This window comes from Triturus cristatus, chromosome 3_2 (assembly GCF_964204655.1).
Source record: "Triturus cristatus chromosome 3_2, aTriCri1.1, whole genome shotgun sequence".
NCBI classification, from domain to species: Eukaryota; Metazoa; Chordata; class Amphibia; order Caudata; family Salamandridae; genus Triturus; species Triturus cristatus.
In genome coordinates this window covers 905,663,487-906,816,919 of record NC_140584.1, presented here as the reverse complement: position 1 = coordinate 906,816,919, position 1,153,433 = coordinate 905,663,487, and the positions used below count along the sequence as shown (strand labels likewise).

Genomic DNA, 1,153,433 nt, shown 5'->3' with positions numbered 1-1,153,433 from the left:
GTTGTGCTCTCACAATGCCTGCTGCCAGGAGACGATTTGAAAAGCAGTCGGTGAACAGAATTACAACTCTTGTTTAAACAATGAGAGCGCTAACTCGCTCTTCAAGTTTAGCTTCTGCATTATATTCCTTTGATAAGACACAGTAATTAGCTGATAAGGAGACATTTATTGCGGCACGTTACTGCACAGCGGGAGTTCATGGTAAGAAAGCAGGAATATATCTGCTGATTATCACACGTGCTGAACTGCTTTTAAAAGTGACTACAGATATTTACTTAGATATGCATTACTGTTCGAAGGGCTTTGCAGCAGAGTTGAGGACCTTCGCGCCCTTGTTGTCAAGGATTCCATTGCACCCGGAATTTCTTTTTGGCCTGATTCCAATCCAGTGGCGTCACTAGGGGGGCGCGGGGGGTGCGGACCGCACTGGGTGACACCATCACATAGGGTGACACCGTGACACCAAAATGCAAATTAATAGGACCCCGCCCTGCCTGGGGACCAGCCTGCACGGGGGAGCCCTGCACCCGTAGCCCAGTCAGGGACAGAATGGCATCCATAGGGGACTTCGACCCGGTGACCACCAGCGTGCCGGCCACCAAGATCGAGATCACCGTGTCCTGCAGGTAAGACACCCGTGTAGCTGACCCTCACACGCACCCCCTGACTCCCCCGTGCAGCGGACCCCTTGCATGCACGCACCCCCATCAGAAGCCAACAGCAGGAGGGTGCAAACTCTCAAGCCCCCCTTCCCACTCCACAGGTGGCAGGAGTGGGCATGTTCAGAGCAGAGGAGAGGGGGCTCACTGTAGAGGGTCTCGTGGGGGCTCACTGTAGGGGGTCCCGCAGGGTCAATATGTACCCCAGAACAGGTACAACGACTGGGGAGTGCAGAGGTAGGGGGCACAGGAGAAATTTGTAGGTACATGCCACCGAGGAGTGTGAAGGTAGGGACATAGGGGAAGTGCGGGGTATGGGACACAAGGAAAATGTGGAGGTAGGGAGTGTGGTGGCAGGGTACAGCGGGGTGCGGAGGTCAGGCACAAGGGAGTGCAAAGGTAGGGGCACAGGGGAGACGAAGGTACAGGGGACTGCGGCGGTAGGGGCAGAGCGAAGTGCGGAGGTACGGAGCAGAGGGGAGTACGTATTTACAGGCACAGAGAGGTGCGGAGGTATGAGACGCAGAGGGTGCGAAGGTACGGGTGAGTGCAGAGGTATGTGGCACAGGGAAAATGTGGAGGTACGGGGCACGGAGGAGTGCGTAGGCAGTGGCGTCACTAAGAGGGTGCGGGGGGTGCGGACCGCACGTCACCATGCGTTACCGCACTGGGTAACACCAACCCTAGTGACGCCGCTGGTCCAATCAACAGTGGTGGACGTAAAGCAGGCCCCTGGAGGCAAGGGAGTAGGGGAACATTCAGGGCTCCCCTTCTTCCCGGAGGCCAAATATCCGTGAGCTATGGGTGACTCAGGCCCCTTGTCACATTCTGTAGATGAGTAGGGGGTTGCATCATTTTGCGCTACCCCCTTGCAACCGTGGGGCTTATTTACAAGGCCCCTGCGCCGCGGTATGTCACTTTTAATTATATAAAAAGTGATGCACTGGCGATGCAATAGGTTTGTAAATAAGCCCCCAGGTGTGTTTGTGTGTGTGCGTGTTTGCTAGGGTGACCAACCGTCCATAAATTTCATGAACCGTCCGTAATTTGGACCTCATGTCCGTTATCCGTGAGGATCCTTTTTACGGACGCCTTTTGTCCGTAATTTTGGGCATTGCAGGGAGCCTCAACTCCCTGATGGGGCCGCCTTGCACTCCTCCTCGGAGCACAAGAGCAGCCCTAACTGACCATTGTCATTCTGTATGTTGGCTGATTGCCACATACAGAATGACAATGGGCCAGTCTGGGCTGGTAAAGCATGTGGTGGGCCTCCTCCAGCCTCTGTCTATGGCAGGGCTTTCTGTCAGACAGAAGAAATGTGCAAAAACGCCAGTGCTGCTACATGAGAATCCAGTTCAAGAAAAGAAGCTGGTGAAAGAAGTTAAAAAGAAGGGGCTAGAGTTCTTTAACAGTCTCGCCATTTTAGAACTGATGAATTTTCAATATTATATTCAAGGAAGCCATGATTGCTACTTTTTTATTTTTTGCAACTAACAGCCATTGACAATGCCAATAGTTCTGGCTTGTTGCAGGTGTGACGTTACTTGTTGTTATATATCTGGATACAATGACAGAAGAGGCAAAATACCAGTCAGGCAGTACACTATACTAATCACAGATTTTTAGCTTGGGTGTTTTAATCCACGCCCTTAATTATATCTAACACCCCCTTTGGAGAGACCCCCCAAGTTTGTTCATCCCACTTAAAGCCCTGGAAACAACACCATGCCACAGTCACCTCATGGCCTGGAACTGTGCATCATGCAGGACTCATGACTCAGATTGCCTATGTACAGGGGCATAATGAGCCCCACCCCTTGCTTTAGGAACTACAGCAAGGGTGACATTCTTGATGGGCCTTTCTGTCTGCAACTCTGCAGACAAAGGCTCAACTCATAATTAATATGAAAAGGTGGGTGAGTGAGTAAGTGAAGGGATGGGTGGATGGCTGGATAGATTAGTGAAAGGGTGAATGGATTAATGAAAGGGTGAATGGATGGATAATTACAGAAAGGATTGATGGATGAGTGAGTGGAGGGATGGATGAGAGAAAAGGTAAAAAGATGGAGGTATGGGTGGACAGGTAGATGGATGGGTAAAAGGGTAGATGGATGAGTGAAAGGATGGATGAGTGAAAGGGTGGATGATGGGTAAGTGAATGGGTGGATGGATGAGTGAAATGATGGATGGATTGATGAATTGATAAGTTAAAGGGTGAATGGATGGACGGATACTGAAAGGGTGGATGTAAGGATGGGTGAGTGAGTGAAAGGGAAGGTAGATGGGCAAAAGGATGGATAGATGAGTGAAGGAGTGAAAGGGTGGATGGATGAGTGAAAGGGTCAATGGATGGATTCATGAGTGGATGAGTAGATGGATGAGTAGAAGGAAGGATGGCTAAGTGAAAGGGTCGATGGAGAGAGAAAGGGAGGATGGATGGATGACTGAAAGGGTGAATGGGTGGAAGGATGAGTGACTAGGTGGATGAATGAGTAAGTGAAATGATGGCTGGATGGGTGAAAGCCTAAAAGGCTGGATGGATGAGTGAATGGATGGATGGGTGGAAGAGTGGATGGATGAGTGTACCGAAGGATAGGGTGAAAGGGTGGATGGATGGATGGATAATGGATGGATAAGTGAAAGGGTGGAGGGATGAATGAGTGAAATGATGGATGGAAGGATACATGATGGCTAGGTTTGCAAATGATTGAATGTGGTTGGATATGGATGGGCTTAATTATATTCTATTGCGCGACCTCCTCTGATGTGCCTGTAAAACGTACCTTTTGTCCCGAAGTTTTGTCCTGAATTTTGACCTCCTGTCCTGAATTTTTGCCCTGAATTTCGACCCTTTGTCCTGAATCTTTACACTCACGGTCCTGAATTTGTACCCATGCCAGTTAGTCACCCTAGTGTGTGCGTGTGTGTAGTTAATATTCCGCGTAGATGTTTGGTTGCAGAAATGTATGAATGGTAAGTGTTGTTTGTTGTGTATTTCAGGCACATGGTTTCAGTAAGATTTGTGTATGTTTTGCCGTGGTTGAGGTAACTGGGCTTTCTTTCAGTGTCTTTTGGGGGTCCGCAGTACCCCCTCTAACCAGGCTAGGTGTGGACGTGGCTGCTGGCTGGTTGTCGGTTTAGTGTGTTGTGGTTCTTTTGAATCTGTCTCAACCGTCGGAAATTCGCGCCTTTCCTCTTAGTTCGGCGGTAACGTTAACATAACTCTAATAATAGCTTTGTTAGGGGCATATTCTACACAGCCCAGAGTCAGCAAGCAGCTTTAGAAAAGAGCCAGACGCCTTTAGGCCCCGGCGCGTCGGTTCCTCGGTCGGGTTCCAGAAGCTTCGGTCAGGGCTGGCTGTGTGCAGACATGTTGACTTTTTTCAGGCGCGTTCCTAGGTTTCTGCTCTTTCGTTTACACAATGACACGTCCCTCGGATCACCTTTCGCCCGCTCTCCCAGGCGGTGCTTCTGAATAGAAACAGGCCATATATTTTCAGGGTGAGGGAGATGACAGCGCGAGGCATCTGCGGCTTTGTTCCGGCCGGAGGGACAGCTGTGGGCGAGGTTTCTCCCCATTGTAGCTGGCTCGAACAATGATGGCATGCCCGTCTTCGTCTCTCAGTGCAGCCTTCTAGCTCTGCTTTCTGGAAAGTATTTTAAAAATGCGGCCTTTTCCCCGATAGTGTTCTGCATTATTCTTGTTTGCGTGTCTATAAATGCTTACAGTGCGTGCTTACTGGGAGGAATGCTAATTGGGTATTTATTAGAACACACAATCTGGGAAGGCAGCCCTGGCAAATGTTACCAGACCAGCCCCCATGCTGGGTGCGTTGTGAGTGAGCGCGGTCAGAGTGCCTGACCACTACAAAGGGAGTTTGGGAAATTCTCCCCTAGAAGAAAATTCAGAAAAAATAGTGCATTCTTAAACACATTATTCATTATATATTCACATCTACTAACATTTAAAGCTTAGGAATGATGATCGTACAGAGAGCACCAGGCTATCCAGTTATACAGCAGTAATTTCCCTGCTCACTCAAGACAGAGAAACACCACTTGCATTCAATATGCTGTGCCTTTCAAAGACCACTTCTGTTGGAAGGCCACCTGAAACACTTTTAAAGACACATATGTTTTAATGTTACTCATGAGTCTCGCCCTTTTAGACCCTAGCTAAGCTCTAGGGATTCTCCTAGTATGAAATATGTGCCTGTTCCACCCAGAAACTTTCCCCACCATTGTATGCGTTCTTGGATTCCCTTCTTAAGGATTGTGCTACTTAACATTTGCACTCTCAGTCCCAGTGAGCTGTCAACTCTGGCTTTATGTATGGGGGGCCCTTGAGTCTCACAAAAGAGACTTTACACGTGATGTATGTAAATAACGTTTGTATTCAACACTCACATAATAATCAACAGAACATGAACATCATGCTTTGATGGGGATAATCACATTTGGAGTTATTTCTAGCAGTACTAGGCCAGAACGTGTTTGAATGATATCAGCAATATGCACTTTTGGGAAATATCCTTTTCTACACTCCCCCAGCTCCTTTATGCAGTGCAACAAGTTGACCACCCCAGGCCCACCCTAGCAATTATTGTACATCAATACCACACAGTTAGAGGGTGCACCGCTGGTCACAACGATAACAGAAATGTGTACATACACAGGATTATACCGCTTTTTAGCAGCATCGTGGTGGGCCTAGGCCGTTTGGGTAAAAATCAATGTCACACGTAATGCTTTCCTAGCGAGAAATCAACATACAAGACAAACTGCCGGCCATTGTCATGAATCACAGGTGGTTCACATACTGTCACTCCCACACACACACACTCTCAATCTTCGCAGCTACTCGGTGCAACGGATATCAAGCAGGGCCGTACAGAACGCGTTTGCACACATATACACCAAGCACCCTGATGCAGTGCAGCTGTTACCCAGCAGGTCAGTTGGTAAGGAATTTAAGCAAGATCAAGAGAGATTTCAGTGAGAGAGGATACAACATAAATTGCTTAAAAAAAGCTGAGCAGAAAATAAAGTGATTAGACAAGAAACATACTCTTACTCCTAAGGTCCGTGATATGGATAAAGCAAATCAGACCCAAGTGGCTTTTATAACGGAGTATAACACATATAGTAGCCATATTTTACATATATTGAGAAAGAATTGGCACTTACTTAAGCCCAATACCTTACCTGCAGTTATTGTCCCTCAAAAACCTAAAGTAACATCGCAAAGGTATACCTATCAAAGATATGTTATGCCCGAGCCATGTTAGAGAACCTAAGATCGTTTCACGTACATGGTTGCCAGAAAAACCACAGGGTTTTTATGTTTGTGGTAACTGCTGCATTTGCGGTTTAGGAATCAATAAACTCATGAGTTTCCAATCCAAAGGTTCAAGAGAATTAAGATCATATCTTTCATAAACTGCAATGTGACCTTTGTTGTTTATTTGATCAAATGTACATGCGATAAAATATACATTGGCAGTAGTACACGGAGCCTAAAGACACGTATACAAGAACATGTTAGAAGCATCAGGAACAGAGATGAAAGACACCCTGTCACACTGCATATGCATACAACTCATCCTGACAATACTAAGATCACTTTTCATGCCTTGGATTATGTCAAGAGCAATGATAGAGGAGGGGATAGGGTTAATCACCTGAGACAGACATAAGCACGATGGATATGTCGCCTCAGAGCTGTGACCAGTGGCCTGAATGTTAATAATGAAGTTCATCATTTTTTATAAAATGCTTTTCAATTTTGGCCTTTCAGTTCTAGTCAGCTCCATGTGTCTTTGGTTTTTCAAACACAGGACCTTGCCTACCTTGTTTGTCCGACACTGTATATAATTATACTTGTGATTTCATTTTTGCGGTGTGTAATCAGGGATAGTAACTGGTTCATATAATCTCTCTGGTAGTCACTTATGGTTATGCACTATCAAAGCTACTGCAACCTCAACATGTGGACACATTCTTGATTCTATTATCGCGGCATGTAATCATTGATAGCAACTTGGGTCCACATAATTTTTATGGCTATTCACTATTAGAATCACTGTGACTTTGACACATGAGCACACTTTTGAGACACAATCCGTGTGTGCTCAAATATGTGTGATGTGATAGCTCTGGCTTATGTTTAGATGTTTGTTACTATAAAAGGGTGAAACAACACCTTTACATCGATGATCCTTTATGCACATCGTGTGTGGGTTTAGGTTTGGGCCAATTCTTTAATGAGTATATCTGATTACTGTGGCTTTTTGAGTGTACCTTTTGGTTTAAAGTTGGCACACTTTGACAACTTCTATCCTTCCTCATGGCAGTGCTCTGGAGTATGACATATTGCCCGGTTGGGTAAATTTCCTTTGTTTTTAACATTGGATCTGAATGTCGACACTATTTTTATATGATGATCGTTTCTACTAACATAAATTTTTACGTGCAGATCACTCCTTGATTGTAGTATACATACCAATGATAATTCAATATAAATATCTGTTGACGTTGCACTTTTCCAACATTGCGCTTGTTTAAGAAAGATAATTCAATTCTTTCTTATCATGTGACAATCCTTCTTCCTTTATTCAGGAAAGCAGGAACGTATAAGGAGGCTTTCCTTTTTTAGTCCTTGCACAAACATTGTCCTTTTTAACTGCTCTCTACACGTCTTTGTTATGTTGCATTGGTCTATGACCTTCTATTAAGTGTATTTAATGACGCTGCACTTTTGATTAATATGTTGCCTGGATTGAGAACTATAATGTTCTTCTATTAAGAATATCTAGTGATGCAACAACTTCTTTTCAACATGGCGCTCGCCCTTTGAAGAACAATGCGATGATTTTGTTTTCACTATGTGACACTTTTCTGTACCCATTCAGGACAGAAGTAATAAATTGCTTATCAATTCTAAAATATGTTCAGCTAAGATATAAACCTTTGTTTTCAAATGTGGTAATCTCGTATATTCTTTGAACTGTTTCATTTGTTTTCAATTGAACACTATACTCCAAGATGGCGCAACCCATATGTATTAGGGTCACGTGATTCTGGTCTGACGCTGAATGCGCGTCTTTCAATTCCTTACAGGTGTGTGCACTTAGAAAAGGTATATAAGTTTGGTTTCGGTGGCGCTTGGTTCCTTTTACTTTCTGAACCGGACGCCAGTTGAAAACTCCAGGGAGACATCTATCCCGAAAATACCATGACCACAGCACTTCTTAACTAGTCATTGTGCTTTGTGCTCATAACACTCATAAACAGTCCCATACTATGTCCTGACAACTATTGTTGCGTGGTTGTTCTATTGTTTATTTTGATCTCTCTTAACACTTGTCAACTGCTGTGGGAGCATTAGTTTAGTCCCATCTTTCATATAGGGTTCATGATTGGGACACTCCAAGGTGGCGTGATCAATATACACTTTGGTCATGTGTTATATTCATGACTAACTGTGCACGGTTTCCTCACTCTTTGGAAGCAGTCTGTATTGGATATGTTGTGTATGTTTAGTTTTTGTCAGCACTCGGTTCCTATAGATTTAGGAACTGGACTCTGCCGAAAACTTAAAGTGACAGATATATCTATAAATGGCCTTCCATTATTATCAATAGGCTGCCATGTATGTCTCTACTGTTTAACGCCATTACTTGACCGGTCTGTTTGAGGAAAAATTACTATTGAATGGCCCGTTTGTACTCTGGGCTTATGTGGTATAATAAGGTCCTTAATCATCTTGGAACCGCTTAATACGCACTACATAATGGAATTTTAAGGTTGAACAACAACCAAAATTTTTAAATGGTTTGCTGCCTTCATAAATTGTACTTATTACTATAGATTACATAACTATATAAGAGTTAGCGACCGTGCCTTAAGTAAACAGGGTATTCGGCCATTTTGAGAGTATGTAAGACACATTTACTTTTGTAGTACTGGTAAGACTTAGCGACCGTGCCTTAAGTAAACAGGGTCTTTGGCTATTTTGAGAGTGTGTAAGACACATTTACTTTTGTAGTACTGGTTGCTGGTGGATTTCAAGTATGATAAATGTCTTCTGCCATGCCCTAGTATTTAATACCGGGCCTTGAAATTGAATATCAAGTTCGTCTATATATTAATGTGTAATTGGTTATATTTTAATAGTATTCTCATGTAATTTTTCCAAGATATATAATGATTTGTTTTGGATATGGTTAACTCCATATAAAGAATGACAGTGGTGAGGAGATATTCATAATGAAGATGAGTTGATTAATATATGTGTATATTTATGCACTAGACAATATATGTATGTGAAGAATATAGGCAGATCTAGCCCTAGCAACGTTCCTACGTGTGTATCACTTGAGAATGTTCAACAAGATAAGATCTATCACTGAAGTGACAATTATGTCTTATTCCTTCACAGACTTACTTGATTTAGTGACAAATTCGTAACACTGTAAAGAACACGTGACATGTATCACTTACTTATCAAGGTATGTTGTGGCAATTTATCATTGTTAAGTAGATAAACTTCACATCTAGTCTAGGCCTCTCTTTCTCCTCCCTAAATATAAATGAAGTTTACACTTTTAAGTTGCTGCACATAAATTCTTGGTTCTAAATGTTTCTCTAATATGATTTGCTCTTTGCTCCTCTAATATGAATAAAATTCTTTGTGTGGTGAACGAGAACTTTGTCTATTTTCTGGAGAATCAAATGGATGAATTGTTTTATATTCTAGCTATTTGTGCTTACAAATACATTAGAATTGAGATCAGTGTCTTCCTCCCTTTGACAATGTTCAATAGGTACTCATTGCTTACCCTGTCATTATACATGATGTTATGTTGATAATCTTCCCAAGTTCATTACTAAAAAAAACACAGTAGTCAAGATATGTATTAGACATGTAACCTCATTATGGCAATGGGTGCAATATTCTGTCTGGTTTATTGGATATTGTGATGTCTGCTTTTAATTATTATTCATGTTGTAAATAGTCTTTGTTTGTGTATATATTTTAGACCTGAAGAAGTCCCAAGTGGGACGAAACGCGTCGGCAGTCTTGGCCATAGCGTGATGTGTTTTATTAAATTTGTCAAGAAATAAAAGAATAAAAGGAATCGTTGTCTACAATCAAATCACATCGACTACTGTTCTTTCATTTGGAAGGATTTAATTACACGCTTGTGTTTGGACTTTGGACACTAATAGTCGCAACTATTTACCCATTTGTTGCTTTTAGAGTGCAAGACCACTTTTGTTAAAAATTTGTGTTGGGTGGGTTGTACCCACCCTTTTCGGGACATATGAGGGTCACGTCTTGGGTTCTTTGCACCTAAGTAAAACTCCAACATTGTAGCTACAACACGTCATCATAACTGATGCTGGATTTTGTTGCCTTGACCTTCTCTTTTGTGTTCCAGTTGGTAACATGCTGCTGACTCCATGGCCCCAGGTTTCCCACCACCCTCCAACTCACCCGACTATCCTACACCTCCTGATTGGAGACACACCGTCCTTTCCCCAGACACTAGGCCGCAAATAGCCGAAGTCACCCTTAGTCAGGGTCCCAGGGAAGCAGGTGAGGGTAGATAGCAGGAATATTTAGGAGGTAGTCGTCAAAAGGAGTTTGGCAGCCACTCGAGAAGTTCACCTAGAGGATGCAGAGCAGGAACGGGCTCAGGGTAATACTCGGTCACACCAAAGGTGTCCAGGGCCTACCAGCATCGGACCAGTTCTGCATAGTACAGGTGGGGGTGGAGGGGCGCAATCTCTTGACCTGCTTCCAATCATTCTGGGAAGTGTTCCTTCAGCCCAGTCAATCGCTCTCACCACCCAGGCCCTGGCTGGGCAATACTACCTGGCAACACAATGTCGTAGGGGAAGGCCGGGTGAAGAGAGGACCGATGGTCTGCTGCGCTGAGGCCAGAAAGAGAAGAATCGAGGAATGGAGAATTAAACAGGGGATGACGGCCTCTAGGTACATGTTGATCCGAGTTGCACCCCTGCAATTTGGGCACAACATCTGCTGTGTGATGATACGGGTCACACCAGACCGTCTCGGCCACACACAACAGAGTTGCAAAATAAGTTCCTCCTGTGAAATGAGGTACAATGTCCGGTGCACACTGATAATAGAGAAATGCCCACTTTCTAGCAGTGGCATTTCTACATAAATCATAACAAAGCCACCTTTACCACTGGGATGGGGTTGTCACAGCAAATCAAAGGATAGGAAACATGATGTGGCTGCTCCACTGCAATTCACTATGGCAGCCTGAAGTACCAGCCTACAATGGCAGGCTGGACACGTATTTAGAGATACCATCAGTGCCAGTGCGCCCACCAGTCCATATTGGTAAGATGGACACATGTTTAGACACAACATCGGGGCAAAGCCCACACCTGCCTGCAATGGTAGGCTGGACACGGATTTAGAGACACCATGGGTGCAGAGCGCACACCAGCCTGTAGCAGCAGGCAGGACACATATTTAGGAACACCATCTGTGCCACTGCACCCACCAGCCCACAATGGCAAGCTGGACACCTGGTCCGAAACACCATTGGTGCAATGCGCATACCATTCTGCAAACTCAGGCTGGCAACATATGTAGGAACACCATTGGTGCCCATACGCACACCAGCATGCAGTGGCTGGCGGCGCAAGTATCCAGCAACATCATCGATGTAAGTGCGCACCCCAGCCTGCAATGCCAGGTCGGACAACTATTCAGGGAGACCATTAGTGCAAATGCGCCCCCCCCCCAACCTATAAGGGCAAGCTGGACACAGGTTTTTAAACATTGCATGTGCAAGTGTGCACACTGGGCCGCACTGTAGGCTGGGCACCGGGTTACAACCACCCTAGGTGTGAGTGTGCACACACACACTGGCCTGAACTGGCAGACCGGACCTTTGTTTAGAAACTTTGGGTAAGCATCACTTCCTAATGTGTGTAGGAAAGGCGCGCACACTTTCACACTACACTGCCAGTGGGAAAGGACCCCAGGCCCTATGGCCGTAATAAGGGAATCAGCCATACCCAATACATGTCCCACAGGGGGAGGGCCAACCCCCTAGGTAGGGTAAACCCACATGGGGGTTTGGTCCTGCCCAGGCAGTGCACAGGCAGATGTACCTACCCGGCCCCTCACCTACCCCAATGTGGTGGTAGTGAACAGCCCCCTCAGGGTTGGCTATGGAATGAGCCGGGACATCCTGAGCAGTAGACATTTTTGATAGTCCATTCAGGGGGGGTGGCCTAATCAGTGCTGCGTCCACCCATTAGCCAATGAAGCAACCGGCCTGGGTATGTGGTGTACCCTTTTACCGGGCACTCACAGCTACGACATCCAAACCAATTAGGTAAGCACCCTATCCTAGCATGTGTAGCAAGGGTGTGTGAACTTTCCCACTGCAGTACAGTGTGAAAGTGCCTAGAGTGCTAAGGTCAGGAAAAGAGAGTGGGCAAATACCGGGAGGACAAAAAGCAGAACGTTTTAGGGAAATCCCCCCTAAGAAGGGCCATTTACAACAAGGGGCAATGTGCAGTGCAAGCTGCAATGGGCTCCTGAGCAGAGCCCTGGCACATATGTTTTTTACAAATCCGGCACTTGTTTTGCATGTGTCCAGGCTCGTGAAAAAGCACATATAAAATAAAAACCTTAGAGAAAACTGATTTGCTCTTCGACATGGGTCGATATATCATGATAGGCATATGTGTGTTAATGCTTCTCATTTGGAGACATGGGCACACAGGAGCTCATCAGTTTTCCGCCTACTTTATGGGATCTCTGTTTAGTGTCTTCAGAGGGTGAAGACTCTTAATTTGAAGAGCTTCTGGAAGATGATACTTGGCCACATTTCTTACCATGTTGTACTACAATTCCCCTGGTTTCTCAAAGTTCTGTCCCTCCTCTACCTTGCACCTCACTCCTCCACCAAAACATCAGATCGCCGGAAAGATTTATAAATACAAATTAGTGTAAGGATGTGAAGAAGACTATGACTGGAAGCAAAGGTCAGCAGAGATGCTGTAAATCTGCTCTTCCCAGTTCTTTTAATCAGCAGGTACTTTCCAGTACTAGGAATCTGAACTTCTTTAATTTGAAAGGGAGAGTACCTGCTCTTCTCAGCACTGCTGCAATACATTGAAAGGGACACGTCTCAGGAGCAAACTGGTACTGTGGCGAGTGAACACCAGGACCTCTATATTTCCATTTAAAGCACTGACTCTACTGTTTGTGTGAGGTAACTACTAGAAGAAGAGTGCAGTTGCTGTGGAAAGCGCTTGGATGGTGGGGAAATATATAGAATTGAAGGAGATACAATTATGTGCATGGCTGCAAAAAAAATGTGTGGGGTATTGTGAGTGATGTCCAGAGAGGTGCAGATCTCACTAAGGAACAGAGATCTGGTTTAATGACGTCTCCTTTGAAGTTCCTGTACATTTTTCAGAAGTTAGTAAGTAGTACTTAAAGTCTATTTTATATTCGCCTATAGATCAGCAATTTATCTAATCTTATAATAAATCTCAAATGGGTCTATGAACGTGCCATTAAATGAATATTTTCGTTTCAAATGGGTGTGAGTTTGTCTGGATGTTTGTGAGTAGAAGGAAAAAATAAATGAGAGTGCGAAGGTGGGTGTATGATGTATTTCATGCAGGTTTATATAGCGCAAACTTCACCTGAAGGTATTGGAGCGCTTTACATGAGCACCGGTTATGTTACACAAGGAACACATTCAGGGACGAGGAGATTAAATGATTTGCCCAGAATCACAGGATGTGGACGCGAACCCAAAGGCTCGAACCTTGGTTTCCAGCACCAAATTCGGCAGTCTAGCCATCAGACCACGTCCTCTCTCCTAATATGAACGAATGTGAATTTGAAACACATAGCGGGCGGTCCAATTTCCCGATGCGATGGCTATAGACCCGATAGTTAGTCAAACTCTGACTTTGTGTATATGGCGCAGAGGCTACCCTGCACTGGACAGCAGTGCACAGGAGAAGCAGCTTATTTGCAGGAGTGTTGCTTCGGGAAGGGGGATGTGTTTGGGGCATGACATGCCCCAAATAAATGTTTTCTTGACTTGGTAATTGGATCTGTGGACCCAGACCCGGGTATGCTAAGTCTGTGTTGTTTTTTCTTGTTCTGATTTCATTTCAAGGTTTCAACTTGTTCATATTTTGAACTTAAATATATATAGTGACTTTTTCACCAAATAAGAAGTGCTCCTTCAATGGATGCAAATCTACTAGTTTATGGAATTCATAAACATTGGCAGTAGCAAGCATGGAAAACTGTGCAAGTCTCAGCTTTCTAGGCATTAAACTGGTAAGCAAACACTCAAAAGGTCTTGAGACAAATGCTTGCAAAAAGTCTTACCAGGGGCAATTGCTGTGGCTAGCATTCAGAACCATAATTTTCACCCACTGTGCCACACTAGACAGAGGGCCTGATTTAGGGTTTGGCAGACGGAGTAAAGACAGATAGGGCCCGATTTACAGAATTAACTTAAGACAAAATCCTAAACTTAGTACCATTTTGGTATTCACAGAATGAACTTACTACTTTTGCGATTCACAGAATAAACTTACTACTTTTGCTATCCACAGAATGGATTTACGACTACTAACTTTACGTCCGCACTCGGGCCGGAATTTCCGGCCCGGAGGCGGAGCTTCCGGCCCGGAGGCGGGGCTTCCGGGCCGGAGGTGGAGCTTCGGGCCCGGAGGTGGGGATTCCGGCCAGTGGCGGAGATTTAGCCATGGCCAAAATCTCCACCTCTGGGCCGGAAGCTCCGCCTCCGGGCCGGAAGCCCCGCCTCCAGGCCGGAAGCTCCGCCTCCGGGCCAGAAGCTCCGCCTCCGGGCCGGAATTTCCGGCCCGAGTGCGGACGTAAAGTTAGTAGTTGTAAATCCATTCTGTGAATACCAAAAGTAGTACGTTTATTCTGTGAATCGCAAAAGTAGTAAGTTCATTCTGTGAATACCAGAAGTAGTAAGTGCATTCTGTGAATACCAAAATGGTACTAAGTTTAGGATTTTGTCTTAAGTTTGTTCTGTGAATCGGGCCCATAGAGTGTTGGAGGACTTTACATCACCCTGTCTTTACAGGCCGCACTGGATTACACGCATTGTCGTGTTCCCCTCTCCTGCTCATCCAGCTGCGCAACCTTGTGCTTTTACCTTCCCCGTCAGCTCCCCTTCCCCTCACTGGGCGCCCAGCTGGGTCCCATGTGAGTAACCCACCCCCCTTTTCACTTTTCACCCCCTTGTGGTGCACATCCATCACGCTGGCAGATTATTCTCCATCTCAGATGTCCCTCTATAATTAGGTCCTGAAAAGACCCTTCATCTTCTTGGGGGTCGAAACGCTGTCGACAAAAGCAAAGCGAACCATTCACCAGCACCTATTGTTATATAAGACGCTGTCTCTATCACTAGTCACATTTGGTGGTCGACTTTTACAATTTCTGGAAACCAAGTGTAAATGTCACAAATCTGTCACTACTATTTTAGGTCCCATATTTACTGGGGACACATTGCACTGTATTGTTTTGTAAATTTGCATTTATATCTATATAAACACCTGTGTGTACCCAATATTGAATTGTATATGGTTTTTCTCCTTTGGATATCGACCTAGCCCTTACCTACATTGCGATTGCACATACTAGTATTATTATTCTTCACATTGTTCCACTAGAACCATTGTTTCTGTTCATACAATACTTACTCTGGTTCCATGTGAGTAGGGTCTCCCTTGTTTTTGTTCTCGACTTACCAAAATATATGACATAGCAATTATTTTATACAAGTTGAATGACTTGAGTTCACTTTCTAAGGTTTATTCCCGAAAAAGGGATAATAAGTTACTTACCTTTGGTAACGATCTTTCCAGGTGGATACTCTATCGACTCCAGATTCCTCACCTTGTGAAAAATGCCCAGGCATCAGATTAGATCAGGAGCTTTCAGAACAGTTCGCCAGAACGTCACAAAGTGGTGTCGCGCAGCTCCTCACCTCCACCACTCCACTCTGTTCAGGATGTGACTGAAAAACACATAAGTGCCACACAGTTGTTTTCTAGGCTGTCTGCGTCTCAGACGCAGGGCCCATCAGCAAATTGTTATGACCAGTGTGCAGATCTCTAGAGTGGGGCCTTTTTAAATGGAAAAGAGTCCAGTTTACAGAACGGGGAGGTGGGAGGATGATGAGGAATTTGTAGTTAGAAAAGGTAAAACCCAGAAAGATCATTACCCAAACTAAATTTTTTACGATGGATACTTCTAACTGCAGACTCCTAGCATTGTTAATAGATGATAAAGCACAAGTGGGCAGATCTGTGAACTAGCTCAGAGCAAGAAGTCCAACAGGACAGAATGAACAAAATGCCCTTCTTGATGGACCTCTTCTGACTGTCTAATCAGTAGTTCTTCATAAATGTGGCTGCCTGACAGTTGTCCATGTGCTAATGAAGTGGAAGCAGCTTTGGCCCTGGTGGAAGGCGCTAGCATGCCATCTGGGGGCTACTTCTTAACCAGTCTATAGCAGATCTTCATGCAGAAAATAATCCATCAGGAGGTGGTAATCTTTCACCCTGCCTTACCCTTATTTGCTCTGGAAAACCCTGCAAAGAGCTAATCATCCAATCAGTGTTCCTTGGTGCGACTGATATCAAAACTCTAGGTTCTTTTAGGATCCACCTGATGCAGTCTCTCTTCCTCCTTAGAGGGATGAGGTGGAACAAAAATGCCGGAAAGAAGACGACCTGGCCGACATGAAAGGGCATAACACTTTTAGAATAAAGGGAGCTTGCGTCCTCAAAATCAACGTATCAGGGAAGAAGGTGGTGTATGATGGATTTACACAGAGAACCTGTAGTTCGCTCATACATCAAGTCAGTGTTATGAAGGTGATAAAGACTGTTTTTAAGGTTAGAAGTCTCGAAGGACAACTGTGCAATGGCTCAAACACGGTAGACATAAAGAATGTGAGGACTAAATTCATGCCCCACTTAAGCATCACAAAGGGCTTTGGTGGAAGCAAATTTTGAAAACCTTTCAAAAGCCTTATCGTAACTGGTGATTTAAATAACAAAGGCTACTCCAGCAACTGTAGCAAGGCCAAAAGAACCAATAAGTAGTATTTGACAGTGCCCATGTGGATTAACACCTCACTGCCATGAGGACTTCCGCTACCTCAGGATGCAGTTGCCACTTAATCTTCATAGCATGGAGATGCAAAGTGTGAAACCCCACCCTGCTGCTGCGAAAGATGATCCTCCCGAAGCTGCAGCTTGATCAGAGGATAGATGCTTGTGCCATGGTTCTGGTTACTACACTCTCCTGGCTTAATCCGCTGCCACTACGATGACTTGGGCCTGGTTGTTCCTAATCTTCTTCAGAACTTTTGTCAAGAGAGGTAGTGGTTGGAAGGCATGCAGGAGTCCAGAGCTCCTCTCTAGATGGAATCATCTCAGAGGGAGAGCTGCTTTGGAAACTCCAGCATGCAGAAGTGCTGACACTGCACGTTTAAATATACTGCCCACACCTCCAACAAGTTAATGTGGAGTTGATTTTCTGCTGCAGAGCAGAGGTCTCTGATCTCCACCTCTCCCAAATGGACAGCCCAACCCAGCATTCATGCACCTGTGAGCACCGTCAGCTTTGGTCGACATAAGAAGAAGGGCCTGCCACTGACCCAATTGCGGCCCAGCAGCTACCACTGCAGATCCTTTGCAGTCTCCCCTGAAATCTGGATACAGTCCGACCAAAGTTTCTAATTTTGTACCCATTGGGATTTTAGATCCCACTGCAGACCCCACATGTGCTATCTGGCATGAATCATCAGCAGACTGCAATTAGTCAACAATTCAGGTGGCCTCATAGTAATTTGTGCTGAGATCTAGGACAGAGGCTGAAACATCGGAATTATAACACGAATGTCCTAGACGTTCCGTTCTGGCGGTAAGGCACAGAACCGTGCCATATCTAGCATGGCTGTAATGTAGTGTCTGCAAAGGGGTCAGGTGTGACTATGGATCATTGATCCCAACAATGTTAGCAGGTTTGCTGTTTTCTGGAGGTGGTTGATGACTTGCCTGGGGTGAGCCCGCCCTTTAACAGCTAGTTGTCACGGTAGCAGAAGACTAGCGCCCACAACCTCTGTAGATGTTCTGAGACCACCACCATCACTTTTGTAAACACCTGAGGGACACTGGTGAGTCCAAAGGGGGCCATTGCAGACTGAAACTTTTCCTGGCCCACCGTGAATCATAACCTATGGCCATCACTAAAATCAGCCTTCAGTTGTGTGCAGAAGCATTGGATGCTGGATGTTACCTTCAGCAACATCCTCCTCTCACTTCATTTACAGCTACATCTTTCTGCTAAACAACCTTTGATTACATGTAGCGAGCACTGGACACAGGTTGTCACCTGCAGCCATAGGTACGAATTAGTGCAATGTTTAATATTTGCATGTTGTAATTCTCTGGATACTACCAGATTTTACATGTGAGTTGACCTGAGATTAAATATTTCTCATGAGCTATTAGTATTGGATAAATTATTTTCTATACAAAAGTCGACTGTATGCTGACTCAAAATATCGTGTTTTTAATGCAACTTTTATGAGATTCTTTCTTAATAAAGTTGTTTTGAGTTGAGCCTTCGCCAAAGGGACTACTTTTCTTGCAATTCCATTCTTCTGGAACATGCCTTTATCCTTCCCTGGGATTGATTTGTGACCCGTTAGCCCATGTTTGTCACCCAATATTTCTTTTTATGATTCAAGTTTGAAACGGTTGCTCTTTTGTAAAATGGTGCCCACCATCTGTATGCAGAGTTGGAGAAGGACTGTTGTTTTTTCTCCCTGCCTTTCTTCAGCTCCAGTCTGATGGTGTCCTGACTGCGGGTGTGTCAAGACCCACTTATGTCGGGGAACTTGTCAGCCAGGAGGAGGGTGCGGGCCTTGAAGAGAGTGAGAGTGCACCCCATCCTTTGACGGTTATGCTGCCAGGTGAGGTACGGTGCATTGGTAGATCTGTGTGTTCCTGGTGCTGAAATAGCTGAAGAGCTGCAAGCAAGGAGTGAGGCAGTCTAGAACCCATGTAGCTACCCGATGTGGAAATCGCATAGTGTGGTGGGTGTTATAGGACACTCATAAGGTCCTAGCTATTGAACCTGGGTCTCATTATTAGAATGGCAGGAGACACTTATGATCAGTGTTGGGGTGCGTTAGAAGAGTTGTCTGTGGGTCCCAGTAATGGAACTGAAGGGGTTTTGCAGGTAAGGGTCTAGGAGCAATCATAGACCTGTGTATTGCGCCATATTAGGGCAAGGGGTCACATTCATACAGGGAGTGCAGAGCAGCAGGAAACTCAAGCAGGTAGTGGGGAGAGAGTGGTGAAGATACTGGAAGAGCAGGGTTGCTGAAGAGAAGTGGGGTGAAGCTACACCAGAGAGGAATGTGTTACATCCAGACGATGGACGGGGACATACATGATACAATGAAACAAGCATGGGCGCCCCTCGCCTCATGCTACACGAAAAGATTTACGGGCCTCCACCAAATATATATAGATTTGCAATGCACGAATGGCCTTAGGTACAAACACATAGCTGCATTTAACATCTTTATTTCTTGAAATTTATTAGGGCAATTTATTCGGGAGGCCGGTTAACTTCCTATGCCTTACGCTGTGCTGCAGCGAAAAGGATTCAAGACAGAAACAGAGGGCAGAGACGGACAACTGGAAGACGCCCAAGTGGCGGGGGCAGCACATTTGTCTAAAACATGTCCGACATTTAACACAGGCACCATTGTGGTGAGCTGCGCAGAGCCCCGAGAGCTCTGGCACACTCCCTAGCAACATCTAACGCCCAAAGCACACTTGTGCCAGGCTGACGTCACCGTCACGGCGTGTTTCTCTTGCAACATTCCATTGACTTCCCAGAAGCCTGACTTTCAGGAAGTATTCAAAGGGGGCAGTCTATGCATCGAGCCTATTCCCAATCTCTCGATCGTGCAAACATCTAAATTGGACAAGACTTTCAGGTCCCGTTCTGTTTTTCCGGAAGGCAGCCGGAACGGATATAAACTGTCCATATATATTTTACCACTTATGATTTAGGGAACGAAGGTTACATTAATTGAACTCTGCCAGCTTTTAGAATATTGCCAGCTGCTAATTAAGGCCTCGGTTGAGGTATGCTCAGGGCCGGCTTTAGTGCTGGTGGCGCCCTGTGCGACAATGTTTGTTGGCGCCCCCAATGACCACCTCCACCACGGATTCTCTCACTAGCACCCTTTAACAGTGACCAAGTCTCCATAACCACACTCTCTCAGATGCATTGAATTAGTTCTATAGCGCCACTCATACCAGTGTAGGGTGCCCGAGCACTTTGCATCACACACACATAGACAATCAATCATACGTGTGTAAATCACTGTATAGGAAATGTTACATAAGCCAAAGGACTAAAAGTGTAGGAGTCAAATGTCATCCATACTGGTAGGCAGTATAGTTTAAGAGTGCTTGGTGTGGAGAAGCATAAACTGAGAGTCGAAAAAGAAACAGTATAGTTGGGAGTTTTCTTTAATAATAAGAATCGATTTCTAGCCAAATTAATCCTTTTTGCAACATTAATCAATGTTCTAATAATGTATACTTAGCAGTATGTATGCAGTTCTATGATGAAAGTTAATAGCTCACTATTCTATATTAGAACTTTAAGTTATAAATTGCAAGTAACAAAAGGATGTCTCTTTTGAAAGCAGTAACGTGCTGATCTGTTTACATCATACGCACTCTTTAATCTACTTGGTACACGTTCTTTGCAACAGGCATATTAACCCTCTGCACTAACTTCACATAAGTCAAAACCTCAACTATACAAAACACTGATCTCTCTCCAGGATGATAATTAATCACAGGAGTTATTGTGACATTTATCTGAGGCCTGGTAACTGCCAGGGGGAAAGAAACGGTGCAGCAGGTGCTTCAAAAGCATAATAAACTTTCAAGCACGGCGCCCCAGGAAGCCAGCACCCGGTGCGGTGGCACCGGTTGCACCACCCTAAAGACGGCCCTGGGTATGCTGCAAGTAGGAAAGCACTAGAAGTGTGCTGAATGCAGGCCAGCGCATTCAAAGTTCAACCATTTTCCAGATGCAAATCCTGCAATTCACAAAATTATAGAATTTGCTACTGAATCAATCAGAAACCATTTGTAAAATGCCTGGTTACACCAAACGGCGTGTCCCCGCGGTAGAATCAGAACAAACCTGCAAGAGCATAAAGAGCAAAGATCTAAAAGATACAAAGAAGGCCCAGAATTATGACATGAATAGCGAGGTTTTCAGTTGTTTACGGAAATTGTCTTCCATCAGACACGATTTCAACGGCATGGGTAGGGAGTTCTAAATTTTTGCTGCCAAGTAGCTGAAGGAGTGGTCGCCCATTCTCGCATTCCGGAGATTGGGAACCTTAGCCTGAAGGATTCCGCTTGATCTAAGAGTACGAGAAGGAGTATAAGGTGTAAATGGAGGACGCAGGTAGCTGGGTCTCCTATTCTACCAGATTTTATGGCAGTAGCACATCACTTTATAGGTAATTATTTTCTTGACAGGCAGCCAATGTAGAGTGTTCGATGCTTTGGAGGCTGAGGATCTTCTGGGGAGACCCAATACTGGGCGAGCTGCGGCATTCTGAATGCGTTGAAGCCTGGTTCGACTTCCTTTGGTCGCCCCCAGAAATAGGACATTGCCATAGACTAGTTGAGGCATGCACGATAGTCTTGCTGGCTGCTAGGGGGAGGAGATCAATAAGTTTCCTTAGCATTTTAAGAATTCCAAAGCACTTACCCACGACTATCCTGCATTGATAGTCAAAGGATAGTTATGAGTCAAACCAGATCCCAAGGTTTTTACTTACTGCTTTGGATGTTAGGGTTTGTCCCAAAGAGACAGGCCACCAGGCAGAGGACCAGATAGAGGGCATCTTCCCTGCAATCAGTACCTCAGTTTTATTGCCATTTAGTTTGAGGCAATGATTCGCCATCCAGGTGGCCAACTCATCTGAACATAGCGAGAAGCGAGTGGCTGAAGCTTCAGGATCATGTGATAAAGTGACAATAAGCTGTGTGTCATCTGCATATGACACAATTGTCACATTATGTCTTTCCACAATGGGGTTGCGAAATGCACTAAATCTTGTTTGCAAGTCGGAAAAGCCTTCTGCCTAGCAAAAGGGGTTTTGCACTTCACTCAAAATCGCAGTTAGAAGGGAAGGATAACGTGGATGTTTCTGCCTATTTGCGCATTGATATATATCATTAGTTTGTGACGTCAAAGGGGAAGCTGTCCATTTGTATGGCTCCTGAAATAATACAGGTTTGCAGCCGCTGTATTTTCGTCATAATTATGGATTTGACACATAATCCATCATCTGCTGCATAATCTGAAGATTTACATTTCTTTTTGTTTGTAGCTCAAACAGATCAAAAGTTACAACAAATGTGGCAACGTGTTCCTGTACAGTTATGGCCCTTTGCAATTGTTGGCTGAGCCCCTTTCTATTGCTTCTTGCTGCATTTGATTGTTAAACGGACACTAATGAGGCTAAACGTTGGCCCATAAAGTATTAACCTATGTAAAAATTTCAAAATAAAGATGTAATACTAACATAAAATGTGCTGCATTATGCTGCATGATTTACTATTTTTTGCTCTATAATTTAGTCAACCGTGCCACATAATTTGGTCCTCTACGGCCAAGTAACTCCAGTTGCCCTGTAGGGGACAGCTTCCCATTTGGGAATTATTTTGAACAGCCTCGATGGGAACTGGCGGTAATAGGAGGGACCACTGCAGACCCCTTCCAATCTTTTCCCAAATGGAAAACATTTTGTTAAAACTAGCTCTTGTCCCTTTAATGAATATATCCTGTTTTAAAAAAAAATGCTTCCTGTTAGGGAAAGTAGGTGTATGAATAATGGTCTGCTGTACCTTGCAGGTTACCACCCCTGCATTTGAAGCCATTTGTAGGGAGTTTCACATTTCGACCTATTTAATAGTCATTAAACAGGCCATTTTTCGACCTCCTGCTAATGTGCAATTTGTGATGCAACATTATTATACAGGTTGCATCACAATTATCATATTCATTCACGGGCCGAGATTAGTCTGCAAATTGCAAATCCTAGTTTGTGAATGGGTCTTAGTACATCAGGCACTCAACCTGTTTTTCCTCTTTATACATTTTTTTTACAATGCTATAAGCTTACCAATAGGATGTCAGAAAGAACACCCATCACAGAGGTGCTTCACTTAAATACAGGGATCAGATGTTTCAGAGAGTGAAGTGTGATACTCATTTCGGCAGCTTGTATGTGGATGGCTGTCCCATTTGTATAAAGCATGTGACCAGCAGAGGACCAGAGAAGCAATAGTAGGTTCTCAGGATAGCCTAATAAAAATCTACATTCTGTAGGGATGGCCAGCATCATCCCAGTCGCCGTGTCTTTCCACTTGCTTTTATTGTTTCAAAATTCCACAGCCCTGTGGCTTTTTATAAGTGTTTGTGGGGCCCCTAGTCCCTACAGTACCCGCAAATCACCACTTCCGTGCCACAGAATTGCCCTTTTATGTAACCCCCTAACCAGCAGTCTCGAATGATTAGCCCCCCCCCATAACCCTCTCTCCTCAACCCCTTAAATGATTCCGTTTATTCTGTTTTGGGGTGCATAGCGGGACCCACAGGAGCTGCCTACTACTTGGAGAAGTCGGGGGTCCCTACACACAAGCATTACATGAAATGGCACCGCCATACCCTCAGAAACATTTGAACAAGTGTCTATGGCAAAGGCTTCATGAACATTACTGGCGCACCTGCCTTTAAGTTTATCTGTCGGTATTTACGTTGCAAGGTAGGGGACGAATGCTGTCCACAGAGGGCAACACCATAACCCACTTCCTCATCCTCTGAAATATGGTTCCAGGGCTGATACACAAGGTTTCCCATAAGAGGAGGCCCTACTAAGGTAAAGCTGGGTTTACGCATATAGGCAGAGTACCGTGCATTGCATTCTGAGTAGATGACCTTTGAAGACACCTCTCTGAAGAGGGAAACTGTGCCCTATCCTGGTAGGTAGAATTGTAACTTTACACTAAACTTTGTTCGGACATGAGCCTATGGATCCTGCTACAGGGTTCCATGTCACAATATCGTCCCTGGAAAGATCAACCTACAGATATACTGTGACCAATATATTGACTCTCAAAATGAGGTCAAAGGTAAGTGTAGATTTATTATTAATAACTCAGATGTGAAATATTTGTAGGTTGATTTTTCGACAGCTATAATGTGGTACACCATGTAAAACTCTTGGCGATTCCAGAGTGAGGAGCTAAGTGGTACCTGTTTCTTACTACCAAGGACTAAGCCTGACAGCCCTTGCTGAATTTCTGCTTGCCTGTCCTGCTGCTGCCTGCGTGAAAGTCTCAGCCAGCTGGAGAAGCACATGAAGCCCTCACAAGTAAGGTACAAGAGATCAGAGGGCCATCAAAAGAAATCTACAACTTCAAGTGCAGGTGACTCTGTCAGTCAAGCATATTCCTCTCTGGATCATCTTTTATTGTTTTTGATATTTTCACCAGACCATGCTGAGTATGGCGTTCCACTCTCCTGGTGGCTAGCCAGCTAGGCGAATCATGCAAGACCTGAGTTGTCTGTGGCTAGCACCTTGTCCCTCTGGGCTTGCACCCATTGTCATGGACCAGAATGCATCTGCCTCCTGCCGGATGGTCTCCCTGGTGCAAGCAGCTTCCGACCTGGAACATCAATGGTCCTTAGGTGGCAAGACACTTGAACGCATTCTTGAACTCCAAGACATTGTCCTCTTCCTTTGAAGGTCTCCAAGTACAATGTGGCTTGTTTGCCATTGCTTATGCTTGTTTCTATATTGCATTGAAGGAGAACATCAATGTGCATAAACAAATGTGCCATTGCACCTTGTGCGCTCCCTTTTCATCAGTTGTAAATAATATCTGCAGTAACAACCTTTTTATCCATTGTATTGTGTCATCCTTGCAGTGCACATGAGCAGAACCTGCACAGATCTGGAGCAGCGAGCGTGGATCGTCGCAGGAAGTGATCCCAGTGCACTGGAGCGGCGTGAGGCAGTAGGAGTCATGATTTAAGCGTCAGCGGTCTTCCTGGAATACCCATGCATCATTTTATGGTCCTGTATGATAAGTTACTGACTCCCAAGTTGGGGTGGTAAGTGATTTGCGTAGGGAAACAGGACCCCTTTTGACTTCACCTTTGAGAGTTGAGTGACAGCTAGAGGGAGAGTAGGAACATCGCCAACTCTCACTTAAGCATTAAAACCTTTTTTTGTAAAGCAGCCTTGTTTCCTTGAAAGAAATCTGGCTACTTTAAAAAAGTTTTCAATGTTGACAAGCATTCGCAGGGATGGTAATCTGCTGTCCCTTGCAGACCACCGCCCAGTCCACGTGATTGTAGACAATTGTAGTGGGTCGCAAGATGGGACCCTTGTAAATAACAATCATTTGGCAGGCTGGTCTGTACGATTTGGTATTCTGATCTATTAATACATAGGTCAGTTTGTAAAAAATAAACTAGCCACAAAAAGTTGCAATTTGCAATCATTTTTTTGCAATCAGTATCTTAGTACATCTGGATCTTACTTTTATTTATTTATTTTTTTTAATTTTTTTTATTTTATTTTTTTAAACCGTTTATTACAAAATTAAAAAAATATACAAAGATGGGCCTACAACCTTCAGGCCGGCCGCTAGCAGACAGAAGGAGCATATGGTACAAACAATAGCGCGCATGCTGCGGCAAAGGGAAATGCACAGGAGTTAGCAGCGTTGATAGCCACACCATCCGGACCCCATATAACGGTTTCTTTTTGATATAAATAACAACAGGAAACAAATCCACAAGGCAACCCACAATCGGAAACAGCAACATGTGCTCCCCTGGAAGGGGGACCCTACCAATCCATAGGAGTATCAAGGGGGGGAAAAGGTCAGGACAGGGACTAGGTGGACTCAGTGCCCGGTATCGGGGCGATAAACCGGCTAAGGGGACGGGGCCGGAGACGGATCGGGCAATAATGGCGGGGTACAGATTCCCCCGCGGTAGGCGTTCCAGGGGCCCCATACTTTCACCCATGTCCCAGGCTTACCTCTCGCAACATACACCACCTTTTCCCGAAATATGCACCAGTCCATGTTGTCTTTCCAGGCCGAGACGGTCGGCGACCTCTGGGAACCCCACAGCTGGGCAATGTCGCGTTTGGCCACCATATATCCCAGAGTCACCCACCACGTCTGTGGCGCCGAGTAGTCGGTTGGTTCCCACACATTCAGAAGGCATCTCCTCGCTTCAGGCAGCAGCGACACACGCGTAACCACCCGCAGGACCTCATGCACACCACGCCAGAATCGCTCCACCTCCGGGCAGTCCCACAAAATATGAAGAAAGGTCCCCAAAGAACCACACCCACGCTTACACAGCCCGTCCACAGCATAGCCCATACGCAATAGCCTTGGCCCCGTGACGTAGACCCTATGGAGTATCTTGAGCTGGACGAAGCGAAGGCGGGCCGGTATGGCCACCTCTTTCGGGGAGGCCACCGCAGAGACCCAGTCCTCGTCGTCCAGCTCCAATCCATCGGCAACCCATGCCTCACGAAGGCTAGTTAGCAATCCCGCGCGGTCATTAATAAGTTTTTTATAGATTAGTGAAATCGTGCTTTCCGGTACATGTCCATCTAGCACTCTGTCCTCCAGAGGGGAATACTCCGGGATGGAGGCAACATCCGGGAAGACGGAGCCGAGCGCATGACGGATCTGCATATACCGAAAGTACTCCCTGTCCTGCAACTGGAATTCCGTCTGCAGCATCTCGAACGTTTTGAATCCCCCCCTAGTCCAGAGATCACCCACCCTGCTGATGCCTATCATGTCCCACCTCTCGAAGCCCTTCGAAGTCCACAGGGTGCCCAACTGCTCAGATGCGTATAGTGGCGACGCCCGGGTCAAACGATCTTTCCACCCCATCGCTACATTAGCCGCGTGCCACACTCGTACCATGACACGCGTGGGGCCCGTCAGACGTGCGTCGAGCGAGCTGGAGTAAAGCGCTCGGTTATAATCACCACCCGGCAGTAACATCTTATCCATTTCAAAGGCCGGGTTTAGAGCGGGCCCGTACATGCCGTGATTAATCGCAGCCAGCTGGGAGGCCCAATAATACCGTTTGATATCCGGGAGGGCAATCCCCCCGTCATACCACGGGAGCGTCAGCTTCGCCAGGGCGATACGCGGTCTCCCCTCCCAGAACAGGCGGCGCTGCAAACTCTCCACCTCGCGGAAGTAGCGCGCCGGGACGACGTCCATTGTGTTCTGCAGAGCGTACAGGAAACGCGGCAGCGACATCATCTTAAACAATGCCGCCCGGCCGAGCGGCGAGAGCGGCAAGCGCCTCCAACGTGCGACATCCTCCTTCAGGCGCTGGAGGGGGGGAAGCAAGTTCTGACTATATCGGGCCTCCGCATCCAGGGTAATGAAGACACCCAGGTACCGAAATCCCCGCGGGGCGATCTGGATAGGACAGCCCCGCGGAAGGATAGGATCCTCCCCAGAGAGAACATAGACGCACGATTTAGCCCAGTTGATGACAAGGCCGGAGTTAAGACCAAATGAATGCAATACATCAACCAGTACTATCAGTGATTTACGTGGGGAAGCCAGGTACAGGAGAATATCGTCAGCGTATAGAGATACGCGGTCCTCAAACTCGGGGGTCCAGCGGAGACCACGAATAGAAGGTTCCCACCGCAGCCACTCCGCCAGGGGCCCCAAGGCGAGCGCGAAAAGGAGCGGCGATAACGGGCAGCCCTGCCGCGTGCCTCTGCCCAGCTCGAACGGAGCCGAAACTCTACCGTTCACGACCACCTGTGCCAGCGGGCCAGAGTACAACAATTTAACCCAACTGATAAACCCAGGGCCAAACCCAAATTTAGCGAGCGTCGCCCAAATATATGGCCATTCCAGTGTGTCAAACGCCATAGTGGCGTCCAAGGACGCCAAGATGGCCGGCTCCCGTATGTACGGGACACGTGCGAGCACCCCATGCAAACGCCGCAGGTTAAGCGCTGTGTTGCGATGGGGGATGAAGCCGGACTGATCCTGGTGAATCAAGTCACACACTACGCCGACCAGCCGATTGGCCAACACTTTGGCAAGAATTTTGGGCTCCGCATTCAATAACGAAATGGGCCGATAGGATGTAACTTGGTCCCGCGGCCTCCCCTCCTTGTGGATAACCACAATTGTAGCCAGACGCTGGTCTAGCGGGAGGGAACCCGTCGAGTGGGCCGCAAGGAACATAGCACGGAGATGTGGTGCCAGCGTATCCGGTCGCAGTTTATACAACTCGATGGGAAGACCATTAGGACCCATGGCCTTGCCGGAAGCGACCGAGCGTATGGCGAGGGCAATTTCTTCAGAAGTTGGAGCGGCGTCCAACGACACTCTGTCCTCCTCCGAAAGGGAAGGCAGCGCGATATCTCTGAGCAGGGCATGGGAATCCTCTTCAGAGCGGGAGGACACCGGGGAATACACCCCACGGAAATGGTCTGCAAAGCAAGAAACAATTTCTTCCGGTTCAGTGACACACACACCATTCTGTTTCTCAATCAAAGGGACAACTCGACTCGCTCTCTCCTTTTTGTCCAGCCACGCAATCAATTTACCAGCCTTATCACCCACATCGTACAGTCTCCCCTGTTGCTCTCTACTGAGGCCCCTGGCCGCCTCCGTGACGAGGGCCTTATAGGCCGCTTGCTTGAGTCGGAGAACATGTAATTTATCATCCGTCACCCCATATTCTAGATCACCCTCCAACTCGGTAATCTCAGCTTCAACACGGGTCACCTCCTCCTGCTCGCCCCTCCGGGAGTGGGAAATAAGGGACAGGGCCTCTCCCCGGAGTACCGTTTTGAACGCCTCCCACAATGAGACCGCCAACTACACAGACCCCACATTCTCGTCAAAGTAGCGCTTAAGGGATTTAACCAGCTCCGCGCGAATGGTGGGGTCACGCAGGTACCAGGGATTAATCGGGGCCACCCTACCCTCTCCCCTCGGAAGAATATCAAAGCGCAACAAGAGCGGGGAGTGGTCCGAGATACCCCGTGCCAAATGGCTCACCTCTCCCACCCTCCCCACATGAGCCGCCGGAACCAGGACATAATCTAGCCGTGAGAGACTACCATGAGCCCCGGAATGGAAGGTGTACTGTAGCTGCGTGGGATGTTTCAAACGCCAACAATCCACCAGCCCCAAGGTATCCAAGAGGCCAGGCAACCACGCCTGGGCCCGGGGGAGATCCCTAGGGGGGTGACGGTCCACCGTTCCGGAAACCACAGCATTAAAATCCCCCCCCACCACTAGAATTCCCTCCGGAAGGCCAAGGAGGAGGCGCCCCAGGTCTGCAAAGGTGGTCGTCTGCAGCCCCGGCGGGACATATACTGACACAAAAACGACCACTCTGCCCTCCATTCTGCCCACCAAAACCGTGTAACGTCCCCTGTCGTCATGGAGCACCTCATCAATCTCCAACGGGAGCGAGTTCTTGACCATAATGCCCACACCCCTTGAACCAGACGTGAAGCCCGAATGGGCCACAAGGCGGTAGCCCCGTCGATTCACAGCACGAAAGGAGTTGCCAATGAGGTGTGTCTCCTGCAGAAAAACTATATCGGGCGAAATTCGCTTCAAGAACTGCAGGACCACACCTCGTTTTATCCTGTCCCCCAGTCCATTAACATTCCAGGACAACAAACTCAGTCCCCTACCCCCCATCATCAACAGAAGCCATCACTCGTCCCCCAGAGAGCACTTTAGAGATAACACAATGATACATTTGCCTTGTGGTATAAACGAACAACACCCCACCCCAACCCACCCGCCCCAACAAAACTCCCCCCTCCCTGCACCCCTGCATGAGCCCGGACAGCCCCCCCAACTTGCAGTGTGCCTGTCGCCCCTATATAATGAAACTAGCTAGACCCCCTAGAGGAGGAAAGAGTACCCCTTCCAGACCCCACCCAACCTCCATGGGAGAGGAAAGAACAAAGACAGAAGCTTAATCGAAAGTGGCATCATAGTCGTCCAGAGTGAGGACCAATATCAACCCCTCAGTCCCGATCCAGTGGGTCGTCTCCTCCCGCCGCCCCCCCCCCCGCCATCTCGATCACGATCCCCAGACAGAGTATCCAGCCAGTCCCCGGCCGCTTCGGGACGATCAAAAAAGTGCGTGCGACCATCCACCTCCACTCGCAGCTTGGCCGGGAAGAGCATGGCATATTTTAGGTTCATGTCCCGAAGTCGGCGCTTGACGCCCAGGAAGCTCAGTCTCTGCTTTTGGACCGCTTGGGTAAAATCAGGGTAAAAGTTCACCGCCATATTTTCCAGCTTAATCGGCCCTTGCAGTCTGGAGGCTTGCAAGACCGCGTCCCTGTCCCGAAAGTTAAAAATCCGGGCAATGAGAGGTCGCGGAGGGGCTCCGACCTTCGGCCTTCCCCCGGGAACCCTGTGGGCCCTCTCCACGGCAAAAAATTTACTCAGTCCCCGAGGCTGGAGATGGGTAGCGATCAGGTCTTCCACAAATAGATCCGCCGCCGCTTCCTCCCGTCCCTCGGGTACCCCGATGATGCGGATGTTGTTCCTCCGGGCCCGACTCTCGGAATCCTCAAGGCGCCGATCCATAAGTGCACTCGCCTGACGAAGTCGGCGCACCTCCGTTTGTAGGGCCGCCACCTAAGTCGTGAGGCCCGATGCGGTTTGGGCCAAAGAATCAACCCGGTCGTTGGTCTTAGAGAGATCAGCCCTCACCAGGCCAACATCCACGAGGACCGCGTCGATCTTATGTGCCAGGGTATCGAACCGCTGGCCCACCGAGGCCTTCATCTCGGCAATGGCGCCCATGACGTCTTGCAGAGTCAGATCCGTGGGCAAGTCCGGGGCATCAGAAGGGCCCTCAGAGGACTTGTGTGGTCCGCCAGGAGATCCCTTCTGGAGGGTATAGCGGTCCATGATGTTGGCCTGGTGTACGGCGCCACGCCGGGTCGACTTGGTCTTTGATCGATCTCCATCTTGTTTCATGGCCATCGCCACAGTTCTCACACTCGCACCAGCGACGCCGTAGAGGGCAGGCAATCGGGGCCACGAGCTCCGGGGGGGCCACCCCAGATCGGCGGGGTGGGTCACAGCCGGCAGGCAGGCAGGGTCCCCCAGCGAGGTCACACCAACGCAAAGAGCTCCACGATATCACTCGCAGAGAAGGCGAGGGGGTGCGAAAGTGAAAGCGAAAGTGCGGGGTACGCGACCCGCCAGGCCCAGCCCGCCGTTGTTGTTCACTTTGCCACCAGGTCACCCCCCAGCGCAAATCCGGGGTCCGGCGAGGAGAAGGCCACAAACTTCAATCGGTGCTCACTCCGGCACCCGAGGTCCGATTTGAGAACGAGAAACGGGTACCACCTCAGCTCAGGCTCACCAACACAGTCCCCTCAACCGAGGCAGGATGAATACAGGATAAATGTAGGAGGTTGCGGAGGTCCTCGGGAGCCTCGCACCTACGCGGCCATCTTGGTTGCACGCTAGGCTCCTCCCTCTGGATCTTACTTTTAATTCCAGGCACAGGGTTTCCCTCTTGGAAGCATGATCAAAAATTGTTTGACTCTAATTAAATTGCTTTTGTTCCCTGTGTAAAATTGCCCTTTAGCCTAACTGAAACTTTAGCTACACCCAGGCCTTATTTTTGCTCTCTATGCCTGTGACTAAAGATGTCCCCATTTACTACTTAGGTGAAGTAAACCATTCATGGGCATGGCATCCTGGGTTCTATAACTAGCCTAACTACAAAGCACACACAATTCGAGTCCTACCGAAATCACTTTTGTAATGCTAATTTTTCAATATATATATAAACAAATAAATTAGCTTACAGTACAGCAACACTTGAAAGTCTGAGTTTATTTAATACAACTTAAATCTAGATCTATTAATTCACTTCTAAATAAATATGTATCTTTCAATTTATTACTTTACTACTAATTCAGCATCTCCAATGCACTAACATATCTCACCCATACCTCTCTAAATATATCCTTTACCTCAACTCTCAGACTCATCCCAAACCTCAAACTACTACGCTCTCCAATTCACTACCCTATTTCTCACCCTTTTAGTCTCTCAATGTATCCTCTACCTCCACTCTCTGACTACTTTGATCCTCAAAATAACCCTTTCTCAACTCTTCCCTCCTGCACCCGTCCCTCGCATCACCTCAAACCTCTTTCTTTTACTATTCAGATCTCCCAAACAAGTCTTTATAAACCCTTCCATCTGACTCTTCCCCCCTCTACTCACCCCAAACCTGCTCCAGCTTCTAAGATCTCGAAATAAAAACAACTTCCTAGACCCTTACCTCTTCTATCTCTCCACTGTCCTTTTCAATCCAACTAACAGACTCGCATGTCCACTGCTCAAATTAATTTCCTATTTCCCTATACTGATTTACCACTAATCCTGTTTGGGTTCCGGAGTAGCATGCTACTCCTCAAAATGCGTTTTGATGCCTCATCAGGGGTACCAAGCGCTATATAAATGCAAACCCCTCCTTCTTCTATCCCTCCACTATCATTTTCAACCCAAAGAACAGACATACATGTCCACCGCTCAAATTAATTTCATAATTCCATCTACTAATTCACCACTAATCCTTTTTGAGTTCCGGAGTAGCGTGCTACTCACCTAAAATTGCTTTGACGCCTCGTCAGGGATAGTAAGTGCTATATAAATACAATTACAATTACAATATTCATCACCCTGTATTTAAGATGCTGCCGCTGCGCTGAGGTGTCGCTGTATAGCACCCCACTGCTCCTTAGAGCTAGGCCTAAGCTAGATCAAGCAACTATTTTTTATATTTGATGTAAGAAAACTTTAAATATGTTTACCATGCTTTTATCGACTGAAATCTATATTTCACTTTAAAGAAAGTCTTTCCATGAGTTATGGAATAGAATTCATTGATATGCCATTTTAATTGTGAGTTATGACTTTTGTAGCTACTTTTATTTCTGAAACAAGACTAGCGTACGCACACATATTCACAGCCGTTACTTCATTGGAAAAATCTCAACTGGACATCACGCCTTACTACTACAATTATACACTACCATATGTTACAAAGATACAGAAAAAACCTTAAATGTGTGGTAAAATAAACATCAGGTGATGGGATGTCAAGGTTATGATTGAAAACCTATAAACCACTGCAGTTACCCAACCAAAACATTCTTACAATGCACTGCCCCTGACCTCGCACACGATTTTACAAATTTCATCATCAACATCATCACTTGGTGACATCGCATATATGAACAACACCATCATAGAAAACAATCTGGTGATGAAAGGTTCAAGGTGACAAATAACCAATGTCCTGGCAACGATTTAATTACGCCTCTGACAGGTAAAAGATGCATCCATAATTATTATACATAGGGGAAACGCTGAAATTAGAGAAAATGTGCTTTATTATTATCACTATTGATGACAAGAATGCCTAGATATCAGAAGATTTTTTTTTAAATGTGTTTGCACATTCTTAGCCCTTGGTGGGATTTTTGGTTCTATGATTGCACTACTGAGCAGTATTATACCACTTTTGTGGATATGATTGTAGGTCCTGGGCACAGGACAAAAACACTTTGTCATTTTTTTAATGTGTGCTTGCATTTTAGGCTTGAGCAGCCTTTCATGGCCATTTAATAACTCCAAGAACACTTATTAACTATTAATGGACTGCAACCCTTAATTGTGTGTCATTACAATGAGGACGCCAAGTGCTTACCTAGAGGTGCAGTCTTTCCCATGCAAAATTCAGCAAGATGTCTAAGTGAGTTAAACATTCATCACTGACTTCTGCAGTTCTACACAGCTTGACGTTGTTTCTTGGCAAGGCCAACTATTCATCATTGCATAGACATTTTTCACTTAATTTGAAGAGGTTAATTGTTGTCCAATTTCTAGAGGAGTGAAGAGGGTCATGATGAACAAGTTACTTACCTTCAGTAACGCTTTATCTGGTAGAAACTCTTTTGAGACACAGATTCCTTACCTTAGAATATTCCCCAGGCATCAAACTGAATCCTGAAATTGTTTTGCAATCCGCTTGTGCATTGGTAGGTGGAGTTGTTCGACGCCCTGTGGCATCATTGGCATCGTCCTTACAGGAAATTACATGCACAGTGCCTATATAGGCGCCACCTGGACGCGTTGACCTCAGTTCTTGACTGTTTTTCCGCACCACAAGCACATAGTCATGATGAGGAGGAAAGACTAGTGTGCCAGGTGAGGTCCTAAAGGATTTCTGCAAAAGTGAAATACAGACAGTTCGCAGAACGGGCAGGATTGGAGAGTCAGTCAGGAATATGCAGATAGATAGAGTCTCTACATGTTAAGGCCTTACTGAAGGTAAGCAACTTGTTCATCTGATAGAGACTTCTAGCTGCAGATTACTTACCTTAGAATAGATACCAAAGCAATCTCGTCCCGGAGGTGTTTCTGGGAACTGGATTACACTAAGAAGTCCTGGAAGACCGAATGGACAAAATGCCCATTACACAAGACCTGACTCTCTAGGCAGTAGTGTTTGGCAAAGGTGTGCAACAATGCCAATGTGGCTACCTGACAGATATCCAGAACTGGTATCCCTCTTGCTAAAGCAGTGGTCGCAGCTTTAGCTCTGGTAGAATGAGCTCTTAAGCTCTCAGAGTGCTGTCTTTTAGCCATTGAGTAGCAGATGTTAATACAGAGGACAAATGTCAAAAGGTCTTTGACACCCTCAAGGAAGCTATGTGCTCAGCACCTGTCCTAAAAGCACATGACTTTAGTAAAGAGTTTGTTGTCCTAACTGATGCTTTGGAACATGGGATTGGGGCAGTACTGTCACAGCTGAATGGCCTGGGTCAAGATCAACCAGTTGCCTTTATCAGCAGGCGACTCGGCCCCAGAGAGCAGCGTTGGAGTGCCATTGAGAGTGAACCCTTTGTTGTGGTTGGTCTCTGAAGAAGCTAAGACCCTACTTGTTTGTGACTCACTTCACAGTTTATACTGACCACAGGCCTCTGATGGCTGATGCAGATAAAAGGAGAGAACCCCAAACTGTTGAGGTGGTTCCTACATGGACTTTACAGTGGAACATAGACCTGGTCAACTCTGTCAAAGGTGCCACTACAGTACCATATCCTTTTACAACAATCCATCTTGAGATGGTCCTTTTGTGAACTGTCTTGCCTTCCTTCACACCGATAAAACTAACAAAGAGTTGATCATCCACCTGAAAGTCTTTGGTGCGATCAATATAAAAGACATTGCTTTTTCGGGTCCAGACGGTGGAATCTCTCTGCTTCCTTGGTAGGATGAGGGGGTATGAAGAAAGTATTCTGTGTGATACTCTACCCTTATGTGAAAAGGTGTAACCACCTTTGGTAGGAAAGAGGCACAAGTCAGAAAGACCAGTTTATCCAGATAAAAAGTCACGTACGGAGGATGAACTAACAGGGCCTGCAACTTGCTGGCAGTCCTGGCAAATGTTTCCGCCACAAGGAAGACAGTTTTGATGATCAACAGTCTTAGAGGGCAGTTGTGGATCAGCTCAAATAGTGAACACATGAGGAAAGTGAGGAAGAAATTCAGATCCCATTGGGACATATTAAAGGGCCTCGGAGGAAACGTGTTGGAAACTTTTAAGGAAACAAGGCACAACTGGTGACTTCAAAGAGGAAGGTTTGTCCGGCAACCGCAAGAAGGGAGAAATAGAGGAAATGTACCCTTTAACTGTGACCAAACCTAAGCCTTGCCAGGCTAGGGAGAGGACAAACAGAAGAACTTCTGACAATGGTGCACACCAAGCGTCAAATTACATCTATTGGCAGGCATACATTGTTTTTGTGGAGGGACGCCCTGGCTGCCAAGATGGTGTCACACATTTCAGGCGGGAGGTCAAACACTCTCAACTGTCGCCGCTCAATCTCCATACATGTACGTGGAGAATCTACAGATTTGGATGCTGGACGCTGCTTTGCTGCTGCAACAGTAGATCCTCACAAAGGGGGAACCTGATCAGAGGACAGATGCTCATGCTAAGGAGTCCGGGTTACCATACTCTCTTTGCTCATTCCGGATCCACTAAGATGACTTGGGTCCAGTCATTCTTGATCTTCTTCAGAATTTTGGACAGGAGTAGTATTGGCGGAAAGGCGTACAGGAGTCCTAAGATCCAGTTGAGATAAAATCTGTCTCTGAGCAAGAGCTGCCTTGGAAACTCCAATGCGCAGAAGTGCTGACATTGCGCATTCTAGGTGGTGGCAATTAGATCTAACCAAAGTTCTCCCCAGTCTTTGAAGAGACCTTGAACCACCTCCGGATAAAGATGCCAGTTGTGATCCGCGAGGGATGGACACAGGCGCGTAGCTAGGGGGGGGGGCGGTGGGGGCGGACCGCCCCAGGCGGCACTATATTTAGGGCGGCGGTCTTTATAATTTATTTAGGGAAACAGTGTCACTAAATAAATTATAAAGTCCGCCGCGGCCGCAATGCGCGGCCGGGCGGCCCACTTTAGTGCAAGCAGCGCGTTGATGACCGTTAATCTGCCCGCGCGGCGCCGCCCGCGTATACTGTTCCCATCCCGCTCCAGGGCCGTCAATCTTGGAGAGCGCGCCAGCGCTACCAATGACGGCCCTGGGCTACATTTTTGCCCGGCCCTCGCGATGAGAACGTAGCGGTGATGCGTCATGCGCGTCACCACTACGCACTCTCGTGAGGACCTGGCCTGGGGTAGTCTGCTCTGCTGCTGCGTCCGTGGATAATTCCTTGCAGTAGTAGGTAAGAGAATGTGTTTTTTTTCTTTAAAAAAAAAATGCGCAGGTCCAGCAGGACAGGTACTTCGTGTGCGCTTTATTTTAATAGTTTTTATCATTATCATGGCCGATGCAGGACAACAATAAGACAATAAAAAATGCCCCAATAACGCTGGTGATTAATGATTCGCTGGAGAGCAATTATTTGTCTGTTAGTAGTTTTTAAATGCAGATGGACTGTATTTTGTGTGGAAGCTCAGTGGGTTGCTGCCTTTGCCACAGAGATCCTTGTGTTACTTGCAGTTCAGAAGTTACAATCCTAACATAGGGCAGTGACCAATGAACTGTCACCAAAGAGCTGCATACAAACATGAATGGTATAGATTTGTTTTGTGATATAGTTAGAACTTCCTCAGTCTTTCATCATTCTAATGTTGCTAAAATGAGTATGTTTGGGCAGAGATACATTTTTGTTTCCTCAGACCAAACCCTCTCAAAATATACTGCCCACCAGTATGGATGACATGTGATTCCTACACCTTGTAATCCTCATTAGCTTATGTGACATTCCCTGTAGACTGATTTACATACTTGTATGATTCATTGTCTCTGTATAATGTGTTCGTGGTGTAAAGTGCTGACACACTACACTGATATGAGTAGCGCTAAACAACAAATGCATATGAGAGAGGGGCTACGGAGCGATGAGGGGCACTGGTGGAGGGTGGCAGTGAGGGAATCTGAGGAGGAGGTAGTTGGAGGGGCTGTGGAGCGATGAGGGGCACTGGTGGAGGGTAACTGCAGGGCTCGAGTCGGGGTACCAGGCGGGTGGATGGCGTCTCCTCACTTATTTTAACGGGAGCTCGATTACTGGAGCAAATGGAGCCACACATTTACTCTTTGGCCTCTCTGGGGCGAGATCGGAGCTCATTCAGAACGCTGCTCACGCGCTGGCTTCCCTGATGCAATGGCATCGAAGGGGTGAGCGAGGGTAGGCAATGAGTCTGATGGTGCAAGCCACCTTTCGTGACATCACTTGCTGTTGTGACGTCAGCGTCCCCCCACTTCTTTTTTTAGGACTTGTGCCCTGGGTGACAGTGAGGGAATCCGAGGAAGAGGTCATGGTGTGGAGGGGGAGCTAGGGTGAGATGAGGAGCACTGGTGGAGGGTGGTAATGAGGGAGTCTGAGGAGAAGGTCATGAGGGGGAGGTCATGAGGGGGAGGTCATGAGGGGGAGAGGCTACAGAGAGATAAGGGGCACTGGTGGATGGTGGCAGTGAGGGAGTCCAAGGAGGAGGTCATGAGGGGGAGGGGCTATGGGGTGATGAGGGGCACTTGTGGCATGAGGCAATGGAGGGATGAGGGGCACTGTTGGAAGGTGGTAGTAAAGGTAATTACGGAGAAAGAGGTTATTAGTGTGGCGCCAAAAAAGACTTTCGCATCAGCGCTAAAGCCGGCCCTGTCATGGCCTTTCTGTTTTTGTTTATTTAATTAGCAGTCGGGTCATAAGGGCTACTGTGGAACATACTTTAAAGTGCATACTAATTATATTTACTGCTATATTCAATGTTTTAAGTTTGAAGGTGATTTTACTAATGTTTTTACTGGGAAAAAGCAAAGTGGAGCTCGATGGTGCCTGATATGGGGCTGGGGCCCAAGGTCAGATGTGAGATAAGGTGCACTGGAGAGGGGAGTAGTGGATAATCAAGCCTGTAAGGGAGAGCGTTGCCGAGTCCGGGGTCAGGTGGAGGTAGTAATGAAGAGGGATTCTCCCTAACGGTTCGCACAGAGGGAGCCTGTAAGGGAGTGCGTTGCAGAGTCCGGAGTCAGGTAGAGGTAGTAATGAAGAGGGTCTCCCTGAAGGCTCGCACAGAGGGAGCCTGTAAGGGAGTGCGTTGCAGAGTCCGGGGTCAGGTGGAGGTAGTAATGACGAGGGATCCTCCATGAAGGCTCGAACAGATGGAGCCTGAGTAGTATCACTTGCCTTATACTCCCACCTCAGAAACCTCCTCTTCCCATCAAAGGAACATTACATGGAAAGTGATAATATTTAGAAAGAGATTTGGAAAAGATTTGGTCCTTATAAGACTAAGAAGAGATGTATGGTCATTTAATGTCAGCTGTAGATGAAGGTTACATGAACAGTGTCATGTGTGTGCATGTTTGCATTGTGTTGAGGGGATTACCAGGTAATTGTTCACGCAGCCCTCTGATGGATGTCACATGCGGTTTTTCTGAGTCCCCAGAGAGATCATGCAGTCTGTGTGTTCTCTTTTGTACTGCCAGTCACGCTGTATTCAACTGTGTAGCCTTGGACCGTGTCATGTATGTGCATGTAAGTTGCATGATCAAGGTAACTATTAGCGGCGATACTACGTGTCTCTCGGACCTCTTTGAAGTGCATGCCTTCCCCCCCCACCCCTCCCCGGGGGGGGGGGGGGTGGCAATCTGAGGGATAGCCCCGGGCGCTACATGCTCTAGCTACGCCACTGGATGGACAGCTGGGTTTGTCTGCTCTGGCGTTGAGTGAAACAGATGTAAAACCACCAGGAATAATCCCTGTTAGTCCAGCCATGTCAATAGACGAAGGGCCTCTTGACACAGGATCTATGACACCACTCCACCTTGCTTGATGCATTGCTACGCTGCGGTGGTGTTGTCCTTGAATACCTGAACCAGCTTTCCCTTGATGGAAGAAAAAAAGGCTTTCAATGCCAGTCAGATTGCTCTCAACTCCAACAAGTTGATGTGAAGCTGAGTCCTCTGATATCCACCTCTGCCATACTGCTGGCCCAACCCAGGAGTGATGCATCTATCACTGTGAGCTTGGTGTAAGGAAGGGAGAGGGATCTACCCATGACCCAATCGTAGTCTTTTGCAGTTTCCTCCGATATCTGGATCAGGCTTGGGAGATTCCCTTGATGCTGTGCCCACTGGGTCTTTATGCCCCTCTGCAGAGCCCGCATATGCCAATGGGTATGTTTTACCAGCAAGATGCAGGGAATGATGAGGCCCAGCAGCTTCAGAGTCATTCTCACTGAACTCCAGGATAGAGGCTGAAACATCAGAATCAGAGCCCGTATATACTGGACTCGCTGCTCTAGAGGATAAGCCTGAAACTTCACTGCATCCTGAACTGCTCTAATAAAAGGGAGAATCCAAGAGTGAGCCAGGTGTGGCGTTAGCATGTAGATAATGAACCCAAGCTAATGCAGAAGTTCGGCGTTAGTCTGGAGTTGGGAGACGACTGTTTGGGTAGATCCTACTTTCAACAGCCAGTCATCGTGTTAGCGGAAGACTGAAACCCCTGCTCTCTGCAGATGGGCTGCAACCACCATCATCACCTTAGTGAACACCCAAGGGTCATTAGTAATGGCAAAGGAAAACTAAAAATGCATGTGGCCTACCATAAAGCAAAGGTTATGCCTATGGGCAAGCAGGACATGGATTTAAAATAGGTGTACTGCGAGTCCAGCGCTACCATTCAGTCTCTGAGATCAAGGCCAAACAGCACCTAAGCCAAGATGAGCATCTTGATATTTTTCATTTTTCGGGAAGTAGTTGAGGGGGCAGAGATCTATAATAGGATGAAGGCCTCCATTATTTTTCAGCATCAGAAATTCGCAGGAATAGCAACCACAACTTACTTCTGACTCTGGCACCCTCCTGGTTGCTCCGTCGGCCAGAAGAACCAGTACTTCCTGTTGCAATAGCACAAAGTTGTCCCCCGTCAGCCGATCATGGGATGGTGGCAAAGGTGTTGGGAGTGTTGGAATGAGAGGGCATAGCACTGCTGGACAACTTGAAGCATCCAGTTATCTGAAGTTATTTACCTCCATTGGTGCAGGTGGTACAAAATCCTGCCATAAACCAGGTGCCCATTATGGAACAAGAGCAAAGTAAAGAGGCTTCTGAGTTGCGTTGCCAGGGCGCAGACAGATTGGGTTAACTTCTGGATCTGCTCCCCCCAAGATCTGTGGGAGCGGCATCTGCGGCCAAAATTGTATTGTGATGACTGCTGGCCATGTTGACCAGGGGGATAGCTCCTACCGTAGCCATGGGAGGGATGGAAGGCGGGGTGCAGCTGTGGTGGGGCCATGGTGAGCGCCTATGTCCTCGTGGTGGCCATACTGTCCTTAAATCGTTCCAGAGCCAAATCTGCGTCGTCACAGAAAAGAGAGTCCCATCATTGGGCATGTTTATAAGGGAGGCCAGGACATACCCCGAAAACTCAGTAATTCTCAGCCAGGCATGGCGTCGAAGGACCACCATTGAAGCAATGGCTCTGTCCTGCAGGTCGGTGATATCCTATTTGCATCTCACTGTGAACTTTGTTGTATTTCTCCCATCTGCTGTAGCTTGAAAGAATATGGCCTGGGCCTCATCTAGGACCATAGGCAGCACTTGTGCAACCGTATCCCACACTGTGTGGGAATGACACCCCAATAAGCATTTGGTGTTCACAGACCGCAGTGCCAGGCTGCTGGAAGAGAGAATTCTCTTACTGAGGGTATCCAGCCTTTCAGATTCCCTATACAGTTATGTGTTAGGGAACACATAGGGATGTATCCGGGAGGTTGAGGCCTGGACCACTAGGCTATCAGGGGTGGGGTGGTGGGAGAGGAAGGCAATGTTCCTATGCACAGAAGGGCCTGTGCAGGGCTTGGCCTAGGCCCTAAATAGAACTTCTGTGAGGGCTGATAAAGGGCAGTTAAAGTTCTGATGACCATACCTCGATGCTGAAGCATTTCTTTTAAGACGTTGCTCTTGACCTCAACCATGGACAGCTGCAGGTCCAGGACCTCAGCCGCCCTCCGGACCAGAAGAAGCCCCTTCCTCCATAGCAACAGTCGGAAAAGAATGGAGTCCAGTGGCTAGTGAACTGTCCAGACCATTGGCGTCAGCCAAGTCCTCGTACCAGGTGTTGTGGTCCATGAACTCTGCTAGGGGTCTGAGTAGTCATAGGGAGCCTCAAATCCCATCCATTAGGGTTCCTCAGAGGGCTCCTCAGGGTAATAGGAGTTCATCTCCAATTCAGGCCATGTGGGCCTGGTCCGCACCGGAGCCAAAGTCGCACAACACCAATCCAGCTCCGTCTGGAATCACGATAGGTTCGACGTCGCCAGACCCAGGAATAGTGTTACTGTAATTGTCCCCAGAGGAGGTTGTGAAGTTGCGTTCGGGACTGATCCAGATCCACCAATGGATTCTGAGGAGCAGATTGTCGATGAGGACGGACCCACCGGCAAAGCACCAGTTGAAGACCCTCCTGAACCCATTGGACTCAGAAGCGCTATAGAGGGGTTAGACTGTCCAAAGATGAGGTTCATGGCCTTGAAGAATTGACGCAATTGGGAGGGTGTCATTCTGGGGCTGCACAGGAACAACCAGATTTGTGGCTTCATTCTGGCATGTCGTCTGAAAAAGTGGGAGCGACATAGAGAAGTCGAAGAGTTCTTTGCCTTCTTCTTATGCGACTTACGAGAAGAAGCGACTCTGGCAGCGGTCTGAAGATATCCCTCGTGGCCCAGAATCACATGGCGAGCAGCCAGGAGCTTCATGGCCTGCTCGTGGATGGTCTTGGGGTTCATGATCTGGCACTTTGCTCAGGCCATGAAGTTGGGGTTCCTCTCCAGGCACCACAGACATACCAAGTGGGGGTCTGTCACCGAAATGTGTCAATGACATGCTGCACAAAGCTTGAACCCACTCAATTTCTTCAGGGACATCCCCAAAAAAAGACAATGGTAAAAGATTGGCACACTTTATTTTCATGAAAGTTAAAAAAATTCAGTCAAAAAAATACTGAGGGGAGCTCGTTCAGATCTGCGCTGATGGTGTGAACGTCTTTAAGACCAAGGTGAAAACCTACTAACGAAAGTACATGACACGTTATAAGAGTAGCCGTTGTGGTTGCTACCCATACGAGTAAAAAACAGCGGGATCCTTCGCGTTCAAACATTGTTTATTGACGCGTTCATCAGTGGAAGTGAAAGGAATTCGCTCCTGAGAGAATATGTAAACATACATTCGAGTTTAAAATGGTCCTTGACAATCGACTGAGACGCCAACCGGTTCGTAATATCACTTTAAAAGAATTCTTGCCATTTTTTCAAAACGCTGACGTAAGGATCACGCCCACGCATATAAACAGCTGATTCCTTTGCTCTCGTTCGAACATTTTCTGTCCGGCACGTTGAGCATTGGAAGCGGATTCTGTGCGCTCCGAGTGAGCAATTAGGTATGTTTATTTTGGAAGGGGACCGTTACGATACTTGGCACGTTGGTGAATGTATTGTAAATATACGCGTAGTCCTTATTTTTCATGGCTTTAAATAAAGGATGCCTTAATAGAGCGGGACAATGGCCTCTATTATCGGTTAAGGTTGAGACTTTGCAAACGACCCTCTAGTAGTTTTGAATCGGTGCGGAATCGGTGCGCTCTGAGTGAGTAACTAATTATGTTTATTTAGGGATATGACTGCTACGATACTTGATGCGTTGGGGAATGCACTGTTGATATATTCGTAGTTCTCCAATTTAGTGTAGTCTATAGTTTCCATTACTTTTAAACACATGATGCCTCTATAAAACGGGAGAAAGGCTTCTTTCATGAGTAAGGCTGAGAATTTGTAAAAGATTATTTAGTCGTTCGGAATTAGTGCCCTCAAGGAATTTTCTCATTTTTCCACTTAGAGTTGCATTCCACTGGGGTGAAATGTGTGAGTTGTAACTATCAGGTCCTTATAGATTAAATAAAGAGTGTCTTATTTTAGTCCTTTTTCTCCCCACCTATAGATTTCGGTGATCGTTTTGACGGCACCGTCGCTTGACTCATGACTGTTCAATTTTCAAGGTATGTAGTCGATGCTAGATATTCGCATTAATAATAATTGTGAATACTACACATGGCCATTCAGAAAGGGTATTATTCTTTATTTATTATAGAAATAATATCCATCAGACGAAGACCAAAGTCCATCGAACTCATCAGATGCGATAGTGCGATTGATAAATTTATTTTTCGAACTTTCAGGTGAGCCTGAGTTTCACACGTGCTCTAGGCATATCACACATCACACATACACAGACCTTGTGACTATACGTTTTGTCATTACAGGCTGATATTTAGACTATTGTCCTGAGGAAGACCCGCCCTTGATGCGTACAAACTCACACATTAATCTAGGGTCGAAACGTCGACGTTGTTTATCAGATTGGTCCATGCAATTTCATCATTTCAAAACAGAAGATATTTACTGTGGTGTCATATGCAAATACCTTTGGATCAACTTCATTCAAAACACATATTTGTTTAAGTCTATGTTTATTTAGTTTGATGTAATGTATGTCAATTGTTATGTTATTATGCATTGTTGGTCATTATATATGTCGTGATTTATACGTTTTTTGGTCAGTCCTGTATAGTATTCATATATATGTGGAGTTAAATACAGTGTAAAAAGGAAATTGATTTCTCAGTTTTTTCAAATTACTCATCTTTGTATGTGTGTGTATGAAAGTGATCAAGTTTAAAATCTAATATTCATCTAAAAAACATTTGATGTTAGTTTAACTGAGCTTACTCCCAACAGAACCAATATTTGTGCTCTATATACATACCCAGGTTCTGAGGGTCACTGGGTTACCCCATTACTTTTAATGATGGTGTGAAAAAGGAAGACTGAAGGCAGTGCAATGAGTGGGGTCTATCTAGAGACCGTGCACGTCACTTCCGAATCCTGCCACTTCTGGATGATGCCAACGATGCAATGAGGAGCTGAACAATGCCTACCAGCGTGCACAGTGATTGTTCACAAAGTTCCGGATCCAATCTGACAGCTAGGTAATATTCGTAGGTAAGGACTCTGCAGCTAGAAGTCTCTATCAGATTTTCATCATATCCCCAGGTGAGTATTGAGGTTTTGGAGGAGCTAAGTTTAAGAGGATTCTTTTGAATCTATTATCCACAGCCAGTGGCTATTCACTCTACAAATGGCGTGACTGCTGGTGGTCTCTTTAACTTTAAAATAAAGCATAACTTTTAAGTGTAGGAGGTCTGGAAGAGGGGATAGGTAGATGTTGAACAGGAGGAAAGAGGAGACTGTTGAGCCCTGAGGGTTGAAAGTCCCACTGGTGAAACGCAGGCAATTGAACAGAGGTAGTGTTACTGTTTAAACTCTAGCATCAAGGTGGGATTTTATTCAATTCCGGCCTGTGCCTTTGATGTCAGGGTCATAGTGTCTTTTGGAAAGTAGGTGCTGATCTACTGTTTCAAATGCTGATGGTTAATCGAAAAAGATTACAGCAGTGACTCCATAAATTTCAACATAGTGTCTAATAGTAGTTAGTTTTGCATTAGGAAGCTCAAGATATAGGCGAGAGCTGTCTTTTCCATGAGTTAACTTATGAATCAGCCATTTGGTATTTGACTGTAATTTGATGGGTTAGCCTGTTTAAGGCCCTGCATCTCTAGGAACAGTTTAGCGTAAGATGTTTTCAGGTCAACTGAAAACTCTCCAGATGATAGGGTAAAGTTGTTGATCACTCTCACAAAATGGCACTAGACGATTCTTCGAGGTAAGGTTTGAAAATGTTCATGGGGCAAGGATCAGCTGATGCACCTGCTATGTTTATACCTTTGATTATATCTTCAGATTCATCTTTTATTAGTAAGTTGTTAACCCTTTCACTGCTAAGCCTCGCCCCCCGTGCTAAGCCTTTTTTTGGGTAGTTCGCGCTTAGTCCCCTGAACCCTAGCGCTGCCGGCAACTAGGGAAACCTAGCAAACCTATACATTTTTTTTAAACTAGACACCCGGGGGAATACAGGATGGTGTGACTTGTCTGGGTTTCACCAGTTTCTGTTACCCAGAATCCCTTGCAAACCTCAAACTTTATAAACAAGAACACATTTTCCTCACATTTCTGTGGTGGAAAGTTCTGGAATCTACATGGATCTACAAAATTCCACCCGTCCCACATTCCCCAAAGTCTGCAGAGAAAAATGGTACCTCACTTGTGTGGGTAGGCCTTGTGCCCTCAACAGGAAACTGCCCAAAGCGTATTGAGGAGACATCAAAATTAGCTATCACAAAACAACCTGGTTTTGCAAGGGGGGGTCACCTGTGTTTTTGGCCCCGGGCTCGGCAGCCACCTTGGGAAACTACCAAACCCACACATTTCTGAAAACTAGAGACCCGGGGGAGTCCAGTGAGGTATGGCTTGCGTGGACCCTCGCAAAGTTTTCCTACTCAGACTCCCCTGCAAAAGTCAAATTTAGCTGAAAAAAATCACATTTTTCTCAAATGTATGTTTTGGGAAAGTTCGGGAATCTGCGTGGATCCACAAATTTCCCACCACCCGGCGTTCCTCCAGGTCTCCAGATAAAAATGGTGCCTCACTCACGTGGGTGGGTGAAGTACCTACGACAGGCAAGGGCCCAAAACGTAGTGAGGAGACATCAAAATTACCCATCACAAAACAACCTAGTTTTGCAAGGGGGGTCACCTGGGTTTTTGGCACCGGGCTCGGTGGCCATCTTGGGAAACCTACCAAACCCACACATTTCTGAAAACTAGACACCCGGGGAGTCCAGCAAGGTGTGGCTTGCGTGGGTTTCCCAACATTTTCCTACCCAGAATCCCCTGCAAACTTCAAATTTAGCTGAAAAAAAGAACATTTTCCAGATATTTTTGTGTGGAATCACCGTGCCAACACAAATGCCCTACCCCACAGCGTTCCCCTCAGTCTCCTGCATAAAATAATACCTCACTTCTGTGACTGGGAAGAGCCAAAAACATAGAGATAAAGGGTATAGCACCGAGAATTCTAAGCGCTGACCGTAACTTAGAACACCAGAAGTACTGGCTGTTTGGCATGGCACTTTAATCGCCCATCCACACCGCATGCCTTCAACAACCCTTGCCTCATGCTCTCCCAGATTCGTTCCCGTGATCTTTCCGAGGACCGCTGTCCTCGCTGCCCTAAGTTACAGTCCGAACGCACAGGACCAAGGTACATTGTGACCTCGCTCTCCCTTAATCTGCCTACATGGACCATCCTGTCCAGCTTCCTCTGTGCAGATCTTGTCAGGATCCTCCCTAGCACAATGGCCATTGGGCTAAAACCTTTATTTCTCACACCGCTTCTGGATTGTTTCTCCATTACTCTGAATTAAGTAACCTTGTCCTGATGATAACCTGGAATTGAACAGGTCGAAACGCCGTCGACTATTCAGCGTAAACTTTAGCATCACTGTGGTCTACTTAAACAGCCCAAATGAAAAATACTCACTCTGTATATATTTCTTATTGTTTCGTTGACCACTAAAACAATTTCTGTATATTTTTTGCACCGCTCACGCTGTTCTTCACTCCCTTGTGCCACTGCTCCGTTCACCATCACAAGCATGTTCAGTGCACACCTGTGTGTTGTGGTTACCTTTGCATAACCTTTATTGTAGAGCTGATATAACTACTTACAAATAAGAATTTACCTTCCATCAAATCCCTTTGTGGTCTCCTTTCTTCTCATCTCTGAGTGATTGATACTCTCCTTGTATTTGGTCCACTAATGATTACCGGCTGAGACATTGATTTTTGGTTAAAATGTCTCCATGTAGGCTGCATGCAGCCTACATGGTGAAAAGGGAGAGTGCGTATGACTGGTTTGATCTGCCCTGTGGCCGACCAAACGCTCAGCGCCCTCAGAGTGGGCAAGCCACTCCTCCCCTTCCTTACAGCAGGACTGCCCACTCGCCCGCCCCCAACCAAACCCTTCTGCTTTCTCGCAGTGCGAGAAGCAGAAACGTAAAATTGTATTTATAATACCATTTTATGTTTCTGCTTCTCGTACTGCGAGAAAGCAGTAGGGCGACGCTCCTCCGTCCACATGGAGTAGCCGCCCCTGAGGAGTGTGGGGATAATTGTAGGTGCAAAAGCATATTTAGAATCAAAAATCACATTTAGGACACAAAACAGTAAGGTGCAACGTTACCATAGGTGCAAAGTCAGCAGGAGTGTGATATCACAAATCACTAGTGAGATGTCACATTTGGTTTAAAAGGTGTGCCTCAGTAGAAAAATACATTTGGTTGACAGAACATTACCATATAACATCTTTTGTAGACTATCAACAAAAGTGTGAAAATGTTTATTGGCAAACATCTAATAACATTTATGTGCAAAATCACATTTAGGGATGCAAAGTCGCTTTTTGATGTGAAATAAGCAGGACTGTGGAATTACAGTTAGGAACAACATCAAATTCTGCTGCAAAATCACATTAAGGGGCAAATCCATCATTGGTACAACAGAAGGTATGGAGACACCTTTAGGGAAAACACACGTAGGAGCAGAATCATGTTTAGGTGGGTTCCCTGATCAAATATCGATGTAATAAATATAGACATGCATAAATATCTGCTCAAAAATGTAAAATACAAAAATATCGACTCCCTATACTTAAACAGGTAAGTACAAGAATATTGATTGAACAATATCGAAGTAAAAAATATAGATGTAAAAAATATCGACTTAAAAATATATATATAACATAAATAAAATATATTAAATATTATTAATAGTTTTTAACAAAATAAATTACATTTAATATTATTTTAACTAAATATAACAAATAAACTTACATTAAAAAATATAAACACACAAACATAAAAATGTATACATATACATATATTTATCTCAATATAATTTATTAACTATTATCTTTATTTAATTTATAAACCTTTCCAATTATATAAAAATAAATTATATATACATTTATTAAAATTTCGAAATAAAATAAAACATTCTATAATTAATTAATACATTATACTATTAAAACAAAAATAAAACGTACATTTCGCAACACAATAAATACAATAGTAGGGAAAAGGGTTGGATAGTGGAGGGGGGAAAATTACTATTCCCAAACCAGTGAGTGCAACAGCAGGGAAAGTGTTGGATAGCGGAGGAGTAAAAATTACTATTCCCACTCCAGTGAGTGCAACAGCAGGGAAAGTGCTGGATAGTGGAGGGGTAAAAATTACTATTCCCACTCCAGTGAGGGCAACAGCAGGGAAAGTGCTGAATAGCGGAGGGGTAAAAATTACTATTCCCACTCCGGTGAGTGCAACAGCAGGGAAAGTGTTGGATAGCGGAGGGGTAAAAATTAATATTCCACTCCGTTGAATGCAACAGCAGGGAAAGTGCTGTATAGCAGCAGAGGGGTACAAATTACTATTCCCACTCAAGTGAGTGCTACAGTAGGGAAAGTGTTGGATAGCGGAGGGGTAAAAATTACTATTCCCTCTCCAGTGAATGCAACAGTAGGGAAAGTGCTGGATAGCAGAGGGGTGAAAATTACTATTCCCACTCCAGTGGGTGCAACAGTAGGGAAAGTATTGGTTAGCAGAAAAACAACAATTACTAGCAACATTTCAACAATTTAAAAAATATATATAGTCTTAAAAATGAATAAACAATATTTTAAAAATATATCATTACACATATTGTTATGTTATGTTATGTTATGTTATGTTATGTTACTGGGTATTTGTAGAGCGCGCGGCTACTCCCAAGAGTGTCCCGGCGCTAGTCGTATATACCCGTAACAAGGCCCTCAGCAATCACACCACAGACACAGATCATAGAAACAACAATGTTTTTAGTTTGTGACGAAAACACAAAAGATCATTTTCCTGGCGCAGCTCAATAGGAAGGTTGTTCCATAATGCAGACACCAGTACCTGAAAGGAACGGCCTCCCCGTCGGGTGCGATAGAACCTGGGAGTGGGGAGCAAACGGGAGGATGAGGACCGTAGATTGCGTGATGGTGCGTACTGTTGACAGCGAGCCCTTAAATTAATATTAAACATATAAAAATAACACATATTATAATGTTAATTACCTATAATAACAAGCATTTGCAATGCAACAGGTCTCACATTTACTCAAGTGTGAGCTAGTGGCATTGTAAATGACTGGGGTGGCATGGTGAGCAAAAGAATGATGGATTTAACCCAGATCTCTTGACTGGGGGTGAATGTTTTGATTTGTTCTGCGTTCCGTCCAACAATTGTGTCTCTTTTGCTTTCTCGCCCTAAGTGCGCCAGGGATGCCCAGACGTGGGTCCTGGGCTCACTGTGCCACTGGAATCAAGCTATCCTGGCTGAAGAGGGGTGAAACCCCGAAACCGGTCCTAGGATGCTTGTTTCCGGTCCAGGGAGGACTTGGCTTGGCAGTTCGGGCTGGACTGTTCCCATGAGGCACAGGGTCAAGACTGCTTTGCATATGGCCAGGTCTAAACTGGGGTGGCATGGTGAGCAAAAGAATGATGGATTTAACCCAGATCTCTTGACTGGGGGTGAATGTTTTGATTTGTTCTGCATTCCGTCCAACAATTGTGTGTCTTTTGCTTTCTCGCCCCAAGTGCGCCAGGTATGCCCAGACGTGGGTCCTGGGCTCACTGTGCCACTGGAATCAAGCTATCCTGGCTGAAGACGGGTGAAACCCCGAAACCGATCCTTGGATGCTTGTTTCCAGTCCATGGAGGACCTGGCTTGGCAGTTCGGGCTGGACTGTTCCCATGAGGCACAGGGTCAAGACTGATTTGCATATGGCCAGGTCTAAACTGGGATGGCATGGTGAGCAAAAGAATGATGGATTTAACCCATATCTCTTGACTGGGGGTGAATGTTTTGATTTGTTCTGCATTCCGTCCAACAATTGTGTGTCTTTTGCTTTCTCGCCCTAAGTGCGCCAGGTATGCCCAGACGTAGGTCCTGGGCTCACTGAGCCACTGGAATCAAGCTATCCTGGCTGAAGAGGGGTGAAACCCCAAAACCGGTCCTAGGATGCTTGTTTCCGGTCCAGGGAGGACCTGGCTTGGCAGTTCAGGCTGGACTGTTCCCATGAGGCACAGGGTCAAGACTGATTTGCATATGGCCAGGTCTAAACAGGGGTGGCATGGTGAGCAAAAGAATGATGGCTGGGGGTGAATGTTTTGATTTGTTCTGCATTCCGTCCAACAATTGTGTGTCTTTTTCACTGTAAACGACGATGCCTTATAGCTATGTTTTGGTTTTTGAAACATAAATATAACACTGCCATTTACAATGCCAATAGCTTAAACTTGAATAATGCGAGACCTATTGCATTGCAAATGCTTGTTTGGCATTGGTGCGTGTATTTGACCGACCCTGGTATTTGTTTCTTTTTGACCTCGCCTATTATTATTCATGCCAGGAATGAAAAAAAAGGCTTGGCGAAAAAGCCGTTTACCATAATCATTTGCAAATCTTTTGGTTCAGTCTCCTGAGCTGGGGGAGAGGGTCCCGAGCACAGTGGGGGATGTGACAGAAAATCCCTTCTGTTTGCTTCGGCGTGTATAATGCAGGCAACCTCTCTGGGTGGTTTAATCACTTTAGGTACTTTCTTTAATGACAAAACTATTGTGATTATCTTAGCGCTTGTAAGAGGCGTATTGAGAGCTTAAGAAAGAAAAGCTGCCCGTTACCTTCTAATTACTGGGGCTTCCCTGTGCCTGGCAAAGAAGATCAGAGTGCGCCCAGGACAGGAGAGCGCTGCCCCCCTCTCTCTCAGTGTCCACATGCGCATTTGCACGCACATGTTGACAGCCCGATGGCGTAAGCAGCGCACAGCGCTGCCCTCGCCATGCGAGGGCTTTTTACATGTGCACGTGTACGGAGGGACAAAGATGGCGTCGGGCTGTCCACATGCGCGTGCATTTGCTGCTGTATGTGGACAGCCCAATGCCATATTTGTCCCTCCGGACGCATGCACATCATGAATTGATTACAAAAAGCCCTCGTATGGCGAGAGCAGCGCTGTGCGCTGCTAACGCCAGGCGAGACCTAAAAAATCATTGTTGCAGCCTACCACCCGGTCATCATCTCTAGAGCTTCAAACATCTGAAAATGTGTGTGTCTCTATTGATGCCTAACTTACAAGGAAAAAGAAGGATAATGTTGTGGCTTCCTTCTGTTTTTGTCAATTTAAAACAGTCCAGCAAACGCATCTCCTTTACTTCTAAAGCTCAAGTTATAAATTAAGTCCCCCTTCCAGATTAGATGACTGTATCACCTTATATTGGGAGGGGTTGGAAGAAAAAAAGGGCCTTAAGAATACATCTTTTGGAGGCAGATAGCCAATGAAGAGAACATAGATGATTAGAGATTCTAGACTGGTTATTAAGGCCAAGAGTCAAATATGCTGCTACGATTTGAATGTGTGGCAAAGGCTTAAGAGAGTAAGCAAGAAGATTGACAAACTGCATTACAGCAGTCTAAGCGCGAGAGGAGGAGTGCCTGGCCTATGGACTTTTAGAAGACCATACAGGGAGTATAGGCAAGAGCTTTTTATTAATGCTCACAGAAAAACAAGAGGGGAGTTTATTCATGTGATGATAGTAACTTGTTTATGTAGTGCTTCATACTGCAGGTATGCTTCAATTTCTGTAAACAGGTGTCCCTATTACAACAAGTATTGGCAAAGCAAATAGGTCTTGCCTATGTGAGAGTTATTGACTTCACCAATGTTTTTAAGCCACGTTGTGGAGCAGCACAGCTGCAGTGCAGCATCGCTAAAAGTTAGAAAAAAATGTATGACGTGGCCAACACTGGCAGAGTCATGACCCCTCTTCCCCCCCCCCATGGAGGGTGGGATAGACAACAGCAGGGATGTTGGGACGAACAGGCGAGACAGACAATGGGACGGAGTGTGGGAGGGAATGAGCAAGAACAGGAAAAGAAAGAAAAAAGCGACAGGCCCAGTGCTGGCCATGTCATAACGCTTTTCCTTATGGCAGGTGGGAGCAACACAGACAACAGAAAGGTCGGGCGGAAGGCAAGAAGCAAAATGGACAAGTGTGGAGATAGAATGAAGTAGTAACATAAGGGAGGATCAGAAGGTAAAGAAGCAGCATGGACGAGTGGGATAGGAGGGAGAAGTAGTAAGACAAGGACAGGGGAAGACGAAAAGAAAAAAAAAATAATACCTCAATCACAGCATACACGGCAGAATGACACTAATCAAGATGAAGCAATCAGTCCTTGATTCATGCACCACACCAAAGAAGGGGGAAGTGAAGCCAGCACACGCTGGTCAATTAGGAGGGAGCAAAGTGACAATGGAGCAAACTAATGATAAGCAACGTGTGGGCTCCAAGCCTCTAGTGGTATACAATATCTCTTACAAGCGACAGTGATTGCATGCATGTCTTAGGCGAGACCTAAAACTTAATTAAACCCAATTTACAGACATTGGAAGGATGAAGTTTGAGCGTGCCTTGTGGAGATTCTAACCTGCCCTTCTGAGAGGAGATCCTTCAATGGAATGAGCCATCCTGCCAGCTATGATCAATTCAGTCTAATCTCCCCACTCAAAACCTCAGGTGCCAATTCCACAACCCACCTTTTGGGTTGAAGAAAAAAAATTCCTCCTCCACTACTAACACATAGGTGCCGATTCTGATCCTGTAAAACCCGGGTACGAACCGTTGTACGGAGCGTTTTCTACGTCCGACTCGTACCCGGGAAAACCACCTTACAAACCCGCAAGTACGAATCGTACAGAAATACCATTTCCGTACGATTCGTACAAAACACCGACCGGCAAAAAAATACATACAAATCTGAATCTGGACAACGCGTATGCGACGTCCGGACAGAGTCAGGCAGCGTTTTACGAACCAGCAGGTACGATTCGTGCCTACGTCACTTCGCACGTAGCATTTTTTACGGGAGCCAAAAACTGCCGGGAAATTGAGGACGACGCGAACAAGGAGCACCGGTACGTGACGGACAGCGATCGACCCCAACCTACGCGTCATCCCGGCCCTCATAGCCTACGACCTCGTTTTCAGAAACCGACGCAGACGCCGCAGAAGGTCAGAACAACACCCAGGGGCAAAGGGGGGTGGGGGGCTGGGGCAGGAAATATTACCCCCACCCAATTACAAATATACATATGTCCTGCACAGAAATGACCTCCAGGCTCTGGTCACTGGGGGGGGCGTGTCCACCAATCCCTACCTACCTCCACAACGGAAGTGGACGTCGACTTGTACCCGTCACCACTACAATGGTGGTACAGCCCGTACCCACGCCCCCAGAGCGTGGGTACGGGCCGTACCACGCGTACCCCTACATCACTGCCACAATGGTGGTACGGCCCGTACCCACGCCCCCAGAGCGTGGGTACGGGCCGTACCACGCGTACCCCTACGTCACCGCCACAATGGTGGTACGGCCCGTACCCACGCCCCCAGAGCGTCGGTACGGGCCGTACCACGCGTACCCCTACGTCACCGGCACTATGGTGGTACGGCCCGTACCCACGCCCCCAGAGCGTGGGTATGGGCCGTACCACGCGTACCCCTACGTCACCGCCACAATGGTGGTACGACCCATACACACGCTCCCAGAGCATGGGTACGGGCTGTACCACGCGTACGCCTACGTCACCGCCACTATGGTGGTACGGCCCGTACCCACACCCCCAGAGCATGGGTATGGGCCGTACCACCCGTACCCCTACAGCCCCATTACATGATGGATACAAGGCGTACACATGCCACGGATGTAGGTGTACGGCTTGGTGCAGCACATCAGCTGTAAATTGGGTGTGGTGCATGCCAAGGACAGCAGTGTACCACAGCAAGGGCGCAAGTGGGTGGGTGGGTGGGTGCAGAGGAATACCAGCAGTGGACAGGGACATGGGGGTGGGTGCAGAGGAATAACAGCAGTGGACACAGACATGGGGGTGGGTGCAGAGGAATACCAGCAGTGGACACAGACATGGGGGTGGGTGCAGAGGAATACCAGCAGTGGACAGGGACATGTGAGGGGTGGGTGCCCATCACTCCCAGCAGTGGACAGAGACATGGGGGTGGGTGCAGAGGAATACTAGCAGTGGACACAGACATGGGGGTGGGTGCAGAGGAATACCAGCAGTGGACAGGGACATGTGAGTGGTGGGTGCCCATCACTCCCAGCAGTGGACAGAGACATGGGGGTGGGTGCATATCAACACTAGCAGTGGCCAGAGACATGTGTGTGGGTGCAGAGGACTCCCAGCAGTGGACAGAGACATGGGGGTGGGTGCAGAGGAATACCAGCAGTGGACACAGACATGGGGGTGGGTGCAAAGGAATACCAGCAGTGGACCGGGACATGTGAGGGGTGGGGGCCCATCACTCCCAGCAGTGGACAGAGACATGGGGGTGGGTGCAGAGGAATACCAGCAGTGGACACAGACATGGGGGTGGGTGCAGAGGAATACCAGCAGTGGACAGGGACATGTGAGGGGTGGGTGCCCATCACCCCCATCAGTGGACACAGACATGGGGGTGGGTGCAGAGGAATACCAGCAGTGGACAGGGACATGTGAGGGGTGGGTGCCCATCACTCCCAGCAGTGGACACAGACATGGGGGTGGGTGCAGAGGAATACCAGCAGTGGACAGGGACATGTGAGGGGTGGGTGCCCATCACTCCCAGCAGTGGACAGAGACATGGGGGTGGGTGCAGAGGAATACCAGCAGTGGACACAGACATGGGGATGGGTGCAGAGGACTCCCAACAGTGGACAGAGACATGGGGGTGGGTGCATATCAACACCAGCAGTGGACAGAGACATGGGGGTGGGTGCGGAGGACTCCCAGCAGTGGACAGAGACATGGGGGTGGGTGCAGAGGACTCCCAGCAGTGGACAGACATATATGAGTGGGTGCAGAGGACTCCCAGCAGTGGACAGAGACATGGGGGGGGTGTACATCATCATCAGATGACCACAACTCCATGGGTGTATGTACGCATCCCTAAATTTGGACAATAATGATAGTGCCATAACAACACATTACTGACAGCAGTGTCCCACTCCCAGGAGGATGGATGTCTTTCCCCCACTACATGACACACCACATGTGGGTGTGAGGACAAATAACACATGCATACCCACCCCTGGCAGATGCAGCACAATACACACACTGAGATCATGCCACAAGACTGTATAGTTATGTCACTGCCTACTAAACTAAGAGAGCCAAAGAGAACACACACTGTCACGCACATCCCAGGACTGATAGGAATGTTCAGGTGCTGGGCCAGCCACCAAGATGTTGTCTGTCATGGAAGGAATAGAGTGGAGTTCACACAGATACAATGCCCACAATTGTGAGTCAGGTGTTCAAATACCCAGCAGAACAAGTAGCATATGTGTGCTAGGCTGGGATTACACACATGCATTGTGCGGAAAAGGGAACATTTCCCCATGAAGGCATGGCAAAATACTCTATACACAAGTACAATGAGCACCAAGGATGGCACAGATGATGCAGCTGGAGACATTGCCGAGCAGGCATGGCCAGAGTTGAAGGGATCCATCACCAACAAAGGAAATGTAGACACAGGTCAACACAACAATTGTGCAACTCTCTGCAGGGAAGATGTCAGGTGCCACAGAGGAAGGAACACTCCTTGGGACAATGTCTCCAAACACAAAGAGCATACACGACAAAGAATCTTTGCAGAGACCTTGTGATGGCACGCAGATACCAGGTTCCACCCCATGAGCAGCAGACTACAACATTTCCCTGAAACATAACACATGGCCACAACCCCAACTCCTGTAGCATCAGCATCAACATCAATACCTGAAATGCAAGACTTTTCTAACGAAAATAGAAAATGCTCCATTCAGCATGAAAATAATAATGTGTAAACGAGACTATTCACAAAGGCCAATGGCCAGTCCATTATATCAGTCCTTGGGGGGGGGGGGGACACATGGCCATGCGTCTCCCCTAGCTTGCCTGCACATCAGAAGACTCTGTGTCGTCGACTGGGGGGGGGGGGGCATCATGTGGGGAAGGACCAGGCACCGCAGGGACAGGAGGGGAAGGGTAGGTGTGGTGGGTGCAGAGACGGACGACTCCACCACAGGGGGTGGGGCAGCGCCAAAGGTGGAGGTGAGCTCGGCGCTGCACACTTCTGCCAGTTCTTCCAGCGTCTCCCCTGCACCCGGAGAAACAACAGGCCCCAAGGAGGGGGAGGGTCGGAGGGATGAATTGCAGCGCTACTGGGGGAGGTGGTGGATAGGCTGGGGGACTCATCTCCCCTACCCATGGAGTGCCTTGACCGTTTCCGGCCAGGTGAACTAGTGGGGCTGAGGCCCAGCCCAGCAAAGTAGGCCTCCTTCTCCGAATCTGGGGCAGGGGTGCCAAGGGGAGTGACATCGGAGGGACTGGGGAGTGAGTCATGTGGATGAGGACTGTGGCTGCGTGCCTGCCTGTGTGCCCCAGACCCAGTGGGTGTGCCTGCTTCCCCCTGAGTGTGCGTGTCAGGAGGTGTGCGCTTGCCCTTACGTGGTGGTGTGCTGCTTGTGTCTGGTGGGGTGCGTGTGTGTGGATGTCTTGCTGTGCTTGGGACAGGCATGGGTGTGGGACTTGTGGATGGGGCAGGGGTAGGGGGGGAGGCAGCGCTGCAGGTGACTCACTACTGCCGTCAGTGATGAGTCCAGGGACCTCAGCAACATCCGTTGGTCAGACATCGCTGATGACATGCCCTCCATGTACGACACCATCTGGGTCAGCAGTCTGGTGTGGCCATGGAGGACAGTCAGGATCGATGTCTGCCCAACTTGCAACTGCCGCTTAATGTCCACAGACTCGGCAGTGAGGGCAGCAGGTGGGACAGGGGCAGGGGGTGTGGTGCCTGGCACGAAGGAGACACGGTGTGGCCTAGCACGGACAGAAGGGACCTGAGCAAGTGGGAGGGCGGTGATGGGAATGGAGGTTACGGGTACGGATGGAGTGCTGCTGCCAGCTGTTGGAGCAGCCTCCGCCCCCTCAGGGAGTTCAGCCTCGGACCCGTCAGCCTCGTAGTCAGTGTTGGTACTGGGCAGGTCCTCCGCCTCACTCCCCTCGCCCTCGGTGCCACTTGAGTCCGCCGACTCCTCAGCAGTGGTGGCACCACTGCACGATCCCTCCTCCACGTCCGTGCCGGTGTCTCCCTCAGTGTACTCCGATGATGCTGTGGGCAAGGTGAAGAGACAGGAAAAAATCAGTCACCTGTATACATCTGACACATGAGTCCAAACAAAATAGGCAACAGTGCATATCAGGAAAGGCATCATGAGTAACATCTAGAATACTCCCCACATATGTAAGCCCTGCACTCCCCAGTTGGTTGACCCACCATGCCACTTGGAAACAATCAAAATTAGGACACAACAGCAAATAACTTGAAATCACAAGATCATGAGAAGCTAGTGTCTGGGATCAGTTGAGCACAGCAAGACTATGATGGCATGCCACCTCTTGTTCACTGTGAACCAAACAGTATTCTCGCACCCAAGGCCAAATACCACATGCCAATGCAGAAGGTGTCCCTACACTCAGAGACCTGTGAGTACTTTTGAAACCCCAAAGAAATACATTGTGACTCCTGGAGAATCACAACCTTTTACACAATGGACATGTCTAGAATGTGTGAATGTGGCACACTGTGAACACAACACACATGTGTCTGTATAGCAGAAGTCACACAAGGAGGTGCACACCAAACTACATGTACACAGTCATTGTCTGAGCTGCCAGACTCATTCAAATCAGCCACTGTTAGGCAGAAATGGCGTATCAGTAAGTACATATACATGGCACCACGGTGGTCTGGATGACTTGACACTCGTAAGTTGGTATCAGCAACAACCAAGGACTAACCCAAATGCTACCACACTGTGGGAACATGTATATGTATGAACTCCAAACAAGTTTTGTTCAAACTGTGCCTTACTTTAAAATGTGCCAGCGTGTCCCTGGAAAGGGTAAAGGTGGTGTCTTGTGCACTTCCTTGGGAGACATCTGTCATGCAGGCACATCATTGTCCTTCACAACAAAACAACAAGGTCAAGCATATGAAACATTGATACATGTTGACAGGTGTAGTGAGTGCCAATGGACATTTTCTCTGAGTAACAACTTGAATAATGTCATTTGTCACATGGCTATCCGTCACCTGATCACACAGATGGCTACACATATGACCTACTGACTGTCATCTGGAGTGGCACACATGTCCACACCCAGGACAATGCATAAGCTAATGGGCCTGCAATTGTTTCGCAAAAAAGCCTAGCTGTACTGTGGGTTCCCCCTCATGGCAAGCCAGAATGTACCCACAGATGTCAGCACACAAAGTCACAACTGTGTAGCATCTGAACCACAAACAGGTGCCAAAAATGTACAAGCAGGATACATGATTGTCAAAAACTGACACAGGCTACGAAGCACGAACATTAAGCACTGGCGAACATCACGGGGGCACTGCATGATGACTTTCTGTACTGCGAATCATCACACACAAGTCAGAACTGGCAATGAAACATCAGGATTGAACATGTACACCCCTCCCATACCTGAGTCAATGTGACTGATACCGATCAAGAAGTGACACCTCTTATTCAGGGTTACAATAACTGTGCTTGAAAACTAGCTTCATTAACACGACATCACCTTGTAGGGCTGCCAAAACATAGTGGTCACAAACAAACATCAACAGATTGTTGTGAATAGCCACACAGGCACTGCCCAGTGTGAGTATGCACAAGCAAACTGGTGTATCCCTGTCCAGTGGACAAATGTATCACACATGTGAAAAATACTACCTAGGCCAGGGAACAATGCCACAGAGGTAGAGCCATGCTGAACCCACAGTGAATGTGCACAGTGTTGGATGACACACATGAGTAGGAGGGCAGGCTGTGTCAGGGGACTGTAGTGGGCACACTGCTCCATGGTCCTAGAATGAGCTGACTGTAACAGGAGCAACCGTCCCGGCACTAAGCATATATCCCACTCATGCACATCATGTCTGAGGCCACAACATTGGTAATGCATGCTGCAAGTCTGTTCATTTGAAACCTCACACTCCTATGTTGAGACTCAGCATCAGTGCCAACAATTATGCACCCCCAAATGACTGAACAGGACAGGGCACAGGCAGACCACCCCCACACATGATGCTGAAAGCAGTGTGCACCTTGATTAACTGACAGCCTAGATGACCATGTGCAATAGTGATAACACACAGACCAGGTAACACATGTCAAGGAGGGGAAGGGAGGAAGAACAGCACAGGTTGACTTGGGGGAACAGGATGTGCACTGCACATATATAGCCTGGCAGTGTATCCAGGCGACTGAGCAGCTACAAAAGCTGGCGACACACAACAAACACACATGTACCTACCCCCTTCCTGCTGCTGTAACTCCTGTATTCGCCTATCCAGGTCAGGAAGACCACCGCCAGGACACACTTCAGCTGGTGGGTCAGGCGCCGGCGCCCGCCATGCTTGCGAGGAGCCTCCTCCTTCAGCATGACCCGGGCGATCCTCCGGGTCCAGCACCGGATGTCCTGCCATCTCTTCCTCACTTGTGGCAGGCGCCAACTGCGACCCTCCACCGATTGCACGGCCTTGACGGCATCCTTCCAGATCTTCCCCTTGTGGTAGGCGGTTACCTGCTTGGATGACAAAGTGGGACAACATCACTACACCTGCACCATGACACAGAGACACACATTTGAACATCTTTGATTTGTTGAACAGGGCATAGAATGCTGGCAAGTAATAGCACCTTAGTCATAGGGCCTTTTTCCACTGGGGACGCACCAATGCACTACATGGCATAGTAAGTACACAGGTGGCATGAGGGGTGCGAAACAATCCCTGATCATGGCATACACTGTGCATCCCAAGCAACACAAGGCTGATGGACAGCACCGCAAAGCAGTCACATGCCCCAGGCCACTGACTAAACCTCAGCAGAGTACACAGACACACACAGGCACACATCAATCACCTGCCATTGGCAACAGCGGATGCAAACCTCACTCTGCACATGTGCCACTTGCCAGGGGGGGTCACAGGTGTGGGGCTAGCTCAGCAAGTCAGACACACAGCACGGCTTACTTCTCACATCAGATGGATTGAGCAGTTGCCTCCTCCATGCATCTGTGGTGCAACACTCCACATAGACACTCACCCACATGACAAGACACATTCACACACATCAATGTCCAGGGGGCGTACACATCATTTGGACACTCTCACCACTCTCACCACAGCTCCACTCAACTCTCACACACATCTGTGGGTGCAGTCACCTGTCACACCGGGATGACCACTGAATCACCGCAGGACAATAGAACAAGAATGCCCAAGAGGATTAGGCTGGCTGAATGTGCCCTGCACTATTCAGTGAAAGTCACAGTAAGCATAATGCAAGTGAGGAGTGCACACATGAACTACATCAAGCCCTGCGTGAGAGACATAAGCCATCCACCCCCCCCTGGGACCCACTGCAACCAACATTGCATGTCTGTCACACCTGGACACAATGCCAGAAGTGACAGACACAAAAAAGGTGCACAGGCAAAGGTAGTGGAGTCAGCACTCACCTGCTCCCCTGGTCGACCATACAGCATGGGGTACCGTGGGAGGATCACATCCAGCAGGGCCTCGTTCTCCTCCTGGGTGAAAGGCTGGGCCCTCTCCACAGTCCTTGACATGGTGCCAGAGGGAGACAATACAGCAGCAGTGGTATCGACTGACATGTTGTGCAGGCAAGTGCCCTCCCATGGGTTCTGCCCGCCTTATATCTGCCTTGCTGGCCTATTTCATTTACAGGAGTACAGAGTGATTGGTCAGACTCATTTGCATCCTACGTTTCCTCCAATCCCTTTAAACATACACCAGTGACAGCCTTAGCATCTTTCGAATTTGCAGCATCATGTCAAGTCAACAACCACTTTGCAACAATGTATAATGTGGCCAACTGCTTTTTCCAGACCACATGATGTTAAATTTTGAACTTGAAACTCGGTATCCATGACAACCAGCATGCATTTAGGCCCTAATACTTGTCCCTCATGTGTCCCCATTGTAATTCTTAAATCCCCACACAGGTACGGCGCGTTTCACACGTACCCCTAGGGCACCATCACTACAGTGATACGGGCCGTACTCACGCGTATACGTGCCGTACACGCATGAGTACGTGCCGTGTCACTAGGGCCTACGGTAACACAACTATAGTGATAGTCACGTACTCACGCGTGTACGGCCCGTACACGCGTGAGTACGTGCCGTATCACTCGGACCTACAGTAACACAACTAAAGTGATAGGCACGTACTCACGCGTGTACGGCACGCACTCACACGTGAGTACAGCCCGTACACACGCCCTCAGAGCGTGTGTACTGTGTTTCACAGCTTACACTGGTGATAGGAGGCGCACACGAAAGGAATGGAGGTGTGAGACTCGCACAAGGCTGGACATCAAGTCATTGTCAGTGCAGTCCTTCATGTGCAGGGCATAGGTGTGTCAGGCAGTGATGTGGCACATGTCTCATCATGTTGTGGCACAATAGATGTGTGATGAGCTGTTTACACATGTCATGTGTGGTGGGGCACTACGTGGCACACTTCCCCTTCACACTTTGCACATGTGTGCATGTAGGACACACGTGTCAAGCACTGCATCACTGGTATGGCACAGTCACCAACACCCGCAACTGTCCCCTGATGCCAGGCACATGGATAATTACACCTGACATGTGACTACCAGCGTGCCACGATGTGACTATGTCATGTGTGTGTCATGTGTTCCCATGAGCTTGCCGTTGGTGTTCCGTCAACTCCATTTGCTGTTGCAGCATCCAACATGTGTCTGTGTGCATATGTGCATGACACACATATACGAACACCATGCCACATGTGGACTCACACGTTACATGTGTCATGATGGTTCGAAGATGACTTCCTGACATGAGGCAATATCTGCGTTGTCTCAATGTCTGTGTCATCAGTTTTTGACATGTACCCCTTCATGGAAATGTGTGTTATCTGTCCTTTTTCAGATGACATGTGACCTGTGCGTCTAGACTCCCGCCAGCTGTCTGTATGAGATAACATCCATCAAATGCTGATATGTGGATGTCTGTCACTCATGTAATGTGTCTGGCTTGTCACTTACACTGGCCCACAGCTATTTTAATGGCATGTCACGTCAACATTGCCATGCAACTATTGTGGCTGGCTCTTCGTAGGAGTATCACCTGGCTGGCCTACGTGTCCTGGATGTATTGCACAGACCAGACTCTGTATTAAGCAGATGTGTATTAGCTGTTGAACATGTGCTCACCTCAGTGACATTGGTGTGGTAATGTACTCACTCTTCGTTATTCTTTCCAAATCTCTGCAGGGCACCGCCTCTCCCCAGACGAATGCCAGACCTGGATGCCATGCGTGAACATGACTGCATACGCAGATACCGCTTCTCGCAAGAGTTGATAGAGGACTTGACCCGCTGGCTTGCACCATACCTCCAACCACAACACAGGTATCCTACAGCTCTGACCCCCAAGATGAAGGTGATGGCAGCCCTACATTTTTTTGCCACCGGCACGTTTCAATTGACCATAGCTGATGTCGGTGGCATGTCCCAGACAATGTTCAGCCGTGTCCTGCATGATGTTTTAGAAGCCATGTTGGTGCACCTGGATGAATTCATCAATTTTCCCACTCGTGAGCAGTTGACACGTGTCAAGGGTGAGTTCTATGCCCTGGGAGGGATGCCTCACGTAATTGGGGCCATTGATGGGACACATGTGGCTTTGGTACCACCACAGGCACAGGAGGTAGCCTTTCCGAACCGCAAACATTATCACTCTATCAATGCCCTTGTGGTGTGTCTTGCTAACATGCTGATTTCCCATGTCTGTTCCCGTTTTCCAGGGTCCGCACAGGATGCCTACATCATGAGGTGTAGCAGGGTGCCAGAAATGATGCTGCAGCTGCATGTGAAACGAGCATGTCTTGTTGGTGGGTATACTCTGTTAGTCCTGTGTTTCGCGCTATCTTTGTATCTTACGGCATCTCCTGACCCACTTTTTCACATGATGTTTCCATGTAGGGGACTCTGGTTATCCCAACATGCCATGGCTGATGACGCCTCTCCGCAACCCCAGAACAGCCGCAGAACACCGGTACAACGACACCCATGGGCAGATGAGGCGTGTGATTGAGAGGACGTTTGGACTCCTGAAGAGCAGATTCCGGTGCCTCCACAAGACTGGCGGCGCCCTCCCATATGCCCCGGTGAAGGTCTGCAAAATCTTCATTGTGTGCTGCATGCTGCACAATATGGCAGTGGAGAAGGCCGTGCCACTCATCCTTGATCCGGATGAGCAGGATCATCCACCCGTGGAGGATGAAGGGCTTGGGCACGGGGCATGTGAGGATGAGGATGAGGACATCCGGAGTCAGCTTATCCGCAACTTCTTCTCATAATGGTGAGTCCCTGTGTCTGAGTGTGCACGCCTTGAGCCTTGTGTGGCATGTGTTGCAATGTGTGTGTCCAGCTGACTGTGTGCTAAGTGACTTGGAGGTGTGTTCTGATGTGTCATTCAAGTGATGATGTCATTCCACACATTTTAGCTGGGACATTAATTTTTTAAGAGCATGGTGACAACATCATTCCTGTAGAGTACATGTACATGTCTGCGGATTACTAGCTCTTTGCTGACTTGTTGTGTGTCTGTCCTCTCCAGGTTCTTGCGGCTGTCGTCTGCTCATGTCATCATTGCCCTCCTGGTATTCCTCATGAGTATTGCAACGTGTGCTGGATCAGAGTTACATGCACAGACATGGTGAAAAGTCATTTTGGGTAAGGAGTGCAGCAAGGCATTTTGTGGGTGGTACGTGTTTGTGATATGTGGGGACTGCTCCTGTGCATGTTGTGTTACCATGCATACATGTTGACTCACCATGGGGCACATGGCGTGTTGCATGGCTCCCATGAATTGATAGTCACCCTTCCTGACAGTCATCTGTAATGGTTTGTGGATTCTGATGAAGGCATCAATGTGTGTATAACATCCCTCAGGAACATACGGGATGCTAATGGTGGACATAGTGTGGGACATCCCCATATGAGGCTCAATGGGGAATTGCAGACTCTCCGTGTGCAGCAAGGGGTGTTAGGCTCAACCCCTTCACTTGTGTGCCAGCACAGTAGGATTTACCACATCTGTGTGTTGAAGGGGTTGTCCAGTGTAGGTCACACATGGTCAGCCAAATGACCTGTGAGTCTGTTCCAATTGATACATTTCCCTTAGTGTGAGGATGAGTAATAAAGGTGTTCGTCACACTCCAAGGTGCCTCATCTCTGTCAATGCAGGTCTCTTGCAACTTTGCATGCGGCATATCTGGCATAGTTGTGGAAGATTATGCATAGGAGTCCATGTGTAGTTTAGCAACATGCATGCAGTTGCTCATGGATTATGCTCCCTATTGGGCATGAAGTACATGGTCGGGTATGTTTTTTGGCATGTTGGTCCACACGATGGGCCATCAACACCTGCTGAGGGTGTGTCTCCTGTGCGCAGGTCGGCCTTCAGTTTCCTGATCCGGTGTCATGCTTCTTTGGTGATTGTGCATGCATTGTCTCTGGGTGTGCCATGTGACACTGGACACTCTTTACTTTACACACGCGCCTGTTGCAGTTTTCCTTCTGACATCCTAGTCTTTGTGTGCAAATTCTGGCATTTTGCAAGGAGATGCCGCCTGCTGCTGCGGCCCCTGCAGCAAGGGCCCACAGAGTATCCAGATTTGGCAACACACACGCCTCCAAGATGCTCCTCACTTCCTCCCTCCACCCATTCATTTGGCTGTCCTCAGCTTGTCTGTGCCACTGTTGCCGCCACGCGGTGCCAAAGGCTGGACCATCAGCACATGCAAGGTGCACATTGCACCACCATCCTGTCCTTGCATAACCCACATCACACTACAGTCTGATGTAGCAGCCACACTCCGAGCTATGTCCATCCGCACATCTAACGCCTGCTGTCAGACATACCCTGGGCACACACATGACACCTTTGCATGCTGAGTGTGCAACTCCAACTGCCTACACTGCGCTGCCCCGCCTTCCAGGCCCAGACAGACCAACCAGGTCACGTCCCTAATACTCCCCACCAGCTCTGTAGCCCAGCAAGGGCATGGGAGTGGGACTCAAGGCTTCAGCATGTAGTATGGTTTCATCGTCTGCGACATGGCACAGGTATCATCTCTCAGCATGTCAATCTACAGAGTGTCCAGGACCCCCCTCTCCACCATCACATGCGCAAAGCACCTCATCATCAGCTCGTATGCCATTGACAGCCAGGTGCTCCTCACCCTCAACAAAGACACAGACATTGGCAGTTCCATCATTCAAGTATGCATGAGATCCATTGATGAATGGCTGAACACGAGCCACCTGAGGCTGGACTTGTACAGGACTGAGGTGATCATCTGAGGATTGTTCCCTTCCAGCTGGGTCAAGTGCTTGTGTCCCACCCGCAAGAGCCCTGCACAAGCACCCAGTGGCCACACACACGAAATGGTGTGCATCATGTTTGGCTCGCTCACATTTGCCATGCTAGTCCACAGCATCTGTCCCTCATGCTGCAACGCCCTCTGCATTATGCACATGATCCACAGATAGATCCACTCCAAGAAAAGACAGACCATCCCCCAGGTCCATGACAACATCAGTGTCAAATACTGCCCTGCCCTCTATGGAGCAAGTACATCCAAACTCCCAGGAAACTTGTCCACATCCAGGGTGCATCTGCACACCTCAGCTTCAACACCCTGCGCCCCAGCCACCTCACCGTCCACCATAGATAGCTGCAATGGATCACTGTCTGCTGCAGGATGACCTCCACACTCCCCACCCACACTCAGGAGGCAGTCCACAACCCCGACCCCAAAACAACCTTGTACGTCTGTCATCCTAGATCCCGTTGGGCCATCTCCGTGCATCCAACCTTTCCCTGGCCACCGTGCTTCACATCCACCGTACTCCAGCATACAGGACATTGTTTTCCTACCTGGCCACACATACCTGGGACTCCCTCCCCGGGATCCTCCACATGAGCCATGACCTCTAAGGCTTGATGATAATCTCCCAAATAGGTCTGTCCGCACAGTTTAGCAAGCCCCCCCATAGCAGCCAGAGGCCATCACAGGTGAGTGTTGTGCTCCATGCCTACATTGAATGATACCTTGTGACCCATGTGTGTCCTGTACCAGACTCTGATCCCAGGGTATGGATGGCTGGAGTTAGTTCAACACTCAGGCATAGTTTGACATTTCCACACACATATGTTGTTGAATAATGCAAAATGACAGGAACGTCTCATGACAAAATTAATATATTTATTTGCGGTGGGGTACGTGTTTTTGTAGATGAAATTAGGTGCTCTACCAGGGGAATAGAATTCAAAGTTCACAGGGGGAGATGGTATCCTTGGCATTGGAAGTCATCAGAGTCCAGACCACAGTGTTGGTCATCATTGGTCAGACTGTGACCAGCAAGTCCATGTGGCAGAGAATGTCATTGGATGAGGTGCTGCTGTTGCGCCAGAGGGCCAGGTGCCAGGCCAGGTGACCTGGGAGATGTGGATGGTCCGCTGACTCTCACGGTCTTTTCTGTGGATGACCCACCTTCCTCCGGGGACCCTCAGATGCAGGCCTTGACGATGTTTGGGACGCTCCGTCAGAGGAATCCTCCTCCTCCCTCCCTGTGTCTGGTGCTGGTCTATGCCTGGTGGCACAGGGAGGGTTGCCCATGCTTTGGGCGATCTGACGGAGTGATTGGCTCATGTCCCTGTGCACCGCCAGGAGCTCAGCCAGTCTTGCCTCCATCCGTCCTTGGTGTTGTTGATGACTGGCATGATGCTCGACCTGCAGGTTCTTTATCTCATCGAGGGTCCCCTGCATCTCTGAGAATCTCTACACGACCTGGTTGATGCCTCTGGTGTCACGCCGGTATGTGTCCAGGATGTTGCGTATGTGTGACATACCGGTGTCCTGAGCTGGCTGGTCAGGTTCGCGCCTCCGCCTGCCTCCGCTCCCACCACCCCTGCCCACTTGAGCCTGGCCTGCCCTTGTGGGCACATCGGGTCTACGGGACCCCTGAGGGATGGCATTTGCAGGCTTGCCTGCCTCCTCCTGGATGCCCGGAGAACCTTGTCCCTCCTGGTCAGACTGGCTCTGTTGTTCAGTGCGAGCAGGGCTCCTGGGTGTGTCCTGGGATGTGGCAGGAATGGGGGGGGGGGGTGGTTGGCACAGATGTACCTGACGCAGGTGCTGCAGGGGCTTGGGCACCAGAGGGTCCAGGTTGGTCGGGGTCATCCACGGAGTGGTGAGAGTCGTCGCTGCCAGTGGGATCATCTTCACGCGGAGCCTGGGACTGTGTTTCTTCCCCCCCAGTGTTGGGGGGAGATCGACGACGTTGCCCTGTGTGTGAGAGAGAGACAATGTTAATGGAGTTTCATGCGACATCTATGTTTCATACATATTCAAGTTGACACAGTTCCTCCAGGTAGTTGGATGTGCCTAGCATTCCTCTCAATGTCCACTTGGGGATGGGTATGTTGCGGGGGACCGATTGGGATGTTCTCCTGAGTGTTTGACCTGTAGATTGTTGGCTATGATGCTTATTTGGCTATGGATTGGTCTTGTTGTGTCACATGTCCATTGTGGGAGTGTGTAAATCCGTTGCCTGCCCCGGGGGTGTGTGCTTGTGGTAGGGGGGGGTGTGACCGTGCCTGCTGTTGTGTGTAGTGTGAGTTGTCATTGGGTCTCCCAGGTTATGTGTCTGTCCCCTCATGGTGCATGCTGGCATGACAGTGAGTGTGAGTTCCTGTGCTAGATACCTGTGCTTGTGGAGTTGGTGTTTGAGTGTACAGTGGTCCCAGGAGGGCCTTGTGCTGCATACAGTAGGGCCAAGTGTCAGCTACCTTGTCAGTACTTTGCCAGTCCCTGTGCATTGTGCATGGGTATGTACCTATGCCATATGGGCTGAGGGCATTGGTGTCTGCGTCTCATTTTCACAATGTGTTGTGTGGGGCCCACCCTCCCAGCCTCCCGGACATCCAGTCTTGTGTTTGTGGTTGTTGTAGCCTTGGACATGGCCTTGCCTTGATTTGTGAAGGGTGCATGGAGACGTTAGTGGCATGAGCGTGGTTTTTGAGTGTGGTTGTGTGCGGTGAGTGCTTGGGGGAATTTGCGTGCATTTGGTGTATATGTGGTGTGGACCTCATTGCCCCCATGTTTCGTAAGTTGTTTGTGTACTCACCAGGCTCTGTGACTCCTTCGACTCCGTGTACTCCCACCGGCGGTAGCAGGGCCATCACCTTCTCCTCCCAGGGATGGTAGTGTACGGGTCTGCGGGGCGGCCCACCTCCAGTGATGTTACTCTGGGCATATTCTTCGTTCATTTTCCTCTTGACCGCCCTGCGCAGATCGTACCACTTGGCTTGGCATTCATGCCTGGTCCTTCGGATGGGCGCAACAGCATTCACCTTATCGACAATCCTCTGCCACATGGCAGATTTTTCAGCTATGCTGGTCTGTCTGACCAATGTTCCAAACAGCTGTGGCTCGACTCTGATGACTTTGTTGACAAGGAGGTCCAGCTCCGCTGTTGTGAACTTTGGATTCTTGTCTGTGGGCATGGTGTGGGGTGTGGGTGTGGGTGTGGGTGTGAATGGTTGTGGGTGTGTGGGTGTGAATGTGACGGTGTGTGTGTGAATGTGAAGAGGGTGATGTTTGTGAAGGAGGTTGTGTGAAGGTGTGTGAGTGAAGGTGTAGTGAAGGTATCAGTAATGTAGAGTTGTTTCTCTGTGGGGTCTGGCAGCAGTGGGTCTGTTGCAAAGGCTCATGGGTTGTGTGTGTGGGCCCTTTTTATTGGTCCATTTTTGGGTGTGGCTGTGTTTGAATTTTGGTGGGTGTGTTATAAGAGGTGGTTGTGATTTAGGGCCTCTGTTTGCCTGTTTGGATGTGCCAGGTCAGTCATTGAGATGTATTTTGTCATGTAGACGTGTTTTGTGGTGTTGTGCAAGTCGAATTGACCCTCCTTGTGCTGTTTTACAGTGTCCTGGTTCTGTAAGAGTCTTTTTCGCGTAGGTACGGTCCATACATACGCAATGCTGGGTGAGGGTGCTGGGGTATGGTGTTGGAGTGCGGCGCGTACATGCGGTGGGGGTACGGTGCGTACACGTGCGGGCCTGGGGTATGGCGCATACATGCGGAGGTACGGCGCGTACATGCGGGGGTAAGGAGCGTACATAAGGGGGTACGGCGCGTACAGGTGCGGGCCTGGGGCACGGCGCGTACATGCGGAGGTACGGCGCGTACATCGGTTGTACAGCGCATACAGTTGCGGGGCTGGGGTACAGTGCGGACAGGGGGGGTAAGGCGCGTACATGGGGGTACAGCGCGTACATGCGGAGGTACGGCGCGTACATGCGGAGGTATGGCGCGTACATGGGGGTACGGCGCGTACAGGTGCGATGCTGGGGTTCAGTGTGGACAGGGGGGTAAGGCGCGTACATGGGTTGGGGTACGGCGCATACATGCGGGGGTACGGCACGTACATGTGGAGGTACGGCGCGTACTTGGGGGGGTCCGGCACGTACATGGGGGTATGGCGCGTACTGTTGCGGGGCTGGGGTACAGTGCGGACAGGGGGGTAAGGCGCGTACATGGGGGTACAGCGCATACATGCGGGGTATGGCGCATACATGCAGAGGTACGGCGTGTACATGGGGGGGTACGGCGCGCACATGGGGGGTACGGAGCGTACAGTTGCGGGGCTGGGGTACAGTGCGGACAGGGTGGTGTACGGTGCTGACATATTGGGGGGTGGGGGAGCTGTACGGCTCATACACGGGCATAAGTTTACCCGTGTACATGTGTGCTACTGCGTTGGCTCCGTACGGGCCATTTTACGTGCGATTGTGTATTCGGACGGACGGTCGGGATCGTACTTGCGCGCTCGGACTTGTGTTTTACGATTTGCACGTAAAAATATCCGGCTCACTCTCGTACACTTTTCCCGACGATATTCGGACGTAAAAACTTTCCGACGCACTCTCGTACACTTTTCCCGACGCTATTCGTAGTTATTTTTCACGTACGATTCGTACTTGGCCGTTTGTACGGTACTTGTACGACTCATACGTAAAAAATTACGGATACGGGTCGTACGCAAATTATTTTTAACGGATCGGAATCGGCACCAAAGTGTTTAGGAAGAAGTACTCAATCACATAACAAAAGCAAGAGAGCAAGATCTTAGGGGAGAACCCCCCTAGTCTAAAGCAAATAGGAATTTTAAACGGATTACTGGGACACATGCAACCAGGAGGCCAGGGCTGGTCTCCACTATATTATCAGCTCCTCTACATTTTCACTTTGATTGGACGAGGCCTACTGTTTAAACGTAGCCACAGCTGGCATTCAAATAGTTATTGCGTGTAAAACCGGGCACATAAGAGGCTCCTGTGTAAACGTGTAACAAAGCCAATGGCACAGTCAAAAGTAAACAAAGATAAGATTATCGTAGCAAACCTTCAAAACTAATGTTAGGCAGCAGCAAACACGTGTCGAAAAATGACAGCAGGCCTCTACACCAAAATTAGTAAATTAAGAGAAGTGCAATAGTCAAATACAATTAAGAATATAGAACCCTCAAAACAAGCATATGATTTTGTTCCATTCATGTGCACAGTTGTTAAGTGCCCCAACTCAAGTGCGACTTCCTGCAGTATAGACTCTTGTAGCTATATAAGCTTTCCTTCTAGGTCGTGTGGTTCTACCGTTATCATAAGAGGCTTAAAAAGATGGCAAATGCTGGTGACCTAAAACCCAGGCCTGCCTGCCTGCACGTGTATATATTTAAACAAAAAGATAAGTTGTGTAGTTAACCAAGACAAAGGAAAATATAATTATTCTGAAAGGGTCAACACGCCGTTGACACGAGTAAAGAGATTGACAAAGTTTCTTGCTTTTTGCAGATACAATTATTGCACTATTGTATCCATGACTGTTTGTACTTGAATTTGCTGTCTCACATGTGTATCAGCCAATCACTTTTAGTTGATTCCCATTTTTTCACCTTTCATTTTTTCCTTCATCTTGGTTGACTACACACCTGGGGTCTGCTACTACTTTCTCTCTCACTATACACAACGTAATTAATTGTCAGAATTTATATTTGTTTTGAATAAACTTGGTTTGGCTGAACCGTGTTACATACTGGTTGAGTTATTATTGCCCTTTCTAAAGGTTCGAAATATTGTTTTTTGTGATTCAGTCCGCACAGAAATCTCATACCCATATATCGAGGTTTAAAATGAGTTCTATGTGAACGTTTTCCCTCAAGGATTGCCTGCATGTGCATCACAAAACACAGGCCTCTGTGGCTTCGCATGCAAGTAAGCTGCAAAAGTCTCTATATAAGCCCAGGTGAAGTCTTTGCATCAAAGAACATATGGTGCCTACCCACACACTTCCTTCCCCTCGAAATAAATCACTCAAACATGTTAGACTGAAAAAGCTTTGCTCCTCTGCCAGGTGTAAGTAGCTAATCAGGTCCTGCTATATATTGGCATTCAAGTCATTTAAGTCCTGCCTTTATAAAGGGGAATCGATTACAAGTTGTGGAATGCAAAGAACGAAAAACAAATCAAGGAAAGGATCAGATGAAACAACTTGAAGCCTCTGAGACGTCACTCAGTGTCCATCAAAGTGAGCTAACATAATGCGCACTACTGGGCCAATAAACTACATATCAGCCAGGTCACTCCTGATGCCCATTAGGCCGTCTGCTTGCTGCCAGCACAAGCCCATATACGATTGCCGCTTTGTGCGCATCAATGCCTGCATGCTTCTAGCTCTCTGAACAGATGCCTATGTATTCGTGGAAATAGGCAACTGTTGGTGGTCTGTTTGCATGTATCATGTGTGCCCTATGTTGTGTGCCTCTGCACAAACACTACCAGGCTTTCTTGACGTCCAGTCCACGCTCTGTTATGGAGTTCTCAAATCCCCTCTATTGGTCAAGGAAGGAGTCAGGAGTCCGTCCAGTGTGATGAACGCACACTGAGTGTGATGGATGATGGGCCAGGGAGCGGGGCGCTAAGGGAACCACATGAAGGGCCTCATGTAGGAAGCCAAATACCGGTCGGTAACGGCCGATTTTCGGTAATTATACCGTTACCTACCGGTATTTTGGCTTTTGAGATGTAGGGGGAGAATTTCATGATTCGGTATTTACCGAATCGGTAAAATTACCGAATCGGTAATATTACCGATTCGGTAAATTTACCGATTCGGTAAATACCGAATCATGAAATGAGATGTAGGGGGAGTGTGTGGTGGGTGTGGGGATTCGTTATTTACCACCAACTAAAGGTTGGTGGTAAATGACGAATAGGTGAAAAAAAGCATTTTTGTGCACGTTTAAGTGTGCAATGTGGCAGACATACATGCCCTTAGGGCATGTATGTGCGCCACATGTGCACACATGGCCGAATCAGGGGGGCAACAGGGTATCAATGTGACACCCTGCCACCCTTGCATGTGCTCCCCCATTACCGAATCGGTATTTACCGATTCGGTAATGAGGCATACCTTCCCATCAATGGGAAGGTATGCCTCATTACCGAATCGGTAAATACCGATTCGGTAATTACCGAATTTTTCCGATTCGGTAATATTTACCGACTCATTACCTACATTGCATTTACCACTTCATAAATACCGAATCGGTATGATTCGGTATTTATGAAGTGGTAAATGCCAGCCCACCTACATAAGGCCCGAAGTGTCTGCTTCCAGAAAACGGCAGGAATCTCAAGTTGTATATAAACCAGCACCCAGCCTCCTTCCCAATGCAAGAAAAGACAAGGTATACATTTTAACATGATCCACTCACCACCAGCCCCCTTGCACTGCGCAGACACTGATGGTTATTGTGATCCAAGCGAGGGTTGCTCTGCTGCAGTCAGGGGCCTGTAGTTAAATTACAGACGTAGGATCCAGGGGACCTAGGTTAGAATTCCTGTTGCACCACTAGATCATACCGTGTGATCTCCCGCTCTCTCCCCATGCCTCAGGTGGTGGTGATCCCTGAGTGCCAGACCATTGTCAGCACTTTGAAACACCATATTTACTACACAACAATTCAATAACGGGGGGGGGAGCAGTAGCAATATAAAGAATGTGCATCGCTTCTGCCCTCGACGAGCATCTTTATAGCGCTGTAAATACCAAGTGTGGCGATTACTCAAACTTATTTAATCAAACTCAAGGGGGTGCGGGGGGGGGGGGGAATCAGAAGGACAGAATTCACACATGTAACTTTATAGGAGCGTCTTCTCTTAGCAGAAGCTGCATTCTCAATAGCTACATCCACTATAAAGGATTTTGAAAGGAGTTATCTGGCGCCCTTTTCCATTTCACTGTGACCGTTTCTATCCTCTCCTCGATGAGCTCTCGCTTATGTACAAGCAGGGCTTAAATAGATTTCTCTAAAAGTCATTTGATAAAACATGGCTGTGGCACTCAAGTCGGAACAACACTATAGCAATGTTGAAATCAAAATGCATGCTTTCACCTAATAAAAAGGAAATGCATTTCCATGCTAGGTTGGGCACCAGCCAACCAGGTTACACCTTCGGGCACATAAAACATCCACATGTAGGAAATGAGTGTAAATGACGTCCAAAGAACTGGCTGGAGAACGCAACGGTGCACTGATACAAAGGTCTACAACATTCTTAAACCCACATGTTTAACACCTTTTCTGAAAAGGGACACTAAATTTACAAAAATCGAAGAGGGCCACCTGTTCAGCAGACTAAAGTGCACAGCCAGATCTAAAAATGTCTCTAGGGCCCACCCTCCTCGATGGGTGACCCTGAGAACTGTTTTCAACCTCCAATGTTTCACTTATACACGATTTTGTTGAAATCCAAGCCCCTTTCCATGGATGGTAGTTCGCAACATATTATTATATACACTCACACGCACACGCACACACACGCACACGCACACGCATGCACACACACACACACACACACACACACACCTCCAACAGTCAAAAACAAACTATTGCATTCCAATGAGACAGACTTCAGACGTTTTTAGAAAATGTGATTTGTGAAACCGGTCCAGGATGTGGCCTCAGATTCATACACATCTGCTATGATCATATACCAAGAGGAATCAAGGATCCCTTAGTAGCATTCAGGCAGGGAAGAATAGAAGTGTGTGTGTGTGTGGGGGGGTTATGGTAACTTACCTGCACTATATCCAGTACCGTCCCGGCAGCTACAGTCCCGAACCCGGCAAGCAGGAAAGGAAAGAGCACTTGCAGGCCAATGGAGAAAGAAGTCTCTTTCAGAGGTTCACTGGGACTAGGGTCCTGGTCCCTGCTGAGGTCATCGCTCTCCGTGCTCTGGCTGCCGTTCTCCAGCAAGGCGTCTTCTTCGCACGTGCCCTTGGCATTGACGCGCGAGTCAATCACCGCCAGCCCTACACTGTCCCGCGGCCCCAGGAAGGCAGCCTCCACTCGCTCCAGTTCCAGGTTGCCATTGTAGTCCTCATGGTGGGCTGCGCCATTGGCCAGAGAATTCTCCTTTTGCTCCGTAGAGGACATGGCAGACACCACCACTTTGTCACTTTCCGGCTAATTTGGCATGCGGTGATCACCTATGTGGCACGCTGCCTGAAGGTGGCACGAGGGGTGCCATTTGCCCAGAGAGGCCTGCTCTAAGAGAACACGGCCATCACCCACAACACCCAAGACTGTGCAAGCGGCGAGAATCCCCATCATGTACACAATCTAACAGCCAGGAGACCAACATAAAATAATGAAACCAAGCGGCAGGGAAAGCGTTCACTTTCACTTCTGCTTGAAAAAAACCAAAGAAGGCCGCGAGTGGTGCGCGCGCTCGCGCCACGGCCTATTGGTGTCTATTACATGCACCAAGCGCATAATAGACACCAATAGGCCATGGGTGGAGCAATGCGTCCGCCTTTGGCCAATTGGGTGCAGTCTTTTATAAAAAGACGCACGCAAAGGCCAATCGTGTAGCACAAAAGGAATCGTACACGCACGAGCGTGTGCAATTCCGAGGTCAGCTTCGATTCCCTGTTTTTCACCTACTAAATGTCTCGCGCTGCGCGAGCACGGTCGCGCAGTGCACCGCTAGGCACGAGACCTAAACACCTACAAATATGATATTTAAAAAAACAAAACATTTATTAACAATATTTATTTAAAAGAAACAAATATTCAAAAACAAACAAATTATTTAAAGCATGAATGTATTTCCCACCCTATAACACCACACCAATAAAAAAAAATCAAAATTTTCATTACATTTTATTTCCATAATTAACATAATTAATATTACATTTAAAAGATATTATTATTAAAAAAGATAATAAACATTCATTAATTATGCATTCTTTAACACTGTAATATCCACAACACACACCTAAAATTAATTACACACTTGCGATTAATAATGACTAATTAATTAATTTAATTAACAAATAATTAATAATTCATCGATAAATAATAAATTACTTCCCATCATTTACATCTATAAACACCACAACACACACCTAAAATTAATTACACAATTACCATAATTAATTACTAATTCATCAATTTAAATTAATTAACAATTAATTATCAAACAAGTATTAATAAATTAGTTTAGTCATTTAACACTATAACATCACAATTATACAAATATGAATAAATATAAATTATTCAATGCATTTCATATAATTAAATTACTTCCCACCCAATTCCCCTATAAACCCACAACCCGCTACGGAACTAATAGTGCAAAAATGAATTTAAAAAAATGAATAACTACTATAAATAATAAATACAATTTAGATAATTAAATTACTTCCCACCCGATTCCCCTATAAACCCACAACCCGCTACGGAACCAAAAAATGCAAAATTGAATAATTGTTTTTATTAACTACTAAATTTTTAACACATATAATAAAAAAAACAATTCTTATACGAAAAACAAACATCACACACATATAAAATATATACTAAAATACATAACAGTAATAAAAATCGATATTTTTAACAACTATATTTTTACAAACTATATTTAACACTTATATTTTTTACATCGATATTACTTAACTAAAATCGATATTCTTGACCATCATATTTTTTCTGTCAATATTTCTGACCCACGATATTTTTACCTCGATATTTGTGTAAAACAATATTTTTACATTGATATTTGTGCTCTGCACCGTTTAGGTGCACAAATCCATTTAGGTACAAAATCACCATTTGTCAGCAGGATTGTGTTATTTTTGGATGCAACATCACAGTGCTATTCTGCATATATATCGCAAGGATGTTTTTTTATTATAAATACATAAGCATTTCTGGGGATTAGCAAAGGAGACAAAGGAGACACTTCAGGTGACGTCGAGGGGTCCCTGCATGCTGAGGCTTCGCCAAGTAGCAGTCTAACATCTCCGTGAGGGGTGTCCAATTTGTGACCAAGACGTGGTACTACATTGTTTCCTGCCAGAAAATGAGGTTGGATCATCCCATGGTGGGATCTTGGCTCTAGATACACAAACTTACACTTATTCTAGATGCACAAAGAGTAGGGATTGCATAGTTGGAGTTTGCCTGATTACTACCTTGTTCTATATACCTGCACATGTACACTGATTTAGCAACATGGTGGAACTATACCTACTATTCACTATTTTAGTGCTTGTAATCACTTTCATATGCTTACGGGGTGGTGCGAACTACACAACAAAATCAGATAACCCTTTTGTAGTATGGCATGCCTTCAAAGCAACCCTTGGAAGGAAAATAATTTCATATTCTATAACTCAATCATCAATAAGGAGGCCCAAGATTAAAGCACTTGAATAAAAAATTAAGGGCTTCATTTTGAGTATGGCAGGCAGCCCATTGTCTATCAGAGTGGAAGAGTTAATTACCTTTGACCACCATATTTAGCAATCTCTGCTGGCCCTGTGGAGAGCTTTGTGCCTTCGGAGGAGTCGTTGCCACCGTGGTGCCTCTGAAGGCACTGAAAATTTGCTGAGTCGCCAGCATGTTTCAGGCGGTCGTACAGCTTATTGTTCCGTTTTTTCAGAAACAAACTCTAAATGCATGAGTTTGGTTTGGAAAAACAAAAAAACTATGACCCTGACACCCTGTGGGTTTCTTCCAGGCTATGGGGGTCCTTTTTTATTGTTTTTCAGTTTGGGAGCTATAGGGTTTCCCTGGTGGTGCTGAACTGAAAAACAAGTACATCAGACTGTCTGCTCTAAAAAGGGCATTCAGTCTGAAGTACCTAAACCAACATCGTACTTCGATGCCCCCAACATTTGTGGTAGAGTACCCTAGCCACCAAACTCTAAATCAGGCATTATGCGCATCCCAAATGTATACCTCTCCCGCAACTCCGAAGTAAATAAGAAACGTTGTGAGCAGGCTAAAAAGAAGCTCTAAAAGATCACTATTACTCTGAAGAAATGGTTAACAGAGCTACTTATTATCAAATATGTATGAAGAAGGTAAATATAAAGGGAAACTCTTTGCAAGGTCAACTACAGTAGTAAGAAATGGATAGAGCAAATTTACAAATCAATGTCTAATTTGAATAAATTGGCTCAGTATGAGATTAGGGAGATTTTTCAGACCTCAACAAAGAAATATATTAAAAAGAAAAGGATCCAGAAAAATGCAGTTTAAGTACATTGTTCCCAGATATAATTCCCAATGCCAAGAGAAGCAATTTCTGAGTTAGATCATTGGGGACTTCCAAATGCAAACACATGTAGGAAGGATGGAATTCTATTAAAATGTATAGATGGACTGGAAAATTATTTAGTCAAGTTATTGAACCATATGATGGCATGTAATTACATTCCGACTTCATTCTATAAGGTCACACATTTCAGATTCTTAAAACCCAGTAAACAACTGAAGAATGCAAACTCATTTCAACCGTCTATCTTTGCTTATGTCTGATCATAAGCTATTCGAACAATACCTTAGCAACCAGGATCACTAGTGTAGCAATGACATTAATAAAATCTGACCAGAATGGTTTTATGCCAGGCAGCAACTCTATGCCAATAAACATTATTTACTTGAATCCATGGATGTCTACCCTCAAAACCAAACTTCGGCAGTAATCATGATGCTTGACCCAGAGAAGGCCTTTCATCTCATGAGTGGGTGATGCTTGTTTTCGTTTTTTTAAGTCTTATGGCTTTCCTTACTCCCAATTTATGAGATTATTGGCCAATCAGTATGCACAATATCAAACACAGATCGTAATCAGTTAATATTGCTCAAACAGGATAACTGTAACAAAGAGAACACAACAGGACAGGCCTATGTCTATTTTATATGCTATTTTATTTCATCTCTAGCCAGTCAATCAATTAATCAATCAATCAAGAATTTATATAGCGCACTACTCACCCAGAGGGTCTCAAGGCGCTGGGGGAGGGGGGTCCGCTACTGCTCGAACAGCCAGGTCTTGAGCTGCTTCCTGAAGGCGAGGTGGTCCTGGGTCAGGCGGAGGTGGGTCGGGAGGGAGTTCCATGTCTTGGCGGCGAGGTAGGAGAAGGACCATCCCCCTGTGGTGGCTCTTCGGATGCGGGGGACGGCGGCGAGGGCGTGGCCGGTCAATCGAAGCTGGCGTTTGGGTGCATAGAAGTTGAGGCGGCTGTTGAGGTATCCTGGGCCTTGGTTGTGTAGGGCTTTGTGTGCGTGGGTGAGGAGTCGGAAGGTGATCCTCTTGACCTTGTTGACCGGGAGCCAGTGCAGGTCTCTCAGGTGTCCGGAGATGTGGCCGCGACGGGGGATGTCCAGTATGAGTCGTGCTGAGGCGTTCTGGATCCGCTGGAGTCTCTTCTGGAGTTTGGCGGTGGTTCCGGCGTAGAGGGAGTTGCCGTAGTCCAGGCGGCTGGTGACGAGGGCCTGGGTGACCGTCTTCCTGGTCTCGGTGGGGATCCACCGGAAGATCTTACGTAGCATGCGCAGGATGTTGAAGCACGACGAGGAGACGGCGTTGACTTGTCTGGTCATGGAGAGGGAGGAGTCCAGGATGAAGCCCAGGTTGTTTGCGTGGTCTGTTGGTTTGGGTGCGCTGCCTAGGGCGGGGGGCCACCACGAGTCGTCCCAGGCGGAGGGTGAGGATCCCAGGATGAGGACTTCCATCTTCAGGCGGCTGTTCCTCATCCATTCGGCTACCTCCTTCATCCCTTCGTGAAGGTTGGCTCTGGCGGTGGCGGGGTCGTTGGTGAGGGAGAGAATCAGCTGGGTGTCGTCGGCGTAGGAGATGATGTTGAGGTTGTGCTGGCGTGCGATGTCTGCGAGAGGGCTCATGTAGACGTTGAAGAGGGTTGGGCTGAGCGAGGAGCCTTGAGGAACGCCGCAGATGACTTCGGTGGCTTCAGATCTGAAAGGGGGGAGGCGGACTCTCTGTGTCCTTCCTGCGAGGAAGGAGGTGATCCACTCCAATGCCTTTTCCTGGATTCCGACGTTGCTGAGACGCTGCACTAGTGTACGGTGGCAGATGGTGTCAAAGGCCGCGGAGAGGTCTAGGAGGATGAGGGCCGCTGTTTCTCCATTGTCAAGCAGGGCTCGGATGTCATCGGTGGCTGCAATCAGGGCGGTCTCGGTGCTGTGGTTGGCCCGGAAGCCAGACTGCGAGAGGTCAAGGGAATCGTTCGTCTCGAGGAAGGCGGCCAGCTGTTTGTTGACGGTCTTCTCGATGACTTTAGCCGGGAACGGGAGCAGTGAGATGGGGCGGTAGTTCTTGAGGTCGGTGGGGTCGGCTGATGGCTTCTTTAGTAGAGCTGTGAGTTCGGCGTGCTTCCAGCTCCCCGGGTAGGTGGCGGTGTCGAAGGAGGAGTTGATGATGTCCCGCAGGTGGGGTGCGATGACAGCGTCGGCCTTGTTGAAGATGTGGTGAGGGCAGGGGTCGGTAGGAGATCCGGAGTGGATGGAGTTCATCGTGCGGGCGGTGTCTTCGGTGCTGATCGGGGTCCAGGCATGGAGGGTGGTGGTGGGGGGCGGTGGTTCGGTCGTGGCGTGCATCGGTTGAGTGCTGAAGCTGTTGTGTATGTCAGCGATCTTGTTGTGGAGGTAGGAGGCGAGGGAGTTGCAGAGGTCTTGCGAAGGGGTGATGTTGTAGTTTCCGGCTTTGGGGTTGGAGAGCTCTTTGACGATGGTGAAGAGTTCCTTGCTGTTGTGTGCGTTGTTGTCAAGTCGTTCCTTGAATGCGGTTTTCTTGGTGGCGTGGATGAGTTGGTGGTGTTTTCGGGTGGCGAGCTTGAGGGTGGTCATGTTGTCTGGTGTCGGGTCTCTGCGCCATGTTCTCTCGAGGGCTCGGCAATTCTTCTTGGAGCTCTTGAGTTCGTCGGTGAACCATGGGGCTTTCTTGCTAGCGGGCCTGCTAGGCGGGGTCTTCAGTGGGGCGAGGTCGTCTGCGCAGTTGCTGATCCACTTCGCGAGGTTGATGGCCGCCTGGCTTGGGTTCGTTGCGCTGGTGGGAGGGTTCATGCTCAGGGAGGACGCGAGTTGGTCGGCTGTGATCTTGTTCCAGCTTCTGCGTGCAACCTGTTGCTGGTGGTGGTGGACCGTGGTCCTTCTGAAGCTGAAGTGGACGCAGCTGTGGTCCGTCCAGTGGAGTCCGGTGGCGTGGCTGAAGGTGATGTCCTTGCTGGATGAGAAGACGGGGTCGAGTGTGTGTCCGGCGTAGTGGGTGGGGGTGTTGACCAGCTGCTTGAGTCCCAGGTTGGCGAGGTTGTCCAGCAGGGTGGTGGTGTTGCGGTCGTTGATGTTCTCCAGGTGGAAGTTGAGGTCCCCGAGGAGGATGTAGTCAGCGGAGGGGAGGGCGTGCGGGCTGCTGAAGTCGGCGATGTCTTCGCTGAATTGTGTGCGTGGTCCCGGGGGTCTGTAGATGAGGGTGCCTCTGAGGGTGGTCTTGGGGTTGACGTGGACCTGGAAGTGCAGGTGCTCGGCGGGTGCGAGGGTGTCGTCGGGTGTTGGTCGTGATGCGGATGGTGTTCCTGTGGACGATGGCGATGCCTCCTCCGGTCTGGTTGATGCGGTCCCTTCGGATGATCTTGTAGCCGTCTGGGATGGCGATGGCGATGTCGGGCGCTGAAGAGGCATTCATCCAGGTTTCCGTGAGGAAGGCGACGTCTGGTGAGGTTGTGTCGATCAGGTTCCAGAGCTCGATGGCGTGTCTGTGGATGGAGCGGGTGTTGAGCAGGATGCAATTCAGGTGGCTGCTGCTGTTGCTCTTCTTGGACGGTGCTGGTGTAGTGCAGGTCTGGAAGCAGGTGAATTTGCAGGAGTGGCAGCAGAAGGGTCCGTGGGTGTGTCTCGGGGTGGCTTGGTAGCATCCCGGGATTCGGCCGGCGTTGAGTGCGTTGAGGGCGGCAGTGTTGTACGTCCGGCGGGTGGGCTGGGGTCTGCGGGGGCCAGGGGTCCTGGCGCTAGGCGCGGTCCGGCCACGGACGGGCGCAGACGGGCTTACCTTTGGCGCACCTTCGGCGCTCAATCGGCGCGCCCGCTGCGCGTCAACGCTGCGCGTGCGCACGGTCGCCATTTATGGCGAAGTGCAGGGAGGGAGGAGCAGCTGGGAGGCGGGAGCGGGGAGGAAGGGGGCGTGTCCACACTCCCGGCGGCGGGAAGCGGGGAGCGGGGTGGGTGGGCGCAGAGGACAGCGCAGAGGACAGCAGCACAGGGGGGGCAACAGGAAACAAATAATACAATTATACAGTTATACAATTAAAACAGCACAAAAGCCTGAACGAGGCAGCAGAAGGCAGGGATGCGGGAGCTGCGAGTGGCGGCGGGGGGCGTGGCCCGAGGGCGGGAGGGCTCACGAAGGCTGAGGGTAGCGGCGGGAGGGGCACACGCGACAGCTGGTGGCCGTGCGGCGCGGGGGTGTCCTAAAAATAGGTCACACTCACCTGCGCTGCACGGTCGCCATTTATGGCCAAGTGCAGGGAGGGAGGAGCAGCTGGGAGGCGGGAGCGGGGAGGAAGGGGGCGTGTCCACACTCCCGGCGGCGGAAAGCGGGAAGCGGGGAGCGGGGTGGGTGGGCGCAGAGGACAGCGCAGAGGACAGCAGCACAGGGGGGGCAACAGGAAACAAATAATACAATTATACAGTTATACAATTAAAACAGCACAAAAGCCTGAACAAGGCAGCAGAAGGCAGGGATGCGGGAGCTGCGAGTGGCGGCGGGGGGCGTGGCCCGAGGGCGGGAGGGCTCACGAAGGCTGAGGGTAGCGGCGGGAGGGGCACACGCGACAGCTGGTGGCCGTGCGGCGCGGGGGTGTCCTGGTTTAATATAGCCAGTGTATATTAAACTGATCCTGCAACTCGTCCATAATTGAATATGTCATCTAAAATTAAATTATATGCTGATGATGTTTGTCCTGTGTGGCTATGAACAAATCACCGAAAGACTGAAAGCTAACTTTTCAGCACATCCAGGCAGATATAACTGGAGTGTATTAGGAGTTCCTGTTCACACAGACTGATAGACCTGGCACCTTGGCGTGAGTCTCCCTTCCACATTTTGTCGTTGTGCCTCCTATGTTTTTGCTGGTGTTAGCTGCTCAGGGCACTGTGCCACTGCCAACCAGTGCCACAGTGCAAGTGCTCCCTATTTAAAATGTTTATGTTGGTTGGATTCCATGATTGGCTTATTTGGTTTACTGTCAGACCCCAGTAAAGTGCACCAGGAGTGCCCAGGGCTTGTAAATACAAATGCTGCTGGTGGGCTTGCAGCACTGGTTGTGCCACCCACAGAAGCGGCCTAGTAAAATGTGTCTAGTGTCTTCCACTGCAGAACCTGCATGCAGTCTGGTACTGTCATGCTGACTGGGTAAGTGCACCCACTTCCCAGTCCCTAAACCTTCCCTTAACTTCATATTAGTCACCCCTATGGTAGGCCCAAGGGCAGGGTGCATTGTAAGCATAAGGTAGGACAAGCCCTGATGTGTGTGGCATGTCCTAATAGTGAATTACTGCCATTTTGTTTTTCACTATTGTAAGGCTACCTGTTCTCCATAGGCCAGAATGGGCTGTCAGAATTGTTACATTCTATGATCCTAACAGACCCAGGGAACATGGTAGAAATTCGAGTTTAGTATGCCTGAACTCAGAATAATAAAATACATCTTTTAGTAAAGTTTATTTTAATATTCTGTGTTTGCAAATACCACTTTTAGAAAGTTGGTATTTGCTTGCCTGACCATTTCAGCCCGCCTCTGCTATGATGTGTATCTGCCTGTCTGGTTGTGTGAGTGACAGGGCTGGGGAAACCCAGAGGGGCAGGGCTAGGTAGCCTGGTGGTGAATAGGAAGATTGGCAGTCAGATGGGTGGGAGGAGTACACCTGGGCTCTGAATAGGGTTGTGCTCTGCTACCACAACTGGCACCGCCTCCTGCGGAGCGGCTGATGTCTCTGCCCTGCACCCTGAATCGAAAGGCCGAGTCATGTCAACAGAGTGCTCAAGAACTGGTTTGGACTGGGCAAAGGCCCCTCTACCCCAGAGGAACAAAGGAATTAGGGGTATAAGTATTGGGACCCTGCTCCCAAGAAATTAGATCAGATCCTGCTGAAACAAGAAGAACCTATGCCAGAAGAGAAGGAACTGGAAAAGCTGTAGGAGGAGTAACTGTCCCTGACCTGGGGGATTGGCCTGCAGTGGTTGCCTTGCTGCTGAAGGAGAGGAGAAAAGACTACAAAGACTTTTATTTCAACTTGTGCTTAAAGATCTCCAAGGGCTTGAACTGAGCTTGCCCCCTGAACGAAGTCCCAGGACCAGTGGACTTCATCCCCAGCTCCCCAAAGTCTTCTGGAAGTGCCTGCTGCTGTTGTTGGGCCTTCTGAGAGACTGCGTGTCGCAAGGAGCTGGAAGCGCGACGCAAGGGAGAGAAGCGTATCGCCGTCGGAGCTGTTGCCGTCGCATCTCGCAGAGAGTGTCGCCGCTGCAGCATCGCATCGAGCGGAAGCGTCTCGCATCGTCCGGAAGTGTCTCGCATCCACGGAGAAGCGTGCCGCCGTCGGAGCCGCGGTTGCCGCACCTCGCAGAAGGGGTGTCGCCGCTGCAGCATCGCATCGAGCGGAAGCGTCTCGCAACCTCGGAGAAGCGTCACGCATCTGGAAGATCCCGTCTTTATTTCTTTTGCACCAAGAACTTCAACGCATCTGCATCGCTGCAACACTTTCGTTGCCCTGCGTGTCGCATCTGAGGTACATTGACTCAAAGTGTCGCATTGAAGAACTTAAGAGAAACTAAGCAACCTTTTACCAACTAAGCAACCGTATTGTGTATTTTTAATCGTTTAATGGTCTTGTGATAATCCTATATAAAGAATCCTTATTTTTAATATACCTACCTGTGTGGTGTCCATTTGTAGTGTTGTCACTGGGTTACTGTATGTGTTCACAAATGCTTAACCTATAACGCTCTGAGATAAGCCTTGTCTGCTCGCGCCAAGCTACCTAGAGGGTGAGCAGGGGTTATTTTAGGAGTGTAACCCCTTACCCTGACTAGAGGAAAGGTTCCCTGCTTGTCACAAGTACCTACCTGTGCCAACCAGAGAACCCGGATTCTAACATTGGTGGTCAGCGGTGAGGATTCTGTATTTGCATTTGTGACTCATGTACAGTGATTGGTGAACACTACTTAGTGAGTGCAGACCTTAAACTCAACCAATACTTGTTGGTAGATTTCTTTTTTGGACTGTCTATTTTTGAGCACTGCCAAGCTTAACCATGGTAGAGAAAGAATCATCCATAGTCTCTGTGGATACTGAATTTAAATGGGAAGAAGAGAAACTAGACAGCTACACATTATCACAGCTGAAATTCTTTTGCAAAAAGTTTAATGTTGCTACAACTGGATGTAAAAACAAAACAGGGTTCTACACGGCGCTGAGGGCCTGGGTAGAAGCAAGGAATGCCAGTGATGATGAGAATGCAGAGGAGCCAGTGGGTTCAAGAGGAAGGAGAAGCCCTTCCCCTGCAGGTAGCAGTGTCTCTGACAAAAGTTTATCTCCAGAGGAGTTGGCAGACAGGAAAGACACCAGAGCTCATGAAATAGAGATGGCCAAACTAAATGGGCAGTTAGCCATGGATCAAAAAAGAATGGAAATGGAAGAGAGAAAAATGCTAATGGAAGAGAAAAAAATCCAAATGGAGCATGACAGAATAATGAGGGAGCTGGATTTGAAAGCCCAGGGCTTGGGAAGCACTCCCTCTGGTGGCAGCACACCCCCAGTGCAGGTAGAGTCTAGAGTGTACATACCCAAAGATGTAGTGAAGGAATTTTTTTAAAATGATGACATAGGGCAGTGGTTTAAGGCCTATGAGGTAGCCATGTCTTCCCACCGGATCCCTGAGAAAGATTGGGGAGCGGGGTTGTGGGGACGGTTCCTTAGTGAGGGGCGGGATACACTGCTGGATTTGCCTTCAGATGATTATAATTCGTATCCCCATATGAAGGCTGCTTTGATGTCTAGGTATGGGTTGACCCCTGAGTTGTATAGACAAAGGTTCAGGGGTTGCACTAAGATTCCAAACAGTACGTATGTTGAGTATGTGACTTTTTTTTGCAGAGCACTGGATGGTTGGGTGAAGGGTAGCAAAGTTAATGATTTTCAAGGGCTCCTTCATTTAATGGCATGGGAGCACTTGTCTAGTAATTGTTTTCCTGAGCTACGCCAGCACCTGATTGATAGTAGGCTGACTAACCCTAGGAAGCTTGCTGAGGAGGCGGACCGCTGGGTCAGTACCAGGGTCCACAAGGGTCAAGTGGGAGATTCCGCCAAAGGTGGGCAGGGTCCCCAGCAGAAGAGTGGGGGGGACAAGGGTAAACAGAGGGAGTTCCAGAAGGGGCCTCAAAGTAATCCCCAAGGGAACCAATGGAAAGGTTCTCAGCCTCCCCCACCCCAGAAGCAGACCGGGGCCCCGACAGGTACACCTGTTCAGAAGGGGCCCATCAGATGTTACAAGTGTGGTAACCTGGGGCATTTTGCCTCTGATGTGAAGTGTCCATTATTTGGTAAACCCGCACCCACTGGTGCTCCATCCCGGCAGGTGACTAGTGTAGCCCTGGGGGAGGAGGTGAATGTCCAAGGTGGGTGGGGTCCCTCAGAGATGTCCCTTGTCTCATTAGGAGACTGTGAAGTGGTCCCCCAAACCCAGCTGCCTGAGAACACTAAAAAATACAGGCAGTGGGTGACCATAAATGGCCATAGGGTTGAAGCTCTCAGAGATACAGGAGCCAGTGTGACGGCTGTCAAGCGCCACCTGGTGTCTCAAGAGCAGGTTGTCCCAGGAGCATTCTATCCGGTTGTTGCCGCCGACAACACCGAGAGTCACTGCCCAGTGGCTCAGGTTCCCTTTCAGTGGGGGGGGGTCTCTGGTACTCTTCAGGTAGCTGTGAGGCCCGCCATGCCTGTTGACTGTCTGTTAGGGAACGACTTGGAGAGCTCACCTTGGGCTAAGGTGGAGCGGAGTGCTCACCTGGAGATGTTGGGTATGCCGGATTGGGCGTGTGTCACCACACGGTCCATGGCAGCCAGTAGGGGTACTCAAGAGGTCCTGGAGCCTGAGAGGGAGGCCCAGGGACCGGCCTTAAAGAGAAGGAGCAGGGGGCGCGGGAAACCGGCTCCTGAAGTTCCCACGGTCCAGGAGGGAGCAGACCTTGAGGGGGATGCCCTAGAACCTACAGGGGAACAGATAGTTGAACTGGGGGACCTGCCTGAGCTGACCCATTGGCAGCAGGAAGGAGGACCCTCCAGGGAAGAATTCTGCAGGGAGCAGAAAGAATGCCCTTCTCTTGTGGGTATGCGGCAGCAGGCTGCAGACCAGGCCAACGGTGACCAGTCTGGAACACACTTCATTTACTGGGAGAACGACCTCCTGTATTCTGAGCCTAAGGTTGCTGAGCCTGGGTCAGCCCGTGTGCTGGTGGTACCCCAGCGCTTCAGAGCCTTCCTACTGGGGCTGGCTCACGATGTGCCATTAGCAGGACATTTGGGGCAGGACAAGACCTTTGAAAGGCTTGTCACCCACTTCTTTTGGCCCCAAATGCGCAGGAGTTCAGATACTCACTGCAGAACATGCCAAACTTGCCAGGCAAGTGGGAAGAGTGGAAGGAAGCAGAAGGCTCCACTCCAACCATTCCCTGTGGTCGGTACCCCATTCCAGCGAGTGGGGATTGACATCGTAGGGCCACTGGACCCTAGGACAGCGATGGGCAATAGGTTCATCCTGGTCCTGGTGGACCATGCCACCCGGTACCCGGAAGCCATACCTCTAAGGACAGTGACGGCCCCCGTGGTGGGACGTGCGCTGATGGGAATTTTCTCCCGAGTGGGATTCCCTCTAGAGGTGGTGTCTGACCGAGGTACCAACTTCATATCTAAATATATGAAGTCCCTTTGGCAAGAGTGTGGTGTAACCTACAAGTTCACCACACCTTACCACCCCCAAGGAAACGGGTTGGTTGAGAGATTCAACCGAACCCTAAAGGGCATGATAATGGGTCTTGAGGAACCCATGAGGCGTAAGTGGGACGTCCTCTTACCGTGCCTTCTCTTTGCTTACAGGGAGGTGCTACAGAAGTCTCTGGGGTTCAGTCCCTTTGAGCTGCTGTACGGACACCCAGTGAGAGGACCTCTAAGTCTGGTAAAGGAAGGCTGGGAGCAATCTCCCAGGAAACCTCCCCAGAATGTGTATAGTTACATGCTGGCCTTCAGAAACCAGACTAGGCGTTTCAGGGAACTTGCTGAGGCAAACCTGGAAGCCAGCCAGGAGGAGATGAAGCGGTGGTACGACCGGAATGCCACTCTGGTAGAGCTTCAGCCTGGGCAGAAAGTATGGGTCTTGGCCCCCGTGGAGCCCTGTGCGCTCCAGGATAAGTGGACCGGTCCCTTTGAGGTTGTGGAGCGCAAGAGTCCTGTTACCTACTTGGTGGACCTGAAGTCTCCTAGGAACCCCTTAAGGGTCCTACATGTCAACCGCCTCAAGCCCCACTTGGAGAGGTCCCAAGTGGGCATGCTCTTAGCAACAGATGCTGGGATGGAGGAGGAGACCGAACCTCTTCCTGACCTCCTGTCAGTCCAAGAGCAAGATGGGTCAGTGGATGGTGTCATCCTCTCTTCCACCCTGACCCCTGAGCAACAGAATGATTGTCGCCAGCTGCTGGGACAATTCTCTGACCTGTTTTCCCTGGTTCCCGGTGTCACTGAGTGGTGCGTCCATGATGTGGACACTGGGGATAGTACACCTGTGAGGCACAAGGCCTACAGGGTGACTGACAGGGTAAGGGCCTGCATCAAGGAGGAGGTCTCCAAGATGTTTGCCCTTGGGGTAATTGAGTCTTCAAGCAGTCCTTGGGCCAGCCCAGTGGTCTTGGTCCCAAAGGCTGCCGCGCCGGGAGCCACACCCGAACTCCGGTTCTGTGTGGACTACAGAGGACTCAATTCGGTCACTAGGACTGACGCACACCCCATCCCCAGAGCTGATGAGCTCATAGATCGGCTAGGGGCTGCCAACTACCTCAGTACGTTTGATTTAACGTCTGGGTATTGGCAGATCGCCTTAACCGAGGGGGCCAAAGAGAGGTCAGCATTTTCCACCCCTGATGGGCATTACCAGTTCCGGGTTATGCCCTTTGGGATGAAAAATTCCCCTGCCACCTTCCAGAGGTTGGTCAACCGGGTGTTGGTTGGGCTGGATTCGTTCAGTGCAGCCTACCTGGATGACATCGCAGTGTTTAGCTCCACGTGGGAGGAACATCTGCACCACCTCTGGGAAGTGTTGATGGCGCTGCGGAGGGCAGGCCTCACGATCAAGGCGAGTAAGTGCCAGATCGGGCAGGGTTCGGTGGTGTACTTGGGACACCAAGTTGGGAGTGGCCAGGTGGCACCCCTTCAACCCAAGATAGAAACCATCCTGAATTGGGAGTCGCCCAAAACCCAGACAGAGGTGAGAGCCTTCCTAGGTCTCACCGGGTACTACAGGAGGTTTGTCAAGGGGTATGGCAACATCGTTGCCCCCTTGACAGCGCTGACTTCAAGGAAGCAGCCCAGGAAGGTGATCTGGACTGACACCTGTCAGAAATCTTTTGAGGCCCTGAAAGCTGCTATGTGCACGGCGCCCGTGCTCTTGGCTCCCAACTTCTCCAAAGAGTTTATCGTCCAGACAGACGCTTCAGAGCATGGTGTGGGGGCTGTTCTTTCACAGATTAATGAGGAGGGCCTAGATCAACCTGTAGCCTTTATTAGCAGGAGGTTACTACCACGGGAACAGAGATGGAGTGCTATTGAGCGTGAGGCATTTGCTGTGGTCTGGGCGCTGAAGAAGCTAAGACCCTACCTGTTTGGGTCTCACTTCCGGGTTCAGACAGACCACAGGCCCCTCAGATGGTTGATGCATATGAGGGGTGAGAATCCAAAGCTGTTGAGGTGGTCCATTTCCCTACAGGGTATGGATTTCACGGTGGAACATCGCCCTGGTACAGATCACGCCAATGCGGACAGTCTGTCCAGATTTTTCCGCCTCAGTGATGAGGAACTCCCTGGGGTAGGGTAGTTCTCCCCACTTTTCAGCTGGAGGGGACACGTGTTAGACCTGGCACCTTGGCGTGAGTCTCCCTTCCACATTTTGTCGTTGTGCCTCCTATGTTTTTGCTGGTGTTAGCTGCTCAGGGCACTGTGCCACTGCCAACCAGTGCCACAGTGCAAGTGCTCCCTATTTAAAATGTTTATGTTGGTTGGATTCCATGATTGGCTTATTTGGTTTACTGTCAGACCCCAGTAAAGTGCACCAGGAGTGCCCAGGGCTTGTAAATACAAATGCTGCTGGTGGGCTTGCAGCACTGGTTGTGCCACCCACAGAAGCGGCCTAGTAAAATGTGTCGAGGGTCTGCCACTGCAGAACCTGCGTGCAGTCTGGTACTGTCATGCTGACTGGGTAAGTGCACCCACTTCCCAGTCCCTAAACCTTCCCTTAACTTCATATTAGTCACCCCTATGGTAGGCCCAAGGGCAGGGTGCATTGTAAGCATAAGGTAGGACAAGCCCTGATGTGTGTGGCATGTCCTAATAGTGAATTACTGCCATTTTCGTTTTTCACTATTGTAAGGCTACCTGTTCTCCATAGGCCAGAATGGGCTGTCAGAATTGTTACATTCTATGATCCTAACAGACCCAGGGAACATGGTAGAAATTCGAGTTTAGTATGCCTGAACTCAGAATAATAAAATACATCTTTTAGTAAAGTTTATTTTAATATTCTGTGTTTGCAAATACCACTTTTAGAAAGTTGGTATTTGCTTGCCTGACCATTTCAGCCCGCCTCTGCTATGATGTGTATCTGCCTGTCTGGTTGTGTGAGTGACAGGGCTGGGGAAACCCAGAGGGGCAGGGCTAGGTAGCCTGGTGGTGAATAGGAAGATTGGCAGTCAGATGGGTGGGAGGAGTACACCTGGGCTCTGAATAGGGTTGTGCTCTGCTACCACAATGCTGGCGCCGCCTCCTGCGGAGCGGCTGATGTCTCTGCCCTGCACCCTGAATAGAAAGGCCGAGTCATGTCAACAGAGTGCTCAAGAACTGGTTTGGACTGGGCAAAGGCCCCTCTACCCCAGAGGAACAAAGGAATTAGGGGTATAAGTATTGGGACCCTGCTCCCAAGAAATCAGATCCTGCTGAAACAAGAAGAACCTCTGCCAGAAGAGAAGGAACTGGAAAAGCTGTAGGAGGAGTAACTGTCCCTGACCTGGGGGATTGGCCTGCAGTGGTTGCCTTGCTGCTGAAGGAGAGGAGAAAAGACTACAAAGACTTTTATTTCAACTTGTGCTTAAAGATCTCCAAGGGCTTGAACTGAGCTTGCCCCCTGAACGAAGTCCCAGGACCAGTGGACTTCATCCCCAGCTCCCCAAAGTCTTCTGGAAGTGCCTGCTGCTGTTGTTGGGCCTTCTGAGAGACTGCGTGTCGCAAGGAGCTGGAAGCGCGACGCAAGGGAGAGAAGCGTATCGCCGTCGGAGCTGTTGCCGTCGCATCTCGCAGAGAGTGTCGCCGCTGCAGCATCGCATCGAGCGGAAGCGTCTCGCATCGTCCGGAAGTGTCTCGCATCCACGGAGAAGCGTGCCGCCGTCGGAGCCGCGGTTGCCGCACCTCGCAGAAGGGGTGTTGCCGCTGCAGCATCGCATCGAGCGGAAGCGTCTCGCAACCTCGGAGAAGCGTCACGCATCTGGAAGATCCCGTCTTTATTTCTTTTGCACCAAGAACTTCAACGCATCTGCATCGCTGCAACACTTTCGTTGCCCTGCGTGTCGCATCTGAGGTACATTGACTTAAAGTGTCGCATTTAAGAACTTAAGAGAAACTAAGCAACCTTTTACCAACTAAGCAACCGTATTGTGTATTTTTAATCGTTTAATGGTCTTGTGATAATCCTATATAAAGAATCCTTATTTTTAATATACCTACCTGTGTGGTGTCCATTTGTAGTGTTGTCACTGGGTTACTGTATGTGTTCACAAATGCTTAACCTATAACGCTCTGAGATAAGCCTTGTCTGCTCGCGCCAAGCTACCTAGAGGGTGAGCAGGGGTTATTTTAGGAGTGTAACCCCTTACCCTGACTAGAGGAAAGGTTCCCTGCTTGTCACAAGTACCTACCTGTGCCAACCAGAGAACCCGGATTCTAACACAGACCTAAAAGGTATTTGGGTACATACGTTTGTGAGAACACTGAAGAATCGATTGACTAAATTGTCGTTACATTGACAAGTAAAGTAAATACTCTGCTGCCACTATTTTCCTTTTACTATTACGGGACGCCCATTATTAAAGAAGCCCATACTCCATTTATTGTTTAAGTCTTTATTGCACGCTGCTCTTTGCATGCCAATTTTTTCAGCTTATTGAACAATTATTTTCATATTTTATTTGAGCAACTACGAAACCAGAGTTGCTTCTCCAAAATTATATGTTTGAAGAAGATGGAGGTTTCAGTTCCTAATATGAAAGGGTACTATTATGCAACGTTTGCTTTATACTGCGCCAGGTTTACCTCGTTGACCAGCTTTCATTGATATGATAATGATTTAATTCTGCATATAAAAGTTGATATTTACTTCTCAATTAGAAAAACCTCTTGTGTTGTAAGACTTTTTGGGATCCTGAACTAAAACCAGAAATAAGATAAAGTGGCATTTTTAAAAGGAAGTGACGGAGCCCAGCAAAAACCAGGGACGGCTCCTCTGTTGGAGCAGAGGAGCATCGCCACTCTTAAATGTCCCCAAAACCCCAGAGATGAAAAATAAAAGTATAATTTATTACCATTTTATTTTTCATCCACCCGTACTGAACAGAGCATCAGACAGGGCGGGCCTGCTGAGTGACATCAGCAGCAGAGAGGAGGGTGGGCTGTCTGTGGACTGTTTCAAGTGCGCATGTCCTTTTAGACGGCCGTCTTCACAAGCCAGCCACACATGTGCACTTTCAACCTCTCAACCCAGCTAACTTAAGACAGCTGGGTTGAGAGTAAGTGCAGCCCTCCAGTATGCTGTGTAGTGCCGAGACAGGCCTCTCCCTCCAATCAGGGCTCTGCTCTCATGCTTGTTAGCATGGGAGCAGCTCTAGAATTGGTCAAGGGAGTTGCAGCATCTAGTTCCAGTTCCTGAGGTGAAAGGAGAGGTCCGGAGCGGAGGACATTGTGTTGGTAATTGTTTTATATTTTTTTTTTTTTTTTTTTGAAACCGTTTATTGCAATCTCAAATAGTTACAGGTATGGGCCTACAACCGTCTGGCCGGCCGCTAGAGTGGCAGAAGCATATGACATATATACAGAAAAATCTCTTGGCGGTGCAAAAAGGTAAATCAGGGGATATCAGTAGTGCAGGCCACATAACTCCAAACCCACAATACGGTTTCCTTTTGTCGAAACACAACAACACAAAAAACCACACCCGCAAGGCAACCCGCAATCCCAAGTAACAGCACGCGCTCCTTAAGTGGGGGACCCCAACCAATCGCCAAACTCTGAAGAGGGGGAATGAGAACAGATCAGGGACTGGGGAACCACATGCCCGTGGCTAGGGGAGGGGGTCGGCTAGGGGGACGGGGCTGGTGAGGCAGCCGGCAGCAGTGGCGGCTCGCAAATACCCCCGCGATAGGCGTTCCAGGGGCCCCAGATTTTCACCCACGCCCCAGGCTTACCCCTCGCAACATACACCACCTTTTCACGAAACATACACCAATCCATGTGTTCTTTCCAGGCCGACACCGCCGGGGGCCTCTGGGATCCCCACAATTGAGCAATGTCACGCTTAGCTATCATGTATCCCAGAGTCACCCACCGCGTCTGCGGAACCGAGTAGTCAGTTGGCTCCCACACATTCAGCAAGCATCTCCTCGCTTCAGGCAACAGCGCGACACGCGTAACCACTCGCAGGACCTCGTGTACACCACGCCAGAATCGCTCCACCTTTGGGCATTCCCACAGAATATGCAAGAAAGTTGCCAAAGCACCACAGCCACGCTTACACAGTCCATCCTCAGCAAAGCCCATACGTAGAAGCCTCGGCCCCGTCACGTACACCCGGTGGAGGATCTTAAGCTGGACGAAGCGAAGGCGAGCCGGGATGGCCACCTCCTTCGGAGAGGCCACCGCGGAAATCCAGTCCTCGTCGTCCAATTCCAGCCCATCGGCAACCCAGGCCTCGCGGAGGCCAGTCAGCAGGCCCGATCGGTCGTTGATCAGTTTTTTATATATAAGGGAGATCGTGCTGTCTGGGACATGGCCATCCAGCACTCTGTCCTCCAGGGGGGAAGACTCCGGAATGGACGCGACATCCGGGAAGACGGAGCCCAGCGCGTGGCGGACTTGTAAGTACCGAAAGTACTCACTGCCTTGCAACTGAAACTCCGTCTGCAGCGTCTCGAAAGTTTTGAATCCCCCCCTCGTCCAGAGATCTCCCACTGTGCTGATGCCGATCGTATCCCACTTCTCGAAGCCCTTCGAGGTCCACAGGGAGCCCAACCTCGCAGACGCATATAGCGGTGACGCCCGGGTCAAACGGTCCTTCCACCCCATAGCTGCGTTAGCCGCGTGCCATACACGCACCATGACACGCGTCGGTCCCGTCAGGCGAGGGTCCGGCGCGCCAGAGTAGAGCGCTCGATTGTAGTCGCCACCGGGCAGGAGCATCTTGTCCATTTCAAATGCCGGGTTCAGGGCGGGCCCGTAAAGGCCATGATTAAGCGCAGCTAGCTGGGAGGCCCAGTAATACCGTTTGATATCCGGGAGGGCAACCCCCCCATCGTACCACGGGAGCGTCAATTTAGCCAAGGCAATACGTGGCCTCCCGTCCCAGAACAGGCGACGCTGCAAACTCTCCACCTCACGGAAGTAGCGCGCCGGGACCAAGTCCATAGTGTTCTGGAGAGCGTACAGAAAGCGCGGCAACGACATCATCTTAAACAAGGCCGCTCGGCCGAGCGGCGAAAGCGGCAGACGCCGCCAACGCACCACATCCTCCTTCAAGCGCTGGAGGGGGGGCAGCAAATTCCGCTCGTAGCGGGCCTCCGGGTCCAGAGTAATATATATTCCCAGGTACCGAAACCCCTGGGAGGCAATCTGGATCGGACAGTCCCGTGGTAGGACCGGAGCCTCCCCGGCAAGCACATATACACAGGATTTCGCCCAGTTGATGACGAGGCCTGAGTTGCGACCGAATGAGCGCAAAACATCAACTAGGACGATCAGTGATTTACGCGGGGAGGCGAGATATAGAAGGATATCATCAGCGTAGAGGGACACACGGTCCTCATGCTCGGGGGTCCAGCGGAGACCACGGATGGAAGGGTGCCACCGCAGCCACTCCGCCAGGGGCTCCAGGGCCAGTGCAAACAGGAGAGGCGACAGGGGGCAACCCTGTCGCGTGCCCCGTCCCAGTGCGAATGGGGCCGAAACTCGTCCATTCACCACCACCTGCGCCAATGGGCCGGAATACAACAACTTGACCCAGCCGATGAAGCCCGGTCCGAAGCCAAACTTCGCCAGCATCGCCCAAATGTATGGCCATTCGAGCGTATCAAACGCCATGGTGGCGTCCAAGGACGCCAAGATGGCCGGTTCCCGCACGAACGGGACACGCGCGAGCACCCCGTGCAAGCGTCGCAGATTAAGGGCCGTGTTGCGATGGGGTATGAAGCCGGACTGGTCTTGGTGGACCAAATCGCCCACCACGCCGACCAGCCGGTTGGCCAGCACCTTGGCGAGGATTTTGGGCTCCGCGTTCAAGAGCGAGATAGGCCTATAGGACGTGACCCGCTCACGGGGTCTCCCCTCCTTGTGGATCACCACGATCGTGGCCAGACGCTGGTCCGGCGGAAGGGAACCCCGCGAGCGGGCCGCCAGGAACATCGCGCGCAGGTGGGGCGCCAGTACATCTGGTCGCAGCTTATACAGCTCGATAGGGATGCCATTAGGGCCCATGGCCTTGCCAGATGCGACCGAGCGGATAGCAAGGGCAATTTCGTCCGAGGTGGGAGGAGCGTCCAGCAGATCCCTGTCCTCCACCGAAAGGGAGGGCAGCGCGATGTCCCGAAGCACGACTCGCTCTCTCCTTTTTGTCCAACCACGCAATCAATTTACCAGCCTTATCACCCACATCATACAGTCGCCCCTGTTGCTCTCTACTGAGGCCCCTGGCCGCCTCCGTGACGAGGGCCCTATAAGCCGCCTGCTTGAGGTGTAGAACATGCAATGTGGCATCCGTCACCCCGCTCCCCAGGTCACCCTCTAGTTCAGTAATTTCGGCCTCCACCCGGGTTACCTCCTCCCGCTCGCGCCTCCGGGCATGGGAGATAAAGGAGAGGGCCTCCCCTCTGAGAACTACCTTAAAAGCCTCCCACAGGGAGATAGCCGAAGGGACAGACCCCACATTCTCCTCAAAGTACCGCTGCAAGGATTTGATCAATTCGGCTCGAATAGTGGGGTCGCGCAGGTACCAGGCATTGATTGGGGCTACCCTGCCCTCCCCCCTCGGGAAGACATCAAAGTGCAACAGTAGTGGGGAGTGATCTGAAATACCCCGCGCCAAATGGCGCACCTCTCCCACTCTCCCAGCATAGGCCGCAGGGACAAGGACATAATCTAGCCGCGAGAGGCTACCATGGGCACCCGAGTGGAAGGTGTATTGCAGCTGCGCGGGATGCTTTAGTCGCCAGCAATCCACCAATCCTAGTGTATCTAAAAGGCCGGACAGCCACGCCTGTGCCCGGGGGAGGTCCCTGGGGGGATAACGATCCATAGACCCAGAAGCCACCGCATTGAAGTCCCCCCCAACTACCAGAAGCCCACCCGGGAGGTCAAGGAGGAGGCGCCCCAGGTCCGCAAACGTGGTAGATTGCAACCCCGGCGGAACGTACACTGATACAAAAACGACCACTCTGCCCTCCATTCTACCCACCAAGACAGTGTAACGTCCCCTCTCATCATGGCGCACCTCATCAATCTCCAATGGGAGCGAGTTCTTAATCATGATACCCACCCCCCGCGAGCCCGAAGTGAAGCCCGAATGGGCCACCAAGCGATAGCCTCGCCGAGTCATGGCGTGAAAGGAATTACCTATAAGGTGTGTCTCCTGCAGGAAGACCACGTCTGGTGAAATTCGTTTCAGATACTGCAGGACCACACCACGCTTAATCCTATCCCCCAGTCCGTTAACGTTCCATGATAACACTGTCAAATCCCTACCCCCCATCATACCTGGAAGCCATCCGTCGTCCCCCAAAGAGCATCTCGAAAACAACAATACAGTAAAGGGTTCGCCTTGCGGTGCAAACAAACAACACTCCACCCCCGCCCACCCATCCCAACAGAACTCCCCCCTCCCTGCACCCCTGCATGAGCCCAGACAGCCCCCTCAAAGTGCAGTGTGCCTGTCGCCCCATAGACAAAAAACTAACTAGTCCCCCAGAGGAGGAGGGAAAGCCCCCAATGGACCCCGTACGACCTCCATAGGAGGGTAACATACACGATCAGTGAATGGTAACCGGAATGTTGTCCAGAGCAAGGCCTACTATTCACCCCTCAGTTCTGATCCGGCGAGCCCTCCCCGCCAACCGCACCCCCCCCCCACCCCCCCGGCCCCGATCCCCAGGCAGAGTATCCAACCAGTCCCCAGCCGCCTCGGGACGGTCAAAAAAGTGCGTGCGACCATCCACCTCCACCCTCAGCTTAGCTGGAAAAAGCATTGAGTACTTAAGGTTCAGGTCCCGTAGGCGACGTTTAACTCCGAGAAAACTCAGTCTCTGCTTTTGGACCGTCGGAGTAAAGTCAGGGTAGAAATTCACGTCCATATTATCGAGCTTGACCGGTCCCTGTAGCCTGGAAGTCTGCAGGATAGCGTCTCTGTCCCGAAAGTTAAAAATCCGGGCAATGAGAGGCCGCGGCGGGGCTCCGGCCTTAGGTCTTCCTCCGGGGACCCTGTGAGCACGTTCCACCGCAAAAAGTTTACTCAGCCCCCGGGGCTGGAGACGGGTGAGGATCAGGTCTTCCACAAACAAATCTGCCGCCTCCTCCTCCCGTCCCTCCGGCACCCCGACAATGCGAACGTTGTTCCTCCGGGCCCGACCCTCGGAGTCCTCCAATCGACGGTCCATCTGGGCGCTCGCCTGGCCAAGCCGGTGCACCTCCTTTTGAAGGGCCGCCACGTCTGTAGTGAGACCCGAGGTAGTGTGGGCCAGGGAATCGACCCGGTCATTTGTTTTAGACAAGTCGGCTCTCACCAGGCCCACATCCACCAGGGCCGAGTCTATCTTCTGCGCCAGAGTATCAAAGCGCTGGTCCACCGAGGCCTTCATCTCGGCAATGGCGCCCATGACGTCCCGGAGGGTCAGATCCGCGGGCTGAGCAGACGCCTCAGTCGGGCCCGCGGGGGATGTACGCGGTGCCTCTGGAGATCCCTTCTGGAGGGTGTAGCGGTCCATGCTGTTAGACTGATGTGCCGGGCCACGGCGGGTCGATTTCACCTTTGCCCGGTCGCCATCTTGCTTTGTGGACATGTCGCACTCCCAAAGTCGTGCCAATCTCCTCGAAAGGGCCGACAAACCAGTTCACGGGTTCCGGGGGGGGGTGACCACTGGACCGCAGGACAACTCACAGCCGGCGGGTCAGCCGGGCACCGGGACAAGACCACACCACCGCACCCCGCTCCGCAACCCTACCTCGCTTGAGGGCAAGGAGGGCGCAAAAGCGAAAGTGAAAGCGCGGGGTACGCGAGTCGCCCAGCCCTGCCCGCCGCTGTTGTTCGCTTTGTCCCCGGATCGCCCCACAACTCCAATCCGGGGGGCCGGCGCGGAGAAGGCCGCAATCTTCGATCGGTGCTCCCACCGGTGTCCGGGGTCAGATTCGAAAACGGAAAACGGGTGCCGCCTCAGCTCGGGTACACAGACACAGTCCCCTCATCAAAGACAGGATATAATCAGGATTAATTCAGGAGGTCGCGGAGGTCCTCGGGAGCTTCGCACCTACGCGGCCATCTTGGTTGCGCGCTAGGCTCCTCAATTGTTTTATATTTTAATATTATTTTTTGTGTGTGTGCGCTCTCCTCTCTCTTTTGCCAGCCACCGCTGGCAAAAACATTAGCAGCGTTGACAGCAACCACCGTGACGTGATCGCTAGTTTGATGGTCATTTCTAAATTTGACAGGCGGAGCAGTCTTGGTCTGGCGAACATTAGGTCCTCTATCAGGACAACGAAGATTGTTCCGTCTGCCAGCAATTTAATCGGACCCTGAGTGTCCCGTGGATCCTTAGGCAACAATGCAGACAGGGTTCAAGGAAAGTGGCATTATTATAAAAGTGAAAGGATTGGAAAAATTCATTGAATTGATTTTTTCAAAACTTCCTCTTACCAACTTCAGACTAATGCATTTTTTTTGCAGAACGGATAGTCTATTTAACGCCCACTTTCTTTCATAAAACAGGCATCAAGGCTGATCGATCTTGCACACGCTGCACATGCATGGTTAAATACATTCTGGCTAGAAATGCTTACATTTCTAAGCACTCCAGTTGATTACACTCGATCCCTTACACTGAATTTGCAGTTTTAGGGTACCTTGGCAGATGGAAGATCAAGGAAAAAAACAAGTTATTTTTTTATTATCTAACAAGCTGCGACAAACTTTGGAAAATTATGTGGCAATTTTAATCTACATGGGCAAGCTCAGCTATGATAATGATTGTGGTGGTACACTTGGAGGCATTTTTTTTCTCTTCTAATCAAATGTCCTTATCCTACTATTGATAAAAAAACTCCCAAAAATAATTTTGTATTATTTTTGATTTATGATCATTTGTATGTTTGCAATGCATTTTCAGAAAAAATAGAATTAAAGAAAAATTCACAAAGGTTTCAATACCCCCTAGGAATCTCTAGGGATTATCTGTGGGATCCTTTTGTAAAACCCATGTAAGCCACATGCATCACTAGTTACCCATGTGTAATGTAACTAGGGGCTTATTTGTGAGAGCCCTGCTTCATTTTTGCATCACGTAAAGTGGTACATACACATTTATAAAGATGTATGACGACACGCAAAGCCACCCTGCGTGGCTTTAAGTCGCCTCATAAATCATGAGTAAGGTGACGCAGCCAGTGGTGGCTCCTCCATAGGGGCGTGGGGAAGTCGCCTCACCGCTTTCTCGCAGTGCGAGTAGCAGAAAAAAAATGGTAACACTACCATTTTATGTTTCTACTTCTCGCACTGGGAGAAAGCAGGAGTGCCTGGTTGTGGGCAGGCGGGTGGGCGGTCCTGCTCAAGGGCAGGGGGGGAGTGGCTTGCCCACTGTTGTTGTCCCTAACTGCTTTGTTCAGCCTGGGGCTGACCAAAGCAGTCATGCGCACTCTCCCTTTTCTCTATGTAGGCTGCATGCAGCCTACATAGAGAAAAGGGTCTCCCATTAGCACCCGGCTGGGGTGCTGTGTGCCTGCATAGCACCAATCACAACGCTGAGATTACAGCGTAGTGATTGGCGGAGGTGAGGGAGGCTTCCTGGGACGGCTTTCCTGAGGATAGCAGCAGGAAAACGCGGGACTCGGGACCGGCCAAGATCTGAGGCGGCGCAGTGAGTTTTATTTTCTTTTGGTCCCTCCAGGGCTGCTTTGGGTTCCCGGTTGGGCAGGTCTGACTCTGTGCCGTGGTGTGACTGTTCTTCACAGTTTTGCATAATAAACATGTTTAGACTACATATAGGCTTTGAGCTAGTAGGTTCTTTCACTGCAGACAGCTGGCACTGGGAGGGGCCATTACAGACCTTGTTGGACTGTAACATGAGTGGCCTTGGAGGCCACCAGACTGTGACTTCCACAAGTCGACCCCCCAGCCTGTGCCTTCGAGCCAGGACCCAAGCCTCGGCGGCTGGGCGTCCACCGCTGACACTACTTCCGGCTTCTGGCCTCAGCTTACACTGACCGGCAGGGCTGGGTCTGTCCAGGCTCACTGGCCCCGCCTTCACTGCTTGTAAAAGGATATCTGGAGGAATGGGGAATCCCCGTGCAGGTCCGTTCATCTGTTAGGATGGTAGGGCTGGGGAGAAATCAGTTGCACGTCGGGCACCACTTGACAAGCAGCTCACTCTGCCTCAGACCTCCTCAGCTTTCAGGTGCAGCTATCAGCCTGATGGATATGGAAGTGACGGCACCCACCTACTACTTGCCACCCCTTACCGGTTATGGCAATAGCAGGCCACTTTTCCTTTCCACAGCAGTATCGCCTCCTGATTTCAGCCTTCGAGGCACCACCGCATTACATTAGGCCAGGGAAGGCCTCAATAACTCGTGCCCCCTGCTGTGAAAAATGAAAAGTTGGCCACGCACTCATCTGCTAGGATCCGGGGTCCGTTTTTCCTTATAAGCGCCGCCCCTCTCTGTACACATTGTAAATAAAGAGAACAGCTCAGGGCAGAGGGAGTGGGGACATATAGTGACCGGACCAGGGGCTCTCTGCAGGTCTTTTCTGCATGGTTTTGAGAAGTGTCGGTAAGTGCGCCTGCCATATGTTGTCTGACCTACGGCCTGGTCAAAGCTCTTCACCCCCTGTTAACAAGGATCTCATACCCATGTGGCCACTCACCAGGCAGGCAACTAGAGCCAAATTTCGGGGGGGGCTGAAAAATATTTCGGGGGGGGGCTAAGACTTCCAGCCATAGGCAGAATGGCTGTAAGAAGGGGTGAAGTCACAACAAAAGCCTCATTAACGAGTAAATGGTCTTTTAAAGACCCGTGAAGTACTCTGGTGCGGCTGCAATTAGACGGACGCCAGCCCGCGAGGCTGTCTCGGCCGGGCTGTCACACACAACGGGGGGGGGGGCTGAAGCCCGGTGAGCCCAATGGGTGTTGCGCGCCTGCCACTCACTGCATCTTATCGGGAAAAGACGGCCACACACTGCCCACCAAGCGATGCTCACTGACCCAAGTGGGCTGTGGAGAGACGTCCTTACCAGGCAAGCCTGCTGTGGCAAGAATGTTCTCCGTGTGGAGAAAACATGTAGGTTTAGACATAATGTAAGGCTTTGCTACATAGCGCCATGGACACCACCGAATGCCCCTGTAGGTGGTTCAGGCTCGCTCGCTGCGCTCGCCACAGTGCTTTACGCCTCACCACTTTCAAATGTCACCAGCCATCACTGGACGCAGCGCAAACCACTGTGTCTCCCTACTGTGTGCCCGGGAAGCATTACATGGGTGTTGCAGTGGATTTTCCGTCACAAGACCAATGAAATTTGATGCTGCCCCAGATTTACAAAGTGATGTAAACCTGCGGAAAGGCCAAATCCGTACGCCTCCCAAGGTGAGGCGTAACGAGGAGGAATATGTGTTTGTCTCCTTGTTTGTTCCTCTTTCCATGAGGTGCAACCTACAGCACACATAGAAAGAGGAAAATACCTCGCAGGATTGTTTTTGTGCAGGAAGGTTCTCCTTCCTACACAAAAACAATCCTACATGCAATGTAGGCACCCTTGCAGCATTGTGCAAAGGTGCATACATTGGCGCCAGGGCAGGCAGAAAGGACAGGAACGCACCATATTGCTTAAATACAGTGCATTCCTGTCCGTTCACTTTGGCGTTGGGCAATGCAACACATTCCTTGCTGCACTGGCCTCTGTCAAAATGCCATAAATGAGACCCCTGGTGTGCATTTACACAGGAAGAATTATAATACAAAAAGGGCAATTGCTCCTTAGACCGTTTTTTATTTTTATTTTCTGAAGGTGGAAAATATTGTTCCCGACTAAGAAAGCCCTAAAAATATGAAGAACAGCGACTATTGGATGCATTCAATGGCAACCAAGTATTTCACTGACACAGGGCCTGGCAGCCTGGTGGTCACAAATCTCAGAGACAGAAAGGAAAGTTCCCTGGTCCCCGCCCACTCTGACAGCCTCTTAGTGATAAGCCATATGCGGCAGAATTCCAGGCGTGTTGACCCGGAAGTGAGATTAATGAATACGCAGCTCCAGTAACTTCAGCCTGGGATAGCTGCAAACGGGAAGCAGTAAATAGTTTGTGAATGTCCAGTGCCCCTGGGAGAAGTGAGTTAGAGAGGCCGCCTGGAGCAGGAAGGCAACTTCAATAATGTAAACAGGCATTGCATACCTGCAAACATAGCATACCTAATGAGTGTTTTTCAAGGAGGAGGAGATGCGATAGAGGGATGTGGGCATTCCACATCTAGGTCCAAATACACAACAGATTTGAAGTTAAGCCGTGAATTTAATAAGAGATGGGCTGACCTGTGAGAAATTGATGACTTCTGAGTTTAGTACTTCTATATAGCTTGGATGGCTGGGCATAGTCATTTACATCCTGGATGAAAAATTCGAGTTGCCTAGTTACACATGGGAAATAATTAATTGGGAGCAAATATCCAGCCCTTACAGTTACGCCTTTTGCGTATTCTGGTGTTAGCTGGTCTCAGCCCGTATTTTCATTCACAAAACAGAATTTCTTTACTTTTATTCCAGATAGATAAACAGAGTCCAATATTTAAAATATCTTTATTCTGCTGCTAGAACCAGAAGATAGATGTCAAGACTCGAGGTAGTCTTACTTCTTCTAGAGGTCTTGGGCATCTGTTGAGGCAACTGACCGTGATGTTCTTATTATAACGCTAAACAAATGAGGGACGGAGTTTCTGAGACTCTTCTGGCATTAATTAAGTTATTTCTGAGCAATCTCCAGGAAGGATCAGGCTGGAGTCCTTCATTTGTGTTTCAGAGAGCACCCCAGAGGTCATTTACCCCATCCTCCTTAACACTTCCATGCAGCTGCTGGCCCAATTAAATGGTTTCCAAATGTACCCACACCATACAGAAACCCATCATCGTATGGAAAGAGCTGGTAGCCAAGCCAACAATTACAAGAGTCAAAAGTCAACCATTTCAAGCATTTGCTGAAGAACACCTTCCTCTGCCTGAAAGACACTAACCCCGAGATCTTCGTACAGGGTATATCAGACCACAATACAACATCCCTTTCTGAAATGCACAGCTGCCAAGCACCAGCCACGGTCAGAGCGTAAAAAGTCAGAAATCTGTATATAATGTTTGCCTTAAAACTGAACATTTTCTCTTAAATTTAGATAGTGGTCAGATGGATTATAAACCAACTATCAAGGAAATGTAAAATTCACTTGCTTTGGCAAACAGTTAATTCGGTGAGTCTCACCAGATCATTGTAAGGTCTCATTTGTATTACTGCAATGTGGTATATCCAGACCTCCCAAAAAGCTAAGAGGCCTACTACAATGGATGCCAGCTTAGCCATGGATCTCATAATATGGGCTCCCATCAAATCTGCACTGAAATTTCGACATTGGCTCTCTGTGGCAATGAGATTAGGATCAGTGTCCTGTGCCCCATGCAGAGGTCCTTCCCGAATAGTGACTTAGGGGCTCATTACGATGGGGGGCAGACATCAGTCCGCCCGCCATCGTTGCAGTTCTGAGACCGGCCTCCGGTAAGGCGGCAGTCCCGCAGAGTGTATTAGGATGTGCCCGCCACTATGGCAGGGGCATCCAGAGCCCTGATATTGCAGACAGTGCTGCTGGCTGCAGCACCGTTCACAATGCCAAAATGCCACGATGTGCATTTCCATGCACAACGTGCCAGGCACCACGTGTGCCTGCCACCTTGTGTATGGAAATGTAGGGGGTACCATGGGTACCCCCAAGTGCACATACATCCTCCCCCACATAGAGGGGGCCCGCAATGGACCCTCAAACCCAAAGCCCGCCAGCCTTTCTATGGCGGCATCGCCGCCATGGAAAGGCCTCTTCCAGGACACATCCTAATATGGCGGACGGTGCCTGCTAATTGCCGCCACCATATTAGTGGCCCTTTTCCGTCCGCCAGGCAATCGCTGCGATTGCCTCCGACGGAAAAGCGGCGGACGGACTTTGCGTCTGCTGCGATACGAACCGCCATCCTAATTTCACGGTGGATAAAATGCTCAGTGATGGTGGAAGGACCCTATTAGACTACCTGCAAAAGCTAGTTTTCCTCTGATTATAGACACCACTCAACAACTAACATTTCTTAAGCCTAAAACCTGAAGGCAAGACATGCATGGTACAACTCTCTGAAACACCTTCATAGCACCCAACAAAACAAAACCAAACAACCTCACCTTAAGGAAGATGCTAAAAAACATACTCGGTAGGTGCTTCAATAACAATTTAGATGTGTGCTGATGGTGATAGAGTTGAATTTTCACATTATTCTCTGCCTGTTGTGTTTTTTAACTGTGCGCATAGATTTGATCATGTCAAACAGTTTTATGAGTATGTAGTGTGCATGCAGTTATCTAAATGTTGTTGTGGGGCTATGTATTTTGTGTTCTATAATGTAATTTTCACCAGGTTCTTGAGAATTTTGGGGGTTTGGGTCCAATGCGCTCTAGCTTTCCCGCCCCTCACCTCCCCTGACCCCGCTTCCCCACCGCTGCCCCCTGCAGCCCCGCCCACTTTCTCTTCTGTTCCCGCCTCCCTGTGATGCCTGCGCTGTGATTGCCGGTTTATTAGTATTTTCTCTCTTGTTCCTTTTGCTTATCTTGTGATTGTTCTGTCCCTGGTGCGCCCCTCGTGCTCTAGCTTTCCCGTCCCTCGCCTCCCCTGACCCCCGCCTCCCCGCCGCTGCCCCCTGTGGCCCCGCCCACTTCTCTTCTGTTCCCGCTTCCCGGCCGCTGCCCCCTGCGGCCCTGCCCACCTTGACCTCGGTCCCCACCCATTGGCCTCCCCGCTCCCGCCTCCCAGCTGCTCCTCCCTCCCACTTGTCCTTTATGGAGGACGCCGCGCGGAAGCGCAACGGACGAGCGCAGCGGGCGCGCGTGTCTGCGCCCGTCCGCGCTTGGACCGCGCCCAGAGCCAGGACCCCGGGACCCCGCGTCCCCCGCAACGCCAGACTGCAATACGACGCAACACCCTCCTCGCCCTCAACACTGGCCGAGACCACTGCTGCTTCCAGGCCGCCCCAAAACAGAGCCATGGACCCTTCTCCTGCCACACCTGCAACTTCTCCTGCGACAGAACCACCAAACATCCAAAGACCGGACCCAACCACCTCCGATGCATACTCCTGAACACCCGCTCCGCATGCAAACACGCCGTCGAGCTATGGGACCTCCTCGACACCACGGCTCCAGACGTAGCCTTCCTGACCGAGACCTGGTGGAACGACTCCTCGGCACCGGACATCGCCATTGCCATCCCAGACGGATACAAGATATCCCGCCGAGACCGCGCCCACGGATTCGGAGGGGGAATAGCCATCGTCCACAAATTCACACAACAGGTCCGAACCTTCGCAGACGCCCCTATCAACTCCGCCGAACACCTACACTTCCGGATCCACACCAACCCCAACACCACCCTCAGAGGAACACTCATTTACAGACCTCCAGGACCCAGGGCCCCGTTCAACGACACCATCGCCGACCTCGCCAGCACCCACGCACTCCCCTCCACGGACTACATCCTCCTCGGGGACCTAAACTACCATCTCGAGAACAACAATGACACCAACACCGCCACCTTGACCGACAACCTCACCAACCTCGGATTTCGACAACTCATCACCGTACCCACCCACGCCGCCGGTCACACGCTCGACCCCATATTCTCCACAAGCACTCACATCGCCTTCACCCACACCACCGAACTCCACTGGACCAACCACCGCTGCATCCACTTCACATTCAAGAAGGCAACCACGCACCACCGCACCCAACAGCTGCCCCGTCGCTGCTGGGGCAAAGTCACCAAGGACCAGCTAACCTCAGCCCTCACCCTGAACCCACCCAGCAACCCCACCGACCCAGACGCCACCGCCCGGAACCTCAGACAATGGATCGAAGACTGCGCCAACACTCTTGCCCCGCTTAAGAAACCTCCCATCAACCACCCCGTCAAGAAAGCCGCCTGGTACACCGAGGAACTCCGGGACTCAAAACGCGCATGCCGGAAGCTGGAAAAAGCATGGCTCCATGACCGCACATCTGACAACCACACAGCCCTCAAAGACGCCACTCGCAGACATCACCAACTCATCAGAACTGCCACAAGGTCCTCCTTCAGAACCCGCCTCGACGACAATGCACACGACTGCAAGGAACTCGTTACCATCGTGAAAGAGCTCGCCAGCGCCAACACCAACGACATCCTGCCCTCACAAGAACTGTGCGACTCCCTGGCCACCTTCTTTCACCGCAAAGTCATCGACATCCACGACAGCTTCAACGTGCCGCCCGGCCAGGCCATGGCAGACCCCGTCCCGAACAACACCAACCTACTAACCTTCTGAGCCCACGTCAGCGACACTGACACACTGACACACGCAAGATCAGCTGCCTTCGACACGGTCTGCCACCGCACACTAAGAACACGCCTCCAAGAAGCCGGAATTCGGGACAAAGCACTGGACTGGACCTTCTCCTTCCTCACCGGCAGAACCCAGAGAGTCCGCCTCCCACCCTACAGAGCTGAAGCAATCGACCTCATCTGCGGCGTTCCCCAGGGCTCATCCCTCAGCCCGACTCTATTCAACATCTACATGGCCCCCCTCGCACAAGTGGCCCGCCAACACAACCTGAACATCATCTCCTACGCTGACGATACCCAGCTCATCCTCTCCCTCACCAAGGACCCGCACACTGCCAAAACCAACCTTCACGAGGGTATGAAGGCCGTCGCCGAATGGATGAGGAATTGCCGCCTGAAGATGAACTCAGATAAGACGGAAGTCCTCATCTTCGGCCCTACCCCTTCCGCCTGGAACGACTCCTGGTGGCCAACTACGCTAGGAGCAGCACCGACACCCACAGACCACGCACGCAACTTGGGATTCATCCTCGACTCCTCCCTCTCCATGTCCAAACAGGTCAACGCCGTCTCCTCCTCCTGTTTCAACAACCTCCGCATGCTCCGCAGGATCTACAAGTGGATCCCGATCGAAACTAGAAGAACGGTGACCCAAGCTCTCGTCAGCAGCCGGCTAGACTACGGCAACGCACTCTACGCTGGAATCCCAACCAAACACCTACAGCGACTACAACGCATCCAGAACGCCTCAGCCCGCCTGATCCTCAACCTCCCACGTCACAGCCACATCGCCACCCACCTATGAGACCTGCACTGGCTCCCCGTCAACAAGAGGATCACCTTCAAACTCCTCACCCACGCACACAAAGCACTCCATAACTCCAGACCAGCATATTTGAACAGCAGACTCAACTTCTACACCCCCACCCGCCAGCTCCGCTCCTCAAGCCTCGCCCTCGCCGCTGTCCCCCAAATCCAACGCACCACCGCCAGAGGCAGATCCTTCACCTACATCGCGGCCAAGACCTGGAACTCCCTCCCCACCAACCTGCGTCAGACCCAGGACCTGCTCACCTTCAGGAGGCTCCTCAAGACCTGGCTCTTCGAGCAGTAGCAGCGGACCCCTCCCCACTCTTCAGCGCCTTGAGACCCTCACGGGTGTGTAGCGCGCTTTGTAAGTAGTGTGATTGATTCTCTCTGTAATACTGCTCGGGCCGACTATGTAAGTGCTACTATTTCTAATGCCCAAAACTGCCCTAAAGTTCTGTTTAAACTGGTTAATGAACTTTCCGGGACAGCCAGTCAAGCTTCACAACCAATTCTTTCGGAATCGCAATGTGAGGAACTTGCGATGTTTTTTCTTGATAAAGTAGAGCAGATCTATTCTAGATTAAATAATTCTAAGATTTCCACCTTGCAGCAATGCATGGCTAGCCCTGCCTTACCTAATCCTAGAATGCAGTCAGAGGCCCTGGAGGAGGCCAGTATAAACAAACTTGAACAATGGACTCTGCTTGATACTATTTCTTTCAGTCGTATCTTAAAAAGTATTAAATCAGGTTATCCTCGAGACCCGCTTCCTATTACCATCTTGCAAAAAATGGACTTACCTGCTTTGCAGTTGATCAAGGAGCTACTTAATGCCTCCCTACGTGAAGCCCTGATTCCTCCTGAGTGGAAGCATGCGATGGTCCTCCCGCTGTTAAAGAAACCTAACGCTGACCCAGTCCAATTATCCAACTTTCTACCCATTTCCCTGCTCCCAGTTTTCTCCAAGCAATTGGAGAAACATGTGAATTCACAACTAACTCACTATGTGGAAACTCACAAGTTCTTACACCCATCACAATTAGGGATAGGGAAGGGTATTCTACAGAAACCACACTTCTAGGAGTTAGTGAAATGATGCGTAGTTGCTTGGATGATGGCGATACTGTGGCGCTCATATTGTTAGACCTGAGCGCCGCCTTTGACACGGTATCTCACACCGTGCTTTTGCAAACTCTCCAATCCATCGGCATGACTGGACCTGCCTTGAAATGGCTGACAAATTTTTTGTTGGACCGTACGTTTCAGGTTTCTTTCTCAAAAGCAGCTTTCAAAATACATGCCATTCCCTTATGGGGTGCCACAGGGCTCGACTCTTAGCCCCTTATTGTTTAACATTTATGTTAAACCTTTGGCTGACATTGCTGAGGAGGTAGGACTGTCAATGTTTTCCTACGCTGATGACACCCAAATAGTCTTTTCCCTCTCTGCTAAAGGAGCTTCTAAGCTCTCTTCTCTTCAAGATGGGCTTAGTAAAATCATGCAGTGGATGCAAGTTAATTCTCTCAAGCTCAATGGGGAGAAGACAGAGGTGCTCATCCTGGGGAATAACAGAGAGCTTTGGGGTCCCCAATATTGGCCCCCTGAATTGGGTGCCTTCCCTCAGCCTACTAAACAAGCCTGTAATCTGGGATTCATCATTGATGACCACCTCTCGATGAGGCCTCAAGCAATAAAGGTGGCTGCAACATGCTTTTCCATACTTAGATGGCTCAAATTTTTTTTATGGATGCTCCCGGACTCCACAAAAAGAACGGTAGTCCAGGCTTTGGTCACCTCTCGCCTGGACTACGGCAGCATCCTTTTTCTTGGAGCCAATGAGGTCATCCGTAAATTGCAAGTCGTTCAAAATGCTGCTGCTCGCCTGCTCTGCCGGATTCCAAAAACTATACCTGTCTCCAGTTCCTTGCGCGATCTCCACTGGTTGAAAGTGGAAAATCACATTAAATTTAAGACCTTAACTTATATGCACAGGATTAAAACAGGCAAGGCCCCCCAATATCTGAGTTCCATTGCTCAACTGTATGTCCCCTCTTGCCCTCTCCGCTCAGCCAACCAGATAAAATGCTCGGTTCCGAGATATAGATTATCCCGGGTAGGCGGCCGATCTTTTTCCTATTTGGGTCCTACTTTGTGGAATTCTCTTCCTCTGTCTTTGAGGAACGAGTCCAGTTTTGTGCACTTTTGTAAGATGTTGAAACCTGGCTTTTTAATCAATAGGTCTTCCATCTTTCTTTTGATTATTTTGACTTCCTTCAGGCCGCACCGGGAAACCCTTGGGTAGCTGAGCGTCTTATAAAAGTAAATAACATAACATAACATAACATAGGCTAACACCGGAGCGATCTTTGTGGTCCCAACGGATGATTGAGAAACCTGGTGGGGTGAGGAGATCCAAGATGGCTGATGTGTGGTCATTTAGTCAAGTTTCCATCAGAAAACATAAGTCAATATTGTGAAGTAGGATGGTTTCTGCTATTTCAATGGCGTGCTTTGATGCTGACCGACGGTTTAGGAGCATGCAATTTAATATGTTTGTTGCGTTCGATTTGTATTGTGTGAGTTGGACGAAGGTGATTTGGGGTGGTGGTTTGGGAAGGCTGTTGGTGATAGGTATCCTGATTGTGCTGATGATAACCGGGATTTTGGGGTCGGAGGGTTTATTGGATGCAGTAGCATAAGAGTTGAGCAGGGCTTCTACTTTGTAATGAGACATTTCATGTGTAGCACACCTAGGTTTGAGATGGTATTGTTTAAGAGGGATAATCGAGCAGGGGGTAGAATGAGAGATGACAGAGGGTGGGTTTATGGTAAACAAATCGGTAAGCTAGTGTTTGACTTCAGGCCCTTACCTAATGCAATGATTTAGCTTAGTATGGTGTTCATTTTAAGTTCCAGGCAGGTGATTGACATGATCATTTGGGCTGTGGTTGGTTCAGAGTAAGTAATTGGGGTGGACTGGTCGACGGTGTAGTCTGGGGTGGGAGTAGAGGTTGAGACTAGGCTAATGTTATGGGATAAAGGAGCCTGAGTAGTTGGTGATTGGGTTGTTGATGTAGGGGTTGTGTGGCTTAAAGGGCTGGGGGCTGGGTTGTGAGTGGAGATGCAGTATATAGTGGGATTGTTGGGGGTGAAAGTTTTGGATGTAAGGGGGGAGTGTAGGGTGTAGTAGGGATTGGTGGGAGGGGGATGTGTGGTCGCTGGTTCGGCTGCATGGGAAGAGGGGGGAGAGCAGGTTCATCACTGGTGAGAGGGGTGGTGGGTTTGGGGTTAGGGGATGGGGGTGGGGAGTTGAGGAGGGTGGGGGGGAGACAGTCAAAGATGAAAAGGTTGTGTTCTGTGGATTGAATGAGTATATTTCCGTTTTTGTAGATGCCAACAAACATTTGTGAAACGGATATGGGCCCATATGGGATGTTGGTGGCTTTGGCTACATGTAGGTTCTGTAGGAAAATGGCTTTCACTTTGGAAGGTTTTTTGGAGTAGAAAGTGAGGTCTGTTATGCGGTCTCCATATCTTGGGCTGTGATAGGTGTCTGCTATTAGTGTTTCTGGGTGATCTTTGAGGACCTTTTTAGCGTGATGTTTGGAGAGGTTTGGCAGGAAATTAATAAGGAAGCAGTTAGGACCATAACTTTCCATGGGATGGGTGATGGAGGCCATGGCAGGGTGTAGGGAAAGTGATGGTTCTACGGTAGGGTGTAGGGCTGGGGGTGTTGGGGATAAGTTGTGGTTGGATCTAGGGTTAGGTATTATGAGAGCATGGGTAAATCAATTATAAAATGATGATTTATGTTGGGCTGGGGGGAGTGGTCTGGAGGGGTGATGGCCACTTCTGGGGAAGAGTAGAGTGCTAGAGTCGAAGGCGTGAAGTGGGGAAGTCGACATGATCTATTAGGAATTGTGTGAGTTAAAGGGGGTCTTAAATGCTGAAAAGAGCCGTAGGATATTCTGTTCTTTCAGGGCCCGTAGGGAGCACGGTAACTAGGAGCTAGGGGTAGTGGTCAAATTTTAGGGCCAGTCACATTGAAAATAATGCTTGGTGGCATCACTGCCCATTCTAGGGGCACTACCAGTATCAACAAATAGAAGTAAAAATCCCTCTCAGAAAATTATGGGCATTCCTTGCTTGAAACAGTGAATAATACACGAGTGGTTTCTGCCGCTCACTTAAAATTCATTGTTTATTTAATTTTTGGGGGTGCTCCTGTCCAGCTCGGGGCACCCACACTTTAGATTAACTTTGGGGCCACAGGATCAGCCCCAAAGCCCCCGGAGCCCCTGTGGTTCCTCAGCCAGCACCCATTCTGGGAGCCAGACATTATTATACCCTGGGAGCCCCGGTGCCCACCCAGGACACACACCTTTTGGAAATATTGAGGGCTGCACACGGGAGCCCCCAAGGACCCCAAGGCCCCTGCCAGCTCCCCAGCACTCATCTGGGATGCCGGCGGGAACCAGCTCCACTTCTTTATGCCTGCCTGGGAGATAGCAGTTTTTGTGTTCCCCTGCCTGGAAGAGTGCAGGCAAGGAATTAAATTTATATTCCCTGTCCACACTCTCCCGAGTAGGGAACAGCAGTGTTTCGAAACACTGCTCTCTTCGGACCCCGGGTATGGGGTTCCCGGGACCTTCCAGAGGCTTGGGAAGGGGGCACCAATCCCCAATAATATGTTATTCTGCCCCAGGGAATGGGGTCCCAGGTGTCTCAAAAAGGCTTGGGAAGGTGGGCTACACTACCCCTCTCCTCATAATTATTTTTGCACCGACCCCCCCCAAGCCTACCCTAGAGGGCTTAAAATTCAAAAAGGTGAAAGCCTACATTTAAACAGCAATGTGGATTTATGGATCTTTTGCGAATCAACGGTATTGCTAAAAAAGAATCATGTTTTTGCCCCCCCCCCCACTAGCCTTGGGCAGTGGCGTAACAAAACTTGAGGGGGCCCCCCTGCAAAGTATATGGAGGGGGCCCACATCCCCGGCGGCGCAGCCCTCCATCTACCACTTTGCCCTACCACCCAGAAATCTACCATATTTTGATTTGAAACCTCCAACATTTAAATGAAATGCCTCTATATTGTCTTTCTCTAAGCTCTAATGAGAAAGTGGGAATCACTCTTAACATACAAGCTATGCCATTTGTAACAATACTGTCAAAAGCAGATTATTTAACCGAGGCAGCAATCAGAACAATGCCAAGGAGCGGTCCTATTGTCTCAAGAACTGCCTATGGCTGAAGAACAAAGAACAACTATGAAGGGTCTGAAATAGAATTGCCAATACCTTGAAACTTTGAAAGACCAACCCAAACCTGCAATTCCATAAAAACTCGACTGACAATATACATGAGAAGTACACAAGCTATAACTCAGTATCCTGCGAAAGTCAAGAGAAATAGACTGGTGAATTATCTGCATGCCACACACTAGCGACTGTCAAGGGTTGTGCATGATAATAATAACGTGGACTGAGGAAGCAATTTCAATCATAATGTCTTTATTAGTACGCACTGCAAAACAGGCAGGCAAACAAGGCTGAGGAAGAAAACTGTTTGGATGCTTCAGAACATTGATGCAGATGTTTGTCTGTTTTAATGTATCATTTCTGTAGTGTAAACAATGCTAAAGACAAGATTTAAGGAACACGTATTACAGACAACTGCATGCAATACACCATAAATAACAATGCATGTAGAATAAAAACAAACCATATCAGCAAGTACCTAATGACAATCTATACAAACTGTAGTTAGTAAAGCAAAAGAAAAAGTGCAAATACTTTCAAAGTGCAAAATAAAGCAATCACCAGTCCAGCAATATACAAAAATCAAGCATGTTTTGTAAAACAATCCAACTTTCTTCTTGCATCAAGGTGAAAATACTTTCAAAGTGCATGGTATTCTCTGAATCAGCATAATTACTTTGTTATGTGTGTCTTCTTCTTTTCCTTGGAACATACTCATATTGCATTTTGATTCATATTTGTACATTTTCTCTTATCGCTTTCTTTCGTGATCCCTTCTTTCTTTCCCTTTTTCTTCCTCTCTTCCCTTAATTCCATATTTTATGGCCTCAATATAAATCCAAATATTTGTTTTTGCATCTATATGTTTATGTATTTATTAAATGATATAGTATGATTAATTATTCAGAAAGTTTTACTATATGCTTATATATAACAATTGTCTTCTATATTTATTGTATAACAATGCATACAGTTATTATAATATATGTATTTAGATTTTTTTTATGTATAAATTTCAATAAAAAATTGAAACACAAATAAACAAAAAAAACAAAGTGCATGGTAAAAGCAAGTCCAGCAGCTTCCCTCACAAGGACTGACCTGAACCACCAGACTGGGCCTTAGTTCATAACAAACAGAGGCCTCAGACCTCAGTCTGTTAACACTGGTGGTATTTACAATTTACTAAGAGTTTAGGCACGCCTGCTAAATTACAGATTCACCATTGCCTCCAAATGGCTCTATCGTCACGTGTGACACCGCCAGCCAGGCCTGGATTTTAAGCCAACAGTGCCTTGCATTCTGGTAGTTGTGCTGTGACCATCTAAGTAAGGGGTTAAACATTCCAGCATGCAAAGTGTTGTTGGATAAAAGCTACCAATGGACACGACATGGTGCCAATGCCACTTGGCAGCTATGTTTTATACAAGCACAAGGGGATGTTTAATTTCCTCAACACATGCTGCAGAAGTCTGGCGCCAATTAGCAAACACGTTGTGTGGAGAACCCAGAAACGTGCTGTGTTTAGCCCCCGTGTATGGACCTGAGGTGTCATTCTCTAAGAGACCCAGTGGTCAAAGCCCACAGTTGTCTCTAATGCATGTTAGTGCCAGGCAGTGGTCGAAGTGGGGGAAAAAAAGTAGATGAACTGTGGGAGGAGAATCAAAGGGCGGGAATAACCAATGGATTGGGTCAGTGGGCGGAGTGAGAGGTGTGGCAGAAAGAGCAAAATATCCCAATTTTTAGTATTAGTTTCCCATTTCACTAACCGGTTACAGCTTATTACATTATTTAATTTAACCAATAGATACACATGTTTATTTAAGGTTAAATATGTGTTATTGACACTAAAATACATTTACAAAGTGGGATACATTTCCAATCACAGAATGTCCCAAATATCCTTAAAAGTGGAATCGCAAGCCATTTGTCTTCCAGCCATGGAGTTTCTGTCATCAGCACTTCTCCTCCCTTTTTCCACAAGTGCAGTTGAAATGAAATTAAATGAAATAGCATTTATATAGCGCATGGTTACCCGAAGGCATCCCAGCGCTAGGGCAGAAACCGCACTAAGCTGTGGCAATCAATTAGGGAAAAGCCAGGTTTTGAGCCTCCTGCGGAAGACGGTGTGGTCTGGCTCTTTACGTAGCTGAAGCGGCAAGGAGTTCCAGAGTTTAGCGGCGTTGTAAGAGAAGAGCCGGCCGCAACTTCTGGACCTCTTGATTCTGGGAACAGACGCCAGGTGGAGGTCATTTGAACGTAACCGCCTGTTGGCTTGGTAGGGCTGGACAAACGAAGAAATGATAGCCGGTCCCACACCCCCTAGCATCTTATGGGTGATGCAGAGGGCTTTAAAGTGGACTCTTTCCTGAATAGAAAGCCAATGTAAAGACCTAAGTGCAGCTTTGGCTGACTGGCAGCTTGGAGTACCCTCAAGAATCCTTGCGGCACAATTTTGCATGATTTGAAGTTTCTTAAAGACCGCACAGGGAGTACCGAGATAAAGAGCGTTGCCATAGTCCAGGCGGGATAAGACAAGTGCCTGGCCAACAAGCTTTCTTGCTTGAGGGGGTAGCAAAGGCAACACTTTACGCAGCAGTCTTAGAATACTGAAGTAGGAGGCAACAACTTTCCTTGTTTGGGTTTAAAAGCTAACCCAAACGCTTTATTTCGGATTTGGGGATAGGCACAGGGCCCATACATGCTGGCCAGATAGAGGAAACCTCGAGGGGGGAGGGATTACCGAGCAACATAAGCTCGGTCTTATCACCGTTCAGTTTTAGATGGGAATGGCACATCCACCTCATCACCTCCTCGAGGCATGGGCCAAAACAAGTAGGGGAACTGCTTTTGTAGTTAAATGCCACCACTAATTGAGTGTCGTCGGCATACGTAATTATATGCACCCCAAAGGGTAGAACAATGTCTGCGAGAGAAGCCATGTAAACCATAAAGAGAGTGGGACTCAGGGACCACCCCTGTGGCACTCCACAATAAAGGGGCCTAGGGCTAGAAATGGCCTTGCCCTCGAAGACCTGGAAGGATCTACCCTCGAAGAAAGAGCACAGCCAATTCAGGGCTGTTCCTGTCACACCCAGATCTTTGAGTCGATGCATTAGGATACAGTGATTAACCATATCAAATGCCACACTGAGATCTAACAAAATCACGGCTAGAGAACCACCTGCATCAAGAATCCTTCTAGAGTCTTCCGCGACTGCCAGTAAGGCTGTTTCAGTCCCTTGAGAGGGGCGAAACCCAGTTTGGGATGGATGCAGGAGTTTTCCAGCATCAAGATGCCTAGAGAGAGAGTTCAAAAATGAATGGCAAAATATCCTAGATTGCAAATGTTTTGCACATAACTATGGCTTTGTCATATTTGCCACATAATACATCATCTGCTGCATAATCTGACGATTTTAACTAATAAATTGTTTATAGCTCAAACACATCAAAAGTTACTAAAAAATGTGACTTGTGCTGCTGTGAAGTGGAAGGCCCTTTGTAAAGGTTGACTGGTCACCTTTCTCCTTGCTGCAGTTGTATGTTCCACTAGTACTAATAAGGAAAAATCTTTGCAGAGACTGTTAGCATGTGTAAAACTTTCAAAATAATAAAGTATCAGAAAATTTACAGCACCACTTATACCAGTGTAGGGTATCAGAACACTTTACATCACACATATTACACAGAGACAATCATTCATATGTGTGTAAATCACTGTGTAGGAAATGTTACAAAAGACAAAGGATTACAAGGTGTAGGAGTCACATGACAACCGTACTAGTAGGCAGTATAGTTTAATAGTGATTGGTCTGCAGAAACACAAACTCAGAATTAAAAACATATTACCATGGTTAGGGGTTCTCTTTAATAATCAGAATTGATTTCTACCCAAATGAACCCTTTTTTGCAACATTAGGATAATCGAAGACTGGGGAAAAAAACATAACGCTCTAACTTATACCTTGGAGTTTGCATGCAGCTCTTACATGACAGTTAATAGCTCACTAATTTTAACATCCTAGTCTAATTTTAACATCCTAGTTGAGGATCCTCTTCCCCTTGTGTGGTCAGACCACTTTATCACTTTTTTTTCCTGGAAGGCTGGCCAGCCTCATGCGGCTGTTTCTACCTCTCGGAAACCAGCTTTTAAGAAGGTGGACCCCGTTTCTTTGGCTGGGGCCCTGGCGGCCTCCAGGCCCTACCTCATTAATAATCTCGAGGGTAGCCTTGCTGGCTTTTCCAACTGGCTGGACAAGTCCGTGACCTTGCTGGCTACTCCTACTTCCTCTCGGCCCTCGAGAGTAGCGCCTTCAAAACCATGGTTTTCGGATGAGCTGCGCTCGCTCAAACACAGCTGCAAAAAATTGGAACGGGCCTGGCGCCGTCAGGACTACTGTCCTTTGGCTAAGGCCGCTCTGAGGACTAAGCAAAAGATCTATTATGCCGCCATTTCTCAGGCTAAAAAGCATTATTTCACCGAGCGTATTGAACAGGCCTGCAACAACTCGAAGGAGATCTTTCATATAGTGCAGAGCTTTACATCCCCTGTCGCTCTCAATTGCTCGGGCCCGGCCACGACTGACTGGTGCAATACCCTGTCCTGCTTTTTCAAGGATAAAATCCGTATGATACAGCAGTCCTTGCCTGTGTGTTCAGCTCTCCAGGCGGATGATGGGTTGACTGTTCCCTCTGGGGGCGCTCCTATTCACGCTCTGTCGGTCTTCCCACCTGTCGACATGGCTTGTACTCTGAAATTACTTAAGGGCCTCAAGTCCGGTTCTCCTTCGGATGTATGCCCTGCCAGACTGCTGGCCGCGGTCGCGGAGATCATCAACCCTGAGGTGAATGCCATTATTAACCTTTCCCTTAGGGAGGCCTGTGTTCCGCCGGAGTGGAAACAGGCTAAAATTCTTCCCTTACTAAAGAAACCGTCCCTTGACCCCACGCTGCCCGGCAATTATCGCCCTATCTCCCTTCTCCCTTGCCTTGCTAAGGTATGTGAGAAGGTAGTGACCCGACATCTCTCCGAATTCGTGGAAAGATCTGAGGCTTTGCACCCTGCCCAGTCTGGGTTTCGGGCAGCCTATAGCACAGAGTCCGCGCTAGTGGAGATCTCAGAGGCGATTAGGGACTGCTTAGATGCTGGTGGCAGAGCAGCTCTGGTAATGCTTGATCTGTCAGCAGCATTTGACACGGTGCCCCATGCCAGACTGCTCTCCCGCCTCTCTGAGATTGGGGTTTCTGGCTTGGCCCTCGCTTGGCTGAGGTCCTTTCTGGAGGGCCGTACCCAACAGGTTTGGGTGCCACCAGCCGCCTCTTCTCGGCAGGAGGTTCCTACAGGTGTCCCCCAAGGTTCGTCCCTTAGCCCCCTCCTTTTTAACATCTATGTTACTCCTCTGGTCTTTTTGGCCGAGAAGTTGGGGGCTAAGGTGATAGCCTATGCGGATGACACACAGCTTCTTTTTACCTGGGCCAAGGGGGAAGATTCCGTCTTGCCTGTACAGAAGTGTCTGTCTTCGGTATTTGGTTGGCTTGCTAGAGCCCAACTCAAGTGCAACGAAGAAAAATCAGAGATCCTTCTGTATGGTAACTTCCCCTTGGACTTCAGACGCGAGATCTGGCCCCCGGATCTCCCTCCTCCTCCCTCTAGTGGTAACTCCGTTAAAAATCTCGGAGTGTGGTTTGAGGACAACCTGTCATTCTCAGCCCAGGTGAAGAAGGTCTCGGGTGGCTGTTTTGGCCTTCTTAAGGTTCTTAGGGGTTTTCTTCCTCTTCTCCCTAGAACTGCCAAGGAAACGGTTGTTAGGGCACTGCTACTTTCCCGCCTGGACTACGCCAATGCCCTGTATGTGGGCTTACCTGGCTACTCCATGTACAGGCTGCAGGTGATCCAAAATGCAGCCGCAAGGCTCCTCCTTGGAATCGCCAGGAGCAGCAGCGTCCGCGCTCATTTCCGTGCCTTGCATTGGCTGCCCATGGCTGAAAGGGTTAAATTTAAAGCATTGGTCATTGCCCACAAAGCCCTTCACAACCTGGGTCCCATCTACTTGCAGAGGCGGTTTTCATTTTATGTCCCGACCAGAGCTCTCCGCTCTTCAGCCCTTCTGCTGGCCAAGGTTCCTCGTTTCTCCCGGTCCAGGATCGGGGGCAGCTCGCTTGCGGTTAAAGCTGCCGCTGCCTGGAATGCTCTCCCTTTCTTCTTGCGCAACACTAAGGACCCACTCTGTTTCAAACGTCTCCTCAAAACCCATCTGTTTCCATAGCCTTCTACTTTAGTTCTCCTCATTTGGCTTCGCGCTGGGACACTCCTTGGAGTAACTATCGCGCGTTATAAATTTATCTAACATAACATAACATAACATAACTGTTCTATGTTAGGATTTTAACTTATTAACTGCAAGTAACAATAGGGTCTCTCTGACAAAAGCAGTAACCCACTGACCTATTCATATTATGTGCACTTTGTGATATGCATGGCACATGTTCTTAGCAGCATGCACATTTCACCTCTGCCATTCCTTTTCATGAGTCAAACCTTCCACTAGACAAAACACCATCTCTCTCTACTAAGAACATTAATCACTGGAGTTATCAAGACATTTTTATTGTTGCCCAAAAATGTTGGAGGCCAGGAAGGAGGCAGCAAGTGCTTTTAAAACCATAATATACTTACAAACACGACGCCCCCACCTGAAGTTAGCGCCCGGTGCAGTCGTACTGCCCTAGAACCACCCTGCTCAAAGGTCCTGGGACCTCAGTGACAGAGTCACTGCCACTCTATGGTCTGCTGCTTCATAGGTCTGTCCCCAAGACTGGAGTTGAACTTCATGGATAGTGGTGGATTGGCCTTCAAGGTTAATCCACACTTGCCACCGCTTGGGTCCACCTGCTGGTGCTAAGCCAGGGCTTTTAAGATCTTGCGGCGCCTTCTAAGGCGTAGCACAGGAATGTGCTCCCTCAGGAGAGTGGTCTGGGAGCCTGGCCATTAAGGAGGAACCTGGTTCACCAGTTCCACTTCAGCAGCTCTGACCATAGCACCACGTCCTCTCCCCCACTGAACACTATACTGCCCCACTTAGAGAAACTTGCACTGCACTGACCCGCTATAAATACCTGGATGTGACTCAATTCTAATTACGCACTAGACAAGAGCAATATGCTGCCTAAAAAAAATTAACAACATCCTAGAAAAAGCAAACACTCATAGAGAATGCAAGATTAAGTAAAGCATGTGAAATGTAAGCAGGAACAACATGGGTACCTTTTTCCTTTTACACTCATTATTCTGAAATTAGTGAGTGCTTTTGCGTGAAAAGGTAAGGCCATGACTACAGGGCCCGGAAGGGACCTGTTTCAGTGCCCATTGCTTATATTCTTTCAAAACATAGGCAGTATGGTTTAGAAAGACCACATTCGTAAACACACAGTCGCTTTACACATTTTGTTTTCCAATTCACCCATCAAGCAGGTATTTCAGTACCTCCAGGCAAGGTGCACTTTCCCACACAGGGAAAACAATATTGTTCAAAGAGAGAGGAGTAAACCAAAGAATCACTTCACTGGCAAACACTGTAAAGTGGCGCTAATGTGTTTAGGTGTAAATAAATCAATCTGGACACCTTGCAACCACTCTGTCTTGCTTTAATTAGTTATTTATTTTTCACATTTGGAATGTTTTATTTCCTTCTACCCGGAGGCTGCACTTGTGTCAGAAAAAGAAAACGTTTCCAGCAAAAATTTTATTCTTTTTTGGATCCATTTCTCAGGGGAGCAAATAAACGAAAGGAGGAAAGAGAGGGTAATACCCGTTTCTTGAAGTCTCGGTTTTCACTAACTGAGGAGCGAGACAGAATGAGAGGGAAGACTCGGAGGCCTAGATACCGTCACCGTGGTGTGCGCGCACAGTTTAATTTATGGGGACTTGGGGAGGCTGAAGAAGCTTGCTTGCAGGCGCAGCCGTCTCCCTCCGCTTAGAGTGAGGGGGCCCCTGGAACGTGGGGACCCCCCTGCACCGCGGGGGCTGTGGGGGCCTGTGTTACGCCCCTGCCTTGGGGGTGAGTGTATCACTACCCACATCCTCAAATGGCTGCTGCTAGATCTTTGTTGGTGACAGCCAATCAGATCTTATCTTTAGATCTGCTGGAACCACGGATCCTTCACAAGGTGATATACATGAACTTTGAACCTTAATTTTAAATCTACACCAAATCACAACAGCATACTTTCTGGAGCAAGATCTTGTTTTGAGCCACATCTGGTGTAATTCCATTCAGCTGTATTTTCATTATCGCTGTTCAATTTTTCCTATTGGAAATTGAATGAGGAAAGCGCATTTGGGACCCCCAGCCCCCTTTTTTTAGTCCTTGAATGATGGATTTCCCTGAAACTTTCCAGGGAGGTGCTGAGGTGTATGAGACTTTTTTGTAAAGTTTCATGAAGATTCATCAAACAGCGCTAACATTATAAGCAAACCAAAAAATCTTATTATGTGGTCCGAACTATAATTACCTACCTAGTGGAAACCGCCACTAGTAGATAGATAGATAGATTTTATTTACATATTTCAAAAGTCTCATTAATTTAATCTTCATAACATTATTTCCTATGGTGAGTTATTTTAAGCCTCTGTCCATTATTTTCCAAGGAATGTGTTGCAGTACCTCTGAGTGCTTGATTTACTCCAAGGCTGGCTTGGAGTTAATTTACTACTGTTTTTGTCACCTTTTATGCTGTTTGAGGTTGGGTGTTTATAGTAGCCTGTTTTCTCTTAACTCCCTCCCTCCCCCACTAAATTTGGGCAGCTCTGTCCTGCAGGAGTGTATCAGGGGAAAACTGCAAGGGTGGGATAATTATCACACAACTCATAATTCAGATCCAGTTGCAAACAAGGGTTTGCACATGGATCAGAATTTAACCCTTCATTTGTAATTAGGCCTAAGTTGTAAAGTAATAGGTTAGTAGATCTCCCGATAAAAGTAATAGGAGAGTTGTAGGTGGATATTCCCACTCATATGTTTGTGAATCGCAGGTGCGGTTGGCACAGGTAACAGCGGTGGGTTGGGGAATGGGGGTAGTAGACAGACGACGGGATAGGGAAAGTTATATAAATAAATAAAACCACTTACGAGCACCTCTCCCCACCTCTATTACTTGTGACGACTGCACGTGGTAGTAAATAGTACTGCTGTACAGTTCATGCCAAAACTAGTTAAAATTCTAACTATACGGGAAGTATTATTAGCCATATTTGGAGTCCATAATTTTGCAAATAAAGGAAGAGAAGGGGCAGAAGGACGGGCCAGGCACAGAGCAGACATCGATAGGTTTTCTTGCAAAGCCAGCAGAGGCGTAGCTAGAGCTTGTGGCGCCTGGGGCTATCCCTCAGATTGCCACCCCTGGTGGGGCGGGGGGGGGTTTGCTGGGGAAAAAGGACGGCAAGCACTTGAAAGAGGACCGAAAGACACGTAGTATCGCCGCTAATAGTTACCTCGATCATGCAAGTTACATGCACATACATGGCACGGTCCAAGGCTACACAGTTGAATACACCGGTGACTGGCAGTGACTGGCAGTACAAAAGAGAACACACAGACTGCATGATCTATCTGGGGACTCAGAAAAACCGCATGTGACATCCATCAGAGAGCTGCGTCAACAATTACCTGATAATCCCCTCAGCACAATGTAAACATGCACATACATGACACTGTTCACGGATCCATCATCTACAGCTGACATTAAAAGACCATTCATCATGGTCCCCCCCATTAAAGCAGTGCATTTGTGATCTACATGGTACATGTTCTTTGCAGCAGGCATATTAACCCTCTGTGCTACCTTTCCAGGAGTCAACCCTTCCACTAGACAAAAGGATCTCTCTTTAGGAAGAACATTAATTACCGAAGTTATCATGACATTTTTATTGTTTCTGAAAATTGTTGGAGGCCAGGAAGGTGGCCGCAAGTTTTTTTTAAACCATAATATACTTGCAAACACTACGCACCCACCCGAAATAGTTACCCAGTGCGGTCACACCGTTTGCACCGCCCTAACCTGCTCAAGGTTCATGTGACCTCAGTGACAGAGTCACAGTGACTGGATCACTGTTGCTCTAGGGTGTGCTGCTTCGTAGGCCTGCCCGCAAGACTGGAGATGAACTTCAGTATGGATTGTGGTGGACAGGCCTTCAAGGTTAACTCACAATTGACACCACTAGGGTACACCTGCTTGTGCTAAGACATCAAGCCTTCTAAGGTCTAGTGGGGCCTTGTAAGGTCTAGTATGGGAATATGCTCCCTTAGTAGAGTGGTCTGGTGGACTGGTCATGAAGGCTGAACCCAGTTCCAAATTCGACAGCTCTGGCCATAGTGCCACATCCTCTCCCCCACTGAACACCATACTGCCCCACTGAGAGAAACTCGCACTGCCTTCAGCTACAACCTAATTGTGCCCGCTATAAACACTTGGATGTGGCTCAATTCAAATTATGCACTTGATAAGAGTAAAATGCTGCCTAAAAAAAAAAGTAAAAGAAAACACTCATAGGGAATGCAAGATAAGTTGAATATGTGAAATGTAAGCAGAAACAACATGGTTACCTTAACGATCTCTCACTCACTATTCAGAAATCAGCAAGTGGTTTTACCTGAAAAGTTAAGGACATGACTACAGGGCCCTGAAGGGAACCGTTTCAAAGTCCATTGCTTATATCCTTAATAAACTTAAGCAGTATGGTTTAAAAAGACCACATCCATAAACAGAGCCATGGTACGCATTTTGTTTTCCAATCCACCCATCAACCAGGTATTGCAGTACCTCCAGGAATGGTACACGTTCCCCACCTGGGGACAACAATGCTGTTCAAAGAAAGACGAGAAAACAAAAGTAGCGCTTCACTGCAAAGTCTGTAAAGTGAGGCTGATGTGTTTGGATGTGAATACAACCAATCTGGCCACTTTGCAACCACTCTGTCTTGCTTTATTTAGTTATGTATTTATTTTTCATATTTAAAACCTTCTATTTCTCTCCATCCCACTGCACTTTGGAATAGAAAAATGTCAGAAGAAGGGCATTTCCTGCAAGAGTGTTTTTCTTTTTTGGATCCATTCCACAGGGAAGCAACTAAATGAAAGAAGGAAAGAGGTTGTGAACCGTTTCTTCAAGTTAAGGTTTTCAGTAAGTGAGGAGCAAGACAGAAAGAGAGGGAATAATAGGAAGAGAGGGGGGGACAGCTGCCTGCACAAAAAAGAGAAAACTGCCGCTAAAGCGGCGATAATGGGCTTGATAATATGCCTGTGAGAATTCCAATAGAAGTCCATGTTCACACCGGAACATGAGCTTCTATGGGAATTCTCAAGGGCATATTATCAAGCCCATTATCGCCGTTTTAGCGGCAGTTTTCTGCTGCTAAACCGGCGATAATTTTTAACGCTGTTCTTGATAATATGCCCCTATATGAGGCAGCAGCGGGGCCCTTTTGACTTCACAGGTCAGTTCCTGGCTGAGCAATGACTGGCCCTTGAACACAAAAGACTCCGGACCTCCCCCAGATCACCTAAATCACAGATAGCTTAGCGGCCTCACGCTGATGATGTTTTTTTTGGTGTGTGTCGGAAGGGTGAGACGGTAAAGATAAGGCAAGAAAGGGGGGAATTGGGTGTTAAAAACCACTTACTGGCAGATTAGACAGAAACGAGCACCTCAAGAACATGGACAAAGCTGGATCAAGAATAGAGGGGTGCTGCTGTTGGCACTAACTTAATGCTCTGGTGCTCCGGAGGGAGGTTCACAGGGTGAGCTCCCGCCAGAGTCCCCCATCCGATGCCATCCTGCGGGCAATAAGGGCCCAGGGAGCAGCGGTGAGCTCCGATGGAACTCCTCTGGACCCCCCTGTGCTGAGTGCCGTGTCCAGAGAAACTAACAACGATGGTTTTGGCAGTCAGCGGTTGATGGCCACAGAGACGCGTGCAGCCCTCGTGATGGCGGAGGAGGGCTGTGACTAGCAGCTGAGCGAGACCCATCAGCACCAGAGATCTGTTGCTGAGAGAGGCCCGGAGTCTGAGACTGGCGGCAAGAGCAATGAAATAGCGAGAGAGGGGTGCCTCGAGGACAAACCCTGCAGCATGGAGGTCAGGACCCAGTGGCACTGTGGGTGCTTGAGCACAGTGGGAGGCCTGACCAGGACCGGACTGGCCGTAGCAGGCACCGGGCAATCCCCCAGTGCGCCACACGGGTGGGGGACGGTTTTGGGCCCCTGGGGGCCGTTTTTGTTACAGGGCCGTTTTTGCAGCATAGCTGCAAAATCGGCCGTGTAACAAAATCGGCAGAAAACCGGCCCCGGCAAAGTGCTCGGCTGGCCCCTGTGGGGGCCGGCCGAGCACTTTTTTCAGGGCCGGTTTTGGTTCCCAGTCCGGCCCTGGGCCTGACTTTGTGGCACGGATCTGCCTGCTCTGAGCATCGGCAACACGAGGTGGAGGGACAGCGGAGGCGCCGATGCTGTACGCGAAGGTTGGTGCCCACCGCCCTTGAATGCAACAGCGCCCTGAAGGCCTGGCTGAACGAGCCCCCCAGGAACCCCAGCAAGGGCGAGAACATCATGCTCTGTTAATATGCAATATATAATTGTCCAACCCTAATCACTTCAACTCTTCTTAAAATGTAATCTTGAATTAATTTGCAACTTGTATATATGTAACTCTAATCACTAGTATCTGTAGTAGACATATGTACTTACCACCCTTCTTAGGTGAGTTTAGAGTTTAACTGTTTGTATCTGTTTTGTAATGCACGTACTCTGAAGTCCATATGTAATATAACTGGTTCTATTGCAGAGCGCTCTGACACCTTCGGGTAAAGTTCGCCCTATATAAAAACGCATAAATAAGTAAATGTATGCAGTTCATGCGCCCCTCAGAATATAGGCGCCGAGGCCTGGGCCCAGCTCACCCATGCTAAAGGCCGGCCCTGATGGACCCCAACTTTAGGGATGTTTGTGCATCCCAGAGCTGCAGATACCACAAAGCCCCGTGTTGTGTGACTCTTAGAGACTTTGGCCAGTAGCGTGAATGCAGCCGCTCGCTGCATGTTTCTTGGTGTAAGCAGCAGAGGCTAGGGAAAAGAATTGTTAAGACTCATTTTGCACTGTTTTTACTCCGTATTTTACAAAAAAAAAGTAATTGTAAGAGAAAAACCGTGAGGCGATTCTGACTTTTCAAGCCTCAGCTGTGGGAATTGGACCAAGAGGAGAGAAATGACACTAGTATTGCTAAGTAGTGCACATGAGTCTGTGGCATTTTAAGAGCAGCTGCAGGACATCGGCTGTTTACATTTCCATGAAAGTCCAACAATACCTCTATTTTCTGAGGATATTTGTATGGAGATTTAGTTATCGCATGACAGGTGAAGTCGCACGAATACTTTTATTTTCTAAATGTGCTGAAAAGAGATCTTATTTGCTCTTTTTAGAGGACACATCGACAGGGTGTGTACCTATCACCAGGCACTTTGTAGCACATATGTACATTGTGTTTAGTTGATAAACCACTTCGGCTTCATTACACAGTCCGACTAGTAATGCCTGCCTTTAGTTATCCTCAGTCGTCTGAGTTACAGGAAATGAGAAGTGAAACTCTGGGGGTCCCCCCTAGAAGTGAGCAGTTACTGAGGTAATCAGTAATTCAGGTCGCAGTTTACCCATGGAGTCGTCATTTGTCTCAGTATTTCACCCCAAAGTTTCACACCACAGATCCATGAAGTTGCCAGATCTTTGCATCCGGATTTGTCCTTTAACCAGGGACACTGGAATTATGCAATTGTGTGGCCGCAGCGATTTTCGCATAGTTATACATTTGCAGCATTTGCCACATAATCCTTCACCTGCTGCATAATTCAGGCTAATCAATCAAAGGCTTTATTTCGATATAGATATATCTTAAAAGCATACATGTAAAATACACACATTAAAATTTTAAAAAACATCAGTACATTGCGAAAAGACCAAACAATTCAGATCCGCTACTGGTGTTAATAAATTAGATAAAAGCCAGAGAACTAGAGTAAAAACAAATTAAACGAGATAAGCAAGCCTAATTGATCTGATACGCCAAGCCCAACCAAGGAACTTGGCTAACCCACAAACAAAAAGCGGACGGGGGTCACTTTTTAGTATTCGGATGGCCTCTATATGGAACCTGGTGCCCAATATTCTGCAAAGAGGCTTGAGCCATCTCCTTCGGGGGGCTGAATAAGCCAAACATTCAAACAGTAAGTGGGGCACAGACTCAAGCCTGTTTTCGCAAAAGGGACAGGAGGAGATTGTCTGGCTTGGGGCCTTCCACCTAGATGTCAGTTCACCAACAGGGAGTAAACCTATTCTAAATTGAAAGTACAAAGCCCTATCCTTGCGGTTTGTAATAATGTCCAGATAAGGTTCACAGAGACCCACATCCTTAATTAGGAGAAAATCCATGGATGTCCTACATAGATTGGCATCACTATTTCTAGTACCCGCTACCCAGGCCCAATAAATCTTTTTCAGCTCCAACTTAGGAGGAGCAGATCTGTTGGTCCAATATTCGCCGAGGCCAAGGTTGTAGAGAAGACGCTTGACTTCCCTCAACCAAGGAATCTTGGCCCAGGCTGATGAACCCAGCACGTCAGTTAGGCCGTCTGCGTAGCTGGATAATTCTGGCGTTCTCCAAATTCTTGCCCATAAGAGAAGAGGGCGAAGCCTTGCATGGTCTCTCAATGGGCGGATTCCTGTGTCCAGGAACAAGGGGAGGTTTGGGGTACTATACGGAAGCCCCATTAGATCTTTTAGAAATTTGTTTTCTGAACGAGAAAGAAGATCTGCCTTTTGGACCCCCCAAAGTTCAGCTCCATATAGAGCGGCGCTTACAGCCTTTGCCTTGTAAATGTCCAGGACAGCAGCGATAGGTTTTAAGGATGAGGCGCGATGTTCCTTAAGCAAGGCCCCCACTACCCTCTTATGTGTCAACAACATCTTTTGGAGGTGGCAGTTCCAGCTCATAGAGTCACAGAGTCGGACGCCCAGATAATCGAACTCTGAGACTCTCTCCAGCGCGACAGAATCTAATGTCGGTGGTTTGGCCAGTTTTTTAGGGGGATTAAGGACCAGATACTTTGTCTTTGCAGTGTTAATGACCAACCCTCTTGCATCACAGAAGGACTTAAAATTGGTTAGCAAGCTCTGCAGACCTGCCGGGGATTTTGAGATCAGGAGGGTGTCATCTGCGAATAGAAGGGTAGGTATTCTTTTGCCAGCCAGGGATGGTGCATCTGCTGGATGTTGGAGCAGGTGCTCCACCACTCCATTAACGTATAAGGAAAACAAAGTAGGAGCAAGAACACATCCCTGGCGTACCCCTCTATTTACAGGGATGCATGCTGTTTTTTGCCCCTGGCTACCCCACCTGATCTGAGCAAAGTTGTCCGCATGTAGATTTATTAGCAGGTTTAGCAAATAGGGTGGAATACCCAGTTCGTTTAATACTCTCCAGAGTTGGCTACGGGGAACTAGGTCAAAGGCAGTCCGCAAGTCTATAAAGGCGAGATATAGACTGCCCCTAGCCAGGAGAACGACCTTCCAGTAAAGCATCATTAATCTGAAGGATTGCTCAATTGTCCCCGTGCCTACTCTGAACCCTGCCTGGAAATCAGAGAGGATGCCCTTGTCCTCCACCCACTGCAGTATCCTGGTTAAAACCACCTTGCCAGCCACCTTTTGAGAAGTGTCTAGAAGACTTATTGGACGGTAGTTGGCCGGGTCGTTCCGACAGCCTTTCTTAAAAATAGGAACGACCTCAGCACCCTTCCATGAGGTCGGAAGAGATGCCCCTTCGAAGTTGGAATTTAGTAGGGCAGAGATGAGTTTTCCCCAATGATCTGGGTTAGCGCGTAGCAGGTCTCCGGGAATTCCGTCCAGGCCTGCTGCTTTATTGGGGACCAAATTATTTATTGCCCCCTCCACTTCCTTAGGTGTAAACTGAAGCTCATCCTTAAGTTGGGCAAAGTCGTAAGGATGACAGGGACTCAGGGACGCCCCCGCTTCCTGAGGCGTTGAGTAAAGTTTAGTGAAGTGATCAACCCATGCAGTCTCTGGGACATTACAAGTAATCATTGAGTCCACCGGTTTCTCCCTGGATCTCAAGAGGTCCCAAAAGCCCTTTGCATCTTTTCTTACGGTTGCGGCTTTGAGATCACACCAAAACTGGTCTTCCCAATCTGCCTTTGCTTTTGCTAGAGCTCTCTTATAGTTGCCCCTGGCTATGCATACTAAATTTCTGTTCTTGGCTTTTACAGCTTTTAATAGTTCCCTTTTAGCTAATCGACAAGGGTCTGTAAACCAACCGAATGGGCCCTTCCTTGAGTCTCCCTTAGCCCCCTTACCCGCATTCTTAGCTATAAATAGGTCACCTATAGCCTTTGTGGTTTGGGCAAAAGCTACAGATACCTCTAGTGCACTTATGGAGGGGGAATCTAGGCGCAATGAGATATTAGCCATTACTAGTTGTGCCTCCCGCATCTTGGTCTCGTTACCACTGAACGTCTTCCACTTCAGGCGCCTGCCACAGTTAGTAGGGCATACTTCGTGTGAGGATTTCCACACATGAGGAAATAGGATGGAGGGGCTGCTCTTCCAAAAATGAAAGAAGGATAAAAACAGGGGGTTGTGGTCACTTTCTATAGACGGACGAACCTCCATATCCTCCAGGAAGGGCCACAGGCAGAAGTTCAACATGGCATAGTCGATCCTGGACGAATGGCCTATTCTATTAAATGTATGTGCCCCCTTTTGATCAGATTTAGATCTGCCATTAGTAGCTCTCAAACCGTATTCTAGACAGAGCGCGTTAAGGTCTATGGCGTTTTGAGACCATCTTTTAATTGGAGCGATGGACAAAGATGGAATGCCTCTTCTAGCATCGTCATCTCTACAACCCAACACATCCTCAACTGCGAGTGGTTCGAAGGTACAATTAAAATCCCCCGCTAGTAGGACAAGGGAATTTGAACCACAATTTTTGAGTTCCTCATCAATGCCAGTTAGGGGGAGAGTGGATCCTCCGCCCCTAGAGCCTCTAACATAGATATTCAGTATTTCGAGTTCCGGCCCTCCGCTCGGGCCTCGAAGTGATAGTCTCTGTAAATCTGGGGAGATAGTGGCAATGCTTTTAGCTTAACACCGCAGGGAAATGCTTATCCAAATTAAGAGCCCGCCAGAAGGGCGGCCCTTACCCTCCTTTGATCGAACAGCTGGGACAAAATAGGTAGTAAAGCCCAGTTTATGCTGTGGTTCTAAACACCACGTTTCTTGGAACAGGCAAATCCCACAGGTTTCAATAAATGCGTTCCACTCAGGGATGGCTAAGTTTCTCGCCAGACCAGCAATATTCCAACTGGCAACCTTCAGAGGCGCAATTTGGTCCTTTCCCTGGCTTGGAGTTGTCGCTCCTATATTGGGAGTTGGATTGGTAGTGTTGGTTACCTCACCAGCGCATATGGCCACATCGTGAGAAGACGAGAGGCTCAGGCTCTTCATTGTATCCAATGAGTGATAAGAATAAATTTTGGGTGAGCTAGGGCAACCAACGAAAGATGTGGGGGCAGCCGTTATTAAAGTTGCACATGGACTTGTGTGTGAAACCTGCGAGGGAGCATAAATGGCCGGCTTCTGGATCGAGGGAGTGGGAATAGTGTCTGTAAGAATGTTTGGGTAATCATCAGTGGATAATGGAAAGCTGGTAGGGATGTGGTCCGAAGCCACCATACTCTGGCTTGTAGATGTTGATGGTCAATCCACCGAGTCCAGGCAACTAAATCTGTTAGACAATGGCAAGTCACTCCAACCTAAGGTGAAAGGTACCGTCCTACCCCTTTGGACCTGCCAGCCATCCCACGCCCTACTGCCAGCCCACTTGGAGTCCTTAAGACCATCCCTTAGTAAATCAGGATAACAATAAGGGGGAGGATAGAAGAAGGAAAGCCTTCGTGTCTCAATTTCATCCTGCTTAGCACTTCTGGCACGGCGGCAGATATATTCCGCTGTGTATGGATTGTCAAAATTTACAACAACACAATCCCCGCGGACCCGCTTTTTTCCACCACCTACCCAGGACACCCTGCGTACCATTAGGATTTTACTTGCGCAAGAAGGTGGGAGCTGTCTGTTTTGGGTGAGCCAGTGTTGAACCTTGTTTTTTAGGGAGTCCAGGGGTTCCTCCATAGTGGGCCTTAGGACTTGGACACCTGTCATTATGATGACATAGGGGTCAGCTTCAGGTGGTAAATTTAAGTGCTGGCCATTCGAATCCCTGTCGTTGTCAGAATTATTGTTCGTTCTCCCAGGGGATTTGGATGGAACAGAATTCAAATTAGCAACTGGGGGTTGGGGTTTGGCTGGTTCAGCAGCCTTCCTACAATCACCCATGAGGGGCTCAAATCCTTTATTCGAGTCATTAGATGATAATAATAACGAGCCCAACCCGGTGGGTGGGTTGAAGGGTTCCCTAGAAACAGTCAGCTCGCCGCCTAACCCTGCCTTAGGAGGTATAGTCGAGAGAGATTTATTCCCAGATGTCAACAATTTTTCAATGTTCAGGAGTGACCGTTCCAAAGGTCGTAAAAGAGATTTAATAAGATCATCCATTCTGAACAAAAGATGATCATTGGCCTCACAAATCCTGCACCCCTCTCCCAATCTTGTAGAAACCCCAGGCATAATTGAATTCAAAGGGGAGGCTGGAGCATCCAATGTTCCTCCCTGACTGAGGATACTGGTTCTGTGTTGGTGAGAAGTAGGGGCTATTTTGGTAGATTTGCATTTGCGCTTGGTTGCCTCCCTAGCCTTCTTAACTTTTGGGATAGCACCTTCCCCATTGCTCCTTGACACATTAGTAATCGGGGGCGCCTGGCCAGGGCTCCTCAGGAGGGCTGGCGTCCTAGCAAGGGTCGTGCTAGATTGTGAGTCTAAAGATGTTAATGATGCCGAGAGATCAACAGTATTAGGAACTCCATGTGTCTCGGCCTGCACTAACATTAAGGGCCTAGACTCCCTTTGGTTTACAGGAGACTTGGATAGAGCTAGTGCCCCCAAGGAAGAGCGTCTTGCCATAGCCAGGTCTTGGGACACCCTACGCTCAAGAAGTGATATGCCTTGGTTAATGGCCTCATTCGCTCTGGTGATATATTGATCGATTGGGCCTGTTACATGTGTAGGACAATTTTTGCTACCCCTTGTAATCATTATGCTGCTTTACTAGGATAAGCTAAAACAGCTCAGGCTCAAAGTGGGGATAACAAGACACCAAATATGCGGGGGAAATCAGTGGAGCAACAGTTAGAGGAATAGAGCGTCCAAGATAAAGGATACAAAATGGAGTAGCAAAAGTAAGTGTCCGCGAAACAGTCTTACCCGAACTTCTGGCGGGTTTGGGCAAGTCCACTGAACGGAAGTACTTGATAGTTGATACGTCCGCAGGGCGCTTTCTCACATCAAGTGTTATAGGCGTTTTTTGTAGGACAAGCTCCCTTAAGAAACCTGACTCAACCTCTGTAACCACAGGGGAGGCGTTGCTCAGAGTCCCTTGAGCGCATTGGACCAGTGCTAGAGGGATGGCCCAGCCCGGTCTGGTCCGGTCAGTGACGGGCAAGGACGGGCCCGCCCTTGGCCCGGGCTTCGCCCGGGCGCTGCCCGCGCGCGTCCCGCGCTGCGGTGGCACCCGGCGGCTTTTGAGGTGTTCCGGCCGACCGAGGTGACGTCACCTGCTGCGCCGGGAGCGTGGCACACTGGGAAAGGTGGTTCCTGTTATGCCGTTCCCCACACGGCGTCGGTGATGTCGAGTGGAGCAACCAGGATTCCCCCAAGGCAGAAGTTTCCCCTTCGTGACAAGTCCAGGTAGGAAAGGCAAGTAGGCGCGCGCCCCCATAATTTGCAGATTTTCACAAAACATTTTTTGTTTCTAGCTCAAAAGGATCAAAAGTTACTAAAAATGCAGCTGCATGTTTTCCAGCGCAGTGAAAGCCATTTTCAAAACTTGACTGGTGAGCTTTATGTTGCTTATTGCTACATTTGGGTTTCAAACTGGTACTAATGAGGCACAACCATGCCCAGGCAGTGTTACCAAGTCTAAAAATTACAAATAATTAAGTATAACTATTACAAAATGTGCCTCAATATGCCGCATAATTTAACTTTTCCTGAAGCATAATTTACTCTACCCTGATGTGTAATTTGTCCCTTCCCTGCCTTTAACTCTCATTCCCAGACAAATCAGGAACAACAGTAACCTTATAATGAGGCTGTCAAAGTTTTGCAAACTCTATACTATTAGCAATGAACAATTCAATCTGTTCTCTTATGGTCTGTCTGTTATTTTGCATTGAGAGGGCGAGGGGAAGATGGGTGGGTCTATCCAGTGCTTTAAATGGAGAAAAATAAGTGCAGGTGCTCGCCCTACTGAGCTGTGGACTAGCAGCGAAGTCAGCAGTAGGTATAAAGGCAGGGCGAGGAGATAAGCATGCAATAAATCTCCTTTCTCCTCTATTCGTATTATAATGAGGTACATTGTTTCTGTCCACACTCCTTATGCCACTCCTTTATCGCCCAGGTATATATCTTTCCTTTTCTTTTTCTTATTTTACCCCCTTGATATTCCTCTACACTCTTTTCTCCACCTCTCCATTTTCTCTCAACTCTCTTACCAATTTTTCTTTCCCCTTCTCCCCTCTTTGCTTCTTTTTTCTTCCCATTTCTCCGTTGTTTTGCCCTTGATTCTTCTCTTTTACCTTGTCTCTATTCCCCATCTTCCTTAACCTTGTTAATATTTGCCTACTAACCTTTATCTAGTCCTCTTCTACCCATGTCCCCTCTGTTTTTCTTCTTTACAACTCAGATTTTTTCGCCAGCTTCTGGTTTCCCATTATTTTCTTTCTTTTGATGGCTTTCTCCTTCTCTATTTCTCCCTATCCTTCTTTGCAATAACCTTAAAACTGCTATTCCCTTCTGTCGTTCCTCTTCTTCCTTCTTTCCATTCACACCTCATGGCACTGACCTTTTGACCTATCTCAACTCGCTTTAATCTCTTATAGGATGGCCTCCACATCCATCACAGGATAAGGGCCGTCAGAGCTACTGGTCTGAAAGACAATGAGGGTGGGAAAGGGTCACTCTTATCATGCCCTCCACAAGACTTGACAGGTTCTGTCCCTGGTCCAGCAGGCGTTTCTTGGGCTTGGCTCTTTGAAGGGTTCCATCACTGTTTCTGTCCTGAGCTTTGGTTAATTTGGAAATTGAGGGGACTGAGTGTTGCGAATAACATGTTTTAGTTCCAGTTCAGTACATGAGGCACTTCCAACTTGCCTCTCTTCTCAATGAACATACAAAGCCAGGCACTGATTGGCTGTGCACCTCGCCTGTGCCACTCATGGATAGCAGATTGTACTCCTCCTGCACAGAAAATAGGCCCAGGCAACACAATAAAAGTGGCCCCTTAAGCGAATCAGCTGGAAAAGTAGCCCACATTTTCAAATCAGGTCAGTTTTGAACATGGAAAACTGCATGCATTTGTGCTTGCTACCGGCAAGGTTTCTGGAAATAACAGATGATTCAACAGTAAAAAGGGCCCACCTGAACATACATTAGTCCAACAAGCAGCCAACAAACACCAGCCTGGCTGATGAGCGGTAATACCCGAAACCAGTCCCATAATGCTTGTTTCTGGTGAAGGGAGGACCTGGCTTGGCAGTTCAGGCTGGACTGTTCCCATGAGGAGAAGGTACAAGACTGATTTACATATGGCCATGTCTAAGCGAGAGTGGCATAGTGAGCAAAACAACTATTGATTGAATCCAGATCTCTTGACTGGGGTGAATGTTTGATTTGTTCTGCCTTCCGTTCATCATTTGTGTGTCTTTTGCTATTAATACATTAAAAGCAATTTTATTTACTCCATCCATAGCTATACTACTCATCCTCGTAACGCCGCCAAAAGCCTCTAAGGTTACTTCGCAGGGATGGATGTATCTGTCTTGACTAATTTTACCCTCTGAAGACGGGCATTTCTGAAGTGCTTTGGGGCCTTCAATCTAAATACACCATGTGATGAAGTAATACAAGTTATAAAAGTATTTTTTTCTTACGTTACTAACACAAAAGGCTCAGTAAACTGAAAGAAACAGGTAAGAGGCAGAGTGCAACGCAGAGCATTGTAAATATTTGATTGAAGAGGTTTTTTCTTAATTCTTAACCGCTGAAGTTTAAGGATGATGGTTTAAAACGGTAGCTATATTATTCATGGGGCTGACGCGACACCAAGTGGAAATTTGAGAAAGTACACTAAGTAGTTCTTTGAGTTGGATATCAAGAGAAAGTGAACAAATGTGTGTGTCATACACGGAGAACAACCAGACAACAGAATTAGCAACAAATGTAATAAACTAAGGGCCATATTATCAAGAAGGGCGCAAACATTATCGCCGCTTTAGTGGCAGGAAACTGCCGCTAAAACGGCGATAAGGGGCTTGATAATATGCCCTGGAGAATTTCAATAGAAGCCGAGGTTCTGGTCTCAAGGACATCAAACCTGGGCTTGTATTTGAATTCTCTAGGGCATATTATCAAGCCCCTTCTCGCCGCTTTAGCAGCAGTTTCCTGACGCTAAAGCGACGATAATGTTTGCGCCGTTCTTGATAATAAGGCCCTTAAATGTGGTGATATCTGAAAGTACAATCCAAGGGAAGGACGTGGATTTCTCCTATCGAAGATTTTATTCCTGAATTTAAAGGGGTGCTGGTGAGATAAAATAATGTTTACCACATCCTAGCCGGGGCACATTTAGAATAATGAGCAGGTGCCCATGAAAAGTGCAATTAGTGAAAAGGAAACGATTCTGAGATGTGCTCTAATACTACATTGGTCTCCAACCTTTTTTGTACTGAGAGCTACTTATGTTCAATAAAGCGCATTGACAGCTGCTAATATTATCAGTGCTGAAGAACTTTTTTTTATATGTATATTAATTCAACCAAGCAACAGCATTCTAATTTAATAAGCTGGGCGGCACACAGGTGAGCTACTCAGAGGTAGCTGGAGAGTTACAGTAGCTCACAAGCTACTGGTTGGCGACCCCTGTTAACTAGATACTTCCGCTGGCTCATGCGCTACATAAGAAGCTGACAGTCAGTGATGGCCCACAGCGGAGGCTCGACACCCATTGGGCTAAAAGTGCTTTAGCACCGCCTCCCTTCAGCTGACATAAGAGGGGCTGTCTGCGCTGCGGCAGACGGACCAGCAGTCACCCTCAGCCTGGTGGAAGTCGGATATTCATCTATAGTTTTACTGGCCTCCGTCCTATAGCTTATTTATTTTGTTCATTGTTTCTGGTGGTTTCGCTTTCATAATAATAAACACTCACCTGGGCTACACAAGGTGTCCTGGGGGGGGGGGAGGGGTAGGGCTGGTGGGGGTAGGTATACATTTACAGTCACCCTAAATGTCAAATATACATTAGATGTAGCCACCCAGGGACTGGCCTGTGTATCCGGCCTTGCTTGCTCACACTACAATAAAAGCGGGAAAAGGAAGCTGTTATCTGTATCAAATCATGGCAAAGCCAACAATGATAATATTCTGAAAAGAGGTTTGCTTTCCAAAGACAACAAAAAGCGCATGTCACATTACTTTGCAGTCTGCATGTTTTTTAGCAATTCAAGGACAATGATAATAAGTGTCACTATTTTGACTTGAACTGTACAAAATATATTTTACATTCTGGCTTAGGGTTGAATTTAGTACACATAGTATGATGTTACAAGTGGGTTAAGAGTGGCCGGAATTGAAAATTTTTCAAAATGCTTGTAATGTTTGCCTAGTAGTCGGCCCTGTATCTTGAGGATACATTGGACGTTAGGGCATGCCTTGTGTACAAGAACCACACGAGAATCCAGTAGGAGACTGGTTTGAGGAACAATGTATGTCTACTGTCGTTTTGTTATCCCTATCATACATTTTATTCTCAGTCTAGTGTCTTGTGGGCACAAACTATGAAAAAATGTGCACTCATGTGAAAGGACCTGGGCCCATCTGTTTGGAAACCCTTCAATGTCAATTCTCCGATGGTTCTTTTAAGCAGCATGAAAGTGTAAAGGGGAGAAGAATTTTTGTTAATCAATTCAGTAAATAGTGCAACTCATTGCAGTCACACAATAACTCAGGGTGACAACCAAATGAAGGTCAGTCGAGTATATTACAATTTCAAGAATAGTTGGACATGTACGCATCTTAGCATGAGAGCATAGAAATACAGAGGAAAGAGCAGAAAGCCAAAGCACCTGAACAAGTTGATTCGATGCAGCAGGAAAAGAACAATACGTTCGATAATCAATATGCCGGTAATCAGAAAGCAGACATCCAAGTTTCCCTGCATCGGTGCTTCATAATAGAGAAGAATTAGTTCATTTCTATCCCTACACTAACTCTAGAAGTGACATCCCTAATAATTGTAAAACGTTGGGAGAAAGAAGGTGTCAGCGATGGAGCCTTCCTAAGAAGTCCCTCCACCGGGCGATAGGTCAAGCAGCATAAAGCTGATCTCAAGGAAAGGGGACACTAGCTCTCAGGTGCCCTCCGGTCAAAAGGCACAGTGGAAAGTCCTGCACTGTCCCTGTCACAATGCATTGTATTCTCAAAATGTTATTCAGCAAAGGTCCCATAATGCCTTTCTTGCACGTGCTCTTTGAGAAGTGAAACCACAAGATTTCCATGACGCTGACACTTTCCCATGGTCTTCTCTACGGACACCCCTGCAACAATTCCTCCTCGATTCTTTCTCCTGCTCCTGTGTGAAAGCACCTCCTTCCACCTTATTGTCTCCAGGCCATGCTAACTGTAGCTTTCTTCGTTCCACTGCTAGCTGGAGAAACAAAGGCCACACTCTCCGCTAACAAACACGTGTCCACCTGCAATGCAAACAAAAGAAAGACACAGCATCCTTCAATTTACATGAGAATCGAAGTATCCATTTCAAAAATGAGAATTCCAAGTGTGCTGTGGCCTTAGGCCTACAACTTAGGCTAACATAATGAGGGAACTACGTTAAGCATAGCAATGGGTTTGCAAAATAATTAACATTTCAGAAGGCACATCCAATAACTATATTAATACATTATTTCACTTACATGATTAACCCACTAAATAAACATTCAAAATCACTAATGCAATGTAAACGCGATACATCAGCTTATGCATGTTCCCTACACTTCCACATGCCACTTGTCAAGCTTCACATTGAATCAAATTAGTTTTCACCTGTACACATTATTGGTTCACATTTTCTATAACCTCAAGCATCTCTAAACAATGCATAATATTTGGGTGCGGACTACACATGATTATATTGCACCCCTAACAGGTACCCCAGATAGGATAAGAATATCCACACTATCACATGAAATGGCAAGAAATTTTGGAAAATTTGCTTAAACAAAAAATGTGTACATTTCAAAAGAGTTCGTCTATTTAACTAAAATGTTGCCAAGGCCTACTGTGGGTATATGGTTCACTGTTGTGATTTTTGCATAAACCTGAGTCTACCCTATAGGGCACAATTATTAATTTCAACAGGGGCTTCACAGCCTTTCATCCTTCTTAAATTTATAAAATGTGAATCAATGAATGAACTACAGAAATCTACTGGAGCAAATGCTACATAATCACACGTCACCATAAATGTGCAAGCAAGAAACCTGTTTCTGTGGAAGTTGAGGTCGCACAGGAACAAAGTACAACACATTATAATCATTGGCAAAGCCAATAGGTCTGGCGTTGGCCACAAGCCATTTGACTTTGTCAATGCTTGTTTTTTCATTTTTTGGGGGAAACTTTTTTGGGGTCGAACTGCTGGACAATCGTCAATATATAAAAATATTTGGTTAACAGCTACTATTTTCGGGTCTCAAAAGCACACTTTGCTTTAGCAATCCCTGGCACTGAGTGGAACTACAGTTCAAAGAGCACAATGCCGATGCTCACTTGAACATGAACGTCATTTAGGGGTGGCCAGGTGTCGCAGCTGCAATCCCTGGCTTGCCCCTTGCAACCCCTGGAACTGCCTATGCAACCCTTGGCCTCAGAGGTGGCAAAATCAGTGCCAGGAATACAGCGGCAGCTCGTACTTTTAGCTGCACTCTCTTCGTATTCTGTCAATTCGTTTTTTTACAATAATAGTGGATTATATATATATATATATATTTTTTTTTTTTCACTATTGGTGTAATGAAAATGGAGTTCAATTAGCTGACATATGACTCTCCCTGGCAGCTGAAGTAAGTAAAAAATGCTTTAAAATGTATGTTGTGTGCGTGCTTGCGGGCGGGAATGTGTTTATGTGATAGTGTGTGTGTGTAAGTGTGAATGTGTGTATGTGTAAGCATATGTGTGTTAGTGAAAGTGAAGGTCAAAGAGCGTGTGATGTCACTTTTGCTACCCGAGGCATTTTGATGAATTAACATGCATGACAGTGAAGTTAGCCAATGGCTAAAGTGGACTGAGCAATTGCCCCATGCTCTATGCTGTAGTGAGCGGACGAAATGAGAATGAAAGAACAGACCTATAGATGAAAAGAGATGTATGAAAGCCCCTATAAGTAAGTGTATTATATATACATTTTAGTAAAATCAAAAGGTGTCGGCTAATGGCGTACCTAAAAAAAGAAGAAAATGCTTTATACAAATTCAAATATATCAGATAAAGTGCAGTAAAAAAAATGTGCATGGTCAAGTCACGTTTTTCTGCTCTACTAGTGAACATTGAAAGTTAGGGCTTCGGTGAGCACTATTAAGAACTATTTTTAAAATGATTGGCCTAGAAAATGGTGGCGATTGAAAGAAAAGAGGTTAAGAGACAGGAAACAGAGGAGAAAGGAAAAACAGGAAGAGAGACATAAGAGGGTTACAGAACGTAGAGTTAAAGATTCATAGAAAATATAGACAGAGGGAGATAAAGATGGAAAAAGAATGAGGAAAGTGATGAGAAGTGAACAAAATGGAGAGCGAGAAAGAAATAAGAGAAGGAGGCATATAGAAAAGAGCAGACAATGAGAGATAACAGAATATTTTGAAGAGAAGGGTAATGAGGGTAAAGTGAAAGAAAGCAGCGATACAGGAACAAAAGGATAGAAATATGGAGGTCGTACAGAAAGTGAAATAAAGGTAGAAAAGAAGAGAGAAAAAGTCAGAGAAGGACGGGGCAGAGAAAAGAAAGAAATATAGAGCTACAGGCAAGAATATTGGGTAGAAAAATAAGAATGATGAGAATGGCAGCTGAGAGGAAGAGGGACAGGAGGAGTAAAGAGAAAATGAAAGATGAAGAGAAGGGGGGATGTAAGGGAGAAGCAGTAGTAAAAACAGAAGGTAAAGAAAGGGGAGGGAGAAAATAAAGGAAAACAGTGATAAGGAGACAGTTTTAGGAAGGCAGACTGGATAGAGAAGACAAGCATTAGTGAGAGAAAGGAGGCACACTGAAGAAGAGAAGAGACTCAGAACAGAGTGAGGATCAGGTGAAGAGAGTAAGATAATGAAAAGGAGGGAGAGCTAGAGAAGGGAGAAAGAGAAGAAAGGGAGAATCAATGAGATATAGTCTATCCAGCTGATGAGAAAGGGACAGCCTTTTTCCCAAGAGGCACTGAAAACTACACATCGGGATCTATAATGGGTCAATATTTATTACATGAAAAAAGCAAGGATCTTGTACCGCTGTTGCGTATTTCTTTTTTATTCATCGGCAGCGTAATCTCTGCTCCATATTGTCCCATATTTACAAGACGACATATCAGGCCCAATGAATCAGTTTTTGTAGGCCTTGGTCAACAAATACCTGCACTGGAATCGGCTGCGCCACACAGTTTGTAATGGATGCAGGGTAGATGGAACCCACTTAGAACTGACGCAGTGATATTTGCACGTTTTTCAATGTGTGTTGCATCTTTGAGATGCCTCGCACTAAGCCTGGAATGCCTCAAAATTCCTACACCTCTACAACCCAGGCATAGGAAATGACGCAGTGTCTTTTCAATAGGAACCTGTCCAGCTGAAGTCATTTTACACACTGGAACAAGGTATTACATCACATCCCCTCTACCAGTAGTAAGTCTACACATGTGACAATCATGTTGTAGGACCCTTTGACCAACCTGGGACCATGGCACCTATGATATCATTATCCACTGCAGCGAGGCATTGTGACTTTTGTGTACTCTATGTGAGGGACAGGCCAGGATTGTTACATCTCCAAGGAGGAATCGGTCCCCAACGCCAGCCAAGCCTACTCCAAAGGACAACAGGTAAGTACACACATAATGTAGGTAACACATGAATTGCCAATTTACATTATAAAATATACTTGTATCCACTCAAATGGAAGTGTCACTCACTATGCATAACCATACTTCATACTTGTCTGCATTACATCCAGGACCAAGGTGATGGTGTAGAAGGTGACTATTCCACTATTTTACAGTTCATTACATTTGTCCCCACACATTAAGCTATTTGCCTCAGTCAGAACCGACGCATCGCCTCTGTTTTGTGATGTATTGCTGAAGCTGAGCTTGTTGTAAACCCAAATTCAGCCGTGCGTCACTTTGAGGGCAGATGCGCTGCACTATCCTTCCCACAGGTAAGTGTGAATTTCTGGCGCACCTTTGGACCTTACGCCATGGTGCCCCGTATTGTAAACCCGACCCATCCATGGAACCGTAAACTGTCTTACAGCAGCGCAAGTTATTTTGACTCCATCACTGCCTTAGTGCAGCGATGCGTCATTCTTTGTAAATGTGGTGATAAGTATCTTAAAGCCCTGTCAGTTTTATACTAGCGAGGTATGCCAAAAGTACTTCAAACTCATTTTGTACCAACTATGAAACAGTTTGCTTGGGGGGAGATCTTCTAATCACTTCTGTGTGTTCTTTAAGATCTTACACTATGACTATTAGATCAGTATTGCTGGCCAAATTTGTTTAGATAATTGTCATGGACGGTAAACATGACCTCACTTGTAAATTCTAAGGTCTGGATTCTTTTGGAAAGCACACCATTGCCACCTCAGCAAAACATCCACATAGTTAGCTTTATACCGTGCCCCACAACAAATGGACACATTAGACACACTCCCTGACGTCAGCGCACATAGCAAGGTACCTCAACAGCATGTTCTCTCATCAACACTAACTATTAGTTATTCTCAATAAGACTAGCAATGGATAACTTTGTACCTCTGCAGAAGAAAACAAATGACAGGATCTACATCAATCTTCATAGGAGTCAGGCTAAATGAAGATGGATGAGGGGAGAGGAAGGGCTATGCGGGTGTAGGGTGAGCAGGGAGGGGGCCTCTGTCCCTCCCACAATCACCTACACCTACGCATCCCTCAGTTCTTCCTCTCCCTTCTACTGGTGTAACGCAAAATTATGTGGCCCCCTGCAGAATGTGATGAGGAACCCCGGTGTCTCCCAGATCGCACAGACATTGATTGGTCTTGGGCTCAATGGGGCCCCCCTGTAAGGTTGGGCTCCCCCTATGCTGCAGGGGCCTGCTCGGCGAGGCAGAGTGGCTTTCCCGAGCGTTTAACTATTTCTTACTCCGTGTCATTGCATGCATTCTGCAAGGCATGCAGTGGCATGGCTTAGAGGGTGCGAGGGCCCCCTCCAAAACAAGAAACCATGGAACCCCCCTGCACCACTTGGCTGTGGAGGCATTTATTATGCCCCTGCTCCCTCATTGATCCCTCCTCATCTCTTCCACCTCTTCACCCTCCTACTGTCAACCTTCCCTTCTATCCTCTGCCAAATAGCCCTTCCTCACACTCTCACCTTATAACTTCATTTCCTCGAATCTATTGGTTTTCATCTCTTTCCCTACCTATCCATGTCCGTTCCATACTACCCAAAAGAAACCTAGTGAGGCCCAGAGAGATTGAAAAAGATAGAAAAACCAAGACAAAAAGGGAGGGAGCGACCCTGAGAGAGAAGAGAAAGAGAGATGGAGAGGAGATAGGAAGATGGAAGTGTAAAAGGGGAAGTAGTGCTGATTGAGAGGGGAGAAAACAGGAGAGCCAGAAAACAGGTATCAAGAAAGGATGAGACCAGATAGAGGGGAATTGTGAAGGAACAATGTGAATTGAGTGGTCATCCCTCAACGCTCTGGATTCTCACTAGACAGAAAAAATATTCTTTATTATGTGTCTGACCAACACAAAAGAAAGGAAAATTAGATAATGGGAAGCAGGAGAGGGCAGGTCAAGAAGGAAGGAGCTAAACAAGTTTGGTGACAGGGAGAATTATCAGCGCTTGACAGAGAGACGCATTGAGCGTTTCAAGATATCTTGGGGCAGGCTCTAGCAAGCCACTCACAGCCAATACACTGTCCACATGCCACACACCAGTCTTTCTAATACACATATTCAGCGGATGGAGAGTTAACTTGGTTTCTTGAAGGACAGATACCATGAGGATTAGGAAAGTCAAACCTTTTACAAGGGTTTGCAGTGGTTGGAGGGAAAGGATTAGATTAGCAGGCAGTGCTTGAAATGGATCATGACAAATGCATGTAATTACTGTTTTGGAGTACTTACTTCCTACTCAAAACTCTATCTCTGAAAATTCAAATGTCTTAACGATTCACTCTTTTCCTCACACTGATTGCTCCAATTTGTCTAAAACCTTTTTTGGTTTTGTTTCTGATTTTTTTCTACAATTCCTTTTGTTAAGCTTTTTATGCTACTTTTGTAGCTGGCAGCCAAATCATACTTTATAAACTGTTGCCACTTATTTTCATAAAGTGTACTATTATTTATTATTCTGTGTAGGTGGCTTAGTATATGATGCACACTCATTCAGGTAATGCACTTTGCACTAATCCAGGCAACCCTATGGTGATTTTAGTGGTCTTAGATAACCATAGAAAGCTCTGAAAGGGGCAGCTGTGGAGATCAGCCTTTAGGCTTATCTTGAAAGAGTATAAAGCAGCTTGTTTTACCACATTTAATCGACAGTGCAGATAAGATGAAAAAAACACATAAGTCTATTTATTACACAACACGATCACTAACACATGGGTATATCTCCTACCCGGAGATATCAACAATACACACAAGAATACTTAAAAATAATCAGGCAAATAGCACAAATATACACCGGTCTCCAGGGGGAGCCCAAACCATATACTAAGAAAGTGGAATGCAAATTGCAAAGGAGAACAGGACTTGGACAACAGGACTCAGAAGAGCTGGGTACACAAGGAGTCACCCAAAGTAAGTACCCAGGAACACCACGTTGGCTATGTGCATAGTGTAAACACAGCCGTGTGCCCAATGGAAGTCAATAGAGAAGTCATGGTTGCAGTTTTAAAGAAGAAGGACCCTTCCTGGAGGACCCCGAAGAAACCCTTTGGAAGACAGAAGGATGCATAGTCACTTCACCTGTGTATGACCCAGTAACCAGGTTACCTGCACCAGGGAAGCCAGGTGCATAGGGGTGAAGTGACATCGGAACCTGTATTAGATGACAATGGGAGACTTCGAAGAAGATGCCTCTGGAGAAGACTGTGAAGGAGTCTGGTGGAATCCAAGGGTAGATTCTTGAAGAGGAGAACCTGCAAGCAGAGATGACAGAGTCTATGCCACTCGGAGGTGACCAGGAGGCATGGAAGCACAATGCCCACCGATGTCAGGAGGTTCAGAAGTTAAGACTGTGACCTTGTCAATGCAGCTGTGAGGACTAGGCAATGCTGAGAAGACCAGGAGCCATGCACAAACTGGCCCATGTTGGATGTCAGGGTCTAGATGGTCAGTGTCTGGAGGGGAGCACCAAAAAGTCTTGGCAGCCGCAAATGATGAGTAGAGCAAAAAGATGCAAGTGTTGGGACCAGCAAGGTCCCAGGGACTCACCAAGTGCAGAAGAGTGAGAGCATGCCCCAAGCAAGCAGAGGAGCTCACTTAAGAAAAGGAAGTCCTCGAGAGGACCCACAGGCCGAAGGCACAGGAGTCGCAAGAGGAACTCGAGCCGCTCACCAAAGATGGAGGCCCACGGTGCACAGGATGCAGTGAGGATACTGATCTTTGAGGGATAAGGTGCTGAAGGCTGGAGCTTCTTGTAGCCTGAAGATCTCTGGAGTGCATAGCCAACAAGTCTTGGCAACGTCATGTCAATGTAGTGCACATGGGCTGGGTCCTAGCTGCTCCGATGAGGGATACGGTGCTCAAAATTGCAGAGAAGACAGTTCAGGCCTCTAGGGAGCTGCAGAAACACCACCTGTGTTGCTGGACCTTAGGAAATTCATAGGACAACAGGGGTAGCAGATCGGTCAGCTTTGTTGTGGTACCTACAGGTGTAGGGGAGTGATTCCTTCACTCTAAGGGAGATTTCTTTGGATGGCCTTGATGCCCACAAGTCTTCTGGAGAACCTGGATAAAGCACAGACACAGACGGTGCAGAAAACTTGAAGAGAAGCGAAACCAGGAGCAGCAGGAGTCTTCCTTGAAGCAGTCTTGGTTCCAGTCAAAATGTCCAGGTGGTCGAAGAGTGTCTTGGTTTCAGAGGTGAGTCTTGTTCCATGATGAATCTAAGGACCCACCCACACAGGAGTCCTTAAGTACCCTAGGGAAAGGAGTAGAACAACTCGGGGGTCCCTCCAAGCTGAGGGGGCAACAGAGGGGAGGATACTCCCCTGTCCTTTGTCCTGTTTAGTGCCAGAGCGGGAACTAAGGGTTCCTGAACTGGTTGGTGCTGCAAAGTGCCCCACCCAGCCCAATACACCTCCTTGTTACAGGAAACCTATTGTTCTACCTTCCCCTGCTCGAGCTCAGCTCAGCAGCAGGAGCGCAGAATCGTGTTTGTGGTAAGCAGCAGCACTAACTGGCAGACCCTGATAGGCTGTCACTGGGAGTACAGGGGGGTCCCCTAGGGAGCCCCCAGTACATGGGATTATACTTCCAGCACCAGAATTTGTGTTGAGGTATGATTCCAACATGACTAGGTTTAGTAGTGGTGTTAGACCTGACATCCTTGGCGTGGGTTTTTCCCCTATCTTTTGCCTCTGCTACCTGGATTTTGATGCTATGCTGGATTTCGTTTTTGCTGGTTTAGATGCTTTGGACACTCTGCCACTGCTAATCAGTGCCAGAGTGTAAGTGCTCCCTGTGTAAAATATCATATTGATTGGATATACCTGATTGGCATATCTGTATCACCATGAAGTCCCTAGTAAAGTGCACTGTGTGTGCCAGGGCTGGTGATGACAGATGCTACTAGTGGGTCTGCAGCGCTGATTGCGCCACCCACCTGTGTAGCCCTAAAATGGTGTCTCAGGCCTGCCCCCGCAGGCCTGCCTGCAGTCCTCGGACTGCCATGTCCTCCTGGCCAGTGTCCACACTGACCGGGCCTAACCCTTCCCTTTTTATACACGTCAGTCATCCCTATGGAAGGCCCAAGGTACCCCCCTGGGCAGGGTGCAGTGTATGTAAAAGGTAGAGCATGTACTAGTGCAGGTAACATGTTCTGGTAGTGAACAACGGCCAGTTTGTGTGTTCACTGCTGCAAGGTTATCTTGCTCCATAGGCTAACATGGGGATGGCCGGTGCCAATGGCTATCGGCCTATCTTCCCATAGGAACAAGATAAGACATGAGTATTTGATATCCCTGAGCTCAGCATTTAATAACACATCTTGTAGGAGAGGTTGTTTCTAAATCCTGAGTTGGAGGACAGTACTTTTTAGAGAGTGGCTGTTCTCTTGTCTGACCCTTCTGTGTGCATGGGCGCGCTTGTGGATTGACTGTCTGGCTTGCGAGTGACAGGGGCTGGGGATTCCCCGGGAGGTTGGCTGAGTCAGCCCTCTGCTGAATGGCGACATTTGCAAGGAGAGCGGAGGGAGGAGATAGCACCTGGGAGTGAATAGGGCTGTGCCTGCCTGCCACACTGCTGGCTCCACCTCCTGCTGGGCGGCTGACGACTCTGCCCCTCACTCTGAAAAGAAAGCAGAAGCCAGGAAAACAAAGTGCTCCAGCAACACCCAGAACTGGATCAGACCGGGCTCAGGACCCACTTGCACAAAGACTTCAAAGACTTTTAGGGGTATAAGTACAAGACCCCTGACAACAGATTTTTAGATTCTACCATCAAGAGGAACCTCTGCTGAAAGACGGACCGCTGAAGAACTAAAGGAAGATTGCCGTGCTGTGTGCTCTAAGGGCTGACCTGTTCTGCTGGACAACTGAAGCTGAGGAGGAGAAGGGGTCTTGCTGTGTGCTGACCCTACCCACTTGACTACACAAGACTTTGCTGTGTGCTGTGTCTTAAACCGAATCTCCAAGGGCCTGAGAAGAGCTGGCCTCCTGTTTCGCAACCCAGGGATAGAAAGGTTGCCAAAAACTCAAGACTCTGCTGTGTCCCCCCTGCGCTGCTGTGTGCCGCAGGGACCGTGGACTGTTCTTCCAAGCTTCTCAACATCTGCCTGTGAAGTGGGCTGGCTGCTCTCTGTCTTGCTGGAGAGTGCCGCGCTGATCCAGGCCTGACACCGGTTGCCGCATCAAGAAGACCGACGTGCTCATCGGCACGCGCCTTGCCGCGACCCGGAGGCGTGAAGCAGATCGAGAGTCGTACTTCCCTGCTCTACGAAGCCGCGCTGTGAGTGGCTGATTCCGGTGACGTCGACATCGTCACTGGGGGCTCGTCGAGGGAGTTGTGGAAACCTTGCACCGAACAGCCCGAGGAGCGCTTTTACAACGAGTGCAGCGACACCGCCTGAGCAACGTAGCTGCCTAAACAACAAGAGCCTACAAACTGATTCATTCTCAGTGAGTATCGAATCACACAAGAGACTAGAGACTATAGTCTTACGATCCCGACCGACCAAGAAAGCGAATATTGTGTAAACCGGTGATGCTTGATTTCAACTGCGGAAACTAGATAAAGATATATTAATTTTGATATAACTCACCTGTGTGGTCTAAGTTTGTGGTGTACGGAAGGGGGATCATTGTGGTGTCTACGTGCAAATACTTTACACGTTGCCTTGGGGATAAGCCTGTCTGCTCGAGCCAAGCTACCTAGAGGGTGAGCAGGGGTTATCTACCGTGTGTGTCCCTGTACCCTGACTAGAAGCAAGGGTCCCTATTTGGTCTAAGGTGTATACCTCTGCCAACTAGAGACCCCCAGATCTAACAAGTGGTTATATGGTGTCATGCTCCTGTACTCACTAAGCGGAAGACGAAGATGCGAAGGTCGATTCCTCCCGTTCCGTCGCCACAAGGACGAAAAGACTACATTTCCCAGAGGCAGAGCCGTCTCCGAGGGGGCAGGACCCTGCGGCGTCGGAAACACATAAAAACACTTCCGGGACCTAGGAACGGCGCTTGACAATCCGTTCCGGACCCTGGCTTCAAGCGGACGCTTTCTTTCCCGCATAGGACAGAGTAAGGAAGCGAACATCAGTTACCTGTTCCCGAAATCCCGTGAGGACTTCAAAAGAGCGGAGGGAGTCCAACTGGGACCTCCGATTTTCCAGTCTTGTTCTGTTCCCGACATCCCGTGAGGACTTCAAAAGAGCGGAGGGATTCCAACTGGGACCTCCGATTTTCCCGTCTTGTTTTGTTCCCGACATCCCGAGAGGACTTCAAAAGAGCGGAGGGCTCCCGTCTTCCCCCGGAGCCTCCGATTTCCTTCATTCCCGGAAATCCCTACTGTTCCTGTGGAGACGTGAGTACAGTGGGAATCCCGAGTCTCCCGCAGACCTCCCCAGACCCGGATGTCCTCCCCGAGTTCAGAGCACTTCCCCGCAGAGGTACACTGCTCTGCCCTATTGTTTATCTCCCCGAGTTAAGCACCTTCAGCCGGCTTCCTAAACATTGGGGAAGTTGGGGCGAACCATTGTCGGTCCCTGTGACTGAAACAGAGACGACTCATACAGGAGCCTCTCGAGACAGTGTCTGGGAAACAGGTGCGCGGAAGGGTACTCCTTTTCAGGTACGTGACTTTCAAGAGGGAAATAGAGAAGAAAGGGTTCCTTCCCCTTGCACTAATGGTGAGTCTCCTCTTGATCTTTCAGGCAGTTGCAGTGCCTCCCCGACCAGACCCCCTGCCCTGAGACCCTAAAGACCAAGGTGCTGTTCCTTGTCCCCCGGGCGCGTTCCCTCAGAGCTGTAACATCAGTACACTTTGGGGTGAAGGTCTTCGGGGGCGAAGGAATCCTATTCTTCACGACATCGTCCCTGCTGGCTGCTACGCAGAGGTTAGTGGGCTGTATATTTTCTTTTTTGGTCTGCTGACATCCTGACAGATTGTCAAGCCCAAGAAAGACGCCCAGCCCGGACGATGGACGCCAATGTCGTGATGTCCTCGTTGTTGGATACTTTAACCGCTCTCCAACAAGAGGTACAAACTTCACGGTTGGAAAATCAAGAAGTACGTAAGGAAGTGAATTCCTTACGTAGGGAAGTTGCTGGATTATCCCGTAGGGGTCCAAGTACCTACATCAGGGAGGCAACCTTACCACCCCCTTCTCAGTCGAACCGATCCCCTTCCGTAGGTGATTCCCGAGGAGGTGGCTTCGCAGCCTCCCCTAGTCCCCCATCAACCTCCGAAAATGCTCCAGCAATCCATGTGATCCAAACGCTCAGTATACCCTTAGCGCCACCAGAACGCTTCTATGGAGAACCAAAAAAGTTCGAAACATTCCTCAATCAGTGCCGACTGCACTTCTTATGCAAACCGACAGTCTTTCAAGAGGACTCGGCCAAAACCGCCTTCATGATGTCCTACATGGGAGGAAATGCGGCAAGTTGGACGATACCCCTAATGGAAAGAAACGACCCAGTCTTACATCATTTTGGGAATTTTTGTGTGGAGCTCAGGAAACTATTCGACAGAAAAAACCATATGATGTCCCTGGACCGCGAACTCCTTACCCTGAGACAGGGAACACAGGACCTTTTGACATACATTACCTCGTTTAACAGGTTAGTGGTTGAGACGGATTGGCCACCAGAGAAACGAATCTCCCTTTTTTACCAGGGGTTAAGAGGAGAATTAAAAGACGTTTTGGCACAGGTGGTTCAATTGCCGTCTACGTGCGAAGAACTAATAGATCTAACAGTCCAATTAGATCACCGATTACTGGAGAGAAAAGGGGATCGGAGTCGCGGGGAGATGCGTCCCTTCGTTCCACGCCCTAGAAACACCTTGGAAGAACGCCCCAAAGGAACCGACGGACCGGAACCGATGCAAATAGGGGGAATCAGAGGCCCCTTAACGACCGAAGAGAGAGACAAACGGAGAAAGTTGAAACACTGTTTGTATTGCGGCAAAGGAGGACACTTTATCCGTGAATGCCGCGCCCGAGCTCAACTACCCGAACGAAGCAGCTCCCCTAGGTCCGTTGCTTCCCTGGACATCCCAGCGCCATCGGAAAACTAGCAAACCCGAACCAGCCAGAGATCTCTGGGTCGGGTTCTTTACAGTTACCGATCTCATCCCTCATAGCAAACACCCTCCAACCTGCAGTAGCACATCTGTATGTAGGAATTTCCCTGTGGATTATAGGGTCAAAGCCTGTACAAGTAGAGGCCTTGATTGACTCCGGGGCAACAGGAAACTACATGGATCAAACCTATGCAAAAAACCTTGGAGTAACAAGCGAACGTAAGAAGATCCCTGATAACGTGAGAGCGGTGGATGGCTCCGAATTGACCTCCGGACCTGTCGTAAGCCATACACCTCGCCTACTGATGAAACTCGGGAGGGAACATTATGAACGCATTTCTTTTGATCTCATTGATGCCCCCCAGTTTCGGCTCATACTGGGTATACCGTGGCTTACGCTGCACGACCCCAAGATTAGCTGGGCCGATCGCACGGTCTCTCTAAATTCCCAATATTGCAGGGTACATTGCACCGAAGAGAATACGGAACCAGAGTCCAACACCACGTCCCTCGCAGTATTGGTGGCCCTCGCTTGTAGCCCATTACCCCCAGAAAAAACCAGTAAGCTACCCGAGGCCTATCAGCAATATCAGTCTCTCTTCAACAAACAGAAGGCCACACAACTGCCTCCGCACCGGACCCACGATTGCAGGATTGACTTGATCCCCGGAGCCGACATTCCGTGCAGTCGTGTCTACGCCTTGACTGAGCCGGAAACGCTCTACCTAAAGAAGTATTTAGAAGAAAACCTGGCTTCTGGATTCATCTCACACTCTTCCTCACCAGCCTCGTCCCCTCTTTTCTTCATTCCTAAGAAGGATTGTGCCGAATTGCGGACTTGCATTGACTACCGCGCGTTAAATCGAGTCACAATAAAAAACCGATACCCTCTCCCTCTGATTCCTGTTCTCTTGGACCAACTGAAAGGGGCCCGCGTGTTCACTAAACTAGACTTGAGGGGGGCATACCATCTCGTCAGGGTCAAGAGTGGAGACGAGTGGAAGACCGCCTTCAGAACGAAATTCGGGCTGTTTGAGTACCGAGTGATGCCGTTTGGACTCTGTAACGCCCCAGCCGCATTTCAATATTTCATGGACGAGGTGTTGAGAGGTCTTCTGGAGGTCTGTTGCGTGGTGTACATAGATGACATCCTCATCTACTCTCCCTGTTTAGCTGAACACATAAAACATGTAACAGCCGTCTTGGAAAGACTTAAACAAAATTCCCTATACGCCAAGCTGGAAAAATGTTTGTTCCATGTCCCTGAAGTCGCCTTCCTCGGCTATATGATTAATGCGGAGGGTTTTCAGATGGATGACACTAAGGTAGAGGCAATCACCCGCTGGAAAACTCCTCAGCATGTCAAAGCGGTCCAAAGTTTCCTGGGGTTCGCGAATTATTACAGGCGTTTTATAAAAGATTTCTCCAAGGTGATCCAACCCATAACACAACTGCTCAGAAAACATGCCCCGTTTGTATGGGGAGTGGAGGCCGAAAATTCATTTCGGGACTTGAAGGCCAGATTTACTCAGGCCCCCATCCTGCGACATCCTGATTCTTCTCTCCCATTTGTGGTAGAAACAGACGCGTCCCAGTACGCCCTAGGAGGGGTGTTATCCCAGCGACACCCTCAAACAGGACAGTTACACCCAGTGGCATATTTCTCCAAAAGACTGACAGCCAGTGAACTAAATTATTCTATATCCGATAAAGAATTACTCGCCATCAAACGGGCTTGTGAAGAATGGCGCCATTATCTCTTGGGGGCCCAGCATACCATCGAGATATACACTGATCATCGAAATCTGTTGTTTCTGAAGACAGCGAGAGCTCTTACACCCCGCCAGCTTCGCTGGACCTTATTTTTTGCTGATTATGATTTTGTTATCAAGTATAGACCTGGCTCCCAAAACGGGAAAGCAGATGCGCTCTCTCGTTTTGAAGACCTTGAGAGACAGGGGGACCTGGAAAAACAGGAACCACCCTTGATCCTAGCAGAAGGTACCATAGCGGACTCCTCCCTAGCAGTACTAACCTCCCAGAACTTTCTCGAGGAAGTTAAAACGGCCCTGGCAGCCATGGATGCACGGGGTTGGATTCAGGAGGAACCCGAACACAGAGTCATCACTGACGATTTATGGTACCACTCGCACGTACTATACATACCCACGACCGATCTACAGAAACAGGTCATGGCCTGGGCCCACGAAACAGCGTTGGGAGGACACATGGGAACCTCAAAAACCGTTGCCAATATAGAACGCTCCTTCTGGTGGCCGACGGTAAAGAAAGATACCAAAGAATACGTTAGTGGGTGTTCCATATGTGCCCAGGGAAAAGCGACACACCTGAAACCAGTGGGACTTCTACACCCTTTACCGATCCCTCCCAGGCCATGGCACACAGTCTCAATGGATTTTATCGTGGAAATGCCCCCCTGCAATGGATACACGGTAGTACTGGTGGTGGTGGACCATTTAACAAAAATGGGGCACTTCATACCCTTGAAAGGGCTCCCTACGTCCTCTGAATTGGCCCTTGTTTTCCTTCAGCATGTCGTGCGACTTCATGGGATACCCAATGTTCTAATTACAGACAGAGGATCCCAATTCACCTCCAGGTTCTGGAGAGAGTTATGCAAAGTCCTGGATATCGATGCCAGGCTCTCTACCAGTTTCCATCCTCAATCTGATGGAAAAACCGAACGCCTCAACCAGACAGTGGAACAATACCTTCGTTGTTTTTCCCTTCAGAGTGCGACCAGCTGGACGACCCTTCTCTGGACGGCCGAGTTTGCGTACAATAACTCAGAGCATTCTACATTGGGATGTTCTCCGTTCTTCTGTTTGTACGGATACCACCCCAACATGCTCTCCTTCGATTGGCCGATCCAAACACCAGTCCCTAGCATCCAAGAACATCACACACATCTGCGCACCGTGTTACAAGAAGCGAAACAACACCTGAAGACGGCACAGGAAGCTCAAAAAAGATTTGCCGATCGCAAAAGAACAAAAGAACCCGGATATCAGGTGGGGGACAGGGTTTGGCTGGCTACAAAGAACTTACATTTAAAAGGGGCCAACAAATTCAAACCAAAGTACATAGGTCCCTATACCATAGTGGAAGTAATCAACCCTGTAGCCATGAAACTATCCTTACCCCCGTCATGGAGAATACACCCAGTATTTCACGTATCCTTGCTCCAACCATGCTCTACTCACATTCGATTGCCAGAACGACCCCCCCCCGATTGCAATCGAAGGTCAAGAGGAATACGAGGTGAAAGAAATCCTGGACTCAAGACTAATAAGGGGTAGGATTCAGTACTTGGTAGACTGGAAGGGTTATGGGGTGGAGGATAGAACCTGGGAACCGGTACAGAACCTCAATTGCCCTGATCTCGTTGAGAAATTCCATGAAGCCCATCCAGGTAAACCAGGACGACCGCCGAGACGACGTTCCTTAAGAGGGGGTTCTGTCATGCTCCTGTACTCACTAAGCGGAAGACGAAGATGCGAAGGTCGATTCCTCCCGTTCCGTCGCCACAAGGACGAAAAGACTACATTTCCCAGAGGCAGAGCCGTCTCCGAGGGGGCAGGACCCTGCGGCGTCGGAAACACATAAAAACACTTCCGGGACCTAGGAACGGCGCTTGACAATCCGTTCCGGACCCTGGCTTCAAGCGGACGCTTTCTTTCCCGCATAGGACAGAGTAAGGAAGCGAACATCAGTTACCTGTTCCCGAAATCCCGTGAGGACTTCAAAAGAGCGGAGGGAGTCCAACTGGGACCTCCGATTTTCCAGTCTTGTTCTGTTCCCGACATCCCGTGAGGACTTCAAAAGAGCGGAGGGCTCCCGTCTTCCCCCGGAGCCTCCGATTTCCTTCATTCCCGGAAATCCCTACTGTTCCTGTGGAGACGTGAGTACAGTGGGAATCCCGAGTCTCCCGCAGACCTCCCCAGACCCGGATGTCCTCCCCGAGTTCAGAGCACTTCCCCGCAGAGGTACACTGCTCTGCCCTATTGTTTATCTCCCCGAGTTAAGCACCTTCAGCCGGCTTCCTAAACATTGGGGAAGTTGGGGCGAACCATTGTCGGTCCCTGTGACTGAAACAGAGACGACTCATACAGGAGCCTCTCGAGACAGTGTCTGGGAAACAGGTGCGCGGAAGGGTACTCCTTTTCAGGTACGTGACTTTCAAGAGGGAAATAGAGAAGAAAGGGTTCCTTCCCCTTGCACTAATGGTGAGTCTCCTCTTGTTCTTTCAGGCAGTTGCAGTGCCTCCCCGACCAGACCCCCTGCCCTGAGACCCTAAAGACCAAGGTGCTGTTCCTTGTCCCCCGGGCGCGTTCCCTCAGAGCTGTAACATCAGTACACTTTGGGGTGAAGGTCTTCGGGGGCGAAGGAATCCTATTCTTCACGACATCGTCCCTGCTGGCTGCTACGCAGAGGTTAGTGGGCTGTATATTTTCTTTTTTGGTCTGCTGACATCCTGACATATGGTTATACATTTCATAATGACTGATGTCCACAATATACTTTAAAATGGCTTACCACACTTACAAAGCATGGACAATCGACTCAGTGGCTTGTAGGGGTGTCCTGCTCATGCACGGACACCCTCATACTCGTAACTAAGCACCCTGCCCTCAGGATTGGAAAGCATGCCATAGGGGGTCACTTATTGGTTTATTGGTTTTAAGTGCAGTGACCTCAGATATAAGGAAACTTATATGTGTTGTGAGGGGCGCAAGCACCAACTGACACCGGCTGCAATGAGAGGCTTTCAGTCACAGTTTAAGTGGACTCCCATGGGTGGCATAATACATGCTGCAGCCCATAGGAGACCCCTGGTGTATCTGTGCCCTGGGTACCTCAGTACCATATATTAGGGGCTTAAAAGGAACACCAGTAGCCAATTGTGGAGGTACTAAAGTACTTAGAACTAATTTAGGGGAGAGATCACAACTGCTGGGGTCCTGATTAGCATGAACCCAGCAGACTAAGTCAAAAACATATTGACACCAGGCAAAAAGTGGGGGTAACCATGTTAGAAAGATCCTATCTTCCTACATTCGTCTTTAACCATTGTTCATGGGCATGTTGTACATTTGGGTATAGGTTCTGTGCTGGAATAGCACCATGGAAGCTCACACTTTGTGGTTGTATTCTGTGCTTTATGCATGTTTCTCTATCCAATATCTTTTCAAAGGTGGATAAGATTTCAAGTAGGAGTGACAAATCATAACATAAGCAAGAAAACTGGGTGGAAGGTGTAACTCTGAGTTACCATGTAGTACCATGGAGTACGTATTCCACTTTCTATCTCTTCTATAGCATGCACTTGGGGCATCCTTCTTACAGAACAGCAAGACAGTTTTCTTCTTTAATAACACCCCATCCTTAAAATAGTGTAAAGGTATTATATGCATGTAAGTGCAGTATGAAATGAACATAATTAAACTATTTTTGCATAAGCTATGCTACCATCACCATTTTTCCAAAAGTCTTTTGGGGGGGAAGGATGCTGAGATATTTTGCAATCATTTGCAATCATTTCCATATCCATCTGACCTAGTGTTTTAGAATTTTAAAAATACTAATAATGCCAGACATTAGGAAAAGAAATTCTACATCCTGCCAGGTCTACTGGCCCAATGTGTTTTAAAATGCAGCGTTTGCCATGCCATACAGTTTGCTAAATTTCCTCATTGGAATGCCCAGCACCTCCTGCAAATGTTATCAAGTACTGTTTTGCTGAGATCATTCCTACTGGCCCGGTGTGGTTTAAAATATGCAGTTAACCACATATTGTCAAGGTAAATGACCCCCTACTATTACACATTGGCCCAGAACAGGGAAAGAAGGCCCTAGAAGTATTTTTCAGTTAAGTTTTGAAGATGGCCCGCCCCTACTGTTTGATGTCTTAGCACCCCCAAAGTTCGAGTCTAGTTGCGCCTAGGGGCGTCCGCAGAATGTTTTTCAGAGGGGGGCATAATTTTAAGGTCATCCATTCTCCGAACCTTTTTGAAAATGCCAAAGGGCAGGCGCATAGCCATTATCATATAAAGCGCAGGCATTCAAAGGGTTGAGAAACCTGATGCAAAAGCTTAATAGAAGGATCAAGCTGCCATTGCCTGATTAGCAATTTCTAATCTGATTTTATGTTACTACTATTGAATGCACAGTATTATTCATACACACATGATCAAGGCACTATAACTGAATTATACAGATAAACATGTAGAATCTGCATTTGGTGTTAACGTGCACGAACAAATGACAATTAAAATATATGACAAATGTATTTATTTTGAAAATGCACCAACTTAAATATATTAAACTAAATAAAATTAAATATATTAACTTAAATAAAATAACAACTGTTCTCATCCAAATTGGAAATATAACATATACACCTAAAAAGAACTGTTGCAGGTTATAAACTGCAAGCATCTACATTATTATAACTTTTTCAGTCATCTGTTGTTTGTTTTCATCAATTTTTGCTCGATGTATGCTCATGCACAAACCCGATAAGCGATCATCTCCCATTGTCGACCTCAACCAGGTTTTCACCTTTCTTATTGTGCTGAAAGACCTTTCCACTGTACAAATGGTCACTGGTAATGTGAGATCAATGAGAATTGATGGAAATAAATCTGTGTGGTTTAACAAATCCAGAAATCCATTGTCAAACTGCTCATCCTTCATTGACCAGATCTCAAACCATGTGACTGCTTCGGCTTCCAGGTTTTCAATGTCGTAAATTCCTCAGATGTTTGCAATCTGGCATTTGTATTGCCCAAGTGCCATTTTTCCCATGTGTTTTGGGTAAAGTGAGAACAGACTGGAATTGTTCTTGTTTTCATTGCCAAACCAGTTTTCCATTGATGCGATGAGGGAGGCTGTGTGGCACATAGAAAAACTCACTATAGTATTCTTTCACAGAAGAGGAACCAAAATTAGACTTAAATACTTGCCGGCCACACTCTACGGGAAAATAAACCTCGATGTTCCATTTTTTTGCCATTCTTGAAACATTTGAAAACGTTTCCTTAAATTGCTCTTCTGATTTTTTTGAGTGATCACGTAACACAGTCAGAAGGTCTTGCACGTGATTACACACCTTGTGGATATTAGGCTGACCAGCTTGGAGAGCCTGGATTACAGAATCCAGTCTTGATGAGTAATTTGAAATTATGGACAAACAAAAGATAAAGTTCACTGTGTTTGAGTTACATTGCAATTGATATACACCCAACATGTTTTCCCTGATGCTGCAGTAACCAGTAAGCTTAATTGCGTAAAAGTCTCTTCAAAGTTTGAGCTAAAATTTCTAATGCTCTTGTATTTTGCTGTCCATCATGTTTCATTCAGTAATGGCACATTGGGAATAAGAGATCTTCTTTTTGGGCTTTCACAGAAAAACTTAATGATGGCTTTCACTGTGCCAACAGAATTCCGTATATGAGGAACAGCATTCAGGTCATTAACAACCAAATTAAGTTTATGTGCAGGACACGGAGCAAAAACAGATTTAGGATATTTTCTCTTTATTATGGCTACACCTCCTTCCTTTCCTGCCATGGTAGAGCGTCCATCATATCCTTGGCCATGGAGTTGTTCTAAGTTTAATCCAAATTTAGAACATGTATCCATAATCATATTGGTAATTGAGATAGCAACCATTTCTTTTAAGGTTTCAAATCGAAAGAATTCTTCTATGATGACAGCTACAAAGCTACTTGTATCTACAAAACGACTCCAAGTGATATATGTTCTTTTGAGGGTATGTCAGCACTTTTATCAGCAATGATCGAAACTCCATTTGACATATTGATTAAGGATACTAGACCTTCTCTTGATGTTTCTTCACATAGGGGCCGATTCCGATCTCGGTCGGAAGGGCACCGAATCAGGTTCGGCCGGAAAAACTACGAGCCGTACGCGTGTTTTCCGGCCGACTCGTACAGCTGTACGGGCGAGCAAGTACGATGCGAGCTACATAAAATTCACCGACCGAGTCGTTTCCGAGTCCGAACCACTCCGTACGTCCCGGTCGGAAGCTAACCGTGGCGTGCAATGGATGCGATTTACAACCGAGCCAGTACGATGCACGCGTCGGACAGCCTGTGCGAGCCGGAGTGTCTGGCTGGCAAAAGCTCCCGGAGTCGGACTTTGGGGGTCCGCGTCGGACCCCCTGACACCCGCAGCCCTACGACTCGGACACAGGGGGAGACCTATGGGTCTTCCCAACACAGGCATGTACGCTGCGGGTGGCACGACGCGTACCCACTGTAGGGGGCGCACTTGTTCGAGACGTACCCATTCAGTCAATGGGAGCCCATGTACGCGTCGTACGACTGGCTCCCATTGACTTCTATGAGAGTCCGACTGAACCGAGTCCGACAGCATACGTGCGCATCGTACTCGCTCGGTCGGACTGTAGGGCTCCGGCTCGGTCGGAAAACACTCCGGATCCGACTCGGACGGAGTGCTTTCCAACCCGGATCGGAATCGGCCCCGAAATGTAATCAATTCATTTTCAACTCGAACTGATGTATAATGTGCATTAACTGGTGCATTTTCCAGATGGTTCTTTAGAATCACATCTCCTGCTTCAATGCAAAATTGGTACAGACTTTGCACGTTTCCGGTTGTCCTTTTTTCCCACTTCAACTTGCCTTTTTTCATGACGCTATCTATTTGGCAAACAATACTTGTAGCTGGATTCTTTCTGATTGCCAAAAAGTGAGTGGCATCCACTTGTGTGCTTTTTTGGCAAGACGATGAAATGTGTGCACTTTCATGGAAGTCTTTATATTTAGTGAAAGGCGTAGTTATGAATACTCCTTGTGTCCTTTGATGAACTGGCTTTGGAAAAACTGCAATTCTTGCAAATCGCACCTTTGAGTTGTGAAGAGTAGCTAAGCGAAGGTGAATAGTGATTAATCCACACATGACAGAAACAGCATGCTCCACCTGAATCCTTCTTGAAGTCATAATTTTCTGGTGGGGTATACATATGTATTCATAGATTGTATTTAAAATCACTTTCTAAAAAGAAATGGGGATCACTACATACTCTGCTCATCACTGGGCTGTATTGAATAAACTATGAGTTCTAGATGAGCTGCAGGAAGCTGAAAAATCCTTTAATTTTCTCCTTGCAAGGAGAACCAAGCTTTCCTTGCATAATGCATAGCTATGTTGGTAAGATGAGATTTGTGAATTTCAAACAACTCACCTACAATGCACTATTTATTGAATACAGCCCTGTGTGAATGCAGTAATAAAAACATGAAAAGGCAAAAGTGTATGTGTGTGGGTGTATATATACACCCACACACCGCACACACAATATATATATATATATATTATCTACTGGCGGTCGCCAGTAGATAGTTATAGTTCCTATTTTCCATAGGAAATCCGCAACATTCTATTCCCAATAAGTCTGGCGCCGATTGACGAATCTTCGCGAAATTTTCCAAACATTTGGCCGGCTCCGCTCCGCTCCTACCCTCAAAGTTTTGTGGTGATTCATCAAGGGTGGGCCGAGAAAAAAGGGGGGTCCCAAAACGCGTTTTCCCCATGCAATTTCCCATAGGATCTGTTGTCGCAGCTACAGCCCGAACCGCTGAACGGAATGACACCAAATTTGGCAAAGAGGTAGTCCTCAGTTCAGACTCATGCCTTTTGCATAAATGGTGTGAATCTGTTCAATAGTTCCTGAGAAAATTAGGGTAAAAAAGTTAGTGATATCTATGATCCGTGGACCGTACACGCACCGTACGCGCACCCTCCCCGAACCGAGCGCGCACCCTCCTGATCGCGCGCTGAATGCTAATTGGCTGTCGAGTGTCTCTCTACATTCGAAACCAGGAACTGTTGGCGGACATTTTCTGCCTCGGTAGAAGCGAGGCTGAAGAAGCAAGGGGAATAAGTGTGTAAAACATATAAAGGGGGCAGAGTGGAAATACTCTGACCCTCTAGAGGTGCTTAGGGGGTCCCAGAAGGACCCCCTGGGGCCCCCTTTTTAAAAAACAAAAAACGGCGAAATACGCGCACGGTGCGTGCATCCTAACGCGTTAGGTGCACGGATTCTCACGCGTTGGGTGCGCGGATCCACGGCAATGTTTTTTAAAAAAAGACAGGAAATCATTGGTTGTATGACTACTTTCTACACTGAAAGGTAGGGTGTATATTTCTGTTTTTTAAAGGTATGATTCTTATTGGTTAACAAAAACAGATTGTAAAGAACATTATATATGATAAGCTGATATGTTGAAAAGTCAAGCACACTTCCTGCCTTGATTAGCAACATTGTGTGCTGAACTTGTGACCTGTGAGCTCAGTGCAGTGTTCCATGACCTGTTTCTATGGTAACAGGCAGAAGGCAGATTGGGGTAAGGGTTGAAATGTATTTCAGTTGGAAAGGGTTGAAATGTTTAACCAATAGAAATGTGTGTTTGCTTTTGAGTTTATGTGTGAAGGCTTGTGATTTGATGTTTACATGTATATGGGTGGAAAATGAAAGGGAAACTTGTCCATTCTTTGTTTTTGCTGAGAGGTGCACAGTGCAGAGATTCTGTAAAAGAAAATATGGTCAGTGATTGATATACTTCTTAATCTACAAAACTTGAAAGACGAGTTATTTAATTGTGAGGGGATGTATGTAGACTATTTTGATTTTAATCAGACTAATGTATTTCTCCTGCTAAAGTGTAGGGAGTACTTTTTTTCTCTACAATGTGTGTGCATGTAGAAACCATTCTGTGATAAGCATTTATGTTTTTCATGTGTTTGTAGACAGATAACTGTGCTGTTTTTATATTTTGGTAGAATTAGAAACCAGTCATTGTTTATGAATTTGTGAAATGAGTTATGTTATGTTTCTATACTAAAATGTAGTGCTACTTCTAGATGAAGAAATGTGTTTTGTTATAGTGCAAGGGATAGTGTTGTTTGTCTAGAATCACACAGTGAGTCTGTGTGCATTTGGGAACCACTGTGAGAGAAGCATACTTGCTGTGCCGCACGAGTATTTTTTGTTAGGATCCCCTCGTAACAGAACTCTTTGGCAAATCTTGCGAGTGACGAAAGTGGCATTGGTCTTTGTTTGCCCCTTGGGAAAAGTAAAAAATGTCATCACCACTGAAGAAAAACGTTGTGGGAGCGGTGCCTTCTGCTTTTCCAGGTCTGTTGTCGACATCCATGGTCCACACAGGAGTGTTCCGCCTTGTTGTTTTGTATTATTGTTGTTACATTTTGTTTATTAGTTTATTGTTCATATATATGTTAATAAAAAAAGAAAGTTTGAAAATAGTTTATCGTTTATATATTTATTATTATAAAAAATAAAGTTTGGAAAAAAAATTAATAATGTTTTTGGTTGTTCTCTTAACTGCTGTGTGGCTCTTTCTTGTTCTTATTACTGTTATTTGATGGAGTCCACCATGGTTTTAAATTTTGGGGCACTTATCGCTGGAATACTGGTGATATCTGCAGTTTGCACCAACTTCTAAATAGTGTGTTAGATTTATCTCAACTTTTCTTCCGTTAAAGTGCTGATAATGAAATGGAGAGTAGCCGTTCCCGTGCAAAAAGACACGAGGTGCACCTTTCCGATTTATTCTAAATACTAAAATCCTGTATTGAATTGCACTGAGATATTGGCTGCACTTACAGTGTACACACAAAATCTATTAAGAAATCTCATTGTATTTATATTGATTGGGAATAGTGCGTCAGGTGCTGGATCTTGACGAGATACACTGCTCAGTTTGTATATTGTTCTGCACACGAAAAAAATCACATCACAACTTTCACACCAATTGCAATGCGAAACAAATTCCGGCGATAAGACACGTTAGCACCAGGGATTTTACACCTGCTTTCTGCTGGTGTTAAGCAGGACAACTACCCGCACCATGAAAGGGAACACAGCCAAGAGCCACACCAGAACACCCACAGGTGCCATAGAGTCAATGAGCATGATACAGGGATACCCATGAGGGCCAGAAGACTCATCTCAACAACTCCAGGACCGCCAATGCCCCCCAAACCCACATCTTAGTAAGTGTGTCCCTGTGGTCATTGTCTTAGCATGATAGGCACGAGCCCTGCAACATCACAGTGTGCTGTCACCTCAGCGTTGGCAGTGAGCCTGGATGTGTAGCTCCGCACGCATCCTCCTGCATGCACAACTGGCGTGTGCTGGTCTGGGGTTCACAGGTCAGTGCCGGGGTGTGCCTATCCGGCAAGGGGAACAGGGTGTCTCGGACATGTCCGTGTACAGGAAGTGCGGTAAGTGTGTCTCTGTGTTCTGGTGTGGCCTGCTACAAGAGCCGCAGCAGTCGATGTTGTAAAGTGGCATGCACCACCTCCAAACGGCACTGTGATGTTGTAGTTGGAATGTAGCAGGACATGCGCAAATAGGCATTACAATGGTGTGCCGTACGAGTGCACAAGATACATCAGCGCACCGTACAAAAGTGTGGGGGCTCGTGGGAGGGAGGAGCAGCCGTTTGGCAACATAACACACAGTGAACTCGACCATGTGCCACATGCTGGGCATCTCATCCATGATGACCACGGTCGCAGACATCCCACAACACCAACGACTGGCCTTTGTACACATCCTGTATGAATGCAGCGTGGTTTTCACTTCTATGCTCGTTCAGTGGTGTGATGTTGGCGGGTTGTGTGACTTGTGCTCCTTGTTGGTGTGTTTCATTTTGGCCATTGTTAGTCTATATGTGTGTTGTACTTAATTGTGCATGTGTGCTATTCTGCCCATCTCTCCCCCTCCCCCCACTCCCTGCTTCTTCCTCTTCCCAGTGCTGTTGTGTCTATAATTTTGTTGCTGCACACATACATACATGTAAAGAAAAAATTAGAATAGTTCCTTGATTCTTTTAGGTTTCAAAACTTCTCTATTGGTTTCTTTTTAATTTTCCATATGAACCGTTTTTTAAATATTCAACAACACATAGAAGTCAGAAGTGCAATGTATTCTACCAACACACTTTCTAGAACATTCTACAACATGTGCAGGTTAAAAGTTCATCAATTTTTTTAAACTTAACGATATTTTTTTGTAACATTTTCTTGAATATTTAACGACACGTGCAGGTTAAAAGTTGACGATTGTTTTAAGTTCGAACAGTGCCTTCCAAATGCAAGTAGCAGGTGTGGTTGAGCTGAGCAAATTTTATCCTATGATATGTACTCCACGTTGAAACTGCTTTTTCTTAACCAATCACAAAGATGCTTTTCCACAAAACTAATGTGCACCCTACTTTTAAAAAAGAATGCTTTTCATGATATCTTTAGAGATAAGTTATAGATAGGAATTAGCATTTAAAAAACCTTTGAAATTCACTGAAAAAACCATAGGTTTCATGCACGTTATAGTTAGGAATTGGCATTTAAAAAACCTTTGAAATTCACTGAAAAAACCATAGGTTTCAGGCACGTTATAGTAAGGAATTGGCACTTAAAAAAACGTAGAAATTCACTGAAAAAAACCATAGGGGCGTTATAGTTAGCTGGACATTTCCCTCGTACAAAACCCTAGAAATTCCCCTGTTATAGTTAGTTCAGCTAACTATAACTCGCGCCCCCGCAATGCACTGCTGATGACGTCACATATTACATCACTCATGACATGGTCAGTGACCTCACTATTGACATCACTGATGACATCTCAAATGACATCACTAATGACATCACTGATGACGTCATCCATGTGATAAATTAGTACATCTTCTCACACCCTAATATAACCTTTGATACACCGACTCAAAATTTCAAACGCCCATTTTGACAACCATAGATACTCCAATACCAATAACTACACACCCACTCATTGACTTTTAGGTCTACATACATGTCCACTCACTCACCTGTACAGTCACTCATACTTACAGTCACTCTGTGCATTTATATACCTATATAGACACTCACACACCGCCAATCGTCCATTGAGGTACTGACACATCTAGTCAGTCATGCAAATAATTAATCACAGTCCAATTTACTCACCTATACAGTTAAACACACTCAAGTTCACTTACTCATAAAAATACTAACTAATTCTGTGTCTTCCTGCAGAAAAATAAACAGCACATGACACAGATATCATTGCACTATGGCACATACAGCCACTCCCAAAATCACACACTCTCACATATAGATAGTTATATACTCTTACACACATATACACTGCGTTTCACATATGTAGTTACTGACACATGTACAACTGAGATATACATTCAATCACTAACACACCCATACGTACATTCACCCAACCATACAGTCCATCACAGATGCACTCTTAAAACCATGCACCCACTGAATCACCCACTCACACATCTAGTCACAGAGTCACACACACCCTACCCACACAAACACTCAGGCACCCATACAGATACTCAGACAACCAATAAATAACCCATATAGACACTCATATAGCTATTCACAAAACCATGCAGCCACTTATACACCAACACACAGACACATACAGACATTCACACAGTTTAGTCACTAGTCTGCAGTAAGATACATTTAATGACTCACTTATAGAGTCAGTTACGCACCTAGAAAATCATCCATTCACACACTTGTACACCCACTTATTCTTCAACAGGCCTTTCCCTATATATATTAAACATAATAAAACTGCTCAGAAACACATACTCAATGGATGATGTCATCAGTGATGTCATCAGTGATGTCATTTGAGATGTCATCAGTGATGTCATCAGTGATGTCACTGACCATGTCATGAGTGAAGTAATATGTGACGTCATCAGCAGTGCATTGCGGGGGCGCAAGTTATAGTTAGCTGAACTAACTATAACAGGGGAATTTCCAGGGTTTTGTACGAGGGAAATGTCCAGCTAACTATAACGCCCCTGAAACCTATGGTTTTTTCAGTGAATTTCTAAGGTTTTTTAAATGCTAATTCCTAACTATAACGTGCCTGAAACCTATGGTTTTTTCAGTGTATATATATATATATATATATATATATATATGCATACTGATATACTGTAGTACCAGATTTCACTAGCCACAGCACCAGATTCCATGCAGAGCAGTTGCCACAGCGCAATATTTAACCCACAGCACCAGATTGCACCCAAAAAACTTGCCATAGCACCAGCTATATACTGACAGCACTTACCTTGGCACTGGATGGCATCCACATCACAAGATATAATCCCACATCACCAGGTATAGCCCCACAGCACCAGATATTACCACGTGGCACAAAATATAAACTCACTCCTTTCTCCTGTTTTTGCCTCATTGTTTACTGCTTTTTCCTTCCTCCCCTTGTTTTTCTGGGTGCTTTCCAAAGCTTTTGTCTAGTATTTTACTGCTTTCTCCTTCCTTTACCCCCATTTTTCTGAGTGCTTTCTCCAACTTTTGCTGCATTTTTTACTGCTTTCTTTTTCCTTTCCCCTGTGTTTCTGAGTGCTACCCTGGAAACTCACATTCAGGTGAAGAAGTTGTTGATGAGCTGTGAGCGGACGTCACCCTCATCCTCATCCTCATCATCACTGGCATCATGGCCCAGGCCGGGATCCTCCACAGGTGGCGGAGGTTGGTTATCGTCATCCTGGATGAGAGGCACCTTCTTCCGCACTGCCATGTTGTGTAGCATGCAGCATACAAGGATTATTTTGCACACCTTTGCAGGCTCATATGGGAGGGCCCCTCCGGTCTTGTCCAGGCAGTGAAAGCGGCTTTTCAGGAGGCCGAATGTCCGCTCAATCACCCTCCTGCTCCGACCATGTGCCTCATTGTAGCGCATCTCAGCTGGTGTCACAGGGTTCCTGAGGGGTGTCAGCAACCACGGCATGTATCTGGAGTCACCTACACACAAAAAAAAAAAATGAAGAAGTAGCTGAGTTTTGTAGGAGTGCGGAATACAACATTGCCAAACACACACAATGATAAACAGTCAGTACACACCGACAAGCCAGGCACGCTGATCTGGCATCTGTGACATCAGCGTTGCAATGCGACTACTCCTCATTATGTAGGCATCGTGCGCAGAACCAGGGAACCGTGCACACACATGTGTGATGCACATGTCTGCAAGTCATACCACCAGAGCATTGATCGAGTGGAAATGTTTCCTGTTCCGGTATGCCTGCACACGTACCTGTGGTGGTATCAGGGCCACATGTGTCCCATCAATAGATCCGATGACGTTCGGCATCCTCCCCAGTATATAAAAGGCATCCTTTATTTCAGGGAGTTCAGCTGGGCTAGGGAACTTGATGTACAGGTCAAGAAAATACAACATCCCCTCCAAGACATCGCGTAGCACACGACTAAACATAGTTTGCGACATCCCACCTGCTGTAGCCACAGTGTACTGGAAGGTACCAGTAGCAAAGAAGTGCAGGGCTGCCATCACCTTCACCTCTGGGGTCAGTGCTGTAGGGTATGTCTGGCCAGGTAGCAGATATGGCGCCAACTGCTCCGCCAACTCCTCAATCAGTGGCCTGGTGAAGCGGTACGGTCGGATGCAGTCGCGTTCCTGCATGGTTTGAAGGTCTGGGAACGGTCGATGGACAGCTGGTGCCCTGCAGAACAGAGATGAACAAAGGAAGATTGTTGGTTCATCCACTCATGTGGCCATGACCAGGCTCCATATCACATAATACATCATGACTTTACAAAATGTACTGAGGTGTGTGCTGTTGGGCATGGACACATATGTCACCTACATGACCATCACCTCACATCTCAATTCCACATGTCCACATAAGTCATTTGGCTGTGTCACCCGACCTATGTACTGCTGTGACGTTACAAACACACACCACAGTGACAAGTGAGGCCTGATGTCTCCCAGGCATCACAGATCTTTGCCATGCAGATACCCAGGGTCCCTGTATTGCCACATTGACACTGGCATGGACATGGCGCATCATGTACACACCACAAGGCAAGCGTGAGTCCCACAGGTAGTGGCCACTGTTGTCCCTGCAGGTCCTACATGTACGTCTCTTAGGCACACACACACCATCAAGGATGCTGCATGTACCACATGGATGTGGAGACTGTCTCCCATTGGGCACATTTGATCAGACACATCTGAGACACATGTACACAGACTGTGGGTGCACATCTGAATTGTGGCTACAGGTCTCACTGTGACGTACATGTCATCACCCCCAGGACTCAGGGTGTATGTGACATGTCCTAAACATATCCAACCTGCAACTGTGTCTGTGACTCATGCCCATTACTGTACATTTGCACATCACAGTGGTAATGTGCACAACACACAAAGGATTCTGCCCCCATGTACACGTGCACAGCCTGGGAGTGGCTGCACAAAAGTGCCACCCAACAAACCAAATTTTGCCCCCCCCCCAACACACAGGGAATGCAGCCTTACATGCCATGGGACACTGTGTGGCCAATGCTGTAGTGTGGTAGGTGTGCACAGGTGTCCCTGGCAAGTAATTGTGTGTTTAATCCGTAAAATATTCACACCAATGAGGTCCGACACGGGTGACAATGCGTACGCATTGCACGGTTCATGACCGTGCCGGGCGTACGCTTTGCCATTGACTGCAATGAGGTCCGATGTGGGTGACAATGCGTTCGCATTGCACGGTTCATGACCGAGCCGGGCGTACGCTTTGCCATTGACTGCAATGAGGTCCGACGCGGGTGACAATGCGTACGCATTGCACGGTTCATGACCGAGCCGTGCGTACGGTTTGCCATTGACTGCAATGAGGTCTTACGCGGGTGACAATGCGTACGCATTGCACGGTTCATGACAGAGCCGGTGGTATGCTTTGCCATTGACTGCAATGAGGCCCGATGCGGGTGACTATCATGCATGCGCGTCTGGTAGGCATGGTCCGAGACAGGTGTACGCCTTGGCCATTGAATCGTATGGAGACGGGTGCATGTGTATTTTCAAAAATAAGCGTTGTACAGTCAGTTGACCGAGCCGGGCGCACCCATTGGCTCTGGACTGTCATGAAGACGGATGCGGATTCAAAACTTGTACGAGTTGTGCGCTGGAAATTCAGTTGGATGCCTACAACAATGTTGCAATTCCTAGTGTTTCATGAAGGTGAAGATTTGAACGATGCGGAAAGCGTGTACGAGTCTTACATTTCCATGGATTGGCCAGATTCATAGAATGCAACCGTGTTGGACTTGGGACACATGGCACAGATTCTGCCTCTGCAACACAGATATAAGGCTGGCTGGCCCCCAGGGAGCTCACTTGCCTGCACTACATGCTCCTGGACCACATCCCTGCTACCACTGCTGCTGTCTCTGCATCCTCTGTCTCCTGGTATGGCACGTACTCTGGAGAGGGCCCCAGCCTTCACTGAGGAGGAGAACCAGGCCCTGCTGGACGGGCTCCTTCCACAGTACAGCAAGCTGTATGGGAAACCAGGGGAGCAGGTGAGTGTGCAGTCCACTGCCTTCCTAATTGTGCATGTTGTCTGACTAGCAGTACTAGCAGTGTGTACACCAGTGGCAAGCATTCTCACTGACTACTTTCATCCCCCAAAGTGTGTTGGTACATGTAATGAACAGATGTTCTGCTGCTAAAGTGCATTAGTGCAAGCTTAAACTTCATTGTTAACATGTCAGACATGCAGGTTATTTGTCCTTTCCCATGGTTGCACTACCTGTGTAACTCATTTTCCTTTGTGATGATGACATGTATATCCAAATGTGTGCAGCACAAATATGGGGCATGTGCGTTAATGGAATTTAAACTTAGTCATCCTCACAGGTTGATGCCCACCAGAAGCAGGAGATATGGCTGACCATCGCCCGTGCAGTTCGTTCGGTGGGGGTCTACAAGCGCCGGATCCGCAACTGCCAGAAGAGGTGGCAGGAGCTTCGGGGCTGGTCCCGGAGGATCGCTAGAGTCCAGCTGAAGCTGTCACCTCCACGCAGGAGGGGCGGACATCGGACCCTGACCCCCCACATGCTCCGGATCCTGACGGTGGTCTTCCCAGACCTGGATAGGCAGCTGAAGGCCAGACAGCAGCAAGGAGGGGGTACGTCCATGCCTAATCTGTGTACTATGTCTGACATGCTAATTGCAGTCTTTTGGCCTGGTCACACTTCCACATTACGTAGGTCTTGTAGTCCAATACTCAGGTCCCTCAATTTTGTGATGCACTCTCCTCATCTGTTCCACAGGTGTGGCCCCTATAGTCTGTTGCTTGTGTCACAAGGGCACTGTGTCCCTGCAGTCAGCTATGCTTCAGCTTCCGGACAGCATCTGTTCCCGTGACTCTGTTGTGTGTTTCATGGGTGGTTCAATTGTTTACCCAATACCTGGGATCTGACATGTGATCTGTGTGTGCCCTTGATATGTATTCTGACTCCCCACAAGTGGCTGGGGTATTTCAAACAAACCAATGCAGCAGGCGACTCCAATTTGTGGGCCTCAGGAGTATGTATATAAAGTATGTCATACTTGCTTAGCCACCTGACTACTGTCCAGGGCCAAACACTGTTTCAAGTAGACATGGGCAGTCATGCCTCCTCAAGGGCATTTAGAAACACTCTGTAATCCCACTCCTGTGTATCAACTTACAGGTTGTGCTTAGTGACATGTGCCTTCAGGTGTCTGCCTCTGTGTCATTATGGTGTGGCTTCCTGTTACGTACAACTGGGGTGTCCATGATTTTGAGGGTCAGCAGGACTTCTGAGATGTGACTGTGAGAGACAAGATCTGTGTGACATATAGGTGTGTGATCATCTGACAGCGCACAATGGTGTATGCTACTGTGTACTTCATGCAGCTGGGGTACATGCACGGCAGACTGTGATGTACTAATGTACAGGCAGTTGTGTTTGCAGAGACCCATATGTCTGATTTGCATGATGTGGGATCTTCTGGGTCCTGGATATGTTGTTTGCAGGGTATGGGCAAGGGCACTTGTCATCTGCAGAGTTAGCGCTACCCCTGAGCTATGATTGTGACACAGTGCATACTGTTGTTGTCTGGATGCCCTGCCCCTGTGACAGGAGACAGTATTGACTGACTTTCCAGGCATGCCAGTGTCATGGCATTTAACTTGCTATGAGTGATCCTGCATTGTGTTCAAGTGTGCACCATGCACCCCATTGTGGCATTGACTATCAGGACATGAGAACATCATAGTGTGTGTTGCTGGCATGCATCACAAGCATGTGAAATGAGTCTCTGCCCATCCCTTCATCCGGACACCTGTACTGAGTAAGTGGCAAGAGATGTTCTGTGTGTATAGTGACATACTCCTACATGTTCACTTGCATGTCTAACTAATGTGTGGGTGGTGCATGTCGGGACATTGGGGTATTAGCATCCAACATGCAACAGACATATGGGTGCAAGTCAAAGAGGGATATGAGTGCCATGGTTGATGTTGAGAATGACAATTGGCTTACCCTAAAACAGTGTTGGCACTTTGAGCAGTGTTCAGCTGATGATGCCAGGGCTTACCCTGTGATGTGATGTACTCACTGTGGTGTGTGCAGTCAGTGCAGGTGACTGATGTTGTTCTCTTTCTTCCTATTCCTATCCAGATATATCCACGGCCACAGGAGGGGACAGCTCCACGGACCAGGAAGAGCCTGACAGGGACAGAAGGAGAGGAGTCGGGGAAACCCAGTGGCACGGAGGGCGAGTGGAGCCACACCTAGGAGTCGTCAGCACCATCCACCCCAGCTGAGGGCCACAGCAGCTCTGAGGATGACTCCCTTGTTGAGGCGGGTGTCAGCAGCCACCAAACCTCAGCTAGTGAGGCTGTCCCTACCACCGCCCCCAACACCACCACCATCACCACCCTCCCATCGGCTCCCATCCCAGAGGTCCGTGGAGGCTCCCGTGTTCGGGAGCATGTCTCCTTTGTGCCAGGCACCGCACCCCCTGCACCTGTGTCCCCTGCTGCCCTGAGTGAGGAGTCTGTGGACTTACTTAGACAGATCCATGTATGGCAGACATCGATGCTGAGTGTCATCCACGCACACACCACTGTGATGTCGTTCATGGAGGGCATTTCATCGGGCATGTCTGCCCTACAGAGGACCAATCAGTCCGTGGCCTCCTCCCTGATGGCAGCAGTGTCCCTCCTCCAACAGTCCCGCACCCCTCCTACCCCTGCACCACCCATGATTCCTAGCAGCCTACCTGTCCCAAGCACACACACACCGGCACATTCTCACAAAGCCACAGACACGGGCAGCACACAAACACCCAAACCAAGGGCTAGACGTGCACACAAGCAAGCGCAGGGGACTGATGCCACACTCACAGGGGCTGGTTTGCAGACACACACACAGTCATCCACAACCACTCCGCAGTCCTCTGAAACCTCTCCCTCCCAGCCCCTTCCCTTGCCTCACCTGCAACCCCATCTCCACAGAAGCTCTTCCTCTGTGACCTTGGCCTCTTCCCCACCGACCCAGCAGATCCAGATTACAAGGGGAAGAGGAAGTCTCCACACACAGAGGGGAGTGCCCCTCACACCCAGACACCCTCCCCCAGGCACAGTCAGTCTGAGGCCCCCACCCGCAAGTCCCCCCGGAGCCAGAAGAACAAGACCCCACTGCCGCCACGCAGATCCAAGGCAAAGTCTCCGTCCTCCATCCCCCAGGCAACCACTCCAGAGGTTCCCCTGCCACATCCTGGCTGCGGTTCCCCCACACACAGATACACCATCCCCAAAATGCTGAGGCCCTTCCCCCCTACCACTCGATCCTCCACACCCGGTTAGACGGTTAGTGCCACTGATGTGGGGACCGTGTCCCCCCTCTGACCTGCCGACCTCACCTGCACCCTATTCTACTCCATTCTGCAACATAAGCCCTATGGGTGGGGGTGGCAGGGGTGATGGGCAACAGGTCCCCTATGAGTGGGGGTGGCAGGGGTGCTGGGCAACTTAAGCCCTATGAGTGGGGGTGGCAGGGGTGATGGGCAACAGGTCCCCTATGAGTGGGGGTGGCAGGGGTGATGGGCAACATAAGCCCTATGAGTGGGGGTGGCAGGGGTGATGGGCAACAGGTTCCCTATGAGTGGGGGTGGCAGGGGTGATGGGCAACATAAGCCCTATGAGTGAGGGTGGCAGGGGTGATGGGCAACAGGTCCCCTATGAGTGGGGGTGGCAGGGGTGATGGGCAACATAAGACTTATGAGGGGGGGTGGCAGGGGTGCTGGGCAACGTAAGCCCGATGAGTGGGGGTGGCAGGGGTGATGGGCAACAGGTCCCCTATGAGTGGGGGTGGCAGGGGCGATGGGCAACATAAGCCCTATGAGTGGGGGTGGCAGGGGTGATGTGCAACAGGTCCCCTATGAGTGGGGGTGGCAGGGGTGATGGGCAACAGGTCCCCTATGAGTGGGGGTGGCAGGGGTGATGGGCAACATAAGCCCTATGAGTGGGGGTGGCAGGGGTGATGGGCAACAGGTCCCTTATGAGTGGGGGTGGCAGGGGTGATGGGCACCATATGCCCTATGAGTGGAGGTGGCAGGGGTGATGGGCAACAGGTCCCCTATGAGTGGGGGTGGCAGGGGTGATGGGCAACATAAGACTTATGAGTTGGGGTGGCAGGGGTGCTGGGCAACATAAGCCCTATGAGTGGGGGTGGCAGGGGTGATGGGCAACAGGTACCTTATGAGTGGGGGTGGCAGGGGCGATGGGAACCATATGCCTTTGAGTGGAGGTGGCAGGGGTGATGGGCAACAGGTCCCCTATGAGTGGGGGTGGCAGGGGTGATGGGCAACATAAGACTTATGAGTTGGGGTGGCAGGGGTGCTGGGCAACATAAGCCCTATGAGTGGGGGTGGCAGGGGTGATGGGCAACATAAGCCCTATGAGTGGGGGTGGCAGGAGTGATGGGCATCATAAGCCCTATGAGTGGGGGTGGCAGGGGTGATGTGCAACAGGTCCCCTATGAGTGGGGGTGGCAGGGGTGATGGGCAACAGGTCCCCTATGAGTGGGGGTTGCAGGGGTGATGGGCAACATAAGCCCTATGAGTGGGGGTGGTAGGGGTGATGGGCAACAGGTCCCCTATGAGTGGGGGTGGCAGGGGTGATGGGCAACATAAGCCCTATGAGTGGGGGTGGCAGGGGTGATGGGCAACAGGTCCCCTATGAGTGGGGGTGGCAGGGGTGATGGGCAACATAAGCCCTATGAGTGGGGGTGGCAGGGGTGATGGGCAACAGGTCCCCTATGAGTGAGGGTGGCAGGGGTGATGGGCAACATAAGCCCTATGAGTGGGGGTGGCAGGGGTGATGGGCAACAGGTCCCCTATGAGTGGGGGTGACAGGGGTGCTGGGCAACATAAGCCCTATGGGTGGGGGTGGCAAGGGTGATGGGCAACAGGTCCCATATGAGTGGGGGTGGCAGGGTGATGGGCAACATAAGCCCTATGAGTGGGGGTGGCAGGGGTGCTGGGCAACATAAGCCCTATGAGTGGGGGTGGCAGGGGTGATGGGCAACAGGTCCCCTATGAGTGGGGGTGGCAGGGGTGATGGGCAACATAAGCCCTATGAGTGGGGGTGGCAGGGGTGATGGGCAACAGGTCCCCTATGAGTGTGGGTGGCATTAGTGATGGTAAACATGAGCCCTAGGGCTGGGGGTGGTAGTGGTGCTGGCCATACAACCCCTATGGTGGCCTGTGGCCAGGATGTGGATCCCGTGTGTGTGTGCCAATTTGCGGGTACGTGTCGTTTGTTTGTGTGGCAGGTGTCTGACTTCCCGTCTGCGCCGTCCGCGTCTGTTCCTGATCCGATCATAGATGTAGAGTACTGGTATGACCTGCGCGATGGGATTCATGATGTGTTCGTCTCGTACACGCTGCTTGTTGCTCCGTCTCGTACCAGTTGCAAGATGGTCCGTCTCGTAGCCGTGGATTGAGTTGTAGCGCGAATCGTAGCTGATGTGCTTCTTTTCCAGATGCTGTGACGTGCCGTACGTGGCGACCCGTCCGGCGCGTAGGAAGTACGCATCGTACTTGTCAGGGCGGAAACTGCTATGGATACTGCTTCCGGGCGACTCGGTTCGGCGTTCTGAGGTACGGCTCGGACGGAGAATGAAGCTTAAATCACAGCCTACGTGTCGGTCGGGTTTTTGGCAGTTATGCGCATCGTACTTCATCTACAGGACGGACCGGCTACGGGTATGTGTCGGTCGCAAGGTAAGGCTACGAACAGCTCTCCGAGAGCTGTCCGACCTGGATCGGAGTCGACCCCTATATGTATTACTTATACTGACGAAGGGCTAGAAACAAGCCCGAAAGGCATTGGGTGCCCAATAAAGAAATGCTGATTTGAACGATTCTGTGCATTTTGATCGTATTTTCGAAGAGGTCCGGATGGGCACACTTAAATATGGGAAGCATTCATAATACACAACGCCATACATGTGGACAATTTAAAGGACAACAAGGAAATCTTTTGGCAAAGATTGTGGACTAAATGGGATTAATCAAGAGTAAGGATAAATGTTGAATCTGTAACAAGATCTAGTATCCAATAAACGCTGTGTATCTGGGAGTGGAGCGTCTAAACGCGCTCCCACAGTATCGTATTAATTATGGTGCTTGAGGGCAAGGCACGGCCCAGTTTGGCACACAACTGTATAAAGTTTGAAGTAATGGACTATATTGAGAGAAACTACGGTGTGCATACCACCCCTTATGATGTTTCTAGTATAATTGCTTCAATGTTGGTTTTGCACCCGGATTGAAAAATATCTAAGCGTTAAGAAGGTATCACCAAAAACTTCACGTTTGGCTACACAGCAAATTCTTATTAACATCAGCTGAAATCCTGAAGAAGGTTTCATGTTTTAGAGAGTAAACACATGAACTGGTTATGTCTAAGTCAACAGTTAGAATACGTGACATTTTGCGAAAATGTAACAAGTTTGATTTATGTTTAGTATTTCACTCGGGAGAATTGTGCATTTTGGGTATTGTAGTTTGGAGGTTGTCTTTGGGGGGTCAGGTGATTTAATTATTTGACACGTGGGTGGGCGGAGTGTATTGGTTTGAATGCGGGTTAAAATGGCGGGTTTGTTATATGGGAGATAATAGCTGTTTGACGCGCACGTCGTACGCTAAGAGATGTTTTTGAATGAGCAGGTATGTCTGAAGTTAGTTGTTGTGGCATTAGGGCATGTTTAAGTGTATAGGTTGGGATTCGTTCGTTAGTTAGTGTGGTTAGTAGATGAGCGAGAGAGGTGAATGCGGTGACTGTATGAATGCAGGAAGATGTGAGAAAGTTAGAACTCGTGTGTGACTGGAGTTGAAGATGATTGTTTCCTCAAATATGGTGAGGATGAGTGATCTAGTTGTATGTGTGTAAGTTTGAATGGGTAAAATTGGGGAGAACGTGATTTGGTAGATGGGGAAGGATAATGGATTAATGTTAAGGGGAGCGAGTGAGTTTGAATTTAAATGCAACTGATTTTGATTATTTTTTTGAATAATAAGCATTCGCAAAATGTATCATGGATTTATGTTATTATCGTTGGTAATGTCACACAGAGGACAAGTCAGTAATTGTGTACTTTCTTTAATTGTTAACTTACAGTTACCCCTGACGAAGGGCTAGAAACAAACCCAAAATGCATTGGGTGCTCAATAAAGAAATGCTGATTTGAACAATTCTGTGCATTTTGTTCGTATTTTCGAAGAGGTCCGGATGGGCACACTTAAATATGGGAAGCATTCAAAATACACAACGCCATACATGTGGACAATTTAAAGGACAACAAGGAAATCTTTTGGCAAAGATTGTGGACTAAATGGGATTAATCAAGAGTAAGGATTAATGTTGAATCTGCAACAGGATCTAGTATCCAATAAACGCTGTGCATCTGGGAGTGGAGCGTCTAAACGCACTCCCCACAGTATCGTAATAATTATGGTGCTTGAGGGCAAGGCACGGCCCAGTTTTGCACGCAACTGCATGAAGTTTGAAGTAATGGACTATATTGAGAGAAACTACGGTGTGCATACCACCCCTTATGATGCTACTTATAATTTTAAACATATTTTTAACTATGTTTATTTGAAATGTATGTTTTATTTACTTTATTTTACATTATTTTTTAACATAAAAAAATATTTTTAATAACGATATTTGTGACAACAATATTTTCCCCCCAATATTTTTGTACTTACCATAATGTAGATAGGACTTTTGATATTCTTGACATCGATATTTCAGCTCCGATATTGTTGATGTCGATTACTTTGACTTCGAAATTCTGTCAGTGATTCTTAGGAGCCATAGCCATATGGCACCTACCCACTACAGCGAAACGTGTCGCTGGTTATATGCTCGAGCGCATCCTAATTTTAAAATTACCAGTGCCAGGCAGCAAACTATAAGGGAAGTTTATTACGATGCTGAAGGTCGGCGGCCAAAAAGCGCCACGAGCCACAGTGAACAGGGCCTATGCAGAGTGCAGCTGTAGCGCACAACAACACACTGCTTCTTCTTCTCTGTCCTGTCTGTCTCTGAGACGCAAGCCTGAGCACTATGCTGGGTGTCTAGGGGCTGTGCTGTGGTGGGCACTGGGTGGGAAAGCTTGTGGAGGTGACGGAGGTCAGACGTAGACTGGTCCAACATGGCACACATGAGGCGGCCTCTGCACGGTAGGAGGGGACCAGCTAAGAACTCGCACTGTCATTGGTAGCGCTCAGTTACCAACTGGTCCAACATGGCACACATGAGGCGGCCTCTGCACGGTAGGAGAAGACCAGCTAAGAACTCGCACTGTCATTGGTAGCGCTCAGTTACCAATCACGGTGGTAGTTGCCTGCTGCCAGGACCCACCCACCACCTGTGACCCGGGCTATTTTTGGTACCCTACTAGTAGTGTAGCGTAACACTACTGTGACTGTAGTGTTACGCTGCTCTTTCTAAATCCACAAGGCAGCCAGTGAGTGACCACGCAGTGAGTGGTGCTTTTTAATCCCAACAAATGAGAAAAAAACTCTATACTGACCCATCTAATTTCAATATTGGCCAAAAGCTCTAGTCCAGGACATCTCCCCATAAACACAGTCTTGTCACATATATTTTCTTTATGAATTATTGTTTTAGTATGTATCAAAAAAATATGTTTTCATTTTTATATATATATTTTTCTCTTTTTGTGCTCATAAAGTCATAAAATCGTACGTGTTTACAAATTCATATAGGTTGAATCAATATGCACATTTGAGAAACAAATCACAAAATTTTGAGTAACCCCACACACAGCCATCATACCCACATTCTCACCTATCAACCTATTCACTCATTCTATCATACATACTAACAACACAAAAAGTAACAATAAAATACAAGTCACATATGGGATCCTATGTAACTTTGAATTTAGGATATAGACATTTGAGAGTTGGATTATTCTTCTCGACAGATTCTCTTCTTATTTGTGTCCTTGATAGGATTCCCAAGTGTCTAGAAATGGTCTACGCACGTTTCGGTGAAGAATCACTCATATCACCTTCATCAGGACCAGTTACAGATTCAATTAGTTATACCAATGATACTGGGCGGGGGGTTCTATGGTTCTGTTAGCAGCGAAGATGGATCTGGCTAAAGTATAACTACTTTGCCATCAAATGATAGCCAACATATGGGTGTTTTTTGAAAAGCCGACTGGTTCCTAGTTAAGTTTAGTTCTGTCAAGAGGTGGTAATAATTCACTCAGGTCAGGTATCGGTACATATGTTAGTGCATCCATATTTAAAGAGTTTTTCATATGCTTGTAAGTTCCGAATATTGTAGTGTGTTTCTTGGCACCAACTAAGTAGTCACGACCCTTGTGATTAACTTCTCTTCATGGTTGCCCAATGGACAATAAAGAGACCAGTCTCTTTATGATCCTGATTACTCCAGAGAAATATTTCGGTTATCATGCTCTCATCACGACTTGGTCCATTCGCTTTGTTCCGTAATACTCCCCGCACAAATGAGAAAAATGTAGCTCATTCTTGCGGGGAAATCTCACAATCTGATTAAATCCAAGGGGTGGGGGGGCAGCTAGCACCCACTTACTCTCCCTGCGGATGCCCATTTTTTTTTTTTTTAGTTTTATATAGTGCGAACTAGACCTGAAGATATTGGTTATCAGAGCGCTTTACATAGCACCAGTTTCGTTACACAAGGATACATTAATTATTTTTAGGAACGGGGAGATTAAGTGATTCGCCCAGAAACACAGGATGAGCGTCGTTGCCGAGACTCTAACCCGGTTACCCAGCTTCAAAGCCGACATATCTAGTGGTAAGGCTACATCCTCTCGCCCATGCAGCCAGCCTCTCCTGCATCTCCTACGTCCTCCAGTACAAGCATGACATGTCACACTTCATCGCCTCCAATCTTAGATTGCGTCTTTGAAACTGCTGTTCTGGAATTCTCACCTTTTGATATGCCATCCAATTCAGAACTAAATTAACTCAATTAAAAATGAGAAAGGAATCAGTTGCTGCTTCTTGCTCTTCTGTAGCCCTTTGTTACCAGCTTCTTGCTTTTAATGATTATCCAATTTTGGTTTTACACCATGAGGCACTTTTGAATTAGGCTTGTGGGTTATGCATTTTTCAATGCACATGTCATCTTTAATTGCATATAATAAGCCCCTTGATTCCATGTAGACATATGCCTTAGACTTGCCCTATAAATTGAGGCGTATTGTGTTCTTTGTGTTTTTCTTCCATTTGGGCCCCTCATAACATTTATATATAGTTATGCACTTATGCACACGTTATCATTTATAAACACTTGGATCTGCATATTATTTCATTGAATGCTTTCATTATATAATGTGGTGCATTGGTATAGGTTGTTAGAGCATCAATATCTCATATGTTATGCGTTCAATAGCATGATTTATACATCATAGTGCATTTATTCAAATGTGCACAAGACTTCCACGTTTCTTTTTCACACCTTACATCATCAGATCACGTGGGTCTGTTTTTCTCATAATGATGTTGGGATATTGTATACACGTCGGCGACGCAGACATTAGTGAAGCACTGAAGCTGCAAGCCATCTGCTTGACGGTCACGCACCGGCACTAGGTGATGTCATAAGTTGTTTTCTCAGGCACAGTATGACCAAACAGAGACAGAAAATATTTTCACTTCTGGCAACAGGGCTGCAGACTGAACAAGCATTTGCAATGCACAGTCTCACATTTGCGAGACTTTCAGCTATTGTCTTTGTAAATATAAAAGCAGGCACCGTGCTGCAGCAAAAAGCGCGGCACCCGTGTCATAAATACCCCCTGGGCATTTTATGTGCAATAAAAAAAGCCCTAAATATAAGCATAGATGTATAGATAGGCACATACAAATGTGCAGGCACAGATACAAAGAAACACACAGACACACACACAGACACGCACACATTTGGAAACACAGGCACATGCAGACATATATACAGATAGATGCAACCACACAAGCATACATACACACACACACACACACACATACACACACATATGCATGCAGGCACGAGCACATACAAACATAGACACACACGGACACGTAGACATGCACATAAGCAAGCATGCACATACATATACAGCAAAAGAGGTTTAGGATTTAATTACAGCACTTATCCCTATCTCGGGAATGTTATTAATTATATGGTGCAAAGATCAGAGAAGCAAGACCCCTTCGCTTCCCAAATAAATGAAAGAAAACTTCCACTAAATACAGTTGCTTAAAGAATTTTGATCCGCACTCAAAAACACAAGTCCATCCAATTTGTATGTTTTTATATTGTCCTTTATTCTCATATTCGTTCTTCCAAGTAGCCAACGCGTTTCGTCCTTCTTGAGGACTTCTTCAGGGCTCAGCAGTTGATTCTCATGTGAGTATTTGGTCGCTTCTTATTCTCATAGTCTACCTCGTTTTTTAGGTCTCGGCTGCGAAGGCTGCGCTTGCGCAGTCTCGCTCCGAGATTTAATGACTTGGAGAAGAGGGGCTTGAACCCGCCCCTCTTCTCCCCTGTTCTCCATTGGCTGGCCTCTTGAATGCTGGCCAGCCATTGGAGAAGAGGTCAGTCATTCCAAACAGGCCCCGTCCTTTTCGGATCGGGGGGCGTGTTTTTTGCAAGAAGTCTCAAGGAGGAGACAACAGCAAAACACGCCCCGAATCCGAAAACGACGCTGCCTTTCTCCGAGGCATTTCTGCTCTGCCTCGGAGAAAGGCGGTGGTGTGTTTGTTAGCAGGATGTCTCCTACCGCTACACCTCTCGCACTGCCCCCTCGTATGTAGATTCCCCCTTGTTTCTATTTTCAGCACTGAACTAAAACATGTTTTCATGACATTTGTGAAATCTTCACAATCAAACGCTCCCGTAAGAGCGACATGAGCCATGGTGAAGTGCTTATCACTTTTTTGTCTGACTGGCACCACAGCTGTCTGCAAAATGTATTGTCAGCAATTCATTAAAATATACATTAAAAAGTATACCTCGTCTCGGGCTTGAGCTGGTCTGGGTTCCGAGGCAAGATGGCGGCTGCGTGACCACTGCGAGAGTCACTCCCTGACCGCTATGCTCTGAATGTTTGGTGAACCCTTAGCGAAATTCATCTCTGTGTGAAACGTGGCGGTGAAAAAGCCTAACCGGTGCCTGGATGAGCGCTCAGCAATATTTTCAAGCGCTACTGCGACGAGCAGCGGAGGTCTTTGCTATCGGCGTGTAGCGACTCAGAAACCGGACATACATGCCGCCATTGAAGGCACTGCTTGCCGGGAACTTTCAGCTGAGACCTAGACCGAGCGGGATGGCTCCACGAAAACCCGTTGTGAAGGAGGGAGCGACCGGCACTAAGGTTCTTCTTGCTCTCAAGAAGCCGGCTGCACCAAAAGGATCAGACGCTAGGAGAGGGCGGAAAACATTGTCTGAACTACCAGTGGCGAGCAGCATCTCGCCGATGTTGCAGTAAGACCGAAGATGCAGACGGTGCCCGGGATGTTCTCCGGAAAGGGGGTAAGCGGTAGACAGGTTAAACCCTCGCTTAAGGACAAGATGGCAAATAAATCTCCAGTGTGAGAAGGAGATGTAGACAATATGAGAAAGGATATACCTAAAACTTCAGTGGAGATTGCAATACTTGAAACCCCCAATGCTCTCAATGCTCCCAATGTTCAACCGGGTGATGCTCATAATACCGGGTTAAACGAAAGGGGGCAGGAAGGAAGGACGCTCAGAGACAAAACACAGAGTGATAACAAGGAAATGGCAATATCTGCAGAGTTTAAAGATTACAGCATTGATTTACCCGAGGCAGGAGACAAAATCTTAGGTACACCGGATGGGAAAAACTTCTTTGCTTTAACTGATTAATCGGATCATACTAATGTCAGTGATCCTGATAATACAGAGCTTGATGCTTCTGGGGATGATTGCGACAGCCCCCCCACAACAACAGACACCCTGAAGAGAGCAGCTGAAGGTACAAAGAGAAAGAGCGCTAAAGGTCTAGAGAATGGACGTTTTCACTCTGATACTAGCGAACACTTTCAATGGGATTATTCCGCCACCTTGTTGGATACAGGAGCTGATGAAGGAAACGCTAATGGATTTATGTGTAAAGATCTAAAGGTTTCTGGTAATGAGATGGAGCCCGCTCCTTCCATGGGATTAATATATGCCACACTTAAATCAATGCAAGTAGAGGCTCGTCAAGAACATAAAAGAGCACAGCTTGCGAATAAAACAAGCATTTACAATGCAATGGTCTCGGCATTGGTAAAGTTAGAGCTATTGGCATTGCTCATGACATTATTTTTGTTTATGTTTTTGTTTTTAAAACATTTAAAGAAAAGGCATTGTCATGAGCAATGCCAATAGCTCTAACTTTACCAATGCCGAGACCATTGCATTGTAAATGCTTGTCTTTCTTTACCAGTGTTCAGTAGTTTCTGGTCATATAAGTTCAGGTAGGTGCATGTCTTATGTATAAAAACGTATATTTTGATAGCCTTAGGTCATGGCTATTTCAATCGTCTTCTCTATCTCATGAACCATCTCCGAAATAAAAAAAAAACAGAAAGGGCCCGGTTTGCCACACTTAGCTTCAAGGTAAAGTCGCTCGGTGCTTTAGGACAAGACGCATCCGGTGAAGTGTCGGTACTTCAAGAAGAGCAGGTGATATTGTTGACTGAAAGGGGTTTCGCTCCACCACGGTCGAAACAGGAACTGCCCAGCTACGTCAGGCGATCAAAATTCTTTAAGCACATACATATACAGAATTACCAAAGTAAGATTTTACACACTCACACATGCATGCACATATACAAACACACACAAGCACTCCTACATACCTATGTAGAATAACATGCTTGTCTGTGAATTCGAACACCACAGAAGCCCAGGGGAGTGCGGGCCTCCCCGCACAAAGAATTCAAGTTTTTACTTGCGACATGGAGGCACCTATTTCAAACTACTCACATTGACCGTTATTTAAAAAAAAAAAATGCTTCTTAGAAACACACACCATAATAAAGGCAGACGCAGCACAATGATGTTCGAGGTCAGGTGCAAAACCCCCAAGATGTAGCGATAGTAACAAGCAATAGACTACGCAAAAAAGATTAATGTATTATGTAGCTGATAGTGATATAATAAATGGAAAACACTTATAACGTGAAAATAAGATGAATGACTAATTGATACGGGCGTAAATTACTAACAACCACACCCATCTGTAAAATGCAAACAGGCATTGAAAATGCAATAGGTCTCGCCTTTGATTGAGTTAAAAGCCATTTGCTTTGCTAATGGTATTGTATTGCAAAGCAAATGGCTTTACCTTAATTAAGTTCAATCCCCTATTCCCGTCTTCTCGCACCCAATGCATCCTTAAATGTCCCATGTACAGCCATGGTTGACACTCCTATTACCCCTGCCCTCCAGTGACACTTTACCTGTTACAGGTGGTGGCTGTGTGGTGGTGGTGGACGTGGTGGTGGACGCGGTGGTGGTGGTGGTGGACGTGGTGGATGACTATTGGGTAGAAGGGTGCTGGCAGAATGTGGAAGGAGAGGAGGATCTCGAAGGGGGCGCAAGGGGGAGCAGAAAGAGGCCGATTATTAGAAACAAAAAACGGCGAGTAGATAGAACACGAAACAGATTTAACGGGGTGGTTCCTTCTTATAGCTTATGTGAATGTTCCTTACCACCCCGTTTTTAGTAAACAGGGGGACCATGGGGAGATTAATTGATTAATCACGCATGATGATCGCGTGCGATTAATTGATTAATCACGCATGATGATCGCGTGCGGAAGCGGGTGTTGTTCGAGTCACGGCGTTGGCTTACCAATGTGTGCTTCTGGGCAAATTAGTTAATCTCCCGTGCCTTCTAAAAGGCAATGTGTTCCTGTGTAAATGTGCTCTTGTGTAGTGTAACTGGGTGTCTTGTAAACGTCTCTACAACTCCAGAGTTCAGTTTGCGCTGTATGAATTTGCTAAACAAATAGCCAGCAGACCTTGTAGAGCTAGAGCCTATTATATCCGTTCATGTAGTGCATGCACAGCAATGAGGGCTCTGTACAGCCTAGTACTGCAAAATTTAAAGCGCATTAAAGCGCAATGCTCCGTTAATAAAAAAAAAATATGTCATGACTGCAGTGAGAGTGGGCCATGTAATTTAACTGGATGTCTTGTAAAGGTCTCCATGCTCCGGCTGCAGTGCGGTCCCGAATGTGAAAGAGGACCGCGCTGCAGCCAGAGCATGGGGATCTCTTGTCTTTTTGGGGCCATGTGTTTCTAATTAGAAACACATGGCCCCATAAAGATAAGAAAGTGCTTTGCGACAGCAGCAATGCAGGCCACCGAGTCCAGATCGGAGGCGAAAGGGCGTGAACCCAAAACTCTCATTTCCAATGGCAGGCCACCGTTTAGCATAAACGGTGAGGCCAGCCAATGGAAATGAGGGGCGGGGCTTCAAGCCCTCTTCTGAAAGTCCTCCTTAACAATAAATCTCGCCGAACGAGCAGCGCATGCGCTACCACGCTAGGCGAGACCTAAAAAGACAGTTCACACAATTTGGCAAATACAGGATATCACAGAACTTCAAGGATGTGAGGCGTGAGGAGAGTTAACAGCTGCTGTTAGTGTGCAATAAAGAAGCAGACAATGAGCAGCTTGGTGTGATGCTGTCTAAGCAGACATCACACCACTGCGCTCTCTTTGAAAGTCTAGAGCTGATTGTGCAAATACGCTTATTTCGGTTAAGGCTTTGAGAAACGTATACTGCTCCCCGCTCCAGAGGCAGTTTACCTGCGATGGCCGAGCCTAGGGGTAGGCTTCCACGCTTTCTTGCCTTTGTTGCACTCTGCCATTGCTAAAGTGAAGGCATGCATACCGATTGGTGGTTGGTGGGGGGGCTCCTAATGCGAAGCGGGAGGGGTAAGAACAATTACTTCAAGGAACATGCCGTGCTAAAGTGAAAGCATGTATGTGGAGGGAAACGTGTACTGCTCCCCGCTCCTGAGGCAGTCTACCTGCGATACCTGTACCCTGGGACACATTCCCTTTCCTTCCTGCCTTTGTTGCACTCTGACATTTGTAAAATGATAGCACGCATACCGAGTAGGGGGGGCTCCTAATTCAAAGTGGGAGGGGGAAGAAAAATAGAGCTTCAAGGAGGACGCTGTGGCGTGCAAAAGAAATACTGAGGGGCGGGTCTTAAGGCAAAGCGGGAGGAGGGAACAAAAAGAGCTTGAAGGAGAACGTTGTGGCGTGCAAAACAAAAGAAAGGAGGTGCCCGCTTCATGCATGTGAAAGTCAGAAGGAAGTTGAAAAGCAACCCTGTTGTAGGAAAGCATGTCATTCCTGTTATAGGAGAAAGCTGTTTAAGAAAATAGTGCTCACAAACTGGTAATAAAACATACCGAGTAACAACACACGTAAAAGAGCGAGTCCTCATGGGTGATTACTAATATAGACAAGGCGGTACTAAGGAGGGACTACTAAGCCTATGTATGAATCAAAAGCATCCATTTAGAAAGGGCAGTAATATGAACCAAGGGAAAAGATGGGCGGAAATAGGTGGAGCTTCAAGTCCATATCAAAATACAGCATGCCTCGCAGAACAGCGCATTTGTTGCCCAGGCTTGACCTAAAAACATGGTCTGAGCAGTGAGTGGAAGGTAAGTGCATAAGAGGCCAATGAAAAAGGTGTTTCCAGCACTTTTGGTAACAGATATGGGCGGGCAAGGGAGAAAGAGAGATTGTGATACACATTGATACTATGAAGGATTTGACTTAATGATCACCATCTGACATGTTGCCATTTTTTATTGTATTTCCATTTTTTTTTTCGCTATTGTTTTAATTTCTGCAAGCACACTCATTCATATAATCATCTACACTAAAACCAGGCTTTAATATTTCCCCAAACCCTTAAAAACATATAGGGTGGATTTCTTGTGTGTCCATTTTGTGGGGAAATGGGTTCCAGAATACACTAATAAACATAATCTTGTAGTCTCCGACAGAACTGATAGTTACCAAAGTTGCATTGTCTTCAGGTAAGAAGCGTGATGTTCGTGGACTAAGGCCTGCCTATATTTCCTGCTCGTGTTGGTATAGTGGTTCGTACCTGTGCTTGGCAGTGTTTGTGAAAGTCTATCTCAGCCATTTGTACAAGCTGACTTGTAAAATATGACCTTCAGTGCTGATATGCATATCTACTAACATGTGTAATGTCATGTTAGACAACTTCGAGTCCTGACTTTGTTGTCAAGAGTATATTTGCATTCTGGGACTTGGAGTGCTGCTTTTAAGTCTGAAATCAGACATTTCAACGTACAAAGGGCTTTTGACAGATATCAGGACTGAAGCTGTCACAAATGAATTGGAAGGAGACAGCTATCAAACCGAGCATAGCTCACTGAGCAGATCACATGACAAACATATGCCCAACCTGTGGGATAAAGGTCACATCTTGATAGCTCAGCAGCTGAGTGTTTGACACATAATTTGCATCACACACAGTGGTCTATTCATTCTCTAATCCTTCATAGAGCTATCATTAGCTTGTCCATTAAGCTCTTCATATTTCTTTGGAATGATATTTTTTACTTGCTCAGTTCATCTAATGAACATTTTCACAATAAGGTTGATGACCTCAGTTCTTTGGGGGTTTATGTCTAAAAGTCGCCATCTTTGTGTTTCTAGCAGATGTCTCCCATTTAGCCAAGTGATTTAACTTAGGAACTTTACAACATCGCAGTCCTGTCTCTACATCCGCCCCCTTTGCTGAGGCTATTAAGGTGAGATTCAGACATTCAGTTCTAACGATCCCTTTCACAGCTTCTAAAAATGGGATGGGACTAGGGCAAATAGTTCCAACCTCACCTTACACAAGCTAGGAGGTGTAGGAGAGTAGGGTCTGCAATCCTATGATCACCCAGATTTTTTGCTTTTGCTTCATTGGTTTACGACTTTCCCTGGCTGTGGGCCTGCCAATCAGACCCACAGCCTAGCTGTTCTCTCTCGAAATTAACGCACATGTACATTAGGTGCATCCACTAATTGGAACTGGGCCGCCTTGTCAGTCCCTGTCTCAGCATACCACAGGTATCCCAGGCATCGGTGTACCCAGGGCCTACCAGGGGCTGCAGCATGTATTATGCCACCCCTGGATGGCCGCCCAAATCTGACACAACTGGCTGCACGACAGCTGGGGCAAAGTGGTGTAATCACCCGTTGCTGTAGGTGTAGTATTCCTACACCTAACCCTAAAATGGACACATGGATTCCTATCAGTCACTCCTATGGCAGGCCTTATCAATCCTGAAGGCAGAGTGCAGGGAATCATGTGGGACGGTGCTCTGGCGCGAGCTGAGCCCGTCGACGGCTTGCGGAACCAAGTCCTAATAGCCGTTCCATGGTGACGCGGGCCAACTACTTGAATATGCATTATAATCCTTGCGGTTATTTGCTAACTTTGGCATCGCATCACCTACACATGTCGAGTAAGGTGTCATACGAATTGGCATACGAACCCCTCGCCAGTTCTGGCGACGGGGTTAGCATTCCCCCCTTTTAGAGGGGCACGACATGGAAGTAACCTTGAACCCCGGTTAAAGTTGACTCAAGCCTCAGCATCACAAAATGGATGCTGCCACCAGACACAAGTCTGACCTCCTGCTGCTGGGAGACCTTCCAGCGAGGGGAGCTTGGACAAAGGGTTTCCTGTCGAGGGCGGTGTTAGCACCATCCCAGACAGGGTTTGTGTATCCCAGGTAGGCAGGGCTGAAAGGAAGGTGATTGCAAGTGGCACCCCGGTGCTCACTGTGCATAGCCCGGCTCAAACCAGTTTCGGGGGCACACCAGCCCCTGAGCTGGGGCGAAGCCGGACAAAGGATAGGGGTGTAACCACCCCCCTCCTGGCTCCACCCATAGGTAGGACCTAGTCACGGGCCAGCCCCTTTTCTTAGAATAAAGGTAGGAGCGAGTCCCCTTCCCAAATTGGATAATTCTGAATCTTGAACTACTTTCCACGAAAGGAACTCTTGACTATTTCTGAAGACTCTCCCTTGTGGCTAAGGAGTAGCCACCCTGCACCAGCAGGCACCACCTAAGCGCTTGCGGTTTGCTGTAAGTCTCTCCTACGGATCAAGACTGCCCAGCTCGACGAGACCCGCGTTCCCTGCCATCTCTGACCTTTTACCTACATCATCAGCCGAGCTGAGAGTCGTAGGTGTGACGAGACCTGCGGGACCGGCCATCTTCAGAACCTGCACAACGCTTATCTAGCACGCCCACCGAGGGACCCTCGAGGGAGTGCACCTAGGGTTTGAGAAGCCCTAACCCTGAGCAGCTCCAGCACCGAAGTCTGCCTCCCCAGCATCCACGAGATCTGCGTGGGGGCCCTTCCGCTCCTTGCTGTTCACCGCGTTGTCCGACCACTTGCCGACCGGCTTGTGGCCCTCTTCACGACGCACCACGATTGTTTCATCACTAGTCTGGTTGCTCCAGACTGGCTCTTGCTCCCCTTCAACAGAGGAGTACCTCGGACCCTCCTGGTCCACTCCCGACGCCATCTTGACTCCCCCGCGTGGGTTGCCACTGCCAAGATCCGCTGCCCCATTCCTGGGCCCAGCATCATCGACAGCAGACACCTTCGTGGGACAGCTCGCCCTCCATCCTGGTCGCCGCCGCGCCTCCTGGTCCGAGGAACAGCCGAGTCCGACGTCATCCACTCACCTGGTCGAGGTGACTTCAGCCGGTACCCTCCTGGTGCCCCCACGATCGCTGGCTAGCGGTTGAGAACTGAGTCCCCTCTGCTTTCAGGTTTCCTTCATCCCCGATCCAGGCTTGGATCTCGCTGAACACCGTCACTGGTCGCCTGCCAGCAACTCTTCTTTCAGGCTCCTGAGACTACAACGAGGACTTCCGACATCTTGCCGAACCTCCCGCAGCCGCAGCCTCTGGGCTAGGTAACTCGAGCATTTCGGTGCTCCATCGCAGGTTCGCTTTACAAGTGTCCAGTTCCTTTTTCGTTTAGTCCCACTGATCGGATCACTCCGGAATCAGTAACTTTAGCCTTTCTAACCTCTCCCCTTCCACTTGCAGTGTAATGGTTTCGCGCCCTCGGGCATTTGTGTAAATTGTGCAACCAGAAGTATTTTCCTAAGAGTTTTGTATTGTGCTTAGCTCCCTGACTCATAAAGAGCCAGGGTAGTCTTGTTATAAATAAATATCCTTTATTTTCATAACAACTTGTGTGGTGTCCTTTCACGTGGTGTTCAAGGGGTAAATGTGGTGGTAAAACAGCTGGCTTAACACGCCCTCTAGAGTTTAGCCTAAGACTGCTCGTATCCACGCTACTAGGATAGCTGGTCTATAAGGTTGACTTACAACCAATCATCAATAAGGGTCATTTGGAATGATACACAGTGATCACTAGAATAGTGAGCACTACATATCAGGCCAACTTCTCACATTGGTGAGCAGCGGTTGGGATTTGAGCTTGCTGTTGTTTTACCACACACGTATCCTAAGAATATCGAAGTGAAAGATCACATAAGTACCCAGGTACATATAACTTAACTTAGAATACTCCGAGTTCTACTGAACCGGCTGTTGTAGTGTAACAGGGCTTAGCACACCCTGACTACAACTCTTAGCAAGGGATCAGTAGGTAAACCCATAGTGTAGGTAGGTGCATCACTTACACCTCACTAGAAAAGCATGTCGGTCCACGGAGAGTCTGCAGAGACTCCCTTAGTGGTCAGTGACCCTCCACAGGTCGTGTCACGATATGCAGCTCTTAGCTTCAAGGAGATGAGACAACTGTGTGCCTCCAGGAAGCTAAACCAGGGTTCTAACCCTACCATCGCAATTCTGATAGGTCTCTTAGAGGCGTACGATGCTAGGAGGTCCTCTAACACAGGTCCCCCCAGTGCTGATGGGAACATGCCTCCCTTAGAGGGAACCCTCGGTGACCCAGACCTCGACCTCCACACAGAGGAGGAGGACGAGGAGGAGTTAACAGAAGACGAGGCAGACAAAGGTCCAGTGGTAGTCAGCAGGCTTACAAGGACCAACTTAAGCAGGCATGAGAATGGAACTGGGGGAGCCCCGGGCCCACGCTCAAGCAGGCCTAACCTTGGGAACGGACGAGCTAGGTCTCTCTCCAGAGGCTCTGGCAGATCGGTTCATACACATGCCTCTCAGGCTTCTTCTCAGAGAGGAATGACGTCCCCTCAGAGAAGGGAGCATGAAGCGAAGATGAGGGAAGTCAATCTGAGGATCGAGCGGGAAGAACTTGCCCTCGCCAAAGAAAGACTTGCCCTGGCCCGAGAGCAGAAGTTAAGTGGGTTAGATCCCACTGGTGGCAGCATTCTCAATAGAGAGAAAGACAGGGGTATAGACACTAGACACCTGAGTAAAATAGTGCCCCCCTTTAAACAAGGGGACGACATCCACAAGTGGATAGCTGCTTTGGAGAGGGCCTGCACTGTCCAGTGCGTCCCCCCAAGTCAGTGGGCAGCTATACTGTGGCTTTCCTTTGAAGGTAAAGGAAGGGACAAGCTCCTCACTACGAGAGCTGAGGATGCTAACAACTACCAAGTCCTGAAGAACACACTGATTGATGGGTTCGGCTTAACCACGGAACAGTACCGGGTGCTGTTCCGGGACACCCAGAAAATTCAGTCTCAGGATTGGACTGACTTTGTCGATTGTGCCACTAAGGCTTTGGAAGGCTGGTTGCTGGGTAGCAAGGTTACTGATTACACAGGATTGTACAATCTTATCATGCGAGAACAGATTTTAAACAACTGTCAGAACCAATTGTTGCATCAGCACCTTGTCGACTCGGATCTGACCTCTCCCCAAGAATTGGGAAAGAAGGCAGACAGATGGGTCAGAACAAGGGTCAAGCAGAACCAGAACCAGGGTGGTCAGAAGAAAGCAGACCAAAAGGGTAGTAACAAGAACGAACAAAATGACCAGAAGTCTTCGACAGGTCCCCAACAAACCAAAGAGGGTGGGGGTCAGGCTTCACAGAAGAAGAAGACTCAAGAAGGCCAGGCAAAAAGGTGGTGCCAATACTGTAAAAGTAAGACTCACTGGTTTAGTGAGTGCACCAAGAAAGGAGGGCAAACTCCTGCCACTGCAGCCCCTAAGGCACCTGCACCCCCTAGTACAGTCAGCAGTGGTAGTGCGCCTCCCAAGGCATTAGTTGGGTTAACCTTGGGAACCGAGGGGAGTGACGACTTAGTCAGCACGCTCACTCAGGCCGTCCTTGTCTGTACAGGGGATATGGATATGTCCCCTGATGCCAGTCCCAATACTTTGGGCAAATACAGACAGACACCTTTGATCAATGGAAAAATGGCTCAGGCCTACAGGGACACTTGTGCCAGTGTCACTATGGTGACGACTAACTTTGTGGACCCTGGACAGATCATGCTAGGTACCGATTACCTAGTGACCAATGCCAGCAACGTCACTACCAATCACAGTATGGCAGTTGTTGATTTCTCCTGGGGAGGGGTAAGTGGCCCGAAAAAGGTTGTGGTTAGTTCAGACCTCCCCGTAGAATGTCTGTTGGGCAATGATTTGGAAACGTCACAATGGTCAGAAGTGGAGCAGAGGACTCACATGGAAATGTTAGGCTTGTCAGCACATGTCCTTGCTGTGACCAGGTCACAGGCCAAAAGATGCCCCACTGAACAGGTACTGGATCCTGGAAGAACGGACCAGACACCTTCCAAGAAGAGGAGCAGTAAGGGTAAGGCTTCGCCTTCCCCCTTGCCCCAGGTCGTGGATCAAGTCTCTGAGGAGGCTGACCTTAAAGAACTGAGGGAAACTGAGCCGAAAGAGCTTGAACCTGGTCAGGTTGAGTTTCTGGGCTCAGGGGGACCCTCCAGGGAAGACCTGGGGAAGGCACAGTTAGACTGCCCCTCACTTGAACCCCTCAGACGGCAGGCTGCTGCTGAGGCTGCAGGGAACGCCACAGGTACCCACAAAGTGTACTGGGACGATGGACTCCTGTACTCCGAGGCAAGAGACCCCAAACCTGGCGCGACCAGGAGGCTGGTCATCCCCTTGTCTCTGAGAGGTTTCCTTCTTACCTTGGCCCACGAGATTCCCCTTGCAGGTCACTTAGGCCAGAATAAGACTTGGGACAGAATTGTTCCACACTTTCACTGGCCCCACATGTCCGAAGATACGAAGGAGTTTTGCCGCTCCTGTGTCACTTGCCAAGCCAGTGGTAAGTCAGGTGGCACGACAAAGGCCCCCCTCATACCACTACCGGTGGTGGGGGTACTCTTTGAACGAGTGGGGATCGACATTGTCGGACCAATGGAACCCCAGACAGCATCAGGGCACAAGTTTATACTGGTGGTGGTGGACCACGCCACCAGGTATCCTGAAGCTATTCCCCTTAGGACCACTACCGCACCTGTGGTGGCACGGGCCCTACTTGGAGTGTTCTCCAGAGTGGGCTTCCCTAAGAAGGTCGTCTCAGACAGAGGTGCAAACTTTATGTCGGGATATCTGACTGCAATGTGGAAGGAGTGTGGTGTCAACTACAAGTTCACCACACCCTATCACCCACAATGCAATGGGCTTGTTGAGAGATTCAACAGGACCCTAAAAGGGATGATTCACGGACTACCTGAAAAGCTCCGGCGGAGATGGGATGTCCTGATACCCTGCCTCTTGTTCGCCTACAGAGAGGTCCCGCAGAAGGGGGTTGGCTACAGCCCTTTTGACCTTCTGTTCGGACATCCTGTAAGGGGACCCCTGTGTTTGGTAAAGGAAGGATGGGAGAGACCTCTCAGAAAGCCGGCATCAAACATTGTGGACTATGTGCTCGGTCTCCGCTCGCGGATGGCGGAGTACATGGAAAAGGCGTCTAAAAACCTTGAGGCGAGCCAAGAATTACAGAAAGCTTGGCACGACCAAAAGGCTGTCCTGACTGTGTACCAGCCTGGACAGAAGGTGTGGGTGCTGGAGCCAGTGGCCCCAGTAGCACTCAAAGACAAATGGTCTGGGCCCCACACGATCATTGAGCAAAAGGGAGAGGTCACCTACTTGGTAGACCTGGGAACTCCCCGGAGCCCCCACAGGGTGCTCCATGTAAACAGGCTCAAGGCATATGTCGACAGGGAGGGCATGGGCTTGCTCATGGCCACAGATGAGGGACAGGAGGAGGAGAGTGACCCTCTCCCGGACCTGCTCTCTCAGAACCCTGACGATGGGTCAGTAGATGGTGTTGTCTTTTGTGGCAGCCTCTCTGGACATCAACAAAAGGATTGTAAACAGGTTCTTCAATCCTTTCGACATATGTTCTCTCTGACGCCCAGTCAGACCAATTGGTGTACCCATGAGGTCGACACTGGGGACAGTCTGCCCGTAAAGAGTAAAATCTATCGGCAACCTGATCATGTCAGAGACTGCATCAAGACGGAGGTGCAGAAAATGTTGGAGCTGGGAGTCATTGAACCCTCGGACAGCCCCTGGGCTAGTCCCGTAGTTCTCGTGCCGAAACCTCACACCCAGGGCGGTAAGAAAGAGATGAGGTTTTGCGTGGACTACAGAGGTCTCAATGCAGTCACTAAGACTGACGCCCACCCGATACCAAGAGCAGACGAACTTATCGACCGGTTGGCTTCGGCCAGCTACTTAAGTATGTTTGACCTGACAGCTGGGTATTGGCAAATCAGGTTAGCTGAGGAGGCCAAGCCCAAAACCGCATTTTCTACCCCGGGTGGGCATTATCAGTTCGTGGTAATGCCCTTTGGTTTGAAAAATGCACCTGCCACCTTCCAAAGGCTGGTGAATCGAGTTCTCACTGGGTTGGACGACTTCTGTGCGGCGTATCTGGACGATTTCGCTGTCTTTAGCTCCACCTGGGAGGATCACCTGGTCCACCTGAGGAAAGTGTTAGAGGCCCTGCAAAAGGCAGGCCTCACTATCAAGGCCACTAAGTGCCAGATAGGGCAGACACAGGTTGTGTACCTGGGCCACCTTGTAGGTGGAGGCCAGGTTCAGCCATTGGAGAGCAAAATACAGGCCATCCAGGACTGGGCTCCTCCAACCACCCAGACTCAGGTTCGAGCTTTCTTGGGCCTGACTGGTTATTACCGGAAATTTGTCAGAAATTATGGATCCATTGTGACCCCGCTAAACGACCTGACAAGTAAAAAGATGCCAAAAAAAAGTTCAGTGGACAGCAAGCTGTCAGAAGGCATTCGATGACCTAAAGCAGGCCATGTGCACAGCACCTATCCTAAAGAGTCCAGACTACTCCAAACCATTCATTGTCCAAACAGACGCTTCGGAGCTGGGGGTGGGAGCTGTTCTATCTCAACTGAATTTTGATGGTCATGACCAGCCCATAGCTTTTATTAGCAGGAGGCTGACCCCCAGAGAGAAGAATTGGTCAGCTATTGAGAGGGAGGCCTTTGCTGTGGTTTGGGCCCTGAAGAAGTTGAGGCCATACTTGTTTGGCACTCACTTCAAGATTCAGACCGACCATAAGCCCCTCTTGTGGCTAAATCAAATGAAGGGTGAAAACCCCAAACTACTTAGGTGGTCCATTTCCCTACAGGGGATGGACTTCACAGTGGAGCATAGACCTGGCACTGATCATGGCAATGCAGATGGGCTCTCCAGGTATTTCCACTTAGAGCAAGAAGACTCACCTGGTCAAGGTTAGCTTATTGTCCCAAAGTTTGGGGGGGTCATGTAGGAGAGTAGGGTCTGCAATCCTATGATCACCCAGATTTTTTGCTTTTGCTTCATTGGTTTACGACTTTCCCTGGCTGTGGGCCTGCCAATCAGACCCACAGCCTAGCTGTTCTCTCTCGAAATTAACACACATGTACATTAGGTGCATCCACTAATTGGAACTGGGCCGCCTTGTCAGTCCCTGTCTCAGCATACCACAGGTATCCCGGGCATCGGTGTACCCAGGGCCTACCAGGGGCTGCAGCATGTATTATGCCACCCCTGGATGGCCGCCCAAATCTGACACAACTGGCTGCACGACAGCTGGGGCAAAGTGGTGTAATCACCCGTTGCTGTAGGTGTAGTATTCCTACACCTAACCCTAAAATGGACACATGGATTCCTATCAGTCACTCCTATGGCAGGCCTTATCAATCCTGAAGGCAGAGTGCAGGGAATCATGTGGGACGGTGCTCTGGCGCGAGCTGAGCCCGTCGACGGCTTGCGGAACCAAGTCCTAATAGCCGTTCCATGGTGACGCGGGCCAACTACTTGAATATGCATTATAATCCTTGCGGTTATTTGCTAACTTTGGCATCGCATCACCTACACATGTCGAGTAAGGTGTCATACGAATTGGCATACGAACCCCTCGCCAGTTCTGGCGACGGGGTTAGCATTCCCCCCTTTTAGAGGGGCACGACATGGAAGTAACCTTGAACCCCGGTTAAAGTTGACTCAAGCCTCAGCATCACAAAATGGATGCTGCCACCAGACACAAGTCTGACCTCCTGCTGCTGGGAGACCTTCCAGCGAGGGGAGCTTGGACAAAGGGTTTCCTGTCGAGGGCGGTGTTAGCACCATCCCAGACAGGGTTTGTGTATCCCAGGTAGGCAGGGCTGAAAGGAAGGTGATTGCAAGTGGCACCCCGGTGCTCACTGTGCATAGCCCGGCTCAAACCAGTTTCGGGGGCACACCAGCCCCTGAGCTGGGGCGAAGCCGGACAAAGGATAGGGGTGTAACCACCCCCCTCCTGGCTCCACCCATAGGTAGGACCTAGTCACGGGCCAGCCCCTTTTCTTAGAATAAAGGTAGGAGCGAGTCCCCTTCCCAAATTGGATAATTCTGAATCTTGAACTACTTTCCACGAAAGGAACTCTTGACTATTTCTGAAGACTCTCCCTTGTGGCTAAGGAGTAGCCACCCTGCACCAGCAGGCACCACCTAAGCGCTTGCGGTTTGCTGTAAGTCTCTCCTACGGATCAAGACTGCCCAGCTCGACGAGACCCGCGTTCCCTGCCATCTCTGACCTTTTACCTACATCATCAGCCCAGCTGAGAGTCGTAGGTGTGACGAGACCTGCGGGACCGGCCATCTTCAGAACCTGCACGACGCTTATCTAGCACGCCCACCGAGGGACCCTCGAGTGAGTGCACCTAGGGTTTGAGAAGCCCTAACCCTGAGCAGCTCCAGCACCGAAGTCTGCCTCCCCAGCATCCACGAGGTCTGCGTGGGGGCCCTTCCGCTCCTTGCTCTTCACCGCGTTGTCCGACCACTTGCCGACCGGCTTGTGGCCCTCTTCACGACGCACCACGATTGTTTCATCACTAGTCTGGTTGCTCCAGACTGGCTCTTGCTCCCCTTCAACAGAGGAGTACCTCGGACCCTCCTGGTCCACTCCCGACGCCATCTTGACTCCCCCGCGTGGGTTGCCACTGCCAAGATCCGCTGCCCCATTCCTGGGCCCAGCATCATCGACAGCAGACACCTTCGTGGGACAGCTCGCCCTCCATCCTGGTCGCCGCCGCGCCTCCTGGTCCGAGGAACAGCCGAGTCCGACGTCATCCACTCACCTGGTCGAGGTGACTTCAGCCGGTACCCTCCTGGTGCCCCCACGATCGCTGGCTAGCGGTTGAGAACTGAGTCCCCTCTGCTTTCAGGTTTCCTTCATCCCCGATCCAGGCTTGGATCTCGCTGAACACCGTCACTGGTCGCCTGCCAGCAACTCTTCTTTCAGGCTCCTGAGACTACAATGAGGACTTCCGACATCTTGCCGAACCTCCCGCAGCCTCTGGGCTAGGTAACTCGAGCATTTCAGTGCTCCATCGCAGGTTCGCTTTACAAGTGTCCAGTTCCTTTTTCGTTTAGTCCCACTGATCGGATCACTCCGGAATCAGTAACTTTAGCCTTTCTAACCTCTCCCCTTCCACTTGCAGTGTAATGGTTTCGCGCCCTCGGGCATTTGTGTAAATTGTGCAACCAGAAGTATTTTCCTAAGAGTTTTGTATTGTGCTTAGCTCCCTGACTCATAAAGAGCCAGGGTAGTCTTGTTATAAATAAATATCCTTTATTTTCATAACAACTTGTGTGGTGTCCTTTCACGTGGTGTTCAAGGGGTAAATGTGGTGGTAAAACAGCTGGCTTAACACGCCCTCTAGAGTTTAGCCTAAGACTGCTCGTATCCACGCTACTAGGATAGCTGGTCTATAAGGTTGACTTACAACCAATCATCAATAAGGGTCGTTTGGAATGATACACAGTGATCACTAGAATAGTGAGCACTACATATCAGGCCAACTTCTCACAGGAGGGACACCTGTATGCATTAAAAAAGACATGCACAAAAGAAACCCAATGCAGCAAGTGCATTACCCTTCAAAGCTGTCTTCCACAGGATGTAAACTCTGACCTGTAGGTTACACCAAAAACATTGTACTTCGTGAGAGATCTGAGATCTAGCACTGGATAACATGATATATTCTAAATCGGGTTGATAAAGAGTTTTGAAAAAGTATGGGCCTTATTTAAAAAGGTTGTGCGTTGCTCTTGTCCCACGCAAGGTGACACAAACCCTAAGTGAGATTTATCAAGCCACGCAAGGCCACCTTGCATGGCCCTGCATGGCTTGATAAATCTAGAGTAATGCAAGGCAGCACAAATCGCTGTCTCACGTTACTCTGGGGCAGAGAGGCATTCCATGGGTGGGGCGTGGGTGTTCCCAGATTTAAATATCTTTATTTTCCCTAGTTTTCTCCTCTTTCTGTGTGCTGCATAGTGTGTGTCCCTTGTGCACATTACAATCCTTCCTACAACACAGGTACCCTTGCACCATGATGCAAGGGTGCCTGCATTGGTGCTATTGTCAGGTACGAGTGTCTACAAAGGATTTGTTAAACTACAAATTCATATTATTTTCTGCAATCAATGTTAACAAGCTCTGTCCAGTAGCTTACAATTCAGTTTTTACAGATGTAGTTTCAATGATTTCCATGTGAGCAAATCTTCAAAAGAAATCTTAAACACAGGTATATGTATTCAAAAAATTGGATTTATATTAGCAAAACTATTTGCAAAGGGTACAGAGACAAGTATAAAAAATATTCCATAAAAAACACAATGTAACCAGAAGTTTACAATGATTCAATATTACAAACACCTCTTTGTCACAATTGTGAACACCTTTTCATAGAGAGTCATGGGAAAATGTGACCGACTAAACAGACAGCATGTCCTTCAATACAATAATGCAAGAAATAGGAGTGAAGGTCGACGTTTCGGTCTAATATTGTATACATCCGCTAGACCATCTTAAGGACATTTAGGGCATCATCCGCCCGCCATCCTATCGTAGAATGGGACCGCCCGCCATTGGTGCGGGGGTCCCGTTGGTGACATTAGGATGCGCCCGCCACACTGGCAGGCGCATCCTGCATTCTTGACATTGCGGCGGGCGGTGCTCTCAGCACCGCCCACCGCAATGCGAGTACCGCCTGCCTTTCCGTGGCGGCAACGGCATGTCCCCGCACATATGCTAATATGGATGGCGGTGTCGCCCAGACACGCCACCATTTTAACAGCTTTGCCTACCGGCGGAAAACCGGCGTTCGATCCGTCCGCCAGGGTCCCCCCCGCTATAGTAGTATGGCGGGGGAAGACTGGCATGCGGGGGGATGGAGTGTCGGGCAGACATTCTAATGGGCCTCTTAGTATAGAGATGAATGACCCTTAAAGTGTGATGTGGATAATATTGAGCTTTATTTTAATAGTCCATGGTGGCTTAAATACCAGCAATAAATGCAGATAGTTAGAGAGCAGTAACATTAAATGTGGTCTTTATTTCTTAGCCCTCTTGTCCAAAATACGCATCAGTCTGTATTTCCACGAGGTTCGGTTCAGCCGATGTCATGCTGCCTACAAAATCGGCGTCAAATTGGCGCTAGGCAGCCAAAAGTGCCCCTTGCGCTAGGTAAGGACAGGAATGTGCCTTGTAACGGTAAATACAGCTCTGTTTTGACCTTTCACGCAGTGCAGCAGGGTGGCTTGCTGAGTTGCGCTGCATGAAAGATTGATAAATCTGGCCCTATGTTTCATTACTGAAATAGCAAGATGGACAATATTAGCACTTTGATGGTTCAGTACTGGAACATTGTGTATGATGCCACCCTGGGCAGAGGTGCATTGTGAGATCATTTGGATGTCTCATTGCTGCAATTACAGACAGCACTACAAATCAGGTTAGAGATGGAAAGTCAGGGGGTTCTGTAGAGATTCTATTACTGGAGACATATGCATGCTGTGCGCAATAGAACTCTAGAGACTAGTGCATGATGCAAACCAGGGTACGCACATTGTGTGATCTTTGCAGATGTCTACATGATGCAAGGTAAAAAAGAAGTGCATTGTGTTTGAAGGGCTTTATAGTTTATCTTTTAAGCTTTATGATTTGTCTGCAAATGTATATACACTTGGATGTCATGGTGCAAACAAAAAATGCAGTGATTGTGAAGTGGGTTATGATGAGTGCGCCTTTGTGGCTGAAGATTTTTATTGGAACCCGAGGGTGCGCCCGTGCACGTGAGGTTGTACCTTAAGATATGACGATAAATAGGACTCTTGGGGCAGCCCATGTGCTTTACTAACTTACATCCCTACATTTGAAATTTTATTTGCATCTTATGCTCCCGCTTGATGACTTTGATTACATAAGAAACCCTTATAGCTTAGTGTGCTGGAAGAAAGAGGAAAGAGGCACCGTGAAACAAAGAGCTCTGTAAGGATTTGAAAGGGTTTGTCTTACTTCTAAGTCACTGAAACCCAAGGGTGAGACATTTAAATGGGAGTCAATTAATTTGTTCGACTGAGGCAACACCAAGTGGAAGCTTTGAGAACATTCACTAATTAATTCCTTGAGTAGAGGTCAAGGGAAAACAAGTATTGGCTAAGTCAATTGGTCTGGCCTTTCACATAGCTACAGTACCTCAAGTAATTACTAGATGTCCTTCTCGAGTCAGGTCAGAATGAACAGAGTGAAGTCCTTAACAACAATGCAGCCCAACAAATCTTTACTAGATGTCCTACTAGATGTCAGAAGGATCCACTTAAGAAGTCTGTCACAAAAATGCAACAACTCAAGTTTTACCTAACTGAACCAAATGTCTTTCACAAAGTTAAGGGTGTGTGGCTTCAACATAAAAATTTGCACATATACTGTTGCTGCTCTAATAAATTGTGCTTAATTTCAAAAGGATAACTTAATATGCCAATGCTTGTACATGCTAATGAATCAATATTGCACCTTTTAATAAATGTCTTGACTATTATTGAAAATTTGTGAAGGCAACCTAGGATATATAGGGACTAGAAGTCACTGGTTAAGAAAGCCCTTCAACTGTATTGTTGGGAAGCTGTTTTTGAGTAGCACTACTCTTATATCCCAGTAAAATGCCCACTACCATATGCTTGGGGCTGTGGAAGGAAGAAGAAAAATGCAAGCCAATAGATAAAGATATTTGTTTGAGGGTCCTTTATTTATATATATATATATATATATATATATGGGGCAGGTGTTTAAGATTTAATCAGCCGGTGCTCCATGAAATGTTCACTAAAGCCTCTGAAGAAATGCTCGAGAAGCATGAAACGCGTCAGGCTCACTAATACATTTGGACTTTGTTTCCCTCCACTGCGCTGACAATTTGCACAATAAACGAAGATTTTACCTACCTGCAAGTTGGCTCTTCTAAATGGGGTAACTCTGTTTTTGGATTTTTTACGGCCAATCCCGGTCGGGGAAGAGCCCTGCCACATAGAAGTGGACCGAGCTGCAGTTACCTGGCAAGCAGCGCTGAGGGCAGGAAGGTCGTGTGTGCAGGTTTTGCAAGATGCAGCCCAGAGGCAGTGGAACGATTTCCAGACCCACTGTGGTAACATTTTCTTTGAACATTGACATTTTATTTGAGCAGCTCACTGCAGCAAAACGAATTTAACTACAAACACCAGCAGGCTCTGGGAGAGCCAACGCCCACTGGGGTAGGTGTTTAAGATTTAATCAGCCGGTGCTCCATGAAATGTTCACTAAAGCCTCTGAAGAAATGCTCGAGAAGCATGAAACGCGTCAGGCTCACTAATACATTTGGACTTTGTTTCCCTCCACTGCGCTGACAATTTGCACAATAAACGAAGATTTTACCTACCTGCAAGTTGGCTCTTCTAAATGGGGTAACTCTGTTTTTGGATTTTTTACGGCCAATCCCGGTCGGGGAAGAGCCCTGCCACATAGAAGTGGACCGAGCTGCAGTCACCTGGCAAGCAGCGCTGAGGGCAGGAAGGTCGTGTGTGCAGGTTTTCCAAGATGCAGCCCAGAGGCAGTGGAACGATTTCCAGACCCACTGTGGTAACATTTTCTTTGAACATTGACATTTTATTTGAGCAGCTCACTGCAGCAAAACGAATTTAACTACAAACACCAGCAGGCTCTGGGAGAGCCAACGCCCACTGGGGCAGGTGTTTAAGATTTAATCAGCCGGTGCTCTATGAAATGTTCACTAAAGCCTCTGAAGAAATGCTCGAGAAGCATGAAACGCATCAGGCTCACTAATACATTTGGACTTTGTTTCCCTCCACTGCGCTGACAATTTGCACAATAAACGAAGATTTTACCTACCTGCAAGTTGGCTCTTCTAAATGGGGTAACTCTGTTTTTGGATTTTTTACGGACAATCCCGGTCGGGGAAGAGCCCTGCCACATAGAAGTGGACCGAGCTGCAGTCACCTGGCAAGCAGCGCTGAGGGCAGGAAGGTCGTGTGTGCAGGTTTTCCAAGATGCAGCCCAGAGGCAGTGGAACGATTTCCAGACCCACTGTGGTAACATTTTCTTTGAACATTGACATTTTATTTGAGCAGCTCACTGCAGCAAAACGAATTTAACTACAAACACCAGCAGGCTCTGGGAGAGCCAACGCCCACTGGGGCAGGTGTTTAAGATTTAATCAGCCGGTGCTCTATGAAATGTTCACTAAAGCCTCTGAAGAAATGCTCGAGAAGCATGAAACGCATCAGGCTCACTAATACATTTGGACTTTGTTTCCCTCCACTGCGCTGACAATTTGCACAATAAACGAAGATTTTACCTACCTGCAAGTTGGCTCTTCTAAATGGGGTAACTCTGTTTTTGGATTTTTTACGGCCAATCCCGGTCGGGGAAGAGCCCTGCCACATAGAAGTGGACCGAGCTGCAGTTACCTGGCAAGCAGCGCTGAGGGCAGGAAGGTCGTGTGTGCAGGTTTTGCAAGATGCAGCCCAGAGGCAGTGGAACGATTTCCAGACCCACTGTGGTAACATTTTCTTTGAACATTGACATTTTATTTGAGCAGCTCACTGCAGCAAAACGAATTTAACTACAAACACCAGCAGGCTCTGGGAGAGCCAACGCCCACTGGGGTAGGTGTTTAAGATTTAATCAGCCGGTGCTCCATGAAATGTTCACTAAAGCCTCTGAAGAAATGCTCGAGAAGCATGAAACGCGTCAGGCTCACTAATACATTTGGACTTTGTTTCCCTCCACTGCGCTGACAATTTGCACAATAAACGAAGATTTTACCTACCTGCAAGTTGGCTCTTCTAAATGGGGTAACTCTGTTTTTGGATTTTTTACGGCCAATCCCGGTCGGGGAAGAGCCCTGCCACATAGAAGTGGACCGAGCTGCAGTCACCTGGCAAGCAGCGCTGAGGGCAGGAAGGTCGTGTGTGCAGGTTTTCCAAGATGCAGCCCAGAGGCAGTGGAACGATTTCCAGACCCACTGTGGTAACATTTTCTTTGAACATTGACATTTTATTTGAGCAGCTCACTGCAGCAAAACGAATTTAACTACAAACACCAGCAGGCTCTGGGAGAGCCAACGCCCACTGGGGCAGGTGTTTAAGATTTAATCAGCCGGTGCTCTATGAAATGTTCACTAAAGCCTCTGAAGAAATGCTCGAGAAGCATGAAACGCATCAGGCTCACTAATACATTTGGACTTTGTTTCCCTCCACTGCGCTGACAATTTGCACAATAAACGAAGATTTTACCTACCTGCAAGTTGGCTCTTCTAAATGGGGTAACTCTGTTTTTGGATTTTTTACGGACAATCCCGGTCGGGGAAGAGCCCTGCCACATAGAAGTGGACCGAGCTGCAGTCACCTGGCAAGCAGCGCTGAGGGCAGGAAGGTCGTGTGTGCAGGTTTTCCAAGATGCAGCCCAGAGGCAGTGGAACGATTTCCAGACCCACTGTGGTAACATTTTCTTTGAACATTGACATTTTATTTGAGCAGCTCACTGCAGCGAAACGAATTTAACTACAAACACCAGCAGGCTCTGGGAGAGCCAACGCCCACTGGGGCAGGTGTTTAAGATTTAATCAGCCGGTGCTCCATGAAATGTTCACTAAAGCCTCTGAAGAAATGCTCGAGAAGCATGAAACGCGTCAGGCTCACTAATACATTTGGACTTTGTTTCCCTCCACTGCGCTGACAATTTGCACAATAAACGAAGATTTTACCTACCTGCAAGTTGGCTCTTCTAAATGGGGTAACTCTGTTTTTGGATTTTTTACGGCCAATCCCGGTCGGGGAAGAGCCCTGCTACATAGAAGTGGACCGAGCTGCAGTCACCTGGCAAGCAGCGCTGAGGGCAGGAAGGTCGTGTGTGCAGGTTTTCCAAGATGCAGCCCAGAGGCAGTGGAACGATTTCCAGACCCACTGTGGTAACATTTTCTTTGAACATTGACATTTTATTTGAGCAGCTCACTGCAGCAAAACGAATTTAACTACAAACACCAGCAGGCTCTGGGAGAGCCATCGCCCACTGGGGCAGGTGTTTAAGATTTAATCAGCCGGTGCTCCATGAAATGTTCACTAAAGCCTCTGAAGAAATGCTCGAGAAGCATGAAACGCGTCAGGCTCACTAATACATTTGGACTTTGTTTCCCTCCACTGCGCTGACAATTTGCACAATAAACGAAGATTTTACCTACCTGCAAGTTGGCTCTTCTAAATGGGGTAACTCTGTTTTTGGATTTTTTACGGCCAATCCCGGTCGGGGAAGAGCCCTGCCACATAGAAGTGGACCGAGCTGCAGTCACCTGGCAAGCAGCGCTGAGGGCAGGAAGGTCGTGTGTGCAGGTTTTGCAAGATGCAGCCCAGAGGCAGTGGAACGATTTCCAGACCCACTGTGGTAACATTTTCTTTGAACATTGACATTTTATTTGAGCAGCTCACTGCAGCAAAACGAATTTAACTACAAACACCAGCAGGCTCTGGGAGAGCCAACGCCCACTGGGGCAGGTGTTTAAGATTTAATCAGCCGGTGCTCCATGAAATGTTCACTAAAGCCTCTGAAGAAATGCTCGAGAAGCATGAAACGCGTCAGGCTCACTAATACATTTGGACTTTGTTTCCCTCCACTGCGCTGACAATTTGCACAATAAACGAAGATTTTACCTACCTGCAAGTTGGCTCTTCTAAATGGGGTAACTCTGTTTTTGGATTTTTTACGGCCAATCCCGGTCGGGGAAGAGCCCTGCCACATAGAAGTGGACCGAGCTGCAGTCACCTGGCAAGCAGCGCTGAGGGCAGGAAGGTCGTGTGTGCAGGTTTTCCAAGATGCAGCCCAGAGGCAGTGGAACGATTTCCAGACCCACTGTGGTAACATTTTCTTTGAACATTGACATTTTATTTGAGCAGCTCACTGCAGCAAAACGAATTTAACTACAAACACCAGCAGGCTCTGGGAGAGCCAACGCCCACTGGGGCAGGTGTTTAAGATTTAATCAGCCGGTGCTCCATGAAATGTTCACTAAAGCCTCTGAAGAAATGCTCGAGAAGCATGAAACGCGTCAGGCTCACTAATACATTTGGACTTTGTTTCCCTCCACTGCGCTGACAATTTGCACAATAAACGAAGATTTTACCTACCTGCAAGTTGGCTCTTCTAAATGGGGTAACTCTGTTTTTGGATATATATATATATATATATATATATATATATATATATATATTTACTGAAAAAAACATAGGTTTCAGGGTTGTTATAGTTAGTTGGACATTTATCTCGTACAAAACCATAGAAATTTCCCCGTTATAGTTAGTTCACCTAACTATAAGAAGCGCAACCGCAATGTACTGCTGATGACGTCACATGTTACATCATTGATGACATGGTCAGTGACATCACTGAACTAACTATAACAGGGAATTTCTATGGTTTTGTACAAGAGAAATGTCCAACTAACTATACCCTCCCTGAAACCAATGGTTATATCAGTGAATTTCTAAGGTTTTTTAAATGCTAATTTCTAACTATAACCTCCCTGAAACCTATGTTTTTTTCAGTGAATTTCAAAGGTTTTTTACATGCTAATTTCTAACTATAACCTCCCTGAAACCTATGGTTTTTTCAGTGAATTTCAAAGGTTTTTTAAATGCTAATTTCTAACTATAACATAGCAGACACATTTGCAGAGTGGTGGAGAACGGTGAGCGTGGCCTTCAAACACCTTTTAGCAATCCCACTTTGTGGGATTTAGCGGAAGTAACAGGAGAGATAGTTAGCCTCCAATGACAACCTTGGGGGCTAACTACCCCTTTTATTACTTCCAGTAAGCCCCACACAGCAGGATTGCTAACTTGTTATATCAGGCCCCACCCCTCCCTGCAGCACTCTGCAAACGTGCCCCCTGGCACGTTCTAAGTTGGGGGATTAAGTCCCCCTGAATACAGAGGGTCCCTGGGGCCTACTTGGCCACCAGGTACCTCCAGTAAGCGCCACTGAGCTGCATTGCAGAGAGGTGTATAAAGGGGAGTGGCCTCAGACCACCTCTCTGCAATGCAGCTTTGTGGTGCTTACTGGAGGTACCTGTTGGGCTAGTTGGCTCCCAGGGACCCTCAGGATTCAAGGGGACTTAATTCCCCAATTTACAACGTGCCAGGGGATGTGTTTGCACACTTTGATATATCAGGCCCCCCCCCTCCCTGCACCACTGTGCAAAAGCACCCCCTGGCGCGTTCTAAGTTGGGAGATTACGTCCTCTTGAATTCTCTGGGTCCCTGGGGGCCAACTAGCCCACCAGGTACCGCCGGTAAGTGCCACAGAGCTGGTTGCAGAGTGGTGTAAAAAGGGGGCGTAGTCTTGGACCACCTGTCTACAACGCAGCTCCCTGGCGCATACTGGAGGTACTAGGTGGGCTAGTTGGCCCCCAGGGACCGTCAGTATTCTAGGGGAATTAATTCCCAAACTCACAACGCGCCAGGGGGCGCGTTTGCAGAGTGCTGCAGGCAGGGGGCGGAGCCTCTGGCGCAATGCCTGCTTTTTTATTTTTTTAGAAGGGGGGCTGTGTGCCCCCCTTCTTTTACTATTTTTTGGGTCTTGAGGACCCCATCCCGCAGGGCCTGACCGCTATTTAAAAAAAATTTAAATTAAACAACTGGAAAGGGGGCCTCGTGGCCCCCCTCCCAAGGCCAATTTAGCCCCCGGGGACCCCATCACGTTGATTTGAGTTGTGGGAGTTGTAGTTCCATTTAATAACCCTCCTTATTGACATTACTTAAGGGAGGGGTTGCCTGCCCGAGCGTGAACCTTTCCGAACTGCCTCTGATGAAGAGATTTTACTTGAAACGCGTCAGGCAAACAAGTGAAATGCTGCTTAATGTACCGGCCAACAAACTTGTCCACACCTTAGATCTAGGCTGGTAACCTTCCACTGTCTCGTGTGCGGCCATCTGGGCTACGATGTTTTGGAATCTTGAGGCGGACGCCCCTCCGCCGAGCTACGCTCCACCCCATGATGACAAGGGGGTCACGGACATGGATTTACTGTGCTCAATGTGAAGCAGTGTTGCAGGATTTAGGATTGGGACGACGGCTGGGGCCCATGTTGGGCATTATCTACAGCAGGTATCAGCGCACCTGTAAATTAAAGGAGGGTTATTAAATGGCACTACAACTCCCCCAGCTCAAATCAATGTTAATAAGGGGTGTGACATTACTTATGGAGGGGTTGCCTGCCCGAGCGCGAACCTTTCCGAACTGCCTCTGATGAAGAGATTTTACTTAAAACGCGTCAGGCAAACAAGTGAAAGGCTGCTTAATGTACCGGCCAACAAACTTGTCCAAACCTTAGATCAAGGCAGGTAACCTTCCACTGTCTCGTGTGCGGCCATCTGGCCTACCAAGGTTTTGGAATCTTGAGGCGGACGCCCATCCGCCAAGCTATGCACCACCCCATGATGACAAGGGGGTCACGGGCATGGTTTACTGTGCTCAATGTGAAGCAGTGTTGCAGGATTTAGGATTGGGACGACGGCTGGGACCCATGTTGGGCCTTATCTACAGCAGGTATCAGCACACCTGTAAATTAAAGGAGGGTTATTAAATGGCACTACAACTCCCACAACTCAAATCAATGTTAATAAGGGGCGTCACATTACTTAAGGGAGGGCTTGCCTGCCCGAGCGCGAACCTTCCCGAACTGCCTCTGATGAAGAGATTTTACTTGAAACGCATCAGGCAAACGAGTGAAAGGCTGCTTAATGTACCGGCCAACAAATTTGTCCACACCTTAGATCAAGGCAGGTAACCTTCCACTATCTTGTGTGCGGCCATCTGGGCTACCGATGTTTTGGAATATATATATATCTATATATAAATCTATCATCTATCTATCTATCTATCTATCTATCTATCTATATATATATATATATAGTTTGCGTGTTTTGCCTTTGGCACGGAGGAGGGACCCTTCCATTAAGCGTTCTCAGCATCAGGGGCAACAGTGGCAACACTATTGAAAATATCCGAGGGATCGGCAGCAGTGAACCGCCACCCGAACCACGAGGGAAGTGAAACTGCTGTTAAAGACAGTCCTGCATTGTAAGGAGAGGCATGGACACTGTGCTGGTGCCTCCGGTTTTGCCCATAGTGGGAAAGTGCGGCGGGAAGTAGGGGCAAGTAAGGCAGTTTTCCTGACATCTGGGTTGCCTACCACACCCGACCCACGCTCCCAATTGGCCTATCAGTCACTGTGAACAAGCAAATCCAGGCCACTAGCATCTCCCGCCCCAGCCCAACTTCGTGCTGCATTGTGGGAAATGCAGTTTCTCAACTCAAGCTGCAGAGGAGGTGCTAGAGCACACGAAGGCTAGGTGTGTGCACTTCATATGAAGGAGGGGCTGGACTACTTAAAGCCATCCAAGCAGTCCGGACAGCAATTTTAACACTTGGCATTTGAAAAAGGAAGATGTTAATTCCGAAACGCGTCATGCCACAGAAGTGAATATAGCTGTCTACCTTGCTCCGCTGTGTCCCTTTCATCTTTTCGAGAAGGAGAAGATTTTGTGTTCACAGTTTGCGTGTTTTGCCTTTGGCACGCAGGAGGGACCCTTCCATTAAGCGTTCTCAGCATCAGGGGCAACAGTGGCAACACTATTGAAAATATCCGAGGGCTCGGCAGCTGTGAACCGCCCCCCCGACCCACGCTCCCAATTGGCCTATCAGTCACTGTGAACAAGCAAATCCAGGCCACTAGCATCTCCCGCCCCAGCCTAACTTCGTGCTGCATTGTGGGTGTAGGAGAGTAGGATCTGCTCCACATGGGTATCCCCACGTTTTGCTGGTGTTTCACTGTTTTTCAACCTTAGTCTGGCTGTGGCTCTGCTAATTAGGACCCCAGCCTAGCTGCTTCCTCTCTAAAATGGTTTCCATGTACATTAGGTACATATCTAATTGGATTCTGGAATGCCTTATACGCCCCTAGAATATGGTATACTATGTACCTAGGGCATAGGTACCTCAGAGGCCTACCAGGGGCTGCAGCATGTATTATGCCACCCCTGGGAAGCACTCCAAAATGGCACCACAGTTCTGCTACTGCAGCCTGGGTAAGGGTGTACTTGCACCCCTTACAGTGGTATAGGCTACCTATATCCACATATATACAGACACATATAACCCTATACGCCACTGCGATGGCAGGCCTTAACAATCCTGAAGGCAGAGTGCTTAGTTTTGTGTGAGAGGGTGCCCAAGCATGAGCTGAGCCCCACTGCAGCATTCGTAAATACTTCCTTATGGCTGTTCTGTGATACATGAATGAAGTAGTGAGATGCACACCAGCGTACTCAGAAACTTGAAATCGTGTACTCTTGTAAATAGGTTTGGCGTGCAAACTTGATTCGCGCTCCGTCCGGTTGCGCGACGCAACATAACAGAACACTTTTAACACCTCGTCCGCTGCTACTTCAAGATGCACAGCCGTATACTGGAAACTTCAAGATGCACAGCCGTATACTGGAATGAATCCAATCAATCAAATGCTCTTAATCTTTTAAACTGATAATCTTAATTTTCTCCGTATCCTTTTATTTCTTCGCTTTTCCATTCAATCCATTTTATTCATTGCCAAAGGAACATAGGAGGCGTTCTGATATCCAAATGCCACTTTATTAAAAACACCCAATGCATTTCGGGAATAAGATCCCTTCGTCAGGGGTATCTAAAATGCAAAATTACATGTATAAGTGATTGTTTACATTATCTACACTCCGTAATACAACGAAACACAATTGTATATCAAAACATTATTATCAGTACATTATAGAGATACCTGTTTACGCGCCCCTTTCACATATGTTATATCCAACATCATCATGACTCTGGGTAATGCCTCTGTGACACAAAAAGAATATCCGCCATATTTTGATCCTCAACCTCCCGCGATTATCCCTTAACTACAGCTAGCCTTACGCTGTTGCGCGTGCACTAACGCTTACCGTGGCACTTAGATGGATTAATGTTTAAAATGCAGTGACCCCATTCAGGCTGATAAAACTCTCCGCATACTGCAACGATGCGCCACTGCGTCGCTGTTCTTCATTTTGCTGCCAAGTCAAAAAATGCTGGCCTCTCGTGCAGTTTAAATCTCACCTCCTGATTGCGCGCAGGTGCCTAATTACTCCTGAACCACAAAACGAGTCCACCAGAAACCGCAAACGGACTAGCTGTACCAAATGCCTCAGCCTCCACTCTTAGTACGGTAATTGCACTACATTTCCCATCACTACCCGGAATCCCTCTCCTGCTGTAACAGGCTATGTATACATCAACGGTGTCTTTTATGTTCGTTGCATATATTTGACTGGATTAGAAAACAATTCATGATACAATTCAATCACTTGCCACTGTTAATGCATTGTTCATAACATGATTCTTGTGAGGATTACGTTATCTTGTGACAAATCATAGTGGCCAAAAAACACCCTCCTGCGTTCAATGTCTGATTTTACCATATCTGAAATACTCTTTTCATTGTCCTTGTACTCGTGCTACTGAACTCAGGGTGCAAACTCACAAACGGACGGTATGAGTAAACATGAATGAAGTAGTGAGCTGCACACCAGCGTACTCAGAAACTTGAAATCGTGTACTCTTGTAAATAGGTTTGGCGTGCAAACTTGATTCGCGCTCCGTCCGGTTGCGCGACGCAACATAACAGAACACTTTTAACACCTCGTCCGGTGCTACTTCAAGATGCACAGCCGTATACTGGAATGAATCCAATCAATCAAATGCTCTTAATCTTTTAAACTGATAATCTTAATTTTCTCCGTATCCTTTTATTTCTTCGCTTTTCCATTCAATCCATTTTATTCATTGCCAAAGGAACATAGGAGGCGTTCTGATATCCAAATGCCACTTTATTAAAAACACCCAATGCATTTCGGGAATAAGATCCCTTCGTCAGGGGTATCTAAAATGCAAAATTACATGTATAAGTGATTGTTTACATTATCTACACTCCGTAATACAACGAAACACAATTGTATATCAAAACATTATTATCAGTACATTATAGAGATACCTGTTTACGCGCCCCTTTCACATATGTTATATCCAACATCATCATGACTCTGGGTAATGCCTCTGTGACACAAAAAGAATATCCGCCATATTTTGATCCTCAACCTCCCGCGATTATCCCTTAACTACAGCTAGCCTTACGCTGTTGCGCGTGCACTAACGCTTACCGTGGCACTTAGATGGATTAATGTTTAAAATGCAGTGACCCCATTCAGGCTGATAAAACTCCTCCGCATACTGCAACGATGCGCCACTGCGTCGCTGTTCTTCATTTTGCTGCCAAGTCAAAAAATGCTGGCCTCTCGTGCAGTTTAAATCTCACCTCCTGATTGCGCGCAGGTGCCTAATTACTCCTGAACCACAAAACGAGTCCACCAGAAACCGCAAACGGACTAGCTGTACCAAATGCCTCAGCCTCCACTCTTAGTACGGTAATTGCACTACATTTCCCATCACTACCCGGAATCCCTCTCCTGCTGTAACAGGCTATGTATACATCAACGGTGTCTTTTATGTTCGTTGCATATATTTGACTGGATTAGAAAACAATTCATGATACAATTCAATCACTTGCCACTGTTAATGCATTGTTCATAACATGATTCTTGTGAGGATTACGTTATCTTGTGACAAATCATAGTGGCCAAAAAACACCCTCCTGCGTTCAATGTCTGATTTTACCATATCTGAAATACTCTTTTCATTGTCCTTGTACTCGTGCTACTGAACTCAGGGTGCAAACTCACAAACGGACGGTATGAGTAAACATGAATGAAGTAGTGAGCTGCACACCAGAGTACTCAGAAACTTGAAATCGTGTACTCTTGTAAATAGGTTTGGCGTGCAAACTTGATTCGCGCTCCGTCCGGTTGCGCGACGCAACATAACAGAACACTTTTAACACCTCGTCCGGTGCTACTTCAAGATGCACAGCCGTATACTGGAATGAATCCAATCAATCAAATGCTCTTAATCTTTTAAACTGATAATTTTAATTTTCTCCGTATCCTTTTATTTCTTCGCTTTTCCATTCAATCCATTTTATTCATTGCCAAAGGAACATAGGAGGCGTTCTGATATCCAAATGCCACTTTATTAAAAACACCCAATGCATTTCGGGAATAAGATCCCTTCGTCAGGGGTATCTAAAATGCAAAATTACATGTATAAGTGATTGTTTACATTATCTACACTCCGTAATACAACGAAACACAATTGTATATCAAAACATTATTATCAGTACATTATAGAGATACCTGTTTACGCGCCCCTTTCACATATGTTATATCCAACATCATCATGACTCTGGGTAATGCCTCTGTGACACAAAAAGAATATCCGCCATATTTTGATCCTCAACCTCCCGCGATTATCCCTTAACTACAGCTAGCCTTACGCTGTTGCGCGTGCACCAACGCTTACCATGGCACTTAGATGGATTAATGTTTAAAATGCAGTGACCCCATTCAGGCGGAGGAGTTTTATCAGCCTGAATGGGGTCACTGCATTTTAAACATTAATCCATCTAAGTGCCACGGTAAGCGTTGGTGCACGCGCAACAGCGTAAGGCTAGCTGTAGTTAAGGGATAATCGCGGGAGGTTGAGGATCAAAATATGGCGGATATTCTTTTTGTGTCACAGAGGCATTACCCAGAGTCATGATGATGTTGGATATAACATATGTGAAAGGGGCGCGTAAACAGGTATCTCTATAATGTACTGATAATAATGTTTTGATATACAATTGTGTTTCGTTGTATTACGGAGTGTAGATAATGTAAACAATCACTTATACATGTAATTTTGCATTTTAGATACCCCTGACGAAGGGATCTTATTCCCGAAATGCATTGGGTGTTTTTAATAAAGTGGCATTTGGATAACAGAACGCCTCCTATGTTCCTTTGGCAATGAATAAAATGGATTGAATGGAAAAGCGAAGAAATAAAAGGATACGGAGAAAATTAAGATTATCAGTTTAAAAGATTAAGAGCATTTGATTGATTGGATTCATTCCAGTATACGGCTGTGCATCTTGAAGTAGCACCGGACGAGGTGTTAAAAGTGTTCTGTTATGTTGCGTCGCGCAACCGGACGGAGCGCGAATCAAGTTTGCACGCCAAACCTATTTACAAGAGTACACTATTTCAAGTTTCTGAGTACGCTGGTGTGCAGCTCACTACTTCATTCATGTTTACTCATACCGTCCGTTTGTGAGTTTGCACCCTGAGTTCAGTAGCACGAGTACAAGGACAATGAAAAGAGTATTTCAGATATGGTAAAATCAGACATTGAACGCAGGAGGGTGTTTTTTGGCCACTATGATTTGTCACAAGATAACGTAATCCTCACAAGAATCATGTTATGAACAATGCATTAACAGTGGCAAGTGATTGAATTGTATCATGAATTGTTTTCTAATCCAGTCAAATATATGCAACGAACATAAAAGACACCGTTGATGTATACATAGCCTGTTACAGCAGGAGAGGGATTCCGGGTAGTGATGGGAAATGTAGTGCAATTACCGTACTAAGAGTGGAGGCTGAGACATTTGGTACAGCTAGTCCGTTTGCGGTTTCTGGTGGACTCGTTTTGTGGTTCAGGAGTAATTAGGCACCTGCGCGCAATCAGGAGGTGAGATTTAAACTGCACGAGAGGCCAGCATTTTTTGACTTGGCAGCAAAATGAAGAACAGCGACGCAGTGGCGCATCGTTGCAGTATGCGGAGGAGTTTTATCAGCCTGAATGGGGTCACTGCATTTTAAACATTAATCCATCTAAGTGCCACGGTAAGCGTTGGTGCACGCGCAACAGCGTAAGGCTAGCTGTAGTTAAGGGATAATCGCGGGAGGTTGAGGATCAAAATATGGCGGATATTCTTTTTGTGTCACAGAGGCATTACCCAGAGTCATGATGATGTTGGATATAACATATGTGAAAGGGGCGCGTAAACAGGTATCTCTATAATGTACTGATAATAATGTTTTGATATACAATTGTGTTTCGTTGTATTACGGAGTGTAGATAATGTAAACAATCACTTATACATGTAATTTTGCATTTTAGATACCCCTGACGAAGGGATCTTATTCCCGAAATGCATTGGGTGTTTTTAATAAAGTGGCATTTGGATAACAGAACGCCTCCTATGTTCCTTTGGCAATGAATAAAATGGATTGAATGGAAAAGCGAAGAAATAAAAGGATACGGAGAAAATTAAGATTATCAGTTTAAAAGATTAAGAGCATTTGATTGATTGGATTCATTCCAGTATACGGCTGTGCATCTTGAAGTAGCACCGGACGAGGTGTTAAAAGTGTTCTGTTATGTTGCGTCGCGCAACCGGACGGAGCGCGAATCAAGTTTGCACGCCAAACCTATTTACAAGAGTACACTATTTCAAGTTTCTGAGTACGCTGGTGTGCAGCTCACTACTTCATTCATGTTTACTCATACCGTCCGTTTGTGAGTTTGCACCCTGAGTTCAGTAGCACGAGTACAAGGACAATGAAAAGAGTATTTCAGATATGGTAAAATCAGACATTGAACGCAGGAGGGTGTTTTTTGGCCACTATGATTTGTCACAAGATAACGTAATCCTCACAAGAATCATGTTATGAACAATGCATTAACAGTGGCAAGTGATTGAATTGTATCATGAATTGTTTTCTAATCCAGTCAAATATATGCAACGAACATAAAAGACACCGTTGATGTATACATAGCCTGTTACAGCAGGAGAGGGATTCCGGGTAGTGATGGGAAATGTAGTGCAATTACCGTACTAAGAGTGGAGGCTGAGGCATTTGGTACAGCTAGTCCGTTTGCGGTTTCTGGTGGACTCGTTTTGTGGTTCAGGAGTAATTAGGCACCTGCGCGCAATCAGGAGGTGAGATTTAAACTGCACGAGAGGCCAGCATTTTTTGACTTGGCAGCAAAATGAAGAACAGCGACGCAGTGGCGCATCGTTGCAGTATGCGGAGGAGTTTTATCAGCCTGAATGGGGTCACTGCATTTTAAACATTAATCCATCTAAGTGCCACGGTAAGCGTTGGTGCACGCGCAACAGCGTAAGGCTAGCTGTAGTTAAGGGATAATCGCGGGAGGTTGAGGATCAAAATATGGCGGATATTCTTTTTGTGTCACAGAGGCATTACCCAGAGTCATGATGATGTTGGATATAACATATGTGAAAGGGGCGCGTAAACAGGTATCTCTATAATGTACTGATAATAATGTTTTGATATACAATTGTGTTTCGTTGTAATACGGAGTGTAGATAATGTAAACGATCACTTATACATGTAATTTTGCATTTTAGATACCCCTGACGAAGGGATCTTATTCCCGAAATGCATTGGGTGTTTTTAATAAAGTGGCATTTGGATATCAGAACGCCTCCTATGTTCCTTTGGCAATGAATAAAATGGATTGAATGGAAAAGCGAAGAAATAAAAGGATACGGAGAAAATTAAAATTATCAGTTTAAAAGATTAAGAGCATTTGATTGATTGGATTCATTCCAGTATACGGCTGTGCATCTTGAAGTAGCACCGGACGAGGTGTTAAAAGTGTTCTGTTATGTTCTGTGATACAGCCATACTTTATACTCTTAAGTGCATTATAACCTCGCGGTAAATGCTAACTTTGGGATGCCTGCATCAAAACATGTCGTGTTTGGTGTCAAACGCTTTGGAATACTACCCCCGCCAATTCTGGCGGCAGGGGTAGCATTCCACCCTTCTAGAGGGAGAGACATGTTCACACTGGCTAAACCCGGTAGGACTTTCCTGAGCCCTGGCATCACAAAATGGATGCCTCTGCCACAGACACGGGTCTGGCCTCCTGCTGCTGACCGAAACTCCGGCAGGGGAGGCCTGGACAATAGGTTTCCTGTCGAAGGGAGGTGTAACCACCACCCTAGACAGGCAGATGTGTATTGGGGCTGGGCGGGAGCACTCTCTGGTGCTTTGAAGTCCTGCACTGGGGGCACGTTTGGTGTCTCTGTGCATAGCCAAGTTCAAACCGGTTGCAGGGGCTACCTGCCCCTGCTCTGGCTCGAAACTGGACAGAGGAAATGGGTGTAACCACCCCTCTTTCCAGGCCCACCCACAGGTGGGGCCTTAGAGTTAGTCCATCCCCTAAACTTACTATAAGTATAGGAACCCAGTCCCTAGGAGATTAGATTACCCTGGACGAAACTCTGCAACGTACATCCTGGACCTTCGACGTTCTATCCTGACTAGAAGACTGAATAAATCTCCCTTGGGGTCAAGGAGTGACTCCCCAGCTTGGCAGGCACCAAAGAAGCAACTGACTGGTCTGCATCACTGAAGCTCCCGCCGGACGCCAAAGTCTTTGCATCACCAGAGGTGAATTTCCAGACTTCACCGAGGCTATCCTGAGTCCATAGCAAAGCTGAGGCCCGTGGCTATTGTGGGTGATCTGGAACCATGACCCCTGGACATCGTAATCTTTTGCAGCAACACTATCTTCCTGGACCTCCTCAAAGTTGTGCTTTGGGCTCTGAGTAGCCCCAGCCTTGAGCACCTCTTGCACCAAAGATTGTTGGCTCCCACTCCACGAGTGACCCGTGGGCCAGCTTCAAGTGCAACTGCTTGAGGCTCCTTCTCGATCACTAGCCCGTTGGCTAGCAGGTCCCCACGAAGGGAACTCCTTTTCTGCTTGGGTTTTCCTGGTTGTTCCAGACGTGCCCTGACTTACCCTCACTGAGTGAGTCCCTCAGACCTTGCTGGTCTGCACCGCAGTTCTTTCTCTAAATTCCAGTGACTTGCCCTTGCCAAGGCTTGTTGGGTCCAATCTGGTCGCCGACACCGCAACACTCAACAGACTTTGTGGGACAGCTCGAATCTGGCTCGTGGACTTCGTCAACACATCCTGGACCTCGTGGCTGAAGAGTCAAGACACCCATCAACTCACCTGAAGCACCCAACATCTGTGGGCATTGGTCCATCCTGCCCTCGGTCACTGGCAAGTGACCCAGACTGTGTCCCCTCTGCTTTCAGGTTCCTTACATCCTAGATCCAGGCTTGGATCTCTTCGGACTCTTCTCCTCTTCACGGCAGCAGCAGTTCTTTGCAGGCTTCCTTTGAAATCGACGACGCGACCTGACACCAAAAGACACCTATGCACCCGGCTTCCCTGGGTGAGGTAACTCGAGTACTCTGGTGCTCACGTGGGTGCTAGCCCTAGACCTTCTTAAGTCCAAAAGGGTTTGGTCCAGACTCGATTAGAAGTGTCCCTAATCTTTAAATTTCCAACCGTGACATTGCCCATAGAAGATAATAGGAACCCGCGGTTGTGTTTACACACTGCATACAGTCCCTGTGGATCCCCTGTGTCACTAGCTTGGGTGGTTCCTTGGGGTCCCAGCGATTCTACAGGCTATAGGCCTAGTGTCTATTCCAGTCGTGGTTCTTATACCACTTTTTTGGTATATGGTTTGGTACACCCCTAAGGCCCAAACGTGTATTTGTGCTATTACTGATGCTTGCTTACTTGTAAACAAATTACTTCGAACTCCAGTCTCATAAAGAGACTAGAGGGGTGTGTTTTATCTTAAATACATATATTTTGAATATATACCTGGTGTGGTTGTCCTTTCATTTGATCATTCAAGAGATTATAGACTGGTAAAACAAGCTGCTTTATATTCCTTCAAGACTTAGCCTGAAGGCTGCTTTCCATAGCTACCACTAGGATAGCTTTCAATAAAGGTTGTCTTTAACCTATCACCATAAGGGGTTGTTTGGACTGATACAGGGTGCCCACTAGAACTAGTGGACAGCCTATATCAGGCCACCTTCTCACAGTGGGAAATGCAGTTTCTCAACTCAACCTGCAGAGGAGGTGCTAGAGCACACGAGGGCCAGGTGTGTGCACTTCATATGAAGGAGGGGCTGGACTACTTAAAGCCATGCAAGCAGTCCGGACAGCAATTTTAACACTTGGCATTTGAAAAAGGAAGATGTTATTTCCGAAACGCGTCATGCCACAGAAGTGAATAAAGCTGCCTACCTTGCTCTGCTGTGTCCCTTTCATCTTTTAGAGAAGGACAAGATTTTGTGTTCATAGTTTGCGTGTTTTGCCTTTGGCACGCAGGAGAGACCCTTCCGTTAAGCGTTCTCAGCATCAGGGGCAACCGTGGCAACACTATTTAAAACATCCGAGGGATCGGCAGCTGTAAACCGCCACCTGCCCCACGAGGGAAGTGAAACTGCTGTTAAAGACAGTCCTGCATTGTAAGGAGAGGCATGGACACTGTGCCGGTGCCTCCGCTTTTGCCCGTAGTGGGAAAGTGCGGCTGGAATTAGGGGCAAGTAAGGCAGTTTTCCTGACATCTGGATTGCCTACCACACCCGACCCACGCTCCCAATTGGCCTATCAGTCACTGTGAACAAGCAAATCCAGGCCACTAGCCTAGCATCTCCCGCACCAGCCCAACTTCGTGCTGCATTGTGGGAAATGCAGTTTCTCAACTCAAGCTGCAGAGTAGGTGCTAGAGCACACGAGGGCCAGGTGTGTGCACTTCATATGAAGGAGGGGCTGGACTACTTAAAGCCATCCAAGCAGTCTGAACAGCAATTTTAACACTTGGCATTTGAAAAAGGAAGATGTTATTTCCGAAACGCGTAATGCCACAGAAGTGAATAAAGCTGCCTACCTTGCTCCGCTGTGTCCCTTTCATCTTTTCGATAAGGAGAAGATTTTGTGTTCATATATATAGATATATATATATCCTCCATCCATCCACCTTCATGCCAAGACAAGAAGAAGGGCACGCACTCGAAGTAAGTAAAATCTGCAGCAAGTCTTTATTACCATGGGCCTCCACAAATCTGCACCACCGAGAGAAGCGTTTCGGCAGGGAACCTGCCTTTGTCAATCTCTCTCTATATATATATATATATAAACCTGCAATTCCTCAAGTCATTGCTAGAGGTCCCTCTCGAGTCATTACTAAGTGTCCCTCACAAGTCAAATGCAAAAGCATTGAAATTCTTACATAAAGCCATAGTTCCACTAGCTATTACTATGTGCCTTCTCAACTCAATTGCAAAACCACTGAAAATTCTTACATGAAGCTGCAGTTCCACAAGTCGATACTAGATGTCCCTCTCATTTAAAATGCAAAAGCATTGATATTCTTACATGAAGCCGCAACTCCAGGAGTTGTTACTAGGTATTCCTCACAAGTCAAACACAGACGCACTGAAATTCTTTCATGAAGCTGCAGTTCCACCAGTAGTTACTAGGTGTCCCTCACAAATCAAATCCTAAAGAATTGATGTTCTCACATGGAACCACAGTTAGAGGTCCTGTTCAACTCTGTTGCAACTCCTTAATAATAAATGCCTTCAACAAGCTGAGGGTGTGTGGTTTTAATATATAAATTTGCATGTGCACTTTCGCTATTATAATCATTTGCGCTTATTTTTCATAGGCGTAATTATTTGCCAAACCTGATTCATAACATTGAAATTTCAGATTTCATTACATTTTTTGATTTCTATCACAGTAAGTGAGCACACCCTATTAAATATGGGACATTGTATTCACTGGTAAGTAAAAGTGTGTTAATTCTGGGTGCTCATTTTGTTAGGTGGGTATTATCAGATTTATAAACTAGGGTCTGCTCTTGTTTTCTGTATGCAGTGCAAATGTTGCAGAGGGTTTTCCCTGAATACTGTTTGCACCTTTTGACACCGGGGAGAAAAAATGTTTGGAAAATTTGCAGTTCCACATGGAGTTGCTAGAGGTCTGTCTCAAGTCAGATACAAGTGGTTAAATGTCAATCACAAACTTGAGGGGGTATGGCTTTACCCTAGAAACCTGCATAAATACTCTAGCTACTCTAATGACTTATGCTCATTTTTTGTGGGATAAGTAAATATACTGAAGCTGGTTTATACTGAGGAACCAACATTGTAATTTACAATAAGTTTCTTGAGAGTTATGAAAATAGCCGATGAAACCCTATTATACATATTTTCAGTCATTGGGAAGTGCAGGGGTCTATCAAGTACTCCTCTTGGGTAAGTATTTTTTTCTAGTTGTATGTGTACACAAGCAAGGTCAAAATGTAGTCACTCAAAGTGAAAGGATCCAATGGCTGAAGTGAGCCAGTCGATTGATTGGGAGAAAGTATATTTTGAGTGTCATGTCAACAGACCAAAAGTGAAAGAGTGTTACATGGAAGCCCATATATATATATATATATATATATATATTCATCAACGGTTTGCCTTTGCAAAATAGAGTGCACTCGAGCCGAAGCCGGCTTGTGGGAAGCCTTTAATTCAGGAAAGACAGCATACAAACTGCGTGTTAATAAAGCCCAGTTGCTAGTGTCATCACGACGCGTTTCGGGCGGAACGCCCTTCTTCTTGGTGTACCACCGCAACATAATCAGCCACACACCACCTCCTTATTTGACCAGTCACACGCCCTAAGATGGGCCAATCAGGTGAAAGATCGATCCCAGATGGATTCTGGGAGATGCAGTGTGCAAATCAAGTCCCCACAATATCACCGCTGTAAATAAATGGCATCTCGTCCTGTATGGACCCCCAGGATGTTGCTGTCCTTAATCAATCCAAGCGTTTGCTCCATAAGACCCAGCAAATACCGGGCCCCCTGGCCCCCTTACAATCAATATATATATATATATATATTATCTACTGGCGGTCGCCAGTAGATAGTTATAGTTAGGACCGTGTTTCCATAGGAAATCCGCAACATTCTATTTGGAATAACTTTGGCGCCGGTTGACGAATCCTCGCAAAATTTTCAAAATAGGTGGGGCGCTCCACTCCGCTCCTACCCTGAAAGTCTCGGGGTGATTCGTCAAGCGGGGGCCGAGAAAAAAGGGGGGTCCCAAAACACGTTTTCCCCATGCATTTTTCCATAGGGACCTTTAGTCCAAAGTACAGCCCGAACGGCTGAACAGAATTACTTGAAATTTGGCAGAGAGGTAGTCCTCAGGTCAGGGAAGTGCCTTTTGCAGGTCTGGTGTCAATCTGTTCAGTAGTTCCTGAGAAAATCAAAAGTAAAATCATATATATATGTGGGCGGAGCCTAACCACACATCTCATCCTAAGATCTGATTGGCTGTCAGCACTTCATCCAAGAAGTGTTGGCAGCCATCTTGGGACCAATATACATGATAGCACCTCATTAAAAAGCATTGCAGTTAATAGAAGGTTTTAAGACTTTAGTTACATTATACATCATTTGTTGATGGTACCATACTCATTTTAGGAATTGTGGTATGTTCTAAGGTGATTTCACCTTGTGAAAAAGCCTTCTGCTGGGATATCATGATTGAGAGATATTTTCTCATGCTTTTCCCACAGAGGTTTGGAAGGTGATCTATAAGCTAAACTTAGAGCATATTTTCTGTAAATTCACATTATCTTTCTCAGTCATGTGAGAATGAAGTCTGACATTCTCAGTAAAACATGTACATCCAACAAGGGCAGAGACTGTCAGTTGATTCCTTTGTGTTCTACTGCAGCTTCCCAGAGTGTTCCAAAGAACAACTAGAGCGCTAACAGTCCTACTTATGATAAACATATGGCACACCTGAAGCCATCTTGCTTGGATTAAAGGGGTAACTCTTAAAACATTTAATTTAAAAAGGAACAAAATGAGGGGGTTCATTTTTCCATAAAAAGTATGATTCGTGCTGCAGAAAGAAAAATTAGGGCACATTTTGAGTGACTTCTCAAATCCTCTTCTATTTCATTAAACAATTCTGACATGCAGACTGAAACATGCACTTTCAATACCAGCAGCAGTTTTCCCTGGTGAGCAGTAGCTTTACTACAGTGATCTAATGAGCAAAAAGAGTGCTAACATTCTGAATTTATGGCAAATGTGTGACACATCTGAATACCTTCTTGATGGAATCAAAGTAAAAAACTGAAAGTATTTCCTAATGAGGAGACTGCAGTAAATGAGGAAATTAGGAAACTTCATAACAAATAAGTCTCCCAAGATGGCCACCAGAGACAAAAGAGCCCAAATGTAGCCCAAATATCACCCAGATGTAGCCCAAGTATAGCCCAATGACAGAATGTCCCAGAGTGTTCTTAAAAACAACTAGAGCGCTTACTGTCTTCATTATGACAAAAGTATGGCACACCTGAAGCCATCTTGATTGGAATAAACTGGTAACACTTAAAACATTTAATTTAAAAAGGAACACAATGAGGGGGTTCATTTTGCCATAGAAATTATGATTAATGCTGAAGAAAGAAAATGAGGGCACATTTTGAGTGACTTCTCGAATCCTCTTCTATTTCATTAAAAAATTCTGACATGCAGACTGAAACATGCACTTTTAATACCAGGAGCAGACTTCCATGGTGAACAGTAGTTTTACTACAGTGATCTAATGAGCAACTAGAGTGCTAACATTCAGAATTTATGGCAAATGTGTGACATATCTGAATACCTTCATGATGGAATCAAAGTAAAAAACTGAAAGCATTTCCTACTGAGGAGACTGCAGTACATGAGGAAATTAGGAAACTTCATAACAAATAAATCTCCCAAAATGGCCACCGGAGACAAAAGAGCCCAAATGTAGCCCAAAATCACCCAGATGTAGCCCAAATATAGCCCAATGACAGAAGTGTGCAAAACACTTATTATTTTGTGTTTTTGCAGTGTTATATAGTGCAGACTTGTCAGGTATTGGAGTGCTGAACATGAGCATTGGTTACATCACACAAGAACAAATTCATTTTGGTTGTAGACATGGGGAGACTAAGTGATTTGACCAGAATCACAGAATGTCGAGCTGAAGCAGAGACTCCAACCTGGTCCCCAGTTGCAAAGTCTGCAGTTCTGGAAGTAACACCACATCTTCTCCCCTAAGTGCAACATTTAATCAAGTGGTCAACTGGATAAAAAAACATAAAGATAACAAATAATTTAAAAGTGCTTTGTCGCTATTTGAAAACTCAGAAAATATGTCCTTATTTTAGTCTTTTAGAGCACTAACCATAATTTTGATGCCAATAAGACCCTCTCATATATGTAATTTCTAAAGGAAATGCTCTAGGTATTACAGTTTTGATTACATCAAGATGACGTCAGGCGTTCCACACTTTTGTAATAAATATAGAATGTTAGCAATCCGGTGGTTCATTAGGATACTGTTGAGAGGCAGAGGCCAGGGGCACGGACTCTGAAAATTGAAGGCAGGTAGGAGGGTGCAAAGGCAACAATTTAACCACACTGAGCAGGCAGGAAGGGCCGTGGCAGCACAACAGACTATGGAGGGCAGTGGAAAGGGGGGCAGGGGCAACAAACCAACAATACAGGACTTGCAAGAGAGGCTGTGGCAATGTAATAGACCATTGTGGGAAGAAGGAAGAGGCAATGGTAGTACAACCATACATGCCAACAGACCCGATTCAGCCAGGAAACGTCCAATGTTTTTAAGCTAAAATGGGCTTTATTTGATCTGTCTCCTGTCTACAATCTCCTCTTTTTCAATGTAACTCAAAGGGGAAAATCAATACCACAGCTTTTTTTCAAAATCTCCCTCTTACCAAGTTCAAAATGTTCGCAAGTATGGTACATTGGATCATGGAAGAAAATGGGGTAGGGACATGGACTTGGATAAAAGAGGACAGGAGGGACATGGAGAGGTGCACCAAACTGACCCTGCAGGGCAGGCATCAGGGTTTGCAGCAGCACAATACACCACACAGGGCATGCGGGACGGGAGTGCAGCACAACATTCCATAGAAAGCAAGAGGGAGGGGACAGGACCATGCACATGGACAACAGAGAACAGAGGGGCAAGAGGCAATGGTAGCTAGCTGACCATAATGGACAGACAGGAGAGAAAGTTGCAGCATAACAGACCATAAAGGGCAGGAGGGACGGATCAGGGGCATTACAATGGAACAGACAAGCCAGGAGGGAGGGAGTAGGGGTCTGCATATGTAAACAGAGGGCTGGGGGCAAGGGGGCAGGGCAGGAGCAGCAAGATAGCCATGGAGGTCAGGCAGGATGGGCACTAGAAGCAAGACACACCATGAATAGCAACAGTGAGACTGTGATGGCATACACACAGACCATGGAGCAAAGGTAGGAGGGGGTCAGGGGCAGCTAACTGACCACACAGGGAAGGTGGGAGGGGCCATGGCAGCACAGAAGACCATGCATGGCAAGTGGGAGGGTTAGTGGCAGCACAATGGCTATGATGGGCAAGAAGGAGGGTGCAGGGGCATGCACAAAGGACGATGGAGGATAGAAGGGAGGGTCAGGACCTGTGCACAGACAAGAAAGTTCAGGGGAAGGGGCCTCACAACAGACCGCACGGGGCAGGCAGGAGGAGCAGTTGCAGCACAACAGACCAGGGAGGGCAGAAGGGTGTGGCAGTACAATGGACCATGTGGACAGGAGGAAGAGGATAGGGGCATGGCATGTGGACAGGCAGGGTGGAGGTGGCAGGGACAGGTTACAGTCATCTGACAATGCTAGGCAGGTGGGAGGGGAGTGGCAGCTCAACAGAACACTTAGAGTAGATAGGAGTGGCAGGTCCATGGAACATGGTGGGCAAAAAGGATGGAGCAGGGGCATGCACAAAGACATCGGAGGGCAGGGGGAAGGAGAATAGGGGCAGCAAGCTAAGCACAGAGTTTAAGCAGGAGGTCAATGATGGGACATAGAATTGGGCAATGGAGGGCAGGAGGAGTGGACTGGTACATCATACTAAATTGAGGGCAGTGGCAGCACATCAGACCATGCATGGCAGGAGGGAGGAGGCTAGTCCATGGATTCACACAACAGAGGATAGGGAGGAGAGGGATGGGGCAGCAAGCTAACTGTTCAGAGAAGGCGGGTATTAAGAACTTTATTGTTTTTAAAACGTGTGTCTGTGCGAACTAATTAAAATATGAACAAGTATGCAGCATAATCTCACTTTTATTCAGGAAGAAGAGGACGTTTGTGACTGTGACTTTGGGCTCACTTGGCAGAAACACCCCCTGACCCTCCACCCCCTATCGCAAAATGTAATGCCCGTGAAAAGGGTAGGTGAACACAGTGTTATATAGAACATAGTCCTGAGAGCACGACTGAAAATGAAAACTAGATATAGTGTATGGTATAAACTATGCACCAAAAAGTGTGATATAAGATGAACCGGGCGTGAAATATAATATGCAATACATTGTGCGCAATGACAGATTCATTGGAGAGTGCGAGATAGCACAGGCACTAGCGCGTGCTATGCGATATGCGTCTTGGAGTGTAATATGCACAGGGCAGTGTTGTGTAACCTAACTAGTCTCTAAAGTTGTAATATAAAATATGTGCTGGGGAGTGTAACGTTGCATATGCACTGTGACAAAGATATGGATCCCAGATTGTAATATGTATGGCATAGCACTGTGCGTTATAACATAGGCATCGAGTAAGGCACGTTAGATGGGGCAATATAACCCGTGCGAAGACAAGTGTGGCATGACATATTCACGGGGCGGTGTTACAGTGCATATGGGCTAGAGAGTATCATAGCATATGCACTAGCTAGTGGAATACAACACAGAGGTGTGTGGCACTCAGCAGGCAATGGTGGGTGTAACACAGCATTGGGCTCTGCCAGGAGCGCGCTGTGACTCTCAAGTGATGTTCGTCCCCTTTCCAGAGAGTAAAATAAAAAGTATTACACATCCGGCAGTGGATGTGTGTTTTATTAATCGTCAGGGGGGTTTCTTGCATATTTTTTTTCGAATTTTTGTCGAATCCCCTTTGAATGGCTTGGTGTGCATGTGTATTAAATGTGCCCGTCAATAGCTACCCATGTTTGTATAAATAAACGACAAGGGTGTCTACCGGGATTAGGCACGGTAGGGCATCAGAAATGTCAGAGCTTCACTAGTGGTGTAAATACATTCCACGTGGATTCATTGTATGCATAGTCGCCTTTTAATGAATATCACGCAAATCGTCATGGTGATAGGTACGTACGGTTTGTCCAGCATGTCCTAGGTGTGTCTATAAATATATATTTTTTTAAAATAATAAAAAACAGTGGCCGGCCCTGGGGATTGGGGTCAAAAAAATATAATTAGGAGACAGGCCCTGGGGGATGGGGTCATCAGGGCCAATAAATTAGAATAAGAAGGGGAACCACACAGCCCCCCTTCTTAAAAAATTAAAATAAATAAAAGACTGGCATCGTGCCGGAGGCGACGCCCCCTCCTTGCAGCACTCTGCAAATGCGCCCCCTGGCGAGTTGTAAGTTGGGGAATTAATTCCTCTTCAATACTGAGGGTACCTGAGGGCCAACTAGCCCAACAGGCATCTCCAGTATGCGCCAGGGAGCTGCGCTGCAGACAGGTGTTCTGAGGCCAAGCCCCTTTTTACACCTCTCTGCAACGCAGCTCTGTGGCGCTTACTGGAGGTACCTAGTGGTCTAGTTTGACCCTAGGGACCCTTAGGATTCAAGGGGACTTAATCGCTCAACTTAGAACAGCCACAGGGCGCGTTTACACAGTGGTGAAGGGAGGGGACGGGGCCTGAGGTGACGTGTGCAAACACGCACTATGGCACGTTTTAAATTGGGGATATAATTTCCCTTCAATACTGAGGGCCCCTGGGGGCTAACTAGCCCACCAAGTGCTTCCAGTAAGAGCCATTGAGCTGCATTGCAGAGAGGTGGTCCAGGCCGTGCCACTTTTTACACCTCTCTGCTACGCAGCTCTGTGGCACTTACTGGAGGTACCTAGTGGGCTAGTTGGACCCTAGGGACCCTCAGGATTCAAATGAACTTAATCTCCCAACTAAAAACGGACACAGGGCGTGTTTACACAGTGGTGAAGGGAGGGGACGGGGCCTCAGTTAACGTGTGCAAAAACGCCCTGTGGCCTGTTTTAAGAGGTAGTTTTAATCCCCCTGCCCTATTATATACATGGGCTTACAGAGGAGGTCATGCTAATCACAGGGGGACCCCAACGCATAATGTTCCCTAGTGTATGTAGGTGTTTTCACTGTATTCTAAGTGTCTTTTAACATAGCACTGGCTCTAGGACTGGTTAGTCAGACTCAGTTACCACCAGTATCCATCTGAAAAAGTTTAGGGTACAGGATGATTTTGCAACAAGGCTTCTTTCTGCTCTTCTTTTTGTTCTTTCTGCACGTTATCCTTCTTCCTGCACTTTTCTTCGTCTTTGAGGACTTCTGTTGCTTCTTTCTGTACTTCTTTTTTTTCTTTGTGCATTTTTTCTTTTTTCTTGGTTTTTTCAGTGAATTTCTGAGGTTTTTTAAATGCTAATTCCTAACTATAACGTGCCTGAAACCTATGGTTTTTTCTGTGAATATATATATATATATATATATATATATATATATATATATATATATATATATATATATATATATATATATTCACAGAAAAAAACATAGGTTTCAGGGGCGTTATAGTTAGCTGGACTTTTCACTCGTACAAAACCATAGAAATTTCCCCGTTATAGTTAGTTCAGCTAACTATAACTCGCGCGCCCGCAATGCACTGCTGATGACGTCACATATTACATCACTCATGACATGGTCAGTGACATCACTCATGACATCACTGATGACATCTCTAATGACATCACTGATGACATCATCCAGTTAATGTGTGTTTTTCTGAAAATTACATATGTTTTATATATGTATATCTCAAGGTCGATGGAAGAATAAATGGGTATATACGTGTCTAAATGGATGATTTGTTTTTGAAAAATTGATTGTATAACTGACTGATTAAGTGTATCTTAGTTTTGCAGCGGCTCACTTGAGCAACACTGAACTTCAAGTACCATAAGGCTGTGCATACGGCAACGCCCACTGAGGCGGGGTACGAGTTTAAAAAACAGATGCACTCAACGCTGAAAGCCCATTAGAAACTTAGCTTGTGACAAAGGGCAGGAGCCCGAAACGCGTCGGCTGAATTGACAATGTTTTGCTGAGTTTTCCCCCCCCCACGCTGCAGCCTTGAACGTGAATAAATTGCTTTGCTGTACTTACCCCGTGTGTGGAATCCTTCGAATGGGTGAGACTTTGCGGATTGATGTTTAATGGCTGTTGCCTAGCCGTGAAGGATCCTCGCTGCGTAGCAGACCTGGGTGCGCCATCAGGCGGACACCGTTCAGGACGGGAGCTGCTGTTTGAGGCACTGAGATGCAGACGTGAGGGCAGGAGCCGGCAAGGCGACCCACTGTGGTTTTTAGTTTTTGTCGAATTGTGATGGACTTTGCAGCGGCTCACTTGAGCAACACTGAACTTCAAGTACCATAAGGCTGTGCATACGGCAACGCCCACTGAGGCGGGGTACGAGTTTAAAAAACAGATGCACTCAACGCTGAAAGCCCATTAGAAACTTAGCTTGTGACAAAGGGCAGGAGCCCGAAACGCGTCGGCTGAATTGACAATGTTTTGCTGAGTTTTTCCCCCCCCACGCTGCAGCCTTGAACGTGAATAAATTGCTTTGCTGTACTTACCCCGTGTGTGGAATCCTTCGAATGGGTGAGACTTTGCGGATTGATGTTTAACGGCTGTTGCCTAGCCGTGAAGGATCCTCGCTGCATAGCAGACCTGGGTGCGCCATCAGGCGGACACCGTTCAGGACGGGAGCTGCTGTTTTCGAGGCACTGAGATGCAGACGTGAGGGCAGGAGCCGGCAAGGCGACCCACTGTGGTTTTTAGTTTTTGTCGAATTGTGATGGACTTTGCAGCGGCTCACTTGAGCAACACTGAACTTCAAGTACCATAAGGCTGTGCATACGGCAACGCCCACTGAGGCGGGGTACGAGTTTAAAAAACAGATGCACTCAACGCTGAAAGCCCATTAGAAACTTAGCTTGTGACAAAGGGCAGGAGCCCGAAACGCGTCGGCTGAATTGACAATGTTTTGCTGAGTTTTTCCCCCCCCACGCTGCAGCCTTGAACGTGAATAAATTGCTTTGCTGTACTTACCCCGTGTGTGGAATCCTTCGAATGGGTGAGACTTTGCGGATTGATGTTTAACGGCTGTTGCCTAGCCGTGAAGGATCCTCGCTGCGTAGCAGACCTGGGTGCGCCATCAGGCGGACACCGTTCAGGACGGGAGCTGCTGTTTTCGAGGCACTGAGATGCAGACGTGAGGGCAGGAGCCGGCAAGGCGACCCACTGTGGTTTTTAGTTTTTGTCGAATTGTGATGGACTTTGCAGCGGCTCACTTGAGCAACACTGAACTTCAAGTACCATAAGGCTGTGCATACGGCAACGCCCACTGAGGCGGGGTACGAGTTTAAAAAACAGATGCACTCAACGCTGAAAGCCCATTAGAAACTTAGCTTGTGACAAAGGGCAGGAGCCCGAAACGCGTCGGCTGAATTGACAATGTTTTGCTGAGTTTTTCCCCCACCACGCTGCAGCTTTGAACGTGAATAAATTGCTTTGCTGTACTTACCCCGTGTGTGGAATCCTTCGAATGGGTGAGACTTTGCGGATTGATATATATATATATATATATATATTCACTGAAAAAAACATAGGTTTCAGGGGCGTTATAGTTAGCTGGACTTTTCACTCGTACAAAACCATAGAAATTCCCCCGTTATAGTTAGTTCAGCCAACTATAACTCGCGCGCCCGCAATGCACTGCTGATGACGTCACATATTACATCACTCATGACATGGTCAGTGACATCACTCATGACATCACTGATGACATCTCAAATGACATCACTGATGACATCATCCAGTTAATGTGTGTTTTTCTGAAAATTACATATGTTTTATATATGTATATCTCAAGGTCGATGGAAGAATAAATGGGTATATACGTGTCTAAATGGATGATTTGTTTTTGAAAAATTGATTGTATAACTGACTGATTAAGTGTATCTTAGTGAATACATGGCTTAGTGAGTAATGTTTAAATATGTAAATATCTGTATCAGTCTCTCACTTTGTGTATAAGTGGCTGCATGGGTTGGTGAGTAGCTACATGAGTGTCTATATAGGTTATTAGTTGTTTTTTTGAGTATCAGTATAAGTGTCTGATGTCTGTATGGTTCGGTGGGGGGTATTACGTAGTGCATAGGTGCACGAATGAGTGACTCACTGTTTGTATGTATTGAAGACAGCATGTGTGCAGGACTGTATGGGTGGATGAGTGTGTGCATGGGTGTGTTAGTGAGTGAATGAGTGTCTCAATAGTGTCTCTACGAGTAACTACATATGTTTTAAACTAGTATATGTGACTATTGGTGTATATAAGTGAGTATATGTGAGAGTGAGAGATTGAAAGAGTTCCTGTATGAATAAGTATGTGTTTCTATAAGTGATTGTTAAAAAGACTAAGTATGTGTAAGTTTCTGTAGAAGTAAGTGTGGTGGTGTGTGTATAACTGTATATGCAGGTAAACGGATGTTTGATTCTTTATTAGCATGAGTGACTATGTGTGTGAGTAACTTTATGGATGAGTGGCGTTGTGTAACAGGATGTATAGGTGTATGAGTACATATGATGAGTGAGTACATGTATGAGTGACTGTATAGGACTGTTGGTGAATGAGTGGATGTGGATGTGGATCTTACAATTACTGAATAGGTTGTTGTAACTGGTATTGGTATGTCCATTGTTTTGAAAATTTTAATTTCTATTTTTGAATGTGTGTATCAAAGGTTATATTAGGGGGAAGAGGAGGTCTGCCACTCTATCACAAGGATGATGTCATCAGTGATGTCATGAGTGATGTCACTGACCATGTCATGAGTGATGTAATATGTGACGTCATCAGCAGTGCATTGCGGGCGCGCGAGTTATAGTTAGCTGAACTAACTATAACGGGGGAATTTCTATGGTTTTGTACGAGTGAAAAGTCCAGCTAACTATAACGCCCTTGAAACCTATGTTTTTTTCAGTGAATTTCAAAGGTTTTTTAAATGCTAATTTCTAGCTATGCCTACAGAGATAGGACATGTGAATAAAGAAGGAAAAACGCACAGAAAGAAAAAAAAGAAATGCAGAAAGAAGCAACAGAAGTCCTCAAAGACGAAGAAAAGTGCAGGAAGAAGTATAACGTGCAGAAAGAACAAACAGTAGAGCAGAAACAAGCCTTATTGCAAAATCATCCTGTACCCTCAACTTTTTCAGACGGATACTGGTGGTAACTGAGTCTGACTAACCAGTCCTAGAGCCAGTGCTATGTTAAAAGACACTCAGAATACAGTGAAAACACCTACATACACCAGGGCACACTATGTGTTGGGGTCCCCCTGTGATTAGCATGACCTCCTCTGTAAGCCCCTAGTATATAATAGGGCAGGGGATTAAAACTACCTCTTAAAACGCACCAGAGGGCGTGTTTGAACACGTCACCTCATGCCCCATCCCCTCCCTTCCCCACTGTGTAAACACGCCCTGTAGCCGTTTTAAGTTGGGAGATTAAATCCCCTTGAATCCTGAGGGTCCCTAGGGTCCAACTAGACCACTAGGTACCTCCAGTAAGCGCCACAGAGCTGCGTTGCAGAGAGGTGTAAAAAGTGGCACGGCCAGCACCACCTCTCTGCAACGCAGAGCAGTGGTGCTTACTGGAAGCACCTGGTGGGCTAGTTGGACCCCAGGGTCCCTCAGGATTGAAAGGGAATTATTTCCCCAACTTAAAAACGCACCACAGGGCCTGTGGGCGTTCTGAGTTGAGAGATTAAGTCTCCTTGAATCCTAAGGGTCCCTAGGGTCAAACTAGCCCACTAGGTACCTCCAGTAAGCGCCACAGAGCTGCGTTGCATGGAGGTGTAAAAAGGGCCGTGGCCTCAGAACACCTGTCTGCAACGCAGCTCCCTGGCGCATACTGGAGATACCTGTTGGGCTAGTTGGTCCTCAGGGACCCTCAGTATTGAAGGGGAATGAATTCCTCAACTTACAACTGGCCAGGGGGCGCGTTTGCAGAGTGCTGCAAGGAGGGGGCATGGCCTCCGGCGCGATGCCGGTCTTTTATTTATTTATTTTTAAGAAGGAGGGCTGTGTGGCCCCTTTTCTTTTTCTAATTTATTAGCCCGGGGCCCGCACCCTAATTTTTTTTGTTGAAAAAAATTAATTTGGCCCTCCCAAGGCCTTAATCGGCCCCAGGGACCCCAACCCCCAGGTCATGGCCTTTTTTTAATTTTTTTATTCTTTAGGAGGGGGGCTGTGTTGCCCCCCTCATCAGGCCACTTATGGCCCCGGGGACCCCATCCCCCGGCGCCGGCCTTTGTTTTTTATTTTTTTTTTCAAATATATATTTATAGAAACACCTAGGACATGCTGGACAAACCGTATGTACCTATCACCATGACGATTTGCGTGATATTCATTAAAAGGCCACTATGCATACAATGAATCCACGTAGAATGTATTCACACCGCTAGTGAAGCTCTGACATGTCTGACACCCTACCGTGCCTAATCCCGGAGCCCTCGCTGGTGGGTACTCTCCAAGTAGACACCCTTGTCGTTTATTTATACAAACATGGGTAGCTATTGACGGGCACATTTAATACACATGCACACCAAGCCACTCAAAGGGGATTCGACAAAAATTCGACCAAACTATGCAAGAAACCCCCTCACGGTTAATAAAACACACATCCACCGCCGGATGTGTAATACTTTTTATTTTACTCTCTGGAAAGGAGACAAACCTCACTTGAGAGTCACAACGTGCTCCTGGCTGAGCCCAATGCTGTGTTACACCCACCAGTGCCCGCCGAGTGCCACACACCTCTGTGTTGTATTCCACCAGCTAGTGCGTATGCTATGACACTCTCTTGCCCATGTGCACTGTAACACCACCCCGTGAATATGTCATGCCACACTTGCCTTCGCACGGGTTATATTGCCCCATCTAACGTGCCTTCCTCGATGCCTATGTTATAAAGCACAGCGCTATGCCATACATATTACAATCTGGGATCCATATCTTTGTCACAGTGCATATGCAATGTTACACTACCCAGCACATATTTTATATTACAACTTCAGAGACTACTTAGGTTACACAACACTGCCCTGTGCATATTACACTCCAAGGCGCATATCACATAGCAAGCGCTAGTGCCTGTGCTATCTCGCGCTCTCCAATGAATCTGTCATTGCGCACAATGTATTGCATATTATATTTCACGCCCCGGTTCATCTTATATCACACTTTTTGGTGCATAGTTTATACCATATACTATTTCTAGTTTTCATTTTCAATCGTGCTCTCAGGACTATATTCTATATAACACTGCGTCCACCTACCCTTTTCACGGGCATTACATTTTGCGATGGGGGGTGGAGGGTCAGGGGATGTTTCTGCCAAGTGAGCCCGGAGTCACAGTCCCAAACGTCCTCTTCTTCCTGAATAAAAGTGAGATTATGCTGCATACTTGTTCATATTTTAAGTAGTTCGCACAGACACACATTTTAAAAACAATAAAGTTCCTAATACCCACCTTCTATGAACAGTTAGCTTGCTGCCCCATCCACCTCCTCCCTATCCTCTGTTGTCTGAATCCATGGACTAGCCTCCTCCCTCCTGCCATGCATGGTCTGATGTGCTGCCACTGCCCTGCATTTAGCATGATGTACCAGTCCACTCATCCTGCCCTCCATTGCCCAATTCTATGGCCCATCATTGACCTCCTGCTTAGCCTCTGTGCTTTGCTTGCTGCCCCTATTCTCCTTCCCCCTGCCCTCCGATGTCTTTGTGCATGCCCCTGCTCCAACCTTTTTGACCACCTTGTTCCATGGACCTGCCACTCCTATCTACTCTGAGTGTTCTGTTGAGCTGCCACTCCCCTACCACCTGCCTAGCATTGTCAGATGACTGTAACCTGTCCCTGCCACCTCCACCCTGCCTGTCCACATGCCATGCCCCTATCCCCTTCCTCCTGTCCTCCATGGTCCATTTTACTGCCACACCCTTTTGCCCTCCCTGGTCTGTTGTGCTGCAACTGCTCCTCCTGCCTGCCCCGCGCGGTCTGTTGTGAGGCCCCTTGCCCTGAACTCTCTTGTCTGTGCCCAGGTCCTGACCCTCCCTTCTATCCTCCATGGTCCTTTGTGCATGCCCCTGCACCCTCCTTCTTGCCCATCATAGCCATTGTGCTGCCACTAACCCTCCCGCTTGCCATGCATGGTCTTCTGTGCTGCCATGGCCCCTCCCACCTTCCCTGTGTGGTCAGCTAGCTGCTCCTGACCCCCTCCCACCTTCCCTCCATGGTCTGTGTGTATGCCATCATAGTCTCACTGTTGCTCTCCATGGTGTGTCTTGTTTCTAGTGCCCATCCTGCCTGACCTCCATGGTCATCTTGCTGCTCCTGCCCTGCCCCCTTGCCCCCAGCCCTCTGTTTCCATGTGCAGACCCCTATTCCCTCCCTCCTGGCTTGCCGGTTCCATTGTAATGCCCCTGATCCGTCCCTCCTGCCCTTTATGGTCTGTTATGCTGCAGCTTTCTCTCCTGTCTGTCCATTATGGTCAGCTAGCTACCATTGCCTCTTTCCCCTCTGTTGTCTGTTGTCCATGTGCATGGTCCTGTCCCCTCCCTATTGCTTTCTATGGATTGTTGTGCTGCACTCCCGTCCCGCATGCCCTGTGTGGTGTATTGTGCTGCTGCAAACCCTGATGCCTGCCCTGTAGGGTCAGTTTGGTGCACCTCTCAATGTCCCTCCTGTCCTCTCTTATCCGAGTCCATGTCCCTACCCCAATTCCTCCTGCCTACCATGATCCAATGTACCATACTTGCGAACATTTTGAACTTGGTTAGAGGGAGATTTTGAAATAAAACTGGGGTATTGATTTTCCCCTTTGAGTTACATTGAAAAAGAGAAGATTGTAGACAGGAAACAGGTCAAGTAAAGCCCATTTGAGCTTAAAAACATTGGACGTTTCCTGGCTGAAACGGGTCTGTTGGCATGTATGGTTGTATGACCACTGCCTCTTCCTTCTGCCCACAATGGTCTATTATATTGCCGCAGCCTCTCTTGCCAGTCCTGTATTGTTGGTTTGTTGCCCCTGCCCCCCTATCCACTGCCCTCCATAGTCTGTTGTGCTGCCACTGCCCTTCCTGCCTGCCTAGTGTGGTCAAATTGTTGCCTCTGCACTCTCCTACCTGCCTTCAATTTTCAGAGTCCGTGCCCCTGGCCTCTGCCTCTCAACAGTATCCCAATGAACAACTAGATTGCTAACATTCTATATTTATTACAAAAGTGTGGAATACCTGACGTCATCTTGATGTAATCAAATCTGTAATGCCTAGAGCATTTCCTATAGAAATTACATATATGAGAGGGTCTTATTTGCATCAAAATTATGGTTAGTGCTCTAAAAAACTAAAATGAGGACATATTTTCTGAGTTTTCAAATAGCGACAAAGAACTTTTAAATTATTTGTAATCTTAGTTTTTTTATCCAGTTGACCACTTGATTAAATGTTGCATCCAAGGGGAGAGGGTGTGGTGTTACTTCCAGAGCTGCAGACTTTGCAACTGGGGAACCAGGTTGGAGTTTCTGCTTCAGCTCAACATTCTGTGATTCTGGTCAAATCACTTAATCTCCCCATGTCTACAACCAAAATGAATTTGATCTTGTGTGATGTAACCAATGTTCATGTAAAACACTCCAATACCTGACAAGTCTGCACTATATATAACTGCAAATACACAAAAAATTAGTGTTTTGCACACGTCTGTCATTGGGCTACATTTGGGCTACATCTGGGTGATATTTGGGCTACATTTGGGCTCTTTTGTCTCTGGTGGCCATTTTAGGAGATTTATTTGTTATGAAGTTTCCTAATTTCCTCATTTACTGTAGTCTCCTCAGTAGGAAATGCTTTCAGTTTTTTACTTTGATTCCATCAAGAAGGTATTCAGATATGTCACACATTTGCCATAAATTCAGAATGTTAGCACTCTAGTTGCTCATTAGATCACTGTAGTAAAGCTACTGCTCACCACAGAAGTCTGCTGCTAGTATTAGAAGTGCATGTTTCAGTCTGCATATCAGAATTTTTTAATGAAATAGAAGAGGATTTGAGAAGTCACTCAAAATGTGCCCTAATTTTTCTTTCTTCAGCACTAATCATAATTTCTATGGCAAAATGAAACCCCTCATTGTGTTCCTTTTTAAATTAAATGTTTTAAGTGTTACCAGTTTATTCCAATCAAGATGGCTTCAGGTGTGCCATACTTTTGTCATAAGTAAGACAGTAAGCGCTCTAGTTGTTCTTAAGAACACTCTGGGACATTCTGTCATTGGGCTATACTTGGGCCACATCTGGGTGATATTTGGGCTACATTTGGGCTCTTTTGTCTGTGGTGGCCATCTTGGGAGATTTATTTGGTATGAAGTTTCCTAATTTCCTCATTTACTACAGTCTCCTCAGTAGGAAATACTTTCAGTTTTTTACTTTGATTCCATCAAGAAGGCATTCAGATGAGTCACACATTTTCCATAAATTCTGAATGTTAGCACTCTAGTTGCTCATTAGATCACTGTAGTAAAGCTACTGCTCACCAGGCAAGTCTGCTGCTGGTATTCAAAGTGCATGTTTCAGTCTGCATGTCAGAATGTTTTTATGAAATAAAAGAGGATTTCAGAAGTCAAAATGTGCCCTAGTATTTCTTTCTGCAGCACTAATCATAATTTATATGGCAAAATGAACCCCCTCATTTTGTTCCTTTGTAAATTAAATGTTTTAAGTGTTACCACTTTATTTCAATCAAGATGGCTTCAGGTGTGCCATACTTTTGTCATAAGTAAGACTGTTAGCGCTCTAGTTGTTCTTTAGAGCACTCTGGGAAGCTGCAGTAGAACACAAAGGAATCAACTGACAGTCTCTGCCCTTGTTGGATGTACATGTTTTACTGAGAATGTCAGACTTCATTCTTACATGACTGAGAAAGATAATGTGAATTTACAGAAAATATGCTCTCAGTTTAGCTTATAGATCACCTTCCAAACCTCTGCGGGAAAAGTATGAGAAAATAGTTTTCTCTCAAACATGGTTCGTGATATCACAGCAGAAGGCTTTTTCACATGGTAAAATCACCTTAGAACACACCACAATTCCTAAAATGAGTATGGTACCATCAACAAATGATTTATAATGTAACTAAAGTCTTAAAACCTTCTATTAACTGCAATGCTTTTTAATGAGGTGCTATCATGTATATTGGTCCCAAGATGGCTGCCAACACTTCTTGGATGAAGTACTGACAGCCAATCAGATCTCACGATGAGATGTGTGGTTAGGCTCCGCCCAGATATGTATGTGATTTTACTTTTGATTTTCTCAGGAACTACTGAACAGATTGACACCATATATGCAAAAGGCACATGCCTGACCTGAGGACTACCTCTCTGCCAAATTTCAAGTAATTATGTTCAGCCGCTCGGGCTGTACCTTGGACTAAAGGTCCCTATGGAAAATTGCATGGGGAAAACGTGTTTTGGGACCCCCCTTTTTTCTCAGCCCCCGTTTGACGAATCACCCCGAGACTTTCAGGGTAGGAGCGGAGCGGAGCGCCCCACCTATTTTGAAAATTTCGCGAGGATTCGTCAACCGGCGCCAAAGTTATTCCAAATAGAATGTTGCGGATTTCCTATGGAAACACGGTCCTAACTAGAACTATCTACTGGCGACCGCCAGTAGATTTTATATATATAGATATATATATATGTGTGTGTGTGTGTGTATATATATACACAAATATATATGTGTGTGTATGTATATACATTTATGTGTATTTTGGATGATGTTTTGGAAACATGAGGCTGGCAAGATAGCTAAAGCTGTCTTTGGGCCAAATCGAAAAAAGAACACATCTGTTTTTCAAAGACAATAAGAATAGACAGCAGAATATATCAACAAACTATAGAGTCAATAGGCTGATACCTCAAAAGTAGAAGCCAAGGGAAGGTCTTCGATTGTCCTATACAATATGGTATCCTGCTTGTGAAGGGGTGCTGGTGAGATCATTTTTCCACATCCTAGTAAGGGTACATTCAAATATTGTGTATGAAGTTGAGCACCATGTATGAAAAGTGATTAGGTTCAGGGTCGAACTGGGACAGAAAATCTGCCAATGCACCAAAATAAAAATAGCCCTAATTAGCAGATCAGATAGGTAAACAAAAAATGACCCACGTTCTCTAAATCACTTCTGTTTTTAACTTGTAAATTCACGCTGTGTAGGTGTGCTGCAAGGTATGGGAGACCGCATACCTTTTGTATATTCTGCATGCAATGCTTGTGGTAATATTAGAGAAATCAACAGTAAAAACCAGCCCAACAGACCATTAAACAGGCCCACAAACAGACCTAAAAACCTGCCCACTCACTTATCTGGCAGACCAGCCCTTCTGGAACTGCGAAATGGCTGTATAGGCCAGTCCGATCCTAATTAGTGAACTTGAAACAGTTCAAAGATGTGTCCTCAAACTAGTTACAAGGATATGAGTTTCAGTCATCAGGTGAATGATGTTCATGAATTTGTTAGACAAATGATCCACCTGCTGTTGTCGCTTCAAAACCATAATGTCTATAGATGGTGCTTCCCAAACTTTTTCAAACCACGATCCAATTTTCAAAAGACAAACTTTCGCCCTCCATCTACCTTCAATGCTCATTAGGCAGGTGTTTTTTTAATGGAACTAAAGCATCATGTGGAAGTGCACTGCCATTTACAGACTGCACATTTTCCATTGAAATGTCCACTAAATTAGCACAGGCATACAGTGTTACTGCTCAAACTATAGTGCATACAAATAATAATGCGTGGAAATCGGTTTTCAGAGAATATTTATCATTTGTGGATCACCAAGTGTCGTGATTTGTTTTAATCCCATCAAAACCTTCATCTCCATCACTCTTCAGAATTACGTAAAAAATGTGCTTCATTTTTGCTTTGAACCACAGAAAGGACCGTCCCTAGTTGTGTCTAAGAAATGCCCAATTTAGTGGGGGCAAATCACAAAAATTGACGGACTGGCATCACACACCACCAGGTGTCATGCTTCATCATCTGCCAGTCCTCGCCCTCTAAAAACCGCGTTTGATAGAGGGCGGGCATACACCTGAAGACAGGGATGCACTTCTAAACTAAGTGGGGGCCCAAACAAAAAAAGGAGTGAGTGAATTTAAAAACCATCATAGTATACCTGAACTATTTTTATTCTATGGGGTTACTATGTGGGATTAAAATATATAAGTGCGGTGAGTGGGGACCTTATCATCCCGTCGCCGCTGTGAATCAGTGATTGTTAATAGGGGGTCAACATGTTTCTGCCTGTATTGTCCACTTGGGTACGTGGCATTCGTCAGGACCTTAAATATTGGGCTCCAATCTTACCACTGGGGGCGTAGGCCTATAGCCAGCTGCCACCTGTTTAGAGAAACCTGTAAGAGAGAGGGGGTGAGACAAACATATAATACTCAAAATGTTGTCATTCGGTATACCTTGATGTGTCACAGTCATGCTCCATACTTACTGCTCTCTCTTAAAGTGAAAAAGGTGAAAAATGTATATGAGTGTCAGGCATCTGTGTTCACTCTGACATTCATGTGAAACAAATATAGAAGTCTTACCCTATTGGAAAAACCTATTTGCCCCATGGGAGGGGTAGGGGGGAAATCCTTGTGGCCACATTCTGGTGGGAGACGATAAAGGATGAAGACAAAAGGGTTAAAAACCAGACTGGTTGGGAAGGTATATCAAAGATACTGAATTAGTTAGCAGAAAAAACCGTCAGGGCGTGCTTGGTCTACTATAGTTTCAACCTGTTGGAAGAAGAAATCAGAACAACGACTTACAGTTCAAGGCGTACTCCCCGCTAGAAAACCTAGTGCTGCATGCGTCCAGCCTCCTCCCCGGTGACATTAAGTGTAATGCGCAGCAAGCTTTTATACTGTTGGGTGGGATCGTGGCATGCGATATGGGTTTCAGGTGAGCGTGGCACACAGTGATGATGCTGCATTTCCTGTGTCCTGAGCGAAGCATGCAGAAAGGACTGCACGTTGCCTGTTTGTTGCCTGACCCTCGTGGGGGTGTGTCAGCACATGGCGCTGCTCTATGACACGCCGCTTCCTGTGTCCCGTCATTACCTCAGATGATTGCCTGGGGTGGGGCTGTGGTAAATAATTTAATTACCGGGACTTAATTTGATACAGAAACATAATGAAATAGCTCAGTAAATAAGAGGCAGAATCCGTGGTATTAGAGGTTCGGAATGGGCTTTATTCCAGAGGTCGATTATAATCGGTTGCTCCAGGTTCCATCACCAAGAAGGTTCAGGAAGTGAAGTACATACGTTATTGACAATTAGTTACTTTTATACAATAAGCATTACAGTGAAGCTAATACAAGAGGCGTAACAATTGATAGTGGAGATAATATATTCATATATGGCAAAGATAGGCGTAACTGGGTGTGTTTACAGAACGTCATCAGATGTGATGTCATAAGAGGGTGGTTACATGAAAGAATTTCGCAATGTCAGCAGAAATACTTGGCAGAAATGCGCGCGCAGCAGTATGACGTGTGATTGACGTGCAACTAGGGGGTGAAGGGGACTTGACATTTAGCTTTACATGTGGCGACAGAAGTCTGGAGGGTCAAGTCAACCTAATCCCAAATCATATCTAACATCCTATGTTTAAAGAACTATGTTATCCAAAAGAGAGGTCTCTTCGAGTGGAATCTCATTCTATACTGACTATACTGACCATTAGTGCGTGTACAAGCGTCTAAGTGTCTATGCTAAATGCGAGGGCGGAATCTTCCATAGTAACAGGGCTATGAATTACTTGTATGAAGACAGAGAAGTTGGGCCTTTGCTTGGTAGCTGGAAGAATGTTTACTTAAGCTACTAGACAGGAATGCGTTGGGCAGGGAGCGGAGCAGATAATTTTCGAAGGTGAAATACAGTTACTTGGCAGGCAGCAAGCTGATGTCAGGCTTTGTGAGCCGCGCAGAGAATGAGACAAAGTTCATGGTCACAGATGCAGGCTCAGACTGAAGCTTTCAGAGACAGAAGGCAAGAAAAGCTTGATGACAGAATCAGGGCCTACTTGCCTGGACTGTAAAATGGCATAAGTGAACCATATAAAGGCGGTGGCCTTTCGTACTTAGGAATGGAATATCCGGCCCATTCATGGCGAATCAACAGAGGACATGTTAACGGTGGACGCACATGTATTTGCGTCTTCATAACTGGGACTGGAGGGAACATACATGTACTTGTAACATGCACATAGAACCGTTGGGGTCCAAGATAGGGGACATAACTGACCAGAAAAATCCATATTTCCACATTCCCTCCTTGTCCCCTACTTGCCCGTCAAGAGATATCAATCTTCATTAATCCATTGATCTGTTCATATAGCATCATTTGTTCTTCTTTCTTCTTCCGGGATCTTGAATGAAAATCTTGATGTGGAATGCACGATGTGGCACACAGACCACAAATCGCTGGTCCACATTGCAGGCATAAGCAGCAACTGAATAATATGAGAAGGCCAATACCTAGGAAGGATAGAACTCTCCATCCCCAGGCTGATATCACGCTCCAAAACCAACCGGACCAAGTCCAGGTGCCTGGATTCTGGTGTATCTGGCTTACAATCTTATGAAGGCGGGTTATGGCCTTATATACAGATGGCGAATTTTCTGGTATGAATATGCAACAGCTTGATCCGATGACCCTACAAGCTCCGCCCCTATCAGCCAGGATGACGTCAAGGACAAGACGATTTTGAAGCACAACAATCCGCATAGCAGACTGCTCTTCTGTTAAATTGCCTAAGGCGGAAATAGTTTCGTTCACTACTGCTTCAAGGGTTCTAGTCAATCTACGTATCAGCTTACTATTAGTAACGGTACCTATATAAGGAAAGAGACCTTTATTGAAATCTGTGTATTTTTCCCATGCTGTTTCAGTGTAGTCGACTATTGGGAGATCTCTCCTTACTCTATTATATACTAAATGAATAGTTCTGTGATAATCAGGAGGAGCTAGAAAAACAGGTGGCAAAAGGAATCCAATGTAGCAGGTACCATCCCAATCTAGAGGCAAACGTACATATGCCGTCTGACCACATATGAAATAGGAATGGCGGGAAGCTCTAAATGTAGACTTGCCTTGATCACTAAATTCTACTACAATGGTGCATTTACTATGGCCCATGTGTATGGAACCATTCTTTCTTATACATAATTCACCTTTTACTGGAAGTATTGACATAGCGGGCAAAATTGAAGTAGCTTCGGATTCGACATTCAAGATCAGGAGATTAAGCGTAAAATTACCTAATCCATATACTTCATTTTCTAGATCAGTTCCTGTTCCTTTGGGAAGTCCCTCCTTGTTGGGGTGGCAGACCTTAAATAAAACTGAGTTCAGATTTCCCCATACCCTATTGTCTTGATAAACTGCAGAGTTCGAATCTAGGGAATTAATTAAACTAAACCATGCTCCACAGGAGCCGTTGTGTGTGAACGGGTATGGAAAAAGAGGTAGAATTCCTTTATAATTCTGATAGGGAGGGAGTCGGCCACATATCCAACAATTTGTAGCATTGCTAACCTGATGAGAATGATGTAACATACTAATAAAAGTGTTATTGCGCAGCGCAAATCTGTATGACAATTCAAGCGGAGGTAATTCACTAAAAGAATGTTCAGCAGTAACATTGTAAATATGTCTAGAAATAGGATAATATATGTGCAACAATATACTTGCAATAATTATTAAAAGACTTGAGAAAAACAAAATTAATAACGTCACTATGCAATGACTACGCAGTGATTTACAGTACGCCTGTCGTTTCAACATTTTTCGGGTGTATTCTCTATTCAGGTCCAAGGGATACATGTCAGAGACAATTCAACCGCTTCACCTTGGAGAGGACTTAAACACTCAAATTGCTCGACTGATTTGGCCTGAGTTTTAATTTATAAAGTTCAGAGTCACTTTTTTCCACAAAAGGAAGTTTTGAGTCAATGGGTGAAGACACACAAGGTGAGGCATTCACATCTGATTTTAGTCCATGAAATTTCTTGATATGACTTGAATGAATCCATCCTTTTCTGCCTTCGATCTTCACGGCTGTTCTTGTGGTGAGCAACACCAGCTGAGGTGACCTCCACCTAGGTTCCAGCTGAGTTTTTCGATCAAAATTCCTCACGAGGACTAAGTCTCCCGGAACCACGTCATGGGGTTTCACCTCAGTGTTGTCAGGAAAAGCTGCAGCTACCTGTGAACGACAAGATTGTAGTGCAGACATCAAGGAAGCCAAGTAATCTGTCAGCATATTACAGTCAATATCAGTTATTTTGCGTGGTATAGGCGTCCCCCACATATTTGGTGGTCTGCCGAAGATCACTTCATACGGGGATAGCCCTGTTCGAGAGTGTGCTACCATTCTTGTGTAAAAGAGTGCAACTGGTAATGCTACTACCCAGTCGACACCTTTCTCTCTGCATATTTTGGATAATCTTATTTTCAGAGTCTGATTATGTCTTTCTACGAGACCTGCTGCTTCGGGGTGTCGGACACAGTGGAATTTCCACTGATAGCCTAACAAAAGTGAAACGTGTTTCATTAATTCGGATGAGAACGGCTGGCCGTTATCTGAGTGAACAACACGTGGTAAACCGTATCGTGGGAAGAATTCTCGAACCAACTGTTTGGCAGTAGTCGGGGCAGTGTAATCTGAAACCGGGTATGCCTCCGTCCAACGGGAAAGAGCACATACAACTACGAGAACATATTTGAATCCTCTGCATCGTTCCATCTGGATATAATCCATCTGGAGGACTTCAAAAGGGTGATCAGGAGGCTGAAATCCACCCTGTTCTACGGGAACGCTTTTTCCTGGGTTGAACTGGCAACAGATCAGACAGGTACGAACTTTTTGTTTGGCTGCAGCTCGTAAATGCTTGTTGCACCAAATATGTTGAATGCTGTCTAGCATAGCTTTCTCTCCTAGATGCGCTGGACTATGGATAGTGTTAATAATGACTTGGACCATTGAATCAGGAAGGAACCACACAGACTTTTCCTTCATCAACCATCCTTGATCCGTTTGGATCCCTCCTAATTCCGTCCATTTCTTTATTTCTTCTGGTGTAGCATGTGTCTGTATATCAATTACATCAAGAGTAGGATCTTTAACCGTCATACAATGTGTTGGCGTCTGGACTATTGTCTTTGTCATATCGGATGTTTGAGTTTGAGCAGTCTGTTTAGCTGTTCTATCAGCTAGATCATTGCCTTGAGAAATGATATCAGTAATTTTCGTGTGAGCTTTACATTTCATAATCGATATTGCAATGGGCAAATGTATTGCATCTAATAAGGCATGAATGAGGGGTCCGTGCTGAATGTGGGCACCGTGAGAAGTTAAATAACCTCTCTCTCGCCACAGCACGCCGAAGTCATGTACGACTCCGAATGCATAACGTGAATCAGTATATATGTTGACTTTTTTATTTGTGGCTCGAATACAGGCTTGTGTCAGAGCGACGAGCTCTGCTGCTTGAGCGGACAAGGTATTTATACACTTGGTTTCAATAATTTCAGTGTCTGTGGTGACTGCGTAAGCGGCCACTAACTCTCCTGTACTTGTTCTCATACATGAACCATCTACATACAACGTCAGGTCTGGGTCTGACAATGGAACATCTGTCAAGTCTTGTCTGGGTTTCGTCGTGATTGTAATAACATCAATACAGTCATGAGCTAGTGGGTCTGTTCCGATTACAGGTAAAAGTGTGGCAGGATTCAATGTGTTACAACGTCTGATTTCTATATGTGGCTGAAACAATGTTAGTTCGTACCCTGTAAGTCTTGCTATAGTCAAATGTTGTGTTTGCGTTCGGTTCACAAGAACCTCTACTGCGTGTGGTACTTGTACTGTCAATGGATGTCCTAACACTATGGCATTGCTTTGTCTGATTGCTAAAGCTGTCGCTGCCACTGATTTTAGGCACGCAGGCAGAGCCTGAGCTACGGGATCTAATGTACTAGAAAAATAAGCACATGGTTTGTGTGCTCCTGCTTGTTCCTGTGTGAGTACTGACAAGGCAGTACCTTCGCGTTCTGTAATAAAGAGTGTAAACTGTTTACTGTAACATGGTGTTGCTAAAACAGGTGCTTGACATAAAGCTTTCGTTAAGCTTTCAAAAGCGTGTGTGTGTTCCTGAGTCCAAGGGAGAACAGTCGATGTGGCTGCCTCCTGTGTTGTCAACTGAATGAGTGGTTTTGCTAGACATGCATACTGAGGGATCCACTGCCTACAATATGAAGTGAGGCCTATGAAAGCCCGCACCTCCTTTTGCGTCTTGGGTATTGGCATGTTAGCTATTAACTGAATGCGGTCGGGTGTAAGCTGCCTTCCCTCCTTGGACAGCGAGTGACCAAGGTAAATAACTCGCTGGGCACAGAATTGCAGCTTAGAAGGGGACACCTTGTGCCCCTTTTCGGCTAGAAATTGTAAAACTGTCAGTGATGCTTTTTCACATTCAGGTTCGCTTCGGGCGGTGATCAGCAGATCATCGACATATTGAAGCAAAGCAGTGTTGACTGGCATGTGGATACTGTCAAGTTCTCGTTTCAGTGCTTGGCTATAGATGCTGGGGCTTTCTGTAAATCCTTGAGGTGCGCGTGAGAATTTAAAGCTACGTCCATTTAAACTAAATCCGAACAAATATTGGCTTTCCGGATCTATTGGGACGCTGAAAAAGGCATTTTTGAGATCAATTACAGTAAAAAATGTTGCTTCGGAATCAATAGCTGTCAATAATGATGAGATATCGGGGACCACAGGGAATTGTGGCACAATACACTTGTTTAATTCGCGCAGATCAATAATCAATCGATATACTGGCGGGGCCTTCGGATCTGTTCGCTTGAGAATCGGAATTATCGGTGAATTACATACATTGGAGTCTGTTTCTACAACCACTCCTTGGGCAATGAGCTCGTCAATGATTTGTAGTAAAGCCACTACAGCATCTGGTGGTAACTTGTATTGTCGCATTCGTGGTAGTACCACTCCTGCCTTTAGTGTAACTCGATAGGGTGTAATATTCATGCAACCAACATCAGTAGGGCCTTGTGCCCATAGATGTGTAGGTAAAGTCTGCAATCGGGGATCCATATCTCTAGACACATAATGACCTTTAAAATCACGTAAAAACAATCTTACTCCTTCCGGAGAACAACATATTATGGCTCCTAGAGCCTTCAGTGTTTTTATTCCTAACAGGTTTTCTGGACATGATTTAGTAAGCAATAAATCTGTAGTTCGGGTCAGAGGTCCTATCGTAAGTGGAAGAGGTTGTGACACTTCATTAACAATAGGTCTTCCTGAAAAACCAAGGGAAATATTCTGTGAGCCTGAAAGGGGTGCCCCTGGAACTTCACTACGTTTTATAGTTGTTCGACTTGCCCCTGTATCGAGTAAAAAATTTCTGTCTTGGCCTAATAATTCACTATGCACATAAGGTCCTTCTTGATCTACAGGGATCTCGATAAGGGGTAAGTCAACTTCCCTCTCTAGGCTGGTTCATGCATATCGTTGATAATCAGGATAGTCATACTGTGCGGTCTGGTACAGTTGTCGTGTCGTGGTTTGCGTGGCAGCAACAGGCAGCGCTGGTGCAGCTGGCACAAACTGTATAGTCTGTGGTGGAGCTGGCATGGACTGTGCATGCTGCAAAGCTCCTTGTTCATTCTGATCCTGTCTAAGTGGCCGTGGTCTTTCTTTTGTAATACCCGTGGCGATATTACGCTTCAGGACTGGACAATCGTGTACATGATGACCTAGTTGTTTACAATAGTTGCATGTCCCTTTTACAGGTCCTGCTAAATCGCCAGAATGTGTCGTACCCTTTTTATGTCCTTCAGCTGGAACTGTCTGGGAGACTAGCATTTTCATTTTCGTGTCTTTCATGCGTCTTTGTTCATGATCTTGTTCCTCTCTAATTCTATTGTGATGATACTGTAACATTTGTAACATTTGTGATGGAGTGTTACCTTGCCAGGTACTCTCGAATTTTAATACTCTATTCTTCACTTGGGGCAAGGAATTTTCAACTAATTTTGTCACAAACAGATGTGGGTATGATTCGCTACTTGCTTTTATACCACTATTTATACCAAAACATTTTTCAAATCGTGCATAGAAATCACTAGTGTCTTCATCTTGCTTTTGTTTACAGGCTGAGATTGCACCCCAGTCTTCCTTTTTCGTGGTTAATAAACGTGGCAGTACCTGTACTAGTAAACCTGGTAGTGCTTTAGTTTTGTCCCCAAGCCCTGAACCTGGACCTCGGGCCTTTTCTTCATTTTCTAATGCTGTCCAATCTATCTTTTGGTCTCCTACCTCCCACTCTTTTTCCTTGAGTTTTTCATAAATGCCAGCAGGCATCAATACCTTTAATATTGTCATAATGTCGGGATAGGTATACTCTCCCATGAGTAACATGTCTTTAATTTCTCGGTGGAAACCCGCTGGGTCTTTGTCATGACTGGGTACCACTTTCTTCATTTCCAACAATTCTATTTTCGATATGGGCGTATACACATATACACGTTTAAACTCATTGTCCTCGCCCTTTATTGGGTGCACTTCTCGTAAGGGATTCTGTCTGTCCATGTAATACATGGTTCTTTCCTTGATGGGCAGTGAGACATGTTCTGGGCATATGAAAAGAATGTACTGCTTTCTTGATTCTAGTATTTCTTTAATTAGCTTAGTACCTGAACCTCTCCATCTATTCGTGAGTAATTCGGTCAATATATCAGGTAAGGGACCAGGATCTGAATGTTGGCTTTTATATAGTATAAGAAGTTGTTGAATCATATAAATCCCAGCTAAACGCTGTTCATCTGGGGTGAGATTCAAAAATGTGTGTGCTACTGTGTCATCACTATACTTCCCGGGACTGTCAACCCAATGGACAGCTGACCTGGCTAATTCTTGTTCATCCATAGAATCGAGAAAATGATAACCCCTTCGTTCTCGGAGTAATTTATCTGCTGCTTGGAATGAATGCTCGTTAGACTTTATATTTATTATTGGTGTTTGAAATTTCCTGTTATTTTCTAGACACATCGGACGTATCGGATCAGTAAGACGTCTAGTACTATTACAAGATCTTCTTCTACCTACATAGGCTATAGTTTCTGACTGTCCTGTGGGCAGTCCTGATGCTTCTTCCTCGCTTTGTTCGAACTGGTCTACCGCTAATCTTTCTTCGTGTAGGCGTTCTATTTCTTTACGGATCTTTCGGCACATGGCTAATATACAGTTTTGCTTATCATGTCTCCCTTCTGATATATTCTGGCTCCATCTGGTAAGAATCTGCATTGCTTCCGGGTCTACCCCCGGTCGGTCTTGATTTCTGATCACACAATTTATGAGGAAACGCAACAGTTCCCCCTGTATTTCCACTTTCTGGTATTCCATAGCTCTGTTAATACATTCAGAATCTCGCCCGGTTTGGACAAAATGATATATATTATCTAGATGTGCAGTCATTCCTGGTAATTTCCCTAAATACACTGCGGCTCGTCTGATACGTAATGATGCTAGGGTCATTTCGTCCTCTTTTCCGGGCACAGGGTCATATCTACAATCTATAAGAAGTTCCTTAAGCGTACGGGCATTTATGAGTTTGGGGGTACGTGAATGTGCTGACTCTTGAAAAGTAAGTTTATTTATTCTAGGTGGCGTAGAAAAGATATTGGTAGCACCTCCGGTAGCCCCATCTGGGGTATCGGGTGTGAAAGGATTCGTTGAACGTGATACAGCAACTATAGGCGTGGATACAGCTATAGAAGTAGCTGTAGGAACAGATGCAGAAACAGATGTGCTTGCCGGAACTTGTGTCAGAACTTGTTGCTGTGGCGATACGGGTACTGGGTCTTGGCGTTGAACCTCCCTGGCAGGCGGTCTATGTGGGGCGGGATTAGCATACTCGGGAGCTGCGTCATCTAAATATGAGGAAAGAAAAACATCTTCTGCGGTTCTAGGATGCCCCTTAGGATGTACCTTTATTGGAAATAATGGGGTTGGCAAGTCTTTTGGTATCCCTGGAGTAGCCTTAGGTAATCCTTCAGCCAAAAGGGGATACATACCATTCATAAGGGCATTTCTTTGTCTGTCTACTTGTTCTGATTTCACTCGTGCACCTTCTTTAATTAATAGATTTTCTCGGACTTCATTGGAATTCTCTTTACTCTTCTCTTCCTGTCTACGTGCTTTTTCTGTACGTCTATATGATTCTTTACGCCATAATTCAATGGCATCTTTCTGTGATTGTCTAGCTTTCTTTTTCCATAATTCTTCCTCTACTTTCACGATGCACTCTGCATCCCAGGTCCCCGCTGCGGGCCACCTCTGACTTTCTGGTAATTCCTTAGTGTAGTCTACCCATAGATCGAGAAATAATATGGCGTCTAGGCCATGTTTATGATACATGAAGTACCCTGGAGTGTCCCTAGGAGGAATGGGAACAGCTTCTTCGAGTACCCCTTTTCTAGTTGTGATCTGTCTTAGTTTCGAAAAGAGCGGCATATTGAGAACTGATCTGATACTTGATCTTGAACAAACTTAATACAGTAATCACAATAATGAACAGTCATTCATACCACAATATGCAGAACGTACTATAAACATTTAACATTTAACATTTAACTGAGCAACAGTAAAGATGACGATGATCTAAGAAAAACTTAATCATTAAACATGATACTCGACTTGAACTGAATTATTCTGAATTTTTTATACTTGATATACTAGATATACTGCTAAACAGTACAGATACACTGCTGAAACAGTGCAGACCGGATTTGTGTACCCAAACCCGTCTGGACCGGCACAACTTATGTGCACGCCAGAACGCCTCCCCAGTAATGGTACTCACCGGGTAGCTCGGAAACGGAAGGCCTCAGAAACTGGACTGAACTTGAACCGGACTGGACTCGACTCGAACGCTTCGGACACTGGACTCGACTTGGGACTTCGGAAACTGGTGGGCCTCTGTATACCTCGGATCTTGCTCTCTCAGCTAGGCTCTGGTCGGGATACTTCGCACTTCTCACCGCCTCGTCTGGGTGTTGATCGCAGCCTCAGTCGCCCCCGCTTGACCGGAGGGAGATACAGGAAATCCTGCTGGTACGCGTTGTTGTCCGTCCAGCTGTGGCAGGAGACCGGGCCTGCAACGCACCGCCGGCGCGTGAGATGAGAAAGTGTCCCTGTTCGGGCGCCATTCATGTGGTAAATAATTTAATTACCGGGACTTAATTTGATACAGAAACATAATGAAATAGCTCAGTAAATAAGAGGCAGAATCCGTGGTATTAGAGGTTCGGAATGGGCTTTATTCCAGAGGTCGATTATAATCGGTTGCTCCAGGTTCCATCACCACGAAGGTTCAGGAAGTGAAGTACATACGTTATTGACAATTAGTTACTTTTATACAATAAGCATTACAGTGAAGCTAATACAAGAGGCGTAACAATTGATAGTGGAGATAATATATTCATATATGGCAAAGATAGGCGTAACTGGGTGTGTTTACAGAACGTCATCAGATGTGATGTCATAAGAGGGTGGTTACATGAAAGAATTTCGCAATGTCAGCAGAAATACTTGGCAGAAATGCGCGCGCAGCAGTATGACGTGTGATTGACGTGCAACTAGGGGGTGAAGGGGACTTGACATTTAGCTTTACATGTGGCGACAGAAGTCTGGAGGGTCAAGTCAACCTAATCCCAAATCATATCTAACATCCTATGTTTAAAGAACTATGTTATCCAAAAGAGAGGTCTCTTCGAGTGGAATCTCATTCTATACTGACTATACTGACCATTAGTGCGTGTACAAGCGTCTAAGTGTCTATGCTAAATGCGAGGGCGGAATCTTCCATAGTAACAGGGCTATGAATTACTTGTATGAAGACAGAGAAGTCGGGCCTTTGCTTGGTAGCTGGAAGAATGTTTACTTAAGCTACTAGACAGGAATGCGTTGGGCAGGGAGCGGAGCAGATAATTTTCGAAGGTGAAATACAGTTACTTGGCAGGCAGCAAGCTGATGTCAGGCTTTGTGAGCCGCGCAGAGAATGAGACAAAGTTCATGGTCACAGATGCAGGCTCAGACTGGAGCTTTCAGAGACAGAAGGCAAGAAAAGCTTGATGACAGAATCAGGGCCTACTTGCCTGGACTGTAAAATGGCATAAGTGAACCATATAAAGGCGGTGGCCTTTCGTACTTAGGAATGGAATATCCGGCCCATTCATGGCGGATCAACAGAGGACATGTTAACGGTGGATGCACATGTATTTGCGTCTTCATAACTGGGACTGGAGGGAACATACATGTACTTGTAACATGCACATAGAACCGTTGGGGTCCAAGATAGGGGACATAACTGACCAGAAAAATCCATATTTCCACAGGGCGGGACCAGCTGTGGTCCAATGAAAGCGCCTGCCATAGTTTCTGGAGATACAAGGGAGTGATTTAACGTGTGTAGACACATTATATAGAAATATGGGGAACATATGCCCTGCTCATGAGTATTATTTCATGACGGGAGCTGTTTCGAGTATTTACACAGAAGAAAGGAAGAGAAAACAAACCCAGATTGTTTACAGTCAGGGTGACGGTGTGGTTAAACCCACAATTAGTGCACAAGTTGATTTTACAGCTACCGCATGATTGCTGATCAAGATGATTCTAGTTTTAGGGAGTAAGGGAAACTACGTATAGTTCTATTCACATGTATTACTGTGTCTATTGTTTGTGTTTTTGTCTTTATAATGGGTACTGTTAAAGTGTATGTTTTAGTGAGCGCTAAGGGGAGTTACTTCATTTGTAGCCATGGGATATCATCGTTCAATCCGTTTTTCCATGTCCCAAGGCGAAACACCCAGCGCTGTTCTCTAACATGTAAGACATGTGAGAGGCAGCCATTGCGCTTCTGTACTACTTCCAGTACCGTCCATCTTAGATCTTTATCAGAGTGTTCTTTCTCAAGGAAGTGTTTTGTTAATTTGGTGTTATCTTTATTCCTTCTGATAGTGCTCCGGTGCTCACTAATTCTGATCTTTACACGCCTAGTAGTCATGCCAACATACATGAGTTGGCAAGGGCATTTGAGAAGGTACACTACATTTTCTGTGTTGCAGTTAGAGAAGTTCTTCTGAGTCCATGGCCGCTCAGTACCTATGTCCACTTCTTTTGTGGTGGCCGTGAATTGGCATGATGCGCAATCGCCACAGGGGTAATGTCCAGTTGGTCGTTGGTGGTGTCAGTTGGTTGTCATCTGTAGCGGCTGGTGGTTTTGTATGGACTAGTTCATCCTTGATGTTCCTACTGCGTTTGTACGCAAATAGGGGTTGGGTCCAGACTTTGTCGCTGGTGTTTAATATGCGCCATTTCTTTTGAATAATGTTCTGAATTTTGTTGGACGCTGGGGTAAAGGTGGTGACACACACCATCCGGTTGGCCGGCTCCTTTGGCGTATTTTCTAAAAGAGCTGCCCGGTTGTTGTTTCAAGCTCTTTTTTTGGCATTCTTGACCAATTTTTTGGGATAATTTCTTGCTCTGAGTTTCATTTCCAGGGTGTCTGCTTGTTCATGAAAGTCTAAAATGTCTGAACAATTTCTGCGGATGCGCAGAAATTGCCCTACCGGGAGGTTTTGTCTTAGGGCTTTGGGATGGAAGCTTTCAAAAAGCAGAAGGCTGTTTTTGTCGGTTGCTTTGTTGTGAACTCTTGTGCGTAGGCCTTCTGAAGATAGTTTGATTTCAAGGTCCAGGAATATTGCTCTTTCTTTGTCGATGGTATGTGTGAATCTCAAATATGGATCAATGCTGTTTACCCATTCCACGAATGATTGTGCTTCTTCATTGGTACCCCTCCAGACGATCAGAACGTCGTCGATGTACCTCTTCCACATTTTGATTTGATCAAGGTAGGGGTTGGTTTCTTTAAAGATATGGTCCTCCTCAAATTGGTGTACGTAGAGGCATGCCAGACTGGGAGCGAAGTGCATCCCTGTCTTCAGGTGGATGCCCGCCCTCTATCAAACGCGGTTTTTAGAGGGCGAGGACTGGCAAATGATGAAGCATGACACCTGGTGAAGTGTGTGATGCCAGTCCGTCAATTTTTGTGATTTGCCCCCACTAAATTGGGCATCTCTTAGACACAACTAGGGACGGTCCTTTCTGTGGTTCATAGCTTTGGTTGGAGGCTGACCGTTCTCTAGTGCCCTAACGCCTCTAGTTCCCTCCCCGGGCCAGTCCCTGGGTGTAACTGTGGTTCTTTCCTCTTCATTTTTGCTTTCCCAACTGCTGAATGTGTAGTTCACATTTACAGGTATTTACATTTTGCTGTGTGTTACAAAAAAATTACATCTTTGAACTGCCCCTTTCAGTCTTTCTGTACCCCACCAAGATTGTCACAAAATTCCATTCACTTTTTTTTATCTGACTGCAAAGTGAGAGGAGTTTGTAAAAACATAAGCAGCAATTTGTCAGGAGACTTTGGGCCTGATTATGACTTTGGCAGTGCCGCCCGGCATTGGGCCAGCACAGCACTGCCAAAGGCATGCATGGTTGGCACCTCGTGTCTGGCGGGCTTTCCTTCTGCCGTTCCCACGGCGATGCCCTGAAATCGGGCACAGCAATGGGAACGCAAAAGCAGTTCCAGCACCACATGGACTGTGAAGTTGCTGTATTCAACATTATACGGCGCATTCCTGTCCTTTCCTAACGCTGGCTCACTTTTGGCTGCCTAGCACCAACGCAGGCACCCTTGTGTCATGGTGCAACAGTGCCTGCATTGTAGTCAGGTTTTCTTTTGGGCAGGAAGGACACCTTCCTGCACAAAAACAATCCTTAGAGGTATTTTCCCCTTCCTAAGTGTGCTGAAGAATACAGAAGATTTAGAAAGAGGAATAAGGGAGGAGAAATAAAGATATTTCTCTTCCGTATGCCCCACCTGGGAAGGCATAGCATTTTGAGACATACCCAGGTCTACCACTAATGGTAAATCTGGGAATGTGCCGAAGTCCATGGGTGGATGCTGGGTACACCCATGCTCCACACATGGAATGCCTCCATGGGGCAGAGTAATGCAAGGCTGCAATTTGGGCTTCCTAGCAAGATGGCCTTCTGTGGTTTGATAAATCTCCCTTAGGATTTGTGTCACCTGTGCACACCCTTGCGTGGCACAGGGCGACGCAAAACCTTGATAAATCTGGCCAAGAATTTAAAGGTAAAGACTTCTTTATTTATTGCTTGAATTTTTGTGACCCACCGAAAAACCGTCTGTCGACCCACCAGTGGGTCGCGACCCACAGTTTGGGGAACACTGTCTTAAGCAGATCAAAGAAAGTATATTTAGTAATTATTTTGCAAGAAACGAGCATTCAGAGAAGAAATGCTATACTACAACCGGCCAAATGTGCTACATCAGATGTAAACAGTCAGTGTGTGGATAGAGCGGGTGGTCGTGAGCCAATGGGGTTCAGGTGTGCACCAGTTGTCTGCTAGTGCCAGGAGTCTATAAAATGGCTAGTGAATCCTTACTGTGGGTCTTCCAAAGTCATGAGGTGAACTTCAAGGGCCTTCTTGCTTGCCAGGAGGGCACGTCGTGCTCTAAGGCCTAGAGGATAGCCTTTCAATGCAATAGGGCTAGGAGAGCACAGGCTCAGATCTGGGACACTGAAAATAACGGTTTAGGGTGGCCAGTGGGTGAAGGGTTGTGAACCGTGGGCATGGGCTGGAGTCTGGATACGGATGGCTTCTTATGAAGTTAGGAAGTTGCAGGTTATGCATTGATTTGAAGACCTGGGGGAAACTTGAATAAAATCCTACTTTGGTCTTACAACCAACTGCCTAGTGGGAACATAGGAAGGTGGGGTGAATTGGGGAAGGATAAAAAGGATGGAAAGATAGTTACTTAGTCAAATGTGACAAGGGGTACTGGAGCAGACTGATGGGGAGGCTATTGCAGTAGTTGAGTTCGTTCAGAGATGAAGACTGTTAGACCTGGCACCATTGGCGTAGGTCTCCCTTCCATTTTTGTCGTTTATGTCTCTTTCATGGTTGCTGGCGTTAGATGTTCTGGGCGCTGTGCCACTGCCATTCAGTGGCACAGCGTGAATGCTCCTTATTATAAAATAACTGATGAACCGGTGTAGTCCTAGTAGTACCAAGGAACCTGCTAGGGAGATCGAATTTGGTATGCTTCCGCTCCAAATATTAACTTGCATCTGGTAGTAGTGATTGTCTTTATGTTCTGTGTGTGCAACTGCCGTTTTTGGAAAGTAGGTGTCTTTTTGTCTAAGTCTTTCTGTGTGTTTCACTGGTATGTGTGTTGGTTGTCTGGTTTAGAGGGCCAGGGCAGGCCGGGGCCGACCTGGGTCGAATGGAGCAATCTGCCATTGAAGTATGGGGAGGGGTGACCCCTTTGATCTGAGCAGGGCTGTGCCTGGCAAGGTGAATGATGGCTCCACCTCCCGCTGGGTGTCTGATGGTGGGCCCCTCTCCCTGAAAGGGAGGATGCAGCCTCATAAATAAAGTGACCAAAGTCGACACCCAACTGGTTCTGGCCGGGTCGAGTGATTTGTGACTTTCTCAAGAACAAAGACTTTTGGGATATAAAGATCTGAGCTGAAACCCCTTCGTGGTGTGTAACTTCGGGATGCGAAGACGAACCTCTGGCCGTGGAAACAAGAGGGAAAGGACTTTGAAACTTTCATCCATCCACTGAAGCAACTACCCAAGGGCCTGAATTGAGCTTGCCTCCTGCCGAATTCTACTCACAGGTGAGGCCTCTGTCGGGAAATCCCAGGACTCTAGATCTACTATGGGTAACGCCGCTTTTGCTTGCCTACGGAAACTATTGCTATCGCCATTGTGGGCCGCTGCAGCTGAGAAGCTGTGCCGCTGAGTGCCCGCGTTTGCCTTATCTACGGAAACTATTGCTATTGCCATTGTGGGCCGCTGTAGCTGAGAAGCTGTGCCGCTGAGTGCCCGCCTTTGCCTTGTCTACGGAAACTATTGCTATCGCCATTGTGGGCCACTGCAGCTGAGGAGCTGTGCCGCTGAATGCCCGCTTAGGCCTTGCTACGAGATCCATTGTTGACGCCATTGTGGGCCACTGCAGCCAAGGAGCTGAGCCGCTGAGTGCCTACCTTGGCCTTGCTTCAAAAAACCTTGTTGTCGCTATTGTGGGCCGCTGCTGCTAAGGAGCTGTGCCGCTGAGTGCCCGCATTTGCCCTACTACGAGAATCAGTACCACTGCCACTGTGGGCCACTGCAGCCGAGGAGCTGTGTCGCTGCAGGCGCGCATTGGCTTTGCTACAAGAGTCCTCACTGTTTTGGGCCGCCGCCATTGAGAAGTTGTGCCTCTGAGTGCCCATCCCTACTTTGCCACAAGAATCATCACTATCGCTATCGTCGGCGCTGCAGCTGAAAAGCTGCGCCACTGAGTGCCCACACTAGCCCCACATCGAGAGCCTTGTCATCTTCCGCGTGCGCCGCTGGGTGCCACTTTTATCCGTCCCAGTATTATCGTGAGTGCACGCTGCGGATCACCACCACCCAGGAACTGTGGCCGCTGGGGGTCCGCCGGCCATCCCGCAGCTTCCCTGAGGAGCTGTGCCCCGTGCCACTTTATATCCTAAGTACCTTGTACATTGTGCATCACCGGGTCGCATAGAGCCCGGCCCGAACCAAGTTCGTTCCACCCGCACGCACAAGTGCTTTCATCGCTCTTGAGACTAATCTGTAATTACGAGCATTGTGGTTCTTTGAGCATTTCTCAGTTTCGTGTTTACTCTATATAAAGATAACTATTTTTTATAACTGCTTGTGATGTCTATTTTGTAGCGTCTTTCCTGCGTTATTGTGTATGGTCCTAAATGCTTCACACACTGCTTCTGAGATAGGCCTGTCTGCTCGTGCTACGTTTCCACAGGGTTGAGCAGGGGTTATCAAAGGGTGTAGCCCCCTTACTCTGACTTAGGAAGAAGGGTCACTATTCGACATCGGCGCCAGCCACTGTCGACTAGAGACCCCCATTTCTAACAAAGACCAAATTCAATTTCATGTATAGGTGTCTGACACCCATAAATGAAATAAATCACACGCTTCCTAGCTGAGGCCTTGAAATTTGTTGATGCACACGAGCAGGCTTGCCATTATCTCAGGCTGACTGGAAGCATTCGCTGGCTGAGGATCTCACAACACTGAGGCTTGTGAGCTCATCAGCCCACAAAGCCAATGTCTCCCAAACCGATTCCCACCCCGTGACGGTGCGGAGATAAAGTTAGCCCAGGGCGCTTCAGGTTCAAGCCCCGCAGCGCTTGGGGCTTCGCACCATTCTTGGACTGGAGAGGTGTGCTACTCCACCCTTTCACCTCTCGTCACAGGGTGTCACAGGGTGGGCAAGGGTCAGCCTCTGACCCTGGGATGACTGGTGTAAAGGTGGAGAGTTGGAGGCTGCAGGTGGGAAGCAAGGAACTCGGGTCTGTGCGGTGTATGATCTGAAGTTTCAATAACACACTCTGCAGAATTGAGTACTTTGCTTCATGCGCTGCACTTAAAAAGCAGCTAGTAACTTGCCACTCAGGAGTAGGCGCATTCCCCTCTGCTGGGACGGGACCCCCAGCACCTTGAGAGAGAGAGTTTCTCCAGACGACTGGGTTTTCCTGAGAACCCCTCAAGGCATCCTGGTGCTCACCGAAGCAGTGAGTACACCATGTAATGCAAATGTAGTATCTTGTTTAAAGCTTTACAAGAAGAACATATATTTATTCAGTGTTTGTTAGAGGACCTTTTAGTTTCGTGCTGCTATAAATACCGAGCGCTGTTTGCCGGCAGCGCGGCGCGCTTTCCATCCACCTCGGGGAAATGAAAGGCGGAGTCAACTGGCGGGTCCTAAAACTTTTGACCCATTGAATAAATACTGGTCTCGGCAGCAGCTGCATCTAACTATTAGACCTTTAAAACTGTGGTTTTGGGGTGAGTGGGCAGAATGCCCTACCCTTCTGGAATTTTTAGATGGGCGGTGTTGTGTCCTGCTGGACACAGTCTAGTGTTCCTGCCAGCCACTCCCCCGAGGGCTGGCTCACACACACCCCCCACCCATCCAACACGGGTGTCACCGGTCAGGTGACCCCGCTAATAAAAGAGCCCGAGTGCACGTGCTCGCGGCTAGTCATCCGTACCACCTATCCATGTGTCTGTGTGGTCTATCATGCATTATGTGGGCCTAGGGCCCAGAACATAACACTGGCGACGAGCGGGTCTTTCCCGCGTGTGCGGCCGCCGTTTGTGAAGGTGGCGTGCTGCCTGTGTATCGGGCGGCCCCTGCAGCTGGCACAGCTCAGCTGAAGATCCACTGGGGTGTGCACAGAGCCCTGGTGTGCGAGTGCGGCGATCGGGAGCCCGCCGCGTGCCTGCTGTGGCCGTCAATGCATGGCGGCACCTGCACCGCACGATTGCTGAGCCTCCGGTGCGGCGAGAGAGGAGCCGGTGGCGAGCCCTGCCGCCAAGTTGCTGAGCCCCCAACAGAGGCACGAGCTGAGCGGAGCCCACCCGCATCGGCCGGGATGACCCAGCGGCCGCAAGGTGAGCCTCCTGTGTCACGAGGGAGAAGGGAGTAGCCGCCCGCCTCAGCGAGGACAAGACATTGTGCCCGCAAGGGGTCAGCCGTCTGCGGTGCCTACTCAAGCCCCAGCGTAGCGCATGCACGAGTGAGGCTGCTGGGCGGGGAGAGACAGGAGGAGACAGCGGCCGGCAGATAATGAGAAGAGGCCCCGTCGGAGTACACCGACATCGGAGGTAGGGCTGCGTGAGCGGCCGTAATGCCGGAAGGGCGCGGCCGGTCCGTGGTGGGGTACGGACCCCGCTCATCAGGAATACATGAAGGATCCAATTAAAACAAAAAAAAAAAAAAAACATTAATGACAGAAAGAGATTGCTAAACCTTACCGCGCTGTGCACAATGCCTGTGGAGCCATAGAAACTGCCGGTGCGGTACACTGGGACCCGAGGACGTCCGGGGGTGTCTGCACCTCGAGGGACATCGGCCGGTGTAGAGGGGAACACTCCGTGCGAATTGCCTGTTAGTTCGTGCCTGCAGAGACGCGACGTGCTGCAGAACCAAGTAACTGATCAAGCTTCCGGGGTGAAAGTCGACTGCCGGGGACAGCGTTAATAAGCCAGCAGCACCGCCTAGTGGCCTGAAGTGGTACCACACCGAAAGGACCGACCTGGAAGTTGACAGCAGACAGGGTTAAAAGCAGTCACTGCGGTGAGAAAGAGAAGGCTGCTGTCTGCCCCATAGCATTTTGACTGTTTTGGCCTCTACACTGGCATCCCCAGCCCGCGCAGCTCAGTCATAGGGAAATAGCTGCAGCGAAAACTAAAGGAGCGCCACCTAGCACCTACTGGTGGCACCGCACCCACACACACACCGGTGCAGAAAAGAAACTAAACTTCTGAAAACTCAGGCCCGTCCAAACAAGTCCCCAACACAAACTCCAGCGAGGCCCGTATGTATGCCCCCCTTTTTCAGAGCGGATGTCACTGACAGAACTACGCCAGTCCCGCACCCTCAATCGCCTGTTATGCAGCTTGTATGAAGGAGATGTGGTAAGCGCTGCTGTCCAAAGCCTCTGAATATCCGTAGCAGCACCCCCCTGGCAGGGGAGAAGGCCACAGCTATACCTGCTCCCAGTGCCACCCCTCCTGCACATCTCTTCTCTGTGAGGCCCACAATCTTCAAGGAAACTTGCCATGGCTGGAAGGAGTGGTGGCTGCGGCGCCGCCTGGCGGTCAGTGGATGCACTGCAATCGGCCCGAGTACTGAGGACGTGGCCCGGCCGTAAGTGTCACAACGATGCAACAAAATCAAACGGACACCCACTTCTGCCCTAGTGTGGTACGCATCCACCGTGCCACCTATCAGCTACCTAGCACACGGCATCCTGGCCTGCCCTGCGTGACGGCCCGTAGTGCACCGTCACTCAAGCAGAATCCCAGGGGAATTGGGAGAAATGCTGCAAGCCATAAGCCCATCCTGTAAGGAGGAGGGGAAAAGTCCTTCGTCTCAGTTCTCATAGCATGGACAAGAATGTCTGCATTGCTACCTACAGTTTGCCTGAGCTATTTGCACCAGAGTACAGCATACTGCAAACAAACAGCCCCAATTACACATTGATGCTGTGCTCAAAGATTCCCTGTTGCCCTGATCACCAAACAGCCTGCCGTGTCCTGGGACTTCGCCAAGGGCAGCCAAAATAACAGCTACTGCTGCATGCAGAGACCAACTCAAAGAGATGTTTGCACTGTTCTCCCTATCAGACCCAGGTACCTGCAGGCCAACAGCAGTGCAGAGTGCGTTGTACGCCCCCATCCCCTGGGGATGCCCGTCTGCCACCGCATGCAGCCCAGGCAAAGACGGAAAGTACTGCATGGCCCCTAGTGGCAAACCACAGCAAGGGTGATGATACAGGCAGACAAGGTGTCCCGGAAGGAGTTCAGTGCTCCACAGAGGCGATACAGCACTTTTTCTGATTATCAGTGGCAGGAAATACAAGAGAGGAGCGGCAACCGTGCACAAGGTACAAGACAGACTGAGTGTCCACCCGCATGGGCGCGCAGACAATGATGGGCTGTACAAGGTAGTCTGTGCCAGCCAGCTGCCAGGCACCGAAAGGCCACCACTGGCTCATCAAGGAGAGTTTCACAAGGAGTTACCAACCCTGCCAAGCATGAAGAAACCAAGGCAGGATGCAATGGCATTACGGCGCATTCTCAAGGTGCAAGAGCAAGGCCCTCAAGCGAAGAGTCGGCGGAAGGAACATTACCCGCCATCTGAAAATACAGAGGAGAGAGGTGCCCCGGGTGACCTGAACGCAGGAAGGAGAGAGATCGTAGTCAACCTGCCTGCACCAACATCATCCAGCAGTGGGCCAGAAACTATTCAGAGAGTACCTCTTATACTGCCTTAAGACTGTGGTGTGCAGCAGTTCTCTACAGGCATGAGGAGACTCCTGCACTCCAAGTGGCGCGCCGCCACAACTGACGCAAGAGAAGGGAGATACATACCTCCCAAGCGATCCGAAATTACAGCTGGGACTGCCGTCCCTGAAATGGCTGACGCACCTGAGAAGCACAGGTGTAGCAACACGAAGCCTTTGCAGCATGATGCTACTGCAACACGATGCCATTGCAGCATGACGCTACTGCAACACGATGCCACTGCAACACGATGTCCTTGCAGCACAATGCCACTGCAACACGATGCCATTGCAGCACGATGCCACTGCAACACGACGTCATTGCAGCAAGATGCCACTGCAACACGATGCCATTGCAGCATGACGCTACTGCAACACGATGCCACTGCAACACGATGTCCTTGCAGCAAGATGCCACTGCAACACGATGCCATTGCAGCACGATGCCACTGCAACACAACGTCATTGCAGCTAGATGCCACTGCAGCACGAAGCGACCTGCATTACGTGGTCTGTTGACACATTCTAGAGAAGATAAGGAGTGGCGAGATATAGGACAGTGAAAGTCCTATTCCAGGAAAACGGACGACAACAAGTGCACAGTGGGAATCAACAAAAGGGGACTAGAACAAGTACTCGCACGATCACCTGAGTGCACCTTCTAAGATACGACAGCCACTGGGGTGGGGTGGCATCATTCCTCATAGTGACCGTCATCCACCTGTCGCCGGCTGCTTTAAGGAAAGGGCATCCCTGTTCTACTTACACAAATGCCAAATCAGAAGAACTGCACCAAGTGTCCGACGAGTACCATGACTGCCTAGATTCGCCAGTCATCCCTACTCACTGCTAGTTATCACCAGATGTGGTGCGAGTCGTCTCATGGCATCCACTCCATAGCTGTCATGTGCATCACTACCATCCTTGGAGCTTCAAGTACAACAACTGGAGTCCCACACCACTTGCCAGAACAATTGACGATCCGAAAATGCAGTGACCATCTGTTTAACCGGCGCATGTTCTGATCCTGGTAGTGAGAGCATGTTTCTGACCAAGACACCTCCACCCCTGAAGTTTGCACGAGTGACGAGGCAGTGGCTCCAGAGTCAGAGCCCATATGCAGTCCCAGGGCAACTCATCCAAGGGGCCTCCCAGAGCGTGAGAGATGGACCTTACTGTGCCCCACCAATGGATTCCAGGAAGTGGCCAGGTCATCTAACCGAGAATTTCAACAGAGCATGTTTCTGACCAAGACACCTCCACCCCTGAAGTTTGCACGAGTGACGAGGCAGTGGCTCCAGAGTCAGAGCCCATATGCAGTCCCAGGGCAACTCATCCAAGGGGCCTCCCAGAGCGTGAGAGATGGACCTTACTGTGCCCCACCAATGGATTCCAGGAAGTGGCCAGGTCATCTAACCGAGAATTTCAACAGGTCACGGAATGCCAAGTCTGTCGTCAAGGGATCAAGCGACGCAATCGTCCGGTGTGGCGGTGGACTCACCTATACGCTCCTGATGCACCCATTTGAACAATAAACACTAATTGCCTCGCAGCAAGAGTATGCTGGACCGATGAACATCACGTAGGTGGACCGTTCCTCAACTGAAGTGAAGCTGAAAGGTCCGGATATCATCAGCACTGTGTTCGTCCCCAGATATGCCTGGTTAAAGTATGGACATGTGCCTAGATGTCTTGATGCTCACAGCTGCACCTGTCCACCGCTGTCCCGCGAACTATATCTCTGAACCGTGAGGTTTTTTTTCCATTTTCTTTTAGTTGGTTTTTCCTCATTCTCTTTCCATAGGTTGGACGCTTTTGTTTGTTGTTTTTCGTTTTATTAAAATTTGGGAGGAATGTTGTGTCCTGCTGGACACAGTCTAGTGTTCCTGCCAGCCACTCCCCCGAGGGCTGGCTCACACACACCCCCCACCCATCCAACACGGGTGTCACCGGTCAGGTGACCCCGCTAATAAAAGAGCCCGAGTGCACGTGCTCGCGGCTAGTCATCCGTACCACCTATCCATGTGTCTGTGTGGTCTATCATGCATTATGTGGGCCTAGGGCCCAGAACATAACAGGCGGTAGGGTCCAGGGGCTCTTAGATTGGCTGGTGCGAGGGTGGGTTTCCCATGACATTTTAGTAATAGATCCGTTCGGGTATGGTGCCATTTTAGATTTTGGGTACACACCGGACTGTCATTAGTTTTCCTCACACACCCACCCTGACATCAGTTCGATGAGGCGGATGCGTTGTTTTGGAGGTCGGTTTTAAGTGGTCATGCTGTCGCTATGAGCAGGTGCTTGGCGGTTTGGCACACAACTTTAAAAGTTACTGCAGGAAAACGTTGGTCATGTTCAGACCCAGTTGAAAGTTGGGTGGGGAGGGGGTGAGTTTATGAATGGAATGAGATGGCACAAGTCATGGATGCAAAAGATTTGCATTCAGGGAGTTTGAATATGAAGAGTGGTGATTGGATTTTGGCAGGTTTCGTGGGGAAGGGCTGCTTAGGGGAGGGGGAAGGGGTGTGTGGATAGTTATGATGATGTATAGTAAGGTTAGCTTGATTTTAGTTTGTATGGCTTAGAGCCAAGGTTTGTTTATAAGTTGAGCACCTTTTTCCCTTAAAGCAGCCTTTTCCACACTACTAAGTAGTCAGTTGTTCTTGGACAACCATCCCGCTCGATTACAGGAGAGTGACATAAAAGTACCAGCAGTTGTCTTAACAAAATTGTTGTCTGCACCTTGCCTGTCAAAACCGTGTTAATGGTCTGTGCAGCGAGTGTGCATGGATTGCACAGTGTATTAATGGAACACTGATATGTACAAGGAGAGCCCTGTAGATCTTGCTCTGTGAAAGAGAATGAAGTGGAATGCTGTGCAGAGGTGGAACTGGCATTAACTTAATATGATCACAAATGGTAACAAGCATTGGTATAGCCAATAGGTCTCGCCTTTGGGACCTTATAAGTGTTTAGCAATGCAACAGTTGCATAACTAAATACTTATAAGGTCCCAAAAGCGAGACCTATTGGCTATGCCAAGCGGCCGCGAAAGTGAAAGTGATTGCGATCACGATCAAACATCAAAGCGGCCGTGCAGCCGCAAAAGTGAAAATAATTGCGGTAAAGCGCGGAGCGCGCGCCCGCGCACATGCACTGTAGCTCTAGGCTGGCCTGGTAGCACTTTTTGGAGCCCTCTCAATAAGTCTCACCAGACCAGCGCATGCGCTGGGTCAGGCGAGACCTAAAAAGGGGAGCAAGTGAGAGGAATAGGTAAATGACTACGGGCCCGATTCACAGAACTAATTTAAGACAAAATCCTAAACCGAAAGTCTTAAAATTAGGATTTTTCTCAGTTTAGGAGTCCTAAAGTTAGGACTCCTAACTTTACTACTACTAAACTGAGAAAAATCCTAATTTTAAGCCTTTCGGTATTCACAGAAGGCATTCAGGAGTCCTAAAGTTAGGAGTCCTAACTATACTACTACTAAACTGAGAAAAATCCTAATTTTAAGGCTTTCGGTATTCACAGAAGGCATTTAGGAGTCCTAAAGTTAGGAGTCCTAACTTTACTACTACTAAATTGAGAAAAATCCTAATTTTAAGACTTTCGGTATTCACAGAAGGCATTTAGGAGTCCTAAAGTTAGGAGTCCTAACTATGCTACTACTAAACTGAGAAAAATTCTAATTTTAAGACTTTCGGTATTCACAGAAGGCATTTAGGAGTCCTAAAGTTAGAACTCCTAACTTCTGTGAATACCGAAATGAGTAAGTGCCTTCTGTGAATACCAAAATGAGTAAGTGCCTTCTGTGAATACCAAAATGGTAGTAAGTTTAGGATTTTGTCTTAAGTTAGTTCTGTGAATCGGGCCCTGTGTGAGTCAGTGGGATATGTAGGTGAGTGAGTAAATGCATATATCACTTTACAGGGCTCCAAAAATGTACTCGCTCGCTCGCAATGGCGAGTCAATTTCTTACAGGGCAAGCCAGTTTTCAGGCCTACTTGACTGACCTGGGGAATTAGCTCTGCTGCTATGCTAAAGTGCAGTGCCAGTAGAAGGCTCTAGGGGGCAGCTTGGTGAAATGTTCAGGAACTGCCTTGACTAAAAAGGCGGGAAAAGCAAAGGTGTTGATTGGTTGATTGCAACGTGGGTTCTGCCTGCTGAGGCGTAGTTGCAATCAGCCAATCAGATGTTAGCTACTTTGTGCTCGCCACACAGATAAGTGTATACTAGCATGTTTACACGCTTCTCATTGGCTGATTACAATGAGCTGCGCCAGGATATACTGCCTGAGAAGCGTCGAAGCTGCCTTAGCCAACCCATGTTCCCAATTTGTAAGAGGCCACTCTACCAGCAGCAGCTCATGTACAGAACTGGTGCCCGAGCGGTGCCGAAGTTCTCCTCCTGCACCCCGGGTGTTCAGCCATCCGGGGAGCCCTGGGAGTGGAGCTCTGCCATCTGATGTAAGCTTGTGCCTGCCGAGGATGGCTCAATCTCTCTGCGGAGGGGTCCTGGATGGTAGATGCACTTGGAAGGGGACACACCTACAATTTTCCTCAGCCGCGGGTTCAGGGGCTCTCGCTTCGATTCTAGTGCTGGGATGGGTGGCTTTGAAGGGGATTGACGTTGACAGAAAATGTGAGCGCAGCCAAGATTAACACTCATCGCCTGAGTGTCCACTTACTAATTGTACCAATTAAAATCAAACTGCAGAAGAAATTGATGGAACACACACGCAGTTCGTAGTGAGAACTCTGAACTACTTGTGCAGTTCACAGACCGGAGAACGACATGTGCGGTCCAGAGTTCAGCATTCACACAGCTAAATAGTCTGGACACTGGAATAGACTTTCAAAGTTGCCTGGCCACTGTTGTAATCATAAAGGAGGTCCAGTCTTCAAGCGTAGATTGGTTAGGTTCTTTTATTTAAGTTAATAAGAAAACAAGGAAAACCCCACCAGGAGCAGCTGTCCTGCTGCTCAGCCCATACCCAACTGACATTCACAAACATCCAACGTTCCATCCATCCAACATTCCACGCCACACTCATTCTGGCTGAGCAGCAGGCAAACGTAAGTTACAACAGCCACCCTATGTAAAAATTGCCTGTATCCACTTCGCTTATTATTATATTTTTTTGTAACATATTGAACACGTTTGTTCATGAGATGTGCTCAAAAACAGACAGCGCCACCATGAAGTAGACTGTCATAAATAAATGAATGCCAGTGTTTACAAATAAGTAAGTGTCTTTCAAAGCATCTTCAAACATCGGCACAAATTAAGTACCGGTTAGTGTTGTAGCTGCCTCCTGCTTTCTTTGAGACTGTTCCAGTAGCAGGTTTGCTGTCAAGTGTCTTTTATCCCAGTTCTTCCATCCTGAACTTGTCTGTATGTCTGTTGTTAGAAGGTAAAATCAGCCGGGGAAATACCATTATCGCATGGTCACTGTTTAACCTCTGTTAATTTTACTTCTTGTTTCAAAATTTCACAAGCCATATTCGAGTATAATGTACAGAGTCTGTTTGGTCAAATAGTATAAGTGTGCCAAGGATGGCTCCTTCACTCGGGCGGAGGAGCGTCACCCCACTGCTTTCTCGCAGTGCGAGAAACCAAAAACATAAAATGGTAATAACTTTTAGTTATTACCATTTTATGTTTGCTTTGCGCATTGCCTGCAGGCAGGCAGGCGGATGGGCGGGGCTGCTATGCTTTTGACCAGAGCAAAACCAAAGGGGATGATAGACGGAGTGTTGAACATTGCAAGCACTCACCCCCAGTCAACTGATCTCAGTGGTCGAAGTGGGGGAAAAAAAGTAGGGGAACTGTGGGAGGAGAATCAGAGGGCGGGAATAACCCAATAATGGGGTCAGTGGGCGGAGTTAGAGGTGTGGCCAGGATTGGCAAAACATCCCAATCTTTAGTATTTGTTTGGCATTTCACTGACCAGTTACAGCTTATTATGTTATGTAATTCAACCAATGGATACACATGATTATTTAACGATTAATATGAGTTATTTACATTAAAATAAATTCACAAAGAGGGATATGTTTCTAATCACAGAATGTCCCAAATATGCTTAAAAATGGAAGTACAAGTCATTTGTTTCCAAGCCATGGAGTTTCTGTCGTCAGAGATATACACAGCGACAATCAATTTTACGTGTGTAAATCACTGTATAGGAAATGTTACATAAGACAAAGGACTACAAGATGTAGGAGTCACATGACAACCATATTAGTAGGCAGTATAGTTTAATAGTGATTGATCTGGAGAAACACAAACTCAGAATTTAAAACGTGATACCATGATTGGGGGTTCTCTTTAATAATCATTATTGATTTCTATCCAAATGAACACTTTTTGCAACATTAGGATAATCAAAGGCTTATGGAAAAAAACCATAAAGCTCTAGTTTATACCTTGCAGTTTGTATGTAGCTCTTAGATGAAAGTTAATAGCTCACTGTTCTTTGTTAGGATTTTAACTTATAAACTGCAAGTAACAAAAGGATCTTACTGACAAAAGCAGTAACCCACTGACCTATTTACAATATGTGCACTTTGTGATGGGCATGGTACATTTTCTTTGCAGCGGGCACATTAACCCTCTGCACTATCTTTCCCTGTGTCAAAACTTCCACTAGACAAAACTTCGATCTCTCTCTAGGAAGAAGTTTATTCACCGGAGTTATTATGACATTTTTATTATTGCAGAACATTGCTGTAGGCCAGGAAGGAGGCAGTAAGTGCTTTTAAAACCATAATTTACAACGCCCCCACTCAAAGTCAGCATCTGTTGCAGTCACACCGGTCGCACCACCCTTGAGCCAGCTCTTCTCAGGGGTCCTGTGACCTCAGTGACAGTCACTGTTGCTCTAGGGTCTGCTACTTCGTAGGCCTGCCCGCAAGACTGGAGGTGAACCTCGGTATGGATTGTGGTGGGCAAGCCTTCAAGGTGTACCCACACTTGCCACTGCAAGGGACCACCTACTGGTGCTAAGACACCAGGGCTTTTCCGGTTTTGCAGGGCCTTCTAAGGTCTAGCATGGTAATGTGCTCCCTCAGGAGAGTGGTCTGGGGGACTGTTCATGAAGGCTGAACCTGGTTCCCTAGTTCTTAATTCGGCAGCTCTGCCCCCAGTGCTACATCCACTCCCTCACTGAACACCATACTGCCCCACTGAGAGAAATTCACACTGCCTTCAACTACAATCCAATTTGACATGCTATAAACAACTGGATGCGACTCAATTCAAATTGCGCACTCGGCAAGAGCAATATGCTGCCTAAAGGAAAAAGTAACAACATCTTGGAAAAAGCAAACACTCATAGGGAATGAAAGATTAAATAAAGCATGTGAAATGTAAGCAGAAACAACATGGTGAACTTAACGCTTTTACATTTATGCAGAAATCAACGAGTATTTTTGCCTGAACACTACGGGGCCCAGAAAGGACCCATTTCAATATCCACTGTTTATATGCTTACAAGACGTAAGCAGTATGGTTTAAAAAGACCACGGGGCATATTATCAAGGATGGCGTTAAAAATTATCGCCGGTTTAGCGGCAGAAAACTGCGGCTAAAGCTGCAATAATGGGCTTGATAATATGCCCTTGAGAATTCCAATAGAAGCCCATGTTCTGGTGTGAACCTGGGCTTCTATTGGAATTCTCAAGGGCATAATATCAAGCCCATTATCACCGCTTTAGCGGCAGTTTTCTGCCGCTAAACCGGCGATAATTTTAACGCCGTCCTTGATAATATGCCCCCCAATTAGTGAACACAAAGCCACCGTACACATTTCGTTTTCTAATCCACCCATCAACCAGGTATTGCAGTACCTCCAGGTTTGGCGCACTTCCCCACCGCGGGAAAACAGCGCTTCACTGGCAAACTCAGTAAAGTGATGCTAATGTTTTTGGGGTTTGAATAAAACCAATCTGGCCACTTTAAGAACACTCCGTCTTGTTTTTTTTATAGATTTTTCATATTATGAACCTTTTATTTCCGAGGCTGCACTTTGGAATAGAAAAATGTAAAAATGGCATTTCCAGCAAAAGTTTTCTTTTTTGCATCCATTTCACAGGCAAACAAATGAACGACCGTAAGAAAGAGGGTGAGAACCATTTCTTGAGTCATGGTTTTCGGTAAGTGAGGAGGAGTTAGACAGACAGAGAGGGAATAGGAGTAAGAAAGAGGGTGGGTGGGGTGGGGGGGCAGCTGCCAGCGGCAGAGCCGAAGCGGACACTGTCCTTGTCTCGTCTGGGTAGGAAGCAAGAGACGGAGACCTTTTCCTTCCCTGCTCCCTGCCCGTCCCCGAACAGCCACTAATGCCGAGCCTTCTCTAAGGCCGTGGATATTTCTGACGTCCCGGGACGCATGTTCAAAATAAAAAAGTAGGGGAACGGAAGCTATAGAATAAAAGAAGTAGGGGCACGCCGTGCCCTGCCGTTCCCGCCCAATTCGACCACTGACTGATATGGGTTTAATCCATCATCATTCTTTAGCTCACTCCGCCACCCCAGTTCAGACACAGCCATATGCAAATCAGTCTGACCCTGTGCCTCATGGGAACAGTCCAGCCCGAGCTGCCAAGCCATGTCTTCCCTGGACCGTAAACAAGCATCCTGGGACCAGTTTCTGGCTAATCAGCTGTCATCAGCCAGACTAGCTTGAATCCAGTGGCAAAGGGAGCAAGCGACCCACGTCTGGGCGAACAAAGCAAAACCAAAAGGGATGATGGACGGAGTGAACATTGCAAGCACTCACCCCCAGTCAACTGATCTGGGTTTAATCCATCATCATTCTTTTGCTCACTCCGCCACCCCAGTTCAGACATGGCCATATGCAAATCAGTCTGACCCTGTGCTTCATGGGATCAATCCAGCCGAACTGCCAAGCCCTGTCTTCCCTGGACCGGAAACAAGCATCCTGGGATCGGTTTCTGGCTAATCAGCCGTCATCAGCCAGGCTAGCTTGAATCCAGTGGTGAAGTGAGCAAGGGACCCAAGTCTGGGCATACCCTGCCAACTTAGGGCAAACAAAGCAAAACCAAAAGGGATGATAGATGGAGTGTGGAACATTGCAAGCACTCACCCCCAGTCAACTGATCTGGGTTTAATCCATAATCATTCTTTAGCTCACTCCGCCAACCCAGTTCAGACATGGCCATATGCGAATCAGTCTGACCCTGTGCCTCATGGGAACTGTCCAGCCCGAACTGCCAAGCCATGTCTTCCCTGGACCGGAAACAAGCATCCTGGCACCGGTTTCTGCTAATCAGCCGTCATCAGCCAGGCAAGCTTGAATCCAGTGGCAAAGTAAGCAAGGGATTCAACCCAGATCTGTGACTGGGGGTGAGTGTTTGCAATGTTCAGCACTCCGTCCGTCATCTCCTTGTAATTGCTTTCTTTGCCCTAAATTGGCAGGGTATGCCCAGACGTGGGTCCCTTGCTCCCTTTGCCACTGGATTCAAGCTAGTCTAGCTGATGACGGCTGTTAGCCAGAAACCGGTCCCAGGATGCTTGTTTCTGGTCCAGTGAAGACATGGCTTGGCAGTTCGGGCTGGACTGTTCCCATGAGGCACAGGGTCAAGACTGATTTGCATATGGCTGAGTCTGAACTGGGGTGGCAAAGTGAGCTAAAGAATGATGATAGATGCAACCCAGATCTGTGACTGGGGGTGAGTGTTTGCAATGTTCAGCACTCCGTCCATCATCTCCTTGTGTTTGCTTTGTTCGCCCTAAGTTGGCAGTATATGCCCAGACGTGGGTCCCTTGCTCACTTTGTCTCTGGATTCAAGCTAGCCTGGCTGATGACGGCTGTTAGCCAGAAACCGGTCCCAGGATGCTTGTTTCCGGTCCAGTGAAGACACGGCTTGGCAGTTCGAGCTGGACTGTTCCCATGAGGCACAGGGTCAAGACTGATTAGCATATAGCTGTGTCTGAACTGGGGTGGCAAAGTGAGTTAAAGAACGATGATGAATTCAACCCAGACCTGTGACTGGGGGTGAGGGTTTGCAATGTTCAGCACTCCTTCCATCATCCACTTGTGTTTGCTTTGTTTGCCCAAAGTTGGCAGGGTATGTCCAGATGTGGGTCCCTTGCTCACTTTGCCCCTGGATTCAAGCTAGCCTGGCTGATGATGGCTGTTAGCTAGAAACCGGTCCCAGGATGCTTGTTTCCGATCCAGTGAAGACATGGCTTGGCAGTTTGGGCTGGACTTTTCCAATGAGGCACAGAGTCAAGACTGATTTGCATATGGCTGTGTCTGAACTGGGGTGGCAAAGTGAGCTAAAGAACGATGATGGATTCAACCCAGATCTGTGACTGGGGGTGAGTGTTTGCAATGTTCACCACTCCGTCCATCATCAACTTGTGTTTGCTTTGTGCGCCCTAAGTTGGCAGGGTATGCCCAGACGTGGGTCCCTTGCTCAATTTGCCACTGGATACAAGCTAGCCTGGCTGATGACGGCTGTTAACCAGAAACTGGTCCCAGGATGCTTGTTTCCAGTCCAGTGAAGACATGGCTTGGCAGTTCGGGCTGGACTGTTCCCATGAGGCACAGGGTCAAGACTGATTTGCATATGGCTGAGTTTGAACTGGGGTGGCAAAGTGAGCTAAAGAAAGATGATAGATGCAACCCAGATCTGTGCCTGGGGGTGAGTGTTTGCAATGTTCAGCACTCCGTCCATCATCTCCTTGTGTTTGCTTTGTTCGCCCAAAGGTGGCAGGGTATGCCCAGATGTGGGTCCCTTGCTCACTTTGCCCCTGGATTCAAGCTAGCCTGGCTGATGAGGGCTGTTAGCCAGAAACCGGTCCCGGGATGCTTGTTTCCGGTCCAGTGAAGAAACGGATTGGCAGTTTGTGCTGGACTGTTGCCATGAGGCATAGGGTCAAGACTGATTTGCATATGGATGTGTCCGAACTGGGGTGTCAAAGTGAGCTAAAGAACGATGATGGATTCAACCCAGATCTGTGTCTGGGGGTGAGTGTTTGTAATGTTCAGCACTCCGTCCATCATCTCCTTGTGTTTGCTTTGTTCGCCCTAAGTTGGCAGTATATGCCCAGACGTGGGTCCCTTGCTCACTTTGTCTCTGGATTCAAGCTAGCCTGGCTGATGACGGCTGTTAGCCAGAAACCGGTCCCAGGATGCTTGTTTCCGGTCCAGTGAAGACACGGCTTGGCAGTTCGAGCTGGACTGTTCCCATGAGGCACAGGGTCAAGACTGATTAGCATATAGCTGTGTCTGAACTGGGGTGGCAAAGTGAGTTAAAGAACGATGATGAATTCAACCCAGACCTGTGACTGGGGGTGAGGGTTTGCAATGTTCAGCACTCCTTCCATCATCCACTTGTGTTTGCTTTGTTTGCCCAAAGTTGGCAGGGTATGTCCAGATGTGGGTCCCTTGCTCACTTTGCCCCTGGATTCAAGCTAGCCTGGCTGATGATGGCTGTTAGCCAGAAACCGGTCCCAGGATGCTTGTTTCCGATCCAGTGAAGACATGGCTTGGCAGTTTGGGTTGGGCTTTTCCAATGAGGCACAGAGTCAAGACTGATTTGCATATGGCTGTGTCTGAACTGGGGTGGCAAAGTGAGCTAAAGAACGATGATGGATTCAACCCAGATCTGTGACTGGGGGTGAGTGTTTGCAATGTTCACCACTCCGTCCATCATCAACTTGTGTTTGCTTTGTGCGCCCTAAGTTGGCAGGGTATGCCCAGACGTGGGTCCCTTGCTCAATTTGCCACTGGATACAAGCTAGCCTGGCTGATGACGGCTGTTAACCAGAAACTGGTCCCAGGATGCTTGTTTCCAGTCCAGTGAAGACATGGCTTGGCAGTTCGGGCTGGACTGTTCCCATGAGGCACAGGGTCAAGACTGATTTGCATATGGCTGAGTTTGAACTGGGGTGGCAAAGTGAGCCAAAGAATGATGATGGATTCAACCCAGATCTGTGTCTGGGGGTGAGGGTTTGCAATGTTCAGCACTCCGTCCATCATCTCCTTGTGTTTGCTTTGTTTGCCCTAAGTTGGCAGGGAATGCCCAGACGTGGGTCCTTTGCTCACTTTGCCACTGGATTCAAGCTAGCCTAGCTGATGAGGGCTGTTAGCCAGAAACCGGTCCCGGGATGCTTGTTTCCGGTCCAGTGAAGAAACGGATTGGCAGTTCGTGCTGGACTGTTGCCATGAGGCATAGGGTCAAGACTGATTTGCATATGGATGTGTCCGAACTGGGGTGTCTAAGTGAGCTAAAGAACGATGATGGATTCAACCCAGATCTGTGTCTGGGGGTGAGTGTTTGCAATGTTCAGCACTCCGTCCATCATCTCCTTGTGTTTGCTTTGTTCGCCCTAAGTTGGCAGGGTATGTCCAGATGTGGGTCCCTTGCTCACTTTGCCCCTGGATTCAAGCTAGCCTGGCTGATGATGGCTGTTAGCCAGAAACCGGTCCCAGGATGCTTGTTTCTGATCCAGTGAAGACATGGCTTGGCAGTTTGGGCTGGACTTTTCCAATGAGGCACAGAGTCAAGACTGATTTGCATATGGCTGTGTCTGAACTGGGGTGGCAAAGTGAGCTAAAGAACGATGATGGATTCAACCCAGATCTGTGACTGGGGGTGAGTGTTTGCAATGTTCACCACTCCGTCCATCATCAACTTGTGTTTGCTTTGTGCGCCCTAATTTGGCAGGGTATGCCCAGACGTGGGTCCCTTGCTCAATTTGCCACTGGATACAAGCTAACCTGGCTGATGACAGCTGTTAACCAGAAACTGGTCCCAGGATGCTTGTTTCCAGTCCAGTGAAGACATGGCTTGGCAGTTCGGGCTGGACTGTTCCCATGAGGCACAGGGTCAAGACTGATTTGCATATGGCTGAGTTTGAACTGGGGTGGCAAAGTGAGCTAAAGAATGATGATAGATGCAACCCAGATCTGTGCCTGGGGGTGAGTGTTTGCAATGTTCAGCACTCCGTCCATCATCTCCTTGTGTTTGCTTTGTTCGCCCAAAGGTGGCAGGGTATGCCCAGATGTGGGTCCCTTGCTCACTTTGCCCCTGGATTCAAGCTAGCCTGGCTGATGATGGCTGTTAGCCAGAAACCGGTCCCAGGATGCTTGTTTCTGATCCAGTGAAGACATGGCTTAGGAGTTTGGGCTGGACTGTTCCAATGAGGCACAGGGTCAAGACTGATTTGCATATAGCTGTGTCTGAACTGGGGTGGCAAAGTGAGCCAAAGAATGATGATGGATTCAACCCAGATCTGTGACTGGGGGTGAGGGTTTGCAATGTTCAGCACTCCGTCCATCATCTCCTTGTGTTTGCTTTGTTTGCCCTAAGTTGGCAGGGAATGCCCAGACGTGGGTCCTTTGCTCACTTTGCCACTGGATTCAAGCTAGCCTAGCTGATGAGGGCTGTTAGCCAGAAACCGGTCCCGGGATGCTTGTTTCCGGTCCAGTGAAGAAACGGATTGGCAGTTCGTGCTGGACTGTTGCCATGAGGCATAGGGTCAAGACTGATTTGCATATGGATGTGTCCGAACTGGGGTGTCAAAGTGAGCTAAAGAACGATGATGGATTCAACCCAGATCTGTGTCTGGGGGTGAGTGTTTGCAATGTTCAGCACTCCGTCCATCATCTCCTTGTGTTTGCTTTGTTCGCCCTAAGTTGGCAGTATATGCCCAGACGTGGGTCCCTTGCTCACTTTGTCTCTGGATTCAAGCTAGCCTGGCTGATGACGGCTGTTAGCCAGAAACCGGTCCCAGGATGCTTGTTTCCGGTCCAGTGAAGACACGGCTTGGCAGTTCGAGCTGGACTGTTCCCATGAGGCACAGGGTCAAGACTGATTAGCATATAGCTGTGTCTGAACTGGGGTGGCAAAGTGAGTTAAAGAACGATGATGAATTCAACCCAGACCTGTGACTGGGGGTGAGGGTTTGCAATGTTCAGCACTCCTTCCATCATCCACTTGTGTTTGCTTTGTTTGCCCAAAGTTGGCAGGGTATGTCCAGATGTAGGTCCCTTGCTCACTTTGCCCCTGGATTCAAGCTAGCCTGGCTGATGATGGGTGTTAGCCAGAAACCGGTCCCAGGATGCTTGTTTCCGATCCAGTGAAGACATGGCTTGGCAGTTTGGGCTGGGCTTTTCCAATGAGGCACAGAGTCAAGACTGATTTGCATATGGCTGTGTCTGAACTGGGGTGGCAAAGTGAGCTAAAGAACGATGATGGATTCAACCCAGATCTGTGACTGGGGGTGAGTGTTTGCAATGTTCACCACTCCGTCCATCATCAACTTGTGTTTGCTTTGTGCGCCCTAAGTTGGCAGGGTATGCCCAGACGTGGGTCCCTTGCTCAATTTGCCACTGGATACAAGCTAGCCTGGCTGATGACGGCTGTTAACCAGAAACTGGTCCCAGGATGCTTGTTTCCAGTCCAGTGAAGACATGGCTTGGCAGTTCGGGCTGGACTGTTCCCATGAGGCACAGGGTCAAGACTGATTTGCATATGGCTGAGTTTGAACTGGGGTGGCAAAGTGAGCTAAAGAATGATGATAGATGCAACCCAGATCTGTGCCTGGGGGTGAGTGTTTGCGATGTTCAGCACTCCGTCCATCATCTCCTTGTGTTTGCTTTGTTCGCCAAAAGGTGGCAGGGTATGCCCAGATGTGGGTCCCTTGCTCACTTTGCCCCTGGATTCAAGCTAGCCTGGCTGATGATGGCTGTTAGCCAGAAACCGGTCCCAGGATGCTTGTTTCTGATCCAGTGAAGACATGGCTTAGGAGTTTGGGCTGGACTGTTCCAATGAGGCACAGGGTCAAGACTGATTTGCATATAGCTGTGTCTGAACTGGGGTGGCAAAGTGAGCCAAAGAATGATGATGGATTCAACCCAGATCTGTGACTGGGGGTGAGGGTTTGCAATGTTCAGCACTCCGTCCATCATCTCCTTGTGTTTGCTTTGTTTGCCCTAAGTTGGCAGGGAATGCCCAGACGTGGGTCCTTTGCTCACTTTGCCACTGGATTCAAGCTAGCCTAGCTGATGAGGGCTGTTAGCCAGAAACCGGTCCCGGGATGCTTGTTTCCGGTCCAGTGAAGAAACGGATTGGCAGTTCGTGCTGGACTGTTGCCATGAGGCATAGGGTCAAGACTGATTTGCATATGGATGTGTCCGAACTGGGGTGTCAAAGTGAGCTAAAGAACGATGATGGATTCAACCCAGATCTGTGTCTGGGGGTGAGTGTTTGCAATGTTCAGCACTCCGTCCATCATCTCCTTGTGTTTGCTTTGTTCGCCCTAATTTGGCAGGGTATGTCCAGATGTGGGTCCCTTGCTCACTTTGCCCCTGGATTCAAGCTAGCCTGGCTGATGATGGCTGTTAGCCAGAAACCGGTCCCAGGATGCTTGTTTCCGATCCAGTGAAGACATGGCTTGGCAGTTTGGGCTGGACTTTTCCAATGAGGCACAGAGTCAAGACTGATTTGCATATGGCTGTGTCTGAACTGGGGTGGCAAAGTGAGCTAAAGAACGATGATGGATTCAACCCAGATCTGTGACTGGGGGTGAGTGTTTGCAATGTTCACCACTCCGTCCATCATCAACTTGTGTTTGCTTTGTGCGCCCTAATTTGGCAGGGTATGCCCAGACGTGGGTCCCTTGCTCAATTTGCCACTGGATACAGGCTAGCCTGGCTGATGACGGCTGTTAACCAGAAACTGGTCCCAGGATGCTTGTTTCCAGTCCAGTGAAGACATGGCTTGGCAGTTCGGGCTGGACTGTTCCCATGAGGCACAGGGTCAAGACTGATTTGCATATGGCTGAGTTTGAACTGGGGTGGCAAAGTGAGCTAAAGAATGATGATAGATGCAACCCAGATCTGTGCCTGGGGGTGAGTGTTTGCGATGTTCAGCACTCCGTCCATCATCTCCTTGTGTTTGCTTTGTTCGCCCAAAGGTGGCAGGGTATGCCCAGATGTGGGTCCCTTGCTCACTTTGCCCCTGGATTCAAGCTAGCCTGGCTGATGATGGCTGTTAGCCAGAAACCGGTCCCAGGATGCTTGTTTCTGATCCAGTGAAGACATGGCTTAGGAGTTTGGGCTGGACTGTTCCAATGAGGCACAGGGTCAAGACTGATTTGCATATAGCTGTGTCTGAACTGGGGTGGCAAAGTGAGCCAAAGAATGATGATGGATTCAACCCAGATCTGTGACTGGGGGTGAGGGTTTGCAATGTTCAGCACTCCGTCCATCATCTCCTTGTGTTTGCTTTGTTTGCCCTAAGTTGGCAGGGAATGCCCAGACGTGGGTCCTTTGCTCACTTTGCCACTGGATTCAAGCTAGCCTGGCTGATGAGGGCTGTTAGCCAGAAACCGGTCCCGGGATGCTTGTTTCCGGTCCAGTGAAGAAACGGATTGGCAGTTTGTGCTGGACTGTTGCCATGAGGCATAGGGTTAAGACTGATTTGCATATGGATGTGTCCGAACTGGGGTGTCAAAGTGAGCTAAAGAACGATGATGGATTCAACCCAGATCTGTGTCTGGGGGTGAGTGTTTGCAATGTTCAGCACTCCGTCCATCATCTCCTTGTGTTTGCTTTGTTCGCCCTAAGTTGGCAGTATATGCCCAGACGTGGGTCCCTTGCTCACTTTGTCTCTGGATTCAAGCTAGCCTGGCTGATGACGGCTGTTAGCCAGAAACCGGTCCCAGGATGCTTGTTTCCGGTCCAGTGAAGACACGGCTTGGCAGTTCGAGCTGGACTGTTCCCATGAGGCACAGGGTCAAGACTGATTAGCATATAGCTGTGTCTGAACTGGGGTGGCAAAGTGAGTTAAAGAACGATGATGAATTCAACCCAGACCTGTGACTGGGGGTGAGGGTTTGCAATGTTCAGCACTCCTTCCATCATCCACTTGTGTTTGCTTTGTTTGCCCAAAGTTGGCAGGGTATGTCCAGATGTGGGTCCCTTGCTCACTTTGCCCCTGGATTCAAGCTAGCCTGGCTGATGATGGCTGTTAGTCAGAAACCGGTCCCAGGATGCTTGTTTCCGATCCAGTGAAGACATGGCTTGGCAGTTTGGGCTGGACTTTTCCAATGAGGCACAGAGTCAAGACTGATTTGCATATGGCTGTGTCTGAACTGGGGTGGCAAAGTGAGCTAAAGAACGATGATGGATTCAACCCAGATCTGTGACTGGGGGTGAGTGTTTGCAATGTTCACCACTCCGTCCATCATCAACTTGTGTTTGCTTTGTGCGCCCTAAGTTGGCAGGGTATGCCCAGACGTGGGTCCCTTGCTCAATTTGCCACTGGATACAAGCTAGCTTGGCTGATGACGGCTGTTAACCAGAAACTGGTCCCAGGATGCTTGTTTCCAGTCCAGTGAAGACATGGCTTGGCAGTTCGGGCTGGACTGTTCCTATGAGGCACAGGGTCAAGACTGATTTGCATGTGGCTGTGTCTGAACTGGGATGGCAAAGTGAGCTAAAGAACGATGATGGATTCAACCCAGATCTGTGACTGGGGGTGAGTGTTTTCAATGTTCAGCACTCTGTCCATCATCTCCTTGTGTTTGCTCTGCTTTGAGCAGGGCAGGGGACGAGTAGTTTGCCCACTCCTGAGTGTGTGCAGAGACTGTTTGGTTGGCCCTCTCTGGCCGCCCAAACCAGTCATGCACACTCTTCCCTTCTCCATGCAGGCTGCACTTCAGCCTGGATAGAGAACATTCCCACCCCACGAGCCGTTTGCACCGCGGTTCACTGCCGCCTTCTCCTGTTAACTTGGATCTGCTGCCACGTTTTCCCAGACACCGGACGAGCCCTTTGCACTGCGGCTCACAGCCACCTCCTCCTGCTTGCTAGACTCCACTGCCACGTTTACCCTGCTCGTCGCGTCCTGTCCCAGGTATGTGTTCCTGGATTATTTCATTTCTGCCTGTGTGCAGAGTGTACTTCTTTCCTGTTGGCCACACATCTTTATTCCATGCGGTTTATTGTGCGCTACCACCTGGAGGGCTCAGAGCTCCCGGCCGAGCGAACTAGCCGGCCGCCATCTTCCCCTTCCACCTACACTAGCTTATCCATCATATCTTGTAGAGGGTGGTGTTTGGAAAATTGTCAATGTGTTTGTGTGTATTACAGTACCGAGCTTTCTGTGTTAGCCTGCAAAAAACTGTTCTGTAACCATCTGCTAATCTGTGGCTGTAACAACCAAGTGTGAGTTCTATTGAAGTTCAGTACAAATCTCACATTTTGCACTCTAAACTACTTGTGTACATATTCTTGGGAAGGGGTTCGATCAAACCTTTCCAAGTTATATCTAGGGTGAAGTTTGAGACTGGCATCAAAGATGTGCTATGTTTATCCCTCAAATCTGACACAATATACACTGCTCTACCTCAGTATCGTGTATAGTGATTAAGAACTACATGAAATTAAGTTCTGCCTTGAAATCATGCAAGCCAGGATGTCAAAGGCCTAGTCCAAACTAAAACTACTCAGATGAGGTTTGGGGTCATTGTAAAGAGTAACATATGGAGTGGCACAGCAATGGATCCATAAATTAATCTGGAGGGCTTCAATCCACATCTTGTCAACAGTGCCAAATCCCTTCTCTTCTCCGTTGACACCATTGTCAGCTCAGGATTCACATTATGCACAAGATTAAGAATGCACCGAATCGAAGGCGTGGCCAAGCAGGCCATCATGGTGGATGCAAACTAGTGCGGCTCCGCCAGTCTACTCCCAAAATCTGCCTGTATACATGTCAGAGGGTTACCTCAAACGTCTCCGGTGGTCGCCTAGCTGAAGGAATTGTGGAGGTCCTGACTATGAGCCTTCCGGGGCCGAGAGGCTGCTGTCAGAGATCCAAGAGGGCTTGGGAGCAGTGCCCGACGGCTGAGAGGTGCTGTGTGGTTCATGGTGGTGGACCAATCCATGGTCAGACCACAAGGCCATAAAGCTATCTGTGAGTACCAATCAACATCACACAAGACCAGACAGTTCCAGTGTCTTAGTTAACAGGCGGGACTGGAGCAATATTGATGCCCCATCCTTACAAGGGTCCCTCTCCACAACACAGCCCAACTTCAACACAGACGCTAATACAGCTGCCCTTAGGTTCTCCAACTGGATCAAAAACGCAGTAGACCCCGTGGCACCTACAAAGACCTTTTCCAATAGGTGGAAAAAGCCCTCGGAACCCTGGTTCTCAGACAGCCTAAGAAACCAGAAACAAATCTGTAGAAGAAAGGAGAGGCGGTGGAGATTGAATTATGACCCAATTGATAAACTGCACTACATGCAGTCCCTGATAGACTATAAGAAACAGATTCTAGAGGAAAAAAGCAAATACTTCACAATAAAAAATTTCACAGGCAAAGAATTTGTGCAGGGAGCTGTTTGCCAAAGTAAAAAGCCTTGTAGAATTACCAGAGCCTTCCAGGACGGAGAATATCGCTGAGCACTGCAACAGACTGGCACAATTATTTAGGGACAAAGTAGAGTCAGTGTACAATGCACTTAGCTAAAGTAGCAACACCACAACGGGATAGCAGATAAAGTACCCTCTCTACCTCACCTGCTGAACTCCTTTTCCCTACCACCCATAGAGCAGATTATTCAGGTGGTTAAGTCCTTCAAATCCAGGGCACCACATTATCCCTGCCCTCTGAAAATACTGCACCTGGTCCCTGAAATAATTAGCGAGCAATTGAGGGGTATCTTTAAAGAGATCTTTTGTTCAGCAATTTTCCCTGATGCCTGGAAAATAGCGTCAATTCTGCCCCTACTGAAGAAACCTGATCTCGACCCAGCTGACCCCAGCAGCTATAGACCGATCTCGAGAATACCCTTTCCCGAGAAAGTGCTGGAAAAAATACTAAAGAAACAACTCACACCATTTATCTCATCCACGGAACTTCTGGATTCATCACAATATGGTTTCCGGGAGGGACATTGTACAGAGACAGTATTGGTTATGGCTACTGAAGAGCTGAGATCAATCTTGGATGAGGGGGGGAAGGCTACCTTGATTTTATTGGATCTCTTGGCGGCCTTTGATACAGTGAGCCATGCCATCTTAATCAATAGGCTGTCAGAGTTAGGAATCAGAGGTAAGGTCCTCAAATTGTTACCCTCGTATCTTTCGGATAGGGTTCAATTGGTTGAGGCCGGAACCTTTTCCTCAGAGCAATTCACGCTCACCTGTGGGATACCTCAGGGCTCTGCCTTAAACCCGACATTGTTCAATCTATATGTTTCCCCTCTGGCCAAAATCATCAGAAAGTTCGGTTTTTCAGTGGTTTCATATGCTGATGATACACAGCTAGTTGTATCAATCTCCAACAACATTGAAGAGATAGCAGACCAGTTCAACCAGTGTATGACTCAGGTCCATCAATGGATAAGTCAGAACTGTCTGAAATTGAATGGGGGAAAAACAGACGTTCTCCTGTTTGGTTCGGACACCTCATTTTGGACACCTAGATGGTGGCCGACCTGTTTGGGAGACCTTCCGGTCCCAGTGCAAAATGCAAAGATTCTAGGTTTTGTATTTGACGATAAATAGCCTTTTAAAAACCAGATTATCTCCCTCACCTCCTCAATCTTCTTCATCTTGAAGATAATTAGGAAAAGTCGCCCCTTCATTCCTCCGGAATCTTTAAAAATCCTGGTGACGGCATTATCCTTTTCCAGATTGAACTACAGGAATGCGCTGTACGTAGTGATCTAATTGAGCACCTTCAAAAACTGCAGCGTCTACAGAATGCAGCTGCTAGACTGCTGCTGGATATCCCGACGTCTCAGCCAGTCTTGCACAAGTTGAAAACTGCATTGGCTCCCAGTGGCTAAGAGGATTACTTTCAAATCCCAATGTTTAATGTTTAAGGCACTCCATGGGGTTTGTCCTCAATATCTGAGGAGCCAACTGAATTGGTACATACCTCCTAGAAACCTAAGGTCTGGTCACCTTAAACTGGTACAAACACAGAGGATCAAGAGAGCTCGCTGGGGTGGAAGAAGCTTCCTGGTTGGGACTACTAAAACCTGGAACTTGCTCCCAGTCAGTATAAAACATAACTCTACACTTCTGGCTTTTAGAAAAGCACTAAAAACATGGCTCTTTGTCAATTAGGTGTCACACACCAAGTTGCAGTGATGGCCTTGCTGTATCACGGGGGACTAGCGCCTAGACGCCTCTGGGCAGTTGCGAGCTCTATACATGCTCAAATCAAATCAGGAGTCTAGCCCGTGGCTCCGAGGGCTCGCCTGGGCCACCGGGGCCGTGCTGTGTCCAGCCCATCTGCTGCATTGGTGACCCTCAGGTGTTGTTGGAGCTGGTGACCGGGTGGGCCTATGATGGCAGCGCGATGGATGCCGAGCCTTCTGGGGTGAGCGCCCGTGTTGCAGGACCGGGGCAATACCCGGGACCGTCGGTGTGCGTGCTTTTTCTTAGGGAGGCAGATTTTACAATATCCCAACATGTAGTCATAGATACTTGCCATCTGTGCTGCACATCCAGCATCGGCAGCTCTTCCCCCAGATCGTAATAGGTATTGTGAACTCATCTTCTCCAGCCTCTATAAGGGCCCAGGACCAACATGAACCTTCTTTTTTAGGTATCTCACTTCCCTGGAATTTGTTTAGTTCCTGTTTCCTCCTCTCCGAGGCTCTTGAACCAATTTGATAATTGAAGTACTTAAACTTTGATAGAGTGCCTTTAGTTTTGGTTGTGAGATCTTCCCAATCAGTAATGGTGTTTTCCTCTATGAGTTGACCCCATTTGGTTATGCCTCCTTCCCTCAATGGAATGGCTAGCCTGCCCCTGAGACATTCCAGGGGATTCCCATATAGGGGCGAGATCGCTATAATAAGGATTTTTCAAAGTTCTTCTTATCTGATACCATAGACTTGCGGCTGACCAGAGAATCTTCAACTTTATCTTTTTGAAGTACATTGGATGTCCGAATTTATACAGAAAGTGACTCCCTTCGGCATTAACCATTGCTTGTAGGTAAGTAGGATAGGTCTCGTATTTATCCAGCAATATCCTCCTATACTTGAATTGGAATGCTCGGCAGTATTCCAATATATCAGGGCTTGCTATCCCCCTTGATAATTTTTCCTTCTAAGTTTCTGCCAAGCTATTCTTGTCCCCTTTGAGGCCCAAATAAAGCGACTCAATTCGCCTTGCAGCTTTTTTAGCCACTTCTTTTTTAATTCCAGTGGTATAGAACTAAAAATATATGTAAACTTAGGTAGAATTGTCATTTTTATTATGTTTGATCTCCCCATAAAGGTCAGAGGAAGGCCCCCAATACCTTGAGGAGTTTCATGACCTCTCCAAATACTATCTTAAAGTTTGTGTGCGCTATTTTCTGGATGTCATTTTCTAGGTCCACGCCCAGATACCTTATTTTTTCCTTTACTAGAGGGTTATTGCTGTCATTGTTCCATTATATGATTTCAGATTTCGCTTGATTGACCAGATAACCAGAAACCTTCCTGTACTGATCCAGGGTATCTTCTATCACCAGGAGTGACCCTGCCAGATTGCTGGTAAATAACATCAAATCACAGGCATATAAGGTCACTTTTTTCTCCCAACCTTGATAGATAACGGGGGGTATCTCCAGATTACTCCTGAGCTTACATGCCAATGGTTCAATGTATATGTTAAAAAATAAGGGAGAAAGGGGACAACCCGGCATAGTTCCTCTCTTGATCATTATCTTTTCCATGAGGCAGTCATTTACCAGGGCCCTAGCTGATGGTTTTTTATAGAGTAATTTTATGGCTGCCTGGAAGGATTCCCCTAGATTGTATTTTCCTAATGTTGTATTCAGAAATGGCCAGCTAACTCTGTCAAAAGCTTTAGCTGCGTCAAAGGTGATAATAGATAAAGAGGTGTTCTGATGTGTTGCTACATCTATTGCGCCAATCAGCTCATGAGTTAACTCTTGAATATGTGTCCCTCTAAGCATTTTTGGTTTGTGTGTATTAGGAGCCCGGCTACTCTTCCTAACCTTTTGGCCATGATTTATGCATAGATCTTATAGTCACTCTTTAGGAGTGAGAAGGGCCTGTAGGATTCACATTTGGCTGGATTAGTATACTGATGACTGCCTCATTCCATGAGTCTGGAAGATCCTTTTTTGTGAGGAAAATATCATTTAGGAGCTCCATCGGGGGGGAACCAAGACCTCTCTTGGTGTAATATATAATTCATTAGGGAGTGCATCGGGGCCAGCAGCTTTCCCCCTTTTTAGACCCTTGATTGTTTTGGCCACCTCTTCCACTGTGATTCCTCGATTGAGATCCTCTCTTTGTTCCTGGGACAGAGTTGGAAGGGTTGTCTTTTCCAGATAGTTGTTAATTTGATCTGTTGATGCAGTTGTGTCCTCAGAGTAAAGGTTTTCAAAGAAGTTCACAAAAACCTTTTTGATCATGAAGTCCTCAGAGCTATGTGTAGATTGATTCTCGCTCTGAATACTTGCTACCTTATTCCGGGTTTGATCTGTTTTTGTTTTCCAGGCAAGCAACTTACCACAGCCCTCCCCATATTCACAATGCAATAGTTTCATTGCTTCCCATTTGCTTCTTACTATTGCTTCTAGTGTATCTGATAGGGCTTCCTTCTTTACTTTCTTCTCTTCTTCCATCTTAACTACCTCCTGAGGTGTCACCCCCTTCGCTACTTCTGTTTCTAGAGTTTTTATTTTTTCTTCCAGTCGGCTAATAGTGATCTTTGTACTCTTGTGTTTATATGCAGCAAGACTTAATATTTTCTCTCTGAAAACTGCTTTATAAGTAACCCAAACAAATTGTCTTGAGGTTCCTTCCTTGTTTAATAGGAAGAATTGCTCCTTCTCTTTAGAGAGTGCCTCTATATTTAGGGGATCAATAAATATACCGTGGTCAACTGTCCATCTTGAGGGAGAGGGGGCTGGTCTTAACTGGACTTGTAGCAGGACTGCTGAATGATCTGACAGGTGAGCTGGTAAGTGCTTACCTTTTGTGTATTGTAGGTGTTGGCGATTTTCTCGGTGATTCTGGAGGTGAAAGGGAGGTGTGAGGCGCGGTGCAAACAGTCCGTCAGGCATATGGGCAGAAGTAGCTGCTGTGTGCCGCAGCAACAGGAGGACCACCACTAGAGTTTCCTTCCAGGGGAACACGTCAGTGAGAGGCGCAGGGAGCAGGGAATCACACCCCCTCACGGAAGACAGGAGAAACAGCACAGAGTTTGCCTCATCAACTGGAGGACACCAAGACTTTTGCATGCAGAGGGTAAGTGAGGGGGAAATTGAGGGGGGCACTATGTGGACAAAACCACCACTGGGCACAGGTACATTAGGGGGCAGAGAAGATAGTGAGGGGGTAGGAAAAGTAAAGGCAATTTTAACCTTCCCCTCCAACACAAACTAGCTGGGCTGTGCTTTGAATAAAGGTATCAGCTACTGCCTAAGAAACAGGCAGTTGATTGCCATTACCTCACACGATCCCCGTAAGGATCAAAGCTGTATAGCCTCTGTAAGCACCAACAAGAAGGGAAAAACCCAAGCCTCACAGACAACCCTTACCCCCCTGTCTAGGACGTGACAAGTTAAGTCAGGAGGTCCGGTCCTAAAATAAAAATTACTCCATCCTCGAGGTCCTACTTTAAAGTTCAGGAAAAGCAAGATGTCCCCAAACTGGAGCAGAAGGGCGATCCAAGAAGAAAAAGCAAAGGGGTAGGCCTTGTTTTGATCTAAAAGAAACTTTTTTTCTGTATACTGCATGAAGCATAAATACAACATTCGCAGCAAAATGGCTGTACTAGACTCTCACACATCAGGCACATAAAACATAAATTAAAGGAAAACAGTATTTAAAACAATCCTTTTAAGAAATAATCAACGTCATTAGGGCAAAACTCTGGAGAATGGAGCTGACTCCAGGCTCTCACGTCGATAGGGACCACAGAAGCAAGCGTGGAAAGCCCAACTCTGGCCGCAAGTAGCCCACAGCCAGAAGTGCAAAATATTCAGGCCCCGCAGAGCACTACGGAAAAGTTAATGGAAGCCATGCTACTGGAAATGAGGACGAATTTTGCAACCTCTGAAAAAAATCAAATAAAAATACAAGGGACCTGCGAAGCACTGAACAATAAAATAAATGCCTTAATGGAGAGAGTAACATCAGTTGAGACCACAGTAAAAGTTCTGAATAAAGAAGTAGAGGCAAACCAAAAAGAAATAAAGCTCCTAAAGACAAAGGATTTAGATTTCAGGGATAAAATAGAATCCCTTGAAAACCAAGCTAGGAGGAATAACTTAAGAGACTTAAATATCCCAAAAGGGTTGGAAGGGAATGATATTAAAAAATTAATGATTGCACTATTAGAAGAAAGTTTTCCCTGGGTGTTGACGATTTTCTCGGTGACTTTGGCGGTGAAAGGGAGGAGAGAGATGGGCCTGTAGTTCTTGAGGTCCGTCAGGTCTGCAGAGGGCTTCTTGAGGAGGTCTTTGATTTCAGCATGTTTCCAGTCATCAGGGAATGTGCCGGTTACGAGGGTGCAGTAGATCATCCATCGCAGTTCTGGCGCAGTGATGGCAAAGGCGGCGCTGTGGAAGATGTGCAGCGGGCAGGGGTCCTTGGGTGTTCCAGGGTGGATGCTCATCATAGTCTTTGCGGTGTCTTCTGTGGTGAAAGGGGTCCAGGTGAGGAGAGTTGGCTGGTTCGTTGGGTGGCATTGCTGGTGGATGGTGTAGGGTCTGTGTCTTGGTCTTCAAAGTTGTTGTAGAGTGTCCTGATCTTGTGGTGGAAGGAGCTGAGTTTGTTGCAGGGGTCCTGGGAGGGAAGGATGTCGGAGTTTTCACTGTGGGGTCTGGTGAATTCTTGTATAATAGTGAAGAGTTCCTTGGAGTTGTGGAAGTTGGAGAGGATTCTGTTGTGAATTCAGTTTCTCTTTGTAGAACTGATGAGTTGGTGGTGTGCCATCGTGGTGGCCCTGTAGGCAGTTTATGCTTCTGTGGCTTTGCTGTTCCTCCATGCTTTCTCCAGTCATTGGCACAAGCGCTTGGATTCTTGGAGGTCTGTAGTGAACAAGGTGGCTTTCGTGTTGTGTCGTGTATTGGAGTTGCAGAGGGGGGGGGCGAGCATTTTGGCGCAGTCGGCGATCCAATGGTGGAGGTCGTTGGCTGCAGAGTTGGTGTCGGTCATGGTGGGGGGAGTGCGGCTGAGGAAGGAGGTGAGGTGTGTTAGCTTGTGTGCGGTGGGGTTCGAGAAGGAGAAGTGGAGGCAGTGGTGGTCCATCCAGAAAAGTTGGTGGTGTGACTGAAGCAAATGTTGTTTCCTTCGGCAAAGATTGGGTCGAGAGTGTGTCCCGCTGTGTGGGTGGGGGTGGTGACGAGTTGCTTCAGTCCGATGTTGGTGAGGTTCTCTAGGAGGGTGATGGCTTTGAGGTCGCTGACGTTGTCAAGGTTGAAATTCAGGTCTCCGAGCAGTATGTAGTCCATGGAGGCGAGGGGCGTGATGTAGTCTGCGATGGTGTTTGTGAAGAGGAAGCAGGGTCCGGAAGGTCTGTAGGCGAGAGTCCCTGGATATGGAAGTGGATGTGTTCCATGGGGGGGCGAGGCGTCGTTCCAGATGGAGGTAGTCAGTCGGAGGGAGCTTTTGTGGACGATAGCGAGGCCTCCTCCCAGGTGGTTGAGACGATCTTTCCTCAAGATCTTGTACCCGTCAGGATGGTGGTTGTGATGTCAGGAGCAGAGCAGGCATTGGTCCAGGTCCAGGTCTCAGTGAGTAAGGCGACTTCGAGAGAGAGGGTGTTGAGGAGGTGCCCGATTTCTACTGCCTGTCTGTGCAGGGAGCGTATGTTGAGGAGGATGTAGCTCAGGAATTTGGGTATGTTGGTGGGTTGGCGGTATCTGTCTGGGTCCGGAGATGGGTGAAGCCTTGGGAGTTGCTTGGGGTCGAAAGCTGGCAGTGGTTGCGTCCACGGTTGAGAGCGTGGTGAGTGCTGGAGTCGTAGCGGCGGGGGTCGGAGGACCAGGGTCCCTGGGGCTTGTCGCAGTCGGGATACGGACGGGCGCAGACGGGCTTGCATTTGGCGCGCTGCATGCAGCCACCCAGCAGCCGCCATTCAGTTGGGGTCGAGGGAGGGAGAGCAGCTGGAAGGCGGGAGTAGGAACACTGGAGGAGGGGCCACGGGGGCAGCAGTGGTGGGAAAAAAGGCAGAAACGGAGGCAAGCAGTGAAAGGAAAGGGTTCACTGATAGAATATCGATGCCCAATATATCCCCATACACAAATTTTGAGCCATAAATATCAATGTCAAAAATATCGACATCCTATATTTATAGTGGTAAGTATAAAAAAATCGAGAAAAAAATATCGATGTATAAAATATAGATATACAAAATATCAATTTTTGTATATATGTCAAATTAAATAATAAATGTAACTTTAAAAAAATTATTTGGATGTAATATACATTTTAACACATATAAGAAATAAATGTAATTTCAAAAATGTAAACATGTATATAAAGGTGCCGATTCCGATCCGGGAATTTTTTTTTGCGTACGACTCGTATCCGTATTTTTTTACGTACGAATCGTACAAGTACCGTACAAACGGCCAAGTACGATTCGGACGTGAAAAATACCTACTAATAGCGTCGGGAAAATGGTCCAAGAGGGAGCCGTAAAATTTTACATCCGAATAGCGTCGGGAAAAGTGTCTGATAGGTAGCCGGACATTTTTACGTGCAAATCGTAAAACAGAAGTCCGAGCGCGCTAGTACGATCCGTTCCGCCCGTCCGAATACACAACCGCATTTAAAAGGCCCCGTACGGAGCGAACGCTGTAGCCTACATCTACACGGGTAAACTCGTGCCCGAATACGACTCGTACAGCCCCCCTCACCCCGCACATGTCAGCACCGTACCCCCGCACGTCAGCACCGTACCCCCCCTCCGCACCGTACCCCAACACCGTAGCCCAGCCCGCACCTGTACGCACCGTACACCAACACCGTAGCACAGCCCGCACCTGTACGCGCCGCACCCCAACACCGTACCCCAGCACCCTCACCCAGCATCGCGTATGTACGGACCGTACCTACGCGAAAAAGACTCGTACAGAACCAGGACACAGTAAAACAGCACAAGGAGGGTCCATTCGACTCGCACAACACCACAAAACACATCAACATGACAAAATACATCTCTATGACTGACCTGCCACATCCAAACTGCCAAACAGAGGACCAAATCACAACCACCTCTTATAACACACCCACCACAAATTCAAACACAGCCACACCCACAAATTGGACCAATAAAAAGGGCCCACACACACAACCCATGAGCCATTGCAACAGACCCACTGCTCACAGACACCACAGACAAACAACTGCACCTTACTCGCACCTTACTCACACCTAAACTACACCTTCAGTTCCACACCTTCACACAACCTCCTTCACAAACACCCCCTCTTCACCTTCACACACACACCCTCACATTCACACACACACACCCACAACCATCCACACCCACACCCCACACCATGCCCACTGACAAGAATCCAAAGTTCACTACGGCGGAGCTGGAGCTCCTTGTCAACGAAGTCATCAGAGTCGAGCCACAGCTCTTTGGAACATTGGTCAGACAGACCAGCATAGCCCAAAAAACCAGCCTGTGGCAGAGGATCGTCGATAAGGTGAAAGCTGTTGCGCCCATCCGAAGGACCAGGCATGAATGCCAAGCAAGGTGGTACGATCTGCGCATGGCAGTCAAGAGGAAGATGAATGAGGAATACGCCCAGAGTAACATCACTGGAGGCGGGCTGCCCCGCAGACCCGTACATTACCATCCCTGGGAGGAGAAGGTGATGGCCACGCTTCCGCCGGTGGGAGTACACGGAGTCGAAGGAGTCGCAGAGCCTGGTGAGTACACAAACAACTCGCGTAACATGGGGGAATGGCATCCACACCCCGACTACAACAAATGCACGCACCTACCCCCAAGCCCTCACCGCACACAACCACACCCTAAAACCACGCTCATGCCACTAACGTCTCCATGCCCCATTCACAAATAAAGGCAATGCCATGTCCCAGGCCACACCAACCACAAACCCAAGACTGGATGTCTGGGATGCTGGGAGGGTGGGGCCCACACAACACATTGTGCAACTCAGAACCAGACACCAATGCCCACAGCTCATATGGCCTAGGTACATACCCATGCACCATGCCCAATGCACAGGGACTGGCAAAGTAATGACAAGGTAGCTGACACTTGGCCCTGCTGTAGGCAGCACAAGGCCCTCCTGTGACCACTGTACACTCAAACAACAACTCCACTAGCTCACATACCCAGCACAGGAACTCACACACACTGTCATGCCAGCATGCACCATGAGGGGACAGACACATCACCTGGGAGACCCAATGACAAGTCACACTACACACAACAACAGGCCTGGTCACACCCCCCCCCTCACACAAGCACACACCCCCAAGGCAGGCAACGGATTTACCCACTCTCACAATTGACATGTGACACAACAAGACCAATCCATAGCCAAATAAGCATCCCAGCAAAGAAACTACTGGCAAACACTCAGGAGCACATACCAATCTGTCCCCCGCAACAAACCCATCCCCTAGTGGACAATGAGAGGAATGCTAGGCACATCCAACCACCTGGAGGAACTGTGACTACTTGAATATGTATGAAACATGGATGTGGCATGAAACAGCATTAACATTGTCTCTCTCTCACACACAGGGCAACGTCATCGACCTCCCCCCAACAATGGGGGGGGAACAATCACAGTCCCAGGCTCAGCGTGAAGATGACCCCACCGGCAGCGACGACTCTCACCACTCCGTGGATGACCCCGACCAACCTGGCCCCTCTGGTGCCCAAGCCCCTGCAGCACCTGCGTCAGGTACATCTGTGCCAACCACCACCCCCATTCCTGCCACATTCCAGGAGACACCCAGGAGCCCTGCTCGCACCGAACACAGCCAGTCTGACTAGGAGGGACAAGGTTCTCCGGGCACCCAGGAGGAGGCAGACGACCACGCTAATGCCATCCCTCAGGGGTCCCGTAGACCCGATGTGGCCACAACGGCAGGCCCGGCTCGTGTGGGCAGGGGTGGTGGGAGTGGAGGCAGGCGGAGGCGAGAACCTGACCGGCCAGCTGAGGGAACCGGTATAGCACACATGCGCCACATCCTGGACACATACCGGCGTGACACCAGGGGCATCAGCCAGGTAGTGGCGACCCTCAACAAGATTAAGAACCTGCAGGCCGAGCAACATGCCAGTCAACAACAACACCAAGGACGGATGGAGGCAAGACTGGCTGAGCTCCTGGCGGTGCAAACGGACATGAGCCGTTCACTCCGTCGGATTGCCGACAACATGGGCAACCCTCCCTGTGACACCAGGCGAAGACCAGCACCAGCCACAGGGAGGGAGGAGGAGGACTCCTCCGACGGAGCATCACAGACATCGTCAAGGCCTGCATCTGAGGGTCTCCAAAGGAAGGTGGGTCATCCACGGAAAAGACCGTGAGAGTCAGCGGACCATCCACATCTCCCAGGTCACCTGGCCTGGCACCTGGCCCTCTGGCGCAGCAGCACCACCTCACCCAATGACATTCTCTGCCACATGGACTTGCTGGTCACAGTCTGACCAATGATGCCCAACACTGTGGTCTGGACTCTGATGACTCCAACTGACAAGGATGCCATCTCCCCCTGTGAACTTTGGATTCTATGCACCCGGTAGATCACCTTACTTTATCCACCAAAAGACTTACCCCACCAAAAATAAATACTTAAGTTTGTCATGAGATGTTGCTGTCATTTGGCATTATTCACCAACATATGTGTGTGTAAATGTCAAACTATGCCTGAGTGTTGAACTAACTCCACACATCCATACCCTGGGAACGGAGTCTGGTACAGGACACACATGGGTCACAATGTATCATTCAATGCAGACATGGAGCACAATACTCACCTGTGATGGCCTCAAGCTGCTGAGGGGGTGCTAGAGAAACTGTGAGGACACACCTATTTGGAAGAGTAACATTAAGGCGTAGAGGTCATGCCTCATTTGGAGATTCCCGGGGAGGGAGTCCCAGGTATGTGTACCCAGGTGGGAGAACTATGTCCTGCATGCAGGAGTACGGTGGATCAGAAGAATGGTGGGCAGGTCAAGGTTGGATGCATGGAGATGGCACTACGGGGTCTCGAATGACAGTGGTACAAGGTTGGTTTTGGGTCAGGGTTGTGGCCTGCCTCCTGAGTGTGGGTGAGGAGTCTGAAGGTCATCCTGCAGCACACAGTGATCCATTGCAGCTATCTCTGCTGGACGGTGATGTGGCTGGGGCGCGGGATGTTGACGCTGAGGTGTGCAGATGCAGCCTGGATGTTGACAAGTGTCCCTGGATTTTGGATGTGGCTGCTCCGTAGAGGGCAGCGCAGTATTTGACACGGATGTTGTCGTGGACCTGGGGGATGGTCCTTCTTACCTTGGAGTGGATCTATCTGGGGATCATGTGCATAATGCTGAGGGTGTTGCAGTGTGAGGTATAGATGCTGGTGATTACCATGGGAAATTGGAGCAAGCAATCCATGAAGCACAACATCTTGTGTGAGTGGACACTGGGTGCCTGTGCGGGGCCTCTGTGGGTGGGACACAAGCAGTTGAGCCAGCTGTAAGGGGACAATCCTCAGATGTCCTGTACAAGTCCAGCCTCAGGTGGCTGCCATTCATCTATGGATCCCATGCAATCTTGAATATTGGAACTGGAAATGTCTGCGTCCTTGGTGAGGGTGAGGAGCGCCTGGCTGTCAATGGCATACGAGTTGATGATGAGGGCGTGTGCGCATGTGATGGTGGATAGGGGGTCCTGAACACATTGTAGATTGACACGCTGAAAGGTGATACCTGTGCTATGTGCCTCACGACGAAAGCATACTACATGCAGAAGCCTTGAGTCCCACTCCCATGGCCTTGCAGGGGTACAGATCCGGTGGGGAGTAGGAGGGACATGACCTGGTGGGTGTGACAGGTCCTGGAAGGCGTGGCAGCGCTGTGTAGGCAGTCGGAGTTGCACACTTATCATGCAAAGGTGTTGTGTGTGCGCTCAGTGCATGTCTGAGAGCAGGCGGGAGATGTGTGGATGGACCTTGCTTGGAGGGTGGCTGCAACATCACACTGTAGTGTGATGTGGGTCATGCAAGGACATGAGGGTCGTGCAATGTGCACGTTGCATGTGCAGACGGGCCAGCCTTTGGTACCGCGTGGCCGCAACTGTGGCACAGACAAGCCGAAGACAGCCAAATTAATGTGTTGAGGGAGGAAGGGAGGAGCACCTTTGATGTGTGTGTGTTGCCAAATCTGGAAACTACGTGTGCCCTTGCTGCAGTGGCTGCAACAGCAGGTGGCATGTCCTGGGAATTATGCCACAATATCCACACAAAGACTAGGATGTGAGAAAGGACTACTGCAACAGGTGTATGTCAAGGAAGGAGTAACCGGTTTGCAATGGCACACCCAAAGACAAAGGATGCACAATCAAACACCTACGGGACGTACATACGCGGGTACCAGCCGTATCTCTATGGCGTACGCCTACGGCAACACTACCCTAGTGCTACGGGCCGTACCCGCGTGTGTAGGGCCCGTAGCACTAGGGTAGTGTTGCCGTAGGCGTACGCCATAGAGATACGGCTGGTACCCGCGTATGTACGTCCCGTTGCACTATGGTGTACGCCTACGGCAACACTACCCTAGTGCTACGGGCCGTACCTGCGTGTGTAGGGTCCATAGCACTAGGGTAGTGTTGCCGTAGGCGTACGCCATAGTGCTACGGGCCGTACATACGCGGGTACGAGCCGTAGCACTATGGCATACGCCTACGGCAACACTACCGAAGTGATACGGGCCCTACACACGCGGGTACGGACCGTATCACTGGAGTAGGGGTATGTGTGGAACGCACCGTACCTGTGTGTGGATAGTGAAATTACATAGGGGACACATGAGGGACAAGTATAAGGGTCTAAATGCATGCTAGTTGTCATGGAGACCGAGTTTCCAGTTCAAATTTTTGCATCAGGTGGCCAGCAAAAGTCGATTGGAGACAATATACTATGTTGCAAAGTGGTTGTTGACTTGACATCATGCTCAAATTTTGAACCATGCAAAGGCCCTCACTGGGGTAGGTTTGAAGGGATTGGAGGAAACGTAGGATGCAAATGAGATTGACCAATCACTCTGTACTCCTGTAAATGAAACAGCCCAGCAAGGGAGATATAAGGCAGCCAGGACCCATGAGAGAGCACTTGCCTGCACAACCTTTCATTCCACACCACTGCTGCTGCTCATGATTCCTCTGGCACCATGTCCAGGTCTGTGGAGAGGGCCCAGCCATTCACCCAAGAGGAGAATGAGGCGTTGCTGGACGTCATCCTCCCACAGTACCCCTGCCTAGATGGGAGACCAGGGGAGCAGGTGAGTGCTGACTCCACTAGCTGTGACTGTGCCCCTTTTTTGTGTCTGTCACTTCTGGCATTGTGTCCAGGTGTGACAGACATGCAATGTTGTTCATGGTGGGTCCCAGGGGGGGGGGGAATGCCTTATGTCTCCCATGCAGAGCCTGATGTGGTTCATATCTGCACTCCACACTTGCATTGTGCTTACTGTGCCAATCACTGCATGGTGCATGCCACATTCAGCCTGGCTAATCCCCTTGGGAATGTTGTTTCCATAGTCCTGATGTGATTCTGTGTTCCCCCCAGTGTGACAGGTGACTGTACCCACAGATGTGTGTGAGTTGAGTGTACCTGTGGTGATCGTGTCCAAATGATGTGTACGGCCCCTGGACATTGGTGTGTGTGTGTAAGTCCCCTGTCATGTGGGTGAGTGTCTATGTGGAGTGTTGCACCCCAGCTGCATGGAGGATGCATATGCCCTACCCATCTGATGTGAGCAGGGAGCTGTGCTGTGTGTCTGACGTGCTGAGCTAGGCCCACACCTGTGACTCCCCCCAGTCAAGTGGCACATGTGCAGAGTGATGTTTGTACCCGCAGTTGCCAATGGCAGGTAATTGTCCTGTGCCTGTGTGTGTCTGTGTACTCCGCTGAGGTTGCGTCAGTGGCCTGGGGCATGTGACTGCTTTGAGGTGCTGTCCATTCTCCTGGTGTTGCTTGTGATGCACAGTGTGAGCCATGATCATTGATTCTCTCGCACCCCTCATGCCACCTGTATACTTTAAATGCCACGTAGTGCATTTGGCCTTCCCCAGAGGATAATGTCCCTATGACAAAGGTGCAATGAGTTTGCTGCATACTATGCCCTGTTCAAACAAGCCCAATTGTTCTAATGTGTGTCTCTGCGACATGGAGCAGGTGTATTGATGTTGTCTCACTTTGTCATCCTCACAGGTAGCCACCTTCGCCAAGGGGGATATTTGGAAGCGAGCCGTCAGGGCCGTGAGGTCGGTGGAGGGTCGCAGTCGGCGCCTGGCCCAGGTGAGGAAACGCTGGCAGGATATCCGGTGCTGGACCAGGAGGATCGCCCGGGTCCTGCTGGGGTCCTGCTGGGGGACTCACCTCCACGCAAACACGGCGGGCGCCGGCGCCTGAGCCACCAAATGAAGCGTGTCCTGGCGGTGGTCTTCCCTGACATGGATAGGCGGCTACAGGAGAAGCAGCAGCAGGAAAGGGGTAGGTACATGTGTGTTTGTTGTGTGTCACCAGCTTTTGGAAGTGCTCAGTCACCTGGATACACTGCCAGGGTTTATATGTGCAGTGCATATCCTGTTCCCCAAAGTCAACCGGTCCTGTTCTTCCTCCCTTCCCCTCCTTGACATGTGTTCCCTGGTCTGTGTGTAGTCACTCTTGCACAAGGTAATCTAGGCTGGCAGTTAATCCAAGTGCCCAATGCTTGCAGCATCATGTGTGGGGGTGGTCTGTGACATGTGTTGGAACCTTGCCTGTGGCCTGTCCAGTTCAGTCATTTGGGGGTCCATGATTGTTGGCACTGATGCAGAGTCTCAACATAGGAGTGTGAGGCTTAAAATGAACTGCGTTGCAGCATGCATGACCGATGTTGTGGCCTCAGACATGATGTGCATGAGGGGGAGATATGCATAGTGCGGGGACGGTTGCTCCTGTTGCAGTCAGATCTATCCAGGACCATGGAGCAGTGTGGCCACTACAGTCCCCTGAGACACCTTTTCCTAGGAATCATGTGTGCCATCCAACACTGTGGACACTCTCAGTGTGTTCAGCATAGGTTGGCCTCTGTGGCATTGTACCCTGGCCTCATTTGTATTTACGTAAAGTGTGCTACATGTGTACACTGTACAGGGTGACCCAATGTGGCTTGTGCATCCTCATACTGGCCAGTGCCTGTGTGTCTGTGTACAACTATCTGATGATGGTTGTTTGTCAATAATATGTGTGGTCAGCCCCACGAGGGGTAGTTAGAGTGCAATTAGGCTTTAATGGAGCCCATTAATGAGGTGTAAGTCCTTCCTCTGTCTCAATCACATTGTCTCAGGTAGGGGGGGGGTTGTGCGGGCAAGGCCTACATGTCCAAAGCATATGTCTCCTTGCCAGGTCTGGCCTGTGTGTGATGATAGTCGGAACAGACACTCAACAAGTATTGAGCCAGTCATGTTGTGCAGGGTTTAATGTTTGTGCTTTGCAGCATGTGTCAAAAGTTAAAAGACATGGTTCCTGCTCATCCATTTTTGCCAACGGTGTGTGGTCCAGATGCTGTGCTCGACTGTCCACAGACACTAGCTTCTCTGTATAATTCGATATCAAGTTCTTTGCTGTTGTGTCATGCTCTCCATGTTTCAAAGTGGCATGGTGGCTCAACCAACTATGTAGTGCATGGCCTACATATGTGCGTAGTATTGTAGATGTTACTCATGATGCTTTTCATGCTATGCACTGTGACCTATGTAGTTTGGACTCATGTGTCATATGTATACAGGTGTCTGATTATTTCCTGTCTCTTCACCTTGCCCACAGCATCGTTGGGGGACACCGAGGGAGACACCGGCATGGACATGGAGGAGGGATCCAGCACCGGTGCCACCAGTGCTAGGGAGTCTGGCACAGCAAGTGGCACGGAGGGCGAGGGGAGTCAGGCGGAGGACCTGTCCAGTCCCAACACCGACTATGACGCTGACGGGTCCGAGGCTGAGCTCCCAGAGGGGGCGGAGGCTGCTCCCACAGCTGAAAGCAGCAGTACATCTCTCGCCGCCCCCTCCATTCCCATCACCGCCCTCCCACTTGCTCGGGTCCCTTCTGTCCGTGCTAGGCGACTACATGTCTCCTTCGTGCCAGGCACCGCACCCCCTGCCCCTGTCTCCCCTACTGCCGTCAATGCCAAGTCTGTGGACATCCTGCGGCAGTTGCAGGTTGGTCAGACATCGCTGCTTAATGTCCTCCATGGCCACACCAGACTGCTGACACAGATATGTCGTACATGGAGGGCAAGTCATCAGCGATGTCTGACCAACGGATGTTGCTGAGGTCCATGGACTCGTCACTGACGGCAGCAGTGGGTCTCCTGCAGCGCTCCGTCCCCCCCCTACCCCTGCCCCATCCACACTTCCCACTCCCATGCCTGTCCCAAGCACACCCAGACATCCCCATGCACGCACCCCACCAGACACAGGCAGCACACCAACAGGGAAGGCCAAGCGCACTCCTCCAGTCACGCACACACAGGGGGAAGTAGGCACACCCACTGGGTCGGGGGGCAAACGGCAGCCACGCAGCCACAGTGGGAGTCCGCAGTCCTCACGACCCACTTCCTTCAAAACCACTCCCCTTGGCTCCCCTGCCCAACAGTCGGACAAAGAGTCCTTCATGGCCAGTCTGTCCCTCAGCCCCAGTGTGACACCACCCCGCAAGCGGTCGAGGAAGTCCCCAGGCAGGGGAGTTGAGTCCCCCCCCTGTCCACACCCTCCCCCAGTAGCGCTGCAACCCATCCCTCCGACACCCCCCCTCCTTGGGGCCTGTGGTTCCTTCGGGTGCAGGGGAGACGCTGGCAGACCTTGCGACCGTGTGCAGAGCCATCCTAACCACCACCTTTGGCGCTGCCCCACCCCCTGTGATGGAGTCGTCAGTCCCTGCACCCACAAAACCTACCCTTGCCCCTCCTGTCCCTGCGGTGCCTGGTCCGTCCCCCCCACATGATGCCCCCCCCTCCTGTGGATGGAAAGGAACTGTGAACTGTGCAGGCAATCTAGGGGAGACGCGTCCCAATGTGTCCCCCCCCCCCGGAATTCGCATAAGGACTGGCCTATGGGCCTTGTATATAGTGTACATTTCTAATCCAATTTTTGTTTTTATGCTGAATAAAGCATTTTGTTTTTTATTTGCACACAAATGCTTTTCTGGTATTGCTGTTGGTGCTGCTGCTCCCTGAGATGGGGTGGTGATAATGTGTTAGGTGTCTGGGAAATGTTGTAGTGTGCTGCTTATGGGGAGGGCCCTGGTATCTGCGTGCCATCACAAGGTCTCTGCAAATAATCTTTGGTCATGTAAGCTCTTACTGTATGGTGACATTGTCCCAAGGAGTGTTCCTTCCTCTGTGGCACCTGACTTCTTCCCTGCAGGGTGTTTCCCAATTGTTGTGCTGACCTGTGTCTACAGTTCCTTGCTGTGTGAGGGATCCCTTCACCTTTGCCCATGCCTGCTCAGCAATGTCTCCGCCTGCATCGTCTGTGCCATCCTTGGTAGTCACTGTACTTGTGTATGGAGTATGTTGCCATGGCTTAATGTGGACATGGTCCCTTTTCCGCACTATGCATGTGTGTACTCCCAGCCTAGCACACATGTGTTACTTGTTCTGCAGGGTATTTGGGCACCTGACTGACAATTGTGGGCATTGTATCTGTGGGCACTCCACCCTTTTGCTTCCATGGGAGGCAACAACTTGTTGGCTGCCCCAGAACCTGTACATTCCTATCAGTCCTGGAATGTGGGGGACAGTGTGTGTTCCCTTAGGCTCTCTTAGTTTAGTGGGGTTTCACATGAGGATACACTCTTGTTGCATGATCTCAGTGTGTGTCTTGTGCTGCCACCGCCAGGGGTGGGTATGCATGTGTAATTTGTCATCACACCCACATGTGGTGTGTCAAGCAGTGGGGGAAGGACATCCATCCTCAGTGGAGTGGGACACTGCTGTCATTGATGTGTTGTCATGGCACTATCAACATAGTCGCACATTGTGGATGCCTTCATGCACCCATGGAGTTTTGCTAATGGGAGGATGATGTACACACCCCCGTGTCTCTGTCCACTGCTGGGAGGCCTCTGCACCCACCCCTCATATGTCTGGGCACTGCTGGGAGTGATAGGCACCCACCCCTCATATGTCTGGCCACTGCTGGGAGTGATAGGCACCCACACCTCATATGTCTGGGCACTGCTGGGGGTCCTCTGCATCCACCCCTCATATGTCTGGGCACTGCTGGGAGTCCTCTGCACCCACCCCTCATATGTCTGGGCACTGCTGGGAGTGATAGGCACCCACCCCTCATATGTCTGGGCACTGCTGGGAGTGATAGGCACACACCCCTATGTCTATGTCCACTGATGTGGATCGTAGCACGACTGACACCCACCCGCCCACACGCTCTGAAGCCCTGGGTACGGGCCGTACCACCATTGTTGGGGTGCCGTAGGGGTACGGCCCGTACCCAGGCCTACAGAGCGTGGGTACTGGTCGTACCACGCGTACCCCTATGTCACACCAACAATGGTGGTACGGCCCGTACCCAGGCCTGAAGAGCGTGGGTACGGGTCGCACCACGCGTACCCCTACGTCACACCAACAATGGTGGTATGGCCCGTACCCACGCTCTTCAGGCCTGGGTACGGGCCGTACCACCATTGTTGGAGTGACGTAGGGGTAGGCGTGGTGCGACCTGTACCCATGCTCTTCAGGCCTGGGTACGGGCCGTACCACCATTGTTGGGGTGCCGTAGGGGTATGGCCCGTACCCAGGCCTACAGCGCGTGGGTACGGGTCGTACCACACGTACCCCTACGTCACACCAACAATGGTGGTACGGCCCGTACCCAGGTCTGAAGAGCGCGGGTACGGGTCGCACCACGCGTACCCCTACGTCACCCCAACAATGGTGGTACGGCCCGTACCCAGGCCTGAAGAGCGTGGGTACGGGTCACACCACGCGTACCCCTACGTCACCCCAACAATGGTGGTACGGCCCGTACCCAGGCCTGAAGAGCGTGGGTACGGGCCGTACCACCATTGTTGGTGTGACGTAGGGGTACGCGTGGTGCGACCCGTACCCACGCTCTTCAGGCCTGGGTACGGGCCGTACCCCCAATGTTGGGGTGACGTAGGGGTAGGCGTGGTACGACCCGTACCCACGCTTTTAAGGCGTGGGTACGGTGCGTACCACAATTGTTGTGGTGACGGGACGCGTCCACGTCCACTTCCGTTGTGGCGGGTCGCAGGCCTTGTTGGACACGCCCCCCCCCGAGTGACCAGTCCCTGGAGGTACGGTATGTACAGGGCATGTATACATTTTGCCTTGGGTGGGGGTTATGTTTCCTGCCCCTGCCCCCCACCTTTGCCCCTGGGTGTTGTTCTGACCTTCTGCGGCGTCTGCGTCCGTTCCTGTGCACCAGGTCGTAGGCTATGAGGGCCGGGATGACACGTAGGATGGGGTCCATGGCTGTCCGTCGCGTACAGGTGCTCCTTCCTCGCGTCGTCCTAATTTTCCCGGCAGTTTTTGGCTCCCGTAAAAAATGGTACGTGAGGAGTGACGTAGGCACGAATCGTACTTGCTAGTTCGTAAAACGCTGCCTGACTCCGTCTGTACGTCACGTACGCGGTGTCCCGGATCGGAATTGTGGGTATATTTTTGCCGGTTGGTGTTTAGTACGAATCGTACGGAAATGGTATTTCTGTACGAATCGTACTTGCGGGTTTGTAAGGTGGTTTTCCCGGGTACGAGTCGGACAGAGTAAACGCCCCGTACGACGGTTCATACCCGGGTTTTACAGGATCGGAATCGGCACCAAAATGTAATATATATGTATATATTATATATAAACAATAAACTATTAATTTTAATTTATTTTTAAATTGTATAAATATATAAACATATACAAATAAATAAATAAATAAATATATATATATATATTATATATATATATATATATGTATATATGCATACACCTATAACATAAAATTTAATAAAAAATATTATATTATATTGAGTGCAACAGTAGGGAAAGTGTTGGATAGCGGAGGGGTAAAACTTACTATTCTCTCTCCAGTAGGTGCAACAGTAGGGAAAGTGTTGGATAGAAGAGTGGTAAAAATTAATATTGCAAACACAAAGAGATGACGGGCAGAGTGCTGAAAATTTCAGACACTCACCCACACTCACATATCTGTGTTGAATTCATCATCGTTCTTTATCTCACCTCGCCACACACCCAGCTATATGCAAATCAGCCTTGACCAGGTGCCTCATGGGAACAGTCCAGCCTTAACTGCCAAGCCAGGTCTTCCCTGAACCGAAAACAGGCATCCTGGGACCGGTTTTGAGGTAACACTTCTCTTCAGCCAGGCTAGCTTGAATCTAGTGGCTGACTTTGCCAATGGATCCACGCAAGCCTGGCTGATGAGGGCTGTTAGCCCGAAACTGGTCCCAGGATGCTTGTTTCCGGGCCAGGGAAGACATGGCTTGACAGTTTGGGCTGGACTGTTCTCATGAGGCACAGGGTCAAGGCTGATTTGCATATAGCTGTGTCTGAACTGGGGTGGCGAAGTGAGCTAAAGAACGATGATGGATTCAACCCAAATCTGTGACTGGGGGTGAGTGTCTGAAAAGTTTCAGCGCTCCGTCCATCATCTCCTTCTGTTTGCGTAAAAATAAGTATTGCTATTGGAGTCAGTTCAAAACTAAAAACCAACAAAATATCAACTACAACATAAAAGATTTACAAAAACAAAAAACAGAAAACATATATAGAAATATTAAAAATTTACAAAAGATAAAAACATATTATAATGTTAAAAAGATCTAACAAATACCTAGAATTTTTTTATCCCAAAAATTTCAAAATATTTTACAAAGAAATAACTATTTTCAATAGAAATTATTTATAATCAAAAACATTCATTATTACATAAATGTCAGCTTTTTTCATTTCCTACACTATAACACCACACAATTCACAACACACATCTAAATAAAAAAAAATACCTCCATAATTAACATAATTAATTATCAATTAAAGAAATATAAAGAAATATAATTAATTAAAAAACAAACTAAAACAGATAAAAATTAATTTACTCCCCAAACATCACCCCTATAAAACCGAAACCCACACATAAAATAAAAATAAACAATCACCCTAAATATTTATAAATTGATGAATTAATATTATTGAGCAACTAATTATTAATTAATTAAACATAAATTACTGTCCACCCTCTACTCCAATAAACACCAAAAGCCACACCTAAAAATCATTACACAATTTCCACAACTAAGTTTACATTAATATATTAATATCAATTAACAACAACTTATTAATTAATTTAAAAGAGTTTACTTCCCACCCTTTACCACTATGAACCCTACAACTGACATCTCAAATTAATTACACAACTGCTATATTTAAATTGTAATTAATTAATTAGCATTATTAACAAATAATTATTAATTAATTATAAATAAATTACTTCCCACCCTATTCCCCTAGAAACCCCACCACCCGCTCTTAAAATAATAACACAATTAACATAATAAATTACCAATTAATTAAGTGCCGTTCGCTGTGGGAGCCCTGTGTTCCAGATCCTTGTTGTGTGCTTTTACTTCATTTTGTGCCCTGGAACTGTCACCGGTTTTCACTGACTGCTGCTGGCGGGTGGACGTTGCGGACGGGACTGCGAGGACCAGCAGCCCCGTAACCCGCATCAGCTGACTCCTCTTCCCGCCCCGTCGCCTGTGGCCTTATGAACTCTCACGGCCCCCGCTTCGCGGGTGCCGTTCGCTGTGGGAGCCCTGTGTTCCAGATCCTTGTTGTGTGCTTTTACTTCATTTTGTGCCCTGGAACTGTCACTGGTCGCGCGCTGGGAGAAGCCCGGGACAAGGGCGGGATCGTTTGTGGCCGTTCGAGGCCAGTAGAGGCCGGGACGGGCCACCCCGAACCTGGTAGTATATTATTGAAGTGAGACATTATTATATTCTCTTGTGCCCTCACCACGAAATTGTTGTCAAGTCTGTGGCGCCCCGTTTTGATATTTTGATATCATTAAGTGTGTGATAGTTCTAGCCATATATTGCGTGTCTAAGGGCTTATTTGTTGTCGACATTGTTGCTGTTGTTGATATATTATACACGTCACGCTAGAAAATGGCAACCTTATTAAGGTCTGGGAGAAAGATCGCCCAGGACAGTACAGGGGGTACAGTATCAGGGACTCTTGATAACTTTATCTCCAGAGCAGTTCGTGTCCTCGAGCACGAAATTATCCTTACTGAAAAAAAGATTGTCCTTGGATTTAACGGCAAAGAGATCTTCCCTGGCTAAAATAATGTCTGCTGTTTCCCCTGAGTGCCGGTCGCTTCAATCCGATTCTGTCCCGGTGCCTAGTACTGAGATTGTGGGGTTGGACATGACAAATTATAGCACCCTGGATACCACCCCTGATAGCATATCCATCCTAGAGTCCAGACCTCCCATTGTGAAACCTAGCATTAATTTCCTACTGCCCCTTACAGAAAAATCACCTGATGTCATTCTGGATAAGGGAAGTACGACTCAGCCTACTACTGGAAAAAGAAAACGTGCGGGAGGGGTAAATAAGGGTAGACGTGCCAAAGTGTCCAAAGTGTCCAAACCCACTATTCCACTCAAAATAACCCAACCTTCTATCCATCGCAGTATCTCTCCAGCCCATGTCAGTCCTTTGCACAACAAGACCATATCTAGTCAGTCTTGTGCTAACTCACCACCTAATGGCTTTTTGGAAACCCTTGAACAACTGCTAAAATCATTCCTGCTACCAATACATGAGAGAGTTAAGCAACTCATTACAAACATAGGGAAATTGGAAAGTATCGTGCTTGCCAATACGGCCATTTTGGAAAAAACCCTAGAGCCCCCGTTAGGCCCCAGGACTATACCACCCCCTGGTATAGCTGCATAAGCAAAGATCGTCCCAAATGGTACTATTCCCCCTACCTCGGCCAGCAAATCCCCTAACCGCTCTGCATACAAAGAACCTGTTAATATTCCTGTCCTGGACCCTGCTGGGGAAGATGCCCATATAATAATTAGAGTCGGTAGGAAGAAGAAGTTGGTTATAAATGATCCCAATAATGAAACTAATATAGTAGGGTCAATTGACCCTCAGAGTGATGGCTCGTTTTCCAAACTTCCCTGTATTAATCTTCCTCCCGAGTCACTACCTTATACGGTAATTCTGGCAGGTATCCCGAGGATTTCCCAAGACAAGATAGAGCCTCATAGTGAGCTCAAGAACAAGGTTATTCACTGGCTTAATGGTAACAGGCCTCTGCCCCCTAACCTTCGTGCAGAAATTCTGTTCATACGAAGGGTGAGTTGGCTAGGCACTAAACCAAAGGATGTAGAGGGTGATTGTATAATCATTAATTTTAGGGACCCCAGAGTAGTGAGGCACATATGCTGCCACCCCAACACTATGAGCCCCAGAGGAATATCCACTTTTGATTTGAGGCATTTTTACCCTATTGCCCCCTGTGATACACACTACGCTCAGCCAGTTGGATGGAAAAGGGTCTATAGATGCCATCGAGGTCCACCCAGATTGGACTTCTATCTCCCTTTGTCTAATTATTTTGGTCCTTTGAGCAGTATGGAAGGGGTAGATTGACTGGCTAATAATAATATCAATTTAGGCCCTGCTAGTGTAATTGAAAATGGTCTTGGAAGTTCTGCTTGTTTGGGGAACATAACTTGTAGTTGTTTTATGGAGGGACCTATGGGTATTGGCGGTAAGCGTCCTAACATTGTATGTATTCCATCCCACGTGTCCCGTAGTAATCTAGATCCCCCTTTGTCAGTTCTGGATTTTCCTGAGGGCTCACAGGGTATAAATTATTTAAGCCCTTCACCCACTGATTTAGCGACAGCCTCACACGCTAGCATGATTCGATATGATAGATCAAATCTTATGCACTTAGAACCTTGCCTTGGTGAGCAAGAGTGCTTAGCTCCCGGCAAGATCGTAAATTACACTGCCCCCCAGGTCTCGTATCAGGTCCAATTGCTAGCTGACAATGACCACCCCCTCTTCCTTACCTTGGTCTCGTGGAATATTGCTGGCCTAAGGAGTAAAATCACAATAGATGAGTGGTCTACCTGGGTGGACAAATTTGACATCCTGGTTTTTCAGGAAACGTGGGCAGTGGACCCGGTATACTCACCTGGCTTTATCAATTTTCATAAAGGGGCTATTAGTGGGACAAGGGGCCGACCCTCGGGGGGTCTTAGTATCTGGGTTAGGCAAACCCTTAAGTGTAGACCTATCGAATTGGCCGTAGATAGTCCAGCTCTTCTAATAATCTTGTTGCACCTCAACGACGATCCAGATCTTATGATTATCAATGTTTACAACAGAGGTCAACCTGGAGGTCGCGGCTCTAATACTTTTTTACAATTAGATGGGTTTTTGGAAACAGTTAACCCCGGTATCAATGTTATAATAGTAGGGGATTTGAATTGCTGTTTCGAGCCTTTGAACACTGCCTGGGATTCACTCACTATGGAAGTGGATGCTTTATGGAATATTCCCCCCCTTGACCTCCCACCCATCAAGAAGTGGACTGAATCTGCTATTCAGTGGATGAGTTTGTGTATGGGGCGCGGCTTTAGGGCGGCTAACGGACGGACTAACTCAGACAAAAATGGTAGTGACACCTTTGCTGATGGCCTTCGCCGCAGCAGAATTGATTATGCCCTTATCAAAGTGGAGTTCTGGTCTACTCTAAAAGACATGGTGATTTTAGATCGCCCTGAGAGCGACCACAACCCCCTAGTACTGAGTATTCTGTCTTGTATAGACCGCCGCAGAAATGAACAAACTGTGATAGTTACTGCAGATGCCTTCCTTACTAATAATCAACGGAGAGTGCGCTGGGAAAGGGTAGTTATTGACAGTGTTGTACTAGCTGAAATGAGTTCACAAGTCACAGGTGCTCTGGAAGCCTTCCACTCTCTCCAAAACCAAGAAGCTGTTATTGGGGAGACTACGCACATTCATGAAACTTTGTTTATGGGTCTAAAGGCACTATGGAAGTGGATGCTTTATGGAATATTCCCCCCCTTGACCTCCCACCCATCAAGAAGTGGACTGAATCTGCTATTCAGAGGCTGGGTTTAGATCTTGCATTAGTACCATTGACCAGGTCTTTAGGTTCCAATTGATCGTCTGGAAAACGGTCTATTTAGGTGGCGGCACATTATATGCCGCCTTCGTCGACCTTAGGTCAGCATTCGACCTAGTTCCTAGGACAAAACTATGGGGGGTTTTAGCTGGACTAGGGATGCCCGCCGACCTCTTGAATATTGTTATCAGGTTGCATGATGAAAACTTTGCCCAAGTTCGCTGGGGGAACCAAGGGCAGGTCACTGATAAATTTAAAGTAAATCGGGGTGTCAGGCAAGGGTGCGTCCTAGCGCCAACTCTTTTCTTGTTGTTCATAAACAGAGTTGTGCAGTATATTTCATCTATCTCAACTGACGCCCCCTCCTTGGGTGGTACTAAGATCCCACTGCTCATGTTTGCTGATGACACCCTGTTATTGTCTCAGACTCAGATGGGGTTACAGGCGGCTTTGAATAAATTTGACACCTTTTGTCTCGATCATGATCTGCAAGTAAATGTTTCTAAAACCAAGTATATGGTTTTCAATAAAGGAAGAAGCGTGGTAGGTCATGTTACGATGAATAATGAAATGCTTGAAAGTACGAACGTTATGACTTATTTGGGGATTGTTCTGGAAAACAAACTGAGCTGGAAGCCCCAAATTGATATCTTATCCCTTAAGTTTGCTCAGCTTTCAGGGTGTTTGGTAAAAGAACAGAGACTGTCTCAGACCAAAAGGATAGGCCCAGCAATTAAGATTTACAACTCCAGGATCAGTTCTGCGATTCTTTATGGTGCAGAACTCTGGGGTTTTGCCGACCTATCCCCTTTGATCAAGGTGCAAAATAAATTTCTGAAGAACCTTACGGGCCTTCCCAGTTCAAGTCCAGTGAAACCATTATTACTGGATCTTGGTTGTCGTTCAATTGAAGGTATTGCCCGGTTCAAACCTTTGGCCCTATGGAGAAGACTGTGGACTACCCCGGAATTAGCCCCCTATGCCAAGGTATTTCTGGATGTTCGTTCCATTTTGGGTTCTGGAAACATAGTTTGGTTTAAGCAAGTTAGATTGCTTTTGGAATCTATGGGCTTGGGAAATCTATGGTCGGACCCTCCTAATAACCTTTTTCCCCCAAAAAAACTATTTAAAGGTCTCTACTGGTCCCAGTTAAACCAGAAACAGTCAACCCAAATTCTGGCAGAGTCATTGACCGGCAGGTTTCTTGAGCGAAAAAATGTCCCACTTTTAGAAGATTATTGGGATATTATTAGTAGGTCCAGTGACAGGAAACTCTATCACCAACTAAGGGTTGGCTCCCTACCTACCAGATTGTTTACCAAAAGCTGGAAGGGTGAGCTGAGTGAATCCTGTCGCTGGTGTACTGATTGTGTTGAATCTGTTGGTCACATATTTTTCGCATGCCCGGCCTACGCAGCACCTCGGGCAAAATGGCTCAAACCCATTTGTCGCAATATGGGCACTAGGGTGGGGTTCGTGGCACTAAGAATTCTAAGATTCGACACCTGCGAATCTATTGTAATCACTGTGGCCAAATTTTTAGGTTCGGTTTGGATCATTAGAAATAGGACATAAAGGCACCCAGTGACGTGCTTTATTCAGTTCTTATCTTGTTTTTATCTCAGAAATGTTTTTATCTTTTATTTGCACGGAATTCTTTTTTACATTGTATTGTCTTTTATGATGAATTTAATCGAAAATAAAGACTGATGATGATGATGATGATGATGAATTAATTAATAATAATTAACAAGCAATTAATAAATAATTAATAATACATTAATTTCCACAATTAACACTATAAAATATAAATTAAATAAATATTACTAAATAAAAAATATTAATAAATGTATTATAATTAATTTACTTCCCACCCTATTCCCCTATAAACCTACAACCCGCTCCTAATAAAATATTACAATTAACATAATTACCAATTAGTTATTTAATTAATAATAATTAACAACCAATTAATAATTATTATTAATAAATTAATTTCCACAATTAAACCTATAAACTCTAAATTAAATAAATACTAATCAATAAAAAAAGAAATTACATTATTATAATTAACTTCCCACCCTATTCCCCTATAAACCCACAACCCGCTACAGAACTAAAAAAATGCAAAATGTAATTAAAATAAAATTAATAACTGTTAAAAATGTAACACATATTAAAAAACAAAAGCAATACTTATACAAAAAAATAGTTCATATACTTTTAAAATACATACTAAAATACATAACACTAATTAAAACATCGATATTTTAAACAACTATATCTTTGCAAACAATAATTATGACTTTGATATTTTCAAAAACAATATTTCTTACCTCCACATTGATATTCTTGACCACAATATTCTTGCTGTCGACATTCTAACACCACGATATTTCCAACTCGCTATTTGTGTATGTCGACATTTAAAACTCGATAGTCTGTCTGTGCACCAAAGGAAAGCAGTAAAAAGCGTTCAAAAGGCAAAAAGCAATGTAAAAAGCGTAAAAGAAAGGCAAAAAGATAGAAAAGGCAAATAAGGCAGAAGACACAGACAAAAAGTAGAAAAGAGAGCAGACAGAGAAAAGGCTGGCAGAGAGGACCAGCAGAAGAGCAAGGCTCTCCCACTGGACCACCAGGGATAAGGTGCAGGCAGGAGCCTGCGGGTGAATGAGGACCTACCTGGAACCAGAAAGGCTCTGGAGGCAGAGGCTCAATGACAGAGCTGCGCGAGGGGAAAGCAGCTTCCCTGACCAGGAGGCTAGAGGTCTTTCTCGTCCTGTCACGCAGCGGCCGCCATTAGGTAGGGATCGGGGGGAGAGCAGCTGGGAGGTAGAAGCAGGAACACAGGGGAGGGGCTGCGGGGGCAGCAGCGGTGGGAAATAAGACAGAAACTGAGGCAAACAGTGAAAGGAAAACAGAGGAAAGCAGTAAAAAGCATAAAAGGCAGAAAGGCAAAAAGTAGTGAAAAGCGCAAAAGAAAGGCAAAAAGATAGAAAAAGCAAATTATCCAGAAGACACAGACAGAAAAGTAGAAGAGAAACCAGACAGAGAAAAAGGCCGGCAGAGCGGACCAGCAAAAGAGCAAGGCTCTCCCACTAGACCACCAGGGATGAGGCACAGGTAGGAGCCTGCGAGTGGAGGAGAGCCTCAAACATCTACCTGGTACCAGAAAGGCACCTGGGGGCAGAGGCTCAATGACAGAGCAGCAAGAGGGGAAATCAACTTCTATGACCAGGAGGTCAGAGGTCATGGGTGAATCATGGTGCTTACAGTCACATCCCTCACATTTGATTGGCATATTTAATTGTACTTGTAAATCCCTTGTAAAGGGGTATACCATATACCAGGGCCTGTAAGTTAAATGCTATTAGTAGGCTGCAGCACTGATTGTGCCACCCACAAAAGTAGCCTTTCAAACCTGTCTCATGCCTGCCACTGCAGTGCCTATGTGTGCAGTTTACTGCCACTTCGACTTACCATTTAAAACTGCTTGCCAAGCTTGAAACTTCCTTTTTATTATTTGTAACTCACCTGTGAGGTACAAGTAGCCCTAAGGGCAGGGTGCTATGCAAGTAAACGATACGACATGTACTGTGATCCTTCGGATGTCCTGGTAGTGACAAACAGCTAAATTTGTTTTTGACTACTGTGAGTCCTACCCCTCTCATAGCACTGGGAATTCCTTAATACCTGTTTAAGCTGTAATTCCTGATCAGAGAGGAACAGCTTTTTCACGTTTAATAGCTTAGGGATAGTAATGATAAAGGCTCCTTACTGGTGAGGGTGGATTTAACATTACTCTGCATTTTACTACCAAACTGAGGTAAAGAGGAGTAATTGTCCTTACCTGCATTAAAAAAACTTTCACATTGTTGTACCACTGACTGAAGTCATGAGTTAGAATCCCAGCAAGGCAGACTCAGCCTTCCATGCTAAGGTCAGGAAGATGAGTACCATTAGATTTAGTGATAAATATTTGGTAGGAGCATACAGTAATAGCATTACGAGTCAAGATTCTTATCAACCTTTGAATGGAACACCAAATCTGTCATTGCCTGTGACGGCTAAGACATACACACGTCACACACATCTTTGCAGTAAGTAATTGGAGCCATCTTACACTAATTATGGAAAGTAAAATTGTTAAGCCTTTAAAGTTAGTAGTTTGTACACAGTTCCTGTTATTTTAAATTAGTTGTAGTTATTTTTTTTCTTTTGTAAGATTCTAGCTCAGAGGACAGAGGCAGTGTGGCTATTTAGTGAGGAGAAGGCAGACAACAGGCAGAGAGTGCAGCAACAATGGCAGACATCTGGTTGTGGTTGCGAAGAACCACTAGAGCTAAAACTACACTGAATCATGCAGGAGACAGTTCAGCAGTTCGGAAAAGGAAATCATTAAAAGAAATCCACCAAGAGCGAAGGGAGTATGATCAAACAAAAAGACAGAGAGTTCTACATCAGAAATGGCTTGAAGTGACCCATGCTTAAAAAAAAGGAAACTAACGGAGCTGTCCCAGAAGAGAACAGTTTAAAAAAAGTCTCAAGTTTTGTATTGTTGTGTTTGCAGGAAGTTTCCTCATCTTGCAGATACTTAGGGGCTGATTAGGATGGCGGCATCCCAGTGAAAACGGGACCAGCCGCTAGACCTGCGGTGGTCCCGCAGCCCTGATTAGGATGCGACTGCCACCCTGGCAGTCACATCCAGTATATTGGACATTGTGGCGGGTGCTGCGTACAGCAGCACCCGCTGCAATGCCAAAATGGCATGTTGTGCATTTGCATGCACAACATGGCAGGCACTGCGCGGTGACTGCCACCTTGTTCATGCAAATGGAGGAGGGTACCATGGGAGCCCCCCAAGTGCACCCCCCACCCCTCCGGGGCCCCCATAGGGCCCCCAAAGAACATCCCCGCCAGCCTTTCCATGGCGGGGAAGCGGCCATGGAAAGGCCTTCACAACACACCATCCTAATATGGATGGCGGTGCCTCCTAGGCATCTCCACCATATTAGGGGCCAATTCCACCCGGCCGGCAATTGGAACGATTGCCGACCGGCGGAAAAGCGGCAGATGGACTTTCCATCCGCGGTGGTACCCCCCGCCATGGTAATATGGCGGGGGGTAAATGTGGTCGTGATGGCGGGCGGATCGCCACCGCCGGCAGTGTGGTGGCGATCCGCCCTCCATCATAATCACCCCCTAAGTCTACCCTATATGTTGGTGTGACAGAAAAATTTAAAAGGGAGACATTGGAATGGCACAACAAGAGCAAATCACATGAAAAATACATATTCCATGGAGTTGCAATTCAAAACCCACAAGAGACCGGCAAAGTCAGATCAATCACAAAAATGCATGAAAAAACTATCAGGCACCCTAGAGGAATCATGCACACACAATAGAGTGCGCATCTTGGAAAACTCGGGGTGGGCGAATGTGATGAAAATTAAATTAGGAACATGAAGTCAATATGCACACAAGAGCAGTTAGTGCACGTAGGACCTGAAATCACGTACAAGCAAACCACAGATGATAACACACATTCAAGAGAATGCACTTTTTGAGAGTGGGTTAAACAGTGAGACAACAATTGAACTATGAGCAAGTAGTTAATACGCACAAGAGAGCAGAGAGAGTGCGTATTGATCAGAATTCACATATGGAGCACCCCCAAAGAAAATGTGTGTTTTTGAGAGCCGGGTGAACAGAGTAACTGTCTGCAAAGTGTTTGTTTAGTCAGGTGGGGAGCGCCTTTTCACAGTGCATGCAAGGGTTTGGTGAGCAGCTGGCACACAAGAAAAGCGGTCTACAAAGGGTGGGGTGTGCTAGCCAGGTGTGCGTACAGCAATGTAAACAGCTGATTAAAGGCTCCTCTTGACCACAAACAACGGTAATGGTAAACAATGGGAATGCGCTTCGGACAACAACGATACGGACAATCTCGATGTGTTCCTGCAACGCACGCTTCTCTCATTTAGACAACACTCCTACCTCGTTTATTCGGCATATATGAACATATTTACTGTAACTCAAGGGCACCATTGTCTTACAGCTCCTCCTGCGCTCTTCTAGAGTTAGGACTAGTCTCCTAGGTGTACTGTCCCTCATCTAAATTGAAATCGTTTTGCTCTGTTTTTCTTTTTCTCCTCTCAACACTACCTTCAGATACAGGGGGTGTTAAGAAACCCTCTTGCACTTAGCTCGTGGTTAACTTAAATAATATGAGGCTGAGGCTCCCATACCTCCAGGACACTCTGATCAGGAGTGCTGGGTAAACAGTTTTTATGCTTAAAGTGTGGGTCAATCTATTTTTACGCTTAAAGAGTACCTCAGGCCCCTATGATCAGGAGTGCTAGGTAACTGACTAGTCCACAATAAATAATAATACAAACAAGTGTCTCCAGGCCCCTTATATCTATGACAGCTGGGCGAATCTCGATTTACCCTCACAGCTTCTGTTTGCCACTCTATGCTGTTTGCGTTATTTAGAAAGGAAGACCTAATCGTAGCGTCTTACCCTTTCCAACAGAAGCCAGTTAGTCAGTTAACGGATGCAGCCCACCACGGACCGGCAGGCCTGCAATAAAGAGAAATGCCTGCTGCACCTTCTTCTTCAGAAATGTATACAGAGTGGGCTCGGGCAGCTGGATCCTTCTGTCCCCAGGCTGCAGTATGGGTATCCGTCGTCATCTCCTCTTATCTGGCTCGCCAAACGTTGTAAGCAAGTTCTGACAATCAAAAAGGAGAACAGTGAGGCTTGGCAATCAGGAACCGTTTAAGTTTAATTAAACAATAACAGCTAAGAAGAGCAACCGCATTTCTTACAGTTGCATGCTGAAATTCAACTTGCATTAGATACATGGAATGCTTTATGCTGTACAGCAGGTGCAATAAAGAGAAGCTCACACCCCTTTGGGCAGGAAATACTAGTACAGTGGGTCATAAATTACGTATTTGGTGCTTGATCCCAACCTGATAGATGAGGCCATAAATATCAACTGGAGGTCGCATTCTGAGGTTGACCAGGTGCCGGGTGTGTTATATATGTGTGTAATCTAGGGATATGCTTACTAGTAGGCATTATTTGGGCTTTATCTGATGAATGCAACTGGATGGTTGCCCTGATATTGTGTCCTTGGGCGGAAGGCAGGCTTTCGGCATTACATCATTGGGCCATATGTGATTTACTGCTGCATTCTTCCAGGTGTGTTTGAGGCTGTTCCATGTCTGGTGTTTCCATCACAGGAACCGCTAGGGGTGAACGGAGGGCATCTGTTTTATGTTGATCTGATAAAGGTGTCTCTGAAACTGGAACAAGTATTTTATTGTGAATTTGGGTAGCACAGGCAAAAATTGCTCTGTGGTGTGCTGTACTCCTAAAAGTGGCACATTTGTTATAAATTGATCTGATGCTAACAAAAACATTTTTCCAGCTGAACAGTTTACATTTTTAAAGAAGTACGGCCACTCCAAGAAAATAATACATTTATAGGGAGTAGGTAGCTTTTAGCACAACTATGGAAAATATTGAGTCATCAGTATTATTGTTCAGGTGGAAATATTGTGCGAACTGCACCACGCGGTCGCGCACTGGTTCGGCCATCTTGTTTCTTACTCTGTTTATGGTGCTTGGGCCTACTTTTGATCCTTATTCAATCTTTGCAATCCATGCTTTCTAAAACTTTTTTCCAAATGTTTTTTATTTATTATCTTACCCTTTGTAATTCTAAGTGTATATTTGTGTTTTTTTAAATACTTTTTAGTGAGTTTTGTACTGTTTTTCTCCATTACTTGCTTTCTAAATTTTTTACTTCCTTCCTTCTTCTCCCTTAATTGGCCATGGCTAAATCTCCACCACTGGCCGGAATCCCCACCTCTGGCCCGGAAGCTCCGCCTCCGGGCCGGAAGCCCCGCCTCCGGGCCGGAATTTCCGGCCCGAGTGCGGACGTAAAGTTAGTAGTCGTAAATCCATTCTGTGAATAGCAAAAGTAGTAAGTTTATTCTGTGAATCGCAAAAGTAGTAAGTTCATTCTGTGAATACCAGAAGTAGAAAGTGCATTCTGTGAATACCAAAATGGTACTAAGTTTAGGATTTTGTCTTAAGTTTGTTCTGTGAATCGGGCCCAACAACTTTACCTGAATTTCTAGTGTTGTGTGTGGTGTATGTATTTTCAATTTTGCTATGGAAAAGAATAAATAGGGAGAGGTGCATATTGCATCTAAAAAATGTTTAATGTTTTTTCTAGCTACACCGAACACCCAGTGCCTGGGCCAGCAGGGATGGCGGCACCAGGAGATGCAGCAGCTCCAGGGGGTGAACAAGCAGTAGTGGCTGGCGGTGGTAAGTCATATTGCTTTCTTACTGACAATTTATATACTCGCTGCAAGGGTGTACATTGTACTGTTGAGAGTCAGACTAAGTTGTGAACAGTTGGACACACCCCATCTTTACTTAGCATTAGCATATACAGTGGGAGTTGAGTCGCTAATGGCCTCTTCTATCTTAAACTCAGCAGAGAACATTTCACGAAGAAGAGTCAGACCTTGATGGGTTGATGGGAAAGAAGGATGGAAGGAGGATGGATGGGTGAAATGTAGTATGACTGGATATAGGTGACTGATAGGGATGTATGCATGTGCGGGTGAGTGAAGGATGGGAGAAAGGTGAAAGAAATTATGCCTGTCTGCGTATGTGAAAGTATATGTGTGAAAGGAATCGTCCGGGCGATTTCATGGGTCAGAGCAAGGACGCATGGGTGGTTAAAATAACAAATGTATGTTGGTGAAAGGATTGATGGTACTAGTATTCATAGTGAAGACTGGATAAAGGGAATGTAAAACCTAAAGGGTAACTGAGTAGCAAAGCCAAGGGTGAAGAATAAAATAATTTTAGAAGAAAAATGCAGTGAAAAATGGAAAAGTCCCTGGGAAGAGGAGTAAACAAGGAATGTTTTTATATCAAGGTTTTTGATTCAAAGGTTTGAGTGGGGTCATATTTCAAACTACTCCTTTAACTCACAGTAGTTTTCAAGCACATCATTATTATGTACCCCTACCCTACCCACCCATCATCATTAATTGCCTCCCTCCGAGGCCCAATCCCTACCCATGGTATTTCGCCAGTGTCAGCCATGGGTGGCCCATCGGCTGCATGATTATAATAGTAGTACCTCACGTTGCGCCGTATATCATTCATATATTAGTAACTATTCATCTGCCTTATTGTAGTGAGGGTGAAAGTAAAAGTGAACATTTGATTTAACAGAGCATGGCCATGATAGGAAAAGAGAAAGTTGTGTGATACAGCTGCCCCACCTGCAGACAGTAGCAAAGATATAACGCGAGTTCCGTAAGTCCGCAACACAATTATGTCTGTCTAGGGCACAAGCTGAGCTGGCATGCCTACATTAATTTATCTAAACAAGAGAGAAGAATACTTGTATACTACATAGTGCCTAATGACTGGAACTGAAATCACATCAAAATCGAATGGGCTGAGGAATCAAGGGTACCATCAAATGTTATGTACTGCTAGTGTTACTGTGCCTACTATATCATTTTATGTGTTACTGTTTTGCTAAGAGTATTGGTTACAATTTGTCTTTTACCTTTCTTGATATAGCTACTCCTGCCAATCCACCATCATTCAACAGGCAGGAGAGAGCAGCCAGGACCCGGCAAAGGAAGCTGGAGGCCATCAGGGATGAATAACAGCGGCTGGTGGTCCTGGAGGAGGAGGAGGCAGCAGCTACAGCCTCCAATGCCCTGGGCCCCAGCCAGGCCCCAGTGCCTCCAGTTGTACGTCGCCGTGGTCAGGCAGCCACCCGCTGCCATTTATCAACCACTGCTGCTCCCCCTATAGACTCAGAGCCTTTCAGTGTTGCATTTTCCTGAGGTTGGAGCAAATGGAAGCCAGGATGGAGGAGCGGTTTGACTGCTTGGAGTGGCAGCTCCGAGTCCTAACCCACCACTAGGTCTCTAGTATCTTGTCCCTTTCTTAATCTTTTGTTTGGTGGGTGGGACTTGTTGGGGAGAGGGTGGGAATGTGGGAGTTGGGAATATCTGATTCTTGGTTTTTTTTAGATTTCTTTTTCACGGACATCTGTTTGGACAATTTGGACTTTCTTTGGCCATTGGTTGGGGTTAGAGAGAGGGGTGGGCAAAGTGTTGTGAGCTGTACATGTGATTTAATTATTTTTTGGTGGTTACTCTTTTACTTCGCACTGTTTCCTTTGCCGCGCAGGCCCACAGTCAGTTTTCAAAATCTGCTGATAGTATAACACACCAACAGATAGTTATGTGGTATCCTCATTTGTCCTACTACTCTCTCCTCCTAGTCTCTGCAGTCTGCAACTATATTAACCCCAAAGAACTTGGAGGGGCTGTGGGTGTGTGAATTTCCCTATTACATAGATTATTGTATCTCAGCAATCCTCCACAGTTCTTCTCTAACCTGTGATTAGGCGAAGCGATGGCTGCATGGTTTCCCAAGGTGCCATGCTGGTTGTAGTAGACAGTAGCAGCATGCCTGTGGACTAATCGCTAAATACTAGTGAAAGCACCAGATCCAGAAGCGAGGTTCCACTATCTCCTAGCCAAACTCAAACTGTAGGATATTCTTTGCAGGGAATTTCCGTTTTATTTACAAGCTTTACACAAAAAATTGAGACAGTCACCAGATGGAGACTATTAGAGTACGACCAGTAGTACACAAGAAGAAGACTGTCAAATGAGAAAACAAGATAGGCAAAGCTAAAGTAAAATAAATAATCAGAATGATGAGCTAGTAAAAGTTACAAATTGAAGTCGACTCGAGCTATGAAGTGGACAAGCATAACCTTTAGTGCAGGAAGGATGATGATGCTGGCAATTATGAATTATGTTCCTCTGAAAAAAAAAAAAATAGGATTTTGAATACTGTGCATGTGTGGGCAATCTAATATAATATAATATTGCCAGTGTGGGCTATACTTAGAACAGAAGAAGATCCTTGCCCTGCCTTAAGTTGATGTTGCTTTCACCACATCTGCTCCACCAAGTGTGTCATCAATGAATGGTGTAAATTTAATTTAGTCACACCTCAATAAATCACACAGCCTGGGGGAAGAGGGTTAGGGGTTTGATGAATAGATGGGAAGATAGATTAGTGGGAAAGGTTTGACAAAGACAAACACTATACAAGGACAACACATTCATCTTGGCAGCCGACCATCATAAATCTGTCATGGGAGGAAAAGGAAATTCATGCATGATGATGAGTATTAGTACAGGTAAACCAAATCAAATTGTCCGTCTACCCCCAGAGAGACCCAAGTTACATTAAGTGCTGTAACTGTTCTACCGAGCTTTGAAAGATATCCAATAAAATGAAAATATCTGTAGGAGTCAAGTAACAAACAATCATAAACAGCACACAAATTGAAATGATGATTAAAGAGAAAAAAAGATACTGTATTGCCAAATTGAGAGTTGCATCTGCATTCCTCTTGGACTGTCCGTCAATCTTAGATGCCTGGCGGATGCGGTTTGGTTAGGTAGGTGCGAACATGCTACATTGTTTTTCCAGTATGGTGCAGGGTAAAGGCCAGGGCCTGCATATTGAAAAGCAAAAATTATATTGAAGAGTCAAGGAGAAAAGATAAACTGCATTAGGAGGAGTGTGCAACAAGAAGAGAAGACTCAGAGGCAGCATGGCTAAATGTCTGTTTACGGCAGTTACTTCAACAACAGGCCTCCCACCCAACCACCACTTACCTGTGGATTATATGACAAATTGGAGCCAGACAGCATTGAGTAGTGAGCACACACACACAGCAACATAACATTTTCCCAATCAATTATAAAATCAACGCACCGCTGCCAGTCACACCACTCACCACCACCACTATACACACTTGTTTAGGTCTGATGCTGTTGTTTACTTTTAGGCCACTTCTAAGTCATCAGCATCCAAATCAGTTGGTTCCAGTGAATTTGAAAACATCCATCTTCATCTGGTGGCAGTTCTGGCAGTAGTCACGCTCTTGCCCACCCCCTGAGTCATTCCATCATTTCTGATCCTACTGAGTTTGACCACGAGTATGGTGCCCAACTCTGTACCAACAGTGTGATTGTCCCCAATCAAAGTCAAAATGCAACAGATCGTCCTGTAGCAGTACAATTTTGGGAAAGATTGATTCACTTTTTGTTGCGACTCTCTAGGGTAGGAAAGCATAAATAGTCATGGCCCAGGGTTGGAGGGAAATGGCTTTGGAGGGCGAATCGGTAGTCGGACTTCTTCACTGACTGCACACAGTTGCAACTCCAAATCTGGCAATAAAAATGTGTCTTCTTTGTAAATTGGTGGGAATGAATTGGTCAACCAGACAGTCAGACACACACAAATAAGAAAGTAAATGTTCCCTAGTTATTATTATTATTTTTTTAATTTTACAGAGTTTTATATAGCGCAAACTTAACCCGAATCGGAAATCAGAGCGCTTTACATAGCTCCAGTTGCATTACATGAGGACACATTCATTTTTGTTAGGCACGGGGAGATTAAGTGATTTGCCCAGAATCACAGGATGTTCAGCGTCTTTGCCGAGACACGAACCCAGTTCCCCAGATTCGAGGTCGACCTCCCTAGCGTGGGTACGGTCCGTATCACTATTGTAGTAGGGCCGTAGGGGTACGCGTGGTACGGACCGTACACACGCTCTCAGAGCGTGTGTACGGCCCGTATCACTATAGTAGTGGTGCCGTTGGGGTACGCGTGGTACGGCCCGTACACACGCTCTCAGAGCGTGTGTACGGTCCATACCACGCGTACTCCTATGGCACCACTACTATAGTGATACGGGCCGTACACACGCTCTCAGAGCGTGTTTACGGTCCGTATCACTATAGTAGTGGTGCCGTAGGGGTATGCGTGGTACGGACCGTACACACGCTCTCAGAGCGTGTGTACGGCCCGTATCACTATAGTAGTGGTGCCGTAGAGGTACGCGTGGTACGGACCATGCACACGCTCTCAGAGCGTGTGTACGGGCCGTACCACGCGTACCCCTACGGCACATCTACTATAGTGATACGGGCCGTACACATGCTCTCAGAGCGTGTTTACGGTCCGTATCACTATTGTCGTGGTGCCGTAAGGGTACGCGTGGTACGGACCGTACACACGCTCTCAAAGCGTGTGTACGGGCCGTACCACGCGTACTCCTACGGCACCACCACTATAGTGATACGGACCGTACCCACACATTCATAGCGTGGGTACGGGCAGTATCACTATTGGATTGGGGCCCTAGGGGTACGCGTGTTACGGACCGTACACACCCTCTGAATGCGGGGGTACAGTCCATATCACACGTACCCCTACGGCACCAGTACATTTGGGATACAAGGCGTACACACGCCACGAATGTTGGCTTACGGCCTGGTGCAGCATATAACCATTATATTGGTGTGTGTGTAGGCCCAGGACAGCAGTGTACTGCACCAAGGGGGTGGGTGTGTGGGTGTGTGGCTGCATAGGATTCCCAGCAGTGGACAGACATATATGGGTGGGTGCATATCACTACCAGCAGTGGACAGACATGTGAGGGGTGGGTGTATATGACTCCCAGCAGTGGCCTGCAATAAGAGGGGTGGGTGCAGAGGACTCCCAGCAGTGGACAGACATATATGGGTGGGTGCATATCACTACTAGCAGTGGACAGACATGTGAGGGGTGGGTGTAAATGACTACCAGCAGTGGCCTGCAATATGAGGGGTGGGTGCAGAGGACTCCCAGCAGTGGACAGACATGTGAGGGGTGGGTGTATATGACTCCCAGCAGTGGGCTGCAATATGAGGGGTGGGTGCAGAGGACTCCCAGCAGTGGACAGACATATGGGGGTGGGTGCATATCACTCCCAGCAGTGGACAGAGACATGGGGGTGGGTGCATATCGCTACCACCAGTGGACAGACATATATGTGTGGGTGTATATGACTCCCAGCAGTGGCCTGCAATATGAGGGGTGGGTGCAGAGGACTCCCAGCAGTGGACAGAGACATGGGGGTGGGTGCATATCACTCCCAGCAGTGGACAGAGACATGGGGGTGGGTGCATATCACTCCCAGCAGTGGACAGACATATATGGGTGGGTGCATATCACTACCAGCAGTGGACAGACATGTGAGGGATGGATGTATATGACTACCAGCAGTGGCCTGCAATAAGAGGGGTGGGTGCAGAGGACTCCCAGCAGTGGACAGACATATATGGGTGGGTGCATATCACTACTAGCAGTGGACAGACATGTGAGGGGTGGGTGTAAATGACTACCAGCAGTGGCCTGCAATATGAGGGGTGGGTGCAGAGGACTCCCAGCAGTGGACAGACATGTGAGGGGTGGGTGTATATGACTCCCAGCAGTGGGCTGCAATATGAGGGGTGGGTGCAGAGGACTCCCAGCAGTGGACAGACATATGGGGGTGGGTGCATATCACTCCCAGCAGTGGACAGAGACATGGGGGTGGGTGCATATCGCTACCACCAGTGGACAGACATATATGTGTGGGTGTATATGACTCCCAGCAGTGGCCTGCAATATGAGGGGTGGGTGCAGAGGACTCCCAGCAGTGGACAGAGACATGGGGGTGGGTGCATATCACTCCCAGCAGTGGACAGAGACATGGGGGTGGGTGCATATCACTCCCAGCAGTGGACAGACATATATGGGTGGGTGCATATCACTACCAGCAGTGGACAGACATGTGAGGGATGGATGTATATGACTACCAGCAGTGGCCTGCAATATGAGGGGTGGGTGCAGAGGACTCCCAGCAGTGGACAGACATGTGAGGGGTGGGTGTATATGACTCCCAGCAGTGGCCTGCAATATGAGGGGTGGGTGCAGAGGACTCCCAGCAGTGGACAGACATATGTGGGTGGGTGCATAACACTACCAGCAGTGGACAGAGACATGGGGGTGGGTGCATCTCACTACCAGCAGTGGACAGAGATATATGGGTGGGTGTAAATGACTACCATCAGTGGCCTGCAATATGAGGGGTGGGTGCAGAGGACTCCCAGCAGTGGGCAGAGACATGGGGGTGGGTACATATCACTCCCAGCAGTTGACAGAGACATTGGGGTGGGTGCATATCACTCCCAACAGTGGACAGACATATATGGGTGGGTGCATATCACTACCAGCAGTGGACAGAGACATGGGGTGGGTGCATATCACTACCAGCAGTGGACAAACATGTGAGGGGTGGGTGTATATGACTCCCAGCAGTGGCCTGCAATATGAGGGGTGGGTGCAGAGGACTCCCAGCAGTGGACAGAGACATGGTGGTGGGTGCATATCACTACCAGCAGTGGACAGACATGTGAGGAGTGGGTGTATATGACTCCCAGCAGTGGCCTGCAATATGAGGGGTGGGTGCAGAGGACTCCCAGCAGTGGACAGAGACATAGGGGGGGTGTACATCATTATCAGATGACCACAACTCCATGGGGGTATGTACGCATCCCTAACTTTGGACTATGATGATAGTGCCATAACAACACATCACTAACAGCAGTGTTCCACTCCCAGGAGGATGGATATCTTCCCCCCACTGCATGACACACCACATGTGGGTGTGAGGACAATTAACACATGCATACCCACCCCTGGCGGATGCAGCACAATACACACACTGAGATCATGCCACAAGACTGTATAGTCATGTCACTGCCTACTAAACTAAGAGAGCCAAAGGGAACACACACTGTCACGCACTTCCCAGGACTGATAGGAATGTACAGGTGCTGGGCCAACCACCAAGATGTTGTCTCTCATGGAAGTAATAGGGTGGAGTTCCCAAAGATACAATTCCCACAATTGTGAGTCATGTGCCCAAATACCCTGCAGAACAAGTACCATATGTGTGCTAGTCCGAGATTACACACATGCATAGTGCTGAAAAGGGAGAATTTCTCCATGAAGGCATTTCAACATACTCAATACACAAGTACAGTGGCTAGCAAGGATTGCACAGACGATGCAGCCGGAGACATTGCTGAGCAGGCATGGTCATAGTTGAAGGGATCCGTCACCAACAAAGGAAATGTAGACACAGGTCAGCACAACAATTGTGCAACTCTTTGCAGGGAAGATGTCAGGTGCCACAGTGGAAGGAACACTCCTTGGGACAATGTCTCAAAACCAAAATAACACACACTACCAATGATTTTTTGCAGAGACCTTGTGATGGCACGCAGATACCATGGTCCACCTCATGACCAGCAGACTAGAACATTTCTCAGAACCATAACACATTACCACAACACCAACTCCTGGAGCCTCAGCACCAACATCAATACCTGAAATGCAATAGTGTTGAAAGTAAAAATAAAATGCTTTATTCAGCATAAAAAAGGAATTAAGAAATCACACTATATACAAAGGCCAATGGCCAGTCCATAATAGAAGTCCTTGGGGGGACACATGGGCACGTGTCTCCCCTAGCTTGCCTGCACAGTGGAACCTTCAGGTTTGTCGACCGAGGGGGGGCATCATGTGGGGAAGGATCAGGCACAGCAGGGACAGGAGGGGGAAGGGTAGGTGTGGTGGGTGCAGGGGTGGACGTCTCCACCACAGGGGGTGGGGCAGCGCCAAAGGTGGAGGTGTGCATGGCGCTGCACACTTCTGCCAGGGCGTCCAGAGTAACCCCTGCACCGGAAGAAACCCCAGGGCTAACGGAGGGGGGGGGCCGAGGGATGGGGTGCAGCGCTCTTGGGGGAGGGGGTGGACATGGGGGTGGACTCAACTCCCCTGCCCGGGGACTTCCTCGCCCGCTTAAGGGGTGGTGTCACAGTTGGGGTGAGGGCCCGCTCAGCCATGTAGACCTCTTTGGGTGACAGTTTGGCAGGGGAGCCAAGAGGAGTGCTTTTGGAGGGACTGGGTTGTGAGGCCTGCGGACTCAGACTGTGGCTGCGTGTATGTCTTTTTACCCCAGACCCAGTGGGTGTGCCTACATCCCCCTGAGTGTGCGTGCCAGGAGGTGTGCGCTTGCCCTTACTTTGTGGTGTGCTGCCTGTGTCTGGTGGGGTGCGTGCTTGGGAATGTCTGGGTGTGCATGGGACAGGTATGGGAGAGGGAAGTGTGGATGGGGCTGGGGTAGAGGGGAACGAAGCGCTGCAGGAGAGTCACTGCTGCTGTCAGGGAAGAGTCCATGGACTGCAGAAACCTGCGTTGGTCAGACATCGTTGCTGACATGCCCTCCATGAACGACACCATCTGTGTCAGCAGTGTGGTGTGGCCAAGGAGGACATACAGCACCGATGACTGCCCAACCTGCAACTGCCACTGTATGTCCACAGACTCTGCACTGAGGGCAGCAGGGGTGACAGGGGCAGGGGGTGCGGTGCGTGGCACGAAGGAGACATGGTGGTGCTCTGCACAGACAGAAGGGACCGGAGCAACTGGGAGGGCGGTGATGGGAATGGAGGAGGTGGGGACAGATGTTGGGCTGCTGCCAGGTGTTGTAGCAGCCTCCGCCCCCTCGATGAGGTCAGCCTCGGACCCGTCTGCATCGTAGTTGGGCTCGCCACCAGACAGGTCCTCCGACTGACTCCCCTCACCCTCCTTGCCACTGGCTCCCGCAGACTCGCCAGCACTCGTAGCACTGGTGCTGGGTCCCTCCTCCAGGTCCATGCAGGTGTCTCCCTCGGTTTCCAATGATGATGCTGTGGGCAAGGTGAAGATACAGAAAAACATCAGTCACCTGTACACATCTGACACATGAGTACAAAATCAATAGGTCACAGTGCATTTCAGGCAATGCATCATGAGTAACAGCTAGATTACTCCGCACATATGTAAGCCCTGTACTCCCCAGTTGGTAGACCCACCATGCCACTTGGAAACAAGGAAAAATAGGACACACCAGCCCAAAACTTGAATGAGAAATATACTGAGAAGCTAGTGTCTGGGAACAGGTGAGCACAGCAATACAATGAAGTCATGCCACCTCTTGTTTACCCTGAAAGAAACAGGAGTGGTGCACCCAAGGCAAACTAACAGACCTCAATACTAAAGGTGTCCCCACACTCAGAGACCTGTAAGTACTTTTGAACCCAAAACGAAAAAAAATTGGTCCCCTGGGAATAACAATACTTTACACAATCGACATGTTTAGAATGTGGGAATGAGCCATTTTGTGAACAGAACACACATGTGCCTGTATAAAAGATGTCTCCCAAGGAGGTGCACACAAAACTACATTTACCCAGTCATTGAAGAAGCTGGCAGCCTTATTTAAAGAAGCCACTGTCCAAAAGAAATGGTGTTGCAGAAAGTACATATACATGGGCCCACGGAGGTCTTGATGACTTGACACTCGTAAGTTGGTATCACCAGCAACCAAGGACTTACCCAACTTCCACAACACTGTGGGAACATGTATATGTATAATCTGAAAAACAGTCTTATTAGAACAATGCCTTCTTTTAAAATGTGCCAGCGTGTTCCCTAAAAGTGTAAAGGTGGTTTGTTGTGCACTTCCTTGGGAGACATCTGTCATGCAGGCACATTATTGTTCTTAACAACAAAACATCAAACTAAAGCATTGAAAACATGAAGACCTGTTGACAAGTGTTGTGAGTGCCAAGGTACAATACTTTTTGACTAACAACTTGAATTATGTCAGTTGTCACATGGCCACCCGTTACCTGATGACACAGTTGGCAACACATCTGACCCACTGCCGGTCATGTGGAGTGGCACACATGTCCAAACCCAGGACAATGCATAAGCTAATGGGCCTGCAATTGTGTTGTAAAAAGGCATACCTGCACTGAGGAGACACCCTCATGGCAAGCCAGAATGTCCACCCAGATGTCAGCACACAAAGACCAAACTACGTAGCATCTGGACCACACACTGGTGCAAAAAATGTATGAGCAGGAATCATGTATTTAAACAATTGACACATGCTGTGTTAGACGGACCGGGAGGGTCGGCCGAGGACAAGGGGAGAGGTCTCCGGGGAGAGCCGTCTCCAGCGATCGTACAGATAAATAACTTCCCCCCCACAGACAGACACCACACAAGGAGAAGATTTAGCGTTCTTTATAGGCAATTCCTTAAGGTACGATGCAAGGGTACAAGGAGGTCTGGACTCAGGGGTCCCCTCGATTCAAGTCTCTCAAGATGGGGAAAAGGGGGTAGCGGGACAGTCTGGTTACCAGTCTGGTAGTTGAGATGGTCTGGTGGATAGCTCACAATCCTCGATCTTGGTGTTCTAGTTGGGACGGGCCGCGGCAGCGCCAGCAGGTCCCGGTGAAGATGGTCGATACACGGTCCGCGGCAGCGCCAGCAGGTCCCGGGAAGATGGTCGATACACGGTCCGCGGCAGCGCCAGCAGGTCCCGGTGAAGATGGTCGTTACAACGGGCCGCGGCAGCGCCAGCAGGTCCCGACGAGGATGGATGTTGCAGAAGGCCGCGGCAGCGCCAGCAGGCAGGACGATAGTTCACAAGATAGGGCTACGGCAGCGCCAGTAGTCCGTCAAGGCTGAGTTCTCTCGGTGTCTCTCGACTCCAGGATACAACTGCCGTCCTGCTCTGGAGCTGCCCTAGTTATAGGTCTGGCGCCCTTTGATGTCCGGACCCTCGCACTTGGAGGTCGGAGGGTCCGGGACGAAGGTGTCCAGACACCCAGCAGGGGGTGGAGCCAGCGCCTGGGGGAGCTGGGGGCGATCGGCACCTGGCGGGGGAGAGCCCTTGACGCTTCGTTCTCCCATCGACCTGCCAAGTGGTCCGCTCACCTCCTGGGTGGATGGTGGTGCCGGGATGTCGGGGCCGGCCAGGCCCAGGGTTAGGGTCGGGTGGAGGCCACGCGGCCTCGTGGTGCAGGGCCCAAGATGGCGGCTTGATCCGGCCGGGGGAGCCGGTGGTGGCTCGGTCCCGTGATACATGGAGGTCCGGGGGCAGGAGTTCCGTCGGGAGACGGGGTGCGGGTGATTCTTGTGGGTCACGCCTGGCGGGCCGGGGCTTGGGCCCTGTCATGCGGGGAGGGAGCAAGCCCTTCGTGTGGCCTGTCCAACATGCGTCCCCCCCAGCTGAAGGCGGGGAGAGTCACCCATCTTCCTGGGGACTCTCCTCGTCGAGGCGGAAAAAGCGTGACAGGCCATCTGCGTTGGCGTGGTCTTGGCCCGGTCGATGTTCCACGGTGAAGTCCATTCCCTGCAGGGAGATGGACCAGCGCAATAGTTTGGGGTTTTCCCCCCGCATCTGCATTAGCCACTGCAGGGGTCGATGATCTGTTTGTACCCGGAAGTGGGTACCGAAGAGATAGGGCCGGAGCTTTTTGAGGGCCCACACCACTGCGAAGGCCTCCCTCTCGATTGTGCTCCAGCGCTGTTCTCGGGCCAGGAGACGTCTGCTGATGAAGGCCACCGGCTGGTCATGACCCTCGGGGTTCAGTTGGGAAAGAACCGCTCCGATGCCGTGGTCGGAGGCGTCTGTCTGTACAATGAATTCCCGACTGTAATCGGGGGCCTGGAGCACAGGGGCGGTGCACAGGGCGGCCTTCAGCTTTTCGAAGGCCGCTTGACAGTCGGGGGTCCAGTTAATCCGCTTCGGCTGGTTTTTGGACGTGAGACCCGTGAGGGGCCCCACAATGCTGCCGTAGTCCCTCACGAACCGCCGGTAGTAGCCGGTGAGCCCCAAGAAGGCTCGGACCTCGGTCTGGGTGACGGGGGGCTGCCAGGACTGGATGGCAGCAATATTAAGTTGCAGCGGGGCCACCAGCCCGCTTCCCACCTGGTGCCCGAGGTAGGTCACGGACCCTTGGCCAATTTGGCATTTGCCGGCCTTAATCGTGAGGCCGGCCCGCTGGAGGGCCTGCAGGACCTCTTGGAGGTGGAGGAGGTGGTCGGACCAGTGGCGGCTGTACACAGCGATATCGTCCAGGTAGGCGGCGCTGAACTCTTCGAGCCCCGCCAAGACCTGGTTCACTAGACGTTGAAAAGTAGCGGGGGCATTCTTCATGCCGAAGGGCATGACCTTGAAGTGGTAGTGGCCATCGGGGGTAGAGAAGGCGGACCGTTCCTGAGCCCGGGGTGTGAGATCGATCTGCCAGTAGCCCGCTGTTAGGTCGAAGATGCTGAGGTAGCGGGCGGCCCCCAGCCGGTCGATCAATTCATCATCTCGGGGGATAGGATGAGCGTCGGTCCGGGTGACAGCGTTCAAGCCCCGGTAGTCGACGCAGAATCTCAGTTCAGGTGTGGTGCCGGGGGCAGTGGCTTTGGGGACCAGTACAACCGGGCTGGCCCAGGGGCTGTCCGAGGGCTCGATGACCCCGATCGTGAGCATTTTGGCCACTTCCTCTTGGATGCAGGCCCGTACCCGATCTGGCACGCGGTAGGCCCGGTGTCGGATAGGGGGACTGTCCCCGGTGTCCACGTCGTGCAAGCACCAAGGGGTGATCCCGGGGGTGAGGGAGAACAGTGTAGCGAACCGCAGCAGGAGGTCCCGGCAGCCCTGGCGTTGCTCTGGGGTGAGGGCATCGGAGAGCCGGACCCCGTCCACGGAACCGTCGTTCTCCTGAGTCTTCAGGAGATCCGGGAGGGGTTCGGAGTCCTCCTCCGCCCCACCGTCCGTAGCCATCAGGAGGCTGAGTTCTGAGCGCACAAAGTGTGGTTTGAGTCTGTTGGTGTGGAGGACCCGAAGGGGGTTCCGGGGGGTCCCCATGTCGATGAGGTAAGTGACGGGGCTTTTGCGCTCGACCACTTTGAAGGGCCCCGTCCACTTATCTTGCAAGGCACATGGTTCGGTGGGGGACATCACCCACACTTGTTGACCAGGTTCGAACTCGACGGAGGAGGCATTGTGATCGTACCATTTTTTCATGTCCTCCTGACTGGCCTCGAGGTTCGCCTTGGCCATCTCCCTGAAGCGCCGGGTCTGATTGCGTAGGGCCAGGAGGTACTTGAAGACGTCTGGAGGGGTCTTTAGGGGGGCCATCTCCCAACCTTCTTTGACTAGGCTAAGGGGCCCTCGCACAGGGTGCCCGTACAGGAGTTCGAAAGGGCTAAAGCCGAGGGACTTCTGGGGAACTTCTCGATAGGCGAAGAGGAGGCACGGGAGTAGTACATCCCACTGGCGACGGAGGGGTTCTTCCAATCCCCCAATCATCCCCTTGAGGGTGCGGTTGAATCGCTCCACCAGTCCGTTCCCTTGGGGGTGATAGGGGGTCGTGAATCGGTAGGTGACCCCGCACTGTTGCCAGAGGGACTTCATATATTTTGAGATAAAGTTCGTGCCTCGGTCGCTGACGACTTCTCGGGGGAAGCCCACCCGGGAGAAGATCCCCATTAGGGCCCGGCCAACCACCGGAGCTGTTACAGTTCGTAGGGGTACCGCCTCGGAGTAGCGGGTGGCGTGGTCCACCAGTACCAGGATGAACCTATGTCCTTGTGCCGTGCGGGGGTCCAGGGGCCCCACAATGTCTATTCCTACCCTCTCGAACGGGGTGGTGACCACTGGGAAGGGTTGCAGAGGGGCTTTCAGCTTACGGCCGCTCTTCCCACTGGCCTGGCACGTGGGGCAGGACCGGCAGTGGTTAAGGACGTCGTTCCGCATCTTTGGCCAAAAAAAGTGAGTCACTAGGCGACTGTAGGTTTTGTCCTGGCCCAGGTGTCCGGCCAGGGGGACATCGTGGGCCAGAGTTAGTAGGAAGTCTCTGAAGCGGAGAGGTACCACCAGCACTCGACTGGCCCCTAGCTCTGCGATTCTTTGTTCGCTGTATAGCAGGTCGTTATCCCAATAGACCCAATGAGTTCCGGTGGAGTCCCCTGCGCTCTGGGCGCTGGCTTGCTGGCGGAGTCCCTCGAGGGAGGGGCAGGTCTTTTGCTCCTGGCGGAACTGTTCTTGGGTGGGCCCCCCTTCTTGACGCCACTGAGCCAGGCCGGGAAGGTCCTGGGGTTGCGTGACCCCTTCGGCCGTGGGTTCTGGGGGGTTGGCCTCGTCGTTGTCCTCTACTGGGGCGACCGGGGGTGGAGGTGCTGGCCATTCTGGTTCTTCTGATCGGGGGACGGCACGGGCGGCCATGGACCGGGTGGTTACGCAGGCCCAGTCCGGGAGGCCCAGCATCCCCAGGTGCTCTCTTCTTTCGACGGTGGCCCACGGGGAACTCTCAAGGTCATTCCCCAGGAGGCAGTCCACGGGGGCATCATCCCGGACCGTCACTTTCAACAGGCCGGAGACCCCTCCCCATTCGAAGGGGACGCAGGCCATTTGACACAGACTTTCGGAATTGTCGGCTGAGCGGACGGGGCAGAGAATGTTCGGCAGGATCTGCTCGGGCTTCACCAGGTGACAGCGGACGGCCGTCACACTGGCGCCCGTGTCACGTAAGGCCTCGGCCCGACGCCCATTAATGGTCACCCACTGGCCGTATTTCCGGGTGTTGGCGGGTAGGGGAGCCCGCGGGACCATGTCTTTTCCCCCTAGGCACGCTAGAACCATGGCGGCCGGTTCCCACTCTTGCTGGGCCGGCTCATATTCTTCCTGTTCCTCTGATAGTCGTTCTTCCCCCAGGGCGGCGGCAGCTACCTGGCGGGGCCTTGGCGTTTGGTTCTGCGGGCAGCTCGGGTCATTGGCGTAGTGGCCGACTCGCTGGCATCGGTGGCACGTGACGTTGGCTCGGAACCCCGGGCGCATCGGGGGGTTGCCCCGGCCGGCCGGGGGCGGGGTGCTGGCCACGGGCGTTGCCAGAATGGTGTCTTTCCCTCGCCCCTGGCCTCCTCCTCCTCCCCGGGGACGGTGCTGGCCTTGGTTGTTTCGGTTTTGCTCGTGTGGTCCTCTCCGGCCCACTCGGGTGCTTTCCCATCGGTCAGCTTCGGCGACGAGTTGCCGGGGGTCGGTCAATTTACTGTCGAGGAGGTGCTGCCTGAGCTCGACGAAACAGTTGTTCGACAGGTGCTCCCATACCATAAGGTTAAAGAGTTGCTCGTAGGTCGTTACATGGCTCCCCTTGATCCAACCCTCGAAGGCTCGGCTGAAATAGTTGACGTACTCCACCCAAGTTGTACCCGGGATCCGGGTGCAGTCTCTGAACCTCTGGCGGTACATCTCGGGTGTGAGGCCGTAGCGGGTGAGGAGGGCAGCCTTCATGTGGTCGTAGGACGACATCTGGTGATCTGGGAGCTGCAATAGGGCATCGCGGCCTTCGTTGACGAACCTCCCCCATAGTCCGGCTCCCCAATCACTCCGGTCGATCCGGTGGGAGGTCATGGCGATCTCGTAGGCTTTGAACCACTGTTGTATGTCGTCTTCTCGGACATACTCTCGGACAACATCCTTGGGGATGTGGACTTTTTTCTCGGTTGCTCCCGGGGTGTGCGGTCGCTCAGGCACCCCCGGTTCTTTATTCTGTTTCCGAAGTTCTATTTCCGCCAGTTGGCGCTCGTGTTCGAGTGTTATTCTTTTTTCCTCGAGCTCTCTCTGTCTCTGTTTTTCTTCTCGTTCTTCTCGGAGCCGCAGATGTTCTAGATTTAGTTTCTGCTCGGCTAACTTTAGTTCACCGTCCATCTTGAGTCGTGCCATTTCCAACTCATGTAATCTGGTTCTTTCTCTTTCTTGGATCTCCTCCTGCGAGAGGCCTGTTCTCCGCTCCTCGTGAGCCGTGGCGTTCCCCTCTGGTGCGACACTGTTTTGGTCGGGGGATCCGGCGACCCCAGTTTCTGCCCACGACTCAAGGGCGCGCTTCAAATCGTCTTTGGTACTTAGGCCGGTGGAAGCAATGCCTAGTTCCATGCAGAATTGTTTAAGTTCGCGGTGGCTATATTCTTCCAACTTATCCATTTGGAGCTTTTCAGTGGAACCGCTATCTTTGGCTGACATCGTGGTTTTGTCGTGGGGTGAGCTACTCTCTGTACGATTACGCGTTGATTCGGATCGCGCCGCTGGCCACCAATGTTAGACGGACCGGGAGGGTCGGCCGAGGACAAGGGGAGAGGTCTCCGGGGAGAGCCGTCTCCAGCGATCGTACAGATAAATAACATCCCCCCCACAGACAGACACCACACAAGGAGAAGATTTAGCGTTCTTTATAGGCAATTCCTTAAGGTACGATGCAAGGGTACAAGGAGGTCTGGACTCAGGGGTCCCCTCGATTCAAGTCTCTCAAGATGGGGAAAAGGGGGTAGCGGGACAGTCTGGTTACCAGTCTGGTAGTTGAGATGGTCTGGTGGATAGCTCACAATCCTCGAGCTTGGTGTTCTAGTTGGGACGGGCCGCGGCAGCGCCAGCAGGTCCCGGTGAAGATGGTCGATACACGGTCCGCGGCAGCGCCAGCAGGTCCCGGGAAGATGGTCGATACACGGTCCGCGGCAGCGCCAGCAGGTCCGGTGAAGATGGTCGTTACAACGGGCCGCGGCAGCGCCAGCAGGTCCCGACGAGGATGGATGTTGCAGAAGGCCGCGGCAGCGCCAGCAGGCAGGACGATAGTTCACAAGATAGGGCTACGGCAGCGCCAGTAGTCCGTCAAGGCTGAGTTCTCTCGGTGTCTCTCGACTCCAGGATACAACTGCCGTCCTGCTCTGGAGCTGCCCTAGTTATAGGTCTGGCGCCCTTTGATGTCCGGACCCTCGCACTTGGAGGTCGGAGGGTCCGGGACGAAGGTGTCCAGACACCCAGCAGGGGGTGGAGCCAGCGCCTGGGGGAGCTGGGGGCGATCGGCACCTGGCGGGGGAGAGCCCTTGACGCTTCGTTCTCCCATCGACCTGCCAAGTGGTCCGCTCACCTCCTGGGTGGATGGTGGTGCCGGGATGTCGGGGCCGGCCAGGCCCAGGGTTAGGGTTGGGTGGAGGCCACGCGGCCTCGTGGTGCAGGGCCCAAGATGGCGGCTTGATCCGGCCGGGGGAGCCGGTGGTGGCTCGGTCCCGTGATACATGGAGGTCCGGGGGCAGGAGTTCCGTCGGGAGACGGGGTGCGGGTGATTCTTGTGGGTCACGCCTGGCAGGCCGGGGCTTGGGCCCTGTCATGCGGGGAGGGAGCAAGCCCTTCGTGTGGCCTGTCCAACATGCTGCAAAGCACAAACATTAAACCCTGCACAACATGACTGGGTCACTGCACGTTGAGTCTCTGTCTAGCCAATTATCACACACAGGTCACACCTGGCAAGGAGACATAAGGTTTGGCCATGTAGGCCTCGCCCGCACAAACCCCCCATACCTGAGACAATGTGATTGAGACAGATCAAGAAGTGACACCTCTAAATCAGGGTTTACAAAAATGTGCAGCAAGAATTCCCAAATGTACTCCACATCACCTTGTGAGGCTGGCAACACATATTTGTGACAAACAACCATCAACAGATAGTTGTGAATAGACACACAGGCACTGCCCAGTGTGAGTATGCACAAGCCAAATGGGGTCTCACTGTCAAGTGGACACATGTAGCACACTTTGGATAAATACAAATGAGGCCAGGGAACAATGCCACAGAGGCAAACATATGCTGAACACACAGAGAATGGGCACAGTGTCTCAGGGGACTGTAGTGGGCACACTGCTCCTTGTTCCTGGAATGATCTGACTGTAACATGAGCAACCGTCCTGGCACTATGCATATCTCCCACTCATGCACATCATGTCTGAGGCCACAACATTGGTCATGCATGCTGCAAGTGTGTCCGTTTGAAACCTCACACTCCCATGTTGAGACCCGTCATCAGTGCCAACAAATATGGCCCCCCAACAGAGTGAACAGGACAGGGCACAGGCAAGGTACCAACACATGTCACAGACCACCCTCACACATGATGCAGAAAGCAATGTGCACTTGGCAGCCTAGATGACCATGTGCAATTGTGATTACACACAGACCAGGGGACACATGTCAAGGAGGGGAAGGGATGAATAAGAGCACCGGTTGACTTTGGAGAACAGAATATGCACTGCACATATAAACCCTGGCAGTGTATCCAGGCTACAGAGCACTTCCAAAAGCTGGTGACACACAACACACCAAACAGACATGTACGTATCCCCTCCTTGCTGCTGTCTCTCCTGTAACTGCCTATCCAGGTCAGGGAAGACCACCGCCAGGACACGCGTCATATGGGGGGTCAGGCATCGGCGCCCACCGTGGGGGCGTGGAGGTGAGAGCCCCAGCTGGACCCGGGCTATCCGCTGGGTCCAGCACCGGATGTCCTGCCACCGTTTTCTGACTTGGGCTAGGCACCGACTGCGATCCCCCGCCGATCTCACGGCCCAGACGATCTCCTTCCAGATCCCCCCTTCTCGTAGGCAGTTACCTCTGAGGATGACAAAGTTAGACAACATCACTACACCTGCTCCATGTCACAGAGACACACATTTGAACATGTTTGATATGTTGAACAGGGCATAGGATGCTGCCAAGGAATTGCATCTTTCTCATATAGACATTGGCCTCTGTGGAAGCCCCAATGCACTACATGGCATTGGAAGTACACAGGTGGCAGGAGGGGTGCGACACACTCCCTGATCATGGCACACACTGTGCATCACATGCAACACCAGGCTGATGGACAGCACCTCAAAGCAGTTACATGCCCCAGGCCACTGACGCAACCTAAGCAGAGTACACAGACACACACAGGCACAGATCAATCACCTGCCGTTGGCAACTGCAGATACAAGCCTCACTCTGCACATGTGCCACTTGCCTGTGGGGTGTCACAGGTGTCGGGCTAGCTCAGCAAGTGAGACACACAGCACGGCTTACTTCTCACATCAGATGGGTAGAGCTGTTGCCTCCTCCATGCAGCTGTGGTGCAACACTTCACATAGACACTCACCCACATGACAAGGAACATTCACACACATCAATGTCCAGGAGGGCGTACACATCACTTTGACACTCTCACCACAGGTCCACTCAACTCATACACATCTGTGGGTACAGTCACCTGTCACACCGGGGGGACCACTGAATCACCTCAGGACAATAGCCAAAAAATGCCACCAAGGATTTGCCAGGCTGAATGTGTCATGCACCATGCAGTGAATGCCACAGTAAGCACAATGCAAGTGAGGAGTGCACACAGGAAATACATCATGCTCTGCATGAGAGACATAAGCCTTCCCCCCCCCCCCCCGGGACCCACTCTAAACAACATTGCATGTCTGTCACACCTGGACACAATGCCAGAAGTGACAGTCACAAAAAAGGTGCACAGTCAAAGGTAGTGGAGTCAGCACTCACTTGCTCCCCTGGTCCCCATACTGGGTGGGGTACTGTGGGAGGAGGACATTCAGCAATGCCTCATTCTCCTCAAGTGTGAATGGCTGGGCCGTCTCCACAGTCCGCGACATGGTGCCAGAGGAAGCACAGACAGCAGCAGTGTGGTCGACAGGAAAGTTGTGCAGGCAAGTGCCCTCTCATGGGTTCTGGCTGACTGATATCTGTCTTGCTGGGGGCTTTTATTTACAGGAGTACAGAGTGATTGGTCAGACTCATTTGCATCCTACGTTTCCTCCAATTCCTTTAAACATACACCAATTACACAAATTTGCATGGTTCAAATTTTGAGCATCATAGCAAGGCAAACACCACTTTGCAACATTGTAATTTTTGGCCCAACTGACTTTTCAAGCCCACATGATGGCCACATTGCAACTGAAATCTCTGTATCCATGACAACCAGCATGCATTTTGGGCCTAATACTTGTCCCCTATGTAATTTTTGAATCCAAAAAACATGTACGGTGCGTTTCACACGTACCCGTATGGCACCACTACAATAGTGATACACACCGTACTCACACATCCATAGCGTGGGTACGGTCCGTATCACTATTGTAGTGGGGCCATAGGGGTATGCGTGGTACGGACCGTACACATGCTCTGAGAGCATGTGTACGGCCCGTACCATGCGTACTCCTACGGCACCACTACTATAGTGATACGGGCCGTACACAGGCTCTCAGAGCGTGTGTACGGTCCGTACCACACGTACTCCTACGGCACCACTACTATAGTGATACGGGCCACGTGTGTACGGTCCGTACCACACGTACTCCTACGGCACCACTACTACAGTGATACGGACTGTACCCACGCAATGGATGTGTGAGTACGATGCGTATCACTATTGTAGTGGTGCCGTAAGGGTACGCGTGGTACGGACCGTTCACACGCTCTCTGAGCGTGTGTACGGTCCGTACCACGCGTACTCCTACGGCGCCACTACTATAGTGATACGGGCCATACACACGCTCTCAGAGCGTGTGTACGGGGCGTTTCACACGCTTACACTGGTGATAGGAGGCGCACATGAAAGGAATGGAGGACTCCGACTCGCACAAGGCTGTACATCAAGTCATTGTCATTGCAGACTTTCATGTGCAGGGCCTAGGTGTGTCAGGCAGTGATATTGCACATGTCTTCTCATGTAGTTGCACAATTGATGTGTGATGACCTGTGTACACATGTCATGTGTGATGGGGCACTATGTGGCACACTTCCCCTTCACACTGTGCACATGTGGGCCTGTAGTACAAACGTGTCAAGCACACCATCACTGGTATGGCACAGTCACCACCACCCGCAACTGTCCCCTGATGCCAAGGACAGTGACACTAACAACTGACATTTCACAATCAGCGTGCCCTGATGTGACTATGTCATGTGTGTGTCATGTGTTCCCATGAGCTTGCTGCTAGTGTTCCATCAACTACATCTGCTGTTGCTGCATCCAACATGTGTCTGTGTGGAGATGGGCATGGCACACATCTACGCACACCATGCCACATGTGGATTCCCATGTAAGCAGGGTCTGTATGCATCGGACATGATATTTTCACACGGGGACATATCTGCGTCGTCTCAATGTCTGTGTTTTCTGTTTTCACGTGTACCCCTTCATCGCAATGTGTTTGATCTGTACATTTGACATTCCATGTGACCTGTGCGTCTAGCTTGCCCTCAGCTGTCTGTATGAGATGACATCCTTTAAATGCAGCTATGTGGATGTATGTCACTCCTGTGATGTCTCTGGCTGTTCACTCAGACTGGCCCCCAGCTCGTTTCAGGGCATGTCATGTAGACTTGCCAATCAACTGGTGTATCTGGCTTTTCGTAGGAGTATCACCAAGCTGGCATACGTGTCCTGGATGTATTGCACAGACCAGACTCTGCGTTTAACTGATGTGTAGTAGCAGTTTAGCATGTGCTCTGTTCATTGACATTGATGTTGTTATGCTCTCAATCTTCGTTATTCAATACAATTTTATGCAGGGCACCGTCTGTCCCCCGACCAATGCCAGACTTGGGTGCCATGAGGGAACGTGCCTGCATCTGACGTTACAGATTCACTCAACAGTTGATTGAGGACTTGACCGACAAGCTGGCACCACACCTCCAACCGCGACACAGGTATCCTACTGCGCTGACCCCCAAGATGAAGGTGATGGCAGCCCTACATTTTTTTGCCACAGGTACGTTTCAATTCACCATAGCTGATGTTGGTGGCATGTCACAGACAATGTTCAGCCGTGTCCTGCGTGATGTTTTGGCAGCCATGTTGGAGCACCTTGATGAATTCATCCATTTTCCTACTCCTGAGGAGTTGACAGGTGTCAAGGGTGATTTCTATGCCCTGGGAGGGATGCCCCATATCATTGGGTCCATTGATGGGACACATGTGGCTTTGGTACCACCACAGGCACAGAAGGTAGCCTATCGCAACCGTAAACATTACCACTCTATAAATGCCCTTGTGGTGTGTCTTGCTAACATGCTGATTTCCCATGTCTGTGCACGTTTTCCAGGGTCAGCACACGATGCCTACATCATGAGGCATAGCAGGGTGCCACAAATTATGCTGCGGCTGCACAACGTACGAGCATGTCTTGTTGGTGTGTATACTCTGTTTGTCCTGTCTGTTGCGGTATATTTGGCTCTTACGGCATCTCCTGATCCACTTATTTACATGATGTTTCCATGTAGGGGACTCTGGCTATCTCAACATGCCATGGCTGATGACACCTCTCCACAACCCAAGAACAGCTGCAGATCACCGGTACAACAACGCACATGGGCAGACCAGGCGAGTGATTGAGAGGACGTTTGGCCTCCTGAAGAGCCGATTCCGGTGCCTTCACAAGACAGGTGGGTCCCTCCCATATGCACCGGCAAAGGTCTGCAAAATCTTCCTCGTGTGCTGCATGCTGCACAACATGGCAGTGGAGAAGGCAGTGCCACTCATCCTGGAGCAGGATGAGCAGGAACATCCACCCGTGGAGGATGAAGGGCTTGGTCACAAGGCAAGTGAGGAGGAGGATATCCCGAGTCAGCTCATACGCAACTTCTTCTCATAATGGTGAGTCACTGGGTCTGAGTGTGCACGCTTGTAGCCTTGGGTGGCATGTGTTGCAATGTGTGTGTCCAGCTGACTATATGCTAAGTGACTTAGATGTGTGTTCTGATGTGTCACTCGAGTGATGATGTAATTCCACACATTTTAGCAGAGAAACTTTCTTTTAAATTAGCATGGGTACAACATTGTTCATGTTTAGTAAATGACCATGTATGCGGAGAAAAATCTTTTAGCTGACTTCTTGTGTGTCTGTCATTCCCAGGTTCTTGCGCATGTTGTCTGCTCGTGTCATCGTTGTCCTCCTGCTATTCCTCATGAGTATTGCAACGTGTGCTGAATCAGCGTTCCATGCACGGACATGGGGAAATGTCATTTTGGGTAAGGTTTGCAGCAAGGCATTTTGGGGGTGGTACGTGTTTGGAATGTGTGGGGACTGCTTCTGTGCATGTTGTGTTACCATGCATACATGTCGACTCACCATGGGGCACATAACATGTAGCATGAATCCCATGAATTGATAGTCACCCTTCGTGACAGTCATCTGTAATGGATTTTGGATTCTGGTGAAGGCATCAATGTGTGTAAAACTTCCCTCTGAAACATACGGGATGCTACGGGTGGACATAGTGTGGGACATCCCATAACAGGCTCAATGGGGAATTGCAGCCTCTCCGTGTGCAGCAGGAGGTGTTTGGCTCATCCCCTTAACTTGTGTGCCAGTTCATTTGGATTTACAACATACGTGTTGTGAAGGGGGTGTCCAGCGTAGGTCCCACATGTTCAGTCAAATGACCTGTGAGTCTGTTCATATTGATGCATTTCCCTCAGTGTGAGTTTGAGTAATAAAGGTGTTCCTCACCCTCCAAAGTGCCTCATCTCTGTCAATGCAGGTCTCTTGCCACTTTGCATGCGTCATCTCTGGCATAGTTGTCAAAGATTGTGCATATGAGTGTATGTGTAGTTCGGCAACATGCATGCAGTTCTTCATGGCTAATGATCTCTATTGTGCATGAAGTCCATGGTTGTGTATGTATTTGGGCAGGTTGCTCCCCCCAACGGGCCGTCAACGCCTGCTGAGGGTGTGTCTCCTGTGCGCAGCTCGGCCTTCTGTTTCCTGATCCTGTGTCAGTCATCCTTGGTGATTGTTCATCCATTTTCTCTGGGTGAGCCATGAGTAACCTGACACTCCTTCCTTTACGTACGCCTGTTGCAGTGGTCCTTTCTGACATCCTTGTCTTTGTGTGCTACTTTCGGCCCAGTTTCCAGTACATGCCGCCTGCTGCTCCGGCCCCTATGGCAAGGGCCCACCAAGTTCCCGGATTCTGCAACCCACACACCTCCAAGATGCTCCTCCCTTCCTCCCTCCACCCATTCACTAGGATGTCATCAGCTTGTCTGTGCCACTGTTGCGGCCACGCGGTGCCAAAGGCTGGACCGTCAGCGCATGCAACGTGCACATTGCACAACCCTCATGTCCTTGCATGACCCACACCACACAACAGTCTCATGTTGCAGCCACCCTCCAAGCAATGTCCAACCGAACATCAACCGCCTGCTCTCAGGCATACCCTAAGCGCACACACGACACCTTCGCATGCTGAGTGTGCAACTCCAACTGCCTACACAGCACTGCCCCGCCTTCCAGGCCCTGTCACACCAACCAGGTCATGTCCCTCCTACACCACACCGGCTCCGTCCAACAGCACGCCATTGGACTCTGTTACCTCCTCAACACAACAGGCCCACACATCACCTTCATGACAGTGACCTGGATAAAAGCATCCTCGGCACACAACTTCTTCATTGCCATATCAGACGGATACAAGACCACCCGCAAGGACGGCACTAACAATCCCGGAAGATGAATTGATATCTATTCACAAGTACGCACTCAGGGTCACAAATACGGTTTAGCACAAACCCCCTGCAAACCCTCAGAGTAACACTCATCTACAGATCTCCAGGCCTACATTCACAATTCCGCAAAGCCATCAACACGTCCATCTTCACGCACGCCCTCACATCCACAGGATACATGTGGCTGTGGGCCAGGAACTTCTGGCTGGATGAGAACCACACCAGCATCCATCATTGGTCCATCCACATTAGCATCCACGTCTCTGACAAGCAACACACTGCCACACACCCCGCTACCAATCCCCCAAAGATGCTTGATGTAAGTCAACACAGACATGCTGTGTGGGACACTGGAATCAACACCACCGCCACACCCTGCAACCTCACACAGTGACCGCTGTGCCTCTCACAAGGCCGGGTCACCCCCTTGCTCCCACCGCCTCCTGCTCCTGCCTACGCCAGCCAGCCTCCTTGCCAGCCTCCTTGCCGCCGCCACCGTCGCCCCCCCATCCCCCCGAGCGGCCCAGCCACAGCTGAGCCGCCCGCTCGCCACTTTTTCCCGCCGCGGGCCCCCTGCGGCCCCGCCCACCACCGGCCCATTGGCCGACCTGCTCGCCCAGCCCAGCTGACCCGCCCTCCCGTCCCCCTTCTTATGACGCCCCCAGAGCGACCGCGCAGCCCCAGCCAAGCGGCCACCAACCTCACGAAGTGGATCAGCGACTGCGCAGACGACCTCGCCCCTCTGAAGACCCCGACTAGCAGACCCGGTAGCAAGAAAGCCCCATGGTTCACCGACGAACTCAAGAGCTCCAAGAAGAACTGCCGAGCCCTCGAGAGAACCTGGCGCAGAGACCCAACACCGGACAACATGACTGCCCTCAAGCTCGCCACCCGAAAACACCACCAACTCATCCACGCCACCAAGAAAACCGCATTCAAGGAACGACTGGACAACAACGCACACAACAGCAAGGAACTCTTCAACATCGTCAAAGAGCTCTCCAACCCCAACGCCGGTAACAACGACATCACCCCTTCACAAGACCTCTGCAACTCCCTCGCCTCCTACTTCCACAACAAGATCGCGGACATACACAACAGCTTCAGCACTCAACCGACGCACGCCACGACCGAACCACCGCCCCCCACCACCACCCTCCGCGCCTGGACCCCGATCAGCACCGAAGACACCGTCCGCACGATGAACTCCATCCACTCCGGATCTCCTACCGACCCTTGCCCTCACCACGTCTTCAACAAGGCCGACGCTGTCATCGCACCCCACCTGCGGGACATCATCAACACCTCCTTCGACACCGCTACCTTCCCGGAGAGCTGGAAACACGCCGAACTCAGCGCTCTACTAAAGAAGCCATCAGCCGACCCCACCGACCTCAAGAACTACCGCCCCATCTCGCTGCTCCCGTTTCCTGCAAAAGTCATCGAGAAGACCGTCAACAAGCAGCTGGCCGCCTTCCTCGAGACGAAAGGATCCCTCGACCTCTCGCAGTCTGGCTTCCGGGCCAACCACAGCACCGAGACCGCCCTGATCGCAGCCACCGATGACATCCGAGCTCTGCTGGACAACGGAGAAACAGCGGCCCTCATCCTCCTAGACCTCTCCGCGGCCTTCGACACTGTCTGCCACCGTACACTAGTGCAGCGACTCAGCAACGTCGGAATCCAGGAGAAGGCACTGGAGTGGATCATCTCCTTCCTCGCCGGAAGGACACAGAGAGTCCGCCTCCCCCCGTTCAGATCTGAAGCCACCGAAGTCATCTGCGGCGTTCCTCAAGGCTCCTCGCTCAGTCCAACCCTCTTCAACGTGTACATGAGCCACCTCGCAGACATCGCACGCCAGCACAACCTCAACATCATCTCCTACGCCGACGACACCCAGCTGATTCTCTCCCTCACCAACGACCCCGCCACCGCCAGAGCCAAACTCCACAAAGGGATGAAAGAGGTAGCCGAATGGATGAAGAACAGCCGCCTGAAACTGAACTCGGACAAGACGGAAGTCCTCATCCTGGGATCCTTACCCTCCGCCTGGGACGACTCCTGGTGGCCCCCCGCCCTAGGCAGCGCACCCAAACCAACAGACCACGCACGCAACCTGGGCTTCATCCTGGACTCCACCCTCTCCATGACCAGACAAGTCAACGCCGTCTCCTTGTCGTGCTTCAACATCCTGCGCATGCTACGAAAGATCTTCCGGTGGATCCCCACCGAGACCAGGAAGACGGTCACCCAGGCCCTCGTCACCAGCCGTCTGGACTACGGCAACTCCCTCTACGCCGGAACCACCGCCAAACTCCAGAAAAGACTTCAGCGGATCCAGAACGCCTCAGCACGACTCATCCTGGACATCCCCCGTCGCAGCCACATCTCCGGACACCTGAGAGACCTGCACTGGCTCCCGGTCACCAAGAGAATCACCTTCCGTCTCCTCACCCACGCACACAAAGCCCTACACAACCAAGGCCCAGGATACCTCAACAGCCGCCTCAACTTCTACGCTCCCAAACGCCAGCTTCGATCGACCGGCCACGCCCTCGCCACCGTCCCCCGCATCCGAAGAGCCACCACAGGGGGACGGTCCTTCTCCTTCCTCGCCGCCAGGACGTGGAACTCCCTCCCGACCCACCTCCGCCTGACCCAGGACCACCTCGCCTTCAGGAAGCAACTCAAGACCTGGCTGTTCGAGCAGTAGCGGACCCCCTCCCCTAGCGCCTTGAGACCCTCTGGGTGAGTAGTGCGCTATATAAATGCTTTGATTGATTGATTGATTGACACTGGACCAGCAACTGATCCAACAATCTAGCCACGTTGACGGACTTTCCTGTGATGCACATCAACAATTAAACCACCTGGGACAAGGCAGACCTACTGTACTCATACACGTCTAGCAGGACTCTTGTGCACAGCTTGCAACACAAATAACCATCAGTGGCCTTACAACCCTGGAAAACGGCACACAAAGCCATCACCATATCATCAGCAAGGCCAATTGGAGATCCTTCAGATGGGACCGAGGCCAAAAAACCTCACGACATCAAGGAGCTCATCAGCATTGTGAGTGCACTGACATCAGCTCTCCATCCAAAAGACACCCCACCCTTGCAAGGCTGAGCCAATCCCTTGCAACTTTCTACCACTGCAAGCTCATGGACATACACGCAAGCCTTGGCACACAGAGGCAGAACGCACTTTTATACGCGGGACCAACCCCCCTCAGGTTTTGGACTTCCATCATCAGGAGATACAACACCCAGCTCATGTGCAACATCCCCTGGGGATCTCCATCAGGCCCCTTCCCACACAACATCTCAACCACATCATTCCCCATCCTTGTAGCCCCCGTCCAGCACGTCATGTATGTATCATTGGAGTTAGCCACATTCCATGGTAGATAGAGGCATGCAGTGACCCAGGCCCTTCTTAGGCAACGGACGGCAGGAACGTAGGCTCTCAAGGAACATCACCGTGCTTCCCTAGCCAGCAAATGTCATCAGGAAGACAGGCAACGAGCAACTGACAAACTTCCTCCACGCAAAGAGCTCCAGGCAACCTGCACAAGACCATCTTCCACAGTAATCACCCCACTGTAACCGTCATCATTGCCACCAACACCGACAACTTTGCCCTGCTCAACAATGGTGAGGCCACCCCCCATGACCTCTCCACAGCATTATACACGATGTGCTCACAAACTGTCAGCTCACACATCTCCAGCACTGGTATCCAGGGGATGGACCAGGATCAAATCACCAAGTAGCTCACCAGCAAGGCCATGGGAGTGGGACTCAAGCTTTAAGCATGTAGTACAGTGGCGTCATCTGGCACATGGCCCAGAGCTCATCTCTCAGCGTGTCAATCTTCAATGTGTCCATGACCCCCCTCTCCACCATCACATGCGCACACAACCTCATCATCATCTCGTATGCCATTGACAGCCAGCTGCTCCTCACCCTCACCCAAGACACAGCGATTGCCAGTTCCAACCTTCAAGAAGGCATGAGGTCCGTTGATGAATGGCTGAACATCAGCCACCTGAGGCTGGACTTGGCCAGGACTGAGGTAATCATCTGAGGATTGTCCCCTTACAGCTGGGTCAACTCCTTGTGTCCCACCCGTCAGGGCACTGCACCAGCACCCAGTGGCCACGCACACAAAATGGTGTGCATCATGGACTCGTCGCTCACAATTGCCATGCAACTCACCAGCATCTGTACCTCATGCTGCAACACCCTCCGCATGATGCACATGATCCACAGATAGATCCACTCCAAGGCAAGACAGACCGTCCCCCAGGTCCACGACACCAGCCGTGTCAACTACAGCCCCGCCCTCTACGGAGCAAGTACAGCCAAACTCCCGGAAAACTTGTCCACATCCAGGGTGCATCTGCACACCTCAGCTTCAACATCCCGTGCCCCAGCCACATCACCGTCCACCTGAGATAGCTGCAATGGATCACTGTCTGCTGCAGGATGACCTTCACACTCCTCACCCACACTCAGGAGGCAGTCCACAACCCCAGACCCCAAACCAACCTTGGACGTCTGTCATCCAAGACCCCGTTGGGCCAACTCCGTACATCCAACCTTGCCCTGGCCACCATTCTTCACATCCACCGAACTCCAGCATGCAGGAGATAGTTCTCCCACCTGGCCAAACATACCTGGGACTCCCTCCCCGGGAACCTCCACATGAGCCATGACCTCTACGCCTTAATGATACTCTTCCAAATTGGTCTGTCCGCACAGTATTGCAAGCCCCCCCTTAGCAGCTTGAGTATTGTGCTCCATGTCTGTATTGGATGATACATTGTGACCCATGTGTGTCCTGTACCGGACTCAGATCCCAGGGTATGGATGGCTGGAGTTAGTTCAACACTCAGGCATAGTTTGACATTTCCCCACACGTATGTTGTGGACTCATAAAATTTAGTTTTATTCTCGGTGGGGGGCGAATTTTGTGGGAAAAAATAGGTGCTATACAGTGTGCCTAGAAACCAAAGTTCACAGGGGGAGATGGGATCCTTGGCATTTGAAGTCATCAGAGTCCAGAACACAGTGTTTGTCATCATTGGTCAGACTGTGACCAGCAAGTCCATGTGGCACAGAATGTCAGTGAATGAGGTGATGCTGTTGCGCATGAAGGCCAGGTGCCAGGCCAGGGGACCTGGGAGATGTGGATGGTCCGCTGCCTCTCACGGTCTTTTCCGTGCACGACCCACCTTCCTCGCGGGACCCTCTAATGCAGGCCTTGACGATGTTTGGGACGCTCCGTTGGACGAATCCTCCTCCTACTCCCTCCCTGTGGCTGGTGGTGGTCTTCACCTGGTGGCACAGGGAGGGTTGCCCATGTTGTCGGCGATCCGACGGAGTGAACGGCTTATGTCCATTTGCACCGCCAAGAGCTCAGCCAGTCTTGCCTCCATCCGTCCTTGGAGTTCTTGTTGACTGGCGTGTTTCTCGGCCTGCTGGTTCTTAATCTCTGTGAGGGTCTCCACTACCTGGCTGATGGCCCTGGTGTCACGCCGGTATGCGTCCATGATGTTGCGTATGTGTGACATACCAGTCCCTTCAGCTGGCTGGTCAGGTTCTCGCCTCCGCCTGCCTCCACTCCCACCACCCCTGCCCACACGAGCCTGGCCTGCCGTTGTTGGCATATCGGGTCTACGGGACCCCTGAGGGATGGCAGTTGCGGGGTTGTCTGCCTCCTCCTGGCTGCTCGCCGAACCTTGTCCCTCCAGGTCAGACTGGCTCAGTTGTTCAGTGCGGGCAGGGCTCCTGGGTGTCTCCTGGGTGTCTCCTGGGATGTGGCAGGAATGGGGGTGGTGGTTGGCACAGATGTTCCTGAAGCAGGTGCTGCAGGGGCTTGGACACCAGAGGGTCCAGGTGGGTTGGGGTCATCTGCGGAGTGTTGAGAGGCGTCGCTGATGGTGGGCTCAGGTTCCTCCCGAGCCTGGGACTGTGATTCTTCCCCCCCATTGTTGGGGGGAGATCCATGAGGTTGCCCTGTGTGTGAGAGAAAGACAATGTTAATGCTGTTTCATGCGACATCCATGTTTCATACATATTCAAGTTGGCACAGTTCCTCCAGGTAGTTGTATGTGCCTTGCATTGTCCTCAATGTTCACTTGTTGATGGGTATGTTGCGGGGACAGATTGATATGTTCTCCTGAGTGTTTGACATGTAGATTTTTGGCTTGGATGCTTCTTTGGCTATGGATTGATCTTGTTGTGTCACATGTCCATTGTGAGAGTGGGTAAATCCATTGCCTGCCCCGGGGGTGTGTGCTTGTGTGTGACAGGGCCTGCTGGTGGATGTAGTGTGATTTGGCAGTGGGTCTCCCAGGTGATGTATCTGTCCCCCCATGGAGCATGCTGCCATGACAGTGAGTGTGAGTTCCTGTCCTAGATATCTGAGCTTGTTGTGTTGGTGTTTGAGTTTGCAGTGGTCACAGGAGGGCCTTGTGCTGCCTACAGCAGGGCCAAGTGTCAGCTACCTTGTCAGTACTTAGCCAGTCCCTGTGCATTGAGCATGGTGCATGGGTATGTACCTGGGCCATATGGGCTGAGGGCAATGGTGTCTGATTCAGAGTTGAACAATGTGTTTTGTGAGCCCCACCCTCCCAGCATCCCGGACATCCAGTCTTGGGTTAGTGCTTCGTGTAGCCTGGGACATGGCATGGCCTTGCTTTGTGAATGGGGCATACACATGTTAGTGGCATGAGCGTTGTTTTTGAGTGTGGTTGTGTCGGGTGAGGGCTTGGGGGTAGTTGCGTGCATTTTGTGTAGTTGGGGTGTGGATGCCATTCCCCCATGTTCGATGAGTTGTTTGTGTACTCACCAGGCTCTGGAAGTCCTTGAAGTCCATGTACTCCCAACAGCGGAAGCAAGTCCATCACCTTCTCCTCCCAGGGATGGTAATGTACCGGTCTGCGGGGCAGCCCACCTCCAGTGATGATGCTCTGGGCGTGGTCCTCGTTCATTTTCCGCTTGATTGCCCTCCGCAGATCGTACCACCTGGCTTGGCATTCATTCCTGGTCCTTCTGATGGGTGCAACAGCATTCACCCTATCGACGATCCTCTGCCACAGGTGTGAATTTTCGGCTATGCTGGTCTGTCTGACCAATGTTCCAAAGAGCTGTGGCTCGACTCTGATGACTTTGTTGACAAGGATGTCCAGCTTCTCCCTTGTGAACTTAGGATTCTTGTCTGTGGCCATGGTGTGGGGTGAGGGTGTGGATGGTTGTGGGTGTGTGGGTGTGAATGTGAAGGTGTGTGTGGGAATGGGAAGAGGGGGTATGTGTGAAGGAGTTTGTGTGAAGGTGTATATGTTAAGGTGTATGGGGGCAGTTGTTGGGGTGTGCTCTGTAGCTGCAGTGAGTCTGTTGCAAAGGCTCATGGTTTGTGTGTGTGGGCCCTTTTTATTGGTCCATTTGTGGGTGTGCCTGAGTTTGAAATTTTGGTGGGTGTGTTATAAGAGGTGGTTGTGAGTTTGGGCCTCTGTTTGCCTGTTTGGATGTGCCAGGTCAGTCATTTTGATGTTTTTTCTACTGTAGACGTGTTTTGTGGTGTTGTGCGAGTCGAATTGACCCTCCTTGTGATGTTTTACCGTGTTCTGGTTCAGTACGAGTCGTTTTCGCGTATGTAAGGTGCGTACATACGCGATGTTGTTGTACCGTACTCGCATACGCAATGTTGTTGTAAGGTCTGTACATATGCGATGCTGGGGGACGGGGCTGGGGTACGGGGCATACAAGTACAGGGCTGGGGTACTGTGCGTACAAGTACGGGGCTGGGGTACGGTGCATACAAGTATGGGGCTGGGGTACGGTGCGTACAAGTACGGGGCTGGGGTACGGTGCTAGAGTACGGTGCATCCAAGTACGGGGCTGGGGTACGGTGCGTCCAAGTACGGGGCTGGGGTACGGTGCTGGGGTACTGTGCGTACAAGTACGGGGCTGGGGTACGGTGCGTACAAGTACGGGGCTGGGGTACGGTGCTGGGGTACGGTGCGTCCAAGTACGGGGCTGGGGTACGGTGCTGGGCTATGGTGCGTCCAAGTACGGGGCTGGGGTACGGTGCTGGGGTACGGTGCATCCAAGTACGGGGCTTCGGTACGGTGTGTCCAAGTATGGCGCTGGGGTACGGTTCTGGGGTACGGTGCGTCCAAGTACGAGGCTGGGGTACGGTGCGTCTAAGTATGGGGCTGGGATACGGTGCGTCCAAGTACGGGGCTAGGGTACGGTGCGGACATGGGGGGGGTACGGTGCTGACATACAGGGGTTACGGTGCTGACATACGGGGGTACTTGCGGACATACGCGGGGCGGAGGGGGGGCTGTACGACTCGTATCCCGGGCACAAGTTTACCCGGGATACGAGTGGTACGGAGTTCGCTACGTACGGGACGTTTTACATACGCTTGTGTATTCGGAAGGGCGGTACGGATCGTACTTGTGCGCCCGGACTTCAGTTTTACGATTTGTACGTAAAACTGTCCGGGTACGTCTCGTAGACCTTTTCCCGATATGATTCGTATGTATTTTTCACGTACGAATCGTACTTCACCGGTGGGACGGGACTTGTCCGATTCGTACGTAAATATATACGGATACGAGTCGTATGGGAATTTTTTTTACCCGATCGGAATCAGCACCCTAATGTTAAGTAAAAATGCGATGTTAACAAGATATTAACAAAAACAATGTCTCTGTTTTCACTAATATATGGTGAGGCAGAGGAATACTATACCCAAGGAAGACACTAAAAGTAGGTAATGAACTTGCAGTTATTCTTAAAGTAGACTCATATTTAGTATCCATTCACATGTGACAAAACCAAACGTTTTCCTAAAGGCAATATTATTTTTTAAGATTTTAAGTGTCAACATGCCAGGCTTTATGGCTGTAAGATGTGTGTCACTATATATATTTTTTTGGGTGTCAAAGAAAGAAAGCCTGGTAGTCAGGGAAGTAGAGCTCGTCCTCAAATTCTGGTGGTTCACCCAGAAGTAGGTAATCTAACACACTATTTCCATGACTTGAGTCTCCGTCATCTTCCTCGTGTGGTACTTCACGTATGGTGTAATCCAGTGGTATAAAGTGCTGATTCATTCTTATCATGGTTAATCTCGCCACATTTTGGGGCAAGATACTGGTCCTTCCCACTGTGACAACAGCACCAGCAGCACTAAAAACAAGCTCAGTGGAGACACTAGCTACAGGGCAAGCCAGATAGTTTATTGCCACACTGCTGAGCACTAGCTATATGCGCCTCTTCCCATACCAATACACCAATGGACTTAAGCCATCTCAGTAGAAACCACTCAGTTGCAGATTTGGGGGCTGGTGCTCCTCGTCTTGGTGTTGTTGATGGTGTTCTTGTCATTAGTTTTGGCTGCTGTGAGTCAACAGCACTGCCCTCAAACTCTGAACTTGACGGCTGCACCACAGGACTTGTGCCCTGGACCGGTGGGCCTCTAATTCCCTGCTTGGCAACTGGTCCACATGTCTGTTGTCAGGTGGATAGTGTGGACAGCACTCTGCTGCAAAGCTTGTCCAAAAGATTCAAGTACATGGTGATGTAGCGCTGGAACAGCAACTCTGGCACAATAGGACCAACTGGGAACCTTCCATTCTGGGCAGATGGCTGTCACCAATTCAAGAAACCCCCCACCCCTTTAACAAAAGAAAAAGGAAGGAGGTCCAGCGCTAACGTTTTAGCCAGCTTTGTGTTGTACAAACGTGTCATTGGGTGGTTGCGTTCATATTGCCCCTCTGGCCTAAACATGGCAGAAATAGTAGCCTAAATTTTTTCTTTCCTGATCCCACTATTGCAGGTGACTTCTTGAGACCAGGTGGTGGTAAGCTCAATGTGCTTTTCAGGGGGCAGTCACTGTCCTCTGTTGCCTTGGTATCTCGAACCGAGTCTTGAGCCATTGTGATGTTGCTGACGTGGGCGAGACTACAGAACTGCTGGGGAGAGGGCTGCTTTGCAAAATGAAGATGTCTTCCTCTTCTTCTCTTTCCACATGAATGGATCGGATTGGGATTCCCTGCTCAGCAGGCTTTCACCCTCTTTTCCAACAACACTTGCAGTTTTTTAAGCGCTAAGGTGTGCCTCCCAACGAATCGTATGGTGCTTTCTCAAATGGGTCGTTTGGCCCCCAATACCATAGTTTTACCAAGCCTACCCCGACTAACACTTGCTCTGCAAATGGAGCACATGTCAATGTTCTTCTCCTTCTGGCTAACCGAAAAGAAATCCTAAACAGGGGAGCTCAACTTTCTGACGCTGCTGGTGCCACTGCCAATGTCAGATGAACTGGCAGTAGGTGGGCGTTTTGACATTTGACTCTCTGGCTCTGCAGTACCTACTTCTATTGAGGTGGTTGTGGATGTAGGTCACTGCCGAGACTTTGCAAATATGGCAGCTGGTGGTGGTTGGATCTGTGGTACCACTGCCACATCAGCCCTGGGAAGTTGGGATGGGGCAACGTTGGTCTCCACTGGGCTGGGCTAACATCCATGATGACTGGCTCGTCATCATCCTCCTCTTCTACATCTGTCTCCATAACTCTAAGGCTTTCTAGAACCTTCCTTTTCCTTAGCCTTGTCTCAGTCATCTCGTGGCGTGTCTCATTCTCAGACTGAGGCAGGATCAAAGTTATGGCTAGATCATCAGAAGGGGGGCTTGAAGAAGAAGATGATGCACCACTAATCCTCCTTTATCTAGCTGGAGATCTAGAAGACAATGGATCTTCTGGAGCAGATTGCTCTACTTCCTCAGCATGAAGCTCAATCTCTTGAACTGCTCCTACTACTATTGGCGGTTGTGGCTGTTCTTGTTGTCCACGTCTCAGAGAGTCCTGCAATGATTGGGTACTACTTTGCGATAGAGTAAGTCAATGTCAACATCACTGCTCATCGGCATTGCCGTGATTAGACTGGCGCCTCTGTGACAGACATTGGCTTGGGCCTAGATTGGGAGTGGGTCCTATCATTTGGGGGTGCTGCTCCAAGCTTGCTCCCCAAAGGTCAGTGCGTCCGGCAAGTCGAGCACGCAGATCCATAAAACCTCCATCACGTTGCAGAATGCGGAGTTTAACGGTAACTCCATGTTCTCTGCGGAACCCGGAGTTGCCGAATTCTTCAAACTCTGGGAACGGAGCAGAGTTTTACGCCCCGGCTTAACAATTAAGCTCAAGTTCATAACAAGATAAATTTGAGAGAAAGTGGAAGAAGAAAACATTGTCCAATACAGGTTCTTCAATGTTCTGTCTTGTACTTGCTGAATTTATGACATTTTCCAGTACACAAGCCAGCATTAATGGTCTGTATGGTTCCCTTCATGGTATTGCTTCTATGGGGGTTGGGAAGACATAGGAAATGCTTCAAAGCCTATTTGTATTTACGTATCTTTAATAAATGGCCTTGCCAAGAGGATGTTTTCACTGCCTTTGGCACCTAGCATAATTCAGCAATAGTTGAGAAATTAGCAATTCATGCATAATGTGGGTGATGTGAAAACATAATTGCAATGTTTCCAAACCTGTTGATTTTGTAATACAGCCCGAGCATTGCGGGGGCATAAGCTATAGTTAGCTCAGATAACTATAACTGCGGAATTTCACTGGTTTTGTGAAATCTGAGCCTTTCTATAATGCCCATGTAACCTTTGTTTTTTTCTTCAAATTTCTAAGTTAAAAAAAAATAAATATTTCCAAACTATAATGCACCTGTAACTTGGTTTTTTTCAGGGAATTTCTAAGGTTTTTCATATTCTATTCCCTAACTATAACATACCTGTAACCTTTGGTTTTTTAAGTAAATGTCTATGGATATTTAACTGGCAGTCATGTTTGCAGAGTGGTGGAGAAAGGGTGTGTGAACTCTAACCAGGTCTCAGGAATCCTGCTGTGTCGTATTTACTGGAGGTAACAGGAGGGCTTCTACACCCCAAGGACTCTCAGCATCCAAGAGGACTTCATCCCCCACCCAGAAGTGACCCTGGAGGTGCATCTAGAGTGTGGTGGCTAAAGGGGGCTTGGCCTCCCAAGTCCTCTAACCAATCACGCTGTGTGGGACTTACTGGCGGTAACAAGAGGGCTAGTTTACCCCCAAGGACTCTCAGTATCCAATGGAACTTCATCCCCCAACCAGCAGTGTGCCAGGAGGCGTGTTTGCAGAGTGATGGAGAAAGAAGACGAGGCCTCCAAAGACCTCACAGCAATCCCACTGTGTGGGGCTTACTGGAGGTAACAGGAGGGCTTGTTGGCCCCCAAACCATCTGGAGCCAAGGGGACATCATCCCCCAACCATCAGTATGCCAGGAGGTACGTTTGCAGAATGGTGAAAAAAGGGGGGTGGCATCCAAAGAACTCTCAGCAATTCCGCTGTTCCGGACTTAATGGAGGTAACAGGAGGGCTAGTTGGCCCACAAGGACCTTCTGCAGTCAAGGGGACATTATCCCCCAAGCAGTTGTGCGCCCGGCGGCATGTTTGCAGAGTGGTAATGAAAGGGAGCGGGGCCTCCGATGACTTGTGGTGCCGTTTTTAGGTCTCGCCTAGGCAGCGTGCAAGCGCTGCTTAGGAGTGACCTCATGGAATCACTCCGGACTTTTTCGGAAACTCGTGCATGTACTGCACCGTTTCCAATGAGCACTCATGCATGTACGGTGTTTACCTTGCGGGACCGAGCAGCGGCGCCATCTGTTTGCAATTATCGCGCCCGCGCTTTGGAAACAAATGGCACCGCTGCTCGCTCCCACAAGGCAAACGCTGTACATGGACTGAGCCTCTAAGCCGCGCCCCCGTTCCCCACCCTACTATCATTAGCTGGGAAGGTGCAGTTTCAGCAGGGCACAGTTTTGCCAGGAGCTCACTGCACTTAGTTTTACATCTCAACCAAGGCTTGCCGGGGAGGATTGTAGGGGGTCCCCTCTTCATTGCTTACTTTAGAGGCCATGGTGCCTTTGATGCGCCACTGCTGGGAGCTTTAGTCTAACAAAGGCTGCTCTCTCCGACTGTATCGTGATCCAGTACATTTTGTCGGTGTGCGCCACTGTAACTCTACTCTGGGGGGGTCGGCTCTCACTACTACTGCCGCTCTGCACAAGGCTTATCTAAGGTCTACTTTCCACACCCTGACGAGAGTGCATAGCAAAGGCTCTATGCTGGTGCCAGCGCCTACCGAGAGCGCTAGGAACCCAGGGATCCTGGAGGAGGACAAAGAACACAGGAGGTCAAGGGTTCAGTAATATATCTGCTGAGTCAGCACAAGCCGCGGGTTCAGTTACCCTGGAAACCGGAGCACTCACGGTCACCCGAGGACTACAGGACCTCACTTACCCCATCATGGCCATGAAAAACAACACCAGGTGGAAAAGAACGGAATGCGCATTCATTACTACAGGATATCAGCAGATTAAATGCCCGCTTTTCAAGCTCACATATTTGTGCGCCAGATAAACAACAATGAATGCACGCTATTGTTGAGTTGGATACTATACTCAGTACCACTTTACACACAGTTTGTACTTCACTAAGTTTCAAATGTCTTTTTCTTTACAAAGTGTAAATCCTGCAAAGGCTCTTTTCTTCCATAGAATCTCCATTTTCAACCGAACTCCCCCTCTATCCGGGGGTACTTGACTTATTTCTCAGCTCATCCCCATGCCCACAAAAAATCCTACAATACTTTTTGAAACTCTCCTCTCATTGGTGGCCCTCTGGGACAGCATGTGCTGCACCTGTGGAAGGCAGGGCATCACCGGGGCACTGCTGGCGCTTCACCTAAGTCACAACAAACTTTCTCCGGAAGAGTGGTGGGCAGTGGACTGTTTTTTCCCCTTTCTAAGTTTCCCTTAATACACACCCAGCGATGCTACTCATATTGTTCTGGCAAAGAACATGATTTTTTAGCCTGCTGGTTTTCTGAGGTGTGTTAATGTTTGCCAATTAACAGTGATTTGCATTTGAACACCTATCTCTGCCCTCTCACCCACTGGGGTGTTTAACTGTGATTACCCCCAAGAAAAAAAAGAAACTACATTTCATTTACCATTTCACAAGTCTGCCAACTGGCACTATGACATATGACCAGGGCCACAGTAATTATGCGGCAAGGGCGGGCCAAATAATTTGAGTAAAATGTGTGACAAGAAAAGGCAGATTATGCGGCATAATGCAGCACATATTGAGATTGGATTATTTCATTTTTTTGTTATTTTGCACATGGTATCAAAGTCTAGGAAACTATATAACCGTATTAATACCCATTTAACACCCAAATGCACCAATACGCATCGCTGATTTATTCATCAGTTGGCTCATTTATTAAGCCTCAAGGATTCCTCCACTCACGCCAGACTGCCTTGACATTACCCCGTCTCACTCCCCATCACAAAGCAAAGGATGTTGAACAAGCTCATAAACTGTTCATTCTTTGCGTGCCACATAAACCGAATGAGAAATGAAACAAGCATTGGCATAGCCAATAGGTCTCACCTTTGGGACCTTATAAGTGTTTAGTTATCCAGCACAATATCCTTGGTGCAACAACATCAACTGTTACATGGCTAAACACGTATAAGGTCCCAAAGGCGAGACCTATTGGCTATGCCAATGCTTGTTTTTTTAACTACTTTTTTTTATTAAGGAAGGGGAGCCACGTGGCCCCTCTCTGTAGGCCGAATACAGCCCTAGGGACCCCATACTCCAGGGTCCAGTTTAAAAAAAAAAATGTTTATTACATTAAAGGGAGGGGGCCCCCCTCCCTTGGCCCTGTGGACCCCATCCCCCAGGGCATGGCCTTTGCAATTTACTGATTTCAGCCTCAGGGACCCCATCCATCGGGGCGCGGCCTCTATTGTGAGTGTCTTGGTCCCATCCAGGGCACCCACTGTGCAATGATGGAGACTGCGGGTGCAGCCTCAAGGCCCCCGTAGTCCCTGCCAGCTCCCCACCTCCTGAGGGACCCGGTGTTGCTTTCACACATTGGGAGTTGTTCACATGCAGCTCCCTGTGCGTAAAAGCAATTGTGCTCCACTCTGAGCAAGTGAGAGCAAAATGCTCTTGTTTGCTGAAAGCGAAGCACAGTTTGCTACGGCTTGGTGGAAGTGGTAAAGCTCCCGCCAAGCCATAGCAAACATCTATGTCCCGGGGTGGACACCCATGGACATAGCAGGAGCCGGTCCTGGGTGACTGTCCCCACGGCCATGTATGGCTTCAGGAGGGGGGCTGGCAGCCCCCTTCCTTTCTTGTAATTTTCCCCAGGGAGGTGGTGGTGCCTGGGGCTATGGAGGGCTGTGCGGTCCCCCTGCATTTAATGTTACTTAAGGCCCAGGAGATGGAAGTCCCCGGGGCTGCGGGGGGCCACATGGCCCCCTGCTTTTAATTTTATTTAAGCCCCGGGGAGGTGGCTGTCCCCAGAGCTGCAAGGGGGACTGCAAGCACTCCCCGCATTTCAATTATTCATTGCCTTGGGGCAATTTATAGTGTGAATTTGTCGCAACCTCGCAGTAAATGTTTTTTTTAAAAAAATATTTCTTTGCGGAGGACCATGACTTGGAGGTCATGGAATTTCCACCCTGCCCCCTTTTCCTTATTTTTACTTTTTTGCAGGGGACTCGGTGAAGGGAGTCCCAAGATGGCTGCCAGCACTTCCTGGTTGAAGTGTTGGCAGTCAATCAGAGCTGTGCATTTCCCTGCCAAGCTCAACTTTTTTGACGAACGCTTCGCGACCACATACATCACTATAATTTTCAACTTAAATTTCTCAAGAACTACTTTAACACATTTACAACAAATAACAAAAAGCACAATCTACGGAACAAAACCTAGCTTTCTGCCACATTTGGTGTAATCCGTTCAGTTGATCGGGTTGTAGTCGTGTTGACAGGTCCTATGGGAATTAACATTGCAAACACACCCTTCTTTCAACCACATTTTTCTCAGCCCCCACTTCACAAATCGCCTGTAACTTTCAGTGTGCAACGAGGATCAACTAAGCACTTTAAAAAAAAAACTTTAGTGAAGATTCGTCAAATGAGGGCAAGTCAAAAACATGCTTTTCCTATGGAAACATGGTCCTAACTAGAACTACCTAGTGCGCAAACATTGACTAAGTCTTAAAGTAAGCAAACATACCGTCTCTTATTATCTCCTGCTGCGCTTTTAACCTCATGGTATCCATAAGTCTGAATAAAACATATTGCAGCTCACATCTCTTACTTGCCTCCAACTTGTGGTTATTTATAAGATGCATCCCATCTTTTCCTTTGGTAGAGGCAAGTGAGTCAGTCTCCCATCACACATAACAAACTTGCATTTGCTCAGTTTAGGGGGCCCCAGACCCTAGCAGGGCGGCTTCAATGAAGCCTGATTCCAGGGGTTCTAAGCGTTAGTTTAAAAAAGACCAGAGACTTTCATTTACCCATGATCAAGGCTCGTAAACACAGCTAGCACACATTGGGGACTAGTATTACATCAGGCTGCCAAACCATTCATATATTGAATAAAGTGCGCAAAATCCCAGGAATTGGGCTTTTATGTACTTCTTTGGTAGAGTGTTTGTACATGTCAGTGGAAGACTCCAATCCTGCTACATCAAAGCTGCCCTGCTAGGGTCAGGGGCCCCCTAAACTGACCAAATGCAAGTTTGTGTGTGTGTATATATATGGCGGCAGGAGAACGAAAATAAACAATTTGCACGCAGAAAGTGGTGTCCGTTCCTTACTGATTCCGGTGGCAGGGAATTGAGAAGTAAAGGTGTGGTGGATATATATATATATATTCAATGAAAACACCATAGGTTTCAGGGATGTTATAGTTAGGAATTAGCATTTAAAATACCTTAGAAAATCACTGAAAAAACCATAGGTTTCAGGGACGTTATAGTTAGTTGGACATTTGACTCATATAAAACCAGAGAAATTCGCCTGTCATAGTTAGTTGAGCTAACTATAACTCGCGCCCCCGCAATGCACTGCTGATGACGTCACATATTACATCACTCATGACATGGTCAGTGACATCACTGATGACATCACTGATGACATCTCAAATGGCATCACTGATGACATCACTGATGACATCATCCAGTGAATGTGTGTTTCTGTAAAGTTTAAATATGTTTTATACATATATCTATGCCAATGTGTATTGAAGAATGAATGAGTGTTTAAGACTCAGGATGGATGATTAAGTAGGTGTGTGACTAACTGTATAAGTGACTAATTAATTGTGTCTTGCTTAATGCATGTGTTAACGAATGATATAGACATTCACACAGTTTAGGTTGTTAGTTGGTGTGTAAGCAGTTCCAGGGTTTGATTAGCAACTAAATGAGGATCTATATTAGCTATTCATTGCTTGTCTGAGTACCTATATGAGTACCTGAGTGTCTGCATGGGTGGGTGAGAGGGTGTGATTCTCTGCATAGATGTGTGAGTGGCTAATTCACTAGGTAAATGTGTTCAAGTCTGTATCTGTGAAGGTCTGTATGGCTGAGTGAGTGTGTGTATGAGTGTCTCGGTGAGTGAATGGATGCCTCAGTGGTACATGTGAGTAACTCCATATGTGAAAGGCAGTGTTGGACTTTATTAATGATTATATGTGAGAATGAGTAATTGTGTGAGTGCCTGTGTGGATTAGTGTGTCCTTGTATTAGAGTGTAAGTTTGTGTTAGTATATGAAAGTGTTATTGATTATTTCCATTACTGACTAGGTGTGTGAATAACTCTAAGAATGAGAGGCAGTGTGTGAGTGTCTGTATAGATATGTGACTGGATATGATAATGCTGTATTGATGGCTGACTTTATGTATGAGTGAGTGTATAGGTGAATGAATGGGTGTGTAGACCTACAAATTAGAGAGTGGATATGCACTAACTGGTATCGGTGTGTTCACGGTTTCGAAAATTATAGTCTGTATTTTAGACTGGGTGTATCAAGTGTTATATTAGGGTCTGATAAGGTGCATCTGATTTTCACGTGGATGATGTCATCAGCGATGTCATTTGAGATGTCATCAGTGATGTTATCAGTGATGTCACTGACCATGACATGAGTGATGTAATATGTGACATCATCAGCAGTGCATTGCGGGGGCGTGAGTTATAGTTAGCTCAACTAACTATAACAGGCCAATTTCTCTGGTTTTATATGAGTCAAATGTCCAACTAACTAAAACGTCCCTGAAACCTATGGTTTCTTCAGTGAATTTCTAAGGTTTTTTTAAATGCTAATTCCTAACTATAACGTCCCTGAAACCTATGGTTTTTTCAGTAAATTTCTAAGGTTTTTTAAATGCTAATTTCTAACTATAATGTGCCTGAAACCTATGGTTTTTTCAGTGAATTTCAAAGGTTTTTTAAATGCTAATTTCTAACTATAACGTGCCTGAAACCTATGTTTTGTTCTGTGAATTTCAAAGGTTTTTTAAATGCTAATTTCTATTTATAACGTTCATTAAACCTATCTTTTTTTCTGTGTTTTTTAATTATCATCCTATTCTCAACTTGGTGAAAACTGCAAATCTCACCACTCTTCCATCAATACCTTACACCAACAAAATCGCCACAAACAAGAGCCACATCTAACGCTAATGAAATACACAGTAGGCGTTCCCGTGCAAAAAAAACACGAAAACACCAATTCCCAATATTTTCAATGACCTGCCAAATCTGCAATGCGATCCAAAAAGCAGGCGATAAGCCGAATTAGCAGTAACAAATTAACATCAACCTTTAATTGGTGTAAGGAGGTCGACTATCTACTCCTTTATTTCGACCCAACTCACAGCCACATCTAAAGACCAACACGTGATACAGCTACTGATCATGCAGCTCTGACGTCCAACAACGTCACAACACCCAGCCCCACCACCACCAGAACCTCCCTCCCGGACCACCCCCATACTACCACCGAGGCAGCACAAAACAGAACAACGAACCTTCCCAAAACACCATGCCCCTCAGCCACACAATAGCTGAATGTTGGGATATGAGCAACCAACTATATATGAAGGAGGCAAGTCACCCATCACTGATAACGCACACAATGCCAAGTGTAACGCTCATGTGCTGCACAGACCTCACTATGCAAAGCACAAACCTCTCCATGTGGAGATATACTATTGATACTTGTAGTGTAGTGCACAGTGGACACAACCATGTTACCTCAGGCAGTGGGGAAGATCTCAGTCATGTAGCTGTGTTGTCCCCCCTGGAAGCGGAAGCAGAGTGCGCTGCTCCAACATACGCCACTCCAGCGTAGGAGTATGAATAAATAGACCAGGCCCTAGGCGTGGTTCACATGTGGGAAGCCCAACGAGTCTGTCAGAACGGCAGCCCTCACCCTGGCACGTGGCAGCCGCCATATCCGCGGGCCTCCTCGACACAGGGCCCCTGCGAACCCAGCGGCACAGCACCGCAGACTTATGTCTGTACCAACTACTGCCTTCGATCTACACTACGGACAGCACGGCTCACAATTCAGATGTAGGGGCGATTGCAGATATCGCAATCCAGTTCGCAAGACACATTGCTCCCAGTGCGGCCCACCCAGACCACGTATCATCACAGGGTGCACACACGCTGTGTGCTTCAGGTACTACTAGCTCACTGCACCATAAGTCATCGCCACGTGGCCTTATCAACGCAGAATTCATTAGACAAAACACATTTCTCCCAGTGCAATCCGCCGGGACCACGTCTCATCGCAGGGTGCGCACACGCTGAGTACTCCAGGTGCCACTAACTGTGCAGCTCAACTCAATGCCACGTGGCTGTGCGCCCATCCTGATCGCTGCCTCCGCCCTACACTGGAGTTACATGGTTCACAATTCAGCATTAGTAGCGACGCAAATTGTGTAAGAGACTATAATGGGTTAAGAAGACCAAATGCTCCCAATCTGTGCAGCTCAAGTCAACGTCACCTGCCTGTGGGCCTTTGCTGACCGCTGCCTCCGGCCTACACTGTGGAAGACCGGCGACACGTGGTACCAGCTAACCCTGTTCAAGACAAGCCGATCCCACATGTGTAACTGTGTCCTGAGTCCTCAATGGCACCAACCACAGCACCAGACTCCCTTTGATCACCGAGGGGTATTTCCACATGGAAGACCGGCGACACATGGTGCCACTGAACCTGTACTACGCAAGGTTTGTTTTGGTCATCAACGTATGCACGTGGCTGTGGGCCCTTGCTCACCACTATTTCTGGCCTACACTATGATCAGCAGGCCTCACAATTCAGATAGAGTCGTGATTCCACATGACGCAGTCCTATAGCCAAGACACATTGCTCCCAGTGCGGCCCGTCCACACCAAGCATCATCACAGGCTCATACACTTTCAATACTTCTGGTGCCACTAACCCTCTTTAACAGAAGCCGAGCCCACATGTGTAACTGTGTCCTGAGTCCTGAATGGCAGTGACCCCAAGTCCGAGGCAGCAACCACACAACATACTCCCTTCGATTTGAGAGGCATAATTCGATATGCAAGGCTGGCGACACGTAGTCCCACTAACCTCTTTAACACAAACCGATCCCACATGTGTAACTGTGTCCTGAATGGCAGTCACCCCAACTTCGTGGCAGCACCAGACTCCCTTCAGTCTTATTTGTTGTTCTTTTCTTTAAATAATTTTTTTTATATGTAAATCTATACATGTCTAAGACTCCTCTTTGTCCAACCACACAGGGACACTTACGGACCCAAGAAGGTTGTTGGGGGTATGATGGTAATATGGGAAGAGGGTGCGTAACCTGCTGATGTGGGGAGAGGCAGCGTCAAAGGGGTATGTATCACAGAAAGAACTCCGATATGTTTTCACAAATACCTCGGACAAATGCCAGCTGACGGACTGAATCACAAAATGATTTTTCAATACTTATGTAGTGTGAGTTATGAACAGTTCGTACTCAGGCTCGCAGAGGGACAGCTGCAGCCCGTCCACTCCACTCACAGACGCAGTACTACGAGCCGTCTGCACCATTGTAGCTATCCCTGCCCTGTTCCGTCGTACGCCACGCCACTCAGATTACGTTCCGACGATGGCCCCACATACCTACCTGTCGCAGGCATACTCGCTGTTCCTGTGCAGGTCAGTGGTCTAGTTCTCCACTAGTTGCCCACTCCCTAAGGGCAGCTTTACCCACACACCACACCCATTCGGCACATGCGTCACAGGCCATGTGACCGCGCAAATACAAGCACCTGATGTGGTCTCCGCCATTCATTACTCAGGACTCAAAGACATATCTGGGATGAGTGTTGACGGGCACGTGGAGTGCCCACTGCTGCACACTCCGGTGGCACCAGGTAATTATTTGCTCATGGATGCGCAGGGGCGGCAGTGTCTCTCTCTCTCTCTCTCTCTCTCTCCCCCTCTCTCTCGCTCTCTCCCGCTCTCTCTCCCCCCTCTCTCTCTCTCTCTCCCTCTCTCTCTCTCTTCCTTCTTTTCCTTCTATCTCTCTAACTCTCTCTCTCCCTCCCTCTCTCTCCTTTGATATGCGCATTACACACGTCCTTATTTTGTGCTTTATTTTTCAGGCTCTGTCGTCCACATCCATGGTCCCCACAGCAGTGTTCCACCTTGTTATTTTGTATTTTTTTTAATACATTTTGTTTATTACTTTTTGGTTGGTATATGTTAATAAAAAAATAAAGTTTGAAAAAAAATGTATTAACGTTTCTGGTTGTCTTCTTAACTGCTGTGTAACTCTTTCTTGTTCTTATTTGATGAAGTCCACCATGGTCTTAAATTTTGGAGGACTTATTGCGGGAATACTGGTGATGTCAGCAGTTTCCACCAACTTCTGAATAGTGTGTCAGATTTATCTCAACTTTACTTCCATTAAAGTGCTGATAATGAAATGCAGACTAGCAGTTCCCGCAGGGACATCTTAAGGATTTTGGGGGCCCTGGGCCAAACATATTTTGGGGGCCCCTGTTCAGAACAGCTTTGAATTTATGATCCAATTTGAGCTCCTGTTTCCCACGCAGTTTCTGCTTCCTCAGCTGCATTAGTGGTCCAGTTTGCATCATAGGCAAACAGACGTGTGCAGCTGACAGCGGTAAGATTTAGTGTTTCCAGCCCTGCTACTAGGTTTTTAATACTTTTTAAATTGTATATTGTGTCTTAATTACTCTGTGCTTTTTAACAATTTCTTCTACCTGCGCGCACTTGCACTTTACTTGATTCTGATTGCCTGCACCTCCTTAGCTGCTCCGATTCGCATCTCGCTTTTTCTCCAGTCCTGGTCCGCCGTGGCTGATACGCCGATTGTGCGGAGGGCTGGGGCTGCTATCGGGCTCCTCACTTCCGCCCACGTATTTTCCGCTTCCTCAGCTGCATTAGCGGTCCAGTTTCATCAAAGGCATTAGCCTATATATTCCCGATGCAAACGGACATGTGCCTTCGGCGCGCCGCTGGTGTGCCAAAGGCAAGGCCCTCTGCGCCCGTCAGCATCCCGGAGGCGTCTGGCTCTGGCCATGCTGCCGAGTTCCCCTCCGGTGAGTTTCTTCCGCTATATTACAATAGGGAAAAACTGCTTAGCCTTTGGCGGCTACATTATGTCAGTGTGCAGCCGCTGATCCGAGCTTGGAGGTAGACTTTCGATTTAATAAGTGCAACTGGTCTCTCCTCCAGCCTAGGAAACTCGCATCCAAGATCCTCCCACGTAACAATAAGTGTAAAAACAATAAGAAAACAGAGGACTTAAAGGCCACCCTTTTAAATTGTCGTTCTACGCAAGAGCATGAACCACACATTTATGACCTACTTTTAAACGAACAGCCTGATCTTTTATTTCTCAGTGAGACCTGGCTGTCTGTAGCCTCCAACCCTACTATCACCTTGGCCATCCCTACGGGTTATAAAATCTTTAGAAGAGACCAACAAAGTGGGAAGGGGGGCGGTGTCACCATAATTTACAATTAAAAACTAGACTGCTCTCCCATACCAATGGAAAACATCGAGGGTGCAGAGTCCTTATGCTTCTGCTGTACCTTATTCCCCCATCATAGCATAGCTGTTTTCCTGATTTACAGACCTCTCGGTGCAATTGGAAGTGTTATTACTATGCTTAATACAGCCACCACCTCCCTGGCCTTAAAATACAACAACTGCCTTATTCTGGGAGAATTCAATATGTTTATGGACAATGGAAAAGACCCTCAAACAATTTCCTTGTTGGGGACGCTGCAGGCCTGCAACATGTTTTCATCTATTTCTTCGGCCACCCATGAGAAGGGCCATACCCTAGACCAAATCTTTCACAACGTTGACATATAAGCAAGCCTTCCTCTTCCCATTACCTGGTCTGACCACCTCCTATTAAAATGTGTCACTCCCAACTCTGCCACAGCCCCTCGGACTAACACAGGGCAGAGGGTCCCTAATTACAGGACGTTCCATAAAATATCCATCCCGATGTTAGCAGATGCCCTCGGTTGTTCCTCACTGGAGCTGTCTGGCTGCCCCGACTCGGACACCCTCTCAATAGATTCATAGCTCCGTACCAACATTGGTACAGTGGTACCAGTTGTTTCCCGCTCCTCAAAGAGGTCGGCCTCACCAGCTCCATGGTTTAACAGTTCCCTCAGATCTAGCAAAAGAAATTGTAGAAAAATGGAACGGAAATGGCGTAAATCCTATCTACCTGAGGACAGGAAGGTGTATAAAGACACCTTAAAAGCTCATTACATTCTTGTGAAGGCAGCCAAGAAAAACTTCTTTCAAACCAAAATAGAAAATGCCCAAAATAAGAGTAAGGAAATCTTTAGCATAGTTAAATCCTTTACTGTCCCGAAAGCAGGCACAAAGGAAGGGCCATGTACGGAAGAATGGTTTAAGCAAATAGCTCAATTCTTCCACAAAAAGATCTCTGTGATCTAACAAGCCTTCAGTAACATCTCAGAGGAAGAACTGACCTTCTACCTTAGTTCCAATAGCAACTTTCACCTCTTGGATGCTCCATCTTTACTAGTTTCCCTGAGTTTTAGCTTGAAGAGTCACTGACCCTTCTCCAAAGCATTAAGTCTGGCTCTCCTACCGACCCATGTCCAGCGAATATCCTGAACCTATTAGCTCCCACCATAAACCCCACGGTAAACCAGCTCTTTAATGCTTCCCTCCCCTCAGGCAACATGCCGAGATTATGGAAGAATGCTAAGATTCTTCCACTGATGAAAAAGGCTAACGCCAAACTGACGGACCCTGCCAACTACAGGCCAATCTCCCTTCTTCGTGCCCTCTCCAAAGTATTAGAAAAGCATGTAAACAAGGTCCTCCAAAAACACATTGATGATGGGAAGCTCCTTCATGAGTCCCAATCCGGTTTTAGGGCTAACTACAGTACGGAGTCCGCTCTCCTGGATGTGACTGAATTTCTCAAGGGTAAGCTGGACCAGGGAGGCAAGGCTGTTCTGATAGTGCTCGATCTGTCGGCGGCCTTCGATACGGTCCCACATGAGAGGCTCCTGGAGAGACTTGCTGACATCGACCTGGGAGGGCGCCTTAACATGGATGTCATCCTTCTTGGCAAATAGATCTCAGGACATCTGGCTCCGACCTTTCTCATCCCCAGTTCCGGCCATGAATGTAGGTGTCCATTCTCAGTCCTACCCTTTTTAATAAATATCTACCCCCCTTGCATTTCTGGTAGAGGAAGAGAGAGCCAAAATTGGTTCCTATGCTGATGACACTCAGCTGATTTTTACATGTGAAAAAGGAACTGACTTTGATGGTGCAATGATCAGGTCTTGCCTCACAAAGGTTTTTAACTGGCTTAAGATCAATCAGCTGAAGTGCAATCCTGACAAAACTGAAGTTATTTTCTTTGGTAATCCAGAAACGCCTGACTGGAGCTCTTGGTGGCCAAAAGATCTGCTGCCCCCGCCCACGGAAAAGGAGAAAGTCAAAAACGTAGGAATTGTCATAGATAAGACACTCTCCATGCGCTTTCCAATCCAAAATCTAACTGGCGCTTGCTTTGGCATACTCCGGATGCTAAAAAAATTCCTGCCACTGTTACCGCATGAGAGTAGAAAGATCGTGGTGCAGGCTCTGGTGACATCAAAGCTTGACTATGTCAACAGCTTGTACCTCGGTCTTCCCAAATCCCTTTTCCAGCGCCTACAAGTAGTACAAAACGCGGCCAGAGCCATCCTGAGACCTAAACCCAGACCTAGTATGAACCCTATTCTTAAGTCTCTACACTGGCTCCGCATAAAAGAACGGATCAACTTCAAAGCGATGACCATCTTCTTTTAAGCTTTCCACGGCTTAGGAGCCGGCTACCTAAATAAGCGCGTTAATCACTGCACAACATCTAGACCCCTAAGATCTTCCAATGCCTACCTGGCCATCGTGCCTAAAATATGCCGAAAATATGCCGTGCCCGCACTGGAGGCAGATCCCTCTGCTTTCTAGGCGCAAAATTGTGGAATAGACTCCCTGAGTCTCTGAGACTAACCACAGACCTACTCTCTTTCAGGAAGAACTTAAAAACCTGGCTTTTTAATAACTGATGGGTCTTCTACGCACGTTTTCCTCCCACTGTCATGTGCCAGGACACTCTAGTCTGAGTGGCTGCGCACTTTATTAAATACATTATTTAATTTAATTTCATTAGGTCCCTGACAGTGCAAAGGAACACTCGTCCAAGTTCTAAGGGCCTTATTTATGAGGCCTTGTTTCACTTTTATGAAGCCGGTGTGTCACTTTTTGTGACTCATCGGCAGCGACAAAAATGTGCCATGTTGCGCCCTATTGGCAAAGTGACGCATCTAGGCAGATGCGTCACTTTGTAAACCCCTGCACCACATTATACCTGCGCCAGGTATAATGTATGCAGGGTGGGTGTTCCCCCGCAAAAAGCCTCGTAGAAGTGGCACATTGAAATCTATGAAAACTCAGTGCGCCACTTCTAGGAGGCCATTGCGTCAATATCTTACACCTGCCTCACACCAGGTGTAAGACTGATGCAGGCTTTTTCACATGGGGCTTCCCCCATGTGAAAGGACACATTGCTGGACTTGTGTCTATTTTCAGACACACCCCAGCAATGCATCAATTTTGCGCCTACAGATACGCCAGAAATACTGACGTATCTTTAACTCCATGCGACATGATGCGACATACAGTAAATATGACGCATCCGTCATGTCGCAAGGAGGGTGCACTAAGAAGTGACGCATCCCTGTTTTCACACAGCGATGCATCACTTCTCATAAATAAGGCCCTAAATGTGTTTACATCTAATATTCAAGGATAGGTATGTGTGTTTTCAATATTGTAACACAGCAGCAGCTCACCAATATTACTGAAAATAATCTCTGTGACGCCCTCCCATTTCTTATATGTTAGGCCTTGTTTTGATCTAAAAGAAACTTTTTTTCTGTATACTGCATGAAGCATAAATACAACATTCGCAGCAAAATGGCTGTACTAGACTCTCACACATCAGGCACATAAAACATAAATTAAAGGAAAACAGTATTTAAAACAATCCTTTTAAGAAATAATCAAGGTCATTAGGGCAAAACTCTGGAGAATGGAGCTGACTCTGTCAGGGGGCCCCCTGAAAGGCTGGGGCCCTGGGCCAGAGCCCACTTTGCCCCTGCATTAAAACGTCTCTGAGTTCCCGTGCAAAAAGACACGAAGTACACCTTTGCGATTTATTCTAAATACTAAAATCCTGTACTGAATTGCACTGACGTAGTGGCTGCACTCACAATGTACACACAAAATCATTTACGAAACCTCATTGTATTTATATTGATTTGGAATCGGGCATCAGGTGCTGGATCTTGACGAGATACACTGCCCAGTTCGTATATTGTCTGCACACGCAACAAATCACATCACAACTTTCACACCAACTGCAATGCGAAACAAATTCCATAAGCTACATCAGCACCAGGGATCTTACACCTGCTTTCTGATGGTGTTAAGCAGGACGACTACATGCACCATGAAAGAGAACACAGCCAAGAGCCACACCAGAACACCCACAGGTGCCATAGAATAAATGAGCATGATACAGGGATACCCATGAGGGCCACAAGACTCTTCAGAACAACTCCGGGACCGCCAACGCCCCCCAAACCCGCATCTGAGCAAGTGTGTCCCTCTGGTCATTGTGTTAGCATGATAGGCACCAGCCCTGCAACATCACAGTGTGCTATCACCTCAGCGTTGGCAGTGAGCCTGGACATGTAGCTACGCACGCATCCTCCTGCATGCACAACCGGCGTGTGCTGGTCCGGAGTACACAGGTCAGCGCAGGGGTGTGCCAATCCGACAACGGGAACGGGGTGTCTCGGACATCTCAGTGTACAGGAAGTGCAGTAAGTGTGTCTCTGCGTTCTGGTGTGGCCTGCCACAAGGGCCGCAGCAGTCGATGTTGTAAAGTGGCACCACCTCCAAACGGCACTGTGATGGTGTAGTTGAAATGCACAAGATATAACAGAGCACCGAACAAAAGTGTGGGAGCTCGTGGGAGGGAGGAGCAGCTGTTTGCAACGTAACAGACAGTGAACTCGCCCATGTGCCACTTGCTGGGCATCTCATCTATGATGACCACGGTTGCAGACATTCCACAACACCTATGACCTGCCTTTGTACACATCCTCTATGAATGCAGCGTGTTTTTCACTTCTATGCTCGTTCACTGGTGTGATGTTGGCGAGTTGTGTGACTTGTCCTCCTTGTTGGTGTGTTTAATTTTGGCCATTGTTTGTCTATACTTGTGCTATACTTAATCGTGCATGTCTGCCATTCTGCCCATCTCCCCCCGTCCTCCCACTCCCTGCTTCTTCCTCTTCCTGGTGCTGTTCTGTTTATAATTGTGTTACTCCACACATAATTACATGTAAAGAACAATTTACAATAGTTCCTTGATTCTTTTAGGTTTCAAAACTTCTCTCTCTTGGTTTCTTTTTAATTTTCCATATAAACAGGTTTTTTAAATATTCAACAACACATAGAAGTCAGAAGTGCAACTTATTCTATCAACACACTTTCTAGAACATTCTACAACACGTGCAGGTTAAAAGTTCATCAATTTTTTTAAACGTAACCATATTTTTTTGCAACATTTTCTCGATTTAACGGCACGTGCAGGTTAAAAGTTCACGATTGTTTTAAGTTCGAAAAGTTCCTCCAAATGCAAGTAGCAGGTGTGGTTGAGTTGACAACTTTTATCCTATGATATGTACTCCACGTTGAAACTGCTTTTCTTAACCAATCACAAAGATGCTTTTCCACAAAACGGATGTGCAACCTACTTTCAAAAAAGAATGCTTTTCGTCTCCCAATCACGTATCGTTTTGTATGGCAATAAAAAGTAGTTCCCCATCTTTAAACATATCTCTTATTCTACCAAGGAACTGCATGAGCTACAGACATCTTTCCATACCTTCCAGCCATACCTTCAAAATGCTAGTGTGGATCGTAGGACATAGCTATATTTTCTGGTGCAAGAGGCATGCAGAACAGAGATGTATTGACTTAGACCTAGGTTTACAAAATGTGACATTAAATGGTTTGCACAGAGAGGATTGAAGTGGCACCAATTGTTGCCTTTGGTTAAAACCTGTTTGCATCTCCAACACCCTGACCGCATGATTGTGCACTGTGGTGGGAACGACCTAGGCACATTGACTGGGGTAGGTTTGGAAATGCTTGTGAAGGACACCTTTGGACAATTGATGTTACTTTTCCCTCAAACTGTCTTTGTATATTCCAATATATGCCAAAGGCAGAAGTGGAAATGGTCAAAACAATTTTGTCCTCAGATTGAAAAATCTAGGAAGAAACTCAGCAAAGCTGTGTCTGCATACCTCAGAGACCACAAAATGGGGTCCATCTACAACAGCAACATACGTTTTGATATGGCTGATATCTACAGAAGTGATGGAGTACACTTCACAGATCACGGAAATCGAGTTTTCCTGAATAACTTGAAGCTGTGCATCCGCACTTATATGTAGCTCCAACTAATCAACACAAGGGCTCTTTTTGGAGCCACCCTATAACTGACAACTTAGGCCCGCTATTTTAGAGCTAGGTAACGGCAACTCCCGGACCCTCGCCAAAATTTATTCTCCACACAGCTGTGACGCAGCGGCCACACCATCTGACTTTGCAGCACAGAGCTCTCGCTTTGATCACCACCTCTACTCCCCCATAGAGGTGAGTAGTTTGCGCTTTACAAATATCGTATTGATTTACCATCGCACTCCATGAACAACACCACCTAAGCACCATATACAAGTTGGACAAGTGTGGCACAGCGCCCAGAGCACATGACTTCACAGCATAGCAAACACAGGCTCACGGTTTCATACCCGAGTCCAGCAGCAGCTCAATTTTGCAGCATGACACTCTAGGCAATACCTCACTTAATTTCTGTAACCAGCACTTTCAGACCAGTAGGGGTCAGTAGTTCACCGGCTTTACCCCGAGTCCGTCAGCAGCTCAGCTTACGCCCCTAGCACCATCAGACCCGTAGGAGTGAGTAGTTTGCACTTTACAAATACCGAACTGATTTGATACGCGCGAATTTACCTTCGCACTCCCTGTATAACACCCCCTAAGCACCATACACAAGTTACAATATTCGAAACAAAAGTTCCTCCGAGTAGGTATAACTACATACTGACACTACTTGGACAGATGTGGCACAGCGGCCAGAGCACATGACTTCACAGCATGTGACACACTGTTTGGACTCACGGTTTCATCCCGAGTCCGGCAGCAGCTCAGCCTAGCACCATGAGACTGTACACAATACCTCACCTATTTTTCATACCCCAGGACTTTCAGACCAGTACGGGTCAGTAGTTCGTCCTAGTAGGTATAAACACATGCTGACACTACTTCCACTGGTGTAGTGCAGCGGCCACAGCACATGACTTCACAGCATAAGACACACAATTTGGGCTCACGCTTTAATCCCCGACTCCCGCACCTGCTCACCTTAGCAGCATCAGACTCTAGGCAATACCTCACTTAATTTCCGTAGCCCAGCACTTTCACACCGCTAGGGGTGAATACTTCGCTTCAAACCCCGTCTATAGCACACCCTAAACACCCCACAGAGGTTACAGTGCTCCTAACCTCCTCTTTCCAATTCTTTAGCCTTTTTTTCCCCTTACTCGCTTCGACGGAATCACAAAATGGCGGCCAACACTTCCTAGTTGCAACCGCTCGCAGCGCTGACAACCAATAAGCAGCAAGCTCGTGCTCGAAACGCCTCAGCCAATCAGATGGCAGAATTCCCAAATATCGACATCTGTAAATTTAGATATTTCTCAAAAACTACTGAACGGATTTACACCCAATAAACAAAAGCTTGCTTTCTAGACCAAGACCCTTCTCCCTGCCAAATTTGGGGTAATTCCGTTCACCTGTTCGACCTGTAGCCTTGTCTAAAGTTTCCTATGGAAATTAACATGGAGAAAACACGTTTTGGGACCCCTTCTTTTTCTCGGCCCCCCTTGACGAATCACCCCCAAACTTCCCACTTAGGAGCTGATATGAACATAGAATTAGTTTGGAAACTTTTATGAAGATTCATCAAACGACGCCAAAGTTATAAGCAAAACAAAAAATGCTCTTCCTATGGAAACTTGGTCCTAACTATAACTACCTACTGACGACCGCCAGACTGAAAAAACAAAAATTACAGGGACCTTATAGTTAGGCTCAGATTTCACTTATACAAAACCAGTAAAATTCAGTAGTTATAGTTACCTGAGCTAACTATAAATTATGCTCCCCACAATACAGTGATTGCTGAGAGGTCTTTGTGGCCTGTCCCCTTTCCCTACCACTCTGCAAACATGCCTCCTGGTGCCCTGCTAGTTGGGGGATGAAGTCCCCTTAGCGCTGAGGGTCCTTGGTACCAAACAACCCCTCCTGTTACCTCCAGTAAATCCCACACAGTGGGATTCCTAAGAGGTCTTTGGAGGCCATGCCCCATTTCTCCACCACTCTGCAAACACATCTCCTGATGCACTACAGATGAACGGATCATTTTTTAGATCAATGCAGACATGCAGGAACCCTAAAAGGAATCCTACAGAGTTGTGTGCAGTATGCTGTGATTAAAAGACAGCTCCTGGAAAATGTTAAATATATGCCTTTATTTATCTGGAAGAGGGCTTTGCATTTTGAACGAAAGCGTTACCCCGCCGATATATACCACGTAAGGACAGCCATTTCTATAGTATGTGTATAGTTATCATCCCAAAAACGTATTTTCTGTAATAAACAGGCCTGTAAATCTTGTTCTTATCTCATCACATTTGCTGGGCGTTCAAAGACAGAGGTCAAATGCCAGGCGCTGTCTCCGAAGGTGATTCTTTTTCTTGTTACTGAAACCTACTCTCTTCCTCTTGTTGCTAAGGTCTGTCCACGTCTGTCTTTTTTTGCCATTGTTTAATTTAAATTCATATTGGACTGTATGCCAAGATTGTGGTATTTTTTTAATTAGGTTTTCCCCCTTTGGTTGTTGGCGAGAGCAGAAAATACAGATATAATTATATGCGGTACATTCACAGAGATGGTGGGATAATGGCAAACTAGTCAGTTTGTCAACCGAGCTGATGCCTCTGAAAGGCCAATAGGTGTCCATTGTCAGACTCATTACATATGACTGACTCACTCCGACCCATTTGTCCTGTCCACAAATCACAGATCAGTTTATGTGCCAGTGTAACCGTGAGCACATCTATGCAGAATGCTGCTGAGGTGCTGGGTTTACAGCATGATGACAGAGCATACCACAGAAAGCTCTCTTAAAGTAGAACATCAGTGTCTCCATGAAAGGTGTTCCTCACCATAAAGAAGTTCGTCGAGAGACAGTGATTTGTTTGAGGGCTGTCCACAAAGAAGACGTAATTCACCCATTCAGATACGTTTTAAGGCATGGGCAAAGTGAGCTCAGGCCCAGGGCCCCAGCGTTTCGGGGGGGGGCCTGACTGAGCCAGCTCTGTTCTGCAATGTCTTGTCCCTTTTTGCCTTGAATTATTCTTAAACAGATTGTTTTAAATATAGTTTTCCTTTAATTTATTTTTTAATGTGGGTGATGTGTGACAATCTATTACAGACATTTTGCAGAGAAATGTTGTTTATGTTTCATGCAACATCCATAAAAAAAAGTTTCTTTTAGATTAAAACAGGACCTCATATATTAGTAATTGGAGAGTGTCACAGAGATTATTTTCAGTAATATTAGTGGGTCTGTTGCTGTGCTACAATATTGAAAACACAAGTCACTAACCATGAATATTAGATGCAAACACATTTAGAGTTTGGCCAGAGGGCACGAAAGAGCAGAAACTGGATCATACATCAAAAGCTGTTCCGAACACGGGTTTCAAAATATGTTTGGCCCAGGGCCTCCAAAATCCTTACAATGTCCCTGTACACATTTCATTCTAGCCTCCTGGCAGTGAAGAAGTTACATCGCCCTTGGCAGCTGGCATCGCATATGCCATAGAGCTCTCACATTTCAGCAAAAGGGTGGAGGGTGGGGGACTTTTACGGATGAACGGATCGTTTTTTAGATCAATGCAGAAGTGCAGGAACCTAATAAGGTTTCCTACAGGGATGTGCACAGTATGCTGTGATTAAAAGACATTTCCTGGAAAATGCTTTTATTTATCTGGAACGAAGCTTAGTATTCTGAATGCAAGCATCACCCTGTTATGTTATGTTAAGTTAATTTCTATAGCGCACGACTCACCCGGGAGCATCTCGGCGCTCGCCTAGAAATTAGACCTGAGAGCAGGAAGTCGGAACAGAGTTAGAACAGGAATGCTTTAAGTTGTTTCCTAAAGGTGCTGTATATGGAGATTTTACGTAGGGGCAACGGTAGTTTATTCCAGTATCTTGGAGCCAGATACGAAAAAGCTTTTCCCCCCGTGCGACTCAAACGTATACGAGGCGCCTGTAGCAGGCCTAGAGTACTGGATCTGAGATTTCTACTCAGTGTATTTTTTATGAGTTTCTTTTGTAGATAGTAAGGGCCTCTGCCATTCAGTGCATTGTAAGTGAGACAGCAGATTTTAAAGTATGATCTCTTCCTTACAGGTAGCAAATGCAGCTCTCTCAGCAAGGGAGCAGAGGGAGAGCCTGCAGGGCGGTTCAGTATCATTCTGGCTGCCGTGTTCTGAATAACTTATGGTTGAGTCAGCAGGGACTCTCCCACTTCCGCCAATAGAGCATTACCATAGTCTAATCGACTGATGACCATGTCTTGAACTAAGGTTCTGCGGTAATTAGTGGGCATGTAGGGAAGAATTTTGCGGAGTAGATGCAAACTATAGTAGCAGGAGCTAGAAGGGGCTGCAATGTGGTCTTTCATGGTTAAAGTCTGGTCTAATTTTAGGCCTAGATTTTTAACACATTGTTTAGGAACAGGAGCTTCTCCCAGTTGTGGGGGCCACCATTCATCAGACCAGCTAGCTGAGGCTTTTCCCATTAGCATGACCTCGGTTTTACCAGGATTCAACTGGAGGCAGTTCTGCGTCATCCAGCTGGAGATTACAAGCATTCCCCTGGAGAACCACAATTTCTCTGCTTCTAGATTAGGGCCAATAGTAAACATAAGCTAAGTATCATCAGCATATGAAATTATCTCAAAGCCTAGCTGTTCTACGATTTTTGCCAGCGGGGCCATATATATGTTAAATAATGTCGGGCTTAGGCAGAAGCCCTGAGATGCACCCCTGTCTAGACAAATCTTTTCTGACAGATATGGCCCTAGCATGATGGTTTGCGTTCTGTCTGACATAAAATTGTGCAACCACTTCAAGGCTGTCCCTTGATGATACATGCCACTTAAGCACGGCCCTTTCTATAGTATGTATGTAGCCAACTAATACCACTTAACAATTCAGATATCAACCTCTAATGCTATTTTGAGCAAAGCACCCAGCAAAAACCTCACAAATGCCTGCATATCTATGATCCTATTAGTTTACATGTTGGTAGCCTGGTCAATGGCGTAGATGTGCTCTCTCACTGACAGTAGCGTTGCTGGGGGGCGGGGTCGAGGAGCGGTCCACCCCTGGCAGCTGAGGTGACCAAGTCATGTCTGGCGGCTACCACACCCCCCCAACCCTGAGAGCAAGTCATCCGTCGGCCGCCTCCCTGCGCTACCTGCACCGGGCAGCAAACTTAGGGGCCACCCCAGGTGGCAGTAGGTCTACACCACTGCTCAATGAAAACAAGCATTAGCAAAGCCAATAGGCCTCGCCTATGCGAGATCTATGAGTTCTATTGGCTTTGTCAATGTTTTTAGCCATATTGTACAGCAGCGTTGGCTTCAGTGCAGCATTACTGAAAGTATGTTTAAAAAAATAGCACTATAACTCTTACTGTGTCACGCAGCTTTTTTTCTTTACTTTCAGTCATGATGCAACACGGCTAAGAAACATTGGCAAAACTAATAGATCTCATATAGGCGACGACTATTGTCTTTGCCAATGCTTGTTATTCCCTTGGAAATGTTAGGTCTGCCACAGAAGCAAGAACTCCCTGTACACAGAGGCCGGCCCCCTGGCGGTGGGAATCAGATAGTAATCAATCTGGTGGTTATCTGATCCGCTCCCACCATCAGTCTGACCGACTTGACAAAGTTTTAAAACGGAGCCGGGCGAGTACGTAGCCCCAAAAGATCCTCCAAGAACCCCTTCCTAGACTCCCACTGTGCCGCCTCCCTTCTCAGGTGGATCTGTCGCCTCCCGTCTCCGCCTCCAGGGTGGACCTGGTTCCAAAGCCCGCCCTCTCACTCTTCCGAGTCCGGGCCGTCCCCTCCGTTAAGTCCCCTGATTTCTCCCGGCCTTGAGAAGAGTGCTAGCGGAGACTGAAGATGGCGATGACAGGACCTCCTCAGGCACCGAGGATGGTCGAAGCCGGCGGAGATCTCCTCTTCCCATGTGGCCCCCGCCGCCCGCGGGTGCTCGAGGGCTTTGGCATTGAAGTGCGGCAGCTGATGGCACTGGCGGGCCCGGCGGTAAGAGCGCGCCCCGGCTCCCGGCTCAGCACATGCTTACATCGACATGCCAGCACGGACTTTAAAATTGTAGTTCCCGTAGTGCAGCAGCATAATCCTTTAAACCACTGTTTATGTATAAATATGTAAACGGATATATGCATTTTAATTCGCTATTAATTTTAATTCGCTATTAAATAACATGCATTTTTAGAAGTGCATGTCTGATGGAGACTGACTCTATATTTGCAAACATAGTAATGTAGGTAAGCTTAAACAATAATACCTTTACATTCAATATTCCAATTAAAAAAAGGTAGAGTTTAAAACTTGAGGAAATTGAAACGTTAGGGTGCCTGTTCATATTTAACTCCCTTTCGGTTAGTGATTTGTTTTATTTTCGGTGGTGTTTTATATTAAATACTCAATTGAGGCATTGAAAGTTAGTATATCATTTGGGTCTTGCACCACTTTGTGTTGTTTGTAGTTGAATTTTGTACATGTGGTTGTTCATTTGTGATTATTATTTATCATTGTGGTTCTTCAGTTCCTTCCATCTTTGCCTGTCTTATTATTTTGCGATCTACGTCAGTGCTTTGAAAGGAAAAATAGAAGTCCTGGTACTTGCTCTCCAGGATATGTGTTTGCTCCCTGTAAATGTATAATAGTAGTACTGAGAAATGAAGGTATTCTCTGTTTAATATTAAAGAAGTGCAGGTACTCAACAGCGGACAGTGCTTGCCCATTTATAATATTTATATACTTGTGTTAGTTTGCAGTTCAATCTAGTATTTAAGGATTCTGCATTTATCTGATAGTAATTTTTCTAATTAATGCAAATAATAAAGGTTCATTGGAACTAAAACTTCAGAATTTCCCTACATTTTAGACTTTACTTTTTTATAAGCCCGCAGGATGGCTCAGCAAGTCTAATGCTTGCTGCTGAAGCATTTATTATCTACAGGTAACTAATTCGAATTAAAGCAAGGCCAACTCACCCTTACTTCAGAGGTCAGTAGTGAGTATCATTAAACTGGATAATAGTGACACCCAATATTTTCTGTACTGAGACATTTCAGAAGTCCAGTATAAAGTGATATACAAGTAGAAGATATTTTTATATTTAAAGTGGTTTTATTTTTTCAGTTCCTTCGTTTTTTTTTTGTTAAGCAGAAATAAGCCGAGTGTTTTATTCTATTTGATTTTGTAATGCATGTGCATTTGTATTACAGATATGGGTCCAAATGGGAAATTTACTGAATTTCACTTACGTGTTCCTTTGGTCTGTCAGGATAGCTTGCACATGTCATATTTGTGAGCAGAGGACATGCAAACCTCACCAGAGCATCATGTGGTAAATTCTATGTCTGGTACAAAGGTCTAATAAGAGGAAAAACATTTATAAAGTGTAATGAACATAAAAGAGCCTAGCTGCTGATCTAGCCCATTCTAATGGCATAGCGAGATGGAATAGTTTGCGAATAACAACATTTTAATGGCTGCTCTAAATTTGCAGGTGAGTAGCTGAGTCTGTACCTCCTTAGGAAGTATATTGCATATCCTAGCCTCTAGAATCACGAAGCTTGTGCCCGCTCTAATATCAGAGGGCAGGACACCAGTCAAAATAACCTGGAGACTTTCTACCTCAGTGTACTGCTTACTAGAACCATTGCATGCTTCTTCTGGTAGCTGGTACATGGTCTATGTTGAGGAGTGTGCCAGAACCTCTCTTGCTTATTATGAATGATGTCAATTCCTCAGGGCTGGGAAACTTGATACGGAAAAAGTCATATGGCTGGTAACATTGATGACAGGTGCAATCAGCCCTTCAAATTAGAGGAATGCCGAGGAACAGGAAGCAATGTAACCTATGAGTCGGAAGAATAAATATCCAAGTATTTGCTGAAAAACAGATGGTGTCAGCAGATTTTCACTCATTGTGGCCCATGAAGGAGAAGCTGAGTTGTAATGCTCCAATCAAAAAACAATACCCCCAGAAGTGAGACTCGCAAATGAAGCTCATATAGGGCTCCAACACTCACTGTTCCCAGGAATAGGTATGGACCTTGACCCACAAACATCTGGAATGTTACATTTGTAACTCCCCACTGACCTATGAAATACACCACAGTGACCTGGCAACGGCAAATGATTGATTTGGGACAATGCCACACATTGCGAACAGGTGATATATTTGAAGTGGTGCTAAAATTTGGTGGAAAAGTGAAATGCCAAATCTTTGGGCAGAATAGGGTCCAACTATGCAGCAGTTTTAAATAGCGCTGCAAACCGCACAAGCAGGCACTCAGATGTTGATGGCAGTAGTGTGCACAGAACGTTACAATACCATTCACAAATATATTTTCCCTCTTTCCCCAAGATGCACGCATTCAACCGTACAAAATATTTACCAAAACCAACATGCATGTGCTGTGCATTACAAATGACACGATTATATGTATGAAAATAATATGTATAAAATTGTTCATATAAATTCATACAGTAATACACTTTTTAAAGATCCACTCTCATAATCATATTCAATAAAATAGGTTACTCACAGTTGATAAACATGTATCTAAGGCTCATCCCTCAGCCCAACGTTGTTCAACGTCTACATGGCACCACTGGCCCACGTCGCACGATGGCACGACCTCAACATCATCTTCTACGCCGACGACACCCAGCTGATCTTCTCCCTCACCAAGGACCCCCACACCGCCAAAACCAACCTCCACGAAGGAATGAAGGCCATCGCCGACTGGATGAGGAACAGCCGACTGAAGCTGAACTCGGACAAAACGGAGGTCCTCATCCTCGGATCCACCCCCTCGGCCTGGGACGACTCCTGGTGGCCGACTGCACTAGGAACCCCCCAACACCCACCGACCACGCACGCAACCTGGGGGTCATCTTTGACTCTACCCTATCCATGACGAAGCAGGTCAACGCTGTCTCCTCCTCCTGCTTCAACACCCTCCGCATGTTTCGCAGGATCTTCAAGTGGCTCCCCACCGAAACAAGAAGGACGGTCACCCAGGCCCTCATCAGCAGTAGACTGGACTACGGAAACACACTCTACGCAGGAGCCCCGGCCAAACTCCTGAAACGGCTTCAACGCATCCAGAACGCCTCCGCACGCCTGATCCTCGACAACCCTCGCCACAGCCACATCACACCCCACCTGAGAGACCTACACTAGCTCCCTATCAACAAGAGGATAACCTTCAAACTCCTCACCCACGCACACAAGGCACTCCACAACACCGGACCAACGTACCTCAACAGCCGACTCAGCCTCTACACCCCCACCCGCCAGCTCCGTGCCGCAGACCGCGCCCTCGCCACCGTCCCCCGCATCCGAAGATTGACCGCCAGCGGCAGATCATTCTCCTACCTTGCCGCCAAGACATGGAACACCCTCCCCATCCGCCTGCGGCAGACCGAAGACCTTCTGACCTTCAGAAGACTTCTCAAGGCCTGGCTCTTCGAACAGTAGCAGCTTCCCCCCTCCCCCACAGCGCCTTGAGACCCTCGCGGGTATGTAGTGCGCTTTACATATACCATGATTGATTGATTGATTGATCAATATATACAACCATGTTGTTCTCACATATACACGAGCATCACCATCTCCATGCAGGGAGTATTTGAACTAGGAAGCTTGGTTGCTGATCCATGGTAGATTGATAAACTGCTCAGTGTAAGCTTCCAGAGTATCTTCCCTAGTCAGTAGGGCCTTTCTCTATAAATCTCTCTTTGGTGTTTCACTCTTTCTGATAGACAAGGACTTTTCTACCACAAATGCTGTGTCCCTGGTAGTACCATAGCCTTTGATTTGTTTGACTTGGTGGCGAAGGGGGTGGTGTTAAGGTGCCGCCCATCAACTATAAAAATAGTTGTCATGGCTACAGTGTTTACCCTTAATCCTGCTGTTCTTTAGTAGGGAATTCTATCACTCCCTGCAATCTTGACTTTTTAGGTCTTGCCTGAGCCAGCGCGCATGCGCTGCCCTGCGATGCAAGTCTTCTAGTAAGAACTTTAAACTCGGACCACACGCTTGTGCGAGTGCTTTTTTTTTCATCACACGCTATTGGCCTTTGCGTGCGTCTTTCTAAGAAAGACAGCACGAAATTGGCCGAAGGCGGGTGCATATCCCGCCTTCTCTCTCCCCTGGCCTAGGGAGCTCGGGAGTGAGCAGCAGCGTGGCCGGGTGCCACCTATTTTTAATTAGCAGAGGCGCACAGGGGCCATCTGTTTCAACCAAAGCTGACCTCTCCTTGTTTTTTTAAGGGTTGTCTTGCACCACACTTACATTCAATTTACTAACTCCACTGTAAGTTTTGCCTTGTAATTTATTTAATAATTGCATGTCATTTTAAAGATTTTGTTGTCCTGTGACCTGCTTGCCAGTAAGAAGGGTCCTTCACTCCAAGGATTATTACTGCTACACGCGCTCCACTGCAGTCTGTGGTGAAGCCGTAAGATGCTTCACAGGCTTCAAACTTCTATCGGAGGGCTGGGACAACAAAGTCTCATTTATGGCAAGTTCTATCTGATGGCTCCGATTTCATGATCTCGAACTAGTTTGGATCGAGCTAATGATTTGACAGTTGACGGGGCGATCGAGGCGCGTGAATGTCTGCTTTCAAATGGAACGTGTTCTCTGCTGTGAAGCTACCTCACGCAGTATTCTTTGTAGCAGCATGGCGTACGTACAAAGGCATTCCTTGGATTGTTTGTTTGCAGACGGGAGAGGAGGCTGCACAAAACAATGGTCAGATTCTTATCCAGTTACATTTCATGTTGCCCCAGCCAGGAAGGAAGCTGGTTTTGTTCGAAAAGTTACAAAGAGAAAACCTAGCTGGATTATGGAGCTCGGCTGGTCTTCGGTTGATTTCTGTAGAAAGGCCCTTTGCGAGCCTCTCACTGAGGGTAAAACCTACTGCTCTCAGAACAGTGTCTATACTTTTTAACACGTAGTTTGATCATATTGCTCGTTCTGCGCGTTTATAGTAATGTGTTCTCAAAAAGTATCTTGCAAAATTACGCTTCAGGCAATTTTGTTTTTCTCAAATTTTAAGCAACACGTCTGTTTACAACAGCTGATTCTCTTTTCCCTCTTTAAAGTTGACTTGATTGAGTCCTATTTTGTTCTGTCCATATCTCCCAGGCTCCCATATCTCCCGTGTGGCATATTTTAAGAAGGATTTACAGAAAGTGATTTGTGCGTTTTGTCTGTGTGAACATCTATTGATTCTAAAAGGGTGGCCGCCTTTCCATCATCTCTTTGCAGGTCATGTCGTGCATGCAGCAGAATTTGACTCGCTACGAGTCTCTCGGGTCTTTTCAGACCTTCCGTCTGTAACATGCTCCTTCTAAATCAAACGCGTAGTTATGTCCTCTGCAAGAAAATGTCCATGATCATATAGGAATTTCAATTCCTATAGCGTCATTTTACAGGAATATTCCTTTTTTAGAGTACGGATCTCTGCTCTTTTGAAAGTCCTATTTCAAGCGTGATGCGAAGCTTTCACAAAATCGAAAACAGATCCCTACCGTTGTTGAACCCTACTGTATCTTTGTCCATGATCTGCTTTTGTAAAATATTGTACTATTCTTTGCTTTTCGCTTCGGTTTTACTTATAATATTCACGTTGCATGATAATTTCAGTGATAGGATTATTTTATTTGTTATTTTCAGGTTTTTCAATGAACCAATTCTTAAATCAAATTGCTTTCATCGTGGATTCCATGCAATTTTAGGGATTTCATTTGTTTCATGCTGAGGTGTACCAGGGATGTTGGAGTGGCATGAGGAGTAGAGTCTGTTTAACTGCTGGTGACCTCGGGCCCACCTTTATATTTGTGTGTTTTTAGGTCTCGCCTAGCGATGCCTTGGCGAGACTATTGTTGTCGGTTTGGTGGGCGAAGGGGGACAGGACGTGTGCGCGCCTGGACAGGCGATGTGCACGCTCATGGCGTCTCCTCTCTAGAGATGTTAGCTTTCACACGCTCCCACCACGTGCTTGATTTAGCTTTCAGTTTCACTGCGCACTGCAACTATACAAGGCAGACACATACATTTCAGAGCTCAAGTTTACTCAGTGGGCTATTTCTTACCTAATAAGTGACTTGTTATATCGCCTCCACTTCTCATTTCCTAGGTGTTCAAGCCAGTAAATTACCAGCTGTACCGCGATGCCACTGCACAAGGATTCCCTGCGTACAAAATGTTCTCTATTCTGGGCTCGCCTCGTCCAACACCCACTCTTTCACCCCCACCTTTTTCGCTGTGTCCCTTGTTCCTCGTAACCCCTCCCCATCTGTTCTTTCTCTGCTTTTCCACTTCCCCCCTCTTTTTTCATTCATTTTCCTTCCCTCGCTTGCTTCCCCCCTTCTCTACAGTCTATAGCTGATCAGGCAGCTCGTAGGGTAACGTGCCTGCCGCAAAGATCTGTGCAAAGCCTTCACTCGACAGATTAAACCAGCATTATTTCCCTCAGCTGCCAATATAAGTTACACCTTTCGGTTAGATGCCAGTGCCAGTGATTCATATTGTACGTGCTAAAAGAGACTTTGTTAATTTCCAACTTTGACAATATTTGAAAGATAAAACATATTCGCCTTTCGTGTTTTTCTTTCTGAGTCCTCTATCTTCCCCGTTCTTTCTATTTCTCCATTAATCTATGTGCACCACTCTCTCTGCCCCGGCCCATCAATGCACCTCCATTTTAATCCCGTAAAATTGAACCTAAAACGTCTACCTTCAAGCCCCACTAAAAACACCTTCAAAACCACCATTGATGAGGCAGACTCGATGGGACAAGCACTCATTAAGGACTGTTACCTATACTTTTACTTTTACTGTTATTGTGAATTTGTAATACGTCACAAACTTAATAAAGGAATACATCTCACCCTCTGTGTTCTTCACTCGTTCCTTAATGTACCTTATACAACGAGTTCTCGCGCACCTCTTTTTTCCAATACAACTCACTCGCCCTGGAACTTGTGCACCCTTTTGTCTACATAGCGCCTTCTTCCGCTTCCGCCTCGATCATATTCATTTCTCTGTCATTCTCTCTCTTCAGTCTCACTTATATCACTAACACTTCCTTTTCCTTAGTTCTCCTATTTGTCAAACATCCCCGTTCTTCCATTACCACTTCCTCTGTTCACATAACTCTTTGTTTCTATTCTTCGTCGATAAGTCATTCGCCTTGCTCTCTCTCTCTCTCCCTTATGTGCAGCCACAGAAAGCAGCTAATTGATCCTTTAATTAAGTTGTCAAGCCATAAATTTGTAGGCTTCGAATGTCGAAATTCAGGCTCCTCCTAATCATTTTCTCTAAATAAGCAACAAGAGACCACTAATACATACCTTGTTATCTGCACCCCTCAGCTGCCCTGCGAAGGGCTGTTGCACTCATGACGGTATGATTTAAGGTTACATCGCCCAGTCATTATTCACCCATCCACCTACGGGAAACCTGTACACGATGCATAAGGCAATGCAGAGCAAATACCGTCCCAGCTGGATGCAAACAACAATCCTGCATCTCAGCATCAGCTTTGACTCCATGTACATTCAGGGGCAGAATTCATTACAAGTCAATCCTAGACAATCCATTTTTCTCAAAATATGAATTTGAAAGTAACTTAGTTCCTCGAAATCTTCCCGAATCACCATTTTATTCATCCTACCTTTCCTGTTTCCATATTCACTTTTGCCTCGTCTCCTGCATCACAGTCCCTTTTAAGTACGTGGGGTATGTAGACAAGTGTTTGAGTGATTGGCATCATAAATGACAATGCCTTTTATTTATGTGTTCGCTATCAAAACCGATAAATAATAGGCATTGTCATTTACAATGCCAATACCTTAAACTCTCGCAAATGCGAGACCTATTGCATTGCAAATGCTTGTCTTTGTTGTTGGTGAGATTTCTGATGTACATGTCCATGCCTATTTTTTTGATGTTAATAAGAATCTGCAAACATTCTCAGTCCTAGTTCCCTCGAGAGGCATGACCTTGGCATTAAAATATATTGCCATTCTCTGTATATTTTTGTAAACTGGACAGTTTTTTCCCCCCTTTTTAGGTCTCGCGAGCCAAAGGCTCGAAGAGACATTTTATATCTGGCTTTTTCAAAGTGCTGCCGTGGCCTAAAGCTACAGTGCACGTGAACGTGCACGCGCGCAGCGCCATGTGTCTTTCCTCTCACGATCACTTTCACTTTCGCGGGCTCCTCTGTTGCTGGCATTCCCCCTCCCTTCTCGCCCAGCCCTTCTGTTGCTGGCATTCCCCCCTCCCTTCTCGTTCAGCCCTTCTTGTTTTTTCATGGTTTCCTGCTCCTTTTACCGTTTGCCTGCGTTCAGCTCAGCATTCGTACCTGTTTGCATTTTAATGCAGGAATCTTTCCCTCCCATATCTTCACATGTCGCTGCATGCCTCTCCTGTTCCCCCTTGTGCCTGGTGCTCTCATCCTGCCCATCATCCGTCCCGCCACGTTACTTGTTTTTTGCTGAAAGCCAGCATCTGTGTTTTTATGAAACATTATGAAACATTTTTATGGGGTTGTGCTGGAAATGCAGGGTTGAAGATGGCTCCTAAAAGGCATGAATTAGTCCGTCCTCTCTTTCTGTCTTCAGAAGGTGCGGCGTACACCGAGTCCCACCCAGCTCTCCTGGCATTTCGTTGGACTGAGTAAGATAGCTTCCAGAGGGCGCTGCCAGGTAGGACCAGACTCGCTACTTGTGAAATCTTGCACAAATGTCTGGCTTTGGTGGTTGCAGCTAGGATTCCATGCTTATCCTCCTTCAGACGGTGAATGTTCTCCTTGCCAGTAATGAAATAATACAAGCAGCTACACCAGCAGCACTATTCCGTGTGCTTAATTGGCTGTTGGGATGGGAGGGATGAGAGTCGCGGGTGGCGGCGGGTAGACTCGGGCAGGATCATCGTGCCCCAGCTTCCACATAGCAGCATCCGATGACCGGGCAGCCTTGTGGGTAACTTTCTCGCTGTCAGTGTTGGGGACGAGGTCGTTATGGTGGGGGCTGCTGAAGTCCAGCGTGCTGCCAAACGCAGGGTTTTCTTACCCCTCCCTCTCCTTTGTCTGACTTTCCACCCTCTGGGGCAGAAGGGGCGAGGATGCTGTGAATGGGCATGTATGAGCAGTGATGTGCTTCTAGGGGGAGGCTCACAGTTCACCGAGGTGGCACCCCGCCGCTGTGGAACAGACCTGTCAAATGGGAAGCTCTCGGTTTCTTGTACACAGCTGTCTACAAACATTCCTCTTCTGGTAGCTCTCTATGCTCCGACAGTGGCCTTTGGCTGCTCTCTTTTTGAATAATGGGTTTTGAATGTATGTCCATGTTGCTCTGCTGGAGTGCACGATTTAAAGAGCTTCGATATAGACCACCTTTAGATTATTAGAATATTGGATGAGTTTGACCATTCCATCCTGCCTGCGTTTTTACTTTTTGTATGTTCTTGTATCTGGCCTTTCTTACTAGTAAACGGGACGTGTCATTGTAGTGCTCTGGATTTACGTCACCAACATTGAAAGTTTGCATTCAAGTTTTACATTATATCACTATATTACTACTGACACCATCCCACTGAGGTGACGCGAGGACCCTGTAAAAGGAAAAAGTACGATGTTTTGCAAATTGACCAAAAATCTATTCATCTGCTTACTACTCATCTGCATGGTTTTAAAGTTAGGAACTTGAAGAAGCCGTAGCATAAGCAGTTGTGTAATTGACAGTCCATACATAGCTAGCCATGAGCCAGAGGAGAGGAGTAGCTAGGGGCAGAAAAGAATGCCTACTTCAATGTTGGATGTCTTTTGAGGGACATGTCTGTAAGTATATACTGAGTCGTTTCCGTTGTTTCTAATTCAGGACCACAGTTCCTGTTGTACCGTTCGCACTGATGTGTGGAAATGACGTCCTAAGTCTGCTGGGGCGCCGACCAGCAGAAAGAAACAAATCCCAGGTCTTAGAGGAGCTAGGAATGTTGTGGCCAAAAAAGTGCAGATGTGATGGGGTTTGGGCCAAAGCCACAGCAGCTCTGGTGTGCATTCTTTAATGCAGGGCCATTGTCTGAATTTAATCTCGGACAGGTTACTGGCCCTGACCTGTGGGCACTCATAGATACTCACCGATTGCAGGGTCTTTGAGGGCAAGCAGAAAAAGTTTGCATAGAACACCAGTTCTGGTTCAGTTGATTTCTAGAAACAGATTTTACACTTAATTCTTTCTAAAAATGTCACTTGAGATTTCCCTAACTACTACTGCATAGTGACATTAAAGGCTGTTGTTTTCATTCATCCTCACTAGAGAAACACTCTTTTTGAAACAGTGTCAGGGTGCAGTACCAGAAACAAACCACCACAGAAGGAACAAGCATTGGCATAGCCAATAGGTCTCGTTTTTGGGACCTTATAAGTGTTTAGTTATCCAGCGCAATATCCTTGGTGCACCAACATCAAGTGTTGCATGGCTAAACACTTATAAGGTTCCAATGGCGAGACCTATTGGCTATGCCAATGCTTGTTGTAAATGGTACAGATAGAACACTTTTGCTTCAACTTGAACTAGACAGTTTAGTATTTTTCTTTCAACTAACACCGAAGTTGAAAAGAAAGTGCCCACGTTTATAGTGTCGAGCTTTACCTAACTCATTAGGCTCTATGCCATTTTTTTTTCCTAATTTTATTGTGAGGATGATTTGTGAACTGGGTGGGAATGCCATTTTGGCCTGGGTTTTGGACTGATTTGTATATGTTTAGTCAATATCAGTAATCATAAACGTGAGCTAAACAAGTATTAGCAAAGCGTTTTTTTTTCTTTCAGCCATGCTACACAGCAGCTGTGCTACTGTATAACATGGTTAAAAGAGAATTGACAAACCCAACAGACAGATCTCACGGGTGAGGCCTCTTAGGTTTGCCAGTGCCTGCTTTATTACGCACCCAATGTTTCCGGCTCAGACTTTCCAGTCCAATCCTTAGGTTATACATGTGTGCACACAGGTCTCATTCTCAAACGTGATGGCAAAGTATCACCCTTCCCCTCTTAATTGCAGTTATGTTGAACTATAGTTATAAGTTTGTTCCCTTTTCTTCAAATTATGCCTTATCTTTATTTGTAGATTTGTTATAGTGTTATGAGATTTGATGCGACTCGTTTTTCTCAATTTTTGCCTCCGCTGATTACTTTAGAGTATTGCAATTTAAAAGGTTTGCAGTTTTTTTGTGGTCACTAAACTTACATATTTGTTTAAACAGAAATATGTCAAAAACTTTTACAAAGCCAAATATTAGAGCTATTTGGCTGTTGGGTGTTTTTTGCCTTGTTAGCAGCACAGTTGAAAATAAAAACAAATAATAAAACAAGCATTGGCATAGCCAATAGGTCTCGCTTTTAGGACCTTATAAGTGTTTAGACTTATAAGTGTTTAGCCATGCAACAGTTGATGTTGTTGCACCAAGGATATTGTACTGCATAACTAAATACTTATAAGGTTCCAAAGGCGAGACCTATTATCTATGCCAATGCTTGTTTTAAATGGCGCTATTAGGCCACCCTAAAACATGCTATTGTTTCACCTTAAATCTTAGAATTTCCTCCATCCTACTGTTCTTAAATGATATCTCCCCGGGCTTCAGTCCTTGTGTTACTTCACAGTGAGTCACAGAGCCCCCTCAATCACCAATCAAAGTTTGAATTTTTAATAGAGACCTGGTGACACCTACCTTAATAGTGACATTGGATTTACTGGACCTCCCCAGTCCTACTATTCAGTAGTAGCAAATCCTCAGATGCTGTAACTTCCTAGGCAGTGGCTGGGTTGCAGCTGTATTGATTTTCTTGGAAATAGAGTTCTCAGATCCCCTCAGTCCTGCTGTCCTTTTGCATGCAGTCCTGGACGACCCTTTAACAAGGGGTCTCTCAATATCGCTAAACTTTCATGTGGAGTTGTGGACAGCCCTATCCTGGTGTTGTTCCTTTACATAGTTCCTGGACTGCCTTCTTCCTTCTCTGCTGTGGGTGGATGTTCTGTATTTGCATGCAGCTCTTTTACATTTTAAAATGGAGTCTGTGGATGTAATTCCTGAAACTGTGGCACAAGCTATGGTTTTTTGGGTACATGCTCATTCACATGAAGTACCTAATCCCTGTAATTTTGATGGTCTTTATTGGAATGTTCCCTCAACCTGCAGCCAGTAGACATAGACACCACTTTATCCGATTCATGTTTCACATATAACACCTGGATTCACTCACACATGTATTGTCATATGGAGTGTTTAGACCACCCTCAACCCTGCTTATTTCATGTGGATTTCCTTCACCCTCTCATCTGAAGCTGTTTTTTCACCTGATGGTTTCAGTTGTCATCAGCCTTGCTGCACGGTAGGAGGGATTCACTGGACCTCCTTCACATCTGCACTTCATTCATGAGAAGTTTGTGGACCCTTCTCAGACCTGCTGTTCTTTCAGATGGAGTTTCTGGTCTCCACTTAGTCCTGTCCTGTAGCAGAGCAACCCTGCTTCCTCTCATATCTGCAGCTACTTTTTTACAGAGATCTCGCATCCCTATAAGCACGCCTTTCCTTTGTAGAGCATCTCTAGATTTTCCTCAGTCATTTTGCCCTTTCACATGTAGATCCTTCACCGCCCTCAATCCTGATGTTATTTTACAAGGGGAGAGGAGTTAGCCTAATGGCTAGGGTGGTCGATCTTGTATCTGGGGAACTGGGTTTGAGTCTCGGCAATGAAGCTGAACATCCTGTGATTCTGGGCAGATCACTTAATCTCCCCGTGCCTAACAAAAATGAACGTGTCCTCATGTAACGCAACTGGTGCTATGTAAAGCGCTCTGATACCCGATACCGAGTCAAGTTCGCGCTATATAAAACTCTGTGAAAAAAAAAGCTTTTGCTAGGTTATGTCTTCTTACCATCGAGTAGTACGTGCACCTGGTACACCACCATCTTTAATTAAGCAGTCCTTCAATCGAGAGTTCCTGGATTCCCTCAGTCATGCTGTTCAATGAGAAGTGATTGGATGCTTTCACATATGGGTGTAAACGTTTAATTCTGTAGCTCTTATTTAACTCCAACACTCTGAAAGAGAGAGGGAAACTGTCTCAGTCCTGCCACTCTGGGCTGACTGCACCACTGTTCCTAGTAGTGTGCCAAGCAAGAGGCAGGGTGTGCTCCATCAGTTTTTTTTCTCATTCAGTCCTCATTGTTATTTTTCAAAGAAAGTAGAAAAGTAAGTGCACCATATGTATTTGCATGCAAAGCAATGTAGGAGAAAGTGTATCTGCCTCTATTTCTTTTAGTCACACCGAGGGCAGATTCTGGCATTCCCAAGTTTCTGGTTTGGTACTTGTCAACCAGTTTCAGTTTCCATTTGTTAGAAGGTGATTCTGACACTCTGGGCCGCCCGGAGTTTTCGCTTTTTGAGCACCTATTTGTTGAGCTGTTACTGTAGGAGAGCCTCATAAGTTGGGACTCACCCCCAGTGAACTCATGATGAAAGAGACTGCATGTGGATTTTACTGGTGTCCCCCTAGCTTGACTAGAACGTTGCGCAGCAGCTGGAGTAAGGGGCACCGGGCTGGTTACATGCAGACACATGTGTACGTGCGTGTGCACACGTGTGTGGGCTGTGCGGGGGAGATTCCTGGCGTGCGCAGTCCAGGAGCAGCTACCAAGTGAATGGTGTGGCAGGACTTAAGCAGAATTGGGTGGTGACATGGAATAGGCTTTATACAGTGGGAAAAAACATGCCTAGGGAAGTCAGTGTGCTTTACAGTGTTTATTCCATTATTCTCTTATGGGGATAGGGAGCACATGGGCGAGTTTTACTTTCCTAGGGCCTAGAAATTCCAGACACGCACCAAAGTCCACTGTAACCTATGTGAGAAGAAGTATTCTGCAGAGTCCAAAGTCATATTTGCACTGCTTTTGGGTCACCCAGAAATGTTATATTTCTCTGAGCAGCTCATAACCAGGGCCTGGCTGGGGGCTGACCCCAGCAGCCTGGATTGATGACCTTCCCTCCACGGAGAGAAGATGGGTGGAGCTTCAGGCTAATCAATCAGCAGCTGTCACTGGGTGCCAGGCACCAAGCTGCATCAGGGTGAAGGCAGCACAAGGGGGAAGGGGCTCTCAGAGATCATGTGGCAGGAGATGCCATTTTGAACAAACCCAGAGGCCTGGGCAGGAAGGAGGGAGCAGGGGCAGAGAAGTGATGTGTCGCTGTGTGATAGGGCAAACAGAGACTTCCTGCCAGCCCCCTCCCCAACTTCTTAAAAGAACTTGCACAGGAAGAGGAGGGGTGTGGTCTGCTGAGGCAGAGGGTGCTGGATCCTGGTGCAATGGACAGTTGGAAGGAGGAACCCCCTGACTGTCCCAGGATCCTGGACAGCGCCAACAGAAGAGACCAGGACCAGTGCGCAGAAGCAGGGCCCTTTGCGCAGGGAAAAGAGAGGCCCAGGAGGAGAAGCGAAAGGCTGGCGCAGGGAGCCAGTGAAGGCAGCTCCCTGCTGAATCCACCCTCTTGGAGACAAGGAGGGCGAAGAAAAGTGCTCCCAGTAGCTGGGGTGCGCCACCAGGAGCAAGAAGAGGTCAAGATCACAAAGATCGGACCCCTGGGGGCCGAGATACGCCTCCCAGAAGGTACGCTACCTTTGACCTCTGGAGGAACCGACGACGAAGCGCGTGGGGCTCTGCCGCCGGTCCATGATGTGCCCCAGGGTGGGTCAAGTCGCGAAAGCTGCTCCCAACAGGAAGAAAAGCCGGGGAGCGCCGTCACGCTCCCCATGAAGGAGGCCAAGCGGGGAGCCAGGAACCCACTCTGGCCCCCGGCGATATGGGGGGGACAGGGAGCGCCGTCTTGGGCCCGGTTCTGGGCCCGATGTGGAGAAGCTCCCCGTGAAGATAGCGAGGGGCCCGGGACCCCATCCCCGGGCCCCGATGTGCAGGCGGAGATAGGGGGAGTGCCGTCGCACTCCCCTGAGGGCCCGCTGGGCCGAAGTAAAGTCGAAAAATTTGCCTAGGGGCCCGGCACCCCATCCCTGGGAGCTGAAGAGAAGGGAGCGGAAGTCGGGGGGGGCGCCATCGCGCCCTCCCGTAAAGATTCGCTGCGGGCCCAGGATCCCAACTCCGGGCCCCGATGCTGCTGGGAGAAGGAATGGGGAGTGCCGTGACACTCCCCCGGATTCCCTGGGTCTGCCCGCCGGAGCAGGCAGACCAGAATACAGGAGCCGGCTCCTGCGGAAGCACGCGAATGTGCTGGCCGGGTAGGCAGCCGGCGGGGGCAGCGGGGGTTGGGCTCCCTGGGCTTCCCTCCAACGTCAAGGCATGCAGGGGTCCCGGGTGGGACCGGGACCCCAAGAGGACCCTGAGAAGAGCAAGAGATGTGCCAGGGGCCCGGGTGGGACCGGGCCCCCGAAAATCAGCAGATCGGCCAGGGGTGGGCTCCCAAGCCGTATGACTCACCTGGGGTTCCGGGTGAGAAAGGACCCTCCAGTACCGCACTGATGTGGCCGGATGCCCACTTCGCAGCTCTCCCTGAAGCAGCGGGAGAGCCGCTGCTTTAATATATGGGAGTTCCCATAATGCCTTGCAGGCCAGGACCGGCCTGCAAGGGCAAACCACCACATGTGCGCAAAGGTGCAGGGGGAGCTACAGTACAACGCAGTCTCCCCCAGCACGAAACTGGATGTCCCTTGCAGCATCACCATACCGGGAGTATTTGTACTTGTTTTAGGATTCTGAGAGGTTTACAGAACATGGCCAAACACTGTGTTACTTTATTGTGAATCCACATAGTGAATGGTCATGTTACTGGCCCTTGTGGGTGACACGAAGAGAGCATTTGCTTTGTCATCCCATCCTCCAGCCAGACAGAGCACATGCTTGCAGGCCCCGAGTTTGAGACTTGAGTCCACTCAACGTTTCGTAAGTTAAAGTAGTTGCATCAGTGGCACAATTCCGCTGGTTATTAAATGATCAAATCAACTATAAAAAGCAATGTAATCTCCTTTAAAGCACTTCTGTACAAGGAAAACCTCGGGGTTGCAACAGCTAACCCCCCTACCCTAAATTTTAAATTCTGCGATCATAGGAGAAGGCATAGCAGTGGCTGGGGTTTGTTTATTATAATTATGAATCTGTCAGGAAGCAGAATGAAACGGGTGGGACCGGGAGTCCTGGGGAGACAAAATGATCAAAATTATCCTTGGCCTGCTTTTGAGACTTAAGAACTCGAAGCAGGCCAAGGATAATTTTGATCATTTTGTCTCCCCAGGACTCCCGGTCCCACCCGGTGCAGAGAACCCAGCATCAATGGTTGAGATTCAGATCAGACCGCTATCTGAACACCACATGCTATTTACCTCTTTATGGACCTTTTTTATTCAGAAAAACGTAATAAAGCACAGGAAGTTCAAAAAAGGTATTTTGCATCATTACGTTTTTCTGAATAAAAAAGCTCCATAAAGAGGTAAATAGCATGTGGTGTTCAGATAGCGGTCGGATCTGAATCTCAACCATTGATGCTGGGTTCTCTGCACCGTTTTATCCACAGGATCCATCTGTCAATGCTTGGCGAATAGTATGAGTTAAAATAGGGGTTTTAATAGGTACTTTTGGGGAACCAAGACTCTGCACAGAGGTAAGTATATACATACCCAAAGCGTGCCACTTCTTGGGTGGATTGATTTTGTTAATTATTAATTTTTTTTGCAGAATTTTATATAATGCGAACTTGACCCGAATCCAATCAGGTATCAGAGCGCTTTACATAGCACCAGTTACGTTACACAAGGACACACATTCAATTATTTGTTAGGCACGGGGAGATTAAGTGATTTGCCCAGAATCACAGGATGTTCAGCGTCATTACAGAGACTCGAACCCAGATTCCCAGGTCAGAGGTCGAGTGCCCTAGCCGTTGGGGCAACTCCTCTCCCCCAAAAAATAGCACCCCGGTCCGTTGTGGGTTAGAACACTAGAGTGATGGTCGGGCAGGTTAACAACTGCATTTTCTGATATGGCATCTGTGACTGGAGTTTCGATAAGGCAATAGTACAGCACGAGGAGAGATCATAAACAAACTATCGCATAAGCAATAATTGCCTGGGGCATTTAGAAGCACCAAGAGTGCGACTTGCAGCGCTATTTAAAAAGCAAGGCTGTGCTTTAAATGGGAAAAACATAAGTGCAGGTACTCATTAAAATGAGCTAGAGGTGTGACTGGGCTAAGGGCAAGACATAACGATACTTAATACCTTTTATACCAGTTTCAGCACATACCAAAACACATGAGAAATACGTTTAAATAAATAAAACCGGTTAACTCGTTACATACAATGAAAGCCAAATGCGTTGAAATGTTTTGTGTTTACAGGTGAAGTTTATTGAACAGAAAAAGAGAAATTGTATTTAGTCCATAATATGGTGAACCAACAATATAATATAGTTGAGTAATGCATAAATAGTATAATATAATATCTATATTTATGCATGAACACAGGAAAGAAGAGAATAGAGAGAAGAGAGAAAAAACAAGAGCATCTTATTAATTTAAAGTAGACTTGATCTAAAAAATGCAAAATTTTGACCACTGTAGAGTATATATTTAACAAGAAAATAGCTAAATAACACATTACCATTGGTATAAAATACAAGTATTGGCATAGCCAATACGTCTCGCTTTTGGGACCTTATAAGTATTTAGTTATGCAGCACAATAACCTTGGTGCAACAACATCAACTGTTGCATGGCTAAACACTTATAAGGTCCCAAAGGCGAGACCTATTGGCTATGCCAATGCTTGTTTTGCAAAGTCCATATTTCTGTTTTTAACCCTATCCACTGGGGCCCCAGAATAAAGCACCTTTTTGACCACCAGGGAGATAGATATAATAGTCCTTTGCACTCTGGCCCTCACTCAGACCCCTATTTATGCTCATCTTTGATAAAATCACTCTTCTCCGCCTGGAGAGTTGTGTCCCACAGCAGGATCCTTGCGGTCCTGCTGTGAGGAGGGAACCCACAGATGAAGTATTTCACCTTTGGGCAAATGAGGGTTCGCGTCCTAAAGACTTCACACATCTAACTCCCACTATCTGTGGTCTTCATTTTGATTACCAGACGTACCTTTTTGTGTGTGAATTTAAATGATTAGGGAAGAGTATGTCGTTGGTTTGGTACCCGCTCCCCATGTGACCCCCTGTGTGATTTAGCATATTTTTAAGTCACTGGGAAATTTCTGAACAGAAAATACCACTTTCTGTGATGTCCCATGCAGTAAGCCAAAGTCCAGGAGCAAGCAATGCAGCATCAATACACGTTGCAACTAAGAACATAGCCTATCAGATGATTTAAAAAGCTTAAAAAATTAAAAGGGCCACCGAATTCCTTCATATAAGAATTCTCGCTAATAACCAATTGTCTACCATTCACTTTTAAGAACAAAATATAAGCTTACCTTCAGTTGGAGCTTAAAATGTTATTCACTAAACAGAAAAATAAGCATTTAAGTAGATATCATTCTCTAGAATACTTACTCTAGCCTAGTAATTAATTTAGCTGTCCGACTTGCGAAGCACTGTTTCATCATGACGACAAAAGTAGTAGAATTTGCAGAGGTTAGTCTGTGTGAGAACAAATCCCTCCGTGGAGTTATTCGTACCAAACAAAGGTGGTCATTTGGGAGGTGGTGAAACAACACAAGGAAACAATGCATTACATGCTTATTTGTCGTGCGATTAATACATGTTCCTAATTATGCACAATATGAATAAATCCTAAAATTATTAACTGAGGCATAGGGTGATATAAGAACACAGCAAACAACAACTCGCACAGCATGAGAAGGACTGCACTTCCATGTGCAGCACTGAAAACACTGCAGACTAATGTTGTGAATGTAATGCTGAGTGGGCTTACTGTATGCCATGACCCCTTTCAAACAAGTGCGTGGAGAGAATGTGAGAGGGAACAAAACAAGAGCCAATTTGAATAGAGCCAAAAGTAGTTACCCAATTACCATAAAAAGTGACTAGTAGTTGATACAGTAAAGTACAGGGCCTTGCATGGATGCCACAAAGTGCTTGGACCCCAATTAGCTACACCCAGTGTGTTCCAGGAACTGAGGGGGGCATCCAGAGAATGCAGCCCACTTGGAAGCGAGCATGGGGACGTCCTTGATATAGAGGGTCTCTTAAAACGGATTCCTGGCAGGAACCACTTCATTCTTCGTGTCTGCGTCGGTGTGGTAGCTCCTGTGGTGATTGTGCTGGCGCAATCGAGGCTGCAAGTGCCTGCATCAGCCTGCTGCCTGTAGCAGTGTTGGAGTGATCAAAGCTACATCTGCACTGAATGAAAGTCAAAGGGCTATCCTATTATTCACTAAGTTTGAAAAAATAGGGCTCCTGCGTACAAGGTAACTTGCCAAACACAGGGAAAGTAATAATAGTTAAGAAACAAACTGAGGCAAGTAACATTTAACACATATATGCAGGCACATAATATATAGACTAGCAAACAGCAGGCAACGTAATTATAATGCATGAAATAACTTGCATGACTGCTTCTGCTGTTACAAAATTAGTTTGGCTGCTTTAAGGTAGACTGTGGGTTCCTTATGTGAGAATGTAAATGCATGCATTTAACGCATTTTGTTCCGGTTTATGCTTTTAGCCCGGTAGACTGAGTCGAAGAACGAGATGGCTGCATTAACGATAAGTTTAGAGAAACAAGTCAACTCGCCGTAATAAGCGCTACAAAAAGATTTTTTTTTTAAATTAAACCTCTCCCTGTGCCCCCCACGCCCCACCCGCGAATCATGCCGGTTGCGACTGTTTAGTTGGCTCCTGGAGGCCAGGTAATACAGGTTTTCGTTCTAAGAACTTTACACAACAAGCGGTCTTAAAAGGAGACGGACAGGGCGGAGCGAGTGGGCGTGCAGCGGCAAAAGTGAAAGCAGCTGCAGCGTCCACACGCTTTCTGTGTGCCCGCGAGCGATGCGCTGAGCGCATGACGAGAGAGGTAAGCCAGATGGCGCCTCTGCTTCTAACTGCGCTTAACTGCACGCTCGAGGCGAGATCTAAAAATCAGGTGAAGGAGTAGTGAGTTCAAGGATGGTTGATGTAATTAAAGCAGAGGAATTTAAGAAAATGGTTCTTGGTGACCAAAGACAGTTTCTTTTGATGGTAAGAGACATTGGGATAGTTTAAGCTCTGTCTAGTCTATGTTTGTAACAAACACCATACAACCAAGCTTGAAAAGATACACTAAGAGTATTTTTCCATTTTGTGTGTGATTTGTTGAGATGCAGCAGCAATTAGTAAAACAATTTGTACATTGAAAGTACAACCATGCCAGTCCTCAAAAAGGCTACCTAAAAATAAGTTGGTAATAGAGAAAGGTTTAAGTGCATGAATAATAGAATTGATTTGTTTCCACACTTGTAACCAGAATTGGTAAGTGGTGGAACATTTAAATAAAATATGTTTAATATCTGAAACAGGACCAACTGGATGATGGAACAGTAGGGTTAAGCTTGTGTAAGGAAGCTAGAGTTATCAGAAGGCTTTTATGAATGGAAAATAAAGTTAGAGTTGTGTTAGCAGCTTGGGATGTGCGAGAGATATACAAGGATTTTTTTGTTCCATAAAAAAACAATGACAATAGTATATATATTTTTAGAAATGGAAGATGGAATGTTGATTGGAAATTCTAGGCGACATAAAAGAATTATGAGAACTGACATCATCTTAAAAGAATCTAATCTACCCTACCATGAGAGATATAGTGGGTTTCATCAGGAAGTAAGGGTAAATAAAGTAGAGACAAGAGTAGTAGAATTAATTGATACAATGTCTTTTAGAGAGTTGGTAAACTAGAGACCCAAGTTTTTAATTTTTGCTGGATTCCAAAGAAAGCCTGAAGAGAGCAAATCATGTTTAAAGCACCATTTCTTAAGTGAAGAATCTCTCAGTTGTTAGAAAATTAAATTGATAACCTGAAAGGGAAAGCAAAAGTGGAATCGGTATCCAGAGATAGTTGTAGGGAAGAAGGAGGAAAGGCCAGATATAAAAGAATATCATCAGCTTATACTGAAAATGTAATCTGATTATCCCCATATTTGAAGCTTTGTATGTTACTGTTCTGTTGGATTTTAGATGATAAGGGTTCAAGTGCAGGAATAAAAAGAAGAGGTGATAGGGGTCATCCTTGCCACACTCCTCTATGTAAAGGGAAAGAAGAGGAAATGAAGCTGTTAACAAATATGGAAGGTCTTGGAGAAGAGTACAAAATAGACGCAACATTAATGAGCTTTTGTCCAAACCATGAAAGAGTGGAAAATATAAAACTTTAATGCATTCGATTAAAAGCTTTCTCAGCGTCTAAGGACAAAGCTGCTAAAGAATGTTTATGTTTTAGATTTGCTCAAAATGTCAAAGAAGAGTCTAGTATTACCGTAAAGATGTCCACCATTAACAAATCCAGATGGTTCTTGACCAATTAAGTTTGGGAGAAGAGGTTCTAGACATAAGACAAATATTCTAGCAAATATTGTACAATCAGAATGAAAAGATAAATAGGTGTATAATTTTTACATTACTTAGGGTCTTTATTTTCTTTTGGAGTAAGGCATATTAAAGCATTCTGAAAGGTATCTCTAGTGGACTTGGAGGCAGCAAAGAAAGTAAACATCTGGTGTAATTTAGGAATTAAGGGGCACATGCATCAAAGGTAGGAATTGCGGGTCCTTAATAGCGATTATTAAGGAATCGCTATTTAGGATTCGCAATTACCTATTCATGTAGGTTTAGCAAAAAAAATTGCATTTACTCAAAGGAATTGCAAATTACCATCAACTTTAAGTTGATGGTAATTTGCAATTCCAAATTGCGAAAAAGCAATTTGTGAATGCATAATGCATCGAATTTATGGAATCACAATTTGGGATTCCCTAACTGCATTTTCAAAATAGGTAATCTCAAAATTCGCACACAGAAAGAAACAAGCAGACATACACACACAAACCATTCCACACATTTTAAAAAAATAATCTTCTGAGATTGTCCCTATTCTTTCCCTCGCTTTTCCAACTGATAAAAAAGGCGCACAAGCAAGAAGGCAAACACACATGCATTAGCAGACACTCGCACTAAAGGCTTCGGTGGGATTAAAGCCATTTTAAACGTCGTACTTCCCATGGCTTTCTTAATTGCCGCTGTCAGCGGGCTGCCTCGATTCCTGTATTAGCACAAATGCACGCTATAGTGTGAATGTGATCGACAGCACAGGACCTGAATGTACCCTGCTTTGTCGAACACTTCGTAATGGTGAACATCTGGACATTACGCAAATGAGACCTCGCTGATAGTTCAGCTAGGACTCCGCTCAGGCCTAGTAAAGCACCTTGGCTGTCAAAGACATATTCCACTCTGACAGCCAGTGAGTCTACCTCTCATGAGTACCGGTACTCAGAGTGATAAAAATAAGAAGTGCCTGTGAGGTATGCTCCCTCAAGGATGTGCGCCCACATGCGCCGGCTTCCTGCTGTCTTAAATTACCCAGAGTCTTTTGTAGAGTGTCCAGGGTGATCCGTAAACATTAGAGAACAATTGGTATCTGAACCTTTAGATGCACGTCTTTTAAAAAGAGGTGCGTGTGAAAGGCAGTATGCCAGTTGTTGGATGGTAAACCAAGGAAGATAAAGGAATCCAGCTGGGACGGGGGCAGATATGTCCTGCACTGTGATGGGCGCAAGCTGTGTGATTGACTGAAAGGCCCCCCTGACCTTTGTTTCTCAATTAGAGATGCAAGCTAATAAATTAAGGAAAACAGCCATGCCAAGTTTATGGTCTCAATTGGTTGCCAATAAAATGTTAGAGGTGACTTTAAAACCTGCAATAAATATCATGTAGAAATATGATAAAGGTGTTTCAAAATTTAAGAAAGTCTATTTTTTAACATTTCATCTTACTGTATCCGGTTTGATCACCATGAGACATTTATTAAAAGTGATTGTTTTTTTCAAATGAACGAGGACATATTCAGGTCTCTCACTATGACAACAAATCAAGAGACAAGTCAGCTGCTTTGTTTCCAGTATGTAGCCTATATGAATAAGTTATTTATCTTTGGTAACAGAGGTTAGTTATAGATTCCTTACCTTAGAATTACCCCCAGTAGTTGCTACCGTAGCCCTAGTGGAATGAGCACGTAGCCCCACTGGAGTTTCCTTTTTCGCTAAAGCATAATAGACATCAATACAAAGGACAACCCATCGAGAGAGTGTTCGCTTTTGGACTGCTCGACCTTTCTTGGCACCCACAGAGCCAACGAAGAGTTGATCATCCACCTGTAAATCTTTTGTGCGGTCAAGGTAGGACAGTGCACGTTTTGGGTCCAGATGGTGGAGTCTCACCTCCTCCTTGGAAGGGTGCGAAGGTGGGAAAAAGGTGGGCAAAATTATAATTTTTCCTATGTGAAAAGATGTAACCACTTTAAGGAGGAACAAGGGTCTTGTCCTAAGTACCACTTTATCCGTATGCACAGAGAAGAAATGGGGCTTTGAAGACAGAGCCTGAAGCTCACTCAACCTGCGAGCAGAGGTGATGTCAACAAGGAAAGCAGTTTTCAGAGTGAGGAGCCTGAGAGGACAGTTTTGAAGAGGCTCGAAAGAGCGCACATGAGGTAAGTTGAAACAACATTCAAGTTCCACTGGGGCATTATGAAAGGAGATGGAGGAAAGAGATGAAGAATGCCCTTAAATAATCTATTTGCAATAGGGGACTTGAATAAAGAGGGCTGATCTGTTAGCCGAAGGAAAGCAGAAATAGCTGCACAATAACTTTTAAAGGTGCCCAGAGGAGAGCCCTGCTGGGCCAAAGAAAGTAGGAACAAGTGAACTTAGAAAGAAGAGCATAGTGGGGATCCACAGCCTTTGCTGTGCACCATGCCACAAACCTATCCCCTCAACAGGCGTATACCATTTTAGAGGAGAGACGCCTGGCTGCCAAGATGCTGTTACAGACTTCGGGCGGAAGGTCAAAAGCTGTCAACTGTCGCCACTCAATCTCCACGCAAGTAGGTGGAGGCTGGTCAGGTTCGGGTGAAGGACTGTCCCCTGTCGCTGCGACAGAAGATCCTCCCGAAGGGGCAGTCTGATTAGAGGATTGATGGCCATGCTCAGGAGCTCTGGGTACCAGACTCTTCGTGCCCAGTCCAGAGCTACAAGAATGACTTGGGCCCAGTAGTGTTTGATCTGATTCAGCACTCAGGGAGGAAGTGGTACAGGCGGAAAGGTGTACAGGAGACCGCAGTTCCACTAGTGACGAAAAGCGTTGCCGAGTTAGTGCCGCCATGGAAACTCCAACACGCAAAACTGCTGGCATTGCACGTTCTCAGTGGCAAACAGATGTAACCAAGGCTCTCCCCACTGCTGAAAAAGACCTTGCACCACCTCCGACGGAATACGCCATTCGTGATCTACCAGGCACCGATGGCTGAGTTTGTCCGCCCTGGCGTTCAGAGAACCTGCTAAGTGTTGAACCACCGCCGACATGCCCTAATGTTCCATGTAGAGAGGCGAAGAACCTCCTGATTTAGTTCCTCGACCCCACCCCGCCATGTTTGCTGCAGTACCGCTTGGCGGTGGTGTTGTCTGTGAACACCTGCACTACTTTCCCCTTGAGGGAGGGAAGGAATGCTTTCGGTGACAGGATCATCGTCCGGAGCTCCAACAGATTGATATGGAGTCCAGACTCTGCCGGAGACCAGACACCTCTGATTTCCTAGGTGGAAGCCCTATCCCAGGAGTGACGCATCGGTCACCACTGTTATGTCTGATTGGGGAAGAGAGAGGGATCTGCCTCTGACCCAAGCTGGGTTTGTTAACCACCACTGCAGTTATTGTGCACTTCCCTCCGACATCTGGATGTAGTTGGAAAGATTCCCCTGATGCTGCGCCCACTGGAACTTCAGGTCCCACTGCAGAGCCCGCATATGCCACCTGGCACGATCCACCAGCTGGATGCAGGAGGCCATGAGGCCCAGCAGCCTCAGGGTCATTCTCAACGAAATCCTGGATAGAAGCTGAAACATCGGTATCATAGCCCAAATATCCCAGACTCTCTGCTCAGGAGGATAGGCCTGAAACTGCACTGTGTCCAGAACAGCTCAGATGAAAGAGAGTGTCTGAGAGGGAGTCAGGTGTGACTTCAGCACGTTGATAGTGATCCCCAGCGAGTGCAGGCGGTCCGCCGTAGTCTGGAGGTGGGAGACGACAGCCTGGGGCGAGCCTGCCTTCAACAGCCAGTCATCAAGCTAGGGGAAGACTGTACCCCTGATTTGCGCAGATGAGCTGCGACCGCCACCATCACTTTTGTGAACACGCGAGGGGCACTGGTAAGGTCAAAGGGGAGCATGGTGAACAGAAAATGCTCATGGCCTACTGTGAACCGCAGATAGCATCTGTGGGCTGGCAGCACGGGAATATGAAAATAGACGTCCTGCAAGTCCAATGCCACCATCCAGTCTCCAGTGTCGAGGGCAGACAGAACCTGAGCCAACTTGAGCATGTTGAACTTCTCCTTCCGGAGGCAAAGGTTGAAGGTCTAGAATAGGACGCAGGCCTTTGTCCTTCTTGGGCACCAGAAAGTAGCGGGAATAGCAACCACGACCTACTTCTGCCGCAGGGACCCTCTCGATAGCTTCCTTGGCCAAGAGAGCTGAGACTTCCTGGTGGAGAAGCGCCAAATAAACCTCCGACATGCGATTGAGGGACTGTGGCATGGAGGAAGGGGTAGTCTCGAAGGGGAGGGAGTAGCCCCTTCGGACTATTTGCAAAACCCACCTGTCCGACATGATGGATTGCCAGTGGGGGAGGTGATGGCGAATCCTGACGCCCACTGGACGTTGATGGGCCTGAAACAGACTAGGAGGGTATGGAGGCTGCGGCGGGGGACAAAGGGGAGACTGGCCTGCCGCTGGCCCCCAGACCTGCGAGGTCGCTAGGTCTCACTTCCGCGGCCATGCAGAGAATGGACAGCATGGGTAAACCGGTGGCTAGACTGACTGGGCCAGATGTGGCTGGGCGCCTGTTCCGTAGCCACAAAAGGGGCAAAAAGCAGACTGAAGTGGGTGGGGAGACCCAGCGAGGCCCAAAGATCTTAAGCACCGAGTCTGCTTTGTCGCCAAAAAGACGACAGCCATCAAAGGGCATGTCCAGCAAAGTTGATAGGACATCCCTAGAAAAGCCAGATGTCCTCAACCAGGCGTAGCGCCTAAGGGCTACCGACGTGGCAGTCCTTCTGCCTAGTGAGTCGGTGGTATCCAGTACACATCGAATTGTGAATTTGGCTGCATCTCTTCCATCTGCCACTGCCTGAGAGAGACTGGCCCGGGCCTCCTCCGGGCACTGAGGCAGCACCTGCGTGACCATATCCCAGATGGTATGGGAGTATCGGCCAAGAGGCACGTGATAATCAAGCTGAAGGAAGAAAACATGCGCTTCCCAAGATGATCGAGCTTCTTGGATTGCCTATCTGGGGAGCAGAAGGGAATGTGCCCTTTGAAGAAGAGGCTTGGACCACTGATGCCGGGCGATGGTGGCTGGCAATCGTCCTTTCCACAGGAGCCCCTGTGCTGGGCTTGGACCAAGTGCCCAGGAGCACGTCAGTGAGTGCTTCACTTCAGGACAGAAGGGGTCCAGAGGAGATTGCCGCAGGCTGAAGCACCTCTGTCAGGCGGTTAGTCCTGACTATCACTGAACAGAGCTCCAGGCCCAAGCCCTTGGCCGCCCTCCGCACCACCACAGCATAGGACGCTCCCTCCTCCGTTGCCACGGCAGGGGGAGAAAGCATGCCAAGGTCTGGAGAAGTGTCCAGACCACTCGCGTCACCCAGTTCCTCTCTCCAGTCTGGCTCATCAAGCTGGTCTGCTAAAGGGTCCAGCGACCTCCCCCAGTCCTTACACCACCTTCTGGGCAATAGGGAACACCAGGGATGAACAGGGGAACAAAAGTACACTCCGGCATCGGGTCCGATGTCGACCATCATTGGCCCGGCTCCAGATCCATCTCGGGGGTGAGGATGGGGACGCCGGGATGTTGCCATTGGGATCGGCGCCGGGGACGGTCAAGTAAGATCGGCCTGTGTCGATCTGGGTCCGGATCTATGAGGACCCTCCAGCGCTGGGGCCGAAGCCGCCGACATCGAAGGCTCAGAACCCCTGACCAGCGCTGGGGCTGAAGCTGCCGGCATCGAAGGCTTAGAACCCCTTGCCCAAAAACGAGGTTGAGGGCCTCTTAAAACTTTTCATAGTTGGACAGGGGACGCTCCGGCTCCCGGAAACGGGGGGAGGCGCGGAGTTGTCTGTGCAGTAGGTGCCAGAGATGGAGCTTTAGAGAGACGACGCTCCAGGTCCCGCGTCGCGTCAGCCGAATGATGGGGAGAAGGCGAAGAGCATTCCTCGCCTTCTTCTTCTTGGACTTACCCGAGGATCTCGAGGACTTAGAGTGCGACGCGGTGTGGTGGCTCTGCGAGCGGTCTCGAGACCTTCTTCTCGAACGACACCGGGAATAGAAATGATGTGAAGCTGACCGCCGGGCCTCCAATTGCTTTCGGGACCGCTCCCGCAAAGACTTTGGATTAATTGCCTGGCAGTTGGAGCACAACTTCGGGTCGTGGTCGCGCTCCAGACACCAAAGGCACACGAGGTGCTAACCCGTCACAGACATCAGCTTGTGACAGGAGTTACAAGGCTTGAACACGGTCTGGCGTTGGGACATCGCGCACCGGGAGTCGAAGACTCGAAAAAGAAGTCTACAAAACATTGAACAAAGGTTAGTCAAAAAGTGGCTAAGGAGTAGCTCTCTCCGCATCTGCGGTAGGCTGGTGCAGAAAAAGAAAGAACTGACGTCAGCGCGCAGGGGCGGCGTCTAAGTCGGCACCGCAACGTCATCCTGGTGACCACGATGCTGACGACGGACGTGGAGTCAACGACGCCACCCACCGACGCGTAGGGGTACTGCTAAGAAAAAAAATCCTACGGATCTAGTCTGACACCTGGGGGTAATTCTAAGGAAAAGAATCTATGACTAACTGTCTCTTTCAGATTCTTATTATACCTGGAGCAACATTATACCCTTAAATAAACACACAAGAGGATTTTGTGAACTCGTATTTGAAGGGGCTTTCATATGTGATAGTGCAGAAAAAGGATGCTTGGTGCAAGGAAATATTTGCATAGAGTGCTGGAATTGGAAAAAATAGTCACTATAGTAACCTAGAAATTAGGGGTCAAGATGTGGCAGAGGGAAGGGGGTAGAGTCATGAGGGACTGAGTGTGAAAAACAGAGTCTGACAGTCAACGTATACATTTATTTAAAACGAAAATTCCGTCAAATAAATTGGCAACAAGAACACATTTGACAGTAAAACTGTTCAAGCTTACTTCATTGGCCACCAAGAAGCTTAATTTTAAAATATTTTAAAGGGTTAAGACACCTGGTGGAGAGATCATTATCTATCCAGCAATTGAAAAGGGATTGTACTAGCAGTAAGATATATCTGGTGGTTAACAGTTTTGAGAGAGTTCTGTGTTTTGTCCAGTCACAGTTTTGACTAAAAGTAGCAGTGTGCCTGTGCATCATGTAACATACAGATAACAGATTGGTATTTTACTTAGAGTAGTAAGTGGGCTACAGCTATTGATGCTAAGGTCATTGTGTTACATCCAGTTCATAAGTTTCAAGCCTTCTAATATAAAACAGTGATCTATTTACAAGCATCAAGGAGCTGCATGCAAACTGTACTTTTTGGGTTTAGATCCTTGTTTTTTTCTTAATTTGTTATACTGAGATTGCAAAGAAAGCTTCCATAAAGTATTATTAGTCGCGACAACCGCAATCTCTGTGTCACATTTTATATCATAACTTTTTGTTCCTTCCGACCATTCACACTTAACATGTAATGGTTACAAGTATGGATGATATGTGATTCATACACCTTATGACACTTATTTATCCTCTCATGTAACATTTGCTTTACTTTATTTATACACTTGCATGATTTGTTGTGCCTCTGTGTGTGATGGAAAGCACTCTGAGCCCCTGTTCTGTCATAAAATAATTAAATGAAAGTTATAGTAAGTGCCATTTAAATAAATATTTGTGTAATTACTCATGCAGACAAATAAAACCTGCATTCTTGCAAAGCAAGCATGTCCCTTACAAAGGGAGTTGAACAATCTTTAAAACCTGTCCCCTTTAGTTTCTCTTAAGTACTTATGAAGTGGTAACTAGATGTAAACCATTTGTTTCATATTAGTGGCGACTAGATGATAGGCTCCAGATGACTCCAAGCCAGGATGATATATGAACAAAATGATGGCTGATGGCCCTTTAATTAGGACTTAGTTTTGGGGCCAGCTGGCATTTAAATTAGAGCCACCTCTCCACCTGACAACGTGCAGGATCTGCTGAATGTCCTAAGGTGTCAGAGATTTGACATCAAGACAAATTCAGCATGTTTCCCTTTGTTGGCCAGATCTGACCCAGAAATAGCTTCTGGAACTGGGATTCCGCACAATCCCTCCTAATTTCTAGCGCTGATAGAATCACACTATTTGGTAAAATAGAATTGAGCCTGGATCCACATTGTACAGTTCAGCTGTAAGATGGGTATCTCTTTCTCTCGCCTATTTCACATCTACCTGCCACAATTCGCCGAGTGGAGTCAGGTTGTGTTAACATGTGCTTTAGCCCAGTGCCAGAGAACTCAGAAGCCCACAGGGAAGGGTTTCTTCAGTGAAGGAAAGAAAGCTCTGAGAGAGGCCTATGCCCACGTTCTCTGCTGCAGGGTGCTCCATTGTACCTTGTAAAAGGGCAGTGCCTTTCAAAAGAGTAGGTGTCATAGTTGGGACACATTAGTCACAGATCAGACACATTATAAGGCATAGCCTTGTATGCAACTGGCTGCTGGCCTTTCAGATGTCCTATCCTTCCAATAAATATCCTTATTGGACTTTGGTCAGTCTATTGGAAAGGTTTCGCAACAGCATAGCGGATGCTACAAACATGATTGCCTCCTTCTTGATCAATGAATGTTACTGTTATTGAGCAGGGTGTTGGTTTCATTAGTGCTGGGCAGCAGGGATGCTGAATTTGCATGTATTCTTAAATGCATTTGTATAGCAGCACACGGTGATGTGCTGCTGCTTTTTGATACAGGGTAGACTGTAAGGGACGAATACAGATTGTCAAGCATTAAGAACATGCTTAACATAAAGGAACACCTGTGTACAAGCGGTTGTTGTGGATTATGTTTATTTATTACAGTTTTTCTGTTTAGGGGTTCACTAAATTGGGAGGACTCGATGCCCACACCAATGTCTCCAGTATAACAAAGGGTTTTTCTTTAACAGAGTAGGGCATAAGTACTGTATTATCTAGTACTGTATTGTAGTATTTGTAAAATGCTTCATACCCTTCATGAGGCCCCTAAAGCGCATTCTTTCTGGTAGTTGAATAACTTAGTAGTAATGTATAATTGGCAGTGCTCGTTTATAGTGTAGCCTATGTGTAGTGTGTTAAGTGGTGCACATGAGACTTGAAGCTGTGCTCCAATCATGTTGTCGTTACCTTTTAGTAGTGCTTATGCATGAACGTGAATGTGAAAAAATATAGGATCTTAGTTTGCATATATGTCCCTTTTACATCTTATTACCTGCACCTGGCGGATCACTTGTCGAGTAGCAGCCAGGCTTTGCTACGCTTGGGGTTCTAGATGGTGGTTGATTATCTTTTTTTATGATGGAGACTAGGTGGGATTGTCAGCAGCCCAAAAATGACACTTTCAACACCACAGCCCTCCTGATCTTAATGCTGTAGGTGAAAACAGCAACAATAAGCTAGATTGGCTCCATGACTCGACAAACTCAATAACTACCGAGAAGCCGCTTATTTGTGTCAGGAGGGTGTACCCAAGCTTAGATACCTGGGCAGAAAAAGTTTACGACAATGTAGGATTCACTGAAATTAGGGAACTAATGTGGTTAGAACCTCTACCATGGTATTTATACTGCTGAACCCTACATATTCCACTGTTGGGAGTGCAGAGAACACCAGATATGACAGAGCCGCTGCCAAGTGAATATAACGTTTTTTTTTATGGACACTGAGATGGCAATGGGAACCAAAAATCTAATTTTATCATTTGGTAGGTTATGCGTGTCACTGCTTGCAAAGTGATTTGACACGTCTTTGGTGCACAAAGCTCTGATTGTGGTGCCTAGAGATCATTCATTGCCGCACACGGAGGAACAAAATTAGAGAGAACATTGCCTGTGAGTCCGACCGATTAAAAGCAGTTAAGCAAGGTATATATTACCTGTTCAATGAAGCTGTAGATTAGAGGATTGACTTCACATGTCGGGGATCCCGGTTTCATCCTTGCACACGGGTCTCGTCTATGTCCCCACAGGTATTAATAATAAAGTACTCCAGGGGTTTTATCTACTATGGCCCTGCAGTGAGCATATGAAAACAACTAATGTCCTGTGTCAGATGTGCATTCCTCATTGTTTCCTAGCCTTCGACATATAAAAGGAAATACTGCTGCATGCAAGAGATCATCTAGAACTGGATAAACCACTCACACTGCCCATGTGGATCTCCGCCGGATGCCTCTTCTCCGTTGCAGGGTAAATTCAGGGCCATTTTGTTACAGGCGTGTGTGTAGTTGGACATAAGGTGGTTCGTAGCAGGCAACATAGCAGATGCACTTAAGCTGCTGTGTGTGGAACTGGCTCTTAATCTTGCCTTTATGACTTGATCAACTTGTGTGATCCTTGGCATAGCTCTGTATTACTCTGTGCTTCAGTTCCCTGCACTGCCAGCTTTGAAGGAAATGTATAAAGAAAATATTTGGCATCCCATAATATTTATTTAAAAAACTTGACATTTAGTGCCCGATTGTAATTTGACCATGCTGTGTCACAACTGGAAACAGGTATTTGTGCAGGTTGTTGATCACCTGTGCCGAGACGCATACTGATGCATATTCTGCCCTGCTTCGATGAAGCAAGCACGCTCCCGCAGACATGGAGCTGTCTCGATATAAACCCCTTCTGTCAGAGAAAGAGATGTGTGTGCTCAGTAGTCTTCGCTACGGATGGGCGGAATTTGCGTAGTTGCGCTACGCAAAGCTCAGCAAAACGGTAAAAAATCTCCGCGAGCACGCGGAATTGGTTGTTCTGCCCGTTCACAATGCTTTTTTCCTGTTCGCGAACGCTGTTTGCGTGCCCGGGGAGAAATATCTTGCGAACTAGCATTTTGAAAGCGCGAACAAGCAAAAAATTCCGCGAAGGCACGGATTGTGGAATTTTTTTGCAATTCCGCGTTCTCCGCGGAACGCGAAATTACCCAAATTCTGCAAATTCCACGAACGGAATAGAATTTACCACCCAGGCCTAGTCTTTGCTCAGCTCCTAGAATAATAGCTCTAATTGGTGGTGTGTGATTGCACAACCCCTCCACAAATTTATTTTCTTATTTTATGACTGCTCACTGCATCTTCACAGTCTGCACTGTGCTACCCTGCAATCCACAACAAATGTAGAACATCACTTAAAAAGAAATATGTCTGAAGCAGCGCTTGGCGTCGTGCACATTTTGGTTGAGAAGCACCCTTAAATGAATCTTCAGTCCCTACTGAGGCTAGCGTCCACATTCAATACATTTCAATAAAGTGAAGCACATTAGGTTCCATAAGGAAGACAGTGAGTGGCTAAAGCTTCAAAACCATGAAGGTTTATTAAAGGATTGGCAAAGTTATCTTTTCAATTAATCAAATTAGTTGTAAATTGTTAACTAATACATGCATGCAATAATAAATGTATAGTTCAGTGCAGTTCAAAGTCATAAAGCCAAGACAAACTATAAAAAGTTGTCTTAAAAAGAGAGGCAACCAAGATCAGTTGTCCCATAAATAGAGCACCCCACCCCAGACAATTAAAAGGCATCTGCTCTAAATACATCTGCCTAAGGGTCAGGCAAATAAGCTCAGAAGAATCTTCTATATCTTCTATATTGCAGATGAAGGACCAATCAGGTTAAGGCACATCTGATAACTAAATTCAATTATTTTGTCAAGCTACTGCAGAATGAATTATCACTAAAGGTCCTTGGACTAACAGTTATGTGCAACATAATGAGATATATTTGGCCCAAGCAGTACTCTGCAAGTGCTCTATACGCGTTCTATAAGGATTGTGTAAAGAAAACATTTCACATGGGAACAGAAAACAAGAGATGCACCATTTGAGACAACTGGTTTGGTTTCTTCTGAAATAAAGAAAGATGCATGCCATTTAACGAAATGGTAACCAGACGTTCACCATTTTAAAATGTGGCGCACATTAGCTATGGTCGAACTTAACATGAAAAAATACACACAGTTCATTTGCATGTTACATGTTATTGTTGATATGAATCCGAAGCATTTACGAAAAAATCTCTATCATGTCCATAAGTTCTATTTTATTAATTAATGTTCGATTAGTTAAAATCATTACATAAGATACACCCCCCCAGTGCCATCTCCTTCTGAATTAATCCTTAAATCCTTCTTACACAGTCTTTGGATATTAGTAGGATTTATCCCACATAAAATCTGTTAGCGAATTTCCCTTGTAGCACCTAATTCTCCTTGGGACCGTGGTGAGATAATCAACCAAAACATAGGATTGTTATTGTGCATTTCCCTTAAAACGTAGAGCCCTATTCAAAAACTGTTTGGACCTTTCCCTTAAAAAATCATCCCACATGACATTCATTGATATTGCACTGTTCCGATTATTGCTCATGGCCCAACCTAGCAAATTTCATGACCGGCCCAAGACGTAGGCCACATTTGTCCCCGAAAACGATTGCTAAATGCTCATAGGTAGGGTCCAATGTCAATACTTCTTTTAATCCTTTTCTCTTATTCCCTTTGGACACGGGGAGGCACCTTGTGTTACGTCGCTGTATTTGCCTCTTACTGTTGTTCTGCAGCCGCTTTCATAAATCTTAGAAACTACATGAGAGCTGGCAAGATTCCCTTTTTAGAAAGCAGAGAATTGCACCCCTGCAGGATCTAATATTCAAAGCATGGAATGGGTTTTTAGCCTTTCGCAGATGCATATCACACACATAAACGATTCCTCCGATTTAGCACATAATGCACATTGCTTACTAGTGTCTCTATTTCAGCGTCCACACCAGTAGCTTCTTAGTGGTATGAAACCACACCACAGTCTCATAGACTTGGATTTTGTCTGATTCAGAAGGGGGGACTCAAAGAATCTGGCTGAGTGCCTGGAATGTAGAGATCTGTTGCCCAACTGCTGTAAGTCTTATTTTTTAGGTCCCATAGATCTTGATCCGCTGATAGTATTTTTACGTTCTTCATTAACAATTTAGATCTACCTTTATTTGGTAGATTTGCACTGCTGAGGTCTTCCCCCTTCCAAAGATGGATTTTGATTAAAACGAACCTTAGTAAGAGTTTGGCTCCTGTATTTACTTCCTGAAGTACTGTTCCATTGTACTAGCTTTTACTGATTTCAATATTAAGCAATGCAATATGTATTTGGCGTGAAGCACCAGACCCTGTTTGAGGGGGTTAAATTGAAGCCTAATTTGTGTTTGGCTGGTGCAGTCCGGGAAAACAAACAGGCAACAATAGTGCACAAATTGTTGTTTGTCCAGCAATTCGAATGATTATTCTTTGAACATGATAGCCCCATTTGAGACTAAAGGCATCACTTTGCACTTCACGATCATTAATAATGCTCTAAGGTTTGGACAATCCACATTCTTTTCATTGTGCACATAATATGCTTTTGCAGATGCCTTTAAGGATTCATCTTGTGCCCCTTTGCTGCCCCTTACACCCAGGTGCACTCCAGGTATTTAAAGCTTTCCACTTCCTGTAGGTCAGATCCTTTCATATGACAGACCCCTTTTTAAATACATTTTCTTCCAAATATCATTGTTTTAGTTTTCGTTAAGTTGCTCATGATATAATTCTCTGTGCAATAGCAAACAAGGCATTAAGTGATCTCCGAAAACCTGATCAGATGCGATCTAAAATAACCATGTCATCTGCATTCTGGAGTATTTTTATTTTTGACTAGCAAAGCTTGGGTGGCATGGCATGGGGCTAACCATGTCCATAATAACAAATTGCATAATGTATGCATGTACACGTTCAATATTTTTCTACATTCCTTTCTTCACAATTTGATTTGTGAAATCAAAGAATCGGAAATCCGAGCAGATTCGCCATCATCTTCTGCTTCCTCTTGATAGGAATTAATACCAGACCAATATCTGTTTAAATCCTTTCTCCTATGTATCTGAGAGGTGGACAACTGGTATTTTTAACCAATTTACCAAACATCCATTGATGTAGAAAAACCTCTAGAACCCTGTTTCTTTCTTTGATAAGTTGTAGCCTTTGATTTGGCATGGATAAGCCAACAGTCCACTTAATGATGTAAGAGCACCCCTGCTCTGTGAAGCATTCCTACCAAAGCTTCAGACACTTTTGTAAACACCCTTGAAGTCGACTTGTTTCCGCATGGCAGGTCTGCAGAATTAAAATGTTGGTTTCCGACTGCAAATGTTATGTATTTTTGATGATGAAGAAAAATTGTTACGCAAGGATATGTGTCCTTTAGATCTATGGCTACCATGAAATTCTTTGGTAAAACCATAGGAATAGTTCTCTGTAAACTGTCCATTTTGAAGTGAACTGTCTTTATCTGTTTGTTGACTCTCTTTAGATCTACGAGTGGTCTGACGCCTCCTGATGGTTTCCTCACTAGGAAGAGGATGAAGTAATACCCTTGATCGCTCTCCTCCCTGGGTACTGGCATTATCACTCTTTTCTCCAGCAGTGCCGTAATATCTTCCATTACCTTCCATTAATGCCAATGCTTTCTATCTGTCCTTTGGCAAAGGAGTAGGGATGTTTCCTGAGCTTGGAGGATTGGATTTACATTCTATCACATAGCCTCTGTGAATAATATTCAACTATTCAGAACCCATTGATCACAAATATCCACTTTCCATTATTGAAGAAAAAATTGCAGATGGCTCCCAACCGAAACATCTCACTTACATGATAGTCAGGTCTCTGTTGTATCTGCCTTGGCTTTAATTCTGAGGATTCTGAACCGTTGTACTTTTTTTGGTTGGAAACGCTTTTGGTTTGAGGAACTGTTGTAGTATGATCCTTTCTTTTTGTACTAATAATTTCTTGAGGAACCACTTTTTTTCTTAATAGGCTAAAGCATGCTTTCTGTCTTTGAAAACATTTGGCGCCATTTGTTCAAGCAGATCCCCAAACAGCTTTCTCCATTGAAAGGGAACTTTTAATAAAGAGGCCTTCTCTGCTGTATTAACCACATTTGTCTCTTGGCCAAGACCAAAGCACCAGACGCTAGCACTGCTGACTTTATTGAATCACGGGAGATGACCTATAGAAATCTTTCATGTTGTTCCAAGCTGAAAAGAAAATCAGAACAATCCTCCACATGTATAGCAGCTGCCAGATTTTCAAAATCCGTCACCAAAGATTGTGCTGTATAGACTGTACATGTTCCAGCTCTAAGAGATTTATTATTATCCTCATGTGCTCTTTTGATTGCCTTTTCAATCCTTTTTATCAATCTGATCCTTTAGCATAAGGTTTTGTGGGTTTACTGGCCTGTTTACGGTGGCTAGGATCGCGTACATTTTAATAGAATTAGGAAGACTTTCTTCTGACTCTTCCAACATGTGCATCTTTTCAAGGAATCTGGGTACACTCAGGTGCCCTAAATCCATCTATTTGTGTAATATTACAGACATAGGGCCTCCAAGACAGCCAAGCCCGTAGTCTGGCCGGCCGGCGTAGTCCGATTGGAATTCACTACAATGGGAGCGCCACAGAACATTCCTACACGGCATGAACTGTTAATTCCATGCAATGCAGGAACTGGGGATGTATGCATACAGGGATACAGGGAGGCACAACATGTGCCCCTCCTGCATGCATTCCCTGCGGCAAACACTTTTCATGACTGGCTCACCGCCTTGAAAACTGTGGCAGTGAGGAAATTCGTAATATGGTTGGTGGTGCCGCTGCGGCACCACCAGCATATTGCGGGCCTCAGACCGCTTCAAGACCGGCAGGGATTGCGGATCCCTGGCGGTAGCAGCGGCCCTATCCTGGTCCAACTGCTCAACTCGGAATACGGCGGTCGGCTACCACGAGTATGCTTGTCCATTGGACTGCAAAACTCGGAATCAGCCCCCTAGTGTTACTAATTCTTTAAAATGTAGCTAGAGGGGTCTTTGGCCCCGACCAGAGAACTAAACCACTCTCACCACATGCAGCGTGCTGTTTGGTGTATCATTTTACCTCCTGTGGAGTGTTTGCACTGCAGCTGATGAGCATGGGTGTAAAGAAGGCTCCTGCAGCCCAGGGAGCCCCCCATCCTTCAGTGGGCCCCTTTCAGCCCAAGTCCTGTGAAAGTCTGAGAGATATTGGAGTGTTTGGGGGCCCTCTCCACATTCTGCAGAGAAACTCTATCAGTTTGATTTAGGCCACTGGCACGAGTCACTGTCTTACATGTTATAAATACATTTACACTGAATTATAAAACATTAAAATCTTTGGGGCCGATTACGATCTCGGTCGAAAAGCCTCCGACTGTAGGCCAGAGGCTTTACGACTGGCATTGTCAGTTTCAATTCTGACCAGCTGATTACGATACAGCCAGTCGGAATTGAAACCGGCAGGTCATTCCGGGCGGCTTCCGACAGACTCAAGGAGCCCATCAGCCGTTCCGAACCAGCCCATAATCCAAATGAACTGTGGTTTACACCGTCCGGATTACGATGCACGGTTTCCAGCAGGGTTTCCATGTCGGCCTTTCCGACATGGAAACCCTGTCGGAAAGCATGTTTGGGGGCCCATAGCAGGGCCCCCTTTCCCTTGTGGCCTCCGGCTGCGGCCCTGTTAATCCCTGCACCTTATGGCTGGCACCTTGAGGTCCCTGCCACGGAGTGCAGGGATTAACACAATCTCCCATAGAGAAATGGGAGAATGCGACCGCATCATGTGAGGTCGCATCATAATTAGGCGGTCGGGTCTGCCGCCCGGAGTTCGGTCGGTCCTGTTTCCGCTATGGTGTTGGTCGGAGGAAACTCCGGCCCCTTTATCTCATAAATGTATACAAAAATCAATCTCTTTTGAATTTTCACTGCAGGTATTTTGTTTTAAATATTTTAGTCAGGCCTCAAAATGCAAGCCAGACCTATTGGTATGTATGTGGTATTTCTATAGCTCGCACCTACCTACAAGGCAGCGGGACACTGTACAGGGTAATGGACAAGCCTAAAGTCAATGAGTAATGGGAGAGGTAGCTGCTTTGTGGACTGTCAATGCATTGTCCTGTAGAGTTCTTGAAAGAGGTGCATCTCCAACTATTTATTAAATTGGAGCAATGTTGAGGCAGTCCCGATGTATACAGGAGTGTTGTTCCAGATACTGGGTACATAGATGGAAAAGGCCTGCTGCCTTGTTTTTTTTCTTTTTTGCAGTCTGACAGTGTCCTGGTTGAGGGTGTGCAGAGATCCACCAAAGATGGTGAACTTGTCTGCAAGATAAGTGGAGGTGCTGGTTGTGATGGCTTTGTAAATTAACAATTTAATTGCATTTTAAATATGTAAATTTTGGAATACTTATTTTACTTGTATATTATTTGTAGGATGCTGTGTTTGTAGGGGTTTAAGGCGGAAAGTTAATTAAGTAGTGATTAATTAACAATTCATGATAAATTGTTTATTAATTATGTAATTTATTTTTAATATGAGTTATGGAATCATTCTTTTTTAGTTATATTTTAGGTGCAGGTTGCTAGGTTTGTAGGGGTCAGGGTGGGAAGTTAATTAACTAATAATTGAATAACCATTATTTATTAATTTAGAATGTTTTATTGAATAGTAATATGATATTGACTGTTTTTAGTTTTTCAATACACACACACATGTATATATATATTTATATATTCACTGAAAAAAACACAGGTTTCTGGGACGTAATAGTTAGTTGGACATTTCACTCGTACAAAACCAGAGAAATTCGGCTGTTATAGTTAGTTGAGGTAAATATGACTCGCGCCCCCGCAATGCACTGCTGATGACGTCACATATTACATCACTCATGACATGGTCAGTGACATCACTGATGACATCTGAAATGACATCACGGATGACATCACTGATGACATCATCCAGTCACTGTGTGTTTCTGTAAAATGTAAATATGTTTTTTATATATAAATATATATATATATATATATATATATATATATATATATATATATATATATATATACCAAGGTGTATTGAAGAAAGAGTGGGTGTATGACTGTCAGAATGCATCATTTAGTAGGTACGTGACTAACTATAAGTGACTGATTAAACGTGTCTTATTGAATGCATGGGTTGGTGACTAAACTGTGTGAATGTGTGTATCAGTCTGTCTGTTGGTGTGTAAGCGGCTGCATGGGTTGGTGAGTAGCTACATGAGTGTCTATATGGGTAATTGGTTGGTTGTCTGAGTATCTGTATGGGTGCCTGAGTATCTGTGTGGCTGGGTGGGGGGTTTGTGACTTTGTGCATTAATGTGTGAGTGGGTGATTCACTGGGTATATGGGTTCAAGGATGCCTCTGTAAAGGGCTGTATGGGTGGGTGAGTGTGTACGGGTGTGTTGGTGAGTGTTTGGATGTCTCAGTGGTACATGTGTGAGTAACTACATATGTGAAAGGCAGTGTATGTGAGTGTTGGAGTATATTACTGACTATATGTGAGAGTGATTGATTGTGAGAGTGCCTGTATGGATGAGTGTGTGCTTGTGACAGTGATTGTATAAAAGAGTAAGTATGTGTTAGTATCTGTATGAATAAGTGAGGTGGTGTGTGTGTATAATTGTGTAGGTGAGTAAATGGGAGCGTGATTGATTCTTTGCATGACTGACTGTGTGTGAGTAACTCTATGGGTGACTGGTGGTGTGTGGGTGTCTGTATAGTTGTAAGAGTGTTTATGATAGTGCTGTATTGATGAGTGACTGCATGTATGAGTGACTGTATGGGTGAATGAGTAGATATGTTTGTAGACCTAGGAATCAGTGAGTGGGTATGTAGTAACTGGTATTGGTGTGTCTTTGGTTTCGAAAATGGTAGTCAGTATTGTAGTGTGGGTGTATCAAAGGTTATATTAGGTTGGGAGGAGGTGCATCAGATTATCACGTGGATGATGTAATCAGTGATCTCATTAGTGATGTCATTTGAGATGTCATCAGTGATGTCATCAGTGATGCCACTGACCATGTCCTGAGTGATGTAATATGTGACGTCATCAGCAGTGCATTGCGAGGGCGCGAGTTATAGTTAACTCAATTTGGTTTTGTAGGAGTGAAATGTCCAACTAACTATAACGTCCCTAATACCTGTAGTTTTTTAGTGCATTTCTAAGGTTTTTTAAGTGCTAATTTCTAACTATAACGTCCCTGAAACCTATGGTTCTTTCAGTGAATTTCAAAGGTTTTTTAAATGCTTATTTCTAACTATAACGTCCCTGAAACCTATAGTTTTTTCAGTGAATTTCAAAAGTTTTGTAAATGCTAATTTCTAACTATGCCTACAGAGGTTGAACATTGTGCAGAAAGACGAAGAAAGGTGCAGAACGAACCAACAGAGGTGCAGAAAGAGGCCTTGTTGCAAAGTCATCCTGTGCCCCCAAATTTTTGCTGACTTGTACTGGTGGTAACTGACTCTGACTAACCAGGCCCAGAGCCAGTGCTATGCTGAAAGACACTTAGAATACAGTGAAAATACCTACATACACTAGGGTACACTATGGGTTGGGGTACCCCTGTGATTGGCATGACCTCCCCTGTAAGGCCCTAGTACATAATAGGGCAGCGGGATTAAAACAGCCTCTAAGTCAGAGGGGCAGATAGAAGCAAGAGCAGTGCAGAAAGAACCAACAGAGATGCAGAAAGAGGCAAGAGGGATACTGAAAGAGGCAAGATAAGTGCACAAAGAAGCGAAAGAGGTACAGAAAGAGGGAGGAGAACTGTAAAAAATGCCAACAGAGGTGCAGGAAGAGGCAGGAGAGGTGCATAAAGAGGCAAACGCGGTACAGAAAGAGGCAAGAGGGGTGCAGAAAGAAGCAGGAGAAGTGCAGAAAGAAACAACAGAGGTGCAGAAAGATACAAGAGAGGTGCAGAAACAGGCAAGAAAGGTACAGAGAGAGGGAACAGGGGTGCAGGAAGAGGTAGGTGGGATACAGAAATTTACAAGAGAGGTGCAGAAAGAAGCAAGAGAAGTGCAGAAAGAAGTAAGAGAGGTGCAGAAATAGGGAAGAGGGGTGCAGAAAGAGGCAAGTGAGGTGCAGAAAGAGGCAACAGAGGTGCAGAAAGATGCATGAGAATTACAGAAACAAGCAAGAGAATTGCAAAAAGAATCAAGAGAAGTACAGAAAGAGGCAAGTGAGGTGCAGAAAGAAGCAAGAGCAGTGCGGAAAGAAACAACAGAGGTGCAAAAAGAGGCAAGAGGGGTGCAGAAAGAGATAGGAGAGGTGCACAAAGAGGCAAGAAAGGTACAGAAAGAGGCAGGAGCGGTACAGAAACCGGAAGAGAAGTGCAGAAAGAGGCAAGAGAATTGCTGAAAGAAGCAACAGAGGTGTGGAAAGAAGCAAGAGAAGTGCAGAAAGAGGCAAGTGAGGTGCAGAAAGAGGCAAGAGAGGTGCAGAAAATGGCAAGAGGAATGCAAAAAAGGGAAGAAGGGTGCAGAAGGAAGCAAGAGGTGCAGGAAGAGGAAAGACGAGTACAGAAATAGGCAAGAGAGGTGCAGAAAGAGGCAAGTGAGGTGCAGAAAGACACAAGAGAATTGCAGAAAAAAACAAGAGAATTGCTGAAAGAAGCAACCGATGTGTAGAAAGAAGCTAGAGAAGTACAGAAAGAGGGGTGCAGAAAGAGGCAATAGAAGTGCAGAAAGAGGCAAGTGAGGTGCAGAAGGAGGCAAGAGAACTGCAAAAAGAGGCGAGAGAATTGCAGAAACAGGCAAAAGGGGTGCAGAAAGAGGGAACATGTGTGCAGACAGAGGCAAGAGAGGTGCAGAAAGAGGGAAGAGGGGTACAGAAAGAGGCAAGAGAGATGCAGACATTTGCAAAAGAGGTACAGAAAGAAGCAAGAGCAGTGCAGAAAGAACCAACAGAGGTGTAGAAAGAGGCAAGAGAGGTGCAGAAAGAGGTAGGAGAGGTACACAAAGAGGCAAGAAGGGTACAGAAATAGGCAGGAGGGGTACAGAAAGAAGGAAGAGAAATGCACAAAGAAGCAAGAGAGGTGCTGAAAGAGGTTTAAAGGGTGCAGAAAGAGCATGAGAAGTGCAGAAAGAAGCAACAGAGATGCAGAAAGAAGCAAGTGAGGTACAGAAGAGGCAAGAGAGGTGCAGAAAGAAGAGAGTGAGATTGTGAAAGAGGCAAGAGAAGAGCAGACAGTGGCAAGTAAGGTGCAGAAAGAGGCAAGAGAGGTATAGAAAGAGGCAAGCAAATGTTTAAAGAGGCAAGAGAAGTGCAGAAAGAGGTCCTTGAGGTGCAGAAAGAGGCAAGCGAGGTACAGAAAGAGGCTCGAGAGATGCAGAAAGAGGCAAGAGAAGTGCAGAAAGATGCACATGAGGTATAGAAGGAAGAGAGTGTGGTGCAGAAAGAGGCAAGTGAGAAGCAGAAAGAGCCAAGAGAGGAACAGAAAGAGGCAAGAGAGGTGTAGAAAGAAGCAAGAGAAGTGCAGAAAGAGGCAAGTGAGGTGCAGAAAGAGGCAAGAGAGGTGCAGAAAGAAGCAAGAGATCTGCAGAAAAAAGTAACAGGTGCTGAAAGAGGCAAGTGAGGTGCAGAAATGGGCAAGAGAAGTGCAGAAAGAGGCAAGTGAAGTGCAGAAAGAAGACAGTGAGGTGCAGAAAGAGGAAGAAAGGTGCAGAAAGATGCAAGAAAAATGCAGAAAGAGGCAAGAGAGGCACAGAAAGAAGAGAGGTTTGTGCACCATTAGTGACAATTTGACACCCACATTTAGCAATAAGTAACACGTGACCATTACAGCTTTGCAAAGGGCCTTCCACCATGCTGTAACACGTGAAGCTGCATTTTTGGGAACATTTGAGCCGTTTGAGCTAGAAACAAGGTTTTTTTTGTTCAAGTCTGCAGATTAGGCAGCAGATGGAATATTTGGCAAATGCGGAAAATGTTTAATTATGTGAAAATTGGTGCAGCCGAACAGTCACATAATTCCAGTCGCCCTACTCATACCTCTGACTAGGTCCAGAAGTGCTCCTCAGTGGTTCCTTCTTTTTTTGTGTCTCATTAAGTTTATAATTTAGCTTCTATGGAAATGAGGAAGACTAAACCTGAGGTTACCACTGCCCAACACAGACTATAATACCATGTAATTACTCTCCAAAACACATAATCCCACTCCACATAATTCCTATACACTAAATACCACATATTTTCTGTTCACATAATTTCACTGCACAACATATCACATAATTCCACTACACACAACGTATATCCACTCTACACCCAAAAACATTAGTAAAAAACGTTTAGATTTACAACGCCAATAGCTCTAACTCTCGCAAATGGGAAACCTATTACATTGCAAATGCTTCTTTAACTAGTAGTCACATTTGCAGAGTGGTGGAGAAAGGGTGCTGTGCCTCCGACCACTGCTCAGGAATTCCGCTGCGTAGGTCTTACAGGAGGTACGAGGAGGGCTTCTTGGCCCCCAAAGTCCATCAGGAGTAAAGTGGACTTCATCCCCCTCACATAGTCTGCCAGGAGGCGCGTTTGCAGAGTGGTGGAGAAAGGGGGCGTGACCTCCGAAGACGTTTTAGCAATCCCACTGTGTGGGACTTACTGGAGGTAACAAGAGGGGTAGTTGGCCCCCAAGGATATCCTTGGGGGCCAACTACCCCTCCTATTACCCCCAGTAAGTCCCACACAGCAGGATTGCTAAGTTCTCATAGCAGGCCACGCCCCTTTGCCCAGCACTCTGCAAACGCACTCCCTGGCGCACTGTTGGATGGGGATTGGGGTCCCCTTCACTGCTGGGGGTCCTTAGGGGCAAACTAGCCTACATCTTACCTGCAGTAAGCCCCACACCGTGGGATTGCTGAGAGGTGGACACAGGCCATGCCTCCTTTCTCTAACACTCTGCAAACGCGCCTCCTGGCGCGCTCTTGGTTGGGAGATGAAGTCCTCTTTCGTCCTGAGGGTCCATGGGGGCCAACTAGCCCTCCTGTTACCTCCAGTAAGCCCCATACAGCTGGTTTGCTGAGAGTGCTCAATGGCTACACACACCCTTTTTACACCACTCTGTAAACTTGTCACACTGCTGCTCGGGGGATGAAGTCCACTTGTGTCCTGAGGTCCTCAGGACACGAGAGGACCTCATCGCCCCACCAGCAGTGCGCCAAGAGGCACATTTGCAGAGTGATGTAAAAGGGGCGTGGCCTCGGACCACCTCTCATTAATTCCACTGTGCGGGGCTTACTGAAGGTACCTGGTGGGCTAATTGGCCCCCAGGGACCCTCAGGAATGAAGGGGACTTAATCCCCCAACTTAGAAGGCGCCAGGGGGCGTGTTTGCAGTGTGGTGCAGGGAGGGGGTGGGGCCTCCGGCGAGATGCCGGCTTTCCTTTAAAAAAAATATTTTTAGAAGGGGGGCTGTGTGGCCACCCTTCTTTTAATATTTTTCGGGCCCTGGGGACGCCATCCCCCAGGGTCTGAGCATTTTTTATTAACAATAAATAAAAGCTGGAAGGGGGCGCGCGGCCTCCCTTCCCTGGCCCTATGTTTTTTTCAGTGAATTTCTAAGGTTTTTTTAAATGCTAATGTCTAACTATACCGTGCCTGAAACCTATGGTTTTTTCAGTGGATATATATATATATATATATATATATATATATATATATATATATATATATATATATATATATATATATATATATATTCACTGGAAAAAAACATAGCTTTCAGGGACGTTATAGTTAGTTGGACATTTGACTCATATAAAACCAGAGAAATTTGCCAGTTATAGTTAGTTGAGCTAACTATAACTCGCGCGCCCGCAATGCACTGCTGATGACGTCACATATTACATCACTCATGACATGGTCAGTGACATCACTGATGACATCACTGATGACATCACTGCTGACATCATCCGGTGAATGTGTGTTTCTCTAAACTTTAAATATTTTTCATATATATCTATGCCAAGGTGTATTGAAGAATGAGTGGATTTACAAGTGCCTGAAGGGATTATTTAGTAGGCACATGACTGACTGTATAAGTGAGTGATTGAACGTGTCTTACTGAATGCATGGGTTAGTGACTAAACTGTGTGAAAGTCTGTATTAGTCTCTCAGTTGGTGTGTAAGCGGCTTCATAGGTTGGTAAGTATCTACATAGGTGTCTATATGGGTTTATTGATTTCTTGTCTGAGTGTCTGTATGAGTGCCTGAGTGTCTGTGTGGGTCGGTGGAGAGGGTGTGACTCTGTGCACAGATGTCTGAGTGGGTAATTCACTGGTTGTATGGATTCAAAAGTGCATCTGGGAAGGGCTGTATGGGTGACTTAGTGTGTGTATGGGTGTGTGGTGAGTGAATGAATGTCTCAGTGGTATATTTGTGAGCAACTACATATGTTTTAAGGCAGTATATGTGAGTGTTGGAGTATATAAAGGACTATATGTCAGAGTAAGTTATTTGAAGAGTGGGTGTATAAATGAGTGTCTGCTTGTATCACTGATTGTATAATACAATAAGTATGTCTTAGTATCTGCATAAATAAGTGATGTGGTGTGTGTATAAATAACTCGTTTATTGTATATAACTGTATACATGAGTAAATGAGTATTCTTTGCATGACTAACGAGGTGTGTGACTAACTCTATGGATGAGTGGTGGAGTGTGACTATGTATAGGTGCATCAGTACATATCATAGTGCTGTATTGGTGAGTAACTGTATGTGTAAGACACTGGATGTGTGTATAGACCTAGGAAATAGTCGGTGCTATGTAGTATCTGGCATTCCTGTGTGTATGGTTTCAAAAATAGTAGTCTGTATTTTAGAGTGGTGATCTTAGTTTATATTAGGGCATCAGTATGTGCATTAGATTATCACGTGGATGATGTCATCAGTGATATCATTTGAGATGTCATCAGTGTTGTCATTGACCATGTCATGAGTGATGTAATATGTGACGTCATCAGCAGTGCATTGCGGGTGCGCGAGTTAAAGCTAGCTCAACTAACTATAACTGGCGAATTTCTCTGGTTTTATATGAGTCAAATGTCCAACTAATTATAACGTCCCTGAAACCTATGGTTTATACAGTGAATTTCTAAGTTTTTTTAAATGCTAATTCCTAACTAGAACGTCTGTAAAACCTATGGTTTTTTCAGTGAATTTCAAAGGTTTTTTAAATGTTAATTTCATATTTTAATATTAATAAAACCTATATTTTTTCTAATTGTTTTTTATTATTTTGCAACTCTATTATCCTTTTTATTAACTTTAAAAATTATGTAATATTCTATATTTTCCCCCAAAAATATGCATATTAAACTTTTTTGTTGTTGAGAAAACTACAGTCCCGTACCGGTACTCTACCAACCTCGATCAGCATGCGAATCCTATCCACCACATTTAAATGATGCGCATTTCGTATCCGACAGGTTTGTGACACCACGTCCCATGTAACAACATGTACGTACGAGGTCGCGCCAGCTGCTACTTTAGTATGCGACGGGTATGCACTACCAAGCCGTGCGTTACGTCATGTACGTATGGGGTCATGCCCGCTGCGCGTTGCGAATGCTACGAGTGCATGCTGCCACACCCTGTGTTACATCATAAACGTACGGTGTTGCGCCGCGTACGCCATTCCCTCATTTTCTTTTGTATCAAAACTATATCTAAATAATTTTAAAGTGTATATGAGAGCAAGCGATAATCTAACATATTTTAAACATTTATATATTTCTAACTGTAATAAACTTATATTTTAGCAATTATATTTTCTCAAAATCACGTCGGGTACGGTCTCCTTGCGCACTAGGTGCGCGATTGCCATGTGACCCTTAAAAAAAGCACTTCATTAGTTCATAACATTTCATAACATTTCTCATTGTAACAGTTGGAAAACGCCACACATTTTAGTCAATCTCTGTACTGCATTTGATGAGACACACCTCTCCTGCTTAGAGAGCTTTTTTCTAATCTTTTTGCAATGTACACATATCTTACACTACACACAACCTGCAACCATCATCTTCATCAATATTCATGGTCTGTAAAGTAGCCTTCTACCTGTGAAAGCCATACACCTACAAGTTACATAACCAAAGTTTTCCCCACTACCAGAGGTAACATAGTTACATACACTGCCCACAGCACAATGTAATATCATACGGCCCAGGGGCACTATCATGCATAGATAATGAACACACGGACACAGATAGATAGTGGAAGGGTGTATGAGCACATGCGCTCGACACCTTTTTATTACCAGGGTCACATATCCAGTAACGTCTGTTGTGGATGCGTGTGGAGTCAGTGTAAACCATTCGTCAAAGAATAGTTGCTGCTATCATCTACTACAACAGTAATCATTGGATCACACACAGACATTCAATAATAAAATAATCAATAGTTTGTACTGCAGTAAGGTAGGGACAGTAGATGTGAGGTAATACAGAAAAATATTCTATCGTAAAAGAAACCCAACTTATGGTATACTGAGACACAATTAATAGATCAGAAAAAATACACAAAAAGATTTTATCATAAAGGGTCCATCAGTTTTAGTGCACTCAGAAAGCCACATCAAAATCATTCAGCATGTTAACAACCAGCAATGATGTGTGCTGTAGACGGGCAGGCCGTACTTGGAGTAATATCTCTTGCCATCAACAGAACATCATCAGCAATAGCAACTCAATCTAAATTATGAACACTGCTGTCTACAGTGTAGGCCAGACAGAGCGGTCAGCAAGGGCCCACAGCTACGTAAGGTGGAAATCAGCTACACAGTTTGTCGTACGCGAAGCAACAAAAGCATGTCTGGAGCCTGTAATAATACGTATTCATGGTGTAGACAGAGTGCACTGGAGCAATGTCTTTTCCTACAGAACTGTGTCATCTACAAGACCAACTCAAACCGAATTGTGAAGACTGCTATCTGCAGTGTTAATTGTAAACAGTACTCACACAGACATTCATGAATACTTTCTCTCAATTCCTCTTAAAATAAGACAACAACATAAATTGCAGAAAAATCTGCAATAAATAAAACAAAAAATTCAAATACCATTTCTGCTGTCTACAGTGTAGACTATACAGTGTTCCTTTGCACTTGCAAATTAAATTTGATCATTGTACTAAACCTATAAGTCATGTCAAAAAATGTCTTCAAAGAAGTATACTAAAAACATAATATGTATATTCCAATAGACGTTGTAGTTACTTGACTACTGGATTCTATAATTAAACAATCAGCACTTGATCTGAATTGTGAACACTTCTGTCTGCATTGTAGGCCAGACTCAGTATTCATTAACACCTGACAGCCATGTACCGTTCATTTCGAAAGCATGGACTTGCTTGCAGCAGATCAGAAGGGGTACACAGAAATAATATCAAACTTCAACTTCTGACATCCTCAATCATACAATCAAGACCCCATTTCACTGTTCGGACCTGCTGTATGTACCACAGTGTACTCCCCTGACTCGTGTCAACCAAGCCCAATAATAATGTGCAACTATTAGCTACAGAAACACCGAGTCTGATGCACCTCAACTGAGGGAGTTCTATGAAAACCAAGCAACAAGTAATATCGGACATCTTCCACTGTGGGATCAAGACACCGTTCCACTGTTGGGACCTACAGTTGCTTGCACCTGGTCGAAGGGAGTACCTTCATCTCCACTCTCAGATGAAGTTCTAACATCCTCCATTGTCAGATCAAGACGCCGTTCCACTGTTGGGACCTAGAGTTTGATGCACCTCATCGGAGGGGGTACCACAAATCATCACAAACTGTAACTTCTGACATCCTCAATCATAGAATCAAGACCCCGTTCCACTGTTCAGACCTGCTGTACCGTGGTGTACTCCACCAACTACAGTCAACCAAGGCCATTAATCATGTGCAGCAGTTAACTACGGAAGCACAAAGTCTGATGCACCTCAACAGAAGGACCTCTGAAAATTCACCTGCACGTTATATCGGACATCGTCCATTGTGGGATCAAGACACCGTTCCACTGTTGGGACCTAGAGTTGGTTGCACCTGGTCAAAAGGAGTACCTTCATCTCCACTCTCAGATGCAGTTCTAACAACATCCATTGTGGGATCAAAAGACCGTTCCACTGTTGGAACCTATAGTTCGTTGCACCTGATCAGAGGGGGTACACAAAAATCATCACACACTTTAACTTCTCACATCCTTAATCACAGAATCAAGACCCCGTTTCACTGTTCGAACCTGCTGTACCACGGTGTACTCCACTGACTGGTGTCAATGAAGCACAATAATCATGTGCAACAGTTAACTACGGAAGCACAGTGTCTGATGCACATCAACGGAGTAAGTTCTATGAAAACCAAGCAACAAGTAATATTGGACATCTTCTATTCTGGGATCAAGACACCGTTCCACTATTAGGACCTAGAGCTGGTTGCACCTGGTCGAAAGTGTTACACAGAAATAAACACAGACTTTAACTTCTGACATCCTCAAAAATAGAATCAAGACCCTGTTTCAGTATTCGGACCTGCTGTACCGCGGTGTACTCCAGTGACTACACTCAACCAACCCCAATAATCCTGTACAGCAGTTAGCTATGAAAGCACAGACTCTGATGCACCTCAACAGAGTGAGTTCTGCGAAAAACAAGCAGCAGGTAATATCGGACATCATCCATGGTGGAATCAAGACACCGTTCCACTGTTGGGGCCTAGAGTTAGTTGCACCTGGTCGAAGGGAGTACCTTCATCTCCACTCTCAGATGCAGTTGTAACATCGTCCATTGTGGGATCAAGACGCCATTCCACTGTTGGAACCTAGAGTTGATTGCACCTGGTCAGAGGGGGTACACAGAAATTATCACAGACTTTAACTTCTGACATCCTCAATCATAGAATCAAGACCCCGTTTCACTGTTCGGACCTGCTGTACCGCATTGCAATTTCAACTTCATGCATAGCAATGGCTGCTTCATTTTCCAGTATTGCTTGTCCAAGAAGATCGTGACTACATGAACTACTAGTTTCACTATCTTGAGAACTTTCATTACTAATTTCAGCTGTAATAGTTTTTTTCTGTTCAACTTCATCATTCAACATTTTTAAATATATAGCAAAAATTGTACATGCAACGCTACTTTTACATGTATTACAAGAATCTTCGTAACAGTCAAAGTCTCCAAATAAATCACTTTCACTACACAATGAATTAAACAGTTGCAGAAGTGCTAAATAGTAAAATTCTCCCTTATCTAAACTTTCACAACTAACTTTCTTGTGGTTTGAGATTACTCTTTGCATGTTTTACTAAACAACCATGACATCCAACTACTGCATATTTTCCTTCTTTTACATTCTCTTTAACATTTCAAGCTGTAATGTTGAAGTACTTCATACAGACATAGCTGTTCCAGATGTTGACTCCTTTTCGGTTAGTACGTGTCCAACATATTAGTTTTAAGATTGTCTGTACTGTCTGCTTCATTTACTGCTAATTCTTCAATTTCTTCAAATCATTTCAAGACTCCATTTCATTTGCGGGCAAGACCTAAACTTACCCAAATGATTCCTCGTGACTTTGAATTTAAACTTGAAGAGCACAATCAGTCTGAATATCCATACAATCCAATTTCTCGGTGGGAAAGCATTTTCAAAGTAAAGCTGTACAATTCTTTACTAAGGCTTATCTCTTGTGTAATTTCTGCCCACAGTTCTTTCATCTCTATTTTTTCTGATTTTGTTATGTACAATGTAACGTAACAATCAATCAATCAATCATGACATTTGTAAAGCGCGCTACTCACCCGGAAGGGTCTGAAGGCGCTGGGGGGGGGGGGAGGGGTACGTTACTGCTCGAACAGCCAGGTCTTGAGCTGCTTCCTGAAGGAGAGATGGTCTTGGGTTAGCCGAAGGTGGATGGGGAGGGAGTTCCAAGTCTTGGCTGCCAGGTAGGAGAAGGATCTTCCTCCGGCGGTGGCTCTGCGGATGCGTGGTACGGTGCCGAGGGCGTGGCTGGTCGATCGTAGCTGGCGGGTGGGCGTGTAGAAGGTCATGCGGTCGTTGAGGTACTTGGGGCCCAGGTCGTGGAGAGCCTTGTGTGCGTGGGTGAGGAGTCTGAACGTGATTCTCTTGCTGACGGGGAGCCAGTGCAGGTCTCTCAGGTGTCCGGTGATGTGGCTTTGTCGGGGGATGTCCAGGATGAGTCGTGCGGAGGCGTTCTGGATGCGTTGGAGTCTTTTTTTAAGTTTGGCTGTGGTTCCGGCGTAGAGGGTGTTCCCGTAGTCCAGTCGGCTGGTGACGAGTGCCTGGGTAACGGTCTTCCTGGTTTCTGTGGGGATACATCTGAAGATCTTGCGGAGCATGCGCAGGGTGTTGAAGCATGATGAGGAGACGGCGTTGACTTGTCATGTCATCGAGAGGGAGGAGTCCAGGATGAAGCCCAGGTTGCGCGCGTTGTCCGTTGGTTTGGGAGTGGTGCCCAGGGCAGGGGGCCACCAGGAATCGTCCCAGGCGGAGGGGGATGATCCCAGGATGAGGACTTCCGTCTTGTCTGAGTTCAGTTTCAGGCGGCTGTTCTTCATCCACTCGGCGACGTCTTTCATCCCTTCGAGTAGGCTGGCTCTGGCGGTGGTGGGGTCGTTGGTGAGGGAGAGGATCAGTTGGGTGTCGTCGGCGTAGGAGATGATGTTGAGGTTGTGTTGGCAATGGCTGCGAGGGGGCTCATGTAGACGTTGAAGAGGGTTGGGCTGAGTGATGATCCTTGAGGTACGCCGCAAATGACTTCGGTGGCCTCGGATCTGAACGGGGGAGGCGGACTCTCTGGGTTCTTCCGGCGAGGAACGAGATGATCCACTCCAGTGCCTTCTCTTGGATTCCGATGTTGCTGAGGCGCTGCACTAGGGTGCGGTGGCAGACAGTGTCGAACGCAGCAGAGAGGTCCAGGAGGATGAGGGCCGCTGTTTCCCCGTTGTCGATCAGGGATCTGATGTCGTTGGTGGCTGCGATCAGGGCGGTCTCGGTGCTGTGGTTGGCCCGAAACCCGGACTGCGAGGGGTCGAGGGATCCGTTCGTCTCGAGGAAGGCGGCGAGCTGTCTGTTGACGGTCTTCTCGATGACTTTGGCAGGGAAAGGAAGGAGCGAGATGGGACGGTAGTTCTTGAGGTCGGTGGGGTCCGCCGTTGGTTTCTTCTGGAGGGCGCTAAGCTCGGCGTGCTTCCAGCTCTCCGGGAAGGTGGCGGTGTGGAAGGAGGCGTTGATGGTGTCCCGGAGATGGGGTGCGATGATGGCGTCGGCCCTGTTGAAGACGTGGTGGGGGCAGGGGTCGGTGGGGGATCCGGAGTGGATGGTGTTCATCGTGCGGGTGGTGTCTTTGGTGCTGATCCGGGTCCAGTTGCAGAGGGGGGTGGTGGCGGGCGTTGGTTCGGTGGTAGGGTGCGTGGTCTGTGCGTTGAAGCTGTTGTGTATGTCGCCGATCTTGCGGTGGAAGAACGAGGCGAGTGAGTTGCAGAGGTCTTGTGAGGGAGTGATGTCGTTGTTTCCGGCGCTGGGGTTGGAGAACTCTTTGACGATGCTGAAGAGTTCCTTGCTGTCGTGGGCGTTGTTGTCTAGTCGTTCTTTGAGTGCTGTCTTCTTGGTGGCGCGGATCAGCTGATGGTGTTTGCGGGTGGAGTGCTTTAGGGCGGTCCTGTTGTCTGTGGTCTGGTCGAGGCGCCAGGCTTTCTCGAGGGTGCGGCAGTTCTTGGAGTCCTTGAGTTCGTCGGTGAACCAGGGGTTTTTCTTGCTGCCGGGTCTGCTGGGAGGGTTCTTTAGTGGTGCGAGGTCGTCGGCGCAGGCGGTCAGCCACTTGGTGAGGTTGCTGGCTGCTTCGTTGGGGTCCGTTGTGCTGGTGGGAGGGTTCTGGCTGAGGGAGGCGGTGAGCTGCTCGGCGGTGATCTTGCTCCAGCTCCGGCGAGGAACCTGTTGCGGGTGGTGGTGGGTCGTGGTTCTTCTGAAGATGAAGTGGACGCAGCTGTGGTCAGTCCAGTGGAGTCCGGTGGAGTGGCTGAAGGAGATGTGCTTGCTGGAAGAGAAGACGGGGTCAAGTGTGTGGCCGGTGTAGTGGATGGGGGTGTTCACCAGTTGCTTGAGTCCGAGGTTGGCGAGGTTGTCCAGCAGGGTGGTGGTGTTTCTGTCATTGTTATTCTCCAGGTGGAAGTTGAGGTCCCCTAGGAGGATGTAGTCAACGGAGGGAAGGGCGTGCGGGCTGATGAAGTCTGCAATGTCTTCGCTGAATTGTGTGCGTGGTCCCGGGGGTCTGTAGATGAGGGTGCCTCTGAGGGTGGTCTTGGGGTCGGTGTGTATCTGGAAGTGGAGGTGTTCGGCGGCGGTGAAGGTTTCGTCAGAGTTGGTCGAGATGCAGATGGTGTTCTTGTGTACGATGGCGATGCCTCCTCCCGTCTGGTTGACGCGGTCCCTCCGGGTGATCTTGTATCCGTCCGGAATGGCTATGGCGATGTCGGGCGCTGAGGAGGTGTTCATCCAGGTTTCAGTGAGGAAGGTGACGTCTGGTGCTGTTGCGTCGAGCAGGTTCCAGAGTTCGACGGCGTGCCTGTGGACGGAGCGGGTGTTGAGCAGGATGCACTTGAGGTGGTTGTTGTTGGTGTCTGGCTTGGCGGGAGCGGTGCCGGTCCGGAGGCAGGTGAATTTGCAGTCTTGGCAGGTGAAGGGTCCGTGTGTGCGTCTCGGGGTGGCTCGGTAGCAGGCGGGGTTTCGGCCGGTGTTGAGTGCGTTGAGGGTGGTGGGGTCGTAAGTCCGTCGTGTTGCCTGGCGTTCTCGGGGGCCAGGGGTCCTGGCGCTGGGCGCGGGCCAGGCGCAGACAGGCGCAGACGGGCTTGCCTTAGGCGCGCCTTCGGCGGTCGCCATAAGAGGGAGGGAGGGGAGGAGGGGTCAGCAATTGAGTTATCTGCAACATACTGAATGTCCATGTTCGCATTCCACATTTTTAAAATGACTGGATTGTAATCATTGATATTCTTTGACACTTCTCTTCTTTTTAACTTGTAGTTATTCTTTTGAGATTTCCGAGTTATTGTGTGCCTTACAGAAGAAAAAAAATAATTTACTCTTCCTTTACAAATGACTGGACAGGAGAAACCAAACTGACATCTGGTGTAAAACTTTCCTTTAAAGTTGTAGTTTCTTTTGCAATACTTTCAACAACTGTGACTTTGGAAACGTAAAACTTGCTATCTCAAGCTTCTATCTCCTTCTTCTCTTGGTATCTCACACGTCACATACTATTCAATGAAAGACAATACTGTTTCATCAGAATCATTTCCAAATTTAGGCTCATCCTTGATCCATAGTAGCCTATGTATATGAGGTGCACCTCTTGCTTGATACTCCTTTCTCCAAAAGAAATCGGTAACCTCGCCAAGAGCTGTATTTTTTTTATTGCAGAAGACATTATAGGTTGAAACCTATAATTACAATATCTGCACACATATACAGGATCCAGTGAAAACATTTCACCACGAGTCTTTATTTCAACATTTTTTATATTGGAATTCGCTTCTCTTAGAAAGTCAAGCAAATCTTCCCATGCATACTCTGCACAGCTAAGTGAGACAAACCATGTTCTTGTACCTACGTTCCGTAACATACACTTGAGTTCTTCATGACGACAATACCAGTACTCATTTGTTCCACGTTGACATGCCATCAAATTGATTAAGTGTCCTTCTAAATTTTCCTCTCTTTCTTGAAGTTTCCCCACAAATTCTTTCGCAGAAAGAACTTATTGATGAACTTTAGTTTTAAGTATGTGGTTCACTGCATACGACAAAGAAGACAGATCACTTTCAAACAAAAAGTTGAAATATGTATAAAATGCACTGTCGAAATCTAGGATCTTCAGAATATAATCTGAAATTTCAAGTGGTCAAATAGAGAAAGTGGACAAGTCAAGGACTGAAGATATTTATGAACATTACACAATATGTCCTTTGCATTCAAAAGAAGTAATGGGAAGCAGCATTGAGTTATTTGAAATGAAAAAAGCACCGGGAACTCCAATAAGTGTATGGGAGAAAACCTTGGAAGGTCATTATTTTCCACAGCTGTTTCCTACAGGAGAAGGTGAACGTTATAATGATCCACCTGTACCGATTGCAGCTTCAGAATATCGATCAACAAGATTCATCTTCTAAACTTATTACCTGTTCACCCACATTTACAGTTTTGCAATAAATATTGTTCTCTATATGATATAAGGTAGCCTTTTCAACTTTATTAACACCTACAAAATCTTCCCATATTTTCCGACTTTTTGTTACTACAACATTAACTAGAATGACTACTCCCTAATTTTCCTCTTTCACTCCAGCAATAGTTTCAATATTTTTCTTAAAATCCAAAGGTAAGTACACCACTTTTCCTTCAAACCTCTTTGCAAGTCTGTTGGTGACAGTTTACATGTTTTAGGCTCCATCCGAATTATAGTTTGAAAAGAATTAACACATTAAATTAGAACAGACTCATATGTATTCAATTCTGCCAGTTCCTCCGGAATAGCTACTAATTCTAAGTTATTATGTACTGCTCTAAAAGGCATTTTGTTCTCTTCTAATTTGTTATAACAATATTTACATATACGTTGATCACTACCTAACTCAAATTGACCTTCCACCAACAAGTAAATTGTAAATTCTACCCACATACCATTGTTCTCCTTTTCACTTTTCAAATACAAATCAGCATTCCTACTTTGACTTTTATAATCAGTACATCGACAACAAACACAAACATAGTCTCGTATTTCACACCACACTAAATTAAACTTTCCAATTTCTTCTTCAAACTGATCAGTGCTAATCACTTTCCCATCTCCTCCAACATCTGTAATTGCCAAACTTTCACGTTCTATGAACTGCTCCTCTGAACCAAAATATCGCATTTCAATATCATCACACTTTTTTTGAACAACTATTAAAGAAGCATATAAAAGACTTGTAGTCAGTTCACTTAAAAATAATGCAGAGACGGGCGTGGTCTCGCCGCGGACGATGTGAGTCGCACATCGCTGAGGCTCCGGGCCGCCGCCGAGGAAAACAGCCTTTAAAGCAGGGCAGTGGCTGCGGAGACGGTTCAGCTGGGGGGGATCGGCTGGACATTGAGAGCGGGCAGCTGCCGGGCACCCTGGAGACTCCTGGCTCAGGCTGTGGCGAGTAGGGGCGACATACGAGGCGAGGCGCCGGCGGGAGAGACCGCGACCGCCATCTTGGCTGCCCGGACCCGCCGCGCGGTGGTGTGACTGTGCCTGGCTGACCTGAGAGGAGTACCGCTGGAGGAGCAGCGCGACCGTGTGGCAGAGCAGCGGCGGCATCGAGGCGGCTGGGGCCGACGACGAGGAGATTCGAGGAGGATCGGGCTCGGGGACGGTCGCGGCCGCCATCTTGTGGTCTGCGGCTGGCCCTGGCCCGTAGCTGCGGCTGCCCGCCTCGTGGCGCCGCGGAGGAGGCGGACCGTGCTGAGGCCTCGGGCTTGAAGTTGGAACTTGGAGAGGATTGCTGGGGCTGCTCTGGGGACACCTGGCCATAACCTACACCCCACTGCACATGTGGAGCTGCTGTCGCGTGACGGCGCTGCGGGCCCTGCTGCTGGTGCCTGGGGCCCCTGGACTGGCCCGGCCGGGCCTCGACCGAAGCGTCGTCCTGCTGGCTTGTGAAGACATTGAGCCTGGAGGCGCCGGCCATCTGTGGAGCGAGGAAGCGAAGAGCCACCGAGCAGCCACGAGCGGAACGGCGGACGACACCTGCAACGACCAGAGCTGGTAGGCCGGGACCTCCCGGATGACCTGGGTGACCGCTGGGGATCGGATCGGAGGCGGGGACCCGTAGGTGAAGGCGAGCGACGCGGGGTGTACGTGTGGCTGGGGCCTGGCGGGCGCCGGGGGCTGTGAGAAGCCGGCCGCCACCTTGACTAACCTCGCGGGAGAGGCCTGGCCCACACGGCGACTGGACCGGGGCCTGGACCTGGACCGGGGAGGCGCTCTAGAAGGAAACGCGCCCGGGGGACGACCGGCGCCCTGATGACTGTGTCCTACCGCTTGCGCCCGCAAACCTGGAGACGGTGGTCTAACGTTGGGCTGGGTGAGGTCCGCTACCACGCCTTGGCCTGGGAGCCTGCTGGTGGCGCTTGCTACAGGCGCGGCGGCCATTCCTAGCGCTGGAGGGCCTCTCTTGGACAGCGTGGGAGCTCGAACCTGCGGCAGTCTAGCGGCCGCATCGCTTCGTGGAGCTAGGCCTCGAGAACCTTCTGCGTTGCGGCGCCCTGCGCCACGGCACTGTCGTCTGCGCTCACCCCTGCGCCCCTGTGGTTCTGAGCCTGGAAGGTTGGGGCTGAACATTCGCCACACGACTGCGGGCCCTTGAGCTACTGGGGGCTGCTACCCCCATTCACTGTGAGGCCGATCCTGAGCGCGGCCACACCATGACCCGTACGAAGCAGGGGAAGGAGCCGCCGGAACCCCCAAAGACGCCTCTGTCAAGGACTTGTGGAATAAGCCTGCCACAGCATCACAGAGCGCGGAGCCATCAGGGGCAGGGGTCTCGACAGCCCCCGTCACGCAATCCTTCATGACGGCATTCATGCAAGAACTTAAGTCGGAAATTGGGTCCCTCCGCACAGAAGTCCAGGCATGCGTGAAGGACCTTCGGAAGGATGTGGGAGAGCTGGGCGGCCGAGTGGATGACTTAGAAAAGACCCTGGATGCACGCACGGAAGACCAAGAACACCTATGGCAAAGATTGGCGACCTTGGAAGAACAGCATGTTGAGCTCCAGATCAAACAGGAGGATTTGGAAAATAGGGGGCGCCGGAACAACATACGCATCCGGGGGGTGCCGCCTGGGGCAGAAGGGGCAGATATTATGTCCTTCGTGGCGGACTTACTCCATGACATCCGAGGGGATGACGACACTTCACCGCCCACCCTGGACCGCGCCCATAGGGTTTCAGGGCCGATGGGGAGGCCGGGTCTTGTCCCTGACATCTTGACACGGGTTCATTTCTTTGTTGAAAAGGAAGCCATTCTAAAGGCGGCCAGAGGCAAATCCGAAATCCTCTGCGCAGGGAAGCCGATCCAACTGTTTCAGGACTTGGCCTCCACCACTCTCCGGCGACGTCGGGACTTCAAACCCATCACTGACAAATTGAGGGAACTCAACATCCGCTACCAATGGGCCCATCCCTTCGCCCTCATGTTTCAGTGGGAGTCCAGGCGGCGGGTGCTGCGCTCATACCGGGAGGCGGCCCAACTCCTGCAGATTCCCGATTCACCGCCGGCCAGCCCCGCGCGGCGCCCCCCCAAACTCAGAGCCCCGGTGAAGCCGCAGTGGTCCACAGTGCGACGCCCTAGACACCCATCGTCGCCGGAGGGCAGCAGGGCCTCCCGGGACAAGCAGGACATTATCGAACATATCAAATCCCTGGAGGGCTCCTCCTCGCCGCTGGGCTCACAGGCCTCTGCCCTTAAATGACCGACGCCACTGCGGATCTTCTCACCTGATTGCAATCACACAACTGAGATAGCTGAGACGACTGGAGGCGCGGCCGGCTGTGGGCTGCATCTCTCCCCCATTGCTCGACGCCTTGGACGCCTCACTCGGAGGCGCACCGCCGTCTCCTCTACGGGGCGCTGTCTCCCAGGCTTGGGCGGCGGCCCGGGCTGGACCCTCGACACCATAACTTTGCGGTTCAACGATGGCGCACCCCCCCTCCTATTTCTGGGAGAGTGACATCTCCGAGACAGCCTGTGCCGTGGTGCCTGGCTACTCTCTTGACTGGAAGAGGCTCTTCCGGCCCTGTTGGCCGACTACAGGTTTACATGGTTGTATTTGTTCTTATTTGCTTCCCTCAGTACCCTCTTTCCTTCATTCCCCTTGGCGGGGGGGACATGTGTATGGGTGGGATGCTCAAGCGGGAAGTGCCCTACTGGGGATTCTATGACAATGACTACCACCTCTCCCTGGAAGATTCTCTCTCTCAATGTGAAAGGGCTCAACTCTCCTAACAAACGACGCCTAATCTGGCGCTACCTGCTCCTGCAGAACCCCGACATCATTCTTCTCCAAGAGACACACCTCCTCAAGTCCGACGTGGGCCGGATGGCGCACCCGCGCTTCCCCCTTCAGTTCTGGTCCTCGGCTCCTTCGAAGACGGCGGGGGTGGCGATCCTGTGCAGGGCGGGGATATCCCGGGGTGATGCCAAGGTACATAGGGATGCGGAGGGGCGGTTTCTGCGGGTGGAGATCAGGCGGGGCTCCCGCGCTCTGACACTGTGTAATTTGTATGTCCCCAACCAGGGTCAAGATCTCTTCTTGCGTAGGATAATCAGGGAACACCTTGAGCCGGTGACCACAGACCTCATAGTCGGGGGGGACTTCAACTGGGTGTGGGACGCGGAGCTTGATCGATGTGGGGGCGCTTTTCACGGGGTGGGGGCCATGTCTGCGGCGGTGAAACGCTCCCTAACCGCCTTAACCTTAGTGGATGTCTGGAGGTACCACTCCCCGGGGTTGCGCGACTACACCTTTTACTCCCATGTCCACCGCACTTACTCCCGCATTGACCTCCTCCTCGTATCGCACTCACTACTCAAGGACTCCGTCTCGGTGTCCCACTCCACCATCTCGGTCTCGGACCACGCCCATGTTGAGCTGCTTCTATGGGAGGGTCCTCCCCACCCGCTGCGACCGCGTCGCTGGCGTTTCCCGGACCACGTCCTCCGGGACCCAGTGGATAGAGAGGAGATCCAGACAGCCATCCTGGCATATTTCGAAGATAACGGCCTGCCGGGGACCCCTCTTCCCCTTCTCTGGGACGCCTTCAAGGCCACTATACGGGGCACTCTCACAGCCTTGGCGGCCGCTCGAGCGCGTGAGGCCCAGCTCTATGAGACAAAACTTACGAGGGAGTTACAGGTGCTCGAGCAGATGGACAAAGAGCGCCCGCTGGCGACGCACAAGCGCCGTTTGGCCGTCCTTCGGGGGCAGCTCCGCGCACACAGGGTCAACAAGGCTGAGCGTGCTCTGCTTGCACTCAAGCAACGCTACTATGCGGGGGGCGACAAGGTGGGCGCTGTTCTGGCGCGACGTTTGCGGACGCGGGCAGCTACGGCGCATGTCGCGAAACTACAGAAGGCGGACGGGTCCTGGGCCGTTGCGGAATCGGCGAAGCTCCAAACGTTTCACGACTACTATGCAGCCCTCTATACTGGCGACTCCCCTGCGGCGGAGCTGGTTGCGGAGGCCTTAGACGCTTGCCACTGGGACCCGTTGAGTGGGCATCAATCCGGGCTTCTAGAGGACTCTATCACCCCGGCAGAGCTGGTTGGCGCCCTACGCGACCTCCCGCTTGGCAAAGCGCCCGGCCCGGACGGGCTCCCGGTGTCGTTCTTCCGCGCCTTTTTACCGCAATTGCAGCCGTACCTTTTGCGCCTCTTTAATTCCTTTGAGGAGTCGGTAGGGCCCTCAGCAGATATGGCAATGGCCGACATAACTCTCATCCCGAAACCCGGGAAGGACCATACGCTGTGCTCCTCCTACCGGCCCATTGCCTTGCTGAACACCGATTTAAAACTCTACACCAAAATCCTAGCTAAGCGACTTAGCCCTCACCTACCTAATCTCATCGAGCCCGACCAGGTGGGGTTTATTCATCAACGCCAGGGCGCGGATAATGTACGGCGTATTGCGCATATTGTTGGGAAGGCCAAACACTGGAGGATCCCGGCCTGCCTGTTGTCGCTCGACGCGGAAAAAGCGTTCGACCGGGTTGACTGGACTTTTCTCCGAGCAGTGCTGCGGAAAATAGGCCTGGGTCCTAAGATGGTGGCGCGCATTATGGCCCCGTATATTTCGCCGGTTGCCAGGGTGCGGGTTAACGGACAGCTCACGCAACCCTTTCCCATCAGCAGAGGCACTCGACAGGGCTGTCCCCTATCGCCCCTGTTGTTCGCCCTGGTGGTGGAGCCCCTGGCCATTATGATTCGGCGGTCCCCTGATGTCTGTGGTATACCCCTTCGCGGAGTGCAGCACAAGATTGCTCTCTTCGCGGACGATCTCCTTCTCACCCTCTCTGAGCCCCTACGCTCACTGCCGGCGGTACACTCGCTACTCCGCACCTACGAACGCGCCTCTGGGCTCAAAATTAACCATGCCAAGTCCTGGGCCCTTAATATCTCGATCCCGGCCGAGGAGCTCCCAGCGATCCAAGTTTCGGCCCCGTACCAGTGGGCGGACGCGTCAGTGCGATACCTGGGTCTTAACTTGACTCCAGACCTGGCCACTTGGACGCAGGCCAACTGGCAGGAGTACAAAACCTCTGTCCTAGCTGACCTGCGGGCGTGGAGGGCCTTGCCGCTCTCCTGGTTGGGCCGCCTTAACACAGTGAAGATGTCGATATTGCCAAAGGTCCTCTATCTATTTCAAACACTGCCAACTCCGATTCCGGAACATCAAATACAGGGGCTCCAACGCGAGCTCAACGCGTTTGTGTGGGGGGGGGAAAAGCCACGGTTCTCGAATAAAATCTTGAGTCTCCCCCGGGACAGGGGTGGCCTGGCCTGCCCTAACCTCCTCGAATATTATTGGGCGTCGCATCTTCGCTGTATCCTGGAGTGGGGGGCGTGGGAGAGTGAGAAGGTGTGGTTCCACATGGACAGGGCAGTCACCTGTCGCCCGCTATGGGACCATGCCTGGCTTCCCCGGGCGGCCCGACATCGCAGCGCTTACATGGCCGTCCCTACCAAAACGGTCCTGGAGATCTGGGATAAAGTGGCGGTGAGTAGGGGCTTGACCACCTTTCCATCCCCGCACACCCCGATTGCGCGAAATCCGCAATTCCCGCCGGCATGTCGGACACCTCACTTCGCGAACTGGACGGAGTCGGGCTGCAGGACGATACGGGACCTGTTTCTCGGTGACACTCTCAAAACTTTTGCACAGTGCAAGCAGGAGTTTGGGCTCCTGGACGGTGACAAATACCAATATCTACAACTGCGGCACTGGATACAGGGCTCGTCCCTGACGCCGGCGGCCACGCGACCCTACACGCAGTTCGAACAGCTAGCGCGGGACTTCGGCAATTACAAGGGGCTAATATCTCGCATCTACAAGGTGCTGCAGCGCTCGCACCGGCTTGACCCCCACCCGTATCAGACGAGATGACATTCCTCTACTAGCTCGGGCGTCACCCCTGCCCAATGGGCCCGGCTTTGGGGCGACATCCCTAAAATACTGCGTAGCATTCCCCAACAAGAATCGGCTTACAAAGTAATGACCCAATGGTACTACACCCCCGCCAGACTCCACAAAATGTTCCCCAATTCCTCTCCCCTGTGCTGGCGCTGTACTCAGGCGCAGGGAGACTTCATACATATCTGGTGGACATGCCCACTTCTGACAATCTTTTGGAAAGAGGTCCTCAGCCATGTAAAAAAGGTACTCGGGTTCCCCCTTCCGGAGGATCCGCTGGTGGTCCTTCTGGGAATTAGACCAACAACCCTGAGAGCCATGACTGGTCGTGATCGGCATCTTAGCCTCCACATGCTGGGCGCTGCAAAACAAACAGTAGCCCTTTACTGGAAGAAGCCAGAGTCGCCCTCCGTAAACGTGTGGTTTACTCGTCTGTGGCATGTGGTGGCGATGGAGTCTCTCACGGCGCGTCTGCAGCTTCGAGACGCCAAATATAAGAAGCTCTGGAAGCCTTTGGTAGATTACCTGGGGCGGCTAGAACGTGCTCGCTTGCAGCCGCCACGACTTCGCGCCCTGAAGCTCTTCGATGACGTGCTAGATCCCACAGACCCGGGGGGGTTCTGGAACCCCGCAGGGGGTGTATAACATAATCCACTAGCGAAAGCCGGCCCGGAAGGAAGGGAGGAGACCTTGCTGTTAGCTGACTACACCCTGGAAGGCCCCCATCTGCTGGTGATACTCGAGCGCACATCTCTTCCCCCTCGCCACGACTGTTGCCTTTTGCGATGGTCCACACCCCCTCCTTCTTCCCTTGTTCTATCCCCCTGGTTGTTTGGTCGCCGCATTGGCAATCTTTGATGCAGGGATTGGGGCGATATCCTCGCCCCGGCATGGCGGCTGGATAGTGGGGTGGAGGGTTTACCCCTAGTTACGCTTGCAGTGGGAGGCATGCCGGAAGCCGACTTGCATACTGCCCTGTACATCATTGATGAAAGATACTTGACTTGTACAGCGTCTCTTCTAGGCGATATTCGCTATCACATGCTGTGACTCTTGTATTGCACGACTGGGGCGCCCTTGCAGTCTTACCCTAACGCTACCTGCCCGGCTGGCCCGGGACGATTGTGACATTTTGTTAGCCATGGTTTCTGGCCTTTATGAGCTGTCTCTGCAGGGTTGCTGGGCGGGAGGTCTACTGAGGGCTTAACGCCACTAAGGCAAAAAGCCTCTGAGAGTAAATGTCTCTGTGGGGGCCGGTTTCTGGGCTATAGATAATGTTACTTGTGCTAATGCATATGCCTTTGTTCCTGCCAATGATTAGTCACCTGCTGCCGGCCATTGTGGTTGTAGGCGAACAAGCTGTGTATGGACTTTTGCACGACCGTTAAAATCAATAAAAGTTGGTTAAAAAAAAAAAAAAAAAAAGAAGTCACTTTGAAAAATGTCCTATAAACATGCTAGCATGGGTACCCACAATTTTGGGGATGTGCAAATAGCTACTGTTTCTAAACTCTATATTTTGTTCCCATTTTGGAAATACATAGGTGTCTTTGATATCTATGTTTCTCTCTTTATATTTTACCAAATGAATTGCTATATATTTGGAACACAATAAAAAACCATTGCAAGAAAAAAAAATAAAAAAAAAAATAATGCAAAACTTTTTACATAGTACACTTTCCTCACAAACTTCCGCATTTCTGAATAACATACTGCTAACATCCTCAACTGATAAAAAACACTTTTACAAACTTTTCTTCACAGACAAGCCAGAGAATGCCCATACTTCTCAGTATATTTTCTTACGTGACATAGATCTAGTCCTTGTAACAACTTAACGTTCTGTTTAATACTTTCTCTTCAAAATCACAATGAATAACTTCTGTTTTAAATTGAAAGCACTATCCACCATACTTTCAATACGCTGTTTCTCTTTCAATTCAAAAACATTCCTTGAATATTTAAAGCATTCTTTCATTGAATTCTGAATCACTCTAGATCGAAAAAGTCTGACGATTTTCATGAAACTCCTTTTGTCTCCAAGTAACAGATACTATTTCTTTATCATCTTTCCTTTTCCTGGTATTTGAAATTGAACTCTGCTTCACCTTACTTGAAAAATTCCTAATTTTCCTCTTGTGTGATCCTTTTTTCATCTTGTACTTATAGTAGAACAAAGTTTTTCTGTACTACTCCCATTTTTTCCAAATACAAACTTTTGCCTTTTGCAAAATATATATTTTTTCTTATTTTTTTTTTACTTCTTCTTGGTATTTCCAAATTTTAATCCAAACGAAATAATTTTCAGGAAAAAAAAATAGATTCAATTATTTTTCACATTTGTTCACTATGTTAAAATTATACCATACAATTACAAAACTTCCACTAACGACTTCCACACTCAGTGCTGCAACGTGATAGAACACGACAGAGCAGCACTAGCATGACAAGTAGTTCCATAGAACATACAGCAAGTATTTATTTAATTATTTACAAACACCTTTACAATTTATATGTAACTGCACTACCTCGTACTTTTCACCTTTCCACCGCACCCCACCACCCCACACCACTCTCTCTGCAACCCACCACAGACAACTTTATAGATAGTGTTTAAAAATGTTTTTAATCTATGTACTTAATATGATATTATCAACCAAAAAGCACACACAAAAATGACCATTATTAGCCTACAATTTTATCTACAACTTTCCAAACATAACACTGCCCTCCCGGTTTTAAGTGCGTGGGGGAGGGGTGTCTGTGGGTGTCTGAGCAACAGCACTTTATTTTAGGTGGCCTCGAAACAGGGCTTTATGGGTTCTACTTTCGGGCCTTGCTAACCTCATCCTTTTTTTTTTTCTTTATTGCACTGCAGTGAGACTGTGAGAGCATGCACATTACTCACTACTTAGAAGTGCAGACATCATGCCAGGTGACTCGCATTGTAGGAGAAGGGAAATCCTTTAAAAAGACACTTTTTCTCTCAGAATTTCCCTTCTCTTTTTGCAATGCAGGAGCAACATCATCATGGGGTAATTAGCAAACACTCCACCAGGCGCGCATCGCCCATTGCCCTGGACTCTCTCAAACAGCTTCCCGAGCGCACACACACAGCCGCACCAGAGTACTTCACAGGTTTTCAAAAGATCATTTTTTGGTAAAGAAGACTCTGTTCTTTTTCACCCCTTTTTACAGCCCCTACATCCCCACTCTGCCTATTGCTGGAAAAATTAAGCTCCCCCGAAATTTCGCTCTGATTGCGCCTCTTGAAACGACCACAAGCAAGCAACTCCAGCACGAACCTGCTCTGACCTTACGCATTCTCTTGTTTTAGGGCTAAGAAAACACACGCTTTGTATGCCTCACTTAGTTCTCACACCCCCTCTTTAATATGAACATAAAAGCTTTCCACTTACTTTTATATTCATATACTGTACTTCACATGGAAATATAGAAATCAAGGTTCTCACCACCCCAAATTACCTCTGTGGTATACTTTCTCAAATGTAAGAAATACAGGTATTCAGTATCTGTCAGTCACGGCCACTTTTAAACAGTGTACCTATATACAACTCGACAAAACGTTATGTTTCTAAATTAACGTCTTACACTTAAAAGCTCCTTTACATTTCTTTCGCTACATGTACCTTTCTTTAAAACACCACCAGAGAAGGATGGTGAAGTATGCTCCACAAAGAGCAACTCAAAGCTTTGTTATTCTTTACAAAATAATCTGTCTGTCAATGCTTTTCGCAAACCTTTTCGACCCCTTAACAGGCTGGATGGATGAGTATAATACGTCCTATTTAGGATCGGGGGCGGACGATGCCCGAAAATAAGAAGGTATAGTTGAATAAAAGGCGAGTGGATGCATGGCCTGATGCATCAATGCATATATACATAGGTGGATGTATCAATGTATGAATGGAAGGATAAATGAATACAGGGACTAGTACTTACGATAGACTGGTGGACTGATAGATGCTTAGGATTGGTTATGGGACAGATGTATCTATGGATATATAGGCGTATGGCTGTATGAATGACACAGTGCTCACAATAGGCGAGTGCGCTCATAGATGCTTAAGATAAGTGCAGGAACAGATGTATGTATGTATATAAGTAGGAATGTATGCATCAATTAGCAGATGGTTGGATGGCGCAGTGCTTAGGATAGATGAATGCTGGGCTTTAATTGGGCTGGGTCTGAGGACCAGCACTTATTTTTAAGGAGCCTCCAAAAGGGTCACTGTCAGGCTCTATTTTCAGCCCTCGCAAACATAGTCAATTTTATTTTCGGCCCTCGCAAACATAGTCAATTTTTAATTTTTTTTAATTGCACTGCAGTGAGAGCATGCACATCGATGTACGCATGCTTATTTTGCTCACTACTGAGAACTGGAGACATCACGCTACGTTACCCACATTGTAGAAGAAGGGAAATCCTTTATAGAATGTTTTTTTCCAAACGTAGGATAATTGGGAGAGGATTTTCTAAAGCACACAATGATACTTATCTTGATTTAGACTACGGCCCAACTTGCATAGCCCACACCCCTTTAAGAGCTTTGCCCTCCCCCTTTTAGAGCACCCCCACTTTCTGAAACGCTCATAAGCAAAGCGTATTAAAACATGCAAATTTGCGAGTAAAACATATACCATGCCATAGGGCACTTTATAAGTGCTCCCAGTGGTACTACATCACCTTTATTAGCTCGACATCTGCACGTTACTATATTCTGTGTTTTAATCAGAATCATACCCACCTCCCCCACACCCACAACCACCCACGCCCTTCCTTAACCTTGCAAAATAAAAAAGAAACCCCCACCATTCCTAGTAGCGCCACTATACCCATACACAGGCTTAATTTTAACAGGTGTGTGCCGGAACACTTATCAACAAAAAGTATTCAAACATGCAAATTTGCGGGAAAAACATAAACAATACCATAGCACGGTTAATAAATAGGCCCAGTGAAACTACATTACCTTTACTAACAACACTGCCCACTTTACAAATGTCCATCTTATAATCAGCAACATACGCACATCCCCCACCCATACCATGCTTAACCTTACGAAATCAAACAACGGGCCCCTGCACTCCCGTTACCGCCACTATAGCCATAGATAGACTTAATGTCAACAGGTGTCTCCCAGAACGCTCATCAGCAAAAACTATTAAAACTTACAATTTTGCAACTCAAACATACACCATACCATAAGACGGTTTATAAATAGTCACAGCACCACTACACCACCTCAACACCCGCCGTTGCTTAACTTTACGCAATAAAAGAAAGAGCCCAAGCAAACCTAGAAGTGCCACTACAGCCATACACAGCCTTAACTTTAACAGATGTCTCCTGGAAAGCTCATCAGCAAACCGTATTAAAACATGCAAATTTGTGGGTAAAACATATACAATGCCACAGGGTGCTTTATAAGTGCTACCAGTGGTACTACATCACCGTTAGTAGCTCCACATCTCCACGTTACTATATTCTGTATTTCAAACAGCAACATAACTACCTCCCCCACACCCACCTCCGCCCTTGGTTACCAGTACGAAATCAAACAGAAACCCCCATTCCTAGTAGCGCCACTATACCCATACACTGGCTTAATTTTAACATGTGTCTACCGGAACACTTATCAGCAAAAACTATTCAAACATGCAAATTCACGGGTAAAACATAAACCATCCCATAGCACTGTTTATAAAGGGCCCAGTGAAACTACATTACCTTTAGTAACTACACATGCCCACGTTACAAAAATCAGTTTTATAATCCGTAACATAAGCACCACCCCCCACCCCCACACCCACCCATCCCTTGCTTAACCTTACAAAATCAAACAACGAGCCCCAGCACTCCCGTTACCGCCACTATAGCCATACATAGACTTAATGTCAACAGGTGTCTGCCGGAACGCTCATCCGCAAAAGCTATTAAAACCTGCAATTTTGCAACTCACACATACACCATACCATAAGACGGTTTATAAATAGTCACAGTACCACTACACCACCTCAACAGCCGCCCTTGCTTAACTTCATGCAATAAAAGAAAGAGCCCCACAAACGTAGAAGCGCCACTATAGCCATACAGAGGCTTAATTTCAACAGATGTCTCCCGAAAAGCTCATCAGCAAAACATATTAAAACATGCAAATTTGCGGGTAAAACATATACCATGCCATATGGCACTTCATAAGTGCTCCCAGTGGTACTACATCACCTTTAGTACCTCCACATCTCCATGTTACTATAATATTCTGTGTTTCAAACAGCAACATAACTACCTCCCCCACACCCACCCCCTCCCTTACTTAACAGTACGAAATCAAACAGAAACCCCCCCATTCCTAGTAGCGCCACTATACCCATATACAATGTTAATTTTAACAAGTGTCTAGCGGAACACTTATCAGCAAAAAGTATTCAAACATGCAATTTGCGGGTAAAACATAAACCATCCCATAGCACGGTTTATAAATGGGCCCATTGGAACTAAATGTAGAATATTGCAAGTAAATCAGGACTTGCTCTCGGAGCAACCTTCCCTATTGGCAAATGCTCGCAATACTAAAAAATAATGGCAATAGTTTTTATGTTCATCATATTATAATTCACAATTACAACAATGTTTTATATATTGCTCAAATATACAATGACATTTTATTGTTATTCACATCACAATTTATGTCATGTTCATTTACAGTAGTACATAGACTTGTTGTTGATCAAATTCATGCTTGCCCAATGCATTTCGGGCCTTTCTGCGGCCCTTCTTCAGGGGCAATGGTCTGAAAACAATATAAATGGTGCAAACATTTTAGTATGTTCGTGCGGGAAACTACTGTTCTCAACAACATGATTTTCATTAGAATGACATTACTCTCATGGATCTTCAGTGTCTTATCTTTGTCAATCAAGTGATTGATGGTGAATATTACAAAGTGAAAATCCAAAATATAACGTTTTAGAGTGAAAAACCTTGCGAAGACCAATCACCCTGTGTGCTGATAATGTGAATTTAGCGTGTACTTAAAAATGGTGAAAATACGAACAAAATACCTTGTTACTCTGTGCTATGAACCTCCTGAAAAAAATATAAAACATATCTGTAAATGTTGAACGGTGGTAAAACCAAAAAGTTCGGAGATCCCAAGTCTAGTTAAGCCAAAAACTGACCATCTAACTTGAACCGGAAAACGAATACAAGTGCCGCCTGGTAGGTTCTCAACGTGAAACTGTATAACTAAAACAAGAACAAAGGATCATTAAAAAACGAGTTACCGTCCCCGTTTATGTAAATGCTAGTCAAGCAGATCTATCGCTAAGGGATCTTTAGCTCACCTTCAACGGGACCCTCCGGTGTATCAAAAACTGGAAACGACAATTCGGTCGACTGATTCACCCACAACGATGTTCCCCAAGGCTACAGCGTCTACCACATACGGCAATCGAACTGACATAAAAAACGGACTAGGTCACACAATACTCATAACTTAATTCCCGCCATCTTGGAAAGGAAGACTTACAAAGATCTTAATGGAATGCCAGTCGAACTAAACCACCTTTACTAGCTAGACATCTATATGTTACGAAAGTCGTTTAAACACTCTGTAGAGTGTATAGCAGGGCATGGGGAGAATAAACAAAGTTCTAATGCCTAAACTTTTGATATACAGTCCCTTTACTGTATCTATATTTAAGATATTAAATGGAATGAATAAATTGACGAGTGTCTCAAAAGGGATAGTGAAGCTCACCATCAGTAAAATACGAACCGCTTCAACACCTACATATATCCGCCACAGCGACACAGCCTGACAAATAGTATCACTTATAATCACATGTAGTTCTCTAATGTCAACAAAGTCATACAGAAAATATATACCGCACATTTACATTTTTTTTATCTCTCACACATTTAAAACATCTCTTCTAAAGAAGCACTCCCCAACTACTTTTATTCCATAAGAACAGACAATAATTAATACGTTTACTACCATATATTTTAGTATATCTACCTTTTTATTATTCACTAGTCAGAAACTACAAAAACTATTAACTATACCCAAATGCAAACCAGAAACCATATTCTTATTATATCTCAACTTAGTATCACATGATTCAAACTATGCGTACATATAAAAGGAACGTATCGCTTTTCCTATCTCCATCTCCTCTCCATGTAATCTCCAAACACTGTACACGGCCCCAATGTATAACAACCTACCCTGACTTACATTCAAACCTACCTCTCAGTGTCAAAAATAAGACCACAACCAGCCCACATAACATTTCTGCATTTTGTTTTGTCGCTTTTAACTTAATAACCATACGTCTCCTACCACCACCCCCCACCCCACTATTTCCACAAAAAGTATCAGTTCAAAACGTGCGACATTTTCGTTATCTCCCCAAATACATTACAAACTCAAATTAATGCTGTACCTCATTTTCAAAACAATACAGACCTATAAAGATGACAAACTACACTTCTTCTCTGTGAAAAATTCCTAAACATATGTAAAATACTTATATAACAACAGCTCAAATTTTATGCATATTTCATAACCAATATCAAACACCACACTTTGCTAACATAAAATACTTTCAAAATTAAAAACATCGCCTCAAATACTTAATCAATACTATAAAACACATAACACACCTTGTTCATTTCTAACTCACCTTTGTAGTTGTTATCCAGATTTCAAATGACACACACACACAATTCTCTCTTTCTCACACAGTACATGTAAAGCTCCGACTTCATCAAGAATGAAACCAGGAATGGCACAATTTCTCTGTGGATCCACACATAAATACATGTAAAGAACAAATCAGAATACTTCATTCCTTCAACGACATTCCAAAACTTACCTCCATTGGTTAATTTTACATTTTCCTTCCGAAAAGCTACTTATTAGTGCGCACCACATACAGGTCACAAGTTTAACTTATTTTATCACCACACTTGCTGGAACCTTCTACGACACCTACAGGTTAAAAGTTCATCATTTTTTTTTTAACCTAACGATATACTTTTGCAACATTTAATCGAACATTTAACGGCACGTGCACGTTAAAAGTTCACAATAGGGGTCAGTAGTTCATCAGCTTTATTCCCAACTCCAGCAGCACCTCACCTTACGCCCCCAGCGCCATCAGACCCGTAGGAGTCAGTGCTTTCCACTTTCCAAATACCAAATTCATTTCATACACACAAATTTACCTTTGCACTCCCTATATAACACCCCCTAAGCACCATACACAAGTTACATTGTTTGAAACAAAAGTTCCTCCAAGTAGCTATAACTACATGCTGACACTACTTGCACAGCTGTGGCACAGCAGCCAGAGCAGATGACTTCACAGCATATGACACACAGTTTGGGCTCGCCGCAGCTCAGCTTAGCAGCATGAGACTCTACACACTACCTCACATATTTTCCGTACCCCAGAACTTTCAGACCAGTACGGGTCAGTAGTTCGTCCTAGTAGGTATAAACACATGCTGACACTACTTCCACAGCTGTACTGCAGAGGCCACGGCACATGACTTCAGAGCATAAGACACACAATGTAGACTCACGCTCTAATCCCCGAATCCCGCACCACCTCACCTTAGCAGCATCACACTCTAGGCAATACCTCACTTAATTTTCGTAGCCTAGCACTTTCACACTGGTAGGTATGATTAGTTCACTTCGCACCCCCTCTATAGCACACCCTAAACACCCCACAGAGGTTACAGTGCTCCTACCCTCCTATTTCCCACTTTTTTCGCTCTTTTTTCCCCTTACTCGCTTCAACGGAATCACAAAATGGCGGCCAATACTTCCTCCTCCCATGAGACTCTAGACAATACCTCACATATATTCCGTACCCCAGGACTTTCACACCACTACGGGTCAGTAGTTCATCCTAGTAGGTATAAACACATGCTGACACTACTTCCACAACTGTACTGCAGCGGCCAGGGCACATGACTTCACAGCATAAGACACACAGGTGCCGATCACGATCCGGTAAAAACCGGGTACGAACCGTCGGACGGAGCATATTCTCCGTCCGACGCGTACCCGGTCGTCAATTTCTACAAACAAGGAATTACGAATCGCACGGGTACACCATGACCGTACGATTCGTAAAAAAGTCCGACCGAACAAAAAAACACCTACCAATGCGATCCGGGAAAGTGCCGACCTGACGTCGGGACGCTCGCAGCCAGCCATTCACGACCCAGGAATCACGATTCGCACCGACGTCACCCCGCACGGTGAATATTTTGCGGCAGCCAAAAACTGCCGGGAAATCAGGACGACGCGAACAAGGACCACCAGTACGCGACGGACAGACGACGACGCGAACAAGGAGGACCAGTACGTGACGGACACACAGGACGACGCCACCAAGGAGGACCCGTACGCGACAGGACGACGCGATTGGAGTACCAGTACGCGACGGACAGACATGGACCCGAACCTACGAGTCATCCCTGCCCTCATAGCAGTCCACCTGCTCTACAGGCACCGACGCAGACGCCGCAGAAGGTCAGAATAACTAAGGGAGGGGGGAAAGTGGGGTGGGGTGGGGGTGGCACGACCAGGGCAGACCACAAAACAACCACATAAGTCACACATGGCCTGGACATACCTGACTCCCATGCCCTGGTCACCACGAGGGGGTGGGGGTGTGTCACCACGCGAACCGGCAACACAACCAGACAGGTACGTCCCGTACCCACGCCTCAAGAGCGTGGGTACGAGTCGTACCACGCCCACACACACGTCACCCCAACAATGGCGGGACGGATCGTACCCACGTGGCAAAGGCCTGGGTACGGCCCGCACAAGCATCACATAGCGTGGGGACGGATATGTACGGACCCTACCCCCACCCGCGTATGCATGGAGCGTACCCCCACCCCAACAGTGTAAGTACGACTCGAACCCTCACCCGTGGACGTACGGACCGTACCCCCACCCCCACCAGTGTAAGTACGACCCGTACCCCCACCCGCGTATGCATGGAGCGTACCCCCCATGCCAACAGTGTAAGTACGACCCGTACCCTCACCCGCGTATGCATGGAGCGTAACCCCCATGCCAACAGTGTAAGTACGACCCGTACCCCCACCCGCGTATGCATGGAGCGTACCCCCCATGCCAACAGTGCAAGTACGACCCGTACCCCCACCCGCGTATGCATGGAGCGTACCCCCCACCCCAACAGTGTAAGTACGACTCGAACCCTCACCCGCGGACGTACGGACCGTACCCCCACCCCCACCAGTGTAAGTACGACCCGTACCCCCACCCGCGTATGCATGGAGCGTAACCCCCATGCCAACAGTGTAAGTACGACCCGTACCCCCACCCGCGTATGCAAGGAGCGTACCCCCCACCCCAACAGTGTAAGTACGACTCGAACCCTCACCCGCGGACGTACGGACCGTACCCCCACCCCCACCAGTGTAAGTACGACCCGTACCCCCACCCGCGTATGCAAGGAGCGTACCCCCCACCCCAACAGTGTAAGTACGTCTCGAACCCTCACCCGCGGACGTACGGACCGTACCCCCACCCCCACCAGTGTAAGTACGACCCGTACCCTCACCTCGAATGCATGGAGCGCACCCACACCGTGTATGTCCCAAGCGTACATATCCAGAAATTGGAGGTGTGTGTGCAGAGTCCTCCCAGCAGTGCCCAGAGACAGGAGGGTGTGTGCAGAGTCCTCCCAGCAGTGCCCTGAGACAGGAGGGGTGGGTGCAGAGTCCTCCCAGCAGTGTCCAGACCCAGGAGGGGTGTGTGCAGAGTCCCCCCAGCAGTGTCCAGACCCAGGAGGGGTGTGTGCAGAGTCCTCCCAGCAGTGCCCAGAGACAGGAGGGGTGGGTGTGGAGTCCTCCCAGCAGTGCCCTGAGACAGGAGGGGTGGGTGCAGAGTCCTCCCAGCAGTGCCCTGAGACAGGAGGGGTGGGTGTGGAGTCCTCCCAGCAGTGTCCAGACCCAGGAGGGGTGGGTGTGGAGTCCTCCCAGCAGTGCCCTGAGACAGGAGGGGTGGGTGCAGAGTCCTCCCAGCAGTGCCCTGAGACAGGAGGGGTGTGTGCAGAGTCCTCCCAGCAGTGCCCAGAGACAGGAGGGGTGGGTGTGGAGTCCTCCCAGCAGTGCCCTGAGACAGGAGGGGTGGGTGCAGAGTCCTCCCAGCAGTGTCCAGACCCAGGAGGGGTGTGTGCAGAGTCCCCCCAGCAGTGTCCAGACCCAGGAGGGGTGTGTGCAGAGTCCTCCCAGCAGTGCCCAGAGACAGGAGGTGTGTGTGCAGAGCCCTCCCAGCAGTGCCCTGAGACAGGAGGGGTGGGTGCCCATCACTCCCAGCAGTGCCCTGATACAGGAGGGGTGTAACACATGTGTGTGAGGCCAGAATTATCCACATGCATACTGGCTACAAGGGAACATGTCCCCATGAACTCATGTCAACAGACTCCACACACAAGTACAGTGATCACCAAGGATGCCACGATTGTCGCAGGTGGAGACATGGCCCTGCATGCATGGCCAAAGTAGAAGGGCTCCGTCACACACACAGCTCATGTAGACACAGCTCTGCGCTAAACATTGGGAACACCCTGCAGGGAAGAAAGCTGGGTACACAGAGGAAGGAATACACCCTGGGACAAGTGCACCATGCAGTAACTGCTTACATGAACAAAGAAAGTTAGCCAACACCTTGTGATGGCACACAGATCACAGGGTCCCACCAATGAGCAGTACACTACTACACATCCCACTCACCCAAACCCTTACACACCACCCAAAACCATGTAGCAGCCCCACCAACACCAATACCAGCATAGCAGTAGTGTGATAATGAAAACAAAATTAAGCTTTATTCAGCATGAGCACAATGTCCGTGGATCGCAGGCAGTTCAATCTTCACAAAGCCCATAGGGCAGTCAATGATTCTCAGCTGGATGGGGGACACAGTGGGATGCGTGTCCCCTACATTGCCTGCACAGTCAAATGGCATCGTCTTCCACACTGGTGAGGGCATCAGGGGGGGGGGAAGCAACAGGCACCGCAGGGACATCAGGGCAAAGGGGCGGCGTCGTGGGTGCAGGGATGGAGGACTCCACCACAGGGGGTGGGTCAGTGCCAAAGGCGGAGGCCAGGATGGCACTACACACCTTTGCAAGGTCCTCCAGGGAGTCCCCTGCACCCGAAGGGACCTCAGGCCCCAAGGAGGGGGGGGGGTCAGAGGGATGGGTCGCAGCGCCACCGGGGGAGGGTGGAGACAGGGGGGGAGACTCAACCACCCTGACCGGGGACCTCCTTGACCGCTTGCGTGGTGGTGTAACTGTGGGGCTCAGGGACAGAGCGGCCATGAAGGTGTCCTTGGGGGAGATGTGGCCAGGAGAGCTGAGGGGAGGGGATTTGGAGGGAGTGGACTGGGTGGAATGCGGACTCCCACTATGGCTGCGTGTCACACGTTTGCCCCCCGACCCAGTGGGTGTGCCTACCTCACCCTGTGTGTGCGTGTCAGGAGGAGTGCGGTGGACCTTCCCTGCTGGTGTGGTGCCCGTGTCCGTTGATGTGGGTGCATGCCGACGTCTGGGTGTACGTGTGACAGGCATGGGAGTGGGAAGTGTGGATGGGGCAGGGGTAGGTGGGGGGAGGTCGCGCTGCAGGAGACCCACTGCTGCAGTCAGTGTGGAGTCGATGGACCTCAGCAAGTTGCGTTGGTCAGCCTGCGATGAATGAATGCCCTCCAAGAAAGCCTCGATGTTGGTGAGGGTTTTGCCGTGGGCATGGAGGACATTAAGGATCGCAGCCTGACCAACCTGCAGTTGCCGCTGGATGTCCACAGACTCTGCATTGGCGGCAGCAGTGGAGACAGGGGCAGGGGGTGCGGTGCCTGGCAGGAAGGAGACATGCTGTGACCGGGCACGCTGGGAAGGGACACGAGCAAGTGGGAGGCGGCTGGTGGAAACTGAGGGGGCGGTGCGAGGTGTTGTTCCGCTGTCAGCTGCTGGTGCAGCCTCCGCCCACTCGGAGACATCGTCCCCGGACCTGTCAGCTTCGTAGTCTGATGTGCCAGTCGACAGGTCCTCGGCCACACTCTCCTCCGCCTCTGTACCACTCGATGTGCCAGACCCGATGTCACGGCTGGCACTGGTGCTCGGTCCCTCCGCCTGGTCTGTGCCCATGTCTCCCTCTGTGTCCCCCGACGATGCTGTGGGCAGGGTGGAGAGACAGAAATAATCAGACATCTGTACACATCTGTCACATGAGTCCAATCCACATAGGTAACATTGCATGGCCTGAAAAGGAAGATCCCTAACATCTACTGAACAGGGTACCGATGTAGGGCATGAAACACACAGTTGGTTGAGCCACCATGCCACTGAAATACCATGGAGAGCATGAGACAATAGCTAAACACAGGAAAAGGAGTCTGACATAGCACCCAGGCCCTGGGGACAATCCAGCACTGCATCTGCACCACACAGCGTTGGCGAAAATACCGATGACCAGGGACCATATCCATGAACTTGAGACACATGCTGCATAGGTAATGCTGAAAACATGCACAACATGACTCTGTCACTGCACATTGCGTGTGTGTCCAGACACATCACACACTGCCCAGACCCAGCAAGTGGTATTCAGGATTTAACACATAGGCATTGCCCGCCCCAACAAGACCCTACACGAGGCAAATTGTTGAGACACAGGTGGCACCAACATCTCATAGTCTGGGTGATACACACAGGGGCAGGCAAAAAGCGAGATTGAACGCCAAACAGCCAAGGTGCGCCTGTACAAATAATGTGGTACCAGTGCCCATCCTCAGATGAGTATAGCAAGACACACAGGCACTGGCAACTGTGAGTATGAAGAAGGACAATCAGGTCAGGCTGCACAGTGGACACCTGTACAAAATAGCACGTCTATATACATGGTGACAGGGGACAATGGCAGAGAGCACAACTTACGCTGTAGACACTGACAGTGGCCACGTTTATGATGACACATACACCACTGAGGAAAAGGTGCCCCAGGGGACAGTAGTGGGCACGCAACTACATGCTACTGAATGGTAATGACTGCAACACACGTCACCATCCCTGCACTATGTGTATCGCACACTCATGCACATCATGTCACAGGCCACTACATGGGACATGCGCGCTGTAAGGCATGACACATGAGAGACCAACTCCCATGTCTGGAGTCAGCATCAGTGCCAACTGATATGGAACCCACATGCAGTGAACTTGACAGTGCACAGGCAATGTCCCACAACCTGTTACACACCACCCCCACACATGATGCTACAGACATTGTTCCCGTGGACAAAGCGCCAGCCTACATTACCCTGTGGAGGAGTGACTACACACAGACCAGGGAACACATTGCAAGGAGGGGAAGGGTGGCAGGGGCACAGCGCTATACTGGGGCAAACAGGATCTGCACAGCACCTTTAAACCCTGCCAGTGAATTCATGCTACTGTGCCCTTACAAATGCCGGTGACACACAACAAACACACATGTACCTACCCCCTTCCGGCTGCTGCATCGCCTGTAAGCGCCTCTCCAGGTCTGGAAAGACCACCGGCAGCACACGCCTGTGGAGGTGGCTCAGACGGCGGCGGCCGCGGTTCTTGTGGCTCTCAGGTGAGTCCCCCAGCAGGAGCCGTGCAATCCTCCGCGTCCAGCACCTGATATCCTGCCAGCGTTTCCTCACCTGGGGCAGGCTCCGCCTCCGACCATTCACACGCCTCACGGCACTGACGGCGGTCAGCCAGATCTGCTCCTTGGCAGTGGCGCCTACCTGTGAGGTAGAACAAGTGACACCACATCAATACACCAGCCACATGTCACAGAGAGACATATGGGTACAAATTAGCTGGTTACAACAAGGCATGTCATGCAGCCAACGCATTGCACCTTTGTCATAGGGACATCATCCCCTGGTGAGGGGAAAAAGCACTACGTGCCACAGTGGGTACACAGGTGGAATGATGGCAATGTCACAATCAATGATCAAGGCTCACACTGTGCATCACACCCACCCCTCCTGTCTCAGGGCACTGCTGTTAGTGATAGGCACACACCCCTCCTGTCTCAGGGCACTGCTGGGAGCATTCTGTACCCACCCCTCCTGTCTCAGGGCACTGCTGGGAGCACACTGTACCCACCCCTCCTGTCTCAGGGCACTGCTGGGAGCACTCTGTACCCACCCCTCCTGTCTCAGGGCACTGCTGTTAGTGATAGGCCCCCACCCCTCCTGTGTCAGGGCACTGCTGTTAGTGATAGGCCCCCACCCCTCCTGTCTCAGGGCACTGCTGGGAGCACACTGTACCCACCCCTCCTGTCTCAGGGCACTGCTGGGAGCACACTGTACCCACCCCTCCTGTCTCAGGGCACTGCTGGGAGACATCAGGCACCCCCCCCCTGGGACCCCCCCGACAGTACATGGCATGTGTGTTACACCTGGACGCAATGGCAGAAGTCACAGTCACAACATAGGGACAGTCTGTGGCAGTGGCCTATGCACTCACCTGATACCCTGGTCGCCCATACAGCATGGGGTACTGTGGGAGGATCACATCCAGCAGAGCCATGTTCTCCTCCAGGGTGAATGGCTGTGTCCTCTCCACAGCCCTTGACATGGTTCCAGGGAATCAGTAGCAGCAGCTGGGTCGACGAATGCAAAGATGTGCAGGCAAGTGCTCCCTCATGGGACCTGGCTGCCTTATATGTGCCCTTCTGCCCAGTCTCATGCACAGGAGTACAGAGAGATTGGTCACTCACATTTGCATCCTATGTTTCCACCAATCCCTACAAACCTAGCAGTCTGTGTGTTCTCTATCGGTTTCATTCTCCTGCATGATGTCAGCCCCACAAACACATTGCAACAAAGTAGACAAATTCCAACTGACTTCTGCTGTGCACCTTCCAGAACAATTTCGAATTTTGAACTTGGTCTCCATGACAACCAGCATGCATGTAGGCCTTAATACTTGTCCCCTATGTAATTTGGAGCATCACACACAGGTACGGTGCGTGTGGGGGCCCTAGGGCACCCCAAATGCATGGCAACGGCCCGTACATGCATGCCTACCCTCTCCATCACTATGGGTCTGCACGCGTATGCGTACCCGTAGTGGTACGGACCCTACACTCGCATCTACGCTCTCCATCACTATGGGTCTGCACGCGTATGCGTACTCGTAGTGATAGTGAGCGTAGATGCGAGTGTACGGTCCGTACCACTACGGGTACGCATACGCGTGCAGACCCATAGTGATAGTGAGCGTAGATGCGAGTGTACGGTCCGTACCACTACGGGTACGCATATGCGTGCAGACCCATAGTGATAGTGAGCGTAGATGCGAGTGTACGGTCCGTACCACTACGGGTACGCATACGCGTGCAGACCCATAGTGATAGGGCCGTACACTCGCATCTACGCTCTCTATCACTATGGGTCTGCACGCGTATGCGTACTCGTAGTGGTACGGACCGTACACTCACATTTACGCTCTCCATCACTATGGGTCTGCACGCGTATGCGTACCCGTAGTGACACGGACCGTACACTCGCATCTACGCTCGCCATCACGATGGGTACACATACGGCAGCACTCCCACAGTGATTTGGGAACATGCACAGGCCCTCTCAGCAGCAGTACGGCGGATTTTACACATCACTGTGGTGATAGGCGACACACATGTAGGAATAGGGCGGACATACTTGTCCATGGATGGACATACTTGTCCAGGAATGGACATCAAGGCATCGTCTGTGCATTACCACATGTGTGGGGCACAGGTGTCACAGGCTGTGATGTGGAACATGCCTCCTGAGTGGAGAAGGCACCAGATGTATGATGAGATGTGTACATGTGTACTGTGTGAGGGTGCAATGTGTGCCAGGCATGCCCTTGACTCCTTTGACATGTGTGCATGTGGGACTGCGCACTTGGGGTGAGCGTCACTGGCATGGCACCGACACCAACACACGGAAGTGTCCCATGATGCCAGGTACAGGGGTCATGACACATGACTTATCACTACCCACAGTGCACAATGTGACTATGCCATATATGTGTCCGGGATTTACATCAGGTTGATGTTGTAGCACCCTCAAAAGCTGCAGCCGTTGCAGCAACCAACATGTGGCTGTGTGTAGATTGTCATTGCACACTGTTCCCAACACCATGCCACATGTGTTCTCGGATGTGAGGTGCACATGTATGCAAGGGACACGGAGTAGCGTGACAAGGCCATGTCAGCAAACTCACAAGGAATGTGTGGTGAGTCATGACATGTGCACCTTCATGGCAAGGTGTGTGGGCTGGACTAGTGTAATGTCATGTGACCTGTGGCTCAAGTGTTCCGCTGCCAGTCTCTGCAATCGGCATCACACTTCTGCTGATGTGTGGGTGTATGTCACTCCTGTCTTGCGTCGGGCAGTGCACTTGCACTGGGACACAGCTATTTCCATGGCGTGGCATGGGGAGGTTCTCAATCACCGTGTGTAGCTGGGTCTTGGAAGGAGTGTCACCTTGCATCCATACGTGTCCTGGGCATGTAGCACATGCCTGACTCCCTATGTGGCATGTGTGTATTGCCAGATTGACATGTGCTCAGTAGACATGAGTTGTTCTCGTAGTGCACTCACTCTTCCTTGTCACTTCCAAATTACTGCAGAGCGCCTCCTGTTGCCCGAAGAATTCCAGACTTGGCCACCATGCAGGAGAATGACAGGATCCGGCTCTACCGCTTCACCCAACCGTTGATTCTGGAGCTGACGGCGAGACTGGCACCACACCTGCAACCGCAGCACAGGTATCCTACGGCACTGACACCCCAGCTGAAGGTAATGGCTGCCCTACATTTCCTTGCCACGGGTACCTTCCAAAATACCATAGCTCATGTTGGTGGCATGTCCCAGAGCATGTTCAGCGGTGTGCTGCATGATTTCTTGGAGGCCATGTTGATTCACCTGGATGACTTCATCAAGTTCCCAACCCCTGAACAGATGACTGAGGTCAAGCGTGGTTTCTATGCCCTGGGAGGGATGCCCCATGTCATTGGGTCCATAGATGGGACACATGTAGGTTTGGTACCACCACACGCACGGGAGGTGGCGTACCGCAATCGGAAGCACTACCACTCCATCAATGCCCTTGTGGTGTGTCTGTCCAACATGGGGATTTCACATGTCTGTGCTCGTTTCCCAGGATCAGCACACGATGCCTACATCATGAGGCGTAGTGGGATGCCTGATATGATGATGCAGCTGCGCAACGAACGAGCATGTGTTGTTGGTGGGTACAGTCTGTCTGTCCTGTATTCTGTTTGGCCGAGCAGCACTACCGCTTCGCCAGTTCTAACGATATCCATGTGCTTTCCATTTAGGGGACGCTGGCTATCCCAACATGCCTTGGCTGCTGACACCTCTCCGCAACCCCATCACGCCGGCCCAGCTCCGCTACAACACCGCCCATGGCCGGACAAGGCGAGTGATAGAGAGGACGTTTGGCATGCTGAAGAGCCGATTCCGGTGCCTCCACAAGACCGGCGGCGCACTCCCATATGCCCCGGCAAAGGTTTGCAAGATCTTCATGGTCTGCTGCATGCTGCACAACATGGCAGTTGAAAGAGCTGTGCCACTCATCCTGAATCAACATGACGAGGACCATCCACCCGTGGAGGACGAAGGGCTTGGCAATGGGGCTAGTGATGTGGAGGATGTGGAGCCGCAAGAGGACATCCGGACTCGGCTCATAAGCGACTTCTTTGCTTAGTGGTGAGTACCAGTGTCTGAGTGTGCACGCCTTGGTCCCCGTGTGGCATGTGTTGTGATGTGTGTGTCCACCTGCATGTATGGCACGTGAGTCAGAGGTGTGTGTGGGTGTGTCACTGGAGTGATGGTGGCAGTGATGGTAGTATTTCCCCAGTCATAATTGTGACCTAGCATGTTGTCATCCATACATGTGTCGAGTCAATGCACATGCAAGTGGCTGTGCTTTTTGTGGCTGACTTCTTGTGTGTCTCTCTTCCCCAGGTACCTGCGCATGCCATCTGCTGGTTGCATTGTTGTGGCACTGCTATTCCTCATGGACATGGCATCGTGGGCTGACTCAGCGTTACAGGCACGGACACGTTTGGAAGTCTCCATGGGGTAAGGGATGCATCTGGGGTGTATTGGGTGTGGCAGTTGTTCACGATGTGTGCACACTGCCCAGGTCGGGGTTTGGTTCCTCTGCAGTCATGTGGCATCCCCATGGGACACGACATGCAGCTGGGTACACCAGAATAGATGGGCTGCCTGGTTGTCAGTCATCAGTGATGGGATGGTGGATTGTGATGATGGCATCAATGTGTGTGACACTGCCCTCGGACACATACGGTTGACATTGGCTTGACATGGCGTGGGACTTCCACATCAGCGGATCTATGGTGTATGGCAGGCTCACCGTGTGCAGCTGTGGGTATTTAGCTGTTAGCCGACGCTTGTGTGCCAGTACCATGGCTATCACGCATTTGTGCTGCAGAAGGGGGGTGCCAGTGTTTGAGCCACATGTTACTCCACATGATGTGTTCATGTGTACTTCAAGTTGCCTCTGCAATCCCAAAAACATGACTATTAAAGGTGTCCCTATGCCTCCAAGGTGCCTCTGCTCAGTCAATGCTGGTGTGTTGGCACGGTGCATCCTGCATGTCTGGCATGGTATTCCCAGATTGTGGCTATGTGTCAATGTGTCGAGTGGCAAGATGCAAGCTGTGTGTGTGTGCTGAGACTGTGTATTGGGCATGATGTCCATGACTGTGTGGGTAGTGTGACATGTGCCATCCCCATGCATCCAACGTTGTCCAGGCCCCCATTCTCTGCATCCACCGGACTCAAGCTTGCAGGACATGGTTCTGCCACCTGTCTACACGTACCTGGGTGCCCCCCAGGACACGGGCCAGGTTCCCTGACCTCTGCGCATGACTGTTGCTGTACTCAATGTGTCTGTCAGCACGGTTGTTCGGCCACCCCCTCAGCTGGTTCTGCACATCACGGGTGTGTATGGTGCTCCATGTCTGTCTTGCCTAATAAACTGTGACCCATGTGTCCTGTGCCAGACTCAGGCCCCAGGGTGTGGATGGTTGAAGTGAACAGATGACTCAGGCATGTTTAGACTGTACAAGACACATGTTAGGTAATAATGCTACCAGCAGGCATCTACTCTTAATAGTGTGATTTATTAGGGGGGGGGGGGGGGGGACAAAGTGGGGGGCTTTCCGGGATTAGGGAATCCAAAGTCCAGTAGGGGAGTTGGTGTCCTTGCCATTGGAAATCCTCAGAGTCCATGCCACAGTCTTTGTCAACATTGGTCAGCCAGTGACCAGCAGGGCCATGTGGCAGAGAATGTCTCTTGATGCTGTGATGCTGTTGCTCCAGTGGGCCAGGTGCCAGGCCAGGTGTCCTGGGAGATGGTGATGTAGCAGCCACCCTCACGGTCCTTTCCGTGGACGACCCGGCTTCCTGCGGGGAACCTCAGCAGCAGGCCGTGACGACGTCTGGGATGCTCCGTCGGATGTTTCCTCCTCCTCCTCATGATCCCTCCCTGTGGGTGGTGATGTTCTCCGCCTTCTGGCACAGGGAGGGTCGGCCATGGTGTCGGCCATCCGACGGAGTTCAGCGTGAATCCCCTGGGACGCCGTCACTTGCTCAGCCTGTCTGTCCTCCATCCTCCGTTGGTGTAGCTGTAGACAGGCTATTAGCTCCGCATGTTGCTGGGCCTGCTGGACCTTGATCCCCTCGAGGACGGACACAACCTGGGCCATGCCCGTGGTGTCCTGCCGGTATGAGTCCAGGATGTTACGGACATGTGAAAATACCGGATCCCCAGCCAACTGGTCAGGCTCGCGCCTCCGCCGTCCTCCACTCCCACCACCCCTGCCCACTTGCGTATGGCCTGCACTTGTGGGCACATCGGGTCTCCGGGACCCCTGAGGGGTGGCATTGGCGTTGTCGCCTGCCTCCTCCTGGGTGCCCGGGACACCGTGTCCCTCCTGGCGAGCCTGGCTGCATTGTGGTGTTGGGGCAGGGATCCTGGGTGTCTCCTGGGATGTGGCAGGAGTGGGGGTGGTGGTTGGCACGGTTGTACCTGACGCAGGTGCTGCAGGTGGTTGGACACCAGAGGGGCCAGGTCGGTCGGGGTCGTCCGCAGAGTGGTGAGAGTGGTCGCTGCCGGTGGGATCGGTCTCCTGCAGATTCGGGTCCTGTGAGTGTTCCCCCCCAGTGTTGGGGGGTGCAGCACGACGTTGACCTGTGTGTGAGAGAGAAAATGTTAATTTTGATCCATGCAACATCCATGTTTCATCCGTTACAAAGTTGGCACATTTCCTCTTGGAATTAGGATCTGTCTTGCATTCCACTCACAGTGCACTTGTGCATGTGTGTGTCCCTTGGGCACCAATTTGGCCCCTTTAACTATGTGTGGCACAGTCTTACTTGCTGCGTCAAGTGTGACTGCAGTCAGCAGTGGAGTGTGCATGTGTGCCGAGCTATGCATTTGCGCCTTCCTTGTAGCACTGTACATGTGCACATGGAGTGGATCCACACACTCATATGATGCAGGTGGCTGTCCTTGTGCTCGTGTACAGGTTGTGACATGGCCCTGCGTTTTGCCATGATGAAGAGGGGGGGTTCTGGCACTGGCCACCCTTGTCTACATGCACGCAGTCCACCTGCTGACGAGCAGACATTCCCACACACCACAGGACTGATTTGCTCTCCCTGTGTCTCCCTCCTTCTCTGTCCCCCTCTCCCTCCCTCTCTGTCCCCCTCTCCCTCCCTCTGTGTCCCCCTCTCCCTCCCTCTGTGTCCCCCTCTCCCTCCCTCTCTGTCCCCCTCTCCCTCCCTCTGTGTGTCAGCCTCCTCCCTCTGTCCATCTTCCTGTGTCTCCCTCCCTCTGTGTCCCCCTCTCCCTCCCTCTGTGTGTCAGCCTCCTCCCTCTGTCCATCTTCCTGTGTCTCCCTCCCTCTGTGTGTCAGCCTCCTCCCTCTGTCCATCTTCCTGTGTCTCCCTCCCTCTCTGTCCCCCTCTCCCTCCCTCTCTGTCCCCCTCTCCCTCCCTCTGTGTGTCAGCCTCCTCCCTCTGTCCGTCTCCCTCCCTCTCAGTCCCCCTCTCCCTCCCTCTGTGTCCCCCTCTCCCTCCCTCTCTGTCCCCCTCTCCCTCCCTCTGTGTGTCAGCCTCCTCCCTCTGTCCGTCTCCCTCCCTCTCAGTCCCCCTCTCCCTCCCTCTGTGTCCCCCTCTCCCTCCCTCTCTGTCCCCCTCTCCCTCCCTCTGTGTGTCAGCCTCCTCCCTCTGTCCGTCTCCCTCCCTCTCAGTCCCCCTCTCCCTCCCTCTGTGTCCCCCTCTCCCTCCCTCCGTGTGTCACCCTCTGTCACCTTGGCCCAGCTTCCTGGGCACACACTGTTAGCAGATCTTTGAGTGGCCCTTGGCCTGTTGATGTGAGTTTGTTTCTGATCTCCAGGCACCCATTTTGTCTGCTGTGTGTCTGTGCGCTGCTGCTGTGGTGGTGTGTGCTGCCACTCTTTCACACTGTTGGCTGTTCATTAGCTGCTGGCATGTGCAAAACAGTGCCTTCACCCCCATGTGTTGATGCAAGGCATCCGCCATTTGCTGGCAAGTCATTCCTGTGTTGGGACACAGTGTTTGTCTGGCTGTGACCTAGGCCATATGGGCAGAGGGCATTGTTGTCTGCTTTGGAGTCGCACTATGTGATTCTTGGTGCCCAGCCTCCCGCCATCCGGGTTACCGTGTCATGTGTTGTTGTCTTCTGTGGCCTGTGACTTGACATTGTCCAGCTGGGTGCATGGGGCATGGTGGCAGCAGTGGCATGTGCCTGCTCATGGAGTGTGGTTGAGTAATGCGATGGCTTGTGGTGGTTGCGTGCCTGTTATTAATTTTGGTTGTGGTTGCAGTTCCCCCCATGTGAGGTGCGTTGTTTGTGTACTCACCCGGGTCTCGGAGTCCTTCTACTCCTTCAACTGCCTCCACCGGCAGTATGGCCATCACCCTCTCCTCCCAGGGATGGTACTGTACGGCTCTGCGGGAGGGCCCTCCTCCGGTGGCGTTGGCCTGGTCGTGTTCCTCCTGTCTCTTGGCTCTGACCCTCCTCCGCAGATCGTACCACCTGTTCTGGCAATCCTGCTTGGTCCTCCTGGTGTCCGCAACAGCATTCACAGCATCGACGATGGTCTGCCACATGGCTGTTTTGGCTGCCTGGCTGGTGCTTCTGACCAATGTTCCAAAGATCTGTGGCTCGACTCTGAGGATTTGATCAACAAGGACCTCCAACTCTCGGTGACTGAACTTTGGATTCTTGGTAGTGGGCACGGTGAGGGGTGTGGGTGGGGATGGTGTGGGTGTGGGGGGTGTGTGGATGTTGGGGGGGGGTGTGGATGGTTGTGTGTGTGTGTGAATGTGATGAGAGGGTGTTTGTGAGGGTGGTCGTGTGAAGGTGTGCAAGTGTAAGATGTGGTGTCGCTTGTAGTCTGGTTCTGTGGTGTCTGGCAGCAGTGGGTCTGTTGCAAAGGCTCATGGTTTGTGTGTGTGGGCCCTTTTTATTGGTCCATGGGTGGGTGTGGCAGTGTTTGAATTTTGGGTGGGTGTGTTATAAGGAGTGGTGGTGTATTGGGCCTCTGTTTGTTTTTGACAGTTGCAGGTCAGTGATTGTGTTATTTTAGTGGTTGTTGGCCATGTTTAGTGGCTGTGTGCCTTTCGAATGGTGTATTGTTGAGTTGTTTTGTTTTGTCCTTGTTGTGTACGTGCGTTTTGGGCGTGTGTACGGTGTGTACATGGGCCATTTGGTTGTACGATTTGGTCCTTGTGTGTGGCTTTGTACGACTCGTACATGCGGTTGTGATGTTGGGGCATGGGGTGCGCTCCGTACTTAGGAGGTTGTGTTGGGGGTGCGCCAGGAACGTACTGGGGTGGGGGTACGACTGGAACGTACTGGGGTGTACATAGACGGTGGTACGACACGTACAGGGGTGGGGGGGTGTACATAGACGGTGTTACGACACGTACAGGGGTGGGGGGGTGTACATTGACGGTGGTACGACACGTACTGGGGTGGGGGTACGACTGGAACGTACTGGGGTGTACATAGACGGTGGTACGACACGTACAGGGGTGGGGGGGTGTACATAGACGGTGTTACGACACGTACAGGGGTGGGGGGGTGTACATTGACGGTGGTACGACACGTACAGGGGTGGGGGGGTGTACATTGACGGTGGTACGACACGTACTGGGGTGGGGGTACGACTGGAACGTACTGGGGTGTAGGTAGACGGGGCCATGACACGTACTGAGGTGGGGGTGTGGCTCGAACGTACTGGGGTGTAGGTACACGGGGGGTACGACACGTACTGGGGTGGGGGTACGACTGGAACGTACTGGGGTGTACATAGACGGTGGTACGACACGTACAGGGGTGGGGGGGTGTACATTGACGGTGGTACGACACGTACAGGGGTGGGGGGGTGTACATTGACGGTGGTACGACACGTACAGGGGTGGGGGGGTGTACATTGACGGTGGTACGACACGTACAGGGGTGGGGGGGTGTACATTGACGGTGGTACGACACGTACAGGGGTGGGGGGGTGTACATTGACGGTGGTACGACACGTACAGGGGTGGGGGGGTGTACATTGACGGTGGTACGACACGTACAGGGGTGGGGGGGTGTACATTGACGGTGGTACGACACGTACAGGGGTGGGGGGGTGTACATTGACGGTGGTACGACACGTACAGGGGTGGGGGGGTGTACATTGACGGTGGTACGACACGTACAGGGGTGGGGGGGTGTACATTGACGGTGGTACGACACGTAATGGGGTGGGGGTACGACTGGAACGTACTGGGGTGTAGGTAGACGGGGCCATGACACGTACTGAGGTGGGGGTGTGGCTCGAACGTACTGGGGTGTAGGTACACGGGGGGTACGACACGTACTGGGGTGGGGGTACGACTGGAACGTACTGGGGTGTACATAGACGGTGGTACGACACGTACAGGGGTGGGGGGGTGTACATTGACGGTGGTACGACACGTACAGGGGTGGGGGGGTGTACATTGACGGTGGTACGACACGTACAGGGGTGGGGGGGTGTACATTGACGGTGGTACGACACGTACAGGGGTGGGGGGGTGTACATTGACGGTGGTACGACACGTACAGGGGTGGGGGGGTGTACATTGACGGTGGTACGACACGTACAGGGGTGGGGGGGTGTACATTGACGGTGGTACGACACGTACTGGGGTGGGGGTACGACTGGAACGTACTGGGGTGTAGGTAGACGGGGCCATGACACGTACTGAGGTGGGGGTGTGGCTCGAACGTACTGGGGTGTAGGTACACGGGGGGTACGACACGTACTGGGGTGGGGGTACGACTGGAACGTACTGGGGTGTACATAGACGGTGGTACGACACGTACAGGGGTGGGGGGGTGTACATTGACGGTGGTACGACACGTACAGGGGTGGGGGGGTGTACATTGACGGTGGTACGACACGTACAGGGGTGGGGGGGTGTACATTGACGGTGGTACGACACGTACAGGGGTGGGGGGGTGTACATTGACGGTGGTACGACACGTACAGGGGTGGGGGGGTGTACATTGACGGTGGTACGACACGTACTGGGGTGGGGGTACGACTGGAACGTACTGGGGTGTAGGTAGACGGGGCCATGACACGTACTGAGGTGGGGGTGTGGCTCGAACGTACTGGGGTGTAGGTACACGGGGGGTACGACACGTACTGGGGTGGGGGTACGACTGGAACGTACTGGGGTGTAGGTAGACGGGGCTGTGACACGTACTGGGGTGGGGGTGTGGCTCGAACGTACTGGGGTGTAGGTACACGGGGGGTACGACACGTACTGGGGTGGGGGTACGACTGGAACGTACTGGGGTGTAGGTAGACGGGGCTATGACACGTACTGGGGTGGGGGTGTGGCTCGAACGTACTGGGGTGTAGGTACACGGGGGGTACGACACGTACTGGGGTGGGGGTGCGACTGGAACGTACTGGGGTGTACATAGACGGTGGTACGACACGTACAGGGGTGGGGGGGTGTACATTGACGGTGGTACGACACGTACTGGGGTGGGGGTACGACTGGAACGTACTGGGGTGTACATAGACGGGTGGGGGTATACATATACGGGGGGTACGTGTCGGACGTACGGGGGCTGGGGGGAGTGTTGGGCGCGTATGCGGGCACATGTCTCCATGGTTGCTATTGGTGTTCGGTGCGGACGGTGTTTTTTCCATACGGTTGTAGGCTCGGACGCACGGGATGGATCGTGATTCCTCGGTCGGACTTGGATTTTTACGTTTGTAAGGTAAATCGTCCGAGGACGTGTCGGACACATTTTCCGACCCGAGGACGTGTGGGGAATGATTCCCGGTGCGGTTCGTATGGACTTTTTACCATGCGAATCGTGATTGCCAGTTCGTACGGCACTTGTACGATTCGTACGGTGAAAAGACCCGATACGAGTCGCACGGGGGAATTTTTTACCGGATCGTGATCGGCACCACAGTGTGGGCTCACGCTTTAATCCTCGAGTCGCGCACAAGCTCACCTTAGAAACATCACACACTAGCCAATACGTCACTTAATTTTCGTAGCCTAGAACTTTCACACCGGTAGGTATGATTAGTTAACTTTGCCCTCCCTCTATAGCACACCCTAAACACCCCACAAAGGTTACAGTGCTCCTACCCTTCTCTTTCCCACATTTTTCCCCCTTTTTCCCCCTTACTCGCTTCAACGGAATCACAAAATGGCGGCCAACACTTCCTAGTTGCAAACGCTCGCAGCGCTCGCAGCCAATCAGCAGCAAGCTCGTGCTCGTAACGCCTCAGCCCATCAGATGGCAGAATTCCCAAATATCGATATCTGTAAATTTCGATATTTCTCAAAAACTACTGAACGAATTTACACCAAATAAACAAAAGCGTGCTTTCTAAACCAAGACCCTTTTCCCTGCCAAATTTGGGGTAATTCTGTTCACCCGTTCGACCTGTAGCCTTGTCTAAAGTTTCCTATGGAAATTAACATTGAAAAAACACATTTTGGGACCCCCCTTTTTGTGTTGCCATTTTCCTATAGTAACTAGGTCCTAACTATAACTACCTACTGGCGACCGCCAGTAGGTAATATATATATATATATATATATTTTTATTTTTATTTTTTTTTGCACAAAGTTTAGTCGCACACATCAATCCTTGGTTTCTCTGATGTTTATTTATGAAAACAGAGCCAGTCTGTCAACCGACGCGTTTCGGCTTTGCAGCCTTTGTCACGGTAGGGAAACATTACTTTCATCATCTGTTTTATAATCCCACTAATTAGGAAACAACCCCATTGACTTCTGGGAGTTGTAGTTTTTCAATGTCCCAATGACAGTTACAACAATATCATTATTGGGCTGTTTACATTTTGAATTAATGGCATTTGCTTATGTGTTCACAGTGATTAGTGTCTTTTGATCAGTTTGAGAGTTCAAGTCTTTGTATAGTACATATACATGTTTCTTGCGGTTAAGTAACTGCCTCTCACTTGTGATCCGTAAGTGTTAGATTAGTATCTCGTCGCTTATTGCCATTCATGGGGACAATTACTTGTACTGATTCATATTTTTATTTCAGTTCATAGTTGTCTCAGTTTCTGCTTCACAAATGAATGTACATCTCTTCATCGTTGTTCAATCCTTTAGGGATCTTTGTACGTAACCGTATTATATATTTTGACTCCAACTGGCGCAATTTCTTTTTTCTATCTCCTGCTCTTAAATTTGATGGTATTGTATCCAGACCAAAATATTCCATCTTCCTCCAATCACTATTTTGACACTTGCTGAGATGTTTTGCTGTTGCATAATTAGTATCTTTATTCTTTACCGCTCTGATGTGTTCTAGTATTCTTTTTTTGAGCATGCATGTGGTGCTCCCAATGTATTTTTTGCCGCATGCACATTGTATTACATATACAACATATTGTGTTGTACAGGTGATTCTTTGTTTTATTATTATTTTTCTGCCTTCAGGATCATAGATCTCTTTTTTGTTTGTGGCAATTGTGCATGCTTTGCAATTTGAACATCTTTTGAACCCCATCTGTTGTTGTGTTAGCCATGTTTCTTTTGCCGATGTTGTGAAGTGGCTCCGCACAATTTGATCTTTAATCGAACTTGCTTTTCTGTAAGTGACTTTGGGTTTCATCCCGATTAATTTTCCAATGTCGTTGTCTTGTATTAGCAGATTCCAATATTTTTGAACAATTCTAGTAACTTTTGTACTTTCCTTACTGTATGTCAGGATGAGTCTTGGTGCTTTTTCATTTTGTTCACTTTTTGATTCATTGTTTTCTCCTGTGTGTGTCTTCTCTCCTGTCCTCATTTGTTGGTTTCTGTCTGTCTTGGACATTAAGATTTCATCATGTGTTTTTAGTTCCACCTTCTCTTTAGCTTTGTTTAAAATTCTAGGTCTATATCCTCGTTTTTTTAGTCTCTCAGCACTAGCTTGTATTTCGGTGGTTGCATCAGATTCTTTTGAGCAATTTCTTTTGATCCTCACAAATTCCCCATAGGGGATGCTGTTGATAAGAGGTTGGGGATGGAAGCTTTTGGCATGTAATATACTGTTTGTAGCTGTTATCTTTCTGTGTAGGGTGGTTTGTATTTTTCCTTCATCTATATACACAGTGGTATCTAGGAAATTGATCCTAGTCTTGCTCATTGTACATGTGAAGGATAATCCAATTTGATTTTCATTCAGTGTATTGAAGTATTGTTTAAATTCTTCCTTCTTTCCATCCCAAATGATAAATAAATCATCTATAAATCGTACCCATAGTACTATTTTTTCCAGTGATAGATGATTATCTGGGCCCCAGGCTATTTCCTTCTCCCACCATCCCATCGTAAGGTTGGCAAAATTTGGGGAAAAGGAAATGCCCATGGCAGTGCCACAGAGTTGTTGATGTAATTCATTGTCAAATAGAAAAATATTGTTGCTGAGACATGTTTTGATCATTGTTAATAGCATGGCTGAATGTTGAAGTTCTGTAATTTTCCTTTGTTTTAAAAAATAGGCACATGCTTGTAATCCTATGTCGTGCTGGATAGAAGTATACAATGATACAACATCAATAGTGGCCATGATGAAATTTGGGTTCCAGGTGATGTTACCAAGTGTTTTTAGAAAGTCTCCCGTGTCCTTTATGTATGAACTAAGATTTTTCACAATGGGTGCTAGGAAATGGTCAACGTAGGTTGACATGTTTTCATATAAAGAGTCACAGGATGATACGATTGGCCTGCCCGGAGGGTTGGATAAAGTTTTATGAATTTTAGGCAAGAAGTAGATGGTTGGTATGGTTGGGAATTCTTTGAACAGATATTGTTGTTCTTCATCATTAATAGGATTACAAGCATGTGCCTATTTTTTAAAACAAAGGAAAATTACAGAACTTCAACATTCAGCCATGCTATTAACAATGATCAAAACATGTCTCAGCAACAATATTTTTCTATTTGACAATGAATTACATCAACAACTCTGTGGCACTGCCATGGGCATTTCCTTTTCCCCAAATTTTGCCAACCTTACGATGGGATGGTGGGAGAAGGAAATAGCCTGGGGCCCAGATAATCATCTATCACTGGAAAAAATAGTACTATGGGTACGATTTATAGATGATTTATTTATCATTTGGGATGGAAAGAAGGAAGAATTTAAACAATACTTCAATACACTGAATGAAAATCAAATTGGATTATCCTTCACATGTACAATGAGCAAGACTAGGATCAATTTCCTAGATACCACTGTGTATATAGATGAAGGAAAAATACAAACCACCCTACACAGAAAGATAACAGCCACAAACAGTATATTACATGCCAAAAGCTTCCATCCCCAACCTCTTATCAACAGCATCCCCTATGGGGAATTTGTGAGGATCAAAAGAAATTGCTCAAAAGAATCTGATGCAACCACCGAAATACAAGCTAGTGCTGAGAGACTAAAAAAACGAGGATATAGACCTAGAATTTTAAACAAAGCTAAAGAGAAGGTGGAACTAAAAACACATGATGAAATCTTAATGTCCAAGACAGACAGAAACCAACAAATGAGGACAGGAGAGAAGACACACACAGGAGAAAACAATGAATCAAAAAGTGAACAAAATGAAAAAGCACCAAGACTCATCCTGACATACAGTAAGGAAAGTACAAAAGTTACTAGAATTGTTAAAAAATATTGGAATCTGCTAATACAAGACAACGACATTGGAAAATTAATCGGGATGAAACCCAAAGTCACTTACAGAAAAGCAAGTTCGATTAAAGATCAAATTGTGCGGAGCCACTTCACAACATCGGCAAAAGAAACATGGCTAACACAACAACAGATGGGGTTCAAAAGATGTTCAAATTGCAAAGCATGCAAAATTGCCACAAACAAAAAAGAGATCTATGATCCTGAAGGCAGAAAAATAATAATAAAACAAAGAATCACCTGTACAACACAATATGTTGTATATGTAATACAATGTGCATGCGGCAAAAAATACATTGGGAGCACCACATGCATGCTCAAAAAAAGAATACTAGAACACATCAGAGCGGTAAAGAATAAAGATACTAATTATGCAACAGCAAAACATCTCAGCAAGTGTCAAAATAGTGATTGGAGGAAGATGGAATATTTTGGACTGGATACAATACCATCAAATTTAAGAGCAGGAGATAGAAAAAAGAAATTGCGCCAGTTGGAGTCAAAATATATAATACGGTTACGTACAAAGATCCCTAAAGGATTGAACAACGATGAAGAGATGTACATTCATTTGTGAAGCAGAAACTGAGACAACTATGAACTGAAATAAAAATATGAATCAGTACAAGTAATTGTCCCCATGAATGGCAATAAGCGACGAGATACTAATCTAACACTTACGGATCACAAGTGAGAGGCAGTTACTTAACCGCAAGAAACATGTATATGTACTATACAAAGACTTGAACTCTCAAACTGATCAAAAGACACTAATCACTGTGAACACATAAGCAAATGCCATTAATTCAAAATGTAAACAGCCCAATAATGATATTGTTGTAACTGTCATTGGGACATTGAAAAACTACAACTCCCAGAAGTCAATGGGGTTGTTTCCTAATTAGTGGGATTATAAAACAGATGATGAAAGTAATGTTTCCCTACCGTGACAAAGGCTGCAAAGCCGAAACGCGTCGGTTGACAGACTGGCTCTCTTTTCATAAATAAACATCAGAGAAACCAAGGATTGATGTGTGCGACTAAACTTTGTGCAAAATAGAATTTTGGCCCTGGGTCCGGCCCGTAGCCTGCACCCGCTGCTGTGTGATCTGGCGTCCTGACCCCATTGATGTGGATATATATATATATATATATATATATATATATATATATATATATATATATATATATATATATATATATACATATACATATATAAATGCATACATATATATATACATACATATATAAATACAAATATAAATGCATGCATTCATATATGCATACATATGCATTTTATGTACATGAAAGTTTGAAAAACACTAATAAAAGCAAAGCTAAAAAGCCACCTAATTACAAACAGAATTGCTTTAACTTAAACGAAGCCGAGACCTATTGCATATTCAATGCTTGTTTATATCATTTTCGGCCGGATTTGTGCACCCAGCATGAATTCCGCAGATTCTTTTTTTTTAATGCTTTTTTGGGCCCTGGGGGTCCTTGTGGGACCCCTGAGCAGGCCAAGGGGGTCAGGGTATTCTACCCTGGCCCCTTTTCTTGTTTTATTATCATTTTTGTTTACTGTTTTCTTGAGACTCGGTTACCGAGTCACAAGATGGCTGCAAACACACTCTGGTGTGGAGTGTTGTACACCTCAAGGCCACAGACCCCAACTCTTTGTCTCAATGCAAGTTGTTGGCCATCAGCATACGTATGTGAATGAGTACTATGTGCGCTGAAGATGAATATTAAAAAGGCACAAAATCTTGCTATGGGGTACTTAGGGCAGGGGCACATGCTTCACTGAGACATGAATATGACATACTCCTCCCAGCACAAGTGCATTTGCATGTGCTTAGGGATTTTTGCAGGATCACCCTCCGAAACTTGTATGTATGTTGGTGACATAATAGAACTCGCAAAAGAGTTCCAGTAGTAATCATTGAAAAATAGCAACAGTTATAACTTCCCAGGAGTACATCTGGAAACCTTGTTAAATCCCAAAGATTTGGACTTTTACTCCAAACTTAGAAATAAGCCTTCAGGGGTACATTTCATACTTTTTCTATGTTCCCTATCAGTGCATTTATCTGAATAATTTGTGAGTCGAGCTCTAACTCTGTCCCGCAACTTTTCCATCTCTGCCTTTGGCCTTTTCTTGGACTGCCTGGGTACCACTCTTGCTTACTCCTCCAATGCAAACTCTATCCATCCCAGATTTTGTTTAATTGTTTTCTGGAGTCCTTTCCCGGGCTAGCTTCTGTGGCGCACACACATAGCCCTCTTTCTCTCTAACTTCTCAGTCCTGAATAGGCCATGCTGTGTTGAACCACCTGGAATCCGTCATCGTTCTTACCTCATGAGAAGTGCCAAACTCTCTGTTGACTTTCAACGGGGAGTCCAGGCAGGATTAAACTTGTCCTGCCAAGACACACTTCATTCTAAAAATATTGTAATTAAATTGCCCATGTGCCGGGAAATGTTTCTTAATGATGTGTTTTGAAATAATAGTTAAAAAAAAGAAATAATAGTTTCAATTTGCAATAACAATCCTCAACACAGAAGAGACACTCCGATCATGTCATTGTTCTACGAAGAGGAATGCTCCTATAAACAGGAGTTGACACCACAGGAGGGGACGCGGTGAGACTTTATGAACATACACTGCTCGGTGGAATGTTTGGATAGAAAGTTATTGGAGCTGAACCCCTGCTGCCTGGCGGATTAGCGATGGCTGCAAAATGGCTCTGCATTGTTCATTTCCAAGCGCCGGGCATACCAGGCTACCTGTGATCCTAACCCAAATACATCTCTGTTTTATGATCTGCAGGATTAATTGCATTTTCTTAGTATGTCTCTGTTATACCTTCAGGGCACGCTGAAAAATGTTAAACTGTAATTAATGTGAATGTTAGCTTTTAGAGTACATGGGCGGCTTTTGTACCCACATATTGATATATGAATTTTTAGGCCTCTAAGTTTCTAGAGCTAAGTCAAGTAACAGAATTTAAAAAACTGCGGTACAGATTGGAGTAATCACAGTATAAGAACAAATTAAAATCTGGAGTTCAAGAGGGTCACTTAGGGTATGGAGGTCCAGCAGCGTACGGCTAGGGCTTCTGATGCCCTGGCTCCACCAGCCTGGCCTCGGTTGGCCTGCTGAATCAGACGCTTGCTGCCCGCATTTTCCCCAATGAAGCAGGTATGTCATGCAGTGTTGGCATGGTGGCCTAATCCCCACCTTTTGTATTTTCTGAAGACAGGCACCCCAAGTAGAGATCCTTCTTTGGAAACTAAAAACAGAATGTGCCAGACGTGCCTCGATATCTCCCCAGTGGGTGAGGGCATGGAGGTCATTTTAAGCCCTTTCAATTCAGGACCTCCAGGTTGTGCAAACCGATCCTGGGCAGGCGAAATAAGGTCCAATATGGCATTTCATGGCCTGCTCTAAACAGAGTGGCAGTTCTGAATCTGTACACCTACCTGTGCCCCACAGTGAGCTTATTTCCAATAGCATAGCCAATGGTGACTCTGCTGTCTGGAAACCCAACATCCCTTGACCTCTAAATGAGGTGGTGCATGCACGAGGAGGGCGAACAATATATCATTTTATGGTGGCTAAGCCAAACCCCCCCTGAGTTATTAAATCCCTGATTATGAACTGGGCCTTTAAAGACAGTTGAAGTGATTTTCCAGGCAAGGTTATTACTGAGATAACTCCCGGTATTACCACTCCTCCTCCTTGAAATACCAGATATGTTTTCATAATGGTGCGAGGTGGAAAGAATGTCATGTACTTAATTGATATTGTTTCTGGTCTGTTATCTTTTTGCCATCTTCATTATCAGGACCTAAGTAGTGTTTCTAGTGAGACAACAGACAGCAAAGCCACCAGATGTGATATCTAATTATAGATTCTAAGATATTGACTACAGATAAAGACCAGTCTGCCCATGCCAGGCACCCATAACACCCAACTGTGTTTTCCTGGTTAAAAAAGTATATAATATGGCTACAGGATTAGTGTTTAACTTATTTTAAATGTATACAAAATCCTGCCTGAAATCATTAATATGGTCAACTCTCCTGCACCTGACCTCACCTCCTTTCCTCAAAACTGCAATAAAGTTAATGAATAAACCTCTGTAATAAGTATATTAAATGAGTGTAAATGTTTACTAGACTATGCAACTATAAGCTCGACTGACGTCATGTCCTTTGTGTAAACAAACTGGACTGTTAATTGTGGTGGGTGACTGTCCACATCAAGGAATATTCACAATCCTTGTCAGGGTGAACCCTTAAAGTTGCTAAATTAATCTGAGCTCAACACCCTGGTAGCTATGTCACAGAGTAGATGGGTGCTGCCAAAACAATAATAAAATCAAACTGCAAAAGAATAAAAATCCCAAATCGAATTAGAAAAACAGAGAAAAATCTAATTAACAAAATGACATCAAAAATCCTTTAAGAGCAACTGAAGATTTTTGAAAGTTTTAAGTAAGAATAGTGCCAAGAAGGATCAAGTGCAAATGATAGTAAATGGTCATGGTAGATCGGGATGTAGGTGCAATTTTAAGCTAACCATAATGGAGCACAGGTCGTCCTGGTCAAAGATTTTACATTCAAATTTTAGTCCTTTAAATTCCGATCCACCACAGGAGTACACTCCGAAAGCTCCCCAGGAGGGCATTTAGGGACACACAGAGTATCAGACAGAAGCCAAGAGCAATAGCCAGTCCAGGTTAATTTGCCACTAATCAGTTTGGGCAGATGCAGGAAAGAAGCTTGTTTCATCACTGAAGCTTGTGACCCTTGGAGTCCAGTTCCTGGTCCTGAGTAAAAGTGGAGCAGGTCCAGTCCATCAGGGCTCTTCTCAGGTCACAGACAGCACATTCAGTTTTCTGATGATCTTCCTCCGGCCCAGGAGTGTCTAGAGGTGACCCATTTTTCCCTAGTCTGAGCTAGTGGGTGGGAATGACTCCGGGGCATTCTACAATCAATGGAGTATACGTTCCTGGGGCCAACCGTACCGAGTTTGGGCATTTTAAAGATGGCAAAATTCTTCAGCAGATATGTAGAGTGCACTATCACCAGAAAGGGTATCCTGGCGCTGAGCAGGTGTGAGTCTAGACACACCAAGAGCCTAGTAGGACTACTCTAAAAGCCAAGTCTTCAACTTTTTGGGGAATTCAAGAAGTGAGGGGGACGTTCTTATGTGTAGTGATAGGTTGTTCCACACTTTAGGAGCGATGTAGCAGAAGGCTCGACCACTGGAACTGGTTTTACGTATGCGTGGGATGTGTGCAAATAGGAGTCCGGATGAGCTGAGGTGTCTAGAAGGTTTGTGAAAGCAGATGCGATTGCTGGGGTATGCCGGACCAGTGTTATATAACGGCTTGAAAGTGTGGGTGAGGTGTTTGAATTGTGCTAGTTTATGAATGGGGAGCCAGTGGAGCTCCTTGAGGTTTGGTTTGTGTGCGGCATGGGAGACTGAGAGTGATTTTGGCAGCCGGGTTCTGAATGGTCTGCAGCCTTAGGGTGCGTTTTCTGTTTATCCGAGCATAGAGGGTGCTCCTGTAGTGCAGGCTGCTTGTGACCAGGGCATACATGGCCGTTATATGGGTGCTGATTGGGAGCCCTTTGAAAATCTTAATTAGCATCTTCAATGTATGGAAGCCTGAGGCAGTGACAGCATTGGCTTGGGCACCCATGTCGAGTTTGCTGTCTGATGATGATTCTGAGATCTTGGCATGGTTGGTAGGGGTGCGTGTTGGTCCTAGATCTGTTGGCCACCAGGTGTAGTCCCATGGTGATGTGCTCTTCACGAAGATCACAATTATTTTCTTGTTGATGTTCAGATTTAGACAGTTGATCTGGGCACTGGGTGTCTTGTCCGTCAGGGAGAGGATGAGTTGTGTGTCACCAGTGTAGGAGAGGAAGTTGAGGCTGTGAGAGCGGATGTTGCTGGCTAGAGGAATCATGTATGCATTGAACAGGTTTGAGCTCAGGGAGGGTTCTTGCAAAACTCCACAGATGAAGTTACAGGCGTCTGAGGTGTATGGTGCCAGAAAGACTTACTGGGTCCTTCCTATCAGGAAATAGCAGATCCATTGGAGTGTGTGTCGTTGGAGTCTGAAAGGCGTTGGATAAGGATGGGGTAGGAGACTTTGGCAAATGCTGCAGAAAGGTCCAGGAGGATGAGAGCAGATGTGTCTCCTCTGTCCAGAATCATGCGTCTGTCATCCATGACAGCGATAAGGTCAGTTTCCATGCTGTTGTTGGGTCTGACACTAGACTGAGCGGTGTCGAGGAGTTGGTGGTCGGTGACGTATTCGGTGAGGTGTCTATGGATGATTTTCTCTAAGACCTTGGCTTGGTATTGTAGCAGAGAAATTGGTCTGGATTTGGCAAGCGCTAAAGGGTCCGCAGAGGGTTTCTTCAGCAATAGGAGGCCAGCTGTGTGCAGTTGTATGACTCCACAACATATGCCATTACATTGTATGACTTTACAATGCATTTGTAACAAGGCAAGTGTTGTTACAACGCGTTACCATTACAATGCAAACTTTAATCACGCATATACCTTTACAACACATTTTTTCGTAAAAGCATGTTTTGTAAAAGCATATGCGTGGTTGAAGTTGTGATTGAAAATATAAGTATTTTACAGGTAAATCTAAACACTATATATGTATACAATATAGCTTTATATTTGTTTGTAAATTTCTTAGTAATGGCATGCATGGTAATGCATAACAATATATGTAAAACAAAACGAATGTACTTAATTTTATATATGTTGATATATATTTCACACACAATGATGTCTGCTGAAATATATAAAATCATATATATGAATCCAACCAACCCTCAACCCATACCCACCCTAAAAATACCCTTGCCACCCCAAAACCCCTACCCACCCTAAACCCTATGACTACCCTTGCCACTCCAAAACCCCTACCCACCCTAAACTCTAATATTACCCTTGCCACCTAAAAACCCTACACACCCTAAACCCTAAAATGACCCTTGCCACCCCAAAACCCATACCCACCCTAAACCCTAAAATTACCCTTGCCACCCAAAACCCATACACACCATAAATCCTAAAATTACCATGCCAGCCCAAAAGCCATACCCACCCTAAACTCTAAAATTACCCCTGCCACCCCAAAACCCCTACACATCCTAAACCCTCAAATTACCCTTGCCACCTCAAAACCCATACCCACCCTAAACCCTAAAAATACCCTTGCCAGCCAAAATCCATACCCACCCTAAACCCTAAAATTACCCATGCCAGCCTAAAACCTATACCCACCCTAAAATGACCCTTGCCACCCCAAAACGCCCACCCACTCGAAACACTAATATTACCCTTGCCATCCAAAAATTCCTACAAATCCTAAACCCTAAAATTACCCTTGCCACCCCAAAACTCATACCCACCCTAAACCCTAAAATTACCCTTGCCACCCCAAAACCCCTAGCCACCCAAAACCCTAATATTACCCTTGTCGCCCCAAAACCCATACCCACCCTAAAACCTAAAATTACCGTTGCCCAACCCAAAACCCATATCCACCTAAACCCTAAAATTTCCCTTGCAGCCCCAAAACCCATACCCACCCTAAACCCTAAAATTACCCATGCCATCCCAAAACCCATACCACCCTAAATTCTAAAATTACCCATGGCACCCCAAAACCCATACCCACCCTGAACCCTAAAACTACCCATGCCAACCCCTTAAACCCTAAAATTACCCATGCCACCCCAAAACCCAAACCCACCCTAAACCCTAAAATTACCCATACCACCCCAGAACCCAAACTTACCTATTAGTTACATTTGAAATGCATATCCCTTTACCATACATGCCTTTACAACAACATTTGTTGTAGAGGCATGTAAAGGCCTACACGTTGTAAAAAATTGCATCGTGATGCTCCTGTGTTGTTGCAGTGCATGCATTGTAACACTTGTGTTGTAATGGCATGCGGGGTAACAGCCGCAATGTAATGGCTGTTCCCCGCCGCGTGCTTCCAAGCATTTGGGAAAGTCGAGGGAGAGGTGGAGGCATTCAAAATGGGTGTAAGCATGGCGCTGATGGGTTACCATCCCTTGGAGTAGGTGTGGTGGGTGCAGGGATCAGATAGGGCCCCTGAGTAGATGGACTTCATGGTGGCTGTGGTCTCTTCTGAGGTGATGACCATGCCATGTGGTTTGCATTGGTTCTTTGGATAAGATTGGGAGGAGTTTGGCGAGGTCTGGTGGGTCTGGTTGCGAATTGAAGTTGCTGTAAATGGCAGTGATTTTGCTGAAGAATTGAGATAGATTGTGTCAGAGTTCCTGCGAGAGGGTGGTCGGGTTGGAGGTGATTGATGGTAAGGTGAAATATTTCACAATGGCAATATTTATTTTCCTGTGTTACTGCTGGCATTGATGCAGTCCGTAAGAACGGCGCGTATGATGGTCCGGATCATTTAGTGGTAGGGTCTTAGGGAGGATTTGAATGTGCTCCTGTCTGCATTGTCCTGGCTCATTCTCCATTTGTAGTCATTTTGTTTGTAGTGGGGTTTCAATAGTGGGAGTTCCTTTGTGTACCACCTGGTCTGGGGTCTGGATCATGTTTTATTGCTGTGTATGAGGAGGGTTAAAGATTTGGCGCAGGAGGTGATCCAATTGTTGATCTTCTTGATGGCTTTGGGGAGGCTGTTGCCTGTGTTTGGGTCATTGGGTGTTGAGAGCAGCGTTCCAGTCCTTGTCAGTAATGCTGTTCCAGTTTCGTCGGGCTAGTTTGGCAGTGCATGTGTGTTGGATCGGGACGGGATGTTGAACATTACGAGGGTGTGATTTGTCCAGAGTACTGCTAGGGGCTCATCGACTTGGAGAAACTTGGGTCCAGGAGGTGTCCGGCGACGTGGGTAGGTTCCTTTACTCATGAGGTCTTCCAGGGGGAAGTTCAGGCCTCCGAGTAGGATGTAATTGCTAGCTCCGAGTGCGAGTGATGCGATGATGGTCTTGCTCAATTTGGGCTCTGAGGGTAGGGGTGTGTGTGGGGATTGGACTAATCCTAGTGTCCTCCATATATAACTCACAAATCCAGTTTGAGGCAGCCACTGTACCCCTAGTAAACCCAGAGTCTGAAGTCTGGTGGAACAAAATGAGGGTTTTCCAGAAAACAGACAGTGGCTAAACAAGAATTGTTATGCATTCTGTTTGCCTTCCTTTTTAGTGTGCCCCTAATGTTACCTGTAAAACCCAGAGACAGATGTCTGGTGGGACAAAGCGGGCCCTTCAGCAACCAGACAGTGGATATACAAGAATTATCTTGGCATCCTGTTCTCGGCCTTTCAGGTGTGCTCCAAAGTGTTAATGTAAACCTGCATATTCGGTGAGGTTCAGAGACGTTCCCTCTGCCCATTCAGGTCAGTCTGTTGTTTGGTCCGTGGAAGCATTTCACACCTTTTCATACCTATTCAAATGCTAATTACTGGCTGCCATAAGTGGGAGAGCAAATGCAAAATTAGGCTTCAGGAACTTCAGGAAGGGAAGAGGTAACTTTCTAAAAGTTATTTTCTCTTAATATTCTTTTTTAATCCAGCATCACTATTGAATTGGAGTTTTAATAACTACTTAAAATAGTTGTTTAATTATTTTCTAGCTTGTTCCATTCCCAAGATACAGTATTTAGATTTTACTATGTATGTATGTTTTTCTGCATAGGACAACTAAGCCTACAGCAGTGATAAATAGCTTTTGGGTGCTAGTCGGTGTAAGGACACTTTAATTTTAAGGGGCTTATTTACAAGCCCCTTGTGCCCCTGGTGCATCCCTTTTAATATGGGAAAAAGTGACGTAACTGCAGCACAAGGGGCTTGTAAATAAGCCCCTAAAGTTCTACTTGTCCTGCTTTTAAATACCAGCTACACTGCCTTGTAGGTGACAAGTCTAAATAGAGATTACTTATTATTATTCAAAAGAGAGGTTTTAACCTGTCAAAAAGGTTTATTTCAGCAAGCCTAACTGCAGATTTAGACCATCAAGCTACAATGTTTACACTGTCATTGTATTGTTTTGCACATGAAAGAGCTCTGGGCCTTACAATGTAATCCCTTAGTCAATTCATTAAAGAATTTTCCCCCACTGCTCGAAAGGACCTTTGTTGGTTAATGTGAAGCATTGAAAGGGAGAAGACATCAAAAATACATGTCTAACTTGTAAATCCAATATGACTTCACAATAAGGACCAGGAATCACCACATATGATTAAAGGGTTTTATATTGAGGCGCAATAAGATGAGATACAGAATTGAGATAGCCACAATAATTATGAAAGAGATTGAAGCAAACAGGTGTTCCATAAAGAAACTTCCCCTCTGTCCTCTAAAAATAAGTCAAATATGGGATCTCTATCAAGGGTCCCTAATTAGGAAGCATAAGCAGGTGTCAGCATGATCAAACTTCAGTAGAAGTCGTGTCAAAATGAAATAAGTGCTAGTATAAAGCTTGACACTTGTCAGAATAAGGCAAGCAGAAGTTCTGTACCTCCTGAACACCAATTTAAAAGTAACTGGAAATTCAGAAACATCCTTATCTCCTTTCACACTACCAGGGACCAATCAAATCATTACTCAAGTGTATCTGCAACATCCCTTTAGTTATCTATTGCATCAAACTGGGAGTGCAATTCTCAGCCTTGAACAACTCTTTGTCCTGGCACATGACTAGCAGAAGGCCTCTTTCAAACAATTATTCTCCACATTCATTGCCAACTTCTTTCCTCCAGGCCTCTCTATCAGCTGTCAAATACAAACAATAAACCTTTCTCTAACTAACCAAAATTGTGATAATACACCTGCAAAGAGAACATGCTGGCGAAGCAAAATGCATTTCAATTGAGGCCTGTAGTCAGGCTAATTTAACTGAGCATTTAATATACATGTTTATACACATGTGTGTGAAACTTGAAAATAAAAGCCAAACGTGAGTAAAAGTGCAACTGATTACATGTGCAAATATAATTTCAAGTATAAAACGTGAATGAAGAATACATGCTTACATGATTAAACTGAACATTAGTGTATACGTGTATAATTCTCTAATCCCTCCAATGATTAAATTTCATTAATAGATTTAAATGCTTCACGCATGTTAATAAAGTTTAAGGCACACAGAGAATATAATGTCAAATACAAGCATATAGTTGCATTTATGTGACGTATAAAGGTGGAGCCTAAATTGTGCTGCTCCACACAATAGATGCTGCAGTCCACTAGTGACATTTAACTTACAGTCCCTGGATACATTTTATACCATATACTCGAGACCTACAGGTAAATTAAATATACCAATTAGGAATATGCCAATGTGGTCATGTTTAAATGGGGAGCACATGCATTTTCAAATGGTTAGCAGGGATAAGGTGCAAAGAGGTTTAATGGCCACAAAAATATATGGTCCATGAAAATATGAAAAACAATGGGTGACCACTCAGTAAACCTGTATTTTCTACACTTTGAAATTCTATATTTAAGATTGTTTCACTTAAATTTAGTAGGTAACTGGGACTGCATTGAACAGCATTTTCACTACTCACCAAATATTAATTAGTTGGTTAATAGCCTGCTGAAGTCAAATAGTTATTGTTTATATAACTCAGTTTCCAACGCTTCTTTTACACTTTTTTAATTTTATGTGTACAGCCAGTGTCATTGTGGTTCTAAAGCCAGAAAACAGGAAGTAATAAACCAGCATTAGTTTGAAGTAAATTTATTATCTGAAACCTCTGTTGAGTCACACATATGCACTAACTAGGTTGATACACCCACAGTGTGTTCGGATGTGGATCTGCTCATGACATAAACTAATTAATAAATAATAAGTTCCACCCACAATTCGAGCACTTGTAGCACTTAGACCAAATAGATAACATATCCCATTGGATAATAATTTATGCACAGTGGCACATGTTCGCCAACTGGACACAAGACCCTCTGCACCTCTACAGAACACCAAGGAACTGACACTCCCCTGACAGGTTGCAGGCACGCCGGGGGCGGACACCAAGGGTGTACCATCACTGGCTCTATTGGTCTCAGTGCAGCGATGTGTTTCAGAGAGGCTGGCAGAGGTGCTGAGGGGTTCCATGGAGATCCACAGCTGTCCTCATTGCTCCATTTTCAGTGCACCCAAGGGCCCTCCATGTTCATCCAGCTGCATGCGGACTGCGGCACTCCCCGCCACACCCAGGAGTGCTGGGTGAGGAAAAGGGGCTTAGCCATATTGGGCCCTGGATGCTGTAGCCCTCAACGGAGAAACAAGTCTATGTTGGCAACGTTAAACATTTTGCAATATATGTACCAGTCCCAAGCAAGTTATACATACATATATTACAGCACAATTTATCGACGCTTGCAGATTTACAGAAACTGAAAGCGCATAACATGTCGATCTGAAGACTGATTCTGTACTACTGTTTAACGCTTTTACTAAAATTGGAAATCACGCAAGGAACATCCAGTATCAGGGCAATATACAGAAATGAATGAATGCCTCTTTTGTGGTTAAACTTGAATGGTCTTCATTTACTTATTAGCAAGTATTCCTCTTACGTTAAAGCAAGAGCAGTTCAATTTTTTCCTTGATTAGAACACCCAGTGGTGGCTGGTGACATTTTAAAGTGGTGTGGCTTAAAAGTTTGTGATGAATGGGGAAGCGTGCAAGCCCGATAAATAAGGAGGGCTTGGTGTGGGGGGGGGGGGGGGGGGGGGGGGGTGGCGATCCTCCAGGATACTATCAGGCTGAAAACTAAGAAGTGTAAAAACAAGACAGCACAGCAGGCATTTTCCATCTCTGCACCCAGCATCTGGAACAATATCCTCATATCCATTAACACCACCCCAACAATGCTGCAATGTAGAAAAGATTTGAACACACACTTCTTTACAGAATAGTGTATCACAATGAGGTAAATAAATTACTAACCAGCTACAACTTCTATCACTCATTGACCGTAATAGTGAAACATATACTTGTCTTGCTTGGATGTTTGCTAGCCCTTAGTAAGTGGTTGCACTTATTTTGGAAATCTGGCAAGGTTGACATAACCCTTTCCTTCCCTTTATCAACACACTACATGCAGCATGCCCTGCACAACTTGACGTTTTTTCACTAACTTTTAGCCCTTGGTTTCCAGCAGTCACAGACAATCCATGACAGATGACATTTTAATCCTAAACAGATTCAGAGGCTGGCCATTAAAATTATCCTAACTAAAATTAAGGTCATTAAGAGACTTTGCATTTCACAAGAAAGCAGAACAAAATATACTTTTCTCAAGCTGAAATCTGCCGCGCCGCCAGTAACAACTAATTTCACAGCACTGCCACTGACGAAAAAGCACACAGATTGAAAAACGTTTGAAAGTGTTTAAAATGAAACTGCAAACAAATTCTCATTTTTAGGTCTCGCCTGAGCCAGCGCTTTAGCGCTGCTCTTGCGAGAGCTTTTGTAAAAGGGGGATCTGGAAGTGCAAACTAGTGCTTTTCAGGCCTCCAAATACAGTGCATGTGCGCCGGGATCGCGCACCATTTGGCAGCCTGAAAGCACTAGTTTTCAAATCCCCCGTTTACAAAAGCTCATTTTGCGGCCGCTTTGATGTTCTCAGTGAGCCGCGTGGCCACTGAGAACATCAAAGCCGCCGCGAAAGTGCTCACCATTTGCCACCCCCTCCCTTATCCCACTTCCTGCTTGTTTCACAATGGCGACAGCTTGTTACAAGTGGAGGTTGGGGACAGAAAACACCTTGCCACCCCCTCTCTTTTACAAGTTTTACAGAAAACACCTCCCCCCCATATGACCGCTTGTCTTGCTGCCTTTAAAAAGCTCAAATCCCTCCAATTACCTGATCCGCAACTTGTAGTCACCTGTGACGCCCCTTGTCCCCTAGGCGAACCGAATAGCAGCATCACAGCACGCCGCAGGCAGTAACAAGCAGCCAGCCTTTCGTTGCCACCACCACCCAAGTAGATGCACAGGGATGTAAGACCTTACAAGTGAGCAACATTCAGAGAGGTCCTTTACCAGACGCATGAAACCAGGGAGGAACCCTACACATGTTCCCGCTGACTATAACGAACTCACACCAGCGAGGCAATACTTTACCTGTTAGAACCCTAATCTGCGATTTTAAACACACAGAATTCACACGCATACGAACCACAGAACTTCGAGCACTTCGTTTCCCAGTCTGAATTTGTATATTGCACGTTTTTAGGAAATTATTTGCACTGCAGCCCTGCATTCTGTGGCCCCCACCCACCCGAATGTACAAAAATAATCCACACACATATATCATGTAAAAGTGCACATTCCTGCAGCCTCAGTGCAGGTCTGCAATCTTTCACATAGTTTCACAGCCCAGCGAAGCGCCGCCCATGCCCCGCCCCCAAATACTGTAGGGTTTTGAAAACTTCGACGGAGAGCAGGGGGAGAAGGGGGTTGTGCAGTTGGGATCTTGTAAGGAATTACTGCCGCCTTGTTCCTCAATTTGCTGCCCGTATGACCCCCAGACTTTCTGGCGTCAGGAACTATCTTGTGACCAAGGAAAATGGGGGGTGGCGGAAATTAATTGCACTTTTCAAGCTCCGGTTTCAATGGACACAAGCATTTGCAATGCAATAGGTCTCGCATTTATACGAGTTTGAGCTATTGGCATTGTAAATGATAATGCTTTTTATTTAAGTTTTTTTTTATAAAAACTTAAATAAAAGGCACTGTCATTTACAATGCCAATAGCTCAAACTTGTATAAATGCGAGACCTATTGCATTGCAAATGCTTGTTTTTGTAGATTTGTAGGGAGGTCACGGAGTGTATTACGAGATGGTAGATTAAAGCGTGTGTACAGAGGCCGAACTAAAAAATACCCGTGCATCACGAAAGCACAAATCATCCACATTCAAGAGCCCCGGCCCTACACATGTTAGTGAAAACACAGCCGAGGCCTGTAAGAAGGGTGGGGTTGCTGAAAGGATGGTCTGCCTTTCACGCTCTCACACCGCAGCCCGCCTTTTCTCCCACCCTACCACTACCCAGTGTCCATTCTCCCACCTCTTACCTGTGGCCAACAACAGCTTGTGAAGAAGGTATGCGGCGGCTGCCAGCAGTGCACCCAGTTCCGAGAGCACCCCTGGTCAGGTAGAGGGTTTTCTTTCACTTTCGCCATGAGTTGGAGCCCAGCCCTGACATGGTGCCGCAGCCTGCAGGGATCCTGTGCTGGAAAGGAGAGAAGGCGACAATTACGATGTCCCCGTGAAAGAAGGAGGCGGCATATTGCTCCTCTGCCGCACATCCGCACCAGCTCAGCAAGTGGGCTCTAGTTCTGGGCTCCTGCACAGATCCAGCAGGCACGAGGGGGATGAGGAGAAGAAACCCATCCCCCAGTGCATGCTGCTGCTGCCACCGCCCAGCGTCAGCCATACCAGGCTGCAGCCAATCCCGATGCCGATTCTGCTGTCACAGCAGCACCTGGATTGGCTGGGGCAGGGGACTGCAACGCTCATTACTGAGTCCGGGGACTGCGGCTATGAGTCACCCTGGGCTCCAGTATACTGCAAGGGGAAGACTCTAGTGCTCCTGTCGGGCTGGCCGGAGAGAGACCGCCGACCAACAAAACATGTGCACTTGGGCCCCTCTGATTCTGACAGTGTGTCCTGTCTGTCAGTAATATGCTTCACCCTTTCAGGCCCACACTGGAGGATTCTTAAGGTTCCTGCCTCCTCATGCCTGAAACCAAAACCTGTCCGGGGCAGAAATGCCTAACACATCCTAAAATGTGTAGGACTTTTACTTGAATTTAACTGGAGGCCACGGGGGCTAAAATATCAGGAGGGAAACGCCCCAACGCCCTAAGGGACGCACCGCCCCTGACTGAACACCATCTGTTTGTTTTGCTAAAAAATAATAGACCTAACTGTTGACAAAATGCACTTTTACTTTTCAATTCTGTCACAGTAATTGTGTCTTGTTAACCTTTATTTCTAGGTGCAGTTAGAGTAATTGGTTTAAATGGGATGAAAAACGTCAGGACACCAAGACATTCCATTAATTATTTTGGCACATGGCCTAGAGCTATTGTGAATAGCTTAAAATGTAAGTATTTAAGACCTACATAAGATGTGTTCTCTTCAGAACTAAGGTAGTGCAGTAACTGAAGTGCAGTGGTAGTTTTAAGATGAAGTCACCCGTAGATAAGAACAACAGAGGGCAGATGTGGACGGTGTATTGGTTAGGGGCAGCGTTATGAGGGATGAGGGTTTGATATTCTTGGAAGCATCCTTGGTACATTTTATGAGTGAATGTTTCGATTTATGTTTTAGGTTCAACTTTTTTTAGGCATAGGTTGCTTGTGGCTTAGAGTTTCCATGGCAGTGCTTTCATCCTCGATTGGAATCAGTGAAATCCAAGTTACACGCAGATTGCTGCACTTCGTGCATTATCACACTATGTCTGGAAACAGTGACTAACACGTCTCACGCACACATTCCTGCTGCAGTCATGTTAACCTACTAAGCTATTCCACCCACTTGACTGCAAAATATGCAACGATCTCTGCTGAAAGTCTGTTTATATACACCATTCCCTCACTGGGATTAGAACCTGTGGCCTGCATGTTACACATAGGTTCCAGCACTATTCTATTCTTTTCTATTGTTCTTGTAAACTGTATGGCTACCCGTAGGCCTCCCAGCACTAGAACACTCATCATAATAGCCAGTGCGCCACTGAGGGGAAGATAAGTTGCTGAAGAGCCAGGTTTTCAAGGCCTTATGAAAAGAGAGTTCGGTGGACAACTGACGTAGTTCAAGTGGAAGTGTGTTCCAAAGTTCGGGGTCCAGACAAGAGAGTGAACGGCCTCCCCAACGAGATTCCTTGATCTTAGGAACATGGAGCAGATGGACTGAAGATGCTCTTAGCAACCTCCCAGGAATGTATGGGGTGGCTAGTGACCTTTGCAAGAGAGAGCCTCTCTTGTGAAGTGATTTGTGCAAAATACATAGGGCCTTAAATTGCACTCGCTGTTGCACTGGGAGCCAGTGTAGGTCTTTCCGAGCCTATTTTGCGATTGGTGCCGATTCATGACGAGCCCGGCAGTGGCATTCTGGTTGACCTGCAGCCTCTTGATCACGTATTGGGTAGAACCAAGGTACAGGACAATGCCATAGTCAATGCATGAAATGATAAGAGCCTGGATAATTAATCTTTCGGCTGAAAAAGGAAGGAGAATAACAACCTTTTTAGGTCTGACCTACGCAGCGCGCATGTGCTCCATAGGAAGACCTTTAGCCGTCGCTCTGCTCTTTTTGGAAGCCCATACTCGTGCTTGTGGCGGCATCCACCTTGCGGGAGCGAGCAGGGGCGCACCCACAAGCACGAGTATGTGCTTCCAAAAAGAGCCGACTACGTGCACGCACCACTCCCGGGCCACCCTGGGTCAGAAAACACACGATTGCAGTGCCAGCAGTGTGTTTTGCTTTTGCTGTGACAAGCACGCATTTGCTTTTGAATAGCAGCATTAGTTATTCACTCATGCACGGCTATCATTTACTCTGTGTTTTGCTTTTACTGTGACAAGCACGCGTGTGCTTCAAAATGGCAGCATTAGTTATTCACTCGTGCACGGCTATCATTTACTTTGTGTTTTGCTTTTACTGTGACAGTTTTCTCATCACTTCTTCCCTCGTGCTCTATCTTGCTTTCTTTTTTTTTATCATTCACTGTGTTTTGCTTTTACCTTTTCTCACTATTTATCACCACGTCCACCACCACTACCACGTCCACCACCACCATCACGTCCACCACCACCACCACTTTCACCACGCCCACCACCACCACCACTTCCACCACGTCCACCACCACCACGTCCACCACCACCATGTCCACTACCACGTCCAGTATGTCCACCACCACGTCCACCACCATGTCCACCACCACACTGTCCACCACCACGCCTACCACCACGTCCACCACCATGTCCACCACCACCAGGTCCATCACCACCACCATGTCCACCACCACCACCACGTCCACCACCACCACAATGTGCACCACCACCACGTCCTCCAATCCACCACGTCCACCACCACCGCGTCCACCACCACGTCAACCATCACGTCCACCACCACGTCCACCACCACCACGTCCACCACCACCACCAACAAGGCCACCACCATATCCACCACCACCATATCCACCACCACACCCACCACCACACCCACCACCACGTCCATGTCCACCACCACCTCCACGTTCACCACCATGTCCACCACCACCACCACCACGTCCACTACCACCACGTCCACCATCACCACGTCCACCACCACCACCATATCCACCACCACCACCATGTACACCACCACGTCCACCACGCCACCACCACATCCACCACCACGTCCACCACCACCACCACCACGTCCACCACCAAATCCACCACCATCACGTCCACCACCACCACCACGTCCACCACCACCACCACGTCCACCACCACCACCCATGACAGGTAAAGTGTCACTGGAGGGCAGGGGTAATAGGAGTGTCAACCCCGGCTGTACTTGGGACATTTAAGGATGCATTGGGTGCGAGAAGACGGGAATAGGGGCTAGAAGTATTACACCAGACCCAAGATACATTTTGAAGAGGCGCAATGTCACAGGGGCTCCTGTAAAAGCACTTGCAGCACCTCTACCTCACAGTGGCATACCTGCACGAGCCACTCACTCAAAACAAGCATTGGCATAGCCAATAGGTCTCGCCTTTGGGACCATATAAGTGTTTAGCCGTGCAACACTTGATGTTGTTGCACCAAGGATATTGTGTTGGATAACTAAACACTTATAAGGTCCCAAAGGCAAGACTATTGGCTATGCCAATGCTTGTTTAACAGTGTCAGGACACCAAAGCGATCAGCAGTAAGCTGCTTGGCCTTGAGGTCCATTGTGAGGCTGGAGTCCAACCACATACCAAGGCTCTTTATCACACATTTGGGATTGGGCAGCATCTCCCGACAGTCCGGGACATGGGTTGGGATTTTCTTGCTGAGATTATATTCCCAAAGCATGACCTTAATCTTGTCTGCGTAGATCTTCAGTATACAGTTAGCCATCCGGCTGGTTACTTCCTGAAGACATGGGGCCAGGCTGAGGTTACTAGAACTGGAGTCGGGGGAAATTGACATCACCAACTGAGTGTCATCAGCTTAGGAAACCAATGTCAACCCATGTGAACACACAATATCAGCTAGTAGGTGTATGTAAAGATTAACAAGCATTGAAAATGCAATAGGTCTCGCCTTTGATTAAGTTAAAGCCATTTGCTATGCTAATGGTATTGCATAGCAAATCAAATGGCTTTAACTTAATAAAAGGCGAGACCTATTGCATTTTAAATGCTCGTTCTGCTTCCTCTACTGTGCCTTTGGCTTCCTTCCCCACCACACTGGCCTACTCAAAACTCGTACATAATCTAGGTTTCATATTTAAGTCCTCTTTAGATTTTCACCTCAAATTGCTTCTGTGATTAAGGCCTGTCATTTTCTGCTTTTCAGTATTTGTGAATGTAAACATTTCATACCCTTCTGCTTGAGACACCGTTTGCAAAGATATTTTGATTCTGTGCCACCTTAATAGTTGTGCATTTTTTCTGCTTGCCTACCTAAAATGTTGAAGAACCTCGTTTAAGATAACCCAAAATTCCTGTTGCACCCTCAAAGGTAGAGTATGTTTTGCATACATTTAGTTATTGGCCACGCCATTTGAACTCCCTTTTCCTTTCCAGAACAATTTAGTGATATTGTCTTGCTATATGACTCCTGGTTCAGGTGAACTTCTGTGTCATCAGTCATCATAGCAGTCGTGGCCCGACTGAGGAGTGACTTCAGAAACACTTTTCTCGAATGACTGTCAGTGAAAGGTGCTAGTTTTATTTTATATTCTTGCAAGGAGTCATGTCCTTCTTCGGTTTTGACAGTTCTTTCATGCAGACCAAACCCCATTGAACCGAATTTAAGTGAGCTTATGAAATCGTATAATGTATATTTGTTTGCTCATTAGTTTTGCTATAGTGCGGACATGAACCAGAGAGATGCTGGAGCACTCGACAGGGATAGCCATGAATTACGAAGTTACGTTCAGCGTGTAAGAACAGAGAAAGAGAAACATAGGTATAGAAGAGAAAAAAAAAAAGTCCAATAGCATTAGGCGTGGCATTTTTAGGCATCCAACCATCTTGTAGACTACTAATTCGCCAACTAATAGGCAAGAACATTATGGAAAGAATGGAGACGCCTACATCCGTCTCCCACTAAAAAAACATATAAAATTGAAAGATATGAGATACACCATAACCATCACCACAAATAACCTATACTCTGGCTATCCAGCAATATGCAGCTCAAACCTGATACTTCAAAAAGAGTCTCGATCAGATGTCAATCTCAGGCCCCACAGACACCCACCCAGGTGCCAGAGAGGTGAAAGCCGTAAATTAGTTTACATTTTTTTCTCCAAATAACCGCTCTACCTAATTATATGCACGCACCTACCTTACATTTACGTTCTTCACAAAAGTCGAACTTCTCGCATAAATTAAGAACCTCACACCACCGCCAAGCTCCTTAATTATAGGTTGGTCACGCTGTACAACAAAAGAAAAAGCATCACAACGCGTGCACATTTGAAAGGGCCCATTGATCAGCAGAAGCGTTGTTCTGAAGCGTGATTCATTTCGTCGTCTAGATCCCTGCGCTTCAAGATGTGCGCTGACTTCCCAACATCTGTCTAGCCCCAGCATCAAGTGATTTGGCTTAAAAGATGTGTCCCTCTGTTCCCTGCATCTCACAATCTGTGATTTCTTTAAATTGCGCATGTTTTTAAACCAAAGGCAGATTTCCAAACAACGCTGGTCACATAAAAGGCCCCGCAAACAGCTCTGCTTACTGGAACTAGGCTGCTCCGGAAAACACGCGCGGCCCGTCATGGGACGTGAACGGCTCTTTACAGGGCGGACAAAAGATGTGCACTCGGGGACTGCCTTTACTGGCGGCGAAAAAAAAAGTCCCCAGAGTATCACACCACCAGTAAAGCATCCAGTCCAAGCGTGCCCATCTTCTGTCTCTTCTGTCTCCCCGCATGGACGCTTTGGAATCCATATCTATTCCAAAAGGCCCTCTTCATGGCGAGAGCAGCGCATGCGCTGCTCACGCTAGGCCGAAACCTAAAAAGGATGGGGCTCGGGGAGGACCCCTGAGGCATCACGCAGTTCAAAGACTTTTGATACCCGATGGATGAGTGTGGCATGATCTACTGTATCGAAGGCCTCACTGAGGTCTGAAAGGATGATAGCTGGGAATTCACCTTGGTCCAGCAGGCGTCTTAATTGCTCACCCACTGCCAGCAAAACTGTTTCTGTGATGTGGTCTAAATGCCATTTGAGTAGAGTGGAGGATTTCGTTGGACTCCAGGAAGGCACAAAGGTGATTGTTAGCATGTTTCTCCAGGAACTTCGATGCTCCTGGTAGTAGGTAGACTGGCCTGTAATTACACAGACAAAGGGGATCAAGGCCATGGTTTTTTAGGAGTGGTTTAACCACTGCATGCTTCCATTGCGGGAAGACATGCCCACTGAAGAGGGAGAGATTGAGCTGATCCACCAGGGTGCGAGCAATACTATAAGTCCCTTGCCTGAGAATATGAAGGGGGCAGTGTCAAGAGGACAGTCTGACTTTATTGTCCTTCGGAGATCTGTGAGATGGCTCACAGTAAAGTCAGGAAAGAACGTTAGAGTCTCTTTTGATTGTACTAGGTGCTACCTGAAGGACTCTCAAAGTTTAAGTTGTCGTGGAACGAAGTGTAGATGTCCAGAATGTTCTTCAAAAAGGAGCGAGCCAGATTATTGCTGTGCTGTATCGAGGCATCTGGGGCAGGGCCAGAGAGCTGTGGCTCTGTGATGTCTTTCAGGATTCGAAGAATCTATTTAGGGGAGTTGGCAGAGAGCTCAATTTTGGAGGTAAAACAGGCTGATTGAGAGGCCTTTATTTCTGCATGAAAGGACCTAATGGCATTCCTATATATATATTTTCTGGCTTTGTCATAGGACTTTCTCCAACTTCTCTCCAGACACTTATAGTCTAGTCCTTTTTTAAGGCGAGTAGATGAACGTTAAACCAAAGGGATTTTTTGCTTCGCTGGAGATTCTCATGCCACCTTGCAGGAAGGACAATATCTAATGAGTTAGTGATCCACTCATTGAAACTGCAATTGGACGACATAACTTGGTCAGATTGGTCGGACAGTGGTGTAGTAAGGAGGGGGCAGGGGGCGGTCTGCCCCGGGGGACACGAGGTTTGGCTGCTTGCCCCCCCACCCCCACCCTAACCTGTGGCTGTCACGGGGCGGCGGCTGCAGGAATTGCCAACATACACCCAAATGCTCATAAGTTCGGCCACCGGAAGCGGCAGACGCAACGGCTGCCATGGGCGGCCTAAGGCCTAGCTACGCCACTGTGGTCGGGTCTAGTTGCCTCCAGGACAATTTCCCTGTCCTCAAAGTTTAATTTGGGGCAGCCTCTTTCCAGCCGAATGGCCAGCAGCATGCGGGCAGGAGGGGAAGGGACAGGTAGAGTAATAGGAAGCAGAAAGTGATCTGACCAAATTAATAATAGGAAGCAGAAAGTGATCTGACCAAATTAAGGGAAAAGATCTCTGCACCTGAAAGTTTGTCATATTGCTGAGCACCAGGTAACTGGTGTATCCTTTCTCATGAGTAGGACGCTCCACTAATTGCAGCAGCTCTAGGGACGCAAATCTTGTAAAATGTATGGGGACACCATTGTTGGTGTCATCAATGTGTACTTGGTATGTTAACACACTTTCACGCCCTTATGTATCAGCACATTTCTCCATAGACACCGAATGGGTGAAACCCTTTTCATAATCGACCCTCATTTTTTTTTTTTTAACTTGCAACATCCAGATCTGACTATTTTTTTCTGCTGCCTTTTATTATATTTCTTCTCTGAATCTCTTTTCTAATTCTGGCTCCTTTTTGTCTATATTTTCAACTTTAATCTCGTTTCTCCGTCTTTAATTTGTTCCTGTTAATTTGGCTCTCTTTTCATGCGTTTACTATACTATGTTTTGGCCCAATGGTCTTGCTGTAGCCTATTTGTTTTGCGCTTCCTGCTTTCTTTCATCCCTCAGTCATCCATTCTCTTCCCCGTATTTTTTTCCCTTTTATTTTCCATTCTGCGCTCCTTTCGTAGACCGACTCTTTTCCTGCAGCATCTGTTTCAGTTTTCCTGCTGTGGCTTACTCTTTCGCTTCCCCCTTTCTCTGCCTCCTTTACCAACGTTTTCCATTCTTACCCCTTTTTTTCGTTCTCCCTCCTGCCCTGCACAGGTACTGGTGAAGCGACGAGAGTGGTGATCTTGGGGGAGCAGTTGTATTTGAGCTGCTAAAGATTCCTTTACAGTGCTCACTGGCCTGCAGCCAAGCATGAGAGGCAGAGTTGGTGAAAAGAACTTAGGGCAGGTATGGGCCCTCACCCCTTTCACATCGGCGTACCTTGTCTAATCGTAAACCCTCAGGTTCCTAGCTGGGAAAGGCCCAGATGTCTTTCGAGCATTCCTAGTTTTTGTAGAAAACGTTTTTTATGGAATTCGAATAACTGCAATTTCTTTAATAGGAATATTGCATGCTAAACCAGAGCCTTTGGCACTAATGTTTTTATTCAATGAACATGAAAAATAAACAAGTGAGTAAACAAGTATCAGCAGACATAAAGGCGGCTGATGCAATGCCATTTTGGCAGTCGCGCCACTGTCACCACTCTAAGACCCGCGTGCAAGCCACCGCCACTCCCTAGCCGCAGCCAGGGCGTCTGAGGTGGTTTGCCTCTACGGTCCATATTATTGTGGCTCTGCGACTTGAGCCAAGTACAACTCATTGAGCACTTGATTCTGAGGGCTGGTGATGTCGAGCAGTCACAGGATTCTCATGGAGGTTAGTGGTGGGGGTACATAAGGTCAGCACTCAACACCACAACTAGCAGCACAGTAAAATACCCGTCCAGCCTACTGCTTTTCTTTTGAAAAAGACAAGCCCTTTATTTTAAATTAAAGCACACAACTAAACCCTGCTAGAAGCTTCATTCACCTCCTTCCTTCTCCCTCCATTCTATGAACTTGTGGTTGGTTCTTGGTGGCATCGTCTGTAGATTAGGCGCAGCACTCCCCATCTTTTAGCACACATTCACTTCTTTGTAATGTGTTACCTGTTCCTCTTCTGCCGGTGAAGAGCCAGGGGATCACCGATGGGTGGGTGGTTTCACCGGTGGAATGCAGGGCAAGGCATACAGCACATGGCGGTGGGACAGCTGCAGGTTCTGCGTCAAGTCTTAGGAGCGCAGCGGCAGGATCGGCATTCTGGTGGTGGGCATCAGCTGTTTTCCTGCACAGATGGCCCTTGCGTTCTTAGTGGGCCTCAATTCTCTGCTGATTATGCTGTCAGATGCTGTGGGGCCACACTGAGTGGAGGCTGTTCAGCAGTCTTCCTCTCCAGACGCATAGCTCTGGCACCCATAGAGTACTTCTAGGTGCTGTTTTGAGTGCAGTGGCAGCATTCTGATCAGGCGCAGGGATCTCCAGTGTCTCAATTGCCAGTCACTAATTCACTACACTTAGTGCCTCAAGGCAACGTAAATTTAGCACCCTTTGGGGGGGGAGGGGTTGTTGTCTTGGGCTAGCTACTCCCTGGCAATGTCCTTGGCAGCCCCTACGGGTTTGCAGTTTTAATTTTTGGGGTCACGTTTTCTGAGGTCGCAGGCATGCAGTGGGTGCCACGGCACAGATGCCAATCCAGGTTTTGGTTGGACCAGTTGGTCGGGCACACTTTCACAAATGCCACCATGGTAACAATGGAGATGATACTTGAGGCATCTCGGGGAACACTTTTGAAGTGTTGCGGTCTAATGATCTCTGGGGTTGGTCCACATCTTCAATCATAACAGTCATGCAGTCTGTGAGCCTCTGGTAGCCAGAAACCCTGCACCAGGGTCAATTGGTTCTAGCCCCTTCCAACGGTTAAGTCCTCCTGCATGGATGTCTCGCTTCTTTTATTTCGCTCAGGAAGGACTTCTTGGGTTTCAAGCACAAGTCAAGCAGTTCTTCCTCCATATTGGACTCCAGGTAATGTTATTATCTTCACCCCTGGAAAGCGGATTGTCAGGCAGATACCAGTCCTGGTTGCACAGTAGCCCACTGGGTACTCTGCGGAGCACCCCTTCCTTGGTCAGGGAGAATTTGGTGGTGGAACAGCAAGTAGGGCTGCTTCTCCCACTTTTATGTCAAGTTAGCAGGCAGGGGATGTGTATTTTCAGTCTTCCTTTGTAGAACTGGCTTATGTTGGTTTCCTTTTTCAGGTGTCCTTCTCAGGCTGTCTTCCAGACTCCGCCTTTGTCTTAAGTGATGCTCTTCACACCAGGGTCATCTCTGGGTTGGAGTACTCTCATCAGAGGCACAAAGAGGTGTGAGCGGTCTGCACCTGACTTTCAACATTCATATTTGATAGTGATCAGAAAGAGAGACAGATGGCTGCTCTCCTTCTAAAAGATCCTTTACACACTGAGAAATAATAATAATAATTCCTATTTGTAAAGTGCGAACATATCACCCCATAAGGATTCAAGGCGCTGGAGGCCGTCTGGGAAATTAAGTGAGCTATTGCCCTGTATCACATGATGCTGAGCTGAGCTGCCGCTGGGGATCGAACAGTGAGCCCTGCACTCAGGTGTCAGACACTCTGGCACCACACCTCTCAAAGCGCTGCGCCACACCTCACAAAGAAACTACACACACACACTTCACCCTTACTATCCTCAAAATGTCAGTCTCAGGAAGACTAATCAGCAATCCTCTGTATCAGTAATGACCTAATCAAATTTCTAAGGCAAAACCTGTCTCCTCTTTTTCTACTTCATTGTTTGGGTGCCTTCCCTCCTGTCTAGGAAATGTTAGCATTACACTTCTACTGTTTGGGAAAGGAAAGCAATCTCACTTCCACCATGTGTGCTTGCACAGGCCAGAGGCCTCCAAAATGGAGAATACTGGCTTGTGTCACTCTGGTTCACTCACCTAAGCTAATGTTTGTGTGGACTCACTTGAGTGTGCAAGTGTTTTCCATTACAAATTCCTTGAGATCCTGCATCAAGTGTTAGAAACAATAAAGTGATGACATCTTCAATATTTGTACAGGTACAACCAAGGCATTGCATGACTTTGTACTATTCTTAAATACAACTCGAGTCTAAAATTCACGAGTAACCGCAACAAAGGCCAAATATCCTTCTTACACCTCATTATCAAACATGACTCTGGCAGGTTGGTTACAACACTATGTAGGAAGCCCAATTACAAAAAACCCTTGTTGCAAATACAGTTTCCACCCAAAAGCTCTGAAAAACGACCTCCGTTTCTGTCTATTTTACAACTAAGATGCAACCACAATCACAAAGTGGACTATTGTAAAGAAGCAAATACCCAATTAATAAGACTAGTAGAAAGAGGGTACCTTGCAGATTGGTTAAAATTGCTATGAAGTGATTATGGTTCTCATCTAGGGAATCCTTACGAGAACAAAACCCTAACAGGCATTTGCAGTGCAATAGGTCTCGCATTTACGCAAGTTTGAGCTATTGACATTGCAAATAACAATGCCTTTTATTTTTGTTTTCATTTTTAAAACGTAAATAAAAGGCATTGTCATTTACAATGCCAATAGCTTATACTCGCGTAAATGCGAGATCTATTGCATTGCAAATGCTTGTTCTATTGTATCTTCATACCTGATTTCTACATTTACCTTTCAAGCCTCAATGTTTCCATATGTTTTTAATTATCTATCATATATTTAATGTGTCAATATCATCACCATGATGCTACATCGATTGAGAATACTCTTTATGATAGATTAGGAGGACTATTATTGTTCTTCGTGTATTACTCTATGGGACTACCCTCTTTGTGGGCTGCTATGCCCTAGGAATTTTTGCAGCCAAATTCACAAATCTCATGTCAGAAGAGAAATGTAATATTATTTAATGTTACTTGATGCGTTCAATTTTTGTTGGATATATGTTATGTCTGTCTTGTGAATGTTTGTTTGCCAGATAAAACTTTCTTGCTTGTATTTTAGAATGAAGAAATACATTTTGGTGGGTATAATGTCATGCCAGGAGAGAGATGAATTAATATTTTCTCTCACTAATATTTCCACTGTATTTTTTCCTACACTTACATGTGTTTTGATTGTGTTTTCTGCCCAGCATGTGGTGGGATAACATGGGCGAACCCCTAGATCGTGATACTGCGGTATTTATAATGGCACAGTACCATAACTTCACAGCAGTGCTGCTGTAATTATGTCACAGTACTGGCATCCCCAGCTGAGCTCCCGTACCCTGTGACTTCGAACCAAAGATTCCAATGGCTAATGTCACCCATTAGACACGTCTTTATATAGCTGCTATATTATAATATATTTTTATGGAACAAGGGAACCCAAAAAGGTAGTTGAGGACCTTGGGTAATCATTAAATACAAACAACAGTGATCCTCAAATAGAAAGGGTAATGTATGGATAAATATAGTTCAGAATCGATACTATATTCTGGAAGTCCAGCCGGACAACCGATTTAATTATTCAAATTGAGATTGCATACATAAAATACAGTACACGTGGGACACAGTCCTGTGTCCAGAGTAAACATTGACATTAACAACACAAACAAGGCATTTCAGGCAAGACAGAAATTAGAGCTTTTTAAGTTATCCAGTGTAAAAAGCTTTTTCAAAACAGCTAGTGCACTTTTTTAACACAAGGGAATAACGTGCATGCTATTTTAAGGGGTCGACGACGTTTCGATCCTTTTTAGAAGAGTACCAGGATCATCATCAGGACTTGAATGTGTACATGCCTGATTGTGAACGAAATTGCCTGTGGGGAAACAAAAAAGGGGGGAATAGATGTAGAGAAGAAAAAATAGGCAAAGATATTCGAGAAGAGATTTTGGCTGCCCGCTAGTGGTGTGTAGAACAAGGTGAATTCAATTACGCAATGCGAGTGCGGTTCCACGAATACATGCGGCTGTGTAGGCATGCGTCAGTTGAAGGAATAAATCTGGGGCGCAGGTCAATCGTAATAGCGGTGAAAATGAACAAGACAAGAAGGGGGATGAGGCGGAAAGGAGCCGCTAGATGTAAGGACATGCATCTAGAATGTATGCGAGTGAGTGGGCATACATAGGTATGTAGAATTCGCTGATTGGCGGGTGTGAATAGGCCGTGTGAACACTCGTTGCTCTGAAGAATCTATATAGGTGGTGGAAATTACGTGGTGAGAGCGGGAGATAACCGCGTAATACGAGAACATGCGACTCAGGAAACCGTTGGTGAAACGGACGACTTGTTGATGGTGAAAAGCTAAGGCGGAAAGCCTGGGCAGGAGTGGCATGGTGAGGAAGAGTTGCGATAGTGATACGCGGACACCGGGTGGGAGGTGGGACCGCTTGGGAGGTGGATCTCACCTGTACTCGTACGAGAGCGAGAACCGTACAGGGACGGGGGCAACTGCGGGGGCTCACAAGTCTGAGCCAGAGAACAACAACACGGACTGGTCGAGGCCACGGGAAACAATTTCTACCAGTGAGCGAACGCTGGAAACGAATAAAGTGCATTAATTGGGAAAGTGGATGTAGTGAACAAAAGACAAGGGTGGCATAGTGGTTACCTAGATGAAGGGTATTTCCATAAATAATGACCGTCCATGCGAAGTAGTCGATGAAGGAGGCGGCGTGACAATGCACTATGGATAAAAACAGGGTGTGAGCATGAAGCTGGTGTCAAGGACACAAGACAAGGGGAGTGAAGTGAAATGGAACGCTTACCGGGATCCAGCCTGGTCCAGGGGGTTACAATGAACCGAGTGACGGCGTTGGGAGCGATGCGTGGCGATAAATACCAAGGGTGTGTTGAGACAGAGCGAGTAAGGTGGCGCCATCTTAGTGTGGAATAATAGAAAGTAAGGAAAGATTGCAGAAGTTCTGTGAGACGGTAAAAACAGACAAAACATTTCATATTTTGCCTATATCAAAAAAACAGTTGCGTTAAATCATGGTTGTAAGGAGAAAATTCAGACAAACCAAATGTTGGAACCAGAACACAAGGAAAAACTAGTGTCAATGGAGCAATTGTGTGAAATTTAACGAAGAATTTCTAGCTTCATTCATTGAGGTTCAGAATGAGCCGTAGTCACGATATAGTAGGACAAGGGAGAAAGCGACAACAAGGTGCGAGGGTTTTACAGGGAGAACCAGATACCAGTGTGATATACAGAAATGAAAACCAACCAATATTTGACAGTTGCTGTAAAAATAAGTAGGATTAAACATGGGATTATTCATGATGTCAGAGGAGGTTAGTCCAATCCTCGCTCCGATTCAGGCCTTGCCTGATGCTGTCAGTGCGGATGATCATTCTGAGTTCTTCTCTGTTCATGATTTTAGCAATGTCTCCACCTCTTGGCGGTTGTTTGATGCAACAGAATAGAGCAAAACAAAAAAACAGTAAAAGTAAGAAAAGATATTAGATCATACAATATTGAGCGTACTTACCCATATTTACAAAAAGATTTCTATACGAATAGGTCTTACTCCAACCCACAGAACAGCAGACCCTGGGGCCGCTTCAATAGACGCAATAATCTGGTCGGTTTCTCAGATACCTCGGCTGAATCTTCTGATAACTCCGACGCAGGTGAAGGTACGAGTACATCAAACCGTACCCCTGGCCCTAACTTCCCAGCTCCAAGCAGTAATTTTTTAGGACGGGGCCAGAACGAACCACCCAGACGCGGCCGCGTCAAACAGGCTCAGAGATGGTACAACCCACCAGGGGAGCGCCAAACTCGCCAAAAATTTTACCAATGGTAACTGATGACAATCTGCAACGCATACCCATTTTCAATCTTTCTCGACATATACTTTCAGACCCCGAGTTATCACTACTCAGTAAAGGATTATCTTTTGTCCCCACTACCCATCCCAATTTTTTGGAACTTCATACGGAACTTCTCAGATTCTTTAGACGTCTACGTCTACACACATTTTTCCTCTTAAATCCCTCCCCCTCTTCCATCTCCAACACTCCTTTCAAACCTCCCTCTACTTTCTCACCTTCCACCAACATGATTCCCAGTGAAATAACCACTTTTGAAAAACTGGTTCTGAATGATTTATCCATCTTGGAATCAAAAAATCGCTTCATTCCCTACAATATCTCTCTTCCTGAAAAGGAAGCCATCACTTCCCTGAAAATGAATGACTCCCTAGTCATTAAATCAGCCGACAAAGGCGGAGGCATTGTCCTTCAAGAAAGAGTAACGTACAAGGAAGAAATTCAACGCCAATTATCAAATACAGATCATTATTGCAGACTTCCTACAAACCCTACCAAAGAGCTACAAACGGTTATCTTAAAAATCACTACAGAAGCCAAACAGCAGGGTTTTCTCAGTCAGAAAGAATTTCTATTCCTCAATGTAAAATCACCCCGCACACCAGTCATTTATACCTTACCAAAGGTCCACAAAAATCAGACCAACCCTCCGGGACGGCCCATAGTTTCCGGTTGCGGTTCCCTTCTAGAACCCCTAGGTCAATATATTGACCACTTTATTAAGGATTTCGTACCTCTCACCCAGTGCTATATCAGAGATAGTATGGCAATGATAAATCTCATCGAGCATCACCCTTTTGATCCTTCTTCTGATATCCTTTGCACCATGGATGTAGAATCACTCTACACTAACATTCCCCAAATCCCAGCACTTCTCGTGATCCAAGGGATATTAGACTCCAGACCACGTCCCCACCCTGTCCCCACACTCTTCATTATTCAGTAACTCTGCCTGACCCGCAATTTCTTTACCTTTGATAATGAATATTACCAGCAAGTCAAAGGTACGTCAATGGGCGCAGTTTTTGCACCGAACCTAGCGATCCTCTACATGGATCATCTAGAAATGACTACCATCCTTGATGCTACCAACCCATTCCTTCCGGGCATAATTGTATGGCGTCGTTACATAGATGACATTTTCCTGATATGGCATCAAGATGTGGATACACTTTCCCAATTCAATCACTGGCTCAACAATAATTGCTCTGGCCTCAATTTCACCAACACGTATGATAGATCACAAATCCCATTTCTTGATCTAACCATATATCATTCTGAAGGTGAACTATTACCAAACTATACAGAAAAAGCACAGAGAGAAATACATTACGCAGGTACGAAAGTCACCATCCCCGAGCTCTCAGAGATTCTCTGCCATACTCTCAGTTCCTCCGCATTAGACGTAACTGCTTTTCCAAGGATGACTATTTCTCTGAAGCTCTCATCCTCACCAACAAACTAAGAGCCCGTGGTTACCCCAAAAGACTGGTAAAAAATGCACAAAAACGAGCTTGGTACTGTCCAAGGGAAATCCTACTGTCACCCAAAGTGAAAACCAATGCAAACCGCTTAGTTTGTGTGACTACCTTTTCCCCAGCGTCCAACCAAATTCGAAAATCCATTCTACAACACTGGCCAGTGGTCAATGCAGGGAATCTCACAATAGAACGACCAATTTTTGCATTCCGTAAGAACCGAAACCTAAAGGATCATCTGGTAAGAGCCGGTTTACCTTCCCCCAGCCCAATGGTCTCTCTTAATGCACACTGGGGTCTGAGCCCCCTCATTGGACATGCCAAATGCGGCAATTGTAATGTTTGTAGTACTACCATGGAAGGGAAAGAATTTGTATTTAACAATGTGTCTATTACTCTAAATTCCTTCTCGAACTGTAATACGTGCAATGTTATTTATCTCATTTCGTGTCCATGCAACAAGATTTACATCGGACAGACAACACAAAAGGTGAAATTACGAATTGGCCAACACAAAAGCAGAGTGCGCTGCAAAACCCCAAATGCCCCCCTTGTGGAACATTTTATTGAAATGGGGCACAAAGATGTTGACATTAAGTGGACAGTGCTCAAATGCATCAAACAACCGCCAAGAGGTGGAGACATTGCTAAAATCATGAACAGAGAAGAACTCAGAATGATCATCCGCACTGACAGCATCAGGCAAGGCCTGAATCGGAGCGAGGATTGGATTAACCTCCTCTGACATCATGAATAATCCCATGTTTAATCCTACTTATTTTTACTGCAACTGTCAAATATTGGTTGGTTTTCATTTCTGTATATCACACTGGTACCTGGTTCTCCCTGTAAAACCCTTGCACCTTGTTGTCGCTTTCTCCCTTGTCCTACTATATCGTGACTACGGCTCATTCTCAACCTCAATGAATGAAGCTAGAAATTCTTTGTTAAATTTCACACAATTGCTCCATTGACACTAGTTTTTCCTTGTGTTCTGGTTCCAACATTTGGTTTGTCTGAATTGTCTCCTTACAACCATGATTTAACGCAACTGTTTTTTTGATATAGGCAAAATATGAAATGTTTGGTCTGTTTTTACCGTCTCACAGAACTTCTGCAATCTTTCCTTACTTTCTATTATTCCACACTAAGATGGCGCCGCCCTCACTCGCTCTAGTCTCAACACACCCTTGGTATTTATCGCCACGCATCGCTCCCAACGCCGTCACTCGGTTCATTGTAACCCCCTGGACCAGGCTGGATCCCGGTAAGCGTTCCATTTCACTTCGCTCCCCTTAATCTTGTGCCCTTGACACCAGCTTCATGCTCACACCCTGTTTTTATCCATAGTGCATTGTCACGCCGCCTCCTTCATCGACTACTTCGCATGGACGGTCATTATTTATGGAAATACCCTTCATCTAGGTAATCACTATGCCACCCTTGTCTTTTGTTCACTACATCCACTTTCCCAATTAATGCACTTTATTCGTTTCCAGCGTTCGCTCACTGGTAGAAATTGTTTCCCGTGGCCTCGACCAGTCCGTGTTGTTGTTCTCTGGCTCAGACTTGTGAGCCCCCGCAGTTGCCCCCGTCCCTGTACGGTTCTCGCTCTCGTACGAGTACAGGTGAGATCCACCTCCCAAGCGGTCCCACCTCCCACCCTGTGTCCGCGTATCACTATCGCAACTCTTCCTCACCATGCCACTCCTGCCCAGGCTTTCCGCCTTAGCTTTTCACCATCAACAAGTCGTCCGTTTCACCAACGGTTTCCTGAGTCGCATGTTCTCGTATTACGCGGTTATCTCCCGCTCTCACCACGTAATTTCCACCACCTATATAGATTCTTCAGAGCAACGAGTGTTCACACGGCCTATTCACGCCCGCCAATCAGCGAATTCTACATACCTATGTATGCCCACTCACTCGCATACATTCTAGATGCATGTCCTTACATCTAGCGGCTCCTTTCCGCCTCATCCCCCTTCTTGTCTTGTTCATTTTCACCGCTATTACGATTGACCTGCGCCCCAGATTTATTCCTTCAACTGACGCATGCCTACACAGCCGCATGTATTCGTGGAACCGCACTCGCATCGCGTAATTGAATTCACCTTGTTCTACACACCACTAGCGGGCAGCCAAAATCTCTTCTCGAATATCTTTGTCTATTTTTTCTTCTCTACATCTATTCCCCCCTTTTTTGTTTCCCCACAGGCAATTTCGTTCACAATCAGGCATGTACACATTCAAGTCCTGATGATGATCCTGGTACTCTTCTAAAAGGGATCGAAACGTCGTCGACCCCTTAAAATAGCATGCACGTTATTCCCTTGTGTTAAAAAAGTGCACTAGCTGTTTTGAAAAAGCTTTTTACACTGGATAACTTAAAAAGCTCTAATTTCTGTCTTGCCTAAAATGCCTTGTTTGTGTTGTTAATGTCAATGTTTACTCTGGACACAGGACTGTGTCCCACGTGTACTGTATTTTATGTATGCAATCTCAATTTGAATAATTAAATCGGTTGTCCGGCTGGACTTCCAGAATATAGTATCGATTCTGAACTATATTTATCCATACATTACCCTTTCTATTTGAGGATCACTGTTGTTTGTATTTGCTATATTATAATGGCACAGTACCTGCACTTCTCAGCATTGCTGCTCTACCTATATTGCAGACAGTACATGGACTTCTCAATAGGGCGGTTATACATATAATTGCAACATTCGTGCACCTCTTCTGCGCAGTTCTTCCTTACTAAGAATAGCACAGTACTGCCACTTGTCAGCAGTGATGTATGTGCAAGTGTACAGAAGCATTCCTCGGTGGTGCCTCTATATATGCAATGGCACACTATGTGGTACTTCTCAGCCTCAGTGCCAGTGCTTCCCAATCACAGATGAGCTGCTATACTTACTGACGCAAACACTGTACATACACTTCTCTTTAGGAAGTGGGCTCCCTGAGACACACATGTTTTTACCGTTTCAAACACTGGTTGTAAATCACTCAAACCTCGCTGCCTCATATCTCCACACCCAAACTGCTAGGGCCAGATCACAACACCCCCAACAGATCCCTAATGGAAACACAATAGCTGTTGTCATGGCAAGGACGGAATGCGTTGCCCACCAACCTGCAGCAAAACAACAAGCAAGTGGAATGACTGAAGCACACGAGTCCCTGAATGCTTCAGAGACTGAACTCCTTCAGTGAAGAGTGCTGGATGCAGGGGTGTGATAACTGACCTCTGTCACGCGCTTAATCACGTCCGTGGAGATCGCGTAAGCCGATATGCTGAGAAGCAATGCGTGCCTCCTTCGCACAGTGCAGACCCGGGATTCACGCGCTGGCTGCGGGTCTGGAGAAGTAATGATGCCGTAGGGCCTCGTTGGAAACCTAGCCTAGGGCGGAGGATGCACAGCTGTCAAGGGACAGTCCTAGAGCTAGGGTTATTGTCAGGTTGGGAAGGGTAATCGCGTGAAGCACCCAAAAATGTACACAAAAAAGCTCGAGAAGCACTTCAAAGCAGTAACGCTGCTCTTCTGTGTAAGGCGTGTCTTACTTGTTTGCACCCTGAGGCTCGAGACAACGCAAACCTCGTTCGCATGCTTTTGATATTAAGCAAGCGCACAAACGAGGGGGGACCACATACAGACGGGGAGCTGCAAACGACGGGGGCGTGATTAAGAGGCAGCAAAGCTCATGGCCATCTTTTAATGGAATGTGAGTTAAAACAGGCAACGCCGCAGATGCTTGTACAATTTAACCCCTTCAGTGCCCATGACGAGCTGGACTCGTCATGGGCCGCGGTTGCGCTGTGCCCATGACGAGTCCAGCTCGTCATAGACCCCGCCCGCTAATGCAACGGCCGGCACAGGGCGGGGAAAGGGGCGGGCACTGAAGGGGTTAAAAGTGAAGGTCCGAGTCGCGCTTAATATTTAAAAGTGAATGCGGCTGTGACGCTTAGATATAAAAGTGAATGTGGGCTAAGTGAAGTGGGCCATCGCGCTTAGCTGTAGAAGTGAAGGCGGGCGTCAGACTTAGTATTTTAAAGTGAAGGCTACCCTCGCGCTGAATATTTAAAAGTGAAAGCGGGTGCCGTGAGGAGTAATTAAAAGTTACAGATCACCAGGTGCCCAGTGTGCGCGCCTTTAAAGCATGCAGCCTGTATACAGCGCGCGCTGCAGAAGCAGCAGCTTTCACAATAGGAAAAAGACATCTGCCTTAAAAGAAAGCCCAAAACAAACTAGCATCCTACTAAAAAAAGCCCAAACCAACGGAGGCATGGCGAAAGACTACTCCCAATACAACTGTGGAATTAGGAGTAGGTGGGAGGGAGGAAAACTATATTTAAATGTAATCAGCTTTGGTGCTGAAACTACACACAGGCGAACAGAAACAGAGCAGGAAACCAAGGAAAAAGGTAGTCCCCCAGAGAATAGACAAAGAACTGTAATGTGATGAGACAGTACTTAGTCCCTGCTGCATGGGAAGAACGGAAGAGAGAAAGGAGGGACAAAGAGGCAGGACTGACCACTGTCAAGCAAGGATTTTTGAAGGACACTGAAACAAACAAATCAAGAGCTGGGGGATGTTTTTAACCCAACATAAAAAATTACAATAGGTCTCGAATGTTCGACCTAAAAACAAATGAGAAGCTTGAGTGTGCCACCACTATTTGCATCTACATCAACCAACTAGTAAAGATTATAGAAAGACACTGGCATATTTTACAGGGAGGAACCCTTTCTCTTGACCATCCCTTATTGGCATATAGAAGAAGCAGGAACACAAGATTATTTTGTCCACTCAGCAAGCAGACAAGACTTGAATATAGATTCTTTGTTGACCTCTGTGGGCTTTTCACCCATCTTGGGCTAGAATAAGTGCTCTAGCTGTGTTGCTTTCCAGTTTCCATGTATTACGAAAACACTTGTGCACAAGGAAATCTTCTCAAATCGTTTGCAAACTGTAGCTCCACAAACGTAGTGATTACATATGATAACTGTGTAATATAATCTATATAGCGCAGACAACACAGCAAGTAAAACTAAGGATAGGACAACATAGAAGCCTAATAAAGTGAAGAGTAAATAATAAATGTCCCTCTTGGCATATACTTTGTGAAAATGGATCATACAGCATTCAATTTAAGATGGCAGATCATTGACATAGTGTGCAAACTGGAAAGAGGAGGAAGCCTTAGCGCAATGCTATAAAGATTGGAATGCAAGTGGATTCAGCACTGTAACTCCATTGAAAATGGACTTAACATGACGGAGGAATTGATGTTTTATTGCAATTTGTGACCTGCTTAAAGTGGAAGTGGAAGGATTTGTTTTTTAAACAAAATACTTCATTTGAAAAAGGCTTCAAATTAGAACCTGCTTACAATGGGAGTAAAATGATGTGTGTGTTTTTTAAAGACTTTGGATAAGAACTAGTTATAGGCCTCTGTAATCTTTTTTTGAAAAAACTAACCATGGCGGCAAACAACCTGCTGATACATAATTAATTATATATAACCCTATGTGACATGTAATTTATTTTGACCATACGTACCCATTCTTATCGTTCACTTTTTACTAAATATTGTGTATTCACCTTACGTGTATTTCACAGAGGGTTTCTATAACTTTCTCCTTTTGTATATAACCCCTTTTCACGCTATTCCCAGGAATTAAATTCTCTAATTAGTGAATTATTCATGTATTCTTACTATGCAATTGTTACTAGTAGGCTTCTGTGATATATTCCAGACCTCGGTCCTGCCTCACGCACCTCAGGATTCATTGTTTCTAGGCAGTGACCGTTTGCACTGTCTTCTTCCACTTTACACGACTTAGAATCGTTGGATTTCCCACTTCTGCAAGCACCTCTACTAGAGTGGGTTGTCTTACTAAAGTCCATAAACCTGCCTATAAACAATTTGCATACTTTCCCAGCACCCTACATCATAAACTTATCCCTGCTGCAAGAGCCCTGCTTTGTTCCCCACTAAGCGTCTCACTTATTGGGCATATCATTGACTGGTGCAAGCATTTTCCATACATTATAGTCACTTTGGAATATTAACGACTGATCTTTATATGACAGGTCCGCTTCCTATGATCCACTGATAGTCATTTGAGCCTTAGGGGGGTTTCCCTCCCACACCTTTTCCCTTTACCCTCCTATTTTTGCTGAAATTAAGTTTTGTTGGCTCTTGGACTCTGTGCACTTTATCACTGCTAACTAGTGCTAAAGTGCTTGTACTCTCTCCTTTACACACGGTAAAATTATTTTGCATCTGATTGGCATATTTAATTTACTTATACATCCCATGTAGAGTGGTATGCCCAGGCTTTGTAAATGTAATGCTACTAGTGGGCCTGCAGCACTTATTGTGGCACCTACTTAAATATCCTCTTAAAACATGATCCAATGTTGCAATTGCAGTCTGAATGCAGTTTTAAACTGCCATTTCGACTTATTGAAATAAATCCCTTGCCAAGCCTTAGTCTCCCCTTTTATTACATATGTCACCCCTATGGTAGGCCATAGGTAGCCCATAGGGCAGGGTGCATTGTAATTAAAAAGTTTGGGCATGTACTTTTAAGTTTTACATGTCCTGGTAGTGAAAAACTCCTAAATCTGCTTTTCACTGTTGTGAGGCCTACCTCTCCCATAGGATAACATTGGGCTGCCTTATTACATTTAATAAGTGCTAAATGGGAGCAGGTAAACATTTTGTGTTTGGTTTCTGAGCACATTTTTATTAAAATCCTCTTTAATGGTAAGGACCAATTTTTAGTTACAATTTTTAAAATGCCACCGTTAGCAAGTTGGCATTTTCCTGCCCAAGCTATTTGGTGCCTGGGTCACATGACTGGGTGAGATTGGCAGTTGGACTTTATTGTGTTGCTGTCTGGGAGGAATAAACAGAGAGATTATTTGTGAATGGATGGGCCATCACTGGCCGGATGGGGGCGGAGCTGGCACAGCCCCACTTGCAGCTAAGTAGGCTGTCCTCTGCCTTCACACAAAGGATGTGTTATTCCTGCATTGTTCATGCAGCCAGCTTAGAGCTAGGGCAGGGGAAGCAGAAATCCTCAGGCACTTCAAAGGGAATTCTATAGAAATATCTGCTACTTCAAAGAAGGTACCAGGTATAAAATTAGGCCCCTTAGACCCACTCTTTAGTTCATTTTCTGGACCTGCAGAAGGACTCTCAATGAACTGACTGCTGCTGTGTACATCAGAAGACTGCTTTGCTATTCCTGGAAGGACTTCTCTGCTGCCTGAAGCCTGCCTTGAACCCTCAGAGGCCTACCCTGCTGCTGGAGCCCTGTTCCATTGCTTGAACCCAGCACTAGCAGTGTGACTTCAAGGGCTAGTTGGCTGGCCTCCATACTGGAACCCCAGGGACCGAAAAGGCTCCAACCATGTTGAAACCACATCTGGACTCAGCCTGAGTATGTCCTAACCCCCCTAAGTGGTGCCCCTCCAGTTCTGGGCCCTTGGTGATGGTGCTAAAGGTGCCCTGGTAACCAAAATCCAAAACTTGGAACTTTTTGGCTAAAACACCACTGAGAACAGAGAGGAGACCGGGACCAACCTGCTCATCTGTTTTGGGTACTAGTTTTTATCTTAAACTTTAAAAATGTATAATTCCGGTTCTACTGATTAAATTTTTGTTGTTTCAATGTCAAATAATTTATTAAATCTATTTTCGAAATTACTTTGGGATTTTTCTTGTGTTGTGTTTTCACTTGGTTACGTGCTGCATAAATACTTTACACATTGCCTCTAAGTTAAGCCTGACTGCTTTTGTGCCAAGCTACCAGAAGGTTAAGCACAGGTTAATTTAGTAACCTTTGTAGTTCGCTCCGACAGGGATTGTGGCTGCTGCTTGAGCAGGGTTAACAATACACTCAGCCAACATCCCAATGTATAACACCCACTGAGTGAGTATCATATTATATTGTTGTCCTCACCTTGGTGTTGACCTTCGATAACCCAGAACATACGGTTATGGTGAGCATAACAGCCACTTTGTTATCATAGCCTCTGCACTATTTCTTGCCATAGATTAACTCATTACCTTTGTTTTTTTTGTTTTTTTGTGGCACCCATTGAGACTACATCTTATTGTTTGTGGTCACTTGACCTCTACATTTCATATGGAATCGAAACGTGGTTGGCGAATACCACATACAGACTTAGTACATTTGTTGTCTTTTATTAGACTCCAGGCTAATACTATGTAAAAACCGAGCAAATTAACAGATCTAAACTTTCTGTTTCTCCTCTTTGGCTGATCACTGGGGAAGCACTTAATCTCCTTTATCTCACTATTTTGAGCAAAGCTCTAAAAGTTTTTTTAGGAATAATTTGTTTTAATTGTTTATGGATAATACATTTTGGTTTAACTGAGACCTCGAGCTGGATGAAAAATGTTCATGGTCTTACATTCATTGTTATCAGTGATTGAACTAATTGATCAAATCATATTTTTTCCTTACTTGAGTCCATGGTGAACCACTGTTACAGTACATAAACCCTGGTTCAGTCAGACGTGCTCATGCATTGCCTACTAAACTATATATATATATATATATATATATATCAACAAAGAGTCCCGTAGTGACTTCAACCTTTCGCAAGGAACACACGGGCACAGACCACAGCAGCGGGTGAAATCCAGAGTTTATTTACAAGTCAAGAACGGTCCACATGATGCGTTTCGGTCGCTGACCTGCGACCTTGATCATATATATATATAAATATATATATACACACACACACACACACACCACACACCACACACACCACGCCTCTATTTTGTGCAGTTTAGAAGCACTGTAAATAATTGGTGTTATTGTTTTCCTACTCAGTGGTGTTCATTCTTAGAAGGATAAGACGCAGAGTTGGCCACAATGACATTTGAACCCGTGACCTTCAAGTTAGCCACAGATTTCCACACCATGGACATGACTCACCTGTGCTATAATATCGGCTGTTCTGGCTGAGTGTATTAGCTGGAAAGATAGCGGAGTGAATACAGGCAGCTGTGCCGTGGTAGAAACCTCTATCTATCAAGCAGGTTATGCTTGTAGCACTGGAGTGATAGATAGCTCCAATGACCATGGTTAGGTATGGCGCTAGTTTGAATCAAGTGGGCTCATTTCCTTGTGGGTTTGTTGCAGAGATCTGGGCATAGAACCTACAGCACACTAGTTCCAATCTTGGTAACATAATCTAGGAGGTTTTCTACCCATTGCTGCAATGATCTGCATGTAATTTGCATAGCATAAACTTGAATCCCTGTAGGGGTTAACTAACCATGTTTTCTTCAGTTGGCGTGAAGTCATTGAGTTGGCTAATAATTAAAATGGCTAACCACCCAGAAACAAATGAGGTTGTGTTGTGTGCTTTTTGCCTGGTCATTATTAGTACAATTATGTACTTAAACATAAATTTAATTGCTTAGAAAGTGCACTCCGTAATTTTCCCTGCACATCCGACGCAGCACACCTTTCAGCTGTTACTACTGTGTCTCCTAGTTTTTCTGTGTACATTCTTTTTACTTTAAAATAGTGTATTGTGCAAGGGCTGCCAGACAGCAGCCGACAGTGCACTGCTACCTTAGACCTGTCATTACTAAAGCAACTTAACTACCTCAAAACAACCTACCCGGTCCCAGGCTAGTAATAGCCTGCCGATGTATACAGCCAGCACAGGGAGGATTGGGCCCACTATGTTTGTATTTAATATTTACTGCCTCGAGCAGTGAGAACTACTTCAAAACAACCTATCCGGTCCCAGGCTACTAATAGCCTGTCAATGTATACAGTCAGCACAGGGAGGATTGGGCCTACTATGTTTGTATTTAATATTTACTGCCTCGAGCAGTGAGAACTACATCAAAACAACCTACCCTGTCCCAGGCTAGTAATTGCCTATCAATTTATACAGGCAGCACAGGGAGGATTGGGCCCACTATGACTGGGCCCGATTCACAGAACTAACTTAAGACAAAATCCTAAACTTACTACCGTTTTGGTATTCACAGAAGGCACTTACTCATTTTGGTATTCACAGAACGCACTTACTCATTTCGGTATTCACAGAAGTTAGGAGTCCTAACTTTAGGACTCCTAAATGCCTTCTGTGAATACCGAAAGTCTTAAAATTAGGATTTTTCTCAATTTAGTAGTAGTAAAGTTAGGACTCCTAAGTTTAGGACTCCTAAATGCCTTCTGTAAGTACCAAAAGCCTTAAAATTAGGATTTGTCTCAGTTTAGTAGTAGTAAAGTTAGGAGTCCCAACTTTAGGACTCCTAAACTGAGAAAAATCCTAATTTTAAGACTTTCGGTATTCACAGAAGGCATTTAGGAGTCCTAAAGTTAGGACTCCTAACTTCTTTGAATACCGAAGTGAGTAAGTGTCTTCTGTGAATACCAAAATGAGTAAGTGCCTTCTGTGAATACGAAAATGGTAGTAAGTTTAGGATTTTGTCTTAAGTTAGTTCTGTGAATCGGGCCCTTTGTATTTAATATTTACTCCCGCGAGCAGTGAGAGAAAACCCGCGAGTGTTCAACGGGCCGGCAGGCCCCCTCCACCCCCACCACTGTCAAGCAGGCAGGACCCAAGCGAGTCCCAGTTAGAGCCCTCGCTAGAACGAGCCTCATCTCTTTCAGACATTCGAGTGGGGAGCTAATAAGACTTGAAGGAGATTGTGTCACAGGAAAGTAAATCCTAAAACCACATTATTTCCACACAATAGTCCTCAGATGTAGATGTCAGTTTGCTGTTGCCTAGGCATGATGGAAGCCCACGCAGACCTGACCTCGTATACGGACGAGCAATGTTAACTGTTGAGGGAAAAGCTAGGAAAGGGAGTGAGGAAGAAGCGCAGGGCTGGACTCCTTCATAAGCTCGAGGTGGTGGTGGGGCCTCATTGGCGGAAGTGTGGTCAGCCACTGGACCAGCTGTAAGTAAGGCAGTGGCGCTGGAACTAAACCTCCCACAAAACCAGGAGGAAATCTAGAAGAAATAACATTAATGGGGCCTTTTGTAGTTCTTGGGAATTGTTATCTGTGTTTTTATAGACGGACAAATATCAAACGTAATTAAGCAGAGCATAGAAGACAATTTATGACCAACCACTTCTTATTTTGTTATCGTATAGGTCACAATTTAAATATATCTTCATGTAAAATGAAGTCACCTTGAACTTAAGGGTCCCCTATTGCCTGGATTCTTAAGACATGTAAACAACTTCTATTGCTAAATAGCTAAATAAAATATATATAGCTAAAAATTAAACATTTTCTAGGTGTCTTCAAATATTGGCATATTTTCAAATATAAGGTACACTGGACTGGCTTCTTAATATGTGATGGAAATACAGATTTTAAGTAGGGCTTAGTAAAGTTCTGTGATGTGCACATGGCTTAAACTGCTCTAGTATAATATTTTACTTTTCCCAGTTAAAAGTTATGCAGTTTCTGACTCAACCATCAGTGCAGTTTGTGACATTGAAAGTCATATGGCAAAGTTCGGGCATGAAGCACTGTATAAAAGTAAGTTATTTATCATTATTGGTATACAGTTTCAATGATATACACTCTGAGATTGTGCTGGGTCAAATTCTGTGAACCTCATACCACTGCATTCATCTAATTCTTATGTTAGTTTGAGGAGTTGACACCACTGGCCAGCCCCCCATCCTCAACTGAGGTAAGTTGATTACCATAGGTGAGTACACAGTTTGTAATGGATGGAAGTACCTATCACCACTGACTTAGCCAGTTCTAGTAGCGCATATTGCCTTGCCAAGCTCCCGGCAGACCAGAATGTGGGGCAGAGACCCCAGGACGGCACCGCAAACCAGAATAGAAAGAAGCTGAGGCGCGAGAGTGAGAATCACAGGAATTAAAATGAGCAACAATAGATATAGCAATGGGATAAGGGCAAGCAATTCATCCATGTGAGGAAGCTGGAAGGGAACAAGAAGCAACTGCGAGGAATGCATAAATGGGTGCGAAGAGCCTCAACAACAAACCGCACGCTGCCAACGGTCGACTCCATGCTTCATTGACCCTTAAATAGTGGCTGTACCCCTATTGCCCTATAAGCATCTTCAGAACCAGGAAGTGAGGGCGATCTGAGTAGCCAGGTCCACTCAGAGCCCTTTACTGAACTGCTTACTCAGGGGCTGGCTTACTTTGATCGGTCCAGCCTTAGTCACGCCACTCCCACATCAAGAGCCAGACATGTCACTATTTTTGTTTTAAATAATTCTAATGCCTGTATTGATCCATTTGCTCCATGCATCTGATCAGGCCGTTTTTTTCATATACATTTGATATACTTTGTCACGTCCTACCAAGATTTCAGCTTCTGGTTCGCCAAGTCTTGAGCCAGGGAGCCCTTCATGGAACCTAGCTTTTGAGTTCTTTGCTACTTCAACGATTGCCTTAATGGACCAGAAGTCCACTTACTGCCTCCGTAATCTACTGTCACATAAAGCGAGATGGTTCACCCGTGGGTTGAAAGCTACTGAAATGGAAGACTGGGATCAAAAGGGAAAACAGAAGTCATCGTCTGAAAGTATAATGTGTTGGCCAAGGAAATACATTTTAAAAAGTGGTAAAGAAGGTCAATAGACTTATTGTACGCACAAACTAAGTAAATCTTTTAATTCCACCACCTTATTTAGACTGAAGTCATCGCCGGACCTAACACTGATGATGCTACACAGCATTCATTGTCCCTTGCTAAACAGCCATTGATAGTCTCCCATAATAATGGGGAGCCCGCTTCCTCCTTGTTATTCTCTAACTTCCCCCTTCTTCAGGTTGGCATAGATTAGAAGCAACCATGTGTCTTCTGCAGAACATAAAACCTACATATTCATGCCAAGACCCAGCCTCTGCGTGGCTGCTCAGACAATATGCCCTCATCTTCGCACCTCTAGTTTAACATTTGATTAATCTGTTCTTCAGGGATATCCTAGTGCCTTGTGCAAGGAATGAGGGGTAACACCATTCCTTCAGAAACCTCTCAAAGATCCTGCAAATGTTTACAGAATTTGATGATTTTTTAGGCCTCTGGCAAGTCATCACTAGCAACACTGAATCCCCTGACATCTTTGGGATTAAATTTAAACTTTGTAATAAGAGAAAGAAAGTAGGATTCATTAGGTCTGGCCTTAGCCAAGGTGTTTTGATCTTACTGAAGTTCTATATGCTTACTTATTGGGCCGTTCTGCCATCCTTCATCTATTGTTCTGCTGTTGTGTCATTCACATTAGTCTTCCACCCGCTACAGCCTACAGCATGGGGCAGAGACGCATCCCTCTCCATCTAAAGCGGTGCCGTAACCTTCAGGCTCTCAGATACCTGACCGAAAAAAGGTGTCTTGCTGACTACTGCGCGGAACCAAGAAATGCAAGTCCACTGTCCATGGATGGACCACTCCCACAGGCTTCAGGAAAAAGCCTGAGGCAAATCACTTTGAGCAGGCCAGTGTCAAGACAGCGTCTGGGGTGGTCAACGTTATATAAATGCTGTCATTCATTCATTCACTCTTTATGACTTGCCCTGGTATGCACATGATACAATAAGCATTGACAAATACAACGATTTGGGGATTTATATAGTGAATATATATGTTTTATGCTTCAGTGAGACTAGGAATGAGTCCCACACAGGTTGCAGCGACCTAACACTACTTCATACTGAGAACAGATAGAAGAACACAGACAAACAGCATTACAGAATTGCCTCATTAGCAGAGCAATTACATAGCATGGACAGCAGAAGTGTGAGCTTCTCTCGCACACAAGTTAGATACAGCACACACACACACACACACGTCTTTTTCTATGTATATGTGAGTTACCTCTTTGAAAATCATTTTACAGTTTCATTTTCAGTGCACATGTTCATTCACTTTTCATGATGCATAATTTTGCCATGCAACAGAGGTGCTTTGAAATCATTCCCTTTGTTCTTCAAGTTTACTTACACATTCACTTGTTTACTCTTGGCTCATTGTTGAAAACTGTAGCATGCAACTGAGTCGTTGTGAAGCAATGTTTTTATGTCCCAGTTGTAATCTGCGGACGTACGGCCTTGTGAGGCGACATGCTTATCTTTTCTGGGTACAGCTTGTTGAGCCGCTCATTGGCTGTTGTTGATGAAAACAATTCCGTTCGTTTTGGTTCAGGCCACTATTCGGAGTTACAGCCAATGGGGTTTCATTCATTCATTATCAGCTTTATTTCGGTCACTAGGACCATAAAAGAATAAAACAAATTTACATAAGGTAGAGTATAGAAAATTCAAAAGACGAAGTACAATAAATCAATAAAAAATGTACCATAGATAACAAAAACAACATTCAGGCAATTCAATTTTGTGCAGTAACTGCAGTTGAACCACATGGCTATTAAAATTTCGCAACTGCGGTGAAATATATGAAATTCAAAAGACAAGGTGCAATAATCAATGACAAATATACCATTATCAAGAACAACATTCAGGCACGCTATTCAATTTTATATAGTAACTGCGGGTGAACCACATGGCTGTTAAAAATTTCGCAACTGCGAATATTATGGAAGCTGTTAACTCTGTTTTTAGAACTCTATATGCTGGGAGATGTTGAGTAAAACCTAGGTTTTTTAGTAATGGGACCAGCCAGTACTTCCTTGATCTCTGGTAGGCTTGACAGAAAAATAAAATATGCAAATCAGTCTCAGCTGGATAGCCACATGCTGGACATTGAGGCGCAAATTGCGAGTGAGACCAGCTAGCCATATGTGCCCTAAGAGGGAGGGTGCCATAGCGCCATTGGAGATAAAGTTTCCTTGTTAGTGCGGGGCTTATGTCGTCAAAGACGGATTCCTGATGGTATGTGTCTTTAAAGGTCAGGAATTTATCAGACAAGGATCCAACCCGCACATTCATGATAGCCACATGTAAATTATGCTCGTAATAGGCCATTGTAAGAGTTTTACGTGAGATCTTACAACATGCATTGGCTGGGTCAGACCACAAATCAGGTCTTCCTAATATCTCACAAGTTTGTTTGACAAACTTTAGCCATGGGACTTGGGCAATTTTTACAAGGCGCAGGATCTCTTGGAGTTCCACTCTATAATTCAGGAGTTCTGATGAACTCCATAATTTGCGCCAAAATGGTGTTTCAGTTCTCCTCCACGCTTCTGGGTGCTTCATTCATGTCCGAGATTCAATCAATGAAACTTCTGTGTAAGAAAAAAAAGATTCTATTGGAAGAATCCATGATTTACTGAACAGCAGCTATAATTTAGAACTAGCAGTGTATTCTTGTGTGGCTTAAAGCTATTCCAGTCCCACAAACTAAACCATATGATGAGGCCCACTGTTGAATGAAAAACCTGTTCTGTGTCACACATTACCATTTATAAAGTAGGTCCCCATCTCGGGCAAGTGTATTTGGTGAGTGTGAGGGGGCATGTCTGGATGAAAAAATCCCTTCTCCACCAGTGTCTCCCTCTCACAGCGAATTTGTAGAGTGTGGCCAGCAGCAGTGACACCATCCTACAATCAGCACACACATACAGACCGTAACAATGTGGACTGCAGATGTGCAAAGAGGTACAGCTTCGAAAGTCAGTGCAGCATAGCAACGGCAGCGCACGAACCAGGCTGAATAGAGCCATGTCACCACAGACCTAGCTAGAGAGCAATGGGGGAGTTTATTACATGATGGGAGGGGGACTGGGGGACATTTGGTGATCAAGTCCAGTAAATAAAGGACAGGAGATGGGAGACTTAACCCAACGCTGTGGCAATTCCCAATAATTAGGCCAAAAATGTGATTGCCATCGGAATTTTTCTATAGTGCACCATTACAAAGGTAACTGTTACTATTCAGTCCATGTGATTGCGGTTTGGTTCACAACAGCATAAAAAGCAGCAAAGAAAGAACATATGCAAATTCTTTACCCCTTCTGTCTGTTGGTAAAGTTCATATGGAGCTAAATATTTCACTAACTGTTGCCCTGTTCGTTTTTAAATTGTTTGAACCTTTCACATTAATCTTTGTTTTAGGCCCATAACCTTTGCTGCATCTGTTTTATCATATATGTATAGTTGTCATCAGACTCTGTTGCGGGGATTCTGCTCATGCACAGAACTATGCACAGGAAACCAGGACCTCAGTGAATTGTGGTGTAGCAAAAAACTCACCTCAGTACCCAGAACCGCTATCCGACTAGCATCAGTGTCTCATTCGTTTTCCGTAACATATCGAAGCTACCAATGATTAGACAACCCAGAACAAGCGACTTAGAGTACTCTCAGGAATGGTAGGAATTGGAAACACCTTTTCGTTGTTATTCTCATATCAGTGCACAACATGAGTAATCAGAGACACGGAAAAGTTTGAAATGTTTATTTTTAACTACGCGCTCTAAGGTGCAGTAATTTGGTTTACATAAGCAAACAAATGATTAGAAATAAAACTATCAGCATTGTTACAATTCCATAGAAAATGAAGGGAGAAATCATATTATAATGATAGTGGAAACAGGTCCTATAATACCTTGTGTACCACTCTCCCCTGGCTAATAATCTAGTTTTATATAATAATACAAGGTCTCTAGGTTTGAATGGGGAACCCCATACCTTAAAGATCAGCTTAGGTGAATCACATCACAGGATCAGCACTGCTTTCTGTGTCTGGAAAGGTTTTCTCCAAGTGTGTCTGAATCATGCATGCAAATGCAATATCAAAGGCACCCGAGTTTCAGATATTTGCAGCTGTGTGCTTGTTGTATCTAGAGCGTGGGCCGATGAACCTGAATTCAACAGCATACATTGTTATTTGACCTTGACGGTTTCTGCACACAGACTAAGGTCGCGGTGCACGTCTAGGGATGTGAAAAACAGACCGTTCTCATGTGAAGAAAAAGCAAGCAAGCAGTTTTACTGGTAATAACAACTACCTGTAGTGTCGTGTGCAAAAGCAGCAAAGTGGCAAGATGGCGCTAACATCTAAAACGCTTATGCTAACATAGCAATGCATGCAGACAAAACCCTGTCTTCACTACAACTCCATCCAGATGTGATTGCGGATTTCACCAATTCAAATAACGTTTCTCAGCTATTGTGCTGCAAAGTTCATATGGGAAACTGTTGATTTCGAGATATTGCAGGTCTGTAGCCATCTGAAATGCCCGTACACAACCCCCCTTTTTGATTATATTTAATACAAATTCACAATATCAAATTTCATTAATAGGAGTGTGCTTCCAGACTCTGACTAGAGGAAGAGTGCATGTAACCTACTCCCACCAACCCACATGAGGTTTCCAAGGCTATGCTTTTCAGAAGATGAGTGTAGTAACCACTCTCTCAGCAAGACGTTATACCCTGCCGACAGACACTCGAAGGACACTCATAGATGCCTTGTCCCTTATATGCCCCACCTCCATTGGGTTTGATGCATCCTTCAACTACAGAGCCAATGATTCATGCAAGCTCTCTGTTTAGACCCATAGACACCTACTGCCAGTAGGAGGTAGAATTGTTGAAAAGACGTGTATTCCCTCACCGCGGTGGCAGATGCATAATAATAATAATAAGACACCCCCACCTCTATGTGCCTCTATTTCCTTCCCACCTTCCTAATTTTCCCTTTCTTCTCCCACACCTGCAACCTCCACATTCCTTGTTCTTTCATTCACTTCTTTCCCATGTTCTCCCATTCTTCATTCCTCTTCAACCCCTCTCTCAACCTTCCCTATCCCATTACTCTCTTCTCGTATCCTATTCTTTCTCCACATTTCCTCTCTACCTTCTATCCTGCCTCAGCTTTTACTCTCCTCCATTCATTTTTATTCCATCACATCTTAGACATATCATGCGTCTGCTCTCTCCATAACTGTTTGGTTCCTCTTTCCCTCTCTTATTACTAGCATCCACCATTTACCTACACAGCCAGTCAACCCACCTCATCTGGCCACCTACCCCATCCCCTCACCTCAACCTCACCATACTCCTCTACCTAACACTGGCCCCTCCAACCATCCAAGCACGTCCTTGTATCTCCCTGGCTCTCCTCCATTCCTTGACCCACCTAAAAATGGGAAAGAGGGCCAGAACTAACATCAGATTATGAAACCATTACAGCAACTAGGCAAAAGAGCACTACTACCACGTGTGCTGAACAGTGCACCAAAAGGTATACACACTACAGCACACACTCACACTGTCTTTTTAATGTCACCTTGAAAAAGGTGGGCTTGGGACACCCTTAGTATCATGGGAGGAGCTTACTCCCAACTGATGGTAAAAAGTTGTGCCTTTTTGCCCTTGTGAGAAGTCCCAGGCAAGGCTGACTACAGTGTCCTCTTCTTTGGGCCTTCGCCTTGGAGACCCTTGCCTCCATGGTAAGACAGGATGCAAGATAAGAGGCTTGTGATGGCATCTCAGGTGATAAGATAGGATATCTCTTTATGATGATTATCTTCTGGTGAACTTTGTAGACTGATTATTCAGCGTGAAATGAATATTTGGCAGACATTCTGAGTTCCAAATAAAGTGGGATAAGTCATTGCTATACCCACTCAATGACTGGGCCGCTCTGGGAAATATTTACTGCTAGATAATACGGAATGAGTTTCAATACCTAGACATATTTGGTTTGAGCAATGCAGATAGCTATAAAATGACCTCCCCCACCCCCAGAATATTGTACATAATTCAGAACACTCCATACTGGATACCAAAAGACTGTTTTTTGTAAAAGAGATAAGGTGGTGCTGAACCTCTTTTGTGACAGTGGAACCGGATGTATATCGCTTCAGATTCTCTGTAAAGATACCTGTGATGTTGGCATGCATTCCTAGACAAACCAGAGTAATGCGGGGACATGCCATTTGGTGGTATGAAAAGGATGGTCCCTTGCCTCAAAACAGGATCCCTACTTTTTAAATAGTCTTCTGTGATTCGTCTAATCACCCCGCACGGCACGCGCCAGGACACTCCTTGGAGTAGCTGTTTGACATAACATAACATTAATGGCTGACATGCAGGCTTTGGGCAACAATGCTATGGCCCTCATAACAGCCCATTAAATTGGAATCCATTCACAAACACCCAGTAATTATCAGGTGTGATCTAAATCGTACCATTCCTTAAGTGTCGGCAGGCCAAACCTGCTGGAATTTAACCAGGGGTAAAGGCCTGGTTAGGTCGAGCCTGTAGCAGCAGCGAGACTTTATGTAAGGGCTTCTGAAAGCTCACCACACGCTTGTGCGTGTGTTTTTTTGTGTCATAGGCTATTGGACTTTGCGTGCGTCTTTCCAAGAAAGACAGCACGCAATTGGGCTAAGGCGGGCGCATGTCCCGCCTTTGCTCAGCCCACGGCTTATTGCTTGCGGTTGCCCGCACGGGCCACATCTGTTTTCAATTATCGTGCACAGATGCATGTGCGATAATGCAAAACAGATGTCTCGCTGTGGCGCACGTGCGTGCACCACTCGCGGGCTTGTTCTAGTTTACCTCGCACGTGTGGATCATCCTCAGAGAGCTCTTGTGTTTCCATTGGCAACCGTTTGTCGGCGTCAAGATTGTTTTCCAGACAACCATCTGCATCCTTGGAATTCTCATGCTGTCTCTCTCTTAATCTGCAGCTACTTAGCTGTATCCTACATGGGGGAGGGGTAGAAAGCCTTTGATAGGGGAGGGGGCTCATTTTGAATGCAAGTATTTTATGCTCCCTTTGTGATGAAAGAAACAAGTGATTGTTGGGTGGCATGGAGCCAGCGAGGCCTGTGAGGGATAGGTCTGCTGGGTGAGCTGTTGGGATCTGTGTAACCTGAGGGGTAGCTTTCGTGTCCGAGGGTGAGCTCTGTGTCACCCGATGTGACCTGTGATTTACGATTCTACTGCTCTGCGACTTGATATTCTGAGACCTGGATAGCTTGGAGCCCGATTCTACTGTCAAACCTTTTCAGACCCGGGGTAACTCGCAGACAGCTCTGCTTCTGGGACCCTTAAGTCCGGTGTAACCCTAAGGCCAGCTCTGCCGCACGAGTTTGTAAGATTTGTAGAACCTACAGATTGGCACTGCTCGTTGATCCTATGCGATCTGCGTATCCCAGAAGATTGTAGACGGGGACAGCATTGCTGCCTGTGTAACCGAAGGGGGAGTTGTGCTGCTTCAACCTGACGGAGCAGTGTAAGTTTAGACCTAGGACATCCAAATGAGACCTCAACCTGGAACATCTGTGGGCCCCGAGGGAAAATTGCGGAGAAATTTGAAGCTCTGCTTAACCGGGCAATAGCTCCGTCGTGTGAGCCTGTCAGCTTTTTATAACCCCCATAAAAACTCTTTCGCCTTCCTGCCCTACCAGGATTGAGGCGCATTGTCGGTGAATCCCACGAAGGGAGCTCTGGAGAGGTGTTTTTTTTTCTTTTAATCAAAGAAATGTGCCTTTAACACTCTGGCGTAACTTATTTTCTCCTTTAAAAATTATATTAAAAATAAAGTTCGTTCAAATAGCAGTTTTTCGCCTCTTTTCTCCACGGCGGTTGCTATGTGCCTCCGTCTCCGCAGCCCACTTTGCGGCACGGCAATTGCAGTTTCCATGGCAACGCAGTGAATAGGCTGAGTGGTGTGACGTGAGCAGGTAGAGTGCAGGTAAAAAGAGCCTAACAAGTATTGACATAGCCAATAGGTCTCACCTTTGGGACCTTATAAGTGTTTAGTTATCCAGCACAATATCCTTGGTGCAACAACATCAACTGTTGCATGCTAAACACTTATAAGGTCCCAAAGGCGAGACCTATTGGCTATGCCAATGTTTGTTATTACAAGGACATGCAGATTTTGGTGCAGTAAGCAAAAACGCACGTCAATTCAATAAAAGATTGTACCTCGGCACTCTGACAATTTGAGTTCTATATTATTTCAAGTCTTGGGCTTAGGGCCCCTTCGGAAGAATAGAGTATGAATGTCAAGAGAGCTCAGATAAGAGGCAAGTTCTTGCCCTTGGAAAGGAGGTCTATTGTCTGTCCTCAGCTCCTGTATGAGACCGTGAGTGGCCATGATCTTTTCGAGTTTTGGGATCACCTCCGTGGCACTAGGCACAGGTATGATTTCGACCTCCGGGTATTTGGAGTGGTCATCGACAGCCACAAACGCGTGGCGGCCGTCAGGAAGGCTACCAAAGTCTAAGCTTTCGGCCTTGGTTCCACAATGATCGGAGCGGGTTGGGGTGTCTCCCCTGTCACTTGGCAGGCAGCACATGACCGGACAGTGGCCTCCACGAGTTAGTCCATCAGCGGGAACCACACCTTGGTTCGGAGTCTTGACTTGGTCTTGATAATGCCTTGATGCCCGATGTGTGCGAGATGAACAACCTGCTCGGTTAACGATGTCGGAATCACCAGCCGGTGTCCTGTTAGTAGGCATCCTGTGGCATCTTCAATGAGCTCGTCTCTAACATGGTATAGACTGTCCATGATTCGCTGCGCGTTGGTCGTTAGGATCCTCCATTCTTCCTTAGCCTTGTGCCAGTTACCACTTTGTAGGGCTGCCTTGGCTCGTTGTAGACAATCGTCTTTGCTCATAGCTTCGCGGAGGCTCTCCATGGAGAGGGGAAGAGGGCAGGAGCGAGCAGTAATGCACCTGACGTACTCTTCAGTGTCGGGCACGTCCTCCATCTCTTGGACCGTGGCTGCCCGGGGATGTCGAGAGAGGTAGTCGGCCGGATTCTGAGATCTGGGCTGATATTCCACTTATATATAATTATAATTCTGGAGTTGCAACATCCACTTCTCGATCCGAGGAGGCGGCTTGGTTGATGTCCCCGAGAATAGAGCTACGAGTGGCTTGTGGTCGGTCGCTACCACGAAGGGCTTTCCATAGACATACAGGTGAAAATGGCGGCACCCCCCATGGATGGCAATGGCTTCTTTCTTGATTTGGGAGTACCGCTGCTCCGTTTCAGTGAGGGACCGGCTGGCAAAAGCCACAGGGGCCCAGTCCTCATCCTGATTTCGTCTTTGCAACAGCACGGCCCCTAGTCCCATGGGACCAGCATCCACCGCGACCAGTGTCAGTTTTCTGGGGTCGAAGAAGGGAAGCGTGGTTGCCTCTGAAAGGGCTTCTTTGATTTCCTCGAAGGCTTTGGCTTGGTTGTGGCCCCACTTCCAGGGGATGGAATCTTTGGTGAACTCCCTCAATGGTAGAGTCAAATTAGCAAGATCTCGAATGAACCTCCCGCAATAGTTCACCATACCGAGGAAGCTGCGGACTTCGGTTACATTGGTGGGGGCGACGGCATCTTTTATATCTCGGACTTTTTCAGGGTCTGGATTAACTCCTTCTGTTGAGAACGTGTAGCCGAAGAATTGTAGCTTCCTTTTCAAGAATTCACATTTCTCCCGATGAAGGGTGAGGCCTGCGTCTCGCAGTCGGCGAAGCACTTGAGTGAGGCAATTGTTGTGTTCCGGGATGGTCTTTGCATGTATCATAATGTCGTCACTAACGTTGATAACGCCAGGGATGTCTGTGATGAGTTCCTGTATGATATTCTGAAACACTTCGGCCGCACTGGATACCCCGAAGCTCAATTGGGTGTATCTCCGGAGCCCCACGTGCGTTGAGAATGTTGTGATATTGCGGGACGCCTCATCTAGCACCAACTGGTGGTATCCGGACCTCAGATCTAGTTTGGAAAACCAACAGGCTCCGGCCTTTCTCCCCTATGAGGTTGTCTATTGTGGGAGTAATGTGGCGCTCCCTCTTAATGGCGACATTGGGCAGCCTCATGTCCACCCAGATCTTCACCGCGCCAGGCTGTTTGGGCTTTCGGGTGACTACGATCGGGGAAACCCACGGGGTGGGACTGGTCACTTTCTCGATTATGCCAGCGGCCTCCAACTTCTTGAGCTCTTCCTCTACCAGTGGGCGCAGGTGGAAAGCTATCCGCCGATGCCGCAAAGCCACTGGTTGGACAGTGGGGTCAATGTGGAGGTCTACCTCTTTACCCTTGAATCTTCCAATTCCTTTGAAGGCTTCAGAGATCTCGGTTAGAAGATGCTGAATGGACTCCTGGTGTACCCCGAAGGCAAACGTCACCACCCCTAGGTCTTCGGCGGCTCGGCACCCCAATAGCATGCCTTGGCCGTCTTCGGTGACATAGACATTGGTGGTGATGGATTGGGCACCATGTAATATGGACGTTCGGAATCGGCCTCGTATCTTCAGGGGTGTATCTTGACCATATGCGTACACTGTGATTGCCAAGGGGTAGAGAACTGGCATTGGATTCATGGTACGGTGGAGGGCCGATGCCATGATGTTGATGGTAGGGCCGGTGTCAACTACTGCCATGACGTCTTGGGATCCCACTTGAATGCTGCACTGGGGCAGACGTCACGCTTTCCGGGTTGTGGTGCCGATCATGTGTACTTTATGTACTACCCGCTCTTCCTCCTCATCGTCATCCATGTCGCTTGGTCCTCTCTCTCCTTCGGGCAGGGCAATAACCACTTGGCGGGGCTTGCGGTATCTCTTGGACCTGCAGACTTTCTCAAAGTGGTTGAACCGTCTGCAACCAGAGCATCTCTTGCCTTTGGCGGGGCACTCAGCCGCCTGATGGGGTGATCCTCCGCAATATCCGCAGGACTTGGTTTGTCCTGACGTTGATGTTCCGGGTCCCTTCTTGACTCACCTCGTCGTGGGTTTGGTCATTACGGCGTTCACTGGTTCAGCCTTAACGGGCACTTGGAGGGCCGCTTCCATGTGTGCGGCTCATGCTTTTGACAATTCCTTGGTCCGCCCCAGGGTCAATATGTCAGCGAGGGACTTTCCAGACTCTTCCAGTATCCGTTCACAGAGCTTTGCGGACGCGCAGCCTTGGATTACTTGTCCCCTAATCTCCTCCGTTTCATTGGGGAACCCGCACGTGGACGCCAGATTTTTGAGTCTGACGTGGTATGTGTCTAGCGATTCTTCAGGGAGTTGACGCGCTTGCCTAAATATAAACCTTTCATAATCTTGATTGGCCATTGGTTCAAAGTGTCCATTGAGGGCAATTATCAATGTGTGGTGACTCTTGGGCGTGGCCTCTACCAGTGTCTTGGCGATGTTATGGATGTCATTGCCCCCCAGATGCAGCAGCATCGCTCTTTTCTGGTCCTTGTGGACCTTAGTGGCCTCGAAGAATATGAGTAAACGATCCACCCAGTCCTTCCACTTGGGTGCTAGTGATGAGGGCGACCCCTCCACTATGAAGGGCTCTATGGGGGGTGTTGTGGAAATGGTCAGCGCCTTGACCGGTGCTTGTGCTGTCGTCTAGGGCTCCCACACAGGTTCGCTGTCCCTCCTGGATGCAACTGCACTTGGGTGTGTGTGCTTCCACCAGTGCTTGTTGGCCTCTCCAATTGCCAGGACCCAAAGCACCCAGGTTAGCGAGCAGCAGAAATCCTTCCCTTCTCTGAGGGGCAGGGGCTTGTTTTCTCCGAGGGGAGCTTCACCCCTCCTACCAATGGCTCCTCTTCAGCAGGCCTGTGGTGTGGGCTTCCCTCTTCTCCCCCTTTTCGCGCGCTGCCAGGGATCGTCTGAGCAGGCAGGGTGCCCTTCAGTCCTTAATTCAGCCTGGGCTGGGGGGGGCAGGCGGTAAAGGCCTGTGAGAGTCCCGCAGCTATCGGAGGCTCCAGCACAAAGTCGCGCACCCACACAGGGCGTGGACCACATGGCCGGCAGTCCAAGGCCACACGTGCAGCCAGCAATGGACGGGAGGGCAGCGTCACGCCTCCTCACCTCGTAGGGCCCTCGATGGTGGTCCTGGGCCGCCTCTGCTGTCGCGCCGAGTTCCAGGCGCTCTGATTGACCAGCCGCCTCCAGGGCCGCAGCGCACCACACACCGGGGCACGAGCGCTGCGAGCCGATGGCAGAGCTCACGGCCGCCACTCCGATGCTCCGATAACGGCGAGGGCACGCCCACCCTCGTCACCAGTTGTTGTGTCACGTGCCGGCACGACGTTAATGCCAGCGCGGACACACGAGGATTGATGGGGCAGAGGTGCGTGGGAAATAATCACTCGGGAGCCGGTTCTTGTGGTGCACTGGTCTCGCCGTCGTAGCCCTACTTGCATACGTGCGTGTGCGACCACTTTATTACACTAAGGTCACATGACCTCTATTTTGGATGCCTGTTGCGTCACAGGCGCAACATAACAGCGCGGTGCAAATTACTAGCGGACCCCAGTAGGGGAGCACGGTAGCAGGCACATATATATATGAGGCAGGGTGTTTACATACCCTATCAGTAACACTTACCGCCAATCCACCCAGCTACAAAGTCGTCCAACTGGAAACCGTTCATTTTTCGGAGCTGCAAAAAATCTTGTCATCTGTTTTGTTTTTAAGCGTCCCCGTCTAGGCTGGCCTTTCTCAAAGGCTGTCTTGGTTTGCTTTCCTTCGGTTTATAAATAAAATAAAGGAAGAAACACCTCCGTGTTTCGTAGGCTGCCACTTAAATAGGGTCTAGCAGCGGTCAGCCTCTACCCTCTTCTAAAATAGTGCCTCTTAAAGCGTGTCATACGGGCTCGCTCCCTCTGACAGCATTCCTTGCATCTCTTAAAGGGGCAGAGACAGCTAGCGTCTTGCAACCTGATTCGTTCCGCGGACGGGACTCTAGCAGGGCTAAATAACTCCCTAGTGCCAGTTCAGTTCACAGTTGCGTCACATCATTCACAGAAATACTGGTCTTGGAAAACAAATGCGTCCTACCATTCACAGAAAGACATGTCTTGGAAAATAATGAACCATTTAAAAAATGTACCAACTGCTTTGCTTGTGGCATGCCCAGTTAAGTTTCAACAGAAAAGCGAGTGAGTGCGTTTGAACTGAGCTCCTGAGCGCTCGCTAGTGATAGTATTCTCGAGTGCGGCTTTATGTAGCATGAGCATTGCCAAAAGGTGTTAACATGCTTTACAAAGGAAGAGCAATAAATGATAATAAGTGATAATAGGTGAGCGATAAGGTGGTGTCGAAAATGAATGTAAGGCAATATTCAAGTATTTAAATATATGAGTGTCATTGAAGCTTAAACGAACCGATGGTTGTAATTGCAATTCACATATCAACAAAACAATAAATGGTAGATGGTGACAACAAGATGATAAATTACAATTTTAGGGAAGTTGCGCATTTTTATGTTATCTCTTCAAACAAGCCACTTCTTCGAATTCATAACAATGGCGTCCATTATTTGCTGAAACATCAATCTCTTGTCTTTATGGGGCCATGTGTTTCTAATTAGAAACACATGGCCCCATAAAGATAAGAAAGTGCTTTGCGACAGCAGCAAAGCAGTCCGGATCGGTGGCGAAAGGGCGTGAACCAAAAACCCTCATTTCCAATGGCAGGCCACCGTTTAGCATAAACGGTGACGCCAGCCAATGGAAATGAGGGGTGGGGCTTCAAGCCCTCTTCTAAAAGTCCTCCTTAACAATAAATCTCGCCGAGCGAGCAGCGCATGCGCTGTCACACTAGGCGAGACCTAAAAATTGTAAAAACCATTCTCCTATTTGGTTTAACTGTGACTAATCAAAGACCTTGGAGGGAGCTCCATATGATCTTCTTGTCGCAAACCAGGATCCCATGATGTAACTTGCCACAGGCTTGTAAGTGGTTCGACACTCTGATCTAGTGTGCAGTGCTTTACGTATAAATATTTGTGGGTTAGAGTGAATGTGCGCACTAAGGCAATTAAAAATGCATCTTTGACCATAGCAACATTGGCACTGGTGATGCGAGCTGGCTCAAACCAGAGATGCACTGGACCGGGGTTTTGGCTATGAACCCAAAAATGGGGACCATGGCAAATTCCAGGTATAAAGGAGGAAGTGGTGTGGCAGGGGTCAGGTGTAGTAGTGTTATCAAAAATCAGGTTTTCTATCTTTTGGAGTTGTTTGCTGTTATTATACCCGCATAATTTTGCACCATAGATTGCCGCTGCCATTGCTTTTTGCTTTCATACTTGAAGAACAACACTCAATGAGTGGGAGCTGATCTTATGCTTGAGCCTCACAATGGCATTGGTAGACCGCTGAAGGGTGCTAGTTGCTTTATCAACGTGGCCACGCCAGGACAGGTTGTTATTGAAGAAGATTCCCAGGTAACCATATTTCTAGGCAATTTTGAGTACTTGGCCAGCGATTCTTGGTAATGTCATCAGAAGTGGAGAGGATCCCATTGGCATTATTTCTATCCTTTGCATATTGATAAGGAAGTCTTTAAGGAAGCAGTGGCTCTCAAAACTGCCTAGCCTCCTGTGCATCTCAGTTCGTGTGCAGGATAGTATTACTGCATCATTCGCAAACAGGAGGATAACAATTTTTTTGTTACTCAGCTTCAGTACATCTAAGTGTCCCTTGAGTAAGAATTCTTCAAAATGGTTCAGAAAGAGAGATAACAGTAATGGGCAAGACACATCCCTGATGCACCCCCAAGCGGATGTCGAAGTAGGGGATGCATTCTCCTCTACTAATATTTTAATTGCTTGTAAAAGATGTTGTTCAAATCTTGGTTCGTTAAGTGTTTTCCATAATTTTGTGAAGGTCGCAGGCACAGTGTGGTGGTCCTTGCCTGTTCAGAATATGGACCTCCTCCGCCGGGGAGCATATGGTGGACCTCCCAATCAGGCTGAGTCTTTGTCATAGTCTCACAATACTGGTGTATTATAACTGCTAACGCTTGGACTGATGCTGGGAGGCTTCAGTGCTGTCCATCTGCTATGATAAAACAACATCGAGTCTTCTTGGAACAGAGCAGAAGTTGCTGTATGGCACCAGTAATCCCAGGCAATACAAAGAGGTATTGGTTGGTACAAATGAGGTGAGGCAGCAGCATTTATTTTTAATAAACAAGATTTGATTTATTTGATAAGATATACATTGCAATATATAATCAGAACAGTATACACACTGTCACAATCTGACTCAATATCGAATTGGCATGCTTTGAAAATTCAAAAGGCAATCACAATCATTGGAGCCATAATAGGCCCACCATTTCCCTCAAATTGTGTTATGTTTCTGCGGGGAACCTCTGGTTGTGTATATTGGTTCCTCCAATTTGGAACACCAGTCCATCGCTGCTTGCCATGTGTTCAGTCTTGGGGGACTCGCTGCAGCCCACTGTCTGACAGTGTCTCTCTTGGCAAGCAGGGTACCAATCCCCATCAGACTGCGATCTCACCGACTCCCTCTTAGATCCTCCAAAATACCAAGGATCGCCACTCTGGGTGATGGCTGCCAGAACTCCCCCAGAACCCTTGATAATAGAGTAAAGATCTTTCTCTAACATTCAGTGATTACCATGCAGCTCCCGACCATGTGAAAGAAACCACCCCATCCATCTTGACACCGGGAGCATGCAGGAGTGGAGCTTTTATCTGCATGCCATAAGCAGATGAGTGTGAAGTAGGACGTGTAGGTAGTTCAGCTGGATGAGGCGAAGCCTCAAGGAGATGACTAGCACTCTTGGAAACATCCGAACGTCTCACCAATTGCTGTCATCCAGAGGTCCACAAGTGCATCAGCAGTGATTTGTATATTCGTGACACCTCTCCTTTCCCCATGGGCCTGTCAGGACCTTATCCTCCAATGGGTTGCATTTGCGTAGAGTTTTAAGGTCAGCAGTGAGTCAGAGGTGCTTGTCGTACCTGAAGATAATGAAAGAATTGCTTTTTGTGTAGGTCAAATTCTTGTTGTAAATTTGTGATGGATTTCATTTGTGTCCCCATGCAAGAGGTCACTTTATATGAATATACCAATTAGATTCTCTACAAAAGGAAAACCAGGAGCTTTAGGTCCAGCACACATTCCCTTGTATCCATGAACTTTACGAAAAGGGATGTGCAGTTTCTCAAAGTAGTGAAGAAATTGTAGTCTAGAGTTCCAGGGGAACGAATGCGTTCCAATAGGAGCACAGGCCCTCACACACCCAAATGGATGTCATGCTTCATAAATGGGATAGCTCCTCGTTGGACAGGCCCTGCAATGCCCAAAGGGCACCCACTAGGTGCTGTCTGGTGAAGTGAGGGTGTGTTGGCTCAAGTCGTGTGTGTAGAGTGGTGTTGAAGAGTGGGTTAAAATAGGTTTTGTGATACTCGGGATCAAACTATTTAATGATTAAGCTCACTGGCCTAGTTAAAAAACAATTCTGGGCTAATTAAGGATATAACGGTCCTAGTTAGCATAGTGAGAAAGTTGGTGTAAAAAACGTCCAGAAGTTTCTCGCCTAAATATGTTGAAAGCAATCGCGTAGCGATTCTTCAGGACCTAAAACAAACAAACTACATTACACTAGGACTGGATTCAGTAGGTAGAGATACTGTGTCACACCACAAGTCGAGTGGTAGTATTTGTACCTTAGTATGGGTAAAAATCAACCTGGAACACAAGGAAGGACAAACATGACAAATATATTTAGACTTACAAATGAACAATTTATATAAAGTGACATGTGTAATGATTCACAACTGCATGCCCAAGTGATACGAAAAACAGTGACACCGCCATCCATACCACAGTGCTAATGACTGCCTAGCAGAACAGCGTAGGTTTGGAAAAAGTAGAATGTACCCAGTTAAAATATTGATCAAAGCCCCATGGCAAAGCAATTGTCTATTAGCGCTCTAAGTGGGGAAAAGATAAAGCGTTCTATGCCGGTATCGTCTTACTGTGGGCCCCGTAGGATTTAGTGATCGAGTCTCCATACTAACTCGGACGCGATGTAGCGTCCGTTGTGGGACCTACCTCGGCTCTGCTACCTCAAAGGGAAGTGAGGCCAGAGGGCAGGGTCCTTTTAAATGCTGCCACAGCCTGCACGCCTAAGGATGTGCCTTCGGTAAAGGCAATGAATAGTGCACCCTGGTCGCCATCTAGGAACTGGGAATAATAATGGTGTATAGAACATTTGTTCACGAACATGTTAGACAGTGAATATAATTATTAACAGGGACACTCAAGTTCGTATTGTACCTCAAGTGGTTTGAGGTTAAAAAGCTAATGATATTTGAACTGATTGGGAGATGTAATTTGTCACAAAGGTGTATATCCCTCTATCAGCCCTAGAGGATGGATTGTTGCTTTATCTGTGGGGCAGGAAATCCACCTCTCTCACATCAGGTGGGGTTAGATGGGAGATAAGGTAATTTGTAATTTCCTCTTTTAATGGTGTGGGGTGAATCCTAAGAGAGTGTGTTGTTCATGCACGTTTGCCCACATCGAAAGCTGAATGTTTTCTAGTAAAGTGAGAAATGTTAACAGTTCAGTTCCACCCACGGTATGCTATCGTTTAGGCCCACGATGTGTGTGGATAACTGGAAAATCCAGTTCTGTTTTTTCTTAAACAGGATTTCCTGTCTCATAAGTTGGTGGGCTTCTAGTACAGTCCATCTCGGATCATCTGGAGAGTGGCCTGCAGTAAGAAAACAGGTACTAATTTTTGTACTAGATTTTTTCACCGCATATACCAATCAGGTCCCAAGACATCCCAGGAACATCATGTGTTTCAACCGGGTGCCGTGCCATAGAGGAGTTTCCGCCGTGAGATTTCTGTCCCATGCAAAATAGAGACCAACGCACTCCTGCCAACACTCTATAAACAATTCTGTTTCAAATTTTTAATGCAGTAGTTAAACATGAACCCAGGGAAAAATATTTCGCAATGCAATATCACTGTTTTTGGCAAACAAGCAGCAGCTATTCCCGAAATTAACGCCGACACGTGTTTCGTCACGTCAGAGACTTTTTCAAGGCTAGGACAGTGATGTAACGGTCGCTGGTAATAAAGAGTGATCCTGAAATACATCATAAAAGACAATGGCCAAAGCAAAAATTTAGTTTTCAACACAAACGTGTGTTTCTCAGAGATATGCAAGTACAGTTGTAGTCATCGTGAGATCCACTAATAAGAAATGCAGGACACCTCAATTCTCCTAATTCTGGTTGAGCAAAGCGGAATGCTCTGAACATAAATAGTGTCCTTCTGGAGTCCTAATATGGACACACCTAGTTAAAGAGCCTTGATACACCCCCTCTAAATGTTCGTGTAGCGTGTTCTCTCTCCGGTGCAGTCGAGTTGATCAACCTTTAAATAAATGCTTGCCTGATTATTATTTTTAATGTTGATGCTGAGTCGAGTAAACAGCAGCACAGTGCATGTGAATGTCAGGAAGGCTGCATTTGGCCCCCGGGCCGTACTTTGAGTATCACTATTCTAGAGCAATGTGAATACCTAGGTACTGGAAGCTGAGACAATTGATCGATTGCCAATCAGTCACGTCTGTGCCCTTTGCTTCTCAAGAGGATCAAAAGGAATTTGTACCAGTTGACCATACATCCTGTGAAGGAGGGCTGTGATAAAAACATGGGAATGTCATCTATGTACAGGGCAATCCGGTTCTCATTCACCACCCCCTAGCCAAAGCCCCAGATCTGTGCCTCATCACGCACATGTACTGCCAATGGTTCTATGGCTAGGGAAAATAGAAGAGGGGGAAGGGACAACCCTGTCTCTTGCCTCCACCAGTTGAGAAATGTGGGGAGAGCATGCCATTAACCCGTACCTGTGCTGTTGGGTGGCTGCATGGGAGACCAACATATTTCTGAAATTTCAGACCGAAACCCATTCTTTGTAATATTTCATTGAGAAAAGACCAGTTAATTGAGTCAAAAGCCTTCTCAAAGTCAATAGGCATAAGAGTACTGATAACATCTAGAGGAGAGCTACTGTCATATGTACTCTGCATGTACAGTGCCTGGTGCTACGATGAGGAATGAGGCCACATTAGTCCGCATTTACCAGCTGTGGTATCAAGGGAAGCAGCCTATTCACCAGGACTTTCGTATAGATCTTTAGTTCTACGTTCATAAGGGATATCGGGTAATATATGAGGCACACTGTTCCGCAGGCTGGCCCAATTTATGGAGCATCACAATGGTACCAATTCCGCTCGGTGTTAAAGGTATTCCTGATCCAGAGAGAAAACCTGGGTCTCTGGGTCAATTATGTGACAATACTTCTCTCACTCTCTACCTTTCAAGCAGGATCTGGCAATACTTCGCACCATAGCCTTCCACCACTGACCACAGAGTGCCAGGGGAGGCCACTGTGCCCTTATTAAAATCAAAGGAGGTCTTCACCTCCTCAACCAAGTACTGTGCAAAATTGATTGGAAATATTGGGTGCCAGGCATTGAGGTGCCAGATGGGACGAAGGTGCTTCCCAAAAGAATCAAAGCTGAGCGTCACAAGGGATTGGTCAGATATGTCACAGGCTATTATATGGGAGCTGGTCGTAAGAGAAAGCTCCATGGCCGGGAAGAGGTCAATGCGTGATAACGTTTTGTGGGCTGCCGACAAGTGGGTATAGGTGAGAGTAGCAGGATGACAGTTTTGCACTGCATCAGATAAGCACATTGATTCAGCTCATTATGCCAACCCACCCGCAGGTCCAGCAGAGTCCAAAGTGGATGTCATTAGAGTCACCCTCTGTTATTTAACCCCTATCTGTAAATGCATTATTTCCTGTCACAGCACCTCCAGGGTAGATCTGGAAAGCATGAGGGGAGCTTATACCCTAAGTCGGTTATACTGATGCTCTTCAAGTGAATCTACCACCACTATGTTTCTCGCAAGTCAGTCTGCACAGATAGACCACAGGAGAAAAAAGACCTGTGAAGTAGGACTTCTACCCCTCTGGAGCATCGAGTATATCCGGCATGGTAGACCCTGTAATAGCCATAGCAAGCAAGGAATGGGCATTTGGTACGGAATAAATTGGTCTCTTGCAAAAGTAAAACAGCAGGTGAGTGGCATTTAGCAAGTTTCAGCACTGCCCCTCGTTTTATCTGAACATTAAAGGCCATTGGCATTCCATCGCAAAAGGCTAGGGGAAATACATCATCAAGATAGGTCAGTGTCTCGCAGCAGAGGGAAGGTCACATGGGCTTCCCCAGGTAGGACTGTGAAAAGAGTCATATGTGTAGCAAGCACAACTGAGTATAGAGCAAGTGCATCCAAGAACCTAACGTGTGACTAGCAAGGACAACAATAAACTGAACATACAGAAAACCTAGTAACACCCCATTTACTCAACCACAAAATCCCCCCGCCCCCACACTATCACCTCAGAAGCATCTGTCACTTTCCCCTAACCAAAACTAGGTGTAAGTTCACTAAGTGTGTCTGGAACCGATCCAGTCTGGGTAATTAATAGGGAGGATATAGTGGTGCTGAGAAATACGGTATAAGCAGTTGGTTGATGCAGTCAATCAGTATTATGGTGACCCAGGTCCGTTGTGGTTCTGCTTGGAGAAGAAGGCGTTGTATGTCACTGTGGGTCCTGGGAGGATGATTGGGCACTGTCAAGGCGATCATCCTAAATCCGATGGCATCCACATAGAAGAGCCATGGTGTTTCTGCCCTCTTGACCTCTATTGCAGCCTCTTTTTTATTGTTCCTTGGTCTTGTCTTGCTGTGGAGTGTTTGTCCCCCATGAGGTTGGTTGGTTGCAAACAAGTGGCCTTTGTTACGTTGCCCAGGTTCACGCTGCTTCTGGGGTCTCAAAGAAGTGGGATTTTGAGTTGTGCAGCACTTTACATTCTACCAGAAACAGAGGCATGTATTGTTTTCCCAGGGCTCTGAGTTGTTATTTAACTTGTTTGTAGGACCTCGGCTGCTGTTGAACCAAGCATCTATAGTCCGGGAAGGTTATAATGTGGCTTAACTAGAAGCGGAGTTCCCCAGCCATGCGTGCCTCTCTAATAATTGCATCCCTGTCACTGTAGCTAGGTAGTTTTGCAATTATTGGGTGTCGAGAGGCCCAGGAAAGAGGTTTCTGTGCCTGGGAGTAATGTGCCCGGTCCCCAACAAAGTAAGTGGAGTGTTAGGATTTGGGTTTCCAGGTGGCAATCCAGGTTTCCAACACTTTTTCGGGTGTAGAACCCATCACTCCCTTGGGGAACCTAATGAATCAGAGTTTACAACTGCATGCTCTGCCCTCAGTGTCTTCCATGTGGCCTCCAGGATTTTAGATGAACTAAAAAGGCAGGAAACCATTGATTTAAGTTCGCTCAATGTGTCCTTAAATTTGGACACTCAGCCATCTGCCTCTGAGACTCTATCCGTTACACCATGCAGGTCCTGCCTTACAAAGGCTACCTTTACGACCACTTTGCCGATTTTGGTTTCTGGCACTGTCCGAGTCCTGAATAGCTATAGGATTGTATCCTTGTTGCCAGGGTTCATGGTTGTAAGCATCAACCTCTGGACATTGGGGCTGTTAACTTGTTGATTTTGCCTTGGGTCTGGGAGTAAAAGGGTTGGGTTCAGCCCATGATGGTGAAACAGTCCAGGCTAAATCACTGGCATTCTCAGGTCGATGGCCATGGCAGCTCCTAAGCCAGTCAAAATCAAACTGTGCAAATACCAAACCTGGCAGGGTGGGCAAGAGAGCGAAGTGTCTCCCCACAGCCGTTGGGCTGCAAAAGGTCTGGTCTCAGACCTGCTTACTTCACAGCTGGTGCAGCACAAAAATCCAGAACCACTGCAGGAGGCTGCCCAGTGTGCAAGGGTGCCAAGTGAGAAGTTCTTTGTGCCTTTTTAAAGGGGAGGGAATCTCTCAAGTGTGGCAGCGGGGGGAAGAAAGTATTCAAGGTAGGAGGGTTGCCCACCTCGAGTACTGGCAAGGAAAGAGTCTCCACTCCTTCGCCCAGCAGGTAGCTGGGGTTACCGGAGGGAAGGTCTCTCTCCCACGTTCTATCAGCTAATCTCTCTGGGTGGGGTCAAGAGGGGAAACTCTGTCCTGACGTGTGTGGCCCTCTCCACTCCTGGGTAAAGTTACCTGTCCATGCACAGAGTCAGCCCTTGGTCTGGCCTCTGAGTCCCGGGTGAACTCCTCTTTGTTCCTCTTTTGTTTCCAGCAACATGGGGGTGCCGGTAGGGAGGAGTCCCCTAAGCACCCAGAAGTGGGTGTGGGGCACCGCAAAGATAGCCGGTGGCCTTGTGTCTGTCTCCGAGGGTAGCGCTATAGAATCACTAGGCCATGGACGCAGGGGCTCTTGCTACTCCCGAAATTGCCTTTGGTGCTCCGCCCTGACATCTAGAGTGCCTTGGGGGTCTCGTGCAGGTGGATGGCTTTCATCAGTACCTAGACTACATAGAATAGGAGCTTCCGCTCATTACCGCATGGACGCTAAACAATATATTATTTGCCATTGGTTCACTTTTCATGACTTTAACTGAATGCCAAGTGAACATTCAGTTCTCTTTTCCTTTGGAACCGTCAAGTGAGCAACGGGGTTCCTCCTGAGTGCGGTAACCACCCACTCTTCTGACCTTTTACCAAGGACTACCCACGTGCTGGGAGGGTTGGACTGACCTGGACTGCCTTTCCAGGCACCCACCATGGTTGTCCCTTCCAGTGTCCTGATAAAGACCCGCATACGGAGGTTTAAACCTACCGTTTTTCCTTAAGTGGGTCGAAACGTCGACACCCCTCACTCTACGGCCGGATATAATGTATTTGTCCTTCCTGCAACTTAATGATGCATTCTAATAACAAAAGCATAATTCTGAAAAACAGACATGGGAGAGTATAACAAAATTGTGTTGTAAACAGGCCCAAGAACACTGGTTTACCTTTCTCAGCATCATTGCAACCAGTGTTATCTCTGAAAAATTAAGATACTATGATCTCTAAATTGTTTATTTTCTGAATTCCCCTTTCTCCATTCACCTCACACATTAGCAGTTGTCTTGCACTTCCTTTTTTTGACAACTGTCTAATGTTCTATTTATTATGCAATTTCTATAACAAATATATAAAGAAGATTTTGCCTCTTGAATTCAATAGTTTTGTCTTTCTCTCTGGTGTATGGTTGAACAGTATTTTACTCTCTTGTTAAAGTAATTATAAATAAAACTTTTTGGGTGACTCAATCAATTTGAAGAGTCCTTTTGCCTCTTTAGTCTCCAAAAGAGGTACATCAGGACCAATTGTTGTTCGGCATCCTAGGGATGTGGATAGCCTTCTGGGGGTGTACACCTCCTTGGTTAACTAATTTCCCACCTGCCCGGTGCAAATGTGCCTGGGTCAGGAGGAGTGCTGTTTCCTCCACTGGGAGTCAGCCCTGATGCATATCGGAGGCAGTGTAGCCTTTGAAGCTTATTGCCTTGATGTGCCACTTCACTAGCCTGCTTGGTAGGAGGGAGGTGCAACCTCCTTCCTGCCCAAGCCTTTGTTCCTGACTCCTGGAATTGATCACACTGCCTGGCAGGAGGTCAGAATCCTGTCTTGGTAGCAGCAGGCATGAGAAATGTGGGTTTGCCAGCCAGAACACAGAGATGCTGGGGGAACCAGGTGAGCAACCTCTAAGGTAGCCACGTGGGTGCATGCCACATCACCCAGGGCATAAGATTTGTGTTGGGGATGAGAAGACATGTTGTTTGATACCAAATATGACATATTGGAGCTGCTAACCTCCAGAACGTCCGGGTGGCAGTCCATGTTATTCTATGGACCCCTGACACTTATAGTAACTTCCAATGGAGAACGCCACTATAAGGACATATAGGCTTGCACTTATATGTTCTCAACCTTAATATACTGCACCCTGCCTCCTGGGCTTAGGAGGCCTGCTTTAGGGGTGACTGACATATATTAAAAATAGTGTAGTGATGTGCCACACACGGTGAAAGCATAGTTGAGTTCAAGCAGCTTGCACTGCACCTGCAGCCTGCAATGGCTGGCCTGCTGTCAGTAGTTTACTTGGGTCACTCAGGGCGGCACAAAACCGTGCTGCAGTCCTGGGAACCCCTTTACTACCCATACTCTGTGTCCCCATGGTACCATATACTCAGGACTTATTAGGGGGTAAAGGCTTTGACAATTTGTGATTACCAAGCTGAACATAACAGTTTCGGGAGAGAGTAGAGACACTGGTGTCTGGGTAGAAGACTCCAGTTCACTATCAGAGTCATAACCATCAGCATTTGGAGCAGAAATGGGGGGGGGGACACCTGCAATAACCCCTGTAGTCCTCCAGTATTGGTATCTTTCATAGAAACCCATGCCTGCATCATCCTTGTCATCAATCTGGGAGTCCTGTGATGTACATAGCGAGCAGTGCAGTGTTAACCCCTTCGATGCTCATGACGGAATGGTTCCGTCATGAGCATAGTGCCCCTGTGCTCATGACGGAACTATTCCGTCATGAGGCCAGGGGCACGAAATCCCTCTGCTGCAGACAGCAGAGGGATTTCTATTTCCCCAGCTCCCGAGGCCCCCTCCCTGGTTTCTGTGCCATGAAGATCAGCGTGCACGTCGCGCTGTCGTCATGGCACAGAAAGCAAAACTGAAATGACAGCCTTTCTGCCCCCCCCCCGAGGGCAGATGAGGGCAGTGGCCCCCAATCTTCCACCCCCCGGGGGGGGGCAGAAAGCCCACTAAACACCAGTTTTTTTTTTTTTGCACCAGTTTTTTTAGGGTGGGGGCTGATGGAGGCAGTATCCCCTAATCTGCCTCCCCGGGTGGGGCAAAAAGCCCACTAGATGCCAGGGATATTTTTGGGCAAATCTGAATTAGTGTGGGGGCTGCCGAAAATGGGCATGCTAATGCCCCCACCCCTCCCCCACAAGAATTACAGCCTTTCTGCCCCCCTGGTAGGCAGATGGGGGGGGGGGCAAAAAGCCTAGTAGACGCCAGGGATTTTTGGGGCAAATTTTAATTAGGGTGGGGGCATTGGCATGCCCGTTTTGGGCAGCCCCCACCCAAAAACTCCCTGGCGTCTAGTGGACTTTCAGCCCCCCTGGGGGGCACATGGGGCATTAGCGCCCAATCTGCCCTGCCGGGGGGGCAAAAAGCCCACTAGACGCAAGGTTTTTTTTAGGGTCAAATTTTAATTAGAGTGGGGCTGCCCAAAACGGGCATGCCCATGCCCCACCCCCTCCCCAGCAAAAATCTCAGCCTTCCTGCCCCCCTGGGGGGTTGATGGGGCAGTAGCCCCCAATCTGCCCCTCAGGGGGGGCAAAAAGCCCACTAGACGCCAGGGATTTTTTGGGGCAAATTTTTATTAGGGTGGGGGCATTGGCATGCCCGTTTTGGCAACCCCCATCCTAATTAAAATTTGCTCAAAAAATCCCTGGCGTCTAGTAGGCTTTCTGCCCCCCCTGGGGGGCAGATGGGGGCATTAGCCCCCAATCTGCACCCGGGGGGACAAAAAGCCCACTAGTCCCCAGGGATTTTTTGGGGGGCAAATTTGAATTAGAGTGGGGCTGCCCAAAACGGGCATGCCCATGCCCCCACCCCCTCCCCCGCTAAAATTACTGCCTTCCTGTTCCCCCTGGGAGGCAGATGGGGCAGTAGCCCCCAATCTGCCCCCCCAGGGGGGGCAAAAAGCCCACTAGACGCCAGGGTTTTTGTGGGCAAATTTTAATTAGGGTGGGGGCTTCCCAAAACAGGCATGCCCATGCCCCCACCCCCTTCCCCGTAAAAAGTACAGCCTTCCTGACCCCCCGGGGGGTAGATGGGGACATTAGCCCCCAATCTGCCCCCTGGGGGCAAAAAGCCCAGTTGACACCAAGGATTTTTTGGGCAAACTTTAATTAGGGTGGGGGCATTGGCATGCCTGTTTTGGGCATCCCCCACCCTAGTTAAAATTTGCTCAAAAAAATCCCTGGCGTCCAGTAGGCTTTCTGCCCCCCGCGGGGGGCAGATGGAGACATTAGCCCCCAATCTGCACCCCCGGGGGGCAAAAAGCCCACTTGTCGCCAGGGATTTTTTGGGGGCAAATTTGAATTAGGGTGGGGCTTCCCAAAACAGGCATGCCCATGCCCCCACCCCCTTTTCCGCAAAAAGTACATTCTTCCTGACCCCCCGGGAGGTAGATGGGGACATTAACCCCTAATCTGCCCCCGGGGGGGGCAAAAAGCCCAGTAGACACCAAGGATTTTTTGGGCAAACTTTAATTAGGGTGGGGGCATTGGCATGCCCGTTTTGGGCAGCCCCCACCCTAATTAAAATTTTCCCAAAAACCTCCCTGGCGTCTAGTGGACTTTCAGCCCCCCCTGGGGGGCATATGGTGGCATTAGCCCCCAATCTGCCCCACTTGGGGGGCAAAAAGCCCACTAGACGCCAGGGTTTTTTGGGGAGCAAATTTGAATTAGGGTGGGGGCTTCCCAAAACAGGCATGCCCATACCCCCACCCCTGCAAAATTTACAGCCTTCCTGCCCCCCCAGGGGCCAGATGGGGCAGTACCCCCAATCTGCCCCCCCGAGGGTGCAAAAAGCACACTAGACGGCAGAGATTTTTTTGGGCAAATTTGTATTCGAGTGGGGGCATTGGCATGCCTGTTTTTGGCAACCCCCACCCTAATTAAAATTTGCTAAAAACATCCCTGGCGTCTAGTAGGCTTTCTGCCCCCCCTGCTGTGTGATAGGCAATTTTGATGTTGCCTCAATACATTTTGGGCCCCTGCTTGTCGCGGGTACTTTGGCCTCTCACACAAGTGAGGCACCGTTTTAATCGGGAGCGCTGGGTGGTAGGAAAGTTGTGTCAGCCCGGTGATGCCACAACTTTCCCACACAAAAATCTGTGAAAAAAGTGATTATGTTCAGCTAAAATTGAGGTTTGTAGGGGATTCTGGGTAAGGAAACGTTGGGGGTCCATGCAAGCCATACCTCCCTGGAATCCCCCAGGTGTCTAGTTTTCAGAAATGTGTGGGTTTGGTAGGTTTCCCTAGATGGCTACCGAGCACGGGGCCAAAAACCCAGGTGACCCCCCTTGCAAAACCAGGTTGTTTGGTGATAGGCAATTTTGATGTTGCCTCAATACGTTTTGGGCCCCTTCCTGTCACGGGTACTTGGGCCTCCCACATGAGAGAGGCACCATTTTTATCAGGAGACCAGGGGGAACGCTGGGTGGTAGGAAATTTGTGTCAGCCCGGTGATGCCACAACTTTCCCACACAAAAATGTGTGAAAAAACTGATTTTTTCAGCTGAAATTGAGGTTTGCAGGGGATTCTGGGTAAGGAAACGTTGGGGGATCCACGCAAGCCATACCTCCCTGGAATTCCCCGGGTGTCAAGTTTTCAGAAATGTGTGGGATTGGTAGGTTTCCCTAGGTGCCGACAGAGCTAGGGTTAAAAAACTCCACCTAGGCACTTTGCCCAAAAAGGGTAATTTTCCACTGTGAAATTGCGGTGTGTCCACGTTGCGTTTTGCGCCGTTTCCTGTCGTGGGCACTAGGCCTATCCACACAAGTGAGGTACCATTTTTCGCTGAAGACTTTGGGGAATGCCAGGTGGGTGGAAATTTGTGGATCCACGCAAATTCCAGAACTTTCCACCACAGAAATGTGAGGAAAATGTGTTTTTTGGGGCAATTTTTTAAGTTTGCAAGGGATTCTGGGTAACAAAACCTGGTGAGAGGCAGTCAACTCACCCCATCCTGTATTCCCCTGGGTGTCTAGTTTTAAAAAATGTATATATTTGCCAGGTTTCCCTACGTGCTGGCAGAGCTAGGGTTCGAAAACTACAGCTAGGCACTTTGCCAAAAAAGGTTCATTTTTCACTGTGAAATTGTGTTGTGTCCATGTTGCGTTTTGCGCCGTTTCATGTCGCGGGCAGTAGGCCTACCCACACAAGTGAGGTACCATTTTTCTTGGAAGACTTTGGGGAACACTGGGTGGGTGGAAATTTGTAGATCCACACAGATTACAGAACTTTCCACCACAGAAATGTGAGGAAAATGTGGTTTTGTTTTGGCAATTTTTAGGTTTGCAAGGGATTCTGGGTAACAGAACCTGGAAGAGGCAGTCGAGTCACCCCATCCTGGATTCCCCTGGGTGTCTAGTTTTCAAAAATATATAGGTTTGCTAGGTTTCCCTAGGTGCCGGTAGAGCTAGAGTTAAAAAACTACAGCTAGGCACTTTGCCAAAAAAAGTGTCATTTTTCACTATGAAATTGTGGTGTGTCCACGTTGCGTTTTGCGCCGGTTCATGTCGTGGGAACTAGACCTACGCACGCAAGTGAGCTACCATTTTTCTCGGAAGACTTTGGGGGATGCGGGTGGGTGGAAATTTGTGGATCCACGAAGATTCCAGAACTTTCCACCATTGAAATGTGAGGAAAATCTTTTTTTTTGTCCATTTTTTAGGTTTGCAAGGGATTCTGGGTAACAGAACCTGGTGGGAGGCAGTCAAGTCACCCCATCCTGGGTTTCCCTAGGTGTCTAGTTTTCAAAAATGTGTAGGTTTGCTAGGTGTCCCTAGGTGGCGGCAGAGCTAGGGTTAAAAAACTACAGCTAGGCAATTTGCCAAAAAAGGGTCATTTTTCACTGTGAAATTGTGGTGTGTCCATGTTGCGTTTTGTGCCTGGTCCTGTCACGGGCATTAGGCCTACCCACGCAAGTGAGGTACTATTTTTCTTGGAAGACTTTGGGGAACGCGGGTGGGTGGAAATTTGAGGATCCACGCAGATTCCAGAACTTTCCACAACAGAAATATGAGGAAAATGTGGTTTTCTGGACATTTCTTTAGGTTTGCGAGGGATTCTGGGTAACAGAACCTGGTGAGAGCCAGTCAAGTCACCCCATCCTGTGTTCCCCTAGGTGTCTAGTTTTCAAAAATGTATAGGTTTTCTAGGTTTCCCTAGGTGCCTGCAGAGGTAGGGTTCAAAACTACAGCTTGGCACTTTGCAAAAAAAGGGTAAATTTTCATTGTGAAAATGTGGTGTGTTCACTTTGCGTTTTGAGCCGTTTCCTGTCATGGGCACTATGCCTTCCCACACAAGTGAGGTACCATTTTTATTGGGAGACTTAGGATAATTCAGATTTGTAAAGCAACTGTTATTAACTATTGACTTTCAATACATTTCTGCCTTCCAAATGAAAGACAATGTGTAAAAAAGAAGTCATTTTGAAAAATGACCGATGATTCTCATGCCAGTATTAGTGTTCCCAATTTCGGAAATGTGCAAATATCTACTGTTTCTAAACTCTATATTTTGTTCCCATTTCAGAAATACATAGGTGTCTTTCATACCAATTTTTCCATGTATACATTTTCTCAGAGTAATTGCTATATACCCGCTACATAATAAAAAACCATTGCAAGTCGCTGCTCAGTTTTTGGCTCTGGGTTCGTCGGGTTCTTGGTGAACCTACAAGTCCTATATATCCCCACAACCAGTAAGGTCCTGTGGATGTAACTGTATATTCCTTTTATAGAGCTGTCATAATTAGAAGAAGTTACAGGTGAAAACGTTGACACAAAAAGCAGATTTTTCAACTAATTTTCAATTTTTCCTATATTTAACTGTTCTATAAAGAAACCTTGAAGGATCTACACAAATGACCCCTTGCTGAATGCAGAATTTTGTCTACGTTTCATACATGTATAGCTTTCCAGGATCCATTATTGCTTTCGTACCCATTTCTACCATTAACTGAAAAGAGGTTGAAAGCACAAAAAATAGCAAAAATAGGCTATGTCCCAGAAAAATGCCAAAACGGTGTAAAAGGTTTTGGTTTTCTGACAAAAGTCTGTTAATCCCTAAAAGCTGGAAAAATTGTGATTTCAGCCCCACAAACCCTTTTTTGACACCATTTGCAGGGAAAAACCCAGATGCTTTCATTTGCAGCACTTTTTTCCCATTTTTCCCCAAAAAAAACAAATTTAGCAGTATTTTGGCTAATTTCTGGGATCACTCCAGGGGAATTCACAAACCCTGGGTACCTTTAGAATCCCCATGATGTTGGAAGAAATGGACGCAAATTTGGTGTGGATACCATATGTGGTCTAAAAGTTACAGGGGGTTAAACGCGAACTACCCCAAATAGCCAAAAAAAGGCTTAGCAAAGGGGGGGAAAAGGCCTCCCAGCGAAGGGGTTAAGCTGAGACAGAAAACGTTGACAGGGTCAGAGAAGTAGCCTATTCACATCATTCTAATAAGATATGAAGCTTAGTCAGGCCGCACATAGCACACTCTTCACCCTTCCCCACCTAAGTCACCATACTCAGATTTCGTAGGACAAGTGTTTCTAAATTCTATGTAATTTAAGGTGAGCCTCAGGCGGGGAGATGGGTGGGTTACATGTGAATCTATGAAAGATACCAATATTGGATAGCTACAGTCACAGATAAGTAACTTCTTCTTTCTCCAAAACTGGATCTTTCATATATTCTCATGCTTGAATCAGATTAACAAGCAGTTATTTATAACTTATGCATAGAGGTGGGCGAGTCACTGAAAGTTCGAGCCATGCTCGAGCCTAAAGCCTGGCTCCGCTTGAGCTCCTGTGGAACCTCAAACCCATAACGATTCGAGTTGTCATGTGTCTTCTGCCTGCTGCCCTTGCTCTTCTCAGGATGTGTCATTTTGGAGAGAACTGCCAACTTTGGAATTGGAAAACCAGGTTTGAGTTTCGACATTGGCTCAACATCTTGTGATTCTAGGCAAATTATTTAATCTCCCCGAGCCTGAAATGAGAAAAAATGAAAGCTAGCTTGTGTAATATACTAGTGGTTCATGTAAAGCTCTCCAGTACTTTCAGGTCTCGTTCACGGTATATAGAAACTTCAGAAAAATGCACAGAGGTAAAAACCAAGCATTAACATAAAAAGGAGAGACAAGTGGATACCCATTTAGTGGCTGATTTGTGAAAAATGAAGCCACAAAATCTGGATAAATATCAGCTTAAATTGTGAGAGTTTAGGCTATATTTAATTTCCCCAAAACTTCATAATCGTGTATGAAAGCACTTTCAAATACGTGAGTTCAGAATACCAGCTGTGGGATGACCTGCTGTGTTGATTTATTAGACTATGATGCTGCTCTATAATAATCTGGGCCACATACAGGCTTATATGACAATGGTCTTGCCTTTTGGTTCAGTAATGACAATGCACACAGTAAACATTTTCAGGGTGTTCAGCTTGTTTGTGGGCTCTAAGAGACAAGCCAGACCATTGGCTCGGCTCTAGCTTGGCTCTCCCTGTTATTTTCTTGACTTGCCCACCTGTACTATAGTAATAATAGTGGATGGTGGGAAAAAACAAAGGAGAAAAAAAGGCCCACCTTTATGAAAAAGAGGATGTAGCACTGCTTGTCTTACCACATTCTCTCTGTTAACTGTTTAGTCTACTTGAGTAAACCTGTGCCTGTTTTTCCATGTGGCTGCACTGTTAATATCCACTATTGGAACGCCATCAAATAGGGCTTTAGAGGGAGACCCACTTAGTGTAGTGTGTGCTTTTCAATTTCACTGGAGCAATAGAGTATGGCTGCAGATACACAGCGAGCTATCCCTCATTTCAACAGCAGTTGTTCTCTTCTCGAATAGCCATAAGACACTAATAATTGATCAGATTGTCAGAGAGGTATAGTTCTGTCTATATAGAATGTTAAACATCTTTTTTTCATTTCAGAAAATCTTTATTAGTTTTCAAAAGAAAGAAAGATAAACAGTCATAACAAACTCAGGGTAGCAAAGTAAGTACAGACGGGACAGGTAGATGTGAGCAACACATTGCTTTATAAGTACCTTTGAAGGAAGCTGCCATAGTATATTGTTACATACATACTCAACCTTAGGAAGATTGCATTAACATAGATCTGGGTAAGGGTACAAAGCAGAATCTTAGGGGTTGTGAGAGAGCAGTGTTCTAAGGGTTGTATATGGTCGCAAGTGTAGATTAAATTGCATACATTTCATCGTGGTTTGTTGGTAACAAAATAGTTATCTAGGGATTCCCACATGATTCTTTGTTGTGGCATCCATGGAGAGTGTTGTATGGTGTTATTATCTGTCCTCTTATGTGTGAAATCCAATTTTGGAAAGAAGCTTTGTGAGTGTCCTTCTAGTTAGAGGTAATGATTTTAGTTGCGGCTGTTAATCAGAGATCGATTAGATTGCGATCTGCTGATCTTTTAATATTCGAGAGGAAAAGGAAAACCTTCTCTCAGAAGACGGTAACCACTTTATAGTAAAATAGGATTTGTGCAAAGTCACCGAATTCTTCTTTACAAGTCCAGCAAGTGGGGTTCACCAAGATTTTCAGTTTGTGGAGACGGGATCATGTCCAAAAGGCCTTATGAATTTACAGAAATTTGGTCTGCGAAAGCACTGGTGATATCTTATGTATGGTAACGAATTTACAGATGGAAATCCACTGTGGCTCAGCTATAGGAACAGCGAAATGCGTTTCCCAGTATTGTATTATGTTTTATTAGACTTTGTGGATTTAGGTTGAATAAAGCGGTACAGTTTGGAGACCTGGTGGCCAGTTTTGTTGAGTTTTCCTATGAGTGTGCGGAGAGACGGTTCTCTGTAGCGGTGTTTGGATTTGGTGATGGCCGTTTTTAACTTAAGTTGCAGAACTCCAAGTGGTCTAGTTGGTAACCTGATTGTAGGTTAGAGAAGGAGAGAGGGAGGTATTGGTTCCTAGTTGTCTTGGGAAGAAGATCCCTTTGGAGATCCAGGAATCCCCATGGAGTTTTTGACCCTTATAGCAGTGGCGGCTGGTGAGATTTTAAAGTGGTGAGGCTGAAAATTTTTGGTGTCGAATGGTGCGCGAGCGTGCGCAGCGAGCTTGCCCGAACCACCTACGGAGGGTTCGGGGGGGTTCCCCCCCCGAGAAAATTTTGAAAAATTAGCAGCCAAATGGTGGATTTTCAAGACTTTCGGAAGCCATTGTGCTTAACAGAAACAGGCCACTGCCTCCCCTAAAACTATCATCAGTTCCAAGGCCTCATGAATAAACCATTCTAAATTGCAATAAACCACAATTAATTTTAACAATGTTGCATAAATAGGTTGGATCTGCCTACTGACCAAGTGGCTACTTGAGATAAAATTGCATTCAAGGAGTAATACTCCTCTGGGCGGATATATATTTAGGATTTTTTAACAATAGGTATAAGACGCATGTGCTGTCAAGCCAGGCATAAAAATATTGTTCATCATCAGTTACATGGCATTTCAGTTGGCGTGTGTTCAGAAAAATGCTTAGCCTGTATGTAATGTTCATTACTAATTCATTCTCCAAGTCTGTAATTGTGACTTAGCTGGCCCGAGTTTCGCTTTTATTAAACATATCGTTTGGCACCTTTAATCAATGTTATCGAGAGCGGTTTTTCCACCCAATACAATATTGTCAAAACATTGGCACGTTCAATTGGCGCTTAAAAACCTGCATATTAACTCACGGCGTAGTACTAGCCACTGTGGGCGATTCTTCACGCCAGCCCACGTTTTTTATTTGAAAGAAAATAAAAGCCGACCAGCTGTGTTGACCCGCTGGCTCGCTTTGTTTTGCTTGACATGTTTCTGTGTAAGCTACGGTACATTACGCTCAACCGCGCACATAAAACTATAATTATGGACCAGGGAGCAGTGAGGGGAGGGATGGGTCCGGGCAGCCGATAGGGAGTAATGCTGCGAAAACATTCGAGTATTTGTAAGGCTAAATACCTGTGGGATTGAGTGAGCTACGGTTCAGATGACTGCCCAGGCGAGGTACTCCCAGCCTTCGCTCCAGGGCTCGGGCCCTGCGAATCCTCTTGTTTATTCACCCCCGCCCCCCACACGCTATCCCCCCCTGCACATTTATCCTTGGCTTGTCACACTAACCATCTCAGGCCTATGGCGTTGAACATAAGCTTTCCCATAAGGCAACCATTGGCATTCAGTCACAAAAGTATAAACTTGTACAAGATTAGAGTTAACAAGCTAAAACACACCCCACCTAAATGGATCTAGGCTATTCACAGTACAAATCTTCTACCCACGAGTTTTGGTGGAGAGTGTAGCCAACACTAAAATCATTGTCTATTGCGCTAATCTGTGAAATTCTGTGTAAAACTACCCATTTACAGACTTTACCACTGTACAATAACTATTCACCGTTAAAGGGATATTGCTTTTAAAATTTGTTATCCCTATAAATAAGGCAGTCCTACTACAGCCTCTGTTGTAACTTTTCATAATAAACAGACCATGGCATCTGACTTACATTTTCCCCAATGAACCATTCAAGCTTATAGCCTTTAATGTTAGCTTGTCCACATAACCAACTCAGGTGCACTTATTTTGAATTTATGCTTTCCCACAAGCCTACAGTCATAGCATTACACATTCGATCAAATTTACAGGTGGCAAATTAACATACAACCCCTCCGAAATGGGAGTTCCATGGTACAGTCTTTTATCTCAAGGGAAAGTCAGAGAGTGTGACCGACACCAAAATCCTTGTGCACTTATGATATCTGTGAGATTATCTGTAACAAAATACCTGTGTATGGATTAAATAACAATACACCCATACAGCCCTGTTGAATTTAGAATGTGCTTTTCAAGATAAATAAGTCAGTCCTTCTGCTTTTCTCATAACTTTTCATAGTAACAGATCAGACCTATGGCATCATTGGTTTGGAAATTCCAAGATTACAAAACTTTCCATGATTGCCCTACTGAATGCCATGCAGAGATTCTCTCTTTTACAGCCACTGTGGCCCTATCTAGGAGAGATAAAACAAAGTATATGGTGCATTCAGGGCTGGACGGTCCATTCTGCCTCTAGCATTTACCCGATGGGCTACATACAGGGTAGATGGCTGCTTGCAAAGACTGATACTAGGAAAGAACAATGGTTCTGTTGGGTCAGTCCGAGTGAATACCTTAAATGTTTTGGCAGACACAAACTATGAATTCACCTGCAGTGATAATTAACTAAACACCACAGGTTCCCTTTATGTCCAGTGTAACCTATGTTTTGGTTTTTCATCGAACACACACAAGTACAACTGGTGTACCATCTAAAACTGAACAGCGCATTGCTCGGGAGCAGTGAAACAAGTGGAAATACACAAATTCACAGTATGTGCAATATAACGTCAAAACGCCAATGCCCTTTATTTCAATTCTTGTTATGCAAAACCTGCATGATACGCTGTATTCTAATCTGGACTAATGTTTAAAGTAATTAATGTCCATTGCAGTGAAGCGTTTCTAAAGGAACATCTTCGATTTTATACTGGGACCTGGTACATTTTCAACCCTGCATGCTTGTTTCTATATTGAAGAGCAGTCGATGGCTCCTCCTTTGATGCAGTGGCAAGAACGGTTTCCTCATGAGAATCTGCTAAGTATATGGCAAGTACCTATTTGTTTGCTGCATTGTACTTTTCAGTCTGCCAAGGTAAAGAAAAAAGCACACCAATACCTTCCACAGGCTATATTGAATGAACTTCAACAAAAAGTAATAAGATGAACCTGGACATTGTCTGCTGCGCATGTTTACAACTTAAAGCTTTCTATAGCAGATGGTCGACCTATGTTCCTTGAGTGCCCTCACTGCAGTGACGCGTTTCTAAAGGATGCAATGTATACTTCTACTTGGACGACTGACACACGTTATAAAAATATGAACATCCGTAGATGAAATCAATACACAGCCTGCACAACCTTGTTTAAGCCTCATTACTAAAATGACTCTTTTTGTAACTAGTCCTTTACCTGCCTATCTCGCGAGCATGTGGCCTTTGCAGCATACGGAGATGGAATTAATAATGCATTATGAAGCGTCGCACATGGGCACCCTATGTCAATACGTTTATCGTACAGTCACTAAACGATCCGAATCACTCAGGCAGCAGGCTCAGCTGTAACGCGGTGGGCCTATAAGTTAAAAACTGCCAGCCGGGGCCTCACCTGGTGTGAACTGTTTGAGTTCACAAGTCCTTCCTCCTACTACTGCCCTACTCCGGACAGCAACAGGACACACTGCCTCGCCTCCTCGACCTTGGTTCTCCAATCTCCGCTCTGCAGTCCATCCATCTGGAGTGGAGAGTAAAATGGCTGATACTCCAACTGCCGACTCACGCACGCGGGAAGCAGTCAGATCGACGTCATCGAGCCTGCGCAGACGGTCAGGGGTGGGGTGACACCTTGACAAGCTCTCCTCCACTCTCTGATTGACGTGGAGAGTTAGCGATCCCGGGCTTGTATTTAAAACGCCCGGGGCTAACTTAACTTCCACGTCATCAGGGGGTGGAGACTGGGCCTTCCAGCTAGGTCTTTGCCGAGCTGATGACATCACAGCCTTCAGGGCTGTGATGTTGTCGGCCCGGCAAACACATAGCAGGCTTCTTTGGGTCCGGGAGCAAATCAGTCACGTGACGTGACAGCAGAGCTGCGCCAGTATTGGTGAGACTGCAGACTCTGCACTGCAGTGAGACAGTGCCCCGTGTTCTACTTTGGGATTTTTTTTTTATAAAATAAAATGTGATCTAAGCAGTCCCTGTGTTCTACTTTGGGGATTTAAAAAAAAAAAAATGTGATCTAATCTCTCCTCTTGAGAAATGTACCTGGGGCGGAGCCCCGACGCCCTCAAAGAGAAACCGCCACTGCCTTATAGGTGATGTCTGGGTTCCGCCAGAGGGAGGCTAAGGAGGAGCGTTTCAGTCTGGAGGGGAGTCTCCTGTCTATGTTTAATAGGGCACTTTTTTTTTGTGTGTGGATATGGAGTTGGTGTCGAATTTTAAGTTGGTAGTGAGCAGCGATAATGGGTTTAAGTCATCTGAGGTAGCACTTTCCACTTCTAACCATACTATACAGGAGTATAGTCGTCCGGAGGTTGAAACCAGTAGGAGCCTTGTTTGGCTAGGAAGGCATTCTTTTTGTAGGTGGCCAGGTTAACGCCACCTAGGGAGGTGGGTAATCGGAGTTTCTTCATAGGTATTCTCGCTTTTTTGTTTTACCCGTTGAATCGTGAAAGCACTGTATCTAGTTTTTGGTGGAAATTGTCGGAGAGAAGTATGGGGAACGTACTGATTAAGTAGTTTATTATTGGTATAATCATCATTTTTATGGTTTCTATGCGTCCCCACCAAGTGATGAACTAGGGAGTCCAACTATCTAATAAGGTTTTCGTTTTTTTGAGGGTCAGTTTTTTGGTATGTTGAATGGTATCTATTAAGTTAGATCAAAATGCTACTCCTAGGTATTTGATGTATTGGCGCTGCCCAAAGAGGCCAGAATTCCCTAGTATGTCTCTTGTACCGTGTGGTTTGAGGGATTTAACTTCCCATGTATCCCTGTTCAATTTATATCTCAGACCTTCTGAATAGTGTTCTATGGTTTCCATTAGAGCCTGGATAGAGTGGCCTGGGTTTTCTGTGATTATTAAGATATTGTCTGCGTAAGCTGAGAGTTTAACAGTTTTCCCATTGAAGTTGATTCTCGCGATATTGGGGTTGCCTATAATGTTTAGGATGAGAGGTTCCAAAGCTAGTAGGGAAAGGGATGGGCAAAGTTGGCATCCTTGTCTGGTATCTTTTTGTAGTTTAAGCGGTTGCAATAGGGAGCCATTGATGCAAATGCGGGCACTTGGATTTGAGTATAGGGCCATGGTCATTTTTAATAAATTTGTTACCTAGGTTAAAAGCGTTAAGGAAATTTTCAAGAAAGGTCCATTATCTTCTGGCAAATGCTTTTTCGGCGTCTTGTGTGATAGCCACAGAGGCTGAGGAAGCTGTTAAAGCTATATCTATGACATGACACAGGAGACGAGCGTTGTTGTTTGACATGCGTTTTTTTAAAAAGCCCACTTGGTAGTTGTTTATTAATCATGATAAAAATAGGTTAAGGCAGGCTAGGATCTTCTGCATATATTTTGCAGTCCAAATTAATTAAGGAAATCGGCCAATTATTTTGCAGTGATGTTCGGTCTTTCCCTTCCTTGGGGATTACTAATATAGTGGCATCTGCTGTGGTGCCTGTAATAGCATCTGTCATTGAAAAGTGGTTATATAGTTTTTGCTTGGTCGATTGGAGTGATTGGGAAAATGTTTTTAAGAATTTTGCTGTAAAGCCGTCGGGGCCAGGGTGCTTTGTCCTCTTTTAATATGTCTATTGAGTTGACAATTTTGGTCAAGGTAGTTGGTTTGCATAGGTGGGTTTTATTTTTTCTCTGATAACTGGGGCAAGTGTAATTTGCTTAGATTCTTTTGGCATTGCTCAGGGTTGATAGGGTGGTCATTCATATTTAGTGATTCCTAGAATTGTCTAAAGGTGTTTAGAATTTTTTCCAGGTTAGTGAGAGATTTATTCTTATTATCTCTGATCATTGTTATCTTTTTTGGTTTTGTTTGTGTTTGAGGTATGAGGCTAGCAGTCTACTGGCTTTATTGCCTTCGCATAGTTTGAGGCCCTTGAATTTATTAATCCATTCCTCTGATTTTTTGTGGTTGAGGTGGGAGAGAGTGGCTTTGGATATGTGAGAGTTCAAGTTGTTTTATTACTTCCTCCAGGTTCAGAAGTGCCCTATTTTTGTCTTTATTATTCGTACTTTTAATGTCAATAAGGATCCCTCTCAGCGTCGCTTTGAGAGCATCCCTTATGTTTGTGTTTGGAATATCGTAGTGTGATATGGCTTCCTCAATTTTCATTATGTAATCAGGTTTGGCCACTACATCATTGTTAAATCTCCATATCCTACTTTGGCGCTTGGGGTTAGTTCCTGCTAGAAGTGTATTGATAAAAGAGTGATCTTAAAGGAGTGTATGAACCTGAAATGAGAATATAGTCAATTCTTGTGTGGGTATTGTGCCGAGTAAAGGGTATATTCTCTGAAATAAGGGTGTTGCAGTCACCATGTATCTTTGAGATTGTATTTGGAACATATTTGTTGTAGTATTTTAAGGGTTTTAGGTAGATTATATTTACAGGCAGACTGGCGGTTTAGAATTGTGTCTATTGGTAAATTGAAATAACCCCCCCCCCTAAATGATAAGGTCATCGCTGGGTAAGTTGCCTATTTTGTCTGAAATTTTGTTCCAGAAGGCAGTATCATCATTATTGGGGCCATAGATATTGGCAACATGAATAAGGGAATCCGCTCTACGTAGAGTGGTAATTATCAGTCTGCCTTCCTTATCTGTAGAGTAAGATTTGAGTGAGGGGTTTAAACTAATCCTAATTTTTAGGTCTCGCCTACGCAGCGCGCATGTGCTGCATAAGAAAAAGACCTATAGCCATCAACACAGCTTTGCGGGCAAAAACGTGCACGCGTTACATTGCTTCCAATGGTAACGCGTGCACGTCTGGCGATTCCCTTGCGGGAGCGAGCTTTCAAACCATATGTTTGTAATTAACTCGCTCACTCCTGCTAGGGAAACTGGCGCAGGCCCCCTCCACTCTCCCCTCCCCCTGCTGCCTCCTTTCAGCACAAGGCGCGCGCATTTGTTTACCAGTTCACGGTGTAACTGCCTTTTCTACATTCCAGGAAACTTTCAACTAGCTATTATTTTGTCCACTAGGTAGTATGGGTCTCAAAAGGCCACTAGAGGACAACAATGGTTCATTAGATCCACTCCATGTGATTGCCTGTAATTTTTAAGTTACGTTTCCCTGGTATACTTAATTTTTATGTTGGACATGACTGTGATTTTGTCAAACTCTAATTTTACATTCCAAGTAAGAAGCCCTGTACACTGTATCTGTGTAATAGTTACAAATTAACAAAACTCGGTGTTCAGATGTAAATGTATTGAACACTGTTGGGGACCTTTAGAGGGCGTGAGTAAGTGAAACTCTGTACCATGAAGGGGACCTACTCATGGGTGTCCTGGGAGGAGAGAGGAGGGGGGGGGGATTAGCTTACTGGTCATTGAACTAGGAGTGTGGTTGTCCAAGAGCAAGAATGCCCTCTCATTACTCTAGGATTTCGCATGATGCTACTCAGTGTACTTTACTTGCGAACTCTGTACATAGTTTAAAAGGACGGGCACAGCCATAGACGGTTAAGATATTGGCCACAGAGCTCATTCATCTGTAGGGTGAACTGGTGGCTCAAATGGGTGTTTAAGAAGCCCTCTCGGTTAATCATGCGTGAAGACTTTCAGCACTTCCACTGAGGTGCTAGTCTGACCTGTCAAGTTAGTTTCTTATGTTGCAGTAGTTTAACAAAACTCACTCGCCTTTTTGTAAAATTCATAAATCATGAAGGCTTTGGGTACATAGACCAGTATTATGCAGAACGGCGCCCCTGTGAGATGAATAGGAGTCACGGGGGAGACTTTCTAGGTAAGTAATAACTTATGTAGAACTATGCTTATGTCCCAATCCTTTGGGACTGAAATACCTTTTAGATACCTGTGCTGTCATTAAGTGCAACTTAAGATGTTTGCAGCAAGGTAAATGAGCATGTTATAGATTTTTAGTTTTTTGTTTTCGCGAAACATCAACTATATATATTCATCCTGGATCTAAAAAGCTAGATGCACTACTGCACCAAACGATGAGAAAAATCAAGAAAGTAAAATACCTACATAAGACCAGTTCAACTACCACCAACTCATCACGGTGAACCATAGCACAGTAAAGTTTCCAAAATCAACATATTGGAAATTAAGTTGAAACACAGTAGAAGACTGGGAGGAAACAAAAAACAAGCATTGGCATAGCCAATAGGTCTCGCCTTTGGGACCTTATAAGTGTTTAGCCATGCAACAGTTGATGTTGTTGCACCAAGGATATTGTGCTGCATAACTAAATACTTATAAGGTCGCAAAAGCGAGACCTATTGGCTATGCCAATTCTTGTTTTGTGTGTTGTGGGTGAGCTGATGGCCTCCGATAACCAGTTGTTTTTGAGTGAGGGGGCTTCTTTGTCTGTGATTTTATTCTCCTGTAGGAGAATGATGTCTCCTTTGGTTTTGTAAAGATAGTCCAATATTTTAAACACATTTTAATATCCGAGGTATAAAGTGCTCTTTCTGCAGCATTGGTTGGAGGTCTCCAAACTTTTCTGTACTGAGAGTTATGTTCAATGAAACGCACTGAGAGCTACTAATATTGTTAGTGTTGTATATTCTCACATTTTTATATGTATATTAATTCAACCAAGCAAATGTTTTCTAATTTAATAAGCTGGGCTGCACACAGGTGACCTACTCATATGTAGCTGGAGAGCTACTGGTTAGAGACCCCTGGTGTTGGATTCTAGAAATACGTTTTAAACATTATTTATTTGTTCAAATATAAATCAGTGGGCATATTAGTTATAGAACGAGAATGTATTCTTAGAATCACTTTATCATCTTTAAACTGGAGAAACTCTCTTTGATTATAAAGGCCTGGATTTCCCTAACTCTCCTGGCAGGAGTAAGTGCTCATCAAAATGCCACCTTCCAAGAAAGGAATTCAAATGCTACTGGGCCAGTGGAGTTCTTATTGGTGGAAAAAGTCTATAAAGGTCTACAAGAAATTCTTTAATTATTCTATTAGACCATAGTGATGGTCGATTCAGCGTTTTTCTGTAGCGTGAAATGGCCTCTGGACAGATTTGGACCGATGCGTGACCCACACTTGATTGAGACAGAAGCAATAGATATGGCAAATATGTGGAATTGGATGTAAACTATGATCACCGCACCGTGAACCGAAACGTTTTAATTTGGCTTCATAAGTTTTGGTGCCTTGATGGAACTCTAGCATTACATAATACCCTCTTGCAATCTTACGGTATATCGAAAAGGTTGAATTAATTGAATTCAGGGGCCAAGCAGTCAACCTCCAAGAGTTCAGGTCTGGATGAACTATTTGGCTGTTGGATCGTGTCAGTAGGTTCTGCAATGGATTCAACATAATTCTGGGGTTTTTTTCTGAGAGAGGTAGCACTATAAACCAATACTGTCTGGGCCACCAAGGAGCTATTAGAATGTTACAACAATATTCTCTCTTCATCTTTGCCGGGAACCTCAGAATCAATTTAATGGGTCTAAAGGTGTATGCATATACGTTCCTGACCAATGACTGAAAAGCCAATTCCCCATGATCTGTGAAGGTTGTGCCTGCTGGCTTAATATCCGCAATTGCGGTTCAGGTTGGTTGCTAACAGGTCCAGACTTGATGTGCCTGAGCGTGAAAAAATAATGTTGAGTTGTTAACTGTCGCAGCTCCCACTTGCGATACTGTTGAAGAGTTCTGCTGAGGCAGACGGCCAAGGAGCTGGTTGTTTTTGGTAGATGTTCTGTTTTTAGATACATATGGATTTGAATGGCCCTGTTCCACAACTTCTGTGCTTCTTGTGAGAGCTGTAGGGAGGGTGTCCCCCTTGCTTGTTGATATAAAACATTCTTGTAGTATTGTCAGTTCGGATCAATACTGAGGAATTGATTATCCTTGAAAGAAAGACTTGTATACCCCGTGCTCTGGCATTCAACACTAGTATGCTGATATGCAGATGCATCTCTTTGGGAGACCTCTTTTCCTCAGATTGTATATATATTTGTTTTTAATTATTTTTATTAACAAACATAAACATATTGGTCACTTCACAGTTTTAGGCCCTTGGAGTTACAGTGGTTCAGCCTTGGACCCTTAGACAGTCCGTCAACTCAATATGGTACAGCAGAGTAGTATCAGAAAATCTCGTCATTTTATTGGGTTAACATTTCCTCAGGAGGGGAAGGGACTGGGGGCTCACAGATGTTACTGCGGTACGTATTCCAGGGAGACCAGACCGCTATCCATTTCCCGGGGCACCCTCTCGAAACATACACTATCTTTTCCTGCAGCATGCACCAGTCCATATCTTTCTTCCATGCACCAAGCAATGGGGGCGCTTCTGCCCCCAACAGACGCGCTATGTTACACTTTGCAATCACTAGCCCCAGTGTTGCCCACAATTTGCCTTTTACCGGCAGGTCCGTGGGCTCCCAAATGTTTAGGAGGCATCGTTTAGCCTCAGGCCGCAACCCTACCCCCCAAACCTTGCTCATACAGTCATGTAATTCCTCAGATTGTTAGTTAGTGTAAGTGTACCACCCAATCTTCTAAGGAGACATCTGTGGTCATAATGAACTGAGAGGTTTTTTTTTCTCCAGAAATAACAAACGGACATTGACATTTTCATGTTCATGTTCAGTCCACCATTGTAAAATTAGTTTCATTCTCCATGTCACTTTTATGATATTGTTGTATCATCCCCACACTTAAAGCTATTGTTTGTCGAGTTCCTCTCAAAAGGGTCTTCATGTGAAGGCAGCAATGTGGGATCAAATGGATTCAGGAGGACATCATCCCTAAAAAGGACTTGACGGTTCTGGTAGTTACTCTTTTCTGTTGTAAAGCCTTACCCATCATAGTAAGACATTCTACTTGCTCTTTATACAATAGGGCCTTGTTTTGCAGTTTATCTAAAATTACTTCTAGAAACTGTATTTCTTTTGAAGGGGTTGAATTTTAAAGTAAGCCCTAATTCTTGTGGAGTTCTCCTTGGCTATATATACATTTCCTATTACTATGCAGTCTAGGTAAGGGAAATTGTGATGGCCTTGTTTTCTTAGATGAGCTGCTACCAGAGCCATGCACTTTGTGAATATTCTCAGGCTGATCTGAGTCCAAACGGCAACAACATGAACTGATAATGTTGACCAGTCACTTCGAATTGAAGGTCCTTGCAGTGATTTGGATAAAATGGTATGTGGAAATACTCACCCTGCAAGTCTAGGGATGTCATGCAATCTTGGTGACGAAATTGGAGATCTTCTTGCGAAGAGGCCAGGTGAATTTGTTGTTTTTTGGGAAATATATTCACATTTCGTAAATCCAAAAATCGATCTCCATTATCCCTTCTTTTGTATGAGGAAATATCAAGAATCAAAGCATAAATGTCAGTGGTAATAGTTGACTTGCTTTATTGCATCTTTCTGCAACATGAGAATCCCTGATTCTAAGAGACTGAGATGTTGGTAGGGGGCTCTACGCGGTGGTGTGAGTGTTTTTTAATGAATTCTATCGTTTGGCCAAAGTATATAAGCTTCATCCCAGTGTTTGGATGTTCTATTTGCCAGTCGTCTGTAAAATGTTGAGATACTTCCTCCTACAAGTATCCCAGGATTCGTCATCCCTGTTGCTTCTACAATGTCACTGTCTTCTTAAATGTTCAATTCCTCAACATTGATTTGTAGGTCTTCTTTGAGGGGCCTGATTATCGTAGGGCACTGGTGGTGGCAGTCTGTAGGGTTATGTGTAGCCTTGACGGTACGATTGTTGGATTGGTTGCTGCAGTTGTTTTCTGTATAGTTGGTTACCTCCTCTAAATGAAAATTGGCCTCTTCCTCAGGCTTCATAAAAGAACTATTGTCTTCTTTGTTGGAGGTTTTTCAAGGAACATGCGGTGTCCATATTTGCTTTAATTGGCTGGAGTGCTATGGCAACATGCAGACCAAAAAGTGATTCCCTATCCTTGGGCACGTCTAATGTTCTACTCTGCACCTCAGATCGAAAATAGAAAGGACAGAGCCAGACTTGCCTATGTAATACTGCAGCACCAGCCAATTGTCAGAATCCTGTTGGAACAATACCCATTGCTGTATCAATTAAAGCTGAGCACATAATTTCTCTTACTGGCAAGATTGCTCTTGCTTCAGCTTTTTTTTATCAGGTAGGAATTGAAGGTATGCTCCAATGTCTTGCAAGAACTGCCAGTGCATTAGTTACCCTGATTTATTTGACTCCCGTAGCTAAAAAACGTTTGCTGATGTTGTCAAACTTTCTTGCTTCTTTGTGGCAGAGAGCATAGATATTTCGGTTTCCTTGGTTGTCATTGTGCTGCTTGCATCACCACGGAATATGCACGAGGTGACCACTAAGTCAAGCTGGGGTGTTATTGGGTGCTTTATATTTTTAGCCCAGCCCAGGAATTACTACAGCCATTGTGTCTGGGTTCTTTTTAAACCCTCAGGCCCTCAGACCAAATGTGACCAATGATAGGAATTGTTTTAATTGATTTTCTTGAAAACTGTTTAAGGTCATATAAAAAGCAGTTGTTCTCTTATGTTGGCATTGGTAAGTCGAATTTTTGATACTCTCTCAATGAGAGTGGCAAAATATCCGATATCATCAGGAGGTGAATGTGACGGGAGTGGTATCTCCTGGAGTAGGAATTATTTACTTGGCCCATTCTGGGCTAATGGAATAAGGGGAAACTGGCTGCATCAGATTGCCATCTTGGTCTAAAAAGATTGTTTATAAAATATCCAGACATTGGAGATTAAGGAAAATTAATTTCCTCTCAGAAGTTCAAAAAAAGGGGAGGACAATTTCTACTTATGTGATTAACTGAGCAGAGCTCAAAGGGACTCCATTCACACACAATGTGCGACAGAAATCTGAGCCTAGTGAGCTGGGTGGGAAGGGCTGAAGTAGGTGCTGTGTGTTGATTGGCTGAGCTTTGGATCATTTTAACCCCTTCGCTGTGGCGCGAATTCGGCCGCGGCGCTGGGGGGGTGCGGGGTGAGCGCGGCGCCGCCATGCTCATGACAGAACCACGCCGTCATGAGTCACGGGCGAGCTGTGCTCATGACGGCGTGGTTCCGTCACGACTCCGCCCACTCTCTATTTCGCCCGCACAGGCGGGGAATCAGTGCCGCGTGGGAGGAGCGGCCGCCAACGGCCGCAGCATGACGGAACCACGCCGTCATGAGCACACGCCGCCCGTGGCTCATGACGGCGTGGTTCCGTCATGAGCACGCAAGGGGTTAACATGAAGCAAATAGGCTACTTCTGTGACCGTACCAAAGTTTTTTGTTTATGTTTAACATTTTACTGCTCTCTATGTTTACTGTGGGACTCTCAGCTTGACGACGGGGATGATTCAAGCATGTAGATCTATGAAAGATCCATTATTGGAAAATACAACATAGGAACAGCAGCTACAAGACCTGGTCAAGACTATTAGTATGGCAGTCTACTCCCTCTACACCTGACCATGAATAAACCTTCAAAACATTATCTCTCTATCCTCTGGTTCTCAGATGTTATGAACACTCTTTAAAATGTCACTGTAGAAAAATCCATTGCCTGTACAGCTGAAAACCGCAATGGTCAAACCACTACTCAAGAAATTTTCCTTGATCCGTTCACCAACATGGATCTTGAGATCCATTTTGGGCATACACTGCCAACTTCATAGAAGACCATATCTTCCAGCAACACCTAGAATTCCATTCACTTCTAAACACATCTGTGTTTAGAATGGTCCATGCGATTGAGAGACACATTGAATCAACATCACTATCAATATGGGATGACCTTAAGCCCATCAGGTACAATAAGACTCTGATCTTTCTAGACTTCTCAGCATTTTTGCAAAAAGATTATCAAAGTAACCCTACTAGCTAGACTATAGCACCTGGAAATCTTGAATGATCCTCTTGCTTTGTTATAGGGTTCCTACCTCACTCCATGTCAATCAGGACACTGCTTCCAGTCCTGAATGTTGTATGACAACTAAATGCATTATGGGTATTGTAGTCTTGCTTTACTCACATTAACCAAATTGGACTAACATATCTGATAGCAATCATTTGCAGGTGAAAAGTCCAAACTAGAAAATGTGTCTGTAATAACATGGAGTGAGGTGCCCACCGTACCTTACTAGCTTTCTTCCTTCTTGACACCTTTTGGCACCTTTTGGCACCCTGTTATTGGAACATGTACACCATATCACCTTTTGGGTCCCAGAGGTCTAAAGTCTATTACTCTTTCTTCAAAGCCTTTTTTATCCCAATAATTTAACTAACTTGATCATTTTACCTAATCTGCTACATCTCTGCTGATGGTGCTCAAAAAATATTCTAAGAACTGCATCCTCAACCTCACTGAATCTAATTACATGAAAATGTTACATGAGGTCAACCAATGGACAGCAAGTAACATCTCAAACCATCCCAAGCTAAATCCTGATCTGATGGCCAGCCAACGCAGGCACCTGTTCTAGATCGACCAAAGACAATAAAAATCCTAAGGGTAGCTACATACTCCAGACTTTCACTAGAACCACACATCATGTCAAAACTCAGATTTTTTGGTACCTAGGGAACATTTTATGAAATGTCTTGCAATGGAAGGCAGCAACTTCCGGGCGGCAATTGAAGATGTTGCCCTGCTTTGCATCACAGGGGGAGTGAGAAACAGCACTACGTCTACTAAGATTTGGCACTGTTTTGTATCCCCCCAAGACTGGTGCCCTTGGCTACCATGCGCCAATGCACCTCACACCCGTGCACCACAGTGCAAGGGTATGTGCGTTCTATCAAATATAGGTTTTCTACTGGAAGAGGAGTCTTCCAGTAGAAAATCTATGATTTAATGCTATTGCCACTTTGAATGTGTGCTGTACAATGCAGCACACAAGCAAAGTATGAAAAGTGTGGACAAATTAAAACATTTCTCCTCTGTTACACCTGCCTCGAGGAAGAGTAAGGTTTTGGCGCAAATCCCTGCTTATAGTTAGTACTTAAAGATTTGTATCAAAATCCGTGGATGGTTGCATAGGACACCAATGTCCACCCATGGAACACCCCTTTGATTCAAAATAGATCTAAGTGTTACTTTGTATTACTTTGGCCAGTTTTCCATTGCAAATCCTAATTTGCCTTGGAATGTAAAATGTCACCACAATGCTTTCAGCAGGGTTTGCATTACACAAGTATCACAAACCCGGTGCATGGTGTAATCCGGACACAAGGACAGGAAACCAGGAGAGAGAAGGAGACATCTTTGAGATAAAGATTCAGGGACATGGAGACAGCCACGCTGACGTGATTACTGCCACAGACAGTCAGACATGAAAAGGAATGCAAAGAAGGGTGAAATAAACTAGAAGGACAGGGACGAAAACAAAGATAGACATTGAGGACATGGAGCCATCGAGGCAGATAGGGTGACAGTAACAGACAGTTAAAGAGACTATGCGTTTCTTAGAAGGCACAGAAATGTAGACGTGACATTCAAGGGAACAGGGACACGCACAGACAGTCGGGGGGACGCCTTGTGAATTCACAAGGCGTCCCCCCGACTGTCTGTGCGTGTCCCAGCTCCAGGGATCGTGGACAGGACCATCGGTAAATGAAGGGTCCATTCATGTCCTTGCTGCCCGCGCAGAGGGGATCACTGCAGTGAGCGCCTCTGTTGAGGTCAGGGACCTCGGATGAGACTCTTACGTCACACTGAGCTGCAGCCTGCTCACTGGCAGCGGAGGGTACGCCAATAAAAGTGGATGGATGGTAGATATCCTGGATCCTGGTGCGTCATAGGAGTGTAAAAAGTTATTGCAGCAGACCTAGAAATGCTGCTTTGTTTTACGCTAGAGTCCTGAAAGCTTTCAGAGACCTGGCGGGGAACTGAAAGGACCCTAGAAAACTCTGGCCAGCTCTTCTGATAGTAACACTCACAATAATGGGTGGAGGTATGGATTTCAATATTAAGGAAATACTGTTTAAGTGCCTCGAAAGGAGAAGGTCACATGATGCAGGGAGTCGAACTCCGTGCAGCAAAATGTGATGCTGATCTAAGCTCATGGATTCTTTGACAGGGAATAGACCAACGCAGGTGAAGGGGTGTGGTCTGCTGAAATGTGGCTCAGGGGACGCTTAGCCTAGCAGTTCAGGCGGGACAGTTCCTATTGGGATAGAAGTAAGGATGATTTGCACATAGCTGTTCCATCTCTGCAGAGGTGAGGAAGCAAAAAACACAATGGACTGGGATGCTCCTGATATTATTTCATGCATTCTACCCTTCTATGTGAGTTTGTTTAAGTTGGAGCTGTATGCCACAGGACTTAAGAGGTGCCTCAATAGGGTGACCAACCGTCCGTAAATTTCACGGACAGTCCGTAATTTCGGCCGTCTGTCCGTTGTCCGTGAAGGATTCTTTAACGGACGCCATTTGTCCATAATTTTAACCGGGCACCGGTCGCACCACCCTAAAAGCGGCACAGCTTCCACCCACCTCCCTTCTTGACTCCGATGCTGTACCAAGGCTCAGATACCCAGCAGCATTGGAGAGGCACAGCGGGATGGCAACCCTCACACCTTCAGCCCTTGATGAGCTGTTAAGAGGTTCGCAGCCTCAATACATCAATGATGTACCCAAGAAGGCGGAAACTCGCCTGGGTGTCTTGGGTTCCCATTTAAGGGAGACATGGCCTAGCAGTTCAGACAGGACTGTTGCTATGAATCTATCTCTACGTAGGCACAGACAGACAAAAAAATGATGGACAGGAATGTGGCCCAGATTAGTGGCTAAAATTATAACTACATTTCTTGCCTCACTTTGGAGATGGGAAGTTGGGGTCTGCTCCCTGTCGCTCAGACAATTTCTAATTCAAAGTGAGCTGGTAAATGAAACTCACAAATGGAGGAGGCGGGTAGAAAAAGCAGTGCTGAATGGCCAAGCCGTCTGCCTTCTGTTATGTCACGCATTCAAAAGTAAGATTGAAGAGTGGTGTGTGGAACACTGTAGTCCGTTGCGAATTACTCTGTACAAACTCGGATTAATCTGTCTTGTATTTTGGGTGCTGGTGGGTGTCTCCCTCTGACCCTTGGGAGTTGGTCTAAATGAACTGAAACTTGCACTGTTAAATTAATAACAGTGTCCCCAACCGGCACTCCTTGGAGACGATGTCTCCAAAAGTAATCATAATAATATGTTGGTTAGTAAATGAATACAGTAGACTGTGTGGTTCTTCCAAATTCAACTGTCTTGTAATTTAATTTGTCATCATTGTTACGTCACAATGGTTTCATCCAATGTTGGATTGTATCACTATTCATCTTCAAATTACATTTCACACCAGTACATTAAGATCCATGCGTACTAGTGAATCCCTATGCATTTCGGGACTAAGCCCTTCTTTTTTTTTTTTTAAATTCTTTTTATTTGCATTTTCAACAACAAAACAACTACAATTAACTGCAGGTTGCATAGGATATAGTATTGACGACACAGTTCCCCACCATCTCAATGTTATCCATAGGACCGACAGGTGCCCACCCGTCAGTGCTCGGTAATAGTCACACGCTTCCTCCGTCCTAGCCCCCCTCACACCCCGAACATCTCCCGTACCCCAAGCATCAATTGCAGTGCCCCATGTTCCACCTGGTGCCCGTCCCCTCCCAGCCATCTGCAGTGAAGAACATTATTTTACAGTGTTTGAAGCGTTGTGTGAGCCAATCAATGTGTGAATGGCTCCCATATGTCCTTTGGTCGCGAACGTGCCGGCAGGAGCTCCCAGTATAAGGTGAGTTGCGTCTGGCAGTATACGACACTTTTAATCCATTCCCTAATGGTGGGTGATGTAGTAGCCCCCCAGTGCATCGCTACTTGTCTTTTGGCAAGCAAAATGACCATGGCCGGCAGCCTACGGTGTTTAGGCTTCACCATGTGCAAGATCCCCAGTAGTGCAGTCTGCGGAGTGCATGGAATCTGTAGTCCAGTGATTGTTCACACCAGCTCCATTACCTCGACCCAAAAGGAGGCCAGCATGGGACATTCCCATGCCATATGCAAGAAAGCAGCTCCGCGTGCATCACATCTCCAGCAGTTGTCCGTGCCTCTCAAGCCAATACGATGGAGCCGGCTAGGGGTGCGATATGTCATATGTATGTATTTGAAATGTATCAGCCGGAGTCGATAGTTAGGGGACAGGGTCTCAAGCATTTTACAGCAGATATCCCAGTGAGCGTCAGTGATGTCAGTACCCAGTTCAGCAATCCACATACAGCGCGCCGCTGGGACCACTATTGGATGATCACTTTGCATGCGCCCATATAAGCGGGATATTAGTTTGCGCCCCGATTCCACCTTCAGTACATTCTCCAGGGCCAGCAAGCTCGGCGGCGGCGCCGGAAATTTAGGAAATAGTTTTTGACATGTATGCCGAAGCTGATAATAAAGCAGGGTATCAAGCATCGTCGGGGCCTCCGCATCGCACATTTGCTCCAGCGTGATGAAAATATCGTCAGGAAAGATGTCCCCCGCCATGTGAAGGCCGCGCGACGTCGCGCCTTCTCCAGTTTTCATGTGTTGCAGCGGGGGCCACATGGGGTTCCCGCGCAGAGGTACCGATTTAGTGTAGAGGAGGTCCAATTTGGCCCGGCGGCGCAACCCGTCCCAGGCCCATTTAAGTGCGTGCACCGTGTCAATTTCATTGCACCTCCTCTTGTGCGGCGCATATAGGGCAGTGTTGAGCGGTAACGGGGCCACCTTATCCGCCTCTATCGCCACATGCGGCTGAAACGGCGTGGGATGCGCCCAATAGTGCAAGAATTGCGCAGTAAGCATACAGCGTAAAATCTGGTGCCGCCATACCTCCCTGTCTCTGTGGAAGAGTAAGGGTCTCCCAGGCCACCCTCGGCTGCTTTGCCCCCCACGCCAGTTCGATCATCAGCGAGCGTACCTGGTTAAGAAAACGCGTAGCAGGGGGAGTGGGACATTAACAAATAAGTATAGTAGTTTGGGCAGGATGACCATTTTGGCCACAGCTATCCTACCCGCCAACGACAGGGGAAAGTGTTTCCAGCGGCTGACCCTTTCCTCTATCCACCGCAGCGCCCGCCCATAGTTCTCTATCCACAATGTTTGCATTTCTGTGCTGATCCATACCCCCAGGTAGCGTACCGGACCGGTCGCCCACTCCAGCGGGCAGTCTGGAGTGAAGCGGGGTGTCCCAGTCGTCAGAGGCAGAATGACCGACTTCTCCCAATTTATGGTCACTCCCGACAGCAGGCCATAATTTATCAATTCTCTCGTCATGGGGGAGAGATTATCCTGTGGGTCAATTACATAGAGTGTAATATCATCTGCGTACATCGAAATGGTCAATGCCCGGGATGAAAACCCGATGCCCCTGTCCGCATGGTGCTGTCTAATCCGGGCCGCCAAAGGCTCGGTGGCAATTGCGAATAGTAGGGGTGACAGGGGGCAACCTTGCCGCGTGCCTCTGCTAATAGCAAAGGGTTCCGAGACAAGCCCGTTCACCCGCACTCGGGCAGTGATGGTGGTGTAGAGCAGTCTAATATATCGGATAAAAGCTTCACTTATCCCCATTCGCTGTAGCAAAGGAAATAGGAACCCCCATTCCAGGGAATCGAACGCTTTCGTGGCGTCCAATAGCACCACCGCGGCCTTGACGTGAGGGGCTAAATAGTGCAGTACCCCAAAAAGGGTTCGTAAGTTGTGGGCCGTGGAGCGGCCTGGCACAAATCCCGACTGATCTGGGCGGATCATGAGTGGCAACACCGGCTGTAGCCGCAATGCGAGCATTTTAGCGAATATTTTCACATCCGTGTTAATTAAGGACAGTGGCCGATATGAGTCGCACTTCTGGGCATCCTTATCTGGTTTTAAGAGGGCAATAATGAGAACCTCTCTCATTGTCGCTGGGAGTATACCTGCCTCAACTGCCTCAGCGTACACAGCCAGCAGCCGGGGGGCCAGGAGGTCAGCGTATTCCTTGTAAAACTGCGCTGGCAGGCCATCCGGCCCTGGCGCTTTGCCGGCTGCCAAGGACCCTATTGCTTCCTTGACATCCTCTAATGTGAAGGGGCGATCTAAGTACCCTTTTTGATGCGCATTGAACCAGATCAGCGGAACCGTGTCTAGGTAACCGGAGAGGTCACCCGATGTAAGCACTCCCCGGGAACGGTATAAGTCTTTATAAAAAGACCGAAATGTATCCAGGATCTCCGGAGGTGTGCACGCGTGGTCTCCCCGCGATGTTTCGACTGAGGGGATGTAGGAGGAAGTTCTCTGCGATCGCAACAAATGGGCAAGCGTTTTGCCCGAGCGATCCCCCTCTCCATAACAGCGCGCCGTCGCATGTTTATGTAAAAATTTAAGCTCTCTATCCGCCTCAGTTTGGTACTCCGTTAGTGTGGTGCGCGTTGCCGTTAGTGTTGTCGCCGAGGGGTCAGAGCAGTACTGTATTTCTAGGGCATGTAGGCGGCCTTCCAGCCTCTTGAGTGTATTTCTGATGTCCTTCAATACTCTGGCCTGCCCCGCAATGCAGTGGCCCCTGATAACCACCTTGAACGCATCCCATAGGGTGCCCACAGACGCCACCGAGTTCGTTTTTAGTTCGAAATAGTCGAGTATGTGTTGGTGCACCTCCTCGCGAAATACCTGATCCAGCAAGGCCTGCGCCGGCAGCTTCCACGTGAATGGTGTGATGTACGGTTTGGGGACCTGTAGCACCAGTTCAACCGGGGAGTGGTCGGATAGTGTGCGCGCTCTGTGGTGAACCTCGGATGTCCAAGCATGTATATACGGGGTTAGGAGCCAAAAATCTAACCTGGACCATGCTTTCCTGTGTGGGGTGAAGCAGGTGCCCTCCCTCCCGTCGGGGTGTAGTATCCGCCACGAGTCTAGCAGATTGTATTCCTCCATTAGGCCTTGGAGAAGTTCCGCCGTGCGCGGGTGATGTGTGCGCGCGGCCCCCTCCCTGTCGTGTTCCAGCGAAAGCACCGCATTAAAATCTCCTCCCCATATGTACTCTCCCTCGCCCAGTGATTGTGCCTTGAGCCAAACGGTCCTGAAAAAACTTGGGTCATCCGTGTTAGGGCCATAAGTGTTAATGAGTATTATCTGCTTGTGAAACAGTTTCCCCAGCAATATTAGATACCGTCCCTCCGAATCGGCGTGCACTTTAAATGTTTGCCAGGGCAGGCCCCTACGAATTAATATTATGGCCACCCCCCGGGAATAGCTGGAGCATCCGGAAGTATGCACCTCACCCCATCTGGCATGTCGTAGTCTTTCCCCAGCTTTCTGCAGCAGGTGGGTCTCCTGCAAGAGACATATGTCGATGTGGTGTCTGGTCAAGTGCGCGTGAGTCAATCGGATCTTGCGGTGGTCATTAAGACCGCGAATATTCCATGTCAGGCAGCGCAATGCGGTCAGTGATGCATGTGGTGATGTGTCTTACGCAGCAGTGTGTCTATCTGCGGTGTAAGGGGCGGGGCATATGGCAAGAGGCCTAGCGTATCATGTCTCCCACTTAACAGCAATGTGTGCGTGGCCAGGGATAATACCGTGTCATCATTTAGTTGTGCATTAAAATGCTGCAGTTCAATAATACAAACCAATACAAACCACACCCCCCCATCTCCCACTCCAACCCCCCAATCAGGTTGAGATGCATTACCCCTCCCAAAACTAACCCAAAAACAGTTCTCCTGTAACATTTGCATGGGAATCATCCCTTCGAGGGCGTGGGGTTACCGGCACACTACCCCATCTGAAATCGATAGGGTGGCTGAACATTTCCCGCCTTCCATAGCCGTAAGCAGACCAAATATAGCAGGCTATTTCTTACGCATCACCCAGTACAGCAGTGGTGCTTATCCTCGGGTCAAAAATATCCTTGTCCCGTGTTGCACTGTCCCTGTCGGCCGCCCCACCCACCTCAGTGATCAGGACATGGTCAGTAAGGAGAGTAGCGTATACTTATCAGCAGAGTCTCAGGGCGTCTCACAGTGTTGCAGGAGTTCATGGTCCCCAGAAATGTTTGTTGTTTCATTCAACATCACTCAGCCGGTCCGTCGGGGGGGCCACACGATCATCGCGCAGCTCCCCGTGCGACCGTTCTGCTTTTCTTGCAAATTTCAACGCCTCCTTCGCCTCCGTGAAGATCAGTGGCTTCCCTTTGTGCTGAATTTTCAGCTTGGCAGGGTACAGCATGGCGTACCTGGTCCCCACTTTTTGGAAGATCTTTTTTGCCGGCATGAATTCGCGCCGTGCAGCCTGCGTAAAGTCAGGGTATAGGGAAATAGCCATGTTTTGAAAAGTGAGCTCGCCTTTTTCTCGGGATAGCCGCAGTATGGTGTCTCGGTCTCGGTAATTTAGAACTCGGGCAAGGATCGTCGCGGCGGCGCTCCCGGCACCGGGCGTGGGCCCAGCGTTCGGTCGCGCGCTCGACCAGGAACATTGTCGACAGCTCTGCCCCAAACAAGTCGCGGAACATACCCTCAACGAACTGTTCCATATTACCAATGTTTGTGGATTCCGCAACCCCAATAATACGTATGTTGTTTCTACGGGAGCGGGCTTCCAAATCTTCGTTGCGCCCACGTATCACCTCCAGGTCCTTGTCCATGCGGAGCAGTTTTTCCCGGGTGTCACTGTGGCTCTCCTCGCATTCCGCAATCCGCGTCTCCGCCGCCGTAAGTCTCTCCTCGTGCTGATCGACTGTGCGCGATATGCCTTCCATTCGCTGTGCCATGGAGTCTAATTTGTTGTCAATCTCCCTCAGGCAGCCCTTGAGATCGCGAAACATACTTTTTATATCGTCCTCTTGTGGGGGTTCCATCTGTGTCTCAGGGACCACCGTTTGCGATGCCGGTTCCACTTCAACATTCCGGGTAGACTTCCTTTCGAAATGCAGCTTCGGCTGCTTAGCATCCGGCTTCCCCATTTTCCTGCAGGGGAGACTCTTCAGGAGGGGTCCGGGGGGGGGGGGGGGGGGGGGGAGCCCCAGCAAGTCACCAGAGGTACTGGTTCACGTCCACACAGGTAGGCCCCGCAGGTGCCTGAGTTTCGCCTCCACCGGCCGCCCCCGCAGCCCCCGCCGTGGTCGCAGTGTCAGCCAAATGGCTGGGCTCAGCAGGCCACCAGCGTATCAGATCTGCTGGTTTATGTTGGTTCCTCTGCCCAGAATATGTGCACTTTGTCCGTAATGTATACAATCAGCTACCCCAGGTACGTCTTTTCGCCCCCTCCGGGCATCCGTTCTCCGCAACCGGCAGCGCACTCTTTACAGGATAGGTATGTCAAAGGGCCGGCAGCTAGGCTTCACAGATCAGCATCAGCCAGGTAGCCCCCACCACCGCGGGCGCCGTCGTCAGTTCTCCAGCAGAAGCAACTGTCACGGGCGCCTCCTCATCGTTCAGGCCCCTCCAGTGCGCCCCGCAGTTCACCCCCCGTGCAGCGCCGCTTGCAGGGGACAGTCAGCTCACCGCCTTTCTGGTGTCTCGCAGTCGCGATCAGGCCACCCAGGATATTTCAGCTGCACCGCCGCAGGTTCCTACGGCGGTTCCGCCCCACGTGCCAGGCCGGAGGCCCGCGACCGGGGACTTGCGTAGCGGCCAAGGCCGTTTGGTGCGATGTGGGCGGGCCGCCGGTGTAGCGCAGGGCCAAATCTCCGGAAGCACGCCGCCGATCTCAGCCGCGAAAGTTGCCACCGGGTCCCCGGATTGCCAACACCTCCCGCCTCAACTTTATCTGCCCAGACCAGGAGGCATGCTCGGATGGGCCTTCGGATGCTGTGTTCGGCCGGCAGAGCCCCGTTACACGGCGGCCATCTTGCAGCTCGGCTCGGCCACGCCCCCCACTAAGCCCTTCTTAAGGGGAGGTATATTTAGTCGCATTCAAGATGCCAAAATCCTTTAGCTCTTAGGTCCCGTAAGCAGTGGCAGGTCGTGTGGGTGTTCACGCCGGTTTGAACATCCTGCTACATCGGGATATGGAAGAGCATTATCCGAAAACTTATCAAAACACTCGAACTGTAAACTAACCCACAACCCCCTTGGGTCACCTGGGTATACCCCACCCGTTGGCTATACACCTCAGAGTTATTGTCAGTACGAGGTGCTATATCCTACCAGTGGGCCCACTGGCCCACGCGAATCTATACGCTGTCTCTGTCCTCCGAGCCCTGTTGAGCAATCTGTGTCCCTCCCGTGGCATGTGAAGAGGAACCCTGCTTCTCCACCTCTAGTGAGACCTCAGATATCATAACCTGCCATGCTCTCGCATCGTCTTCTAATTTTTCGTCCTTCCGGACTTTGCGTATGCAAATTAATTCTGCCATAGCCCATTCCTGTAGGTCTTTAGTCCAGTTTTTCATTGTGGGTGGCTGCACGCTCATCCAGCTAATTGCTATCCGTCTCTTTGCCAACACTAGCCCCAGCTGCAGAAACCGTCTCGTAATTTTTTTGCCCTTGGGCCATGGTATAAGTCCCAGGAGCACCTGCTGGCTGGAGTGCTGAATCGACCACCCCTTTACTTGCTTCAAGCAGTCTAAAACCTTCCAGAATGGGGTCACCTTAGGGCAGTCCCAGGTCATGTGTAGTAACTTAGCGTCGTTAGAGCCGCACTTGGGGCATTGAGAGGACCTGTCTGGGTAGATTTTATGCAGTGTATGTGGAGTTAGGTATAGTTGATGTACTATATTGAATTGAGTAAGCCTGAAACTTACATTCAAGCTAATTTGTTTAACCTCTGTGTGTACTCTTCCCCACTCTGCTTCTGTCAGGGGCTCTTTGAGTAAACCGTTCCATCTGCCCTGTACTGGTAGTGGCTCTACAGCGAGGTCCTCCCTCAACGCCTTGTATATATGTGAAACCAGTCTATGGCTCCCCGCCTTCGTGACGAGGATCTTGAGAGTGGCTGTTATGGGTGGTTCTTCGGGGAATGATGGCCATATCTCCCGCGCAGTCGCCGAGATCTTAGCATACTGAAGGTATTGGCCTCGACCTAGATCAAACGTTGATTCAGCTTCCTCTTTTGTGAGGAAATGTTGACCCAGATATAAGTCACCCATAGTGGCACATCCTCCCGTTGTCCACCGAGCAATGGACATATGTTGGCTTATTTTCTTGAACTGTGTCACCGTCCATAACGGGGCCTCCGGGGCGTACAGTGCTGTCTTCACTACTGTTTTTACTGCGTATTCCTATATAGTGGCCACCTGCCTAATGATGTAGGGGAGGAGCGCTGGGGCTCTCGATCCCATCATGAGGAGCTCCGGGAGCGGGATCTCCCCATAGGTACCCTCCAACAGACATTTCTCCCAATTGTCATGTTTATCTAGCCAGTGTGTCGCATGTAGTTGTGTCGCTATGTAGTGGTGTGTAAATATAGGTATCTCTAGCCCCCCCAGCTCCCATATTCTCTGCAAAGTATTTAACTTCACTCTTTTCCGTTTGGATCCCTACAAGAGGTCCACCAACAGTCGATCCAGTCATTTAAAGTGCACCCATGGGATACGATAAAGAGAATTCTGCAGGACATAGAGGCATCTTGGAAGAACCACCATTTTAATCAGGGCAATCCGCCCCATCAGTGACAGTGGAAGGTTCCGCCAGAACCTAAAGGAGTTTTGAACCCCATATATGCTTTTCCCTCATTGTGTTGATGAAATGCGTCTTACGTGTGTGCCAGCTGGACCTCGAGGTATCGGACCGTGTCATTGACCCAGCTCATTCCCACTGCCGGTAGAGCGTCTATTCCCGCACCCCGTAGGGTTCTCATGGGGAAACATTTAGACTTCCCCGGGTTAAGACAGAGTCCTGACATCGTACTGAAACATGTAAGTTCCTGAAGAAGCTCCGGGACTGCTGTTTCAGGGTGTTTGAAATATACCATGGTATCGTCGGCATACATAGACACAACATGCACTAACGTACCCAGTCAAACTCCCCGGCCCTCCATTCGTCGTCTAAGGACAATCACCAGCGGCTCCATCACTAGAGCGAAACGGAGTAGCGGCAGGGGGCAACCCTGTCGCGTACCTCGCTGGAGCACCAGCTTATCCGACACCTGGTTCTGGAGACGGATTCGAGCCGTATGAATACAATAAAGCAGCCTCAACCATCTCATGTAGGCGTCTCCAGTCCCATCCGGGCGAGAAACCGCCACATATACTCCCATTCAACAGTATCAAAAGCCTGACGAATATCCAGAAGACACAACGCCCAGTCAGACTGCTCAAGATCTGGGGCATGCCACAGGTGTGCAAGTCTACTCAGATTGTGAGTGGTATTTCGAGTGGGGATAAACCCAGATCGGTCGGGCTGTACCAACTGGGTCATATATGGCAAGAGTTTGGCTGCCAGCACACCGCTTAAAACTTTCACGTCTATATTTAAAAGGGATATGGGCCGGTAGGAGCCCGGGGAGTGGGAATCCCTATCTGGTTTAAGAATCATGGAGACCAACGCCTCCATCATGGATTTGGGAAGGGTCCCCTTCTCCAGGGCCTCCGTGTACACCGCAAGAAGGCGGTCCACCAGCTCAGCGGCAAAGGTCTTGTAAAACTCAGCTGGAAGACCGCCACTCCCAGGACATTTTCCATTCGTTAATCGTCGTATTTGCGGCAGTAGTTCTTCCCTAGTAGGAGGTGCCCCCAGGGCCTCTGCCACGTCTTCACTGAGTGTAGGAAACTCTATAGCTTTAAAAAAGTCTTGAAATGCGAGAGGCTCGTCACGGAGTACCGTCGAGCGTGTGTGTTTCAGGTGTATTGCAAATGCTCTGTTAATCTCCTCCTGTGTTCAGCAACACATACGGGAGCGCGTTCCGTCTCCGTCTTAATTAGTCGAGCTAGTAGTGCTCCGGATCTATCCCCTTCCACGTGTAGTCTCTGCCTATAGGTGGCATATTTGTACTTCTCTAGACGGGACCAGGCTTCAAGTAGCTCCCCCGAACCCTCCCCCACTCCGCTCTATTCTCCGGGGTCCGATGCAGAGTGTCCTCCAGGGTCTTCAGACGCTTCTCTAGAGAATCTATATCCGCTATGAGCTGTTGATGCACTCCATAGGCCGTCTTCATACAGACCCCCCTAATGACAATCTTCATGGCCTCCCATTCCGTAGACCTCATGTCAGTGGACCCCCAATTCTCCTCAAAATAATATTGGAGAGCCTCACTTACTGCCTGTACAAAGGGGGGATCTAACAGGGCTTCAGCTCGAAGGCGCCACATAGGAATGGGTAATATGCCTGGCCCGGAGCTCAAGGTTAACAATAAGGGTCTGTGATCCGACAGATATCGTGGCAGATAGGCGACGGCCTGTGTCCCTGCCACCAGTTCGGCTGTGAGACAACAGTTATCAATCCTAAAGAAGGTGTTGGCTGCCGGAGTGAAACCGAACTCCCTTTTATCAGGGTTGCGTAGCCTCCATATATCTCAGAGCTGCAGGCCCTGCAGTGCTGTGCCCCGAAGGGATTCCACCATTCAGGGTTTAGTATTGTCTCTGGGAGGCTCCCTATTTAAGGACCCATCTAATACACAGATAAAGGTGCATACACATTTACGATACAGAGTTCTTTATCTTCCCACCTCCCGAACAGAATAACATAGCACCCTTCAGGGTCCAGTACATGATGGAGATGCTGGAACGGCACTCCCGCTGCCACCCACACCAGCGCCCCCCGTGCAAAGCCAGAGTAGGATGTGGCATATATTTGCCCCCTCCTCCGCTTGCGTAAGCTTTTAATGGTATCTCCCCATATGTGCGTCTCCTGGAGGCCAGCAACCGCAACCCCGTTTCGTCTGAGAAAAGCATGTACTCTGCGACGTTTGACTATGTTTGCCAGCCCTCGGACATTCCAAGTAAGGAACGTCAGAACTTGCACCATCATGGCAAAGTGGTGGTATGGTCGGGGCGCACAGCCCTCTCTGCACCGGGTTCCCTCCCTTTCTCAACCAGCACCGGTGTGGTATGGTGTAATTCTGTGTGACCCTGTGGATTCCCAAATAACAAATCAAACGTATAAAAACAAGAACTTGAAAAACCCTTCCCCCCACCCCCGGGCAGCCATGTGAATAAGCAAATCCATATAAGCCATTATATGTACCGCCCCAAACCTCCCCCCTCTACCCAGAACAGGTAATGCTGTGCAAGAGAGTTGATTACCCGGGGTGCAAGATTGCTCTCAAGCTTACCCGGCGAACCAAGGCTCTGTTGGGGGCACTGCTGCTCCGCTGGCAGCCCGCATCCACTATATTTTCATCAATTATCCAGACCTTCAACCATTATAATGTTCAGACCAAAAAAAAATATCCCCAGACCGGGGGAGAGGAAGGCGTACTCCAATAATACAATAGTCTTGGGCCATATCCCCGTACTCTTACTATGTCTCCTCCCGACCTCCCCCTCCCGAAAAACAGGTCCCGCTCCCATGCCTCAGCTCAGTTCAGGCTCCCACTGATGTGGCTCAACAAAATAACAGATACTTTACAGTTCACAGAGATCATTCTCTCCCTCCACCGGAGCCACTTGTGTAAGTTCTGGTATAAGTTCTGGTGTCGCCTCCATGAAATCCGGGACAATCTCCGTGTCCGAGGCCTGCAACGTGCCATCCCGCTGTACAGTGATCCGGCCTAGGCTCATTGTTCTCCCTTTGGACTTTTGTTTCTGAATCTTGTCACCAACTCCTCCCAGGCGATCCTGGGTTGTTCAAGCCTGCAGTGCCCGTTGAGGAGACCAGTCTTCTTCCTTCCGGAGCTTTAGTATCCAGCCAGTCCCTTGCCTCCTCTGCCGGGGTAAAAAAACAAGACCCGGCCGTCACTCTCCACCCGCAGCTTCGCTGGAAACATGAGACTATACTTCAAATTCAGGTCTCAAAGTCATCGCTTGACAGAAATGAAGGTCTTTCTCTGCTCTTGAACCCTGTGTGTGTAATCAGGATAGATCGCGATGGAGTGACCCTCAAAAAAGAAGAGCCATCCGCCACGCGAAAGTTGAAGCAGGAGATCCCTGTCTCTAAAGTTAAATAGTTTAGTGATAATGGCCCGAGGAGGGGTTCTGGGTCACGGGGTGGGGGGAGCCACCAGTGCTCTGTGTGCCCTTGCCACACAAATTTTTTTCGACAGGTGCTTGGGTGCCATTTCGTGGGTAATCCAGTTCTCCAAAAAGAGATCTGTGGCATCCCCCTCCGCCCTCTCAGGAAATCCCACAAATCTCAGGTTCCCTCTTCTTGAGCGGCCTTATCGACGGAGGACGTCTGAGGGGACATCGGAGACAGTGTCTCTTTGGAGTAAGTGTGACGACAAGAGCACCATCCCCCGAAGTCCCGGGTTTAGAATAATATTCGTAAACTCTTAATTGTGAATCCTCTTGGAAATCTCCAGGAAGAGTGACGTTGGGGCAGAGCCCAAACATACAAAGTAATAAGGTAATGAATACCCGAATAGGGGTACAGACCAGAAAATAGGGACCAATACCCTGACGAATGCCAGAGCGACCCGGTCAGGCGCAAAAAAAGCTGGCAGAAACATGTTGGTATTTGCAGTGGGGATAGAAGGGTCGTTACCTTCCCTGAATACCCCATATCGTTGGTTTTAATCCTGCCAGAGGTTGACAAAAAATTTGTGGGTTAACCCCTAGGCAGTTTTACAATTATATCTGCACCTCTCTTGGTCCCTGCTTCCAGGAGAAGATTTGTTTTCCTTTTTGATTTGAGTTACACTTTTGTGTTTCGATTTGTCTTTCTTTATTGCACTCTACCCTCACCACTACCCTTCATCTTTTTTCTAAAAAATTGCGCTCCTTTCAGAGTGTTGGTCTGCACCTGGATGTATGATGCGGCCCAATGATGAAGCATGACACTATCAAGTATGTGAGGGCAGTATTAAGACATCTTTTGATTTTCCCATGTCTAGCGTTCAGTAGGGTTACAAGTGTTATAAAGTTTTTCTCTGTTGTGTGAGATTTGAATATTGGTAAGGGAGTCAGAGAAGGCTCAATCCCTTGTCTCTTCTATGTTGTGATATCCTCTGTGTGCCCTTGCCACACAAAATTTTTTCGACAGGTGCTTGGGTGCCATTTCGTGGGTAATCCAGTTCTCCAAAAAGAGATCTGCGGCATCCCCCTCCGCCCTCTCTGGAAATCCCACAAATCTCAGGTTCCCTCTTCTTGAGCGACCTTCAGAATCCTCCGCTCGATCGTCGAGCCTAATCTCCTGCCTTTTCAGTTCCACCACCGTGGCACAGATACTCTTGACCAGGGTCTCCGAGTCCTTTTCTGTGACCGTCACTCGGTCCGAGACCTTCCGTAGGTCGTAGCGCAGCAAATTGCCGTCAATGGCCACGGCGTCGATTTTCCGGATCATGTCATCCCTTGTCGCCTGCACGGCACAAATCATGTCCATGAGGGTCGGAGACGCTTCTCCCGCCCCCTCGGGTGCCTCTTTCTCCGGTACCCTGCCATCGCCTTCTTCTTCCGGGCCGTGTGAGATAGGTTGTGCATAGTTCAGTATTTTGTAAGCTTGGGATTTTGGTGGTTTATCCTTGCCCATTTTGACTGACCGCCTGGTAGATACGGCTATCGTTCGTCCCAAAGCACTGACTGACTTCCAGCTCGGCCGCGCAAGTACAGGATCGGTGCCCTAGATCGTTGGGGGGGACACACTAAGGGAATCTGCTCCTTTGGCAGAGTAAGTACAAGCCTCCCAATCTGGTCCCCTCGTGTACGCCCACCGGAGGCCCCCCTACTGGTGTGAAGCCGAGGGCGTGATCACCCAATGGTGCCTCGATTCAGGAGTCCTGTGGCGGTGACAGTCCGGCACCGCCGCCGGAGCTGTCTCAAAATGGCAGTTGCGATTTCTCGCGACCTGGTCTCTCGGTCTGGGGGCTGCGTCCCAGGGCTCAAACCTCTTCCCGGTTGCTGTTGAAGGTCCTCTAGAAGTTAGCACCGCAATTCAACAGCTCGTAGGAGCCAGGATTCCGCAGGATTTCCTTGCAAATAGGAGACGCCGGCCAGAGCTCACTGAAAGCACGTCTACGCGGCCATGATTGGAAGCCACGCCCCGTCTCTGCACACTTACGTATATCTTTTAGTAGTAAATGTGAGAAGGACAGAGGTGAGTGGTTGTAAACGGGGGAATACCTACTACAAGGTTGAAGGGGTTTAGAGAGTAACGGGCACCCACTCACAAAAGAATAAGCCCATTCCTAGTCACAAATTGAACCTCTTAAGTTTCCGCAGCCAAAAAGAATGCAAAACTGTTGTAAATGTGCTCCAGCTCAGAGGTAGAGCAAATCCAGCAACTCACATTACCAACCGCTGGTGCTGCAGCATCCTCTATTTGAAAATAATGGAGATTGGAGCTTAAGATAAAACCCCTTAGGAATCTATATTAAATTAAATTGATTTATTTAGTTAAAAATATATATACATTTACTTTAATGTTAAACAAAATTATCTAAAAAGAAAACATTTTATTAAAATTTTACATAGTATAATAACCTTTTTAAATTAAAAAATAATGTAAATGTATTCAAATTTAATTAAATTACTTTTAAGTATTTCTATACATCTTTTATATTTATTTTAATACATAAAAAAATATTTATTGTTACTTTAGGTAGGATTTTTTTTGTAATTTAAACTTCAGAAAAATAATTGTTCTTTACCTATAACAGTTTAAATCGGGGTATTCTTGCTGTGACATATTTATATTGGTCTAAAATTAAAATAAATATACAATATTATTTAACTTTAATATTCTAAATATACATGGATATATTACAATTTACTTACAGTTCTTTGAGACAAATGGAGTTGCACATTAGCAAAGTTTTACCTACTCACCAACAGCACATTAAAAGCACACGTTATGCTATTTTTAAGTTGAATCCGAAAGTTAGATAGGCGTAAAATATCTGAGCATCCTCGTACCGAACTCTCCTGGTATTTCTACCTAACGAAAACATGTTGAATATTATGATATTAAATATTTTGAAATTCTGTTCTGGTTGCTTAACTGTTCAATTATCTGCTTGAGAAAAACGTATTCTTTTATTTCGATAACAATAATGTTACATAGTAAGTAGGGCGGAGGTCATGAAGCGCTGGGAGGAATGCACTTCGAAGCCAAATTCTAGTTGGAAGACAGGCAGCACTGTGCTTTATAGAAAATGGAATGGTTCTTTCAAATCTGACGGGGTTGGATATGTAGCGCACTGTCGAGGCAGGGTTGTTAACCTGTGTCTGTTTTTGCTGCAAATGGGGACTTGAATTCTGCTGGTACGTGCCTCCTGAAGGGGTTATACAAACACACCCAGGGTGGTGACACCAAGGGATCGGTAACATCAGAGCACTACCTGAGGTTGGAATGTGCCCATTGGCGACAGCGCCTCACTTTGTTTTCAGAGGAGTGAGTATTTAGCGATTTGAAAAATATACATACAGAACTGAAAGGGCGTCAACGTTTGTCCGTTTTCCAGTGCATGTGTTTGTTTGTGATTGCCACAGTTACATTAGTTCAGGGTTCTACTTTGTGGGCATCCAACATGGCGGATGGTTGTTTCATCCACAATGCCGTGGCGTGCGGCAGTTCAGGCTTTAGGACAGAAAGTGTGGTTGAAAACATAAATCGTACAGCGATAAGTACGGCTGAAGTGACGACGGGATGTCTGCTGCTACTGTTATTTGTTAAGGGGGCTTTATGCCCAACTTTCAAAGCCAAGAACATCTATCCACCTTCACTTACATAGACTGCATGATACTGACTGCCACGCACCCTCAAGGTCACCGGGGCACAGATGTACTTTTCTGACATCACCTCTACTTCCTTTGGCGATATGTTGGTACGTGCTGTAGTCCTCCTGATTGAAGTGCAGACTGATATTTCAACTTCGATCGTCTGAGAGAACCCTGTTATGGGCAAGCAGCAAAAGCAACCCCTTTTCTCAAAACCTGAAGGTTTTTAAACATTACTCTTTGGAGAGTTTTGATTTTGTAGGAGTCTCGAAGGAACCGGAGAACAATTCCCAGTGCACAGTTGTCTCCATTGTAACAGGGGCATCTTGAAGAGTATGTAGCAAACACGTTAGCGTGTGTGTTGGGTGTGGTTCCGATCAGCTTACTGCAAACCGTACATGATGGGAAGCACGCTGTTCTGTTGGCTATTACATACATAAGTCATGTGCCAGCCATGTAAGGCACTGCTCTGGATCGCTTTGGAGGTTGCAAGGTGGCATCATTCTGTTGAGTGACAAGGTAATGCTACTTTCTACCAGTGGTTGGTAGTGTGCAGTGAGGCTTGAGTGGTGTCCCTTCTATCATAAATGTATCTATTGTCTCTGCTTTATCATGGATTGTTTTTGTGGTCCAGGAACTGCATCCCTCCATCCCAAATGACCAGCGAGACTCAGATTGTCTTCTGAACGCCTTTGCACTCCAGAAGGCGTGATAAAAGACGATCCTTCCGGCGGTTGAGGTCCACCCAGATCTTCCTTAACCAGTCATGGGTTACACACATAAGGACTCACAATGGGAACGGCACTGATACAGGTGGTGGGGCAGTGCAAAATCTCGGAGTCCCACAGTTTTTATTGCCACATTTTAACCCATCCATGGCCTTCGAAGGAAAGAATTTACCTAGACTAAGGAGGAAACTGATCAGTATTAAAGAGTCATATGGAGCACCTGTTTATGGGTCAGAATGGACCACATTTCCACCATGCTTCTAGTAACTACAGTGGTCCTGTCTCAGCCCTCGAAGGATCCCTTGCAGACAGAGCTCTCCCTGGCAACTTAAATCAAGAGCCTTCCGGGGGGCACCCTGTCTCTCCACATGTTTTCACCAACTCTGAATTGTCTCACAGAACAATTTTGTGCAGGCCGCCCTGAGGCAAGTCCTTAATGGTTACACTAAAGGTTTAACACATTAAGCACAATTACAGCTGATGCAAATTGAGCTAGATTGATTAGTCCAGAATCACTTGTTTTCTTGGCCTTATGCAGCAGCTCTCCTCAAAATTCAGGTCCCCGAAATAGACCATCATCAATAATTTTCTTGTTTTATACGTTTGAAAGAATACCATATGCAGCCTCTAAGGGTGGTACACTGCGAAATAAAGAATATTACTGGTCTGCAAGGAGAGAATGTGCTTGATTCTTGGATGATCAACACAAGGCTCAGCTGACTGATGATATTCATGGGGACCACCCATGCAAATAATATCATACAGAAATGACAAGATCACCGCAGTCCTGCTAATCTGGTAGAACAAAACTGCAGACAAAAATGCAAGGAATCTACTGCATGTGAAAGAGGAGAATGTTCATCATCGTGGAAGTGAAGGACTCTGTAGCATCCAAATGGGAGACATCATGCAAGCAAACTAGATACAAACTGTGAAACCAGACCTCAGAGTCTGAGATACAGTGCTGCCTACCCAACTATGGCTCTTCTAACTGGAGATCCAACCAATCAATCATTTATAAAGTGCAGCTCATCACCTCCATGGGTATGAGGGCGCTATGGTTTCACTTGTCTCAGTCTAAGAGCCAGGTCTTTAGTCCCCTTCTGAAATCCACAAGGAAGGGTGATGTATGTAGGTGAATGTGTAGGTCATTCCAGATCTTGGTGCCAAGGCAGGAGAAGGAAGGACCTCCGTGGTTGCTTCAGCTGATGTGGGGTGTATGTGTGAGGGCCAGGGTGGCAGAGCGTAGGCATCTTGGGGGTTGATGGAATCTCAGACAGTGGTTGATATATGCTGATCTCTGGTTGTGTAGGGACATGGAGGCATGTTTCATAATCTTGATGGGGAGCCAATAGAGTTTTTGGAGGTGGGGGTTGATGTGGGTCCATATGCGGAGGTTGAGGCTAGACTGGCTGCTGCATTCTGTATGGTCTGGAGTCTTTTGAGGATTTGGGTATTGATGACTGTTTAGAGCGTGTTTCTGTAGTCTAGTAGGGTGGTGGTAAGGGCTTGGATGGATGGTCTTTCCAGTTTTGATGGGTATCCATCTGAAGATTTTCCGGAGCATGCAAAGGTTGTGGAAGCAGAAAGAGGCGACTACACCTGGGGCCACCAGAAGATGTCCTACGGGGAGCTGTTGTTCCTGAAGATCAGCACCTCCGTCTTGTCGGTGTTGAGTTTCAGGCAGTTGGTCCTGTTGCTTTTGGGTTCAGTGGTGAAGGGTGGTAGACGTATTCTCTGAGTTCATCCTATTAGGAAGAATGTGATCCATTTGAGGCTGTCCTTTTAGACCCTGATGCGGTCGAGTCTGTTGATGAGGGTGGAGTGTGATACTGTGCTGAAAGCAGCTAAAAAGTCGAGGAGGATCAGGGCTGCTTTTTCTTTTCACCTCTGTCAAGTTTGGATATGATGTCTTTTGTGGCTGCTATCAGGGTTGTCTTGGTGCTATGATTGGATCGGAAGCCGGATTGGGATCCTCAAGCAGGTTGTGTTTTTTCTAGTTGTTCAGCGAGCTGGTGGTTGATGGTCTTCTTGAGAAGTTTGGTGGGGATCAGGAGCAGCTTGATGGGGCAGTAATGTTTGAGTACACTGGGGACTGCCGTAATTAGAGGTTGAAGAAACAGGGGAAGGGGTCCAAGGGTGCACCAGAGTGTTTGGAGGACATGATAGCTGCGGTGGTCTGTGTGGTGAGGAGAGTCCAAGTGGGGATCAGGTGTCTGATGGAGGGTGGAGGCTGTTGAGGTCAGTGGGTTGAGGGCTGAAGTTGTTGTAGATGGTTGCTTTTTTGCTGTGAACGTACTCTGACAAGACGTCGCAGAGTTCTTGGGAAGGGTGGACAGCGTTCTCGGTGGCAGGTAGGCAGGAGAATTCTCTGACAATTTGGAAGGGTTCCTAAGTGTGGTTGGTGCTTGTTTCGATGTGGTCTGTGAGGGAGTCTCGTTTTGTGTCTTTGATGCGTTGGTGGTACTTATTGAGGGCTGATTTGAAGGCTGTTCGGTTGGCGGAGTCTTTGGTGGAGCTCCATTGCTTTTCTGGTCATTTGCAGTTATGCTTGATGGTTCTGAGCCTGGAGTGTACCAGCTGGCTTGTTTGGAGTTTCTGATGGTTTTAGTTGGCTTCAAGGGTGCAACTCTGTCGGCGCAAATGGTGATCCAGTCGGAGAAGTTCTGGACGGCTTGAACATCAATGGCACAGTATACTGAGAACAGAATATCGACAGGTATACATTTTTTATAAAAAAATTTATAGCTTGATCCACATATATGTACCTGTAAGAAAGTGCCCTTTTTGACATGGTCCCCTCCACTTTTTGCCGGGTACATGATGTACTTTCAACTGGAAGTGCACTGTGTTACTGCTAACCAGGTCCCCAGTGCCAGATCTCTTGCCCCCAAAACAGTACAATTGTGTTCCAATTGGGCACACAGTTTGCTCTCTCTGCAAGTTCCTAGTAAATGGTACCCCTGGTACCTAGGGCCAAAGGTACTAAAGAGGGTCCTCAAGGGCTGTAGCACAAATTGTGCCACCCTAAAGGACCCTTCATCAAGCTCATGCTGGGCTGCTATTGCAGGCTGCTTGTGTGTGTCACACATCCCTGTGTGCCATTTCCCCTAACACTGAGTGTAATATTTGTAAGTAACCCCTACAGCAGGCCTTACAGCCCTAATGCATTGTGCTTTATATTACATGCGAGGGCATACCTGCATGAGCAGATACACCCCTGTGCTGGTCAGTTCCATTACTGCCAGTACAAGTGAACAGGGAAGTCATTTTAGAACATCTGCTGGACACTGGTGATAACGAGTTCCCTAGCTACATGATGGCTTCACTGAAAATGTAGATGCTTGGTATCAAACATCTCATATTTACAAATCCACCCTGATTCCAGTGGTGGATTTGTGATTACATGAACACAGAGTGCATCTTAAAGGTGTCCCCTGAAAACCAACCAGTCTATGGCGTTGTGGTTGACTGGTCTCTGCCAGCCTGCCACCGAGACAGATTTTTGACCATCCAAGGTGAGTGCCTTTGCTCGCAGGAGGTCAGAAACAAAGCCTGCATGGTAAGAGGGTGTTCACAGCCCCTCCCTCAGGATGACCCACTGATTAGCACTCCTAGGTCGGCAAGCTTCAAAGAAGCTCCCGCCTTTGAAGCTTGCCGGGGGCCGGCCTCCTCTCACAGGAGAGGAGGCCGGCCCCCTTTGTCTAGAGCCCTTTGGCACCTGGACTGGCAGGAAAATTAGATAGTCAGGTAGGCGTGCCCACCCCTATGGTAGTCTAATCTGATGTGAGTACGAGTTTTCAGGAGGGGCCATTTTTGTATAGGTACACTTAGGACTCTGGGACAGGGTTATACCCACTTTCCATAGGAAGTGGTCATATAGGGGGCGTAGTGACCCCAAGGATCAGTAGCCTATTGGCTACCACCCTACACTCTCCTAACACGCCTAAATTCAGTATTTAGGGGAGTCCCTGGCACCAGGAAATTAGATCCTGCCAACCTGAAAGATGAAGAAGGACTTGAATAGCCACATTCTGTAAGAACTGAAGACCCAGCAACTGACCTGGTGCCAACCTTGCCCGCCTGCCTGCTGATTTTGACAGTTGTGCCATAAGACTTCTTTTCCTGCAGCTGCTGAATCCTTACAGCCTGGGAGACCTGCCATCACTTCACTCAGGAACCAAGACCTCCCGAGAAGAAGCAAACCTGTTTCCACAAAACCTGAAGGCATCCAAAGACTCCTGTGAGGATTCGTGACCGTAGAAACCTGATGCCAGAAGACTCCACTGCACCCGTAGCTCCAAACCAGAGTTGAAATGGGCCAACGGTGTCATTGTGGTCCACCATGGTTTTGCTCCCAGTAAACTCTCCGACTTCTCCTGCAGCTTCTGCAGGCAGGCCCCCTCTACCACGACTGGTTCCGGTTAGGCAAACCCGACCCCTAAAAACACCTCTGCTCCCATCGCCCCTGGGCCGTGGAGAATAGGAACAAAGGTGTCCCTATGTCCCTGAGCATCGTACGGTCTGAGCCCCCCTGTTTGTTCAGCCTGACTGGTCTCCCAGTCCAAGCCTGCAGCCTCTTTATGCTAAAACCGATCCCTATAGGATATCATTCGGCACCCGACTCTGTTGTGCAGCCCTGCACCCATTTACCCGCCCCGCCTTAGTGCCGCTGGTGGTGTTCTGCTGGTGCTGCCATGGACCTTGTCCACCACTCGCCTCAACTCCTGGAGAATGGCCCAGGAAGTCACTGTACTGTACCTGAGTGCCGGATTGACTTTTCCTCCTTTAGTATAACATTGCAGCTTCTAAAAAGTGCACTGTCGACTTTCTCAACTGGAAAGAATTTCTATTTGAAAATGTACTTACCTGAACTAATCGCTTCTGGTGCCTAAACATATACAAAGCTACATGTTATAAATTGGTGGGATCTCCTTATTGAGTCGTTTCTCAATTATTGACCAGTGTGTGTATTTTCAGATGTCTTGCACTCCTCTAGGAGAAGGCTAAGGCTGCTCAACCACACTACTCCCTAGGAGAGCACCTTGGGATTGCTAGAGCAAGCCCCTGTCCACTTATTAGGGAACCCCTGTACTCTTTGCGTGATATATCTCATTTTGATATATCCTATAAAAAGCCAGATTCCTGCAGTACCTACCTCATATATATTTCTTCAAGGTATGTAGATGAGGAGTTAGGAGTAGTAAATCTATACTTCACTAAATAAACGTACTTTTTGATATTCTGTCCTCAATATTCTTGTACCACAATATTCTGGGGGCTGATAGAAAGTTAGACAACCAATCACACCAATAATAAAAACACAACAGAAAGCATTGTGTGATTTACAACCCTGGGGTAGAATGCACCAATAGTGCACAGCTTCAATGCTTGGTCATAACTCAGGGCCATCCTCTCCTAAAATACATTTTTTGAACAGCCTGGATCCAGTGGATGCCTTTGCCAACAGAAAAGTATGAATGCAACTGGTAATTTTTCAGACAGGGTGAAAGATAAGTACTCCTGAGGAATTCATTGAAAGTGCTCACTCACTCACTATTGCAATGTTTTTATGCTAAGTTTAAGAACCATGTAGTTTGTGTCTTTCCCACGCACCATTGACCATAGTTTTTTGGGTGGTTCGCAAGGGAGCAGCTAGGAAATTAAAATTCCCTTCACTTGAACCATACCTCAAATCACACGAGCATGTGAAGCAAGCACACCTAACCTTCCATAGATTAGTTCTCTTTACCCTTTCATCTGTCTATACAACCATCGTTTTACCCTTTCATCTGTTCACAATCCCATATGAGCATACCTTTCATCCATCCATTAATTTATCTAGCCATCCTTTCACTCTTCCTTCCTCCATCCTTTCACCCATGAGTCCATTCTTCTGCCTTCCAATCTATTGATGCTGTCACCAATAGATCATTTCACTCTTCCATTCATCCTTCAACTCTTCCATTCTTCCTTTCACTCTTCCATCCTACCAGCCACACTTTCTTTCACACTTACTTCCTTTCACTCTTCCATTCTGGATTTCACCTTTTATTCATTCTTTCCTATCACCCTTTGTTCGCCCTCCCATTCTTTCTTTTCCTCTTCCTAGCGAACCATTTTTCTTCAACATACTTTTTCTTTCTCACATTTCTCTCCACCTTTTATCATTTCACTATCATCAAGCGCAAATCTGGTAACCACCACAAGATTTAAGAAGACTAGGCCGGGTGGCAGAGCTTTTAGTGTAGCAGCCTCACGGCTCTGGAACGATCTTCCCTTGAATATTAGACAAATCAAATCTCTGCTTCCATTTAGGAAAAGCATAAAGACATGGCTCTTCCCAAGGGAATGGTAATACGAGCTACTCAATATCTGCGAACAGGTTATTTTTATGCACACAGGGTAAGTCTTAGCGCCAGGATATCCGTAGGGTGACAGTTTTTGCACTATATAAGTTCAAGTTACATTACATTACATTACATTACTTTCTCTATTTCCTTAGATTTGCATGTAGGCCACTGACACACACCCCTCTGTCTTAGTATTCCCTAAGAGTGTTATTTATGAACATTTTCTCTGCAGACATAAGAGGCCCATAAATAACTAATTAATGTTTGGGTGGGACCCACTTCGCCAACTCATTATGTCACTAATGGTAGATTTTTGGGGAAAGCTTTATTCATTTTTTTTTTGTTAGTGATAACTTAGCAACTGTGATGTCTGCCCAATAATTTTTCCAGCCTGACATCAAGAGCCAGAGCCATGTAAACAAGTTCATACATATCATAGCAAGGTTGCTACTTTGTACCATTAGCTCTAGCCTGAGAGCACCAATGCGATTTCGCGTGTGAGACATTTTATTAGCTCAAAGCTTGCCCATTGCTTATCATTGGTTGGCTTCATTGTTTCTCTTATTCACTGTCTTCCGTTTTCGCATTTGCATGCTGGCTTGACTTCCTTTTTGTATGTCTCCTTTCCCTGGAGTATGACCCAAATACGGCCTCTTTTTTTTTTTTGTTATTTCCTTTCACTGTTCGCATTTTGTTCCAGGTTACTTTTTAGGTCTCGCCTGAGCCAGCACATGCGCTGACTCAGGCGAGACATTTAGTAGGTGGGTTTTCAAAGTGCTACCCCACGCTTTGGCTGGCCTAGCGCTTGCGTTCACGCGAGCGTCACACGCGCAGCCGCCATCTGTCTTTCACAGTTCATAAAGTGCATCACGATCGCGATCACTTTCACTTTCGCAGGGCAGAGGCGCCATCTGACTCTCCTCGCGCGCACCTCTTGCGTGATTTTTTTTATTTTATTTTTGCCGCGCACACAACTTTGTCTTTACTTGGAAAGGTCGAACACTCGGACACATTTATGGAATCCAGATCTACTAGTTAAAGAGATTATAGTGCCTCGGTATTTTCTTGTGGCGGTTGCTGATTTTCGTGGGTGGGTGGTTTCTTACTCGTTAACATTGAGGGAGCTGAAGTGTGAAAGGAAGAACCTAGTGTTCCGACCTGTCATCTCTCATTGGTTGCTCCCAGGCATGTGATCGAAAGCCTTCAGTTACTCAGCGTGGGATTTGTTCTGCTTTGCAAAGGGATGTGATATGTATCTCAGTCAGACCTATGAGAATGGCAGGAGGAAGAATCAAGAGTCCAGTTCCTCTGTGTCCAGCAGGCCCCATATTTAAGGTCACTGATATTTAACTGCCGTTTCCACATCAATATGAGTTGGCTGCTCTTTTCACATGATTCAGTATCGGTGCACTGCTTGCAAATATCAACCCAAAATTATTTCTAGCTCAGACTGTTAACCAGTTTTTGATAGGACTGTACATTAGATGCAAAGCTGCACCTGGCACTCTGCAGATGTTGAATGTTGCTGTATTAAAGCATTCAAAGAGGTGGTTCTTTTGCTCATACGGGGTAACATCTCCAGTTGACGGACTGAAAAAAATCATTTTTCCTAAAACAGGGTAGGAAAGCCTTTTGCTCAAGTGCAGTTCAAACAAAGTGAATTATTAATTTTTGTCTTAAAATATTTTAGTTCGCGATTCGCACAAATGTGTGTTTTACATCACAGAAACTGGAATGAAAGCATCAATTATTTCATGAGGACACGTGGACTTCAGAAGAATATCAACCGCCTGTTTATCTGCAAGGTCCAGTAATCTGTTATGCACGGCTCCTACTTGGTGAAAAGTGAAGCACTTTGTTTTTTACAAAAACTTTGTGAAATGTAGATTTGTTTTCTGCTATGTGCAAAATGGCATATGTTTTACTCTAGTAGGTAGAAAAGTCCGGCATTCAAATGGTGTTTCTGTGCTTCCATGCAACATAGCGCTATTCATTGTCAGTGAATACCACTTTGAATTGGGTCTTCTTAACGTTTGGTTTTTGCAAGAAGCCTATGGACCTTTACAGAGCACAGATATCCCTTTTGTTTGTGCTGTGAAAATGCTAATATGGCTGCATAAGAATACCACATATTATGTTGCAGAACTGGCCTTTACACCATTCTGCAAAATGTGGGTTTTCTTGCTATATAATGTCCATTTCTTTTGCATCATTGCGCGTTAATCCTCGAAGGGATGCCAGAATTCTCTGCAGACTACCATTTCCTCGTAGGGATACGCTGCTAAGCTACAGCAAGCTGCTGAAAGGAGAATGTAGCTAGTTTACCCCAGTGCAGGCATTGCACCACTGCGACTCTCAATATACCACATCCTCTACATCCTGTTATCAGTCAATATTTTCGTAATGCCCATTTTAACTGGGGGGTCTCTCAAAGAGGCGTGGCCAATGTAATTAAGGGCATGGCTTAAAACACAGCTAAAAATCTGTGCTTAGTTTAGTGTGCCGCCCGACTTGTATTTTGCTCTTTCTGTAACGGCATCCAGATATAAAATAGAAGTAACATCATACCTATCAATCAGGACTATTGGCTTAGCAATGGTTGTTAGTTGCATAAATTAAGTAAGCAGGAACTATGGCTTGTTAAACAAGGAGCAGAAGGAAGATGCAACGAACCTGGAACGGTCGAGCTTGCTGCATATACAATTGCAAAAAAGAAAAGGGGGGAGGGGGCTCCAGTCTTTCACACCGTGAGCAAACGTCCGGTACCTTTGCATGTACACATAATGAATGGCCTGTGCCGCTTGGAACGTGGTGTTATATTGTATTTATTTACTATCCTTATAATGCATTCAGTCACTTTAAAAATGTGTTGCTTGAGTGCATTGCTTGAGAGCTGCAAAGGGTGTTTATGTAATGGAACTGGTGCTCATGTAATGTGCTCCAATAACCTTCCGGTCGAGTTTGCGCTATATTTGAAAAGTGCTCAAAGATAAAAACAAACCTTAGGGTAAGGAAAGACACATTGATGCCCATTTATTAGATGATGTGTACAAACTGATACCAGAAAGCCTGGATGAATTGTGGCTCCATCTCTTAAATCGTGTTATCAGGCAAATTATTTCTTTCACCAGAAATCTTTTTTTCTTCATTATCGCGTATGAGAGCACTTTCAGATATGTGAGTTCAAACTACTAGTTGTACAACAATAACACTTTTAATTAGTACTTATCTATGCAGTGCTATAATGTGCCTTTTATTGCCAAAGCTTCCACATTAAAGACCTGTGGATGTTGTAGCACCCAAGATAATGTGCTGCATGGCCAAATACTTATAAGGTCCCATAGGTGAGAGCTATTGGCTATGCCAATGCTTGTTGTAACTCCGAAATTTAATGGAAACAAAGATTATAATAGGATCACAGCAAATCAAGACACAGTGATGTACAAATGATAAATATTTGCTGAAACTCGATTTCCACACATTACCCTTTGTGTGCTAAATAGTTTTTAACAGTAAAACTACGTCAGTTTGATTTTTGTTGCCACTTGAGTGGCAACAGTACTTTCTGTAAATGGGGGTGTGCTACTACACCATGCTTCAATAACACATCTTTGTGACACTGTGCATCAAAATGCATCACTGTTACATACCACACCCTTACCACTCCCGCGCTGAACTGGTGTGGCTCGTTTGCTTCACTTATCGTTTGTGTGACGCTTGGATTTTTTAAAATCCGTATTCCTTCAATGATGTAATATAGTTGCAGCACCCCCCCCACTCCAAAAATTGTTCCAGCACCAGTGACCACAGGTACCATATAGTAGCATCATTCTCTGCTGTTCTGTTTCAGATCACTGTTGCGATGCGCCTGGCCCTTGCACCGCCTCATTTCCCCACCACGTCACAAAGATGGCTGACATACAATTGGAGAACCTGACTTTCCACCATCCTACCTCTTTAGCTCTTGTTGTCAAATTGCCACAGCTACTGCTCATATCGCATCAGTGGAACAAATGTTACGATTCAGTGGATGATTTTGTAATGAACTGCTTTACACTGTTTACAGTCCGATTTGGATTTGCATTATATGCTAACTTCTGTACTTATAATTTGTTCTATGATCATTTACCTAGTAAGCAGTGGAAATACTGAGTGGGTGACTTTCAGCGTGCTTTGATTGGAGCAGCGTGGAGGCTGCTCCAATCATCAAAGCAAGCGTATTGTATTTCCTGCGGTCCTGCTCACACCTGACCCAATCAGGTTTCACAACACTGCTAAAGTAGTAAAGGCCAGTGGTGCGCCATCTTGAACAAGCATTGGCATAGCCAATAGGTCTCGCCTTTGGGACCTTATAAGTGTTTAGTTATCCAGCACAGTATCCTTGGTGCAACAACCTCAACTGTTGCATGGCTAAACACTTATAAGGTCCCAAAGGCGAGAACTATTGGCTATGCCAATGCTTGTTTCCATTGTTTATGGGCACAGGTGGGAGTGTTATACCCTTCAAGTTGTCAGGGAACAGTAGCTTTACCCCGTCGCTTTGTGCCGCTGAGATGCTTTCCGCCTGTGAGCATGTCTGTGTTTTTGTTATACTTGGCTATTTTCTTATATAAAGGAAGTAAAGGTGGGGTTCAGTCAGTGGCCCCCAAATGTCAGCGGCGTGGAACATCTACTAACCTCAGCTCAATGCTGGATGCTGGGACAAAAGGACAGGGTTGTGGTGCAGGACTGCTTTCTCACTTTTACATGGGAGATCTTTAACGCATTGGAGGCCTTGGAATATTTCAGTGACGCGTATATAGGGATCTCGCGCTGGGTCAGTGGATTCAATATGCCGAATTTCACTTTGAGTTTAAAGCTTCGGTGAGTTTCAGGCGGTTACAGAATGATTTACAAAGTCTAAACGAGTTCCTGCATACCTCTGGGGCTTTTCTTTGAACTTTGTTTACTGTATGGAATGTTGCGTGTTTTAACCCCTTCAGTGCCCATGACGAGCTGGACTCGTCATGGGCCGCGGTGGCGCTGTGCCCATGACGAGTCCAGCTCGTCATAGACCCCGCCCGCTAATGCAACGGCCGGCACTGGGCGGGGAAAGGGGCGGGCACTGAAGGGGTTAAACCTTCAGTTGCTGTGCGACCCACAATGAAAACAGATTAGGAAGAAGGGAGGAAAGCAGTCCGTGAGTTTGCAAAATGTAAAATAGGCGATGCTGCCGTGCCACTGTAGATGCTGAACATCGCACTTATTCAGTGCACCTCACCTCACCTCACCTCACCTCACCTCACGCTCTCTGACTCGAGCCGGTGCCAAGGCTCAGTTTTCAGGAATTACTACGGACTTGTCACAAGCAACAATTAAACACACTCTCACACTCATACACATACAATGTAGAAAGGGGCTATGAGTGGGCTGTCTTTAGCCATTGGCTTATTTGGGAAGGCCCCTTCACACGTTCACTCCATAGGCTTTCCCTCATGTTTTTGGTCTGCACATGGCATGTGGAGAATGTTTACTTTTGTATGGACTGGCTTGACAGTGCAGCTGTCGCCAGAGAGGGGCTTTGGCTCCGCCCACATGTTGAGATCCAGGAGTACATGTTTAGATTAGGCAGAGGTTGTGTGCATCCACAAAAAAAGTGCTTGCCCTCCACACAGCTGGTATCATTTGCTTTATTTATCCAGCTGCCTGAGGTTGAACTTTCAAGGGCACACCAGTGACACTGTATTTCTATGTAAGTGTCTTAGATAACTAGATCATTTATAGTGTTTTCTCTGGCACAGATGGGAGGAGGGCAATCATTAACCTACATGGGTGTTTAGTTCCGGCTTGACAGTGCAACTGTCACCTGACCTTTCAATTGTATTCTTCAGTTCTTGGCTTTCACACAATACATATCAATTCCAATGCTATTTACTTTTAATGCATCACATTACTATATAGCATACCTTTAAGCAAAGAACTAGTACCATTTCCAATGTTTGTTTTACATTGGATTTGTCATTGGTGACTGACACAATCAAAGAAGTCCTCTTATAGCGAAGCACAGGAGTCTCACTGTGTGAGCACAACTTTGTGTGCTTAACACCAAATGACACTAGGAGCAGCCATATTGTAAGGTTGTATGCTATGACGGGTTACTACTTTTACATTCCCTACTGACCCAAACACCAACTGCTGAACAGTTCAGTTGCACCAAGTTCAGTGCCACATGCCCCTGATTATAACAAATCACATACATTTAAGACAGGGTTGCAAGGCTTAATACTTTAAGCACCGCCCGGGCAGGAACCGCAATTCCTAATAGTAATGTATGAGCCATCTACAGCTCTGACATAGTGACCTGGAATTCTTTCCTTGAAAATGTGATGTCCCGTGATGTAATAACACAAGTATAACCACCCGTAAATGCACAGGCAATCGCTTAAATAAAGAGCGGCCAATTCACAAAGGCAATTTAAGAAAAAGGAACCTACCTTCAGCAACAATATGTTCGAGGCATATGAGCTGCAGATTACACACTTTTGCATAGATCGCCATCTGGTGTTGGGCCCGGATGTTTGCAGTTTGTTTTTCCTCTTGGAAAGTCTTTGGAAGTCACGAGGTCGGTGACTCCTCCCTTGGTTCGTATTGCGCATGGGCTTCGGCTCCATCCTCAGATTGTTTTTTTCCGACCATTGGGCTCGGATGTAATACTTCGCGCTCTGGTTCCGAACATTTCCAGTTCGACGATCGAAGCGGAATCCTCGCTCATCGCGGTATTGTTCAGATCCAGATCTCCTCAATCACCTTCTCTTCGACACACCTTCGATTCCAGTCGTCGACGGCGGCCTTCGGGCCTATCCAGGCACGGTCCCGGCTGATGTCAAGAACTCCATTCAAGAAGTGCCCTCGATGTGGGTCCAAATTCCCCCACACCGATCTTCCTGAGGTGTGCAACCTCTGCCTCTCCCCTGAACACGAGGCTCGAGACTGTCCCGCCTGCAAGTCTTTTAGATCCAAAAAGACTATTCGAGATCGAAGGGCCAGACGGAAAATGGAGCACTCCTCGACTTCCGTTCCAGTCGACATCTTCGGGGACGACGTCGAAGCTCCGGGACAACAGCACACTGAAGAGGACCTAGTCAGTGCTTCCGAAGCCGACGACTCGGATGTGGAGGACATCACCCCGGCGTAGAGGGTCGTGAGTAAAATACCCCCTCCCACACCCGCGCCGACACCCAAAAAGGCTTTGGTCACGCCTTCGCCTCCGGGCCTAGGCAAGACCAAAGACACTGCTTCGAACACCCCACCTTCGGGCCCGGTGAAGAAGCCAAGTAAGCCAGCCTGCCAGCCAGCGGTGCCGAAAAATACCCTTCGGCACCGAAGAAAAGATCGGCCTCTACCTCGACACCGAGCCCCCTACCAAAGCCCTCGGTGTCCAAACCCAGCCTCTCGGTGCCGACCAAACATCATAAGGCCCTCGGCACCGACACTCCCGCGCCGAAGCCTGTCTCGGCACCGAACAAAAAATCGGAGGTTCCAAAAAAGCACGGCACAGACAAGCCAAAAAAGCCATCGGCCCCGAAAACGTCAGCGCCGACCGAACAACCAGTGTCGCAAGAACTTTTTACAGCGGATCCTTTGCAAAAGACACTTACCAAGGATCCAAAAACTGGACATTTGGCACTGTCTTCTAAAAAGAGACATTTGGACAAACCAGCTCCACCTCCACCTCCAAAGAGGAAGGACTGTGCTACCTCCCCTTTCAGAGTGCCTTCCCCACCTCCTCCACCTCCCCCACCCTCTCCACCTCCGCCCCTCCACCTTCTCCACCCCTGCCTCATCGCTCTCCGACCCCGTCTCCAGACCATGATGATCAGGGGGACCCATACTACGACCCAGCAGATGTGCCACAAGACCCCACCCCTACAGGATCCCCAGACCCCTGGGATGATTATAATAATCCAGACATTCCAGAGGTCCCACAAAATGACCTTTATCCATCCAGGCCATCTCCACCAGAAGACTCACTAGGTTTTCACCACCTACTTCAGAGGGCGGCACATTATCACGGGGTAGAGCTACACACTGACCCAGTAGAGGAAGATTTCCTCCTAGACACCTTTGATAATGCACATAGGTCTACTGCTATACTACCTATGCTCAAAGGGGTAATAAAACATGCGCCCGAGGTTTTTAAAGACCCAGTCAGGGCTAGGGTCCTAAACCCACGCATAGAGAAAAAGTATAAAGCCACCCCCACAGATCCTGCATACATCAAAAGGCCAGCGCCACTGGATTCCCTAGTGGTATCCACTGCAAGGAAAAGATCTAATTCCCAGGCATCAGGCGAAGCACCTCCACCTGACAAAGAGTCAAAGCTCCTGGACGCATCAGGAAAACGCACTGCGTCCCAGGCAGCCAATATATGGCGTATCGCCAACACTCAAGCGCTATTGGCCAGATACGACAGAGCGCATTATGATGAACTAGAAACCATCATGCACCATCTCCCAGAAAAATATAAAAATAGGGCCAATGAATTAATTCAAGAGGGTAAGACCATAACTAATACCTCTATACGCTGTGCCTTGGACGTAGCAGGCACAGCCTCCAGGGCCATTAACACTAGGGTCCTCCTCCGTCGACACGCTTGGCTGAGAGTTTCAGGCTTTAAACCTGAGGTACAAGCCTCCATATTAAACCATCCATTTGATCAGGAACATTTATTCGGTCCAAAGATAGATGAGGCCCTCGAGAAGATGAAGAAAGACACAGATACAGCGAAATCTATGGGAGCCCTACAGTCACATCCTCCTAGGCGCTCCTTTCGCCGCTCTTCCTTTCGGGGCACGGGCAGAGGCTACTCCTCAGATAGCGCGTCCACGTCCTACAAATCCCCTCCTCAGTCCACCTTCACAAAAGGTTATCAAAGAGGCGGATATAGAGGCAATAACAATAAATGCAGAGGCAAAACAAATACCACCCGCTCTGCCACACCGCCTACCCAATGAATTTCCCCTGCTCCCTCCAGACCATCCCACTCCGGTCGGGGGCAGACTACAAAATTTCCTTCACGTCTGGGAGTCCATCACATCAGACAAATGGGTGACCCAAATTATTCGTTCAGGGTACTGCCTAGAACTCACATCTACCCCCCCCAACATTCCACCCAGGCAACGCCCAATGTCACAAGAACATTCCACGTTACTAAAACAGGAGGTAATCTCCCTCCTACAAAAACACGCAATAGAACAGGTCCCCCACGATCAGCAAAATGTAGGGGTATACTCCCTATATTTTCTGATACCAAAAAGAGACGAGACTCTACAACCTATCTTAGATCTGCGGCCTCTAAACACATACATACATTCGGACCATTTTCACATGGTAACACTTCAACAGGTACTTCCGCTCCTCTCCCAAAACGACTTTCCCACCACACTGGACTTGAAAGACGCATACTTTCACATTCCGGTACACCATGCCCACAGAAAGTACCTCAGATTCGTAGTGGACGGGCAACACTACCAGTTCAAGGTGCTCCCATTCGGGGTCACAACAGCACCATGGGTATTCACCAAGTGCCTAGCGGTAGTGGCGGCACATCTCAGAAGACAGCACATTCACGTCTTCCCATATCTGGACGACTGGCTGATAAAAGCCGCGTCCTACAACCAATGTTTACACCACACCGCCACTACAATCCAACTACTCCACCAACTAGGCTTCACGGTGAACCACCAAAAGTCCCAGCTAACACCATCCCACATAAAGCAATACCTCGGTGCCACCATAGACACCTCCAAAGCCATAGCCTACCCCAATCCGGCCAGGATTGCAAGCATTCAGGCTTTGCGTCACAAATTCATACTTCAACACTCCCTCCCAGCAAGAGTGTTTATGCAACTGATAGGGATGATGGCCTCTTGCATTTTCATAGTGCCTCATGCAAGACTCCAGATGCGTCCACTCCAAGAGTGCTTAGCGCGCCAATGGAACCAGGCCCAGGGGCAACTGACAGATCTGGTGTTGGTAGACGGTCGCACCCATCGCTCTCTGCAGTGGTGGAACACCACAAATCTTTCCAGAGGTCGACCGTTCCTGGACCCGGTTCCACAAATAGTCCTGACAACAGACGCATCGCTCTCCGGCTGGGGAGCTCATCTACTACATCTCACAGTGCAGGGCACATGGACGCCGCAACAAAAGTTACTCCACATCAATCATCTGGACTTACTGGCAATCTTTCTAGCCCTAAAATCCTTTCACAAACAGATTTTAGGCAAAGCAGTCCTTATCCGCACAGACAACATGACCGCCATGTACTACATCCAAAAACAAGGTGGCACACACTCTCCACAGTTCTCTCAACTAGCACAGAGCATATGGAGATGGGCAATTTCACACAAAATCTTTCTCCTAGCCCAACATGTCCCAGGAGTCCAAAACACCATGGCAGATCTGCTCAGCAGACAGACGCAGCAGATCCACGAGTTGGAACTTCACCCGCAGGTTCTTCACCCGTTCTTTCAGATGTGGGGGCATCCACAGATAGACCTATTCGCCACCCACGAAAACAAAAAATGCCCAAGCTTCGCCGCCAGATACCCACACCCTTTGTCCAAAGGCAATGCGATATGGATGAACTGGTCAGGCAAATTTGCGTACGCCTTTCCACATCTCACATTAATTCCATTAGTGGCATTAGTGGTGCGAAAGCAACAACAGCACTCCCTCACACTGATTCTAGTAGCTCCAACATGGGCCAGACAACCATGGTACACCACGCTGCTGGAACTCTCGGTAGTGCCACACCAAAAGTTACACCTCTCACCATGCCTCCTAACCCAGAACCATGGAGAGATCAAACACCCGGACCCAGCTCAGCTCAACCTTGCGATCTGGCTCCTGAGATCCTAGAACTCGGATACCTTAACCTTCCCCCCGACTGTATGAACGTTATCAGAGAAGCTAGATGCCCTACCACTAGAGCCTGCTACGCTGCCAAGTGGAAAAGATTCGTTGTTTATTGCCATAACAACACAATCAACCCCCTAGACGCATCCATACAGCACATCATATGCTACTTACTACATCTACAAAGATGTAACCTAGCATATACATCTATTCGGCTACACCTCGCAGCAATTGCCGCTTACCTACAAAACAGACAGCACCTATCACTTTTCAGAGTGCCTGCCATTAAAGCCTTCATGGAAGGCCTACAACGAATAATTCCCCCCAGAGTGCCACCATCACCTGTGTGGAACTTAAATATAGTGCTCACAAGGCTAATGGGACCGCCTTTTGAACCCTTGCATAAATGCGAACTGCAATTCCTCACATGGAAAACAGCTTTCCTTGTAGCCATCACCTCCCTTAGAAGGGTCAGTGAAATACAAGCACTTACTATACAAGAACCTTTTCTCCAGATTTACCAAGTGGCCGCTCCGCAGGTTTCACCTACAGGGGCTTGCAGTCTGTCCTCCTCTTTTGTAGGGCGAGGTGAGGGAAAGAAGGATAAAAGACTGATCAATTGACCCAGATTGAACTGGATCATCCTCTTCGAAAGGAAAGCAACCCTGGTTCTGAGGACCAATTTGTTGGGATAAAAAGTGGTAAAGGATGGCTTGACGCTCAGTGCTTGCAACTCAGTGACATGCCTGGCTAAAGAAATGGCAAATAGAAAAATGTTTTAATGGTGAAAAGCCTTAGGAAACAACTGGTAATAAGCTTGAATGGAGCTCTCTTCAAAAGTTAAGAAGCAGGTTTCAATCCCACTCTGGCATCACAAAATGAGTGGGACTAAAAATATCAGTCCAACCTTTCAAGAAACATAAAACAATGGAGGACTTGAAAGAGGTGGTTATTCTGGGAGAGCTGCTAAGATCTGGACTGACGGGCAGCGAAGGGAAGGGAGGAATGCCTTGAGTGGTAGGAGAATAACCCTCAGTTCGAGCAGACTGCTCTTCTGGAGACCCGAGGCCTTTGTTCTCCAGCTCCTCTAGGTGAACCCCCCACCCTAGGTTAGAGGCATCTGTCACAACCATAGCCACAACTGGAGGGGCTTGGTAGGGCAAGCCCACTAGATACCCCTTCACCATACCCACTGTACAGTCTTTCTTGGCTAAAAAAAGTGTGAACTTGAGGATGTCAGACAGCTGTGCTTTCAAGGAGGCAATTTGGTGGGCTGTGGCCCAAGTAAAAAACCGATGGCACCGCCCGGAATAAAACATTTTGGTGCATAAATGACGGGCATCCAGCTGCTGGAAAGGAATCAAGTATCCCTATTGAATTTACAAGCATGAAGATGGAGGCTCTGGAGATTCAGATGGAAGACCTGCCTGCCCCTTCAATTTGGAGAGAAGATCCACTGTGAGATGAAGGAGTAGGGAAAGTTTCAGTAAGTCTGCGTACCACACCATTCAGGCCAACACAGGTCCACTAAGATCACCATGGCCTCGTCGTGGCAGATCTGCCTCAGAACCCAATGAGTCATGGGTATGAGAGGAAATGTGTAAGGAAGAGAAAAGTTCCACTTCAACTGAAACATGTTTTCTATTGCTAAATGCACCAAATGATGAAGGGCACAGAATCTCTGGCAATATTAATTGGAATGAGTGGTAAAGAGATCCACATGGGGCAAGCTCCATTGATCGAAGATGCTTTTCACAACCTCCTGGTGGAGACACCACTGGTGGTCGTCAAGATGACACCAACTCAGGTCATCGTGTCTTGTGTTCAGTAAGTCAGCCAGATGATTCACCACCAACTACATTCTGTGCTTATGCACCCAGGACTTGAGCCTCACGTATTCTCGACAGAGAGACTGGGACCCTACCCCCCACCTACTGCTTATTGACATACCACATTGTGGTCATGTTATCTGTCAGATCTGGACTGACGGGCCGCAAAGAGAAGGGAGGAATGCCTTGAGTGGTAGGGCAATCACCCTCTGTTAGAGTAGACTGATGTGGAAAAACTGCTCTTCTAGAGACCAGAGACATTTGTTCTCCGGCTCCTCTAGGTGAGCTCTCCACCCTAGTGTAGAAGCATCCGTCCCTACCATGGCCACAGCTTCAGGGTGTTGGAAGGACATCGGTCTTGAAAGGTTCTCCTGCCAAAAGAATCTGAGGAAGGGGCAGCATCTTGAACTTCTTGCACAGGAAGATGTTCAAGGCCCTGAAATCCAGGATATGAAGACTGCCATTCTTCTTTTGAACAAGAAGTTACCTTGAGTAAAATTCTTGCCCAATTTCTGCTCTGATGCCAACTCTGCACCTTCCTTCTGAAGCAAGGTTGCCACCTATTGCTGCAGCAGGAGAAGGTATTCCTGCAAAAGGTCTAAATGGTTGGGGTGGGAACCGTGGAGTTAGCTGCTGGAACGGTAGGGCATACTCCTTTTTCACAATCTATATGACCCATTGGCCTGAAGGTATGGCCTTCAAAGCTTGTGTAAAAAAGAGGTACCTGGCCTTACTCCACTGGCTTCAAATGGTCCAACAAGGAAGAACTAGAGCTGCTTCTTTGTGGTGGCTTGGGAGGATGAGGAAGTAGTGAATGCCTAAGAAGTAGTACAAACTCTACCCTTTGAAGGGCTTCTTTATTGTGGCAGAATGGGTTCTGAAATTTCTGCTGAGCAAGGACCTCCTTGCGCTGGTGGAAGTTGAGGTCTCTTCAAAACCCCTGGTATTCCTTTCTTTTGTGTTGCATACCGAGAGAGCAAGACTGTAGCGGAACTTACTTAGACGCATTACAAGGCTGAGTCAGCCTTTCCCTGAATAGTTTGGTAGCTTCAAAGAGAAGTTCAATCAAAGTGATTGCACATCCAGGGAGAAACCAGAGGTTATCAGCCAGGTATGTCTCTAGAGAGCAACACTGTCCTGGCGACCGAATCCGCTGTATCTAGGCTGGATTCTATCACCTACCCTGTTGCTGTCTAACTATCTCTGAACAGGTCTAGGAAATGGGTCTGAAATTCCTGGGGGAGTTCAGAACTAGCATTCCTGCTATCTCCTGAAGAGCATGGACATAGTGCGACTCATGGCATTGAGGGACTTAAAGGCCAGGAATCTGACAGGAAAGATCTTTCTGGATGGTTCTGTCAGCTGGCACGGAAGAGAAATATCCAGGTGTGAGCTTCGAAGAAGAGGAGGCTTGAATCACCAGACTTTCTGATGAGGGTGTTCCGACAGGAATGATGGATCACCTGGGGCTAATCTATACTCTCTTGCAATTAGGGGCAGAAAATGGTCTGGTCCAAGAGGGCAAAATTTGGTCTAGGAGAGTCTTATTAAATGGTAGCATTGGCTCCAAAGTGTAAGCGTAAAGCTGAAGGACTTTGGTCAGAATATTACCTTTAGTTTCAAGAGTAGGCAAAAGCAACTCCAGGATATCTGTAACCTTTCCAACGATGGAGTGGTATGAAGATACTCCAGTAGTAAGAGTTTCCGAAGGGTCCAAGAACTGCAACTCAGGGGTGCTAACTATGCCTCTAGCCTCAGCAAGCCCACAAAATTCCTGTAAGGGCTCTTGCAGGTCCTCCTGCTTAGAGTCAGAGTCAAACAGTTCCTTGAGAGTGTGGTGCTTTTGAAACAGCCTCCCTTCTGGACTTCTGTTGGGTCGGCTCCGATGCCATGACCAACGGCTTAAGGAGCATAGGGGAAGCCAGCAACAGAGATGCCACTGGTGGAGATGGCCTCAGCTGGGCTATGGTTCGTTGGCGATAGGGTCAAAGATGTACCTGTTGGCACTTCTGAGAAGCACAAAAAAGCAGGTAAAGGCACAGAAGGAGGGCCTGACAGTGAAAACTCAAATGGCATTTCCCCAGGTCCCTTGGGGCCTGTAGGTGCTCCAGAGGGGACCATATCACGCATGTATGCTTCGAACATTGTGTTGAGTTAAGGCACTGGATCGGCGCCGTGTACTGGCTTGTCTGGGTACTGGGGGTCAAACAGGTGCCTGGGATGAAGTCGCTGGCGGATGGGCCTTCTTTGGTGCCAGAGGTGCCGGCTCCTTAGGCAGGAAAGCCTTGATTCAACTTTGGCTTCAAGGAGGTGTTTGAGAGTGGCTTGGGTAACTTACGTCGCTCACGTTCGCTCCTGTGCTTTCTCTTCTTATGCTTTCTGCAACTTGACTTGGAAAATGTTGCAGACCTATAGCTCGGCCAGGAGCTGAACCTCTACCTTTCTTGATCCTAGCCATAAGGAGCTTAGCTTCCAACTCTTTTGCGGCTTTTGGAGGCATTCACGGGTACAACTCATGAGATTTGGAGTCATCGTCAGAGCTCAGGCTCCACAGAAAGTTTCAGTGGGGAGTGGGTAATCGAAATGTGCCTATCACAGTGACCACATGGATTAAACCCTGGCCTGTTGGGAGGGGACATGTTGTTACACTTCTGATGGAGAATCGAGTAACAGAACAGCATTTAAGGCGTGGCGAAAAAGTAACTGTTGATAAAACTACAGTGGGGGTACTTTATGGAATCAGCGACTTCACAGGGATGTCACTGTTGTCGAATGGAGCTGGCACCCTTTACGTCAGGGTAGAACTATGCAGAATGTTTTTTAAAACTAGTTTGGCACCTGGAGGAGTATTCAAGAGGTGAGAAATATACAGGTAGAAGAATCCATCAGAAAGCAATTTCCTTTTGTACTGCTTCCTGTATTTAGCAATTATTTTGTGAATTGGTGCCATTGATTGGAAAGTGCTCCACTGTAATAGGACTGAAACGAAGATCTGAGGCTTCCTTCAGAGACAGACAAGAGATTTGCAATTGCATCACAGTAGACGCCCCATAAAATATGGAGGTCCCGAACAGTTGTGTAGAAGAGTGTCTGTAGTTTCCTTTTGTGTGGTTATTTTCTTGCCAGAAAGCAACTTGATTAGCTACACATGGGAAACAACCTTTACAACACAGTCATTACATCGCACTACCTTTACATAGCAGTCATTACATCGCAACATCCTTTACATCACGTCATTACAACGCAGCCATTACATTGCATGTCAGTACAACGCATGTCATTACATCGCAAGTCATTGCAAAGCATACCATTACAACGCATAGTACCCTTACACTATCCAACACTTACCCTACCGTTGCACTCACTGGAGTTAGAATAGTATTTTTACCCCTACACTATGCAACACTTACCCTACTGTTGCACTCACTGCAGTTAGAATAGTAATTATTACCCCTTTACTATCCAACACTTACCTTAAATGCGATGTAATGGTATGCATTATAATGGTATACGTTGTAAAGGTATAATGCGATATAATGGAATGCGTTGTAAAGGTAGTTTCTGAAAATGCGATGTAATGGCATGCGATGTAAAAGAATGCGTTGTAAAGGATGTTGCGATGTAAAAACTGCGTTGTAAAGGCATGCGCTATAAATGTATGTGTTGTAACGTCATACATTCGCTACACACACTAGAGTGAACTAGCATTAAGTTCTAGTCAGTGACCTATGCAAAAGGATGGGGCTTCACTGACGTATGCCATGAAAGTCTTGAGCTGAATAGGGGTCTCCTAAAGGTAGGGGTCCCCACTGTCTGAAAGGTGCTGCGGATGCCTGTATTACAGCCCTGACTCGGGTAAAGATGTTTTTTGTCCTCTGTAGTGCAGACAACCTCAATAACTATGTTACGTTTTATATCCTGAATCTGTGTGGCTCCTGTGTGTCTCCTGATCACAGTGGCGTAGCTAGGTGGGGCGTAGTCCGCCCCGGTCGTCACTTTTTTGGGGGTGGCCGTGAGCCGCGAGCGCAAGGTAAATTCTCGCTAGTCGCCGCCCCGCTCATTGTGTTCGTTCGCTAGCATCTCTGGGTTAACAATGGTGAGTTTCTTTCTTACCTGCATAAAGAAGCCTTCTGGTTACTTTTGGCCCATCTATAGTTTTCTGTTGGCCCCCAGTCCCTTGAACAGGTCTTGTAGCTCTGTGGAGTGGAGAAAGCAGACAGGAGTCTTACTGACCTAACCCTGGACTGCTACATAGGAAGACTTTCAGGATCTGCCAGAGACACTAGCAAGGGTATTTTGGGTGGCAGCCTCCATAAGATGGTTCTAAGAAGTCGAGAAGCATGACAACATAGCATCTACAACGTCTCTTTCTCTTCTCTTTATTTCCTTCCTGCCCTTTCTCTTTTCTCGTTTTCAGTTTTGTTCTTGCTTCCATCACTTCTCATCCCTATAATTCCCACTCCAGTGCTTCTTATCGTTCTCTTTCAAATTCTCTTTCCTCCTTACTCGCTCTGTTCTCTTCTTCGTTGTTTTTTCTCTCTTTTTCACTCCAATTTTCTGCCTTGGTTCTTTTCAGTGCACGGCTCTTCCTTTCATGCTTTTCCCTCCTGCTTTCAGTTTGTCCTACCTCCACCTCCGAACTAATAGCCATTTTCTCTTCTCTCCCAATGGATCTCTCTTCCTCTCCTTCTCTCTCTTTAACTCACCATTCTTATCCTTGCCCTTTCTTATTCCCTCTTCTTGTCTCCTTGGGTTACTTCCCTTCTTCTCCCCATGTCTCTGCCTCTCTAGCTTTCCCTCTACCCCTTTATTCCTCCTCCCAGGCGTCCCACCTCTTCCTCTCTCTTTAATCCTTCTATACACCGTTCACTCTTTCTCGAGTCCTCTTAGTTCTCTTCCCCTCTCCTCTTTACCTTCTGGCTCCCATTCCCTCCGCATCCTTCGCTCCCTCCCTCCCCATCTTTTCCTTATTCCATGCCGCCTCTCACGCGCATTCACTTCCCGCGCTTCTCCTTTGTCTTCTCGTCTATCTTTGTCTCTCATTTATATTCCATCTCCCCACCTCTCCTCCTCTTCCCTTCCCTCCTCTTTGCCCCCTCTCCCCCATTTCAGCTCTGAAGCTCTTACTGCCCCCCCTCTTTTTCCGCTTGGGGAACCTTTTACTCGCTCTCCTCGCATCTCTATTCTCCTGTACCACCGCTCTCTACATCTTGTACTCTTTCTCCCTTCTCCTCCCATCTCTTCCGCTCCTCTTTTCCCCATCTCAACCTCTTTCTTCCCCCTCAAGGTCTCTCCCTTCCGTACCCTCTTTAGCCTTGGCCTCCTTTCGCACACCTAATTCTTCTATCCCATCTCTCCTCTACCATCTCTATCTTCCTTCCCACCCTCTCCAACTCACACCTTCCATTTCTTCCCAACCTTCCCCTTTCTAGCTCCTCTTTCTTCACATCTCACCCTTCTCTCCCCTTCTTGTCTCTTCACCTTTCCCCCTCCTCCAATCTCTCTTCCCCTTGCCTCTACATCCTCCAGCCCTCCCTGTTGGCGTCCCTTCACTCTTTCTCCCTCTCCCTCACCCTCTCTTCCTCATCTGGTCCTCGTCCTCACGTCTCATTCGCAGCTCCTTCAACTCTTCCTTTTCAGCCCCACACCCTCCCCCTCTCCACGCTGCACATCTTTCCGTCCCTCGCAGTTTGTTCTTCATTTAAATGCCCGCAGTTGCCACTGGTCCCTCTTCGGTGTGGGTTTTGTCAGCTGTCTGTCACATCAGCTCCCCCTCACTCCCCCCCACCTCCTTTGCCTGCTCCCCACAGGATGTTCAGGCTGTCCGAAATCTCGCTTTTCCGGCATCTCCCAGAGATTCATCAGGGGTGGGGGGCGAGGGTTACTTCTAGGAGTGAAGCTGCCCCCTGTTCCCCCACGAGGGCGACGTGAAGTAATAGACATGTGGGGGGCGCCATTCCAGCAGGTCGGCGAGATCTGCTAAAAAGAGACCTCCCCCCCAGCTCCTGAAACATTAGAAAGACATATCTGTGATACCGAAGCATGTACTTCCCAGCCACTAGAGCATGTACCATCTCACCTGCTGCAGCATTCACATTGTTGTAACGTTTATCTGCTGATGGCTGCAAAGGCCTAACCAGTAAGCCACACATACTGACATTGCAGACACAGACCTAAAAGGGGCCTCCTTCCTAGAGCTGACCAACCGTCCAAATTTCGCTTGCTGTTTTGTAAAAATCGTGGCATTTTTACAAAACTGCTGATTTCGCGATTTATTTGCAAATCGCGAAATCCTATAGGGTCTGTATAGAGGAATGAGGGCAAAGGCAGGGGGTGTTTTATTGCATATGGTACACCGTCATACCCTCAACTTTCCCACAAACCACTTAAAACCTTGGTGTGTAGTTATTTCATATGAAAGAGAGAGCATGTTTGCAAACATGAAAAATAAAAGTAGAACCTAGAGTGCAAAAAACAAAAAACTGCTGCAGTAGCTTGGAATGTGTAGAAACATGCAGAAATATTCTAACTTTTCTAGAATTATCTAGACATGTTCTTTCTGCTTGTCACTGTAAGCTAGAAAAATATAGCAGAAGAAAGAAAATCAGCTATAGTTTTTGTTGCTTTAAACAGATGCTCCATGACCTGATCTGCCTTTCACCTCGGCTGCTGGCCCTGGCAACAGGCATGGTGACGTCAGAACTTACTCAACTATATTAAACTTATTGCAGTTGAGTTCTGCTGTCTTCACACCAAAAGAGGGCCTCGGGAACCAAAATAGTAGGGCAGGGATCAGGGGTACTCATGCACAATCCAAACAAAACAACCTGTCCACTGGATAGATAGTTAAAGAATATCTCATCAAATGTCTAAGGCACTAATGAGTCACCATGGAGCCATGAGAGTATGAATGCCATTGGGGTGTGAGCAGGTGTTTTTCAGAGTGAACCTTTATGTTTATTAATACTTAAAAGTATTTTTTTTTCTTCCTTATTGTTTTCTGTGTATGTATTTGTGATCCCAAAAGACTCTACTAAAATGCGTTCTATTTGTTGCTTTCTTGCTTATTTATATAAGTGAAGAGTATTTTAAATACATTGAAATTGCTTTTTGATATAAAAGATTTTAAAGTGTATTATCTTTTTTCTTTGAATCACAAGGTTCCATTGCGACTCATTATTGCCTTAGTCCTTTGATGGAATATATTCCTTGGCTGCCTACTCCAGTAGGCAGGTTGTTCTGTTTGGAATGAGTTCTGCCCTCTTTCCTCTATAATCGGCGCCACAAGTTGCTGATTGCAGAGAAATAAGAGAGAGGCGTTTGTTTCTGCAGGGATTGCAGGATCCAATGCAGTGCAAAGTAATAAAACATATTTGAGAACAATAGCAAGTTGTTTGAGGGATTACTTTTATTCGGACCCCCAGACAGATATCTGTCTTTCTTTTCGATGGACCCACAAGCTTTGCAGCTCGGTTGAAATACATCCAAGAAGGAGCCCTTGAGAGACCTTTGAGTCACCGGCGGCGCCTCTGCTCTGCCGGCTGCGAGACACCTGATGCTAATTTGCAATTCGGAGTGTATTAGATATAATCTTGTTTGTCTTTAATGCCTTCTGTTCAATGTGTGTCACGAGTGTTTTCTCGCTAGAAGTCTGATGATCAGCACGTGGAATCTCACGGTGACATTCCTGGGGCTGTGCTGCAGGTTGTTTTGGACTAGCAGGGTTCGGTCATGTGCTTCCTTGTGCTTGAGGTGTCTCGAGGCCTACTACGGGGGCTGGGGCTGGGGAACGGACCGCACCTGGAGGAGGCATGTACCGGGAGGTGGGGTGAATGGCACCTGGTAATGCATTGCATTCATGAGGTACAGGTGCGGGCAGGAAGCTTAAGGAATATTGCACACAAGCTACTGTCCTATTTTTGTGCTGCCACGATTCAGGGTGATTTGTCCTGCTCCCCCTCGTTGCTTCATTGAGCTGCCCCGCATATTCTTCGTCCAGTCCGACTTTGTAGGGCTTCGACTTTCTGGAGCGAATATTTATGTTCTGAGGTAAGTGATGAGTCCTCAGGGAGAGGCTACTGTTATGAAGTACCACCCAGGGGTTTCTAGAACTGCCCATCAATAGCCACTGATCCAGGCTCCTTCACATGCTCCATATCAGGGTTTGCATTACAGGAAGTTGTTTGGTGTGTTTCATGGCCACGTTTGTTGTGGCAAGGTGTACTGGAAGGCAGAAATATTTTATGGATTTTGCTGCTTCTCTATTCACAGCCAAACAATTCCACATTAGTAAGGCCATGTTTTCAAGAAACATTAGTATATGGTTTGTGTAATTGGGTGTGTGTGCGCGTGCGCTTGAGTGCATGCATGATGCTCTGTATATAAGAACCAGGCATAATGACTTTGATAGTGCGGGACATGGTCTCAGTTCCCGCGCTGCTCTCTACTTCGTTATGATGGCTCTTATAAGCTTTGACACTTGCAAATAAATAACAGACACTGGCCAGTTGTAAGCCATACCTACAGTCTGTAGGTCTGGCTTACAACTCAAAATGGAAATGGGAAATGGGACCTATTGGCTTTGCCAATGTTTGTTTGAATAGCGTTTGCTCCTAAATTTACTCCTAGGAGTTTTTACTTGCATCTGACGTTTTACGGCACCGCTTGTACACTTTTCTTCTTTTAAATCAACGCAAATGGCCTTCCAAAGTCTGTGTCTTCAAAAAGAGAAACCACAGGGGCAATAACAAGCTTTCTGGCCCAGGTCTACTTCAGATACTGCACCTCTATGATGAGGCATCTGGACTTTGGGTCAACTGGCCCAAATCTCTCCTAGGGGTGATGCCTCTTCAGTTAGCTGGCAGTACCGGCTCCCGATATTCAATTTTAGCTTCCAGTACCTTGGAGTCCACATAGCCCTGGAGCCAGACATGACTTGGAGCCTTAACTTACACCCGCTGCAGACAACGCGTAGTGAGAGACCTGGCTAAATGAGCAGAACTGCCTCTCACTGTCACTGGACAAGTCTCTCTTTAAAATTATTTAAGCAACTCGCGGCCAGGATACGAGGGTTCCCTGGGGAAAGAAAATCCCAAGGTTGCCTTCCAGAAATGTACACAATCCACATATGATGTGGGTGGGGGAGGCATAGCTGACTCACGGCTCTATTATCGGGCATCTCAGATTCAAGTGGTTAATAACTGGATATTTGGGGGTCAGGAGTACTGTGTCTTTCATCTTGAAGTGTCCCTGCTTGGCCGTCAAACTATTGAAGGGCTATTACATGGGGATCTCCGTCCAGCCTCGCTCCTGGATCTAAGGCAAATACCACTCTTATGTTGGAGGGCCGCCCTCCAGAGACCCACGCCGGAAACCTCCTATGACAGAGAACATGGCTTCAGCTTGAAGGCTTCAGCTACTGGAACATCATAGGCATTTCTGAATTAGGAGACATGAAATGTGGTTTGGCTCACAAATGAAAACCTTCAAGTAGCTACATGCCGGTGTTATGCTCCACAGATCTCAGTTTTATAAGTACCTCCAATTACAACATGCTCTGAGAAGCTATCGCCATATACTGACCAATCTACTGAAATATAACCTCCAGAACCTAAAATCACTTTTGGCCTGCTGGGCTGGGGAGGCATCATGTTAATTTATAGATCCCTTATAGTTAATGCCCCGGATCTCCTGGGGCCCCTCCAGGAGCGATGGGTAGACTGGGTGGGCCCCCTAGACGAGAGCCATTGGTGGGTGCGAAGATAGCCCCTTAAGAGTTGATCTTCTCCTCCCGCCTTTGCCTAATAACACTAAATTACCTATATATGGCCCACGCTACTCCCCGGGGCTTCGAGAAGATCGGAATATTCACAATGGCCACTTGTCCCAGATGCGCAAATGAGGACTGCAGATTCTTCCACATAGTCTGTGACCACCCCATTATCTCACATAACTGGGCAAAAACGTTCTCCACATTGTCCAGTATATTAGAACACCTGGGGCCTTATTTCATAAGTTGCCCCGTGGGGCTCAACGGGCGTTTGCCTGCTTTGTGTGCCTCCGGGGCACTTTGATATTATAGAATGGGATGCAGACACTTGTGCGTCCCCTTCTGTAATATAATGTGCCAGCGCTACTTTCAGAGAGTGTTCCCTTATTTGCATAGTGGCGTGCCCTATGCAAATGAGGGAATTCCTTTGACTCTGCTCCCGCGCTATATATTACAGACGCGGGCGCAGAGTAAAAAAAGCCCTCAGAAGGCGCACTGACAGTGCACCATTTAAAAGGTGGCGCACTGTCAGTGCGCCTCCTAACAGCATCCCTCTGCAGGGGGTAAAGGGGTCCCATGGACCCCCAGACATCCCCTTGCAGGCGGGTGCAGTCACTGACTACACCCGCCTGCAAGGGGATCTCCGGCTGCTCTGTGTTTTCACATGAGTGCACTGCCCCGGGGCAGCGCGAGTTCAAGGCTGGCCTGGGGGCAGCGCTTACAACGTAATAGGGCACATTGTGATTGTTTGTGCCCTGCGCACCTTTTAAAAGGTGCGTCGGGTGCAAACAATCACAATGCATAACACGGCCCCTGATTGACTGCGGCCCACACATAGCTCTAGATCCTGGATGATGTGGGTATTCTGGGGGGGGGGGGAAGGAAGGGGTGTACGTATTGGTGTCATATGGCAAAGCGAGACATTGCTAGCACTGGAAATCTACCCAAGCCCCATCCCAAACTGCATGGAGAGCGGCAATGGACTGGTGCACCAAGATGGAAGAGCCACTATACCTAGCACAGGGATGCCCGCATAAACATGGGAAGATCTGTGATGAGTGGTGGGCTTACTACAATATACTGGTGACTTAGTGGTGGAGGCATGATCCTTACCTTCCATTTGATGTCTACTAACTTATCACCACCTGGGCGAGCTTGCTATATGTAAGTGACATATTTTTTATTCTGTACTGTTTCTCTATTGTAATAAAATCAATAGAATTTGGTTATAAAACAAAAACACATGCTTTCTGCGCTAAACAATCCTGGATCCCAGTGAGCGGTCACTTGAAGAATGACATTGACCTATGAAATCAATCCCCACAGCCCAGTCCTCTTTTTGGGGTACATGTTGATTTATATATGTGGCATCCATGAAGTGGGTAGATAATGGAATACGATGTCAATAAACTTTGTCATATTACAGCTATTCTCATGTGAACGTTTACTGGATATCATACTGGAATGGGATCTGTATGCCGGATTATCACTGTTGGCATCCTTACTTTCTAATGTTTTGCTAAAGGATAGATTTACTCTCCTCTTCAATACTTCCAATAGTTTTTCCATACTGATAATTACTACATTTTGTAAGCGCTGTGATTACAATTGCCACATTTCTTAAGAATAAAATGTTATTACATAAAAAGGCTCTGGTTATAGAATGGGTAATCCTGTTACAATTAGATCCAGCCTTTTCAGCTATTTCTCATATGTACTGTGGGGTAAAGGGAGTAGCCATATAAAAAACAAGTTATAGCAATTTGCCATACCTTATTTGACTTCATATTACAATTGTTCACCATCCATTCTTGCTCTGATTTGTAGTATGTCTAAGCCAATACCACCAGAAACCAGAGATTGCCAAATGTATAAAGCTCTGGGAGTATATACGTTTGCACCCTATTCAGTGTCTCTGATGTAAATATTGGAAATAAGTAACATGGTGTCATCTTGCCTCTTGGCTGGTGTGCTTTGCCTCTCTGTATATTAATGTTACCCATTACATCAATCAATCAATCAGAGGAATTGTAAGCGCGCTATTCACCCTTGAGGGTGCCAAGGCGCTGAGGGCGGGGGGGGCTTGGGGGGGTAGATGGGCTGTAAGCAGCTCCGTTCAGTCGAATAGCCAGGTCTTAAACATCTTTCTGAAGATGTTCAGGGAGGGGGGGCATCTGATGTTGATCGGGAGCTCGTTCCAGGTTTTGGCCGCGATGTAGGAGAAGGCTCTTCCACATGTTCTGGCTCTGTGGCTGCGTGGGGTTTCGGCGTTGATGAGGTTGGCGAATCGGAGGTTTCTCTCGGGTGAGTGGAAGGAGATTCTCTCGTTGAGGTATTGGGGGCCGGTTTTGTGGAGGCATTTGTAGGCGTGGGTGATTATCTTGGAGGTCATTCTCTTCTCGACAGGGAGCCAGTGGAGATTGTGAAGGTGTTAGGTGATGTGTTCGTGTCGAGGGATGCCGAGGACAAGTCTGGCTGTGGTGTTCTGAATGGTCTGGCGTTTGTGGAGCAGAGACTTGTTGATTTCTGAATAGAGGGCATTTCTGTAGTCTAATCTGCTGGTTATGAGTGCGTGTGCGACGGTCTTACTTGATTCGGGGGGGATCCACTTGAAGGTCTTTCGGATGATGCAGAGGGTGTTGCAGCAGCTGGAGGTGACGGCATTGACTTGTCGGGTTATGGAGAGGGAGGAGTCGAGTACGATGCTGAGGTTCCGGGTGTAGTCGGTGGGGGTGAGAGGGTTGCCGAGGGCGGTGGGCCACAAGGTGTTGTCCCATCGGGTGGGGGAGGGTCTGAGGATGAGGACCTCTGCCTTCTCTGAGTTGAGCTTCAGGCAGCTGCTGCTCATCCAGGATGCGACGTCCTTCATTCCTTCCTGGAAGTTGAGTCTGGTGGTGACAGGGTCCTTGGTGAGGGAGAGGATGAGCTGGGTGTCGTCGGTGTAGGATACCATGCTGAGTCCGTGCTGTCTGACGATGGCGGCGAGGGGGGCCATGTAGCTGTTGAAGAGCGTGGGGCTGAGTGATGATCCGCAGTTCATTTGCATGGGTTCGAGAGGAAGGGCGGCAGTCTGATCCTTTGGGTTCTGCCGGTGAGGAAAGAGCGGATCCAGTCAAGGTTGGTTCCCTGTATGCTGGCATAGTGGAGTCTGGTGGTGAGTGTGCAGTGGGTCGAACGCTGCAGAGAGGTCGAGCAGGATCAGGGCTGTGGTGTGCCCTTGGTCGAGCAGGGTGCGGATGTCATCTGTGGCAGCGAGTAGCGCGGTCTCGCGCTGTGGTTGCTGCAGAATCAGGATTGGGAGGAGTCGAGGATAGAGTTTTCTTCAATTAATTTTGTTCACTGGGAATTGACGATCTTTTCAGTGACTTTGGCCGTGAAGGGGAGGAGGGAGATGGGTCGGTAGTTCTTGAGGTCCGTGGGGTCTGCTGAGGGCTTCTTCAGCAGGGGTCTGACTTCTGCGCATTTCCAGTTATCGGGGAACGTGCTGGTCGTGAGGGTGGTGTTGTTGGTGTGTCGTAGTTCTAGAGCGATGGCTGTGGCGACTCTATGGTAGATGTGCGGCGGGCAAGGGTCCATTCAGAGTCAGGTGTCTGGTCGTTGTAGTGGTCATAGAGGCCCTTGATTTTCAGATGGAAGTAGGATCCGAGCTTTTCGCAGAGGTCGTGGGAGGGGGTGATGTCCGTGGTTTCGCTGGGGGGTTTGATGGATTCCTGGATTACGCTGATGAGTTTCTTGGAGTTGCTGGAGTGGGCGAGGATCTTGTTACGGATGAAAGTCCTCTTGGTGGATCTTATTCATTGGTAGTATTCTGTCATGGTGTTTTTGTAGGTGGTGCGGTCTTCTGGCGTTTTGTTGTTTCTCCAGTTCTTCTCGAGACGTCTGCAGGTGCGTCTGGATTCTTGAAGGTCGTGGTGAACCAGGTGGCCTTTCTGGGGCGCTGTCTGTCGGACTTGCGCAGGGGTGCGAGCTCGTTTGCGCAGTATGAGGGAGGAGTTGATCTGTTCCTCTGTAATTTTGCTCCAGCTCCTTCTTTTTCGACATTGCAGTGTACGCAGTGGTGGTCTGTCCAGGGGGTTGCGTGGTGGGGTTGAAGTGGATGCTGTTACCTTCTGCGAAGATGGGGTCGAGGGTGTGTCCTGCCTTATGGGTGGGTGTGGTGACGAGCTGTTTCAGGCCGATGTTGTCGAGGTTGTCAAGGAGGGTGGTGGAGTTGGGGGTCGCTGGGGTTGTCGAGGTGGAAGTTCAGGTCTCCGATGAGTATGTAGTCGATGGAGGCGATGGCATGGGGTGTGATGAGGTTGGCAATGGTTTGGGCAAACGGGGTGCAAGGTCTGGGGGGGTCTGTAGGGGAGGGTGCCACGAAGTGTGGTTTTTGGGCTGGTCTGGAACTGGAAGTGTAGGTGTTCGGTGGTGGAGATGGAGTCCTTTTTGGTGGAGGTGGAGAGTCGGAAGGGGCTCTTGTGTGCGATGGCGAGTCCTCCCCCTGGGCGTTTGGGTTGTTCGTCCTCATCAGGATATTAACTGACTGAGCCAAAAGACCATGAGATACTGGGACTGACTTTTGCAAGGATATCATTCCATTCTGCATTTTTTCAAGAAAAGGCATTGTAGCACAAATTGTAGCACAAAAAAGAGGTAGGGTGTCACTGAAACCAAAAACATTTGCATAATTCTTTTAGTGGAGGAGTAATAACGCTCAAGCTTCACAATACTGTCCCTCTACAATCAACAACAACCTCAAGAATCATTTAAAATTTCACAGCTTGCCCTCTGTGCATTAGTCCTCTGCACCTCCTAAACCATTTTAATGATGAGCCTATAGGCAGCGCACATGCGCTGCAAGGCATGCTGTATTTAGTCTATGGATTTTGAACACACCCACTACACACCCACTGCTTTTCTTTGGTTGCTTGGTCTGTCTTTACTAATGCTATAGTTTTCGATGATGAATAGTGTCCATTTTTCCTGCCTCGTGGCTGTTTTGTTCCCGCTCTGCGGACTGCCCCTGCTACATGGATCCTTTCAGTATCGGACATATGTTTTCTTTAACTGCGCTACTTTTTCTTTCTGCCCTCTCCTCGCCGCTGGCTGACAACCGGCGCTCCATGCAGTTTACTTGATCTCCTCCTAATTAGGTATTTTTTTAAAGTTTGCATGTATGTGTATTTATTTTTAGTGATAGCATATCCTATATTCTACAAAGTCAGATTGGGTTTCATAATGCTAAGTAATGCTGGTCATGTGTTGAAAACAATTCTCATTGTTGACAATTTTTTATACCATGGGAGGTCTGACTCATGCACCTGTCAGCACGCAGGCAGTGCCTGGCCACGTCTGGCCAGAAAGAAGCACTTCCGCCTTCTGCTCTGACAAGGACAGTGTCCACTTCTCCTGCTCTGCCGCTGTCAGCTTCCCTCCTCTTTCTACCTCTTCATCTCTCTCTTTCTGTTTCTGTCTTGCTCCTCCTCACTTGCTGAATGAAAACAGCTCTTACCCTCTCTTTCCTCTCCTTTCCTTTATGCGTTTGCCTGTGAAATTGATCCAAAAGAGAAACAAACACTTTTGCTGGAAATTTCGTCTTTTTCTCACATGTTCTATTCCAAAGTGCAGCCTCAGAACAGCGAGGAAAAAATGGTTCAAAATACAAAAAATAACTAAATAAAGCAGGACAGAGTGCTCGCAAAGTAGCCAGATTAATAGCGGTGCGTCCATTAGGGCGTTGGGGCGTAGCCCCCCAGCCCGCAGCATCGCCCGCAGCGTCGGCGTCTTTGAACTTAAGTGAACTGAATCAGTTTACTTAAGTTCAAAGAAGCAGAGGGAGAACTGACAATCATGTCAGTCAGCATGACGTCAGACCGCCCACCCCCTTCAGTGTCTGAAGGGGGTGGGCTGTCCGGCGTCATGTTGACTGACATGATTGTCAGACGGACCAGGCAGGGGCAACATGCAGCAGCACAAGTGCGCATGATTGGGCAAGGTAAGCGAATTTTCGCTCCGTGCCCAGTCATGCGCACTAGTGTCTGCTCTGGCTGGCGCATGCCCATTAGGAGACCGAGGGTTGAGCAAAGGCTCAAACCTCTGTCTCCTAATGGGCAGGCAGGTGAGCAGTAACCATGCCCTAACCCAATCCTCTCGCTGCTGGCAGCGCCAGGATTGGCTGAGAGCCTGAGAGGGGCTGTACCGCTGTAGGCGCCAACGGACGGACCCGAGGCGGCGCGGACGAGCTCAGGACGTCAGGTAGGATAAGGATTTTAAAAAATGTATTTCAAAACTCCCCCCCGGCCCCCACCCCCCGCGACATTACCCCCCCCCCCCCCTCCCCGATTCCCGGCGAGCAGCGACTGAGTGTGGCAACGTTTCATATTCATCTTCGGATGCTATTCGTATAGTCCTGTTTACTTCTCTTTGGACAAAAATATCGTGTTGCATGCCAACTCGTGGCATATATGCTCTTGCGCTGTTGCTGTGTTAAAGTTTACAAGTTGCCCTATGGCAGTGTGCTGCTGTGTGTGCGAGCTCTGCCGGTGATTGTGTTTTCTCTGTGCCAGTGTTTGTATCTTTATGAAAGTAAGTGTGTGTGTTTGAATATATCCCTGCCTCTGTCTGGGGTTATATTTGCCTGTTTGGGGTTCTGCAGGTCTGTGTTAATCAGTGGGGGTGTAAATTAAAAAAAATAGTCTGAACTCAGAATGACAAAACTTGTAACTTGCATTTGTGTACTTTAATTCAAGTATAAGAGTGAATGAGGGCGGAAGAGAGGGTTGGGATTCACTGTTCGTCTAGGAATGGCACTAATCCAGCACATGCACTTTACATACTGCCGTATTATCTGCTGGTCTTCAAGCTTCCATAAAAGTCAACACTCTGATTCACATCTGGAAAGTGGCGTTCATCGTGAAATTTTGTAATCTTTTTCTCAGCGCTGCTGAGTGTTCCCAGCAAGAACATAAACACTCTGCTCGTGTACTTAAAATACTTTACCATCACACACTCGTGCGGCTGCACCAGCAGTTCAAAAAATACTATGGTCTGCTTTCCGTACATAGGTGTCTCTAGCGTGTTTTCTTATCTCCTTTATGGAGGACAGTATTGAAGATATGTATCACTGCCATACACCAAAGCGGTTGCTCTCGGAATCACAAAGTGACCAAAATTCTTTTTTTGAAAAGTTCCGGTGAACACACGTTAACATGCGTCTTTGGCTCGGGTTCTAAGGTTCTCAGAGTCCCTTGGCCATTACGGTGCTTATGCGTGTAACTTTGTGCTCCAATCAGCTGTCGAAACTGCACCTGTAGACGAAAAATATATGTGTAAAATAAAATGGCTCCTGCAAGTGGAAGCTCTGTTCTTTTATTGATAGCTGAGCAGAGGTAATTGTTTGGGTGATGCAGATTTTGGTAAAATGGTGTCTCTATTTTTCATGGCATAATATACTCATATAATAACACAGAACTCAGAGCGTCGGAAAACTATCTGGAGAACGTATCTAAGGTGATTAAATTAGATGCATTTTATATTGACTCTAGGTTGAGATAATACAGGAAAGACTGTGATGTGAATGGCTGAAGGAACCAGAATACCGCCGAGTCTCACTAGAAAACAATTCCAAAATACTAAAATTGATGTGGTGTGAAAGACTGCAAGTACCAGAATGCCTCTGGGTCTCACTGAAGAAAGTATTTCAGAATGCGCAGAGAGTTGAAGGGGGTAACATGGTGATTGTTGAAAGGGTTAATATATGGGACCTTAGCAGGGTTTCAGTTTTCAGAGGAAGTGTGTCTGAATTGCACAGTAGTTCCAGTGAAAGCTGCTGATGTCAGAGCTTTCAAACCAGTACTTGTGGCAGCCGAATAAACATTATCCTAGACTCAGCGTGGCATAGGAAGGTTGTCTTGGGCCCCAGTTCAAGCAGGGGATTTTCTGGTCAAGGCTGTGCCATGAGGGGCAAATAACATTGTCATAGGAGGCCATCAGGGTAGCTCAGTGGACTGTGTGCCTGCTTGCAAGTCGGAGCTAAGTGGCTGCGACTGACACAGTCGGGTCCAGCCTGCTGTTTCGCAGCACTGTACAGCACTGCACAGTCAATGAATGTATTTATTGTATAGTTAAAACCATTACAAGTGTATCAGTGTGTTCAAAGGTTAATATGGGCAAGTGATAACATCAGCATACGCAAAGATTGTCCTCTATAGCTCATAAAAATTGGCGATTTCTTAAATGATAAATAATTCAATCTTATTGCTTTATTAACCTTCCTGCTTCCTAAAATTTGCTTGAAAATGCACCATTTTTACACACTTTTTTTCAAAATTATGTTGTTCGTGCACGCTTGCTCGCCGCAGTGCAATACGACAATTTTACGCCTCACCACTTTCAAATGTCACCAGCCGCCCCTGGGCCAGATTTGTTTTATTCATACCCAAACAAATTAGTGACACTTGACAGAGTTTGCCTGTGAAGAGCTACTTTCATTTTCTCGTCTTTCTGTTGATACGTGGTGTGGAAAATGCTTAATGTGATCCTTCTCAGATGTTTTCCTAAAAATTACAAAATAAAGCAAGACAGAGTGGTCGCAAAGTGACCAGATTGGTTTTATTCACACCCAAACAGATTAGCTCCACTTTACAGAGTTTGCAAGTAAAGCACTACTTTCATTTTCTCGTCTTTCTGTTGATGCGTGGAGTGGAAAACATTTATTCTGATCATTATCAGCTGTTCTCCTTATTTTAGTTTATAAAATCTCTACCATGGCTCTGTGCTCAGGGATGTCATCTTTTTTAACCATAGTGCTTACATTTTGTAAGGAAATGAGCTGTGGACATTGAAACTGGTCCATTCCGGGCCCTGTAGTCATGTCCTTGACTTTTCAGGCAAAAATACTAATTGATTTCTGAATAATGAGTGTAAAAACGTTAAGGTAAACATGTTGTCTCTGCTTACATTTCACATGCTTTAATTAACCTTGCGTTCCCTATAAGTGTTTGCTTTTTCCAGGATGTTATTACTTTTTTTTCCGGCAACATATTACTCGTCTGGTGCATAATTTGAAATGGGTCATATCCAAGTGTTTATAGCGGGGCACAATGGGGTTGTACCTGAAGGCAGTGCACGTTTCTCCCAGTGGGGCAGTATGGTGTTCAGTGGGGGGAGAATGTGGCACTATGACCAGAGCTGCCGAATTTGGAACTAGAGAACCAGGTTCAGCATTCATGACCAGTCAACCAGACCAATCTCCTGAGGGAAAACATTCCCATGCTTGACCTTAGAAGGCCTCGCTAGACCTTAGAAGCCCTGGTGTCTTGGCACCAGCAGGTGGACGCTAGCGGTGGCAAGTGTGGGTTAACCTTGAAGGTCTGTCCACCACAATCCATACTGAAGTTCACCTCCAATCTTGTGAGCAGGCCTACGAATCAGCAATCAATCAATCAATCACGGTATTTGTAAAGCGCGCTACTCACCCGTGAGCGTCTCAAGGTGCTGAGAGGGGGGGCGGAGTTTCGCTACTGCTCGAAGAGCCAGGTCTTGAGGAGTCTTCTGAAGGTGAGTAGGTCTTCGGTCTGCCGCAGGTGGGTAGGTAGGGTGTTCCAGGTCTTGGCGGCGAGGTAGGAGAAGGATCTGCCGCCGGAGGTTAATCGTTGGATGCGGGGGACGGCGGCGAGTGCGAGGCTGGCGGAGCACACCTTATAGCGACAGTAGCTCTGTCACTGAGGTCACAGGACCCTTGAGGCCAGTCCGCATCACCCATTGGTACCTCCATTGGCCTTTTTTCAGCAGTAGTGGTGCAACTTGCCAGGAATCGGAAATGCAGAATGGATTTGCACACACACCATACTAAGGGCCTCATTAGAATGGCAGTCGGACTTATGTTCGACCGCCATACATTTGAAAATGGGTCCGCCCGACTACAAGTCAAAGGTCCTGCAAGCCGATTAAGATGTGTACACCACCATGGTGGTCGCAGTATCTATATTTTGTATTGCGGCGGGTGCTGCAGGCTACAGCACATGCTGCAGTACAAAAAATAGACATTACACATATCCCTGCACTACGTGGCAGGCACATGCGGTGCCTGCCACATGGTGCAGGGATATGGAGGGGGGCACCATAAGTACCCCCCAGGGCCCATGTCGGAGGTCCAGGTGGAAAGGCGGGCCTGCTACAGGCCCCCAATGTCCCTTTCCGTCTGCCTTTTCATGGCGGGTTCTGCGCCATGAAAGAGCCGTCAGAAAGGAATATTGTAATTCCTACAGCGGTGCCTGGCAGGCACCGCCACCATTGTAGCCATCCTTATGTGGTGGGCGGAAAACAGCATTATGATGGCAGTGAGGCTGCCACTGACGGGCTGTTGGTGGCGATCCCACCATCATCGTAATCGAGCCCCAAGTTTGCAAGCATCACTGTCTCTCCACTTCATGCACAAGCACTTGTAACATGTGCTTGTGCATTAGGGCCGGTGTATCGTTTTTGTCCACACTAACAAATTCTTCAATTGTTGGGTGCATCAAACGCTCTCTTTTCTACTTAGACATATCTGTCAGTTTGGGTAACATAGCTTAAAAACATTGACAAAGCCAATAGCTCTTGTTAAACACTTATAAGGTACTGAAAGGCAAGACCTATTGGGTTGAAGGGTTCACTGGCTACCAGCTGACCCAGAGCCCATATAGTACAGCTATTCACCATGGCAATTAAGGGAAAATTGATATTTACCCCTTCTCTGCCGGCTCATATGTCAAAACTAGACCCACATTGGTTCAAATTTCCTCTTGCTTGCTATGGGGATGGGAACGTTCTAGGCCCTCTGGAGGCAGAAAGACTGCAGGGGCTTTAGAGGTGGGGATGTAGCCTGATGTACTGATGGCCAGGCCTCTGCCCCATTCTATTTTTGGGATGGGTGGACCTCTACTCCATTATCAAAAAAAAAATCAATGGCATCTAATTGGATTTCTGTGGTCTAACTGGGGGGAAATCCCCCAAACTGGCCTCTGCTTCATTGAAATAATGGTGAACATCAAATGTAAAGGTCAAAAGTATTTACATTGTTTTTGTGCTTTGTCTTCTATCTTTGGAGGTTTCATATAAAATGATGCATGGTACGTAATAACAGGCATAGTGCATGGTTTGCACAATTATCCCGGGACATTTAGTGCAAGCATTATTCTAGTGGTCATAGAGCATTGTCTTTGCATGCTGTGATGTTTACCTAGTTTCTAATGTGGTATAATTGCATCGTACAAGTGGCTTACAACTAACCATATTATTACATTCAAATGGAAATATGTGCACTAATCGGTTTACTGCATTTACCTGCTTTTGCTTGACACTCGTAGGGGCCTATTAGCAAGAAGTTGCGATATTTATCGCAAAACGCGCTTAGCGCGTTCATTTTAATCGCTGCCTATCGCTGGATATTTTAGCGGTGAATACATGCTATTATCAACGTTTTACTCCATTGTGCTAAAATATCCAGCGATAGCGGAGAAATGCGTGAATATCGCTGGAAATCCAGCGATATTCACGCATTAACGCCAATGGGGACTTAACCTGAAGATCCGCCTCCCATTGGATAAACAGGTACGTCATGTTTTTAGCAGGCATTAGATTATAGCGATAATTGCGCTTAGCGCGATTTTTTTATTGCTATGCCTGCCTTGCTAATAGGCGATAGCTGTGTTAGCGACTGCTTTCAGTCGCTAACAGTTTGGGTACGCCCACTTTGCATGTCATTAGTGATAAATATCACTGACATGCAAAGCGAGCCCCAAACCAGTCGCTATCGCCTAAAAGCTGTCGCTAACTGCTGTTAGGGACAGCTTGCTAACAGGGCGATAGAAATATCGCCGCTTTAGTGGCAAAAAGTGCAGCTAAAGCGACGATATTGCCCTTGCTAATATGCCCCTAAATGAGTAAAAATATATATGAAGGATGATAAGGAGGATTCCATATCAAATATACTTTGGACTTATCAACAAACATGGGTCAACCCCCTTCATCAATTGGTTGTCATGCACTGTGAGTGACAGTATTTTTGCCTGATCACATGTGCACAGTTGTATGAAAAAGGAATGCGCTGCAGTGCCATGTTTTGAATACCTGGGCTACTTCATTTTTAGGTCTCGCTGAGCCCAGCGCATGTGCTGACTCGGAGAGACATTTTGTAAGTGGGTTTTTAAAGTGCTGCTGGCTGTCCTAGCGCTTGCGTGCACTTGAGCGTGCACGTGAGCGTGCACGCGCGCCGTCGCCATGCGCTAGGCCAGCCAGCAGCACTTAGGACCACCTTTAGCGTGTCATCGCGATCACTTTCGCTTTCACAGCGATCGCGATGACTGGCCGTGCGCGCACACAACTCCCGCTTCTCCTGCCGCGCGCGCGGCCAATGCTTCTGTGTTTAATTTGTTTTAGCACGAGGCTGCAGTTTTATCCTCACTAAGAGTAAAGCGGTGAATCAATTTATTTGGAAGAAAATAAGTACTCTTGGCTTATTACCATCTACGTCAAAGTTTGTTTATACAAGATTAGAAAAGTATTTTGTAAACCCTGATGTGCAGATTCAAAACGTTCAAAGTACAAAAGAAAACGAAACTGCGTGGGCCCTTTATCAAACTGCCTCCGCTGCTCGCTTTCTCCCGACTAATTCAACTTCGCCATTAATCACTGCTCGGCCCTTTGACCTTGTCAAATTGTCTGGCCTGTGTGTATTACCTATTTGCGCAGGGAAGAGGCCGATTTGATCCTTTATACTTTCATCGTTTTTCCACGACCTTCGATTGGCCGCAGTTTGCTGCGTCATCGAGTTTTGAACGCCCGAGGTGCCATCTGGAGCGTGATTACTTTCACTGCCTCAGGCGCCATCAGTATGAGCTGAACAGCTTCTAAGCGGTTGGGCTTCAGTGCTGGATGGAAATTACAGTTCACTGTAGAAATGCGAACTATCTCCCAGGGCCTGTCAATGCCCCATATATGCTCAGATGGCTACAAAGGTGTAATGATGAGACTTTGACATTGATTGTTTCCAGAAAACTCTCATTTTCCTTACCGCAGTCATTACTGAAGATTTATGTTCTACAAATAGGCATGTCATTTTATTCATAATAGTGATGTAAATATGCAAAATTGGTGACGGACCCGCTGTGACTTGATGTCCCACTTTCATATTAACTATTGCAATGCTTCGTGAGTGAAACAGAGGACGCGAATATGTGCTGCGCTTTATGGGTTACACGTTCGAGACCTGTTAAAGGCGACTTCATAGTCTTTTCTTCAAAGGTAATTTAAAAGAGTACCATTAAATTTGGTTATATTAGGGTATACTGTGGTGCACCGGAAGCTTGTGGAATAAAAAAAAAAAAAGCCGCCTCGCAGCCTTAGGGAACGAATATCAGGGCCCAGTCATATGAGTAACAGTTTGAGGCATGGTTACATAGAGACATGGTATACAAAGTCTCTGTGCATTTGTACATGTCTGTCGCTTCAAAACCAACCAGGCCTATTGGCTTTGCCGGTGTTTGCTTTCGATGCCGTCTCAACTTGAAGGTGAAGCTTTGACTGAATTATGCCCAAGTGGTGTAAGGTTTTAATGGGCAAATTTTACAAAGTGAGGAGCTGTGAGGCCCTTTTCCAACATCGACATAAAAACACAGATTGCTGAAATCCTGACCGGGGGCTAATTTGTGGGAACTGTTCCCACAACCTCGTGGCCGCCATTGTCATCAAAAAAATCTTCACAAGCAGAGCACCCGGGATTACTGGTTAGAAAAGCGACATCTAGTTGGAGAGCTTCTAAACTCCCAATCAACTTAACCTAGGTCTGTGGAGATGAAGACTCTTCAATTATTTAGGGGATTGCCATTAAGACTTTCCTAGTTCAATAACTAGAGATGGTTTGCAAAACCAAAATGAAGGACAGTGCAAATGATGGCCAGAGGATATCTTTAACTGTAGGCAACTAATGACTATGCTGCCTCCGATAAAGGACTGATGGACACAAATTATATTCACATCTAAAGTCCACTCAGGAGACAAGTAAAATGATCCGTAAAAGCGAATTTCACATTCCAATTTTAACTCTCCGAAAGCAGAGTGTGGTGGAAATGTAGCATTGGAAAGTTGACATTCCAGGGGGAGGATGTTTGGAGGTGCCTCTTCAAACAGTCATCTTTTCTCTCCTTTAAGAGGAACCATTTACTACAGATATAACACAAAAGTACTTGGCCGTGGCTGTTTAGCAGAACCCCATAATAAAAAGAAAAGCGAAATGCAAAAAGTCGCAGACCATTTTCAGGGGATGGATATGGCTCAGTAATCTGGCATGCCTTCTCATGACTGGAGAGGTTAAGGCTTGGTTCCAGTGTTGGATAAGCATTATTGATTAGGCAAAGCTCCAACTTGATATGTTCACGTTTGCTAGATCTTTTGGCACTTTCGTCGGATCAAATGGTGCTCCCAACGCTTTAAAATGGTATCTTCACTAAGCAAGGAGACTTTGATGTGTAAATAGCAACTGCAATCGGTCATATGGAATAGGATGGCGTGAAATTAAGATAATTTTGGAAGTCTCGCTTCTGGTTTCAATAATCTGCCTTATATTGGAGTCCGGGCTGTTTTTATAATTATACTTTGACTAAGTGCTAACTTTTATCATTAAGAAAGGCTCTTTATGTTACATTAGTTTAGGCTAAGCTTGCAATAGGAATTAAAAGTCATGTCAAGATTTTTGAAGAATGATACATAGACTTTACAGATTTACAGAGAAATAAATAAAAATACAAGGTCCCAAACAATTGTAACATATTTGCTCATAGACAAATCTGTTAGGTGTTATATAAAAGTGACATATATAAATGGCAAATTCTTTACACCAACTTTCCTAACTAAAAGAGCTACACATCTAACACAATTATGATACTGAAACCACAATACTTTAGCCTTATTCTTATATTTTCAATTTCAAACTATCATAGTTGGTTTTATATAATAGGAAATATACGGACAATGCATGGGATTTGCATTGTGCCTGGAACGAATGTCACACATAGCTTTAAATTAATCTTCTTAAATTAAACACTATAAGACCACCTCGAATCCCTGAGTTTCATACCAATGGTGGCCTTGGCTAACCTCTTTTGCGTGGTTATTCTAGCAATAGTTTATTTACTTTTTCATCTGTTTCCTGGCAGCCCTTGTCTCTTTTCAGAAAGACAGACCATAATAACTTGACTCTTAATCCCCACCACCTTTACCATCTTCTCAGACTAGAACAGATTTCAATAGATTCTTAGTCATCCTAATGGCATGTGTCCTCATTGTATCATAGGCACTAACATATTTGTTCCAGGTACGGTTTCAATTATGAGACCAGTTGAACTGCACATTACATTATTTATGCAATGCTGGGGCGGGGGGGGGGGGGTTCTATTATGTGATATATATTAGTTGACCTAAGTAATTTTCCTTTAGATTGTAAACTTAAGGTAAGAAAACGTGTTGGTAGATCCTGAAATGTTAATTTAATGACGCCGGATGGTTAACTTGCTTTCAATAGTAATTTTGTTACTGAAAAATTTAATATTTGCTTATGGTCGCCTGTCATTTGTCTACAATCACATATTGCTCTATATGAAGAGTGTCTCCCTTCCTTCCTTCCCTGTGGTCTTCTTTCCTAAAACTAGTGCTCCTTAGCCACGGCTGGTCAAATCTCAACATTATTTTCAAATCCTCTTTCTCTACACACAACTCCGCCATTTTCTTTATCTTTCATTAACAGTTCTACAATATATGGACAATCACTCTTCTACCGCCAAGCAATGTACGCTCCTTTTTGGTCTTTTCTAGGCATAAAGGCCAGAACTGCAGCTGACGGGGATTGAGAGTAGGGCACTCTAATTAGTTTTATTGATTGCAACTAGCTCAATATGTTCAACCTCTGACATCAGGCCCTTCTCTTCATTTAAAGAGTTTCAACTGCCTGTAACACTAGTTACACTCTACAGACCAGCAATACCTGGCAGTCCCACGCTCAAGTGTTGCATGGCTAAACACTTATAAGGTCCCAAAGGCGAGACCTATTGGCTATGCCAATGCTTGTTATATTTTGCCAATGTTTCTTCGTACATTGCAGGTTTGTAAAAATAAATTTATAAATAAATAAAATAACAACTGTGCCTAGGTCATACCTATTGGCTTTGCCAGTGCTTATTTAAATCTGTAAGTAAATCCTATGTGCATAGCAAACAGCAGAAGCCAACTGAGCAGTGTTTCGAATTGTAGTGATACGTTCCGTGCAGGTACCGCTGCTCACCCTTCCTTCGTTGGTAGTTTTTAATTGTAAGCTTTTGCTACGGGATAGACTCTGGTTGAGGTTAGGGCTACAGTAGTTGCTTAGCACACAAATCTTTGTATCTGTTGTCAGTAAACATATAACTCGTTCCAAGTGAACACTGCCACTTCTTGTCTTTGTTCAGCCACATCTGTCTGATTTTTGACACTTCCCTCATTTTCATAAATCCACTCCGCGAGGCAGAATACTGGCTGTAACGGGTAAACTTTATTTGAACTCTCCACACTTTGCCTAATAGCGAGGTACAACCATAATCGTATCATAATATTATAAGAACTTGGTTAAGGTTGTGGTTTATTACCTTGACGAGTCACAAAAGCATTTACTAGTACTACAGGAGTACCGTTTTACGTATTCTTACATACCTTTGTGAATCGGACCAGAAAACGTTCACCCCCCTAGGAGTAACAGTTTAAAGAGTCTATTTGTACTAATTATAGATGAATATTCCCATTTTAAGGCAATTTTAGATCTTTAGCAACAGATTCACAAAGGTAAGAAATAGTACCTAAACCACGCATTACAGGAATACTACTTTACATACTCCAAAATACCTTTGTGAATAGAACCCTGTAGTTCTTATATTTCTAATGATGTGACTGTGGCCACCTTATTGCTGTGAAATTGCTGTCAAAATGGCACTAGTTCATTGAGGCCTTTACTCAATGTATTTTGAAGGCCAGCTGCTTTACCTCAGTTATGTCTGATCCATGGGTTAGTGACTTTGGTCCATACAGTAAAATAACAAAAATTCTCACCCTCACCATGCACTGCTAATTACTTTCCATATTACATCACGCATAACATGTTCTATGACATCAATGAGAACATCGGTGCAACATCTGAAATGACATCAGTGATAACAACAATGTGCATGGCGGGGGCGTGAGTTATAGTTACTTTATAGTATGGATTATAGTTACATTAAATAACTGTAACTGGTGAATATCAGTGGGCTTTTGTTGTTGTTTAAACGGTATGTTTAAACTGACATTTCAGCACACTATAATGTCCCTTTAACCTTTGTTTTTAACATTATAGTTAGGTGAATTTCTCAGTGGCGACATTAACATTTTAAACTGAAAAAAACACAAAAATGCACCAGTTGTAGTTACTTTTTAAAGCTTTTAAAATTTTATACCACACAATATTGGCTTAGCTGTATCTGCAGACAAAGAATACTTAAAAGGCTATGCACAATCATGGGCTAATATGCTGGTGATTGTTCTTTTTGGCAGTTGGTTTAGCATCAGGGGATGCCGCAGTGAGCTTCATAAATTTGCCAGCCGGCCCTACCGCCCTATCACTCTTTCCCGAATGGGCCGCTGCTGAGTAGTAGGATGTGTCGTGAGACTGGCCTTTCCTTTCAGACCTCTTTCTCAGATAACAAGTGTGCATAGAATTAGTGGTGAGGGATTGGCCTCTCCTTTCAGACCTCTCTCTCAGATTACGACGGGTGTGTGCAGTATGGTGTGTAGATGGAGTAAACTCTCCTTTGAGACCTCTCTCTCAGATGATGGGTGAGCGTAGTAGTGAGTGGGGAGGGACTAGCCTCTCCTTGAGACCTCTCTCGCAGATGACAGGAGTGCATAGTAGGGTGTGGGGACAGACTGGCCTTTCCTTTTAGGCCTCTATCTCAGATGACGGATGTGCATACTAGTTGGTGGGAAGGGACTAGCCTCTCGTTTCCGACCTCTATCTCAGATGGCGGGTGTGCGTGGTAGGGTGTGTGGAGAGCAACTGGCCTTTCCGCTGAGACCTCTTTCTCAAATGACGAGTGTGTGTAGTAGGATGTGTGCACAGACTGGCCTCTCTACTGAGATGTCTGTCTCAGATGACAGGTGCACACAGTAGGGTGAGGGAAGAGAGACTGGCCTGTCTGCTGAAGAAATCTCTCTCCGATGACTGTTGTGTGCAGCAGTAAATGGAGAGGGATTGGACTTTTCGCTCAGACCTCTATCTGAGATGACGAGTGTGCGTAGTAGTGAGTGGAGAGGGACTGCACTTTCCTCACAGATCTCTCTCTGAGATGATGGGTGTGCATAATAGTGGATGAAGAGGGACAGTCCTCTCCTTCCAGACCTCTCTCTCAGATGATGGGTGTTCATAATAGGGTGTGTGGAGAGAGACTGGCCTCTCTACTGAGACCCCTCTTTTGAATATAGTATGCCTCTGGGTCTCACTGAAGAAAGTGTTTCAGAATGCGCAGAGAGTTGAAGGGGGTAACATGGTGATTGTTGAAAGGGTTAATATGTGGGACCTTAGCTGGGTTTCAGTTTTCAGAGGAAGTGTGTCTGAATTGCACAGTTGTTCCAGTGAAAGCTGCTGATGTCAGAGCTTTCAAACCAGTACTTGTGGCAGCCGAACAAACATTCTCCTAGACTCAGCTTGGCATAGGTAGGTTGTCTTGGGCCCCAGTTCAAGCAGGGGATTTTCTGGTCAAGGCTGTGCAACGAGGGGCAAATAACATTGTCATAGGAGGCCATCAGGGTAGCTCAGTGGACTGTGTGCCTGCTTGCAAGTCGGAGCTAAGTGGCTGCGACTGACACAGTCGGGTCCAGCCTGCTGTTTCCCAGCACTGTACAGCACTGCACAGTCAATGAATGTATTTATTGTATAGTTACAACCATTACAAGTGTATCAGTGTGTTCAAAGGTTAATATGGGCAAGTGATAACATCAGCATACGCAAAGATTGTCCTCTATAGCTCATAAAAATCGGCGATTTCTGAAATGATAAATAATTCAATCTTATTGCTTTATTAACCTTCCTGCTTCCTAAAATTTGCTTGAAAATGCACCATTTTCACACACATTTTTTCAAAATTAGGTTGTTCATGCACGCTTGCTCGCCGCAGTGCAATATGACAATTTTACGCGCACCACTTTCAAATGTCACCAGCCCGCCCCTGGGCCAGATTGGTTTTATTCATACCCAAACAAATTAGCGACATTTTACAGAGTTTGCCAGTGAAGAGCTACTTTCATTTTCTCGTCTTTCTGTTGATACGTGGTGTGGAAAATGTTTAATGTGATCCTTCTCAGATGTTTTCCTAAAAATTACAAAATAAAGCAAGACAGAGTGGTCGCAAAGTGACCAGATTGGTTTTATTCACACCCAAACAGATTAGCTCCACTTTACAGAGTTTGCAAGTAAAGCACTACTTTCATTTTCTCGTCTTTCTGTTGATGCGTGGAGTGGAAAACATTTATTGTGATCATTATCAGCTGTTCTCCTCATTTTAGTTTATAAAATCTCTACCATGGCTCTGTGCTCAGGGATGTCGTCTTTTTTAACCATAGTGCTTACATTTTGTAAGGAAATGAGCTGTGGACATTGAAACTGGTCCATTCCGGGCCCTGTAGTCATGTCCTTGACTTTTCAGGCAAAAATACTAATTGATTTTTGAATAGTGAGTGTAAAAACGTTAAGGTAAACATGTTGTCTCTGCTTACATTTCACATGCTTTAATTAACCTTGCGTTCCTATAAGTGTTTGCTTTTCCCAGGATGTTATTACTTTTTTTTCCGGCAACATATTACTCGTCTAGTGCATAATTTGAAATGGGTCATATCCAAGTGTTTATAGCGGGGCACAATGGGGTTGTACCAGAAAGCAGTGCACGTTTCTCCCAGTGGGGCAGTATGGTGTTCAGTGGGGGGAGAATGTGGCACTATGACCAGAGCTGCCGAATTTGGAACTAGAGAACCAGGTTCATCATTCATGACCAGTCAACCAGACCAATCTCCTGAGGGAGCACCTTCCCATGCTTGACCTTAGAAGGCCTCGCTAGTCCTTAGAAGCCCTGGTGTCTTAGCACCAGCAGGTGGACGCTAGCGGTGGCAAGTGTGGGTTAACCTTGAAGGTCTGTCCACCACAATCCATACTGAAGTTCACCTCCAATCTTGTGAGCAGGCCTACGAAACAGCAATTAATCAATCAATCATTTGTAAAGCGCGCTACTCACCCGTGAGGGTCTCAAGGTGCTGAGAGGGGGAGGGGAATTTTGCTACTGCTCGAAGAGCCAGGCCTTGAGGAGTCTTCTGAAGGTGAGTAGGTCTTCGGTCTGCCGCAGGTGGGTAGGTAGGGTGTTCCAGGTCTTGGCGGCAAGGTAGGAGAAGGATCTGCCGCCGGAGGTTGTTCGTTGGATGCGGGGGACGGCGGCGAGTGCGAGGCTGGCGGAGCACACCTTATAGCGACAGTAACTCTGTCACTGAGGTCACAGGACCCTTGAGGCCAGTCCGCATCACCCATTGGTACCTCCATTGGCCTTTTTTCAGCAGTAGTAGTGCAACTTGCCAGGAATCGGAAATGCAGAATGGATTTGCATACACACCATACTAAGGGCCTCATTAGAATGGCGGTCGGACTTATGTTCGACCACCATTCATTTGAAAATGGGGCCGCCCTACTACAAGTCAAAGGTCCTGCAAGCCGAATTAAGATGCGTACACCACCATGGTGGTCGCAATATCTATATTTTGTATTGTGGTGGGTGCTGCAGGCTACAGAACATGCTGCAGTACAAAAAATAGACATTACACATATCTCTGCACTACGTGGCAGGCGCATGCGGTGCCTGCCACATGGTGCAGGGATATGGAGGGGGCACCATAAGTACCTCCCAGGGCCCATGTCGGAGGTCCAGGTGGAAAGGCGGGCCTGCTACAGGCCCCCAATGTCCCTTTCCGTCTGTCTTTTCATGGCGGGTTCTGCGCCATGAAAGAGCCGTCGGAAAGGAATATTGTAATTCCTACAACGGCCACCATTGTAGCCATCCTTATGTGGTGGGCGGAAAACAGCATTATGATGGCAGTGAGGCTGCCACTGACGGGCTGTTGGTGGCGGTCCCACCATCATCGTAATCGAGCCCTAAGTTTGCAAACATCACTGTCTCCACTTCATGCACAAGCACTTGTAACATGTGCTTGTACATTAGGGCCGGTGTATCGTTTTAGTCCACACTAACAAATTCTTCAATTGTTGGGTGCATCAAACGCTCTCTTTGCTACTTAGACATATCTGTCCGTTTGGGTAACATAGCTTAAAAACATTGACAAAGCCAATAGCTCTTGTTAAATACTTATAAGGTTCTGAAAGGCAAGACCTATTGGCTATGCCAAATCTTGTTTTAAATTGTGACCTGTACGTACCCTATGTGTCCAATCTTAGTTTCAGAAATTAATCAATGCCGAAACATTGAGCAACAGTAGAATTAATGGTCACCGTTAATACTGTGCAAATTGCAGATATAGTGTGCCAATAGAAATCATACTGCTGCTCTGCAATAGAATAATTCCTCTCAATCCTCATCATGAATTCTAAGCCACGCAATTGGGATACCATTTCTATCGTGAAAAGTGTGGTAACGCTGAGTGGTATGACTTTTGTGGATCCCCACTAATTCCAGTACTTTCCCTCAGAAATGTTAGGGAAAAAGCGTTGTTTTGAGCAAACGTTTGAGTAATGCAGGTCGTTTTGGGGAAGAAAACGTAGCAAGAGCCATGCAAGTCATACCATCCTGGATTTGCCTGAGTCTCTAGGTTTCATAAATGTCCATGGGTTGAAGGGTTCACTGGCTACCAGCTGACCCTGAGCCCGTATAGTACAGCTATTCACCATGGCAATTAAGGGAAAATTGCCATGGTGCTCTGCCGGCTCATATGTCAAAACTAGACCCACATTGGTTCAAATTTCCTCTTGCTTGCTATGGGGATGGGAACGTTCTAGGCCCTCTGGAGGCAGACAGACTGCAGGGGCTTTAGAGGTGGGGATGTGGCCTGATGTACTGATGGCCAGGCCTCTGCCCCATTCTATTTTTGGGATGGGTGGACCTCTACTCCATTATCAAAAAAAAAATCAATGGCATCTAATTGGATTTCTGTGGTCTAACTGAGGGCAAATCCCCCGAACTGGCCTCTGCTTCATTGAAATAATGGTGAACATCAAATGTAAAGGTCAAAAGTATTTACATTGTTTTTGTGCTTTGTCTTCTATCTTTGGAGGTTTCATATAAAATGATGCATGGTACGTAATAACAGGCATAGTGCATGGTTTGCACAATTATCCCGGGACATTTAGTGCAAGCATTATTCTAGTGGTCATAGAGCATTGTCTTTGCATGCTGTGATGTTTATCTAGTTTCTAATGTGGTATAATTGCATCGTACAAGTGGCTTACAACTAACCATATTATTACATTCAAATGGAAATATGTGCACTAATCGGTTTACTGCATTTACCTGCTTTTGCTTGACACTCGTAGGGGCCTATTAGCAAGAAGTTGCGATATTTATCGCAAAACGCGCTTAGCGCGTTCATTTTAATCGCTGCCTATCGCTGGATATTTTAGCGGTGAATACATGCTATTATCAACGTTTTACTCCATTGTGCTAAAATATCCAGCGATAGCGGAGAAATGCGTGAATATCGCTGGAAATCCAGCGATATTCACGCATTAACGTCAATGGGGAGTTAACCTGAAGATCCACCTCCCATTGGATAAACAGGTAAGTCATGTTTTTAGCAGGCATTAGATGATAGCGATAATTGCGCTTAGCGCAATTGTTTTTTATTGCTACGCCTGCCTTGCTAATAGGCGATAGCTGTGTTAGCGACTGCTTTCAGTCGCTAACAGTTTCGGTACGCCCAATTTGCATGTCATTAGCGATAAATATCGCTGACATGCAAAGCGGGCCCCAAACCAGTCGCTATCGCCTAAAAGCTTTCGCTAACTGCTGTTACAGACAGCTTGCTAATAGGGCAATAGAAATATCGCCGCTTTAGCAGCAAAAAGTGCAGCTAAAGCGGCGATATTGCCCTTGCTAATATGCCCCTAAATGAGTAAAAATATATATGAAGGATGATAAGGAGGATTCCATACCAAATATACTTTGGACTTATCAACAAACATGGGTCAACCCCCTTCATCAATTGGTTGTCATGCACTGTGAGTGACAGTATTTTTGCCTGTTCACATGTGCACAGTTGTATGAAAAAGGAATGCACTGCAGTGCCAGGTTTTGAATACCTGGGCTACTCCATTTTTAGGTCTCGCTGAGCCCAGCGCATGTGCTGGCTCGGAGAGACATTTTGTAAGTGAGTTTTTAAAGTGCTGCTGGCTGGCCTAGCGCTTGCATGCACGTGAGCGTGCACGCGCGCAGCCGCCATGCGCTAGGCCAGCCAGCAGCACTTAGGAACACCTTTAGTGCATCAACGCGATCACTTTCGCATTCACAGCGATCGTGATCGCGATGACTGGTCGTGCGCGCACACAACTCCCGCTTCTCCCGCCGCGCGCGCGGCCAATGCTTCTGTGTTTAATTCTTTTTTAGCACGAGGCTGCAGTTTTATCCTCACTAAGAGTAAAGCAGTGAATCAAGTTATTTGGAAGAAAAAAAGTACTCTTGGCTTATTACCATCTACGTCAAAGTTTGTTTATACAAGATTAGAAAAGTATTTTGGAAACCCTGATGTGCAGATTCAAAACGTTCAAAGTACAAAAGAAAACGAAACTGCGTGGGCCATTTATCAGACTGCCTCCGCGGCTCGCTTTCTCCCGACTAATTCAACTTCGCCATTAATCACTGCTCGGCCCTTTGACCTTGTCAAATTGTCTGGCCTGTGTGTATTACCTATTTGCGCAGGGAAGAGGCCGATTTGATCCTTTATCCTTTCATCGTTTTTCCACGACCTTCGATTGGCCGCAATTTGCCGCGTCATCAAGCTTTGAACGCCAGAGGTGCCATCTGGAGCGTGATTACTTTCACTGCCTAAGGCGCCATCAGTATGAGCTGAACAGCTTCTAAGCGTTTGGGCTTCAGTGCTGGATGGAAATTACAGTTCACTGTAGAAGTTCGAACTATCTCCCAGGGCCTGTCAATGCCCCACATATGCTCATATGGCTACAAAGGTGTAATGATGGGACTTTGACAGTGATTGTTTCCTAAAAACTCTCATTTTCCTTACCGCACTCGTTACTTAAGATTTATGTTCTACAAATAGGCATGTCATTTTATTCATAATAGTGATGTAAATATGCAAAATTGTTGGCGGACCCGCTGTGACTTGATGTCCCACTTTCATATTAACTAATGCAATGCTTCGTGAGTGAAACAGGACGCGAATATGTGCTGCGCTTTATGGGTTACACGTTCGAGACCTGTCAAAGGCGACTTCATAGTCTTTTCTTCAAAGGCAATTTGAAAGAGTACCATTAAATTTGGTTATATTAGGGTATACTGTAGTGCACCGGAAGCTTGTGGAATAAAAAAAAAAAGCTGCCTCGCAGCCTCAGGGAACGAATATCAGGGCCCAGTCATATGAGTAATAGTTTGGAGCATGGTTACATAGAGACATGGTATACAAAGTCTCTGTGCATTTGTACATGTCTGTCGCTTCAAAACCAACCAGGCCTATTGGCTTTGCCGGTGTTTGCTTTCGATGCCGTCTCAACTTGAAGGTGAAGCTTTGACTGAATTATGCCCAAGTGGTGTAAGGTTTTAATGGGCGAATTTTACAAAGTGAGGAACTGTGAGGCCCTTTCCCAACATCGACATAAAAACACAGATTGCTGAAATCCTGACCAGGGGCTAATTTGTGGGAACTGTTCCCACAACCTCAAGGCCGCCAGTGTCATCAAACAAATCTTCACAAGCAGAGCACCCGGGATTACTGGTTAGAAAAGCAACATCTATTTGGAGAGCTTCTAAACTCCCAATCAACTTAACCTAGGTCTGTGGAGGTGAAGGCTCTTCAATTATTTAGGGGATTGCCATTAAGACTTTCCTAGTTCAATAACTAGAGATGGTTTGCAAAACCAAAATGAAGGACAGTGCAAATGATGGCCAGAGGATATCTTTAACTGTAGGCAACTAATGACTATGCTGCCTCCGATAAAGGACTGATGGACACAAATTATCTTCACATCTAAAGTCCACTCGGGAGACAAGTAAAATCATCCGTAAAAGCGAATTTCACATTCCAATTTTAACTCTCCGAAATCAGAGTGTGGTGGAAATGTAGCATTGGAAAGTTGACATTCCAGGGGGAGGATGTTTGGAGGTGCCTCTTCAAACAGTCATCTTTTCTCTCCTTTAAGAGGAACCATTTACTACAGATATAACACAAAAGTACTTGGCCGTGGATGTTTAGCAGAACCCCATAATAAAAATAAAAGCAAAATGCAAAAAGTCGCAGACCATTTTCATGGGATGGATATGGCTCAGTAGTCTGGCATGCCTTCTCATGACTGGAGAGGTTAAGGCTTGGTTCCAGTGTTGGATAAGCATTATTGATTAGGCAAAACTCCAACTTGGTATGTTCACGTTTGCTAGATCTTTTGGCACTTTCGTCGGATCAAATGGTGCTCACAACGCTTTAAAATAGGTATCTTCACTAAGCAAGGAGGCTTTGATGTGTAAATAGCAACTGCAATCGGTCATATGGAATAGGATGGCCTGAAATTAAGATAATTTTGGAAGTCTCGCTTCTGGTTTCAATAATCTGCTTTATATTGGAGTCCGGGCTGCTTTTATAATTATACTTTGACTAAGTGCTAACTTTTATCATTAAGAAAGGCTCTTTATGTTACATTAGTTTAGGCTAAGCTTCCTATAGGAATTACAAGCCATGTCAAGATTTTTGAAGAATGATACATAGACTTTACAGATTTACAGAGAAATAAATAAAATTACAAGGTCCCAAACAATTGTAACATATTTGCTCATAGACAAATCTGTGAGGTGTTATATAAAAGTGACATATATAAATGGCAAATTCTTTACACCAACATTCCTAACCAAAAGAGCTACACATCTAACACAATTATGATACTGAAACCGCAATAATTCTTATATTTTCAATTTCAAACTATCATAGTTGGTTTTATATAATAGGAAATATACGGACAATGCATGGGATTTGCATTGTGCCTGGAACGAATGTCACACATAGCTTTAAATTAATCTTCTTAAATTAAACACTATAAGACCACCTCGAATCCCTGAGTTTCATACCAATGGTGGCCTTGGCTAACCTTTTTTGCGTGGTTATTCTAGCAATAGTTTATTTACTTTTTCATCTGTTTCCTGGCAGCCCTTGTCTCTTTTCAGAAAGACAGACCATAATAAGTTGACTCTTAATCCCCACCACCTTTACCATCTTCTCAGACTAGAACAGATTTCAATAGATTCTTAGTCTTCCTAATGGCATGTGTCCTCATTGTATTATAGGCACTAACATATTTGTTCCAGGTACGGTTTCAATCATGAGACCAGTTGAACTGCACATTACATTATTTATGCAATGCTGGGGCGGGGGGGGGGTCTATTATGTGATATATATTAGTTGACCTAAGTAGTTTTCCTTTAGATTGTAAACTTAAGGTAAGAAAACGTGTTGGTAGATCCTGAAATGTTAATTTAATGACGCCGGATGGTTAACTTGCTTTCAATAATAATTTTGTTACTGAAAAATTGAATATTTGCTTATGGTCTACTGTCATTAGTCTACAATCACATATTGCTCTATATGAAGAGTGTCTCCCTTCCTTCCTTCCCTGTGGTGGTCTTTCCTAAAACTAGTGCTCCTTAGCCACGTCTGGTCAAACCTCAACATTTTTTTCAAATCCTCTATCTCTACACACAACTCCACCATTTTCTTTATCTTTCATTAACAGTTCTACAATATATGGACAATCACTCTTCTACCGCCAAGCAATGTACGCTCCTTTCTGGTCTTTTCTAGGCATAAAGGCCAGAACTGCAGCTGACGGGGATTGAGAGTAGGGCACTCTAATTAGTGTTATTGATTGCAACTAGCTCAATATGTTCAACCTCTGACATCAGGCCCTTCTCTTCATTTAAACAGTTTCAACTGCCTGTAACACTAGTTACACTCTACAGACCAGCAATACACCTGGCAGTCCCACGCTCAACTGTTGCATGGCTAAACACTTATAAGGTCCCAAAGGCGAGACCTATTGACTATGCCAATGCTTGTTATATTTTGCCAATGTTTCTTCGTACATTGCATGTTTGTAAAAATAAATGTATAAATAAATAAAATAACAACTGTGCCTAGTCATACCTATTGGCTTTGCCAGTGCTTGTTTAAATCTGTAAGTAAATCCTATGTGCATAGCAAACAGCAGAAGCCAACTGAGCAGTGTTTCGAACTGTAGTGATACGTTCCGTGCAGGTACCGCTGCTCACCCTTCCTTCGTTGGTAGTTTTTAATTGTAAGCTTTTGCTACGGGATAGACTCTGGTTGAGGTTAGGGCTACAGAAGTTGCTTAGCACACAAATCTTTGTATCTGTTGTCAGTAAACATATAACTCGTTCAAAGTGAACACTGCCACTTCTTGTCTTTGTTCAGCCACATCTGTCTGATTTTTGACACTTCCCTCATTTTCATAAATCCACTCCGCGAGGCAGAATACTGGCTGTTTATGGGTAAACTTTATTTGAACTCTCCACTGTTTGCCTAATAGCGAGGTACAACCATAATCGTATCATAATATTATAAGAACTTGGTTAAGGTTGTGGTTTATTACCTTGACGAGTCACAAAAGCATTTACTAGTACTACAGGAGTACCGTTTTACGTATTCTTACATACCTTTGTGAATCGGACCAGAAAACGTTCACCACCCCCCCCAGGAGTAACAGTTTAAATAGTCTATTTGTACTAATTATATCTGAATATTCCCATTTTAAGGCCATTTTAGATCTTTAGCAACAGATTCACAAAGGTAAGAAATAGTACCTAAACCAAGCATTACAGGAATATTACTTTACATACTCCAAAATACCTTTGTGAATAGGACCCTGTAGTTCTTATTTTTCTAATGATGTGACTGTGGCCACCTTATTGCTGTGAAATTGCTGTCAAAATGGCACTAGTTCATTGAGGCCTTTACTCAATGTATTTTGAAGGCCAGCTGCTTTACCTCAGTTATGTCTGATCCATGGGTTAGTGACTTTGGTCCATACAGTAAAATAACAAAAATTCTCACCCTCACCATGCACTGCTAATTACTTTCCATATTCCATCACGCATAACATGTTCTATGACATCAATGAGAACATCGGTGCAACATCTGAAATGACATCAGTGATAACAACAATGTGCATGGCGGGGGCGTGAGTTATAGTTACTTTCTAGTATGGATTATAGTTACATTAAATAACTGTAACTGGTGAATATCAGTGGGTTTTTGTTGTTGTTTAAACGGTATGTTTAAACTGATATTTCAGCACACTATAATGTCCCTTTAACCTTTGTTTTTAACATTATAGTTAGGTGAATTTCTCAGTGGCTACATTAACATTTTAAACTGAAAAAAACATAAAAATGCACCAGTTGTAGTTTTTTTTTAAAGCTTTAAAAATTTTATACCACACAATATTGGCTTAGCTGTATCTGCAGACAAAGAATACTTAAAAGGCTATGCACAATCATGGGCTAATATGCTGGTGATTGTTCTTTTTGGCAGTTGGTTTAGCGTCAGGGGATGCCGCAGTGGGCTTCATAAATTTGCCAGCCGGCCCTACCGCCCTATCACTCTTACCTGCACGGGCCGCTGCTGAGTAGTAGGATGTGTCGTGGGACTGGCCTTTCCTTTCAGACCTCAGATAACAAGTGTGCATAGAATTAGTGGTGAGGGATTGGCCTCTCCTTTCAGACCTCTCTCTCAGATGACGACGGGTGTGTGCAGTAGGGTGTGTAGATGGAGTAAACTCTCCTTTGAGACCTCTCTCTCAGATGATGGGTGAGCGTAGTAGTGAGTGGGGAGGGACTAGCCTCTCCTTGAGACCTCTCTCGCAGATGACAGGAGTGCATAGTAGGGTGTGGGGACAGACTGGCCTTTCCTTTTAGGCCTCTATCTCAGATGACGGATGTGCATACTAGTTGGTGGGAAGGGACTAGCCTCTCGTTTTCAACCTCTCTCTCAGATGGCGGTTGTCCGTGGTAGGGTGTGTGGAGAGCAACTGGCCTTTCCGCTGAGACCTCTTTCTCAAATGACGAGTGTGTGTAGTAGTATGTGTGCACAGACTGGCCTCTCTACTGAGATGTCTGTCTCAGATGACAGGTGCATATAGTATGGTGTGGGAAGAGAGACTGGCCTGTCTGCTGAGAAATTTCTCTCCGATGACTGGTGTGTGCAGCAGTAAATGGAGAGGGATTGGACTTTTCTCTCAGACCTCTATCTGAGATGACGAGTGTGCGTAGTAGTGAGTGGAGAGGGACTGCGCTTTCCTCACAGATCTCTCTCTGAGATGATGGGTGTGCATAATAGTGGATGAAGAGGGACAGTCCTCTCCTTCCAGACCTCTCTCTCAGATGATGGGTGTTCATAGTAGGGTGTGTGGAGAGAGACTGGCCTCTCTACTGAGACCCCTCTTTTGAATATAGTTTTTTAACTTTATTTCCACAACACCTCCAATATTTCACATTAAACAGTAATGGCGATCATTTCATTTCTAACATTCCATTACCTCTACGTCCCTCGTCCTCGACCCAGTCATCACTAATGAGGTATTCCACAAGACAGGAAACAAAACAGGAAACGCTTTTTAGGCTCCACCCACCCTCCCGTCAAAGGCTATAAGAACCTAGCCAACCAAAAGCACATCCTGTTTTGTTTCCTGTCAGTGGACCTGACGGGGACGCTGGGGTAGGTGCCGGGCACTTACCTGCTTCTAGTTGCTGTTGTCCTGTGGTGTCCTCCTCTGCTGGGCTTTGGGGGCGCTCCTGGACCTCCGTGGGACTTCATTGAGTCGGGCTGCTGGGCTTCCTGGACTCTTCAGGTGCTTGGTTGCTGGTCCTGCTGGGCTGTGCTGGCTTCCTGTGGTGCCTGCTGCTGCTGCTCCTGTCGGGATTCTTTCCCGCATTCCTTCGGTATTTGGGTTTGTGCTGTCTGGAGGGAGAGTCCTTGTATATGGCCTGGGTGCTCCGATGCGCTCGTTCTTTGCTGCCCGCGTCCTGGTTGGTGTCCGGGCGCTCCCTTTCTGTCTTGCGGGTGCACTGGGGTTCTCCGAGTACTCCGCTGTCCTCCTCAGTGTTTTGGCGCCATTTCTGTTGCCGGAGCGCCCGGTTTGGGGTCCGGCCGCTCCGTGTGCTTGGTGTTCGAGGCTCTCGCCTCTCCTGATCCAGGTGGGGCCTTTTGCTGTTGAGCGCCCGGTGTGCGGTCCGGGCGCTCAGTCTTTTACTGTCCCGCCTTCTCGTGGAGCGCCCGAGATGGGGTCCGGACGCTCCGTGCTCTGCCTGCCTTGGAGCACTCGGGTTGGGGACCGAGTGCTCCTTCTCTCTTCCAACGGTGGTCGCAGCGACCGGGTGGGCTCCGGATGCGCTGCTGGTCCAATTCTGCCTTCGGCGGCCGCGCGCTGCCTGGTTTTCAGTGGCCTGTCCTGGCCACGCCCCCTTTTGCCTCGCCTTCAGTTCTGCTGAGGGGTGGGGGGGGTGCGGGGTTTGTCTTGGTTCTGTTTCGTTTATAAAGGAGGTGGGTTGTCATTACTCTGCTCCTCTGCTGCCGTGGTGGATCTTGCTGGTTTATTTGCTGTTTCTTGCTCCCTGCTGATTCTTGATGGGGAAACATCTTAAGAAGCGGAGACATGTGTCTCCTGTGTCCTATTCCTCTTCTCCTTCGGACAGTGGGGATTCTGCGCCTGCCGTGAAGCGTCCCAGGTTGGATGAGGACAGGTTGAAACGTCTGATTTTGGAGACTTTATCTGACATTAAGTCCTCCAAGAAGTCTGCTGGCGGGCGTTCTGGTGGGGGCGCGACCCTTTATTCTGACATTTCCTCTTCTGGGTCCTCTGATGACGCTTCCTTGGGTGCGGTGGATCTAAAGGGAAAATATGTCTCCAGGGAACTGTTGCCGGATTTGCTGTCTCATGTACGTGAGAACATGGGGTTTCCGGATGACGCTGTGGCTGGTACTTCCTCGGATGCTGTTCTGCCGCAGTTTCGGAAGCCTGTTACGTCTTCGCTTCCTATTCATCCATTTGTGATGGATGTGCTGTTAAATGAGTGGAAGGACCCGGATCATATTATGTTGCCACGCTTCATGTCGAAACTCTACCCTTTGCAGGACATGGAGGAGTCCTTTCCTGAGTCTGTGCGGGTGGACTCCATTGTCGCTAGTTTGGTTGGTCGTCCTTCCATGGCAGATGATAACATTCTTCGCGATGGGGTAGATAGGAAGATTGACACTGCTTTGCGCAAATCCTATGCTGGTTCTCACCTTGCCATCCGTTCAGGTGTTTACGGTGCTTATGTGGCTCAATCGCTCTTGACTGACTTTAAGACATTGTTCTCAACTATGCAGGAGGGTGGTTGCTGTCCGGATTTGCTGGAATCGATGGAGCGCCAGGCTGAGTTCCTCTCGGATATTGCCTTTGATTCCGTACGTGCTTCTGCTCTGTCTTGTGGGTCCTCTATCGCTGCTCGTAGGAATCTGTTGTTGAAAGGTTGGAATACTGATGCCGCACAGAGGTCCATGGCCTTACGTTTGCCTTTTACTGGCCCTCGTCTCTTTGGGGATACCTTGGAAGACAGACTGCATAAAGTGTTTAAAGAGCGTAAACATTCCTTTTCCTTCCGGAGGCAACCTTCGCGTAAGGAATTTTCCTCTTCACAGACCAAGTCTTTTCGTCAGCCTTCACGATTTCAGCAGTCCTCCTTTAAGGGTTCTCGTGGAACTGGTCGTGGTTTCCCTCGGAAGTTACAGAAGAAACCTCCTCGTGATGCTGGACCTGGGCCGCAGCGTTCCTGACTATGCCCCTACGTTTGTGAATACCGCTGGAGTGGCGCCCATGGTTGGTGGGAGATTGAGGTTGTTCCTTCCAGCCTGGCGTCTGTCAACCTCGGATCAGTGGGTGCTGGATGTCCTGGACCGGGGGTATCGGATCGAGTTCCTGTCCCCTCCGCCTCCCTCGGGTGTAGTACGGACTCCGACTCCCTTATGCCGCTCCCGTCGCCAGTCACTGAGGGACGGTGTTCAGGCCCTGTTTCTCAAGAACGCTATTGTTCCGGTCCCCAGGTTGGAGTGGGGTCTGGGGAACTATTCGATTGTTTTCCTGGTGCCGAAGGTCACGGGGGGATTCCGGATTGTCATCAATCTCCGGAGTCTGAACTTGTTTGTGAAGAAGATCCCGTTCAAAATGGAGACCTTGCAGCGAGTGGTCCCACTGATTCAGGCCGGATGGGTGTTTACTACTCTGGATCTCCAGGACGCATACCTTCATGTGCCGGTGGCCCGGGAGGATCAGATGTTCCTGCGTTTCTGCCTGGAGGGTCATCATTGGCAGTTCTGTGTTCTTCCATTTGGTCTCCGGTCCTCTCCCCGGGTGTTCACCAAGGTGGTTGCTCCTTTGGTGGCCCTTCTTCACCTCCAGGGGGTGTCTGTGTTCCCCTACCTGGACGATTGGCTGCTCCAGGCTCCCTCCCAAGAGGTCATGTCTCAGCACCTTTCATTGACCATCCTTACGCTAGAATCTCATGGGTTTCTGGTGAACTTTCCAAAGTGCCAACTCCTTCCTGCGACTCGACGGACTTTCATTGGGGCCGTCTTCGACTCCGTCCTGGGCAAGGTGTTCCTGCCGGATTCTCGGATTCGGCGTCTTCAGTCCCTGTTGCGGATCTTGTTGTCCCAGGCTGTGGCCCCCCTTCTTCAGTGGCTCGAGGTTCAGGGTCATATGGCCGCTACTGTCTTCACGGTGCCCTGGGCCAGGGTTCATCTGCGGCCTCTGCTGTGGCATGTTCAGCGTTGGGTGCCGTTTCCAGTTCAGGACTATGCTCTGTCTGTGCCTGTGTCCTTGGGGGTGGTGTCGGATCTCCAGTGGTGGCTGGATTCCGCGAATCTCTCGAAGGGGATGTGGATTCACCTGCCGCCCCCTTTGGTGTTGACGACGGATGCCAGTGCGGCCGGTTGGGGGGCCACGTTGGGACAGTGGTCTGTTCAGGCTCGCTGGCTCCGGATGGAGTCCCGTCGCTCGTCCAATTGGAGGGAACTGTCTGCTGTGGCCAGGGCTCTTCGTTTCTTCCATTCCCGTCTGCTGGGATGCAATGTCCTGGTGAGGTCGGACAACACCGTGACTGTGGCTTACATCAACCACCAGGGCAGTACTCGCAGGCCTTCCTTGAATTTGGTGGCTTGTGCGATTGCAGGTTGGGCAGAGCGTCATCTTCTGGCTCTCTCGGCTCAGCATATCCGGGGGGTAGACAATGTGGTGGCGGACGCCTTGAGTCGCAGGTTTCCATCTTCCCTCTCCCTGTGTCTCTCCCCCAGGGTGTTCCGGTTGATCTGTCGTAGGTTCGGGACTCCCCTGCTGGACTTGTTTGCCTCCCGGGCGGATGTTCAACTCCCCCTGTTTTGTTCTCGGACCCCGGAGTTGTTTGCTTGGGGGGTGGAGGCGTTGTCTCTTCGGTGGCCCCCTTGGTTGTTGTACACCTTCCCCCCCTTCCCCCTGATTCCTGCCTTCTTGCTGAAGGTCCAGAGGTTGGGTGCCCAGGTGGTAGCGGTCTTACCTCACTGGCCGCGGAGGTCCTGGTTCCCTTTGTTGTTGAACCTGGCGGTGGGCCCTCCTTGGATTCTGCCACGTTATCCGTCTCCCCTGAGGTCCCCCTCCCCTTCCCTCCTGGTCCCTCTCACCTTGGCGGTTTGGAGGTTGAACGGTTGTCGCTTGGGGTCCGCGGTTTGCCTGATCACCTCATCACTGTGATGCAAGGGTCTCGTAGGGGTTCCACTTTGTCCTCCTACTCTAAACATTGGGCTTCTTTCTCCTCTTGGTGTGCGGGGCTTGGTCTCTCTCCTGTCTCTTGTCCTATCGCTTCCATTCTGCAGTTTTTCTTGGATGGGTTTCAGAAGAAATATGCCTTGTCTACTCTGAGGGGCCAGTGGGCTGCTCTTCGGGCTTTCCGGGATCCGGCTTCTCTTCCTCCTGCGGATGGTTTGTTGGTTTCCCGTTTGTTCCGGAGTTTCTCTCTGTCATCTCCTTCTTCACGCTCTCCGGTTCCTCCTTGGGATCTCTCTTTGGTCTTGGGTGCTCTGCAGTCTGCTCCTTTTGAGCCATTGGAGTCGGTGGACCTTAAGTTTCTATCTTTTAAGGTGGCGTTTTTGGTTGCTGTGACTTCTGCCAGGCGGTTGGGTGAACTCACTGCTTTGCGTTGTTCTCCTCCCTTTTTGCGTTTCTTGGATGACGCGGTGGTCCTTTCTTTGGATCCTGGTTTTGTTCCCAAGATTCGTTCTAGGTTTCATTGCTCTCAGGAGTTGATTCTTTCTTCTTTCTGTCCTTCTCCTTCTTCCCCTGCTGAGTTGTTGCTTCACTCTTTGGATGTGCGGCGTGCTTTATCCCTTTATGTTGCACGGTCTGCGGGGTTCCGTTCCTCGGACTCCCTTTTTGTGACTTTTGGTTTGGCTGGTCAGGGTAAAGCTGCGTCTCGGCTTACTCTTGGTCGCTGGATCAAGTCTGTTATTTCTTTGGCTTATCAGGGATCTGGTTTGCCTTGCCCTTCTGGTGTTCAGGCCCGTTCCACTAGGGGTGTTTCTGCTTCCTGGGCTGCTTTTCATGGGGTTTCCCTTGATGAAATCTGTCGGGCTGGGACGTGGGCCTCTGAGTCTACTTTTGTGAGGCACTATCGCTTGAATTGTGCTCTGTCTGACCGACCCAATTTCGGTAGTGGTGTGTTGCGTGCTGTGGAGGTTGTTCCGCCTCCCTGATTCTGTGTTTTTTCATTAAACTATTTTTTGCTGCACGCCTCTTTGTGTTCGGTCTCTGTTTTCTGTGTGGTTTGCCAAAGGCCTGTTGTTGGGGGTGCTTTGGTATGCCTCATTAGTGATGACTGGGTCGAGGACGAGGGACGTAGAGGTAATGCTATGATTACTTACCGGTAATCCCCATTACTCTTAGTCCTACTCGTCCTCGACCCAGTCATACTTCCCGCCCGCCCTCCCTGATCAGGCCTTTGTTGCTTGGTATGTCAGGATGTGCTTTTGGTTGGCTAGGTTCTTATAGCCCCTGACGGGAGGGTGGGTGGAGCCTAAAAAGCGTTTCCGGTTTTGTTTCCTGTCTTGTGGAATACCTCATTAGTGATGACTGGGTCGAGGACGAGTAGGACTAAGAGTAATGGGGATTACCGGTAAGTAATCATAGCAACAGCCAGCTAATCAGAGCGCTCACAAGGCTTGCAGAGCCTCTTGCAAGAGGGAGTAGGCTTACAAGAAAAACGGCCTCTCGATCGAACATTTCCATTGTTGATTTCGCACTCTCGTGGACTCTTGCTGGCACAACTGCCAAAATATACTATTATTTTTGACCCTTATTATCTCAAAAACTACTGAAATGATTTACACTAAATCACAAAAAGTACAATTGTGGACCAAGATCTAGTTTCCTAACTAATTTAGTGCAATTCCGTTCAGCAGTTTTTGTAGTAGCCTTGTCTAAAGAAGCCTATGAAAAAAAGCATGGGGATTTTCTGTTTTGGGACCCCTCTTTTGTCTCACCCACCCCCATGCCCTACACTGGACAGATAACCCTAAAATTTTCCAGGAAGGAGCTAAGGTGAAAGAATTCAAAAAAACGTTTAATCAAGAGTCGTCAAATGGGGCCAAAGTTATTAGCAAACTAAAAATGTTCCGTCTATGGATAAACAGATTTAATTATAACTACCTAGTGGTGACAGCACTAGGTTATATATATATGTGTGTGTATATGTGTATATATCACTTCAATCCTTTGTTTTCAAGTTCCCGTGCAGCTCGGAACAAACAGGAACGGACACCACTTTTGCTCATGCTTGAGTTTATTTTCAACTCTCCGCCACAATATAACTGTTTAGGAAAACAATAGTCTGATGTACCACCTGAAGCTGTCTTAAAGGCCAGAATTAACAAAACAGAGACATGTGTTTACCAATTCTTTTATTGTCGGCTTTACTTATTTTGATCTCCCGCTTGTGCTGATTCAGTGCTTTGGTCCATCAAAAACAAATTTTCTTTCTTTGTCCCCAGATTCTTTCCCAATTGATGGTCTTTATGATCAGTATTGTGAGTGCAATATTCTGCGGTCACCTCGGGAAGGTGGAGCTGGATGCTGTTTCTCTTGCTATAGCCGTATGTACAATTTATTACCTTTTACTTAATTTATGTTTTTTGAATCAATGATCACCTAGCCGGGTATTTTCCTTCTGATAAAATCTGTGCCTACAGTCTTGTCCGCTTGTTTATCTCTTTTGTCAAACAATCCTGTACTGTTAATTGAGCATTTTCACTTGCAGACCCTAGTGTTCCAGACTCTTTCTCCCTCTCAGAGGTTGGATACACTACTACTTGTCTTCAGGAAGAGCTCAACGAAAAGGTTACTTACTTGCAGTCCTGATTCTGTATTGTAGAAATCTCAATTGAAGTCCTAAACACTTGAATAATTCTATGCTGTATGCGTGGACCCCTGAGCACTTCTCCTTATCTATATATTGTCCATGTATGAATATAGCGTGCCAGGATCCATATGTCTATATGATGAAAAGCAACCTTTAAGGGCCTATCAGGTGAGATTTTTCCTGATACCTTTAGAATTGAAAACATAACCACTTCAAGTCTTTATTGTAGCATCTTTATTGCAAAAAGGGCTGAAACGGAATACCAGGAAGGAGAAAATATAGGTTGAAAGGCCTACATTGAAAGCAGGGTAAAAGCGATTCTGCCGCTATAACATTGCAGGAGCTTCCCATTATGCACTGTAGTGCCAGTTGCCTCTCAGAGCCAGTTCTCTTTATGCAGAACAAATTTCCAACAGTAATTTCCCAGTGTCCAAAATAATTCAGCTGTTGAGGCAGGCAGGTTTTTATGACTTCAATGAAGAGCCCCACGATGCAGAGCCATGACTACACTGAAGTAAGCTTTTTTCTGCATGGTAGGATCTTCATTGATTGTCATACACTTGAACACAGTAGCAAGCTGTTGGAAAGTAGGTTATTGGTAGGGACAAATGTAGGTCTGCCACTGGCAATAAGGCCACTAACACATGATAGGACCCAGCATAGGTCTTAGACAATTATTCCCATGCTCAACCCTTGGTAACGTGGCTACGAGCAGACAGGCTTAACTTCAAAAACAGGTATGTAAAGCATTTAAAAACACAATTTCAGTAAATAATCAAGACACAACACAAAATAAAAATCCAACACCAATTTATAAAAATATGTAATATTTTTATCTTTTAAATGACACCAAAATGAAAAAAATCCACTGTAGGGAACCAGAGATATGAATTTTTAAAGATTAGTCACTTTCTAGTGCTTAGAAACCAACAGTGCCCCTTTTAGTCATTTCGTTTTCTCTGACAGAGACACCTTTAAGAAATTGTTCTGGAGAATCTCACCAAATGTGTTGTGCCTTCTCCAGCAGGCGGGGTCCAGTTAGAACTCCTTCCTGAAGTTCTGCTTGCGGGTCCCAAAGTATCCAACACACAATCCAGGGTTCTGGAATCTCCAAGAGGGTCCTTGAAAGTGTGAAACTTCAATTCCACAATCCACTTGAACAAAACCCTTCCAAATCCACTGGTACTGCAGGCTGTAAACTCTTTGTGGGGCCGTCCAGGTGAGCTCTGCTAACCTGTAGCTTCCAGGGAGTCCACTCTTTAGTCCCTTTGCAGCAAGGTAATCCACGGGGCTGCAGTTTGAGTTGGTCCAGTCTTCAGAGGTCAGGCCTTAGAAGTCTTTGCACAGCAAAACGTCTCAGCAGGGCACTTCTTGCTTCAGTAAGTTTCAAGCAGCAGATCTGGAGGGCTCAGCCCCTCTCAGATACTTATTCAAAATTCTCTGGGTCAAGCAACAGGTAACTTTTGACCAATGAGAGCTGGGTAACTCCTCATAGTTATGACCACATCCTGTAGAGTGTGGCATTATTTTGTCCCAGAGTGCATCACATCTTCCAAATCCATAATGGCTGATATTCCAGCAAGGAGGTAAGAGCTGGCTAAACACACCCCCTGGGATGGCTTATTTCCATGGACTCTCCCCCTACCATCTGCACATACCTTCCTTAAGCCTAGCCATGACTCTGGATCAAGAGTGTAAAAATGTAACTGACACCCAGGCCTCCCCTCTGTCTTGGAAGAGCATGGTTTATGACTCCACGCCCTGGCCTGGAATTCCTATGGACCAGCACACTGTCCTCCCAGCAGTGTTGGTAACCTCAGGGGCTCTTTATCTCCTCTTCAAAGCAACCTGGCTAATCCACTTAACTCTGACCAATCAGGGCAGACCACTGGAAGGCTGAATTCACAAACAAGAAAGTCTTATAACTTCTTGTATGTACACTTTAGGAGAAATTCAACAATATAATATTGTTGGATTTATGACTACCATTCTGGGAAGTCTTTGAATGTTCAGGCTAGACCTCGCCTATCAATAGTTATTAATCAATAACTTCCTACCATGTTAACCTATGGGCCATGGGATTTGCAATGGGGAAAATGACTTGGGACAGCTTTCTAGGACCAGGGCTTATAAAAACATATTTCATAAGTATTTCTCTAATTTCTACAGGACCCCCCACCCCTTGTGCAACTAGAGGAGACTTTAGGGGTTCTGAATCTGCAGAAATATGGCAGATCCTTCTTACCCAGTGCTCCTAGCATCAAAGTCGAATTTGAGCAGCACTTTAACACAATGTGGGGAGTGAAATGTGAAATTTCACTTTACCCAGGCATATAAAAACTCATTTTATAAGGTGCACCTTATAGATAACTGACCCCCACCCCTGGGATACCTAGGGGAGACCCTGGGAGTCCCTAATATGCCAAAACATTGTAGGTTATCCATTTTTAAGTGCCCCTACCACCAAAGTCGAGTTTGGGCACAATGTACTTTTTAAAAGCAGTCCTCTCACCCAGTGCTACTTTTAAACTGACCTCAGACTTCAGCAGTGCACACATGCAAGTGCAGAAAAAGCTGCTGGCCTCTAAACTGCCATGCCCCAGGGTACTGGGGACTTCAAGATAGTTTCAATCCCCTGCCTTATTATATACTTGGGGCTTATGGGGTAGGTCATGCGACTTACAGGGTTACCCCACCATACCATAGTGTACCCTAGTGTATGTTAGGTGTTTTAACTGTATTCTAATGTGTTCCTTTCTGCTCAGCACTGGCCCTGGGCCTGGTTAGGCAGAGCCCAGGGTCAGTCAAAATAAGTTACCACCAGCATCAGTCAGCAAAAAGTTGGGGGGTGCCCAGGGCACTGGATGACTTTGCAACACAAGCTAAATTAAATCATAGAAAGCAGCTGTTGAGCAGTGGGAAGGAATACGAAAATGAGAATAATGAAAAACGTCCGTTGACGTGTTATAAATCACTTGAATAATTTTAAGTTTCTTAACCCACCCTAGCATCTGTCTGAGTCTACGCATAATGTCTTTTAAATGTAAGTGCAGATTTCCAGTTACTGTTTTACAAATGTGAGAAATTGGTACATTTCATAACCATGCCATCGTAGCTGCCATCACACTTGTGGAGTGAGCTTTAGGTCAATCTGGGAGAGGCTGATTTTGTGAATGATAGCGAGTAGTGATGCAAGCCACTACCCAGCTAGCTACAGACTGTTCATACACTGTTAAACTCTTTCGAAGATGGCCATAATTCATAAAGAACTGATGTGATTTTCTAAATATTTTAGTCTTGTCAAGGTAGAAACTAAGTACCCTCCATATGTCTAATGAGTGAAGGAACTGTTCTGCAAGAGTGGAGGGATTTATGGATATAATTTAAATGAAACTCAGAAACGATCTTTGGGAGGAAAGAAAGAAGCGTCCTCATCCCCACTGTTAGAATGGAATAGAGTGCCAGGTTTGATGGAAGAGAGCACCTGTATCTTGCCCAGTCTTCAAGCATTAACGATGGCTACAAAAAAGGCTGCTTTTCACAAATGGTGCTACAATTAGCCTTGCGAAAAGGCTTGAATAGAGCACCCATTATTTCAATAGAAATACATTCAGTTCCCAGGGAGGAGATGGTCTACAGACTGGTGGGTATACTTTCTTGAATCCCTCCAAGAAGTCTCTAATAACTCGAACCATGAAAAAGGAAACATTGAGATTTCCTCTATTCTCTGATAACTTCTTTTTTTTAAAACTTGTTTTTATTAAAAACCGTTTCCACTGTATTTCGTACAAAAGACATGCATATACGCTTCAGGTTCATATAATCAATATCCAATCTGTGGTGCCCACATATCATGTCCTGTTCATATACAGTCTCACCAGCACGTGAGAGTACCACTCGCCTATTATAAGAGTGCAAATACAGTTTTTGTTTTTATATACGTAGGGCCTATACCCTTCATAGCAAATAAACAACAATAATCATCTCAACTAGGGAATTAAGTTCCCTCCCCAATCCAACTCCTCCCCCCCTCCCCCACCCTCTCGACAGCGGAAGACAGGTGGCCCAACCTGATTAACCTTAGCGGAGAGCTGGTGATGCACTCATAACTAGCATGCGAATCATGTGTTCATGGTGTGAGAGGGTGTATGGAACGACGGCTCTTCAGGATGTATTGAGACGGGCATAGTGCTCTGCATGCTATGCGCACTGTCCATCTCACTCTCATGTGTTGTTGAGGACATTGCGATTAACATTTGTCCCCATTCCAGGAGATCGCTCTCCACATTGTCATCTGTCCGCACTATCCTAGGGCGACACTCTTCGACTACCCCCCATTCCCATAATCTTCCCTCCAATTTTTCCATGCAGGTCGACCTGGCTGTACCCAGTGAATAGCTATTCGTCGTTTTGCCAGGACCAATCCCAAGAGTGTGAACCTATAACGCATCTTCATCCCTTTCTTAGGTATCGGAAGTACCCCCAATAGGAAATGCTTTATGGAGACATCTATTCGCACCGTTGTCGCTGTGCCAAGAGACTGCGCCACTTGGTGCCAGTACCTCTGCAGACAGGGGCAGCTCCAGACCATATGTAGGAATGTAGAGCTGGGACTGTGCCATATCATGGGCATGTGGAAGATACCCCTGGCGTAAATCAAGCTCGGCGCTGGGGGTCAGATATGTGCAATGAAGATAATAAAACTGAATTAGCTTAAAAAGTGCATTACTGGTAGCTTCGGCTACCTGTGCTAACGCTCTCCTCCACTCGTCATCTGTCAAAGGGATTGGGAGGTCCTCTTCCCAGAATGCCCTAACCCTGTCTAAATTCGAGCCCCGATCCGCCTTAGCACCTTATTTATGCAGGAGATAAGCCTTCAAGTAAAACTTGGGTCTAGCAGGGTCACCAGTGTACTGGTCTCCTCTGGCTCGTCAGGAAATGTTGTCCACATCTCCCGGGCAGTACGCGATATCTTAGCGTACTGTAAAAAAAGTCCTGGTGGCACCTGAAACCAGGTCATGAACATGCCACTCTGACCAATCAGGGCAGACCACTGGAAGGCTGAATTTGGACTTACAAACAAGAAAGTCTTATAACTTCTTGTATGTACACTTTAGGAGAAATTCAACAATATAATATTGTTGGATTTATGACTACCATTCTGGGAAGTCTTTGAATGTTCAGACTAGACCTCGCCTATCAATAGTTATTAATCAATAACTTCCTACCATGTTAACCTATGGGCCATGGGATTTGCAATGGGGAAAATGACTTGGGACAGCTTTCTAGGACCAGGGCTTATAAAAACATATTTCATAAGTATTTCTCTAATTTCTACAGGACCCCCCACCCCTTGTGCAACTAGAGGAGACTTTAGGGGTTCTGAATCTGCAGAAATATGGCAGATCCTTCTTACCCAGTGCTCCTAGCATCAAAGTCGAATTTGAGCAGCACTTTAACACAATGTGGGGAGTGAAATGTGAAATTTCACTTTACCCAGGCATATAAAAACTCATTTTATAAGGTGCACCTTATAGATAACTGACCCCCACCCCTGGGATACCTAGGGGAGACCCTGGGAGTCCCTAATATGCCAAAACATTGTAGGTTATCCATTTTTAAGTGCCCCTACCACCAAAGTCGAGTTTGGGCACAATGTACTTTTTAAAAGCAGTCCTCTCACCCAGTGCTACTTTTAAACTGACCTCAGACTTCAGCAGTGCACACATGCAAGTGCAGAAAAAGCTGCTGGCCTCTAAACTGCCATGCCCCAGGGTACTGGGGACTTCAAGATAGTTTCAATCCCCTGCCTTATTATATACTTGGGGCTTATGGGGTAGGTCATGCGACTTACAGGGTTACCCCACCATACCATAGTGTACCCTAGTGTATGTTAGGTGTTTTAACTGTATTCTAATGTGTTCCTTTCTGCTCAGCACTGGCCCTGGGCCTGGTTAGGCAGAGCCCAGGGTCAGTCAAAATAAGTTACCACCAGCATCAGTCAGCAAAAAGTTGGGGGGTGCCCAGGGCACTGGATGACTTTGCAACACAAGCTAAATTAAATCATAGAAAGCAGCTGTTGAGCAGTGGGAAGGAATACGAAAATGAGAATAATGAAAAACGTCCGTTGACGTGTTATAAATCACTTGAATAATTTTAAGTTTCTTAACCCACCCTAGCATCTGTCTGAGTCTACGCATAATGTCTTTTAAATGTAAGTGCAGATTTCCAGTTACTGTTTTACAAATGTGAGAAATTGGTACATTTCATAACCATGCCATCGTAGCTGCCATCACACTTGTGGAGTGAGCTTTAGGTCAATCTGGGAGAGGCTGATTTTGTGAATGATAGCGAGTAGTGATGCAAGCCACTACCCAGCTAGCTACAGACTGTTCATACACTGTTAAACTCTTTCGAAGATGGCCATAATTCATAAAGAACTGATGTGATTTTCTAAATATTTTAGTCTTGTCAAGGTAGAAACTAAGTACCCTCCATATGTCTAATGAGTGAAGGAACTGTTCTGCAAGAGTGGAGGGATTTATGGATATAATTTAAATGAAACTCAGAAACGATCTTTGGGAGGAAAGAAAGAAGCGTCCTCATCCCCACTGTTAGAATGGAATAGAGTGCCAGGTTTGATGGAAGAGAGCACCTGTATCTTGCCCAGTCTTCAAGCAGAAACGATGGCTACAAAAAAGGCTGCTTTTCACAAATGGTGCTACAATTAGCCTTGCGAAAAGGCTTGAATAGAGCACCCATTATTTCAATAGAAATACATTCGGTTCCCAGGGAGGAGATGGTCTACAGACTGGTGGGTATACTTTCTTGAATCCCTCCAAGAAGTCTCTAATAACTCGAACGATGAAAAAGGAAACATTGAGATTTCCTCTATTCTCTGATAACTTCTTTTTTTTTAAACTTGTTTTTATTAAAAACAGTTTCCACTGTATTTCGTACAAAAGACATGCATATACGCTTCAGGTTCATATAATCAATATCCAATCTGTGGTGCCCACATATCATGTCCTGTTCATATACAGTCTCACCAGCACGTGAGCGTACCACTCGCCTATTATAAGAGTGCAAATACAGTTTTTGTTTTTATATACGTAGGGCCTATACCCTTCATAGCAAATAAACAACAATAATCATCTCAACTAGGGAATTAAGTTCCCTCCCCAATCCAACTCCTCCCCCCCTCCCCCACCCTCTCGACAGCGGAAGACAGGTGGCCCAACCTGATTAACCTTAGCGGAGAGCTGGTGATGCACTCATAACTAGCATGCGAATCATGTGTTCATGGTGTGAGAGGGTGTATGGAACGACGGCTCTTCAGGATGTATTGAGACGGGCATAGTGCTCTGCATGCTATGCGCACTGTCCATCTCACTCTCATGTGTTGTTGAGGACATTGCGATTAACATTTGTCCCCATTCCAGGAGATCGCTCTCCACATTGTCATCTGTCCGCACTATCCTAGGGCGACACTCTTCGACTACCCCCCATTCCCATAATCTTCCCTCCAATTTTTCCATGCAGGTCGACCTGGCTGTACCCAGTGAATAGCTATTCGTCGTTTTGCCAGGACCAATCCCAAGAGTGTGAACCTATAACGCATCTTCATCCCTTTCTTAGGTATCGGAAGTACCCCCAATAGGAAATGCTTTATGGAGACATCTATTCGCACCGTTGTCGCTGTGCCAAGAGACTGCGCCACTTGGTGCCAGTACCTCTGCAGACAGGGGCAGCTCCAGACCATATGTAGGAATGTAGAGCTGGGACTGTGCCATATCATGGGCATGTGGAAGATACCCCTGGCGTAAATCAAGCTCGGCGCTGGGGGTCAGATATGTGCAATGAAGATAATAAAACTGAATTAGCTTAAAAAGTGCATTACTGGTAGCTTCGGCTACCTGTGCTAACGCTCTCCTCCACTCGTCATCTGTCAAAGGGATTGGGAGGTCCTCTTCCCAGAATGCCCTAACCCTGTCTAAATTCGAGCCCCGATCCGCCTTAGCACCTTATTTATGCAGGAGATAAGCCCTCAAGTAAAACTTGGGTCTAGCAGGGTCACCAGTGTACTGGTCTCCTCTGGCTCGTCAGGAAATGTTGTCCACATCTCCCGGGCAGTACGCGATATCTTAGCGTACTGTAAAAAAAGTCCTGGTGGCACCTGAAACCAGGTCATGAACATGCCACTCTGGTATAAATCTCCGGCCGTCGCACAACTCCCCTCGGATCATTTCGAGAGATGCATGACAGCTTGTAAACTCTGAAACCCCTGTAATCATTGCAGTGGCAGTGCACTACCATATGGTACTTTTCTAACCACCTAAGTCACTGCCTGGTCCCTGACCTCAGTGACCTGGCGAACTATATGCGGGCACGTTTTCGGGACCCTTGAGCCCATCATTAGGTATTTCTGCAGTTGCATCCCCTCATTCCAACTCCCCAGTAAATCCATCTCCACTGTGCGCTCTCCCATGCACCACTGAGCAGCATATTGCAGCAAGCCACCCATATAATATAGTCGTAGGTTCGGCAACCCTAGGCCACACCCATCCATGTCAAGGTTTAGTATATCCAATCTGGCTTTGCTCCATTTTCCAGCCCAAACCAAGTATATCAGGAGGCTGTTCAGCGAATCAAATGCCAACTTCGGGATTTTGCAAAAGGAGTTCGGGAGCACATAGAGACAATGGGGTAGCAACACCATTTTTGCTAACGCTTCTCTCCCCATACGCTACTCTCCCCATAACCGACAGAGGTAACCTATTCCAGAACGCTATTGATACCTTTAGGCCATCCAAGACACGTCCCACATTCAGGTCATATTGAGCCTCCGGACTTAAGATACCGGAGTCGATCGCACTTTCAATCCATGCCAATTGCTGGCAGATTCCTTCTGTGCCAGACCCGGGAGCGGGAACAGGATGGTTTTCTGACTATTGATACGAGGCCCGAAGAAGTTCCAAATAGATTTAATATTTCCCAAACCGCAAGAATCGCTCTTTCCGGCTCACATATATAGAGGAGAGCATTGTCCGCATATAGGGAAACCACATGCGTGCGGCCATCCACGTTCACACCGCATGGCTCCATGTCTCTATGCAAAGGTATCGCCAGAGGCTCCATGGCCAGGGCAAACAGCAACGGAGACAAGGGGCATCCCTGCCTTTTGCCCCTCCCGATCTTAATGGCCTCCGACACATGTCTCCCAGACCGAACTCTGGGCATCGGTGCCTGGTACAAGAGCTTAACCCAGGCTATATACTCATCTCCAAACCCCATTCTCCACAGTACTTCCCAGAGGTAGCCCCATCTAAGAGTATCAAAGGCTTTTTCGATATCCAGGGTGACTACCGCCGCACTGAGGTCCATGTCAGTAACCGAGTGGCAGACATGCAACAGTCTGCGTAAATTCACGTGGGTTCCCCTCCCGGGCATAAACCCACATTGGTCCTCATGGGCCAGGCAGTTCACGACCTTGCGTAGCCTAAGGGCCAAGACTTTGGCTAATAACTTTGCGTCCACACCCAACATGGACAAGGGTCTGTTCACAGCAGGGTCCTCAGGGTCTCTGTTAGGCTTGGGCAGCATGATGATTGGGGGAGAATTCCCGCTTGGTTGGCCTCCTGCAGGGTATCCAGAAGTCATGGGAGAATAATATCAGCATATGCCTGATAAAATTCAACAGGGAGCCCATCTGGGCCGGGCGCTTTGCACCTGGCCATCGCTGTCAGGGCCTCCTAAAGGTCTTCCAACTGTAACTCTGCTTCTAAACCCTTCCACTGGTCATCCAAGAGCCTTGGAGGTGGGACACCCCGGAGAAAAACACATCCATCTGGGTCATCGTCTCCCGTATTTTCGCTGTACGTGGTCACTAGGTGACCGAAGAGAACCATGTTAATCCCGGCATGTGTGTTCGCAGAACCTCCCTCAGGACGCCGTAACGTAAGAATCAGTGGGGGGGAGGGGCGTTCACGTTTTAACAACCACGCAAGCAGTCTACCTGACCGATCCCCTTCCTTAAACAATAACTGCGGAAATTTCCTGTGGGTCATACAGTCCAGCCTGTCCCAAGTCTCCCCCACCGTGCGCTGTGCCTATAAGAGGGCCTCCGAGGAATGGTTAGTCGTATGCGCTCCGTGTTGTAACCGGGCCAGTGTGTCTTCCGCCTTGCCTAGTTCCGCCTCTAACCTTTTCCTTGTGCCTCCCACTTTAGCCAGGGAATCCCCCCCTGTGACCACTTTAAAGGTGCCCCATTCAATGCTCCTGGAATTGATAGTAGACCAGTTCTCACTAAAATCAGTCACGGTTCTCCCGAGTTCCTCTCTAAAAATGCGATCTTTCAGTGTCTGTGCTTGCAGCCTCCATATTGGGACTCTCGGTCTAACACTCTTGGGTCCCCACTCCAGCAGCACCGCGGCATGATCCAATAGGAAACGGTTCAATCATTTAACGTCACCTACCCCATCACACAGCTCACGTGATATCAGAAACCTATCTAGTCTGCTATAAACCGTGCAGGCCGGGATGTAACAGGTGTACTGATGGACTCCAGGCTGTGTATCACGCCATATATCTACACATTGCAGCCTATCCATCACCTCGCTCAGGGCTTCCGTCATATGTGGTTTCGTGTGGTGCCTGGGGGGGATGCCTATCCAGTGCCCCATCTAAGACACAGTTGAAGTCACCTGCCCATATCACGGGAATTCCAATGAATGGCATCAACCTGCCCTCCAATTCCCCCCCAAATTCTGCATCATCCAAGTTTGGAGCGTAAACGTTCACCAAACACACCTCCATACCATCCATGTCTCCAGGTACTATTACATATCTACCCACCACGTCTGCCTCATAACTACGCAACTTAAACGGGACCGTTGGAGCTATCCAGATGGCCACCCCCCTCGCATAGGAGGAGAAAGTAGATGCAAACAATTGCCCTCTCCATTTTTTATGCAGCTTCTGTATTTCCACATCCAGTAGGTGAGTCTCTTGAAGCATAGCCACATGCACACCCAGCCTTCTCAGATATATCTGCACCCGATAGCGTTTGGTAAATGAGTTTAGCCCTCTCACGTTCCATGTTATAGTCTTATAGTGTCCCATGACAACAGCTATCCCCATAGTCTCTTCTTTTTACGCATCTAGCCTTCCTGCCCCCGCTGTCAATATAAAACACCCTCCCCCTTAAACCAGCTGAAACCCCCAACCCCCAGGGTAGACACTGCATTAAACTGGCGTGTATTCCCACATAACCCCCAACCAAACACCCGCCACACCTACTGTACATCGTTGTAGCCCAGACATGATCAGTATAATACTCAATATGAATAATAACAAAACCTCTCGCCCTTTTCGCTCAAACACCTCACCATACACAAAATCATACTCACTGCCCATGAACATAACAATTTTTTCAAGATCAGGACCAAGGTTGTGCCCCGCGGAGGCCACCAGTGCGACTGTCAGCTAAAAGCCGACCCCAGCCCAATCTACAATCACTAACACATATACCACCACCATACATTACCTCACATCTCTAAAAATCACTCCCACGGACAAACGAAAAACTGCCCCGCCCCCCGGGGGGAAGAGGGGCAGGGGATATAAGATGTCCAGAGGACGATAGAGAAGACGAATAAGTGAAAAGAAGATAAGAGGAAAGCAAAAGAAAGAGTATAGAGGTGGGGGAAGGTCCACAGATGGTGCCCACCCGCATAGTGTGCCAAAGTCCTCCAGTTACCCCACTTGATCAGAATACACTCGTGAAGTGGAGAGGGGACAAAAGAAAAGCAGCCATCCCCACAGAAATTCAAACTCAGACACCCTCACAAGGATAAAGGCACATATTTATGTCCCAGCAGTCCTCTCAACTGGTTTAGTCTATGAATCACTGCATCCTCAAGTGGGCTGTTCACGCTCGGTCCGACTGTTGCGGGGTGACCTACACCACATCACCCATACTTGTGTCCGACCCCGTAGCTCTCACCACCTCGACCAGGGCTCTGGTCACATCTTGCTCAGCGCGTTAATTCTCCAGGTCAATTCTAGGGGATCTCTTGTCCCCGCCTCCATCATCGGCACCCTCCACCTCTAAGGACCCATCCTGCTGCACCACCACTCTCTGGGTTGACCTGGAGGTCTTTCTGCGTCGTCGTGAGCGGCCACCACCAGTTGCACCAGAGACGTGTGGCCCGGACCTTGGCACCACTCGCCCCCCCTCAACACTCTACTCTCCCCATGTATCTCCAACCAGTCCCACGCCTCCTCCGTTGTCGTGAAGAAATGCGCACGGTCAGCATGTAGAACTTTCAGCTTGGCCGGATAGAGCAGCATGTATTGCAACCCCATGGCTCGCAATTTATGTTTGACTCCAAGGTAGGATGCCCTCTGTTGTTGGACCAGGCGAGTGTAATCTGGGAAGATACGAATTCTCTGATTTTTGAACGTCGGATCCCCCTCGCACCTTGCTGCCCTAAGGATACTGTCCCAGTCCCTATAATTGAGAATCTGAGGGATGAGTGTCCTGCGTGGGGCCCCTGTAGCAGAGGCGCGGCAAGCGCCCGATGCGCCTGCTCTATGATAAAGACAGATGAAAGTTCAGCAGTTGGCAGCGCTTCCCTTATCCATTTTTCGAGGAAGTGTTCTGGATCTTTCCCTTCCACTTTATCCGGGAAACCCCCAAAACGCAGGTTACATCTGCGGGACCTCCCCTCCGCATCCTCGGCACGACGTTCCAGGATCACCGTTCTATGTGATAGTTCTGTAAGAGTCACCTTCAGGGCCGACACCTCCTCCTGTAACTCACTGACAGTTTGCTCCGTGGCCAGGGACCGCTCCGCCATGGTGCGCAGATCTTCCCTGAGCAGCCCAACACCCTTGGGAGACCGCATCAATTTTTGCTTGTACCTTCACACTTGAAGCTTCGATTGCAGCCAAAATCTGTGACCCCGTAGGTTTGGATCGCCCCACTGCTCCTCCTGCTGTAGTGCCGGACGTCTCAGTTGTCCTTGGGGCCACATTCGGGGATATATACTGATCCATCTTTGTTTGTTGGACAGCCCTGGGCAATCAATCTTTACCCATTGCCAACTGCTTCAAGCTGCGCGTCCTCTGATCCTCAGCTCCAGTGCTTCACCCCTTGCGAGTCAGGTATTACACTCTTGCGGGGGCTCAGACGACTGTCCAGAATGTCCGTTCACCCAGAGAATTGACCCTCTCCAAGTGCGACAGATATTACATGCAACCCCTCCAAGTGTTACCAATCAGGCACCTCTTGCCAATCTGCGAGGGGGGCATTCCCGCATCTCCTACAGTGCACCCTCAACTGTTCATCACCCCCAGTGACCAGTCCAGCATGAGGGTCTCCATCTGTGCACCAGCACAGAAAAAAGGGGGGGAGGGGGAGCTCCGCGCCAGACAACCCCTCGCTCTTCGCACTGGTGTCCTCGAGGGATCACTGCCAATCCGCACGGCCTCCAGAGCGCAACTCCAACAATGGCGGGCACCCCTCTCCCACAGCTCCGCACACAGTGTCAATTGCGGCAGAGGGCACCCGTCCATCCGTCGCAGTCCTCACTGAGCCTTCCTCCAACAGCCCGGCTAGTCTCCTCAGCCCCCCGCACCCAGAACAGCCTGCTTCATCACATGTATAGGCCCCCACGGGTTAGGAGAGGGCGGCCGCCCAAGCAGTACCCAGCGGACAGGTCTGCAACCTCAGTGCCAGCCCGGCCTCCCAGTGCATGGGGAGATTCCGGCAGGCCTCAAGTAGCTCACTGCTGCACCCCCACCTCCACCTCATCTCCAGAATCCAGACTCGCAATGGGCCAAAAATTATTCGAGTGCGCGGGGGGGTGGAACGGGGGCTCCGCCGCCACCTCCATGGCCTATCTCGCCTCTCCGGTCACTGCAGTAGGCGAACGCCATCCAGGTCAGCCCTCCTGGTCACGGCAATCCACAGCGCAGCCCGCGGCCTCTCCTGTGCTGCGTCACACCGGTCACCAGCCGATTACTTCCTGGGCTAGCGCCGACCCTGAAAATCCCCCACGGCAGACTCCCTCCACTTCCCGTGCAACAAGGGGGTGCTAATTCCAGTTGTGGGGGTCTGGATGCCCAGGATTTTTAAGGATTTAGCTGCGGGCGGGCGTGGAGCTTCACTAAACCGCGTCTGCTCCCATCGCCATCTTGGCCACGCCCCCTCTCTGATAACTTCTAAATGTAGTTTAATGAATAAAAACTGAAACTTAGACTCTGCCAATTGTAGGAGATAATGTAGTATGACTTTCTCTTGACAAGAAATAGGATTGTGATCATTTCTGTGGCACCATGAACAGAAACGTTTATACGTCATGTAATAACAGGTTCTTATTGAAGGCTGTGCAGAAGCCATGCCGCGAAATTCAGCAAAGTTGCGTTCGGATGTTGGACTTGTCCCTAAAGTCTGGTTAATATACTGGGTTTGGCCAGCAGACTCCTGTGTAATTTGAGGGACACGGCTACAGGTCCGGTACTACCTCGGTCTCAGACAGTGAGGTGCTATTAGACTCAACTTTCCTAAAGACTTTCTCAGTTTCAAGATCAAATCGGAAACAACGGTGTTGAGTGAATGCATAAAGAAAATAATCTGACCAAGTCATCAAAAAGGCATTGCCCTTAGATCTCTGATCTGATCACCTGGATGCGTAGTCTCGTCATTTTCTGTTTTGTGCCTTTGAGAAGAGTTCTAAACATGGTGCTCCACACTCTTCGAAGATATTGTCTCAAATGTTGGTGTCATGTACCCATTTATGTTTTCATTGAAATTGGGACTGAGAACGCCTGCTTGTTTATTCATCACACCTGGAATGTGAATCTCTGGTAGGAATAAACCCCTATCTAAGGCCCAGTGCCAGATCAATTGAGCTTTAATGGAGAGAGGTTGAGATCCTGTTCTCCCTTGGCATGGTCGTGTTGTCTCTCTGAATCCTGATTGTTGTCTTTTTTTACAGAGATGGAAGGAAAGCTTTGAGGACAAGATGAACTGCCCCTAGTTAGAGTAGATTTATGTGATATGTTTTTACCTTCTCCTACCATGAACCGACAGATGATTCAGGTAAGACCCCCATCATTGTAGAGACACATCATCCCTATCATTTGTAGTGGATATTCTCTCTCGAAGGAGATCGCTTGAAGAAGTTCCTGAGTGTTGCACTACCATATTAGAGACTGAATCAATGCATTATACAACATATGGTGGTCTTCCCAATTGTGCAGCTTTTAAAGCCATTGGTCCTCAAGACATCTCGGTAGGTGTGTATTTGGGACAATGTAATTAGAAGATCCGGTATAAGTGCCATTTTCCCCATATAAATGGCACTCCCTCTGCCAAAGGAAGCACTTTCCCTCTGTATTTGAGAGAGAGTCCTTTTCTGGAGATTAATTTGAAGACCTACTTTTCGTGACAGGTTGCAAGTTAACTTGTGATCTTGTTTTACCTTTTGTTAAAAATTTACCTCCATCAGCCTGTTATCTATGGATAAATGTAGATACCTTTCTTCTGAGGTCAGCCGCTATTGCTGCCGGAGATTTCGAGAAGGTGCGAGAAGCTGACTTCAGGCAAAAAAGCAAAACTCCTACCAAAAATCTCAGATATTTTCTGTGCTGCGGTTACTGGGATGTGATAAGATGCATACTGAAGGTCTACTGTACCTGACCAATCGTTCTGTCTCAGATGTGGAATGATTTGATGACAGGAGAAAATTCAAAACATTTCCTTTTTGATGTCTGTGTTGTGGTCTAAGATCTGTCTGAATTCTCACAGAGGCCTTTTATTTAGAATTGTATGGAACCAACTCTGCTTACTTTTTCTCTTTCAAAGAGATTTTATTGGATTTTCAATGAAACAACAACACAGTCAACATCTACAGCACAGAGCATATCACTTGCTACATCCCAATGCTAGTCTGGCCGCTAGAACCCCTCTTACCCACCCCAAACCCCTCCCCAGTACCCAGGAGTCCACAAGTAGAGCCTGTAATACCACACAGTCCAGAAGGGAGGTGCTCTGCAGGAGCTCAGTGAGGTGCTTCTCGACTGCAGCATCCCTCCGGCCCCCCTGAATGTGTGTGTGTGTGTGTGTGTGTATATATATATATATATGTTATGTATGTATGTATATTACCTACTGGCGGTCGCCAGTAGGTAGTTATAGTTAGGACCCCTTTTCCATAGGAAATCCGCAACATTCTATTTTGAATAACTTTGGCGCCGGTCGACGAATCCTCGCGAATTTCTCAAAATAGGTGGGGCGCTACGCTCCGCTCCTACCCTGAAAGTCTCGGGGGGATTCGTCAAGCGGGGGCTGAGATAAAAGGGGGGTCCCAAAACGCGTTTTTCCCATGCATTTTTCCATAGGACCTTTAGACAGGGCTACAGCCCGAACGGCTGAACAGAATTACTAGAAATTTGGCAGAGAGGTAGTCCTCAGGTCAAGGAAGTGCCTTTTGTAGGTTTGGTGTAAATCTGTTCAGTAGATTCTGAGAAAATAGCCTTTAAATCAATATATATATCTGAGCCAGCTTACGGTACGCTTACCGTAAGCTTACCGTACGCGTACGGTGGCGTGCGCGAGCGCGATTCTGATTGGCTGTTACATCTAAGTAAACATTCGAATCGGTCGAAACCAGGAAGCGGCGGCCGCCATTTTCTCTCTCGCACTCTGAGGAGGGGGCTGTAAATAAAGGCAAAAAACATATAAAGGGGCTGTTTAGACAGCGCCCATGCACATAGCCATGTTAGTTGAGTCCTCAAAGGCCAAAAACGGTAAATTTTTATTTTTTGAAAATTTCGCCGATTACGCTTACCGTACGCGTACGGTGCGCTTACGGTAAAAATTTTAATAAAAAAAAAAACACTCTCTGTGCATGGCATATTATTGTCATCACTTACAAATTAAATTTAACAGATTACCTATCACAAGGAAGCGCATAATATGTCCTCCATGTGCGCACGGTGCGTAACGGTGCGTAACGTGGGCACGCGGTGCGCGTAGCGCACTGCGTGCCCACCTTGCGTGTACGGCACTAACTGCGTAAAGTGGGCGCGCTCACCGTGCGCGCACGGAACGAACTGCGTTAAGTGGGCGTGCACGCCACGAATGGCGTAAAGTAACTTAGCATTTAAAAAACCATACAAATTCACTGAAAAAACCATAGGTTTCACACACGTTATAGTTAGGAATTAGCAGTTAAAAAACCTTGCAAATTCACTGAAAAAAACATAGGTTTCAGACATGTTATAGTTAGCGGAAATTTTACTGATAAAAAACCAATGAAATTCCCCCGTTATAGTTAGTGCAGGCAACTATAACTCACGCGACCGCAATCTTCTGCTGATGACATATGTGTCTTTATGAAAAAGAAATATTTCTAATATATGTATAGCTAAAAATTTATGGAAGAAGACATGGGCAAATAAGTGTCTAAATACAGTATTAGCATCAGCAGAATATTGCGGTCGCGTGAGTTATAGTTGCCTGCACTAACTATAACGGGGGAATTTCATTGGTTTTTTATCAGTAAAATTTCCGCTAACTATAACATGTCTGAAACCTATGGTTTTTTCAGTGAATATATGTATGTATGTATGTATGTATATATGTATATATACTTATAAAGCACACAGTTACCCAAACCTTTGCGGAAAGCAAGCAGAGGCATGCAGTTTTTTAGGGATTCGGGACATCGACTAACAAAATCCGTTGCAGTCAAGTAATTCAGTAAGGGCCCACATAACTCCTCAAACTTGTGCTCCATTTCTAGTAGCCTCCAAGACAGTTTTTCCATTGCCATTAAATTCCATAGCCTCCCTGCTCACTCCGACATGGAGGGGGATCTGGTTGGTTTTCCATTTCATGGCAAGCAGTTGTTTGACCACAAGAGACATATTAATTATAAGATGGCAATCTCGTAAGGGACAACTTTTAACCTCAGGGGTCTTGCATTGAGGATCAGTGTTGCTGGGTCTGGGCGCAATGGATGGGCAACCTTCCCCTGGATATGACTAAGAATTACCTTCCAAACAAACTGAAGCCTCGGACACTACCTTCAAACGTGTAGCATATTACCCCCCTGGGTACACCCTCTCCAGCATAGGTCATCTGCATTGTCATACATGCGTTGCCGTTTCACGGGTGTCACATACTAGCCCATCACTATTTTGTATATACTTTTGTGGTTTTGGACATTCTTACATGGAGTTGATATTACCCCTGTTAACGTTTCCTACAGGTGCATCTAAATATGCCTCCCCAGAGCCAAATCCAACCGCTTCATATATGGCCACTTTAAACCCATCCGCGACAATATAGCATAAATGTTAGAAATAAGACCCTTCAGTCTGATAGATGTAGCGAACAGTTTCTCCCTCTTCATCAAAGGCCTAAGTGCTGCTTTGGTGTTGGGGTGGAAAGCCCGGTACCACAACTGAACATAGTGGAGCAGGTCAGTTTCCCCGAAGGCTGTACTCCTGTTTGCATTGTAAGAAAGACTTGACCCCCCCCAAGAACAGGTCCCCTGGCAATTTCAATCCCCCCCTTATGAAGCGCCTATTGGCTTGTAATACCTTCACCCATTTCCTACCCCATATGAAGGCATCTATATATTTTTTAAGGGCCCTCAGATTCACCCGAAGATCACCAAAGTTAGAGCCTGAAATACATACAGTAAGCATGGCAGGATATTTTGCTTGAAAACAGCTAGTTGTTCCAAACCAGGACAAAAAGAGCCCTGTTTTAACCTGGCACATTGGCGTGGGTCTCCCTTCTATTTTTCGCTGTTGCCTCATATGTTTTTGCTGGTGTTAGTTGCTCAGGGCACTGTGCCACTGCTGTCCAGTGCCATAGTGTAAGTGCTCCCTATTGTAAATTGATGTATGAATTTGTGATTCCATGATTGGTTGGTTTGGTTTACCTGTCAGACCCTAGTACAGTGCACCAGGAGTGCCCAGGGCTTGTAAATCCAAATGCTGCTGGTGGGCTTGCAGCACTGTTTGTGCCACCACAGAAGCAGCCTGTAAAAGTATGTCTAAGGTCTGCCATTGCAGAGCCTGCATGCAGTCTGGTACTGTCATGCTGACTGGGCAAGTGCACCCACTTGCCAGTCCCTAAACCTTCCCTTTTCTTCATATCAGACACCCCTATGGTAGGTCCAAGGGCAGGGTGCATTGTAAGGATAAGGTAGGACATGCCCTGGTGTGTGTGGTATGTTCTAATAGTGAATTACAGCCATTTTCGTGTTTCACTATTGCAAGTCTACCTGTTCTCCATAGGCCAGAATGGGCAGTTTGATTATTACATCTTATAATCCTAACTGACTCAGGGAACATGGTAGAAATTCGAATTTAGTATGCCTTAACTCAGAATGATAAAATACATCTTTCAGTGAAGTTGGTTTTAACATTCTGTGTTTGAAAATGGCACTTTTAGAAAGTAGGCATTTTCTTGTCTAACCATTCAAGCCTGCCTCTGCTAGGCTATGTATTCCTTGTCTGGAGTCTGAGTGACAGGGCTGGGGAATTCCAAGAGACAGGGTGAGGTGTCCCAGTGGTGAATAGAGAGATCTGCATCTAGATGGGAGGGAGGAGCTGCACCTGGGACCTGAATAGGGCTGTGCCTTCCCTCCACAATGCTGGCTCCACCTCCTGTGGTGCGTCTGATGTCTCTGCCCAGCACTCTAAAAGGAAAGGAGGAGTTAGGTAAACAAAGTGCTCCAGTACTGACCAGAACCGGTTTGAACAAGGCAAAGGCCCCTCTGCCCTCAGAGGACAAAGGATTTTGGAGTATAAGTATTGGGACCCTGATCCCAAGAATTTAGATCACTTTGGGAAACAAGAAGAAACTCTGCTGAGGAGAGGAACCAAGAAGAAACTGAGGAGAGACTATCTCTGAAACTGGGGTATTGGCCTGCAGGGGTTGCCTACTGCCAAAGAGAGGAGAAAGGAACTTTGTGTGTACTTTTGCTCAACTTGTGAAGGATCTCCAAGGGCTTGGAAAATAGCTTGCCTCCTGCTGAAGTCTCAGGAACAACAGACTTCAACCCCCAGCTCCCCAGAGTTCTTTGGAAGTGCCTGCTGCTGTCTTTGGGCCTTCTGAGGGACTGCGTGCCGCCATCGGAGCTGTTGTCATCGCATCGCGTAAAGTGTATCGCCGCTGCAGCTGTCGCATCGAGCGGAAGCGTCTCACATCATCAAAGAAGTGTCTCGCAACGCCGAAGAAGCGTGTCGCCATCGCAGCCATCGTAGCTGACACATTGCACCGCATCAAGAGAAGAGTCTCGCATCGAGGAAGAAGCGTGTCGCCATCGCAGCCTTCGTAGCTGTCGCATTGCACCGCATCAAGGAAAGCGCCTCGCATCCACAGAGAAGCGTGCCGCCGTCGGAGCTGTTGTCATCGCATCACGTAAAGTGTGTCGCCGCTGCAAGCTGTCGCATCGAGCGGAAGCGTCTCGCAACGTCGGAGAAGAGTGTCGCCGTCAAAAGGCTGCTGTCGTCGCATCGCGTAAAGTGTGTCGCCGCTGCAGCTGACGCATCGAATCGAGTCTTCTCGCAACATCGGAGAAGCGTGCCGCATCTGGAAGATCTTCATGTCTTTATTTCTTTGCACCAAAATCTTCAACGCATCAACATCGTTGCAACTTTTTCGTTGCCCTACGTGTCGCATCTAAAAGGTACATTGACTTAAAGTGTCGCATTTAAGAACTAAAGAGAACTAAGCTAAATTCTACCATCTTAAAGTAACAGTATTGTGGATTTTTGTCGTTTATGATCTTGTGGTAAATCTTTGTAAGGAATACTTATTTTTGATATAAAACCTGTGTGGTGTCCATCTGTAGTGTTGTCACTTGATTACTGTAGGTGTTCACAAATGCTTTACACACTGCCTCTGAGATAAGCCTGTCTGCTTGTGCCAAGCTACCAAGGGGGTGAGCAGGGGTTATTTTAGGAGTGTACCCCTTTACCCTGACTAGAGGGGAGGGTCCCTATTTGTCACAAGTGCATACCTGTGCCAACTAGAGACCCCCAAGTCTAACAAGCCCCTTCCATTTGCGCAGACAACTGGTAATCGCATGGATGAGTCTAGGGTAGTGTGCTACATATAGTATGCGATGTGAGGGTGCGATGTAGATCCCTATGCACTTAACCTTCTTCTCTGCCCATCGCAGAGGGGTGGTCTCCAGAATCGCCATTTTGGAGGCAGCAGGGATCCCGATAGTGAACCTTTCTGACTTACCAAGATTCACCTTAGAGTTCAACACCTTGCCATAGGCATCCAGGGGCACCATCGCATGGGGAATAAAATGCTCAGTGTCCGTCAGAGTGACCAGAACATCATCTACAAACAAATGAACTGTATGATGAGTGTCCCCAAAGGGTATGCCCCTAATTTCCAGGTGACAGCATATCATGGCTGCCAGAGGCTTCATGGAGAGGACAAAGAGTATAGGGGGCAGGGGACAGCCCAATCTTGTCCCCCTCTTCAATGAGGGCATGGCAGAGCACAGACCATTCACCCAAACAAATGCAGTAGGGCCCTTGTAACAGGCTGCTATCCAAGTTTGCAAATTCGTCCCCAGGCCTACCGCTGACACCACCTGAAACTATATACCCCGTTGTCAATGGCCTTTTCAGCATCCAATGACACATTCACCATGGGGATTTTCCAGTTATCGGCCTTTTCAATAAGGTGCAACACCTGTCGTATATTATCTGCAGCCTGATGCCAGGGGATAAATCCCAACTGATCAAGATCGACTAGGAAAGTGAAATGCAGCAAGAGCCTATTTGCTAAAAGATGCATGAAAATTTTCAGATCAGAGTTCAGAATTGCTATGATCCTGTAGATTTGATGTGGTGCTGGGGCTTTCCTCGTCTTGCCTGCTGCATAGAAGGCGTAACAACCTCTGTTTGCAGGAAGGAATTAAACAGTACAGTCAGTCCAGGGACCACCACTGATAACATTTCTTCTACAGAAATGGTTTGTGAGTTCATATGGTCCAAAGCCTTATCAGGGTGCAGATTTTTATTGCTCTCAAGACCTTTTCCGGCAAGATCAATTTTTCCAAATTGGCAGCATTGGCCTACAACAATCGAGGGGGAGACGCCTCCTGCAGGAAAACCTGCACCTCCTCCAATTTAATGAGCTCTTCATCAAAGAGGGTCCCATAATAATCATTAAAAGTTCGACAGTTTCACACCCTGTCGTTCTCAAGATGACCGCCTCACATCTCTTCAGCTGGGTTAATACCGGCCAAACAGGGGTGCCGTAAGCGCCATGTTAACAGGGCTCCCGTCTGATTGGCCTGTCAGGACTGCCACAGGTAGTGTTATGCCTTTTCTGTCCTCCCATTGGCCTCCAAAAATAATTTGTCCTTGGAGCATTGTGGTAAATAATTTAATTACCGGTACTTAATTTGATGCGGAAAATTAATAAGAATAGCTCAGTAAAATAAGAGGCAGAATCCGTGGTATTAGAGATTCGGAACGGGCTTTATTCCTATACAAAGGAACACAATTCGAATTATGGGCCTTCTATTCCATCACCACGAAAGTTCAGGAAGGAAGGGACAATACATTATTGACAGGTAATCATTTTTATAGAAGAGGCATTACAGTGAAACAGATGCAGGAGGCGTAACAGTTGATAACAGAGATAAAGATATACATGCGTAACTAAAATGGGTGTAACTAGGCGTAACTAAAGAACGTCATTAGGTATGATGTCACAAATGGGTGGTTCCATGAAAGAATTTCGCAATGTCAGCAAAAATACTTGGCAGAGATGCGCGCGCGGCAGCATGACGTGTGATTTGACGTGCAACTAGGGGGAGAATGGGACTTGACATTTAGCTCTACATGTGGAGACAAAAGTCTGGGGTTATGTCAACCTAATCCCAAATCATATCTAATATCCTATGTTTAAAGAACTGTGTTATCCAAAAAGAGAGGTCTCTTAGGATAGAATCTTATTCTATACTGACTATACTGACTGTTAGTGCATGTACAAGCGTCTAAGTGTCTACACTAGATGCGAGGGGGTAGGAATATTCCATGGTAACGGGGCTATGAATTACTTGCATGAGGGCAGCGAGGCCTGGCCCTTTGCACAGTAGTTGGAGGAATGTTTACCTAAACTACTAGACAGGAATGCATCGGATGAGGAGCGAAGGAGATAATCTCGAAGGTGAAATACAGTTTTTGGCAGGCGACGGGCTGGATCAGGCACCGTTAGCCGCGCAGGGAGTAAGACAAAGTTCATGGTCACAGATGCAGGCTCAGACTGGAGCTTTCAGAGGCAGAAGGCAGGAAAAGGCTTGCTGGCAGAATCAGGGCCTACTCGCCTGGACTGTAAAATGGGATAAATGAACCATATAAAGCCGGTGGCCTTTCATACTTAAGAATAGAATATCCGGCCCATTCATGGTGGATCTGAAAGAGGACATGTTGACGGTGGACGCACATGTGTTTGCGTCTTCATAACTGGAACTGGAGGGAACATACATGTACTTGTGACTTATACATGAAACCGTTGGGGTCCAAGATAGGGGACATAACCGACCATAAAAATCCATATTTCCACATTCCCTCCTTGTCCCCTACTGGCCCTTAGGAGATATCAATCTTCATCAATCCATCGATCTGTTCATATAACATCATTTGTTCTTCTTTCTTCTTCCGGGATCTCGAACGAAAACTTGGATGTGGGATACACGAGGTGGCACACAGACCACAAATCGCTGGCCCACATTGTAGACATAAGCAGCAACTGAATAGTATGAGAAAGCCAATACCTAGGAAGGAGAGCATTCTCCATCCCCAGGCTGACAACACGCCCCAGAACCAACCGGACCAAGTCCAGGTGCCTGGACTCTGGTGTATCTGGCTTACAATCTTATGAAGGCGGGTTATGGCTTTATATACTGACGGTGAATTTTCTGGTATGAAAATGCAACAACTTGATCCGATGACCCTACAAGCTCCGCCCCTATCGGCCAGGATGACGTCAAGGACAAGACGATTCTGAAGCACAACAATCCGCATAGCAGACTGTTCTTCTGTTAAATTGCCTAAGGCGGAAATAGTTTCGTTCACTACTGCTTCAAGGGTTCTGGTTAATCTACGTATCAATTTACTATTAGTGACTGTACCTATATAGGGAAAGAAACCTTTATTGAAATCTGTGTATTTTTCCCATGCTGTTTCAGTGTAATCGACGATTGGGAGATCTCTCTGCTGTCTATTGTGTACTAAATGAGTATTTCTATGATAATCAGGAGGAGCTAGGAAAACAGGTGGTAGGAGGAATGCTATGTAACAGGTACCATCCCAATCTAGAGGTAGGCGTATATATGCGGTCTGGCCACATATAAAGTAGGAATGACGAGAAGCTCTAAATGTAGACTTGCCTTGATCACTGAATTTTATCACAGTGGTGCATTTACTATGGCCCATGTGTATGGAGCCATTCTTTCTTATACATAGTTCCCCTTTTACTGGGAATACGGACATGGCGGGCAAGATTGGTGTAGCTTCAGATTCAACGTTCAGGATCATGAGGTTAAGTGTAAAATTACCTAATCCGTATACTTCATTTTCTAGATCAGTTCCTGTTCTTTTGGGAAGTCCCTCCTTGTTAGGGTAGCAGACTTTAAGCAAAACTAAGTTCAGGTTTCCCCATACCCAGTTGTCTTGATAAGCTACTGAGTTTGAATCTAAGGAATTAATTAAACTAAACCATGCTCCACAGGAGCCATTGTGTGTGAACGGATATGGAAAGAGAGGCAGAATTCCCTTATAGTTCTGATAGGGAGGGAGTCTGCCACATATCCAACAATTTGTAGCATTGCTAGTCTGATGGGAATGATGTAACATACTAATAAAAGTGTTATTGCGCAGCGCAAATCTATAGGACAACTCATGCGGGGGTAATTCACTAAAAGAATGTTCAGCAGTAACATTGTAAACATGTTTAGAAATAGGATAATATATGTGCAACAATATACTTGCAGCGATTATTAAAAGACATAAGAAAAACAAAATTAATAACGTCACTGTGCAATGACTACGCAGTGACTTACAGTACGCATGCTTTTTCAACTGCATCTTTCGGTTTCTTTCTCTATTCAGGTCTAGGGGATACATGTCAGAGATAAATTCGACCGATTCACCTTGGAGAGGACTTAAACAATCAAATTGTCTGACTTATTAGACCGTAATTTTAGTTTGTATAGTTCCTTATCGCTTTGTTCAACCAAAGGAAGCTTTGAGTCAATCGGTGAAGACACGCGAGGTGTAACGTTTACATCAGACGGTAGTCCATGAAATTTCTTGATATGACTTGAATGTAACCATCCTTTGCGACCCTCGATCTTCACGGCTGTCCTCGTGGTGAGTAGTACAAGTTGAGGCGATTTCCACCTAGGATCCAGCTGAGTCTTCCGGTCAAAATTACGCACTAACACCAGGTCCCCGGGAACTACGTCATGGGGTTTCACCTCGGTGTTGTCGGGAAAGGCTGCAGCTACCTGTGAACGACAAGATTGTAGTGCAGACATCAAGGAAGCCAGGTAATCTGTCAGCATATTACAGTCAACATCAGTTATTTTGCGTGGTATAGGCGTCCCCCACATATTTGGTGGTCTGCCAAAGATCACCTCATAAGGGGATAGCCCTGTTCGAGAGTGCGCTACCATTCTCATGTAAAAGAGTGCAACTGGTAAGGCTACTACCCAATCGACACCTTTCTCTCTACATATTTTGGACAATCTAATTTTCAGAGTTTGATTATGTCGTTCCACGAGACCTGCTGCCTCGGGGTGTCGGACACAGTGAAATCTCCATTGATAGCCTAACAAAAGTGAAACGTGTTTCATTAGTTCGGATGAGAACGGCTGGCCGTTATCTGAGTAGACAACACGTGGTAAACCGTACCGTGGGAAGAATTCTCGAACTAACTGTTTGGCAGTAGTCGGGGCAGTGTAATCTGAAACCGGGTATGCTTCTGTCCAACGGGAAAGAGCACAGACAACTACGAGAACATATTTGAATCCTCGACATCGTTCCATCTGGATATAATCCATCTGGAGGACTTCAAAAGGGTGATCAGGAGGCTGAAATCCACCCTGTTCTACGGGAATGCTTTTACCTGGGTTAAACTGACAACAGATCATACAGGTACGAACTTTTTGTTTAGCTGCTGCTCGTAAATGTTTGTTGAACCAAATGTGTTGAATGCTGTCTAGCATAGCTTTTTCTCCTAGGTGCGCTGGACTATGTATTGTATTAATGATAACTTGAACCATAGAGTCAGGAAGGAACCATACAGATTTTTCCTTCGTCATCCATCCTTGATTCGTTTGGATCCCTCCTAATTCAGTCCATTTCTTTATTTCATCTGGTGTAGCATGTGTCTGTATGTCAATTACGTCAAGAGCGGGATCCTTAACCGTCATGCAATGTGTTGGTGTCAGAACTATTGTCTTTGTCATGTCAGATGCGTGAGTTTGAGCAGTCTGTTTAGCTGTTCTGTCAGCTAGATCATTGCCTTGGGAAATGATATCAGTAACTTTCGTATGAGCTTTACATTTCATAATTGAGATTGCAGTGGGTAGATGTATTGCATCTAATAAGGCATGAATGAGGGGTCCGTGCTGAATGTGGGCACCGTGAGAAGTTAAATAACCTCTCTCTCGCCACAGTACGCCGAAGTCATGGACGACTCCGAATGCATAACGTGAATCAGTGTATATGTTGACTTTCTTATTTGTGGCTTGAATACAGGCTTGTGTCAGAGCGATGAGCTCTGCTGCTTGAGCTGACAAAGTGTTAATACAGTTTGTTTCAATGACTTCAGTGTCTGTTGTGACTGCATACGCGGCCACTAACTCTCCTGTACTTGTTCTCATACATGAACCATCTACATACAACGTCAGGTCTGGATCTGACAATGGGACGTCTGTCAAGTCTTGTCTGGGTTTCGTCGTGATAGTAATAACTTCAATACAATCATGTGCTAGTGGGTCTGTTCCGTTTACTGGCAAAAGTGTGGCAGGATTCAATGTACTACAACGTCTGATTTCTATGTGTGGCTGAAACAATGTCAATTCGTAACCGGTAAGTCTTGCTATAGTCAAGTGTTGTGTTTGCGTTCGGTTCACAAGAACCTCTACTGCGTGTGGTACTTGTACTGTCAATGGATGTCCTAACACTATGGCATCGCTTTGTCTGATTGCTAAAGCTGTCGCTGCCACTGATTTCAGGCACGCAGGCAGAGCCTGAGCTACGGGATCTAATGTACTAGAAAAATAAGCACATGGTTTGTGTGATCCTGCTTGTTCCTGTGTGAGTACTGACAAGGCAGTACCTTCGCGTTCTGTAACAAAGAGCGTAAAATGTTTATTGTAACATGGTGTTGCTAAAACAGGTGCTTGACATAAAGCTTTCTTTAGGCTTTCAAAAGCTTGTGTATGTTCCTGAGTCCAAGGGAGGACAGTCGATGTGGCCGCCTCCTGTGTTGTCAACTGAATGAGTGGTTTTGCTAGAAATGCATACTGAGGGATCCACTGCCTACAATATGAAGTAAGGCCTATAAAAGCCCGTACCTCCTTTTGTGTCTTGGGTATTGGCATGTTAGCAATGAACTGGATGCGATCTGACGTAAGCTGCCTTCCCTCCTTGGACAGCGAGTGCCCAAGGTAAACAACTCGCTGGACACAGAATTGCAGCTTAGAAGGGGACACCTTGTGCCCCTTTTCGGCCAAAAATTGTAAAACCGTCAGTGAGGCTTTTTCACATTCAGGTTCGCTTCTAGCGGTGATCAGCAGATCATCGACATATTGAAGCAGGGCAGTGTTTACTGGCATGTGGATACTGTCAAGTTCTCGTTTCAGTGCTTGGCTATAGATGCTGGGGCTTTCTGTGAATCCTTGAGGTGCGCGTGTGAATTTAAAGCTTCGTCCATTTAAACTAAATCCGAACAAGTATTGGCTTTCCGGATCTATTGGGACGCTGAAAAAGGCATTCTTGAGATCAATTACAGTAAAGAATGTTGCTTCGGAATCAATGGCTGTCAGTAATGAAGAAATGTCTGGAACTACGGGGTATTGTGGTACAATACATTTATTTAATTCGCGCAGATCAATAACCAATCGATATACTGGCGGGGCTTTTGGATCAGTTCGTTTAAGAATCGGAATTATCGGGGAATTACATACATTGGAGTCGGTTTCCACAACCACTCCTTGGGTAATAAGCTCGTCAATGATTTGCAGTAAAGCCACTACAGCATCTGGGGGTAACTTGTATTGTCGCATTCGTGGTAGTACCACTCCTGTCTTTAATGTGACTCGATATGGTGTAATGTTCATGCAACCAACATCTGTAGGGCCTTGTGCCCATAAATGTGTGGGTAAAGTCTGCAGTCGGTGATCCATGTCTCGGGACACATAGTGCCCTTTGAAATCACGTAAAAACAATCTTACTCCTTCCGGAGAACAACATATTATAGCTCCTAGAGCTTTCAATGTTTTTATACCTAACAGGTTTTCTGGACATGATTTAGTAAGCAATAAATCTGTAGTTCGTGTCAAGGGACCAATCGTAAGTGGAAGAGGCTGTGATACTTCGTTAATGATAGGTTTTCCTGAAAAACCAAGGGAAATATTCTGTGAGCCTGAGAGGGGTGCCCCTGGAACTTCACTACGTTTTATTGTTGTTCGGCTTGCCCCTGTATCAAGTAAAAATTTTCTATCTTGGCCTAATAGTTCACTGTGTACATAAGGTCCTTCTTGATCTACAGGGACCTCGATAAGGGGTAAGCCAACTTCCCTCTCTAGGCTGTTTCATGAGTATCGTTGATAATCAGGGTAGTCATACTGTGCGGTCTGGTACATCTGTCGTGTCGTTGTTGGTGTGGCAGCAATATGCTGCGGTGGTGGACCTGGCATAGACTGTTGCGAAGCTGGCATGGACTGTGCATGCTGCGGGGCTCCTTGTTGGTTCTGATCCTGTCTAAGTGGCCGTGGTCTTTCTTTTGTATTACCTATGGCGATATTATGTTTTAAAACTGGACAATCGTGTACATAATGACCTGGCTGTTTACAATAGTTGCATGTCCCTTTTACAGAACCTGCTGAAACACTGGACTGTGTCATACCCTTTTTATGACCGTCAGCTGGAACTGTCTGGGAAACTAGCATTTTCATTTTCGTGTCTTTCATGCGTCTTTGTTCATGTTCTTGTTCCTCTCTAATTCTATTGTGATGGTACTGTAGCATTTGTAACATTTGTGACGGAGTGTTACCTTGCCAGGTACTCTCGAATTTCAATACTCTATTCTTAACTTGGGGCAAGGCATTTTCAACTAATTTTGTCACAAACAGATGTGGATACGATTCGCTACTTGCTTTTATTCCACTATTTATACCAAAACATTTTTCGAATCGGGCATAAAAATCACTAGTGTCTTCATCTTGCTTTTGTTTACAGGCTGAGATTGCACCCCAGTCTTCCTTTTTCGTAGTTAATAAACGTGGCAGTACCTGTACTAATAAACCTGGTAGTATTTTGGTCTTTTCCCCAAGCCCTAAACCTGGACCTCGAGCTGTTTCTTCGTTTTCTAATGCTGTCCAATCTATCTTTTGGTCTCCCACCTCCCAATCCTTTTCTTTGAGTTTTTCATAAATGCCCGCAGGCATTAATACCTTTAATATTTTCATAATGTCGGGATAGGTATACTCTCCCATGAGCAACATGTCTTTAATTTCACGGTGGAAACCCGCTGGGTCTTTGTCATGACTGGGTACCACTTTCTTCATTTCTAATAGTTCCATTTTAGATATGGGTGTGTATACAAACACACGTTTAAACTGATTGTCATCACCTTTTATCGGGTGCACTTCGCGTAAGGGATTCTGTCTATCCATATAATACGTCGTTCTTTCCTTGATGGGCAGTGAGACATGTTCGGGGCATACAAAAAGAATGTACTGCTTTCTGGATTCTAGTATTTCTCTAATTAACTCAGTACCTGAACCTCTCCATTTATTCGTGAGTAATTCAGTCAATATATCAGGTAAGGGACTAGGATCGGAGTGTTGGCTTTTATATAATATAAGGAGTTGTTGAATCATGTAGATACCAGCTAAACGCTGTTCATCTGGGGTGAGGTTCAAAAACGTGTGCGCTAGTGTATCATCACTATATTTTCCGGGACTGTCAACCCAGTGAATGGCTGACCTGGCTAATTCTTGTTCGTCCATAGAATCGAGTATATGATAACCCCTTCGTTCTCGGAGTAATTTGTCAGCGGCTTGGAACGAATGTTCGGGGGACCTTATATTTATTATAGGGGTTTGGAAATTTCTGTTATTTTCTGGACGTATCGGACGTATCGGATCAGTAAAGCCTCTAGTATTATTACAAGATCTTCCTCTACCTACATAGGCCATGGTTTCTAACTGTCCTGTGGGCAGTTCTAATTCTTCCTCCTCCTCGTTTTGTTCAGGCTGGTCTACCGCCAATCTTTCTTCGTGTATTCGTTCTACTTCTTTGCGGATCTTTCGGCACATAGCTACTATACTTAATAATCTATCATGTCTCCCCTCTGATATATTCCGACTCCATGTGGTAAGAATTCGCATTTCCTCCGGATTTACCCCTGGTCGGTCTTGATTTCTGATCACACAATTTATGAGGAAACGTAACAGTTCCCCCTGTATCTCCACTTTCTGGTACTCCATGGCTCTATTAATACTTTCAGAATCTCGCCCTGACTGGACAAAGTGATATATATTTTCTAAATGTGTAGTCATTCCTGGTAGCCTCCCTAAATATATTGCAGCTCGTCGGATACGTAATGATGCCAGCAGCATTTCGTCCTCTTTGCCGGGCACAGGGTCATATCTACAATCTACTAGAAGTTCCTTAAGCATGTCGGGAGTTACTAGTTTGGGCGTACGTTGGTGGGCTAATTCTTGAAAGGAAAGTTTATTTACTCTGGGTGGCGTGGAAAAAATGTTTGTCGTACCTCCTGTAGCACCGCCTGGGGTGCTGGATGTGAAAGGATTCGTTGAACGTGATATAGCAACCATAGGTGTGGGTACAGCTGTAGAAACAGATGTGCTTGCCGGAACTTGTGTCGGAGTTTGTTGTTGCGGAGGTACAGACGGAGGGTCTTGGCGTTGAACCCCCTCGGCAGGCGGTCTATGTGGTGCAGTATTAGCATACTCGGGAGCTGCGTCGTCTAAATAAGAGGAAAGGAAAACATCTTCTGCGGTTCTGGGATGCCCTTTGGGATGTGCTTTTATCGGAAACAATGGAGGTGGCAAGTCTTTTGGTATCTCCGGAGTAGCCTTAGGTAACCCTTCGGCCAGAAGAGGATACATACCATTCATAAGGGCATTTCTTTGTCTGTCTACTTGTTCTGCTTTTGCTCGGGTACCTTCTTCAATTAATAGATTTTCTCGAACTGAAGTACTGGGTATTTTAGACCCAGCGGTGCAGGGGCACACACCCTATGACTTCGGGGTTTCACCCTGTTCCGGACCTACAGAAACACAGAGTCTTCTGGGTGAAGTCAAAGAATCGTTTATTGGCTGCAGACCAATGACAGGTATCCTAGAAGTACAACAGCGTGTATGTTCTCAGGAGACTGCTGCAAATCATAGGAACGAACTTCTCCTTAAGTACAAAATATCATGCTCCAGGCATACATTCCTTGGTTTACGATATGGTCATATAAAGGCATACATTACAAATGAAAAAGCAGAGTCATGATGACCATCCCACATTCCAGTTCGGCCAGCCCACAATGATTTACACAGGAAGGTTCAGATCCCATGTTTGAAGTAAATAGACCCCCCAATAAATATGAGCATCTCCTGTTTTGGGAAACAAGTCATAAAGCAAGAACAAGCAGGTGTGGAAGAGATTAGCCGGGGGATTGTGTAGAATGAAAGGGTTTTATGACGGGTCAAGCCCTGATACGAATCACAGGTGGAAGGAGGAAGGGGAGCTCGTGAGACCGGTTTGACCCGGGGCAGCAGAGCCAGCTGCCCAGGTCACAGAGAAGTCAGAGGGAAAGCCCGTGTACTGTGAGGCCCGTATTAACTCCATCATAGCCTATGTGAGGGCAATGACAAGATGGCCACTGCTTCCAAAATGGAACCCGCGTAGTTGAGCAGAATACGTGTACACAGTGCATTCGTAGCTAGAACGGCACATAAAGCACTCGTACGTGCCGCATTTACCATTTGCGGTTCGCTAATACCAAAATAGACAGAGGTAGGGCCCTGTCCCTTACGTGGTTCCGAATACCAAAGTACGACAGACCCTCCTTTTGCCCTTACATAGGCAATCACTATACTCATCTTAATCCGAGTCTAGGTCAATGTTCACGAAGTCATGGAGATGTTGCTGTAGCATCATCCTATTACTTAGCTCGTCCCTCGATACAGGTTTCCTTACACATAAGGTAGCACAGAGGCCACATATCGCAGGAGCACACTGTATGCATAGACAGAACAGGAAAAGAATGGCTAAGATCATTCCAATGACCATCAGAACTTTCCAACCCCAGGCAGATATCAATTCCCAGAACCATCCCATCAGTGACCAATCTCCCTTATCCACGTGTATGGCTTCAGATATTTTATGGAGTTTGGAGATGGCTTGATACACTGTTGGAGCATTATCTGGTATGAAAATGCAGCAACTGGATTGGATGACCTTGCATACCCCACCGCGGTCTGCAAGAATAACGTCTAGGACCATGCGGTTCTGCAAAGTCATAAGGCGATCCGCTTGGAGCTCAGCTGTCAAATTACTAAGGGCACCAGCCGTTACATTGACGGTGGATTCAACCACACGAGTCAGCTGTCTCAGGTTCCTACTATTGACCATAGGTCCCCAAAACGGCAGGAAACCCAGGAAAAAGTCTCCTGCTTCCTGACCGGCAGTGTCCTCCTTACTAATCACACCTCTCACAACTCTGGTCTTGTGATAGTCAGAGGCGGCAGTAAATGTCGGTGGTAGCAAGTTCGCAATATAACATGTGCCCGAGAAATCAGGGGGCAACCACGTATATGCTCGGTCATGACAGATGAAATATGTGCCCTTAGCAGCCAAAAATGCAGGGGAAAACTGTGACGGGAAAGTGTACGTTTCAGTACAGTCACTTCTTCCCAGTTGAGCCCTAGGGTTCTGACCATTACCCTGTAAGCAGAACCGACCCAGGTGGGGTACGACCCAGATTGGAGATGAGATTTTTCGTTGTCTTTCACCCAGACTAATACTATACCCCGTCGCGTTCCATCCTACATAAGGTCTCAGCTCTTCTTTGGGAATGGACGAGTATGCATTAATATCCCTACTCATATCGGCAACTCCTTTCATCAAAGCCTTATTATTGGTGATGGGTCTGATGGAACGCGGTGGGCGAGGGGAGTATGTATCTAGGGCGTAGAGAAACATGGTTTGGAATGCCCATGACGATCCATTGTAACTGTACGGTAGCACCAGGTAGGGAATACCCTTGTTAGTGGTATGGGGCATTAACCCACAGACCCAGCAATTGGTCGTATTCATTACCAGTTGGTGCTGGTGCAAGAGTTGGATAAACGAGTTATTTACGAACTCTGATCGTCGGGTCTGTTCGTGCTCAGGCAAAGGGTGAAAAGAGTGAGAGGAGGCAGTAGAAAGAAATATAGGCTGTTGAGTGGGTGCAATGGGTTTTGGAGCAGAGAAAAACACACATCCTACAATAAACATCATGATACTACACAGTGTAACAAAGCACAAAAAGACAAAACATTTACTTTTTACAATTCTACACATCCTTGTTTGAGAGTTCATTTCCTCAATCGGTCTCTCCATCCTACAAAACTCCATCCTCTACTCGGGCCGCTCGCGGTGGATGAGTTTCTTCTGCTAAGGAGTACGCCTGTCAGTCCAGGGAAACGCCCTAGACCAACCAGAACCGTTGACCTAGCGTCTTCGGCCTGTACCCCAAAGTCTTGGCACCGCGACCCTGCGGCAGAACCCGGATGGTGGTTCGAAAAACAAAAATCAAGAAAGTCCTTCAGATGGGAGAGCAAAAAATGTCAAAAGGGAAATAATGAGGAAATCTTTATTTGTCCATGGGCCTAGGTCTCAAGTTATAGCGGAGATGGCCAGGTGCTGTTTGGTCTTGAAACAAAAGTTCAGGCTCAGTGGTGTCCAGTCGATTTGATGGCGGCACAGCTTCCTGCAGAATATTGTCACTCTCTTGGACTGAAGCTGTGTCTCTTAAGCGGGCGTCACTGAATGGTACAAAGCGAGGTACAATGTCTGTCTCTGAGTCGGCGATACCCTCGTTGACCCACTGGTCATATGGCAGAGGCAAGGGGACTACCTTGCAGTGAGTACCATGAATCCAGTGCTTCTTCCCTTTCACTCGCACTGCTGATCTTGTCGAAAGAAGAACAAGATGGGGGCCGATCCAGCGAGGTTCGTCGTTGCCCTTACGCTGGAAGTTCCGGACCAGGACCCACGAGCCAGGGTTGATGGGGTGTCCAGGAGGTTCAGAGGCTTGGGGAAGAGTATCATGTACCTGTTGGTGCAAAACACGCAGTTTAACAGTCAAATCATACAGGTAATCGAGCAGTACTGGATGCTCTATTTCACTGAACTTCGTAGGCCTTGGCACACCCCATACGTTGGCCGGGCGGCCAAAGACTACTTCATAAGGACTAAGTCCCACTCGTGAGTGTATCGTCATTCTGGTGGACAAGAGTGCTAGAGGCAGAGCATCAGGCCATTTAAGACCAGTGCTCGCCTGGATTTTGGCCAACTTGAGCTTTAAGGCTCCATTGTAGCGTTCAACTAGTCCAGCTGATTGGGGGTGATTTGCAGCGTGGAATTTCTGCCTTATGCCTAAACCTTCACATACATTCTTCATCACTTTACCCACAAACTCACTTCCATTATCACACCATACCATTCTCGGCATCCCAAACCTGGGGAAAAACTCCTTCACAAGGGCTTTGGCTGTGGATAGGGCAGTGTTATCTTTCAGAGGATAAGCCTCTACCCATTTTGAGAAAGCACAAACAACCACTAGTACATATTTCAGGTTGTTGCATCTTTCCATGTGAATAAAGTCCAGCTGCAAAACTTCGAATGGACATGATGGGGGTGCAAAGTGACCGGCTGGAGTTGGGGTTCCCCTACCAGGGTTGTACTTCAAGCATACTATGCAATTCTTGACCACATTCTCTGCACACTTGGGAATCCCAACATTCTGCCATACTGGAGCCAACAACTTACAGATACCTTTCGTACTGATATGCGCCATTCCATGTGCCATAGTAACCACTGGAAGCACATATGCATCAGGCAACAACCATCGCCTATGTTCTGTCAGGTCAATCCAACAACCATTCTCATCCAACTTACCCATACTCTCTCTCCACTTGCTTAACTCTTCTTCTGTAGCTTCAGCCTGAAGCGACTTCACACTCTCTATTGTGTTCTCACACATTCCCACATCATTAACCCATCTTGCGGGGCCTGCAACATACATTCTAGTCTTCACATTCTGTGCTGTCTCTCTCGCGGTCTCATCAGCAAACGCATTCCCACGTCCAACATCATCTGTGACTTTCCTATGCGCACTGCATTTCATGATCGCAACTTGCAAAGGTAGGGTCAGTGACTCAAGGAGATCATTCACCAACTTGCCATTCTGAATTTTAGCTCCATGCGACGTCAGGAACCCACGCTCTTTCCACAAACGCCCAAAATTATGAGCCACGCCAAAGGCGTACTGGCTATCTGTGTATATGTTCACTCTCATTCCTTCAGACAACACACATGCTCTCGTGAGGGCGATCAATTCTGCTGCTTGGGCCGAATTATGTGGCACTCGTGCAGTTTCCACGACCGTATGTAAAGTCGTGATAGCATATGCAGCAGTCGTGTCACCATTAGGGAGCTTGAAACATGACCCATCTACCCATAAAGTGCCATCACATTCAGTCAGGGGAGTATCTTTGAGATCTACTCTCCCTTTCGTCTCTTCTTCTGTCCTGAACAGACAGTCATGTTGCTCAATCTCATCTGAGTCTGCTGGAATCGGCAATAATGTGGCTGGATTCAGCGTATTGCATCTTTTTATGTGTATGTGATTCGCTAACAGTGTGAGTTCATACCCTGATAATCGCGCACTAGTCAAGTGTTGTGTCTTGGTTCTATTTAATAATGTGTCTACAGCGTGTGGAACCATGACAATCAATGTGTTGTCCATTACCAGACCAGCAGATTGTCGGATAGACATCGCTGCAGCAGCTGTCGCTCTCAGACAGCTTGGCAATGCCCTCGCTACAGGGTCCAAGGTGGATGAAAAATACGCGCATGGGCGCGGTCTGTCGCCAAAAGGCTGTGTTAACACTGACAACGCACATCCATCTTTCTCGTGAACATACAATGTAAAAGGCTTGTTATAGTCAGGGGTACCCAACACAGGAGCTGAACATAACGCATTGCGTAATTCCACAAAACTTTTCTGACACTCTTCAGACCATGGGATAGGATTCGGTGTGTCTTTGCATGTTAATGCTAATAAAGGTTTTGCCAACAAAGAAAAACTAGGGATCCAATGCCTACAGTATGAGGTAATGCCCAAGAAAGCACGCACTTCTCTCTGTGTCTTTGGCACACTCAACTGTGCAATGGCTTGAATTCTTTCTGGGGTCAGTCTCCTTCCCTCCTTCGATAAGAGATGACCTAAGTAGGTCACTTCTTGTCGACAATATTGCAGCTTAGAGAGAGACACTTTGTGATGGTAAGCGGATAAATGGCGCAACAGTGACAATGTGGCTTCTTTACAGATCTTCTCAGTATCCGCAGCGATCAGTAAATCGTCCACGTACTGGATCAGGATAGCGCCACTAGGTAAAACAAGTGCATCAAGCTGCGCTTTCAAAGCTTGACTGTATATGGATGGACTCTCGCAGTAGCCTTGGGGAGCGCGTTTGAAGCGGAAGCTTCGGCCTCCCAGACTAAAACCAAAAATGTCTCTGCTCTCTTCTGCAATTGGGATACTAAAGAAAGCATTCTTTAAATCGATCACTGAAAACCATGCAGCAGAGGCTGGAATCATCGTTAACAAGGCAGTTATATCAGGGACAACCGGAAACTGAGGCACAACAATCTTATTAACCTCTCTAAGATCAATCACAAATCTGTAAACAGGTGGCTGTGAAGGGTCCGTTCGTTTTAAGACAGGTAAAATCGGACTATTGCAAACGTTGCCTCTTGTCTCTTCAATCACACCCTTATTAATCAAGTCGCTGACAATGTCTAACAATGCTTTCTGGCCTTCATTAGAGATCTTGTACTGGGGAATACGTGGCAGTCTGACATTAGCCTTTAGAGTCACCACATCTGGTGGTATTTCCAAGAGGCCCACATCATTGGGACCAGTAGCCCAAAGGGCATCCGGAAGGGATGACAATTCAGGCGGCATCGTGTTTTTAGACAAATACATTGGAGAAACCACTTGCTTGCCTAATGTAAGTTGTACTCCTGAAGGAGAACAATACAGTGTAGCGTGCAATCTTTTCAACAAATCTAATCCCAGCAAATTCTCACCACAACCTGTTGTCAGGATCAGGGGCGCTCTCAGCTCGCAAGGTCCAACGGAAAGTGACATGGGACTGGAAATCGGGTTCCTAACTGGGGCGCCAGAAAAACCTACTGAAACATTTATATCGCCAGACAAAGGTGCGCCAGGGAGTTTGGAATGCATAATTGAACTCTTTGCAGCACCAGTGTCTAGCAGAAAGGGCTCCGTTACATTTGCTGTAGTCACCTCAACATACGGTCCACTCTGATCCACTGGCACTGAAACAACTCCCTCTCTCTGTCTATGGCTGTCCTAGTAATCATTATTCTCTGCATCACCATCTTCTGCATAATAATCATTATTGTAATACTGAGCCGTATTACTAGTCGCATTAGCTTGCTGATCAAAGCTATTAATGGCGCTTTGGGGCGGAAGAGGACGCGCGTTTTGTGGAACACTTCCACGCCCTCTGCCTCTAGGAGCTTGCTGACCACCTCTACCTTTTGCGCCATACGTATTACCGTTCCGTTGCATTAATTTAGGGCAACTATATTTATAATGACCTTCCTCTTTGCAGTATGAACATTGGTTGGGACCTACAGGGACACGTGGTTGATAATACCCATTCATTTGCTGATTAGTCTGAAATTGTTGGGGTTGGTGATAGACACCTTGGGGTTGTCTATAATTATTACCGCCGCCACGTGGTGGATAGGCCTGCTGTAAAAGGACCTTTGTCTTTAGTTCCTTCGTTTTCTTCTCCGTTCTATCTTTCTCGTCTTTATCTCTGTTCTCATAATACTGTGCAGTAGCCAGTATTTGCGCTGAAGAAGAAACGGCCCAAGAACTCTCTGAATCTTTCAACTTTTTACACAGGTCAGGGAGTAAATTCTGCACAAACTTATCCACAAACAACCGTTGGCCACCCTCAGTACTCATATCTTGCCCACTGTGGTCAATAAACGTTTCCTCAAACCTAGTAAAGAAGTCTGACACTGTCTCATCTTTCTTTTGCTTACATGCAGATAACTTGTCCCAATTTACGCGCATCGCAGGCATTATTGTCTTCATATACGTGATGATTCTACCAGGCAATTCAGCTACTAAAGGTTCTGGTTTCGCACCACCCGTTTGTCTAGCATCAGCAGCAACAATGTTAGCCCAGGTATCCCCTAGTTCTGCATTGTGATCTACATTACGAATTGACCCCCATAGAGGCTGTGGAACAACATTGCCAAACAACATGTCTATGTCGGCCAGATTCATAATGCATGACCCTGCCGTCTGTGACAACTCTTTATAATAACCTGCTGGGTTTTTACGGGGATCAGGCAATGTCTGCTTAAGTGCTAACACCTCAGAGCGCTTCCATGGAACATGCACCCAAACACGCTGGAAATGCGCTGCCACAGCGGGGTTACCACCGACAGCTGCAACCGCTTCCTTCCATACCGGGGGAACTTCTCTCATAGGGTATTGTCGCGCTTTTGCTTTTTTCCCCACAAGGACCTCGTGTTCAAACAATGACTGTTGGCAATCGTCATTCCTTAAGGACAATACAACCGCAACTGCTTTATCTACTTCGCGGTCCACAATTATACCAGTTCCAAAATCGAACCTCACTCTACACAATTCCTGCGGACTCGGATTTTTACCACTATCCTCCAATTCTTCACAGAGAATTTCGCACATTTTCTCGAATACATATCTCTGTTTCGGGGCATCCCATTGATGGAAAGTGTTAACAACCGATTCCACATCATACAGTGAAGGAAAAACGATCCATCTACGCGCCATGTGATCTATTACCTTTTTCTCATCGGGGTTAGGCAATTGGCTGCGCAACTGCTTACGCTGTACACCAGGAGTTGCACCAGATGACCCAAAGAGAGGCGACATTAATGTAGTAACCACATTAGCTAAACGCTGTCGCGCTGAAGGAGAAGCTGAGGCGAGAACAGGGGGAAAAACAGAGGGAAGAAAAGAGGATGTAGAGACAGGTACTGGAGTGGTAGAAGGAAGAGCGTTAGGGGAGGCAGTTACTGGATTAAGCAAAGTCGCAGGAAGTGCGGGGGTAGTTGGAAGCACTACCGGAGGCGCTTGAGAAGACTGCGCTACAGGAATAGGAACTGGTTGCAAAGCAACTGGCGGTTGCGGCAAGGCTTGCAGTATATGCACTGGAGGTGGCATATTTACAAGCTGGGGAGGCGCCGTGGCAGTTTGAGCATACGGGGGTGGCGAACTCAACAAATGCGACATTAAGGGATCTTTCTCCTTTTCTTCTGACTCATCCTGCTTAGAATGTGGCAAAGCTGGGTAACATTTGTCAATCCCTAACTTACGCTGCCTGTGCAATTGCTCATTCATTTGCTCCTCTTCATTATCTTTAAATTGTACAGCTGCTTGCATTACTGACATACCTCTCTCTCTTTTATTCTTTTTCGCTAGCTTAATTTCCTTCTGTTTGGCTTCCTTTCGCCATAAGCGGAAAGAGTCAAACATCGCCGGCCGGGCTTTCTTCTTAAACAATTTAATTTCCAGGTTATCTAAAATATCGGTATCAAAACTACCATTTCGGGGCCATTTTAAAACACCGTCTTTCCTGGTGTAGTGGATCCACACTTCGTTATATGCAATGGGGCCTACGCCATGTTTCACATAGAGCTCATAAGTTGGAGTTCCAACCGGAGGAACCGGACATGATTCTTCCAGCTGGAAATCTTTTCCACAACCCAAACAGAATAATCTACCAAATAGTCCAGAACCAGGCATCTTCGCTCACTAGTCTAGATCCAAACGTCAAAGGATTATCGATTACGATATTCTCGTGAATGCACGAGTCCTCTGGCTTTGGGGTTTGCAAACACCAAATCACCAATCAAATCAAACGATCCCGAGGGATACCAAAACAAATGGGAGACGCTCCACTTATACTTAACTGAATATTGCTGATCGATGACGTCACCAGAAGACTCTCTCGATTGTTTCGCTCTCTCAAACTCGTCAAGGGTCCAAAACAGGTCGATTAATCAGGGCAGCAGTCCTTCGTAGCCGTCGGGACGCGGAGAACCTCGCAGAAAAGACTTTCGGACCACGTCGACATGCAGGGGTCGATGAAGTGGCGGCCTTCCTCCGGAATTTCCACACGAAGCTCCTCACGAACCTCTGGCTTGGACTGGTACCGCTGAAATCGGCCCGAGTTGGGCGCCAAACTGAAGTACTGGGTATTTTAGACCCAGCGGTGCAGGGGCACACACCCTATGACTTCGGGGTTTCACCCTGTTCCGGACCTACAGAAACACAGAGTCTTCTGGGTGAAGTCAAAGAATCGTTTATTGGCTGCAGACCAATGACAGGTATCCTAGAAGTACAACAGCGTGTATGTTCTCAGGAGACTGCTGCAAATCATAGGAACGAACTTCTCCTTAAGTACAAAATATCATGCTCCAGGCATACATTCCTTGGTTTACGATATGGTCATATAAAGGCATACATTACAAATGAAAAAGCAGAGTCATGATGACCATCCCACATTCCAGTTCGGCCAGCCCACAATGATTTACACAGGAAGGTTCAGATCCCATGTTTGAAGTAAATAGACCCCCCAATAAATATGAGCATCTCCTGTTTTGGGAAACAAGTCATAAAGCAAGAACAAGCAGGTGTGGAAGAGATTAGCCGGGGGATTGTGTAGAATGAAAGGGTTTTATGACGGGTCAAGCCCTGATACGAATCACAGGTGGAAGGAGGAAGGGGAGCTCGTGAGACCGGTTTGACCCGGGGCAGCAGAGCCAGCTGCCCAGGTCACAGAGAAGTCAGAGGGAAAGCCCGTGTACTGTGAGGCCCGTATTAACTCCATCATAGCCTATGTGAGGGCAATGACAAGATGGCCACTGCTTCCAAAATGGAACCCGCGTAGTTGAGCAGAATACGTGTACACAGTGCATTCGTAGCTAGAACGGCACATAAAGCACTCGTACGTGCAGCATTTACCATTTGCGGTTCGCTAATACCAAAATAGACAGAGGTAGGGCCCTGTCCCTTACGCGGTTCCGAATACCAAAGTACGACAGGACTTTATTTGAATTCTCCTTACTTTTCTCTTCCTGTCTGAGTGCTTTTTCTGTACGTCTATACGATTCTTTACGCCATAATTCAATGGCATCTTTCTGTGATTGTCTAGCTTTCTTTTTCCATAATTCTTCCTCTACTTTCATGATGCAATCTGCATCCCAGGTCCCAGCTGCGGGCCACCTCTGACTTTCTGGTAATTCCTTGGTGTAGTCTACCCATAAATCAAGAAATAATATGGCGTCTATGCCATGTTTATGATACATGAAGTACCCTGGAGTGTCCCTAGGAGGAATGGGAACAGCTTCTTCGAGTACCCCTTTTCTAGTTTTGATCTGTCTTAATTTCGAAAAGAGCGGCATATTGAGAACTGATCTGAGACCTAATTTTGAACACGTTTAATACAACAAAACACAATAATGAACAGTCATTCTCACCACAATATGCAGAACGTATTTAAAACATTTAACATTTAATATTTAATGAACAACAATGATGGCCATTTAGGGAACTAGTCACTAAGCATAATACTCGGCACTAACTAGGTATTCTGAATTATATACTAGACATACTAGATATACTGCTAAACAGTACAGATACACTGCTGAAACAGTGCAGACCGGATTTGTGTACCCAAACCCGTCTTGACCGGCACAACCTATGTGCACGTCAGAACGCCTCCCCGGCAATGGTACTCACCGGGTAGCTCGGAACGGAAGGCCTCGGAACTGAACTGAACTGGACTTGGACCGGACTGGACTCGACTCGAAACTTCGGAACCTGGTGGGCCTCTGTATACCTCGGATCTTGCTCTCTCAGCTAGGCTCTGGTCGGGATACTTCGCACTTCTCACCGCCTCGTCTGGGTGTTGATCGCAGCCTCAGTTACCCCCGCTCGGCAGGAGGGAGATACAGGAAATCCTGTGGGTACGCGTTGTTGTCCGTCCAGCTGTGGCAGGAGACCGGGCCTGCAACGCACCTCCGGCGCGTGAGATGAGAAAGTGTCCCTGTTCGGGCGCCATATTTGTGGTAAATAATTTAATTACCGGTACTTAATTTGATGCGGAAAATTAATAAGAATAGCTCAGTAAAATAAGAGGCAGAATCCGTGGTATTAGAGATTCGGAACGGGCTTTATTCCTATACAAAGGAACACAATTCGAATTATGGGCCTTCTATTCCATCACCACGAAAGTTCAGGAAGGAAGGGACAATACATTATTGACAGGTAATCATTTTTATAGAAGAGGCATTACAGTGAAACAGATGCAGGAGGCGTAACAGTTGATAACAGAGATAAAGATATACATGCGTAACTAAAATGGGTGTAACTAGGCGTAACTAAAGAACGTCATTAGGTATGATGTCACAAATGGGTGGTTCCATGAAAGAATTTCGCAATGTCAGCAAAAATACTTGGCAGAGATGCGCGCGCGGCAGCATGACGTGTGATTTGACGTGCAACTAGGGGGAGAATGGGACTTGACATTTAGCTCTACATGTGGAGACAAAAGTCTGGGGTTATGTCAACCTAATCCCAAATCATATCTAATATCCTATGTTTAAAGAACTGTGTTATCCAAAAAGAGAGGTCTCTTAGGATAGAATCTTATTCTATACTGACTATACTGACTGTTAGTGCGTGTACAAGCGTCTAAGTGTCTACACTAGATGCGAGGGGGTAGGAATATTCCATGGTAACGGGGCTATGAATTACTTGCATGAGGGCAGCGAGGCCTGGCCCTTTGCACAGTAGTTGGAGGAATGTTTACCTAAACTACTAGACAGGAATGCATCGGATGAGGAGCGAAGGAGATAATCTCGAAGGTGAAATACAGTTTTTGGCAGGAGACGGGCTGGATCAGGCACCGTTAGCCGCGCAGGGAGTAAGACAAAGTTCATGGTCACAGATGCAGGCTCAGACTGGAGCTTTCAGAGGCAGAAGGCAGGAAAAGGCTTGGTGGCAGAATCAGGGCCTACTCGCCTGGACTGTAAAATGGGATAAATGAACCATATAAAGCCGGTGGCCTTTCATACTTAGGAATAGAATATCCGGCCCATTCATGGTGGATCTGAAAGAGGACATGTTGACGGTGGACGCACATGTGTTTGCGTCTTCATAACTGGAACTGGAGGGAACATACATGTACTTGTGACTTATACATGAAACCGTTGGGGTCCAAGATAGGGGACATAACCGACCATAAAAATCCATATTTCCACATTCCCTCCTTGTCCCCTACTGGCCCTTAGGAGATATCAATCTTCATCAATCCATCGATCTGTTCATATAACATCATTTGTTCTTCTTTCTTCTTCCGGGATCTCGAACGAAAACTTGGATGTGGGATACACGAGGTGGCACACAGACCACAAATCGCTGGCCCACATTGTAGACATAAGCAGCAACTGAATAGTATGAGAAAGCCAATACCTAGGAAGGAGAGCATTCTCCATCCCCAGGCTGACAACACGCCCCAGAACCAACCGGACCAAGTCCAGGTGCCTGGACTCTGGTGTATCTGGCTTACAATCTTATGAAGGCGGGTTATGGCTTTATATACTGACGGTGAATTTTCTGGTATGAAAATGCAACAACTTGATCCGATGACCCTACAAGCTCCGCCCCTATCGGCCAGGATGACGTCAAGGACAAGACGATTCTGAAGCACAACAATCCGCATAGCAGACTGTTCTTCTGTTAAATTGCCTAAGGCGGAAATAGTTTCGTTCACTACTGCTTCAAGGGTTCTGGTTAATCTACGTATCAATTTACTATTAGTGACTGCACCTATATAGGGAAAGAAACCTTTATTGAAATCTGTGTATTTTTCCCATGCTGTTTCAGTGTAATCGACGATTGGGAGATCTCTCTGCTGTCTATTGTGTACTAAATGAGTATTTCTATGATAATCAGGAGGAGCTAGGAAAACAGGTGGTAGGAGGAATGCTATGTAACAGGTACCATCCCAATCTAGAGGTAGGCGTATATATGCGGTCTGGCCACATATAAAGTAGGAATGACGAGAAGCTCTAAATGTAGACTTGCCTTGATCACTGAATTTTATCACAGTGGTGCATTTACTATGGCCCATGTGTATGGAGCCATTCTTTCTTATACATAGTTCCCCTTTTACTGGGAATACGGACATGGCGGGCAAGATTGGTGTAGCTTCAGATTCAACGTTCAGGATCATGAGGTTAAGTGTAAAATTACCTAATCCGTATACTTCATTTTCTAGATCAGTTCCTGTTCTTTTGGGAAGTCCCTCCTTGTTAGGGTAGCAGACTTTAAGCAAAACTAAGTTCAGGTTTCCCCATACCCAGTTGTCTTGATAAGCTACTGAGTTTGAATCTAAGGAATTAATTAAACTAAACCATGCTCCACAGGAGCCATTGTGTGTGAACGGATATGGAAAGAGAGGCAGAATTCCCTTATAGTTCTGATAGGGAGGGAGTCGGCCACATATCCAACAATTTGTAGCATTGCTAGTCTGATGGGAATGATGTAACATACTAATAAAAGTGTTATTGCGCAGCGCAAATCTATAGGACAACTCATGCGGGGGTAATTCACTAAAAGAATGTTCAGCAGTAACATTGTAAACATGTTTAGAAATAGGATAATATATGTGCAACAATATACTTGCAGCGATTATTAAAAGACATAAGAAAAACAAAATTAATAACGTCACTGTGCAATGACTACGCAGTGACTTACAGTACGCATGCTTTTTCAACTGCATCTTTCGGTTTCTTTCTCTATTCAGGTCTAGGGGATACATGTCAGAGATAAATTCGACCGATTCACCTTGGAGAGGACTTAAACAATCAAATTGTCTGACTTATTAGACCGTAATTTTAGTTTGTATAGTTCCTTATCGCTTTGTTCAACCAAAGGAAGCTTTGAGTCAATCGGTGAAGACACGCGAGGTGTAACGTTTACATCAGACGGTAGTCCATGAAATTTCTTGATATGACTTGAATGTAAGCATCCTTTGCGACCCTCGATCTTCACGGCTGTCCTCGTGGTGAGTAGTACAAGTTGAGGCGATTTCCACCTAGGATCCAGCTGAGTCTTCCGGTCAAAATTACGCACTAACACCAGGTCCCCGGGAACTACGTCATGGGGTTTCACCTCGGTGTTGTCGGGAAAGGCTGCAGCTACCTGTGAACGACAAGATTGTAGTGCAGACATCAAGGAAGCCAGGTAATCTGTCAGCATATTACAGTCAACATCAGTTATTTTGCGTGGTATAGGCGTCCCCCACATATTTGGTGGTCTGCCAAAGATCACCTCATAAGGGGATAGCCCTGTTCGAGAGTGCGCTACCATTCTCATGTAAAAGAGTGCAACTGGTAAGGCTACTACCCAATCGACACCTTTCTCTCTACATATTTTGGACAATCTAATTTTCAGAGTTTGATTATGTCGTTCCACGAGACCTGCTGCCTCGGGGTGTCGGACACAGTGAAATCTCCATTGATAGCCTAACAAAAGTGAAACGTGTTTCATTAGTTCGGATGAGAACGGCTGGCCGTTATCTGAGTAGACAACACGTGGTAAACCGTACCGTGGGAAGAATTCTCGAACTAACTGTTTGGCAGTAGTCGGGGCAGTGTAATCTGAAACCGGGTATGCTTCTGTCCAACGGGAAAGAGCACAGACAACTACGAGAACATATTTGAATCCTCGACATCGTTCCATCTGGATATAATCCATCTGGAGGACTTCAAAAGGGTGATCAGGAGGCTGAAATCCACCCTGTTCTACGGGAATGCTTTTACCTGGGTTAAACTGACAACAGATCATACAGGTACGAACTTTTTGTTTAGCTGCTGCTCGTAAATGTTTGTTGAACCAAATGTGTTGAATGCTGTCTAGCATAGCTTTTTCTCCTAGGTGCGCTGGACTATGTATTGTATTAATGATAACTTGAACCATAGAGTCAGGAAGGAACCATACAGATTTTTCCTTCGTCATCCATCCTTGATTCGTTTGGATCCCTCCTAATTCAGTCCATTTCTTTATTTCATCTGGTGTAGCATGTGTCTGTATGTCAATTACGTCAAGAGCGGGATCCTTAACCGTCATGCAATGTGTTGGTGTCAGAACTATTGTCTTTGTCATGTCAGATGCGTGAGTTTGAGCAGTCTGTTTAGCTGTTCTGTCAGCTAGATCATTGCCTTGGGAAATGATATCAGTAACTTTCGTATGAGCTTTACATTTCATAATTGAGATTGCAGTGGGTAGATGTATTGCATCTAATAAGGCATGAATGAGGGGTCCGTGCTGAATGTGGGCACCGTGAGAAGTTAAATAACCTCTCTCTCGCCACAGTACGCCGAAGTCATGGACGACTCCGAATGCATAACGTGAATCAGTGTATATGTTGACTTTCTTATTTGTGGCTTGAATACAGGCTTGTGTCAGAGCGATGAGCTCTGCTGCTTGAGCTGACAAAGTGTTAATACAGTTTGTTTCAATGACTTCAGTGTCTGTTGTGACTGCATACGCGGCCACTAACTCTCCTGTACTTGTTCTCATACATGAACCATCTACATACAACGTCAGGTCTGGATCTGACAATGGGACGTCTGTCAAGTCTTGTCTGGGTTTCGTCGTGATAGTAATAACTTCAATACAATCATGTGCTAGTGGGTCTGTTCCGTTTACTGGCAAAAGTGTGGCAGGATTCAATGTACTACAACGTCTGATTTCTATGTGTGGCTGAAACAATGTCAATTCGTAACCGGTAAGTCTTGCTATAGTCAAGTGTTGTGTTTGCGTTCGGTTCACAAGAACCTCTACTGCGTGTGGTACTTGTACTGTCAATGGATGTCCTAACACTATGGCATCGCTTTGTCTGATTGCTAAAGCTGTCGCTGCCACTGATTTCAGGCACGCAGGCAGAGCCTGAGCTACGGGATCTAATGTACTAGAAAAATAAGCACATGGTTTGTGTGATCCTGCTTGTTCCTGTGTGAGTACTGACAAGGCAGTACCTTCGCGTTCTGTAACAAAGAGCGTAAAATGTTTATTGTAACATGGTGTTGCTAAAACAGGTGCTTGACATAAAGCTTTCTTTAGGCTTTCAAAAGCTTGTGTATGTTCCTGAGTCCAAGGGAGGACAGTCGATGTGGCCGCCTCCTGTGTTGTCAACTGAATGAGTGGTTTTGCTAGAAATGCATACTGAGGGATCCACTGCCTACAATATGAAGTAAGGCCTATAAAAGCCCGTACCTCCTTTTGTGTCTTGGGTATTGGCATGTTAGCAATGAACTGGATGCGATCTGACGTAAGCTGCCTTCCCTCCTTGGACAGCGAGTGCCCAAGGTAAACAACTCGCTGGACACAGAATTGCAGCTTAGAAGGGGACACCTTGTGCCCCTTTTCGGCCAAAAATTGTAAAACCGTCAGTGAGGCTTTTTCACATTCAGGTTCGCTTCTAGCGGTGATCAGCAGATCATCGACATATTGAAGCAGGGCAGTGTTTACTGGCATGTGGATACTGTCAAGTTCTCGTTTCAGTGCTTGGCTATAGATGCTGGGGCTTTCTGTGAATCCTTGAGGTGCGCGTGTGAATTTAAAGCTTCGTCCATTTAAACTAAATCCGAACAAGTATTGGCTTTCCGGATCTATTGGGACGCTGAAAAAGGCATTCTTGAGATCAATTACAGTAAAGAATGTTGCTTCGGAATCAATGGCTGTCAGTAATGAAGAAATGTCTGGAACTACGGGGTATTGTGGTACAATACATTTATTTAATTCGCGCAGATCAATAACCAATCGATATACTGGCGGGGCTTTTGGATCAGTTCGTTTAAGAATCGGAATTATCGGGGAATTACATACATTGGAGTCGGTTTCCACAACCACTCCTTGGGTAATAAGCTCGTCAATGATTTGCAGTAAAGCCACTACAGCATCTGGGGGTAACTTGTATTGTCGCATTCGTGGTAGTACCACTCCTGTCTTTAATGTGACTCGATATGGTGTAATGTTCATGCAACCAACATCTGTAGGGCCTTGTGCCCATAAATGTGTGGGTAAAGTCTGCAGTCGGTGATCCATGTCTCGGGACACATAGTGCCCTTTGAAATCACGTAAAAACAATCTTACTCCTTCCGGAGAACAACATATTATAGCTCCTAGAGCTTTCAATGTTTTTATACCTAACAGGTTTTCTGGACATGATTTAGTAAGCAATAAATCTGTAGTTCGTGTCAAGGGACCAATCGTAAGTGGAAGAGGCTGTGATACTTCGTTAATGATAGGTTTTCCTGAAAAACCAAGGGAAATATTCTGTGAGCCTGAGAGGGGTGCCCCTGGAACTTCACTACGTTTTATTGTTGTTCGGCTTGCCCCTGTATCAAGTAAAAATTTTCTATCTTGGCCTAATAGTTCACTGTGTACATAAGGTCCTTCTTGATCTACAGGGACCTCGATAAGGGGTAAGCCAACTTCCCTCTCTAGGCTGTTTCATGAGTATCGTTGATAATCAGGGTAGTCATACTGTGCGGTCTGATACATCTGTCGTGTCGTTGTTGGTGTGGCAGCAATATGCTGCGGTGGTGGACCTGGCATAGACTGTTGCGAAGCTGGCATGGACTGTGCATGCTGCGGGGCTCCTTGTTGGTTCTGATCCTGTCTAAGTGGCCGTGGTCTTTCTTTTGTATTACCTATGGCGATATTATGTTTTAAAACTGGACAATCGTGTACATAATGACCTGGCTGTTTACAATAGTTGCATGTCCCTTTTACAGAACCTGCTGAAACACTGGACTGTGTCATACCCTTTTTATGACCGTCAGCTGGAACTGTCTGGGAAACTAGCATTTTCATTTTCGTGTCTTTCATGCGTCTTTGTTCATGTTCTTGTTCCTCTCTAATTCTATTGTGATGGTACTGTAGCATTTGTAACATTTGTGACGGAGTGTTACCTTGCCAGGTACTCTCGAATTTCAATACTCTATTCTTAACTTGGGGCAAGGCATTTTCAACTAATTTTGTCACAAACAGATGTGGATACGATTCGCTACTTGCTTTTATTCCACTATTTATACCAAAACATTTTTCGAATCGGGCATAAAAATCACTAGTGTCTTCATCTTGCTTTTGTTTACAGGCTGAGATTGCACCCCAGTCTTCCTTTTTCGTAGTTAATAAACGTGGCAGTACCTGTACTAATAAACCTGGTAGTATTTTGGTCTTTTCCCCAAGCCCTAAACCTGGACCTCGAGCTGTTTCTTCGTTTTCTAATGCTGTCCAATCTATCTTTTGGTCTCCCACCTCCCAATCCTTTTCTTTGAGTTTTTCATAAATGCCCGCAGGTATTAATACCTTTAATATTTTCATAATGTCGGGATAGGTATACTCTCCCATGAGCAACATGTCTTTAATTTCACGGTGGAAACCCGCTGGGTCTTTGTCATGACTGGGTACCACTTTCTTCATTTCTAATAGTTCCATTTTAGATATGGGTGTGTATACAAACACACGTTTAAACTGATTGTCATCACCTTTTATCGGGTGCACTTCGCGTAAGGGATTCTGTCTATCCATATAATACGTCGTTCTTTCCTTGATGGGCAGTGAGACATGTTCGGGGCATACAAAAAGAATGTACTGCTTTCTGGATTCTAGTATTTCTCTAATTAACTCAGTACCTGAACCTCTCCATTTATTCGTGAGTAATTCAGTCAATATATCAGGTAAGGGACTAGGATCGGAGTGTTGGCTTTTATATAATATGAGGAGTTGTTGAATCATGTAGATACCAGCTAAACGCTGTTCATCTGGGGTGAGGTTCAAAAACGTGTGCGCTAGTGTATCATCACTATATTTTCCGGGACTGTCAACCCAGTGAATGGCTGACCTGGCTAATTCTTGTTCGTCCATAGAATCGAGTATATGATAACCCCTTCGTTCTCGGAGTAATTTGTCAGCGGCTTGGAACGAATGTTCGGGGGACCTTATATTTATTATAGGGGTTTGGAAATTTCTGTTATTTTCTGGACGTATCGGACGTATCGGATCAGTAAAGCCTCTAGTATTATTACAAGATCTTCCTCTACCTACATAGGCCATGGTTTCTAACTGTCCTGTGGGCAGTTCTAATTCTTCCTCCTCCTCGTTTTGTTCAGGCTGGTCTACCGCCAATCTTTCTTCGTGTATTCGTTCTACTTCTTTGCGGATCTTTCGGCACATAGCTACTATACTTAATAATCTATCATGTCTCCCCTCTGATATATTCCGACTCCATGTGGTAAGAATTCGCATTTCCTCCGGATTTACCCCTGGTCGGTCTTGATTTCTGATCACACAATTTATGAGGAAACGTAACAGTTCCCCCTGTATCTCCACTTTCTGGTACTCCATGGCTCTATTAATACTTTCAGAATCTCGCCCTGACTGGACAAAGTGATATATATTTTCTAAATGTGTAGTCATTCCTGGTAGCCTCCCTAAATATATTGCAGCTCGTCGGATACGTAATGATGCCAGCAGCATTTCGTCCTCTTTGCCGGGCACAGGGTCATATCTACAATCTACTAGAAGTTCCTTAAGCATGTCGGGAGTTACTAGTTTGGGCGTACGTTGGTGGGCTAATTCTTGAAAGGAAAGTTTATTTACTCTGGGTGGCGTGGAAAAAATGTTTGTCGTACCTCCTGTAGCACCGCCTGGGGTGCTGGATGTGAAAGGATTCGTTGAACGTGATATAGCAACCATAGGTGTGGGTACAGCTGTAGAAACAGATGTGCTTGCCGGAACTTGTGTCGGAGTTTGTTGTTGCGGAGGTACAGACGGAGGGTCTTGGCGTTGAACCCCCTCGGCAGGCGGTCTATGTGGTGCAGTATTAGCATACTCGGGAGCTGCGTCGTCTAAATAAGAGGAAAGGAAAACATCTTTTGCTGTTCTGGGATGCCCTTTGGGATGTGCTTTTATCGGAAACAATGGAGGTGGCAAGTCTTTTGGTATCTCCGGAGTAGCCTTAGGTAACCCTTCGGCCAGAAGAGGATACATACCATTCATAAGGGCATTTCTTTGTCTGTCTACTTGTTCTGCTTTTGCTCGGGTAGCTTCTTCAATTAATAGATTTTCTCGGACTTTATTTGAATTCTCCTTACTTTTCTCTTCCTGTCTGAGTGCTTTTTCTGTACGTCTATACGATTCTTTACGCCATAATTCAATGGCATCTTTCTGTGATTGTCTAGCTTTCTTTTTCCATAATTCTTCCTCTACTTTCATGATGCAATCTGCATCCCAGGTCCCAGCTGCGGGCCACCTCTGACTTTCTGGTAATTCCTTGGTGTAGTCTACCCATAAATCAAGAAATAATATGGCGTCTATGCCATGTTTATGATACATGAAGTACCCTGGAGTGTCCCTAGGAGGAATGGGAACAGCTTCTTCGAGTACCCCTTTTCTAGTTTTGATCTGTCTTAATTTCGAAAAGAGCGGCATATTGAGAACTGATCTGAGACCTAATTTTGAACACGTTTAATACAACAAAACACAATAATGAACAGTCATTCTCACCACAATATGCAGAACGTATTTAAAACATTTAACATTTAATATTTAATGAACAACAATGATGGCCATTTAGGGAACTAGTCACTAAGCATAATACTCGGCACTAACTAGGTATTCTGAATTATATACTAGACATACTAGATATACTGCTAAACAGTACAGATACACTGCTGAAACAGTGCAGACCGGATTTGTGTACCCAAACCCGTCTTGACCGGCACAACCTATGTGCACGTCAGAACGCCTCCCCGGCAATGGTACTCACCGGGTAGCTCGGAACGGAAGGCCTCGGAACTGAACTGAACTGGACTTGGACCGGACTGGACTCGACTCGAAACTTCGGAACTTCGGAACCTGGTGGGCCTCTGTATACCTCGGATCTTGCTCTCTCAGCTAGGCTCTGGTCGGGATACTTCGCACTTCTCACCGCCTCGTCTGGGTGTTGATCGCAGCCTCAGTTACCCCCGCTCGGCAGGAGGGAGATACAGGAAATCCTGTGGGTACGCATTGTTGTCCGTCCAGCTGTGGCAGGAGACCGGGCCTGCAACGCACCTCCGGCGCGTGAGATGAGAAAGTGTCCCTGTTCGGGCGCCATATTTGTGGTAAATAATTTAATTACCGGTACTTAATTTGATGCGGAAAATTAATAAGAATAGCTCAGTAAAATAAGAGGCAGAATCCGTGGTATTAGAGATTCGGAACGGGCTTTATTCCTATACAAAGGAACACAATTCGAATTATGGGCCTTCTATTCCATCACCACGAAAGTTCAGGAAGGAAGGGACAATACATTATTGACAGGTAATCATTTTTATAGAAGAGGCATTACAGTGAAACAGATGCAGGAGGCGTAACAGTTGATAACAGAGATAAAGATATACATGCGTAACTAAAATGGGTGTAACTAGGCGTAACTAAAGAACGTCATTAGGTATGATGTCACAAATGGGTGGTTCCATGAAAGAATTTCGCAATGTCAGCAAAAATACTTGGCAGAGATGCGCGCGCGGCAGCATGACGTGTGATTTGACGTGCAACTAGGGGGAGAATGGGACTTGACATTTAGCTCTACATGTGGAGACAAAAGTCTGGGGTTATGTCAACCTAATCCCAAATCATATCTAATATCCTATGTTTAAAGAACTGTGTTATCCAAAAAGAGAGGTCTCTTAGGATAGAATCTTATTCTATACTGACTATACTGACTGTTAGTGCGTGTACAAGCGTCTAAGTGTCTACACTAGATGCGAGGGGGTAGGAATATTCCATGGTAACGGGGCTATGAATTACTTGCATGAGGGCAGCGAGGCCTGGCCCTTTGCACAGTAGTTGGAGGAATGTTTACCTAAACTACTAGACAGGAATGCATCGGATGAGGAGCGAAGGAGATAATCTCGAAGGTGAAATACAGTTTTTGGCAGGAGACGGGCTGGATCAGGCACCGTTAGCCGCGCAGGGAGTAAGACAAAGTTCATGGTCACAGATGCAGGCTCAGACTGGAGCTTTCAGAGGCAGAAGGCAGGAAAAGGCTTGGTGGCAGAATCAGGGCCTACTCGCCTGGACTGTAAAATGGGATAAATGAACCATATAAAGCCGGTGGCCTTTCATACTTAGGAATAGAATATCCGGCCCATTCATGGTGGATCTGAAAGAGGACATGTTGACGGTGGACGCACATGTGTTTGCGTCTTCATAACTGGAACTGGAGGGAACATACATGTACTTGTGACTTATACATGAAACCGTTGGGGTCCAAGATAGGGGACATAACCGACCATAAAAATCCATATTTCCACATTCCCTCCTTGTCCCCTACTGGCCCTTAGGAGATATCAATCTTCATCAATCCATCGATCTGTTCATATAACATCATTTGTTCTTCTTTCTTCTTCCGGGATCTCGAACGAAAACTTGGATGTGGGATACACGAGGTGGCACACAGACCACAAATCGCTGGCCCACATTGTAGACATAAGCAGCAACTGAATAGTATGAGAAAGCCAATACCTAGGAAGGAGAGCATTCTCCATCCCCAGGCTGACAACACGCCCCAGAACCAACCGGACCAAGTCCAGGTGCCTGGACTCTGGTGTATCTGGCTTACAATCTTATGAAGGCGGGTTATGGCTTTATATACTGACGGTGAATTTTCTGGTATGAAAATGCAACAACTTGATCCGATGACCCTACAAGCTCCGCCCCTATCGGCCAGGATGACGTCAAGGACAAGACGATTCTGAAGCACAACAATCCGCATAGCAGACTGTTCTTCTGTTAAATTGCCTAAGGCGGAAATAGTTTCGTTCACTACTGCTTCAAGGGTTCTGGTTAATCTACGTATCAATTTACTATTAGTGACTGCACCTATATAGGGAAAGAAACCTTTATTGAAATCTGTGTATTTTTCCCATGCTGTTTCAGTGTAATCGACGATTGGGAGATCTCTCTGCTGTCTATTGTGTACTAAATGAGTATTTCTATGATAATCAGGAGGAGCTAGGAAAACAGGTGGTAGGAGGAATGCTATGTAACAGGTACCATCCCAATCTAGAGGTAGGCGTATATATGCGGTCTGGCCACATATAAAGTAGGAATGACGAGAAGCTCTAAATGTAGACTTGCCTTGATCACTGAATTTTATCACAGTGGTGCATTTACTATGGCCCATGTGTATGGAGCCATTCTTTCTTATACATAGTTCCCCTTTTACTGGGAATACGGACATGGCGGGCAAGATTGGTGTAGCTTCAGATTCAACGTTCAGGATCATGAGGTTAAGTGTAAAATTACCTAATCCGTATACTTCATTTTCTAGATCAGTTCCTGTTCTTTTGGGAAGTCCCTCCTTGTTAGGGTAGCAGACTTTAAGCAAAACTAAGTTCAGGTTTCCCCATACCCAGTTGTCTTGATAAGCTACTGAGTTTGAATCTAAGGAATTAATTAAACTAAACCATGCTCCACAGGAGCCATTGTGTGTGAACGGATATGGAAAGAGAGGCAGAATTCCCTTATAGTTCTGATAGGGAGGGAGTCGGCCACATATCCAACAATTTGTAGCATTGCTAGTCTGATGGGAATGATGTAACATACTAATAAAAGTGTTATTGCGCAGCGCAAATCTATAGGACAACTCATGCGGGGGTAATTCACTAAAAGAATGTTCAGCAGTAACATTGTAAACATGTTTAGAAATAGGATAATATATGTGCAACAATATACTTGCAGCGATTATTAAAAGACATAAGAAAAACAAAATTAATAACGTCACTGTGCAATGACTACGCAGTGACTTACAGTACGCATGCTTTTTCAACTGCATCTTTCGGTTTCTTTCTCTATTCAGGTCTAGGGGATACATGTCAGAGATAAATTCGACCGATTCACCTTGGAGAGGACTTAAACAATCAAATTGTCTGACTTATTAGACCGTAATTTTAGTTTGTATAGTTCCTTATCGCTTTGTTCAACCAAAGGAAGCTTTGAGTCAATCGGTGAAGACACGCGAGGTGTAACGTTTACATCAGACGGTAGTCCATGAAATTTCTTGATATGACTTGAATGTAAGCATCCTTTGCGACCCTCGATCTTCACGGCTGTCCTCGTGGTGAGTAGTACAAGTTGAGGCGATTTCCACCTAGGATCCAGCTGAGTCTTCCGGTCAAAATTACGCACTAACACCAGGTCCCCGGGAACTACGTCATGGGGTTTCACCTCGGTGTTGTCGGGAAAGGCTGCAGCTACCTGTGAACGACAAGATTGTAGTGCAGACATCAAGGAAGCCAGGTAATCTGTCAGCATATTACAGTCAACATCAGTTATTTTGCGTGGTATAGGCGTCCCCCACATATTTGGTGGTCTGCCAAAGATCACCTCATAAGGGGATAGCCCTGTTCGAGAGTGCGCTACCATTCTCATGTAAAAGAGTGCAACTGGTAAGGCTACTACCCAATCGACACCTTTCTCTCTACATATTTTGGACAATCTAATTTTCAGAGTTTGATTATGTCGTTCCACGAGACCTGCTGCCTCGGGGTGTCGGACACAGTGAAATCTCCATTGATAGCCTAACAAAAGTGAAACGTGTTTCATTAGTTCGGATGAGAACGGCTGGCCGTTATCTGAGTAGACAACACGTGGTAAACCGTACCGTGGGAAGAATTCTCGAACTAACTGTTTGGCAGTAGTCGGGGCAGTGTAATCTGAAACCGGGTATGCTTCTGTCCAACGGGAAAGAGCACAGACAACTACGAGAACATATTTGAATCCTCGACATCGTTCCATCTGGATATAATCCATCTGGAGGACTTCAAAAGGGTGATCAGGAGGCTGAAATCCACCCTGTTCTACGGGAATGCTTTTACCTGGGTTAAACTGACAACAGATCATACAGGTACGAACTTTTTGTTTAGCTGCTGCTCGTAAATGTTTGTTGAACCAAATGTGTTGAATGCTGTCTAGCATAGCTTTTTCTCCTAGGTGCGCTGGACTATGTATTGTATTAATGATAACTTGAACCATAGAGTCAGGAAGGAACCATACAGATTTTTCCTTCGTCATCCATCCTTGATTCGTTTGGATCCCTCCTAATTCAGTCCATTTCTTTATTTCATCTGGTGTAGCATGTGTCTGTATGTCAATTACGTCAAGAGCGGGATCCTTAACCGTCATGCAATGTGTTGGTGTCAGAACTATTGTCTTTGTCATGTCAGATGCGTGAGTTTGAGCAGTCTGTTTAGCTGTTCTGTCAGCTAGATCATTGCCTTGGGAAATGATATCAGTAACTTTCGTATGAGCTTTACATTTCATAATTGAGATTGCAGTGGGTAGATGTATTGCATCTAATAAGGCATGAATGAGGGGTCCGTGCTGAATGTGGGCACCGTGAGAAGTTAAATAACCTCTCTCTCGCCACAGTACGCCGAAGTCATGGACGACTCCGAATGCATAACGTGAATCAGTGTATATGTTGACTTTCTTATTTGTGGCTTGAATACAGGCTTGTGTCAGAGCGATGAGCTCTGCTGCTTGAGCTGACAAAGTGTTAATACAGTTTGTTTCAATGACTTCAGTGTCTGTTGTGACTGCATACGCGGCCACTAACTCTCCTGTACTTGTTCTCATACATGAACCATCTACATACAACGTCAGGTCTGGATCTGACAATGGGACGTCTGTCAAGTCTTGTCTGGGTTTCGTCGTGATAGTAATAACTTCAATACAATCATGTGCTAGTGGGTCTGTTCCGTTTACTGGCAAAAGTGTGGCAGGATTCAATGTACTACAACGTCTGATTTCTATGTGTGGCTGAAACAATGTCAATTCGTAACCGGTAAGTCTTGCTATAGTCAAGTGTTGTGTTTGCGTTCGGTTCACAAGAACCTCTACTGCGTGTGGTACTTGTACTGTCAATGGATGTCCTAACACTATGGCATCGCTTTGTCTGATTGCTAAAGCTGTCGCTGCCACTGATTTCAGGCACGCAGGCAGAGCCTGAGCTACGGGATCTAATGTACTAGAAAAATAAGCACATGGTTTGTGTGATCCTGCTTGTTCCTGTGTGAGTACTGACAAGGCAGTACCTTCGCGTTCTGTAACAAAGAGCGTAAAATGTTTATTGTAACATGGTGTTGCTAAAACAGGTGCTTGACATAAAGCTTTCTTTAGGCTTTCAAAAGCTTGTGTATGTTCCTGAGTCCAAGGGAGGACAGTCGATGTGGCCGCCTCCTGTGTTGTCAACTGAATGAGTGGTTTTGCTAGAAATGCATACTGAGGGATCCACTGCCTACAATATGAAGTAAGGCCTATAAAAGCCCGTACCTCCTTTTGTGTCTTGGGTATTGGCATGTTAGCAATGAACTGGATGCGATCTGACGTAAGCTGCCTTCCCTCCTTGGACAGCGAGTGCCCAAGGTAAACAACTCGCTGGACACAGAATTGCAGCTTAGAAGGGGACACCTTGTGCCCCTTTTCGGCCAAAAATTGTAAAACCGTCAGTGAGGCTTTTTCACATTCAGGTTCGCTTCTAGCGGTGATCAGCAGATCATCGACATATTGAAGCAGGGCAGTGTTTACTGGCATGTGGATACTGTCAAGTTCTCGTTTCAGTGCTTGGCTATAGATGCTGGGGCTTTCTGTGAATCCTTGAGGTGCGCGTGTGAATTTAAAGCTTCGTCCATTTAAACTAAATCCGAACAAGTATTGGCTTTCCGGATCTATTGGGACGCTGAAAAAGGCATTCTTGAGATCAATTACAGTAAAGAATGTTGCTTCGGAATCAATGGCTGTCAGTAATGAAGAAATGTCTGGAACTACGGGGTATTGTGGTACAATACATTTATTTAATTCGCGCAGATCAATAACCAATCGATATACTGGCGGGGCTTTTGGATCAGTTCGTTTAAGAATCGGAATTATCGGGGAATTACATACATTGGAGTCGGTTTCCACAACCACTCCTTGGGTAATAAGCTCGTCAATGATTTGCAGTAAAGCCACTACAGCATCTGGGGGTAACTTGTATTGTCGCATTCGTGGTAGTACCACTCCTGTCTTTAATGTGACTCGATATGGTGTAATGTTCATGCAACCAACATCTGTAGGGCCTTGTGCCCATAAATGTGTGGGTAAAGTCTGCAGTCGGTGATCCATGTCTCGGGACACATAGTGCCCTTTGAAATCACGTAAAAACAATCTTACTCCTTCCGGAGAACAACATATTATAGCTCCTAGAGCTTTCAATGTTTTTATACCTAACAGGTTTTCTGGACATGATTTAGTAAGCAATAAATCTGTAGTTCGTGTCAAGGGACCAATCGTAAGTGGAAGAGGCTGTGATACTTCGTTAATGATAGGTTTTCCTGAAAAACCAAGGGAAATATTCTGTGAGCCTGAGAGGGGTGCCCCTGGAACTTCACTACGTTTTATTGTTGTTCGGCTTGCCCCTGTATCAAGTAAAAATTTTCTATCTTGGCCTAATAGTTCACTGTGTACATAAGGTCCTTCTTGATCTACAGGGACCTCGATAAGGGGTAAGCCAACTTCCCTCTCTAGGCTGTTTCATGAGTATCGTTGATAATCAGGGTAGTCATACTGTGCGGTCTGATACATCTGTCGTGTCGTTGTTGGTGTGGCAGCAATATGCTGCGGTGGTGGACCTGGCATAGACTGTTGCGAAGCTGGCATGGACTGTGCATGCTGCGGGGCTCCTTGTTGGTTCTGATCCTGTCTAAGTGGCCGTGGTCTTTCTTTTGTATTACCTATGGCGATATTATGTTTTAAAACTGGACAATCGTGTACATAATGACCTGGCTGTTTACAATAGTTGCATGTCCCTTTTACAGAACCTGCTGAAACACTGGACTGTGTCATACCCTTTTTATGACCGTCAGCTGGAACTGTCTGGGAAACTAGCATTTTCATTTTCGTGTCTTTCATGCGTCTTTGTTCATGTTCTTGTTCCTCTCTAATTCTATTGTGATGGTACTGTAGCATTTGTAACATTTGTGACGGAGTGTTACCTTGCCAGGTACTCTCGAATTTCAATACTCTATTCTTAACTTGGGGCAAGGCATTTTCAACTAATTTTGTCACAAACAGATGTGGATACGATTCGCTACTTGCTTTTATTCCACTATTTATACCAAAACATTTTTCGAATCGGGCATAAAAATCACTAGTGTCTTCATCTTGCTTTTGTTTACAGGCTGAGATTGCACCCCAGTCTTCCTTTTTCGTAGTTAATAAACGTGGCAGTACCTGTACTAATAAACCTGGTAGTATTTTGGTCTTTTCCCCAAGCCCTAAACCTGGACCTCGAGCTGTTTCTTCGTTTTCTAATGCTGTCCAATCTATCTTTTGGTCTCCCACCTCCCAATCCTTTTCTTTGAGTTTTTCATAAATGCCCGCAGGTATTAATACCTTTAATATTTTCATAATGTCGGGATAGGTATACTCTCCCATGAGCAACATGTCTTTAATTTCACGGTGGAAACCCGCTGGGTCTTTGTCATGACTGGGTACCACTTTCTTCATTTCTAATAGTTCCATTTTAGATATGGGTGTGTATACAAACACACGTTTAAACTGATTGTCATCACCTTTTATCGGGTGCACTTCGCGTAAGGGATTCTGTCTATCCATATAATACGTCGTTCTTTCCTTGATGGGCAGTGAGACATGTTCGGGGCATACAAAAAGAATGTACTGCTTTCTGGATTCTAGTATTTCTCTAATTAACTCAGTACCTGAACCTCTCCATTTATTCGTGAGTAATTCAGTCAATATATCAGGTAAGGGACTAGGATCGGAGTGTTGGCTTTTATATAATATGAGGAGTTGTTGAATCATGTAGATACCAGCTAAACGCTGTTCATCTGGGGTGAGGTTCAAAAACGTGTGCGCTAGTGTATCATCACTATATTTTCCGGGACTGTCAACCCAGTGAATGGCTGACCTGGCTAATTCTTGTTCGTCCATAGAATCGAGTATATGATAACCCCTTCGTTCTCGGAGTAATTTGTCAGCGGCTTGGAACGAATGTTCGGGGGACCTTATATTTATTATAGGGGTTTGGAAATTTCTGTTATTTTCTGGACGTATCGGACGTATCGGATCAGTAAAGCCTCTAGTATTATTACAAGATCTTCCTCTACCTACATAGGCCATGGTTTCTAACTGTCCTGTGGGCAGTTCTAATTCTTCCTCCTCCTCGTTTTGTTCAGGCTGGTCTACCGCCAATCTTTCTTCGTGTATTCGTTCTACTTCTTTGCGGATCTTTCGGCACATAGCTACTATACTTAATAATCTATCATGTCTCCCCTCTGATATATTCCGACTCCATGTGGTAAGAATTCGCATTTCCTCCGGATTTACCCCTGGTCGGTCTTGATTTCTGATCACACAATTTATGAGGAAACGTAACAGTTCCCCCTGTATCTCCACTTTCTGGTACTCCATGGCTCTATTAATACTTTCAGAATCTCGCCCTGACTGGACAAAGTGATATATATTTTCTAAATGTGTAGTCATTCCTGGTAGCCTCCCTAAATATATTGCAGCTCGTCGGATACGTAATGATGCCAGCAGCATTTCGTCCTCTTTGCCGGGCACAGGGTCATATCTACAATCTACTAGAAGTTCCTTAAGCATGTCGGGAGTTACTAGTTTGGGCGTACGTTGGTGGGCTAATTCTTGAAAGGAAAGTTTATTTACTCTGGGTGGCGTGGAAAAAATGTTTGTCGTACCTCCTGTAGCACCGCCTGGGGTGCTGGATGTGAAAGGATTCGTTGAACGTGATATAGCAACCATAGGTGTGGGTACAGCTGTAGAAACAGATGTGCTTGCCGGAACTTGTGTCGGAGTTTGTTGTTGCGGAGGTACAGACGGAGGGTCTTGGCGTTGAACCCCCTCGGCAGGCGGTCTATGTGGTGCAGTATTAGCATACTCGGGAGCTGCGTCGTCTAAATAAGAGGAAAGGAAAACATCTTTTGCTGTTCTGGGATGCCCTTTGGGATGTGCTTTTATCGGAAACAATGGAGGTGGCAAGTCTTTTGGTATCTCCGGAGTAGCCTTAGGTAACCCTTCGGCCAGAAGAGGATACATACCATTCATAAGGGCATTTCTTTGTCTGTCTACTTGTTCTGCTTTTGCTCGGGTAGCTTCTTCAATTAATAGATTTTCTCGGACTTTATTTGAATTCTCCTTACTTTTCTCTTCCTGTCTGAGTGCTTTTTCTGTACGTCTATACGATTCTTTACGCCATAATTCAATGGCATCTTTCTGTGATTGTCTAGCTTTCTTTTTCCATAATTCTTCCTCTACTTTCATGATGCAATCTGCATCCCAGGTCCCAGCTGCGGGCCACCTCTGACTTTCTGGTAATTCCTTGGTGTAGTCTACCCATAAATCAAGAAATAATATGGCGTCTATGCCATGTTTATGATACATGAAGTACCCTGGAGTGTCCCTAGGAGGAATGGGAACAGCTTCTTCGAGTACCCCTTTTCTAGTTTTGATCTGTCTTAATTTCGAAAAGAGCGGCATATTGAGAACTGATCTGAGACCTAATTTTGAACACGTTTAATACAACAAAACACAATAATGAACAGTCATTCTCACCACAATATGCAGAACGTATTTAAAACATTTAACATTTAATATTTAATGAACAACAATGATGGCCATTTAGGGAACTAGTCACTAAGCATAATACTCGGCACTAACTAGGTATTCTGAATTATATACTAGACATACTAGATATACTGCTAAACAGTACAGATACACTGCTGAAACAGTGCAGACCGGATTTGTGTACCCAAACCCGTCTTGACCGGCACAACCTATGTGCACGTCAGAACGCCTCCCCGGCAATGGTACTCACCGGGTAGCTCGGAACGGAAGGCCTCGGAACTGAACTGAACTGGACTTGGACCGGACTGGACTCGACTCGAAACTTCGGAACTTCGGAACCTGGTGGGCCTCTGTATACCTCGGATCTTGCTCTCTCAGCTAGGCTCTGGTCGGGATACTTCGCACTTCTCACCGCCTCGTCTGGGTGTTGATCGCAGCCTCAGTTACCCCCGCTCGGCAGGAGGGAGATACAGGAAATCCTGTGGGTACGCATTGTTGTCCGTCCAGCTGTGGCAGGAGACCGGGCCTGCAACGCACCTCCGGCGCGTGAGATGAGAAAGTGTCCCTGTTCGGGCGCCATATATGTGGTAAATAATTTAATTACCGGTACTTAATTTGATGCGGAAAATTAATAAGAATAGCTCAGTAAAATAAGAGGCAGAATCCGTGGTATTAGAGATTCGGAACGGGCTTTATTCCTATACAAAGGAACACAATTCGAATTATGGGCCTTCTATTCCATCACCACGAAAGTTCAGGAAGGAAGGGACAATACATTATTGACAGGTAATCATTTTTATAGAAGAGGCATTACAGTGAAACAGATGCAGGAGGCGTAACAGTTGATAACAGAGATAAAGATATACATGCGTAACTAAAATGGGTGTAACTAGGCGTAACTAAAGAACGTCATTAGGTATGATGTCACAAATGGGTGGTTCCATGAAAGAATTTCGCAATGTCAGCAAAAATACTTGGCAGAGATGCGCGCGCGGCAGCATGACGTGTGATTTGACGTGCAACTAGGGGGAGAATGGGACTTGACATTTAGCTCTACATGTGGAGACAAAAGTCTGGGGTTATGTCAACCTAATCCCAAATCATATCTAATATCCTATGTTTAAAGAACTGTGTTATCCAAAAAGAGAGGTCTCTTAGGATAGAATCTTATTCTATACTGACTATACTGACTGTTAGTGCGTGTACAAGCGTCTAAGTGTCTACGCTAGATGCGAGGGGGTAGGAATATTCCATGGTAACGGGGCTATGAATTACTTGCATGAGGGCAGCGAGGCCTGGCCCTTTGCACAGTAGTTGGAGGAATGTTTACCTAAACTACTAGACAGGAATGCATCGGATGAGGAGCGAAGGAGATAATCTCGAAGGTGAAATACAGTTTTTGGCAGGCGACGGGCTGGATCAGGCACCGTTAGCCGCGCAGGGAGTAAGACAAAGTTCATGGTCACAGATGCAGGCTCAGACTGGAGCTTTCAGAGGCAGAAGGCAGGAAAAGGCTTGGTGGCAGAATCAGGGCCTACTCGCCTGGACTGTAAAATGGGATAAATGAACCATATAAAGCCGGTGGGCTTTCATACTTAGGAATAGAATATCCGGCCCATTCATGGTGGATCTGAAAGAGGACATGTTGACGGTGGACGCACATGTGTTTGCGTCTTCATAACTGGAACTGGAGGGAACATACATGTACTTGTGACTTATACATGAAACCGTTGGGGTCCAAGATAGGGGACATAACCGACCATAAAAATCCATATTTCCACATTCCCTCCTTGTCCCCTACTGGCCCTTAGGAGATATCAATCTTCATCAATCCATCGATCTGTTCATATAACATCATTTGTTCTTCTTTCTTCTTCCGGGATCTCGAACGAAAACTTGGATGTGGGATACACGAGGTGGCACACAGACCACAAATCGCTGGCCCACATTGTAGACATAAGCAGCAACTGAATAGTATGAGAAAGCCAATACCTAGGAAGGAGAGCATTCTCCATCCCCAGGCTGACAACACGCCCCAGAACCAACCGGACCAAGTCCAGGTGCCTGGACTCTGGTGTATCTGGCTTACAATCTTATGAAGGCGGGTTATGGCTTTATATACTGACGGTGAATTTTCTGGTATGAAAATGCAACAACTTGATCCGATGACCCTACAAGCTCCGCCCCTATCGGCCAGGATGACGTCAAGGACAAGACGATTCTGAAGCACAACAATCCGCATAGCAGACTGTTCTTCTGTTAAATTGCCTAAGGCGGAAATAGTTTCGTTCACTACTGCTTCAAGGGTTCTGGTTAATCTACGTATCAATTTACTATTAGTGACTGTACCTATATAGGGAAAGAAACCTTTATTGAAATCTGTGTATTTTTCCCATGCTGTTTCAGTGTAATCGACGATTGGGAGATCTCTCTGCTGTCTATTGTGTACTAAATGAGTATTTCTATGATAATCAGGAGGAGCTAGGAAAACAGGTGGTAGGAGGAATGCTATGTAACAGGTACCATCCCAATCTAGAGGTAGGCGTATATATGCGGTCTGGCCACATATAAAGTAGGAATGACGAGAAGCTCTAAATGTAGACTTGCCTTGATCACTGAATTTTATCACAGTGGTGCATTTACTATGGCCCATGTGTATGGAGCCATTCTTTCTTATACATAGTTCCCCTTTTACTGGGAATACGGACATGGCGGGCAAGATTGGTGTAGCTTCAGATTCAACGTTCAGGATCATGAGGTTAAGTGTAAAATTACCTAATCCGTATACTTCATTTTCTAGATCAGTTCCTGTTCTTTTGGGAAGTCCCTCCTTGTTAGGGTAGCAGACTTTAAGCAAAACTAAGTTCAGGTTTCCCCATACCCAGTTGTCTTGATAAGCTACTGAGTTTGAATCTAAGGAATTAATTAAACTAAACCATGCTCCACAGGAGCCATTGTGTGTGAACGGATATGGAAAGAGAGGCAGAATTCCCTTATAGTTCTGATAGGGAGGGAGTCGGCCACATATCCAACAATTTGTAGCATTGCTAGTCTGATGGGAATGATGTAACATACTAATAAAAGTGTTATTGCGCAGCGCAAATCTATAGGACAACTCATGCGGGGGTAATTCACTAAAAGAATGTTCAGCAGTAACATTGTAAACATGTTTAGAAATAGGATAATATATGTGCAACAATATACTTGCAGCGATTATTAAAAGACATAAGAAAAACAAAATTAATAACGTCACTGTGCAATGACTACGCAGTGACTTACAGTACGCATGCTTTTTCAACTGCATCTTTCGGTTTCTTTCTCTATTCAGGTCTAGGGGATACATGTCAGAGATAAATTCGACCGATTCACCTTGGAGAGGACTTAAACAATCAAATTGTCTGACTTATTAGACCGTAATTTTAGTTTGTATAGTTCCTTATCGCTTTGTTCAACCAAAGGAAGCTTTGAGTCAATCGGTGAAGACACGCGAGGTGTAACGTTTACATCAGACGGTAGTCCATGAAATTTCTTGATATGACTTGAATGTAACCATCCTTTGCGACTCTCGATCTTCACGGCTGTCCTCGTGGTGAGTAGTACAAGTTGAGGCGATTTCCACCTAGGATCCAGCTGAGTCTTCCGGTCAAAATTACGCACTAACACCAGGTCCCCGGGAACTACGTCATGGGGTTTCACCTCGGTGTTGTCGGGAAAGGCTGCAGCTACCTGTGAACGACAAGATTGTAGTGCAGACATCAAGGAAGCCAGGTAATCTGTCAGCATATTACAGTCAACATCAGTTATTTTGCGTGGTATAGGCGTCCCCCACATATTTGGTGGTCTGCCAAAGATCACCTCATAAGGGGATAGCCCTGTTCGAGAGTGCGCTACCATTCTCATGTAAAAGAGTGCAACTGGTAAGGCTACTACCCAATCGACACCTTTCTCTCTACATATTTTGGACAATCTAATTTTCAGAGTTTGATTATGTCGTTCCACGAGACCTGCTGCCTCGGGGTGTCGGACACAGTGAAATCTCCATTGATAGCCTAACAAAAGTGAAACGTGTTTCATTAGTTCGGATGAGAACGGCTGGCCGTTATCTGAGTAGACAACACGTGGTAAACCGTACCGTGGGAAGAATTCTCGAACTAACTGTTTGGCAGTAGTCGGGGCAGTGTAATCTGAAACCGGGTATGCTTCTGTCCAACGGGAAAGAGCACAGACAACTACGAGAACATATTTGAATCCTCGACATCGTTCCATCTGGATATAATCCATCTGGAGGACTTCAAAAGGGTGATCAGGAGGCTGAAATCCACCCTGTTCTACGGGAATGCTTTTACCTGGGTTAAACTGACAACAGACAATACAGGTACGAACTTTTTGTTTAGCTGCTGCTCGTAAATGTTTGTTGAACCAAATGTGTTGAATGCTGTCTAGCATAGCTTTTTCTCCTAGGTGCGCTGGACTATGTATTGTATTAATGATAACTTGAACCATAGAGTCAGGAAGGAACCATACAGATTTTTCCTTCGTCATCCATCCTTGATTCGTTTGGATCCCTCCTAATTCAGTCCATTTCTTTATTTCATCTGGTGTAGCATGTGTCTGTATGTCAATTACGTCAAGAGCGGGATCCTTAACCGTCATGCAATGTGTTGGTGTCAGAACTATTGTCTTTGTCATGTCAGATGCGTGAGTTTGAGCAGTCTGTTTAGCTGTTCTGTCAGCTAGATCATTGCCTTGGGAAATGATATCAGTAACTTTCGTATGAGCTTTACATTTCATAATTGAGATTGCAGTGGGTAGATGTATTGCATCTAATAAGGCATGAATGAGGGGTCCGTGCTGAATGTGGGCACCGTGAGAAGTTAAATAACCTCTCTCTCGCCACAGTACGCCGAAGTCATGGACGACTCCGAATGCATAACGTGAATCAGTGTATATGTTGACTTTCTTATTTGTGGCTTGAATACAGGCTTGTGTCAGAGCGATGAGCTCTGCTGCTTGAGCTGACAAAGTGTTAATACAGTTTGTTTCAATGACTTCAGTGTCTGTTGTGACTGCATACGCGGCCACTAACTCTCCTGTACTTGTTCTCATACATGAACCATCTACATACAACGTCAGGTCTGGATCTGACAATGGGACGTCTGTCAAGTCTTGTCTGGGTTTCGTCGTGATAGTAATAACTTCAATACAATCATGTGCTAGTGGGTCTGTTCCGTTTACTGGCAAAAGTGTGGCAGGATTCAATGTACTACAACGTCTGATTTCTATGTGTGGCTGAAACAATGTCAATTCGTAACCGGTAAGTCTTGCTATAGTCAAGTGTTGTGTTTGCGTTCGGTTCACAAGAACCTCTACTGCGTGTGGTACTTGTACTGTCAATGGATGTCCTAACACTATGGCATCGCTTTGTCTGATTGCTAAAGCTGTCGCTGCCACTGATTTCAGGCACGCAGGCAGAGCCTGAGCTACGGGATCTAATGTACTAGAAAAATAAGCACATGGTTTGTGTGATCCTGCTTGTTCCTGTGTGAGTACTGACAAGGCAGTACCTTCGCGTTCTGTAACAAAGAGCGTAAAATGTTTATTGTAACATGGTGTTGCTAAAACAGGTGCTTGACATAAAGCTTTCTTTAGGCTTTCAAAAGCTTGTGTATGTTCCTGAGTCCAAGGGAGGACAGTCGATGTGGCCGCCTCCTGTGTTGTCAACTGAATGAGTGGTTTTGCTAGAAATGCATACTGAGGGATCCACTGCCTACAATATGAAGTAAGGCCTATAAAAGCCCGTACCTCCTTTTGTGTCTTGGGTATTGGCATGTTAGCAATGAACTGGATGCGATCTGACGTAAGCTGCCTTCCCTCCTTGGACAGCGAGTGCCCAAGGTAAACAACTCGCTGGACACAGAATTGCAGCTTAGAAGGGGACACCTTGTGCCCCTTTTCGGCCAAAAATTGTAAAACCGTCAGTGAGGCTTTTTCACATTCAGGTTCGCTTCTAGCGGTGATCAGCAGATCATCGACATATTGAAGCAGGGCAGTGTTTACTGGCATGTGGATACTGTCAAGTTCTCGTTTCAGTGCTTGGCTATAGATGCTGGGGCTTTCTGTGAATCCTTGAGGTGCGCGTGTGAATTTAAAGCTTCGTCCATTTAAACTAAATCCGAACAAGTATTGGCTTTCCGGATCTATTGGGACGCTGAAAAAGGCATTCTTGAGATCAATTACAGTAAAGAATGTTGCTTCGGAATCAATGGCTGTCAGTAATGAAGAAATGTCTGGAACTACGGGGTATTGTGGTACAATACATTTATTTAATTCGCGCAGATCAATAACCAATCGATATACTGGCGGGGCTTTTGGATCAGTTCGTTTAAGAATCGGAATTATCGGGGAATTACATACATTGGAGTCGGTTTCCACAACCACTCCTTGGGTAATAAGCTCGTCAATGATTTGCAGTAAAGCCACTACAGCATCTGGGGGTAACTTGTATTGTCGCATTCGTGGTAGTACCACTCCTGTCTTTAATGTGACTCGATATGGTGTAATGTTCATGCAACCAACATCTGTAGGGCCTTGTGCCCATAAATGTGTGGGTAAAGTCTGCAGTCGGTGATCCATGTCTCGGGACACATAGTGCCCTTTGAAATCACGTAAAAACAATCTTACTCCTTCCGGAGAACAACATATTATAGCTCCTAGAGCTTTCAATGTTTTTATACCTAACAGGTTTTCTGGACATGATTTAGTAAGCAATAAATCTGTAGTTCGTGTCAAGGGACCAATCGTAAGTGGAAGAGGCTGTGATACTTCGTTAATGATAGGTTTTCCTGAAAAACCAAGGGAAATATTCTGTGAGCCTGAGAGGGGTGCCCCTGGAACTTCACTACGTTTTATTGTTGTTCGGCTTGCCCCTGTATCAAGTAAAAATTTTCTATCTTGGCCTAATAGTTCACTGTGTACATAAGGTCCTTCTTGATCTACAGGGACCTCGATAAGGGGTAAGCCAACTTCCCTCTCTAGGCTGTTTCATGAGTATCGTTGATAATCAGGGTAGTCATACTGTGCGGTCTGGTACATCTGTCGTGTCGTTGTTGGTGTGGCAGCAATATGCTGCGGTGGTGGACCTGGCATAGACTGTTGCGAAGCTGGCATGGACTGTGCATGCTGCGGGGCTCCTTGTTGGTTCTGATCCTGTCTAAGTGGCCGTGGTCTTTCTTTTGTATTACCTATGGCGATATTATGTTTTAAAACTGGACAATCGTGTACATAATGACCTGGCTGTTTACAATAGTTGCATGTCCCTTTTACAGAACCTGCTGAAACACTGGACTGTGTCATACCCTTTTTATGACCGTCAGCTGGAACTGTCTGGGAAACTAGCATTTTCATTTTCGTGTCTTTCATGCGTCTTTGTTCATGTTCTTGTTCCTCTCTAATTCTATTGTGATGGTACTGTAGCATTTGTAACATTTGTGACGGAGTGTTACCTTGCCAGGTACTCTCGAATTTCAATACTCTATTCTTAACTTGGGGCAAGGCATTTTCAACTAATTTTGTCACAAACAGATGTGGATACGATTCGCTACTTGCTTTTATTCCACTATTTATACCAAAACATTTTTCGAATCGGGCATAAAAATCACTAGTGTCTTCATCTTGCTTTTGTTTACAGGCTGAGATTGCACCCCAGTCTTCCTTTTTCGTAGTTAATAAACGTGGCAGTACCTGTACTAATAAACCTGGTAGTATTTTGGTCTTTTCCCCAAGCCCTAAACCTGGACCTCGAGCTGTTTCTTCGTTTTCTAATGCTGTCCAATCTATCTTTTGGTCTCCCACCTCCCAATCCTTTTCTTTGAGTTTTTCATAAATGCCCGCAGGCATTAATACCTTTAATATTTTCATAATGTCGGGATAGGTATACTCTCCCATGAGCAACATGTCTTTAATTTCACGGTGGAAACCCGCTGGGTCTTTGTCATGACTGGGTACCACTTTCTTCATTTCTAATAGTTCCATTTTAGATATGGGTGTGTATACAAACACACGTTTAAACTGATTGTCATCACCTTTTATCGGGTGCACTTCGCGTAAGGGATTCTGTCTATCCATATAATACGTCGTTCTTTCCTTGATGGGCAGTGAGACATGTTCGGGGCATACAAAAAGAATGTACTGCTTTCTGGATTCTAGTATTTCTCTAATTAACTCAGTACCTGAACCTCTCCATTTATTCGTGAGTAATTCAGTCAATATATCAGGTAAGGGACTAGGATCGGAGTGTTGGCTTTTATATAATATAAGGAGTTGTTGAATCATGTAGATACCAGCTAAACGCTGTTCATCTGGGGTGAGGTTCAAAAACGTGTGCGCTAGTGTATCATCACTATATTTTCCGGGACTGTCAACCCAGTGAATGGCTGACCTGGCTAATTCTTGTTCGTCCATAGAATCGAGTATATGATAACCCCTTCGTTCTCGGAGTAATTTGTCAGCGGCTTGGAACGAATGTTCGGGGGACCTTATATTTATTATAGGGGTTTGGAAATTTCTGTTATTTTCTGGACGTATCGGACGTATCGGATCAGTAAAGCCTCTAGTATTATTACAAGATCTTCCTCTACCTACATAGGCCATGGTTTCTAACTGTCCTGTGGGCAGTTCTAATTCTTCCTCCTCCTCGTTTTGTTCAGGCTGGTCTACCGCCAATCTTTCTTCGTGTATTCGTTCTACTTCTTTGCGGATCTTTCGGCACATAGCTACTATACTTAATAATCTATCATGTCTCCCCTCTGATATATTCCGACTCCATGTGGTAAGAATTCGCATTTCCTCCGGATTTACCCCTGGTCGGTCTTGATTTCTGATCACACAATTTATGAGGAAACGTAACAGTTCCCCCTGTATCTCCACTTTCTGGTACTCCATGGCTCTATTAATACTTTCAGAATCTCGCCCTGACTGGACAAAGTGATATATATTTTCTAAATGTGTAGTCATTCCTGGTAGCCTCCCTAAATATATTGCAGCTCGTCGGATACGTAATGATGCCAGCAGCATTTCGTCCTCTTTGCCGGGCACAGGGTCATATCTACAATCTACTAGAAGTTCCTTAAGCATGTCGGGAGTTACTAGTTTGGGCGTACGTTGGTGGGCTAATTCTTGAAAGGAAAGTTTATTTACTCTGGGTGGCGTGGAAAAAATGTTTGTCGTACCTCCTGTAGCACCGCCTGGGGTGCTGGATGTGAAAGGATTCGTTGAACGTGATATAGCAACCATAGGTGTGGGTACAGCTGTAGAAACAGATGTGCTTGCCGGAACTTGTGTCGGAGTTTGTTGTTGCGGAGGTACAGACGGAGGGTCTTGGCGTTGAACCCCCTCGGCAGGCGGTCTATGTGGTGCAGTATTAGCATACTCGGGAGCTGCGTCGTCTAAATAAGAGGAAAGGAAAACATCTTCTGCGGTTCTGGGATGCCCTTTGGGATGTGCTTTTATCGGAAACAATGGAGGTGGCAAGTCTTTTGGTATCTCCGGAGTAGCCTTAGGTAACCCTTCGGCCAGAAGAGGATACATACCATTCATAAGGGCATTTCTTTGTCTGTCTACTTGTTCTGCTTTTGCTCGGGTACCTTCTTCAATTAATAGATTTTCTCGGACTTTATTTGAATTCTCCTTACTTTTCTCTTCCTGTCTGAGTGCTTTTTCTGTACGTCTATACGATTCTTTACGCCATAATTCAATGGCATCTTTCTGTGATTGTCTAGCTTTCTTTTTCCATAATTCTTCCTCTACTTTCATGATGCAATCTGCATCCCAGGTCCCAGCTGCGGGCCACCTCTGACTTTCTGGTAATTCCTTGGTGTAGTCTACCCATAAATCAAGAAATAATATGGCGTCTATGCCATGTTTATGATACATGAAGTACCCTGGAGTGTCCCTAGGAGGAATGGGAACAGCTTCTTCGAGTACCCCTTTTCTAGTTTTGATCTGTCTTAATTTCGAAAAGAGCGGCATATTGAGAACTGATCTGAGACCTAATTTTGAACACGTTTAATACAACAAAACACAATAATGAACAGTCATTCTCACCACAATATGCAGAACGTATTTAAAACATTTAACATTTAATATTTAATGAACAACAATGATGGCCATTTAGGGAACTAGTCACTAAGCATAATACTCGGCACTAACTAGGTATTCTGAATTATATACTAGACATACTAGATATACTGCTAAACAGTACAGATACACTGCTGAAACAGTGCAGACCGGATTTGTGTACCCAAACCCGTCTTGACCGGCACAACCTATGTGCACGTCAGAACGCCTCCCCGGCAATGGTACTCACCGGGTAGCTCGGAACGGAAGGCCTCGGAACTGAACTGAACTGGACTTGGACCAGACTGGACTCGACTCGAAACTTCGGAACTTCGGAACCTGGTGGGCCTCTGTATACCTCGGATCTTGCTCTCTCAGCTAGGCTCTGGTCGGGATACTTCGCACTTCTCACCGCCTCGTCTGGGTGTTGATCGCAGCCTCAGTTACCCCCGCTCGGCAGGAGGGAGATACAGGAAATCCTGTGGGTACGCGTTGTTGTCCGTCCAGCTGTGGCAGGAGACCGGGCCTGCAACGCACCTCCGGCGCGTGAGATGAGAAAGTGTCCCTGTTCGGGCGCCATATATGTGGTAAATAATTTAATTACCGGTACTTAATTTGATGCGGAAAATTAATAAGAATAGCTCAGTAAAATAAGAGGCAGAATCCGTGGTATTAGAGATTCGGAACGGGCTTTATTCCTATACAAAGGAACACAATTCGAATTATGGGCCTTCTATTCCATCACCACGAAAGTTCAGGAAGGAAGGGACAATACATTATTGACAGGTAATCATTTTTATAGAAGAGGCATTACAGTGAAACAGATGCAGGAGGCGTAACAGTTGATAACAGAGATAAAGATATACATGCGTAACTAAAATGGGTGTAACTAGGCGTAACTAAAGAACGTCATTAGGTATGATGTCACAAATGGGTGGTTCCATGAAAGAATTTCGCAATGTCAGCAAAAATACTTGGCAGAGATGCGCGCGCGGCAGCATGACGTGTGATTTGACGTGCAACTAGGGGGAGAATGGGACTTGACATTTAGCTCTACATGTGGAGACAAAAGTCTGGGGTTATGTCAACCTAATCCCAAATCATATCTAATATCCTATGTTTAAAGAACTGTGTTATCCAAAAAGAGAGGTCTCTTAGGATAGAATCTTATTCTATACTGACTATACTGACTGTTAGTGCGTGTACAAGCGTCTAAGTGTCTACACTAGATGCGAGGGGGTAGGAATATTCCATGGTAACGGGGCTATGAATTACTTGCATGAGGGCAGCGAGGCCTGGCCCTTTGCACAGTAGTTGGAGGAATGTTTACCTAAACTACTAGACAGGAATGCATCGGATGAGGAGCGAAGGAGATAATCTCGAAGGTGAAATACAGTTTTTGGCAGGCGACGGGCTGGATCAGGCACCGTTAGCCGCGCAGGGAGTAAGACAAAGTTCATGGTCACAGATGCAGGCTCAGACTGGAGCTTTCAGAGGCAGAAGGCAGGAAAAGGCTTGGTGGCAGAATCAGGGCCTACTCGCCTGGACTGTAAAATGGGATAAATGAACCATATAAAGCCGGTGGCCTTTCATACTTAGGAATAGAATATCCGGCCCATTCATGGTGGATCTGAAAGAGGACATGTTGACGGTGGACGCACATGTGTTTGCGTCTTCATAACTGGAACTGGAGGGAACATACATGTACTTGTGACTTATACATGAAACCGTTGGGGTCCAAGATAGGGGACATAACCGACCATAAAAATCCATATTTCCACAGCATAACCATTCGACACTGATCCCGTGAGAAGGCTTTTTTGCCAGTGTCTAGCAGTAGCCTTTTTAAGCTCTGTCTCCAGAGCAGTCTAGCTAGCGCACCCAGTCGCGTGAAGACATGCATTTTCTGCTATACAGTGGCCCCGGAAGACTGCCTTGAATGCATCCCAGAGTATAGCAAGAACCGTCTCCTCCTTCTCATTTTCCCAGAAGTAATTACCAATAGATTCATGCCTGTCAACAGGAACGTAATGTTTGATTGAACCACCACAATGGAAAATCTTGGCCTCTTCGCTATTGCTTAGCGCCCTCCCATGGAACAAAAGCATGATCCAACAGTGCTATGGGCCCTGCTCAATGGACACAGTTGTCTCAAGGAAAAACTGTGACCCCCACATTAGCTCAATCCAAGAATAGGACTGAAGGATGTGGGAGAAAAAGGTAAAATCTTACTTCCCCAGATGCTGCATCCTTAAAAGAACCACCACCCCTAAATCAGCCATACATTGCCGCAACTCTTGGGGGAAGGCACTTTGGGTATATCTATCCTGAGGGTATCTGTCCATCCTCCCGTCTGGGCATTACTTAAATTATCAACCCAGATAAGATGCTCCAGAGCATCTATCTTCTCCCTGTAGATTTTATGTACCTTGACAATGGTATTCAGCCCCTTCACATTCCATGTAAATATCTTGACAATAGGGCTGGGGTGAGGAAAGATCGTATAATCTCCTAGCGCCCTAGGCATACATGGACCCAGGAGCAACAAGTCGAAACCTTCTGATCAAATCTTAGTGGGTGTGACAGAAAACTTGTGCCTGTGGACCCCTGCAACAAAACCCCCCAATAACCTCCCCCACCCACTCACATGTCCCCTCCCCCTCCTAACTCCCCCCTCTCTGCAAACACCCTAATACCAGAGGTAAAGGAACCAAGACATTCCCACCACGGTGGTAATCCATGAAGTGGCTTTCCTCCACTCACCACTGGAGCCACCCTGCCAGGACAAGCCCTCCCCCCTCCTACCCCCCCTCCTACCCCCAAGGTGAGTTTGCAGCAACCAGAGCAAGGCAGTAGTTCAGTTCTGAGCAATACAACAAAGTAAACTCCTCTTTTTAGGCAGTCAGGAAAGGTCCATGTGCCTCACACTTGCAGCGGAGCAACCCACCCAACACCCCAAACGTAAACATATAGAAGAAATATGCATTCGGGACAGAACAGCTCAACCATATGCTCCTCATATCTGGCACCACAATTTCCACCTCAATTCTGGCTCCTCCCAGCTCCCATCCTCCTCTGCATCCACTGCTGAGGGCTGACTTTCTCCGACCTGTGCGTGCTGCACCACGGTGTGCCACCATCATCTCTTGGACTCAACGGCGGACTTGCTCCCTAAGCCGACACCTAGCTCCCAACAGCGTGATCCGAAGCATCCGGGCATTCCTTGGAGGGCCCCAGAACCTCTTGTGCATCCTCCACCATGCATATTATGTGAGTCCTGATCTACACCCAGAACCACAATGCAGAGGGAAATATATTCAGCGGTAATGTCTCTGCGGTCACAGCAGTTCTGCAATAACTGGGGCCAACAAGCACCATCTGTTTAAGATGGCCAGCAAGACATCTTGGTAAAAATCCACTGCATGGTCTCAAAAAGCAGCACAGACCATCCCCCTGGCCTCTCTCCTGGCATTCTTGAGGTGGGATGAGCCCAATTTAGTTATAATGTCTCTAGAGCAAGCCCCAGGGGAGTCACGAGATGCCCCCACCCTGTGCGTTCAAAAAGTTGGTATATCCGGCAAGGGATGATTTTGGAAGAGACCAAACAGTCTTTGCGCACTCTGGGTGGGCACACCACCCATCCCCTGCCCTGCTCGGAGAGCAGAGCAGCCCGGCCCACCCCCCTGCCCGCAACGCAAACATAAAATGGTATTACCTAAAAGTTATTACTATTTTAAGTTTCTGCTTCTCTCACTGCAAGTAAGCAGTGGGGCGACGCTGCTCCGCTATAGCAGAGGAGCCGCCCCTGCTCCACACAGCACCTGTCTTCGCTGCCTTGACAGCTGACCGTTCTGGGAGGCCAAGCCCTCTGTTCTGGCTGCTCCTCAAGGGGGCCCACTGGTGGTGGCCCCAGATGTCCCCCAGCTGCTTCCGGGTGCCTGATCTGCGGGGCATAAAGCGGTAATGGCTAGCACTCCGAAGCCTCCGCAACCTCCGAACATCTCACTGGCGCAGATTGTGTGGATCCAAGACACAAGAGCTCAATGTCGGACCTAATCTGCAGCTGGCAACCCCTTATACTTAGTCAGCTGCCATCAGCCTTCAAAGGCGACAGCCTTTCAGTCCCAACAGGTCTTTCCATGAAAAGAGCCTCTCCTGGGCTCAAAAACAGCCAACCAGTCCGGAGCAAGAAACAATCTCCCGAAGGGGTCTGCACATTGCCAGAGTCAATGCCTCCCTCAGGACCTCCCAGGCCCACTCCGCTCAGGCCGGCAGAACAACTTTCACCACTGCAGGAGGGCTATTCAAGTGTTGTTAGGAGGGGCCCATGCAAATACCCGCAGTCTCTAAAGCATGACAGCGTGCCCCCGGCAAGGTGCCTGCCGTCCTGTGCTCCGCATGGGGTCTCTAGGTAGCACTCCACTCAGGGATGTAGGAGACACTACATTTCTGGGGGGAGGACAGGGACAACCTTGTGGACTTTCCAGTGACCCTATACGAATCCCCCGTTATGTGAGAACCATACGCTTCGTTGAACAAATACAATCGCGTAGTTTTGCAGTGAAATATTGAGAAAGGCAGGCATGTAGTTACAGTTTGCAAGTATGCTTTATTGTTATTTACATTCACAAAGTAATTAGAACAAATGTGAAAGAACATGTTTATGAACCTTACATCTTCTTGCACCAAGCAAACAAAGTTAGGTTAAAAAAGTAAGAATAAACTAAACGCTTTCAATGACATTCCTAAACCTCAAAATGCAATTGGACTAATTCGAAATCGTTTTTTCTTGCTGCAGGCAGCTTTAAACAAATGCACCGTAAGTGAATACTGCCAATTTAATAAACGGTGTTGTTGTTTTGGTATGTGGCTTGGACAAGACTGGCCAGAGTAAAGTGGCTTACTGGAGAGGGATGTTTTTAAAAATCGGGAAAGCAAACAACAGACTAAAGGAGAAGCAGGCCCAAGACAACAAGAACGAACAAGTATTGGCATAGCCAATAGATCTCGCTTTTGGGACCTTATAAGTATTTAGTTATGCAGCACAATATCCTTGGTGCAACAACATAAACTGTTGCATGGCTAAACACTTATAAGGTCCCAAAGTAGACCTATTGGCTATGCCAATGATTGTTTTTTTTTTAGCGGAGCCCATGGTGGAGGGGAAGCGCAACGTGCTGTTTGGGCAGAAGCTAACTGTGAATGACAGTTGAACAGATCAGTGGATGATGAGTGCTGACTCAGAACTCCTCAATTTATGGTTATGTGTGTATTTTTAATTTATGATTTTTTTTTAACTACCTACGGCCGGTGAGACAGCTAATTCTGTGTCTAGTCCGAAGCTAACACGTTATGTAACTCTATACATGTCACAGTAAGAGTAGAGGCCTTCAGCGACTGAGTAAAGAGCTGTGCAGATGCAGCCGGCAGAGCAGTCTGCGCATAGTTGGTGGCGCAAGGCCAAACAACAGCCAGGCATTCTGTGCATTAAACCTTTAGTAGGCCAGTCAGCAAGGAACTGATAATGGAGCAGCAAACCAACATTGGCTTGTGATATTTAAAAATATTGTAATGCACCTAAACGCTATGATAAGCGCAGTCAATTAGATGTTTTGACTACTTGGCAAACTTGTGCTTAGTAAACCTTCTGGTTTACGTATGATTATCGGTACATATGTTACAGAACTGACATACGAACATCAAACTGCTGTGTTCACCAGCAGAACATTGAATTTCAGTGTTTTTTGTCACAGTGGAGCTGAAATGCGTTGTACTGACAGTGCCTTACCCTGAAAAAAACTTGGGGAATAACAGACTGTTTGGTAGGAAAAAAACTTTTTAAAAATAAAAATGAAGCACGTATAAAATGTTAATTGGGGGAACACAGGTGATTGTTTGTAGCCTTACAGCCTCTTCGTCGTGTCTGAGAGGAGAGTTCCAGTGCACGTGACAGGCAGCTCCCTTTCAATGCCGCGCCAGGGGTAGTAAGCGCTATATAAAGAATTTTAAAAAGGAAGGGGCAACATACGCAGCATCGTAGATACTGAACAATATAAATGGAAGAATTTCCTTTGCATGTCGTTCGCCAGTGGACACATATAGCAGCAGTTAAAATGCGTCGCTATACAGAAGGCAGCAGCATGGCCAGCCAGGGACCATACTGTCCTTCCAGGCGTTGCAGCCGCCCCTTCATCTCTAAAAACAAAGGCTTCAAATTAAGCTGTCAGTATTGGCGCGGTTCGCATGAAAATCTCCTCGCTTTCTACTACCTGGCCAGTCTCATTTTAAAATATCGTTTGGATGCAGGGCGAGTGTGTCGTCACCTGTCAGACAGCACATGGGTGACATCTAGTGGTGTAGTAGGAAAATTAACCGTCACTGCACGAACTCCTAGGCCTCCTAAAAAGCACACGTCAACCAAACAATTTACACAACATATAGTTTCACGCGTATTTTTTCCTGAACTAAGATGAGGGCAATTACTTTATAGTTTTATCGTTTCTGACGATCGTTCCATGTTTAGTTTGATAACAGCGAATTCGCGGAGATGTTAAACCCGCTCAGTTGTTGGGTTGATTGGGAAAGAAAAAGGAGGACAGGCATGGGAAAAGAACAAGTTTGAAGGGGAGAGGAGGATGCAGCAGGGGGAGGGGAGAGAGGAGGGGGCATGCTCATGTTTCCCTTGCGGGAGCGAGCAGGGGCACCATCTGTTTGAAAGTTAATTGCAAACAGAGGGTTTCAAAGCTCGCTCCCACAAGGGAATCGCCAAACGTGCACGCGTTGCTATTGAAAGCAATGCAAAGCGTTCACGTTTTTGGCCGAAAAAGCGAATCGATTCCTAAAGGTCTCCTCCTATGCAGCGCATGAGCGCTGCGTAGGCGAAACCGAAAAAATGAGATTGAGTGGCTTGGAGTGTGTAAAAAGAACATAGAAAGAAACAATAGACACCCTTAAAAAAAGTGCAACAATCCGAGCACAGGCAGTGTGGAAGAACACTCAATCAGTACTTGATGCTTGCTTCATGGCAGAAAACAAAAATATGGAGCCGAAGTGGAGCCGGCATGCGTAGACATGCACTCACCAATGAAAAGGAAGAAAATAAGAGTGACATTGAAGCCAATGAATGGTAAGTAATGGGGGACGAAAAGCTACTTTTCATAGGGTTTTTTTTGGTAGAAAAGAGCGATATAGAGCAATTACCGCCATGCCAAACATTTCCCTGACTCATAATTATCTAAGGTTGCAACCTCTGAATTTCTCATCCAGTAGAACATTAGTGGGAGCGGTTGATTCCATCACAAACCCACTGTATTATTCTGCAGTTTTATATAGTGCGAACTTATGAGCATCTGTTTCATTTGACAAGGTCACATGTCTTTTTTAGACATAGAGAATGAGGCAGTTGTCCTTTGCTCCTCCACAATGTCATGTGCACTTCACTTCTGCCATCTTCCTGCTCTGTACACTTTGCAACAGCACGTGGCATGCACAATCTGCCCTAGGCATCCCTACCCTGCCCCCAGAGCATCTATTCTGCCCTGTGAACATCCATTATTCCCTGTGCATCTTCACCTTATCCGAGGCCGCCCATTCATCCATGTGCCTTTCACTGCTACCTGAAGCACCTCCATCCCGCCCAAGTCTAGCTGGCAGCACCCCCAGCGGGTTCACTACTTGTCTCCATCCTGCCCAAGTCTTGCCGGCAGCACCCTCAGTGGGTTCACTACTTGTCTTCATCCCGCTCAAGTCTTGCCAGCAGCACCCTCAGCGGGTTCACTACTTGTGTCCACTCAGTTCAGCTGATGCACCTCAAGAGGACATCACCCAGAAGAACTCTGTTGTGGAACTTCTCAAGGTTGGGAATACTCTGCAGAAACTAATAACACCATGTTAAATTAAACTATGCGCGTACATTTTAAACAGCAAAAAGCTTCATGAATAGAACATCACGTGAATAAAACCCATTATCTAGTCGGGTGATATTTCCCTACAATGACCCCTAATATTTCATGGTAGTGATTCCAAAATTTCAATGAAAGGTCTGGTTGTGGTATTTCCCGATTTAGAGGGAACTGCCCTGGAAATGCTTGGCAGCAGACATGCCCCAGACAGTACAACAAGAGACAGCAAAACTGAGGAGCGTTAAGACTGTGCGCATCATTAACTGAATTATTTCAGGTTGGTACAAAATCGCTTGCAACATTCCCCTATACCACTTAATGATGTGTCCATCTCAGTTTGTGATACAAAGTATTATCTGTGTACAGAAACACTGCTTAAGTACAGAAAATTGATACAGGTGTTCACAACCCTGATACATGAACAAATAACTAGGATTATGTAGTACATAGGGGCACCCCTCACAGTCCTACAAGTCTCTCCACTGTTTGTGGATGCATACTAAATACTAGGCCTGGGCAAAAATTTCGTTCCGTTCGCGGAAATTGCGATAATTTGACATTTTTGCGTTCCGCGGAGAGCGCGAAAATGTCAAAAATTCCGGTTTCCGCAGCTTGGCGATAATTTGTTTCTTGCTCGCGCTGTAAAATGATACATTCTCGCGCGCGCGCGATCGCCTTACCTGAATCCCTGCGTTCGCCGACAAGTTTTCTTGATCCGGTCGCGTTCTCCATGAGATGTTGTATTGTTTTTAGCCATTTGCGCTGTCTCGCGACAGTTCGCGCCCGCAGTGACGTCATGCGTCGCGCGATCACGTCTTTCTTCTCGCGATCATGCACCGCGAGAACAACTCAAAACAAGATGGCCGCGCCCGCAAGCAGCCACATGGGTAAGTTGGCGACCCGCAACCATGCAGAAAATCGCGCGAACATGCCGGAAAAAAACTTCCGCATCTTCGCGATATTTCTGCTTGTTTGCGATAATTTTAAACATTCTCGCGATAATTTGCGAAGGTTAATTCCGCAAATTCCGCCCACCCCTACTAAATACCCTGCACGTGCCAGTTTTCGGGGTATCACATTGTGCAAGGAGATGGAGAGGGACAGAGGCCCCAGAAGGCAGGCGTGTGGGGGGATAGCTCTGAGGTCGCAACTTACCAGGCTGGACTGGCGTGGTTGTGAAATCTGAAACAGGCAGTTCCAGCCTGTGTAAGTCACCCTCATTATTAGAGCATAGAAAGAGTGTGCCACCTGCGTGCCAGGCTGCGTTGTGCTCATAACAGGTGCAGCATCAATACAAGTTTAAATCCAGGTGAAGTGCATCACGCGTAGCATTAGTGCAAGCTCCTATTAGAAAACAAGAAAGGACATGTGGTTCTTCCTAGATTGCATCTGGAAAGTGTGACTGTTTAGTAAATGTTCTCATGTGCAGTGCTCTGATACCTCCCGGCCCTGTCCATGCTTTATAAAAATCACAAAAATGAAAAGAATACAAGTCTGATCTGTAGATATATTAGTGGCGCCAGGGAGAGACGCATACCCCCTCCCTCTCGCCCCAGCAGTGAGACCGGTGATCCCATGAACAGTGAAGTCAAACTATACTGACACACCTGGGCCTGGTCTTCAAACAGTAGGACGCGTGTGAGACGGGTCGCCTTAACCTATGGCCTGCATAAGTGATATTTTCTTATTAAAAGGTTACATTGTGGGGGGGAGGAGGGGTACAATGTAAATGGTTACAAAACGTTAAATGTGCCTCTTGGAAGCCATTTTCTAAGAGTTCAACAATGTTTGAAGCTCAGTTAGATTGAAGGACATGTCCAGGATCACACTACGCGGAGAGGAGGTGCAGGAGGAGAAAGAATCGGAATAAAAGGTTCCGCCCTACACTGGCTGTAGTGAAGACCTTCTCTGCACCTCTCATTAAACGCGGCAATATTCAGAGACAAAGAGCAACGAGTAAGGGAAACTCGCAGAAGTGTCAAGGGAAACAACTTCCGTTGCCTTGGAAGCGAACAACTAAAACACGAGTTAGTCTGAGGAGAAGCTGTTGCACAACACAATGTGTTGCTTTTAAACAAACATATCACATCTTCTAAATCATGCAGATAACTGAATGCTGGGTAAAAACGTTTAGTTTCGGCTACACCAAGAAAAAGCAATGAAGAACAACAAAAAAGGTGGACCCCCTATGGCGCAGCAGAGCAGACCCTATAAAATGACAAGACATCATAATGAAGATGTGTGCTTAAATGATTTTTGGTTGCATAGCCTGTATCTGTTACTATGAGATCTTATGCTCTGGGGAGATGTTCACGCTAGTTTAAACTTCTCAATATATAGCTGTCTACAAAACATTAACCTTGATCAAAGAAAGAGATTGTCTTTGAGTAACTGAATTGTGCAGTGTGAAACAGTAAATCCAGGGATCAATTTGCCCTTCACTGTTTCACCAGTCCTATGATCCTAGGCAAATACTGTATTTTACCAAAGGTCCTTACATTGCTTCTTCAAATCTTCCTGCTGCGTTCAGGGTTCAGTAGCCAGCAAAATAAATTACCCCCCACTTTGAACGACTTTTGGCATGGTCTTGAGTGGGTTAGCAGGCAAGGTTGTGGGCTTTGTAACAAATACAATAATTAAAACATTTCACTAAAAAAACGTAACGTTTTCCAGGCATTCATTGAAGAGTGCTCAAAAAACCAAGGTCTGTCTGCTGAGGTAAACCTTCCACAGGATTTTGGGGGTTCCCTCCAAGAATGATATGGTGCCTTTAACCTAATAACATACTAAAGAGCCAAATAGTGCATCTAACCAACTTGCTAAGACCACTCCGCGTGTACATCAGATTTCCCATCAGCCTCTGTTTTGTGCGTTCCCAATGCAGCAGCCAGGGCATATGAAATGATTACTCACTGCATATCTGCAACTAAATGCACTGGGTGATAAACGCTCTATGAAGACACATAGCTCCCGTTTGTTCATCGTCAAAGGGGGCAAGCTGCCCAAGGGGATTTCTGGCTTGCAAAATCTATCTTGGTGCCAGGTAATGGGTTGGCTTGGCAAGGTAAAAGTTGGGCATATTTGAGTGGTCTTCTTCTAAATTTAATGTTGAATGCAAAATCGTGGAAGAAGAAAACACATTTTTTTTAAACTCTTTTTCTTTATTTAAATGTTAACACATGTCATGACAAGCACAATATACAGGAAAAGCAAGAAGAAGAAAAATAAACAAGGAGCGATAATACAAAAACTTGTCCGGAATGAACAAAATATATACTTATAAATCAATAGTAGAGCCTAATGAGCAAGACAAAAACACCAAAAAACAATCATGATAGGGCAAGTGTCTATGAAGCCATACAAACTACAATTAATCCAGCTCATCTGTATCCATTATCCCTTGGACCACTCCTTAATAGGGGCCCATATTCTGGTGCCCATCTCCCGCCTCTTTTTCCCCCATAAAAGATAAACAGAGGACTCCAAATTATACAATGCGAGCATCCTAGCTCTCCAATTAAAAAATGTAGGAGCTTCCAGACTTATCCATTGAGACGTGATGCACAGCCGAATCATTGCCATCGCTATAAACAGGAAGGCGGCAGTATGCCTGGTTCCTCCAACCAACCCAGTGCCTTCACATCCCATTATCACCAGCTCTGGGGAGATTACAACCGGGATTTTTAACACTGCGTTTATAAAGTACTCAACTTCATGAAGAAATTCCCCCAAACTTGGACACAGATAGAACATGTGTATTGCATCAGCCGCTCGAAGCCCACACCTGCCACAACTATCGTCCTTCCGCACCCCCCCCCCACTTTGCAATCTTACAGGTGTATAGTACAGATCAAACATCGCCATATAACATTGAGTCTGTAAGCTGCCGGAAACTAAGATCTGACTTGCCAATTCTAAAGCAGACCTGATATCGACCCCGTCTTGCCGAATTTTCCCTCCTACTTAATATTCTGTGCATCAACATCGTCCGCAAAGCCAGATAAGAGGTGTTGATACACTGTACCTATTCTTGCTTTCTTTCGAGCTAATTCGACTATAGTAACATTTCCAAACAACGTGGCAGTCTCATTATGGTATTTATCAAAAAAGCTTCTAATCTGAAGATAATTTTAAAAAATCCTGAGTATTTAATTGGAACTTCTCCCTTAAAAAACGAAAAGGAAGCCATTTGGCCCTCCAAGCACAGATCACCAATAACCTTCAAACCCAGCAGCTGCCATCTAAAGATAACCTGGTCCTGAAAAATCGGTGGCAAAATTCCGGCAGCCGTAAAGGGCGTGTAGGTGTTAATATTTGAAATTTCCCATTTGCTGCGAATTTTCCACCATATCGAGAACACAGCCCAGATTACTTTGAACCTTGTTTTTTTAAAATAACTCGGTTCAAGTATCCGCATTAGAATACTCCTAGCCGCCTCCCCCAAACCTATTTCATAAATGGTCGGTCTATTAGCTAGCGGGACCTCAGCCCTGTCTCCTACTAAGAGTACTCCGAAATGTTGCAACATAGCTGATCAATAATACAATAAAATATTAGGAACCGCCCAAACCCCCGGTCTCTAGGAAGACACCCATTTAGCTGCCCTACGTGATCGGCGATACCCCCAGAGAAAGCTAGAGAAAATCCTCTCAGCCCTACCCAGATACACCTTTGAGAACTCTAGCGGGATAGTTCTAAACAAATAGATACATTTTGGAAGGACCAACATTTTAAGTATGTTACAACGGCCATACAGCGAAAGATGCAGATGATCTAATCTTTCTAATTTAGTGTTAATAGATTCGACCACTGGCAGGATATTCAAATCAGGGATGCTGGCAACTGAGGCAGTGATTTTAACCCCCAAATATGTTGCTTCCGTGACGACAGGGACATCGGAAGGACACATAGAGGCTGAATGTAAAATCTGTGTCTTAACGACATTCAATTTATAGCCTGATAATAAGCTGAATTGGTCTGCAAGAGTCTTTAATGTCGCGAAGGCCGGAACAACATCCCTAGTTAGAACAACAATGTCGTCCGCATAGGCCAACGTCTTATAATCTGTACCATTGACCCTAATCGGCAAAATATTTTGATCCCTTCGATTTTACTAAGGAAAGGGTCAATGTAAAGAGCAAAGGCGAACACGGACAACCTTGCCTGGTGCCCCTGCCAATGTTAAATAACCTTGTTTCCTGCCCTGAGATGCGGATTGTTGCAACTGGAGAGATATACAATGCTTGTAATGCCTGTATGAATTCGGTACTAAATCCCTTCTAGTGAAGCACTGCCCACAAAATGCCCCAGGAGACCATGTTGTACGCCTTCTCGGCGTCCAACATGATCAACCCAAGGGGCGACCCCGTGGCCCGCGCCCAATCCAGCAAAGCAATCACCCGCCTGACATGGTCGGCCGTATCCCGTCCGGGAATAAACCCATGCTGCCGTATGGACACTAATGGAATAATGACTTCAGCAAGTCTAGAGGCTAACATTTTGGAATATATTTTGCTATCTGTGTTGATTAATGAGATAGGCCGATAGGATGAGGGGTCTAACTCAGGATTGTCTTTTTTCTTAAAAAGAACAATAGTTGTTTGCCTCCATGATTCGGGTATAACACCCCTCTGTGCCTCCCTAAAAACTGATAGAACATCCTGTCGGATTTCTTGAGAGAAAGCCCTATAAAATTCTAACGGGACAGCGTCGGGGCCAGCGGCCTTTCCATTGGCCAAAAATGTTATGGCGGATTCGACCTCCTCCCATGTGATTGGAGCTGAGAGAGCCTCATTCTGGCCTATTGTGATTTTGGGACAATCAATATCCTGCAAAAACCCCTCCGCCAAAGACTCCCTCAGTTGCTTGGTCCCCTCTTCCTTATACAGCAGAGTATAAAACTTTGCAAAGACATCCATAACCCCCTCCTGCGTATTCTGAATCTGGCCTTGCTGATCTTGAACTCTAATAATTCTGTTTCCCATACTTCTCTGCTGTAGCTGTTTAGCGAGGACTCTGCCAGAATTTCCCCCAAATTCGTACATCATCGCACGATATTGAATATATTTTATAGCCAAGTCTTCCCCCAAAAATTCTAATAATTTAGATTTGATAATGGCCACCGCCTATTGACTTTGATCAGTGTTTTGGCCGTCCTTGATATTCTGCGTTAGCTCCATCTCTGCTACACGTAGCTGCTCAACTCGCCCCTTGATCTGCTCCTGAACAGTCCTCCAATGATTGGCTGCAAAGCTCTTAGTCTCACCCCGAACTGCAGCTTTGAATGTGTCCCAAACTATACAATCGGAAGCGGTCTTTCTATTAATGCTTAAAAATTCTGTTATCCATTTGGTCATGTGATCTCAATAAGATTGGTCCAACAATAGTTTTCTTTCAAATGTCTATAGTCTGGGAGCTCTATCCAGGTACCCCCAGGGACATTCCACTATCAATGAATTATGGTCAAATATGATTCTCTGTGAAACTTCAACTGAAGCCTCCCCTACCAGCTGGTCAGATATAAAGAGATAGTCCAAACGGACCATTTTATTATGGGGTGCGGAGTAGTACGTAACGCCATTGTTGTCTTTCTTATGCCTGTACCAAACATCGACCAATCTGTGCTCAGAGACTAAAGTCTGGAGAGCCTTAAAGACTCTTGGTTTCCTCCCCAAATACTTTTGATCACTTAAAAGATTGAAGTTGCCTGCCAAATTAATATTTAAGTCCCCACAGACAATCATTGGAAGCGGCCACATTGCTAAATCCACATTTAAACACCTCATAACTTCTGGATCATCTAGGTTTGAGCCATAGATCGTGCAAATAGAAATAGGTCTATTATTAATCATAATTTCGGCTACTGCCAATCTACCTGCTCTCTCCTCTTTCACTCCTTTGCAGATCTCAACTCCCCGCCTTAGCAATATGGCCACACCTCTGATCATAGATGACTGCCTTGTACAGGCTACTAAATCAAAGCCTAAGACTTTCAAACACTCCCGCTTCCCCCATGGTATATGTGTTTTTTGTAAACACAAGATATCCACTTGCATAGTCTGTAGGACTTTGGATAGAAGCGCTCGCTTTTTACCATCATTTAGGCCCCAAATGTTCCATGTACTTATACGCAGCCTACCCCGCCTCATTTAGACAAAACATAGGGCCTAATCTCAACTCAACAAAAAATACTACTATGAAAGTGCCACCATTTTAACTCATAGACTGTCATACCACCACCACTAATATTGCAATTGCCATGACTACATTTGAAAACCAAAACATCACAAACCACCCAGACCTCTTTATTTCAAAACCCTTCAAAAGATGGTTCACCAGGTTTACAATAGTAGCCAATTACTTTCTTGGTTCTACCATGCTCGATTTGCTACCTATTGACGTGTTAGGGCTTGATTTATATGTTGGCGGCAAGCATACTCTGTCACAACGGAAGTGTCCTTACCGACAAGATAATGGTCCGCTCGCCGAATTTAGATGTGAGCAGACCATAGTTTTGCAAGGGCAGAGACTACTCCATCTCTGCCATGGCCAGACTTTTCTGACAGCCCCATGGAGTAAGAGCCTTTGGAGGAATGGCTATATGTCCCCCCGCCCAATTTAGATGGGTGGAGATATAGCTGTTTTTTAAAGGCCTGTCACTGCCAGGGGTACCTTGACGGTAAGGGACAGTAAAAACTAAAAATGCTCTCCTCACCATGGGTAATGACTCCCATGATGAGGAGGCAATGTTTTATTTTCAAAAAGAAAATCCCGCTTTGAGATTCTCTTTCTGAAAATAAAAAAAAATAAGTTTGATGGACTGCTCGGTTATGTTGACGGAGCCGTGCGTCAAATTGAAAAAAGCATTGACAGCTACTACTTTCACAGCAGTTCTTGCCAATGTTTTAAAAATAACTGCTGGCTTTGTTGTAATATTTAAATTTGGCCGGCGGGGTCTCAGTCGGGGCAATAGAGTAATATACTCCATGGTCTTTACCAACTTAACCTCTGCCCACGTAAATATAAATCGATCCCTCAGTGTTAAAAGTGCTAGCCCTTTGAAAAGTTGAAAATGATAAATGGGTCATGATCCAGTGGAAAGGGCAAATTTACATGTTCTCCCCTATGTCACATACTCGTAATTACAACCACTCATCCATTCACTCATTCATTGGTGGGGCCCATAACACCAACACGCACTCGTCTTACATGAATCTGTACACAGGAGAAAAAACGCTGGACATGTGGGTACCTTTTTACCTATCAGGATTAAAATTTATTTACATTGTACACATTATATACATCTGTACCTATAGAATCCTGACCTTAACATCACGGCACTCCACCACTTGGTCAACGGACCAATTAGTTGGACTGGTTGATGGTGATTTAGAACCAGCTAAAACACAATTAAAGCCTCGGAAACATTTAATTAATCATCAGTACCTAATTAAAGAATAACAAACTCATTTCTTATTAATCCAAATTTTGTTTATCTAATATTAATTTGCTCTGCATTAGCATTTAGGCGCTACAGAATATAACATAATTCGGTTTATTTCAAGAAGACATCAAATCTTTAGAACATAAGCATAGATTTCGCATTGCATTATATTTACCAAAATCTCAAAGTTGGTGACCCTCCGATCACATAGATGTAATATTCAAAGTCACTGCCACAATCTCCGGGATAAACTGTCCAACCCACAGCAATAGATAAACCATTAGATGAAATAACTTTCCCAAATTAAAGAAACCCAAGGTAAACCATGGAAATCTTCATCAGCTCAACATAGACCCAACGCCATAGACGATCAGCCCAGAAACCCCCCCTTTGTGCAAATGAATGATTTTTATACATTTTTTTCCCTCTTACTTCAGATCAATATGCAACAATTTAGAGGTAGAAAGTGTTCTGATTGGCTAGTCCGATTCAATTTGTAAGTTCTTAAAAAATTCTCATGACCAACTGGTTTTCCATGAGACTTGGCATAGCTAAACGTAAAAATATGTCCTGTATCCTTTGGTTCACAGGCGAAAGTTCCGAAGTAAGAACAAGCCATTGTCCCCTTGGTAGTTCACACCGTTCATCACTTGGCACCCTCCATGCTCCTATCCTTGACAAGGGATACACTGCTACAGGAGCTGAGGTCACTTGGAGATCTCCAGAGCCATCCGATTCTGCGCAGTAGTCATCGCGCTCACACGACGGCGGCACCACAGAAGCTCCATCTTAAGTACTGCGGCCTAGCAGGCCCGAATGCCAACTTAAGCAAAAACAGACATAACAGTAATTAGAATATAGAAATGAAGAGTCTAATGTTTAATCCCACGCTAATCCCAATGTATATTAGTATTTTCCTAGTTTATAGCAACATTTAAAGCAATAATACTCGCCATTCGGCAATGCTGAAAGCATAAACCATCACAAAAGCAACATGAATCATGCAGTTCTCTATTTCACCACAATCTAAAGTTAGTTTGTGTACCACAGTTAATTAATTTAGTTGTTCTGCCATGCAATTAGCATTTTATTCCCACGTGTATCTCGTGTTTATCAAGGTGTAAAGGTTGGTTAGTCGTCTCACTTCAAACTAATTAGTACGAGTTAATGCTTAGAATGATTACGTGATTAATATCATGCAAAATAGAGGAGGTATACAAATTTGTGTTTTACCTGCTCCATCAATCCCCCCTTTAATGATTTTTAACATCACCACTAATCACTAAAATTAATTCAATTTTTTTTTCTACGGAAATGGTTACTCAGTTCCCTTGCATTTGTTATGTTACATCATAGTGTTTCCCATATCATTCTCTCTTGTTTTCTTTAAATGTTTTCTTTCAGCTCTTCTAATTCTATATCTGCTATCTCTCTTTCTCTTATTTCCTTCTCTCTTCTTTTCTTAATTTCTCCTTTTATTTTATTTTATAATTTTCTTCTTTTTATGCACACACATCCTAGTCTCAGTATTAACACTAATATTATTACACGGGTCACAGGTATCAGTATTTTACCCACAAAAGAACTAACTAATTTTGTTAATAAAATCGTAATAGTAGAACATTTTTCACCAAGTTTCTCCCAAACACTTTCAAACTCCAGTGGAACAATTTCTTCATGCAAATCAGTTATATTCTTAATGTATTGCTTTAGGTTTTGACTTTCGTCAGGAATGTAAGTACAGCAATGTTGTACCTTCAGCATTCTGCATACTCCTCCCTCTTTAGCAAATATAATATCAAGGGCAAGTCGATTCTGCATAATCATAGCTCTCATGGCAACCATTTCGGTGTTCACCATTAACCCCTTCAGCGCGGCGCGGATTACTGCGCCGTGCTGAAGGTTCGTTGCACGGGCGGGGCCGTGACAGAGTGGTTCCGTCATACGCACAGCGCGACCGATGCGCATGACGGAACCGCTCCGTCATGTGCATCGAAAGGGTTAAGAACCCTCCAGCTGTGCTAGCTGATAAACGATCCACAACTGTGGACAATTTTCTAATCTTGTGTGCATTTAGAGATATTCCAACCGCTGGTATCAGTGCTCCAAAAATATCCCCTATAATTTCTGACGAACTCTCCCTCCTTCTGCATGTTAGTTGTCTACATATTTTGTGCAAACCGTCCTCTCCCCTTCCCACATGAAATATTTTTGGGAAGACCAGGCTAAGGTAGCCTGTGCCATACCAGTGGTCCGGTAACCTATAATAAGCTCTGTTCCCACAGATGTAATATATTCCAGGGAATACCAGATCATTTCCTCCTTTAAATCCCCATCCTCCCATGATTTTCTAGAAGTCATGGCATTCACTTGCACCTACAAAGTAATTATCATAAACCGTATTATCTCTACTGATGCACAATTTCCCTCTCTGAGGCCAATCTAAAGCCACTGCGGGATTTGTTTCTCCCTTTAAATGATTTTCCTTTCCAGCATGCCAAAATGTTGTTTCCATCTTTTCCCCAGACACTTTCCTTTGCATCTTAACTCTCCTCTCCTCTACCATGTTCAGGAATGTTTTCTCCTCTTTTCTCAAACTACAAGTAAGATTATTCTTAAACACTTCTTCTAAAGTTAATTCTCTTGTTTCCAAGAGAAATTCACCTAAGATCTACCAGGAGTCACCTTGTTTAGTTCGGGAACTACAGGTATCTGTGAGAAAACATTATCTACATCAGTATAATAGTATTCTAATTTCCCTGTTTTATGAAACAAACTAGCTAAAACACTGCAAGTTATCCCATATGTCAAAGGAAGATGATAAGTGACACCTTCTGAGTTGGATGCAGGTAACTGCATGCAAACGTATCAGTCCCTAACCTCCATAGTCTTTACATACTCGTACAGTACCTTTGAAAAAACATTATTAGAAAAATCATTTATGGACTTATCCTTGTGAAATTCTGTTCTATCTACCAGTTTAGTAACATGCCTGTGATCAATCTTTCCATTATTAGTCCCGTTCTCAGTGTGTTTTTCTATATGTCCAAATGTTACACTAAATTAAATTGTTATTGCTAATATAATCCAGAGAAGCATTAGTTATCCTGTACAACAAAAACACATTTTACACCATCTTCGGAGAAACCCACATGTGGGTTTTCTACCTTCTTTCTCTGTTTGCCATTTTGGAAATGATCAGTGTCTTTTGACTTAGCCTCTTTTCATCAACAATTTACCTTTGTCTAAACCTAAGGCTTTGATTGCCTATTCGGTTCTTTTTCTGGTCATGTGTCTTGTCCGGAGTTTTAATTCCTTGTGGTTTTCTTTGTCATTTCAATCCATGCATGGATCGTCTTTGTCTGTAGGTTCACAATCTTGGTTCAGAACTTCCTGATCATCCGTTTCTTCTCTGATGTCAGACAAGATAACTCTCAGGATTTCCGAATCTTCTTCTTCCTCAACCACTTCCTGCACAGTCACTCCTAGACTTTCTTGGCTATCTGCTTCCGCTTGTATATCAGGAAGTGCCACATATGTCCATTCCGGTGACTTGTACTTCTGGTTTGGTTTCTTTATCCTCGTTGTTCCTTGCAAGCGTTTCTGATCATTGTCTTCTTGTTTTTCTTCACAAGACACTTCATTGACCTGTTCAGCATTGGAAGACTTTATTCTCGTTAATTGGTATCTCAATCTTTTGAGTTTGTTGGGCCAAATTTCTTCCTTTGACAGCCTCTTCAGTTTTGTTCCTTTCCCTTCTTACTCCATTTTCCAAGCTCTTTTCCTTAAAGTTCTTCCCCCTTTGCTTTCTTCTTCACTCTCTTCAGATTCTGTATCGGTCTGACTTTTACTTTCTTTTTATTCTCAGGACCTCAGGTTCACTATCTACATTTATCCCTCCTCGTGTTTCTTCCACGCAAGCTTCCTGCTGACTAACTGTCCCTTTTTCTACCTGGGTGTGTGTTGTCCCTACACCTCCTTGGGGGTCTTCCACAATGATCTTACCCTCACTCTCTGTATCTAATTCCTCACCTTCTATTTCTATGATTTCAGGTGGAATTTCTCTCTTTTGCTTGTACTCAGGGCTTCTTTACCAAAGATGTCTTGTTCAGTTTCTCCAGTATTCTCATTTAACCTTTCTTGTATTCCTACTTGTTCTGTCTCTGATTCAGAGCTGGTATCAGAAATGTCAAGTAGTCTCCTTAGTGGTATATTCTCCTGCCCCACAACTTGGCTCAAATCCGCTTCTCCTGCTCTTGGGGTTTGTCTTGTTCTTGTTTCTTCTGATTCCGATTCAGAGCTGGTATCTGACTCTTCCAGATGCTCTTCTTCAGATCGATTTGCAGGACCAGGGACTCGAAGAGTGTGACTGGCATGAATCCAATTCTTTACCTTGGTACACTTCACAGCAGTCATTGTGGTCAGAATCACTTGACATGATTTCCCCCAGTGTGGAACCAGATAATTTCTCCTTCTGTGTACTTTGATGCGTACCCAATCTCCAGGACTCAAGTCATGAGCTGGCTTCTTTTCGTGAGTGGTCGCATCTGGTCCAGCCTGATGAAACACAGAATGTACCATATCAGCCAACCCCTTGCAATAATCCAAGACGAAGTCATCAGATATAGGCAGTAGTTTGTTGACAGGAATGAAAACATATCTCATTGCTCTACCCATGATAATTCCATGGGACTCAGACCCGTGCTCCTATCGGGAATTGACCTAATGGTCATAAGCACAAGAGGCAAGACATCTGGCCATTTTAGACCTGTGGCCAAACACATTTTTCCCAATCTGTTCTTTATGGTGCCGTTCATTTGTTCCACCACTCCAGAAGCCTCTGGTCGGTAGGCACAATGCAGTTTTTGTTGTACATTCAATTATTCACAAATCAATTTTATAATCTCATTTTGGAAGTGCGTTCCTCTATCCGATTCAATTGTTACTGGGAAACTAAACCTAGGAATGAACTCTCTCAATAGGAGTTTCGCTACAGTAACTCCATCATTCCTTCTGGTCGGGTAAGCCTCCACCCAACGTGAAAACAGGCAGACAATCACCAGTACATATCTTAGCGTCCTATGGTTCCCAAGCTCACCACTGTTTTTCTTCCTGGATTATATTGCTGGCATCTCTGACAAAGGCTCTCAGCTATAAGCCGAAACTTTGCATTATACCAGGTCTGTTTGAAAAGTCTAATCATGGCATCCCTACCTATGTGAGCCTGCCCATGGTACATCCGTGCCATAGTAGAGATCATGCTATCAGGCATTACTGGTCTTCCATCACGATAAACCCAAACTCTGTCTACCTCTTGTGATGCACATCCTGATTTTATCCACTGTTTCTTTTCTTCTTCTCCTGCCTCTTCCTGCAACTGCCTCACCTCATCCCATGTGTTCACAGTGTTTGCAAAAAGCAAGGGAGATGACTCAATTTCTCTCTCCCGATTATGATTCAAAGAATTTTGATTTTGTGCACAATATTGTGCTATTTCATTGGCAAACTCATTGCCAGCTGACACGTAGTCAGTTCCCTTCGTATGCGCTGCGCATTTTATAACTGCAATTTGTTTAGGCAGCTGTATCGCCTCAAGTAATTTTCCAACCATCTCTGCATTTCTGATTGGAGTTTCACTCGACGTCAAGAAACCTCTTTGGGACCAAATCTGCCCAAAATCATGCACCACTCCAAACCCATACTGACTGATTCTTTCCCAACTTGCATGCTCTAATCAGTGCAAACAACTCAGCAACTTGAGCAGATCTTACTCCCTTCAAACAGGATGCTTCCAACTCAGCCGCTACTGTACACACAGCATACACAGCACTCAAAATCCCTTCTCCAGTTCGCAGACATGACCCATCCACAAACATAACATAGTCACTCTCTTTCAGGGGCACATCTTTTATGTCCAGACATGGTTTGGTGCAAAAATCAAGCACTTCCAAACAGTCATGATCCACATCTTCCTTCACTTCCGCATTCACCGCATCAGATAGTAATGTCGATGGGTTCACATTAGTGCACCTTACAAGACTCACATTTGTAGCACCTAAAATGACTTTTTCATATTTGGTTAGACGACTATGCGTCATGAACAGCGTCCTGCTCCTTGTCAAAAGGATCGCAACATCATGGGGTACAAACACTCTCAAAGGATATCCCATCACAATTCCTTCACTCTGTTCCAAACTTTTACACGTGGCTGTCACAGCTTTCAAACAACCAGGCAAAGCTACAGCTACGGGATCTAATACAGCCGAAAAAAATAAGCAATCGGTTGTCTCAGTCTTCCACGACTTTGTACCAACACAGAAAGCGCACATACATCTCTCTCACTGTAAAAGAGCTCGAATTCTTGTTCATAATCAGGCATTCCAAGAGCTGGTGCTTCACACAAGCTGTCTCTCAATTGTCTAAAATCCTTCATCTCTTCTTTATTCAGCTCAAGGGGATCTTACACATCACTTTTTTTAAGCGTACCAATGGTTTCGCAATCAGCGAAATGTTGCTGATCTAATGGCAACAATATCCTACCATCCCAAGAAACATTCTGACTTCTCTTTGTGTCATTGGTGCTCTCATTCCTTTTATTACCTACTGGAAGCGCTGCTGACACGCGCTAATCCAGCTCATCAGCCTCGGGGAATCGCCATTACCGAGAGCACGCCAAAGGCGAAGCCACGCCCCCTGCGAGGCCACGCCCACCGACTCAGCCTATAAACGCTCTTCTAGCGCACCGACCCCCATTCACCTGATAGCCTCTGAGGCGGAAGCCGGAGGTGTTTGTAACCCGCTTTTAAAATTGTCACTTAAATAACTTGTATTCACTGTTCTTTTTAAGCATACAAACGCTCTGCCTTACCTACTGGAAGCGCTGCTGACACGCGCTAATCCAGCTCATCAGCCTCGGGGAATCGCCATTACCGAGAGCACGCCAAAGGCGAAGCCACGCCCCCTGCGAGGCCACGCCCACCGACTCAGCCTATAAACGCTCTTCTAGCGCACCGACCCCCATTCACCTGATAGCCTCTGAGGCGGAAGCCGGAGGTGTTTGTAACCCGCTTTTAAAATTGTCACTTAAATAACTTGTATTCACTGTTCTTTTTAAGCATACAAACGCTCTGCCTTACCTACTGGAAGCGCTGCTGACACGCGCTAATCCAGCTCATCAGCCTCGGGGAATCGCCATTACCGAGAGCACGCCAAAGGCGAAGCCACGCCCCCTGCGAGGCCACGCCCACTAACTTCCAGCACAAATGTGTCGACCCCCCCAGCGCAGCGGACGAGCGCAGCGGGAGCGCCGTTTGCGCGCCGAAGGCGCGCCTAAGGCAAGCCCGTCTGCGCCCGTCCGCGCACGACCGGGCCTAGGGCCAGACCCCCTGGCTGCCAGAGCCTCCGCCAAACCCACATATTCCCGCCGTGACCTTTTAAGCCTCAGACCTTCTACCGCCCCCTCATGCAGATATATCCATGATATGGATGGACCCTTTGTCAGCTGCACGAACTGCCAGCCAGCTCAGCTTCAAATCTCGACACGAGTACTGAAGCATGCAACCCTCAAACTTGCCTCACTGAACTGTCGCTCTCTCCCTAAACATGCGACACAAATCCACCACCTTATAGAAGACTGCGAGATTGACATCCTCTTCCTAACGGAAACGTGGCTCACCCCACACTCTGACTCGGACACAGTGTCAGCCACACCTCAGGGATTCCTCATCCAATCCCTCCCTCGACCACTTGGCAGAGGGGGAGGCATCGCCATTATTTACCGTGACTCCTTCACCTGCAACGCCAGCGATGCACAAATCCCAGACTCGGAAAGTCTTCAATTCACAATTAAACTTGACCCTATGAACTCCCTTTCAGGGATTCTAATCTACCGTCCCCCCGGCCACCCCGGCCCTTTTTCCAATGCCCTCCTAGACATGGTAGCAACACAGGCTCACTCTGCCACGAACTTCATCTTAGTGGGAGACCTGAACATCCACTTTGAAGACACGGCAGATTCTGGAGTAGTCGACCTGATCTCCGAACTAGCGGTCTCGGACCTCCGTCTCATTAACTCAGGAGCCACCCACATCAAAGGCCACCTGCTGGACCCAGTGTTCACCAGCACCCCCGCGATGCAAGAAATAGACTCCATTCCCCTTCCCTGGACGGACCACTTCTTGGTCCTATTCCAACTCCCAGGACCCCTCAAGAAACCTCAGAAACCTCCCTCCTTCACTAAAGGCAGGACTTGGTCCAAACTACCTATTGAAGAATGGGCCAACACCCTGACATCTACCACCCCTACTCTCGACAATATCCCGGACAACGCCGACAGCAACTTCAGAAATTGGATCACGACCTCCCTTGACTCTGTGCTCCCACTCAGAATGCGCGAAGATAAGACCAACAACATCGGCTCTGCTCCGTGGTACACCCCAGAACTCCGCCAGCTCCGTAAAAACTGTAAAAGAGCTGAACGGCTTTGGAGAAAAGACTGGCACAACGCCAGCAAAGAGGCATACCACTCCTCAGTCAAAACCTATAAAACCGCAATCAAGCTCTCCAAAGCCTCTCACTATGACACCCGGATAAAGGAATCATCCAATTCCTCTAGGGAATCTTATCTCATTGTGAAGGAGCTTCTGAAAGTTCCCATCGCTTCCTCGCCCACCACCCCTCAGGTAGATAGAAGTAATGACCTAGCCTCATACTTCAACAACAAAATTGCCCGCATCCTCACATCCCTCCCTCCCCCAGCTCCCCTTCCCGCAGAAACACTATTCAGCCCCCCGATGAGACGGGATTACGTCCCCAACTCGAGACATTCAAGCCGACAACGCCCAACGAGGTGGAAACGACATTGAATAAAATAAAAAGTGGATCTCCTTTAGACCCTGCTCCTCTGAGATTCCTCAAAAACGTGGCCCCCGCCATCACCCCTACAATCACGGAGCTTATCAACTGCTCACTTGCTCAAGGATCAGTCCCCCACAGCTGGAAAAAGGCAGTGGTGAAGGCACTCCTTAAAAAACCTCAGCTCGACCCTACTGATATGGCAAACTACCGGCCCATATCACTCCTTCCAGGGATTAGCAAGATCACCGAGAAACTGGTGAATAGTCAACTCTCCAGATTTCTCGAGACTAATAACATCCTGCGGCAATCCCAAACCGGGTTCCGTCCGAGACACGGCACAGACACCGCCCTGCTTGCCGTCATCGAGGAAGCAAGGCGCATTCTAGACTCAGGGGGATCAGTGGCAGTGATCCTCCTGGATCTGAGTGCCGCCTTTGACACGGTCAATCACCGTGTCCTTCTTCACCGACTGGCTGCAGCAGGGCTCACCGGGATGGCACTCAAATGGATAGAGTCCTTTCTCACTGAACGCACGTTCCAGGTTTGGGATGGTGAATTCCACTCGGCCACACTCCCACTCACCAGCGGGGTTCCTCAGGGCTCCTCCCTGAGCCCCACACTTTTTAATGTGTACATGGCCCCCTTGGAAGATGTGGTAACACCATACGGGATAAAAATCGTGAGCTACGCTGACGACACACAATTGGTCGTCTCCCTCTCCCAACTTGACGACCACCCAGACAAATTACCAAACTGTCTCACCGAAATTCACGGGTGGATGTGTGAATCGTCATTAAAACTCAACGGTTCCAAAACCGAGGTGATGCTCATGGGCAAACAATGGGCGACCATCCCCCCGGCAATTTGGCCAGACGTGTTCGGGGAAATCCCCACCCCGAAACACGAAATCAAGACCCTCGGAGTCTGGCTAGAACCCGCTCTCTCAATGAAGACCCAAGCGGCTAAAACCGCCGGAATCTGTCTTGGGCTTCTGCGAACTGTTCGCAAAATTCTCCCCCTCCTACCACCCGTGTCCAGGAAACTAATAGTGCAGGGCCTCATATTGTCACGGCTAGACTACAGCAACTTGGTCTATCTAGGTGCGCCGGAAGCCACCTTAGCGAGACTGCAAAGAACCCAGAACGCTGCAGCCCGCCTAATCATGAGCGTACCTCCTAGAGCATCCGCTAAACCCGCCATCAAGGCGCTGCACTGGCTGCCAGTCCGCCAAAGGGTGGAGTTTAAGGCCATGTGCACGGCCCATAAACTAATCAACGGATCGGGACCTGCGATCCTTAGGGGTCTGGTCACCCCCTACATTGCACCAAGGGCCCTACGGTCGGAGAACGAGCACCTGGCCAACATCCCTAAATTCAAAAGAACACGCACTGGAGGCCGACGCTTCTCTGTTAAAGCGTCCACTGGTTGGAATTCTCTCCCACGCTCCCTCAGACTGGAACCTAACCACCTGACATTCAGGAAAAAACTCAAAACCCTTCTGTTCCCTAAATAAACCCTCCACCTCTCTCCCCCTCAGCAGGACTCAATATTAACAGCGCGGGGATGCCCTCGGGTCACCAGGCGCTATACAAATTGCTAAATAAATAAATAAAATTATTCTAATCCTGTCCACAGTCACCTTTCTCAGACCCTTTTCGATCTTATGACTTAAGTATTGTACTTTTTTCTGACAAAACTGTAATTTTGATGAGGATACTTTGAGTCCTCCATCAGCCAAATGATTTAACAGTGCAACTGTGTCCACCACACATGCCTCTCGTGTCTTCGATGCCACCAATAGGTCATCGATGTGCTGCACAAGCACTGAACTTTCTGGCATTTTTAAATCTTCCAGGGTCTTCTTTAGAACCGGATTAAATATTGATGGACTTTCTGTATAACCCTGAGGGATACAGCACCATGCCAAAATACGCTCGCCGAACCGGAACACAAAAATTTGTTGGCTATCGGGATGCAATGGGATAGAAAAGAAAGCATGAAACAGGTCGATGACTGTGTACCATTCTGCATCATGGGGAATCTGATATAGGATTACCAAAGGGTTCGGTACAATGGGACAACATGGAATAACGATTTTATTCACTTTTCTCAAATCCTATACTATCCTAAAAGTCCCATTCGGTTTCTTCAAACCCATGATCGGAGAATTACATGGACTACTCATTATCTCTCTCAGAATTCCTTGTTCAATCATTCTGTCAATTACAGGCGTTACTCCTGCAATTATTCTGGTGTCAGTTTATACTGAGGAATATTCGGGTAGTTTACTCCTTCTTTTACAACTATTTTCACAGGATCTACTCTTTTCATCAATCCAATATCCTCTCCTGTGAAATCCCATACTTCGGCGTTTACTGTTTTCTGCAACTTTCGAGGCAATCCTTCCGGATCAAATACAACGTATGCCTTGGTGATTTCAGGTTCCAAATTTGCCATTGTCATTCTATACAGTACGTCTTCGTCAGGAGTTTCAAAAGCTATGCCATCAGGGGTACAGAAAATAGTGCAACAGATTTACGGGGCTGCTGTCACACACGACAAATCGATGCATGTCGGTGAATTTCCCTATTTTAACCTTAACGGGATCCGTAAGATATGTTTTTATCTGTCTGTTTGAGACTCCAAGTACTTGGATTGTTTCACCAGAGAGAGGAAGATTTTTAACGTCAGCTCATCTAACAGTTGAACGAGTAGCACCAGTATCCACTAGGAAAGTGATGTTTTCTTCATTCACCTTTCCATCCACAAAGGGTCCTGTTTGGTCTACCTCTAGAGTTGCGCCAAGTACGCACTCCTCTTCCTCTCCTAGGCACCGTCAATAACTCTCTTCTTGCTCACTCTCATCGCGTTGCAGCCAATACTGCAAAACAGCACTAGCGCGCGGTAGCTTTGTTACCTGTTCCTCGGTGTAGAATCCTGTCTCATTACTGTATCTCTGAGGATTTACGTGCTGTGGAAAAGGTGGCTTTGGCACCTGACACTGTTGGGTAACAACCTGCTGCTGTCGCGGCGGTTGGCAACTCATCTCATTCTGCCCCTGTGGACTCAATGATGAATTATCACCATTAGCTCTTGGTGGCAATTTATACTCGGATTTCCAATGCCCTAATTTTCCGCAATTATGACATGGCCACTTCTTCTTAGCTTCCTCTATACTGACCTGTCCTTTTCCTTTTCCAATATTTGGTTTTTGTTTAGCTTGGCCCATGCCATTAGCTTGTTCGATCAACTGGGCTTCTTGTCGTTCAGCTACCTTAACCTGTGCCTACATTGCTTTTTCCTTCAATTTACGTTGTTTGGCTTCACTTTCAGCACTAACATATTTTGCATGTCGTAATACCTCATCTATCTTTTTATTCTGTTAATCTACTGTATGTTGTTTGATCATTTCACTAACTTCGGGCTTTAAACCATAAACAAATCTGTATACAAAATGACTCAGATCCTTTTCACTTAATTTCTCATCTCCACTATATTGCTTAAAAGCTAGCAACAACCTTTCATAGTATGCATGAACAGATTCTTTAGCCTCTTGGTGCGTTCTGTCAATTTTTACCCAGTCAGTTTCCTTTGGAGGTACTTTATTTTTCAAAAAGGTAATTACAGTGATCATATTTTTTCATTACTTCTGGATCAGGGGCTCCCGTCTTAGGATCCCTAGGATACTCTTGCGTTGGCCAATCTATTGTAATCTTACATTCTGCCCATAAATCTGCAGGTACAATTATATCAAAAAGACCGTTCAGATCTATCCACAACACTTTTGACAGTTTGACAAATCTTTCTACCTGTCGGTACCATTCAACTGGTTTTTCTCTTAACCTTGGAAAATCATTGGTAAATGACAAAATATCCTGTCTAGTCCAAGGAACAAGTGCATAACCCCCTCCTGGGATTTCCCTCATGGGACATTCTGTTACCACTGGCTCTTTTTCTCTCACCGAGAATGCTGAGAACGCCTTATCTGTGGTTTCCTCTCTTTTTCGGAACCATCTACTGTTCCACCGGTCCACATCACCCCATTTCCTTAGCAAGGCAATCAGTTCTTTATTCTGAGTTAAACTCCCTGCAGTATTCAAATTTTCAATATCCTTTTTGGAAAAATCAACCCTATATGGTTTCTGTAATGATCTTATTTTCTCAAAATCAATTCCCATTTCACACTCTGTCTCTTCCAATTTTTCATGCAGAGTTCTCGCTCTCCAAGTTATACTTTTGCAGAGGAACATCAGCTCCTCATCCTGATATGCTTTACATTTTTCAGTTAGAATGGTTCCTACGATTAATTCTTCTAGTGTTACCTTTAATTTTGCTACATCTAAAGGTTGTGGTTCTGTATCTTTTCTCTGCAAACTTCTTAACCAATCACTTAATTCTTCAGAGGTGGGTCCTACAGGGGTTCTCTCAATACTTATTTTATCCATTATTCTCTCTGGGGTTTCAGTGGCCGATTCTGTTGTCATCAGTATCTTACTCGCTGGACTTTGGTTTACAGGTACATTTTTAGGAGTGCTTAAACCTGATGTTCCTGCCACATCTTTCCATTCATTCCCTCCGGAACCACTTTTTTCTGTCTCTTTTTTCCTACCACAATTGTCACAATGCTCACTATCTTTCTGTTTATCAAAGACAGGCATCACCGGCCCTATAGTTACAGGTATGGTCACCGCTTCCATATTCTTAGTTAACTCTCTAATTTTCTCAGTTAATTCCAGTGTAGTTCTAGCTAACTCGGCTGAGTTTTCATTTCCAGTTCTAACGGGTTGTGGCATTTCAGAATCTTTAAATGGATACATTTTTCCCAAATTAGGTGACGTTTGCTCAAAGTTTTTATTCATCATAGTTTCTTTTACCGGCGCGCTCGGCATCAGTAGCGTAGAGTTCGGTTGATACGGGGGTGGATTTTTATAAAACATGTCGTCCAGCACTTCATCCTCTGATTCACTCACTCCATATCTATAACCTTCTGACCCTGTGTTATTTCTATTTTCTGTACATTTTCTGCCACTCGTCTCTTCAGTATTCCTCAGAGGAAACATACCATCAGTCATATTCACATTCCGCCATCTTCTCATTCTGTCATCGTGACTTTCTTGACCACAATGTCTACCAAACATGTAATTGTACCTTCTTCCACTCCGATGCCTTTCCCTTTCATATATCTCTTCTTCCTACTCCGTCAAAGCCTCGAATTCGGTAGGTCTGGGTTTCGGTTCTAACCTCATCATTCTTTCTCTCAAATTTTGTAATACAGCCAAACTAAATGAACCAGTTTCTGGAAACGCTAGTACCCCATCTTCTTTGGTATACCTTGCCCAATTCTCCAACCAGATACATGTATGATAACCATATTTCGCTACCATAAAAGATGCAGGCGATTTTGGTGGAGGAAGTATCTGACCTTCCCTAGTCACAATCGGCTTATACTTCGTAAATAGGTTTTAAATTTTCCCAAACCATGATTTTTTCTCTTTCTCAGGTGGATCGTAGTACATCATTTTTATTTCTCAAAGTTCTTAATCACTAGGCTCTTGTAAATCACTTCCTTCACGGCCTCTCCGTATTTTGTCCTATCCCAGCGCGACTCACACTAACGCACCAAACCTGGGCGTTCACGTCACTCCTGAAGCTCTCCAATCCTAGTGCGACTCACACTAACGCACCAATCCTGGGCATCTACGTCACACCGGTAATTGTCCAATCCCAGCGCGACTCACACTAACGCACCAATCAGTGAAAGCTTCGTCTCTATACAGCTGGCCAATCCCAGCACGGTTTTTCTGACGTCAGCCTTTCTCGCTACTCCTGCTTCTGCTGACCCCTCCTTTACAAAATGTTATTGGCAAACTTTTCTTAAGTTTTCTTTACTTAAAATATGTTAGTAACAACATAAAACATCTCCATTGCCTGTTTCCCTAAACCAATGAAGATAATTTTGTCTACTCACACAAGAATTCTGTCTTTCCAGTAGGCAGCGCTTACCTTCTACCCTACCACAGAATTATTTAGTATCGCCGATAAGGTAGCACTTCCCTCTACCTTACCCTTCTAACAAGCAAAAGGCTAACCCGTTTCTCTGGGGATAAAACACATGTGGAGACTACAATGCTCCTGAGAATTAAGGCCAGAATTTCACAAGAGAACCTATTGCTATTTCACTCACACACATTCATATCGTAAATGTCCCTACCGATATCACACGATGATGTTACCACCTTGAAACCAGACAATGCGCTGTGCGACTTCACTTGCCACACATTTTTCCTGCCTGCATACAGGGCTACCAACTTCCTACTTCCCAGAAGTCTTTAAACCATTTAGCAACATAAAACGCAACACAAACTCAACATAAAGTGTTAAACATAAATCAATAATCACCAAACCAATGCAATAAAACCATAACTCTGCTTCCAAGAAAACTGCTCCAACAGAAAGGGCAAATTTACATATTCTCCCTATGTCACAGACTCGTAATCACAATCACTCATCTATTCACTCATTCATTGGTGGGGCCCATAACACCAACACCCACTTGTTTTACACGAATCTGTACATAGGAGAAAAAGCGCTGGACATTTGGGTACCTTTTTACCTATCAGGATTAAAATTTCTTTACATTATACACATTATATACATCTGTACCTATAGAATCCTGACCTTAACATCAAGGCACTCCACCACTTGGTCGACGGACCAATTAGTTGGACTGGTTGATGGTGATTTAGAACCAGCTAAAAACACAATTAAAGCCTCGGAAACATTTAATTAATCATCAGTACCTAATTAAAGAATCACAAACTAATTTCTTATTAATCCAAATTTTGTTTATCTAATATTAATTTGCTCTGCATTAGCATTTAGGCGATACAGAATATAACATAATTTGGTTTATTTCAAGAAGACATCAAATCTTTAGAACATAAGCATAGATTTTGCATTGCATTATATTTACCAAAATCTCAAAGTTGGTGACCCTCCGATCACATAGAAGTAATATTCAAAGTCACTGCCACAATCTCTGGGATGAACTGTCCAACCCACAGCAATAGTCAAACCATTAGATGAAATAACTTTCCCAAATTAAAGAAACCCAAGGTAAACCATGGAAATCTTCATCAGCTCAACGTAGACCCAACGCCATAGACGATCAGCCCAGAGAACCCCCCTTTGGGCGAATTAATGATTCTTATACCTTTTTTTTCCTCTTACTTCAGATCAATATGCAACAGTTATGGGGTAGAAAGTGTTCTGATTGGCTAGTCTGATTCAATTTGTAAGTTCTTAAAAAATTCTCATGGCCAACTGGTTTTCCATAAGACTTGGCATAGCAAAACTTAAAAATATGTCCTGTATCCTTCGGTTCACAGGCGAAAGTTCCGAAGTAATAACAAGCCATTGTCCCCTTGGTAGTTCACACCATTCATAACTTGGCAACCCTCCATGCTCCTATCCTTGACAAGGGACACGCTGCTACAGGAGCTGAGGTCACTTGGAGATCTCCAGAGCCATCCGATTCTGCGCAGTAGTCATCGCGCTCACATGACAGCAGCACCACAGGAGCTCCTTCTTAAGTACTGCGGCCTAGCAGGCCCGAATGCCAACTTAAGCAAATCAGACATAACAGTAATTAGAATATAGAAATGAAGATTCTAATGTTTAGTCCCACGCTAATCCCAATGTATATTAGTATTTTCCTAGCTAATAGCAACATTTAAAACAATAATACTCACCATTCTGCATTGCTGAAAGCATAAACCATCACAAAAGCAACATGAATCATGCAATTCTCTATTTCACCACAATCTAAAGTGAGTTTGCGTACCACAGTTAATTAATTTAGTTGTTCTGCCATGCAATTAGCATTTTAATCCCACGTGTATCTCGTGCTTATCAAGGTGTAAAGGTTAGTTAGTCGTCTCACTTCAAACTAATTAGTACGAGTTAAATCTTAGAATGATTACGTGATTAATATCATGCAAAATAGAGGAGGTATACAAAATTTTGTTTTACCTGCTCCATCAGTCACAATAGACTGCTAACACCCTTCTTGAAATGCAACAATGAGAGAAATGTAACTAGTGCCTAGAATAAGAAGCCCGAGTTCTGGGCTTTAACTATGTTGAATACATTCTGCTACCTACTGAGATCAACCCAAACATCCAAGGGCTAGCTTCTCAACAGCCAAGTCACCAGATTGAGATAGTGCAGAAATGCTTGGGAAAGATACAGCAGCAGTAGAAGAAAAGGAAACCGTGGAACCCTCAGTGGAGGACACTGTGCCAATTGCTTCAACGTTGGAAACCTAGACTTGTGAGGGCAGAACACAACCACAAAGATAACCTTCACACTCTCACTCTCAACCGTCCTAGGTACAGTGAGGAGGAGAGTTAGTGGAGGGAAAGTATATAGGAGACTCAAATGCCACTGAAAAGACAGTGGGCCTGATTACGATCTTGGCAGATGGGGTACTCCGCTACAAACATGACAGATTTCTTTCCGCCATATAACAAGTTCCATAGGATATAATGGAACTTGTAATTCGTCGCACGGATATCTGTCCCCATTGTGACAGAGTATCCTATCTGCCAAAATCGTAATCAGGCCCTGTTTATCTTATCCAAGCCTCTGGGCATTTACACCTGTTGCAGGCGGCATGGGGAAGGAAGGCGTCCTTCTTGGACTCAAATAGGACCAACCATGGCAGACCCAATTGTGTGGTTATCATCTGAAATGTATTTAAAACAAGGTAAGAGAGGGGCTCTGTATTTTCAAAAAGGAAATAGAGCACCGACAAACTATGAAGTAAAAAAATGTTTTCCTTTTCGAATGGAATATTTGCTAATTCATTCACACATTCTATTAATTACAACTACCAAAGTCAGGTATTCACAAAATCACTCTTTGTAATGGAACACTTAAATGCAAGGCAACGTCAGTTTATATAAAATCAATCAAATGGTTTATTCGATTCATAAAGTTTCTTTCACCACAATATAATCATTATAAAAAATGCATTACATTTTTAATAAAAACAAAAACACATTTAAATAGCAAATTGAATAAAAAAATACAGAGTAAGACAAAAAACAAACAACAAACTCTGTATTTTTTTATTCAATTTGCTATTTAAATGTGTTTTTGTTTTTATTAAAAATGTAATGCATTTTTTATAATGATTATATTGTGGTGAAAGAAACTTTATGAATCGAATAAACCATTTGATTGATTTTATATAAACTGACGTTGCCTTGCATTTAAGTGTTCCATTACAAAGAGTGATTTTGTGAATACCTGACTTTGGTAGTTGTAATTAATAGAATGTGTGAATGAATTAGCAAATATTCCATCTGAAATGCCCGGGGATGCACCTGAAAATACACTGATAATGCGAAGACTGCTAAAGTGATCTGCTACAGAATTGTCCACCCCTGCTAGATATGATGCCTGGAGGGAGACAACATCTGCTTCTGTTCAGGTTCTCAGGGAGTGGGCAACTTATGCTAGACTCCAGCATCTTGTTCCCCTTGATGGTTTATGTAAGCTTTTACCATCTAGTAGTCTGTCTGAACCAGTACCGGGTGACCTGAAAGATTTGTAGAGAAAAACTTCAGGGCCCATTTGATGACGCCTCTCTCTTTGTGACTACCTGCCCTAAGCTGTAATGCCTTTTAGCCTTCTCGAGTGGCTCTTTGCCCCACTACACTGAGATCCGTGGTCAGAACCTTGGGACACAGGGGATCCAAGCAGACTTCCTTCCTGAGACTGGATTCTAACATCCACCAAGTCATCGGATATTGAGGTAGAAAGGGACTGGAACATGTGAACCCATATCCTGGAACATGGGCTACCGATGAACTAATGGATGTTGCACGAGTGGTTTGAGTTTAAATAGAACCCATGCAACTGTTGCAGCCATGTCAGACATCAGCCCTGAAATCTCAAGCTATACCGCTGAACAATAATGCTTCATCAACAGTTATCTGAGACACCCCTGAAGAAACAACACTGTTCATCTGAAGAAACCCCTAACCTCAGTGCATACTGAACTTTGCCCCTATGAACCTTTTTGCTCATGGTGGAAAATACGTGGACTTCTCTAAGTACAGAATGAACCCGAAGTAACTGGCAGACCTTTGTTGAATCTTCCAGAGCCATAAGAAAAGAAGAAGCACACATCAGCCAATCATCCGAATACAGAAACAGCTGGATACCCTGAATTTGAAGATAGACTTCCAACAGAGCACGTGCCTTTGTAAAGACATGAGGTACTGATGTTAATCTGAAAGGAAGAGCTCTGAATGGGTAAGAGACTTGGTCCAGTGCGAAGCACACAATTCTTTGAGATGAAGGTTGGGGTGATACATGAAAATATTCATAAACAACGGAAGAGTGAATATGAGTAAAAACAACAGCGTGAGCAAAAACCAAAAGGATGTGTTAGAAGAACCCTCACTCACCAACCTAGTTGGTGACCTGCTTCATCATCGGGTTCGCCTGAGTTACAGCGGAGCTGGTTTTTGAGGGATAGGTGGATGTGAATTTAAAAGGTAAATGGTTTTAACCGATAAAAATTTTAATCAAGGTAAACCATGGACCATTAAAAACAAATGTGACAGACTAGAACTGGTAGGTTAGGATAACCAAAGAACGTCCGCTTTAAATTAGTGAAAAAGGAATGGTCGACATGTTTCTGCTTTTGGTGCCAATTAGGCTAAGCATTCTTCAGGACCAAATTTAAAGCGGACGTTCTTTGGTTATCCTAACCTACCAGTTCTAGTCCGTCACATTTGTTTTTAATGGTCCATGGTTTACCTTGATTAAAATTGTTATCGGTTAAAACCATTTACCTTTTAAATTCACATCCACCTATCCCTCAAAAAACCAGCTCCGCTGTAACTCAGGCGTCGCAGCACACCAAGGAGGCACTCGGCCTCCTTGGTGGGAACCCGATGATGAAGCAGGTCACCAACTAGGTTGGTGAGTGAGGGTTCTTCTAACACATCCTTTTGGTTTTTGCTCACGCTGTTGTTTTTACTCATATTCACTCTTCCGTTGTTTATGAATAGTCTACCAGGGGGTTCAAGAGTGATACTTTCCCTCTCCCTCTCTTTGTTGTTATTGTGATATATGAAAATAAGCAGCCTTCACCAAAGGATTAACTTCCTGCAGAGATACCATCTTGAACGTTTTTTTGGACAGATAATGACTCACACCCTTGAAGTGTAAGACTGGACGGATTCCTTCTAATGGAGGAGGTGAGCACTTTATATTCCCTTTCTCCTGAGAGGGACCTGCTACCATTTCCAGAAGGGCGTCTCTCTCTCACCTGTCTCAGGAAGGATTGGCATTCTGAAATGAGTCTCCGGAGGAGTGACGTGAAACTTGAAATGGTACCCAACAAATACCACATCCAGTATTTGTATTTGTTAAGCGCAACATTCATCCCAGAGGTTATCACGGCGCTGGGAACGCTATGGCCTGAAATGAGGATGGTGTGATACTGGGGACATCTGCGAAAAAGGGAGTCTAGGCGATAGGCTACGAAATGTCGACAATTACAACCTTAGGAACAGATGTGTTTTCAGCTTCTTTCTAAATGACAAGTAGTCGTCAGTGAGGTGAAGGTCTAAAGGAAGTTCATTCCAGTGAGCTGCCGCCAGATGAGAGAAAAATCGGCCCACTGCTCTAGCTTTCTTAATGCGTCTGTTTTTTGCCAGAGCGTGGTGGCAGGACCACAGTTTTCGTGCGGGGGCATAACATTCGATTTTATCTTGCAAGATTATGGGGCCACGCTTGTGTAGTGCTTTGTGTGCATAGCCCAGGAGCTTGAATTTGGCTCTTTGGCACACAGGCAGCCAATGGAGTGCCCTCAAACATTCTGATGCAGAGCTGTATTTGTTTTTGTTACAAACAAGCTTGGTAGCTGCATTCAGGACTATCTGCAAACGAGAGACCACATAGAGCGCATTCCCATAATACAATTTGCTTGAGAGTAAAGCCAGGGTGATGGGTTTTCCTACAGTTTAGGGTGATCCATAAGGAGAGTCTTCTCAATAGCTTCAGTATAGCAAAGCTTTTTCCACACAGAACCCGGACTTGGTCCTGCATGGCTAATGCAGCCACTGGTCTCTCATAATAGGCCTGCACTAGTGGGTGAATGCAGAAAGTCATTCTCCAACCTGAGTGCTTAGAATGCTAGCATTGTAAGGTTTTTGGGACTGGCTGGAGCACTGAATCGTGATTTGTTATTGGAGGGGTCTACTTTAACTCTAAGGAGCCATTTAAAGAAAGATTGCTGCTGAACCTGCTGTTGTTCATGAGGTAGATGTGGAAACAGAAAGAAGCTTGATTTAGAGGCCTGAGCTTTGACGGGATTACTGCTACCTTTCCTCTTCGGCTGATTATTTTGTTTTTGTCAGCAGCTGATCTGCTTGACAGAAAATTGCTTCCTGCATTTCAAGTTGTTCAACAGCATTTTACAACACCCCCTTTGGGTGCGGCTGCTCCATTGTTGTCTTCTATATCAAAGGCACAGGGTTTTACCACCTGTAAGTAATACAGCCTGACAAAGAAGAAACCAGAATAGCAAGAATTTGTGTGTGGCTGCTGCACAGACATGTGCGTTTCTTCCGGCAACCAATTTTTCTGTTTTTACAGACCTATGGCCCAGATTTTCAAAGGTTTACGTTTCCCTTGCGTCATGCAAGGTGATGCAAGAGCAATGCACTCCTAGAGTCAGATATACCAAGCCACACCAGGCCACCTTGTGTCCCCATGCGTTGGAGTAATGCAAGGCAGCGCAAGTCGCAGCATTACGCTGCGTGGTCGATGCGTTACATTGGTAGAGTGGGTGTTTTCACGCATCCACTCATGTTTTTTGGCGCATTCCCAGATTTACCAACTGGGAATGTGTCAGAATTGTACGGCTTTCTGATAGAGGTACAACATATATTTATTTCTCCTTCGTTATTTCCTCATTCTAAGTGTGCTGCATTCTGCAGCACCCTTAGAAAGATGAAAACGCCTTTAAGAATTGTTTTTGTGCAGGAACTTGACCCTTCCTGCACTATAGCAATCCTGCCTGCATTGCAGGCCCCCTTGCTACATTGGTGCTAAGCAGCATGTAGGTCGCCAGAGCAGGGAAAGAGCAGAAATGCAGCATATGTTGATAGATATGGCGCATTCCTGTCCTCTCCATGTGATTCAGCGCAGCAAGTTATCTTGCTGCATTGCACTGTTTCAAAGAATGATAAATCTGGGCCCTAGTTTCTCAGGAGGTTTCTAATTTTCCAATTTGGGATCAGCAGAAAGTAACATGAGCGACCCTTTGCATGCAATCGACGAGCGCGCGCCAACTCGGCCAAGCTGTGTAGGCTAGCCACAGATGGAGCTTGCGCAAGAATTATTTAATCCGGCTGGACACAACGTCACCCCTTGGCATAATGCAAACTTGCTATCAAGTAGTCGATTAGTTGAGGCAGTATTATTGCAATTGGTCTTTGTTTTTTTTCAAATCAGATATACACTTTTCATTGTATTTAGATGGGGTGAGGTCTATTGGTTAGGCTGTCATCTGTGAAATCATAATACTGGTTTATCATAGTAATCAAATTATCTGGACCTGGACAATCACATTATCTCTCTATGCCATCATTCGTTTATGTGCTAAAGTGTTATTGTTGTTTGTGGGCGGAGTTACCACCAACTTTTTGCTGGTTTACAATGCTTACTCTAAATTTGCAGCATCGGTATACGTGTTGCAACAAAATTAGTGCACATTTTTAGGTTTGGCCTTAGTCAATACCTTTTGATCTTACTGAAATTAAATGTATAATATACTTACTTATAGGGGCCTTTGCCAGCCGTCTTCCACTATTGGTCTGTTGAAGCGTCACTCAAAATGTTCTTTCCCCCACTATAGCATACAGCAGGGGGCATTGGGTCAGCACACTGTCAGCAGCTATTATTATTAGCAGACAGTATGAGCTGGAATTAATGAAGGCGCCTGTCTTTGCATGGCACACAGCTTCTGGACACACGCTAGGTAACACAGATCTACATCAAATCGGTTCTGTACTTTACACTGTTGTTCACAAGCAGCTCAGGCAGCCGGGTTTAGTGGCACTGGCACTTACTTTTCAAGAGCAATACAAAATAAATAATAGCGCACAAAGTTACACAATAAAGATGCATGATTATAGCCCATGCTGTGGCACAGAAGCAAACACTGTTTTAAAGTCGGCAAATATTTATAGTTGAGGTTATTCTCTAGGACTGACTTGAAAACATGACAGAAGGTAAGCATAGTCCATGTACCTGCGCGTGCAGTCTAATCGCCCGCACAGGCGAGGAATTAGCGCCGCGTGGGCGGCGCGGCCGCCAACGGCCGCAGCATGACGGAACCACTCCGTCATGAGCACACGGCAACCGTGGCTCATGACGGCGTGGTTCCGTCATGAGCACGGAAGGAGTTAAGAAGACACCACACCCACATGAATGGCATCTTTGTTGTCCACTGCTGAAAGCTGCCTCCTCTATAGACCGACTGCGCTGTCCAGCATTGAAATGCCACTATATCATAAAAGCTGGGAGTGCAGATCTCCAGCCATAGTAAATGTCTGTTATCTAGCTTTAAGAAAAGCACTGATGCTTCCAATTCTGAAAACTCTCCAACAAATGTGAAGTCCACTTTTTTCTGACAACCAACACTAATAACAAATATCTACTGAAGATGGCACAGTTCCTTACACTAGTGATACAGAAACTGTAAAAGCTAGAAATGACCTACCTGCAAAATATGTTTTATTTTTATTTATTTATTTGTTTGCTCTTGTACCAACAAGGAAACGCAAAGATTACACATTATTATATCAAAGAATTTAAACCCTCCACAATGTATTACATACGTTTTGATACATAAAACACATAAATAAAAAGAGACAATTCATTCTACGTATATACCTAAAATGTCTAAATAACACACAAAACAATTCCCTAAAAACACAAAAAGTACACAACATTATTAAATATTGTTTCTCATATATAGCCTAATTAAAGGGCATATAAATCAGTTGGATGTTCATTTTATAAAAACATACCATTCACTTTATTTAACTGTTCCAATACAATGATACAAATTTCCCTATACCATAACATATTGTCTCAACCTAAGATTTTTTTTTCAAAGGGTCTTAAGTGCAGCAAACCTTTAAAGCTCTAAAAATCTAGAGTAAAAGATTTTTCGTATCTCTCGGAAAGGCTGCACAAAAACTAATAGTGAGCGAGCGTCAGTGGGAAATATGTACAAAAAGGGCAAAGAGGAATAGCCACACTATCCTGATTAGTCATCCTCCACTGAATATAAAGTCCCTATTGAGTAATTCCTAAAGCGATCTCAGAAGACTATCCCTTAACATCACAGAGAAAATTACCTCAATCCTAGAGTGGCAATAAAATTGGATGAGGAGGCCTCACCCACTAGTTGTGGCATGCTTCTTCATCAATAACCTCATCCCACTCTGATAAGATGACCCTACCAGGGCGAACTAAACCTCATTAAGAGGAAGTTTTTGATAAATTAAAATCCAGATAATCTAAAAATACCTTTAGATAAACCCAGGGTAATACCTTTATTCGTGGGTACCTAAGGTACAGCTAAAACCAATGACCGGGATGGTACACAGGTACAATAACCTTCATATCCCAACATGTTTCTGCCCACATACATGCCTGTACTGGTCAGGGGCACTCGTCAGGACCAAACGGGGATCCCTATCTCTATTCCTTGCACTAAATTAGTATGGAAAAATGGCAGAGTTGTCAAACCATGAGCCACACCTTGACAACTCATGAGATCATGGTCTCTGAAATAAGGATAAAATCTAAACAATATTACATCTGAATTTATTAGACAGTCTTGTCTGGGCACTCAAGTGAAAACATATTGTAGTGTAGTTCCTATTTCCCTTAGAGGTCTGCGCATTGGAATAATATGCACTATAGTTTTTGCATAGGACTGAGGTCAGTATGCTCCTATCGAGTACATTAAACTTAATTACTTGTGTGTGCCAGCTTCTCAGAGGTCACTAGAAACTTCTCGAATGAACAAGAAGGGATTCGTTTCTGACAACCGCATAAACATGACAACTTTGTTTCCCTTAGAATCGGAACGCGTCTCAGAATCATGGAAACAATAGATAACAGTTTCACTCAGTCAATCGCGAATGCTTAATTTCTTCAGAGTTAACCAGAAATAGATAGATGGGCGTTTCAATAAAAGGTTTTATTGAACAGTCTTGTTTCTCGTGTAAGAGATGTGAGCTGTTACAATCATTATAAAGTAAGCAAGATATAATATGCACAGCGTAAGCAGTAAGAAGAAATAATACTGCACTAGCATTGTCTTTTAGCTATGACATATATTCATATATACATACATAAATAACACAGGCTAAAAAGTGAATACTCGTCTGATGCTTCTAAATAATTCTACCCCAGTGTACCTAACCTAAGTGTAGTACAAGGTAAGAGTAGGTGCTGTTTCCTATAGTATGATATATACTAAGTTTGTATGCCAAGAGTCCCTCTAGGTTCTTGTCAACTCCATACCTTAGAATGAGAGAGGTGGGAATCTCTTTCTGGGTCTTAAACTCTAACACCCCGCGAAGGGAGTCAGAACACTGGAAGATGGATTCTCTGCGAGCATGGATGACAGCGTCTGGTCAGTGCGTCAGACTGGGATATGGTTGCTTCCGAAATTGCCGTGGCGAAAAGTGCAGTCAAGTCGTGCCGAGCCGTGCCGTAGTTTGCCAAGGGAAGGCATATTTATACCTGGAAGGTGCTTAGGAATGCTAGCATTGACGTAAAGTCGGGCAGAGGAAGACGTCATGGATGAACCCCTAAGGAATAGCAGTTCATACATAATAGATGAGTTCTTGGAGAAATTAATAATCCTAGCTAGGGAAAGTCCCGATGACTTAAGGGTCTGGTTTCTAAGAACTCTTTGTGACATGGGATGGACGGATGTAGGTGACCATGCCTGTATGTGGATAGCATGGCAGATGCCTAAATAAGGACTGGGATTCTATGCCTAAATAAGGGCAATGCGAATTGTGCCTATATAAGGACATGATTCATGGAAACCTACGTACGGGTATCTAAATCGAAACACAATACCCACTCCATTGACGAATAATCGATACTACTAAATGCTAAACATGCTAAACACATAAAATTGAGTACCACATGTTCATTAAAAACATTTGTAAAAGCATACTAGAAGAAGTTGTTCGTTACAAAACTGTGCTAGACATGAAATGCAAAGGTGCTGTACATATGAAAGCAATGTTTCATTCCAAGCATATATTTACAGTGAATGCTAAGTGAATGAACCGAAACATATACACATATGCAATGAAATGGTCTAATTGTACAGAAAGGAAAACATTTCAGAGCCATTTCTTGTCCTGATCACATATATGCGAAGAAAGGTGACAATGTGTCCCTGGAAGTATTTCAAAGAAGTCTGTTCTCGAAGAATAGTTCTACTGTAAGCAGAGTCTGTAGCCAAAAAAGAAAAAATCAATATTCACAAAAAGGTGACCGCAGGAAAGTTCCAAATGTAGTCTTTTGTTTAAAAAAAAAAATAAAAAAATTGAAGGCTGAATTCATAGATTACATGGTACACTGTGAACTAAATCAAAAGCTATTTGAAGATGCTGGAAAAAACATGAAATCCTCTAATCCTGTAGATAAAAATGTGTCTACTGTTGTCGGTGATAGAGCGATTACCTCATTTATAAGACTAACTGCACATAAATGTGAAGCATCGTCAGTAGCAGTGTTCGTTGCCGATGTTACCTGTGTGCCTGTTAATCCATCTCGTACCTCAGCAGTAGCATGTTGCGTCTGTGAGATCTCAATGAATGCCGTCATCAGGATCGGTAGCCTCTGGGGACAACACAGAGCATGGGCCGTTATCCGGTCCAGCAGAGTATCGATATCCGTTGGCATTACTGATGGGAGTGTTAGACAGATGTCTAGCATGCATTCTTCACCGCAAAGCAGGCAGCGTAGAACAGGTAAGATGCAATCTTGCCAGATTGGTCTGAACGACAAAAACCATGTGGTATTTAGTTCTCGTAGACGAGGTAACACTTACTTTCTAGGAGATCATTCTCCAAGGTGCTGGGAGTGACGCTGGTGGATTGGCTTGTTATAGCGTAGCAGTAGGAATAAAAACAGGATTCCTGCAATGAGTGCTAGAATTAGCGGCAGACCTCCAAACACCGAGTGCATGAAATTTGGAATGATTCCAAGGACTGCTTGAAAAGGTGTTAACAGTCCCAAACATATGGTCTTAAATACATGCACAATACCGCTCGTATCAGACATGTTTAAGATACGTCCCAACATTTCTGTGAAATGTGTAGGGCAATTTGTCTTTAACAGAGCTTGTATCTCAGCTGAAGTCCTTGCGACTTGTAGATCATAGGTTTCTTTGGCCGAGGTCAAAGGCACGGTTTGTTGTAAAAGAATGGCTTGATTCTGCTTAAAGTATCAATTCGTATAGAAGAGATGTTCAGTGAAGGCCACAAAGGCGACTCCCTGACTGTGTCTATTTGGGGGAACAAGACTTGCATACAGCAAATGACCCTGGAAGTAACCGTTACTAGATATGGGATACCTGGAAACATGCCACAACAGCTCTGATCATTCAACATGAGGAAACTCCCATTTGAAAGTTGTCCAAACGTTGGATTAATCACAGCGGCTGGTGAACCTAGCAGATGGCAGGATAAATTTGCAGTGGAACCGCTACAGGCCCTGTGTAAACTAATATCCCGACAAATGAGTGAACCGCTTAGTGCATTTTCACAGTGTGTACCGCTAAGAAACACTTCATGCCCCCCACTCCAACATCTATGTGTGTAAGGTAAATCCCAGGATGTCCTGATGTATTCTTTACCCAACCTTTCATATTTGCCTACTGCCATTTGTCTAAGGCAATACTGAAAATGGAAAGTTGCAACAGGCAGAGTTATTTTGCCATGTATGTTCCATTCTGTAGCTGGTTTTTCTGCTACCGTAAATGGCAATTTTTCCAGTTTTTCAATGCTCAGCACTGTATACTTTGCTCCCCTTTGTGCCAGTTCGATCTGTTTATCAGTGAGATTGTAATCAGAAAACAGAGAAGACGTGTTGACGAAACGCCATGGCACATAGCCTGCATGCAAGTTTTGTAGCATCCAGCCTAATAACAGAATAGAAGGTAATTGAGACTGGCTATGACACAGCAGGACCAAATCTTGTTCCACAATGTCTATAGCAGAGGATACAATGTTGCCCAATGAATATATCCTGGATGAATGAGTCGTTAACCCATTGTGGACCACAGCGAGAGATTTCTCTAAATTAATACAATCAATTTCTCGTATTCTTTCTTCAGCGTCTGCTTGGGTAATCTTCCATATTTTATTATCAGCAGCATAGATGCTGGCATATATGAAACGTTTTTGATGCGGTTTTCTTGGACCTAGGAAGAATTCCCGAAGGTCTGCGTCTTAAGTAAAGATAAGTGTCGTTTCACATCCTCTAGTGTAGATGTCTGTAGCCAGTCAAGGCATAGTTTTCCTACACTGTATGTTGTTACTACCCCTGGATGCTGTCTTTGAACTTAGCGTGGGTCTGGCCTATTGATTGTTAAACCTTGTGTCTTGTCCAGGAATCTTTCTTGACAGATGTTTGTGTCTGTGGGCCAGAGGAACCATTTTTTCCATTCGGAATCTGATCTGTTGTTTTGTAAGATAGTATGTACGTCCACCACCACCTGTGTAGTGCTATTACTTGCAGGTGCAGGTATGGACGGTGTGTTCATGTCATTGATCTTGGCTAACCCAAGGCAAGACGTTTGTTGGACAGTGTCATTCAAAAACATTATCTGCTGTGGGATGATGCAGGCTCTAAACAAAGCTGCTATCCCCTGTACTTGCCAATCTTTTGTACCCCAGACAGTTTTTGTGTCAATCGTTTTTCCAAAACTGAAAACCCTGTCTAGGAAGTTGGGCAATAAAGGCTGCAGAATAAATCTGTTTTGTATTAGTTAACATATTTTTCATTCCTGTTTTGTTCACATTTTTAAAGTAAATGTTTCTGGATTGGATATATTGTACCCTGAAAAATATGGAAACTTCATTTCAAACGTTTTTGAACTACCCCTTGGTGGTGTAGGATAACGTTCCCATTGGTTATACATAAATACATTTCTAGGTGTTGCATATTTATGCAAGAAATGATGACCATAATGGTTATAACAAAAAAGCTGGTCATAGTCAGTTGAACCCTCTAAGTATTCATGGTTAGAGAATGCAGCAGACCTTTCTAGATCAGACATCATGTTATTAACAGTCTCAAAGTCCCAATCATCAGAATAGGTACTAGAGATAATAAAGTCACTTAATGATATCTTAAATAAGTGTGGAATCTTCAAAAGTTCCGACGGACCGAATATATCATAATCCGTTTTGTCCCAAACTATACCATCTTGTTTAGGAACGGCTGTGATGTTCACTGCTGACAAGTCTCTTGCTTCACGATGGGATGATTTGTGTGGTTTCGAAAGTAAGTTCACATTTTTACTTTCTGTGTCCAAGTGAATGTATCTTCCATCTATCAGCATGCTCAGAGTCATTACTAAGGCTAGCCAAAGCAGAAAGAAAATATTCCAGAAATAATCCATAGTTCAATCCACGGTGAAACCAGATAAGTCTTTTTCACGTGATGAAAGAATTCTTGTGCTTGTTCTTTGAAAGTTCTTTTGGCTGGCGTCATTTCAGGTTCGCTGGGAATCCTTAGAAAACATATCAAAGTTAATGAAATAGCCAGAGGCAGTTCAGTCAATGGTTGAAATTGCATCAGGATTCGTTGAAATCGTTGGAACCAGTTGATTACTTGCTACGTTGGTGTAGACAGGTGATTCAGGATGAACTGTAATTTGGGTTTCAAGAGGTTCCATAGCATTGTTGCTTAGTCCTTCATTTCATACTGTTGGATTCTCAATGGTGATGAGTCTTTCAGTTTGAACCTCTTGGATAGTAGCTAGAGGAGTGCATCTGCTACTTGGTCAGAGTCCACAATGCCTACTGTTTAGTATTGGCCACATAGTGTGGTTTGATGAGGTCGAAGGACACAAATCTTTTCTCCTTTTTACCAGCAAGGGGCGGCAGAAGTACTGTTCTTGATCCGTGGATTGCTAGGACAGGTATCGGCTGTCTGTAAGAAGGCCCAAATTCCTTCTTGTCCGCGATCTTCTCTCTGACTAGATCCTCAAGTTTTGGGATCCAGACAGGCCTTGCTGGGATGGCTGGATTATCCCCAGTGGTGATTTGTTTCAGGAACACATTGCTTTGTTTTGATCTTAGTTCATTTAAGTCCTGTAAAACAGCCAAACAAACTTTGATATCAAATGGTTTATTTTCCACCACTTTGCCTATACATTCGAGATCAGGAAACCACATTCTTGTCCCAAATAGGACCTCATATGGAGTGACCCCCCCAGAGAACTTCTTGGCAAATTGTTTAATGAGCGTTGGACCCCATAAAGATCTTTGACCCACCCATCACCCAAACTTAATACCCTAGCTGTTATAGACCGCTTTATGTCCTGGTTTTCCTTTCCACAACAGAATTTCCCTCAGGAAGGAATGGAGAGGAGTACCGCAATGCAACGCCAAAACTGGCCATGGCTTCTTTGTAAGCCTTAGAGCTAAATGCAGGGCCCTTGTCAGAGTGTAGTGTGCCTATTGCGTATGTGCCGATAAAGACTCGCAAATCTTTTATAACAGTTCGAGCGTCAGCCGAGCCCTGAGGCCACATCCATAGGAACCTTGAATTAGTGTTTATGGGATTGCATTTGTACTAGAGGACGCCTGTGCGTAGATAGTCTAATGCTGTCTAACAATGGTGTCTGTACTGGGCAGGCTACTTCGCAGCCTGAAGTCTGGTGGCGTTCTGCACTGCGATCTCTATTGCAGTCTATGCAGTTATTGATGAAGATGTGAATCAGTGTATTCATTCCTGGCCACCAGTACGTATATGGTTTTAGAGATCCCCTGATGTGACAGACCCTCTCCCAGATGTGTTTCATAAATCAAAGCTGCTCTACATTCCATGTTTGGAATTACCCTACTCCTGGGATTCGAGCAAACAGAACGTTGTTCGCATCAATTATATACGAGTATTTGAGTGGACATTTTTTAGGTAACGCTGCACCACTGCCTTTGCTTGAAGCATTGACAGCCAATAATATCTCACTGTCAATTTTCATTTTTGAACCAGTGATCGCAGCTACGGAAGCCGTTTGCACAGCCCCCTTTGCGGCTTCGTCAGCCAATTAATTCCCTGCAACGTGAACGCCATCACGTTGATGACTCAGCGTGTGTATCACATGAGTGTTTTTTAGTCCATTTCGCAACTGAACTACCTGTTCCCATGCGTTTTATGCTTGATTGTGCCACCTTTTGCATCTTTGAAACCATTTTGAAGGCAATTCTGTAACTATTCATTATATGATTGTACACAGTAAAAAGAATCGCACACTATAATTGTGGGGAATTCGCGATCCGTATTTTCAAGTGCCAATTTGAATGCTTGTAGTTCAGCTCGCTGAGCTGTACAATCTCCTAGAGATTGTGTTTTAGTGATCATCAGTCGGAATTTACCATTACGCATACGACCTTTAACGATCGCGCATGCTGCACTGTAAGCTCGCTTAATTTCCGTAGCGGGTTGTGCTGATCCGGCAGTATAAATTATAAATTCATACTGGTCAAGAGGGAGAATCTCAATAGGCAGAGGACATTCATGTTCGTATTGCAGGAATGCTTGTGTTTTTAAATTAGGATCAAAAACATATTCAACATCTGTTGCAGCAAGAGAATTAACCCATTGTATCCATCTTGGATGTAGAGCTTTTGCATTTGGAATGCTTGCTTTTGTAACCGCCTCTAAGACTGGAAACGGAGTCACAACAATAATGTGTTTCCCCTGAGCTAGAGCTCTTTCTTTTGCTACAGCGGTTTGAACTGCTGTCAGAATGTTTTCTGTCGAAGTGAAGCGCATTTCCGCTTGTGTATACAAATGTGATTTGTATGCAATTGGTACTTTTTCACCTTTATTAACAGTTAAGTAGGTCAATCAGCATTGACCCGAAATTATTCGGATCACTAAATTGCGTGCATTTACGCATGTTTGTAAATGATTGGTTGCTAACATGTTAGCTTGAAGCGAACGCAGGATATCTGTGTGTTCCTGTGTCTAATCTTTGTTTTTGAAATCAGGTTTGATTAATTCGTAGATTCGGGTTTAACCCTTTCTGCGTAATTTAGAATGTAAGTTCTTCCAAAATTCAGGAAACCTGGAATCGACTGTAAGTTTTTCAGCGTTTATGGAGGTTGGAGCAGCGCACACTTTTCTAAAAAGTTAGCTGCCAGGCTTTTGCTTTCACTTGAAAGCTCATATCCTAGTAATAGGACATTGAGATGGGCAATTCCTGATTTTTTTTCATTGAATTTGTAGCCCTCAGAGGCAAAGCCCAGTATAATGGTATTTACCCTGTTCAAGTGCCTATCCAGGTCATCGTCTGTCAGATAGATATCATCGACATATGACAATGCCTCGTCATCATAAATTTGTAGTAACTCTGTTACTCTTGCTGAGAATAACCCTGGGCTATTCTTGAACCCGTGGGAGTCGACAAAAGTGACGCCGGGTCCCCATTATTGAGAAAGCTGTCAAGCACCTACTTTCAGGTGCTATGTTTTGACAAAAGAAACCATTTGAAATATCCAATGTGGTTTTATATTTTTTATGCACAGTGTTATTCATTAGTGCTGTACTGTGTGCATTTAGTACTGCAAAAGTTTTAGAACAAGTGTTCAGGTGTCTGTAATCCAAAACTAGACGATATGTGTTGTCTGGTATGGAAACAGGAAACAAAGGGTTGTTCATTGATGAGGTGCATGTTTCAATCACCCCTTGGTATTCAAGTTGATCTAAGATCTCCCTGATCAGTTTTTTAGCTTCTTGCTTAATTGGATACTGTCTTTGTGCAGTAGGTTGACATTTAAATTGGATTTTATGGTGAGGTGAGTTCTCATCCCATCCTACATGATTTTTGTATAATAAGCCAGGCCAACTGTCCATTTCCTGGCATAAATATATTTTAAATTTATAGGAACATGGTTGGAGAAGGCTGGCATAATGATGTCTTCGCCATGTGGGCACTCCCTGACAAATTTTGGTGACCAGTCTTGTTCTGCTAGAAGTAGGTCATAACCCCTTGAAAGTTTTTGAATGGATGAAAGGACGCAACAATTCACAGGATCAACCAAACTAGTATCCTGATAGTGTCAGTGTAAGGTGCAGATACAAGGAGAGGCAACCCCGCTGTACCATGTATTTGGCTAGCCATGATATTCTTTGTTGTCTGTGCGTGCCAGTTGCCACATTATTTCTCGCACGGTTTAATACATTTTTCGTATAGCACCTCACTCGACCTTAAAGGACATACCTGACACTTCTATCCATCAAAGACATGAAGGTGCACATACAGACACAGTCTGTCACACGGAGCAGAAGCGCAAAATGGCTGAAAAGAGAGCGACGTCAGAGAGGGCTGAGGGGTTGTAAGAAGGGGAATATCTTTATGTGTTGTCAATCAATGTCCTGAGTTCGAAAATCGATTACGATTTGGAATGCGTGCAGTTTTTAATGGTGGTGAAATAAACCAGAACTGTGTTCAGCTTTAACAGTTCTTTGCTTAAGAATTGCAGGCAGACAACAACGTTAACAAAGCGCTTTACGTTAACAAAGCTCTTTATATTTTTCTTTAATGCCGGTGGAATAAACCAGAACTGTGTTCAGCTTTAACAGTTCTTTGCTTAAGAATTGTAGGCAGGCAAAAACGTTAACGCGCTTTACGTTAACAAAGCACCTTGTGTTGAGCTGAAACAACGTTAACAAAGCGCTTTATGTGTTGAGCTGAAACAACGTTAACAAAGCGCTTAGTGTGTTGAGCTGAAACAACGTTAACAAAGCGCTTTATGTGTTGAGGTGAAAAAACGATAACAAAATGTATTACAGGAATATTTATAACATAGCATTTCAACCTCAGAAATATAACCCCAAACCTTCAATTTTGCTTTAGCCTTACTGTCAACACCCCCCCCCCTCCATCCCCTCAAACAGCATACCTTATCTTACTTAAACACAGGTTGCGATATCCTGCAGAGCGATTCCTTCAATACAAACTGGCGCCACCTACATTTACATATTAAAGTGGATGAAAGGACGCAACAATTCACAGGATCAACTGTCTTTGCCTTTCCCTCCCCAGCAGCCACATGTACCAGCCGCCCGCTGACTGGCACGGGCAGGATTTGTGATCACCAAATCTGCACAGTGGCACAACAAAGTAGGCTGACCGAAATAAAGAGCGTCAGTCACATGGCTTTATTTACCTCCTCTATGTCGCCAAGGCATGTGATTGTGACAGGCTTTCTGACCAGCGCAGCCACCATCAGAAAAGACAGGGCATGATTCCGATGTACATGACTTTAAAATTTGTTCGAGTGAGCTCTGCTTTGTGGGAACGGTACTGCTCGCCTACCTGCACATTAATTGGTACCTGCATTCATTGGTACCTACACCTACCTACATGTTCGCACCTACACCTACCTACACATCCATCGGTACCTACTTGACGTTTTTGTGTTCTCTGCACTGGGTGACCCTTCTCCTGGGTCAGCACTGAGGGATGCTCGGTTTGGGATAATTTCATTATAGCTCTCCAGAGGAGCCCAACACTGTTTGGTGGCATGGATTTTAAAAACATGCATGCACGGATTTACATTTGTAAATGCTCGGATAAAAAAAAATATCGACCGGCACACAGAAAATGGCCGGCACTTTTCAGGCACATGATCCAACTCCGAGGGCTGCAGAGAGTTGGTAAACATTTTGAGTTAAGGGCGTTTTAGAAATTACTTTTTAGATAAATCTACAAATAACGCAACTGTTTATAATGTAGAACGTGTTGAAGTCGTCAGGAGCAGTCAATGCAGCAAAAAGGATGACTTATACAATTACAGACCGTGAACGTATGTCCAAATGTGCCCTAGAAACACAGCGGACACAAGCAGGAAATCGTGGTGTTGTGCCAAAGAAAGTACACTTGGTATGTTACTGGGCCTGGGGCAGGTACTTTCACAAATGGCAGTTTTGTGTTTTGATTCATATGCTGCTGCCTTTCCCTCGCCTGCAGCCACACGCGATGAAGGGAGAGGCCTCGCCTGTATCATCACTTGCCACGGTGCCCTACACCCTCCGGACCCCAGGGACACGGCACGCATTGCGAAATAACACAGACCCACGCGGCCGTGCCTCCTTGTCGCACAGAGGAGGTGGTGATAATGCCGGGTTTGTTACATGTCCAGGTATCCATTGGAGCCAGGCGAAAACAAACGCATGTGTGCCCTTTCAGCCTAACTGTGCAAAGTGTGCAGTAGTGATGGGCCTGCCTGCACTGTGTGTAGGAGGGAAGTGTGCAGTGCCGCTAGCCCCTTACCTTCACTATGTGTGTGGCCTAACTTAGCGCTCCTGCCAGCGCTCACACAGTTATTCCGGGGCTTTGTTTGTACCGGTGCCACAGCGTTTCAAACAAATGCAGACTACATTTTTCAACGGAATACCTCCAATAAATGTATTTGCAGAAGAATATACGTTACACCTACTTAATGCATATGGAAATATATCTCAAAAAATTAATCAAACTCAATAACTATGGCTTCAACACTTTTATAGGCTCTATGCCTTATATTTAGTTGTGTCATGGGTCTTATACCACTTTTTTAATATATAGTTTAGTACACCTCTAGGACTTAATGTATATTATGCAATTTTACTGTGTACTATTAAGTGAAACGTATGTTATTTAACCTATAGCCTCATAAAGAGACTAGTAGGGTATGTTTAAAATAAATACATGTTTTTAATAAATACATGGTGTGGTACTCCTTTAATTTGGTCATTCACAAAATTATATACTGGTAAAACAAGCTGCTTTACATTCATTCAAAAATTAATCCGAAGGATGCTCTCCATAGCTACCACTAGGATAGTTTTCAATAAAGGTTGTCTTTAACCTACCACCTATATTCAATGTACACTCCACATAATACCACTCATTGCCACATAATTATACACCACGTAATTACACTTTACTCAATGCAACATAAATAGACTCCATATAATACCACTCACTGCAACATAATTACACACCAAATTATTACACTCTACTTAATGCAACATAAATACACTCCACATAATAACACTGTGCCACATAAATACACGCCACATAATTACAGTCTACTCATTGCAACATAAATACACTCCACATAAGACCACTCAGTGTGACATAGTTACACGCCACATAATTACACTATACTCAGTGCAACATAAATATACCACACATTCCACTCAGTTCCACATCAATCAATCAATCAATCAAAGGATTTGTATAGCGCACTACTCACCCGGAGGGTCTCAAGGCGCTAGGGGAGGGGGTCCGCTACTCCTCGAACAGCCAGGTCTTGAGCTGCTTCCTGAAGGCGAGGTGGTTCTGGGTAAGGCGGAGGTGGGTCGGGAGGGAGTTCCAGGTCTTGGCGGCGAGGTAGGAGAAGGACCTTCCTCCTGTGGTGGCTCTTCGGATGCGGGGGACGGCGGCGAGGGCGTGGCTGGTCGATCGAAGCTGGCGTTTGGGAGCGTAGAAGTTGAGGCGGCTGTTGAGGTATCCTGGGCCTTGGTTGTGTAGGGCTTTGTGTGCGTGGGTGAGGAGACGGAAGGTGATTCTCTTGTTGACCGGGAGCCAGTGCAGGTCTCTCAGGTGTCCGGAGATGAGGTTGCGGCGGGGGATGTCCAGGATGAGACGTGCAGAGGCGTTCTGGATCCGCTGGAGTCTCTTCTGGAGTTTGGCGGTGGTTCCGGCGTAGAGGGAGTTGCCGTAGTCCAGACGGCTGGTGACGATGGCCTGGGTGACCGTTTTCCTGGTCTCGGTGGGGATCCACCGGAAGATCTTACGTAGCATGCGCAGGATGTTGAAGCACGCCGAGGAGACGGCGTTGACTTGTCTGGTCATGGAGAGGGAGGCGTCCAGGATGAAGCCCAGGTTGCGAGCATGGTCTGTTGGTTTGGGTGCGTTGCCTAGGGCGGGGGGCCACCAGGAGTCGTCCCAGGCGGAGGGTGAGGAACCCAGGATGAGGACTTCCGTCTTGTCCGAGTTCAGTTTCAGGCGGCTGTTCTTCATCCATTCGGCTACCTCTTTCATCCCTTCGTGTAGGTTGGCTCTGGCGGTGTCTGGGTCGTTGGTGAGGGAGAGGATCAGCTGGGTGTCGTCGGCATAGGAGATGATGTTGAGGTTGTGCTGGCGTGCGATGGCTGCGAGGGGGCTCATGTAGACGTTGAAGAGGGTTGGGCTAAGCGAGGAGCCTTGAGGAACGACGCAGATGACTTCGGTGGCTTCTGATCTGAACGGTGCGAGGCGGACTCTCTGTGTCCTTCCGGTGAGGAAGGAGATGATCCACTCCAGTGCCTTCTCCTGGATTCTGACGTTGTTGAGGCGCTGCACTAGGGTACGGTGGCAGACCGTGTCGAAGGCTGCGGAGAGGTCTAGGAGGATGAGGGCCGCTGTTTCTCCGTTGTCGAGCAGGGTTCGGATGTCATCGGTGTCTGCGATCAGGGCGGTCTCGGTGCTGTGGTTGGCTCGGAAGCCAGACTGCGAGAGGTCGAGGGATCCATTCGTCTCGAGGAAGGCGGACAGCTGCTTGTTGACGGTCTTCTCGATGACTTTTGCTGGAAACGGGAGCAGCGAGATGGGGCGGTAGTTCTTGAGGTCGGTGGGGTCGACTGATGGCTTCTTTAGGAGAGCGCTGAGTTCGGCGTGCTTCCAGCTCTCCGGGAAGGTAGCGGTGTCGAAGGAGGTGTTGATGATGTCTCGCAGGTGGGGTGCGATGACAGCGTCGGCCTTGTTGAAGACATGGTGGGGGCAGGGGTCGGTCGGAGACCCGGAGTGGATGGTGTTCATCGTGCGGACGGTGTCTTCGGAGCTGATCGGGGTCCAGGCGCGGATGGTGGTGGTTGGGGGCAGTGGTTCGGACGTGGCGTGCGACGGTAGAGTGCTGAAGCTGTTGTGTATGTCCGCGATCTTGTTGTGGAAGTAGGAGGCGAGGGAGTTACAGAGGTCTTGCGAAGGGGTGATGTCGTTGTTTCAGGCGTTGGGGTTGGAGAGTTCTTTAACGATGTTGAAGAGTTCCTTGCTGTTGTGTGCGTTGTTGTCTAGTCGTTCCTTGAATGCTGTCTTCTTGGTGGCGTGGATCAGTTGGTGGTGTTTTCGGGTGGCGAGCTTCAGGGCCGTCATGTTGTCAGGTGTTGGGTCTCTGCGCCAGTCTCTCTCGAGGGCTCGGCAGTTCTTCTTGGAGCTCTTGAGTTCGTCGGTGAACCATGGGGCTTTCTTGCTGCCGGGTCTGCTAGGCGGGGTCCTCAGAGGGGCGAGGTCGTCTGCGCAGTTGCTGATCCACTTTGTGAGGTTGGTGGCCGCTTGGCTGGGGTTCGTTGCGCTCGTGGGTGGGTTCTTGCTCAGGGAGGTTGCGAGCTGGTCGGCTGTGATCTTGTTCCAGCTGCGGCGTGCAACCTGTTGCCGGTGGTGGTGGATCGTGGTCCTTCTGAAGCTGAAGTGGACGCAGCTGTGGTCCGTCCAGTGGAGTCCTGTGGCGTGGCTGAAGGAGATGTCCTTGCTGGATGAGAAGATGGCGTCGAGTGTGTGTCCCGCGTAGTGGGTGGGGGTGGTCACCAGTTGCTTGAGTCCGAGGTTTGCGAGATTGTCCAGCAGGGTGGTGGTGTTGCGGTCGTTGTTGTTCTCCAGGTGGAAGTTGAGGTCCCCGAGGAGGAGGTAGTCAGCGGAGGCGAGGGCGTGCGGGCTGATGAACTCGGCGATGTCTTCGCTGAATTGTGTGCGTGGTCCTGGGGGTCTGTAGATGAGGGTGCCTCTGAGGGTGGTCTTGGGGTTGATGTGGATCTGGAAGTGCAGGTGCTCGGTGGGTGTGAGGGTGTCGTCGGTGTTGGTCGTGATACGGATGGTGTTCCTGTGGATGATGGCGATGCCTCCTCCGGTCTGGTTGATGCGGTCCCTTCGGATGATCTTGTAGCCGTCTGGGATGGCGATGGCGATGTCGGGCGCTGAGGAGGCGTTCATCCAGGTTTCCGTGAGGAAGGCGACGTCTGGGGCTGCGGTGTCGAGCAGGTTCCAGAGTTCGATGGCGTGTCGGTGGACGGAGCGGGTGTTGAGCAGGATGCACTTCAGGTGGCTGTTGCTGTTGCTCGTCTTGGTCTTGGTTGGTGCTGGTGTAGTGCAGGTCTGGATGCAGGTGAATTTGCAGGCGTTACAGCAGAAGGGTCCGTGGGTGCGTCCCGGGGTGGCTTGGTAGCAGCTCAGGACTCGGCCGGCGTGGAGTGCGTTGAGTTCGGTGGCGTCGTAGGTCCGGCGGGTGGGCGGGTGACTGCGGGGGCCAGGGGTCCTGGCACTGGGCGCGGTCCAGACGCGGACGGGCGCAGACGGGCTTACCTTTGGCGCACCTTCGGCACTCAATCGGTGCTCCCGCTGCGCGGTCGCTCTGGGGGCGTCATAAGTAAGGAGCCGGGGGGGAGGAGCCGCTGGGATACAAGACACATGATTACACTCTACTCAATGCAACATAAATACAATCCACATAATACCACACAGTGCCACATAATTACATGCCACATAATTACACTCTACTCAATGCAACATAAATATACCACACATACCACTCAGTACAACATAATTAGAAGGCACATAATTAGACTCTACTCAATGCAACATAAATACACTCCACATAATACAACTCAGTGCACATAATTACACACCACACTATTAAACTTTATTCAATGCAACATAAATACACTCCACATAATTACGCTGTGCCACATAAATACAAAACACATAATTACAATCTACTCAATGCAACATAAATATGCTCCACATAATAACACTCAGTGCCAGATAATTACACACCACATAATTACACTCTATTACATGCAACAGAAATACACTCTACATATTAACGCTGTGCCACATAATTACACACCACATAATTACAATCTACAGAATGCAACATAAATACACTCCACATAATAGCACTCAGTACCACCTAATTACATCCCACATAATTACACTCTAATCAATGCAACATAAACACACCCCATATACCACTCATTGCAACATAATTACATAAAACATATTTACACTCTACTCAATGCAACATAAATACAATCCACACAATTACACTGTGCCACTTAATTATACACCACATACTTGCACTATACTCAGTGCAACATAAATATACCACACATACCAGTCAGTACCACATAATTACAGGCCGCATAATTACACTCTACTCAATGCAGCATAAAGACACACCACATAATACCAATCAGTGAAACATAATTACACACCACATAATTAAACTCTACTCAATGCAACATAAATGCAATCCATATATTACCACTCAATGCCACATAATTACACACCAGATATTTACACTCTACTCAATGCAACATAAATACACACAACATAATACTACTCATTACAACATTATTAGACATCACATACTTACACTCTATTCAATGCAACATAAATATACTCCACATAATAACACTGTGTCACATTATTACACACCACATAATTAAACTGTAAAGGCAACATAGATACACTCCACAAAATACCACTCAGTGCGACATAGTTACACACCACATAATTACACTCTACGACATGCAACATAAAAGCACTCCACATAATAACACTCAGTGCCAAGTGCAACTACTAAAAAAATAGAAGACATTTTTAATGATGAAATCTTTTTTTAATCAGGTTGTTCAGTTGTATATAATGTCGTCTTGCTTGTATAAAGGTAACAAAAAAGCTTAACACTCTTTATTATAACTTTTCAACATGATGCACAGCAGCCACAATGCTCTACAACATAGCCAAAAATTCAGGCTAAACACAGAAGGTCCAGAAAGCGAGACCTATTGGCTATGCCAATGCTTGTTTGATTTGTGTGGGCTGGAGGGGGGGGGGGGGGAAGCTGAGTGGCATAAGGGGGCTCGCGCAAGATTTCACATTGAATTGGATTGCTTTTATTGTCCCCCTTCCCCTTCTTTAGCTGGCTGCTCTATTCCCCCAATTTTACCTTTCGGTTGTGGAACCAATTGGTCCCATATGTGGGGCACCGGATTTCTGGGATAGCGAGTTGATTTGAGGCACTGCCACCGTATGTGGGTTCTGTCCTCTGAGGCCCTACTGCAGCTTCTGTTTACTACCTTTGATCTGTCAATCAATCAATCAATCAGAACATTTATAGAGTGTGCTACTCACCCGTGAGGGTCTCAAGGTGCTGGGTTGGGAGGTGAAGCAGCTACTGATCAAACAGCCAGGTCTTGAGAAGTCTCCGGAAGGTCAGCAGACCCTATATATCTGGTCACTCTATTGTAATGTGCACTGTTGTTACTCAAGCACCTGCGATCCCCCACTGTGTTGTGTTTTGTTTGATTAAAATGCAAAAAAATAATTATACTGATGACACAGCCAAGACCTGGTACGACCTCCCGCAACACATCAGAACCTCCCCCTCACATATGAAGTTCGATGGAACTTCAAGACATGGCTCTTCCAGATGAAACAGGTGTTATCTCCGCCTCCTCCCTCAGGTCTGCTCTACTCATCAGCTTGATACCCTCATGCATGATTAGCCACGCTTTACAAATTCACATAACAGAACTCTACTACACTTTATCCCACTCTACACCACTGTACCTTACTCAGCTCTATGCTGCTCCACTGTCCGCCACTCTCCTCCACTTTATGCAACTCCACTCTACAACACTGTACTACACTCTGTGCTACTCTATGACAGTCCACTCCACTCTATGCCCATCCACGCTAGGTCACTGTACTACACTGTATGACACTTAAGGGCATGCCACTCAACTTCTCTCTACAATACCCCACTCCACTATATGCACAACCCTCTCCTCCACTGTACTCCATTACACTCCACTTGATGATACTCCACTCTATCAATCAATCAGGGGTTTATATAGCGTGGCTACTCACGCGTCAAGGCACTGAGGGGTGAAGGAAGACTGCTGATCTGTTTGGGCGCAGGGGTTTAGTCAAAGAGCCAGGTCTTGAGATCCTTCCTGAATTGGGTTAGCGACGGTGATTGCCAGAGGTGGAGAGGCAGGGTGTTTCAGGTCTTGGCGAAAAGGTAGGAGAAAGATCCTCCTCCGGCTCGGGATTGTGGATCTGTGGGACGGTGGCCAGGGCCAGTTGGGCGGAGCAAAGGTGTCTGGTGGGTAAGTGGTTACGATGTGCTGGTCCTGTGTCGTGGAGGGCTTTGTATGCATGTGTGAGGAGCTTGAAGGTGATTTTTTTGTTGGCTGGCAGCCAGTGTAGTTCTCGAAGGTGTTCGTGATGTGGCTGCGGTGGGGGATGTTTAAGACCAGTCTGGCTGCGGCGTTTTGAATGTTCTGTAGTTTCCTGAGGAGTTTCTGTGTGACGCCGGCATAGAGTGACACTTTACTTCACCCTACTTCACTCTAAAACTCTACTCCACTCTGCGTAAGTCTAGATCACCCTACTTTACTGTTTGACATGCCTTTCCACTGTACAACTCGCTGCTTCAGTCTATGATACTTGACTCCACTATATGAGACACAATGCCACTACACTATTCAACACTTTACTGCACTGTACGATGTGCTTTTACACTCTACTCAATTCCAATCTACAATACTTCAATCTATGACAACAGACTTTACAACACGTTCCTCTACTGTACTGTACAGCACTCCACATAACAACTCTCCACTTGCGACACTGGACTTTTTATTAAAAAAAAATAAAAAAACATTGAAATTCAATGAAAAAAAAAAGGTTAAAGCTTAGTGATAGTTAGGAAAACGTATTTTTCGATAGGATAGGATAGTATTTGTAAAGCGCACTATACACGAAGGTGTCAAGGCCCTGGGCATTTTACCTATACAAACCAAGTTTAAACTACATTAACTTTAAAAATGTGAAACTTATAGTTCTAACTTTCATTTACAATTCATCCACCATGTTCAAATTATAATATATAGCGTCCTTGTTACACACTCTTTTCAGCTCGCTAACCACAAACACTAACTATAACTCGCCACTTAACCATGCTCTGTCTTGTGACAAATAAATTATAAATTGAAGATAGAACTACAATTTTTAATGTATGTGTATTTTAAGTTGGGTTTGTATAGAAAGAATTCATATAGTTAGAAAAACCCTTTTTCTCTATACAAACCAAGTTTAAACTGCACAAACTTTAAAAATTCGAAAGTTATTATTATAACTTTCATTTACAATTTATCCACCTCTTACAAATTATTATAAGTAGCCATATACCAGTTGGTATTTAAAACTATAAATTATCCTTAAGCTTTGTTTTTTCCATTGTATGTTAATGGTGTTTATTTTACATTCCTTGTGCCTGTGTTCAGCCTTTTCCTCTGTCAATACACTGTAAAATCAATAAAGACCCACTTAAAAAAAAATGTTTCTCTCACTGTTCACATTCTTGATGCACTTATAAATAGGAGACATGGTGTGATGTTTTGCTCTTACTTTTTTGTTAATGTGTGGATTTTTTTTTATAGGTTATAAACATCACAGGCATTTCTGTGGGAACAGGCCTTGCATCAGCATGTGATACTCTTATATCGCAGGTAAATGTCATTCTGTGATCACGCACTGACCTTTTTTTCCTACAATTGTAGTCCTGGGGACAAAAACTCAGCACAACTTATCAAATCAGTGCATTTAGAGAAAATTGTCTGTTTCCAGTCAGATTGCAGTTTATTATTGCATGTGGGAACTCTTTAGGACCGTGTTTTAGGTTCAGAGTGTTCTGGCTCTCACTGCATGGGCAATGGTTAACTATCTAACAGTTTACGACCAACTATTAAGTGATTTTAGGCAAAGCACAAATGTCACTGCGAGGGTGAGGTGTACACAATTGTCATTATTTTATTCTTTGTCATTGGCTACTATTTTAAGTGCAATACCAGTTCTACAGCTATCAACATTATTTAACATCCTCTGTATTCTTTGTTGCTGATTTTCTTTGATGATCAATAGTTGCCTGTCGCAAACTTTACGACTCATAAATTTACATCATTATCATTCTCATAATACTAGAGTGGTTGTATGTCAAGGTATGCAGAGTATGTTAAGTACATAAAGGGAAGTGTAGATTTACTCTTCTTACTCCATGTCACCTTGCATTCGTAATATCTATTGTCAAGATAAGTGGATGTTGAGTCAAGAACAGTATATCGATTTAGGTATATTTTGTAAAGATAAATAGATGTGGAGTTAAGAATAATAAATCTAGCTCCGCTACAGCCACTTACCATGAAGATATAGTGGTAAGTAATATTCTGGAGATATTACAGGATGGTAAAAAAAATTGATATAGTGATAGAAAACTATTACAGTACTTCACCCAATGCTATAAGAGTGTGTCCATATGCTGCCACATCCACCAACGCTACTTTATGAAGTGCACATAGAACAAATTAGATTTCAGAACTAGCATTAGTGCTAAAGGTAGAAAACTCAAGAACCAAGGGGCATTCTCTGAATCTTGTTGAGATGTTTTCTGCACAGTATATCATAACATAATGTGGATGGTGGTAGATAGAGCAGTTGCCCTCCGAATAGATCAATCTTCCCTCAAGCACTGAGACATAAGAAGTAATGGGTCTATGTAGATGCCCAGTAGAATGCAAGGTCACATTGACCTGAGATAGACTGACCACCAATTGATTCACATTGAAACCTGTAGCTAACAAGTGCACAAACTAAGGGGTCCCTTATGATGTCGGGCGGATCGCCACCGCCCGACCGGCAGTGGCGATCCGCCCGACATCTTTCCCTGCCCGCCCTCCATTTACCCCCACCATATTACCATGGGGGTGACAGCGGCGGACGAAAAGACCGTCCGCCGCATTTCCGCTGGCAGGCAATCATTCCGATTGCCTGCCGGGCGGAACTCAGGCCTTATATTGTGGCGTTGTCTGGAAGACACCGCCATCCATATCAGTATGCCTGGCGGAATGCTTGTCCATGGCGGAGATGCCATTTGGGGGATACCATTGTTATGCACAAGGTGGCCAATGCACATTCAACATTGTGGTGGGTGCTGCTTACAGCACCGCCCGCCACAATGTTAAATGTGCGGGATGCGACCGCCAGGGTGGCGGCCGCATCCTAATGGGCACAGTGGGACCGCCACACCTCTGGGGGTTAGTCCCGTTCACCATTATGGTGGTGGGCGGACTTTGTCCGTCCGCCATCGTAATGGGCCCCTAAGTATAATATGTATAGTTGGGTGCACCAGTTTGGCTGTTGTTCCATTCCTAGTATGGAATAGACTTGATTTTACCCTACTTTATTCATTACAAAAGGAAAACTTTCTAGAACTCCTACTGTATGTAGCACATTTACTTCAGAGCTTGCTGTCTCCTTGCATCTGACACAATCCATTTCAATGTTAGACAGTGACTCTGCGCACATTATTTTGTTGAGCCTAACATCTCTTAAAAATATCTTTGACATAACAGTACATTGCAAAAGTACTGAAATTCTTACATGAAGCCTCAGTTCCGTTAATTGCTACTAGGTGTTCCTTACAAGTCAGCTGCAAAACCATTGACATTGTTTCATAAAGCTGCAGTTCCACAAGTCGGAAAGAGAAGGGGTTGGAAAGCTTTTCAATTATTTTAGAAATCAGATAGTCATAGATTTGTACTTCCCTTTTTAAAAATTATTTCTTGGCACCTTCGCTTGCCTTTATTGGGGCTCCTCCAATGCCATCCTTATTTGTAAATTCTAAGAAAAAATCAACCCCATTCTCTTTTTTAGGGCAGGCCTAGAGCCAGCTTCAGTCATTTCAAACTTGAACATTCATATATAATACTTGCATAGAGTGATTTTGGATCTGTACTCTTCATAAAGTGGTCAGTTCAGCAATCATTCACAATTTGCTAACGCCAGTTGTAGTGTTCTGCCAGCCCAGGTACTCGTTAATAACTGCACCACACGGTAGAGTAGTTTTTACATGTCTTTTTTCTGCTGTGTGTAAGTCAACATTCTAAGCCCACCTTCAACTCATCTTTCCAACGCTTACTTCACAGGCCTACGGTGTGCAGTGGGAATGAAATGAGTTCCAGCGTTCTTTTATTTACAAGACACCACAACTCCCGCTTTGTTAAATTAAAAGTTATAACTTTTAAAAATAGTTACATAAGTAAATAAATAAATATACAAAATAAATACAAGAATAACTACATAGATACTCATAGAAATACAGGCAATTACAGTTCGGCAATTAAGCATTTTGGCACCTGAATCACACTCATGATCGGATCACTGGAAACCTGGATCTGGCAGTCAAAGTGTCAGTGATCTGCATAGGTGAGGTGTAATTATCAGCAGACACAGTCATCAACCATCTGTTGGGACCCAATCTCTACACTGACATTGATGTTTGGTGAGTGATGGACTACATGTCGAAAGTGAGAGGAACCTCTTGTAAGGGACTTCCCAGGGCTCTGTGCCATAACCATGTGTCCTTTGATGTTAGTGATGGTAAAGGGTTAGTCTCAAAAGGAGTATCAGACTGTCTTTCTTCCGTGTTGTATGAGAAACACTCGATCTCCTCTTGTAAAGGTGACATCTTTTACATGACGTCATCTGTCTGCATATATTTTCATATTCTGTTTGCGACCAAAGTCCATAGCATGGATATCTTACTCATTCTTGGATCTGAGGATGGTCCATTGGGGCAGTGTGGTCATCCAAACATAAGAGTTGCAGGGCTTTCCCCTGTTGTTGAGTGAGGGGTGACTAGAAGAGTAGTGTAAAAAACAACTTTGAGGTCGAGCTTCTCCAGTGCAGCACGCTGACCAGCTTTCTTCAGAGTACTCATGAACCGTTCTACCAGACCATTGACCTGTGGCCTAAGAGAAGTGCTTTTTTGATTATTTATATTGCGGTGAATTAGAAAGTCTTTGAATTCTCGACTATTAAAAGGTGGGCCGTTGTAAGATTTTAATATTGTAGGCACACCCCATGTCACAAAGATGCCATCTAACTTTTCAATAACGTTTTCATGTGTAGTGGATGAAAGGTCTTCTACCAATGGAAAACTGGAGTATTCGTCAACAATAACTAGAAGATGGTGTCCATTCTCAAGAGGACCAGAGAAATAAATCAATAACAATTTTCTCCCAAGCATGATGTGGCAATTCTGACATGTTCAAAGGTTACTGAATAACTTGAGATGAAAGACAGTTGCATATGTGGCAAGTCTTCAACTCTTTTTTCACCCTTTCATCGAGACACAGAAACCAGACTCGATCACGGAGAGCTCTCTTAGTGGCAACTATTCCTCGAGGTCCAACATGCGTAACGTCAATTACTTGTTGTTGGAGACTCCCTGGAATCACATTTTGTGTACCTTGCAGTGTGAGGCATTGAGTCTCTGAAAGTTCATCTCTTGCATTTTTTAATTTCGCATACTATCAGGCATTATTGAGAGGTTTAGAGGGCTGGTTCCACGATTGATGAGCAATAATGTCTTTCAGCTTCAACATCTCCCTATCTTGGCCCATGGCAGTGACAATTTGTTCTAAAGACATGGCAGCTGGTGTTCTCGATTTCACAATAAAAGTGATGCAAGTCTCCGCTGTTTTAGGTGAGGTACAAGGGCATTGTAATAGCACTCTTGAAAAATAACCAGCAGGATTATGATCTTCCCCTGGACGATGAAGAATCGTATAGTTGTATTTTTGTAACCTTAAACCCCAACGTTCAATTCTAGGAGAAATGTTGGCTTTGGGATTGCTGAATATCGTCAACAGTGCTTGATGATCAGTCACTACTTTGAAGTACTTTCTGTACAAAAACACATGGAAATATTCGCAAGCCCATACCACTGACAAACTTTCTTTTCAGGCTGCAAGTAAGCATGTTCCATTAGTGATAGGCTTTTTTGGCTTATGCCACAATATGTCTACGGGCATTAGGCTGTCCGTTGTGCTGCGCAAGGATTGCACCTAACACTACAGGGCTAGCGTCAAGTACAACTTCTGTGTGAAATTTGGGATCAAAGTAGGCCTTTTCAGTGGCACTCCCAATAGCTTGCTTGATCCTTTGAAAGTTCTTCTCACATTCTCGTGACCAATAAAAAGACACATTCTTTTTCATTGGTTCTCTTAACAGTGCACTGACCGTAGCAAAGCTTCATATGTATCTAGAACAGTAACTGGCCATTCCAAGAAATGATCATAACATAGAAACGTCTTGTAGGGAATTTGCAGTAGACTGCACTTGTACTTTAGCTGGATCAGGTTTCATACACCCATCAGAAAAGACATATCCAAGAATTTCAAGCTTTTCTTGTGGAATTTACATTTGTCAACATTTAGAGTTATACCTGCATCATTCAGCAAACGACATGCTTGCATGAGAGCTTTCTCATGCTTTTTCTATGTAACTCTGAAAATCAATATGTCATCACTGTAGTTGAATGCGTTTACTACAGGCTGTATAATACATCGAGTGACGTCTTGTAAATGTTCGGCAACAGAGGATATACCAAAACTCAGTCGCTTATAGCAAAACAAACCAATATGCGTAGAAAAGGTTGTAATGTACCTAGATTTGTCTTCACTCAATTGGTGATATCCTTTATTCACGTCGAGCGAGAGAAGAAATTTGCTCCATTCAATTGAGTTATCATATCAGCAGTGTGCGGACCAGGATGTCTCTCTTGCTTAATTGCCTCGGTTGCCTGACACATATCAACGCATATGCTAACAGCTCCTTCACTGTCTCTTTTAAGCAGTTTTACAATGGGGGAAACCAATGGTGTGGGACCAGAGAAGCCTTCAATTATGTCATTTTTAAGCAACAAATTAAATTCCTTTTCGACAGCTTCTTGCAAGAGAAACGCAACTCGCCTGTGTCTTTGAGCAAACAGGACAAACATCGTCATTTATGTGTCACTTTTCTTTCATTGTTTTGAGTTTTCCTAACCCAGGAAATAATGAGGGGAATTGATTTACAATTTCATGTTGAGCATTCATATTGTAGTTCACTGATATCAGTCCCATCTCAGCAGCATTGTTGAAACTCAGCAAACAGGTACTTGAAGCTGTTCCTTGAAGTACATGAGTATGCACTTGTACCACAGTTCTCTTATGTTTCATTGTGGCTACAAATGAACCTTGACTCTTTAAGGGTGTTGAGGTAACCCGTGTGTATATTTTAGTCTTTGACTTCGTAAGTTGTGGTAATGGAGATAATTCTTGATACATCTCTTCAGGCATGATATTTATCGACACACCGCTATCAATCATGAACATGAATGGTATCAAACACCTGTTTATCTTTAGAATGATCTTCGGACAATGTTTGAATGTTTGTGGTGCTTTTCCATTTTGATTTTTCTTCACTTTGGATTTTTTTCCACATTCAACTAGTCCCAAATGTGCATGCCTTTTTAAAGTAAACATCGACGTTGCACAATTGTCAATGACACCTTCACTGGAAACTGATACTCAGGAACTCATTGTCGATGATTTAGACAGTGATCAACTTCATTTGATGTCTATTTGCCTCAACTGGTGTGACCGCTTGGCCTTGTGAGAGCGCTGAGGTAGCGTTCGGTGTGCCATTTTGTCTTCATGCTTTGATGCACTTACTTTTCTCTTTGCCTTGCAAGTCATCACAAAATGGTTTGGTTTACCACAGCCAATAGATATCTGTCCAACGGCGGGACATTTACTTTTGTGTGGAAACAACAGTCCCCATCTGTAAGACATTTTTTTTCTGTGGAGATATTGCCTTGTGTTCCTTGGACCTGTACTATGGCTTACTTTTGGTGCTCAGCCATGCTTGCTTTTCATGCTCACTTTGGGCGCCTCAGGCCTTTATGTCAATCGCTTGACGATCAGCACACACATCAGCGAGGGCAGCCTTGAGGACTTGTTCTACACTCAGAATTTCTTACCGAAAATGAGTTCAATTCATTAGAATAGCTAGAGCATACCTGGAGATTTATAAGTTTAAGCCACACCCCCCGCAGGGTTATGATTGACATTTAAACCACTTGCATCTGACTTGAGGGAGACCTATAGTAAATGATGGGTTGAATTCCCACAGTGTAGAGTGGATGGAATACAAATATATACATAGAATCCCAACACCATTCAACTGGGAAAGCACTTCTCATATGCTTAAATTCATCTAAAAATTGCAAAAATTGTCTAAACATGCTTGTTCGTACCAGTGTATAAATGTTTTCCAGTTTTGACAAATAATTACACCTATGAAAATAAGCACAAATGATTAAAATAGCAAAAGTGTGTCAGCAAATTTACATATTAAAGTCATACTCCCTCAGCTTGGTGCAGGTCATTTCAAGCACCAGCATGTGAATCGCGAAGGACCTCTAGTAATGACTACGTATACTGCAGCTTCACGAAAAAATTTCAATGCTTTTGCATTTGATTTGAGAGGTACACCTGCGGAACAGCAGCTTCATAAAAGAATATCAATGAGTTTGTATTTTACTTGGGAGAGACACTTAGTAACAACTAGTGGAATTGCAGCTTCATGTAAGAATTTCAGTGCCTTTGCATCTGACTCGAGAGGGACCTCTATCAATGACTTGCAGGACTGCACCTTCCTGAAACAATATCAATGCTTTTGCATTTGACTTGAAAGCGGCACCTAGTAACGACAAGTGGAACTGCAGTTTCATTTAATAATTTCAATGTTTTTTCATGTGACTTCGGAGAGACCTCTAGTAACGAATTGTAGAACTGCACCTTCATTAAAAAATATCAATTCTTTTGCATTTGACTTGAGAAGGACAACTAATAATGACTAGGGGCACTGCAGCTTAATTTAAGAACTTCAATACTTTTGCTTGTGACTTAAGAGGAACCTCTAGTAACGACTTGTAGACCTGCACCCTCATTAAAGAATATTAATGCTTTTGAATTTGACTTGAGGGGGACACCTATTAATACTACTTCCACTGCAGCTTCATTAAAGATTTTTAATGTATTTGTATCTAACACAAGAGTGAGCCCTGGTAATGCCTTAAGGAATTGCAGCTCTTGTTTCTGTACCCAAAGACTTCCTATGAAAAACGCTATCCAAGATGGATGAGCAGTTAAATTATGTGTTGCTGATTTTTACCACCTGCTTTTAGTGTGCTGAGGACCACAAAGGCTATTGAAGTTCTTTGTCTCGTATCTCCAGTTTTCCTATCCTGCTTTCTCTAGTTTTTAAGCTCTATATCAGAAAACATAAGTACAGTTGAGGTGAATTGTCAAGGGAATTCCAAACAGCCACTATAAGTGTAATTAAAGTTGCTGGAGCACTAATATAATTGTATAGCAACTGTTACTTCAAAAACCTGAAGGAAATTCTTTGGCAGTTTATTACTAGGCGCTTTTATGGTTTAAGTAAGATCTGAAAAGCTTTAATTTTTGGATGACTGTTGCATGTTCTGACATGATGTACAGTGCTCAGTACACACACCGTGTTGTGCTGTATAACACAGTGTGGAGTGCACAAACTGTGCGCTATAATTCAGTGTACAGCACTGGATATATGTGCTTCACTACTGTAAATCACTTTCCATGACCTCTATTCTAATTTCTGGGCATTAGTAGAAATACTTAGCTTAATGTTATACTGTACAGCACAGCTGCAGTCTGTGATCTAAATTGTGCTTACTGCTACCGCTTAATATTATCTCAACAAGGGAGACCCAAGGATCACTGGGGACCTGAGGTAATAACTATAACAAAAAACACACTGGTCCCTAGTAACAATACTTTAGATGCAAAGAACCAAATGGCAAATAAAATGTATTCAAAGAAGTTTAGGAAAAACTAAGACACATAGTAGTGCAGTGAATATTGCTGCAAAATAAGCATACTTGGTGCTCTCTTTAGAGGTGATACACTCAAGGGATGAATCGTGATCAACAAGTGTATCAACCCGCACATGAACAGCACGGCCCGTTACACCCTCCCTCCTTGGAGGTCCCACCCTCCACCTTGGAGAATTCATTGTCCCGAAAGGACTCCATGCTGCCAGTCAGCGTTGACAGCCTATATTTATTTTTGTGCTGATTCAAGGCCAGTGAAGGAATCTGGCAATCCACCTTGAGACCCAGACCAAACACGTGCCTCAATATGCAGGCTGATTGGAGCTCCCTTTGGGCATCCAGCATAATTGCAGCTCAGACCATTCCTACCCACCCTGTTTCGAAAGGCTTGTCAACAGGCAACCCCTCCTTTAGCAACCAAATTCCTTTTCATAATCTCTCTCTCTGACTCGTTGTATCCCCCTGAGTCCTGATGATGATCCTGTCATTTTTATTTGGATCCCCCTGAATACTGATGATGATCCTGTTATTTTTATTGGGACCGAAACGCCATTGACTTTAAAAACACGGACCCTATATGATTGCTGAGAACTTGCTGTAACAGGCCGTTCTGTTCATGTGTTTGTTGATAAACTTGTTGGTCACAATTTTTCACTTGTGTATCACCTCTAAAGAAAGCACAGAGCATGTTTATTTTGCACCAATATTTACTGCACCACTATGTGTTTTGAAATTGTTTTTTATAAACTACTTTGAATAAACACTGATATGGAATACAATGACAAAGGGGTCTGGGCCGTAGGCAGCCATGTATAGTGGAAGGAACGGAGAAAGAGAATTAATGAATATGGGGAAAAACACAGAGAAAAGTACAAATAAAACAGTGAGCATGAGAAGGAATGGTAAGAAAGAAAGAATAAGGATGAGAGACAAATTTAGGGGCGATGGAAAGGGGACAAAAGAACGGGATTAGGAAGGAAGGTTGACAGGAAGGAAGGGTTGAAAGATGGAGAAGTATGAAAGGGTGAATGAATAGATGAATAAATATTAATAGATACGTGAGTGAAAGGATGATCTATATATGAGAGGTAAAAGGATACATTGATAAAACTATGTATGGGTGAGTGGATGGATGTATGAGTAGATGGAAGGGCAAAAGTTTGGCTGGATAGATGGAGGAACAAGGGTTAAAGAAACTCTTCTAATGAGGGTCTAGTGTGCTCGCTTTATGTGCTCAAAATGATTACCGTATGTGTCGAGTGGGTGACTATTTTGTTGGTGTAAAGCGTTCATTTTGCAGAGGCCAGGATCTCAAGTAGCCCTTTCTTTCTTAAAGTGCAGCAGAACAGGGCCATTTGAGGCTTTGAGTTTGGCAGCAGGATAGCCTGTGAAGTGCTATATTGCAGCAACAAGCTGAGATGGGGAAGCCAGGAAGTCTGGTTTCTTTGTTCTAATGTATGATGTTCTCGCTTTCAGACCTTTGGAGGGAAGAATCTCAAACAGGTCGGCATTATTCTCCAACGAGGGATCATCATTCTTCTGCTGTTTTGCTTCCCGTGTTGGGCTCTCCTGATCAACACAGAACAGATCCTGCTGCTCTTCAGACAGGACCCAGAGGTGTCCAGGTGAGGGCCTGTCTCCAGTCTGTGCAACTCTGCATTGTAATAAGATATATAAAAGGAAAGCTTACTCCTAGCATTCCAGCTTTATCGTATCTTTGGATAGAGTTGCTTTGGTTGCGGGAAAGAAATACTTTGTTGTAAATGCTTTTTGATTGGAGGCTGTCACCATAATGTTTTCAAAGGGTGCAGCTTTATCAGCGAATGAGGCGTGCAGAAACTGTGGAAAAAAAGACCAAACCATTCAAGCATAAGCTGGCTGAATTTTTAATTTAATGTGTGTCTAGGGGGTGCTGAGCCTTTAGAGTGCACTGCATATGTGTTGGTACTAATTCATCAGGTTCCCTAGTTAACTATGTATGCAGGAGAAGGTTTCTCTAATCTGCCTAAAAAGACCATAATTACAAGTGAAGTACCCCGGGGTGTGTTTAGAGGCCGGTGAGAGTAATAAAATACAAACATGTCAGGTCTTTGCGGTTTGTCTGGAAGATTGCTCTATACTGCAGGATGGAAAGCTAATGCATGCGCCCTTCTTGCATTCCAGTGTTTTTTTAAAGTGCTGTATAATGCGAATCACCAAACATTCTCTCCTGTAGTAAACAACATTCCTTGCACATTGGCATAGTAGGTCGACTGGCTAGCTACATATTCCCTCTGTAGTAAACTCATGTGGAAAAGGCAGGTGTGGGCTGGATGAGCATAAGAACACAGCTTACTCACACACTGAAGTAGCTGTTTCTGTACTTGCCCTGTCCCCTCTGTGTGAGTCATCCATGCAGGGTAATTATGACTTCTAACTTTAGTGGCACCTGCCTCTTAGTGACAAATGCCGTGGATGCACTTGCTTTTGGTTCCCTTTTTAGGTTGAGCATTCAAGACCTGTTGTAATTGCTCTTGTGGGCTTAAAGCCACTCCCCTGCGTTTGATTTGTTTGTTTCATTCCCCTTTAAAAATCTTTGCTTGCTAGTGGTCAGCCCGACCTCTTTGTACCTTCTTTTTCCCTTCTGTCCATCCCATGCAGCAGGGACTAAGTACTGTCTCATTCCACTATGGTTCTTTATGTGTTATTTGGGGGGACTATTATTTTCTTGGTTTCCTGGTCTGTTAGTTTGCCTGTGTTCAGCTTCAGCACCATAGCTGCGTACAGGTAAATATAGCATTCCTCCTTCCCATCATCTCTTAATGCCACAAGGTGTGTTAGTGCTGCCTCCTTCGCCTTGCCTCCCGCTCTGTTGATTGTATTTATTTTGCCTTTTTTGCACTTTTCACTGTCAGTTGGGCATCTTTTTGGTAGGATATTTGTTTTGCTTTTGAATTAATTTAAAAAATATATTTTTATTGAACTTAATTTCACACAGATTTGTCATATTGTTGAATAACATTGGTCAAGTTTGTTTCCCTCCGTGCATCACATTTATACACATATACGTTACATAATACCATCAAACGAAGAACTATATGGTAACAGTCCCCCCACCCAGACTTAAGTTCATCGTCCCCTAAAGTACAGTGCGGTCTACCCCCTCCCACTGGCTTTCTTCCGATGTCCTCTGGAGCAACACATTCTTTGGACAGAACCCCACATCCGGCTCATTCCCTGTACTTCCCACCCTCCTATGATCCTGCGTCTGATGCATGAGAATTGCCTCTGCTATACCTTACCCATGCTAGCCCTGACTTGGCTGTGTCTCCTGGATATCTCCATGTCGTGTACCCTCCTCCCCCTCCGTTTCTGCATCACTCTCTCCCCTGTCCCTAGACATGCTGCCCATAAATGCTGCCCACTCAATTATATCCTCCTCCAGTTTATCATCCCTACGGGTCTTTTTCATATACATTTCCGCCGCTTCTGCCCATTCTAACGCATCCTCGTGCCATAGGTCTATAGAGGGCATCCTTGAACTCATCCATCCTATAGCCACCCTCCTTTTTTCCAACACCAACACCAACTGCAACTGCAGGAATTTGCACCATATCTTGCCCTCTCTGGGTTTCCTAACTATGCCCAACAGGCAGAGCCTTGGGACTGCCTCCCGAATTAGCCCAGTCATCCCCCTCATTCGCTCCTCCACTTACTGCCAGTACTGTAGGATTGCCTGGCACTCCCATGCCTTGTGAAAAAACGAGGCGCCATCCACGCCAAATCTGGGACAAACTGCCCTGCTTCCCACATATATTCTGCTGAGCTTGATCAGTGTCATGTACATTCGATGCAAATACTTAAAGTGCGTTAGCCTGAAGCGTGCATTACATGACACCATCTGGACTAATTCACATGTTAATCTCCATTCAGTGTCTTTAAAGGGCCTCCTAAATCTTCCTTCCATGCCTTTCTGGCAGGTATTTCCCTCACTCCTCTGTCCTCTCTCAGCATTCTGTATAGGAAGGTCTCCATGTCTCGTATTCCCCACGGTCAGCAGAAGCTGTAAGGTGACATTCTCTCTCGGGGCATTCGGGAATTCCGTCCATATTTCCCTCACCATGGGCCATATGTAGGTAGCCCAATACCGGTCGGTAACGGCCGATTTTCGGTAAATATACCGTTACCGACCGGTATTTAGGCTTTTGCTATGTAGGGGGATCATTTCTGTATTCGGTAATTTACTGAATACAGAAATGAGATGTAGGGGGAGTGTGTCGTGGGAGTGGGGATTCGTTATTTACCACCAACTAAAAGTTGGTGGTAAATGACGAATAGGTGTAAAAATGCATTTTTGTGCACTGTGAAGTGTGCAATGTGGCAGACATACATGCCCCTAGGGCATGTATGTGCGCCACATGTGCACACATGGACGAATCAGGGGTGCAACAGGGTGTCAATGTGACACCCTGCCACCCATGATGATGCCTCCCCCCATTACCGAATCGGTATTTACCGATTCGGTAATGGTAACTGGCTTCCCATTGATTCCTATGGGCCTCCTGGCCCATAGGAATCAATGGGAAACAAGTTACCATTACCGAATCGGTAAATACCGATTCTAAAATACCGACACTTACCGAATCGGTATTTTTTTACCTACATTACATTTACCGATTCATAAATACCGAATCGGTAAAATTCGGTATTTAAGAATCGGTAAATGTAATTTACCTACATATGGCCCCATATGCGTTATTTTAGCATATTGAAGGAACTGGCGCCTTGTTACCCTGAATGTCTCATGTGCCTCTTCAAATGTCAGACATGGAAACGATGATAGACATTAAATGCATCAAGTAAAATGTGAAAATCAATCTGAAGAAACATTGGGTAAGTTATCCACAAAGTGTTCTGAAATCTCAGCATGAGCCAGATAAAAGAATTTAAACTGTGAGGGTAATCACCTGTTTCTCCTATTACCAACTCCGTATTTAAACAAGTGTGTTATCTGGATATGCTGGCAGTAGAGTGCATCAGGTTACTTAAAGATTTGGTTTTGGCAGGTCATGTGTTTCTTTTCCTGCATGCACCTGGCCCGCCAGACTTTAAGCTGCCGTCCTGGCCCCTTCAAGTGGTTCTGGTACTTGCCATGTTCGGGCTAATAGTGTTTCTCATTTCTCTCCAGATATTATGTGTTCAATTGGCACATGCTTAGTATTTGATTTTTTAGGCCCTAGCTGTTTTCCATTATTGATGGACTGGTTATAGATAACTCAGCTTCATTACTGGTTATGGCAAAGAGCTTGGTGTGAGAATATGCCGTATGTCACAAAGCAGTGGCTCATGTTGGATATCTTGCATATGATTCTGTAATATGTCATATCTAGGCTGCCCTGTTTTCGGTTTAAACCTATAATAATTCCTATAATCGCACCAAAGAGGAAACAGCCCTCATCAGTCTAAACATATAAATACTGATAAACATCTGCGCAATAACAGAGTAAAATACCATACAAAGAAAGGAAAGTGGGAAAGAGTCTGTTATTTTGTATTTCTTCCTAAAGGGTCAACACAACGTAGCTTATCAGCATGAAAGACTCTAAGAATTTTGTTGTTCAGAAATGTCACAAAAGTACTGTTTATTCTTCCTTTTTTACTCCGGGTATGTGTGTGCTTTGATTAACGGTGAAGGGTTTGGAAGCATGTTTTATGCCTGATCTAATTATTTTACAGGTAACTGTGAAAAGGGGCTGTTGCAGATAGGATAGTGGTATAAACGTAACACAAGAGTTTCCACATATAACAAGTATTTTTAGCTGCATTTGTTGCGTCTGATACCTTCTGCTAATCCTGGCTTTTTACAAAACTGCTCTTTACTACTGGGGTTTTTGAGAACATAGTTTCAATGTTCATAGCAACATTTTAAGTCCCAGAATACAATGTGATGTCTGTTAACAGGTCAGGAGTGACATAAGTGAGACATTTGAGTTGGGGAAACTTGGCAGCTACGAATGCCCAAACAGCAGCAGCACTGCCTCAATCCTAGCAGCTAGGAATGCCACACAGCAGCAGCGCCGCCTTAATATAGTCAGTACAGAAAAGCAGTGGCAAGCATGCCTAATGCATCAAAGGTCAGGTGCCTTAGAATGCAGGGCCACAAATTAATCTGGTGTAATTCAAAACGTCAAAGGTTTCACAAGATACTAAGCTCTTGGCAGGGTTGACCACTCCTAGAATGGCATCATATTCAGTAAGGAGTATGTAAATGACCCCCAATTGTGTCCAGGAATTTTTTCATTAAACATTTTCAAATAGTACTCTTACTTTTTTAATCCATTAATAGCCCTATAAAATAGACAGAGACCCGACAGAGTGACTTTGAGAAGTAATAACGTGAGAGAAATTAATGGCATAGTATAAGAGAGAGTGCAATACACAGACTTTCTATGCTCAAAATAGTCTAACTTAAATACTGTGGACTCTCTGCCAATGGGAAGACACTATATACCCTGCATTACTTCTCCTTTAAATTAAATATGTGCTTTATAACAAGCACTGTAAAAAAACATGTTTTGTAAACACCGGTAAAACACTGGTTTTGACTAATTTAGAGGCAAGCAGCTGAATAAACACTGATAAGCACTGATTTAAACAATGTTTAGAAGACACTGAGAAAATACCTCTGAAATCCACATAAAATAAACACTGAAAACAGGACAGCCTCGTTATGTCTCTTTTTTCATATAAATGTTGAGGGTGTTAAGGATATGGTGACCTTGGATTGGGTATCCTCTATTCTGTCTCTATGCCTCCAGTGCAGTCTCAGAGCAACACAGCTTTCAAATGAACAGAAGCAATGGCCCAAAGCATGTTATTGTGGGAATAACCAGATTTCATATTGGTACCAAACTTAAATGGTCTTTACATATGTTGCTTAGAGAGCTCCTTAGTGTCTAACTAAACAGTTACAGATGAGTCTCCTAAGCTAACCCTATGGAGTCCTGCAGTGGCAGATATAAGAGCGCCTGACTGAATGTATAGCACATTTGTGTTCTTGTGGAAAGACGTGTCCACTACTGGAAAGTAGCAGACTGAAAGCCAACACATTATATAATGGTAGCCCACAGAGCAGTGCTAGGAGTAGATTATGGTGTGTGGTGGCCTCCACTTTTAGTAACAAGCAGGCAGCAAAACCATTCCAACACATGCTTGAGTGTAAATATATTCTATGTAATAGTCCAAAACGTGGTGTAACATGCACTAGCAAATCGAATAGGACTGGATTTTAAGTGATGTTGCGTGCAAATATAACTTTGATAAAGCTTTTTTTTTTTTGTCACATATAATACATTATTCCTTTATACAGTACCGTATTTCTGTTATAACAATTCGCTTATTTTCATACAAAGAGTTAGCATATAACATACTGTAAGTTAGCACATGCATCCTCTATTTCTTTGCTGTACATAAAGTCTCTACATTTTAACAGTGCTCCATCTCTTTGATAAAGCTTGTTGATGGCCATGTTCTCATCGCCACTTTGTAATTCTTCTTTATTTCAAAATCAATAAAAAGTGGTGAAACTACATATATTTATAATACAGCACTAAAGCATTGCGTGCATTAACATAACAATTGATATATTTGACAGTGCATGTTCAACTTATTCTAGAAACATCCTCCTTTCTAAGATGGCTGCTGGTATTTTCCACCACGCAGCGTTGGAGACGTGTTTACGTATTAACAAGCACATAATCAATCTGCCTTTCACAGCCCCCAAATATGTATCTGTAAGATTCTGTGCCTGGGGTGGAACAGCCAAAGCTCTGCAAGAAAATTAACATTAACGAACGAATTCCATTTTGGATACTGTTTGAAAAGAAGACAAGAACGTCTATGGATTGAAATACAAATCATCAACATCAGAGAGTTCAAAATTCTCCTATATCTTCAAAATATTTTGTTCATAATTGTGGACACAACATAAGTAATATGAGAGTTCATTGCAAAAGTCAATCACTGTACTTACATTAGAACCTTCCCATGGAAAGTAAACTGTTGTGTTATGACATTTTTAAAGTAGCATTTGCAAAGACAATAGGTCTGGCATTGGCCAGCAGCCTTTTGGCTATTTCAGTGCAAACTCTGTTTTGGAAGCAGCAAGGCTCTCGTAAATCAAAAATTAAAAAAATAAATGGCTAAAAGCAAAATAATTTTTTGGTCTCAAAAAAGCACACATGGACGTAGTAGTCATTGCACTCAAGGGAACTACTTTGTGTGTGGATGTGCTCCGTGTGAAAGCACAGAATACCATCACTCATAGTGATGTTAACCAGTGGCTGAAGGGGGCTGAACAACTACCCCATATTGTATGTTGAGTTGCCAGAAGAAAAATGTTAATGACACAATAGCAGACCAATGGATGCCTGCGTCGTGGGGAGATTGATTTTGAGCAGGAAGCAACACCTTCCTGCACAAAAACAATCACAAGAGGCTTTTTCCTCTTTCAATGCGTGCTGTAGAATGCAGCATGCATTGTAAGAAGAAAAAACGAGGAGAAATGAAAACATTTCTCCTCGTTGCGCCTCGCTACGCCACCTCTAGGGTGGCTTAGCATTCACACGCATCTCCAGATTTACAATTTCTCGTAAATCTGGAGATGTGTCTTGTTCCATGAGTGTTGCGTGGGAACACCCACAGCAACACCCATGGAACGCCCCTTCCACGCACAGTGCTGCGTGTGAAGGGGCCATATTTACGAGGAGAGGAAAAGTCACGCAGGGTGGCTTTTCCTCTCCTTGTAAATATGGAGAAGCCCGCTGCGCCACCAGTACGTCACGAAAAGTGATGTAGTGGTGGTGCAGGGGGCTTGTAAATCTGCCCCCCTGATCTTAAGTAGCGTGCAATTAATGGCTTACCTTGAACAAACTTCAAGTAGAAATTTTGGGTCAGATGTACTAAGCATTTTAACGCTTGCACATGCTCTAATTTAGCATTTGGGATAATTGAAAGTGCTTTTGATTAAGCAATAATCCCTTTCTTGAAGTCTGAATTTTTTTTTCCAACTCCTATAGAGGGATTGTGATTGGATACCAATTCGGTATCTGGAAGGGGCATGCTGTAGTTATCCCTTCCAAATACTGAATAGCTATCTAATGTATCAATGTTTTGTGATCACAAATATTGATATTTTACCTACATCTTAAAGAAGGTGCTACTGAATTCCCAAAAGGGAAGGGGTGAATGTAAAACATTTTTTGAAGAGTAGGCAGTGGGCCACAGGACCACTTTCAGCTCCTAAACAAACGAACAAGAAGTAAACTTATCTTTTTTAATTCAGTCTCATTTGTGTTAAGGAAAGAAAAGTTAACTATATTGGAAGGCAATCACAGACATGTTGGCCTGCTGGCCCCATCTAGCCGCTATCCATTTGATGGCCTCCTATCGCAGTGAGTCACAATTTGTGAGCTACTTCATTAAGATTCATGAGATAGATTGGATTGCAACCTACTATGATTCAGATTTTTAAAAACTGACCTATTTAGTCATAGTAAAAAGTTTACTTTATTGAAAGGCAGTCACAGGCATGGTGGTCTGCTGGCCCCAACGGGCCACCATCACTGTGATGGCCTCCAGTCACAATAATTCACAATTTGTGACCTACGTCATGACTATTAATGAGGTAGTTTGAATTGTGACCCACTATGATTCAGATTTTTAATAACTGACCTATTAGTACACAGATCACTTCTTAAAACTTTATACTGGTTGCAAAAATACTGGTCTCAATTTGCGTCAAGTGTTTACCAACCAGATTTTCATACATCTGGCCCTTTAACTCACATAATGTGTTGGTTTTGCTGGGGGGGTGGTCTTTCTTTTCCAGGAGACATCAGCGACCACCAAGTAGTTCCTGAAAACTGCTATTGGTTCTGAAATAATTTAATCTCATGCATTTCAATGGGAGTGAAAAATTCTCTGAAGAAGCGCCTTCAATTAATTTTTTTAGCATAGAGACAATAGTTCACCAGACAGCTAAGGCTACCTGTAGCCAGACCTAAAACAGATTGGACTTTGTTCATCTTATAGAGGGTTAAGATAGTATCATTTGTAACTTTTTAACATGCACTCTACAGTAGTCTTGAGTAAAACATGTACATATACCTATTCATTAAACAAAAGATGCATTTAGTGAATATCACAACTAAACTGCCCTCCAACACCTTGTGCATATGAGTGCATTTTGCTAGTATTTCTGCTCCCCTATCACTTCTGAAAAACACCATTTTACTCAAATGTCTGCTCTGGGTAGTAATATTACCTAAACCAAAATGCAGAAATTGTAGATCTCTTCGCCTACTGCAAACATGAGACATCCTTCATCACAGAGGGGACTTACCTCTTGGGGAGTGGCTCGGGGATGCTGTCCAGAACAGTGAGCGGCACACCGGCCCTGAGGCCTTGCCTGCCCCATAAGTGCAATAGCTGGTCCTGTTTGTCGGGAGCGGCTGTCAAGTGATGGAGCGGTAGAGCCTGACTCTGTAAACGTTGGCTGTGTGAACAAGGGAGACCGCGAGGCTCCAGTCCCGCCACAGGGGAAGGCTGCTACACGAGAGGCTTGACGTCATGTGAGGAGGCCCTTAACAGACATTTTGGAAGTAGAACCACCTCCCCAGAGTACAGTTCAGTGGGAGAGCAGGCCTGAAGCTCCCTCAATTGAAACTGAGGGGGAAGCTCCCAAGGAGTGATCCATAACCTGGAACCCATCACTATTCTACACAGAAACCCACAAAAAGAGGAAGAGAAAGGAAGAAGAAGAGAAGAAGAAGAGAAGAAGAAGAGAAGAAAAAAGAGATTGTTTTCTTTACAATACGTGGGACCCCGCAGATCCTTGATTATAGATACAAGATTTACAAACAGTTACTGAGGGGGCCTCTCACCTCAGTGACAGTTCATCAGAGTGAGGGAGGTTCCTGGCCCATAGCTGCTGGGGTGAAGAATTGCCAAAATGGGAAATAAGCCAGTGCGAGGGGCACAAGCAAACAAAATACTCCAATACACAAAACCCGGGGGAAGAGCCCAAGAGACGGGCCAAGACCCCCCCTCCAACACCAGGAGTGGGGTGACCACTCCCAAGGCACAGCTGACATTCTGCAAGCCATAAAAAGGAACAAGCATTAGTCTAGAGTCCAAAATTGACTCAATGGCATGGACATTAACCACCTACGACTAGATCTTAGGTAAGTGGCAGAAAGGGTCATGGACACAGAGTGGGAGGTGGCGACACTACGCACATCCGTGAAAAAATTACAAAAGACAGTGGCAGAATTAAAGAGGAGTGCAGCCCAAATGGAAGAACGCCAGGGGAATGCGGAAGGCCGCTCAAGCTGGAATAATCAACTATTCCTGGGTTTTCCGGAACGGCCTGAGGATCCTTCCACCAAACTATTCCTGGAAGAATGGACTCCAACGGCAATAACTGATATAAGAGTTTCTAAATTTTTTACTATAGAAAGAGCACACAGGACCCTTGGACTGGGGCCACATCTGAGAGCGCTGCCAAGAGCAATAATAGCTGTTTAATCACCAAGAGAGGGACATCATCCTCCAATATCTGAGGTCCGATTGACCCCTGCTATTTGAAGGAACACCATTCCAAATATACCCAGATTACACATAGAAAGTACAAGATCAGCGTAAACCTTTCCTACCAGTTAAACAAAGGATAAGAGATCATAACATCAAATACAGCTTGATTTTTCTGGCCCGTCTGCGTGTCCAACATGAAAGCAGAGCCCACTTTTTTGACTCCCCACAGGAAGCCGCAGACTGGATGGAGTCCTTAGGCCTGAGCGAAGGAGAGAATTTCGGGGAATGGCGGGTGCAAAGACGCAGAAACAATCAACGAACTAACGACCCAAAAATAACGGCCCCAACCAGCAAGGAACTCTTGCGCTGCAGCCTACCAAGCGGATCACCGTAGCGCAGGATGGAACATTGACAGCGGAGACTCTCCCATTGGACACACATAATCCCTTCACTCCCTTAACCCAACTATTGAATGGTCCTCACCCGGAGATTTTGTGAAGATATAATTCTACATGCAAGGTACTAATGACAGGGGGGAGCTTGTTGTGCGAAGAAAGTCCTGATATGAAAATTGGGCCTTATCTGGAAAGGGCCGTAGGGGATCCTACTCCATTTTGAAACCAAGATGTGGCTGACACCCACTAATTGAACACATCGAAGGGTGGAACTTCGTCCAAATATACAAACTCTGGGGCTCACTCCTCTGTGAATCGCTGAGCACTTAGTGAACTCGCGGCGAGCAGAGTCTAGTGACCCCGTTGGACAAACGCAACTTCGTAGAAAAGGAGTTTTGTTAAGTTTTACATAAATTACATGCACAATGAATTGGGCGGGGTTATCGACCTATCTCTTGAAAGTTGAGGATCTCAGGAAGATTTTAGGGGGCCCCTACTCGTGGGTGGGAGGCGTGTTAAGGAGACGTTTCTCCATGTTTTGGGGCTTATTATTAAAAATGGTGAGGTAATGTATTTAACAGTTGGAAATGCCTATGCAAACAGATTAAAATTTATACGGGGATGGGTGCTTCCTGATAGAGTGACGAGGTTGATACAGACAACACCCAAAGTCAATATTCACAATACATGCGGTTTAAATTAACACAATGCCTGGGTAAGACAAAATAACGTCCTATAAATTTATTACATGGAATGTGAGGGGCCTTAATAACCCATCGAAAAGCAATCGTGTAATCACTTATCTCAAATGATATGGGGTAGCAATTGCCTTCTTGCAGGAAACCTACATGTGGGGAGACTGTCTCAAATCCCTGCAGAGCTGGTGGTGAGGGAGAATCTTCACTACATCCTATTTGAACTGCCTAAGGGGAGCCCTGATATGGATTGCCCTGCGGACCCCAATCCAAACCATTAAGACACTCAGAGATACAAAAGGCAGATACATTATCCTGGAAGGAACGCTAGACGCTCATGCCTTATAAATATTTACGCTCCACATACAGATGACGGGGACTTCATGGGAACAGTAATAATATCTGCACAGATAAATCCCAATATGGAAATTGTGATAGCAGGGGACCTCAATTGCCCGTTAGATAAAGAACTGAGGGGTGGAAATTAAACCCCGGATGTCAGCAGCATTACAACAAACACATCAAAACCTAGTCTTGACTGACATCTGGTGTCTCCGTCACCCACACACCCGCACATCTTCTTAAAATTCAGCCATCGTCTGGACTACTTCTTTATACAAAAGACGGTGGTGCATCGAATTGGTGAAGTTCAATACCTGGCTCCATATTTGTCTGACCAATCCCCATTGCTGATTTCCTATGCCCTGGATAGGCGACCCCCCTAGGATTCTGAACACGGAGGCGTTGCTGGATCCGGCTGTCCAAAACACCTTACATTCATCCTTAACTGGATACTTTACTGAAAACTTGAAAACAGCTAGCACTAGGGCAATAAAATGGGATGTGATGAAGGTAGTGGCCCGAGGGGTTTGTCTTTCAACTATAGTAGGGGTCTGTCCGGCTCTTGAAACCGACTTATTCAAATGAGAACGAGTCCTAGAGGACATCGAAAAGGACATACATGAGGCCTCTTTCAATAATTTGGCTTGGGACAGACAAAAACACAAAGTAGGGGAACTCTTTTGGTAAAAAGAAAAGCAGACAACGATGGTACACGGAGGGGGATAAATCAGGTAGAATGCTGTCCTGGCTGCTTAAACCAGAAATGACCCTGCAACCAATCCTTGCTGTTAGAGACCATGAAGGCCATACGTTCTGAAATCAGCGTGCTATCAACTTAACTTTTGAGGACCACCTATATACTGTGTATATTGACCCACAGCGGACATTTGAGGAGGGTAGGAGACAGGACTATCTAGAGAGCCTCCCACTGTTGGGTGTCGCAAGCAGGACTGCCTACAACTGGGGGCCCCAATAAGAAAACAAGAACTCCATGGTGCCTTACAGAGGATGACCACAGCTAAAACCTCCGGGGAGATGGACTACCTTCTGAATTTTATACAGCGTTACCTGACGTTTTATTAAACAGATTGGTCCAGGTGCTTGATGAAGCATATAAACAGCAACAGCTTCCACAATCCATGTCTAAGGCACTGATAACTGTAATACCGAAACCGGGTAGGGACCTCCTTGAACCGGGTTCATACCGACCCATTTCGATGCTAAATTCGGATCTCAAACTCCTTAGCCATGTGCTGGTGGTATGGCTCTTTTCCCACCTACCACAATTGATCCATAAGGATCAGACAGGATTTATTTCACACAGAAACACCTAGCACAATTTACGTCGATTGGCACACATTATGATTGCCCCAGTCCTCCAGGAGGGACATTTCGCGCTGGCTTTCTTAGATATCGAACACACCTTTGATTCCCTTAACTGGGAATATATGTGGAAGGTGTTTACTAAAGCAAGATTGGGACCCCAATATATACACTGTGTTAAGTTATTATACGGGGCATTATATATTGGAACCTATAAATCTACAGAGGGGGACGAGACAGGGTTGCCCCCTGTACTGCTGCTCTTTGCTATGGCAATGGAACCCCTGGCATGTAGACTGAGACAGGCCTTTCAAGAATGAGGGCTCCAAGTGGGCAACACAGAGCATATCATCTCATGCTGATGATGCCATGGTTTCCCTTAGAAAACCTGAGGAGTCAATCCCTATTCTATTAGGGGTAATGCAGGAGTTTCAAGAGGTCTCGGGGCTCCAGATAAATCTGCAAAAATCTATGTTGTTCCCATTGGGCTTATTAGCTACCTGCCTGGCCGAAGAGCTCCCGAATATTGGTCTACAATGGGAGACAGATAATATTAAATATCTGGGGGTTAATATCACCCGGCATGAAAAGCAATAATGTGATCTCAATATGGGAAGTGTTATTGCTAGATTAAAGCCGTCCATACAATTCTGGAACTCCCTACAATTATCCTTAATGGAGAAAATAGCACTTCTGAAAATGGTAGTGCTCCAACGGTACTTGTACCTGATGTAGGACACCCTCTATGAGCTACCCCGTTAAGTATTCTCCGAACTTAATCAACTGTCAACAACACTCCTATGGCAGGGTATGAGATGTAGAGTGAGTTTAGCCACTCTGAAATGGGAATTTGAGAAAGAAGGCATGGAAGTCCCAGACTTTTAACTATACTACTTTGCAGCACAACTACAATGTGCAATTCATTGGCTAACTGGGAAAGGGATTTATTTAGCGGTACCCATGATGGGTACCAACAAGGGGGACTACTAATGAAGGGAGCCCGGATCCCTGCGGCATTCCCCCAGACGATACGGCATGTGGGGAAGATCTGGGGAAGAGTGGTCAGGCGCATATTTAGGAGAGCCCCTTATGCTCCAGAGATGGATGTGTGGTCAATAGTACCATTTGCACAAATTGCCTGAACAATGTCTACAGTTAAATGGCAGGAGGGTGGCTGCCTGATGTTCTCTGACATATATCCCGGAGATTGATTCATTACTATGCAAGAGGCTCAGGAAACATTCAATTTCGGTGCGGCCAATTTTTGCAATATGCCAAAATTGCAGCAAAGGCAAGACAACTATGGGCCACCTTTCCGGAGGCCCTGGAGCCCAACCCCATGCTGGTTACCCTCCTGGAGATGGCAGGGGGCTGCAAATTAATAACTCATCTGTATCAAGCACTCCGATCTGAAAAACAATCACGGACACTCCCAATACAGAATGCCTGGCAAAGCCCGGTAGAGGACCCGATCTCCCAGCGAGACTGGCTTAGAATCCACACAGGGGTGAAAAGGGCATCGATCAGTGCCCGTTTTAAATTGATACAATGCAATTATATACACATGACCTATCTGACCCTCAAATGCCTACATGATATATACCCTACTAGACATCCACAATGCCCAAGATGCCATGCAGTACCAGCAGATATTTTACACGTGACATGGCACTGCCCTGAAGTCTGTCGCTACTGGGCAGACAATTTTTGGCCAGCTACAGGACACCACAGGCTGGCGAATTCCACAGTCGATAAAGGTATGCATTTTGGGCCTTCTCCTTGAGAATCTTAAAAAAAAACTAGTAGAAGATACGCCATACTAGGCCTACTTATAGCGACAAGACGATTAGCTATTCACTGGATCAGTCCACGAGCCCCAACAAGGGAGGCCTGGGAGACAGATATGGTGGAGTGGGTCAGGGCAGATGAGGCACACATGCGACGAACTCGGAGGGACCACAAAGCACAGGAAATGCTAGCAGCATGGGCAGAGATGGCACAAAGCTTGCTTACATATGCAAACTCAATAGAGAGAGCCTTTACCCGAGCCTCTAGTGAATATGTAAGAGATGGAGAGGCGATCTGAACTACATTTGAGGGTCTATGAGGGATGGTCTGTATAATTAGGTTAGCACTCAAACTGACTTGTAGGAATTAATGATACATTAGGAAATCAACCTTAACGTACTATCAACGAATCGCAACCCGGGAGGGGGGAGGGATCGGTTATTTGGAAAACTTAGTTCACTTCTTTGATGTTATTTATAATGATATACAAATATGGGGGGGAGGGTCTCACTGGGGGACAGTGGTTGCATCCTATGATTATTGTATTGATCTTTGGAAAGTATACCTAACTGCCCTTCATATGGACTGTCTCCATGTTTTTGGGAAATTTTGAAAATAAATATTAAAAAAAAAAAATCTTCATCACAGAGACCTGGCTAACACTGAAATTACCCTCTGTTTGGCTAACTCATTCTGGATACTCACCACTTACCTTTTGGATACAAAATTGGCAGTACACTCGCCATCCCACACATCACTCATATATGAATGTGTCTCCGCGTGCCTCTCTTCCTCCTCCTATTTCATAATGCCTCCTTGGATACGACAATCCGTTCACAAAGATCATCTTCAACCTTCAATGGTGCTCCGTCCATCTCCAATGCATATGATATCTACATAGGTAAGTTCAATCTTTCTGATGCTCAGAATACCAAGACCACGAGAGACTCCTTAACCTGTGCAGCATCACTCAGTCTCAACTAACATTATCACCACCTCCATGCACATCCTGGGCAACAGGTTCTGCCTGCTAATTTTCAACATTTACTCTCTCACATGTTCACCACCCTCGTTCTTGACCGGAGAGACCTCTCTGCAATCATATTCTACATGACACTGTGCAAACCCCTTTATAAAGGGAAAACCTAACTCACCGCCACTCCATCCAGATGACTCCATCCAGTACCTTTAATAGCAGACTATCTCCATATAGGAGTGCAACACACCAGCTCCAACCTCAACTTCCACATCTCAGATGGTCATAATACCCTCCATGAAACACTGAATGTGTCCCTTACCATCTCATTGTGAAGTATGTGTTAATGTGGCATGTGAAGTAGCCTCTCGTTCAAAGGACCACGACATTGAGAAAAGGAAGTTATCGGATTAGTCTTCCAGTCATGATAACTCTTTCTCCTGGCACCCACCCTCCACATGACTGTGCACACTCTTAACCTTTTCTCATCATTGCTGTCTCTACTCCATACTCGGCTCTCTTTAAACTGTCTTTCATGCAGCAGCCTGACTAATCACTAGTGAACAAACCCCCCACACGCCTAAATCTTCATTTGTTTCCACTAACTGCACAAATGTACCCCGAAAGGAAAAAAATGGACAATTGACGCCTCCATGTTTCTCCAGAGGCCTTGGAATTTTTATATATATATATAATTTCCATAGTCCAAGAAATGTGCAAGCGAATGCATAAAACAGGAACAGACCACTCCGTGACAGGAAAATTAGGTGCTTTTATTCCTCAAAGAAACAGCAGCATGACGCGTTTCGACCGGGAAACCCGGTCTTGATCACATGACATGAGCAAAGACCAAAGAGTTTAAATACAGTGCAGTTGGCCACCAAAACACCTCCACTCAAAAGTGGAAATGGAGAAAATACTAACGCTGATAGCTAAAACCTACATTGCAAGATCGAAAATCATAATCAAGGCAATCTTATATTACACAGCAAGATAAAATGTTGTTAAAAATATATAGCTACTAAAAAAAATGTCAGCGTATAAATATATAAATATATCACACTAATTTTAACACTTTTTTAAAAGAAGTAGAAAAATATATAGTAATACTAAGAAATATATGATGGGCAAGTGCCCATAGACTGCCGTTAGTGAAAAATAAAATAGATAGCAAAATAGACCTGAAAATAAATGGAGGTCAAACATATTCGGCCAACAGAACAAGGCACTGTAAATAAATACAATACATGAATGCAATAAGAAATCGAATATTAAATCATAATCGATTAAAAGAAGGACACCTGTAAGCAAACTAGTGCAAAAATATCAAACTAGTGCAGAAATATCAAGAGCAGGACATTGTGCAGACAATCCTGTGGAGTAAATTTCAGAGCATTGGAAAGAAGTTTCATATGTTCAACAAATAACAATAAATCTTATATGGACCAGAGAGGGTTTTGGAGACAGGATAAATGGCGCTCAGGCAGATAAACGGACAGATGAAGTAAGAAGAACAAAGAACCAATGCTTAACGGTGCAAACAGGTCAGGGGAATACCCAAAACCCCTGTATAAGGTGTGGGCAAAAGCCCATACCAGAACAATTATAAGCAAATCCTGTGCACACGTGACAATTTTGTTAATGAGATCACAGAAAGAACAACAAAGTTCAATGAACAAAGGGCGCCCTTTGTACTGATGAAAAACATCTTTTGAATTAAAACAACATCTTTCCATTGTTCATTGAACTTTGTTGTTCTTTCTGTGATCTCATTAACAAAATTGTCACGTGTGCACAGGATTTGCTTATAACAATAAATCTTGTCACACAAATGGATTAAACAATTTGATGCCATGGTTTAAATCTGTTTAACACTGGCTAAACCTTCACCCAATCCCCAACGCCCCATCTCTACTGAGAATAAAACTGGTAAAACCAAAGAGTAAAACCAGCTAAAAACGATAAAGAAAGAAGCATAAAAGGACCAGGATAAAAGTTCACACCAATAGAAAAAAGATATCTAAAATCAAATAAATATAGGCATAAAGGAATAGTAACAGCGAACCAAAAAGCAGTTCATTCATAAAAGGGCTCTTAAATAAGAAAACATCAACTGAGAAAAAAACAATGCAGTAGACATTATAAAAAATTGTAAATGTCTTCCCCAGTATTCAGTCCATTTGGAATCTTTGTGCCCAGAAGTAAAATATAATGGCCTTCCAACTGTCTAAGTCTTCTCTCTCTGTCTCCTCCTTTTTTAGAGGATGGGACTGCGTCAATAACAAAATAGCTAAGATCTTTAAGGTTATTTTGATGGACCAGTTTAAAATGATGCGCCACAGGATAACTCGAATCAGAGTTAACAATAGCTCTAAGGTGTTTCAAAATTCGATTAAAAACTTGGGGGCAGATTTATGTGAGACTTCCGCCACTTTTACGCCGCCATTGCGTCACTTTTGTGATGCAGCGGCGGCGTAAACCATGCGCCATGTTGCGCCTTATTTACAACGTGAGGAATCTAGGGAGATGCGTCACGTTGTAAAGCCCTGCGCTACATTAAACCTGCGTCAGGTTTAATGTATGCAGGGTGGGCGTTCCATCGGAAAAAGCCTCGGAAAAGTGACGCAGTGAAATCTACAAGATTTCACTCAGTCACTTTTCCGACGCTGCTGCGTTGAAGCAGGCGTAAGGCATGACGCAGCATGTTAGGTATGGGCAGCCCCTAAACATTGCTGGAGTTGCGTCGTGCTTGCGACACGACTCCAGCAATGCGCCGCCCTTACGCCATCAGATGCGTCACGCATCTGTTTATCCTTGCGCCACGATGCGCTGCATTGTAAATGCGGCGCATCTGTGGTGGCGCAAGGGTAAACTTGCGTGACGCATCTTTCCTGGCGCATCCCTGCTGATTTGCAGGGATGCGCCAGGAAACATAAATCTGCCCCTTGAAGCTTAGTGCTCCCAATGTAATGAAGATGGCAAGTACACTGGAGCACATAAACAGCATGATCTGTCTTACATGTGAAAAAAACATCAATCTTGTTTACATTTTGGGTGACGGCATCACTATATTCAACTGTGTTGACACCGAATTTGCAGGCCCTGCAAGAACTACATTTAAAAAAACCTGATCGGTTGGAAAGCCAATTAGTGGATTTAGTTATTTCTGGACTAGTCTTAACTAGGGCATCCCTCATAGAAGGAGCCCTTCTAAAGGTAATAGCTGGGATTTCAGTAAGTAAGGGAGCCAGAGTAATGTCAGTTTTAAGAATAGGCCAATTAGATTTTAAAATATTCTTACTTTCTTCTCTTGACAACTATAAGTGGTGATCAGTCTTATGGCCATATCTTCATTGCAAGATGGTCTGTCATCAACTGAAATAGCAACACTAGTGTTGGGGACCTGAGAAAATTCTTTGGTGGTAATTCTCAATTTATTCATGGCACTTTGTAAAACTGCCCTTTTATAGCCACGAGCTATAAATCTCTGAAAAGATTAATCTAGACAATTCTTAAGATCAGATTCGTTGCTACAAATTCTGTAAATCCTTAAAAACTCCCCATAGGGGATGCTATTGATGAGATGTCGGGGATGGGAGCTAGAAGCATGTAGAATCGAATTACCTGCTGTACATTTTCTATGTAATCTAGTATGAATTTCATTATCAATAACATAGATTTCAACATCTAGGAATTCAACTCTTTCCTTACTTATAGTAGCAGTGAATTCCAAGTTAAGCTCATTAGTATTAATGTCAGCACACATTTTTCGGCAGTTTCTCTAGATCCATGCCATATTAGTAACACGTCCTCTATGAAACGCCACATATGAACTATGTCTGTACCTTGGTTATCAGCCCCCGCAAGTACGCGGCTGAGGACATGCTCCTCCCACCAGCCCACGTGTAAACACGCGTAGCTGGGGGAGAAGCAAGCCCCCATAGCCACGCCCCGCAACTGCTGAAAAACATCATTGTTAAAGAGGAAATAGTTGTTGCAAAGGCATATCTGAATCATTTTAACTAGCATCTTTATATGCTCATTATAGCTGATATTTCTGATATTTCTATCAGATAAAAAATGTTGAATAGCACGTAATCCATCTTGATGGTTGATGGAGGTATAAAGGGAACAGATGTCCATAACAATGAAGTAATAGTCAGAATTCCAGAGGACATTATTCAATTTAGTTAAAAACTATGTATGTAGGAAGGCACTCCATATAGTTATGCAGAAAAAAATCTACATATTTGGATATAGGTTTAACCTCTTGAGTGCCCCGCCCTTTCCCCCTCCTGTGTCGGGCATTGTATTAGCGGGCGGGGTCCATGACGAGACTATCTCGTCATGGGCACAGAAGGGGTTTAGTAACCCATTTTGAGCAGAAATGATAGGACGCCCAGGTATAGGAGACACACACTTATGAACTTTAGGCAAAAGATAAATATAATATGTATGTTTATTTGCAGTCTGTTAATCAGTCACTTCTACACCTAGTTGTTTCATGCTTCACTGGCGGTTATAACATCAGTTTTATTTTTAAAGGACATTACTCTTTTTTGTCTTCTGTTTTACCTCATTCTTTCTTCCTTTTCTTTGTCACATTTCGTTATTTGTTTGACCCCTTTTTTTCTTTTCATTTTTCTCTTTTATTTGATTCAAATAAATTATACTGTCTTTTTCATTTACATTATATCAATTTATTATTTAGAGACCATGAGCGTGAAATCATGTTAAAACCAATGAATTAACCACAGATCTTTTATTTTAGTACATTCAATCATGGTTGTGATCAATTATTAGCATTTTAGTAATTCTGGGGCACTTGCCAGATATTCTTTCTATAGCTAGTGTATGCTTATCACTGTGATCTGTACTATCTATTGTCATTTTCTGGGTTATCTATTGCTTTGAAATGAATTTACAATAGTCTCATGATGATGCATTTCCATTTCTCCAGTATTTTGTTTATGTTCATTGATTATAAGAGATCTGATTGGGTGACACTATCTTTTTAAAGGAAGGTCCGGTATCAGCGCGTCAGGTGATCAAGATTGCGGAGGCGATCGAAACGCGTCTGAGGCGGACACTTGTCTGACTACATGAAATAAAAGTCAGGAACTGAAACGTTAAACCGCTTGGTGTATTTTCTTTGGACGGCAGCATCGTGCATGGATTGAGGTCCGTACCTGCTTTCTAAACTCCCCAGTGTGCATTTGGGAGTTCAGGACTTTGTTTTGATATATATATATATATATATATATTACCTACTGGCGGTCGCCAGTAGGTAGTTATAGTTAGGACCACGTTTCCATAGGAAATCCGCAACATTCTATTTTGAATAACTCTGGCGCCGGTTGACGAATCCTCGCGAATTTTTCAAAATAGGTGGGGCGCTACGCTCCGCTCCTACCCTGAAAGTCTCGGGGGGATTCGTCAAGCGGGGGCTGAGATAAAAGGGGGGTCCCAAAACACGTTTTTCCCATGCATTTTTCCATAGGACCTTTAGACACAGCTACAGCCCGAACGGCTGAACAGAATTACTTGAAATTTGGCGGAGAGGTAGTCCTCAGGTCAAGGAAGTGCCTTTTGTAGGTTTGGTGTAAATCTGTTCAGTAGATTCTGAGAAAATAGCCTTTAAATCAATATATATATCTGAGCCAGCGTACGGTGCGCTTACGGTGCGCTTACCGTACGCGTACGGTGGCGTGCGCGAGCGCGATTCTGATTGGCCCTTAGATCTTAGTAAACATTCGAATCGGTCGAAACCAGGAAGCGGCGGCCGCCATTTGCTCTCTCGCACTCTGACAGGGGGTTGAAAAACCAAGTGCAAAAACATGTAAAGGGGCTGTTTACACAGCTCCCAAGCACCTAGCCATGTCGAGGGAGTCCCCAACGATCCCCCAAGTGAAAAAAGGCAATTTTAATTTTTTCGAAAATTTCGCCGATTACGCTTACCGTACGCGTACGGTACGAAATAAAAAATAAAAAAAAAAATATCCACATTCTCCCCACCCCGTGTGCAAAAGGTGCCCGAAGGGCACCTTTTGAGCATGGCTTATTAGAGCTAAACAAAACATATATTTTACCTGTCACAACGATGCTCATCATATGTCCTCCATGTGCGCACGGTGCGCGAAGCGCATCGTGCGTTCATGGCCCATCTAGCGTAACGTGGGCACGCGGTGCGCGAAGCGCACCGTGCGCGCACGGAACGAACTGCGTTAAGTGGGCGCGCACGCCACAAATGGCGTTAAGTAACTTAGCATTTAAAAAACCGTACAAATTCACTGAAAAAACCATAGGTTTCACACACGTTATAGTTAGGAATTAGCATTTAAAAAACCTTGCAAATTCACTGAAAAAAACATAGGTTTCACACATGTTATAGTTAGCTGGACATTTTACTGATAAAAAACCAATGAAATTCCCCCGTTATAGTTACTGTAGGCAACTATAACTCACGCGACCGTAATCCTCTGCTGATGACATATGTGTCTTTATGAAAAAAAAATATTTGTGATATATGTATAGCTAAAATTTAATGGAAGAAGACATGGGCAAATAAGTGTCTAAATACAGTATTAGAATCAGCAGAGGATTACGGTCGCGTGAGTTATAGTTGCCTACAGTAACTATAACGGGGGAATTTCATTGGTTTTTTATCAGTAAAATGTCCAGCTAACTATAACATGTGTGAAACCTATGGTTTTTTCAGTGAATTTGAGAGGTTTTTTAAATGCTAATTCCTAACTATAACGTGTGTGAAACCTATGGTTTTTTCAGTGAATATATATATATATATAATCGCGAACGGAGTCCCATATCGAAATGTATGTAATGTGGCCAGTTTGTCAGTTACGCTGTGTGACCAAGCCCGTCCGCGGGTGAAACGCGTTACAGCTGGTTTATGAAGCCAATAAACCTACTTTTGCCGCCTTGACCCCTGTTTCCTTGGTATTTGTGAACTGCTCCACGAGCGCGTATGGGACTCCGTTCGCGATTATATTGTTGCCGGTTCTCTCCGCCGGTCCGCGCCACCCCTCCTTGTGGGCTCGAACTTCAGAAGGAGTAACCTCGTTTAAAATATATATATTACCTACTGGCGGTCGCCAGTAGGTAGTTATAGTTAGGACCACGTTTCCATAGGAAAACCTCAACATTCTATTTTGAATAACTTTGGCGCCGGTCGATGAATCCTCGCGAATTTCTCAAAATAGGTGGGGCGCTACGCTCCGCTCCTACCCTGAAAGTCTCGGGGGGATCCGTCAAGCGGGGGCTGAGATAAAAGGGGGGTCCCAAAACGCGTTTTTCCCATGCATTTTTCCATAGGACCTTTAGAACGAGCTACAGCCCGAACGGCTGAACAGAATTACTCGAAATTTGGCAGAGAGGTAGTCCCTAGGTCAAGGAAGTGCCTTTTGTAGGTTTGGTGTAAATCTGTTCAGTAGATTCTGAGAAAATAGCCTTTAAATCAATATATATATCTGAGCCCGCTTACGGTACGCTTACCGTACGCTTACGGTAAGCGTACGGTGGCGTGCGCGAGCGCGATTCTGATTGGCTCTTAGATCTTAGTAAACATTCGAATCGGCCGAAACCAGGAAGCGGCGGCCGCCATTTTGTGTATTTCACTCTGAAAAAAAAGAGTGAAAACAAGAAAAGGGGGCAATGAGGAGAGTTACAGACCCCCTTACATTTGTGAGGGGGTCAAAGAAGGACTGTAAAGTACAAAGAAAACATTTATTGATTTTAAAAAAAATCACGGGGTACGCGTACGGTAAGCTTACGGTAAGCGTACGGTAGAAAAAAAAAAAAAAAAAAAAAATGAAAATCAGATTTAAGTGTTTAGATATTAGGGGGCTCTAAAAAGAGCCGTTGTGTTTATGAAATGATTTTTTAGTGGTACCTACAAGTAAGTACCGATGCAGAGTCTAAGGTTCAAGAGGAAGACTCTGTTCCCTTCATCATTGAAGTGCACACCATCTCCTCTATAAATGTCTTGCATGTCATAACGTAAATGGCACCCATACCATAGTCACGGAGGAAAGCAGAAACAGATTTGTTGACGTGCTTTCTTGCTTTGTCATCGCACCGCGTGCCCACCGTGCGCGCACGGAACGAACTGCGTTAAGTGGGCGCGCACGCCACGAATGGCGTAAAGTAACTTAGCATTTAAAAAACCGTACAAATTCACTGAAAAAACCATAGGTTTCACACACGTTATAGTTAGGAATTAGCATTTAAAAAACCTTGCAAATTCACTGAAAAAACCATAGGTTTCACACATGTTATAGTTAGCGGAAATTTTACTGATAAAAAACCAATGAAATTCCCCCGTTATAGTTAGTGCAGGCAACTATAACTCACGCGACCGCAATCTTCTGCTGATGACATATGTGTCTTTATGAAAAAAAAATATTTGTAATATATGTATAGCTAAAAATGTATGGAAGAAGACATGGGCAAATAAGTGTCTAAATACAGTATTAGCATCAGCAGAGGATTGCGGTCGCGTGAGTTATAGTTGCCTGCACTAACTATAACGGGGGAATTTCATTGGTTTTTTATCAGTAAAATTTCCGCTAACTATAACATGTGTGAAACCTATGGTTTTTTCAGTGAATATATATATATATATATATATATATATATATATATATATATATATATATATATATATATATATATATACACACATATATATACATATATTACCTACTGGCGGTCGCCAGTAGGTAGTTATAGTTAGGACCACGTTTCCATAGGAAAACCTCAACATTCTATTTTGAATAACTTTGGCGCCGGTCGACGAATCCTCGCGAATTTCTCAAAATAGGTGGGGCGCTACGCTCCGCTCCTACCCTGAAAGTCTCGGGGGGATCCGTCAAGCGGGGGCTGAGATAAAAGGAGGGTCCCAAAACGCGTTTTTCCCATGCATTTTTCCATAGGACCTTTAGAACGAGCTACAGCCCGAACGGCTGAACAGAATTACTCAAAATTTGGCAGAGAGGTAGTCCCTAGGTCAAGGAAGTGCCTTTTGTAGGTTTGGTGTAAATCTGTTCAGTAGATTCTGAGAAAATAGCCTTTAAATCAATATATATATCTGAGCCCGCTTACGGTACGCTTACCGTACGCTTACGGTAAGCGTACGGTGGCGTGCGCGAGCGCGATTCTGATTGGCTCTTAGATCTTAGTAAACATTCGAATCGGCCGAAACCAGGAAGCGGCGGCCGCCATTTTGTGTATTTCACTCTGAAAAAAAAGAGTGAAAACAAGGAAAGGGGGCAATGAGGAGAGTTACAGACCCCCTTACATTTGTGAGGGGGTCAAAGAAGGACTGTAAAGTACAAAGAAAACATTTATTGATTTTAAAAAAAATCACGGGGTACGCGTACGGTAAGCTTACGGTAAGCGTACGGTAGAAAAAAAAAAAAAAAAAATGAAAATCAGATTTAAGTGTTTAGATATTAGGGGGCTCTAAAAAGAGCCGTTGTGTTTATGAAATGATTTTTTAGTGGTACCTACAAGTAAGTACCGATGCAGAGTCTAAGGTTCAAGAGGAAGACTCTGTTCCCTTCATCATTGAAGTGCACACCATCTCCTCTATAAATGTCTTGCATGTCATAACGCAAGTTGTTGTGGTAAATGGCACCCATACCATAGTCACGGAGGAAAGCAGAAACAGATTTGTTGACGTGCTTTCTTGCTTTGTCATCGCACCGCGTGCCCACCGTGCGTGCATGGCACTAACTGCGTAAAGTGGGCGCGCAGTGCGCGAAGCGCACCGCGTGCTCACTGTGCGCGCACGGTGCGCGAAGCGCACCGTGCGCGCACGGAACGAACTGCGTTAAGAGGGCGCGCATGCCACGAATGGCGTAAAGTAACTTAGCATTTAAAAAACCGTACAAATTCACTGAAAAAACCATAGGTTTCACACACGTTATAGTTAGGAATTAGCATTTAAAAAACCTTGCAAATTCACTGAAAAAACCATAGGTTTCACACATGTTATAGTTAGCGGAAATTTTACTGATAAAAAACCAATGAAATTCCCCCGTTATAGTTAGTGCAGGCAACTATAACTCACGCGACCGCAATCTTCTGCTGATGACATATGTGTCTTTATGAAAAAAAAATATTTGTAATATATGTATAGCTAAAAATGTATGGAAGAAGACATGGGCAAATAAGTGTCTAAATACAGTATTAGCATCAGCAGAGGATTGCGGTCGCGTGAGTTATAGTTGCCTGCACTAACTATAACGGGGGAATTTCATTGGTTTTTTATCAGTAAAATTTCCGCTAACTATAACATGTGTGAAACCTATGGTTTTTTCAGTGAATATATATATATACACATATATATACATATATACACATATATATACATATATATATATACACATATATATACATATATATATATATATTCACTTAAAAAACCATAGGTTTCACACATGTTATTGTTAGGTGGATATTTCACTCGTAAAAAACCAATGAAATTCCCCCGTTATAGTTAGTTCAGATAACTAAAACTCGCGCGACCGCAAATTCCTCCAGGATCTCCATTCCTGTCAGTAGAGCCTGCCCTGCAGGGTCGGAGGCCCTCAGTAAAATGGAGCCTTTGCTTGTTGTCATTATCGAGGGGGCATGACCCGCGCATCCCACGTTCCAGCCATTAGGATTTCCATGGATATTTGGCATTGTGTGATTGCGAAAGGGAGACGGGGGAGGTGGCATCCTCTCTCTGTTTAAACCGCTTTTCATGAACTTATCAAGCAGATGCAGCATACGCACTGTGCGAATACAGAACTTTGTGCACGTTTATTTTTGGACACTGTTTTTCATATTGTTTATGCACGTGACATTTGAAACGCTATTTCAGCTTAAAGGAAATTGTCCGTGCCATGAAGGAAAAGAACTGTGTCAGTGCATGATGGGTGGGGCCTGTAGTTGGGTAACAGGTCATGTGACCACTTGGCTTTAATTTTACTCACCTGTGATCAAGGCGGTACTCCGTTGAAACGCGTAAGGATATTGAGTATAAAATGCTGCACAGACGAATAAAGTCTTTCTTGGAAACAAGTCGGTTTTGTGGCTCTGCATCCTATGTTGCTGTCGCGAATTCCTCCAGGATCTCCATTCCTGTCAGTAGAGCCTGCCCTGCAGGGTCGGGGGCCCTCAGTAAAATGGAGCCTTTGCTTGTTGTCATTATCGAGGGGGCATGACCCGCGCATCCCACGTTCCAGCCATTAGGATTTCCATGGATATTTGGCATTGTGTGATTGCGAAATGGAGACGGGGGAGGTGGCATCCTCTCTCTGTTTAAACCGCTTTTCATGAACTTATCAAGCAGATGCAGCATACGCACTGTGCGAATACAGAACTTTGTGCACGTTTATTTTTGGACACTGTTTTTCATATTGTTTATGCACGTGACATTTGAAACGCTATTTCAGCTTAAAGGAAATTGTCCGTGCCATGAAGGAAAAGAACTGTGTCAGTGCATGATGTGGCCTGTAGTTGGGTAACAGGTCATGTGACCACTTGGCTTTAATTTTACTCACCTGTGATCAAGGCGGTACTCCGCTGAAACGCGTAAGGATAGTGAGTATAAAATGCTGCACAGACGAATAAAGTCTTTCTTGGAAACAAGTCGGTTTTGTGGCTCTGCATCCTCTGTTGCTGTCGCGAATTCCTCCAGGATCTCCATTCCTGTCAGTAGAGCCTGCCCTGCAGGGTCGGGGGCCCTCAGTATAATGGAGCCTTTGCTTGTTGTTATATATATATATATATATATATATATATATATATATATATATATATATATAATATATATATATAATATATATATTAGGTAGTTATAGTTAGGACCTATTAACCTATTATCCATAGGAAATCCGCAACATTCTATTTGGAATAACTTTGGCGCCGGTTGACGAATCTTCGCAAAATTTTCAAAAATGTTAAAAACTGGTGGGGCGCTCCAGTCCGCTCCTATCCTGAAAGTCTCGGGGTGATTCGTCACGCGGGGGCTGAGAAAAAAGGGGGGTCCCAAAACGTGTTTTCCCCATGCAATTTTCTATAGGAACCTTTAATCGCAGCTACAGCCCGAACTGCTGAACGGAATTACACCAAATTTGCCAAAGAGGTAGCCCTTGGTTCACACTCGTGCCTTTTGGTTAAATGGTGTAAATCCGTTCAGTAGTTGCTGAGAAAATCAAAAGTAAAATCACATATATATCTATGGCCTCGGAGGATCCGCGCACCCGATGTGCACCCAGTGCTCACCCTCCCGATCACGAGCTGCATGCTAATTGGCTGTCAACTGGCTGTCACCACTCCAAACCAGGAAGTGTTGGCAGCCATTTTGTGCCTCGGTAGAAGCGAGGCTCAAGAAATCAGTAGATCAAGTGTGCAAAACGTATAAAGGGGGCAGGGTAGACCTCTAGACCTGCTTAGGGGGTGCCACAAGGACCCCCAGGGCCCCAAAATTATTAATATTATTTTTTTTTAAACGGCAAAATGCGCGCAGGGTGCGCGGATCCTGCCGTCAAAAAAAACGAAGCGCGGGCTCCCGCGCTTCTTTAATATTTAGTCCCTGGGGGGCTAAATCCCGGGGGCAAAAATATTAAATTTCTGGGCCCCCCAGCCCCGGGGCTACAAAATAAATGGCCCCTTAGTCATGTCTGTCTTGCTAATCTAACAGCATTCGAACATTCCTCAAATCTTATTTCAATTAGAGCATATGCAATGACTAGAATAAGGCTTCTTTTTTCTAAAACTCCTAGAACAAGCCTTAAATTAAACTATTCTACATCAAAGCCAGCAGGACAGCTCACCCAGTTGGCTGAGCACTCACCCAAAGGTTTGAAGGTAATTTCTTTAAGCTCTGGCAAGGCCTAGTCAGCCCTTCCACAACCTTAACTCAACTACTTAGTGCAATGTAAAGAGTCATATCACATTTTCAATTGAGCACCGGAAAATTCATCTTGTGGTTTGCATTAGTCATTATTATAATTATTATTGTTATCATCGAAGAAAAGTTACTTTTTGAACCGTAAATACGACGCATGTTTTATTGTTACTCATTACCCACATATATGCCCAAGGGCTTCCCAGCGCTAAGCGATTGAGCTGTGGAAGGGAAGAAAGCATGTTAAAAGTACCGCGGAAATAACCATTTCTTTAACTTTTTCCTGAAACTATATTCCACTTCTACAAATCTTAATTGACGTGGCAATATGGTCCAAAGTTTCGGTGCCAAATGTGAAAAAGATCTACCTCCCCATCCTGCTCTCTTGATTGTTGTGGTTCTGAGAAGGGGTTCTTGAGATGATCGTAGACTTCTGCTGGGGACATATAGCACAGCTATGCCTCTGATTTTGGTAATACAACTTCCTCAAAGATCTGTGTGGAATTAACAGTCAAGTAAAAAAAATCCCAAAGTATACTGTAGTTGTTCAGGGGCTGATCAAATACATTTCTACAAGTTGAGTACTAACACCAGGGGTAGTATTGGATACGCAGGGATTCCCCTGCCAGCAGGCACAGTGAGTGATTACATGTCTTTGCAGGGGATAACTGATTTAGTGTGTGTAGGAGGGGTACAAAGTCAGTGCCCCCCTTTGAAGGCCTCTTTGGATCTGCCCGTGCATCTCTTTTACAGCGCGGGGCCACAAGCAAAGTGTTTCCTTTACAACTGAAGGAGAACGAACTTGAGATCGCGCTGGTGTTACATGTGTACCTACGCAACCCACATTACAGAAGGGACTGCACAAGTGTCTGTGGCTCCTTTGGCAATACCAGAGTGCTCCAGGGTGCAACAAGAGAGTGCACATGCCAAGTACACCCTCAGGACACTTTATAATCCAGTTTCAGGGGTGCTTTTGTGCACCCCTGAATATTATGGTTCTACAGACCAAATTGCAGAAGCTAGCAGTGGCGGTTGGTGATTTTTCAATGTGGTGAGGCATAAAAGTTAGGGGTGAGTTTGACTGAGTGAGCGTTGTGAGCGAGCCTAGTATAGGAGGCTTCAGGGGAGTTCTCTACCCATGAAACCGATGTGAAAAAAGAGGAAAATGACACACTTTGGAGCTAATTTTGTAAAAGAATTTGGTGAAAAAACAATAAGATCTTCATCTGCACAGCAGATCATTCCCCAGCGGGCTGTATGCTAAGAACTGCTTTTAGAGCTGGAGTTCTCTCCTCAATCCCACTGGAGCCGATCAGACTTGCTCGCGCCATTCACTGGCACTGTTGAATTTGGGGATAACCTGATCATTTGTGCAGGGCTCATTTAAGTTCCCTGTCCTGCCTTGCCTTCACTCCTCTGAGGTCATTCAGGTACACAATGCTGCCCTCGCTTTTAGCGACCTGTTAGAGCAGTGTTGCGATTGCCAGAACAAACAACATAATGTACAATTCACAACCATCTGTAGGGAATTGACTTTTACTGATATCTTGAAACCATAGCGTAGCCCTTCACTTCCTCTTTGTCGCTGTGCAAAATCATTTCACACTCACTCCCACTGTATGACACACTTCTTTCTCTCACGCCCAACCCATGGATCATCGTCTCACACCATGAAGCAACTTTTAACTCCCACCCCATAGAACAACATTTTACTTCCATTCCAACCCCGCTGAACAATATTTCTCTCCAGTACTATGGAACGGTCTTTTCTCTCACTACTACCCCGTGGTGTGGACTTTCCTTCCAGCACTACAGCATAGTCATTTACACTCACTTAAAAACTATAAAACAATCTTCTGTCATCAGGGACATTAATAGGCAGTGTTCATCATCACTTCAAAGTTCAGCCTTACACTCTCACTCGGTGGGACAGTCTTTCACTCTCACTCCAATGCGGGAGCAGCCTTGCACTTGAACCACTGCAACAGCATGTTACTGTCTCTACTATCAAACTAAATCACCTTGCACTCTCTTTCCCACTGCATGGAGCAATCTCTCAATCGATGTGGAACCGCCTTCCGCCCTCACGCTTATGCTACAGAACCAGTCGCGGCCAGCATTACGGGCGGGGGGGTTGTAATTTGAAATTGGGTCATCGCGCCGCGCGGGGGGGAGGGGAGGAGGCGGAAGGGGTTTAATGGTGAAAAAAATATAAAATAAAACTTACCGTCCGGCGCCATCTTCTGGATGGTTCCCGACGTCCGGTCCTGACTCCTGGGTTTTCGAATTTCGGGCCCGCCGGCTGCAGCTCTCCTCGCGTCATCAGGTAAGGCAGCCTCCCTCCCTTCCCTCCTCCAATCACAACTGGTAAGGCGACTCTGAGAGCGCCTCACCCGGGCCATTTTCTCTATGTAGGCTGCTGCATGCAGCAGCCTACATAGAGAAAATGGGAGAGTGGGCGGTCCTGCTCGAGGGCAGGGGGGAGTGCCCTGCCCACTGTTGCACATACTGACTGTTTGGTCAGCCCCAGGGCCGACCAAACAGTCAGTATGCGCAACTGTGGGCAGGCCACTCCCCCCCCTGCCTTCGAGCAGGACCGCCCACCCCCAACCAGGCACTTCTGCTTTCTCGTAGTGCGAGAAGGAGAAACATAAATGGTAGTTATTACCATTTATGTTTCTGCCTTCTCGCACTGCGCAAAAGCAGTGGGGCGGTGCCCAAACGCCCCAATGGAGGAGCCGCCACTGCAGCACAGTTCCTTCTCTAATACAGACCGCCCCGGTGCACGTGCAGCACTGGCACAAACTTCAGGTTTTTTTTTTATATATGTATGGGGGCATGGCCTCATGAAAATAAGGGAACACTTTGCCTCTGTGCACACGCTGTACAGACACAGGAGCATAGGCAAAGGAGCTATCAGGAGGTGTACTGACTGTACACCACGTAAAAGTGCATGGAAGGAAAGGGGGGTTCACATCCACCCGTGGGTGGGTGTAGTCACTCCATGCACCTGCCTGCAGGGGAGCTCTTCCTCCTTGTCAAATGCAGGCTGATTGCCACCTAATTGGCTTCAAATAGTTGGTCCTTTTTTCAATAATGCGCCGCCCCCAGAGCAGGTGTTGTTTGCGGCTGGGCTGGACTTAGCACTTTTGCCATGATACGGCATACCGACCCAGCCTGCACCCATTTAATGGTGCCCCACGGCGCAGACCGAGGCAGTGCAATCTCTCTGTGCTATGTGAGAACGATTTCACATTCCTTGTCACATAAAGTTCTAAATAATAACAAGCGATTCGAAGATGCAAGCCTTTGGCCTGGAGCAACATGCAATTGTGGAATTATTTTATCAGTGATGCTTAAATGTTTCTTTCCAGCCAAACCTTAAACGGTTTTGTCTGTTTTTGTTTCAGGTTAACCCAGATGTATGTGATGATATTTCTTCCTGCTCTACCTGTAAGTATGTTAGATGAAGGCTCCAATAAGTTAAATTAAAAAAATGCTTCCCCAAGGATGAGAGTGCGTCTCACAGCTCAGCATATAAAAGAGAAAGGATTTATTATTCAAAGCTGTTAATGGCCATCTAATAATGCTGTAAATATACCTATTTGCTTTTTTGCTTTATTCAAAAGTGTACAATTTAGTTTGTTTGCGTGTGTGCGCAGTGTCTTCTGCTTGGTCAAATCTGTTTTTCAGGAACAGCCTGCTTCGTGCCTCAAGGCTGTTGTTGCAAGAGGCCAACTATTGAATGTTCCCACAACCGGCTTCAAACCCACCCAGACACAGGCATGTCAGACGTTTTTGCAGTACCCGGGGCAAAAACATAATGCTGGCCCTGCATGTCACATCCAGCTGTTCCTTAAAGAAAGTGCCGTAGAGGAAAGAGAAAACATGGCGGCTCCAGCACCGCTCGTGGCTGCTGGTGACGCGGGTTTAGGTAAAAGGAACTAGGGGGCATATCAACAAGGGCTTGATCTCTGCTTTTTTGGCTTTAAAAGCCAAAAAAGCAGAGATAAAACTAGCACCCTATCAACAACAGGGTGCTAACATGCAAATTTGCATGTTAGCACCCTTTTACTCTACGCTTCCCCTTGCATCTCTAATGAGATGCAAAGGGGGCGTTCCAGAGTAAAATAATAGGAGAAATGTCGCTAAGCGACATTTCTCCTATTATCAAGAATTTCGCTAACCCTGTTAGAGACAAAAAAAGCAGCGCTAACCGCGGTTAACGCTGCTTTTTTTTACGTCTGGTATTTTTCTGACTTAGCCATGATATCCTATGGAAGGAGGATATCATGGCTAAGTTTGTCTGTCCCCATCAACAAGCTAACGTGAGATTATCACTGGGTTTCCAGCGATAATCTCACGTTAGCCACTCAGCGTGAGGATTTTTATCGCTATTGAGATAAGCGTTGCTAATAGCACGCTATCTCAGCGATAAAAATCAACGCTAGCCGGCGATAATTATCCTAGCGCTAATTGCGCTTAGCGATAATTATCGCCGGTTGTTGTTGATATGCCCCTAGGTTGTTCTCACGAGAGGACCATATTGCCGATGCTATGATAAGGTCTTCCTTTCAGGTACAATTTCTCTGAAAGCAAGAGGGGGGAGGGGAGGGAGCAAAAGCAGAGACTGTTTCCTTGTGATTTGCAATTATTTTTCAATATTACATCTTCGTCACAGACCATACTAAGATCAAATAATCTGAACGGAGAGCACGTGATGTTTAGCATCTATAACTATACTGTCACACAACTCCAGGAAAAGAACACATTTTTTCGAAAAAGGATAAAACATCGGGCAGTTTCAATACGTTTTGTAATCTTTCCAAAAACGAAAGTATATTGCCTATATATAGCGCCTTTTTACAGCGCCTGAATAGAATGTGTTAAAGAAATTAGAATCGTTAAAAAATCTGCAGATTACCTTTAACATACAAAGCTGCCGAAGCACTTACTTCAGAATGCTGAGAAATGAAAAGTAAAGGCTGAGTAATGTTGAGACTTCTTTTTATTTTCCAGGCCTCGTTCCTGTTCCAGTTGCAGGCCAGATATCTACAGAATCAGGTACCCGGGTTTCTTTTGCAAGTCAGTTAACATTTGACAGAGCTGGTCGGTAGAGGTGGAAATCAAGCGCCCCTGTGAATCCTAAAAAAAGTAATTTTTGAAATGTGACACCGTATTTTACAGCGTCTCCATAGTAGTACATGAATTGCCTGTGGCCAAACTGCATGACAGAAATAACAAGCAGGCATGGCGTGTCTTTAAGAGAAACACTTCATGCTTATGTACACAGATGCATTCTGTGGGCGTGAAGAGGATACTTGCTTTTGTAATTTCAGCAAAAGAGACAAAGATAGTATGGTCATGAAATCAGAACTTCTCTACATGATGAATTTACAGGACAGTATTTTGATGGGGCCCACTTAGCTCTGCTCATTGACCCTAAACATTTCCCTGACCTCTGAAGAGACAGGAAGGACACTGTTACTACATATGAGAGTATTCACCACCTCACTCCTGAGCCCCCTCTACACTATAAATGACCCATAGCAAAACCTAGGTCTGGACTCCTCTTGTGTCTTGTGGGTTGTAATAAATATCCTTGTAACAAATAGGCTCAGAAGGGACCTCAGAGGCCTAGGAAGGGTGGAGAGATCTTTTCTAAATTAAAGGAGAGGGGATATATACTCCCACTGAGATAAAAGTGAATGATCAAGGGAAAAAGACGAAAAAGTACGTTCATCGACCACACTCAGAGGTAGGAAGAGAAAAAACCTATTTTTTTTATTTACAACCCGAGTGGCATGCTTCATCATTGGGGTCACCCTGACTCTAAAGGTCAGGGTGGGCTCCACCGTATTCCAGGGAGCACTGAGAAGACATTTTTTTTTTAATTGTTAGGGGTTTTTATATTTAGATAAAAAGCCCTAATTCACCCCAGGTATCCGTTTATTAGCGGGGTGAGCGGGGAATTAACAACCACGGGAAGGGGCAATACGGATATTGTTGTCCTATGACCCTAATATAAATGCGCCTATATGTTTCTGCCCAACTCTATTGGCCCATGTTTGTCCGGGGCATTCGTCAGGGGGGTACTAGAGATAAGAGATCCCCCAGTAACGTCACCTTGCAATTTTTACAAACATGTACATGTACTGCTGAAGAATAGCTTCAGCGTACAACAAACAAAAAAGAAAAGAAAAAAAGTACTTGCTGTTTTTGGGGAATTACCCCCAGTTGTAGACAAGAACTACTTATCAGGGGGTGGTGGTGGGAAGGCCCTGCAGTCACACTTGCTTCAAGGGTCTCAACCCACAGGCAAACCTATCTGTCCTGCTCCCTGGAATACGGTCGAGCCCACCCTGACCTTTAGGAGTCACGGTGAACTCAATGAAGAAGCATGCCACTCCTAGAGTGGGTGAGGGTTGTAAATACAATTTTTTAGGTTTGTCCTCTTCCCACCTCTGAGTGCGCTGGATGTACATACTTTTTCCTCTTCTTCCCTTGATCATACACTTTCGTAGAGAGGATACCCTTTTTTGAATTTGTAATAAATGACCCCCATTATGTAAAATAAACATATGACTTTTGTTAATTTCTGTTTTGGCTGTATTTGTTTGTACACTATACAGACATATAGAGGTATTCCCCAGGACAGCTTTTTCACATCAGCTGCACGTGTCTCTTCTGGACCATTATTTGATCTGCAATCCATAATTGATCCTAATATTTTACCTAAATAAAGTCCACCATTTTAAGGGGCTCAACTTGTTTCGGCGCTCATTTAGGTCACAGATCCAGCAACATTCTTAGGGCTGACCACCTGTGCCTTATTGAATATAACACTTTGCTATAGAGTGTTAGATTTAGGGGTACGTGAGGGCCTTCAGGACTCATACATAATACATATACGACAGGAGGAATATTCGGACAAAGTCTCATTAAAAACCTCAGACGCGGGTAAATATATTCCATGCTCATGCAGAGGGAGACTGCTAACACCATACAGGAATATGTGCTTACGAAAAAAAGTATAAAAATAGTGCAAAATAAATAAAAGCAGTTAATCGCTGATGTGTTTGTTTATAACATGCTCAGGGTTTTGTCTCTTGTAAGCAAACGAGAATGCTCCATTCCAGTGGTTTTTAACCTTTTGCCTGCTGTGGACCCCCTTTTAATCATACTGGGATCCTGGGAACCCCACTCAGTAGCGGCTGCCTGAATATGGCCGGTGCCTCTCCTCCGTCCTTTTCTCTTCTCCTGGGCAGCAGAAACCAGGAAGCACACAGCCTCTCAGACTCCCCTGACCAATCACAATGGTGCCTTACAGCAGCATTGTGATTGGTCTGAGTGCCGTGGTTCAGCGCTTACACAAGGGCTGGGAGGCTGTGCATGTTCTTTATCCAGGCTGTAATGCAGCCTGGGTGGATAACATCGAAAGTGCGCATGACTGTTTGGCCGGCTCGAGAGTGCCAGCCAAAATGTAATGCGCACTTAGGAAGTACCTACCACTCCTCCTGCAGCTTTAAACAGCCCAGCTGCCCAACCAACCGATCCAGTACAGTTAAATAAAATTATAAATTTACGTTATTATCATTTTATTTTTCCGTTTTTAATTGCTCAGTGAGGCAATGCTTCTCCGCCTTAGCAGAGGAGCCGCCACTGACCCCACTAAATCATTACTGGAATCTGGGAACCCCCACTGAGCCATTATTGGAGTCCGGGGAGCCTAGGCTAAGCAGTTGTGATGATCCAAACTGCTCCTACCACAAATCAATACATAAAAGTATGGAAACAAGCATTCATCAAACAAATGCGCAAATTATGGAATATTTAATTTAATTCACAAATCAATATAAAAAAAATCAAAATGTTAATCTAAATTGGTAGGTTGGAGGTTTTCTAAATGTAACTGCACCAACCCATAGTCCATACTGTGTTCCGTTTGATGCACTTACACTGCTCCCATGGATCAATATGAGAATATCACCTTAGGGAGTTATTTATGAGAGACTTGTGTCACATTTGCACCATGTCAAGCTGTACATGCGCAATGCAGGGCTCTGAATCAGAATTATGAAGCCACGCAAAGACACCCTGTGTGGCTTTGAGTGGCCTCATAAATCTTGTGTAAGGCAGCTCAAATCGCTGTGTCACCTTACTCTACGCTCAGGAGGCATTCAATGGGCATTGAGGTGGTTCTTTCCAAGCAACATCCATAGATTTTGATGCAGCCCCAGATTTACAAAATTATGTAAACCTGGGGAAGCGCCAAATCCGTATTCCTCCCAAGGTGAGGCATAACGAGGAGAAATATCTTTATTTCGCCTCGTTTTTTCCTCTTTCTGTGTGTGCTGCAGAAAGCAGCACACGTTGAAAGAGGAAAACGCCTCTTAGGATTATTTCTGTGCAGGAATGAGTCCCTTCCTGCACAAAAACAATCCTGCATGCAACAGGGGCAACCTTGCACCATGGTGCAAGGGTATCTGCATTGGCGACAGGGCAGCCGCGGCCCGTGGAGGGAGTTCCGTGGGGCGGAAAGGCAGGGCTGGGGTGGGGCAGGGTGGGGGGTACTAAAAACCGGAATATGGATAATTGGAGGTAAGTAAACAATTAAATAAATAAACAAATTTCGTTGCGCGCCCTGCATCGCAAAATGCGATGCAGCGCACGCTATGAAATTCGTTTTATTTATTTAATTGTTTACTTACCTCCAATTATCCATATTCCGGTTTTTAGTACCCCCCACCCCCGCCCTGCCTTTCCGCCCCACGGAACTCCCTCCACGGGCCGCAGCTGCGACAGGAATGCATCGTGTTGCAGAAATAAAGTGCCTTCCTGCCGTTCCACATTGGCCTAGGGCGAACCAGTTTAATCTTGGTTTGATAGGTTTCCACTTTTTAAAGCTGACAGCACATAGAATAATATTAAAATTCAACACGCCTAAGGCTATGTGTGTGCTGGTTTCTTTGTGAAATTCATGTACCAGCAATGCAAGTCTGTCTGCAGAGCGTTCAGTAAAGTTCTTAAAAGGCCTTGTATACACTGCCACCCTTAAGCACAAAAGACGGTGTTTAGCTTCCAATTTTTAGGTATAGGAAGGGCAGCGGGGGGGGGGCAACCTCCAGGGGTCCCCCTCAACACTGCACTTCTGCCTGGGAGCTCCTGACAGAGTACGGAGGGGGCCCCTCCACGTACCTTGCAGGGTGGCCCCCTCAATTATCGTTACGCCACTGAGGAAGGGGCCGATTTTTAAGAACATTAATTGTCTCGGCACCAATTCCACTTACTCGCTTAAACAGAAACTGAAAGGTTGTAAGCGTGTGCTGTGGCTGCCATCTGGTGGCTATATGAAGCACTCACCATGACAGATCACTCAGTTGTAGTTCTCATGGGGGAAAGTCGGCGGTGGGGATTCACCATTTGAAATACTGTAGAGCAGAGGTCTTCAAAGTAGGGGATGAACACCCGTGTTCGGCCTTTCTCTTTAAGGCCTGTGAAATGATAACGAAGCAGTTTCTTGCCTTTTCTGGTTGAGCTGGGGGTTCATGGGGTAGTAAGGCACTGGAACCGGTATGCTTCGGAGCGGAATGATACGAGAAGAGCTTGTTTTGTTCAGTTAAAGTTTAATTAAGTTCAGGGTTTGTGGCTCACTTTTATTCATACAGGACAGACAGCAGAAGCCGGTAAAACAGTTAATCTAGCTATAAGCGCCGGGGGAAAGAATATTATTTATTCAATTAATAAGGCTTTAAGGAGTATAATCTTTTAAAAAAATATAAGGAAAGCATATGTTAATATAGAAAATTGTAAATATCTAGTTTATTAATGTCTTCACTAGACATTGGCACTTGACTTCATGCATCCATTCAACACAATGTCTTGTACATTTCACATGTTCTAATAGCCATGATCCAATAGTTGTCATGGCGACGGCGTCGCACACGTGTTTCGCAAGTTGTCGCTTCTTTGGCACAGCATGGGCTGCCGGTGTTGCTTAAGTCAAGGACCTCTCTCTCGTCCAGCTCAACTTGGCATCTTTAAAGATGAGTCTCGTCTGCAAGTTGTTGGGCAGATGTGGCTATGCCTGTCTCCCTTCCGATTCTCTTCCCTTCTCTCTCGCTCACACTCTAGGTCTCCTTTCTCTTACTCTGCATGTCCCACCTTTCATCTCTCCATTTCTCCTCACAAGTCTCCCAAACTCTTGCAATGTATATTTTGTTTGCTGCCTCTCATTTGCTCCCTCTGTCTAGCTTTATTTCTTTCTCTGCCCCCTATTGCTATCCGTTTCTGTCTCTCTTAGACTCTTTCCTCACTTTCAATCAATCAATCAATTTTTTGTAAAGTGCACTACTCACCCGTGAGGGTCTCAAGGCGCTGGGGGAGGGGGGTGCTAGTACTGCTCGAAAAGCCAGGTCTTTAGGAGTCTCCTGAAGGTCAGCAGGTCCTGGGTCTACCTCAGGTGGATGGGGAGGGTGTTCCATGTCTTGGCGGTGAGGTGGGAGAATGATCTGCCGCCAGTGGTCGATCTGTGGATGCGTGGAACTGTGGCGAGGTCAGCGGAGCGAAGCTGGCGGTTCGGGGTGTAGAAGGTGAGTCGTTTGTTGAGGTATGCTTGTCCGGTGTTGTGGAGTGCTTTGTGAGCGTGGGTGAGGAGCTTGAAGGTGATCCTCTTGTCAACGGGAAGCCAGTTCAGGTCTCTCAGGTGGGCTGTGATGTGGCTGTGGATGTTGAGGATGAGGCATGCGTTGTAGTCTTTTATGGAGTTTGGTTGTGGTTCCCGCGTAGAGGGCATTGCCGTAGTCCAGTCTGCTGCTCACGAGGGCCTGGGTGACTGTCCTTCTGGTTCCGGTGGGGATCCATCTGTAGATCTTGCGAAGCATGCAGAGGGTGTTAAGCAGGAGGAGGAGACGGCGTTGACTTGCTGGGTCATTGATAGTAATGAGTCTAGGATGAACCTCAGGTTGCGTGCGTGGTTGGTGGGTGCCGGTGCAGCTCGCAGTGTGGCCGGCCCCCAGAAGTCGTCCCAGGCGGAGTGGGTGGAGCCGAGGATGAGGACCTTCGTCTTGTCCGAGTTCAGTCTCAGGCGGCTGTTCTTCATCCATTCGGCGACAGCCTTCATTCCTTCTTGGAGGTTGGTTTTGGCAGTGGTGGGGTCCTTGGTGAGGGAGAGGATCAGCTGGGTGTCGTCGGCATATGAGACTATGTTGAGGTCGTGCGATCGGACGATGTTGGCGAGCGGTGCCATGTAGACGTTGAAAAGGGTCGGGCTGAGGGATGATCCTTGGGGTGTGCCGCAGATGATCTTGGTGGCTCCCGAACGGAATGGAGGGAGGCGGACACTCTGGTTCTGCCGGTGAGGAAGGAGGTTATCCAGCCCAGGGCATTGTCGCGGATCCCTGCGTCGTGGAGGCGTGTGCGTAGAGTGTGGTGGCAGACGGTGTCGAAGGCGGCCGAAAGGTCCAGGTGGATGAGGGCTGTGGTTTGGCCGTTGTCCATCAGGGTCCTGATGTCGTCAGTGGCGGCAATGAGGGCGGTTTAGGTGCTGTGGTTGCTGCGGAATCCGGATTGGGACGTGTCCAGAGCGTTGGTCTCCTCGAGGAAGCGGGTCAGTTGCCTGTTGACAATCTTCTCGATGACTTTTGCCGGGAACGGGAGCAGGGAGATGGCCCGGAAATTTTTGAGCTCCTTAAGGTCCGCCTTGGGTTTCTTGAGGAAGGTGTTGATCTCGGCGTGCTTCCAGCTCTCTGGGAAGGTGGCTGTCTCGAAGGAGTTGTTGAAGATCTTCAGGAGATGGGGTGCGATGATGGAGCTTGGTTTGTTGAAGATGTGGTCGGGGCAGGGGTCGGAAAGTGAGCCAGAGTGGATGGTGTTCATGATTTTGATGGTATCGTCATTGACGTGGGTCCAGGAGAGCAGGAGGTAGATGTGGCTGGGGGGCGGTGAGTCCGAGGGGTCGGCGGCTGTCAGGAGGGTCTGGTTGTTGAAGCAGTCATGGTTATCTGTGATCTTGCGGTGAAAGAAGGTGGCTTGGGAGTTCCAGAGGTCTTGCGACTGTAGGATATCGTTAGAGTTGGACCTGGGGTCGGAGAGTTCTTTCACGATGTTGAAGAGCTCTTTGCGGTTGTGTGCGTTGTTGTTGATGCGTTCCTTGACAGAGGTCCTTTTGGCGGTTCTGATGAGTTGGTGGTGCCTGTGGATGGCGTTCTTGACGGCTGCGTGGTTGTCCGGTGTCTGTTCGTGGCACCACTTCTTCTCGAGTCTTAGGCAAGTCTGCTTGGAAGCCTGGAGGTTGGTGGTGAACCATATGGCTTTTCTATCGGTGCGTCTGTTTGAGGGTTTCTTGATTGGGGCGAGAGTGTTGGCGCAGTCGTCGATCCATTGCCTGAGGTTGCGGGCGGCAGTGTCTGTGTTGGTGGAGCCGGCTGGTGGGTCTCGGGCAAGGGTGGCGATTAGCTGGTCTTTGGTGACATTGTTCCAGCTACGGCGGGGGATCCGTTGCGGGTGGTGGTGCGTTGTGGGTTTCTCGAAGGTGAAGTAGATGCAGCGGTGGTCGGTCCAGTGGAGGTCCGTGGTATAGCTGAAGGTGATGTGGTTGCTGGTGGAAAAGATGGGGTCGAGCGTGTGTCTGGCAGAGTGGGTGGGAGTTGTGACGAGCTGTTTGAGTCCGAGGTTGTCGAGCAGGTTGGTGGAGTTGCTGTCGTTGGCGTTCTCAAGGTGGAAGTTCAGGTCTCCGAGGAGGATGTAGTCCGTGAACACAAGGGCGTGCATGTTGACGAAGTCGATGATGGAGTCGCTGAACTGTGGCCGGGGTCGGGGGGTCTGTATACGAGGGTTCCTCTGAGGGTGGTGTTGGGATCGATGTGGATCTGGAAGTGCAGGTGTTTGGCAGGACCAAGAGTGTCTTCGGTGTTGGGTGAGATTTTGAGGGTATTCATGTGGACGATGGCGATTCCTCTTCCTGGTCTGTTGGTGCGGTCCCTGCGGGTGATCTTGTAGCCGTCCGGGATGGCTATAGCGATGTTGGGCACCAAGGAGGGGTACATCCAGGTCTCCGTCAGGAAGGCGACGTCCGGGGAGGATGAGTTGAGTAGGTCCCAGAATTCGATGGCGTGCTTGTGGACGGAGCGGGTGTTGAGTAGTATGCATCGGAGATAGTTGGGTCCTGCCCCGGGGGCAGGGCGGTGGCTTGGATGCTGGTGAAGCTGCAGCTCCGGCACGAGAAGGGTCCGTGGGTGAGCTTCGGGGTGGCCCGGAAGCAGGTGGCTAATTGGCCGGCGTTGAGTTCGTGGAGGGTGGTGGCGTCGTAGCGGCGGCGGGCATCATGGCCGTCGCGGGGGCCAGGGGGTCTGGTGCTGGGTGCGGTCCAGGCGCAAACAGGAGCAGACGAGCTTGCCTTTGGCGTGCCAGCGGCGCACCCGCTACGCGCGGCCGCCATTAAGAAGGGGAGGTGGGAGCGGGCACGAATGGGCGGGCGAGGGGGTCGGGGCCGCAGGGGACGCAGCAGCGGGAAGGGTGAGAGGTAGAAAAGGCTGGAACGCTGGAAAAGAGCAACAGAGAGAAAACAGGCAGAAAAGAGCAGAATAGAAGAAGTAGAATAAAACAGCAGATAAGCAGAAACAAGCAAAAGGGAACAGAGAGAGTAGGCAGAATACTTACGGCTCACTATTGGGCCACCAGGGATGAGGCGCAGGCGGGAGCCTGCGGGTGGAGGAGGGCATCGAACTCGCGACAGCAGCGAGGACAGGGAGCAGGGCCACGGGCACAGTCAGGTGGAGCTGCGCGGCGTGGGGAGCGACCTGCCTGGAAACAGGGTCAAGGGTTGCTCTCTTCACTGCACAGCGGCCGCCATTAAGAAGGGGAGGTGGGAGGGAGTAGCAGCTGGAAGGCAGGAGCGAGCACGATTGGGCGGGCGAGGGGGGGCGGGGCCACAGGGGACGCAACGGCGGGAAGGGAGAGAGGCAGAAAAGGCTAGCACGCTGGAAAAGAGCTACAGAGAGAAAACGGGCACAAAAGAGCAGAATAGAAGAAGTAGAATAAAACAGCAGATAAGCAGAAACAGGCCAAAGGGAACAGAGAGAGCAGATAGAATACTTACGGCTCACCACTGGGCCACCAGGCATGAGGCGCAGGCGGGAGCCTGCGGGTGGAGGAGGGCCTCCAACTCGCGGCAGCAGCGAGGACAGGGAACACGGGCAGAGTCAGGTGGAGATGCGCGACATAGGGAGCGACCTGCCTAGAAACAGGGTCAACTATCGCTTTTTCCCTCGCTGTCTCTTTCTCGCTCTGAGCCTGCCTGCGTGCTTTCTCTCCTGTAGCTCTGTCTCGCTCTTAATTGCGTACTTTGTCCCTTGTTACTTTTCCCTCCCCACTCACTCGCTGCACATTTGTGTTGCACCCCTCCACGCCTTGCCCTCCTCCTGCTGGCCCTTGTTTGTCTCCCCCATCCTTGCCCTCCTCCCAATGTCTGGCATTTGATTTCCACCCACCTCCACCATCTTTCTTCGTGCTGCTGTGCAACATGTTTAAAAAACATGGGAAAAACCAATATACTTCCCACAGACAAAACCTTTTGGCTTTGCCAATGCTTGTCTTCCTGTTTATTTCACAACCATTTAAAGTACTACATATATCATAATGCATTTCTCCCACAAGAAATGACAAAATAAACTCTCAAGTAGGTAATCAGTAAGTAAGTACCATCAACCCTGTGTTCCACCTCTTTTCTTGATGAGCCTCAAAAAATTCCGTCTGACCACAATTATGAGCAACATAAAGAGTAGAAAAATCAGAGAGCGCACCATATCAGCTCTGCTCTGTCTCTGTTCATTCTCCATCTGAGATTGTAGATCTGAATGGTAGCTTTCAATCTCCAAATCAGGCTTTTAAGAGTTGAAGTCGTCCTATGACCAGTCGAGCGTGGCACTAGACAGGACAAAAAATACAGATTCAAATCAATTGCCACCGTGCGAATATATACTGTGGTGGGATAATAATTGCCTTCTTGTCTTTCATAAAATCACAACTGGCTTGGAGAATCTGCACTTTCATTACAAGACAGAGGCTCTTATTCTGCATGTTTACATCATATTCACTACTGTCATCACTGCATGTTCTACTGGTTTACAATAAAAGGTCTTAAAAGTTAGACCAGCCTGCTGCTTTTAGGATATCCTCTAACCTAGCCCTGGCCCAGAAAGCTCTAGAAGTCACTGCACCCCCTAGCCGAAAGTGCACCAGAGTGAACTGCATCCATGCCTGCTAACTCCATTACCAGTTTCACCCACCTGCTTGGCATAGTAAAAGACACAGGGAATTAAAGGCTTATGCAAAGCTATCAATAACTGAGGGGCTTCCGTCCTCAACTCCTTAGTTAACCTCCACATATTTCTTAAGCCATCTTACTACACACAATTTCGGATGTAGAGGAAATTCCAGAAAAATCGCGTAAGTAGAGGAACTGTTTGCCTGCCTTTTAATATTGAAATGTACACCATGTGGGGAAAATTTCATTAATGAAATGTCCAGCACCCTAACATCTAAAACCCGTCTGAATGACACCAGATAGAATAACGTCACCAACTTAGCAATCAATCATTTAAAAGATAGCCTATCAATATCCACCCATGACTCAAATACAGTTAGAACAATGTTTACATCCCACATAGTTGTATTCCTGGGTTAAGGTGGATTCATATACCTTACTCTTTAGATTAGTCTATATACAAGGGCTATGTATTCCTGTAATGGCCTACCATCCACCCTCTCATGCCCTGAGGTAATAGCTTATACATAGATGTTAATCATTCTATAGGACTTCTGCGAAGCTGCCAAGGATGGCAGGTGAATCATAGCTCCTGCAACATCAGCTGAAACACGATTCTCACCCCTTTCCACACAAGCTGCTCCATGCTCCCCAACCTGATTTATATGCCCGGGGAATGTTCCTGGCCCATGAGCTCCTGATATATCCCAAAGCCGCGTCTGAAATTCCTGGCACATCTGCATATGTCAGTTTCTCTGCCACCAGAGACAGTCTGTCCTGCCTGGCCGAAATGTGATTCTATCCATAAGGCTTGGTCACAATCTGAGGGGAGACTGAGAACAACATTGGATCATTTATTGACTACTCTAGTAAGCTCGGATTTCATAGCGGATTCCTCCACATTGGTGTGATCACTACAACCCTTTCTAACTATCTGAAAATGTGTGCCAGACACCTGGAAACCATTGCAAAGGAAGAAAAGCGCAATTTATCCTCCCAGACCAATCCTGGCAAAACGCATCCGTAGCCATGGCTTCTGGGTCCATAACTGGTGTAACGTTCTGTGATCCACAAAGATGGGAATGATAGATATACATTTTTCAGGTTTAGTCTCATCATCCAGTCCCCCGGCAGAAGAATATCCCTTAGACAAACTACTGTCTCCATCTTGAAGTGTCTATATAACACAAACTGATTGAATTTCCTTAGGTTTATGACAGGCCTGAACTTCTTGATCTTCTTCTGCACTCAGAAAATTTTGTTAGCATTTTGAATTACCCGGCATCCTTGGTAGCTTTGCAAAAGTCCTATAGTTTGATTAACCTCTACATAGAAGCTATTTCCTTAGGGCATGAGGTACAAACCCTCCTGGAAGCCTACAACATATCTCTATTGCCCCTTTGCAAAAGAAGATTTCTTACTTCCATAGGAATTAATTCCCTTTCACCATTGGAGAACTCCACTGGGAAAGGAACTCTGTCCTGAATAGGAAGGACAAAGAAGCCTTTTTGAAATCTGCTCACGGTCTGTAACACCCAAGGGTCCTGAGAAATAAGGCACCACTCTTTCACACACAAAGCTAACCTATCCTCAACCTTTTGTAGTGTATGGTTAAAGTTCTTACCTTGGGTTCCCCCTCCTATTGTTCTTCGTCTGTGGGAAGAACAAATGCTTGGACAACCTCAACTATTGGTTGTAGAAGGGCGTGTAGAAACTTGAAACAACATCTAAATTCGCCTGCCCTGGGGAGAAACTGACCAAAAACTTTCATTAGAGATATATATGCCTTATCCAGGGAGGAAAAGGCATGCATGTATTTACCAATTTCTTTGATGTCGTTGCCCCCAAACAGAGACCCTTGTACGGAATAGCCCACTTCCGACTCTATCATATTTCCCAATTTGGGATCTGTGCTTAGCAAACCTATCTTCCGCTCAAAGGAAAGCCCTGCATAGGCATTTCCTAAGAAACAGATTGTTCTATGAGCTCAATTAGAATTCACTTTTGTTTCTAATACTTCCACCCAAACTCTTTCCTTCCTTCGGTAGCAGAAAACAATTTTGTAAGGGCCCCAAGACATCCAACACATTGTCCTGGCATGACAACCAGGTCCTATCTACCTCTTTTCTGGGCTGGGGTCCTTGTCCCCTCTACTCAGGAAAGTGATTATCTTTTGCCTAGCAATCGGCGTTAAAGCTGCCTTATCTGATATTGTCAGTCTGAGATGCTCTACCCTCATTTGAATTCTTGTAGCCCTATCTTTGGGCGTTTTAATTCAAGCTTTGATATATTTGTCAATAAAAGATAGCATAAGCCATTCCACAGAACTGAGCTGTTGAATCAGCTGAGGGTCAAATAAGGTATTGCACTCAGCTTCCTCCTGTAATTTATCAATTTTTTCCTTCTTTGATAGAATTTCTGCATCGTTATAATGCATATAATATTGTACGTCATCTATATGTGCATTTTGCATGAGCTGAAATGGTTTCTTCAATTGACGCCCACTAGGACTTATCAATTAGCCGTACCACATGGAATCAATATCCAAACCATCATGCGGAACAGAACCGCCGCCATTGCCACGCTCCCACATATCATCTTAGACCTCTACATGTTTATTTTATACCAATTCGGTTACCCACAGCCACAAGTAGGGTGTTAGAAGTTGCAGTGCCAGGCCAATGCAACCTAATACTCTCCATGTGTTGACGCATTATTTTTAATATGCAATGGGTGTCCCTGTATGTCACAAATTACCTATATTATGCCAGCGCCTGCATTCTGTTATGTGCCATGGGTGCCCTTATGGCCAAAAGACATAAATATGCTAGTACCACAATTTTGCTATTAGGGCAATCCCTATGCCACGAGGGACCCTTATATCAAAAATTACCTATAGAACGTTAGTGCCAGCATTTTGTCATGGTTGTCCCCCATGCCACGGTTGTCCTCCTTTGCGATAAGAATTGACATCAGTGTGCCAACGTTGGCCTGCATATGCCTAAGGCTGCACTTATGCAATCATTGCAATTTTCCAAATTAAATGACTAGAAATTCTAAATTTCATTAAAGTCATAGAGGTGAACATTATGCATTGATTTCTTTAATGCCACTCCATGCAGCGCTTGAATGTAGTTTACAACACAAAGAAGACATTCCAGAATCAAACAGTCCACAGACGTAAGAAGCATGCAGTGAGTATTCTGCCTCTTTTAAATGCCAAATGGAACTTTCATTAAAACTGAATGAAGAGACGAATCCTCGTGAATGAAGAAATAAATCCTCTTAAACATGACAAAAACTGATACAGAGCTAAAAAATTACAGGATATTTTCTACAGTGGAAAGCATTAGAATTCCAGAAATGCCAGAAAAAAACCCTTTTGATCAGAAATAATCAAAGTTCATGTGAAACCTAAAGACAAAATATTACAAAGTAACCAAGTCACAAGAAACTACATTCTCCAGCAAATATTTCATTTGTATATTCAAGTGCTGCAAATTTTATTACTTCCTTTTAATTATCTATTCTGATTTAGCTAATATTCCACCTTTTTTTGAGTCCTGCTGCACAGGGAAGGGAGGGTGGGATAATATTAGCCTCTGTGTCTTTAATAAAATTCAAATTCTCTTGATATTAATTTTGGAGAACTGCTATTTAGTTACAAGACCGAAGGCTACCATTATGCATGTTGGTAGCCGCTCTGCACTACATCAGACATGAGTTCAATTGGCTCACAATAAGTGAAAGAATTAGACCAATCAGCCGCTCTCATAATATCCTCCAGTCTGCCACCCTAAAAAACACACACTGGCTAGCCATTGCACCCCGCATAGAATAAGCTTGGAATTTTAGTAAATCCACTCCAGCTTGCTGCATAGCCCATTATAACCACCTAGCAATCGTAGCTGTGGAAACTGTTTTGAAAGGTTTAACAAAAGAAATTAAAAGCTGGTCAAGACCGTACGATCTGAATTCACTCATTCTGGAGTCGTACATAATCAAAAATAGTGTAAAATATGATGTAAGACACAGTCTTCATTCTTCTGGTTATCTCAAAGGTAACACCAAAGGCGTTCTGTTACCTACCTCAAAGGCCTTTACATCCAAAAATCGGTGACAGGGTATTAGGTAAAGCAAAGAGGCTAACTTCTTAGAAAGCCTTTTCCAATCCAAATATCTATTAGTAGGCCAAGATGAAAACTTCGAAAGGACTAAAATAACTCCCTAAAGAGTATCATACCTAGCTTTGGTAGGTCTCCTCAATCTGATGCTTTTAAGCACCCTACAAATCAAAACCTTCTTTAGTACAGTTCTAACATTAACCAGACTATGTCCTGCAGAGACTGATGATCTATAGCAGTTTATTGTCCCATAGCTAAGCCCTTTATCAAACTACTCCCCAAGAACATTAACCACCTGTACTATAGGAGCTTCCACGTAATCCAACGGTCCAAGCGCCAATGAACCCATTACAAATTCCTCTGTATCTACTGTCAGTACCTTGAGACCTGTAGGTACCTTGAGACCATGACTTCTCAGCTCTTCCCGAAAAGACTGACATTTCTTTATTTCGTCTGATACTGTCCAGGCAAGAAGGCTCAAAGTCCCCATCAACACTAGAGAGTGTTCCTCTTCATCTGCATTTTGCAGAAGACCTGGTACGGCAGGAAGAAAAAAGGAACGTTCAAAGCAAGCACCAACATCATTGGGAACCATGTCTGTGATACCCAAAATAGAGTTATCAGGACAATTAGGCATCTCTCCTGCCTTACCTGCGTTACCTTTTGAAGAACTCCCAGAATCATAGCGAAACGAGGGAATGCATATGTTTGTTCCCTTCCAGATTTGAAGGCAAGCATTCACTGCTGGAGCACTGGGGTCCAGCATCCAGCTGTAATAATTTTCTAGCTGAAACGTGAGTCTGCTCGCTAAGGGATCCAACTGTAATGCTCCCAAAACTTATCTAGTCTCCAGAAACAATAACTTTCAGCTTCCAGTCGCTGAAATCCTGTAAAAGCCTTGAATTCCAGTCTATAGAAACATTCGCCTTCCCAGGTAAATATTCTGCTTTGAGACTGATCTTGTGCTCCAACTAAAAAAGCCAAAGCTTCTTTGCTAATAGTGACAGGTCGGAAGATCTCGTACCACTCAAGCAATTTATATAAGCTACTGCAGAACCATCTTTCATCTTTAACAAAACTGCTCTGCCTTGCAAACAATGCCTAAGACTCATAAGGGCATAAAGACCTGCTGTCAACTCTAGATAATTTATATGATGCACTCTCTCCACATGTGACCACAAGCCACCATTACAGAATTCTGAGCACCAAAGAGTGCACCCCAGTCGGTCAAGCTAGCATCCGACTTGAGAATAAAGTCTTAGGAACACCAGGAGATCTCCCTCCCATTCCAGGTGTCAAAATTCTCCAACCACCAAGACAACTCTCATCTGGCTTCTCCATCCAGGCACGCCTTGCCTTCATACTACAAGCCTTCCCGAGGGGGCCTTTGCTTTGACCCTAAGGCCCGATAATGCAACGGGCACGGGAAGATCTCCTGAATAGATGGTGATTGAAGACCTAGTCATCTGGCTAATTCCCTCAATGTTAGATACTCCCGCTTGAGGACAAACCTTATCTCTTTTCAAATCTTGACAATCTTCTTTAGAGGAAAGAGTAGTATCACCGTATCTATAGTGAAACCCAAAAACTCTATAGACCTGAAGGGCATTAAAACAGATTTCTCCATGTTCACAATGAATCCCAAGTCCTCCAAGAGGGACATGACCATATGCAAGTCCTGCAAAATCTGCATTCGACATTGAGACATAACTAGTATGTGTCCAAGTAAACAATCATCTGTATGCCTCTCTCTCTGAGGTAAGAAGCTACAATTCTCAATACCATGGTAAAATACCAGAGGCCAAGGAGGGACCAAAGGGGAGTGCGCAGAACTGATAATACCGACTTTTCCAGGTGAACTGAAGATAAACTTGATGCTCCCTCGCCATAGGAATTGTAAAAAAGCAGTTTTTCAGATCTAATTTCACTAACCAACTTTTGCTTAATAGCATGACCCTTAAGAAATAAATCCCCTCCATCTTGAAATGTCTGTAGGTTAGGAACCTGTTTAGATCTCTCAAATTTATCACAGGTCTCCACCCCATGTCTTTCTTTTCCACAACAAACAAGGTATTTGGGAAACCTTACTCTTAAAAGGCACCTGAAGGATTGCTCCCTTCTGTAATATGTTTTTCACCTTCTCTTCTACAATCTGCTGTTGTGCATTGGGTAAAGTTAGCTCTCTTTGGAAAACTGCATGAAATGGCTCCTGGCAGAAATCTATGTTGAACCCATGGGTGGTTTCCAAGACTCAAGGATCCTGTGTTATTATCTCCCAGATGTGGGGAAAAGAGTCAGTAGCGACTCCCTACCATTCCCAGGGAAGAAGGAAGAATTGCAATACTCACCACGAGCCTTGTCCTCTTTACCTATTTCCTCTCCCCCCTGTGGGCACGTCCTCTTTAGGGATAAAAGAATCTGGACTGAAGACTTCCGGCTTGATAGCCTCTTCCAAAACCTCTTCATTGTCTAAAATTTAACTGGGATCTCTGTGAGTCCCCTTCTGCCAGCCAGTCCAAAAACACCTGGACTGAACGCTTTATACATATTAGTCTGAAACTTATTGAGAGCAGTAAATGTTGCCACATATTTGCTTAATGTCTTAATCATGTCTTCCCCAAATAGAAGACACTTTGGATTCTCAGATGAGTCTTTTTCCGCCAGGTCACCAAGCTTTGGGCTTATTTTCCTTAAAACAACCTTGTGCCTTTCCGTGTTACGTGCGGCATTAGCGTTCCCTAGGAAGACTATGGCGCTTTGACTCCACCCCCTGAGGAGGTCCATGTCAAGAGGGGGGTCATTGGAATGCGCCTCCTCCACCATATCAATAACTCTCACCAGGGGGCTGACCATATCGAGCAGGTAATCCCGGCATGACTTCAGGGAACACTCCATTCCCGACCAGTTTAAAAAGAAATGTGATTAAATCTGGATCAAAGTTGAAGGTAAAGCATACCTTGTCCTGAATTACGGGCCTTGAACATTCGGCCCTCAAAACATCCGTATCCAACATTTTATAAATTTAGCTACATGGTCTTGCAGCCACCACTCAGCTCTGCACGGGTGCTTGATATTATCTGAGGAGAACATTTGCCCTCCTAAAGGGTCTTTAATGGTAGCTTTGGAGGTAGAGGGGAAATCTGACTCCATAAAGAGGTCATCCTCATCAAGGTCCCCTTGACCTAGGTCTAGAACATACTCATCAGTGGGGCTCTCGTTAAGTGGTTCCTCCTCCCCAACATCAGAAATCTGAATGCTGCTTGGGACATCTGAGACCGCTGTGCTACAGCGGACACCCTTCATTTTTGTGTCCAATAGAACACCCAGACTCTTTGAGGTGCTTAGATCTCCTGATCTTCTTGAGGTGCTAAGACACCCCAATCTCTTCCAGTTCCTTGAACCTCCCATCTTTTTCAAAGGTGTTGCCCCTTTTTGGATATGCTTGCTCTTTCTCTTACTCTTATGTCCTTTACCGAGCAAAGCCGAAAGGTCACCTGAGGAGGACCCATGCTCCTCTTCAATCTGAATACCCCTAAATGCCATGACCTGATCAAGGGTCTCTCTCCAACAAGAACGCATTTCACTCTGGATTACCCTTTTAATAATGTCTTTGTTTAGCTTCCCCTGTAGGGTCTGAAGGATCTCTCCCTCCTGATCAGACATTATGTCAAATTCTATATAATTATAGACAATTAAATGTATAAGTATATTAATCCAGACGCTTAATAATAATAATAGACACACTTAGCCCAATAAGAAAAACTACAAGAAAAAGTCTGAGTATTTACCAGGCAGACCGATAAATAATTATACATACATATTGGTCCAAGGTACGAATAGATATTACCACTCTCACAATAATAATAAAATAGAGGCTCTTAAGATGCCAAAAACGCCATCAGAAAACCTCAAAACAGTCTTTACAAGACGCATACCCTCTGCACAGCTGATCGTTATTGTGGGGACACTGTAACTGTCAACTGTCAACGTGACATGTTACAGCGTCCCGTACCTGCAACCTAGGACATATACGAGCGTATTGCTCGAGGCCCAAATCAAAATGGCGTCGCACAGCGTGTAAGATGTTGTTGCTGGGTGAATTCCTCTAAAGGGCCGTTGCATCAAGGCGGCCTACTGCTGCTGCTCTAGCCCTGCACCGATTGGATCGTATGCGGCTGGAATCGCAGCAGCCAGTCCCTGCGGCCTGGGTTTCCAAGCACCAAGGTGCCGCAGCGCTAGCGAGGTGGCGTGCTGCACCGATGCGAGCGAGTAAGCCGCGATTAAAAATATAAAGAGCGCTTGCCCATTACTAGGTGGAAACTGTATTTGAATGATCTAAACAGAAATCAAATCAAAGAGAGGGTGTTTCCATAAATTGAAAACAGCGTAAGCAATTTAAAAACATCAGTCAATATCAATAATAACAGATGGAGGTTACTTATCTGAAAACAGCAGCATTTAAAAGAAGCAGAATACTCAATGCATGGACTTCTTTTGTGTGTGGACTGTCCTATTCTGCAATGTTTTCTTTGTGATATAAACTACTTTCAAGTGCTGTGTAGAGTGGCATTAAAGGAATAAATGTATAATGGTAACCTCCGGTCTTGTAATGAAATTTTCCTCCAGTATGCATGTGCCAGTACTTCTCATGTGCTTCGTGTCAAGTATTACAACTAGTATGCCAGTGCCAGTGTTCTGTCACAGATGCCTGCTAATGCCTCCAGTTTATCAGCATTAGCATTTTGCCATTGGGCCTTTATAAGCCAAAAATTGTATGCCAGAGACAACAGCAGACTCGCAAGCTTAACACCACATTCTCACTCACTCAAACTCCTTCTGATTTACAGTAACCTCTTCCAACCCGTTGAGACGGATTACAATGCTAAATTCTTTGCACTTCACAACGGTGTTCTTCAAGAGCTGCCACTTTTACCATTCTGCAATAAATCAATCTCATGAGTGGATCACAACCATGCGACGACAGCTATGATCAGTATGTTCCAGTTTTCTGTGCAGCCCACTTTCATCTCAATAATGCAGTGAACCTATATAGGCAGTTCTGCACTACTGGGCAGGTGGATTATAGTCCACGTGCAGGCCCAAGGTAACATTAAGTGAACTGTTGGGACAGGGAGTGCTTCCCAGTTTGACACACACTTTCAGCAAACTGGTATAAAAACAACTTGACAAGGAGTCTGAGTAGTCCGAATATGGAAACCTTTGACAGGTTGAATGGTAGGTTTGCGATCCACAGCCACAGAACTTTGCATGGGTGGGCCAGTATGGCCCACTCCAGTGAAACGGGTAAAAATGTCTGTTCACCCTACTGAGTACTACTGAACACAAAACGAGTATGCTGCCACCATCGTGCTCTTGTCTCTTAACTCCAGGTTGGGGCACTAGTCCTCTACCATCACAAACCAATGTTTACTTCTAAGTTGCAAACATGTCATTAAGGATATTTTTCTCAGTTTTAAGTACCTCATTAAGAAGGTTAAGTGAGCAACAAGCTCTTACAATTTAAGAACCTATTCTACAAATGAAATGCAATCATTCACTCTCTTTGAATAAGAAATTTCAGGGCACCCTGGTTAAATGCAATACCATAATCTGGATATGGTGGCATTATCCACAGTTATTTGTTTTATGTTTTTATTTTTTAAATGATGTTTATTGACATTTGCATGAGGAACCACTTTTCAGAACTGACACATTATACCAATCACAGCTTTCTTAGTTTCAGTCGATCAGGAAATACATTCATGCAACATAAGACAATATCATTACTCTGTTAAACTTGTATGTATTGTTTGCAAATCCCATTTTACGGTTTGTCTTTCAAACATTGGTAACATTAACTGTAAAATGTATCCTCCCCCCACTCATTCCATTACCCCTTATCCCTCCCCCCCCCGGTCATGGGTACAAGACTCGGAGACCATCTTATTGGATACCTGTTCTGCTTGGGTTTTCGGATCAGATAGAACACGCTCATCAGAGCCTCTCTAACCCAGCCAGAACGTTACCCTCTCCCTAGGGCCTATTCACAACAAGTAACCACCGATATATATATATATATACCACCTAAGGACAGGGAATTCCTAATATATATATATATATATATATATATATATATATATATGTATCTAGACCTCTTATAATAGATATGTATCTAGACCTCTTATAATACAAGTGGCGGCCTCGCGATCCCAGACGGACCCAGGACTTCCTACCCAGACGGCAGCCTTAGCCTCGCGGTCCCAGACGGACCCAGGACTTCCTACCCAGACGGCAGCCTCAGCCTCGCGGTCCCAGACGGACCCAGGACTTCCTACCCAGACGGCAGCCTTAGCCTCGCGGTCCCAGACGGACCCAGGACTTCCTACCCAGACGGCAGCCTCAGCCTCGCGGTCCCAGACGGACCCAGGACTTCCTACCCAGACGGCAGCCTTAGCCTCGCGGTCCCAGACGGACCCAGGACTTCCTACCCAGGCGGCAGCCTTAGCCTCGCGGTCCCAGACGGACCCAGGACTTCCTACCCAGACGGCAGCCTTAGCCTCGCGGTCCCAGACGGACCCAGGACTTCCTACCCAGACGGCAGCCTCAGTACAAGTTCATCCTATGATTACCATAACATACAACAGGGGAATCAGTTTTACTATTTATCAGATCACACAAGAACTGCCAGTTTGAGCACAACCTGTTCTCTGGTTCGAGGGGCTCCTCTCTCCCTTATTCAGTTACCACTTACCTGATCAGGGTTAACATCTGTTTATGTCAAGTCACAGCTGACTAGAAGAATAGGCTACCCTCTTATACAAGAACACGCAGCACATGTTGATTCACTACAAACTGAATACTTTATTATTCATTATATACGCAATCACATAACATTACTGTGTAACACATAACCTGCAAAGAAAAGTGAAAGATTAGGTTGTACACTCTAATAAGAAAGGGGTCGACATCACCTTAGTCGTGTGTAGCCTGCACTCAATGGTCATCTAGGTTCCCTTCTCGTCTGTGCCTCGGCTCGCCTGGAGGTCACACCTCCGTAGTCACGGCTCCCTTCTCCGAGTCACTGGGACCTCTTCCTCATCGGCTACTCTCTCCTCTCTGGCAATTCTGCTAGAAGAGTATCTGTCTCTCGGTTTTTCTCCGCCTTCAAGTTTGTCATCTGTCTTCCCTGGAATAAGTAGTAGTTTTACTGCTAACGGCTAGATGCCGCCTACGGACTGAAGTAAGTGCCACGTAACTGCCTCAGACTTTCACTAATATAGAGGTGCATTTCCTCATGGAAAATTCCGGCCCGTAACCTGCCGCCCACCAAATTCTTGTACCTCCCCGTACCAAGGACACTTTCCCAGCCGGCCGGCCTGATGTAGTGTCTTCGGCATGAAGAAAAATACAATCCTTCGATAAGGGCCGGTCTGAACCGGTTCTCTCCAAGCGAATAACACCTCATAACTAAAACATCCCCTTTAACCTAGAAGCATCTCAAGCTGCCGGAGCAGAAAGAAAGATGGAGTCTCTCCCGTTTGAGGCCTACCAGGCCTGAATTCAGCACGGCTCCATGAAATACCCTCACTACAGGGCAGGTTATCCCTAATACTAACGAATCTATCCCCTAGGATATGTGTGCAAGCCCTAATCTATGGGGAAGAACACAGGATCATGTCGAAGTGCCTAGTAAATAGACTTCATTCACTACTCTAACCCTTAGGCTTGAATGGTAAGAGACTGAAGTCACCCTAATCACCCGTCAACACAATAAGGCCGGGAAAATCGAGCAGTACATTTCACCCTTGACTTCAGTCTAATATACATTCATTAAACAGAACTAACATCTGTGGAAGAATAATATGAAACAAAGCTAACTGATCTATGTCTAGTACCAAATGTGCAAAATTGAAGTAGTGAAGGAATACACTGAATAAAGCAACAGATAGAAATCAAAACAGCGATGGTAATCAGAATACCTCCTAATATTTGACGTAACAGATACAAATCAGGTAACCAATTAAAGAGCCAGTCAAACCAGCCCTGGTCAATGTGTTTTCTAACTTCCTCCGTCAAGTCATGTAGCTTGTCAATGTGAGCGCGAATGGATTGTGTATGATCAGACAAGTTAAAACAACAAAGACCCTCAAAATCAGAACAATCGTGTCCATGTTTAAGCAAAAGATAATCAATGGCCGCTCGATTTTGCAAGATGGCTCTCCGTTCACCCTGGGCGTCTAACAGCATGTCAGACAGGACTGTAGAAGTATGATTAATGGATTTTACCATCCAGCAGGCCATTTTCTCAATAGATTTAGCATTATAAACCGCCAAAGCAGGAACACCAATAATTGAAATAGCCAGGCTAAGGTATTCAGACTTGGAATATAAATGCAAAGATGAGTCACAATCCTCCTGTAACATCACTGTATCTCGAATCACACGAGAATTGGCATTCGGATGTGACGAGAACATCAGTAAACTGAGTCTCGTAATGGCACAAGGGCCACCAGAAATATTTGCGGGGACATATGGCCAGGAAGTATTACCACATGAGAAAAGCCATCCAGCAGGTAGTAACATCGTGCGATAATGACTAGGGGTAACTACCAAACTCTTGCAAGTCAAATTGTTCTGGACCGAAGCACATGTTTTCGGTGTCCTTTGAAAGCACAAAGTTCGCTCATGAAGGGTGAAGGAAGTAGCACCTTTCAATTTTAGACGCAGACATTCAGAAATTGCACTAGGATTACACGTAAGGAAAAAACACATATCTCCTTGTGTGATATTATAGGTAACTATTTGGGACTGGACGGGGGGTATCTGGTCTGGTAGTTCAGTACATGAGGGGCAATACGCATGGGTGGCAAAATCGCCCAGAAGAACATTGGGGCGAGCCTTTGAAATGTTGAAAACATTAGTCAAAGTTTCCAGCGAAGCAGGGACAGCAACCAGACAGGTCGCTAAGATGTGGTGTACAGATCTCATCGGCGTCAAACAAAAGTGAGGGGCATCGGTCACCCTTTTCGCCAGTAAGGTCCAAAAGTTCGATGACGAATCCCACGCAGCGAGGGAACGCGACACTCGGGTGCGTAGCTCATCCCGGGTTGACGGGATTCCTCCTCTCTCGTCGAACCAACCCGAAAATAGTCCGACGACGACACATCCTGCAGCAACAGTCCAAAGAATGATCTGAAAGAGAATCAAATACAGGCATTATTCATTCTCATAAGTAACATTTGTCAGCCGGGACCGCTTCCCAGCTATCTTTTCCTGGTCTCATAACTAAAATGGTGTTGTCATGACCGGTGGCGATGACCTCTGCTTGTTCAGGGGGATTCTTAGGCGACTGCACCCAAACCCTGGCCCCAGGGTTATCTGTGGAGCCAAAACCTTTCTGGCCTCGTACAGTTAGCAAAGTTGGGGCAGTGCCTTTTACCATCCCACCACTGAAGACAGGCATTATGAGTAATTGAGCCACTCGGTCAGTTCGATGGATCAGCAAGTCAGCCTCACTGCTATTCAGCAGGAGCACCTTAATCTCTCCCTGATAGTCACTGTCAATGACCCCTCCAAGTACCTGAATGCCTTTTACAGCCAGCCCCGATCTAGGGGCGATTAATCCAAAATTCCCGGGTGGTATATGAACACCAACACCGGTCGCGATGATGACCCGATCTTTACCTTTTATAACGGTGTCATCCATGGCATGCAAGTCTAAACCTGCCGACCCTGGGGTCGCTCTACATGGAGCCAAAGCTCCGGGAGTAATTTCCCAGTACATCACAGTCTCTCTGATTTCATTTGGCTGAGCATTAACATTCGGAGGGAACAAACGCATAAGTGGAGATTCAGCATTTAGAAAAGGACGATTATTCAAAATTAATAGCGCTTGGGGCAAAAAGTCTCGCCAATTCTTATATTTGTCATCTGTCAATTTACGCAGCTGCTCCTTCAGCAGACCATTCAATCTCTCCACAAGACCCGAGGCCTGCGGATAGTATGGGATATGAAATACCCAGTCAATATTGTTTTCCACACAGAATTCCTGTACCAATCTTCCACGAAAATGGGATGCATTATCAGATTGAATTTGGAATGGCACACCATAATACATCATAATCAATTCCAATGTTTTAATGGTATTCAATTGGGTAGCTTGCTTACAGGGAAGGGCTACCAACAGGCCACTGTATGTATCAACAATAGTGCAAACATATTGACAATTCCTACTCATGGGAAGTGGACCGATGTAATCAATCTGCCAAATTTGAGCGGGCAGTTTCCCGCGATGTAAATGACCTTTAACAATTTGGGGCACTTTGCGCTGTCTGATATGCTGACAAATGGGACAATGTAAAATAACATTCTTGATCAAATCTAGGGGAATATAAATTCCTCGATCAGCAGCCCACCTGCTAGTGGCTTTCTCTCCAAAATGTCCTGCCTTCTGGTGGGCCCATTTCGCCAATCCCGCAATATCAGAATCTTGCCTGTCCACCACTGCCTCAGCAATTTTAGATTTCTCATCTGCAATGTTATGAAAAAATTTGTCAAGAGAATCTATCGGGGTGTGAGCATCCACATGGAAGATTGTAACAGTACTCTGTGGGAGCATCTCCCAAATCTCCTGCCATAATTCTTTTCCCCACAATTGTTTTGAATGCAATTCCCAATTATGGGAATGCCAAGTCGGTAACCAAACTACCAGTCCATTGGCAGTAGACCAAGAATCGGTGAAAATATGACATGTGCCAGGTAACTCTTGTTTCAGAACTTGATAAACAGCATAAAGTTCAGCAAATTGACTGCTCTTACCTTCACCAGTTGTGCTCAGCAGTTTTTGTGTGATCGGATTATAGGACACCGCTTTCCAGTGCCGTTTCGTCCCTATGAACCTTGCTGAACCATCCGTAAACCAGACATGGTTTCTGTCCTCTGTGGACAAATCATCAAAAGGTCTACCCCACTTGACAGGAGACTCCTGTACTAAAGGTACGGAACATTCACTCTCAGTCTCAGTCGATGGCGCTCGCGCCACCTGCTCATGTAAAGATGCCACTCCTTTCTGTCCCACACGTGCCCTGTCTTGTATATACCATTTCCATTTAATCACACTCGCCTCTTGAGCATGTCCAATTCGGTGAGTTTTCGGCGAACTCATAACCCACTGCATGATAGGAATTTCAGGTCGCAAAACTATATCATGACCCAAAGTCAGTTGCTCGGTATCCACCAGAGCCCAATAACATGCAAGTAACTGTTTCTCAAAAGGTGTATAACGCTCACCAGCATCAGGTAACTTTTTGGTCCAGAAACCCAACGGCACTCTACTCCTGCCTTGCTTCTGCCACAAACTCCAATTCGCATAAAGGCCCTGTACAGACACATTCAAATCCACCTCACCATCACGTACGGGCCATAAATCCAAAGCATGTTGAATTGCCTCTTTTGCTAGGTTGAACGCATCTTGCTGTGGTTTATCCCATTCAAATGCATTCTTTTTACGAGTGACACGGTACAAGGGGGCCAATATTTGACTCAAATGAGGAATATGCTGACGCCAAAAACCAAATAAACCAATGAAGCTTTGGGCTTCTTTCCTATTCCTCGGAACTGCAAAATCAAGAATTTTCTGTTTAACCTGAGGGATCACTTCACGGTGCCCTTCATGCCAATTAATACCCAAAAATTTTACAGCCTGGGACGGGCCTTGTAATTTATCCGGATTGATTTCCCAACCTTTCTCACGCAGGCACTCAATGACTCTGTCCAATTGGGTCTGAACTTCCTCTTGTGTTTCGCCTTGGATCAAAACATCATCAATATAATGACACATCTGAATTTGTGGATGAACCGGTACCTCAGCCAAATGCTCTGCCACCAGCCGGTGACATATCGTAGGACTATGCACATAGCCCTGAGGAAGACTTCTAAACGTCATCTGACGCCCATTCCACGTAAAACTGAACTGTTCCTGACACTCAGGGGCAATCGGAATCGAAAAGAAAGCATTAGCAATATCAATGGACGCATACCATGTACCTGGATGTTTTTGGATTCTTTCAATTAGAGTAATGACATCCGGTACTGCAACGGTCAAAGAGGGTGTGTGTTTGTTCAATTCTCGATAATCAACAGTCATACGCCAAGAATTATCACTCTTACGTACAGGCCAAACAAGATTATTCCAAGCAGAAGTAACTGGGGCTATAACACCTGCATCCACCAACTCCTGAATAGTGGTACTAATCTCCTCATGACCACCTGGAATACGATACTGCTTCTGACAAACCACTTTTGTCGCCTGAGGAACTTTTATGGGGGGCATTCGTAAACGACCAACCCGTATAGGCTTGGACGATATATAATGCGTAGTTCCAAATTGGTAACATCCATCATCTAAATGCAAAGTAATTCCTTTCAAAATATCAATTCCAATTATGAATTCCAAGAGTGGCACCACTAGTACAGAGTATTCTTTTCTAGGGATTCTACCTATTCTCATTTCAAGTAAAGTTTGAACGGCAGGAGTTTCCTTTCCACCTAATCCAGTAATTGTAAAAGACTGACCTGTAAACTTCTTTGATTTTCCATGAATAAGAGTGGCCTCCGCTCCTGTATCCACCAATGCTCGGGCCCTTTGGATATTACGATGTCTCCAATAAATTTCAATATCTACATAGGGTCTATTATCTCTGTGAGCCCATCTGTGTACTGGAGCTTGACCTATTTCCTAGTCATGCTTACTGCAGTCTGTGTACCAGGATAAATCAGGATAAAGACTCTCACGTTTCTTAGATATCGGTACCTCCTGTTCATATCCATTCCCAGTACGAAATGGATTCGTGTCATCTGTATTGCACTGCTGGTTTCGATCGGCCAAACTATGACGATCCTCTCTCCTCCTCAACTCAGGGGATTGATCCCTATCATCTCTTGTCTGCTGTAAACATAATCATTTTTTCCCCTCTCTCTTTCCTCTTCTCTCTCTCTGTCTCTCTCACGACGGGGGGACATATCACGTACATAACGTCGATCATCACGACGAACAGAGCGCCCACGGCGGTCGTCATCACCGCTACCGTCAGAACCACCACGATCACACTCAGACATCCGAACACGCCGGGCACCCTCCTTCCGATCCAAGCCACGTTTGCGAAACAACTCCCACAAACGAGCAGTAGTCTCACCGTCAATGTCCTCCCTCCGCACACCATCGGCCAGAAGACCAGAAAAGATATCACGTCTAGTAAGTTTATTGTCACCAGGAGTACGAGTGTCAGGCCGGGACTGACGTTCAGGTTTAAACCACTCACCCAACTCACCGAGTTGGCGTACCGATTCCAGTACCGTAGATAACACGTTACCAGTCTGATTAATCAATAAAGTCATCATGACCTGCTTATAAGCAACAGGGGAAGAACGAATAATACGATTCCGCACAGAAGATGTCAACGAACCATCAAGCAACCTGTCAGCAGTACCCAGAAAAATTGCCGTTTTCATTACCTCCTCTTTGAGACGTTGTGCAGCGTCACGCAAAGTATACCACGGTTTGTCATTCACAGGCCAATCAGACTCAGTAGGATACTTCATATTACAACCCTCAGTCGCCAATTGAAGTAAAGAAATTTGACCACCACCATTATAGTTACGAAAATGATCCTGTACAGTAGAATCCGAACTCAAGGAACAAAACTTCAAACAATCGCCATTATCTAACATAATGCCAGCAGCGCCCAGTTCATAAAGGCGCACCATCCATGTGAGCAAGGTCTCACCAGCTCGCTGCCGAAATCGCTGCAAAATATCACTAATTTCCTGTTGAGTAAAGTCCTCTAAAGAGTCTAAAGAAACACCCTGCGGAGCAGCGGGAGACTGCTGCAACTTCCGACGAAAAAATGGATGCGCCGAGACCGCGGGATGAGCATCACAAGGAGCTCGACCAGTACACGTAGAGGAACAATCAGTGGAAGAAGCATCAACCCCGCTCGAAGGACGAGCGCAATCACGGGGTGCACCATCAGAGGCGCAAGAAGCAGATGTACAAGCACGGCCGGAGCGAGAGGACTCGCGCTTGACAGATTCCTCACCCGAGGAATAAGAATCACTCAAATTCCAGATATTACCATCCCATTCATCAGGATTCCAATCCAGTCCGGCTTTCGCCACAACCAGACGCACCTTTCGCGTCGAAACCCGACCGCGCCGATTCTTGTATTTATAACGAGCAATTCGCACAGCCGCGCTCTCGGCAATAGTCTGGTAAGTCTCAAGTTTGTCAGCAAGCAACTTATTTTGACACCGCAACAAAGTATGAGAATTCTGAATCTCAACAAAGTGCGCTTCCACATCCTTAAGAGATATCTGTAGCTTCAACAACCTCTCATGCAGAATCCTGTACGCAGACAGAACAATCCAACCTCTGCGCCCCAAAATGGGAATCTCCTCACCCTTCGAGATGGGTGCCTTCTGTAAACAAGTAATCACATTAGCCGGCTCCGCCAGCTCCAAAGAAGAATTCCAATTCTCACTCAAACCAGTAGAATCAGCCCACTCACGGGCTAAGGCTTCATAAGGCGTTGAATCCCATCCGGGAATATCAACGGGCAACTTAAAAGTAGATTTTGACTTTCTAGAAAACATCGTGAAAAAGAAAGAAGAAAAGAAAGAAAAAGAAAAAAAAAAGAAGAAAAACTATACACACAAGTATACCACAAATAATATACAAACAAAACCACGCACACGCCGAAAGCAAACACGAGACAACACGACGCACACAGGTTTCGAAAACGGTTCGTGACGCCAAATGTTCTGCTTGGGTTTTCGGATCAGATAGAACCCGCTCATCAGAGCCTCTCTAACCCAGCCAGAACGTTACCCTCTCCCTAGGGCCTATTCACAAGAAGTAACCACCGATATATATATATATACCACCTAAGGACAGGGAATTCCTAATATATATATATATATATATATATATATATATATATATATATATATATATATATATATATATATATATATATATATATATATATATATATATATATATGTATCTAGACCTCTTATAATACAAGTGGCGGCCTCGCGATCCCAGACGGACCCAGGACTTCCTACCCAGACGGCAGCCTTAGCCTCGCGGTCCCAGACGGACCCAGGACTTCCTACCCAGACGGCAGCCTCAGCCTCGCGGTCCCAGACGGACCCAGGACTTCCTACCCAGACGGCAGCCTTAGCCTCGCGGTCCCAGACGGACCCAGGACTTCCTACCCAGACGGCAGCCTCAGCCTCGCGGTCCCAGACGGACCCAGGACTTCCTACCCAGACGGCAGCCTTAGCCTCGCGGTCCCAGACGGACCCAGGACTTCCTACCCAGGCGGCAGCCTAAGCCTCGCGGTCCCAGACGGACCCAGGACTTCCTACCCAGACGGCAGCCTTAGCCTCGCGGTCCCAGACGGACCCAGGACTTCCTACCCAGACGGCAGCCTCAGTACAAGTTCATCCTATGATTACCATAACATACAACAGGGGAATCAGTTTTACTATTTATCAGATCACACAAGAACTGCCAGTTTGAGCACAACCTGTTCTCTGGTTCGAGGGGCTCCTCTCTCCCTTATTCAGTTACCACTTACCTGATCAGGGTTAACATCTGTTTATGTCAAGTCACAGCTGACTAGAAGAATAGGCTACCCTCTTATACAAGAACACGCAGCACATGTTGATTCACTACAAACTGAATACTTTATTATTCATTATATACGCAATCACATAACATTACTGTGTAACACATAACCTGCAAAGAAAAGTGAAAGATTAGGTTGTACACTCTAATAAGAAAGGGGTCGACATCACCTTAGTCGTGTGTAGCCTGCACTCAATGGTCATCTAGGTTCCCTTCTCGTCTGTGCCTCGGCTCGCCTGGAGGTCACACCTCCGTAGTCACGGCTCCCTTCTCCGAGTCACTGGGACCTCTTCCTCATCGGCTACTCTCTCCTCTCTGGCAATTCTGCTAGAAGAGTATCTGTCTCTCGGTTTTTCTCCGCCTTCAAGTTTGTCATCTGTCTTCCTTGGAATAAGTAGTAGTTTTACTGCTAACGGCTAGATGCCGCCTACGGACTGAAGTAAGTGCCACGTAACTGCCTCAGACTTTCACTAATATAGAGGTGCATTTCCTCATGGAAAATTCCGGCCCGTAACCTGCCGCCCACCAAATTCTTGTACCTCCCCGTACCAAGGACACTTTCCCAGCCGGCCGGCCTGATGTAGTGTCTTCGGCATGAAGAAAAATACAATCCTTCGATAAGGGCCGGTCTGAACCGGTTCTCTCCAAGCGAATAACACCTCATAACTAAAACATCCCCTTTAACCTAGAAGCATCTCAAGCTGCCGGAGCAGAAAGAAAGATGGAGTCTCTCCCGTTTGAGGCCTACCAGGCCTGAATTCAGCACGGCTCCATGAAATACCCTCACTACAGGGCAGGTTATCCCTAATACTAACGAATCTATCCCCTAGGATATGTGTGCAAGCCCTAATCTATGGGGAAGAACACAGGATCATGTCGAAGTGCCTAGTAAATAGACTTCATTCACTACTCTAACCCTTAGGCTTGAATGGTAAGAGACTGAAGTCACCCTAATCACCCGTCAACACAATAAGGCCGGGAAAATCGAGCAGTACAATACCTCAACTCTTTGGGTTATTTTCTGCTGTATGGGAAATCGCGGGTGGACGTGTTATATCAGCCTCCATCTCTGTGGTCAATTCTGTAATCATTAGTTACCAAGCCCTCGTATCTTCCTCAAGCTTGTCATCCCTTCAAACCTTCTTCATTCGCACAGCTTCCGCTGTGGTCCATTCTATCAGTTCTCTAGTCCATTTCTCTAACGTGGGCGCTTCAGGACTCAGCCAGTGAATTGCAATTCAGCATTTTGCCAGGATGAGACCCAACTGTAGAAATCTCCTAGTGAGTTTTTTACAGTTATTTGTTTTATGCCTAAAAAAAAGGAAATAAACATAATTAGAAGTTACAAAAAGCATAAATTAGATAGTATTAAAGAAAGAGAGGGCAGGGAATGTCAGGCGGCCCCCTTGAGGCCGAAGTATTCTCCTGTTCCAACCCCTCCAGTTCTATGGATGAACACAATGCATTCATGATCGGACTGGAAATAAACCCAATAAGATTCTACCCTTCTAAAAAGATGGAATCAAACTATGCAGAAGCTCTATTTGCAGAATAACATTGCTATCCAAATCTTGACTGAAAGAGAAAAGGTAGAGGTGGTACTAGCTTTCCCTACATGTACATAAGTATGTGATGGCATTTGTAGAGTGTTAACCTAGATCACCAGCAATGGAGTGTGATTCTGGATCATTGATATAATTACAAATATCAGACACATTTTTGTGGGTGGGAGTGCTCTTTCAAGGGACCAGTATTCAGTTTCCTTTGAAATTCATGATGGTGGGTGCCGTTCTAATGTGATGGAGGTGATATTCCATATCCAGGGTCTGTGGTTGATTGATTGGATGTAGAAGGCCTTCCTTATAGTGTTTTCCTGCAACCATTTCTCCATCTCTAGTCTGGCCAAGACTCTTGGTACGGTGTTGTCCATCTAAGTTAGATTGTTTTATCCACCAGGTCTGAATGGTTGTTTTTTTATGATGGTCTTGTAGGTAGCTGGCCCTGAAGACTATGTGGGCCTGAAGCGAGAGCCAGTGTAATTCCACTTGTATTTCAGTTATTCTTGGGCTGTAAATTCCGTACCGCTCGTGGAATTTGGGTAAATTTGCGTTCCGCGGAGAACGCGGAATTGCCCAACATTCTGCGCTTTGCGGAATTCTTTGCTTGTTCGCGTTCTCAAAATGCGTGTTCGCAAGATATTCCCCCCCGAGCACGCAAACAGTGTTCGCGAACAGGAAAAAATCATCGCGAGCAAGCAATTCCACGTATTTGTGGAATTTCTGCATGCTCGCGGAGATTTTTTACCGTTTCGAAGAGCTTTGCGTAGCGCAACTACGCAAATTCCGCCCACCCCTAGTTTCAGTGGTGTGGTAGACCTTTTTTGGCCATATCATTGTCCCCCCGGTAGTATCTTCTTTTACAAAGACCGGGAGCAATTTTGTAGCACACCATTCAATCTTGACCTTGAATGACTGAGTTTATAGCATATAACAGAATCTACAAATCACACATTGAGAAAATGCAAAGATACAATACAAAGGTACATATGCACATTTTTGTACTTGGGCACCGGTATCAAAAAGTGGATTTTAATCATATGTTTGATTATTACCATGCTATCATTTCAATTCTACAGCACACAGGTGCTGCAAAGCATACTCTATGAAATGGTTTCTCACAAACATTTCCCCGGAGGTAAAATGCTCATGAATGTTAATAAAATACACTGTTTTGAAGTTTGCAGAGAGTCTATCATGTTTTTACATGTTTGGTGCAAGATGTCTTTAAAACAAGGTGTTCCTAAAGATACGTTGCCTAGGGCACCTTCTTTTCTTCCTTATGGTTACTTTAGCTAATGTGTAAAATGTGTAAATAAAGTATGCCTGTTTGTTTTGCAGCTTTCTGAATATTCCTGCTCTGTCACGTGAACAGCAGCTCAGTGCTGCTGTTTACCAGGGGGCCGCAATTAAAGGTCAGGGAGGCCGCATGCAGCCCCCGGGCCGTACTTTGAGTACCCCTGCTTTTTTCTTGTGAAAGAAAGTAATTCATACCTATGTTGAAGACTTCATTCATCTTCTTCTTGTACAAAACCGTATGCAGTGTGGGATCTAATTCTTGTTTTGAATGCCTTTGCTCATAAGCATTTATAAACAATGGCAGAGTCAAAGCTGCACGCATTCCCAAGGCTCAGTAGACCCTATGGTATCTTTGTTGGTGGACATGCAGAACTCACCCTCTGAAGGGGCACGGAAGCAGTAATATTTGCATCCCAGATGGAAATAGAAACTCTCTGAGTGTAATTGGTTATCTGTCAGATAACAAACCTGATATTAGTATCTAGAATTTCAGAATGATCTGTCTGGCTTTACTTCCGTTCCTCAGATGGAATACCATACTTAAAAAGATGGCGAAGTCACCATGACAATATCGTAGGTCAGGATGCAATGAGGCTACAGAGAAAAGGTCTTCTGCCTTTATGTTGTGGTGGTATCTGCAGCATGCAATAACCAGGACAGTGCATCTAGAAAGTGCACAAAATTTGTCGGTGGATGCCACTTAACTGAGAGAACCTCTGATTTGTTTATGACTGCTGCTGTATTTCAGAATTGCATATCTCTACAAGTAATGCTTTGTGCAAAATGCTGATGTTTTCGATCCATTCTTCCAGGAAACTCTTTGGGGGAGATTTACTAAGATTTTGCACCGTGTTTGCGTCACAAAAGTGACGCAAATCGACCTCCAAAGGCCATGATACATGTTTCCTAATTTTGTTGCGGCAGATCGTGTTCTCTGATTTAGGAACTTGCAGCTGACTTCCATTCAAACCAGACCCTTTCAACCAGACTGGGGAGCAGATTCTGCATCGCTGAACTATGAAACGTAATGTTTATAGTACCATTAGTTTAGGCTACCAGAATATTTCACCATAGTTCCTAAACTGAGAACAAGCAAGGAAGAGTAACAGCTACAAAACCAACCTATTTTGAATTTGGAGCATGCAACGCGATTACTGCCAGGGTAGAGGAGATACCTTTTTAAAAACATCAGCACTTTGTCCAGTCAAGACATCCTTATACTCTTATGAATATTAGGTCTTTTCTATTCTGGGGCTTGTGTTACATGTGACAATCTAATTAATCATAAAGTGAATATATAACATTGACTTAGAGGAGCATTAAGTGAATTAGCTTTACGAGTATTAGGTGGTTACACCCTGCAAAGGTGGCAGAAACAAAACACCTGATCTTCGGCTCTGCTTGAATTTATTACAGAACGTTCAAGAAACCATGTATTACAGTTAGTGGAGGCGTCTGTTGTAATATTGGGTACCTCCCTCAACTCAGTTCTTATTTGTTGTAGGTTTATGAGCCACCTGACTTATAAAAGGTTATTCCCCATTTTGATACCTACTTTTTGAATCTCTCATGGATGCTGAATTAGTTGAATATGATGCAAGCTCCTATTCTGATAGGTCGAAGCTACAGGGCACCAGTCACACAACATTTCCTTGCAAGTGGTGTCCCTATCACGGGGTGAGGTAACATTTGTTGTGTGATGGGTGGAGTTTATTCTTGTAGGTCCCAATACTGGTCACTTTAATACATAAAAGCAAACTATGTTCCTCATCGCAAGTGTGAAGTCCCATTAACCCCTTCTGTACTCATGACGGAATGGTTCCGTCATGAGCGCAAGTTCTAGAGTGCTCATGACGGAACAATTCCGTCATGAGCACATGCTCAGGAAATCCCTCTGCTGCAGCACTTTTTGTGATTTTTGCCTGGGGAGGTGGGGAAGAGCTTCCCCAACCTCCCCAGGCATATTTTGGTGTTTCATTAGAATGACGATCATGCACATTGCGCTCTATCGTCATTCTCGGTTTCGGTGCTTGTGGGGCTATCTCTGCCACCCGAGCACCGAAAAAGATGGGAGAGGTATCGTTGGAAAGGGGAGAATCTCCCCTTTCCAATGGTACCCTTCCCTAGTGGATCCCAGCGTGGGGATTTCACCAGGAGGGCGATCCCAAGCAGGGATCCACCCAATAGCGCCACGGAGTGGGAGCGGCCCCCTGGGCAAGGGCCTTTACTCCCCCCATATATGTTTGGTCGCAACAGACATTCTGCCCCCCGGGGGGGGGGGGGGGCAGAAAGCCCACTAGAAACCAGGGATTTTTTTTTTTATTGACGCTGGGGTGGGGCAATGCCCCCAAAGCCCCCCAGAAAAATGTAAGTCTTTAAAAAGCCCACTAGGAACCAGTTTTTTTAATTGACATTGGAGTGGGGGCTGCCCACAACGTGCATGGCAATGCCCCCCCCAGAGAAATGTCAGTCTTTTTACCCCCCTTGGGGACAGATGGGGGCAATAGCCCCCAATCTGCCCCCCGGGGGGGCAGAAAGCCCACTAGAAACCAGGGATTTTTTTTTTTTATTTACGTTGGGGTGGGGCTGCCCAAAAAGGGCACGGCAATGCCCCCACCCCCCCAAAAAAATGCAACAGTCTTTCTGCTCCCCGGGGCAGATGGGGGCAATAGCCTCTGATCTGCCCCCGGGGCAAAAGGCCCACTAGCCACCAGGGAGGTATCATTTTACTCAGGAGACTGAGGGGAATGATGTGGGGTAGGACATTTGTGCCGGCACGGTGATTCCACCCAAAAATATGTGGAAAATGTGGTTTTTTCAGCTAAGTTTGAGGTTTGCAGGGCATTCTGGGTAGGAAAACGTTGGGGGATCCATGCAAGCCATACCTCGCTGGACTCCCTTCCGGTGTCTAGTTTTCAGAAATGTGTGGGTTTGGTAGTTTTCCAAGATGGCTGCCGAACACGGGGCCAAAAACCCAGGTGACCCCTCTTGCAAAACCAGGTTCGTGGTAGGCCATTTTAATGTCTCCTCAATACGTTTTGGGCCCTTGCCTGTCGCGGGTACTTGACCCACGCACGCGAGTTAGGTATAATTTTTATCGGGAGACCTGGTGGAATGCTGGGTGATAGGAAATTTGTGGATCCAAGTAGATTCCAGAACTTTCCCACACAGAAATTTAAGAAAAAAGTGATTTTTTTCACCTAAATATGAGGTTTATAGGGCATTCTGGGTAGGCAAACATTGAGGGAACCATGCAAGCCATACCTCGCTGGACTCCCCCGAGTGTCTAGTTTTCAGAAATGTGTGGGTTCGGTAGTTTTCAAGATGGCCACCGACCCAGGGGCCAAAAACCCAGGTCACCCCCCTTGCGAACCCAGGTTGTTTTGTGATAGGCCATTTTGATGTCTCCTCAATACGTTTTGGGCCCTTGCCTGTCACAGGTACTTGACCCACGCACGCGAGTGAGTTATCATTTTTATCAGGAGACCTGGGGGAACTCTGGGTGGTAGGAAATTTGTGGATCCAAGTAGATTCCAGAACTTTCCCACACAGAAATTTTAGAAAAAAGTGATTTTTGTCAGCTAAATTTGAGGTTTATAGGGCATTCTGGGTAGGAAAACATTGAGGGAACCACGCAAGTCATACCTCGCCGGACTCCCCCGGGTGTCTAGTTTTCGGAAATGTGTGGGTTTGGTAGTTTTCCAGATGGCCACCGACCCAGGGGCCAAAAACCTAGGTCACCCCCTTTGCAAACCGAGGTTGTTTTGTGATAGGTCATTTTGATGTCTCCTCAATACGTTTTGGGCCCGTGCCTGTCACGGGCACTTGACCCACCCACGCGAGTGAGGTATAAGTTTTATCGGGAGTCCTGGGTGAACGCTGGGTGGTAGGTGTTAGATTTGGGGGTCTCTAGTTGGCAAAAGGTACCTTTGTCCAAATAGGGGCCTTTGCGTCTAGTCAGGGTAAGGGGGTACCATCCTAAAATAACCCCTGCTCACCCACTTGGTAGCTTGGCACGAGCAGACAGGCTTATCTCAGAGGCAGTGTGTAAAGCATTTGTGAACACATACAGTAACCAAGTGACAACACTACAGATGGACACCACACAAGTTTTATATCAAAAATATGGATTCTTTATATAGACTTAACACAAGACCACAAACGACAAAAATCCACAATACTGTACTAAAAATGGTAGAATTAGCTTAGTTCTCTTTAGATGTTAAAATGCGACACTTTGAGTTCAATGTACCTTAAGATGCAACAATAGTGTTGCAGGGAAGGTGATGCGTTGGCTCCTTACACGCAAGAACGGTGATGCGTAGGGGATAAGTCGGTTCTTCTCTGCAAGGGGAGGTGATGCGTCGGTTTCTTACTGCGCCTCCGTGGCGATGCGGCATGCAACGCCGTGATGCGATGAAGATCCGGTGCAATGAAACAAAGATGAGGTCTTTTTCTTGATGCAACATGATGCGGACTGTGACAGGCCCTGCGACACGCTTCTCAGTGATTCGGCGGCATCTGATGCAACGTCGATCCTCTTCTCCAGCGATGCAAGAGGCTTACAAAACGATGCGAGCCGCGACAGGCCCTGCGACACGCTTTCCGGTGATGCGGCGGCATATGATGCGACGACGATCCTCTTCTCCGGTGATGCGAGGTGCTTCGGCAACGATGCGAGCCGCGACAGGCCCTGCGATGACTCAACGGTTCTTCTGGGCCGCGACAGGCCCTGTGACACGCTTCCTGGTGATGCGGTGGTGTCTGATGCGACGTCGATCCTCTTCTCCAGCAATGCAAGGCGCTTTCTCGTTGAGAAGCGACAGTGCAGCGACACGCTTCTTGCTCGTGAGTCGCGCTTCCAGCTCCTTGCGATACACAGTTCCTCAGAAAGCCTTGCAAAACAGCTGTCACTTCGAAAGAACTCTTGGGGAGCTGGTTGGTGAAGTCTGTTGTCCCTGTGACTTCAGCAAGAGGCAAGCTCTTTTCTCAAGCCCAGGGAGATCCTTCACAAGTTGAATAAAGTATACACAAAGTTCCTTTCTCCTCTCTTTGGCAGTCAGGCAACCACTGCAGGCCAATCCCTCAAGCTTAGGGATTGTCTCTCCTCAGTCTCTCTAGTTCCGCTCCTCAGCAAAGGTTTCTTCTTGTTTCCCAAAGTGATCTAATATTCTTGGGTTTGGGTCCCAATATTTATACTCAGTTTCTCTTTGTTCTCTGAACGCTGAGAGGCCTTTCCCTAGTCCAAACCAGTTCTGGTCAGTCCTGGAACACTCTGTTTACATGACTCCTTCTTTCCTTTCACAGTGCTGGGCAGAGACATCAGACACACCACAAGAGGTGGAGCCAGCATTGTGGAGGGAAGGCACAGCCCTATTCAGGTCCCAGGTGCAACTCCTCCCACCCATCTGCATGCAGATCTCCCTATTCAGTCCTGTGCTGACTCACCCTGTCTCCTGGAATCCTCCAGCCCCTGTCACTCAAACTCCAGACAAGGAATGCACAACCTAGCAGAGGCAGGCTTGGATGGTTGGACAAGAAAATACCTACTTTCTAAAAGTGGTATTTTTAAACACAGAATGTTAAAACCAACTTCACTAAAATATGCATTTTATCATTCTGAGTTCAGGCATACTAAACTCGAATTTCTACCATGTTCCCAGGGTCAGTTAGGACTATAAACTGTAATAATCAAACTGCCCATTCTGGCCTATGGGGAACAGGTAGCCTTGCAATAGTGAAAAACGAAAATGGCTGTAATTCACTATTAGAACATGCTACACACACCAGGGCATGTCCTACCTTATACTTACAATGCACCCTGCCATTGGGCCTACCATAGGGGTTTCTGATATGAAGAAAAGGGAAGGTGTAGGGACTGGCAAGTGGGTGCACTTGCCCAGTCAGCATGACAGTACCAGACTGCACACAGACTCTGCAATGACAAGCCTTAGACACACTTTTACAGGCTACTTCTGTGGGTGGTACAACCAGTGCTGCAAGCCCACCAGCAGCATTTGGATTACCAGCCCTGAGCACTCCTGGTGCACTGTACTAGGTTCTGACAGGTAAACCAAACCAGCCAATCATGGAGTCACTAATCCATACATCAATTTACAATAGGCAGCTCATGCACTGTGGCACTGGACAGCAGTGGCACAGAGCCCAAAGCATGAGGCAACAGCAAAAAATGGAAGGGAGACCCGTGCCAGGTCTAACACGTGTCCCCTCCAGCTGAATTGTGGGGAGAATTACCCAACCTCCTGGGAGTTCTCATCACTAAGGCGGAAAAATCTGGACAGACCATCAGCATTGGCGTGGTCTGTACCAGGGCAGTGTTCCACCGTGAAGTCCATCCCCTGTAGGGAAATGGACCACTTTGATGGCTTTGGATTCTCACCCCTCATCTGCATCAACCATCTGAGGGCCTATGGTCGGTCTGAACCCGGAAGTGAGTCCCAAATAGGTATGGTCTCAGCTTCTTCAGTGCCCAGACCACAGCAAATGCCTCACGCTCAATCGCACTCCACCTCTGTTCCCGTGGATGTAACCTCCTACTGATAAAGGCTACGGGTTGATCTAGGCCCTCCTCATTCATCTGTGACAAAACAGCCCCCACACCATGCTCTGAAGTGTCTGTCTGAATGATAAACTCTCTGGAGAAGTTGGGTGGCAGGAGCACGGGTGCCGTGCATATAGCAGTTTTCAGGGTATAAAAGCTTTCTGATAGGTGTCAGTCCAAATCACTTTCTTGGGCTGCTTCCTGGAAGTCAGCTCAGTCAAGGGTGCAACAATGCTGCCATACCCCTTGACAAACCTCCTGTAATACCCAGTGAGTCCTAAAAAGGCCCTCACCTCTCTCTGGGTTTTGGGAGGTTCCCAAGCCAGGATGGTTTTAATCTTGGGCTGTAGGGGCGCCACCTGGCTGCCGCCAACCTGGTGTCCCAAGTACACCACAGAACCATGCCCGATCTGGCACTTGCTTGCCTTGACGTGAGGCCTGGCCTACGCTGCGCCGTCAACACTTCCCAGAGGTGGCGCAGATGTTCCTCCCAACTGGTGCTGAACACTGCAATGTCATCCAGGTGGGCAGCACTGAACTCTTCCAGTCCAGCCAACACCTGGTTGACCAACCTCTGAAAGGTGGCAGGGGCATTCTTTATCCCAAAGGGCATCAACCGGAACCGGTAGTGCCCATCTGGTGTGGAGAATGCTGACCTCTCTCTTGCCCCATCAGTCAAGGCGATCTGCCAGTACCCAGACATTAGATCAAACGTACTGAGGTACTGGGCAGCCCCTAAACCGATCTATGAGCTCATCAGCTCTGGGGATGGGGTGCGCGTCGATCCTCGTGACTGAATTGAGCCCTCGGTAGTCCACACAGAACCGGAGTTCTGGCGTGGCACCCAGTACGGCAGCCTGTGGGATCAAGACCGCTGGGCTGGCCCATGGACTGTTGGAGGACTCAGCCACCCCTAACGCAAGCATTTTGGAGACCTCCTCCTTAATGCAAGCTCTCACCCTGTCAGTCAACCTGTAAGTTTTGTGCTTCACAGGAGGACTATCTCCAGTGTCCACATCATGGATGCACCAATCAGTGACACTGGGGACCAGGGAGAACAGATCAGAAAACTGTCCCAGCAACTGGCGCAAGTCATTCTGTTGCTCAGGGTGGAAGAGAGGTTTACACCATCCACTGACGCATCTTGCTCTGTCGCCGACAGGAGGCCAGGAAGAGGCTCAGTGTCCTCCTCCATTCCAGCATCTGTCGCTAAGAGCATGCCCACTTCGGACCTCTCCAAGTGGGGCTTCAGGCGGTTGACATGCAGGACCCGCAAGGGGTTCCTGGGAGACCACAGATCCACCAAGTAGGTAACAGGACTCTTGCCCTCCACCACCTCAAAGGGTCCGGTCCACTTATCTTGGAGCGCGCAGGGCTCCACTGGGGCCATGACCCATACTTTCTGACCAGGCTGAAGCTCTACCAGAGTGGCATTCTGGTCGTACCACTGCTTTATCTCCTCCTGGCTGGCTTCCAGATTCGCCTCAGCGAGTTGCCTGAAACGCCTTGTCTGGTTCCTGAAAGCCAGCATGTATATATCCTGGGGAGGTTTCCTGGGAGATTGCTCCCAGCCTTCCTTGACCAGACTCAGAGGTCCTCTCACGGGGTGGCCATAGAGAAGCTCAAAGGGACTGAAACCTAGAGATTTCTGTGGCACCTCACGGTATGCAAACAGCAGGCATGGTAAGAGGACGTCCGACTTACGCCTCATAGGTTTCTCAAGACCCATAATCATGCCTTTTAGGGTTCGGTTGAATCTTTCAACGAACCCATTTCCTTGGGGGTGGTAAGGAGTGGTAAACTTGTAGGTTACCCCACACTCCTGCCACAGGGACTTCATATACTTGGAAATGAAGTTTATACCTCGGTAAGACACTACCTCTCGAGGGAATCCCACTCGTGAGAAAATACCTATCAGTGCCCGTCCCACCACGGGGGCCGTCACTGTCCTCAGAGGTATGGCCTCCGGGTACCCGGTGGAATGGTCCACCAAGACCAGGATGAGCCTGTTGCCCATGGCTGTCTTGGGGTCCAGTGGCTCCACAATGTCAATACCCACCCGTTCAAAGGGGGTGCTGACCACAGGGAATGGCTGGAGAGGAGCCTGTTGCTTCCTCTCACTCTTTCCACTTGCCTGGCAAGTCTAACATGTACTGCAATGAGTGTCTGAACTCTTGCGCATTTGGGGCCAATAAAAGTGGGTGACAAGCCTCTCAAAGGCCTTGTCCTACCTCAAATGTCCTGCCAATGGCACATCAAGAGCCAGCCCCAGTAGGAAGGCTCTGAAGCGCTGGGGTACCACCAGCACACGGGCTGATCCAGGCTCAGCAACCTTAGGCTCACTATACTGGAGTCTATTCTCCCAGTAGATCCAGTGTGATCCAGACTGATCACCTGCTGCCTGGTTTGCAGCCTGCTGTCGCAAACCCACAAGAGAAGGGCACTTGTTCTGCTCCTCACAGAACTCCTCCCTGGAGGGTCCTCCATCTTGCTACCAATGGGTTAGCTCAGGCAGGTCCCCCAGTTCAGCTACCTGTTCCCCTGTAGGCTCCAGGGCATCCCCCTCAGGGTCTACCGCCTCCTGGACCGTGGGAACTTCGGGGGCCGGTTTCACGCGCCCCCTGCCTCTTCTCTGTAAGGCAGGTACCTGGGCCTCTCTCTCAGGCTCCAGGTCCTCTTGAGACCCTTTACTGGCTGCCATGGACCGTGTGGTGACACACGCCCAGTCAGGCAGACCCAACATCTCCAAATGAGCACTCCGCTCCACCTTCGCCCAAGGTGAGCTCTCCAAATCGTTCCCTAACAAACAGTCAACAGGCATGGCGGGCCTCACAGCTACCTGAAGAGTACCAGAGACCCCCCCTCCCCACTGAAAGGGAACCTGAGCCACCTTGCAGTGGCTCTCTGTGTTGTCAGCGGCAACAACTGGATAGAATGCATTGGGGACAACCTGCTCTTGAGATACCAGGTGACACTTGACTGCTGTCACACTGGCTCCTGTGTCTCTAAGAGCCTCCACTCTATGGCCATTGATGGTCACCCACTGCCTGTACGTCTTAGTGTTATCAGGCAGTTGGGTCCTGGGGACCACCTCACAGTCTCCTAAAGAGACAAGGGACATCTCTGCTGGCCCCCACCCACCTTGGACACCCCTCTCCTTCCCCAGGGCTACACTCGCCATGTGCCAGAGTGGAGCACCAGTGGGTGCTGTCTTTCCAAAGTGTGGGTACCGGGGATCATTAGACTTATAGCCCATTTCTCAACACTTGTAGCACTTCAGGGGTCCCTTGTGAACAGGGTTACCTGTTGGGCCCCGTTCTTCTTCTCAGGGGGAGGCTGGTTCTTGGGGATTACTTTGGGGCCCTTTATGGAACTCCCTCTGTTTACCCTTTCCCCCCCCCCCCCACTCTTCTGCTGGGGACCCTGCCTTCTCTTGGCTGAGTCTCCCACGTGACCCTTGCGGAGGACCGCCTCCTCAGCAAGCTTCCTAGGATTAGTCAGCCTACTATCAATCAGGTGCTGGCGTAGCTCTGGAAAACAATTACTTGACAAGTGCTCCCATGCAATTAAATCAAAGAGCCCCTCAAAATATTTCACTTTGCTACCCTTCACTCAACCATCCAAATCTGTAAAAGAAAGTTACATATTCTACTCAGGTACTTGACTCCACCTTCTTGCAATTTCTAAACCTTTGTCTATACAATTCAGATGTCAACCCATACCTGAACATCAATGCTTCCTTCATGTGGCTATAAGAATTATGGCTTTCAGAGGGCAAGTCTAACAGGGTATCCCGCCCCTCACTAAGGAACCGCCCCAACAACCCCGCTCCTCAGTCCTTCTCAGGGACCCGGTGGGAAGACATGGCTACCTCATTGGCCTTAAACCGCTGCCCAATGTCATCATTCTTGTAAAACTCTTTCACCACATCTTTGGGAATATAGGGCCATATGTATGAAAGTTTGGTTTTGCGATTCTCAAGTAGCGTTTTTTTGCGAATCGCTATTTGAGAATCGCAAAACGCTATGTATGTAGGATTTGCAAATAATTTTGTGAATCCTACATATTCCTTAATTGCGAATTGCAAATTACAATTCGCAATTAAGGAATACCTCCCCATTCATTCCTATGGGCCTAGAGGCCCATAGGAATGAATGGAAGACATTCTCAATTTGCGATTCTCAATTAGAGAATCGCAAATTGAGAATGCAATTTCAAGGGTGCCAGGGTGTCAAAAGGACACCATGTTGCATCCCTGAAATGTGCATGTGTTCACATGTGGCACACATACATGCCCTGGGGGCATGTATGTGCTTCAGATGGCACTTTGAAAAATGCAAAAAGTGAATTTTTCAGAGAAATCGCAAATTACCACCAACTTGAAGTAGGTGGTAATTTGAGATTCCTTCAGCCCAAATTGTACTTTTTCTGTGCCTCTTACATTGCATTTAAGGAATCACAAAATTAGCGATTCCTTAAATGTAATCACAAAATAAGGAATCGCAAATTTTGCGATTCCTTATTTTGCGAGGCAGTTTTACCTTAATACATCCCACTTAGCTAAATTGCGATCGCAAACGCGTTTGCGATCGCAATTTTGAATGATACATTTGGCCCATACACTCTAGCTTCCACAGGCATTGACGGTGTGCTGCCACCAGAGGGAGTAATTCCTAAGCTCCTTGCTTTCAATTCCATCTCCCTCAAACTTTTCTCATGCTCAAACTGCATCCTCTTTTCTTCCAGGGCCAAATTCCTAGTTTGCGACACCAATTCTAACTGCCCACTTAACTTGAGCTCCATCTCATGCACCCTACACCTCTCCCTGTCCTCCAACTCCTCTTGGGACAGGCCTTTGGCAGAAACACTGCTACCTATTGGGGAAGTTGCTCTTCTCCCTCCTGGACCCAATGGCCCACCCAGCTGCTCCTCTGCATTCTCAACCCCTTCCTCATCCTCAGGGGTACTCCTTGCTGCGACCCAGGCCCTCAGCGCCTTCTGGTACTCATCCTTCTTGGAGAGACCGGTCATTGCAACTTTGAATCTCCTGTAAAAGTGCTTCAGCTGCTTGACATTGTAGCATTCCAGTGTTTCCTCTTCCCAATCATAATCAACAGATGCTATGGATGCTGCTTTACTCATTGTGGTTAAACGTGGTTGTTCTTGGCAAAAATAGAAAATCCTAGAAAAAACAATCTACCAAAAAGTATGTGGTTGCATTTTGGTCTGCACTCACTAGTAGGGTTCACCAATCACTGTACATGAGTCACAAATGCAAGTCCAAATCCTCACCGCTGACCATCAATGTAAGATTTGGGGGTCTCTAGTTGGCAGAGGTGGGCACCTTTGTCCAAATAGGGGCCCTTGCGTCTAGTCAGGGTAAGGGGGTACACTCCTAAAATAACCCCTGCTCACCCCCTTGGTAGCTTGGCACGAGCAGACAGGCTTATCTCAGAGGCAGTGTGTAACGCATTTGTGAACACATACAGTAACCAACTGACAACACTACAGATGGACACCACACAAGTTTTATATCAAAAATAAGTATTCTTTATATAGACTTAACACAAAACCACAAATGACAAAAATCCACAATACTGTACTTAAAATGGTAGAATTAGCTTAGTTCTCTTTGGATGTTAAAATGCGACACTTTGAGTTCAATGAACCTTAAGATGCGTAACGCTATACAACCAAAGTGTTGCAGGGAAGCTGATGCGTTGGTTCCTTACACGCATGAACGGTGATGCGTCGGGTCCCTACTGCTACGTAGGGGATGCATTGGTTCTTTTCTGCGAGGGGAGGAGATGCCTCGGTTTCTTACTGCGTATCCATGGCGATGCAGCATGCAACGCCATGATGTGATGAAGCAATAAAACCAAGATGGCGTCTTTTTCTTGATGCGGACCGCGACAGGCCCTGCGACACGCTTCTCGGTGATGCGGCGGCATCTGATGCGACGTCGATCATTTCTCCGGCGATGCGGGACGCTTCGACAACGATGCGAGCCGCGACAGGCCCTGCGACACGCTTCCCGGTGATGTGACGGCGTCTGATGCGACGTCGATCCTCTTCTCCGGTGATGCGAGGTGCTTCGGCAACGAAGCGAGCTGCGACAGGCCCTGCGATGACACAACGGTTCTTCTGGGCCGCGACAGGCCCTGCGACACGCTTCCCGGTGATGCGGTGGCTTCTGAGGCGACGTTGATCCGCTTCTCCGGCGATGCGAGGCGCTTTCTCGTTGTGAAGCGACAGCGGCAGTGCGGCGACACGCTTGTTGCTCGTGAGTCGCGCTTCCAGCTCCTTGCGACACGCAGTTCCTCAGAAAGCCTTGCAAAACAGCAGGCACTTCCAAAGAACACTTGGTGAGCTGGTTGGTGAAGTCTGTGGTCCCTGAGACTTCAGCAAGAGGCAAGCTCTTTTCTCAAGCCCTTGGAGATCCTTCACAAGTTATAAAGTATACACAAAGTTCCTTTCTCCTCTCTTTGGCAATCAGGCAACCACTGCAGGCCAGTCCCTCAAGCTTAGGGATAGTCTCTCCTCAGTCTCTCTGGTTCCGCTCCTCAGCAAAGGTTTCTTCTTGTTTCCCAAAGTGATCTAAAGTTCTTGGGTTTGAGTCCCAATATTTATACTCTTTGTTCTCTGAAGGCAGAGAGGCCTTTGCCTAGTCCAAACCAGTTCTGGTCCGTCCTGGAGCACTCTGTTTACATGACTCCTTCTTTCCTTTCACAGTGCAGGGCAGAGACATCAGACGCACCACAGGAGGTGGAGCCAGCATTGTGGAGGGAAGGCACAGCCCTATTCAGGTCCCAGGTGCAACTCCTCCCACCCATCTGCATGCAGATCTCTCTATTCAGTCCTGTGCTGACTCACCCTGTCTACTGGAATTCCCCAGCCCCTGTCACTCAAACTCCAGACAAGGAATACACAACCTAGCAGAGGCAGGCTTGGATGGTTACACAAGAAAATACCTATTTTCTAAAAGTGGTATTTTCAAACACAGAATGTTAAAACCAACTTCACTAAAAGATGCTTTTTATCATTCTGAGTTCAGGCATACTAAACTCGAATTTCTACCATGATCCCTGAGTCAGTTAGGACTATGAACTGTAATAATCAAACTGCCCATTCTGGCCTATGGGGACCAGGGAGCCTTGCAATAGTGAAAAACGAAAATGGCTGTAATTCACTATTAGAACATGCCACACACACCAGGGCATGTCCTACCTTATACTTACAATACACCCTGTCCTTGGGCCTACCATAGGGGTGTCTGATATGAAGAAAAGGGAAGGTTTAGGGACTGACAAGTGGGTGCACTTGCCTAGTCAGCATGGCAGTACCAGACAGCACACAGGCTCCGTAATGGCAAGTCTTAGACACACTTTTACAGGCTACGTCTGTGGGTGGCACAACCAGTGCTGCAAGCCCACCAGTAGCATTTGGATTACCAGCCCTGGGCACTCCTGGTGCACTGTACTAGGTTCTGACAGGTAAACCAAACCAGCCAATCATGGAATCACTAATCCATACATCAATTTACAATGGGGAGCACTTGCACTGTGGCACTGGACAGCATTTGGGGTACCCACGCAAGCCATACCTCGCTGGACTCCCCCGGGTGTCTAGTTTCCAGAAATGTGTGGGTTTGGTAGGTTTCCCTAGATGGCCGCCGAGCCCCAGGCCAAAATCTCATGGGCCCCCCCTTGTTTGAAAGCACGCTTTAAATGTGTTCAGCCAGGGAAAGATAATGAAAACAATACATTAAACGCTGTCAGCAAGCAAATTAAAGAGGTTCTACCCATCTAATTGACAGACGGATGATAATGAGTACTTGGGCCATGAGAGATTTATAAGAGAAAAACACAGAAGCAACAACAGGAAAAGAACGCCTACAACCAATAGAAAAGAGAAAAAGTAAATTGACAAGCATGCAGAACAATAAGAAGGGAAGGTGGGATGTAAACTTCTTTTAAGATATATTAAATACAATAAATTTCACGCAGGTGAAACCTAAAAATAGGTCAACTCATAGACAGCATCTGGTTGCATTGGCCTGGCACACCAAGGATGTGATTATTTAATAAGTACACTTTCAGAAGATGCAGAGTCTAGGGCTTTTTAGCAACTGTATGTGAAAGTTGTAATTTAAGATGCACAATTTGAACATAAAAGAGGTCGGACTCACTCTCTTCGCTCTCACAACCATTCAGGGCAGATATTATGCCTAACCACTTTCAAAGATCATCATCCGTCACTGATACAACAGAAGGCAGGCAAACAGTGTCTTAATGAACTCTATTTACTATCTGCAGGATCTATAGGGACATTAGATTTTGTAAATAAATTAATCCAGCAATGCAAACTCTTCTGATTAAATAAAAAAAGGACTAATAAAATATTTTATTTATTTTAATATATTTTATACATGTTCTTCACGTTTCATTATTGTGACTCCATGAAAAATTATATATTTGCAGAAAACCTTCACCTCTGAATTTTGCACGAGTGATAACTGCCTTGCAAACGATCAAAATATATTAACAAAAGGGAATTTATTTGAGTCAATTACATAGTTAATATTCAGTATGTATGGTCTATACTAATTAATTTGTGTGGACATAATTACTATTGTTTTTAAATATGTTTTTGCTCTTATTAATATTTATCAATCCAGATGTTGTTACAGTTAACATTAGGTGAACTATTAAATCATAACATTTGGCAGTATAAATAATTTAGGTTTCCATTGCTGTTCTGTGGTACTATATGATCTTCAACCAAACACATAATATTTCATATAAAGCAAAGAGAATCATGTAAGATTGTCAGCACTTTAGCATAGGTGGTGTCTAAAATAGACATTTGTTTTTGCAGTGTTATAGTATTAATTTGTTTTTGCAGCGTTGTTATAGTAATAATGCGGTAATTATGGAACTTCAGCGATATCAATTATTGTGATGTCATCAGTATTAAGGTCATGTGAAATCTATTCCCGAGAAGATTCAGATCGAAGGTCATATGGCATCTCTTACCATGTCATTAATGTCAAAGGGTGTGTGATGTCACTGCCGCGACCTTTGGCATTTTGGTGAATTGACATCCATGCCCTCCCCGCATAGGGGGAGGGCTGACTCTAAGAATGAATTTAGCTACAAACCCTGTGTTACTATTATGCTTTAATGCATGGCCCTGTGCAGTTGTTGGTTCATTTATGTGCATAATACGCAATAACCCTGATCAGTAAATACAAATTTTCATTCTTTGTCGTTTGCATTTTAGGGAATCATTTTTCCACAGGTTCTAACAGGATTCATAGCTAACATCCTGAATGCTGGTATAAACTACATCTTTCTCTATGTGCTGAGCCTAGGAATAATGTAAGTTTTCTAATTTTATTTTTCAACTTCATTTATGCTTTTTAGGACAATAATGGAATAACATTATTGCAGGTTCATAACTATTTCTTACATGCGATGCAGAACATCAATAATAGCAGTATTTTAAACCCACTTTGAAGGACAGAATCTCATATTGCAACTTTGGCTGCTGAGAATACAATTATTCTTCAAGGTATATACATCACAAGGTCTCTTATCCTTTGGCATAGTCACATATGTCTGTATGATCATTAGAAGTTATAAATCTTGTTATTGCCACACTTTATTCTAACCCTTTGTCTACTGTCCAGCTATCACATCTGACGCTAATGCCTTTGTCACAGACTGGGGTCGTCACCTCTTCCCTTCTGTCTAGAAACATGTGGAGTGGGCACCAGATGCCTCTTGCTCTTGAGGTGGTGGTAACAGGGCAGCAAATAGCTTACTGTTTTCATTGGAATATATGCCTTCCAATAAACTGTAATGCTAGGGCCTATCAAGTAAATTTATAAATATTTATCCTCACAGTATTATTGGCCAGTCAATAGTAGGGCTATTTTTCTTTCAGGTGTTAGCCAAGACCTTTTAATTTTACTAAAATTATGTATATATTATATTTACTTATAGGGCTTTTTAGCCTGCCTTCTTCACCCATTGGACTGTTGTGCCATTTTCCTGCCACACGTTACAGCATACAGAATGGTGCAGTGGGGCAGTCCAGTGTATTCATTAAATATATTCACAGTTAGTGGCGGCATTCTTCCCTTTCACAAGGAGCACATCTCCACATAAAGTAGTTTTCTTATGTGCCATGGACTACCATGGTAATGTTGAAGACTCCGCAAAAACTTTATCAAAACAAGACAAAAATTGACAAAGCCAAAAGGCTTGAGCAATCACCATGAGACCTATTGGTTTTGCTAATGCTTGTTAAATAATGTTTCTTAAGCAAAAATAAATGTGGAAATTAGCAGTCCATTTTTATTAGTGGAAGTCTGATGGGCACATATGGGCAGATTTCACTTTGTTTGGTCACATTGATTTCTCTTTGAACACTGTGAATATCCGTACTAGACACCACCAGTTGCTGCATGGTGCTGGTCTACTGTGCTAGGCACTTCTTCAAGAGTGGCACTTGTCCAGCGGCATGCACTAGTCATGCAGATGGAGGTTAAGGAACGTGCACATGCTGGACTGCTTGGCCCTCCACTGCGAAATATCATGTAACAGGAGGTGGGTCAGCACCGCAGATGAGTTAACTGATCCTCCAACCTGCCATTTCAAGCTTCGCATAGGGAGTGTTATTGCATGTGATGTGGTGCCGAAATAGTGTTAAAACTTGTAAAGTGAAATAAAATTGACACCCATTATAAAATCAGACTGCTGCCTGTCTGAGGGAACTAATAATTCTACTAAAAGATTGCACTCTTAGGGCCTAATTACGATGTCAGGCGGACAGCCTCCTTCCAGCGTTCGGAGACTTTCCACCGGCATGGTAGGTTTACGGTCTGACTGCCCTATTAGGATGACAACAGACAGAGGTAAACCTGTAGGGGGATTCCAACATAGTTCGGATGGGCTCAAAAAACCCTGGTGCGTCGGACAGACCGCATAATTCCTTTATGACGCCTGTTCCGCCATCAGGATTATGATGTTGGTTTTCGACAGCCATTCCATGTTGGCCTTTCCGACATGGTAAGGCTGTCGGAAGGCGGCATTGGGGCCCCTAGCAGGGCCTCCACTATGGAGAGTGCCCTAAACATCCCTGCACCGTGTGGCAAGCACCATGAGGGGCCTGCCACACAGTGCAGGGATGTTTACAAACCTCCATTCGTCAATGCGGTGGGCGGAAAAGGCCCGCAGCACAAACTTCTACTGACAAATGGAGGTTTGTGACAGCCCTATACTGTGGTCGGAACCGCCAACCTAAGGTTGGGCAGTTCCTTTCCATAACGGTGCCAGACATCGTAATTAGGCCCTTAGTAATTTACTATTCCCACTGCTGAGCTCCAGCGAATACCTGCTCAGATTACGCTCTGATTCAACAGTAAAAGCAGAACCACACACTGGGGAATAACATTGGCATGCTAAATGCAGCTTTAAAAAAAAATCCATTACTGGTATGAAACCTCAATATCCAAAACCCCCTTACTGTTCGGTTAAATTGTGCACAGAACCACCTGTCAGCATTTCATGTTGTCACAAGAGAGTTATTCTTGACAAAGCTGCTGCTCCTTCTTTCCATCTATGGCCGTATCCCCCTTCTCTTTTGTACAGTCGTCATAGCTATGATTGATGCTATATGCGATGCAGGGAACACTTTTTTTTACTCTGGGGATTGGTCGTCCCAAGGCCACAAGAGTTTCTAAGTCGGGCTGGATGACCATGTGTCCATGTCTGAAATACAAGGTTCTTCTGACGTCTAAATTCTGGAGCAGTCACTTTTTATGATGGAGCCATAAATCTGGGTCAGCCAAACTACTCCATAAAAGGAGAAACAAAATAACAAACTAAAAAAAACAAAAATAAAAAACTTTACAGTTTCAACTTGAGAAGACCAACAACTTCCAACAAAAGTCAGTATTCTCTAAATACATACTAAACATTCAATCAGTTTCATTATAAATGTCTGTGTGATGGATAGTTCTACCTGCAGATTCCTCACCTCTTGAATCTTCCAAGGCACAAAATTAATATGGAAAATTAAAACGGCTCTCCTGCACTGACGGGTGGTGCTCTACTCCACATCAACATCGGGCACTACTCTGGACATGAAATCACTGGAGCCCTGTAAGCGCCACCCCTGGGCTTTTTCTTTTCGTGTGTTGCAGCACATATCCAGCGTACTCTCCTAGGAACACTTTTTCTTACAAAATGTGTTTATATGAAGTGCTAGCAGGATGTCACCCCCAGAAAAGCCTCATGCATACTAAAGCCATCAAAGATTGGAAGGCCAAGTTGCTCATGGGGCAGTCCCCTGATGAATTTCAGGACCGATAGAGGTTCCAGATCCATCCACTTGCTGTTGACCAGTATATCATCCAAGACGTTGGAGGACAGATTAAAAAAGAAGCACAAGAATTGCCGGAGTTGAGTATTGCTTCCACTGTAGATATCTTGACCAGTGGTACAAATCCCAATTTCATTTTTCCTCTTTGGAGCCAGAACTGATGTAGCTTTCACTCAGGGTATGCAGCCCTTATTCAGCGATGCTCCAGCTGGTGCGTCCTCATACCTCATGAAGCTGCAAGGCCTTCTGTTTATGCTTCCAGCACAGATATACCCTCTGTGCCAGTCAGTCCCACTCAGCCTTCTCCTAATGCCATTCTGGTGGCAGCCTTTGCAGTGCCTTCACCCTGCCTCTGCCAGAGACCTCACCAGTGGCACCCCCACCAGCAATGCCTCCAGCGGAACAGGCACCGTCTTTCGAGCTGCTGCATCTGCCACTGAATTTTCCAAAGACAAAAGCCATCCTGATGTTGAAGCTAGGCTCAGCTGCTGGTGTAGGCATCTGAGTATAAACTCCTGCCTAGGGAAGAATGTCTTGGCAAATTGCACGATCTATTTCTCTCAATCTCAGATCAGATCCCTATTCCTGACATTGTGGTATGTGATGGTGACAGCGGTGAGGTGAGCAATCTTCTCCCTCTTGCAGACACAGATACTTCTGATTACTTGGCCATACAAAATGCAGTTGGCCTTGATACCTCCCCAGAAGTTGACATGAAGTACCCTTTGAGTCTCCCTCAGAGGAAGTGGCTTCAATTACTACTGTCTTGGGAAAGGCTCCCGAGTTCCTGGAACTGATCATACCCATGAAGGCGAACAAAGAGAACATCCTCACTTAAATTTTGCAGCTGCATCCTTAACCTCCGAGCCCTTGCTCTAATTTAATGAAGCCTTGGTTTCAGGCAAGCCATCTTCCACCTCAGCAGTACAGGTTGTGGAGGGTATGGTACACATAACTGATTTGCTTGTTCCTGTGTCCTATCCCACTTTCTCTTGGGACAGACCTGCTCTCACATTCAGGGTTGTCGGTTTTGTATCTCAACCTCCAGAACTTCCCTCTTCATGGCTGTAAGTTGAGCTTCTTATATTTACCGGCAGAAGTTGTGAACGTCATCTTACCAGAGTTTCCTTTATTTACTAGCAGAAGTTGTGAACTTCCACGATGGGATGAAGGCCGTCGCCACCTGGATGAGGAACAGCTGCCTCTAGCTCAACTCAGAGAAGACCAAAGTCCTCACCATGGGCTCCGCCCCCTCTGCCTGGGACGACTCCTGGTGGCCTGCAGCCCTTGGAATTCCCCCCACACCCACAGACCATGCACGAAATCTCAGCATCATCCTGGACTCCTCACTCACCATGAGCCACCAAATCAACACCATCTCCTCTTTCTGTTTCCACATGCTACACCTGCTCCGAAAGATCTTCAAGCAGATCCCCACTGAGTTCAGAAAGATGGTCACCCACACACTCATCAGCAGCAAAATCGACTATGTCAACGCACTCTAATCCAGCTTCATTCAGAAACTCCTCAAGAAACTTTAGAACAGTCAGAACACCTCCACCAGACTATTCTTCAACATACCCTATCGCAACCACATCCTGAGAGACATCCACTGGCTCCCAGTCAGCAAAAGACACCTTCAAGCTCCTCACACATGCCTACAACACCCTACATGATGCAGGACCTACGTACCTTAACCACCGCCTCGCATTCCATGCACCCACCAGAGATCTCTGCTTTGCCCAACTGTCCCTGGCTACCGTACTACGTACCCGCAAGACCACTAAGATCCTTCTCCTACCTCGCAGCAAAGACCCGTTCTTCCTCACTGTCATTGCCTCAATTCAGGAAGGATCTCAAGACCTGGCTCTTCGACTGAACCTAAGCACCTTCGACGGTCCTGCAGTTCCCACCCTCTATCCCCCAGCGCCTTGAGACCGTTACGGGTGGGTAGTCGCGCTCTATAAGCCACTTGATTGATTGTGAATGTCATGCTACCAGTGCGCTGTCCCACTACCAAATCTGTTTACTCAGGACGCTGGTCCAGCTTTGTTGTGTGGTACACAGTAAAGGAGGTTAACCGTCTTTTGGATGTTCGAGCTTTACACTGTACTTAACCTAGCAAGGCTTTGCAATGGACATGGTTAAAGGCTTTCTTTTGTCCTTCCTTTGTTTGCCATTGTCATGAGGTTCCTGATAGCCTTGACTTAGATGTTTCAACTTTTACAGTGCCTCAGTGATACCGTAATTTGGTGCTCACTTTTTTGGATGGGGAGACCATTCAAGCCCATGCATAACTGCATTTGTATTTGTTGAGGATCAAAACAGCTTATTTTTACCATTACTGTAGCAGGATAACATGCTGCAGGCCTGCTCCTTTCTCGAGGATATAATAACTTATTCCACAAAGAAGAAGGCTGCTTCTATCCTGTTCTGGAGCCATGCATTCGCAGAGCAGGAAGAGGAGCCACGGGCAAGTGAGCCGACCGAGCGAGATGCCACCAGTCCCCAGGCCAAGGATTGTCCCCCACCCACCCCTTGATTCCCTGGGGCCAGACAGCAGCACCACTTCATGCCACAGTAGCCGCGACTGCAGTAACAAGAGTGGCCGCTGCTCAGCCTTTGAGGTAGCCGGACCACCGGAACCGCCTCAGCCATGTTAACAGGAGCGGCTGTCTTGCCTTGCAGTCCTGCTTCTGTCCCCAGTTTGGGTCAGCCTGAAAATGCACTGCCGGCCCGCCACAGACTCCGACATCCTGCAATTTAGAGGTTTGTATTCTGCCTCTGGTGCCAGAAACTCCGCCAGCCATTGTCCATTTGTACTGCTTTCCAGGTGTTCCCCAACACATTTCTCCCTACAAGTGCACCTACTTGGTGGACTGAATCAGAAGCAGACGGCCAGAGCACTGATTGAAGTGGCTCACTTTTAAGCACCACTCCCTGAACAAGAGGGGCGCGGAGAGGAGGAGGCAGGCGGCAAGGAGCAGACACAGTATGTGGGGAGTGAGCTGGTGGTTGTACTCATCCACTGTAAGTGTGAGCCCAAGACTACACAGTGGCGGCACAGGTAGGCCTGGGTGCAGCTTGTGGCGACCTGGTGAACTCCCGCTCAAACTCCCCCAACCACCGTGTGGCCCCCATTTAAACCTCGTCAGCTATCTGGAAGACCCAAAGAATGGATCTCAGCAGAAATAAGGATCACAACAAGTAATTAACCATCCTTCTTTATAACGCTTAATCCATCGTTCTTTTGCTCACTATGCCACCTCAGTTTGGACCCAGCCATATCCAAATTAGTCTTGACACTGTTCCTCATGGGAACAGTCCAGCCCGAACTGCAAATGTTTATGGAATGGGGGGTGACGAGAAGAGAGGGAAGTTGACAACACATAGGGCAGGTTGGGAACTTGACAGTGTAGGAGCAAATGCCAAAAAGAGAACAGCCAATAGCATTATGCAACTGCTTGGATCTTCCAAAAAGAAAAAATATTAGTAAACAAATAAATAAATAAAAATAAAGCAGTGGGGTAGGGACTATATCGAGGGCAGTCTTCCGTTCTCATTGTGTGCTAAACAGAATTTAAAAAATAGTCCCCTTGTGACAGCAGTCGAAGGATGCACGTCAGCTTTACTAAATAAATGAATAAAGAAGCTATGCTCAAAGGGCAGGACTAATGAATAATAGGGTGGAAAGCCATTGAATAAGGACCAGGGAACTGATATAGACAAGAAAGCCATCCAATCATGAGCAAGGGATTGATCCAAAGCCCACTCGGTGTGTAGTGTATTTTAGACAATGAGTCTTAAACAACAGGCAGCTAAAGCGGTCTCTGAAGGTGAGAGCTAAAAATACCAGCCCTTGAGTTTGACCCATACATAAGCCAGAACAGTTGTTAGCTCGCTAAGCAAACAGTACTTTACAAAAAATGCAAAGAGCCCTCCCAACAAGACAGGATGTCTTCAGCTACAGTAAAAGAAAGCCACAGATGGTCTCAGCAGGCTTAAGTATCTGTCCTACAAAGTATATTTTAGTGGAGCTGACGCTTTCATAAAATAGGAGTCCTTGTATCTGCACAGACCCGGCCTTGTGTTTGTTCACCTGCTTCCCACATCCCTTTTATTCCGCAGCTTCGATAGAGACAGGTTTAAAGTTTGGAAAGCTCCAACTATTGGACAGGTCTGGAAAATCAATAATCTATGCACCAGGTATTACTCTCAGGGGCATTTAAATGTAATTCTAAAGAAATCTAAAACACCATAAGCTTTGACCCCTTTTACCATATTTATAAATAGAGGGTAAAGTCGTGACTTCAAGGGTGGGAAACTTTAGCCATTGTGGATTCTCATTTCCTTTGTGGAGAGAATAATTACAATCGATCAGTGAGCCGCAGCAGAGGGCAACATGATAGAGGCCAGACCCTCCTGTGCAGCATGCACCGACTTGGCAACAGTGGAGACAGAGCTTTGAGTGGAGGAGGCGCGGAGACCACAGAGCTGGCCACTGCTTCACTTAAGGCCGGGGTAGCTCCTGCAGCTAGTGCCATGGAACTTAAGACTATTAATAAATGATAAATAAAGATGCTGTAATTGAAACCTCTTAGAAACAAACAAAATAACCCATCTTACCATCGATTGAGCACAAAATATATTTTAAAAGTTCAAAACACATAATGTGTTGTCAAAATGAGAAAAACATAATTCACTTTTAAAGCATATTGGTTTTATATAGATGGTACATATGACAACGGACTCCTTCACCGTGATAGAAATGAACACACGTGATGCACACTTGTGGTAAAGAAGGTTGTGGTTTTGCTTGTGTACAAAAATGGTAGATATGGACCCAAGATGGGAGGGGAAGTGTTTTCTAGGGCCATGTATGTTTGGTGAAGAGTCCGTCCTGCAAGGGGGGCATTAGGGGAGAAGGGAGGCACATTGGTATACAAAGTCCATATTATTCTCTCTAGTTCCAGTACATGTAAACAAGCAGGCCTCCTTCAGTGTGCCTACATATTTCAACCCTGGGATTGCGTACAACTGTCTTCATCAAGCCGTGGGGTTCTAGAGATCTTGGAGAGCAGGTGTGTTCTAGGCTTTAGCGGTGAGCATGTCACTGGTGCTTGCTACAGTGGGCGGCCTTGCTTTCTAAAAAGGCAGCTGCTTTAAGGTATGTGAGTTGGTGGGGTGAATTAGAAGCAAGCTGCAGATGCAGTGTAGTGTCCGGGTAGCAGATCCGAGCAAGTAAAGGCCTCTGCTCAGAATCAAGTCTGTTACTTGTGAATTGACATCCCCAGCTGGACTTATGACCCATGCCCAAAATCGAGCTGAGCTTCAGGCACCGTCAGAGGGAGGAGTGTGGGGGAAGAAACATAATGGATGGAGTCTCACCTCCTGCTCGTGGCTCCTTTGCCCTTTACAAAAGCCATCGTTCCACAGAAACTGCGATTCCAGCAGGAACAAGCATTGGCATAGCCAATAGGTCTCGCCTTTGGGACCATCTAAGTGCACAGCTTCAAACCACTCCACTTGGAAGGCAGCAGCAGGAATCCTTTGTTAAACATTACATACGTAGGCATGCCCCTTTCAAGCCCAGTGATTCTGAAAACACAGCGCCACAAGAACGTTGACCATCGGAAGCCTCACTTTGCAGAGCCTTTCAAAGGGGTAGCATCCACAGTGAGGTGTGCACTGAGAACGGACTTGCTTTGTGTTTTCAAGGACTTGTTAGATCTCCCGAATGGCCACCTTCCAGACAATAGCACTATTGTGCCTTTTCTCTCCTGTTCTCGGCTAATACCAACCCTCCCAGGAATGTGGACGAAAGCACAGACATAATGCGACGCCGATTAGACGAAGCTTTCACTTACCTGTGAAAGCAAAACAATTTGATAGATCACTAGAGTTAGAACACAAGTGGCCTTTCACAGCTGAGAGCAAGCCGCAGCCCTGACCTTCAGTGCGTGGTGTTTGGAGAAGCATTCTGCAGGAAGCACCAGCGAGTATGGCGAGCGTCCCGGAAGCCAGCAGCCATTATTAAGTAACAAGCATTTGCATAGCCAATAGGTCTCGCCTTTGGGACCTTATAAGTGTTTAGCCATGCAACAGTTGCATAACTAAATACTTATAAGGTCCTAAAAGCGAGACCTATTAGCTATGCAAAGCGGCCCTGCGGCCGTGAAAGTGAAAGTAATCGCGGTAAAGCGTGGCGCGCGCGCCCGCGCACATGCACTATAGCTCCAGGCTTGCCTGGTAGCAGTTTTTGGAGCCCTCTCAATAAGTCTCGCCAGACCAGCGCATGCGCTGGGTCAGGCGAGACCTAAAAACCAGCCCCGGGTCCGGCCATGCGGAAACCGCAGGCTGCTGATTAGAACCAGCAAAATACAATCTAAACCCGCTTGGCTGTGCCCTACTTTGCAACAGATGTGGCTTTTGCTGTCTCTACGGCGCAAATTAAGAGTGATGGGAAGGCTGAGCTCTCCCCTCCGCTTTAATGGCTGTGACAAAGGACCGTTCATGTCTGCCACTTTTTAGGTCTCGCCTGAGCCAGTGCTTTAGCGCTGCTCTCGCGAGAGCTTTTGTAAAAGGGGGATTTGGAAGTGCAAACCAGTGCTTTCAGGCCCCCAACTACAGTGCATGTGCGCCGCCAACTACAGTGCATGTGCGCCGGGCGCGCGCACCATTTGGCGGCCGCTTTGATGTTCTCAGTGAGCCGGGAGGCCACTGAGAACATTAAAGTGGCCGTGAAAATGCACACCATTTGCCACCCCCTCCCTTATCCCACTTCCTACTTGTTATCACATCCTTGTTTTTATTCCTTCCCTCTTACTAGTCTCTCTGTTGCCTGCCCTCCTTCCTGGTGCGCTTGCCCGCGTGCCTCTCGCCACCCGTGCTCTCTGTGTTTGTTCCGCATACCTCACCCTCTACCCCATATTATTTCTTTTTTGTTGCAGTTTCATAGCGCAGCCTCTATCCATAGGTATTGGAGCGCTTTGCATGACTACTAGTTACGCTACACAAGGAAACTCTTTTTTTTTTTTTGGGCACGGTGATTTGCCCACAATCACAGGCTTACAAAGTCGGCAGCTCTGGCCGTAACAACACATCCTCTCCCAGAGTTGCTTACACGTTTGTCCCCACACCCTCTATCATGTTGCTTCTGCTTCCTCCACCCCGCCTCCCAACCCCTATAACTCCCGTCCACTGTTACCCCCTTCACCCCACATTGCTCCAGGAACAATGAATTGCTGTCTGAAACGAACATTGTAAATAATTGAAGTTAAGTTGGTCCATCGTAAACTTCACGCGGCAAGGTATCGCGTTAATCCTTTGAAGTAAGCTGCAGCGAAATTGTAACTTTTGTCCCTAAAAATGTATGCGCATCCTCCAAATTAAAAAGTCACATAGCATGTATGTTTTAACTTTATTTCTCTCGCTGTCTGAATTAGTTACTGTGCTTCCGGGAACTACAATTATTGTTAATATCTTGTTAATATCTGTCCGGTTGACGCCCGCTCCGGGTCTCTTACACTATATATTATTCAGAGCCACTGAGACCGGACTAGAGTGTGATTAATGATTGTGTTAAGTGAAAAGGTGTGGGAGATGAGCACACAGTTGATGGCTTTCGCTATGCTGTGATGGCCCCTTTTCCACAGTCCGCTAAGGTGTTTACCCCACAGGCTTGTCTGTTCGGAATTTTTTAGTTTACAGACTTGCCAAACTGGTAGTTTTGGGTTGCGGGACAGTCCTCTTCGGACTAATCCGAAATGTCTAAATGGAGAGATTTTCGGATGATAATCTGGGTCAGACTTTGTTCCAATCGTACCGTATATTATTGTTATTGTGAAATGTGTCTAGAAGTAGTCATAATACATGGTTAATCGGGACCTGTGGTGGTGAATAAAATTGTATTCCTCTGGTGGCCAGCAGCAGATGCCTTCGGTTTTTCTTTGCCCTTTCAGTTGATGATGGGTGGTTTGTTGCTTTCGACTGGTACAGTACTGGATGTCGTCCGCATGTTGCATGTACTATGGGGCAACAGATGGTTTATTTTACATCTGCATGGAAGTGCCTGTGTTTGCTTTAGGAGATTAGGAGTGAATCTCTGAAACACAGGTGTTGAGAACACATCTTTCAAACCCATTTACCTTAGATTAGCTAATAAAGGCGATCCATTTTATAACCGAACATCGATTAAAAGACCAAGAACCCGACTGAGAGCCTTTATTTCACATCAGTCATTTGTCTGGCATTAACTACATTCCCTCTCCGTCTCGGAATGGAGAATGCAGGAGCCTTTGAGGGAGAGCTCCTGTTTTGCAGCGTCTTTCTACGAGCAGGGAAGAGGGTTGGGGGAGCAGCTTGGTTGCCAAAACAAGCACTGAATGCAAATTGCACTCATTTACATAGTTCGGGATGTTCGTAAAATCTGGCGGGTCAGAGGCACCGCTACAAAGCAAACCAGCTTCTATAAAGACGAAGTGGAAAATTCCTAAATCAAAGTATATTTACCTAGACAACAAGCACAAACAAGCATTTGCAATGCAATAGGTCTCGAATTTACACAAGTTTGAGCTATTGGCATTCTAAATGAAAATGCCTTTTATTTATATTTTGGTTTTTAAAACATAAATAAAAGGCATTGTCATTTACAATGCCAATAGCTTAAACTTGTGTAAATGCGAGACCTATTGCATTGCAAATGCTTGTTACTCTTATTTATTTGCCCTTTTCTGCTTTGGGGAAGATGGATGTCGATAGGTTGTAACATGAGTTATGTTTACACTGTTTCTTGGTTTCATCGTGTAGCACTCGTTTTAAGGGGAAATTAAAATACTCAGAGAGGGCCCGGGTGGCAACAAAAAGAGAAGCAGCGAGGGCGATGGGTGGTGCAAGCTGCAGTGGCCTCCTGGTCAGAGCCCTGGCACTTAATATTTTACAAATTAAGCACTGGTGTGGGGTGCATGTGTGTCCAGGCCACGAAGGAGTGGCTGGTAAACTCAGTGCCTGCTGAGACACTAGAACGTGCCCAGCAGGACACTACAGGACACTACAGTAATTCTCATTTGGGCGGAAACTCCCATTTCCGCCCAAACAGCCAATACCAAGACAGCGATTGCTGCCCTCGCCTGCCTGCTGGGTTCCTCCTACTCAAGCACACAAGGACTTTAAATTGAAACGCTTCCATGTCAACACACAGCGGCCACGAGGGGTTACGCTACTTCCTGAACACAGTAATATTAGCGCCTGACTTCAATTCGCTGGACTTAAATGTAAGCGTAGTATTTTAAGGCTGACAGATCGACTCTCCATAATGGAAAGCACCCGAGCCTGCTTTCCACTAAGGTCTGTTTAATCTACACGGCTACACAATCGTGCAGTGAAGTGGCGCCGCAGTATAGCTCCAGCAGAAGGCAACAGTCCCCACCCCCCACAATCGCATGCATGTTCTTACACATAAATAAAACACACCGCACAAATGTTTTGTTTGGGTAAGAAACTGCTGCAGGTTTATTACATACACCGTTATGTAATATGGTGGGTTATCTTGTGGGCGATCCAAGGGCAGGCAACCAACCGGGCCGCGTGCCCGCCTGATGAGCCAAGCAGCACTGGGGCGAACCCCGTCTGTGCTGCCCATTCGTTAATCCTCTTCCCGGATCACGGTCCCTTATTACTCACGCCCCTTTCAGGGCGGAGCGTAGCAAGGCAAGCCCCCGGTTGTTCAGGCCCACAACCGACCGAAGGACTGAAGGGGCGCCGACACGGTTTTCCAGGAACCTCCCATGAGGCTCCTGGGCTCTGGCATCCCCTATGGTGCCGTGCAGAGGTACCCTTTGGTACCCATTTGCTTCCAGATCGCCCTGTAATTCCGCCTGCAACGAAAAAAGAACAACATTACAACATTCTATGCCTCCCCCGCTGCTTCGACGCCGGGTAAGCGGTAGGGTGGGAGACGGCGTGTCCAGGGCATGAAGAGAGGAAGGACAGAGGGTGGGGGAGGCCTATATACCACCATCCTCGTTCCTCGAGCCCCAGAAGTGACGCGCCCTGCGCGCCACAGCCACTGGCTGCTAGGAGTGGGGGGACTCCTCCCCGAGGGGTCCCCTAGCAGAAGGGGGGTGGGCTGGTGCCTGGCTGGCACTAAGAGGCCCGCCCTTCTAGGGCACCCTGCGGGCGCCAGGGCAGCCGCATAGCGCCAGCAGAAGGCAATAGTCCCCACCCCCCACAATCGCATGCATGTTCTTACACATGAATAAGACACACCACAATTTTTTTTTGTTTGGGTAAGAAACTGCTGCACGTTTATTACATACATTGTTATGTAATATGGTGGGTTATCTTACGGGCGATCCAAGGGCAGGCAACCAGTTGGGCCACCTGCCCGCCTGAGGAGCCAAGCAGCACTGGGGCGAACCCCGTCGGTGCTGCCCATTCGGTGATCCTCTTCCCGGATCACGGTCCCTTATTACTCACGCCCCTTTCAGGGCGGAGCGTAGCAAGGCAAGCCCCCGGTTGTTCAGGCCCACAACCGCCCGAAGGACTGACGGGGCGCCGACGCGGTTTTCCAGGAACCTCTCATGAGGCTCCTGGGCTCTGGCACCCCCTATGGTGCTGTGCAGAGGTACCCTTTGGTATCCATTTGCTTCCAGATCGCCCTGTAACTCCGCGACAGCTCTGGAGGCGGCCACCGTCGCCGCCAGAGCCCCCCACCAAAATAGCTATAGTCTTGCCCGCTAGCTCTCCTGTCTCGAGCCTCCTGCTAATCTAGATGCAAGGGAACCTCCCTGCTGGTTGATGATGCCCCATCTATATCCCAGTAGCCCTAGACGTTAGCATTGATCAGCTGTGTCTGAAGAAGCAAAACGCCCTTTGTGCCTGTGAAGTTGTGCCAAGCACTATACACCTCACGACGCAAAGGTCCACTGGGTCACAAGACTCTGCCCCGACCGACTCAGGGTGGGGCAGTTTCAGACACCCTGGCTCAAGATGCCCCACCTATTTGCTGATCACACTGGATGCCGCCCTTCTGGCACCGTGTGTGGCTGGACACATGTGTCCCCGATCTCTGGGACAGCAGCTCACTTGTTAGGAGACCGTTACTACCCCCGCTAGCCAATTGAGCTATTAGGGCGGGAAGGGTTATACTTAACCTTGGCACCGTCCCTTTCCTTGCTAAATCAATGCGCACATGGATGTCCATAGCAGCGTATAAACATTGAGCACGGCTGTACCCAGCAATTGCCCTGCATCCCATATACTTTATAGGAATTGCGACCGCTCAGCTTCCTCTGGGAAGCCCCCTAGGCCTACCCGCTTAGAGAAACTGCTGATTCGATACAGGGCGCACTGTCTGTAATCTAACCTTACACACCACATAGGTCATGGGGATCTAAAGGAGCGCACCATTATCCCCCGGGCGTACCTCTATGTGTATTTGTGCATTTGTAATGCGTGCATGCCCCCGGGGCACGATGACTCTGCCTAGCCAGTGTATGTTACCCACTCGCTGATACTTCTCTATCCTAACTACCCTTACTTGGATTGAAGGGTTGCTGGATGGTACCCCAGGACTGAAGACTTAATGTTCCAACCCATTTTGACCCCAGAACTTGGGGGCAACCCCAGTGGTGACCATGCCTTACGTGGTACATCTACCCCAGCCCTTGGCTATCAATGTCATAGTGACCCCAGTCCCAAAAGATGCCCCTTCTATTGTCTGGTTCTAGCCCGCAGCTGGATAACCGGGGGGGGGGGGGGGGGGGGGGGGGGGGCAGACAAGTCAGTGTAACCAGAGGGGAAAGTGTGTGCAAATACCTCCCCTTTCCTGAATTTTGGGATGCCAAAAGGTCGAAAATACCCTGTTGCCATTTGGCACTGACGTAGTGTTTGCCACACTTTTCCGCGCCACAGCACACTTGTTTTTTTTTTTTTTTTTAAATTATTTTTATTGCAGGAATCAGTAAATCGTTACATGATCGGCCAACATTATATCTTAAACCAGAGCATTGAAACACAACCCTCCATCCCCCTCCGGATGTTGCTTACACAGCCATTCAGCCCACAACCCTGGGGTCGGGCGGCGAAATTCAATGGGGGCTCAGGAGGATGTCGGGGTTGGCCCGGAAGATCCATTGTCCTTCATCTGCTTTTCTAAACAAGCCTATAACTCCAAAAGAACCCCCCACCCTCAAAACACCCCTCGCCACAGCACACTTGTTAGCTGACAACTACCACCACCACCCGCCAACTGCCCTGGTTAAAGCGCGGGAGGATATGTCTTACTGAAGCTACCTGATACCGGCCCTTGGCTGCAGGGGAATGCCCACCCAGTGTACATGGTACCTGATTCTATATGGTGTGTAAAATTATACTTTCCCACCATTGGGCTGTTAACCGGTGGCAAAGGCAGACTGTTATTTTGTGGCTTATGACATTGCCTCCATATATATACTACAAAACCACAGTACCTACTACACGCCAGTACCCTTGGCTTTAACACAGCTTGTTAGTTGTATAAGATAACTGAAGCCACAATTCTGGCTTCCCTGCGTAGTATATTGAAAATGCTTCCATTCTGAACTGGTGGGACTGTCACCCTAACGTGTTGAACATTCATTAAATGCCTCCCTTCGATGACTAGCAAGCTCAAACGCAAATGGGACCATTACACTAATCAACTTCTGCAACAGCCAGACAGGTCACCTGCACGTACGCCAGGTGCGGAAAGCGGGAGCCCTTTGGAAACGGAATAGTGGCGCACAATCCCCGCATTGGAGACAAAATTGAACTCGTTGTACTGCGAGAGAGGCACATGTGGAGACAAATTAACTATTCTTTGCAAAACAGGGCCTGTCCGTAACTTTTGTCTATATTGGGACAAAGGATGAACCATGATAATATCACTTATCTAGTCTGAGATGTCATATACGCTACCTCTCGCATATATCTCATGATTCGCCATATCTGACTGACACCAATCACTCCTCCTGTGCTTTGTGTGATCTTGGCCCACTTTGGTGTGAGCAGAGCCCAGTGAAGTATACTTGGCTTCTAGGCCGATAATGCACAAGTGTTAGGTTAGAAAGAAGAAACCATACTTGCCGAGCCCCGGCCAAAACCGACAACCATTTTACCATTTGTCCTCAGTAGAACATGCATCAATAAGACATTGATAAGGGCCACATGCATAACTCCTGGTGGCTAAAGGACCTTGTTGTCTAAGCAGCGAAATCTTCGCTCAATGCAATCGAAACAGACTTCTCACGACGCACGCCACCCAGGCGCCAAACAGGACACCGAGGTTTACACCGAACATCCTGACTCCAAAGGAAAGGCACCCCAGACCCAACCCCCTGCGTAAGAGAGCTCTCAAGTCTTCGTGCCATTAACTTAAACTGTCAGTAACCTTCCTCACAGTGGGCATGTAAGAACTGCACTGTCTCACTTAAAGCTGCTCCAGGCAGGTGCATTTTCATCGTCCGAGTACAACTATGGGAGACATTTAAATGAATATGAAATGACCTTTATTGCTAGCAAAATGAAACTCTGGAGGCGAGGGAGACATACGATCCGTAATTACACTGCACAATGCTCCCGCCAAGCCGCAAAACCAAGTAACATCACCCACTAACCCCGACACTTGGGCAAGAGTGGCGATTCAGATTATTCCATGCTCTCAAAGCTATAAGAATGGCTTGGGCAGCGCAACGGAATATAGTGTATATTCAATAAATTATTGCCTGCTGCTGTGGTCATCTCTAAATCGACAAACAGCGCTGACTGGTGGAAAGCTGTCACCAGCGCCGGTGTTGACAATTAAGTGAAAGTGCCATGCACCAGGGACCACCCTGTCCGATCTAGCACAGGTGAACTGTCACTTAGTCAAGCGTGCAGGTCACAGTAGGGTGCTCCAGTCGTGAGTTTCAATCCGAGACAAGCAGTAAACCGGGGGTAACGTAGGCCTACACGAAGGGGGAAGGTGACTATATCGCCTACAACCCTTCCAGGGGATACCCATTAAACAATGCTCGCATATGCCTCAACAAAAATAGCATATAGCATGTCAAGAACCCCGCAGGCTACAGTAACTCTATGCCACCGGTGCCCGTTATCTGCTCGGATAGACGGACATACCACCAATCTGACCAATGCCACCACCCTGCGGGCACAGAGGCAGGCCCACGGCCCCTTCCTAAGGCACCGAAATGACACTAGCGTGAAAGGAGAAATAACACAAACCGCGGGACAGTGCCACCCGGTGGCAAAAAGACCTCCTAGGGCACTGAAATATCCATGGATACATGGACTAACAGTAGGAGTATTCCGTACGTGAGCCTCCCGTGTTGTCGTGCTCGTTCCCCAGCTCCAGCACTCTGTTAGCCGATGCAGTCCCTGGTCACATCTTCCTGCCCCACAGATGCACAGCCGCCAGCCACGCCATCCATACAAAACACAATGCAAAATCAACCGGGCACAATCAAGGGCAAGGAACACTGAGGGAGACATATTGATATCAGTAATTACACCCATTGTACCAACGCGAAGCTCTAAGACCACCGAGGTTTAAAGCTGCTTTTTTCTTTTTTTTTTTTTGGCACTTTTCTGGGCTGGAGCCGCCTGAGCGATGTACACATGTTCCATAACCCCAGGTGGCACCAGGACCTTGTTGGCCCAGCATCAACGAACAGATTGCTCACAGCGCACCCCCCCACAGCGCCTCCCAGGCGCCAACGGGACAAGCCAAGGTTTGAACCGAGCATCCCAACTCCAAGTAAAGGCACCACAACCAACCAATCCCCTTCTCTGGTCACTCTCAAAGGCACCACTGTAAGGACCCCACCTTACCAACGGCTCCTACATGAAGCTTGGGTGCACTCTGTGAATAATGGAGGCTGATAACTGCCCTTCGCTCATACACAGTCATTTCATGCAGAACGAACGCCGGTAGACCTGGAGGATACCCCGGAGTTTGCAGCTGCCGGTCCGCGGTGACATCAACGCCTATCCTGTGTGCTATTAACAATTCAATCTTTTGACCAGACACAGAGATGTAATACTGTGACAACAGAATGGCTATGAGCAGGACGCTTTATTGCCATTATGCATGAACTAGGGCTGTTCTACCTAGCAAGGATGCTGCGCCCATATAATCCGGCAGCCCAATGGTGCCCGTGAACCGCCCACAAACATATCCTGTGACGCTGCATGTTCTGCGAAACCCCGTACCTGAGCAACGCAAGTGCCCCAATTAACTTATATCCGCATGGGGGAAGACATACAAATGACGTGAATAGCAGTTGGCAAGTGAGCACATGTTTGAAACAAAATGCTCCCAGTACCCAGCTAAGGGCACTGCGACCAATGATCCGGCCGCCTAAGCGTGTTCCTAACTGAACACGCACCACCAACATATATCATGTGACGTTGCCTGTTCTGTGCCACCACGTGCCGGAGCAACGCAAGTACCCAGATGCTGGTAGGAAGGTGCAGCACACGGGGATGACACGGTAAATGGCTGCAATAACCAATCCGCTTAGACTGCCTCCCCCCACCCCCCTATGGATCCTTAAGAAAAGCGGGGGTTACTGGTGTCGACATAATTCCCGGCCTCACATCCGCCTAGTGAATAACCCGTGATGGGGCGCCAGAAACCAAAAGGCTCAGTACGGGCCGAGCCAGGGGGCACAACGTCTAATGTAATTGACCGTCTCTGAACTTTTAAAGTCATTGCTGGCTGCTACTTTGCTTAGAGCCTCCTCGGAACAACAATACATGTTGAATAAGTGGCGCCATTATTTACACCCATCACGCGGGCGGTCACGTCTCCTGCTGCCGGTTTCAATGCTGCAGAACACGACCTACCACAACAGCCCCTCCCCCTGCACACTAACCTTCGCCATATTGGACCGGCTCATGTTCCCCGAACGGCCAGGGGCCCGGAGCAACCAGCCCTAGAAGCATCGCCAGGAAGCATTAGGAGTCGCCAAAAAAGTGGAGGGGGTGGGGCAAATCCCGCCTAAATATCACCCACGCAGCCTCCTCGTAGAAACCCCCTCACCCCTGGCAGGTAAATATCTCCGGAAGTCCCGCGTGTTACCCGTTACGGCCAGCAGGGGCTTGAGGCCCAGACTTGGCTTCCACTGTGGGGGGGGGAGCAGGGGGCCGTACCCCAATGCTAGTGAAGCCACTAGGTGCCAGAAGGAAGCGGGCCAGCGGTCTTCCCGCCCCCAGATCCCCCCCCCCACACCAGCTGCTGCTTCCGCCCATATTCTGGCCGGGGAAGGAGGGCCCGTTCAGAGTTTAGGATTATGCGGAGGGACCTGGAGGTTGGGCACCCCAGGTAATGGCGAGGCAGTTGCAACCGAGCCCACGCAGCCTCTAATACCTGCTGCCGGGCGAGGCCTCCCCCACATGAGGAAAGTGCCATTCCTCTAATGTTTCACTCGTATACCACAAGCGGCAGCTGCACATGAGCACCGTATTTACATTACATATTCAGGCACGGGGAGATTAAGTGATTTGCCCAAAAACACAGGACGCGACCTCGAGGCTCGAACCCTGGTTTCCTGCACCAAAGTCGGCGGCTGCACATGAGCACCGTATTTACATTACATATTCAGGCACAGGGAGGTTAAGTGATTTGCCCAGGATCCGAGGCTGGGCCGCCCACCAGGATCCCCCGAAAGGGGACATACGGCATGGGGCATGGGGAGGCAGGGCCTACACTCGCCGCCACCACGGGACACCTCCCGAAGAGAGGTAGCAACGGCGTGTCTAGGGCATGAAGAGAGGAAGGACAGAGGGTGGGGGAGGCCTATATACCCCCACCCTCGTTCCTTCAGCCCCGGAAGTGACGCGCCCTGCGCGCCGCAGCCACTGGCTGCTAGGAGTGGGGGGCCTCCTCCCCGAGGGGTCCCCTAGCAGAAGGGGGGTGGGCTGGTGCCTGGCTGGCAGTAAGAGGCCCGCCCTTCTAGGGCACCCTGCGGGCGCCAGGGCAGCCGCATTTCTTGGACAAGAGCTGTAAACTGTCGCAAGCGACTTTGAAGTGCTATGAATCTTGGGAAGTACTTCGCATTGTTGGCAGGAAGCACTTCATAATGTTTGCTTTCCGAGATTTTGCAAGCTATTTATTTATTTATTTTTAAGTTACGAGAGCGAGAGAGCACCGTTCATGAATTTTTATTTTTATGTTTTGAACGAACAACTAGGCCTTGTGATTCATTAGCTTAGCTCGGCCGAGTGCAGGAAGGCCATTGTGCAACTTCGCGCCACCGACTCACCAACAGGTTAGGAAAGGGAACATGTGCTGAGTAGGCAGCCTTTGGCGCGGAGGCCTCCATGGCGACGGGTGCCCCGCAGGGCAAATATTTAAAGTTTTTCATTTCAACCCACCTTTCCTTAGAATCACAAGCCGGTTTTCCCAAACTGCATAGATGATTTGTCATAGAAGCAAGTTCGTGTTTACAGGGTAAAACAGGAGTGCTGTGTTTTCAATGCACTTTTTTGTTGTTGTAGAAAATGTTAATTTGATTTTAATAGCAAACTCAAGTAATATATTATATCCATTTACTATCGTAACAGAATATATTTAGATACAACAGCAACTTTCAAAAATAATTATTAAAGTCATGCATTTAAAACAAAATATTGCAAGTTTTCCCCCCCAAAACTTTAGAAAATCTATTAGGTTTAGAGATATACATAACTGTAAATGTGCGTGCTGTATATACACTGAAAAGGACTTGTGCACTATTGCTTTGGGGCTATGAGACAGTAAGTGATGATAGATATATAACCAGCCAGGGATACGCCCAGCTTAAAGTATTGATTTCTGCAAGTTTAAAAAAAAAAAGGAATGCAGCGTCCCGTGAGTGGTGCACGCGCGCGCTATAGCGAGCCATGTGTTCAGAATTATCGCGCCCGTGTCTGGGCACGATAATTCAAAACATATGGCACCCGAAGGTAACCGCAAGCAATAAGCTGCGCTCGTGAGTGTGTGGCCTATTGCTTGCGGTTACTCGCGTGTGGTGAGCTTTTGAAAGCCCCTTACAATAAGTCGCGCAGAGCAGCACATGCGCGCTGCTAGGCGAGACCTAAAAAGGAGGTAAAAGGGTCCATCTCTCTGAAGGAAGTTTGCATATATGAACATGCACATCTGTTCACACTCACAGCACGTGTGTCCTTCGTTGTGCACGCCTCTGTTTTGCAGACTTTTTAATGAGTAAATCTGTAAGCTTAATGGTGATATGTGCATTTCTCCAGTTTTCAGGTCACAGTTTATTCCTAAACTGAACATATTCTTATCCCATGTAAGACAGGAGGTGTAATAGCCAAACCTTTGGGATTCTATCCACTTGTCGCAGTTCTTCCAGGCCCTGTAGGGCAGGGGGTACACGGGAGGATGTGGCTGCTGAGTCTCTGGCTAATAACATGTCATCTGATTAGAAGTGGTCACGAGTTGATATTGTGAAGAACTCTTTTGGTTAAACCCTAAATGTCAATAGTTACTAAACATGTAGTGTGGTTTTGAAAGTAAGCAAAACGGCCTTTTCTCCTTCTCCAAAGGGGTTCCGCCTGTGCCAACACCATGTCACAGTACGTCCAGATGATACTCCTGTTCTTCTATATCTTGTGGAGAAAACTTCATGTTGAGACATGGGGAGGTAAGTCAAATTTGATAGATATTTTCTGTGTAAAGAATGCAAATGTGTAGGCCTCAACTAAAGTAAAAATTGGTCTATGAAATCTGAAGCTTGATTCTGATATTTATATTTTCCTTGGGAGTGAACAGTCCAAATTATCCACAGAAATTTTGCATGAGATAAATATTATGCCCTAAACATTGTTTAAAACACTATTGCCCCATTGAGTGTAGATTTTCTACTCTACTTGGTCAGTATTTTTGTAAATAATACATAGGACACAATAGATATGTCAGCCAATATTTTGACAATGATATTCTGGCATCATCCCAAAACAGAATTGTCTGAACTAGCATAGAATAAATTAGTCTTGGTCAGACAGCCCAATTTTGTTGTGCTTATGCCTTTAATGAATTAAAATGTCATTCTGTAATAGAAACACCCCAGCTCTTCCCTTACACTTACTGCATGAAAAGTTGCCCAAGTAGTCTCCTGTGTTGTGTCAGGCATTTGGGCGCTGCAGGACAGACAATTGCCTGCATGTGTGCCCGTGATGCCCGGTGAGCTGGCGGCAATTGCCTTCCTTGCAGCTGTGACTTATTTACCCAAGGAATCCTTCTCAACCACAAAAGTGCTATTGAGTTCCTTGCCTGCATCAGCGTAGAGTCTATTATTATTATTAGTATTATTTAGCGACTTGTAAAGCGCCTGGTGACCCGAGGGCATCCCCGCGCTATGAAAATTTGTTATCCAGATGAGAGGGAGAAGGAGAGAGGGCTTTATTTAGGAAATAGAAGGGTTTTAAGTTTTTTTCTGAAAATCAGATAACTGGATTCCAGTCTGAGGGAACGTGGGAGGGAGTTCCATCCAGTGGACGCTTTTACAGAGAAGCGTCGGCCTCCGGTACGTATCCTTTTGAATTTGGGGATGTTGGCTAGGTGCTCGTTTTCGGACCGTAGAGCTCTGGGTGCTTTGTATGGAGTAACCAGGCCGCTGAGAATCGCAGGTCCCGATCCGTTGATCAGTTTGTATGCCGTGCACATGGCTTTGAATTCCACCCTTTGGCGCACAGGGAGCCAGTGCAGGGCCTTGATGGCAGGTTTGGCTGACACTCTGGAGGGAAGGTTCATGAGTAGACGGGCTGCTGCATTCTGTGTTCGTTGCAGTCTCGCCAGGGTAGCCTCAGGCGCTCCCAAATAGACCGTATTACTATAGTCCAACCGTGACAGTATGAGCCCTTGGACTAATAATTTCCTGGACGCGGGTGGAAGTAGGGGAAGAATCCTGCGGGTAGTGCGCATAAGCCCAAAACAAGTACCTGCAGTTTTGGCCGCTTGCGTCTTCATTGAGAGGTCCGGTTCTAGCCAGACTCCGAGGGTCTTAATTTCGTGTTTCGGGATAGGGATTTCCCCGAACATGTCTGGCCAGACCGCTGGGGGGATGGTCACCCATTGTTTACCCATGAGCATCACTTCGGTTTTTGATCCGTTTAGTTTTAATGATGATTCACACATCCAACCGTGGATTTCAGTGAGGCAGTTTGCCAGGTTGTCTGGGTGGTCGTCTAGTTGGGATAGGGAGACGACCAGTTGTGTGTCATCGGCGTAGCTCACTATTTTTATACCGAATGGTGTCACTACGTCTTCAAGGGGGGCCATATATGCATTAAAAAGCGTAGGGCTCAGGGAGGATCCCTGAGGGACCCCGCTCGTGAGGGGGAGGGTGGACGAGTGGTAGTTGCCGTCCCATACCTGGAACGTGCGTCCGGTAAGGAAGGACTCTATCCAGCTGAGTGCCGTCCCGGTAAGCCCTGCTGTCGCCAACCGATGGAGAAGGACACGATGGTTGACTGTGTCGAAGGCTGCGCTAAGATCCAGGAGGATCACTGCCACTGACCCTCCTGAATCTAGAATGCGCCTTGCCTCCTCGATGACGGCAAGAAGGGCGGTATCTGTGCCGTGTCCCGGGCGGAACCCAGTTTGGGATTGCCGTAGGATGTTGTTTGCCTCGAGAAACTGAGACAGTTGTCCGTTGACCAATTTCTCGGCTACCTTGCTGATGCCAGGGAGGAGTGATATTGGCCGGTAGTTTGCCATATCTGCTGGGTCGAGCTGGGGTTTTTTAAGGAGTGCTTTCACCACCGCACTTTTCCAGCTAGCGGGGACAGATCCCTGAGCGAGTGAGCTGTTAATAAGCTCCGTGAGCGTGGGGGTGATGACGGGAGCTACGGTTTTAAGGAATCTAATGGGTGCAGGGTCCAGAGGTGATCCGCTTTTCATATTGTTCATGGTTGCTTCTACCTCGTTGGGGGTTACTGGCCTAAATGTCGCAAGTTGGGAGCGTATTCCAGTCTGGCTAGGGGGTGAATTATAGTTCATGTGGCTAGAGGGACATGGAGAGGGAAGGGATGTTAAGATGCGGGCAATTTTGTCATTGAAATAGGTGGCTAATTCATTGCTTCTGTCTACCTGGGGGGTGGTGGAGGAAGGAGTGGTTGGTACTTTCAGTAGCTCTTTTACGATAAGGAAAGATTCCCTGGATGAATTGGAGGATTCTTTTATCCGAGTATCGTAGTGGGATGCTTTGGAGCGCTTAATGGCAGTTTTGTAAAGTCTAACTGCATTGTGGTAGGCTTCTTTGCTGGCGTTCTGCCAGTCTTTTCTCCATAGCCGTTCGGCTCTCTTACAGTTTTTTACGGAGTAGTCGAAGTTCCGGGGTGTACCACGGGGCGGAACCTGATTTACCGTTTTTGTCCTCCCGCGTTCTGAGTGGGAGTACGGAGTCCAGGGAGGTCGTAATCCACTCTCTAAATTTACTATCGGCGTTAGCCGGGTCTTCTGCGTATGCCGGGGTAGTTGATTTTAGGATACTGGCCCATTCTTCGGTGGGGAGTCTGGACCAGGTGGCTGTCTGCGTTTTGGAGGCCATTGGGACGATATTGTGGGCATAATTATTGTACTTTCGTGAAGAATCCTTGAATCCATGATAGATTCTTCTCAGAATCCCCTCGCACGGAGTTAGCTAAGGGGCGGAGCAACATTATCAACTGTCCAAGTAAAGATGGTGGATTGTTGGTTTTTCTTTTTTTTTTTGTGAAATATTTTTATTAACATTTTCTTAATTACATTAGAGATACGGTGGAGATTTCTTAGAAACAATTTTGTGTTCAATTTTGCAGTAACATTATTATACAATGGCAGTGACATATACGACAGTAGCAAATAATTCTTGGAACTGATAATTCATTTCCCCATCTCCCCGATCCCTTCCACCCACTTCCAACCCCTATCCATCTCTTGGTCGCAGGGGCGCTATTATGAGTCCTCCATCAGGAGATCGTAATATTTTATCCACGGTTTCCATATTTTCTGGAATTTCTTGGGACAGCCACGAGCCGCATATGTCGTTTTCTCACCCGACATATACATGTCCACTCCCTTCTTCCACTGAGCTGTGGAGGGGCTCTGTGCTGTTCCCCATCTGCTTGCCAGGTCTCGTTTGGCTACTACTAGTCCTAAGTTAATCAGTGTTAGCTTTTTTTTGGGAAGGTCAATGTCTGTGTGTATACCTAGTAGAACAAACTTGGGGTCTGGGGTATTTTGTCCCCTAATATGCCCTCTAGGTCCGTCAGTAAGGATTGTTGTTTCTTAATCTGATTATCATAAACTAAGGTGGAGGCTACAGGAATGACAGGGGTGCTTCCTTCGTGATAGGGCATACAAGGAGACTGCAATACATTACGATAATTTTTCCCCAGCTTATTAGATTGTTTTTCATTTTCAGCATCCAAAGAGTCCTTTAAGCAGCTTATCTTCAACTTCTCTTCTCTTCCTTGGTTTCCTGTTGAACATTTTTTGAGGAACCGTTCAGCCATAATTCAGCCAGGAGTTGTCTCATGCCATTAGGCTTTTTTCTCCTTTTAGGCTCATTCTTAAAAGCACCTGTTTTCCAGTGTGTTGTTTTTTTCCAAAATAGATCCAGATAGATAACCAACGCCACATTTCGTGATGCAATGTATATTATGCGATCGTAGTAACATAAGAGAATAGCAAAATCTATGAGCATTCCGCAATGAGGATGAGGAGATAAAGTACTCTAGAAGTCCAAAGCAATAGCCATAAACAATGTTGGTTTGCAGACAGCAGTAATACCAAACATCATCAGGCAATGGATATTGCAGCTCCACACTCTACGCCTCCCGCAGCTTATCGTCCGTGGTAGGCACCATGTCTAAACATGTGTGATACAACTTAGACACCAGATGCTCGCTGCTCTTATCATCGATAAAAAGAGAGAGGGGTTGAAGTCATCAGAAGCGATTGGGTAGGAGGGAACCTGGGCTCGGTGAACATTCTGGATACGATACAAAATGAACATGTCTAATGGCAAAACGTGTGCCCTCCCGGAAATAGATCTCCTGGAGTGTGCAGTCCATAGAGGGTGATAGTGCGCTTAACTATGGCTTGAGTCATTGGGGGGAGCCAGTGGTTATCTGCAAGAGGCAAGGCGGGAGGGAGTATAGCCGCCCCTTTCCTAAAAGGCACATCAAGCGACTCCATGTCCAGTAGGTGGTAGCGAGCAGCTGAATGTCTGTGGGGCCCAGTGGCTGCCCCTTAGGGAGGATGGCATTTAGTCACGCGTCTCCTACTAAATGGTGATCAACACGGATGTAGGGCAGTTGGGCGTCGATGTGGTACCAATGGTACGCGTATTGGCACTGGGCTATCAGATAATATAAGTGAAAATGTGGCATCCAGAAGCCGCCCCTTGCATAATGGAGGACCAGCGCCCTCCACCCAAACAGCGGTCTGTGGCCTGCCTAGATCATACACAGAAGAAGACTCCGTAGCATAGCGAAAAAGGCGTTAGTAAGAGGGACGGGAATGTTAAATAAAGAAACTGGGGGAGGACAACCATTTTAATGATGGCCACGCGGCTGGCTAAGCACAGTGGCAGTTTTATCCATGTGTCGATAAGCGCGGTTAATTTGGTCACCGCTGGACCATAATTTAGTTGGATGATCTTCTCCCGATCTCAATGTATATGGTTAATGAGATATTTAACAGTATCATTATGCCACTGCAGTGGATGATCACTCTGAAACAGGTGTGTAGGCACCGTCAATGGGAAGACCTCAGATTTGCTCCAGTTGATCAGAAGGCCTTGGTAGCGACCATATCTCTGAAACTCACGGACTACAGGATGCAGATTCTCCGAAGGGTGTCTGAGAAAGAGCAGTATGTCGTCCATATAAAGCGATAGGAGCAATGGGCCTGTGCTAAATTGTAACCCTCACCAAAGTTGTTTCTCCGGGAGATGCCGCACCAGGGGGTCCATAGCAATGATAACAATCATTTGCAATGCAATAGGTCTCGCATTTACGTGAGTTTAAGCTATTGGCTTTGTAATTGACAATGCCTTTTATTTATGTTTTAAAAAATAAAATAATACCTGGTGTGTCACGCAGTTTGGTGCTTACTTTCCCTCCATGTTAAACAACAGTAGATGTTTCAGCACCCAGGCTAATGTGCTGCATAGCTAAATACATGTAAGGTCCCAAAGACGAGGCCGATTGCATTGCAAATGCTTGTTGAGTGAGCTAGTGATAAATGTCCTGATAAGGGATTCAGCAGAGCTGGATAGAAGGGTGTAATACATTTCTAAAGAAAATTCTCATCAGAGACCAGAAACATTCCCGACATCCAAGCCAGGGTGTAGTGAACTGCATTTAGAGGCGGCCAGGCAGGTCAAAATCAGTAAGAGACCTGCAGGTATAGTCTGATCGCATTGATGGTATATTAATTCAAGGTAATTGTATGAGAAAACCGTTGTTAGCTCAAATAATGTTCAATGCATGAAATAAACGCTTGTCAGATGGGTTTTTATTTTCTCGAAATACCACCCCACAGCCAAAATGACTCCAATTTCCTCCTCCTGCACAAAGATGCCTCTTTATGATTTCGTTTTTTTAAATGTCACAAATGGAAATTTCATTTAAAATGGCTTTTGCGACAGCCTCCCAGACAATGAGAAAGAGGCATTCGCAATCTCGCTCAGCCAGGTTGAGGTCCCATTACTGCACCCCTGAGATCCGGAGCTCCCGCGCTGTACCGTCTGATAAAGCTGACAGCAATTCACAGAGTTATCCTGGCCAACCCCGTGTACCTCTTAAAAAGATAACAATGATGGATGCGCGTGGGCTTCAGCTCTCCAACTGCCTCGTAGCTGCACTCTTAATAAACTGAGCAGGGTATATGGCACTGTTACGGTGAACTGCTGCTCACGGGATCCCTTTAACCCCCAGCGACTTTCTCTCAACTAAAACTGTGCAGTTTTTCTGCTTGACCTTTCACGTGAAGGATAACATAACCGGGGCTATCAAGGGCAGCCAAGTATAAATAACATTATTTTTGTGCCCGTATCACATAGGAGCATGAAACGACTCCAGAATCCAATCACAACGCATGCATAAAAAACTGAAATCTGTTACTGGAATATACACGTTATACATGCAACGTTAAAACATGTCAAAACTGCTAATGTTTTTATTGCCAAAATGCCTGTATCAGTGCATCATGCATAATAGAAAGGCTGCAACTGACTCTAAAAAGCAAAGGCTGCTATCGGAGACATGCAAGCACAGCTCAGTAGCCAAAACAAAGAATAAGAAACAAGCTCGCATGGCCACGCTAATTGAAAACAGATGGCCCCTGCATGCGGCTGCTCGCTCCCGCAAGGGAGATGCCCGCACAAGCACGAGTGCTTGAAAAGAGTTGACCAATTCCTACAGGTCATCTCCTAGAGCAGCGCATGTGCGCTGTACTAGCCTCGACCTAAAAAGAAGTGGAGAGAGCAGGTGTAAATGTGGGCATCAAAGAACCATTGGTGCTGATACAAACCTTGGGCTGGAAGTGTAACAGTTTAATTAGGGACGGAAATCCACGAGGGAGTCCAAGTTTCTTCAGTGTGGCAAATAAAAAGGGCCACTCCAGGGAGTCAAAAGCCTTTTTGGCATCGAGCAGGGCTACCATTGCTGGGACCTCCGGTGATATTCTCTGTAAGATAGAGAACAATGTGTGCAAATTTATAGATGTAAAGCAGTGCAGGACAAAGCCGGACTGCAGAGGGGAGATGATAGATTCAAGTAGGAGGGTCAGTCTAGTGTCAAGCAATTTGGTGAGGATCTTATTATCAAGATTCAATCAGGACAGCCGCCTATAAGATTGGTCCTTCCCAGCTTTAGTAGCAAAATTATGATTGCCTCGTGGAAAGTGGGTGGCAGTATGCCCAATTCGAGCAATTCAGCATATTGCTGTAATAAATGGGGAGTAAGAAGATGTTTAATGATTTGTAAAATCGGCCTGGGAGGTTGTCAGGACCATGGGCCTTGGACCCATCCATAAAGCCTATAGTAGAGATGATCTCATCTTCATATATTGGTTCACTCAAAAATTGTTGCTGTGGAGCAGACAGCCGACCATGGCCATCTCTGCTAGGTATTTGGCTAGGGTGTCATCATACTCAACATACTCAGAGGAGTAAAGTTGAGCGTAAAAACTGTGAAATTCCTCCAGTACCCCACCGTTGTTGAAAGTCCTGGTCCCCCCCTCGAGTATGAGCTCCTGTATATAATCAAACCCCTCCTAGGAATGGAACAGTCTTGCCATAATTGCCTAAAAAAGTTACTTCACGGTCGGACAGTTCACGGAGTTTGTCCATTGCCACGGCGCAGAGACGGAGCGGGTCATCATCAAAGCCACCAGTAGCAGACACATCAATGCGCTGGAGGAATGGCGTATATCTCGCAATACCCCACTGTGCTTTGCTATGACCCCCCCAATGAATATAGGCCTTGAAGGCCTCACATAGGGTTGCCTGCGTGGCAACAGAACTTGTGTTGAGATCAGAATACTGGGTAATGGCAGTCCGAAGCTTGTTGCTAAAAGCAGAGTCAAGCAGTGAGTGGCAAGGAAAGCACCAGATTCTGCTCTACTCCCTAGAAGCAGGACATTTAAACGCACGCACACTGGAGCATGGTCAGATACCATGCGGGGGCATTTCACCTCGCCAAGCCACGGAAGGAGGGAGAACGAAAGGAACCAGTAGTCCAATCGCAACCAAGTGCCGTGTGCCGCAGAGTAGAAGGTATGACCTGGTAGGTGGGCATGCTGGTGAGGCCACGCGTCTCTGAGATAAAAGGATTTGCAAATGTTACACAATATATGCATTGCGCAGGGTTTGCCATTTGGACCCGATGCTGTGGAGTCCACCACAGAGTCGAAACATAAATTAAAGTCCCCCCCAACTATAATGTGGTTGGTGTCTACCATCTCCAAGAGTTGTAACAGGTTGTGAAAGAACTAGGGAGAGTCAATGTTGAGGGCATACATATTTAGGAGCAGTACAGAATGGCCTGCCAATCGGCCTACAACCAACACATACCTCCCCTCCATTCTTACAGAGCTGTGTATAAAGGAGACTGGGAGCGGGGGTGTATTAAGATGCACACTCCGCGGGAGTAGGAACTGTAGTTAGAGAAATATCGGTGCAGACCCCAGGACGAAGCATAGGTCGGGGCAGGGCCAGGGGAAAAGGTGTGTCTTTTAAATAAGCAGTTTTTATCCCATGCCTAACCAGGTACCGTAGCACCTGTTTGCCCATACAGGGGTTGTTGATGCCTCTAATGTTCCAGGCCATAAATGGCATCTCCAGCCCACCAGACACAGGGCTATGGGCCGGGGACATTGTATACTATCGGTTTGTCAGATCGCCAGAATGCGGCAGTGCTATCTTCCTCACAGTGTGGTGCGTACACATAGGCACAAAAAACAACCCACTTTCAATCCCCTCCCCCACCCAACCTGGGCAAACCTGATCCCAGCAGCAACCCATAAGTGAGACAAAACAATACCCAGTACAAACAATTAAACTTGGTGATACAAACCAGAGAGGGTAGGCAACACCTCGTCAATAAGCTCCCATTGGAGACACATTTTAATCAGTAGTATTCGGGATAGGAATTTTTGCAGGGGATGGTGGAGAAAAAGATACAAAAGGGCCATAAACAACATCCAACTATTGTGGTGGTCGACCCACATACAACCCTAAGTCTTGCGTACAACAGCTATTTTTTGGACACTGCCACGGCCAAAGGGACATCAAGTTGGGGTCCGCAGGCAACATCCGACACAGCCACGGCCGACACAGCCAGGGCCCACAGAATGATGTACAGCATCTGGGGGAAATGTAGCAGCTCCGTATTCTCTATGTCAATCCACAGATCTGAGCTGTTTGTGGCATGATATCCATGAGGACTATGCCAGAGACTTCCCAGAGGGCTATGATGATCCTTAGCATAGGATTTGCAGAACGCCTGGGCCTCCGCACAGGTGTCAAAAATGCATGATCTGCCCTGCACATCAACACTAAGGGCCCAATTCTGATGCGGTTTAAAAAGCTTCCCGACCGAATGGATTTGGGAATGGTTTCTGACCGAATCCGATTGGGAGAGTCCAACCGGCCGAGTACGATGCACCCGATGCACCCGGATTCTTCCAGATAAGATTTGGTGGACTTCCATTGACTTCAATGGGAGCCTTTGTTCAGACCGAATGCATAGACTCCCATTGAAGAAAGGGATGGCTGGGGAAAATCGGGCACCCTGTGGCGGGCACTGTCTGCCACATTGTGCAAGGCTGGTAAGGGAGGATCCAATGGGTAGCACTATGGGCCCGAACAGATCTGCTAGGATTTGCTCGACGAACAAATTAATTTTGCCCATGGCTGTACACTTCACAATGCCGACTATGCAGAGGTTGTTGTGTTGCATTCTGGCCTCCAGGTGCTCGTTTTTCGCAGCCACCGTCTTGACCTGGTGTTCCAGTTTCGCCAGACGCTTCAACATGGCAGAGTCACCGTCCTCTAGTGTAGCGACAAGCTCCTCCATGCCCTCCAGCCAGATCTGGTGGCGGTCCAGGCCCTCATTCTTCCCATCCTGCCTGTCAGACAGTGCATCAAAGCTCACATCCATGGCCCTGAATCCCATGCATATCTCTGCCAAGAGGGCCTCAACTGTGGCCAGCTGTGTCACCTCTGATTAGGTCGTTTTGGCTGGCGTGGTCCTCTCATCGCACTCTCCATGTGCGTTAAAACAACATCTTGCGCTGTTTGGGGTCTGTATGACCCAAGTTGGTGTGGGAATGGGTAGGGGTGTAGAATTTGAAACCACAAGGGTCTCCGGATTTGATCAGCCCCTATAATTATAGTATAGAGCAGTGGTTCCCAAACATTTGACTCCTGAGGACCCCCATTGAGTCACCACTGGAAGCCGGGGACCCCCAAGCAACTTGTATGATTTAAATTTCAAACATTAAAACAGTAATTCGAAAACAATAAACACACGTGTTACACAAAAGAAATGCTCGAATTACTAAGGATTTTAGTACTTTAGATTGAAAGAACTTGCAAAAAACAGGAAGGTTAGTGCTGCATCTCCGTGACTAACTTTTAAATGGTTGGTTTTATTTCGCAGTACGAGGCTCCTGCCAGGGCCAGACTGGAAACCCAAAGCAGCCCTTGCAAATGTTTTCAGACCAGTCCCCATACAGTGCACACCAAGTGCAGTGAGTGAGCCTGACCACTACAAAGGGGGCTTTGTGAGGCTCTCCCCCCAAGAAAATTTAAGGTAGCAATGGTGCATTCTACAACAAATTTATCATAATATATTGAATTGTATCAGTTTTTAAAGAATAGTAAATGATGACCTTTCTATGCACCAGGATACGGCAATCTTTGTTTGGGTTCTTCAATGATTCCCTTATTATCACCCTCCAAGAGTGCCTCTCATCTCTCCATAGCCCCTTTGTCACATGTATTTCATTTATTTTATAGCATCTCTCATACCATTGAAGGATGTCAGAGCACTTTACATTACACACATATTGGGGCAGATTTACAAGCCCCTTGCGCCATGGGTGCGTCACAAAAAGTGACGCACCGGTGGCTCATTTTAGTGCCCCATATTCCCAAGGCAGGAAAAGCCACCCTGCGTGACTTTTCCTGGTCTTGTAAATATGGCCCATTTGCACACAGCACTTTGCGTGAAGGGACGTTCCATGGGTGTTGCTGTGGGTGTTCCCACGCAACACCCATGAAACCAGACACATTTCCAGATTTACTAGAAATCGTAAATCTGGAATGTGTCTGAATGCTATGCCTCCCCAGGAGAGGAGTAGGGAGGCGCAATGAGGAGAAATGTATTAATTTCTCCTCTTTTGTTTCCTCTTTCTATGCGTGTTGCATTCTGCAGGACGCATAGAAAGAGGATATCACCTCTGGTGATTGTTTATGTACAGGAAGGTGTCCCTTCCTGCACATAAACAATCAGTAAAACAATGACGTTTTGCAAGTTCTATGTGTGCTAATTCAGCACACTCAGAAGTTGAAAAACGCCATTTCTGATTGTTTGTGCAGGAAGGGAACCGTTCCTGCATACAAACAATCTCCCCACGACGCAGGCATCCTTGCACCATGGTGCAAATGTGCCTGTGCAGGCGCATGGCAGCAGTTTGTGCGCCAGCGCAGGGGGAAGCACATATTGTTGTAAATATGTCGCATCCCTGTGCTTTGAAAGTGACTCAGTGCAGCACAGCCAAATGGCTTGCAGCACACACTGAGTCACTTTCCTTGTAAATCTGCCCCATAGAGACAATGATTCATATGTGTAAATCAGTGTATAGAAAATGTTACATAAGGCAAATGTGACTACAAGGTGTAGGATTCACATGTCATTCATACTAGTAGGCATTTTTAAAGAGTGCTCGGTTTGGAGAAGCACAAACTCAGGACTCAGAACATAACACAGTGGTTAGCATTGACTTTAACAATAAAAATGTATTTCCACCCAAATAAACCTTTTTTAGAAGCATCAGGATAATGAATGACTTGGAAAAAACGTATGTTTCTAACTTGTAAGATCCAGTTTGCAAGCAGCTCCTTGATGACAGTTTATATGTCTCTGTGATAGATTACGATAGTCACTTAAGAACTGCACAGTAACAAAAAAATCTCTGTGACAAAAGCAGTAACCCACTAACCTATGCACATAAAAAAATGTTTTTTAAAATGCATGGTACACGTTCTTTGCAGTAGGCATATTAACCCTCTGTGCTACATTAGATAATTAGATAAGTCAAAGCTGCCATTTGACAAAACTCTCATCTCTCTCCAGCAGGCACATTAATCACTGATGTTATCTTGACACTTTTATTGTTGCTGGAAAACTGCTAATTCTACAAGGAACTTTGTTGGGCTTTGAAAATTACTGCCTGAGGACCCCCTGGGAATGTGTCACAGACCCCTGGTGGTCCGCGGACCACAGTTTGGGAAACACTGGTATAGAGGGGTACAGGACGCGTGCTCCAACTGGAGCTGCCCCCTGTATGCAGGTACAGTGGTAGCCAGCTGCACCCCACACAGGAATCCCCTCAGGGCAGGCCGTTGGGGGTAGCACAATAGCAGGCTATGGTGGTGCAGGCCCCAGCCCTGCCAAGCACAGTTCCAGGCTCACAGGGAGCAGTCAACGATGACTTCCAGGCATAACAAGCAGCCGGCGCCCGACAAAGCATAGGCCTCCACCACACCCCGAACCCTGCCTAAGCTCACCAGTGTGGGTCACGATCTCGACATGGGCTGCAGATGTTCCGGGCAGAGGGCCCTCTGAGGAGCCTCCAAGGGGGGCAAGCACCAGCCAGCTTCAGCAGTCTGCCCCACGGCCCTGCTCGTCTGCCAAATGGGGGGAGTGGTGCAGCCCAGCCAGAGCCGTGGCACCTCGACACACTGCCTCACAGCGGAACTGGACATTGTCCCACAGCTGGTCCACCCAGTTGGGCGTGGTTGCGTGGGTAGGGGCGCCACTGCGTAACCCGCTTGGCCGAAGGGCCCCGGCCTCAGACTCGCTCACGACCCTTTGCCACGGGGCCTCTGAAGTGTGCCAGGCCCAGTGCGGTGCTTGGCAGGATCATTCCCTCCATAGCACCGGGCTCAACACCCTCAACCGGGGGGGGGAGAGGGGGATTTGCCATGACACTCGCCATCGGGTCTCCACACGGGCTGATGGAACTGGCCCCAGTGTAAGGAACATCCCAGCTTATTGGGAGCCAACCGGCAGAGCTTCAGTGCCGTGCGGCACATCTTGATCGCTGCACTATAAGCATAGACAACATTGTGGCTATTGCAAGGAATCACCCTTTCTTCTTGCAATCCCATTTGGAGAAGGTGTGATCGCCGTGCCCAGTCCTTAACAGGTTGTGGGACCAACAATCCCAAAGTAAAGAAATTCATGTGGACTCGATAAAAGGCAGTCCAATGGATTCTTTGCAAGCTTGGCTCAAACCTTACAAGAGAAAACCTAAGAACCTCAGCGTGAGCTTCCCATTTTTATTCTGGAGATCTTAGGTTCAATAACTCGGCATTTTGCTTTTCGACCAGCACAATTGCCCAAGACCATGCTAATGTGGGCCGCGTCACCAGTACCCTCTTTGTTGGGTCACACCTTTGGTAACATCAAATGATCCATGCCTGAAATTACACAGACTTACATAAACTTACTTACACCTTTAAAAAAAATGTTTGAAGGACTAGATTTGGATTTCACAGCATAGGAAGCCTTCTTCAATACTTAGCAAGATGCTGATGCACTTACTTTTTTTTTACTAAGTTTAATCAACTGACCACAGTAACTACATAGGTGGACAGAAGCTTAATTACATCATTCCACAGAGTTTTACGAGAAAATACATAGGAAAAATTGATCCACTCTGTTCAACTCTGGCTCTTTTGGTGAAGCATCGCTTAAGAGAGCGAAAAACAGAAAACGTCTTCCCAGAATCCCCTTGCAGGAAGCTAGCTACAGGGAGCAGAGCAATATTATCAATTGCCCCATTGAAGATAGTAGATTTTTGTGTTTCCTTACTCTGTCCCAAACTAAAATGGCGGCTACAGGAATGATGGGATAGCTTCCTGTTTACTAGAGTATAAAAGGAGACTGCAAATAGGAGTTACCTGCGACACAATACATTTCTTCTTTTTTTTTTTTTTTACAATAATTGCCTTTGCTGGAATTATTTTATTCCAGCCTTTTAGATTCAGTCTTTCTATTTGGTATCCTTAGTTTTTTCCAGCAGATTGGCTTCCAGCTTTCATCTCTTCATTGGTATCCTATTGAAGATCTTCTGAGGAACCATCCAGCCATTATTTATCCAGGAGTTTTTTTTATGTCATTAGGGTTTAGCCTCCTTTGGGGCTCATTCTTGAAGGCAACTGTTGTCCAGGCAAAGGAAACATCGTACCTACTAGAAGATGATGCCACCTCTGTATCCAGCCCTCAAAAGGACCATGTGCCACTCACTAGCCTCTCAGATTTGGTCTCCACAATATGTCTTAAATATTAACTTGCTTCTTTTGTATTGGCGTTGTGTTACCGACCTGCACACAGGTGCTGAAATTTGTCTGTATTCTCAAATATGTCTGTATTCTTTAGCCAGTAGTAGAAGGTGAATTCAATTGTACACTACCTTGCCAACAATTTTATGATAAGTTGGTTGGCCATTTTAGACTTCATGCTCATGAATTAGGTCCTTTTTTAGATGAGCTTCGCTTGCTACCTGTGGATGCCATGGTCAAGTTTGAAATATTCTGTAGGGATCATAACATCATTTATGGTACTGCTCCTCTTTCATAAGGCAGAAACTGAAAATTTACATGACAGATATGGCTGTTTATTTATCTCAATCTTGTTCATTCTTGCCAATCCTCTGAAAAGACTTGTTGTTACAGCCTCCTCAATGCTAAGTCTTATGTTGGCTTATATTAGAACTAGGTCTTCAATCAGACCTGCTGCATTTTTAAAAAAAGACTACAATTGAATCTTAAAGTGCATTTGAGTCACTGGGATCAAACTTTGCAAGAATGGTTCTCTCTGCTATTCACTCATACATAGATGTTATGACCTGTAAGATGTTAATAGTAAATGCGATTTTGATCAGTACAATTTAACTTTACTAATTGCATCACTTAGATATTGTGGACTATTCCATTGAATTAAAAGTGCAGTGTCACTGTGAAAAACAACTCTTCGATCGGTTTTTAGTTTGAACCGATAGACGGAAAAATAACTGTTATAATCAACAACACAATATAAACATATAGATAAATAATTTAAGCACTTTGCAATCTGGCAGAATAAGCCATGAATCAATCAAATACGAAAATTTAAAATCACCATATCCAAAACATTTTTATATACATGTTCAGTGGGCAATGGTCTTGTAATCACTTTCCAAGTAGGGAGTATAGTTCCATAAATTCGAGAACTACAATCTGATCTGTCGAGTGTGGCGCATTACGGCATAGTAACCTAAAGTAGCGTCTCCGGATTACAAGACCTTTGCCCACTGAACATGTATATAAAAATGTTTTGGATATGGTCATTTTAAATTTTCGTATTTGATTGATTCGTGGCTTATTCTGCCAGATTGCAAAGCGCTTAAATTACTTATCTAGATCTACTTATTCTTCTCAACATATTGATTGGATGTGCGTGTGCCCTGACGAAGTCACTTTTGTGACGAAACACGTTGGATTTGTGCTGTTTCTCTAATTGAGCCCAATAAATGAAGGAACCTTTTGGATTATATTGGACTGGACTGATTGACTTCATTTCGAGTGCACCTTCCCTTCTTTCTCTCTTGAAATAACTCTTCGAGTTTTTACATCCTCGAACGGCGGATGTAGGAAGTGTTCTGCACCATCAACCTATTGATGTAATCTTGGAATGAGATGTGCTTAACCTTGGTCAGCCGTTTTGATCGTTTCTGTTAACAACAAACATATTTCTAGCTGTGACACTAAACACATGTAATAATAGCCGCATAAAAAGAAACCTTAACGTTATATCTTTAACCTTATACCCATAACCATTTAACATTACCAATAATCCTAGAACTAAACTCCTATATGCTTAACCATATACATGTAAACCCTATACCACATACCTTTAACCCTGTACTCTAAACTCATAATCATATGCCATTAACGCCTATATCATGTATCCTTGACCCTGTACTCAAACCCTTAACACTGTACTCCTTAATCGTACACCTCAACCCTTTAACCCTAAAGCCAAACCCCTTAATCACAAATACCATACCGTTAACCTCCTTACTGTATGCCATATACCTTTAACTAATACCTCTAGCCCTTAACCCATAACACCCATACCGCAAAGCCAAAACCCTTAACCCAAATATTCATAATCTAAAACCTAATCCTATATCCCAACCTCATACCCTTAACCTATATACTCTTAGACCTAACCCCTGACCATATACCTCAAACATGTAACATGTAACCTTTAACTCTTAATTCTTTAGTATTCCAGTTGTTGGAATATGCTTTATTAGTAGCAGTAAGTAGGTAGCTACCACTGGTAATAAGTCAAAAATCCCAATATAAAGCCCAGTCAAGGTCTCAATAAATGTTTTTTCTGCTCAACTCTTGGTAGCTGGCTGCGAGCAGGCAGGCTAAACTTAGGAGACTGTTGTGTAAAGGATGTAAAAACACTAATACATTAAATAAGTAAGACACATCACACAATAAAAATCCAAAACCAATTTATAAAAATAGGAAATATGTTTAGAATTAAAATGACACCAAAACAACAAACATCCAATATAGGGAACCAGAGATATGAATTTTTAAATATTAAATACTTTATAGTGCCTAAAAACAAAAAGTGCCAACTTGAGACATCTGGTCGTGCTTGACTGGGACATAGTCAAAGTCTGAGGCTGACCACGATGGAGGGCAGGTCGGATACACTGAGCTGTAGTCAAGTAAGTTTTGACCTTCAGACTTAATCGTTTTTCTGGCGCTTTTTCTCTAGATGTTGAGTGAGAAAACTTGTTAGGCCGGGTTTTGAGTCGACGACGATGGCTTGCTTCAGCGCAAGCCCTGTGAAATGAAGGCAGTGTTACGGTTCAACATCAGCGCCGTGACTCTCGACGACGGGTTTTTTACAACAAATTCTCCAAATGTCTCCATACTACTGGAACTTGTTCCAGGAGGTCCTTTTTGGGTCCCATAGTGTCCACAACACCAATCCAAGGATCCAAAGCTCTGAGTTACTCCTTGGGATGTTGGGACTAGGTCTCCCACAATACACCTGGCCAAATCCTTTATAGACCAGCTGAAGATAATGCAGGTGGAGCTCTTTTAACCTGTTGTTTTCAGGGAGTCCACTCCTTCAGTTTTCACAGCAAGGTATAGTCCTTATAGGCTAAAGACCAAAGTGTGCAGCAGGTGCAGTCCTTAAGAGTGCAGTCCTTATATTACAGGCCAGGGGTTTAGCAACACAGTCCTCATTTTTGTAGTTTCAGGCAAGGATCTGAGTTGCTGGGCAGCTCTCCCATAATTGTCGAGTGTTCTTGGGTGACAAGCAGGGTTACAGGGTGCCACTCAGAGGTATGACAGCTACCTCCAAAGTGTGGAATAGTTTTGTCCCAGAAAGCACTGTTTGACAAATTCCAAAATGAAGAAACTCTCTCCTAGAGGTTGAGATCTGGCCAGCCAACCCACAGGCGTGGCTTACTTTCCCTAACAATCCCCTTCCAGACCCAATGCTAATTCAATTACTGGGGCTCCTGTCTAGCTGGTGGTGCAGGAAGTGAGGGTGAGCCTGTGTCCTGTCCTAACTGTCATTCCCTCTTTAAAGACCAGATTGCCTACTCCACCCTGATCCTGCCTTTTGCTCTACAACTGCAGATCTCCTCCCAGCAGATGTCCTTTATCTCCATGCTGGCCACTTCACACCTCATCAGAGCAGTTTGTCTCAGCCTGTCAAAGGCTGGCCAATACAGAGAGACTGCTAGATGGCTGGATTTTGACACATCAGAAAAGCAATTTCTATAACTTCTTTTCTGTAATAGTTATAATAAATCTGACCCTGGCAAGTTGTTGGATTTATCATAACTATTCTTTTAGGTCTTGTGAATTAATATTTTAGCTTACTCCTGTCAATAGTTATACTTTATTAAAGAATTACCATGTTAGCCTATCGAGCTAATGTACTACAATGGGGTAAAAATTAAATTGGCAGTTTTTCCTATCAAGGGCATATAAAACATGTTTTATAATGCCCCTGATTATTTTAACATTACACCCTACCTTGGGGCACCTAGGGCAGACCTTACGGGTGACTTGTATCTAACAATAAGGTAGTTTAAGACTTTGGAAGTAACGTTAATTCCAAAGTCGTATTTCCATATACTTTTATTTTAAAAGCAGCCTGCAAAGCAGGGCTACCTTTAAAATGACAGCCTGCAACACAGCAGTGCACACTTAAGTGCATTAAATCTCTTGGGCCTCTAAAACTACATGCCTCACCATATATTAGGGGCTTACAGGTAGGTTGCCACACCAATTGCAATTACACCAAAATACCATATACCTTTTAAACAGAACACTGCCCCTGGGTCGTATAGCAGAGCCGTGGGCACAATAAGAGTCAGTAACCACCAATATCAGTCAAAAAATGGGGATGATCAGGGCAAAAAGGATGGCTTTCTCACACCTATATTATGAACCCATAACTCTGTATCCTCAGCCCCATACCACAAATCCCTATACCCCATGCATGTAATCATAACTTTATAATCCAAACCCATAACCCTATATTTTAACCCTACTTAACCCCAAACCCTAACCCCATAACCTTAACCCCATAGCTTAACACCTTTGACCCTACACACTTAAAACCTAAACTGTGCACTCATTTCACACACTGTTCTTACCACAGTATATTTTGGAAACAAACACTTTGGAAAGTGTTCCTTCTTGAAAGTCTTTATTTTCACAAGTAATATTTGGGGAGTGTTAGTTTTAGAAGTTTGAAAGCAGGACCACAAATTTGAAAAGCCATTTTGCTTCTCATAACTTTATTCAAGAAGCAACCTTTGTAGGGTAATCTGATATGGAACATGTTAGTACGTAAAGGCTTCCTTCCTGTCTGTTGAAAGCTTTTTTTGTTGTTACAGGGTGGACCACAGAATGCTTTCAAGAATGGGACTCGTTCATCAATTTAGCGATCCCCAGCATGCTAATGTTATGTATCGAGTGGTGGGCCTATGAAATTGGAAGCTTCCTGGCAGGTGAGTGCTAAGCTGCTTCAATGACATTTGACGGCAAACAATGTATAATTTATTTGGCTTTGGGATATTTCAAAATGTATGCTCTCCCCTTTAGGTATAATCAGCATGGTAGAACTTGGTGCCCAGTCTATAATGTATGAAGTGGCCACAGTTGTATACATGGTGAGTATTTCTAGGGTTTTTTATGGTTACAGAGGCATTATCCATCATTATTCAATATATAATACATGGGATTCTGCAATCCCCGTATAAACAGATGCCTCTAATTTCATTATAATGAGCAACTTCTGACACACCCATTTGCTGATTATAAAGAAAAGACGTCAGAACTCAAATATCATAAGTTATCACAGTCAAGTTCTGATGTCACAATGCCTGCTGCCAGAGCAGCAGTGGAGTTAAAAGGAAGGTCAGGTCAGGGAGCATAACTGAAGCAGCTGTTTAAAGCAACAAAAAGGGAACATTGCTTTTCTTTCTTGTGCTCTATTTCTTATCTGAAGAGGACAAGCGGAGGGAACATGCTTATTTTTTCCACTTCTTAGATAGTTAGAGAAAAGCTTGAATCTTTCTGCATGTTTCTACACATTTGGAGAAAGTGCAGATTTTTTTAACTTGCTTCTATTGAACTGTTTTTAATATCTGTTAGCAACAAATTACTAACAGGTTTTTAATGTGTTTAATTTTGCACTAGAGGTTTTATTTGTATTCTTAATGTTTGCAAAAATGCTCACTCTTTCATATGAAAAATTGTGCACCAAGGAATTAATTGGTTTGTGTGAAAGGTGATGGTGTGACTATGTATTATATGAGATAAAGTAACATGGCATACATGATAAGAATATTGCAAGACGGGGGCGTGGCCGAGAAAATGGCTTCGCGAGCTCCGCTGGCCCTAGACCTAATCCTGTACTTACCCTGATCCTCGATGCCTTGAATTCCAGTGAACGTTGTCGGACAGCAGCAGCAGTCAAGGGGACACCAGCGGAGGTGTGTGGAGATCCTCTCTGCCGGTATCGGAGGCTTTGTTGGCGCGGCATCCGCTAAGCGCCTCTGCAAGATGGCGGGTGGCCGAGAGTGACTGGCGGTGGAGGCCGGCCCAGGGTCATGAGTACTGGGTGCAAGAGTGGTGCACCCCATGCGGTGACGGCCGCGGCGGCTACTGGTGGTGCTGAGACGTGACCCCTCCCAACAGCAGTGATGAGTGAGGCCCTCAGTCCGTCTCGAGGGACCCAGGCAGCAGAGTGTGGCTGCCAGAGCCGGCCGCATGGCGTCGGAAAGGAGAGGGACCCTCTCTAGTAGCGCAATACCTCCTGCGGCCTGAGCGGACCTGACGGTGGCTTGCCACCAGCAGCAGAGATGGGTGAGAGACTCGGTGGGGGGGGGTTGGTACGCCGCTCCTCTTACCCCTGCCGAAGTGAAGCAGCCTCACAAAGGACCAGAGACATCGGCTCTTCTGAGGCCAGGCAGCCCAGGACACTGCCTGAAGCGGGGCGGAGCCGCTGAAATGCTGGCAGATTCCTTGCAGTGATGAGACCATAATGAAGAGAGCTGTAGACAGGCCCCTCCGCTTCTGTTTCCCTGACAGCAGTCCCTGCACTAAAGACACCTCCCCTGGTGGGCCTGTGAAGGCAACAGAGACCTTTGGCCAGAACGTATTGTCTTTGGCTGTCTTGAACGCCAATAAGTGCCCGCCGCGGTGCGCCGCACAGTTGCCACCCACGAAGAGTACGCAGATTCCGCTCAGCGACAAGGAGCTGGCTGGGGCAGAGCAGAGTGGCGAGAGGGGCGGTGGGCCGTCCTGACTTTGTACTGGTGTGGTGAGCCGCCGCGAACATACCCCTGCAAGGTGCCCAGTGGGCAGATAGTACACAGCGGATTCGTTCAACCGGTGGGGACGCTACTGGTTATTGGATTGGTAAAGTGGCACCACTATCTACGGATAAGAGCCCAGCGTAACCCCCCCTCACCTCTGCCTAGTTTACCACATTGTGAGGCATACAGAGTTACCCTTGCGAGACCTTTGAGGCCCCACATAAGGGGTTATTGACACATTGAGAGGGGGAGCCGCACAGGGAATCGGCCCCGGGCGACTGCAGTGGCTGCTGGGACTGGGAGAGGTGGACGGCCGCAGCCGGCTGACAGTGTGCCCAAGATGGCTAAAGATAATGAACCTAATACATCTAAACAAGGGAAGCTGGATCGCTTTACTAAAGTCCTTCCAGCGATGGGGGAGTGTAGGGAGGTTCTGCCCCCCTCCCAGATACGGACACGATCCTGCAGGCCATACATGCATCCCGAGAAAGCTTTGAGGGCAAGATGGCAGAAATACGAATCAAGGTTACGTTCCTAAGCCAAGACCTGTGAAGAAGGTGGCCTGTAGAGTCGATGATGCCGAAAATAGAGCCCGCAAAAACAATTCTGAGATTTATAGGTTTTCCGTAGAATGTGGATTGCTATGATCCGGGATGCTTCCTGCTGACGTTTCTTAGAGAATCTCTCCCGGAGACACAGTTTTCATCATGTTTCGTCTTAGAGAGAGTGCATCGAATGCCTGCTGTCCGACCGCCACCGGGAGTCCCCCCTCGGCCACTGATAGCCCGATTCTTGAACTTTCAGGACAGGGATCTCATACTCAGAGACATACGCAGGAAGGGGGAGATCAAGTACAAAAACACAAGAGTGATGGTGTTCCCGGATTACTCGCAAGATGTCCAAAAGCTGAGACGCACCTTTGATCCTATCAAGGCGAAACTTCGGCCCTCGGGATCCAGTACATGTTACTATTCCCAGCCAAACTAAAAGTTATCTTTCAAGATACCACGCAGTTCTTCCAGACACCAGAGGAGGCGTGGTCCTGGATCAAAGAACAACCTCGGCTGCAGCGTGAATCAACGGCGGCTGTGGCCCTGTCTACTGACAAACGACTGAGCCCCAGCGTGGAACGACCAAAGGAAAAACGGCGGAGACGAGTGCTGAAAAAGTGGAGTGCTGCCGTGGCTACACCAGGGAGGTCTCTGAGGCGGAAGGAACGGGGAGCCACCATACTGCCCAGGAGCGCATGTCTCGGCCCTCCCGGAAATCAAGTGACATTGGAGAGACTGACCAATATGAAGGGAACGACTGGGAATGCAGACAGTGAGCATCCTCTCCTTGAGAGTATCCAACGACTGGAGGCCTACGGGCCAGATAATCCTGGAGAAGACCCCTGGCTGCTGCAGCGTCAAAGAGATGGCAAAGAGGACTGAAGAACTGGGGCTAGATGCCCACCTAACGATGCTGTGAGATTCCCGAGGCCCAATGGACATTTGGGACCCTTGCCCCGATAAAGGGAAGTATACAGTGTATTTTGGTTATTGTGCTATCATATAGTTAAGTTACTAGGGAAGGGGGGGCTACAGACCTCTGGTTGGTTTACCCGTGCCAGTGTTGTCATGTTGACGCATTTGGGGGTGGTGGGGGTGCCTACAGAGTGTGGGGAGGGGGCGTTTTGGACACTGCAGAATGTTCTGAAGTATGTCTATTGGGAAGAGAGGGAGGTAGTTTTGTTCAGATAGTTTGCATGAATACCGATACTGAGCTGAGAGGGCATTATATGGGCTCTGTTGGGAATTCGGGGTGGGCATGGGACGCTTTGACTCTCCTTCCACAATGGGTGCGGGCGGTTACACAGTGCTGACATGGAACGTCAATGGGTTGGGGAACAAGATTAAACGGGGGTTAGTATCCAATAACCTTAAAAGGCTCCAACCGGATGTAATATTCTTACAGGAAACACATCTCATGGGCCCACACTGTTCATTTTTGGGTAGGCGGCACTGCACCACCTTGGCACACGCGAGCTTCACCTGAGGTTCAAGGAGAGTGGCGATCCTCTTTAAGAAATCACCCACCTTCTGAGTCACTCGACGATGGGAGTACCCGGAAGGCACATATGTAGCAGTCCAGGGCACCTGGAACCACGCGATGTGGGTACTTATTAGTGTTTACGCACCCCGCGCCTTCAGCAACGTACGCTGGATAAGTTGACGGAACTCCTATTGCTGTCCGGCTCTGCCACGCACATTATTGGGGGTGACTTTAATGATGTGAGTGATCCCTCTTTTAATCGTACACTGACTCGAGCCTGGTCGCACAACGCTACAGCTCTGGCAAGGTTCTTGGGCTAACTGACCTCTGGAGGTGCCACCACCCATCTACACGTGCATACTCATACTTTTCTGGGGCTCACAGGGTGTATTCAAGGTTAGACTACCTATTTGCCCCAGCTGGAAAGGTTGAGCAAGTTGAAGAAATTGAATATCTGGCTAGGGGTATTTCAGATCACTTGCCACTCTACCTGCTGGTGGGAAAACGCAGGGGGTCAAGGTACTTCTTGGAGACTGAATGCTTGGGCACTAAAAGATGGAACAGTGGCAAAAGAACTCAAGGTAGAAACTGAGCTCTATTTTAAGGAAAACGTCGGCTCGGTACAGTCAGTCGTTACCCTCTGGGAGGCCTTCAAGGCAGTGTTGCGTGATCGGGCCCAAAATATTATTGCCCATAAAAAGAGGCGGGAAACCCAAGAGATTTTAGAGATGGAGCGCAGACTAGTGGACCTTGAAAATAATGGTTCCCCCAAATTGAGCGATCATACCCTCCTGCAAATTGATGTCACCAGAGGGTAATATCAGGCACTGGTCACTGAGGAGGCGGGGGCACACCAACTCGCAGTTCAACATAGACTCTATGAGACGGGGAATAGAGCAGGCAAACGGTTGGCTTGGCTGGGCAGGAAGGAGCAAGAGTCGAGGTGGGTTACATCCATTAGGGAACAAGGTCATACCTACTCTACACCCCAGGAAATTGCAGGGGCCTTTGCCCGTTATTACTCAACACTCTATGCACCTCAGACGCTAACGGGGAAACACAAATAGCCCAATATCTCGAAGAGATTGAACTTCCTTGCCTCGCACAAGCTGAGAGGGATGGATTAGAGGACGATGTTGCCCTGGCGGAAGTCATAGAGGCCATTGGTCGACTGAAGACCGGGAAAACCCCGGGCCCTAATGCGCTCCCGGGGGAATTTTTTAAGGCACACAGTCCCCTCTTAGCTCCACATTTGCCTGCAATGTTTCAGGCGTCCAAGGAAAGTGGGACGCTCTCACCGGACCTTAGAATGGCAATGGTGGTCGTGATACCCAAAACAGGGAAACCCCCGGACGAGTGTGGGTCTTACCGTCCCATTTCATTGTTAAACATAGAAACCAATATACTGGCTACCATCCTTGCGACACGTGTTTTAACCGTCATCACCTCCCTGATACAGGGAGACCAATCCGGCTTTATGCCAAAACGAGCCACACGCTATAACCTGAGACGCGTGGCTGGATGGACGCTGGCCCAGATCGAGAAGAGGCTCACCTGCTCCTGTCATTCGACGCTGAGAAAGCGTTTGACACCGTCCATTGGCCTTTTATGAAGTGCACGTTGGAGAGATTCGGATTTGGCCCTGAGTTTAGGGAAGGGGTGGCGCTATTATATACAATCCAGAAGCTAGAGTTCGGGTCAATGGTGCTTTTATTGAACACCTGGTCGATTCACAGGGGGACTAGGCAGGGATGCCCCCTTTCCCCCTTACTGTTTGCCCTTATACTTGAACCCTTGGCCTGTGTAATCAGAGCCATTCCGGGCAGGGTGGTTTTGTGGATGAAGCCCATCTGCTGGACGAAGAACGCATATCATTGTATGCGGATGACATTCTGCTATATGTGACCAACCCAAAGGAGATACTGCCTTAAATTCTTCAAATTTTTTAAGACTTTGGGCGCCAGGCCAAGTATAAGATCAACTGGAGTAAATCTACTTTATACCCAGTAGGTGGGGCGGTGGAGCCGCAGGCCTACCCTAGCTGCTTGCGCTGGTCAACGGAGGGCTTTACCTATCAAGGTCTCTATATTACCACGTATGTGGCAGCTAGCCTAGCTCGCAACCTTAGATGGGTTTTTTCCAACTTCCAGGAAGATGTTAAGAGATGAAGGAGGTTTCCACTGACGGTGTATAAAATTATCACTCTTCCCCAGTTGCTCTATGTGCTGCAAAACACCTACAGCAAACCACCAGACACCATATTTAAAAATATAGATAACGAACTGCGCCTACTCCTTTGGGATGGGGCTCATCCACGCACTCCATTAGAAACACTCCAAAGGAACCAGTATAATGGGGGTTTGGCCCTTCCGGACATTAGAGCATACTATAGAGCATCCCATCTCATTGTAATCAATGAATGAATTCACACATCTGGGGAACACCTGACGTATAGGCTGGAAATACTGCAGTTCAGGGAGTGAACACACCTGCACTATCTCTACAGAGGTAAGTGAAGTAGCCGACTGTTACAGGCAACCCAGAGGACGCTGGAGGCGTGGAAAAGCGCTCAGCAGCAGATGAACTGGGACCAAAAACCAACCAGAGAGACACCCCTCTGAGAGGGCAATAGATTATTGGAGATCAGAAAGCTCAGGGGTTTTAGACAATGGGACCTAATTGGTATCTCCAAAGTGGGTGATGTCTTGGAGAAAGGGGTATTGGCCTCCTTTCGCTCACTCCAAGTTAGTTATCAGCTCCATGACACTCGGGCATATGCCTACCTCCGTCTGAAGCATGCATGGGTGGCAGAAGGACTGGATAGAGAGACAATACCGGAATATGCCCCATTAGAGAGTCGACTCCTACAGGAGGAGATCCTAGCTAAAGCTATTTCATATACCTATAAAACGTTACTTAATAATATGCTCGACAAATTGGGTCCCCTCCGAGCTAAGTGGGAAAGAACCACTGGGGTCATGGACGACCTTGACTGGGAAGCAGCACTCATGCATCCACACGAGGTGCAATAAAACTACGGTTGTGCCTCATCCAATACAAAATACTGCACCATGCCTATTTTGACAGGGCAAGATTACATACAATAGGGAGAGCTCCAAATCCAGATTGTCTTAGATGTCACACGGAAAGTGGAACATTTATATACACCCTTTGGGAATGTAATGCAGTCCGAACGTACTGGGGAAAGATTGTGGCAGAGCTCAATAGTATATAAAGAATCCAACTGGAGCTGGAACCAAAGTTTCTTCTTCTGGGAATGCCCACGGAGGTGGATATCCGGCGATGCAAACTCATCCTGGTAAACATGGGGTTGGTGGTCGCCAAACGGGACATAGCTAAGTATTGGGGGGCCCCGCAACTACCTACTCTGAATGGATGGAGGGCAAGTCTTGATTTCTATATGGTGGCGGAACAAGTAACCTACAAGGCTAGGGGTTGCCCGCGGAAATTTTGGAAAATATGGGCACCATGGATTGAGTACTACGATCTAGACATGGGAGGGGAAGAAGGAAATGGGGAAACCCCCCTGGAATGGCAGAGGAAGGAGTATTGAACGATGCACTGTTTTGGATATCCACTGTGTATTGTGTATTCATGCTTTGTTTGATGTTTTGTTTGGCAATGAAAACAAAATAATTTTTTTTTGGTTTTTTTTTTTAAACAATATTGCAAGTCACCGCGGAGTTCCATAACCTTATAAAGGAACTAAGACTTTGGCCGCGTTCCTCTATATGGTTATGGAACTCCTCAGTGACTTACTATATCCTTATAAGGTACATCATGGGAGTGCTGCACCAAGTCACCAATTATAAAAATAGAAGTCAGAACTAGACTATTATAAGGTTATTACAGTTGAAATCTGATGTTTCAATGCCTGCTGCCAGAGCCAGCAGCCGACGTGAAAGGTAAGTCGGGTCACAGAGCATAGTTTTGCACTCCTTAGGAACAGAAAAGTTAGAGAATCCTTTTGCATGTTTCTATATAGTTCAGCAGCTTTTTTAAACTGACTAAAATAATTTGAAACCATAGAGGTTTATTAAAGGATAAGGGTTCCTAGAAATCAAATATCAATCAGGTTCATGACAACTCATTATAAGAATGTGTATCCTTAAATTTAATATGCAATTCATATGCAAATTAAAGTCTAGTAGCTCAGAAAACAATCTAGCATAAGGATGCTTCAAAGGGTAAAACAAAGGGAAGTCTAAAATATTTCCCATCGCAGTTTCATGTCTCATTCAGTCTAACTAGAGAAAATCTGTTTTCAGTTCAGCTCTGTACTATAGCGTTAGACTCTACTGGCCATTGGAGGCCCTCTTCAGCTCGGGCCTTTAACAAGGGTGCTGGCCTTTAATGACCATTGGAGCCTGCTGCGGCGGGCTCTGAGGCTATTTGAACATTCTGCCCCTAATGGACAGAATGTTTTAATTTGTAAAACAAAGGCCTCACAGAGCCCAAGAGGGTTGAAATCTCCTCTGGCTTCGTGAGGCCTTCGTTAAATTGGAATGTTGATGCTCAGGGTTTCTACAGGCCATTAGAAGCCCGGAGCCCTCAATTGTTTTCAATGGAGCACTCAACATTCCAATGATCTTATATCATAAGCACAGTTCTAACATTCCACATACCTAACCATTGTCTTCAGGAAAACTGTCCAATCAGGTTAAAACAAGATAATAACATTTCATAGTCGACAGATTCTCAAGGCTTTCTCTCTAACAAGCTTCTAGCTGTATCCTTAAAATTTGCAATATTGGTAACTAGATGAAGTGTATAAGCTCATCAGCACAATGCAGGTGTCTTCTTGAATACGCCACACATTAAAACATTACATAATAAATACAACAAAAAGAAAACCTTTCTTCTCATTAGAAACTAAGGAAAGAAACGTGTTGGCTGGCACTGAAAATTCACTAGAAATACATGTTCACACGTCTTGAAACAAGATGACATTGAACAATAGATATTTTAAAATGCAGGCCTACATTAGCTAATGTCAATACAAGTGTGAATAAAATGATTAAGTTCTGCAAATAACGTTTGATTATGTGTTACTGTCAGATTATTGCAAAACATTGCATATATAAGACTGTGCTACCATAACTTCAGATGTAAAGTGAAGGGTGGATTTGAGATGTTCCAACATAGAGTGCTACACACTTCCCACAGGCCCAAGATGGAGAGCATGCAGGACCGGACTGGGACCCAAAACCGGCCCGCAGAGCGTGACCATATTAGTGGCCATAAGATGCTATTGTTAACACACGTAATATTGAGAACATTAGAACACATCAGTGACAATGGTAATAATTCAACCCGAGTAGAGCTCAAGGTTTGTAAAGTGCAGATTTGACATTGAACTGTGAGGGGATGTCTCCCCATTAAGTAAAAGAGAAATAGGAATACTTGAAGTTCAAAGGTGAAATTGATAGATGTTGACAGGTAGTGGTGATTGACACGGGCCTGCACTGACCTGAGAGAGGAGCGGCGCAAAGGGAGGTCCTGCCGCTCCCTACCAAAACTCCCCCTGGCTAGACGGAGAGGACCGGTGCCAAGCTCCAGACCACCCTTAATCTCAGGCCCATGTATTTTCTGGCTGCCTTTAACTCTGCTAGATTAGGCGAAATGCTCCATAGCTGCTTGGCGTGGTAAGACCACAACGTGTCAAATTAGGGCTGGGAGGTAGGGTGCCTTGGGCTAGTGTGCTAAGAAAACAGAGGGGCATATTTAGAACGAAATGTGGGAGCGTGGAGCTGAGCCAAATTTGGCAGCACCTGCGCCCCCACATTTCCAAAACGCAGAGATGTGCTGTATTTATAATAATACCGTGCACCCCTGTGTTTTACCTAGCGCTAAAATGAGCTGCCTAGCAACAGCGCAGGCACCCTTGCACCATAGTTCAAGGGTGTCTGCATTGGTGGAATTATTGTTTATGTGCAGGAAGGGGCACGTCCTGCACATAAACAATCCATAATGACGATTTGTTATTTCTGTGTGTGCTGCAGACTGCAGCACACATTGAAGTAGCAAATCGTCATTATTTAATGACTCCTTCCTGCACATAAACAATCATTTATGGTGTCTTGCTCTTTCAATGTGTGCTGCATAATGCAGAACAGATAGAAAAAGCAACAAGCATTGGCATAGCCAATAGGTCTCGCCTTTGGGACCTTATAAGTATTTCGTTATGCAGCAGAATATCCTTGGTGCAACAACATTAACTGTTGCATGGCTAAATACTTACAAGGTCCCAAAGGCGAGACCTATTGGCTATGCCAATGCTTGTTTTTTATGTTGCCGTAAAAATCAAAAGCATGTGAGAAGAAAAATATGAGTTGGATGAGCCTTCTGCAGTTTTCTCCCAGCTTCACTGCGTGCTGTATAATTTTGTAGGCAGTCCCCATACTCTCGTTTCTCTGCCGAGGCCCTTCAGCTCGGCTGGTTTGCAGGGGTGATGAGAGCCTCAGTACTATGCGGTGTTTGTCAGCATGTGGAGAGAATAGTAAAACAGATGAAGAGCAGAGTTTTTCTGAAGGCCTGCTTTGGCAGCAATGCTAAAATCTCAACTCGTATTCTATATGAGGGTGCAATTACACGATCTACATCATGAAAAACGCACTAAAGTTTTTTTGTTTTTTTTAAATGGAGAGTGAGTGATCTAATTTATCTCACCGACAATGGACCAATACCTCTTTATGTGCTGTTTTCTAACCCTTACTATGGCATATTTTGATGTCTAGGGCTCTGTAAACATCATGTTTTGTTATTGCTTAACACAGTTCACTATGGAAAGCCCAGAAGGATGAAGGGCTGGATTTATCACGTTGAGATTATAACTGTGAGTGCAGGATGCACCCAGACCGGCGCGCAATGCCCACTGCGCTGAAAGCGCATAAGCTGTGTGATGCCTGACCTATGCGTAGACTGAGAAATAGCAGGGCTGAATGTATAATTTATGTCTACCCAGAGGCTTACCTCTGTGAACAGTAACTAACAGTGCATTGTAAGAAATGTAGAATCGAATGAAAGCTTTGTGTGCTTTTTCTTCTGGATGGTATCTATGAAAAGGCAATAAATACACCAGCACTCCCTTGTGTAGCTATTGCATTGCCGTCTCCTGACTCTTCCAACTACTGTAGTTTGGTAACAAAATGCTTTTGAAATCTTATTCCACAGTCCAACTAAGCCTGTGTCCATCAAAAGCAGTATAACTTTTGATATTGGTAGAACAGGTTTCCAATGGAAAAGCAGTGCGCTATGAAAACACTTCTGTATGTGATACTTGTACCAATGTTACAGGGACAAACAGGAAACCTGACAAACTGGAAACTAAGGGGCAGATCTATGTTGCAGTTGCGCCACTTTTACGCCGCCGTTGCGTCACTTTTGTGACGCAGCGGCGGCGTAAACCCTGCGCCATGTTGCGCCCTATTTACATCATGACGCATCTATGGAGATGCGTCACGGTGTAAAGCCCTGCGCCACATGAAACCTGCGTCAGGTTTCATGTGGGCGTTTCGACACAGGGGGGGGCGTTCCGTCGCAGGAACGCCCCTGAAAAGTGACTATAAATCTATAAGATTTCACTGAGTCACTTTCCCAACGCTGATGCGTCAAAACCCTGCGCCTGCTTGAAGCAGGCGTAAGGCTTGACGCACCATGTTAGGGATAGGGTAGGTTGGAACAGTGCTGGAGTTGCGTCGCGCTTGCGACACAACTTCAGCACTGCGCCAACGTTACGCCGGCAGATACGTCACGCCTCTGCTTGTCCTTGTGCCACGATGCACCGCATCGTAAATGCGGCGCATCTGCGGTGGCGCAAGGGCAAACTTGCGTGACGCATCTTCCCTGGCGCATCCATGCTGATTTGCAGGGATGCGCCAGGGAACATAAATCTGCCCCTATGTTCTTCGCCTGTCTCTTGTGCCCCATTCAACATTGTCCTTTCGCTACCTAAGGCGGTCTAATTACTTTTATTAGCATTGACACTTATAAACAACCTTTATAGAGAATAAGGTCATTCTTAAAGGAATTTTGGATAAATTTGTAACATATGTCCTATTTTATAAACGGCGATACATTGGCACGTTTTAGAAAACAACATTGATATTTTAGTGGATCTGATTCTTAGTGTGCAGGGGGCTTCAGAACAGAATTGAAAGCATGGTTGTTGTTCTGATAGAATATGCTATTAAGAGGCACTGTTTATGTCAGAGTGACCATTTGTACTGCAGTAGTACATATCAGCAATTTATTGTAGTGCCGCTGTAGCTCACACAGAATAGACTGCTTCCACTCACTCATACCATAGGGGAGCATATTGCTCAGAATTACGGCACCAAGGAAGTGGAGGCGCAAGTGTGGGTAAAATGGGAGCCCGTATTCGAGCAACATTTTTCAATGCGTAAAAATGGAGCAGATAGATTCCTACAAGAAAGCACTGCAGCGTGCAGAAGTTTCAGATGCTTCGAAATACCCACCCCCCTCCGTTTGTGTCTGGAGAAGAAAATGGTTAAACAGTATTGAATCTTACCCTGATCAATAGGGAATTGGATACCACAGATCACCGGAAGATGGTTCAGTGGTTAATACTCATTGTGGCCTGAGGCACACACATGCGTTGTCCCTGCCAGGGACTCGTGAGAATGCATAAAACATGAATCCATCCCTGTGCCAGAGGTGCACAGACGTTTCTCTGTAGACAGTGGTACGAGTCTTTTAGGAGCCTCAGCCACGTTGCTGTGGATGGCAGTATGTTACACTGGAACTCTGTGAGCTGTAGAAGAGTGTGTTTATATTTGTAGGTATCTTGCATTTGACTGCTGCTTGGGAAGCAAAATGGAAACCCTTACCAGAACACAAATGCAAATGATACAAAAAAGCAGGTGGTTTCAAGCCGAGTCAGATACCTGGAACGCTTGATGAAGGCTTGATTGGGGAGAGAATGTGGTCAATCGGTTTAGACTGCCGACTTTGGTGCAGGAAACCAGGGTTCGAGCCTCGAGGTCGCGTCCACATCCTATGATTCTGTGCAAATCACTTAATCTCCCCGTGCCTGAATGTGTAATGTAAACACGGTGGTATATAAAGCGCTCCAATACCTTCGGGCCGAGTTCGCGATATATAGAAGATGCAAAAATAAAAGGCGTCCTTGCTCCGCTTCCAGAATTCAAATGGTTGGCCTCGATCACGTCTTTTTAAAGTGACGAGGTAACAACAGGAAAGACAGCATGCAGCGCAGGAAGGCGGGTGGACTGCGTGCGAAACCCGGATTCCAAAGCTGGACCTGCGCTGCTCCCTGCGGCCGTGTCTGAGCCTGTCTTTGTAAATAAGCAGGTCCCCGGTGGCGCGGCCCCATAATGAGGAATAGGAAAAATAACAACTAAACATGTGTACAACAAGGAAGTTAACCGGGGAAAAATGGTACCACCGGCCACAGCTTGCAATGCATGTGCGCGAGTGGTGCGCGCGGAGCAGTAATCACGCCATATGGCGCCTCTGCTCAAGCGCGCGCCCGCGCACATGCACTGTAGCTCTAGGCCGGGGGTAGCATTTTTTGAAGCCCTCACATAAAGTCTTGGCAGACCAGCGCAAGCGCTGGGTCAGCCGAGACCTAAAAACGAGGAGAACTAAAAGTATTTCTCCTCGTTTCGCCACTCTAATGCCTGCTCTTGCATGGTGTTAGTTTTTGGCTCTGCCTAAGGTTTACACATCCGTGTAAATCTGGGGCAGCTTCAAAAACTAATGGGTGTTTCAGTGGAATGCCCATAGCAACACCCTTTGCATGCCCCTTTCACGCAAAGTGATGCATGGAAAGGGGCCGTATTTGCAAGGCATTGTTAAGCCACAAAAAGTGGCTTAAAGCTGCTTTGTAAATATGGAGATAGGCATAGCGCCACCGGAACATTGCGAAAAGTGATGTTCTGGTGGCGCTATCCCCTTGTAAATATACCCCAGAATTTCTATACTTTTTTTGAGATTAGAGTGGTGTGAATTTCTGACAGTTTCACTTTCCATTGACAATATGTTTTTGTTTGCTAATAACTCTGCCATTTTGTTTCTTGCAAGTCCATCCGGTGCAAGGTTAAAAGGAGGATAACAAAAATTGTATACCTTTTTATAGATGTTTATTTTTTATTCTCATAATAACCAAACATTATACAGAAGATCAGGAGTGGCAGAAAAACTAGAGAACCTTCACCATGCTTGCACAGACTCCTGAATAGTAAGAATGATTTGCAGAAGACAGTCAAGTAGCAGGAATTCCAACAGACATATTACTAATCTCTGTGTCTGCATAAGAAGGGCAGTAATCCATATCCTGAATCCAGCTTTTCAAGGGATGGGGAGCATCTCTTCTCTAGAAACAAGCAGTGCCTCTTTTTACAAATAGAAAACCGATAGCTGCTGCCCGGGTACAATCATGTGATCATGCCACACACATTGCTTGGTATTACACATCTTTATTCCTCTGCAGTTAACCCTTAACTTAACATTCTGCATCATGAATTCTATAACCCACGCACATACATCACTGTTGTACGGAGTCCATCAGGAACCAAAAGGATCCTATCATCTCTAACTCACAAGATACTACATCTCCTACTTTGTTAAAGAAAAAGTACAAATAATACATATATACATCACAACTCTTCAATAAGTAATTTTGGTACTTGAGTCAAATGCCCAGATCTTGTCATGTGAGGTTGTGGAGATACAGGAAAAGTGTCCACACACAAGACACTACACCTGCCAGAGACCTCTGCCCCCTGGAGGCAGCCGGACTGTCCATCACACCCAACATTAGACCGGTTCAGTAGGAGTGTGCAAGACCTCCACTAGGGATCTGAAAAACGTCTGCCAATATGACCGGATCAGAGGGCAGTCCCTGCTGACATGATAAAAGGTACCTACAGGGTCACCACAGCATGCGCTGATGGGACTCGCTGCTCTACACATCTTCCAGAGTCTGTTGGGGCTTCCTATGGAAATAGTTCAATTGAACCATCCTAAGCATGGAAGGGATAGCCAACATGCAAACAGCCATCTTGGCCTAATGCTACTCGTCATCATCCAAATCCTCCACGTCCCACTCCCAAGCAGCCCTTACTTCCGCCAGTGGATTGGGGGGTGTTAAGGAGGAGGGATCCATAAAACCTAGAAATGCCTTTGAAGCCCAGCGACTCCATTATTAACTTGGGTTCGAGTGGATTAAACCCTGGTACCGGCCCCTGGTTGCCCTGATATGCTGCAAGAGAATGGCAGAGCTGCAATTATGTAAAAACCTGAGATCCATGTTACTCGAAGTAATTTGCCAGTTGCACAAAGGAATTCATATTATTGTCATCCTGATAAGGTCCCATGTCGGGAACACGGGCAACAGCACCACTCGTATCAACCTAGTTCTGGTCCGTAGGGATATCTAATTAGTGAATTTATCTAGCTATTTAATGTGTTTTAGGGCAGCTCGCCAAAACAGAATTGAGTGTCTAGTGATTTGTGGGAGTGAATGCAGGGGGTACCCACTATACAAGAGACATGGAGTCCATAGTATATTAAGGGTATTTTAACTCTAGCCGCCAGCCAGAGTTATGTCTGTCACCAAACAACCAATCCCTCATCTGGACCACCCCATAGTAGAGGCTTAGGTTAGAAACTTCCAGGCTGCCTTCATATGTAGAAAGAGTGTATTGTATGTCGGATACTCTAGGAAGTTTACCTGCCCGCAGAAATGTAGGGACTGATGATTGCGAATCTGGGGAAAATTCAACAGCTAGTTCTATAACACGTAAACCAAGAGAGGCAATGCAACAATTTTATAAAGCTCCATGCTGCCCATCACGGTAATGGGTTGTGAGGACCATGTTTCAAAGTCTTTATGTGTCTGCCTCATTATAGGGACTATATTAATGTCCCATGCCCTTTGCTGATCTCAGGTAATGGAAATACCCAGGCACTTGGAAGGGAGATCCACTATATAGACACAGATACCTAAGGTATGTTGTAGTGGAGTGCAAGTCAGTTGTACATGCGATGACATATCCTAATTTACCATTAGCCCTGAGGCCTCGCAATACACCTGCAGGAAGCATACAGTATTAATGGCACAGGAACTATGTCACAAAAGACTTACATTTGGGGTATCTATGGATCTGTTTTGACCCTATTCTCTAGAAACACTGAAAAGGAAAGAGAGAAATAGAGAGAGAAAACATGAGAGACAAAAGGATAGCAAGCGAGAAATAGACAGAGGAAGGAAAGAATGACAATGAGAGAAACAATGCAAGAATGAAGAGAAGTAAGAAAGAAAGAATCAGCAGCATACGAGGCAGAAAGAACAAAAGAAAAAACAAATGAGAAAACAATAAACAAAGGAATAAAAGATGAGGGGCAGAAAGACAGTGAAATTAAAAAGAAAATGAGAGGAAGAAAAAGGAAACAGTAAAAGGAATGACGGAAGGAAAAAGAAGAAAGTTTAACAAAGGAAGAAGTAGTAAATAAGAAGGAAGAGTTTGACAGAGAAATAGAAAAGAATGAAAGCATGAGGAATAAAACACAAGAAAAGCATGGAAAGGAAAAAATGAGAGAAACAAAAGGAAAAATAGTAGAGAAAAGAAAACAGAAAGAAGGAGGTACATGGAGAAGAGGAGAGTAGTGGAGGGAGAAAGGAGAAAATGAAAGGAAAAAGTACAGTAATTAAATACATCAAGAAAAATATAAGTATAGAGAAACAATAACAGGAGGAAAGAAGAAGACAGAGAAAGGTGATAAGACTGAAAAAAGTAGGGAAATAAGAAAAATACAGAGAAAGAAAGAGCTAGAACAAAGAACGGAAGTAAGAGAAAGAGAGAAATCAAGAAATGGGAGGAAGTAAAAATAAACAGAGAAAGGAGAGAGACAGACGGGAAGGAAAAAGAAAGAATGAAAGAACAAAGGAAATAATTTTTGAGTGAAAGAAGAGAAAGAAATGTGAAGAAAGAACTTGAGTGAAAAAGAATAGAGAGAATAATGCAAAATGAAACAAAGAAAGGGATAATGGAGAAATAGGGGAAAATGTGGAGGTTCAAATAAGAAAAACGTAGGGAAAAATTAGCAAAAATAAAATGAAGTAAAGAAGAAAAAAGAAAGAAAAAAACTGGACAAAATGCAGACAAAGAAGGAAAAAAAGAAAGACATGAAAGCAAGGAAAAGAGAGAGAAGGTAGGCAAGGTGAGAAAGAAAGGAGAGAAAAGAAGAGAAACGATTATTAGAAGGCATCAGCCTGAACCGTCAGTTTTCGAGCTCTCACAGAAACTGGCACATTGATTGAAATAGCAGCCTTGCCAGGGGGCAGCTGTATATTCTCAGCCCTTCCGACATGGATTTATCATCTACAAGCTACTCAGTGCTAGCCTGCAAGCTACTTGTAGGTTGCGATCAATCTGTTGGAAACCCATGGTGTAGAGGGTTCGACACATCTTGTGCCTTGTTTTTGGATCCTCAAAACTCTAGGGTTGCCTTTCTCCAAGGATTTTGAAATTGAGAGAGCCCACTATATTCCAATGAGAATGAATGACCTCTCAGCCCCCCAATAAGATCAATCATCGAGAAAGAATAACATCTCAACCCCCCAATAAGACCAATCATCTTCAAATCAAACACGTTTCTTACCTTTAGTAACACTCTTTTAAGGGGATATTCTATTTAACTGCAGCTTCCACATCTTAGAATACTCTCTAGATGCCAGACTGTATCCAGAAACATTTCCATTACAGTGCCGCCACCTGCCATTAGGTGAAATCATGTTGCTCCATGCTGACTCCCCAACTGTGTGCTGATGTCGGTTTCTTTTCTTTTCACTTTCTGCAACCTTAGACACCGAACATGAATAATTGTTGGTGACAGTGTGCTGAACACTGACTTGGTACCTTTTTAGATGTTAAAAATAGGCCACTTGAGCATATGAAATGGGGCTAGATTCCGCCCCAACCAAACGCACTGCGTGAAAGCGCCTTGTTAGCGATCATATATAAAGTTAATCCAATCTTAATCATAAACTTTTCTTCTCAGTGTTCTCAGTTTGTCCTCTATTTTCTCCAATTTTGTCCCCACACGGAATCCAATACGCCGTTTTCCAAATTTCTTAATGTTTAAACTGTGCTCCTCCGGCCTCTTGTAAAAACATGAACAGATGCGAGGTTCGTCAGACAGTGTTTATTCGATAAAAACCCAATGCATTTCGGGCAACGCAGTGCCCTTCGTCAGGGGTCACTATAAACAACGTAAAAGTTGCAATTCGCAGATGAAAGAAGAAAAGAATGGAAGTCATAGTAGGCTCTATCTAACTGTTAGAATGTTGATGAACTGTTTAGTGTTGAGGGTAATAGGGTGAAAAATTAACGGAATGCGTTTTTGAAAAAACAGGGGGAAAAAAGAAGGAAAACATTTGGTTAACGTATTAGAGAAGTTAGTGGCAACCAAAGGGGTGCAAAACAAATGTTTATGGTGGGATATCGCATATTAAGTCATGAGAACAATTGAAGTATGATGGCAATAAGTGTAAGTAGTAACTGGTCATTTTATCGTTGTTTATAGTGACCCCTGACGAAGGGCACTGCGTTGCCCGAAATGCATTGGGTTTTTATCGAATAAACACTGTCTGACGAACCTCGCATCTGTTCATGTTTTTACAAGAGGCCGGAGGAGCACAGTTTAAACATTAAGAAATTTGGAAAACGGCGTATTGGATTCCGTGTGGGGACAAAATTGGAGAAAATAGAGGACAAACTGAGAACACTGAGAAGAAAAGTTTATGATTAAGATTGGATTAACTTTATATATGATCGCTAACAAGGCGCTTTCACGCAGTGCGTTTGGTTGGGGCGGAATCTAGCCCCATTTCATATGCTCATGTTTACCTGGGTGTCATTTGGGCAGGGCACCCTCCAAGCTGCACGCAGCAATAGAAACAAAACTGAATTTAGAATACTATATTGGAGTGCATCCCGCCATTACTGATGTAAAAATAGGCCACTTACCAGGACAGGGTGGTGGGAGGGCACTGAGGATCTGCAGTTAGATGGAGTATCCACCCAAGAACAAGTTACTTATCTCTATTAACACTCTTTCTGGTGGATACTCTATCTAACCAGAGATTACTCACCTTGGCCCAGAATTACTAACATTAGGAATTACAATTTCCTAATTGCGACTCTTGCCGAATTGCAATTAGGAAATCGCAATTCCTAATGTATGAACCATTTTATTTTAAAATAACGATTCATAGTGGGTCGCAAATCGACCTACCTCATGTAGATAGGTCACAATTTGTGACCCATTAGTAACTGCAGCCATCATAGGTTTGGTTGCCTGCTGGGTTCAGCAGCCCACCATGTCTGTCATTGTTTTTAAATAAAGCAGTCTTTTTTTTGTTGAAATACAGACAGTTTTCCTTAAAGGAAACTGGGATGCATTTCAAAAAATAAAATGAAATGTTTCAATTTGATTTTTTTTTACATTCTCAGTGGGGAAGTGGTCCTACGAGGACCTCTTCCCAATTGCGAATGGGTTACCACCAATTTGGAATTGGCGGTAAAGTATTACTGTTTTGCAACTGGAATTTGGTTACAAAACATTAATACATGCCACTAGTATTCGGTATTTGAAAGGGATGTCCTAAACACACCCCTTCCAAATACCCAATTGCAAATACTGAATCGCACTTTGGTATATGTACATTTAAAAAAAGATTTTTATCCGCCCATTTGTGTCCTCCAAAAATGCTTTTTTACATCTGGCAACTTGAATATGCCCCAAGCACCAGACCCCAGCCTGGATCTAGATATTTTTTCTTAAGAATTCCCTTGCATGCCGGTAGGTGGCATCATGTTGCTCCGGGTCAAGTCCGTCCTACCCTGGGAATAGCGCCGGGGTCACAATATAAACACCACTTCTGCTTGTCGATGTCGGCTTTTTCTGATTTCTGTCTGTGTCATCGGATTTAGAGCTATCAATAACTAGACTGTGCCAGTGTGCAGATCTCTAGTTGGAATCTTTTTACTATGGACCAAGGGACTCGATTCCACAGAACGGGATGCTCTATCTTATCTGTGCTTAACTAGAGTATCCACTACAAAGAACATTACAGAAGGTTAGTGTTAGACCTGGTACCATTGGCGTGAGTCTCCCTTCCTTTTCTGATTGCCTCCTCTGTTTTTGATATGTTTTGCTGGTTTAGATGCTTTGGGCACTGTGCCACTGCCATTCAGTGCCACAGTGCAAGTGTTAAATTGATGTATTCATTAGTGACTCTATGATTGGATTATTTAATTTACTTGTCAGACCCTAGTACAGTGCACCATGTGTGCCCAGGGCTTGTAAATCAAATGCTGCTGGTGGGCTTGTAGCACTGATTGTGCCACCCACAGAAACAGATTGTAAAGTGTGTATCAGGCCTGCCATTGCAGAGCCCATGTGCAGTCTGGTACTGCCATGCTGACTGACCAAGTGGACCCACTTGCCAGTCCCTAAACCTTCCCTTATCTTCATATCAGACACCCCTATGGTAGGCCCAAGGGCAGGGAGCATTGCAAGTATCAGGTAGGACATGACCTGATGTGTGTGGCATGTCCTGATCGTGAATTACAGCCATTTTCGTTTTTCACTGTTGCAAGGCTTCCTGTTCCCGATAGGGCAGAATGGGCAGTTTGATTATTACATCTCATAACTGACTCAGGGAACATGGTAGAAATTCGAATTTAGTATGCCTGAACTCAGAATGATAAAATACATATTTTAGTAAAGTTGGTTTTAACATTCTGTGTTTGAAAATACCACTTTTAGAAAGTAGGTATTTTCTTGCTTAACTGTCCAAGCCTGGCTCTCTGCTAGGTTGCGTATTGTGTATCTGGTTCTGTGAGTGACAGGGCCTAGGGGATTCCAGGGGAGAGGGTGAGTCAGCACAGGGCTGAATAGGAAGATCTGCATGTAGATGGGGGAGGAGTTGCACCTGGGACCTGAATAGGGCTGTGCCTGCCTTCCACAATGCTGGCTCCACCTCCTGTGGTGTGTCTGATGTCTCTGCCCTGCACTCTGAAAGGAAAGGAGGAGTCAAGTAAACAACGTGCTCCAGGACTGAACAGAACTGGTTTGGACTAGGCAAAGGCCTCTCTGCCTTCAGATAACAAAGAGAAAAGTAGTATAAATATGGGGACCCAAACCCCAAGCCTTTAGATCACTTCTGGAGCAACACGAAGAACTCTGCCAAGGAGAAGAACCAAAGGAAGCTGTAGGAGTTGGAATGTCCCCCTGCCAGTGTGCTGTGTTGTTGGGTTGGCCTGCAGTGGTGTCTTCATTACCAAGGAGAGGAGAAGGAACTTTTAAAGAACTTTAATCATCTTGCAGAATATTTCTCCAAGGGCTTGAACTTGTGCTTGACCACTGCTGAAGTCTCAGGGACAACAGACTTCACCACCAGCTCCCCTCTGAATTTCCTTGCTGGGAATTCTATCTGCAGAAGCCTGCGTGTCGCTGGGAGCTGGAAGCGCGGCGTAACAAGAAGAAGCATGTCTCCGCCGCAGCTGTAGTCATCGCATTGGCGGAGAAGCGTGCCACCGCTGCATCACCCAGAAGCGTGCCTTCGTCGCTGCTGTCTGCTGTCGCATCACCGGAGAAGTACATCGCAACCGTGAGGGTTGTCTTCACATCGTCGGAGAAGCCTGTCGCAGGGCCTGTCGCGGTTCCAAAGTACAGAGTCGCAGGAAGGCTGCCAGGGCGTGTCGCATCGTCTCAACGTCGTCGCATCAAGGGCGCCATCTTATCGCATTGCACAGGTTTGTCGCATCGCATCGAGGCACCATCTTGCCGCATCGCAACCGGGCTGCAGCTTGAGAATCTACGCATCACCTCCTCTCCGGTAAGGATCAACACGCATCCCCTACTCTGCGCAAGCATTGAGGCGCAACGCATCGTCTCCCCTGAAGCACGAAACCGACACATCTCCAACGCTGCGAGCCTTTTGTTTATTTTGCGTTACACATGAAGGTACTTTTGTCAGAACTGTGTCGCATTTACCAACAACTTGAACTAAGCTAATTCTACCATCTTTAAGTCAATTTTGAGTACAGTATTGTGGATTTTTGTCTTTTGTGGTCTTGTGTTAAGTCTATATAAAGAATACTTATTTTTATAAAACCTGTGTGGTGTCCATCTGTAGTGTTTTCACTGTATTACTGTATGTGTTCACAAATGCTTAACACACTGCCTCTGAAATAAGCCTGGCTGCTCGTGCCAAGCTACCAAGGGGGTGAGCAGGGGTTATACAGTAGTGTAATCCCCTTTCCATGACTTAGAAGCAAGGGTCCCTATTTGGTCAAAGGTACCTACCTCTGCCAACTAGAGACCCCCAGTTCTAACATTGGTGGTCAGCGGTGAGGATTTGAACCTGCATTTGTGACTCATATACAGTGATTGGTGTACACTGCTAGTGAGTGCAGACCAAACGCGACCACATACTTTTTGGTAGAATTTTTTTTTCCTTGGACTGTTATTTTTTCCTGAGAACTGCCAATTCTTACTGCCATGAGTAGACCAGCATCTGTTGCATCTATGGATCTAGATTTTGAGGAAGATAGATTGGAAACCTACACTTTGAAACAGCTCAAGCATCTCTGCAAGAAATTGAAAGTTGCTACACCAGGCATTTCTAAAAAGGATGACTACCAAAAGGCGCTTAGGGCCTGGGTAGAAGCAAGAAATGCCACAGAGTCAGTGGTGGAGGCAGCTGCGGATGCAGATGGGCTACTTGATAGGCCAGTGTTTCAAGCCAGGGAAGGGGTGCCGTCCCCACCTGGCAGTAGTGTCTCTTCCAAAGACCTGTACCCCAGAGAGTTGGAAGACAGGGAGAGAAATAGGGCACACAAGCTGGAGATGGTTAAGCTTAAGATGGAGGGTCAGAGGGAAATGGAGAATAACAAGTTGTCCTTGGAGAGAGAGAGAATGAGAATGGAGCATGAGAGGATGTTAAGGGAGTTAGAGATCAAGGCAAATGGCTTAGAGATCAATCCCTCTGGTGGCAGCGCACCATCTGTGCCTTGAGAAAGCAGAGTGTATATTCCCAAAGATGTCATCAAAGATTTCCACAAGCATGAGGATATTGGGCAGTGGTTTGCAGCCTAAGAGATAGCAATGTTAGCCCACCGGGTCCCTGAGAAGGATTGGGGAGCTGGGTTGTGGGGCCGCTTTGTGAGTGAGGGGAGAGATACTTTGTTAGACCCGCCCAGTGAACATAGGATGTCTTATGCCCACATGAAGTAAGCCCTGATGACAAGGTATGGTTTGAACTCAGAACTCTATAGACAGAGATTCAGGAATTGTAAGAAACTGGAGGTAACTACCTGGGTAGAATATGTGTCTTTCTTTTGCAGAGCTATGGATGGTTGGGTGAAGGGTAGCAAAGTGGATACTTTTAAAGCGCTCTATGATTTATTTGCCAGGGAGCACTTGTCTGCTAATTGTTTTCCAGAGCTACGCCAGCACCTTATTGATAGCAAGTTGACTAACCCTAGGAACCTTGCTGAGGAGGTGGACCGCTGGGTCTGTACCAGGGTCCACAAGGTTCATGTGGGAGATTCTGCCAAAGGTGGACAGGGTCCCCAGCAGAAGAGTGGGTGGGCAAGGATAAACAGAGGGAATCAAGAAAGGGCCCCAAAGTAATTCCCAAGGGAACCAAGGGAAGGGTTCCCAGCCTCCCCCTGAGAAGAAGTCAGAGCCCCCAACAGGTAAACCTGTTCAAAGGGGGCCAGTTACCTGCTTTCAGTGTAAGTAGGTGGGACACCGTTGGTATGATTGCCAGTGTCCCCAAAAGGGTCAGTATGTGCCACCCCGTGCACCCTCCCATCAGAAGGCCAGTGTAGCCCTGGGAGTGGAGGAAAAGGGTGCCCAAGGTGGGTGGGGTCCCGCAGAAATGTCCCTTGTCTCATTAGGAGACTTTGAGATTGTCCCTCAAGCTCAGCTGCCTGATAACACTAAGAAATACAGGCAGTGGGTGACCATCAATGGCCATAGAGGGGAGGCTCCTAGAGACACATGAGCCAGTGTGACAGCTGTCAAGTGTCACCTGGTGTCTCAAGAGCAGGTTGTACCCAATGCCTTTTACCCAGTTGTTGCTGCTGACAGCACAGAGAGCCACTGCAAGGTGGCTCAGGTTCCCTTTGAGTTGTGAGGCCAGCCATGCCTGTGGATTGTCTGTTGGGCAATGATTTGGAGAGCTCTCCTTGGGGTAAGGTGGAGAAGAAGGCTCATTTGGAGATGTTGGGTCTGCCTGAGTGGACGTGTGTTACCACTCGGTCTATGGTAGCCAGTAACCATGGGCAGCAGGTTTATCCTGGTCTTGGTGGACCATGCTATCCTGTACCCGGAAGCCATCCCACTCAGGACAGTGACGGCCCCCGTGGTGGGACGTGCACTGATGGGGATTTTCTCCCGTGTGGGGTTCCCCAGAGAGGTGGTGTCAGACCGTGGTACCAATTTCATATCCAGTTATATGAAGTCCCTGTGGAAGGAGTGTGGTGTTACCTACAAGTTCACCACTCCTTACCACCCCCAAGGTAATGGGCTGGTTGAAAGGTTCAACCGGACCCTTAAAGGCATGATCATGGATCTTGAAGAACCAATGAGGCATAAGTGGGACGTCCTCTTGCCATGCCTTCTGTTTGCTTACCGTGAGGTGCCACAAAAGTCCCTAGGGTTCAGTCCCTTTGAACTGTTGTATGGATACCCGGTAAGAGGACCTTTGAGTCTGGTCAAGGAAGGCTGGGAGCAATCTCCCAGGAAACCTCCCCAGGATGTATACAGTTACTGGGCTGGCCTTCAGGAACCAGACTCGATAATTCAGAGAGCTCGCTCAGGCGAATCTGGAAGCCAGCCAGGAAGAGATGAAGCGGTGGTACGATCAGAATGCCACTCTGATTGAGCTTCAACCTGGACAGAAAGTTTGGGTCATGGCCCCTGTAGAGCCTTGTGCGCTCCAGGACAGGTGGACCGGTCAATTTGAGGTGGTGGAGCGCAAAAGTAATGTCACCTACTTGATGAATTTGCGGTCTCCAAGAAGCCCTTTGCGGGTCCTACATGTTAACCGCCTGAAGCCCCACTTAGAAAGGTCCGAAGTGGGCATGCTCCTAGCGACGGATGATGAATGCCCCTGCTACCTTCGGAGGTTGGTCAACCAGGTGTTGGCTGGACTGGAAGATTTCAGTGCCGCCTACCTGGATGACATTGCAGTGTTCAACGCCAGTTGGGAAGAACATCTACGCCACCTCTGGGAAGTGTTGATGGCACTGCGCAAGGCAGGCCTCACGATCAAGGCGAGTAAGTGCCAGATCAGGCAGGGTTCCGTGGTGTACTTGGGGCACCAGGTAGGGAGCGGCCAGGTGGCGCCCCTGCAACCCAAGATTGATACCATCCTGGCATGGGAACCCCCAAAGACTGAAACACAGGTGAGAGCCTTTTTAGGACTCACGGGGTACTACAGGAGGTTTGTCAAGGGGTATGGCAACATTGTTGCACCCTAGACTGAGCTAACTTCCAGGAAGCAGCCCAAGAAAGTGAACTGGACTGACACCTGTCAGAAGGCTTTTGAAGCCCTGAAGACTGTCATGTGCACAGCACCCGTGCTTCAGGCGCCCAACTTCTCAAAATAATTAATTGTTCAAACAGACGCTTCAGAGCACGGTGTGGGGGCTGTTCTATCACAGATTAATGAAGAGGGCCTAGACCAACCTGTAGCCTTCATCAGTAGGAGGTTACTTCCACGGGAACAGAGGTGGAGTGCAATTGAGCATGATGCATTTGCTGTGGTCTGGGCACTGAAGAAGTTGAGACCATACCTGTTTGGGACTCACTTCCGGGTTCAGACAGACCACAGGACCCTCAGATGTTGAGGTGGTTCATTACCCTACAGGGGATGGACTTTACGGTGGAACACCGCCCTGGTACAGAACACGCCAATGCTGATTGTCTGTCCAGATTTTTCTGCCTTAGTGAAGAGAAATCCCAAGGGGGAGGGTAGTTCTCCCCACATTTCAGCTGGAGGGGACATGTGTTAGACCTGGTACCATTGGCGTGAGTATCCCTTCCATTTTTTTCTGATTGCCTCCTCTGTTTTTGATATGTTTTGCTGGTTTAGATGCTTTGGGCATTGTGCCACTGCCATTCAGTGCCACAGTGCAAGTGCTCCCTATGTTAACTTGATGTATTGATTAGTGACTCCATGATTGGGAAAGAAGGAGTCAGGTAAACAAAGTGCTCCAGGACTGACCAGAACTGGTTTGGACTAGGCAAAGGCCTCTCTGCCTTCAGAGAACAAAGAGAAAAGTATTATAAATATGGGGACCCAAACCCAAAGACTTTAGATCACTTCTGGAACATCAACAAGAAACCTCTGCCAAGGAGAAGAACCAAAGGAAGCTGTAGGAGTTGGACTGTCCCCCTGCCAGTGTGCTGTGTTGTTGGGTTGGCCTGCAGTGGTGTCTTCATTGTCAAGGAGAGGAGAAGGAACTTTCACAGAACTTTCATCATCTTGCAGAATATTTCTCCAAGGGCTTGAACTTGTGCTTGCCTCCTGCTGAAGTCTCAGGGACAACAGACTTCACCACCAGCTCCCCTCTGAATTTCCTTGCTGGGAATTCTATCTACAGAAGCCTGTGTGTCGCTGGGAGCTGGAAGCGCGACTCAACAAGAAGAAGCGTGTTGCCACCGCAGCTGTAGTCATCGCATCGCCGGAGAAGCATGCCGCCGCCGCATCTCCCAGAAGCGTGCCTTCGTCGCAGCTGTCTGCTGTCGCGTCACCAGAGAAGCGCGTCGCAACCGTGAGGGTTGCTGTCGCATCATCGAAGCGTGTCGCAGGGCCTGTCGCGGCTCCAAAGTACAGATTCACCGCCAGGCTGCCAGGGCGTGTCGCATCGTCTCAACATCGTCGCATCAAGGGCGCCCTCTTATCGCATAGGTTTATCGCATCGAAGTACCATCTTGCCGCATCGCAACCGGGCTGCAGCACGAGAATCTACGTATCACCTCCTCTCCAGTAAGGATCAAGATGCATCCCCTACTCTGCGCAAGCATTGAGGCGCGATGCATCGTCTCCCCTGAAGCTAGGAACCAACGCATCTCCAACACTGCGAGCCTTTTGTTTATTTTGCGTTACGCATCCAGGTACTTTTGTCAGAACTGTGTCACATTTACCAACAACCTGAACTAAGCTAATTCTACTATCTTTAAGTCAATTTTGAGTACAGTATTGTGGATGTTTGTCGTTTGTGGTCTTGTGTTAAGTCTAGATAAAGAATACTTATTTTTATAAAACCTGTGTGGTGTTCATCTGTAGTGTTTTCACTGTATTACTGTATGTGTTCACAAATACTTAACACACTGCTTCAGAGATAAGCCTGTCTGCTTGTGCCAAGCTGCCAAGGGGGTGAGTAGGGGTTATCTAGTAGTGTAATCCCCTTTCCTTGACTTAGAAGCAGGGGTCCCTATTTGGTCAAAGGTACCTACCTCTGCCAACTAGAGACCCCCAGTTCTAACAGTTAGTAACTTCTGATGGATTCTTCCATCTATGTAATGGCCAGATCAATAAATCCTGCAGGACTGAACCGGCAGAGTGCTAGTCCTGACGGACCTGGCTATCTAATCAGTAGGGATCCATGAATGCGTAACTGATGCCCACATTGGAGCTTGGCAGAAATCCAGAACAGGCACTCTGCACATCAGCGTGATGGCAGCAGCTTTGGCGATATGAGCCTGTAGACCTTGCAGGGGCTGTGTCTTAGCCAATCCATAACTGATCTGGATATAAAGGGAAATCAATATAGAGATGGTCCGTTTCTATACTGCCTTTCCTTTCTTTGTTTCAGAGAACTAAATAAAGAATTGATTGTCCAACTAATGGTCCCTAGTACGATCAATGTAAAAGCTCAAAGCTCTCTTAGGGTCTAAGCGATGGAGTCTTTCCTTCTCCTTTTATGGATGAGGTCAACTGTTTATCATTTCAAATGAATTAACATTAGAAATATAAGAACCAAATTGATGTCCCATTGGGACATCACCAAAGGTTTTTGGTGAAAACATGTAGATCAGCCCTTTTAAGAAACGCATCACAAGCAATTTAAACAGAGACAGCTGATCAGATAACCGTATGTATGTGTGTTCTTATATAGCGCTCGACTTACCCTTGGGCATCTCGGCGCTTTCATTGGGAACCCGTCCTGGCTTTTTCCCTGTGAGATAACCCGTACTGGGCATCCCCAAGGTGAAAGCCAGGCATCCCGCCGCAGGGGGGGGCGTAGTGGAGATTAAGCAAGCTATTGCCCAGAGTTGCAGAGTGTGAACCCATGATTCGAGTAGGCACCAAAGCGACAATTATCAAGTCCGTGGACACTTGGGCTCAGACCCTGCCGCGTCGGAAATTGAACCCTGGTCCCGGGTCTGACCTCTGCTTCAGTGTATGCCTTCTCTAACCAGTGAGCCACAAAAAGTCCAATATGACAGACAGCATTTAACTGTAGCCAAAGCTGGGCCTTGCTGGCCCAATGAAAGGGAAAAAAGAAGAACATCAGATAACTGGGTTTGCAGAGGCTAGAAACTCCTATAAGCACATCACACAACAATCTTCTCCCAGGATCTTGCATAGATGGTTTTGGTAGAGTGCTGATATTTGCAACCCAGGGAGGAAGGTCAAAACCATTTATCTGTCACCACCCAGTCTTCAAGCATGGAGGTTTAAGTTATGCAGTCTCGGGTGCAGGACTTTACCCTTCTGCTATGACAGAAGATCTTCCCGGAGTGACAGTTTGATCGGAGGACAGATACTCATGGCCAGAAAACTCTTTGTACCACACTCTTCTTGCCCAATCTGGAATCACTAGGATGACTGGGACCAGTCATTTCTGATCTTCTCCAGAACTTTGGACAGGAGAACCGAGCTCCAGTCCAACTGAAAGTCATCTCTGCAGGATAACTGCCTGGGGACCTTCAATGCATAAAGGTTTGGACACTGTGCCTGGTCTGGTGGCAGGATGCAGGAGGCCAATAGTCTAAGAAGTCTCCAAGTCACTCTCACTGAAACCCAGGTCAAGGGTTGAAACATTGGGATCATAGAATCGTTAAGGTAGAAGGATGGTGCGGAACAGCACTGTGTCCAAGATTACCCCAATGAATGGAAGCCTCTGTGTAAAAGTCATATGGAACTTAAGTTTGTTGGCCGTGAACCCCTAAAATGTCAAGAGGTTCACTATTGTTCAGAAGTGATCCACAACTTACAAGCTGGGCAGCAACCACCGTCATCACTTTAGTAAACACCTGAGGGGCACTGGTGGGGCTGAAGTAGAGCACAGCACACAGAAAATGCTCCTGGCCTACCTTGAACCACAGATGTCTGTGGTACTGTAGGACAGGTACATGAAAATACATGTCTGCAGTCCAGTGACCCGGGTCCAAAGCAGACAGGTTCCGGGCCAGCGTGAGCATTTTGAATTTGCCCTTCTGAAGGAAGATATTTATAAGCTAAAGGTCCAGAATAGGCCTGAGGCCCCTGACCTTCTTGGAAACAAGGAAAACTGCTCAAATAACAAGCCCCCCCCCCCCCCGATGATAGAACTCTTGGAGCGAAACAAAACCTTCTGTAGTAGAATAGACACAATTTCGCTCTGGTTTAGTTGTAATAGGAGGCGGAGTGGAAAGATAAAGGCTGGGAATGGTAAATTTGAATATTCTGTATGACTTAGCTGCAAGATGTGGTGGATTACCAAACTGGGAGAAGAGGTTGGGCATGTGCCACTAAGGGCAAACAGAAGTGGTTTGTGGCTGCTATTGTGGCAGAAAAGGAATTTGAGGACTAATTCAGTATTAAACTATCCCCCAATACCATCTTTTCAGGCACGCTGCTTTATAGACCCCCTTGTTCCTGTAACACCTTCTTAGAGGATTTTCCTTGAATGGTAGCAACAACTGTAGCCAGTAAAGCATCTACTACCATACTTGGGGATTTCAATCTACACTTAGATGAACTTGATAACACCTCCTCAAATAGATTTACTCAAGATCTGGAAGCCATGCAACTTGTAAGTTCTGGCATTCATGAAAAAGGGTACTTACTAGGTGCTATCTTCTCCAATGAACTCAACCTATGGTCAGATTACTATTTTATACCATTCACCTCAGACAACCCCCACTCACCACCCACATGCAGTAAATCCTCCAAGGCTGGTAGTAAATGGCCAAGAATTATACCAGCCGGCATTGTCAGCGCCCTGGAAGCTCAGGCCTTGAGCCTGACAGACAACCCAGAAGAGGCAGATAAGATATGGGCCGACTGGATCAATAGAGTAGCAGAACAGTGCTCTCAGAAAGTCAGGCCAAGAATTCACCCATCCAGGAAAAAGGCAGCTTAGTTTAACGCAAACCTAATCGTGATGAAAAAAACTTGTCAAAAAATAGAAAGACAATGGAGGAAAAACTATGACACACCATCAAAAGTCAATATAAACTGGCCATTAGACAGTACCATAATGAGAAGAAACATGCCCAAGATAAATATTTCAAGGACAAAATCAATTCAGCCCGCAACTCCTCAAAGGAATTATTTAGAGTGGTGCGCTCACCAACCTCCACTGATCAGTAGACGACCAATCACTCTTCCTCCAAAGAGAGATGCGACCAGCTTGCAAGCTTCTTCAGAAATAAGGTGGAGAAGATATATAATTCCCTTCAAGGGAACACTGACCCAAACAACACTGCTGTTCACCCAAATACGGGTGCGGACTTGGGAGTGGGAACAGGGCCAAGTCTAGAACATTAAGTTTAAGTGAGGAAGCTATGACTTCGATTCTGCAGAATATTAAATCCGGCTCCCCTCAAGACCTGGTTCCGCTCCATTTCCTATTGCAGGGAGGTAAAGCGACAATGACTACAACAGCTGCACTTCTTTTGCTCTCTCACACAAGGGATTATCCCTAAAACCTTGAAACACGCCATAGTTCGACCACTGTTGAAGAAGCCTCATCTAGACCCGTCAAAGCTGGGGAATCATCGACTGATCTCACTTCTTCCATTGTTAGTCAAAATAGATGAAAAACATGTCAATCAGACCTTGTCCCAATTTTAAGAGAATGGGGTGCTGCACCACACACAAATGGGTTTCAGACCACAACATAGTACAGAGTCAGCCCTGTTGGTGGTCACGGAGGAACTTAAGGGAATCTTAGACCAGGGGTGTTTGCTGCTATCCTGCTTCTTGATCTTAGTGCAGCCTTTGACAAGGTGCATCACAACACTATGATCCTCAGGCTAAAGGAAGCACATATTACAGACACTGCGCTTAAATGGCTGTCCTCATTCCTAGAAAACAGATCCTTCCAGATAATGGAAGGCGAGCACCACTCAGATACCCTACAAATATCGGGGCAGATTTACAAGCCCCTTGCGCCGCCGTTGCGTCACTTTTGTGACACAGCGGCGACGCAAATCCTGCGCCATGGTGCGGGGTACTTACAACGTGACGCATCTGGGAGATGCCTCACGTTGTAAAACCCTGCGCCACATGTAGGCGTTCCTGTGCAGGGGGGGCGTTCCGGCGCAGGAACGCCTCCTAAATGTGGCTGAGTGAAATCTACAAGATTTAACTCAGTCACTTTTAGGCCCATGCTGTGTCAAAACCCTGCGCCTGCCTGAAGCAGGCGTAAGGATTGACGCAGCATTAGCAAGATAGGGCCCCCCAGAGCATTGCTCGAGCTGCGTCGCGCTTGTGACGCAACTCCAGCAAAGCGCCACTTTTACATAACAGAAGCTTCACGCATCTGTGCCGTTTTTGCCCCATGGTGCGCCGCATTGTAAATGCGGCGCATCCATGGTGGCGGAGCTGTGGCGCACAATTACTGGCGCATCCCTACTGATATGCAGGGATGCGCCAGTTATTGTAAATATGGCCCATCGTGTGGAGTCCCATAGGGATCCGCACTGAGCCCCACACTATTTAATCTTTGTATGCAACCTCTGGCAAAGATAGAGCAAGAATTTGGGTTATCTATTGTGTCATACGCAGATGATACCAAGTTGATACTATTAGTGACAGAGGGCCCACAATCCAAGCACACCAAATTAGCCCCCTGCATGGTAAAAGTAGCTGACTGGATGAACAAACGTAGCCTAAAGCTGAATGGAAGAAAAACAGAGCTTATGTTCCTGGGAAATAAGGCGGTCTCTAAAAACATCATCGGCTGGCCTCTACAATTGGGAGAACCCCCTGTCCCAAAGAATGTGGTAAAACATCTGGGAATATGGTTAGACCACAGTCTTTCCATGGAGAAACAAGATAAGAAATTGCCTCTTCTCCCTGAACAAACACAAAGAACTGTGGTTCAGGCCATGGTGATATCACGGCTGCACTACGGTAACTCCCCCAAATATGTAGTGAACAGATTACAGCTGGTCCAGAATGCTGCAGCCAGGATACTGCTAGGCATCCCCAGACGACAGTCAATGAAAGACAAGTTGAAAATACTGCACTGGCTACCGATCCAGGCCAGGATCAAATTTAAGTCGCTCTTTATTGTCCACAGAGCCATGAATGACAAAGGCCCGGCCTTAATATGAAGCTTGTCACTCCCTATGTTCCAGGTAGATATCTAAGATCCTCAGCAGATCTGCTCTTGAAAAGGACAAAAATAAAGAGGTGGGGAGGTAGATCTTTCTCACATCTGGCTCCTAGTCTTTGGAACTACATACCCAATCATATGTGACTGCTAACAGATCAACTGGCATTCAGGAAAAAACTCAAAACTTGGCTCTTTCCATGATAACTTCTGCGCCCTGACTGCACTTTCTCCTCAGCGTTGAGAAGCCTTCGGGCAGCCATGCGCTTAACAAATCCATAAACATAAACAATGCCCTTGCGGGCCCACATGCTGCCTGTCAGACACAAGTCCATGTCCTCAAAAGCATTGGGGTGTCTGCTGCATCTCTGTTTGGGAAGTCTGTCTCTGTCTATATGTCAGCCCCTGAAATAGACTCTAAACTTTCTGAATTGATGCTGAAACTGATTGACAGAGGTCAACAGCACCAAGGAATCCACTATAGCTATGCTGTCATAGAAATGCTCCAAAATAAGATGCATCTTCTCACCAAAAGGCAGGATTCATTATAGGGCCTCTACATGAGGGAGTCCTATACATCGCAGGGATGGTGTTTATATGCGGCTCACTTCCGAGGGGGTGTGAAATTAACACAGAGCCACATGACACCCCCTAATGGGGCAAGAGAGCACTCCTAAGGAAAAGTTTTCTGGATCCATTCTGGTGCTTGGAAAGCATTCTAAGGTGAGGAATGTGTGGTTAAAAGTATCCATCAGTCACTCTGATTTCAATATACTGAGTTAATTCTGACTCATAAGAGAGAAAGATCAAATCACTAACCTGGGAAGTTACCAAAATTAGCATATCACAGAACTTCGCAAAGGAAACTTTGCCAAGCAGAAATGGTCTCCTAGCCCTGCGCAATAAGCTTGTGGCAATGCCAATTCAAGATTCTTCTTGGGCCCTGTCCAATTTAGAGTATGCAGGAGGGAAAATCATTTGTGTTCACAGAACCAGATGATCTAGAGATGTTTTAGTGCCAACAAATCTGAAGCTAAAATGGACACTTGACCTAGCACCTTTCTAATGACTCATCCTACATCTTGCTCTTCTAATTTCAACATGTTGTAGAATTTTGCTTAATGTTCTAGTTGGACCTGGCTATTACATGTTATCATAATGTTATATTCTGGCAAGCTAATATTGGGGTGTTTCTCCTCAACTCTATGATCATAGTTCATAGCAGGGCTTCTCACGGAGTGTTGTACAACAAGATTAATGCCTCATATATACTGTAGTCTATATCCTAAACTCATGCCTCAGGATTTTCATAGGACATTTAAGCCATTACAAGCATCAATTACTAACATCCTCATGACGGTATGTTTTGACGCAATATTATGGTACCTAAGGTTTATTCCGGCTCTTAACACCAATCTTGTGATTGCTAAATAGCAGCTCCTTTTAGGATACAAAGTGGGCAGCCACTTCCTTGTTGGCCCCCGCACAGTCCTTGCTCTCAAGAATGTGTATTGTTGTGGAGGGTAGGTGGCTAGTTTTGTCGGGGGACTGTGGTCTTTTTCTTGTTGCATAGGGTTATTTCCCTCCATACTCCTGTTTTCTTTCTTCAGTAGAGCTAACACCTTCTCCGCTTCTTCGTTGTTTCTCCTTTATCCAGCTTTATTGACGTCCACAACTTTTCATGGACTAACATTACAGTCAACTCTGGTGCATATCTTGCTATTATATTCACTTTTAGCACACAGAGGTTCACAATACAGATTTTATGTACTGAATCAACAATATAAAAACTTACCATGTCTATCATAAATTGTTTAAATAAACCTCAAAGGATTCAACCATCCTGCTCATAGCAGGAAAAGGCTTGATTACAGCCTCAAAAGTAGAGACAATATCATATTCTTGCAGTGAACTAAAATTAGCAATTACTATGTCATCTCTCTGGGGGTTGGGTCGCAGACTTTACATGCGCTGAAGCTGGTAAGAAGAAAAATGGCATAGTAACCCTAATCGCTAAAGGTTTGGGCCTAAACGTAGTTACGCCTGCGGCAGACATCGCTGGCAGGTAGCCAGTGATGAAGAATAATGACAGACAGCTACACTATCAATGCATATGCTCCTAACTCTACATACCTGAGTTCTGGAGCTTACTAAGCAAAAAGATACCCTAAAATGTGTGTATAATCTTTATCCGAGCTTTTATTCCCCCCCAAGGACCGATAACTGATAGACGTTCCTGATGCATATTTCACCCTCCAAAGTTTCATAAATAGATGCACAATATGTGTGAAACAAATCAGCTGAAGGACATATGAAATCAACATAACCCCACAATAAGAAGTTAATGTTTTTCTCCTTTACCCCCATCAGAGCTGCTCATGCATTGCTTATCGCCTAGTAGATACTTTTCTTCTTCAATTCAACCTTGTGCCATCCAGTAGAACCAAAACTGAATCTGATTAGGAAGACATTTCAATGATTCTGGCAGCTGGTCCTCCACCAAACACTCCCTGGCACATGAATAAAGAACTCCTTCAAAATGAAGTTGATTTAAACGTTTTACGCAATATTATGGTACCTAAGGTTTATTCCGGCTCTTAACACCAATCTTGTGATTACTAAATAGCAGCTCCTTTTAGGATACAAAGTGGGCAGCCACTTCCTTGTTGGCCCCCGCACAGTCCTTGCTCTCAAGAATGTGTATTGTTGTGGAGGGTAGGTGGCTAGTTTTGTCGGGGGACTGTGGTCTTTTTCTTGTTGCATAGGGTTAATTCCCTCCATACTCCTGTTTTCTTTCTTCAGCAGAGCTAACACCTTCTCCGCTTCTTCGTTGTTTCTCCTTTATCCAGCTGCATTGACGTCCACAACTTTTCATGGACTAACATTACAGTCAACTTTGGTGCATATCTTGCTATTATATTCACTTTTAGCACACAGAGGTTCACAATACAGCTTTTATGTACTGAATCAACAATATAAAAACTTACCATGTCTATCATAAATTGTTTAAATAAACCTCAAAGGATTCAACCATCCTGCTCATAGCAGGAAAAGGCTTGATTACAGCCTCAAAAGTAGAGACAATATCATATTCTTGCAGTGAACTAAAATTAGCAATTACTATGTCATCTCTCTGGGGGTTGGGTCGCAGACTTTACATGCGCTGAAGCTGGTAAGAAGAAAAATGGCATAGTAACCCTAATCGCTAAAGGTTTGGGCCTAAACGTAGTTACGCCTGCGGCAGACATCGCTGGCAGGTAGCCAGTGATGAAGAATAATGACAGACAGCTACACTATCAATGCATATGCTCCTAACTCTACATACCTGAGTTCTGGAGCTTACTAAGCAAAAAGATACCCTAAAATGTGTGTATAATCTTTATCGGAGCTTTTATTCCCCCCCAAGGACCGATAACTGATAGACATTCCTGATGCATATTTCACCCTCCAAAGTTTCATAAATAGATGCACAATATGTGTGAAACAAATCAGCTGAAGGACATATGAAATCAACATAACCACACAATAAGAAGTTAATGTTTTTCTCCTTTACCCCCATCAGCGCTACTCATGCATTGCTTATCGCCTAGTAGATACTTTTCTTCTTCAATTCAACCTTGTGCCATCCAGTAGAACCAAAACTGAATCTGATTAGGAAGACATTTCAATGATTCTGGCAGCTGGTCCTCCACCAAACACTCCCTGGCACATGAATAAAGAACTCCTTCAAAATGAAGTCGGTTTAAACACGATAAGGGAGGCAGTTCAGTTATTCCTCACAGAAAAACTTCCAATCATGGAGTTTCGTGATAAACTTATGGGCCAACAAAAGCAAAGAGCTCAATATTAAACTGGACCCTTTAGCAAAATAAATCAAAATTCTGGTATTTAGACTATGACACACAAACAATGTAACCCATTTAAACTTGTTGAGAACTCTAAAATATGAATGTAATAAGATCCTTGGGAAAACAGCCAACACAAGAGCAAAAAATGAAAAAGCTATGCCATTTAAACCAAGCTTGTTTTGTAGAAACGGGCTACCTATTGTCGTGAGTTTCTTTTGTATGTTTTATCCTATGGCATCCATTTTGAACTTCCCAGAGATCCTCCAATTGAGTGGGATGATTGGATTGAATTATTTGAAAATTACTTGCAAGCTGCTGAGGGAATGGATTTTTACCCAGTCAGGAAAAGAGCTCTCCTAGCTTCTTTTGGAAATGAGGGGCAGCAGGTGTTCAAATACCTACCACCTGTGCGATGACCATGGAAATGAAATTGAGGATGTTTACAAGGAAGCCAAATTGTGGTTGCAGACTAGATTTGTAAAGACAGCAAATATTTTAATGTGCTACCATAGGATTTAGACCCACCCTCAAAAAACTAAAGAATCGGTGGATGAGTTTGTGGCTAGATTATGTGAACGAGCAGCCAAAGGTCAATGTGGGCAAATGACAAATAAATAAGGGATCAACTGACTGTGCAGTGTTGCAGTAAACAAATCCAGGAAAGATTATGGGCAGCCAGCAATCCATTATTTAAACATGTGATAAGCATAGCCAAAGTGGTGGAGGAATTTGAAAAATGCATGAAAGAGACGCAGCATTTGGAAACCAAAAATATTTCAGAGATGACTGAAATCAATGATGGATCGGACCTAGTAAATGCGGTAAAGAAGAATCTCGCTATGGCAAAGTGCAGTTATGCTAAAGGGTGGCGTTCAAAGGTTATGGAGGCATTGAGCAGTCCTGCAAAGTCAATGGTGAACTGGTGTCACAGATGTGGCAGCAATTTTCACATGGGTGATTCAAAGAATTGTTTTGCCATAGGGAAGAAATGTCGTAACTGCGACAAGAAGGACCATTTTGCGCAAGTGTGCATAACTTCAAGCAAACTTGTATTGGCTGTTGACAAAGTCAATGAGGATGTGGAACACAAGGTTCTGATGGGCGATGCTGATGCCACGAGTACAACGGACAATGACATAATAAAACAGATAGCACGGCCCAAAGCTATGTTTAATGTGAATGGCAAAGATTTTTAATTAATGTTGGATTTTGGGTCAGTGTATACTATAATTCCTAAACAACTATTTGACATCTCATGGTAAGGGGAAACACTGAAATCAACAGATGTAGTTTTAAAAGGATATCAATGGGTGAACATAAGAGTTATGGGCTACATTCCCTCCAAAATCCAATTTGAAGATTAGGAGATATGTGGCAAAGTCTATGTGGCAGAATCTGGTCCACCTATTTTGGGATGATCGCACCAATTTGACTTAAACATTATTGTGAATTCAAGAGTTGAAAACTAAGTGATGGTTTTGGTAGATGTAAGACTGGATGCAGTTTCAAGCATTATTAAATAGTATTTGAGAATAGATTAGGAGAAGCATAAGATTACATTGAAAAGGATGTGGTACCTGTCAGACATGTAGCCACAAATATTCCTTTGGTTTATTAGAGTGGAAGTCAAAGCGATTTTGGAACAAATAATCAAGAATTTAGTCACATTGTCAGTGTAAACCATGGAGTGGCTGTCACCTGTTGTGCTTACTAAAAACCTTTATGGGTTATTGTGGTTCTGTGTTGACTTGCGCAACCTCAATTCAAACATCGTCACATTGTTTCCTGCTGCTGAATGTTAATGTATGGATTCTATTGTTGTCAAGGGAAAAAATAATTCAAAACTTGATTTGCGAAGTGCTTATCAGCAGGTGAAGCTTCATCCTGATTACAAGCATTTTACTGCTTTCATCACCTGTGAAGGAATTTTTCAATTCAAAAGGCAGCCATTTGGGTTGTGGTGAGCGTGCTCCAAAGACTAATATCAAATGTGTTATCTGGGGTAAAAAATTTGGTATCTTTTCAGGTTGATATATTCGTTTTTGGAAACAGCATTGATACTCATAAGGAAACATTGCAGAAGGGGGTTAAGTTACATTGCAAATGTGGGGTTAACTTTAAAGGAAGAAAAATATACATTTCTGATGCAGGCGGTGGAATATCTGGGATATCTTATTTCGGAGGAAGGAGTCAGACCCAAACTCAATTTGGTAAGCGCTATAGTTAATGCAGAGGTTCCTGATAGTAAGGACCAGCTTTGTCCTTACATAGGATTAGTGGAATACTATACCAAATTGGTTCAAAATGGTATTAAGTGCAGATCACAAATCATGGCTTAAAGTTTTGGGACTTTCTGGCATCAAGAATTGCTTAGGACCTTTGGCGAGGTTAGATGTGAAGTTGCAAGATTATGATTTTAAAGTGGAGTATGTTCCAGACTGTTTGTCAAGGCTACCGGACAAGGCTGCGGATGAGAGTGGGTTGGATATACTGAGGAGATGATTGTGAGTGTGATGGACTCAACTGAATATTTGGATGGTTGTGTTTTGAATGAGTATTTAATGAGAGCTTTGGTTGAAGGTAACATACTAAAGGCAGTGGTAGTCGTGTTTAAAGGAGGCGCAAGGAGAGAGTATATGCCGAATTCAGATAGACCATTTATCAACATTGTGGATGAGTTGTCTTTGTGTGGTGATAAGCTAATAATGAGAGGTCATACGTTTGTGCTGCCGAGCGTGGTGAGGTCTTGATTGATACACATAGCACATGAGAGCCATTTAGGTAAAACATTGACGCTCAAGAGATTAAGGGATAAGTGGCCTAGCATGGGCACTCAAGTAAGGGATTAGGTTAAGGAGTGTGAAGTGTGTAAAAATTATGAGAAATGGTGGAGAGTGAGTTTGGGAGTTTTGGATGAAGAACAGCAAGTTGCTGATATGGAGTTTGCTTGGGAGTAGATTTGTTTGGACTTCATAGGCACTTTTGTTTGTCTGCCTCAAAATGAAAGGTTTGTTGATTTGATGGTTGATGCTAGGTCCAAGTAGGTTGAGGTGTTTCTTATGAGGTCGGTCACTACATAGCCTACAATAGTGGTGCTAGGGGAGGTGTTCAGGAGGGAAGGTATTCCCGATGTTCATGTGACTGATAATGGCACTCAATTACCTTCTTGGGAAATGAAGGTGTTCTGAGCATCAGGTTCAAGCATGTATTTACCTCTCTCTACAACCCACAAGGAAATGGTCTAATGGCGATTCTCAGCAGGTTAGTTAAGGGTTCAGTGGAATTGGTCTGTAGTGCAGGGTTGGTTGTGCAGGATGCTATAAAGGATATTTTGTGGGCTCATTGCACCACCGTGAAAACTAGCACAGGGAAGTCACCTTTTGAAATGATGAGAGGCAGAAAACCAGTGACCAAATTCGTTCCTTCATGGCTGCGTGATGTGGAGTCAAACTTAGGATGTAAGGGATCATAAGCGAGTTGTAAGTGTTTCATCAATGTGGGGGACTGGGAGAAGTTCAAACTGGGAGGTGTTAAGAGGGGTTTGAACAAGTTTAGTAGTCCTTACAGAGTGAAAGCTGTAGGGCTTCCACCAGTCCAAAAACAGCCCCCCACCCTTCTGGCCCACTGGAAAAACACCCGGTGCTCGCTACGGCTCGTCCGGCCCTCGGGGGATTGGAAAAAGTTGAAAAATGGACAAACGTGGGATCTGGGAAGGGTTGCATTGTTTCAGAAGTAAGGAGAAGGGGGTGTGCGACCAGTCAGGTGGGTGAAGGATGTTCGGGTTGATTGCTAATGGAAGATGGTGTGCTTCTAAGGGATGGGAGTAGTCTCTTCCATTGTCACGCATGGACCATATTGAAGGGTGCTACTAACTGTGGCGGCAGCGGGCCAGCACACCAACGAAGAACAAAACTGCTGCTCGCCAACTGAGGTGTGCTCTGGGGCCAATCACCATCCATAACCGGCAGGGCGCCGCCCCCCGGACCCACCAGTATACAATGCTGCCGGGTCAAATTAAATTGTTTATCCGCGTAGCGCTGACACTCAGAGGACCCACATGGTTGCTGACAGATCCCCGGGTACTGACTCAGCTTGATTCATTGTGTGTGATTATTGAAATTCATTCCCTGTGGTTTGCACCTATCACAGAGTTAATCACAGACTGACAAAAAGTAAACCAGGCTCGCATTCACAGTGCGCTCTCTGCTGGCAGCACAGTGCGCTCACTGCCACTGTGCTCAAAGCGCTGCAGCTCCTCATTGTCGAGTGCTCCATAGGGTGGCTCCGGGGCACTATAAGATGCGTGGCCAATGCATTTTAGTGCGGTGATGCGGACACCAGCACTAACATGCGTTAGTCTAATGCCTGATCCGTGGTACTTGCCAGTGCTGTGGAGCCCACATGGGTCACCACTGCGGCCTCTCCTCATGGTGACAGCTTGAACCAGGCAACGGTCCTTGCCCTTTCCAGTGGCCCCTTCTGGCATACTGCGTCACTGATTTCACTCTGCACACAGGCCACGCCTCGATCGGCACAGCAATAATCTTCAATGCAGCCTCCTCTGGCATAAGGGATCATCAATTTCACTCTGCACATATGCCACGGCCAGATTGGCACAGCAATAATCTTCACAGCAGCCACATGTGGAATATGAAGTCACCGACTTCACCTGGCACACAGGCTGTGGCCCGTTCGGCATGGCAGTAATCTTCATGGTGACCCCCTCATGCATATGGGTTAGCCGGCTTCACTTCGCACATGGGCTATGAGCTGATTGGCAACGCAGTAATCTTCATAGTGACGCTTTCTGGCATACGGGATCGCAAACTTGAACCTGCACACAGGCAAAGACCCGACTGGTGAGCTGTTGTCTTCTCACACCTCGCTACTGGGATCCTCTATCCAGCATGCCCCACTGGAACTCACTCCCTCCAGCACTCTCCTCTCCCTCTCAGAGCACACAGGCAAGCAAGCAGGCACTGGTGTTACAGGCTCCAGGGGCAGATGGTCTTGGATTTCCCTGGGTTGTGTCCCTTCACCATCTGGGAGACAGGCAGGCTTTAACCCCCAGTCCTGGGCACAGGCAGAAGTTTTACAGAGCTTCTTCTTGTACAGCTTGACTGGCTGCTGGACAGCTGACTATTTTGGGGGCTTCGGACTCCCCTTCTTATAGTCCATTTCCAGACACCAAAGGTTAGTTAGGGTCTGAAACTTTGAAGTTCATGAGGGTAGTCTGCTCCCTTTTGAAGTGCGCACACCTCTGTCCTGCCCTTCTCCCAAAAAGAAGTGTTTCACAGCAGGAGCGACTTCAAAACCGATAGCCCAACAATACAGGCTATAGGAGTGACTAGAGGTTAAAATCTTGATGTCAGCCGCAGTGATACGTACATCAAAAGGTTACCCCAGGCCCCCAGCCCTACTCTTTATGATTCTCTCATCAGCCCCATCTCTTTCCTGAGATGTGCCCAGACCCTTTTTAAGTGACCCTCTCCCTGAAGCAAAGAGCACACTTTCAAGTGTATTGAAGAGCATGGCTCTTCCTTCCTCCATTGTGTGTCCCACCCAGCTTTCAGAAAAGTAGAAATCAACATATCTGTCGGGGAGATTCCTTTACCACCTCATGCTCCTCCAGTCAGCCCTGGGTCTCACAAAATGAAACTGTGCTTCCATATATTGCACCATTCACAGGCACACATACACATAGCACATGCATGCAACCACATGCATGCTGCAAAGAACTATATACTAACTTGATGTAGGCCAAGAGTGAGTTAAGCACACAGCAGCAGAAATTTACATGACTGATCCTGTCGGCCTCACTCCAGTGACACAGACAAAAAGGCCTCTTCACTTCTACTGATCACTACACTGTATGCTGCCACCACTGCACTCATGCTACTCAACTCCTGGCAAAGGCAGTAGCCTTTCACCACTATGAGATTATTGCTTCTGGTGCCCCTCCTGTTTTAACAAAACTGCAATTCATGAGACAGGCTCATGACAACAAAAATCAGAACCAGCAATCCAGACATCGTTGCAGCTGGGACACTTACAGCAGAAGTGCATGCCTAGCACCATGCAAGAAACTTTTCCGTCCCAACAGTTACTAAAAAACAATCTCTCCTCAAACTCTTAATGTGGTAGCTATCAACTTCCAAAATGGTATTGCTACACTACGGTTCTAGGACCCTTCACCTAACTATCGAGCCTGACTACCCTATGTAAGGACCTTGTCCACTCTCTCCACTTATGCACTGTAACCATGAACTTACTCAAAATAGATAATTCCAAAATTATCATACCAGACACTGCATTTGCCTTAATCCAGTTAGATAAGAGACTAAGCAACTCCATCTTAAATCCAATATTGAGTTGATGTGACACAACAAGAGAATTAATATTAATAACACAATTATGCTTTGGCCAGCTTGGATTGTTAAAGGATATCTGTAATTAAAGACTTGAAGCTTCCAGACAAGTGTCTTACTTCCGCAAAAATGAAAGGCACCCATTCAATGCAGAATATAGAATTGTTCATATTTCTTAGGCGCCCAAGTCAGATACTCAAACAGTTTGCAACTTATTATCAAGAGCTGTATAGTCCAGAAAATCAGCCTCAAACGGAGGAAATCTCTAAACATATTCAAGGGAATACTCTGATAAGGGTGGTAGACGAGATATCCCATTCTCTAGCAAGAGATATCACAGTTGAAGAAATAAGATTGGCAATTAGCTCTCTACCAGCAGGCAAAGCAGCAGGAGATGATACAGTACCTTTAGAATTTTATAAGATCTTTCTTGAGAAATTGTTGATACCATTCATTAAGGTTATAAGATTTATTGGTGAAAAAGGTAGGGCTCCTGATTCATGGAAGATAACGCAAATAATTTTCTTCCTTAAAAAAGGCAAACTGGCGGATGAGTGTGGGTCGTATAAACCGATATCTCTCATCAATGCCGATGCAAAAATCTTTGCGAAAATCTTATCAAATCATTTATCTCCTGTGCTACCAAGTCTGGTCTCGCCTTATCAACATGGCTTTATACAGGGCAGAGATACGACTGCACATTTAAATATGGCTGTCACTGCTTTCGACGTGGCAAAGGTGCAATATTTAATCTGGATTCAAGCCCTGTAAGACAAACCTAGTGCCAAAATCATGTTTGCTGGGCTACAGTCTGCCATTTTTCCGATTCTTCAGGGCACCCGTCAAGGGTACCCCTTATCACCACTTTTATTCGCTCTCTATATAGAGTGCTTTGTCTCAGCTATCCAGAATCAACAACTAATTCGCCCTCTTCTGCTAGGGGATAACTCCCTTAAAGTCATCGCATATGCTGATGACATCGCGGTCTTCTCCACGGATCCGGGTGGGGCGCTGCAAATTATAACAAAGGAGGCACAGGAGTTTGGGCCGATTTCGGGTTATAAATTAAACATAAATAAAACTCAGGTTCTCCTGAATTTTAATTCAACTCCACCAATACAAGGGCCTGTGCAACTCCTATATACCTCAGGGTGAAGATGGCAGATGGTATTGAAAAAATCATCTCTTTAAACTATGAAACGTTGTTGAAAGACACGGTCAAACTGCTCAAGAGTTGGCACAAACTACCTATAGGCATAATGGGGCGGATAAATATGATAAAAATGAAGATGTTGCCGCAATTTCTGTATTTGTTCAGGTCTATCCCCTTGTAAGTGACTATTTCTTTTTTTAAACGCTTAGATGGGATTTTTAGTAGCTTTATTTGGGGCTACAAGAAAAGCACTGGAATTAATAAAATTACCCTATATACAAGGCGGTCTTGATTTTCCGGATTTTAAAACTTATTTTTGGTCTGCCTTTTTTGGTCGTTTACGTAGTTTTATCAATCCTGAGAGTAGTACTTACTTTCATAAATTTATGTTGGGTGAAGAGAGTAGTCAGTTTCTGTTTAGAATCAATGACCCAAACTACTTTAAAAGACTAAAATCCAAGACAGCTCGAGACGGCATAGCTATCTGGCGCACTATCTCACTGAAATATGAGGTGTCACTATTACATGCTAAATTTCCTCTTTGGTATAATCCAGGGCTGCCAGAGATATTTCATGACCTATTAGGTAAACGTTGGATCATACACGGGGTAACTTGTTTAGGTGATCTTTATGACCACTTTGGTTTTCTTACTTTTGCTAGAATGCAGGTTTTATACAACTTAACAGATAATATGCAATTTAAGTACATGTAGATTTGTGATTGTTTTATAAAGCAATTAAATCTGAAGAATATTGCTGAATCAGCTATATGGGATTGTCTGCATGACACTAGCGAAAAATCCTCAATTAGTAAAGCATATAAATAAATGTCTCTGTGCTTATAGGTCGGATGACTGCTCAAGAATAGCGGAACGTTGGACTAGAGCTATGGGGGTGCCAATTGCGGCCAAAAACATATCATATGCATTAAGCACAATAGTTAGAGCAGTACACTCACCTAACCTACGCATGCAACAATTTCGTACAATTTGCTTATTATACTACACGCCAGATCGAATAGCAAAGTGGTCAGCTAATACTCAGATCAACGATCGGACAAAATGCCCAAGATGTGGTCTGCATGCGGCGGACATAAAGCACATGTTCGCCACATGTCCAGAACTATCTCTATTCTGGCATAAGTGTCACAAATCATATCACAAAAATTAGAAATGAGTACACCTCTAACGACTATGGAAATATTGATTTGAATAAGAAATATTAGTTCTGATAGTCAAGATCTGTTAATTATTTTGCTTGTATGTGCAAGACTGACAATAGCCCGGGTCTGGATCTCATCAAAACCTCCCACAGTAATGGACTGGTGGATATTAGTTAGGCAAATATATGATATGGAGGAAGCACTAACAAAGATGAAGGGGGCTCAATCTAAGCGCAAAATAAATGTACTCTCGATATATGAAATCAATATGGCTCTGCTATTTATTTATTTTTTCTATGGGTAGACAATCCAATTGCTTAATGGACTGCTCTGTGGGTTTTTTGCAGTACGTACAAGTATTAATTATTATGATTTAGCTTTCATATGTTCTGTATGCTTATTATTAGTCTTTTCTGTTTCTCACTTGTTCTCTGTGATGTCCTACTTCTGTATTGACAATGAAAATAATGTAAAAAAAAAAAGAATTGTTCACATTTCTTCAACTTAAATCCAGAGGGCCTGATTCACAAACTCCACTGTGTAGTACATTTTGTTCTACTACAAAATGTACTACCAGGTGTAGGTTTTGCAATATAGATTTTAGTAGTAAAAGTGGGAGGAACACAGGGGAAGGGGTGGGAAAAGGGGCAAACTTACTACAACAGAGGATTAGATTAAGGAGGAGTAAGATTGAGTTACGGAGGATAATGGAGAGCCTTTGGAAGGGTTGTCACCCAAGCACACCAAAGTAAGCCAATTGAATTAATCTGGGTTTTAGGAATGTAACTACAGTGTTTGTAGTAAATTAACACTTGGTGTTTGTTAATACTGAAAATACTAAACTTATTTCAAAGTGTAAACTTACTCAAAAGTGTAACTTACCTTTGTGAATCAGACGCAGCATCTTCAAACAGGGCCAAATGAGGTCATCTAACTTACCAGGCTTATTCAACAAACAAAACACTTGCGGCCCGATTCACACAACTAACTTAAGACAAAATCCTAAACTTACTACCATTTTGGTATTCACAGAAGGCACTTACTCATTTTGGTATTCACAGAAGGCACTTACTCATTTCGGTATTCACAGAAGTTAGGAGTCCTAACTTTAGGACTCCTAAATGCCTTCTGTGAATACCGAAAGTCTTAAAATTAGGATTTTTCTCAGTTTAATAGTAAAGTTAGGACTCCTAACTTTAGGACTCCTAAATGCTTTCTGTGAATACCTAAAGTCTTAAAATTAGGATTTTTCTCAATTTAGTAGTAGTAAAGTTAGGACTCCTAACTTTAGGACTCCTAAATGCCTTCTGTGAATACCGAAAGTCTTAAAATTAAGATTTTTCTCAGTTTATGAGTATGAAAGTTAGGACTCCTAACTTTAGGACTCCTAAACTGAGAAAAATCCTAATTTTAAGACTTTCGGTATTCACAGAAGGCATTTAGGAGTCCTAACTTTAGGACTCCTAACTTCTGTGAATACCGAAATGAGTAAGTGCCTTCTGTGAATACCAAAATGAGTAAGTGCCTTCTGTGAATACCAAAATGGTAGTAAGTTTAGGATTTTGTCTTAAGTTAGTTCTGTGAATCGGGCCCTTGGCATCGAAAATCTACATTATCATCAATGTTAATAACAGAATTAATTGCTCTCCTTGCTCATTAAGAGGAACAAGGAGTCGCGTGCCCTTAATGTAACCTTCCTATTTAAGGAATTGTGACAGGCTATCTGTTTTAACGCTTGTAAAAACAAAATAATCCCCTCACTCACCCAATGCAAGCTTTTCATGCAAATTATAGAAACAAGCACTTATCACATAAGACAAATGCTGCAACTTTAATTGATGGTGTAGGTTAATTAAAGAACAAATGCTTTTCAGCTGTATACCTATACTGCCCTCTCTGGGACAGCATCAGGGTACACCTAAAGAACTTCTTTAATGTTCAGTTTGACCTTAAGTTGGTTACAACCCTGGGTATATATATATATGTTGCTCCGAAAAGACCATGTTTAAACTCGGCAGACTTGTCACTCATTGATCTCATATTTTCGGCTGCTAACAAACTCATACTCTGAGCGGACATTTCCAGAACTATCCATACATACATGATGGGCCATGATCACGTATCTTACAGGCCCAACAACCCATGCACAAAATTCAAATTACATCTCGCCATTCTATGCATATTTGAGAAAAGTTAGATCAATACATTCAGAATAAACACCGCCCCTCAGACTACCCGCTCTGACTCCACTTCACATCACATACAGGTTTGTCTGCTCCAAACTCACTCCAGAGACATTAATTGGCAATAACCTCCTCCCATCACAAGCCTCGGCTTGGTTCTCACCTGTCCCAACATGGCGCTCCCTTTCTTTCTCCCTTGCCTCTTCGTTGCTACAGGGTTCTCATCTTTCCTTCCTTGCTCATATCTATTCATCACCTGGCTTTAGAGTAAAGTCCCTAATTACCTATATGTTTTATTAATAAATCAGCCCTACATTATTTTTCAATGTTCAGGTAAGTTTCGATCATGCCACCACTGGAGTCCCGACTAGTTTAGCCTGCTATTGCACCACTGTTCCTATGATTGCCTAATTTTTTAGTTGCTGCTCTTAATTTTTGTATAAGTTTCAAATGTCCAAATACAATCTTTTTCTGGTAGATACTCTTATCTAACCACAGATTCTTCACTGTCCACCTGTCTACCATTTTGTGGAGTGGACTTCTTGTTGGTCGTAAGGTCCCAAGTAGGACTTTGTATACTGTCAACATCGTAATTTGTAGGTCGTTCTGCATCTGAGGAAGCATAAATTGTCCACTGATGACCTTATGTAAACGTGCACTGGTGGCGCCTATGTGTAGCTGTGTGGCGCCACTTTCGGGGGTGTTGCAGAAACTTTTCTAAATCCAGTCTGGTGCCTGGGAGGAATCTGCAGTTAGGCAGAATATCCACCAGTAAGTCTGTTTCTAAAGGTAAGCAACATGTGCTTCCTAACCCCTATGAGAGAATAAATGTGAGTTTACTTTGGGGCTCAAGTCGAAAGAAGTAAGCAACTTGAACTTACTTTTGTACCCTTAGGACAAAGGAGAGTAGGAATTTTGAAAGTTCAATTTTTATTTTGGTGACAAACTAAGACGTCAATTATGTCCATTTGAGGAAATAAACACTCAGAGTTTACTCTTCACATTCCAGCCTCAAGCACACACTATAGTAACTGTCCGAGTACACAAACATATAATCAATACTACAATTTATCTTGTGGTGGTCGTTTGTATTTCTCAGCCTGCTGGGTTCTTCTTCATTTTTAGCCTTAGAGCCAGCATGTGTTTCGTGGTATTGGGGCGTGCCCCACAACGCCCTCAGGGCTAAAAACCAACAGAGAACAATACCGGTATTAATACACATGACATTGCTAAGCTCACTAATGCATTTGATGCAGGGATTTGTGTTTAATTCCATGGTAACAGGCTTGTCTTTCAGCAGGTCCAATTAGCCTTTCATCCTTCCAAAGTCGATAGATGGGTAACTTTGAATCGGATAACACTAAACATTTGTTATTGGCGCCCTGAGGGAATGTGTGCTTTACAACTACACAGTATATAATGTTATTTTTATATGAACTAATGCCTGTTCCCCAATATTTTTAGATCCCACTGGGAATCAGCATAGCTGTCAGCGTTCGCGTGGGCAATGCTTTAGGAGCAGGAAATGTGGAACAAGCAAAGAAATCTGCTGTCACTGCTTTAATAATCGCAGGTACTGTGGTATATGATGCTGTATCTATGAGGTGCTGATCTGCGGCCCCAAGGGTGAGGGGGCCTGTATGGAATTTTAGAGGACTTTAGACAGGTAGCTTGGATGGAGTAGGCCTTCGAGGTGGGTATGGAGTAAAGTCAAATGCCTAGAGACTTGACTATCCTACACCGACTAGCCTTTCAGAAGTGACAATTCTCTAGATTTCCCTCTAATCTGTCCACTAGAGTGTGTATCGCCTTGCAGTCTTAGCATAAAACCTTGGTCCTGTGCCCCCATCTTCCGCTCTTTCAGATGGATGTGCAGATTTATATCCAAGTGCCACCGATGGGCGTGCAGTGTATTCTCCAAAGGTCTTCCTGCATCCAGCAGCTGTAGCAATAATGGAAGGATGGGAACAATGATTTGCATATAGAAAACTATGGGGCTGAATTATAGTTTGACAGATGTGGGACATCTATCAAACTTTGGTGGATGCACCATCTTCCCTATTTACAGAATATACATGGCTATACACCCTAAGTAGGATGGATGGACTTTCACCAATTTTTAGCAGATATCCCTCATTTGCCAAACTCTGACTAACACCCTATGTTAAGATCTTTATACTGATTACATTTTTAGTGGAACATTTGTGTAGGTATGTATCATTTTTGCTCAATATAAGGTATGAGCATATTCCTTGAATGATTTCTATATAAATGGTGAGTTATTTATAGAATGAAATGAAAAGATGATTTGTAGAGCGCGAAACAATCACCCAAAGGTGTCAAGGCGCTTACTCATTTAGACTGAGATTCGACAGGTCTTAATGACTAAACAGACAAGTCTTTAGCGCCTTCCTAAACGCTAACAGATTGTTCTCATATTTCAGATATAGTGGAAGTGAATTCCACAGCCTAATAGCACCCAACAAAAAACTTCTCCCTCCCCAAGAGCATCTTTTCACCATGGGGACAACCAGATGGTTAGACAAGGATGAGCGAAGATTGCGTGCTGGAATGTAAAGTAACAGATTCTGTTTTAAAAAACCTGGTCCTATATCGTGAATGGTTTTAAAAACAATACATAGAGCCTTGAACTCTATACTTTTTTTATTGGCAGCCAATGAAGGTCCTTCAATGCCAAAGAGACTGATTTATACCTCGGGATATTCAATAAAAGCCTGGCCGCGGTATTTTGAACAACCTGCGGTTTGGCTAAGCATTTTTTACGAAGATTAATAAAGAGCCCATTGCAATAATTGGCTCTCGAGAGAACAAGTGCTGAAAACACCAACTTACGAAGCTCAGCTGGAATGAATGGGAGGACTTTTCGAAGAATTTGTAATGTATAAAAAGAAAAGGAGGTAACCTGATTAACATGGTATTCAAATGAAAGTTTAGAATCAAAAGTGACTCCTAAGTTCTTAACCTTGGTCACTGGTTTAGGAAGTGGACCCAATTCTAGGGGCCAAAAATCTGGTGACCAAAAATTAGTATGAGCCCCAAACAGTAACACCTCCGTCTTACTGGAGTTCAACTTTAAACATTTGGTAGCCATCCATTTCCCCACCTGGTGTAGGCACGAGTGGAATCGCTTCACAGTATCAGTGGGGGATCCTGATACTGAAACAATAATCTGCGTGTCATCCGCGTAGGAGACAGCAGAGAACCCCAGAGATATAATAAGTTTCGCCAGAGGTGCAACATAAAAATTAAAAAGCATGGGGCTCAGGGATGATCCCTGCAGTACCCCACAGGGTAATGTAAAATTTGGTGACCTAAAATTATCTAAGGCCACAAACTGTTCTCTACCAGACAGGAATGACTCGAATAGGGTAAGAGCCTTCCCTTTGACACCGATCCTCCTCAGAACTTCCAAAAGTTTCTGATGGTTTACGGTGTCAAATGACGCCGAGAGGTCAAGCAGCACAAGTGTTGCACTGCCCCCCAGGTTGACAGTTTGCCTAATCATTTCGGAGGCTGTGATTAGGGCCAATTCGGTGCTGTGATGTTTACGGAACCTGAATTGAGTATCATCAAGGAAGTTATTATTTTCAATATATTCTGATAGACTGTTGTTCATTACTTTCTCCGCCATTTTAGCAGGTAGCGGAAGTCTAGAAATCGGACGATAACTCTTAGGATCGGTATCGTCTAAGTTTGGTTTTTTCAGAAGGGGGAGCACAGAAGCCAACTTCCAACAGGTAGGGAAAATGCCAGATAAAAACATTTTATTAAAAATAGGCATTAAATAGGATGCAAATGTTTCAGGCAAGAGGTGAAAGATTTTTGGAGGGCAGGGGTCCAATGGAGAACCTGATTTAATGGATTCTATCAGGTTTATTGTTGCTTCCATTGTCAACGGACAGAAAGTAGATAACTCAGGGGTATTGTTGCTATTGCTACCCTCAGCACAGATGCCCGACTCAATGCAGGCAGTCTCCGATTTTTCTGAGTCCACTAACGATGTAGTTATTCCATGGAATACCTGTACTGACATTCAGCAAATTTTTCTTCAGATGTAGGAAATGGGGCACAGGGAGCCATAGGGGAAGATTATAATAAAGATTTGTGCCAGTGGTGTTTTATCACATATAATCTGTTTTAACTGAAGACCGAAAACCCTAATCACAGTGTAAAAGTTATGCGAGTGTAGCTGCATATTTATTTCAGAGCCCATCTGAAATTAGTTCCGAGTTGCCAGTTGTGCTCGTTTCTTGTACAGAAAACCATGTTTCACCATCCCCCGTGTGGCATTCTGAGGGGCAAAATAATGAATACCAAAGACTCTTAACTATTTTGCCACCCTCTTGAGCATGCTTGAGGAGCTTGCATTCATGTTAAGATATTAAGGTTCGAGGCATATGAGCTGCAGATTGTACAATTTTGCATAGATCGCCATCTGGTGTTGGGCCCGGATGTTTGCAGTTTGTTTTTGTTCTTGGACAGTCTTTGGAAGTTACGAGTTCGGTGACTCCTCCTTCGGTCCATACTGCGCATGGGCTTCGGCTCCATCCTCAGATTGTTTTTTTCCGCCATCGGGCTCGGATGTGATACTTCGTGCTCCGGCTTCGAACTTTTCCGGTTCCAGCCTCGACGGAAAATCCTCGTTCATCGAGATTCTTCATCTTCTTCATCTCTCGTAGAGGCACTTTCTCGATTCCACACATCGGCACCGGCCTTCGGGCCCTCCTCGACTCCGGTCCCGGCCGATGGAAAGGACTCCGTTCAAAAAGTGCCCAAAATGTGGATCTAAATTTCCCTACACCGACCTCCATCAGGTGTGTAACCTTTGCCTCTCTCCAGAACACGAGGCCAGAGACTGCCCCGCCTGCAAGTCTTTTCGATCAAAAAAGACCATCCGGGATCGAAGAGCTCGACGCACCATGGCGCACTCATCGACTTCGGCTCCACCGGACATCTTCGGAGACGACACCGGAGCTTCGGGGCAACAACACACCGAGCAGGAGGAAGACATCGTCAGCGCTTCCGAGGCCGACGACTCCGACCTGGAGGACATCACACCGGCGCAGAGGGTCGTGAGTTCTCTACCCCCTCCCACCCCGCGCCCATATCCAAAGAGACTCAGGTTACACCTTCGCCTCCGGGCCTAGGGAAAACCAAACATGCAGCTTCTATCACCCCACCTTCGGGCCCGGTGTCGAAGCATCACCAGTCTCACGGCAGCTCGGGCTCGAGCCAGCCTACTCCTGGTGCCGATAAACACCGTTCGGCACCGAAGAAAGTGACACCCAGCTCGACTCCGAAGCCACCGGTGCCGAAGCCTGGACTCTCGGTGCCGACGAAATACAAGCATAAATCCCTCGGCACCGACGCTCCCGCGTCGAAGCCTACCTCGACGCCGAAAAAAACAGAGGTTCCAAAAAAGCATGGCGCAGAGAAGCCACCCAAGTCCTCGGCTCCGAAAACATTGGCGCCAGCGGACGATTCCGCGCCAACGGAACTATTTACACCTGATCCTTCTCAAAAAACCTTATCAAAGGATCCTAAGATTGGGTTATTGATTTTGTCTATCAAGAAAAGACGTCTTGACACACCAGCTCCTCCTCCACCGCCAAAACGGAAGGACTCTGCCACATCTCCTCTCAGAGTGCCCTTCCCACCACCTCCTACACCTTCTCCACCTCCTCCACCTCCTCTCCCTCCCAGGTCTCCGCCACCCTTGCCTCATCACTCCCCAACCCCATCCCCAGAACCGGATTACGGGGATCCAGATTATGATCCAGCGGACGCCCCGATGGACCCCACACCCCCAGGGACCCCAGACCCATGGGAGGATTACCAAATCCCTGACATACCAGATGTGCCTCAAGATGACCTCTACCCATCCAGGCCATCTCCCCCGGAGGACTCACTAGGGTTTCACCACTTAATGCAGCGAGCAGCACACTATCATGGGGTGCAACTACATAGCGAACCAGTGGAAGAAGACTTCTTACTGGATACATTTGATATTCAGGATAAATCCACAGCCATCTTGCCCATGCTTAAGGGTGTTACCAAACATGCTGCAGAGGTGTTCAAAGACCCTGTCAGGGCCAGGGTCTTAAACCCCAGGATAGAAAAAAAGTACAAAGCAGCCCCCACAGATCCTGCATACATTAAAGGCCCTGCTCCTTTAGATTCCCTGGTTGTGTCCACAGCTAGAAAGCGGTCCAACTCCCAGTCCTCAGGTGAGGCTCCACCGCCAGATAAGGAATCAAAACTCTTAGATGCGTCTGGTAAACGCACTGCCTCGCAAGCCGCAAACATCTGGCGCATTGCGAATACACAAGCGCTACTTGCGCGTTATGACAGAGCACACTACGATGAGCTTGAGGCTCTTATGCAACACCTCCCAGAGAAACACAAACGTAAAGCTCATGACCTAATACAAGAGGGAAAGCTCATTACTAACACCTCCATTAAATGTGCCCTCGATGCGGCGGACACTGCTTCTAGAGCTATAAATACTAGTGTCCTGCTTCACCGTCATGCCTGGCTCAGGATCTCAGGGTTTAAGCCAGAAGTCCAGGCATCCATACTAAATCACCCCTTTGACCAACAACACCTATTTGGGCCAAAGGTGGACGAAGCATTAGAAAAAATGAAAAAGGACACGGACACAGCAAAGTCTATGGGGGCATTACAATCCCAAACCCCTAGACGCTCCTTTCGACGTTCGTCCTTTTGTAGCACAGGCAGAGGTTACTCCACCGATAGTGCCTCTACCTCCTACAAGTCCCCTCCTCAAAATACCTTCTCAAAGGGCTACCAAAGAGGTGGATACAGGGGCAACAACAATAAGGGCAGGGGCAAAACCAAAACCACCCGTTCTGCCACACCGCCCACACAATGACTTCCCCTCGCTCCCCCCAGACCATCCCACTTCGTTCGGGGGCAGACTACAAAACTTTATTCACGCCTGGGAGTCCATAACATTGGACAAATGGGTGACCCAAATTATTCGGTCAGGGTACTGTCTCGAGCTAACATCTACCCCACCGAATAATCCACCACGGCACCGTCCAATGTCACAGGAACATTCCACACTGCTCAAACAGGAGGTGATCTCCCTCCTCCAAAAACACGCTATAGAGCAAGTCCCCGTCAATCAGCAAAATTTAGGGGTCTACTCTCTGTATTTTCTAATACCAAAAAAAGACGGGACCCTGCGGCCCATTCTGGACCTCCGGCCTCTAAATGCATACATACATTCAGACCATTTCCACATGGTCACCCTACAACAAGTCCTCCCACTCCTCTGTCAGGGAGATTTTCTCACTACCTTGGATCTGAAAGACGCATACTTTATTCCAATACACCCTTCTCACAGGAAGTACCTCAGGTTTGTGGTGGACGGTCAGCATTACCAATTCACGGTTCTCCCCTTCGGGTCACCACCGCACCACGGGTGTTTACCAAATGCCTAGCGGTAGTAGCAGCACACCTCAGACATCAACATATTCACGTCTTCCCTTACTTAGACGACTGGCTGATAAAAGCCGCGTCCTACCACCAATGTGTGCAACATACAAACAGCACCATCCAACTGCTCCACCAGATGGGCTTCACGGTGAACTACCAAAAGTCCCACCTCATACCATCTCACACAAAGCAATATCTCGGGGCCACTATAGACACCTCCAAGGGTATAGCCTATCCCAATTCAGCCAGGATCGCAAACATACAAGCCTTGCGCCAAACGTTCATTGCTCAGCACTCTCTCCCAGCAAGAGTGTTCATGAAGCTAATAGGGATGATGGCATCTTGCATATTCATAGTGCCCCATGCAAGACTCCACATGCGTCCACTCCAAGAGTGCCTAGCACGACAGTGGAACCAGGCCCAGGGACAGCTGACGGATCTGGTGTTGGTGGACGGCCGCACCCATCACTCTCTGCAGTGGTGGAACACCACAAACCTTTCCAAAGGGCGGCCTTTCCAAAGGGCGGCCGTTCCTGGACCCGGTTCCTCAGGTGATTCTAACAGCGGACGCATCGCTCTCCGGCTGGGGAGCGCACCTTCTACACCTCACAATGCAAGGTCTGTGGACGCCACAGCAAAAATCGCTCCACATCAACCATCTGGAGCTATTGGCGATCTTTCTAGCCCTAAAATCCTTTCAGAAACAGATTTCAGCCAAAGCAGTCCTCATTCGGACAGACAATATGACTGCAATGTATTATATTCAAAAACAGGGGGGACACACTCTCCCCAGCTCTCCCGCTTAGCACAGAGTATATGGAGATGGGCAATTCCACAAAACATCTTTCTCCTGGCACAGCACGTCCCAGGCATACAAAACACCATGGCAGATCTGCTCAGCAGACAAACGCAACAAATACACGAATGGGAACTGCATCCACAAGTTCTTCGCCCATTCTTCCGCAAGTGGGGGCATCCTCAGATAGACCTCTTCGCCACCCACGAAAACAAAAAATGCCCAAGCTTCGCCGCCAGATACCCACACCCATTGTCCAAAGGCAATGCGATATGGATGAACTGGTCAGGCAAATTTGCATACGCCTTTCCACCTCTCCCACTAATTCCATTAGTGGTCAGGAAACTACAACAGCATTCCCTCACACTCATTCTGGTAGCCCCAACATGGGCCAGGCAGCCGTGGTACACCACACTATTACAGCTATCAGTGGTACCACATCAAAAACTGCACCTGTCCCCATGCCTCCTAACTCAGAACCATGGAGAAATCAGACACCCGGACCCAGCTCAGCTCAACCTTGCGATCTGGCTCCTGAATTCTTAGAATTTGGGTACCTTAACCTTCCCCCTGACTGCATGAATATTATCAAGGAAGCCAGACGTCCTACCACTCGGGCATGCTATGCCGCAAAGTGGAAGAGATTTGTTGTTTACTGCCGTAACAATACAATCAACCCCTTAGATGCATCCATACAACACATTATATGCTATCTACTCCAGCTTCAAAGGTGTAACCTGGCATATTCTTCCATACGCCTACACCTAGCAGCGATTGCTGCTTACCTGCAAAACAGACAGCATTTATCACTCTTCAGAGTGCCCGCTATTAAAGCCTTTATGGAAGGCCTTAAATGCATAATTCCACCCAGGGCACCACCTTCTCCTGTATGGAATGTAAATGTAGTTCTTACAAGGCTAATGGGTCCGCCCTTCGAACCACTGCATAAATGTGAGCTACAGTTCCTCACCTGGAAAACTGCTTTTCTCGTAGCTATCACTTCCCTTAGAAGGGTTAGTGAAATACAAGCGTTCACTATACAGGAACCCTTCTTACAAATACATCACAGCAAAGTGATACTTCGTACGAATCCAAAATTTCTGCCCAAGGTCATTTCCCCCTTCCATCTCAATCAATCGGTGGAATTACCTGTTTTTTTCTCGCAACCTCAATCTGTTGCGGAAAGGGCTCTACATACACTTGATGTCAAGAGGGCTTTACTGTACTACATACAAAGAACGCAACCTTTCAGGAAGACTAAACAATTGTTTGTCTCCTTCTCTCCACCGCATAAAGGCAACCCCATCTCTAAATCAGGGATAGCTAGGTGGATTGTAAAGTGCATACAAATTTGTTATCACAAGGCAAAAAGAACATTATCTGTTCCACCTAAAGCCCACTCTACAAGAAAGTTAGGGGCTTCTATGGCTTTTCTAGGGAACATACCCTTAGATGACATCTGCAAAGCAGCCACTTGGTCAACACCGCACACCTTCACAAAACATTACTGTGTAGACGTGCACTCCAAGCAACAAGCTAGTGTGGGCCAGGCTGTACTAAAGACACTATTTCAAACCGCTGCAACGGATACCGGTGGTCGCCGCTAGGGCTGGGTACTGCTATATAATCTATGCAAAAGTGTACAATCTGCACCTCATATGCCTCGAACGGAATATGCTACTTACCAGTATGCATCTGTTCTTGGCATGTAGAGCTGCAGAGTTGTACACGCCCACCCGCCTCCCCGGCTACCTGTATCCGTTCCAGTCTATCTTATTTAGATACAACACACATGGGTTTCTCACTGTTATCACTACGCTCCATCATTTCCCTGCTGGCGAAAAACAATCTGAGGATGGAGCCGAAGCCCATGCGCAGTACGGACCGAAGGAGGAGTCACCGAACTCGTGACTTCCAAAGACTGTCCAAGAACAAAAACAAACTGCAAACATCCGGGCCCAACACCAGATGGCGATCTATGCAAAAGTGTACAACTCTGCAGCTCTACATGCCAAGAACAGATGCATACTGGTAAGTAGCATATTCCTTTCTTTTGCTCGCACTGAGACTAATGACACAAATTCTAAATTCACTTGAGTGTTTAGAGACAACTTGATTCAAAGTGATGACAATAGAAAGAAAACACACCCGAGGCCGTGGAAATTATGACGTGAGGGGAGGGGATGGCTCTGAGATCTGCTTAGAGGGATAACTGTAGGCTTAATTTACTTTTTAAAAGCAACGTTAGGACATGGCAGTAAAAGAAAGATACATTCAGTGGGGTCACTTCCCAGCCCTGCATCTGTTTCAGGAGAGCTGTATGAGTAGGACTGAGTGCCATAAAGACACATACTCTTTGTTGAAATGTACCTTCCGTTTTAAATCTTGCCTAGTTTTTAGGGAACACTAACAGATATATTTGAGTATCTGATATTTCTTTTTTCTCATTTTAGAGATATGTGCTTTGACATGCTGTATTCTATTAGCAAGCTTGAAAGATGTGTTGGGCTTCATTTTTACAACTGATAAGTAAGTATGAAGCAGTGCACCAACATCTATGTTGACAATGCAGTTCTTTGAAGCAATAAAGCTTATGAAATTATGAAATGACGCACATTTTCCCCCACTGCCCCCGCAGTCTCAACAAGATATCGTTGTCTGTGGTTCATGACCATATATTCCTCACAGCCTTCTTGAGCCGCCTTTGTTCTGCACAGACCTGCCGGGTGTCATCACAAAGCAGGATTTGCTGCACCTGGATTTGGCTGCTCAGTTTCAGAGCTGTGTCGCCATGGTTAAAGATTTGTTACACCTCAGAAAATTGAATACAAAAATGTCCTGGAGAAGGCTAGTAATGGTAGATTGCAACCCTATATAAAACCTGAATAACACGGGTGTTTGTATTTTGTAGGAGTATTTCTTTAAGCTTTCTATTGCAGTAGTGATGCCTCTCCACTGTTATCCAAACCATATCTAGTATTAATCATGTTCACTGTAAAGGCACAGCGGAGATCTCCTTTCACTAACACACTTCCTTTAACAAGGCTCACTAGCATTTAGGTTCCCTTAGTGCTTGTGATGATGCTTGCTTCTTGGCTGTTAATGTCATTCATTACTTCCTGAATCGCTGACACCTAATCTTTTTCCTTTTCTCTATTAGAGAAATTGTGGGATTGGCGAGCCGGGTTGTGCCAATGTATGCTGTCTCTCACATCTTTGATGCATTTGTGGTAAGTATATTGCCGGAAATAGTACACAGACACACCTTGTGACTGCAAAGAGTATATAAAGAGTCCACAGCCAGATAAACCTAAGGCAAATGAGTAGACAATTCTCAGGGTTCAAGACGTACTATGCTCTTAAAATACTCAATAAAAGCAGACACCCAGACTCATGCCACTCTTCCTGAAGGTGAAGCAGCTCACTTGTGATGTAAAAATTGGCAGAGTTAGTATTCCTTTCTATTATTTATGAATGTTTCCACGCAGAAAGGTATACAGTATGGGCCTGATTCACAATAAAAGTAGGAAAAGTATCCACAGAGATGTGGTAGGAGGCTTTCCGAACGGCATCCAATATTTCAAATCCAACAGCCTTATTACAATGAAGGCTGTCAGATTTGAAACCGGCTGCTCATTCCAGCTGGCTTCCGACAGGGTCAAGGAGCCCGTCAGGCAGTCGGAACCAGCTCGTAATCCCTTAAGGACGGCGGTTCCGCCGTTGGGATTATGATCTCGCTTTGCCACAGGCTTTTCATGTTGGACTTTGTGACATGAAAGGTTTGAGGCCTGGGGCGCACATAAGGTGCCCCTCTCTCAATCCCTGCACCGAGTAGCAGGCACCGTATGGTGCCAGTTACGCGGTTCAGGGATTGAGAGAAACTCCATTTCTCTATGGGAGCTTGTGCTGTGGCCGGTTCCCAACCGCAGCAGAAGCTCCCATAGAGAAATGGGAGTGTGCAACTGCACCATGTGCGGTCGCATCCTAATACTGTGGTCGGGACTGGCGATTGGAGGTCAGTCGTCCCGATTACGTAACAGTGTCTGACATCGTAATGAGGCCCATAGTGATTGACTAGGATTTCTTCTTTGATTCAACTCTTGTATGCTATATATTCCAACTGGAATGTCCTAATTGTAACATAATCTGATGGGCATTACCTCTCTGGCACATATTCTCCTGGCTGTTTCTATTCTGATAGGCATTTGGGCTCTAGGATATCCTTTGATAAATGTTTCCTTTCTAGAACATCTGCTAGATGTTTCTATTGGGAAATCTTTATTATGGATGTTTCCTCTTCGATATCTATTCTAATGGACTTTTCTTCTCAGTACTTAGATGGGTATTTCTTGTGTGGCCTGTAGCTGGTGACAGCCATTTCGTGCCTTGCAGAAAGGGTATTTGTTCCATTTTACATAGATAAAGGGGGCTTCCTTTGTAGCACAAACTTTAACTAGCATTTTCTCCCTAGCATTTGATCGACATTTCAACAGTGAATTTAATAGGAAGGCCATTTACCACACACATTTACCACACACATTCCAACAGCTAGTTTCTCCTTGGTGCATATATTCACTTAATTTGTGCATTCTTAGAGCACACATATACTCGTGAGAGTGTCATGGCGATGAGACATCATAAAGACTGTTTAATACAGTTTGGAAACAAGCATGTTTTGAATTGTTTAAAGACGATCAGATGATGCCTAATTTTTTGTAGACAAAGTGGGAGAAAAGTACAACTTTTTCGGCAACTTTGACACATCCTCCTGATCTTAGGTATAATCAGAAGAGTGATTTTTGCAGGAAAGCACAGCTTTTACCATCGATGGCATAATGGCAGATACATAAGTTGTTAAATATTGCGCGTTTTGCCACTGGTAGCTAATGTCGTTTATCCTGGTGGCAAAAAATTGAGGTTTGCATGGAAGGCCAATCAAAAGAGAAGGAGATAGACTGGGAAGTCAAAATATAAGGAGTTGCTGTAGTACAGGCAAGACCTTATTACAGGAGTGCCCTTGACAGACAAATCATACTTTATCTCTCCACGGCATCCCTGTTCTCAGAGCATTTTAGTTAAGGGAGGGTTATGTCCCAGTTCCTATATGGAGACAATCCCTGTGCTTGTGTGTGTGTGTGTGAGATACTTTGGCCTGGTCAGGTGACCAAGGACATTCACATCAATCCTGTTAAGATTGTGTGAAAAAATATATAAATGTATAGGAAGCGCCTCACATACGCAACCACTATGAGCTTATGGGCTGTTACCAATTTGCTTGCTTTCTCATCATTGTCCACTTTCCTATAAACCAGAGGAACCAACATTTAGACTAAATGAAAGAATTTTGCTTGTGTGTATCCCTATGAAATGTGTCACACATATTGTAGCCTACTTAGGTCCTCATTAAAGGAAGAAATGTTGTCTTCCTCACTAAAAAGCTAAAAAGGAGTTGTGTGGCAGCTAGTATGTATCTTTATTTCATGTCCGCACTCACGATTAAGCTTACCAGGATGACCCCAACTACTTCGTCAAGCAAATTAATTCATAAACTCTTGCGGTTTACACTCCACATATGGGAGGTGAAGGTTTAGCAGACCTGACTGCTGTGACAGGAGGTCCTGCAGAAGGGACAGCCGAATCAGAGGACATATGCTCAAGGCCAGTCGTTTTGGGTACCGCACTCTCCTCCTCCAGTCCAGAGCCACTAGGATGACTTGGGTATGGTTTTTTTATTATCTTTTTCAATACTCTGGACAGGAGAGGCAGTGGTGGAAAGGCGTACAGGAGTCATAAGCTTCAGTCCAGGTAGAAGGTGTGGCAACAGCTTGGACACTGCATGTTTTCTGAAATGGCAAATAGATCAAGCCTGGGTTCCCCTCATTGTTGGAAGACACCCTGTGCCACCTCTGAATGTTCCTGTCATTTGTGATCTGGTAGGCAGTGTTGCCTGTGTTCATCCATTATGGCGTTTAAAGATCTTGCCAGGTGTTGGGTGCTCAGGGAGATGTCCTTAGCAGTCAGCAACTTCCATAGATGTAGAGCCTCCCAGCATAGGACCTATGACCCAAGTCATTCCGGTTTGTTGCTGTACCTCATGGTGGTCGTGTTGTCTGTCAGTCACTGCACCTGTTACCCGGAGTAATGGAAGGAATGCCAGATGACCTCCTCAACCCAGCAAAGATGCATCTCTCACGGCCGTTACTTCTGGGTGGGGTAGGGAGAAGGGTCTGCCGCCAGTCCAACTGTGGTCAAGGAGCCACCACTACAGGTCTTTTGGAGTGTCATGCCATATCTGGATGGAATCCAAAACTTTCCCATGGTGCAGAGCCTACTGAGACTTCAAATCCCATTGGAGAACTCGCATATGCTATCTGACGTGGTCCACAAGCAGGGTGCAGGAAACCAAGAAGACTCAGAGCTGCTCTTACTGAGATCCAGGTCAAAGTTTAAAACATTAGGATCATAGCCTATATGTCCTGGACTTATTCAGGTGGAGAGAATGCTCGAAAGAGCACCATATCCAAGATGGCTCAGATGAAGTGTAGGTATAGGTGTGACTTCAACATGTTAATGGAAAAGTCCAACAATGTCAACAAGTTGGCCATCATCTAGAGGTAGTTTACGACTGCTTGATGCAAGTCCGCCTTCAGCAACTAGTGAAAACTGGTATTCCCAAGCTCTGCAAATGGGCTGCAACAACCAACATCACTTTTATGAACATCTGAGGTGCACCAGTAAGGCCAAAAGGGAGCACCGAGAATTGAAAGTGCTCTTGGACTACCTTAGATCACAGATAATGCATGTGGGACTACAGGACTGGGATGTGGAAATAGGTGTCCTGCAAGTCCAATGCCTCCATCCAATCTCCTGGATCCAGTTAAGAAACAACTGGTACCAGGTTGAGCATTTTGGACTTGTCCTTCTGAAGAAAGAAGTTTAGAGGACAAAGATCTAGAATGGGCCAAAAGCCTTTTTGCTTTTTCAGCACCAAAATAGCAGAAATAATAGCAAGGTCAGATCTCCAATGCTGGCACTTTCTCTATGGCTCCCTTGTACAAGAGAAACTTGACTTCCCTTGAAGTATGGACAGGTGGTCCTCTTGGAGGTGTTAAGGCATATCCGAGGAATGTGACAAGAAGGGCAGGGAGTAACCATGTTCCACAATCCATAGCACCCATTGGTCAGTTGTGATGCTCCTTCACCTGGGTAAGTGAAAGCTGATACAACCTTCCACCAGGCAATTGTTTCCTGCCAAGGGTGACTTAGTTTTGCTGCAGCTACAGGAGGGCGGCTGGGATTTCTCCTGCAGGCCTGGATGCTGGCATCTGCATCCCTGCATCTATCTTGAAAGGACTAAGAGGCCTGTTGTTGCGGCACGTTCTGGTGGTGCACCGGTGGAACAAACCCAGAAGAGCGTGACATTGCTTTACTATCTTTAAAACGCTCTAGGGCAGAATCAGCCTTGTATCTAAAGAGATATGTCCCATCAAAGGGCATATCCATCAGAGACTGCTGGACGTCACTAAGGATCCAGAAGAACAAATCCAAGTGTGGCTCCTAAGCACCGCATTTGTGCCAACTGCTCTACCCAGACAGTCGGTTGTGTCCAGGCCCAATCAGATGGAGTACTCCAAGTGTCTTGTCCATCTTCAATAAGGCATTGGAGGTTTGGCCTTATGTAATCTGGGGCCATGGAAAATTTATATGTCACCATGTCCCATAAGAACTGTGGGCAAGAATGGCCAAGGAGAACATGTTTTTGGTGAATGCGATTGGACTTTTGCTGGCAACGTAGCCACAAATGCACTGGGATTCAAAGGGATGGTTGAGGCCTGAGCCTCAATGCTTTCTAGTGAGGATGTTGGAGGAGGAAGACAGGGTCCCCCGAAGCAGGCCTGTCCCACTTTGCGATCTGCTTGTTGATTGGAGGGTTTTGTCCAGGTGCCCAGCTGTGTGTGCGTAACAGTCGTGTTGAATGGTAATAGAGGGTCCTTGTTAGTTTATCTGGGATGAAGCACTTCTCTGAAAACAGTAGTTGTTACCTCAGTGGTAGGAAGTGTGAGGTCGAACTCTGCTATGGCTATATTTGGGAGAGACAAGTAGAGGCCAGTGTCAGGGGAGGTATCCAGGGCACAAGCATCCTACAAATCTAAAAATAAGGTCTTGTCATTGTAAACATGACTAAAATCTTCATAGTCATTTTCAAATTCATGTTGAGGTTGAGGGAATGATTAAGGGTCAGAATGGAAAATGTGGTAAGGTTCACACAATTTTGGTGGAGGTCGCTCTGTAGTCAAAAAGGACAACCGGATCTCCTTCCAGTATTAGCTGCATCGTTACCAGCATCAATGCTCAGGGCTGCAATTAGGCCGCTGTCCCGTAAGAATCATCAGCGTCAAGCCAGGAACCGATGTCGGGCAAGTGGCACAGTTGGCATTGTGGGTGGATGCACTGGCGGAGGGCGACTGGAGGACATCGCAGATCCTTGTGGTCCAAAGGCACGAACCGAAAATTTTGTCTATAGCCGTGCAACTCAGAGTGATGGAAGCAGCAGGATATAGGAGAGCCGTGTTTGGACCTCTAATGTTGTTAACTCATTTTGGACTTACCTGACTACCTCTATTTTGAGGATGTTGTTGAAATAAGCTTTATTTCGGTAAAAGATATCTTAAAAAGCACATACAAATATAAAAATATACAGACATGTGAAACCAATATAAGAACCATATACATATAAACTCTTCATATCATATTTCATGTTCCCAAGATCTTACGAAATTTTCTATAAAAACATGCAAACATTATAAATAGGACAATATAAAAACATGCGCAAACAAGTAAAAGAAACAGCCAGGCTATTTTAGCCTAGAACTGCCAGAGCTTTCGATCTTAGGAGCCAGGCCCACCTTAGAAATTTTGATAGAGCGCATGCGTACATAGATCTCGTGTCTGATTTAAGGATACGCAGCGCTGTAAGGTGGTCACGTGTGCCCAAGATTCTGCATAGAGGTTTGAGCCAATATGATCTGGGGAATTTATATTCTGGGCATGCGAAAAGCACGTGTGCAATAGATTCAATCTTGGTTTCACAGAAAGGACAGAAAGGAGAAGTTTGGGAGGGAAATTTCCAGCGAGCGGTCAGCTCACGCACCGGGAGGGTACCAACCCTAAATTTGAAGTAGAGGGCACGGTCATATGGCTTCTGAATAATATCAAGGTATGGCTCAAAGCAAACTACATCTTTGAGAAGAAGGAACTCAGTGGTACATCTACCTAGTTGGGAGCTAGAGTTCCTTTTACCTATAACCCAACTCCAGTAGATTTTCTTTAGTACAGCTTTCGGGGGCGAAGTTCTGTTTGTCCAAGCATCTTTAAGACCAAGATCGTAGAGGAGGGTCTTGACATCTTTCAGCCATTTAATTTTATTCCAGGAAGGCATAGAAAGTATTTCAGTCAGGCCCTCCGCATACTTAGTTAGCTCCGGAGTCCGCCAGAGCCGTGCCCAAAGAAGTAGGGGGCGTACTTTTGCCAGGTCTGACAGTGGATGGCACCCTAAATCCGACAATAGAGGCACTATAGGTGTACGCTGTGGGAGTGCCATCAGTTCCTTGTAGAAGCTGGAATCGGATCTAGCCAGTGCCTCGATATTATTTGAACCCCATAGTTCAGCACCGTAGAGCGCTGAGCTCACGCCCTTTGCCTTGTATATATCTAGTGCTGGGGCTATTGGCCTAGTTGAGGAGGAACGGTGCTCTCTAAGAAGGGCACCAGTGACCCTTTTGTGGGTTAAGAGCATCTTTTGTACATGGGATACCCAGCGCATGGTGTCTGTAATGCGGATGCCCAAATAATCGAACTCTTTGACCCTTTCAAGAGGAACTGCATTTAAGACTGGAGGCCGACCTAATTTCTTCGGAGGATTCAAAATTAGGTATTTTGTTTTGGTGGTATTAATAATAAGGCCTCTGTCGTTGCAGAAAGATTGAAAACTGTCCAAAAGAGTTTGCAAGCCCATAGATGTCTTAGACAAAAGGAGGGTATCGTCAGCAAACAGGAGAGTTGGAACACGTTCGCCCGCCAGGGAAGGTGCATCAGCCGGAACTTCCCGCAGACGGTCCACCACCCCGTTCACATAAAGTGAGAAGAGGGTGGGAGCGAGAACACATCCCTGGCGGACGCCCCTGTTTACTGGGATTCTCTCAGTTTTCTGGCCCTGGGGACCCCAGCGTACTTGGGCGTAATTACCATCATGGAGTTTTATTAGCAGGGCCAATAGATAAGAGGGGATGTTCATCGAGGCCAGGACACGCCAGAGATTATCTCGGGGAACAAGGTCAAATGCTGTTTTTAGATCTATGAAGGCTAGATAGAGAGAGCCCTTTCCAAGAAGGACAACCTTCCAATAGATAAGAAACAACCTAAAGACCTGTTCTATAGTGCCTGTTCCGGCCCTAAAACCTGCTTGATAATCAGAGAGGATGCCATTATCATCCACCCAAGCTAATATCCTCTCCAGTATCACTTTCCCGATGACCTTCTGGGAGGAGTCGATCAGGCTAATCGGCCGGTAATTAGCAGGATCGTCACGGGCACCCTTTTTGAAAATGGGAACGACCTCGGCACCCTTCCACGATTCGGGGACCGGGGCGCCATTTAGGATGGCATTGATAAGGGTAGAAAGTAGCTTCCCCCAGTTCGATGGATCAAGCTTGAGGACATCTCCAGGAATACCGTCCGGGCCAGCTGCTTTCTGCGAGATGATGGACTTGATAGCACTATGAACCTCTCCTTCCGTGAAGGGGTCAGCATTCGAGGCATCCACGAGGGGGGGTAAGTCCTCGGGCGGGAACTTTGCCACATTCTCAGAACCAGTGGAGTATAGTTTATAAAAATGCTCGTACCATGCTATACCAGTAATATTATATGTCAAGAGATCGTGGGCTGGTCTGTTCTTTAATCTAATTGCGTCCCAGAAGACACCGGGATTACGGTTGAGGGAGGCCTCTCTTGGGGTCTGCCAGTACTGCTCCTCCCAGGACTTTTTGGCATTAGAGACGGAAGTCTTATAGTCTTTCCTAGCTTTTTGGATCGCAGGTGCAATCCCACTTTTTAGGGCCACTATTAAGGCAGATTTCATAATTCTGCAACTTTGCGTATACCAGCCATTCTTTGGGATAGGTTTAAGCCCTCCCTTCGATGGGCCACCCTTATTGTGTATTCGGAATATATTTCCCAGTTTGGAAATAGTATCTTGAAAAACAAAGGGGGCCCTATCGAGTGCAACCTGATGGGTATTTGATTGAACCAACTCGACCTGTGAGGCATATAAGATTGACTTTATTAATTCAACCTTGTCATCATTCAACATGACTTTGTGCCATTTGAGGCGCCGCTCACAGTTGGCAGGGAAAACCTCAGAGGATTGCAGAGAGCTGGCTGCTCGAAGAATCAAGGACCCTTGTTGATCTACCCATAGTGATTTAATACAAAGAGATAGCTGATTATGGTCGCTATCGTGAGAATGGATTATTTCCATGTCCTCCATGAATGCCCAAAGTTTAAGGTCGAGAAATATATAATCGATCCTTGAAGTATGGTTAGGCCTGTTGTAGGTGTGCGCACCCTGAGGGTCAGAGGGTGTTCTCCCATTGGCCGCCCTTAGGCCGAATTCCAAGGACATGGTATTCAAGAATACAACAGACTTAGTCCATCTCTTGATAGGAGGCAACGTTAATGACGGAATGCCACGTTTAGCGTCATCTTCTAGTAGATCAGGAAGATCTACTGAGGCCAGGGGCTCGAAGGAGCAATTAAAATCTCCTGCTACCAGGACGTAAGATGCGTGATGACACTTTCGCAGTTCGTCCTCTAGGAGTACAAGTGTGGGTGATAAAGCTCCTCCACTAAGGCCTCTTGCGTAAATATTAAATATATCAAGAGACTTATTCCCCTGGGCTCCCTTGAGGGTTAGACGTAATAAGTCTGGGGAGGCAATATGGGCCTGCCTAATGGTACACCCAAGTGAAGTACTAACCCAAATCAGCAGGCCGCCCAAGGGGCGTCCTCTTCCCGACCGGGAGGGAGTGGCTGGTATGCAAAAGGTGGTGTAGCCAATCATGTGGTGCGGTTCTATTGCCCAAGTTTCCTGGAAAATACAGATACTGTAGGTTGTTATGAAGGAGTTCCAATCTGGGAGGTCTAATTTGTTAGCAAGACCAGCTACATTCCAATTTAAGATCCTGAGAGAAGGAGAGATAGTAGGTGTGTCTTGCAATACAGGTGAGGTGGAATAATTAGTAGTAACCAGGATCGGGGTACAAGAAGAAGTCCGTGGAGGGTGGCTAGTATCCTGGAAAGTTGGGGTCTGGTTTGGGCAGTGCTGTAGGGTGTGAGGACTTGAACCAATTTGAAAAGGAACCTTATCAGGATCAAAAACTGCTTCAGGATCTCTTGAGATGGCATTAATTCCAGCAACTGGAGGAGTAACTATCACTGCTGGAAATCCGTGTCAATAGTGCTCATAGCGGCTATAGGTATCGTAATATCTGCTGGGAGCAAAAATGGGAAGAACCCTTTCGTTGGTGTTTCCAACTCCCTTAAAATAACCATCATAGGGTGATTGGAAAAAAGGAGGGTATAAGTAATGAGGGTAAGAAATTCTATTTTGAGGATGATCAGTTGCGAGATCGGTGGCGTGAGCATGACTACACACTTAAATGGGACTTCTTCAACTTCAATCAATATTCAGCAGCATGGGTGGCTTTGGGGTTCATCTTGGCGGGCTTATCACACGATCCTAAATCTTGCTTGGAGCCCAAACACCAAAGACAGACCTCGTGTGGGTCCGTCACTGATATTTGCTTGTGGCAGTCCCCCCAGGATTTCTTGTTTTAGAGGGTCTCCCCTCACCCTCAAAGCCATGCCATTGCATGTTTTACAGAATGCATGATGCTCAGTAAACTCACTCTCCTTACCCGAGCCGTCCCATGCAGCATTGGGGGGGGGGGGGACCATTCATGAGGCCCTCATTGAGCCCAAGACTAATGGATGTTAGAGCGATTTGGGAGATGCCGGGGTCTCTCATCACATTCTGCAGGGGAGGCCCCATCATTTTGCGTTGCACCACTGGTTGGTTTAAATCTTATAGTCTTGGGAGGAGGCATGGAACTTGCACACTGGAATTGTGATGAAAAAACTCTGTCAAGTCTGACAACCTTGAGGGAGCGAGCTCCAGATCCATGCCAGAAGCAAGAAAGGAACTGACATCAGTGTGCAGTGGTGGTGCAAATATAGTCGCCCGATGTCCGGCAGTGGGGATGCGATGTAGACTGCTTTTCGTGTGGTTGAGATGTTATGAAAACCTTCTAGATCCAATCTGGAATCTTGGGAGGTAAGGAAGCTGCAGGAAGAATTCGATTACAGTCAAGACCTCTTTACCTTCACCTGCTAGGAGGTGGGCCTAGAGCAGTTCACCCATTTTTAGATGGTCTGTCTGTCCCCTGCAACTGGGTCCTTTGCCCACCCATGAAGGAAAGGGATGCTGCATGCATGTGTTCAATGCAAATTAAAGAGGAATGGAGTATGCATGGAGGATTGAGCGTGCCTGGAGAGCAGATGTGAATTGCAGCACTCTTCTCAGACATTCCAGAAGATAGTACAGTGGGTCAGACTAAACAGTGATTGGGAGATTGAATAGAGAGTTCCTTTGAGGCTGGAGAATTTCACCTGCCTTTTCTTGGCCCACCAGGTAAACAGGCTGTTAAAAGGGACATCTAACACACACAATGTGATGGGAGAATGCTTGCAATAAGTCTAACCTTTGGCAATTGATCCAGGTATTATCACAGTCTGTCGTTATTTTGTAGCCCATGTCACCTCAGTTTATACCTAGCCATATCCAAATTAGTCTTGACCCAGCTCCAACAGGAACAGTCCTGCCCGAACTGCCACTTCCGGTCCTCCCTGAACCAGAATACAATCAACCCAAGACCAATTTCACCCTGATTGGTGGGACAACGTGCATACATGTGTGCCCTTATTGTGAGTGTCTCCTCTCTGGAGTCTCCCTGCTCCACCCCCCCCCCCCCCCCCCCCCCATCATGCTCACACTTTGTACAAAGACCATGGCTAGACCAGTTTGCCTCAAAATACCAAAACTACACCATCATGGTTGTGCCTCAACTGACAGCAACATGAACTGGCATTTCCTGTACCAGGAACTTTGCACATTTTGCAACCAGGACAGAAAGTATAGTTTGTCTTTTTTCCCAAAGGGTGGAAAGGGTGCAGACTTAAGTGGGACTTGAGGACCAGCCAGATGTAGCTAAAGATAACCCGAATGATGACAGCAACATTCACCAAAGCAAACAGAGATTCCCCCACAGGGCCACGGATCAAGGCACAATTAAGGGTAAAGACAGTCCTTTCTCCCTAAAATCAGTGCTGGGCAGAACTCGCTAAATTTAATTCCACGGAATTCCGCAGAATTACCCAAAAACCCAGCAAAATTCCATGGCATTCCGCCGACAGACGTGAAAGTGCTCTTCCTGCCATCTGCACTATTTTGTTCATGCCCATAGCGCACTCCAAAATGAAAATCCGTGTGACCTGCACCATGCGTGCTTCTGCTTTTCTTCCTTGCCTGCTTATTACTTTATTAATCGTACCTAATCCCCCCATCTGATCACTCCAGTCTTAATCCCACTTGTCATTTACTTTTTTTTTTATCACTGTCTGTTTTTCTGTGTGTGTATTTACGTTTCTGTCGGGGTTTTTCGTGAATTTATCAAACTTAGTATTTTGTTTTCCTTTCCTGACGTAGTGCTCTGTCCTCCTCCTCCTGTTCCTTTTCCTGCTATGGCAGAAGCAGACAGCAGCAGTATCAGTGCCACCTGCACCCCGTGTGCACCGACGGCATGAGAGGGTGCAGGCCGACCCATTTTCAGTGAGGTAGAAGTGGCTGTGCTAATCTTATGGGTACAGTGCTGCCTACCCCACATGTTGGCAGCAGGCGGCAGTCCCGACAAGGGTTATGCTCTGTGTGAGCGTCAGCTGCTCTGGGGGAGAGTGTGGCGGTGCGTGCATTGCTCTGCTGTGCTGACATCTGACCGAAAGCAGGACCTGCTAGGTGTCGAGGTTGCAGAGTTCGGTGAGTAATCTTTATTTTTGTTTTCGAAAATTCTATTTTTTTCAGATCGCATTCTCAACTCACAGGTGAGCTAAGTGATGTAATTCGCTATATATATGTGTGTGTGTGTGTGTGTGTGCGTGTGTGTGTGTGCGTGTCCTTTGCTGCAAAAAGGATATTTTATTTTTTAGTGTAGTAGCATGCTGAGGCAACTTGCAAGTGTTTTTTTAATGTAAGTGTGTACAACTCACCTAAATAAATGTACTTTTAGCATCAGAAAGACTTGCAGTTGTGTGTGTCTACTGTCTTTCTTCTGAAAGAAGTTGGCATGCCATGTAGTAATACGCAAGGGTTTATCTTTATTGCTGAGTGCATCGGGATACAGAGTAATTACATTAATTTAATGCAGCATAGGGCCGCAGGACAACCTGATGCACTGCATCAGAGGGAGAGGGCAGGAATGCAACATATTTTTTAATTTATCAAGATATGCCTCCTACTGCACCAATGAAGGCACCCTTGCGCACATACATTACATGGCACCCTGGATTTTTTGTGCAGGAAGGGGACACCTCCCTGCACAAAAACAATCCTTATAGCCAAGGCCAACACAAACAACAAACCCTTGATAAATCAGGGTTCTGAGCAGGGTGTCAGCCTTACAGGAAGGGTGTTGCACCGTAGGAGTGGAGTGGATGTTAAATGAATTATACTGTCAGGATTCCGTTCCAGCATGAGCTAGCCAAGTGCTCAGCGCTCACTTGGACTGATTTAAGAAGTGAAGCCAAGATTAACATAGTAGTATATCAGGGTGTTAGCGTTCTTCTCTGTGCCTTTATGTAGCTCATACAGTCTCAATATCCCTGCTGTATAGTATGCATTGCAAAGAGAGACTGACTTAGCCCATTGAAGGGGAAGGAGAATCAAAGATCATTTGTTGCAATGCATGAGTAGTTCAAAATGTAATTTTTGGTTTAGGAAACTAGGAATAGGCTATCTGATTTAGAAAGTTCAATGCTGCTGTCCCTATCAAAATATTTTTTAGAGAGTACCAGTAATCATTTGTTTTTAATCATCTTTATTTATTTCATCAGCACCCAAGGGCAAGAGGTCAATAGAGGGTGACGGGGCTGCTACAGTCAGCGCTGCAGTGGGTGGAACTACCACTACCAATCCCACAGCAGATGGTTCTGTTGGCCCCCGTAAGTCCTTTTTATTATTATTTCTTACTTTTACCTCTCCCCACCAGTAAAATAATTTGGCCTTATGTATTTTGTTTTATGCTATCTACTTTTTTTTTAAACTCCACTATTATCTATTGTTTGTTATCCCTGCATTATCCCGTTTTGCTATATTTCCTATTTCTGCAGCTGACTTTCTCCTGTGTCTAGCTTTCTTCTGCTGTCTTTTTTAGTAAGCTTTCTCTCACCCCTCTGTTATATGTCTTGTGGTACTGTAAGCTTAAGAGGACGGATTTTTGGTACTGTGAAGAAGATTGCAGGCCCAACTATTATCCACCAAATATGTTGGTTGAGAAGGCTTTCTTGATCAAACAGTCAAAAACAGATAAAACGCCCATGGACCCCCCAATATTGTCTTAATCATACAGTATACAAGCAGTTTCCAAGATCTCTTTGCCAACCAATGCCTTATTGTCTTCATTGACCATTATTTTCCACCCCTTCTTTGCGCTTCACTCTCATCCTTTCATAGCCTTGTTCCTCCATTAGTAGAAAAACTTTTTGGTCGACTTGACTACCTGACTTTTTTAGCTTGTTATATGCTAACAAACCTCCCAAAGTGATAGTTTTGATAGAAGACACTGCTAACCTAACCAAACTGAAATGATGTATAGCTTTTGTACTTTGTGCAAAATAATAACTTAGGTAGCAGATCGGGTATCTAAAATGGGTAATATTTTTTCTTTCTACCCACACAGACCACCAGTGCTGCAGCCAGCGCCAGCAGCCAGGCAGGGAGTGATAGGGAAGATACTGCTAACCAAATTGTAATGAATTATTACTGTTGTACTTTGTGCAAAATAATTACTTAGGTGGTGAATCTGGTATCTAAATTGGGCAATTTATATTTTTTCTCTCTCTAGCCACACAGATCGCCAGTGCCGCAGCCAGAGGCAGCAGCCAGGCAGGGACAGAGAGAGAGGAGGCCCAGGCAGTCAGAGGGGGAGCAGTCCCAACGGTGGCAGGGACAAGTGGTAATTCATCTTGCTTGCTTATTGACAATAATGTATTTGCTTAGTGAAGCAGATACCCCACCCACCATCTCCATGCCTATGGCATTTCACCACCTAACTGCATCATGATTCAATTTGGTGCTGCAGTGTAGGCTGTGCAATGTGTGTCTTCTGCAGTTCACAGTGTGGCATTACAAAGTTTACAATGCATTATAAACCGAAAAAAGGTGTTTTTCCCAGTGTCCACTCAGTCACATACTACTAGTGTTTCACTTCATCATTCTTTCTGTCTGTCCAATCCTATCAAAAAATAGTAAATTCTATCTCTGCATGTGCCATATGTTCTGCCCAACTGACATATTTCATTGCTTCCATGACGGATTGCCTCCTGTTCCAATTTTTTCCTTTCTTCATTCGTCAACCAAAGTGACTGAGCAAAAGCGTAGCACATGATCTGTGACACCCCACTATTCTATAGCTAAACCTCTTCCTAGTTTAATCTCGCTGACTTACCTTTCAGTAGCATATCTTTCCCTACTGCAAAGTTAAGGTATTTGTTGAAAATAATTTGTGATGGAGGGCAGGGTGTAGTGTGGGACTAAGTGCCTCATTTAGAGTTTGGTGGATTGAATATTCTGTGACAAACGTGCCAAATTAAGTAGATCCGGTTCCCTTCCCAGTACTGCAGGGCATAATTTATAAGCTGTGTACTGTCTACTTACGATGGTCTGGATATCCTTTATACGTCGCATGTGTGATGCAGTATTCAATCTGCCTCTTGTAAGTTTTGAGTCAAGGTAGAATTGAAGAGGGAAACGGAGAACAGCAGGGCTATTGGAAATAATTATAAGTTAATAAATTACCCATTACAGCTGCCCCATAAACATGCTGTATGGTTGCAGAACCACTAGAATGCCTGCATAATGGTGCAGCATATACACCTTACTCATTAACAACAGGAAATTAACCCAAAAACTGTCTGTTTAGTTTAACTATGAAATCCTTTAAACAAAAACATTTTTTTTTATTATGGTGGTGTTCTGGCCTAATTCCTTGCAGTCAGTGATATTTTTATGTGAATCCTGTGTTGGAAAAACTTGGGCCTGTGACTAATCACATCAAACATTCACATGGCCTTAGGAGACAAGCAATCTTCTGATACTGTACCACTATAAACAGGTGTTTGCACTGAGCATTACAATTTATGTTTTTCATTTTTTTTCTTTCTTGATGTAGCTACTCCTGAGGCTGGATGTCACCAATACAAGCAGGAGATAGCTCCTCAGCTGCGGTGCCAGAGGATGGGGGGCACCAAAGCCAAATAATGTCGACTGGTGGCCTTGGAGGAGGAGGAGGCACATGCCTCCAGTTCCCCCAGCCAACCTGGCCCACCTCCATCACGGCCACACCAACACCAGCACTGCCGGCAGTCGAGGTCCACTGCTGCCCAGCGGAAGACCACCCTCCCTCCTCACTGTCGATGACAGACCACTTCCTAGGCCGCATCCAACGTGAGCTGGTGCTTCTTCGGCGTGGTCAGCAGAACACGGCCCGCCTTCATGCCTTTATGGATGCCCTCTGAGCCTCTTTTTAAATTGACTTTTTTGGTGGGAGGGATTGTGTTGTTCTGAATAGAAAGGATGAGAATTGGGAAGGGAAGTTGTGGAAAGGGTTGGACATAACTGGAAATTTGGGGGTATTTGCTTGGGCATAGGGGTGGGCCTTTTGTGGGTGGATAGGGTGGGTTTCTTTTATAAAAAAAAGAATGTTTTTTTCTTTATAAAGCATATCACCCACAATCTGTTTTTGTGCTGCTTTTTAGTGCAGCATTGTGTTTTTTTATTGACAGAAGGCTGTCCTCTGAAATAGTCACACACTGTACATAAACATTTCCCCCTAGACTTTCCTACCTGAAGTCCCTTGCCATATATTTCTTTGTTAGGTTACTCTACTTATGTCCTCTTCCAGCAGTCCACTGTACCCCGCTTCCAGAGTGGGAACAACAGACTAGGTCTGTTTGACTTATTGCTTGATGAGGTTTTGCCACTTTTGCAGCATCCAAACAGTTATCAAAGTGTATTCTAGTTAGTCTTAATCTTATCTATCCCTGCTTGCCGAAAAAAACAACTTCAGTAGAAGTTCCTAAGTAGTTTACTCCTTAGTGCTCTTACCTTCTTAATGGGGGTGGTAGTTGTGGTCTAGCACTAACAGGGAAGACATCACAAGCGAGGTCCCACTCCCACCTATTCCGAATGAGGTGAACCTCAACTGTAGAATTACTTAGACAGATTATTCATCACAGGCAACTAGACTAAAAGAAACCACTGAGTTAGTGGGTTATTACCCTAACTTATCAAAGACTGAGACCAGACCACCACCATGACAAAAAACTCATATCACAAAAACTAGCAGTATTTACTACTTAGCAATCTAGGGAGCTGGGGCCCGATTCACATAATTAACTTAAGACAAAATCCTAAACTTACTACTTTTGGTATTCACAGAATGCACTTACTACTTTTGGTATTCACAGAATGCACTTACTACTTTTGGTATTCACAGAATGGATTTACGACTACTAACTTTACGTCCGCACTCGGGCCGGAAATTCCAGCCCGGAGGCGGAGCTTCCGGCCCAGAGGCGGGGCTTCCGGGCCGGAGGCGGAGCTTCCGGGCCGGAGGTGGGGATTCCGGCCAGTGGCGGAGATTTAGCCATGGCCAAAATCTCCACCTCTGGGCCGGAAGCTCCGCCTCTGGCCCGGAAGCCCCGCCTCCAGGCCAGAAGCTCCGCCTCCGGGCCGGAATTTCCGGCCCGAGTGCGGACGTAAAGTTAGTAGTCGTAAATCCATTCTGTGAATACCAAAAGTAGTAAGTGCATTCTGTGAATACCAAAAGCAGTAAGTGTATTCTGTGAATACCAAAATGGTAGTAAGTTTAGGATTTTGTCTTAAGTTAGTTCTGTGAATCGGGCCCCTAGTATTTAATTTATTAAAACTAAATTTACAAAACCCTAAAAATCAGGAGTCTGAACTCAGGAAAAGTTTAAGCATTTTAAGCAATACAAGGACTGATTCAGAAAGGTAAAATAGTTTACTCTTGCAGTGTAAGTTTATGACTGGCAACTTTTCCATCAGTTACTTTACGAGTAGTAATTTTGCGAGTAGTAAGTAATACCTTTCACTTTCAAAGGAGTTAATGTTATTACTAGTTAGTTACTACTAAGATTACTTACTGCTTTCAAATTTGCTGGTGGTTCAGTTAAACTGCAAGAGTGAACTTAAACCAAAGTATAACTTTACTTTTGTGAATCAGGCCACCTAGTGCACTCTAGTACTGTGTATCATGGGTACAGACATTGTTAAACTATGACTCTGCACTATGATGATGTCATTGTCCTTTTTATGCCTGGGTGCGTTAGTCGGGCTGGCGCGGGCTATTGTATCGTTTAGGTAAGAAGATTCCACAGTGAGTTGGTGCCGCTTTCTCCCCTTCTGCCCAGCCAAATGTGTGTTCTATTTCTGGTGTAAATTCCTGAATCACACCTAAATATATCACACAACCTGGGGGGAAATGGTTAGGGGTTGATGAGTGGATGGGAATGGGGAGTTGGGAAAAGATGTGACAAAGACAAACAAAAACAACCTTAATCAGGTCGATGAGCAGCACATCATCAAATCTGTTATGGGAGGAAATGAAGGAATGACACAGTTCAGTTAATAAATGCATTGCAAACAGTCCTTCAGCCCCAGAGTACCAAGTTATTGTCTAATTGTTCTATCACCTAGGTTTGAAAAATAAAAATTAGGGAGGACCCACGGGCAGAGTTACAAGCCCCTTGCGCCTCTTTTACGCCACCGTTGCGTCACTTTAGTGACGCAGCGGCGGCGCAAAACCAGCACCATGCTGCGGGGTATTTACAACGTGACGCATCTGGGAGATGCGTCACGTTGTAAAGCCCTGCGCCAGAAGTAGGCGTTGCTGCACAAGTGGGGGGGGGCGTTCCGTCGCAGGAACGCCTCCCAAAAGTGGCTGAGTGAAATCTACAAGATTTCACTCAGTCACTTTTAGGCCCATGCTGCGTCAAAACCCTGCGCCTACCTGAAGCAGGTGTAAGGATTGACGCAGCATTAACAAGATAGGGCCCCCCAGAGCATTGCTGGAGCTGCGTCGCGCTTGCGATGCAACTCCAGCAATGCGCCACTTTTACGGCACAGATGCATCACGCATCTGTGCCGTTTTTGCCCCATGGTGCGCCGCATTGTAAATGCGGCGCATGCATGGAGGCAGAGCTGTGGCGCACAATAACTGGCGCATCCCTGCTGATATGCAGGGATGCGCCAGTTATTGTAAATATGCCCCTTTGATTGTTAAGAAAAGAAAAATTATACTGTGTATAAATCCCAAAATGGGGGGTATATCTATTTTCTTCTTGGAATGTCCATCTTGGGTGCATGGCTGAATCAGTCCGGGAAGGTAAGCAGTAGTGTTATGGAGGTTTTGTGCAGAAGAAGAGAAGGTCTGTGGATTGCAGAACAGTAAATGCCAATATTGTAGAGCCAAGGAGAAGGTAAGCTTCATGGTGTATGAGGACCAAGAAATAAGAACAAGAGCATATGCTGGTGAAATCATGATTCATGTGCGATTAACTGAGAAGTGAGATCAATATGACAACCAATCCCAGACAAGTATCTGCATTTACCTGTCTGATCAATCTCACAACTGTCATAATATTTAGCCAAGTGTGTCCATCATGCGACTTGTCTCCTGTTTCTAAGGTAACAGCATATACAGGAATAAATATGAATGATATTTACCCGCTTTGATATTGTGCCTAGGGTTGGCCCTATATTTATCAAGGAATTGATTCTTCTTCTAGAACAGAGGACAGGAACCTTTCGTTCTGGCAGTAAAAAGACTGACACAGCATTTGCTGCATTAATTTCTTGATGTCATTGGGAAGCACATCACTGAGAGTGGTGAGTGTAGTTTTATCTTAACCTGAAAAGAATAATTGGTATGACTGAATGGGTTTTGAATAATTGTGTATGAAAGTAGCTATATGACTAGAAGAAATAGGAGATTTATTCATTATGATCCACCATACCTGATTACTGTATTGACAGATGCTCTGGGGGGAAGGGCAATGTCCTACTTGATGGGATCAGTTTTTGGATTTTGTTTAAAGAAATTAAGGAGTAGGCTTTAATAGGGATGTGAGTTTACGAAATGGGGTATAGTACTAAAAATGTATCTTTGTATATTCCTCCTATTTCTCTTTTTTAGATCTGACTTACTTGTAGTTCCTATAGGAGGGAGGTTTTAATCCCTGATACACCTTTTGTCCTGAGTACGGTAGGGTTTATAATTCCAAATCCCCCGAAACGCGTCGATGCTGTAAAATTACTGAATCCAACCACGAGAAAAATTACTGTAACAAACTATGATGGAAGTAATGATGCTGTTGTGCGCTTCTGGTCTAAGTAACTTATGGCAGGTAGGGAGTGCAGGGTAAAATCATGTAATGTAAAAAAAGAATTGCTGGTTTCTCACTAGGGTTTATGAGAAATCCTGTGGGAGGCAAGGAGGTGCAGGGTAAAATGGAAAAATGCATTTAATAATATATAAACTGTGCATACATACTAAAAACTTCCTCATGTACATTAAAATGATATCAGAGAAAAAAGTGAAAAACAATCAATCAATGTCCCTGGAAAATGGCTAGGAAAACTGGAAAAAAATGATTTCACATTTAACACACTGGCTGGCTGCACAAAATGGCCGACGGCCACATGTTCAAACAACAATAAAGCAAAACGGGATGAATAACTAAGAACACATGCAGGCCTACAGCAAAAGCACACTGGCTGGCTACACAAAATGGCCACCCGTCACATGTTCAAACAATAACAAGCAAGAAGGCATGGACAGCAAAGAACACATGCAAGCCTTAGACAAAAGCACACCGGCTGGCTACACAAAAAATCAACCAGAGAAAAGTTCAAACAGCAAGAAGCAAGGAGGCATTGTCAATAAAGAACACATACAGGTCTATGAACAGTGACTACACAAAATGGCCACCGGCCACATGGCATGGAGAACAAAGACAAAATGGTGGTCTACTGCAAGCACACACACACACACACACACACACACAAACACACACTGGCCAGTCAAAAAAGTGGCCACTTGGCCAGCAAACAAAGGAGGCATGGTAAACAAAAAAGAAAACACTACTATTAATTCAGCAATGCCAAGGGCAAAAATTAAGTCAGCAATCAAATTTCCAACAACACACATCCTCCTCACGCATCATCAATATAATACCCCACCACAATACATTTTTGTCAGAAAAAAACGTGAAATACAAAAAAAACACATTGTGCATTCAATCCACTGCCATCTCTAAATCATAGATGTTTCGAAACAACATATACCACCAAAACAGTTGTTTCATATACCAAATGCCTAGTACTGGTTGGATGGCCAGTCGGCAGACTAGGCTACATGGTAAAATAAATTAATAGTGCAAATCTCACAAACAAAGGAAAAATCTACTTAACTGCGCAACCTTTTTCCCTTCTAAAAGCTAAACAATGGAATGCAAAAAACAGGACGCTACTGCAACTCCAGGCCACCCACCACAATCAAATTTAAAACTGTAATAAAAGGTACAAATATATACTGGTGCATGTCCTCTATCAAACAACAACACCCTTATACAAATGTTTTTTAACTTGTGTTGTCACAATTTAACACAAAGTCCCTAAAATCACATGGTATATGCAGCAGGATTTGCAGACAAAGAGAGTGATTCTTTCACCTTGAAATCTAAATGAAAAGTGACCAGGAGATAGACAAAGCGTTGGGAGGAGGCTTCTGGACAGGAAGAGGAAGTTGGAGTCTCTGTGGCACTTCCTTACTGCAAAAGAAAAAGTAAAATAAAAAAGTGTGCTTCGCGCTAACAGAACTATCTGAACCTTCTGCTTGAGTAGAATATTCACTCAAAAAGGTATTTTTGAGTTGATTTAGCTGCTTCCCGAGTAGGAAATCTACTCGAGAAGCAGCCACGACTGCCGGCCTTACAAAATGGCACTAGAAGGCTCCATGTGACCGGAAATCAAGCTACAGGCTGTCAAATCTCGCTAGGAAGCAGGCGTTGATTGATTCTCGTGTTGTTCCCATGAACATCGCACTGCTCAAATGGCAGAATAATTCCGCTGCATGCTGATTGGTGAAATTTTGCAGGAACTCTGAGTTACAAGCATAACGCAGGGTTACTAAATTCCGCCAATTCCACAAGTGGAATTATAACTCCTCCTGGGCCTACCCAAAATAACATGGGTGTTATCCGAATAGTGGTCCATGAGCTATTTCCCATTTTGTATTTGAAAGGTTTTTTTCAGGGATTGTGTGTAAGGCTGAAGCACTTTACTTAAACCAAAGCACTGGCTGAATAGCATTTTATTAACTGTCATTTGCTGAATTTTAAGTCTCTAAACCTGCACCACTTCCCCGAGTAAGCCTTAGACTGCTTGACTTTATTATCTGGAGGATCAAATGTGAAAATATATACTTGGTGATCAGTTTTGGGTACAATACTATAAGGTTACACCAGATCACAGGGAAAGCATGAGTGTTTCATTGAAGAGGTAAAGGTAATACACAGTAGGAGAGAGTGTAACATCATCTACATAAGTGGCTGTTTTGAGAGCTGTATAAAGTTTGAAGATAATTAGGGAAATTGTGATTGTTGTTTGGAAGTGGCCCGTTTATGGAATGGGATTCAGGACATTGTCTGATGCTGTTAATGTTTCTGTGAACAATTGATTGCTTTAGATTTGTCAGGAAATGAAGAGTAGATGGTTGATATATTGTTTGAAAAGAGATCTGCTTTCTAATGATTCCATGATGGCTGATTTGTAGTAGGTCGATTTGGCAGTGATTGGGTGTCTGTAGGATGGAGTTCAATGTCTTAAGCTGTGTTACGTGTCTTACCATTTGTTCGGCTTCCCTTTATGTGTTTTCATACAAAGCGTTTGCTGTCTGTGTCTTTCTTTCATCATTGCTGTTCAAGGTGGTGTAGATGTGTGTCTAGGAGTGTGTTGACAGGTGTGGGATGCTAGGATGATGGGATGTTTGCTGGACACTATCCATGGAAACATCTTTAAAGAACAACATTTGTTGGGTTTGTATTGACAGTAGTATATAGGTGGTGTCTGATTGTAATGGTGCAATTGACTGTTGGATCAGCTAGTAAAAGAAGCAATCGTTTTTTCATGGTCTCTTGTGTGGGTTAGGTTTGGTGAAGCTATGTTCACTGTGTTAAAGAGATTGAAAATGATTTTTTTTTTGTTTTTATTGATGAAGTCACCTGTGAGGTTAAAATGTCAATGTTTTGTTGGAGTAATGAATCGACATGATGATCATGAAGTTAACTGCTTCTTTGATAAAATCTTTGTTTCGTATAGGCTGTTTTTTAATAAAGTGGAAGGTAATTGACCCTGGAAGGCAGAGAGGAGCAGAAAAAGAGCTCCATCATTTTGAGGGCTATGGAATCTTTAAAGGTGCATGAATTGGATGTTTAGTGTTGGTCAAGCAAATTGAGTTGGCTTACCTGAGATATTTAAGGCGTGGACTTGGACTCTAAGCCCTTCCAGGACTACAGCAAGGGAATCCTGACAAAGTAGCATCAGAAAGGAAGTATCAGGGGACTATCGAACTTCCTTTTGTGTCATGATTTGTCAGTATAGAGACAAAGCAATGGTCCCTTCAAATGCTCTGCATCAGACCTTGACATTTCCCGCTGTGTTCTAATTGCCTGGCACGAGGTAGGGGGTTTCCTTTGTGACTGTAGGGCTGGACAGAGGTGCAGATTCCTTCTGTGCCCTGATTTACTTTAGCAGGAAGTAGGATAATGTTTGGTTTTGTAACCTGCATCCAACTTTGCTGGCTCTGAATACGTCACACATATTCCGTTTGGAATTTTGTTCGGCCATATATTTAATCGATATACACCATCCTTTGCTAATATTGTGATGGACTGCCCCTCAGCATATATTGTGATTGTACTTATCTCCCTAGCACCATTGATGTGTGTTTCTTCCCTAGCTTATAAATCATGAATATTTCTCCATGTTCCATATTCTGATGTGCAGTTCATCCTCATGACATAGTCTGATGGAAATTCCAGTCCTTGCAAAGATTCTGGTGAGCATGAATAATTCATCCCAGCATATGATCTCTTTGAGACATACATGCTAGCATGTAGTAGAGTAAGATTCCCTCTCTAGCATTTTGGATGAGCATTTCGTAAAGGCATATGTTCTGATATGTGAATGCTCCCTGGAACATAATCCGAAATGCATTTCTTCCCTGTCATGTGCTATGATGGGCTTATCATAGCAGCTGATGTAGCTCCCAACAAGCATTTCCGCTTGGGCATATACATTAAAGAACATTTCTTCCCTCGAATACATTCTTCCAGACATTTCCTCTTTTGCACAGACAGCTGTTGGTTGATTAGTATATTTTTTCTTACTCCAGGAAAATCTACATCAATAGATATTGAAGTGTGAATATTTCACCTATGCCTATTACCTTATAGGTCTGTCTGACAATTCCACAGTGAAGTAGAATGAAGCCAATAAAATAACCGGGAATAAATAAAAGAGGTGAGGAAGGGGAAGAAAATGGGAAAGAAAAAAACTATATCCAAGTTACATGAATCCCGTATCGGGAGAGGAGGGCATTAGATACATTCCCCAGTGTTGCATCACATTAAATCTAAGACCCTGACATCCACTCTAAACGTCCTATAGGTTTATCGAACTTGGGAAGAAATCCACTTCTATCTTAAACCACCTTTAGGCCCCCATTAGAAGCTAGTGCACTACTCCTCTATCAAGGGTGCTTATGGGGATCCCCATTTTGGTCCATGTTGACAAACAATTTCTGATACCTTGTTATGTTCCAGTCCCAAACACACCTGAAACTATTTTGGCATTACTCCCAAGGCTAGTGATGTTCCCAGCACATTATCTTACAGGCTTCTAACCCCATTGCAGACTATTTAAATGTTAGGACATTCCCAAACTGTACCCCCTTAAAAGGGTATTTAAAATCATGGCTGACTTCAAAGAGGTGCATTCTTATATATAATGAAATCTATTTAGTAGTTTTAAATCCATCAACTGAAATCCTAAGCACATGGACAACTCTCGGGTCCAATTTAGGCCCTCATTACGAATGGCCAATTAAAATTCCTGTTATTCTTCTAATGATCATTTCTGGTGGTCCTGGTAATTGTGGGGTCAATGCAATAACAGAGATAACATTCATTTGGGAAGTAACATGCATTAATCAGGCAATCAGTGTTTGTATGGGCCTCATCAAAGGTGGCATGGAGGCAAAATAATATGGGTTGCAATGCTATCCCAAGTGAATGCCAGTGGTTTGACTATCTGCAAGCATTCCTCAGATCATCTTTTGCGTTTAATATAAAGAACTAAGGGCCAGATGTATCAATATTAGGAATAGTGATTATACGTTTTAAACAAGTGAGCTGCCGTGTAATCACTCAAAATTTGGAGTTCAAAATTAATCTCCAGTGGGTTGCGGTAACAACTACTGCCGTCTGTCATGCCTTTAACTTCATCCAATCAGCGTCACTAGTCCCAATGCTGTGGCGTAGGTTTACGTCTCAGCAGGACTGTGCCGAAGTGCAGCGGGGCCTCTCTCGCAGCTCACTTGAGTAAAACGCAAGTCACTACATTAACAGTAGGCCACGGGAGTGGGCCACACCCACCTGGGCATTAAAAAAGACTTTGACTAATGCTGTTGCCGTGATTATCATTCGTAGATGCCCGTAGCCCAGGAAGAAGTGCTTTTCAGCACGAAACGCATCGGCAAGACTGGCAGGACTTTTATTTGTGCTGGGCAATTCCGCTGTTTGTTCATTGCATTCCTCCAATAAAGACAAGGCATAAACAAAACTCACCGGTGTGGGCTCTATCGATCCAGGCAACTTCTTGGTGGATGTGTGGCGGCGCAGCCTGAGCCGCGAGAAAGGCCCCGCTGCACTTCGGTGCAGTCCTGCTGAGACGTCAACCTACGCCACAGCATTGGGACTAGTGATGCTGATTGGATGAAGTTAAAGGCATCACAGACGGCGGTAGTTGTTACCGCAACCCACTGGAGACAAATTTTTAACTGCAAATTTTGAGTGATTACATGGCAGCTCACTTGAGTAAAACACAAGTCACTACATTAACCAGTAGGCCACGGGAGTGGGCCATGCCCACCTGGGCGTTAAAAGACTTTGACTAATGCTGTTGCCGTGATGATCATTCGCAGATGCCCGTAGCCCAGGAAGAAGTGCTTTTCAGCACCAAACGTGTCTGCAAGACTGGCAGGACTTTTATTTGTGCTGGGCAATTCCGCTGTTTGTTCATTGCATTCTTCCAATAAAGACAAGGCATAAACAAAACTTACCGGTGTAGGCTCTCTCGATCCAGGCAACTTCTTGGTGGATCTATATTGTGATCAAGCTCCCCCCCCGAGGAGCGAAACGCGTCATGGCAGGCACTGCTCCTGTGATATTTGTTGTTTAATAAATTGCCACTGCTTCACCCACCTATGTCTTGCGGGAGTCCGTGATTTGTCCTTGGAGTCTGGAGGTCCATGGCTGGGGTTCCGACGAAATGGAACAAGTGTGGACAGGACGTTTTCGATATATATATATATATCTGGTCGTGTGAAGAACCCATTAAAAATTTGGGTAATCCGTTCCTGTGAGTGCTTGGTCCATTTATTTGTGCCGTGAGCTGTGGATTGTTGATCCGTGCGGTTTCCGTCACCGCACTATCGAGCACCCGATCGAGAGTGTAAGGGAGTAAAGGCGGGGATTGAGCATGATGATATATATATATATTCACTGAAAAAACCACAGGTTTCAGGGGCGTTATAGTTAGCTGGACTTTTCACTCGTACAAAACTATTGAAATTCCCCCGTTATAGTTAGTTCAGCTAACTATAACTCACGCGCCCGCAATGCACTGCTGATGACGTCACATATTACATCACTCATGACATGGTCAGTGACATCACTCATGACATCACTATACACTATACAACATATTGACTCTTACAGGTGGTGATTTGTTTCATTATCAGTTTTGTTTCGTTGTTGTAGTGAATTCTTGCTTTTCAACTGCAATTTTACATTGTTTGAATTTCCAGAATCCTGGCCAAGTAAGCCAATTTGATGTTGTTTTGTAAAATGGCTATGTACCAGGGTATCTTTAAGATTGTACGCTCCTTGAAATGTTATATTCAGATGATTACCCATTATTTTGGCCACTATTAGGTCTAATTGTAAAAGACTCCAATGTTTTCTTAAAATGTGGCTCACTTTTTTTTTGCTTCTGCTGAGTATGTTGTTATTAGAAATATAGGGGCCTCATTTTTCTATTTAGACTTGCCTTTTAGCATTTGAGTTCTATTTACTTTTTTGGTTTTAGGGTGTTTAGGATATTTTATAGCCTGGAATCTTTATACCTTATCTTTGCTATGTTTTCCAATTTCTGTTTCTTGGGAGCAAATTCTTTTGATTCTTAAGAACTCCCCATATGGGATACTCCATTTTAGATTTTGCTGATGGAAGCTGTTCCCATGTAGTATAGCATTGGTGGCAGGCTTTTTTCGATGTAATTATGTTATCCTCAATATATAGCTCTGTGTCCAGAAATCAAATCATTGAAAAATAAATATTGTGAATCTGAGATAACCTACAAAATGAAATTACCTTGACCCAGGAGGTCAGAAGGCAAATTTCGAGGAATTACTTTAAAAAAAAAAAATAGAAGTCTTCAGCTAAGGATTTAATAAATACAACACAAAGAAAATAGCTGCAACGATAGTTCTGGGTCAAAGACAATACCTCAATACCCTCTAATGATATGAAAGCGAAACTTCAAATCTTAATAGACTGAATGTTTTATATAATTTGAAAAGAAATCTGAATGCATCATTTTATAATCATAATTTAAAAATGAAATTATTAACTTGCTGAATTTAAAACCTTGTTTACAATATTTATTAATTCTTAATTTGCACAATTCACTTTCTGCACATGCACTTTAAAGAAAACTACAAGTCCCAGACTATGGGGAGGACAAAATGTGTATATAAATAAATAAATAAATATATATATATATATAAATATATATATATATATATTTATGTATATATACATACATTTGTGTGTTTGGGTATATAGTGTAACATAATTAATAAAAATATATGTTTTTGTTTTAAATGTATTACTATGAATATATATATTTTCACAGTAATACATTTAAAATACATTTAAAATACTGAAAAAATTAATATAATCTAAAATACATAATTGTATTCATTATGTTACAGTATATAAAAATATTACACCATATGTTACACCATATGATAATATATGTATGTGTGTGTGTATACATACACAATAAAACCATAATAAATATTAACAATAAGAAAAAAATATATTAAAGTAGACTATAAATAAAATATTAAACATTTAAAACCCCTATAAACGCATGTACCCAAAATACTATGAACATTAAAATACATTTTAAAATACAAACAAATAAAATATATTACAAAAACAAAAATAATGCTATATATTCTACTTTACTAGTATTATGAAAATTATTGGAGTTTAAGAACATTAAATATACTATTCCCAATCTAGTTTTTGTAACAGTAGTGAAAGTGTTGTATTTCAGAGGGGTTAGATGTACTATTCCGACTCAAGTCTGTGCAGCACCAGGAAATGCGCTGGGTGGGTGAAATTTGATATTCCAACTCCAAACACTGCAACAGTAGGTAAAGTGTTGAACTGTGAAGAGGTTATTTTCACTTATCCTATTGCAGTCTAAAAGAGACTAGTAGTTCACTTCAAACACATTAGATATATAAGTAACCCCATGAATTTAGAGAAAATATTAAACTCTTAATATACAAATTATTAACATGAAAATATATATGTAGTAGAGATTTTAAAAGCAATCAATTTAATTATAATTCAATAAAATAATTAGCAATTAATGTCATTCAATTATGAATTAATTTACCAATCTATACCCCTGCAAACCCAGCAGCCTGCTGCTGAAGTATAGCAAAAAATAGGTATTCCATAATTTGCATATTTAAAATCAATTAAATAAATAATGTACTAATAATAATTAATAGGTAATTAATTATTCATTAATTACCTTTCTACCTTATACCCGTACAATCCTAGCTTCCCACAGCTAAAATATAGTTAAACTAAAACGTTATTCCATATTTTACATAATTAAACATGTATTAAATTAATTAATTACTAATTAACCATAAATTGTTAATTGTTACTTAATTTACTTTCCGCCCTGGACCCTTCAAACTTATCAGCCCACTACTGAAATATAAGTAAAATAATAAGCATTCCATATATTACATAATTAAAAATCAATTAACTATTTAACAATGAAGAATTGTTAATTACATGATTAACTTTCCACCCTATATGCCTACAAACATAACATGCCGAAAATAACATGTACCAAAAATAAATAAGCATAACATATTTTACCTAAATGATATCAATCATGAAATTACATAAAATGTATTAAATAATTCATAATTATTACCTAATTAACTTCCCACCCAATACTCATACAAACTCACTAAGCCACTACAACACTATAATTTACAATTAAAAATTCTAAATCATTTAAAATTGTAAGCTATATTTTTTTTAAAGAAAATAACATTCATATAAACATTAGTAACACATAAATTGCTATATCAACTAAAACACATTAAAATAATTAAAAATCAATATTTTTAACCACTATATTATTGAAAACAATATTAAAAACATCAATACTATTTTAAACTATTTGACTTACCTCAAACAACTATATTCTTGTCAAGAATATTTGCGCATCACGATATTTCTGGGTCACGATATTTAATTTCCGATATTTCTGTCTCCCGAGATTTTTAACTTGATATTTTGTCCAAACACTGAAAAAGCTAATGGGCAACTGATTTTGAAGGGAATAAAACATGTTCTGGTCTTCATGTTTTGAACCCTGGCCTTTGCCATTTTGAAAGTGTCATTACTACAAGTGAAGTGAAATGAAACAGTGTTACAATATATAGAGTTATAGATGGGTAACAGTGAATTACAAAGAAGTTTTTCATTGGGGGGTTCTGAGTGACATCAAATAGACAATCAGAGCGGAACTCGAATTGTCTAAGGAGTTGTCTATGAAGTCATTCAGAACCCCGAGGTGAAAAACATCCCCATAATTCACTTTTTACCCATCTATATTTTATATTATATATGGTCCCAAAATCATCTGCCCCGCCTTCACCTGCTACGCTGTGACAAAGGAGTAATGCGTGTGCTATACGTAACATGGCCTCTTTTGTGGATCCCCTACCAAAAGGTATAAAAAAATACAAAAAAAACGTACCTGCCACCCTTGTCCAACTCCCACCACCTTCACTGACGTCCTTACCTCTGCTGCAGCTATGCTTCTGCTTTCATTCAAAACAAACAAGCAAAGCGGTGTGGACAAGCTCTCAGAGAACCCTGTCAACCTGGCCTGTAAGACCTTTATGACGTAGCAACAGTTGGTAATGAGTTTTGTTATCAACTGTTGCTGTGTCATAGCAGTGAGTTATGATATTTAGAAACTGAAATAACCAATAGCGGCTTTCTATGAGAGCCGCTGACAACAAAGATTTCAACTTTGCACTGTCTCAGAATTACCTCATTACAATTCCAGGTAGCCCTGCCCAGATAATGCCAAATCTGAACCAGTGCTTTCGGGAGGGAATCCTATCTCAACTCAGTTGAGACTCTGTTATATACAGTAATATAAATCATTAAAGGGATTATTATAAGCCTACTAAATGTTACTATTGTTTCTTTTTAGTGCACATCATGTGGGATTCTACGAGGAAGCGGAAAACAGAAGATTGGGGCAATATTCCATGCCATTGGCTACTATGTGATAGCCCTTCCGGTAGGAATCTCCCTGATGTTTGCAGCCTACCTTGGAATACTGGGTACGTAAAGTTCACTGAGCAGGGACATGTTACCCCCACATGTGCAAACTAGCTCCACAAGCCCTGACTTTTTAAACAAAACACTTTATCAGAAAGGACTTACACAGTATTAATTAAAGGTGGCCGTCGAGATAGCTGTTAAAATAGTATCTTTTAAATGTGGATAAACATTAATGGAGTAGACAAATCTTATTGTCAGCTCTTACGTGTTCCAACGTGAAATGTATTTGATTTTCGTCACAAAGTTGAAATTATGAATGCATGTCTTGCTTCACGTATAGATTAGTATTATGCATACAAATAAGATCTGCCTACGTATTCTCTACATAAGGTGCAATTAGTACAGAATGCAGCTGTCAAACTAGTACTAGGATTGAGAAGACCTCCCGATGTTTCCACGTCCTTTGTTTAAATGTCTCTCCCTAGCAAAAATCTATCTGTGACCTCCAACCAACCACTCTGTCACCCTGCTTTACTTGATACCAAGGAAGTTGCTGTTGAAGATTAAAAGAAGCATTCTGTTACAATTCTCCAGGTTTTGCCACCCCACAATGAGTGGAAGAGCGTTCTCTGTGGTGGCAGCTACTAAATGGAACTTGCTTCAGTTGCATCCACAATACCTAATCTCACAATAATCCCTTCTGCTTTTCAGGAAAGCTTTGAAGACCTTGCTGTCCTTTAGATCGTTAAGTAATGTTGGATCCTTGGGGGTCGTGGCTAACTGCCTAAGATGGTCCCGCTCCGCACCCTCCCCCCGTTTATCCTTCAACAGCAATGCGACTGCCTTACCAGAAAGCCCATCCACGGCTAAGTACATTGCCCTGCCGCTGCTGCATTGGATGGTGTAGCGACACGCACTCTTGTCCTGCCTGGTGTTGGCACCGGAGCCTCTCTGCCGCTTGCCTCCCCACCCCTGCCCGGATTGGCAGTCCTGCTGTGGACGTAGGGGAGTGGCCCAACTGGCTGTGGTCCCGGAGCCCTTGGAACCCGTTGACAGCACATGCCTCCGGAAGGCTGGATTGCCAGGGCTTTAGGGCCTAAGGGTGCCGCCGGGTGCTGGGCAGATCCCTTCTGAGGCCTGCTGCGTAGGGGCCCGGACATGCCTCTTGCCAGTGTGTCCTGGGCAATCTTGCCTGGTGTGGTGCCCCCGCTTCTCTGCACCGATGGGCTGGCCCAGAGTTGCTGGCCCCCGTTGACGAGATAATCAGCTGGGAAGCAGCGTCTGGCCCCCCATGGTCTTATAGGCCGGGCGCCCGCCTTGTCACGGGAGGTGAGTCCGGCGCTGGGCGGCTGCATCTGCGGGACTGGGGTTGGGGCTTGGGAGTCGATCGGGCCTAGGCCCTCCCTTACCTCCGCTGTGGTACCAGACACCAGAGGTGGCCCCTTGGACAGCGCGACTTGCAGCCTGGTCTGACTGCTGGCACACTACCAGGAGCTGGGACACCACGAGGGTCATGTCGGGCCTGGGCTGTCTCTCTCCCTCCGGGCACAGGTGGTGGGTTGCTTCGCTACCCCTCGTGCGCACAGCCATAAGCTATTGGACCCTTAAGGCGTGGGGGTGGCCCAGGGACCAGGCCCGGTCCAGGCTGCCCTTCCCCTGACTTCATTCTTTGGCCTGGCTGTGGGTATTGGGGTCGGTCAGACTCAGGACCCCACGTATGGCATGAAGGTTCCTACAGATTAGGGGCGCACATAGCCATACCCCTGCGCACTTCCCCAGTGCTGGGCTGCGGGAGTACTCCTGTGGGTTGCCACAGACTTGTACTGGTGCTGGGCAGACATTTTCCTACCCCCCTGCGAGATTACCAGACATTCTACCGGATTTTGTCTGGACCTGGCCCCCAATGTTTACTTCCTGGCTGTTCTTGTCCTGACCAGACATCCCTTCTACAGATCGCATTACCTCTTCATTACTATCCTGGTGCTGCTTGTCCTTCAGGCCTGTGGGAGGTGGGGGTTCGTCCTCTTTTCAGCGCTGGGGTTCAGACCGGACATAGTTTGCTCCCTTCCTCGCTCAAGCTCACTGAGCACCACTTCACATTGAGATGATAAGGGTGTGGGGTGCCGCTTCTTGCTCCAGAACTAACTGCTATTGGCTGCATTATTGGTCCCCTCTCCTTCCTAGACCTTACCATTTGCTGCTCTGCATGACTATCAGTCTCCGTCAACTCTATCATCGGATATACTGGCTGGTCTAATGCTATAGGGTCGCTTCCAAGCGCCTTACCTGCCCTTTTAATTTAGCGACGCATTACCACCTTACGACCCATTACATCATCCAGGGGCAGGCACCAGAACTTTTTCCATGCGCCACTACCCCACATTTGATGGCGCACCAAGAGGCCAGTGATGAGGCTTCTTCAAAGGGGGATGGGCCTCTGGAGTCTCAACACTCTGCTTTCTACTCCAAACTCGACTAGGACCTTGCAGCCGTGGAGACAATTGGAACAGCTTTGGACCAAACACGCACCTCGCAGGAGGAAAAAATAGATAAAGTCATATCAGAATTTACGCTCCTGAAGGCCAAACACGTACTGATAGGGTCCATGAGAGTGAACTTGTACTCACCGACTTGCAGGCCAAGTCGCGTAATCACACTGCCATCCTCCAAGATCTTCTGGACTGGGTGTTCACTCTCGAAGCTAGATTGGACGACGCTGAGAGTCGCTTGAGCGGTAACATCGTGCAAGTGGTTGGCCTCCTGGAGGGCTTGGACGGCCTGGATCCGGTTACCTATACCGAGCGCTGGTTGAAGAAACTGCTTCCACCCAGGGTTCTGCCTCCCCAATTTGTGGTGGAACGTGCTCACAGGGTGCCCGCTTAGAGGCCCCCTCCTGGAGCCAACCCTGTCCATTTAAATTCCGATTACTGAACTTTAGGGATAGAGACACAATTTTGAGAGAGGTCAGAAAAATGCTGGGACTCACCGTCCAGAATGCACCAGTCATGTTCTTTCCGGATTAAACTACCCAAGTACAAAATGGATACGGCTCCTTCGGAACGGTGAGGCACCAACTCCGCGACCTCAACTTACGATGCTCCTTACTATTTTCAGCATGTCTGCGGATGGTTAAGGATGGATCCACTTGCTTCTTCGTTTCACCCTCAGACCTCTGGGCGCTCCAGCGGGTCAGGCGTGGCCGACACAGGGGCAGAGAGGGTGGGCCACGTCGTCATACTCTATCGAGCAACGCTCCTGACCCAGAGCAGATCCTTTGAGCATCAGGTGGTGCTTCAACCGGCTGCGACGATTTGCGGCACGGAATCTGCCTCTGGATTGGTATCGGCACCATCCAAGTTGCCTAGTCATGTTGATTCTTTACTGCGTGGTCTGGGGACTCGAGCTCACCCTGTCTCCCTATCATCACTCCCCAAACCTCGGACACCATCATCTGAACGTTGTGAATATATTACATATTATTGGTCAGTCCAATTTGCATCCTATCTGGCTCTGCATTTTCTTAGCTCCAACCCGCCTTTTCCACTCATTTGGGCGCCAGAGGGGTCGGGCGGCTCTATATTCCAGGTGGGGCCAGGCTTCACTTCGCCCTATGGCCCGGTCATGTAGTGAATGGATCCATGTGTTTTATTTCCACACAATATTTTTTCTTTTATTTCATACTCGCCTACCGGGGGACGGACACCAAGTAATAGCTACAAGCGCTTCCGCACCCCTCTCGATCAATAGCTTGTTCATGCATTAGTTGCCATGGTACGGCACCCCTGTTTCAACGAACTCCCATTACAAGCTGGCTCTCATGAGGTTACACAACATACAAACAAGACCCTGGCGCAGTCAGGTGTACAACACTAACTTTTCTTCCCAGGTGAGGGGCACGTTGATATGGGTTAAGGGGGGTTCGTTGTGAGGTGGTGGAGGAGGTTGAGGCCGGTACAGAGGGCATATATGTGTTTCTCAAGGGTAGACTTAATGGTCAGCCCCTCCTTATTGGCTCAGTTTATCCCCCAATATTGACCAAAACTCTTTCCTTCGTAGACTCTCTGGGGTGTTGGCCCATTGGAGCAGCTTGCCCTGGCTTATAGGGGTTGACTACAATTTTGTCCTCGATATCTCTCTGGACTGCTCGTTCCCTCTTCTCACACGTACTACAGCAACATCCGACGCGCAGGCTCTACGCACTTGGCTCAGGCATTGGTCCCTAATAGACGTATGGCGCTCTCGTAATACCAACGCCCGCATATACGCCTTTTTTTCACCTGTCCATAATCTTCATGTGTGACTGGATCGTATGTTAGCTACTTCTTCCCTCCTCTCCCTGATTCAGGACACCAAATATCTCTGCCGTACACACTCTGATCCCAACCCTCAGCATTTGAGGCTTGGCTGGACGCGTGACCTCCTCCAATCTATACTTGGCGTCTTCAGCCAGCTGCACTGGAGGACCAAACTTTTCACTGGTCTCTGGGCGTGACGGTCGCTGGCTACTTCGCCCCCAACATCGGCTTCACAGGTTCACCATCTCTGGAATAGGAGGCCTTCAAGGTCACGATTAGAGGGCACAGTCTTGGCCTTACATGGAACATCCGTAAACAACTAGATGCCTCCCTTAGTATCATCAAACGCAAACTTCTCTGGGACGAAATTGCCTTGGTCGCACAACCCAAGTATAATACCAGTATAGATGAACTGCATGGCGAACATGCAGGACTTTTAAACAGGCTTCGTTGACACAATTACCTGGCTCACTCGACACGCACACATGCTACATCCGACAGGGCAGGTAAATTACTTGCTTACCTACTGCCCCAGGAATACCCACACCGTCCAATCCATGCCATTCATGATGTCTTTGGCCACATACATTACACACAGCTCAACATACACACGGACCAGACACTATTTAACACTTTACAAATCTACTAGCCTTGGGGACCCTCAACAGATATGTGCATTCCTAGATTTGATAGACCTGTCTTCAATATCCCTCAACCAATACATGACTATTGATGAAGTGCGTAAAGCTTTAACTGCACTTTCATCTGGAAAGGCGCCAGGCCCTAATGGGCTCCCAACGGACTTCTATAACACGTATGCGGATGCACTGGTCCTGCACTTACACACCGTTTACAACTCTGCACTAGAAAATTCCCAGCTGCCAATCTCACTACATGCAGCTTGTCTAGTTTCCTTACTGAAGCCGGGTAAGGATCCTACAGCCCGGGAGCAACACTGATTGCCCTCGGAATGGGACCTTGACATCCACATGGAGTAACTTCCCGGCGGACTCTCCCAAAGCTTCACAATGACTACAACTCCAGGCTCCCCCCTCTCATTGAGGCAACATTTCCTGGCCCACAACATGCACCCGGATGTTGACCACCAGCTGGCTTACACCCCGATGCCTTGGAGACCCTGTATTTATAAGGTTTTATAAAGCGGGAACGTGACCCACGAGGGTATCAGAGCGCTTTACAGTATATAGTTATAAAGACATGAGAAATGAGGTAGTATACACACATTTGATTTTCTTCATTACTTACAAAAGAGGTAAATAGTGTAAGATAACATAGGTGACCAGTGGACAACTCATGATGATCCCAGAGGGCAACAGAACATTACATTATATACAGTTATTGAGCCTTAGGTCAGTATTGTGGAAATAAAAAACATATAATGTTCTCTTTCAATCCACAAGAGGTAGCCAGTGATATGAGGATCATATCGGTGACTCTGTCCGCATGAATCAAGTCTTAGGATGTGAATTTGTTCATTAGGAGTATTTTTACCTCTTTTTTGAAGGCGGTAAAGGAAGAGATTCCCCGTAACACTGGAGGTAAGGAGTTCCAAATCTTTGGAGCGATCCTTGAAAAAGCTCTGCAACCAGTTCTCTTTTTATGAAAGGATTGTAGTTTCAGAAGTAAAGAACTCGCACTTCATAATTGTCTGGATCCTCCAGATCGTTCTAGCTTTAGAGCTAGGTAACTGGGTGAATTGTTATGTAGTGCTTTATGGGTCATGCAGGCAACCTTTAGTTGTATTCTTGCCTCATAGGGCAGCCAGTTCAACGCTTTCAAGGTCGGAGAAATGTGGCTATTTCTTTAAGTCCATCCCCCACTTATGCCCACTTTGCATCATTCTTCACCCACCCAGATGCACTCGGATGGGGACCGGGAGTGAGGGACGCTGCACCACGTGAAAACCTCTCTTGAACCTCAACCATAGACACACAAGTACAATGAGTGGGAGGAAGCCTTTACCCCAGATGCTGTCAATAACAACAATAAGTTTAAACATTTTGTTTGTTAAAAATCAAGAAAAAATAAAAAGTAGTAATATGACGGTAAAATAGCAATTACAGGTGGATCACCCCTGTGGTAGTTCAGAGGTAGCTACAAGTCGGACAATATGAAGTGAGGTCCGCCCCGTTGGGTATATCTGAAATGTTGCACTTGAAATGAGGGCTGGGTTAATACAGAAGATTTGCTTATGTAAGATGCCTGCAATTTGCCACTCTATGTTATAAGAACTGGACCAAGGGATCCCTTGGCAGGGAGATCACATAATTATTGATGTTTCTGAAACAATGTATGTAGATTGACCCTGATCTGCATACTACCAATAAAAATAATTTATATAAAAAAAAAAGGATCCTACAGCCCTAGGCTCCTACAGTCCTTTGGCCATTCTATACACTGACTATAAAATCTTAGCAAAGATACTTGCTAATCAACTTGCGCCCCTCATCCCTGCCTTGGTCCATCCGGACCAGAACTGGTTTGTCCCCACTCGTAGCACTTCCCTCAACCTTTGTTGCTTCTTCAAGGGTTGTGAGATATGCGTCACTTCGCTAGCCGCACTCGGGGTGCCTGGTTTTGAACCTCGAGAAGGCCTTTGACTCCCTTGAGTGGGATTATCTTTTTGCAGTATTTTCCAAATTCAGTTTTGGAGCTATTTTTACTAGTATGGTCAGGTTGCTTTATAACTCACCTTACTATTCGTGTGAAAACAGGTCTTTATACATTTGATCTCATTGCTGTTGGTCGTGGAATTAGAAAGGACTGTCCCTTATACCCTCTTCCTTTCTCATTGGCAATGGAGCCACTGTCAGAATACGTTCGTACCCGAGTAGATATGGGCATACCCCTATATGACGGGACACACACGATCTCACTATAAGCAGATGAAATCCTGTTGTGCGTGAGAGATGTTCACTTCATTCCCTCCTCATTGGCTCATACTCTATTGTCATTGCAGATGTGTCGGGGTTGCGTGTCAATGTGTCAAAGTCCTCTTTTTACCCCTTTCTGGGATCCACTCAGGACCATGAATATACCCTTAACGGTAACTAGAAAATTCCCAGCTGCCAATCTCACTACATGCAGCTTGTCTAGTTTCCTTACTGAAGCCGGGTAAGGATCCTACAGCCCGGGAGCAACACTGATTGCCCTCGGAATGGGACCTTGACATCCACATGGAGTAACTTCCCGGCGGACTCTCCCAAAGCTTCACAATGACTACAACTCCAGGCTCCCCCCTCTCATTGAGGCAACATTTCCTGGCCCACAACATGCACCCGGATGTTGACCACCAGCTGGCTTACACCCCGATGCCTTGGAGACCCTGTATTTATAAGGTTTTATAAAGCGGGAACGTGACCCACGAGGGTATCAGAGCGCTTTACAGTATATAGTTATAAAGACATGAGAAATGAGGTAGTATACACACATTTGATTTTCTTCATTACTTACAAAAGAGGTAAATAGTGTAAGATAACATAGGTGACCAGTGGACAACTCATGATGATCCCAGAGGGCAACAGAACATTACATTATATACAGTTATTGAGCCTTAGGTCAGTATTGTGGAAATAAAAAACATATAATGTTCTCTTTCAATCCACAAGAGGTAGCCAGTGATATGAGGATCATATCGGTGACTCTGTCCGCATGAATCAAGTCTTAGGATGTGAATTTGTTCATTAGGAGTATTTTTACCTCTTTTTTGAAGGCGGTAAAGGAAGAGATTCCCCGTAACACTGGAGGTAAGGAGTTCCAAATCTTTGGAGCGATCCTTGAAAAAGCTCTGCAACCAGTTCTCTTTTTATGAAAGGATTGTAGTTTCAGAAGTAAAGAACTCGCACTTCATAATTGTCTGGATCCTCCAGATCGTTCTAGCTTTAGAGCTAGGTAACTGGGTGAATTGTTATGTAGTGCTTTATGGGTCATGCAGGCAACCTTTAGTTGTATTCTTGCCTCATAGGGCAGCCAGTTCAACGCTTTCAAGGTCGGAGAAATGTGGCTATTTCTTTAAGTCCATCCCCCACTTATGCCCACTTTGCATCATTCTTCACCCACCCAGATGCACTCGGATGGGGACCGGGAGTGAGGGACGCTGCACCACGTGAAAACCTCTCTTGAACCTCAACCATAGACACACAAGTACAATGAGTGGGAGGAAGCCTTTACCCCAGATGCTGTCAATAACAACAATAAGTTTAAACATTTTGTTTGTTAAAAATCAAGAAAAAATAAAAAGTAGTAATATGACGGTAAAATAGCAATTACAGGTGGATCACCCCTGTGGTAGTTCAGAGGTAGCTACAAGTCGGACAATATGAAGTGAGGTCCGCCCCGTTGGGTATATCTGAAATGTTGCACTTGAAATGAGGGCTGGGTTAATACAGAAGATTTGCTTATGTAAGATGCCTGCAATTTGCCACTCTATGTTATAAGAACTGGACCAAGGGATCCCTTGGCAGGGAGATCACATAATTATTGATGTTTCTGAAACAATGTATGTAGATTGACCCTGATCTGCATACTACCAATAAAAATAATTTATATAAAAAAAAAAGGATCCTACAGCCCTAGGCTCCTACAGTCCTTTGGCCATTCTATACACTGACTATAAAATCTTAGCAAAGATACTTGCTAATCAACTTGCGCCCCTCATCCCTGCCTTGGTCCATCCGGACCAGAACTGGTTTGTCCCCACTCGTAGCACTTCCCTCAACCTTTGTTGCTTCTTCAAGGGTTGTGAGATATGCGCCACTTCGCTAGCCGCACTCGGGGTGCCTGGTTTTGAACCTCGAGAAGGCCTTTGACTCCCTTGAGTGGGATTATCTTTTTGCAGTATTTTCCAAATTCAGTTTTGGAGCTATTTTTACTAGTATGGTCAGGTTGCTTTATAACTCACCTTACTATTCGTGTGAAAACAGGTCTTTATACATTTGATCTCATTGCTGTTGGTCGTGGAATTAGAAAGGACTGTCCCTTATACCCTCTTCCTTTCTCATTGGCAATGGAGCCACTGTCAGAATACGTTCGTACCCGAGTAGATATGGGCATACCCCTATATGACGGGACACACACGATCTCACTATAAGCAGATGAAATCCTGTTGTGCGTGAGAGATGTTCACTTCATTCCCTCCTCATTGGCTCATACTCTATTGTCATTGCAGATGTGTCGGGGTTGCGTGTCAATGTGTCAAAGTCCTCTTTTTACCCCTTTCTGGGATCCACTCAGGACCATGAATATACCCTTAACGGTAACCAAGTAATGTGAAGCGATGACACCTTCTGATATCTTGGCAGCCGCATTTATCAGCGAGACCCCAACCTCTTAGACGGCAACATAGGTAGAGCAATGACCGTAATCTGCGCCCAACTCTCCTTTTGGGGCACCCTGCCACTATCTTTTACTGGTAGGATTTCCCTTACCAAAATGGTGATCCTTCCCTTGCTCCTTTACTATTTCACGAACCTACCCCTCTATATACCCCCTTTCTTTAAGTAATTAGAGAGTACAGTTAGAGATTTCATTTGGGGTACCTCTCGCCACCGCGTCTCCATTAAAAAACTTTACCTGTCTACAGACCATGGAGGTCTGGCTGCCACTTACCTAGAGCATTTTTATCCACCTGCACAGCTACAATGGATCGCCCAGTGGATCGCCAGCTCAATGACACAGCCACTCTACACCCTACCATATCGCATCACTCCCTACTCCAGTTGTTTCACCGTTGCTCCCGTCTCAAGATCACAAACTCCCTATTGCTCGCAGTAGCATACAAATGCTTCCACAGAAGCCTCTTTATCACCCACTCTACAAAACAATATGCACCCGTTATTCCTTTCCAGGGGACACCTGGCGGCGGGGGGTCACCGTCGTGACCGAGCTTCACCACTGGAAGACAGCTGACATACATGACATTGGGGATCTTTTCTGCGACGGGACCCATACACTACACTTGCCTCTGAGGAGGGACTCCACACGGGCCACTTTCTATTACACCACTCCCTAATAGCAGCCCACATGGCCCGGTGGGGTGAATTGACCAAAGAGCCTCCCACATATCTCACGGGCTCAGTATTTACACATGATGGGTACCAGGGGTCAACTGAAGCGGTGGTTTGCCACCTCCCTTAGGCAACACGCTGCAATTACACTAGATCCCTTGAAGCTTCACTGGGAAGGGGAATTGGAACGTCCTTTCATGGACAATTAATGGGCGGCTGCCCTAGAGAGCCCCACACGAATACCTCGCAATCAGGGTTTCCGCTAGATCCAATTTTTTATACTGCATAGAGTGTACCTCACCCCAGCTAAAATGAATGAGTACTTCCAACACACAGACACTGTCTGTCCCAGGTGCCAATTGGTTAATGCCTACCTCTTGCATATGTTGTGGCACTGCCCCACTCTTAATGAGTTCTGGACAACAATAGCCAGCGCCCTTGCTCACTGCACTGAGCATGATATTCCCTTTCTGTGGGAGACCCATGTTTTGCATTTCTTTAAGAGAGGTAAAAAGTATAAGGTTACCTCTCGCTTTCTGGATTTACAATTGCTAAGCGTCTGATTACTAGCAGATGGAAATCTCCTATGGCCCCTCACGTAATGGCATAGCGCTACTATTTACTGACTTGGGCTAAAGCGGAGAGCATTGCCCTGCACAGAGAAGATTTGCTAGGCCTTCGCAAACTCCCTCTAGCAGCCAGTTGGGACGCAATATTAGCAGACCTACAGAGGTTCACTGTCATGGATTCAGTAGATTCATCCACAGGGGAGATGCCAGCCATTGTGGCGACATAATTTCAGGGGCGTTCACCCGTCCATATCGGGTCATGAGGTCCCTTTATTAAAGACTTTTCCTACATCTAGTCAGCGATCACACATTCAACACATGTGGCAATTATCTGCTAAAGAAGAACAGTGTGCATGCGGGGAGGTTGTGAGTGGGGGGACATCTTGGCGGCATAAAACTTACAGTTAACCCTATCCTTTGCTTTCTTTGTTCTCATTTTGTTGTATCCCACTTCCCCTGTTTAGTATCTGTTGAACAATAATCTCTAATGTCTACACTAGTGTCGGTATCTGCAACTCACTATACTTCAAGTTTGTTATTCTTGCTTACTATATTTGAATTCCAATTCCCTACAGATCTGAATCACCCCATGTTTCGGGCCCACTCTGAATGTTCCTCTGTATATGTCACTGTTTTTATTCACATTATTATGTGAAAAACCAATATACAGATTTACAAAACGTAATGTTGGCTCGTTATCTTTCTGTTACTATTGGATACTTTTAGTACAAAGATACACACACAGTGAACGTTTGTACTTAATAAACACGAAATGCAAATATAGGAAGGCATCTTTAGCTGTGTGATTGGTTGTATCACTTAAGATCCTGTCCAAATGAAAAATGGGAGAGAAAGCAACATTCCGAATTAAACACATACATAAATTCTTCTTTAAAAAAAATTCAATAGCGATAGTGGATAGTTACCTTGGGCACTAAGGTGGACCACTGCCCACCCTCTGCCCGGCCCCCACCCCATCAGCCTCACTTAAGTCTCTTTTCATTCGATCCGAAGAAAACATTTTATAGTTCACAAATAACGTGACTGCATGGAGAAGCTGTCTCTATTCCTTTTTTTGTATTTTTTTTATTTCATCTTTTTACACAATTTAATCTTTCTAACGCCTATTCCTGTGAGGTAATTGAATCCTCTTCAGATCATACAAAGTGACATATTAGTGGAACCTGTTCTCATCATGGGTTGTACATGGGGTTATCGACACAAAACAAGTTTAGTCGCTGTCCTGATTCCTTAGTATTTTAATTTTTCATTAAAATGTTTCCATGCAGAACTAGTTTGTCTAAAAGTAATACTAATAACACACCACAAACATACAGCTCAACATGTTCTGGAGATAAAGTGCAATCAAAGAGATAGATAGGAGACTGCAAGTATGAATGACCATAATAAATTGACTTATTACCCAACTAGGTTTTCCCCTCTCTATTGTGCTTTTGCCCATCTCGAGTAGCACACTCTCTAGATGGGCAAAGATCCCCAATATAGAATTCAAAATTAAGGATTCACAAAAGTTTACGTAGTGGCTCAAGCTTACGACTCTTTATGCCAACTTCACTATGTTGAGGCCAGTTCTTTCTCTGAACTTTCTGAGCGAGGGCAAGTCCTCCCCCATGAGAGTGTACTTGCTTGTTGTCGTGTGCTCCTCCATGCTAGACATTTGTCTGCACAGCACAATCAATTTAGTCAATGCAGCACGTCCAGAGAAGGAAGTAAAGAAATGGATGGGAGAAGGTGTGCACACACTGTAAACAAAACAAAACAAAAAAGAAGCGAGAGACACAGATTAAACTACGGCTTTAAAAGGAAATGCAGAAGTGTTGGTACTCTCTATTAAGGGTACCCATTTGCACCCGAGATGTGCCTGTACTATGCCCTTAAATGTATTGCAGCAGTGCTGAGAAGTGCAGGTACTTTCCCACTCAAATTAAAGACGTGCAGCTACTCAATACTGGACAGTGCCCGCCCATTTAAAGCATTGAGGGTATCTAAAAGAAAATAAACAAACATGCAACACAAGAGAAAGGTGGGCTGTGGAAGCCGTGCACGGCTCCTCATCTGAGTCACAATCAGCCCCCTTTATACGTCTCAGGAAGATGTTCTTCTCCAAAACAGTATAGAGATATGGGGAAGCATGGCACTTTTAAAGAAAGGTCGGACGCTAAAGGGGGTCTGAGGGAACCCCAGCGATATTAAGAAAACAAGCACTGACTATGCCAATAGGTCAGCTTATGAATTAAAGTGCCTTTTGTGTCACTCACGGTGACCACACTCAATAAGTCAAATTCAAACTTTATTTATCATACATAGTTAATGAAAACCATTACATGACATTTAAAACAAATTAAAATAAATAATACTATGTTACATACAATCAAATTGAGCTGAGCTATTGGCATTGTAAGTGACAATGCCTTTAATTTATCTGTTTTGATAATTAACACATAAGTAAAAGGCATTGTCATTTACAATGCCAGTACCTCAAACTCTGAAACGATGACTTTGGGACTAACCAAAAGATACCTAACCCAACAAAAGATACTCACGGATTATACATCTGTTTGGAAAGTTCACATAAACAATACCGTTATGTAAAATCAGAGGAGGCCTGAGATCCCTTGAAACTCAAACACACTGTAGTCATCCAACTGAACCAAAGCCAGTTATCAGCGATTATTATATTATGCATACCAACTGTTGCGGTTTAAACACAATGACACCAGAACCCCATGACTCCTGTCAATACAAATGTACAACCATACAGAAAGGCTGCACAGAAATCCAAGAACACTGCAGGGCATTACAAATTCTAGTGGTATAAGGTAACCTAAACAGTAAATGATGCACCGTCCTTGACCACACAAACCTACTTAACCATCCTGAGTACCATGAGGAGGGCCCACATACTGGCTTTGAATGCTCCATCTGGAAGTGTCAAAGGCCTCGCTGAACCCCGAGATGACATGGTGTGAATTCAGAATTTCACAGTGGACAAAACTGAAGTGACCTCCTGCTGTTGCAGCTGATCCTGCCACTCCCTGGCTCCACGGCGTTACATTAATCTTACTAACAGAAATGATTTTATTAATGAATTGTATTGTGCCTGTTACTGCTATCCCCCGCTGACAGGAACAGGCTAGAAGTGTGCCAATTAAATAAAAAAGCAAAATCAAGTATCGTTTCTGAGCTCTTTGTGGTCTTTAACCCACATCATAGTCAGTCTCAATACAACCAAAAGCACCTCCTGGAGTTTCCTCAGTGTATGTGTTTGGGAGGCGTTGCCAAGAAGACACACAACCATTAATGAGTAATAATGTCCTTCTGTAGGGGACCAGGACTGAATGCACTGAAATGACATTAGATAACCTGAAGGATGAACTTACCAGGGCATTCATGTGGTGCTCTCCTTAACATGTTTAGTCTCCTAACAGACATCCGCTGAAGTAAGCAAAGAGTTAATCAATATAAATATTAATCCAGGAACAGCTTTATATCGACCTTTAATAAAAATAACCTTGCAGGACTATGCCTGTAAACACGGCCCCACAAACACTAATCATTGCACCTTATTATTGAACCGACTGATTTCTATCAGGTAATGAATTCATCATCCTGGAGTATGTATTTGAGTGATATCCGCAGTACACCAGCTCGAACATCAGTGTTCCCAGCCATGTTCTTTCGTCTTTCTGAGATCAGTAAATAAATACCGCTGACTTTGGTAATAACACCCGTGTTTACAAGTCTGTGGGCCATTACTGAGAAAGTGACGTCTAAACCTCACAGATGGAACCCTCCCTCCTCCGCGATAGACACCGCGCTTCCCCTGTACATGCACAGGCATGAGATAGACGCCGCGCTTCCTCTGTGCATGCACAGGCATGAGATCGACGCCGTGCTTCCAGTGTACATGCACAGGCATGAGATAGACGCCACGCTTCCCCTGTACATGCACAGGCATGAGATAGACGCCGCGTTGCCCCTGTACATGCACAGGCATGAGATAGACGCCGCGCTTCCCCTGTACATGCAGAGGCCTGAGATAGACGTTGTTTAATATTGTTCACGTTTGCGTTATGTGACCGTTCATGTCCTTCAGAACTGCCCCTAGAAACCCCACAGTACAGAGCATGAGACACAGCAACACACTTCCATCACATGAGTAAACCATACCCAAGATGCACCCCCTACAGCTCGCCTGGAAAGGTGTGCAGCTGGATCTAAAGCCACAGGCCGGTTACAGCAACAAAGCAAACCTAAGTTACAAAGTAGCTCAAGCTATAAACACCCTAAGACGTTTTCAAGATAGTACGCTTTGCAGAACTATTTGGTGCTTAAAACGTAGCTGCGAAAACATCCGTTTACATCTGCAGCCAGAGGTGCAACTAGAGTGAAATTTGCGGGGGGAGGGGCTAATTCTTCCAGCAACCTGCAGAGGGAAGACACAGGGGCTCTAAGAAGGGGTGAAAGAACAACAAAGCCTCATTACGAGTAAATGGTCTTTTAAAGACCTGTGAAGTACTCCGGTGCAGCTATGTGTGCCCGGTAAGCTGTCTCAGCCCGGGCTGACACACAGGAGGTGGGGGGGAGGGGAGTGAAGCCCTAAGAGCCCAATGGGTGTTGCACGCCTATCTGCAGCTGTGAAAATGCCCAATGAAGCTGGGGGTACCATTTAACAGCTCGCGCACAGCAGATTAACAAGTAATATAACTTTTAGCTCACCACCGAGGATCCCAGAGCTAAAAACAAGGAAGTAGCGGCGAGCTGGCGAAGTTGAAGCAGATGCAAGACTCCTGAGTTCCCTGTAGGCACAGGTTCATAAAGAAGAAAAGTCCCAGGGAAACCAGCAGGTATCCTGTTGTGTGTTTTTTAACGACCCAAGGCCTGCTCTGAAACTACTTGTTCACCGAAGAGCGAAGGGGGAGGAATGCTGCCTGGGAATTCTGCCTGCTCTTCCTGCTGCCGTTGCTCAAGCCGCTGGGACAGGACATGGGGGCTGAGACGGGAAAAGCATGGGCAGGGAGGGCGCAACAGGCAGGCTGTCCTGCGAGCTACAAGCTCGCTGCCGCTACAGGCTCGACGTAATGAAGGAACAAGCACTGGCATATAAGGTTAAAAAGTCCTATATCAGTAAAAAAAGAATGTCAATTTGCTTCAATATTTCCATAGACTGCACTGGTGCCTCCATCATTTTACACTGCAATTTCAGGAACATTTTGAGTAACCCAATGGTGCAAATTGTCGGTTTTGCACGGATCAACTGGTTTGAAGGGAGGTTAGGTGCTTGTCAGGCAGTGCAAATGCCAGCACAAAATATCACCAGTAAAGTTTTCAGAAAAACACACTTGTATGCCTTCCCTGGTGCACAACCTTCAGCTATAAACAGGGCCACTTGAATTGTGCGGCAGAGAAGGAACAAATTATGGGACAGGGTTTTTCTAAATTATGCAGCGAAAAAAGGCAAATTATACAGCATAACGTGCCGCATTTTGTGACAGAATTACTTGGTTATTTTTTCAGTTTTACACATGGTAACTCTGTCTGGGAAATATTTCACATTATTAAAACCAATTTAACACCCAAATACAGCAACAATCAATTGAAAGCCAACCAGACAAACTTTCCAAAGGGCCTTCTGGCCTGAAAAAAACACGTGTCCCAGCAGCTGATGGGTTATTTGGAAAATCCACAATTATGCAAAATAACAGTCCGGCCACAGAATTACATATTTCCATTGGCCATAAATCTAGAATGTTCGATGAATTTACCAGTGAAGGCGTCCCCCCCTGCAGCGAACAACGCGATCCACGCCAGACAGGCGATCCTCATAGCACCACCACGAGGCAAGAGGGTGACCCGGCGGCCGTGCCAGCCCCGTTCTCACATAGGTATCCGCAGAGTGCCACAGCGCTGTGGGGTACGCGGCTTCGGAGTGCTCCTTCGCCGGGCCGCCTCGCTGTATAATAATATCTAATAACTTGTCTCAGCCTCGCCTCACAGTGTTCTGAGCAGGGTGGGGCGATGGGGACACCTTTGCGGACAAACAGGAGCTTCCTGGGCCAAAAGAACGGAGCCATATAGGGTGACAGTAGCAGTAAAAAAAACAAGATAAAGCTGGCAGAGAAAGCCACGCTAGTGAAAATGCGCGTGTGCAGACAGAAAATCATAAACAAGACGTGCGGCCCCAAAGCCCGGGAGTTGTGTGCGTGTGCGCTAAAAGGAAAAAAAGGATGCGAGTGGTGTGCGCGACGGGAAAAGTGAAAGCAGCCTGGCGAGTGGTGTGCGATGTGCGCGAACCATGGTGAGAGAGGAAAGCCAGATGGTGCCTCTGCTCGTCATTGTGCACGTAACCGCACGCTCTATGCCACCCGGTCAGACTTTTAAAAGCCCACTCACTAAATGTATCGCCAGAGCAGCGCATTCGCTGGCTCAGGCGAGACCTAACCAGACCGTGGGTCTGATTATGAGTGCGGTGGTCCCAAGACTGCTGTACTTGCGCTGGCGGTCCGACTGACGTGTCCTCAGCGGTGGGATGCCCGATTAGGACCATGGTAGTTGGACTGCCACAAGACTGCCACCGCCCGCAGGATCTAGTATTCCATGGAGGTGGGGTAAGGCACGATCTGTGGGGGTGGTGCCAATGCCGGCACCACCATGCAGATCACTACCTTCCTTTCGGCCAACCTTTTCATGGCACGGACCCCTCCATGAAAAGGTTGGTGGAAAGGAAGGTAAGGGGCCCCAAACCGGCCCCCAGGGCGATTCTGCCCATTGTGGGTAATGGCCGGGTACACATGTTGTGCCCCCCATGCTTCCACTGTTGTGTGCGCACTGTGCACCATGCACGATATGGTGCATGGCAACAGTGGGCGCATGACATTGGAGGCGCTACAATGTGGCGGCATTACCTTCAGGCTCTTGTGTATGAGCCCGAAGCATGACGCCGGTGCAAGATTGTCACTGGCACAACGCAGGCACTAAATTAGGTAATATTCCTTCCTATTTTTAGGACCTTGGTTTTGTTCAAATTTGTGATCAACCTGTTCATATTTGTGAAGCCCTCCAGTTCATCCACTAGTCTTTGCAGTCCAACCTTCACCTGGCACCCTTGCTTCACACCTTGATGAGGTGTATATTTTCCTGGATAATTTGGTTCCATCGTCAAGTTTTACCTGTATCCATGTATTAGAGAATGGAGAGTTTGTTTATAACATCTTATAAACATAACTGGCCCGAGGACAAGGTAGAAAATTAAAGTTTAGTATGCCTGAACACAGAATGTTAAAATGCATCTTTTAGTGAAGGTGATTTTTACATTCTGTGTTTGAAAATACCACTTTTAGAAAGTAGGTATTTTCTTGCCTAACCAGCCAGTGTGCCTCTGCTGGGTTTGTGTATTGCATGTCTAGATTTTGGATGACAAAGGCTGGAGAGGGGCAGTGGCTCCAGAAGTCTGATGAGTCAGGGTTGGGCTGAATAGACCTGGGCTGCATTTAGAGTAGGGGGAGGAGATTTCCTTTTCACCTGAATAGGCCTGGTCTACCTTCAGCAATGCTGTCTCCACCTCCTGCCAGGAAGCTGCACCAGTGAAGACAGAACTGGTTTTGGCTGGGAACAGACACTGTCTGCCTTCAGAGAACAAAGGATGTTGATGTATAAAAAGAGGGGCTCAGACTTGTAGATCACTTCTGGGAATCAAGAGGAACCTTTGCCAAGGAGAAGAGTTGGAGAAGCTGAGGAGGAATACTGCCCCTGTGCTGTTTGCTGTCTGGGGTTGGCCTGCAGTGGCTACTTGCTGCCAAGGAAAGGGGAAGAGGATGTTGCTGCTTGCTTTGTCCCCCTGCTTGAAGAAAAGATCTCCAAGGGCTTGAACTGAGCTTGCCCCCTGTTCTAGAGGTCTCAGGAACAGCAAAGACCTCACCGTGTCTGTGTGCACCGTCTCTGATCGTCGCCGCAGAAGAAAAGGGTAACCGACTGTCATCGAGTCCGTTGCAGGATTCCGTGTCCTGAAAGCACTGCCGAGAGCAACGCCTCGCTTCACTACGTAACCTTGGTTTCACCGACTCCGTCAATGGGCCGCTGCTTGCACGCCGTCTTGTGGGCTCCGCACTCCGCAATGCTTCGCTACACGCTGGAAGGACGCCACCGACTATAAAATCTTAGCACCGACATCGTCCGCCTCAACACTCTGCTTCACATTGCAACTGCGATGTTTGCCCTGACAGACTCGTACCAACGTGTTGGTGGCAACAAGAAAGGTACTGTGCTCGAGTCTGTCGATGCTTTAGGCTGGCCCGCATTGACGCGATCCGCTGGAATTGTAAGACTCTGTCATATTCAGTATCGCGGTAGCCCCAGGAGGAGCTACCAAGTCAGAAGAATGGTGTTTTATTGATTTTCCTGCAATTTAAAGGTTATTTTTGCACAAATACTATCTTTCAAGAGTATTGTATGTTGGATTTTTATCGTATTTGGTCTTGTTGGTTTAGATAAAGAATTACTATTTTCCTAAACTGGTGTCGTGTCCATTTGTAGTGTTTTCACTGTATTACTGTATGTGTTCACAAATGCTTAACACACTGCCTCTGAGATAAGCCTGTCTGCTAGTGCCAAGCTACCAAGGGGGTGAGCAGAGGTTATTTTAGAAGTGTATCCCCCTTACTCTGACTACAAGCAAGGGTCCCTATTTGGACAAATTTACATACCTCTGTCAACTAGAGACCTCTATTTCTAACAATATGGTATATAATTAGTGGTAAGATTAATAATCTGCAAATGATGATCACTCTCAGGTTGATAATAAATGGACTTGTTAGTTATCAGATTGAACAACTTAAGATAGACTGACTATGGTATAATCAATTATGGATTTGGATTTTTCAGAAATATATGTCCAAACAGGTGGGATGTGCCCATCAAAACAACCATTAAGAATTTTTAGTCCAGCTGCCAATAAGGTAGTAACCGTCATTTCACCAAGCTCGTCTCTGTGCCTAATTTGTGGAAGCACCTGGAATGTGATATCCCATGAAAAATCTTGAACGTTAGTGTATTCGTCATTTATATCGCTTTGCAGCAGATTTGTATGAAGGTCCCCTGTAACTAACAGTCTGGCTTCTGGATGGCATATTCTTAAATCCTCAACTTCAACTACGTCTTGCATTTTGTTCAACATACCTTGTTTAACTCCGTGAGTTAGGTTATATAGACATTTACAATTGTGATGCCCAGTCCTATTCAACTATCTTCATAGCCTGCAACCATGGTTCTTGTTCTTCCAGGATCCTACTATCAAAAGGAACATCAAGTAATAAAATATGTGGCAAGCCCACCCTTAGACCACCCTTTCATCACAGACTTGCAAGCTGGGGTGAAGACTTCTATGATCCTGACTAAAGGAATTGGTTGTTCAAACCAATTATCAGAAGTCAACATTGTCTAGCTTTTATCGTAGACCAGCCACATTCCATGAAAAGATGTTAAGAATGACTTCAAATCCTGTAAGTGGTTTAGATCAGGGTTGTGGCCATCGAGGTCTGGGGGTACGGCCTGCAGCTTCACTTTCCCCCTGAACTGGGGGCACCTCCCCTCCCTGGCCCCCGCTCTAGCGCTGCGCCCACCGGAGGGGACTGTCGGGCGGCTTGAGGTCCCGGTGGGGGGACCCCTCAATGACTCTTGGCCTGGTGCCCTGGCCCTGGAGTGCACCGCGGACCTGTAATCACCAACTACTGTCAGCTGCATCCATCAAGTGGCGTGGGGTCCCCGGTGCTGACCCTTCCCTCCTCCGTGAACTGGCCGCCTTACTGCTCCATCTGCAAAGCCCAGCCTGACCCTGCGGACCGGTCACCTGATTTCGTTTGCCTTTGACCTGAGGGATCTATCTCACAGGCCACCTCCATCTCGCGTGCGAACCAGAGGGCAAAGCGGAGCCGGCCACACTCATCGAGCGGCAGAGAAGCCCCCACCTCCCTCTGGCCTTGGCATCGTCCTAACCTGGGGAGGCAGCGCTCCCCCGGATTCACCCATCGTTTCAGGCGGCAGGGGACGAGGTCCCTGGATCGACTGGACTGGTCCCCCAGGGCTGGGGGGGCTGGTGCGGGGTGGACTCTGTGCATGGGCCCGAGCATTGACGGCGTGGGTATTGGGTCTCCCCCGCTGGTCACCATCGGCCTGAACCGAGACGCTTGGGTCCCGAGCTCCCAGCGGAAATGGGTCGCGATCGCACTCCAAAGACACCCGTCCCACAGACCAAAACAAAAATGAACCAATACACCACCGATGACCGGAACCCGACAGAGGGAGCCACTGGTGGTTCCCCCCTCGCTGGAGAAGACCTCTCGACCATCCTTCAGGCTATTAGCACCTCTCAGGCCTCGGTAGAGGGCAAGATTGCCGAGGTGCAGATAGACATGGCCCTTATCCGCCAGGACCTGTGCAATGCCACAGCGAGAATCTCGGAGGCTAAATCGCGCCTCTCCACAGCTGAGGATTAGCTGGGTCAGTTAAAAAACCAAGTGGTCCGCTTACAGACTCAAACCACGGAGCTACACCACGGGCTGAAGATGGCAAAAATCGCTCCCGACGGAACAACTTGCACCTCATAGGTTTCCCAGAAAGTGTTGAACCGGGGGCAGGCAGACACCTATGTGGAGACTTGGGTGAAGTCATGGATACCCAAGGAGGCTCTCTCTGCGTGGTTCACAATCTAATGCGCCCACCGTTCCCTGGTACCTAGGCCTCCTACCAGGGCGCCATCTTGTACCCTCATCATCAGGATACTTAATTTCTGGAACAGGGATGCGATCCTTCAGGAGGCGTGGGCCCATGGCCCCCTGAAGTACCAAAACAACACCATAATGGTTTTCCTGGACTACACGAGAGAAGTACAGGCCCAACGTCGTACCTACTCTGACGTCCAATAAAAGCTCCGCAACTTGCGACTGCGCTGTGGTCTTCTCTTTCTGGCCCGTCTCCGAGTCGTCTTTCAAGGCAAATGAATCTTCTTTGATACCCCGCAGGCGGCCTGGACCTGGCTCACACGGGAACGTCCACTGTGGACCCAGCCCCCTTCCCCCCGCCTCATCGACATCTGCAAGGCCACACTCATTTCCTCTCAAACCGCAGCGGAAGCACAATCGGTCCCGCAGCCGGGGAGACCGGAGAGGGGGAGCTCACGTTCGCAGGGCGCTGGGTCCCAACTGCTGGTTTCCTCTGATGTTCCTCCGACTCTGGATGACCATAGCTGAGCCAACTCTCTGATTGACTTAAGTCGTGGCCCGACCTGTCTGGGACACTCCGCCCCGTCTTATCGGACTCCGACCTATCTAGAAGCCCTGCACACCGTGGTTCTGGCGACGTTACGGGAACCTGAGGGCTGTAGGCCCACGTGACTGGATTTGAGGCAGAACTCTTTGGTTATTCTTGCTAATCATTAGCTGATAACACTTTGACATCTGTCTACATGGAGGGATCCATCATTGCCATGAACTGCCCTGCTAAACGTTTTAGCTTAGCTCTTTGTTCCTGTTATTGTTAACTTTTCCTATACAGGGCGACAGATGCTTCAATTTCGGAAGTATAGGGTGGGGGGGCTTGGGTGGGGGGGAAGGGAGGGCCGTTGCCCTCTGGACTCTTTTTGTTTTGGCTCTGTTTGATTTGTTGTTTTTCGTTCCTAATGACAGCTCACCATATGCACACGCCGCCAACACGAGACATCACCCTGTACAATCCATATCTTCCCATCCTAGCTGCAACGTGCCACCTCGCCTGGGAACCCTGTCCCCCAAGTCCTTCTTATCCCCATGCCAGCTACTCCTCAGATGCCCACTCGCAGTAGATCCCGCCACGTCCTGTTGTGGAACGTAAATGGCTTGCTGGGCCGGATCAGGCGCGCATCGGTCCTCAGGAGCGCCCAACGCAAAGTGTCTGATGTGCTCCTCCTTCAAGAGACACACCTCCTGGGAACCCACTGCTCTTTTCTCACCCGAAATGGGTTCGACAGGGTCTGGCACTCCGGTTTCACACAAGGCTCTCGGGGGGTAGCTATACAGACCCGGAAAGGTCTCCCCTTCACCCCACTGCACGCGACGACTGACACGCAAGGCCACTATGTGGCCCTGTCCGGTAGGTAACCTGCTATCAGCATACATCCCTTCAGCCACGCTTCCCTCCACTCTCCACCATTTATCAGAGGTGATCTCCGCCCTGCCCCAGGGTCTGACGGTAAATGGGGGAGACTTCAACGCCGTTATGCAACCATCCCTTGATACGACGGGTGACCCCTCCTCATCTCGCCTAGCCTTTCTAAAAGGCTGTCGGACTGGTCAGCTGCTCTTGGATTGCGTGACGCCTGGAAGATCTGGAATCCCCGTAGGAAACAGTACACTCACACTCCCGCGGCCCACCACACCCATTCCCGCATCGACTTGATTCTCCTCCCCGCCACCGACTGCAAATGGGTCTCTGGTGTCTCTATTCTTCCCCGCGGAATCTCAGATCACTCTGCCATTTCTCTCCGCTTGGGAAGTCCCACTGATGGGATGCGTATGGTTCGGCAGTTGAATGCGAGGTTCTTGCAAGACACGGAGATCAAAGACGCTCTTGCAGTAGAATTGAAGCATTACTTTCTTGCCAACAAAGTAATCGGTCCCTTCTCCAGGCACGCTGTGGGAGGCCATTAAGGCTACCTTACGTGGCGTGGCCAGAGGTCTGGTTCACACGAAACGGGTGACGCAGACCGCTCGCCTGACCCAGCTTGAATCTCAGGCCACACGGCTAGAGTTAACCTTTGGAGACAAGGATGACACCCATCCTGCTAGACAACTCGCGCTGCTCTGGGACGAGATTCGTCAGATCTCCCTAGGCTCCGCTAAGATGCTATGGCACTTCTCTGTGGCCCGTGTCTACGGGTGGGGTGACAAAAATGGAAAGCTGCTGCATAATTTTGTCTCCTACCCCAAAGCCAACAGAATTATCCCTGAAATCTGTGACGCAGCGGGTAATCACCACTGTACTTCGCGGGCTATTGCCCAAGCCTTTGTGGGCTACTATGCCCAGCTTTACTCAGCTCGGACCCCTGGGGCTTCCTTGGCTGACTTTCTGGAGTAAGCGGAGGCCCAGATCCTCTGCCTTGCTCAGGCCGAATCGACAGACCTCGACCTTCCCTTTACCCCTGAGGAAAAACATGGAGCGCTCTCCCTACTGCACTCTGGGAAGATACCAGGGCCAGATGGCTTCCCGCAAGAATACTACGCAACCTACCGAGACTTACTGGTCCCCCACTTGGTTGACCTCTTCCAACATGTGGTCGAGACGGGCTCCTTCCCCTCAGAGACTGACGTGGCTACTATCGTGGTCATTCCAAAGACACAGCCACCTTCTCTCTCTTGTGCAGACTACTGCCCGATTTCTCTCATTAACACCGAAATGAATATCTAGGCCACTGTCCTAGCTCAACGTCTTCGTCCCTTGTTATATCAACTGATCCACCCGGAGCAATGGGGCTTCATGCCTGCTCGCGGCACTCGGCACTGCATACGGCGCCTCCATCTTGCCTTAGCCCATCGCCATCTACTCACCCCGTACCTAGCCCTGCTGCTCATCAATTTGGACAAGGCCTTCGATACAGTTGACTGGAGTTACTTGGAAGATTTTCTCACAATGGGGTTCGACCACCATTTTAGGCGCCTCATCCATGTCCTGTACTCCAACCCCACGGCAAGAGTCCTGACTAACGGTGCCTTCTCGGAGGCGTTTCCCATCCGAAGAGGCACCCTTCAGGGGTGCCCTCTCTCGCTGCTCTTGTTCACGCTGGCGATGGAGCCCCTGGCCTGCCTCATACGTAATGACCCCCAAATCCGAGGGTGGTCCTGGGACTCACATCAGGTCGACAAAATTGGCCTATAAGCGGATGACGTCCTCCTTTTCTTGGCTGCCCCAGAGAATTCCGGACCACGCTGCCTGGAGGTCCTCCAGGCCTTTGAGAATGTCTCTGGCCTGTGGCTCAATCTGGCGAAGTCCACTCTGATCCCCCTCCATCCCTTGAGAGCCTACTTCGATTGGCAATCCAACATCCACCTACGGGGGCAATCGTTTAAATATCTTGGGATCTGGGTGGCCCTTCTTCCGGAGCTGGAGTGGGCTCTCAATCTGGCACACCTAGTCACGAAAGCCAGAGCCGACCATAAGCGTTGGCAATCCATCCCACCCAACTCCCTTGGAAGAAGAGCAGTTTTTAAAATGATGATCCTAAACCGTTTTTTATATATTCTTCAAAACATCACCTTTCACCTCCCGTGTAGTTGGTTCCATGAGTTCGATGGAGTACTTGCCAGGTTCTTATGGGGGAACGGAAGGCCGCGCATGGTGTTGGCTCACTGCCGGATACCTCCCTTTGATGGTGGCATGGGTGTGACCAATCTTCACCTCTACTACTTGGTCACTAGACTAGATTGTCATCCACGACTGGTTCGCTGGAGACTGGTCCGACCCGGCTTATCGAACCGAACCTAGAATCATGGAATTCCCACAAATCCAAGCCTACTTGTACAGTGCACCCATTCTGCAAACTACTCCACTTATCACTAGGGCGGTCCTAACGGCGTGGCGCTCTGCTCTGCGCTGTACGAGATGGGACAAGAGGCTTACCAAACATATGCCTCTGTGGTACGGCACATGGCTGCGTGAGACATCGGCCCTTCAGGTTTTTGGCAATGGGACGGGGTCGGGATTTCACTCCTTGGGGACAATTGGGTGGGAGACCACGTCTGGGCCTTCTCCGACCTGCAGCAACGCCACTCCCTTCACGCCACCCAATTCTACAAGTACCTGCAGCTTCGTCACGCCCTCACTATGCATATTCCATCAGGCACCTCACTCCCTGAGTTTAGTCCGCTAGAAGCCCAAGTCATGATGGGAAACCTGGGTAGAGAGTGGGGGGGGGAAGGGGGTGTCACGGATTTACCGCTCCCTTGTGAACAATGGCCCTACTACCTTAGACTCTCTGCGAATCCTCTGGGAGGGATGGCTGGGCCCTCTAGAGGAAGCAGACTGGTGTGACACCCTTATGGCTTTCAAAACCATGACGACCTCCTCGAAGCTAAGTCTCATCCAACTTTATTACCTTCACACGGCATATCTCACCCTCCGCGTGCTTACACAGGGCAGGATTACGCCCCTCCCCAGATTGTACACGATGTGGCCACGTCCCGGACGATTTTTACCACATGGTCTGGCTGTGCCCTGGACTCGCTCCATTCTGGTTGGGTGTGGAATCAGAACTCACACAGACTCTGGGGTGGCAGGTCTCCCAGGCCCCTTTACGCCTGCTCCTGGGAGTATTTGATGGCCTGGACGGCTCTAGAGCCGATAAACGCTTCTTGGGCACTGCAGTGGCGGTGGCCAAACGAGATATTGCAGCAGCTTGGACATGGGCCAAACCCCCTACCATACATAAGTGGCGGCAGGGAGTTGGCTGGTGCGCGGCCCAGGATGAACCCCTCTTCAAGGCCTGGGGATGTCCTGAAAAATTTGAGAAGGTTTGGGGCAAGTGGTTCAACCTATTGTTTTGAGTTTTGTACTTATTTCTCTCCCATATCATTATATTGTTTTTGCACGAGATGGGTTGTCCGAGGGCCCTACATTTAGGCCAGGTCTTCTGCTGTCTGTCTTTGATGGGCTTGATATAATGTGCACTTTTATGCTGTCTTTGTTTGTATTGTTATCTAAAATGCGAATAAATTTGATTATAAAAAAAAATGCCTATTGACCTGCATTCAATATGACAGACCTCATGCCTTTATCATAACTTTTGATAATAAAAAATTAGGCATGTAACCTTTATCACTGGTTTGTCACCAAAACCAATTCATGCCATCATACTGAACGTAAGCTTTCTACAAGATAACCATCCGACCTACAGTAAAGTACAAATTTATACAAAATTACAATTGGCAAAGCAAAATACTATCTGTAAGAGAGTCTAATAAGGATTATTGTAGTGTATATAGTCAATCCCCAATGTTTTTTCAGGTAGATTACTAACACAAAAACTCTTGTCTACTATAGTAATCTGTGAAATTATTTGAACCCCTTGGTACCCCTCAACACTTCTCATCTCTGAACCCTAAAATCCCATTGTGCCCATTAACTCTACCTATCCCTCAGCCCTGAATACCCCATACTACCTTTTAATGCTACCCTTCCATAAAACCTAAAAAGTCTTAATTCTCCTTTACACAACTCATCACTCAGCCCTTAAAAACCTGTATTACTCCTTATTGCTAGTCTTTCCTAAACTTTAAAAAACCCTTACTGCCCCTTAACTCTACTCCTTCTAGAATGCTAAATACCCCTTATTAGTCACTCTGCCCCCTTGCCCATCTCACTGTAAATGCTTCTCTCAACTTCCAAGGACCAAATTGTAGTGGTATGTACTAATGTTTTCCAACCAAATGTCAGTCGCCAAAATTCGTACTTTACCACCATCTCAAAGTCGATGGTAACCCATTCGCAAATTGGAAGGGCGTCGCCTTGGGACCTCTTCCCCTTTGAGAATGTTTGAATGAATATTTATTAATTTTTAAACGCATACTGTTTTTTTTTAAGGAAAACAGACTGCATTAAAACAAAATCAGACATATTGGTCTGTTGACCCCAGAATGCCACCATACCTGTGATAGCAGCAAATCCTAGAGGGTCACAAATTGCGACCTACTTCATTAATATTCATGAGGTAGGTTGAATTGTGACCGAATATGAATTGGTAATTTGCAAAATGACCTATCAGTACATAGGTCGCTTTGCAAATTACCACACTGTTTGTAAATTGTATTTTATCTAAACCTAAGACACTTGTGCTAAATGTCTTCGTGCCTGACGTATCAACAGGGCTACCTTTATGTTAACTTCCCAATTTTGAGGCCTTTTCTACTCTCTCAACTGAAGCCTTTTGGATGCATTTTTGTAAAGCAGCAAGTCAGGATCCTGAATTGATCTTTGGTCCAGGAGAACTTTCAAAGACATCCTCTGCCCTGTAAGGCACAACATTTTTCGATTGTTAAGTAGTCACAACCTTCTACAACTTCTACATTCTATTTTTTATTACATGACATTTTTGATCCAACTTTTCTGCAATTATTATCACTGGATCCCCAAACAGGTAAAGCTGTTGACCCATAAGTGCACTATGTCCTTTAGTCTTTCTTTTCTTGATATCTGAAAATAGTATTTTCTTTCTGTGGATATACCTGCAGCTTACCCCCTTACTTCCCATTAATACCCTCCTGTACACTAGATTGGCCTGTTAATACCAAACAAATGGATGGCTAGAAAAAGGTTGGGATACAAATATTCAATTTGCAGCAATGGACGAATGTGTGAGGAAAGCACAAGTGGCCACATTGCAGATCTCAACAAGCGTCTACCCTTTTGCCTCTTCCCATGATGAGTCCTACACCTCAGTGGATCTGCACATGATCCCTGGAGAAGGTCCTTGTATGCCTGTGAGGCGGCTAATTTGGCCCACCGACCAATGTACAGGTGGTAGGCATTTTACCTTTCTACTCTACGCCGAAGGTGACGAACAACAACTGGCAGGTGTGAAAAGAATGGGCACATCTGAGAGACCAAAATGGCACATCAGGCATTCAGTGTGTGCCAGATGACCTCCTCCAGTGCCTGGATGGCAGACCCTTGAACTCTGAGAGTAGAAACAGAGTCCCTTGAGTACCAAAAAAAGGGTAACAATTACTGACATGTAACCCTTTCAATATATTGCTCTTTTGGTGAATGCAAACTGCCTCATCTCCATAACAGCCAACTTAGAAGATAGTGAACGGGTGCTTGAGGCAGGGTCAGACACAATAGTGGAGATGCAAATAAGGGAAGCTTCAGTGAAGGTAGTATATCCTCGCAATAATGGCGAACAGGGCGAGCAAGGCCAATTGGCACTACTAGTATTACCTGCACTTTCTCTGCTTGAATCTTCATGAGTATCTTTGGAAGAAGAGGAGCTGGAGGAAGATCCTGAAGCAGATAAACCAGATCCTGACTAAACAGCCTTCTCCCCACAAGAAGTATCTTAACCTCTACACCTGTGACCTGAAACTCAGCAGCAGAACATCTAATTGAAAGGGTAAAAAAGCCCGGCCCTGTGAGCCGTAGTTGAGTCTTGACCAAAAAATGACGAGGGGATGGAGACAGTGATCTAGGGATTTTTTTATTTTTTGTTTTACAGAGTCTTATATAGCGCGAACTTGACCCGAATCGGGTATCAGAGCGCTTTACGTAGCACCAGTTGCATTACACGAGGACACATTCATTTTTTTTTTTGTTAGGCACAGGGAGATTAAGTGATTTGCCCAGAATCACAGGCTGTTCAGCGTCATTGCTGAGACTCGAACCCAGTTGCTTAGATTCGAGGTCGACCGCCCTAGCCGTTAGGCCACATCCTCTCCTCTAGGGATGATGGAAAAGTGCCAATTTTCCCCTTTCCTTTTCCACCAGGCATGAATGAAAATGTTAACACACGGAAAAACACTTCTGCCAGTAGCAGGCGTGTGCCACATCTGCCATACCCTGAAACTGTCAGGGTCGCCTGACACTTTTTCCATCCCATGGTCTCCCTCGCCAAATGATGTATGCTTTTGCTTTTTGATTATCCATTTGAAACAGAGTACCTGACCATGGAGAAGAGGATCAAAGGGCTGCAGTGCCCAAAAAACATAGCAGACAGGCTCTCGAGTTGGTGAATCTGCTGCTTCACTCATGGTCCTTTTCCCCCTCATGGTCCATGACTGGACGCCTTGCTGCGCAGCATCTTTCTAAGCTTAGCATCTCACTATGGATTTTACATATTGCCCAGGATCACCTATGGAACAATGGTATATTGCCGAACAGTCTTAACAAGAAATATACATATTAAATAAGGGACTCTGACTTATGTCCAGCAAGTCAGGATCCTGAATTGATCCTTGGTCCAGGAGAACTTTCAAAGACATCCTCCTCATCACATTTGCATCTTCCATCTAAAAACTGAGGTCCATATTCACAAGGCGCTATCGCCAAATTAACGGCACTTTATCACAGCCAAAGTCGTGATAAATTTACCTCCCCATTCACAAGCTGGTGCCAACAGCCCACAGCACCAGTTTACCCACGATAGCAGCCGCAAAAAACATCGCCACAGAGGACCCCCGCAACTATCGCTAATGAGATGCAGAGTGGGCGTTCCTGTGACAAAACCACGACCACACCACTCCTCACCATTCTCAACGACCAGACAGATTGGCGATAAAACACAAAACAGGCGATAAGGCGCGTTAGCACCAGGAAATCTACACCTGCTCTGACATGGTGTTAAGTCGGACAGCAGCCAGCACCACAAAAGGGAGCACAGCCCAGGGCCACATCGGAAGGGCAACAGATGCCAAGGAGCCACTCATCATGTGGCCCGGACACCCAAGAGGGCCACAACACCCACCAACACCACCCCAGGAACCCCCCCCCCCCCCCCCCCCCCCGGATTCCTCCCGGACAACCACAGAGGCAGCGCAGACAAAGACAGGAAACGCACCAGCCTCACAGACCCAACATCTGATAATGTCACCGTCCACTACAGGCTGAAAGGGACAACCATCCTACGCATCCTGACCATCATCGCCGAACAGGCCTACGGCACCAACATAGCGGACAACCAACATCCCACCCCACACCAAGCTGCTGGATTGGATGCACCTGTTGGTCCCAGGCACCCCCCCAAACTGTGGAAATATGGATTTTTCTGATCAGTTATGTCCCCTATCTTGGACCCCAACGGTTTCATGTATGAATCACAAGTACATGTATGTTCCCTCCAGTTCCAGTTATGAAGACGCAAACACATGTGCGTCCACCGTCAACATGTCCTCTTTCAGATCCGCCATGAATGGGCCGGATATTCTATTTCTAAGTATGAAAGGCCACCGGCTTTATATGGTTCACTTATGCCATTTTACAGTTCAGGCAAGTAGGCCCTGATTCTTTCGTCAAACTCTTCTTGCCTTCTGCCTCTGAAAGCTCCAGTCTGAGCCTGCATCTGTGACCATGAACTTTGTTTCATTCCCTGCGCGGCCCACGAAGCCTGACATCAGCCTGCTGCCTGCCAAAAACTGTATTTCACCTTCGAAATTATCTGCTCCGCTCCCTGCCCGATGCATTCCTGTCTAGTAGTTTAAGTAAACATTCTTCCAGTTACCGAGCAAAGGCCCGGCTTTCTCTGTCTTTATGCAAGTAATTCATAGCCCTATTATTATGGAAGATTTCTACCCTCGCATCTAGTGTAGACACTTAGACGCTCGTACACGCACTAACAGTCAGTATAGTCAGTATAGAATAAGATTCTACTCTAAGAAGACCTCTCTTTTGGATAACATAGTTCTTTAAACATAGGATGTTAGATATGATTTGGGATTAGGTTGACTTGACCCTCCAGACTTCTGTCGCCACATGTAGAGCTAAATGTCAAGTCCCCTTCACCCCCTAGTTGCACGTCAATCACACGTCATGCGGCTGCGCACGCATTTCTGCCAAGTATTTCTGCTGACATTGCGAAATTCTTTCATGGAACCACCCTATTATGACATCACACCTGATGACGTTCTTTAGCCACGCCCAGTTATGCCCACTTTTTGCTACGTATGTACCACTTATCTACACTATCAATTGTTACGCCTCTTGCATTTGCTCCACTGTAATGCCTATTGTATAAAAGTGATTAATTATCAATAAAGTATGTACTTCACTTCCTGAACCTTCGTGGTGATGGAACCTGGAGCAACCGATTCAAATCATCCATTGGAATAAAGCCCATTCCGAACCTCTAATACCACGGATTCTGCCTCTTATTTACTGAGCTATTTTTATTATGTTTCTGTATCAAATTAAGTCCCGGTAATTAAATTATTTACCACATAAATGGCGCCCGAACAGGGACACTTTCTCATCTCACGCGCCGGCGGTGCGTTGCAGGCCCGGTCTCCTGCCACAGCTGGACGGACAACAACGCGTACCAGCAGGATTTCCTGTATCTCCCTCCGGTCAAGCGGGGGCGACTGAGGCTGCGATCAACACCCAGACGAGGCGGTGAGAAGTGCAAAGTATCCCGACCAGAGCCTAGCTGAGAGAGCAAGATCCGAGGTATACAGAGGCCCATCAAGTCCCGCAGTCCCGAAGTGTTCGAAGTTTTCGAGTCGAGTCCAGTCCAGTCCGGTCCAGTTCAGTTCCGTTCCGAGGCCTTCCGTTCCGAGCTACCCGGTGAGTACCATTACTGGGGAGGCGTTCTGACGTGCACATAGGTTGTGCCGGTCAAGACGGGTTTGGGTACACAAATCCGGTCTGCACTGTTTTAGCAGTGTATCTGTACTGTTTAGAAGTATATCTAGTATATCAAGTATATAAAGTCAGAATAATTCAGTTAATGCCGAGTATTATGTTTAGTGATTAAGTTTTCCTTAGATCGTCATCATCATCGTTGCTCAGTTAAATGTTAAATGTTAAATGTTTTAAATACGTTCTGCATATTGTGGTGTGAATGACTGTTCATTATTGTGTTTATTTGTATTAAGTCTGTTCAAAATCAAGTATCAGATCAGTTCTCAATATGCCGCTCTTTTCGAAATTAAGACAGATCACTACTAGAAAAGGGGTACTCGAAGAAGCTGTTCCTATTCCTCCTAGGGACACTCCAGGGTACTTCATGTATCATAAACACGGCTTAGACGCTATATTATTTCTTGATTTATGGGTAGACTACACCAAGGAATTACCAGAAAGTCAGAGGTGGCCCGCAGCTGGGACCTGGGATGCAGAGTGCATCATGAAAGTAGAGGAAGAGTTATGGAAAAGGAAAGTCAGACAGTCACAGAAAGACGCCGTTGAGTTATGGCGTAAAGAATCTCATAGACGTACAGAAAAAGCACTCCGACAGGAAGAGAAAAATAAAGAGAATTCAAATAAGGTCCGAGAAAATCTATTAATTGAAGAAGGTACACGAGTGAAATCAGAACAAATAGACAGACAAAGAAATGCCCTTATGAATGGTATGTATCCCCTCCTGGCCGAGGGATTACCTAAGGCTACTCCGGAAATACAAAAAGACTTGCCACCCCCGTTGTTTCCAATAAAAATGCATCCTAAAGGGCATCCTAGAACCGCAGAAGATGTTTTTCTTTCCTCATATTTAGATGACGCAGCTCCCGAGTATGCTAATCCCGCCCCACATAGACCGCCTGCCAGGGAGGTTCAACGCCAAGATCCAGTATCTGCATCTCTACAGCAACAAATCCTGACACAAGTTCCGACAAGTACATCTGTTTCTACATCTGCTCCTACAGCTACTTCTATAGCTGTGTCCACACCTATAGTTGCTGTATCGCGTTCAACGAATCCTTTCACGCCCGATACCCCAGATGGGGCTACGGGAGGTGCTACCAACATTTTTTCTACGCCACCCAGAGTAAATAAACTTACTTTTCAAGAATCAGCACATTCACGTACCCCCAAACTTATCAATGCCCGCACGCTTAAGGAACTTCTTATAGATTGTAGATATGACCCTGTGCCCGGCAAAGAGGACGAAATGATCATGGCATCATTACGTATCAGACGAGCCGCGGTGTATCTAGGGAAGTTACCAGGAATGACTGTGCATCTAGATAATATATACCATTTTGTCCAAACAGGGCGAGATTCAGAATGTATTAACAGAGCTATGGAATACCAGAAAGTGGAGATACAGGGGGAACTGTTACGTTTCCTCATAAATTGTGTGATCAGAAATCAGGACAGACCGGGGGTAGACCCGGAAGCAATGCAGACTCTTACCAGATGGAGCCAGAATATATCAGAAGGGAGACATGATAAGCAAAATTGTATAATAGCCATGTGCCGAAAGATCCGTAAAGAAATAGAACGACTACACGAAGAGAGATTAGCGGTAGACCAGTTCGAACAAAGCGAGGAGGAAGGATCAGGACTGCCCACAGGACAGTCAGAAACCATAGCCTATGTAGGTAAAGGAAGATCCTGTAATAGTACTAGATATTTTATTGACCCGATACGTCCGATATGTCCAGATAATAACAGGAATTTCCCAACACCTATAATAAATATAAGGTCTCACGAACAATCGTTCCAAGCCGCTGACAAATTACTCCGAGAACGAAGGGGTTATCATTTCCTCGATTCTATGGATGAACAAGAATTAGCCAGGTCAGCCGTTCATTGGGTTGACAGTCTCGGAAAATATGGTGATGATACAGTAGCACACACATTTTTGAACCTCACCCCAGATGAACAGCGTTTAGCTGGGATTTATATGATTCAACAACTCCTTATACTATATAAAAGCCAACATTCGGATCCTGGTCCCTTACCTGATATATTGACTGAACTACTCACGAATAGATGGAGAGGTTCAGGTACTAAGTTAATTAAAGAAATACTAGAGTCAAGAAAGCAGTACATTCTCTTTGTATGCCCAGAACATGTCTCACTGCCCATCAAGGAAAGAACCACGTATTACATGGACAGACAGAATCCCTTACGAGAAGTACACCCAATAAAAGGCGAGGACAATGAGTTTAAACGTGTATTTGTATATACGCCCATATCGAAAATAGAATTGTTACAAATGAAGAAAGTGGTACCCAGTCATGACAAAGACCCAGCGGGTTTCCACCGGGAAATTAAAGACATGTTACTCATGGGAGAGTATACCTATCCCGACATTATGACAATATTAAAGGTATTAATGCCTGCAGGCATTTATGAAAAACTCAAGGAAAAAGAGTGGGAGGTGGGAGACCAAAAGATAGAATGGTCAGCATTAGAAGCAGAAGAAAAGGCCCGGACTGCAGGAGCAGGGCTTGGGGATAAAACTAAAGCACTACCAGGTTTACTAGTACAGGTACTGCCACGTTTATTAACTACGAAAAAGGAAGACTGGGGTACAATTTCAGCCTGTAAACAAAAGCAAGATGAAGACACTAGTGATTTCTATGCCCGATTTGAAAAATGTTTTGGTATAAATAGTGGCATAAAAGCAAGTAGCGAATCATACCCACATCTGTTTGTGACAAAATTAGTTGAAAATTCCTTGCCTCAAGTGAAGAATAGAGTATTAAAATTCGAGAGTACTTGGCAAGGTAACACCCCGTCACAAATGTTACAAATGTTACAGTATCATCACAATAGAATTAGAGAGGAACAAGAACATGAACAAAGACGCATGAAAGACACGAAAATGAAAATGCTAGTCTCTCAGACAGTTCCAGCTGAAGGACATAAAAAGGGTATGACACATTCCGGTGATTCAGCAGGACCTGTAAAAGGGACATGCAACTATTGTAAACAACCAGGTCATTACATACACGATTGCCCAGTCCTGAAGCGTAATATCGCCACAGGTAAAACACAAGAAAGACCACGGCCACCTAGACAGGATCAGAATGAACAAGGAGCCCCGCAGCATGCACAGTCCATGCCAGCTCCACCACAGTCTATACAGTTTGTGCCAGCTGCACCAGCGCTGCCTGTTGCTGCCACACAAACCACGACACGACAGCTGTACCAGACCGCACAGTATGACTATCCTGATTATCAGCGATACGCATGAACCAGCCTAGAGAGGGAAGTTGACTTACCCCTTATCGAGGTCCCTGTAGACCAAGAAGGACCTTATGTACATAGTGAATTATTAGGCCAAGATAGAAAATTTTTACTTGATACAGGGGCAAGTCGAACAACCATAAAACGTAGTGAAGTTCCAGGGGCCCCCCTCTCAGGCTCACAGAATATTTCCCTTGGTTTTTCAGGAAAACCTATTGTTAATGAAGTATCACAGCCTCTCCCACTTACGATAGGACCTTTGACCCGAACTACAGATTTATTGCTTACTAAATCATGTCCAGAAAACTTGTTAGGTATAAAAACACTGAAAGCTCTAGGAGCTATAATATGTTGTTCTCCGGAAGGAGTAAGATTGTTTTTACGTGATTTCAAAGGTCACTATGTGTCTAGAGACATGGATTCCCGATTGCAGACTTTACCTACACATCTATGGGCACAAGGCCCTACTGATGTTGGTTGCATGAATATTACACCATATCGAGTTACACTAAAGGCAGGAGTGGTACTACCACGAATGCGACAATACAAGTTACCACCAGATGCTGTAGTGGCTTTACTGCAAATCATTGACGAGCTCATTGCACAAGGAGTGGTTGTGGAAACAGACTCCAATGTATGTAATTCACCGATAATTCCGATTCTTAAACGAACAGATCCAAAGGCCCCGCCAGTATATCGATTGGTTATTGATCTGCGCGAATTGAACAAATGCATTGTGCCACAATTCCCTGTGGTCCCAGATATCTCGTCATTACTGACAGCTATTGATTCCGAGGCAACATTCTTTACTGTCATTGATCTCAAGAATGCCTTTTTCAGCGTCCCAATAGATCCGGAAAGCCAATACTTGTTCGGATTTAGTTTAAATGGACGTAGCTTTAAATTCACACGCGCACCTCAAGGATTTACAGAAAGCCCCAGCATCTATAGCCAAGCACTGAAACGAGAACTCGACAGTATCCACATGCCAGTACACACTGCCCTGCTTCAATATGTCGATGATCTGCTGATCACCGCTAGAAGCGAACGTGAATGTGAGAAAGCATCACTGACAGTTTTACAATCTCTAGCCGAAAAGGGGCACAAGGTGTCCCCTTCTAAGCTGCAATTCTGTGTCCAGCGAGTTGTTTATCTTGGACACTCGCTGTCCAAGGAGGGAAGGCAGCTTACACCCGACCGCATTCAGTTAATAGCTAACATGCCAATACCCGAGACACAAAAGGAGGTGCGGGCTTTCATAGGCCTCACTTCATATTGTAGGCAGTGGATCCCTCAGTATGCATTTCTAGCAAAACCACTCATTCAATTGACAACACAGGAGGCAGCCACATCGACTGTTCTCCCTTGGACTCAGGAACATACACAAGCTTTTGAAAGCTTAAAGAAAGATTTATGTCAAGCACCTGTTTTAGCAACACCATGTTACAATAAACAGTTTACACTCTTTGTTACAGAGCGCGAAGGTACTGCCTTGTCAGTACTCACACAGGAACAGGCAGGATCACACAAACCATGTGCTTATTTTTCTAGTACATTAGACCCCGTAGCTCAGGCTTTGCCTGCATGCCTAAAATCAGTGGCAGCAACAGCTTTAGCAATCAGACAAAGCGATGCCATAGTGTTAGGACATCCATTGACAGTTCAAGTACCACATGCAGTAGAGGTTCTTGTAAATAGAACGCAAACACAACACTTGACTATAGCGCGACTTACAGGGTATGAATTAACATTGTTTCAACCACATATAGAAATCAGACGTTGTAACACATTGAATCCTGCCACACTTTTACCTGTAATCGGAACAGACCCACTAGCTCATGATTGTATTGAAGTTATTACAATCACGACGAAACCCAGACAAGACTTGACAGATGTCCCATTGTCAGACCCAGACCTGACGTTGTATGTAGATGGTTCATGTATGAGAACAAGTACAGGAAAGTTAGTGGCCGCTTACGCAGTCACAACAGACACTGAAATCATTGAAACAAATTGCATAAATACCTTGTCAGCTCAAGCCGCAGAGCTTATCGCTCTGACACAAGCATGTATTCAAGCCACAAATAAAAAAGTCAACATATACACTGATTCACGTTATGCATTCGGAGTTGTACATGACTTCGGCGTGCTGTGGCGAGAGAGAGGTTATTTAACTTCTCACGGTGCCCACATTCAGCACGGACCCCTCATTCATGCCTTATTAGATGCAATACATCTACCCACTGCAATATCGATTATGAAATGTAAAGCTCATACGAAAGTTACTGATATTATTTCTCGAGGCAATGATCTAGCTGACAGAACAGCTAAACAGACTACTCAAACTCAAACATCCGACATGACAAAGACAATAGTCCCGACGTCAACACAGTGTATGACGGTTAAAGATCCTACTCTTGATGTAATCGATATACAGACACATGCTACACCAGATGAAATAAAGAAATGGACTGAATTAGGAGGGATTCAAACGGATCAAGGATGGATGATGAAGGAAAAATCTGTATGGTTCCTTCCTGATTCAATGGTCCAAGTTATCATTAATACAATACATAGTCCAGCGCATCTAGGAGAAAAAGCTATGCTAGACAGCATTCAACACATTTGGTTTAATAAACATTTACGAGCAGCAGCTAAACAAAAAGTTCGTACCTGTATGATCTGTTGTCAGTTCAACCCAGGAAAAAGCGTTCCCGTAGAACAGGGTGGATTTCAGCCTCCTGATCACCCTTTTGAAGTCCTCCAGATGGATTATATCCAGATGGAACGATGTCGAGGATTCAAATATGTTCTCGTAGTTGTCTGTGCTCTTTCCCGTTGGACAGAGGCATACCCGGTTTCAGATTACACTGCCCCGACTACTGCCAAACAGTTGGTTCGAGAATTCTTCCCACGGTATGGTTTACCACGTGTTGTCTACTCAGATAACGGCCAGCCGTTCTCATCCGAATTAATGAAACATGTTTCACTTTTGTTAGGCTATCAGTGGAAATTCCACTGTGTCCGACACCCCGAGGCAGCAGGTCTCGTAGAAAGACATAATCAGATCCTGAAAATCAGATTGTCCAAAATATGCAGAGAGAAAGGTGTCGACTGGGTAGTAGCGTTACCAGTTGCACTCTTTTACATGAGAATGGTAGCACACTCTCGAACAGGGCTATCCCCGTATGAGGTGATCTTTGGCAGACCACCAAATATGTGGGGGACGCCCATACCACGCAAAATAACTGACATTGACTGTAATATGCTGACAGATTACTTGGCTTCCTTGATGTCTGCACTACAATCTTGTCGTTCACAGGTAGCTGCAGCCTTTCCTGACAACACTGAGGTGAAACCCCATGACGTAGTCCCGGGGGACCTGGTCTTCGTGAGGAACTTTGATCGGAAGTCTCAGCTGGATCCTAGGTGGAAGTCACCGCAACTGGTCTTGCTCACCACAAGGACAGCCGTGAAGATCGAGGGCAGAAAAGGCTGGGTACATTCAAGTCATATCAAGAAATTTCATGGACTACCATCGGATGTGAATACCACACCTCGTGTGTCTTCACCCATTGACTCAAAACTCCCTTTGGTTGAAACGAGTAATTCCGAACATTATAAACTAAAACTCAGGTCTAATCAGTCAAGCAATTTGATTGTTTAAGTCCTCTCCAAGGTGAAGCGGTTGAATTGTCTCTGACATGTACCCCTTAGACCTGAATAGAGAAAACACCCGAACAATGTTGAAACGACATGCGTACTGTAAATCACTGCGTAGTCATTGTATAATGACGTTATTAATTCTGTTTTCCTTAAGTCTTTTAATAATTACTGCAAGTATATTGTTGCACATATATTATCCTATTTCTAGACATGTTTATAATGTTACTGCTGAACATTCTTTTAGTGAATTACCTCTGCATGAGTTGTCTTATAGATTTGCGCTGCGCAATAACACGTTTATTAGTATGTTACATCATTCCCATCAGGTTAGCAATGCTACAAATTGCTGGATATGTGGCCGACTCCCTCCCTATCAGAATTATAAAGGAATTCTACCTCTCTTTCCATACCCGTTCACACACAACGGCTCCTGTGGAGCATGGTTTAGTTTAATTAATTCCCTAGATTCGAATTCTGCAGTTTATCAAGACAACTGGGTATGGGGAAATTTGAACTTAGTTTTACTTAAGGTCTGCTACCCTAACAAGGAGGGACTTCCCAAGAGAACAGGAACTGATCTAGAAAACGAAGTGTATGGATTAGGAAATTTTACACTTAATCTTATGATTCTAAATGTCGAATCCGAAGTTACTCCAATTTTGCCCGCTATGTCAATATTTCCAGTAAAAGGTGAATTATGTGTAAGAAAGAATGGTTCCATACATATGGGCCATAGTAAATGCACCACTGTAGTAGAATTTAGTGATCAAGGCAAGTCTACATTTAGAGCTTCCCGCCATTCCTATTTCATATGTGGTCAGACGGCATATGTACGTTTGCCTCTAGATTGGGATGGTACCTGCTACATCGGATTCCTTTTGCCACCTGTTTTCCTAGCTCCTCCTGATTATCACAGAAATACTCATTTAGTACACAATAGAGAAAGGAGAGATCTCCCAATAGTCGATTGCACTGAAACAGCATGGGAAAAATACACAGATTTCAATAAAGGTCTCTTTCCCTATATAGGTACAGTTACCAATAGTAAGCTGATACGTAGATTAACCAGAACCCTTGAAGCAGTAGTGAACGAAACTATTTCCGCCTTAGGCAATTTAACAGAAGAGCAGTCTGCTATGCGGATTGTTGTGCTTCAAAATCGTCTTGTCCTTGACGTCATCCTGGCCGATAGGGGCGGAGCTTGTAGGGTCATCGGATCAAGTTGTTGCATTTTCATACCAGAAAATTCGCCATCTGTATATAAAGCCATAACTCGCCTTCATAAGATTGTAAGCCAGATACACCAGAATCCAGGCACCTGGACTTGGTCCGGTTGGTTTTGGAGTATATTATCTACCTTTGGATGGAGGGTCCTATCCTTCCTAGGTATTGGCTTTCTCATACTATTCAGTTGCTGCTTATGCCTACAATGTGGACCAGCGATTTGTGGTCTGTGTGCCACATCGTGTATTCCAGCACCAAGATTTCATTCATCCCAGAAGAAGAAAGAAGAGCAAATGATGCTATATGAACAGATCAATGGATTGATGAAGATTGATATCTCTTAACGGGCAAGTAGGGGACAAGGAGGGAATGTGGAAATATGGATTTTTCTGATCAGTTATGTCCCCTATCTTGGACCCCAACGGTTTCATGTATGAATCACAAGTACATGTATGTTCCCTCCAGTTCCAGTTATGAAGACGCAAACACATGTGCGTCCACCGTCAACATGTCCTCTTTCAGATCCGCCATGAATGGGCCGGATATTCTATTTCTAAGTATGAAAGGCCACCGGCTTTATATGGTTCACTTATGCCATTTTACAGTTCAGGCAAGTAGGCCCTGATTCTGTCGTCAAACTCTTCTTGCCTTCTGCCTCTGAAAGCTCCAGTCTGAGCCTGCATCTGTGACCATGAACTTTGTTTCATTCCCTGCGCGGCCCACGAAGCCTGACATCAGCCTGCTGCCTGCCAAAAACTGTATTTCACCTTCGAAATTATCTGCTCCGCTCCCTGCCCGATGCATTCCTGTCTAGTAGTTTAAGTAAACATTCTTCCAGTTACCGAGCAAAGGCCCGGCTTTCTCTGTCTTTATGCAAGTAATTCATAGCCCTATTATTATGGAAGATTTCTACCCTCGCATCTAGTGTAGACACTTAGACGCTCGTACACGCACTAACAGTCAGTATAGTCAGTATAGAATAAGATTCTACTCTAAGAAGACCTCTCTTTTGGATAACATAGTTCTTTAAACATAGGATGTTAGATATGATTTGGGATTAGGTTGACTTGACCCTCCAGACTTCTGTCGCCACATGTAGAGCTAAATGTCAAGTCCCCTTCACCCCCTAGTTGCACGTCAATCACACGTCATGCGGCTGCGCACGCATTTCTGCCAAGTATTTCTGCTGACATTGCGAAATTCTTTCATGGAACCACCCTATTATGACATCACACCTGATGACGTTCTTTAGCCACGCCCAGTTATGCCCACTTTTTGCTACGTATGTACCACTTATCTACACTATCAATTGTTACGCCTCTTGCATTTGCTCCACTGTAATGCCTATTGTATAAAAGTGATTAATTATCAATAAAGTATGTACTTCACTTCCTGAACCTTCGTGGTGATGGAACCTGGAGCAACCGATTCAAATCATCCATTGGAATAAAGCCCATTCCGAACCTCTAATACCACGGATTCTGCCTCTTATTTACTGAGCTATTTTTATTATGTTTCTGTATCAAATTAAGTCCCGGTAATTAAATTATTTACCACAAAACAACACCCTGTCCTGGACATCACCATCACTCTGGTACCCCAGCCCCCATACGTCCAACACAATGCACAGGATCCGCTGGACACCAAGCAAGGACCATACGCCATAGAAGGATGCACGCACGTGTTGGGGGCAATCCACAGCACACATGTCCTACCTGTGCCCCCTGGTGACACAGGACACAATCACCACAACAGGAAGCACACATCTCACATCAATGTGCAGGCAACAACAGAACACCGTGGAACCTCCAACAATGTCACCTCCAAATACCCAGCCACTGTGCACAATTCCTTCTTCCTCCGACAGTCCATCAGCAACCAGCCTACCCAGGATGGTAACAATGGAAATGCACAGCCCCATGGCAAGTTTCAAATGGACACCCTACTCACCTCAACTCCACAACCATGCAACTCACAACTCTGGCAATGCACACATCACAAAATCACTACCAACATGCACAACAACAAGACCACCCACCAGACACGACAGAACAACTCACAATGGTTACCTGGCCAAGCCGTGAACATGAGCCATCAACGGCATAGCACCGCAGCCACACAAAATCCGAATGTGGGGAGAGGTGGCAACCAGGCATGTGTGAAGGATGCAGTAGAACCATGTTTGGGAAAGTACACAATGCCAAGAGTGGCAGAGATGTGCTGGACAGACCGCAGTATGCAGCACACACCCATATCCATGGCGACATACACCTCTAGTTTATGGAGTGTAGTGGACACTGGACGCAACCATGTCACCACAGCCAGTGGGGGACCTTGCGGAAATCTTGCCTGTTACGCCCCCCCAAGTGTGACCGGAGTGGGATGGCCCGGCGTACGCCACACCAGCATAGGGGTGTGAATAAAAAGCACGTAGCCCTGGGTGTGGTCCTCTTCCGGAAAGCACAACGTCTCTGCCAGGGCGGCGCCTCTAGCCCCACCACGAGGCCGACGCCATCCTCTAGAGCGGAGTTGCCTGTGACACTGTGTGCCTGCCGGACCACGAACCCGTCAGGCCCGCCCCTGCGCAGCCAGGCCTCACTGATTACCTGCCAACACCGGCGTGTGTCAAGGAGGGCCCACCATATTCCGGCTCATGCTCCAGGCCCGAGTCCCATGACCTTGGTAGCTATCTCAGACCATCACGGCCTCCATGACACGGGCCCGCTTGAGTCCTTTTTCGTTGACGTACTCTACTGCCGCCTCAGGCCTACTCCTCGGCCCAGTAGGTCCCATGTGTGAAACTGTGTCCTGAGTCATGAATGGCAGTGACCCCAAATCTGGGCCACCAGCAACAGCAACAGACTTCCTCGACCAGTGAGGCATAGTTCCATATGTGCCTCTTGCGACACGTGGTGCCACTAACCCTGTTCAACGCCAGCCGGCGACACGGGCTGCCACTAATCCTGTTCAACGCCAGCCGGTCGACACATGGTGCCACTAACCCTGTTCAACGCCAGCCGGCGACACGGGCTGCCACTAATCCTGTTCAACGCCAGCCGGTCGACACATGGTGCCACTAACCCAGTTCAATGCCAGCCGGCGATACGTGGATGAGGGACCCTACCCCGCGGACCAGTAGGTCCCACATCCAACACCTAGGCGCAAATCACGAATGGCAGAGTCCACACCAATGGTCGCACGGAAAGGAGTAAGAGGAAGATGCGGCTGAGTGCGGACGAAACCCGGGTCACATACACGGAGGTGTCCCAACACGTGGTGCCACTGAACCTGAACTACGCAGGCTGGTGGGGCCATCCAACCAATGCCGGCGGTACTCGGTGAATGGGCCGTGCTGACTGCTGCCTCAGGCCTACACCACGGTCAGGTAGGTCACACATTTGGAACTGAACATCGGTTATTCAAAAGGCACAATACATGTCATCGCACGCATGGAGAGGCGTAAGAGGATGATGTGTTGCAGTCCGGAGGGAACAAGATCATCATTACGGAGGTGATCGGACACTACCAACAACTGCCCTTGTGTCACTAACTCTGTGCCTCGCCAGCCGACGACACGTGGCTGTGGGCCACTGCTGACCGCTGCCTCCGGCCTAAACTGCGGTCCAGTAGGTCACAGCGTCTTCATTTTGCAATGGTTGAGTTCATATCAGCGTACCAGCATAATCGCAGCAGCATCCCCTCTCAACCCCGGTGCCACTAAGTCTGTTCCCCGACAATCATGGACACTCTCTGGGTTGAACTTTGGTGTCATCTGAGCCTATGGACTATGGGGCAGTTTTCATCCTCATGTAGCTGATACCTAATTGGTGGTGGCAACGAGGCTGTCACATTCCACTCCTCCATTTGCTGCTTCCGGATAAAATCAAACCTTTCGGTGTCATGCCCTGGAGGACACCTTCCACTGTCCCCTGATACTCTCTGCAACATACACCTCGGATATTGATGGTGACCCGCTCAGGTCGCATGCCCCATCTGACTGCACCACAAGTCACCGTTCCATGGCTGGGTGCCTGTGCCGGCCGCTGTGCATCCGGGGCCACTAACTATGTGCTGGTCAGGTCCGGGACCCCTTCTTCTGAGATATTGGATGGCCCCTGAAGCATTGGCCTTGGGGTCATCAACGCCATTTCTCAGTGCCCTGCGCTCTATGCAGCCTCCGGGCCCAACAGCGTCCCACCAGGGCTCACACACCAAATCGAGTCCTGACCGACCCGGACGTGGCATCACCGCAGGAGGCACATGCCACCACCGCAAGGACGACCTCCAACAGCCATCGAAACGGTGGTCCCAACAGACTTGCGGAGTTGCTCAGACCTGCCGTGGATGCCATCATCGGCCTGATACCCTGCTCAGCACTCCAGGTGCCAGTGACTCAGTGCACCGCCAGCCATTGCCCGTTACTGATTGAGTTATGAGCTGTGGAGAGGTTGTACAGCTATGTCGCCTCAAACAGTGTGGGGGCCCGGAGACGTTGATGGGGAAGATGTTGCAGGTATGACACACCCCACTGCATCAGGTATCTGTAGGAGGGACACGATCCGAGACTTTTTCCTCCACATGGGCACGCTCATCTCTAGTGTCCCATCCCCAGTGCAATGCAACTCACGGACACTTCTCTTTGCATGTTGGCTGTCCTTTGGACTTTCTCCGGCTCCCTCCATGTTGCTCAGCAGTTTATGCATGTGTTTTCTTTTTCCGTTGCACTGTCTAATGTTCAAGTGGTTGCCAGCACCAGACATTCCGTGCGGAATGGCTTACACTCACCCCACACACATCCAGCACAGGCGTCACTGTACATGTGGCCCTGCCAATAAAGGGGCCGGGCGAATGTGCCCGTAGTCAGTTTAACATGGTATCTGCGTGTGTCCCTGTGGTCTTGTATGCATGAGGGCCCTTGGCCAGATGCCATTACATTGTGCTGTGTACATCGGATGCAGACGTGTCACCGCAGGCAGCGGGTTGTAGCTTGGACATGTAGCTTGTCGTCACCCACTCAATTCGTAAGCGGAGTTGCCAGGGCCGTCGCACGCAGAGCCAACATGGGTGTGTGACTGGAATTTGAGCGCCCCTGCCCGTGGTTCTGTACTGTGAATGTGCAACTGCATGTGTCTCTATGGCAGTGTGGGTCTCCTTAGGGGGGTGTTAGTGGCCACTGAAGGGTGATGGACACCAACGTATGTGTCCTGGTTCGAATTCCATGTGTTCGGGGCCCCCACCCACACCTGTTGGGCCACCTCCTTTTGGCGTGCAGGAACATGGCATTGGGGTGCGATGTGTGGGTGGGTGAAGTGTCGTGAACCAGCTGTGCTTGCGGGTGCTTCCTGCTTTGTGGTCTGTTGCAGGCTGGGTGTTCTCCTCTGAGTAGCTTGGCTGTCCAGGTCCAGGTGGGGGGTTGCGTGGGATATCCATGTGCTGTTGTAGGGCATCGGTGTCAACGGTGTGGTGGTCCTCTCCGGCATCACAGATGTGTTGTGTTCTGTGCTCTGCTGAAGGTGTTGTGTGCCCCTCTGCGATGTGAAGGGGAGGTGCGTATTGACTTTGCATTGACATATATGTTCGCGCATTGTGCAGGTTTGCATGCAGACTGTATCGCAATGTACATTGTGACTGTTTGGGGGGTGCTGGATTGGATTCTTCTGCGGGATAGTGTAGATTTGGTCTACATGATGGATGTGATATCGCACGCGTACATTTCCATTTCAGTTTCCGGCTCCGTCAGATGTAGTAAGCATGTTTCTGTGCATGTGCGGAGCCAGTTGTGTCCTCTGTTCTGCAGTGTCGGCTATGGTTGTTGTTCCTCGTTGTCACCAATGTGTGTGTGCTGCAGGGTGCCAAGGGATCGGGCCCAGGACCTGGGTGATTGTGGGTGTGCTACACCTCGTTGTGCATGTATGCCATTGTGCCCACTCCCCCCGTCCCCCAAGTCCCTGTTCGTTGCACTCCCTGTTGATGTTGTGTCAGGTCCTCTCGAGCTGTGTCCGTACTCCCTACTCCTTGCACCGTGTCCACACTGATGACTGTGGCCTGGGTTTCCTTCAGCTCCTCTGGTGGCGCTGGACTGCCACCTCCTGTCGCCGTTGCTGCTTTCCTGTTGGCAGCGGGTTTGTGCCTGGTTTAGGTAGTCACGTCATGCCGGCGCCTATTGGCCTCCTAGATTGGCCTCCTGGGCACTCCGACTGCAATCGAGGTGGTCTGCTAGTGGGTCAGTTGCTGGTAGTGTTCTGTCACCTCTACGGCGCTAGTCTTGCTTTCCTGCGGTCTGCACCCGGTCTTCCTCTCCCTCTTCTCCTTGGCCTTCCCCGACCCCGTTGTTCCTTGCTGGTAGTCTGTGGGGTTCTAGTTGGCCCCTGCGCTGTGTCAGGGTGCATCCATGTTGCTATGCGCTTTGGATTGTTTTTGGTGTATTTGTTCTGTGGTTTTTATGGTGCATTGTTCTGCCAGACACGTGGGATTTGCAGGCCTGTGGCTGGTTTTCACTACTTTTTGTACCGCGGTTGACCTCATCGCATGTTTTTTTGCTTTCGCGTATTGCATTTTTGCGGTGTGGCGTTGAATTTCACACAGAGATTTGGCGGGTTATCTGGTGACTATCGCATGCTACTGCCTTGTTGTGAATTCCACGTTGACACAGGGTTATTTTCCAGCGATGGGCTGCGATATTGAAAGTTGATTTACGCTACTCTTGCGGTAGTGATCACACGTTCTTGTGAATATATCCCCTTGTATCACTAACTCTCAAAATAACAATCTGTCTTCATGATCTCACAACATTCTACATTAACCCTTTCTTAAAAAGTAAGGAATAGATGCATCTGTCCCGGTGGATTAAGGGAAGATTCCTGGCGAAAAGGAATGTAAAAGGAGCATGCTGACCATTCTGCTAATCCATGTTACAGACTGGCCTATTGTTAGATTGCCAAATAGGCTTCAGACAGAATCGGTGCAATGAGTCTTTCTAGACCACCATCTGGAATAATCTCAATTCTGTGGTAAGCAGAACAAGCATTGGCATAGCCAATAGGTCTCGCCTTTGGGACCTTATGTGTTTAGCCAGAACTTTTGGCTATGTTGTAGAGCATTGTGGCTGTTGTGCATCATGTTGAAAAGTTATAATAAAAAGTGTTAAGCATATTTGTTACCTTTATACAAACCAAGACGACATTATATACAACTGAACAACCTGATTAAAAAAAGATTTTAACATAAAATGATGTGGTACTGAGTGGTATTATGTGGAGTGTATTTATGTTGCATTGAGTAGAGTGTAATTACTTGGTGTGTAATTATGTGGTACCGAGTGGTATTATGTGGAGTGTATTTATATTGTATTGAGTAGAGTGCAATTATGTGGCGTGTTATTACGTGGCACTAAGTGGTATTATGTGGAGTGTATTTATGTTGTATTGCGTAGAGTAAGTATGTGGCGTGTAATTATGTGACACTGAGTGGTATGTGAAGTGTATGTTGCAGTCAGGCGAGTGTAATTATGTGGCACTGAGTGGTATTATTTGTAGTGTATGTTGCATTGAGTGCAGTGTAATTATGTAGCATATAATTATGTGGCACTGAGTGGTATTATATGAAGTGTAATTATGTGGCATGTAATTATGTGGCACTGAGTAGTATTATGTGTAGTGTATTTATGTTGCATTGAGTAGTGTAAGGCTGTTCACTATATTGCTAGTAGTAAACCTTTCAATGTCAGCAGACAGGGAAGTCAAGGTAAAGGGCCAACACGGAAATTAGGCCAGGCTTGTGAAACTGTGGTCATTTGTGGAACGTTGGATTAGAACTCAAACCTTCTGGTCCACAGCTGACAACTTCATCACTGAACCAAGCCGGTTCCCTCATTTCGGCTTCAGATGCTTCAGTCATATTTTGTTAGTCATGAGACTGGCTGTTCCTGAAACATTGCATGAACGTCAGGGCTTTGACAGAACCATAAGGCCTACCACAACCTCTCACCAAAGTGTTCCCTTGTTGTCTGTCATCCAGGCATCTATCAGTGATCTCCCAAACGGAGAGGCCCTCTGCCAGCTGAGTTTCAACTGCTTTGGTTAGTCGTTTCATTTCAAAGACTCTACGGTTCAGAACCCCACTACAATGTACCTCCGTGTGATGGAACCTCAACCCAAAGAAGTTAGGAAGAAAATTGATAACCCGCCTGTTCCCAATGGTGATTTCTGAGGGTGACTTTGACCCACCTTTTCTGAAGTGGCGTACCCCAAAACACATCAGGTGAATAAATTGCTGCGATGACCATCCCAAAAGCATTCCTGCTAATGCAACATAGGAAGCCCTTAAGGCCATGCATGAGACCCCCATTCGCACCTGTTTTGTAGCGGCATCTCCCCTTTCCAATTAACCTTTGTGCCCTCACCATGCTCATCGCCCTATCCTGCCCGGACCATCCAACAAGCAAATCAAAAAAATACATGTTTGGCCAATTAAAATCTGTTCTTCAGCTGTTTTGAGCTCTGGCTATGGATCATCAAGCCTGGGAAATGGAACACCGCCCGGCGGCGAGCAGAAGGTTATTTGAAATCGTCCACCATCTGATCTGAGGGGACGCAGGTATTGTGGACTCCGTCTGTTGGAAGTAAGAGCCAGTTCCGATCTTGGTGACTCATTAGAAACAACAATTTGAAGTCTTTTCCCAGGACTTCTATTGATCAATTAGCCTCCGCCCGGACTCTAGGCATTGCTCACTCCTCTGAACTTCATCGAGCGCGAGAACGCGCTACAACTTGTCTCCCTTCTGGTTTTCCCTCCGCGCCAACGAGCGCTTTGGATTTCATCGAGCCAAGAATGCGCTTAACCCCTTCAGTGCCACTCCCTTTCCCTCTCCTGTGCCGGGCGTTGCACTAGTGGGTGGGGTTCATGACGAGATAGTCTCATCATGGGCACAGCGCAACCGTGCTCCATGACGAGACTATCTCGTCATGGGCACTGAAGAGGTTAACCTCATTCCGCTTTCAATTTTTGTTATGCGCTATTGAGCGCTTTAGCTACGAGCTCTCTGACAGCTTTGCCACATGCACTCAATTTCCCACTAATTACAGCACGAGTCGCGCTGCTGTTCCAAACTGACATTTTTCTTTTTTATAATCTCCCCGTCTTCTGCCTGCCATAAAGCAGTCCAGCAAACAACTCAGACCGCTGGGGACATTCAACTTCATTTCACGGGACATATTGGCTGGCCCTATTCCTCTTGGATTTATGAACTGCGTGCATTTGGCGCCAACTCTAACAAAGTGATTTGCATACAGTTCCCCGCCCATGTTGTCTCGTGTCACATCGGGACCCACCCTGGTAGCTGTCCCCTCACCCAACTTGTATCTTGCGACACAGAGCCAGGCACAGTGAACGTGCTTAAACATTGGAGCAGCGATCTTCCGAGGCTAACACTTGGAGTTCCGCAAAATAGGGTAATTGCGGACGCGCGCCTTGACATAGCATCCAGCTTTCAGTGGGGACTACAAGCCCCAGAGTACCCTGCTCCCAGGAGGGAGGTGCCTGCAGCATTCTCGCGCTAAAAAGCGCCACCAGCTACCATGGCGCGGGACGCGCGCCTTGACACAGCATCCAGCTTCCAGTGGGGTCTACAAGCCCCAGAGTACCCTACTCCCAGGAGGGATGTACCTGCAGCATTCTCGCGCTAAAAAGCGCCACCAGCTACCACGGGACGCGCGCCTTGACACAGCATCCAGCTTCCAGTGGGGACTACAAGCCCCAGAGTACCCTGCTCCCAGGAGGGAGGTGCCTGCAGCATTCTCGCGCAAAAAAGCGCCACCAGCTACCGTGACGCGCGCCTTGACACAGCATCCAGCTTCCAGTGGGGACTACAAGCCCCAGAGTACCCTGCTCCCAGGAGGGAGGTGCCTGCAGCATTCTCGGGCCAAAAAGCGCCACCAGCTTGCCCGTCCGTGACAGGAAGGGCAGGGTAGGGCCAATCCCCTGTCATTTGCTTGTTGGGACCTACTTTTGAAGCTGCTCAAGGTACTGTACTGTATTGTATTGACTAAGGACAGAGTAGCAGTGTTAGACGGACCGGGAGGGTCGGCCGAGGACAAGGGGAGAGGTCTCCGGGGAGAGCCGTCTCCAGCAATCGTACAGATAAATAACTTCCCCCCCACAGACAGACACCACACAAGGAGAAGATTTAGCGTTCTTTATAGGCAATTTCTTACGGTACGATGGAAGGTACAAGGAGGTCTGGACTCAGGGGTCCCCTCGATTCAAGTCTCTCAAGATGGGGAAAGGGGGTAGCGGGACAGTCTGGTTACCAGTCTGGTAGTTGAGGTGGTATGGTGGATGGCTCACAATCCTCGAGCTCGGTGTTCTAGCTGGGACGGGCCGCGGCAGCGCCAGCAGGTCCCGGTGAAGATGGTTGATACACGGTCCGCGGCAGCGCCAGCAGGTCCCGGAGAGATGGTCGATGCACGGTCCGCGGCAGTGCCAGCAGGTCCCGGTGAAGATGGTCGTTACAACGGGCCGCGGCAGCGCCAGCAGGTCCCGACGAGGATGGATGTTGCAGAAGGCCGCGGCAGCGCCAGCAGGCAGGACGACAGTTCACAAGATAGGGCTACGGCAGCGTCAGTAGTCCGTCAAGGCTGAGTTCTCTCGGTGTCTCTCGACTCCAGGATACAACTGCCGTCCTGCTCCGGAGCTGCCCTAGTTATAGGTCTGGCCGGACCCTCGCACTTGGAGGTCGGAGGGTCCGGGATGAAGGTGTCCAGACACCCAGCAGGGGGTGGAGCCAGCGCCTGGGGGAGCTGGAGGCGATCGGCACCTGGCGGGGGAGAGCCCTTGACGCTTCGTTCTCCCATTGACCTGCCAAGTGGTCCGCTCACCTCCTGGGTGGATGGTGGTGCCGGGATGTCGGGGCCGGCCAGGCCCAGGGTTAGGGTCGGGTGGAGGCCACGCGGCCTCGTGGCGCAGGGCCCAAGATGGCGGCTTGATCCGGCCGGGGGAGCCGGTGGTGGCTCGGTCCCGTGATACATGGATGTCCGGGGGCAGGAGTTCCGTCGGGAGACGGAGTGCGGGTGATTCGTGTGGGTCACGCCTGGCGGGCCGGGGCTTAGGCCCTGTCATGCGGGGAGGGAGCAAGCCCTTCGTGTGGCCTGTCCAACATGCGTCCCCCCCAGCTGAAGGCGGGGAGAGTCACCCATCTTCCTGGGGACTCTCCTCGTCGAGGCGGAAGAAGCGTGACAGGCCATCTGCGTTGGCGTGGTCTTGGCCCGGTCGGTGTTCCACGGTGAAGTCCATTCCCTGCAGGGAGATGGACCAGCGCAATAGTTTTGGGTTCTCCCCCCGCATCTGCATCAGCCACTGCAGGGGTCGATGGTCGGTTTGTACCCGGAAGTGGGTACCGAAGAGATAGGGCCGGAGCTTTTTGAGGGCCCACACCACTGCGAAGGCCTCCCTCTCGATTGTGCTCCAGCGCTGTTCTCGGGCCAGGAGACGTCTGCTGATGAAGGCCACCGGCTGGTCATGGCCCTCGGGGTTCAGTTGGGAAAGAACCGCTCCGATGCCGTGGTCGGAGGCGTCTGTCTGTACAATGAATTCCCGACTGTAATCGGGGGCCTGGAGCACAGGGGCGGTGCACAGGGCGGCCTTCAGCTTTTCGAAGGCCGCTTGACAGTCGGTGGTCCAGTTAATCCGCTTCGGCTGGTTTTTAGACGTGAGACCCGTGAGGGGCCCCACAATGCTGCCGTAGTCCCTCACGAACCGCCGGTAGTAGCCGGTGAGTCCCAAGAAGGCTCGGACCTCGGTCTGGGTGACGGGGGGCTGCCAGGACTGGATGGCAGCAATTTTAGGTTGCAGCGGGGCCACCAGCCCGCTTCCCACCTGGTGCCCGAGGTAGGTCACGGACCCTTGACCAATTTGGCATTTGCCAGCCTTAATCGTGAGGCCGGCCCGCTGGAGGGCCTGCAGGACCTCTTGGAGGTGGAGGAGGTGGTCGGACCAGTGGCGGCTGTACACAGCGATATCGTCCAGGTAGGCAGCGCTGAACTCCTCGAGCCCCGCCAAGACTTGGTTCACTAGACGTTGAAAAGTAGCGGGGGCATTCTTCATGCCGAAGGGCATGACCTTGAAGTGGTAGTGGCCATCGGGGGTAGAGAAGGCAGACCGTTCCTGAGCCCGGGGTGTGAGACCGATCTGCCAGTAGCCCGCTGTTAGGTCGAAGATGCTGAGATAGCGGGCGGCCCCCAGCCGGTCGATCAATTCATCTGCTCGGGGGATAGGATGAGCGTCGGTCCGGGTGACAGCGTTCAAGCCCCGGTAGTCGACGCAGAATCTCAGTTCAGGCGTGGTGCCGGGGGCAGCGGCTTTGGGGACCAGTACAACTGGGCTGGCCCAGGGGCTGTCCGAGGGCTCGATGACCCCGATCGTGAGCATTTTGGCCACTTCCTCTTGGATGCAGGCCCGTACCCGATCTGGCACGCGGTAGGCCCGGTGTCGGACAGGGGGACTGTCCCCGGTGTCCACGTCGTGCAAGCACCAAGGGGTGATCCCGGGGGTGAGGGAGAACAGTGTAGCGAACCGCAGTAGGAGGTCCCGGCAGCCCTGGCGTTGCTCTGGGGTGAGGGCATCGGAGAGCCGGACCCCGTCCACGGAACCGTCGTTCTCCTGAGTCTTCAGGAGATCCGGGAGAGGTTCGGAGTCTTCCTCCGCCCCACTGTCCGTAGCCATCAGGAGGCTGAGTTCTGAGCGCACAAAGTGTGGTTTGAGTCTGTTGGTGTGGAGGACCCGAAGGGGGTTCCGGGGGGTCCCCATGTCGATGAGGTAAGTGACGGGGCTTTTGCGCTCGACCACTTTGAAGGGCCCCGTTCACTTATCTTGCAAGGCACATGGTTCGGTGGGGGACATCACCCACACTTGTTGACCAGGTTCGAACTCGACGGAGGAGGCATTGTGATCGTACCATTTTTTCATGTCCTCCTGACTGGCCTCGAGGTTCGCTTTTGCCATCTCCCTGAAGCGTCGGGTCTGATTGCGGAGGGCCAGGAGGTACTTGAAGACGTCTGGAGGGGTCTTTAGGGGGGCCATCTCCCAACCTTCTTTGACTAGGCTGAGGGGCCCTCGCACAGGGTGCCCGTACAGGAGTTCGAAAGGGCTAAAGCCGAGGGACTTCTGGGGAACTTCTCGATAGGCGAAGAGGAGGCACGGGAGTAGTACATCCCACTGGCGACGGAGGGGCTCTTCCAATCCCCCAATCATCCCCTTGAGGGTGCGGTTGAATCGCTCCACTAGTCCGTTCCCTTGGGGGTGATAGGGGGTCGTGAATCGGTAGGTGACCCCGCACTGTTGCCAGAGGGACTTCATATATTTCGAGATAAAGTTCGTGCCTCGGTCGCTGACGACTTCTCGGGGGAAGCCCACTCGGGAGAAGATCCCCATTAGGGCCCGGCCAACCACCGGGGCTGTTACAGTTCGTAGGGGCACCGCCTCGGGGTAGCGGGTGGCGTGGTCCACCAGTACCAGGATGAACCTATGTCCTTGTGCCGTGCGGGGGTCCAGGGGTCCCACAATGTCTATTCCTACCCTCTCGAACGGGGTGGTGACCACTGGGAAGGGTTGCAGAGGGGCTTTCAGCTTACGGCCGCTCTTCCCACTGGCTTGGCACGTGGGGCAGGACCGGCAGTGGTTAAGGACGTCGTTCCGCATCTTCGGCCAGAAAAAGTGAGTCACTAGGCGACTGTAGGTTTTGTCCTGGCCCAGGTGTCCAGCCAGGGGGACATCGTGGGCCAGAGTTAGTAGGAAGTCTCTGAAGCGGATAGGCACCACCAGCACTCGACTGGCCCCTAGTTCTGCGATTCTTTGTTCGCTGTATAGCAGGTCGTTATCCCAATAGACCCAATGAGTTCCGGTGGAGTCCCCTGCGCTCTGGGCGCTGGCTTGCTGGCGGAGCCCCTCGAGGGAGGGGCAGGTCTTTTGCTCCTGGCGGAACTGCTCTTGGGTGGTCCACCCTTCTTGACGCCACTGAGCCAGGCCGGGAAGGTCCTGGGGTTGCGCGACCCCTTCGGCCGTTGGTTCTGGGGGGTTGGTCTCGTCGTGGTCCTCTACTGGGGCGACCGGGGGCGGAGGTGCTGGCCATTCTGGATCTTCTGATCGGGGGACGGTACGGGCGGCCATGGACCGGGTGGTTACGCAGGCCCAGTCCGGGAGGCCCAGCATCCCCAGGTGCTCTCTTCTTTCGACGGTGGTCCACGGGGAACTCTCAAGGTCATTCCCCTGGAGGCAGTCCACGGGTGCATCATACCGGACCGTCACCTTCAACAGGCCGGAGACCCCTCCCCATTCGAAGGGGACGCAGGCCATTTGACACAGACTCTCGGAATTGTCGGCTGAGCGGACGGGGCAGAGAATGTTCGGCAGGATCTGCTCGGGCTTCACCAGGTGACAGCGGACGGCCGTCACACTGGCGCCTGTGTCACGTAAGGACTCGGCCCGACGTCCATTAATGGTCACCCACTGGCCATATTTCCGGGTGTTGGCGGGTAGGGGGGCCCGCGGAACCATGTCTTTTCCCCCTAGGCACGCTAGAACCATGGCGGCCGGTTCCCACTCTTGCTGGGCCGGCTCATATTCTTCCTGTTCCTCTGATAGTCGTTCTTCCCCCAGGGCGGCGGCCGCTACCTGGCGGGGCTTTGGTGTTTGGTTCTGCGGGCAGCTCGGGTCATTGGCGTAGTGGCCGACTCGCTGGCATCGGTGGCACGTGACGTTGGCTCGGAACCCCGGGCGCATCGGGGGTTTGCCCCGCCCGGCCGGGGGCGGGGTGCTGGCCACGGGTGTTGCCGGGATGGTGTCTCTCCCTCGCCCCTGGCCTCCTCCTCCTCCCCGGGGACGGTGCTGGCCTTGGTTGTTTCGGTTTTGCTCGTGCGGTCCTCTCCGGCCCACTCGGGTGCTTTCCCATCGGTCAGCTTCGGCGGCGAGTTGCCGGGGGTCAGTCAATTTACTGTCGAGGAGGTGCTGCCTGAGCTCGACGAAACAGTTGTTCGACAGGTGCTCCCATACCATAAGGTTAAAGAGTTGCTCGTAGGTCGTTACATGGCTCCCCTTGATCCAACCCTCGAAGGCTCGGCTGAAATAGTTGACGTACTCCACCCAAGTTGTACCCGGGATCCGGGTGCAGTCTCTGAACCTCTGGCGGTACATCTCGGGCGTGAGGCCGTAGCGGGTGAGGAGGGCAGCCTTCATGTGGTCGTAGGACGACATCTGGTGATCTGGGAGCTGCAATAGGGCATCGCGGCCTTCGTTGACGAACCTCCCCCATAGTCCGGCTCCCCAATCACTCCGGTCGATCCGGTGGGAGGTCATGGCGATCTCGTAGGCTTTGAACCACTGTTGTATGTCGTCCTCTCGGACATATTCTCGGACAACATCCTTGGGGATGTGGACTTTTCTCTCGGTTGCTCCCGGGGTGTGCGGTCGCTCAGGCACCCCCGGTTCTTTATTCTGTTTCCGGAGTTCTATTTCCGCCAGTTTGCGCTCGTGTTCGAGTGTTATTCTTTTTTCCTCGAGCTCTCTCTGTCTCTGTTTTTCTTCTCGCTCTTCTCGGAGCCGCAGATGTTCTAGATTTAGTTTCTGCTCGGCTAACTTTAGTTCACCGTCCATCTTGAGTCGTGCCATTTCCAACTCATGTAATCTGGTTCTTTCTCTTTCTTGGATCTCCTCCTGCGAGAGGCCCGTTCCCCGCTCCTCGGGAGCCGTGGCGTTCCCCTCTGGTGCGACACTGTTTTGGTCGGGGGATCCGGTGACCCCAGTTTCCGCCCACGACTCAAGGGCGCGCTTTAAATCGTCTTTGGTACTCAGGCCGGTGGTAGCAATGCCTAGTTCCATGCAGAATTGTTTAAGTTCGCGGTGGCTATATTCTTCCAACTTATCCATTTGGAACTTTTCAGTGGAACCGCTATCTTTGGCTGACATCGTGGTTTTGTCGTGGGGTGAGCTACTCTCTGTACGATTACGCGTTGATTCGGATCGCGCCGCTGGCCACCAATGTTAGACGGACCGGGAGGGTCGGCCGAGGACAAGGGGAGAGGTCTCCGGGGAGAGCCGTCTCCAGCGATCGTACAGATAAATAACTTCCCCCCCACAGACAGACACCACACAAGGAGAAGATTTAGCGTTCTTTATAGGCAATTTCTTACGGTACGATGGAAGGTACAAGGAGGTCTGGACTCAGGGGTCCCCTCGATTCAAGTCTCTCAAGATGGGGAAAGGGGGTAGCGGGACAGTCTGGTTACCAGTCTGGTAGTTGAGGTGGTATGGTGGATGGCTCACAATCCTCGAGCTCGGTGTTCTAGCTGGGACGGGCCGCGGCAGCGCCAGCAGGTCCCGGTGAAGATGGTTGATACACGGTCCGCGGCAGCGCCAGCAGGTCCCGGAGAGATGGTCGATGCACGGTCCGCGGCAGTGCCAGCAGGTCCCGGTGAAGATGGTCGTTACAACGGGCCGCGGCAGCGCCAGCAGGTCCCGACGAGGATGGATGTTGCAGAAGGCCGCGGCAGTGCCAGCAGGCAGGACGACAGTTCACAAGATAGGGCTACGGCAGCGCCAGTAGTCCGTCAAGGCTGAGTTCTCTCGGTGTCTCTCGACTCCAGGATACAACTGCCGTCCTGCTCCGGAGCTGCCCTAGTTATAGGTCTGGCGCCCTTTGATGTCCGGACCCTCGCACTTGGAGGTCGGAGGGTCCGGGATGAAGGTGTCCAGACACCCAGCAGGGGGTGGAGCCAGCGCCTGGGGGAGCTGGAGGCGATCGGCACCTGGCGGGGGAGAGCCCTTGACGCTTCGTTCTCCCATTGACCTGCCAAGTGGTCCGCTCACCTCCTGGGTGGATGGTGGTGCCGGGATGTCGGGGCCGGCCAGGCCCAGGGTTAGGGTCGGGAGGAGGCCACGCGGCCTCGTGGCGCAGGGCCCAAGATGGCGGCTTGATCCGGCCGGGGGAGCCGGTGGTGGCTCGGTCCCGTGATACATGGATGTCCGGGGGCAGGAGTTCCGTCGGGAGACGGAGTGCGGGTGATTCGTGTGGGTCACGCCTGGCGGGCCGGGGCTTAGGCCCTGTCATGCGGGGAGGGAGCAAGCCCTTCGTGTGGCCTGTCCAACAAGCAGTATATTAGGGCCTGCTGTAAAGTATTTAAGTTTGGGAACTCAATTTGGCCACTGCATTACTATTGCCCCATATACGTATTTTAATTGTTATACTTACTTCTCTTCCATATAGAGAGTTCATTTACCCTGTTTTTTTAATGGGCAAAAGAAAAACAATGGAGGGCTTAGGGGGGGCAAGTGGTTCTTCTGGTGGGGCGGGAAAAGAGAAAAAGGCCAGGAAAATTGCTAAAAAAAGTAGCCAAGAATAACAGAGTGTGAGGGGATAGTGGGTGCTGATCCCCCCGGTTTCCACCGATGTTGCAAAATCAACACCCCTAAAAGACTATACTACCTCACGCCCCACCATCGTTCCACCAATGTTTCGGAAATTACAACGTAAGGAAATAGTTGATTGCCATGAGACGGTACAGTCAGGATCTGTTCTTCTGATACCGGACTCCTCTCTTGAACTGCCTATTCTCCCTGCCCAGGATACAGCATGCCATGCAGATACTTTAATTGTTTGCACAAATCGATTTGCAGTTCTGGCTGATCCCCACGAGGAGGCACATCCTCCACACCCCATTATAATTTCGAAAAAGAGCCAAATTGAGATAGACGATGCAATCTTTACACCCCACAGTCTCTTTTCCATACAGTTAAACTCCTTAGGGAGGAGGTTGGGTTCCTGAAAACAACAATTGAGGAGTTAGTGGCTACTGTTAAACTCCTAGTTTCTAATTATGTATCGCATATTCCAGCTATCTGCGTTTCTTCTAACTCGCATTGTACACCAACACTAGGAGACCAGAAAGACAGCGCTTTGCCGCTGGCCTCCGCTGTTTCTTTACAGCGACCTGCCAAGGCTCAATCTATCAAGTCTTTAGCCCTATCTGGAATCCCTCCCCCCTATGCTTTGCAAAAACAACTTTATTCACAAGTAGTCGCTAATTGTAGAAGGTCAGCCAATGTTCCATTTACACCCCCTTCGGGTGGAAACATATCTTCCCAACAACACACGGAACCACCCCGCTTTGCTAGCCACGCTCAGACAGTTTTTATGGTCAATGTCCCCAAAATAGGCACGAAAAATGAGAACGTTGAGTCTCTGATAAACAAGTCCATACACTGGCTGCGTCATGTCAGGGGTTGCCGTTCGTTGATCAGGGAAGACACAGTCAGAGCAAGGAGACATACTTTTAATAACCAATCGTTGGATTGTATCGAGCTTACCTTGATCAATCCGGACTTAGCAGAAAATCTCTTGGCATTGGAGTATAGAATTTGTTCTCCTGATTTTTCATCTATTCAGGTTAGGCGTTTTCCCGTATTTACCAGGGCCAGGGTCAATGATAGTGTGCAGTCACCATCTACCTCTAGTGGGTCCCCACTTGAGGCCATGGATTTGACTACAGCAGTTCAAACAGCTTAGACAGGAATCACAATCTGCCATAACTGTTAATACTTTAAACACCCCTCGTATTCTTGGAGTAAATGCCATTCCTGATGATTTTCCAACTTTGCATAAATCCAACATTTACAGTAATCACTTGACCAACAGCCCAAGAGTCCAAGGGACGGTATTTCCAACTAACATCTTTGCCCAATTATCGGTTTCACCACAATTGACAAGTCAAAACTTTATTTGTAATAAAATTCCAACATCTCAGCTCAGGATTCTCTCATGGAACATTGCAGGTCTTTTCAGAAAAATGTCGTTGCCTGACTGGAACGACCTGATCGAGGAACATCATATCTGCATGTTCCAAGAAACATGGAGTCTAGTTCCACTATACAAATCTGGTTATAGTTGTTTTTTCAAATCCGCTGTTTCCAAGGGGAGGGGGAGGCCTTATTGTCTGGATTAAGATCGACATGGGTTGCCAAGTCATTGAAAATCATTGTGACAATCCAGACATTATGTGGCTTTCGATCAAGGGACATAGATGTGGCAAAACTGTGGAATTGTTTAATGTATGGCAAATTGTCAAATATTGTATCGTTCTTAGAACAGGAGTTAGCTAACTGCCTACCAAATTCATGTGCTATGATTGGAGGGGATTTTAATTGCACTTTTGAGCCACTAGATTCTGAGAACTTGATGGGGCAAGAAGCAGAAGACACTAAATGGGGTGTTCCAGCATTAAATATACCCCCCATTAAGAAATGGTCTCAAATTGCAATTCAGATTACGGCACTTACACTAGAATTTGGGTTAAGGGCCGTGAACGGTAGAACTTCTTCAGATGCTACAGGAGCCAATACATTCAATAGAGCCAACTGCCCCTCACAAATTGACTATATATTAGTTGACGTGAGGTTATGGAAAAAGATACTGGACATGGAAGTCCTCCAATCCTCTGATAGCGATCATACTACACTAAGCATGACCACAGATAGTCCCTGGGCTCCTCCCCTTCCCTGTAATCAGACATTAGTACCCCTTATGATCACCAAAGAGCTAGTACCTTCAAATTCTAGAAGGACCCTTAAATGGCCTAAAGTTCTCGCCCAAGAAGCACTGACATCTGGCATTAGCCATGCTTTGAGCGAAAGCACTCGGCTACTACTAGAGGCATCAGAGGCCCCTGGGGGACTATTAAAAATCCCAGATTTATATGACAACTTGATAGCCCAGATAGGAGCATATTTTGTAGTAGTTAACATAGGAAAACCAACAGGAAGAGTTAAAAAGTGCTAAACCTGGTATAACGGGGATTGCAGACAAAAAAAGAAAGTCTTAATCCTGGCAATAAAAAGTAAAAACCCCCTTCTAATTAGAGAAGCTTGAAAGATCTATAAAAGTGAAATCTATCGTGCGAAATTGGACTGGGATGAGTCATTCTGGCAAGATTTAAAAGATGCTAGTACAGTAAAAGATCCTAACCTTTTTTGGAATAAGGTTAGGCGGTTTGGTAACAAAGATTCTGATGTAATTCCAAATCACATTACATGTCAGGACTGGTATAATCATTTTGAGAACCTTTACTGTACATTAGACTCTTCCCACCGAGGGGGGACACAAGAGCAAATAAATTCCCATATTGTTATAAATCCTACAGATCTGTTTACACTAGAAGAAGTTGAGATGGCCATAAAGAAAATTGTCCCAGCTAAAGCCTCAGGACCAGATGGCTTGCCAGGAGATCTTTTTCTTGCAGTCCCCAGCAACTGGGCAAACTATATTATGCTCTTAATTAATTTGATCGCAAGAGGGAGCGCAGTACCAGAATCTTGGAAAGGGGCTGAGGTGGTACCCATTTTAAAAAAAGGATCAAGGGATGACCCTGCCAACTACCGACCAATAAGCTTGATCGATGCGATGCAGAAAGTAGTTGGCAGGGTGGTATTGCAGAGAATCCTTCGATGGATAGACGAAGAAAACATCCTTTCCCAATATGGTTTTAGGGTATGTACAGGGACGATGGACCAATTATTTAGGTTGTTTTTAATTTACTGGAAGGTGGCCCTGATTGGCAAAGGTAGCCTTTATTTGGCATTTATCGATTTAAAGACCGCCTTCGACCTAGTCCCTCATGATCAGCTATGGCATCTATTGGAAGAAATGGGGATGCCACCACTATTACTGAACATCTTGACTCACCTACACAAGGGCAATTATGCCCAAGTGAGGTGGGGGTCCCAGGGACAAAAACAAACAGGATTCCTGTAAATAGAGGGGTACGCCAGGGCTGTCTTCGGGAGTTTCCATCTGATGCACCAGCCCTGGCAGGTGAAAGGGTCCCCACTTTTTGCAGACAACACGCTCCTCATCTCCAAAACGCCAGCAGAGCTCCAAAAGCTCCTAGACAGATTTTATACTTTTTGTGAATCTAGGGGTTTGATTGTGAACACCTCGAAGACTAAGCTTATGACGTTTAACCATTATAAGCCATATAGAGACAATTTTATTCTAGATGGCATACGTTTGGAAAAAGTCTCAATGTTCGATTACTTGGGAATAAGACTTGATGATAAAATGCGATGGAGGCATCATGTTGATAAAATGTTATTAAACCACAAACGTGACACAGGCATTCTAAATAAAGAACACCGCTCCTCGCACAGCAGACCTGTGGCTCCTGCCCTTACAATCTATGCAGCAAAAGCAGTCAGTTCAGCTCTTTATGGAGCTGAACAGTGGGGTTTCGGGATAAAAACAAAAACAAAACACGCTCCTTTTCTCTCCCTTCCTCGTTTCCCGTCGCGCTTGAAAGGAATGCCACTCAGCTGTCTTCCAGTTAGCGTGTTTTAATGAACCGCTTGACGATCCGACAAGACTTAAACGAGTTCAGGAGCGCTTAATTAATAGCCAGAGCTGGCCTGATATAATTATGTTGTGTTGAGCAAATATGTAAATGTATACCCACGGAGGGATGAAGGCTCAAAGGCATTCCTGATGCGAGGGAGAAAATATATATTTTGAAGTAATTGCAGCATGAAGTTGGGAGTGGTGCTGGCTTGATTGAGCGTGAGTGTGGAAAGGCCTCTGCGTATGCATTTTCCCGTCCCGGAAGGCCACGCATTTTTTAAAATTATACAATGAAACACGCATGGGTGTTTGCACACGTTCATTTGCCTCGGACATCGGATGCTACGACTGTAATATGTGTCCCGGGCTCTAGAGGGTGCCTGGGAAGCTAATGGGACCTGTGAGGATGAAGCATCAAGGACAGTCCTCCACCAGGGGCCAAGTCACGTGTCGTGGCCTTCCAGCGCCTGGAGGGGTGGGACAGCTCCTTATTCATTTGCGTATTTCCTTTTAAATACTGACTGATGCTTATTCAAAGCAAGCTGTGAGCACGTGAATCATTCTTTGGTACACTCAACATCCACAATTTCACCACACCAAGCTCTGCAGGGGAGTCCGAGCCACTCTATCCGGTGGGCAGTTAAAGTCACTGGCCGGCTATGGGGGACAGTGGCAGCCTCTGTATGAGGTGGGCAGTGTCAAGCTCCGGCTACGGAGTACAGTGGGAACCTCTGTATGAGGTGGGCAGTGGCAAGCGCTGGCTACGGAGGGCAGGGTGAGGTGTATGCCCGGGGCAGGGCTCGCCCAGTCTCACACTATTAATCAAATCGGAATTTCATCTAACTAATTACAAGGGAGTGGGACTAGGTTTGAAGTTCGCCAATCAAGGTGTACCCGCTCCTATAATTTGTTTATGGCGCCCAGTCTGTCCCCAAAGTACTGCTGTCTCCACACCGCAGCCGGTACTCGTATTTCCTGTCTCCAAACACAGCTTCACCCCGTGCGCCCCAGACCCCCACTCACTGTACTATGGAATCATCTCCCTCTCTCCAGCCCTGGGCTTTTCGGACACAAATCGTTAGATCGCTCACACTGGTACTACTCAGTCTGCCGGTGTGAAATGGCAGCCGCTATGACTACAATTCCCAGAATACACTGGGCTGGCTGATGACATCTCAAGAGTGAAGCACCTCCTGACATTCACAGCTGGGTATCAGTCCTAGAACAGACACCCAGCACATTCATTCCTCAGTACGGTCACAGTGCAAACCTCCCAGAACCCCGTAAACACACACGGGTAGATTCACAGAAGGCATTATGAGTACAGAAAGTCATGGCTGCCAGGTTTCCTAGAACCGCGCGTGACTCGTTAGACTAGTCCGTTTTTCCCCCTGAGGATTTGGGGCTTGTGTTCTTACTTAACACAGTACGAAACCAGGACTAGAAGTTGCAGAACTCTAGGAAACAAGAAAAACAAACGCGCCTCGCGCTATAGGAGAAAGCAGCAGGGGGAGGGGAGACAGGAGGGGGCCTACGCCTATTTCCTTTCCGGGAACGAGCATGGGCACCATATGTTTGCAAGTTAATTACAAACATATGCTGTCAACACTCGCTCCCGCAAGGGAATCACTACACTTGCACGCGCTGCCATTAAAAGCAATGCAACGCGTCCACGTTTTTGGCTGAAAAGGCGCATGGATGGTTAAAGGTCTTCTCCTATGCGGCGCATGCGCGCTACATAGGCGAGACCTAAAAAAGCATGGTTGTTCTCTTTCTCCTAGACCTCTCAGCACCATTTGACTTGGTGCAATAACCTATTTGCATTAAAAGGCTAGATCCTCTGTCCATCCCAGTTCATCATTCTTCCGTGGAAGGTCACAGGCGGTCTACCCCTACCATATAGTCCATCCTTCAGATAAATAATTATTCAGGAACTCCACAGGCATCCACATTAGCTACATTCCTCTTTAACACATACCTCAGCATATTATGAGGAGTTATCAACTTGTTAGACCACATCAGATATAACTATATTTAATGACACTCAAATCTTCCTAAAACTATAGAAACCACAAGATTTCTACCAATGCTGAAAAGGATTATACATGCTAACATTTGAAAAATGGGTGACCAAGCATGACATTAAACCTCACCAAAATAGAGATGTTTACTTATGAGAACTGGACGTACTACAAACCAGTTCTGCAATCAGCACTGTGATGTGTAGGAGTCCCATTCAGATCTAACCTCTCATGATGCTGCAGTTTGTTGCAGTAGTTAGTCAAGGGCCCTTTCACATGTTGAGGTGGCTATGGTGGATGTTCCCATTTCTTGGTTTTTGTATATGTGTGCCATTGGGTTTTGTTAGGTGGAGCCTGGGCAGCGCATGCGCTGCTCTGCTAGGAATGCTGTATTCGAGTATAGACTTGAAGCTCCTCCCACTCTCCACTCATATTTTTCATTGGCTTGTGTCACTGTCCTTTGAAAATGCTAGCTTCCGATTCGTTAATAGGCTTGTTAGTCCCTTCTTAGTACCACCTTGTCTTCATTTGTAACCTCCCATGAGGACTGGCCCTTTTACTTCTTTTGTTATACGGTATGTCTTATTTAGTCTGTAAGCACTATTTTCTTTAATGAGTTTCTCCTACTGCAGGCACGACATGCTTTCCTGCATTATTCAGCATGACATGCACGCTTTCACTTTCCCTTTCCATGCAGCCCGAGACAATTGCGGCAGCTACTTTGTTTAACTTTGTTTTATTGAGTTTGCCATAATGCAAACACAAAGCAATGCTTTTGTGTCCCAAGAAATATGACAAAGCTGAAAGCCAGTACCCACCCGTCCTGTATACAATAACACAAAGCTGCTAAAATGCCAGGACAATACGCCCAATTGTGGGTACTGTTAAAGCTGGAACACCTGCTGACGGGCCTATATCGGCTCGTGAAAAAACTCCCCCCAAACCAAACCCCACCTACCTGGACCTCCCGCGGCAGCTACTTTGAAATGAAATAGGTCTCACATTTACAAGAGTTTGAGCTATTGGCATTGTAAGGGACAATGCCTTTTATTTATGTGTTAATTATTAAAACTGATAAATAGAAGGCATTGTCATTTACAATGCCAATAGCTTAAACTCTCACAAATGGGAGACCTATTGCATTGCAAATGCTTGTTTTACTATCCAGGCTCTGGTAACAGACTGTAATTAGAGACCTCTGCTGCAAAACTACTACAGGCTATGGCTCTCGGCCCACATCTCCCCAGCTTTACACGTTTTTCATTGGCTTCCAGTTGTCGGGCAGACACAGCCCTCTGCATTACCCCCAAGATAATCAATGGTATAGGTCCTTGAATCCTCCATATTAAATACTAAATCTCCTGGACAAGAAGTAGTCTCAAATCTAAATCTAAGAAGAGAGTAAATACTCTTAGCTACCAGAAACAAAGCCTCGGAAGGACTTTTTCTCAGTACAATCAGTTAAACTCTGTAATTCATTGCCATTACACATTTGGAAACTGTCAATCTAGCCCTCTGGCATGCCATCAAAATCTGTCTCAGCCCATACCTGTGTGTTTTTGCACAGTGCGCAAATCTAGAAGTGCTTCATCAATTGGCCCCTTCGGGCGCTTTCCATACCATTTTGGAATAGGCTCTATGCAGTCAAATTAATCTGGTGCAGGACACATCAGACTCCCAGACCAGAATAAGGAGGGATAAAGTAGGTTTATCAAAGCTGCTGTAATTTCTGTCGTCAGGAAGGGTTTCCTGCATCAGTTCAGAGTTGTACAATCCACTACTGCAGATTAGACGAGCAATTCAGTTCTCAGCTGTCGGCCGGATAATACAGATGTTTAAAGGAGTGGAAGCTCATCATTGCCTTCACCCAACACTATCTGATGCATCGCCCAGCCGAACATCTGTCACACTAGTATGGGACTGAGACGCCTCCTCAACAGTACCGTGTCACCTGAGCAGATTTCACAGATGCCATCACCTTGATTGGATACCGGGACCCAGATTTAGTAATGTTTCGTGCAGTGCGGAGCATGAGCTGCGTGAGGAGGAAAACTCAGTGCAGCGTCATATCTACTAAGATTAGCCTGGTGCTGCTGCTGTCATCCGTGTGCCAGAACACAAACAGTCTGCCTGGCATCCCGCACTGCCTCCCACCATGCAGAGGCATGTGTGCCCTGTTCAGCGTAGAATTTGCACTGGAAACATACCCTTCCAGCACAAATTCCTATTAACTGACAACAGCAAAAGAGTCAGGCATAGTGGATGTGTGCTGTGCGCTGAAGCCCAAATGCTATGATTATTTTTGAAAAAATTAACACATTTTCCCTGCTTTCACCTTTTTAAAGTAGGTGTTAGTTGTTGATGCAAAGCCCAGTCTAGCTATTTTACATGGTCAGGCTTTGCCTCACAACCAATGGGGGTGTGCACTGATCACCCCTATAACACAAAGCGGTTTTCTTACTGTGAAAAGGTCACTTATTTTTCAGAACACTCTGGAACTCTGGTTAGTAGATAGCATGTGCAGTTTTCAATAAATTAGCATCACACTACCACCACTGCAAACCCTGGGGCTTATTTATGGGCCCATGCGACACGATAGGGCCGCCGGTTCGTCACTTTTTGTGACGCACAGGCGGTGTAAAAAATGCGCCATATTGCGCCCTGTTTACAAAGTGACGCATCTAGACAGATGTGTCACTTTGTAAACCCCTGCGCTACATTATACCTGCGTCAGGTATAATGTATGCAGGGTGAGCATTCCCCCATATCGAAGCCCTGAAGAAGTGGTGCACTGAAATCTATAAGAAGATTTCAGTGCACCAGTTCTAGGGTGCCATTATGTGAAAAACTTTTGCAGGCGTACGGCTGACGCAGGCCCTTTCACATGGGCTTCTCTCATGTGAAAGGACACATTGCTGGAGTTGCGTGTTTTCAGACACACCCCAGCAAAGTGCTACTTTTGCGCTTACTGATACGTCCAGAATACTGACGTATCTGTTACTCTTTGCGTCATGATGTGTCGTACTTTGAATACGGCGCATCTATGGTGTCGCAAGGAGGGCGTACTGAGAAGTGTTGCAGCGATGAGACACCTTATAAATGAGGCCCGCAGTTTTTTCTGTTCATCATCTAATACCCAGCATACAGGTAAGATGCAGTCTGCTGCCTTGGAGGGCTCATTTCAATGTGGCTACAGACCACTAACTGTTTAACAATATATAATTTATGAACCTGTCTTTCCTAGCCATCCTTGCCCGGCTGCATGCATACAAACCTCTAGATTTGTTTATCGCATAAGTTACTGGGGTAGCAGCTTAAGACATTCCCATTCAACTAGCAAACTTCCCCAGTTTGAGAACTACAATACAAGTCATCTATCAAATACACTGCCTGCTTGAGCAGATCTGCCTTACTTCCCACAAGCACTTTCAGATATCAGTTACGCACGGCTACAAACAGCAGCCTGTGGCCAGAGCAAGTGCCTACTGCCTCACAGCTTGGAATTAGACAATCAAAACGTAGGGCCCTATCTATATTTAGACAGGCGGCCTTTTTCTCCACCAGGGCAACTGAGTATATTACTTCATCCCACTTACAGAGGTGCTGTCCACCAAATTTTGAAATGTCCACTTGTCTTGCAAACATTTTAGGTTTAAGCTATCTTACCTTAAACACGCTGGCAGCACCTAAACTACTGCCCATCAGCACTAGGAAGAAGGGGCCTCGTGCAAAGATTCCAATGAAAAAAATCGTAAATTGTGACTAATAATGATTTGCAACCTGAGATTTTATATTTGGAAATTACTTAAATGAATTCAGTAAAAGTGGTCACAATTTGCACATTAACCTCTACTAAATGCATTGGTATTTTGCGATCTGCGCTAAGAACTAATAGGTTGAGTCACAAAATACAGAATCTTATTAGATTGCAATTTGACCTCCCTCATCAATACTCATTAGGTAGGTCACAAATTGTGACACACTACGATTGCCCACTATCACAGGGATGGTGGCCTGCTGGAATCTGCAGACCACCATGTCTGTGATTGCTTTTAAACTGATCTTTTTTTCTTTAAAGCAGCTCCTTTACCTTAAAGAAAAACTGGATACTTTAAAAAAGAGGAAAATTACACAAATATTTTTAGGAGAAGGACCATTGGCTACTTCTAGAAACTTTGTCAATATTCACAAAAGAGAAGGGGTCCTCAAGGGCTTATCACCTACTATGAGTTGGTTGTAAAATATTAATGTTTTGCGAATTTCTGTCACAAAACATTAATACATACCAGAAGGCTGAGAAAAAAGTTAAGAGCACACATAGAATCAGTTACAAAAGTAATCATGAAGTCCATAATTAGACATAGTTTGGTGCATCAATTTCAATGTATTACTTCTTAATCGCAGTCGTCACACCTATGTAGTCGTAGGCAGGAGAACTCTAAAAATATTTGCACAATGTTCAAGCTAATTCAACTATAATTTGCCATCTGTAGTTTGGTCACTCCCTAATTTCCTGTATCATCCACAACAACTTTGTATCATTGCACAGCTAATTTGGTGCAAGACTATACCTGCCACCTTCTCCGCATTGCCTTGCACTTTTATGACACAACTAATTTGACCTGCCTACAAACATAATCTGACCTACTGCCATAAGGCGCACACAAGGTGATAAGAGGAATGCCTGCAAATAGCCTAACCACTGGAAATCACTTGGAGTGGAATTCCAACTCTTCACTTTTTATCCCATTAAGGCATCACATTAGAAACAGCTATTTACAAATCAGCCTTGGTCCTACTCCAACAGGAACAGTCCAGTTGAACTGCCAAGCAAGGTCCTCTCTGACCCAGAACACAAGCAACCCCAGGTCGGTTTCTGCCTAGTTGGCCCTCTTCAGTCAGGTGCAGGTTGGTTCCAGTGGCACTGTGAGCAAGGGACCCATGTCTGGGCATAACCTTGAACTATTAGAGCATTACATGAAACACACAAAGAGTGATGGTAGAACTACTTGCAAATAGTCTAACCTCTTGCCATAAGCACCTAAATGGTATATCCAACTGCCCAATCGTGTATCCCCTGCACTCGTCTTGGCACTTCCTAGTAAATGCGCTGCACCACTCTACACATTTGGTCTGCCAATCAGAACCTCATGTACTCCAACATTCAAGAGGTTGTACTCTTCCAAAGATGCATGCAAGTTCTGGCATCTGGCCAATTCTAGACAAGTAATGCATGCCCTACATTCAACCAACTGGGCTATGCAAGTGCACTTCAGGGTGCAATAGTGCCCACATGCAGATAACCTTTTTAGTGACACAATGGATATTGGTAATTTTGTGCTACAGAACAAGGTTGGTATTACACAATATCTACTATGCAAAGGGAATTACTTGGAAATGAATGCTAATACATTTTCCACAGGGTAATCCAGAATTCTATACCTTTTTCCAGGCACATATTCTGGGTATGATCTGGTGAACAGTGCTTATCTTGAGCCGGTGGGGACTACCAATGCCCATTTTTGGGGACCGGTACTTATTTTTTACTCTTCAGAATTCCCTTTTACAGCCTTGGTATTTGGCGCTATAAGCCAGGTATAGCATGGTTCCAGTAATACAGTGTGCACTGTGCAACACTTCTGGGCATACCCATCCTACATACGGTGACACACTAAAGTATATATAAAAGTGTAAAAATAAAAGTTTTGGATCGAATACTTAAATCAATCTCAGCCACTGGTAATTACTCGGGCTGCATACCAATGCATCATTATTTTGCACACCTTCAGCCACTGCACCATCCCACACTTTACCAGACCCCTTCAACAACACCCCAAATTCTTCACTGCTTCAGAAAAAACCCCACCAATACTGAAATCGTTAATAACAAAAAAATAACATTCCAGTATTTAATGAGAAGGGAATTATTAGAGAAGTCAATGTTAACACGCCATTTTCAACAGATAATTCCAGAATTCCATATCTTTTTGCAGGGACATTTTCCTCTATGTTTCATCTGCTGAACAGTGCTTAATTTGAGCCGTTGGTGTCAGTGAGTCAGAGAGTTCATTTACCCTGTTTTTTTAATGGGCAAAAGAAAAACAATGGAGGGCTTAGGGGGGGGGGCAAGTGGTTCTTCTGGTGGGGCGGGAAAAGAGAAAAAGGCCAGGAAAATTGCTAAAAAAAGTAGCCAAGAATAACAGAGTGTGAGGGGATAGTGGGTGCTGATCCCCCGGTTTCCACCGATGTTGCAAAATCAACACCCCTAAAAGACTATACTCCCTCACGCCCCACCATCGTTCCACCAATGTTTCGGAAATTACAACGTAAGGAAATAGTTGATTGCCATGAGACGGTACAGTCAGGATCTGTTCTTCTGATACCGGACTCCTCTCTTGAACTGCCTATTCTCCCTGCCCAGGATACAGCATGCCATGCAGATACTTTAATTGTTTGCACAAATCGATTTGCAGTTCTGGCTGATCCCCCACGAGGAGGCACATCCTCCACACCCCATTATAAATTGAGATAGACGATGCAATCTTTACACCCCACAGTCTCTTTTCCATATGGTTAAACTCCTTAGGGAGGAGGTTGGGTTCCTGAAAACAACAATTGAGGAGTTAGTGGCTACTGTTAAACTCCTAGTTTCTAATAATGTATCGCATATTCCAGCTATCTGCGTTTCTTCTAACTCGCATTGTACACCAACACTAGGAGACCAGAAAGACAGCGCTTTGCCGCTGGCCTCCGCTGTTTCTTTACAGCGACCTGCCAAGGCTCAATCTATCAAGTCTTTAGCCCTATCTGGAATCCCTCCCCCCTATGCTTTGCAAAAAACTTTATTCACAAGTAGTCGCTAATTGTAGAAGGTCAGCCAATGTTCCATTTACACCCCCTTCGGGTGGAAACATATCTTCCCAACAACACACGGAACCACCCCGCTTTGCTAGCCACGCTCAGACAGTTTTTATGGTCAATGTCCCCAAAATAGGCACGAAAAATGAGAACGTTGAGTCTCTGATAAACAAGTCCATACACTGGCTGCGTCATGTCAGGGGTTGCCGTTCGTTGATCAGGGAAGACACAGTCAGAGCAAGGAGACATACTTTTAATAACCAATCGTTGGATTGTATCGAGCTTACCTTGATCAATCCGGACTTAGCAGAAAATCTCTTGGCATTGGAGTATAGAATTTGTTCTCCTGATTTTTCATCTATTCAGGTTAGGCGTTTTCCCGTATTTACCAGGGCCAGGGTCAATGATAGTGTGCAGTCACCATCTACCTCTAGTGGGTCCCCACTTGAGGCCATGGATTTGACTACAGCAGTTCAAACAGCTTAGACAGGAATCACAATCTGCCATAACTGTTAATACTTTAAACACCCCTTGTATTCTTGGAGTAAATGCCATTCCTGATGATTTTCCAACTTTGCATAAATCCAACATTTACAGTAATCACTTGACCAACAGCCCAAGAGTCCAAGAGACGGTATTTCCAACTAAGATCTTTGCCCAATTATCGGTTTCACCACAATTGACAAGTCAAAACTTTATTTGTAATAAAATTCCAACATCTCAGCTCAGGATTCTCTCATGGAACATTGCAGGTATTTTCAGAAAAATGTCGTTGCCTGACTGGAACGACCTGATCGAGGAACATCATATCTGCATGTTCCAAGAAACATGGAGTCTAGTTCCACTATACAAATCTGGTTATAGTTGTTTTTTCAAATCCGCTGTTTCCAAGGGGAGGGGGAGGCCTTCAGGAGGCCTTATTGTCTGGATTAAGATCGACATGGGTTGCCAAGTCATTCAAAATCATTGTGACAATCCAGACATTATGTGGCTTTCGATCAAGGGACATAGATGTGGCAAAACTGTGGAATTGTTTAATGTATGGCAAATTGTCAAATATTGTATCGTTCTTAGAACAGGAGTTAGCTAACTGCCTACCAAATTCATGTGCTATGATTGGAGGGGATTTTAATTGCACTTTTGAGCCACTAGATTCTGAGAACTTGATGGGGCAAGAAGCAGAAGACACTAAATGGGGTGTTCCAGCATTAAATACACCCCCCATTAAGAAATGGTCTCAAATTGCAATTCAGATTACGGCACTTACACTAGAATTTGGGTTAAGGGCCGTGAACGGTAGAACTTCTTCAGATGCTACAGGAGCCAATACATTCAATAGAGCCAACTGCCCCTCACAAATTGACTATATATTAGTTGACGTGAGGTTATGGAAAAAGATACTGGACATGGAAGTCCTCCAATCCTCTGATAGCGATCATACTACACTAAGCATAACCACAGATAGTCCCTGGGCTCCTCCCCTTCCCTGTAATCAGACATTAGTACCCCTTATGATCACCAAAGAGCTACTACCTTCAAATTCTAGAAGGACCCTTAAATGGCCTAAAGTTCTCGCCCAAGAAGCACTGACATCTGGCATTAGCCTTGCTTTGAGCGAAAGCACTCGGCTACTACTAGAGGCATCAGAGGCCCCTGGGGGACTATTAAAAATCCCAGAAAAGAAAATCTTAATCCTGGCAATAAAAAGTAAAAACCCCCTTCTAATTAGAGAAGCTAGAAAGATCTATAAAAGTGAAATCTATCGTGCGAAATTGGACTGGGATGAGTCATTCTGGCAAGATTTAAAAGATGCTAGTACAGTAAAAGAGCCTAACCTTTTTTGGAATAAGGTTAGGCGGTTTGGTAACAAAGATTCTGATGTAATTCCAAATCACATTACATGTCAGGACTGGTATAATCATTTTGAGAACCTTTACTGTACATTAGACTCTTCCCACCGAGGGGGGACACAAGAGCAAATAAATTCCCATATTGTTATAAATCCTACAGATCTGTTTACACTAGAAGAAGTTGAGATGGCCATAAAGAAAATTGTCCCAGCTAAAGCCTCAGGACCAGATGGCTTGCCAGGAGATCTTTTTCTTGCAGTCCCTAGCAACTGGGCAAACTATATTATGCTCTTAATTAATTTGATCGCAAGAGGGAGCGCAGTACCAGAATCTTGGAAAGGGGCTGAGGTGGTACCCATTTTAAAAAAAGGATCAAGGGATGACCCTGCCAACTACCAACCAATAAGCTTGATCGATGCGATGCAGAAAGTAGTTGGCAGGGTGGTATTGCAGAGAATCCTTCGATGGATAGACGAAGAAAACATCCTTTCCCAATATCAAGCTGGTTTTAGGGTATGTACAGGGACGATGGACCAATTATTTAGGTTGTTTTTAATTTACTGGAAGGTGGCCCTGATTGGCAAAGGTAGCCGTTATTTGGCATTTATCGATTTAAAGACCGCCTTCGACCTAGTCCCTCATGATCAGCTATGGCATCTATTGGAAGAAAAGGGGATGCCACCACTATTACTGAACATCTTGACTCACCTACATGAGGGCAATTATGCCCAAGTGAGGTGGGGGTCCCAGGGACAAAAACAAACAGGATTCCTGTAAATAGAGGGGTACGCCAGGGCTGTTTTTTTGCTCCCACCCTGTTCTCGTTATACATGAACGGGGTGGTGAGCTATCTTCGGGAGTTTCCATCTGATGCACCAGCCATGGCAGGTGAAAGGGTCCCCACTTTACTTTTTGCAGACGACACACTCCTCATCTCCAAAACGCCAACAGAGCTCCAAAAGCTCCTAGACAGATGTTATACTTTTTGTGAATCTAGGGGTTTGATTGTGAACACCTCGAAGACTAAGCTTATGATGTTTAACCATTATAAGCCATATAGAGACAATTTTATTCTAGATGGCATACGTTTGGAAAAAGTCTCAATGTTCGATTACTTGGGAATAAGACTTGATGATAAAATGCGATGGACGCATCATGTTGATAAAATGTTATTAAACCACAAACGTGACACAGGCATTCTAATTAAAGAACACCGCTCCTTGCACAGCAGACCTGTGGCTCCTGCCCTTACAATCTATGCAGCAAAAGCAGTCAGTTCAGCTCTTTATGGAGCTGAACTGTGGGGTTTCGGGATAAAAACAAAAACAAAACACGCTCCTTTTCTCTCCCTTCCTCGTTTCCCGTTAGCGTGTTTTAATGAACCGCTTGACGATCCGACAAGCCTTAAATGAGTTCAGGAGCGCTTAATTAATAGCCAGAGCTGGCCTGATATAATTATGTTGTGTTGAGCAAATATGTAAATGTATACCCACGGAGGGATGAAGGCTCAAAGGCATTCCTGATGCGAGGGAGAAAATATATATTTTGAAGTAATTGCAGCATGAAGTTGGGAGTGGTGCTGCCTTGATTGAGCATGAGTGTGGAAAGGCCTCTGCGTATGCATTTTCCCGTCCCGGAAGGTCACGCATTTTTTTAAATTATACAATGAAACACGCATGGGTGTTTGCACACGTTCATTTGCCTCGGACATCGGATGCTACGACTGTAATATGTGTCCCGGGCTGTAGAGGGTGCCTGGGAAGCTAATGGGACCCGTGAGGATGAAGCATCAAGGACAGTCCTCCACCAGGGGCCAAGTCACGTGTCGTGGCCTTCCAGCGCCTGGAGGGGTGGGACAGCTCCTTATTCATTTGCGTATTTCCTTTTAAATACTGGCTGATGCTTATTCAAAGGAAGTGGTGTCGCTGCACTACAGCAGCAAGCTGTGAGCACATGAATCATTCTTTGGTACACTCAACATCCACAATTTCACCACACCAAGCTCTGCAGGGGAGTCCGAGCCACTCTATCCGGTGGGCAGTTAAAGTCACTGGCCGGCTATGGGGGACAGTGGCAGCCTCTGTATGAGGTGGGCAGTGTCAAGCGCCGGCTACGGAGTACAGTGGGAACCTCTGTATGAGGTGGGCAGTGGCAAGCGCTGACTACGGAGGGCAGGGTGAGGTGTATGCCCGGGGCAGGGCTCGGCCAGTCTCACACTATTAATCAAATCGGAATTTCATCTAACTAATTACAAGGGAGTGGGACTAGGTTTGAAGTTCGCCAATCAAGGTGTACCCGCTCCTATAATTTGTTTATGGCACCCAGTCTGTCCCCAAAGTACTGCTGTCTCCACACCGCAGCCGGTACTCGTATTTCCTGTCTCCAAACCCAGCTTCACCCCGTGCGCCCCAGACCCCCACTCACTGTACTATGGAATCGTCTCCCTCTCTCCAGCCCTGGGCTTTTCGGACACAAATCGTTAGATCGCTCACACTGGTACTACTCAGTCAGCCGGTGTGAAATGGCAGCCGCTATGACTACAATTCCCAGAATACACTGGGCTGGCTGATGACATCTCAAGAGTGAAGCACCTCCTGACATCCACAGCTGGGTATCAGTCCTAGAACAGACACCCAGCACATTCATTCCTCAGTACGGTCACAGTGCAAACCTCCCAGAACCCCGTAAACACACACGGGTAGATTCACAGAAGGCATTACGAGTACAGAAAGTCATGGCTGCCAGGTTTCCTAGAACCGCGCGTGACTCGTTAGACTAGTCCGTTTTTCCCCCTGAGGATTTGGGGCTTGTGTTCTTACTTAACACAGTACGAAACCAGGACTAGAAGTTGCAGAACTCTAGGAAACGAGAAAAACAAACGCGCGTGCGCGCGCCTCGCGCTATAGGAGAAAGCAGCAGGGGGAGGGGAGACAGGAGGGGGCCTACGCCTATTTCCTTTCCGGGAACGAGCATGGGCGCCATATGTTTGCAAGTTAATTACAAACATATGGTGTCAACGCTCGCTCCCGCAAGGGAATCACCACACTTGCACGCGCTGCCATTAAAAGCAATGCAACGCGTCCACGTTTTTGTCTGAAAAGGCGCATCGATGGCTAAAGGTCTTCTCCTATGCAGCGCATGCGCGCTACATAGGCGAGACCTAAAAAAGCATGGTTGTTCTCTTTCTCCTAGACCTCTCAGCACCATTTGACTTGGTGCAATAACCTATTTGCATTAAAAGGCTAGATCCTCTGTCCATCCCAGTTCATCATTCTTCCGTGGAAGGTCACAGGCGGTCTACCCCTACCATATAGTCCATCCTTCAGATAAATAATTATTCAGGAACTCCACAGGCATCCACATTAGCTACATTCCTCTTTAACACATACCTCAGCATCTAGACAGATGTGTCACTTTGTAAACCCCTGCGCTACATTATACCTGCGTCAGGTATAATGTATGCAGGGTGAGCATTCCCCCATATCGAAGCCCTGAAGAAGTGGTGCACTGAAATCTATAAGAAGATTTCAGTGCACCAGTTCTAGGGCGCCATTATGTGAAAAACTTTTGCAGGCGTACGACTGACGCAGGCCCTTTCACATGGGCTTCTCTCATGTGAAAGGACACATTGCTGGAGTTGCGTCTGTTTTCAGACACACCCCAGCAAAGTGCTACTTTTGCGCTTACTGATACGTCCAGAATACTGACGTATCTGTTACTCTTTGCGTCATGATGTGTCGTACTTTGAATACGGTGCATCTATGGTGTCGCAAGGAGGGCGTACTGAGAAGTGTTGCAGCGATGAGACACCTTATAAATGAGGCCCGCAGTTTTTTCTGTTCATCATCTAATACCCAGCATACAGGTAAGATGCAGTCTGCTGCCTTGGAGGGCTCATTTCAATGTGGCTACAGACCACTAACTGTTTAACAATATATAATTTATGAACCTGTCTTTCCTAGCCATCCTTGCCCGGCTGCATGCATACAAACCTCTAGATTTGTTTATCGCATAAGTTACTGGGGTAGCAGCTTAAGACATTCCCATTCAACTAGCAAACTTCCCCAGTTTGAGAACTACAATACAAGTCATCTATCAAATACACTGCCTGCTTGAGCAGATCTGCCTTACTTCCCACAAGCACTTTCAGATATCAGTTACGCACGGCTACAAACAGCAGCCTGTGGCCAGAGCAAGTGCCTACTGCCTCACAGCTTGGAATTAGACAATCAAAACGTAGGGCCCTATCTATATTTAGACAGGCAGCCTTTTTCTCCACCAGGGCAACTGAGTATATTACTTCATCCCACTTACAGAGGTGCTGTCCACCAAATTTTGAAATGTCCACTTGTCTTGCAAACATTTTAGGTTTAAGCTATCTTACCTTAAACACGCTGGCAGCACCTAAACTACTGCCCATCAGCACTAGGAAGAAGGGGCCTCGTGCAAAGATTCCAATGAAAAAAATCGTAAATTGTGACTAATAATGATTTGCAACCTGAGATTTTATATTTGGAAATTACTTAAATGAATTCAGTAAAAGTGGTCACAATTTGCACATTAACCTCTACTAAATGCATTGGTATTTTGCGATCTGCGCTAAGAACTAATAGGTTGAGTCACAAAATACAGAATCTTATTAGATTGCAATTTGACCTCCCTCATCAATACTCATTAGGTAGGTCACAAATTGTGACACACTACGATTGACCACTATCACAGGGATGGTGGCCTGCTGGAATCTGCAGACCACCATGTCTGTGATTGCTTTTAAACTGATCTTTTTTTCTTTAAAGCAGCTCCTTTACCTTAAAGAAAAACTGGATACTTTAAAAAAGAGGAAAATTACACAAATATTTTTAGGAGAAGGACCATTGGCTACTTCTAGAAACTTTGTCAATATTCACAAAAGAGAAGGGGTCCTCAAGGGCTTATCACCTACTATGAGTTGGTTGTAAAATATTAATGTTTTGCGAATTTCTGTCACAAAACATTAATACATACCAGAAGGCTGAGAAAAAAGTTAAGAGCACACATAGAATCAGTTACAAAAGTAATCATGAAGTCCATAATTAGACATAGTTTGGTACATCAATTTCAATGTATTAATTGTTAATCGCAGGTCGTCACACCTATGTAGTCGTAGGCAGGAGAACTCTAAAAATATTTGCACAATGTTCAAGCTAATTCAACTATAATTTGCCATCTGTAGTTTGGTCACTCCCTAATTTCCTGTATCATCCACAACAACTTTGTATCATTGCACAGCTAATTTGGTGCAAGACTATACCTGCCACCTTCTCCGCATTGCCTTGCACTTTTGTGACACAACTAATTTGACCTGCCTACAAACATAATCTTACCTACTGCCATAAGGCGCACACAAGGTGATAAGAGGAATGCCTGCAAATAGCCTAACCACTGGAAATCACTTGGAGTGGAATTCCAACTCTTCACTTTTTATCCCATTAAGGCATCACATTAGAAACAGCTATTTACAAATCAGCCTTGGTCCTACTCCAACAGGAACAGTCCAGTTGAACTGCCAAGCAAGGTCCTCTCTGACCCAGAACACAAGCAACCCCAGGTCGGTTTCTGCCTAGTTGGCCCTCTTCAGTCAGGTGCAGGTTGGTTCCAGTGGCACTGTGAGCAAGGGACCCATGTCTGGGCATAACCTTGAACTATTAGAGCATTACATGAAACACACAAAGAGTGATGGTAGAACTACTTGCAAATAGTCTAACCTCTTGCCATAAGCACCTAAATGGTATATCCAACTGCCCAATTGTGTATCCCCTGCACTCGTCTTGGCACTTCCTAGTAAATGCGCTGCACCACTCTACACATTTGGTCTGCCAATCAGAACCTCATGTACTCCAACATTCAAGAGGTTGTACTCTTCCAAAGATGCATGCAAGTTCTGGCATCTGGCCAATTCTAGACAAGTAATGCATGCCCTACATTCAACCAACTGGGCTATGCAAGTGCACTTCAGGGTGCAATAGTGCCCACATGCAGATAACCTTTTTAGTGACACAATGGATATTGGTCATTTTGTGATACAGAACAAGGTTGGTATTACACAATATCTACTATGCAAAGGGAATTACTTGGAAATGAATGTTAATACATTTTCCACAGGGTAATCCAGAATTCTATACCTTTTTCCAGGCACATATTCTAGGTATGATCTGGTGAACAGTGCTTATCTTGAGCCGGTGGGGACTACCAATGCCCATTTTTGGGGACCGGTACTTATTTTTTACTCATCAGAATTCCCTTTTACAGCCTTGGTATTTGGCGCTATAAGCCAGGTATAGCATGGTTCCAGTAATACAGTGTGCACTGTGCAACACTTCTGGGCATACCCATCCTACATACGGTGACACACTAAAGTATATAAAAAAGTGTAAAAATAAAAGTTTTGGATCGAATACTTAAATCAATCTCAGCCACTGGTAATTACTCGGGCTGCATACCAATGCATCATTATTTTGCACACCTTCAGCCACTGCACCATCCCAAACTTTACCAGACCCCTTCAACAACACCCCAAATTCTTCACTGCTTCAGAAAAAACCCCACCAATACTGAAATCGTTAATAACAAAAAAATAACATTCCAGTATTTAATGAGAAGGGAATTATTAGAGAAGTCAATGTTAACACGCCATTTTCAACAGATAATTCCAGAATTCCATATCTTTTTGCAGGGACATTTTCCTCTATGTTTCATCTGCTGAACAGTGCTTAATTTGAGCCGTTGGTGTCAGTGACACCTATTTTTGGGGACCAGTACTTATTTTTCCTCATCAGATATTAACCACGAGCAATAGAGAGAAAATCACACAAACAGGACAAACGGAAGAGAAAGACGGCACAAGGGACAAAAGCAGAGACCATCAAGAGCGAGATGAAGGGGCCGTACTGTCGGATAGTGGCTTAAAGAGGCCTTGGGTGAATTCCCTTACCCAGCCTTGAAATTTGGCGCTCTGTCTTTAATAGCAGCGCCAGAGTAGAGCTTTGGGGGCCGGCATCCCTTCTTTTACAAATTAAGCAGTTCTGGTGAGTATGTACCGGTAATACCACTTACACAATTACTGCTTTACTCAGACTCTTCGATTCAGATAGAAACTCAAATTTCTACTGAAATCAAGAATTCAATTCAGATTAGTTCGGGAGGGGGGTCTAGTTCGATTGCCACTACACACAGGACATAAATCAGGCGAGTTTCATTTACTACCCAAATTTGAATCATGCCCCATCTCATATGGTGAAATTATTAGATCATTGGGCTGCATCAAAGTATATGTGAGTGAATAAAAGTCCTTGGTAACTATGTTTCCCATTTTCTCCGTTTCTGTTTACAGGCCTTTGGACGGGGATCTTGATTTGCTCCGTGCTGCAAGTTTTCGTCTTTCTGTTTTTCTTTTCAAAGATGAACTGGAATGCGGTGTCTGAAGAGGTAACTGACGCTTCACTCTGGGGTCGGAGTGGGACAGAAAATAGGCCCGGGCACCAACATAAAAGTGAGCACTCCTAGTAAATTAGATAGCTAAAGAAGTGTTCTGTGTTTGTAAATTGGGGCCATTTCGAACTTATAAAGACACACGGTATAATTATTTGCATGGTATGGAAGACTGCATGGGTTTGAGGTTGCTGCAGGCAATGTTTGACAGGGAAACTATCAGTATAACCCAGCCTAGCAGACCATAAAACAGGCACACAGACAGGTCACAAAACCAGCCCATATACTGACTGACCTGTCAGATCAGCCCTTCGGACACTGCCTGATTGCCCTTTAGAAAAAGGTACAAAAATGTTTGCAAAAAGTGGAGGCTAGAATGTTTGAATTAATCTTAAGCACTCGTAATTACTTGGGCTGCATTTAAACAGTCTTTATTTGGCACAGCATTCCACCTCATTTTGGGACCAGCCATATGTGAATAAATCTTGAACCCGGTCGCACAGGAACAGCCCACCCGAACTGCCAAGCCAGATCCTCCCTGAACCCGAACACAAGCAACCTGGAACCAGCTTCACCCTAGTAAAGGCTCATCTATCAAGTATAGCTTGATTCCAATGACAGAGGCCCCGATTACGATCTCGGGCGGACCATTGCGGAATGGGAACCAACCGACCGACCTCAGGTTGTCGGTTCCAACTGCATAATTTGGATAAGATGGCACACAGTGCAGTCAGAAACCTCTATTTTTCTTAGGGAGCTTGTGCGGCAGGCAGAAAACGCCCGCAGCATAAGCTCCCAATGAAAAATAGATGTTTCCAAATATTCCTGCACCGTGTGGCAGGCACCTAATGGTGCCTGGCACACAGTGCAGGGACGTTGAGGGGGGCAACATAGGTTCACCTCAGGGCAGTATGTGGAGGCCGGGGATGGACGGGGACCCTGCTAAGGGCCCCCAAAGACACTTTCCCATAGCAGTTCCATGTCGGAAAGGCCGACATGGAACTGCTGTCAAAGTGCCATCATAATCCCTACGATGGAAACGACGTCCTTAAGGGATTATGAGGGCTTTCCGACTGGCTGACGTGCTCCTTCAGCCCATTAGAACTGCGTCAGATTCCACCACTTGTTTAAACTCAGACGAAAGCGGTTGGACTTTAAACCTACAATGTCAGTCAGAAAGCCTCCCACCAGCAGTCAAAGGCTTTCTAACCAACATTGTAATTTGGCCCATTGTGTGCACGAACCCCAAGTTGGGGCATACACATCCAACATATGGTGGCATACACATCCCACGTATGGTGGCACAATAAAGTATACAAGAGAATGATGGATGGAATGTTTGAACTAATCTCAGCTACTGGTAATTACTCGGGCCGCATCTCAAATCCATTGTTATTTTGCACACCATGCCATCTCAGGTTGGTCAGAGGGTCGCAAGTAGCCGGTACGGAGCCGGTACGGAGACGTTGCCCCTGGAAGGAAGTGTGACTACAGGAGAAAATATGCGCCCCACCCTGAGCTTTGGTCTGCACCAGGGTGTGTTAGAAGCTCAATGATGAAGAATGCCACTATCTAGTGGGTGAGGGGAGTATTTACAACCTTTTGGGTTTTCCTTCCTAAGAGGATACCATAAGACCTGAGTAGCACCTCTGAACATTCAAATTGGAAAGCTCAGAATTTTAGTTCAATAGTCCTTGTTTTTGTGAGCTCTTGTGTGTAGCCTTGGAGAACAAGGGAAGGCTGAATCTCTAGTCCTTACTTTTGTGTGTAAAACATCTCAGGTTGGACCCAGCCGTAAACAAACCAGCCTTGACCCTGCTCCAAATCAGAACATTCCAGCCTGAACTGCCAAGCTATGTCCTCCCTGATTCAGAACAAAAGTAACCTTGGACCGGCTTCGCCCTAGTAAGCGATCATCGGCCAGGTATAGCTTGGTTCCATTGACACAGTGTGCACAAGATCCATGTCTTGGCATACTTGTCCCACTTAGAGTGACACACTAAAGTATACAAAAAAGTGAGGGATGGAATACTTGAATTATTCTCAGCCACTGATAATACTCAGGCCACATCCCAGTCCATCGTTTTTTTGCACACCATGTCACCTCAGTTTGGTTTAATTGGCCTATAGGCCAGTTGACCCGGTTTCCAAATAAAGATGTTTCCATCTCAAATGAGAGTTACATTTTCTTTGTACCGTCTGGTCATGTTAGTTACTGGAAATAGTGAGCTGATGGTAAATGCGTGATGTGTTCTTCTGTAAGCTTATCCTTGCTTTAAACCTGTCAGAGTTCCTGTTGTAAGTATCATTCAACCACTGCAGCATCCTACATTTTAACAGACCCCTTCCAACACACCGCAAATTCTTCACTGGCGTTAGGGAAATAACCCTACAAAACTGAACTTATTACTAACATAATAATATATATGTAAACATAATTGTGTATTTGTAAAGGGTGCGTTCACCCAGTAGAGCATCTTGGCACTGAATTGCAGATGTTTCTTGTTACTCGACTCAATGTTACTCATTTTATCGACCTCCGAAGGATGACTGGCTGAGTGCACCTGCCAGGATTTGAACCTGTGACCATGAGGTCGAACACAGGCCCTTACAATGGCAGTGGACGCATTAGTCCACTAAACCACCAGGCCCGGCCTCCAAACAAAAAGTAACATTTGAGTATTTAATGAATTTGTTCATTGTTACTCAAAAATTTTTAATTTCCTTCCTATTTTTGTCATAACAAGTTTCTTTATTTTTACATATTGCCCCCTAAAGATCAGCTCAAATAGAAGGTGGAAGTTCCAGGACCAATCTGTCCTTACCAAGAGGAATTGGCCCTTTCTGCTGAGGATGTAACATGGGTGCACATTTTTCGGTTTGTGTTGGCCAACACCTTTTGATTTTACTAAAATTATATACATGACAAATTTTCAGTCAGCCCTCTTCACCCATTGGTCTGTTCTTCTGTAATCTAAAAATGGCTTTCGCTCACTACAGCGAACAGCATGGGACACGTGGTCAGCCCACTGCAGACACTTGCTAATTTCACTGCAATTTAAAGCATTCTGCGCTTTGAGAAGGAGCACATTTGCGCACAAAGCAGTTCACTTAAGTGCCCGGGGCTATTATGTCAACATATGTTTTTAAAACCAAAAGGAAAGTTAGTAACCTTCGGTAACACTGGTTCAGGTTGATACTATAAATCTGCAGATTCTTCACCTATTGAATATCCCCAGTGGCAGTATTTATCCAGAAACTCTTCAATAGCTCTCTCCTGCTGGTAGAGGGTGCAGATTCCATCTCAGTGTCACACGTGATGTCTCATGACATCACAGGCTCCATAAAGCACCCTTGTCAGTGTTATGCCATCAGTTACCAATCATTCTTTTTTTTCTTTTGGAAATCTTTTTATTATTAAACATTCTTCAGTTGCAGAATATAGTTTCACATTACCAGACTTCATGAAAATAAGCACAGTATATAGTAATTCAACGCATACATTTAACTGAATCAACATTTGTCTGGGGTATTGCACAGGTTGACAGTCAATTTACAGATAGTGCCATCATTTCACCTGAGAGAGCTCTACCTGTTTCCTCCCACCCTTTCCCCAACCCCTAGAATTTCAAGTCCCTCAATCACTCAATCCCTCAAGCAATCCAGCGACCCTATACCTTTCCCCATTTCCGAGGGCAGCCTCTGCTCTCATAGACTACTCTTTCTGCGGCACATCACCAATCTAAGTCTGATTTCCATTGCCCTACGCTCAGAGGGAGGTTTGCCTCCCTGGCAATATTTCTCTTAGCTACCATGGCTGCCACCATTAGCCACAACCTCTGGTATTTCTGCCATGTCTCTTCACCTGTCACACATAGTATATACCACTTAGCTTCTAGTGGTATTGCCTGTCCTCACCTCAGACATGGTTCGTGCCACCCTCTCCCAATATTTCTGCATGTCAGGGCATCCCCAAATGATATGAAGAAGGTAGCTACTTCCTTAAAACCCCTGGTGCATTGGTCTTAAGGACTATATCCCAATCTGTGCAGAAGCACCATGGAGGAGTAGGACCTATGTACCAATCAAAATTTAGCCCCGATCTCCACCTCTCATCTCGGATTCAGAGGGGAGCAGGGTGCCGAGGTCGTTGGCAGCAGGCGTGCGACAAAGAAGGGGGCCCACCTGAAAACACACTGCACAGATAAACTTTAAGGTAAGTCTGGGGAGTACCACTCAAGGGAGCAGGTTATAAGGGCCTCAGGACCACAAGAGCACATCTGGTTGGCGGTTACCAAGGCCTAACGGCTAGTTGCAGAGCAGATAGTGCAGCCAAGCATTGTGTGTCGAGATGGTTCTCGTGGTTAAAGCAGGCAGGTTGCAGAGGCAATTCTGTGAAAGCTTGGCCACTCACGGAGTAGGTCTCAGGGGTCTCTAAATCCCTCGATGGGTGTCTGCATCTTGGTCTTCAGCGTAGGAGATCCGTTACTCCAGGTATTGGCACGTCACAGCTCTGGTAGGTCCTGTTGTCCTCTCACTTAGCGGGGGGACAGAAATGCCCCCTTGGAGCGGATATACCTCTTCTTGTTTGGGTGCTCCATCGTAGTCACTGGGGAGAAGCGATCGGTAAACACATCTTGGTTCTGTGCTGTTCGGTGCCTGCAAGCTTCAGCGGAGTGCTATGTACCCCAATATAGACCTACATAGCTAAATGACCTTTCACCTACATTTGCCCTACCTTGCTCTGCATAAAGGCTCTAACATTGAGGCCCTCATTTATGAAAAGGGACGCATCGTGGCGAGAAAACAGTGATGCGTCACTTTACATTGCGCCCTCCTTGCGACACCAATGATGCGTCATATTTACAGTATGACACATCATGTCGCAAGGAGTTACAGATATGTCAGTATTTCTGACATATCTGTAGGCGCAAAAATGACACATTGCTGGAGTGTGTCACATAGTGACGCATCTCCAGCAATGGGTCATTACACATGGGCAAGTCCCATGTTAAATGTCCCTGCAGGAGTAAGATATTGACACATTTGCATCCTAAAAGTGGTGCAGTGAAATCTCATAGATTTCACTGCGTCACTTCTATGACCCTTTCTTGGGTCGGAACGCCCCCCTGCATACATCATACTTGGCGCAGGTATAATGTGGTGCAAAGGTTTACAAAGTGACACATCTACCTAGATGTGTCACTTTGTAAATATGACGCAAGATGGCGTATTTTTTACACCGCTGGTGCGTTACAAACAGTGACGCAGTGTAGAAGTGACGCAAGAGCTCATAAATAAGCCCCAGAATTTTTACCCAGTTATGTGCTGAATAAATGACGCTCTGGTTCCTTGAAACTACCCTCATTTATTATGCATGAGGATTCTTAGAAAAGTCCCCTGCACATGATGTACATTTTGTTTTTTTTAAATTTCTTCAGTTACATTTTTTAAATACCAATTTTCTTTCCAAGCCCTGACCCTCCATCCCCCCTCCCCTACACAGTGATATTACAAACAATCAAAGAAAAGACAGGGATCCATTGGCAATCAAATCTGTGACACAGTTAAAAACCTGATCTAAAAATGGAGAATAAATACATCCACTAAAAAAAAAAAATAGCAATTCAGTTGGCTGATAAAATCAACTATCCAGTTCAGTCATGTCTCTATAGTGTATGTGAAATTTATCCATTCATCTGTTCTGCCCAGATAGACAAGTACTTCCATATTTTTTAAGCCTTTTTCCTTTGCCCTAATACCTTTCCGAGCATGTATAGATTTTTCAAGATTATAGACTGATAGCACCCGGGCCAACCGTTGCTGAAAAGAGGAGGGGTCTGAATCTAGCCATGCTGAGGAGATGCATAGCCTAAATATGGCCATTGAAATGCTTAACTTCTCCCCTCCCTCATCAGTATTACTGTCCTCTTGTATTCCCAATAGAATTAAAGTTGTGGTCATAACTACTTTCAGGTACAGCTTGTTTCTAAAAACTCCCCAATTTGGTAAATGACCACTGACAGAGAAGTGCATGTAGCAAACATGTGTGCTGTATTTGCCTTGTCGAGAGCGCAGCGTGGACACTTCGTCCCCTTCCATTTCTCCTACTTTGCAGTTCGGTATGGTGTATAATGTCCTATTACTTACAGGTAATCTTCATTACTCCGGGTCCCGTAGTCCTCGACACCGTCATGGACAAGTGAGATGTAACTATCTCACTGACAGAAAAAAGAACGAAGGAATGCTGGACCTACCCTTCCCCCTCCCACTGGGAGTACTTGAGGAGTACCGTCCCAGCATTCCTCCTGAAATACCAAGCCCCAATGAAGGCCGGCAGACAGGGAGGGAGGGAGGGAAGTCATGACGGTGTCGAGGACTACGGGACCCGGAGTAATGAAGATTACCGGTAAGTAATAGGACATTACCCCCAGGTCCCTCCGTCCTCGACACCGTCATGGACAAGTGAGAAATACCAAAGCAAACACCGGCATTCATACCAGAAAACACAACAAACCACCAGGATAGCAAACAAACCCAGAGATTTATTGGAAATAAAGTAGAAAAAAACATTAGGAGCGAACAGAGCTCAACACCCCCAATGCAAAACCTCCATCATCCCCCAACAGATTGAGGAGGCGATAATGCCTGATGAAAGTATTGGAAGAGGCCCACGTGGCAGCCCTACAAATCTCAGAGAGAGGAACATCCTGAACCTCCGCCCAAGAAGCAGCCACCCCTCTCGTAGAACGACCCTGAACCCCCAAAGGAGGAGGAGAACCAGACAGAGAGTAGGCCAAGGAAATGACTTGCTTCAGCCAACGGCCGATGGACACAGAAGAAGCCTTACTCCCAAGCGAAGCCGCACCAAAGGAGACAAAAAGGGAGTCCGACTTGCGAAAAACCACCGTACGGTCCAGATAAATACGCAAAGCCCTGCAAACATCCAACAAAGACCACTGGGGACCACCAGGAGAGTCCAAAACAGAGCCCAGGGCAGGTAAAACCAACTCCTGACACCTGTGAAATTGCGAAGAAACCTTCGGCACAAAAGAAGAATCCAGCCGGAGCACCACACCCTCCTCCGTGAAGGAAAGAAAAGGAGGCCGCGCCATCAAGGCTCCCAACTCCCCAAGACGACGAGCAGAGGTGACAGCCACCAGGAAAACCACCTTGAGAGTGAGAAATTTTAAATCCACCACATCCAAAGGCTCAAAAGGAGGACCGATCAAATCCCGCAGGACCAAAGGCAAATCCCACAGGGGAAAAGAAGGACGAGGAACAGGCCGAGAAACAGTAAAACTGCGTAGAAGACGAGAAACCAAGTCTTCAATATCCGAAAGATTCCCCCACGGGGAACGAAAAGCCCGAACAGCGGCCCACTGGGCCCGCAGAGTAGACACAGCCAAACCCTTCTCGAAACCTTCGCACAAAAATTGAAGGACAACCTGCAAGGAACAGAACAAAGGGGAGACCCCCAACGCCGAACACCAACGATCAAAATTACCCCAATGCCTATCATAAGCCTTAAGGGTAGAAGGCCGCCGGGAACACTGAAGAGCCACCGCTAAATGCTCCAGGAAACCGCGCCGTCTCCAACCCTGCCTCTCAACTTCCACACCGACAACCGCAACCGGAGAAGTGACAGGCACGGGGAAGACCGAAGTGGAGATGGAGACAGGGGAAGAAACCAGGGACCCTGCACCGCCAAAAGACGCACCGTCGGAAACCAAGACCTCCGAGGCCAAAACGGCAGGACTGCCACCACCTCCCGATCCTCCTGACACAAACGGGCCAGAAACCTGGGAACCAGAGCCAGGGGGGGGAAGGCATAGAGGAGACGCGACGGCCACGGGAGAGACAGAGCGTCCACCCCCAGCAACCTTCCTGCAGAAACCGGGAGCAAAACCGAGGGAGCTGAGCATTGTGCCGGGAGGCAAAGAGGTCCAGAAAGGGACGCCCAAACCTTCCGCACACAAGCCGAAACGAAACCGGGGTGAGAGACAACTCCAGAGAATCCGGAAAGCACCGACTCAGGGCATCCGCCACAAAGTTGTCCACTCCCCGAAGATGAACCGCCGTCAGAGACAGCAGATGGCCCTCCGCCCAACAAAACAGGGGCACCACTATCGCATTCAAAGAAGCCGAACGAATCCCCCCTTGATGATTCAGATAAGCCACCGTCACCATATTGTCGGACTGCACCAACACGTTCCGACTGAGCAACAGATCCCGAAAACCCATCACAGCTCGGGACACCGCCGTGAGCTCTCTCCAGTTGGACGACCGGCGGCTCTCCAGGAGGGACCAACGACCTTGAAGGGAGCGAGACCCCAAGGTCGCCCCCCAACCCAAGGCGCTGGCATCCGACGTCAAGACCAGAGAAGGAGAAGACTGTAGGGGCAGACCCAAAGACAGATGATCCCTCACAGACCACCAAAGAAGAACCGGGAGGACCACCGGAGACACAGGAATAAGAACATCCAAGTCGCGGGACAGGGGATCCCAGAGAGACAGGAGGTACACCCAAAGGGGGCGCAGATGAAAACGCGCCCAGGCCACCGTAAAAACTGTTGCCGCCATCAGACCCATAAGACGCAACCAAAGGCGCACCGGAAAGGCACCCCCCCACCCGGAAACGACGAGCAAGGGTCACCAACGTCACAACCCGAGGCTCGGGGAGGAACACACGGTTCAGATCCGAACGGAAGCGGGCCCCAATGAAAACCATGTCCTGTGACGGCGTCAGTTGACATTTGGGCAAGTTGATCAGGAAACCATGGGCCCGCAACGCCGAGCACACCACCTCCCTGGCCTCCAGCAACAGGACCCGAGATGGAGCATGGATCAACCAGTCGTCTAAATAGGGGTACACCATCAGCCCTTGGAGATGAAGCCACGCGACCAAAGGCGCCACCACCTTCGTAAACACCCTTGGCGCCGACCGGAGACCGAATTGCAACACCATGAACTGGTAATGACGCCCCTGAACACAAAACCGCAGAAACCTGCGGGATCGAGGATGGACCGAGACATGGTAATACGCATCCTGAAGATCGAGGGTACACATGAAGTGACCCGGCAGCACCAATGGAATCACCCTCTGCAAGGTCTCCATGCGGAAAGGAATCTTGGCCACCCATTTGTTCATAACCCGCAGATCCAAAATCAAGCGGAAACCCCCTATGTTCTTTGGAACCAGAAAGACCAGGGAATAGAAACCCAACCCCGTCTCCAACGGAGGAACCTCCTGAATGGCACCCTTCCGAAGAAGGTCCAGAATCCCGAGAGAAAGATGAGACCGCTTCACACGACTCGAAGGCCAAGGAGTCGGCCGAACACCCGAGTCTGGAGGAGGAGCCGTAAACTCCAGAACATAACCCTGGCGAATGATGTCCAACACCCAGACGTCGGAACAAGACTGAACCCAGGCATCCAGGAAGAAGCGCAGCCGCCCTCCAACCAACAACCCGGGAACCACCGCCAAAGAGTCAGGAACGTGGCTTGGCAGGAGGAGGGGACTTAGCCTTACGGTCCCGACCACGGCCAGAAGCAAACCTACCCTGGCCTCTCACAAACTGCCTACGAGAAGCAGGGCGAAAGAAAGATTCGGGTTTAGAAGGGACAGGAGCAGTAGCAGAGACTTTAAAAGAAGAAGAATGCTTCTTTTCCTTAAACAATTTGTGCAATTTCGCCTCCAACTCCCCCCCAAACAACATTGTACCCTGAAAGGGCAACCTCAAAGCTCATGCTTTCTGCGCACAGTCAGTTTTCCAGTCCTTAAGGACAAGACTGCGACGTGCAGCCACACAAGCCCCCCCGGACAGAGCAGAAGCACGCACAACGTCAAAGGAGACATCAGACAGCAGCTCCACCTGACGCTCAATCTGCTCAAGTAAACCAGAACAGTCCGTGGCATTATCCATAGACTGATAGAGAGACTTCAGGTCAGACAACAGGGACTGCGACACATAAGTCCCGTAGATGCCCGCCCTCAAGGCCAGGTGGGAAACAGAATACACCTTACGGAGCGCCACATCCGCCTTCTTGTCAACCGGATCCTTCAGCACAGCATCTTCAGCAAGGGAAGTACGCCCCACCAAACTAGCCACAAACGAGTCAATAGGAATTGAATCAGGCAGTTCAGTAGCCATATCCTGCAGAGGATAGAGTTTAGTCATGAATCGCGGAATCAGAATGCGATCAGGATCAGCCCACTCGCGCTTCAAAACATCCTTGACGAAGGGATGGACAGGTACATCGACAGTGGCAGCACTCTGAAATTGTCGCAACAAAGGGCCCCTAGAGGTACTAGGCGTGTCCCCGTCAGGGAACCCCATGTTCTCTTTAACATGCTGCACAATAATGGTCATAGCATCCTTGTCCACATATTTGCCCTTCAACTCTTCATCCCCCAAACCAGCAGACTCATCGCCACTAGAGGCCGAAGAAACAGGAGCGGGACACCTGCGACGGGATCCAACATCACCCATCTCAGTCAAAGTTTCCCTGATCAAGCGCTTAATATGCGCATCAGCACCAGCATCACGGCGCCTGGACCTGGCAGGTGAGGGGGACCTGGAAGCACTAGAAGAAGAGGAAGACCTCTCCCGGTGATGTCTTTTCCTGGAATGCTTTCCCATCGTAAAGAACACACCAACAACAGCAAAATCGCCAGAGATAACAACCGCTATGCGGTACTCACCCCAAACGCTCGTATATAACGAGTTTCCCAAAGCCGGTAACCTCGAGGCGCCTGACTTCCGTCCACACGATCAAAAACCGGAAGTCAGGCATGACGACTTCCGGCCGGGGAAGTAGCTCCAACCAATCCAGAGGAGCAGCTCGGCCGCGCCCCCCAGCAAGCCCGGCAGGCCAGGAGAGGCGGCCATCGGGCCAAGATGCAACCAACGCGGTATTACACCGCCGCGAGGCTGACGAAAATGGAGAGGCCCGCGCCACTCCCCCCCCAAGCCCAGCAGGGAGGGAGAGGCCAACAACGAAGGGCCGCCGGCACCAGGTAAGAACCAGCAGCCACAACGCAAGATCCAGAAAGAAGGCAGGAGCGCCCCCGCTCCTGCCGCGTCCTCACACTGTCAGGATGACAGAAAAAAGAACAGGAGGAATGCTGGGACGGTACTCCTTAAGTACTCCCAGAGGGAGGGGGAAGGGTAGGTCCAGCATTCCTTCGTTCTTTTTTCTGTCAGTGAGATAGTTACATCTCACTTGTCCATGACGGTGTCGAGGACGGAGGGACCTGGGGGTAATATAAAAGGAAACAAGTTTTTATAATACTGGTCCTGTAATTTAGCTGACATCAGAGCATCTTGTGCCATTGAGAAGACTTGATGAAACACACTATAGTTAATATCCAACTTGGTTTGCCACTTTCTTGAATATTTCTCTATATCATCCTTTATTAAATTATTTAAGAAGTAATACATTGTCCCTATACGTAGGGAGGGCTCCATTTGTTAATTTCTCTACAAGTTGATTTTTAACCATTTTCCCTGGCCCACCCCCTTCTTCTGCAAAACATGGCTAATTTGGAGAAATTTAAAAAACTCTCTACGGGTGAGGTTAAACTCTGTCATAAATTCACCCTATTTTATTAATCCCACCGCTCCACAAATTAGTCATAAATGAGTTGGAGAAAATCTCTGGCAAATTTCCATTACCCTGAAGTGGAGTATAGAAATTAAGCTTACCTAATCTAAATGTATGACGAATAGGAACCCATATTTTGTAGGCGGTCATGAGAGTCTTAAATCTGACCCTTTTATAGTACCTTAGCTCTAACTGGTGCCATAGATTGCACATGACGAACATAACAGGATTAACATACTGTGTATAAAAGTCATGGTCATCTTTATCCTAGGGCGAAAGAAGTACTTTGCATACTTGCAGGTATTAATTTAGGCTCATTTACATAACCGTACTCACAACACATTGATTGTGAAAGGAACCGAAAGGCTATCTTTATGGTATAAAAGAGCCATATCTACACTAGATAGACAGAGGAGAAGCTTCCACGCTGACACAAGACACTGAGGTCCCGGCCTGCCAAAGCTATAACTTACAGTGGTCTGACATCCCTTGCGGATTATCCAACTCGAAACCAAGAAGGGGTCCTTCATTCTCTCCCATCAGGTAATGGGGTTGGCTCTTTGCTAGAGGATACTTGGCTTTACACCCACATACATGCTAGGTACACTTAGGTAGGATTGCATCGTAGGCGTACACTTGATTACTGTCATGTATATATGCCTGCATATATTCACTGTTTTAGCAGCATTATAGAATTCTACCTTTTATTTACCCTGTATTACTTGCTCTGTCCAAGGCTAGGCAATCACGCATGATCTCACGGCTCATTTCTAATTCAGGATTAATCCAGGTGATTATACGTTTAAGTAAGGGGGCCATTCCGATCAAGTCTGACAGAAAACCAATACCAATTTCTTGGTGGATAATATAGGAGGGTGTTGATTGTGGAACTGATAGCAGGCTTCTCAAAAATTTATTTTCCACTATTTGAAGGTCTTCAACTTCCTTATATCCCCAGATTTCAGAGCCGTAATTTGAAATAGCGATACATTTTGCTCTGTATATGTTTAGCATTGATTGCACTGGTTTCGCCCCTAATCTACGCGCAAAATCAAGAACCTCTACTGTTGATCTGGCCATAGAGTTTCTTTTGGCTTTCTTTTGTGGTACCCATGTACCCCTGTCATTGAATAAGACACCTAAGTACGAAAATATAGTTACCCTAGATATTTTGTTTCCTTTACAATAATGCGTTTTGGGTTTTCTAGGTTTAGAGCCCATATCATTGTGTGAGATTTAGAGAAATTTACATTTAAATCCAGCGATCTCAAAGTCTGCAAAAGAGCTTAGGAGACACTGTAGGCCAACCGATGTACGGACTAATAAGGCAGCATCATCAGCATATAGGAGCACTGGTATCAGCCGTTGCCCCACACGTGGAATATCTTTGCTGGCTCCACCCAAAACTGAATCTAAATTGTTAATATAAAGAGTGAACAATAGGGGGGCTAAAATGCATCCGTGTCTAACGCCTCCGATAATGCGTATACCCTGCATGTGATTGTCCCTTTGGTCAAATCTTACTGTGGCTGTAAGGTCCCTGTGCAGATCGGATACAAAATTTACTATGTTCTTATTCATGCCCAGTTGGAGTAATAAAATCTATTGTTTGTATCTGTTCACTCGGTCAAAGGCCGAGGACAGATCTATAAAGTCCAGGTGTAGTGTCCCTTTCTTGGCAATGGTGTATTTCCCTACTAACAAATGCAGGTTAAGGCACTGGTCCATGGTACCCCTACCTTTCCTGAATCTGTATTGCAGGTTTGTAGGTACATTGCACTCATTAAGCGATGCTGTCAGTTTGCTAAGGCTCACCCTTCCTAACACTTTAACCGCTGAATCAATTAGCAATATTGGCCTATAGCATTGTGTGTCACATCTCTGCCCTTTTTTAAAAACTGGAACAATAATTGACTTGGACCAGGATCTCAGCAGTCCATACCGACATGCCATATTAAAAACATGTGCTAGTATGTTTGACCATAATATCACGTCCAGCTTAAAAAGGTCAGCCGAAACACAGTCTGGTCCAAGAGCTTTGTTGCTTGTCATTTGAGTAATAGCCACGGCTACTTCCTTTTCAGTGAAAGCCAGACTATAAGCCTCAACCGTGGGCGTGTGCCTTAGAGTCCCCGATCCACCTGGTCACCATATATATGTTTAAAATGGTTGAGCCACTGCTCCTCCAGTATGTTACATTCCACTGTACTGCTCCTAATGTCAGAGAAGAATGGTTTATTGACAATTTTCCAAAACTTGCCACTATTCTTAATAATGTCTACGGACAGTAGATCATTCCAGGCATCATGTTTGATTTCTGTTTTGCATGTGCGTATGGCCTGCTTCTACATTTTCCTAAGTGCAGCTATTAAAGTTCTATCTTGCAATTTTTGCTTTAGTGCAAAGAACAGCATTTGGTGTTCAACTGTGCAATTGTGATCAAACCACCTCTCATCACTGTTTAAAAATTCCCTATTAGGCGGGATAAATATTTCGGGGAGTACATTTCGAGTTGGCTGCTGGAGAAGGCCTACTTAGCATCACACAGTGGGGTTTCAAGGTCAGAGGTCCAGGCCCCGCGGGCCTTCAGGATGAGTATCAGGAAGGCCTGCTGCATGTGGGTGTTAAGATGTGTCATCAGTTTGCGCTGTCAGGGAGTGTATATATGTTCCAATGCGGTGAGCGTCGGCAGGGGCGCAGGGAAGGACCTATGGATTGTGCGACAGATGGCTCATAGCTGAAAGTATAAAAGAGTTTCCAGTAGCACAGAGGCAGTCGGGGCTGTTTCCCCCGGTGGAAAGAGGAATTGGTCGTCAGGATAAAGATCCACAAAGGTGTGTATGCCCATTGTGCCTGCCTAATCGCTCCCTTATCATGCAGCTGCAGAAGTAGGGGATTATTAGCTACAGGAACAGAATGGGGGTATAAAATCAAATACGGGCATGTCTTCTGAGCCCAGCCTATGCCCAGCGCACAATCTGCGTAGTGTCAATCTTAGACCTGGGTGGTTTGTATGGGAGGAACAGAGCTGTTGTGAGGGGCCAGAGAGATGCCCTATCGCGCTCAACTACCATGTGCAGCTGGAATGGTGTAGGATGTATCCAAAAGTGTAGGTACTGAGCCTGGGCGCATACGGCATGCCCCCTTGTGAGTGTGGTAATGTAAGCAATTCGTAAGAGGCTCATAGTTGCCATCCAGCCCATATCAGCAAGATCAGGTTTGACCATATGCGTTTTAAAAAACTCGTGGTGAGTGGTATTTGGATGTTTACAAATTAGTAGAGGAACTTCGGGAGTAGGACCATTTTAGCCAGGGCGATGCAGCTGACTACAGACAGTGGAAGCCTAGATCATACCAGGACCAGGTCTTCCAGACAATCTACAGCATGTCCCTAATTAGCTATACATAGTTCTTCTGGGTGTCTGCTTACCCAGATACTCAGATATTTGATTGGGCCAGTGGGCCATTTCAAAGGGTATTCAGTGGGAAAGGGCAATGTGGCATCTGTCAGTGGAAAAGGACAGATTTGGCCCAGTTCACTTGAATGAATAGCCTTCAAATCGCACAACCTCTCGTGTCAGTGGGGCTAGGTTGGTCTGGGGGTCCTGTGCCTGTGCCTATGCCTATGCCTATGCCTATGCCTCTGTCTGCAAGGTGCTGGCGGTGTCGCGCGGCAAGGGGCTCCATGGCAACCACAGATAGTAGGGGTGAGAGTGAACACCCCTGTTGTGTGCCACGTGTGATCGGAAATGGTTCAGAGTTAAGACCATTGAGCCACACGCGAGCAGCGGTAGGTGTATAGGAGTTGGATAAATGTGATAAAATGAGTGCTGTAATAATGGGAAGTGGTAAGCCAATTCCAGCTAGTCGAACGCTTTAGTGGCGTCCAACAACGTGGGTGTGGAAGATGCATCACTGCGAATAGGGTCCTGAAGTTATGAGATTTTGACCTCCCTGGTCTGGTCAGGCCTCACCATCACGGACAGTAGTGGCAGAAGCCGGTGCCAGTACTTTTGTGAAGATCTTTTTATCGATGTGTATGAGTCTACAACAGCTTCACCACAACAAACGCGAACCCACCACCAGAACCCACCCCCCACAGCACCACCATCCACGCCTGGAACCCGATCACCACCGAGGAAACCACCCGCACGATGAACTCCATCCACTCAGGATCACCCGCCGACCCATGCCCCCACCACATCTTCAACAAAGCCGACAACATCATCGCCCCCCATCTCCGAGACGTCATCAACACATCCTTCACCACCGCCACCTTCCCCGAGAGCTGGAAACACGCCGAACTCAACGCCCTCCTCAAGAAGCTGACAGCAGACCCCACAGACCTCAAGAACTTCCGACCTATCTCTCTCCTCCCGTTCCCAGCAAAGGTTATTGAGAAAACCGTCAACACTCAACTGACTACCTTCCTCGAAACCAACGAATCACTCGACCCCTCGCAGTTCGGTTTCAGGGCCAACCACAGCACCGAGACCGCCCTCATCGCAGCCACGGATGACATCAGATCCCTGACCGACAAGGGAGAGACCGTGGCCCTCATACTCCTTGACCTCTCCACAGCCTTCGACACGGTATGCCACCGCACCCTGATACAGCGCCTCAACAACGCCGGCATCCGAGGCAAGGCCTTGGACTGGATCATCTCGTTCCTCGCCGGAAGAACTCAGAGAGTCCGCCTCCCCCCCTTCAGATCAACAGCGACCAAGGTCATCTGCGGCGTCCCACAAGGATCTTCCCTCAGCCCTACCCTCTACAACATCTACATGACGCCCCTGGCAAACATCGCACGCAAACACGGACTCAACCTCATCTCCTACGCAGACGACACCCAACTCATCCTCTCCCTCACCAACGACCCTTCCTCTGCTAGAACCAAACTACACGAAGGAATGAAGGAAGTAGCGGACTGGATGACGGACAGCTGGCTTAAACTCAACACCGACAAGACGGAAGTCCTCATCCTAGGCCCTACTCGCACCGCATGGGACGACTCCTGATGGCCCCCCGCCCTAGGCAGCACTCCCCAACCCACCGACCACGCCCGCAACCTGGGCTTCATCCTGGACTCCTCCCTCTCCATGACCAGACAAGTCAACGCAGTCACATCGGCATGCTTCAACACCCTTCGCATGCTCCGCAAGATCTTCCACTGGATCTCCACCGACACAAGGAAGACCGTCACCCACGCCCTCGTCACCAGCCGCCTGGACTATGGCAACACCCTCTACGCCGGCACCACGATCAAACTACAGAAGAAACTCCAACGAATCCAGAACGCCGCCGCACGCCTCATCCTGGACGTCCCGAGCCACCACCACATCTCCGGACACCTGGAAAAGCTTCACTGACTCCCAATCAGCAAGAGGATCAGGTTCAGACTCCTCACCCACGCACACAAAGCCCTTCACAACCAAGGACCCAAACTCATCAACCACCGCGTCTTCTTCTACATACCCACTCGCACCCTGCGATCGGCCGGACAAGCCCTGGCAGCTGTCCCCCGCATCCGCAAAGCCACTGCCGGAGGCAAATCTTTTTCCTACCTCGCAGCGAAGACCTGGAGCTCTCTCCCCAGCCATCTCCGCTTAACACAGGACCACCTCTCCTTCAGAAGGCAGCTCAAGACCTGGCTGTACGAGCAATAACCCCCTCCCCCCCAGCGCCTTGAGACCCTTACTGGTGAGTAGCGCGCTTTATAAATGCCAATGATGGATTGATTGATTGATAAGGGATGATAGGAATTGCATTGGTCGGCTGGCTTTTCAGGTTTAAGTTGTGTGACTATGACTGTTTTCATCAGGGACGGGGGGAGTAAACCTGTATCCAGAGAATACTGGTACATGTCTAGGAGTCGGGGGCCAAGAGCTGAGAATATTCTTTATAGAAGACCATTGACAACCCATCAAGGCCTGGAGCTTTGTCACCGGGTAAACTTGTGATCACCTGAGCTATTTCCTCCACTGTTTCTGGAGAATTCAAACATTCCCAATGGGAATTGGACAACCAAATCAATTGTACGGTGTCCAGATATGTCTTGAGATCCTCAGAGCTGGCTATGGGAGTGGCAAAGTAAAGAAGTAAGACATAACATGTAGGAGGTTAGAAGGAGAGGAGCAGAGCTGACCCTCTGTATCCCAGAGCTCCGACACAAAGACAGAGGCATATGGCTTCTGGAGCAACCTGGCCAGCGTCCTACCCCGGTGGTCCCCTTCTCCTTATCGTCCTGCTTGGGCCTCCTTGCCTAAGTAAGGAATTTCGCTTGTTACAGCTTCCTGGTATTCGGACATTTTGTCCAGGATTCTAGCCAATATGACGGGATTGTTTGAGTGGAAAATGTCGGTCTCCAGAGCTCTGAGGTGGCTTCCAATCCTGTGGGTGTCCCACAGATAGCCTTATGGATACCGTTTTGCATGGCAATGCAGACACCTCTTATAATAACCTTAAAGGCTTCCCATAATGTGGAGGGAGCGCTTATGAAACCCGTGTTTAGCTCAAAGTAATCCGTAATGGCCATCAGGATCTCTTCTTTGAATGCCGCATCTCATAATGCGCCTGGTGGGAGACGCTAGGTGAATGCGCGAGGCAAAGTTTGGAGAATCTGCAGGACGAGCAACACAGGGGCATGGTCAGAGAGGGTGTGGGACAGGTGAGTGATTGATGTGGCTAATTGCTGCGCATCCTTGGAAGTCAGCTAGACATCTATTCTCGACCTCGCATTATGTTGTGAGGAGAGACATGTACATTGATGCGCATGGCAAATTTCTAGCAGGTGATTATTGGAAATCAGTGTATGCAAAGGTTTGGATGCCTGGGGGTGGGGTCGCCGATAGGTACAAGACCTGTCCTACAGGTCCTCTCGGGGGATGTTGAAGTCACCTCCCCATAATATCGTCTGGGCGACAATGTAAAAAATGAGGTGCCACACCTTTTTGAAGAACTCCTGATCATCAGTTTTGGGCCCATTACTGCAGCTAGTATTACAGGGTGCCTGTTGAGTGTGCCCGCTAGTATAATGTATCGTCCGTTTTGTGTCACTGAAACAATGAGAGGTCTGCCATGGTAGGCCCTTTTCTATCAGGATGGTGACACCCCACTAGCGTAATCGGAGTATGCTGAGGAATATGTTAATGAAGGACAGGAGCGAGCGCCTTAGCCAAATAGGTTTCCTGTAGGAAACATATGTTGATTGTGTGTCTGGTGAGATAGGCGTGTACCAAACAAGACTTCCAGCCATCGTTCAGCCTGCCTACATTCCATGGAAGACAGGATACACTGATCATCCTATCTGAGAGTAGCTAGAGAATAACTGGATGGGTTCATGGTAGAATGCTCTATATTGAGACCATGAGCGCTGCAAGTACCGTGTATGGGGGAGCATTGTGCAACAAAAAAACAGTGCATGACATTTTGCCAACTTTTTTCAGAAACCTTAAGAATAACCCCACCCTGCTTCCCCCAAACTCAGAAGAACAGATCAACCACCCACCCTCCTCCTACACCAACCCCCCAAATAGGTTGTGAAGACCCACCCCATGAACTTAACAAATGGGAGTTATCTCTCAGTGTCATGGAGAGACCGGGCGAACGCCCCACAATAAAGGCTGGGTGGCAGAGCAGTGGAACCCAAGGGGGTCCGATGGAACATGGGAGCCTACTGACATGCATGTCGAAGCAATGAATGTCAAATGCGCCATTAACATCTAATACCAGCAACATGGGCAATGATTTGGACGACATCATCGGTGCACATCCTGCCCCCCCCACTCACGTAGGGCACCTGTAGAAAGTGTTTATGGGAAACATCAATTATTGTTGCTGAGCTGCACTCCAACCGAGGAATGAGGTGAGTCCGCTGGGGATCAGCGGATCTTGGCTAACTGTTAAATTTCAGGGCTGGCTTAGCATCTGTGAAGTAATGCACTTCGGTCTTGTGGGAGATCCTGAACTTTATGGGGTATAGGCACAGCTGCCTGTTGCAGTACCTTTTTCTCCAGTAAGAAATCCCAGCAGGCCACCTACACTGCCAAGGTGAAGTTGGGATAAAATGAAATGTTGTTACCTTGATGCTGAATCTGTCCTCTCTCTCGGGCCAGCCTGAGGATTGTATCCCGATAGTTCAACAGACAGGCCATGATGGGCAGGGGGAGGCCTCTACTGGGGGCTTGGGACCCAATGACCTGTAATCTCTGTCCACAATAAAGATGGGTGATAGATCCGTCCTGAAAATGTCCCGCAGCGGAGTTTCAACTAAATTCTCCATTTTGGAAATGGCTATGGTTTCAGTATTCCCACTATATGGAGATTGTTGCGCCTTAAGCAGGCCTCAAGATCTTCATTTTTGGCCTTGATCAGCACTAATACACTATCCATTCACAGGAGGTGTTCTTTTGATTCCGATTGAAGATCGTCCACATCTGAGACTTGGGTTTCCAGATGATCGAGTCTCGTATTGTGCGTGTTACCCGCTTTTTGACATGATCAAGGCAGGAAATAAGCAAGTCTAACTTGGAGTCTATTGTTTTTAGGCTCGCCTTGACGTCCATAAGTATCTCCTGGAGAACTGTATCCTGCATGCTGGCCTCCTCCATCTGTGTTGAGTCGGCGCCTGGATCCGAGGTGTCGTTGACTTGATGAGTAAAGCGTCTTTTCTCAAAGGTCAATTTTGTATGCTTCCCATCGTGTTTGCCCATTGTGTTGTGGTTTTTGGGTAAATAGTCAATGATGGCTTGATAAGTAGGTATAGTTACTATGGCTTGCCGGGCATCTGCAGGTGAACAGTCAATTTCTTGCCACTGGACGCTTCCAAGATGTTTAAAAAAAATGCCACCACGTATGACCCTGGGCCTGGCCACACAAGAAAGGTATGGGGAGGCCTCAGCCCCAGACAGGCGCCCCCCCAGCCCCAGGAGACCAGCAGGGCCACACAGGCTGGAGTAGAGTGTCGTCCAAACACTGAGGTGATGGTCAGTGTTAGATTTGGGGGTCTCTAGTTGGCAGAGGTAGGTACCTTTGACCAAATAGGGGCCCTTGCGTCTAGTCAGGGTAAGGGGGTACACTCCTAAAATAACCCCTGCTCACCCCATTGATAGCTTGGCACGAGCAGACAGGCTTATCTCAGAGGCAGTGTGTAAAGCATTTGTGAACACATACAGTAATACAGTGACAACACTACAAATGGACACCACACAGGTTTTATTATAAAAAAATAAGTAACTTTATATAGGCTTAACACAAGACCACAAACAACAAAAATCCACAATACTGTACTTTAGAATGGTAGAAATAGCTTCGTTCTTTTTAGATGGTAAATGCGACACTTTACGTTCAATGTACCTTTGGATGCGTAATGCTATACAAACAAAAGAGTTGCAGGGAAGGTGATGTGTCGGTTCCTTACACGCAAGAACGGTGATGTGCCGGGTCCTTGTTTCGGGGGTGGTGATGCGTCGGTTCCCTACTGCTGCGTAAGGGACGGTGATGCGTCGGTTCCTTACTGGAGAGGAGGTGATGCGTCGGTTCTTCACCGCGTGGGGAGGTGATGCGTCGTTTTCTTACTGCGCTTCAGTGGCGATGCGACTAGCAACGCCACGATGACGACCCGGTGCAATGAACAAAAATGGTGTCTTCTTGATGTTGCGACAATGAAGGGGTGATGCGTGCATGCCCGACGTCAGTGTGGCAACTCGGTAAATCTTCTTGAGCCGTGACAGGCCCTGTGACACGCTTCTCTGGTGATGCGACGGCATCTGCTGCGACGGCGACACTTCTCCAGTGATGCAGGGCGCTTCGGCGATGCGATGGCGACAGCGGCGGCACGCTTCCTCAGCGATGCGACGACAGCTGCTGCGGCAGCGACACGCTTCTCCGGTGATGCGACGATGTCTGCTGCGACGGTGACAGTCTTCTCTGGTGATGCGATGGTGATGGCACGCTTTCTCGGCGATGCGACGACAACTGCTGCGGTGGCGACATGCTTCTTCGTCTTGAGTCGAGTTTCCAGCTCCCAGCAACACGAAATCTCGCAGAAGGCCCAGCTCAACAGCAGGCACTTCAGATTCCCAGCAAGGCAACCCAGGGAAGCTGGTTGGTGAAGTCTTGTATCCCTGAGACTTCAGGCAGGAGGCAAGGTCTAGTTCAAGCCCTTTGAGATCTTCTTAAAAGTTGATGAAAGTAGCACAAAGTCCTTTCTCCTTTCTTTGGCAGTCAGTTAACCACTGCAGGCCAGTCCTCAAACAGCACACAGCATAGGGATAGTCTCCTCCTGCAGACTTTCTAACTGGTTCCTCTCCTCAGCAAAGGTTCTTCTTGTTTCCTAGAAGTGATCTAAAGTCTTTGGGTCTGGGCCCCAGTATTTATACTCATATTCTCTTCGTTCTCTGAAGGCAGAGAGGCCTGGGCCTAGTCCAAACCAGTTCTGGTCAGTTTTGGAGCACTTGTTTACAGGACTCCTTCTTTCCTTTGACAGTGTGGGCCAGGGCCATCAGACGCACCACAGGAGGTGGAGCCAGCATTGTGGAGGGCAGGCACAGCCCTATTCAGTCCCAGGTGCAACTCCTCCCACCACTCTACATGCAAATTGGTCGATTCAGCCCTGTGCTGACTCACCCCGTCTCCTGGAATCCCCCAGCCCCAGTCACTCACAAACCATACATGGAATACACAACCTAGCAGAGGCAGACTTGGACAGTTAGGCAAGAAAATACCTACTTTCTAAAAGTGGTATTTTCAAACACAGAATGTTAAAACCAACTTCACTAAAAGATGTATTTTATCATTCTGAGTTCAGGCATACTAAACTCGAATTTTTACCATGTTCCCTGGGTCAGTTAGGATTATAGGATGTTATAATTCAAACTGCCCATTCTGGCCTGTGGGGAACAGGTAGCCTTGCAATAGTGAAACACGAAAATGGCTGTAATTCACTATTAGGACATGCCACACACACGAGGGCATGTCCAACCTTATACTTACAATGCACCCTGCCCTTGGGCCTACCTTAGGGGTGTCTGATATGAAGATAAGGGAAGGTTAAGGGACTGGCAAGTGGGTGCACTTGCCCAGTCAATATGGCAGTCACAGACTGCACACAGGCTCTGCAATGGCAGGCCGGAGACACACTTTACAAGCTGCTTCTGTGGGTGGCACAACCAGTGCTGCAAGCCCACCAGCAGCATTTGATTTACAAGCCCTGGGCACACGCAGTGCACTGTACTAGGGTCTGACAAGTAAACCAAATACGCCAATCATGGAGTCACTAATCCATACATCAATTTACCATGGGGAGCACTTGTACTGTGGCACTGGATAGCAGTGGCACAGTGCCCAAAGCATCTAAAACCAGCAAAAACATGAGGCAACAGCAAAAAATGGAAGGGAGACCCACGCCAATGGTGCCAGGTCTAACAATCAGGCTGATCAGGTATGATGCACCGTGCTGTTACATGTGGTAGATGACAATGGGGCATATTATCTAGGAAGTGGCAGTGAGAGGCGTCAGCCTCCTTGGCTTAACGGCTCTCATCGCCACTTCGGAAGCGCCAGGCTGCACCATATTACCCAGGATATGGTTCAGCCTGGCGTTTCCCCCTGTGATGGCGCTAAGTCTCATGACTAAACACCAATGCAGGCACCCTTGCACCAGAGCAAGGTTTGTTTATGTACATTATGCCATTTTGTAATTTACATGTGTGCTGCTTCTTGCAGCACACATGTAAGTTACAAAATGGCATTTAAAAAAAAGGTTTGTTTGTGTACAGGAAGGGGCACCTTCCTGTACATAAACAAACCTTGGCATTTTGCTTTTTCCATGTGTGCTGCACAAGGCAGCACACATGGAAAAGCAAAAACGAGGAGAAATTAAGCTTTTCTCCTCATTTCGCCACCTTAAGACCAGGATTTTCCTGGTCATAAGTTCGGCGCTGCCCCCTATTATCGCCTCTCTTGATAATAGGTGGCAGCGTCGAAGTGAATGGGTGTTGCGGTGGAACGCCCACCGCAACACCCACTGCACGCCCCTTTCACGCTAATTTTAGCGTGAAAGGGGCCCTATTACCAAGGCATCGTTAAGCCACTTAATGTGGCTTTTAGCCAAGTTATGTGGTTTAAGGATGCCTTGGTAATAGGGTGCTGACCCTATCGCCAAAAAGGGACATTGTGGTGGCGATAGGGGCTTGGAAATATGCCCCCAAGTGTGTATTGCTTGAGTCGGCACTGTGTTTGCCCGGCCCAACGGAAGAGTAATATGCAAGTCACTGCCTTCTGTGCGGCTTCACCGGCGCTAATATTGTTTGTTATTGTGCTATCTCTCTATGATGCGGCAGGAGCTCAAGTTGATTATGAGTTGGGGAGGACCAGACACAAGAGTGCCCTTATGGCCGATAGGCCTCAAATTCTAAGCTGAGAAATCTGCAGGCCCCCACCCTGTGGTCCAATGTTCAGACTGACCTAGTTCAGTGTAGGCCACACGGGGCAAACGACTTTGAGGGCCAACCCCCTTGGCCCTCCGCCGCCGAGCTCTCGCACCACTAACCAGGATCCTAGACAGAACCCCACAGCCGGCCGGCCACGTCTTTGTCACACACATGACTGGAGGGGGCCAGATTAAAGGCAAAGCACCACCGCTGGCAGGACAAATCCCAGCCATGAGCGTAGACGCCTCCACCACTGCTCCTTACATTTCCAGCTCCACCCACGCGGCAGACACAAGCCGCCCCGGCTGGCCCCTGCCCAGCTGCAGCGCCCTCCTTCTCACCTGCTTCAGTGGGGGGCCTGCCCGAATCCACAACCTGGTTGGACCTCCGTACAGATGCTGTCTCCCCCAGACGCAGATCTGCAACTCAGCAAGCCCCTCCGGGAACACCCGGCAGGTGAGCAGCCGCAGTCCCAACTCTTGCTGCTCAGCAAGACGACGCCCACCCACTTATGCTGCTCTAGTTAACAAATCATAAGCTTACTTCCATCTGTTTTTCTTTTTTGTTATACCACTTATAGTCACTAATTCTTTAACCCTTTCCATATTTGCCGCAAAGAAGACCAATATAGTTGAGTCTTTTTTCATGCCTCTAAGGGATAAACCGCAACGCTCTGCACCCCCCTGTGGAACTGCTCTGCGAGATTTGTGTATTTACATGGGGGGCAGAGCTGGGCCCTGTGACAACTCGGCAGATCTTGAGGGTGAACAAAAAAATATTTTTTCGGGCATTTTGCTGCCCATTAAACATGCTTTGATTTAGAACATACACAAGGGGTCAGGAAAGCTTTCACCTGGCCCCTTCAATTAGTATGCAAGCAGCTTTTTAGCCCCGGGCACCATTTCCCATGATATAAAATAGCGGCACAACTTTTCTGTCAAGTTGAGGCCAGCCAATCAGGACCTTGCTGTGGCATGTGGAACTCTGGATTCACCGCAGGTAGATCCGTGAAGGGTCCGTGCCCCTAGATATACAAATGTGATTTTCTTTTAATATCTCTGTAACTACTGAACAGATTTACAACAAATCACAAAAGGGCTGTTTCTGGACCAAGAGCTAGCTTTCTGTCAAATTTTATGTAATTCTGTTCAGCGGTTCGGGCTGTAGTTTCGTTCGAAATCCCCATGGGAAACGCACTTTATTTGATCCCTTCTTTTTCTTGGCCGCTGCTTGATGGATCACCCCAAAACTTTCCATGCACAGCCATAATCAACAGTGCACTTTGTTGGAAATATTTGTGAAGATTCATCAAACGGTACCAAAGATATAGGGAAGTCAAGAAATGCTTTTCCTATGGAAACTAGGTCCTAACTATAATGACCGACAGTAGGTAATATAAGTATTTCATTTACAAAAGCAACGGTTCAAATGACCTTATAGTTAGGTAAAAATGCCATTTTAAAAACACAGTTTTAACAGTAGATGTAGCTGCATGTCCCGGGCTGGGTCATGTGGACCTGAGGCAATAAATGTGAGGTGGAGGATGAGGTCCCCAGGGCCATTGCATGGCTCAGGAAGGGGGCGTACACACCCTCCCCCAACTTTAGAATATATATATATTTTTTATTAAAATAGATCATCCAACGGGGAGTTTAAGGATACTGAGAAAAAAACATTCTGCTGGTCTTGCAGGATTGCGAAACATTAAAAAAAATATATATAATAAATTTCGCCATTGTAGGGTGGGGGTATCTCTCTACCCTGTCCCTTTGTGTAATTTTTTTTAAACACATTTTCAGGTCAGGAGAGCAAGTCCCCGAGTCCTGTTCATGTTGCAGACAGCCAGTCAGAGCATTCCCTAAAAAAAAATCCCCCTCAACAAATGAGAAGGCTTGCATTTTTTAATTTCAGTCAATACATCTATGAATTATGAACCTTTATGTCTCCAAAACTACTAACCGGACTTCCATCATATCACAAAAAGTAAGCTTTCTGGGTAAAGATCTTGCTGTCTTCCCAATGTGATGATTCAGCTATGTTGGCTGTAGCGCTGTCTAAATTTCACTGCGGAAATTGCATGGGGAAAAACATTTTGGGATTCCGACTGTCCCCTCCTCTTTTTCTCGGCCCTTTGTTCACAGATCATCCCTAAACTTCAAAGAAAACAAAGGTTCAAGTGATATTATAATAGGCTGAAAATATCAGTTGAAAAACATTTTTTATTTTACAGTAGATGTACCGGGGTTTGGAGTTCCCGGGACATGAATTGTGAGTTGAGTCCCAGAGAATTGGGGTTCGCCCAGCGTCACTGTGTATTAATAAATATATATCTGTGACGGAGTTATTCACACCATTGACGGAGCAATTTAAGATTTGTAACGGCGAGACAGCCATCTGCTTTTTAAAGCTGCAAGCCGAAGTTTCATTAGCTGTGTTATCTGCCCTTATTTCCTCAATTGGCCCTTCACATTGTGTAATATTGTTTGTTTTGCAGGCTAAGGCCAGAGCTTTTCTAAAGCTGAAGATAGCAAAGGACTTAAACAACAGGCCTGCTATTTATCAGAACACAGTTCCAACAGGTATGTAACACATGCATTACAAGACCTTACAGAACCATCTGTAAATTGTGATACCTTTACTCAAGTGTCTGCCTGAAAAGCTTTCCAGTAAACTGTATTTCTCGGCTTGATCCCTTTAGTTCCTTCTTATTTTCTCGCAGTGAAATCCACCTCATTTGGTAATATCTACTCCTTCTATCCTTTCATCTCTTCGCCTCCAACATGTGAATATTGTCATTCCCCTCTAAGAATTTGCTCTGCCCCAAAAACAGATTCCTCACGTTCTGAATATCCACAAGTACTAGACTGGATCCAGAAACTTTCAACATAGCTCTTCTCCACGGGCAGGTGGCACTGGCTCCATCATGGCACTGCAAGAGGCACAGGTGCAATGTCACCAGAGCCATAAAATGCCATCTCAGTACAACAATAGCAGTTACTCTGCTATTTGTTCTAGCCCCTTACAGGCATAGCCTAAAGCGACATGGATGTACAGTGCCACAAACTAAGTTTTAAGCTTGTTTATACCAGTGGCCTATGACCTTCCTTGAGAACGGGAAGATGGGCTGGAGCAGTGAGGAATCTACAGGTAAACAAAGTATCCGCCAGAAAGAGTGAAGTAACATTTACTTCTGAAGGACACTTCTACCTGCAGATTCCTTGCCTTCTGAATACATACTACAGCTGTACCTCCTTCTAGGTGATGGGTTTGAAGGAGTGGTCGGACAAGGAAATCCTATAACAGAATGAGTCCAAGTAGTGTTTTGCTGATTTGTGAAGAGATAATAAACAAGCATTTGCAATGCAATAGGTCTCGCATATGCGAGAGTTTAAGCTATTTACATTGTAAATAACAATGTCTTTTATTTATGTTTTAAAAACCAAAACAAAAATAAAAATCATTGTAATTTACAATGCCAATAGCTCAAACTCGCGGAAATGCGAGACCTATTGCATTGCAAATGCTTGTTTAATCTTCTCATCGATGTTAACAATCAAATTGGAGCCAAAGCCAACGTGTTTAATCCACTGTGGGCTTTTTCAAGCTAAACAATTGTACACAATTCAATATTAACAACATTAAAAGCATTACTGTAAAAACAACAGCGCCAAACTCTTTTGATGTATAGAATTACTCCTTAATTTTGAATAGATTCACTTTCTAACATAATACATTAATTTAACCTTTAATACCATATAGTATGTCAACAAAACTTATTTATGTACAGACCATACACTGCACCACAAGACACTGCACAAGCCACATACAAAAAACAACAAAACTTCTAACACTCAGCCAACACGACTCAGAGAGGCCAGTACATGGCACCCTCTGCCACACTTCATGACAGAACATTCAAAACCAATCAGATTCTCACGACTTCGATGGAGCCGTGTACAGACTCCACTAGCGCTACTAGACCTTACCAATAGCAGAATGTCTGCTACACAAAACTTAAGGCCAACAAGGGTAAACCAGAAATAAAAGGCATGAAGGCGAGACGCGGTCGGTGCTCAAAGTTGTTCCACACAAGCATTCAAATGGATGGATGTGAGCAAAAGAATAAATCACATGACTCTATACACACAAATATCCTATTTTGTGCTACAGTGATGTCTTTGTAACAGAAAACAACCAAGTCAAACAACTGGTGTACCTGTTTATACATCAACTTCGTCTCAACCCAGGATAATAAACTAGAAGGCTTGAACTTATGTTTGCGGCGCATGAGATCCCCTAGTGCCCACTTGGCCAGGATGAGCAGTGCCCTCTTGGACACCATGATGGTGAAAGTCCCAGAGAACTTTTACCGCGGACAGAAGGAGCACGACCACAGCCGCTGCAGACCGCAACACAGACCAGGAAGCAAGCCAGGTGCTGCTATATGACTCACGCTGCCCCGCTCCCGCCATCTTGATAGCTGGCCAGACAGCGGCCTGAGCATCTAAAAACGTAATATTGAAAAAATAAAGCTTGGCATGCCTTGCCAGAGAAAAGAAAGGCGCGGCTCGCCAAATTCTATTTTTTCAATACCGTAACTTTTTCGTAAGCAGGGCAGCACGCCGCTTGTGCCGCGCTGCTTCCGAAAAGTGCACCACCAGTCTATAAAACTCCTGAAAAGCACAAATACGATCTCTTATACACCACACATTTATAATACAAATTGGAAAACTGCCACATATGCAACCACAAGTCACCCGTTACCCCATAACCAACGTCAATCCCGCGAGTGGTGTATGCGGCCGCCACTGCAGCACGGGGTGCCGGCTACTTAAAAGAAAAATCCACGGAGGTAGAGGGCAGCACTGCGACGAGAAAGAAACTATTTAAAAAAAAAAAAAAAAAGCCTTAAGTGTGGAGGGTGAAGATGCTGGGCACATGCTGGGCTGCAAAAAACGACAAAGAAAGTTCCTCTCAAATACACATACAACACAAAAGCGGACGAAAACAGTAGTTAGGCACTGCTGCTTCCGGACTAAATGAAAGTGAGTATGGGATAAACAGCCAGTAAAGAGCCAGCTAACAAGACCAATGCCAACGTTAAACAAATGGGAAGCGGCAGGACAAATTACCCGAGGTTTCACTCAACATACAGATTACTTGATGTTTCGGAGAGACCTAAAAATGCTAATAATGAAAAGAAAAAACACTGAAAGTGTCAGTTACATTCTCTCATTGCAAGTCGCTTCGATTATATTTTATTAATTTCCTATCACGAACACTATTAATAGTTTGTTTCTGATTCACCAATGTACATCTCGATCATGAAACAGCAAACCATTGTCAGTATCCAAACTTGAGGTTTTAAGCCCATGTGGATGTTGGAAATGAGGCGGCACAGAATCAGTGAGTCTTCAAAGACAGTCCTGGGCTTTTTATTTTTTTATCTCTTCTTTAAAAAAAAAAATATTTACCAATCAGATGTTTTGCATGGTCCTGCATGAAATCACTTGGTATGCAAATGAATGACAGCGCCCATCATGTCCTGTGTTTGTGGCTTTCATCCAAAGTCAACGTCCTCAAACAATACACATTACAATGTGTCTTGCGAAATGAGAATGACAGTTGAACAGACCAATGGATGAAGAGGGTTTAACAAAAGGCCCTTAACAAAAACTACTTTATTTTGATTGCATAAGGCTGGTGAGACGAATAAAATTCTTTCTTGGACAAATCTCAAAACCAGATCTGGGAGAGCTATTCACACATGGACCTGGAACCTGGAGAGCTCTTCAATCATTGAAGGAACAGTAGAATTTTATGGTATAACATTCATTTTAATGAGGAATTCTGTACCTGCCCGCAAGGAGCTACAATAATGCAGGATAGTGCGATAGAGATGGTGGAGGTAACTAGTGATTAATAGTAAAATACAGAGACATTTTAATTTAAAAAAAATATTTTTTAAAACAAGGCATGCAGCAGAAAAGGTTTAGTTTGAAAAAAAATCGTTAGTGAGCATTTTCTTAAAACTTCTTGTACAGTCAAACATAAAAATATTTTCTGAAGAGATCAATATGATTCCTAAGGAAAGGGAAATAGATTCCTGAAATGTAAACACTGTTAAATATTGAAACATTTAATAGTTTTTGATAGCAAAGTTAAGTGTATATGAAATTGATTACGGTTAATGCATTTCAGAAAATTGGAGGAATCCCATGAGAGAGCTTCTTTTGATGACATAAGTGCTTTGAGAAGAAGTCAACAAAAAAGGGATGGATTGAATGCTTGAATTAATCTCAGCCACTGGTAATTACTCAGGTGGCATCCCTGTCCATCATTATTTTGCACACCATGACACCTCAGTTTGGACCCAATCCATATGCAAATCAGTCTTGACCCTGCTCCAAATAGACGCAGTCCAGCTCAAACTGCCAGGCCGAAAAATGTGAGCCCGCATTACATATATAAAAATACCTAATGATATGAAAAAGATTGCATATATAGGTTTCAGGCGAGGGGGTGCGTTGGGCGGGGTGGATTTTACAGGATTTACCCAGATTGACTAACACCCTGATTAGAACCCAGGTCTCCAGGTGCCAAAATCAGCAGCTTAGTCAATAAACACAACTCCTCTACAGTCCTGAGGTGTGATTTAGCCGCATGCATTCTGGGAATTGTAGTCTTGGCCCAAGTCAAAGACATAACAGTACAAAACTACAAGGAGTACCAAACGCGCCAGGGAATGAAAAAGAGATCGTCAGCTTTCCCTTCCCAGGGTAGAAGAGTTCCCCGAGGCCCTCCATTACAAATCAATCATTCAATCACATAATTTGTAAAGCGCACTACATACCCGTTAGGGTTTTAAGGCGCTGGGTGGGGGAGAGGGGGAAGGTGCTGTTACTGGTCGAAGAGCCAGGTCTTGAGTTGTCTCCTGAAAGACAGCAGGTCTTCGGTTTGTCGTAGGTCGAGGGGGAGGGTGTTCCAGGTCTTGGCGGCGCGATGGGAGAAGGACCTGCCTCCGGAAGTGGTTTTCCGGATGCGTGGGACCGTCGCCAGGGCGTGGTCAGCGGAGCGGAGGTTCCTGTTGGGAACGTAGAAGGAAAGTCGACTGTTGAGATGGGCTGGGCCGGTTTTGTGGAGTGCTTTGTGTGCGTGGATCGGGAGTTTGAAGGAGATTCTTTTGTCGACGGGGAGCCAGTGCAGGTTCCTCAGGTGGGGGGTGATGTGGTCGCAGCGCGGGACGTCGAGGATCAGGCGTGCGGAGGCATTCTGGATTTTCTGTAGTCTGCTGATGAGCTTGGAAGGGGCTCCCGTGTAGAGGGCGTTTCCGTAGTCGAGTCTGCTGCTGACTAGGGCGTGGGTGACAGTTTTCCTCGTGTTGGTCGGAATCCATCTGTAGATCTTGCAAAGCATGTGGAGGGTGTTGAAACAGGTGGAGAAAACTGCATTGACTTGTTTGGTCATGGATAGTTTTGAGTCGAGGATTACTCCCAGGTTGCGTGCGTGGTCGGTGGGGGCCGGGGGGGACCCCAGTGAAGTGGGCCACCAAGAGTCGTCCCATGCGGAGGGGTTGGGTCAGAAGATGAGGATTTCCGTCTTGTCTGTGTTCAGTTTGAGGCGGCTGTCCTCCATCCAGTCGGCGACGGCCTTCATTCCCTGGTGAAGGTTGGATTTGGTGGTGAGGGGGTCCTTTGTGAGGGAGAGGATCAGCTGAGCGTCGTCAGCGTATGAGATTATGTTGAGGTCGTGCTGTCGGGCGATGCGTGCTAGTGGTGCCATGTAGACATTTAACAGTGTCGGGCTGAGGGAGGATCCTTGAGGGAGGCCACAGATGATCTGTGTTGGAGGAACGGGGGGAGGCGGACTCTCTGCATTCTGCCGGAGAGAAAGGAGGTGGTCCAGTCCAGGGCCTTGTTACAGATCCCTGCGTCGTGAAGGCGTGTGCGTAGTGTGAGGTGGCAGACGGTGTCGAAAGCGGCGGAGGGGTCCAGGAGGATGAGGGCAACCGTCTCGCCGTTGTCCAGCAGGATCCTGATGTCGTCTGTGGCGGTGATGAGGGCTGTCTCGGTGCTGTGGTTGCTGGGGAATCCTGATTGGGACGGGTCTAAGATGTTGTTGTCTTCGAGGTACCGGGTGAGCTGGGTGTTTACTATCTTCTCGATGACCTTAGCTGGGAACGGAAGCAAGGAGATTGGCCTGAAGTTCTTGAGGTCGCTTGGGTCCGCCTTGGGTTTCTTCAGTAGGGCGTTGATCTCTGCATGCTTCCAGATCTCAGGGAAGGTGGCGGTCGCGAAGGACAGGTTGATGATTTTGTGAAGGTGGGGAGCGGTGGACTTGCTGGCTTTGTTGAAGATGTGGTGCGGGAGAGGGTCGGATGGGGATCCGGAGTGGATTGTTCCCATGGTCTTGATTGTGTCCTCGATGCTTACGTTGGCCCAGGAAGTCAGGGTGTCGTGGGCGGTGGGTTCTGTGCAGTGTGGTCGGCAGGGGTCGTCCGAGGTCTGAAGCTGTCATGGATGTTGGTGATTTTCCGGTGAAAGAAGGTGGCGAGGGAGTCGCACTGGGCTTGCGATGGTGGGATGTCATTGGCGTTGGAGCTGGGGTTGGAGAGTCCCTTCACGATGGTGAAGAGCTCCTTGCTGTTGTGTGCGTTGTTGTCAAGGCAGTCTGTGAAGGAGGTTGTTTTGGCGGTCCTGATGGGTTGGTGGTGGTTGTGGATGGTGTCTCTGTTGGCAGTGCGGCTGTCTGGCGTCTTGTCGTTGTGTCATATGTTTTCCAGTTTCCGGCAGGTGCGTTTGGAGTTGAGGAGTTCCGGGGTGAACCAGCTAACTCTTCTGCTGGTGTCCGTGTTGGTGGGGTTTTTCAGTGGAGCGACGGTGTTGGCGCAGTCGTTCATCCAGCGTTTGAGGGCGAGTGCCCCTTCATTCGGGTTGGTTCAAATGCCTCGAGGTTATAAGATCCACAGAAACACTTTGCGGCCAGTGTTTTCTGGCACACATTTCTGAAAGCAGGTGAAGTGTCCAAGTGAAATAGAGGAAAATAACCAAAGCATGTACGAATCCTGTGATTCCCAGGGTATTCTCCAAAATCCTGTCATCGGGAGTACTTCTTTACCACCTGGAATTACCAATGGCTGCAATATTGCTGATTAATTCCTAGGAGAGAGAGAGGGGGTGCCTGGCCGTTTTATGGGCACTCCGGACGGAACCTTAAATTCTGTCTTCTTTGCCTTCTGGGATTTGTAATTTTACAACATCCACCGGAAATGCAAGTCTAGCAGAACTTCAGATCTCTGTAATAGTAGTCCAGCTGCTAGATAAAGCAAAGGACACCACGGTGAACAAAGCAATACATTTTTTACAGTGATCCAATATTTCCCAGATCCCAGGTGGGAGTGGTTGGTGCTTCTATGCCAGGCTTTCTAGTTCTCAGGATTCTGTTAATGGGGAGGGTTGGGGGGGGGGGTGAGGGGGGCGATGTCTCAGCGACATAACACTCACCTCACACATCTGAAGGGCAGAGCGTCCGAGACTGAACCTTGGCAAGGCAACCCCCCTTTTCTGAGGTCGGTAAAGTGAGTATCAATAAACTGTTACTTACAGAGCCCGAGAGCAGGAGAAGCTGATTTAAAAATAGTGTTAAAGTTCCGCGGTGTAACTAATCAGACAGACAGCAAATGGAGTAGGTAACGACTCAAACACTCAACGCGAAAGAAAAAAACTTTGAAAATGATGGTTTGCACCAACCTTCAACCGCGAGAGATGTATTCACGGCACTTCCCGCGAGACCAATAATAAACCGGCTTTCGTTAACTTTTCACGCGAGAAGGCACGACGCCGGCGCCCGTCCTCGGATGCCTGAGGCTGTGGGGGAGCACACTGGCAGTTTTGGGAATCTGGGGGTGGGATGGGATGGGGGGGCAGGATCAGGGGGCTGAATTAACAGAACGAAGAGGTCAGGATGCTCGTCTGCGGCTCGAAACACAGTCCACAGAGGACTGGAGAGCAAGTACTCCGTGGGTGGGGGGGGGAGGCGAAAAATGCGCCCTGGGGTGGTTGGTGTGATTTTAGTGCTGTCTAGAAGTGCAGGAAAAGGGAGGGGGAAACAATCATCGCTGTGAAGTCTGTACCTGACGGGGTGGAGGCCGGGAGAGGCGAGGGGAGAAGGGTAGAGAAGGGAAGACAAGTCTGCAAAGACGCACCAAACCCCCCTCCTCTTCTCCCCTTGGGAGGCAAACTTATAGGGCTGAAGGGAGTTTTACACTGAAGCTGCCCCTTGCTCCGAACCCCTGGCCAGCACACTTGGGGCCCGCAGCAAGGGTCCAAGGCTGGATGCCTGTTACTCTAATCCTGGGGCAGGTCGCGAGGAAGTAAGAGGGGGCTACACAGCCTCCATCCTCAGCACAGACGGGTGGGGGTGGGGGCTGCGAGGAGATCTTATATTCACCTTCAGCCTCCGGTCCGTCCCGCAAGCAGCAAAGAAAGTGCTGTTCAGAAATGCGGACGAGCCAGGCTAGAGCTGTAACAAATCGAAAAACAGAAGGACCCAAAAATGACAACTATATATCCTGCAATTCAGTTTGTTGCAGTTAAAATACCGATAACTAAACTAACATGCTATTCCGCGTACCACATTAACTTTTAGAGACTCAAGGCCACAGTTTCTAATTAAAATCAGTTTAGGAAACATTGCTCCTGAATGGCTTTAAAGTGATCTGCCCTGGGATTTAAAAACTGGGGGGGTCTCTCAAAGGGGCGTGGTCAATGTAATTAAGGGCGTGGCTTAGAAACACGTAAACTAAAAATCTGTGTTTAGCACAGTTTGCCAACCGACTTGTATTTTGCTGTTCCTGTCATTGCATCCAGATATATGATAGAACAAGTCACACCATACCTACAAGTCCGGACTATTGGCTTTGTCAATGGTTGCTAGTTGCATAGGATAAAAATAAGCAGCAACTGTGGCTTGTATATAATATTGAAAAAACTTCCACTTGAAAACCCTGGTGACACCACGACAATGTTGCTGCGCCTGAGTTTCAACAAGCGCGTCTGCCTTGTATAGATGCAGCGCGCAGTGAAACTAAAAGCTGAATCAAGTGCGCAGTGGGAGCGTGGGAGCGCACGGTGGAAGCGTGTGAGGCAGAGAAGAGACGTCATGCACATCGCCTGTCCGTGCACGCACATGGTTTGTCTCTCTTCGCGCACCAAACCGACAACAATAGTTTCGCCAAGGCGAAGCAGCGCATGCGCTGCGTTCGCTAGGCGAGACCTAAAAAGGGGGCAATGCGGAACCCAATAAACCCTTGGATGCTTGGGTAATTAGTGTATCAACAGGTAAGAGTGCTACAAGGGATTCTTTCTTCTGCTTATTCTCATGTTGTTTTTAGAAATCATCTGCAATAAATTCTGAGCAGTAGTTTACATTGGATTATTTCGAAAACCTAATTAATAATTTTAACATAAACAGATCTATGAAGAACTGTAAAGGAATAAAACACAGACAGGTGTATACTTCTTGAAACACCAATTTATGTTGAAAAAATATTTTAGTGGGTACACAAAATACTGCACATATAAAGACACAGGGGCCGATTCACCGAACTAATCTGAGATAAATCCTAAAATTACTACTTTTGGTATCCGCAGAAGGCATTTAGTTGTAGTAAAATTAGGACCCCTAACTTTACTACTACTAAATGCCTTTTGTAAATACCGAAAGTCGTAAAGTTAGAATTTTGTCTCAGTTTAGTAGTAGTAAAGTTAGGAGTCCTAACTTTACTACTACTAAATGCCTTCAGTGAATACCAAAAGTAGTAAGTTTAGGATTTTATCTCAGATTAGTTCTGTGAATCAGCCCCAGTGACCGAGATTTGTACGTTTTTTGTTACCGCTCTTATCTCATTGTCACTTATGTGGTCACCCATTCCATACACTTTGTACATAAGGAAATTGTAATTAATCGTACGGAAAACAATTCTTCTAGTGAAAAATCACAAAGAAAATGGGCGCAGTTGTCGACGTTTCTGTCTCTGTGGTGAAGGCATCTGCTAGACCATCTTCAGGATGGTAGTTTCATATGTTGAATGACCCCTATATAGACGAAATGATCAAATAAGTCGCACAACAATTAAAGATCTAGAAAAAAGAGAAGGTATACACTCATGAAAAAAGGAAATAGTTGTGTGTCAACTCCAGAATGGATTTCGTCTGGATGTGAAACCATCCAATGATAGAGTCGGTGGTTGCCCAAAAGGAGTGAGATATTTAGAGGAATACGTGAGGAACATTATACCCAGATGTGAGTATAAAAAGTATGTTATTGCAACTTACTAGGAAAGCTATGGAGGTGACTATAATAATTGATTATTAGATGTAGTCAAAAAGTAGATAAAGTGTGAAGAAAACCCATAGAGAGCAGCTCTCGGTCTGCTTTGAAGAGCGCACCGACGTTGGCGTGCCAGCCAGGGTGGAGCTAGATTGCCCCAGGGACGCCACGCCTCCCACTGGTTCCAGTGCCAAGATGAAGCAAGTGCCTCCTTGTGGCAGAGGAGAGCTATGAACGATTTTGTTTGGACCTAATATTAGTACCCAGAGAAAGTGAGGAGGTGTGGAATCTTCATAGAGGTAGAGGTAGGGTACCCATCGGAACATTCTTTATTCTGCACCCCATTTCATTTTCATATTTCTCACCCAGAACCGCGCTAGCTTCGTCCTGCTCTCCACTGTACGGCCCTTCTTTTCCTCGTCTAACTCTCTTCCTTTCACGAGTTCTTGTTCATATCCCTTTCTCCTTTCAAACCTGTACTTTCACAAAATTTAGTATCGTCCATTTGCTTTGCAGCGGAACCTGATGGCGACATGGCCCTGGCTGAACTGGCTAACTGCGAGAAGCAAGCGGACGGGCTTGTGGGACAGGGAGAGCCTGCTCAGAGCCCTGAGGCATCCCCGGCCAAAGCTCTGTCCGTGATGGAGCTGGTCCTGAGACGCGGACTTGCCGTATTAGCTGCTGTCTTCATTTTAATAATTGGGATTGTAGTTCGGTTTGCAACGCGCCCGGACGCCAAAGATGCTGAAAGTAATGGCTAACACCGATGAGTAATGGAGATGTGTGTAAGTGAGAACTCTGTTGAAGGCAGCAGTTGCCCTTCCTGCTGTCACGCGCTAATTGCTACTGCACCCCTATGAATGGGTAATGGATCAAGCCATAGGGTTCACACTCCCACTAGGAAGTGGAAATGACGCCAAAGACCGGTGACACCAATACACGCATGCTAACGAGGATGCGGTCGGAACAGAATTACCAGCTAGTCACTAAATCTGGAAAACCAGATTAATACTCAAACCTGGAGCAAGTTTAACTTTATCCTCAGCCAATCTGGAAACTTCCAGTCACATATTGATCTGGACTGCGGCAATGCAATGGATGTTTTTAAAAGTGGTGCGGAACGCAACAGGATTTTTAGATGAAATTGACGTGGCAAGAGCATGCGATGGCTGCTCTCTCTGTGTTTTGAATAAAAATGCTGCAGCCGTTTAGAAGTGATCCTTGGAATATGTTAATGTGTAATAATGCTCAGCTTTAGCTCCCTATGTATCAAATGTGTTCTAAGTCATTAGTCTTAACCCACGTAGCCCCATGCTGCCAGCCAGTGATCATTCCCATTATCCCGATGCCAGCAAGTGGAATCAATCACTGCCACCCTGTGACCACAAAACAACTAGTTTGGCAGTGACCCCCCTAAACTCTGAAAAAACAAACATTCCTTGTCACATTCTGATTTCATACTTTTTTGTTTCCAACCACAGGTATTTCATCTTATTAAATATATTTACAAAGCAGAAATTGTGCCTGGGACAGTTATGAAGCATCATGCAAAAACTACAGTACTATACACATTTCATAAATGAATGATAGAATGGACCTAGACAGAGGAGAGGAAGTCATTATCAAAGAATAAACAGATATATTCAGTTTCTTCTAAATTAGTAACAAGGATTGAGCCAACGCAGAGCATCAGGCGGATTTACAGAACCATGAGCTGCCACAGAGTGGACCTGAATACTGGTGCTAGAGCTACCATGGCAGTCTACAAATGTGCAACTGATGTGCAACAAACACTCTCAGAAATACTTTTGCTAACATATAAATATGTCCCTGGGCCTCTGTAGTATTTTAGGCACAACAGCCCCGTTTAACCTCTTCTGTGCCCATGACGAGATAGTCTCGTCATGGAGCACGGTCGCGCTGTGCCCATGACGAGACTATCTCGTCATGAACCCCACCCACTAATGTAACGCCCGGCACAGGAGGGGGAAAGGGCGTGGCACAGAAGGGGTTAAATACATTCTGAAAGGAAATCTTTCTTGTTTGCACTACACTGAGAGCCATATTTGCGAAAAGATTGCGTTGTCCTTGCATCACACAAGGTGACGCAAGGGCAGCACAACAAGATTTATCAAGCTGCCTTACGTGGTCCTGCGTGGCTTTTTATATCCAGAGTAACGCAAGGCAGAGCAAGTCGCTGTCTTGCATTATTCTATGCCAGGAAGGCGTTACATAGGTGGAGACTAGACATTCTCAGGTATACGCCCATACTTTTTGGTGCATCCCCGGATTAACTAAGAGTAGTAAACCTGGGAATAAGTCAAAGAACAAGTTACTTACCTTCGGTAACAATGTATTTTGTACAAACATACTCTAGTTGTAGATTCCTTACCGTAGAATTTCCCCCAGGCGTCTGGATCTGGAGTTTTTTCATCAGCAATACCCCTGCGTGTCAGTAGGTGGCGTCGGTCAGCTCCGCTTCCGTCATCGGCGTCGTGTGTGCCGGAATGATGTAGCGGGACCTACAGAGATGCCGACGGGCGCACTGATGTCAGTTCTTAACATAACTTTCCATGCCAGAAGCGCAGAACCATGAAAGACACTGACCACTGGTGCGTCACAACTAGGGCTCTTTAGGGGAGTCCCTATACCTAGAAATCAGTTTGCAGAGCGGGAAGGATGGGTGGAGCGGTAAGGAATCTACGACTAGAATATGTCTCTAACAGATACCGGGCCGACTGATCCCACCAACCGACGCACAGGGGTACTGCTGATGAAAAATCTCCAGATCCAGACTGACGTCTGGGGGAAATTCTAAAGTAAAGAATCAACAACTAAAACTCTCTATCAGATATTGTATGTATTCCAGATAGAGGCGCAACACTGAGAAATATTTTTATTTCTATCTTTGTTAGCCCCGAGATTCGAAAAGAAAGGTGGGGGGATGGGGGGGACAAGCGAACAAGCCTGTGGAGAACACTTGTGTTGGAGCACAATAGAAGATAGCAGGTAGCAGGCCAGCAAATAGAGGCAGGTTGCAAAATGGCAGCCCCGCCTGCAGCCCAGCGATCAGCAGGTAGCAGGTCAATACACCAAAGCAGTTAACAGAGTGGCAGTCCTTCGCAGCACAGCAGTGCTTCTGGCAATGTGCAGATCTAGGGCTAGCAGCGTCTGGTTACAAGTCCCATGCAGTGGCTGATTTGATGGGGTCATGTACCCCAGGGCGCATACCCAAAAGTGCCTTTGATATAGGGGGTGACTTCAAAGGAACTCTCTGAAGTGCACAAGGATCCCTCTCAGTCCATTCTAGGTTCCAGACTACCAGTACGGAGTAAATCAGCCCTTTGTGGGAGTAGCAAGACGGATATAAGTGTGAGCCACCTTTCCCCCTTTCTGCCGAGGAGTGCTATCAGTATGCAGATGAATGCCGATGAATCCCAGCCCTTCCTGTGTTATGGCGGTCTAGATGGAATACTCAAAGTGTAGCTGTCACCCAACCCAGATGTGTATTGGAGACAGAGTTCTAAGCACAGAGAAATGCCTACCTTCTAAAAGTAACAACATCAAAAAATATCCACTTTCTTAACCCTATATCCACTTGAATCCAGTGTGTTTGAGAGTAAATCTCATATTTTATTTTTTGCACTCTTATTTATCAAACGTTTTTCATTTTATCTGGATCTCTTCATCTGCAGTACATGTAACATTACCAATACATATATAACAATAAATCCAATTGACAAGAAACAAAACCACTTAAACACATAGCCGGGGGTCGCAAACCACTTCGACATATAGCTGGCGGTCGCATAACTAGTTACGTGACCCCCAGCTATATATCCAAGTGGTTTTGTTTCTTGTCAATTGGATTTATTGTTGCATATTTATTGGTAATGTTACATGTACTGCAGATGAAGAGATCCAGATAAAATGAAAAACGTTTGATAAATAAGAGTGCAAAAAATAAAATATGAGATTTACTCTCAAACACACTGGATTCAAGTGGATGTAGTGTTAAGAAAGTGGATGTTTTTTGATGGCCACGTGGGGTTGATACATTTTGGTGCCGATTCCGATCCTGTAAAACCCGGGTACGAATGGTCGTATGGAGCGTATTCTCCGTACGACTCGTACCCGGGAAATCCTCCTTACAAACCAGCAAGTACGATTCGTACAGAAATACCATTTCCGTACGAATCGTACAAAACTTCGTGCGGCTAGAAAAAAAAAATACCCACAATTCCGATCCGGGACATCGCGTACGTCACGTCCGGACGGAGTCAGGCAGCGTTTTACGGATCAGCAAGTACGATTCGTGCCTACGTCACTCCGCACGGCTAATATTTTACGGCAGCCAAAAACTCCCGGGAAATTGAGGACGACACGAAGAAGGAGCACCTGTACGCGACGGACAGCCATAGACCCCATCCTACGTGTAATCCCAGCCCTCCTAGCCTATGACCTGGTGCACAGAAGCCGACGCAGACGCCGCAGAAGGTCAGAACACCACCCATGGTCAAAGGGGGGGGGGGGGCGAGGGGCATGCAACTTAACCCCTACCCATATTATACCACATATATCATGTATATACTGTACCTCCAGGGTCTGGTCACTTCGGGGGGCGTGTCCACCAAGGCCTGCGTCCCGCTACAACGGAAGTGGACGTGGACGCGTCCCGTCACCACAATAATGGTGGTACGGGCCGTACCCACGCTCTGAGGGCGTGGGTACGGGCCGTACCACCAATGTTGGGGTGACGTAGGGGTACGCGTGGTACGACCCGTACCCACGCCCTCAGAGCGTGGGTACGGCCCGTACCCCTACGTCACCCCAACAATGGTGGTACGGCCCGTACCCACGCCCTCAGAGCGTGGGTACGGGTCGTACCACGCGTACCCCTACGTCACCCCAACAATGGTGGTACGGGCCGTACACACGCTCTGGGGGCGTGGGTACGGCCCGTACCACCATTGTTGGGGTGACATAGGGGTACGCGTGGTACGACCCATACCCACACCCTCAGAGCGTGGGTATGGCCCGTACCCCTACGTCACCCCAACAATGATGGTACAGCCCATACCCACACCCTCAGAGCGTGGGTACGGCCCGTACCCCTACGTCACCCCAACAATGGTGGTACGGCCCGTACACACGCTCTGGGGGCGTGGGTACGGGCCGTACCACCATTGTTGGGGTGACGTAGGGGTACGGCCTGTACACACGCTCTGAGGGCATGGGTACGGGCCGTACCCCTACGTCACCCTAACAATAGTGGTACGGGCCGTACCCACGCCCTCAGAGCATGGGTACGGCCAGTACCACCATAGTTGTGGTGAGGTAGGGGTACGGACCGTACACACACTCTGAGAGCGTGGGTACGGGCCGTACCCCTACGTCACCCCAACAATAGTGGTACGGGCCGTACACACGCCCTCAGAGCGTGGGTACGGCCCGTACCACCATAGTTGTGGTGATGTAGGGGTACGGACCGTACCCACGCTCTCAGAGCGTGGGTACGGACCGCATGATGCGTACCCCTAGGGCACCAGTACATCAGTGATACAAGGCGTACACACGCCACAAATGTTGTCATAGGGCCTGGTGCAGCATCTAACCAGCATATTGGGGGTGTGTATGTCCAGGAGAGCAGTGTACTGCACCAAGGGTGCGGGTGGGTGGGTGTCTGCCTAGGATTTACATCAGTGGACAGAGACATGTGAGGGGTGGGTGCATATCACTCCCAGCAGTGGCTAGAGACATGGGGGTGGGTGCCTATCACTCCCAGCAGTGGACAGAGACATGGGGGTGGGTGCAGAGGAATACCAGCAGTGGACAGAGACATATGAGGGGTGGGTGCATATCACTCCCAGCAGTGGACAGAGACATGGGGGTGGGTGCAGAGGAATACCAGCAGTGGACAGACATATGAGGGGTGGGTGCATACCACTCCCAGCAGTGGCCAGACATATTAGGGGTGGGTGCATATCACTCCCAGCAGTACCCAGAGATATGTGAAGGGTGGGTGCCTATCACTCCCAGCAGTGGACAGAGATATGTGAGGGGTGGGTGCATATCACTCCCAGCAGTGCCCAGAGATATGTGAGGGGTGGGTGCCAATCACTCCCAGCAGTGGACAGAGACATGGGGGTGGGTGCAGAGGAATACCAGCAGTGGACAGAGACATATGAGGGGTGGGTGCATATCACTCCCAGCAGTGGACAGAGACATGGGGGTGGGTGCAGAGGAATACCAGCAGTGGACAGAGACATACGAGGGGTGGGTGCATATCACTCCCAGCAGTGCCCAGAGATATGTGAGGGGTTGGTGCCTATCACTCCCAAGCAGTGGACAGAGATATGTGAGGGGTGGGTGCCTATCACTCCCAGCAGTGGACAGAGACATGGGGGTGGGTACTGAGGAATACCAGCAGTGGACAGAGACAAATGAGGGGTGGGTGCATATCACTCCCAGCAGTGGCCAGACATATGAGGGGTGGGTGCATATCACTCCCAGCAGTGCCCAGAGATATGCGAGGGGTGGGTGCCAATCACTCCCAGCAGTGGACAGACATGGGTTGGGTGCAGAGGAATACCAGCAGTGGACAGAGACATGTGAGGGGTGGGTGCATATCACTCCCAGCAGTGCCCAGAGATATGTGAGGGGTGGGTGCCTATCACTCCCAGCAGTGGACAGAGACATGGGGGTGGGTGCAGAGGAATACCAGCAGTGGACAGATATATGAGTGGTGGGTGCCTATCACTCCCAGCAGTGGACAGAGACATGGGGGTGGGTGCAGAGGAATACCAGCAGTGGACAGAGACATATGAGGAGTGGGTGCATATCACTCCCAGCAGTGCCCAGAGATATGTGAGGGGTGGGTGCCCATCACTCCCAGCAGTGGACAGAGATATGTGAGGGGTGGGTGCATATCACTCCCAGCAGTGCCCAGAGATATGTGAGGGGTGGGTGCCAATCACTCCCAGCAGTGGACAGAGACATGGGGGTGGGTGCCTATCACTCCCAGCAGTGGACAGAGACATGGGGGTGTGTACATCATCCTCAGATGACCACAACTCCATGGGTGTATGAACGCATCCACAATGTGCGACTATGTTGAGAGTGCCATAACAACACATCACTGACAGCAGTGTCCCACTCCCATGAGGATGGATATCCTTCCCCCACTGCATGACACACCACATGTGTGTGTGATGACAAATGACACATGCATACCCACCCCTGGCGGATGCAGCACAATACACACACTGAGATCATGCCACAAGACTGTATAGTCATGTTAAAGCCTACTAAACTAAGAGAGCCAAAGGGAACACACACTGTCACACACATTCCAGGACTGATAGGAATGTACAGGTGCTGGGACAGCCACCGAGTTGTTGTCTCCCATGGAAGGAATAGGGTGGAGTTCCCACAGATGCAATGCCCACAATTGTGAGTCAGGTGCCCAAATCCCCTGCAGAACGAGTAACATATGTGTGCTAGGCTGGGAGTACACACATGCATAGTGCGTAAAAGGGACCATTTCTACATGAAGGCATGGCAACATACTCTATACACAAGTACAGTGACTACCAAGGATGGCACAGACGATGCAGGTGGAGACATTGCTCAGCAGGCATGGCCATAGTTGAAGGGATCTGTCACCCACCAAGGAAATGTAGACACAGGTCAGCACAACAATTGTGCAACTCCCTGCAGGGAAGATATCAGGTGCCACAGAGGAAGGAACACTCCTCGGGACAATGTTTTCAAACACAAAGAGCATACAGGACCAAAGATTATTTGCAGAGACTTTGTGATGGCACGCAGATACCAGGGTCCACCCCATGAGCAGCACACTACAACATTTCCCAGACACCTAACACATTATCACCACCCCAACTCAGGGAGCAACAGTACCAACATCAATACCAGAAAAGCAATAGTGTGCAAAGGAAAACCAAAATGCTTTATTCAGCATTAAATTAAAACGTATAAAAGGACACTATTTACAAAGGCCATAGGCCAGTCCAGATGCAAAGTCCTGGGGGGGACACATGGCCACGCGTCTCCCCTAGCTTGCCTGCACATTTGACACTTAATGTTCATCCACTGGGGGGAAGGGGGCATCATGTGTGGAAGGACCAGGCACTGCAGGGACAGGAGGGGGAAGGGTAGGTGTTGTGGGTGCAGGGACGGACGACTCCACCACAGGGGGTGGGGCAGCGCCAAAGGTGGTGGGTAGCAGAGCGCTGCACGCGTCCGCAAGCTCGGCCAGCGTCTCCCCTGCACCCGAAGAAACCACAGGCCCCATGGAGGGGGGGGGGGGGGTCGGAGGGATGGGTTGCAGCGCTACTGGGGGAGGTGGTGGACAGGGGGGGGGGGGGGCTCAACTCCCCTACCCGTGGAGTGCCTTGCCCGTTTGCGGGCTGGTGAACCAGTGGGGCTGAGGCCCAGCACAGCCAAGTAGGTGTCCTTCTCAGATTGTGGGGCAAGGGAGCCGAGGGGAGTGACATTGGAGGGACTGGGGAGTGAGGAATGCGGACTCCGACTGTGTCTGCCTGTGTGCCCCAGACCCAGTGGGTGTGCCTTCTTCCCCCTGAGTGTGCGTGACAGGAGGTGTGCGCTTGCCTTTCCGTGTTGGTGTGCTGCCTGTGTCTGGTGGGGTGCGTGCCTGGGAACGTCTGGGTGTGCTTGGGACAGGCATGGGAGTGGGAAGTGTGGATGGTGCAGGGGTGGGGGGGGGGACGAAGCGCTACAGGAGACTCACTGCTGCCGTCAGTGATGAGTCCATGGACCTCAGCAACATCCGTTGGTCAGACATCGCTGATGACATGCCCTCCATGTACGACACCATCTGTGTCAGCAGTCTGGTGTGGCCATGGAGGACATTCAGCAGCGATGTCTGGCCAACCTGCAACTGCCCCTGAATGTCCACAGACTCAGCAGTGAGGGCAGCAGGGGAGACAGGGGCAGGGGGTGCGGTGCCTGGCACGAAGAAGACATGTTGTTGCCCTACACAGACAGGAGGGACCGGAGCAACTGGGAGGGCGGTGATGGGAATGGAGGGGGCGGTGATAGATGTAGGGCTGCTGCCAGCTGTTGGAGCAGCATCCGCCCCCTCTGGGAGTTCAGCCTCGGACCCGTCAGCGTCGTAGTCGGTGTTGGTACTAGACAGGTCCTCCGCCTGACTCCCCTCGCCCTCCGTGCCACTTGCTGCGCCAGACTCGCCAGCACTGGTGGCACCGGTGCTGGATCCCTCCTCCACGTCCGTGCAGGTGTCTCCCTCGGTGTCCCCCGACGATGCTGTGGGCAAGGTGAAGAGACAGGAAATAATCAGACACCTGTATACATATGACACATGAGTCCAAACAAAATAGGTCACAGTGCATATCATGAAAAGCATCATGAGTAACATCTACAATACTCCGCACATATGTAAGCCCTGCACCCCCCAGTTGGTTGACCCATCATGCCCCTTGGAAACAATAAAAATCAGGACACAACAGCTAATAACTCGATATCCAATTAGACAGAGGATATGGTGTCTGGGAATTGTTGAGCACAGCCAGACTAAAAAGGCATGCCACCTCTTGTTCACTGTGAAAGAAACAGTATTGGTGCACCCAAGGGCAAATAACTGATGCCAATGCTGAAGGTGTCCCCACACTCAGAGACCGGTGAGTAATTAGGAAAGCCAAAATAAATACATTGTGAACCCTTGGGAATCACAACACTTTACACAATCAACGTGTTTGGAATGTGTGAATGTGCCACTTTTTGATCAGAACACACATGTACCTGTATAACAGAAGTCACACAAGGAGGTGCCCAGAAAACTACATTTACACAGTCATTGTATGAGCTGGCAGCCCAAATCAAATAAGCCACAGTAAAGAAGAAATGGGGTATCAGTAAGCACATATACATGGCACCATGGTGGTCTGGATGACTTGACACTCGTAAGTTGGTATCATCAACAACCAAGGACTTACCCAAATGCAACCACACATTGGGAACATGTATATGTATAATCTCTAAACAAATATTTTTTGAAACTGTGCCTTCGTTTTTAATGTGCCAGCGTGTCCAAGAAAAGTGTAAAGGTGGTGTCTTGTGCACTTCCTTGGGAGACATCTGTCATGCAGGCACATTATTGTCATTCACCACAAAACATCAAAGTCATGCATATCAACTATTGAGACATATTGACAAGTGTAGTGAGTGCCAACGTCCAAGACTGCTTGACAAACAACTTGAATCATGCCACCTCTCACATGGCCATCCGTAACATCATGACACATTTGGCATTACATCTGACTCACTACCTGTCATGTGGAGTGGCACACTTCCAAACACAGGACAATGCATTAGCTAATGGCCCTGCAATTGTGTCGGAACAAGGAGCACCTGCACTGAGGAGACACCCTCATGGGAACCAAGATTGTCCACACAGATGTCAGCACACACAGACCAAACTACGTAGCATCTGGACCACACACCGTTGCCAAAAATGGATGAGCAGGAACCATGTCTTAACTTTTGACACATGCTGCAAAGCACAAACATTAAACCCTGCACAACATGACTGGGTCACTGCATGTTGAGTGTCTGTCCAGGCAATTATCAAACACAGGTCAGACCTGGCAAGGAGACATAAGGTTTGGACATTTAGGCCTTGCCCGCACAAACCCCCCCCTACCTGAGACAATGTGATTGAGACAGAGCAAGTACTTACACCTCTTAATCTGGGTTTATTAAAATGTGCATCAAGAACTCCCAAATGTACTCAACATCACCTCGTGAGGCTGACCACACATTAGTGACAAACAACCATCATCAGATAGTTGTACATAGACACACAGGCAGTGGCCAGTGTGAGTATGCACAAGCCAAATGGGGTCACCCTGTACAGTGGACACATGTAGCACACTTTACGTAAATACAAATGAGGCCAGGGAACAATGCCACAGAGGCCAACCTATGCTGAACACACCGAGAATGTCCACAGTGTTGGATGACACACATGATTCCTAGGAAAAGGTGTCTCAGGGGACTGTAGTGGGCACACTGCTCCATGGTCCTGGAATGATCTGACTGCAACAGGAGCAACCGTCCCGGCACTATGCATATCTCCCACTCATGCACATCATGTCTGAGGCCACAACATCGGTCATGCATGCTGCAAGTCTGTTCATTTTAAGCCTCACACTCCTATGTTGAGACTCATCAAAAGTGCCAACAATTATGGACCCTCACATGACTGAACAGGACAGGGCACAGGCAAGGTACCAACACATGTCACAGACCACCCCCACACATGATGCAGCAAGCATTGTGCACTTGGATTAACTGGCAGCCTAGATGACCATGTGCAAGAGTGATTACACACAGACCAGGGAACACATGTCAAGGAGGATAAGGGAGGAAGAACAGCACTGGTTGACTTGGGGGAACAGGATATGCACTGCACATATAAACCCTGGCAGTGTATCCAGGCGAGTGAGCACTTCCAAAAGCTGGTGACACACAACAAACACACATGTACCTACCCCCTCCTTGCTGCTGTCTCTCCTGTAACCGCCTATCCATGTTAGGGAAGACCACCGCCAGGACACGCTTCATTTGGTGTGTCAGTCGTCGACGCCCGCCGTGGGGGCGTGGAGGTGAGTCCCCCAGCAGGACCCGGGCGATCCTCCTGGTCCAGCACCGGATGTCCTGCCAGCGTTTCCTCACTTGGGGTAGGTGCCGACACCGACCCTCCACCGACATCACAGCCCTGACGGCCCGCTTCCAAATTCTCCCCTTCTCGAAAGGCGGTTACCTGTGAGGATGACAAAGTGAGACAACATCACTACACCTGCTCCATGTCACAGAGACACACATTTGAACATCTTTGCTTTTTTGAACAGGGCATAGTATGCAGCCAACTAATAGCACCTTTGTCATAGGGACATTAGCCTCTGGGGAAGCCCAAATGCACTACATGCCATTGAAAGTGCACAGGTGGCATGAGGGGTGCGACACACTCACTGATCAAGGCTCACACTGTGCATCACAAGCAACACAAGGATGATGGACAGCACCTCAAAGCAGTCACATGCCCCAGGCCACTGACGCAACCTCAGCAGAGTAGACAGACACACACAGGCACAGATCAATCACCTGCCATTGGCAACAGTGGATACAAACCTCACTCTGCACATGTGCCACTTGACTGGGGGGTGTCACAGGTGTGGGGCCAGCTCAGCACGTCAGACACACAGCACGGCTTCCTTCTCACATCAGATGGGTAGAGCATATGCCTCCTCCATTCAGCTGTGGTGCAACACTCCACATAGACACTCACCCACATGACGGGGAACATTCACACACATCAATGTCCAGGGGGCGTACACATCATTTGGACACTCTCACCACAGCTACACTCAACTCACACACATCTGTGGGTACAGTCACCTGTCACACCGGGGGGACCACAGAATCACATCAGGACTATACAACAAAAATGCCCAAGAGGATTAGCCAGGCTGAATGTGCCATGCACCATGCAGTGATTGTCACAGTAACCACAATGCAAGTGAGGAGTGCAGACATGAACTACATCATGCTCTGCATGGGAGACACTAGGCATTCCCCACCCCTGGGACCCACTCTAAACAACATTGCATGTCTGTCACACCTGGACACAATGCCAGAAGTGACAGTCACAAAAAAGGGGCACAGTCAAAGCTAGTGGAGTCAGCACTCACCTGCTCCCCTGGTCTCCCATACAGGCTGGGGTACTGTGGGAGGATGACGTCCAGCAACGCCTCATTCTCCTCCTGGGTGAATGGCAGGGCCCTCTCCACAGACCTGGACATGGTGACAGAGGAAGCAATGACAGCAGCAGTGGTGTCCAATGACGTGTTGTGCAGGCAAGTGCCCTCTCATGGGTTCTGGCTGCCTTATATCTGCCTTGCTGGGCTGTTTCATTTACAGGAGTACAGAGTGATTGGTCAGACTCATTAGCATCCTACGTTTCCTCCAATCCCTTTAAACATACACCAGTGAGTGCCTTTGCATGGTTCAAAATTTGAGCATCATGTCAAGTCAACAACCACTTTGCAACATTGTATATTGTCTCCAACCGACTTTTGCTGGCCACCTGATGAAAAAAATTGAGCTGGAAACTCGGTCTCCATGACAACCAGCATGCATTTAGCCCATAATACTTGTCCCTCATGTGTCCCCTATGTAATTTGACAATCCACACACAGGTACGGTGCGTTTGACACGTACCCCTACGGCACCAGTTTCACAGTGCGTTTGACACGTACGTGTACACACTGGTCGTACACGTACATGTATGACCAGTGTGTACACGTACGTGTTCTACGGTAGTACATGTCTGTGTACACACTGGTCGTACACGTGATGAATACAGGCCCCAGCTAGGCCCGCAGGACACAAGGGTTCGCTCTCCTGTAACGGAATCTATAAGGAAGTTGGCACGGAAACTGCAAAGTACAAAGACAGCATTTATTAACCCTTAAGGGTGGTCCTACAATCCACACAACACTCTTCAGTATTGCATAGAGTAGCACAAAGAACTTGCGTATACAGTCCCCTTTTATACACAATAGAGGGGCTCATAAGTGGGTGGATACAACATGAGGCCGAAGAACATTACCATTTATGGTCATTTTCGATACTGAATCAATATGTGGGCGGAGCTAACACACTCCTTAAGCCCGCGAAAACATGGTCAAGCAAGGCTAACTGATAACAGATGTGGTCAAGTCTGGGCATGTGCCAGATGGACAAAGGAGCTATTTATAGACTGTTACTAGGCAGATTACAAGAGCAACTAACACAGAGGTTGGACTCTTCTCGTGGGGAACACGTGGAAGCATGACAATACAAAATGGAGTCCAAACTTCGGTCAACATTACAGAGAAAACATGCTCTATAAGAGGGGAATTAATGTCTTTAGTAAATGCTTAATCACATCGTTGTTTCAATTTACAACAGACGACCCTTTCAGCATTTACTGAAGACATCCGGTTTGTTAAGATAATCATCATATATGTCAATCGTCATCATTTCTTCAACTTCTTTAGCTAGACGTTTCTGGTGAGCAACATCGGCAATAGCTTTCTTATCGGGGATACAAAATGATACACATAATGAGCAGAGTAAAGGACCACACTGAACGCAGATACAGCATGAAAACAGAACCGCTACAATAATGCAGAGACCAGTTAGAACCTTCCATCCCCAGGCAGTAATTAACGCCCAAAACCATCCAGAAAAGGACCAAGTGCCGTTTTCTGTATGGATCTCAGCTGCAATTTTATGCAGTTTATTGATGGCATTATAAACTGATGGCGTATGATCAGGGATAAACACACAACAGCTACTTCCAATGATTTTACATGCTCCTCCTCTGTCAGCTAGCATAACGTCTAATACCATACGATTCTGCAATGCAACAATTCTAGTAATCTGTAATTCCTCCGTAAGATTCCCAAGAGCAGCAGCAGTCTGATTTGTCACAGCTTCTACCACTCTTGTTAACCTTCGGATCTTCCTACTGTTCAGGGCAGCTCCAACAAAGAAAAACAGTCCTAAGTTAAAATCAATATACTGTTGCAGACTGGTATCAGTCTGATCTACATCATCAATTGATAAAGTACGTTTATACCTATTTACAGTCACATTATTCAATAATTTCAGATCCTTATGATAAGATGCGGGTGCTAGGAATACAGGAGGTAATAGAAATGATACATAGCATACCCCAGACCACCCAGCCGGCAGACGGTAGTAACCTTTATTTCCACACACAAAATACGTATTATGGGAGGCCAAGAAGGTACTATTGTTCAACCCATCAATATTCAAAACAGTAATGCAATCACTAACACCAACTGGAATAAAACCCACACTCTGGACACACAGGTCCGCTTGAGCTTGTGCTACTTGAATTACAAACTTGTCCTTTCCCACAGTGTCTCTTGTGTTCGTAAAGATGTAGGGAATGGATTCATTGTCTGGTCGGTACTCTTCCCACTCCCAAATTGTCCCATTCGCTTGTGGATACCCATTTTTGTCTTGATGGCATTCTTTATTGAGTCTGAAGAGCAATCGTCCCACTGTTGGTTTCCGAGTAGCAAAAAGCAAGGTATACCATGCTCTACAAGAGCCATTATGAGAGAAAGGAAGTGGTATAAATGGCGTTCCTCCTTTCTTCTGATGAGCTGGCATCATCCCACATATCCAACAGTTCGTAGCATTCGTAGCAACGTGGGTATGATGCAGCATCTGGATGAAAGTGTTATTCAAGTAAGATTGTCGATGCTTCAATTCTTGATACGGTAATGTATAAAAGTAGTGCTCCTCAGGCACCGGAGTTGTCAACACAAGAATCTTCCGAGCGGGAGTTACATCCTCCACGAACCATGTGGTTATCCCAACAATGGCTACTGTCAACATGAACCCTAATGCACAAAAGATTTTCTTTTTCTCCATGGCAAGGTAAAAATAAAGAATAAAACCAATATCTTCCTGAAACTAAAAGGTCTGTCAGAACTCTTCCCCTTGGGCAGCGGTTGATTTCTTCACCAGCGGGCCAAGACGGGTGTCGCTACACTAATGCAGGGCTGATCCCCCCCCTTGCCTCATCGGCTCTCCGTTTCACTAACCCAAGGGCCGTTCTGACAGTATGTCCCGGTACTGGAAAACTCACTTCCTTGGTCGAAGATGAGATCGCCTTCCTCCAGGAGTCGCGTGGTCCGGAAAGAGCTCCTCAGTGGCGTTTGGCTCCGCAGCACGGCCTGTCTCTGCAGCCAAGATTTCTCGTTGATCGGTCAGCACGGCAGGTTCCACCAATCCGGGCGGCACCTTCCTACAGTGCAGAGAGTGGATCCAATTCTTTCGGTTGGAGACTCGCACAGCCGTCCTCGTTGCGAGGAGGACCTGCTCAGGGCCCACCCATCTCGGCTCCAAACTGTTCGTTCTGTCGAAGACTTTCACCATGACATGGTCACCGGGCCGGAGACCATGTCCTTCGCCGGTAGACCGATCAGGGAGCGCCTCTCGGACCTGTTGATGGATAGAAACCAAGTTATCCGTTAACTGTGCTAGATAATCGTTCATCATTACACAAGGTACATCATACATAGCCTTAGGTTTTGGCGGACCCCAAATATTCATTGGGCGTCCGAAGACAATTTCGTAAGGTGTAAGGCCAGTTCGAGAGTGTGGTACCGATCTAATTGACAATAACGCCAGTGGCAGAGCGTCTGGCCAAGTCAAAGACGTTGAAGCTTGAATTTTAGCGATCTTAAGCTTCAGTGTACCATTATACTTCTCAACTAGGCCTGCAGACTGAGGGTGAAACACGGCGTGGAACTTCTGGGTGATGCCCAGGCCCTTCAAGACGTACTTTATAACATCCGCTACAAAGTGAGGGCCGTTATCACTCCACAGAAGTCTACAGACGCCATATCGAGGGAAGAACTCTTTCAGCAGCAGCTTCGCAGTAGTCATTGCAGTATTGTCTTTCGTAGGGTACGCTTCAACCCATTTGCTGAAAGCGCAGACCACTACTAGGACATACTTCAGATTATTACAGCGCTCCAGTTGGATATAATCCATCTGCAGAACCTCAAAGGGTGCAGTGGGTGTCACAAATCCTCCTGCTGGAGTTCGAGTACCTTTTCCTGGGTTATACCTCAGGCAGATCATACAGGTCTGCACCACCCTCTTTGCTGTGCTAGCAATCTCTGGATGCTCCCAGACTAGGGTAAGCAATTTCACAATTGCGGAAGCTCCAACATGTGCTAGCCCATGTGCCATCTGAACCATAGGCTGTACAAAAGCCGTGGGTAATTTCCATTTATCCATCCGCTTATTTCTCCAGCAACCCTCGTCATCCAGTTCTCCCTCGCTAGCCCATCGTTCCCGCTCTTTGTCAGAAGCGGTCCTTTGCATTTCTCGCACTTCCTCCTTCGCATCATGCCATCTTTCCACCTGTGACTTTACTACATACACGGCAGTAGTACCGGGCTGCATCGCAGTTTCCCGTGCTACTCGATCTGCCAACGCATTCCCTTCTCCAACTTTGTCAACTACTTTCCTATGGGCGCTACACTTAACGATAGCAATTTTCTTTGGGTATGTCAATGCGGTTAAAAGATTGTGAACTAACTCTCCATGCATTATCTGTACTCCATGTGACGTTAAAAACCCTCTCTCCTTCCAGAGTAGGCCGAAATCGTGTGCTACTCCGAAAGCATAGCGGCTATCTGTATAAACATTCACACATAGTCCTATACTGAGCTCACATGCTCGTGTTAATGCTATCAGTTCCGCTGCTTGAGCTGATTTCTGTGGTATGCGTGCTGTCTCCACTATCGTTTGCAATGTGGTAATCGCATACGCTGCTGAAGTCGTACCATCTGGTAGCTTCAGGCATGATCCATCCACCCACAGTTCTCCATCTACATCTGGAAAGGGCGTGTCCTGGAGATCAATACGACCCTTTGTTTGTTCCTCAGTCACGAGAATACAATCATGCGCTTTCCGCGCCTCAGGCTGGGTTTCGGGGTATGGCAACAATGTTGCCGGGTTTAACGTTACGCACCTTTTTAACGTAATATGAGGAGCCAAAAGCGTCAACTCATATCCCGTTAAACGGGCGCTGGTCAAATGCTGCGTCTTCGTTTGATTGAGTAGGGCATCGACAGCATGGGGGACTAATACCAACAACTTATGAGATAACACAATTCCCTCACTTTGGCGTATTGACACAGCTGTCGCCGCAACCGAGCGAAAACACCCCGGTAATGCTCGGGCGACAGGATCAAGTACAGCCGAAAAATATGCACAAGGGCGCTGCTTATCGCCGTGCATCTGCACTAAAACTGACAATGCACATCCATCTTTCTCATGCACATACAACGAAAAGGGTTTTGCATAATCAGGGGTCCCTAACACTGGTGCTGAACAAAGGGCCTCTCGTAGTTGCTGAAAAGCAGTATCACACTCATCTGACCAAGGGATTGGGATAGGCGTGTCCTTTGTCAAGAGGGCTAATAATGGCTTAGCTATGTGCGAAAACCCCAATATCCACTGTCTACAAAAAGAAACAAGACCCAGAAATGCACGCACATCCTTCTGTGTGGACGGTCTCGGTGTATCCAGAATTACTTGGATACGATCCGGTGTGAGTGCACGTCCCTCCTTAGACAAAAGGTGACCCAAATAAGTCACCTTTGGTCTACAGAATTGCAATTTCTTCCTAGATACCTTATGATTGTGGGATGCTAAAAAGGAAAGTAAGGATAACGTACTTTTCTCACACAACTCCAGGGTGTCAGCCGCCAGCAAGATGTCATCGACATATTGAATGAGGGCGACACCCTCGAGCAGAGCAAAGGAATCCAATTGTCGTTTCAAAGCCTGACTGTAAATGATAGGGCTTTCTGTGTAGCCCTGGGGAATCCTACAGAAACGATAAGATCTATTATTCAATGTAAACCCAAAAAGATATCGGCTATCAGGGTGAATGGGAATGGAAAAGAAAGCATTCTTCAAATCAATCACTGAGAACATGGTCGCCGTAGGCGGGACCAAGGTAAGCAACGTCGTGATATCGGAAACCACTGGGTACTGAGGTATCACGATCTTGTTCACTTCTCTCAAATCAATTATAAACCGATAAACTCTGGCATCCGTATCCTTTTTCAGTATGGGAAGGATCGGACTGTTACAAATGTTGTAGGGGACTTCCTCCACTACCCCTACCGCCATCAAATCCTGCACTATCTGTATGAGAGCCTCCTCACCCTCCTGGGAAATACGGTACTGTGGGAGGCGTGGTAACACCGCCCCCTCCTGGACGCTAATGTGGACCGGTGGAATCACCATTTGTCCTACATCAGTATCCGAAGTTGCCCACAAAGCACGAGGGAGGGTAGCTAACAGCGCATCCTCTGACATCGTACACATCCGTTCTGATCGGGGGTAATTGTCATTCAATATTACCCGTACACCAGCAGGGGAGCAACGGATCGTAGCCCTAAAATGCTTTAACATATCAAGACCCATAATGTTGTCCGGTGTGTACGGGGCAAGCAGAAACGGACAGGGTGCAGAAAAAGAATCAACCTTAAACATGAGGGGCTGTGAAAGAGGGCTTCGGGAGAGCGTTCCGTCAAACCCTACCGATGTGACCATTAAGCCGGATGGGGGAGCCCCCGGAACCAATTGCTTAGATAGCGCACTACGTGTCGCTCCAGTATCCACTAGGAACTGATCAGTAGAGCCCAAAACCTCAGCCGATACATAAGGGCCCTTCTGATCGACTGGCACCTCAACTGATTCTAACCCCCATCCAACGCATTCCTATGCATGCTGAGAGTCATGGTACCCCGACCGGTCAATCCCTGATGCTTGATACTGATGCTGGCGATCGAAAACATTTGATCTATCTCGGTGCTGCCCAGCAGAGTCAAAACTAGCCTGGTCGTTAGAATTCCCTCGGAAGTTGGAGAAACCCCCTCTACCTCGCGGGCCACCATAGGTATGCCCCTGACGCGATGCATGCAACACCGGGCAGTCCCTAGCCCAATGACCCGATTGCTTACAATACGCACATTGGTTCCTATTTAAATCAGATCGGCCCGAGGGAGGACCATAAGATCCTCCCCTACCTCTATTACTACCCCGCCGGGGCGGGCCATAGACTTGTGCCAACATCACCTTTGTTTTCAAATCTTTCGATTTCTTTTCCTCCTGGCCCTTTGCTTCTTGCTCCTGACGCTCATAATACTGGGCGATAGTCAGGAGGGCCGTCGGTGTAGCGGAGGACCAAGAACTTTCACTCGCTTTTAACCGGGCCGCAACTGCCGGCAGCAGATTAGCCACATATTTATCCGCAAAAAGGTGGCGACCCGTTTCGTCAGTAAGCGACTGGCCACTAAAATCATGAAACGTCTCCTCAAAGCGCGTAAAAAAGTCCGCAACTGACTCGTCAACTTTCTGTTTACATGCAGCTAACATATTCCAGTCAATCTTTTTAGGGGGGATAATTGTCTTCAACTTAGCCACAATAGCAGCAGGGAGATCTAAAATATTCTGGGGCGGTTTCTGCGCAGGCTTCCTCTCCCTATCCTCATCCTCCAGTTCAGACCATCGAGCCTTAAAAGTGGCAACATCATCTACCTTTCGCACAGATCGCCACATATCTGGTGGTAGAATAAGCCCAAAGAACAAATCTATATCTGCTAGAGTCATAACGCAAGAATTCAAGGCCCCCTCGACTTCTTCATAGAAGGCCGCTGGATTCTTGTGGGGGTCAGGCAGCGCATTCTTTAATGCCATCACATCAGCTCTATGCCACGGAGTATAAACCCAATTATACACAAAATATCCCTTAGCATCGGCGGAGGTAATGTCCGAGCTAGTCCCCGCTCCTTTAGGAGGAACATACAAAGGCGCCGCCTCGCGCATTGGCTTAGCATGCACTAGATCGCTCTTATCTGATTGAGAGGTGGATGAGTGGCCTTCTGCAGTACACGAATCCGACTGCGTCTCCTCCCCTGCTCGTTGGCGCGCTTTTTCTCTATGGGCCAGCACCGCGTCCCGCAAGGCGAATAGCCGCCGAGCCGTATCAGGAGCCTTAGAGGGAAAAAAAACACCATCATGCAACGCTTTAGCATCCGATGTCACTTCTTCAGGCTCAAAGACACTAGAATATTTCCGAAAAGCAGCAATCACTTCCTCAGCGAAATGGTTCAAAAAATACAATCTCTCTCTATCCTGCCACGACCCCCAAGTATGGAACAATTCATCCACGGACACCTTACCCTTAAGTGCACGGAAGGAAATTTGCCGAAGCTCAGCCATATGCTCAGCCGATAACATGGACCGCGTATCTACCTTACCCGGACCCGGGACGGAATCTTGCGGCCTCGGAGCAGATGCGCCGACATAAGGGGGCGGAGAGCGATCTAGTAAATAAAAATCATCATCAAGATTATTAAGGACAGGATAGAGTGGCTGCCGAACAGCATATTGACCCGAAACTTGTAGCCTACGCTCCTTCTCTTGCCTGTCCGTCTGCTCTCTGTCCTCCCGACGCTTCGCTTCCTGTGCTCGCACATGATCATTCTTCCGTTGTTCTTTATCAAACAGCGCTTTCTCACGCTTCTCTCGCTCACGCACCTCCTTCACCCACAACCGCACACACTCAAACATATCCTGACGAGCACGCCGCTTACACATACACTGTTCCACATACTCAATCTTACGTATATCAAACGATCCATACAAAGGCCATCGTAACTCAGGATCTTTTTTTGTATATTTCCTCCATACTGTGCTGTACATTATGGAAGAAAGACCATGCTTCACATACATATCCCTATTAGGAGTCCCCTCTGGGGGAGCTGGAGCAGATTCCTCGAGGTTCAACCGGTTCCCAAAACAGCAACACCACTTACGGAGTGCGCTGAAAGCAGGCATGCTCAGAAATAATGCAAAATATGCAGTATTATAGAAAAATGGCACTTAATCGTTGCGCCGTTCAAAGTTACACAGCTCCGGAGAAATCTCTCCACATTACCTGCCTATATGTGTTGCAACGCATATATATTTTCACAAAGACAAATACAAAATATGACTAGTCATCACAAATCAAACTCAAATAGCCAGATCAGGCTTCAAAAACTCGGAGCAAGTACCGTACACCGGTTCTTACCAATCAAGAGTCCAGATTCCAACTGCCAAGCTCCACAATCGCCCAAACGGCTTTCACGGCAAGACCGACAGAAGAGGTCTCAGTCGAGGACCGGCGCCACCCAGACGGTCAGCTCGGAAGGGAAGGAAGAAAAACCTCGGGATGCCAGGGCTAAGACGCCGCTGGCAGTGATCACGTCCCCGGCCAAATTCCTCACCTTCGTCGCGACCAGTCCTTCGAGCATCCGAGTCGCCGATGAGCCCCACGTGACGGGCGCCAATTGATGAATACAGGCCCCAGCTAGGCCCGCAGGACACAAGGGTTCGCTCTCCTGTAACGGAATCTATAAGGAAGTTGGCACGGAAACTGCAAAGTACAAAGACAGCATTTATTAACCCTTAAGGGTGGTCCTACAATCCACACAACACTCTTCAGTATTGCATAGAGTAGCACAAAGAACTTGCGTATACAGTCCCCTTTTATACACAATAGAGGGGCTCATAAGTGGGTGGATACAACATGAGGCCGAAGAACATTACCATTTATGGTCATTTTCGATACTGAATCAATATGTGGGCGGAGCTAACACACTCCTTAAGCCCGCGAAAACATGGTCAAGCAAGGCTAACTGATAACAGATGTGGTCAAGTCTGGGCATGTGCCAGATGGACAAAGGAGCTATTTATAGACTGTTACTAGGCAGATTACAAGAGCAACTAACACAGAGGTTGGACTCTTCTCGTGGGGAACACGTGGAAGCATGACAATACAAAATGGAGTCCAAACTTCGGTCAACATTACAGAGAAAACATGCTCTATAAGAGGGGAATTAATGTCTTTAGTAAATGCTTAATCACATCGTTGTTTCAATTTACAACACACGTACGTGTACACACTGGTCGTACATGTACACACTCGTCGTACACGTACGTGTACGACCAGTGTGTACACGTACGTGTTCTACGGTAGTACACGCCCATGTACACACTGGTTGTACATGTACGTGTACGACCAGTGTGTACACAGACGTGTACTACGGTAGTACACGTCCGTGTACACACTGGTCGTACACGTCCGTGTACACACTGGTCGTACACGTCCGTGTACACACTGGTCGTACACATACGTGTACGACCAGTGTGTACACGTACGTGTACTACGGTAGTACACGTCCATGTACCCACTGGTCGTACACGTCCATGTACATACTGATCGTACACGTACGTGTACGACCAGTGTGTACACGGACGTGTACACACTGGTCGTACACGAACGTGTGTATGGTCTTTACACACACGCGTACTCCTACGCCAACACCAATATAGTTTTATGTACCTTACACACGCCCTCAGTGCGTGTGTACGGTGCGTTTCACATCTTCCACTGGTGATAGGAGGTGCACAGGACAGGAATGGAGGTCTCACACTTGCACAAGGCTGAACATCAAATCATTGTCAGTGCAGTCCTTCTTGTGCAGGGCCTGTGTGTGTCAGGCAGTGATATGGCACTTTTCTCCTCATGTTTTTGCACAATAGATGTGTGATGACCTGTGGACAGATGGCATGTGTGATGGGGCACTATGTGGCACACTTCCCCTTCACATTTTGCACATGTGTGCATGTAGTACAAACGTGTCAAGCACTGCATCACTGGTATGGCACAGTCACCAACACCCGCAACTGTCCCCTGATGCCAGGGACAGGGACACTGACACCTGACATCTCACTACCAGCGTGGCCCGATGTGACTGTCGTGTGTGTCATGTGTTCCCATGAGCTTGCTGTTGGTGTTCCGTCAACTGCATCTGCTGTTGCTGCATTAAACATGTGTCTGTGCGTAGATGGCCATGGCACACATATACGCACACCATGCCACATGTGGATTCACACGTTACATGTGTCTGGATGCTTCGAACGTGTTCTTTTGACATGAGGACATATCTGCGTGGTCTCCATGTCTGTGTTTTCTTTTTACCCCTTCATCGCAATGTGTGTGAGCTGCTAATTTTTAATGACGTGCTCTGTGCGTCTAGCCTGCCGCCAGCTGTCTGTATGAGATGACATCCTTCAAATGCAGATATGTGGATGTATGTCACTCCTGTGATGTCTCTGGCTGTTCACTTACACTGGCCCACAGCTTGTTTCAGGGCATGTAATGTAGAACTTGACAATCAACGGTTGTAGCTGGCTCTTCGTAGGAGTCTCATCTGGCTGGCATATGTGTCCTGGATGTATTGCACAGACCAGACTCTGAATTTCGCAGATGTGTATTAGCAGTTGAACATGTGCTCAGTTTATTGACATTGGTGTTGTGATGTACTCGCTCTTCGTTATTCCTTTCAAATTTCTGCAGGGCACCGCCTCTCCCCCGACAAATGCCAGACTTGGGTGCCATGAGGGAACGTGACTGCATACGCCGTTACAGATTCACCCAATTGAGGACCTGACAAACAGGCTGGCACCACACCTCCAACCGCGACACAGCTATCCTACTGCGCTGACCCCAAGATGAAGGTGATGGCAGCCCTACATTTGTTTGCCACCGGTACTTTTCAATTCACCATAGCTGATGTGGGTGGCATGTCCCAGACCATGTTCAGCCGTGTCCTGCATGATGTTTTAGAATCCATGTTGGAGCACCTGGATGAATTCATTCATTTTCCGACTTGTGAGCAGTTGACGGGTGTCAAGGGTGAGTTCTAGGCCCTGGGAGGGATGCCCCATGTAATTGGGTCCATTGATGGGACACATGTGGCTTTGCTGCCACCACAGGTTCAGGAGGTAGCCTATCGAAACCGAAAACATTATCACTCCATTAATGCCCTTGTGGTGTGTCTTGCTAACATGCTGATTTCCCATGTCTGTGCAGGTTTTCCAGGGTCAGCACACGATGCCTACCTCATGAGGCGTAGCAGGGTGCCAGAAATGATGCTGCGGCTGCACAACGAACGAGCATGTCTTGTTGGTGGGTATACTCTGTTTGTCCTGTATTTAGCGGTATCTTTGTATCTTACAGCATCTCCTGACCCACTTCTGTACATGATGTTTCCATGTAGGGGACTCTGGCTATCCCAACATGCCATGGCTGTTGACGCCTCTCCGCAACCCCAGAACAGCTGCAGATCACCGTTACAACACCACCCATGGGCAGACCAGGCGAGTGATTGAGAGGACGTTTGGCCTCCTGAAGAGCCGATTCCGGTGCCTTCATAAGACAGGCGGATCCCTCCCATATGCACCGGTCAAGGTCTGCAAAATCTTCATTGTGTGCTGCATGCTGCACAACATGGCAGTGGAGAAAGCTGTGCCACTCATCCTGGATCCGGATGAGCAGGAACATCCACCCGTGGAGGAAGAAGGGCTTGGTCACGAGGCAAGTGAGGAGGAGGAGGAGGAGGATGAGGAGGAGGACATCCGGAGTTAGCTCATACGCAACTTCTTCTCATAATGGTGAGTCCCTGGGTCTGAGTGTGCACGCTTTTAGCCTTGTGTGGCATGTGTTACGATGTGTGTGTCCAGCTGACTGTGTGCTAAGTTACTTAGAGGTGTGTTCTGATGTGTCACTCGAGTGATGATATCATTCCACACATTGTGGATGAGACAGTAAATTTAAAACTACCATGGTGACAACCTTATTCCTGTAGAGTCAATGGCCATGCATGCGGTTGAGTATCTTTTCAGTGACTTCTTGTGTGTCTGTCATCCCCAGGTATTTGCGCATGCTGTCTGCTCGTGGCATCGTTGGGCTCCTGCTATTCCTCATGAATATTGCAACGTGTGCTGAATCAGCGTTACATGCACGGACATGGTGAAAATTCTCCTTTGGGTAGGATTGCAACAAGGCATTTTGGGTGTGGTAGTTGTTTGGAATGTGTGGGCACTGCTCCTGTGCATGTTTTGTTACTATGCATACATGTCGACTCACCATGGGGCACCTGACATGTAGCATGACTCCCATGACTTGATAGTCACCCTAAGTGGCAGTCATCTGTAATGGGATTGTGGATTGTGAGGAAGGCATCAATGTGTGTGAAACTTCCCTCTGAAACATACGGGAGGCTACGGGTGGACATACTGTGGGACATCCCCATAAGAGGCTCAATGGGGAATTGCAGCCTCTCCGTGTGCAGCAGGGGTTGTTTGGCTCACCCCCTTCACTTGTGTGCCAGTTCAATGGATTTACAGCATCTGTGGTGTGAAGGGGGTGTCCAGTGTAGGTCCCACATGTTCAGCCAAATGACCCGTGAGTCTGTTCATATTGATGCATTTCTCTTACTGTTGGCCTAAGTAATAAAGGTGTTCCTCACCCTCCAAGGTGCCTCATCTCCGTCAATGCAGGTCTCTTGCCACTGTGCATGCGGCATCTCTGTCATAGTTGTCAAAGATTGTGCATATGAGTCTGTGTAGATGAGCAACATGCATGGTGTTCTTCATGGATTTGAATCTCTATTGTGCATGAAGTCCATGGTTGTGTATGTATTTGGCCATGTTGGTCCCCACAACGGGCCCTCAACACCTGCTGAGGGTGTGTTTCCTGTGCGAAGCTCGGCCTTCAGTTTCATGATCCGGTGTCAGTCATCTTTGGTGATTGTGCATCCTTTGTCTCTGGGTGTGCCATTGAAAACCGGACACTCCTTCCTTTACATACACCTGTTGCAGTTGGACTTTCTGACATCCTTGTCTTTGTGTGCAACTTGTGGCATATTTTCCAGGACATGCCACCTGCTGCTGCAGCCCCTGCAGCAAGGGCACACAGAGTTTCCGGATGTGGCAACACACACGCCTCAAAGATGCTCCTCCCTTCCTCCCTCCACCCATTCATTTGGCTGGCATCAGCTTGTCTGTGCCACTGTTGCGGCCACGCGGTGCCAAAGGCTGGACCGTCTGCACATGCAACGTGCACATTGCACGACCCTCAAGTCCTTGCATGACCCACATCACACTACAGTCTGATGTTGCAGCCACCCTCCATACAATGTCCATCCGCATAAATACCGGCTGCTCTCAGGCATACACTAAGCGCACACACAACACCTTTGCATGATGAGTGTGCAACTCCGACTGCCTACACAGCGCTGCCATGCCTTCCAGGCCCTGTTACACCAACCAGGTCATGTCCCTCCTATTCCCCACCGGCTCTGTACCCCAGCAAGGCCATGTACGTGGGACTCAAGGCTTCTGCATGTAGTATGGTGTCGTCATCTGGTACATGGCACAGGTATCATCTCTCAGCGTGTCAATCTACAATGTCTCCAGGACCCCCCTCACCACCATCACATGCACACAGCACCTCATCATCAGCTCGTATGCCATTGACAGCCAGGTGCTCCTCACCCTCACCAAAGACACCGACATTGCCAGTTCAAATAATCAAGAATGCATGAGATCCATTGATGGATGGCTGAACATCAGCCACCTGAGGCTGGACTTGTACAGGACTGAGGTAATCATCTGCGGATTGTCCCCTTACAGCTGGGTCAACTGCTTGTGTCCCACCCGCAAGAGCCCTGCACAGGCACCCAGTGGGCACGCACACAAGATGGTGTGCATCATGTATTGCTCGCTCACATTTGCCATGGTAATCACCAGCATCTGTACCTCAGGCTGCAACACCCTCTGCATTATGCACATGATCCACAGATAGATCCACTCCAAGGAAAGACAGACCATCCCCCAGGTCCACAACAACATCCGTGTCAAATACTGCCCTGCCCTCTACGGAGCTAGTACATCCACACTCCCTGGAAACTAGTACACATCCAGGGTGCATCTGGACACCTCTGCTTCAACATCCGGCGCCCCAGCCACATCACCGTCCGGAAGAGATAGCTGCAATTGATCACTGTGTGCTGCAGGATGACCTTCAGACTCCCCACCCACACTCAGGAGGCAGGCCACAACCCCGACCCAAAACCAACCTTGTACCACTGTCATCCGAGACCCCGTTGTGCCATCTCCGTGCATCCAACCTTGCCCTGGCCACCATTCTTCACATCCACCGTACTCCAGCACGCAAGACATAGTTCTCCCACCTGGGAAAACATACCTGGGACTCCCTCCCCGGGAACCTCCAAATGAGGCATGACCTCTACGCCTTAATGATACTCTTCCAAATAGGTCTGTCCGCACAGTATTGCAAGCCCCCCCTCAGCAGCTTGAGGCCATCACAGGTGAGTATTGTGCTCCATGTCTGCATTGAATGATACATTGTGACCCATGTGTGTCCTGTACCAGACTCAGATCTAAGGGTATGGATGGGTGGAGTTAGTTCAACACTGAGGCATAGTTTGACATTTACACACACATATGTTGTGGACTAATGCTAAATGACTGCAACATCTCATGATACAATATAAATCTTTTTATTTGCGGTGGGGTACGTGTTTTGGTAGATAAAATGAGGTGCTCTACCGGGTGCATGGAATCCAAATTTCACAGGGGGAGATGGTATCCTTGGCTTTAGAAGTCATCAGAGTCCAGACCACAGTGTTGGTCATCATTGGTCAGACTGTGACCAGCAAGTCGGCAGAGAATGTCATTGGATGTGGTGCTGCTGTTGCGCCAGAGGGCCAGGTGACCTGGGAGATGTGGATGGTCCGCTGCCTCTCACGGTCTTTTCCGTGGACGACCCACCTTCCTCCGGGGACCCTCGGATGCAGGCCTTGACGATGTTTGGGACGCTCCGTCGGACAAATCCTCCTCCCTCCCTGTGGCTGGTGCTGGTCTGCGCCTGGTGTCACAGGGAGGGTTGCCCATGTTGTCGGCGATCCGACGGAGTGATTGGCTTATGTCCCTTTGCACCGCCAGGAGCTCACCCAGTCTTGCCTCCATCTGTCCTTGGTGTTGTTGTTGACTGGCGTGTTGCTCGGTCTGCAGGTTCTTCATCTCGTCGAAGGTCCCCTTCATCTCTGTGAGGCTCCCCACTACCTGGCTGATGCCCCTGGTGTCATGCCGGTATGTGTCCAGGATGTGGCGTATGTGTGACATACCGGTTCCCTCAGCTGGCTGGTCAGGTTTGCGCCTCCGCCTGCCTCCACTCCCACCACCCCTGCCCACACGAGCCTGGCCTGCCGTTGTGGGCACATTGGGTCTACGGGACCCCTGAGGGATGGCATTTGCGGGGTTGCCTGCCTCCTCCTGGGTGCCCGGAGAACCTTGTCCCTCCTGGTAAGACTGGCTGTGTTGTTCAGTGCGAGTAGGGCTCCTGGGTGTCTCCTGGGATGTGGCAGGAATGGGGGTGGTGGTTGGCTCAGATGTACCTGAAGCAGGTGCTGCAGGGGCTTGGGCACCAGAGGGGCCAGGTTGGTCGGGGTCATCCACGGAGTGGTGAGAGTCGTCACTGCCGGTGGGATCATCTTCACGCCGAGCCTGGAACTGTGGTTGTTCCCCCCCCATTGTTGGGGGGAGATCCATGACATTGCCCTGTGTGTGAGAGAGAGACAATGTCAATGCTGTTTCATGCGACATCCATGTTTCAGACATATTCAAGTTGGCACAGTTCCTCCAGGTAGTTGGATGTGCCTAGCATTCCTCTCAATGTCCACTTGTGGATGGGTATGTTGCGGGGGACAGATTGATATGTTCTCCTGAGTGTTTGACCTGTAGAATTGTGGCTAGAATGCTTATTTGGCTATGGATTGATCTTGTTGTGTCACATGTCCATTGTAAGAGTGGATTAATCCGTTGCCTGCCCCAGGGGTGGGTGCTTGTGTAAGGGGGGGGGTTGTGACCGGGCCTGCTGTTGTGTGTAGTGTGATTTGTCATTGGGTCTCCCAGGTGATGTGTCTGTCCCCTCATGGTGCATGCTGGCATGACAGTGAGTGTGAGTTCCTGTGATAGATATCTGAGCTAGTGGAGTTGGTGTTGGAGTGTACAGTGGTCACAGGAGGGCCTTGCGCTGCATACAGCGGGGCCAAGTGTCAGCTACCTTGTCATTACTTTGCCAGTCCCTGTGCCTTGGGCATGGTGCATGGGTATGTACCTAGGCCATATGGGCTGAGGGCATTGGTGTCTGCTTCTGAGTGTCACAATGTGTTTTGTGAGGCCCACCCTCCCAGCATCCCGGACATCCAGTCTTGGGTTTGTGGTTCGTGTAGCCTGGGACATGGCATGGCCTTGCTTAGTGTATGGGGCATGGACATGTTAGTGGCATGAGCGTGGTTTTTGAGTGTGGTTGTGTCCGGTGAGGGCTTGGGGCTAGTTGTGTGCATTTGGTGTATTTGGGGTGTGGATGCCATTGCCCCCATGTTACGTAAGTAGTTTGTGTACTCACCAGGCTCTCGAACTCCTTCGACTCCGTGTACTCCCACCGGCGGAAGCAGGGCCATCACCTTCTCCTCCCAGGGATGGTAATGAACGGGTCTGCGGGGCAGCCCACCTCCAGTGATGTTGCTCTGGGCGTATTCCTCGTTCATTTTCCGCTTGACTGCCCTGCGCAGATCGTACCACCTGGCTTGGCATTCATGCCTGGTCCTTCGGATGGGCGCAACAGCATTCACCTTATCGACGATCCTCTGCCACAGGCTAGTTTTTTGGGCTATGCTGGTCTGTCCGACCAATGTTCCACACAGCTGTGGCTCGACTCTGATGACTTCGTTGACAAAGAGGTCCAGCTCCACCCTTGTGAACTTTGGATTCTTGTCTGTGGGCATGGTGTGGGGTGTGGGTGTGGATGGTTATGGGTGTGAATGTGACGGTGTGTGTGAATGTGAAGAGGGGGTGTTTGTGAAGGAGGTTGTGTGAAGGTGTGTAAGTTAAGGTGTAGTTAAGGTGTAAGTAAGGTGCAGTTGTTTGTCTGTGGGGTCTGGCAGCAGTGGGTCTGTTGCAAAGGCTCATGGGTTGTGTGTGTGGGCCCTTTTTATTGGTCCATTTGTGGGTGTGGCTGGGTTTGAATTTGTGGTGGGTGTGTTATAAGAGGTGGTTGTGATTTAGGGCCTCTGTTTGCCTGTTTGGATGTGCCAGGTCAGTCATTGAGATGTATTTTGTCATGTACACGTGTTTTGTGGTGTTGTGCGAGTCGAATTGACCCTCCTTGTGCTGTTTTACAGTGTCCTGGTTCTGTACAAGTCTTTTTCGCGTAGGTAAGGTCCGTACATACGCAATGCTGGGTGAGGGTGCTGGGGTACGGTGTTGGGGTACGGTGCGTACAGGTACGGGGCTGGGGTACGGGCCTGGGGTGCGGCGCGTACAGGTGGGGGGCTGGGGTACGGTGCGTACAGGTACGGGGCTGGGGTGCTGCGCGTACAGGCATTAGGGTAAGGTGCGTACAGGTACGGGGCTGGGATAGGGGCCTGAGGTGCGGCGCGTACAGGCACTACGGTCCTGGGGTACGGTGCGTACAGGTGCGGGGCTGGGTACGGTGTTGGTGTACGGTGCGTACAGGTACGGGGCTGGGGTACGGGCCTGGGGTGCGGCGCGTACATGTGGGGGGCTGGGGTCTGGTGTTGTGGTACGGTGCGTACAGGTACGGGGCTGGGGTACGGTGTTGGGGTACGGCGCGTACAGGTGTGGGGCTGGGGTACGGTGTTGGTGTACGGTGCGTACAGGTACGGGGCTGAGGTGCGGCGCGTACAGGTGGGGGGCTGGGGTATGGTGTTGGGGTACGGTGCATACAGGTACGGGGCTGGGGTACGGGCCTGGGGTGCGGCGCGTACAGGCACTACGGTCCTGGGGTACGGTGTGTACAGGTACGGGGCTGGGATACGGGCCTGGGGTGCGGCGCGTACAGGTGGGGGGCTGGGGTATGGGCCTGGGGTACGGTGCGTACAGGTGCGGGGCTGGGAGACGGGCCTGGGGTGCAGCGCATACAGGTGCGGGGCTGGGGTACGGTCCTGGGGTACGGTGCGTACAGGTACGGGGCTGGGGTACGCGCCTGGGGTGCGGCGCGTACAGGTGGGGGGCTGGGGTACGGGCCAGGGGTAAGGTGCGTACAGGTGCGGGGCTGGGAGACGGGCCTGGGGTGCGGCACGTACAGGTGCGGGGCTGGGGTACGGTCTTGGGGTACGGTGCGGAGGGGGGGTATGGTGCTGACATACGGGCGTACGGTGCTGACATATGCGGGGGAGGGGGGGCTGTACGACTCGTTACCGGGCACAAGTTTACCCGTGTACATGTGTGCTACAGCGTTCGCTCTGTACGGGGCCTTTTACATGCGGTTGTGTATACGGACGGGCGGTACGGATCGTACTTGCGCGCTCGGACTTCTGTTTTACGATTTGCACGTAAAATTTTCCGGCTCCCTCTCGTACACTTTTCCCGACGCTATTCGTATGTATTTTTCACGTACGAATCGTACTTCGCCGTTTGTACGGGACTTGTATGATTCGTACGTAAAAAAATACGGATACGAGTCGGACGGTAAATTTTTTTAACGGTTCGGAATCGGCACCTTTGTGTTACATTGTAGAGCTCCCTCCCCATAGGTTGGCCTTATTGGATCATACCTGCTAAAAGGGACATTTCTAAAATAGTAATTTTGATATACATCTTCACCAGGAAGGAGGATTTATCATTACCACTCTAAACATACCAAACATGAATAGGCTACTCCTTTCTGATCAGAAATTACCACTTAAAAGTATGTAAGGGAATTACCAATGCTAGCCTATGGGAAGAGGAGGTCTCACAGTAGTGAAAAACGAAATAGGATGTTTGTCACTACCAGGACATGCCAAACATAAAAGTACTACCTTTTACTTACACGGCACTCTGCCCATAGAGCTTAGGGGGGACCTATGTGTAATAAAAGGGGAGTTTAAGGCTTGGCAAGTAGCTTTGAATGCAAAGTTGAAGTTGCAGTATACTGCCCATACAGGCTCTGCAATGGCAGGCCTGAGACAGGTTTGAAAGTCTACTTGTGTGGGTGGCACAACCAGTGCTGCAGGCCCACTAGTAGCATTGAGATTACAGACCCTGGGTACATGGCACACCGCTTTACAAGGGGCTGACAGGTAAACTAAATATGTCAATCAGGTATACACCAATTATACACATGTTTTGGGAGGAAGCATATGCACTTTAGCACTGGTCGGCAGTGGTAAAGTGCTCAGAGAGGAAGCAAGAGGAAGGCAAACAGTTTGGGGGTAAGTCCGAAAGAAGGGCCATTTCCAACAATGCCAATAGACATGGAATCCATAAAAACCAATATGAAACTGTGCAGAATGTTTTGAATATTAAGATTTGGTCTGAATTAAGACTATTCCGCAGAAGGGGGGGGAAGAAGGCAGATTCCACACCTTTTGCATAGATACCAAAGTACCACCTCCCAGGTGGTGGGTCTGTGTAATGACTCAGACCAGGAAATCCTTCAGGACAGAACTGGTGAAGTGCCCATTCCGCCAGACTTGGTTGTCTAGACAGTAGTGCTTTGCGAACCTGTGGAGGGGCACCCACGTAGCAGTCTGGCAAATGTCCAAGACTGCCACACTAGCTTCGTGGTAGAGGCCTTTGCTCTGGTGGATTTAGCACTTAAACACTCTGAGGGCTGCTTGTTGGCCAGCCCATAGCAGATATTAATACATCAGAAAATCAATTTAAAGATTGTTCTTTTGTGTGCCATCTTGCCTTTCTTTGTCCCAGAAAACCTGACAAACAGTTGCTCATCATATTGAAATGCCGGTGTCCTCAATAAGCAATCTTTGTAAAAGGACACCTACCTTCCAGATTACCACCAATTACTTCGGACGGAAGATAGAATGCCATCAACTGTTGTCGCTCAATCTTCAAGCTTGGAGGTGTAGGTTGGGCAGACTCGGGTGTAGGGCCCTGCTCTGCTGCTGTTACAGGAGACCCTCCATAAGAGGCAGCCAGATTGGAGGATATATGCTCATGGCAAGAAGTTTGGGTACCACACTCTCCTCACTCAGTCCGGAGACACTAGGATGATTTGAGCCTGGTCTCTTGATTTGTTGAGCGCCCAGGGCAGGAGAGGTAGGGGCAGAAGGCATACTGGAGTCTCGAGGCCCAATATAGGCGAATGTCTTGGTAACTCCAGCACTCAAAAGTCGCAACACTACACGTTCTTCCTGTTGAAGAATAGACGAAGCCTGGGTTCTCCCCATCATTGGAAGACAGCCTGTGCTACTTCCAAATGTATCTGCCATTCATAATCTGCTAGGCAATGACAGCTGAGTTAATCCGGTAGGCATTTTAAGATGCCTCCAGGTGCTGAATGATCAGAGATATGCCCTAAATGGTCAGCAACTTCCAGAGGCACAGGGTTTCTTGACACAGAGCCCATGACTCCACTTCACCCTGTTTATTGCAATGCAACATCGCGATTCTGTTGATAGTCAGGAGGAACGCCTTTAGTGCCAATAAAATCCAGCAGGTTGATGTGTAAGCGAGTTTCCACTGGGGACGAGAATCCTCTGATCTCCACCTAATGACCTTGCCAATCCAAAAACATTGCATACGTTGCAATAGTTAACTCTGGGTGGGTGAGGTAGGGAGAGGGATCTGCCATCGGTCCAATTGCAGTCAAACAACCACCACTGCAGAACTTATGCAAACTCCTCTGAAGCCTGGATGGAATCTAACCGATTTATTTGGTGCTGAGCCCACTGCAATTTTAAGTCCCACTGCAAAGCACGGTAAACAGCTATTACAACGAGGTTGTTACCACGCAAGTTGTTACATCGCATGCGTAACAACGCATGCAATGTAACAACGACTAGCATTACAACGCAAACCATTATATTGCATGCGCTTTTAAAACACATGCAATGTAATGGTTATCCACAGCGTTGTGAGAAAACTGGGCTGTCCTGTTTCCTCACAACGACGTGCACCGCCCCTCTGTTGATGCTGGAACCAGGAGAGAGGAACCACAAGGAGAGAGGTAAGGGGGATTGTGCTTGGGGTGGGGGGTTACTGTTTAAGGGTTTAGGGTAGTGTAGGGTTGTGTGTAGGGGGAAGAGTCGTGCTGGGGGTAGTGTTTTAGGGTTTAGGGTAGTGTTGGGGTGTTTGTGTAGTGTAGGGAAGTGTTTTTGGGTTTAGGGTAGTGTTGAGGGGGTCGTTCAGGGTAGTGTTAGAGTGTAGGGGCAGGACTGGGGGCCATGCAGGGGGTAGTGTTGTGGTGTTTGTGTAGCGTAGGGTAGTGTTTTAGGGTTTAGGGTAGTGTAAGGCGGTCATGCAGGCCAGTGTTAGAGTGTATGGACAGAACTGGGGAAGGGAGAGGGTTGTGCTGGGGGTAGGGTGTTAGGGTTTAGCGTAGTGTTGTGGTGTATAAGTAGTGTAGGGTAGTGTTTTAGGAATTAGTGTAATGTCGGGGGGCTGTGTAGGGTAGTGTAGTGTTATAGGGAGAGGACTGGGGGTCGGGGAGGGTCATGCAGTGGAACTACATTAGGAATTAGGGTAGGGTAGGTTGGAGTCACTTACCTTGCAAACATTTACCATGAGTATACCTTTACCACGCATGCCTTGGCGTTGAATTGGCATGCGTGGTAAAGGTATGGTAGTGGTGAAAGTTTGCGTTGTAATGGTACTCGATGTCATTGACATCGTGTAGTTATACCCGCGTTGTAAAGGCATGCGTGGTATTTCTATGCGATGTAGCGAGTGCTATTCGCAAAGCACGTATGTGCCACCTGGCATAGTCCACAAGCAGGAGGCTTAGGAGGCCTCAGAGTTGCTCTCACAGAGACTCGGCCAAGGTTGAAACAGGTGGATCAGAGCCTGAATGTCCTGGACTCGTTGAAACAGAGGAATAGCAAAGTAGAGCCCTGTTGCTAGGATGGCTCAGATGAAGGAGAGTAGCTGTGAAGGAGTGAGGTGTGACTTCGGCACATTAATATAGAAACCCAACAATCTCAACAGGGCAGCTGTTGTATGGAGATGGTTTGTGAGTGCTTGAGGTGAGCTCGCCTTCAATACCCAGTCATTGATGTAAGGGAAGACTGGTATCCCCAACCTCTACATATGGGCTGCAACCATCACCTTTGTGAACTCCTGAGGTGCACTGGTCAGACCAAGGGGAGCACAGAGAATTGAAAGTGCTCCTGGCCCACCTGAAACCACAGGTGATGTCTGTGGGACTGCAGGATGGGAATATGAAATATGCATCCCGCAAGTCCAATGCTACCATCCAGTCTACTGGATTGAAGGCAGAAAGACCTGATTGGCGGTAAGCATGCTAAGCTTATCTTTCCTTAAGAAGAAATTCAGAAGGCAGGGATCTAAAATGGGGCTAACGTCTCTATCCTTTATTGGTATCAGAAAGTAACAGGAGTGACAAACAATCCTGATTTCTGAAACTGGCACCCTATTGATTGCTACCTTAGCGAAAAGAGTTAGAACTTCTCCTTGGAGTATAGACAAGTGTCCTACAAGAGATTTTGTGGTGTAGGTGGTAGGTCTGGAGGATTGGTAAGGAAGGGTTGGGAGTAACCTTGTCCCACGATCTTAGGTTGTTAACGTCAAATGAAGGGGTTTTTATCTAGTTGAGAAAGCTTCCCTTGTGAACCTGTACACTGCCATCCTGCTGCCTGACAATTGCATCTAAAGGACTGGGTGTTTAGCAGTAATTGAGACAAATACTGCCTCTGTCTCTGAATGTTGCCCCCTCCAAATTTACAAAAAGAGTGCTGCAGGGGTGAAGCTGACTGAGCCAAACCCAGATAGTGGGAATGGCCTTGTTATATTTAAATCTTGCCAAATCCGCTTTCACTCCGAATAGCCTAAAGCCATCAAAAGGTTTATCCATTAGGGTGCTACACAGTTGTTGAAAAACCTGCTAAGTGAGTCCAAGCATGGCACCTAAGCACTACATTGTTACCAACTGCCCTTCCTAAACAGTCAGTTGACCCGAGGCCTGATTTATTGGAAAATTAAGCTGCCTCTTGACCATCAGCAACTAACCTTTGTAAGACCAGCCAAGCCTCATCTGGGACAGCAGGTAACACATGAGCCACCTTATTGCACAATACATGGGAGTATGTTTCTTAAAGACATGATTTTATTTTTACAGACCTAAGGCCCAAACTGACCGAGGAAAACATATTTTTTGCATATACCTCTCTCTTCTTTGATTCCCTGTCAGAAGGGAGTGGTAGGAAAAGCATTAGGATTGGTACGGCTTGTAGACGCTTTCTGACATCGGATGCTGCTGAAGAAAATCCGGATGCTGGGTCCAACACTTCTGTCAACAAAGTCATCTTTACTTCAAGTGGGTTGGATAATATCAAGAGATTCTGCTGCTTTCCTTATTACTGTAGCAAAGGAGGCTGCCTCTTCGGTGGCCATAGCAGGATTAGGTTATGCCAGTCAAATTTCTGGAGAAGTGTCTAATTCACTTGCATCTTATAAATTCTCCTCAATATCACCTTGAGTGCACGTCTGATATCCAATACATATTCCTCTCTAGAAAAATCATGCTCAGTCTGAGCATAAACCCTATTGGTAAGAGGAGCAGTGGCCTCAGAATAGATAATATAATCATATCCTGAACCAGTGTAGGTGATGTCAACAGCGGCGTCAAACCGGGCAAC

At 46.6% G+C, this 1,153,433-nt stretch overlaps 1 protein-coding gene and 2 long non-coding RNA genes across 4 annotated transcripts; 2 read left to right on the top strand and 1 right to left on the bottom strand.

Annotated features, from left to right (window-relative positions):
- Positions 1-209,958: 209,958 nt before the first annotated feature.
- Positions 209,959-212,311, bottom strand: LOC146858429 (uncharacterized). The gene is made up of 3 exons (XR_014979694.1): positions 211,697-212,311; positions 210,443-211,419; positions 209,959-210,165 (listed from the first exon to the last, which is right to left on the bottom strand). It is a non-coding gene; the product is annotated as an uncharacterized LOC146858429 (long non-coding RNA).
- Positions 212,312-374,937: 162,626 nt separating this feature from the next.
- On the top strand, positions 374,938-1,117,737 carry LOC146858427 (multidrug and toxin extrusion protein 1-like). 2 transcript variants are annotated; one of them, XM_085649350.1, is made up of 18 exons: positions 375,104-375,326; positions 485,468-485,575; positions 645,021-645,122; positions 777,930-777,998; positions 787,724-787,872; positions 819,667-819,709; positions 821,276-821,320; positions 870,036-870,133; positions 891,711-891,808; positions 910,879-910,992; positions 911,087-911,154; positions 959,657-959,765; positions 968,924-968,999; positions 969,631-969,700; positions 999,772-999,904; positions 1,079,757-1,079,851; positions 1,106,387-1,106,471; positions 1,116,739-1,117,731. In XM_085649350.1, exons 3-18 carry the CDS (start codon positions 645,036-645,038, stop codon positions 1,116,981-1,116,983), a joined length of 1,584 nt encoding a protein of 527 aa, XP_085505476.1. In that variant the 5' UTR covers positions 375,104-375,326; positions 485,468-485,575; positions 645,021-645,035; the 3' UTR covers positions 1,116,984-1,117,731. The 2 variants fall into 2 exon arrangements, with proteins under 2 accessions (XP_085505475.1, XP_085505476.1); XM_085649349.1 differs by lacking the exon at positions 485,468-485,575 and having other exon boundaries at positions 374,938-375,326; positions 1,116,739-1,117,737.
- Positions 982,662-985,164, top strand: LOC146858428 (uncharacterized). The gene is made up of 3 exons (XR_014980022.1): positions 982,662-982,799; positions 983,702-983,812; positions 985,028-985,164. It is a non-coding gene; the product is annotated as an uncharacterized LOC146858428 (long non-coding RNA).
- Positions 1,117,738-1,153,433: the final 35,696 nt, after the last annotated feature.

Coding starts and splice junctions, on each gene's coding strand:
- LOC146858427 (XM_085649349.1), top strand. CDS start 375,183: ATGGCGATGACAGGACCTCCTCAGGCACCGAGGATGGTCGAAGCCGGC. Junction 819,710..821,275: donor TATTTCTTCCTGCTCTACCT/GTAAGTATGTTA, acceptor TTTATTTTCCAG/GCCTCGTTCCTGTTCCAGTT. Junction 821,321..870,035: donor CCAGATATCTACAGAATCAG/GTACCCGGGTTT, acceptor TTTGCATTTTAG/GGAATCATTTTTCCACAGGT.